The sequence below is a fragment of the Pan troglodytes genome, chromosome 5 (genome assembly GCF_028858775.2).
Source record: "Pan troglodytes isolate AG18354 chromosome 5, NHGRI_mPanTro3-v2.0_pri, whole genome shotgun sequence".
NCBI lineage: Eukaryota > Metazoa > Chordata > Mammalia > Primates > Hominidae > Pan > Pan troglodytes.
In genome coordinates, this window is record NC_072403.2 from 84,356,387 (window position 1) to 85,509,819 (window position 1,153,433).

General features: G+C 39.5%; 10 protein-coding genes, 4 long non-coding RNA genes, 2 other non-coding genes and 9 pseudogenes across 49 annotated transcripts; 10 read left to right on the forward strand and 15 right to left on the reverse strand.

The window, feature by feature from the left end:
- Nucleotides 1-36,279: 36,279 nt before the first annotated feature.
- Nucleotides 36,280-115,764, reverse strand: LOC107975306 (uncharacterized). The gene is made up of 4 exons (XR_001718731.3): nucleotides 115,671-115,764; nucleotides 40,766-40,894; nucleotides 38,466-38,657; nucleotides 36,280-36,718 (listed from the first exon to the last, which is right to left on the reverse strand). It is a non-coding gene; the product is annotated as an uncharacterized LOC107975306 (long non-coding RNA).
- Nucleotides 115,765-192,245: 76,481 nt separating this feature from the next.
- Nucleotides 192,246-193,430, reverse strand: LOC472055 (HORMA domain-containing protein 1-like; annotated as a pseudogene).
- Nucleotides 193,431-209,196: 15,766 nt separating this feature from the next.
- LOC134810204 (uncharacterized) lies at nucleotides 209,197-214,930 on the reverse strand. Its single transcript, XR_010157730.1, has 2 exons — nucleotides 214,664-214,930; nucleotides 209,197-211,298 (listed from the first exon to the last, which is right to left on the reverse strand). It is a non-coding gene; the product is annotated as an uncharacterized LOC134810204 (long non-coding RNA).
- KCNQ5 (potassium voltage-gated channel subfamily Q member 5) lies at nucleotides 213,652-786,610 on the forward strand. 5 transcript variants are annotated; one of them, XM_016955848.3, is made up of 14 exons: nucleotides 213,652-217,816; nucleotides 591,477-591,567; nucleotides 629,596-629,722; nucleotides 664,847-665,022; nucleotides 665,287-665,412; nucleotides 692,799-692,909; nucleotides 698,849-698,944; nucleotides 708,028-708,122; nucleotides 712,031-712,057; nucleotides 720,940-721,160; nucleotides 757,578-757,686; nucleotides 778,375-778,506; nucleotides 780,359-780,485; nucleotides 782,242-786,610. In XM_016955848.3, exons 1-14 carry the CDS (start codon nucleotides 217,419-217,421, stop codon nucleotides 783,202-783,204), a joined length of 2,799 nt encoding a protein of 932 aa, XP_016811337.1. In that variant the 5' UTR covers nucleotides 213,652-217,418; the 3' UTR covers nucleotides 783,205-786,610. The 5 variants fall into 5 exon arrangements, with proteins under 5 accessions (XP_016811337.1, XP_016811334.1, XP_016811338.1 ...); XM_016955845.3 differs by lacking the exon at nucleotides 712,031-712,057 and adding an exon at nucleotides 717,315-717,371; XM_016955849.3 differs by lacking the exon at nucleotides 712,031-712,057.
- On the forward strand, nucleotides 233,380-245,997 carry LOC134810203 (uncharacterized). Of its 2 annotated transcripts, none has more exons than XR_010157729.1 (3): nucleotides 233,380-236,103; nucleotides 243,144-243,303; nucleotides 244,009-245,997. It is a non-coding gene; the product is annotated as an uncharacterized LOC134810203 (long non-coding RNA). The 2 variants fall into 2 exon arrangements; XR_010157728.1 differs by lacking the exon at nucleotides 233,380-236,103 and adding an exon at nucleotides 236,662-236,787.
- Nucleotides 579,838-581,486, forward strand: LOC134810201 (lysine-rich nucleolar protein 1-like; annotated as a pseudogene).
- Nucleotides 642,589-643,519, forward strand: LOC134810202 (phosphoglycerate mutase 1-like; annotated as a pseudogene).
- On the reverse strand, nucleotides 707,942-729,696 carry LOC101059344 (uncharacterized). The gene is given in 4 exon segments (NR_145675.1): nucleotides 707,942-708,169; nucleotides 717,479-717,687; nucleotides 719,361-719,902; nucleotides 728,634-729,696. It is a non-coding gene; the product is annotated as an uncharacterized LOC101059344 (long non-coding RNA).
- Nucleotides 745,228-746,052, reverse strand: LOC104006918 (RNA-binding protein with multiple splicing 2-like; annotated as a pseudogene).
- Nucleotides 786,611-796,738: 10,128 nt separating the features above from the next.
- On the reverse strand, nucleotides 796,739-798,134 carry LOC129144438 (KH homology domain-containing protein 1-like; annotated as a pseudogene).
- Nucleotides 798,135-811,480: 13,346 nt separating this feature from the next.
- KHDC1L (KH domain containing 1 like) lies at nucleotides 811,481-813,735 on the reverse strand. Its single transcript, XM_016955857.4, has 3 exons — nucleotides 813,228-813,735; nucleotides 812,103-812,285; nucleotides 811,481-811,776 (listed from the first exon to the last, which is right to left on the reverse strand). Exons 1-3 carry the CDS (start codon nucleotides 813,337-813,339, stop codon nucleotides 811,685-811,687), a joined length of 387 nt encoding a protein of 128 aa, XP_016811346.1. The 5' UTR covers nucleotides 813,340-813,735; the 3' UTR covers nucleotides 811,481-811,684.
- A 15,461-nt stretch (nucleotides 813,736-829,196) lies between these two features.
- KHDC1 (KH domain containing 1) lies at nucleotides 829,197-897,654 on the reverse strand. Of its 4 annotated transcripts, XM_518581.9 has the most exons (5): nucleotides 897,048-897,654; nucleotides 879,475-879,517; nucleotides 830,291-830,415; nucleotides 829,940-830,122; nucleotides 829,197-829,613 (listed from the first exon to the last, which is right to left on the reverse strand). In XM_518581.9, exons 1-5 carry the CDS (start codon nucleotides 897,433-897,435, stop codon nucleotides 829,414-829,416), a joined length of 939 nt encoding a protein of 312 aa, XP_518581.4. In that variant the 5' UTR covers nucleotides 897,436-897,654; the 3' UTR covers nucleotides 829,197-829,413. The 4 variants fall into 4 exon arrangements, with proteins under 4 accessions (XP_518581.4, XP_016811340.1, XP_016811342.1 ...); XM_016955851.4 differs by lacking the exons at nucleotides 879,475-879,517; nucleotides 897,048-897,654 and adding an exon at nucleotides 850,671-851,111; XM_016955853.3 differs by lacking the exons at nucleotides 879,475-879,517; nucleotides 897,048-897,654 and adding an exon at nucleotides 850,831-851,100.
- KHDC3L (KH domain containing 3 like, subcortical maternal complex member) lies at nucleotides 851,245-952,155 on the forward strand. 2 transcript variants are annotated; one of them, XM_009451519.5, is made up of 4 exons: nucleotides 851,245-851,319; nucleotides 950,688-950,869; nucleotides 951,066-951,245; nucleotides 951,527-952,150. In XM_009451519.5, exons 2-4 carry the CDS (start codon nucleotides 950,701-950,703, stop codon nucleotides 951,829-951,831), a joined length of 654 nt encoding a protein of 217 aa, XP_009449794.2. In that variant the 5' UTR covers nucleotides 851,245-851,319; nucleotides 950,688-950,700; the 3' UTR covers nucleotides 951,832-952,150. The 2 variants fall into 2 exon arrangements, with proteins under 2 accessions (XP_009449794.2, NP_001230792.2); NM_001243863.2 differs by lacking the exon at nucleotides 851,245-851,319 and having other exon boundaries at nucleotides 950,654-950,869; nucleotides 951,527-952,155.
- On the forward strand, nucleotides 851,261-880,867 carry LOC107975194 (eukaryotic translation initiation factor 3 subunit E-like; annotated as a pseudogene).
- On the forward strand, nucleotides 915,383-917,026 carry LOC107972998 (bifunctional phosphoribosylaminoimidazole carboxylase/phosphoribosylaminoimidazole succinocarboxamide synthetase-like; annotated as a pseudogene).
- DPPA5 (developmental pluripotency associated 5) lies at nucleotides 941,027-942,272 on the reverse strand. Of its 3 annotated transcripts, XM_003311400.6 has the most exons (3): nucleotides 942,082-942,272; nucleotides 941,821-942,000; nucleotides 941,027-941,346 (listed from the first exon to the last, which is right to left on the reverse strand). In XM_003311400.6, the coding sequence occupies exons 1-3, from the start codon at nucleotides 942,191-942,193 to the stop codon at nucleotides 941,288-941,290; spliced, it is 351 nt and encodes a 116-aa protein (XP_003311448.1). In that variant the 5' UTR covers nucleotides 942,194-942,272; the 3' UTR covers nucleotides 941,027-941,287. The 3 variants fall into 3 exon arrangements, with proteins under 3 accessions (XP_003311448.1, XP_063668586.1, XP_016811343.2); XM_063812516.1 differs by having other exon boundaries at nucleotides 941,188-941,346; nucleotides 941,821-942,272; XM_016955854.4 differs by having other exon boundaries at nucleotides 941,331-942,000.
- Nucleotides 952,156-957,090: 4,935 nt separating the features above from the next.
- OOEP (oocyte expressed protein) lies at nucleotides 957,091-958,439 on the reverse strand. Its single transcript, XM_016945041.3, has 3 exons — nucleotides 958,145-958,439; nucleotides 957,748-957,927; nucleotides 957,091-957,405 (listed from the first exon to the last, which is right to left on the reverse strand). Exons 1-3 carry the CDS (start codon nucleotides 958,332-958,334, stop codon nucleotides 957,326-957,328), a joined length of 450 nt encoding a protein of 149 aa, XP_016800530.1. The 5' UTR covers nucleotides 958,335-958,439; the 3' UTR covers nucleotides 957,091-957,325.
- A 3,059-nt stretch (nucleotides 958,440-961,498) lies between these two features.
- On the reverse strand, nucleotides 961,499-961,853 carry LOC100614664 (ribosomal protein L39 pseudogene; annotated as a pseudogene).
- Nucleotides 961,854-979,530: 17,677 nt separating this feature from the next.
- LOC134810205 (small ribosomal subunit protein eS6-like) lies at nucleotides 979,531-980,449 on the reverse strand (annotated as a pseudogene).
- Nucleotides 980,450-982,503: 2,054 nt separating this feature from the next.
- LOC112209689 (small nucleolar RNA U13) lies at nucleotides 982,504-982,604 on the reverse strand. The gene has a single exon (XR_002944511.1). It is a non-coding gene; the product is annotated as a small nucleolar RNA U13 (small nucleolar RNA).
- Nucleotides 982,605-982,797: 193 nt separating this feature from the next.
- Nucleotides 982,798-1,005,877, forward strand: DDX43 (DEAD-box helicase 43). Of its 2 annotated transcripts, XM_518584.8 has the most exons (17): nucleotides 982,798-983,742; nucleotides 986,297-986,352; nucleotides 988,789-988,918; nucleotides 990,404-990,535; nucleotides 993,214-993,295; nucleotides 994,203-994,359; nucleotides 994,893-995,011; nucleotides 996,034-996,144; nucleotides 996,489-996,630; nucleotides 997,778-997,878; nucleotides 1,000,747-1,000,834; nucleotides 1,002,158-1,002,285; nucleotides 1,002,470-1,002,579; nucleotides 1,003,048-1,003,186; nucleotides 1,004,024-1,004,111; nucleotides 1,004,635-1,004,773; nucleotides 1,005,713-1,005,877. In XM_518584.8, exons 1-16 carry the CDS (start codon nucleotides 983,493-983,495, stop codon nucleotides 1,004,746-1,004,748), a joined length of 1,947 nt encoding a protein of 648 aa, XP_518584.2. In that variant the 5' UTR covers nucleotides 982,798-983,492; the 3' UTR covers nucleotides 1,004,749-1,004,773; nucleotides 1,005,713-1,005,877. The 2 variants fall into 2 exon arrangements, with proteins under 2 accessions (XP_518584.2, XP_016811348.2); XM_016955859.4 differs by lacking the exon at nucleotides 1,004,635-1,004,773.
- A 6,367-nt stretch (nucleotides 1,005,878-1,012,244) lies between these two features.
- On the reverse strand, nucleotides 1,012,245-1,040,481 carry CGAS (cyclic GMP-AMP synthase). Of its 3 annotated transcripts, XR_010157732.1 has the most exons (6): nucleotides 1,039,677-1,040,481; nucleotides 1,034,012-1,034,231; nucleotides 1,028,715-1,028,945; nucleotides 1,017,203-1,017,305; nucleotides 1,013,481-1,014,117; nucleotides 1,012,245-1,012,895 (listed from the first exon to the last, which is right to left on the reverse strand). XR_010157732.1 is itself a non-coding variant. In XM_009451552.5 (5 exons), the coding sequence occupies exons 1-5, from the start codon at nucleotides 1,040,331-1,040,333 to the stop codon at nucleotides 1,013,766-1,013,768; spliced, it is 1,563 nt and encodes a 520-aa protein (XP_009449827.1). In that variant the 5' UTR covers nucleotides 1,040,334-1,040,481; the 3' UTR covers nucleotides 1,012,245-1,013,765. The 3 variants fall into 3 exon arrangements, 2 of the variants coding, with proteins under 2 accessions (XP_009449827.1, XP_009449828.1); XM_009451552.5 differs by having other exon boundaries at nucleotides 1,012,245-1,014,117; XM_009451553.5 differs by lacking the exon at nucleotides 1,028,715-1,028,945 and having other exon boundaries at nucleotides 1,012,245-1,014,117; nucleotides 1,039,677-1,040,464.
- A 3,002-nt stretch (nucleotides 1,040,482-1,043,483) lies between these two features.
- Nucleotides 1,043,484-1,086,882, forward strand: MTO1 (mitochondrial tRNA translation optimization 1). 17 transcript variants are annotated; one of them, XM_063812509.1, is made up of 14 exons: nucleotides 1,044,751-1,045,187; nucleotides 1,049,237-1,049,436; nucleotides 1,049,517-1,049,634; nucleotides 1,054,471-1,054,568; nucleotides 1,056,407-1,056,696; nucleotides 1,064,681-1,064,793; nucleotides 1,064,885-1,065,075; nucleotides 1,065,626-1,065,756; nucleotides 1,065,949-1,066,068; nucleotides 1,066,988-1,067,192; nucleotides 1,067,397-1,067,568; nucleotides 1,077,993-1,078,111; nucleotides 1,083,506-1,083,666; nucleotides 1,086,360-1,086,882. In XM_063812509.1, the coding sequence occupies exons 3-14, from the start codon at nucleotides 1,049,609-1,049,611 to the stop codon at nucleotides 1,086,519-1,086,521; spliced, it is 1,788 nt and encodes a 595-aa protein (XP_063668579.1). In that variant the 5' UTR covers nucleotides 1,044,751-1,045,187; nucleotides 1,049,237-1,049,436; nucleotides 1,049,517-1,049,608; the 3' UTR covers nucleotides 1,086,522-1,086,882. The 17 variants fall into 17 exon arrangements, 16 of the variants coding, with proteins under 16 accessions (XP_063668573.1, XP_003950925.3, XP_063668581.1 ...); XM_063812508.1 differs by having other exon boundaries at nucleotides 1,044,751-1,045,085; XM_063812510.1 differs by having other exon boundaries at nucleotides 1,044,751-1,044,808.
- On the forward strand, nucleotides 1,047,098-1,047,200 carry LOC112209596 (U6 spliceosomal RNA). The gene has a single exon (XR_002944431.1). It is a non-coding gene; the product is annotated as a U6 spliceosomal RNA (small nuclear RNA).
- Nucleotides 1,086,883-1,104,077: 17,195 nt separating the features above from the next.
- Nucleotides 1,104,078-1,108,520, reverse strand: EEF1A1 (eukaryotic translation elongation factor 1 alpha 1). 4 transcript variants are annotated; one of them, XM_054685529.2, is made up of 8 exons: nucleotides 1,108,068-1,108,520; nucleotides 1,106,444-1,106,617; nucleotides 1,105,900-1,106,079; nucleotides 1,105,495-1,105,791; nucleotides 1,105,261-1,105,411; nucleotides 1,104,917-1,105,173; nucleotides 1,104,593-1,104,827; nucleotides 1,104,078-1,104,497 (listed from the first exon to the last, which is right to left on the reverse strand). In XM_054685529.2, exons 2-8 carry the CDS (start codon nucleotides 1,106,585-1,106,587, stop codon nucleotides 1,104,373-1,104,375), a joined length of 1,389 nt encoding a protein of 462 aa, XP_054541504.1. In that variant the 5' UTR covers nucleotides 1,106,588-1,106,617; nucleotides 1,108,068-1,108,520; the 3' UTR covers nucleotides 1,104,078-1,104,372.
- Between the last annotated feature and the right edge of the window lie 44,913 nt (nucleotides 1,108,521-1,153,433).

Genomic DNA, 1,153,433 nt, shown 5'->3' on the forward strand with positions numbered 1-1,153,433 from the left:
CAAACCACATAGAAAAGTTAGGGTAGTTCTCCCAAGGCAATATGGATGCTACTAGAAAAAAGAGAATGCTTCTGCCTTAGAGAAGGACATGTTGGGAAAGTTGTGTCTGCTCTAGATCCATTTTTTCTCTTCTCTCAAGACCTAGGAAAGGTGGGACAAAAATTCTCAAGATTGGCCACACCCAACCACACTCACTCTGATGACACTCATCTTCTCCTCTCTTCCAAATTATGGAGCCACTCATCTGGTGCCTTAAATATTTCTAAGACTCCATACTGACATTTTGAGGAATATGGCATTATAATTATATCTATAGCATGCAGGAAGACATACGGCTAACATAAAATACACTAAAACATATCTGTTAAATGGAATAATAATAACACCTACCTCATACAATTATTTTGAGGATTAAAGTAAATAGTAAATATTACATTTTTAGGACAAAACCTGAATTCATAGTAAGTGGCTTAATAAATGTTAGCACCTATAACCATTATGCATAAACCTAACTTTGTGAAGTCTAAGTACCTTGTGAAGACTTCATATGAACACAAAACTCTTGGACAAATCTGGCCTTCATTTCCTGATCATTTATCTGATCCACCACCACTGATACAATGTCCCTTTCCAGTACTGGCAGATAAAAACAGAGGAGGATTTGTCGTCTGTTCAGGTGATAGGAGTGCTAATTTCAATAGCCCATATCACATAATGCTGTCTTCAGGCCATTCTGTGCATCTTCAGTAGGGCTGGTTGTTCCTTCCTTTTCTAGACAAACCTTTGCATTTAGTGAGCACCACCTCTTAGAAGCAGACAGAGAACACCCTCTCTGACCCAGCCCAACAGAACAAGTCTAGCTTTAGAAAATGTGCTTTCTAACCACCATTTTCAGTGCCATTTCCTGGATGATTTCGTTAGCAAGCCTCACAATCTTTCTGTTCCAGAAATTCTCAGCCTCTCAAGGTTCTCTAACTGCCTTCTGCAATGCAAGGTTCCCAACCTATTCTCTACCTGCAAATCTGCTCCCATATCACTGAATTCTCCCCAATTTCTCCAGGAGCAGAGGAACTGAGTCGTTTCACTGAAATTACCACCTTTTTCTTTCTCCTTTTCTGTACAGTCAGTCTAGGTTCTCTCTTCAGATGCTGAATCATCTCTTTCATCCTCCTTTGCATGTACTTTCATTCTATCACTCCTTTCCCTATTTATGTCCCGCAACATGCAACTGCGGCTTTTCTGATTATGTGTGTTATCTTATCTATTCATTCCTCTGCATTTTCCAAGTTCTATCAATCAATACATAAAATCATCAGAAACCACACGCCTACATCACTCTAGCTTGTTCCTGCCATCATGTTCACTCCACCCTAAATTCATGTTTTTTCCCAATGTTTTGCCTTTGGTTTTCATTGTTTATTAAAGATGCTTCTTGCATTGGCTATGCATTTCTGTCAACTATTTTTTCCAGTATGTCACTGAATACTTTTTGCAAATATTTTTGTATGTTTGTTTTACATTTTATTATTTAGTGTCTGAAAAAAGAATTTTTTTCTACTGAGTGGTTGTGTTTTCTTCTACTATAGAGTTCTTTTTTAAGACAAAATATACTATTCTTTATTTTTATCATAGAACAGGCATTTTCAGTCTGTTAAAAAGTATGGAATGGGATCAAGTGTAATTCTAGAGGCTTCTCATGTTTCTTTTTTTATTCCAACTTTTATTATAAGTTAAAGGGTACATGTGCAGGTTTATTACATGGATAAACTGCATGACACTGAAGCTTGAGGTGTCAGCAATCTCATTACCCAGGCTGTAAACATAGCACCCAACAAATGGCTTTTCAGCCCATGGCCCCTCCCTCCCCTCACTAGTTATCTCAGTGTCTATTGTTCCCATCTTTATGTTCATGGGTATTCAGTGTTTAGTTCCCACTTATAAGCGAGAACATGCAGTATTTGGTTTTCTGTTCTTGCCTTAGGTCACTTAGGATAATGGCTTCCAGCTCCATCCATATTGCTGCAAAGAGCATGATTTCATTCTGTTTTATGGCTGCATAGTATTCCATGGTGTATATGTACCACATTTTCTTTATCCAATCCACTGCTGTTGGGCACTTAGGTTGATTCCATTGTCCTTGCTATTTTGAATAGTGCTGCAATGAACATATGGGTGAATGAACTCTTTTCCCTTGGGTATATACCGAGGAGTGGGATTGCTTCTACCATAGGGCACTTAACTTTTCATATGCTTTGGTTCCCTTTGGTGCCTGGTGATACCTATAGACTCCTTCTCAGAATAATGAAGTTAAACTCCTTTAAAAAGTACATAGGAGGAAAATGAAGCCAATTATATTGAAAGAGTTAAAAACATTTTAATAACAAATTTGTGGTCTGGCGTGGTGGCTCACACCTGTAATCCCAACACTTAGGGAGGCTGAAGCACGTGGATACTTGAGCCCAGGAGTTTTGAGACCAGCCTGGGCAATATGGCAAAAACCCATCTCTACAAAAAAAATAAATAAATAAAAAATTTTTAAAAAGCCAGGCACGATGGCACACACCTGTAGTCCTAGCTACTTGAGAGGCTGAGGCTTGCAGATTGATTGAGCCTGGGAGGGAGAGGCTGCAGTGAGCCTTTGTCACACCACTGCACTCCAGTCTGAGTGACAGTGAGACCCTGTCTCAAAAAACAAAACAAAAATTTGTCATCTAGCAATACATATGACTTCTTTACTGAGGTATTAAAAGAAATCTAGTGACAGGTCCAATAACTACAGTGTTTTTGAAGCTGTGATGAGCATAAATACTAGTTGATATTATGAATATGTGTGATTCTGTACTGACAGCAAGGTCACAGGTACTACTATGCTATTGTGATTTCTTACCTACAGTGATAAATGAAAGAAATTTTAAATTACAATTAGAGATTAGAAAAAAGAAAAGATGCATTTTTTTCTCTTTTAGTTCACAGACTTCCTGAACTCCTGCCTGGGACTATTGCAGGAATAGTATAATAACCCATTATACGAGCTTAATTTACCCTGTCTCTCCAGGACTTTGTAAAACAATTATACTCTCACATCAATCATAAAAGAATTCACAGCTAGTATGTATTTTTTCTTTTTATGATTTATTCCAATAATGTTATTATGAAACAGCTTCTTGAAACTCTTTGTAAATCCCTTTGAAATAATTCAAGTTAAAAATAATGACATAAACAAGTAGCTCAGTGTATGGCACAGGGACTGTACACAAACACAAGATGGTAGAATGAATGCACAACACAGAAACTGAGGACTCCACATTGTTCTGGATCACTGCTGTTCAGTCCACAAAAACTCAATCTCCTTTTCATAAATCCCAAAGTTTCACCTCCAACTCCCAAAACAGCTACAGTTATAATGCTAAAGGGATCCATAGCTATTTCTTCAGTTGAGAATCAAAATAAAGTCTATGATTTTGTTGCCCCTAGCCAGGATTTTCTTTCATGCTAGCTTGTATTCTAAAAACAACACTTTTGTTTTGTGTGGCTTCTGCTTTTCTTTGGTCTAATTTCACCATCTGACATAGTTTGGATGTCCCCTCCAAATCTCATGTTGAGATGTAATCCCCAGTGTAGGAGGTGGGGCCTGCAGGGAGCTGCTTGGGTCATGGGGATGGATCCCTCCTGGCTTAGTGACGTCCCCACCACAAAGAGTGAGTTCTCAGGAGATCTGGTCCTTTAAAGGTGTGGGGCACCTCCCCCTGCCCTTGCTCCTGTTTTCCCCATACGAAGTACCAGCTCCCACTTTGCCTCCCACCATGAGTAAAAGCTCCTTGAGGCCTCCCAAGAAGCAAGCAGATGCCTGCACCATGCTGCCTGTACAGTCTGCCGAACCGTGAGCCAATTAAATGTCTTTTCTTTATAAATTACCCAGTCTCAGGTATTTCTTTATAAGAATGCAAGAATGACCTAACACGGTATTATATCAAATATATTGTTTGATTTCTCAACCATGTACACTAAGGTGGAGACTTCTACACTGGAAGTATAATAATTGGGCTCAATAAAATTGCAAGTAACCAATATGAAGTGCTCTATGACACACAAATTTAAAAAAAACACTCCTATTTGAAGGTTTTTTTTCTAAATCATAGCAACAGTAAATTTTAAAATTACAAATTAATCTTGACTTTATAAATCCACCACCTGTATTTCTGGCAGTTAAACTATCGAAGTCCCCTTTTCCTTGGGGTTTTCTTATCCTTCTGAAAGCAGCTACAGGCTGAAGTAAAAGTATTTTCCAAGATGTTCTTTTGTAAATGTGTAACCCCCCGATGACATAAAGCAAAGTGTGCATGTTGAGTTTGGAAGGGTTGGAGATTTGAGAGCTAGAAGGGTAACAGAGGGGAAAATGTCTAGAAACAGTGGAGGGATAAAGGGCAACTTGGATCAATGGGGAATCCTGTCTCATTCCATAGTAGAGCAATAGCTCAACAATGGTCAGGCTATATCCTAAAGCCAGAGAAACAGTGGTCAGTCATGGTTCAATTTCACTTTTGTGCTCCAATGTTAGAACTAAGTTTTTCAAAAATTTATGACAGGTCACCAAGTTATAAAGGAAATGGTTTATGAGAGCTGGTTCCTGTACTGTAAAACAATTTCCACTTACTCTCCTCTCTCTCCCTGAATTTCATCATCTCCCAAGTGGCCCCCACCCCCAGGCTCTCTGCTTTTTGATTCTTCCATTCTGAAGAGGAGAAGGCAGATCTTCCCCTGCATTCTCTGCCAAGGACTCACCCCCTGCTCACTCATCTGCGTTCTGCCACCACAACTTCATAGGCAGCTAAGATCAGTGCTCAAATTTTAAAGTTGCAACCATTTACCTTGGGATCCTGTTAAAATACACATTCAATTTTAGAAGTCCAAGATGAGGCCTCAGATAATGCATCTCTAACACACTCCCAGGCAGGACCTATTATGTCATTTACGAGGTCTAGTACAAAATAAAAATGTGAGCCCCCATATTAAAAAATTCTTAAGATTTTCAAGATAGCAACAGCAGAGCATGAAGCCAAGAGCAGGCCTCCTGAGTGCGAGGCCTGGTGTGACTGCCCAGGACCCAGGCCTATGAAGCCGGTCCCACCTCCAAGTGATGCAGGGGTTGGAGGAGCTCAGTTTGCACAGAAAGATTGAATGCCCAGGCCTGGAAAGCAGAGGCTTGTGATGGGCCACACTTTCCACTGGCCTTTCTATCTACTAAGTAAAACCAGCAAAACCACTCATGATTTTTCAGTCTAGATCTCTGATTCATCGATTAAAATTGATAAGTTGGTGACCCTAGAGTAATGCTCCAGAAATGCACTTCTTTTTCTTTAAAACACTCTTGATGAAAGCTTTCCAATTATAAAGAATTAAGAAACATTCTTTGAGCCTTTCTTTAGACAATGATGGAAGAGGAAGGAGGCAGGACAAATGGGAAGGCCCCAGAACCTTCACTCTTGCTCTGAGCTTTGCTCTGTTTGGCGATTTTATTGGGGGTAGGTGAAGGGGGATGTTGATGTGGGTCAGTCAGGCAAATTTCACTTTTGTGAAAAGATAGATGGAGACTAAGACAGATAGATTCTCTCCCTCTCTCTTTTTTTTTTTTTTTTTTTTTTGAGACAATATCTCGCTCCGTCACCCAAGCTAGAATGCAGTGGTGCAATCATGGCTTACTGAAGCCCCAAACTTCTAGGCTCAGCCTCAGCCTCCTCGGTAGCCGGAACAAAAGGCATGCACCACCACACATGGCTAGTTTTTAAGTTTTTTTTAGAGATGGGGGTCGGACTATGTGGGCCAGCCTGGTCTCAAACTCCTGGCCTCAAGCAGTCTTCCTGCCTTGCCCTCCCAAAGGGCTGCGATTACAGGTGTGAGGCACCACACCAGGCCTGATTCTTTTACTCTAATAGCAACCACAAACCAAATATAACTCTGAGCTACATAAATCCTCTTTCCTAGGAAATTAGGCTATCAGAACCCTAGTTGTTGGAGAGTTAAACAAAGTTCTACCACTTTAGGGTTGGATTGCCTCTCAGTTCCAAAGGTAACAGGAAGCCCAGTGTCAGGGTATCACCTGGCCTCCTGCAATCCCAACCCTCCTCACCTTCCCACGCGGGACTCCTCCCTGTTAGCTGCCATTAGGGCATCAGATGGATAGGAAGTAGGAAAATAGGAAATTCAAAATAGTGTGTATCTAGTGGCATGTTCTCACCTCCTAGGAGGCTGTGAAATATTTGTGAGTTTCCCCTGCTTTATTAACAGGCAAATAGCAGTTGTATTACCTGGTTCTTCTCAAAATTTAGTTTAAAAAGAAATCTCACTCTGCCACACTAGCATTTGGCTCAAAATTATGAACAAGGGTTTGTCTGTAGGCAGGGGCCTCAACCCTGCCCTCTGTTGGTGAGAGCTAGAACCTCATAAAATAAGCGGGTGTGGTGGCGCATCTCAGCCACAAGATGGCAGAAGTGCTTCGTGCAGGTCCGAGAAGACGCTGAATGCAGAGGGATCTTTCGAGAGTCAATGCTGATGCGCTAGCCTTCAGTAGGGAACATTTAACTAGGACTGACTAAACCTTAAGGTTAAGGACAAATCTTGTGGGGCAACTGCCTTTTATATGGTGTAAAAATATCTGCTTGAGAATACAGTATAAGTATTTTATAATTATATGCATACTCAAATCTTTTTCATCTTTATCTCCACCAAGAATCAATCAAGAGGTTTTGTTTTGGTGAATGAATTCTGAGTTTTGACTCACCTCCCTTGAGATTATAGGTTCATTTCCAGTCCCCAGGTGTGTGTGGCCAGAGAATCTCTGTCGTTTCCACTTATGGAATAAAGTTGCCCTGTCCCTGGGACCAATGCCACCATGCTCAAGCACAGCCATGTGTGGACGGGCCACGCCAAGGCCAAGTACCCGGGACAGGGGGGCAGAGAGGAGGCATGAGCAGCAGGGAGAACTTCTCAAGGCTGGACCATGAGCCACCACTGGAAGGTGCGTAAGGGGCTGCGCACTCTTTCCGGGGGCTGCCACAACAAAGTACCCAAAGCTTGTGGCTTAAAACGACAAGAACTTCTTTTTAAAACAAGAACTTATTTTACCGTTCTGGAGGCCAGAAATCTGAAATCAAGGTGCCAGCAGACCCACACTCCCTCCAAAGGCCTCAGGGAAGAATGCTTCCTGCCCACTCCCAGCTCCTGGAGCCTACTGGCACTCCTTGACTTGTGGCAGTAGAACTGCAGTCTCTACCTCCATCCTCACATGGCCTCCAGGTGCCCCCTCTCTTCTTTTTTGATCTCTTATAAGGACGTTTGTCATTGGACTTGGGGCCCACCCTAAGTCAAGGCCTTCTCATCTCAATATCCTTACCTTAATTATATCTGCAGCGACCTTTCTTCCAAATAAGATCACATTCAGATGTTCTGAGTGGACTTTTATTTTGGGATGGGGTCATCATTCAACCCACTACAGGTGGGAGGTAGGAGATTCCTTGACACCACTCTAATTATTCTCACCATGATTATGGAATTTCAATCAATGTGGAGAAAAGCCAGTAAACATCAGGACGAAGCAGCAAAGTTCACCTGACTATGAATGTGGGAGTTTCTAGAGATGCATCATTGGCAAAGGCACCCTCTCTCCCCAGAGATGTCTCTTTGAACCCCTCTGTGGAATCTGTGAAATAACTCCCTAGTAACTTGAACCCACTAGGATTTACAGCATTTCAAAATGTGTGTGATTAATAACAATCTAATAACGACACTCTAATTTGTGTACAAATACCATAATATTAACAAAAATACTATAATACAAACATATTCTAATTCAATTAGTCTTTTGTGGTGAACAGGTATGAGCAATTGGATCTATAACCTCATAGTTAATGAGATTATATAACTATATACCATTGGGCAGAAAAAACTGTGATAATGCTACCTACCCTGCTTGCCTAAGAGAAATGTCTATCAAAGTGTTTTTAAATATATAAAACCCTCTAAGAATGAAAGGTGTGCTTTTCTTTCTCGTCCACTTCTGCAGCACATACAGGCGTGTGTGAGTATGTGTAAACAACAAACACTGAACCTGATCCCGTGCGACTCAAAGTCCATTCCTCTGACCAGTAGCACCAGCAACAGCTGGGAGCTTGTCGGAAATACAGACCCTCAGGTCCCGCCCCGAACTGACTGAATCAGACTCTGCTGTTTAACAAAATCCCCGAGTGATTCATAGAGATACTAAAGTTTGAGAAGCCCTGCTCTAAATAATCTCGTTTGGTAAGTTTTATTCACTAAAATGGGAGTCCTAAATATTTTTCTCATAATTAGCTCCATAGGAAGCATCAGGTGTGAGCAGTGGTTGGCACAGGGAGAGAAAGAAGGCACTTTTACCCAGTATGTGGTCCTCCTTTGCTGACAATCCACCCTCCTTCCCCAGCAAACCAGATTATGAACCTCAGGAGCAGTGCCTGACTTAGGCATGAGTTGGGTTCACCTTTTATGACTATGAAAGATCAATGGGGCTGCCCTGATTGAGGAAGAGTAAGTACTGTGATCTTGACTCTGGCCTTTTAATGTGGCATTTTCCAAGACAACTGAAAAAGTAACTGCAAGGGCGTGCCAGAAACATTGGTTTAAAAAAAAAAAAAAAGGAAAGGAAAATATTAAAAGATAAGAAAGACAAAAGAGCCCATTGGAGAATCCTTTGATTTTTCTCACCCCTGATTCCTTATAGGAACAATGTGAATAATGATAACATTCATCTCAATCAGGTAAGTCCCCTGTTGTGAAAGCATTCCGCTTTGAGGTGCCCAGATGGAAGGTGCTTTACAAATAGAGAATGATGGCAGCTGGGTTGGCATTTGTGTGGTCGCTTACTATTTAAAAGCAGAGAGTGCCTGACAGTGCCGCAGGGTTTCACTTGGTCCCACTGTGGGCTGGCGAGCTCCCTGGCTGGGTCCTGGTTGCCAAGGAAACTGCTGCAGAAGAGATTGAGACTGTCTGGGTTCTTGGTTGATTGGTGGAGCTGAGAGCAGCATTTTATATAAGAAATACGTATTTTCAGTGCCCAGAGCAAAAGTAAATAATGGCTACTAGAAGGAACCACATCCATCTTCTCCAACAGAGTTCATTTGGATAGAAACTCTTAGCAATGAAGAAGTAGCCTTCTCAGGAGCAATAAATAGGACTTAGAAATCTCCAGCTCAAACTTATGTGCTCTATGGGGAGCCATTGCCTTAGCTGGGCACAGGAGTTTTATCATCCTCTTTTAGGCAAACCTGGGAATGTAATGACTAGGTCAGCCTCAGATCACATCCTTGCCGTATGTTGGCACACCACTGATTAAGGACAGCAGAGAAATGCTGTCTTGCCATCTTTTCTTAGAGGGGGGACAGGATTTGTATGTGGCATTTGTTGATCTTGCTCACTGCACATCTGTGAACTTTTTTTGACTGCCTCCCAGGTAACATCGGCTATTCCTCTGTGTTCCCATAGTACAATATTCAAGTCTTTATTATCACATTCTACTACAATTTGTCGGGGGGTGGAGAGGGATCTACTCCTTTTACCAGTCAAGTAATTTGCTTAAAGTCAAAGATTATGTTTATTGCTCTATTACAAGTGCCTGGCACAGTATCTAACATAGCAGGTCCTCAATAATTATTTGGGTGAATTGCCTGCCCTTAGTGTAGGCTGAGTGAAGGTTGAGCAGACACAACAATGACTTTTTCAGAAAACCTCAATGAAGCAGAAACAACACAATCATTGTATGAAAGACTTACTAATTGCCAGTAGTTTACATAGTTATTACATCTAATTTTCGTATTCCTGCTAACGCTATAAGGTACATAGCATTGCCCACACTTACAGGAAAAGACAGTGTACCCCAGAAAGGTTAAGTAAGTGACTTTGCAGGTATCACAACTAGTCAGTTACTGAGCCAGTATTTGCATCCAGGTCTATCTGATTGCAAAGCAGTGTTCTTAGCCATCATGCCAGGCTATCTCAGAGCCTTCTAATGAATCATGTAGAGCCCTGCATATGGTGTTCCCCAGAGTTGAAGGACACAAGCCCCTTGCAATGATAGAACTGTCCTTGGTGAAAAGGCATAAGGTAAGATAACAGGTTGGATGGGATTCAGCTGGGACCTAAGATGTGTGCATAATGATAACAGCACAATAACAGAGAAAAGGTATGCTGGGGGTCAAATCCAAGCTCCAGAAATTACTAGCTTTGTAGCCTTTTGCAAGGAATGAAAATACTTTGTTCTTCAGATCCCTCATCTCCAAGTTGAGGCAAGTTAATATTATTTTCTTAGAAGGAAAAATTGTAAGAATTTTAAAACAATATTTGCAAATGTGCATAGTACAGCTCCCAACACATAATGCCTAATGAATTATCACCATCATCTTTACTATCAATACTATCATGCTCATTATAGGTGTTATTTTCATTATATGAAGTGTTTCACTTAAAAGCCTAAGGAGCTGCCCAAATTTAAGCATAATTTGAATATCATTGCAAAACCACCTCCTTTAAACGGTTAAAGAAGCTGGGAAGATGTTACCCAAGAGAAGAAAGGATTCTGTCTGGCCAGTTGACATTCTCATCACAACCTGCCAACAATCCATTGTGAGGTTTGCATAAGTCATTTGACGTCATTGCCACAACTGTTAAAGAAGGTAGTAAAAGTGAAGGATAGTTTGAAAACTACAAAGAACCATACAGAGGTTCTTACTCTCTGCTTGTCAACTAAAATTCACAAAAACATTTCAGGTTTTCTTCCCTTTTTAAGACAGGTTGGGATGCCTTTGGGTCTCCTTACCTAGCCACACTCTCCCCACCCCTCCGCTGCCCATGGCCACTAGCTCGTCAGGGATAAAGAGAGGAGAGAAACGTGTATTCTTTCCATTAAACTCATGATTAAATAACAATATTTTAAGGATGAGGTCTGCACTTTCTATTTCTTGGTGGCTTTTCTAATTCTGTAAATATGCTGACATGTCTTTATAGGTAGAAGACTCTCTATGGCCTGGAGAAGCTATCCTCAAGTCATTTGACAGCCCAGGAGGCATATGTTGTAGTTACTTCACAACCACCAGTTGCTGGAGACCACAGTTAGAGCCAATCAGCAGGTGCTCTGAGGGGCGGGAGCCTCCTGATTGCCAATTTGTAGTATTTGCTGCCAAGGCTCTCTGTCCTCTTCAGATCAGCTTTCCCGGACCTTATTGTTTAACAGGCATATGTGGCAGTAACAGTTCTCCAGTTACTGTGTTTTTCGGCTGTCGTAAGACCGTGGTCTTGTGGATGCTGCGTCAGTGTTCATTTTAATTGGACATCTTGATAACATCCACAGAACACAATTTATCCAGTCTAGGGATGACCTACTTCCTCCTAATAGCTTCTTGAAAGCCACAGTTCCATGAAAGCTGTGAGATACTAAATTTGTGTTGTTTTCAGCCTCTAAATTTTTGGTAGTTTTATGCAGCAATAGAAAATAATATAATAACTGATGCGCACTCTCCAAAACTTTCAAGGTCATGAAAGACAAGGAAAGATTGAAGGCCTGTCACAGATTAAAAGAGAACAAAGAGAAGTGAGAACTAAAGGCAATGTGAGATCCTGAGTTGCACCTGGGGACAGAAAAATACATTAGTTGTATAACTGGTGAAATGTAAATACAGTGTGTAGTTTAATTAAAAAAAAAGAAAAAAAGAAAGCCACAGTTCCAGAGCCTGTTAACTTTTCTCCTATGGTGTTTATCCAGCTGAATTTCGTTTCCTCCCAAATGTTCTGTAGCTGATGGGATCTGTGTAAATAGAGATACTTCAGCTCAAATATTCATTCATTTTACTCAGTTAATGAAACCTCTACCTTTGCAGTTATCCAGTTATTAAGACGACAGCCCTGCTTGAGATTCTTGCTGCTTTCCATAGACAATTCCAGAAAGGCTGCAATTATAAGCAGTACAGTCTGAACGTGCTCAGCACACTCGGGCTGTCTAGCTTTGAACCAAACAGGCTTATCTTGGCTTAGAAAAAGAAGCCATAAACAGAGACAGAAATGCAGTTAAAGCATTATATTTAGCATTGCATATGCTTAGGTCAAAATCAACCTTCCAAAATAGTAGTGCCAGAAATTCATTTTAACTCCTGAAATGTGAGTGAATCCTAAAATGTTAAAGCTGGAAGGAACTACTCATTTTATAGAGGAAGTAACTAGGTCTAGACAGGTAAAATAACCTTTTAAGCTCCTCACTGGTGACAGAGCCAGCACTAGAACCCATTTATCATGAAGCCCAGTACCACCCCCACTAGTGTCTTAGAGACTCGTTTTTGTTTGCCCATTAGAGTTAATAAATGGTTCAAACTGTTCACAGACATTATCTCATTTGATTGGCACACATGTTGTATTGATTTCTATATAAGGACCTAGTAAGTGAAATAGAAGAATCCTGAACTGTTTTACAATTCCCTCTTCTCCACCTCTGGAGTTCACTCCTCAACTGGAAAGATCTCAATCTGAATCCATTTGTGTAATGTCAAAACGCCAAAGCCACATATCCATGTGCACAGAGGTAGCTTTGCTCTCTTGTTTTTCCTTGATACAGACACAGGGATTCAGTGTAATCTGAGCAGGCTCAGGAGAATTATTCAGTGACAGATCCACAAAGGAAGCAAGGCAAAAAAGAGAGCACATGGGAGAGATTAGTTTGGAAGTGACTCTGTTGCTTATTCCTGGCTTTTGCTGACATTCAGAGGGATTAAGACAGCATGAAGGAAGAATGACTAACACAGCCGCCTGCTCGCCTCAGAGGGTGCAGCTCTTGTGGGTCTCTGCATTGCAAGAGGAATGGAAGGCGGGTGTTCAGGGCAGCAGGATCCCTGGGGAGGAGCCCAGTCCGCAGAACTGCCCATGGTCTGAGGGTGGTCAGGAGGCCTGGATCCCTATCTGGACCCTGCCACAAGCTTGGCCGAGTCATTTACCCACCCAGAACAGCTCTCCTCACCTAGGACGTGGGAGAGTTGAACCATATTGGGGTATTAAACATCATGATTACTAATATTACTACTATCATTATTATTATTATTATTTGCAAATAAGAAGATGAACATGAAAAAGAGATTTTTATAAATACATGGACTGACTTCAGCGATTGAGTGGGTGAAAACACTCCCACTGCAGGTGCTCCCCTGCCTGGGTCCCTGGAGCAGCCCCTGCACGCTCTGTTGAGCAGAGTCTGAAAGCGAAGAGCTGGTCTTTAAGGGTCTCTCATTTCTCACCTTATATTTTCGCTTCCATGTAACTCCATCCTTTGTGCCAAGTACCTTCTAACACATCACCAGGAGGGTGAAGGGAATGCACACGCTCCACCTCATCCTGTGATCTCCAGAGTCAACTGAACATCCCCATCCAGATGGCACTGAAAAGAACCTCTGCCAACCCTACAGCCAAGTGGTTTTAGACTCATGGCTGAAAGGTAGAACTTAAGAAGGAATATATATATATATACACACACACACACACACACACACATACACATACACACCTATAAAATGAAATTTCTAAACAACCATTTTATAAAATGCTATTTGTCTTAATCAATACAAGATAGGAGCTATATGTAAACTGATGTAAAAGCCTTTTAAAATAAGAATGACATCAAGTGGGTCCATTTCTCAGTTTCATCTCTTGTCACTAAGCAACCCCAGGCCTTTCCCTGGTTCTGCATTTTCTGTTTGGACATTGTTAAGTGCTATGCACTGGCATCTTCCCCTCTAATCATTTTATCTCTGGCCTCAATTTCTGTATTTGGTATGAAAAACAGTGTGCTCTGTATCACGATTCAACAAAACACAGATTTTTCTAGGTAATTTAGGTGGAGTAGTAACAGGTCACCTTTTCCCCAACTCCCATTCATTTCTTTGGCCCTTGGTCTTTAAAATCACGAGTCTAGTAATTTTTAGATGCAAATTATGAGCCTTTTCCCATAATATTCCATGTCAATCATTGCTGGGTACCTATCATGTTTGTTGTTTATCACCCAAAATATATTTTTATTGCCTCCTAAAAGGTTTTACATAACAACCAACAACACTTTGTAATATATTTGCATTTTTTCCTGAAATGTCACGAGTAACATTGCCTTAAAATGATTCCAAATGCAAGAAGAGCTAAGTGTGAATTCCCTGTTGTTTTAGAATTTTGGCAGAGGCTCCAAAGCTGATAAGGAAGGGTGTTAATTATCTGCACAGTCTAAAAGGAGATGCCAGAGCAGCTAGGAAAACCTTGCTGAGGGGTAAGCCAAAACACAGTTTGGTCACCTTTAAACCAACACTCTTCATCTAGGGTATTTACAAACAGAGGAAATTGGCTGCGGGAAGATTGAGAGTTGAAATTTTTCTCTGGTGAGATTTCCAGAGTATAGAGTATCACCCTTTGAGGTAACAAAAGAGGGCTGCCCCACATTGCCCCCTGCAACAAGCTTAGTAAGAAAAGCACCTCAGGGGCCCCTTCTGAAGTGAACAGGCACTTGCCAAGACTGGGGAGACTGACTACCCGTTCCCTAGGGATTTTTGCAAGCTGCAGCAACCTGAAGGGCCCACGGCCTCCCAGTTCTTACTGATCACGTCACTGCTGGGTGTGGCCACAGAAGGTCTAGAATCTGACTCTCCCCTGGTTAAGCGGGAAGGATGGAGGTAGACCACAGATTACCTCAAGGCAGAGAAAATAAAGAGTGCTCACAGTATGAGGAAGCATCACTCCCATTGTGGGTATCCCTTGAGCTGATGGATGCATTCAAAATCACTGGTCTTGAATTACATTGATATAGCTCTGCTCTAGAGGGCTTCCTTCCATGAGTGAGGCATCTTTGGTGGAAAGATAATAGAGGTATCCAGTTAGAGGAAATGAAGGTGGGCAGGGGGTGGTTATACATGGCCGATCAGAGATTGAATTACTTCACATAAGAATTAGGGCTGCAGCAAGTCTCGAGTGGAAGGATTCAGAAAGTCAGTATGAAACCATAAAAGTAAATGCCCCCAAACTCAGTATTTCGGTACCTCTCACAACCATGAGGGCAACCACTGCTAGATAACAACTTTCTCATTTCCTTCCTTCTCTTCCCAGCTTTCAACACAACCCTGGAGCATTCAGACACAACACAGAGATAAGAGGAATTGAGAAATTTGTGAAAATGGAAAAGAAACTGATCATCTGATCATGTGTCCAATCTCTACTACAGGTTTTGAGCTTGAATTAGGCTCATATTGTCAAAAAGAGAGAAGCTTCACTTGCATGAGAAATTGAAGTTTTTATGTTAGATTTATCTTCGTCCTTTTTATGTTGCTATAACAGAATACCTGAGACTTGGGAGTTTACAAGAAAAGAGATTTCTTTAGCTCGTGATTCTGACAACTGGAAAATTCAAGATCAGGCAGCTGCATCTGGTGAGGGCCCCATGCTGCTTAAACTCATGGCAGAAAGTGGAAGGGGAGCTGGCATGTGCAAAGAGATGACATGGTGGGAGGAAGGAAAAGATTGGAACTGAGGAAGCCAGACTCTTTTTAACAACCTGCTGTCAGGAAATAATCCATTCCTGCAAGAGGAAGAACTCACTTGCCCCAACAGGAGACCATTAATCTACTCATAAGAGATCTGCCCAATAACCCAAATACCTCCCACTAGGCCCCACCTCCCAACACTTCCACATTGGAGATCAAATTTCAGCATGATCTTTGGCAGAGACAAACCAAATCATAGCAAGACTGGACTCGGATTTTTAAAAACTTATAGAAATTTTCGAACATACAAAAATAGAATAGTATAATGAACTTCCATGTCCTTATCACCCAGCACACTACCCTGATATTCTACATATTAAAAATTTGGAGCACAAGTATACTTGACTATTTTAATACCTAAATGTGATGACTTCATTTTGATGTTTAATCACTGGCAGCTTTCAGGCCCCACGCTTCTTCCTTCCCCTTTTACCTCACCCGGAAGCCAATAAGAAAGCCTAGGATTCTCCCTCATGTGATTGTACAAATTCCATAGGTTTTCTGGTCTCTTTTAGATGACATAAACAGTCTTATTTTTAGCGTTCTGTGGGTGCCCTGTTAGGGAAGCATCAATTCCCCACTCAATATCATTTTGGGTATCAGGACTGATGGTGTTATACATGCACCCAGAGGGTATGAATATTACTCATATAATGAAACTCTAGGGAGAATATGGCAGGTATTCAAGCTCTTCTGGAATGGCTTGAGTCAAGAGAAGAGCAAGTACTTTGGATTTTTATTATAGTTAGGGGATGGAGCCTGGGTGAGTTTCACATAGCTCAGGGATTACCTCCTCTACCCACAGGCATCACCTCAGGGTATCCATGCTTCTTGTACCTACACCTTCTCCTGGCTGGCTGAGTGTTCTGGAAGTTTAAGCGCAGAGAGATAAAAGTTTCTGCAGAGAGCAGTTTCTTCCAGCAGAACAGTGCTGTGCCAGAACACTGAGGCCAGCAGTGGCATGGCACTTTTCCCAGGATCAGCTCTCACTGGGAACACTGAATATATATTATAAATTATACCTTTTCATAGATGAATTTCTAGGAAAATTTTATTCCCTATTTTCATGAGTTGTTCCTCCCTAACGATAGATGTTAAAGGCTCTAATTGTCCCACTGGAGAATTAATTCAGCAAATTATCCAGCACCAATGTCAGAGGTGTAGCTCTCCCTTCTGGATATTCAGTTGGATAAACTCATTGCTTTCAACTTGAAAACTTTGGAATCAGCTCACAACCTGAGAAACTATTCAGGTCCTCCTAGGTTTTTAATGGAATACCATAAAATCTACAAGGGAGAATTTCTTCATTTCTCTAGATTTTTTTTAGGAATGAGCTCAATGAACAAAAAATAGCATAGATTCCAAATCTCTCAACCCTCAAAACAGTTTTCTTCTGGAATTTATCACTTTTTCAACTACTAAGTGAATGCTCCATTGTGGCAGGTTATAAACAGTGTGACATGCTGAAGCCAGTTTATAAGAGCTGTTGGTGTATGTCTCTTCCTGTGAGGCTTACATAGAACATTTATAGTTATATCAGGTTATTTTTATGGTTATAACAGATTATTTTAAGCTAATAACAATTATGATCACATACAAAACCTTTACATTTTTGCTCCCCCTGCATATTTTATGCTTTTATGTCGTAATTCACATCTTTTTATATTGTTCCCCTAACAAATTATTGTGGTTATGATTACTTTTAATAGTTTTGTCTTTTGACCTTTATGTTAGAAATATGTGACTTACACACTACCGTTACAGTATTAGAGCATTCTGATTTTGACCATATATTTACCTTTACCATTGGGTTTTTAAATTTCATATGTCTTCATGTTGTTAATTAGCATGCTTTCATTCCAACATGAAGAACAACCTTTATCATTTCTTGTAAGGTATGTCCAGTGGTAATGACCTCCCCAACATTTGTCTGCCTGGGCATGTCTTTAGCTCTTCATTTCTGAGTACAGCTTTGCCAGGCATAGTCTTGTTGGTTGGCATTTTTTTTTTTTCTGCCCTTTGAACATATCCCTACTCTCTCCTGGCTAGCAAGGTTTCTGTTGAAAAATTTCTGATAGGCTTATAAGGGTTTCCTTACATGTGACAGGTCTCTTGTCTATTGCTGTTTTCAAGAGTCTCTCTTTGTCTTTGACTTGTGACTAATTGATTATAATGTGCCTTGGAGTATTCCTTCTTTGTATTGATCTTGCTTGGCCTTCCTTAATCTTTCATTAATCTTGTGTTGATCTTTTAGGCTTCGTTAATCTGAATATCCATATCCCTCCCAACTCACATTAATAGCATGAAATCACCCATGGTGTGATTACTTACACCACAGAAACTGGCAAATGTTATAGATCAGGGATTTTTATTCCAAAAAATAGTTGTTAAAAACTTACCAGCACATCATGAGTTAAGGTAGAATGAGAAAAAAAATAAGTAAACAAAACAAATGAAACTCAGAAAATTTTATCTAAATACGGCGAAAAGGTATAATTTGTAAAGAGGAATGACTTGATTCTCATTTCTCTTTGCGTAGCTCTCACTTATCTCCTTGCTCTTCCCATATATAAGAACAAACTTATGCACTGCAATTTATCATCATAATTCCAGGTTTGATGCATTATACGAGGCAATATAGCATCTGATTTAAGAGCTTGGGCTCTGGATACAGAATTCTGGCTCTGCCACTTTCTAATTATTTTACCATGAGTAATTTCATCAAGCTTGAAAATCTCAGTTTTCTTATCAGAAAATGTGCATAAGAATAGCTTTTATTTTGTGGAGTTATCATGAGAAAGAAATAAAATAATTCCTGGCATATGGTGGGCACCCATCAAATATTTGTTATGTAAATGTATGAATGCCTGTAAAAGCATTTTGTCAATGTCTGGCATAAACCAAGTGCTTAATACATGTTAAATAACATAAAATTAATTTTGATAGCCTAGAATTACCATCAGTATTAGTTTATTTACTTCTTTAAACCTTTCCACATATATACCAGTCTCTCAAAGTGGTATAAGTCAGGATCTGTTTTTTGAAAATGTAACTAGTTACTCTCAGATGAAATAATACACATTTGTTTCTTCTCAAACAAAAGTCCATTCACTGCTCAAACAAGCTGCAGGAGAAGAAACTAGCTCGAGGATGGCAGACAAAAGTCGGTGTATCCACATGTGACAGCTTGCAGATTGTGGGCATGCTATGACATATTCCCAAATAATATTCATCAGCCATTTCTTCCAGGTCTACTGCTTTATATATATTGACCATATCATTTCTGAATATGCTCATTATAACATCCATTTATATGTTTGAATTTTTAAATTTATCTGAATAATATAACTACTTTAGCCCTTACGATGTTCGGTTATCTTAGGGATTTAAAAAATAAATATAAAAAAAAGATTTAACTAAAGAATATAGCTCAGCTTAACATTGCATTATTTTTTGTTTAAGTATCTGTATATTTCTTTGAGTGCCCTTCTTATCTGGTATTAGGGGTAGATTTGTGCCTCTCTGTTAAACTCATTGGAGAGATTAATGGTAGCAATAACGGTTACAGGAAATAGAGACAATAACAGCTATTTGCTTCGGCCAAAAAAAAAGGAAAAATAGAAACATATTGCAAATTTAATGCACTGGTAGTCAGCTGTCAGAAGAAGCTATGCTTTCATATACCAGTGAGTACCTAGCAGCTTATAAATCATATTTAGGGACAGGCAGAACTTTCATAAGGAAAAGTAACCAGAATTAATGGAAGTCCACACAGAATTCTTTTCTGCTGATTCTCCACCACTACCTCCACTTACCATTTCTCCTTAATTCCCTGAAAATTCGTATGAATTCAAGTGTTGACAAATGAATTGCATGAGCAATGAACAGCCCATTCTGCAGGGAGATTTCAATTAGTAAGTCCAGGTCATCTCCTCAGTATGTTCTTCCCTCCTCTTTAGCAAGCCTGTGGGAAACTGTGACTTAAGTAATAAGAATGTGCTGAACATATGCTCAGAATTTTCTTGGAGTGGACACTACAAAAGTATGAAACATGATGCCTGCTCCCCAAAGTTCACAACCTACATAGAGAATAAAGATGTAGACACATGCCACAGTACTAAGCAATGTTGCGTTGTATATCCTTAAGAGCTAGTTACACACAATTCACCAATTAGTGAAGTAATCCAGATGGAAGCGAAATTGAGAGGCTAGTCCATCACAATTGAGACAGGACTGAATTGGACTGTGGGGAAAAGCTAGTATTTCGATATTCCAGGGAAATGGAGGACTTAGGAATTGGGATGCAGGCAAAAGTGCCTGCCGATGGGAAGGCCAGCAGGGCTTCTGGAAGGCACTAAGGACAAGTTATTGGATCTAAATCTAGTCCTGATGAGGGTGAGCATATTCTGCAGAATAGTCTGTGTCTTCGTGGAGTTCATGTTTCATTTCCTCAGTAGGTACCTGATCTCTGTTGCTATTGAAATCACAAAGTATTGGCTTTTCTTATGACTTCCATGCACTTCCTACAATCTGGTTATAATGCATTTAAATCATTTTAACTTCTACTAGGTACAGGTTTCCAACAGACAAAGAATGAGCTAGAAATCTGATATAGTAAACTTGCTATATTAAAATGCACCAATATTTTTCTTTTTTTTATTATTACACTAAGTTCTAGGGTACATGTGCACAACATGAAGGCTTATTACATATGTATACATGTGCCATGTTGGTGTACTGCACCCATTAACTAGTCATTTACATTAGGTATATCTCCTAATGCTAACCCTCCCCTCTCCCCTCACCCCACAACAGGCCCCTGTGTGTGATGTTCCCCTTCCTGTGTCCAAGCGTTCTCATTGTTCAGTTCCCACCTATGAGTGAAAACATGCGGTGTTTGGTTTTCTGTCCTTACGATAGTTTGCTGAGAATGATAGTTTCTGGCTTCATCCATGTCCCTACAAAGGACATGAACTCATCATTTTTTATGGCTGCATAATATTCCATGGTGTATATGTGCCACATTTTCTTAATCCAGTCTATCATTGATGGACATTTGGGTTGGTTCCAAGTCTTTGCTATTGTGAATAGTGCCGCAATGAACATACATGTGCGTGTGTCTTTATAGCAGCATGATTTATAATCCTTTGGGTATATACTTAGTAATGGGATGGCTGGGTCAAATGGTATTTCTAGTTCTAGATCCTTGAGGAATCACCACACTGTCTTGCACAATGGTTGAACTAGTTTATAGTCCCACCAACAGTGTAAAACTGTTCCTATTTCTCCACATCCTCTCCAGCACCTGTTGTTTCCTTACTTTTTTTGTTTTGTTTTATTATACTTTAAGTTTTAGGGTACATGTGCACAACATGCAGGTTTGCTACATATGTATACATGTGCCATGTTGGTGTGCTGCACCCATTAACTCGTCATTTAACATTAGGTATATCTCCTAATGTTATCCCTCCCCGCTCCCCCCTACCCCACAACAGGCCCCAGTGTGTGATGTTCCCCTTCCTGTGTCCATGTGTTCTCATTGTTCAATTCCAACTTACGAGTGAGAACATGTGGTGTTTGGATTTTTGTCCTTGCAATAGTTTACTGAGAATGATGGTTTCCAGCTTCATCCATGTCCAGACAAAGGACATGAACTCATCATTTTTTATGGCTGCATAGCATTCCATGGTGTATATGTGCCACATTTTCTTAATCCAGTCTATCATTGTTGGACATTTGGGTTGGTTCCAAGTCTTTGCTATTGTGAATAGTGCCACAATAAACATACGTGTGCATGTGTCTTTATAGCAGCATGATTTAATGATCGCCATTCTAACTGGTGTGAGATGGTATCTCATTGTGGTTTTGATTTGCATTTCTCTGAAGGCCAGTGATGGTAAGAACTTTTTTCATGTGTCTGTTGGCTGCATAAATGTCTTCTTTTGAGAAGTGTCTGTTCATATCCTTTGCCCACTTTTTGATGGGGTTGTTTGTATTTTTCTTGTAAATTTGTTTGAGTTCTTTGTAGATTCTGGATATTAGCCCTTTGTCAGATGAGTAGATTGCAAACATTTTCTCCCATTCTGTAGGTTGCCTGTTCACTCTGATGGTAGTTTCTTTTGCTGTGCAGAAGTTCTTTAGTTTAATTAGATCCCATTTGTCAATTTTGGCTTTTGTTGCCATTGCTTTTGGTGTTTTAGACATGAAGTCCTTGCCCATGCCTATGTCCTGAATGGTATTGCCTAGGTTTTCTTCTAAGGTTTTTATGATTTTAGGTCTAACATTTAAGTCTTTAATCCATCTTCAATTAATTTTTGTATAAGGTGTAGGGAAGGGACCCTGTTTCAGCTTTCTACATATGGCTAGCCAGTTTTCCCAGCACCATTTATTAAATAGGGAATCCTTTCACCATTTCTTGTTTTTGTCAGGTTTGTCAAAGATCAGATGGTTGTAGATGTGTGGTATTATTTCTGAGGGCTCAGTTCTGTTCCATTGTTCTATATCTCTGTTTTGGTACCAGTACCATGCTGTTATGGTTACTGTAGCCTTGTAGTATAGTTTGAAGTCAGGTAGTGAGATGCCTCCAGCTTTGTTCTTTTGGCTTAGGATTGACTTGGCAATGTGGGCTCTTTTTTTGGTTCCATATGAACTTCAAAGTAGTTTTTTCCAGTTCTGTGAAGAAAGTCTTTAGTAGCTTGATGGGAATGGCATTGAATCTATAAATTACCTTGGGCAGTATGGCCATTTTCATGATATTGATTCTTCCTATCCATGAGCATGGAATGAATGTTCTTCCATTTGTTTGTATCCTCTTTTATTTCATTGAGCAATGGTTTGTAGTTCTCCTTGAAGAGGTCCTTCACATCCCTTGTAAGTTGGATTCCTGGGTATTTTATTCTCTTTGAAGCAATTGTGAATGGGAATTCACTCATGATTTGGCTCTCTATTTGTCTGTTATTGGTGTATAAGAATGCTTGTGATTTTTGCACATTGATTTTGTATCCTGAAACTTTGCTGAAGTTGCTTATCACCTTAAGGAGATTTGGGGCTGAGACAAAGGGGTTTTCTAAATGTACAATCACGTCATCTGTAAACAGGGACAATTTGACTTCCTCCTTTCCTAATTGAATACCCTTTATTTCTTTCTCCTGCCTGATTGCCTTGGCCAGAATTTCGAACACTATGTTGAATAGGAGTGGTGAGAGAGGCCATCCCTGTCTTATGCCCATTTTCAAAGGGAATGCTTCCAGTTTCTGCCCATTCAGTATGATATTTGCTGTGGGTTTGTCATAAATAGCTCTTATTATTTTGAGATGCGTCCATCAATACCGAATTTATTGAGAGTTTTTAACATGAAGGGCTGTTGAATTTTGTCAAAGGCCTTTTCTGCATCTATTGAGATAATCATGTGGTTTTTGTCTTTGGTTCTGTTTATATGCTGGATTACGTTTATTGATTTGCATATGTTGAACCACCTTGCATCCCAGGGATGAGGCCCACTTGATCATGGTGGATAAGCTTTTTGATGTGCTGCTGGATTCGGTTTGCCAGTATTTTATTGAGGATTTTTGCATCAATGTTCATCAGGGATATTGGTCTAAAATTCTTTTTTTTTGTTGTGTCTCTGCCAGGCTTTGGTATCAGGATGATGCTGGCCTCATAAAATGAGTTAGGGAAGATTCCCTCTTTTTCTACTGATTGGAATAGTTTCAGAAGGAATGGTACCTGCTCCTCCTTGTACCTCTGGTAGAATTTGGCTGTGAATCCATCTGGTCCTGGACTTTTTTGTTGGTAGGCTATTAATTATTGCCTCAATTTCAGTTCCTGTTATTGGTCTATTCAGAGATTCAACTTCTTCCTGGTTTATTCTTGGGAGGGTGTATGTGTTGAGGAATTTATCCATTTCTTCTAGATTTTCTAGTTTATTTGCGTAGAGGTGCTTATAGTATTCTCTGATGGTAGTTTGTATTTCTGTGGGATTGGTGGTGATATCCCCTTTATCATTTTTTATTGTGTCTATTTGATTCTTCTCTCTTTTCTTCTTTATTAGTCTTCCTAGCAGTCTATCAATTTTGTTGATGTTTGCTGAAAACCAGCTCCTGGATTCATTGATTTTTTGAAGGGTTTTTTTTGTCTCTATCTCCTTCAGTTCTGCCCTGATCTTAGTTATTTCTTGCCTTCTGCTAGCTTTTGAATGTGTTTGCTCTTGCTTCTCTAGTTCTTTTAATTGTGATGTTAGGGTGTCAATTTTGGATCTTTCCTGCTTTCTCTTGTGGGCATTTAGTGCTATAAATTTCCCTCTACACACTGCTTTAAATGTGTCCCAGAGATTCTGGTATGTTGTGTCTTTGTTCTCATTGGTTTCAAAGAACATCTTTATTTCTGCGTTCATTTTGTTATGTACCCAGTAGTCATTCAGGAGCAGGTTGTTCAGTTTCCATGTAGTTGAGTGGTTTTGAGTGAGTTTCTTAATCCTGAGTTCTAGTTTTTGACTGCACTGTGGTCTGAGAGACAGTTTGTTATAATTTCTGTTCTTTTACATTTGCTGAGGAGGGCTTTACTTCCAACTATATGGTCAATTTTGGAATAAGTGCGAAGTGGAAAATGCACCAATATTTTTCTATTTACTACCCAGATTGTGGGAAAATAAATGATCAGAAATCTAATTTTACCTTTTATGTAATAGAGTAATGGTAAACATTATGATTGTTTAATTTTAATGTATTCATTTTTGATAAATGTAATCATGGAGAAAATAACACCAATCACGTAACCACCAGCCCCTACTGAAGTGTTCCTAAAGGTGACAGTGTGTTCTGCCAAAACCATATTCACAGTTAGTAAGTATTATGATGCTAAATAACTGGAGTGCATCTATACTGGACTCATAAAAGGACTTTCCTTTTCATCAATAAATCTAGCACATGATTTTCACAAGATAAAAGTGACTTGGGGTTTTCATTTGCAACATCACAGGAACATTAAAATGGTGGTTATAATAACTATATTAAAGCAGAAAACACTGGCCTAAGCCAAAAAAGCAAAGATAGCTGGCCAGGACAGAAAAATACCCAGGAAATTAAAAAATAAATAAAAACAAAGTAAAATTTCATAGTTGAGTGAGTTTTTAAAACAGATTTAATACCTAAAGCTTTGGCAAAACTTTATTTTACTTCATCATCACTGTTTACTTAACGGATAGTAATTTTTTAAAAAAAAGTAGAGGCTGGGTGGGTATGGTGGCTCACACCTGTAATCCCAACACTTTGGGAGGCCAAGGCTTGTGCCCAAGAGTTTGAGACCAGCCTGGGCAATATAGTGAGACCCCATCTCTAGAAAAAGTAAAAATGAAACAAAAATTAGTTGGGCAGGGTGGCACACACTGTAGTCCTAGTTACTCAAGTAGCTGAGGTGGGAGGATCAGTTGAGCCCAGGAGGTCGAGGCTGTAGTGAGCTATGATTGCACCACTGCACTCCAGCCTGGGAGACAGTGAGACCCTGTCCAAAAAAAAAAAAAAAAAAAAGAAAGAAAGAAAGAAAGAAAGAAAGAAGTAGAAATGTAGAAACCTAAGGGCATATTAAAGTGACAACATTTAAAAAGTTTTAAGGCTGTCCAAAATTTTGACAATTGCCAGGTTTACATTTTCATTCACCTCTGTTGAGCGTATTCTGTTCCTTGACTCTTTAGTCACATGCTCACACTCACATGTACTCAGACCACCTCACCCAACTCATCTGTTCAATATTCTTGACCAACCTCTTGCAACATTTACACAACAGAAGTCAAGTCCAAACAACTATTATCATTGTTTTCAAATCATCTGTGGGATATTTGGATCTTATCCTTAGCCAATTCAGCAATGGTTATGGTTATGAACAAAGCCCAGTAACAGTGAAGATCTTTTGGTGTCTAGTCGCTAAATCAGTGGGACTTGGCCATTGTTATTCAGACATTGCTGTTAGGTCTCCCATGTGTCCCTAAGCTGCCATCCCAGTCCTTCTCACATCCCCCATCCTAATGCCACAGGCTCTTGCATTTTTGCTGTCCCCAAGCTGACATGGACAGAGGTTTTCTTCTATCTGTTTTGTCAATCTTGTATCTCAAAATGAGAAAGGTCCCACTTTTGTTTCAATTCAAACATCTCTGTCCTTTTATTTTATTTCCATTAATGAGGTCATAATATACTCTTCTCTCAGGGTGTACCTCATTATGGAAGCTGTCTGAGAGGCTGAAAAAAACACTATGCTTCCTCAATTTTCTAATGGTCCCCTACATTCTATCATTCTCCCTCCCATGATGGTGCTTCCAGAAGCACCTGGTCTCCTTGGCCAGACATGCCCCAAGAGTCTTCATCATCAAGGAGCTTCCGGTTTAATAGGATAACAGGCTTATAAGCCAGTATTTACACTGCAGCATTGTAAACACTTGCAGAAGTAAATAGGAGGTACCGTAGGAGCAGAGTAGAAGAGGATGCCAACAGTGCCTAAGGGTGTCAGAAGAGCTGAGTGAGGGGATGCGTCACAAAGGAAAGGAGGCACACGAAACTAAGCCAAGAGGGAGGCACGGGCGAGGCTCAACTGCCTGAAGCACACCAAAGATCCCATAATTACAAGCAATGGGACCGGAATTCCTACTACACACAGAGAAGTATTGGAAGATAACACTAGGAAGGAAGAACCCAGATTGTGAAGGTCCTTTTATGCTTGGCTATGGAAATTGGGTTTATACACTAGGCAATTGAGTCCCTCTTAAATAATTTAAGAAAGGAAATAAAATCCACCTTTTATTTCAGAAAGATAACTCCAATGGCAATGTTAGAAAACTTCGGGTATAGTTCAGGATGTTTTGGTTTCAAGCAGCAGGAACAAATGGATGAAATTTAACAAAGAAAAGGAATTTGTTGCAAAGTGTTGGGTTATCTCATTTAGCTGAATAAATTATTAAATAACTAAGACTACAGACAGAACCATGGGAGCTACAGAAGTCATGGACAGTCTACCTAGAAAGATGTCATTAATGTGTCTCAGTTCTACCAACTCTTGTCCCTGTATTCCAAAAATTAATAACTCCCATCTCCAGGAAAAAGAATCTGCTTTTCCCAGCTTGGATCAATCATTCATGTTTAGGTGATAGGCTGCTAACCAAGACATGGCCATTAAGAGTTCTGTCTATTGGAGTTGTTAATGACTTCTGTGAATCGAGCAGCCACTTACCAAAGAGAGTTGGAAAGCAATTGTTCTGTGCCAATATAGAACAGTCAAGATTTAGGGGAAATGGTATAGAAAATATGCTACATGTATTTGTTACTCAGAAGCAACATAATGTGGTCAATAATTGGACATGGGAAGCAAATGACGTAAACCAGAATGACTCTTGTAGCTTGGAGAATAAGGTAATGCCAATACGAGTCATCAAGGTAGAAAACAAAGAAGGAAGAGAAGGTTGGAGGGGGCAGAGATTAGTTCTCTTCTGGACCTTTTGTATTTGAGATACCTGATGCCTGCGCAATACACCCAGGAGGAGATATTCAATGGAGACTTGAGATCTGATATGGGAGTTCAAGAGAGACACCATCCCTGGATGTCATTAGTGTGACTGCATCCCTGAAAGCCATGGATATGGATACTATCACCCAGGGAGACCATGTAGAGTAAGAGAAGAAGCAAACCCTGGAACTGTAAGCAGTGACTCATGACATGAGGAGGACAAGTAAGAAAAAGGAGAAGGAGGTGTTATTATATCTGTTATTTAGAAAATTATTGGTGACTATGTGAGCAATGGGCTGGCATCATGTGACAGAGAGCTAGTAGGATGGGACTGAACAAATCAGAGGTGAGAAAATAGAAATAGTGAGTACAGAATAGCATTATTCTTTCAAGAAGTTTGTCCAGAGAGAGAGAGTACATTATATTACATTGTTTTGTTTTGTATCTGGTAACAAAAGCAATACATAGTAAGTCTGGAAAAAATAGAAAATCAGAGAAAGCATAAATTATAGACTTTAATAACAGCATAGAAGAAATTGACATGATTATATTTACTAGTGGGGGAAGACACATTTATTTAAGAAGTGAAAAGATAAAATAATTGATGACAAATCTTTACAGAAACCAGGAGTGTTTTAAAAGGATTAGTTTTAGAAAGAAAACACCTGTTCTTGTGAAGGGGTAAATAAGGAAGAAGGAAGATGAGGGAGCTTGTTAGTTTCTCTTCACTGGGAGGTAGGAGACAAGGCCATCTGCCAAGAAGGATGGGGTAAGGGACTTGAGTTGAAGTAGGTGTTGAGTTGAAAAGAGTGGTGGGATGTGGGAAAGTAATCTTTCCAAGAACAAGGAATTGAAAGGCTCAGCTGACGTTGGAAAGCATACATTTGTACAAATTCCAATCTGAAAAGTTTTGAGACTTCTATTTAATCTTTAGCAGGCTTCCCAACTCTTCATGCAGGAAGAGAAAAGGTAGATGATTAATGCAGAAGTGTGGCTTCACATATCAGACAGGACAGAAACACAAGTAGACAAGACTTTGAGTCATTACGAAAGACTAGTAGAAATGGTTTGACCATAGTATTTAAGCCGCTAAGGGAAGAAGAAAAGCCAGTAGAGAATTTATCAATTGGAATTAAAGAGAGCAACCAAAGACCTAGAGATCTCAGCTAATTAAAGAGAAAATTTAATGGAAGTAATTGACCGAGTAGAGGAAGAGAAGGGTGTGGTTGTAGAGGAGAATAACAAAGTTATCATTTCTAACTTAACAGAGAAATATTGATTGAAAACAAGATAAAGATAATTTGGTTTAAAATGATCATGAAACTGAGCTTCATCTACAGATGGGATGGTTTATTTCCTTTGGAAATTAAATTTCTCCAAGGTTGTAGCAGGAGTTGGAAGAGAGATGATAACAGAGCCAGTTATTAAAATTGTCAAAGAGTGTGCATCAGTGACAGGAAGAACTGTGCATAATTACACTGTTTATGACCAGCAGGTGGTAGAGCTGTATGATATAATTCCAGAAATAATTCTTTGATTTTTAAAGAAATGTGGGAAACCAACAATCCTAAATGGCAATTGAGAATAATATGAATGTAATTCAGAATGCTTTTAATTTTTTAGGAGTGGGGTAAGAAGAATACTGTTTAATTGAAGTGCCCTATTAATAAATATTATACACTAATTTTTATAACTCATATGTTTGATTGTTAAAGTTATGTTCAATATGTGGACAATAGCACAATAAGTAAATAAGATAAATTTTTAAATTTAAATATAAGTCTAATGGAAGGCCTACTATTTTGTGAGGAACAGACCTATTCGGTGTTAGAACAGTGAGTCATCTTATTTGTCAACAGAAAAAGTATCTGCTAATTTAGTGCTAATAGTTTATGTTCGTGATAAAAACAAATTCTTAAAACCCCCAAAAAGTTGCCACCTAAGAATATTGTACTTTTTCAAATGACCTGGGGTAAGAGGTGAAGGAGAAAGAATGAATGAAAGAAAAAGAAGCAAGCAAGGAAGAAAGGAAAGGAAGGCAGGAAGGAAGGCGGGAAGGAAGGCGGGAAGGAGGGCAGGAAGGAAGGCGGGAAGGAAGGCGGGAAGGAAGGCGGGAAGGAATGCGGGAAGGAGGGCGGGAAGGAAGGCGGGAAGGAAGGCGGGAAGGAAGGCAGGAAGGAAGGCGGGAAGGAGGGCAGGAAGGAAGGAAGGGAGGGAGGGGAGGGAGGGAAGGGATAACCTCTAGAAACTATTTGTAAGAGCAGGTGGATTTTACATACCCCAAGTCACTATTTCAGTTATGTGTCCCTTTTAAGTGTTAAAACGGACACTAGCCTATTAAGTGTCACAACGCTTAAGCACCCACAGCAAAACAAACAAACAAACAAACGAACAAAACACTTTGCTGGCATGTTTGCAGTCAGAAAGGGTTAACTACTGTTTATATTTACAGATGATTATACTTTATAACAAAATGTTCAAAATATTAAAGAATCTACTGATAAATTATCAAAATATTAGAGTCACTTTTCAGGAAAAAAATTAGTGGAAAATAACACACCAAAATATTAAAAGAATATCTCTCTGTGATGGGATTACAGTTGTTCTTTTCAATAGCTTCCAAATTCTCTTTAATGAACATCTATAAATCGTTTCTGGAGGCCATTCCTTTACTTCTTTTGATTATTAACAACCTGTGATGCTAAATGTTCAATATTCCCTTTATAATTGGAATACAGAAATAAATACTACTAAAATAAATATAAAAATAAAAGATGAATTATAATTGTAAAAAAATTGTTCCTGGGTCAGTTTAATTGATAGGTTGATTCTGAAATAGCAGCCAGGGTCTACCTTAATCTTCAAGTGTCCGTAATACATTTATGGGAAAGAAAAACACATAGTTCAGCAAGAAAATCTATGAAATGATATGACTTTATTGTAAATATATGGGACTGTAAGTTTTATTTAAGCTTTAATTTTTCAATCCTTATTAAAATCTCTATGAACACTAATAAACATAAAATTTGCATGACCTGATAATTGTAAATTATCTTGATAAATCTAGTAAATAGATCTATTATCTATTAAACAGAGCTAGAAATTGCAGTCTTGATTTCTTTCAATACAATTTATCAGTTAGCTGCCAAAATAGGCATTAAGAGGAAAAAGCTTTCATTCATTGGGCTGTTAGTGCTAGGATTTTAGATGAATAGAATCTTCCTCCTCCTCTTCCTGCTCTTATCTTCCTCCTTGCCTAATGTGTACTGAGGATGATCTTTAGGTCAGACACTTCTCCAAGTATTTTAGATGTATTAATTTATTTATCACCCACAATAACCCCAGGAGGGAAGTACTGTTAGTACCCACAGTTGATAGAAAAACTGAGCCAAAAAGAAGACTGGCAACTTGCCTGAGGTGTAACAGCCTGAATAGTGGACCAGGATTTGAATACAGGCAACCTGGCTACAGAGCCTAGCTTCAGCTCTCAATCACTATGTTGTTTTAAGTATAATTTAGATTTTATTCTCCCATTGTAAGATAAATTATATACCAGTTATAGAAGATTCATAAAAATGCAGAAAAGATAAACTGTTTTTTTTTTTTTGAGACAGAGTCTAGCTCTGTCGCCCAGGCTGGAGTGCAGTGGCATGATCTCGGCTTACTACAACCCCTGTCTGCCAGGTTCAAGCGATTCTCCTGCCTCAGCCTCCTGAGTAGCTGGGATTACAGGCGTCTGCCACCATTCCCAACTAATTTTTGAATTTTTAGTAGAGACGGGATTTCACTGTGTTGGCCAGGCTGGTCTCGAAGTCCTCCTAACCTCGTGATCTGCCCACCTAGGCCTCCCAAAGTGCTGGGATTACAAGTGTGAGCCACTGCGCCTGGCCCATTTTTAATATTTGCATACTTTTATTCAAATTTTAAAAATTGAAAGTATGTAAAAAAGAGATTATGATTAGGTCTTTAGTTCTTCTCCCTGTCTCATTCAAGGCCTGATTTGTCTCCAGAACTAACACAACTTGCTTTTATCTCCCAGATACCTGAACTCCTACAGTACTAAATGTATCATTTAATTTAGCACTTTAAAATTTTGTGATTTTAATAATAAGGGTAAGCAGGCCAGGCACAGTGGCTCACACCTGTAATCCCAACACTTTGGGAGGCTGAAGCAGGCGAATCACCTGAGGTCAGGAGTTTGAGACCAGCCTGGCCAACATGGTGAAACCCCGTCTCTACTAAAAATACAAAAAATAGCCGGGTGTGGTGACGCATGCCTATAATTCTAGCTACTGGGGAGACTGAGGCAGGAGAATCACTCAAGCCCGGGAAACAGAGATTAGAGTGAGCCTAGATCGCGCATTTGCACTCTAGCCTGGGCAACAGAAGCAAAACTCCATCCAAAAAAAACGGCAAGCAAAGCTGTACTTTACAAAATACACACACACACACACACACACACACACACACACACACACATACACACATGACACAGGCACACAAACATACACACACACAAATAGTAGCAAGGCACTCTGTTCTTCTCACCAGTTGGTGAGACAGAATGCCTCCCATCATAGGCTTTCAGCCCTTGGTTCTGCCATTATCTCTAAAATCCTAGCCAGTCTAGGACTTCCTCTGAGTTGAAAAGGGCATAGGTCCTCCAGAGGCTCAACTGAACACCTGCTCCTGAATTGCTAATCACCCACAGGATTAATTCATGAAAGAATTAACAAGACGATCCTTTTTGAGAGAAGCCTGGACATGCCTTCCTTTCTGTCTAGAAATTAGTTACATTAAGACATCAAGAAAGAAAGAAACTCTACAGCTTTGACAGTCAGTACCAATAAGAACTTCAAGAACCTATTCATAGAATGGAATCACTCTTTCTAGGCGATTTTCTAAAATGCATTTTTCTGCTCTGGGCCACCAAAATATTAATCCTGTGTAGACATACTTTTAACAATTTGACATGAGAATTAATTGTCATTTTCTCCTCAAAAAGAACAGAGTGCAGGGTGCCTTGTCACTGTGAGCACGTACATGTGATTTTGCAGGGAAAGTATGGATTTGCTAAGCTTTTATCTTTAAAATAACTTTCAAAAGTAGCAAATTCTCATTGCCTGGCACGTGACAGTTTTGTTGTTCATGTAATGGATAGAAAGGAAAACTGAAAAATGCTTTGAAAGCTAGACCAATCTAGATTAGAACGGAAGAACAGCATTTGGTGGACAGCTTAAAAGATCCAGAAAGATGGTAGGAGGTATTCAACCTAACATGGACTGGGTTTATAGAGTTTTGGAGGATAGAGAAGAGAAATTTCCCAACAGCTTGTATGCCTGAATAAAGAATCAGAGAGATAGGGGAAAAGAGGTTTTAAAGTTATTTTCTCAGTGATATGAATGTAAACCCTTTTTGACACTGGTGTGAGCCATTGTAGAAGAGATTTTAAATGGCTTCTTAATTTTCCTGGATTTCAGATTTGTGTCTCTTTGCCTGCAGCAGCATGTTGAAATTGGCTAAAAGGCTGCCTGGCTTTGGGTAGGTGATAGCAAACTATCAACTGGGAAAGCTCTTCCACTAATCCAAAACACTAAACAGTAGAGAAGGTGCCATCCTACAGATAATGGCTATGATTGCATTTCTACTGAGAAGCAACTTACCAAACAGGAGTTTCACCATTTGTAAGCAGATACAATGGTGGAAAGGTCTTAAGCAGACAACAAATGTAACAGACCACACAGAGGTGTTATCCTGCCAGAAGAAAACAGAGTGCTTCAGCCCAGCTTCATCTGCAAATGAGTGTTACACTGAAGCTGAAAAATTACATTTAAAGAAGACCAATGGATGGAAAACTAAAAGTCTGGGCAGGCTTTCTGGGAAGTGAGCAGGTTCTGTTTTGGTACAGTAAGTTCCACTCCTTAATTGTATTTAATTAATCGTGAGTCTCTCCTGCTGTCCTGTTGGCATTTTCAGTACTAATAGATAGTTTAAAAGTTTACAGAAAACAAATATATATTCTGAAAAAATGCATGGATTTTAAATTTTTTGCACCAAAATATACTTGTACTAACTTTTTATAACATGCCTCAACAGCATCTAATTTGAGCCACTAAGAAGGATAAGATATGAGTTTCAAAAGAGCCCCAATCAGAGCAACATGAACTCTGCTAAAATTAAAGCAAGAATGAACATCAATTTATGGTAAAACTTGCGTGGAAGAATGATGAAATAAATAATGCTTTATGAAAGTTTATGGGGAAAATGTCCCAAATAAATCAGCAGTTTACAAGTGAATAACTCATTTCAAGAGGGAATGAGATAATGTTGAAGATGAAGCTCACAGTGCCATACCATCCACACATACTTGCAAGGAAACACTCATCTTGTTTGTGTCCCAATTGAAAAGGACCAGCAATTAACAGCAGAAACAGTAGCCCAACACCATAGGCATCTTAACTTATTCAGCTTACACAGCTGTGAACTAAAAATTAAAGCAGAGCAAACTTTCCACTTGGTAAGTGCCAAAAATGTTGTGCCCACTTGAGCTACAGACAAGATCAGAGTTTTCAATTGAAATTTTAAACAAGTAGGATCAAGATCCTGAAGCATTTCTTTGAAGAATTGTAACAGGAGATAGACAAGGCTTTACTAGTATGATCCCAAAGACAAGCCCAATCAAAGCAATGGCTACCAGGAGGTGGAAGAGGTCCAGTCAAAGCAAAAGTGGATTAATCAAGAACAAAGATCACGGCAGTTTTGGGGATGCTCAAGGCATTTTGTGTGTTGACTTTCCAGGAGCAGGGGGTGGGACGCAAAAACAATAACATCTGCTTATTATGAGTGTGTTTGAAGGAAGTTAGCCAAAGTTTTAGAAGAAAAACACCTGGGAAAGCTTCACCAGAGAGTCTGCCTCCTCCATGACAATGCTCTTGCTCATTCCTTTCATCAAACAAGGGCAATTTTGTGAAAGTTTTGATGGAAAATCATGAGGCTTTCACCTTACAGTCTTGATTTAAATTCTGCTAACTTCTTTTGTTTCCTAATATTTAACTAATCTTTAAAGGGCACCATTTTTCCTCAGTTACTAATGTAAAAAAAGATGGCATTGACATGGCTACATTCCCAACTCTCATTTCTTTAAGGATGGACTAAATGACTGGTATCATAGCTTTCAGAAGTGTCCCAAACTTGATGGGGCTTATGTTGAAAAATAAAGTTGGCAATTTTCGTCTTTTAATTCCATTTTTCCATGTATTTTTTGAAGTCCCCCCGTATTTGGGTTGGTCCTTGTAAGAAGTAGTGAGCCATTTTCTCTCATCTTCCTCACTGCTGAACATCTCAGGTCACACGTGATTTTGTCAAGTGCCTTTGTTCCATGGCCCTGAGGTGTGCAGTGAGTAACTCCCCAGTAAGTGACGTTTGTATTCTCCCATCCTTAACCCCTAACTCACCTCTGTGCTTGCCCATTTTCCCCATCACACAACCCCTGCCTAAAAGAAATCTGTGAATTTTCCCCATGAGGAAACTAATGAAGTCCTAACCCCAAATGAAGAGTGGGTTCCTTCCTTCCTCCAAACAAGTTATATAAAATGCTTTTCTAAGCTTCACCAGTAGGCTATACTTCTGGTTTTTTTGTCTGTTTGTTTTTGGCTTTTTTTTTCAGAAGATATATTATTCTGCTAAGAATCCTAGTGGAATCATCAAAGGTCACTACTACTAAGAAGAGCATTTTGACAAAAGACCCTTCCTCAAGGACCTCTGCACTTTCTGACAGAGTGAAAATTAAAAAAAAAAAATCTCTGAAAAGGAGAAAATCAAATGAAAGTCATTCCAAAAGAGCACCATATGGCCCACAAGATGTGTGGGTATGGAAGACTCATGCAATGAGGGAAACACACAGATTCTGGAAATCAAAAATGAGCCCCCCCACCCCCCACAAAGTAGGTCATCCCTCATAGCCAAATTCTGAGACCAAATTTCTCATCGCACACTTCTAATTTAGTTTACCTCTGTTGGCATAAGTATGTTCATTTAAAAGTGAATTTCATTCTCACCTCAGCATGGCTCATATTTGTGGTATAGCTAAATGGCTTCATCTTGAGGGTGATGTTGTGCAGCATATGTTACTAAAGTATAGCATCATTTTCTGATTTGAAAAAAAAGAAATGTACATTTGAACTCACTTTGGAAGCATATGTATACAAAATTGTTCTCCTTTACAATAGCTAGCATTGTCATAAAAATTGAAAGTAGGTTCAGAATTAGTAAAGAACTCTCATGGCTTCCTTCAGGACAGGGTTTCTCAACCTTGGTACTATTGACATTTGGGGCTAGATAATTTTTAATAGATTTCACTTTTTAGAGAAGTATAAAATTCGAGCAGAAGGTACAGAGGAGTCTCTTCTACCACTGTACCCAATAATTCCAATAATTTTTTTGTAGGGAGTTGTCTTGTGCATTTTAAGATGTTCAGCAGCATCCCTGGCCTCTTCCACTAGATGCCAATAGCATCTTGCTGTTGTGAGGACCAAAAGTATCACCAGACATTGTCAAATGTCTCCTGGTTAAAATCACCAGGCAAAATCACCACTAGTTAAACATTATTCTTTCAGAGCTGGGCCTTACCCCTACAGGAAAGATAGAAGGTAGATTCTGTCTTTGAATTTATTAAGGAGCATAATTTTTTAACCCGACTCTATAAAATAGTACAACATGGGTAGATGTTTTATGAGTATTGATTTCTTCAGATAAAGCCACTACAAATTCATTATAAGCATTTGAGGAAGATGAGACAGTTGGAAGTGGGTTAGAAAAGATGTCAGCAGGAGGCCAGGAATGCTCCATAAGAAAGACACACACAGTGGTAATCCAAGGTCCATCTCCAACCCTGCATGTTCACAAGCTCAATATAGCTCAAGAATTATTAGCTAATTGATCAGACTCGGAGTTTCAATTCACAGGAAAAAAGCTAATGAGACATTATTAAATGGAACAACCATTGATAATTTGTAAATTTGCAATGAAAACATCATAAAAAGGATCGTAAAAAGGATCAAAATCCATATGAGCTTTACCTGCACAATTTCCTCCAGTAGGTTGAGCTGCATGGAAACTAAATTGTCAGAGAGTATGCTGTAAATATGAAATCAAAACATGGAAAGTAGAACTTGTGATCTGATAGTTTAAAGGGCATAAGGGTTTACTCAGTCTGAATGCTCATCTCCACAGTGAGGCCCTTCCCCCTGCAGCTCTGGGGAAAGTCACATCTGAATTAATATTTCCACAAGTTAATGGGCTGAAAAAAGATCCAAGAAGCTTGCTAAAATTCAAATTTGTGGACTCTATTCCCAGAGATTCTGATTTACTAGGATGGAGGTGGGGCCAGTCATCAACATTTCAAACAAACATCCCAGGTGCTTGTGAAACACAGACCTGCGATCTCCTTTGTATCTGCCTTTTTCCCTTTGCTTCTGTAAGGTTCTGCTTCCTCTGGTCCACATAGTCTTTCTCTTAACATGTTAACACCTTCAGAGGTTGCAGTAAAGCCTGCCAGCCTGGAAAACTCTCTGTCTCCGTAGGTAATGCTGGAAATATAGGTATTGATTTCCACTCTATCAAAATGTCAGCATATCTCCTTTATTTCCTTACTGGGAATGAAGGAAGGCAAAAGGTAGAGACACCACAATGTTAGTCCCATGTGACACCTACAGGTAGTAAAAAGATGATTTTCTTAAATTATTGTTGAAGTAGCAAACTTGAGGAAAGGTTGTTCCTCTCTTTGAAGCAGGCTAAGACTTTTTGTTGTTGAGTTTAGGTTATTGATTTTAGTGAAATTACCAAACCGGAGAGCAGAATATTACATACTGAGTAATAGGCACCCCGACTTGTCTCCAACGCCCCCAATTAACTAAACTGAATGCCCTCTTCTTCATATTATAAGCCCATCTGTCCATTCATTCTATAAACATTTGCTGAGTATTATTGGGATAATTGTTATTTTTCAGGTTTTGAGATGTAAATTCTCCACTCTAGGGTGCATAGTTGTAGGATGGGGACTAGAGAGGGAGTAGAGAAATAAATAAAGGAAGCTCTAGGTGGAAGAAAAGAGAAATAACTTAACTCTAATAGGGTAAGTGTGGTCTGGGAGTGGAAGGGAGGCAGCAAGGCTTCTCGGAGTAGGTTACACGTGGACCTTATAGAGGGGGTGAGGAGGAGCCCATCACACACAGGAAGGAAGAGATGACATTCAAAAACGATGAAATGTGAAGTGCAAAGACAGAGTACAGTGAGAGAGACTAGTGCTTCCTGAGATCTCTCAGTGACTTGTCTGGCTGAAATAGGAGGTGCATATGGAGATGTATCATGTCAGGAGGTAAGTAGGAGACACTCCATGAAGGGCCTTGTACAAAATGCTGAGGACTTTTGACTTGGTGAATTAGTGTAGAAATGAGTTCTTAGTTATTTTAAGCCAAAGAAAGGATACGAGTGGGTTTATGTTTAAGAGAGATCACCCTGTAACAAAGTGGTGGTTTCCTAGAGTCAGAGATTCAAGAAGAGGCTAAAAGTTTTTGGCTTGAGAAAAGATCATGAATAAGGATAAGGCACAGCGTCATCTTGTCGAACATAAAATATAAAAGTTTTAAAACCTTCATCCTCTGAACAATCCATTTGCTTTAAGAACATTTTCTGGTAGTGCTCAGAGTCTGTTGTATAGCAAAGAAAGATGATGATTGAATCCACTCGCTGTTGTCATGTATAATTTTTAGACCATGGAAGTGACAATTTGTAGGTTTGAACAAGAAGTGTGGTAGAAGAAAATAATGAAGAAGGAGGAAGGAGAAGTGTCAAATAATATATGAAGAGCATATATTACATTTGAAGAGCATATTTGTAGTGGTAGTTAGGAAGTGAAAAAAGCTAGGGAGATGGGCTGTGATAGGATGAAATACTGAAGATTACCATATAAGCGCCAGTGAGGGGTTGGGGGAAGGTGGGGATGGTTAATGGGCACAAAAATAGAAATATTGAATAAGACTATTTGATAGCACAATAGAGTGATCATAGTAAATAATAATGTAATTACATATTTTAAAATAATCTAAAGAATGTAATTGGATTGTTTGTAACTCAAAGGATAAATGCTTGAGGGAATAGATACCCCATTCTTCATGATGTGCTTATTTCACATTGCATGCCTGTATCAAAACATCTCATATACCCCATAAATACATACACTTACTATGTACCCACAAAAAATTTAAATAATTTAAAAAATTTAAAAATATATATAAGAGGCAGAACAATTCTAGGTGATGAGTCAATATTATGTACAACTATTGCAAGAAATCCCTGCAATAGATGGCCTTTCAAGTATATTTGTAATCCACCACTCACGCTCTTTCTCTTTCTCCTGAAGCCACAGTGGGCAGGGTGACAGACTCTATGTCCATGTTCATGATACTGTGTGTTACCATAGACCAACTGGACCAATCAGTTTCTCACTTCAGGAATGTGACATAAAAATATCAACCATTCTGTTTTGCTTGAACTCTGGTGCTGTGGAGCATCATCATCTCTGGCATGTCCCTGTTCAGCAGAAGAAAAAAATGTTAGAGAGAGAGAGAGAGAGAGACAGAGAGAGAAAGCATGCAAATATGCAGAGAGAAACAGAAATGAGAACCTTTATGTCCCAATGGCTTTTCAGTTCTCTGTTCACTTCCTTGGGTGTTCTGCCTGTAATTTGTTTACCTGAGCTGGACTTCTGTGATATAATTATTTAGGGAAGAAAGCTCACCCACACTCATAAATTAAACACTGCAAATTTAAGTAACTTTATTCACTTATCAGCTTGGCTAAGTGTTACCATTAAATAATAGCTTCCATGTGGAGATAGAAAAAAAGTATTCTTATATTCATTTGGAAAGGAATATATAGGCACCACCGTTTTGAAGGGAAATTTGGCAACATCTGTAAACATTTCATATGTACATTCCTTTTGACATAGAGATTCCATGTTACATACTCTCAAAAGTAAACAATTTTCTCTATGTATAATTCTATTCATTGCAATATTGTTTGTAATATTAAAAAACTAGAAACATGGTATACATCCACAAAGAGAGACTGGCTAGTTACTTACATTATGATACACATACACAATGCAATACCTATACTATACAGTCCTCAAAGAGAATGAAATATGTCTATATTTGCTAATGTATAAATATTTCTAAGACATATTATTGAATGAAAAAGCAAGGCACCAAAGAGTGTGCATACTATAATTCTGTTTGTGTACATTTTATAAGTGTAAACTTATATATGCAGTTATACCCATAATACTTTCTGGATACACAACAAATTGGTTACAGTGATTAATTTGGGGAGAAGAACTTGAGTGGCCTGTGAGATAGAGGAGAAAGGAAGCTTTTTTCTTTCTTCTCAACTTTTAGATTCAGTGGGTACACAGGCAAGGCTGTATTGCGTATGCTGAGGTTTGGGGTATAATTGAACCCATCATCCAGGTAGTGAGCACAGTACCCAATGGTAGTTTCTCAAAGCTTGCCTTCCCGTTCCTCTCACCACTCTCTTATGGCCCCCAGTGTCTATTGTTCCCATCTTTACGTCTGTGTGTACCCAGTGTTTAATTCCCCCTTATAAGTGAGAACATGCAGTATTTGGTGTTCTGTTCCTAAGTTCACTTAGGATAATGTCCTCCAGCTGCATTCATGTCGCTGCAAATGACATAATTTCATTCTTTTTATGGCTATGTAGCATTCCATGATATATATATGTACCACATTTTCTTTTTCTAGTCCACCATCAATGGGCACCTAGGTTGATTCCATGTGTTTGCTATTGTGAATAGTGCTACAGTGAACATACAGGTGCATGTGTCTTTTTAGTAGAATGATTTATTTTCCTTGGATATATACCCAGTAATGAAATTGCTGGGTCAAATGGTAGTTCTATTCTTAGTTCTTTGAGAAATCTCCAAACTACTTTCCACAGTGGCAGAACTAATTTACATTCCCACCAACAGTGTATGAGTGTTCTGAGAAAAGAAACTTTTTTCTTTTCAGTCTATGCGTTCTTTATATGCTATTCATTTTTTTGGTATGTCCATATGTTATGTTGGTTTAAAGAATAAAATAAACTTGCTTTCAATAGCAGTTCTAATATGGGTCATTTATAGCAAGGCTACTCAAAGTACTAGTCCATGACAGACTCAGGTGTGTATGTCAGAATGTAAATCAACACTCTGTTTCCTTCAGTAAATAGTCTCCCTATTAAAAAAAAAAATGACAGCTGAACTAAACAGTGTGCTTAGTGATATAGTTGATTTACATTCCAGGGCAACCTCCTTATCCCTCACTGGCCAGCATCAAACAGTCCTCATGTGATTTTCAGACCAAACTTTAAATAACAGTGATTTTATACTTTAATACAATTTTAGAACAAATTCCCACTTTCCCAAGTTCACTTGTATGTTAAGACTTATTCTTAGCTTTAGAAGATAATAAATTTTGAAAATATGGTAAAGTTATTTTCTTGAGCAAAATTCTTTTCTTAATGCCCCTGGTCCATGTAGGCACTCAGGGGACCAGGCTGACAGTGGCTCTGTCATCTTTAACAAGTGGCTTTAAGAGTAGCACTGTGTTTCAGCAGTGGCAAGAACTAGGATACAGTCTCACCTAGATGCAAGGCTCCTGGGATAGTCAGTCCCTTGCTGGACAGCTCCTTCCTAGAAACAATTTCACATTGTGGAAGGGAAATCATTCTTTGGCTAGCTCTGTCACAGCAGTCGATTATCTGTTCCAGTACTGAAATGCAAAACCATAGAAATCAGATGCACTATTCCCAGATAAGCATTTATATATAATAGGTGTTATAATTCTGAGCATTAACTTTAAATATACCTTTTTTATATACATGGGTGAAATACTTTCCTTAACAAACTATGAATGACAATCAATATAACATTTTCTAAAGTATAGTTAACTTGAAAAAACAAGGCATCATGGTAGCTAGCTGATGACAATGTGATGCAGTAACCTAATCTACTCTGGGGTCCACATATTTTGATGGCCTCCCCAGCCTACTGCGAATAGCTCACCCACCCTAGCCAAACAACCCTGAAAATTTTGTTTAAATTCCATAACCCGAACTTTTGCCCATTGCCCCTAAATATATGGGCCAATTAGGGAGGCAAAAACCAGTTAGGGGTGGCAAGGGTGCACGTGGAGAATAAAGGTCAATCAGTAAAGACAAGATAATAAAGGTGACCCACAAAGAGAAGTGGAAATGAGTAACCACGTGGCCCAGAAGCAAGATTTACTGATAAAGGGATCTGCCTCCTGAAGGCTTTTCTGTTCTTGGTTCCAGTTCGCCAAGGTCTCCTTGTGTTCCTTATATCCTGATGACTAATTACCTCTTCAGTTTTTGTTTAATAACTTCATATGAGTATGTTTCTGTTATTCGCAAATAGCCATAGGACAACTGTTTATCATTCATTCCTTCCAAATTTCTTGCTCATACAAATCAGGTGGTGAAGGAAAATCTTCATTAGGCCCATAGAATTCAGATGTCTAAAATTTCTTTAAATTAGGGCCTCTAAATCTATTTTTTGAGCAATTAATGCAGACAGAGTCTGCTCCCATCTTTTGCTCATGCAGATTTATCTCTTGCAAGAATAGGTAAGAGGCATAGAATAGTCGGCAATTTTGCTTTTAAAAATATATTTTCTGCTTTCTTATGTTTTCACCTCACATGGCACTCATAGTCTCAGTTTGCACTTGCACCCCAACTTTGTACAAGACAAACTGGACTCTAAAATGTGTGAACTTACCTAACCTGCACTAAATTTTTCATCCTCTGGTTATTCCCTGATTGTAGATTCACAATAAAAAGTCCTCCAAGTTTTTGTTTGAATGACAACCAAACTCAAATTGCTGATTTTGACCCTGCAGTTGTAACACTAAACATGTTTCTTTCTTAGGCCCACATTTATAAGGAAATAAAATTGTTTGAAGAGCAATAACTTCAACTAGTCATTGTCAATGATCAATTCTTTTATACTAAAGTGCTGAGAATATTTTTCTTTAACCTACTTGCCTCACCAGATGAATATTTTTCTTCTAAGTGTATTTATCAGAATACATATATACTCATTCCAAAGATGTATCAAGTGATCATAAAGAATGTCGGTCTCATGACTTTATAATATACACAAACTCCCTGATATGGTCTGACTCTGTGTCCCCACCCAAATCTCATCTTGAATTGTAGTAATCCCCACGAGTCATGGGAGGGACCCAGTGGGAGGTAATTGAATCGTGTGCGTGGGTCTTTCCCATGCTGTTCTCGTGATAGTGAATAAGTCTCATGAGATCTGATGGTTTGATAAATGGGAGTTCCTCTGCACATGCTTTCTTGTCTGCCACCACATAAGATGTGCCTTTGCTCTTCCTTCGCCTTCTGCCATGATTGTGTGGCCTCCCCAACCATGTGGAACTGTGGGTTCATTAAATTTCTTTCCTTTATAAATTACCCAGTCTCAGGTATGTCTTTATTAGCAGCACAAGAACAGACTAATACACACCCTCTGTAAACAACATTTTCCCCTGATTTCACTCAGCAAAGCTCTTTGCTCCTTTCATACTCTGAATTTCCAATGACCCCTCCTTCTGGTATGAGGGACCATAAGAAGGGAATTGTGAGCTGTGGGGCCAGGCCGAGCTCAGGTAAGGTACCATTCCTTAGGTACATTTTCTCAGGTAAGTCTGAGGAAAGGGCAACATCAGGACATTTGGTCAACCTTTCTGCTTGTTGCCACCCTGAGATTAAGGCATTAATGTGTGAGTTTGGGAATGAGACTCATCAGAAAAGGAGTTTTAAATCAGCACTGTAAAAAGATTTACTCAGCTTGTACTAATCTGAGATTCTTCCATTTCTCCCCATTCATAAAAATTATGGTGTTTAAATGTTTTTTCAAGGAGAATTAGAGTGTTTGTTAAAAACTGAAGAAAATCAAAGGCTTCTGGGTAAGACAAGATCCAGGAGAAATCAATCTTATTTCAGCCAATAGCTCTCTCATTTTCATGAGGCAGTAAGGTCTTGGTTGCTCAGTGTTCTTATTTAGGTGACTTTTTTTTTTTGATTTTGTTTTGTTTTTTAATTGCATGAAATACTCACCAGCCAAAGAGGATAGCATCCTTATTTTCTCAATGGACCTTTATTTAAATCAATAAAATCTAACCCATTTCTGTAGTCTCCATCTTGCTCCCATCTCTTGTTTTCCCTCTAATTCTGGCTCTTGACTATCCCTTGCTTGCATTACTTGAAAACAATTAGTGCAATTATCCTTATTCAGTCCCTTCTGACACTCCCTCTCTCTTATACCTGCAGATTTGCAGCCACATGGTGATAGTTACGTGAATATCAAATTCGATTATTCTAATGAAGGCTTTAATTGGAGACTGTCATTTGCTCTCAATCTCATTCTAAGTGATACTTATTCTCTATTTGTAGCTTTCTCCTCCCACAAAGGTGGTCTCCTCAGATCTCTAGTCCTTATATGTTATTGCTCTGTGTAATGGCCTGTTTTAAGAATTTCACATTTTGATAGCAAATATCTTATTGACCACTTAAATGTGGTGGTAATGTGCTTAATAATTAATTGCTTTCTATTTTATATACATATATTTAAAAAAAACAACATACTATTTTTTTCAGATATATTCTCACTCTGTCACCCAAGATAAAGTACAGTGGCATGATCATAGCTTACTGCAGCCTCTAACATCTGGACTCAAGCAATCTTCTTGCCTCAGCCTCCCAAGAAGCAGGGACTACAGGTGCTTTGCAACCATGCCTGAGTAAATTTTTTTTTTTTTTTTTTTTTTTTTTTTTTTTTTTTTTTTTTTTTTTTGTAGAGATTGTGTCTCATTTTGTTGCCCAGGCTGGTATTAAACTCCTGGCTTCAAGCAATCCTCCCACCTCAGCCTCCCAAAGTGCTGGGATTACAGGCATGAGCCAACATGCCCAGCACTAACCATTTTGATTGGGTACATTTAGAGGATTTTAGGGGTATGTCAAGAGAGATTTGTGTTTGGAGTTCAGTCTCCCAGAATTGTGCTAAATGGAAAAGCCCTTTTCACAATTCTATTACTCTTCTTACCTCTTCTATTAACTTCTGGTCTTTTCTTGTTTCAACTTCTATGGGTCTCAGTTTCTTCATCTGGGGAATCAAGGATATTTGACTATCTAGTTCATAAAGTCACTCCAAAATTCTTGTTACCTTATTAGCAAATCGGTGTTTTCTCCTTGTTACAAACATCTTTAGAAATCCCCCACAGAGAAGTAACCAAGAATAGGTGCAAATATTTTGATTCATTATTAATTAATTTCTCTAAGCACCAGTTTTCACATGGATAGAATGAGATTTTTTTAGACCCAGTTAGGATCTATGATGCCACTATACATGATAGATTCTTGCTACCATTTCAATTTAGGAATTATTTTTTGCTACAAATAAATTTGTATGTTTTCTGTTGTCAGGAACCAAAAACTCCAGAACCCCACAGTCACTCCCAGCTATAAGAAAGCTTAGAGCCGGCCGGGCGCAGTAGCTCATGCCTGTAACTCCAGCACTTTGGGAGGCCGAGGCGGATGGATCACGAAGTAAAGGGGTCAAGACCATCCTGGCCAACATGGTGAAACCCGGTCTCTACTAAAAATACAAAAAATTAGCCAGGCGTGGTGGCGGGCGCATGTAGTCCCAGCCACTTGGGAGGCTGAGGCATGAACCCGGGAAGTGGAGGTTGCAGTGAGCCGAGATTGCGCCACTGGACTCCAGCCTGGCGAGAGAGTGAGACTCCGTCTCAAACAAACAAACAAAAAGCAAAACAACAAAAAAACAAAAACAACAACAACAAAAATCTTAGAGCCAAATCCGTTGTCCAAATATTGTAATATGTCTAATGCTATGGCTGAGGAAAACATCTCTTTCCTTTCAGTTGGATTTTGTTCTCTATTGTCCTCAAATGCCTTAATTGAAGAGTTTTAATTTGTAGGTATGAGCAAAATGCAAGACTTCAATTAACAGTACAATCTTGAATTCCATGCTGATACATTTCCAGGTTCTTGGTTACATATTAATTGAAGAACTTGCAATTGTTCATCTCCCAGTATGTTGACAGAAGCCATGAGTAAAGATTTATTCTCTCCATAGACATCTCTTTCCAAAGACTAAGGAGCTGTTCTGAGGTATTGGAGTATGAGAAGATGGTCCCATAGAACCCATCCATAGGGAGCCAAAGTGGAAAAGCCATCCAGAGACTGTAGCAGTTTATGCAAAAACCATCTGCTCATGTGTGCTCAAATGGAACTGCTTTGCATAAGCAGATCTTTTCAGTTCCCCAGGCCTGCATAGTCTCCATTATTCTTATATCCCAGAGAACATCCTCAATGCTGAGAAATATGTTCTTATACTGAGAGCTGTAGTTATTTGGTTCCTTTCTTTCTCAATGTCCTTCTTTTTTTCTTTCTTGGCCCAATGATTATAGTATTTTCTCATCAAGTCAAAGCAGCTATGTACAAGGTTAATAGTGCCCAACAGATGTACAGTGTACAGTCTGACAACTCTCAGCTTCCCAATAGAACGCTTCCCATAATCTAGTTCAGAAGAGCCTTTTTGGTTTCCATTTGTAGCTTTGATCAGCTCCAGCACTACTCAGTCTCGAATGTTTAGGAAATTTAATTTAACTAAAGAAACTCCCGATGTCTTTCAAAATCACACAACACATAATATTCACTAAGAATAGTAACCATTTCTCTTTTGCACTATCGCTCTCCTATATCCAGTATGAATTCAGCAGCTAAGGAGGACAAAACAAAACGTGATGGCAATTTTTGAGAGGCAACTAAAAAAATAGAGATTAGTCAGTTTAATAAATTCAAGAATGTATTCAATTACTGAAATTATTTCTTTGTGGTTGTATAAGTCTTCATTAAGTACTAAAGAAGTAGAAATGTGATTTAATTTCATCTAAAGGAATTTAGTTTAGCTTAGACTTCCAGTTAAGCTATAGAAGTATCCAACAAAGATGTCAAGATATTAATCTGAATATTTCTTAAAAAGGAAATGAAATCTAAAAAATTTTTAAACATGTATGTGCATTACCTCTAGGCCCCACACGTTAGCCTCAACTTTGGAACTACAAATAATCTTTACTCAATCAGATTTTGAAAATACTTATATTCATTTTCTTGTCTAGTTTTATTTGCTGTATTCCAGTTTTAGGAGAAAGAGGCACATTTAAAAAAGATCATCTTGACACATTTCAGAGGAAATTCTGAACCTGGTACATATTCAGCTTACTGCACTATCACATCAAAAGATAAAGATTATTGAATGCTATTTAAAACAATGGTGTGGTTCCAGCTCAAGATGGCTGACTAGAAGCAGACAGTATGTGCTTCTCTCACGTGGAGGAAATAAAGTAGCAAGTAAGCCCTAACATTAATTGGATTGTTTAAGAGATCATACTGGGATTCATCAGGGAAGCAATGGGACCCATGGAGAGCAGAAAGGAGAGAAACTGGGTACCTTCTTGAGTCATTGATGTACAGTGCACAATCTGTACAACTCTCAGCTTCCCAATAGAACGCTTCCCATAATCTAGTTCAGAAGAGCCTTTTTGGTTTCCATTTGTAGCTTTGATCAGTCCCAGTCCCACTCAGTCTCAAATGTTTAGAAAATTTTGTTTAACTGAAGAAACTCCTGATGTCTTTCAAAGTCACACAACAGATAATATTCACTATGAATTATAACTACTTTCTTTTGCATTATCACTCTCCTGTATCCAGATGAACTCAGTAGGACAAAACAAAAATGTGATGGCAATTTTTGAGAGGCAACTAAGGAACTAGGTCAATTCTACTTTCATTCTATGGATCTAGTATCACCTTCATACCAAAATCAGGCAAGAACACAACAAAAAAAGAAAACTACAGGACAATATCCCTGGTTAATATAGATGAAAAAATTCTCAAAAAAAAAATACTAGCAAACTGACTCCAATAGTGCATCAAAAAGGTAATTCACCATAAGCCATAAGCAAGTGGGCTTTATTCCAGGGATGCAAGGATTGTTCAACATATGCAAATCAGTAAATCTGATTCACCACATAAACAGAATTAAGAACAAAAACTATATGATCATCTCAATTGATGTAGAAAAATGACTGTATGAAATTCAACATCCCTTTATTAAAAAATCCTCAACAATCTAGGTATCAAAGGAACATACCTGAAAATTAGAAAAGTCATCTATGACAAACACACATCCAACATTATACTGAATGGGAAAAAGTTGAAAGCATTTCTGCTAAGAACTGGAACAAGAAAGGGATGTCCGCTCTCACCGTTCCAATTCAGCATAGTACTGGAAGTCCTATCCAGAGCAGCCACACAAGAGAAAGAAATAAAAAGCATCAAAATTGGAAAAGAAGAAGTCAAACTATCTCTGTTCACTGACAACATGACCATATACCTAGAAAATCCTAAAGACTCTTCTAGAAGACTCCCAGAATTGATAAGCAACTTTAGTAAAGTCTCAGGATACAAAAACAATGTACAAAAATCAGCAGCATTTCTATACGTGAATAATGTTCAAGCTGAGAACAAAGTTAATAACTCAATAACATTTACAATAGCTACAGTAAGATACCTAGGGATACATTTAACCAAGGAGGAGAAAGATCTCTACAAGGAGAACTATACACTGTTGGTGGGGATGTAAACTATTTCAGCAATTGTAGAAAGCAGTTTGGAAATTTCTCAAACAACTTAAAACACAGCTACCATTTGACCCAGCAATCGCATTACTGGATATCTCCCCAAAGGAAAATAAATAGTTTTATCAAAAAGACACAGGAACTCACATGCTTATTGGAGCACTATTCACAATAGCGAAGTCATGGAACCAACCTAAGTGTCCACCAGCAGTTGACTGAATAAAGAAAATGTGATACACACACACACACACACACACACGCGCGTGCGCGCGCGCGCGCTATGGAATATTATGCAACCATAAAAAAGAATGAGATTATGTTCTTTGCAGCAACATGGGAGGAGCTGGAAGACATTAGCCTAGGTGAGCTAACTCAGAAGCAGAAAATCTAATATTATATGTTCTTACTTACAAGTGGGAGCTAAACAACATGTACACTTGGACATAAAAATGGAGAGAATATTTGATCAACATGGGGATTAGGGGGAAAATGGAGATAGTAGACTATGGGGGCTCCAAAAGGGAGGAGCTCTGCTGAGATAAGGATGAGAGTTGAAAAATTATCTATCGGGTACAATGTTCAATATTCAGGTGATGGGTACTCTAGAACCCCAACCCCCTCTCTTTCACATGTAATATCCATGTAACAAACAAGCACATGTATTCCCAAATTCTAAAATTAAAAAAATAAAATGAAAAATCATGTTACATCATATGAGGATCTCAAACCCCTACAAAACATTTAATTATCTCAGTTTATTGTTCTTTTTCAGTCAGGAATAAGAAAAATACATTATTTGGAAATAATCTCAACAGTAAGAGTTAGGACAAAACAGTTTTTAGTTCACTTCTGAGTTATATACTACTTCTAAGCTACTTTCCTTAGCAAATAAAAAGCTCATGACTTTATGTGAATATATAAATGAGACCCACAACCTCTGATTTGAAATTAGTTTATGGAAAGTCTACATTGAAAATGGGAACGTGAATTACTTCATTATATCTTCAGGTTTATTTGAGACTCTAATAGAAATGTTCCGCATAAGCAGATTTTGTACTGCCCCAAACCTGAATAGCGCCCAATCTTCCATACTCCAAAGGACTTCCTCAGCATTGGGAAATTCATTTGCTTTCTCAGGAATTTCCTCCACCCACCCAGCAAACCAACAAACTGACTGCACGAAGACCAGCATTCAGCAGTCCATCTTACCTGAATTTGCATCCTCACTCTGAGTTTGCCCCTCCATACTGCTTTGTCCTCATAGTACTTATCATTGCCTGACATGATTTTAGTTATTTGTTGATTACCTATTTTCCAAACAAGAATGCAAACTCCAGGAGTGACTGGGTTTTTGACTGTTTTATCCATAGCTCTAACCGCAGCACTTAGAACAGTACAGAATACATAGAATTCACTCAATAAATAATTTTCGAATATGTAAATTGATAAACAAATAAACATTGACAAATTCCACTAGTGAGTTGTTCTTCATTCTGCTTTATTACATATCTAGGAAGAATAAGAATGCTAGCTGAGTGATAGAATAGCTAGAAGCATGGTGGCTCACTCACGCCTGTGGTCCCAGCTCTTTGGGAGGCAGAAGCAGGTGGATCACGAGGTCAGGAGTTCAAGGCCAGCCTGGCCAAGACGGTGAAACCCTGTCTCTACGAAAAATACAAAAATTAGCCGGGCGTGATGGTGGGTGCCTGTAATCCCAGCTACTCGGGAGGCTGAGGCAGAGAATTGCTTGAACCTGGGAGGTGGAGGATGCAGTGAGCCAAGATTGCGCCACTGCACTCCAGCCTGAGGACAGAGTGAGACTCCATCTCAAAAAAAAAAAAAAAAAAAAAGAATGCTAGCTGAAGTGATTCACTTTTTATGGCACTATGAGTTATTAAGTGAATGCCAATGAACCTGTTTTCTTAAGTATTTGATAGTGCATCTCTTTTTGTTGTTGTTGTTTTTCCTAATCATTTGTCTAGGCACTGACTGAAAAATCTAAGTTCTTAACATCAAAATTTAAGTTCATCTGAATAAAATATTTTATTTCACTTATCTGACCAAACCACAGACATTCAGCAAAGCTATACTGTGAGTGCTAAATGAATTTTTTTCCCCCATAGGACACTAAATAGGATTTTTATAAATTGCAAAGTTCTATTAAAAATTGGCAAAGTAAGGCCAGGTGTGGTGGCTCACCCCTGTAATCCCAGCACTTTGGAAGGCCGAGGCGGGCAGATCACAAGGTCAGGAGTTCGAGACCAGCCCAGCCAACGTGGGGAAGCTCCATCTCTACTAAAAATACAAAAATTAGCTGGGCGTGATGGCAGGCACCTGTAAGCCTGGCTACTTGGGAGGCTGAGGCAGGAGAATCACTTTAACCCAGGATGCGGAGTTTTCAGTGAGCCAAGATCAGGCCATTGCACTCCAGGCTGGGAGACAGAGCGAGATTCCATCTCAAAAAAAAAAAAAAATAGAATCACTGGTTCTTATTTTAGCTTCAAACTTTTAAAGTTTATTTTTAATTTACACCTAATAATTGTACGTACAGAGTACAGTATGATGTTTCAATACATGTATACATAGTAAATAACCAGATCAGGATAATTTACTTGTCCATCACTTCAAGCATTTATCATTTCTTTGTTTTGGGAACAATGAAAATTCTCTCTTCTAGTTATTTTGAAATATGCAATACAATATTGTTGACTATAATCACCTTACTGTGCAATTGAAAACCAGAACTTATTCCTTCTATCTGTAATTTTGTCTCTGTTGGCCATTTTTCTCCCCAGCCTTTGGTAAACAATATTCTAGTCCATGCTTCTATAAGATCAGCTTTTCTAAATTTTGCAAATGAGTGAGATCATGCTGTGTTTGTCTTCCTGTGCCTGGCTTATTTCACTTAACATAATATCCTCTGGGTTCATTCATGCTGCCACAAATGACAAGATTTAATTCCTTTTTTATGGCTAATTATTATGTTATCTATTCATCTGTTGATTGACACTTAGGTTGATTCCATATCTTGGCTATTAATGAAGAGTGCTGCAATAAACATGGGAGTCAAATTATCTCTTTGACATACTGATTTCATTTCCTTTGGATATATGCTCAGTGGTAGGATTGCTGGGTCATACAGTAATTCTATTTTTAATATTTTGAGGAACCCCCATAGTGTTTTTAATAATGGCTGTACTAATTTACATTCCCAACAATGTATGTGTTCCCAGTTTTCCACATCAATGCCAGCATTTAATTTTGTTTTTGTAATAATAGCCATTCTGTTAGGTGTGAGATGATAGCTCAATGTGGTTTTAAATTGCATTTCCCTGATTAGTGATGTTGAACATTTTTTCATATATCTATTCTATATTTAAGTATTTTGCCCATTCTCAATGGGCTTATTTGTTTTTTTGCTAGTAAGTTGCGTTCCTTTTACATTCTGGATGTTAACCATTTGTTAGATGCATAGTTTGCAAATATTTTCTCCCATGCTATATATTGTTTCTTCATTCTGTTGATCATTTCCTTTGCTGTGCAAAAGTTTTTAGTTTGTGATTCTCATTTTAACAGGTATAACGAACATTCTTTCCTTAATTTATATTTATTTGAGATAAAGTTTAATTTTATTCCATTTCATTCATCATGAATAAAACAATTTTATAGTGTAATGAATAAATATGCCTAAATAATATCTAAAACACAAATAAATTATCAGCTTATTTAATGACAAAGCCAAAAAAAAAAACTCTGTAAACTCCTCTCAGATCAAAAAATATATCACCAGTATCTCAGAAATTCCTGTTTCTTCCCTGTCCTTCCCACCCTCAGTGGGATCCACCATTCTGAATTTTATTATAATCACTTTATTGATTTTTCTCTGAAGTATTACTATCACATTATAATCCTAACCAATGTTGTTTGATGTTGTCTATTTTTAAATTTTTGTAAATGGAATCATGCATTCTGTTATCTCCTTTCCTCAATATTATACCACTAAAATTCATTAATGCTGTTGTGTGAATATGCAATTCATTCTGTTATTTATACAATGAAAAATATGCTGTTTTTCTACTGTTCTACTGTTGATGGTTATTGAGATTATTTCCAGGGTTGGTTTATTACCAACAGTGCTGCTATGAATATTCTTGAATAGGTATGTCACACATAAGCATGCATTTCTCTAGAATTTATGTCTGAGACTAAAATTGCTGATCATGAATTTCTAGCAATATAATTAGCTCTTAAACATTTGTTCAAAATTGTTTTACCAATTCACACTTCCACCAACAATGGACATATACTCCCATTACATTGCACCAACCCCTAGGATTATGAGACTTCTTAAAGTTTGCCAATATACTAGGTGCATAGTGGTACCTCATTATGGAATTTTTTTACACTTATCTGATGGCTAATAAGATTGGGACATTTATTGGTCATCTGAATTTCCTCTTTTGTGACTTCTGTCCAGTTTTTTTCTTTGTTTTTAATTGATTTTGAGTCAATGTATTCTAGGTATACTGATAGTCGATTATATGTGTTGTATATATATTTTATCTCTCTAGGTTGCCTTTCAATTGTGTCTTGATGATCAGATATTCTTAAATTTAATGATGTTAAATTTATTAATCTTTTATTTAAGGTTAGTGGGGTTTGTGTCCTATTTAAAAAATTATTCCCTACTCTTAGGTCATGAAGATCTCATCCTATATTATTTTGTAAAATCTTTATAGTTTCAATTTTTACACATAGATTTATGACATATTTACAATTTATTTTTAGGAATGATACAACATAGTAAGTCCAATGTTTTTTACCACAAAATATGCTAAATGTGTGAGATAATGCATATTTAATTAGCTTGATTTGGTCATTCCATAATATTTACATATTTCAAAACATCATGTTATACATGATAAGAATATATAACAACAAAATGTTTTAATACCCTCTAGATGATTTAGCAGCATAAGTTATGAAATGTATTATTTTCATTATCATTCAATTTGAAATATTGTGTAATCCATTATGATTTTCTCTTTGAGCCATACGCTATAATAGATGATTATTTCTTAATTTTCAAATATATTGCTATTTCCTGGTTTTTTGGTTGTTTTTCATTCCTAATATAATTGCTTTGTGGTCAGAAAACAGAGCTTGTAATACTTTAATTCTTTAAATATATTAAGCCATGCTTTATGGCCAATGTATGGGCAATTTTTATGAGTATCAGTGTGTACATGAAAAGACTGAATTCTGCAGTTAGTTATATAAGTAAAAAAGACTTAAATAACAAATATATCCTGATGCCATATAATACTATCAAAGCAAAAAAACTGAGTTACCTAAATAATTGGAACTCTCCCTCATTCTTCCTATGCTATATGTACTTCTAGAGTCTTTAAAGCAGTTGTTGGTGATGTGGAAAAGAAGGAGTCAATTGTGTCTGCACATAATTTTTTCAAGTTGGTCAACTGAGCCTCTCACTTGAGAGGGTCACAGCTATATGGTTATGTCCATTTTTTTTCCCCCATGAACCAAAAGACAGCATATTTTTAGAATTTCAAATGTCAATAAATAAAAAGCATCAAAGGGTAATATATAAGATCACCTTTTTTTTAACTTTGGAATTCATTTATAATTTAACACTATTGCAAATAGAGCCAGTTTCACTTTTCACCTTACAGCCTAAGAATCTTTCACAGGAAAGATTAATTCATTTTGTATTAATAACATACCTATTATACAGTGGCGTCAAAACAATGGGAGTGCTGCGTTAACGAAAAGAAAATGGGACTCCCGCTCTCAAGACTGAATTTTCAGTGAATTTACTATATAACTAAAAATGCATAAGACCAATTCACACAACACTCATCGATACCCAGGCAGCACAAAAGGTAGTGATATAACAAGTCTTTTGAATCTCGTTTTATGTTGCCCAAGTTTAGGTTGGACTCCCTGAAATCTGTGGTTCGGTTTTTTATTAAATTTTGTATTAGTTTAAATGAAAGGGCTTGAACAATATCCAGTGAAGCTGGTGATAATAATTGAGATAATAATATTCTTATTCCTTCCCTTTACAGCTGTGTGACTTTGAATGAGGGACTTAACCCCTGTAGCTCTGTTTCTTCTTCTGTGAGGTTGGAAAAATCATACCAACATTTCAAGGTTGCTGTTAAGAGTTACATGTCAGTATTCTTGTATGTGACGGTACAATATGCTTGGCACATTGTGTGCATACAATGCTTGAAGACTTTATAGTTCCATGATTATCAGATTAGTATTAGCTTCTGGAGGAAGCCAAACCTGTAACACAAGGGAGGGACCCACTGATAATAGGAGACAAATGGATTGAGGCTTTTAAACATAGCCAAGTCTCTCCTTATGGCTGCTTCCCAAAAGCAACAACTTCCATTTAAATCTTTGAAAATACAACAAGATGAAGTGCTTTTCAGATGACAGGGTCCACTCCAAGACACAAGTGGCTTTTACATGGAAAATAACTGGATAATCAAAACAATATCTAAAGCCTCCTGTCAGACATTATCCTTTTCTGCTATGATTCATTTTACTTCAGGTACAAATATCTCGGTGTCATTGTATGGTCTGGTTCCTTTTAGATGTCCTTTCAGATGGAAAGCAAAATGTATTTTTCAGGCTTTCTCAGACAGGAAAAGCAAAATGTAACTAATATATTTATGATTCTGTTTTGTTCAACTCAGTAAGTGTATTTGTTAAGCATTGTTCCAGAAAAGTAAAAATATGGCTGTCTTTACCAGAAGAGTTTGAGAAGGGAGAACTTTCTGAATGCCATCAAATAATTCACTGTGTTACTTAGTATCAGCCATTTATGTTTTCTACCATAGAAAAATTGACAGTAATAGTTTCTTCCTTAGGCAAAAAGACATAGAAAATACAAAGTTAATATAATAATAATAGCCGATATTTATTTATCACCACCTAGAAGTTATATGCTAATCTAGGCACTTCATATGTAATTAATAACGTTTAATCCTCCTAATAACCCTATATGGAAGCTTCTAGAATTATCTCATTTTCAGATAAGGAAATGGAGAAACAGAGAGGTTAAATAGCTTGCCTAAAGTCATGGGACTAGTAAGTGGTAGATTCAAACCCAAGCAGTCTATCTCAAATCCTTACAAATATACATTGCTGCATTTCCAGTGAAATGACATATATAGATTCTTATCCCCCATAATAGACATTTAATGAATCAACCAAGATGCCAAAAATTTAATGTAGGAATTATCCTACCAAAGGTTTTTCTTGTTTATTTTTTTAAGTAAGGTGTGTTCCTCATGTCTAAGGTAAATATAGGTATATGGTTGCCTTTCTCGTCTGACAAGAAAGCCTGGTTCTTGGTACTCATCATGATGTAGAGGGTATACTCCTTATAATTGTGCTGCAGTAGCTCCAGTGTAGTTCATCCTTTGAGTTCTAAGGCTATATTTCATATGCCTTATCATGAGATTTTTCTAGAAGTCTTGGTTCAAAATGAATTGCCTACACGTCAGCATTCCCCAGCCACATTGAGTAACCACAAAGCCAGTTCCAGCTGTGCATCCTAACATTCTTGCAGCAGTCTCACTCTCCCCTCCACAACACACATCTTGCTTTGAGGTTATTTTCCTCAGCTAAGCACAAAGTGCAAACATTTGCAACAAGCCTGCCAAGGCAGGAAAGAACTGAAATTGATGCTACCTCACTTAGTTTCTTTTCTGATCCATATCACATTCTGCTGTCAGAGTAATCTCTCTTGAGTATCAGGCAGTTTTATTGATTTCCATTTTTCTACCATAGAAAATGAACGCATCACCTTCCTTCCAGGCCTCCCTTATCTGGTTTTTCCTTGACATTAAACCTTGCCTTCACTTCTCTAGCCAGGCTGGACTACTCCCTAACACAGTTTTAAGTCCCCTTTTCGGATGTTTTGCCTTACTTGCTTAATTTTTCAATAAATATTTCTAAAGCACCTACTACGTACCAGGTATAAAGCATGGCACTTGTCAAGAATGACTTCCTCTCTCAGTCTGTCATTTCTCACCCAAATTTCAAATTTCCTATCCAGTGCATTCTGTCCATTAACATGGTGTAGACTTTTCCAGCACTCATTATTCTTTATTAATTTAATTCTGTCTCCTTAATGAGGTAGAAGTTGCTTATAGGCTTTAGACCTCTGTATACTTTGCCGCACTGAATAGATGCTAAGCTAGCCAAAAATAGTTACTAGTAGAGGAACATCAATGAAATCCTAAATCTTATTAGAACTGCAGTCCAACTAAGGTCTCCAACCTTTACTTAGAAAGTGAGGAGAAATTGTTAGGAAACCGATGAATAATTGTTGCCATCTGTGCAGATGTAAGTGAGGAACATGGAGTCACTTTTGCTCTTTAAAAACGTATGGTGTTGATATGTGTCTGAGGACAGCGGGGGTGGGATGCACGCAGAGGAAAGGAATGTACTTTTATCTTACACAACCTGGTCCAAATCCCTTGGTTTTCTACCTTAGTATCCTCCTATTAGTACAAAATTTTTTTGACATATTGTGTTCCCATTTTTTCTGCATTTTCTAGGCATAATTTTGAGTGTTCTTTCTGTTAAAGCGTAGAATTAACCCAGCTCTCTGACCCTTGCCTTATGCTTTGAGATGGTGCTTTCCTAGCACTATACTCATAGTGTTTTCTTCATTTATTCTGCAATATCTCTAGCTGTTTCCAACATATTATCATACTGTAAATACTTTGGTGCACTCATTTAATCAAAAGCCCACTTTATTCATTTTACTTTGTAATTCAATTCCCAGTGCGTCTTTTTCAGCACAATTGTTATGAATTTTCAATTTATTTTTATGTCTATTTTTATAGCTGCCACTTCTACAGTGTGGCAAGCTTTTTTTCCTTAACTTTAAAAACATCATTTCTGAAAGAAAGCTGTTCTGAAATCTGGCTTTTTCAGCAAACTGAACACCCACGCGATGAAGATAGAATGGTGGAAGTTAGAGGTGGAAAAGATGCGTAAGGTCATCTTGCCTATTTTTTTAAGCAAATAGAAATATGTATGTACAATAATGTTGAGTTTACATAATTTCCCATTTCAAGCTTAGAAAATCTTGTTGACCCCCCGCCCCCACTCCATTATATGTTCTCTTATCTATGGGTTTTGCTAGAGCCTTATGAGCTTTGACAATAGTTCACATTTTCTTTGAAATCAATTTGCTTCGTACTGTAGAATGTGAGTCTGATTGATTCCAAATTAATTTTTGTCTTTTAAAGAATAATAATAACTTGCTTTTACCTACCTTTCTTCTTTCCTGTTTATAGGAGTAGTATTCTCCTTATCTATTGCTTTCTAACAAACCAACTCAAAACCTTAATAATTAAAATAACCTCAGTCATGTGTTATTATTTCTCATTGTTTGGCAGGGAAATGGGGCTTGTCTAGGCAATTCTTGTCCAGGGTCACAGGAGCAGCTGCACTCTGATGATAGTGGCTGCTAGAGTTATTTTACATGATTTTTCACACACACAGCTGTTTGATGGCACCTCAGCTGGAGTTTCCAGCTAGAACTCCTGCCAGTGGCATCTCTAGGTGTCCTGGGCTTCCCTTGCAGCATAGTGACTGGATCCCAAAGGCAAGCATCCCAAAATAGAGGTGAAATCAGTATCGCCCTGTGTGACCCTAGCCTCCAAAGTTATACATCATTTTTACCCAGGAGTCACAAAGGACCACCCAAGTGTAGGCAGGGCAGGGACAGCGGTCGAGGGTGAGGAGTAGAGGAGGTAGGAAAATAGACTCTACCACTGGATGAGGGGAGTGGTAAGGTCACATTGTAAACCATGGGATGAGAGATATTTCTACTCCCAACTTTGGAAAATACAATCTTCCACAGTGGTTACATAATCAACTACTTATTATTTGCAATGGATAGAGAAAGATTTCAATTTAGATACCAGTTTCAACCTCTTTTCACACCAAACCGTACGTAAGTGCCACAAATAGACTAAGCAACATGCACAGCTTTTCACTTTACTCATTTTGTCTTAATGCTTCCTGATCATTCCCTTTACGTCAGACACAATTAATGAAAATGAAGAGGAGAAAAAGACTTGCTAATTCATAATCTGTGTACAATGGGCTCTAAACACATCCTTCAACAAGTCTGGGCTGTTTCTCTGCTAGCTATGTGAACCTAAGTGTCAGTTGACTTCCCTGGACTTCAGTGTGGTTAAATTATCCCAAAGTTCTCTTTAAGCTCTTATGTTCTAGAATTCTGACTTATATTTGCAGGTCTAAAATTCTATTTCCATCTGCTAAATAAAGATCATTAACAGTACCACCAGATAATTATTCTAATGAATGTGCATATGTTTATTTTTCTATTTTGAACCCCATGGAAAACCATGAAATCAATTCCCATCACATGCTCCTCATCACAAATAAGATAAAATAATTATGCTTCTGCTTGGAGTTAAGTGTATCCAAATTACACTTATTATTTTTCCTCTCCCTTTTATCCTAGAATAGTCCATCAAGCCTCAGAAGTTTTACCATGAAAACAATAATACTGTTCAGACAATGTGTTCTCAATAGGCTTATTGGTAACTTCTTTATTGATCAAACCTGAATCTCTGGTAACATGAAGAATGGAAAACATCTGGATTCTGTTAGAAACATGGAACTCACTTGGGAAACTGGCTGCTAGTGTATTGGACATTCACAGCACAGCACTACCTCTGTGGTTTTATAAATAAACATGAAACTCAAATGTCCAAAACAACCACTAAGGCCTCTAAACCAAACCACCTCTGCCTGGGCAGAGGTGGCAAAGCAGCGGTTAACATACGTCCCTAATGTCATTCATTAGTAATATTTAATTATTTGTTTCAGTCACTCTGAATAAAATAGTTTGTTAATTATAAATAAAATCTCCTCTTTCTCTATCAATTTTTATTTTGAGAGTTTAATTCATACTTTCCAGCATCTCCTAAGAGCTTTTCTCTATCGTCCCAATCAAGTGATCTCTCCTATCTTGCTGTAATCAACAAGATGATTTTTCTCCACTTCCACAATTTTCTGTCTCTCATTTATGACTTTGAAATCAGTATGTCTTTCCCCGATCTTTGCTACAATAAACAAGCCTCTCTAACAAGTTTGGTCTTACTCCTATTTCTAAATCCAAATTACAATCTTAGGTCAAATCCTCTGGGAATGCCTCTGCTTTATAGGAATGGCTCTACTTAAAAGTACATGGTACTGACACATACTAGACATTGAGGGAAAACTGCTTATTTTCTCCATCTTAATTCATTCTCTTATAGTAGCACTAGCATTAGTCTTCACTATGCCTTCAAACTGACTTATGGGAGCCAAGCTAGGAAGCACTGAGATGTTATTTAGCCCCAGGTCTCCAGAAGCTGCTGGTCAAGGCCAAGGGCACTGCTGGAGTGCTACAGGAGCACCACGAGAATGCAGGCTCTCCTCCCTTGAACCACCATGACCCATGCACCTGAGGGAGCAAGCCAAAGGATTTGCTGGCATATTTCTCCATCACCCATGTGTCAGCACTCCTCATAAGCGCAACATTTCTAACGGCAGCTTGAGTCCTAGGGGACAAAAGTGACCCACACTGAAAATGCCACTGTGTTCGTCAAAACTTGTCATCCAAATTAGCATTTGGAAAGTGGTTGGACCTAAAACTCTATCAGTGAATCTGCTTACTTAATGACCTCATCAAGAAATATCTGGCCAAGGAGAGGAGGAGAAGGAATGTGGCTGCTCTAACTCCAGCAATAAGCCACCTACTATAGACGAAGGCCACCCACCAGAGCAGCTAAACGCTGCACAGCCTCCTTGCTGCTGAAGGCAATTTAGACATCCTTACACACCAGTAAAGCCCTAAAGCTGCTTTTTCCTTTGCTAGAAAACAAAATTCTTATTAACCAACCCATCTGGGAAAACACAGACTTTCTTCTCTTCTTACCTATCCCTTAAAGCAAAACTGGTATTTTCAACAAACAGAAAACAAGAGATCAAAAAATCATAAAAATCAGCATTGTTCTTATGCTTCTCTTCTCCCATCCCCCAGAACCACCCTTTTAAAAAATAACCAATGAGACTACAACAGAGGTAACTGGATAAAAAATTTGTTCTCAAAATGATCCTGCCCCTGCACTCCAGCCTAGGTAACAGAGCAAGAGACTGTCTATTTAAAAAAAAAATGTGAAGAGAATATTCATAGTGTAAATATCCTGTCAAAAAGAAACATATATGGTTTCCCTAAGATGAATGGTTGAAATAAAAACAAGGAAAGAAGATTAGAGGGAAGACACACACACAGCCTAAACTGATTCTAATTAAAATTAAAATTAAAGGCATAGTGGGATAGATGAATAGGTCTGGCTGACATATTTCTTTATCTTATTATTAGGTGCCTAGAGGCAGAAAAAAATGGAAATAAAAATGCATCTAGGAGCCTTGAAAATTAGTGATATTTTAGGTAATTGTCTCTTCTAAAACAAAACACTGCATGACCAGTAAGTTTGTCTTGGTTTGTGTGCATGTGTGTATACGTGTAGGGAGAGTGAGTAGAGGGTTAGAATTTTTAAATAATTAAAATTGAATTGAAATTCGAATGCATCTGGTGGGACCAAAATTTCAAAAAACAAATATGGTGTTGCAGATGGGGAACTAGGCTCGTGGCGTCATCTCCTTGGCAGCTTCTGTGGTGGAAGGATATACTGTGCAGCCCACACTATCTCACCTATGTTGGGAATTAAACAGATGCTTGTTCCTCAAAAGTACAGGTCTAAACTTGAGGTAGAAGATGAGGGCTGGCTGTACTGATGACCAAACACACACTAGCTCACTCACAGACTCACTCACAGACTCACTCACAGACTCACTTACAAATCTTTATGTTTGCAGGTGGTATGAAGGTAGAGTACAAATACACATATCAATAAATACACATATCACAAGTAGTCATTATGACACTTCCCTTCCTAGTACTAAGAACACTTTGTGCAAACTTTAAGATTAAGTAGAGTGTAATGTTTACTTCCTAAATGTCAAAATTGCCAAAGTTTGTATTCTTGGATGGTTGGTGTATTTGTTTTTAAGCTTAAAACTAATATATGGGTCAATAGTCTGTTTGACTGTGGTAGATGGAAAGTTTCTTATATAAGGCAATTACACTGAAATAAGAATTCTGGTCCTTCAAAATTCTTTGGCAAAATTTTATTAACTAAAACTTATTAAATAACTGTATGTTGTGGCATACATCTACAAAATAATTTCACATCAGTTCTTAAGACCCAAATGTCATTTTTCCTGATGGCACAATGTCAGCCTCTTCAGAGCATCTAATAGCTAAGGGTTAGAGCCTCCAAAAGGAAGCTGGGCATAAAACCAAAACTAGTCTGGCAGCTTGCCATCCATATTCAGTGCCTTCCATCTTGCTTTTCAGCTCCAGCTCCTTTGTCCATTCTCTTTGGCTATAAATCTGCTTGCAGATCCACAGACATTGTTGATTGACCATTGTGAGAACACCATTGTAAACACCAAAATAGTGTGTCTTGGGGTTTCCAAAGCTGCCAGTCTTTGTATTGTCAGAGTAATCTGGGTTATCTGAAGAGGTGTGAAGAATGGTGTGCTCTCCCACACTGTTTATCTTTCCCATCAGCTCAGATTTAACTCCCTTGAAAATAGTTTCTCCCTAATGTGATTCATTTTTCTCCGATGAAAATGTTTTTCTCCTCAGAGCCAGAAAGTCACTGCAATCTCCATTTCAGCAGAGGGCTTGCCCTCACCTATGCCTAACCAAAATAAAGTGACTCAACCTCCCCAACCCCCTGCACGCATAAAGGATTGCAATATTTTACCAAAAATAAAAAAAATCTGAAGCAAAGAGATGTTCAGTCTTTAGCTCTTGTACATAGAAAATAGCTGGAAGTTTTATAATTACAGGAGTTTTCTGCCAAGTTTCTACCCCACTGCCTCATAAAGTTTCTTGATTTAATTAAAACCACTTCAAGGTACCATGTACTTCTCTTCAGCAGTCTCTGATAACAAATGATCTTGAATGAGGGCCTGACTTCTTCAAGGATGACAGTGGATTCTGAAATGATGGTTCCTTCCACACTCTAGAAATCATGACCCCTTGTTCTCATACAATTTTCCATTGTCTTAGAGCCTAGAATAAAATGGAGACATATATAAATGATGCCTTCAATTCCAAGGCAATCTGTAAATAACCATGGTTATCTGAGGGAAGAAAAGCATAAAGAAAACTTTGAGTTTTTAGGAAGAATTATTGGAAGAGTTGAGCTTTGACTTGGGTCTTGAAAGATGAATAGCATGTGGACAGACAGCTATGAAAGGCAAGGGTATTGCAAGTAGCCCTAATGTAACCAAGTGGATCAAAGACATGGAGGCAATGGGATGGAGGGTTAGTTTGTGGAAGAGTGACTTAATAATTGTGAAAGAATGGTAAGTAAAAACTACTGCAAAAATTAAAGGTGGTTAATTGGAAAAGTCAAATTATTGAGACACTTGAACAAGTGGCTAAGATGTTTGAACTTTATTTAAGTGATTGGTTGTTGAATTTTTTGAGCAAACGAATAATATGATCAGACTTGAGTTTTAAGGAAAATATAAAAGCTATGAGCTTAAGAAATAATTAATAGCCTTAAAGTAGAGAAACGAGAGTGAAGAAATTGATAATCATTTATTCCAATGTTGAAAGCAAGTGCAGATAGACACACAGATTGTCTGCAATTGCCTCATGACACCCAATGATAATGACCACTAATGGGCCATGAATATTCAGGAAATGTATATGCCCGCTTAGCTCCAATTTCTTTGCTTATTGGGAATAGAGCAAAGATGAATATTGTGTTGTATAAATTACATAAGGTTAAATAAACCCTGTCTAGAAACAAACTGTCTTGGTTTAAGGAGTCTGTTTTCTCCAGATGGTTTTATTGTTTATATAACCATCATGAATTGTTCTTCTTTGATTCAGTATGGCCTTATTTTTTAGGTATTATTATCTTGAACTATATTGTGGCAGTTTTCAAAATTGTTATCCCTTGTAATCTAGAAATATGCCTGTTGGCCATGAACTGTGATCCCAGCTGAAAAATTGCAAATCAAATGCATACTATTAGTCACAGGAACAATTAGGCTAATCATGCTGTAATCAAGCTATCAATCTTATATTGAGCTGCTGTGTCTCCCTTATGGATTCATGATATAGCTAAGTCAGAGGAGAGATGCCATCATTAAAATAAAGAATCTCTTCCCTTAAAACCAAAGTTTTGGAAGTGGGGATGCAGGAAGGTAGAAGTAGTTGATTTATTGACAAAGTTTTGGAATTGGGGATGCAGGAAGGTAGAAGTAGTTGATTTATTGACAAAGTTTTCCCTTCTTAATGAATTATCAGGGTTTTACATATATTCAGAAGTTTAATTCCAAAACCTCTGCACCACAATAAAGTTACTGGTTATAATCCATAAAAGTTCACTGATGACTAATTCAAGCAATTGCATAGAACATTTGTATAGTGCAAGAGGTTGAAAGTATTAAAAGTAGTTTCTTGATATTCTGCTGTTAATCCTCAGATATTTATTGGTGATCTTCCAGCTTTTTCATAGCAAATGAATATTTTTTCCATGTAGCTACAGTGTTGCACCACTAGTGTCATTGTGTATCATAGCTTTTGTCTAGTTAAAAAAACTTAAAGGGAGGAGCCAAGATGGCCGAATAGGAACAGCTCCGGTCTACAGCTCCCAGCATGAGCAACCCAGAAGACGGGTGATTTCTGCATTTCCATCTGAGGTACTGGGTTCATCTCACTAGGGAGTGCCAGACAGTGGGTGCAGGACAGTGGGTGCAGCGCACCATGAGCCAGCTGAAGCAGGGCGAGGCATTGCCTCACTCGGGAAGCGCAAGGGGTCAGGGAGTTCCCTTTCCTGGTCAAGGAAAGGGGTGACAGACGGCACCTGGAAAATCGGGCCACTCCCACCCAAATACTGCACTTTTCAGACGGGCTTAGGAAATGGCGCACCAGGAGATTATATCCCGCACCTGGCTCGGAGGGTCCGACGCCCACGGAGTCTCGCTGATTGCTAGCACAGCAGTCTGAGATCAAACTGCAAGGCAGCAGCGAGGCTGGGAGAGGGGCGACCACCATTGCGTAGGCTTGCTTAGGTAAACAAAGCAGCTGGGAAGCTCCAACTGGGTGGAGCCCACCACAGCTCAAGGAGGCCTGCCTGCCTCTGTAGGCTCCACCTCTGGGGGCAGGGCACAGACAAACAAAAAGACAGCAGTAACCTCTGCAGACATAAATGTCCCTGTCTGACAGCTTTGAGGGGAGCAGTGGTTCTCCCAGCATGCAGCTGGAGGTCTGAGAACGGGCAGACTGCCTCCTCAAGTGGGTCCCTGACCCCCGACCCCCGAGGAGCCTAACTGGGAGGCAACCCCCAGTAGGGGCAGACTGACACCTCACACGGCCGGGTACTCCTCTGAGACAAAACTTCCAGAGGAATGATCAGACAGCAGCATTTGCAGATCATGAAAATCCACAGTTCTGCAGACACCGCTGCTGATACCCAGGCAAACGGTCTGGAATGGACCTCTAGCAAACTCCAACAGACCTGCAGCTGAGGGTCCTATCTGTTAGAAGGAAAACTAACAAACAGAAAGGACATCCACACCAAAAACCCATCTGTACATCACCATCATCAAAGACCAAAAGTAGATAAAACCACAAAGATGGGGAAAAAACAGAGCAGAAAAACTGGAAACTCTAAAAAGCAGAGTGCCTCTCCTCCTCCAAAGGAACGCAGTTCCTCACCAGCAATGGAACAAAGCTGGACGGAGAATGACTTTGACGAGTTGAGAGAAGAAGGCTTCAGATGATCAAACTACTACGAGCTACAGGAGGAAATTCAAACCAAAGGCAAAGAAGTTGAAAACTTTGAAAAAAATTTAGACGAATGTATAACTAGAATAACCAATACAGAGAAGTGCTTAAAGGAGCTGATGGAGCTGAAAGCCAAGGCTCAAGAACTATGTGAAGAATGCAGAAGCCTCAGGAGCCAATGCGATCAACTGGAAGAAAGGGTATCAGTGATGGAAGATGAAATGAATGAAATGAAGTGAGAAGGGAAGTTTAGAGAAAAAAGAATAAAAAGAAATGAACAAAGCCTCCAAGAAATATGGGACTATGTGAAAAGACCAAATCTGCGTCTCATTGGTGTACCTGAAAGTGACGGGGAGAATGGAACCAAGTTGGAAAACACTCTGTAGGATATTATCCAGGAGAACTTCACCAATCTAGCAAGACAGGCCAACATTCAGATTCAGGAAGTAGAGAGAACATCACAAAGGTACTCCTTGAGAAGAGCAACTCCAAGACACATAATTGTCAGATTCACCAAAGTTGAAATGAAGGAAAAAATGTTAAGGGCAGCCAGACAGAAAGGTCGGGTTACCCACAAAGGGAAGCCCATCAGACTAGCAGCAGATCTCTCGGCAGAAACTCAACAAGCAGAAGAGACTGGGGGCCAATATTCAACATTCTTAAAGAAAAGAATTTTCAACCCAGAATTTCATATCCAGCCAAACTAAGCTTCATAAGTGAAGGAGAAATAAAATACTTTACAGACAAGCAAATGCTGAGAGATTTTGTCATCACCAGGCCTGCCCTAAAAGAGCCCCTGAAGGAAGCACTAAACATGGAAAGGATCAACCAGTACTAGCCACTGCAAAATCATGCCAAAATGTAAAGATCATCGAGATTAGGAGGAAACTGCATCAACTAATGAGAAAATAACCAGCTAACATCATAATGACAGGATCAAATTCACACATAACAATACTAACTTTAAATGTAAATGGACTAAATGCTCCAATTAAAACACAGACTGGCAAATTGGATAAAGAGTCAAGACCCATCAGTGTGCTGTATTCAGGAAACCCATCTCATGTGCAGAGACACACATACGCTCAAAATAAAAGGATGGAGGAAGATCTACCAAGCAAATGGAAAACACAAAAAGGCAGGGGTTGCAATCCTAGTCTCTGATAAAACAGACTTTAAACCAACAAAGATCAAAAGAGACAAAGAAGGCCATTACATAATGGTAAAGGGATCAATTCAACAAGAAGAGCTAACTATCCTAAATATATATGCACCCAATACAGGAGCACCCAGATTCATAAAGCAAGTCCTGAGTGACCTACAAAGAGACTTAGACTCCCACACAATAATAATGGGAGGCTTTAACACCCCACTGTCAACATTAGACAGATCAATGAGACAGAAAGTTAACAAGGATACCCAGGAATTGAACTCAGCTCTGCACCAAGCAGACCTAATAGACATCTACAGAACTCTCCACCCCAAATCAACAGAATATACATTTTTTTCAGCACAACACCAAACCTATTCCAAAATTGACCACACAGTTGGAAGTAAAGCTCTCCTCAGCAAATGTAAAAGAACAGAAATTATAACAAACTGTCTCTCAGACCACAGTGCAATCAAACTAGAACTCAGGATTAAGAAACTCACTCAAAACCGCTCAACTACATGGAAACTGAACAACCTGCTCCTGAATGACTACTGGGTACATAACGAAAGGAAGGCAGAAATAAAGATGTTCTTTGAAACCAACGAGAACAAAGACACAGCATACCAGAATCTCTGGGACACATTCAAAGCAGTGTTTAGAGGGAAATTTATAGCACTAAATGCCCACAAGAGAAAGCAGGAAAGATCCAAAAGTGACACCCTAACATCACAATTAAAAGAACTAGAAAAGCAAGAGCAAACACATTCAAAAGCTAGCAGAAGGCAAGAAATAACTAAAATCAGAGCAGAACTGAAGGAAATAGAGACCAAAAAACCCTTCAAAAAATTAATGAATCCAGGAGCTGGTTTTCTGAAAGGATCAACAAAATTGATAGACCGCTAGCAAGACTAGTAAAGAAAAAAAGAGAGAAGAATCAAATAGACGCAATAAAAAATGATAAAGGGGATATCACCACCAATCCCACAGAAATACAAACTACCATCAGAGACTACTACAAACACCTCTACGCAAATAAACTAGAAAATCTAGAAGAAATGGATAAATTCCTTGACACATACACTCTCCCAAGACTAAACCAGGAAGAAGTTGAATCTCTGAATAGACCCAATAACAGGATCTGAAATTGTGGCAATAATCAATAGCTTACCAACCAAAAAGAGTCCAGGACCAGATGGATTCACAGCTGAATTCTACCAGAGGTACAAGGAGGAACTGGTACCATTCCTTCTGAAACTATTCCAAACAATAGAAAAAGAGGGAATCCTCCCTAACTCATTTTATGAGGCCAGCATCATCCTGATACCAAAGCCTGGCAGAGACACAACCAAAAAAGAGAATTTTAGACCAATATCCTTGATGAACATTGATGCAAAAATCCTCAATAAAATACTGGCAAACTGAATCCAGCAGCACATCAAAAAGCTTATCCACAATGATCAAGTGGGCTTCATCCCTGGGATGCAAGGCTGGTTCAATATACGCAAATCAATAAATGTAATCCAGCATATAAACAGAACCAAAGACAAAAACCACATGATTATCTCAATAGATGCAGAAAAGGCCTTCGACAAAATTCAACAACCTTCATGCTAAAAACTCTCAATAAATTAGGTATTGATGGGACGTATCTCAAAGTAATAAGAGCTATCTATGACAAACCCACAGCCAATATCATACTGAATGGGCAAAAACTGCAAGCATTCCCTTTGAAAACTGGCACAAGACAGGGATGCCCTCTCTCACCACTCCTATTCAACATAGTGTTGGAAGTCCTGGCCAAGGCAATTAGGCAGGAGAAGGAAATAAAGGGTATTCAATTAGGAAAAGAGGAAGTCAAATTGTCCCTGTTTGCAGATGACATGATTGTACATCTAGAAAACCCCATTGTCTCAGCCCAAAATCTCCTTAAGCTGATAAGCAACTTCAGCAAAGTCTCAGGATACAAAATCAATGTACAAAAATCACAAGCATTCTTATACACCAATAACAGACAAACAGAGAGCCAAATCATGAGTGAACTCCCATTCACAATTGCTTCAAAGAGAATAAAATACTTAGGAATCCAACTTACAAGGGACATGAAGGACCTCTTCAAGGAGAACTACAAGCCACTGCTCAATGAAATAAAAGAGGATACAAACAAATGGAAGAACATTCCATGCTCATGGGTAGGAAGAATCAATATCGTGAAAATGGCCATACTGCCCAAGGTAATTTATAGATTCAATGCCATCCCCATCAAGCTACCAATGACTTTCTTCACAGAATTGGAAAAAACTACTTTAAAGTTCATATGGAACCAAAAAAGAGCCCACATCGCCAAGTCAATCCTAAGCCAAAAGAACAAAGCTGGAGGCATCACACTACCTGACTTCAAACTATACTACAAGGCTACAGTAACCAAAACAGCATGGTACTGGTACCAAAACAGAGATATAGAACAATAGAACAGAACAGAGCCCTCAGAAATAATATCACACATCTACAACCATCTGATCTTTGACACACCTGAGAAAAACAAGCAATGGGGAAAAGATTCCCTATTTAATAAATGGTGCTGGGAAAACTGGCTAGCCATATGTAGAAAGCTGAAACTGGATCCCTTCCTTACACCTCATACAAAAATTAATTCAAGATGGATTAAAGACTTAAATGTTAGACCTAAAACCATAAAAACCCTAGAAGAAAACCTAGGCAATACCATTCAGGACATAAGCATGGGCAAGGACTTCATGTCTAAAACACTAAAAGCAATGGCAACAAAAGCCAAAATTGACAAATGGGATCTAATTAAACTAAAGAGCTTCTGCACAGCAAAAGAAACTACCAACAGAGTGAACAGGCAACCTACAAAATGGGAGAAAATTTTCGCAACCTACTCATCTGACAAAGGGCTAATATCCAGAATCTACAATGAACTCCAACAAATTTACAAGAAAAAACAAACAACACCATCAAAAAGTGGGCGAAGCATATGAACAGACACTTCTCAAAAGAAGATATTTATGCAGCCAAAAGACACGTGAAAAAATGCTCATCATCACTGGCCATCAGAGAAATGCAAATCAAAACCACTATGAGATATCATCTCACACCAGTTAGAATGGCAATCATTAAAAAGTTAGGAAACAACAGGTGCTGGAGAGGATGTGGAGAAATAGGAACACTTTTACACTGTTGGTGGGACTGTAAACTAGTTCAACCATTGTGGAAGTCAGTGTGGCGATTCCTCAGGGATCTAGAACTAGAAATACCATTTGACCCAGCCATCCCATTACTGGGTATATACCCAAAGGACTATAAATCATGCTGCTATAAAGACACATGAACACGTATGTTTATTGCGGCACTATTCACAATAGCAAAGACTTGGAACCAACCCAAATGCCCAACAATGATAGACTGGATTAAGAAAATGTGGCACATATACACCATGGAATACTATGCAGCCATAAAAAGTGATGAGTTCATGTCCTTTGTAGGGACATGGATGAAATTGGAAATCATCATTCTCAGTAAACTATCGCAAGGACAAAAAACCAAACACTGCATGTTCTCTCTCATAGATGGGAATTGAACAGTGAGAACACATGGACACAGGAAGGGGAACATCACATTCTGGGGACTGTTGTGGGGTGGGGGGAGGGGGGAGGGATAGCATTAGGAGATATACCTAATGCTAAATGACGAGTTAATGGGTGCAGCACACCAGCATGGCACATGTATACATATGTAACTAACCTGCACATTGTGCACATGTACCCTAAAACTTAAAGTATAATAAAAAAAAAAAAACTTAAATGTATAACAAGGGTCAACAACGATAGCCCATGGACCAAATTTGTTCTGTTGCCTATTTGTGTGAGGCCTACTAGCTATGAATAATTTTTACATCTTTAAATGGTTGGGAAAATAGCAAAAGAAGAATAATATGTTGTCATAAGTGAAAACAATATGAAATTCAAATTTCAGTTTCCATAACTAAAGTATTATTGGAACATAGTCATGCTCATTCATTTATGTAGCTGCCTTTGAGTACAACACCAGAGTTGAGTAACTGGAACAGAGACCATATGATCCACAAAGGTGAAAATATTCACTATCTGGCCCTTTACAGAAAAAGTTTGGTGAACCCTGATTTACAGCATTCCTGGAACATGAAATCAAGAGTCACTTTTTAAAAGCCAAACAGTTTTTTAAAATTATATTTATCTAACAGAGAGCAAAAGTTTCCATTAAGAAGGTTTTGGTTTGTGACAGTAATGCCAGAATTCTCACACGGATACCTGAAAGTATGTGATTTTGAATTATGCAGAAAAATATGGGTGAGTAAGTGAAATAATACATGAAAGAACACAGTGTGGGCCTGAAATCCCTGCAAGGCTTGAGAAAATATACTGAGTTACAGAATGTGTGCCTGTTTGCGTTTCATTCTGGCAGGCGTGTAAAACCGAACTATTTATAGTGATTCAGGCAATGGATAAATGCATGTTAGCTAAAGAACTACCTTAGAAAATAATGGGAACTGTTCTTTGCAGGAGAAAGGGGCAGAGAAAAGGCTACCTTAAATGAACCAGAATAGGAAAAATTTCAGAGAAAAAGAATACAATGCATATTTGAAACATGGGAGAGTATGGCTAATACCTCAACCTGAAAATGCCTTGCTTTAACCATGACTGATGACCTTAATGTCCCTCCCAGAGAATAAGGGTCACAGCCACAGTATGTTTACTGTGTTAGTCCTCCAATCTGGTACCTCACATCCATTCCAACACACATGACTAGTGTTTCCAGTGCCCCTTTCAAGGCATTCCTCTGACAAATCCATGATATTTCCATTCAGACAGCAACTAATTAACAATCATAGCTCAATATACAGCCCCCCGTGGTAATAAACAGAAGAGGAGGAAGAAGTATCTGATTTTATTTGCAATTCCCTACAGACCAAGAAAACAGAACCAATCTAAATGGTTTTAGGCTTCCATGGCAGCTTGAGATATTTACTGGCATCACAGTACAAATCAAATGAGCAAATAAAACTGCCACTGCTGTGGAAGGAGACGCAGAGCTCTGAGGGAGTCATCTGCTGTCCTCCGACAGAGTCATCTGCAGTCCTCCGACATGTCACAGAGCCTCACTTCGGCTCCCAGAGCCCGGCAGACCTACCAATTTGAGTATATTTTAATATACATCACTAGGATTCATATTTTCCCTTTTAAGTAAAAGGACTGGTTCTTTACATCAGGACTCAGCCCCCCAGATGTCTGTACAATGTCTCTGTGCAATACAGCTGGCATTACAGAATCAGAACACACAGCTTTCAGGGACAACTGTGACTTTGGGGCCAGCGTCATATTATTGCTTGGCTTCCTTGGCATAGCCCTTGGCTGTTTCACTACCTCAGCCTTGTGGCTCTATCAGTTTTGATTTGATCACTTAATTTATTCCTTCAGTTCATTGAATTGGAGCAGCTGCACCAAGACTCACTCAGACTTTTCTAGCTATCTTGCATCTTTGCATACAGCTTATTTCCTGAGTATTGAAAAAAAGGTATTTTCCTTTTGATAAAACAAGTATATTGTTTTTAATGAACTGGATAGGTTTAATCTGATCAACATGATTTTCACATTTACACTTCCCCAGTGTTGATTCTAACATTATTGTGAGGGCTTACTCTAGTTTTCACAGTAGCTTCCAGTAATTGAACAACCAACATACTATAATTTAGTAATTCACTTTTAGTTGTTGGTTAACTTTTCTTCAAGTGTAACACCTCAACGTCTTAATTTTCCACTCACATGCTCAGTTAGATCTTTCACTTAAAGCTGTTGCTTCATTGTGTGAACGACTAACCGTTTTAGCAATGTTAGAAAATTGACAATCACCACCTAAAATGTAATGAAGATGAGAAAGAAAGCAATAATAGGAGATGAAGTAAGTGCTAGAAGTTGGCAATCGATGAAAAGTACTGAGCTCATCATTTGTGTCTAACACAAAAGTAAAGTATTAACAGTAAGTTCAGTGACTAGTGAAGAAGATTCTGTACCTAATGGGAGCATTATAAGAAATGTAAGAGTACAGAGTATTAGAAGGTATATCAATTTAATTTTAGAAACTTAAAGTAGAGATTTTTAAAAGTTAACCCTCATTCCATTGCATTATAAACTCTAAATACAACTTAGCTAGAATCTACCATGTTAGCAAAATGTTCAATACTGTGTTGACGGCCAAGAATTAAAGTATCTCTCTGGAAACAGGATATAAAAATATTGAAAGAGAGTCATAACAAAATCTCTTCAACTAATCAATTGAAAAGTAGCAGATGGTGCAAATGGGTAACTGTTTTGACAACTGTTATGCAATGTATAATGCATGCTAAGCAGGTATTTAAAAACTATCAGCTAACTTGGAAGCAACATCACACAGGATTTGGAATAAAGGGGCCCATGCGGTTTTGGACAAGTTACTTAAATGCTTCAAATCTTGGTTTTCTTAGTTTTAAAAGCAGGGATTGAAATACTGGTCCCCACAGAGTTTAAGGAAATGAGATAATTATATGTAAGATATCTACATGCGATCAGTTTGTAAATTGGGAGGCAACTTATGAAATCTTACAAATTACACATGCAAGTGATTTTGGCTAGACAGGCTCTTTGTGCCTGATGCCAATGCTACTGATGTTAGTGATAGTTCTTTTTTCTTGAGCACCTGCTATATTCCAGACCCTCTGCTAAGGGCTTGTAGTACATTTTCTCTAATCTTTATGACAACCCTTAAAAGTTAGATATTGTTATCACTACTCTGTCTACAGAACACTCAGCTTCTATTTGTTAAACATGCACAGCTTCTTTACCCACTGGGTTGTAGATGAAGGCCTAAGTCCTAGAGTATCTTCCATTCATTCTTCAAAAACTGGCTTGAATGTCACTTGTAATCCCTAGACTGGGCTTTCCCACAACCCCAGGCTAGGCCTAGGACTCATTCTCTTGGCTTCTTTAGTGACATTTCTTATATTCTGTGAGAGTTCAGATAATAGCACAAATAAACAAGGTAAGATACATAAGGGCTTGGAGAGGGAAGAAGAAAGAAAAATCTGATTTTACAGATATGACAGAAAACAACTGCTTTAAGAGAAGGGAATTAAATATGAAATTTAAACCGCGGCCCTTGAGCTGAAAGGTGTTAATGATGCTTGCTTATTAAGAGGAAAGCATTGTCCTTTTAGAAATTTATCTCTTCCCTTTTGTATTTGGTACCTGATTTAGAATAAAGTGCTTCACTTGATGCTTAGCAGACTTAATTTTATCATTTTCTCGGGGAAAGAGACATGTTGATCAATGACAGCGGAGGGATATAGTGCCTCAAACAAACTAGTAGTAAGATTTCCCTCCTGCTGTGGTGCAGAAGCAGGAATGAAGCGCGAAAGCAGGAATGAGGCACGGAAGCAGGAATGAGGCGCGGAAGCAGGAATGAGGCGCGGAAGCAGGGCTGAGGCGCGGAAGCAGGGCTGAGGCCACAGCTCCAGGCCTTGCTTTGCTCGCATGTGCTGATTTTGTACCAGAATGAAGCAGAAGCATTTTGTGCTTGAGATTAGAACCCTCATTTTTTATGAAGAATAATAAATTGTCAGTCTTCAAAGAGACACAGTGAGATGTATGGAAAAAATACTAAATTTGTGAATGGGAAAATGCTTTTATTCTCACGAAGATAAACTACAGGGAAATTTCTCAGGCACAGTTCTGTGAAGGCTAAATATTGCCACAACTATTGTCAAGCCACCATTTCAGTAAGCAAGGCCCACGATAACATTCATAGACCTTAGCTTCTTTTGCCTTTGTGTGCCCTTTTTTCCCACTTAAAAAAATAAAAATTATATTTTATAACTGTGTTGGACAGATGTCTATGTTGATATTATATATTGCCTTGAGTCCAGGAGTTTGAGGTTACAGTGAACTGTGATGGCTCCACTGCACTCCAACTTGGGCAACTGAGTGAGACTCAGTCTCTTAAAATATATATATGTATATAAATATATATACACATATATACGTATAAAATATATACATATAAATATATACATATAACTATATACATATAAAATATATAAAATATATATGTATATGTGTGTATATATATTCTCTTCTTAAAAATATATATTTAAACTCTCAGTCTCTTAAATATATATATATTAAATCTCTTCTTAAATACATACATTAAAAAATCTCTTAGTCTCTTAAAAAATATATATATATACACACACAAACATATATATGTGTGCGTGTGTGTATACATACACACACTACAACGTTGTAGCAACCAAAAAAGCATATACAAGCATAAAAACAGATACACAGACCAGTTGTACAGAATAGAGAACCCAGAAATAAATCCATGCATTTACAGCAAACTCATTTTCTCCTAAGGTGCTAAGAATAAAATTGGAGAAGGGACAGTCTCTTCAATAAACAGCTGGGAAAATTGGATATGCAGAAGAATAAAACTAGACCCCTACCTTCCACCATATACAAAAATCAACTAAAAATAGGCTGGGTGGGGTGGCTCGCACCTGTAAGGCCAGCACTTTGGGAGGCTGAGGCAGACAGATCACTTGAGGTCAGGAGTTCAAGATCAGCCACGCCAACATGGCAAACCCCCATCTCTACTTAAAAATATAAAAATTAGCTGGGCATGGTGGCACACGCCTATAATCCTAGCTCCTTTGCAGGCCGAAGCACGAGAATCACTTGAAACTGGGAGGAGGCCGAGATCATGCCACTGCACTCCAGCCTGGGTGACAGAGTGAGACTCTGTCTAAAGTAAAAAAGAAAAAGAAAAAGAAAAAAAATTGACTAAAAATAGACTAAAGACTTGAGTGAATACCCAAAACTATAAACTACTAGAAGAAAACGTGGGAAACGCTTCACGACAATGGTCTGGGCAAAGATTTATTGAAGAAGACCTCAAAGCATAGGCAACACTAACAAAAATTGAAATGGGATTACATCAAGCTAAAAAGTTTGTGCACAGCAAAGGAAACAATCAACAAAGTCAAGAGACAACCTGCACAATGGGAGAAAATATTTGCAAAGTATTTATCCAAAAAGGAATTAATAACTAGAATACCTAAGGAACTCAAAAAACTCACTAGCAAAAAAAACCAAATAATTCAATTTTTAAAATGAGCAAAATATTTAAAGGGACATACCTCAAAAGAAGACATACAAATGGCCAACAAGTATATTAAAAAATGCATATCACTAATAATCAGGGAAATGAAAATAAAAACCACAGTGAGATATTATGTTACCCTAGCTAAAATAGTTATTTTAAAAAAGACAAACTGGCAGAGATGCAGGGATGCGAGAAAAGAGAATGCTTGTACACTGTTGGTGGGAATGCAAATTAGTACAACCACTATGGAGAACAGTATGGAGATTTCTTTAAAAAGTGAAAATGGAACTACCACATAATCCAGCAATCCCATTGCTAGCTATATATTCAAAAGAAATTAAATCCTTATATAGAAGGAATGTCTGCACTCTCATCTTTATTGCAGTACTATTCACAATAGCCAAGATATGAAATCAACCTAAGTGTCCATCAATGGATGAATGGGTAAAGAAAATGCAGTATATATACCAAATAGAATATTATTCAGCCATCAAAAAGAATAAAATCCTGTTATTTGCAGCAACAGTAATTAAACTGGGAGACATTTGTTAAGTGAAATAAATCAGGCACAGAAAGATAAATATTACATGTTCTTACTCTCATGTGGGAGCTAAAAATGTTGATTTCAAGGAGATAGCGAGTAGATTGATGGCTAGTTACCAGAGGCTGGGGAGAGTAGTTGGGAGGGAGGTATGAAGAGAAACTGGTTACTGGCTACAAAAATATAGTTAGATAGAAGAAATAATTTCTAGTGTTTGATAGCACTATAGGGCAACTGGAGTCAACAATAATTTATTTTACACTTTAAAATATCTAGAAGATGTTTGAAAGTGTTCTCAACATAAAGAAAGGATCAATGTTTAAGGTGATGGATATACCAATTATCAAAATTTCATCATTACACGTTGCGCTATTGGATCAAAATATCACATGCACCACATAAATATATATAACTATTTTGTATTCATAAAAACTAAAAAAACAAAAGTAGTGAACAATAAAGTATTAACTGTGCTTTTAGTATAATCACAAAATTATGCAACCATCACTACCATATAAATAATTTATTAAATAAATAAAAATAAACCATTTATCCATTAGCAGTCACTCCCTATTCCCCCTTCACTCCAAGGCCCTGGCAACCACTAAGTCCACTTTCTGTCTCTAAGGATTGCCCATTAAATAGTCATCCCTAAGGCAATATAAATTTATCATTGTCTCCTGCCTTCACCTGGAATATGTTACCTCTTCTCTTGTACCTTCTCTTTGGGACAAAATCATACTTATCCTTAAAGATTCATATCAGATTGTATCAATATTTTCCCTCTCCTGGGAAAAATTAGTGGCTGCTCTATCCTTGCATGCCTGACACATTTTAGGCATATCCCCTGTGACATCTGTAACATTATGTTGTCACCATCTGTTGGCCTGTATTCAATGGTGAGTTCTTTGATACAGATTTAAAATGTGGGGATAATTTGTTAAATTTTGTGTTTTTATATTCTCAGTATCCACTCCCACATTTAAGAATGTGATCTTTCAACTCCTTCGGAAAACTGTCTCTACCACTCAAATTATTTGCCTCTCACAGACCTGGTCATCTAGGTATTTTCTGCTCACTCATGTTAGAGATGCAAAAATCATAATATCCTATTATTCTGACTTCTGCTATTAATATCCTACTCTCCTGACTTCTCTTATTTGTTTAAACTTTGGCCATGTAATCCGATCAGAGCCAATCATAACAAATTGCTGGGACTTTTATATATGATTCTGGTAAAAAAAAAAAAAGAATTTATTTCTTAACTTTTAGGTCAGATATTATAAGGATGTGACTTAATGGTCTCTGTTTACAGAAAAGTCTGAGATAATGAGGCAAGGTTGCAAAGAGAAGCTAAAATTATAGACGGAGAGAAAAAAGAAAGAATTCTGAAAGTATTACATGAGTCCCAGAGAGAGAAATGTCTAAAGCCAGCTGCCCCTCTTTTTTTACATCATAGGAGCCTTTAAGTTCCTTGAGTTGAATGCACTACCATGCTAGTTAAATACTCTATTTTCTTATTCATCTTTCCATTACAAGTACTTATAATGCCTGGCTTACACATAACAGATACTCAATAAGTGTCTGGGTAAAATAATAGCTGTAATTACTTTAATTTTAATTTTTGTGGGTACGTCAACATATGAATGGGTAAAGAAAATGTGGTATTTATACACAGTGGAGTGCTATTCAGCCACAAAAGATTGAGATCCTCTCATTTGCAACAACATGGATGAAACTGGAGGTCATTATGTGAAGTGAAATTAGCCAGGCACAGAAAGACAAACATCGCATGTTCTCACTTATTTGTGGGATCTAAAAATCAAAACGATTGAACAAATGGAGATAGAGAATAAAGGATGGTTATCACCTGCTGGGAAGGGTAGAGGGGATTGGGGAGAATGTTAGGGTGGTTAATAGGTTCAATAGGTGTATGTTAATACAGCAGTTGTTGTTAATCTTATATCTTCTACTTTGTAGTTACATATGTCTTTCCAGTCTCAAACCTCCAGCACCCAACAATTGATCCATTTCATTCATTTTCTTCATATCCCCAAACCACAAGTATTTGGAGTCACCCCTGAAAGTGTAACTAAAGATGGTGGTTCTCCTAATAAGTTCACTATTATAAAAATTTTATAGGGATAAAAGTAGGGGAAAATTATGTGACCAGAGCCACTTTAATAGTTGCAACCTATCTCATGTCTGATATCAATTCTTATTCTTCTTTTTTATCCATTCCTTGCACAATCCCCAACTTGAAAAGAAATGTTCAGATATAAAGAGCAATCTTTGGAAAGACTTTCCATGGCATAATTCCCACCATGGGCCTTGGATGCTGTTGGAAGCCATATAGACAGAATATTAGGTCCCAAGTATAATCCTGACTCTTCTACCAACTTACTGTGTAACTTGCATAGTTCATTTTGCTTTGGGGAGTTTTCAGCTTACTCACTTGAAAAATTAAGGTTTTGGTCAGATGATTTCTAAGATTTCTTCCATCTCTGGCATGTTATGATTTTGTGGGTCTTTGCAATCGAAGGTGTTTCATCAAATTGAATTTCATTGTATGACAATTATAGGACCACAGTATTCCTTATAGTTTCAAATATGACTCAATATTGATGTTTAATTTTAAAATATTTAGTACGTGCTCTGTTAACATAAACCTCTAAAGGAGGATTACAGTTAGTATATCTTAACTAAAATACATTTACTGATATAAATATGTGTATCTATGTGTAGGTCAAACACTTACGTTGTGATCTACCTTTCATTTTTGTGATTGAATTTAAAACATTGCTCAAATGGCTAAGGGTATTTATTTTGTACATTGTAGTAAATGAATGTTGACTAGAAATCTCCTTTTTCCTCAGAGGAAAATATCACTCAATAAATTGACAAGAACTTTTTTCTTGCAAATAAGGGGTTAAAATGATACAGGCACACATGAGACTAGAAATCATAATATTAATATTTTTATTGTGCTCTGTAGATTTCAAATTCCTCTCTCCACTAATAGGACAATTGTGCCCTGAGAATTTTTCTCATTTCTGGAACCAGGACAATTTTCCCCTTCTTTTGATTGTAACTGAAGAGTGATTTATAAAGATAGATATAAAAATAAGAAAATACTTGTGCATGTGTAAAGTCTCAAGCATTCTCTTATCAATCATTTATTTAATTTTCACGCAATTCCTCTATACCGAAGCTCAGGAAAGTTAACAGGCTAATAAATGTAGAGCAAGATAAGAACTCCAGGTTTGTCTGATTTAACTGTAGGTAACATAAAATAACATTCTAGAAGGAAACGTTAAAAGTTTATTTCCTTATAATTGGGAAAGGTGAACAGTTTTTTTTACACACTTTACAGAACATTTAAGAACAAATACCAGTTTCAGAATTGATTACAAATTGATTTTTGTTTTCATAATTTTTTTGCTCATAGTAATAGCAGATACCATTTATCCAGTACTTACTGAGAGCCAAGCATTGTATAAATTATCATATTATATATGATCTAATTGAATTCTTATATAATCCTTATGTAATAAGAATTATTATTATCTTCATTTTAAGACTTGGAGGTTAAGTAACTTAATTTGCCCAAGGTGCATAATTAGTAAGCAGAAAAGCTAGAATCTGAACTCAGGTCTCTCTGACTCAACCACTCAAGCTTAACCACTCAAGCTTAACCACTCCACTACAATGCCAGGCACTAGATTAAAAGGAGAGCTGAGTTTGATGCTGGACTTCCACTACTCGCTGAAGTTACTTTTATAGCTGATTTAATTTCTCTTAGCCTCAATTTTCTCTTCTGTAAAATTAGGAGGTGGAACTAGAGCACTTTACAAATTTCTTTCTTTTTAAAATGTACTATGAGTTTTCATGGCCTGAGGTAATTCTCAAACGTGCAAGAATCAAACTCTCAGACTTCTTCCACCCTGACTTTATTTTTCATTAAAAAAAGAAAGACATGGCTAGAAATCTCTGAACTTGAGCCTCATGTTGAGTTTTGATTTGGGAAGTATCATTGGTTTCACACAGCTTGTGAGATAAAGGTTGATGGGTTCCAGCCTCACTCCGTACAAGTTGACCCCCTGTGCACATTTAGGAATTAGTATGAGACAGTATAATGGTTTCTGGGAAAGGGAACTTTTAAAATGTCTAAAAAGCAGACTCAAAACAGCAGAACCTATGTTAAACCCACAAAATCCTTCCCCATATATAAAAATTTGGATAGGAAGTAGAAGAGTCCCTATCTATTTTCAAAGTTATTGGTTGGTGGAGGTATCACAAACGGTACTATTGTGTGGCCTCTTACAATTTCTTTTTGAAAATTATGAATTATATGCACAGGAATATTGTACGTATATGAACAATGTGTACACATCATTCATCTTAAGGTGTAGAATATTAGCAGCATCTTTGAATTCCCTGGTGTGCCTTTCTCAGATCACATCCCCCTACCATCCTCCTGGGTTGACCTCTAATATGACTTTTGTATTAATTATTCTGTCACTTTTCTGTATAGTTTTGCCATTCATATATATACCAACAATGTAGTGTTTAGTTTTGCCTGTCTTCAAGCTGTATATAAATGGAATAATCATACTATATGAATTCTTCTATGATTTCCTGCTTTTTTGTTTTGTTTTGTTTTGTTTTGTTTTTTTTAGACGGCGTCTTGCTGTCGCCCAGGCTGGAGTGCAGGGTTGCGATCTCGGCTCACTCACTGCAAGCTCCGACTCTCGGGTTCACGCCATTCTCCTGCCTCAGCCTTCTGAGTAGCTGGGACTACAGGTGCCCGCCATCACGCCTGGCTAATTTTTTGTATTTTTAGTAGAGACGGGGTTTCACCGTATTAGCCAGGATGGTCTCGAACTCCTGACCTCGTGATCCACCCGCCTAGGCCTCCCAAAATGCTGGGATTACAGGCGTGAGCCAGATTTCCTGTTTTTATTCTCTGCTATTCCTTTAAGATTTATCCATGTAGAGTGTGTAACTGTTTGTATTGTGTCACTGATGAATAGTATGCCATGGTATCAATATACCATAATTTATTTATCCATCCTAATGTTAATGCACTTGCAGATTATTTCTGGGTTTTTGTGTGTGTGTGTGTTACAAATTATGAACTTTCATTTGCCTCTTCCTGGTTACATACATGCAATAATTTCTCTAGCATTTATACGTAGGAGAGGGATTGCTGGATCTTAGTTAACATAGGCACTTGTCAATTCTAGTAAGCCAGATTGGTTTATCAATAGATTTTCAAAATTGTAACTTATCTATTAAAAATAGAGCATGAAAGAAGGCATAATCCTATTGCATTGTGAAACCTGGATTCCTGACTATAAATTAAGCATAATAAAGAATGCTGTGCTCACTTTGTACCAAATGACTTGGTATCAAGATATCAGTAAAGCCCACTGGAAGAACAGAGCATTAGGCTGTGTTGTACGACTGAATTAAGGAGAAATGGTTAGTTCATAAGAGCTATAGGAAAATCAGCATAGGGATGGATACATAAAGAAAGCAGAAGGTAGAAACAGGAGGTCACTCTGTTCCTAGAAAAATAATTAGATGAGAAGTTCTTATTTTTTCTGTTAATAACTAGATATTTATGTTATTTCAGCCCCTAGAAGATGACCAGCACCCTGTGAACTCTGTATCAATGAATACAAGCTTACAAATCAGGAACACCAAAGAATCTGTATTGACTTTGCCTCACCTATCCTTCTCCCCATGCCTCAATCTTACTTCTCCCCATTTCACCCCAGCATTTCTATCTGTTCCAATTCAGCCATTATGAACTCCAAGAATAACTCCCTACTCATGCTTTTGATGAAATGGCATGGGAGTCACGGTGCAGAAGGAAAAACATCTCAATTTTTTACAGTAATTGACATTCTGAGGAATATATTCTTAGAAATATAAAAGACAATACAGAGTTCTCATTTGTTTTAAGAATTTATACTTTTTTATGTTATAAAATCTCTTGGGAGTCATTACAAATGGCCCTCAAAAAAATTGCTTGACTATCCCTGCTCAATAGTTGTTTCCAAACTGTAGGCCATGGACCTCAGTGGGCATTGACAACTATCTCAATTAGACAGTGACTCCATGTGTACAAATAACATTTTCAGTGAGCTAAGTAAATGGCACAGTGCATTTCACACACCTAACAGACAATAGCTATTTATATGTATTTAGATTATGTTGTGAAAAGTAAAGGATAAAGGTATTTGACACACAGGTCAATACTATGTGGCTTTTCTCACTTCTTTATGAATATATAGATTTCAGCTATCAAGGAGGTAGGGGAGAGGAAATATTTATATTAACAGGGTTGGAACTTAAAAGTTTGGAAGCAACTACTGAATAACATACATCTGTACCTCAAACTATATATATATATAAAATGTTATATATGTATAGATATATATTTATATGTAGATATGTGTATATGCATGTGTGTACACACACACACACACACACACACACACTTTAGAAATATCCATACCACCAGAAGGATGTGAAGCATTAGGAAAAATAATTTTCTGCAGAGATGCACCTTCCAGCTATATCTGAAAGAGCATTTTAAATTATTAAACAGAATACTTAACATTTGTACTTGAACATCTTATTTGTAAACAAATAAATTAGAACACACCATTATTCAACAGGATTTCTCAGATTACAAAAAGAACATAGCGTCCCTTTCAGTTACATCTTTGTAAACATTGTAAATCACTAAATTCTTAATAGGGAGAAGATCAGAAAGCTTAGTTGAGTATATATGAATCAGAAAATAAAATAAAGCAAAAATGTAATACTAACAAGTATCTCTTCTTATTTATCATCCAGGTTTTGAAAAATTACATTTAAAAAACTTTCCAATTTAGTTTTGTTATTCATACACACAATTTCTTCCAGACTAGAAAGTAATTATTAGCAGCCCTGAATATACATGTGAGTGCATTTATTTTCTCTTCACTTGAGTAAAATTTCCTTGAGTGGAAGAGACTGATCTTTTATAAATAGCATCAAGATGACACCTTCTTCACAATTCAATTTTATAATTAAATACTTCAAATGAAAATAAAAATAACCAGAATGATTCCTCATATGGCTAAAACTCAGTGTAAGAATTTCTTTTGCTAACCCACCTCAAATAACTGTTATGGAAAATAACTGGCTTCTGACAAAGTTGTCATATATAAAACAAAATATAAATGACAGTGTTTTCATTATTGTTACTAATGAAAATATTGGTGTCTAAATATTTATGCTCTGGAAAAACATGAAATGAGAGCTTGAGTGAATTTTTTAAAGTAGGGGACAAAAAATAAAACATGCTAATCACTGAAATCTATTTCTTTAGTTACGAAACAACTAACACCTAATGTTCTATGTAGGGTTTCATCTCCTCCCCTAGTGATGCTTAAGGGAGAAAGTTAAATTAGGGGAAAAAATGAAGTAAATACACCAAGGAGAATAATATATTTAATAAAATTTCTTAATTACGTGATCCGTGATTTCCCTACTTGCCCCCTCCACCCCTGTTTTGTGTCAGTAGTGTCTTGGCACCAGGAAAAGGTAAGATTAGAAATAACTCCCGGAATAGGTCCTGGCTGCTTCACTGAACTGAACAGTTCTTTGGTGTGAGTTGATGCTCAAGAAATTCTCTGCAGGACAGTTTATCCTTTGTATCTGTTTATTGGTGTGAAAATACAAGTTCTGTAGTATACAGACAGATGAGCAACTGTTTGAGAACATTTACCTTTGTTACTCTTGTAACACAACCTTCCTGTTTTTGCCCTTGAATGGAAACTTTTCTCTTCCCTTATGGAAATTAAATGCTGCAATGCAAGATAGGCTAATGAGAGTTAGTATTTGCCTCTTGCTGTTTGGAGAATGAAGGTGTCCTCAATGGAAGGGTTTTAAGTCCCTGCAAACCCTATCTACTAATAAACAGGGAACGTTTACCAGGTCAGACTCCTTGTAGAAAGCTGGACCTTAATCTTAGTAGTAATTACCCTAGAGGAGTTCATCTGTTCAGGAAGATAATTTCCTTCAGAGCAGACAGTTCCCAGTTAGTAATCATTTCTCATTTTAAAAAGGCAATTGAAATCCATCTTTCCCTCCTAACACTTCCACATTGCTTCCACATTGCAACCAGATCCCCTTAGCTCCAGATATCTAGTTAGATTAAATCGAATTGTACTCTTTCATCTTCTAGATTAAATTCATTTTCCCCCACCCAAAGCAAGGGGGTGTATCTTCTTACATGTTTAAATTTTGCTTATATTTTAAAAATATATCTTCAACTTACTCACTGTAAATTTGATTAGGCATAATGTATACCAAGACTGGCAATGCTTTACGTCTATATTCTGAACGTGCATAAACAAGCATACATCAAACTATTTCTAATTCTCCTTGGTATTTGAGGTATTTAGGTTGCAGTTCTGATGCCTTAAAGCAACCATGTAGATTCACAGTAATTCATAATTTGTTTAAATACAGTAATGAACTGTGGATTCTTCAAGGCTAATAATATGTGAGAATAAATTATTTGGTCCAGTTGAATGCATTGAAGTGGACAATTCTCTAAGTAAAATTGACTCATATTGTACACACCTATAACTCTAGTGAGGTGAAAAAAAAAAACCATTGTTTCTTGGGAAAATGATTTCCAAAGAAGTCATTCTTAAAATTAATCTTCCAAACTGAGAATGAAGAAGGTGTAAGGAGCACCTTACAAATATTAAAGGTCTACTGAATTGATGAATATTTTCATGTCTGCATGGTATAAATTTAGTTCCATCTAGAAACTCTCAAATGCACCTACATTAGCATTGTGAATTGTATGTAATCAAGAATCAATTCAAATAGAATAACTCAAAAAACAAAATAATTAAAAGATATATCGTTCATATGACTGAGAAAGTTGAGGGTGTGGATATAACTACAGATGTGGATTGGTGCAGAGGGCAGTAGACATTGTTAAGATTTTTCCTCTGAGTTGGTGCCTTATGTGAGTTTTCTTTCAGGAAGCAATATGTCTGTAGCACCTGCAGCCTCATATCCCTCCAATCTCAAGTCTAATACAAAGAGGTCCTACCTCTGCCTCAATGTTGCCATCTGAAACTTTCATTATGTCTGATTGGCTCTGATTGTGTCATTGTCAGCCCTCAATCAATTACTGTGGCCAGGTGACTACAAGACTACAATGCACTCTTAGACTTGGACCTTAGTTGCGTATTTCACCCTTAATGCTTGGGATGCAGGCCCACCCAGACTAAAGGGAAAAAGAATGGGGAAGAATGGAACCATAAACTAAAACTGAACCCTTTGGCCAATTTTTGAGGACAGAAACCACAACGTTCACTACTTTACCCTCCTGGAACCCATTACAACCAACTCATCAGACACAGCTTCATGCAGTATTATGCTTTACATGTCAAAGATGTTAAAAAAGTTATAGCTATAGGTACACCTTCATAGATCTAATAAGCAATACTAATATAATAAATTATTAATAAAATAATTGACTGTATTGAATTCAGCATTAACCACTCCTTAAGTGGGTTCTTCATATTGCAATGCACAATCACTTGCAAATTTAATTCAGGATTCAAAATTTATTTTATTCAGCTTGAGTCAAAAATATTAGTATAATTTATAAGTGCATTTATGCAAGCAAAGTCATTAAACTCTTTCCTCCCTACCATGAAGGCATTATATGGCACTGCATTTAATTTCTTCTATTAAATACACAAAAACATAGTTTTTTTCCAGTTCTGTGAAGGAAGTCATTGGTAGCTTGTTGGGGATGGCATTGAATCTATAAATTACCTTGGGCAGTATGGCCATTTTCACGATATTGATTCTTCCTACCCATGAGCATGGAATGTTCTTCCATTTGTTTGTATCCTCTTTTATTTCATTGAGCAGTGGTTTGTAGTTCTCCTTGAAGAGGTCCTTCACATCCCTTGTAAGTTGAATTCCTAGGTATTTTATTCTCTTTGAAGCAATTGTGAATGGGAGTTCACTCATGATTTGGCTCTCTGTTTGTCTGTTATTGGTGTATAAGAATGCTTGTGATTTTTGCACATTGATTTTGTATCCTGAGACATTGCTGAAGTTGCCTATTAGCTTAAGGAGATTTGGGGCTGAGATGATGGGGTTTTCTAGATATACAATCATGTCATCTGCAAACAGAGACAATTTGACTTCCTCTTTTCCTAATTGAATACCCTTTATTTCCTTCTCCTGCCTGATTGCCCTGGCCAGAACTTCCAACACTATGTTGAATAGCAGTGGTGAGAGAGGGCATCCCTGTCTTGTGCCAGTTTTCAAAGGGAATTCTTCCAGTTTTTGCCCATTCAGTATGATATTGGCTGTGGGTTTGTCATAGATAGCTCTTATTACTTTGAGATACGTCCCATCAATACCTAATTTATTGAGAGTTTTCAGCATGAAGGTTGTTGAATTTTGTCAAAGGCCTTTTCTGCATCTATTGAGATAATCATGTGGTTTTTGTCTTTGGTTCTGTTTATGTGCTGGATTACGTTTATTGATTTGCGTATGTTGAACCAGCTTTGCATCCCAGGGATGAAGCCCACTTGATCATGGTGGATAAGCTTTTTGATGTGCTGCTGGATTCAGTTTGCCAGTATTTTATTGAGGATTTTTGCATCAATGTTCATCAGGGATATTGGTCTAAAATTCTCTTTTTTTGTTGTGTCTCTGCCAGGCTTTGGTATCAGGATGATGCTGGCCTCATAAAATGAGTTAGGGAGGATTCCCTCTTTTCCTATTGATTGGAAGAGTTTCAGAAGGAATGGTACCAGCTCCTCCTTGTACCTCTGGTAGAATTTGGCTGTGAATCCATCTGGTCCTGGACGTTTTTTGGTTGGTAAGCTACTAATTATTACCTCAATTTCAGAGCCTATTATTGGTCTATTCAGAGATTCAACTTCTTCCTTGTTTAGTCTTGGGAGGTTGTATGTGTTGAGGAATTTATCCATTTCTTCTAGATTTTCTAGTTTATTTGCGTAGAGGTGTTTATAGTATTCTCTGATGGTAGTTTGTATTTCTGTGGGATCAGTGAAGTTCATATGGAACCAAAAAAGAGCCTGCATTGCCAAGTCAATCCTAAGCCAAAAGAACAAAGCTGGAGGCATTACGCTACCTGATTTCAAACTATACTACAAGGTTACAGTAACCAAAACAGCATGGTACTGGTACCAAAACAGAGATATAGAACAATGGAACAGAACAGAGCCCTCAGAAATAATACCACACATCTACAACCATCTGATCTTTGACACAACTGAGAAAAACAAGCAATGGGGAAAAGATTCCCTATTTAATAAATGGTGCTGGGAAAACTGGCTAGCCATATGTAGAAAGCTGAAACTGGATCCCTTCCTTACATCTCATACAAAAATTAATTCAAGATGGATTAAAGACTTAAATGTTAGACCTAAAACCATAAAAACCCTAGAAGAAAACCTAGGCAATACCATTCAGGACATAGGCATGGGTGAGGACTTCATGTCTAAAACACCAAAAGCAATGGCAACAAAAGCCAGAATTGACAAATGGGATCTAATTAAACTAAAGAGCTTCTGCACAGCAAAAGAAACTACCATCAGAGTGAACAGGCAACCTACAGAATGGGAGAAAATTTTTTCAACCTACTCATCCGACAAAGGGCTAATATCCAGAATCTACAATGAATTCCAACAAATTTACAAGAAAAAACAAACAACACCATCAAAAAGTGGGCAAAGGATATGAACAGACACTTCTCAAAAGAAGATATTTATGCAGCCAAAAGACACATGAAAACATGCTCATCATCACTGGCCATCAGAGAAATGCAAATCAAAACCACAATGAGATACCATCTCACACCAGTTAGGATGGCAATCGTTAAAAAGTCAGGAAACAACAGGTGCTGGAGAGGATGTGGAGAAACAGGAACACTTTTACACCGTTGGTGGGACTGTAATCTAGTTCAACCATTGTGGAAGTCAGTGTGGCAATTCCTCAGGGATCTAGAACTAGAAATACCATTTGACCCAGCCATTCCATTACTGGGTATATACCCAAAGGATTATAAATCATGCTGCTATAAAGACGCATGAACACGTATGTTTATTGCAGCACTATTCACAATAGCAAAGACTTGGAACCAACCCAAATGTCCAACAATGATAGACTGGATTAAGAAAATGTGGCACATATACACCATGGAATACTATGCAGCCATAAAAAATGATGAGTTCATGTCCTTTGTAGGGACATGGATGAAACTGGAAACCATCATTCTCAGCAAACTATTGCAAGGACAAAAAACCAAACACTGCATGTTCTCACTCATAGGTGGGAATTGAACAATGAGAACACATGGACACAGGAAGGGGAACATCACACACCGGGGACTGTTGTGGGGTTGGGGGAGGGGGGAAGGATAGCATTAGGAGATATACCTAATGCTAAATGACGAGTTAATGGGTGCAGCACACCAACATGGCACATGTATACATACGTAGCAAACCTGCACATTGTGCACATGTACCCTAAAACTTAAAGTATAATAATAACAATAAAAAGAAATTAACTATTATAAATTGCTTCTATAACAAGGCACTGTGCTAAATTATCCTATTTTTAAATTATATATGTTTTCTATATAATTAAACCTATTATTTATAACATAAAAAAATAGCCCCATTAAAAAATGGGCAAAGGACATGAACAGACACTTCCCAAAAGAAGGCATATAAGGTGTGGAGAAAAGGGAACTCTTATACACTTTTGGTTGGAATGTAAAGTAGTTCAGCCACTGTGGAAAGCAGTTTGGAGATTTCTCAAAGAACATAAAACAGAGCTACCATTCAACCCAGCAATCCTACTACTAGGTATATACCCAAAGGAAAATAAATCATTATACCAAAAAGACATATGCATTTGTATGTTCATTATCACTCTATTCACAATAGCAAAGACATGGAATCAACCCAGATGCCCATCATGGTGGACTGGATATAGAAAATGTGATATGTATACACCATGCAATAATATACAGCCATCAAGAAGAAATAAAATTATGTTATTTGCAGCAACATGGTTGCAGCTTGACGCCATAATCCTAAGTGAATTAACACAGGAATAGAAAACCAAATACCATATGTTCTGAATTATAAGTGGAAGCTAAACCCTGAGCACACATGGACGTATACATGGAAATAATAGAGATTTGGGACTACTAGAAGGGGGGAAGGAGAAAGAGGGAAATGGATTGAAAAATTACATGTTGAGTACTATGCTCAATACTTGGGTGATAGGATCCATACCCAAAAACCTCAGCATCATACCCATGTAACAAACCTGCATATGTATCTCCTGTATCTAAAATAAAAGTTGAAAAAAAATGCCCTACAAAGAATAGAGGATACAGGGGGGAAAGCATATTACTAGATAGAAACACTTCAAGTAGTGTATAACAATACGTTCATATTTAATATTATATTAAGTACTAATTTTATGGCTGAAAAGGACTATAGAGATTATATAATCCTAAAACTGTCTAATAAAGATATTTTCTTGGTATGCTGTTCATCACCATTTCCTCCATAAAACAGGACAGCCAGAAAGACATATTCACATTACTGTATCTCTGTGAAATAGATTAATTTAGGCCTCATTCTGTAAAGAATTCTCTGCTTTTTCAAGCAGACACAGCTGCATCTCAACTTCACTGATTCCTTCACAAGCCCTTCATTCATTCCAAGTGTCATTGACCACTCACCCGCTTATTCCTAGCATTGTGCTAGCTGTTGGGATACAGGGATGACCACATGCTTTTTCCAGTCCAGTGAAGCCAAAATACATTAATCATGTTGTTACACAAATACATTCATCAGTACCAAATACTCTTTGTTTTATAAAGGAAGCTTTCAGTGTCCCTGTTCCATTGTCTCAGAGCCTGTCTGGCTCAACTGGAGGCTTAGGGAAACTGCCTTTGAGCTGAGAATAACAGAAGGATGAAAGTCTGGGCTACACCCATACACTGAAGGCTTTGATAGTCTCCCACATGGAACCATGGAACAGAGAGCAAAATGAGGTAATTATGAGGGGGCCAGGTCATGCAGGCTTGTAGACTGTAGGAATTTCAGTCTTCATCCTAAAGTCTATCTTAAAATCTAAATTAAAATATCCTTTAGCAAAAGGTGACATAATCAGGTTTGCATTTTAAAAAATCACTCTGGCCAATCTAGTGGAGATCTAGTGTAAAAATGATGTGAACAGTTAGGAAGCTAATAGTTGGTCGAGGTGAGAGAGGATGATATGATGATGGCTTGCTCTAGAGTGGCACTATCGGAGAGGAAATATTTAACAGATTGGACAGATAAAAATTTAAAGGACATTAGTTCTCACCAAGTTTTGAGAGTCATAAATGCCAGCAAGTTGGTTCTTTTTCCAGTGTACTTTCTGAGAGGTCCCATAATCTGCTTCAGTCTTCCTAATGAGACTCAATAAATATCGCCATTCTTTGACAACCACATTCCTTTATTTATAATGATAAATAAATACCTAAGGAACAATAGTGCTCATACCCTATAGCTTTCTGGTTATTGGAAATGTCTTTTGGCTGTTAACCTAAATTTTCAGTCCTGTAAATTCAAGTCTCTTCGTTCTTGACTGAACTCATAGATACTTTCAAAATGTAAAAAGATGCAACAATTTAGGGTCCCTCTGTGTTTGGAATTTTTCTGAATCATATCATAGTTTACAGATATCCACTTACAAAATCCTCACATTGACATGATTTGGAGTAGTTTACAAGTCAGTAAAGTTAGCTGATCTGACATAACATGATATGTGGATATTTTTTCTTAAGAAAATGCTATGTCCTGAATTAAAAATTTAAATGTAGACTAAAATAATGTTGGACTGATTACGTGCTTTGAAAATTTTTATTTCTGCCTCTACTTTTATTCCCTACTTCCTTCAGTACTGGTGTTCCCTACTCCCATTGTAGGTGATTTTCTCTTATTCCAAATCAGTGAAGCCCAAATCACTGATGCCACTTCTGAGCCTTTGACAGTCCCATCCAACTGTTCGTATATTCATTAACAAATATTTTTGACAGTCTAATTCTATCTGAGCCCCTGTGAAATATCTCCATGGAGGGTCCTCCAATGACACAAATCTACATATCTGAAAATAAGTTAGCAATCTGACTTTCCCAAATCTATTTCTTACTTCTATTCACTATTTTGGTCAAGGTTAACCTTGAAAATGTACTTATTTAGCTGAACAATTCATTGTTTTACTCTATGCCTACATTGATGTCTTCCTGCCCTTACAACCCCATCACAAATCCTACTCTTCTTCCTTTTATGACTCTTGCAAATTTATCCTTCTTCTGCCTCTACTTTTAGGGTTTTTTTTTCCCCTCATCTTCACTGTTAGGGTTTTAATTCACACCCTTGTTATCTCTAAGTTCACACTGGGTTTTCCTTCCTCTAATTGGGAGCCACTTGCCAATCCATCCTTCCAATCCAAGCCATCTTATTAGGAAGACTGATCAAATCATGATGCTGCTGTACCTGAAAATCTCAAGGAGGATGATTCCTCATTGCTTTCAGGATAAAAGCATAGCACAGCAGTATAGCAAACAGGACTCGTAGGAATACTTTTTAACCATTCAGCTATACCATACCACCCCCAACCCTCCATCCTCCGACTCCAGTTGCCAGTCACCTCTTTTCTGCAGTTACATAAAGTGTTCACTCCTATGCATTTGCTCTTCTTTCTGCCTCCCTCTACTGTGACTCTCCTCCTTCAAGATTCAGCTCTAATGTTATTTCTCTGCATAGGATTTTAAGCATCAAGCCCACGTGTACTCCTGCCATTACTCTTTGTTGATCTATGCCTAGGGACACTCAGATCATCTTCCTGCAATCACTTGTTAATTTCTCATTATCCCACTCAAGTAAACTTTCTGGAGCACAGATTATCTTTTTATCCCTGGAATCTAACACAGAACATGATATATAATAAGTATTCCACAAACATAATTATGATACTTAAAAATGATTAATATTTAGTATGTGCTGTTTTATCAAGTGTAGGAGAAATACGCAACCACATACACATTCACACACTAAGAAGACCAAATTAAAGCTTGAGTTTAGAATATTAATAGGTCAGTGAAAAAAAAACTCTTTATAGGACTCCTCAAACAGAATAATTTTCAAGTATTTTTTTACACAACCAAAATAGTAAAAATACATTTTGTGTCATAATTCTCCAACATCCAATCATGTATAATAATGGAAATACATAAAGATTTTACAAAAAACAATCCTCACCCTTCCTGCATATGATGCCTTCTGATATTTTTCTACAACTATTTTATTTTTTAGATGTTGGTTGAAACCACAAAAAATATTTTATGGCTCATTTTGGGAAATACTGCTTTAGTATCTCTACCATATTTGTTTTTCATTCACACAATTTCTGTAAATAATTAAGCCTGTACGTGAAAATTAAATAAGCAATTTTGCTAATTTTTAGAGCTACTCAAAACTCATCAATTTCCTAAATATGGTATTATCACTGCTAACTCCACCGTTATTTTCTTAATAATAATAAATTTCTTGTGACAATTTTTGACATATTTCACACACATTGAAATCACTGGAAGCAGGCTGAATGACTCTGAAGCAAGATTTGCAATCGCTGAATTGACCAATTCCCATTTGCAGTCTTTTACGTCGAGTCTAGACATTGAATCCATATTTCCTATTGTAAAAAAGTTAAAACTCTCCAATAGCGCCCTATTTCTATTCGGTGTGTTTCTTTATTTCTTTTTAAATAAAATAGCATAAAATATGATTACAGGTTTTTTTTGGAAATAAAGCTAGTGATAGGAATAAATTCAATACATATACAAAGAATCATGCCAGAATATTATTTCTTTTTTTTCTATTTCTGGACAACTCTATCACTGAATAAATCACACATAATTCTCCTATAACCATGGTGTTTGGCAAGGAAACTTGCCATGATTCTTCCTTAATTTCAAGGAACACATATCTGCCAACTTTTATGTTGCCTCATGGAAAGTAACAAATATTACATGTCATATGTCAGCATTTCAGTGCCCAATAACGAAGAAACTCTTCATTGTTTCTCTAAATGAAAGAGCAAAAAATTCAGAAAGATAAAAAGATTTTGCCAGTGTTTTGCTATAAAAACATTTATCTCAAAAAAATTGGTTACAGGAACTATACCAAAAATAAGGATATTTATCATGATATATGCCTTCACAACTAAAGTTGTGAATACTTTAAATTGAGATTGTGAAAAGCACACTTATATAAATAAGTGTTTTGTTTTTAAATAATTCATTTTTCAAAACAAGACTTAAGCTGTGATGAGAAATTTGTCAAAATTAAATTTCTATCCCTGCCCTCCTTCTAAGTATAGTAGCACAGCTGTCATGAATCCTAAATTTGAATACACAACTTGTATAAGTGGGACATAGAATGCCATTTCTCAAGTAGAATATGGGGTCCTCTTGACGTGTTTCAAGGCCATGAGTTTCCTTCCTACATTTAGTGGTGACACTAAAACTGAAAGCTTGGGAATAGTACATAGAAGAGGGAGGCTGTCAAATATACTTATTTATATAGGTACTTTTCTAAATGTATTTGATGAATTAGAGAATTGTTTAAACAAGGAGACGTCCAAAGTATTTGCTGTAAATTTTCCATACTGTTTGATGGAGTAAAAAACAAACAAACAAACAAAGAGATGAGGAGGTTTTGCATAGAAGGACAGCCCCGCACAGAATGGGGAGAACAAGCCAGGTAAGCAGTGTCCACACGGTCAGGGCTGCGAGGTCTATGGAGAATTGCAGTGGCAGCTGTCCAGTGCAGGATGTTGGTGCCTAAAGTAAGGGTGATGCAGAAGGTGGTAGCTACAGTGGGGGACATAGGGGACTGCTCAGGGGACAGTGGTGATGATGGCCTGGCAAGTGGCATCAGACCCCAGCGGAGCAAGAAGGATGTCGGTGCAGTGAGACAAAGGGTGGCAGCAGAAATCAATGCTCAGTTACATACAGGGGGTCTGATCAAGTAAGAAAATAGATAACAAGAAAATAGGGGAGGGGCACAGTGTCTCATGCCTGTAATCTCAGCACTCTGGGAGGCCAAGGCGGGCAGATTACCTGAGGTCAGGAGTTCGAGACCAGCCTGGCCAACATGGTGAAACCCCGTCTCTACTAAAAAATACAAAAATTAGCTGGGTGTGGTGGCAGGTGCCTGTATTCTCAGCTGCACAGGAGGCTGAGGCTGGAGAATTGCTTGAACCTGGGAGGCGAAGTTTGCTGTGAGCCGAGATTGCATCACTGCAATCCAGTCTAAGCGACAGAGCGAGACTCTGTCTAAAAGAAAGAAAGAAAGGAAGAAAGAAAGAAAGAAAGAAAGAAAGAAAGAAAGAAAGAAAGAAAGAGAAAGAAAGAAAGAAAGAAAGAAAGAAAGAAAGAAAGAAAGAAAGAAAGAAAGAAAGAAAGAAAATAGGAGTCAGGTTTTTCATGGTCAGAGAAGGGAAGTACAAACAGGGAATAGAAAAAAAAACTAGGATGAATCTGTGGTACTGCATTGAAATTGGAAATGTAAGTGTGAACTAATGTTTTTCAACATATTTAGATAGATATAGAAATAACTCTAGAGTATAATATGTGTGTGTGTATAGTAGTCAGGGTTCTCCAGAGAAACATAAGCAATAAGATTTATCAGTAAGAATCCGTTCATGTGATTATGGAGGATAACAAATCCCACGATCTGCAATCAGAAAGACAGAGATTCAGGAAAACCAATGGTGCCACCCCAGTCCAAAGGCCAGCGGGCTTGAAATCCAAGAAGAGTTGATGTTTCACTTAGAGATTGAAGGCAGGAAAAAACCCCAGCTTTTTAGCCATCAGGCAGGAAAATGTTCCCTTTACTTGTGGGAGGGTCAGCCTTTTGATTCTATTCAGGCCTTCAACTGATTAGATGAGGCCCACTCACAGTGGGGGCAGGGGACAATCTGCGTTACTCAGTCTGTAGATACAAATGTTACTGTCATCCAGAAACAGCCTCATGGACATGCCCAGAATAATGTCTGACCAAATATCTGGGTACCTCCTGTCCTAGTCAAGTTGACACCAAAAACGAACTATCACAGTGTGTGCTTGTGTGTCTATGTTTAAAATACCTAGCACCCAGATCTTGGTTACTAAATGCTATTCTCTCTTGAAAAAAATTAGGGCTTCTTGTTGAAATAGCTGAATCCAAGGCTGGGCAGGGGAAGTACAAGATGAGTCTGGAACATTTTGTTATGCCATAAAGAGTGCTGAAAGAATAATGAGGACGTGTCTAACAGCATAGGAAGCAGCTTAAAGAAGCTCCCACTGGCCAAATCCAAGACAACTTGAACATCAAAATAAATTATAACAACAACATCAATAAATTACAACATCAAATAAAATAAGAATCCATCAGCCCATACTCATGGGCTAAGTATAAGTTTGTTAATTAATATGTTAATTAATTATAAGTTAATATGTTAGCTGCTAATTAATATAAGTTAGTATATTATATGTTAATATAAGCTAATTAATTGAAAGTTCGATGAGAGATGGGACATTTACATAATCTCAGAATACATCCCCATTATTCTTTCATTCCAAAGGGAAAAGTAGTAGCTTTCCAGTGGAGAATCCTGGCAGGCACTACTTTAAACAAGTAATCAACATTAATATTACCAGTAATAGGACAATTCAAATCAGGTACTGGGTGATAAATGCAATGAGGAAAATGCAATATAACTTTTACGGTACTCCTGTAAGAAATAAAATGCATATATGGAATTTAATTATGAGGAAACCCACAAAAAAACTAAAATTGAGGGACATTCTACAAAATAGCTGACCTTTTTATCTTCAAAAGTGTCGAGATCATGAAGTCAAGGAAAGATTTAGGATCTGTTCCAAATTGAAGGAGAATAAAGAGACATGACAACTAAACGCAACATTTGATTCTGAACTGGATCCTTTTGCTATAAAGAATGTTATTTGAATAATTGATCAAATGTAAATGGAGTCTGAAGTTACATGACAGTCATATATTTATATGAATTTACTGATATTGATGGTTTACAGTAATGTAAGATAAAGTCTTCAGTTATAAGAAATACTCATTAGGCCAGGCGTGGTGGCTCACGCCTGTAATCCCAGCACTTTGGGAGGTTGAGGGCGGCAGATCACTTGAGGTCAGGAATTTGAGACCAGCCTGGCTAACATGGTGAAACCCTATCTCAACTAAACATACAAATTAGCCAGGCATGCTGCATGCCTGTAGTCTCAATTAATCCGGAGGCCTGAGACATGAGAACCGCTTGAACCCAGGAGGCAGAGGGTGCAGTGAGCCAAGATAGTGTGTGCTGCTGCACTCCAGCCTGGGCGACAGAGTAAGACTCCATCTCAAAAAAAAAAACAAAAGAAAAAAAAAAAAAGAAAGAAAGAAAAGAAAAGAATACTCATTAAAGTATTCTGGGTTGATGCAGTATCACATAATCCTCTTACTCAAACTCAGAGGAAAAAGTTCTTCATTCCCTTTTTGCAACTTTTCTCCACACTTTAAATTGTTTCATAAATGTATTTATATAAATATTTTATTACATTAGCAATCAGGAATTTCCCTGTTTCATTTAGAATACAGCTCTTTCACAATATTTCCTTAACTTTTATGTCTGTTTACTTTAGGGTGAAGTCACAGTAATAATTATAAACTTCATATTATAAATTTCTATTATATTTTTTAATTAAGAAAAAAATCTCAGGTTTGAATTTTTATTATGTAAAAACCTTATCAAGTAGCAGTACTTGAATATACCTAGTCATAGGGAGAACATTCCTGTATTTCCTTCTTGGATAACTCTCTTTTCAGAAACTTTCCCTATATGATAAACACTCCCTTACACTTAGATAAAACTGCTTTAACCATTACTATCACTCATCTCTTTTTTTGGTATTTCACTGTGAGGACACTTATTAGTTCTTTCTTGCTGTTTCCTTAGATATTCTTAGCCTTTGTCTCCTGGAAACTCTTATTTCACTTGACTCTGTGACAAGTTTTTGTTATCTTCCTTTTACCTCTTTAGGAATCGCTTCTTAGTAGTATTCATAAATGCTTTTCCCTCTGATCATCCCTAAAATATTGATGTTCCTCTGGGTTCTGCTCTCATGTCCCATCTCATCCTCCATTACACAATCTTCCTGAATCACCTTTTCAAAGTCTTGATCATCACCCATGTCCTGATGGTCTCAAATCTCTGTTGGATCCAGATATCACTCCCAAGCACAGACCTGAATGGCCCACTGCCTAAAAAACACATAAATACTTGTATCCCTTGGGTATATCAAAATGAGCAAGTACAAAACCAAACTCATCACCAAATCCCATCCTCTCTCAAGTTCCTTCCACCAGGCTTGGTGCTCTCGCTTATTCCTCCCTCAGTGAAGTGCATCACCATCAATCTAGAGGCAAAGCAGCAAACAAGATCTTTTTAAACTTCCTTATTATTTATCAAATCCATATATATATTAAATATAAATATATATTTCTCTCCCTTTCCCACTGCCTTAGTGGGACCCCAGTTCAGACCACAGTTATTTCTTCCCTGAATTATAGCCTCATAGGTGGGGCCCTGGACAGAAGTTTTGCTCCTCTGCAATTTTTCTTCATGATGATTGTATTAGTCAGGGTTCTCTAGAGGGACAGAACTAATAGGATAGAAATACATATCTATGGGAGTTTATTAAGGAGTGTTAACTCACACAATCACAACATCCCACAATAGACTCTCTGCAAGCTGAGGAGCAAGGAAGCCAATCCAAGTCCCTAAGTTGAAGAAACTGGAGTCCAATGTTCGAGGGCAGGAAGCATCCAGCATGAGAGAAAGATGTAGGCTGGGAGGCTAAGCCAGTCCAGTCTTTTCACGTTCTTCTGCTTGCTTTTTATTCTTGCTCCAAATCCCCGACTCATGCTCCATTTTTGATATCTCTATGTAGCCTTACTTACTGTGGCTATTCTACCAAACACAAACCTGTTGTATGCAACTGACTTACAATGAAAATTTAGAGACTTGAGGGAAATTATATTTCAGAACAGAAAACAATCTACTATTAAATAGCAGTTCTGAAAACTCACAAACTTTCCCCAGCAAGAAAGGGGAATCTCATAGCCTTTCCTCTCCTTACTCTCAAACCTACCACTGTGGTGCTAGACCCCTACTTCCACCTACAGAGATATTTCTTCCAGAAAATTCCTACTTTTTCTCATTCTGAAATTTCCCTTGCATAACATTCTCCCTCCTAAATAAGTCCACATATCTCATTTGCAAGGAAACCACTAATACATTTTTCTAAACAAAAGAAATATTCACTCCCCTTGATAGAGGGGTAACTCTATTTGAATAGAGCAGAGTTATCATCTTCCTCATTTTAGATGAGTGACTTCCGTCAATAATGCCTAAAATTACATTTAGTTTTAGGTTAAACACACTGCATGATTGACTTATTGAAACAGTTCAAGCTGAAACCTTCAAGTCTTTCACAAGAGTTACCTTTCAACTGCATCTCTCTCATTCTGTGTTTATTTAGTTGGAACTTTGACCAAAGTACAGACATTTATCCCTGTTAAGTTTCATCTTACTATATTTGGCCCATCATTGCAGCCTGTCGAGATCTTTTAAAATCTTGATTCTGGCATGAAATCTATTCGCTATCCCTGCCAACTTCATGTCAAATGCAACTTGCTTAAGTATGTTCTCTATCCTCGCATAAGCCACCAAAAATGGCTAATAGGCATGTGCAGTTTCGTTACAGGATTCCAAGAGCTTAAAAGAAGATAAAATCACCAAACTAGATATCTAAGGACAAATCTTTTTAGATTGAGAGTGAAGGTCTCATGTTCAGGCAGGTGTCCCTCATTTCTCTTGGTAACTCTTTTACTACTTATTTTGAGGGATGGGTTGAGGTGGTGAGGGAATGAGGCTTGAAATGGGTAGATTGTCTAAAAAAGATTTTAATGTGGTAGGGCCAGAGCTAGGTTAAGGCTAGTGAGAGGCCAAATACAGAAAATTTAAGGAGTCACTCACTCTCAGGGTCTTGCAAGAGAGTAGGATGGCATTTGCAGACTCTGAGAGTGAGTGCCACCTTAAATTCTGTACTAAATGCTTCTCGCTGTTCTCATGCTAGCCCATATCCCATAATGTGGAGGAATGTTTAACTTGTAGAAGCTGTCCTTGTCAGAGTTTATTCCTTCAACCTTAGCTTGAGCTATCATATTACCACCTTTCTCATTGCTAGTGAAAATCTGTAGTTAATATTTCTAGCAATCTTTGAGCCAAGCTTGAATTTATCCTCACTTCTTTTCTCTAGCTATCCAAGATCAAAATTACTAAGAAAAGTTCCAGGCATCAGAAATAATAAGAAATAGGTGAAACCCCCTTTTAAATTAAGAACATAGTCCAAAGATGCCATTTCTGTTATTCAACACAATTTGCAACCCTCTATGCTAGCCATTGTATTATTTTCTTTGCTCTGCCTTCTCCAGTTCCTTGCAGCTTGGTCCACCAATACCATCACCTCCAGGAAAGACAAGTTTAAAATAAATTCTGGCTTAGTTAAGAAGTGTTATTTGGATCCTTGTGGCAACCCTATGTTGGTCCATGCAATTAACTTGCTCTTGTCCAGACATGCTGAGCCACATTTTCTGGTAGTCTATATGTCTACCCTGCTTCTGAACCTCTGTTCCCCAGGACTGATGCCTCAGTTAGCATGTAGCCCAAACCACAATACTTCTCAATTTCTCTTTCCTCATGCCCATTGCTGTTATACCAGCTGCTAGGTGCCTGAGGAGGTTGCATTCTTTGTTACAAAATTATGTGTTGCTTTGCCTTCACTGTTTTTATATAGCTGTTTACCTGGTTGAATACACTCAAATCCTACCTCATTTGGTTTTTAAATGGTAGGCATTTCATAGTTATTTGATGAATGGATGAGTGAACTAATGAGAATGAGCAGTAGGAACTAGGTATCCAACACTCCAGAAGCCGTGATTTAATTAACTGAACTGCTAATCTATCTTACCTTGTGTAAACACTTGGGATCCAGGCAGATGGTAACTGTGATATCTGTGTGATATACAGTTACTCCTCATCAACCATAAGCATTGCCTTACTTAAGCACTTCAGTTGGCAAAAATTGTAATTAACAAGTCCAAAGACTAATGAATACAGGAGACTCAGAAAAAATTAATAAAAGTGATATCATGCATGCATGCATGTGTATATGTGTGTGTGCACCCACATACACACAGTAAATATACATTTTAAAGGGCAGACCATCATAGAACAAGCCATATTATTTACCACTTTTTCTTGCTCCAGTATCACTGTTTTCATTGTTCAAAAACAGGTAGCTAAGGTAGATTATCAATAAACAAAAATAAATTATGTTAATTTTATGTAAGATTGTATCTCTTCTTAATATTTTAAAATTTAATCCAGCTAGATTAAAATTTAAAGGCTTTATTTTTGTTTTTGTTTTATTCCCCTGTGATGTTCTCACAAGTCCTAATTGCTCTTTCAGCAACTACACTGCTAGACTTTACTAGACATTACAATAGGCATTAGGGATACAGCAGTGAAAACGTTCACATCCCTACCCTTATGGAGTTCATAAACTAGAGGCACAGAGTTAACCTGCACTTAAGGAAACATTTGATTAAAAATACATTATACTACATCGTCAATCAAAGATCCCCATTAACATTTTATGAACCCAACTCTATTAGTCCATTCTCACACTGCTATAAAGAAATACCTGAGACTAGGTAATTTATAAAGGAAAGAGGTTAACGTATTTACTTACAGATGGCATCTCGCTCTGTCACCCAGGCTGTAGTACAGTGGGACAATCTCGGCTCACTGCAACCTCCGCCTCCTGGGTTTAAGCAATTCTCCTGCTTCAGCCTCCTGAGTAGCTGGGACTACAGGTGTATGCCCCCATATCCAGATAATTTTTTTTCTTTTGGTATTTTTAGTAGAGACAGGGTTTCATCATATTTCCAGGCTGGTCTTGAACTCCTGGCCTCAGATGATCTGCCTGCCTCAGCCTCCCAAAGTGCTGGGATTACAGGTGTGAGCCACCGTGCCCAGCCAGAAAGAGGTTTGTTGACTCAAAGTTCCACATTGTTGGGGAAGCCTCAGGAAACTTACAATCATGGCAGAAGGTGAAGGGGAAGCAAACACATCCTTCTTCACATGGTGGCAGGAGAGAGAAGTGCAAGCTGGGAAAATGCCAGATGCTTATAAAACCATCAGATCTTGTGAGAACTCACTCACTATCATGAGAACAGCATGGAGGAAACTGCCCCCATGATCCTATCACCCTCCACCAGGTCCTGCCCTTAATACATGGGGATTATGGGGATTACAATTCAAGATTACACTTGGATAGGGACATAGAGCCAAACCCACTGTTTAGAAAAATAAAAGGAGATGGGTCATCAACAGATTAGAGATTTTAGCAAATTTATGAAACATATAAAAGAGGTTGAAAGTGATAAATTGTGAATAAGGTCAGAGGAAACCTCCAGCCTAGTGTATAGAAAGGCTTATAGTTTAAATTCACCTGTAATGACAACTGTAGGCAATACTTGAGATTGAAATATGCTAGATTCAATTGAGGGCAAAGTTAGACATGGGAATAAAAACAGGAGGGATAATAGAATGTCTGTATTTGGAACAGTTCACTACCCCCCAGACATAGATCTTTCCAACCTCCAAGAAAAGCACACTGGAAAGCAGGCTTCTGTCCACCAAGAAGGGACTTTTCTAAAGAAGTTTAAGAGAAACTTGAATGTAGAGTTCCCTTGGTCTCTTCCCACTCATTAATCTAAAGAAACGCTTGCCTATCAATTAGCACAGTCTACATATTTAGAAATACCAACATTCTTTTTGCCAACTTTTTTTGTAAAAAAATAATCAAGATGTACTAAAAACCTTCAGAAATCCTTCAATATAACAAAGTGATCAAAGTAAACTAACATAAAAACTATTTAATAAAAAAAAAAAGAAAATGGCTGGGTGTGGTGGCTCATGCCTGTAATCCCAGCACTTTGGGAGGCCCAGGTGAGTGTATCATTTGAGGTCAGGAGTTCGAGACCAGCCTGGCCAACAAGGTGAAACCCAGTCTCTACTAAAAATACAAAATAAAAAAAAAAATCGCTGGGTGTGGTGGTGCATGCCTGTAATCCCAGCTACTCAGGAAGCTGAGGCATGAGAATTGCTTGGACCTGGGAGGAGGAGGTTGCCGTGAGCAGAGATCGTGCCACTGCACTCTAGCCTAGGCGAGAGAGGGAGACTCTATCTCAAAAAAAGAAAACAACAAAATATCTAACTGTCATCTTCAGAGACCCATGAAGAAAATGTATCCACAAAACAAAAATAGGAAGCTACCAAAGGAAAAACCAGAGAATTCAAAGGAGCTCTTGCACATGAAATGTATCGCTACCAAAAAATACAGAAAAAGAAACCCACAAAGGATCTGAAGATGTAATAGAAAATATTAGAAGAATAGAGAAACAATTCAAGAGGTTCAAATGTCTAACTAACAGAATAGAATTTCTAAAGATCAAGTATGTAAAAATAGATGAGAGAAATTATCAAATAACTAATTGAAGGTAAATCTCCAGGGTTAAAAGATTTGACTCTTTAAATAGAAAGAGGCTACTGAATATCAAGAACAATTAATTAAAATAGGTCACATCTGGATTCCTCAATTCTGAAATTTTGGAGCACAAATACATAGATAAGGGTTTTAAATCTTTTGAAAAGTAAAAGTCATGATATGTACAAAAGAGAGAATTCTAGGCATGAGCTTCTCCTATTTGTTTGTTTGTTTGTTTTATCTGCAACAGTGGATACTGGAAGATAATGAATGTCATAGGAGTTGTGAGAGAGCATTATTTTTGGCTTACAGCTCTGTATGCAAAAGTTCTACCAGATGAGTCAATAGGATTAAAAGAAAATCAGACAAATAAAGAATCAGGAAAACAATCTTCCCAAACTGGTAGGTGAAGGAAAATCTCCAGATAGCAGCTGTGCCTCAGGTTTTAAGAAGAACAAGGCAGATAAGAGCAGAAGGACAAAGGATGAGCATGTAGTTCTGTATGAGGTAATTAATATGTCCAATCATATGTAATGGTTAAATAAATCAAGGCCCATCCACAGAGCCTGAAAAATGGCTTACAAGACTATTTGTTGACACGTCCATAATATCTTAAGTAATAAAAGCAGTTTACAAGATAATAATTTGCCAGTAAGTATACTGAGTGTGTGTGTATGTCTGTGTGTGCATGTATACTATATCTCTCTCTATATATATATCTTTTAATGCATAGAAAAATTCTAGAGGAGTGTATACTACAACTTAATATTATTCATATTTTTTCTCTGGAATTACAAGTGCTTTTTTAACACCTGAATTCCCCCTCCCCATGACCGTATATTATTTTTATGATAAAGATACAAAGACACATCTGGTGATGGTGTTTCGGTTTGCTTTTAAGTAGCCTGCACATGCTGACTCCACTTGCTCACTTTTTAAAATTTACTCCTAAACCCTCTGCAATCTATTTCTATCCCCAAGTCTTCATAAAAATTACTCTCCACTGAGGTCACAAATGGTTTCCTAGTAGCAAAAGCCATTGGATATCCTTCTGTCTTTATTATTCAACCTTCCCATGCTATTTGATCTTCTTAATTATTCTCCTCTTCTTAAATTCTCTCTTCTTTTGGCTTCCTTCACAGCAAACACTCTAGCTTCCTTCCCATCACTCTGTATCCCTCCTCTTTTCTGGGATTCCCTCCTTTGTCCCACCTTTCAGTTGTTGGTGTTGCCAGCACTCTTCCCTTGGCCTTTGGCTATTCACTCCACTCTTCTCCTGAGTAACCCCATGCATTCCTATGAGCTGAACTACCATGTGTATTATGTTGACTCTGTCATCTGTACTTCCGGTTCAGATGTGTGGTCTCAAAGCCCAATGTCAAATCCCAACCATATATGTTCACTTGATTGTGTGAAACTGGATTTATTACATTCCTCCTTGCCTCCACCCTGACCTGACTCTTCTATATTTTCTGTCTCAGTTTTTTATACCATTACTCAAACAAAAACTCTCTATCTGAATTTCTCCCACTGATTCATTCTACATGAGGCCAGTATAATAATGTCACCCTTATTTCCCTTGCATTGGCTGCTTCTAACAATTTCTAATGCTATTGCTTTTCTGTACTCTTGCCTACAGTGATGCACTAACTTCTGAGTGCAGAAGTTATTCTGTACTCCCCTGGCTCCAGTCCTAACTCCTGTATACCTCCCCCAACACCCCAACACACATAAGGCTGCTAGAGTGACCTTAAAATGCAAATATTCCCTAATGTTTCTCAATTGCCATAAAAAAAATCTCATCACATAAAAGGCTTTGTGGTTTGATCCTTCTCTTCAGTCAAGACTCATAATTTTTGTCATCTAGAGTCTGAATTTCTCTGTGAACACTTTGCTTCTAATAGAAAAGATCTTCTTTCCTATATGCCTTCTCCACTTGGTTCCTCTTACATCTCTCCAGAATCAGCATGAGCACTTCCTCAGGACATCTTTCAGAATCTCTCCAAGTTATCATTTTGTTTATTTGTAAGTTTCTTCTATCAGATTGTGAAGTTTTCATGGAACAACCTACATTTTTATTTCTGTCAGATTGAATAGTATAACATTATTCTTTTTAGGCTTAGAAATGGTCAGGTCATATAATAACAATTTCATGTAATACAACTTGATGTGTTCCAACACTTAACATAATACCTGGCACTTAATAAATGTTGGATAACGTGTTGTTGAAAGAACAAATAGAATTTACCAAAGAAGGCAGGATCAGGAGAGGAATTACTCTTGACACCTGGGTTTGAGATTTATCCACCCAATTTTGGAATAAAAAAATAAAGGCTTCATTATTATAAGATTTAAAAATTAGTATTTTAAGATCAGAAATGAAATTGTTAGTATTTAAGTCAGTGAAGTATATTAAATTAATAATTCCAGCTATATAATTGCTTTTGAAGCTCAATCACAAAATCACTCTAATCCAAGAAAGGAATCATTAGTTGGAAAATTGGACTCATTATAAATCAAACAAAAAATGTGCTTAAGCTCTTAATATCTAAATTACAGAGAGCTTTCTTTTTTTACGTGATCCATATGAAGATACCTATTTTATATGGAAAAGAGAAATAATTTGCTATTGAATATTCTGTCTTCTGCCTCTCTGTGGTTAATTTTCAGCTAACAGTATGTGGTAAAATCAAATGCTTTTTTAGTCATTCTTGGTTTATATGGATGTTTAAAAGAAGGCTGCCCGCTGAATTGGGCATTAAAAAACATTGATTGAACATGGTGAAATCGATTGGAACTTTTAGTGCTTTACATGTGTTTGTTTCCTGCTAACTTTCGAATGTCTGGACTGATTTTGATCAAATTTCCTACACTATAATTTTACATATCAAGATTAAGGCCAATGTTGAGAGAAATTTTAAGTATGCAAGATTTGTCTTCAGAAAAATCCTACCCTTCAGGTGAGACTAGAACATTTATTGTCTAGGTCACAAAGTGGATCTAATATGTCCTAGATAGCCTTATACCCTTATCTTCTCCATTTTCCTTCTGTAGGGTGTCCCTTTTCCTTCCTTCATGGAATCAGATGCATTTCTAATAAGAAATTGAAAGATCTTACTTCTGATATAGGAAACATCAGCATCAATGATAAGAGAAAGATATATTTATAGAAGTAGGCAGGCGTTCCCACTATCCCAGAAAGCACTTCAATTTCCATCTTACCCTGTAAAATACAGCACGGTATTACTTGTGAAAATATAGGAAGCTAATTTAACCTCTTTTGGGCTTCTATTTTATCATCTGAGAATGTATTAAAATCCTATCTACCTTGAAAATGTTGGTATTATGTAAGAAACTACATGTATGTCTCATAACACAGTGCCTGACTTATAGTTAGTGCTTGATAACTGTTTGCTATTGATATTATATATCCCCCAAACAGATGATGTCTAGCAAGCAGAGCTTCCACATTCTATCTACCAAAGTCTTTTTTATAAAATTATTTTCAAATAATGGATACACAGGATGTCACAAAAAATTATGTAGGTTTATCCTGTGTACTCTTCATGCAAATTGCCCCAGTGGTTACATCTTGCAAAACTCTAGTGTAATATCAAATCTAGAAAACTGACGTTGGTGCAATCTATAAAGTATATTTAGTTTTTGCCAGGTTTGCATGCCTGTGTGTATGTGTATGTGCATGTGTGTATAGTTCTATAGAATTTTATCACATGTGTAGATTTGTGTAATCATCATGACAATCAAGACACAGACTGTTCCACTACGAAACTCCCTCATGCGGCCTCTCTCTAGCCATATCCACCTTCTTCACCCCTCCGTGACTACCCCCTCAACACACACAAGCATGAATTTATACTCCATCTCTATTCAATGATGTTACATAAATAAAATCACTCAGGCCGGGCGCGGTGGCTCATGCCTGTAATCCCAGCACTTTGGGAGGCCGAGGTGGGCGGATTACGAGATCAGGAGATGGAGATCATCCTGGCTAACACGGTGAAACCCCGTCTCCACTAAAAATAGAAAAACTGGCTGGGCGTGGTGGCACGCGCCTGTAGTCCCAGCTACTCAGGAGGCTGAGGCAGGAGAATTGCTCGAACCCGGGAGGCGGAAGTTGCACTGAGCTGAGATTGCGCCACTGCCCTCCAGCCTGGCGACAGAGCAAGACGCCGTCTCAACAAACAAACAAAAAACAAACAAAAAAACAAAAAGAAAAAAGAAAAGAAAGAAAGAAAATCAGTCAGATTGGGTTTTTATACACAGCACTATTCCCTTGAGATATATCCAACTTGTGCATAACAACACATGCGTTTGTAACAGGAAGGTGACATCATTATTTTAACCATTTGTTAAGACAGTTGAGTTGTTTCAAGTTTTCAGCTATTACAAACAAATGAAACTGCTATGAACATTAGTTTACAGGTTTTGTGTCAACATAATTTTGTTATTGTTGTTGTTGAGACGGAGTCTTGCTCTGTCGCCCAGGCTGGAGTGCAGTGGCGTGATCTCGGCCCACTGAAAGCTCCGCCTCCCAGGTTCACTCCATTCTCCTGCCTCAGCCTCCAGAGTAGCTGGGACTACAGGCGCCCGCCACCACGCCCGGCTAATTTTCTTGTATTTTTAGTAGAGAAGGAGTTTCACCGTGTTAGCCAAGATGGTCTCTATCTCCTGACCTCATGATACACACGCCTCGGCCTCCCAAAGTGCTGAGATTACAGGCGTGAGCCACCACGCCTGGCCATACTTTTTGTTTCTCTGATATAAATGTTCAAGAGTGCAATGATTACATTATAACACATATGCCTGTTTAGTTTTGTAAGGAACTGCCAAACTATTTTCCAAAGTAGCTGTGCCATTTTCCTTTCCTACCAGCGATATACGAGCAATCAGTTTCTCTGCATCCTTGGCAAGATTTGGTATTATCTCTATATTTCATTTTAGCCTTTCTGATAGGTGTGCAGTGAGATCTCATTGTGGTTTTGTACACTTCAGTGTCTTCAGGGTCTGAAGTGATATTCCCTGTTTTACTCATGATATTGGTAACTTGTGTCTTGATTCTATTTTTATTTGTCTGTGTCGCTAGAGGCTTGTTAATTGTATTATTCTTTTCAAAGAATTGACTTTCTGTTTTGTTGATTTATTCAATTGTTTTCTGCTTTTAATTTCTTGGAATTTTGCTCTAGTTTTATTATTTCCTCCTTATGCTTGCTCTTAGTTTATTTTGTCCTTTTTCTAGTTTCTAAATATGAGATGATTGATTTGAGACTTTTCTTTTTTTCTAATATAAGCATTTAGTAGTAGAAATTTTCTTCTCAGTGTTGCTTTAGTTACATCCCACAAATTTTGATATATTGTTTTTTCATTTTCATTCAATTTAATGTATTTTGTTTTCTTTGGGACTTCCATTTTTTTGAGATGGAGTTTCACTTTGTCACCCAGGCTGGAGTGCAGTGGCCCCATCTTGGCTCACTGCAACCTCCACCTCCCGGGTTCAAGGGACTCTCCTGCCCCAGCCTCCTTAGTAGCTGGGATTACAGGTGCACTCCAACTAACCCGGCTAATTTTTGCATTTTTAGTAGAGACAGGGTTTTGCCATGTTGGCCAGGCTGGTCTCGAACTCCTGACCTCAGGTGATCCACCTACCTCGGCATCCCAAAGTGATGGATAACAGGCATGAGCCACCTCACCCGGCCGAGACTTCCTTTTTGACCCACTAATTATTTAGAAATGCATTGCTTAGTTTCCAAGAGTCTAGAATTTTTTCTGTTATATTTATGTTATGCATTGCTGTTTTGATTCTATTATGACCAGAGAACACATTCTGTATGATTTCAATTCTTTTAAATTAGGCAAAATTTGTTTTACAGATGCCAGATACATGATGTTTTGTGATGAATGTTCTATGAATTCTGGAAGGGATGTGAACTCTGCTGTTGTTGAAAGGAGCGTCCTATAAATGCCAATTATATTCTGTTGTTTGGTGGTGTTGTTGACTTTATATGATTACTAATTTTCTCTGTATTTGGTCTATCAACTGTTGAAAAAAGGGCTGAAGTCTCTAATCATAATTGTGAATTTGCCTATTTTTCCTTTCAGTTCTATCATTTTTTGCTTCACATATTTTACAGCTCTGTTTTATGGTGCATCCACATTTAAAATTGCTATATCTTTTTGGTAGACTGATTCCTTTATCACTAATGATTGTCTCTGTCCCTGGTAAACATTTTGTTATGAAGTATACTTTATATGATTTTAATATAGCCATTTCTGCTTTATTTTAATTGATGTTTGCATGATATATTTTTCTGTCCTTTTACTTTCAGTTTATCTATATTGTTATATTTGAAGTTATTTTCTTGTAGACAACACATAGTTATGGTTTTTAATCCATTCTGCCAATCTCCATCTTTTAATTGCTCTACTTATATCATTTACATTTAATGTGATGATTAAATTTTCAGTGCTTCAGCCTGACATTTTGGTTTTTGTGTTCTTGTTGTTATTTTTCTGTTTCTCTTTTTTCTTGACTTCTTGAGGGTTACTTTGAATATTTTTTAGAATTCCATTTTGATTTATCTTGAGGTTGAGTTTTTTTTAGTGTATTTATTTGTATAGTTTTTTTAGTGGTTCTTGTAGGTAGTAGATTATGCGTATATAATGTGTCACTCTATTGGTATTATCATTTTACCAGTTCAAGTAAAGAACAGAAACTTCATCTTCCTTTATTGTACTCCATTTATAATATATTTGTCTTAAATATTTTCTCTATGTACTTTATAAACGTACAACATTATAGTTTTTCTTCAACCATCAAATACAATTTCCAAAAATTAAGAGGGAAAGGAAAGTACATTTGATTTTGCACTTTCTATTTTTCTTTGCTCTAAAACCTTTTTTTTTCAATCATCTCTTCCTGTTTAGGAAAATAAATAATTTATCTTCCTGTTTAGGAAAATAAATCATTAAATCATCCTTTAAAATTAGGTCTGCTGGCAATAAATTCTCTTAGTTTTTTTTATCATAAAATATCCTGATTCCTCCTTCACTCTCAAAGGTTTTTTTCACTGACTATAGAAATCTGGGCTAATAATTTTTTCTTTTGGCAATGGAAAAATATTGTTCCACTTTTTTCCAGCCTCGTGGTTTCTGATGAGAATTTCACTGTCATCTCAATTGTTTTCCCCTTGTTGATAAGATTTTTTTCTTTCTCCTGGTGTTTTCTAAGATTTTTCTCTTTGTCTTTAGTTTCCAGAAGTATCATTATGATGTGTCTTGCCATACAGTCCTTTGATTTTTTCCTGTTTGATATTTTCTCAGCTTCTCAAGCCTATAGGTTTATGTCCTTTGCCAAATTTGGGGAAATTTTACCCATTATTTGAATACTTTTTCAACCACACCTCTCTTTCTTCTCTCCTTCTGGGACTCTGTTAGCATAAATCTTGAATTAGAGTTTCCACAGATCACTAAGACTTTGTTTATTGTTTTCAGTCTATTTTCTCTGTTTTTCAAGTTGAGTAATCTCCATTGTTTTATTACCATTGTCCTATGTTTAAGTTCAAGTTCTTTCCTCTGTCATCTTCTTTATACTGATAAGCCTATCCATTGACTTTCTAAATTTCAGTTCTTATATTTTTCAGGTCTAAAATTTCTAGTTCATTCCTTTATATATATTTTTTTCTTTTCATTAATTCTTTCTTTTTGCAGAGTCTTTCTATTGATTTGCTGGTACTTTCCATTTTCTTCAAATGCTTCAAACTTATTGAAACATTTTTATAATGGCTGCTTTAAAATCTTTGTCATGTAATTCCCACATCTATTTAATTTTGGCATTATTATCTGTGATTGTCTTTTCTCATTCAACGCAAAATTTTTCTGTCTTTGTATGATAAGTAATTTAATATTATATCTGGACATTTTGGCTATTATGTTATGAGACTCTGGATCTTATTTAAATCATTTGCCTTAGCAGGCCTCCTCTGACATTGCGCCAGTAGGAAAAGAGGACACTACCTTATTACTGCCATGTGGCAGTGAAAGTACAGGTTGTGCACTTAGCTGCAGTTGATGCCCCAGGAGAGGATCTTTTCCTAAGCGAATGTGGGAGTTCGGGCTCCACTCTCTTCCTCTACTGACACCATTCTGACTTGGAGTGGGGATAATGTCTCAATTTTGCTTTGGACATAACCTCCACTGACACTGTCAGGATGAGGTTGGGTCTCAGGGAGGGAATAAAAGTTCTCACGTCCCACTCCGTTTTCATAGATTCAACCACAGTGATGAAGGGGGCAATATGTTGCAGCTTCACAGGCATGGAAGTTTTGTCTCCCCAGTCTTTCTTTGCTATTAGGAGTGTGGAGACAGTCACAATTTTGTCCAGTGTTTTGCTAGTATAGGGAGAAATGTTATTGTCTAAAATATTTTTTTCTCTTACTAAGCTGACCCTTTTCTTGTTATTTGACTTGAGATATAAGGCCTTTCTTAGGGCTTTTTACTTATTTATTTGGTCCAGACCCATTGGAGTTTCCAGGTTCCTGATTCTCTACCACACATTAAGGGATATGAAGCAAAAAGAAAATCCAGGGAAGTCACCACCGTGTCATTCTTCAGGTCCCAAGGTGCCTACTAGTTTGCCTTCTTTCCTCCACTTTTCAAATTCTTCCAATGTTTGTTCAATATATGATGCCTGAGGTATTAAGTTTCCTTAGCAGAGGCAATAGAGAAAAGTGCATCTACTCCATCTAATTCCCAGGATAGAGTGAATTTCTCTTGTTATGGTTTTAAATTGCATTTTCCTAATTGCTAGTGATGTAACACATCTTTTTATGTACTTATTTGCCATCTGTATATCCTCTTTGGTGAAACACTTCATCAGGTTGTTTGCCAGTTTTCCCTTTTTTTTTTTTTTTTTTTGAGTTAGGATCTCGTTCTGTCATACAGGCTGGAGTGCAGTAGCGTGATCATAGCTGACTGCAGCTTTGAACTCCTCGGCTCAAGCAATTCTCTCCCCTCATCCTCCCAAGTAACTGGGACTAGAGGCACATGCCACCATGCCTGGCTAATTTTTTTATTTTTTGTACACAGGGTATTGCAATATTGTACAGGCTGATCTTGAACTCATAGCCTCAGGTGATCTTCCTACCTCGGCCTCCCAAAGTGATGGGATTACAAGCATGAGCCATTCCATCCACCCTGATTTTCTAATCAGTTTATTTAGTTGTTTTCTTTTTCTTTTACTGTTGAGTTCAGACGGTCCTTTGTATTTTCTGGACACAAGTCTTTTGTCAGGTATATGGTTTGCAAATATTTTCTTTTAGTCTGTGGCTTGATTTTCATTCTCTTAATAGAGCCTCAAGAGAAAAAGTTTTAAATTTTGATGAAGGTAATTTCTTAACAGCTTTGAATACTCAGACTATTAAAAAGTTCTCCTACAAAAGTGCCTTAATTGAACACATGGCAGAAAGAATTGTTAGAGATGTTTATAATGCCCTGAGAAGGCTCTGGATCATAAAATAGTCATTAAGTGACCATTCCCCTAAAAGAGAGCATGGGCTCTGAGATAGGTTTTCTGAGATATCTATTACTTACTAGCTGTGTGACCTTAACAAATTACTTAACTTATTTGGATCTCAATTTTTTCATCTTTGAAAAAGGAATGATAATTGTAACAACTATATCATTATTATAAGTTAGAATTTTAAAACATGTATTAATTTTTCCAGAGAACATTAAAATTGTTTTTCAGAGTTGAAAACACAGCTGATTGAAATTTGAATATAAATGTTTTTAAAATTTAAATTAATTCTGTAATTTTTCACTTTAAAGATATTCTAATCTCCCCTCAGAATTGGTTATGCCACTCCATTGATTCAAGTTTTCTTTTATATTTTTTAGTAAATCATTATACTTTTTGTAATACATGTTCCACGTATTTTCATTAAATTTGATTTTAGGGATTTTATATTCTTTAGATTTTCTCATAAATGAGACCTGTCTCAAAAAGCTGATCATTTGTTCCAGTGAAAATGTAACACTGCCCTATGAAATAAGCCTCCATAAGACAGAATTCCCTAAGAGGAAGATGATTACCGGTTGTCTCCATTCGGTGTACTAGGATCTTGACTATAATAATGAGAAAAGATGTACCATTTCAGGTAGCTCCATGCAATATACCCAGAAGTACTGTTTAACTCAAAAATACATGAAGCCAATTAATGCCTTCAGACTATTTGAACTCTCTACTGTAAGGATTACTATATGCAATGTGTTCTATATATGTACATGTAATAATCTTTTTTTGAATATATATTGGTTTGAGCTATCTGTCTCTAAATCTTCCTCACTGAGAAACTAGTGATGACACTTAGTGTGGCTAAGCGGATAATCTCTTTGCTTGTCCTGACTATATTCTCTATTTTGTGTGTGGTAGGCTGTTCATTTCTAGGTGCACATTACAGTTTTAATCTCTGCATGTGCATTTGGCTCTATGCAAAGGATTGACTACTTTATACAGCAATTATGACTACCTTGACAATCTGCCTTCTGCTTTTCTGCTTCTAATCTGCCTGGATTCTTTTGGTGTGGCTTCCCTGTTTTTCTTCTTGCAGTTGCTGCTCCAGGATGCTATAACATTTTGGAGGACTGTTAGCACCAGCTTGAGGTTCAACCAGGTACCTCCATTTTTGTGATGCCATAAATCTTTCTCTGTGTTCCATTGAACATCCTCCCTTGAAATAGCTGTTCATATAAACATTTAATTATTTTACGTTCAAGATAGTGAGAGTGGGACTACACTGGCCTTATTTACTGAAAAATCTATTAGAGAGTAATTACTAAATAATTATTAAACTATTTAATAATCAATCATTGAATGAGCTTTCTTTTCTCTACTGAAATAATAAGTAAATAATAAATACTATCTACTAACATATAATAGGATTTCATTTGGGGGTTGATACGTATCATTGTGAATTTTCTAGTAATCCATTTAAAAAGTAAAAAGAAACAGGAAAAAATAATTTTTGACATATGTTTTACTTACCCATTTTAGGTTCCCAAGAAAGATAATAAAATTGGTCTCATTTGACCCCATTTGAGTAGAATGTTTCATGCCAGTCCATTTAGCAAACAACTGCTTGTATACAAAAAATTTATCTCTGGGTCAGCTACTACCATTCCAGTCCAGTATATACTATTTCTTCAGGTTCTACCAGTCACTGGGGAGGAAATTTTATTTCATATTGCAGGATGCATGAATCAGTACTTATTCTTTTTTATATCTAATGATATTTTGCATTAAAATGTAGTTAAGCTCAGATGAAAGGGAAATAAATCCATGTGAATAACTGTGATTGGTCCATTACCTGGATTTCAGGGTTCCATTTTCCATCCTGAGATAAATAAAGGAATTGTTGGGGATAACTGTGATATCCACCCTGGCAATTGCTTTACATTATTGCATCATAATGCTCCCAATGCATGGAGAAAGAAGGTACTGATAGATTTGAGAATATAATTGATTTGTATCTTTAGTTTCTACCAGAAACATATTTTTCACTATTTATTTCTTTTCATGATAACTCAAAGAAGGGATTTCTCAGCACCAACACTCATGCTGTCATTATCCTAGAACTCTTTTGCTGACTTGCTGGTGAATCCAACATCTCTCTATATTTCAAAGGTGAACAACAACAAAAACTGTATGCAGAATTCTCGAGAAGTAAATTTGCCTTACCAATCCAAGAGCAAAGTAGCACATGGGAGTCACTATAAAACAATTTTTTTTTTTTTTGAGACTGAGTCTTGCTCTGTTACCCAGGCTGGAGTGCAGTGGCGCGATCTCGGCTAACTGCAACCTCTGCCTCCTGGGTTCAAGCGATTCTTATGTCTCAGCCTCCTCAGTAGCTGGGATTACAGACGTGCGCCACCATGCCAGGCTAATTTTTTTGTATTTTTATTAAAGATGGGGGTTTTACCATGTTGGTCAGGCTGGTCTCGAACTCCTGATCTCAAGTGATCCACCCGCCTCAGCCTCCCAAAGTCTTGAGATACAGGCGTGAGCCATGGCACCAGGCAGAAAACATCCTTAATTGTACTTCAAAAATTAAATTACGACAAAAACCTAATGTGTGCTATCAGATTAAACAGATTTATTTTGATGGAAGTGTTGTATATGTTATATATTTTAGTTTAGTTTAATTTATCCACAATAAAGAATTTGATAAAGAAATATCAAGCACAGCAACGCGCCTGAGAATTTGTACTGCCATTGCTTGCCGGGCTTCCTATTCATTTTGGGTTGTTTTCCACTACAAGGTCCACAGAAAAGGAGGGTCCAGGCAAGTAACTATCATGCTTAAATATCAGTCATTTAAAAATGATAATCAGATTAAGGTAATTGTAAAGGGATATGACTGCCAAATTATGAATTTTAAATTTCTTAAAAATACTTGGCTATTTAAAATTAATTTGCTTATTTTAAAATAACATTATATTTTAGAGGACAATAAAATAAATTAAAAGTATCCAACAATATGATCTTATAATTGGCAAGATAAGTAGAACCATCCGTCAGTATCTGTTGGGGATTCAGTTCAGGACGCCCATAGATACCAAAATCTGAGGATGCTCAAGTTCGTTAAATGAAATGTCATGCCCAGTCCCCTTCCCCTGCGTGCTTCTCAGATCCCCAGAGGATGTGTGCCAATATTATATCCCTCAGTCAGGAGAGAGAGCAATCCTCAGGAGAAGCTAAACTACCCTAGAGAAAAGACCAAAAAATCCAAACATTTCAGAATCCCCATTATAATGTTTACTGGTCTATGATCCCATCCTTAAACAAAAACCTTGTAATTAGCTCTCTTATATACAATCAAACATCTCAGTATCACCAGACACTTCTTCAGTTGATAAACACACACACATGTGAACACACACACACAAACACACGTATATAGATATATGTCCAAACTGTTGGAGAGTAACTCAGCTAACACTGCCCCGCAGATATGATTCCCATTCTCTGATTCCCCTTCCTGACATCCTCAAGTTACCCATGATTTCACTACTTAGGTTTTGGATTTTTGGCTTTCTCTGGAATTTGTCAGTGTTTCTGAATATAAAACCACTACTCACCCCAGTGCTTGTGAAGACGCATGCCTTTAGACCACCCATAAAACTCAATCCAGAATCACCTGTCTTTATCAGTGGAGGTAACAGCAACAGAGGTAAGGGGTGCATTTAGTCATCCAGGGGCTCCTGAAGACAGGTTATTATTGCACAATAATACAGACAATGGTGTTGGGGCCAGAATTAAGTCATCAGGAACATTCTCTATTCTCTCTATAATCTATTATAAGTTATAAAACATTCTTTCTATAATCTATTTCAGATCATAATAGATTCTCTCTATAATCTATTCCCAAGGATATTTGGGCATAAAATACAGATAAAAAGAGAGCCTGGAACCTGGAAGAACTGAGACAGAACACCATCTACAACTCACCAAAAGGAATATGCATCAAAAAAAATATGGAATTAGGCTCCATTTTTAATTAGAAACATCTTTAATCTGAATATGAACATTCTTCCAGTCAGTAGCTGAGGTTGCAAATGGCAAAAGTGATTTGGGCCTGCAGTCTGCACACTGCTGATGTTGTCCTCTCCCTACAGAAGACTGGGCCTGTTTGGGACATTACCTTTTTCTAACCCAGACGTTAAGGTTGTCTTTTTCATTGTAGTTTCTGGAAAAAGTTATCTCAAACCTTCCTGGGTTGAGACTATTTCTGTGGATGTTTGGGAAGAAATCTGAGAAAATTTTGATTTGAGGGTACTGATTAAAGCTTATCCATCTCACCGGTGGTCAGAGAAACTTGATTTATTTTCTTGTATTGAATGCACTTCATGTATAAGACAACTTTCTGGAAAGTGAAATTTGTTATATTTTGGCTTTTGACGGGTGAAATATAAATACATCTCATAATGAATTAAAAAAAAAAAACAAACATTACTACCAACAGCTAACAGGCCCAAGTGGAACTGACTGAGAAGATGAGAAAACAGTGTCGTGGGGGTGCACTCACCCTGAGCCACCAAGTCCCCTAGGTGATCACCACCATTTCTGCCAAAAGCCTGGCTGCCTGCCAGAAGTATGAGGATCTGCACTTAAGTGCTTCTTGGGACCATAGCTGCCAAGCCAGTCCTGCACATCTGGAAGCCCATCCTGGGTGAGGGAGGGCTGTCCTGAGGCCATGCTGCTGCGTAGGGAATGCAAATGCTACAATTTGGTTCTGACAAGCAAGGTGGCGACCTCCAGCTCTAGCGTCACCAACCAGCACAAATGAGGCAAGGGCTGCAGTGATCAGCCACCAGAGAGCCGGGTGCATGTTCTGCTTGCCCCAGAAGTTGAAACTGTATCAGAGGCAGGTGTCCCACCTGAATGCCCAGAAGGAGTGTTTCTCACACTTCTGGGCCTGATGCCAGCACTGCCAGGGGAGGCTGCACACACTAGAAGGTAATTGACGCCAGCCATGACTGCTGTATCTTTTCCATGAGCAAGAAGATGAGGACCTTCTGGAGCACGAGGGCAGCTTCTGAGATGCTCAGAGGCCTAGTGACTCCTGCCAGCATCCCAGCAAGGGCATGGGGAGGGGTGGGAGAAGAATTAATAAACTTCGGGCCTTTAAAAAAAAAAATAGTTACTCCTTCTCTCCATATCCCATCTGGTGGAGGAGAGTAAAGAGGGCCGTTGTCATCAGTTAGCATTTTTAAATCGATCCTCCTTCTTCTCGCACAAGAAATGTATGCAGTATTAAGAAGCCAGTATCTTCACACCTCTTTGATAGCTCCAAAGCAAATGTACACCAACTCAATTGCCTCCTTACTGAATTCGGCAGGAAGCCCAGTATCTTTCCAATCTAAGCTAATGGCCTCTACTCCCTGAAATGTCCCAAAATCTAAGATCTTATGCAGACACAAAAAGAAATCTGTCCAATGACCATTTCTAATTCTCACCTGCATTTGGGTTCTCCAGAGGGACAGAACCAATAAAATATATGTATATGTATATGTATATGTATAGGTATGTGAGAGTTTACTGGGGAGAACTGGTTTACACAGTCACGTGGCAAAGTCCCACAATAGACCATCTGCAAGCTGGGAAAGAGAGAAGCCTATAGCGCAGGTCAGTCCAAGTCCAAAAGCCTCAAAACTAGGAAAGCTGACAGTGCAGCCCTCAGTCTGAGACCAAGGCCCGAGAGCCTACAGGAGGCCTCTGGTGAAGTCCCAGAGTCCAAAGACCAAAGAACCTGGAGTCTGATGTCCAAGGGCAGGAAGAGAGGAAGCAAGAGTCCCGCTCGTAAAGAGGGAAACAGAGCAAGAAGTCTCAGCAAGTTGCTTATCCTCTCTTCTTTTGCCTGCTCTGTTCTAGTGGCCCTGGCAGCTACTGGATGGCACCCACCCACACTGAGGGTGAATCTTCCTCTCCCAGTCTGCTGACTCAAATGTCAGTCTCCCCTGGCAACACCCTCACAGACACACCCAGAAACAGTACTTCACCAACCGTCTAGGCATCCCTCAATTCAGTCAAGTTGACACCTGATATTAATCATCACATCGCCTAAGAGGGTAAAGAGCCCAGGGAGCTTTTAGGTGGCTGCCACCCACCCGCTCCTGCTGGCACAGCAGATGTCAAACCCCTAAAGCCCAGAAGATGCATTCTCTTCATCATTGAGCTTTAGTGTCTCCGAGGAGATATAGTCACCTACCCGAGTTAACAAAGGAAGACCTTTGATACCTAAGTGATCGTTCTAAGAAAGCCACTAGTCTCAAGGGACTTACCAGTTCAAAGTCGAGCACAGTGATTCATGTTAAAGCAGTGAAAAAAACAAAACAAAACAAAACAAAACACCCATGTTCAATCTTCCCAGGTAATAAGTTACTTTTATCTTTAGCTGCACTGCCTACTAAACACATTTTTCCCAATGAACTCAATCAAAGACTTTATTTTGAGGCAAAACTGAATGTGAACAAGTTGTCCTGGCTTTTATCTTCCTAAGAGTTGGTCACCAAAGACATGTTGAGAGTGTCCATGTATGCTGAGAACTGAACTAGGTGCTGTGTGATTGGAAGGATGTGACTATATTAATAGCCACTAGAAACCATTTATAAAAGAGAATCTAGAGTTCCCATATACAGTATTTTTCTTTGCACTCTCTTTAGCCTCTTGAGAAAGTTATACTGACAATTATGAAGAGGAAGCTGTTAGCAACCAGGAAACCAGGATATTTGACAGAAGAACATTGTGAAATATGACTTCTTAGAGGAATTGATTACTAATAGCCTTTAAGTTAGAGTGACATTTAGTACATTTCAGATAAGACTCCTAAAACCAAAGCTTTTCTTCCACTTTACATAGAGATCTTATGATCACTTTGCTCAACTAAGCAATCATATTTCATAAGAACCAGACAATCTTTGGACTCAAAATATATCCCTCTGGAAGAGAATGTTGAAAACTACGATGAGAAAGTACTACCTCCTGGCTTAAGTGTTTTTCAGGCTCTGGAATTATTTCCTCTTATTTCACTTTGTGTCTCACTGAGTGTTTCTCACTTATTCGGTTCTCTTAATTTCCAAGAAGCATTTTTTGTCTTCATCTTTTGGTTCTTATTCCCTTGTCAGAAAGAAATATCACTCCCACAGTTTTTTTCCTTGTTTTCTCCAAGGATAGAGAGTTCTAAAATTGTTTCATCATGCCAGATGGTGAGGCCTTTCAACCTCTAATGAAATTCTGTTCATAGAAATTAAGCCATTGTCACAAAATGTATACTATGCAGATTCTTTTTCTCATTTGTAAAGTAACTTTATTCTTATGATGCACCTTTCAAAACTTTGTTCCAGGTTGAGGATAGCTACAAAGAGTCAAATAACTTTTAGATGGTATGGGAAGAGCCCAATACTCTGGTACAGAAAACTGCAGGAGTTTTTCCAAATGCTAAAATGGCTCTTTATATTTAGAGAAGTATAATTGTGCATTGCAAACATCAAAGAAAATCATGTTTACACAAGGGATTATTGTTACTAAGTAGATCAAAATTGGGAGAAGAATGATCATACGAACACATTACATGAAAGGAATATTTATTCTTTCCATTTAAAAAGAATCTAGCAATTACCTGTTTTTCAGACTTTCCCCTTGATGAACTTCGCAGAAATTCAGGGTGGGAGGGCTTAAACAACTCCTAGATATAACCACACTCCTGAAAACTGATCTTCCAGCCAATTCCTCAGCACCTCTAGCAATGGAAAACACTATTTCCAGACTGCCTTTTGCCTTGGATGTCTGGCTTTCCTGTAATAACTCACTGCCTTTAAATACAACCACAAGGAACTGTTGCCCTGACCAGGATGCTGCCCCCACATTATCTGCAATCATTCCTCAGAATAAGCCGATATCTTCCTCCTTAACGTTGGACCCATTGGTTCTAGCTTTGCTTTCCTAAGTCACACAGAAGAAATTGAATCCATCTTCTGTGTAAAACCCACATACTAAAAGACCACCCATCATGTACCCCGCTTCAGATCTACATTCTATAAGTTAAACATCCCATTTCTCCAACCATGTGATATGGTTTCTAGACAGCTAGCTATTCCAAACATCTCCCTCTGGACATCCTTTAGGAATCTCAACTATCATTGAACAGATGCTTCCTGGTAATGTCTAATCAACACAAAATCCAGCAAGACCACTTAGACACTTTCTATAAACCCAGGCTAAACCACAGGAGCTTTCTTGGCAGACACATCTGCTTTTTATTCATTGAACTCACAATCAGCTAAGCCAAATATTCTGTACCCTGGAATTGTACAATTTAACTTCTGAACCAGAACATATAACTTTACATTTAGATCTCTTAAAAGTCTTTATGTAACAGTTATCCCAGCATCGAATACTCTTTACTGTCATTCTCAATTTCTGTTTCTTTATCCGTAATATTAATTATTGTTCCTTAATTTTTAATCTCTGAACTTGACTGACATGTCTTTGACATATTTTTCTAAGCCCACTTATTTATACTATTGAATAGAACAGAATGAAAGACAGGTCTTTTGATATGTCTCTACAAAAATCCACTCAGATTGCCATAAATCCAGTGATATTTCCCATTCTCTTCTGGGCAGGGCCACTCTGGCCCATCTATTCCAGCCTGACTTTCATAAATAACTATCCCTCCCTGCTATTTTCTGTAACTTGGGAAGAAATAGAAAAATCTATCAGCAGTTTACCAACTTTTTACAGAAACACCATTTCCCCCATGTATTCAAGGACATACTGACCTACACAATGGTGGATACAATTAAGATAGTTACTATTTATGAGTTGTAGGATGGATACATTTAAGGATTCTTGTTTGTCCCAAGGCCCTTTGCATAGTATATCCTGCACATATATGATCTCAGCTACCCCGTACTCTGTAAAAGAAAAGAAATGCTAGGTGTGTTCAACCCCAAACCAAATTTTGTGTGGCCTGAAAGGGTAAAGTTAGAATTGATAGTCCAAGATTTAGAGAGAATGATGTTGATTCATTATGAGGACTGACTATAAATAACATGGAAGCAGCACCCTGAGTGGAGAAAGTGTTCATACAATGTGTTTATACTTAAAGGCACTGACTTATTCCAGGCAAAGGAGATAAAGTGTAGTCTCAAGACATTTCAACTCTGTATTGTATCTCTGCTAACATCTACCCCATGTGCAAGAATGTGAATGGGTATCCTCATCTCAACCATCATCTTTCTACCATGGTGTTCAACCCAAGTCCTTCAACACCAGGCACTATCTCATGCTCCAGACCTTTCTTTATCCCACACACATCCAAACCAAGAACATACAGCCCACGTTTAACATCCTTTTAAAAGGTAACTATTTTACTAAACCAACATTGTAATTAACATATCAACACACCAAATAACATTCACATTTTAGCGAAGGCTGTCAATGTCCTAAACCAATGAAGTAGATATTGAATCTTTTACATCATGTTAAGCAAATCGCCATATTTCTCCACTGACATGCAAAGCCAGCTGTGAAACCATAACCACCTCTGTGAAGCTGGAAAAGCTGACCTGTGTGTAGGTGACTTGCCCAAAGTAGAATTGATTACTATCTTTATTTTTATTTTATGTATGAGTGATCAGCCCTGTTTACCTTGCCTAGTTAGAATTAAATACATAATTTTATCTACTTAATAGATTATATATGTATGACCAGCTCTGTTCCCTGCCTGGTTAATGAAGAGCTTTTATCCCAAAGTTTAGTTTTCATATACGCTTAAACATCCTATTGAGAACAAAATGTCATAAAACATTCAAAAGCAATACTCAAAAAGTAATTATCCACAAAAACAATAGTGATAGCATCAATATAATGAAGACATTGTAACAACCAGCCCTGAATGTCAACTTTCATTATAGAAGATCTCAGGCACTGCAGCTGAAGCTGCATCCCAGGCTCACATTGAAATGTAATCAACTTTTTAAAACTGTCATAACAACATCTGTTTCCAAATAACAATTTGCTAAATTTTGAATGTTTTCACCCAATTTAATTGAAGTTAAAGTAGTTCATATATATGTAAACATATATGCACATTTTCTGATTGCTCACAAGAAATTTCAGGAAAAACTTCATTAGTCTCCGAAACTTTTATGGCAGTCCTAGCAAGTTTAACAATGAAAGGTCTTGTTTTCGAGGGTTAGCATCAAGTAGTTTGTTAAAGAAAAATTATTATTAAAAATGTATACTATCACAGTGTAATCAGGATTTAGAAGGGACTTTGAGGCCAGGCATGGTGGCTCACGCCTGTAATCCCAACACTTTGGGAGGCCAAGGCGGGCAAATCACTTGAGGTCAGGAGTTCCAAACCAACCTGGCCAACATGGTGAAACCCTATCCCTACTAAAAATACAAAAATTAGCTGGGCATCATGGCCCATGCCTATAATCCCTGACACTTGAGAGGCTGAGGTGGGGAGGATCACTTGAATCCGGGAGGTGGAGGTTGCAGTTAGCCAAGACTGCATGACTGCATTCCAGCCTGGGTCACAGAGTGAGATTCTGCCTCAAAAAAAAAAAAAAAAAAAAAAAAAAAGAAGGGACTTTGAAAAGTCATCTTAAACTTTTAACTTTATAGGCTTAAGCCAAAGCTAAACTCTGACAGATGTGTAGCCATTCTTTTGTATGAGGATTTGCAGAAAAGATTTCATGACCAGGAGCTTCCATGGTATGCCATTATCCCTGTTTTTGTTTTTGTTTTAAGAAAAAACATGGTCACTGATCAGGAGTGTGACAACCCTTGTCTTCTAAAACTCTTCTTTATGGTTGTTCTAGTATTGGTAGAGAGAGAGCACAGCTTCGCCTCTATCCTAATGTGTAATATACTTGGAAGTTCTTCTTAGGTTATCATGAACTATCTTTTCTTCAAATTCAAATTTAGTAGGGATTCCAAAGAGAAGTAGGGAGAAGATTTTCACAACTTTTATTACCCTAAAATGTTGTTTGTGGAGGCTAAGTTAGGTTTGTTTTTGGAGGCTCAGTGAGTCTGAAATTAACCATTAGATGTGTTTGACAGTAACACTGCACATTTTCACATTCACAGCCACTCCAAGTTGATTATTCTCCTCATTTTGCTGGAAGGCAACAGTTAATAGCAAAGATTCTAGAATAAGATGATACAGCTTCAAATTACTAACTATTTATAATTCTAGTTAATTTGGTAAGTCATGTAAATATTTTAAATTTCAGTTTTCTCATTCATAAAATGGGGTTGTTACTATTTTGATGTGAAGAATTAACAAGATGTATGAGACTTAGATAGTCCTGAATGTGTGTAAGCACTTCAGAAAGGTTAGTTTATTCTTCATCATCCTCATTCTCATTATCTTCGTCACTTAGTTAAAGCTAGACCCTCTGACTCTAAACCCCAGGGCTTTCCTCATACCTCCTCATACTGTACTGCCTCCATTACATATAATCTTGAACTACATAAGGAAAGAACAGAAGAGAAAATAAGTCAAGCATCACCGAGGAAACCTTAAGCCAGTAAGTAAAAGCACCACTGGACAAGAACGAGCATGGTCTAGTTAAGTGATTCTAGGGCAATGCTGCCAATTCATCATTCAATCAACCACATGGGAAGACAAACTAACATCTCCAATAATGTGATTTTCTGTCTGACTGTCACGAAAACTTGTTCATCAGACAGGGCTGGTAACAATAGCCCCCAACATAAGTTCAGGGAAGTTAAATGTTTGCCCACATCACTGAACTGATAAATATGAGACTTGACCTAGGGTCTCTAGTTGAAGTCTCCAAACTTAGATCTCCAGCTTCAAAGCTTAGAACTTTTACAACCAACAACTATTGTCATTTCTCACCATAAATCATTTTCCTCAAGACGGATGTTACATTTATTGCATCCACAATGTTCTGCATATAGTGGTTTGATACTGTTCAGTGAAATGAGTTCATTAAGTTTCTCAGAGGAAGTCAGCATCTATCTGGAAGATTATTGGTTGAAAATCATTTCCCTATTTCAAATGAAGGAAAAGCTTTCGGTTTTTATGTTACCCATCAGTTTTTAGCAGGTCTAAATGGACTATAATAAAATTGGCCTTACTCTTGATCACAATGGATTTGGCTGATAATTTGCCAGATATGCAGGCCCGGCATTATCTTAGTCAGCATTCCACAGAACTGCAGTCTTGGCCTGGATTATAAATTTCCTAAATAGCCATTATTTAGCTATATGCCTTTCAGTATAATTGGTTGAATCTAAACCATGCCAATCAATCATTTTGCTTTGCCACCTTTAGCAATCTGTGTTTCTAGTTCTATGCCACCCTCAGGAATTCTTGATTACAAAAGATTTGCCTATGTAAAGATTCTGTAAACCTAGTAAAGATAAATTTTTGTAAAAGGTCAGATTATCTTAGAGACATATCTAAGAACCTTCACAAGTGCATTTATTAATATTTGGTGCACTTAAAAACCAGAAGGAGAGGGAAAGCATCTGTGATGAGATGAACATATGTAGCAAGTTTGTTCATTGCTTGTTTGAGACTGTTGATCTGTCAATACACGTACTGGGTAATTACTCAACTTGTAAGTGTCAAATCTGAGGGATCTGCTAAGAGAAGAAGCACAGCAAGTCAGAGTTAAGTTAGTACGCAATAATAGAGACTATTCAAATATATGAAAAAAGATGTTCTCAAGGCAGTTTATAGTTATCCTTGTTCAATCATAGAAGAAATCATAGATACACTTTGTTTTAGTCAACACTTAAGAATTTTCAACAGGACCTGAAGGCTAGATGATGTTATCACTTGTTCTGACAAGTCTTCCTTATAAATTTTGATGCTAGTCTTCAAATATTCCATACATTGTGATCAGTTTTGCAAAGAAACAGAAAAATTCACCGGAGTGCATTCTGAGCAGAATGAACAAGATATGGAAGCAAATGTTGAATAACCATTGGTGCTTTTGTTAGGACAGGGAAAGTAAATGTGTGTTTATTTAATATCACTTTTATTTAACAAAATGCTGATATTGTAACTGGCATAAGGAATGTTCCTTCCTTGAAAGTCTGCATTCTGACTATAAGCTGCCCAAAAGTTTGGTTTTAAAAACCTAAACATGAACATACACCAATAACTCTATCTCCCAAAAGCATTATTATATAAAATTTGACCTTATGTCTAGGTATTTTTAAAGAAACTTTATTCTTTGGTAGTACTGTATGGGATGATTGTTTAGTTGATTTTAAGCTTTATATATTCACCCAAAATGTTACTTTTGTGCAAATGTATCATAATAATTTTTCTAATAGAACATGTGGCTACTTTTCAAGATGCTCTATTAAATCAATTACTCATTAAAACTTTTATTGGCTCTTTCCTCTTCACAAGTGGGAGGCATTTGGAGTCTATCACTACCAGATGGAATGGGGAATATATGCCCAGGCTGGGTAATGCTTCTCTGACATCAAGGGTAGAAGAGTTGCCAGAAGACTCTCTAAAAGTGGAGGACAGTGCTCACTCTCCAATTATTACTGCGTTTTTCTTTTTGATATGAATTTTATAGACAGCAGAATATGTAACCAATGTTTCCCAGATTGCCATCCCTAAGCAAGGGATGGCAGTAATGCCACATCAATGGCATAAATCAGTGTCATGTCATCCCTCCCTCACTTGTAGAGTGACTCACACATGGTGGCTCACAATGGTACCCCATCTTGCTGTTGACCCTGCTAACCTCTTTTGCCAAAACCATAATTTAGGAAAGGTCCCCACCTTTGCTTCTAGCCTTGTGGCTTCTTTCCTCTCTATCAGTGCTGTTTCTGCCTCTCACAGTGGCCAAGGTGGGCAATACAGAGAGACCCATTCTGAGTCCCTAAAACAGGACCCTGCCACTCCCTGTGGCTCCCTCATCTCTATAGGCTACACTGCTAACACATGGCCACATGAATGTGAGACTATCTTCCATGAGTTATGGTCAGCTTGTTCTTGTCTCACCGTCTGGGTCACTGATCTTGGCTAGGACTTGGACTTTGCCCTGAGGCTGCCTCATCAAAGGGCTGCTTCTTCTTGGCATTGCTCTGGGGTGAATTTGGACCCCTCAGAGATTCATCCATCATTCCTCCCCTCACATTTTAGGGGTTGTGCCTCCTCTCTATAGAAGGGAGCTAAGAATAACTCTTCTTCAGAATTGACCTAAAAATTTGAAATGGCTGGTTCTCCTCATGCTTCTATCTAGAGATTATTTTTTATTACTTTATGCAGCTCATCAACATCATAATCATAATTGTTTTTCATGTCTTTTAAATTCATTTCTTTCATTAGAAACCTAAATTAGGGGAATGAAAAATTGAAGTTGATTCAGCCACCCAGGGATATAATATTACCAGATAACTTGAAAGAGGTGAGAAATAGGGCTGGGCACAGTGGCTCTCACCTGTAATCGCAGCACTTTGGAAGGCTGAGGCGGGTGGATCATCTGAGGTCAGGAGTTCAAGACCAGTCTGGCCAACATGGTGACTCCTCATCTCTACTAAAATTACAAAAATTAGCCAGGAGTGGTGGCGGATGCCTGCAGTCCCAGCTACTCAGGGGGCTGAGGTAGGAGAATCACTTGAACCCTGGAGTGAACCGAGATCACGCCATTGCACTCCAGTGTGGGTGACAGAGCAAGACTCCATCTCAAAAGAAAGAAAGAAAGAGAGAAAGAGAGAGAAAGAGAAAGAGAAAGAAAGAGAAAGAAGGAAGGAAGGAAGGGAGGGAGGGAGGGAGGGAGGGAAGCAAGGAGAAGAAAGAAAGAAAGAAAGAAAGAAAGAAAGAAAGAAAGAAAGAAGAAAGAAAGAGAAAGAAAGAGAAAGAAAGAAAGAAAGAAAGAAAGAAAGAAAGAAAGAAAGAAAGAAAGAAAAAGTGGAAAGAGGCAGCAACACAGTGACACCTTCTTTACATTTAACAATGAAGTTCCACAGCCAGCATAGAAGTGCTGGCTTATGTTATGTCTCTATGGACCTCAGAAACCACATCTCCCGTCTACCCCAGTGTTCTACTGTGTGACTCAAATTTCCTCTAGAAGCTGTGTGGCAGAACCTTTCCTTCTGTATTTTAAGTGGGAAGTAACAACATCTCTTAATCTTTCAGAAGTCTCCAATTGGCATCCTTTGAGTTATTCCTGGTCTTCAAATATGTTTACTTTGCCCCCACAGTGTTGCTTAATAATATGAGCTTTAATACCTTTAGAGAGAGGAGGTATTGTCAGGTTTAATAAGTCTTCACCATTCCCTATTGTAGTACACTTTGCTGGCTTCACTTATTTGCATGATCCTTTTAGGTCCTTCTAGACTATGTGTGTCCCAAAAAAATCACAATTGTCCTTTTCACTGCCAAACCACTAATATGCTAGGATAGTGCCTGCACATAAGAGATATTTAATAAATATTGAATGGATAAAAATTTTTATTTAAATAAATATGGGAGGGGGTGAAGAGACAGATCCAGAAATGTAATATAAAATTAACTGCAATGATAAACTATGCTAAGATCTGACTAGTCAGTAATATACACAGCAGACATCTCAGATTATCATACTATCCCCAGCACCAATACATTCCTAAGCTGCACTTCATTCCTGAAAGTTAGTATTTTCCCGAATATTGTCACACTCCCCCATCCTGACTCAGTTAGATGTCTCTTATTGTGATCCCTCAGTACCCTGTTCTTAAGGTTTACAGTATGTGGTACACACTATAATAGCTTATTTACTTGAATCTTCACTAGCTATATACTTCTTGAGAACAGAGGCTATATCCTTTTCATAGCTGTATCTGTAGTACCCAGCAAAACACTCAATGACCTAACACCTAATAGACTCCCAGTTAATGTTTGCTGAGTGATAAAACAAATAATAGATGAACACAAAGCCTTTCAGGGTTTTTCCTCATTTTATTTTCTTGCCTTTTTTATTTTATATTGAGAGTGATCCATTATAATCAAATCCAAATAAAATATTTGAGAAAGAAGCTCTTTTTCTAATAGTTTGGAAATCTCTGTATTACCTCTAAAACCTTGAAAAGTGAGGCTAAGAAGCTGTTTTTGTGTATGGAAACAAAGGAGGAGTCAGGAAAGAGAAATTGTCTGAGCAGAGGAATTGAACTTGTGCTTCCTAGACTGTAGCATTTTCTCAGGCTTAACATCTCAGCTTCTGCTCCATGAGATGTGAGGTTCTGTCAAGTGAAAGATAAAAGAAAGAACCTCCTTCTTTAATGACAGCCTTCACTATTTCTCAAAAAGCATCACCAGGGACAAGACCTAGATAGGATGACTCCTATACTCTGGGTATTTCTTTGCAGCTTTTAGCTATGTATGTTCTGGCAGAAGCAACTTCTTACTGCTTAGTGAAATTATCAAAGCAATAGTTCAATAGGAATGGATTTTTTAACTCCAACTTTTTTTCTACAACCTAAAGACCATCCTTGGAAAAAGGCTGTCTTCCATGTTAAAAGCCCTAAATACTCTGCTGCTCAAAGTTCAGCCAAATCAGTCTAAAGTTTCTTCCAAGAGAGCTATCAGGGCAGACACAAAGGCATCTCAGGGGATCTGCTGAAATAGTGTTGTCATCTTATCTTTAGTTCTACTGAGATGCTTAGTAAGAAAATCTGAACATTAAATTGCAAAACCTCCAAAGACCAAAGATGAATTTCACAAAAAGATAGAGGAAGAATTTTTGTAATAATCTAACTGAAATAAAGATAGGGACATAAAGAAACCTAGAGGTTATGAAAATGGAGAGCCATTACTGAAAAGACATTTGGATATGAGACTAAATTGCTTTCACTGACTACTAACAAAATTCACATCTCCTATCTGATGCCTGTCTGCCAGCTTATAAACACCAGGATCCATATGGCTCAATCTCAAACAATGTTTTGATCAAAGAAAACTCAAAACAGTAAGCAAGATTTCTTTAATTTTTATTTTTATGCAAGGTTTTTACTCAAGTTTCTCTAAAACAGTGAAGAGAAGGCCAATATGTAGAGTTTAAGTAGTTTATTTAGATCCCACATATCTCCTGCTCCTTCCCTCACACCTTGCTGCACTACTCCAATCTCTCTCTCCAAATTCCTTGAATTCTTTTCCTGCACCTCTCTTTTCCCAGTCCTGGCCTGCCTCTTGATCTTAACGACCATCTACTTTTCTTCTTATCTCTCCAGCTCTATCTTCCTCTCTATTCTCTTTGTTTTGTTTTTAAAGCACGTGATTCCAGAAAGAGAGCTGGGCACCTTCAGATTCTTTCTCAGAGAGTGGAGGAGAAAAAATAAGTGCTGGGCAAAACCAAAACCCCCTTGTGTAAGTAAATTGAAAAAACAAAATTGAATTCAGAATTTTTTTCCAAACAAAAGCACCAATATCTCTGCCTTCAGCATCCTCAAGATTAGGTGGTGTAGAGCGGGAAAAAATGGTAGAAGAGAGGCATAAAATGAGGCACTCTAGTGTAACTGAGCAGATAATGCTACTAAGCGATCAAAATATGGCCCATAATTCTCCAGTTTCCACTTGGGAGTGTAAGCAAGAAGGTCTCTGAATACTTGGTCTCAGCCCTTGACAAAGAACTACTGGGACCCACCGCAGTTCTCTATGAGTATGAGCTTGCATACTGTCTTTAGTAACAATTATGTTTGTCTCACTGTGGCTGTATAGACTATTTTCACATGGTTTTCAACATTGTTGTATAAGATAACTATAGATACTCTGAATCCAGCATTGGATTTGCACTGCTTGGGTTGATGGTAAGAGTGCAGATGGGTGCCTGATCTTAGGCATCTTTCTGTTCTATTTCTGCCCTGACTTGAATCTGCATAGTGGTAGAATTATCTATACCTTTGATTGTACGTTTTGTGTATTGCTGTGGGCCTGATCTTTTTTACAAATCTTTTATGCCTGGAGGGTTTGTGATGATCACAGAGTACTTCTGAGTTTATCATTTCTCCTTTGAGACCAACACATTTGAACATCAGTCAGTAGGACCAAGCATTGTTCTCCAGTATGGCAGATGTGAAGTCTTTTGATACCTCTTCATCTCATCTAATGCCAAATATGCAGATGTCTATAGAGTACATTCTCTCTACTCCTGAAAATGTTATTAAGTTTTCCAAAAGCTGCAGAAAGTTTCTGTATAACCACCATAGCTTATCATGAAACTCTTGGTATGTTTGTTAATGGGACACTAATTGTTCCTATGATTTTTATATTTTTAAAACTGTGTCTCCTCTTCTACAAGGAAAACATTTTCTCTTTATGATGGTGTCTAAAATTTATGCTGTCTTCAACTTGCCAATTTCAGGCCTAGATGTCAGAGTTCATTTTGGGATAATTATCACTTCTGACTTTGCATCCTATCTTTTTCACACAAGTCTCTCAGTTAATCACAAATCTGTCTAGGCTTCCACTTGTGTCTTATTTGTAATAAACTTACCTTAAATCAAATTTTGGACATTCATTGATTTCACAAAAGCAAATGCTACTAAATTATATGTGTCTATAATTTTGGAGTAACATATTTAATTGCAGAAAACACAAAGCCAAAAAAACACATTAGAAAAAAATTATCCTTAATAACACCAATTGTTTAAATGATTACTTATTATGTACTAGAGATGTTTCTGGCGCTGTACATTTAGTAACTTAACCTTCACAAAACCCCTAAGAAATAGATAGAGGAATGTTGCTATAATACAATATGTGTTCTGAAAAAAAACTCATGCTTTGCAGAATTGCACACTGAAAATCATAACGTTTGTTGGAAAAATAGAGTTAGGACAGCAAAAACCTATGTATTACAGAATTATGTATCATAACACTAAGAGAAACAGTAATTGGTACCTTAACAGACAATTTTGACAGCCCAGAAAGGCAGTTCAGAGTGGTTGGAGGCCCTCTCAGGGTTGGGGAATGCTGGCTTGTAGGCACTGGCAATGCAAATGGGCATGAAGAGCTTAGATGGTAGGGTAGCATTTAAGGTAGGCAGAGGTAGAAATGTAACCTGCTAAGGCACAAAATCATCCAAGACTGGAGGTATGCCAATAAAGTCAGCTGGACCTGGGGTTTTCTTTGTGAGAAGCTTGTTTATTACTAATTCAATATTTTTCACTTGTTACAGTTTATTCAGATTTCCTATTTCTTTTGATAGTTTGTGGAAATTTGCTCATTTCATTGAGTGTATCTAATTTGCTGGCATATAATTGTTCATAGTATAATATTCACTTATCCCTTTTATTTCTGGAAGATTGTTAGTAATATCCCTGATTTTATTTTTGATTTTATAATTTATTCTTCTCCCTTTTTTTGTTATCCTAGCTAAAGGTGTGTTACTTTTGTTGATCTTTTCAAATGAACAAGTTTTGGTTTCATTGATTTTTAAAAACACAAGGAACAGAAATTTATTTCTCATAGTTCTGGAGGCTAGGAAGTTCAAGATCAATGTATCAGCAAGTTTGATATCCGGCGAGAAACCCAGTCTCTCCTTCCAAGATTGTGCCTTCTTGCCGCATCCTCTGAAGAGGCCAAATGCTGTGTGCTCATATGGTGGAAGAAACAGAAGGACAAAAAAGGGCCTACGCTAGTCTCCTCCAGCCCCTTTATAAGGCACTAATTCATTCATGAGGTTAGATCCCTTATGACTTAATCTCTTCTCAAAAGACCCCACCTCTTTGTACAACCACAATGGAGATTATAGTTTAAACATGAATTTTGGAAGGGACACACTTTCAAACCATAGCATGTATGCTTAACTTTGTAAGATACTGCCATACTGTTTTACAAAGTAGCTATACCATTTTGCATGCCCAAAAGCACTGAATGAGAATTTGAGCTCCTCCATATCATCACCACCAATTAGAAATGTCAGTCTTTTTAACTTTAGTTATTCTAGTGGTTGTAGAGTGATATCTCAATTTAGCTTTAATTTACATTTCCCTGGTAATTAGTGATTCTGAGCATCTTTTTCATGTGCTTATTGGCCACATACATATCTTCTTTGGTGAATTGTCTTTATATCTTTTTCTGTTTTTTTGCTTTCATTATTATTTTTAATTGACACATAAGAATTGCAAATATCTATAAAGTACAGTATATTTCAGTACATGTGTTCAATGTATAATGATCAAATCAGAGTAATTAGCTTATTCATCACCTAAAACATTTATCATTCCTTTGTGTTCACAATACTCCAAATCTGCTTTTCTATTTGAAAATAAAATATTGTTGACTATAATCACCTTATAGTGCTATAGAGCCCTAGAAATGTTTCCTCTGATCTAGCTATAATTTTGTGTCCATTAATTAATTTTTGGTTACTCCCCCTATACCCCATAGCTGTCCATGCCTCTAGCAATCACTATTCTATTAGGTTGGTATAAAAGTAATTGCAGTTTTTGCCATTGCTTTCAATGGCAAAAACCGCAATTACTTTTGCCCCAACCTAATACTTTCTACGTCTAGGAGAACAACCATTTTAGCTTCCACATATGAGTGACAAGATGAAGTATTTATCTTTCTGTGCCTGGTTTATTTCAGCTAAATAATGTCCTCCAAGCTCATGATGCTTTGATGACAAAATTCCAGGTTTTTATGGCTAAAGAGTATTCTATTGGTTATATATAATACATTTTCTTTATCCATTATCTATTGATGGACACTTAGGTCAATTCCGTATCTTGGCTATTTTGTTTTTGTTTTTGTTTTCTTTGAGACAGTCTCACTCTGTTGCTCAGGCTGGAGTGCAGTGGTGTGATCTTGGCTCACTGCAACCTCTGCCTCCCAGGTTCAAGCGATTCTTGTGCCTCAGCCTCCCGAGTAGCTGGGATTACAGGTGTGTGCCATCACTCCCAGCTAATTTTTGTATTTTTAGTACAGATAGTGTTTCTCCATGTTGGCCAGGCTGGTCTCAAACTCCTGACCTCAAGTGATCCACCCACCTTGACCTCTCAAAGTGCTGGGATTACAGGCATGAGCCACCACGCCCAGCCCATATCTTGGCTGTTTTGAATAGTACTGCAATAAATGTGCATTAGAGATATTTCTTCACATACAGATTTCCTTTCCTCTGAATATATATCCAGTAGTGGAATTGATGGGTCATATGTTACTTCTGTTTTTAGTTTTGTACAATCATTCCATATTGTTTTCCATAATGGCTGTACTAATTTACATTCCCACCAAAAATGTATGCATTCCTCTTTCTCTGCATCCTTACCTGCATTTGTTACTTTTTGTCTTTTCATAGTAGCCATCCTGAGATGAGATGTTATCTCATTTTGGTTTTGATTTGTATCCCTCATGCTTACTGATGTTGAACATTTTTTCATATACCTGTTGGCCATCTGTATCTCTTTTTTAAAAAGATATCTATTAAACTCATTTGCCCATTTTTAAATTGGATTATTTGTATTTTTGCTGTTGAGCTGTTTGAGTACTTTGTATGTTCTGGATATTAATTCCTTGTCAGATAAATAGTTGAAAATATTTTCTTCCATTTTTCATGTTGTCTCTTCACTCTGTTGATTATTTCCCATATTGTACAGCAGCTTTTCAGTTTGCTGTAATCTCATTTGTCAATCTTAGCTTTTGTTTTCAGTGTTTTTGAGGTCTTCTTCATGAAATCATTGTCCAGACCAATGTCCTGATGCATAGAAAGACAATCTCACTTATGTGTGGTTTTCTTATTATAAGGTTTGATCTTTTTATTTTTATCCTTTGTGTATCAGCTTTGACAATGAGTATTATACATTTGTGAGTTTTCATGATAGTGATTATTATCTCTTTGCTTCCAGATGTAGGGCTTCCTTGAGCATTTCTTCTAGGAGCTGTGCAGTGTTGCTAAACTTCCTCAGTTTTTGCTTGACTGTGAAAGACTCTAATTCTCCCTCATTTCTGGAAGATAGATTTGCTTGGTATGGTATTCTTTGTTGGCAATTATTTTTCTTTCAGTGCTTTGAATGTTTCTTTCTATTCTCTGTTAATCTAAAAGATTACTGTGGAGAAATCTGCTTTTAGTCTAATTGGGATTACCTTGTAGTGACTTGATACTTTTGCTGTATTTAGAATTCTGTTTTCTGTCTTTGTCTTTGACCTTTGACAATTTACTATAATGTACTTTGGAGGAGGATTTTTTAGGTTGAATTTATTTGGGGACCTTTGATCTTCCTGGATCTGGTTGTCCACATTCCACCTCCCTGCCCTGCACTCCCACCCCCGCAAGACTTGAAAAGTTTTCAGCTATCATTTTATTAAATAGGTATTCTATACTTCCTCTCTTGTTTTTCCCTTCTGGAACTCCCATAATATGAATATTTGTTACCTTAATAATGTCTCATAAGTCTTGTAGGCTTTCTTTACTCTTTTCCATTTTTATTTCTTTTTTCTTTTGTATCAGTAATTACAAACAATCTATCAGCAATTCCAATGATTCTTTGTTCTGTTTGATAAAGTCTGCTGTTGCTGCTTTCTATTGTATTTTCTCTTTCATTCATTGAATTCTTTTTTTAAATAATTTCAACTTTTATTTTAGACTCAGAGGATACATATGCAGGCTTGTTACATGGGCATATTGCATGATGCTGAGGTTTGGTATACGATTTTGTAACCCAGAAAGTGAGTATAGTATCCAACAGTTAGTTTTTCAACCCTTGCCCCCTTTCACCCTGCCTCTGTTAGTTCCAAGTGTCTCTTGTTGCTGCCTTTATGTACATGAGTACCCAATGTTTAGCTCCCACTTATAAGTGAGAACAAGTGGTATTTGCTTTTCTGTTCCTACACTAATTCACTTAGGATAATGGCCTCCAGTTGCATCCATGTTGCTGCAAAAGACATGATTGCATGTTTTATTGCTCTGTAGTATTCCGTGGTGTATAGGTATCATATTTTCTTTACCTTTAACAACTGATGGGCACTTATGTTGATTCATGTCTTTGCTATTGTGAATAGTGCTGCTAAATGTATAAGTGCATATGTTTCTTTGGTAGAACAATTTATTTTCTTTTGGATATACACCCTGTAATGCGATTGCTGGGTCAAATGGTAGCTCTGTTTGAAGTTCTTTGAAAAAGCTTCAAACTGCTTTTTACAGTTAGTGCAATTACATTTCCACTAAGAGTGTATGTGTTTCATTTCCTCTGCAGCCTTGACCACGTATGTTGTTTTTGACTTTTTAATAGTTATCCTGACTACTATGGAGTGGTATCTCACTGTGGCTCTGATTTGTACTTCAATGATGATTAGTGATGATGATTAGTGATGATTTTCATGTCTGCTAGCTGCCTATATATGTTATTTTGAGAAGTGTCCGTTCATGTCTTTTGCCCACTTTTTACTTGGGTTATTTGTTTTTTGTTTGTTGATTTGTTTAAATTCCTTATAGATTCTAGATATTAGGCCTTTATTGGATTGATAGTTTGTAAATATTTTCTCCCATTTTGTAGGTTGTCTGTTTACTCTGTTGATAGTTTATTTTGCTGTGCATAAGTTCTTTTGCTATGCAGAGGTTCTTTAGTTTAAACTGCAGGATTTCAGTTTGATTCTTTTTTCATGGTTTCTATCTCTTTGTTTTACTTATCATTCATATTGTGAATTATTTCCTGGTTTGGCTAAATTATCTGTCTGTTCCATTGTATCTCATTGAGTTTCCTTAAAATCAATTATTTTGAAGTTCTTTTCTGGTAATTTATTGATTTCCATTTCATTGGGATCTCTTACTAGAGAATTATGCTTCTTTGGTGGTGTCACATTTTATTTGGTTTTTGCAGTTTTTTGTGTGCCTGCATTGACGTCTGTGTATCTGGTGGGGCAATTACCTCTTCCATAGTTTCTAGAGTGGCTTTCATAGAGAAAGAATTTCACCTCCAGTTTGGTTTTAGTGTGCCAGTTGAGAAGGATGTAGAGACTGTGTTTCCAGATAAGTGCAGTGTTACAGTCTCCATGTAGCTTCTTCAGCTGTGTTCAACATCAGCAATAAACTGTGAATGTCTCAGTAGTCTAGGCTGTAGAGTTCAGGTGTTTGAAGCAACTGTGGGGTCAAGGTCCTAGGCTCAGAATCTCACAAACCTATTATGACAGCTTGGTCTTAGGGTATAGGTTTATGTTCTGTGGCACGGTTGAATGCAGGCTGCCTACAAAGCCAGGATCTGTGACTCTGAGATATTTCCTAGCAGCTTGGGCCAAGGGACCAGGCTGTAGCTATGATTCTACCCATGAAAGTCAGGGCACAGCATCGGCCCAACTCTAGGGGAAAAGAAGTGCTCTGGAGGATTGGGCCTAGAAGGTAGGGTAAAGTTGCAATTCAGAAACTTGAGCCAATACATCTTAATGGCAATTCAGGTCCCGAGAGTTGAGACATTGTGCAGTAGTTACCCTTGACCCTGTGATGGTGGGGCTTGGCAGTATCCCAGACTCTGTGAATCCACACACAGTGGTAGCAAGTACTCCAGACTGGCAGAGCACAGATGTTGTTTGGGCCCTGGTGGAGAAGAACAGAAAACAGTATAGCAATAACCCCACTCCCCAAGAACAGCGATATTTCAGCAGCAAAAACTCTAGAGGGCTAGTCCAGCTCAAGGGAAGCAGAATATTAGAGTTTAGTAGTTTGGCCTGTAGGGTGGGGTCTCTCAAATCAACCAGTGCTCTGTTCTCCTGGAATGCAGTGTACTATGTCAGCTCATCCCTGGAATGAGCAGCAGCCCAGCTGGGCCAGGGCACCAATTCCCCAGGGGGGGAAATGTGCTACTTTAGCTCATAGCTGGAAACATGATTTTTTCTGAGCAACCCAGGTACCATTTATCTGAGTTGCAGGGCACTGCTTCAATGTAGATACTGGAATGTGACTGCTCTAGGTAGACAAGGCATCATTTTTTGAAATGCAGGGTGCTACTTCAACTTGGGCATTAGGGAGGCATGACTGTTCTTAGTGGCCAAAGTACTGTTTTTCAAGGTGCAGAGTATTGCTTCAGCTCTGGTTTGAGGTGGGAGGGGAAGGGGTAGGTGGAGCAGCTCTACCTCCATTTGGTCCTATGGGTAAGGTTGTAACAGCTGCTCACAGCTCTTGTTGGGGATGTTGGGTCACAGTTGATGGTGGTTCAGTGATGGCTTAGCCTCAAGGATGAAGGGTAACTGTGGCTACTTGCTCCTGGAGCAAGACACATGCCAAGCATAGTTCCAGTTCAAGATGATGTAATACAGTAGCAATATGTGGCACGGAGGATAGGGCAGAATGTTAATTCCTTCTCTGAGCAGAGCACAACTATGTGGACTCCAGGCAGCTCCCTCAAATAGGCTTAGTCCCCATGAGAATTGCAGGGGACCCCAGTGGTGAGGTCTGTAGGTGTCCAGGGTGTTGATGGGAGATGCTGAGATCTTCTTGCTTACCTCCTTACCTGAGGGACAAGTTTCTCCTGTATCCCAGTTGTGGGATGAAGTAGTGTAGCTTTGGCCTTTCCTTCCATTCTTTATATGGCCATCCTGAATAGCTTTGCACACCAGGGTTTCTATCACTTGTCTGATTAACTCTGACACTCCGCCTTCATTATTTTTGTTAAAATGTAGTTGTTTATTTGTTTTTCTGGCTATCTTTGTGAGGGGAAAAAGTGCTAGGAACTTCTAGTCAACCATCTTGTGATGTCCCTCCTTTCTTGATTTTATTGACTTTTCTATTGTTTTTCTATTCCCAATTTTATTTATTTTCATTATAATTTTTATTATGTCTTTCCTTCAACTTGCTTTGATTAATTTGCTCTTCTTTTCCTAGTTTTACAGAGAAAGTTAAATTGCTGATTTCTTTTTTTCTTTTAATATTGACATTTACAACTATAAATTTACTATTCATATTGCTTTTGCCATGTCTCCTAAGTTTTGGTATGATGTGTTTTCATTTTCATTCATCTCAAACTATTTTCCAATTTCCCTTCTGATTTCTTATTTGACCCATTGGTTATTTAGGAATGTGTTGTCTGATTTCTACATCTTTGTTCACTTCTAAAATTTTCTTCTGTTAATGATTTCTAATTTTATTCTATGGTAGTCAGAGAATATACTTTGCATGACTTTCATTCTTTTAAATTTATCAAAAGTCATAGCCAAACTTATAATGAATCTTACAGAATGTTCCATGTGCACTTCAGAAAAATGTGTATTCTGCTGTTTTTGAGTGTAGCGTTCTGTATCTGTCTGGTTGGTATTTAATGTTGTCCAAGCCTTCTATTTTCTTGATGGTGTAACAAGGCCCTAACTCTCTTCTATTCTATGAAGGCCAAGAGAGATGAGAAAAACTAGAGAAGAAAAGTTGGAAGCTGGCAGAGACTGGTTCATGAAGTTGAAGAAGCCATCTCCACAACCTAAAATTGCAAAGTGAAACAGTAAGTGCTCATGTAGAAGCTGCAACAAGTTATCCGGAAGATCCAGCTAAGATAATTAATGAAAGTGGCTACACTAAACAATAGATTTTCAAGGTAGAAAAAAATAGTCTTTTGTTGAAAGAAAGTGCCATATAGGATTTCCATAACTGGAGAGGAAAGTCAATGCCTTGTTTCAAAGCTTCAAGGGAAAGACTGATTCTCTTGTTAGGGGCTCATGCAGTTAGTGACTCTAAATCGAAGCCAATGTTCATTTACCATTCTGAAAATTTTAAGACTTTTTAAAATTATGTTAAATCTATTCTTCTGGCACTCTATAAATTGAACATAGCCTGGATGATGCCACTTCTGTTTACAGCATGGTTTCCTGTACATTTTAAACCCATTGTTGAGATCTACTTCTCAGAAGAAAAGATTTCTTTCAACATATTACTGGTCATTGACAATGCGCCTGGTTACTCAAGAGCTCTGATAAAGATATACAAGGAGATAAATGTTATTTTAATGGCTTCTAACACAATATTCATTCTGCAGCCCATGGATCGAGTAGCAATTTCTACATTTAAGTCTTATTACTTCAGAAATATATTTTGTAAGGCTATAGTTACCATAGGTAGTTATTCCTCTCATGGATCTGGGCAAAATAAATTTCAAAGCTTCTGGAAAGAATTCATCATGATAAATGCTTTAGAATATTAGTGATTCATGAGAGGAGGTCAAAAAACCATCAATAATAGGAGTTTGGAAGAAGTTAACCTAACCCTCATGGATAACTTTGAGGAGCTGAAGACTTCACTAGAGAAAGTAACTACGGATCTGGTGGAAATAGCAAAAGAATTAGAATTAGAAATGGAGCCTAAAGATGTGACTGAATTGCTGCAATCCCCTGATAAAACTTGAACAGATGAGGAGTTGCTTCTCATGGATGAGCAAAGAAAGAAGTTTCTTGAGATGGAATCTACTACTGGTAAAGATACTGTCAGCATCATTAAATGGCAACACAAGATTTAGAAAAGTATGTAAACTTAGTTGACAAAGCAGTGGCAGGGTTTGAGAGGACTGACTTCAATTTTGAAAGAAGTTCTACTATGGGCAAAATGCTATCAAATAGCATCACATACTACAGATAATATTTTTGTAAAAGAAAGAGTCAATTGATGAGGCAAGCTTCATTGTCTTATTTTAAGAAATTGCCATAGCCACCCCAACCTTCAGCAGCCACCCTTGATCAGTCAGTAGCCATCATCATTGAGGCAAAACCCTCCACCAGCAAAAAGATTATGACTCGTTGAAGGCTCAAGCAATCATTAACATTTTTTAGCAATAAAGAATTTTTAAATTATAATATGTACATTTTTAACAATGCTATTGCATACCAAATAGACTACATATAGTGTAAGCATAATTGTATATGCGCTAGGAAACCCAAACATTTGTATGACTTACTTTATAGAGATATTTGCTTTGTTAAGGTGGTCTGGAATCAAATCCACAACATCTCCAAAGTATGCCTGTAGTTCTAACACAGCTGAAAATATTTACATTTGGCCCTTTATGTTTTTAGCCTTTGGAACTAAGGTGTTGACACTGAATTTTAAGAGAAAATAAAGAACAGAGCCCCTAATCCATGCAAGAATGTGTACAAATTATGTTTACATTGCATTTTAAATACATAGAAAGGGAAGAATAAATTATTAAAGAACACTTATTTGATCAATAAAATTTCTTACTATAAAAGAGAATGCCTTAAGGGAAATATTGGCAAATCTACTGTCCAATTGGCTTTTTCCACAACTCAACCTTTGTGTATGGGTGTGAGATTTTTAATATAATTTGCATATCACTGTATTATTAAACTTTCCATCAATTTTGTACGGAAAATTATAACTTGATATTAGGCAATGGCATGGCTCTAAACTTACGCAGTATCAGAGAAGATGTATTCCGAATTTATAGGATAGTCTTAATCTAAAGTGAAGAGAATGTATATGTATTAAATAATAGTATTTTGCAGTTTCACAGATATTATTTTAAAAGCATAGCCACTTGAAAGCAGAATAGACATTGACCAGTGGACTCAATCTTAAGCCCTCCTAGAGAGACAAGAAAACTGGTTAGGATCTTACCGACCTCAGGTAAACAGAGAATTTCATGCTTATTTGTCACTAACACAATGTACTGCAGGGAGTACACATAGTTTTGCTTATCAAAAAGAAAATATCAATATTAGAGTGGTACTGATGCAAAAGTACTTCTTTGCACCTAAGAAACTGAGAAAATTAGCACTATAAAAATCATTTTAGCTGCAACTCTCCTCAACACACCTTAATCACAGTATTTTTCACCATCTGGGCACAGAGATTAGAGACAAACATCATTTCTTAGCACCCTAGAGAACTAAGACCAGCACTAGTTCTCTAGAAAGTACTTGAACTTCCTTGCCTAAAATCTGAAAGAAATTACCATAAAAATATCTGAGCTATGTAGTGCCAAAAACCTCTAGGAGCATTACTGGCTCTTAAAAAGTCATAAACTAATATGCTTTGTATTGTCTGTTTTAACCCTAAAGGGATTGCTGATTTAATTAAAACAACACTAGTTTAGAGTAAGACTCATATAGCAATACATTTCGCAACCTCAGCCTCTAAGGACGCCGTGCTAACTTGGTCTTTTGACAAACCAAAAGATCATCAATTAGTATCAAATTAAATCCAAGATGGACACATTAAATTCTCTGTAGCTTAAAACATTTCATAGATGTTTTTGAGTGTGTTCCCTCTGGAGATTTTTCCGGTAATAATTAAAGAATGTTTGTGCCTCTGAAGTTGAAGCTTTTCCTCACATATCTATACCACTTTCCAATCATCTAAGTGTGATGAAATTTTAACTGGAAATCACTGGTGATAAGATTGGCAGAGAAGCTGGCTGAAGCAAATGAGATACGCATACCTGTAAAACTAGGAATAAGATATCTTATCCAACCAGCAACTGACAGTGAATGTAGCAACTACATATGAATGTTATTTTTATTACAGAATATTATTCAGACCTACTTTGGAAACCTCAGATTAATTGGCAATTCCATGGCTCAAGATTGCTAATAATGACTAATTATAAAGGGGTTACAATGCTCCAAAGATAACTTACACTGGACTCTGAAGTCATAAACGTATATGTCTTCAGGAAGGTTATTGTTGTTCACTTTTGCATTGGTCCTACGCCTTTGAAGACAATAGCAAACTGTTGCGCATTGTTCTCCTGTGTTCAGCTCTCTGCATGAATCCTTCGCTTCAGTCTGCCTAACCTCTCTTCTTCATCAGCCTTCATTTGATATGAAAAGTAACAGCAAATCTGGCTAAGGAGGGACACTTGAAGGATTTAAGAAAATAACAACTAAATACTAATGCTATAGATGTAGGGCCGGGATACAGAGTTTATAAATGTACACTGGTGCCCAGACAATAAGACAATTGTCTATTTGATAGAGAAGGAAAACTAACTGATTAAAATTCATCTTCACATAAATGTAGAAAACACAAACTTAGAACCCTAGTTATTGATGATTTAGTAAGGGTGGCAGTGAATTTGAGAAAAAAAAAAGAGAGAGTGAGATATCAGGGAAAGGTGTATAGAAGCTAATCTTAATTTGTGGCTCTGAAATAAGAGGTCGTGGAATGTCATATACAAGTTACCAGCATTGTTCACCAAATTTGGTGTGATTAGGGGATTACAATCATACCCAGAACAAATGTAGGAGTATGAATCTATTTAGATTACCTCCAAGTGAATTGGACAAAACTTTTAAGGAATCATCTTGAGATGCTATGAAAGACTAATATTACTGGATCTTCCCTCCTGCTGTGTGGGAACCAGGACTAAGTTGAATCTACTTTGAGCAAAGGGGTATGTATCCAGCTTTTGCAAACAATATTGGGTCGCATAAACAAAAGCTATAACTAAAAACAGCAGGATCATGTGGTGGTGATGGCAGAAATCCTTCAATATATTCATCTTTTCAATTTCATTAGCAATGAAAATAACAGAGATTATTTCTTTTAATTGCTAATAACAATTTTATTAGCAATAAAAATAATAGAAATTAAGAACTGGACAAAAGCTTTGTAATGGATATGGTTTGGCTGTATGTCCCCACCCAAATTTCATGTCGAAATGTAATTCCCAGTGTTGGAGGAAGGGCCTGGTGGGAGGTGACTGAATAATGGGGGCAGACTTCCCCCTTCCCCTCCTTGTTCTCCTGATTGAGTTCTCAAGAGATCTGGTTGTTTGAAAGTGTGTAGCACCTCCCCCTTCACTCTCTCTCCTCCTGGCCATGAGAAGACCATACATGCTTCCCCTTCCACCATAATTGTAAGTTTCCTAAGGTCTCCCCAGCCATGTTTCCTGTACAGCGTATGGAACTGTGGGTCAATTAAACCTCTTTTCTTCATAAATTACCCAGTCTCAGGTATGTCTTCATAGCAGTGCAAGAATGAAACATTGCAGGTAACGTTTCAAATTATCACACTCCTGGTTGCAGATGAGGAAACTGAGGTGCAAAGTGGCTTGTGAACATTTTTAACTAAATATATATATATAATATATATGTATATATGTATTATATATAATATATGTATATATATGTGTATATATGTATATATATGTGTATATATGTATTATATATAATATATGTATATATGTGTATATATGTGTATATATATACACACAACAAATATATGCACACACATGTGTACACACACACATACACATACACATACACCTTGCCCCCTGAAATGACTCATCAAATGCTACCTGTGTAGCTTTCTTCACTTTGATGATTAAGCCAAATGCAAAAGATCATTCATAAGCAGCATTGTTTTCACAAACACAGCAGGCTGAACTTGTTATCAAATATGAAATACAGCAAAAAATCACATCTCTGTGCAAAAATACATTAAAAATTATCTGAACACATGCAAAGCCAGTGACAATACTAACCTCCAAGGAGGAGGTGAAGAAAGAAGAATTAGAGTGGTGGGCAAAGGCAATGTTAGTCTCATTTATAATATTTTGATTTTGTACAAGGAGAATACCTTCATATACTAGCTGTGTAAATAAAAATTAGTTTAAAAATAGTATTTGAATAGGTGTAAGTTACTGTTAGCATATTTGTACACCCTTTTTTCCTTCTGAGGTTTGTATTTTTTAAATGCTTAAACAACACAATATTATCATTTCTTCAATTCTAGTTGTATTATCTCAAGACCTAATATGATAATTTTTTTTTTTGAGAAGTTACTCTGTTGCCCAGGCTGGAGTGCAGTGGTGCGATCTCAGCTCACTGCAACCTCTACCTCCCAGGGTCAAGTGATTCTCCTACCTCAGTCTTTTGAGTAGCTGGGATTACCAGTGCCCGCCACCATGCCAAGCTAACTTTTATAGTTTTAGTAGAGACAGGGTTTCACCATGTTGGCCGGGCTGGTCTCGAACTCCTGACCACAAGTGATCCGCCCGCCTCAGCCTCCCAAAGTGCTGGGATTACAGGCATGAGCCACTGTACTCAGCATTATTATTTTTTTGGTACACATAGTAAGGATCAATTCTTTTCCCCTCAATTTTTACCATAATCTTACAAGTATTTTTTCCATCTAATTTATATATTACTATATCACAAACCTTACCAAAGACAGATTTTCTTTCTATTGCAGCTATTACCAAACCAGGCACATGCAATGGAACATTTACTATCAATTAAAATGATTTCTGGATTTTTACAAACTACCAGGAAACTAAAATCTTTACAGGAAAGACAGCAGCAGAATTCCAGACATACAAATATTTCATTAACATATGCTAGAAATAGACAAATCTAGGATATTAAATCAGTGCTTCATCTAATTTAAACAAATCTGTAATAATTTGATGGCAATCAATCTCATCTATTGCAACCAGCTTCTGATGCTGTCATGTTTAGCAAATTTGGGGCCAGTATCCACTTTTACAGTTGGACTATTTTGATATTTTGGACATATTGTAAATAACTTTTCAATGTGAAAAAGAACAGAAAATGTGACTAACATAATTCACTAGTTTTATTTCTTCATATAGTATATTCTATTGCCATTATTCCTTGATATCACAGTCTAATTTAATGTGCATAGGCATGAAATAGAAGTAGAGTGTTAGATCTAGAAAAAATCTTGGAAATCTTCTAATTCAGCTTCTGCAGATGAGAAGTTGACAAGCAAAAGATACAGATACTGACTTTAAGTCACTCAGCAAAGTAGTAATGAGTTTAACTGGGACAAATGTACTGATCAACATAAGCAGTGTAAAACTATTTTCTTTTCTTTTCTTTCTTTTATTTTTATTTTTATTTTTTTTGAGACAGAGTCTGACTCTATGGCCCAGGCTGGAGTGCAGTGGCACCATCTCAGCTCACTGCAAGCTCCGCCTCCCAGGTTCATGCCATTCTCCTGCCTCAGCCTCCAGAGTAGCTAAGACTACAGGTGCCCGCCACCACGCCTGGCTAATTTTTTGTATTTTTAATAGAGATGGGGTTTCACCATGTTCTGCCCGCCTCGGCCTCCCAAAGTGCTGGGATTACAGGCATGAGCCATCGCGCCAGGCCAAAAGTGTTTTCTTACACAGTAAAATTAGAAGAGTAAATGGGTGTGAGAAGGATAGCCATCACAACAGTTTGTTAAATATTTCAGAATATCCCCTAAGAAAAAATTTGCCTCTAATATAGAATTGTTTTGTATTTTATTTTTTGGTTTAAAAAACCTTGCTTTCTCTTAGTTAATATCTGGCATCACTCAATGCTTCCTAATTACAATTAAATTCCTAACACTATCCTTACAGATAGAGCAGTATCAGAACAAGTGGACTCTTGCCAATTCCCCAATCACTCATTTTTGTCAACTTTCTATATTTGCCCTGTGACTAACTCAAACCTATAAAATTCTACTGTGTAATTCCCCTTTATCTTGTACTGAAAAGTCCTCTTCCCCCTGCAACCTGAGATACGATTGGAAAATTCAAGCTGTTAGTAAATAGCATGCATTCCTAGGTTGGAAAGCAGACCATCTGTGTACACAAAACACCTGGGTATAAAGACTGAAGTCTCCTATTATTGATTCAAAACATGAATATCAATGGCAGAATTCTGGAATATTATCAGATAATATTCTCAAAGGTGCTAATAAACTAAAAACTTCACACAGTGCCCTGTAGATGTTGCTTCAATTTCTCTTCAGGGTTTCTTCTTTTCATTCCTTTATATGCAAAGTTGCTGGATTTAGCAAATAAAAGAGCAAGATGCCCATAACATTTGAATTTCAGATAAATAAAGAATTTTTTAGTATAAGTATGTCCCACGTAATATGTGGGACACAGTTATACTAGAAAATTCTTCGTCATTTATCTGAATTTTAATTATAACTGGGCATTCTGTGTTTTGTGCGTTTTGTTTGTTTGTTTGTTTTTTGTTTTTCTGAGATGGAGTTTTGCTCTTGTTGCCTAGGCTGGAGTGCAATGGCGTGATCTTGGCTCACAGCAACTTCTGCCTCCTGGGTTCATGCAGTTCTCCTGCCTTAGCCTCCTGAGTAGCTGGGATTATAGGCATGTGCCACCACACCTGGCTTATTAGTAGTAGTAGTAGTAGTAGTAGTAGTAGTAGTAGTAGTAGTAGTAAAGGCAGGGCTTCTCCATGTTGGTCAGGCTGGTCTCGAACTCCCGACCTCAGGTGATCTGATCTGCCAGCCTTGGCCTTCCAAAGTGCTGGGATTACAGGTGTGAGCCACCAAGCCCGGACTTTTTTTTTCCTTTTTGAGGCAGAGTCTTGCTCTGTTGCCCAAACTGGAGTGAAGAGGCATGATCTCAGCTCACTGCAGCCTCTGCCTCTCAGGTTCATGCTTCAGCCTCCCTAGTAGCTAGGACTACAGGTGTGGGCCACCATGCCCGCCTAAATTTTTGTATTTTTAGTAGAAACAGGTTTTCACCATGCTGCCCAGGCTGATCTCGAACTTCTGAGCTCAGGCAGTCTGCCCTCCTTGGCCTCTCAATGTGCTAGGATTACAGGCGTAAGCCACCACACCCGGCCGGGCACTCTGTATTTTACTTGGCAACTCTAGTTATATGCAAATACCTTTGACTATCTCTAAAGATAATCTGGTCTTTGTATGAGTTAACAGATGATTTTTATATATTTGGAGGGGAGAGATATTCAGTTAGTAACCATTCTATAAACTTTACCTCAAGACCTGACATGGAAATTTACCAGACTTGGTTTACCGGGTGGTCCACTGCTAGGAAAACATTTTCTTAAATGGCCAGAAAGCAAATATTTTAGGTTTTTTAGGTCGTGTAGTCTCTGTCACAACTATTCAACTCTTCCTTTGTCATGTGAAAGCAGCCACAGATAGTGTATACATAGGTGGGTGTGGCTATGTTGCAATGAAAGCTTATTTACAAAAACAGCTGTCAGGTTGGATTTGGCACACAGTTTTCCAACCCGTGTCACAATTGAACTGGCACATAGATGACATTCCAGTGTCATTACATGTAACTTATTGGAAAATCAGTCCGACATATTGGATATAACTGGACTCTTCAAAATTATAAAAATAGCAAGGTCATGAAGAGAAATGGAATAAAGCTTTTGCACAAATACTCTGCTGTATCCCTCTGCCACAGTAAGTAGATGAGAATGAACATAGGCTCATTTGGGTTTAAAACATTAATTGGAACTAATTAAATTTTGCACATTGTACTATTTCATAGTTGATAATACAAAGAGACACTGTTATTCAGCCAAATTATAACTTTTTTGAAAAATTAATGAAAATATTTAAAATTTAAAATGGTGTTGGGGGCTGGCAACTCAGAGATGGAAAATTTAAACGAGATGAATAACACTGAAGAAGGCAAGTAAAAAGGCATCTCGTTACACAAGGGCAGCTGAAAGGCAGACAAATAACAGGATACGGCTGGTAGGATAAATAGAAGGAGACAAGTCTTGAGTAGTTTCCATGACTCATTGCTGAGCCACAGTAACCAGAGAGGCACAGAGACTGATTCAAAATGCATACAGGAAAAGTGAACATGGCATGCAGAAAGAGGAATAAAAAGAGCCAAGAACCAAGAAAGGATGAAATGGAATGATGTCTTAGGGAGATAACTTCCCTGGAGAGACTTCTGGAAAATAGAGACACAGAAATTGGTTTTGTTTATGATCTCTTGCCAGCAACTACTTGTTTACAATACAAGGGTTAAGTCAAAGATGACAGGTGTACCTGACAATGACAGGAAAGCATTTTTACAGCAAGAGTGTTTTGCTGTCCTAAGGGTTTAGTCTAATAGAAAGAACTCAGGCATATATTTAAAATCAATCATGTGTCTGACAGCCAACGATGCATTTCAGATAATCCATTGGGACAAATGTTTCACTTGCTAAATTTGAGACACAGATAAGAGATGCAAAAACAAATTGAGCGGAAAAAAAAGTCACTTTATTTAATAAGTTTCTTTTTCCCTTTCCATTCATCATCAAAGCCAGAATAAACCTAACACAACAGTAACTGCGGAAATGACTAAAATGAAGTAAAGAGGTAATTGTCATTGAATAGTTATCCCCATGGCAATAGGAATAGACTGTGAACACCAAAGAATGAAAGGAATGAATGAATAATGAATGAATAAACACAATATGTATTTTGAGAACTCGGAATCAATCTGATGGCTTTGGGATGTGCCAGAAAAGATACACAAGAGTCATGATATCAGAAATGACCAACATTCTGGCTTTGCTAGAATTTGCTAATTTGTGAGATAAAATTCTTCCCATGTTAGAAGGCAAATTTAGAGGAAATAGCCCAAGATAGCTTTAGCTTTAGCTGCTGCTTTGTTATTATCATGAAAATGGTAGCTGAACTACTCTTAAGATGAGAATTTATACACAGTGATCAAAATAACTTTAAAAAATATCTCCAGCTCCTGTGTGATTCTTTTTGCATATGTCACACTAAAATGTATAAGAAAGTCTTTATTCTGATGAAGTCACTAGATATCATCAAAGGAAAAATTTATCTTGCTGGAGGCATAATAAAAACCTTTATTGAGCACTTCCTAAGTGTCAGGCATGGTGGTGAGTGCTTTGATAGTAGTTTCACAACAACCCTGGGAAGAAGATATTATTAATATCTCTATTTTTATATGGAAAAAACTGAAGCCCAGAAAGGTTAAGTAACTTGCTAAGGAACACAGCTGAGAATTGGCAGTGCAGGGATTCTACTGCAGGCTGCCTCACCCCAAAGTCTAGGTCTGGATCACAACTCTACATTGTAAGGTTTTCTGCATGCCTGGACTGAAATATTTGGTAATTCACTACCCAAGACAACAGTCTCCCCTAGACCTCTTTAATTGGCTTGGTTGTGCCAGGGTCCTTTAAGAGAACTTTCCCGTTCTGGGTTATAAACACTGCCTACCTCTTAACTCATGGTGCTGGTTCGTGGCCAGAAAGGTGATTTTAGTGGGTCATCTACCACTACACTGATTTCTAGAGTTGATTCTGTTGTTTTACTGGCTAGGCAGGTGTGTCCTTTCTCCCTCTCTTCAGTCGGCAAGCAGCCCTCCAGAGGCCCATTCTTTGGTCATGGATATTCATGGAAGGCATTCAAGTTTCCTGATTGAATTAATCATAGTGTGATTGACCACTCAGGGCGGTTCTCTCCAATGTATGGTCCTGAAAACGGCAAAGTAGCAACACCTGAGAGCTTGCTAGAAAGGCAGCTTCTCAGGCCCCACCCCAGACATACAATATCAGTGTCTTTGGAGTGGGGGGCCTAGAAATCTGCATTTTATCAAAATTCCCAAAGCAAGTTGCAAATACATTAAAGTTTGAGAGGCATCAACTTAGGGGACTCCCTATGACTATCACTTTTCCTCATATTTAGAAGATTCATAGCTCTGTATATGGGGAGTCTTTCGGACCCATAATCAGTTCCCTGGGGAGCCCAGGGCAGCTACTCCCAATCTCAGCTGACTAGAGATTCCCTGGCTAGAGATAGTAGATGTTGAATGTAGCCACATGTGAAAATTCTTCTTAAAGTTGTTTTCATAGAATTGCAAATTGTATGTTTTTATGGAGCCCTAGTTCTCCTCAAATTCCCAAAGAAATCAATGACACCAAAAGCTTCCCCCTGGGATGCTCCTCGCTACTCCTTGTCTTTGGTATATTCACTGCATAAAAGACCTCAAAGCTGAGACAAAAAAAAAAAAAGTCTACATAGAATTCTGTTCAATTTAAGATGATGGAAATCATGGCAGCTGAAAGTGAAAGTTAAGTAATAAATTTGTGATAGAGAAACACCACTCCTGCACTTTATTCCTGACTGCCTCGGCAATCACCTTTTCCTGAATGTTTATTTAATATTTAAGAGATTAATTTTGATGAACTGCTTAGTGCCAGAGTCCTATCCTGCCAAGCAAGAGTTTTATAGTCTACTTGAAGGGCTGCCATGAGTGCATAAATTATACAAAATTAATAAAAACAAAATAAGAAGTTGCAAACAAAATCACCAATTATTTACATTACAAGTGGGACAAAACTCTATATAAATAGAACCTGGCAATCTTATTCATGAGCAAGCCACAACAAACAATCTATGATTTTTTTTCAAAAAAGCAAACTAAACTTGAGTTTCAATCATCCAGAAACAGAGGGCCTCAATGCAGATTGCAAGCAAATCAAATGGCTGAAATTTCTTTTGTGAAAGTGGTTAGTATAGATTTCCTTTAAATTTAAAATTAATTTTCTTCCCATTTCTTAATCTTGTAATAAAGATTTACCCCCACCTGTTTCCACATCTCACTTCCTCCTTGTCTATCTCTGTATCTGTCACCCTATCCTTGAAGTTTTTGCATCTCTCTCCTTGTGATCACACAACTTATTTTAGATCTGGCCAGAGTTTCTTCATAAGCCTTCAATCTGGACTCCTAACACCCAGAATTTAAATTCATTTTGCATCCTGGACAAAGTAGGAATGAGAGACTTGTAAAGACAGACATAACATGAAGGCAGATGCCAAACAATAGTGGCTTAAGGAAAGACAGATGTCAAGAAAGTAGGAGAGAAATGAATCAATAAATACAGGAGCAGAAAGCTAGACAATCAGGGAGAATAAAGATCTTATAGAAAGGGAGACAGGACTTTGCAAGATCTAAACAAAAGGACCTCAACTAATCATGGTCTGGGTATCTGAAATTTAGCACTTACACTTTAGTTAACTTAATCACTTATAAATAAATAGTGTAATTATTCTTCAACTCTGAGTGTACATGTCTATACCATCAGGTAGAATGGTCAAAATCATGGTTACATCAAAATTTAAGTTAAATATGCTTTAATTTTTAATATGCTATTAATATCAGCTTAATTATTACATAGACTGCATGTAACTTTTCATAAAGGAAAAGTAAAGAAGTACTTTGGCAAGTGGGTAGTATAGGAAAAATGGTCTTTAATATAGTTTTCAAAAGCATCTCTGAATCCAATGGTTGATCCAAACAGAAGCAGATTGTCAAGTGTGCCGCCAGTTGGTCTTCTAAGAGGAACCAAGCACATAAATCTCCATTTTGGCTCTCATGGGGTTCTACTATCATTTGAGCACTAGGTAAGCATTTCTGATGCCTACCCTGTATTTGAAAAATGAATTATACCAACAAACACACTAAATATATTGCTTAGGGATACTCACATATGTTACAATAGTCTTTTTATTAAAGGAAGGAAAAGCTGAACACAAAATTTAGGATAGAAGTTACCTCCCGGAAGGAAGGCAGTGGATTGCAATAAGGAAAAGCACAATGGTATTGATGATATTCTAGTTTTTAAATTCAGTCATGGATGTGCATTTTATTACTAGCCATCATAACTTATATCTTGCATAGTTTTACATGCAGAAAATATTACATAATAAAAATTTCAAACAAATCATACATAAATTTTATTATTCTACCAAATCCATAGAATGACAATTCAGAAAAAAATTTAAGTTGTGAAAAATTCACGTTTGAACACAATTATATAGGAAATTAGAAAAGATTTATGCCTTAAATATTTTTCTAATTGATTTGAAAGCAGAGAAGGCATCAACATTCTGCCAAAGAAGTCAAGCAAAGGACACCTGGACCTTCTGTTTCTTGGCTGTTCATGAATGTAAGAATGAAAATTTTGTCTTTTCTCAAAAATAATTAATAACCAATTTTCCCAGAGGAATTATAAGTTTAACAAATAGGCTTGAATACATTTCAAAATGGAATGTTTTTCGTAAATACTAGGATACTATGTATTTTAGTTAGGTTTATAAAAACCATCAGAAATAATAAAGATTTCTTGAATTGATGCTTTATCCACACATTTGAAATTATCTTAGGATATGGATCTATAAAATAAATGAAGATTTAGCCACAATGAGGTAAATTTACAACTTCTTAAATGACCATGTCCTGAAGATGCTGATTTATTGGTGCATGGGTGGGATTCAGGGGTCTTGTCAGATTCAGGTGATGAAGTTAAAGTAATCTTTATCAATGTAGCAGATTAGAGAAAAATGGAAAAATTAGTTAATACAATGTAGAATATAAGCATTATCCCAAATGGTGTTGACAAGCTGCAATGGTAGACCAAGCCAAACAAAATATATTTAATAGGAGTAAATTGTAGTAAAAATGTATACGTGAAAACAAATAAATACCAGTTACCGAAAGGGAATTTGGTCTCTGCATTAATAGAAATAGAGTGTTTAGAAGGAGTGAAGTGATAATTCTCGACTGTGAACTGGTCTGCTTGTACTAGGGAAATTTTGTATTCACTTTTGAGTGCCATATCTTATAGAAGATGTTGAAGAAAACAACCCGGGATAAGAAGTTTCCTTGAATCAACATACTATACGAAATAGTGGGAATCTAAACCAAGGAAGAGAAGACATGGCAGGGAGGGGAAGATGACATCTCAATAGTGTGTACAAACACTTTATGATCCCTCATGTGAGTGAGGAAATGATTCAATTTGCACATTGTTGTTTGTGATGGTGAGGATATGGCCAAAGAAAGGAAGAATTACCTAATAGTTATTCTTCCTTGGAGATAATTAAACTAAGGCAAAATGCTATAAAGGAGACTCAAATATTTAACATAGACTTACATTAGATTAATTTTAGGATTACTTCCAAATCTAAAGATGTGTGTGTATGTGTGTGTGTGTGTGTTTCAATTTATTTACTGTTTCCAATTAATACGTTATTTAAGATTTAAAAAAATTGTTATCTCAATAAACTTTTGACTTAAACCAGAACATAGGCAGAGCAAAAACAAGAATCAAGACAGTCTAGAGATACTGAAGTTGAGAAAAATATTAAAACAAAGAAAAATCAAATATGGTGACCAAGACAGCCTTAATGTTCTCCCCAGCTTAACTAACCTTTAGACAGCTTCTTCCTGATTCTAGGCCCTGACTTCCCTTTTCTTAGAGCATTTACTTTAGAAAACTTTCAATTGTACATTCTTTCTCTGCCTCTTTGAGATGTATATTTTCTCCCAGCCTCTTGCCAGTTTAACAACCCACTAATGTCTTTCTCAAGGACCTGGGAGCTATTCCTCTGAAAGGTAATTACCAAGAAAGATAGTGCTGCTGTCTCCCAGTCTTAGAGGTGGGGAAGGAGCCTAACTTTTTTGGGCACCAATTAGCAAACACAGATGGCATAATCACAGAGAAGAACATTTGCAAATTCAGAAATAAATAACTCAATGTGCTCAACACATCCCATTGATCATCCTCCTCTAAACGTCCTCCGGCATTTTTCCACTAGCTCACTCCAGTGTTTAAAAACTCTCCAGCTTTTAGTTTTAGTAGAATTTACTTCAAACTGGGGTCTCTCTTCCAATATTGCAATTGTCCTGAATAAAATCTTCCTTGCCTGTTTAACTTTCTCCGGTGCAATTTTTGCTTTGACGATGGTAGCCAGGGTAATGTCCAAGGGTAGAATGCCAGGCAAGAAACCAAAGTCTATGCACGTACTACCATCCAGCAAACATTTTTTAGTGTCTATTGGCAGTCTGCGATAGCAAGAAATATAGCATGTATAGTCTAGTAGCATAATAAGGCATTGCCACAAATGACTTTAATTCAGTTGAAAATGAGCAGTAGCTTGAGAGATCTTATTAAGTTCTATGAAAGAATAATAAAATTCTACGGTTGATTTTAGAAACCAAAGGCCCAAGAAGCATATGTAAAACTGCAGCAAACAAGAATGAAGCAAGAAACTTTTGATATAGCTAATACAGGGGCAAGAGTCAATTACCAGGCATAAGTAGTAGCAGAGTTGTTGAGCAGATGACATAAAGTACAAGAGGTGGAAAGAATGGCAGAACTTAACTCTCTGCACCTCTTTATTACTATGTGGTCACCATAGAGATCTGTGTGTGTACACACATACACACACACACACAAACACACACATGTGTATATATATATACACACACACATATACACATATATATATGGTCTATGTGGTCACCATAGAGATAATATATATCATATACACACACACACACACACACACACACACACACACAGAGAGATATGTTCCAAAGAGCTGGAGAACTAGGGTGATCAGTTGTCTGCTTTAATAGTATAAACAGTAACAACAACCAATAATAGACAGGGCCATGCCAAGTGTTTCACATACTTTACATCATTTAATTCTTCCTGAAATCAAGTGGAGAAGATACTGTTATTATCCTTACTTGGTAAAGAAATTGAGCCTCAGAGAAGTCACACAGTCAGCAGAAGCTGAGTTGACATTTAATCTAAAGCTGATTACAAAACCCGTAGTCTTATATAATTAATCCAGTGGTCCTCAAATCTAGCTAAATATTAAAATCACCTGGAGTTCTACTGAAAACATCAATATTGAGTTCTTTTCCTGGAGATTAAGATTTAATTGGTTTGGTGGGTCTGGGGAGAGAGGGGAAGCAGGCATTTGTATAAAAATGTAAAAAATAAAATTAACCTTTCTCAGGGTGACTGTAATATGCAGCTAATGTCGTAAACTATTGAGCTAGGCTATTCTGTTTCTCCTCCTACCATTTGTGTGGCAGAAATAATAGCATAAATCAATACCAGCAGAGACCAAACTGGCTTTTCACTGCTTCCTCACCTCTAATTCACCTTAGAAAATAACAGTCTGGCTTCCACACTCACCATCTGAGGCAGGAATAATACAGGGTGGTCGCAGAATAGAAAATTCCAGGCAGCAACTGCACATGACTAAGTGAAAGCAAACTGTTGAAATAGCTACAGAAGCTAAGGACTGATAAGACCCTGAAAAAGAGGGTGTGGACTGAGCTGGCTAAGACTGACTGGTCCCAACACGGCTTTGGATTTGAGCTAGGTTCCTCCTAAGACCTCATTATCTACTCATTGACAAAACTAAATCACACACCCACCAGTGCCACGACAGTTCCAAGAACAGCCACATGGGGTAAAATTGAGTGTCACCACAGTTCCGAGAAATCTCCATTTTTTTCCAGGAATTTCATGAAGAGTCCACCCCCTGGTTATAGAAATCCATAAATCTAGAAACCCCAAACTCTATTGCATGACTCTCTCTTGAGTACACCCATACTACCCTCTCCCGAGTATGTACTTTAGCTTTGCAATAAATCTCCATACTTCCACTATTTTCTGACTCATCCTTGAATTCTTTCTTGCAATGATGTCAAGAGACTGGACATTGGCTGTAATCGAGGTCCCACTGGCATTTGAGGACATCCCACAGCGTACCAGTATCACATCCACTTAGACTACAACATGCTGCTAAGACTGCCAATTAGCTCCATCCTGACAAATCCACAGTCCTTTTAATATTATATATTCCTGCATTATTTGACACTGATTAGAGAATCATTCTTGAAACTATAACTCATTTTGTAAAATAACTTACCTATGGAACCATCCAGTGCTTCTCACTGGATTTTCTTCCTTGGCCCATCTCAGTAATTTAAGTATTTCTCAGGTTTTCCCCAGGATTCCATATTCACCTGCTACCTTTCTCATTCAACACAATTGCATTCCTGCAGAGTTATCTCACCCACTGCACATTATCAACTACCTGCTAAGAAGAACAAACTCCACATTCCTATCCCCAGCCAAGTCTCTGTCTTGGGCCCCAGTTCTACATATCCAGATGCCTATCCCAAATATTTCCACTTGATTCATTGTGGACTAAGGGTGCCTGGACCTTGGGAGTTAAAACCCAGGAGCCATGGGTCTTCTATTTTATGCAGGACCTGTTCTTTTATGCATTGTGTAGGGGGCATGGTCATCACTTACTCATCAGCTCCTGAGAGTGAAATAAACCCACCATGTCTTCCAGGCACACCTCTTAAGCCTCAAGGCGTTTGTCCTGTTGATGTCAAAGCAAAAGTTTACTAAGAGTATTATTTTAATAGAATGTTAAAGAAACAGAAATTAGGAGAAGTGTGTCCTGCCAGGTCCTTTGCCTGTTTCCAGGTTCTTCTATACACAATTATTCTATTGGGACCAAAAGCAAAGGAAAAATTGCTTGCAATCATGGTTGGTTTGCTGTTTCCTTATTCTGTCTCTTTGTGCTGCTAACTATAGCTAGAATACAATATTCAGGATTTTTTTCACTTCAAATATTTAAGAAATATAATTTTTTCCCAATTAGTTATATATAGCTGATGTATTTTTCCACTTTTTTTCTCATTTCTGAGATCACATTTTTAAAAATATGCTGACTTCAATAGAGACAAATTGTCAGTTATATGTTCCAATTTTAAGATAAATTAATGTTCATTAATTTTACTACATAAGGTGAAAATACACTGAAAGAAATCACTATATTATTAGTTATTTAAAATTTTATAGCATTCTTAATAGTTACAATATTTGTGATGATAGTGATAATAACAGGTAAGCTATTTTCTTTAGTGACACTTTTTTTATAATTTATATTGTCTATTACTAAAATGTTCATCTTAAAATTTTTTCTCTAATATATCAGAACACAAAAATATTATAGCACCCCTTTGGTTACTTTTACTAGAGTTATGAATGAGTAATAACTTAAAGTTATATAAATTAAATATCTGGCTCAATAATTAAAGTCCAAATTTATCAGTTACAAACCCAGGAGGTGCATGCTCAATATTAAGTAATAATTATATGGATTACATGGATAATTATATAGATGAGTGCACCATTTCATTTATAATAAAGTACAAGTGCTTTGCAATTTATATTAAGACAAAAATCCAATTAGGAGATTTGCAAATACAGTCATTCTATTACTGAATATGTTAACTTTATTATATGAAAATCATTTCCTCAGTGCTAAATTATTAAATCAATTTTGGTTACAATTTCCTTTTGCTTACAAATTTATATGTATACTGTGCATACTTGACCTAATAATAGTCAACAGATTATTCCTTTTTGCTTTATGAGTTTAACATAAAATATCATTTTTACTGTGCTCTATGTAAGACTTGCTGAAACTTTCTGTGAACACAGAGATTCTCTAAGATACTTTAATTTTTCATTTCCCACTTCAAACAAAGCTCTAAACTGGGAACTTTAAATAAGATGGTTTATAGTCTAATTTGTGATAGAAAAATTTGAGTCAGATGAAATCTATTTATTGCCTTTTTCAATACTAATCATTTTATAGATAATTAATAGGGAAAACACTTTAGTTTCATGGGTAATTTACTGCTAAGAATATTCAATAGGTTATTCAATTAAGTATGTAATAGGTACGTTTATACAAAATCAAGAAATGAATTTTACCTGTTCTTTCAAAATGGAAGCAAACTCTAAAATTAAAAAGTCTTGTGATCAATGTGACTGACTGATGTGCTCCAGTTTATTCCTGAGTAATAGTTTTAGGAAGAAATCAGAACTACCTGTACACTATCCCTGGTCAGCCCTAGCAGTCAGGTATTTGGCCAGTGCCCACGTGGCCTTCTATGACCCACAGACAATTTCATTGACTACCAAGGAGTCTGCCAGACAGTTTTTTCCCTATAGCTTGTGGGTCACAGAAATGCCAGTGCAGACAGAAATACCCTGAACTGCCATCACAGCTTCTCTTTTTGGTTATCTAGCAGGAATAATCACATGAAATTAAGTCTCCAGTCTCCACCCTTTGTCTCATATTTTCCCATCAATGCTATCCGCAGTTACCAACAGTGGAGAATTTCTAGTTTGTTATAGAGTTCAAACATTAAAAACAATAAAATAATTAAATCAGTGGAATTTTAAGGGTAAAACCAATAGTATTGGTTTCCATGTGTATAGGTTAGGATTTTGCAGTCACACGCCAAGGAAATGGATTATCAGAAGATTATCCTATGGCTCTAATTAGAAGATATGAGGAGTGATATGCCTCCAGTTTGTGAGGCCGAACACTGAGATTGATTAATTCATAGTGTTCTCTGAGGAAATAGAGGTTATTTGGAGACCTCCATCAATTTAAAAAATGCCAACAATGTGAGTGCTCTGAACTCAGTCTCTGCAGATATTCATCCTTCAGGCTAAGTCCCCATTCTAGGGACATCCTCCTGGAAGTTAGGGACCAGATCCGTCTAGGTTTCTTAATGTTTCTTACAGCACATTTCTTGTACAATGGATATAGTGTGGTGTAGTGACTAAGAACACAAATAAACTTTGGAGTCAGAAAACATTGATTTGATTCTCTGTTATACCACCTATTAGTTATGTGATACCAGGAAGTTTACTTAACTTTTATTAATATTAGGTTTTTCCTGGTTATAAAATTGAAACTATAATGCCTAATTATAAGAGTTGTTGACAGAATCAGTTGAGAAATCCTGTGCAAATAAATTTGCATAATGCCTTGTATATAGTAAATATTGAAATAGTAGCTAGATTACAAGCATCTTTATATTCTTTGATTATTTCTAAACTCTTTAGAAGGTAATGGAGTAGAAAGAGAAGAGAATGAGCCCTTCTACCTTAGTGTCTTAAGTTATAGCTTCCTTTCTTCCAATGATGTGTATCTTTCTTGATTTCCTAATAACCATGCTAGAGGGTCCCTCTCACTCAAAGTACATGATTTTGTAAGTTCAAAGGTTTTTTTTGTGAGATTGTCCCTTTAATTTCCCCACACCTTTCTCTGATATCTTTTCTGTGGAATATATGCAATGGTTGAGGACAAACTTTAATCACATCTCATCTGTAAAGTTTTCTAACCCTTTCAGAAGAATTACTAGTTTCCTCTCTGGCGTTTCCACAAATAGCATAGTATTTACTTTATTTTCTTTGGTTAGTTCCATATGTATCTCTTTCCCTTGATAGCATGTAAGCTTCTTGGGGGTAGAAACCATAGCTTGCTCATCCTTATCAAACTGAAAAATGTAAAAACCAGCTTTAAAATACAATGCTTTTGGAAAACAAATACTGAGAAACTTACTGGTCAGCAAGGTCAGTTGCCGTTTGGAGAGCCACTAGGGATGGAAAAGTATGGTCAGATATTCTGTTCGATTTTTAATAGAAATGCCACAGTGAAAGTGACAGGCATTTAAGAGCCCTCCTGGAGCATCACATTTTGAATGCTGTTTTAGAACCCATATTTACTCTTGATATCTTGTTGTTCAAGGACCATGCACAGCAGATTATAAAATATCAGTAAATTGTCTTTTAATTCATTGAATTCTTGAATTCAAGAATCATTGCATTTTTCTTTTTTTTTTCTCTAGAAAATCAGTAGAAGATTTTTTTTTTTTTTTTTTTGAGACGGAGTCTCGCTCTGTCGCCCAGTGGCGCGATCTCGGCTCACTGCAAGCTCCGCCTCCTGAGTTCATGCCATTCTCCTGCCTCAGCCTCCTGAGTAGCTGGGACTACAGGTGCCCACCACCACGCCCGGCTAATTTTTTTTTTTTTTTTTTTGTATGTTTAGTAGAGACAGGATTTCACCATGTTAGTCTGGATGGTCTCGATCTCCTGACCTCGTGATCTGCCCACCTCAGCCTCCCAAAGTGCTGGGATTACAGGCGTGAGCCACCGCGCCAGGCCTTTTTTTTTTTGATAGAGTTTTTTGCTTTTGTCTCCCAGGCTGGATGCAATGGCGCTATCTCGGCTCACTGCAACCTCCGCCTCCCAGGTTCAAGCGATTCTCCTGACTCAGCCCCCCAAGTAGCTAGAATTACAGGCGTGTTCCACCACACCCGGCTAATTTTGGTATTTTTAGTAAATATGGGATTTCACCATGTTGGTCATGCTGGTGTTCAACTCCTGACCTCCAGTTGTCTGCCAGCCTCGGCCTCCCAAACTGCTGGGATACAGATGTGAGCCACCATGCCCAGCCAAAAGATATCTTTAGTCTTTAAAAAATCATTAACTACTCAACACTACGACAATAACGGTATTATGGTTTTTGTTCCACTTCTAATATTCTCAAGACACAAAAATAAGTTAATTCAAAATTCAGCTTATAGTTCTAAAATAAATGAAAGGTGAAAACTGAGTAATTCATGATAATTAAAGTCATGTGAGGCCAATGCCATTAGTGGCAGCAATTTGACTATTCTCACTTGGCGGGTATGGAAAAATATTACAATCCTTAATTATCTTTTGTAAAACTTATTTTGTAAAAATTGTTGGGGATTTTGCCACTTACTCTAATAAAACTTTGTTTACATACATAAGGATTTTTGGAGGAATGCTAAGAAAAGAAAGTCAAAGCAAATAAAATAACCGTTTCAAAAAAGATATATCTTAGCTCTTCTGATTTAGAGAGAAAAGGTCACTCAATTACCAAACAGAGTTTCATGTAAATTCAGAAACAATGCAGTCAGACTACTAGAACAGGTTAATACTTAAACAAGTAGAAGAAGTTAGGGAAGCAACTTACTTCTCCACCTTTTCTAAATACTAAAATTTAAATGAACCTACAAAACACATTCCAAATTAAAATAAAAACTGGTTTTGAATTTCTAAAAGTAAACTCTAACAACCAGTACATGAAAGGTGGAACAAAATGTATCATCCATCATTCTGAAGACTAATGACTTTCAAGTAGATGGTGATTTCTGATAAATTTTAATGGAAACAAAATTCCTGAAGTTAAATTACCATAAATTTTACTCTACTTTAAAAGACCTAATTAAGTCTCATGTTAAAAACAGATAAAAAATTAGTTTATTTTCATTTTAATTCTGCTCATTGGGGGGAGCTGCTCAAACACGGAGCTTGAAAGGTAACATCATTTGCTTTTCAAAGAATTCCAAAATATTCTATTTGTTGAGATATCTGGAGAAGAAATTGATACTATTTCAGATAAAATATCCTTACCTGAAATTCCAGGAATTTTTTTTTCAAAATTATTATTATAAATTCTTATTTGGGGAAATTTAAATAGACTGCATATTAAATGAAAATTTCCTATGGCATCTAAAATTTCACCATGCAGAAATATTCTAAAAAGCTTATAACATAATGCATTCCAACAACATTTTAAAAGTATAACATTATAGCAAGTGTTCTATTTGGCAACTTAAAAAATCTATAAAAGAACAAAGACCAAGGGTAAAAAATAGAAAATAGTACCACATATGATCAAAATTAATCACACTACATTAATATTTACTTCAAATATCAATTATCTAAATATACTAATTAAAAGACAGAGATTGCCAGAGCAGGTCAAAACGTAAGGCCCAATTATATGTTGTTTACAAGAAATCCACTTAAATAAAAGTAAAGGGGTGGAGAAAGATATACCATGATAACACTAATCAAAGTAGAAGCAACTGTATTAATTTCATACGGAGCAGACTTCAGAGCAAGGAAAAGTATCAGGGACAAAGATGAGCATTACATAATGAAAAAGGGGTTAATATTCCAAAAAGACATCTTTAATGTGTATGCACCTAACAGCAGAGAATCTAAATATATGATGTAAAAACTGCAAGGAGAAATATGAATTCGTTATTATAGTTGGAGACTTTAGTAATTCTTTATCAGAAATGAACAGATCCAGCATGCAGAAAATCAGTAATGAAACAGTTGAGCTCAACAGCACCAAAATAGACCATGTTCCAGGCTATAAAGTAAATCTCAACAAATTTAAAAATATAGAAATTTATAAGTGGAAGCTAAACAATGGGTACACACAGACATACAGAGGGGAATAATAGACACTGGGGCCTCCAAAATGGGGGAGGGTAGGTAGGGAGGGAGAGATGAAACATTACGTATTGGGTACAATGTTCACCATTCAGGCGATGGATACACTAAAAGCCCAGACTTCACCACTATGTAATATATCCATGTAACAAAAGTGCATTTGTATTCCCTGCACCTATAAAAATAAAAAAAATATAAATCATACAACATTTGCTCTCAGACCACAATGGAATTAAACTAAAAATCAATAAAAGAAAGGTACCTGGAAAATCCCAAATACTTGGAGATTGAACAACTTACTTCTAAATAGCAAGTAGGTCAAAGATGAAATCTTAAGAGAAACTTTAAAATAATTGAACCAAACAAAAATAAAAATACAACTTGCAAAACCTTGTGGGATGCAGTGAAAACAATGCTTACAGGGAAGTTGATAGCAATGAATGCATGAATTAGGAAAGAAAAAAGATAAAATCAATAATCTAAGCTTTCTTATTAGGAAAATAAGAAAGGAAGAGCAAGTTAAATCCAAAATAAGCAGAAGGAAATAATAATAATAATAATTAGAACAGAAATTAATGAAATTCAAAACAAGAAGTCAATAGAAAAAGTTAACAAAACAAAAAGCTGTTTTTTTTAAATGATCAATAAGTTTTTTTCCTGTTTTTTTTTTTTTTGTTTTGCCAGCATTTTTACCTTGAAAGGACCAATAAAGTTGATAAGCCTCTAGCAAGACTAGGAACAAAAGAAGACACAAATTACTGTCAGAAATGAAAAAAATGGACATCATTATAGATCCCATAGAGGTTAAAAGGATAAAAAGGAATATTATAATTCCTCCATGCCCACAAATTAAATAATCTAGATGAAATGAACCAATTCCTTGAAACATAGATTCTAACAAAACTCACATAAGAAAAAACAGACAACCTGAATAGGGCTCTATCTAGTAAAGAAACTGAATCAATAATTAACAACTCTCCAAAACAGAAAGCACCAGGCCCAAATGGGTTCACTGGTTAATTCTACCAAACATCTAAAAAAGAGATTATACCAATTTTCTACAACCTCTTCTAGAAGAGAAAAGTAGAGGTAATAGTTCCTAATTCACTCCATCAGGCCAGCATTACCCTAATACCAAAAAGCAGACAAGGGCATTACAAGGAAAGAAAGCTATAGCTCAATATCTTTCATGAACATAGATGCAAAAATCCTCAAGAAAATATCAAATTGAATCTAACAATGTGTACAATGAATTATACACCCCAACCAAGTGAAGTTTATCCCAAGTATTCAAGGTGGATTCAACATTTGACAATAAAATCCATCATATCAATAAACTAAAGAAGAAAAATCACATGATCATAACAATAGATGCCGAAAAAGTATTTGACAAAATCCAACACCCATTTATGATTAAAAAAAAAAGAAAAAACTCTCAGTAAACCAGGACTAGAAGGAACTTCCTTAGCTTGGTAAAGAACGTCTACAAAAACCCTATAGCAAAAATCATACTTAATGGTGAGAAACTCAGAGCTTTCCCACTAAATTCAGAAACAAGGCAAGGATGTCCCCTCTTACCACTGCTCTCAACATTGGACTGGAAGTCCTAGTTAATGCAATAAGAAAAGGAAATTAAAAATATACAGATTAGGAAGGAAGAAATAAAACCGTCTTTGTTCACAGATCATCTGAGTACTGATGTAGAAAATCAGAAAATGTCAATAACAACAAAAAACTCCTGGAACTAATAAGCAATTATAGCAATGTTGCAAGACACAAGCTTAATATACAAAAGTCAATTATTTTCCAAAATAAGAGCAATGAACAAATGGTATCTGAAATTAAAAACAGATTACCATTTACATTATCACCCCCAAAAATGAAATCATTATAAATCTAGTCAAAGAACTGATACTACCTGACTTCAAGAGTTACTATAAACCTACAGTAATCAAGATTGTGTGTTATTGGTAAAAGACCTGCAGATTAACAGAACAAAATAGCCCCAAAATACATCCGCACATATATAGTCAACTGATCTTTGACCAGAAGCCAAAGCAATACAAAACAGAAAAGACAAATTATGCTGGAACAACTGGAGATCCACATGCAAAACAACAACAACAAAAAGAACCTAGAAACAGATCTTATACTCTTTACAAAAATTGACACAAAATGTATCATAGGCCTAAATGTAAAACACAAAACTGCTAGAAAATAACATAAGAGACAGGGAGGAGCCAAGATGGCCGAATAGGAACAGCTCCGGTCTACAGCTCCCAGCGTGAGCGACGCAGAAGACGGTGATTTCTGCACTTCCATCTGAGGTACCGGGTTCATCTCACTAGGGAGTGCCAGACAGTGGGCGCAGGCCAGTGGGTGCGCGCACCGTGCGCGAGCCAAAGCAGGGCGAGGCATTGCCTCACCTGGGAAGCACAAGGGGTCAGGGAGTTCCCTTTCTGAGTCAAAGAAAGGGGTGACGGACGCACCTGGAAAATCGGGTCACTCCGACCCGAATATTGCGCTTTTCAGACCGGCTTAAAAAACGGCGCACCACGAGACTATATCCCACACCTGGCTCGGAGGGTCCTATGCCCACGGAGTCTCGCTGATTGCTAGCACAGCAATCTGAGATCGAACTGCAAGGCGGCAGCGAGGCTGGGGGAGGGGCGCCCGCCATTGCCCAGGCTTGCTTAGGTAAACAAAGCAGCCAGGAAGCTCCCACTGGGTGGAGCCCACCACAGCTCAAGGAGGCCTGCCTGCCTCTGTAGGCTCCACCTCTGGGGGCAGGGCACAGACAAACAAAAAGACAGCAGTAACCTCTGCAGACTTAAATGTCCCTGTCTGACAGCTTTGAAGAGAGCAGTGGTTCTCCCAGCACGCAGCTGGAGATCTGAGAACGGGCAGACTGCCTCCTCAAGTGGGTCCCTGACCCCTGACCCCCGAGCAGCCTAACTGGGAGGCACCCCCCAGCAGGGGCACACTGACACCTCACACGGCAGGGTATTCCAACAGACCTGCAGCTGAGGGTCCTGTCTGTTAGAAGGAAAACTAACAAACAGAAAGGACATCCACACCGAAAACCCATCTGTACATCACCATCATCAAAGACCAAAAGTAGATAAAACCACAAAGATGGGGAAAAAACAGAACAGAAAAACTGGAAACTCTAAAACGCAGAGCGCCTCTCCTCCTCCAAAGGAACACAGTTCCTCACCAGCAACGGAACAAAGCTGGATAGAGAATGATTTTGACGAGCTGAGAGAAGAAGGCTTCAGACGATCAAATTACTCTGAGCTACGGGAGGGCATTCAAACCAAAGGCAAAGAAGTTGAAAACTTTGAAAAAAATTTAGAAGAATGTATAACTAGAATAACCAATACAGAGAAGTGCTTAAAGGAGCTGATGGAGCTGAAAACCAAGGCTTGAGAACTACGTGAAGAATGCAGAAGCCTCAGGAGCTGATGGAATCAACTGGAAGAAAGGGTATCAGCAATGGACGATGAAATGAATGAAATGAAGTGAGAAGGGAAGTTTAGAGAAAAAAGAATAAAAAGAAATGAGCAAAGCCTCCAAGAAATATGGGACTATGTGAAAAGACCAAATCTACATCTGATTGGTGTACCTGAAAGTGATGCGGAGAATGGAACCAAGTTGGAAAACACTCCGCAGGATATTATCCAGGAGAACTTCCCCAATCTAGCAAGGCAGGCCAACATTCAGATTCAGGAAATACAGAGAACACCACAAAGATACTCCTCGAGAAGAGCAACTCCAAGACACATAATTGTCAGATTCACCAAAGTTGAAATGAAGGAAAAAATGTTAAGGACAGCCAGAGAGAAAGGTTGGGTTACCCTCAAAGGGAAGCCCATCAGACTAACAGCGGATCTCTCGGCAGAAACCCTACAAACCAGAAGAGAGTGGGGGCCAATATTCAACATTCTTAAAGAAAAGAATTTCCAACCCAGAATTTCATATCCAGCCAAACTAAGCTTCATAAGTGAAGGAGAAATAAAATACTTTACAGACAAGCAAATGCTGAGAGATTTTGTCACCACCAGGCCTGCCCTAAAAGAGCTCCTGAAGGAAGTGCTAAACATGGAAAGGAACAACAAGTACGAGCTGCTGCAAAATCATGCCAAAATGTAAAGACCATCGAGACTAGGAAGAAACTGCATCAACTAACCAGCAAAATCACCAGCTAACATAATGACAGGATCAAATTCACACATAACAATATTAACTTTAAATGTAAATGGACTAAATGCTCCAATTAAAAGACACAGACTGGCAAGTTGGATAAAGAGTCAAGACCCATCAGTGTGCTGTATTCAGGAAACCCATCTCACGTGCAGAGACACACATAGGCTCAAAATAAAAGGATGGAGGAAGATCTACCAAGCAAATGGAAAACACAAAAAGGCAGGGGTTGCAATCCTAGTCTCTGATAAAACAGACTTTAAACCAACAAAGATCAAAAGAGACAAAGAAGGCCATTACATAATGGTAAAGGGATCAATTCAACAAGAGGAGCTAACTATCCTAAATATATATGCACCCAATACAGGAGCACCCAGATTCATAAAGCAAGTCCTGAGTGACCTACAAAGAGACTTAGACTCCCACACATTAATAATGGGAGACTTTAACACCCCACTGTCAACATTAGACAGATCAATGAGACAGAAAGTCAACAAGGATACCCAGGAATTGAACTCAGCCCTGCACCAAGCGGACCTAATAGACATCTACAGAACTCTCCACCCCAAATCAACAGAATATACATTTTTTTCAGCACCACACCACACCTATTCCAAAATTGACCACATAGTTGGAAGTAAAGCTCTCCTCAGCAAATGTAAAAGAACAGAAATTATAAAAAAACTATCTCTCAGACCACAGTGCAATCAAACTAGAACTCAGGATTAAGAATCTCACTCAAAGCCGCTCAACTACATGGAAACTGAACAACCTGCTCCTCAATGACTACTGGGTACATAACGAAATGAAGGCAGAAATAAAGATGTTCTTTAAAACCAACGAGAACAAAGACACAACATACCAGAATCTCTGGGACACATTCAAAGCAGTGTGTAGAGGGAAATTTATAGCACTAAATGCCCACAAGAGAAAGCAGGAAAGATCCAAAATTGACACCCTAACATCACAATTAAAAGAACTAGAAAAGCAAGAGCAAACACATTCAAAAGCTAGCAGAAGGCAAGGAATAACTAAAATCAGAGCAGAACTGAAGGAAATAGAGACACAAAAAACCCTTCAAAAAATCAATGAATCCAGGAGCTGGTTTTCTGAAAGGATCAACAAAATTGATAGACCGCTAGTAAGACTAATAAAGAAAAAAAGACAGAAGAATCAAATAGACACAATAAAAAATGATAAAGGGGATATCACCACCAATCCCACAGAAATACAAAGTACCATCAGAGAATACTACAAACACCTCTACGCAAATAAACTGGAAAATCTAGAAGAAATGGATACATTCCTCGACACATACACTCTCCCAAGACTAAACCAGGAAGAAGTTGAATCTCTGAATAGACCAATAACAGGAACTGAAATTGTGGCAATAATCAATAGTTTACCAACCAAAAAGAGTCCAGGACCAGATGGATTCACAGCCGAATTCTACCAGAGGTACAAGGAGGAACTGGTACCATTCCTTCTGAAACTATTCCAATCAATAGAAAAAGAGGGCATCCTCCCTAACTCATTTTATGAGGCCAGCATCATTCTGATACCAAAGCCGGGCAGAGACACAACCAAAAAAGAGAATTTTAGACCAATATCCCTGATGAACATTGATGCAAAAATCCTCAATAAAATACTGGCAAACCGAATCCAGTAGCACATCAAAAAGCTTATCCACCATGATCAAGTGGGCTTCATCCCTGGGATGCAAGGCTGGTTCAATATACGCAAATCAATAAATGTAATCCAGCATATAAACAGAGCCAAAGACAAAAACCACATGATTATCTCAATAGATGCAGAAAAAGCCTTTGACAAAATTCAACAACCCTTCATGCTAAAAACTCTCAATAAATTAGGTATTGATGGGACATATTTCAAAATAATAAGAGCTCTCTATGACAAACCCACAGCCAATATCATACTGAATGGGCAAAAACTGGAAGCATTCCCTTTGAAAACTGGCACAAGACAGGGATGCCCTCTCTCACTGCTCCTATTCAACATAGTTTTGGAAGTTCTGGCCAGGGCAATCAGGCAGGAGAAGGAAATAAAGGGTATTCAATTAGGAAAAGAGGAAGTCAAATTGTCCCTGTTTGCAGACGACATGATTGTTTATCTAGAAAACCCCATCGTCTCAGCCCAAAATTTCCTTAAGCTGATAAGCAACTTCAGCAAAGTCTCAGGATACAAAATCAATGTACAAAAATCACAAGCATTCTTATACACCAACAACAGACAAACAGAGAGCCAAATCATGAGTGAACTCCCATTCACAATTGCTTCAAAGAGAATAAAATACCTAGGAATCCAACTTACAAGGGATGTGAAGGACCTCTTCAAGGAGAACTACAAACCCCTTCTCAAGGAAATAAAAGAGGATACAAACAAATGGAAGAAAATTCCATGCTCATGGGTAGGAAGAATCAATATCGTGAAAATGGCCATACTGCCCAAGGTAATTTACAGATTCAATGCCATCCCCTTCAAGCTACCAATGACTTTCTTCACAGAATTGGAAAAAACTACTTTAAAGTTCATATGGAACCAAAAAAGAGCCCGCATCGCCAAGTCAATCCTAAGCCAAAAGAACAAAGCTGGAGGCATCACACTACCTGACTTCAAACTATACTACAAGGCTACAGTAACCAAAACAGCATGGTACTGGTACCAAAACAGAGATATAGAACAATGGAACAGAACAGAGCCCTCAGAAATAACGCCGCTTACCTACAACTATCTGATCTTTGACAAACCTGAGAAAAACAAGCAATGGGGAAAGGATTCCCTATTTAATAAATGGTGCTGGGAAAACTGGCTAGCCATATGTAGAAAGCTGAAACTGGATCCCTTCCTTACACCTTATACAAAAATCAATTCAAGATGGATTAAAGATTTAAACGTTAGACCTAAAACCATAAAAACCCTAGAAGAAAACCTAGGCATTACCATTCAGGACATAGGCGTGGGCAAGGACTTCATGTCCAAAACACCAAAAGCAATGGCAACAAAAGCCAAAATTGACAAATGGGATCTAATTAAACTAAAGAGCTTCTGCACAGCAAAAGAAACTACCATCAGAGTGAATAGGCAACCTACAACACGGGAGAAAATTTTCGCAACCTACTCATCTGACAAAGGGCTAATATCCAGAATCTACAATGAACTCAAACAAATTTACAAGAAAAAAACAAACAACTCCATCAAAAATTGGGCGAAGGACATGAACAGACACTTCTCAAAAGAAGACATTTATGCAGCCAAAAAATACATGAAAAAATGCTCATCACCACTGGCCATCAGAGAAATGCAAATCAAAACCACTATGAGACATCATCTCACACCAGTTAGAATGGCAATCATTAAAAAGTCAGGAAACAACAGGTGCTGGAGAGGATGTGGAGAAATAGGAACACTCTTACACTGTTGGTGGGACTGTAAACTAGTTCAACCATTGTGGAAGTCAGTGTGGCGATTCCTCAGGGATCTAGAACTAGAAATACCATTTGACCCAGCCATCCCATTACTGGGTATATACCCAAATGACTATAAATCATGCTGCTATAAAGACATATGCACACGTATGTTTATTGCGGCATTATTCACAATAGCAAAGACTTGGAACCAACCCAAATGTCCAACAATGATAGACTGGATTAAGAAAATGTGGCACATATACACCATGGAATACTATGCAGCCATAAAAAATGATGAGTTCATGTCCTTTGTAGGGACATGGATGAAATTGGAAACCATCATTCTCAGTAAACTATCGCAAGAACAAAAAACCAAGCACCGCATATTCTCACTCATAGGTGGGAATTGAACAATGAGATCACATGGACACAGGAAGGGGAATATCACACTCTGGGGACTGTAGTGGGGTGGGGGGAGGGGGGAGGGACAGCATTGGGAGATATACCTAATGCTAGATGACGAGTTAGTGGGTGCAGCGCACCAGCATGGCACATGTATACATATGTAACTAACCTGCACAATGTGCACATGTACCCTAAAACTTAAAGTATAATAATAATAAAAAAAGAAAATAACATAAGAGAAACTCTAGTGATCTTGAGAATAGCAATGAGTCTTTTGAGATGCAACACCAAAGGCACAATTCATGAAAGAAATAATTCAGAAATTGGACTGAATTAAAATTATAAGCTTCTGCTCCATGGATAACAATTCCAAGAGCATGAGAAGACAAACCACAGACTAGCAGAAAATGTTTGCAAAGAATATATCTGATAAAGGACTGTTATCCAAAATATAAAAAGAACTCTTAAAAGTCAACAATAAGAGAATGAACAACCTGATTTTTAAAATGAGCAAAAAATATGAACAGATATTTTGCCAGCTATACAGATGACAAATAAGCATATGCATAAATGTTCAACATAATATGTAATTAGGGAATTGCAAATCAAAACAGCCATGTGGTAGCTAACACTTATTAGAATGGCCAAAATCCTAAACATTAATAATACCAAATACTGGTGAGTATGTGGAGCAACAGGAATTCTCACTCATTGCTGGTAGAAATGCAAAATGGTACTTTGGAAGATAGTTTGGCAGCATCTTATAAAACTAAACATACTCTTACCATAATATCCTTCACCTTTGCAGAAATGAACTAAAAACGTATGTCCACACAAAAACATGCACGTGGATATTTATAGAAGCTATAGTCATAATTGCCAAAACTTGAAAGCAATCAAGATTTACTTCAGCCAGTGAATGATAAACTGCTACATCCAAACAATGGAATATTATTCAGTGCAAAAAATAAATGAGTTATCAAACCATGAAATACATGATGAAACCTAAATGCATATTACTAAGTGAAAGAAGCTAAAAGGGCTACATAATGAAGATTCCAAGTATATGATAGCCTGAAAAAGGCAAAATTATGGGGACAATGAAAAGATTAGTGGTTTCCAGGGGTTAGGCAAGAGGGAGGAATGAATAGGCAGAGCACAAGAGGATTTTTAGGGCAGTAAAGCTGAGGTAAGAGGTGACACTCAAATCTGGAGGTGGGGCTCAGACACCAGACAAAATTGAGGACTAGCTAAAGCAGGGATGGGGTGGAAGCAGTTTTCCATAAGGCAACACCCAGGAGTAACCACTCCTTTCCATGGCAATGACCCAATGACCCAAAAGTTACCTCTTTCTTAGAAGTTTCTGCATAGACCATCCCTTAATCTACATGTAATTAAAAGTAAGTGTAAATATGACTGCAAAACTGCCCTGAGCCACCATACTCAGCCTATGAGGTAGTCCTGCTCCATAGGAGCCCTCAAAGAGCTGTAACATTGCCGAAGCTGTAACATTGCTGCTTCAATAAAGCTGTTTTCTTCTACCCTACCATTGACTGCCCTTGAATTATTTCCTTGGTGAAGCCAAGAATCCTCACAGGCTAAGTCCACTTTGGGGCTTGCCTGCCCTGCATCAAAACTACTCTATATAATACTAAAACAGTGGATACATTATATATTTGTCCAAACCCATGGAATGTACAACACCAAGGGCAAATGCTAATATATACTATGGACTCTGGGTGATAATGGTGTGTCAATGTAGGTTGATCAACTGTACCAAATGTACCACTGTAATGTGGAATGTTGACAGTGGGAGAGGCTGTGCATGTTGTGGTGACAAGAAGTATAAAGGAATTTTCTGTACTTTCCACTTATTTTTCTGTTAACCTAAAACTGCTCTACAAAAAAAAAAAATATTAACTTTAGAACATCTTTTAAGTAATGCCTGATTTTCTCTGTAGACTAATACTTAAGAATTGGACATGTTAGCAAATCAACTGCAGCAAAATTGAAAATAATGGCTTTAATGGATTGGGCCCAGTGGCTCATGCCTGTAATCCCAGCATTTTAGAAAGCCAAGGTGGGCAGATCACTTGAGGTCAGGAGTTTGAGACCAGCCTGGCCAACATGGTGAAACCCCATCTCTACTAAAAATACAAAAATTAGTCGGGCCATGGTGGCACACGCCTTTAATTCCAGCTATTCCGGAGGCTGAGGCAGGGGAGTTGCTTGAACCAGGGAGGTGGAGGTTGCAGTGAGTCAAGATCAAAACACTGCACTTCAGCCTGGGCAACAGAGCAAGACTCCATCTCAAAAAAAAGAAAGAAAAAAGAAAAGAAAAGAATGGCATTAGTATACATACACATACATACCTACTACTTATAAGATATGAAAAAATTTTAATTCATGTTTCTCTTTTTCTAGTTTGCAGACTTTGTTATTTAAAATTGCTTTCCAGATTTACACATGTGAAACGTATTTGATGTCAAAACAATTTTAAAATTATGATGTATTGACAGAGCCCTAACAGAAATTCACTAATCTGTGAATGAATGTTTGATATATCTTAAACATTAAAAATATCACTATTGTGTGCTCAAGGTATAAAACCAGACGATGCAACATGAGCGGATGGTCTGTGTCTCTCATCCAGCACCCAGGTATTAATAAATGCTGCTTATGCCTTAGCACACTGATTAAATGGCACACGTTAGTGCTTTCTCTTTTTACTTCCTTAGGAATTTTCCTTTCTAAGAAAACTCTTGGGGATTTTTCTTAAAGTCAGATTTTAGCACAATAACAAAAACAAATATGAAAATATTTTAAACTCTTCATTTTTACATTGTTGGTGCATTTTTGGAAAATGCATTTAAAAAGAAAGGTGTTGCTAAGTTATTGCTAATAGGACACCTATTAACATCGTAAGAAACAACAATGTTCTATAGAACAGGACTTGGAAAACTCTTCACTAGATGATTAAACCCTTTCATAATAAAAAAGGATATTCTATTGACAAATCCTAAGTTAACCGACAGCATCTTTCTTTCATCCTGGTAAATATTGACAGTAATGTAACAGTGAAGTTTGCTACGCCATAGTGTTATTTCTTCTCTTCTAAGAAACACTGCTGGAAGTAGTACATAGTGTATTTTTGAAAAGCTGGTGGTCTCCTGATGTACTCATGCATGTGGAGCATGTTAGAATTAGCAGAAATTATTAAAATCTGTCCTTGAAGATGCGAATTCTTCAAGAAATAATGTGTATTAAATTCACAGCTCAGTATTTCATTTTTGTTTTAATTTGATAGATGGATCTCTCAGGATCTCTAATGATTCCTTCCTGTCTCTATACAATCATCCTGGAGGGAATATTTCTCATCTTAAAAAGTTGTACAAGAACTCTTTAATATCTCTACTTTAAAGCAGGAGTTATATTTATTTTCTTTTGTGTTGTATATAGAATGTATTTATAAAATGTTCAAATAATGACAGCAAAAACACAAGATTCTATAACTGTTAGTTTTAGAATGTATGTATGACAGTACAGGGAGGCCATGTGAAACAACAAAGAGCACTGTGACCACGGATCATTCATAGAGACAGAAGATTGTTGCATGATGCAGGCTTACCAAAATTTCTCAGGTTTTGTTGATTCCTATCCTCTAATGAATTGATTTTCTTTAAGTAAAGTTTCAGTTACTGAAAGAGAAGAACTATAAAAGTTGTTTTCCCATTGTATAAGAAATACACTTCAATACTCATTGCACCTTATGGTTTTGATACAAATATGTGCTGTTGATGCAAACAAAAGTTTATATAAAAGTTACCTATAGACAAAAAAAATGATGTAAATTTGCACTGTGGATGCAAATGAAATTATAGAAATTATTTTTAAAGGCAGAACACTGACTTATAAATTTGCTTGGTTTTTCTTTTCCGTTGCATACATTAGGTTAGTTCAGTCTTTTTCTGTGGTTTAGTCATATATTATTAGGTATTTAGAGATATAATAATTAAACAATCCAATCCTGCAACAAATACCAGTTTGCTAAAGAAAATCACAAGATAGAAAGTGAGAACATAACTGTGACAAACTTGCTATTGCACCACTTTGGTAGAAATACAAAGAAGGACATAACAGGGTGAAAGCATATGTGTCACACCGTGAAAACAATCAGTTATTTGCTTTGCTATCTTTTGTATGAACCATTCCTTTTCTTAAAATACAAATTTAAGCACATTGTACCTTGTACTTCCAAAGTTAAAATAATGGAGTGCTCTAAATTAAAAATAAAAAACAATAGCTGTGATAGCTCCCATTTTGGAAAGTATTACAGTCCTAATTCCTGAAAGAAGCTCAACATGACATTGTCTATATGTTTATTTTGAATATTGTAAATTCTTCTCCCGAGTGGAAAGTAGAGGGTGTGGAACTTACAAATTCCATTGTGTAACTTATCTTAGGAGGGCTGGATTCCGTTAGTGTATCTCATTTTTGAGACAATTTTCTGACCTTGTGGAGCAATTAAGGAAGACCTCTTCTTGGCTGCTTTGTTAAATGTTCTTAGTGCCATCTGCTGCATGCTTCCGGCTACTGTAGGGGGAACTACTCTAGTTAATAGGAGCTTACGAAATAGAAAGAGCTGACATCATATTTATCAAATGGCAGTCCATGTGTGGAAAGAAAACACACTATTAAAGCATTCTGACATAAAAAAACACTTTGGAAACTATCTTAGAAATAATTAATAACAATTAGTTTTATAATTCTTACACTAAAATTATATCTTTAATGTATTCCATTTCCTGTATAAAATGTCTATGTGTAATAATTTCATCTGATAAGTAATTTAGCATTAGCTATAGCTCTTCTACAGTCAAGCTATTATTATCTTTCAGCTTGCTCCTTAAACAAACTATAAATCTATTGCATTTGGAAGCAGCAAAAATAATATAATGCCACTAATAAAGTCTATCGGGAGACATTCATATTGCTTTTTTAATTAAAGGGCTTCTTTTTGATTTAAAAAAGCTAGTAAATAAATAGGACAGATATAAAACAACTAAAAACCAGAAGAGCCATTATCCTGAAGAGTATTTCCAAAGATACATTTTGATAGCTAACTACTATTTCCTTCCTTCCTTTCTTCCTTCCTTCCTCTCTCTCTCTCTCTTTCTTTCTTTTGTGTTATACTTTAAGTTCTAGGGTACAAGTGCAGAATGTGCAGGTTTGTTACATAGGTATACACGTGCCATGGTGGTTTGCTGCACCCATCAACCCGTCATCTACATTAGGTATTTCTCCTAATGTTACCCCTCCCCTAGCCCCCCACCAACCGATAGGCCCCGGTGTGTGATGTTCCCCTCCCTGTGTCCATGTGTTCTCATTGTTCAACTCCTACTTATGAGTAAGAACATGCAGTGTTTGGCTTTCTGTTCTTGTGTTAGTTTGCTGAGAATGATGGTTTCCAGCTTCATCCACGTTCCTGCAAAGGACGTGAACTCATTCCTTTTTATGGCTGCATAGTATTCCATGTTGTATATGTGCCACATTTTCTTTACCCAGTCTATCATTGATGGGCATTTGGGTTGGATCCAAGTCTCTGCTATTGTGAACAGTGACGCAGTAAACATACGTGTGCATGTGTCTTTATAATAGAATGATTTATAATCCTTTGGGTATATACCCAGTAATGGGATTGCTGGGTCAAATGGTATTTCTGGTTTTAGATCCTTGAGGAATCACCACACTGTCTTCCACAATGGTTGAACTAATTTACATCCCCACCAACAGTGTATAAGTATTCCTATTTCTCCACATTCTCTCCAGCATCTGTTGTTTCCTGACTTTTTAATGATAGCCATTCTAACTGGCATGAGATGTTATCTCATTTGGTTTGGATTCACATTTTTCTAATGACCAGTGATGATGAGCTTGTCTTCATATGTTTGTTGGCTGCATAAATGTCTTCTTTTGAGAAGTGTCTGTTATGTCCTTTGCCCACTTTTTGATGGGTTTGTTTTTTCCTTGTAAATTTGTTTAAGTTATTTATAGACTCTGGATATTAGCCCTTTGTCAGATGGATAGATTGCAAACATTTTCTCCCATTCTGTAGCTTGCCTGTTCACTCTGATGATAGTTTCTTTTGCTATAGGAGCTCTCTAGTTTAATTGGATCCCATTTGTCAATTTTGCCTTTTGTTGCCATTGCTTTTGGTGTTTCAGTCATGAAGTCTTTGCCCATGCCTATGTCTTGAATGGTATTGCCTAGGTTTTCTTCTAGGGTTTTTATGGTTTTAGGTTTCACATTTAAGTCTTTAATCCATCTTGAGTTAATTTTTGTGTAAGATATAAGGAAGGGATCCAGTTTCAGTTTTCTGCATATGGCTAGCCAGTTTTCCCAACACCATTTATTAAATAGGGAATCCTTTCCCCATTTCTTGTTTTTGTCAGGTTTGTCAAAGTTCAGATGGTTGTATACATGTGGTGTTATTTCCGAGGCCTCTGTTCTGGTCTATGTATCTGTTTTAGTACCAGTACCATGCTGTTTTGGTTACTGTAGCCTTGTAATATAATTTGAAGTCAGGTAGCATGAGGCCTCCAGATTTGCTCTTTTCACTTAGGACTGTCTTAGCTATATGGGCTCTTTTTTGGTTCCACATGAAATTTAAAGTAGTTTTTTCTAATTCTGTGAAGAACATCAATGGTAGCTTGATGGGGATAGCATTGAATCTATAAATTACTTTGGGCAGTATGGCCATTTTCACGATATTGATTCTTCCTATCCATGAGCATGGAATGTTTTTCCATTTGTTTGTGTCCGCTCTTATTTCCTTGGGCAGTGGTTTGTAGTTCTGCTTGAAGAGGTCCTTCACATCCCTTGTAAGTTGTATTCCTAGGTATTTTATTCTCTTTGTAGCAATTGTGAATGGGAGTTCACTCATGATTTGGCTCTCCATTTGTCTGTTATTGGTGTATAGGAATGCTTGTGATTTTTGCACATTGATTTTGTATCCTGAGACTTTGCTGAAGTTGCTTATCTGCTTAAGGAGTTTTGTGCTGAGATGATGGGGTTTTCTAAATATACAATCATGTCATCTGCAAACAGAGACAATTTGACTTCCTCTTTTCCTATTTGAATACCCTTTATTTCTTTTCTCTTGCCTGATTTCCCTGGTCAGAACATCCAATACTGTATTAAATAGGAGTGGTGAGAGAGGGCATCCCTGTCCTGTGCCGGTTTTCAAAGGGAATGCTTCCAGCTTTTGCCCATTCAGTATGATATTGGCTGTGGGTTTGTCATAAATAGCTCTTATTATTTTGAGATACGTTCCATCAATACCTAGTTTATTGAGAGTTTTTAGCATGAAGCGGTGTTGAATTTTATCAAAGGCCTTTTCTGCATCTATTGAGATAATCATGTGGTTTTTGTCACTGATTCTGTTTATGTGTTGGATTACGTTTATTCATTTGAATATGTTGAACCAGCTTTGCATCCCAGGGATGAAGCCAACTTGATCATTGAGGATAAGATTTTTTATGTGATAGCTAAGTACTATTTAAATGGAGAGAAAAGACTGCTTGTGATTACCTTATTTTGAAGAATAAGGAAACTGGTATCCAAGTATGCAACTCTATGACTCCTTAACCAGCAAACGCCATTTGGAGACATGGACTGTAACTCTTCCATAGACTGATACTGATGATAGAACTATATCCCTTTTATTACTTCCTTAGTTAGTTTTTCTTTTCCTGATAAAGCATTTATCATTCTAAGACCTGGTGTGTGTTAGGATGGCTGTCAGTTATGACCAAGCTCATGTGTCTATTCTGGTTCTAATCTGTCCCCTTACTCTAATACTTAAGATTCAAGGAAGAATGTGGCTACTCCATTTTTCAGCAGATGCTGTTCCAATTCTCACCTGACCTGGTGTACGGTTCTTTGGATCACTTGCAAGGGGCTCCACTTGCAAGAGGCTTGGTAATTTCAACGAGATTTTCTCATTTGCTATAATAAGTTTTGTTGACATGCTTTGTGGCAATAATTATATAGTTTAATCCTTAATAGTCTGATTTATTACCTAAAATATGTAAGTATAATGCCCAAAGAGGACTGCCCCAGTCTTTATCTCTTAAACTGTCTGCTAGCAACTCTTATTCTGTAACAATCTCTTGAGCTAGTTTTTCTTTGCATTCCAGAGAATTATGCCTTTCTTTTACCCTGTCTACAGACCATTCTCATCTGGCAGATAATTAATATATTAAAGAATCTTATTCCTTGTAGTGTTTTAAAATCATCACTTCCTAACAACTACACAAGCCATTTCTTCAATTTTGGAAATGAAGCAGACTATGTGGTAATGCAAAAGGTGTTTAATTATGTATAAAACAGATCATAGTTGCAAAATGATAGAGAAACTAGAGGCATTATAGTAAAATACTGCAAGGAAAAAACACGATTAAAAGTGCTGCAAGCTAATAACAAATATATTACAAAAATACTTAGATTGACAGAACTCTTTAAAGAAAATATCAGTCATTGTTTCTAAAAGCCAACTGATTACAGTTGATCAAAAGCTTTGACACCAACCAGTGCTAGGTATGAAGAAACAATTTTTTCTCAGAGAGCCTTTTTTAGTGCTTTATCAAGTATAATCTGTCTAATATCTATCTGCAGAAAAGTGGCGAGGCATTCCCAAGACTTTCTTGGATTCGTGCTTTGATGCCTAAAATTTAAACTTCCCTGGGTGAGACCATAACATATTTTTTCATCTGTTGATTATAGTGATTATAACTTTAGGACAGCATAACTGTTTTGATTTCCTTTTCAATTCAATTTTCTGATTGTAATATTCACTCTATTTTGTTGACTAAACTAGATCAGATTAATTTTCATGGCAAAAGAAGTGGTACAGTGTATGAAAATATTTTCTGTTTTCTTATGTTATAAAGCACTACCCAACCCAATATAATCTCATAAAGTTTAGTATTAAAAAGGCATCTCTAATCAACCTTTCAAAATAATGAATTAATGTGCCTAAAAATATAAAGAATGCTTCCAGCATGAACATGGCCATGAAAGTCACCATTTTCCCCTTTTCCTATGGGAAAATACAGAAAAGTGACAAGAACAAAACAAAACCTGAAATCTACATTTTTAGTGAAACTAGGAAACAAATATATTCCAGACTCAAATTACATTTAAGGGAGTCTAAAGAAAAAAAAATTACATTACTACTGGCAGCGTATAAGAGGTCTAGTTCTTCCATAACCTTACCAACATTTGGTACGGTCAATGATTTCAATTTGATTCATTCAAATAGATGTGTAGTTCTATTTTGTTATAATCTTAATCTATATTGTGCTAATGCAGTGATGCTGAACACGTTTTCATATCTTTATTTGCCATTTAGCTATATTTGTTGAAGTATCTATAAAAATATTCTATTTCAAAATTGAGTTGTTTTTCTCAGTATCGTGTATTGTTAATTTAAATTTTGCTAATCTGGTGGTAGGCAGTGGGGGGTAGTACTGTTATCTCATTAAGACTATAAGTAATATTTCCTTAACTGTAAAAAAGTTAAAAACATTTTTAAAGGTTTATTGGCCTTTCTGACACCTTTTTGGGCAAATGCCTATTCATGTTATTTTGCCCATTTTTTTCTGTTAAATTTTCTCTTTTTATTGATTTGTAGGCGTTCATTGTATGTTATGGATATGAGTCTTTGTTAGCAAATGTCTTCTACTCTGGCTTGTCTTTTAGTAATTTTATAGCACCATTGGATGAACAAAATTCTTACTTACTTTTTTAAAAAGATTTTTTTGTAGAGTCAGGATCTCGCTATGTTGTCCAGCCTGTTCTCAAACTCCTGGTTTCAAGTGATTCTCCTGCCTCAGCCTCCCAAAGCACTGAGATTACAGTGAGCCACCACACCTGGCCCAAAATTCTTACTTCTAACATAAGCATGTTTATTGATCTTTTCCTTTGTGGTTAGTGCTTTTTATGTTTTATTTCAGAAATATTTTTTTTCCCAAATATCATGAATATATTTCCCAATGAGGTTTGCGGCAGTGCACAGTGGTTCACGCCTGTCATCCCAGCACTTTGGGAGGCCAAGGCGGGTGGATCACGAGGTCAAGAGATTGAGACCATCCCGGCCAACATGGTGAAACCCCATCTCTACTAAAAATACAAAAATTAGCTGGGTGTGGTGGCGCATGCCTGTAGTCCCAGCTACTTGGGAGGCTAAGGCAGGAGAAGCTCTTGAACCCAGGAGGCAGAGGTTGCAGTGAGCCGAGATCACACTACTGCACTCCAGCCTGGGTGACAGATTGAGACTCTGTCTCAAAAAAGAAAAAAGAAAAAAAAAGTCCTTTTCCACTGCTCTACACTGCTTAATTCAATGCTCACAAATGCATGACTGTTTCTAGGTGCCCTCTGCTGTCCCACTGGGCAGCCTTAGTTATTCTATATTGTGTTAATGTTACTAAGTCTTGATATCTGGTAAGGATATATGCTAACTTGTCATATTTTACAAACTAATATGTAATATGTGTATCATTTTGCTTTTTATTCCTTCATGCATCTCACATCTTCCATGTAGGGTCATTTTATTCTTATTACGTAAATCCTTTAGGGTTACATTTTAGTGCGGTTTTGAAGGTGGTGAACACTCTTATTTTTCTGTGTATCTGAAGATGCCTTTATTTTACCTTCACTTTGGATAATAACTTCACTGGCTACCTATCTTAAAACTTTGAAGCTAGTATTTATTTTACCTTCACGTCGGATAATAGCTTCACTGGCTACCTATCTTAAAACTTCAAAGCTAGTATTCTACTGACTCCTAGCATCCTTAGTTGGCATTATGAAGTTATCAAACTGCTGTTCTTTTGGAGGCAGTCCATCTTTATTTTTCTGTTGTATTTAACATGTTTTCTTTGCTTAGGCATTTTGCATTTTTGCTATTGTGCATCTACATGCTTGTATATTTTTTAATTCAAATTTTATTGAGATAATTATTGATTCAAATGTAGTTATAAGAAATAATACAGGCCAGGCGCAGTGGCTCATGCCTGTAATCCCAGCACTTTGGGAGGCCGAGGCAGACATTATCACAAGGTCAAGAAATCAAGACCACCTTGGCCAACATGGTGAAACCCCGTCTTTACTAAAAATACAAAAATTAGCTGGGCATGGTGGCACACGTCTGTAGTCCGGCTACTTAGGAGGCTGAGGCAGCAGAATCACTTGAACCCGGGAGATGGAGGTTGCAGTGAGCTGAGATCGCGCCACTGCACTCTAGCCTGGCAACAGAGCGAGACTCCGTCTCAAAAAATAAACAAATAAATAAATAAATAAATAAATAAATGAAATAATGCAGAGACTGGGTGCAGTGGTGCCAACACTTTGGGAGGCTGAGGTGGGAGGCTGTCTTGAGCCCAGGAGTTCAAGACTGATCTGGGCAATATAGTGTGACCCCTTCTCTACAAATAATAATAATAATAAAAACTATTAGCCAGGCGTGGTGGCACATGCCTGTAGTCCTAGCTACTCAGGAATCTGAGGCGGGGGGACAGCTTGAGGCTGCAGTGAGCCATAATCGTGCCACTGCCCTCCAGCCTGGGCCACAGAGTGAGAGTCTGTCTTTTAAAATAATAAGAAAGAAAGAAAGAATGCGGAGATATTTTATGTACACTTTCCTATTTTTCTCAATGATAAATTTTGTAAAACTATCGTATAATGCCACAGCCAGTATTTATACAATCTACCAATATTATTCAGATTTCTCTAGTTTTACTTGTACTTATTTGTGTGCATGCGTGTGTTTAGTTATACACAATTTTATTACATGTATAAGTTTGTGTGTCTACTACCTAAATCAAGATAAAGAATACTTCCAATACCACAAATATCCTCCATCTTGCCCTTTTATAACTACATCCATCTCCCTACTACAGTCTCCTGGCTCTAAGGGGACAAACTATAAAGATCAATTTCTACTCATATTATTTTAGATCTTCCCATATTAGTTTAGATATTAAGAACATGTCTATAAGACATGTTCTGTGTCTTTTAGCATGTCTTTTGCACTTCCTGTCTTTTTGTCCCCTTCATGCTGCAATCTGAAAAGTTTATTCTAACCTATCTTCCAGCTCACTAATTTTCTTTTTAATCTAGTCCGTTGTTAAATCTTTCCACTGAGTTCTTAATTTTAGTAATAGTTTCAGGATGAGAAGATTGGTTTGATTGTCTTAAAATCAGTAACACTTTTAAAATAACTTTCTGTTTCTTTTCTTTTCTTTCTTTCTTTTTTTTTTTTTTTTCTGACAGGATCTCCCTCTGTCGCCCAAGGCTGTAGTGCAGTGGTGCGATCTCAGCTCACTTCAACCTCCGCTTCCAGGGTACAAGCGATTGTTGTGCCTCAGCCTACCGTGTAGCTGGGGCTACAGGCACGCACCATGACCACTGGCTAATTTTTGTACTTTTAGTAGAGATGGGGTTTTACCAGGTTACCCAGCCTAGTCTTGAACTCCTGACCTCAAGCATTCTGCCTGCCTCGGCCTTCCAAAGTGCTGGAATTACGGGCGTCAGCCACCGCGCCCGGCTTAACTTTCTGTTTCTTAAGCTCGTTTTGTTGATATATATTTTTAGCTTGTAAGCATAAGTTGTTTTATAATATGTCTGTTAATTTCAGTATCTGAATTTTTATGGATCTCTATTGTCTGTTTTCAAGCAAGGGCTTCTTTACTTCTGGTTCATGCTTATTCTGAGGATATAGCCCTTTTCAGACTCTGCAGTTAGGTAGAAACTGATTTTGGAAGTGTGTTCCCTTGTATCAGGATGCTGCCAAAACCACAGTTCAGTTTCACAGTTGTTTCTTTCAATAGATAAATACCCTCTGGGCAAAAGCAAGTTTTAGTTTGGGACATAAGTCTCTGAATTTTTAGTTTATCCTAGATTTAGCCAGGTAATTTTTTACTATCTTGTTAGCTCACTTACACTTTTCAGAAATGTTTGAAACATTTTATCTAGCTTTTTAAGTTGTTATTTCAGGATGTTGTGGGCCCACCATACATTATTCTGTATTATTTTAAAGTTTGAATCATGTAAAATAGTATGAATTTAGAAATTACACATGCACACACCCCCACACCACACACAGGTTGAGGAAGGACTCTGAAGATGTACTTGTGAGAGTAGGAAAATTTGGGAGAATTTTATCAAAGCTATCCACACCATAATACTCTGTAAAATCAGCCACACAACCATGGAGTCTGTGTTTTGTTATTTACTTTTGAGGCTTAAAAAAAAAGATGTACAGATTGCCAAAACTTCTTGGCACAAATACAACTAAAACACAGAATGCAGCTTGGGGTGAAGGAGAACAGATTTATTTTCCATATTAATCACATAAGTTCATTTACTACTGAATGTTTCTAAGGCAGTTGAATTTAAAATAATCTATCGGGTTTTTTTTCTTTAGTTTTAAAACTGTGCTTTCAAATTAGCTAAAAGGAAAGATGATAATGGGTAGTGTTACATTCAATGTGTCTTCACTAGCGTGCTGAGCTCTGGAAAAGTCACTAAATGGAGTCTACGAAGGTAAGAGAGTGCGAGCAGAGTCCTACACAAGAAAGCTCATGCACTGATCTATAATCAACTGAAGACAGGCCTCTATAAGGCAGTAACAACTTCAAAAAGCAATAGATAAGTGGATCTGAAATGAGGCCCTTGGTCAGCAATTATGCCTTAAGCAAAGAGTTATAAATTATAAGCTGCTTGAAGAAGGAACAATTAAGATAGCACTAATAAGAAAAGATAAAGACACCCCCAAAAAGCTGAGGGGAAAATAACAAGAGTATATATTTGACAAACATGTTCTTATTTAATACCCTGTAAATAAAACATCAATTTAGGTGGTTAGTAGTACTGACGGAAAAACAGTAAGATATTTTCATATCAAAAGAACTGTAATTTCAATGAAGACAAAAGATGATTCAGGATATCTATAAGTCCCATCGAACACTGTCTGCAAGAAAAAGATCATCGGTGAACAGACTGCAAATTCTCTCACATCAAGCTGTACTTTAAGATATCTTAACCCTGTACATACAGCAATCTTAGAAGGTCAAGAATAGTAAAGATTGGTGAGCTGTCATTATGATGCTGTTTTTCTCTTCTCCCCTCACCAAAAAATGGCTTCTCCTGTACCAAAAAGACATTTTAGAAATTACAGATGGGTTAACTTATTCAGAATCAGATCTACTCTGAGAGCCTATGGAATATCTTATAGGAAATGAACTAATAAAAGTTTCTCTTAGTTATCACATTTTGAATATGAGTTTTCCCTCCAGCACTTACTGAAGATAGTTTTTTTCAATTATTTTCATTAAATATTGAGTAGATACAAAAATACTTATAAAATATATGTAAAGTACAAAAATAGCAATGCAACCCTTAAACAAACACATGTTTACCTAAAACCCAGTTTAAGAAACACAATATTACTATCACTTTGCAAATCTCATAAATGCTGTTCACCAATCCTATCCTATTTCCTGACCCTCCCTACCATTCCAAGTAACTGCAATTTCTGTATCATTCCTTTGTTACTAAATATGTTTTCTTTAAATAGCTACCAAATATGTTTGTATATGCAAACACTATATTGTTTATTTCTGCATGGTTTAGTACTGTATTTAAATGAAATTATCAAGTATAGCAAAATCTTCTTGAATTTGGCTTCATTGCTCCTATTATAAGATTCATTCATGTTGTATGTGGTTATAATTCATTCATTTTACTGCTATTTACTGTTTCATTGTAGGAATATCCCACATTTTATTTATTCAGTCTACTATTGGGTTGTTTCCAGGTTTTGCTGTTAACAGACAGTGCTTCTAAAGACATTCTTACACATATTTTTTGGTATCCGTATGCATGTGATTTGAGGAATATATAGACAAAAGTAGAATTGCTAAATCATAAGATTGATGCATCCTCTGCTCAAATGGAAAACATCAAATGTTTTTGAAATGATGGTTCAAATTTACATTTCCACCAAGAACACATAGTGGGCAGCTGGTTCTGTATACCAGGCAAAATATGATGTTCTCAGATTTTAGTATTTTTGCCAGTCTGGCAAATATGAGTTAGCTTCTCTTTGTAGTCTTAATTTCCATTCCCCTTAATCTTAACGATATTGAATATTTTATATATTTTCTGTTTCAAGTGAAATGACTCTTCAGATTTTGTTTTCCTTTTATTCTTTTTGGCCCATTCTATTGGATTGTTTGTCTTTTACTTGTAATTTTGTGGTTTCTTTATATATTCTAGACTCTAATGCTTTGTCGGTTATATGCATTCCAAATATCTTCTAAATTTAGTTTCACTTTTTATTTACTTTATGAATATTTTGAGCAGAAGGTTCTTTATTTTAATATGCTCATTGATATATTTTGGGGGGATCTTCCTTTAAAAGCCTTCTCTGTGCTGTAGGCATAACGATATTCTCCATCATTACAGCAGTTGAAAATTATTTTTATGTTTGGGTTTAGGTCCAATTTTATTTTTCTCCATAATTGTTCCAATACCTTTTCTGTTTTAGTCCCTTAATCGTCATTAATATAAAATGTCAACTCATCATCAAGTGGGTTTATATATGTTTTATTCCGTTTCAGGGCACTCTTCTATTTTGTTGACTGGCTTAGTTACTATAGTGTTATAATTATCCCTTACAATTTATCTGAATAAGACACCTTTATTCTTTTCAGGGGTTTCTGGGCTACTTAGGGCTCTTTGCTCTTCAGTATAAATTTTAGAATCAGTTTGTTAAGTTCATCATAAAATAAAAGACAAGCAAACAAAAAAGAAAATGTGTCAGAACTTTTACTAGAATTGCACTGAATTCATAGACAAATGGAAAAGACAACTGATACCTTTATAATATCGTATTTTTCAATCATAAACATGGTGTGTCTCTCCACTTATTTAGGTCTTGGTCTTACCTAATACTTTTCTGTTAAGTTTGATATTTTTTCTCATTAATGTCTTGCATATTTTTGGTAATTGATTCTTAATTTTTTAATGTTATGCGAAAGGTTATATTTGTTTGATTCCATTTTCTCTTTGTTGCTAATATATAGAAGTGTGGCTAAAGTTTTTTATTAATTCATGTGTCCGGCAGTCTTGATAAATGTACTCAATTATTTTTTATCGGTTTCTAGATTTTAAAAAATCATACCATCTATGATAAATAAGAGTTTTATTTTTCCCCCCTAAATTTCATAGATCTTTTATCTTCCCTTGCTGCCCTGACAAATGCCCGACTAGAAGTGGTGGCAGCAGGAACCGCTGTTTTTGTCTTATCTTAAAAGGAATGTTTTCCAAGTTTTATCATTAGGTAGTCTCTGGGGTTTTGAACATCTTTAAATAGGGTCTTTTTTACTTTCAAATCTTGGTTTGATAAGAGATTTAACACATACAAAGGTTTAATTTTATTAAATTATTTATCTGTACCCATTTAGATAATCATACATTTCTCCTAAATTTGTTAATGTGGTATATTACTGAAACTTATTTTCTGTTAAACGACCTTATATTCCCAAATGAACACACATTTGCCAGAATGTTTATTACTTTTAAACAATGCTGATCTTTTCTTTAAGATGTTAACATGTATGTTCACAAGTTAGTCTGGACAGTAATTTTTGTTATATATTGTCCTCATAAGTTTCAGAACCAAGGTAATGAAAGCCTCGTAAGATGAGCTAGGAATAGGTCATTACTATTTCCTCTATTTTTTTTAACCATCACAATATTAAAGGGTCTTCAAAAACTAGTTTCTCGAGATTTCTTTCTTCTCTTTATTTCTTCTTAAAAAAATATGGGATATATGTGCAGAACATGGAGATTTGTTACATAGGTGTACATGTGCCATGGTGATTAGCTGCACCTATTGACCCATCCTCTAAGTTCCCCCCCCTCACCCCACACCCTACAACAATGTGGGTTGTTCTCCTCTCTGTGTCCATTTGTTCTCATTTTTCAACTCCCACTTATGAGTGAGAACATGAGGTGTATGGTTTTCTGTTCCTGTATTAGTTTGCTGATATTTCCTCTATTTTTATAGTTGAGGATAGTTTGGGTAGGACTGGAATTAATTCATCTATTGAATGTTTGCTGGACTTCATGAATAAAATAGTAGAAGCTTTTTTGGAACAGTATATGAGAAGGAAGACTTTCAACTACTGATTTTTTTTTAATAGTGACAACTCAATTTGGGCTTACCCCCCATACCTATTTCTACTTAGTTTGATTTATAGTATTATAGAAATTTGTCTTTTGTACCTAACACTTTAAACGTATTGGTATAATATCTGAACAATAACTTAAATTACACAGACTGCCTAGTCATGTTCCCCACCCCTCCACTGGTAATAGTATTTTTCACTCTTTCCTCCTTTGCACAGTCTGTTTGTGAATTTTGACATTCATTTCCAATAATTTTTGGCGTTGTTTATTCTCTCTGTTTTCTTTTCATTTGATTTTCCATCTTCCATTTTTCTATTTTCTTTCGTTTGATTTTTCTATTTTATATGTCTATTTTCCTTTCATTTTCTATTTTGGGGGATGAATTCAGGATTTTTTTCTGTTAGTAATTTCTTCAACTCATTCATTATGAGGCTTTTAAAATTTTCTAATGTAATAATTTGAAGCTTTCTGTTTCTTTCTAATAACCGCTTTAGCATTATCACATAAGTTGGATATGCAGCATTTGTATTATCATTCAGTTTCCAGTGCTTCCTAAGTTTTGTTATAATTTCTTCTTTGATGTATGTGTTTTTTTAGAAATATTTAACTTCTAAAAGTGTGAATTTTCCCTAATCTTTTTGTTTATTACTTCTGACTTAATTATACTGTGGTCATGGAATTTCTTCTGCCTGACTCCAGTCATTTGAAGTTTGGCGAACCCTGTTTTATGGCACAATACGTGGTTAATTTTGTAAAAGTTCTAAGTGTCCTTGAATGGAAGGGATATTTTGCAGTTGATTCATTAGGTTAAATTTTTAATTGTGTTATTCGAATATTCTGTGCTCTCACTGACTTTACATGTCTAGTCTTGCAATTACTAGACAAACGTGTTAAAATCTCCCAGTCTTATCGTGTATTTGTCTTTTCATCCTTTTCATTTCATACATGCACACATACATAAAAAACTGTGTTAAGTAGATGTATACAAATCAGAAATCTTTAGTTTCACCAGTAAATTGAAACTTTTCTCCACTTTGCAATTACTCTTTCATCTCTATAAATGTTTTTGGCCCTAAAATATATTTCGTCTGTATTTACATAATTATATGGTTATACCATTCTTTTTCTTATTTCGATTTTTTTTAACTTTTTTGAGACAGGGTCTCGTCTCACTCTGTCGCCCAGGCTGTGGTGCAGTGGTGCGATCTTGGCTCACTGCAACCTCCACCTCCCTGGCTCAAGTAATTCTCGTGCCTCAGCCTCCCGTGTAGCTGAATTACAGGCGTGCACCATCATGCCTGGCTAATTTTTGTATTTTTAGTAGAGCCAGGGTTTTGCCATGTTGGCCAGGCTGGCCTTGAACTTTTAGCCTCAAGTAATCTGCCTGCCTTGGGATTACAGGTGTGAGCCACCACTCCTGGCCTCAACTTATATTTTAGATATACAAGGTACATGTGCAGGTTTGTTACATGGGTATATTGCATGATGCCGAGGTTTGGGGTACAGATCCCATCACCCAGGTAGTGAGCATGACACCCAATAGGTAGTTTTTAAACCCACGCCCCTTTCATCCTCTTCCCTCTAGTAGACCCATGTGTCTGTTGTTCCCAAGTTTATGTCCATGTGTGCTCAGTGTTCAGCTCCCACTTATAAGTGAGAATGTGTAGCATTTGATTTTCTGCTCCTGAGTTAATTCACTTAGGATTAAGGCCTCCAGCTATTCCATGTTGCTACAAAGGACATGATTTTATTCCTTTTTATGGCTGCATAGTACTCCATAGTGTATAAGTACCACATTTAAAAAATCCAATTCATTATTGATGGGCACATAAGTTGACATTGACCTTGGCAAAGAATTTTTGGCTAAGTCTCCAAAAGCAATTACAGCAAAAGCAAAAATTGACAAGTAGAACTTAATTAAACTAAAGAGCTTCTGCACAGCAAAAGAAACTATCAACAGAGTACACTAAATATATTTGCAAACTATGCATTCAATAAAGGTCTAATATCCAGAATCTATAATGAATTTAAACAAATCAACAACCAAAAAAAATTTAAAAATAGGCAAAGGACATGAAACAGACACTTCTCAAAAGAAGCCATTTATTTTTTGATGAACATTTTCCCAGCTTTGCTCCAGTCATCCATGTTCAAATTGTTTCCTGAAGGTTTAGGTAGGTCTTTCATTTTTTAATCAAGACTGAAAATTCTTGTCTTTTACTGGATCATTTTAACTGGATCATTAATTATATTTTTATATTCCTGCAGGTAAAATTAGGATATGTAATAGTAACAATACAAAAATGCAGATTAATTTCCCCAAATATCAATGAAACATTCTTACATTCATATAACAAGCTACCAAAGACTTCTGCATTATGTAAAGCAATTAAATCACAACTTTTGAAATGATTTAATGGCTTTGTTTAATGGGCTGTATATTGACTCTGTTGTGTCTAGTGTATTTTGTAATGGATGCAAATTTCCTTGACTTTCTATGCTCAATAATAAATGTGTATTGTTATGTAACCAAACAAAGAAATCATATGTTTAAAATGGTAGGGATACTATTTAAATTGGATCTAGGTGTTAAGTGCCTTCAGATAACTGACAGACACAAACAAAGAAGCTAAACCCAAGGAAAATCACATTAGTTAGAAATAAGACGTTATCTGTATAAGAGCTAAGATATTCAGCAAGAACTATAAAACCTCCTTCCTGAACATACACACAACTTGACATTTTGCTGGTGCATTCATGTATATATCATAGTTTTCGTTTCAGATATTAGATCACTGCAAAATTAATTGTGGTTTTTGCTACTGAAAGTAATGGCAGAAACTGAAATTACTTTTGCATCAACCAGTAGTAAATTTTTAATAAAACATTTGCAAGTCATTACTGCAAATATCTAAATGTTGAGAGTTGAGAAGAGAGGGGTATTTATTTGGATTTATTTCTACTATCCTATTTTTGTGCTATTTGTCCCTCTTTAATTTCTTTTTCTAATTTGTTGTTTTGGGTTGTCTTCTTAAATATTGAATAGATATTTTCCTCACTTATATTTTCCTCCACAGATTTGAAAGTTACATATATTATTTCTATGTTTTATTGGTTACCTTAACATTTTCAGCCTGTATACTTAACTTATAAAAATCTGAATGTACTCCTTTAAATAATGATTTTATTAAATTTTAAGTCTGATCATTCCTTTCTAACTTATATGTAATTATTGAATACCACAGCTTACCTTATTTTAAACCCCCCAAAAAGTATTGTTTTAGGCACTCAGTGTTGTTTATATTTATCCATATATTTACCACTTTCTTTGTCCTTTAATCCTTTTTGTATTTTCCATGTGGAATTGGTTTTATTTTCCTTGAGTATATCTTTTGAATTTTTTAAGAGAGTGTCTTTTGGTTGTGAAATTTCTCACCTTTTCCTCACCTGACAATAACATTATTTTTTATTCTTCAAAATTATTTTTGCTAAGTATATAATCCTACACTGACAGGCATTTTCTCTCATCACATTGAAAATACTCCACTGTTTCCTGGCTTCCATTATTGTTGCTGAGAAATCAATTGTCAATCAAAATATAGTTCCTTTTTCTCTGGTAATTTTTTTCCCAATACATAATAGAAGTATATAATTTTAGGGTACATGTGATATTTTGATACATGTATAAAATGTGTAATCACCAAGGCAACTGGGACATCCATTACCCCCAAAATTGACCCTTTCTTTATGTTGGGAACATTCCAATTCCTCTCTATCAGTAGTTTTCAACTATATGACAAATTATTGTTAACTGTAATCATCCTACTGTACTTTTGAACACTAGATCTTACTTCTTCTATCTTTAACTGTATTTTTATATCCATTTAGCAGTGTTCCTTCTTCCCCCCACCTCCCTCCTACCTTTCTCAGCCTCTGGTAACCACGAATCAACTTTACCTCCACAAGATCCACTTTTTTAGCTTCCACATAAGTGAGAACATGCAGTATATGTCTTTCTGTGCCTGCTTATTTCATGTAATATAATGACCTCTACTATTTATGTTGCTGCAATGACAGGATTTCATTGTAATTATTTTTGAGGCTGAATAATATTCCCTTATTTGTATGTACCACATTTTCTTTGTCATTAAATTTTTAAATGATATTGATACAAGAGATAGAAAAATTATTTAGGCAGATAGTAAGGGTAAAATAGTCCTCAGCAGAGCTCCTCTTCTAACAAAAAGTGGTTCAATTTTTTTTTTTTCTTTTTTTGAGATGGAGTTTCGCTCTTGTTGCCCAGGCTGGAGTGCAATGGGGAGCAATCTCAGCTCACTGCAAGCTCTGCCTCCCAGGTTCAGGCGATTCTTCTGCCTCAGCCTCCTGAGTAGCTGGGAATACAGGCATGTGCCACCACACCCAGCTAATTTTGTATTTTTAGTAGAGACGGGGTTTCTCCATGTTGGTCAGGCTGGTCTCAAACTCCTGACCTCAGGTGATCTGCCTGCCTTGGCCTCCCAAAGTGCTGGGATTACAGGCATGAGCCACGGCCTTTTTTTTTTTTTTTTTCTAACAAAAAGCAGCCTGAAAGATCAAGCTGCAAACATAGATAAGGAAGCTGGAAGCTTGCATGGAGGGATGCTAGCAGCTGCACAAAAAGAAATGGGCTATCTGGGGGCCAGCCATGTCCACCATGGGGGTTCCACCTCCCCACTTTTTTAGCACATACACAGTAAGAAAGAAATGGGCAACATGGACAAGCTCAGGCAGAGAACCCATCTGCACAATAAAAGATTGGGGTGGGGCTGCCAGAGATTCACGCCCTATGTAGATGGCACCCCAGGTCCTATGTTTTTCATGCCCTATGCAAATCAGACACCGCCTCCCGACTAGTTCATCTATAAAAACACCTGCATTTCATCACAGATCTGCAACCCATTTTTCTGGGACCCCTCTCTGTAGCAGAGAGATATTCTCTTTTTTTCACCTATTAAATTCACACTCTTTTTTTTTTAAACATTTGTACTTTTGCTTTTATTCAAAAGTTCTGCTGGATTCATTTCAAGATTAAGGACCACAGTATGACAGTCAGCCAAGAACTTAATTTTAGTGTACAAACTGCTTTAAACTACATATACGTTTTCAGAGTTAGGGAAATATAATATAGTGTCCTTCAGTTTAAATGTTGAGAAAAACTTTGCAAACATACAGAAGAAAAATAATTTTTATATATGTTCCTTTGGTTCACTAAACTTTCTCCTTTTTGGTACTGACTCTTGACTAGAAGAATGAGAGTGATGGAGCACTATTCTCCCAGATTCATGTTGACTTCTCTTCCGAATTTCTTTGGAAGATGTTACTGGTTGATTTCCATTTGCCATTATTCTGAAAGACTTTCCACTTCTTGTTTTGCTTTCAGACATATCAAGTTCCGATGTTTTATTGACTAACTGCTCAACCTGAGAATGAGAAATGGAAAGATCTGGACTTTCTTTATACCTCATAATTTCATCATCCTCACAAACTAAACTTGGTTCTCCGAGTTCAGAAAATCGAGGGTTTTTTTTTTTCCTGCTCTTCCATTTTAGTTTCAATGTCCAAATCATCACTTGTATAATGCGCCTGGTCATCTTCTACATCTTTGTCCCTCAGGATTTTGTGAAGTCGTGTTTTTATTTGTTTTGGTGATAGTATAGTTGAATAAATATTTTCCATTCGTTCTCTCTCAGTGGTCACTTTTACTTTGAAGGTGGGAAAAGGTGTTGAGACTTCGCCCACATTTAAATACATAGGTTCCCCTTCAAATATAACTCCTTCACAATCACCATCCTTAAAACCAGGAGGCTGGTAATCTGGGGGTGTAACTTCATCATAGTAAAAACGTTTCATGCTCAAACAAACATTAGGTAAAGGCCCCAGATTTTGCATTAGGGTATAAATCTTGCGAATTAGGAGAGTGCTTGCTTTCTCGGTGTCAGTACATAACATGCTAGACTCATTGCTTTGGCTTTCACTTATGAAGTCCATAAGTGGTCCATTATTGGTGTATTTGAATTTGAATTGGTAACATTCTGAAATTGTCTGAGGATCTTCTGGGTTTGTGTATATAGCTAGAACAGCCATGCTTAGATTTTTTTTTTCTGTAAAGCATCGTAACATCCTAGTATCCATTTCACTAACTGTGTAGATCCTGGGCAATTTTTATCTTCTCTCAGTATTTTGACACAAAGATCATCTAGATATCTGGTTCCATAAGCACATGCTGGAAATATTCCTCTCAAATACATGATACAGGATACTGAAACTGTGAGGAAACTCTTCACTAACACCAAAGACTGGTGTTCAGGTGGTATCTTATTGAGAAATACCAGTGCAGTCATGGAAGTCCTCTGCAACTGGGCAGTGGCCATCTTCTGATAAAATATTTTCTTTAATTCAAAATTATGTCTGAGGGGCAGGCGCCGGAAAATTCTCACTCTTAACCTCACTCTTTGTGTGTCCACATCTTTGATCTCCATGGTCGTGAGACAACAAACCTCGGATGTTACTCCAGACAATGAAGCCTCTTCAATATATTTTGAGGGTACATGTAATATTTTGATACCTGTATACAATGTGTAAAGATCAAATCAGGGTAATTGGGATATCCATCACCTCAAACATTTATCTTTTCTTTGTACCACATTTTCTGTATCCATTCATCCACTATGGACACTTAGGTTAATTCCAATATTTCAATTATTTATTTTTAATTTTTGTGGGCACTATATATATACACACTAGGTGTATATATTTATTGGGTACCTAAGATGTTTTGATGCAGGAATGCAATGCATAATAATCACATCATGGAAAATGGGATATCTGTCCTCTCAAGGATTTATCCTTTGTGTTACAAAAAAATCCAATTATATTCTTTAAATTATCTGAAAATGTACAGTTAAATTATTATTAACTATAGTCACCCTGTTGTGCTAGCAAATAGTAGGTCTTATTCACTCTTTCCAACTATTTTTTGTATCCATTCACCATCTTCACCTCCCCAACACCCTCCATTACCCTTCCCGGTCTCCTGTAAGTATTCTTTTACTCTCTATCCCCATGAGTTCAATTGTTTTGATTTGTAGATTCCCACAAATAAGAGAGAATGTATAAAGTTTGTCTTTCAGTGCCTGGCTTGTTTGACTTAACATGATGACCTCCATTCCATTCATGTGGCTGCAAATGACAAGATCTCATTCTTTATGGTTGAATAGTACTCCATTGTTTATGTGTACCATGTTTTCCTTCTCCATTCATCTGTTGGACACAGGTTGCTTTCATATCTTGGCTAATATGAAAAGGGCTGCAACAAAAATGGGAATGGAGATATCTCTTTGATATACTAATTTCCTTTATTTTGGATATGTAGCCAGCAGTGGGATTCCTGGATCAAATGGCAGCTCTAGTTTTAGATTTCTGAGCAACATCCAAACTGTTCTCCATAGTGGTTGTACTAATTTAGATTCCCACTAACAGTGTACAAGGGTTCCCCTTTCTCCACTTCCTCACCAGCACTTGTTATTGTCTGTCTTTTGGTGTTTGTTTTGAGACAAAGTCTGGCTCTAGCATTCAGGCCGGAGTGCAGCGGTATAATCTTTGCTCACTGCAACCTCCACCTCTTGGGCTCAAGCCATCCTCCTACCTCAGTCTCCCAAGTAGCTGGGACTATATGCAGACACCACCACGCCTGACTAATTGTTGAATTTTTTTTTTTTTTTTTTTTTTGTAGAGGCAGGGCTGCCTAGGCTGGTCTTGAACCTGTAAGCTCAAGTGATCCACCTGCCTTGGCCTCCCAAAGTGCTGGGATCACAGGCATGAGCCACTGTGCCCAGCCTTGTCTGTCTTTTGAATATAAGCCATTTTAACTGGCATGAGATAATGTCTCATTGTAGTTTTGATTTGTGTATATCTGAGGATCAATGATGTTGAACACTTCTTCATATGCCTGTCTACCATTTGTATGTCTTCTTTTGAGAAATGTCTATTCAAATGTTTTGCCTGTGTTTTGATTGGATTATTAGATTTTTTCCTCTTATATGTGGGTCTTGTACACACATAAAATTAAATACCTAGGAATTAACCAAAGAAGTAAAAGAGCTCTATAATGGGATTTTTTTTTATTTCTTCTTCAGATTGTTCACTCTTCACATATAGAAATGCTACTGATTTCTGTATGCTGATTTTGTACCTGGAAACTTTACTGAATTTGTTTATCAGTTCTAACAGTTTTTTGGTGGATTCTTTAGGTTTTTCCAAACATAAGATTGTATCACCTGCAAACAAGTAACAATGATAATTTGACTTCTTTCATTCTAATTTGAATGCCCTTTCTTTCTTTTCTCTGATTTCTCTAGCTAGGCAAACAAACAGGATCTCTGTCTCTGTTTTGAGCCATGTAAAGCTGGGGGTGAAGTGACACACACACCACTGTGGCCACCACCACTAGGACTATGCTGGGTCAGACCTGAAGCCAGAATGGCACTGGGTCTCACCCAAGGCCTACTGTAACCACTCCCTGGCTACTGGCTATGTTTGTTCAAGACCCTGGGTTTCTACAATCAGCAGATGGCAAAGCCAGCCAGTCCTGTGTCTTTTTCTTCAGGGCAGTGAGTTCCCCCAGGCCCTGAGCAGGTCCAGAGGTGCTGTCTGGGAACCAGGAACTAGAGTCAAAAACCTTAGAACTCTACCTGATACTCTACTTGTACTGCTGTTAATCTAGCACACAAATCACAAGACAAAGTCCTTCCCACTCTTCCCTCTCCTTTCTGAAGGCAGAGGAGCCTTGCCCATGGCCGTTGCCACCACAGGCCCATGGGGTGTACTGCCAGACTATGGTTGATGTTCTCTTAAGTCCCATGACTCTTCAGTCAGCTTGTGGTAAATGCTGTCCGGGCTAGGACTTAGGCTTCAGAGCAGTGGGCTTCCTTCTGGCCCAAGACAGACCCAGAAATGACATCCAAGAGCCATGTCCTGGAATTGGGGACCTCAAAAGCTCACTTGGTGCTCTACCCCCATGTGGCTCTGCAAGACAAAGTCCCTTTTACTTTACCCTCCACTTTTCTCATGTAGAAGAGTGTAGCCCCATAGCAACCATAGTTGGAAATGTGCTGAGTCTCACCTAAAGCCAGCAAGTCTCAGAGTTTCACCCAATGCCCTCAACGTAGTACCTGGGTATCATTGCTGGCTATTCAGGGCCCAAAGCCTCTTCAGTTAGCAGGTAATGAATCCTGCCATGACTGGTTTCTTCCCTTTAAGGCAACATGTTCCATTCTGGCCCAGGGTGTGTGTAGAAATGTCATCCATGAGCTTGGGCCTGGAAAGGGGGCTTTACTACTTTTACAGGCACCCTATCCTACTGTAGCAGAGCTGGTATCCAAGATGCAGGACAAAGTCCTTCCCATTTTTACCTTTCCTCTCCTCAAGCAGAAGGAAGAGGCCTATTTTGGAGCTGTGAGCTGTGCAGCCTGGGGTTAGGGGAGGAGTGATGCCAGCACTCCATTAGCCATCCCTGCTGGTAACTCAGTAAGTCCCCCCAGTCCATTGGCTCTGGGCTCAGTTCAGCACTAGGACTTGCATAGAAGTTGCAGTTCTTGTGGCCTAGATTGCCTTTCAAGTTTATTTAGGGCCCCAGAATACCTTCAGCCACGGTAGCGAGGTTTGTGGGAACTCAGGTTTGGACCACTGGGGTTGGCAGTTCCCCTCTGGCTAGGGCTGGTTTAATGCTCTCTCTGTGGGCTGGTGTCAGCTGAGTTTGGTCCAGTTTTGCTTTCTGCTGTAACAGGTAGTGTTGAGTTCAGTGCCTCACAATTACTGCACTCTCCCTCTTGCCAGTGCACAGAAATGCTCTCTGCACCATGCCTCTGCTGCCAAGGGGATGGGAAGAGGTGGGGTCCACAAGTCAAGACTGTTTTTCCTACCTCTTCCGTGCCTCTTTGAGTGACATGAAGTTAAAAGCAGGTACGGTGAGTGCTCACCTGATCTTTGGTTCTTACTAAGTGCTTTTTTTTCTGTAGATAGTTGTTAAATTGGTGTCCTTGTGGAAGGTACAATTGGCAGAGCTTTCTATTCTGCCATCTTGCTCTACCTCCTGATTCCATATCTTGACTATTGTGAATAGTGTTGCAATAAACACAGGAGTGCAGATATCTCTTCTCTATACTGATTCCCTTTCTTTCTTTGAGGTATAACCAGTAGAGGGATTGCTGGATCATAGGTAGTTTCATTTTGAGGTTTTTGAGGAACCTCCATACTGTTTCGGCATAGTGGCTGTACTAATTTACATTCCCACTAATAATGGGATATGAGTGTTCTTCTTTCTCCTTATCTTTGCCAGCGTTTGTTATTTTTTATCTTTTTGATAAAAGCCATTCTAACTGGAGTGAAATATTATCTCATCATGGTTTTGATTTTCATTTCCCTGATGATTAGTGATGTTGAGTATTTCTTATATACCTGTTGGCCATTTGTAGGTCTTCTTTTAAGAAATGGCTATTCAGATATTTTGCCCATTATTTAATTGGGTCATTTGATTTTGCTGTTGAGTTATGTTCCTTACATATTCTGTTTATTAATCCATTGTCAATTGGATAGTTGGCAAATATTTTCTCTCATATCTCTTCACTTTGTTGATTGTTTCCTTTGCTGTGCAGAGGATGTGATGCCATTTCTGCTTTTGTTGTCTGTGCTTTTCAAACCTTACCAATAAAATATTTGCTCAAACCAACATCCTGAAGCATTCCCCAATGTTTTCTTCTAGTATTTTCATAGTTTTGGGTCTTAGATTTAAGTCTTTAATCTATTTTGATTGATGTAGTTGTTAAAGATTTTTCAGCTAATCTATAGCATTCCATAGTTTAAATTACATAAGTGAGATGTTCATTTATTTTTATTTATTCTGTTTTAGGTTCACCACTTTATAGATTGATTTTTTTATCACATCATCAAATTTCTCAATTTTTTTTCAAATATTGCCTCTACCTCATTCATATTCCTCTATTTCTAGAACTCCAACTTTTAAAATTAGATTAGAATTTTTTACTCTGTTCTACCTAACTCTTTTCTGTCATATTTCCTCTTTTTCTGATTGTGTTACTTTCTGAATAGATTCTTCAGATCCATCATCTAGTTCACTAATCTTCTCATGACATATTTAATCATCCATCATACCTAACCATTATTTATATTTCAATATTTTTTCCTTTCTGAAATTTTTACTTTGTTCTTTTTAAAGTCTGCTTGTTGCTTGTTAATTTTATAGCACCTTGGTGTATTTTAATCCTCTCTTTTGAAGCCTATATATGTTAAAAATGCTAAGTGTTGCCATTTTATAGTGTGACTGATAAATCTAATATCTAAATGTTTTGCTAGTTTGAATTATTTATTTGTTTACTCTGCTGGTGCTCATTCATATTGCTGTGTTTCCTTGGGTGCTTGTGATTTTGGCAATTAACTTCCATTTACCAGAACTTTCTCTGCAAGTATTCCTTGAGGCCTGGCTTGCTATTGGGTGGCTTGTTTTCATTTCCTTCTTTTAAGTTCCTGAGGATGCTACCAACCTGGTACACTTCTAAACTAAAATAGTATTAATAGCCTCTTTGAACTACCCAGATGATATGAATTCAATCTGCAATGCTTATGTACTGACCTATTAAATTATTAAGAAAACTTTAGTTCCCATAAATCTAATGCTAAGTTTTAATACAACTAGTTATTTTGTAATCTGTTTTCTATTAGCCCTCTTTATTCAGCTCCTTGGAGTTCTATGCCAGGAGAAACACCTATGAGACCCGATAGAATCACCTATGAGACCCTACCTTGAGTAATTTTGTCTCTCGTTACTATCTGCCACTGCCCTACGAAAATTAAGGTTTAAGTTCATCTGAATGTTGGCAATTATCTTCAGGGGGATAGTTCCACTTGCCTGTCAGAATTATTTCATATTCGTTTTTGACCTCTGAGGGAGGCTGAATCAGAGTGCATCTTCTTCCACAATCCCAGAAACAGTCCTTATTATGTCAATTAGCGTGTGTATATGCACTTGCAAAAACACATATACATGCACATGTATGTGTTTGGGTTGTTTCAGTTTTTGTTGCATCTGAATCCATGAGAGCCCTTCAAAAAAATCATCTACATAGCCTGTGAACCCTATCAGCAATACCATATAATGATTTCTACTTGTCCTGGAAAGGAGATTAAATAAAATTCAGATTCTTGTAACCCTTCCCCAAAGATAGAGACTACGTAATGTCATCAAATTCCCTGTTAAATCTTTTTATTTGTTTGAGGCTTGTGTAGTTGATTGCTTGCTTATTTGTTGCTTGCAACAAATCATACTCTGACATTGCCCAAAAGTAATTGCCCCAGAAATAAAAGGTGTAATTTTTAAATCTGTGTATTAATTTTTATATAAATGCTAACTTTGTGGTCACAATTCCAACAGACTGATGACATTGAATATGATTCTGTCCTTACACCTCGAAATCACAATCTGTGGAACTTGAACTCTTTCAAGGGGACAAGCATAAGGAATATTTCTATGTGTAGGGGACATTGGTCATGTTTTCCGACTTGTCAGTTGCTTTTGAGTGTTCTTGCTTTGTTTGAGTAATTCCAGGCTCTAACAGTGCCAGAGCCCCAAGATAAAGGCAGGAAAAATAGAATGGTCCCACTTAAGACTTTGAATTGGAAATGAGTAACTTAGGAGGTAGAAAAAACTCAGCTTCCATTTGGTTGGCTTTATGGAGCAGTATTGGTTTTAAGACCAACTACTAGCTAAAGGAGATATCATGCTGTTGGAAATTGCAGTACAATAAAGAAAAGTTCCAGCAAATAGGATGTTCACTGTGGCATCAATATTATCAGACCAATTTTGCATGGTTTGGTACATTGTTCCTAAATGCTTAGCTTTGGGCCTGGTTCTCTAACCCTTGCCTCAATAATGTGTGCAACTCAATACTCTCCAAATAAACTCCTTTTAATTTAATTAATCAGAGCCAGCTACTGTTGTTCTCATCTGAGAACCAGAACCAAAACGAAAGTCAATGCCAGGAGCACTACAAGGAAAAAAGGGCCCAGCCATTTACAGCCTGGGAAGCCAGTGACTCTTGATAGACACTACAGGCAGGTAGTTGCATGCTAGATCTGGGGTATAGACAATGTGCCAGCTGAGGTTGGAATGTTAGAGCAAATGCTACCAAATTTTCAGAATATTTGTGTGTAGTAGACTTAACTTTCTGTTTTCAGGAAATTTCTACAAGAAAGAGATGAAAACCTTAATGATTAGCAACTGTTCTATTTCTAAGAAAGATATGTTAAATCTTCCACTGTAATTGTTAATTTGTCAAATCCTTCTTGTAGTCCAGTGTTTGCTTTATATATTTTGAACCCATATTATTTCATCCATACAAGTTTAGAATTGCTGTATTATCCTGGTGAGTTGAAACTTCTATCATTATGAAATGCCCCTTTAATCTCTAGTAATGCTTTCAGCCTTAAAATCTATGTTGTCTGATACTGGCATGACCATGTCTTTTTCTATCCTTTTACATTCAACCTTCTGTATCTGTGAATTTAAGGTATGTCACTTGGGTAATCTAGGAGGTGGCCTATGGTAGACGTTGCTGGTTGTCTGTCTGTTCCCCATTTGTTTACATGGTTCTCAATTATTTCCAATATATTCAACTAAAATAGTTCACTTTCCTTACCTTACTTGCAGTTGTGGTTGGTCATGAGATGGTTCTGGCCAATAAGCTGCAGGTAGAAATTCATCAGGAGGACACCCTTTCTGAATAACAAGCAAAGTCCATTTTTCCCTTGAGCTTTTCCCTTATTCTCACCTGGAATTTCATACATAATGTCTGGAAACATAGCTGCCACTGTTGTGACCGTAAGGATGAATGACACATGCTAAGCAGGTGAAAGTGGCAAATGGAAAAAGTTAGGCCTTACGTCCTTGTGGAGGCTTGCCTGCCTGACTCTTGACTCAAGTCTTCTCTGCTTGAAACAAATAGGCCTTACTTAAACCAGTGTTTTGGGGAGGGGGTCTCTATTAGCAGCTGAACACATTCTTTTTTTTTTTGAGACGGAGTCTCGCTGTCTCCCAGGCTGGAGTGCAGTGGCGCAATCTCGGCTCACTGCAAGCTCCGCCTCCCGGGTTCACGCCATTCTGCTGCCTCAGCCTCCCGAGTAGCCAGGACTACAGGCGCCCACCACTACGCCCGGTTAATTCTTTTCTCTATTTAGTAGAGACGGGCTTTCACAGTGTTAGCCAGGATGGTCTCGATCTCCTGACCTCGTGATCCGCCCGCCTTGGCCTCCCAAAGTGCTGGGATTACAGGCGTGAGCCACCGCACCCGGCCCACATTCTTAAGATACAATTGTAATGTTAGGATTCAGAATCTCCAGGAAAGGGGTATCTGTACACCTAGAAATACCAGGTTCAGTTAGGGAAGTGACTCTTCTTCTCTCCTGTGTTTGAAGCCAGAATGATCAGTGTTTATGGGCCTTTGCAGATATATCTTCTTCTCTTATATGTGGCTGTTAATAAAATTTCTAAATAGACAACCCTCTATTCCTAAAAGCATTTTCTAATTTGGAGAGATATATGGTTTTGTGGTTAAGATCACAGTTTCTGGAGTCAGCGATTTTTCATATCCTGTTCATATCCCCACTTTTTGGTTACTGCTTGTGTGATACTGAGCAATCTCTTAATGTTTCTGAGCTTATCTCCACATCTTAAAAATGGGGAGAGTAGTAATGCCCATGTCATATAGTTGTGGCAGGATTAAATGCAGTTCTTCAGAAAAGCATGTAGGAGAGTGTATATTGACTTTTTTTTTTCCATCAAGAGTTAAAATTTAAAACTTGGAACTATTTTAGAATTTCTGCATTGGTTGAAAGAAATTTAAACTCCATTCCAACTCTAAAATTCAACAGCTCTGTTAAATATATGAGGGTTGTGTGATGGAGAAAATCAGAACAAAAAGTTTAAAAAAAAATAGAATGGGAGAGGGAGGCTGAGTTTATTCAGATTCATGTACATGTATGTTTCTGTATATTTAATATAACTTAGCTTCGGAACTACTAAAAACATGGTAACTCATAGTCTGAGCGATGTTGGATTTGCCAGTTATGTTCCTTTACAAGAAGATATCTTAAAATAAATAAACATTCCAATATGTTGTGACTCTTAATTTTTTCTCCTAATACTTTTCTTGTTTTCTCCATAACAAAGCTGGAAGCCATCCATAAGTGTTATTTAACATTTACAGAGCAACTAATAAGTGCAAGGCACTGGCATCTATTATACCATAACACATTATTGTCTCTCATTTTGAAAATGAGAAAACTGGGGAACTGAGAGACTAAACACTGCATCCAGATTTACTTGTATGCTAAATAGGGTTATTGGGATTTAGATTAATCCGTGTAAAATCTCTGATTTTGTCAGTATAATTCAAAACAGAAAACAATTTTGCACAAGTTTAATCATTTTTTAAGACAAAAAATTAGAACATTGTTCCAGGAGTATTAAGGAAATAGGAGTACTTTCATAATTCAAACTTGAAGAGTAGCGTTATTTTTCTTATAGGAATGACTTTCTTTTCCAGAACAAAGAAACTTAAGGACCCCAGTAGATCAGTGAAGATGGAAATAAATGCAATGTTTTGAGGATTTATGTACCCATGAGCTTACAACCAAATTGAATATGAATATGTATATACATAAAAAATAAATACTACCTATGGAAAACCTATTTTTGATTTAGCAGATTAAAAACAAGCTTTTCCAAAAGACAGGTAAATTTATTCAATAAGAAAATTCATTAAGCCACTTCTGGCCTTTTAATATCTTCAAATTCTAACAGATTTCCTTCTAACCAGAGACCATTGTTATACAAGAAAATTGTTAGCTGCTATAGTACATTCATATATTACTATATGATATAGTACATTCGTATATTACTATACGATATAGTACATTCGTATATTACTAACTGAAGTAAAAAAATGTCAGTTTGATACTGCTCTTCTAAGGTTATGAATGTGTATTTTTATTACATTTCTCAAATATGATGCAGCAAACCACAATGGAAACACTTGCATTAAAATGACACTCAGACCAAATGTTCATGCTTGAATCTCTCATAAAATGCCTCTAATGAAGTGGTGAATAGGCATCTATGAACTCTAGTTATTTTAATTTGCTAATTGATATTTTATTACCACCTTAATCTAAAGAGCCCTTGTATAAATTTATATGGAATTAGATAAAATTATAATAAACCTATAGTGTCATTTGAGGCATCTATATTCCAATGCAATCAAGAAAAAAAGTCTCAGAAGAGCCCTCAAAACCCTGAACCAATTAGCCATTTATTTGTTCTCTGGATTTTTTGCTGCCTCTTTCATTTCTATCCTATAGTAGAAGCAGGAAGTTATGTTCATTTTTAGGTATACAAAAATACTGTTATTATTTTAACCTTCTAGAATATTGCAAAGTCTGACATGCTTACTTACCTGTTGACTTTCCCTGGTTTTGTATACATTGAAAGATTTTACTTTAAGTGGAAAAATGTTTTTCATATGAACATCTAGCATCATTTCCCCAGGTGTATTATAAAAACTAAAATTCTAAATATAGAAATAAATGGTACGTAGACCAACAAATATCACCAAATGGCAGCAAGCAAAACTTCCCACCTCAATACCTTCAAAGGCTGACCTAAAAAGTTTGTTTAAAGCAGGGTTTCTCAACTTTGGCACTATTGACATTTTGGGCAGGATAATTCCTTTTTTGTGGGGAGCTATCCTGTAAATTGTAGAATGTTTAGCAGCATCCCTGGCCTCTACAACCTGGATGCCAGTAGCAACAATTTCCCACACCCTCCCCCATACTATGTACTAAGCCAACCAAAAACACCACCGGACATTGCAAATATCATCTGCGGGGCAAAATTACCACTGTTGTAAAGAAGTAGCTCCAGATGAATAAATGTTTATAAAACATATTAGTTGGTTTGGGGTTGTCAAGTTTTAGATAATCTTTCTATCATTCCATGTTATGTATTTAAGTTTGCTCTAAAAATATTTTAAATCTTTCGAAAAAAATACAGTAAACTATGGCATGAATTAGGTAGGGATAATGTTTGTTCTACAGTTTTAACATATGGTAGGAACTCAGCAGTTGTAGGTTGGATTGAGGAATGGATAAATTAAAACAATTCTCATTAAGGGAATGAGATAGGGGTTTGGTCTAAACTCAAGCATGATTAGTCATGACCCAGCTAGCCACTGCAGAACTGAACACTGACAGCCCAGGCAAGGGGCCCAGGCAAGGGCTGGGGAGAATGGCCTCAACATCAGGTGTGGGCAGGAAATAGTCTGCTAGGCAGAAGAGTGTATTCTTTTTTGTAGAATTATGCACTAGCAGGTTATTCAATGTGTATAACACAGAAATTCTGGAGCCAAGATGACATCCAGAGGTTCAGTAGGTAGGCAGGCAGGCGATTGACATTGTGGAAGTAGGTAAACCTGTAACAGGACCCTAGTCACCATTTTAAGATATGGGTCAAGACTTCAATTCCTGAGAGATGACTGAAACAAAAATGAGTATATCCCATGGTAGTGTACTGTTAGGCAGCAGAGATAAAGCCTTAAGCATAGAAATGACTTTAGTATATTTTCCAGAATTGAGGTTCTGGCTGTACTCATAGTCTTCCCTTGTACTGCATGAGTAGATTCATGGCAGTTTGTATGCTTTAGTGGGCAATATTTTAAAGCTTAGATTGCAATTATATTAATACATATATATGTGTTTATATATGCACTCACTAAACTACACATACATGCATGCTCTTGGCTTTAAAATATTCAAACTCTGCCAGGTGCCATGGCTCACACCTGTAATCCCAGAATTTTGGGAGGCCAAGGGAGGAGGAGTTCAAGACAAGCCTGGGCAACATAGTGAGATGCCGATTCTACAAAAAATGAAGGAAAAAAAAAAGCTAGATGTGGTGGCTTGAAACTGTAGTCCCAGCTACTCAGGAGGCTGAGGTGGGAAGATTGCTTGAGACCAGGAGTTCAAGGCTGCAGTGAGCTATGATCACAGCACTGCACTCCAAATTGTGCAACAGAGTGAGACCCTGAGACCCTGTCTCTAAAATAAAAAATAAAAAATAAAAAGTATCCAAACTCTGGAAGATTAATTTGGAATAGAAACACCATTATTCTGAGTAAATGTGATCCCATAATATAACCATATGAAAAATGTAATGAGAGTTCAAGGCTGTTTTCTAACAGAAAGACCTATAACAAAGATCCAGAATCTCAGTTCAAGGGCTTTATAGTGACCAGAAACCTTGCTGTCCTAGATCCTCCCTGATAGAAGTGTCATCAAGGTACTCCCAACCAAATCATGAGAAATAATGCAGATTACCAGGGAGGTCGAGGAAGTTCTAGCTATTCCAAATTTTCCCATATATCCCATATAAGTCATCCTGAAGATATCCTCAAGAGAATCTTTGTAAAATTCATTCCTTTGGCTGGGCGTGGTGGTTCATGCCTGTAATCCCAGCACTTTGGGAGGCTGAGGTAGGCAGATCACGAGGTCAGGAGTTTGAGACCAGCCCGGCTGATATAGTGAAACGCTGTCTCTAAAATACAAAAATTAGCCGGGTTTGGTGGTGCGTGCCTGTAGTCCCAGCTACTCAGGAGGCTGAGGCAGGAGAATCGCTTGAAACGTGGAGGTTGCAGTGAGCCAAGATTGCACCACTGCACTCCAGCCTGGGCAACAGAATGAGACTCCATCTCAAAAAATTTTAAAAAACAACTCATTCCTTTAAGAATTACAGCCCAAGGGCCCATAATCTGGGATTGATTAGCTAGGTTTTTAAAAATTATTTCCAAGAGTCTGTGAGCCTCAAAAGTTGTAATTGTATGCAAAATTATACGTTTTTAAAAACTTTTTTGAAGGCTTTCATCAAATTCTCAGACCTCTGCCATTCAGAAAAACTTTAGAATCATAAATTCACAGATATTCTAGAATAATGAATTCAACAGCTCTCACCAGACATCTGAAATATCACAGATATTTTAGAATGAAAGGATTAAATATCCATTACCATTTGAATATTGCTGTTAAAAGTAGAATGATATGCAAAACTCTATACATTAAGGTTTACTTTGTTTAGTTGTATCTAGTAGCCCTTAATAAAATATACATCTATGACTGCATAGCCTGGTACACTATGAGACATAGTTGCTTTCATCTGCTTTTAAACTTCACAAATAGTCACCTGAACGAGATCATCTGCAAAACTTAAAGTTTCTCTTCTGGGTTATCTCAAGCTTTACTCATATAATCCGTTTTTTTTTTTTTTTACAAGTTTACATTACTTTTTTTTTTGTATCTGCTAAATTTCAGCTAAATATTAACAATTATGGAAGCTAATGTTTCAGAGAATTAATCAGCTATTATTTCAAATTGCAGGCTAAATCACAAATGGAACCCAAGCTAAATCTTGTTATACATAAATAGTAGTAGTAGTTAACATTTACTGAGTACTTATTATGTGTCAGCACTAAGATAAGACCTTTACATAAACTATTTTAACTACCCCAAAAGTCCTGTGATAAGGATATTATTATCCTCACTTTAAACATGAAAGAAACAAAGACTTAGTGAGATTTGGTAATCAGCCAGGAAATCAGGATCCCACAATTCATAAGTTTCTTTATGACTCCAAATTCTTAGCATATTTTAAAATATATTTAAATATGTATTAGTATTTATTGCTCCACTTTCGATTTTTCGATTTTTGTCATCAAAACTAATATTGGGTTTGTGGCCCCCTGCTTCTTTCTTTTTTTTTTTTTTTTTTTTTTTTTTTTGAGACGGAGTCTTGCTCTGTTGCCCAGGCTGCAGTGCAGTGGCCTGATCTCGGCTCACTGCAAGCTCTGCCTCCTGGGTTCACGCCATTCTCCGGCCTCAGGCTCCCAAGTAGCTGGGACTACAGGCGCCTGCCACCTCACCCAGCTAATTTTTTTGTATTTTTAGTAGAGACAGGGTTTCACCATGTTAGCCAGGATGGTCTCGATCTCCTGACCTCATGATCTGCCCGCCTCGGCCTCCCAAAGTGCTGGGATTACAGGTGTGAGCCACCGCACCCTGCCTTCTTTCTCATTTTTAATCTTCCTATTCACAACAGAATATATTTTCTTCCTTAAAACAATTTCAACATTGTGTCTCTCTCTTTAAAAAAAAAAAAAAACAAAAAAAAAACTTCAGTCTTAGATACAAAATAACATGCAAAAAGGAAACCAGAAACTTGAAAACATGCCAGGTAATACTCCCTTTATGTCACAGTCCCTGTATTATGTATCAACAAAATTTTACACCAGAGTGGTAAAATTCAACTTGATTGCAATCTCACATTCCCTTTCTTTTTTAGGACATTTGCCTCTTGCTCCAATTAACTCTTTTTACTTTCATGATTCCTATACAAGGCCCACACTTTGTACTGTTTAAATCCTAATGCTTTTTATAATCCAGAGAATCCAGTCACTGCTGCAGACCCAGGATAGCCAAAAACTCAGGCCCACCACCTCTGGCTACCACTGGCCTCCTCCTTTTGTCTTAGTGGACCATGAGCCTTGTCATTTTGTAACTGAGCCATGACTCAAAAAGAGGCGGGAAGTATTCTTTTTTTTTTTTTTTTTCTGAGACGGAGTCTCGCTCTGTCGCCTGGGCTGGACTGTAGTGGCAGGATCTTGGCTCACTGCAAGCTCCACCTCCCAGGTTCATGCCATTCTACTTCCTCAGCTAGGACTACAGGCGCCCGCCACTGAGCCCGGCTAATTTTTTGTGGTTTTAGTAGAGATGGGGTTTCACCGTGTTAGCCAGGATGGTCTCGATCTCCTGACCTCGTCATCTGCCCGCCTTGGCCTCCCAAAGTGCTGGGATTACAGGCATGAGCCACCGCGCCTGGCCTGGAAGTATTCTAAATACTCCAACAAACAGGACCATTCTGTAGTTCAGTGGTTTTTCAAAAACAACTTTAATAGCATTTCTGTTAACATAATTTTATGCAGAAAGCTAATATGCATATATAAGAAAAAAGCAAATATCTCCAAGTCAATCCTAAGCCAAAAGAACAAAGCTGGAGGCATCACACTACCTGACTTCAAACTATACTACAAGGCTACAGTAACCAAAACAGCATGGTACTGGTACCAAAACAGAAATATAGATCAATGGAACAGAACAGAGCCCTCAGAAATAACGCCGCTTACCTACAACTATCTGATCTTTGACAAACCTGAGAAAAACAAGCAATGGGGAAAGGATTCCCTATTTAATAAATGGTGCTGGGAAAACTGGCTAGCCATATGTAGAAAGCTGAAACTGGATCCCTTCCTTACACCTTATACAAAAATCAATTCAAGATGGATTAAAGATTTAAACGTTAGACCTAAAACCATAAAAACCCTAGAAGAAAACCTAGGCATTACCATTCAGGACATAGGCGTGGGCAAGGACTTCATGTCCAAAACACCAAAAGCAATGGCAACAAAAGCCAAAATTGACAAATGGGATCTAATTAAACTAAAGAGCTTCTGCACAGCAAAAGAAACTACCATCAGAGTGAATAGGCAACCTACAACATGGGAGAAAATTTTCGCAACCTACTCATCTGACAAAGGGCTAATATCCAGAATCTACAGTGAATTCAAACAAATTTACAAGAAAAAAACAAACAACCCCATCAAAAAGTGGGCGAAGGACATGAACAGGCACTTCTCAAAAGAAGACATTTACGCAGCCAAAAAACACATGAAAAAATGCTCATCATCACTGGCCATCAGAGAAATGCAAATCAAAACCACTATGAGATATCATCTCACACCAGTTAGAATGGCAATCATTAAAAAGTCAGGAAACAACAGGTGCTGGAGAGGATGTGGAGAAATAGGAACACTTTTACACTGTTGGTGGGACTGTAAACTAGTTCAACCATTGTGGAAGTCAGTGTGGCGATTCCTCAGGGATCTAGAATTAGAAATACCATTTGACCCAGCCATCCCATTACTGGGTATATACCCAAATGACTATAAATCATGCTGCTATAAAGACACATGCACACGTATGTTTATTGCGGCATTATTCACAATAGCAAAGACTTGGAACCAACCCAAATGTCCAACAATGATAGACTGGATTAAGAAAATGTGGCACATATACACCATGGAATACTATGCAGCCATAAAAAATGATGAGTTCATATCCTTTGTAGGGACATGGATGAAATTGGAAACCATCATTCTCAGTAAACTATCGCAAGAACAAAAAACCAAACACCGCATATTCTCACTCATAGGTGGGAATTGAACAATGAGATCACATGGACACAGGAAGGGGAATATCATACTCTGGGGACTGTGGTGGGGAGCGGGGAGTGGGGAGGGATAGCATTGGGAGATATACCTAATGCTAGATGACGAGTTGGTGGGTGCAGCGCACCAGCATGGCACATGTATACATATGTAACTAACCTGCACAATGTGCACATGTACCCTAAAACTTAAAGTATAATAAAAAAAAAAAAAAAAAAAGAAACTCCAGAAACTTGATGACCCCACTCTTGCCAATCCCTGACCTGTCCGAGGGACTCTTGGTATCTCCTGTAGCTTTCAGTAACACTGTTGAAAACTGTGTTGAATACTTAGCAGGTATTGACTTTCTTTTTCTGATCTGGTCAGTTCCTCAGCCTTGATTACAAATAAAATCAAACAAAAATGTAGTTTATCTAGCATGGATTTTCCTTCTTGGTAAAACTAAACATGAAAAATGCATACTTATTAAATAGAATTTTTTGAAATGTTAGAAATAAAATATAATGGCTTTTATTAAAATGTTATTAAAGTACTCAATAAAATCAATAAAAGATGTCCAAGTTGTTGCAGGCCGCACAATTGACAGTGAAATAGTGTCTGTCAAAATTGCAGCTTAGTTGTCGAAACACCTGTGCAGGCTCAGCCTCGGGACCTGTGAGAGTGGCTGTAACAGCCACTCAAGTCTCAAGTGAATCAACATTATTTTGTATAGTGCCTTCTTCAAACCTAAATCTTCTGCTTGCTTCTCCCACTTTAAAATAATTATCTCCATTCCCTTATCTTCAAATTGTTTCTCTGCTCACTCTGATTTGATTTCTATTTCTACAATTCTGCAAGGAAATAAAAATAAAAACAACTTCTTCAAATGACCTCTTTGTTGCTAAATCCAAAATCCTTACCTTATTTGATTTCTTTCAGGCATTTCCCTAATGAAGCTCCTTTTTCTCTATTGTAGCAGTGGTCCTCAGTGGTTACTCAGGTTTCTTTATTTCAGTCTCTTTCCCTACTTGCTCCTTCTCTCTTATCCTGAATGGTCATGCTTACCAGGGTTAGGTTCTCAGGCCTCTTCCTTTTTAAACAAATCTGCATGCTTCCCCAGGTAATTTGATTCCGACTTATTGATTTCACCCATTATAAATATAGGTTGATGATTCTCAAATTTCAATTTCTAGCTCCCCCTGAGCTGTAAGTCCATATACCCAAGCATCAACTGGATATCTCCACTGAGCTGTCTCAACAGGTATGTCAAACTCAATACAAAATTGAACACCTTTCCCTTCTTCAGACTGCCTTCTCTTTGACCTTTACTGATTGAGTAAATGATACCATCATTTACTCAGATATTTGTACCTGAAATTGGAAGTTAGGTTTAACATCTGTCCATGGATTGGTAGCTTCACAAACCTATAGCATAAACACTGTATCGTTATCATCTTTGAGTCTCCACTTGGAACAGTGTGTGCCACTTGTAGGTGTACAATCCATATCAAGCCTTTTCTGAAAGTGGAAGTAGTAACATGTAGTGTTTCTGGCTTAACATTCTTCAGTGGCTCTCCCCACTCACGTCAGGATAAAATCCAAAGTTCTTGCCAAGACTTTGTCATACAGCCCTTGTCTTACTTCTGCTGCCTCCTGCTTATTGCTACACCTCCAAAAGCCACTGGGCTTCAGTAGAATCCAACTACTTATTATTCTCAAAGTATGGTCAGCTCTCAAAATTTCACATCTTCTCCGGCTGGGCGCGGTGGCTCACGTCTGTAATTCCAACGCTTTGGGTGGCCAAGGTGGGCAGATCATTTGAGGTGAGGAGTTCAACACCAGACTGGCCAACATAGTGAAACCCTGTTTTCAATAAAAGTACAAAAATTAGCTGGGCGTGGTGGCGTATGCCTGTAGTCCCAGCTACTCGGGGGGCTGAAGCAGGAGAATCACTTGAACCTGGGAGGTGGAGGTTGCAGTGAGCTGAGATTGTGCCTGCACTCCAGCCTGGGTGACAGAGCAAGACTCCGTCACATCTTCTCAAATGTTTTCTCTTTGAGTTATCCCTCATGTCTTCACCAAAGTCTAGTTATTCCTCAAGACTTAGCTCAGCTATTACATTCTTTAGGAACCTCTGTAGCTTCTATAACATTCTGTGCAAACCTGTGTGAACTCATCACCATGTTATAATTACTTGCTCATTTATCCATCTACCCTACTAGTCTATGAACATAATAAGAATCAGGACTGTCTTTCATCATTGCACCACTCCAGGTAGCTGACACCTGATAGTTGAAGATTACTTGTTGAAGAGAGTAATAAGTTTTGAGAACTTCGTAAAAGAAGCTTTCTTAATTTCCTTTTAAAAAACAATGGTAAAATGTCAGTACCACTAGGGGGCACAGACTAGTAACAGAATTTTCCGGTACACTAGCTTAAAAGAGATGTTTGCCTTCTGTGGCAACCTCTTCACATAGTTTCTAAATATATGGATCTTAAAAAGTTCAACTAACTCTATTATTCCCAGAGAGATATGTTTAAATAGTTGGCTAACAGATAGAGAGCAGTGCTGACATATTAACATGTCAGAAAAAATGAAATCAGGTATGGCCAAATACGATTAACAGGGTTTTATAAATAAAGCTGAGAATAGCATTAAGAAAAAGATCAAAATGTAAATACAATTTCAAGAAATTGATACTATGAGACTTGGGACTATTTTTAAAATTTCAGCACAGAAGAGTGTCTATGCAGGGAAACTCCTACTTCCACAGGAAAAGTGAAGAGAAATATTGAAGCTATTTCTGTGTTTAGAATAAAACCTCAAATCCTCCTCCAAGATAACCAATAGAAACTTTCCAGTACTTTTCATTTGTAACAAAACCCATTAAGATTATTAATACACAATAATAGGCTAAGTATTTTTTATTCAAAAGCTGATATAGATTAGCAGTTAAAAATCTAGTTTTGGTTCTGTTTTTGCCCTGCCTCAGCTAATTTTTAGTTTAAAAAAAATTAACTTGTCTACACCTCAGTTTCTGCCCCTATAAATTGGATATGATTGTAGTGCCTACTTATGAAACTATTGTCACAATTAAGTGAAATTTATTTTGTTTTATTTTATTTTATTTTGAGACACAGTCTCACCCTCTGTTGCCCAGGCTAGAGTGCAGTGGCACCATCTTGGCTCACTAAAACCTCCACTTCCCAGGTTCAAGCGATTCTCATGCCTCAGCCTCCTGAGTAGCTGGGATTACAGGCACCTGCCACCATGCCCAGCTAATTTTTCTATTTTTTAGTAGAGACGGGGTTTCACTGTGTTGGCCAGGATGGTCTTGAACTCCTGATCTCAAGTGATCCACCCACTTTGGCCTCCCAAAGTGCTGGGATTACAGGCATGAGCTACCACATCCGGCCTGAAATAATTACTGTAAACCACAGTGCCTAACACATACAAAACACATGATAAGTATTTGCTATTATTTTGCTTCAACAATTGTGATCAGCACAATATTTCAGTAATTCCTAGAAACAGTAATTTTGTTAGCTGCTGGAATAAAAATGGTGAGAACTTGTTGAGCCCTTTCCGCACTATTTCTCTACCAGCCTCTCCTTACAGCCACACTCATTCACACCCATCTCCTTTCTGCATCCCTGGGGCAGAGGTTGTTCTGAAGAACACTGTCCCATTTGCCATGTGAGGTAGGCCTGGGACTCCTACTGTGTTATGACTCTCATGCAGTCTGGTGAGGCTCATATGATCTCTGACGTTGTCCTGGGTTCTCTGATTAATTTCTGCTTGTTGAAGAAAGAGCGTGAAAAGTTTGTATCATAACTCTTAGAGATAAGAATTGTTGATGACTGATCAAAACAAATGGTATATTATGCTGATACATTTAAAATAATAGTAGGAGATAAATATGTTTACTGAACCAATGGTTATGATATCTATGAAATGCAATATAGCTGCTATGCTTATTGGTTTGGTTATGGCCTGATTGGAAGGAAATAAAAGCTGAGGAGAAGGGTGGTGTAGCTTAAAGGGACTCTTATTCAGGAGTCTGGAGACTTCAGTTCTACCCCTAAGCTTACAAGGCAAATTGCTGAGTCCTGTGCACATCATTAAACAGCAGCCAATCATGAATTTCCATTTCTCCATTAGTGCATTTTCTTTTTGTTGATTATTTTCTACTTTTTAAGTTTTATATTTGCCCCTTCATTATTTTCCCAAGCAGACTCATGTCACATGCATTTCCTTTTTATTATAGGGTTTAAGAATTCTATTTATCATTCCCTGTCTGATTAGCCCAGGAATTTCACACTGGATCAAAATGCACCCATATCACTAAAGAGTGGCTACTAAAGAGCGTATCTTGTAGTAGGAGATAGGCGCAAATGAGAAAATGGGTAGGCATGAAGAAGAAGGAAAGTGGGAGAGTGAGTCATTGATGCTTTGTGAAACTCGTCCAGATCCAGTTATTCTGCCCCTCTTATGAGCATTGAAAGTCTTTTTTTTGTGCATCTCTAGCTCATGTATAGAATTTTAAATATTATTATTTCAGAGTACCTTTCAGAAGAATAATACAATGGGATGGAAAACACACTGAGGCCAGGAGCAGTGGCTCACGCCTGTAATCCCAGCACTTTGAGAGGCTGAGGTGGAAGAATTGCTTGAGTTCAGGAGTTGCAGACCAGCCTGGGCAACACAGCAAGACCCCATCTCCAAAAAAGAAAAACACACTAAAATAAAATATCTCTAGAAACTATGTTCAGTTGAAACCATATCCATGTAGACTTCAGAAAATGTTTCCAAGGTCATAAATTTCAGGCAAGCATCTTAAGAGAATGAATGAGTAAAAGCAAACATATCTCAAAAGATGGGGAGGGCCAATCAACTCACATACTTTACACTAGCAGTTAACATTTGCCTTTACCTCTTCATAATGCTCTAATGTAATTATAATGCATAGAATATACACTGTTGTTTTACTCACTGCTCAGTATGCCTATCCTCTTTTCTAAATTTGAATTTTAATATTTCAGCAAAATGAACTAATAAAAGGCAGTTTCCTAGCAACGTCTGTATTCAAAGGAACAACAACAAAGCTTAATCACAAACAGCTTATTTTCTCCAAAGTTAATTCCCGTCTTTTGAGGGAAGTTAGCAGGTAGCAAATAAAGCAAGGTGCAAACAGAGGCTCTTGTAGGAGAGGTCGGCACAGACTCACTTGGCTTTTTCTTTCTGGGCATTGAAAGGTAGGATGGTTAGAACTTCAGCTAAGCCAGTCTTTCCCAATGGTTGCAGTCAGAGATTGATACAAAACCCCAGAACTGTTTGCTATTTTATCCATTCTCTGCTGGAGATGCAGATTGATTGGTGGAAGGAACAGTGAACTAGGAAGCCAGGTTGTTGGATTCCTAGTAACTCTCACACTACCCGCGAAAACTTGAGCAGACCCTCTTTTTCTGGGCTGTGTATCCAAATGGCGGTTACTCTAGAAGACATAAGTGAAAGGTCCTTCTCAGCAGCTCAAAACCGCTACCAGTAACCGGGTCTTTTTTATTTTTTAATTAAGCTTAACTGGCATTTGCTTAATCAATAACACAGTTTCACTAGAACTAATGCTGCATCCCCAGAAAAGCATCACTTAGAAATTAAACAGCTGGCTGTCTTCCAGGGAAACGTGTCCCTGTGTCCTGCCTTCCTGAGACTTCTTGCCTGCACGCGGGGCCCAGCCGCGCCAGAGAGATGGAAGTGACTTTACCTACCCAGCGAAAGTAGCAGTCTGCAACAAGGAAAACAGCTAAGTTAAGAGGAAGTGGTTTTCATTTTACTGCTTGCAGAAAGGCCAAGATTTTAACGTTTAAAGCGGGCACACGAGTCATTTTAAGTCTCTAGATCTTTCACCCTGAAAGTCCCTGCACAGAAACTCCATAGGGAGTCTAAATATAGCAACAGCACCCCCTCCCGCCCCCTCCGCCTTCAGTCAGGGTCCCGCGCAGCTCTAGGATTGGAGAGCTTACTCCAGGGCGCTCTCTGCATCTGCCTCGAATAGCACCGCACGGAGCAACCTCTCTCGCACCTCCACAGTGCGTGGGTGTGAAGTGTATTAGGGGAAAGCTAGAGAGTGACTCTGGGTGATGGTGCTCGGCTCACAGTCACATGGCGTCGCCGCCAGCTGCACAGAGCTCCCAGCTAGCTTCTGCTGCCCGGAGGCTTGGGGGGAAGGAGGGAGGGAAGCAGGCTCCTGCTGGTGACCAGGAGCAGGCGAGAGGGCTTCACACAAATAATAGTGATAATAAAGAGTAAAAGCAAAGCATTTAAATCGAGCTATTGCAGAAGACAGAAATCAGCTGCCGCGGGCGTGGGTGTGTGTACAGGGTGGGAGAGAATTGGGAAAGTATTTATCTCGGAGGGGCGGAGACAGCTGCAAGAAGACTTTTGTCTTAGCATTGTTTTAGCCTTAGGAAAGGAAAAGGCCCGAAGGAATCCACCTTGCAACTATCTGCTATGTCTTTGTGGTGGAAGCTTAGTTTTGCCTTCAATTTAATTTGATGATTGTTTTCTTTCATATTTGGGGAAGAGCCACTCTGTTGGAAGAAGTCCCCGAGCCTGGCACCCTTCAGTTTTCCCTATGCTGAATGTGAGGTTTAAGCTGCCTTTTCTTTGTAATACACTGTTTCTGAAGGCCAGAGGCTGCGGCCAGTGGCACCGTGGCCTCTCTCTCCGCCAAGGGCGCATAGGCTTTGGGCCACCCGGGTGCCAGAGGTGGTGGAAGACCCAGTCACTTGTTCCTTGCAACAGGTCTCTAAGCTTATATGTTACAACATAAGGTGGGTGGGGTCGGAACCCCGAAAAGCCGGCGTCCTGGACACCCCATCCTCCAGGTGTTCTTTCCCAGACACTGGGGTCCTCGCCGCCGCTGCTGAACTTCTCAATCATATGACTTTCTCGGACTTAAATGGAAATTTCTTGACGGAGGGAACTGGGTTTGTTCTCCCAGGCTTCGCGCTGCAGTCAGGCAGAGCCCCGGGGCAGCTCGCTCACCGCAGAGGAGCCACTTTGGAGTTTTACGCCCTTTCCACACCCCACCCATGGACTGGAAAGGATGTTCAGTTACTCGCGAGCTTGTCTGATACTGGGATGGAAAGTCACAGTCCGCAGGCTGGAGTGAGGCGCGGGAAGATGCCTGGTCCTTGCCTCGCGGACTTGGCAGCCGCGTCCTTCGGGTCTGTCCACTAAACTGCTGAGGATTCGCCCGTGTGCGGGGACCCGAGTGCCACTTCCCGGAGCGTCACCTTGCGCTCCAGCCTCCAGGCTAGCTAATACCTGGAGGGTAGGGCAGGGCTGTTCCCGCTCTCACCCCTTGCGGAAGGATGGCAAGATCCGGCGCAGCGACGTAGCAGCGGGAGAGCACAGCGACCTGCATCTCCAGTTTCTCCTCAGGACACAAGGCTGACTTCACCTTCCGGACAGCTGCAAAGCCCCTGCCAGAACCAAACCGAACTCGCGCCTCGGAGAGGGGCTTCTGGGGCCGGTTCGCTGCAGGGCGTGGGGAGTGGAGAGAGGGAAGGGGAAGCCTGGGGCTGGGTGTGCGCGCGTGGGAGCGCGCCTCGGAGCGCCCCGCACTCCCCCACTCTATCCCCGGGGGCAGTTTGGGAAGGAGGGAGTGGTAGTCGCGGGAATGAGGGAGCAAGAGAAACCCTCTCAAAGTGACGCCCCAAACAGGTCCGGATTTAGAATTCGAAGCTAAAGGCTGTTAGAAATTGGGACTCCTCGGCCTCCTCTGCAGCCCCTCCTTTCCCGCCCCGAAGCCCGGGCGGTTTGCTGGCTGCCTGCTTCCCCGCCCCCGGCTCAGAGGTCTCTGGCTGGCGGGCGCCCCGTCGGCCGCCGGCTTCCTCCTTGAAACCCGCCGGCGCACATGAGGCCGCTGCCCCCGCCGCAGGCGCTGGCGGCCCCCTCGCGGTGCCCGTGGTGATGCCATGCCCCGCCACCACGCGGGAGGAGAGGAGGGCGGCGCCGCCGGGCTCTGGGTGAAGAGCGGCGCAGCGGCGGCGGCGGCGGGCGGGGGGCGCTTGGGCAGCGGCATGAAGGATGTGGAGTCGGGCCGGGGCAGGGTGCTGCTGAACTCGGCAGCCGCCAGGGGCGACGGCTTGCTACTGCTGGGCACCCGCGCGGCCACGCTCGGTGGCGGCGGCGGTGGCCTGAGGGAGAGCCGCCGGGGCAAGCAGGGGGCCCGGATGAGCCTGCTGGGGAAGCCGCTCTCTTACACGAGTAGCCAGAGCTGCCGGCGCAACGTCAAGTACCGGCGGGTGCAGAACTACCTGTACAACGTGCTGGAGAGACCCCGCGGCTGGGCGTTCATCTACCACGCTTTCGTGTGAGTACCCGCGCCCCCTGCTATGCCCGCTGCAGGGGACCACTGTCCCTGGCCCCCTGGGGCGTGCTCCGCGCTCGCGCCCTTGGGCCCCCGCGCGCGTGCACACGTGGTGGCTTTTATTTCTTCGCACGTGTTCGTGGTCTTCCTTCTGGAGCCTCTCCCCTCCCCCAGCCCCATTTCTCTCATCTCTACAGCTTGAACCTTTTCCCCGAGGACACTCAATGAACTGCCCGGTAGCTTCAGGCTCCCGGGGCGAGAGCCAGGCAGACGCGGGACTTAGGCTGCGCGGATAATTGGGAGCAATTAGGTCCCAAGATACGTAAACTTCAACCGAACGGGGCGCCCGGGAGCTAGGGAATGCAAAGGGAGGACAGGCGCCCGTGTGAGGCTTGAGAGTATACTGGAGAGGTTAGGAGGTGATGGCGGGGTAGGACGGGGAGAAGTGAGGGGGCACCGAGGGCTAGGTCCTCAGTCCTAGGGGCGGAGTAGGGGAAGCTGCTACTTGGAGAGAGCTGCTAGGTTTTAAGTGCGCCCGGAAACACGCCTCGCCACCACCCAGCCACCACCAACGGAAAATCTGTCAGTGCATGTAGTCCTTCCTGCCACGGAGAAGGTGGCCAAGGTCTAGAGGAGGCCAGCAGGCCAGGCGAAGCAACGCTCCCGCGCTGCAGGGGGCGGGGAGGCAGCGGGGAACCTTGGGCGCAGGAACGCGGGCAGAGGTGCGATAGCAGAAGCGCAAATGGGTCGCCTCTGACAGAGATCGGGCAGTGGGTTAAGTCCCCGTTTGTGGCGCGGAGTCAAAGAGTGTGTGTGTGTGTGTGTGTGTGTGTGTGTGTGTGTGTGTGTGTAGTAAGCCTTCTCCATCTAGCAGAGAATGCTTAATGAGAAAATGATTGGAAGCAAATGTTTATTTTTCCCTTAGGCATTTAAAACCTTTCAGTGGCTTTAAAGTTTACTACTGTTTTTCCCACAAAGTCCATTCATTCGGTCTCCTATTAGAGTTACGTTTATCTGGGCATTTTAAGGTTGTTTTTATAATGTTACCTCGTGTCTAACTCTTTTTTTCTTCCTCTTCTCCTTTTGCTTCCTCTTTTTTTAGTATTATTATTTCTGCTTCTTTTTTGTTAAGATGAAATATAAAGACATCAACCTTAGAAGACCAGTAGAGAAAGTTGCAGATACTCGCTGATACATTCCTTGTTTCCTAGTAAAATAAGTTCTGAGCACACGGACTAGGTTTCTTTTAGAAATAAGTTGTGTCATCCATACATAGCTCTCTCCTGGGATGCAGAATTAGCATCAACACCAGAAACGTGTTTTGAAATAACATGGAAGAAGGGCTGGTTTTGTAACTAGGTGAACCTGGAATTCAACCACATAGGAGTCAGGAAATTGGTGGAGTCTACAATCTGTGGGGCTCTGGTGTCTGGAAAATTTTACAGTCCCAGATTGATGTGAACATGTAGCATTAGGCAGAATATTCCAGCCAACTTTCCGTTTTACAATGCACACAAGGAGAACGGTTGTGTTGCATCATTATTACATCAAAAAGTATAACTTTTATGTAAAATTCACATTTATTTAAATGTGGTTAGGATAATGATAGAGAAATGCAACTGACAGTTTTGTCGTTAATCTCCTCTGACCTGATATGTAATTAAACATATTACTTAATAAGCCTGGTAAATTATTTTGACCTGTCAGAATATACTAAAATAATTTAGCAATTATAATGCTCAATTTGGTAGCAAATATATATACTGTATAGGTTATGATTTTTTCTTTACAACAGTATGCTCAAAACATTTCTAGCCTTTCTTTTTTTTATATTATGCATGTATATTCAGAGAGAGTTAAAGAAAGCCTTGGTTGGTGCACATACTTTGCATCTCCTAACTTGTTCTTGAACATGAATGAGAACTTGAAACACAACATTTTCTTTTCCATGTGTTGATGTTAACAGGTTTGTATGGGCTTACAGAATTTTAAAACAGTAATAAATGATTTTTCCAAAGGTTCAAGGTTGGATACTTCTCTGTCTACCAGGCTTTATCAGTCTAGCAGTATCTTTAGTAGTAGACAGGAAATAAATTGTGTACTTAATAGATGTAGCAAATGTGAAGTTTTGATTATGCATTTTAGAGTCTGAAACTGCAATGCCTCAGCAATTAGATAGGGGTGCTATATCCACATTAGCAGAAAGAGGGAATGGATAGTATCATCTTTTGGGAGGACTGTGCACAACTAAGCAGACCCTGAGGAAAGAGGCCATCTTTGGCAGTTGCTGGTTGTGATTTTAAATGAGCTTTAGAATAGCCAGACTTTACACATTACATTCATTTATCGAAGTTGCTTTATGCTGTAAGTTTAACTGGACCCCAATAAAATAATTTTGAGAGAGGTGTAACTAACTAATTCCCTGCCAGCTTGGGAATCCCCAAATCTTATTTTAATAACAGTATTTGTAGCATATTAAGGTTCTTGCCAAGAACAAGTGCACCGTGATTAATAAGGTACTTCAGGGGTGAATTTACTTGGTCGACCAGTGTTTTCACTGCCAAGAAACAAGAAAAGCATGTTTAAAGTTATGCCTGAGGTAAATATAAATTTCTATTATTTATGCAAAAATTATTATTATAATGGTATTTTAGGGTTATAAAATGTCTTTTAAAGAGTACATATCCTAGCCTATTGATAGGATGGCTGGACAGAGCAAGGGATGACCTACTTCAAATATTTTCCCTTAAACTTTATAAATTAGTGGAGATTAGGAGATCCTTGCCCTTACTATTCTTTAGGATTTACCCGACAGCCATTATTTCCTATCTTCAACTTTTCTTCATTTTATGAGTGTGCTATTCAAACATGAGGTGGCTCATTTCCCTGAATGTTTTTGTCCCTTTTTAATTCCTCCTTGTTTAAGGAAAATTTTGAAGAATAATGGGGGTAGTAGAGGAACAGAGGATGGGGCTTCATATATAAATTTGCGTTGATGCAGCAAATGTGGTTCTGAGAAGTTACATGGGAAACGGTGTTGCAGATACATGTAATTGATCACTTTGCCTAATGTATCTTTGCCTGACTTAATGCTATGGATGTGAATTTATAGATATTAAACAAGGAGACAAGAAGAAGTCACCCAAGCTAGGAGCTCTGAAGTCATCCTTTTTCTCATACTTACTCCTTCTGGTCAGGCAAAAGGTCATTAACTATTGTTTGTTTACTTTATAGGTATTTTTCAAATACATTCCCTTTTCTTCTTTACCACTTCTATTCCATTCTGTTTCTTACCTCTCCATTAGATGATTTGTAATATTCTCCTGCCTGATCATCTGGTTTCTGTTCTCAGCCTTCTGTCTGCTCTAACATCATAGTATTGTTCATAAAATGCAAATCTTATCATATCATCCCCTTGCCTAAAATATTTCCATGACTCTCATCATCTACTCCTTCATCTATTTATCCATCTACAATTATTGGAGTGTGTAATATGTGCTAATTCCCAAATTAACAAGGCAAAGGCCTCCACTCTGGAGGAAGGAAAAGATGTCAGCAAGGGACTACTACAAGCCTGTGAACAAGTGTGAAACAATGTTATTGGTGTGCTTAGAGAGAGAGGTTACAAAGTGACATGAGAAAAGAAAAAGAAGTGAAGCCTGGGCAGAAAAGTCAGCACAGGCTTCAAAGGGGAAATGAGGTGTAAGCTGAGTTTCCACAAATGAGTAGTTAATTTTCAGGTGGGCACAGCAGGAGGGAATGAACAATCTTGACAGAGAAAACAGCTTGAGTAAAGATATGGAGTTGTGAATCAGCACAGTAATTCTAGGTACTGTTAAGTATTTTCAGGGTGAGGAAAGCCACAAGAAAGGGTGGTAGAGCAAAAGGCAAATCACCAATCTGTTGGATAGCTTCAGATGCTGACCATAGAATCTTGTATTTATCCTGTAGGCAGTAGTGGTCATTGAATGGTGATAATCAGGGGAATGATATAATCAGATATAAATTTTGGAAAGATCTGTCTTTCATTAGTTCAGCAAATAAATTGGAGTGCAAAATGGAGTCAATATGGCCTATAAGGAGATGATACCAATTGTGAGAATTTTCCATTCATTGTTGCATTCATTTATTCATAAACTTATTCTGTGAAATGTCTGTTGACTATCGACTATATGCTGTGGATCATACTAGAAAGGTGAGAGATGATTGCCTAAGGAACTAAGGCAGTAACTGTGGAGATGAGAAGGAGGAGTTTAACCAAAGAAATGTTAAGGAGATAAAATTTGCAGATTGTTTTCACCAGTCTGACATGTGGTATGAGGAAGATGATTCTGACTTGGTTGATTTGAGGAATGGAAGTGCCATTCACTAATATATGGGACAAAGAGTGAAGGGCACATATTCTGGTGAATATAATGGGTTCGGATTTGAACATGTTGGGCTTTTTGAGTCATTCAGGTGGAGATTTTAAGTGGTGGGAACATAGCAGTGAACAAGGCACAGTCTATTTCCAACCACGTTAGATCAGCAACCAGAACTGTTTCTGGCACATAGATAACACTCAATAAAATATTTTTGAATGAATGGAATCATTTACAAATCTGAAGTTTAATCTAAATATGTAACCAGATATTTAGCTTTGAAAGCCTCTGTCAGTTTTGTGGTAATTAAAGCAATAAGTAGAAAAAATGAGATAGTCCAAAGAATATATAGAGTGAGTGAGGGCATAGTGGAGGCCAGAGACTGGGGAACACCAACACCAAGCAGTGGATGAAAAAGTAAGAGCCAATGGAAGAACCTGGGAAAAGCTTTACAGCAACCCAAAGGCCGAGGGAAAGCCCGGGAGATCTTATTTTCATGAAAGCAAAGGAAGATGCATACGGAAAAAAGGTTGTGGCCAGCAGTTTCCAATGCTGCAGAAAGGACTAGAAAAGTTAGGTAAGATTTCATTGGATTTCTTATGAAGGAGGCCACTGGTGGCCTTTGCTGCTGCAGCTTCAGTGGAGTGCTAAGGGTCATAAATATGATTCAAGTGGACTGAGGAGTGGTTAAGACTTGGGAAAATGGACACAGTAGTGTAGGTTAGACTCCAGATTCCTTGGAAGAGTTCACACAAGACCCTCAGGGCATAGACTACTATATAGCTACTCCCCTCTAATATGCACTCTAAGCCCCACCCTTACTGCACTGCTCCACCCTGTGTCTCACCACCATGTGTTTGCTCATGCTGTTCTCTTGGCTTCTCCCCACATCTTGCACCCTTGCTATTAAACTCCTAATGTTTCTTCAAAGTACAGTTCAAAGATCACTTCCTCTTGGGCATATTTCCAAACAGTTCCCTTCCCTCTGCCAGGATGAGTTAGGTGCCCCTTGTTTCAGGTTCCATAGCACTCTACCAATGTCATTATAATGGTGCTTCCCCCATTGTACTGTCATTGTGGGCTACTTGGTCTGTCTCTCCCACATGAGAGCAAGCTTCCATACAGTGAAATTTCTACTTATTTCTAAATATTAAGTGCCTAACAAGGTGCCTTGTGTCTAGTAGACCCTCCATAAATGCATGCTTAACTGAGTAAGTAAATAATTTTCCTTATAAGCCTTCCACAGAGGAGCTTCAGGGTGAGCCGAAGCTGAAAGAACTACCAAGTCTTTTCAGTTTTCTTAGACGTAAGATACTGATGATTCATTTAAAAGAAAAAAGATATGGGACTAGAAGTAGGAGATTAGTGCTTTGCTTGTAGCTTTGCCACTAATTAATTCTGTAAGTCATTTCACACTTCTGGGTCTCCAAATCTTCATCTGTGATATGGGCACAATTGTGTCTGTGATCCGAGATGGTGGAGGATACTGTAGAGAGTCTAAAATGCTATCATTAAAGAGAAAGAGTATTTGGAATAAGAAGCAATCTGATCCTTTTATCATTTCCTTTCCTCTTCTCTGAGCTTGAGGGTTGCCTCTTAACTAGTTGCTTTAACTTAATTCCTAAATCCCCAAGGTCTCTGTGCTACATAGTAGCCAAAGTTATCTTTCTTTCTTTCTTTTTGTTTGTTTGAGATGGAGCCTCACTCCGTTGCCCAGGCTGGAGTGCAGTGGTGCGATCTCAGCTCACTCCAACCTCAGCTTCCCAAGTTCAAGCGATTTTGCTGCCTCAGCCTCCTGAGTAGCTGGGATTACAGACGTGCGCCACCATACCTGGCTAATTGTTTTTGTATTTTTAGTAGAGATGGGGTTTCGCTATGTTGGCCAGGCTGGTCTCATTCTCCTGACCTCAAGTGGTCTGCCCACCTCAGCCTCCCAAAGTGCTGGGATTACAGGCATGAGCCACCACACCTGGCCCAAAGTGATCTTCCTAAAGACTTAACAGAACACATCACTCCTCCTCTGCTTGGAGGAGGATCTGTTTATTGCTTGTCTCTCCCCTGAACCCCAATTCTTTAAAGGCAGGGGTTTCTGTCTTATTCATTATTATATCACCAGCACCCAGAACACTGCCTGTCACATAAAAGATGCTCCATGCATACATACTGATTCATTTACTGACACCCCAGATCTCCAAAATACACTATTAGTTCCCTTGTGGCAGATGGAATTTTACTCTTTTGGCCATTCTATGTGTCAGACTCAATTAGACCTAATGAATTACTTTACTACCTACATATATATTCTATTCTGAATTAAGTTTATGTCTGTAGAGACTGATGTTTACATATTATTTTTGCTCCTGCATTCCTTTAAAAAATCACTGATTTCTCTTAAGTCTACAGAGGTCTTGTAGAAGTTATACTGCTTTATACTGTGCTGATATATAAAATGTTTCATACTCTTCTAATCAGTCTTTAGAAATCTAAACAATGCTATTGTACTTGAAGACCATATTACAATTAGAAATGTTGAAAAGTGTTACAATATTAGTACTGGGAATATGATAGCCTAAAAGGAAAGAAATGAAAAGGGTATTTCAAAATGAAATGAAGGACTGATACAAAAAAACACTATAAACAAGAAAGATAGCCAGCAGCCTTCTGAAAATTGCTTGCAAAGAAGTAGTGCCAGTTTTAATTTTTAATTGCAAATGGCTATTTTGGCAGATGAAAATGCCAGCAGAGCATGTTTTATCCTAGCCCAATGGTGTGAAACTACTTGAAGCCCAATTGTTGAACAGTCACAGCTCATAGTTATGTTTAATATGTATGTATTTTCATTTTAATTTCCTTTTTCTTCAGCCATTTATGAGTGTGTTATTTGAAGTTTTATTTGGTTGCAACCTGGGAGAAAGATTGGCCACACATCTGCACTTTTTTTCATAATTAAAGAAATTCTTTGATGGTCTCAGAGTTTCAGGTGATCTTTTAATCCTTTGCAATCAGTGTGTCTGAAGAATGAGCTTCCCAAATGTTATTAAAGTCATCAATTTCTAAACTTAAAAATAGCTTGAAGTTTTTCATCATATACATTTGTGTATTGTGCATATATATTTCATACTCATACAAATACACATGCAACATGAGCACATACATACTGTTATCTTGTAGCAAAGAATTTGTGTTAGTGTAAATATTTCTATTTCCCTTTGTTTTGATCCTCTAAAAGTAAAAAACACTTGAATAAAATGCAATTTAGAAATAAAAAGAACATGAAATTTACTCTTGATAATATAGAGCTTATCTCTTAATTTGAAAGATAATTAAATTTTTACATGATGAAGAGATATACACCTTTTACAAACTCAGTCATAGTGGTCATTTTTCTCATTTATTGTACCTGTGAGGTAATTCTAGAATCCCTATTCCTTCTTCAGTCAGTGGCTGGATAATCTAATTATAATGTTGTAATCCATCATTTCTCTTTTTGAACAGTCAATTTAGTTTAACATTTGCTTAACAGCCATTATGTATGCCGGGTAATGTGCTAGATGCTGGTGGTTCAAAGAAAGGAACGATGTGGACCTGACCTCAAAGAAATCCATTGGAGAATATGACAGATTTAGATTTAATGATCAACTTTACTTTTCCTATACAGGTACCAGTTTCTTAATCTATAAAATATCAGCACCAGTTTCTTAATCTATAAAATACAAATAAAATATTACTTCAAGGTGTTATATTATATGTATAGTATATGTGTACATAATGTTTAATATATACATATTAACAGTTAGCATGGTGGCTCTCGCTGAAACTAGAGGGAAAAATAGAGACAATGTGGTGGAAGGCTGTATTTATATGATAAAGGTCTAGGATTTTATCCTCTATGTGATGGGCAATCTTTGAGGAAGATAGGATTTAGGCAAATAATAATGTCATTGGATTTCCATTTTAGATTGGTGATTCTACTAGCTCTATCAGTGATGGCTTGAGGGAGACAAAACTGGAGGTAGAGGATAAATTTTAAAACTGTAAGCAAGAGATAATTAGGACTTAGACTGGGGCAGTGGTAGGAAGGATGGGGGAAAGGTGTGACAATAGAGTTGAAATGTATTAGTGAATGATTGAATGTGGAAGATTAAGAGATACAGATTTGTTATTTCCAGATTATTGGATTGGGTGCTTGGGTAAATAGTGGTGCTATTAACTGAAATCAATAGAGGTGGAACAACAGGTTGGCAAATTGCAGGGGTGATAAAATGAGTTTAGCTTTGGAAATGCTGAGCTTTTGGTGCCTGTGGGAATTCCAACTATAAATGTACAGCAGCTCTTGGTTGATGATTTAAAAGACATAAAATACAGACAGGAGTTATAATCACGAGGAAGGCAAATAAAGATAAAGGGTAGGAGGTCAAGGATGGAAATCTGGAGAATACCAACATTTAATTGATAAGCAAAGGAAACAAGGAATGAAATGGAGTAGACAGGAGGCTATAAGGAAACACTAGACGAAAAGATGGTCAGGGTTGTGGAAACAAAGGGTATTGAGAGAGTTTCAAAAAAAATAAAAGTAACCAATTCTGAAATGTAGAGAGTGGTTTAGTAAGATAAAGATCCATCAGAAGTTACCATTGGATCTGGCAATGTGGAATTCTTCTGTGATTTTATAAACTCATCAGTGTTAACCTTCAGTGAAGCAGTGAGGGCAGAGGCAGATTGCTGTTAGCTGAGAAATGAATCAGAAGTGAGGAGAGGAAACAGCATATTTAGGCCATATGTTCACTTAGTTTGGCAAGAATAAAAGGGAGATTGGACACTAGCTACAAGGAAATACAAGGCTAAAAGGAAAATCAAGAGAGAATAAAGTTATAGAGAAGTTTTTTTTATCACAAATAATAGTCATTTTAATGATTATGTGCTGGACATTGTTCTAAATTCTTTATGCACATTAATTCTTTTATTCCTCCGAATAACCCTAATAACTAATATTAGTGTTATCATCTTCCTTTCAGCAAACCAGAATACCAAAGTAGGGGGAGGTTTAGTAACCTGTCCAAAGTCAGCTTCTGAGTTAATGGCAGAACAGGGCTTTGAACCAAGGCAGGTTGGCTGAGAGCCACACATGCTTAGCCACTATATTTTATTTCCTTTACTTTGCCTGTTAGAGTTTTAGATTTTTTCTTTCTTTTTTTTTTTTTTTTTTTTTTTGAGACGGAGTCTCACTCTATCACCCAGGCTGGAGTTCCGTGGCGCGATCCCCGCTCACTGCAAGCTCCGCCTCCTGGGTTCACACCATTCTCCCGCCTCAGCCTCCCAAGTAGCAGGGACTACAGGCGCCCGCGACCACCCCTGGCTAATTTTGTTTTTGTATTTTTAGTAGAGACGGGGTTTCACCGTGTTAGCCAGGATGGTCTCCATCTCCTGACCTCGTGATCCTCCCGCCTCAGCCTCCCAAAGTGCTGGGATTACAGGCGTGAGCCACCGCGCCTGGCCAGTTTTTTTTTCTTTTTTTAAAAAATCAACTTTTATTTTAGAGACGGGGGTACTTGTGCAGGTTTGTTACATGGGTATATTGCATCCAGATAGTGAGCATAGTACCCAATAGTTAGTTTTTCAACCCATGGCTCTTCTCTTCCTCCCGCTTCTAGTAGTCCCAAGTGTATATTGTTCCCATGTTTACATCTTTATGTGCTTAGTATTTATCTCACACTTCTAAGTGAGAATATGTGGTACTTGGTTTTCTTTTCTTACATTAATTCACTTAGGATTATCGCTTCCAGCTACATCCATGTTGCGGCAAAGGACATGATTTCATTCTTTTTCATGGCTGCATAGAATTCTATGGTGTATATGTACCATTTTTTTTTTTTTATCCAAACCACCAATGATGGGCACCTAAGTTGATTCCATGTCCTTGCTATTGTGAATAGCATGGCAATGAACATATGAGTGTGTGTGTCTTTTTGGTATGATGATCTATTTCCTTTGGGTATATACCCAGTAATGGGATTGCTGGGTGAAATGGTAGTTCTGTTTTAACTTATTTGAGAAATCTCCAAATTGCTTTCCACAGTGACTCGACTAATTTACATTCCCACTAACAGTGTATAGGTGGTCCCTTTTCTCTGCAGTCTCACCAGCATCTGTTGTTTTTTGGCTTTTTAATAATAATCATTCTGATGGTATGAGATGGTATCTCATTGTGGTTTTGATTTGAACTTCTCTGAGGATTAGTGATGATGAGCATTTTTTCATATGCTTGGGGGCCACTCGTATGTCTTCTTTTGAGAAGTGTCTGTTCATGTTCTTTGCCCACTTTTTAATGGGGTGGTTTTTTGCTTATTGATTTGTTTAAGTTCATAGACTTCGGATATTAGAGCTTTGTCAGATGCATAGATTGTGAATATTTTCTCCCATTTTGTAAGTTGTCTGTTTATAAATCAGAGACGACACAAATAAATGGAAAAACATTCCATGCTCATGGATTGGAAGAATCAATATTGTTAACATGGCCACACTGCCCAAAGCAATTTACAGATTCAATGTTATTCCTGTCAAACTACAATGCCATTCTTCACAGAATTAGATAAAACTATTCTAACATTCATATGGAACCAAAAAAGAACCCGAATAGCCAAAGCAATCCTAAGCAAAAAGAACAAAGCTGGAGGCATCACTATCTGACTTCAAACTATAAGGCTATACCAAACAAAACAGTGTGGTACTCATACAAAAACAGACACATAGATCAATGGAACAGAATAGAAAATTCAGAAATAAAGTGGCACACTTATGATCTGATCTTCAATAAGGCCAACAAAAACAAGTAATGGGGAGAGGACTCCCCAGTTCAATAAATGGTGCTGGGATAACTGGCTAGCCATATGCAGAAGAATTAAACTGGACCCCTACCTTTCACCATATACAAAAATTATCTCAAGATGGATTAAAGATTTAAATATAAGACCTCAAACTAGAAAAATCCTAGAAGAGAACCTAAGAAATAGTTTTCTCAACATCAGCCTTGGCAAAGAATTTTTGACTAAGTCCCCAAAAGCAACTGAAGCAAAACCAAGAATTGACAAGTGGGACCTAATTAAACTAAAGAGCTTAGGCTGCTATAATCTTGATTGTGGATGGTACATGTGGGCCCAGGGCTCCTCATATCAGATGGGTAGAGTAATTATAAAAACTACTTTGGGGTCTAGTATAGCTCTCAGCAATATAGTGTATGCACAATAAATGTTTGTTGAATAAATGAATTATAGTTAAAATGCCTTATTACCTAGTATCAAGGAATTACTTTTAACTTTGTATTAAGCATGTTTGTTTCTCTGCCTTCACATTCTAACCAGCTTAAGTTCTAATTTTTCTTTAAATATTTTTCTGATGTGCTAGCTTATTTTCTTATCATTATGCACCTCCCATAGCCTTTATTATTTGGATTATGTATTTTATTCCTTAATTACATTATTACATTGTATTCTAATTTGGTTTTTATCTAATTCTTTGCAAATAGTTTGTGTATGTAAAGAAACCAAAGTACCCTCTTTTTTTGTATCCTATATAGGGCATTATGCCCAGGTTTTCATTCTTTTGGTTTTGTTTGTTTGCTTTTGTTTGTTTGTTTGTTTTAGAGACAGAGAGTCACTCTGTTGCCCAGGCTGGAGTGCAGTGGTGTGATTTCGGCTCACTGCAACCTCCACCTCCCAGGTTCAAGCAATTCTCCTGCCTCAGCCTCCCGAGTAGCTGGGATTATAGGCTCCCGCCACCACGCCTGGCTAATGTTTTTGTATTTTTAGTAGAGATGGGGTTTTGTTATGTTGACCAGGCTGGTCTCGAACTCCTGACCTCAGGTGATCCACCTGCCTCAGCCTCCCAAAGTGCTGGGATTACAGGCGTGAGCCACTGCGCCCGGCCTTCATTCTTTATTTTTAATCAAAATTCACCTAGCTTATTACCACTAGTGGAACTATTTGAATGTTTTAACTTTATATTTCCAAACAGGAATTTCCTTAAATTCTACTAGTTCGTATTGCGTAGCAACTTGTATTGATTATCTGAATAATAATTTGTTCCCCTCACCCTTTTTTTTTTTTTGAGACAGAGTCTCTGTCACCCAGGCTAGAGTGCAGTTGTACAATCACAGCTCACTGCAGCCTCCATCACCCACACTCAAGCAATTCTCCCACCTCAGCCTCTTGAGTAGCTGAGACCACAGGCACAGACCACCATGCCCAGCTAATTTTTTTTTTTATTATTTGTAGAGACAGGGTCTCACTATGTTGCTCAGGCTGGTTTTGAACTCCTGGGCTCAAGCAATCCTCCCGCCTTGGCCTCGCAAAGTGCTGGGATTATAGGAATGAGCTGCTGTGCTTGGCCCTGAATAATAATTTCTTAATGTAATTTCCTATAAACATTAAATTCCCAATTTATACAGTCATCATGGAATACCTAAGATTCACTACAAAATAGCATCATTGCTTTGTTTAAGTCTCATAATGGCTGAATATAGAACATGTTTACTCCAAACTGATTTTTTGATTTTTTTCTTCTCTTTAAAATAATAAGTACTCATTTTCTTTACACTAGTGTGAATACATTTCATTCAGCTTCCATGCTTTTCTCTCTCCCCTTCCACATTTACATTTTCCCTGGATGTTTCTTACTTTCCCTTTCCCCTTGGTCTTATTGTATTTTTCCTCCAGTTAAATTGCTCCTAGTTTTTTTTTTTTTTTTTTTTTTTCGTTTCTCTCTGTGCTTCTACCTTTCTGGAATGGTGTTTCTCCCCATTTCTTTGTACAAAATGTTGCTTTCTCTTCCTCTGAAAGCTGTCTGTTCTTAAGAGATGCATTGAATTTCTAATTACATGCTCTAAGAGTGTACTGCCTACGTAGACTGGGTACCTAATTTACATATTGCTCTATGGTAATTAATAGAGACTTCTAGAAAATGTGGATTTTAGAAATATAAGGGGAGAACCCTATTTTTCTTAGGGTTTTAGTTATGCTCAAATTTCTTAGAAAATAAGGAGTGAAGCCTTAAAATCGCTGAAGTTTTCTAATATCTATATATTATTTCTGAAATTTGGGAATAGTCAGATATTCAGTGAATAATTTTAAAAGTTTTTACCTTCTGTTTTGGAAGTTGACTACTTTGAAAGTTGACTATATACTTTGGAAGTATATAGTTAAGAAATAAATTAGAAATTAGTTTTTATGCCATGTGGAATTATTATATAAAAATGCACAATAAAGAAGTCCAAATATATTTGTAACATAGTTAAATATCAGTTAAAAATATTTACCCCAGTGGCTGTTATAATCATTAGGAGTTTCTTTACTCAGTGAGCCAAGAATAGATCTATAATCTGGCATCACAGAGCTGTACTTTTTCTGTTTTATTGAGAGGTTAAAGCATGGTCTCAAAATGCAAATGTATCATAGGAGTACATAGGAGATAGAAAACCACCTGCATTTTTTTCTGGTTGAAAATGTTTCCAAAGCATAGACCTTGTGAAAGCGATTCTCATAACCTTTTCTAGAATGAAAAACAAGTTTAAGGCTTCTATTTCTCTAAACCTGTTTTCTCTCACAGCTGAATGAATCTAGGAGGATTGAATGGAGTTGAGAATTTAGATTCTTCTCCCCATGTTTTGAGTCATTGGCTACATTTCTCAGCTTTCTGGTTTGTAAAATTAGGATATAATTCTTCAATGTTTGTTTAATAACCTGACCTCTTGCTAAGTGTAAGACCCTAGAGTAGGAACTATAGGGCTTAACATAAATAAGACATAGCATATTCCCTCAAGAAATTTTCATCTAGAAAGATATTCATTTACTGTTTACTGAGCCTCAAAAACCATCTCTCTGAATTGACTTAGGATAAAAGCAAAGTTTGGCCTTTCTCCAGTGGCATTTAGCTATTGCTCCTTTTGAAGGGATTTACAAGGTAAACTCCAGGATCACCATGTACAGAACTGCTGATTGCCAGTTCTCTTGACCCCTTGGGAAACTTTGGAGCTCGGCGTTCAGCTGCCTGTGCAAGTGGGCGTTCTGCTCAGGGCATTCCCACACTGAGACCAACACAGGAGTTCCCACTCATCATAGTAATTTCTAAACAGTAGTAATTAAACTAGTTAAACTAAATGTTCTAGTTAATAAAACATTCTGAGTATGTTTAATTTGCTCCAAAGTATTTTAAAAAATAAGAAAGAAACCAATGCTGTTTCATAATACTTTGTTTGGAGATGTTATTTTTTTCTCCCTAAATGGGTTAAGAACAACAGTATAAACCAAAAAGTTGTGTTTTTTTTTAACAAAATGAAGTGTCTGTTTATTTTCAGTATACACTTTAAGCTTCTAATATTGTTCACTCAATTCTATTACATGAAAGGAAAATATTATACCTAGCCTTCCAAGAACACAATATGCAGTGGACACTCAAATATTGAATGAGTGCCCACTGCATATTGTGTTATTGGAACACTTTGGAAACACTTCTTCCATTTGTTCAACTTTCTCCAGTCATGTGGAAAATGGCTTTTTTCTTCAACTAAGAGTGGTACTTCCCAGTGCAGCTAAGGTCAAAAAGTGTTAGAAATGTGTGTTCATTGCAATCTCTAAAGTGCTTTTTATCCATCTTTTAAAGACTACATACTTCAAATGGATTTCAGACCTAGATCAGCAGTCAGATTAAAGAATTGCAAAGTGAGATTAAACTAGTTTTAAATTTATCATGCCTGATGATAAAATTCTATAGTTCTGTTTTGGTATGTCAAATGGAAAAGGCAGAGAAATTGATTGGCAATCCAAATGACGTTTGGGAACTCACTTAGAACCTTCAAGATAGGATCCTGAACCCAAGGAGCACCTACTCTTACTCATCTAGTCCTTGACATAGAAGAAATTACAGTTTGTTTTGGGGAAACAGTTTTAACAAGCTCGAACATTCAAATTTGCCTTCAAGTATTTTTCTCTAGAAGAAACCCGGGTAAGTTCCCTTAGCTTCAGATCCATCAAGGAATAAACAAAATGAGATGGGTTAGGATCTTCTCAAACGAAGCAGCTACCCTAGTTATGTAGGTCCTACTTTAGTTGTGCACTGAGATCGTCCTGCAGTCCTTCCGAAGGTAGGACAGGAAGCATAATAGGAAAGAAAACTATGTAGTCATCATATTTGTGCCAATCGTGTGGACTCCTATACAGTAGTTCAGGCTACCAGTTTGGTTGGGCCATGCTTCAGTAGCCCATTATTCCTTTCACTCAGTAGAATGGCCCCAGTTATTCCTCTGAAATTGGAAGTTAGAGTTTCACAGTATCTCTAGCAGGAAAGATTCCCTTACATGGTTCCAGATCTTTTACGTCTAGTATTGGACTTGATGAGCTACTTTACAATTACATTTCCTAAACTAGTTGGGTCATGCTGCTGAGAGCTGTTTTCCAGAGCTAGTGGGTATGGAGTTTTCTTCCAGGCTTCAGGGCAGGAAGTGGATAATAAAAATAAATTTATAGATGGCGCTAAGTGAGGTAGCCTAGACAACCATAAATAAGAATAATCAAACCATCACGTTGTACTGGAGAAGACAGAATATTCCTCTAATTGAAGGGTAGCTATCATAATTTAAAATTGTCATCATGAAGGATTGTACTTTTTTTCTCCAAAAAAGGTTAAAGGCAAATACCTATTTTTTTTTTTTTTTTGGTTTCTTATTGATTCAAATTCCCTTTCCACACTGCAATCTTAGTATAGATTTCTGGAGCACGTGATAATATATTTTAAAGAGCTATTCACAATAAATCTGTTATGTTTTTGTACTTGTTTCAAGGGTGACATGTAAAGTTAGTGGTTGCTCTACAGTAAGCATCTGGTAGTGGAGCGGCAGTGCAGCATGACAAGGACCTGGACTGCAGTGTCAGCCCTGGGAATGTGCAGAAACGGAGAATAGGAGAAAATTCAAAGGGAGAACTGGAGTTCTTAGCTCTCCATTGGCTTCTGGTTGGCAAAAGAGATGAAAGAATCAAAATGTTCATGGTTCCAAGCAAGTGTGACTGTGACCATGCAGAAGTTACTCAATTCTGTTTTAGGTAAAGAACAAGCACAAGTAGACATGTGGCCTGTTTGGGCTTTGGGAAAGACAGGGGATCATCAGTTACCAATGTAGAGTGATGGAGAAGAAAAAAGGTGCTTGGAGAAGAGTGTATGGAAAAAGATTTAGGGAATACTGGCATCTTGGGAAATGAGAAGAGAAAGATTTGCAAAAGGGACAAAGAAGAGAAAAACTAGGAAAATACAACATCCACAGGAAGACTGTCTCTCAAAGGATTGCAATGGGATAAAAGTATTACAAAGAAAAGAAGTGAAAATGTGTGATGATGTAGAAAGCCAGTATAGAAGGCGAGGGGCCAGAACCTAGAAGAAAACTTTGCCATCTAGGAGTGGACAGCATCTGCAGTGCCATGTGTTAGGAGGACATCCAATTTCACAGGAAACATGATGTCCTGGAAAAAAAGGCCAGAACAACCCAGCAACTAGGTGGTGTGCAGACATAGCAATCAGTTTTTCAAAAGGGACCCTGCAGGGTGAGGTGTGTCCCTGAAAGTATCACTGTATAACTGGGATGGGGACTCCAGAAGAGAGGGTGATATTTAGAGAGCCTCGAATGAAACCAGGGATATCTGGTTGGAAAGCAATCTTGCAGTCTCTAAGAAAGATGCTGATAAGTGCAAAGCAGTTCTAAAGAGCTTGAGATAATGCACCAAATGGTGCTTGCAGGGGAGAAGGGAGACAGATTAGGGTGCATAATTGATAAATAAATGGGCAAAGAGAGAGGGAGAATGGTAGATTAGGAATCAACAGAGTAAAGCTAAACTTTTATTTCTCCAAGCAGCTGGAGGTCTGTACAAATAAAAAAGCCCCAGGAACCCCCTTCCCTGAGAAGGGGAAAGATTAAAGTAATTGAGAATAACAAGATCCTGGAGTTATGGTAAATAAAAGTTTAGGTTGGTTAAAAAAAAAGTTTGGAATGGCAACATTGGGAGCTATGATAAGGCAACATTGAGAGATAAATAACACGATGTCTTGACAACTGCAAAGGCCCTGATAGAGTTCAGGCATGATCACGTAGAAGGCTACCTGGTGTGTGAGATTGTGAGAATTTCTCTAACAGTAGTGTGCAGGGTAAATTTTAAAAAGCAGATGGAGCCCTAACCCAAGGCTGGCAACTTTGTAGCCAAAGTAAAGGGAATGAGAAATTTTCTAGAAGTCACATACACTGAACATGTGTGACCTTGACCTTGGGCAAATCGTAAACCCCTCTAAGCACCAACCATCTGACAAATGTGGAAATAAGGAGACAAAGTGTTAAAGCTCCTTATATAATTGCTGGGCAAAAAAAAAAAAGTAATTTTTATACTTTGTAACCATATATAGTCTATAGCCTCTTCAGAGGAGGAAATGCTGCAATAATAGACACGTGAAAAAACATGTGTTCAACGAACAAATGAGTGAATAAGTGAATTAGCATAACACTTATTTAACAACAGCATTGTATTTGGTGCCAAGATTATAGAGCCAGATATTTCCTGTTGTGTGTACAAGTTCTCTGAGCTTGAACAAAAAGATTTTTCTTCAGAAATCAAGCCATATTTTATAATCTCTTTATTTTTGAGTGTATAGATAAAAACACACTCTTAAAGCAGGAACTACTGCTTTGACACATTTAAGTAATAGGATTAGAGAGCTGGAAGGACCTTTGGTGACCAACTCTAGTGCTATCTTTTTTAGATGGGAAAACAGCCTGCAAAAATGTTAAGTAGCCTCCTCAGGATCAAGTACTATTGGAGCCAGCATTGGTGGTCAATCCTGTATAGAAATGACTTCAGTTGTAGATCTGTGACCTTCCTTACTTACCTTCCTCTACCAAAGGTACTCTATAATTCTTAATAAATGAATATTGACATTCATTTTAAATACTATTGTTTGTTCAACTGTTCCATGAAGAATATTCTTTAAATAAGCATTGTAGTGCTAACAGGGAAAATATTTTTCCCTTTTATAAACTTCTAATAGCTGGCAAAAGATAGTAATTTCCATGACTTTTCTTTCTTCTAAGGAAGTTAAATTCTGAAGACGGTGTTTTTCTTGGAGTTAAACCATATATTGACTTGATCTTTAAAGGATCTAATAAGTGAATAGATCAAGTAAGAAACAAATTAGTATTTAGCCCATTCAGTTGCAGCACTGTGGTTTCTTTCCAGATATGAAAATGTGAGAAATATTTCCTGAAATCAAGCAAGTGGGAGTGGGAAAGAGTATGTATAAATGTTACATGAGGAATCCAAAATCATCATCAGCATCACACACACACACAAAAATACATTTATTATTTCACACACAATTTCATTACACTTGGTAAATTCATTAGGGCAAGGCAAATGTATTCATCCAGACATTCAAATAAGCAGAAACATCTGTGCAGTCTTTAAATCTGCCATGTTAAACAGGCCTACCACTCTGTTTATATGCCCCAAAGAGCCTGAACCAAGACAGATGTAAGTAGGAGCAGCTGGATTTGACCCTAACTGTTGAAAATCCTGCCCTGCTTGAGAGGTGAGGCATATCTTCAGCTTTGCAAGCACACTATTTTGTGTGTGTGTGTGTGTGAGAGAGAAAATGGTTAAAATTAATGTGAATTTGGTTCTCCCTCCTCATATTTGTCTATATTAATATACTTTTTAATTGTTAATATTATCATTAGAAAGGTGATGGTTTCATGAATGAATTATGAAGGAGAAAAGAATTTTGGTATCTAAAATTGTTGGCCAATAATTGACCATTTTCTGCCTGGGTCATGTACGTGCACTGAGAGGTTGAAGTGTACTGTGTGTGCTTCTTCAGGCATTTCCTATTTATCTGAGACACTTTTGAGACAGGTGACTGGAGAAAATGAAGGGGTCTCCTTTATTTTTATGAACAATTCTCTACGACTCATTACTCTCACAATTTTTGAATATCTACAATCTTTTCTCTCAGTTTTCTTAACCTCCACGCTGATGGTCCTGATTCAGAGCTACTTCGTTTACTACCCAAACACAGCTTGGGGAAGGGAAGGGGGATGTAAGGCAGTAGAGGCTTAATTCCCCTTGTTATTATACATGGCTATGCTATTTGTCCTAGGGAAGAGGGTTAGCTTGGCCCTACTAGATAAAGAGCATGTTAAAAAGGCCTCCCAAATTTACAAGTAAAAAACAAACATTTTGCGAGTAAAAAACAAACAAACATATCCTTTGCCCATTAAACATTTTGTTTTGTTTTTTAAAATGAGCAAGGGATATGAACAGACACTTTTCTTTTTAAATTCTTATTTATTTATTTATCAACTTTTATTTTAAGTTCTGGGGTACATATGCAGGATGTGCAGGTTTGTTACATAGGTAAACGTGTGCCACAGTGGTTTGCTGCACAGATCAACCCTATCACCCAGGCATTAAGTCCAGCAAACAGATACTTTTCAAAAGAAAATATATATGTGGCCAACAAGCATATGAAAAAAATGCTAAATGTCACTGATCATTAGAGAAATGCAAATCAAAACCACAATGAGATACCATCTCACACCAGTCAGAATGGCTATTGTTAAAATGTCTAAAAATAACAGATGCTGGCAAGGTTGTGGAGAAAAGGGAACTCTCATAACCTGTTGGTGGGAGTGTAAATTAGTGCAATCATTGTGGAAAGCAGTATGATGATTCCTCAAAGAACTAAACATAGAGCTGCCATTCAACCCAGAAATCCCATTACTGGATATGTACCCAAAGGAATATAAATGGTTCTGCCATAAAGACACATGTACACGTATGTTCATTGTAACACTATTAACAATAGCAAAGACATGGAGTCAAACTAAATGCCCATCAGTGGTAGACGGGATAAGAAAATGTGGTACATGTATTCTATGGACTACTACACAGACATAAAAAAGAAAGAGCTTATATCCTTTGCAGGAACATGGATGGACCTGGAGGCCATCAACCTTAACAAACTAACACAATAACAGAAAACCAAATATTGCATGTTCTCACTTATAAGTGGGAGCTAAATGATGAAAACACGTGGATGCAAAGAAAGGAACAACAGACACTGGGGTCTACTTGAGGGTGGAAGTTGGGAGGAGGGAGAGGAACAGAAAAAATAACTATTGGGTCCTAGGCTTAGTACCTGGGTAACAAAATAAATCTGTACAACAAACCCCTGTGACAAGAGTTTACCTAAATAACAAACCTGCACATGTACACCTGAACTTAAAAGTTATTTTAAAAAAGGCCTCCTTTGGTCATGGAGATTTGTACACAAACACAGAGCATTTTCCATTGATCCTCAGTTCAAGGCACCCTGTAGTTATTTAACCCTGACTTCACATACCAAAGGAAGTCTAATTATTTGATGTGTGCTAAACATCCTCAGTGTGGTGCTGCTGTTCAGCCACATTAAATTCACAGGACAAGTCTGCACCCTATGTAGTACAGATTGAGTATCCTTAATCCAAAAGTCTGAAATCCAAAATACTCCAAAATATGTAACTTTTTGAGTGCTGGCATGATTCTCAAAGGAAATGCTCATCGGAGCATTTCAGATTTTGGATTTTGGATTAGGGATGCTCAAACATTAAGTGTCTGCAAATATTTCAAATTTTCAAAAAAAAACCTGGAGAGGCCAAAACACTTCTGGTCACAAGCATTTCAGATAAGGGATACTCAAACCTATCAATCTGTTAAACTTTTTGATGTCGCCTAAAGACAGCCACAGCTGTTATGTATTTGTCACAGAAACCAGAATTTTCTTTAATTTAGAAATTTCTTTAATTCAGATAGTTTGCAAAGATGTAAGCATAAGAATGTTCCCTGAAACATTGTTTTCTAATTTTAAAAGTCTAGAAAAAACATAAAACTATGTTATTAGCATCTAGTTAAATCAATGATGGCAAAACTGTCCAAGGGAAAACTGCATCCTTTGAAAAGAATGAGGTGGATATGTATGACATGGTATAGCATGATTTCTAAAATGAAAAAAAAACACACACAAGGTATAAACCAGTATGTACAGCACATAACAGGTATACACTTTGTAAATTAAAAAATACACACATAGTAGGTTGTTCTCATTCTGTTCCATAAGGTCACGGCAAATACTGAATTAGCAAATACCGACTCATTGCTCCTAGTGGAAATACAGGGTTAGGTCCTATGAGCCTTTGGTCATAACATTTTCATCAATGGATCAATACATAACCTTATTTTATGTGTGTTTCTGTTTAAAGATACATTATTTAATATATATTGTTGATTCATTAACACTGAACTCACAGTTTGTAAGTCATACCTGAATGTTGTTTATCTTACACATATTTTCTCCGTAAGGCACATCACAGCCTTCCTGTGCTTAGGAACGCTAGATCACCCTTCAGTCTGGTTCAGTGTTAGCTGGGAACATATGTGAGAGGAGAGGTTCAAATTTTTGGCTGGTCTGCACATGTCTGCAAATGACCTCAAAAGTGCTGTATTAACTTAGAGGTTACAAATCAATTTTGAGTAGATAAATTCTCAAATATGAAATCCACAAATAATGAGGATCAGCAATACATAGACAGCATGTATGCATGTATATAAATGGAAAGTTTCTGGAAGGATTAAACTACTAGATGAAAGTTATCTTTAGCGAACAGGGCTGTGGGGAAGGAATGAGACAAGGTGCACCTTTTATCATGACCCTCTTTGCCCTACATGACTTTTTTACTGTGTGCATCCCATAGTCCTTCTTATTCTCTGTCTCCTCCTTTTCTCCCACCATCACTATCATCGTCATTCTCTCAGCAAGCCAGTGCATTTTCTGAAGAACTCTAGGGACAAGGTTTTATTTGAGCCAAATTGCTCATAGTGAATATTCTCTGAATCAGGCTCCTGGAAAAGTTGGTCTACATAATTTTGCAAATTAGGAGTATTTTACAAATGCTAAGTATGACACTTAGAACATGAGTTCTCAGGGTAATTTGTGTCACATAATATTACCCCATATCCCAGCATGCTGGGATGGCCTGGACTTTGGGTACCTTTTGTCTGTCAAATACTCTTACTTAGGGGTCATGCACAGTGGCTCATGCCTGTAATCTTAGCACTGTGAGAGGCTGAGGTGAGTGGATTGTGTTGGAGCCTGGATTTTAAGATCAATCTGGGCTATATAGTGAGACCTTGTCACCAAAAAAAAAAAAAATAAATAAACATAGTAGCTGGGTATGGTGGGTGCATGCCCTAGTCCTAGCTACTTGGGAGGCTGTGGAGGGAGGATCACCTGAGCTCAGGAGTTTGCAGCTGCAGTGAACAATGATGATGCCACTGCACTCCAGCCTGGGTGATACAGCAAGACCTTGTCTCAAGGAAAAAAAAAAAACACATACACACAAAACAAACCAAGAAAAAACCCCACCAAATACTCTTACTTACATTCTTATTGCAGGTTGCCAGAATGGAAGTTTAATAAGTAGGAAATGAATAATATTAATAATATAACAATAAGTATTAAGTCAGCATATGACATATGGTATGGAAACTCTCTTCAGGTTGAATTCCCATTTTTAGTCTACCTGCGTCTCCCTCATAGAAAGGAGAGGAAGGGAAGAGGTAGTGAGTCTCTGGGTTTGGTCCTCTCTGGCTTTGCGCTGGGCCCACTCAGAGTTCTTGGATCTCACCTTCCTCAGGATGTCCAGACTCAAGAGCATTCAGTTGTGGTTTGTCCTTATCATGCTTGGCTTCTTGAATGAGTTTGAAATCTTGCTATTTTTAACTTGTAATTTAGAAGATTGGAAAAGGTTTTAATTTTTGTTTGTTTCTTTCTTTGCATATGTCATGGTGAGTCCTTTAATGAAAGAAAAGCCTGAAGAGAATGTAACTACTTACCTCCCTGAAAGGCATTTTTTCTTAATGAATGTAGAGATTTCCACTTCCCCCCAGGTACTTCATGTGATGTACTGTGCCCCTAGTTAAAAGCAAGCTGAAGCCAAGCTGACTGACAGTAGATCAAGAAAATGATGTATAAGGCATGCCCAATTATAGATGGAATACATTCATATTAATGGTATCCCATGGACTATCACCCTATGTCCGTTGTTAATCTGTAATCTGAAATAATTCAAATCTCTGCATAATTGGGTTTCTCACAGCAGGATCCCATCCATCATACTACATCTTCTCAAATATTGAGAATATTGTCTTTTAAATATGTTTGTATACATATACACATATATATACATATATAATGAAACTGTGAAAAATACATCTTCATTTGATAAAAAAAAGTCAACAGGCTTATAAAGAATAACTTTAGCAGCAAATGATGAGTTTATTTTAAAAATAAATTTTGTAAATGTATGGACCTCTAAAAATAAAAATACTAAAATTTCTTATATGTTTATTTTCCTTACCAAATATGACAGTTATCCACAAGTGGAACAGATTGTAGTTATTGCTGATCTTATGTCTGAAAAACTACATGGATTTGGGGGAAAAAAAAGCATATGGTTATCTATTGGTCTACATAGTTTACTGTTGCATGGGTAGACAGAAGCTTTCAGTAAAACTAAAGGGACCTTTTCTGATCAAACCCTGTGTATGGCTGATATATGTTCTGCCAATCCAGCCTTGTTTGAGTTTAAGGGTGCCTTCTAGCCTGGGGTCAATTTCTCTGTGATTGGTTTAATGTCATTTGCCCATAAGCATACATTGCAGGGTGCTGCCCAAGGGCAAGTGCACAGCTTAGGTACATCATCTCATTTACAAATCACCATCCGGCCATGTCTATGAGCACTGAGATATGAATCATCATTATTTATACACTTTAGTCATATTTGAAGTTCTTCTAACACTATAAAACTCTCAAATGAATTAGAATCCTCAAATTCACATAACAATCCTATCCATTTCCTGTAGGCAGAGCCATATGCAAAACTAACCCATTATTGAGAGGTGCTTGGTAAACATAGGCACAGAACAGACTCTAATCACGTCTTGTAAATCTGGGGTCCATTATAAATAATAAATAAAGTTTTATTGCAACACCATTATGCATATTCATTTATTTACTGTCTGTGACTATTCTTACATTACAACAATAGAGTTGAGTGGTAACAACAGTGATCTACAGCTGAAAAAGCTGAAAATGTTTACTATCTGGCCTAGGCCAGAAAACTATACTTTCTATCATGTGTCCTTGCCATGTAGGCAGGTGACTTATGGAGAAATGGGATGAAAAAAATGGACATGGTGAGTCAATCATCAGTAGAGTTGAATTGAAAGAATGCCATTAGTTGGAGTCAGAGTCATGGCAAGAGAGAGAGAGTGCAAGGTAAAGTTGTGAGGAAGAAGAAACCATGCATTAAGAAGAGAAACCTGGTCAGGAGACAGAAGGCTGTACAACAACCCAGAAAAAACAAAACAAAACAAAACGAAAAAAAAAGAAAAAAAAAAAGAGATGCCATAAGATGAGAGAAAGAAAGAGAGAGGCAGAGACAGAGACTGAGAGACTGATCATCTGGCATATGGCCCTGAGGCAGAGATTAGCTTGTTCCTCAACTTCCCTAGGTTTCTGATAGCTGTTCAGTTCACAGACACATGCATGTAATGCCCCTGACCTCCAGGACCCCCATCTATGGACAGCAAGGAGCTCTTTTTGCAATCAAAAGAGAGGGACCAAAACAGATCATTATGTATTGCACCATAATGAGGCAAATTTATTTCTCTTATTTGTAAGTTCCTATGGGAATGACTCCCCCATTAGATCACAGTATTGACGATAAGCATGAATAAGCTAATTTGGGTAGAAAAGTCACTTCATGTAGTAGAATGTAATGTTGACTGTTAAGATGTCTCATACATCATGAAATTAAATAAGATTTCCCTTTTATTTCATTTGTTCAGCCACTCAGTAAATATTGAAGACCTATTAAGTATAAAGAAGTGCAAGACAGCTTGATGGATTAGAACACGTATGTAACAAACCCACTCCCAGGGAACATGTACAATCTTGTATGAAAGTTGAGACAGATACACTGATGACTACCACACAGAGAAACCTATGGTAATTAAATTTAATAATTATTTATAGCAGTCACATTATGTACTAAAACGTAAAGAACATAAGGCCATTCACCATGGCTATTGAGATGGATGAGGCTGAGCCTTTGACGTTGGAAGAACAGTAGCACTGTACACAAGAACTGAGGATCACTTCTTGCCATCAAGACCAGGGAAGCCATCATGGAACATCGTGCAGTGGGCACAAGAGATAGAATGCCCATTGCAACATCACTGGTAATAGAAAAAAATGAAAATGTCCATAAGGATAATAATGAGTAAATAACTGGCAGTGTCATTGTATAGGAAAATACCATACAGTAATTGAAAGGAATGAATTAGAGCTACATGAATCTATATTGATATATCTCAAGCCTAATGTTGAGCCAAAAATAAAGGTGCAAAAACATTTTTATAGTGTGAGACGAACTATGCAATATTTTAAAACATGGCAACCAATACTTTTATATTACTTAGACCAGCATACATATGTTGTATAGATTTTTTTTTAATGTTTAGACTTGGTAGATACTAGGATAGCTTTTAAATATGGAGGGGGAAAAAGAGAGGAAAATGATATTAAGGAGGCATATGCAGGAGTTTCTACTGTATGTGAATATTTAAATTTTTTTAAAACCTAAGCCTGCAGAAATATAGCAAAACGGGAGATGAATACATGGGCCTTCATTTTTTTTTTTTTTATTCTCAGAGGTCTTCTGTTTGAAATATCTCAGAAGAAAAAAAAGAAAAGCCTACGTGTGTTTATGTGGAGACACATTCCAAAGAAGGGACATGTGGCTGGTTATACTCAAGGTGGTTATGTTCAGTTAATCTACCAAACTGGATGATATGGGTCAGGACCCAGTTTTAGTTCAGAGATCCTCAGTTTTATTGTGTGCTTAGTCGTATTACTCAAATGAGTGAAATTAGCTTTTGATAGAGTCAGGGTACCACTTCATGTGACCAAACAAATGCACGAAGCCTGGAGATGGCTGTGTTTGAGCACAGGCTTTGTCCTGCTCGCAGATGTGCAACTGTGCATCTATGGACAGCAGTAGAGGGCTTCTAAGAATACTGGTGGCAAATATGTCAGGAGTCCCTGGCCAATACTGTTGATGCGAAGCTAAGGTTCTAAACAGTTTTGGATCACAGCCTCTTTCAGAATCTCTACGTATTTTAAAAACCTGTGAAGCGTGTCCTTAAACAGACATGCACGTGTATGTGCACATATGCATGATTACATAAATTTCCAGAAGTTCATAAACCAAGGGGTTTAAGAACCTTAGTTAGGAAACTCGTGTATAGGCACATTACCTTAGATAAATTTGGTCAAATCCTCCAGTGAAGATAACTAATGGTGCAGTTTCTGTGAAAACACACAGGACTCTGAAAATGGAGCTACGGACCCAGTAAAGAGTTTGTACAACTCAGTGAGACTTCCTAAATTCATTGATTTACATACTCTACTAACCACCATCAATCTTGGCACACAAATGACCAGAATATACAGAATCTATCTTTGCTTTATTTGTTTTGTAATGGTTCTTGAATGCTTCTTTAAAGAATAAAACTACTGGACATAGAAAATTCTTCAGCTTGTACAATCATTTAGGATGGTGTAATTCAGATGAAGCATTACATGTGAAAAGGAAACTCAGTCAGATGACAAGCAAATTCTTGGCATCCAACCCTGACCACCAATGCAGAATATGACTAGGGAATAACATTTTTAGTAAAAGGTCACAGACAACACGAACTTAACACATTTTTATTCACCTGGTGGCAAATAGAAATGAAATCCCAGAAGCTTGGTTCCTTGAATAAATATTGCAGCAACTGACACATCCAAATATATTTAATACAAACAGTCTCTCATTGCAAGTGCTATGTTTTTTCTGACCATTACATATTTTTACTCATTATTTACACAGCTAATGACTGTTTTATAATGTTAAACTCAACCTTCCATTTTTCTGAAATTATGTTTATATAGTTATTGGTTTGATGGAATAATTAAAATGCACTTATGTGAGATATAAACTAAGTTTCCTTTTCCTGTCTTGTTTCTTATAATTTAATCTGTATTAGGTCATTCAACTAGTAATTGTTATTCTAATAATTTCCCCTATTTTCTTTTCTTTGAACTGGCTGACTAGCTAAAGTGTATAAAAACAGTGACTCATAGACATGCATTTTGAAGTAACCAATATAAATAGGTACATTCTGGTTATATCACATTTTAGACAACTGCTTAGTCAAATGAAATGCAAAAAGAAAAACGGAAAGAAAAGTATTTCAAATACCTTGAAATGTGTGCTTCAAGCTGACTCTCAGAATAGGTGCACATTTATATAGCTATGTAAAAAAGAAGGGGAAAAACACAGAAATTCCAAAATATTTTCAAACTGGCTTAGACATCTTGACACTTTACTGTTTTCCTCTGCCAGGAGAGTAAATGAGTGGTTTGCCCTCTGGGGAAAAATCCATTTAAAAGCGAAACTATTTTAAATGCATACCTTTTTACAAGAAAGGAAAGAATAGTTCTTAGTAGTGGGGGAGTGGGTAGGATATATGTATATGGAAGGGCACAGTGAAATGTATTAGTATAGGGTCTTGTTTACTTGTAAGTATTTTCTTCCTTTTTGTCATTCCTCACACATTTACATGGTTAGCACTGGTGATACAAAGAAGAAAGAAATATTCCTAGCCTTCACGTGGTTTTAGTCTAAAGGGAGAACACTCAGGAAAAACAGTGTGCATCAACCTAGAGATGCCATGAGAATGAAATGTGCAGTAACTAATCCATGGAGGAGAGGATGGTCAGAGGGGGTCATGTTTAAATTGGGTCGATTAAGGTTGCAAAGGGTCAGCCTATTTTAAGAGGACAGGTGGGAAGGAATAGGAACAGAGGCCAAATGCTGGAGATAATATTTTGTAAACTGTTTTGTAAATGATAAATTGTACCTTCTGTGTGGAGGTAAAGTATGAGGGGAGATTTCTGCCTTCTTCCTATCTTGTTCTCATATATTTGTTCATATATTTAACATAGCTATCCCCTTATGGTATTATAATTACCTGATTACCTTTTAATCTCCTCTGTGAAGTCCCTAAGTGTAGGAGCAGTACTTTATCCATCTCTTTTCCCTAGTGCCTAACAGGTCCAGACAGCTGGTAGATACAAAATGAAGACTCTTTTAGTTGAACTGAGTGAATGAAAGGATGGACAGATGGATGCATAGATAGATACTCTGTAATTACAAAGAAATGTACTTGGGCTATGACTCCTTCAGTGGAAAAAACAACATAGCAGAAAAAATGCAATACATGGGGTGTGGTAGAATTGTAAAAATATTTTTACTAGAAATACTCTTGGACTTTATGACAAATTAGAAATTATTTCCTTCTATGCCTGGCCCTTCCAAAATTTCACATTCATGCATACACTAGTATACTTGTTAAATTGTTGGACAAAAATCTCCTTCGATTTAGAAGTCTATTATTTCGTTGAGATGACAGTTTTTAACTAGTAATGAAAGTTTTCCAATGAAAACACTCTAATTTTGCAATGTGTACCTCAATTTTGTGAAAATAAACAGCTGAGTATACTGGAACAATCTTAATTCTGTTCAACTCCTTAAAATGATATTACATATCAAAGAGTACACCTTTAAACTACTAATGGAGGAAAATAAAATAACTCAAGGAGAGCAAGCAGACAGCTGGAATTTTTGGGAAATGTCTGTGGTATTTGGGTTTATTTTTAAGGGAAAGAAAAATTTCCCATTAAATTTTATAACACAATAACACTTTTAAAATTTATACTCAAAAGGAATCTTTATAATGCTGTTGTAAAACTCAGATTATATTTTATTCATGAATTACAGATTTCTTTTTTGATGACGGTGGTTAGGGTAAGAAGCGGCTTTTAAAGCTTTATTTATCTCTTTTAATTACCTCCTTCTCCTGTCTCAATGCTCACACTTACACTCACTTTAAAAAATTTTTATCTTTCATGGGATCTATATCTAAATAACACCACATCATATGTAAATTAAGAAACATTCCAAATATTCTCCGGGACATTGAAAGGAAATCAAGCAAAACATTCTGTAATGTGTAGGCAACTTTAAAAGTGCTTGAGGCAGAAGCAAAAAAAAAAAAAAAAAAAAAAGTGAGAGAAAGAGGCTTTCTAGCCTGTGTCTTTTTTAGTTAGATGTTTCAGAAGATGAAGAAGTTTTAATTATGTGCTTCCTTAGAGTGGGATATTAATTCCTCTGAATCATTCTCTCCAATTTTGAGTCCCACTCTCATTTTTCTCTCCCTCTTCTTTTCTCCTGGTTTTTCCCCCTCCCTCTTTGCCTTTTCTCCTCCCTCTTTTTCCTCCCTCCCCTTTCCTTCTCCCACAAAAAGCCAGAATTGCTTGGTGGTAATTCCCTAGAATTGAGCAGGATTGAACTGGGGGTCACTCTGGCTTTGTACTGTTCCCTTTCTTATCTAACCTGAATATCCTTGGATCTGTAAGACTTTTTCTGATCCATATCACAGCCTTTTTCTCTCCTCACCGTTGCCAGTGGGATTTCTCGTGGGCTTTTGGAGAGGTAGAAGGCATACTTGTGAATGTCAAAAGAGCTGTATTCCTGTATTCTGTTTCAACCCTGAGGAGAGGCACTGTGCTAGTGAGGAAAGAACACCCAATCCTAGTCAAAGGACTGAGTTCAATTCAGCCTCACAAGAGGCTCTAAGTATGATCTTAGACAAGGAAACTTCAGGCCCCAGTTTTCCCATCTAGAAAATGAGAGTGGTTAGAACTATATCACACTGAGGATTATGTGAATTTATATATACGTATATAAAGCCATGCACCCAAATGCTGTTTACAGCATTCTGTGATGAATTCCCTATTTCAGTTGGTACCATTTATTCACAGACAATCACAGGTATTCAGAGATTGTAAGAATTATGGTAGCAATTGCTTACTATAGTTTGTTTATTCCATAAGAGTGGCTTTCATTTCTTTTTAAAAAAGAGACCTCTCCGTTGGATTTTCATTATAATATGTTTCACCTGCCACATTTTCTGAATTTTTCCATGTCTTGAAGCCTTTGTGATGGTGTTTCATAATCAACCTGCAGGTTGTCAGAATCAGTGGAGCATGCCATTTACTGCTTGTCTTAGATACACTCAATGATTCTTTCTTTCCTGAGTGCTTCAAGTTTTGGCTTTAAAGGTCCTCCTTTGTTTTAATAGATTTTCCATTAGTGTCTGCTTATGTAATTTTATCTCCATTTCTAATTGTGAAATTTGTTGCATAGATGTAAATTTTCTTTCAGTATTATTCAGAGAGAAGATAATGGTTGATACCCAAAAGAGGAGGCTAAAAATGCCTTTTAAAATTCTTACTATATTTTGGTGATTTTTACCAATGACATTATTGTATAGTTGTGGTCATTATACCGTTTATTAAAAATATTTATTTGAAATTACTGTATGAATGCCAATCTCTGAATAACATCTTTGCAAATATAGCATGTTATTTTGTCAGTCCAAATGTGTGCTAAATACTAATTCATGTTGTTAAATGTGGATATAATTCTCTTGCTAAGGATACTCATTTATCAAAGTAAAGTAACATTTTAATATTTTTCAAGACAACTATTTTTAAATATTTATTAGAGAAACTGTTCTAGGAGAAAAATTAAGATAAGGTATTATGTATTTTACTCTGTTATGGACACATACATATTTGGATATCAGATAGTTTCATATCAAATTACATATCTTTGTACTCAATAAATATTAGAAAAACTGTTTACTCATCTGTAAAATATAAATAATAGCATCTTCTCATTGAGTTACTTTGAAAATAAATAAAAATAATACCTATGTGCAGGACTTAACCTAGTGTCTACCATAATGTAAGCACATAATGAATACTTGATACTGTGATTGAGTACATGCTATGACTATAACCCAGAATAAGACAATAGGAACATAAAAATAGAAATGATCATCATTTTAGATAGGGGAAAACAGAAGGGAAATACAGAGAAATGACATCATTGTGTTTGAGACCATATGGTATCAGAATTGGAATAGAAGGAAACTGGAGTTGGGGGAGGGAACTGGAAGAGTGTTGGGGGTTTGGGAATGAAGAGGTGATACTAAGTTGGGTTTGGGAATATATTGGATTTAAAGTGATAGAAAGTAATTGTAGTGAAGATGGACTGTAGTCATCTCATGAATTGGACCAGAACTTTAACATTGTTCATTTAGTTTTCCAAGAGATATTTATTGTGGGCCAATACTATGTGCTAGATAATGTGCATTGGTACAGTAACCAAGGTACAGTAAACCAAGGATGGAAATACATAAATTTGTGAGTCGGTTTTCTGAGTGAAAGTTAGAAATAAGGAACAATGTACTAGGCATGAAGTGTTGGTTAGTGATTACAAATAGGAGAGGAGAAAAGAAAAGTCCCCAATGACACAAGACTAGAGGCTGAAGACATATCAAGAGAGTGCTGCATGAGGGGAGAAGACAATTTTAAGACATTGTGATTTCCAGAAGAATCACTTTTATATAAATTGAATGCTTTCTAGAGCTTAAGATCATTCTTATACGTTTCAGTAACAGAAAATGAAGATAAAGATAGATTATTCTTGGCTTTTTACCTATTTACACATGAAAATGATTACATACATCTACTTATTCTAGTGTGATATTATTTTCATTAAAATAAAGGTATTGAAGGAATTGTTCAATGAACAAAGAAAACTGTACTTTTGACTAAATTGTAATTAAGTATGCTTGAACATTTTTAAATGCTTAGTTCTGTAATTTTCTGCACAATATGTAGTAAACCAGACATATTTCCAATAAACACTGCTTACCTTCTTTTTGTTTCCATGTTTAATAGCCAAGGTCGGTCTTTCTTTCTTTCTTTCTTTCTTTCTTTCTTTCTTTCTTTCTTTCTTTCTTTCTTTCTTTCTTTCTGTTTTTCTTTCTTTCTCTCAGAAAAGAAAAAACAAGCCTTGGATTCTTGTTTCAGTAGCTACGTGCAAACAAAATGGAAAAAAAAAAACAGAGAAAAGTCCTCCACAATAAATCGTAATGGACATATAATCTGTATAACACAAAACTTAGTCACCAAACGATACTTGAAATGCTGCTAGATCAGTTCGAATCAGCAAATATGTATTGACTTCCCATTTTTTAGCACTATGTTAGGTGCTACAGACCACAAGCTCACAATCTTCAAATTAAGGAGACAGTTATATAAATGATATAAAGGAGAATCTGTCCATCACAGTGAGACATCCAAATGGCTATGAAGATTCCAAGGAGAGACAGAGCATCTGGTTGAGAGAGAGCAAGAAGAAATTCCTAGAGAAAGTGGAATTAGAGAAGAACGGGGAGTAAGAAATGAGAGTAATGCCAGGCTCTGGATGAGGAACAACATGGGCAAAGACATGGAGACAAGCTTGGTGTGTGGTGTTCCTAGGGAATTATTGTCCTGTTGACTGAAGAAAAAGGGACATAAAAGTGGAAGACTGATAGGAGATTTGGATAGAGAGGAATATGTCGGGACATACTGTGAGTGCTATCATGAGGAAATTCGGATTGATTCAATAGGCAATTAAGAGCCATTAATGGATTTTGAGTAGGGGAATAACATTACTGGAGCAGCAATTTAGAAGACTGATTTGACACCAATGCATAGTATATTCTGGAATGAAGACAAATGGCAATTGGAGAAACTGGCTGGGAACTTATTGTTATAGTTTAGCAGTTAATGAAAGTCTGAACCAGCATGGAATGAAAATGAAAGAATCTATATATGGGTCTTCCAAGATGCAGATATTCAGGAACATTCCATACATCCAAAGTTTACATCTGTATAGTATTTTAAATTTCCATTTGCCCTCAGATATTTGGCACAGATCTGAGAGTAACCTTATTGGCACAGGTGATTCTCAGCTGCAGAGCACCACTTTTGTCTGTATTAATGGTGTCTTCTCTTCTTTACAAGGCCACCAAAGTGGATGCATAATTAAAATTTGTTGCTGTTTCTACTCTACTTGTCCTGGACGCTCATGCAGCCAAATTTCACTGGGGACCCAGGACCACACAAAACAGTATGGTGTTATGAACTGGTTGCCCCAGGAGTTTTAGAAAGTCTTCTTAATTACTTTTAAAAGGCAGCAGCTCTCCTCACCCACTGTAACTTGAACGTTGCATGTTTGGCCTCTAGGATCAGTCCTCAAATGCATCTCTACCTAGTATTCCATCAGGAGCAATTGGTATATTTGAAAATGTATTGCTTTATTTAATTTTCATGAAGCTCAGTTTCCCACGTAGTAAAGACAATAATCACTGAGCAAAAATAATTTCAGTTATTCTTATCACATTGTCTATTCATCTATTGTATCTTTGCAATATTAAAATGCATTTAATTATAATAAAACATTTAACACAAGTAACTGGAAAACAAAAATCTTTCTCAACTGATTATTCTTAGTCTTGCTTTTATCTCCCTTTTACCTAATAAAAGCAAGTTTAGTTTTCTTCATTTATGAATCCAATAAACATCATAGACTCAACTTCCTGATATTTATGCTCTATGAGGGTTTCTCCACCACACAAATTTATGTCCACTGAGAGCATCTTATCTCTGGCTCTGACACTTTTGGCCTGGAACTAATCACTGCCATTGACCATTGCATCTGGGATGCATTAGACTCTGTCCCTAGGTACTTCAAGATTTTATTGTACAACACCATTTAACAAATTATTTTATTAATAACCCAAACCCTGTGAATCAAGGTACATTTTAAAGCCTAATAAAATTATGGTTTGGGAGGCCAAGGTGGGAGGATCACTTGAAGCCAGGAGTTTGAGACCAATCTGAGCAGCACAGTGAGACTCCATCTCTGCAAAAATAAAAAATAGAAAACATTAGTTGGGTGTGGTGGTGAATGTCTATAGTCGTAGCTACTCAAGAGATTGAGGCAAGAGGATAGTTTGAGCCCAGGAGCTTGAGGTTATGGTGAATTATGATTGCACCACTGCACTCCAGCCTGAATGGCAGAGCAAGACCCTGCCTCTAAAACTAAAATAAATGGAAATAAAATAAGATAGAAAATAAAATTAAAATGATGGCATGGGAGACCACTCACATTTCACAAATTTGTTTTAGCCTCTACACAAATACTAGTAATTAAATCATATTTTTAAATTGTAAGATTTAGAAATGTGGATATGATTTTCCATATGTAAGAGAATCACAATTTTTTCTCATCCTCTATAAAAAATTCGTCCCCTGATTAATTCACCCAGTTGACAAATAGATACTTTTTCAATGAAATATATTTAAGTATTATAGTGCACTTTCTCAGACCGCAAGAGGTTATTTATTTTACTTCTGAAGGTTTTGAAGTTTGCCTTATAGACTATAAGTGCCTAAGGAAAGAAACAGGGTCTTGTTCACCTGCAGTGGTTCCTGAGAGATGCTCAGAAGTTTACTCAGAGTTGCATAATGTGCCAAGACTATAAAATTTTTTTCCTCAAACTAAAGCCTTTGTAGGTAGAAATCTATAGCTTATTTGCAAATGATGCTATGCTATGTTATAGTTACAGCTTTTATATTTGTCGAACTTGTATAATTGTTACAATTTTATAAGAGAATTTAATGCAGACTATAAAGCAACATTAGTTTATCTTTGATATTCCCAAATCTACCTATTCTCACTTGTTATTCATACTTTGTGACTTCTCCAACCTCACTTTTCTTGGGAAGGTCCACAGAATCTGGTGCATTGAGGCCACATTAAGATGTAAATGATTACCAGACTTCTGAAATATTTGCATTTTTATCCACAACTTAGATTCAAGTGAGTCATAGCTATGTTTTGTATTCTGGGCATCTGCAGGCCAGGAAGTATGATGGGCAGCCCAAGAAGTTCTCCTGAAACTCTTGAAATCCTTCCCTTTTGGGCTTAGAACATTGATAAAGATTCAGTCTGAATTCCAAAATGTCTGTTTTGAGAGAATAAATGCCCAGGAAGACCCTTTGAAAATAAAATGGGTTTGTTCTACAAATTAGATATTTATGTATGTCAAGTTAAATAGTTAATTACTTCATTTTTGGTGATGTGTAAAGAATTTAATTTTATTTATTTTTTATTTATTTTTTTGAGACGGGGTCTTGCTCTGTCACCCAGGCTGGAGTGCAGTGGCATGGTCTTGGCTCACTGCAACCTCCGCCTCCCAGATTCAAGCGATTCTCTTGCCTCAGCCTCCCAAGTAGCTGGGATTACAGGCGCCCACCACCATGCCCAGCTAATTTTTATATTTTTTGTAGAGATGGGGTTTCATCATGTTGGCCAGGCTGGTCCCAAACTCCTGACCTCAAGTGATCCACCTGCCTCAGCCTCCCAAAGTGCTGGGATTACAGGAGATATATATATATATATATATATATATATATATATATTTCTTTTTTTTTTTTTTTTTTGAGACAGGGTCTTGCTCTGTCAGCCAGGCTGGAGTGCAGTGGCACGATCTCACCTCACTGCAACCTCCGTCTCTTGGGCTCAAGCAATTCTCCTGACTCAGCCTCCCAAGTAGCTGGGATTATAGGCATGTGCCACCAAGCCTGGTAACTTTTGTATTTTTCGTAGAGACGGGGTTTCACCATGTTAACCAGGCTGATCTCGAACTCCTGAACTCAGGTAATCCACCTGCCTCAGCCTTCCAAAGTGCTGGGATTACAGGCATGAGCCACCTCGCCCAGCCTACCCAAATATATTTCATGATACACATTTCTTAGAATCATGAATTTTTTTACAGTTGTTCATGGCTTTAAAAATTAATGTGAGATTTCTAAGCGTATTTAGAATCCAGACATTTCCAAAGTATGCTATACATACAGCTTAGCAGTTAGGCGGATATTGTAAGGATTTTTTAAACGTCTCCATTAATGGGAAAGATTAGTTTACCTACATTTAAGATTGCCTTCTTGCAACTTTCCGTCTCTCATTTGAGCCTTATTCTGCACAATATAATTTAATCAATAGTAATCCACTTTTAAATTTCCACCCATATCTCTCCTCTTGTTTATCCAACTGTCTTATTAATATTTCCAAGGATGGCTATAGACATTTCTGCCTGAATATGCACAAAGCCAACTTCCTGTTTGTCCTCATCCCCTCATTCCAAACTTGCACCTGTATAATCATCCTCATCTATGTATCTTGCCACACCCAACTCCATTTTTCTAGCCACTCAGACAAAAACAACCCAACAAAAAGGCAAACAAACAACCATCTATCTTAGTTCATTCGTGCTGCCATAACAAAATACCATAGACTGGATAATTTATAAATAATATAAATTTATTTCTCAGATTTCTGGAAGCTGGGAAGTCCAAGATCAGAACACCAGCAAATCTGGTGTCTGGTGAGGGCTACTCTTTGCTTCCAAGATGGTGCCTTGTTACAGCGTCCTCTGAAGGGAGCTAATGCTGTGTCCTCACGTGGAAGAAGGAATGGAAGGGCAAAAAAGGGATTAGGGTGCTCCTTTCAACCTCTTTCATAAGGTCACTGAATCTTTTCTTGAAGCCTTTGCCCTCATGACTTAATTACCTCCAAAAGGCCTTGCCACTTGGTATTATCACTTAGGAGATGGATTGTCAATATATAAATTTGGAGGGATACATTTAGAACATAACATCCCCTCGGTCCCCCATAAAAAGCAACAATTTTGAATTATCTTGTCCATTTTTTTTCTTTTTGAAAATGCCATGTCCAATTGAAAAAATAATCCTTCATGATATCTCTATAGCTGTTCCACTTCTAACCACCTTCTCCACTTTCATCTTGGTAGTTTCTGCAGTGGCTGCCTACAGAGTTTCCTACTTCCGTTCTTGTCCCTTGTGGGCTGTTTTCAACACTGAAGCCAGGGCAAACCTTTTAAAACCTAAGCCAGGTCATATATTTCCTCTGTTGAGGATGTTTATGCAGTATTACTGAAGTGTTATGAATATTATTAATAATAGTATAAGCTAATGTGTGTTGATCACTTACTGTGTAGCGGAGCCTGTGCTAAAATAGTACAAGCCAATTCTCATTTTATCCCCACCACAACCTCTTATTATTCCTATTTTACGCATGAGAAACTGAGCTATAGAAAGATTGAACAATTTCTCAAGATCACTTAAATTATGAGGTGGCAGAGCTATCTTTGAGCTTAAGCTGTCAGATTCTAGAGCGCGGACATGAAAAAACTAAGCTCAACGTTCTCTCCTTTCTTTGTAACTGTTTAACCTCTTAACATGGTGTACTCAAAGTCTGTCTGATAATCCCTTTTTATCAATGAAAAGGCCAACAATAACATGTGCCATATTTTGAAGGACAGCTTTGTAATGAAGTTTCTTAGCATCCTGTTTCTTAAGAAGTAGTTAGCAGTACACTGAGTAAATACCAAATATTTCTCTTGACATTGATGGTCCCAGCAGCATTTCAGTGTCCTGGAGCAACTCCTACTAAGTTTTAAAGTTTATCTTGCACTTCACTCCTCATTAAAATTCTACTATTGATGTCCTATTTTGACTTTTAATCATAATTTGTCCTTTTAAAATCGTTGCTCATTCAGGCAATAAGTGAGTATAAGTAATAAATGCTGTTTTCAGAAAATTGCATTAATAAATTCTGTTCTTCATGAGAACTAACAGGTACTAAAATGAATGTAATTGTAGATAAAGAAGAATTTGTTCAGTTGTGAAGTGGTACTGTGTTTTATCAGACTAGTAATGATGGCCGGAACCAAAGTTATTATAACCTAAATATTGGCATATAATAAAAAGTACTCTTTAAAATTTATAGAGGTCTCGTGTGTAGGTGACAAAATTTTTAAAATCATACTTTTTTTCATAAAGTTTAAACAAATATAAATTTCATCCACTACCCAGTTTTAAAATATTTATTATTTTCCAATATTTCAGATATTCATGTCTAAATCATTGTCCAAAGGAAACTCATTTTATATATATATAGATATTTAACCCTCTTGTCGAGAACTGAGCCACTAATGTGTTATTTAATACTTATTTTCTTAGAAATGTAATATTCTATGTAATTATTATTTATATGTAAGTTATAATAACACATTGAGAATTTACCAAGTGGAGTACAACATAATATTGACATGAGTTTCTATCTTAAAGTATTTCTAAAACTATCTCCATAGTTTTTCTTTAGTCCTATCATGCAGGCTTATCAGCTTACTTAGCATGATGACTGTTTCACAATTATACAATTAATAAAAAGTGAATGCCTTCCTTGAGGTACAGGAGTTACTCTAGAAAAATATAAGTTAACCCACCATCCATAATATTCTCCAATTACTGTAACATAATTGAGAATACATAGAAGATTTTTTTCCCCCATAGGAGTCAGTTTCTTACCCTATGTTTTCCATTTATTCAGCCTGACTTTTTTAGTATTGATGTAGGCTTGGAAATGTTTTTACTATTGCCTTGCATTTTCCATGACACACACCCAATATGTATCACTAGAGTGTAGTGATTAGATGAGATTTAGAGACACGAAGATTGGTATTTAAAGGCTGCCTGTGACTTAACTAGTTTCGTTGGCTTGTTATTTGGTCAGTTTATTTAATCTCCCTAGGCTTGTTCTTCATGGGTTCATATATGTAAAGCATTTAGCATACAATGGTGCATAATGGACCATTTTTCTGCATTTACAGCATCTCATCAATGGGCTAGAATAAGCTTCTTTAAATGAAAAACTGGACTGTTTCCAAATTATTTATTTATGTTTAGCCATCACAGCACCCAATAGAGAGTGTCACATTCCAAATGAACTTATGTGATAGACGTGGCGCAGTGCTCATGCTTTCCCATACAACCCATCTTTTTTCATGCAGTGCTTGGTTCATATTTTCTTCCTTCTCCTAAACCTCTTTTTGGCATAATCTTTCTTCTTATTTCTTTCCTCATCTGATGCATAACTGTTTCCCTATTTAGAAAGCAATCTTTATTATTACTTCTTTTCCTCTCAGCACATTTATATCTTAAACCTTATTTTTTGGTGCAGCTGAGGAGAATAAATTCTATTGCCATGTAAGCACATTTACTTCAGTCACAATTTATCCTTAATATTTTTAATGATCAAAAGTACTAGCCATGAAAAATAGGTATTTTATGTCCTAGGAATAAGAGGAAAAATAAATAAAATTTTGTACTTTCCTTGTATAGTAAAATATCTGTGGCTTGTTTCTTTTTAATTCTCTCTAGCCAATCAGAAATGTGGTGATGATATGATAACATAAATAACTTTTGTCTGGAATGTTTTTATTGAAAAGCAGATGTGAATCAGCTACTAGTAGACAGATATCATTACACCATGCCCATGAGAGACAAAAAAGAAATTAAAAATTAAATAATATTCACAAATAGCTAAACTAAAGCAAGTAAGGCATCAAAAACTCAGGTTAACTTGGAAATAACTTTTTTTTTTTTTACAGTACCTAAGTAATATTTTTCTTTTCCCTTTAGAAAGGCTCCTGACATTGTTTAGCAAATACAATATTGTGGCCAACTTAAGAACTAAATCACTGTTCATCTTTTTAGGAGATTGCTTTGTTGTGTTACTGTTTTGTTTTGTTTAAGCTGCCCTAATTATTAGTAAGAGAAAAACAAAGAAGGCTATTTTGAGAGCTACAAATATGCATCATACAAATATAATGATCTAGAATAATTGCTGATTAATAAATAAACCGCATTTATTGCTTATACTCACTGATACTACTTTCTATGCGTATCAGTGAGTGTATGTTGCTCTTTTAAAAACCTTCCAAGATAAAATATTTTAAAGGTCTTCCAGAAAACTCATTCCTGATACAATAGTATTTGCTTGAGAGTTAAAATAATCCTGTTTCTCAAGAACAGAAAACCGAACACTGCATGTTCTCTCTTGTAAGTGGGAGTTGAACAATGAGAACACGTGGACATAGGGAGAGGAACATTACACACCAGGGACTGTCAGCGGGTGGGGGGCTAGGGAAGGGATAGCATTAGTAGAAATACCTAATGTAGGTGATGGGTGCAGCAAACCACCATGGCACGTGTATACCTATGTAACAAACCTGCACGTTCTGCACATGTATCCCAGAACTTAAATATAATTTTAAAAAATCGTGTTTCTAAGGAGGCCTAAAGTTTCATTTTATTAAGATCTGTCAAGGATGTAAAGCATTAAATACTGCAATTATAATTATATTTGGTAATCATATTTGGTATTTTGCCCCCTACAATGTTGACTGAGACTAAACTAGTCTTCCTAAGAGTGAGTACACCAAAAATTTAGGTAACAACCTGGTTACCTTAATTGCTGCTTAAAATTAGTTCTTAGGAAGTCACACTTCTCTAAAATTAAATGAAGTTTTTAAAAAAGTAATATTCAGATTTTGGTTATAAGTACAAAGCTGTAAGTCAAGAATAAATCTGAAATTGGCATAATTTATGCTATGTCCAAAAGATCCCAAATACAAGTTCCCAAAAAAGGAAATTAAAGTTTAGGAATATGACCTAAGTATAGTGCTTTCCCATTAAAGTTTGGAGCTTTTAAAATGCATTCTTCAATTCCAAAATAAGACTTTCTTTCAAAGGCACTTCTTTTTCAAATTTTATGGTGTGAAACACAAAATATATTCTTTAAAAAAAAAGTACTTCTAGTGTTCTCAACCATTCTTTATATGTGTGTTGACAGTGTGTCCTACGCTTTAAATCTTCAAGTATATTATCTGTACTCACTTTGGCTATCTATTTTCAGACCATCCAGTTTCAGATTTTGTTTGGAAATATTTCTCTGGACCATCACCCTGCTCCCCAGAGTTTCTAATTCTAACTCATGACCTTGTTTCCTTCCTCCCCCTTCAACCTGTTACAATTTCCTAAATACTTTGCACATTTACCTGTAAAAGCTGCTGACTTCAAAAGGACTTTAAACATTATTCCAAAGTGCTAGTGGACATGGAATTCAGGAGTGACCAGAAAGTGTTAGGAGGGGATGTAGATAATGAATCCTATGTGATGGGGAAGTGCAAGAAAGGAGTGCAGAGTTGGAGTCTAAAGTTAATACAAAAAAGGAAAAGTTCACACAGTTAAATTTATTCCTGAAATCTCTTAAAACGTCGGGTTCCTTGACAAATAACAAAATGTATTCTAAAAACACAGTTTGTATTAATGAAATATAATTTTAGTAAATATTATTTGGAAATCAGGCCGGGTGCGGTGGCTCATCCCTGTAATCCCAGCACGTTGGGAGGCTGAGGCAGGCAGGTCACTTGAGGTCAGGAGTTTGAAACCAGCCTGGCCAACATGGCAAAGTCCTGTCTCTACTAGAAAAAACAAAAATTAACTGGGTATGGTGGCACATGTCTGAAATCCCAGCTACTCAGGAGGCTGAGGCAGGAGAGTCCCTTGAACCTGGGAGGCAGAGCTTGCAATGAGCTGAGATTGCACCCACTGCACTCCAGCCTCGGCAACAGAGAAAGACTCTGTCTCAAGAAAAACAAACAAACAAACAAACAAAAAACACAAAAGCTATATAAGAGAAGCAGGGAAAATAAACTGAGCTCATGAAATGACAGTTTGAGAAAGTAATATCATCAAATGACTCGATGTAAGGCCATGACTCAAAGGAATTTCATTGGGATAATGTGAGTTAAATAAATACAAAAGAAATAGGACATTATTCAAAACTGTTACTGTCATTTTTACCATTAAATGTAATTGTCATTAATCTCATAAATCTCCCCTATTGAATTCCTGATAACAAAGTAATTAGCTACATAGACATTTTATCAACTAGGTAGGCAGACTGTAGTTTACAAGTACAAATATATTTTTGCGTAAAAGCATTGTTTTTGTGAATAAAATAAAGCCTTCAAAATTATGTAACTGCCTGGGTGTGGTGTCTCACGCCTGTAATCCCAGCACTTTGGGAGGCCACGGTAGGTGTATCACTTGAGGTTCAGAGTTGGAGACCAGCCTGGCCAACATGGTGAAACCCTGTCTCTGCTAAAAATACAAAAATTAGCCAGGCGTGGTGGTGCACGCCTGTAGTCCCAGCTACTCAGTAGGCTGAGGCAAGAAAATCACTTGAACCTGGGAGACAGAGGCTGCAGTGAGCCAAGATCATGCCACCTCCAGCCTGGACGACAGAGTAACACCCTGTCAAAAAAAAAAAAAAAATCTCAGTTTTAAGACTGTGAGTTTTAAGACTGTGAGTTGAGGATAAAACCCATTTGTGTAATATGGCGTTTTAAAAGTAAGTACCAGAGTCTAAATCTATTGTCATCATTTAAATCCACCCAAGATTTACCAAGAATTTCTGAAAAGAAAATCAATAGCATTCTGGTAAACTTCTAACTAGTTCTGTATGGATTATTCACATTATAGATTGGCCATTACATAAGAAACAACTCCCAAATCAGGACTCACATGGGGGCATTAGAAGCACAGTCTCTGCCCAAAGCAACCAGACTACTTCCTTTCTTTCCATATAACTATATTTTTCATGGATAGTCCCTGTTTTCAAATTTCCACTTGTTTACCCTCGTTGGCACAGATCATAAAGAGTTGCCGCATGAGGGTGATTATAGGGTGCCAGAAGTTATATAACGCACACTCTGTTGTCTTTGAGGTAATAGCCCTAGGAGGCCACACCACTGCTATATTATATTACAGGGTGGCTATTTCTTAACCTCTTTGGAATTGACTCAGAATCTCTTAATGAACTACATAGGAATTTTAGTCATTATTTGGCTTCTGGTCATGAATAAAATTACCCCAAACCTGTTACCCACCTTACTCACTACTCTTGGCTTTTCATGACCTCATATTTGTTTCCGTAATCAGAATAATAGGAAACAATTCTAAACCAGGAGTTCTATAAATGGGTTCAGCTGTGGGAGTAAAATAGGAGTAATTTCATAGCTTCTCCGTATAATTGCACTGTATCTGTAAGAGTATAAGACGTCAATCTTAAAAGATTTGAGGAGGTTATTTCCACACGTTAAAAGGTAAAGTTAAATATCATTCATTTTTCAGAGGTAAATAATGATAAATAGAGAGAGATATACATCACGATATTAAAAAGGACTTTAATGTTATAATTTAAAAAGTCTCTAAACTTGTATTCATTTTAGTGGTGTATGAAAGGAAAATAACAACTGGAATAAATTTACGTATTGATTTGTGGAGAAGTCACATCTTATCCCAAAATCATGACATTATCAATTAATCAATATCACTATCATAAAACTGAATGACTTAAAAATGAAAGAGCATTTAATATTTTTCGCCAAATTTAATAGGCTAAGTGGTTTACTTTAAACTCTGTTTTGAATCAATTTAGATTCATAAGTTTGAATCTCATTTGTGCCTTTAAAAAATTATTTAATTTCTTTTTAAGTGACTTAATGTATTGAAATTATACCTAATGGCTAATTTGTAACGAAATTATTCAAAATACTTACAAAATTTACTCTAAAGTGATCTGAAATACAGATTTATTTATTGAATGTTAACATGAAGTTTTGAGAAATATGTTAATAATGTACTAAAGTAAAATGCTAGTATTTTATTATGAACGTTTACACTTAAAAACCTTGAGAGCGCATTATCATAAAATTCACAATAAAGTGTAAAGTCCAGTAAGAAACTTATTAAGTATATTCATGATATAATGGTGAACTAACTCCTAGGGTTCCAACTAAATGTGCAATTAGTAGGTTATGGTTTCCATCTTTTACAATTACATGTTCCATTGTTTATAGATATACTACAATAAACATTCCTAAAATACTGGTCATGATAAATTAGCAAAGAAATCAATTGAACAACTTTTAAAAGATGTGTGCTACTATAACTTTAGCAAATATTCATTAGGAAATAAATGAAATACTTTTTTTTCCAAAGAAGATGTGAGAAACAGCTTCTGATAAGAAATATCTGGTGTCTGCTGCTACTCTCCTGCCACTCTGTCCCCACATCTGTTTTCAGTTGCCTTTACAACAAATCTTTAGGCTAGCTCAGCTCAAAAATTGGATCTCATCAAGCAAGGGGAGTGGAATGGGCTTGATCTATCAAATTAAGGCAGCCACCAAAGATGACTTAAGCCTCACCTCTGTCTCTGCTCTAGAGTTAGGCACCATTAAGCCTCCTATTGTACTTGTGTTGATCACTCAGATTCGTATCCCGACTTCACCCTGCATTGCCCTATCCAGGGGAATTCAGGCCTTTGCCTTTTTTTGTTTTGAAAGCTGACAGTTCAGGAATAAGAAAATTGAAAATCACCATTAGATAAATACTATAGAAATAGTTATTGATAGCAAGATCTACCAGTGGGTATTAAAATAAGTGGATAAGAGATGAAGGAGAAATAGGATATTTATATTGTCTCAAAGTATTTCACCCAAGATATTTATTAATTACGAAGAAAAAGATAGTCACTTTACAGTGAAAAAATCAAGCAGGCACCAGTTGATGATTCGGTTAATGTCAACAGTAACAGGATACATGTATATCAAATGGTTGAGGTTAATATCAACAGTAATAAAATATATCCATATTATGTTTCCTAATGTAATAGTAATAGGGCATATTGAAATGATGTATCCCTATATGATGGTATTCATGTTAACAATGCATAATCTTAATCTAATGAGAAAATATCAGATGAGTGCAAGCTGAGAAACATTTTACAAAATAACTGACCAGTAATCTTCAAAAATTTCAAGGTCATGAAAGGCAAGGAAAGACCAAGAGACTATCACACATTGGAGGAGATTAAGGAGATATGACGAACAATTACAATGTGGGATCTTGGTTTGGATCTTGGAACAGAATAAGGACATTATTGAAAAAACCTTGAAATTCAAATAAAATTTGTAGTTAGTTAATACTATAATAATATTAATTCCTTGGTTTTGATAAATGTACTATGATTATATAAGAAGTTGATATTGGGAAGGCTGGGGAAAGTGTATAGAAACTCTCCTATACACGATAGTATAGGGTGTACAATTTTTGCCTCTTTTTCTATAATTCTTAATAAGTTCAAAATTTTAAAAGTTATTTCTTAAAAAAGGAAAGTTGACAGCCCAAATCAATATAATTCAACTGCCTTGACTAAACATAATTACTGAGCATCAACTCTGTGTTAAGCATTGCAGAGGACACGATGATGAGAAAACGGAATTTCTGCCTTCAAACAATTTACAGTTTGGTGAGAGCAATGAAATAAATTAAGGTAGCTATATGAGAGTTGGCACAAAGAGGACAGAAATGACCTCCTGTTGGGACTCTGTGTGTGTGTGTGTGTTTTGGGTGAGGTGGTAGATTTAGAAAAGTTTTTTTGTGAGCATAACATGAACTAGAACTTGATTACTCCAGGTGTAACCAGAACTTGGTTACTCCAGGTGATTCATTAGTAGATGTCTTGGTCAGGTCAGGCTGCCATAACAAAATTCCATAGACTGGATGGCTTAAACAATGGAAACCTCACAGTTCTGGAGGCTGGAAGTTTCAGATCTTGGTGCTGGCTGATGTGGTTACTGGGGAGGCCCTCTTTCTGGGAGCTCATGTGCTCTCTCCCCACCATGTGAGAACATGGCAAGAAGGCAGCCACCTACAAACCAGAAAGAAGGCCTCCTCAGTAACCACATCAGCCAGCACCAAGATCTGAAACTTCCAGCCTTCTTAGAAGGACATTAGTCCTATTGGATTATGGCCAGGCCCTATAGACCTTCTTTAACCTTAATTACCTTCATACAGGCCCTGTTTTCAAATATACTTATTGGGGATATGGACTGCAATGTATGAATTATGGAGGGACACACACATTTAGTCTGTGACATTCCACCCCTGGCCCCCCAAAATTTATGTCCTTTTTTAGTGCAAAATGCATTCATTCCATCCTATCAGCCCCAAAAGTCTTAATGCATCAAGCATCAACTCTAAAGTCTAAATTCTAAAATCTCATCTAAATATTATTTAAGTCAGATGGATGAGACTCAAGGTATGATTCATCATGAGGCAAAATTCCTCTCCAGCTGTGAACCTGTGAAACCCGACAAGCTAATGGGCTTCCAAAATACAATGATGAGACAGTTATAGGATAGACGTTCCCATCACAAAAGGGAAAAATCGGAAGGAATGAAGGGGTGATGGATCCCGAACAAGTCAAACTTAGCAAGGCAAATTTCCATTCAATCTTAAGGTTGGAGAATAATTGTCTTTGGCTTGAATAATCCTCTTTGCCTTGAATAATCCTCGTTGACTTTCCAGGCCTGGGGTTGGCAGCATCACTGCCACAGCTCTGCAGGGTGGCCCCACCTTGTGGGTCTCTGAGGCAGCTCCACTCTCTGAAACCAAGCAGGAAAGAGCCTTACCCACCTGTCTTCCCCTCCCCTTGGGCCTGTGGTGGGAGTGGCAGTTCTGATCATCTCTGAATTGCTTTCAGAGTCATTCTTCCCTTTCTTTGAAGACTAGTTCGTGTTCATAGACAAAGAGCTCTATGGTCTGGTCCTGTAGAACCCAAGAAGTTCGACAGCCTTCTGTTATTCCATCCCATTTTCTGTCTCCCCTATTTTTCAAACTGGCAGAGTCTCTGCTGGTGTAATCCCATTCCTGGCTGTGCTGAGATGGCTGATTACATTCATGAATTGCACCTATGCTCTCTATCAAGCAGTTGTTCAGCCATACCCTTAATGCATACCCTTAATGCTTAGTTGCTTAGTGTTCTCTTCAAAACAAACTTTCTTTCTTTTTTTTTTTTTTTTTTTGGAATGTGGATGGGCTGAGAAATTTCCAAATCTCTCAGTTCTGGTTCCTTTATACTTAACAGTTCCTTCTTCCATTCATCTCTTTCCTCTTGAATTTGACTATAAGCAGTGAGAACCAAAGCTACACGTTTAATACTCTGCTGAGTGTCCAGTTTTATTGCTCACAATTCCTGCTTTCTACAAAACACTAAAGCACAATTCAGGCAAGGTCTTTGCCACTTTATAACAAGGATCAACTTTCCTCTAAGTTTTAATCAGCTGTTCCTCATTTCCATCTGGGCCCTCATCAGAATGACCTTTAACGTCCATATTTTTGCTAACATTCAGTTCATAATTATGTATGTATTCACTAAGAAGATGAAAGCCTTCTCTCCAGCTCTCCTCTTTTCTTTGTGAGCTTTCACCAGTGTTGCCTTTAATGTTCATATTTCTACCTATGCTCTCTTATGGCAATCTTAGCTTTTTCTAGCATGTACCTCCAGCTCTTGCAGCCTCTACCCATCACTGAGTTCCAAAACCACTTTAGAACTTTTAGGGTTTTTGTTTTTTTTGTTTTTAGGTACTTTTTTACAGCTTTACCCCACTTCTTAATCCCAAAATCTGTCATAATCAGTCCAGCCTGCCATAATAAAATGCCATAGTGGTATTAAACAACAGAATAAGTAACTTAAACGACATGAATTTATTTTCTCACAGTTCTGGATGCTAGAAGTCCCAGAGTGAGGTGCCAGCCAGTTCGGTTCTTGGCTTTCTTCCTGGCTGTAGACAGACACCTTCTTGCTTTGTGCTCCTGTGGTGAAGAGAGACAGTATGAGATCTCTCGTGTCTCTTCTTATAAGGACATGAATCTTATAGGATCAGAGCCCAACTCTTACATTCTTGTTTAACCTTACTTACCTCAATAGGTAAGGACATAAGACATAAACAAGGACATAAGAGTGGGGTTCTGATCCTATAGGTCAGATCCTGTAGACCTGGTAGGGTCTTCAAAGGTCCTATCTCTAAATAGTTATATTAGGGGTTGGATATTCAATATTCAAAACACTAGAGCACAATTCAGGCAAGTTCTTTGCCACCTTATAACAAGGATCACCTTTTCTCCAAGTTTTTATAACCTTCTGCTCATTTCCATCTGGGTCCTCATCCAAATGACCTTTAACGCCCGTATTTCTACCAACATTCAGTTCACGATTGTTTAGTATTCACTAAGAAGATGAAAGCGTTCTCTCAGGCCTTCTCCCTTTTCTTTTGGAGTTCTCGGATTTGAGGGATTTTGAGGGGATACAACATTAAGTTAATAAGAGTAGACAGCCTTTACTTTGGGAAAACTGAATGAGTCACTTGCTCAGGAGAAAGGAATAGGGATACTGATGAGTTTCATGGGGAGTCTACAGTGAGGGCTTGTAGGGCTGTGTGGAAGGCGTAGATGTGTTTATTGTCAGAATAGCCAGAAGGATTTCTCATAGTTATGCTACTAGCATTTTGATAAAGTCTCAGTAATTGCAACTACTGAGGTTTTCATAAACTTTATTCCAAACCACATACCTTTGTGGTTTTTACTTGAGTCTTGTTTTCTAGAGAGACAAGATAATGACAATGAACACATTTTTATTCATCACTTTAAACTTGTGCTGCCTCTTGGGCTTAAATTTTCTAATATTACTTATTTAAGAAAAAGCACCAATTTTATACAGAATGTAATACTTTCATCTTTATACATGACAAAGTATTAGGATTATCAAAAATGTAACCATGACAACAAGCTTCCTTGCAACCTAGTTCATGATAGCAGAGTACATGGGCATGCAGATTCTTGGCAGGAAATATTTTTTGGTGGTATATGTATACACATAGATATACATAAATATACACATATATATCACCAGAAATTTTTTTTTTCTTTTTTGAGATGGAGTCTCGCTCTGTCACCCAGGCTGGAGTGCAGTGGCACGATCTCGGCTCACTGCGAGCTCCACCTCCCAGGTTCACACCATTCTCCTGCCTCAGCCTCCCAAGTAGCCAGGACTACAGGCACCCGCCACCACGCCTGGCTAATTTTTTGTATTTTTAGTAGAGACAGGGTTTCACCGTGTTAGCAAGGATGGTCTCAATCTTCTGACCTCATGATCCACCCGCCTCAGCCTCCCAAAGTGCTGGGATTACAGGCATGAGCCACCACGCCTGGCCTAATTTTTTTTTTTTTTTTTTGAGACAGAGTCTACTCTATCACCCTGGCTGGAGTGCAGTGACATGATCTCAGCTCATTGCAACCTCTGCCTCCCAAGTTCAAGGTATCTTCATGCCTCAGCCTCCCAAGTCTAGGACCACGCCTGGCTAATTTTTGTATTTTTTGTAGAGACGGAGTTTCGCCATGTTGGACAGACTTGTCTCAAACTCCTGACCTCGAGTGGTCCATGCATCTCTGCCTCCCAAAGTGATGGGATTACAGGGGTGACCCACTGCGCCCAGCCTTCACCAGAAAACTTTATATGTATATAAACATAGAGTAAGCATTTTTTAATAGAAGAAAGTTAAAAAGACACGCTAAGATCCACTAAGATTATTTCATAGACATAAGTAGAAAGCCTAGTGTTTTTAAAAATAAAAGTATATAAGTTTTGGTGTCAGAAGTCCTAGTTTCTGATACAGTCTTTGGCACTTTCTGGCTATATATGCTTTGGAAAGTGACAACCTCCTGGGGCTTCAATTTCCTCATCTGAGGAAAATGGAAGCTTTATCCCCTGCCGTACCTACCTTACAAAATTGTCAGAATCAGAAGACGTCATGCCCAAGAAAGGACTTTGTAAAGTATTGATTTCACTCATTATTTCATTACTATAATAGTGGTTATTTTCTAATATTTATCACTTTCATTTCATAACTAAAGATGATAGGAAAAATCTAGAAGTATCAGAGTTAGCATAAAAAATGATAGGAATGATAAAAAGCACTTGTGAAAAGATTTAAGTGATTTGTAGTGATTATGCATGAGAAAGAGAAGGCTAGTAGGTAATCCAATAATTGTCTTAAAGCACTTGAAAACTACTCCAGTGAGCTAATACTGATGACCAGACTAGGAAAGTTCAGCATGAATTATTTAGGCTAACTAAACCAAATAACTTTCCAGTAGTGAGGTTACTACAAAGTAGAATTGGCCTCTGGGGAGGCCGTGGAATCCCATTTGTGACAGCTGTCCCATTGCCTGGGGATAGCTAACCTCCAGTCTTGCCTGGAGTCAAGGACTGTAACTCCAGAGACTCAGGGCTCCCACCCCTTCAGCTTTGTGCTCTGTGCCTCCGTATGGATCTAGGGTGTTGGGTTAGTGGGCAAGGGAACTTCTTATTTTCCTGGTCATAATTGTTTACTTACAGAAGAAGAAGCAAGCAGTTGAAAGACACACCCTAAATATATAATGCATCAAGTGTATTTTCTTCCTTGAAATACACTTTACTTTTCCTTGGAAAGTAAAATGTCCAATTTTTATTTTAAAATATTGGAAACAATATTGTTTACTGAGTATAGTAAACAACAGAACATGCTTCTTTCCAAGGTTATTTTCATTTAAAGTGATTGAGATGTGAAAGAAGACAAGAAAAAAGAGGTAGACTAGGAAGACAGGGGCAAAGGGAAGGAGTCTGGAGTGTAGGGATTCAGACAGGCAAAGGCAGTGACCCATGGGGAGGAGTGGAGGAGGCGGAGAGGTAAGGCAAGGAAGGAGGACGTGGAGTGGGAATATTTTAGGTTTAGTAAAGGGTACACCCCACTCTTCCTTTGGACTGTGGAAATTGGCATTGTTATCCTTTCTCCTCTGCTTTCAAAGAGTTAGTTAGCTGGTTAATCACTATGTTCACATCTTCAACTATCTGATACCTTTACTTTGGTCCATTACTTGAGAGGGTCACCAGATTGGACACTAGAAGTTATTTTCTATGCTTTGGTAGCAGTGACAAAGCCATTTTATTCAGATTAAATTGAACCAAATGTTCTCAAACTAGAAGTTCTCCACTTCAACTGTATGGAGAGGATAATGTGAATCAACTTTTTTATTTCTAGAATTTCAACCAGTATTAGTATAATACGTTACTCTAAAAGCGTTGCTTCATTATTTGTTTTATTATAATAAAAAATTGTCTTATAAGCTACATTTCTAGCCTTAAAGACTTAAAAATTGAGACTGTACCGTGAATAGTAAGTGTCACTGTGGATCCTTTTTGGAAACAGGAGAAGGAAATATCTATCTGTATGTCTGCCTATCTGTCTATCTATCTGTCCATCATCCAATGTTTTGATTTTTTTTTTGGAGAAATTATTTCCCATTTTTCCAAAGCCTTGGTAATACTTAGAGTTAAATTTCTTAACTAGATTAATTGCAGAATGGATTCAAGAGATGCTAAATGGAGATCCTTAAGAAAGTGGGCTATATATTGTGTACAGTGCACATTGCTCAGGTGACAGGTACAACAAAACCTCAGAAATCACCACTAAAGAACTTACTGTACCCCCAAAACTGTTGAAATAAAAATTTAAAATTAAAAAAATATTTTTAAGTTAAAAAAAAGAGACCGGGTATGGCGGCTCACACGTGTAATCCCAGCACTTTGGGAGGCCGAGGCAGGCAGATCACTTGAGCTCAGGGCTTGTGACCAGCCTGGCCAACGTGGTGAAACCCCGTCTCTACTAAAAATACAAAAATTAGCCAGTTGCTGTAGCATGTGCCTGTAGCCCCAGCCACTCGGGAGGCTGAGGCACGAGAATTGCTTGAACCTGGGAGGCAGAGGTTGCAGTGAGCTGAGATCGCGTCACTGCATTCCAGCCTGAGTGACAGGGTGAGATCCTGTCTCTAAATAAATAAATAAATAAAGTTTAAAAACAAAGAAAGTGGGAGTAAGTGTGACAAATTATCTTTGATCATCTAACTAAGGCTTTGCTATCAACTAATTTTGATCTTCCACTTCAGAGAATAGTTCTATTTTATTATTCAGTGAATAAATATGTGTGTGGGCCTAACTGCATGGATGCTATAGATCTCTTACTTTAAGTAATGTAGTTATTACATAAAGACTGCTTTGTAGAAAGTTCTTTGCTAAGTTGCACTTTAGATTTTTCATTACGTAAGGCACTGTAGTTCAGTCTTTAAAAAATTCAGTAGTTATTTTTGCTTTGCTCAGGTCTTTTTGAGGCAAACAAAACCAACCAACCATAAAACAAACAAAAAAATTTTCTCTGGTTGTATTTCCCAAAAGACTTATATATTGGTACCTGGGGACCACTCAGTTTTCAAAACTGAGTATCCAAAGCTGTCTTGAGGACACATAAGGCTTAGTAGTCATGAACATATTTGTTAAGTTATCAAGTTAATTATACTTTCTATCCAAGGGACTTCTAAGGAACTGCAAAATTGTCATCTATTGTAAAGGAAATTTTAGTTCCCAGGGAAAATTAGAGAAAGAGGTTTAAATTGTTCTAATTTATCTTGGAATTGAAGTAATATTTAAATTAAAACATTGTGCTTCTGAATTCTATTGTGGAAAACCAGTCTTTGCCTAGGGCCCACTGATTTCAATTTTCAGTTCTGCCCCTGGTGTCTGCCCCTACTTTGTCTTGCAGTCTTGCATCTTACCAGACAAACAATCTGAGATTAACCATCAGTAGTTAAGATTGAGTGACTGGACAATAGCGATAACTGCCAGTGAGATAATAACTGAACTTTCTTGGCATGCTTCTCATACCAGCTTTCTGAAGGTATGTGTGACAGTTTTCCAGAATGACTCCCAGTGAAACTTTGTTTTTGTGGAATTCATGGCCCTTATTTCACTCTAGATTCTTTTAAACTAAGCCTTAGGGTTTTATATTCCTGTAGCCTTATACTATTAATATTTAGAAGGATTTTCCAGTGATTTATGAGATGGGAGCATTGGCTTAGAAAAATTGATCCATTTTAGAATTGAGGGAGTAAATCACTGAACATTTTAACCTAGTTTACTAGACAGTCTCTTTCTTTTGTTTTTAAATATATCCATTCTGAATCTTATATTGATTTTGAAACTGGTTATTGCTCCTATGTAACTGTTTAAGTAAATTCAGAGCACTGTATCTTTGGAGATACAATTATTATAGGATTTAATTTCATTAACTCTTGCAAAGACCTTTGGACTTTTGAGGTTACAAAAGCAGTGTTTTTGGATAATGGGAGGTAACTAACCTTCCTTGATCTACTGCACATCCTATTTCGTACTTCATGAAAAAGACTGGGTATTCTCTACTCTTATCTTGAACACAAAGACACATCAGCATGCACATCAGCATGTGAGCTAGGAATGGGAGAAGTGTGTGGGAATGTAATGTATCTGAAAGAATGGAAAATTTTGTCTTTCTCTCCCTTTTTCTTGGATTATTTAAATTTTTTTATGTCACAAAGTAGCAGAATAAAATTTCCATCATAAAGTATTTTACTCTATTATAACCTCAATTTTACTGAGTCAGAATATGCTCAGGGCTGACACAGGAGGGAGAAGATGTTTCCGTTGTATGGTAAGTCTGAGAAGAAGCAGATTGGTGTCTCTGTTCCCAGTTTTTGAAGTGAATTTCTGGAGTAAGCATCCTAAATTAAGAAAGAACATAAATATTTCTGTATGGAAATGTTAGAAAACAAGATTCTGGTAATTAGTATGAAATTTTACTATTCATCCCTTTAGATTGTCGTGGTTGCATTAATGACCAACATTACTTTTTAAAAATGCTGTCACTTCTCCTTGTTTATATCTATTTTTGCTTTTTTCCATACATTTGACATTTCCTTTAAAATCTGGGCATAATCTTTGTTATACAAATTTTACTCTGGTTCCTTATAAAATGCTGATTAAAAATATTTTTATGTGGAGTTGAAATCAATGTGTCAAGATTCTTCATTGTATTTTCCTTCAAAACAGGCTGCTGTAACATAGGACCAAATGTTAAGGGTGCTTGCTGGCATAACTCCAAAGCAGTGTTTTTGGATAACAGGGAGTCTTTAATTCTTAGGTATAATTGATATTTTTAGTTAGTACTTTTCTTTTCAGCTTTGTTTTTGGTTTGATTTGGGGTATATGTATGTATGTATGTTTCCATAACAAGTTTTGAATTTTTTTGAAGACTTATCTTCTTAGGCCACCAAACCAAATTAGTTCAGTAATTATAGTCTCAGTTTACCTTGTTTCCCTCTCAGTGGGTCAACCAAAACCGCATGGCGTACTACTCTCTGAAGCCTCTACTACCCTGCTCCTCCGTGTTGACATGTGGTCAGGCAAGCCAGGACTTACTCACATCAGCTACATCAGTTACTGGGGTAAGAAACTCTGGGCTTTTCAGATACTGTCCTCCAGAAACACCAGCACCAGCCTTTGGGTTTAAGATCACCTGGTGAGATTGATTATCTTTAGGGAATGGTGCAGATGGGATAGTTTCTAGACAATTTGGGAACCTCAGAAATGGGAGTACTTATATTAGGATGACATAAAATAACTTTTTGCCCCAGGGATCTTGCAGTAAAGATTGTCATCACAGTTGGCCATACCATGAACTTTTCTAAGTTATTTAAATTTACCTTGAAATGTTATCAATGTCTGCTGTCACAGAGAATAAATGTATCTGGTATTAACATTTTACTCATGCTTGCCTTGCCTTTACTAAATCTTATCTTGTAATTGAAGAACTTGACTATTTTTAGTTCTGAATACAATATGCCTCAGAATAAGGTTTTAAGGTTTAGGTAAGGTAAAGTTTAACTTTAGTTTGTATCTGTGACACCTAACACAATACTAAGGAATTCAACTGAATGAGAAATTTATGCTAGGCATGCACCACATTCAAAACATACTAAGTACCTAGGAATTACTTATAGAATAGATGTAACTCTATTGAACTATAAATCAAATATCAACATACAAAGTTGAGTGAGCAGACTTGTTTGCCTCTTTTCATTTTTTGTTACACTGATGGATACCACATGTCTTAGGTGATTGGGGGTGCGGTGGCTAGTAATTACTGCCATTATTGTCTGTGATACAGCAGTGTTCAGATAGCAGCTATTCTGCTTATAATCAGATGAACAAGATATTATGTTTGGCTTTGTTTATGGAAAAAAAGACATTTTATTAAATTGTGGTTAGAGGCCTGTTAGCATAAAGGATGAATGGTTTCTTGGAATTACAACTTGAATATTTTGAGAGAAACAAATGAAAAGTATCTCACTGTAGGGCTGAATTGGTTTGTGACCTTGCTTCTCTAGCTGAAATCTATTGACTCTCTCAGAAGTGTTGCTAGGAGAAGAAATAATCCTATAAAAGGACATTAAGCAATGCTAAGAAAAAGATGATGATAATAATAATGCTTTCAGCTCACCATGTGCCAAACATCATATTAAACACTTTAAGTGCATTATTACATTGAATTCTCACAACCCTACACCATATCCTCATTTTACAGATGGAGAAAATTGAAGCCTAGAAAGATCAAGAAACTTTCTCCAGGCCATAAATAGAGGAATCAGGATTCAAATCAGATAGACCCCAGGGCTTGTTCTCTTCAACACCACATTACCCTACATTATTATTCAATTATTAAATAAAACCTTGCATTAGTGGCATTTCCAAATGCATAACAAAAAAAATTTAAAAAAAAGTAACACTGGTCATATGTATTGTATTTTTTATAAAAATTACATTATTCCATTGGTTTTTCTGGAAATTTTTATTGCATTGAGTTGCTAGAATACCATAATATAAAACTTGGCATTTTCTCAATAAATGTGTATGATGCTGTAGTAAGTGTTTAAGATGTCTTTGGAACAACATTTAATTTGTAAGATCTTTTTTATTAATGTGCTGAATTAAGTAGTTATTTCTTTCCCACTTTGGGTATGTTCCATATTTGATTTTCTGCTGCTTTCAAGAAGCCATACAATAGAATTCTTAATCCCGTTTTGACTCAACTTCTTTCCAAAAACTAAAATAAAAATAAAAGACATGAAGCACTTCTTTTATCTTATTAGAAAAGCCAATAAAATGAAAGAATCCTCAAAGCAATTTTTTCAAAATATAAAATTGGCAGAGTATTTTGTTTATGAAACTATGGAAACCAAGTTGAGATTTATAAACAAGGACTTCAAAACTTGTTTTGCTAATGCAGTGTCACTCAAGAATTCACTGAACCTCACAAGGTAAACTTGCAGAGAATGTTTGTTTTGGGAAATGATGATGATGACAGGCAAGAATTTTCTAGGTAGAAAATTGAATTTTAATTCAGCTACCATACAATTCACTCTTTTAAAGTATGAAAGTCAGCCATCCCATTACTGGGTATATACCCAGAGGACTATAAATCATGCTGCTATAAAGACACATGCACACGTATGTTTATTGCGACACTATTCACAATAGCAAAGACTTGGAACCAACCCAAATGTCCAACAAAGATAGACCAGATTAAGAAAATGTGGCACATATACACCATGGAATACTATACAGCCATAAAAAATGATGAGTTCATGTCCTTTGCATGGACATGGATGAAATTGGAAATCATCATTCTCAGTAAAGTATCGCAAGAACAAAAAACCAAACACTGCATATTCTCACTCATAGGTGGGAATTGAACAATGAGAACACATGGACACAGGAAGGGGAACATCACACTCTGGGGACTGTTGTGGGGTGGGGGGAGGGGAGAGGGATAGTTTTAGGAGATATACCTAATGCTAAATGATGAGTTAATGGGTGCAGCACACCAGCATGGCACATGTATACACATGTAACTAACATGCACATTGTACACATGCACCCTAAAACTTAAAGTATAATAATTATAAAATAAAAAAAATAATAATAAAGTATGAAAGTCAGCCAGGCATGGTGGCTCACATCTGTAATCCCCACTTTGGGAGGCTGAGGTGGGCAGATCGCCCTAGGTCAGGGGTTCGAGACCAGCCTGGGCAACATGATGAAACCCTGTCTCTACTAAAATTACAAAAATTAGCTGGATGTGGTAGTGCATGCCTGCAATCCCAGCTACTCGGGAGGCTGAGGCAGGAGAATAGCTTGAACACAGGAGACAGAGGTTGCAGTGAGCCAAGATCGTGCCACTGCACTCCAGCCTGGGCTGGGTGACAGAGCAAGGCTCCATCTCAAAAATAAAAAAAAATTTAAAAAGTATAAAATTCAGTGGGTTTTAGGATATCCACAGAGCTAAACAACCATTATCACTATGGAATTCCGAAATATTTTTATTATTCTAAAAAAGAAGCCTCCTTGTCCATAAGCAGTACTCTCCATCCCCTACCACCACCCCTTTCCTAGGTAACCTTCTATCCATTTTTTATCTTTATGTATTTGCCTATTCTGGACATTTGGTATAAATGGAATCATGTAATATGTGGCCCTTTGTGCCTTTTCTTTCACTTAATGTTTTCAAGGTACATTCATGGTGTAGCATGTATGAATATTTCATTTCTTTTTACTGCTAAATAATATTCAGTTGTGTGGATATACCACAGTTTGTTTATCCACCAATCAGTTAATGTGTGTTTGGATCAGCTTATTTTGTTTATACTAAAATTCTGAAGAGTAGGAGCAGGAATACCATCCATGCTAGTTTCCAATTGGAGAATGATAACACTCTTGCCTTCTCTCTCAAATTAAACAAAATCACAGCCAATGAAATGAAGATACCTTTAGAAAGAAAAACCTTGACTTATTTAGGCAATAGATAACCATTTTTTTACTCGTTAAAATGCTTCAGTAAGTTAATTTTGCTTCTCATTACTTTGCCTAGCATTTGCTAGTGTAAATTCATTGTCTAGAACTCCCCCCAAAATCCACATTTACAAAAATATAAGAGGAAATATCCCCTTTCAATTAAGTATAAAAATAACCAAGGTAGTGTTATGAAACTAAAAGTATAAATTAGCATTATGTTTCCTCATTGGCTTTGTTGGATTAGTCCTAAATAGCCCAAAAGGAAACATAAATTTCAATTTGTAGGGAGTTTTGTGATCTGATACTTTTAAGTGGGTGTTTAGCAAGTGGCAACAGAAGAAAGAGCACTAGACTGCAATTACTTACTGCAAATCAGAAGCTGCTGGAAACACTGCTTACTAATTGTATACCAAAGCACTTGAGTAAAAAAGTGTGGAAGGGCTATGAAAGCCCTGCTTCTCCTGTTACTTACTTCTGTAAACCAGGACACAAGTTGAGTGAGCTGTGCATTTATTGGAGCTCTCTTATAGAGCACGCAGATCCTGCATGTTTGGGAAGTTACAACATTGAGGACGTGAGAAGAAAGCAATGGGGGCTTTCTGTGTATGTGAGAATAAAGCAACGGGGGCTTGCTGTGTGATGATGCTAGTTTGTAACTACTATTATGATAACAATAACAATGATGATAAGAGATAATAATAGCTTTTATTCATTGAGTAATTATTCTCTGTTGGGCTCTTTGCATCTACACGTTACCTCTTAGCATCACAACCCTCCTGGATAAGTTTTATTATCTCTATCTTACAGGCAAGAGAAGTATGCCACTGAAGAGTGAAGTGACTTTTCCTTGTGTCAGCTAGCTAATAAGTAACAGAACTGAAATTCAAACCCAGATCCAAAGTCTCTCTCTTTGAACTAGTCAAGGATGGATAATTAATGTTTGACATTAAAACCATAGATGCTTCAAATCCATAATATTGATGATAATATGACTTATGTGGCCCAAAAGATGCAGCCTCTGCATGCATGCCCTAAGTAAACCTGTTTTGCCAGCTTTTGTTCTGGATCTTGCGCCTTCACAGTTGCCCCTTTAAGCTTATCCCCACAGCTTATCATCATCATGCTGTGATCCCAGGACATTCAGAAGATGTGATAGAGTTTTCATGGGATAAACCTGTGAACCATTCCCTTTCAATATCTTCAGTGCCCCTTTCTGACTTATAGAAAATGGAGTCAGTCTAAATTATTTAAATTTTCCCTTGAGGATTCTCTAGCCCTATCCTAGATTTGCTCCTGGGTTGCCTTGGAGAATCAAATGAGTTCTTCCCTAAGGGGGAACTGGAAAAATCCTGGAGTTCCCCAGGACTTGAGGATTTCCTGGAGTGACCTCCTTCTTGTGAGATCCTTCAGATCCATGGTCCCAGCTTTCAAGTATGTGGAGAAAAGAGCCTCAGTAGAGTTATCTCTGTCCAAAGCCACTTCATAAAATACTTCCTTAGATATTTTAATGCTTGGCAGTCCCATCTGTAACATTACAGGGATTGGACAATTCCTCACATGGTTATGTTCTTTGGCCAGCACAGTATTAAAAAAACAAAATGAAAGAAAAAACCCTCTATATTGTTTTTAGGAACAAAATGCTTGCTCTAGTTCTCCACAGTCTTCTCCAATATCTATTGTATCACAACCAGCCAACTTCCCTGATTAACACTCCCTGCCTGACCCTTAAAGGTGTTTGCTTCTGAAGGTACTGGAAGTGATAATCTTCTAAATTTCTTCCAGCTCTACTATCCTCTGATTCTCTCCTTATTTTCAGTTGACAAAAAGGATTTGTACCTTTTTTTTCCTTTGGCCCCACACTTGTGTCTTCCTTGCTTCCTTTCATTCTGCTTTTCTGACCTTCCCTTCAGTGCTCAGACATCAAGTGCTTCAACCCATTCTTGGCTGTCCAAGTTCTCTGCCATGGCCTCTTTCCCTCTCTCAGGAATCCAGCCCTCAAAGTATTCCTCTTATACCCCTACTTTACTCTTAATAAATTTTCTATCTCTATGAAGAATCATGAAAGTAAGCTCTTTAAATTGATTCATAATGAAAATAGATTATTCCTGGTATCTTCTATTTTACCATTAGGAATGAGGGTGGGACTGGGATGGAGAGGTGCTTAGGAGCTCCAATGAGTCTTTAATTGGTCAAGGCCAGGGTGGCGAGGATGAAAGGGTTGTGGAAGGGAAAGACCTAATCTGCTGATTTTTTCACACTTACCAAAGAAAGAGGAGAAAGGCTCCTCCAGGAGCCTCTACGTTTTTATGTTGAAAAGAGGAGCTGATCGCTGCCCCACTTAGAAATGTCTCACTACCTTCTCTGGAGAGGACACCTTCTTTAAGGATGGCTCTGCCCTCAGCCATACATGATTTTTTAACTCAGAGTGTCTTCCTTGGCCTGGATGCAGAGGATGGAAGATGGCGTCCTTACTGCTTCACCTGTTTTACCACAATTTTGTTAAGTGGAGAAATTATGAGTAATTAACTCAAGTTCACACAAATGCTGAGTGTTAAAACTAGTTCTCAAGCTAAAGTGTGTCTGAACCCCAAAGCCAAGCCTTTGCTGTCAGACTTTCTGAGGCTCTCAGAATCCCCCATTTTCAGGTACCTGTGGTCAGAGGAGGGAGAAATCAGCACACACATTCTCACTTACTCTTGGATTCTGGTCTTTGGTGGGAGCTTGAAGCAAGTGCTTGTTAGCCACATATACTTTTTTTTTTTTTTTTGAGACAGAGTCTCGCTCTGTCGCCCAGGCTGGAGTGCAGTGGCGCAATCTCGGCTCACTGCAAGCTCTGCCTCCTGGGTTCACGCCATTCTCCTGCCTCAGCCATCCGAGTAGCTGGGCCTACAGGTATGTGCCACCACACCTGGCTAATTTTTTGTATTTTTAGAAGAGACGGGGTTTCACCATGTTAGCCAGGATGGTCTTGATTTCCTGAACTCATGATCCACCTGCCTCGGCCTCCCAAAGGGCTGGGATTACAGGCGTGAGCCACTGCTCCTGGCCCACATATACTTTTTCTCTTGCCCAGCTGGTCTTAATTGTATATGGTTTAGATGTCTCTTAGGAATGCCTGGGTTCATATGTTTGGTGTGGTAAAAAAAAAAAAAAAAAAAGCCATTTGTGTAACTGCTTACCAACTTACCAAGTTATGATGAATAAAGTAATTATGTCAAAATTTTTAGGTTTACATTGTCTGGAGCTTATAATTTTATAATTGTTGTTAACAGCTAGTTTTTCTTTTATGTTTTCACATCATTTTCTGTCCTCATGGAAAGTCTTAACCTGTGAGAAATCCATCGGTATCTTCATTTTAGTAATAATGAAACTGAGACTTAGTTTACCAACCCACATGGTCAATATCAACACACAGGTCTTTTGATTCCAAACCCTACAAGAAAACTCTGTTCATGTATGTATAATCATTACCTATTATGCACATAGCATGATCACCTGGTCTTTATAAAGCAAAAACAAAAAGCCCGACATGATTCTCTCAGCCTTCCAATTCTGAATGAGTATGGGTTCCACCATCCATAGTCACCAAGGTCCTTATTCATTCAAGATCCTTCCTTAGTCAGATCCTGAGGCTTTTGTGTGCACTGGCAGCAATGGCATCCCACACTTCCCTGACACTGGAGGATACCTACAGAAAAGATCCTAGCTGCTTGCCAATTTTAAGGCACATCCATGTAGTAGAGTGAGAGCCTACACCGACAAAGTATTGTGGTTTCTTCCCAAGAAACTATTTCTTAACTATTTTGCCTGGAAATCTCCATCCACAGAGGCAGACAGTAAAAGTTTCCAAAAATCTTTCATCAGTGTCTTTGAGATAGACTTGCCTCTGCCACCTGGGCATTAGTATCAGGCCTTGATATTGATTATTACACATTGTATACATGTATCAAAATATCACACTGTATCTCCAAAATAGGTACAATGGTCTGTCAATCAAAAATTATAATGCAAGAAAAAGTGTTGTTTTCATGCACTTGGAATGGGCCTTTGCATATGTTATCTATGTAATGCTATGCATTGTCATTTGGAAAGTTTTAGTTCACTAGTTATGAAAACCTTCCAAATATTGACATGTTAATTTATGAAATAACAAAATGTTACATTTGTTAATATGAATTAATAATGCTGGCATATGATAAAGAATGTGTGTGTATGCATTTGTGTCTGTGTGTGTGTATGTGTGTATTTCTGTGTGTGTGTATGCGTGTGTGTCTGTCTGTGTATTTCTGAGGCCCCTAGGCATTGCTCCATTTCTCCTCTATATAATTCTTAAGAAACATTCCACTGGGCTGCATTTCTTGGCCTACACCATTGTCCCTCCCTCTATATTGTTTGTTTGTACTTCAGGCCAAAACCAAAACAAGCACAAATAAGCACACTGAACAAGAAAGAGAAAAGGGCCCTTAAAATGAGATGAAGAGAGAGGGTGTAGGGCTATGTGTTGTGCAGAATGATTGAATGAATCCAGGCAAACTCTGATTTGGTTTGTAAGTTCTATTTTATCTATTTTAGTAACCTGTATTGAAAGCCTGGACCCAAAGAGCTGAGGTCCTAATTCAATGGTTTCTGTCTGTGATACAAAAAGTTTCTGGCTACTCACTAAGAGGTTTGCTTAGAGTAAATCCCTCAGTCAAGAGAAACATATTGTTTTGAATTGAAGCTCAGTTTTTAGTTAACAAAATTATATGCATTCCAACATACACTGGTTTTGTTCCTTTTCTTTTGAGCTGGATATACATGCATATAAACAAAATCAAAAGATATATGGTGGTTAACAGAATTCTTCCATCCCATTCCTGGCCCCCTGACAACCAATTTCTTACTCCAGAGACAACTACTATCCTTGCATTTTTTATATCCTTCAGAGATGTTGTATGCATTCTCACTATGGATGTAAGTTTTTGTTTTTTTCATAAATGTTATCATATCATACACACTGTATATTATGCCTTAGCAGTTTATACAATACTGCCTTACTCATTTTCATAGTATACAGAATTCCATCAAATGGATGTGAACTAATTTATTTAACTGCCTTCAATTATTTCTAATATTGTCTATCATATTTCAAGGAAAATGCTTATATGAATGTCATTTTACTTGTATGTTAGTATATCAAGAGGATAACTTCCTATAAATGTATCTTGGGCTCCTCTAAGAAAATACCATTGCTGAGTGGCTTAAACAATAGACATTTATTTCTCACAGTTCTAGAGCAGGAAAGTCCTAGATCAAGATGCCAACAGATTCAATTCTTAGTAAGGGTCCTCTTCTTAGCTTGCAGATAGTTGCCACCTAGCCGCGTGATCATGTGACCTCTTCTTTGTGCATGTTTAGAGAGAGAGCTGTGGTATCTCTTCTTTTTCAAGGATGTTGACCCCATTATGGGGCTCCATCTTCATGACCTCATCGAAACCTGATTTACCTCCCAAATGTCTCACCTCCTAATAATATCACATTGGGGATTAGAGCTTCAACATATGAACTTTAATATGTTGAAAATTCAGCTCATAACATGACTGGGTCAAACTGTGTAAAATTTTGGCAGATTTGCTATTGCTTCACATAGGGTCCTACCCGTTTCCAACATAAGAAAGAGTAAGACTTTGAACCTTGCCAACAAACTGTATTATCAAATTTTGTGATGTTCCCTCGAGCTGATAGGTCAAAATGATAGCTCAGTATAGTTTCAATTTACATTTCTTTTGTTAATATATGAGGCTGATGAACATTTCATATGTTCATCATTTAGCACTTTAGCACTATTAGCACTTTATTTTTCTAAGAAGTAGGTATTCACAGTCTACCCACTTTTCTGTTGGATTGATGATCCTTTTCTTATTGTTTCATATGTGTATGTGAAAATTGTCCTTTTTCTTTGATATAAGCTGTAAATACTTTTGCCAGTTTGTCTTGTGTCTTGACTTTTGTTAAGGGTGTTTTTATTTTTCATAATAACTTTTTAAAAATTTGTCTTCTATTGCATCTGTAAGATGAAATTATAAATTACTTCACTGCCCATCTTTAGTTTGAGAATCTTTATGGGTTTTTTTTTTTTTTAACTTTTAAGTCTTTGATACATCTGGGACTACTGTGGTACAGGTTATGAGATAAGAATCCAATATCTTTGTTTGATTTTATTGTTTTGTTCCTTCTTTTAACGTTACTCAGGTGTTCTGTATCTGTTTATTTCTTCAGAAAAAAATAGGTTAATCTATCAAATAAGGGAACATATCTCAAAAAGTCATAAAAGGGCTAAATTATATGATTCTATATGATTATCTACTGATTTTTGTCACTGTAAACATCATCTGGATAATTCAGATTTAGAATGTGTGTGTGTAATTAAATATATTTTAGGACAGTTCTTAATTTATCAGTTAATTGTGTAACTCTTGTATTTAATTTACAGAATCCATAAATTACATTTATATAGTGAAGATGAGTTACCTTGAGCAGCCAGAAGTAGCATCAATACCAAGATCCTCCAAGGCTGTATATGAAGCGTTACTGAATACTTAAGCCAATATTGATTGCTCTCTGCTCTGTTTCCACTGACATTGATTGTCTGGACCATATATTTGAGTGGAAAATCATCTTTCTTAGGATGTTATTTCTATTGTATATGTCTTATCTACCTTCCCCAGAAAAGCTGTGAACTCCTTAGCAGAGAGATCATGACCTATACTTCTATTTAATCTGTTCAGCAAATATTGAGTGTCTACCATGCTCCAAACACTATCCTGAGGACAAGAGATACAAAGAGAACCGTAGGCCCTGCCTTCAAGGAGCACATGGCTAGTGGAAACAGACAGTAAGTCGACAATGACAATACATGTGACCATATTTACAGTGCTCCGAGAAGTTCAGAAAAAAGCCATCTGATTTGGACTGGGAAGAACATTATGGGGATTTAAGGAGATAAAAAGTGAAAGCATACTTGAAGTGCTAGGAAAATGATGGATATAAAGTAAGTTTAGGAAAGTCCTGAGTCACATTTTACTTCTGTTTATATTATAAGCATTGTGTCTCAAACTGTAGAATGATGTTTCATTTATTTGGCTTTTTCTAGGAAAAAGAAATGAAATATTTTTCCTAAGAAGTGAAAAGAACCCATAAGAGCTCCAGTTTGCAAAATGCTAGGCTTTTTATTGATCCCTTTTTTTTTGACACGGAGTGAGTCTCTCTCTGTCGCCCAGGCTGGAGTGCAGTGGCGTGATGTCGGCTCATTGCAACCTCCGCCTCCCAGGTTCAAGCGATTCTTCTGCCTCAGCCTCCCAAGTAGCTGGGACTACAGGTGCGCATCACCATGCCCAGCTAATTTTTGTATTTTTAGTAGAGACGGGGTTTCACCATATTGGCCAGGGTGGTCTCGATTTCTTGACCTTGTGATCCACCTGCCTCGGCCTCCCAATACTGATCACTTTTTAAAGTGTTCTAAATGCATGTTACATTGCTTTCTTAATCTAACTATACTGAGCAGAGTTTACACTTTATTGAAGTTTCAGAAATAGCATTCAGAACATCTTCTTTTGTACAACACAGCAACTTCAGGGGCTCTTCAAGATTTCCCAGGTTACTAGGTTCTTAAGGTTCACTCTTTTAAGAGAGTTTCTTTCTTTCCCGTTGTCTAAGTCTAGACTAAGATCCAGGTTTACTTCCAGCATTTCTTTATCTTTATCCTTCTTCATTTGCAGCTTCTTCTTGTTTATGCTTTGGGAAACCAGATGAAGAAACTGGTCCAAATTACAGTATACCTAAAAGGAGAATTTACAGGGTCTCTGTGGCAGAATGGAGTTCCCGCTTGTAAATAAATATAAAAGTTTTAGTGCAAAAAGATATGCAATCAATTTTTACTGTCATCATATCTGTTAAAATTATTGTTTGTTTCTCTCAGCAATGTTCAATACATTGTTGAGGTTTCTGGATAAGTTATCTAAGTATATACGGAGTATGGTCATACATTAAAAAAATACAAAAGGTTTCAGACAGCATTTAATGTCATTCTTCAAATTCTTATTAAAATTGCATCGTATTTATCTATAGACAATAATTATCCACCTAACTTGTTTGAATGTTCTATAATAATGCAGAATGTCTATGATTGCAAGAAAAGTGAGTTTTTAAAATTTTTGGTCTTTTGGTGTTTTTTTCTCATTGTAACTGAGTTGCCCAAAAATATAAGCTTGGTAAAAGCTTATTACCTCAAGAAATATTTCATGTCAAAACAGAGCACATGTTAAAGTAAAAACAGTTCTTTAGAGTGAGAAAAACATTATAGCTATAAAAATAATTAAAGAGTTTTGACTATTAAAAATGTAACCTTAAGTCATTAAGTGTTCATTACTCATTCAAAGTTCTTGCAGTTGGGAATTTACTGATGGCCTATTTGCAGTTAATTTTGAGGTTTAAAGTAAATGAACTTACCAGATATAACCCTTTGGAGTCCTGGTTAGAAAACAAAAACCATGCAGCTACTCCCATAGCTCTACAAACCTGTGGTGCTTTCAAGCGTCAATGGCGGAACAGAATGAGTAAGAGCAGAGACAAGGGGGCAGTGACTAAGGGACTTTAAGTCATGAGTCTAATTCCCCTGGGACATAGCTAGCCTTCACACAGAAAAAACAAAACAGAAAATCTCCACCAAAAAGAAGCATTCTTCGATCTCAAGCAACATCCCTAACTCATCCAAAGTGGTCATTTGTCCAAGGGGGACTAGATGAGACAGCATCAACCCAGAAAAGTTAAGGAGCATCTGGCAGATGGGGAATCCCAAACGGCAGCCTCGCTAACAGAGTAAAACACATTTGTGAGAGACCCACAATGGAACATTTCAGTCCCTTTAGAAAGTTTCAGAGGTGGCAGACTTTGTAGTAGCTGAGAATTTGTGTTTAACTAAAAATTGGAAGATTATATATACTTATACCCACAAAGTATTAGGCAAATGGTAAAAGTTTTAAAATTATTGATACTGTGGTAAAATTTACATACCTGAAATGCATTACAATTCAGTGACATTGCATGCAGTTTTAAAATAACTTAGCTATATTTAGTTTTTCTAGTTGAAAACAAGCTTTTTTTTTTGTTTCAACCTCAGTGCAACAGGAAAGTGAAAAACAAAACAAAAACCCATAGTAAGTTGACAGTAATCTGATTGGGTAACTGATTTTTCTTCTGTTTCGAGAGTTATTTAGTTATTTAAGAGGTACTTAAAGAGTACAAGATTAAATTTGTAACTTGAATTTCCAGATTTAGCTGGAGTGGCTTACAAAAGCATGAAAATGGCCAGGCGCGGTTGCTTACGTCTATAATTCCAGCACTTTGGGAGCTGAGGTGGGTGGATCACTTGAGACCAGGAGTTCGAGACCAGCCTGGCTAACATGGTGAAACCCCGTCTCTACTAAAAATATAAAAATTAGCCGGGTATGGTGGCGGGTGCTCTAGTCCTAGCTACTCAGGAGGCTGAGGCAAGAGAATCGCCTGAACCCAGAAGCCAGAGGTTGCAGTGAGCCATGATCCCATCTCCAAAAAAACAAAAAAGAAAAGAAAAAGAAAACATGCTGTTTCCACAGAATTAATTTGTTACAATCAAACATAGTTGCTGTCCTATGTTTATTAATATAATTTCATCATCATCATATTTTCAAGTTACTCTTCCTAAATTTTTTTTACCTGCTTCTGAATCTCTGTTCTTTGGTTCCCGCTCTTCTCTTTGCCTCATCTCCCTCACTGAATTGTGTGTTTCATGAAAGGAAAGTTTGTTTCCTATTTAGGGTTGTGGACAGAGGATTGGTAAAATTTCTTGACACCTACTATTGAATCAAGTTTACTTAATGTAAAACATTGGTGTTCCCAGTTATTTGTAAATCTACAAAAGATTTACAGTAGAAAAGGCAAAGCCTGTGAAGTGTCAACATAAAGGCTGCTGCTGCTGTCAACATCTGTTCCCCCAACTGCATACAGAACTCTAATGGGGCAGCCCATGCCTCCTGAAATCTGTTACCAAGAAAAAAAAAAAAAAAGCCTAATAGTACAATACTTTTTATTTCTTAAGCCACAACAATAGTGAAACTGTATGTGTTCTTTTGCAGTTTTTTTTCCATTCTTCATAGGAAAGATGCTAAAGTATAATTTCAGTTAGAATACCATATATAAATTATATATAGATGTCCTTTAAGAATTATAAAAATAATGAAAATTATATTTATCCTTTATGCCTTATGTTTTCCTTAATATTTCCTAAAGAATTGTTATATATCAGAAAACAATTCAAAATATTCAGAATTATTAGCCTCTTAACCACTGTGTTTATTAGCTTAAACTAGTAATAGAGAGCAAACTGGCTTTTCTTCTTAGCATAGGTTTTTGGAAACTTGAACTCAAAAATCAGTAAATTCAAAAGGAGTTATAGTTTCAGAGTATTTGGCATAATATATTTGAAAAGAATATTCCCTTCACTTATCTTTGTTTGCATTAGACTTGTGTTAATTATGTGATTCCTCTCCATAGCCTCAATAATAAAGAGATCTCAAGTTGGAATGTATAGTTCTATTTTTCGTAAGTATCATTTAAAAACCGATTTATAAACCCTATGACTTATGAAATATTTGTGAACAAAACACCCAATGCCACTGGAATAATTCAAATGAAAGAGGGTCTTACATTGAGCAATTTGTCAGTTTAATACCTACCCTTTACAATTGCTCTGCGGTTGACCCTTTAGTCCTATTTTGAGTTAGCAGATGAAAATAAGGTTTCCCTTGAAGTAGTGGTTGCTAAGGGCGACTGGTACTGACGCCGAAGACGAATACTCTATCTCCTTAGTATAATGCCTACTTTGTGAGCTAAATAAAGAGCTAAATTGTAGAGAAGAAAGTTGTACAAATGTGAAATATCAAGAAAGGAATAGAAACAGGAATATTAGAGATGGGAAAATAAGAAAAAGAATTACTATAATCACTTTTTTGGTAACTGCCTGGCATTTTGGACAGATGTCCTTATCTCCTGGGCACTCTGCATTTCCACCTTTCATAGCTAGAAAATTAACATTGTTCACTGGGGCAAGACTTTCTTTTGTAATATGAATTCATGTCATTAGTTCTTAGTGGATTTTGACAAAATGGAGGTGAGACTGTGATAGAAATATTTGTCAACTTTTTAGGCTTGGATTTTCAAGCATAAATATTTTGTGTCAGTAGAATTGCTTTATGCTATTTGGACAACTTGTAGTGTGCAGGGTCAGTTATCTCTAACTTCATGTCAGTACAGATTGTTTTATGAACATGTTGGTTTAATGAGAGAGTCTTCATATAGAATGTGTTATAACAGTGTTCATAATTTCTTTGACCAAATTGCACTTAATGTATTCATTGCTGTGATTTCAGAAAGGTTTTTAAAAACTTCATTGTATCCTAGGCAATGCTGTTTCTAAAGGGTGAGTTCATTACTCCTTTATGAGCATCTGCTCGATGCCAGGTGTTTTGCCTGTCTACAAGAAGCCCACAGACTGGGAAGATGGACATAAAATCAAGTAATTACAGATGAGTACACTGTAAGCTATAATCAAGGCATAAATTTGATGCTATAGGAGCACAGAGTGAGAAACATTCACTGAGTAAGTCACATTTAGCTTGCAGGATGGTTTGGAGTTTGCAGGTTGTGCGAGAAACATCTGCCTGCAGCAGCATTCCTTCCATGATTATCAAGGTTCATGCAACTGATCTGTTTCATTGCACGTATTTGAATGTCTCTTTCCTTCCTCTACACTTCTAGAATTAATTTGTTGGTTAAGGAAGATAACTCAGCTAGAGGAATCAGTGGGTTTTTTAATATGAGACTCTGCAAATACATTTCTTGTAAGTGTGAACATTTTGAAATTTTCTAAGGTGATGAAGAACAAAATGAAACTCTGTAGGCACAGCTAGGAATGGCCTCTGCAGGAAAATTGTCAACTTTATGTCCCAGATTTCTCAGGACAGTCTAGACTCCAAGTGAGTCATTTTACCCTGGTAGAAGTTTGCTTATCAGACCTTATGTACTGATGCTCTTGATCATAGAAATATGGTCAATGTAGCAAAGAGACAAAGGAATGAAGGAGGGCTAGTGAGGCCCTGCTGTAATATGGTGTAGGATTTATGAGACTGGAAAAGTATGTAAAGACATACTGTAGAAGGTTTTGTATGCAACACCAAGAAATTTGGACTTTGTCCTCCAGGCAAAGGAGCCATCACATTTTTCAAAAAGGAATGAGGAGGTGGAATTATTTTTATAATTTATTTTCTGTAAATTGTTGGGAAAGGGATTATTTTTAAAAAAGAATATTTCTAATAGCAATATAGAGAATGGATTGGGCTTAAGTTTTCAGGAAAAAGACTAACTTTGAAGTATAGATTTATGTGTTACTAACTTATAGATAATAATTAAAGCCATAGGAAATGGGTGGGAGAACCCAAAGGAAGCATGTGGAATAAGAAGACAAGCAGGAAGAAGGAAGGAATCATTAAAAGCATATATGAATATGAAAAAGAGGAGAAACGTGCACACGAGACTTGGAAGGAGTGTTTAGAGAGTTAGAAGAGAATCAGGAGAGTGTGTTTGGGAGCAAGTTGTGGAGAGATTTTAAGAGAGAAGAGTTGATAAGGAGTGCCAAATCCTGTTAGGGCTGTAGGATGAGACTTGAAAAAGTGGATTTGGCAATTAGGCCATTTGAGCCTTAGCGCTGGTAGGTTCACTTCATAAGGTCTTCTTTGTTAGAAAACAAAACCTAACAAAGCTGTTAGTGATGGGATTCAGGATTCTTTAGCAGGGCAAGGGAGTAAAAGTTTTTCTCTGGAGGGAAAAAACGGGTAAGATTGCAGGAAAATGAAGTAAATGTTAGGGCCCAGTAAAGGAAGCCCTAATCAGAATTGTAGGACTAGCTATTACTGGTTGTTTAAATTGTACCACCATAGGTCAAAACTCCACCTAAAACTATTCCAGAGAGGTGAATATTGTAATTGCTTATACAGAATCCTAATTATGAGCTAATAAGAAGAGGCATTAAAACTAGCACCCCACTGATTTAATTTGGAGAGAGACATTTATATTAGCTGTTTCTAAGACTTATCTTTTAATTCTTCCCAAAACCAGTTATTTCACAGTTGGCTCACAGTTTTGAAAGTAGAACTGCTAGAGTAAAGAAAGAAATTTACAGCTTCAGATGTTTAGTTTCTGAAGGTGTCAGAATCCCATGTTTCTCTTTTATTTATTTTTCACTGAATTTTGGAGAACACTGATTAACTTAAAGTTTTAGATCTAATTTTTTCCTATGGGCCATTACACATGAATGCCAGCTGTCTTCTGTCAAGTAACAACTAGGACAGTCCCATTCCAGCCCACCCTGTTTTAAGCTACAGGGTCACTGAGAATGTAGTGAGAAATTATACATTTTTGATCATGTAAAATATGGATCCTTTTTTTTCTAGTAATTACTCTCTTCCATATTTCACAATTTATCATTTCTGTGAGGAATAGCAGCACAAGAAATATACAACATCTGTGACCCTTAGAAGGGGCCCTCAGAGAGGCCTTGCATAAAGTTGTGCCCCCCTGTGGCTGGGCAGGAAGACTTGGTCTGCAGATAAACTAGCTAGATAATGGATGGTTTCTGTTATTTTGGTCTGAAGGCTTGATATGTAAGAGATGCATCCTTACTTTGTGCCTGTCCTTTCTTCTCATGGATTGAGAGATGCAGAGGGGTTATGTGGCAGAGTTAGGAGAAAAAACATTGGCCTGGGTAGGAGTTCTGGCCTCTAGTGTTGACCTGGGCCCATATAAACTCTATAGCTTATGGTGGGCAAGTCAATGAAGCTCACTGAGCCAGAATTTCCTCATCTATAAGATAAAGGTGGTTGTGCCACCCTGACTACTTCATAGAATGGCAGTGAGGACCCAAGGTAAGAATACCTGGACAGACTACCTCAAGAAATGTGTTATTGTCACGATACTGGAACTACACCTTTTTAAAAAATAATTTCAACTTTTCTTTTAGATGCAGGGCATACATATGTGACTTTGTTACATGAGTATATTGCATGATGCTGAAGTTTGGGATGCAAATAATTCCACCACCCAGGTACTGAGCATAGTACCCAACAGTTTTAAAACCTTTCCCCGCTCTATTAGTTCCCTATGACTGTTGATGCCATCTTTATGGCCATCAGTACCCAATGTTTAGCTCCCACTTATAAGTCTCACGGAGAGCTTGTGGTATTGGTTTTTTATTTCTGAGTTAATTCACTTAGGATAATGGCCTCCAGCCGCATCTATATTGCTGCAAAGGATATGGTTTCATTCATTTTTATGGCTGTGTAGCATTCCATGATATATATACATATACCACATTTTCTTTATCCAGTCCACCAATGATGGGCACCTAGGTCAATTCTATGTCTTTGCTATTATGGTTAGTGCTGCATTGTACATATACCTCTCTATATATATTCTAGGACAACTGCCGTCAAGATATTTGTACACATAAATGACCGTTGTTGTAAAACATAGCATTGTGTGTCTATATTTCATGACTTCAATGCTGTTTCAAAAGGACCTTAGTTTTTACCTAAACTCATAACATTTTTATTTCTATTTTTTCTTTATGATTTTTTAAGCTTACTGAAAAGTACAGAAAACAACAAATATTCCCGTACTTTCCTCTTATATAAAATGGTGCCACCATCTTGTCACATTTCCTTCAAATTTTCTTACAACAAAACAAAGCTTACAGAGGTTGCTGAAACCCCACCTCTCCATCCCATTCACCTCTTTTCCTCTCTGAATGTTATTATCTTTAAATGTTCACACAATGACAAAAATCATTTAACAACACTTCTCAGAACATATACATGCCATTTAGCTATGCATGACTGTGTTTATAATATATAATAATATATTGGATTATAAATATTATGTATGATTTTATATAAATATATATGTGCAAACATACACATATACACAAATACACTTGTTTTGGGAAGATTTAAACTTGTACTTAAATTGTTTCATTCAAAAATAAGGTTTTCAAGAGTTGGGCGAGGTGGCTCATGTATCTAATCCCAGCTATTCAGGAAGCTAAGATGGGAGGATAGCTTGTGCCCAGAAGCTCAAGGCCAGCCTGGGCAACATAGCAAGTCTCTGTCTCTAAAAAATAAAAAATAAAGAAAAAGTAACAATTTTTTAAAAAGTGAGCCAAAAGTAATGTTTTGAGAGATTCAGCCATATTGATGCATGCAGTTTTAGTTTATTTTAACATGAGAAGAGAATGTGGCTATTAAATTGCTGGTAAGAAGGTACAAATATCTAGTAGACCAATTTGGAAAAAACAAGTAAATTTGGGAGAATGTATATCCTGTGACCCAGCAATTTCACTTCTCTGCATGAGAAACTCTTACACATGTGCACAAAGATATCTAAGAGGTTGTTCGCAGCAATGGTTTTAATAGTGAAAACCTGGAAGTAATTTAAGAGGCCCTCATTAGTAACATGGGCAAACAGTGGAATATTATACAGCAGTGAAAATAGCATTTTAATAAAATGAATTATGGTAATCAGAAAAATTGTCAAACTATTAACCACATATAAATCTACAAACAATACTTGATAAAATACGGGTGTGAAAAAAATTTTAATATTAGGCACTTTATGAAGCAAGATGTTTTCTCCTATTCATCATAATTTTTACACAATCTGTTTCCTTTTTAAATGAGTGTATTAGGCTTGCATGAGATAATTACAGAAGAATAATAAGACATTTTCAAAAAAGATGCAGGTTAATAAATGGGCAAGATCTATTTTGCAATTTTTCTCCAACATTTTTGTGTGATGCTGAGTGGCAACTCTTTATCTCTTAGTGGGCCACAATCAAAGAACTCCATAAATTAGTGTTATTTATGGGTTATCTGCTTTAAGAAAATCTTGCATATTAAAACATAGACTTAAAAATATATAGTAAGCTGGGGATTTTTTTAAATAGAGGCATACTTGGATTTATAATTGGAAACACCTTTGCATAGGAACACTCCCAGTATCTTAAATATGGCTCACTATATGAAATTTATTTTTTCAAAGCTTCAAGAATACATATCTTGCATAAAGAAGAAAGGTATATTGATGGTAGTAATTTTAGCACTAAATAATGATTGACACTTCAGTGCCACATATTAGTAGCTCTAGTGATAAAACTCTATCAAAGATGAAGATAATCAGTTTACTGCTACCCCTTACAAAGTCTGATATTTATTTGAGGTCAATCGCGGTATCATTCTTTAATTTCATATCTTGTCATGTTCATCACCGTGAAGTTGAGGTAAAATTCTTTTAACTCATTCTGTAAAACTGTTAAGCTATAAATCAGATGTTCATTAAAGTCAAGTAGAGTTTAGTTTTGTGATTTCATTCTCCTCAAGAATCATTGAGCGATCTTTTCCCTGTGAAACGGTACTTCAGTGAGGATTGATTTTGTAGCTCAGATAGGATGGTTGTTTTTACTGGTCATTCCCTATGTTCATTTATCCTAATCTTACCAATTATGCACTTCTGGGTACCAATTGAACTGTGGAAGGAGCAAGTGGGATGCAAGGGAAGAGGAAAGGGCCATATAGAAGTTATAGGACACAATAACTCATGGTGGGTCACAACTTTATTTCAAGCAGCTTCTTCTCTGAAATCTGGTATGCAAATTCTAGATTTATTCCTAGATTTAAACCTTAAATTCTAGATTTAAACCTTAAACTATATACAGTGAAAGCAGCTGATGGTGGTAAAACAAACTGTAATCCAAGATGAATTTCAGAATGAGAAAATTTAGAAGAAATTAGGATACAATTCCTTAGGTTTCTGTGAAAAATAAGCAAAGCAGGAGTGATGAAGAAATATTTGGTAATGAAAGTCAAGAGAATTACAATAAAATAAATTACTTAGGACATGAGTTTAGTTACTGCAGTTTTATGTGGATGTTTACATTTTTAACTATTTCACCTGTTATATTGTTTTATTAAAAGGGTTCCTTTTTTCAGCTTTATTGAGGTGTAATTGGTAAATGGATATGTTAATTAGCTTGATTATGGCGATTATTTCACAATGTATACATAGATCTAAATATCAATTTATATACCTTAAACATATACAATTTTTACTAAGGAAGTTCTTGGTTAAACAAAATACCTTTTCAAAGTGTATCAACTGGGGATGGTGGCTCATGCCTGTAATCCCAGTACTTTGGGAGGCTGAGGTGGGAGGATTACTTGAGTCCACTAGTTCAATACCAGCCTGGGCAGCATAGTGAGACCCTTTCTCTACAAAAATAAACAAATAAATAATAAAAGTGTGTCCGTTGATGTTTGTAACTGATTTCTACTCAAGTAATCAAGTCAGTAGCTTCAGAATAAAGTTATTCTTTATTTTAAAACCCAAATAGGTAAAGCACCAGTAAAAATGAATGTATTTAGACTTTTTTTTTTCTTTTTGAGACAGAGTTTCACTCCTGTTGCCCAGGTTGGAGTGCAATGGCGTGATCTCGGCTCACCCGTAACCTCCGCCTCCCAGGTTCAAGCGACTCTCCTGCCTCAGCCTCCTGAGTAGGTGGGATTATAGGCGTGTGCCACCACGCCTGGCTAATTTTGTGTTTTGAGTAGAGATGGGGTTTCTCCATATTGGTCAGGCTGGTCTCGAACTCCCAACCTCAGATAATCCACCTGCTTCGGCCTCCCAAAATGCTGGGATTACAGGTGTGAGCCACCGCACCTGGCTTGTTTTGTTTGTTTGTTTGAATGTTGCAATTATGGGGGGATTTTCTGGTCATTATATGAACATGTTGAAAGGTGTTTAAATAGGGAAAAGAATAAATGTTCCATGATAATTTGGAAGTAAATCTATGTTTTCTTCTTCTTCTTCTTCTTCTTCTTCTTCTTCTTCTTTTTTTTTTTTTTTTTTGGAGAGATAAGATATCACTCTGTTGCCCAGGCAGTAGTGCTGGAGTGCAGTGGCATGATCATAACTCACTGCAACCTGGGCTCAGGCAATCCTCCTGTCTCAGCATCCTGAGTAGCTAGGACTGCAGGCATGCACTTCCATGCCTGGCAATTTTTTTATTTTTATTGTTGTAGAGATGGGGTCTTGCTGTGTTGCCCAGGCTGGTCTCAAACTTATTGCCTCAAGCTGTCATCCTGCCTTGGCGTCCGACAGTGCTGGGATTACAGGTGTAAGTCACCATGCCCAGCCGACTTAAGTTTTCTTAAGGATTTATTATACTTTAAAAGGCAGAATAGAGTTAACCGTAACACAGTCTCATAATTAGAGATTATATTGATTTCTTGTTGGAAGTGCCAGAAGGTACCCATTCTAACACTGTTTTGGCTGAATCTTATAGAAAAGGATGGCACTTTGGAAAAACTAAGGGTAAGATGGTACATGAATGGTTAAAAATCTGAATCAGCTATTAGAGCTGAAATCAGGTGGGACCTTCTAAATTTTAGATCCAGATTCTCTTTTAGGGAATAGCTTTTATGGAAAGGGAAGTGAAAATAGTTTTCTGTAGTCTGCTTTGTGGTATGAAATACTGTTGATCAGACGACTGCTCAGGTTCAAATTAACAGTGACTAAAGATGAGATCAGTGGTTAAATGCTGACAAACTGTCATTTAGAGATTCACAAATTGCTCCAATGACCAAAAAGGAATTTAAATATTTTTTATTTGTATCAGCTGAGTAAGACCTCTCTTGGCTCCTCTCTTGACCTCCAGAATGAATGATTTAAGTCTAATGTTTTTTCTTACCAGGAGAGTTACATTATCCTACTTGGCTGCTTATATCAAGTTAATTAGAAGATTGCCAATTTCCCCACTCTATTAGAAGCTATATAAATATCACAATTAAAGGACAAATGATGGCTCTGCTAATCTCAAGAATTTATAATTTGATGATCTAAAGGTTTATTTAATATAAGAATACTTTAACAACATAAATTTTTGTTCTTAGCCACTTAGTTTAGTTCATGTTGGGATGAAATGGCTAATTTGAACTTTGGTTAATTTGAAAATGTAGCATAATACAGTTCAGACTTAAGTACTCTTATTTTGGAGTACTGTTCATTACTTAGACTGTTAAATTAAACTTCTGTGAGCAAAACAGTTAACATTTATTGAATCTATGTTTCGGGCATCAAGCTTTCCATGCAACACACCTTACTTTTCACACATAATTAATTGTTCCTTATTGTTCCTTCTTCATCTGTAAAATAAGGATAAGAACTAGACCCATTTCAAAGGCTTGTTTGAGGATTAAATGAAATGTATAGAAAGCACTTAAAACATTATAGAGTAAGCACTCAATAAATGTAAAATATTAAAATCAGCTGCTTTGACCATCAAAAAAGTCATATGTTTTGTCATGTTATTATTATGTTTAGGCATTATTGTTATCCCAACTCTTAAATGGGCAGGAAGCTCACATAACTCATAACTAACAAAGCTGGGATACAAATTCGGTTCTGTCTGGTTTTAGGGTCCAGTCTTTTATCTTCATTCAAAGAGATAAATGGCCAATCTATATATCTATATCTATCTATCTATCTATCTAGCTATCTTAGTTTAAGGTATTCTGAATTCTTCAAACAATTTCTGCCATGAATAATTCCATCCCTACCATCACTATTCTGGCTCAGGCCCATTCAACTTTCTCCCATTCCTTTTTTATTTTTTTAAGATTGATTAGGTTTTGGTGGAGTGTCTACTCTTAAAACACAATATCCAGTTCTGTGGTTCTAAACCACAGTGAAAATTGCTTGATGTGCCACAAGTAACTTTTTTCAAACTAGTAAAATAGTACAATAAAAATCTAAAGTTTAGAAATGACTTTTTAAACCTAAATTCTAGCAGATACAAGATTATTCCTAAAATAGCAACCCATTCACTCCGCCATGATCTTATATGCTTTCTTGAGAGGGAAAGCAATGGTGGAGCTGCAACCAGTCCTCCAGCAACCTTACACAAGGCAGAGACCTAGCACCGGCACATTCCCAGCACAGCCTCTTCCATTCCATCCATCATGGAGGCCAGGTGAAAGGCCCAGAAAGGCTGAGCAAACCCATCCCTCAGCTAAGCCTCTGTGGAGGTTTTCTTTCTGCCTTAATTGACCAGATAAAAAAGAAGTATTAATATTACCTAGAATCATCAGATACCCTGTAATTTTAAGAGCAATTCACATAGTTTTCACTCTTCTGACATGCGACTACATTGCTGTTTACTAAGTTCATTGTAGACATGCAACAGCAACAACTGCAACAAAATTTCCAGATGGGACTTTAATACCAGAGATATGAGGGGAAATTTCTAGTAGCTTGAATTACTAAAATGATCCTCTGAAAGATTAATAAATTGTATTTTGGTGTACTTTGTGTAGAAGGCTATTTGTTAAATACCAGCTCAAGGTAAAAGGATGTTTAATTAAAGCTTCATATTCATGAAAATTTAACAAAACAATCAGCCAAATTGTTTTACTGTAGTTGTGCAGCAGTTAACTGAAACTTACATAACGTTTAAGGCTTTTTACCCCAACTTCAGACCCTCTGAAACAAACTCCACTTGGTTTAACCTCAAAAATACTGCTTTAGACAATTTTTTTAACTTCTGAAGAGCAAGAAGCAAATTTTATGATATCGGTTTTGCAAATAAAATGTTGTCAAAGAATGAATAACAAATTTGTTAATTTTGTAAATAGATAGTATTACAAATTCTATAGCTAAGAGTTATTTTGTAATCCATGCATATGGAGAAAAGAAATAGAGACTTGTGGGGGCGGTTCTTTTTTTGATTTTTGTTTTGTTTTGTTTAGAGTTGGGGGTCTCATTCTGTTGCCCAGGCTGGAGTGCAGTGGCACCATCATAACTCACTGCCTCAAACTCCTGAGCTCAAGCAATTCTCCCACCTCCACCAAGCCTGGCTAATTTATTTTTATTTTTAATTTTTTGAGACAGAGTCTCACTGTGTCACCGAGGCTGGAGTGCAATGGTGCGATCTCGGCTCACTGCAACCCCCACCTCTGGGGCTCAAGTGATCCTCCCAAGAAGCTTGATGTGCACCATGAAGCCTGCCTAATTTTTGTATTTTCTGTAGAGACAGGGTTTTGCCATGTTGCCCAGGCTGGTCTCCAGCTCCTGGGATCAAGCGATCTGCCAGCCTCGGCCTCCCAAAGTGCTGGCATTACAGGTGTGAGCCACCATGCCCAGCTAATATTTTTTTAATTTTGTGAGCTGTTTTTTGAGGTATTTAAATAAACTCCATGTTACATCTTCATACATCATTATTAGAGAGAATGCTCAACTAAAGTGTTACATTCTTTCCACAGCACAATAGAATTACAGAATAATTCAAAGCAAATACAAATTATTTTCTTAGCCCATCTTCTTAATTTGTAATATTGTCCCAGAATACCCTTCCAGAATAAATTAACATTTACAACCAAATGAGTTTTCAATAAGGATACATTATGAGTGTGAGGTTGAGCAAAGATAAAATACTAACATTTGTGTAGCAATGTGAAGTGCTGCTGAGATAACAGTAGGAACCAAATACACAATCACCAATTCATGTGGCTCAAGGGAAATAAATATGAACATTCCTGAGTTATTGGCCAAGATTAAGGAAATACAAGGTTTTTTTTTTTCTTAAGGAGTATGAAAAGGTTTAGGAAACAGGTAATTTTTTGCAAGTGATAAAAAAGTATTAAGTGCCTGGAATGTTGGAATAAATAGCTATGATCGAAGTAGAGAAAGATGTGTTTTTAAGGAACAAAAGCTCCCTTTGTTTTGTTCCACTCTCTGTGGAAATGCTTTAAGACTTAGCCCTGAGGACTGTGAAGCATCAGATAAGTTGTGATGTTCTCCCATGTCTTCAGCATGTGACCCATTCACACAGAATATTCAGATACAGATATGGGTTCTAATTGCCAAGTAGTGTACATTTCCCTAGACTTCGTTGCAATTGATTTAAAAAAATGGCCACTTTACGGTATGATTTCACTTCGTACAGGTACACTTTTGGCAGATTCAGATAAAAAGAAATCATTCATATTTATTATCATTCTGCATGTTCAGCCTTTTTCCTTCCTTAGAATCAGTCTTGATTACTTTTAAAGGGACTTTACTAATCTTTATCTTCCTCTCCATCCTGCCATCACTGACCTGCCTCAATCCCTGTTCAACTCTCTCTTATTCAGTCTCCTATGTGGATTGTCCCACTGCTTTCTGTCCTCTGCACAGCCACAAGGCAGTCTATTTAGGATGCAGATCTGTTCCTGTCACCCCGCTGCTAGACCCCCGAAGTGGCTCCTCACAACCAGCCTATAGCAGACAAGCTTTTATTAGAGCAGACTATACTCCTTGTGTGCAAAAGTGGTGGTTACTTGTCATCTACTCTGCCCTTGAGATTCTCAACTCCACTCCAGCAACTCTGAACTTCTTGCAGCGTCCTGCCCTTCCCAGCATCTTATCTTTGCCCATGCTGCTCTTTATGTTCATTCTCTTTCCTCTTACTCTAACTTCTCCTTTTAGACTCAGCTCCCATATCACCTCCTCCAGACATTTGTTGAATGACCTTTGTCAATGAGCCCATATCTGAATTACTGCACTTCTATGGTTTGTTTGTTTGTTTTGTTTTTTTGTTTTGTAGTTAAGTGTCTGTCTCCTCCAGTAGTGTTAATTTCTGAGGGATTGGAACAATGTCATAGTAATCCAACAAAACTTGAAAGGCTGAAAATAGTTAGTTAAACCATTTCTTAAAAAATGTTTTCTTTGGCCAGAACCAAGGTACACAGACATAAATTCCTGTAAACAAGCATTTGCAAAGAACCCCAGTTCAGTCTATAAAGTAGCAAGTTTAGGTGGTGTAGATGTATGTCAGTATTTTTAAGTATTCCTTCATATGGTCTGATTTTTTTAAAAAACATTTTCCATTTATCGAATTCTATTTGTGATGTGTGCTTCAATTTTGAGCTAGATTGCAAGAATGTATATGGCCCTGCAAAGAAAGTAATTACCTAGGATGAAGACATTTGATATATTTGCTGTTCCTGTGAAATTTGTAAAACCACTCATTCCAAGAGATTTTCTCTTAAAATGAGATTTTTAGAAAGGGAAAATTCATTAAATAGTTTACTTGTGGCTGCTTTTAAATACTAATATTTTGTGCTATACTTTGTGTGCCTTAAAACATTTGGCAAAACCATGCTTTTCTATGAAAATAAAAATGAGTCCTAGCTTAGTTCTTTCTTAATACTGATAACTGCATTTAACGTAGGTGTTAATTTTGTTTTGGAATTTTTAACAACAGTTTCAGTTCTAGGGTTGAACTTCAGACTTTCAGATATGATTTTATTATCAAAAATCAGGCTTTGGGCAAGGTCATTTCCTATTTTCCTCTCTTTTATGTGTGTAATTATAAATCTTTAGAGAAATATTCCTCCCTCTGTTTATGGAGTAACAGTAAAATCATGTTAAATTCATTTTTGAAAATTATTTTCTAAAACCTCCAAAAGCAAGCTGAAATATTTGCAGGTTTATTATTTAAACCTTTAAATAATACATTCACAATGTGCATGCTCTCTTTGTCTTTATTAATTACTCTGGTTTTTTTTCCCAATTTCTTGGAAATTACCTGGTGAGAACCCTGCAGGACTGCATGCAGAGGTACTCAGTAAGTTAATTTAGGCAACTGCAGTAATGGCTTTCTTTGCTTAGCATGATATATGAAATATTTTGCAAAAAATAAAATCACATGTAGAATGACATATGCCTATAGAAATTCTATAATTTGATGGGTTCTTTCCTAAGAAAAAGGGGATATTAATTGTTATAAATGATAAAAAAAAAAGTTACTTCCATTCATGTAAATATAAAGTTTCCTCTTTGCTTAGAATTACCTTTTAAAACATGGAATGTTACTATCTGATCTTTATGTATCTTAATCCTATTGCAAATCTTTTGATTTGGTGATACAGCAAACAACATGCTATGTCTTTCCCTGCCCCACTAAGTTTATTACATTTAAAAGATAATTATAATGCTATTGCATTAAATGTATAAGTTGTTTACAGAGAAAATGTTAACTTTGTAAATTTTGTTATGCCCCCTCAGTTCAGAAATGTGGAGGCACACCACCGACTACACAATAGCTTAGCCCACCTTTCAAATTATTTCTAATATGATACTTTCATGGTGTCTTTGCTCTGAATATACTGAACTAGTCAGTGTTTCTCCAATAATTTTTATTCTTTTCTGCCTCTCTGCCTTTGCTCAATCTATTTTTCCACCTGATATGCTTTCCTTGATGTTCAGTGCAAATCCCAAACACATCATTCCCCTTAACCACATAGGGAGGTGGTGACATTCTGGATACTTCCACCATGGGGCGTACTAAATAACTGCTTATTCACTTCAGTCTATGTAGTCAAGTTGTGAGAACTGATATCCTGGATCATTAGAATTCACTGCATGTCTGTCAGTTATCAATAGGTTAAACCGCAGAAAATAAAGCTAGAATATGTCTTTGTATTGAATCCATTTATTCTTTTTTCAGTGTTTGACATGTATGAATAATACAGATATACTTTGCCAAGATATAGATGTTAGAATTGTCTCTATAGAGTGAAAGAAATACAAGTTGCTTCTTTGTGAAAGCTTCATGCTTTCTTAAAACAGGAAACTTTAAGTAGGTGCAGATTGACATATTGAAGCATTTTGATGCAAATATTCTTAAAAATGCCTAGAGGTTTTACTGTCCAAATTTTTTTTTTGTTTTTTGTTGTTGTTTTTGTTTTTTGTTGTTGTTGTTGTTGTTTTGCTAAAGCACAGCTAATACAATAAATCAAAATTTGTAAAATGTAATCTCTTCCCCTGTAGGATTTTGTGGTCCCTTTAAAAAATAAGGTAGGAAAGAAAATTTCAAAGCAATTATCAGACCTAATTTTTAACACAAAAGAGCTGTCAGATTTTATACCCTTATTACTTTAATCTGGGAGGTAATTTGTTATATTGTTATAATGTTGACAGGCTCAAATTCCCTGAAATAAATTATCAGAATAAGAAGTGTAGTATAAGATAGAAAAATTTATTCTTTTGGGTATTGCTTCTTACCAAAAAGAAATGAGATTTGTGTGTGTGTGTGTGTGTGTGTGTGTGTGTGTGTGAACATTTAAACAAAAGAAAAAATAAACTATTAAAATGAAGTATTATGTTTGCATAAATTGATTTTGCAATAAATATTGGACAAATCTTTGCTGCATGAAGAGCTGGTTAATTTATTTTGGAATTTTGATTAAATGAGGCAGCAGAAGTCGGAAATATTAAGCACTATAAAAATGAAATTTGGTTAAAATGTCACTCAAAGTATAGTTATGTTTTTTCTTTTTATCATGAATTATTGAATGGATCAAAACAGAAGCATCTTATCTACCACTGTAAATCTAGCCATTATTATTTCTTATTTTATTAAAGCAGAAACATTAACATGCTTTGAGTACAAATTCTGAAGTGGAAAGGATGTTTTCTGTGTAAGATGAAGGATTCTGATAAATTTAATATTTTATAAAATATCTTGTTACAATTAAAATTTAAAAGATGCCTTGCTTTGATTATGGCCCTGTGGTGGGTACTAAAGTATTTATTATGTGAATAATATGTTCATATATATGCATAATTTTATAATTGAAGAATCTGAGTCCATATGTGAATGTATATATTTACATATTTTTAATCAGCTTAAGAATATCAATCTGGAACTATTTGTTTCTTATTATTCCCATGCCCAAATCACTTCTCAATATTGGCTTAAGTGAATGACAAAATATTAACTACCTTAAGTGATAGGTTCTTTACCTTAGTCAGTTCCTAATATAGCAACCTAAACTGATTGTCATAGAGGCCTTGAAAGCATCAAGGTGCCTTCTACATATCTGAATGAAAACAAAAGCATAATTTAACCGAAAAGGAGACTGTGACTACTGCAAATGTTCATAAAAAGAACAGAATAGTTTTCTATAGTAATCCACACCATCTGTGATTAAAAAGTATCATCTTTACTATTCCCTCTTGTCAAAAGAACAATACTTAGAACCACATGTAATAATTTTCCATGCTCATTCATATATATAAACATGAAGACACATATAGCAACATAATCATTCTACCAGTATTATACTTTTAAGGAAAATTCATTAACTTAATTGTTTCTTGGTTTTTATATCAGGGACAAAGATGTTTAGCTAACATGATCATACAAACTATGAGTGTGTGTATGTGTGTATACCCATTTAGGCATGTGCACCAACCAAGGTTTTCAATTGGAAATGACAATTAGCTACTTCATAAATGCTTTTGGCTATGTGTGCATATTCACAAAGCCACCTGCTTTTTAAAAGTATTGAAAATTTTTATTACTAAATTTCAAATCTGAATTTTACGAATGTTGCCTATCCTACTAGAGACCAGTGTTGATTAATACTCTTTTAAATATCAAGGCAGAAAGCCCAAATTAATATTAGCATAATTAATATATATCAGTACTAATTTGTATTGATAATAGGGATGTTCTGTATGTGATCATTGTGTCCTGTGTCCTCACCTGCAGGCATTATCCTTATATGTGTGTACATATATGTTTATTTCAGAATTTTAAAAATGACGTTGTTATACTTTATATCTGGATTCAGTAGGGAATGAAACAAAGTTTATATTTGTTAATTGAAATGCATAATATTGAAAACTATCCAAAAATTGCCTTGAGAAAAATTATAGCCAAGATAAAATGCTTAAATATTCAATTTATTTCATGATCCTTGAATCTCCTGGAACTTAAATTATATATTAACCTGATAATAGTTAACTTAGGACAGAATGTAAACTAGATCCCACTTATAAATTTTATGTGCACATGTTTAACCATTCATCAGACACAGAACTTCTTTTATTTTGAGACAGTCTTGCTCTGCCACCCAGGCTGGAGTGCAGTGGTGCAATCATAGCTCCCTGCAACCTCGAAATCTTGGGTTCAAGAGACCCTCCTACATCAGCCTTCTGAGTAGCTGGGACCACATATGGTCCCACCACAACTGGCTAATTTTTTTATTTTGCAGGCTGGTCTCGAACTCCTGGCTTCAAGCAATCCTCCCACCTTGGCTTCCAAAGTGTTGGGTTTACAGGCATGAGCCACTGCCTCAAGCCAGAATGTCTTGATGAAATCTGAATTAAAAAGATTTTGTTTCCACCAGCTATCCAGGGCAAAACAGAGTAGGACCACATTAATCCTTGATAGTAGCTCTCTTTACTCTTCCTAGATTTACTCTTAGATCTGTACTTCTGAATAGTCTTTACTTTCTTAATCATATGACCTCCTACAATAAGGTTTTCTTTTATTTGGGTTTTCGCCAATGTATTTGTTATTTAAATTTTAATTGCAACAAAATGACAAAATTTCATGAATTTTATTTTTTTCAAATAATTTTTCACATTAAGACATATTTTACATGTATTAAGATATGAAATGAGGGTGGAGAAATATTTGGAAAAATTTGATTATATGTATTAAGATGTGAAATGGAAAAGAGGGTGGAGAAAATTTTTGGAAAAAATTTTGAAGTTAAAAGGGAAACTTAGATGTTCTTAAAGACATGAAATCACTTCGAATTTTACTCTATTGCAAAGAGAAGAAAAAGCTACATTTGAGCTTATTAAGCAAATACATTTTTGGGGTGGGTGGCAGTGGGGACAGGGTCTCACTCTGTTGCCCAGGCTGGAGGGCAGTGCTGCAATCCACAGCTCACTACAACCTCTGCCTCATGGGCTCAAGCAACCCTCCCACCTCAGCCTCCTCAGTAGCTGGGACTATAAGCCCACACCACCCTGCCCAGCTAATTTTTGTATTTTTTGTAGAGACGGTGTCTGGCCATGTTGCCCCGCCTGGTCTCCTGAGCTCAAGTGATCCACCTCCCTTCGCCTTCTAAAGTGCTGGAATTATAAAAGTGAGCCACTGCACCCAGCCCACAAATACTTTTTTTTTCAAACTTTTCCCTAGGTTGAAAAACAAATCAAAATGGCAATAGGTGTAACTACTCTTTTGGCTCAAGTACTTTTCAGGAAGTAATCAGGTTCCTACCATGATATGGTGGAAGAGAAAGATAACAATTCTCTAAAAATTTGCAAATATGATATATATAGTTTTTATTAAGTTACTTCTACTTTTTGACAAATTCCAAAATAATCTAAATATAATGTTGATCAGTTTTGTTGAACTCCTGTCCTCAACTGATCCACCCACCTTGGCCCCACAAAGGTGCTGGGATTACAGGCATGAGGCACCATGCCCAGCGATCAGTTTTCCTTCCTTTTAAGTTTCTCTAAAAATGAAACATGCATAGAAAATATATCTACTTTCTTGATAATACTTGGTTAGAACTAGAAGTTATTCTCAAAGTGTGCTTTTATTGCCTTGTTTTTAGGACATTTATTTCAATCCATACAAAACATCCAAATAATTTGGTCTTGGAATCCCATTCATTAGTGAACTAAAGGACCATCCAAAAAAATAACAGTCTGGGGTTACACTTGATCCTTGGAGAGGAAATATTTCTAGAAATAGAAATTCTGTCATTCTCTTTTCTCCTGTAATTTACATAACACTCTGATGGCGGTTTTATGGCCCCTAACAGAGATTTGGCCCAGAAAAGACATGCTTAAACTGAGGGTATACCCCTGCTAAGTCAAAATGAATTGTGAAATCACTAGAAATGGCTACAACTTCTCTTCATGTTCTGCAAATTGTTTCAAGATGTTTTCTATAAACTTTCACTACTTTTGCTTTATTTTTCTTTCATTTAACAAATATTTACTAAGAACACACCACGTGCTAGCCACTAGATCTTAAGTGCCAAGTCACTGGTGAGCATAACAGACATTCTTCCTGTACTACAGAGATTACCCTCTGGTGGAAAAAACAGTAAGAATCAAATAACCATACAAATAAATACACCCATTAATTTATTAAAAAATGTATATTGAGCGCTCCCTGTGTTATGAATCTGTACTAGATTTGTGGAATATAGTACCTGAACCCATGAATCTTACATTCTGGTGCACAAATTAAACAGTAAGCAAATAAACAAATAAGTAAATATTATCATGGCAGGTGGTGCTATGAAGAAAAATAAAGCTATATAAGGGCACAGAAAATTTGAGGGGTTGAGATAACATGTTTAGAGAGGAATGGAGTGAGTGAGGGAAAGAATGGTAACAGATAAGGTCAGTGAGATAGGAAAAGGCCTGGTCTTCTACATGGCAAACAGTGCTTGTTATTACAAATGGTGAAAGTGCACTGTAACAAATACAAGATGTTAAGAGAATGGACAACTGGAAGCCTACCCAAGGGAATCAGGGGAAGCTTCTGTTAAGAACTGAATTGTGTCCCCCCAAAATACAAAATTTATTTAACTCTCAATGTAGCAATCAGAAATCAATTAATAAGCTGGCATTGGCAAGTTCTTATCATTCAGTAATTACTTTGAATGTAAATGGATTAAATTATCCAATCAAAAGGCATAGAGTGGATGACTGGATTAAAAAAATTTAAAAAGCAAAACAAAACAAGACCCAACTGTATGCTGCCTACAAGAGACTAATTTCACCTTAAAATACACTCAGACTGAAAGTGCAGGAATGGGATAAATTATTACATGCCAATGGAAATAAAAGGAGAAGAGGGGTAGCTATACTTATTTCAGACAAAATAGACTTTGGGTCAAAAACTGTAAAAAGAGACAAAGAAGGCTATTATGTGGTGATAAAAGGGTCAGTTCATTAAGAAAATGTAGCAATTGTAAATACATATGCACCCAACATTGGAGCATCTAAATATATAAAGCAGACATGAAGAGACTTGAAGGGAGACATAGACTGCAACAAAATAATAGTGGGGGACATCAATACCCCACTTTTAACATTGGACATATCATTCAGACATAAAGTCAATAAGGAAACATTAGACTTGAATTATACTTTGGGCCAAATGGACCTAACAGACATATACAGAACATTCTACCCAACAGCAACAGGATATACATTCTTCTGAAGTATACACAGAACATTCTGCAGAATAGATATTAGGTTAGGCCACAAAACAAGATCAAAATTAAGATCCAAATCATATTGAATATCTTTTCTGACCATAGTAGTAGGAAACTAGAAATCAATAAGAGAAAGAATCATGGAAAATTAGCAAATATGTGGAAATTAATTCCCCATGTGACTGTGTTTGGAAATAGGGACTTTAAAGAAGTAACTAAGGTAAAATGAGGTTGTAAGAGTGGGGCCTTAATCCAATAGGACTGGTGTCCTCCTTATCAGAAGAAGAAGAGACATTAAGAATAAATGTACACAGAGAAAAGACCATGTGAGTACACAGCAAGAAGTAGCCATTTACAAACCAAGCAGAGAGGCCTCAGGAGAAACCAACCCTGCCAACACCATGATCTTGGACTTCCAGCCTTCAGAAATGTGAGAAATTAAATTTCTGTTGTTTAAGCTACCCAGTCTGTGCCATTTTGTTATGGCAGCAGTAGCAGACTGACAAAAAAGAGTTAACCCCTTGAAAAGAAGCATAAAGGAACAACATGTGCAAAGTACTTGGTGCATTTGAGAATCTGAAAGAAAGCCAAAGCTAGAGATGACACATGAGAGTGGTGCCTGGGGAGATGAGAGAGGTAGAGGGAAGCCAAATCATACAAGGTCTGGTGGACTCTGCGAAGGATTTTGGCCTTTATCCTAAAAGGCTGACATGATTTGATCTGCATTTTTAAAATCATCTGACTGTGGAGAATTGGAGTAGGGAAAGTGTAGGTGCAGGGAGACCTATCCAAAGGTCCCAGGTGATAAATTACGCTAGATTTGGGAAGGTGACAGTGGAGTTGGAGAGAAGCGGATTGATCTTTAAGAATGAATTTGTTGGGACAAGGATTTCTTCTACATTTCTGGGTTTTTCAGATGGAAGGAAGTTGGTGCCATTTTAGAAGTGGAAAACATTGGACTCACAATTTTATCCCCAACTTGACAGTTCCATTTTGGCCATGCTGAATTTGAGATGCTTCTGAAACATCCAAGTGGAGAATCAGTCAGTGAATGAATCTGGAGCTCAGAGAACAGATGGACTGGAAATATAAACTTGGAGGTCAAAGCATATGTGTAGTAATCAAAATATGCTACAGTTTCAGTTCTCTGTAGACAGGGATTTTATCTGTTTTGTTCACTGATATATTCAAATGCATGGAACAGTGCTGGTATACAGGAGGTACTGAATACATGTTTGTTTTAGGAATGAATGAATGAATGAAGAATGGATAGATTACCTAGGACAGAGTTTGACATAAAATGAGAAACAGATCTAGAATAAAACCCTGGGGAACACCTACATTTATAGGCTTGGAAGAAGAGAATGAACTTACAAAGAAATAGCAAAGGAATTGTCACAGACAGAAATTCATAGAGTCCAAGGTTTAAGAAGCCAGGGGAAGAAGGCGCTTCAAGAAGGAAAGAGAATATATACTCTGAAGTGAGTAGCATGCAGCAGCAAGCCTAGCATACGAATGAACACTTCTGAATCCTAAAAGCAAGACCAGCTTTAAAATACTTAAATCTGTTTGTCACTGTTGTCAATCTTTGAATCTAATAAGATTTAATTTATTTTGTGTAAGATTTACCTCAGGTAATAGCCGCTTGGAACTACCTTTGAAAGCACATCTCTGACACATTCTCAGCCTGGGTGGATATACGATAACATCATCATTCTTTGTATTAAATTATGACCATAATGACAGTTGGGAAAAAATGTCAGCAACTAATAGAACACCAATAGGTTTTCTTGACAAGCTCACTTGGAGTACCCTCTCTGGATGAAAGCTCAATAATTTTTTGCTTTACTACCTCCTCCTGTTACTTCACTCTGTACTCCCTTATACTTCTGCATAAGATAAACTTTATTAACTTCATGCATAACCACATAATGAGTCAAAATTAAGATTCAGATGAGCAGTAAAACAATTTTATATCACCACCTGTATATACCTTCTAAAAATAGATGTTTATTAGTTACTTAGTTTTGGTCAGTCTTCCCTTGGAAGATAATCTACGTGGCAACAAAAACTTTCTCTCTCCTGTTTGCTGCATTCCCAGACCCAAAACTGTGCCTGATGTATTTTAGGTGCTCAGTAATATGTACATAATAAATAAATGAATACATGCTTAAAGTCACACAGCAGGAGGTAGATATAAAAATGCTGGTTGGGTTTGCAGCTTAGAGATGCAATTCCTAATATCAAGTTACACATTTGAAATCCAAGCAAACATCTTGGCTTGCTAACATCTCTGGCTGACTTTTAAGCCCCAGCTCCATTTCGGATGTTTCCACATGAAAGCCAAACAGGCATTTTGAACTCCAGGCGTCCCAAACATGACTCTGTCCTTTTCTTCCTGCACCACCCTTCCCCAGCCATCATAAGTTCACCTCTGAAAGGCTTTTCCTATCTTTGAGAGAAGCATCACCATCCCATCAACCTGTTCATCTGAGTTACAAAAATTTTCTACCTTCATCAGAAGTCCAACCAATCACCAAATTCTATTAATTTGGCTTCTACAATTTTTTTTCATATCCACCTTCCAAATCATCTTTGTTCATAGAATGACTTGCGTTTTCCCAGGAGTTGCAGTGATCTCCTAGTAGTTCTGGTGCCTCTGGCCTCTCTCTTCTCCAGTCAATATTCCATATTGTCAGCCAAGATTTGCTAAAATAAGCAACTGATACAAATCTTCATTAACCAACAAGAGAACATCAGTTAAGTTCCTTTTATGCATCTATTCTAGGCTAAAGGAATAAGTGCTTGAAGCCCACAGAGGGTTCTTTGTCTTAGAGAGGGGCATGGAGACTAGATAGGCTTATGTCACTGCCCTTCTCAGGCTTCTCCTTTACAGTAGAGTAAAACTTAACCACTTAAGATGATATTCCCAGACCTTTAAGTGCAGACTCTCTTGCCTTTCTAGCTTCATCCCGTATCATTTCCAAAATCCTAAATACAGTCTACCTGGATCCTGTGTTGTGTTGAGAGAGTTATGCACTTCCATCCGGAGTTATGCCTTTTTCATCTCATTTCCCTAACTGGAATGAGTTTCCCTTTCCCCTACACGCAAGATAAAATGCCATTCATTCTTTGAATCTCAACTCAAATGTTAGCTCACCTATGTGTCCTTACCCATTACACAGACTTCATTTATTTCTCTATAACAACAATTACAACTGCTGTGGAGCAGATTCTGAGCAACATAGAGACATAAGTTCCTAGTGAGTCCATTTGTTGTTGAAGGCCTCTTCTTACTAAGTCTTAATCTCCACCTAATTAACTATCTTAGATATTAAGTTCATATCAACTACTATGTTTGTAAGAATTTCCTAGATTCCATACTTTATGCTCTCTAAAGCATTACCCATCATTGTGCAATGCTGCAATACCTGCTGTGTTCTTTATTTGTAAAGTTCTTGTCTCTGATCTGTAGCAATGGAGGAGCTTGTCATAACCCTTTTGGTAGAAAGGCTCATACCATCTTTGGAGTTCAAGATGGAAATGGATCCTCCACTAAACTGAAAAAAAAAAAAAAGCCTGTATAACACATCCCATGCAATATTGTTAAATACTCTGCTTTTCCTTTTCTCTCTGATATGGCTTAGGAACAGTTGCTTATATAATTCATGCTTAATATTGTGTGGGTTACAAAAGGACATGAAAATATCTTTTTATCATGAGTATGGATAGTTACCTTGGGTATTGTTTGATAGCTAAAGTGCTTTCACTGATGACCATCTGACCAGTTTAATTGTCAGCTGATACATGTCAGAACTCCTTCATATACTGGCTAATTTCCGTCAGTTTCTAAATGATAACTGCTAATGTCAAGGCAGTTCAAAAATAGCAAAAACTTGATTTCCTCTTAATATCTTGAAGATCATATTCATGGGCACCAGGGAGTCTGGAAAATAAATCTGATGGATTTTTCTCATCATATTTAGAATAAACAAATCAATGCTAGAAATTGTTTCTAACAGGAGATAATAAAGGAAATGGGCAAACAAAAATAAATATATAGCCTCTGTGAGCCAATTGTTTTTTGTAAACTGGGTGAGATTTTTTTAATGTAGGCAAGAATTCTAAAATTATACAGTTAAGCTAAATAACATAGTATTTGTTCCTGTCATAAATTGTCTTTCAATTGGGACCAAAATTGGTGTTTAAATGTTGTGTTATAAAGAAGTGCATGCAAACTATTTATTAGTGAATATTTATTTAATTTGACAGAGGTAAGTGAGAGTGTTATTTATCCGTAGCCTGGCCAATTTCAGGCAAGTAATTGCAGGATGAGGAGTAACTCCAGTCCCTGTACCTGCTGGTGAGATCACTGAAGAACTCACTCAGTGTTTGTAGCACACAGAATGGCCACGGTTACATACCTGAGTGCATTCACAGTATAACCAAGCCCAAATCCTTGGCCAAATCCCTAAGGGAATCTGGGTTTTTTTACCTTGCAAACTTTGGCTGCTAGGCACAGTTACAGAGGCTTGTTATGCTGTAGGCTCTCAATAAAAATGTTTGCCCTGGATTATTACAAAGACTTTCTTGGTACAGAAATTCAGACAAGATCACGAAGCACAGGGTGAAAATACAGCAATGAGCAGAAGGAGCCAATTCTAAAGTTTTCTGAAGTCAGCTCATGCCTTCATAAATAGTGAGCCTCCTTGGTCGCTGACTGAAACAAAAAAGATGGACATGTAATTTACCTAGAAATATGGATGCCTCTAAATTTTAAAAAGGAAAATCATTTAAAACATGACACTTATAAAGTATCTTAAGATAATATTTGGTTTTATACTATGGTATTTTAATGATAATTAGAGAAATTCAATGCTACGAAATTCTAATGATATTCCGATACTAACTAGGATAATTATTTTACAAAATCTGAATAATATAATCTCCATTTTTCATCTTTTAAGAAATATTGTATCTACATATAATAATTTTCATTTGTTATGTATATCAAAATTCAAATGTTTGTGATTGATACTTACGTTATACTTTTTACTGTTGATCTTAACAATAATCACTCTAATAAGCTTTCTACTTATGCCAGTGATAATATTATAGAGTTCCTCTTCTACAATTTGCCTTTGTAATCAAGTTATGAGCCACATAAAAATTCCTAATACGTTATAGTTGCATCTTGTTCTTAACTCAAATGTCATTGCTCATCTTGATTATTTATGTTGTTTATCATAAGGAATTCCAACTGATTTTTCACAGCCCCCCAAAATAAAATTTGTCCCTTAAGTTTACTTAAAAGAATAGGACATACTTCTGAAAAAAGTAAAAATTGATTCTGAAATATTTAAATGGCTGTTCATGAGAATAAATGCATAACTTCACAAAGTGACTATTTCATACAGGAAAGCAATTATTTGGATGTGTAAGGCATAGTATGTGTGGTCATACTTTTTATCTGCTTCCTTATAAATGAATTACCATATTAGCATGAAAAAATTCTTAGCATCAAGGAGGCTTTTGTTTTAATTGCTGGTTTTAAGTTCATTTGCTTAGCTGAATATTCATTTGGCTTTTGTAATACCTAAAGCAGTGGGCGAAACCTGGCTCTAGGGGCTTCTTCATGGCCTTTAATTGTTTCAGGAGAAGCTTTACTTTTTATCAATTAATCCTGGGTACCATATTTTGTACAGAAGATTGAATTTTTTCTTTTTACACAGGTAAGACTGGTTTAGTGACATATGGCCATATATAGTAGGTGTTTAATTACTATCTATTAAGTGGATGTTGGATGTCAGACATGAACTGTCATATTTAGGTTTTCTGACATTTGAGAGAAGCATTCAACTTTGGTGAGATAAGAGAGAAGATTGTGTTGTCACAAAAGCACCCTTTAGAGAACAGATTGCAGGGATGTGTATTCATAAAGTGACGTATAAACTTTTTGCTCATCTTTAACCACTTTCCTCAATGCCACCTCAAAGCAGCAACTTAAATTCAATTATGCATTTGATCCACACAATGTTTATTAAACACCTACTGCATGCCAAAGAGTCTTCCAGGGATGGGGAAAACAGAGCTTCTATGGAGTTTGCATTCTAATGGAGGGAGTGATAATAATTCTCAAAGATGCTGAAATTCATTTGTGAGCATGTTTCTGATTATTGACAAAATGTGAGTCATAATCCCCATGTAGTGGAATCTCACTGGCATAATCTGATGAGCTTCACAAACTGTGTCACAGCAGGAAGTGCCAGTTATTTAGTTTGAGCAAATCTAGACAATTTGAATGTCTAACACCTAGTCTTCTTTCACCCATGTTGTAAATGGCCTGCTTAAGAGGAATGGTTGAGCCAATCAACATTAAGTTATTGTATATCTCAAAATTGCTAGAAGAAGGGAATTTTTATGTTCCCACCATAAAGAAATGATAAATTTTAAGGTGATGGATATGCTAATTACTCTGATTTGATTATTATACAACATATACTTGTATTGAAACATACTGTATTTCATAAATATGTACAATTATTATGTGTCAAAAAATTTTTAAATATTTTGAAAAGAGAAATGGGTGACCACTCTAGATTTCACAGGAATTAATTACCAAATAACATATCATGAGAGAACATTCTTGGATGTTATTTTAGAAAATAACACATGTATTGTCAGTATGGGAACACTTATTTTTGGTACAGTCTTTAATAAAGCCTTTATTCATTTATCTAGGGCCTTGGGGCTCTCAGTCTTAGCATTAACCATGTATTTAAGGGGTGATAGGCACAACATAAATTGAATCATTAGTTTAGAATCGCTCTCCATGAGGCTGCCTGTAGATTTTTGTTATCATCCATCTAAGCCACAGAAATAAAAATCGAGTGAATTCTTTTGTTTATGTACCATGAATGCATTCCCAAAAGCAGGAAAAATATTCCTAGCACTAAGGAGGTGTTTGAAAAATTTATTTATTAAGGACCATTTGTTTAGTAGAATATTCACTCAGCTTTTACGGTACAGTACTACCAAGAGTAGTTGGATTTCTGCCTTGGAGTCTTCCACGGTATGACCTCACACAACTCTTTCTCCCAAACATCATATGCCAGTCATTACCTGCATATGTCTAAGAGGGCAAGGATCCCACCCTCTATGGCCACCCCAAAGCACACATGCCTCATGCATGAGGTTTATTATTTACATTCTTACAAATTGACTTTGGGTGAAGAGTTTACCCTGTATTGCTAAAAATTTGCCTTGAGTGACTTTCCTGAGAAACTGAGGTTCCCTTGGCAGTCAGTATTTACTGATTCTAAATTCCATTAGAAATTCATGTTCTTCTAAGAAAGTTCCTCCAAGTTGATCCTAAGAAGTTATGAATAGTTAATTATGTTATGATGTATGCCTCTCCCTTTGCTGGTCTGCATGTTCTGCTTGCCAGTTTTCCACCTGCAGTTGGTGGCATTAAGCAGCAGCTGCATTCCTTTTATCTTGGTTTTCAATTGGAGATTGAGGAGCTAAGCCAGGTCTTGAGATTCTTCCTTTCTGCTCTTTTTTTTTTTTTTTTTTTTTTTTGACAGAGTCTCGCTCTGTCGCCAGACTGGAGTGCAGTAGTGTGATCTCCGCTTACTGCAACCTCCACCTCCCAGGTTCAAGTGATTCTCCTGCCTCAGCCTCCCGAGTAGCTGGGACTACAGGTACGTGCCACCATGCCTGGCTAATTTTTGTATTTTTAGTAGAGACGGGGTTTCACCATGTTGGCCAGGATGGTCTCGATCTCTTGACCTCGTGATCCGCCCACCTCAGCCTCCCAAAGTGCTGGGATTAGAGGCGTGAGCCACCGCACCCAGCCTCTGCTCCATCTTACGTCTTATTTGAAATACTTTCATGCATTTGGGGTACCTAGACAAGGAGAGACTAAACAAATGATAGTTTCTCCTCAGCTTCCATTATAGGTTCCATTTTAAGCCTGCTATTGTATATCAATTGCTCTTTTTGTATTGAAATGTAAAGATAGTTTAATTTTGTTTTATAAAAATAACTCCTAAGAAATAGTTCAAACATGGATATAAAATGCTGTCAATGGAAAAATGGAGAGAGGTAGAGGTATTTATATTTAGCATTTATTTATTTCTTCATTCAATAACTGTTTACTGAGAATCTCCTATTTGTTGGGATCTGTGGGGCATAAATAGATAAGATATAATTCTACTTCCTTAGAACCTGCAGTCTAAATGGAAAAATTCTAATCTTGCCCTGAACCAGCAGGAATCTGAATTCCCGTTCAGATATTTAGACCAACTTTTCTGATGGAAAAGTATTCTGTCTTCACTGTGAGGCATATTTTGAAAGACTGACAATGCTCATTGAGGTGGAAGACAGAGGCAGAGATCTCTCTGCATTAGGCATCCCTTGCTGTTTCCATTCTACCTGCTGTTTCCAAAGATAACTAGGCTCAGAAGCCCCTCTCTCATGGGTTTCTCTGAGTACATCCCAATATTCTTCAGTAATGATGAAGTAACAGGAAAAAAATTAATAACCAAAGTTCAGCTATATACCAGCAATATTCCATTTAATTCTCTTAACAATGAGATGATATAGATATTTGGCTAATGAAAAACCTGGATACTAAATGGCCAAGCCAAGCCAGGATTCAAAGCCATGTCTATGTGACTCCATAGCCTTGCACTTTCAAAGTCCTAATTTTGTGGCCTCTTGCTTAGAGATTCTTCTCTGTGAAGGTGGCACCTATTCTTGGCAGTGGTGGCCCAGTGAGCCCTTTGTGGGTAGCTCCCATAGGTTCCTCTCTTGCCTCTCTGGTAACTCCTTTGCTTTCTCAAACAACTCCTCAGGGATTGGATAGTGCAGTGTCACTCTCTCAGCACCAGCTCTAGAACCCTCTAATGCAGGCAGTTCTCTAGACAGCTCCTGAGGCACTTACTCAGGGACTGACACCCCAGACTTGGGGCCTCCTGTCTTGAGACCACAGAGCTGGAGTTTATCACCAGTGTCTCAGGTCATTGAATAATTTGGCAAAATCTCATATGTCCCTTCATCCTCATCCTTTCTATGCCTGATATGTACACTAAACTCTGGTGGGGACTCAGCAAACATTTGAGTCAATGTTAGACAGGTGACCCGCCGCCATATCTGTTAGGCATGCATGCAAGGCAGTGCTCGTCATCATGCCACCATGTGGCGTCTGGCAGTGTCCTTTGTCCCATTCTGAGGAACTGCAGACACTGTGCTTTTGAGTCACAGTGTATCAACTTTTTGTAGTTTTAGTATCATCTCCATTGCTTTTTACTGCTATAAGTGCACAGTCCACTTAACCTTCTGGCAAGTTAGCTGCTTTTAACCTGCCATGGAATGGATACTCAGGTATTACAATGCTTTTTTACATTATACTTAAAAAGACAGATGACAGAACTCCCAGAAAATGACTTCTCTATGAATTAGTGCATTTGTTTAAGTTTTGAATCTACCAAATTAATTGTTGCCTGTTCTAGGGGCATTTTTGCTTCCTCCATGGTTCTCACTTATATCATGTTATTTGTGTTGCTGAGTCCTTGGAAAAAGTGATTGCAAAGGCTATTTTCTTTTCCCTTGTTCCCACAGATTCTAGATGGGGGTTTGACCTTGTGATTTTCTGCAGTTTCTTTCCTACTTAGCCATTTTTCAGCCAAAGAGGTTTCTGCTAACATGTAGAATTCCTTTTATGAGGAATCCATGCTATCATCAGTGCAGAGTGATATGTGAGTCATAATTACTATACTCGTAAAACTCCTAGAAATGTAGAATGATAAGATATTTTACAGATTAGTTTGTCTCGTCTTCTTATTTTCAGTCTGAGAAAATGCAGACCATGGAGATTAAGGGATTTGTTCAAGGTCCCAGAGATAGTGGGCTCCAAATCAGAAGAAAATCTCAACTTCTAGCTCTAAGTCCATTGCTTTTCCCTCTCTCAATACCTATTGCTTCTTCTTAAAAAGAATCAGGAATATCTATTAAATGATTGTAGATTTTATATTTAAGTTTTTGAGTAGTTAGTCTCCTGTAGGTCAGCATTCCTTGGAAGACAAAGCAGCAAAGTCAAAAGTGTATGAATTTAGAAGCCAGACAGACAATAACCAAATAGAGGTTCTATCATTTCCTACCTATGTGATAATGGAAAAGCTATTTTCCATTATTTCCATATTTTATCTACACCTCAGCTTTCTGATCCGTAAAAACAGAGATGATAACATCAACATGTAGGGTTACTGTGAGGATTTTAAAAATTAATATTATATAGTGTTTAGAACAGTACTCAGCACATAGTAAGTATTCAGTCAGTGAGATGTGCAGTTCTTGGATGTCTTCTTCCCCTTTATCAGAAACAGGTAACTTTTTTTTTCCTTTATGATTAAAAGAGTGAATTTTGTTGCAGTGTTATTATTTTAGGTTTGTGATAAATCTTACAAACAAACTAGTGTGTAAACAAGCTTAAAATACACTTTTGATTTGCACTTTTTTTTTTAAAGTCCTGACCTCATTCCCCTCATAGACTGGGGAAAGAGTGAATGTAGATTTATGAAGACGTTTACATGTCATAGCCCAGCATTTCCCAAACTGTGGTCTTGGACTTAGACCACTTGCATCAGAATCATCTGTGGGGATTGTTTAAAGAAGAAGATTCCTGGACTCCACCACAGACTCATAAATACTGTATCTTCATCACAGATCCAGTGATGAAGAGGCCCAGGAACCTCTGTGTTATAACAAACACAAAATGTGTTTTTATACACTAATTTTTGAGAACCACTGTTATAGATGAATTGCCAGTTAAACTCCAGATTACTTGACCAAAAATATTACTTTAATCATGCTACTTCCCTGTTTTCTCACTTGTCTTCAATTGGCCAAGGAGGGCTATCAGGCTGTGTGAACCTTATGGCTGTCCTACCTTATGGTACACTGAAAATATGCCCCCAAAGATGTCCATGTGCTTGTCCTCAGGGTCTGGGAATAGGGTATCTTATTTGGCAAAGGAACTTTGCAGATGTGCCTAAATTAAAGATCTTGAGATGGGAAGATTATTCTGGATTATACAGGTGGGCCAAGTGTCATCAAAAGGGACTTCAAAAGAGAAGGAAGGAGAATCAGAGTTAATACATGATGACAGAAGCAAGAGACTGGAGTGATACAAGAAAGGGATCCTGAGCTAAGGAAGTTGAAAAAGGAAGGGAAACTGATTCTCCTTTCAGAGTCTTCAGAAGGAACCAGCCCTGCTGGTACCTTGACTTTAGCCCAGGGAGGCTGATTTTGGACTTCTGACCTCCAGAACTATAAGATAATACAAGGCATACTGTCCCTTTGCTCCACTCTGTCCACTACTTCTATGAATTTTTCAAAGTTCTGAATAAAACCTTTCTCTTGCCTAAAAGCCGTCCTTGGCCCTTCCAGCCAAGAGTTATTTCCCCTTCTCTGAAGTTCTAAGTCAATTAGAATCTGTGCAATTTATTGTGCATCCAGTTATGAAAAGCTCTATCTAGGAGTGTTTATATGCAAGATCTTTCAAATCAGAACACCCAGGTTTAAATCCTGATTCTGCCACAACTACCTTGGAGAAGTTTCTTAGACTCTCCAAATCTCATTGTCTTCATTTGTATCAATCGCATCAGATGGTGAAGTTTAGAGATGCTCCACCTAGAAGTGAACTGACATGGTGGCTGAATCAGAGTCAGGACTTCACACATGTGGCAATCATGGGAGGCATTGTTCCTTCAGCATAGCTCGGATTATTGTCATAAACATGACTATTCAGACCATGTTGTTGACATTTTATTAATATGTTCATGTTTCTGTTTCCCTGTTAATCCCATGAAATTAAGCATGACATTATTGTCATTATAATGACAATAATAATAATAATAGCAAAGTAGCATAGTGAAAGGAGTATTAGGGTTTGGTTGACTTTTTTTTTTTTTTTTTTTTTTTTTTTTTTGAGACACGTCTCTTTCTGTCACCCAGGCTGGAGTGTGGTGGCACGATCACAGCTCACTGCATCCTTGACTTCCTGGGTTCAGGTGATCCTCCCGCCTCAGCTTCCCAAGCAGCTAGGACTACAGGTGTGTGCTACTACACCCAGCTAATTTCTGTATCTTTTGTAGAGATGGGGTTTCACCTTGCTGCCCAGGCTGAGCTCAAGCAATCCTCCCTGGGCTCAAGCAATCCTCCCACCTCAACCTCCCAAAGTGCTGGGATTACAGGCATGAGCCACCATGCCCAGCCTGAGTTTGGTAGTCTTTTATTTCAGTTCTAGCTTTGCAATTTACTGGAATGTGGAAAGAAAAGAACATGATTTATTTTTATTTAAAATGGAAATAATAATGGTACTTACTCTTAATTATTTCAGGATGAAGTAAGATTTCAGGATTAAAGTCTTAGAGTACCTAACACATAGTAAAAATTTAGTATGTGTTAACTTATTAACGGTAATTGGTATCTAATTTTCTTTTTTATTTGTTTCTATTCTATACTATGAATCTTGATATACCTGTTACTTTATATATGGCAATAATATGAGAAACAGGAGGACTAATACTGGATAAACATCTAATATTTAATGTTATGCTTTGCTATCATATGCGTTATAGGATATAAATCTCACAGACAGGGTTTGCTGTTGGAGCAATGCTCATGCTATGAATGTATGCAAGAAACACATAAAGCCTGCCTAGGAACCTCTATTCTCCCCTCACTTTTTTTGCTTCTTTCTTTTCCTTTTTCCTTCCTTTCTTTCTTTCATCACAGGTGATCATATAAATAGTTTGGTATCTTAAGTACTTTAAAATCCATTGGATTTTGGAGCAATTTTTCAAAAATTTTCAAATTTTTCAAAATTTTGGAGCAAGATTTCAAAAAAAAAATCTATGATTCAATACATTGCCATTCATCATTACCTTCCCTTTACAACCCTTCATGCTATTTTAGTGCAGATGAGAACTCTCCTATTGTAGCTAATTTGAATTCATTTTTCAAATGAGAATTCATGAGCTACTATGCTAAAAGTAAGGTCTGTTACATCTTCTGCACTTCCATTGTCTGCTAATGTTGTAATATGATTTTTAAGTAATTGACTTTCTTTTGACACGCTTTCTTATTTAGAAACTCAGGCTTATTTGTAAATCTGTTATCTCTATAGATGTTTATATATTTTATATAGATGTTTTCTCTGTGGTTTGTTCCCTAATTATTTTAGAGAGTATTGGAATTACTTATTTTTATGTAAGACATATAAAATAGCTCCATATGACCAAGGAAATGTGATACAAAAATGTTAGGAAACTTGGTAGTAATACTGCTTTTGTGGTTAAAGGCAAGGAAGGGAAAATCAAGCCAATTCCTATAAGAAGAAAAAAGTATACTTGAATATACTAAATAGATGCTCCTTGTCATTTAATATTTTTAAAGCAAAGAAAAATTACCTCTTCTTTTTTCTTTTGCTTCTTTTATCCAAAGAAAGACATAATTTTATAAATAACTTGCAGGATTAAAGTTACCTGAAAGGCAATTGGGAGTTTCCCCTCTGACCTGTGGAATTGTCCGTTCTTTCTGTATTCTTCCTAGAACACAAAAGGGGTAATTGCAGTGGTTGTAAGCTCCCCCTAGAAACTTTTTCTAGTAGCCCAGTGCCTTGGAAATTGTCCATGAACTTACACACACACACCACATGTGAATTTAATATGAGAAATGGAGGATTCGTTTGAAAAACTATAAAACATGTGCTCTGTTGAGAGATTTATGCCCCTTGTGTCCCTCCTTGGCCACCGTGCATGAGTGCCATGGCTGAGAAGTAAAGTCAGAGCTGAATGAAGCCCACATTACTTTATAGACTTGACGACCTGTGGTTTTACTCACGAATAAGCAACAACTCATGCTTGTACAAAATGCCTGTTTGTCTGGGTCTCTCTCAGTTAAAAAGAGGTATTTTAAGTCAAATAGAAAATATATTGTTTAACTTACCATAGGCTTCAGTGCAGAAATACAAGTCATATATTACTTCATAACATGGTTGCATAGAGAAGGGAAACCATATAAACAATTCAACATAATTCTAATAATGTCTTGGTTCACCCAAGATAAAATTAACCACCTATCTTAAAGAATACACTACGTTAAAAATTTATTTCTTATGTACTAAAGTGAGGATGTATTTATTACTTAGAATTTTTTTCTCTGTTTTTCCCCAAAATGTGGTTTCTATAAAAAAAAATCTTAATAGAGAATTTGGTATCCTTTCAAATAGACTTTTTAATGCAGTATGAAATTATATTATAATCTAGTTGATGACAAAATTACATTGAGTTATATTAACTATTAATATATATATTCCCCAAATCTGTAAACTCTTAATATCTTTAATGAAGATCAAGTAGTCATCATTTTTTCTATGCTTGTACAAGTTTTCCCAAAAATGATTAATCATATTAATTGTTGTTTTGGAATTCCACAGATTAATTTAAAAGTAGTATATGTGGGAGGACATTTCTTGAAGAAGTGTAGTAGAAAAAGAGAATTTCTATAAGAATTATTTTTAAAGGTTGAACTCACAGAAGTAGAGAGTAGAATAGTGGTTGCCAGAGGCTGAGGGAGGGAGATGGAAAGGGAAGGAGGAGATGTTGATCAAAGAGTACACAATTTTAATTAGGCAAGAGGAATAAGCTTTAGTGGTCTGTTGTGCAGAATGGTGACTATAATAAAAATGCATTGTATGTTTCAAACTTGCTAAAGGATGAGATTTTAAATGTTTTCACCACAAAAAAATGGTCAGTATGTGAGGTGGCAGCTTTGTTAATTAGCTTGATGTAATCATTCCACAGCATAAAAATATATCAAAACTTCACATTGTCTCCCATAAATATATATAATTATTACTTGTCAATTAAACATTTTTAAAATGATTGTGTTTAATCACCAAAGATAGTGTCTTTTATTCTTAGTAACAACCTCCATTTTGGATTAGAATATTTGAATTTTATAGTGAAAATAATCTATAAAATCAGTTATGCATTTATCAGATAGTTTATAACAAAAATGGATGCATCACAGTCATAGCTTTCTTAGCACAGTTTTCTGAAATGACTTAATCCCAAAGTAATTTACAGGCAGACTAAATGGATTTATTATGTATAAAAATCCTCATCTCACATTATCTAAGAAAAAAATTGATGTTTGGTAAAAAAAAAAATTAATTCACAATAATAACATGAGCCCTTACACTTATCAGAAAAACCCAGGTATTTACAAAGTATAGATAAAAATCTGTTTTTTAAATTTAAAAAAAAATTTTTTTTTTTCGAGATGGAGTCTGGCTCTGTCGCCCAGGCTGGAGTGCAGTGGCGCGATCTCGGCTCACTGCAACCTCCACCTCCCGGGTTCAAGCAGTTCTCCTGCCTCAGCCTCCCGAGTAGCTGGGACTACAGGTGCCCACCACCATACCCGTCTAATTCCCTGTATTTTTTTTAGTAGAGATGGGGTTTCACTGTGTTAGCCAGGATGGTCTCGATCTCCTCACCTCGTGATCCGCCCACCTTGGCCTCCCAAAGTGCTAGGATTACAGGCGTAAGCCACCACGCCCAGCCAAAAATCTGTTTTTTAATATTGCCATATTCTCACAACAAACAGCTTCTTTTCATAAATTTTAAAGTTCAAGGTAAACAGGGCACCTTTAAAAAATCTTGTGAAAGGTGACTGCCAGTGCAGGCATGGCAAATAGGGGGAGATGATCAGATGATTAAAAAAGAATGGAGAACAGATTATGAATGTTGTTGAATACAGAAAAAATTTAATATTCTCTTTAATTCTGTTCTGTAGTTAAAGGAAAGAAAGAACAGTGAGGAATAAAATAGGATACAAAAAGCAGGAGCAAAAACAGATGAAAGCCTTAAGTTCTAATGATTTTTTAATTTTTTTCAAATTGGTTTAGAGATGGGGTCTCCCTGTGTCACCCAGGTTGGAGCACAGTGGCGTGATCAAAGCTCACTGCAGCCTTAACCTCCTGGGCTCAAGCAATCTTGAGGCTTACTTATTAAAGATAAACCATTCAGATCACTCTTAGTTGTGACATGCAGAGAAGTGATTTTTTTGTTGTTGAAATATAAGTCAGTTGGTTAACTAGTATAATACTTCAGTAAGGATTTCAGTCCTTAAATGTGAAAACACTTTCTTGAAATTGAGTAAATGTAACCATTAATTTTAAACTGTGATGAGCCATATACCCCACGTAGCACAGCGGGGTCTCAGTATGACCTGCCATGGGGGCAAGAGGGACAAAAAGTGAGAAATGTTCTGAGCAGTAACTTCTCGCATAGTCACTTCTAGCTCCTGGGCTAGAGATTCCTACTTTACATCTTGATCAAGATTTATGAGGAAGTTAAAAATGCAGAAAATGTCAAGCCCATCTCTGAAGTATGATTCCCAGTTTGTATAAGATTGTCATCTCATAATATCTAAACATTATTCTTCATATTAAAAATGTTTTCACATGAAAATTCGATGATGGCATTTATGTACTCAGTGCCCATCCCTCTCAAAGAATATCCCTGTTGTTTTCTGAGGGGCAGCTACTTTGATTTCACAATTTTTCTGGGTTTTTTTTTTTTTTACTTTTGTAGACATATAGCAGTGATTTACAATGATTGCCTCTAAAATAATTTAGAATCAATAGCTAGCAACTGGTACTCCTTCAGTAATGCCTCAGGTTTCTGGATTGGTGTGTTAGTTAGCTGTTGCCACAATAATACTGCATAATATATTACCTAAACCTGAGGGGTATTCAGGAAGTATTTATTTCTTCCTCTCAGTTTGGGTGGGGTCAGCTGAGGTTTGGCTGATCTGGGCTGCCTTCAGCTGGGCTTGGCCTCAAGTTGCAGGTTGGGTCTAGGTCTACTGCACCTTGATTTCATTATTCTTGAACCAAGAGCTCTGTAAGGCAGAGTCTTCCCATGGCCTTAAGTTGCAGGTTGGGTCTATGTCCACTGCACCTTTATTTCATTCTTCTTGGGCCAGGAGCTATATGAGGCAGGGTCTTCTCATGGCAAAAGGCAGAGTAAATGCACCAAAGCCCAACCTGGCAATAACATTTTAATCCTCTGCTAGTGTACTTCTGCTAACATACTACTTGTCAGCAAAAGTCACATGGCCAAGCCTAATAACAGTGAGGAAGGAAAATATCCTTTGATTCTAGTGGTAGGTTATGCAAAGTCATATAACATATGGTATTGCTATGGGAAAGAGTATTAGAAACAATAATGCAATATACCATGTTCCACCTTCTAGATCACAATTATTCACATGCCACCCACACACAAAATAGCTTACTTCTGTCTCATTTTATATATAAATATAATTTTAGGAAATTCCCATACTTTTAATCATAAGTATGAAATCAAGTTCAAATTCCAGGATCTTATTATTTATACCTGTTCCAGATGCAGTTCTTCTTGATCTGGAGGCCTGTTAATTTAAAAAACAAGTTATCTAATGCCCCCCAACACACACTCCCAACATGTAATAGTGGAGTACTTTGGTCTGTGTGCCTCTCATTGTCCACCTTTTGAACAGAATATTCATTGTGATTATTCTGTGAACAATCCATTCAAAAAGGGGGACAATGAGAGGCACACAGCAGTCATTGGTTGGTCCATAGCAATTCTGAAAATTGCCAGGTCTTCCCATTCTGGAAGAAGGTAATGTTCTTTGATTAGGTGTTACTTCTGTTCCCTGGAAATTAGCTAGAGAGAAAAAGAGGTTGTATCAACACTTGCCTTGGTGAATGTATTCAGAAGCCATCAGGGTCTTCAAGACAAGCAAAGAAAAAAATTTCCTTTTATTTTTGACATTTTCTGTACTTCATTAATATGACATCTCCTGGTACATAACTACCCAGGTCTTGAGATTTCTAAAGTTCTCAGTGATATGATCTTTTCTTTCTTTATCTTACTAATAAATACTTATTTAGGTTTTTGCCTAGGTAGCATATTTTAATGACCCAAGCATCAAAAAGTGTGCAAATGTATAAAGTGAACAGGTACTTCCCAATATATTTTTATTTTTCTTATCTTTTTTTAGACACACAATAGTAGTATACTATAAGTACTGTGCAATGTTCTTTTTTTCACTTAATATATATCATAGATTTTTCCTTATCAGTGCGTTAAGAGTGCCCTCATTTTTTAGAGCTACGTATTATTCCATTTAATGGACATACCATTATTTATTACAGGACAATTAAGGTGTTTCCAGTGTTTTTCCATTACAGATAATTGTTGCAATGACTAATCTTGTACGTGTGTCTTTTCACACATGGGTTAATATATTTGTAAGAAAAAAATTATAAAAGTGGAAATGTAAAGTCAAAGGGTTTAGGAGGTTTTGTTTTGTTTTGTTTTTCTGTCACCCGGGCTGGAGTGCAGTGGCACAATCTCAGCTCATGGCAACCTCTGCCTCCTGGGTTCAAGCGATTCTCCTGCCTCAGCCTCCCAAGTATCTGGGACTACAGGCATGTGCCACTATACCTGGCTAATTTTTGCATTTTTAGTAGAAACAGGGTTTCACAATGTTGGCCAGGCTGGTCAAACTCCTGACCTCAGGTGATCCTCCTTGCTGGGATTACAGGCGTGAGCCACCATGGCTGGCCTGGTTTATGAGTTTTTAATTTTAAAAGAAACTACTGAATTGCCTTCAGTAGAATTTCTAACAGTACTTACTCCCACCAATAATATAAAGAGGGCTTCTTTATCTACAATCTTGTCAACACTGTGTGTTAACAAACTTTTGGAATTTGCTCAATGAAGTGAAAATGAAGTTGCTTTTCCTTTTTAAGCATGAGAGAGAACTTATTTCAGGTATTAGAGAAGTTTTTGCATTTTTCTAAACAAATTTACTTTCTTATACTGGGCCTATATTTTATTGGGTTGTTGGCTTCTACTGCCTTCAGTAGATATTAGGGCTAGGCACAATGGCTCACACTTATAATCCCAGCATTTTGGGAGGCCGAGGTGGGAGGAACCTTTGAGGCCAGGAGTTTGAGACCATCTTGGACCACATAGTAAAATCCCATCTCTAGAATTAAAGAGTTAGCCATGCATGGTGATGTGAACCTGTACTCCTAGCTACTCAGGAGGCTGAGGTGGAACGATCACTTGAGCTCAGTACTTCAAGGCTACAGTGAGCTATGATCACACCACTGCACTGTAGCCTGGGTGACAGAGCAAGACCCTGTCACTATATAAAGAAAGAAATAATAAATAAATAAAAGATAAGTGAATATTTTGTAGGACCTGCATATATGCCAAGGAAATTAGTCCTTTTTAGGTTAATTGAATTGTAAATATTTTTTGTATTGTTGACTTTACTTATATTTTAAACAACTATTTAGATTTTTTTTTGTTTTCTTTAATATGGATTAATTTATTAGTTTTTCTATAATGGCTTTTAAATTTTAGGAAATAGAAAGGCCTTCCACCACTTTGAGGTTATAAAAAGAATTCTCCTGTACATTTATTCTAGTACTTTTGTTATTTTGTTTTGTTACATTACTCTCTGATCCTTTTAGAATTTGTTCTGGTGTAATGTAAGATAGGGATTCAACTTTTTTCTGTATGGCCACCCAGTTGTCTTAGCACCATCTATTGTATAGCTCATCTTTTCTATACACATATGAAATGCCACTTTTATCATATACCAAAATTTCGTTTATTTTTTGTGTCTGTAACTTTATATTTTGCTTCTTAAATTTACATCTCTATTCATGCAGTAGCTTCATATCATTTTAATTACTGAGGCTTTATGGTGTTTTATGTGGTAGAGTTACTCATTCTTCATTACACTTTTTTCAGAATTTTCCTCGCTGCTCTTGTTTGTTTCTTTTTCCATATAAACTTTAGAATGAGTTTATTTTGTTCTGAGAAAAAAAAAAGTATTGACATTCAGGGTGCCATTACATTTACAAATTAGCTGTGAAAGGATGAATGTTTTTATGGTACATTTTCTTATCCAAGAACATAGTACGCATTTCTATTTATGTATTTTATGTCCCTTAGAAGCATCTTAAAAGCTTTCTTCATATGGTTCTTGCATATTTCTCATTAAGTGTTTTTCTATTTCTGATTCTATTTATGGCTTAGCATATGTGATACTAAAAAGGAAGGACTCCAGCTGTTTTAACCCTGGCTCTACCTCCAAATTCCCACAGATTAGAAGAAACAGATAGATGTTATAAGTAAGCAGATAAAAGTTTTAAGTGAAAATGAGGGGACAGGTGGGTAGAGATAGCATATTAGGTGCTAACTAGTTTTTGTCATCCTGTCCAAGGAAAGCCACCAGATTTGTCTGGCACACACAAGACGGGCAAAGCACAATGGAGATAGAAAGGTCTCAGAAGGCAGAGCAGTTGTCATTTAGAAGCAGAAAAGCAGTGGATCCAAGAATTTTTATTAGGCTTGGCTCCATATAAAAGCTATCGCAAATAACAGTGTCTTTCAACACAATAAAGGTTTATTTTTCTCTCATGTAAATGAGTTGTGGGTATAGGCATTCCAACATTGTTATGGGACTAACTTACACATCTGTGATTCAGGCTTCTTTTTTTCCCTCATTACTATCTTTAGTGTGTGATCTCCATCCTCAAGTTTGCCTCATGGTTCATGATGGCTGCTTAAGCTCTCACCAACATGCACATTTCAGGCATGAGGACAAAGAAAAGAGGAGTTAGGAAAAATGTGTGTACCTTCAAGTGAAGCCGGTTCTCTTCTAATACTTTCCAAGAAGTCCCACTCTGTCACTCATCTCCTCCTTAAGTGTACAAGAGGTTGCTCCCAACAATATAGAGATTCAGTTACTAAGGAACAAGGAGAGAATGGATTTTGGGGAGACAACTTCCAGTCCTGCCACGAGGAACAAACCTTCAAAAAATTATATCCTCCAAACATGTTGAGAAGTGAGAAGGAAAATACCAAGAAGAAAATAGGAAAGTGAATAAAATGAGTACAGTTCAATTAGTTATCATGTTTTAGAATAATTTAAGACAAACTAGTGCTCAGAAAAACCTGAGCTAGATATTGCTGCTTTGATTTTGTAGTTTTTGAACTTGAAAATGTTTTCAAGAGTAATTGAATCACATGTTCCCTTTTTTCCTTTGGAATTGGAACCTCAGTAAGGGGTTAAAATACAATCCCCAACAAGTACAGTTGGTACAGGGGTCACAAAGATGATTAAGACATAGTCCCTGCCTTGAGTAATATGCAATCTAGTGTGGAAGGCAAATAGATACAGAGATACTTCTAGTGTGGAGTGAGGAGTGATCTGACAGAGGTGAGCTCAGGGTAAGAGGGACTACATATTACAGGAACCTGAGGAAGTCTGAGTAGGGGAGTAGCATTAGGAAGGGGAGGGGAGGTGGAAATTGCACTGAGTCCCAAAGGATCAGTTGCAGGGGAGGGTGTGGATGTATATGAGGGAAGGGGAGGAGGTTGTGGGAGGATAGAATTAGTTAGCTAAAGAGAAGAGCCAACGGGCAGAGAACTTGCCCAGCAAGAACAGAGTATGTGAAGTCTAGCAAGTGGAAGTGTGGTTTATTCAAGGGCTTTGCCCACTCTTATGTCTATCTTCAGTTGGGAATGACTGAAGAGATGAAAGTGGAGAGGAAGCCACTGGGACTAGATCATAAAGGGCCTTTGGGACAAACTACTTGATTTTTCCATTATGCTTGAGTGCAGGAATCACTGGAGGACTTGAAGCAGGGATGTGGTGTGCTCAGACTTGCATTTCAGAAAAATGAATATAGAGGTACAGTGAGAATGGGTTGGAGGTCAGCAAGATTCAAAGAAAAGAGTACTAAAGAGGCACATTAGACAAGAAATGATGAGGGCTTAAACAAAGAGTGGCAAGTGACTTGCAAGTCCTTAAGGCTGGAGAAGGGGGAAGAAACTACAGTATTTGGCATGGACTGAATCAGGAAGTGGAGAAAATGGGGGAAAGAAAGGAGGATGCTCTAGTTTCTGTCCTGGACAACTATGTGAAAAGTATTATTCTTCATAAAGAAGTGAAAACAGAAAGGAAAGTAGATTTTGTAGCAAAAATAAGGTGTGTTCAGTTTTCTGTGAAATGGGGTTAAGATGCTAGTTGGACATTCACATAGGACTAGAGAGGGTTTGAACTTAGGAAAAGAACTGGGCTGAAGAAATAAGTTTAAGGGTAGCCTTAAGCCATGCTGTGACTAAGCCACGGTGAGTAGGGTAGGGTGAAAGGAGGACAGAACTTTGAATAATACAACATTTAGGAACAGGAGGATGAGTGAATAAAGGAGACAGAGAAGGAACCAAAAACAAGGAGAAGTGAAACTAGGCAATAGTAGCACTGTAGAAGTAAAGAAAAACACTTCAAATACTATAGATGTCAAGTCAAGTAAGAGCCACCATACTTATTGGATTTAGCCATAAAAAGATCATTGAGGAACAACACAAGGTAGCTTTAGCAGAAAGATAAGGATGAGGAGTGCATGAGCACCAAGGAAGATAAATGTAAAATACTTTCAAGCAGTGATGCTCACTGAATTAGAGAGAAGTTAAACTTTATGTCCATCTTTTTAAAAATGGAAGAGTCATGAGCAAGTTTAAAGCCATACAAAGGTGAGAGACAGACAGTATAAGAAAGAGAGGAGATGCTGAAGCAAGTTTCTGAGAAGTTAGCAGCAAGAGGAATTTGGAGAATATGTGAAAGGATTAACCTTAAACCTCCAGTGTAAGAGGAAGAAAGAAAACCTGGATAAGTGTGGCTAAGAGGCTCCTAAGTGCTGGGGAGGACAGCAAGGACAGCAACTGTACATCTTAATGGTTTCTAATGGGTAATTGAGGAATGAGTTGCCTAGGAACAGATCCTGCATCAGTCCTGCAGCCCCATGAGGCTGAAGATTTTGAATTTGTACTTCCTCCAGTCCACGTGGCTATGTCATTTTCTCCATTAGTGCTCTGCTCAGTAATTCAGGTATAAGGTAGCTGAGAACAGTTTGATTTACACAGGGTTGAAGTTCTCCCAAATAGGTGTGAAGGGAGGATAAGGGGACAAGGAAGGACAAGAGACTTGTTGATTTGGGCAATAAAGTGGCTACATTGGAAAGAGAATGAAGACAAAAGACCAACATGGTTAATTCTGTGGGATGGGCTTGAGATTAGATCTTGTTGATATTTAAAAATTAATTAAAGTCAAAGTGAGAAGCGAGCTGTAACTTTGATTGCAGAGGAGCTTTGTAATACTGTGATTTCCCTCTCAAGTTCAAGACTGAAAAATGTTATTTAATTGAATGTTAAATTCTTATTGCTTGATCCAAAATGACTTAACACAAATTTTTTAAATCATGTTCAATAACTTGTTTGTTTGTTTGTTTGTTTGTTTGTTTTGAGATGGAGTCTCACTCTGTCTCCCAGGCTGGAGTGCAGTGGTATGATCTCGGCTCACTGCAAGCTCTGCCTCCCGGGTTCACGCCATTCTCCTGCCTCAGCCTCCCGAGTAGCTGGGACTACAGGCACCCACCACCACACCTGGCTAATTTTTGTATTTTTAGTAGAGATGGGGTTTCGACTAGTATTTTTTTTTAATGTAGCATTGAAGTTATAGCTGATTTCATTTGATGTTTGAGACTTTTATTTGTGCTGTAGTTTCAAATCCCCCTTTTGATACCCAGTTAAGATTAATCCTTTTTACTTACAAGCTGTTATTCTAATTCATAGGCATATAAAGTTTTATTGCAGTAGAGCCCAGAAAAACTGGTGGATGATGTTGCAATTTATATATCACAAACTACAATAATTTTAGGTTCTGTCATATAATTTTAGTAATTTTATTTAAAATTAAAGATTACCCAGTTTAGGCCCTGTAGTAACAGAATAACTTCTTCAGAGATCAATTTTCTCAGCTATAAAATCAAGAGACTAGATTGCTTGTTAACTCTACTTCTATGATTCTTTATTTTAATCTTATTTTCAATTTCACTTCAACTTCATGATAATTCTAATATCAGTCAATTAACTGTGCACAGTTACAAATTCTGTATCTCAGTCTCTAAGCCTTCTACATTGGCACAAGAGGAAGGCCATTGGTTAGAAGAGAAGTCAAGTGACTACTTGTGGATAGTTTAGCAAATATCTAACATACTGGAAAAAAATTCAAGATGCAAGGCTTGCTGTTGGATAACTTGGTGATCAAAAAAACTCTTTTCTTAGACTAAATATCTAATGACAATTGATTATTATAATCTATATTTAAGCTTAAAACTAGCAGTATCTGTAGGATGGTTCTCCTGAAAGAATTATACAGTTCAGGACATGTATGGACAAGGCTGCACCTTCAGAATTAAGTATTTTATTTCAGCAGAATCCAATATGAAAATTACCATTTCTTTCAAGAAAAGCATTGAAGACATTATTTGCATTTTAGATGTTTTCAAATGACATATTTTGAAGACTAGGTTGAAGCCATTGTTATAATAAATAGCTTCCAATGTTTCTCTTAAAAGAGTTATTCTTTTTGTATACAATAGAGTACTACTAATATTTTTAATGTCTTAATAATGCACTAAATATAGTGTCTTTAAACTATCTTCATAAAAAATGACTATGTATCTTTAAATAAAGAAAAATCTTAATTTTTAGAACTATTTTTCATTTTTTTTAAAACTTAAAGTTTTGAATTAGTGAGTTTCAAGCACAATACAACTTGTCATTCCTCTAGATTTAGAATTCAGATTACTATTGGTGACTATTAGTTAGAAGGGTCTTCTATTAAACAAATTGGATTGTTTTTATTTTTAAGAATTTTATAAATGTAGTCATTTTAGATGCTTTGAAAAATGAAGACGCTTTCATCTGTCTTCTAATTTGTATAAAAGCTTTGTTTATATAACAAGTAGAAATTTAACATTTTTCTAGCATTTTAAAATAAATTTGAAAACCTACTTAGACAATATTATTTTTTATCTTTTTAAGCTAAATAACTTAAAAACAAATTTTTAGGGCAGAATGTATATAGCTAGTGTAGCAACTTCAAAACTGGATATTTATTTTATTTTTGTTTCTTTTTTGTTAATAGTCTTTTTTAAGAAACATGAAACTCACAATTTAAGATTCACGCACATATGTGCGTACACATACACACACACACACACACGGATTCCCCAATTCAAATTTTTAACATAAGATTTGTGACACTGACAATTTTTGTCAGAACATATCAAAAGCTCTAAAATATCTCATCCCTTTGACCCTTGAATTCTATTCCCAGGAGTATAACCCAAGAAAACAAGAAAAATGCTTCTGTAGAAATAATTTTAGCAGTGTTATGTATGATATTAAAAAGTGGCAGCAATCTCAATGTCCAATAATAGGGGGCATAATTGAGTAAATTATGGTTCAATAGTAGTAGTGTGGATTACATTGACAAAAAAAGATGAATATAAATTGCTAAGAAAAAATATGATAATCTGCTTATGAAGTAATATAAAATGAGAAAGTGTAGAATTAACATAATATAAATTATGCTTACATGTAAAAAAAGATTTCAAAGGAAAAAATTTACATAGGCAATATGTAAAGGTGAAAGTATTATCATTTTCTTTTTAAAAATACTTTAAATTTGATGTGCCAGTAAACATATTTGTAATATAGAGCTTTTAAAGAATGTCAACTGTATGATGAATATAAACAAGATTTCTTTTTTTTTTTGAGATGGAGTCTCACTCACTCCGTCGCCCAGGCTGGGGAACAGTGGCGCGATCTCAGCTCACTGCAACCTCCTCCTCCCGGGTTCAAGAGATTCTCCTGCCTCAGCCTCCCAAGTAGCTGGGATTATAGGCATCTGCCATCACTCCCAGCTAATTTCTATATTTTTAGTAGAGGCGGGATTTCACCATGTTGGCCAAGCTGGTTTGAACTCCCGGCCTCAAGTGATCTGCCCACCTTGGCCTTCCAAAGTTCTGGGATTACAGGTGTTAGCCACCAAGCCCGGTCAGGCTTCATTTTAGTAGTAACAGTTTGATCATAACTTTCATCATATATATTATTTAATGTTAGTAAAATATTTATAATGAAAGAAGAAAAAATACGTAATTGTTATGATATGTCTAATCAGCAATCAAACAAAGCTAGCACTGCCTCTGGTGGGACAACAATATACAAAGGATAAAGGTGTGTGACTTCTATCCAGAAAACACAGGTGATTTTTTTTTTTTCTCTTGGAAAGCCACCAGCCTGGTGCAGTTAGAAGCATTTCCTGAGAGTGTCTGAGAGAAGGCTTGGGTGGACATTGGAGGGTGGTGTTCTACCTGCGAATTTTGGCTCATTAGCAGGGCTTGATATCAATTTAGTGGATAGAGAACTACATATTGGTTTTTGTTTGTTTACTTTTGTATCATATATTTTGGAAACTTTTCCTTTTACATTTAAATGCTAATGAAATCACATTCCCTATTGACTTTCTTATATTTGTACTTTATCATAATACTTATAGGTAAGCATTGTTTCATGAAACTTGTCTCAGTTTTATCTGCAGGGAAGGTGCAAGGTGGAGAGGTAGAAGGACAGAGGAGAGGAAAGGAGAGCAAGAATATAAAATTTGTTACTTGGGGCTGGGCGCAGTGGCTCACACCTGTAATCCCAGCACTTTGGGAGGCCGAGGTGGGTGGATCACGAGGTCAGAAGATCGAGACCATCCTGGCTAACACGGTGAAACCCCGTCTCTACTAAAAATACAAAAAATTAGCCGGGCGTGGTGGCGGGCGCCTGTAGTTCCAACTACTCAGGAGGCTGAGGCAGGAGAATGGCGTGAACCCACGAGGTGGAGCCTGCAGTGAGCCGAGAGCACACCACTGCACTCCAGCCTGGGCGACAAAGCAAGACTCCATTTCAAAAAAAAAAATTTGTTACTTATGGTTTGGGTGAAAAAACTTTGAAAAGTAATACCTTACAGGGCAAAAATAATCTGTTGACAAGACAGGACTCAAAATGTTGACTTTCCACGTTTCTCAGATTCAAAACAGCCTCAGGCCCTTGTGACCTCATTCACCAGAAGTTCTTGGGCTGCTTTCAATTCCCAGAGACTTCATTATAGAATCCGGATATTCTGGTGTGTAAAAAAAAATTATTCTCTAAATTACTATAAATATATTAAAATATTATATTACACTTTAGGTTCTCAACTTTGTCCATTTACTATTTTTTAGTATATCTAAAACAGTATGCTAATAAACTGGTAAGACTTTCAGTTCACAGATTCATTATAATATCTTATGTTTCTTTATTTCTTTCTGCTGTTGTATTGATTTATGATGTTATTTTCCATGGTCAATTACAAGAATTTGCATGGTAGTATAGAAAAAAAAATTTAAGAAATTAGGGCAACCAAGATGTCCTTCAGTAGGTGAATGGGTTAACGAACTGTGGCACATTCAGACAATGGAATATTATTCAGGGCAAAAAAAATAAGGTATCACATCGTGAAAAGACATGGAGGAACGTTCAATGCATATTACTAAGTGAAAGAAGCCAATCTGAAAAGGCTATATGCTGTATGATTCCAACTATATGACATTCTGGAAACAGCAAAACTATAGGGATAGTTAAAAGATCAGTGGTTGCCAGGGGTTAGGGAGAAGGAGGGATGATGAGGCAGAACCCGGAGGATTTTTAGGGCAATGAAACTACTCCATGTGATACTATTATTATGTGAATATGTTATACATTTGTCAAAACCCATCAAATGTACAACACCAAGATTGAACCCTAATGTAAACCATGGACTTTGGGTGATAATGATGGGTCAGTGTAGGTTCGTTGATTGTAACCAATGTTCCAGTTTGGTGGGGGATCTCAATAGTGGAGAAAGCTGTACCTTGTGTGGAGCCACCGGGTATATGGGAGCGCTATACTTTTGCTCAATTTTGCTGTGGACCTAAAAGTGCTCTTGAAAATGAAGTTTATTTTAAATAAAAGAAAGGAATTATGAATTAATATGAGAATTGCAAAAAGGATATAATTGTGGGGGAATTATAGAAATCAGCTACGTAATTCCATGGAGTAGCTCTGCTGAAAGTCTAACGATATGCTATGTCCAAAGGACTGAAGCAACTATCTGGGGTATGCTATGGGGGCCAACACAGAAGACAAGGAAAAAAATCTTAAATTTTACCACATCCTGTTCTATCAATGACCTTTCCACCAACTGCTTATTTTAGTTTTACTCTGCTTCATCTCTATTGCTTCTGAACTTCCTTTTCATTTCATAACAAATTCTGAGCCTTTGCCGCCTCACTAAATTTCATTTTAAAGCCTATTCTTTCTTAGAAACGATAATACAGAAACCACTTTTTACAAATACAACATTTAAGGAAAATCACAGTCACCTAAATAATTTGTTTCTGTATCAGAGAAGGCAGTGGACCTACAGACGGTCTGTTCAGTCAGCTGAGGATTTAGGACTGAGGAACTGTTAATTCCCACAGCAGCTCTACTGACTATTCGATAGTCCCAGGGCCTGAAGTCTTTCAGAGTCTGCTTCATGCACTATAAATATATAAAATGAGAAAATAAAATTAATTATTGCGTTTTAAGAATATAGCACAGTAAGTTTAGGCTATTATATTAATTATCTATCTCTGGGTAACAAGATACCATAAACTTGCTGCCTCAGAAGCACATAAATTTATTATCTCACAGATTCTCGAGGTCAGGACTGTAGGCAAGACTTACTTGGATTATCTGCTCAGGTTCTCACTTGGTTGAAATCAAGGTGTTGGCCACTAACAAACTGAGGTACCAGAGAAATTGTTTTTCCAAGTGTTTATTACAGTAATCCCCTAGCCTTCTCAATAAGTTTCAGTGTCTTCCCTGGATAGTGACATTGCAGAGAGCTACTGTCATTTTTTCAACTATCTTCAGTTCAAAAATATTTACTAAGTACTTCTTATTTGCCAGTTTAAAGCATTGGAAGTAAGAGACAAATCAGAGGACCTGTTCTCAGGGAACATATGATCTACTAGCAAAGCAAATTGGGGGAATGATGTGAAGGGAGACCAAGTCTGAGTCATTTTGAGAAGAGAACGGAAACTCAGAGTGGCTGTCAGGTTCAATTTGTCTTGAGAGAAACTTCCCCGCTAGTGAGTAACTAAAATTCTCTGCAGATGTTACATTTGCCATGAGTACCTGTTACATTTGGAGACTGAAGCAGTCTGCAGAGGTTATCCAAATTGAAAGCTAAAATGAGATTCTCAAAGAAAGATTAAGTCCAAATAGCAATTTTATGGCAGGGTTTGTGGAGGATCTGGGGAGAGATCACAGGCAATGGATATAGTTGAGGGATATAGTTGTATTCACCCAGCCCATAAGGGAGATGAAATTCTGACAAGGGTATCATAGGGTGAATGAAGACTTCTCCAAGCAGAGTTATGCAGATGGATGAAAAGATTCTAGGAAGTTGGATTGTGTACTGAAAGTGTCAGCAAGCTGCTGGTGCCATTTTATGCCCTGAACCCTATAGGTAGATCCCTAAGGGTTTCAGCTGCTAAGCCCTTAAGTCCTGTTAGCGCTTGTCTCCTTCTCCAGTCTCCTTTACCTGCCCTCTAATTACGACTTTATTGATGCTGATTGAGCATCTTTTGGGAGGGAGACCTAGGAATTGTTCTGAGTTGTTCACTGTGTTTGCAGTGTAATGACCCTTGGTGCCAAAGTAACACCATTAGAGGGCTCTTTCCTGGTGAAAAACTTAAAAGTGTCAGGATGACATTGGTCACCTATAAATTAGGGAAGAGAGTGCAGATGAGAATTCAGGTGAAGTCAATGATGTCTTGCCCTTTTCCTGAGGGCGAAATACAGGAGTTGGGATGTTTAAAAAAGCTGAATAGGCAACGAGTTGAACTTTGATTGGCATGAGCTTGAATGTCAGATTGCCCAGTGAAAGTGTTCTGAAAAGAAGCTCCATGGTTAAGGTGTCAAAGGGTCACATCAGTGAATACAATGTTTCCTTTTCTGTGGCTTTTCTAATAATAATGAATAGCCAGGAAGATTTTGTGGTTTACTTGCAGAGATGGCACCCCATGACGTTCTGTCACCTTTGGGAGCCAGCCTGTAAGAGAGTCCCAAAGGTGAAGAGACTTTCTCTCACCTGGGAGAGTAGGGGTCCCAATGTCTCTTAGGGCAGTGTTTCTCAAACTTACATGAGCATATGAATCACCTGGGACTCTTACTAAGATGCAGGGTCTGGTGTAGTAGTTTAGAGAGGTGTAGGAGGTGAAAAGAAAAATTTGCATTTCAAACAAGTTTCCAGGTTATTCAGGTGCTTCTGGTCCATAATCTTCATTTTAAGTAACAAAACTTTGGAGCATTAGAATAGGAAAGACATACCTTAGATGATATTATTGTGGCCTTGATGTACTTTAAAGCCACAAAATGAGAGGAAACATAGCTTACCCCATTAGCTGATGTATGAATTAAGAAAAGAACGATTCAGGATCACTTACAGATCTATGAGAAAAAAACAAAACCCAGGCAAACAAATATGCTTCCTGGTGGTAGTTTCTGTCTTAAGAATATGTTATAAAAGAAGAGGAAACCTGGCAGTTGCTAGAAAAGCAGACAAACCTAACTCCATTGTCCCCTAAGTCTGAAGGACATAATCTTCTGTTTTAAGTTTTAGGGGTCACTTAATACCAGATGGTTAAGTAACTTGGTCATGCTACTACCCACAACCTACCCGCTTCATGCTCTGCCATTGAGCCTGTATCTCCCACTGGCTGTCAACTGCCTTCATACAGTAATACTGGAAGCAACTAAAGGTTTATTCGCTTGGGGATGAATTCTATACTTAGTTATCAAGTATTCCAGAGTGACTTGTGGTCGGGGGAAGGGTTGAGAATCTCTCTAGGAGTGGAGTCACACTGGAGCCCTGGTTAGAAGATAGCTTCAGTATTCTTTATTGTAAATAGGTCATTTGAATTTTTAATGCCATGCAATTCAAGGATCGCCACATAATTTGTATTTCTCTTAAACTTAATGCAGTGAAACTTTCCTTGTGTAATAGATGCTTTTGTAATGCAATCTTGGAAATAGTTTTCAAAGTTCATAAGGGTTGCAAAAGTTCTGCTTGATCTGCTCGCATATACAATTGTTCCTTTCCCTGCTCCTCTTTCTACTGCTAATTATATCAGCTGTCCTCCAGGAGATCAGTTTTCTTCTCAGTATCTGATATAAATAACCACAGTTCTCTAAGCATGGTCTGTTCAAAATTTCCAGGTAGTTCATGGACTGATATCTGGTTAACTGTATTCATGATGTGGCAGTGACATGCATTTGTTACTAATATCTATTAATACTCTTTATATAAAATGCAATAACAGTTGCACCTGACCTCAATGATATATTTATTAAAAACCCTGCTATTTTTAATGGACAGGTAAGATGAGTTTGGATACTGCAGGGTCGTTCAGAAACAAGCAGCAGTGATATTCCTTTAGGCCATGCCCTTGAGTTGAAATTTTCCCTGAGAGTCAACTCCAAATGCAGAAATGAGCATAATGTACCCAATAGAATGCAGCTGTCTGATTTGCCCCAAGCCTGTTCAATATCTTTCAGACCGAAGGAGTGTGGGCTTCTGCTTATTTTCATGTTCCTTATACTGTAACTAAAAGAAACCGGAAATATTCTTGCTTCTTTGAAAATATTACAGATAATAAAAACTGGAATACAAAACTCTCTTTTTAGGGGTGAATATTGTTTTTAGTTTAAAATTGTCCATGTGAAAGTCTAGTCAGTCTAGCTTCTGCAAAAAATTCTTCAAAAACCTTTCATCATTTTAACCATTTTAGGTGTATTTTGAGCTAAAATGCACTCTTGACTTCAGGTAATGTAGCAGCAGCCATTAAATACTTAGAAGATTTAAAGGTCAAACTATGGAACAGAAGTCGAAGTTTTAACTATATAAATAACAGCATTAATAAATGGGCTTTAGTTTTTCTCCACTGGTAATGAGTCAAAATATTATTAAATATAATTAATGAAATATTTTATAATATACATTATGTATTTTAAATATTTTTCATTTTAATCATCAAAACAATTTAATGATTTTAATAGAATTTTAATAGATTTAAGCTAACATTACCAAGCAGCTTCGTAATTTAAATTTTAAAATGAATTTGTAGTAAACACAAACCCATTTTATTTTTATTTTATATTATACAATATAATGGATGACAACAGAATGTAATGACAATTTTTCAAATCCAATTTATTAACGTCCCTAGTAGTGACCATACCAAGATTATGCTGCAGTAAACCCTTTTAAAATCTAAATCCTCTCCTTGCTATTAGGTCCATGCTTATATTCACTTTGTATCTATTACAAACAACTTATAAGAAAAGAATGCTGGAACTGGATTCAACCTCTGGTTTGTATTCTTACCAGGTCTGCTGACACTGAGTCTCAGCTTTCTCTTTGACGAACTGCGGACTCTAATCTGTACCTTGCCTGTTTTTTGGAGTAGTATTAACTGAGGTGAAAATAAAGTATTAGATGTGACATGAATTTTTTTATTGTATCTTTCATGGTAGACTGACTAGGTTTTGCTGCAGTAACATAAGAAAAACAAAGCCCCAACTCTCAGTGAATATAATCTTAGCCCATAGGCAGAAGTTCATTTCTCCCTCATGCTTCATGTCTACAGGAGCTCAGCTTATAATCCCTTTGAGACCCAGCCTAACGGAAACCCCATGTTAGCATGTGTTTTCATAATCACCAGGTCAGGGAAAAGATACTGGTAAATCATGCACTGGCACTTAAAACGTTCTTCCAGAAATGATACCTCTGCTCACACTCTGTTGGCCAAAGTAAGTCACATGGCCACACAGGTAAGCTCAGAGTAGGTGGGGAAGTGCATTTCTATCGTGAGCCTAGAGGGAGAGGGGAACAGGCATATCTACGATGAGATCTAATGACTATCACAGGTATTGAAATGTAAAACTGTAATCTATTTATCCTGTGGTGAATTTAGTGGAGAAATTATTTTTGCCTTGCAATGGTAAGGAGGACTGTTATGTAACTTTCTACTATGAATTATAGATGTGTACTGCCATCTACTTCTCATCTATTGAGAAGGGGAGATGTTCTGATTTGAAATAAATAAATATCAGCATACTTTTTTCACAATATATGCACTATTATGTTTCTATCAGTAGGAATAGACAGCTATACAAAAGTGAAATAGAAAAAATGGTAAGAAGGCCAGGCACGGTTTCTCATGCCTGTAATCCCAGTACTTTGGGAGGCCAAGGTGGGCGGATCACCTGAGGTCAGGAGTTCGAGACCAGCCTGGCCAACATGGTGAAACCCTGTCTCTACTAAAAATACAAAAATTAACTGGGTGTGGTGGTGGGAGCCTGTAGTCCCAGCTGCTTGGGAGGCTGAGGCAGGAGAATCACTTGAACCCGGGAGGCAGAGGTTGCAGTGAGCCAAGATCATTTCACTGCACTCCAGACTGGTGACAGAGCGAGACTCCATCTAAAAAAAAAAAAGAAAAAGAAAAAGAAAAAATGGTAAGAAAGGCAACAGAGGTACAACAGATTTGCTGAGAAATCCTGTAGTTAGAATGGGGAAGGTTTTTTGGGAAACATGAATTAAGGACTGGATATTGAAGCCTGGAATGGATATGGATTTATGGACAAGAAAGGATGATCTACAATACAGAGAAGTATAATTCAACACAGAAGTTCTGATTTCCAGGCTATTACTGGAATACACTATTTCAAGGCTATTAATGACTACATTTATGTTATTTTTGCTAAAATATCAGGACCTTTTAATCTAATGACTCAGCTCTTCTGTGTCTCTGTTTTTCTTGCACTTTGTCTTATTGCTTTGCCATTTAAAAATCCAGCCATGAAAGAAATTTTGGAAATTGTGTTCTTTTCCATGTATGTAATTGCTCCTTAAAACTGAAAAGATCAATTAGGAAATTATTGGCTCCTTCGTACTTCTTTAGGACATCAGTGGTTGAAATTAGGGTCCACTGTAATCCAGTGTGATCACATCTTAATTATATCTGCAAAGACTCTATTTGCAAAAAAAAAAAAAAAAAAGGGCCACATTCACAAATACCGGAGTTTAGGACTTCAACATATCTTTATAGGAGACACAAATCAACTCACAACAATGGCATTATTGAAACTTTTTTGTAATTTTTTAGCATTCTATTTGCAGGATTCTGTGGGATACTTCCCCTCCCAGCCCAGAAATTTATGCCAGTTACTAATTTCATCAAGATTATTCCCCTTGCTACCGATTGCCACCTTATTTAAAAGTCTGCATTATTGTTCACCTGCCCCGAGACCTGGTTTCTTGATATCCAGTCTTCTCTTTCTCATGATTTTCTCCGTGCAACTTGTTAAACCTTTACTTTCTTTCAGAAAGCACTGTGAGGCAGTTCAGATGTACCAGGGTAGACAGGCTAGTGATCAAGGGCGAGTCAGGGATTTGCTGACAGGTACTAATGGGAGTAGTCATTGAACTAAACCTGAAGCAACAGTGAAACAAAACAAGGTTTGCATCACTTCTAAAGAAGATACTTAGAATTGTTTTCTTCCTCTTGCTTCAACAACTACATTGGATATATTTAGCTGAATGCTTTATTTTGACTCTAAGCAAAATCTCATAGCAACATATTTTCTTTCAAAGTACCATTAATGTAATTTTGAGTACAGGAATAAGGAAAAAAGTTAGAAAATTTCATTGAGGATAATAAATTGAGACCAAACACTACCAGATAATACATCAAGAACATTAACATTAACAACATCCTTTTATGTTATGCTACATTCTTGTGTTAAATTAATATATACCATACATTATAGATACTAATGTAGTAGTTGCGGAAAATAATGCAGCTCTTTGATTCTATCTAGCAGAACTGCAAACTCTTAATTATAATAACAAAAGATTATATGTTACACTCTAAGTCTTGCCTAGAATGATACAAGATATGGATTTTGAGTTATTTTAAGGATTATATTATAATCCTTATATTTATGTTCTAGTTCAGGGGTTGATGATAACCTAAGGTCCAGAATTTGGATAGGAAAAAAAATATATTTGTTTTTCCTAACTCTAACTGATATTTGATATCTCCTTCAATTATTAATGTAAGCCACAAACCTCAGGGGTTATGGCATCAATAGAAATCCTAGATTAATTTTAAATTACATCACAGGTATTGAATATATCTCAAATATAATTTATACTTAGCACTTCTTCAAAATTATGTTAGCTAGTTAGACCTGCTGTGATACCTTATTTAATGCATTAATAAAGAATTCTTTTAATATTTTGATAACTATTTCTATATAATCATTTTTCCTTGTAATATTTTTATTTTATGCATTTTAAAACAATTCTGTTGAAAATAGTTCCTCGGGCTTCATGGGACTGCCAAAGTGGCCCATGACACAAAATCGGATAAAAATTTCTCTGCTAGTTTTAGTACCTTCTGTTTCATGATGGCAAATTAAAAGGCAGGTTCAAATGTCAGCATTATATACTACAATTTTCTTTCTTTCTCAGTCAGACAATTCATTAATCATCTGATATTTTTTATAATACTATACCTAACATGGGGATAAATGACTGAAAAAACAGGGTTGTAAAAATAGAAGCATAGCATACATTCCTGTCCTCAATGATATTCAGTCTAGTTAGTTACATAGCATATGAATTGCCATTGTCCATATCATATCTTAAAATAATTCTTATACTGTATTTTTATAATGCTTAAAAAATGTACTCAAAATGCTGTCCTCTGTAAGAACTCATTGAACACCATCAACAGGGTTGTTAAATTGGTAAAGCAAGATCCTACTAGGTTTATAAATAAAGAAAAGGCTTTCCCTTAAGTAGTGAGAGATGAAGCAAGAAAACACTCAGCCCTCCAAAACTGTAGTTCAGTGGGACTTTCATTTCATATCATTTCCTTAGAAAAATCATACGTCAGAAAATCTTCAGTCTTTTTCGTTGTATAATCTATACATTTCCGAAAAGTGTAAGATGGCTTGTTAAGAATAAAGTGTGGTTTGGTTGTGTAAGACCAACCAGAAAGGGGAAAGGGAAGAGGAATGATGTTGAGATTGGGAGAGTAGTTGCTGTCTGTGATCTTTTATACAGTTGATGTGTGATAGTTGTTTGTTTGTTTGTTTTTTTAATTCCAACCTGTTCTTAAATGCAAATACAAAAACTAGAGAAAGAGATGGAATCAAGCTAAGGTTAAACTCAAAAGTGATTTCAGTATCAACTTGTTGGTTGTATGTAGCCTTTCTGTCACAGAACTGTGCCCTGGGTTCTTTTTACTCAAAAAGTATTCCATAAAACAACCGCCTATTGGTGCATTACTTCACAGCCTGTTATGAATGAGAATCTTGAGTCCCACCCCAGACTTAATGAATCAGAATCTGCATGTTAACAAAATTCTCAAGTGATTTGAATATACAGCAAAGTTTGAGAACCACAGATGACTTTCAATTCACCCATAATAACTGAGAAAAGACTGTAAATTCCTACACCTTGTTCTTCCATAATTTAATGAGTTTCTTGCTTTGTTTCTACCTTCATTAAGGGATATGAGGCCCATGCTAAGAAAAATGCGTTTAATAACTACTTTGAGTGAAAAATCTCACTAAATCAGGCAGTTGTTCCTAAAGAGAATTTAAACAGATTTTCATCATAGACAGCATGGTATCTGAGACAAACCTGCCCCTGTTTGTGCTGTACCAGGCAAACTCAGTGAATGTAAGTGGGAAATGTTTTGGGAGAACAAGAAAGCCCAAGTATTGCATTTAGGCAAATCATAAGTGCATAGTGTGCCAGAGAAAACAAATGTTTTTCCTGCACTGGCTCTGACACGTTCACACATGAATGTGTTTCATTCAGAAAAAGTAAAGGCTCTCGAATGGCACAGTCTGGTTTTATGAGAAACAGATGTGCCATGGTTCACCCACTCCCTGACCACCTGTGGTTTGCCCATGACTCAACTTTCTTGAATGAGGGGAGTTAACTCTTGGATTCTGAACAAACTCTAAATTACATATTTATTTTCTTCCTCCTCATACTTCTTTTCACCACTCATTGCCATGATAGAACCTTACAATTCTGAGAAGTTTGAATTCTCAACACCCCAAAAAATTTTCATTTAAAGTTGAATCCTTGCTAAAGGTGAATCCTTGCTCTGATATTTAGATTGAGATTCTGTTAAAAGTTCAAATAGAATACCAATTTATCCAGCTAGTTAGAGTGATTTTTGGTTTATATTTTAAAGCCACCTGGTTATGAGGTATCTTTACTTACTGCCTATTTTGTTGGTTCAGGATAGGAATTATTACCAGTCAGAAATATGCTTTTGATGCCATTGGTTAGTCACTTAATTTTCAGCTACCTCTGTTTATTGGAATAATGTGGAAAAATTAAAAAAAAATTTCTCAGACTTTAATTCAGGTAATACCTGCTGTTAAATGTTACTGTGAACTACTTCCTCCAACTGCTCACAAGTAGCCAAAGGGAAGGATTTGAACTTCGTTACATTTTATCTCTCCTGCCATGCTCTGCCTTCCACTCTACAGAAAAGGGACAGGGAAATAGTCCAATCATAGGTAGGTGGATGGAAAAATACAAGGCACAAATAGCCCACATAGGGAATAATCATACCTTAAATAGTCACTGACAACATTTAAAAAAATATATTTTTATTTCCATTTATGTAATCAACTTAGGGTTGTTATTGACCTGCCACTGAGGCATTTGGTTTTTCTTTTCATAGGACCGTTTTCATTTATTTCTTCAGAAGCATTATCTAATTAAAAACAAACATTTAAATTAACATGGCCTGTCAAAGAAGTACAAACCAGTCATGAGTTAAGCTATAATTACAATGACAACAATGTCAAAAAGAAAAAGCAAAAACCTTTTTTAAAACCTGTAATTACTTCATTGTTTATAATTTTTAATTGGAATGCAAGTAGCAGGGAATTCAAATTTCATAAAACCGTGGTCTGTATATCTTGTTATCAAAATGCTATCCAAATAGCACATGGCAAAATGTAATTTTTTTATGTAAATGGGGAGACTTATGAGACAAAGAAGCAAATAATCTGGCCACAATGTGAGTCTTTGGCAAACCTTGGAAGGGAACTCCCAAGTGCATTTCCTAAAAGAGTACTTTGTGTGTTCAAATGTACTAACTCTATCCAGAGTGAAAGAATGCCTAGGAATGAATAATCTGCACAATCTGATAGAATTAAGTGTTAATTATTTAGAAGTAAAATTTACTAGAAATCAATTTCAGTATCATTTTCAGATTTGGTTTTCAGAAAAGGAAATACCCTGTTTTAATAAGTTCGGAAATGCAGGACTACTTAAAGTTTACTTGGGTAAGATAACCCTTAATAAATTATCAAGGTACTTTGGGATTTATTAATTTTATAAACAATAAAACTAGATGTTGCTAGATGTCGGTTATAGACTGAGCTGTAGAAAATTAATGATCTTTTAAAAAGACAGTTGATTTTTCACATGGCCACTGTATGACGCTTTTTAAGTTCACTTGATTAAAAAGGTGACAATACTAACATTTCAAAATTTAAGTCATTCTATATGATCAAATATGGTTCTATTTGATACATTAAAATATCTTAATTTGAAGTTAAAAATGCTTTGAATTAAATAGATATGTAATAAAAATGTTGAATTCATGTGTCATGCATACTGATTTTGTACCTCATAAGCAAAGCTACAGTGGTACCAACAGGGTGTAATTTGTTCAAAATAAATTTTTATACCAGATGATAGTGACCTTAAAAAGGATTTTTATTGCTCAAGCCTTCCACTTCCATTCCTTTGACATACTTGAGTTTCATCAATTTGTGTCATTAAAAAAGATACATCTTCTGAATATGCCAGTTGACCAAATCTATTATTTTGGATGTTTGCTCAGATAGAGCTGGTACTGGGATGAAAAAAAAATGGCTAAGATATGGTTCCTACCATTAAGAAGCCTATGATTTGGCTAAAGAGAAAAATCTATCCAAAACTAGGTTTAATACAAGAAGGGTTATCCAGAGTGCTGGTAGGGAGGGAGACACATAGGAGAGTAAGAAGTAGCATTTGAATTGGATTTTAGGGGATAGGCAATGTTTTTTTATTGAAATATTGAAAGGCAATTTCAGGAAAAGGGTACAGTGTGAGCCAAGGCATGGACTCAAGAAAGTACAGGATGAATTTAGGTAATGAATCATCTGTGTGATTTGGACTCAAAATGGAAAAAAAAAAGTATAAGAAAATAAGAGATGAAAACATAAGTCGAAGCCACATTTGAGAAAGCTTAAGTGATGTACTACAGCACTGAGATGAGTCTTTAGATCACGAGGGACCAAGAAAAAAACATAATTTTTTGTCATTAGGTAAAATTCATGTTCATTATTAAAAAGGAGAAATGTAAAGTAAATATACATATTTACAATACAAAAATCATCAAATACTTTGAACCACTTGAAACTGCCATTTTCAAAAGTCAACAGCAGTCAAATATCATCACTTTAATATAGCTCATCTTAATAATTGATTCTGGAATCAGAAATGTGAATTTTACCATTGACTTTTTTTATGAAAATAAATTCTTAAAAAGCAGCATAATTAGGATTAATATAGGCATCACTCTTATTTAGTACAAAAAGCAATGGATCAATTCTATAATTTTTGACCACCTACTGTGTTCTAAGCATACTGTAAGGCGCATTACCTACCTTTATTCATTCATTATTACTCGAATCACTTTAATGATAAATGATGGTCAGAAAATATTTATATAGATTTTCCCAAATCATCTGTAAGTAAGTGATTTTTAAAGATAGGAAAGTGATGCTCAAGATATTTATATAAATTTCACCAAGTAGTTAGCAAGTAAATGGTGGTGATAGGATTCAAATGTACATCTTTTGCCTTTTGTTTGTTTGGGGTTTGGATTTGATTTTTGCTATACTACCATATATTGCTTCACGTTGGGGGTAAGCTGTCTCCATAGCATGACCCAGCAATCCCCCCAGTGAAAAGTCAAACATTTGTTGAGCATCTGTCTTGAAGGAGACCCCAAATCAGGTGCTGGGTGTAAGGGCGGACAGCACGAAAGACATTTTCCTTTTTCATATGGAGCTTATATTTGAGTTGGGAGACAGGTGCAAAACGTTAGTTACAAACTAATTTCTTCACTAAAGTCATGCTATGTGCAAGGAGATAAAGTACAGATGAGTTGATGTTGTATAAGAGGAGGAAGTTAATCTCCAAAGCAGGAAAAACAACCTCAGACATTTAAGCTAATACCTGAAGGTAAGTAGAAATTAATGAGTTAATGGAAATGAGCGAACTTTAGGCAAAGAAAACAGCCTAGGTACAGATTTCTGCTTTCTTTAGGTAGCAACTGTATCTCAAGGTAAACAAGCTTGGAATAAAAAGCAGGGTCCTAAAGAACATAGTTTCACTCTGGCTCTGCCCCACCCATTGATATGAGCAATCAATCATCTTCAGTTATTTCTGTGAGTCTCCAGGTTGTATTCATACATGTTCATAACCACAGTCCATTAAACAATTTGGATCTTCACACTCTCCTGAATTGCCTAAATTCCAAAGTGTGTACAGTTTAGGCTAACAAACGAGAACAGCCAGTCCATGTAAAATAGGGGACTAGACTAAGTTATTTTGAAGCTGTATTTCTGTCCTAATAACCTATCATATTGTGTTTCTGATTTTCTACAAGTATTAATACTATAAAATTAAATGTTTGGTTTTATTAGAAACAGGGCATAGTGGATATGTACAGTAACAAAGGACAGGAAGTGAAGAATGAATTGATCGAGGTTCTTCTAGATAGACTCTAAAAGAATACTTCCAAGAGACAGGAAATATTGTATACCCATTGTCAATGTTTGAATATTATTAATGAATTAATAATTAAAATGTAAGGCAAGTTTTTACTTGCTAAGAAGGCTTGTGCAGTCATGTAACAAACACCATGATGAAGCTATAGAATGCTTCCATAACCCCCAAAATTTCTCCATTTCTCTTCCCTTGGTACTAGTTTCTGACAGTCACTGATCTGATTTCTGGCTCTATAGTTTGGCCTTTTCCAGAATGTCACATAACAGGAATCATACAGTATGTAGCTTTTTATGATTGGCTTTTTTTCACTTGGCATAATGCTTTTAAGATGAATCCATTTTGTTATGTGTATCATTCCCTTATTTCTTATATTTTTGAGTTGGATCCCATTTTACAGGTATACCATAAAAGGATAATTTGTTTATTCTTTCATTAATTGTTGAATATTTGGTTTGGTGATTATGAATGAAATTTCTATAAACAGTCTCAGATAGGTCTTTGTGTAGGGACTTTACTTGGATAAATATATAGGAGAAGGAGTCCTTGATTGTATAGTAAGTGTATATTCAACTTTATAAGAAAATGCCAAATGTTTTCCAAAGTTGCTGTACCATTTTACATTCTCTTCAGTAATGCATGAGTTTCAGTTCAACATCTAAACCAACACTTGCTGGTGATTGTTTATAAATTTTAGCCATTCTACTTGGCATCTAATAGTATCTTATAGTTTTAATCTAATTTGCATTTTTGTAATAATGATGGTGAACATCTTTTCACATGATGTTTGCCACTCATTATCTCAAGTGATGTACCTTTTAAAATATTTTTACCAATTCTAAAAGAAAAATGGGTTGTTTGCTTTTCATTATTGAATTGTAAGAGCTCTTTATGAATTCAGGATGGAAGTTATATTTAATGAGATGGGTGTTTTACATATATTTTCTCTAAGTCTATGACTTGCCTTTTAATTTTGTTAGTATGTAGTGCTTTTTGAGATTTTCTACATAGACAATCGTGGTCTGCAAATAAAAGACAGTCTTATTTATTCCTTTCTAATATGTATAATTTTGATTTCTTTTTTGTACTTTATTACGTTGGTTAGAACTTTCATTATGATGTTAAATAGGAATAATGAGAGAATTCTTGCCATATTCCTGGTCTTAGGTAAAAACACTGATTCTTTCACCATTAAGTGTGATGTTACTTATAGGTTAACTTTAGGTGCCTTTTTTCAGGTTGAGGAAGTTCCTTTCTATTCCAAGTTTGCTGAGGGTTTTTATCATTAATGGATGCTAAATTTTGTCAAATGCTATTTTTATATCTATTGAGATGTTGATTTTTATTTGTGTAATAGTTGTTGTTAATATGCTGAATATTGACCCAAACTTGCATTTCTGGGATAAGCTCACTTGGTCATGATGTATCATCTTTTTTGTGTAACATTAGATTTGATTTACTAAAGTTTTGTTGTGGTTTGAGAGCATATTTTATATCAGCGCTTCTCAACTAGGGACAGTTTTGCTCCCCAAACGACATTGGGAAGTGTCTGGAGAAATATTTAGTTGCCACATTTGAGGGAAGAGAGAGGATTTTCTACTGGCATCTAGCAGATAGGGACCAAGGATGCGGCCAAATATCCTAAATTGCATAGGAAAGCACCCCACAACAAAGAATTATCAGGCCCCAATGTTGATAGTGCAAGTTCAAGAAATGTTGCTGTATGGGATCTCAAAAATTTTAAATTTGTTCATATTTATTATTTTATGACCCAGAATATGACTATCTTGGTGAATGTTCAATGTACACATGAAAACAATGTTTATCCTTTTAATATAGGGAAGAATGTTGTATAGATGTCAGTTAGGTCAAGTTGGTTGACAGTGTTGTTCAAATTTTGTATATCCTTACTGAATTTTATACCTACTTATTCTATAGATTACTGGAAGAAAAGTGTTGAAATTTCCAACTATAATTGTGAGTTTGTCACTTTTTTTTTAGTTCTATCAGTTTTTTACTTTTTTTTACATTTTATTTTATTCATGTCTATTAGTTTTTTGCTTCTTGTATTATGAAGTTCTGTTGTTAAATATATTCAGGTTTTTACATATTATTAAAGAATTGACCTCTTTATTATTATGTAATGTCTCTCTATTCCTGGTAATATTTCTTGTTCTGAAGTCTACTTTTTCTGACAGTAATACAGTCACTCCAGCTTTCTTTTGATTAGCATTCGTGTGGTATATTTTTTCATCCTTTAATTTTTAACCTATGCCTTTATATTTAAAGTGTGTTTATTTATAACACATATAAAGTGCATTTATTTATAGAGTTGGGACTTTCTTTAATTTAATTTGACAATTTCTGTCTATTGATATTTTAGAGCACTTACATTTAATGTGATTATCAATATGGTAAACTTAAGTTTACCATATTGCTAATTGTTTACTATTGATTTAATATGTTCTTTGTTCCTTTTCCTTCTTTTCCTACCTGTGGATTAACTAAATATTTTTATGATTCCATTTTTGTCTACATTACTGATCTATAAGTTGTTCCTCTTTTCAAATATTTTTAGTAGTTGTTCTGGTATTTACAGTAAATATCTTTAAGCTATCACAGTCTATCTTCAAGTAATTTATATCATTTCACCTGTAGTATCAGGACCACACAGCACATATTCCATTTACTCCTTTCCATTCTTTGTGTTATTATCATACATTTCACTTCTACTTATAAGACTCACAATACATTGTAACTATGCTTGATTTAGACGGTCAATTATCTTTAAAAGTGATTAAAAATAATTTTTAAAAATATCCTTTATATATACCTTTATTTCTATCATTTTCAGTGCTATTTCTTTACATAGCCCACAATTTCCATCTGGTACCATATGCATTCTGTCTTAAGGACTTCCTTTAACTTTTCTTATAGCATAGGTCTGCTGGCTTCATGCCTGTCCTCCAGCAGCAGGCAGTCACCTCCTGCATGCCTCTGCCACAGCAGGGACCTCTCTCTCGTTTCCTGCTCCCAGTCTTTCTCATAAGCACCTCACGTAGGCCTGTGGAAAAGTTTATAAATAAGTGTGGGCTTCCCTGTGTGTGGAGTTCCTAGGTATTTCAAACTAATAACAGTTCATACTTGTCTTTTAGAAATTTGTGAAAATTTTAGCTAATTTTTTCCTACTCACATTTGTAGGGAGGCCACCTATTTTTCCCATACTTTGCCAAAGATTAAATACTTTGTATGTCCCTCTTGAGGGGCATATCACTCTTTGAACTTAGTTTACTTGGCTGCCTTGAACCTCACCTCTCTAATGGGCTCAAGAAAAGTAGTAACTTTGTACATCTTCTGGCTTTTGGTCATTGTTAGCAGGAACAACGTTCTCTTGTATCTCTCTACAACATTTACCAAAGTGGAACTCCTCTTTTCAGCATCTTAAACAAATTTTGGATTTGAAATGGCTCAAAGCATTTGGGAACTCTATTTTACATATATTTTAAAATGAAGCTTCTATAGTTCTGTGGTATCTTATATGATCTTAATTGTTAATTACTTGGAAGGATATGTGTCATCTATTAGTAACTTGTAGAGTTTTTGTTTTTAGACATTATTTGTCATAACCCCAAAGGGTCTATTTCTACATAAGTATTGAAATCATTTTTCAAAAAGCAGCAACAGAAAACGCTGCTATAAATTTCATGACTAAAGGTTGGGAGATATTTGGGGGTGATGGTATCTGCTGATATTAACCTTGTGATCAGCCTAAATTCCTATTTATTATATTTTTACTTGTTTTTATTCCTATAAATATTATATATAAGATTAATAGTCAACTTATGGAACATTTGTCACTGGAACATATTTGTCATTCCCTATTTATATATATACAAATGAAATACACATACTTGATCAGAGTAAATGCATTAAAAACAATCATCTTTAATTCCTTTGAATCTGTACTACATACAAACGACATAGTTTTAGGATTCTCTACAAATTCTTAAGTATAATTAAATCAGAATTAAGGTGATCATCTACATATTGAAAGCTGCCTTCCAAATGAATGAAATGTAATATAACATTTCAATATAAAAGGAAATGTTGATGCCCACGAAATATTTTCCTCTTCATTTATCTAGGATCAAATATTGTGAAGAAATTTAACATTATCTATGGATTAATATAAAGACAAATGCGATGGGCTGTAATTGAGCATTCAAATTAAGTTTTTCATATAGTGTGCTCATATGTTAGACCTTTAAGAAATGTGAATCAGATCTAATCATAGCAGCAGTGAGTGATAATGCAGTTTGCCAGCTAAGGCAAGGCACCCCAGGAAAATGCTATTCATATAACATTGCCTAATCAGTGTATATCTAAGGCATCTTTAAAGGAAAATGTATACAGATGCTCCTCCATTTATGATGGGGTTATGTCCAGATAAAGTCATTGTAAGTTGAAAATATCATTAATCAAAAATGAATTTAAAACACTTAACTTCCCAAACATCATAGCTTAGCCTAGCCTACCTTAAAAGTGCTCAGACACTTAACATTAACCTACAGTTGGGCAAAATTATCTAACACAAAGCCTATTTTACAATAAAATGTTAAATATCTCATGGAATTTATTGAATGCTGTACTGAAAGTGAAAAGCAGAATGGCCGTATGGGTACTTGAAGTATGGTTTCTACTGTGTGCTTATTATTTTCTTGGTGTCATAAAGTCAAAAAATCATAGCCTAACCCTGGTTAAGTCAGGGACCATCTCTATGTCCTTCATATACAAGATTTTATTATTTTACTTTTCAGAATTTCTCGCTGTGATGAAATTAATGTAGTTGGGAAAATAGTACTGGATTTAAATTCATTTCTAAGAACAGAAGAAAATTAAAGATATTAATTATGAAGTTACAAAACATATCAATGAGCTCTTTTTGGAATTTGAGTTTAGTATTTGAGTCAGAGTGATGTGAGAGATATTTATTTGCCAAGCACGAAGCAGAGACTTCAGTGGCTGCAGTAGCATAGTATCTGCTCCCAAGTGGTTTCCAGTCTGGTAAAGGGATATACAGAGCCTCAGTCTAAGTGCTGCAGGAGGCATGGACAGGATTCAGAATGCCCAGAGGTACCCCAGGCAGCCAGGGAAGGGGAACATTGAAGATGGAGATCACTGGAGGAGGACGGCATTGCAAGCAGAAGATAAGAAAGAATCCCTTCTTCTCATCCACATGACACATATCATGAGATCATATGGCCTCAAAAATCATAGCTCTTCTTATTTTCCTTAAGAACATGGAGTTTCACATACAATTAACTTAAATCTTCCCAGCCCTCCATTCTCCCTTCAATAATTACCTTTCTATTTTGCTGTTCATCTAATGCGCTTTAACACTATGCTATGTTAGAACTATTTTTTCTATTCTGTTTATTTTCAGGATTTTAAGAAATTTTTATTAGACGATTTTAGTAATTCATGTGAAAAAGCATAAATTTACCAATCTGTAGCAGCAGATAATCCAAGGGAGAGTTCATGCTGGAAGTGGGGGACCAGGAGTAAATGTTCTCCTAACTAAGAGCTTAGGTCAAACTAGAGTCCAAGAGAGTAGAGAGGTAAAGCTGTGCTAAGAGCCAGAATACAGCAAGAAGCTTTTGATACTCTCAGCTGCCAACTAGGAAATGGGTGAGAACAGGCACACAAATGAGCAAAGGGGTAGAAATGAGATTTACAGCAATTGTAATATATTTATTCAGTGCCTATAATCATCTTTGAATATACTCATTTATTTAGACTGTGCATTCTGTGTTGCATATTTGTTGATTAACATTTTCATTAGTTTACCATTGTAGAAACAAAAATAGTAAGTTATGTGTCTGTAAGAAGGAGACATGACCTGCTAGGCCCTGTCCAGAGGTCTTACTAACTTGGCTGACTTAAAGATATGATTAAAGGAATAAAGCCATATTAGGAAGAAGTGGTTATTAACATCACCCAGAATGGCCAGAAATTTCAGCTTAAATATTTATGAGAGAGTCCACTGAAACTACACATTTAGTAAGGGGAAACAAGATCTTTGGTTTTTGAGAACTTCCTACTGGACAAAAAACCTTAAAGTCAAAAGCTAGTCAAAGGTGCCACGTGATACTTCTTGTTTCAGATGAAGCTGCCTGTCTATCACAGAGCAACCACTGCACAACATCCAGAGTTGGCATTAAATCCAAAAGCTTTGGAGATGAATGACTTCGTTAAGATTCCTCTCTGGGAATGTGAAGAGATGGGATCTAAACTCAAAGACTCTGATCCATAAATTTTTGGAGCTGTAAGTCTGAGGTCAAAAGACATGAATCTTAGGAAACAAATTTCCTTTTCTCCAGGGCTTCCTGTCTCTTTCCTCGTCCAGTTATAAGGGAAAAAAAATATTACTGTAGAAGAAAAAATGGTCAGTGCAAGCTGATCTTGGCTAAGGTTAAAGGAGGGCCATACAATAATGGTCTGCCTCTTTCCATTTTTATTTAGCTTCCCAATAGAATAATGATCATGCTGTGGCATGTTTTGGAATAATTATATCTGGCAGAGGCATCACTCAGGTTTTGCCTGTATGTAAATGGAGGACTGTTTCCTTGTGGGTAGATGACCATGCCTCCCAATTTACCTGGCACTGTCTCAGGTTGTGTCCCTTTCTTCTCAAAATACCATGATTTGGATGAAAATATAAATTGCCACCCTGTTAATGAGCCACTGTTTTAGAGATGGCTCCCTCCCAGAAGGAAAGCTACCTAAAATACCCTCAGATGGTATTAAATATTAATGAAAAGTAAACTTTAAATATTTTCTAGTCACATTAAAATAGCTAAAGTAAAAAAAGTGCAAATATCAGTAAAGGGATAATGCTTCACATACACATGCATGCACACACACACATTCACACACACGCTCTGGCCTATTTTTCAAATGGAAGTGTCTGTGAGGCTTAAAAGTATGATAAGAAGAAAAGGAAGAAAATAGATAAGATGTGCAAATGAGACAACCCTTACTAAAAGGGTGAAGGGACAAGGAGAAGTGCAGCCAATCCTGAGCAGAATGTACTGAAACACTCAGCATTTCTTCCCCAGGATGGCACGCTCCTCTGAAGAAATAATTTCATACGAAGGAGAAGGGTCCCCTTTCCAGATGACAGGCTTTCTCTTCAAAGCAAGGGTATGCAACTACTGGACTTTGTCTATACTTGGTAACTTTTATAAATAAACCAAGTCTGGTAATTCATGCTGTACCAAGAAAGGCTCTAGTTAGAAGAGCAGCATTAGCATTTTAGATTTTGGTCTAACAGACAGTGTAGCAAGGTCTCCTGGGTAAAGTTTTAAGAGCAATTAGAGCTAATAAAAAGACAGGCTTGTCAGCACCTGAACAATGTGGAAAAGGAGAGCCAGTGGCTTGGCTTTTGATTTTGAACTGGACCCAAGTTAAAGCTAATACAATTGTTTTTTTCAGGAGTACGTGTGTGTGTGTGTGTGTGTGTGCACGTGTGCACTTGTTTGTGCGTAGCCTGTGCATGGGGTGAGGGGGTTCATGAACATAGATACAGTTCAGCTTTGGAATAAAAGTGAAAGGCATTTTTAGTTGCTTTCAAAACCTCTAAAAATAGCCATAAGTCTCTGCCAAAGCTAATATAGACAGGATTCCCATGGAAACCCTCTGGGCTAGAAGGGGCGGGTATTATTTTTTCACTGGTTATTGGTTAAAAGAATCCTACCCATTTTCTATAATGTAGGAGTGTGTTTACTGTCAAAACTGATGAATCAAATCTTAAAGGCACCTGCTTATCTGTTCTACTTATCTGAAGGAGAGAAAGTACAGTAGTGTCTGTACTTAATAAAAAATTTTCGCAAGGAATGCGTTAGTTAAGAAAAAAAAGTACCACCTTCTTTCACATTCTGTGCTTATATGTTCTGTAGCTAGTTTTTAAATTCCTACTTTGAGTCCATGGTCACAGCCAGATTTCATGATATTTTTACCCATATATTTATCTGTGATAACAGTCATCTGTTTTTACATTTTCTCATTTTGGGTGGTGTCTTATTTGGATGTACGTGTCAATTCCGAGGCACCAAGAATTAAAGGATGTATGGTCAGCCTAGAATTTGACATTGTGAAGTTAACCCTTAGGAATTTTCATTTTCTTCACTTTCAGCTGGAAGATTAAAATTTCAAAAAATATTAAGAGCTAAGAATGATGAACTTATTTCTTTTCTTTTGAATTATAACACCTTTGGGGAAAGTATTTTAACAAAATAATTAGCTGTTATCACTATCAGTTTACAAATACAGAGATAAGAAGAACTTAAATCTTTTTAAAGATTACAAAAAGCAAGAATACAATAGAATTATAAAGGTATTTTCCATATATTTCAGTACATTCAGGTTATGACTAGTTAAATGATTAATTGATAGTTATTTTAAAAACTTTGATTGCTTTATTCTTTGATTTTATTCTTTTTCTTCTTTCTAATAATGCATTTTCTAAACCATATTATAAGTAATAATTAACATATGTACATGGTTCTTAATAACCTACTAAACACTTCCATGTAAATCATATTTAATCATCATAAATATAAACATAAAGGTTTATAAAGTCACCATTTTTATAATTAGTCTATAATTATGAAATAATATAAATATTCTTTATATGTCATTTTGTTTTATTTCTTCATGTGGTTAATGTCATTTAACTTATAGTTCTAGAAGATGTTTTTGCAGTAACTACAATATGCATTTTTTTTGCTTAGTATTTTAAATCTTTCAGTAAAGATTGAGGAGGAAACATAATGCCCTAAAATATTACAGCTCACCAAACACATCATGGAGTTATATTTTAGGATATTCTTAGTCCCAGATAGCAGGAGTAGTGGCTAGAAACAAACCTTTGATACGTAGAAGTCCCCCAGATGCCTAGATAGTATCTGGAAGCATCCAGGGCCTGGTGCTGAAAGGATCTGGTTTTCTTCTCCCGTTGTAGTGGCTAAGAGGCCTGTGTAGAAAAAGTTGTGGGTCTCACAGACAGCGATCTTATCGCTAGAGCTGGGTTAGGGGTATATCCAGGAGACATTTTCCTTCTCTGAGCCCCACTTGCAAGAGACATTCACTATACCCAGGGGGAACTCCAGTAGAAGTGCCAGGTAAATCTGAAATAGGAAAAATTCAAAAAATCACGTCAAATATCTGGGGGGAAGGAAAGGAAAGGGTATCACAATCAGGAAATAACATTTTTGTGGTTAACTTTACAGATTTTAAATTGTTGGTTTTAGTTTTGTGAGACTAAAGGGAGGTGAAAAGGGAGGAGGGAGGTCCCAGTGTAAAAAGCGTAGGTTTGGGAATTACTCAGGCCTGGGTTTTAAACACAGCTTTGCCATCCAACTAGCCAATGACTTTAGAATACTTAAAAAAAAAAAATAGAATACGTTTTAAGTTTAGATCTTACACACTTTTTGATCGAAGACAGCAGAGTTAATTATATGAGGTGGATCATGTATCATTTTAACCAGGCATCAGCTTTCACAATGGTTAAACAATGCTTGACACTGAAGGATTTTGAAAACATCACGACGAAAAGGTGGTGTAGTATGGCCAAAAATGTGATACTGTTGTAATCTGCCAGAAAGCTGATTTAGCTTGGGCAGTGTTTCCTAGGTACTAGAATAAACACAACCTATTGTCCAGATGAGAAGAGGATGATAGTGTGTTGTGATTAAATGAGTAAGTAATACTTATATATTGTTTGCTGCTGTTTGAATAACTAACATTTACTGCTGTGTCTCATGAATTACTTAAGTATATTACAATCATCAATTTTAGTTAGATTTTCTCTTTATTTACTAAATTGGCCTTTCATTGTCACTTATATCTTATTTAAATATTTAGTCTTATCTTCCCAAGCTGTAATAGTAATTGGGCAGCACTGAGCCATTTTAGTAATGCTTGTAGTAAGCACACACATGCACACTGAAACCTATACAATTATATTGATAAGCTATTATCCAGAATCAGATGTTTTCATAAATAAAAATTTGTTCCATAAATGGTAGACTTTAGTTTACCTAGGGGTAAACTGTGAATCATATAATGCATCACTTATTTATTACAAGCATAAAAATTCACTTTCATATAAAGATATATCTTTATATTTATTTTTCTGAAAAAATGCTAGCACTCTGGGCCCTGGGTATGTCACTTCCATAGCACATTGAATGGTATTAACAAGCCTTACATTAATTATTTTTTAAACAGGCTTAATAGCCCCACAGGCAGGATGTGTTGGCCTTAAAGGGCTGAGTTATTATAAACACTATCTGTGTAGACATTTAAAAGAAACAGTGTGGGAGTTAAAATTACAGGTTCAAGAACCTATTTTTCGTCTTTCTCCCACACATATACTCATCTCCTGTCATATTATTTCCCAAAAGTTTGCAAATTTCCAGTGTTTCTCCATAAATGCTTCTTTTACATAAGTGTATAAAATGTCAATTACAAGTCATGCTTGGTGCCCTTTAGTGTCTTAAGATTCTTAATATCTGAATGCTTAGAATGTAAATTCTTACAATTCTAATACCTTAGTATTTGAAAACGTTATGTTATGAGTACAAAGGTGTTCATTTCAAGACTGAGGCTTCTATTGTAATTTCTGTCCTAAAGGAGGCCTCCAGCCAGGGCTTTCTCTGAATTCTGTAATATTCTAGTTAAGGGTTTGGCAAGTAAGGAAAGGGAAAGCCTAAAGAGGAAGACACGTGAAAGAACAAAGTAATGTTTTCCAAGTAGTCCCTTGAGGGGTAAACATGAGCTGTTGTGGAAAGAAACAGGACTTCTGGGGGAGAAAAATCCTGGGTTGAATTCTGATTCCACCATTTTGTTGTCCTGTATCCTTGAGAAAGTATGTAATCCCTTTTCACTTTTGTCTCCATTTCAATATAGAACACTAATGAAAACAACTTTTTTTGATCAGATCCAGTACTCTCTTTTGTAAAATGATTCAGTACCTCTAAGTTACTGTGCAAGTATAAGGTCTTATAATCATTATTTTGATAATAGCTACCAAGAATGAGGAAAGAAAATCTACATAGCCAAGTCACTAGAAAGGCTGCATTTGCCAAAGTCATACTTAGAACACTGGGAAATGTTCATATGTGGCATCTAATAATGAAAAAAAAACACTCCGCTAGTTTAATTGTAAAATTAGGCTCAATTCTAAATTGTACTCATTTGGAACAACAAAAACAAAAATAAAAACCAACCAACCAACAAACAAACTGTATGAGACTTTATCAAAATATATTCCCCTGACCCACTAGGTAGAAATTGGTGACAAAAGAATATAAACTATTTGGTGTGACAAATAAATATTAAGCATCTGCTATGTGCTGGCTACTATGGGAAGTGCTAGGGATACTGTTTTGAACAAGGAAAGCACAATCCCTGATCCCTTTTTTATTTTTCTTCTATTTTTAATTTTTGTGGGTAAGTAGTATGTGTATATATTTACGGGGTACATGAGATGTTTGATACAGGCATGCAATGTGAAATAAGCACGTCACGAAGAATGGGACATCCATCCCCTCAAGCATTTATCCATTGGGTTGCAAACAATCCAGTTATACTCTTTAAAAAGTTATTTTAAAATGTACAGTTGTTATTATTTACTATAGTCATCCTTTTGTGCTATCAAATAGTAGGTCTTATTCATTCTCTCTATTTTTTGTACCCATTAACCATTCCTACTTCCCCCTGCCCCCAGCACCCCACTACCCTTGCAAGCCTCTAGTAACCATCCTTCTAGTCTCCATGTCCATGAGTTCAATTATTTTGATTTTTAGATCCCAAACAAGTGAGTGAGAACATGCAATGTTTGTCTTTCTGTGCCTGGCTTATTTCACTTCACATAATGATCTCCAGTTCCACCCATGTTATTGCAAATGACTGGATCTCATTCATTTTTATGGCTGAATAATACTGTATTGTGTATATGTACCGCATTCATTTATCTGTTGATGAACACTTAGGTTGCTTCCAAATCTTAGCTGTTGTAAACAGTGCTGCAACAACATAGGAATGCAGATGTCTCTTCAATATATTGATTTCATTTCATTTGGGTATACACCTAGCAGTGGGATTTCTGGATCATATGGTAGCTCAATTTTTAGTTTTTTGAGAATCCTTCGAATTGTTTTCCATAGTGATTGTACTAATTTACATTCCCACCAACAGTGTGCAAGTGTTCCCTTTTCTGCACATTCTTGCCAGCATGATCCCTTGAGTTTATATTCTGGTTGTTGGGGAACAGTGGGCAGGGTGGAGGGAGAAGAAATACAAGCAATAATCAATAAATAAGAATCTCAGATCAAGATAAGGGCCATGCAGAAAGCTAAAACAGAGCAATGAGTCAAAATGACCAATGTCTACTTTACACTGGGTGGTCAGGAAAGTCCATGGTGATATTTAAGCAGAAGTCTTAATGATCAAAAATAAGCCAACACTTTGAAGACTGAAATAAGAGAGTTCTGTGAAGAGGGACCAGATATTATCAAAAAAGATCCTAAGACAGAAATGATGTAGAGGGTCTTGAGGATCAGTATGGCTGAAACATACCAATAAGGCAGACGTGTGGATTCATGTACTGAGAAATAGGCAGGAGGCAGCTGATATCAACCTTCCTATATCACAGGTAAGCTGTTTAGATTATATTATAAGCATGATGAGTTACCACTGTGGCGTTTTAGGCAGAAGAATGACTTGATCTGATTTGTATGTATATAAAACATAATGCTCTATGGTGATTAGACTGTAGGTAGGAAACAAGAGTGGAAACTGGGAGACCTGCTAGGAGATTATTATGGAAGAGACCTAGTGGCTTCAACTAGGATGATAGTAACAAAGACATTAATACATTCATCTGTTTATGCCTTCAACAAATATTAACTAATGATCTACTGTGTGCCAAGTCCTCTCTAGACATCAGGCATGCACCAAGGGTCAAAAGCAAAGAAACTGCCTTTATGTGGCTTATATTCAGTAGAGGATATAGACAATCAAAGGGAATTAAGAGTGATGGGTCTAATTTTAGATAGGATGGTCAGGGAAGACTTCTGCTCATACCTAAATGAAGAGAGGGAGCAAGCATTGCAGTTGTCTGGGACAAAAGGGACTCAGACAGAGAGATAGCAAGAAGACCCTAGGATGGGAATGTGCTTGAGGAGTTGGGATAACAGCACTGTGGCTGGAGCACAGTTGGGTAGGAGACAAATGGCAAGAGTTTAGATCTGGAGGCCAGCTAAAAGCTAAATCATGCAAGGCTGGGTAGACCATAACACGGCCTTTGAATTTTGTTCTAAATTCATTGAAAGTCATCGGAAGGCTTTGAAAAAGGAAGTGACTTGATCTGATCTGTATTTTAAAATAATCACTCTGGCTACTGTGGGAAAAAAAGATAATGGATATGGCGGTACTAGAAAGGAAGCAGAAGAACCTATTTGGAGACTATTGGACTAAACCAGGCAAAAGATGATGGCGGATTGGCCTAGGTTGGTAGCAGTGGAAGTAGTAAGAATTGTTCATTTTCCAGATACAATTTGAAGGTAGAGCCTGCAGGATTTGCTAACACTTTCTATGTTGGATATGAGAGTAAAGAGCCAAGAAAATTCCAAGGCTTTTGTCCTGAACAATTGAGCAAATGGTGGCACCATTTGCTGGAGATGAGAGGGAAAAATATGGTATGTTGGGGGCAATAAGGGAAGGTTGGGGATCAAATGTTTGCATTTGGGCATGTTAAATTAGAGCTGCTTATTGTGGAGTTTGCTAGTAGAAAGTTGTATATATAAAGCTAGAGTTTAGAGTAGAATATGAACTTAGAGATATATATGTGTGTCATCACAGCATAAAGATGGTATTTAAGCTATGTAACTAAATGAAATCACCTAGAAAATGAAGGTAGGTAGAAAAGAGGAGATGAAGAGAATGAATTTAAAATGTGCTTTGAGGATAGAGATAAGAGAACTTGCTGATGGGTCAGGGTAAGGAACAATCATAGCTAAATTTGTTTTCAACAACCGCGTGGATAGGTATAATTCACTGAGTTGGGAGAGACTGGAGAAGGAGCAACAATAAGTTTGTAGGAAAGGAATGAAGAGTTGTCTTTTGGTATGTTAAATTTAATGTACCTGTTAGAAATGCAAATGTACTTGTTAATGCATAATAGACATTTAAAATCAAGAGTGAAATCAGTTAGTGGTGTTAGGGTAACTGGATAGCCACATGAAAAACAATGAAATTGGACCCTTACCTCACATTATACACAAAAATTAAGTCAAAATGGATCAAGACCTAAATGTAAGAGCTGAAACTGTAAAGCTCTTAGAAGAAAACACAGGAGTAAATCATTATATTCTTGGTTTTGAGAAAGAATTATTAAATATGACACCAAAAACCCAGCAATAGAAGAAAAAATTAGATAAATTTGATTTCATCAAAATTAAAAAATTTTTGTGCTTCAAAAGACACCATAAAGAAAGTGAAAAGAGAACCCACAGAATGGGAGAAAATATTTGCAAATTGCATATCCGATAAGATTATAGTAACCAGAATATATTAGAAAGTCTTACAACTCAATAGTATAAAGACATTTCATTTTAACAAATGAGTGAAGGATCTAAGTAGATGTTTCTCCAAAAAAGATACGCAGATGGCAAGTAATACATGAAAGGATGTTTGATACTGTTAGCCATCAGTGAAATGCAAAACAAAAGCACGAGATACCACTTCACCCCAACTAGGATGGCTATAGTAAAAAAGGCAGATAATGATATGTGGAGGAAGATATGGAAATACTGGAACCCTCATACATGCTGGTAGGAATGTAAAATGGTGCAGTAATTTTGGAAAACAGTCAAACAGGCTGGCAGCTTCTCAAAGGCTTAAATTTAATGTTACCATATGACCCAGCAATTCCACTAATAGACATATATCCAAGAGAAATGAAAACATATGTCCACACAAAAACTTGAACATTAATTGTTCATAGAAGCATTGTTCATAATAGCCTAAAAGTAGAAATGCCCCTAAATGTCCACCAACTAATGAATGGGTAAATAAAATGTGGTGTGAGAGGCAGGGATGTGTCAGAGATAGTTAAGAGGAATTGGGCAGTGACTACTAAAAGGTACAGGATTTCTTTTAGAGGGAACCGTCAGCTGAAACCTAAAAAGAGGTTGAATACAAGGAGACCAGATGACTGACTATTGAGTTTGGTGGCCTGGAAACAATTGGTGGAGAACCTTCTTGGTGGAGTTGAGGAGGGAAGTCGAACTGGAATGGATGGAGGAGAGAAAAGGTGAGGAAGGGAAGGTAACTTCTGATAGCTTCTTCAAGAAATTTTGCTTTGAAGACAGAAGATGGGATAGGAAATGGGTTAAAGTTGACTTTTGTTATTTATTTTCCTTGTTTTAGAGCAGTTTTGCTTTTTGATGTGACTGTTTTAGTACAGAAAGAGAAATTGATGGTACAAATGGGAGATAGAGGATAATTATTGAGGTCTCTGAGAGAGAATGAGTCCACATGGAAAACGGATGAACCTTAGATAGATATGAGGCCCTTCATTCAACGTAATTGGAGGAAAGTGGAAGACTGAGTAGGTAAAAATAAGTGGCCCCAGTTATCATATCACAATCTACTTCATGAGAATTAATGGGCTTCTTTATAGTTACCTTATTTTTAAAACCACTGTGTGTGTGTGTGCGCGCGTGTGCATTAATGTATTAAATTTATTTTCATTGTAAAAAAATTTATTTTCATTGTAAAACCCAATTTTTGTTTCCCTTTCATCATGTCCCAATCTGGGATCATCCAACATGGTTTACATTTAAAAATATTTCACTGCCCACTTCACAATTGGAGCTATCTGTAAGGCTTTAGCCAACAATTCTTGCAGTGGAGGAGAGGGAAGCATTTCATCATGTGGAAAAATAGCCACTCTGCAAATAGTGAGTCTCCCAATCTTTGGCCCTAGCCCGGAAGTCCTCAAGTACTCTCCTTTCCTCAGATACTTTGCTTTTCCTATTTCCACGTATGCAATGATCAGAAAAGGATAAGCCTCCAGAATAGAACAGAGTTAAATAATTTTGACTCTAAAACAGAAATATCATGCCATGCCAATACATGAATAGAGAACAAATGCATATATATTGTTTTGTTCATCTTTTCAAAAGGAATTTTGAATTTTTGAAAGTAATGTGGGAATAAAATCAGTGATATAATGTTTAATGCTGTATGCATAATAAAAATACATACTTTTAGGCTAACAGCTATGTTTGGATTGTTTGATAGAATAAAGTATCAAAATTAATCTAAGCATGATCAAATACAAAATCATAGATACATCATAAAATACGAGGGCTATCTGTATTTTTCAATCCTTAGAATCATCTGGTGGAGTTTCTAAAATAAAATATCGATGTCTAAGCTCCACCCCAGATCAATTAAATCAGAATATCTGGAGGGGTACCTGAGCAGAGATTTTTTTTTTTTTAAAGCTCTGTAGCTGATTCCATGTGCAGTCAGGGTTGAGAAACTTTGGGCTGATTATTGACAATTTCCTGTAGAAATGCACAGAACTGCCTCATAAGCTTGAGTTCTGGACATTGCAGACTGCCTGCTACTGACATACAGAAGGAAAAACAAACCCACTACAATGCAATTCTACACCTTCTGAAACTTCTTATTTCATAGCTTTGTCTGAAAACAAAGCTTTGTATAAAGGACAAGAAGTTAAAATGTTGGGCTTTTCTCTTGGTTTGTTTCAAGATGGGGAAGTAGAATAAAAAGTTCATCAGGCTTTGGAGATGCAAAGAACTCAACAGCTGTTAATTTGATAGAAGTGGGAAGTCAGCCAGACTGAGAACTATTTTTAGGCAGTGTATTGACAGGTGTTTTACCTTCTCTCACACCCTCCTGGACAGGGCTTGCCTAGAGTAGATCTGAGTTTTAAAACTTTCAATAAAAGAAACAGAAGCCTGTAAAAACAGAGTCCACAGCAAGTAAGCCATCTCTACACCATCTCAAGCAACAGGTTGAGAAAGCTTAAATGGGAGATATGGTTTTAAAATGGATTTTAATGGCTCATTTGACTGAAATTTATTTTAGGGAGAAATGGATTCTAGAAAATGTTGGCAGTTATATCAGGTGAAATTATTTTGTTGTCAATAATCCAAAAATGAGAGCAATGGGAAGAGAGGAAAGAGACAAAGGCCAAGTAGGTCTAGCTCTTGAGATGATGGACATGGTACCTCAGTAAGCATTGGGAAACATCTCACATATTCTGCTTTTGTGTTAAAGATGATAAAGCATTGGTAGATGATTGTGAAATGTTTCAGTGATGGCCTGACAAGTAAATTTATTTCAGGGGTTTGACAAGAATAAAATATAATGAAACAAAATATTATAATCTTTGAAAGATATAAAATACAATGACGGTAAATATTATAATCTGCAGAACAATCAGTTTTGTTTTTAAAAACAGAGTCTGTAAGATGACCTGAATCACACATTTATAAATCAAAAATATTTAGTATGAAATCAATAATTATTTCAAGAAAGAAAACATTATTCATATATGTGTACCGATTTTATTTTCCATACTTTTAGAGTGCTGTATTGCCTGTGGACTTTAAATATTTAAATTCCTAGTCTGTTATTAATACTAATTTAGTATTTGCATGTGAATATCATTTTAGTTTTAACATTTTCAGTTGTAGCTGAAAAGCTAAAACTACTTAAGGATTCCATTGTGTATACAATCATAAATTAGTAATATTAGCCCCTAAAAGTTTTATCAAAGTAAATATACCACTGCAGAAAAGATTCCTTCATTTATTTATTCATCCACAAATTTTACTGCTCACTAATGTGTCAAGCTCTCTATTGGCTTTCACATTTAGAGAGAAATATGAAATTCTCTCAGCCCTCAAGGGACCCTCAATCTAGAAGGGGGAAGGGGGCGGGGAATTATAACCAAAGAATGCCAGTAAATTTGGTGCACTGAAAGAAGTTGTTGCACATATAGTGAAGGAGCAGATAAAGGAGTGGGCAGCCTTCTGGAGCGTGAGTGGGGATGAAAGTGAGAGAAACAGGTTTGCTGTGTGCATGCAGATTTAACTGTGGCCAGGCAGAGGGGAATGGGTGGGTGTGGGGCAGACAGTGACAACAGCAGGTCTCAAAAAGTAAGTAGGCATTTAGGGCTCAGACAAGATGGAAGGGTATCCATTTATTCCAACTTATGAAAAAAACAATAAATATATCTTGACTTAAATTAAACTTAATTTTTTGAATAAAGGACTTGAAGAATGGGAGGATGTTCAACCTATTAGGCAACCAAAGTATTTTTCAGCAATTTAAAAGCCAATAGTGTACAAGGATTCCCTTTTCTCCACACCAACACTTGTTATTTCTTGTCTTTTTGATAATAGCCATCCCAGCAGATATGAAGTTATAGTTCATTGTGGTTTTGCTTTGCATTTCCCTGCTGATTAGTGATGTAGAGCACCTTTTCATATTTAGGTGCTCTTCCCACACACACAATAAAGGGTAACTATGTGAGATGATAGATATGTTAAGACATTTGAATATAGTAACCATTTCAGTGTGTGTGTGTGTGTGTGTGTGTGTGTGTATAACATCATGTTCTATACCTTAAATATATGCAATAAAAATGGCTTCTGATGGTAATGTTATTTCTAAGTAGGAACTTTTTTTCAGGCCTCATTAAAACAAGACTTCTGTGATTTTGATAAGAGATTTATGTAGTAGCTCTTGTGAGTTGAAAAGCTAGGGAGATAGATACAAGGAACTAGAGGATGCGATCTATGGTTGGGCTATTTACGTATAGGGAACAAGGACCTCGTGAAGCCCTAGACTATTATATGCAAAAAGCATGCTTTTGTTTATTTCTCTGGGGAGATAGTCTATGGTTTTCAGCAAATTCTAACATGATTCATAACCCTAAAAAGTTGATTTTTTGCCTTAAGAACTTACTTTATATATTTTATGATACCGACTTTTCACTGAGTATCTTTATTATTTTGAGTTTGTGAAAAATATTGCACTATGAAATTTAGCCCTAAATTAGCAAATTCTCTATCTTGACTTACATTTTCTCTAGTGCAGTTACAATTTTAAGGCTATTACATATCTTTTAAAATACTTACACAGAGAATACATCGATGCAAAAGATCACATACAAAATTTCAATGTAGACCTGAACTTATAATCAACCATTGCAATAGCCTCTAATAGCCTATTTTATGACAAAGTGCCATGAGGAAACTCTTAAAGCTAATTGTTGAAAAGAATGATAATGAACAAGTTTTAGAGAGTGGACAGCAGGTTATAATATTTATATATAACTCATTATAAATTGTCAAGTGGCTTTATACACTAAGAAGAGAAACTTATTTTCTATTCTGGTAAAATAAATAGCTTCAGAGAAGTGAAAATAAAAACAGGTATTTTGACAACATTAACACGTGTTAACCTTGCGAAATGGCCACCCTTTACCAGCCTCCATCTGGGGTTGTTCTAATGAGAGAATGTAGGGAAAGTGCTATGCATCTAACATGTCAGCCGAAGCTAACTCAAAATCCACTAAACCCCACAAGATGTATTGAAGGGCCGTGCAGCATTCCTACTTGCTCAACCTGTCAATTGTTGCTTGTTGGATAAGAAAACAACATTACTTTTAAAACATGTCACTGAACTGCAATGTTCAGAAAAAATAACAGCACCACCCTTTCTCACTTGCAAACATTGAGAAATGTTCAACTACAGCTTTTTCCTAAGAACTCTGAAGCTACCAAAGAGCTTTTATTGAAAGGATAATGTCCGCACACCTACCACACCTGAATTGCAATAGTTCTTTATAGATCTCTAACAGGAAATTTTAAAATTAAACTATATTGTTAAGGACAGCTTTTGTTTCCATGTCACGGATAATCTAGATTTTAGCTTATCAGTGTTGCCCCTTGTAAAACGCTATATTGAATATATCAATAAACAAAAGGATCTAGAACTAGAAATACCATTTGACCCAGCAATCCCATTACTGGGTCAAATTACTGGGTGTATACCCAAAGGATTATAAATCATTCTACTACAAAGACACATGCACACATATGTTTATTGCAGCACTATTTACAATAGCAAAGACATGGAACCAACCCAAATGCCCATCAGTGATAGACTGGATAAAGAAAATGTGGCACATATACACCGTGGAATACTACACAGCCATAAAAAAGGATGAGTTCATGTCCTGTGCAGGGACATGGATGAAGCTGGAAACCATCATTCTCAGCAAACTTGTTCTCACTCATATGTGGGAGTTGAGCAATGAGAACACATGGACACAGGGAGGGGAATATCACACACCAGGGCCTGTCAGGGGGTGGGAAGCTAGGGGAGGGATAGCATTAGGAGAAATACCTAATGTAGATGATGGGTTGATGGATGCAGCAAACCACCATGGCATGTGTATACCTGTGTAAGAAACCTACACGTTCTGCACACGTACCCCAGAACTTAAAGTACAATTAAAAAATAAATAAACAAAGGTAATATTATATAGATGCTATTCACTTGTCTAAATGTTTTTAAAAGTTAAATTTATATTTAGTTTGAAGCATTCTTTTCATACCTGAAAAAATATATTTTTTTAAATGGAAATCTTTTTTTCACTTCCCTAACAGTTAAAATATTTGGCAAAATCAATATCAAACTTTCTAAAGTGTGTATGGAAATGTAAAGGACAGCTAATGTCTTCAGATGGATTTATATTACAAAATATAAGACCTATTATAGAACTGTAGCATTTAAGATAGTGTAGTATTGGTGAGAGGTTAGATAGCAGTAAATCAATGGAACAGAATAGAGAGTCCAGAAGCAGACCCATGCTTACTGGTCATCTTATTTATGACAAAGATGACACTGTGGTGCAGTGGGAAAATAATTTTTTCCCCCAGAAAGAACTACAAGGTCAATTGGATAGCCTTATGGAAAAAAAAATGAATCTTGACTCTTTCATCACAACATACATGAAAATCAATTCTAGATGAATTGCAAATCTAGGTGTAAAGGTTAAAAACAAAATCTTCTAAAATAGGGGTTGGCAAACTTTTCTTGAAGTGCCCAATATTAAATATTTCAGGCTTTGCATATCCTACAATCTCTGTTGCAATTATTCAACTCTCTTCCATGGTAGCACAAAATAAGTCATAAACAATATATAAGCAGACTAGCCTGTCTGAACTCCAATAATACTTTATTTATAAAAACAGGTGACAGGCTGGGTTTGGATTGCAGGCTATAGTTTTCCAATCCGTTTTCTAGAACATCTTTTTGAAGCTCAAGTAAGCAAAGATTTCTTAAACTAAAACAAAGGGTAGAAACCAAAAAATAAGATGTGCTATATTAGATTACATTAACATTTTAAAATGTGTTTATCAAAAGACACTGTTAAGATTATGAAAAGGCAATCCACACAGTGAAAGAAGATATTCAAAATACATATATTCAACAAAGAATTTATATCCAGTATATAAACACACACACACACACACACACACACACACACATACACCCTACAGATTAATAAGAACAAAGAAAATCCAACAGCAAAAAACAATAGGAAATTATGAAAGTTTCACCAAAGATAATATCAAATGGCCAATAAACATGAAAAGGTTCTCGGCTTAATTAGTTATCAGTAAAATAAAAAATAAAATGTCAATGACATACTTCTGTGTATCCACAGATGAAAAAGATTGGCAATTCCAAATGTTGTCAAGGATGCAGAACAAATGGGACTTGTACCCTGCTGGTGACTGTGTCAGTGGGTACAACTCCTTTGGAAAACTGCATTATCTACTTGAGGTGATCATAGGTGTCCTTTGATCTAACAATTTCATTCTTTGGTAGCAACACAAATGTGTCCATATGTTCATGAAAAGACATATACCTGAATGTCCATAGTGGCACTATCCATATTGTCACAACCTGGGAACTATCCAATGCACAGCAACAGAAGGAAACATAAATACATGTGTTATATTCACACTAGGAATAGCATACAGCAGTGGGAATGACCTACAACTATACATATGGAAAGACACTGTGATATATTTACATAATATGCATTCATACTACACAGCAATAAGAATAATCTAAAACTATATGCAACAACATGGATGAATGTCACCTTACCTCCACCTCCCCCAAAAAATATTGAGTGAAAGAAGCCAGAAGCAAATGAACACACTTTGTCCCTTTCCCTGCTTTATGTTTATTTTGTTCTCCTTTTATTTCTATTTAATGTAAATTTGGTGTTTCAAAAATAACCCACAATTCATAAGCCTATACTGATACAAATAAGTGATTGAATAAATTAATCAATGAAGGAGAAGAGACACATTTTCCATGCAGAAAGCTCCAAATAATTTATGTAGATAACCCCCATGGAGTTGGAACATACCTCTGCCTTTTAAGGGCAGGCTGCACATAATGACTTCCACAATATGGACAGGAGGGGAGAAAAATAACTTTACAGTGGAGAAGGCTGGCAAACGTTACCTCAGCCAGGTGATTGCGGTCGACATCATCACTCATAAGTCATTTGACAATATGTAGCCTTGGCATGATGTGATGAGAATGGCACTTTACATCTGTGGTCTTCCTCCCCAAAACCCATAACCCCAGTCCCATCATGGTAACATCAGATATGCCCACATTGAGGGACATTCCACAAAATAGCTCATCTGTACTCCTCAAAACTGTCAACGTCATCCAAAACAAGGAAAGCCTGAGAACTTGTCAGAGCCAAGAATATCCTAGGAGACACGAAATCTAAATGTAGTGCAGTATCCTGGATGGGATCCTAGAACAGAAAAAATGATATGAGGTAAAAACTAAGGAAATCTGAATAAAGTATGGACTTTAATAATGTATCAATATTGGTTCATTAATTATGACACGGGTACCCTACTAATGTAATATGTTAGCAATAGGGGAAACTTAGTACAGGATGTACTAGAACTTTCTGTACTATCTTTGCAAGTTTTCTGTAAATCTAAAATTATTCCAAAATTAAAAGTGTATTTAAAATAATAAACAATTCATAGAGTAGGCACTATGTTACACTGCAACTGGGAAGCGTGCTCTCCAACATCAAGTTATTAACAATAAGAGAATATATAGGTAGAAAACAAGGAATAGTTGCATAACCCAATAGCCATTTATAATGTAGGAATTATTCTTTGTTTTTTCTACAAATTTAAATAGATTTCTAGTCATTAAACTTTATGAATGTGAATTACTTCTGTTTACTCCAACACATTAAGGTAGGAGCTTTATGAACAATTACTTAGAGATATTTTAAGTTCAACTTTTTATATATCAAACTTCATGCAGAAGAGATGAGTGATGAAATAGGGAATTTTTTTGTTAGTAATTATGGACTATTAAAAATTAACTTTCACTCCATTACACTCTTTCAACAAATATAATAGAAGCATCATAGAATGTTGGAACTGAAAGGGACATTTAAGAGATTAGTTCAGCTCCTTAACTTCACATGAAATAACTGAGTGCCAGAGAATTTGAGACTTGCCCAAGGTCATAATAAATTTGTGGGAGAACTGGAATTCACTTGTTCAGTTGAGTGAGCATTTACAGAGTATTTATTATGTTTCAAGCACTGTGATAGGTGCAAGAGATATAAAAATTAGTGAGAAGTTATCCTTCAGGTGGAGGAGGCAGGGACAGGGAGAGGCAGAAAAATAAATAGATGAATACAGTACAGTGTAGAAACAAGCCAGCAGACATGAGGCCAGGGTGCCATGAAATGAAGGAACAGGTTCATTTGATACAACTCAGGCATCACCTGAGCCTTTGGAAGATGGGTGGGATTTACACTGGTGAGGAGGCCGGAACAGACATTCCAAGCAAAACAGATCACATGAGCCAGAGGTAAAAGAGGGAAAGGGAAATAATGTGTTGTGAAGAGCTCCATCCAGCTTCCAGGAACTGCAGAATAGTGTAAGCAGGGAGCTGAGATGGATGAAACCAAAAATGCTAGATCCTGGAGAGGATTTTGTGCCATTTAATGAGCTAAGTCTTTATCATGTAAGAAATAGAAAGTTATTGCAAGGTTTTGAATTTTAGTTTGGCCACTCAGATGGCTTAGTGGAAGTTAGATTCGAGAAGGACAAGACATTACTGGGAACCCTATCAAAGAGGTTACTATAGCACTCAAAGGACGGATGGTAAACAGTTGGTTTAGAAAAGTGGTGATAAATATGCAGCAGGGGAGGTGGAGTCCATAAATATTTAAGAAAAATGATTTGCGATTAGTTGGTTGGGGGTGGGGTAAGTGGGGTGGGTGGTTGAAGGTGTTGGCCGAGGAGTCTTGAGCTAGACTCCTAGTCTATACCACAGATCTTTGGAACTTCAAATCACAAGAAGCACACATTAGCCCCGAGCTACATTTACACATTTTTCCACCTCCACCCTAGGAAGCAGCTCTGAATATCAGCAAGTGAAACAGTTTTCGATAAGCATTTAAACAACAACAACAAAACTCATATCCTTTTGGTCTTATCCTAGGTCAAAAGGTACCTTCTTGCCCTACACACATGTAATCAAGAGAAACCACAGAGGTGATTCTTTGAAGAGCCAAGATAATTTGCTTCCAAGGCTTTTGTCTTTACTCCTAGGCTACAGAGCCTGCCCTAAATTTCATGTATACCCCATAGAGGCCATCACCTTGAATCTCTGCCCCAACACACCCTCCATTAGGCCTTGACTGTGGGTGATTGTGCTGCCTATAAAAGAGAATGTATGAAGAGGATCAAGAGAAAATATAATCAGTTCACCTTTAAAAAAGCTAAACTTCAAATGCCTGTAGAATATTCAGTTAGAGAAAATCAATTGGCAGTAGGATAATCAACTCTGAAACTCAAGGAAGGCATGCAATTTGAAAGTCAAAGGTCACGGTAAGAGAAAAACATGAACGTGGATGCCATTTTTCAAGGAGAGTCTCTAGCATAAGTGGAAAAGTGGAAAGAATGTCAGGCCAAAGATGAAGGTCACAGGGTCACCAGCACTTGAAGTACAGCTCTCCAGTAGAAAATTCAATGAAGAATTAATAGGTTTTAGAAATCTATTGCATAATATGATGACTACAGTAACATAAGCATGTACTGTATACAGGCCAGGCGCAGTGGCTCACGCCTCTAATCCCAGTACTTTGGGAAGTGGAGACAGGCAGATCACTTGAGCTCAGGAGTTTGAGACCTGCCTGGGTAACATGACAAAACCCCATCTCTACCAAAAAATATAAAAATTAGCCGGGCATGGTGGCACTTACCTGTGGTTCCAGCTGCTCGGGAAGCTGAGGTGGGGGGTGTCGCTTGACCCCCAGAGGAGGGGACTGCAATGAGCAGAGATCACGCCACTGCACTCCAGCCTGGGAGACACAGCAAGACCCTGTCACAGAAAAAAAAAAAAAAAAAAAAAGAATATACCGTATACTTGAAAACTGCTAAAAGAATAGATTTTAAATATTCCCACCACAAAAAAAAAGATAACTATGTGAGATGATAGATATGTTAATTAGCTTGATTATGGAAATAATTTCACAATGTGTATGTATACGAAAACATCATGTTGTGCAGTGTAAATAAATACAATTTATATTTGTCAATTCAACCTCAATAAAACTGGAGAAAAAAGTTTTAAAAAAATCAACAGCACAGTCAGAAATGTATCAGAGAAACTAGAAGAGAGTTGTATCCCAGAGCACAGAAGTTCAAATAGTTTTCAAAACAAAGTGATCAATTGTATTGAATATAGAAGAGGTGCCACTATAAATAGCTTTTGTAAAGATATTCATTAAATTTGGTAATGAAGAGGACAAAGGTAACTTTAGTGAAGTGATTTCACTGTAGTGCTTGTCTTTAGTTGCAGTGAGGTGGATTGATGAGTATGTGAGTGAAGAAGTTGAGACTGCTTTTCCACACTGTTCTTTGAAATTGTGGATGAAATTGGAAGGAGAAAGGCAAGAAAACGTTTAGGAGCAGAGCCATGGGAGACTCTTGATCTTGTCTGTTTGATTTGGGATGAGATGCTTAGTATATTTGTAGGCTACAGGGAAGGATGCCCCCCTAGAAAGCTGGTGTTGACAAGAGAGGGCATTATGAGGCAGAGTCCTGGAGGAAGAAGGGGAGGCCCAGGCCAGGGTCATAGGCACACAGAATGGGGGCTGGCATTCAACAGTCAAAGGATGATAGGGATATTTCTTTTTCAGGCCCAGAAAGGAAGGAAGCAAGCCATCATAAATGAATATGTAGACAAGTTTGTGAGAATGTGTGTATGTCTCTCAGAGAGAGTGGTGGGACAGAAGGGAGTTGAAAGAGTTCATACTTGACTGTTATTTATTTACTTATTCATTTTTTTTTCCTAGTAAGAGGTAAGGTATCTGCTGAGAATAAGGTTAGGTGGAGTTCTAGGAGAGCAGTGAGTATTTGGATGAAGACTGAGGAGAGTAGACAAAGGAATTACCGAGGAAAAAAATAAGAAGATTAAACTAAGCGGGAGGGTTCTTTTGGCATTTTGTTTTTTGTTTTGAGACGAGGTATGATTCTGTTACCCAGGCTGGAGTGCAGTGGCACAAGAATGGCTCACTACAGCTTGGACCTCCCAGGCTCAAGGGATACTACCACCTCAGCTTCCCTAGTAGCTGGGACCACAGGCACGAGCCACCATGCCCAGCTAATTTAATTTTCTCTCTCTCTCTCTCTGTGTGTGTGTGTGTGTGTGTGTGTGTGTGTGTGTGTGTGTGTGTGTAAAGATGGGGTCTCCATCTATTGCCCAGGCTGGTCTCAAACTCCTAGTTTCAAGCTGTCCTCCCAGGTGGGCATCCCAAAGTGCTGGGATTACAGGCATGAGCCACCATGCTGAGCCAAGAGTGGGAGACTCTTAATTGGGATCAGCAACAATCTATATAGTCTTGCATAATTTTTCAGTTGTACTCAACTACCACTATTTAGTTAAAGGCATTTATCACGTATTCTTTACTATGTTCTTGGCATTATGCATTGCAAACATTACCACAAACCACAGTAGGTAGGTACATTTATTACCCCAATTTACAGGTTAAGTAACTTCTCCAAGTTTGCACAGCTGGTAAAAAGGCAGAACAGAGGCCTGTCCGACTCCAAACCATATGTTATTTTCCATATGTTATACTTCCTCCCAAGGAGTTGGAGCTTTAAGAATTGATAAGACATTTTGCATAGCCTGAGAAAACTCCTAATGCACAAGAGAAGATATGCCAATAAATAATCACAAGCAAATGTGAGAGATTGATATGCTCGAAGAGCAGAGAACAGGAGCCCATCATTCTGATGAAAGCTTCAGGGAAGCCTCAGGGGGCTGGCACCTGAGCACTGACTAGGTCTGAGTTTATATTCACCAGGTGGACAAGGAGTCTGGAGCGTCCCAGACTTGGGGACTGTAGGAGCAAGGACAAGGAGGTGTGAGAAGGCAACCCAGTTCTGCTCAATGCATCTGGGACATAGAGTGACTGTTGGGTGAGGAGTGGAAGACTTGGGGGGAGATATGAGATCAGATAATAAGGGGTATTGTATCTACTGAGAACTTTATCTGGTAATCAACTGGATAACATGTAAGGTTTTAAATAATGATATTAGATTTGAGTTTTGCAAACATGATCATGTTGGTAACAGGCAGGGTGGAATATAGAATAGAGAGATCAATAATTATAATAATTATAAGCTGTCACTTACTCTGGATCAGGCACTATGTAAGTGATTTTCGTAGATTCAGCAATTTAATCATAGAAAAGAAAGAACGAGCCCCAGGTTTCTAGCTCTGAGGCCAGTGTTCTTTCCACTGTTTTCTTATTTTTTCATAGTTTTCTTGTTTATATCTAAACATAAATCTTCTGACACTAATAATCATTCAAATAGTGTCCCTACCCAAGTTCATGTCTATGCAGAATCTCGGAATGTGATCTTATTTGGAAATAGAGTCTTTGTGGATGTAATTAGTTGTTAAAGTGAGGTTGCTAAGAGAGTGGGCCCTAAATCCCATGACTGGTATCCTTGTGAGAAGAGGGGACACACAGAAAGGAACATGAAGGCCAAGACAGAGATTGGGATGATGCAGCCACAAGCCAGAGAATGCCAAGGATTGCCAGGACCCACCAGAAGCTAGGAAGGGGCTAGGAAGAATTTGTCCCTAGAGTCTTCGTAGGGAGCATGGCTTTGGTGACACCTTAATTTGGGGCTTTTAGCTTCCATAATTGTGAGAGAATAGATTTGTTGTCTTAAGCCACCAACTTTGTGGTGGTTATGGCAGCCCTAGGAAACTAATACACCTTTCTTGTTATATTTCCAGCTAGGGATATACTCTTATATGTTTATAACTGTGTGGATTTTGAGGGAGAAATCACTCACAGTTGATGATCTCATGGGCCTGCCATCTTTGTCTTTATTGCATTTCACTGTCATTTGCCTGATAGATTAATCTCATTTGGATTCCCTGGGGCAAATCTTGTTTTATCTTCATGTTGATGTTGCTGCCCATACTCAAGTATTTTGGGTTACAAAAGCAGAATTATCTTTTAACCCTAGCCTGGCAGTAACATGAAGACCTACTTTATAACCAAAACAATTTCTATGCTTGAAAAAAAGTATTATATAAAAGTGCTCAAGCCTGCTTTCAACTTGACTTTTGCACTGACCTAGGGGTTGACAGAGTCTGCTTTTATTCAAGACTGGAAATATCAGGAGATGTTTGCAAAGTACATGATAAGCCAGTTAAGCAGTTGAACACAAAGAGAGTCTTTTTATATCTTATTTGAAACCCTGAGTTTTGACAACATAGAACTGTGAAATTTTAGAGCTAGCCAAATAGAATTGACATGCAATGAATAGGAGTTAAAATCATTTTAATTTTGACCAAAACAATAGTATTGACTTTAACCCTACATCATTTTTCACTTTTGCTGCCAACCATTTTCTTGTTGACATGTCACTTACATTTGTTACCTACTTCACAAATGCTCCTGGGATTGGTTCTCCTTACAATTCATTTTTCATAGAGGAAAGCTGGACATAAATGCATTTGAGGTTTTCTAGGGTTACCTATTCAGACTCTTCAGTCACAGAGACAATCTTATGCACCCTCTCTCTCTCTCTCTCTCTCTCTCCCACAAGAGCTTTCAGGTACATCCTGATGAGAAAGAGAGAGACATGATGACTTGAGCAGTTCTATGCAGAGCATCTTCTCCACACCCTATACCGTGGTCCCACACAGCGCAGTTCATTTCATGCTTCCCCATGAATGAGAGTATTGTAAGTTCTATGTGCATGAAGAAATAAATGATTATCCCATTCTCCAGAAACACAAATGCCGTATCACAAAGCGTGCACCATTTTCCTTTTAAAATTCCTTCTTGAAAAGTGTTTGTGGTTGTTGTTTTGATGAATTAATCATATTAGGACACAGAACGCAGATCATAAGGTCAGTGATGAAGAAACTCGTAACATTCAAGTTTCAATGGAAATGTTTCCTGCTCAGAAAGTCCCCTTGTCCCTTTGTGTCTCCTAACCTCCATTTTATTTTATCATAACACCAGGTTATGATAAAACCATAATACCTGGTTTTTTATCATAATACCAGATTATGATAAAACCATAATACCTGGTTTTCTTATTTATTAATGTATTCATTGTCCTCTTGTCTGTCTAGACTCGTAGGCTCTTACGTGCCTCATCACTGCATTATCTACAGAGCCTAGAATGGTTCCTGTTGCTAATCAAATGTTTTTCAGTGAATGAATCAATGACTACAGCTAGATATCCCAGGAATTATAAGGAGTAAGAATTCAGAGAAAGAAGGAGTAGTGGAAGCTGTAGGTAACTGAAGACAGGTTTTTTAGTAGAGCAGTAGAAGCAGGGACTCTGGTAGGGGACCTAGAGAGAAAATCTTTGGTAATGTCGGGAAGGAGTTAGCTTCAAGTCTTCAGAGACAAAGGAAAGAGGCATTCAGAGGTTGGGCACAAAACAGTTATGGGTGGGAGAGGATGAAAGGGCATTTCCTAGATTTGTGTCCTTCAGGCAGCTGTAGAGAGAGATGGTGGAGGGGGTTATGTAAGCTGAACACTCTCAAAGCTGACCTATAAAATATACAAAGTAAATTGGACTCTCAGTAAAGGAAATTGCCCAATTCCTAAGCACCATTTTCAGAGGCTTCACAATAAGAGTATTCATTCTGAAATCCTACATTTGCATGTATATACATAACTCCATGGAAAATGACCTTATAATATAGTAATGATGTTCAATACAGTAACATGCTGGAAAAAAAATAGTGTAGACTTTGAAATGAAGTAACTAAATCACAATATGCAAGACATATTCAAGCAAATATTCAGATAAAGTTACCTGTCAGTGGGATGTGTCTTTGCCTGTTCTCTCTACCTGTGATTCCACATGGCTTTATATAGGAAACAAGAGAGGCTTATTTCACCCAAAATATCCTAGGTATTTTTTTATCCTCGATATTGCCAGATAAAGAAATTATAGAAAGAAGGCAGAGCATATCATTGTGTTGAAAGAAAAGTAAGGAACTCTAGTTATATCAACATTACCCAATGTCACCTGGTTACATTAAAAAGTTCTGAATAAACAGCTTGAGGGGAAAAAGACATTTTCTTTTTCTGAGTTAATATGTCTCTGTGCTGTAGTCTGGGCATCTTTTCAACTTTCCTTTGTTGACTTGGCTGTTTTTGGATTGGAGGCTTCTTTTTCTTATCTGTGTGGAGGAATGCTTTTCTAACTAGAGCCTGATGATTTTGCTGAGATGACAAGGCTTGTGTGGGTTTACCACAGAACACAAAAGGCCGTGTAGCCCAAAAAGAACTGAAATATGTTCTCTAATACCCAAGGGCTTACCAAATGTGGAGGTAACATTCACATTCCAACATGAGGAGCTGCCACACCACCTCTCCTGGCTCTATTACCTCTGGTGGCAATCTCACCCCTCCTCGAATCGTCAACACTTCTGGCCAAGGGTCAGGTACACATTCAGCCAAGTGCTGTGATGGACACTCTTTCCTTTGGAGAGAGCATGATCAAGATGTGAAGGAGCTGCATGTGTTACTGACTGTGCTTCCAAACCACCACTGCTGTTCAGGGCATTGCATTTCTCCTATATGTAAAACCTTCCCTAGATTCCAAACTTGATGAGTCAAGACCTGATAGAAAGAAGAGAAGAGAAGAGAGAGAGCAGAGAGAACCAGATAAGTGGATGAAAGATGTAAGAGAAGCACAGTCATTGGGAGATTTCTGCTGTGGAGGGGAGAAGACTTTTATTATAATAATATTATAAACAATAGTTACTCTATGAGGTAATGTTGTATTCACTGCAGGTAATAGAAAATTAGACTAACATTAGCTTAATGAGGTCAGGATTTATTTTCCCCACACAATATAAAATCTAAAGGAAGTCAGGCCTCCACAGGGTCTTGCAGGACTGGGGCTCTGTCTGGCCTACTTTTCTCAATGTGTCATCCTCATGTTCGTCCTCTCATGGTCACAAGATGATTGCTGCACCTCCAACCTGCATTCCAGTCAAGTGGCAAAGTGACCAAGAGGCTACTAGCAAGGCTTTTCCTTTTTATGGGAAAAGATCTTCTTCGAGGAATTCCTACCCATATCCCTTTGGCCAGAACTGAGTCATGTGGTAATCCTTATGTGCAGGAGAGACTCAGAGCTTGGGAATTCACTATTCTAGCCTCCGTGGTAGAGATTACCCCAGAAGAGAGAAAGTGATGGTAATGGATTCTGGATTAACCATTATGAGTCAAGCCCAAATTATCACATAATCAAAGGAAAATAATACATCTAAGCACCAAACTACAAAAAGCTAAACAGCAGTTTAAAAATGATCAAAGATTATGCAGCCAGAGGCAGCAACATCAGCCAATAAAGGTAACACCAACCAAAAGCGATTGACCAACACTAAAGTGCTTTAGACTTGCTTGGCTTTCATTTAGCATCTCATGAAGTATTTCTTCTCTTATATCGTTGAAGACAAACAGAAAAAAATATTTTAGAATTAACACAGAGTATTTTTTCTCCTGGGATGTTAGAGGAACACATGCCCGCCTGAGTCTCCCTGGCACTGTGACTATGCTCCTTTGGTCTGGGGCAAAACTTCTAGTAGCAAAGGTTGAAGACACCATGGAGCTGGGATTGTAACTGGAAAACATGACAAGGATAGGGAGTTAGTCAAGAACAGGAGCAGGGGTCAGGCACAGTGGCTCATACCTATAATCCCAGCACTTTGGGAGGCCGAGGCGGGTGGATCGCCTGAGGTCAGGAGTTTGAGACCAGCCTGTCCAACATAGTGATACCCCATCTCTACTAAAAATGCAAAAAATTAGCTGGACATGATGGTGGGCGCCTGTAATCCCAGATACTCGGGAGGCTGAGTCAGGAGAATCCCTTAAACCTGGGAGGTGGAGGTTGCAGTGAGCCAAGATCGCACCATTGCACTCCAGCCTGGGCAACAAGAGCAAAACTCCGTCTCAAAAAAAAAACAACAAAAACAAACAAACACACAAAAAAACAAACAAACAGAAAAGAACAGTAGCAGGGCAGAATTTGTGTGTTTTTCTCATTTGTCCTTCCTCTCTGGCACCTGATTAACATTTAGCCTTCAAGTTGAAGCTAAATCATCACCGCTTGCTTGGAGTCTGTTGTACCTCCTGGGTGCACACATCACAGAGTTACATCCATTCCCGCAATAAACAATTACTTAGAAGCCACCATGTTCCAAATTCTGCCATAAACCCTGGGTTTAGGACAGTTCAACCTCTGCTGTCTAGAGTAGCACTACCCAAGAGACATATAATAGGAGCCCCATAGGTAATTTAAAGTTTTCTGTTATTTATATTTAAAAATAAACAGGTAAAATTAATTTTAATAATAGATTTGATTTAAACCAGTATATGCAAAATATTACTATTTTGACACAATTGTTATGACATATAAAAATTATTAGTGAGATATGTTATACTCTTTTTTTCATACTGCCTCCAAAATCCAGTGTGTATTTTAACATAGCACACCTCAATTTGAACCAACCACATTTCAAGTGGTCAGTAGCCACATGGGTGAGTGGCTGCTATGTCAGACGATGTTGCTCTAGAGCTTACAGACTATAAATAATGATTTATTATAAAAAGTGCTTAAATTCTTTGTAGATTCTGGATGTTAGCCCTTTGTCAGAAGGATAGATTGCAAAAATTTGTAACAAAACTTCATGTTCTATACATGTACCCCAGAACTTAAAGTAAAATAAATAAGTAAATAAATAAATAAATAAACATGCCAACTATGCCTAATAAATGTCTAATTTATACAGCTCACATCATTTGGGAATGGGGAAGCAGTCTCATTGAGGAAAGGTAGTGGCTTCTCTAGTCAGTTCTCCAAATGAAGTCATTTGTCTCAGTGATTTCTCCATTACCCAGAGTCTAGATCTCAGCCACATGGGTTTAGAAAAACTTGATTTATTCAAAGTCCTAAAGTTTATTTACTTCGCAATACTGGCCTCTCACAACAGAAATCTGAGAGACCGGTGTATTAGAAATGAGAATCCTGGGCCGGGCGCGGTGGCTCACGCCTGTAATCCCTGCACTTTGGGAGGCAGAGGCGGGTGGATCACGAGGTCAGGAGATTGAGACCATCCTGGCTAACACAGTGAAACCCCATCTCTACTAAAAATACAAAAAATTAGCCGGGCATGGTGGCAGGCGCCTGTAGTCCCAGCTACTCGGGAGGCTGAGGCAGGAGAATGGCCTGAACCCAGGAGGTGAGCTTGCAGTGAGCCGAGATTGTGCCACTGTACTCCAGCCTGGGCGACACAGCGAGACTCCGTCTCAAAAAAAAAAAAAGAAATGAGAATCCTGGTTCATTTGTGATGAAACATGTCTGTGCATTTGTATTATCTCCACAGACCAGGGTTTGGCTACCCTGACCTGTGAGACAAATGCAGCCCCCCACCTGTTTTTGTACAGCCACAAATTCACAGTGGTTTTTGCATTTTTACATTTAAAATGAAAGAAGTCAAAAGAAGAATAAAATTTTTTGATGAAAATTGTACAAAATTCAAATGTCATTGTCTATAAATAAAGTTTTACTGGAACACAGCCATACTCATTCATTTAAGTATTATCTATAACTGCTTTTGTGCTGCAATAGCAAAGTTGAATAGTTACAACAGAGACCATATGGCCCACAAAGCCTAAAATATTTACTATCTTGCCCATTACAGAAAATGTTTGCCAAACCCATGTTATGTATGTGAATCACTTGAGGAGCTTTAGAGATGTACAACTATTCAGCACTACCCTCAAGTAATTCAGATTTAATTAGTCTCTGGTGAGGCCTAAGTATCAGTATTTAAAAAAAAAAAAATTGAATGCTGTAGCCAATCTATGTAGGAAGCCAAAGTAACCAGAAGGTTGTGTGGAAATCATGGATGCAGAACAAAGAGAATCAAGAAAGTAACTTGAGTACCCATCCTCCCAGTCCATGCCTGTCAGCATACAGGCCACTTGAGTCAGCATGCCAGGGCACATTCTTCTGAGTCAGCGCTCATCCCTGTTCCTATTCACCTCTGTGACCTTGATGTTCCTACATTTCCAAACTTAACCAGCTCCTCTATTGATTGGCACATTCTTCCTGTGCATTCACCAGTTAATCCTGCCTTATCAGCCTGAGGGCCAATCTGTCTCTCTAACATGATTTTGTTTATGTCTGTTCTGAGTCACTATGTGCTGCTTTAATAGGTTTCTTAAGACCAATCTGATTTTTCTGTTTTGTTGTTTTCCAAAATGTTTCCTGGTTGCCTCAGTGCCCGTGCCTTAGACAACTTACATTCCAATTGCTGCTTTTCTTGGGTATCTTTGCATTTCCAGCCTGACATCAACTAGTCACTTAAGTGTTTGGTGGATGGGCTCATTGGTAGCTGAATAAGTGAACGGATGAATGAGTGGGGAAGAAAAGTTGGGAAAAAAATACAGGAGGAATTTTGTAGACTATGTATTGTGAGTATAGTGAATTTTAATGCTCTAGAGCTTACAGACTATAAATAATGATTTATTATAAAATGTGCTAACAAACCTGAATGTCCAGATTCAAATCCTGACTCTGCTACTTTCCCTGGAAAGCCCCATGGGAAGATCCCTTTGCCTTTATTAACAAGACTTTGGATATCTGTAAGATGGGAAGAGTTACACATACTTCACAGAATAGTATGCGGATGACTTATCAAATACAGTAGCACCTACTCCAATGCCTGACTCACAATAGCTTCTAAATAGAAAGTTTCATTCTTCTTCCTTCTGTTTAGCTAAGGTGTCCTTTCACACTTAAAAGGGCCTGAATTGTTTATAGTTAAAAATAGTTTGCTGTCTTATTTATTATACTATACAGCAGATAGCAGTATTATTAAAGAGAACTTGGTAAAAATATTTTATTGTTTGAACAAATAGTTTATAACAATTTTTCAAATAATTCTGGATTCTATAATTCTATATTAACCTTATAGTTTGATGCCATGGTACTAATAATGGAATTTTTACAATAACAGTATTATATACCTGTTCATTTGTAGTCTATGTCTTTTTTTGTATAAGATGAAATTTTATTTTTTCTTCAAAGGCTTTTTAAGTTTTAAGGTAGGATATTACTTCATTTGAACCCATGTCTTATATTTTATATCCTTAGGAAAAACATGGGCCATCCTAAAAACCTTGTCCTTTCTTATTTGTTGGTTTCTGAATAGCTGTAGATATTGAAGGATTAAAAGTTTTCGACCCTAGCTTCACATTAGAAATCCCAGAGGAGATACTTTTAACCTTTAAATACCAATGCCAAGCCCCAGTCCAAACCATACTTTCTGATGGTGGAGCCAAAGGCATTATCTGTTTTCAGTCTTCCAGATGATACCAATGTGTAGCCAAAGTTGGGAGCTACTAATCTAAACCACCCTCCATGGTTTTTGTTCATGTGTATGTGTGTGTGTGTGTGTGTTGAGACAGTCTTGCTCTGTTGCCTAGGATGGAGGGCAGTGGCACAATCTTGGCTCACTGCAACCTCCGCCTCTAGGTTCAAGGGATTCTTGTGCCTCAGCCTCCTGAGTAGCTGAGATCGCAGGCGCCCGCCACCACACCTGGCTAATCCACCCTCTATGTTTAACATATGAGATGAAATGAAGTACAGAGGTGAAACGATTGGCTCAAAGCCCTTCAGCTTAACTGAAACTGAAACTCAGGTGTTCTACCTCAGACCAGTGTTTCAGGCTAATCCTAAACCAAGAATTTTAGGACATACAGTTTTCTTGATACATACAAAAACTTCACTGTAAGGAATAATTTTTCAGTTAATTTAAATATAACTTATATAGAGAAAGGAAATATAACTTGTTATAGAAAGAGTATCAGTGATAGAAGAATTAAGTATACTTCATGTATTAGATGTGGTGACTTATTCATCATTAGGTATGTTTTGTGAGGTAGACATTATCATTTATAAATTTCATATATTTTAAATGAGGAAACTGATACACAAAGAGATCAATAGACTTGTATTAGGTCACACAGCTAGTGAGTGGCAAAGTCAGGAAAGGAACTCAAAACATAGGACACTTAGTCCCACCTTTCTTTTCCCTTCCTAAAAATAGAACCCTATATTTGTAAAATATAATTTTTGTTTTGTTTTCCTTTTGAAGGCCGAGTGGAAAGGACCTCTTGGATAGGAGTGGTGAACAAAATGCACTTACGTTTCACAAAGGACCATTTTATAATTAACTTGGATGGGGCCCAGTGCGAGAGAACAGAAGAATAGTATTGAGATGAGGGGATCCTGCAGCGTCCAAATAGAATTAGAACTAGACACCACTTGTCAAGATAAATGTTTGACAAAACGGGCATGTCTCTCCAGAATTCATTAAAATGTTGTTTTAAATATTAACAATTTCTTAAAGCAATGCTGTTGATGCTTAAGAAGTTATACTAACAAGTTTTTCTTTATTCTTCCTTGGTCCAGCTCTTTTGTGCTCTATAGAATGACTGTAATCACAAAATAAGCTCCCAAAGTAGTGAAAGTTCCTCAATATAAATGATAAGGTCAGTAAAGCCCAGAGAAGCCACATCCAACATCACTTGAGCTAGAATGCAATGAAGATGAATTTAGTAGCTAATTCAATTTGACATCAAGTTGAGCTACAGATTAAATATAGAAAAATAGCCAGGCACAGAAAGACAAACTTCGCATGTTCTCACTTATTTGTAGGGACTAAAAAGTGAAACAATTGTACTCATGGAGATAGAGAATAAAAGGATAGTTACCAGAGGCTGGAAAGGGTAGTGATGGGTGCGGTTCTTCACAGAGAAGTGGGGATGGTTAATGGGTACAAAAAATCACTAGAAATAATGAATAAGATCTAGTGTTTGTTAGTGCAACAGGGTGACTATGGTAAAAAATAATTTTATTGTACATTTAAAAATAACTAAAATAACATGATCAGATTGTTTGTAACACAAAGAATAAATGCTTAAGGGGATGGATATCCCCTAAATAAATAAATGTAGGAAAAACTTGGATAAATGTTTCTATTAGGGAAAAATAAAGTCATTTAGAACATTAAGGACATTAAAAGAATAAAGTACACGGTATTAAACTTGAAGATAAAAAAACAGAGTTTTTAGGTCCAAAGAATTATATTCAGTGTTTGTTTATTCAACAAAGGGTTTTTGTTTGTTTGTTGTTTTGTTTTGTTTTGTTTGTTTTTAGTATGTGCCAGAAATGGTCCTGGGTCTGGAGGTAACAATGGCACACATGGGGGGAAATCATCAATAAACAGTCAATAAGTCAATAAACAAGATCATCGCATCTTTGTAAGTGCTCTGAAGAAAATAAACACGATGTGGTCTTGGAAAGTGGATGAGAATGGCTTCTTCCATAGAGAAGCTGCGAGGCCTCTCAGGAGAAGCAGCATTTGAGGTAAGATCTGAAAGCTGAGAAAGAGCCAGCCACAGGAGGAGCTAAATGCCTGAGACAGCAGCTATGCATATGAGAGCAATAGAAAAGAGGCCAAAGTGTGCTGTAATGTATGTCCATGTACTCACACATGCATATCCACACGTGTGTGCATGTGCGCACTGAATGATGACAAAATGTGAACATCAGCTAGACTAGTATCCAGAAATCAGGATAGGTAAATTCCCTTGACATCATATTTTGAAGTGTTCTAACTCCCTTTTCTCCTACCCAATGCCCTCCCCCTCACCCCAAGCACACACATGGAACTTGGAAAAACATTAAAAATATTGACTTCCAGAAAGGTACATTACATCTTTATCTCTAGTTCAGGATGTCATATCAAATGACTCCTGCCTATGCCTGGTTGGTGGATTACTTTTGTAAATTCAACTATTTGGAAACCACTAGTTTTCAAAGGACTAATGTGCAGCAAAAGAAAATGTCTAAGCCTGTTTTGTGCTGCTGTCACAGAATACTTGAGACTGGGTGACGTATAAAGAACAGAAATTTATTGTTTCACAGTTGTGAAAGCTGTGAAGCCCAAGATTGAAGGACCATGTCTAGTGAGGGCTTTCTTTCTCTGTCGTAATATGTTGGAAGGCATCACGTACCAAGAGAGCCCGCAGGAGAGATGGAAGGGGCCAAACTCATCCTTCATAAGGATGCCACTTGTCTGATAACAGCATTAATCCATGTGAGGGCAGAGCCCCTATGACTTAATCAACTCCTAAGGTGCTGCTGTCAACACTATTGCATTGGAGATTAAGTTTTCAACACATGAACTTTGGGGGACACAATCAAGCCATAGCAGCCAGCCACTATATTTTCATGGAAAGAAAACATATTGAGACTCCCACAAAGTAAACTTCTTTGGATGCCATGAGTGTAAAATCTTGATTTGAGCTTCATTTCATAGCCATGGTGGCAAATCAAATTGTTAAATATATTTGTGAGTCTATAATTATGGAGAAAGTCATTGTCTCATAATATATTCCAAAAATGTTTAAATATTTGTTTGTCCTCTTCTTTTTTCAGTGTCTCATAGTCTTTCTCTTTTACCATGCCCATTTATTTCTTGACATCACCATTCATGAACCTTCCCAACATGGTTTTAAGTTCAAGCTTCTTGTTTTTTCTGCTTTGGTAGGATCTTGTTATACCATTCTCTTGCCCTTCAAAGCACAATAAAGCCAATAGTAGAGACATCTGCTTGTATCAGCATTTTGGAATCAATATTTTCATAGGTGTTTTATAGGTAAATCAGCTCTTGGATAAAGTGGAACTTTAAGAAAGTCTGGACTTTAAAATGACTATATTCTGGTAATCACAAAGTCATAAAACAGAGCATTTCAGTGACGATGGGTCATGTTTTTTCAGTCTTAATTTAGAATTTTTTTCAACTGACTTTGAGTTGCTGTTACAATTCAACCTGCCTCTGGTGTTTTATATGCCTTAAAATTTGTGGCTACTGTATAATAACCAGGAAAGCGTAGCTACAGGGTTCCAATTACTTTGGCAAAGGAGCCTTATTACATTGTCTCCAACTAAGCACGTAATTAATGTCTCTATTTCAAGGCTATTTCAGCAACTTCAAAACCCAGAATCTATCCATACATATTTAGGGATGCATGGGAACACTTGTGGTGTCTTCATTGCAGCAGACAGTAATACCAGAGGAATTTTTGGAAGAATATGGAATACTTTATCATGGGTTGCAAATATTTTAAAGATGTGGTTTGAAATTAAACATGTTGTTCTAAAAAGTCTCCATGGGAATAGAATGTAATAGAATTACCCACCTCCTGGGAGAGGCTTTTTATGGGTGAGACATTTTCAGATTGTTACAACGTCTGAGCAGGCATTATATGGCAAGAGAGCACATAGGAGATAAATATCTGTCTACAGTGCGTAGGGCATTTGCACCTTGAGTATCCTGCTGGACAGTTATGTAGGTAAAAAGCCTGTTTGTAATCATCTGAACTTAAGCTTATCTCCATTTTGCAAATAAACACAAAGTATTTTTGCACAATCTTAATACTCATTGAATTTTGCAGAAATGCAGCTACCATATACATGAAGAGAATATTGTGGTTAGTTTTGTTCGGAACTTTACCAAGAATTGGTCACCATTTCAAAAAAAAATCACACCATTGATGGCAGCACAGCTTGTGGCATTTGAGTTGCCAATAAAACATGCCCATATTATTATACATTTGCAGCAGTTGCAGTTGCGAGGATTCTGCATTTAGGTGCCACCATCCAACAATTTAATTATATTTTGTAATCAAGCAGATCATGCCCAAACATTTACCTATAGAAATACATTTTTGTCATGAATTCCTCTTCTTATTTTTCCCCTTGTATTATGGGGGAGTTGGCATTTTGTATTTAGGCAAATTATTTTATTCATTAATTTCTTTTCAGAATACTAGAGGGACATTTAATTATATTATCAAAGGAGAGTTAGGTGAGATAAGATCGAGAACAATTCTGAAATATATCACTCCTCCAAGAAAAAGGGGGATGTGGTGCATGCGCACACATGTGCCCTTCAATGCAAAGAAAGAAGCAGGAAACGGAGATGGGAGAATTGGCCTTGATTTCAGCTCTTATTGAGTGTCAGGCCCTGTGCCCAGCCTTTCAAATGCATGATCTCATTTTTTGTGCACAGTGCTGAGAAATGCCATGTGTGCTTTGAATCCTGTAGCCCCAGAGTGCCACATTGGGAGCTGACTGCTTGACATTCGGAGATCAGAGAATGAGAGGAAATGAGTATATGAATATTCTTGACATTGCTGGAGTGTTAGAATTATTTAAAAGTTCTGTTAAATAAGTGACAGTCTCAGAGCCTGATGTATGGTAGTTAATGAAATTTTCACAAAGAAGTATTATCATAAAATTCGAAGAAAATCATAGTAGCTGCGCACACAAATTCACATGCATATGAATGTCAGTGCACGTTGGTGCATTCATGCTTCCTATTTATAGCTTTCGGGACACATCCGAAAGTGATAAATGAACATTGAAATGCTACACATATGTTTATATCCACTTTTAGCTATGGGGTTGTCTCAAAATGTGGTATCTCCACTGAGCCAAATCCCAGGCATTTAGAAAGTACGAAAAATTTAAAACTTTAAAGTGAACCAAAGAGGAGAGAGAAAAAAAAAAAAAAAACCCTAAAACTGAGAGATATGGCAATCATAAACCTGGCACCAAATTACTTTTTAAAGTACAGTATGAAAAATGAAATGTGTCAGAATTGGTTACTAATACTTCTTTGTTGGCTAATTGTCATTTTTCAAGTGTTGGCTAATTGTCATTTTTAAAGACTGATAAAAGAGGACCTTTCTGATACACAGATATCATGGCATTTTTAAGCCTTGAGGTTAATTTTACTATATATAACATTTCAGGGGTGCAAATGTAAACATTATAATTTCAGATAAGGGACAGATTGCTTTCTTTTAAAAATGCCCAGGTAAAGCTAAAGGTTAGCACTTAATGAGGGGTGTGTGTCTGTTCATCTCTTTTTTTATTGACCCGAATATTGCTGTAAGAAGAAATAAAACAAAGCAAGAGACCAAGTTCAGAGGAGAGAGTACCTGTGCTGAAAAGATGGTGTTTTGCAACCACTGCAATAAAATGAAAATGACTAGAATTTTGAAAACCTTTTTCTTAAGTTTCGTTTGGTTGCAAGTTGCAGAAACCCAAATAAAACTGATTTAAGCAAAAAACAAAATGTTAGGTCACCTGACTAAGAAGTCCAAGGGTATTACTTGCTTCAGGCATAGCTAGATACAAGGAATTGAATTTTGTTAAGTTGTCTATCTCTCTTGCCATCTCTTGACTCTGCTCTGTCTCATCTGAATTGACTTCTGTCTAAGTAGACGCTTCCGACATGTTGGTGGACAGAAGCATAATATCTAAATTATTCTAATCTGAGCAAAACAAAACTTTCTTTTTCCAAAAATTAAAAAAAGGGAGGAGTGCGTGTCTTATTGAACCAACTTGGGTCACATGCCCATGAAGCAAATACTGTGGGCTGGGGGATGAATTATGCTGATTGCCAGGCCAAGGTTATGTGTCTCTAAGATAGGAGCAGGGAGGTGTCAGCCCCATCAGAACCTGAACCAAATGCACTGATACCACAGGAGATGAGATTCTATACCCTCCAATTGCTAGTGGCCCAACCCAAGAGGGAACAGTCAGATATTGCAAAAATTTGTATTGCATATATTATAGTAACATAAATTTTAATTTTGTACATATCCCTCTTGAGATGCAAGAATGCATAGTTAGAGAATAACTGAATTTCAAAACTGAAAAAGATCTTATAAGTTATGTAGTTGAACATTATCAATTTAAATATCTTTTGAGAATTCACTCATCTTTAAATTGAGTCTTGCTAATTGCAAAAACTGGTTATTGTATAGCAGTGCAAAATACTAGGTGGGAGTAATATAACATGTGAATCAGAATTGTATTAAAAGCATTTGTTGTATATCCCAAAGATATTTTAGGAGTCACTCACTGATGTGAACTACAGGGATTATTACCAAAAGTTTATACAAAAATTGTTTTAATCTGATTTTCCCCATCCCAGCTATGTTATCACTTCGAAAGTCTCTATTATTATCATGACTTTTTACTCAGTTTAAAACATTCATTGAAAAGTAATTCTAACTTCTTTTTGTATATCTATATCTATATCTATATCTATATATGTGTGTGTGTGTATATATATATATTTGTTCCTCTGCTCACTATTTTTCCTAATTATTACAGACAAGGACAACTGGTGTGCCCTGTTTACTAGGAAAAAACAATCACTTCATAAATATACACCTTTCAGAAAATGTACACCTTTAAAAGAAATCCAAAGTGAACCCCAAATGTACAGTCACACACTTAAATCCAAATTCCAATAGCTCACACTAAATAGAGAAGTATTTATAATAGAAATGTATTTGTGTTTCTAATAACCAATGAGTATATGAATATTCATATTTGCCTATTATAGGCAAGTCATTATTAAATATAATTTATGGAAGCAGTTACAAAATATTAAATATATTTTGAAGTAATTGCCAAGTCCTTTGTACAAAGGAAGAGAAATTTGACCCAAACTAATAATCTCCCATTATTTGAGATTTTGTCATTGTCAGTTTGAGTTTACATTTGAAAATTATGTGACTGCCTGGAATCCCACTCCCAAGCCCGGACAATGATGTAGGCGTTGTATTTCAAAACTAGCCAGGACCACAGAGAGCTAAAGGAGCTCTTTTTTGCCTGCAACTGGTTACCTCAATTCATTAGAGCTGATAATGAGGCCAAGGCCAAGGCCAGGGCTATGACCTCTGTGAATGTCCTAAGCTCCCTGGATATGAGGCCACAGACCATAGCACTGTCTCTGTCCTTAAGGAGAATAAGATTCGAAGGATATGGACAGAGTAATGCAAAACACTCTCCAACATTATAAGGCCCTCTGCATAGCATGCTGTCCAGTGCTAGTGGCCAGACTCTTCATTCCAGAGTTATTCAGATCATAAATGGGAATTATAAAATGATAGGAATCTTTGCTGACCCATGAAAGCTGATTTAAGGTTTCAACATAATTAGCTGTATTTGTGATATTAAGACAGTAATATTAAATTTTGCAAGAAATACTGATATAAAAAATTCCAAAGGTCAAAATTGAAATACAAATAGATACTATAATGGGATTAAAGGGCAAGAACATCTAATGGTGAATCTGTTCAATGAATATAATGAGATTATTCTCAGGCAGATGAGTCCCTAGCTTAAACAAGAAAATGAGCTATGCAGAGCAGAGATATAATATTGCAACTTCTATGAACTCACTGCCTTTACGTTTTGTCAGCACACATTAATTCTGATTTCTTTTAGGAAAATCGAATTACTATGACAAGTATCAGCAAAGCTTCATGAACATAAATAAATTTTTATTTAATCCTAAATTTATCTGAACTAGCTAATTTATTCACTATTCCAGTTAGAACAGCATATCAAATAAAAACTCACAATGCCCATGAACTATAAAATTCTTTGATTTATCAAAATATTAAGTATATGTCAGGTGTGATGGCTCATGCCTGTAATCCCAGCACTTTGGGAGGCTGAGGTAGGCAGACTGCTTGAGCCCAGCCTGGGCAACATGGCAAAAACCCATCTCTACAAAACATACGAAAAAATTAGCAGGGAATGTTGGCACGCACCTGTCATCCCAGCTACTCAGGAGGCTGAGGCGGGAGAACCGCCTGAGCCCAGGAGGTCAAGGTTGCAGTGAGCAGTGATCGCTCCACTGCACCCCAGCCTGGGCAACAGAATAAGACCCTGCCAAAAAAAAAAAGTGTTTAGTATAAATACTGCTTGTTATAGTTACATTGACAAATACCCCTAACATGCTATCAGAGCTCAGCCATTAAGTTAACATTATATTTAATAGGTTATTATAGTGATACTGTTTAGCCAATTGAGGTTTTAATTGCGTAAGTAGGATACATTACAAATTAAGAAACTTTATTAGATTTTTATAGAATAGTGGCTTAGTGCATGAGTTATAACACAGACTTATGTTGTGAATAAATAACAAAATAAGATCAAATTTTGGTCAGTATTTTGAGCAGGAAAAAATCAACATATTAAATCATTGGGATATTATTTATAATTATAAAAACTCATTAATTCTTAACTAGAATTATACCTTCTATATTCATTATTAGTTATGAATTAATTCTTAAATGCCTCAAATATGAATATCACCATGTGTAAGATGCTAAACCAGTCACTGAGGAAAAACAAATAAATGTGAAAATTGTTGACCTTTTTAAGGAATTTATGGCCTAGAATGTATGCAAGATATAAAATACTAAACAAGAAGCAATTTAAAGCACTCTGTGATACCCATGAGTGAATTGGGGTGTAAATCCTCTAATACTTAAAAAACAGAACAGTCACTATGAGATTTTAGCTAGGTCTTCAGAGATTAATATACTTCATATTAGTAACATGTGCTTGAAAGTTCATGAGTATGTCCAGATACTTCTTATCTCAATATTTCCTTGGATGTAATTACTCTACTTCTTTGAAATATCTTTTAAGCTGGTATTATGGTTTGAAGGTATCCTGCAAAGTCTTTGTGTTGGAAAGTTAATCCCCAATGCAACAGTGTTGGGAGGGAGGGCCTAATATGAGGTGATTCAGTCATGAAGGCTCTGCCCTTAAATGTTTTAAAGTTGTCATGACAGAAGTGAGTTAGTCATCAGAAGAGTGGGTTTGTTATTCAAACGAGTTTGGTTCTCTCACTTGCATGTGCTCTCCTCCTCTTCTGCCTTCTGCCATGGGACAATGCAGCAAGAAAGCACTCACAAGACACAGGCCCCTTGGACTTCCCAGCCTCCAGAACTGTAAAAAATACATCTCCATTTTTTATAAACCACCCAGTCTCAGGTATTCTGTTACAGAAGCACAAAACAGACTAAGCTGTTATTTCCATTTCAAGCATTAGGTTTCACTTAGTGTAATACATAATTCATAAATATGAATATTCTCAGTTAGGTGCACAGAATGGGATTGATCAAGCCCCCAGTTCATGGTACACAGACATTAATAGTCCTGAGATTGGCTTCCTTTTTATATAATACTTCATTTTAAAAATTGTATTTGTCTACCCTATCTCCTATTTTCAATCCCATTTTCCCTATTTGTGTATATTTAATGTAGGACTGTTCACTTCATTTTTAAATTTTTATGAATGCATATATATGTATATTTATATACATATATAAAACATATAATTATGTGTGGGATATGTTTTTAAATTTACAAACATTTAGTTATATAAATGGCAAAGAGTGGTGTATCAGCCAGGGTTCTCCAGAGAAACAACCAGTAAGATATTTTATTTATATAGAGAGACAGAGAGAGAAGAGAGACAGAGAGACAGATTGCTTTCAAGGAATTTGCTTGCTTACACAACTGTGGGGACTGGGAAGTCTGAAATCTGTAGGCAGGCCAGCAGACCGGAAACTCAGGCAGGAGCTGATGCTGTAGTCCTGCTGCCAAATTTCTAAAGGAACTCTTGGTTTTGCTCTTTAGTCCTTTTGGCCAATTGAATGAGGCCCATCTACACTGTCAAGATAATCTCCTTTGCTTAAAGTCAACTGATTGTAGATGTTAACCACATCTACAAAATGCCTTCACTGCAACAGCTCTATTATTATTTGATTACTGGGTACTACCATTTAGCCAAACTGACACATAAAACTTGTCCTCATACATGGCTTCTGGTTTCCTGTTCTGCTTAAGATTTCCCCCACTTCTTCAAGTAACTTTATTTTAATTTAAAACTATACACCTAGCTTCAACAACAGAATACACTTGTGGACTTAGGTTGTATACCATTTCAACTCAAGAAAAAGAATCTGTATTTTCTACAGTCCAGTCTAGTAACATTTCTTTGAGATCAAACACGGAGGTTCCGGAGTTTGAATGTGAAATGAATACGATGGAGGCACTGAAACTGGTTCTTGGCATCATAGTCCTTAACTGTGGGACTGCCTGCAGTCCTGTTCTTGAATGAGAATTATAATCAGCCTTCCTTGAGCACATTGTGCATGCCAGACCTTGGGCCAAGAGCTTTTTATGCACTTTATTTATTTCTCACAGCAACCTCATAAAACTCTTCCAAATAGTGTAACAGAGAATTAAATGTGTAGCCCTCCAGATGATACTGAAGAAGCATCAAGCTACTTTGAAAAAAATATATTTTAAATTTTATTTATTATATCATATGTTCTATTTACTATATTTTAAGGCCATTTAGAATAATTCAGACAGAGGAAAAAAAATTACTTTGATTACTAGTACCTTATTGTGTACTTTAAATCTGACTCTTGATAACCAGACTAATAATTATGAGAGAAAGCCTACCTTTATTCCCACTCCTATATCAGACTGTCTGAGTTACAATTTGAATTTCAAAGGTAATGCCACACACTTTTTTTTTTTTTTTTAGAAGTTAGAGTATTTTTTTTTTTTATCTAAACAAAAACTTATCTTTTTTTTTTTATACTTTAAGTTTTAGGGTACATGTGCACATTGTGCAGGTTAGTTACATATGTATACATGTGCCATGCTGGTGCGCTGCACCCACTAACTCGTCATCTAGCATTAGGTATATCTCCCAATGCTATCCCTCCCCCCTCCCCCCTCCCCACCACAGTCCCCAGAGTATGATATTCCCCTTCCTGTGTCCATGTGATCTCATTGTTCAATTCCCACCTATGAGTGAGAATACGCGGTGTTTGGTTTTTTTATTGATAGGAATAGTTTCAGAAGGAATGGTACCAGTTCCTCCTTGTACCTCTGGTAGAATTCGGCTGTGAATCCATCTGGTCCTAGACTCTTTTTGGTTGGTAAGCTATTATTGCCACAATTTCAGAGCCTGTTATTGGTCTATTCAGAGATTCAACTTCTTCCTGGTTTAGTCTTGGGAGGGTGTATGTGTCGAGGAATTTATCCATTTCTTCTAGATTTTCTAGTTTTTTTGCGTAGAGGTGTTTGTAGTATTCTCTGGTGGTACTTTGTATTTCTGTGGGATCGGTGGTGATATCCCCTTTATCAGTTTTTATTGCATCTATTTGATTCTTCTCTCTTTTCTTCTTTATTAGTCTTGCTAGCAGTCTATTAATTTTGTTGATCCTTTCAAAAAACCAGCTCCTGGATTCATTAATTTTTTGAAGGGTTTTCTGTGTCTCTATTTCCTTCAGTTCTGCTCTGATTTTAGTTATTCCTTGCCTTCTGCTAGCTTTTGAATGTGTTTGCTCTTGCTTTTCTAGTTCTTTTAATTGTGATGTTAGGGTGTCAATTTTGGATCTTTCCTGATTTCTCATGTGGGCATTTAGTGCTATAAATTTCCCTCTGCACACTGCTTTGAATGTGTCCCAGAGATTCTGGTATGTTGTATCTTTGTTCTCATTGGTTTCAAAGAACATCTTTATTTCTGCCTTCATTTCGTTATGTACCCAGTAGTCATTCAGGAGCAGGTTGTTCAGTTTCCATGTAGTTGAGTGGTTTTGAGTGAGTTTCTTAATCCTGAGTTCTAGTTTGATTGCACTGTGGTCTGAGAGACAGTTTGTTATAATTTCTGTTCTTTTACATTTGCTGAGGAGAGCTTTACTTCCAACTATGTGGTCAATTTTGGGATAGGTGTGGTGTGGTGCTGAAAAAAATGTATATTCTGTTGATTTGGGGTGGAGAGTTCTGGAGATGTCTATTAGGTCCGCTTGGTGCAGAGCTGAGTTCAATTCCTGGGTATCCTTGTTAACTTTCTGTTTTGTTGATCTGTCTAATGTTGACAGTGGGGTGTTAAAGTCTCCCATTATTATTGTGTGGGAGTCTAAGTCTCTTTGTAGGTCACTCAGCACTTGCTTTATGAATCTGGGTGCTCCTGTATTGGGTGCATATATATTTAGGATAGTTAGCTCTTCTTATTGAATTGATCCCTTTACCATTATGTAATGGCCTTCTTTGTCTCTTTTGATCTTTGTTGGTTTAAAGTCTGTTTTATCAGAGACTAGGATTGCAACCCCTGCCTTTTTTTGGTTTCCATTGGCTTGGTAGATCTTCCTCCATCCTTTTATTTTGAGCCTATGTGTGTCTCTGCACGTGAGATGGGTTTCCTGAATACAGCACACTGATGGGTCTTGACTCTTTATCCAATTTGCCAGTCTGTGTCTTTTAATTGGAGCATTTAGTCCATTTACATTTAAAGTTAATATTGTTATGTGTGAATTTGATCCTGTCATTATGATGTTAGCTGGTTATTTTGCTGGTTAGTTGATGCAGTTTCTTCCTAGCCTCGATGGTCTTTACAATTTGGCATGGTTTTGCAGTGGCTGGTACTGGTTGTTCCTTTCCATGTTTAGTGCTTCCTTCAGGAGCTCTTTTAGGGCAGGCCTGGTGGTGACAAAATCTCTCAGCATTTGCTTGTCTGTAAAGTATTTTATTTCTCCTTCACTTATGAAGCTTAGTTTGGCTGTATATGAAATTCTGGGTTGAAAATTCTTTTCTTTAAGAATGTTGAATATTGGCCCCCATTCTCTTCTGGCTTGTAGAGTTTCTGCCGAGAGATCCGCTGTTAGTCTCATGGGCTTCCCTTTGTGGGTAACCCGACCTTTCTCTCTGGCTACCCTTAACATTTTTTCCTTCATTTCAACTTTGGTGAATCTGACAATTATGTGTCTTGGAGTTGCTCTTCTCGAGGAGTATCTTTGTGGCGTTCTCTGTATTTCCTGAATCTGAACGTTGGCCTGCCTTGCTAGATTGGGGAAGTTCTCCTGGATAATATCCTGCAGAGTGTTTTCCAACTTGGTTCCATTCTCCCCATCACTTTCAGGTACACCAATCAGACGTAGATTTGGTCTTTTCACATAGTCCCATATTTCTTGGAGGCTTTGTTCGTTTCTTTTTATTCTTTTTTCTCTAAACTTCCCTTCCCACTTCATTTCATTCATTTCATCTTCCATCACTGACCTCTCATTCTTTATGCAGCAAAACAATGGGAGCAATTTTAGGTCACTCAAACATTTTTACAACAAAATAAACAATCGTCTTTTTACTTAATCTGCAGATAAAGTTAACCATTGACTCAGCTTTGTCCCTCATGTGGGCAAAGCAAAACCCAACCTCATATCGTTACTTTAACTTAGAAAGAATTCTGTTTGTGTTAGTTATAGTCTCATTTCGGTAACATAGATCGTAAGACATAATTCTGAAGATGAGCTTTTTGCACATTTCTGAATCAAAGTAGTTGGTTTAGAAAGAGCCCTGTAGTCTGCACAGAGGAATCCTCTTAAGGTCCAAGAACTCATGTCTCACCACCAGTTGAAAATAGAGCAGAGGCCTGAATTCAGAGCCCCCAGCCCTGATCCCAACTGCAGCCCAGTCAATTACACTGCATTCTGGTCTTACTAGAGCTCAGCCTCATAGAACTTGTTCTTGTAAACTCTGTGCTCATATAAACATGCACCTCTGCATTGAACTTAAGGAATTATAACGTCATCATTGTATTGCCGTGACTGCCCCTATTTCCTTATGATTCTTCCACAGCCCTATCAACTCCTAGGCTGCATCATTGTTAAAGTTTCCTGAGATAATCAGGAAGATTTTCTAAGAGATTGCACCAGGACATTTGTTCAGGCCTCTAATATCAGAACCTTACTTGTTTCTTGAGGCAACCATGGAGTTCAGTCTCAGACCAACCACAATCAATAATTGTCTTAGACACAATCTTTGTTCCTATATTCCCACTGATTCTCCTTGTTTTAAAAGAAACAATTTCAGAAGTGAAGAGGGGCATGCAATGCCACGTACACGTTCATTCTCACCATTTTAGTTTTTGCATATAAAAACCTGCATAATAGACTCAACAAAAATCTGGGCTGTGAACAGATAGTTAATGGGAGAAAAGTCACCTCACTGCCTCATTGCTAACTACTAAGAGCCATGCCTCCCAAAGTCTTGTATGAGAATTGCCAAACGTATAAATTTCTCCAAGGACCTTAGTTCTCACAGGCTTTTCTGAAAGTTTTTGCTTAATGGTTTTCATTTCCAAAAGTAGAGCTTATACCAGCTAGTTCTGCACAATGTGTCCACACCAGAATATTCCCTACAGGCACTGGATCTGTCCTATAAATTAGTCTTTATCAGATTTCTTCTCAGAACTCTGGAGGTTTGGCTACATTTTATAAGTACTTTAATTGTTATGTAGTTTTGAGAAAAAGAAAAAATACTCCTAATATGTTCACAAATCATCACCCTAGAAAGTATTAGACCTACTTGTTGCTGTCAGATACTTTTTAGTTCGTTGGTTCTTTGACTAAATACTTAATATCATGTTCTTCCTCATCTTTTTAATTTTCCTGAAGTGGCTTTTCAGATATTCCCCTAAGATAGGTTCTTCTAAACTGTTATAAATAATACTTTTGTTTGTGAGTAATATAAGCCCAATAATCTTCCTTTGAATAACTTAATAGCTATAAATAGATGCATTTCAGGAGATAAAATAAAGCATAGCAAATTATAAAACGTAGACTCTTGAATATAAGCTTGAATATATAAATATAGATTGATATAAACTTGTGCATTTATATAAACTTACATGTCACCATTCTGACTTTTTTGAGAAATGCTTTACAGTATACTTTTTAATGTTAAATTTTTGTGAGTACATAGTTGGTTGCTACATTTATAGGGCATACAAGGCATGATAATCACATCACCTCAAGCATTTATTCATTGTGTTAAAATAATCCAATTATACTCCTTTCATTATTTTTAAATATCCAATAAATTACTGTTGACTGTAGTCACCCTGTTGTGCTATCAAATAATAGGTTTTATTTATTCTATCTAACTATATGTTTGTACCCATTAACCATCCCCACTACCCCCACCCCTCCACTGCCCTTCCCCAGTCTCTAATAACCATTGTTCCACTCTCTATCTCCATAAGTTCAATTGTTTTGATTTTTAGATCCCACAAATAAGTGAGAACCTGTGATGCTTGTCTTTATGTGCCTGGTTCATTTCATTTAACATAATGACTCTAGTTCCATCTATGTTGTTGCAAATGACAGAATCTCACTCTTCTTTATAGCCCGGTAGTACTCTATAGTGTACCATGTTCTATTTATCCATTCATCTGACAATGGACACAGATTGCTTCCAAATCTTGGCTGTTATGAATAGTGTGCAATAAACATGGGAGTGCAGATATCTCTTCAGTATACTGATTTCCTTTCTTTTGGGTCCATACCAGCAATGGGTTGCTGAATCATATGGTAGCTCTATTTGTAGTTTTTTGAGGAACCTCCAACTGTTCTCCATAGTGATTGTACTGATTTGTATTCCCACTAACAGTATACAAGGGTTTTTCCCTTTATTCCACATTCTCACCAGCATTTGCTATTGCCTGTCTTTTGGATAAAAGCGATTTTAACTGGAGTGAGTTGATATCTCATTATAGTTTTGATTTGCATTTCTCTAATAACCAGTGATTTGAACACCTTTTTCATATACCTGTTTGCAATTTGTATGTCTTCTTTTGAGAAATGTCCATTCAGATTTTTGCCCATTTTAAAATCAGATTATTGGATTTTTTTTAGAGTTTTCTGAGCTTCTTACATATTCTGATTATTAATCCCTTGTCAGATGGATAGTTTGAAAATATTTTCTCCCATTCTGTGGGTTGTCTCTTCACTTTGTTGATTGTTTCCCTTGCTGTGCAGAAGCTTTTTAACTTGATGTGATCCCATTTGTCCATTTTTGCTTTGATTGCCTGTACTTGTAAGATATTACTGAAGAAATCTTTGCCCACTCCAATGTCCTGGAGAGTCTCTCCAATGTTTTCTTGTAGTAGTTTCATAGTTTGGGGTCTTAGACTTAAGCGTTTAATGGATTCTGATTTGATTTTCACATATAGCAGGAGACAGGGGTCTATTTTCATTCTTCTGCATATGGAAGCTTCCCAGCACCATTTATTGAAGAGACTATCCTTTCCCTAACATATCTTCTTGGCACTTCTATTGAAAAATGAGTTCACTGTAGATATATAGATATATGGATTTGTTTCTGGGTTCTCTATTCTGTTCCATTGATCTATGTGTCTGTTTCTATGCCATTACCATGCTGTTTGGGTTACTATACCTCTGTGGTACAATTTGAAGCCAGCTAATGTGATTCCTCCAGTTTTGTTCTTTTTGCCCAGAATAACTTCAGCTATTCTGGGTCTTTTGTGATTCCATATAAATTTTAGAATTGTTCTTTCTATTTCCGTGAAGAATGTAATTAGTATTTTGATAGGGATTGCACTGAATCTGTAGACTGCTTTAAGTAGTATGAATATTTTAACAGTATTGATTCCCCACCTATGGACATGGAATATCTTTCTGTTTTATTGTTTCCTCTTCAATTTCCTTTATCAGTGTTTTATAATTTTCATCATAGAACTCTTTCAATTCTTTGGTTAATTCCTAGGTATTTTATTTTATTTGTAGCCATTGTAAATGGGATCACTTCCATGATTTCTTTTTCAGATTGTTTGCTGTTGGCATATAAAAGTGCTTCATAGTGTACTTTACTTCATGGTGCCTGAAATCTGCTGAGAGGCAACTGGTGACAGAGACCTGAAGAAAGTGGAGCCCAGAAATGTCTTGGATTTTGACTTTATCTCTTTCTTTGATGGTCTTTCATGATGCTAAACAAGTCCTGTGTGCTTAGATAGAAACTGAAGCTTGTGAGAATGTTTTCTCTTTTACCTGGGGTGGATTGGGATCCTCACCATACAGCATTAATTTCTTAACGATATATATAATCATAGAAGACAATAGAGGCATCATTCCAGACAATATTTTTAAAGCCATTTGGCACAAGAAATAAGACAAGCAAAAATCCAAAAAGTGACAAAAGCTCTACCCAATGAGGGGGTCAGTCCCCATCTAAGTAATGCAAAAATGGGATTGGCTTGAGGAAGTAGGAATGGGAACCCAGTACTGAAGTTATAGGCCAAATCAAAAGATGGGAAATCTAGAAGACATATTTCTTCAAAAAGATAACATAAAGTGCTTAGGGTCAGTTCAACAAAAGCCTTAAGGATCAAACCTGAAGAGACAAAAAATAGCAACAGACGAAGTAAGGCAATAAGCAGAGAATCGTAATACTTACACAACCTCAAGAGGTTCTCTTGATATGACCTGCTGAGAAATAAAATATTATCTGAAAATTGCAAGACTCCAAGATGTTGGCCCAATGTTCCTATTATTAAGGAATTAAATGTGTCTTCTGCATTTCCCATATTTTGATTTGGCTTGTAACTGCAGTACTGAGTTCCCATTCCTACTTCCTCAAGCCAAACCCGTTTTTGCTCCTTGCATGGTGAACCACTGGACTGAAGCTCATTAAGCCTTCCTTTCAAATTTTATTTATTAATTTTCAGTTTCGTTTTTCTCCCATATGAGAATAAGATTGACAAACAGCTTTACAGTTTGAAAAACTTCTTTCTATAAACAATAAACATTCAGTTTTATAAGCAGCCTTTGTCTCTGTTACTATTTATTATGTATATGTTGCATTTCTCATGGACATTTGTCAATGAGAATTTTTAATCTCTGTGGTAAGGTGTTTTCTTCCATTTATTTATTTATTTATGCATTTATGTGTTTATGCATTTGTTTATTTTGATGTCAGGAAGCCCTACAATTTAGTTGACTTATTTAATCATTCAAGAGAATAATATTGAAACAGTGAATTTTGATAGCATCATGTCTGGGTTCAATTATTAGCTACATCTTGCTAATTTGTATAATAGTCATACCATAGGGCCTAGTTAATTGTAAATACTCAATAAATTTTTATTTTTAACCTTACCATGTTTACTTAGTATTTATTATGAAAATAACAATATAATAGTTATTTCAAAAGTAATTGATTGATTTATGCAATAATTATCTTTACTTTCAAGAGGGTTAAATTCTATTAAATTATAAATGATACATTTAATTATCATCTAAAATCAACAGCATCTTTTACTGTTTAGAAATTATTTCTCTACTTAGTATCAGGATCTCTCCTGTCCTGATGATTATTATCATTATTATTTGTTTTAGTGACAGAGTTTTGCTCCATCACCCAGGCTGGAGTGTGGTGATCCAATCACAGCTCACTGCAGCCTCAAACCCCTGAACTCAAGGGATCCTTTGCCTCAGCCTCCTAAGTAACTAGGACTAAAGGCATGCACTACTATCCCTGGCTAATTTTTTTAAAAAATATTTTGTAGAGACAGGGTCTCAATATGTTGCCCAGGCTGATCTTAAACTCCTGACCTCAAGCAATCCTCCCACCTAGGCCTCCTAAAGTGTGAGCCTCCACACCTGGCCTAGACCCAAAGAATAAATAATAATCAATTGCTCTGTGCAAGAGGTTGACACAGGATGTGGAAAAGTGTTCCAGGCAGAGGAAGCTTTAAGCGCAAATCCCTACAGAGCAAAAGTACATGGTTTTGGGGTAACTGGAAGTCCAGTATGGCTATGTTATAGAAAGGGAAGTGAGAAGAAAGTAGGTAGTGTTAAATAACTTGGACTTCATCCTGACAGTATTCACTTGCCAAAGAAGAGTTAGGAGGAGACAGATGTGATCAAATGTGTTTCACTGGCAGCAGCATGGGGAGTTCACTAGGGGCAGGATGGGGACAGAAATTGAAGGAGAGAGTCAATGGTGGCCTTATCTGGGCTAGTGGCAAAGGAAATGGAGAGAAGCGGACTGATTTGAGTGATACTTAGGAATATCTAAGAAAGAAAAAGTTGTTACGATTTTGAATATTTTGCAAACAATCAAACGCACACTTAAGAGAGGATACATAAAAGGAGTATTCACTTTGGGAATGGCAAAAATGGAGAGATGCAATATGAAGAAACAGAGGCTAAGTTGATTTGTTTTTGTATGGTCTGGAATATTTAGTTAAAGTGTCTACATCAACCAAACCAGAATACAAGGAGTTGTTCTGTGCAAGAGGGTGCACAGAGCATTGTATGAGGGTACCCATTATCAAAACCCATCATGTTTTTATTAGCTATTAATTTTCTCCTATGTCTTATGTTACTCATCCTGATAATCCACCGTATCTATTTAAAATAAATAGAAAGGCCCTTTTTACTTTTTATTTGTGTGTCTAGTGCCCCAGCACTTTCAAGGAGCCTTTCCCAAGCCAGGTGGTGAATGAAGAATAACTATAAAAGTGACACTACTGCCGGGCGCGGTGGCTCATGCCTGTAATCCTAGCACTTGGGAGGCCAAGATGGGAGGATTGCCTGAGGTCAGGGGTTCGAGACCAGTCTGACCAACATAGTGAAACCCAGTCTCTACTAAAAATACAAAAAAAAAAAAAAAAAAAAAAATAGCCAGGCATGGTGGCGTGTGCCTGTAATCCTAGCTACTCAGGAGACTGAGGCAGGGGAATTGCTTGAACCAGGGAGGTGGAGGTTGCAGTGAGCTGAGATCGTGCCACTGCACTCCAGCCTGGGTGATGGAGTGAGACTCCGTCTCAAAAAAAAAAAAAGACACCACATTTTTTGAGTCATGTCTATGTTGACTAGGTAAAACCTTGCACACAGAAGAACACGTGTAAAAATTACAATCCATGTGGGCTGAATGCTGACTGTGTTGGATGGAAATTTGCACATAGGGCACTTCTCTACAATTCAGTCCTAAAAATGTCAAGACAAAGGAGCATTTAGTGACAGTCATTCTGGATAACAAAGATGCACTGCTTTCTAATGCTTCCCTTTACTTTCACATTTTTCTAAAGTTCACAGATGTGCCCTTGATGTGGTCTGTGTATTTTTGTGAACTGCTGGAAAATTTCACTCACACACCAATGGATCCAATGAACACAAAATACCTCTTCCAGGGAGCAGTTGCCAATAAGCAGTATTTTTAGAGGCACATGTCACAGTTTCTGTTTGCTTCTGTTGTGACTTTTAATGGGCCCTGAATGATTAAGAAATAGCCTCTGATAAAAGGCATCTCCCGACTGCTTCATTATGTACTATGGGTAGTAAATGTTTACTACACAGTGGGCTCAAGCTAACATGTTATTAAACCATGTTCCAGTTACATCAGCGCCCAGAGAATAGCTTTTCCCTTGAACATGTTTATTTCCTTAAATGCTCCTTAACAATGATGTCATATTATTTATGCATGCTTCCTCGGGAAAATATGTTGGTTAATTTTATGAATTATTTGGTAAACTTTGTTACTCACGCTAGGAGACTACACCTGTTTCCAATAATTTTCTCTTACATGTTGAGTAAAGGAATTCTATTGAGAGAAGAAGTGAGAAGTGAAGGACACAAATATAGATCTAAACACTAGAGCTAATAGGACATTTTATTGCATAGAATTCATGTGGTATGTTGCTGGGACTAGCTTTCCTGTGAGGATTGGAGAACCAGGATTTCTGCTATCTGATCAGAGTAGAAATCTATTCTCCTTTCTCATTGTCAGAGTAATGACAGTATAAAAATTTCTCACCCTCCAGCATTAGCAGGGAAACTTTCTATTTCTTCTACTGTGATTGGAAATGAAAAAGGAAATGCTTGCTTTTGAAAACACTTCCAGCTACTATAATGTTAATACTAGAAATTATGACTGCGAGTAAGAGGAGAGGAAAAGTCATTCAGGTGCCATTTTGGCTTTCCATGAGCATGGCTATAAAAATAAAGTGCCTCTTTGGGCGCACTTAGTCATTACTTTGGGGTTAAAGTTGAAGTCAGAAAAAAAACTATCTGAAACATAGACATGTGTTTTTCATTCTGACATAAAGAATTAACAATTTTCCCCAGCTACAGCTATGGAGGGTTAGTATCTTTTAATCTGTCTGTTTTCTAAAACAGCATGGTAACATTTTATTTTGGCTAACCTGGAGATGCTAAGAATACCCTGTGTCTGGTTCTCCTTGGTACAGAGTATTCGCTGTATAAACTGATGAGGTTGATTTCCATGTGTTTATAAAAAGGCAGGAAAATGTCTTCTTGCCTAAAACTCATGCATGGCATCATTGCACATGGCATTGCTCAAGCACAGATCTCGCCTGGTGGCTCCAAAATGAAAGGAGAGTGGGGAGTTGCCAGGGTCAGAGCCTTCGTGCAAAATAAGCTGCCACTAACTGGCATTGAGCTTCCATAACTCCCTGTGCTGGGTTTGCAGTGAAGGAAAATTGTGTTGATGGTCAGTTCTGAAAGCATATTTCTGGTAGAAAAGAAAAATAGTGGAGAGAGATTTTATTCTTTCTACCTGTTCCCAGACTACTCTGCTCAGGCTTCCTGAATCTAAGGAAGTCTAATAAATTCTGAATTCTAGAGAGTAAATTATGAAGGTTCATTTGAATGTCATCTGCTACCCAAGTTCTATACATCCCCTCTTAGGAAAGAATCATAATTTATTATAATTATTTTTCTGTTTGTGGATAAGTATACCATAAATGATATACGCAGGCATCTGTTTCCTACTAAAAAAGAATGCTATATTCTACCAGTAGTTTTCGTAAAAGAGTAAAAGAGACTCCTCTCAGAATGAATCTTCTATACTCCTATAGCTCTGTCACAGTAACAGCATGTGTCACAATTGGCATGTATTGAATTATTTAAGGATGATTCTTTCTGCCCCAGTAGATTAAGAGCCTGTGGAGGCCAAGTTCCAGGTGTCTCTCATTCTTGGACTTCTGTTACCGGAAAGGGTCCCAGTTCAGACCCCTAAAGAGGGTTCTTGAATCTCACACAAGAAAGAATTTGGGACGAGTCCATAGAGTAAAGGGAATGCAAGTTTCTTTGAGAAATAAACAAAAGAATGGCTACTCCATAGGCAGAGCAGTCCCAGGGGCTGCTGGTTGGCTATTTATAGGGTTATTTCTTGATTATCTGCTAAACAAGGGATGGAGTAGTCATGAGATTTCCAGGGGAAAGAGGTGGGCAATTCCCAGAACTGAGGTTTCCTCCCCTTTTTAGACCATATAGGGTGACTTCCTGACGTTGCCATGGTATTTGTAAACGGTCATGGGGCTGGAGTGTCTTTTAGCATGCCAATGCATTACAATTAGCTTATAATGAGCAGTGAAGATGACCAAAGGTCACTTTCATTGCCATCTTTGTTTTCGTGGGTTTTGGCTGGCTTCTTTATTACATCCTGTTTTATCCGCAGGGTCTTTATGACCTGTATCTTATGATACCAGTCCTGCCGACCTCCTGTCTCATCCTGTGACTAAGAATGCCTGACCTCCTTGGAATGCAGCCCAGCAAATCTTATCCTCATTTTATGCAGTCCTTATTCAAGAGGGAACCACTCTGGTTTGAATGCCTCTGACACTACAATGCGTGGGCCAGCACTCTACCTGTAGTAGGTGCTCCAATCATGTTTATTGAATGAAATCATATTGTACAGGGAGCCCATAGGGAATATCATTTATACTCTGCTAAAAAGCATTTAATTTTAGGATGGATTTAATGGCAAAACCTCTGTGTACTGACATGGGACTTACTGCTAAAATTGTGTACACAGGGGACCTCGGAATTGCCATGATAAAAATCAGTGAGAAAGAGCTAAGTGCCACTTTTGTATGAGGAATGTCACTCCTGGCCAGAAATGGAGTCAGAGAGGCTTATTAACTTTGTGTAGAATGGAGCTAGGTTGATTAGACTGGCTCCAAAGGCTAGCTCCACTTAGAAGCCATAGTAAGTGGCACATTAAGTGCACCCAAGTTAAATTTCTCACTGTAAAGAAACATTGCAAAGGCTTTAAGAACAAGCGACAGCAAATTACAAAATAAGCAGCAAGCCAGGATTTACCCTACTACCTACTGTCATAACAATTACCGGGTCAAGTGAGGGGCATTTTAAAATGGAAACACTATTTTTCTAATTTATGTGGATTAAAAATGCATATTTCCCTGATTGAGTTATAATCTATTGATAATTAATTTATAAGATACTATTACAATATAGTATACACTGCCTTGAAAACATTCCAAGTGAGATTGCTTTCCTGGTGAACATGCATTAGTTTTAATTTTTCTTTGTTATGCCCCACCTAGAAATGCTGTTTATTCACTCATAAGGAACTATGATGTTTAATCTATTTGATTTTGTGTTCATTGTATCTGTTTTTATCATTTACCTATGACTAAAGTGAACAGTGAGAAATATATATTTAAACCAAACAAAACTTTTAAAATAGCTTTTTTTCAGGGGCTTATTTCCAGAATTCTCCCAGAGTGAAAGTCATACCCTAAGAATATGTTAGGCCACTTGGGGAAACATTTACTTTTTATTTTTTTCCATAAAGTCTGTATTCTTTGTTAAATGGAAACATTTACTTTTGAAGCCTACTCAGGTATAGTTTATTGCTTCGTAAGAGTAATTTGAGTTTACAAAGCTTTCCATCAGTTTGTTAGCATGTTGCACATATCTGGGAATAGAAACTTAACTGTTTTTAATCCAAATGGGCCTCTTCCTTTACGCCCCACAGTTAATAGAAATTACTGTCTCTCACACCCACCTCATGTACCACCTTTTAAAGTGAAAGCTTTAAAACAGTTGTCCCTAGGTGTCCAAGAGGTATTGATTCCAGGACCCCAGGGATTGGTTTCAGGACCCCGGTGGATACCAAAATCTGCAGGTGCTTAAGTCCCCGATGTAAAATAGTGTAGTATTGTATATGGCCAAAGCACAGTCTCTCATATACTTTAAATCATCTGTAGGTTACTTATAATATCTAATATAATGTAATTGCTATGTAAATAGTTGTTTTACTATATTTTTTATTTGTATTACTTTTTTGTTGCAATGTTATTGTTTATTTTTTCAAATATTCTTGTCCTCTTGTTGGTTGACTCTGTGGATATGGAGAGTCGACTGTACCCTGTTGTACTCCTTGGATCAGGCATTTAGGAGCAGTGGCTGGACTATGAGTGGGTTATTCTGGGCTTGCTGACGGTATAAAGATTTGGTTCATGTCACTGTCACCCAGAGCCTATGGGGCCAGGCAGGATCAGAGGAGGAAAGAGGGCAAGCAGGACTTCTGCCAGAGCAAGAGCATGGCCCAGTGCAGAGCCAGGCCCAAGGCCACTGATGCACAACATTTTGGATCTAGGAACAGAAGGAAAGGGAAGGGTGGGAAGCAGAAGACAAGGCAGTGGTCCTGTCCACCCTGGAAAATGAGTGCCTGCCTCTGAGAATAGGATGAATTAACCATGCTCGGTGGTGCTCCTCCACCGCAGTGCAATGTAATGGCTCACTATCCAACCTGCAGCCAGGCTGCCTGGCTTCAAGTCTTCACTCTGGTACTTACTAATTGTGTAACCTTAGGGAGATTACTCAAGCTCAACAAGCACCTGTTTCTTCATCTGTAAAATGAGGGTTATAAAATCATTACCAACCTCATAGATTCCTGTGAAGATTACTTAGAAAATATAAAATACTCTAGCTCACTCCTGTAAAGAGCAACGCCTGACACAGGAAATTTAGCATTTTTGCATCATATGTCTTTTGCAACTCCAACTGCACACCACTAAACTCTTTAAATTCTGTATGGCTTTCTTCTACCACTAGTATCTGCTATGCTCTTTGTTTCTGTGTCAAATCCTTGGCAGTAAATTAATTTTTTAATTCAAATCCAGTGGTTTACTCATGTCAAGCACCTAAGCCTAGAGACGTAGTCTCAGTCTTTCCCTTTATCATCTTGTTAATTGTCAAAGCTGATGAGGACACTACCAATCCAGGCCACAGTGACATAAGAAGAATTAATTCTTTTCTTGGTTATTTTTGCATGCATTTCCTTTAAAGCAGAATACCCTCACTTAGAGTTTTAAGTAGGAGACAATTTGTCAGAAGATAATGCTTATTTGGAGTTTTATGTAGGAAACGGTTTGGTGTAATATTCTTAATTTTATATGAATTTGTGCATATAATCTTATCAGCTGAATTCAGAAAACAATGAGCAGATATCAGGCAAGGGGAGGCATGGTAAGGGAGTGGAGAAGTGGACCATGGTCAGGAAATATGGGATTCAGTTTGGGATAATTTATTTGAAGTCCTATATGAATGTATGGAGTTCTAGTGCTTGGGGTTTTAGAAGATGCAAAGGAGAATCAGCTTTTACTCTCAAGGAGCCTATGGAGTCAGGTGGGTAATACATAACATGTAGATGGGGATTTTATAACCTCAGAACCTAACACACGCCTGGCACATAGAAACTGCAAATCACTCACTTTTTATCCTTAGAACACAGCAAATGAGAAAATGTAATAAAAGGTTAAAATCAGATTTTTATAAGTATCATAAGAGAGGTGTAAAGTTCTATGTGGTATAAACAAGGAGAGATGAAGGAAAGATGTGGAAGACCAAGCACTTGACTGGGTCTTCCAAGATGTGCAGAATATGTGGCTTTGTGGGTGGAGAAGACATGAGCAAAGGCAGCAAGGTGAGAAGATTCAGGAAACATTGTGAGCCGTTTAGTTTGACGAAAGGGAAGTGGAGAGAAATTAAGTTGAAAAGTAGATTGGTTCCAAACCAATCAGGATTTTCAAAGCTAAGCTTAGATATTTGAACGTGATTCTGCAGGCAATGAGGATCCAAGGAAAACTTTATACCAGAGTGGTAGCATGATCAGATTTAAGCGTCAGGAAGTCACATCATTAAAATGGATCAACAGCTTAACTATTAGGCAGTGAGTTTAGAAATGAGACTGGTGCAAGAGGGATTTATTTACGAGATAAAATTGATATGACTCATTTTGCACCTCTAAGTGACAGATGATGGTGCCACTAGCAGAGCCAGACAGCCCCAAAAGAAGATCTGGCTTGATGGAAAGATGACAAGTTTAACTTGGGGCACATTAAGTTGTTGGTGCTGGCAGGACATTCAACACCAAAACTCATGAGAGAGATTTTCAGTGGAGAGATCACTCATATTCAGAAAATAATTGAAGCCTTGGAATTACCAAAGGAGAAAATGCCTGAGAACAGAGGCTTAAGGCCATTTCCTTAAGGAACACCCCCACTTGCAGAGCAAGAGCACACAAAGAGTGAATGGCAAGAAATGAGGTGAACACTTTGGAAAGCTGCAGAAGTCATAGGGGGAGAAGGTGTCAGAAAGGAAAGTCCAGACAAGAATTTTATTGTCACAAATAAATATGGAACCTGAGAAGAGATGCTGAATTTGATGACTAAGAGAAAACTGGTGACCTTTCAGGAGAGTAGAAGAGTAGTAAGGGTCAAAGGCATGCTGTGAAAGATTAAGGCGTGAATAGGTGGTGAGCAAGTAGAAGCAATGAGCATAGAAGATTTTCCCAAGATGCTTGGTAGTAAAAGCAAAGACATCCTAGAATTATCTTAATTTTATTATTTGCTTAAAAGTCACAAACTTCACTTGACAACTTAACAGAATAGTAAAATTAAAGTAACTTTGTAAGAACGGGGAGACTACAACAGGCTATAAACTGAAAGAAAGTTTCCAGTGCCCCATAAGGGAGTAAAATTGAAAAATAACAGTGGGTTGTCAAGACCACAAAACAAGTGGGAAAATATGGGATCAAGGATGTAATTGACATGTTCCAATTTTATGAAATCCACATCGTATATCTAGATTAACGTAACAATTAACATGGTCTCCCAAACAGCTCAGAGATGGCCACGAGAATTCCAACAGTGTATGAGCCATTTTGTAATCCAGTCATGTGGTCACCCATGGATGTGGCCTGTCTTCCCAAGGATGAATTATTACCTTATCTCTTTATTCATTGTCTTTCCATTGCCATTGTCTTAGTAATATCAGAGAAGTAGACTGAGTAATCTTTTCACAAGAGCACTCCTCAAGGTGGAAAAGGAAACTAGACTCTCAGTAGTACATTCAGCAAAGAGTAGGGAGAAACAGTCCTCCTAAAACCTGCCTTGCATATGAAAGACAGGAGTCAGGTACAACTATTTCACTGACCTGAGAAATACAGAAAGATGTTTGGGGTGTTGTCCAGGGACTGCTAGGTTGCATTTATTGTCAATGTGAGTAAGAATTGTCTAAGAGTAAAATATTGAGGAAGACAAAATGAACATTTCCCTACTTCTACAACCAAGAAGGGATATATAGAAGAGTTCATCTGGAAAGTAAAATCACATTAAAATGCTACAAATTAATGTAGTTATTGTTGTTAATATTATTATCAACACTAATAGAAATGGCATAAACATACCTTCACACTTGCTACTATATATTGAATTAAAAAATGGTAGAGATAAGGCTAAATTTCTCCTAGTTCAACAATGATTCAATTCATATGAGAAAACTGAGCATGGTTTGTTCGTTTTGAATGCCTTAAACCAAATATTTTAATGTGCATTACTCACAATTAGATTCTAAAAATGTAAAACAAACATGATGCTACAGCACTAGTACAAAGGCAGCAAAAATGCATTTTAAAAGCAGGAATACTACTTCAGAAAAATGTATTAAAATTGAACATGAGCTTGAGAAAGTACTGCTCAGTGCAATCATGGAACCACAATTAAAGCTGGGCAAGACATGGAAGGTTTCCTGATAGCCTTGTTTTATACTTGTAGAAACTGAGGGCCAAGCTCAGTTGCTCATGCCTGTAATCCCAGCACTTTGGGAGGCGGAGGTGGGTGGATCACTTGAGGCCAAGACTGTGAAACTAGCCTGACCATTATGGTGAAACCCTGTCTTTACTAAAAGTACCAAAATTAGGTGGGCGTGGTGGCGCGTGCCTGTAATCCCAGCTACTCAGGAGGCTAAGGTGGGAGGATCGCTTGAGCCCAGGAAGCAGAGGTTGCAGTGAGCTGTGATTGCACCATTGCACTCCAGCCTGGGGGAGAGAGCAAGACTCTGACTCAAAAAAGAAAAAAAGAAACTGAGGCCCACACAAAAAAAAGAAAAAAAGAAACTGAGGCCCAAGGTGTCCAAGAGCCCCATTAAATGAATGCTTAAAGAGAAATCAAGCAAAATCCCTTCCATAAATCAGTAGGATACATAACACTATGAAAGATTTTATATTGATCAGTTAATTTTTTAAAAAATCGAAGCTCAGTTTGAATGAACCTTAACTTAAAAGTAATAAAATTAGCCCTTTTACATCATAAGAATTTGAAAAAATTGTGAATAAGCATTCACACATACTTATTTAAACTTGTATTAAATGTGAAGAAAGGCTGATTAATAAAAAGGAAATTTCATTGAGAAATCATATGTTAATGTCATCATGGTTTTAAAAAGTTAACTTGTTTTCTCTCTTGATTATAACCATACGTCTCTGATTTAATAAATTTTGTGAGTCTGTATTAATACAGTTGTGTGTATTGTTAAGAAATTGTTAGAATTTTTAAAAACGATTTTTCACAGAAAATAAGCATACTGCAAGAAGAAAACAGCAAGGAAGGGTATTTTTCTGAGTACTATACATTTCAGTTGTATTTGTAGTACCTATGTGACAATCTTAATTATTGGTTTTATAAAAGCTAAGATCAGGTAATTTGAAATTTACATAAACATTGCCCTTAATATTTAACTAAAATATAATATAAATTAAATTGGAGATGTTTTATTTATCTTTTACAGAAGTATAAATATTACACCATATGAGTTATTTTATTAACCCTTGTGTTAACAATTATTTTTGAGATATTTTGGAAGTTTTAATAACAGAATTACTAAATGATTCTTTAATAAAGAATTATAAATTATGTATTATTTTAAAATAATAAATATTTAATTTAAATTTTTAAGTTTTAAAAACATTTTCTTATTTTAAATAATTTTTAGTATTTGTTTAAATAATCTTTGATTATTTAATTCTTTAACAAAGAATTAGTGTTTTTAATAACACGATAAAATTGGCATTGTTTTCTATTTCACAGTAATGCTTCAGTCAGATACATACATATGCTTTGTTAGACATGATACATGCTCTGAAAAAAAAGTTAATGACTGTGCGTGCATTCATTTTGAGGTAGAAAATTCTTACTACTATTGATCTTGTTTCATGATTTGAAAATCTTAAAAGTTAGTAAGATGTGCAGTAGATGTAGGGAATTAATACTTGTTTTTTGGTTTTCTTAACAGTTCGACAATTTTATTTTTATTTATTTTAATTTTTTAATTATTTTTTAAAATTTGTGTGGGTACATAGTAGGTGTATAAATTTATGGTGTATGTGAGATGTTTTGATACAGGAATGCAATGTGAAATAAGCACATCATGGAGAATGGGGTATCCATCCCCTCAAGCATTTATCCTTTGAGTTACAAGCAACCCAACTACATTCTTTAAGTTATTATAAAATAAAGAATTAAGTTATTATTAACTATAGTCACCCAGCAATAAAGCTACTAAAAAATCAACATATCGATGAATGAAAATACCAGGAATTTAAAATGGAATCATATTACATAACTTGATTCATATTATTTCATAATTTAAAGCTCTTTTTGTACAAATCACTATTAAAATCAGCACTATTTAGTGTTTCTTCCAAGAGTATTCAAAAGTAAGAATTATCTGATATTCCATAAGCAATCCAAGTCAGGAATATCTAATGTGAATAGTTGGTAAAACTGTTGGGGTCCTATAGATACGTGCCCTTGCTCCAGGAAAAACTGCTTTCTCCTATCTCCTGGCTTCCAGTCCAGTGTCCGAGGGGCTCTGGCCGACAGGCTAGCATGAGCCATCATGCCTCTTGGTATGTCTCACTGGAGTAATTTCTCACCTATCATGTTTTGCCATCTCAGCTTTGTCCCAGTGCCTCTTGAGCTTCTCCGAAGGTAACCTAAGCTTCCTGTTTGTCTGCCTATTGCAACAGCACCTATTGCCACTTCCTTGGAAGCCTGTTGACTTGGAAATAGAACCCTACATTTGGTTTCTGCTCCTGACACTTTCTGAGCTTCCTCTCTGGTCTTCTCTGCTCCCATTCCTTCCTCTGCCTTTTGCTTTACAGATCCCCTTTTAAAGTCCCTTCCATCTGGGTATTACACTACTCCTCCATTTTTCTCCCTCTTCACATCTGGGGCATTAGAATCCATTGTACCAGCGTAGGCCCATTAAGGACAGATGCTTCCTCTCTGCAGTAATAATTGTGTCTCAGTTTATATTTTTCTCTGTAGACATATGTCAACTTCTCTTGTCATAGTGTGTGTACATGCAGGTTGAACAAGTTGAGGACCTCATGGTTCCAACTTGAGGTCCAAAATACTATCACCATCAGCTGTAAATTTGGGGAAACTGGGGGACAAAGAGGTTAAATCACTCGGATGAGTCATCCAACTGGTGAGACTATGAACTGGGATTCAAGCTCAGAGAGTCAGGATGACAAAGCGTGTGCTCCTAAACATTATCTTAATATGAGGGTAAGCAGGCAGGGTGAAATATTGACGACACTAACAAATCTAGTCACCCTTTACTTGGGTCCTTCTTTTTCTTTCTTTCTCTCTTTTTTTTTTTTTTTGTAAGTTGATTTAATAGGTTGTGAGTTTATCTATGAATTCCAAAAAGTAGGTGTGTTATTTAATAAGCAGTGTATTTGAGTATCTCATTTTCCTATAGTGAGGAGAATAAAATATGTAAAAGCAGGAAGACAGAGGGAGCCTGGGTGAAAGGCTCAGAGAATGTGGCAGCATTTTTTTTTCTCTCCTTGGCATCAAATCAAAGACAGACTCGCAGAAAAAGACAGGCAACCCTCAAGATATTAATGAAATGTATCATTTCCCTCTGTAGTGAGGACCTGCCTCTGATCACCAGTAAAGCCTCAAAGCCATAAAAACACATATGGTGTTTATGAATTTAGGATTTTACAGAAGTATTATAAGAGTTGTCATTTTCCAAATAGTGTTTTGTATGTTCATCGTGTACTTGCTGGAACATTTTGTGAGTACATGTACAAACTGTGTCACTGGAGTTTGGCCGGGCTTCTGGAGAAAAGAAGCTGATACATGGATAATGGCAAAGCATGTTGTGACATGGTGGATGCAAGGGCAGAGAAATAAAAGACATAGGTCTCACCAACGACTGTGTAGCTTCAAGAGCTGGTGGAATGAGGAAGACAGCATGGGGATGTTGAGACAAAGAGACATAAAAGCAGTAAACCACAAGGGACAGATGCTAGAGGTGTGTCAAGGGTTGCAACTGTATTTTATAAATGGTGGTAGAATATTTGGCCTAGTCACCCAACATTAATGTTCTAAGCAACCTGAAATCTCTCCACAAAAGAAGCTCTCTATGCAATTCCTATTTCATACACTCCAACTGTCCCCTAAGTAGTCATTCTAAAGAAGGAATACAAGAGATCCATCCTGAGTTCTAATTCTCTTCTCTCTAACATGTGGACACTTATAGATATTACCTTTTCCCTTGATCTCAGCTGCAGCATGCATATAAATAAGAAACAAATTTACTTGTCTACCTCCCAAATAGTCTTTCATTGAATTTCACGTATTAGTTCTTGTTACTATGGAAGACATTTGGGGCTAAATATTCCATCACAAATGAAATGCTACAGCCGTTTCTCTCTCCTTCTGAATAGTATTTGTGACAGATTAGCCAGCTGCTCATGAAGTTTCAAGATTTTTTGTTTGGTTTTTTTTTTTAAATGTATTAGAGTTTTCTCTACATCTGGTAATTTCTGACATTACAAGTCTCTCAAATCATACGTCTATCTCTTTTGCTTCTGCTTTTATTGAAAAACAATTATTTCTTGCCTGGACTATTTTACTCCTCTTCTGTTGCATTTCTTGGGGCCTGGGTCTGTAGTACCCTCTCACTGCAGTATCTTAGTGTCATTGCCAAAGCTGCCCTCAGAGAACTCTATGTAGTGATTTCTAGTTTTTCTCTCCAGGTCCCTGGCCATGCTTCTTATTGCCTAATGAACCAGGAGCAAGGAGTTCGATCTCTGCATTAGCCTCTGATCACAGCCCCTGAACGGCCCTGTCTCATCCTTCATGCATCCTCTCTGTGACTCTCAGAAAGGTTGTCAGCTTCCTGGTCAGTCTTTTCCCTAATAACCTAGGGCTCATAGCATGCTCCATAATGCCCTTTCTTTTCCCTCAAGGGATCTTTGAAAATATCTCTGGCATACAACAGGAGGGGCCTGGATCTCTAGTACCTTCTGTGACCAGCTGCAGAGACTATCAAATCCCTGAAATGACTGCCTAAGAATGCAACTCCCAGGCCACCCCACCCTGCAACATCAATTTAAATTTTCCTCAGAGGAAATATTATTATTTCTTGGTCAGCATCTGCCACTGTATGTGGTCATTTGGGCGACTGCAGTTGTGCAAACTTACATCTAGACATAAGAGAGGTTTAAAATAGACACTTAGGGATTTACTAACTGATAAAATCATAGAATTATGTGCATGTTTTTTTGGAACTTTTTTGTACTCCCTATTCCTTATGTGTTATCTGCTGAGCTTTGTTCATAAGATTGGTCTGCACATGGTTAGCAGGGACTGAAAACCACAAAGTATAAAGATAGAGACATCCACAAGATGCTTCCATAAAGCATGCTTTCCTAGTGCTTTCGGGAACTTTCGGGTGCTTCTGTCTCTTTGTTTTTTTCTTAAATAATAAGTTTTATCTTCTTTCCATTATTATTGAGGGTCTAGCATTTATGGAGAATAGGACAGCAAATCAATCTATATAAGCTCTTTTAGTTTTCCTACTACTGCTAAAACAAATTACTACAAACTTAGTGGCTTAAAACAACACAAATGTATTATCTTATAGTTCTGGAGGCCAGAAATCCAAAATAGGTCATAGGGAATAAAATCAAGGTGAATGCAGAGCTGTATTCCTCCTGGAGGCTATAGGAGAGAATGCATTTCCTCTTTTTCCACGTTCCACAAACCACCTGTATTCCTTGACTCATGACCCCATGTCACTTAGATCCCTGCTTCCATTGTCTCCTCTGACTTGGACCCTCCTGCTTCCTTTTTACGAGGATCATTGTGATCACATTGGGCCCACCTTGATCATATAGGATAATCAACCCTCCCCAAGGGTCTTAATCACTTCTCCAAAGTCCCTTTGCCGTTATAAGGCAACATATTTATAGGTTCCAGGGATTAGAATGTGATTCTATTTGGGAGACCTCCCCAACCCCCACTTAATTGTAAATTTGAAACTACGTGTAATACTTTTCACATATTGCATTGAAAATAAACATGTTAATATTTTTATTAAGACAAGAAAGTTGTTTTTTAAGATCACAACAAGCAGTTACTTGGAATTTTCATGAAAGAATATTTACCACATAGTCTTAATACATCTTGGTGGCTAGATATCAAATTGTGGTTTACTGACTTCTTTACATTGATTGTATGTATCATTAAAAATGGATGAGACCTAAAACTGCCAGACTCCATCCAATACAAAAATACAAGTATTTGTAGGAAACTCTTAGAATTTTCACATGTAAGAATATGTCACATTTCTGAAAAAAATTCTACCCAGTGACACCATTTCTTACTATGCCTATGTGTTTTTTCAGCGTTAGTATTTGAACATAAACACTTTTCCCTATAAAAGCCTATAAGCCAATAGCAGCTGCAGAAGGGAGACCTGCAAGTTGTTGGCAGGCTCTGGGGCTCACTCGGGTTCCTGACCCAGGCCTTTCTGAGTCTTTCAGATGCTTCACACTTCCCTGCACATCCTACTTCTGTGACACCCCCGAAGTTGCACTTATGGTCCAAGCTAAATGCTACCTCAGGAGCTCAGAAATAAAGAACATTGGAGTGAAAAAAAAATTCCGAATTATGCTTGTAAACCAAATATATATGGATAGTGTGAATTGTGCAGACAACACATTCAAATACATTTCATATGGTGAAGTCTAGCCAACCTCAAATCTATTAGTCTGATCTACTTCATCCACTACATTTGTGTAAGATTACCCTTCTTTCATAGTAAACACATATGTAAAATATTTTAATGTGTTTTTGTTAGATTCATTTTAATGTTTCCAAACTGTTTCTATTAATAAGTACCATTTTATATGTTTTCTCCTATATTTCTTGTTTTCATCCAGGACTACTAGATTCCAGTAAGAATAAAATTAAACATTAGAGGTTTGTCTTCCATATTGTTTAAGAAAATTAGTTTCCCTTTTAAAATAATTACTAATATTTGAAGATTATGAATCATAAATTAATCGCAAGTGCCATACCTATTATTTTAGAAGCAATTGAGCAATATAAATGGTCTTCAGTTTTACCAGTTCTTGATCTGTAGTAAATTCGGGGGGTGGTGGGGTCTGTGAAATAATGAAGAAAAAAATTTATTTTAAAAAAAGAGAGGAAAAATGATACCTAAATTAGAAAATCGTTGGTTTTATTTCTTGTATCAAAATATCTGATAATTTTAACATTCATTATGTGTTCTTTTAAGAACTGATGCTCATCAGTTTTCTCATCTTTTTTTTTCTTTTTCTCATCAGTTTTTCTGTTTTTCATTTGGCATTTATTGATATTTTCTATTGCCTGAGTAATTTAAGAGTCTGCAAAATTAACCTGCCTTTCAATTTGCACATGCACTTATTATGGTAAAATCAATATTTTCACCCTAGGATTGATCATGTACTTTGCAGTCTAATGATAAGGAGAAAAATAACCTCAGAAGAGTGAAGCTGTGCTGGCCAGCAATGGAGATTTGATAGGGAAGAAAGGTGTCATATCACCTGGATATAGCCAACTAACAGCTAGATATACATGATTCCAAGCCAAAACCTACATTTAGTCTCTCTCTCTTTCTTTCCCTGTCTCTGTGTGTGTGTGTGTGTGTGTGTGTCTCATCTTTATACTATAGATTACAAAATTTGGATACATAAACAGTCATCCCACTTATTTCTAACACAATTCTGTGATAATAATGCCTTTTCAGTGTGTAGCTTTCATTGTTTTCAAAGCACCTTTATAGCCCTTCTCTCCTTTGATCTTTACAACAACCCTGAGAAGTGGGCAGGAGAGACAGTAATCTTCCCATTTTGACACATGAAGAAATCTCTTCAAGCTTCACTGTCTTCGAGGACCTCTGGGTAATGATGTCATCTGTCCTGAAACTGCCAGATGACTTTTGCTCTAGAAGAAGGCTAGGGAAAAAAAAACAAAACAAAACAACAACAACAAAAAAAACGAACATTTAGGCTGGGAGACTGGGCTTTTCCCCCTTCACCCCTAAAAATCTACTTTGCAAAGAGAGCAACATCCACTCACCATCCCCAACACTTTCTGTTCCCCTTCCCTGATTTCTATTTTTTCCACAGCACTTACTACTTTGGGTTGTGCTGCACTGTATTTCATTTATTTACTTACTGTACTTGTTGTCTGGCTTCCCCACTAGAATGTAAGATCCTTGAAAGTAAGGATTTTTGTTTGTTTTATACATATCTCCCCAGCAACAAGAACAGTGCCACTGGTAGAAGGTGGTGAGAATGAGAAGTCTTATTTGCAAGGGGAAGAGAGCATGACTTAGAATAACAGTTTGGCTTTAGGTGGGACCTACACTATGCAACATGTGGAACTTGGAGGGCCTTGGAGAAGCTGAGCTTGGGAGCAGGCTCACTTGCCTGGGGAAGGGAAGTCTCTCAGCCCATTCTTTAGCCACCTGGCAATAGTTGTTAGTCAGTCCTGTTTGTCTACCCACACTGGCACATGGGAGGCACTGTATTTGTCAAATGAATGAATGACGAATGAATGAAACCAGTCATTTATATATTGAAGTAAATCAATGTCATGGAATGTTTTATGTTTAAATGAAGAGAGAAAACTTTAATCAGATTAAATATAGGAAGGATATTTGGGATCTAGAAGGCCAACCCAGTTGTTCAATCACAGTTGCCTCCATGGGGGTCAACCTTAAGCGTTGTGCCTGCAAGCAATCACACTTCTCTGGTGGAAAAGCCATTCTGATTCTGGGGCCCTTTTTCCACCATTTCCCTTCATCCACAGCAAGGAGCTTCAGCTCTGGAGACTGTAATTTGCACAAAGCAATTCAGGGTATAAAAGCAAAACTACACACTTGCAAGGTAAAGATACCAATTCATTCGACTCTAACCATCAAAAGATACATATACACATATATGACATGAGGAATACTTTAGTCACCAGTTACCCTTCCTGCGAGATTTGTCATTAGATCCCATGATAGGCCTTGTTAATGCCATGGAGAAAAAACAGATAATTATAATGAGTTAAATTTAGAAACAACAGTCATTTTTTGTGGATTAGAAATAGTGAAAGTCAGTGTCTTTCTATCAGTCTTTCACATCAAAAGCTACAGGAAAATCATAAGAAATAATGAATAGAAAGAAATATGTACTATTTCTAATTGAAAAATGGCTTTTATTTCAGCTCCCTTGTATGGCTACCTGCTTAAATATATTCTTGCTTATGTTTAATGTCCCCTATAGGTTCCTGCTATGATCTTATTTTTTTTAATTGTTCTTGGGTTTTAAAAAAAGTTTGTTTGACAAATAATAATTATACATTTTCATGTGATAGATAGTGATGTTTCAATCCATATAATGTATAATGATCAGAACAGGGTAATTTGCATATCTATCATCTCTAATATTTATCATTTCCTTGTGTTAGAAACATTCAGTATATTTCTTCTAGCTATTTGAAACAATATAATATATTATTGTTAACTGTAGTCCTCCTACAGTGGTATAAAACATTATAACTGATTCCTCCTATTTAGCCATAATTTTTATATCCTTTAACAAATCTCTCCCTATCACTCCCTTCCCCCTACCCTCCCCAGCCTCCAGTTTCCTCTGTTCTACTTTATACTTCCAAGAGATCAACTTTTTTTAGCTTCTGCACATGGGTGAGAACATGTGGTGTTTAACTTTCTGTTCTGGGCTTATTTCACATAACGTAATGTCCTCCAGTTCCATCTATGTTGCTGTGAATGATAGGAATTCATTCTTTTTATGGCTGAATAGTATTCCATTGTAAATGTATGCCACATTTTCTTGATCCATTCATCTGTTGTGGTACACCTCAGTTGATGCTGTATCTTGGCTATTGTGAATAGTGTGGCAATAAACATGGGGGTGCAGATGTCTTTTTGATACAATGACTTTCTTTCCTTTGGATAAGTTTCCAGTAGTGGCATTGCTGGATTATATAGTCATTCTGTTTGTGGTTTTATGATAAACCTCCATACTGTTCTCTATAGTGGCTGTACTAGTTTATGTTCCCAACAACAGGTATAATATACAGTTCCCTTTTCTCCACACCCTCACCACCATTTGTTATTTTTTGTCTTTTTTATAATAGCCATCCTAACTGGGGTAAGAAGATACCACATTGTGGTTTTGATTTGCATTTTCCTGATGATTAGTGATGTCAAACATTTTTAAATATATTTGTTGGCCATTTGTATATCTTCCTTTTATAAATGTCTGTTCAGATAATTTGATCATTTTTTACTCAGATTATTTGGGTTTTTGCTGTTGATATGTTTGAGTTCCTAGTATATTCTAGATATTAATCCCCTATTGAATGAGTAGCTTACAAATATTTTCTTCCATTCTATAAGTTGTCTTTTTGCTCTGTTGATGTTTCCTTTGCTGTGCAGAAGCTTTTTAGTTTTATATAATCCCAGTTGTTTATTTTTGCTTTTGTTTCCTGTGCTTTCGAGGTCTTGATCATAAAATATTTTCCCAGTCCAATGTCCTGAACTGTTTCTCATATGTTTTCTCCTAGTAATTTTATCATTTCAGGTCCTACATTTAGGTCTTTGATCCATTTTGAGTGGATTTTTATATAGGGTAAGAGGTGGAAGTCTAGTTTTATTCTTCTGCATACGGATATCCAGTTTTCCCAGCAGCATTTATTGACAAGACTGTCCTTTCTCAAATGAGTGTTCTAGGCACCTTTATTAAAAATCAGTTGGCTGTAGATATGTGAATTAATTGTTGGGTTCTTTATTCTGTTCCGTTCTTCTGTGTGTCTGTTTTTATGTTAGTACTATGCTGTTGTAGTTCCTGCAGGTTTGTAGTATATATTGAGGACTGGTAGTGTGGTACCACCATCTTTGTTCGTTTTGCTCAGGATTGCTTTGGCTACTCAGAGTCCTTTGTGGCTCTATTCAAATTGTAAGTGTTTTTTTCTATTTCTGTGAATAATGTCATTGGTATTTTGATAGGAATTGCATTGAATCTGTAGATTGCATTGGGTAGAATTGTCATTTCAACAATATTAATTCTTCTAATCCATGACCATAGGGTCTTTCCATTTGCTTGTATCCTCTTCAATTCCTTTCATTAGTGTTTTGTAGTGTTCCTTATAGAGGTCTTTCACCTTCTTGGTTAAATTTATTGCTAGGTATTTTACTTTTTTGTAGCTATTGTAAATGAGATTGCCTTCTTGATTTCTTTTTGTTAGTTCATTCATGTACAGAAATGCTACTCATTTTTGTATATTAATTCTGTATCCTGCAACTTTACTGAATTCGTTTATCAGTACTAAGAGTTTTTTGGTAGAGCCTTTTTCTTTACATAAGGTCACGTCACCTACAGAGACAATCTGACTTCTTCTTTTCCTCTTTAAAAAAAAATCTTTTTACTACCTACCTCTATTTCTCAAAATGACTTTTTCTCCTTTATAATGTGGATGCCTCTTTATTTTGTCTGGTCTAATTGCTCTGGCTAGTACTTCCAGTACTATGTTGAATAAAAGTGGTGAGAGTGGGCAGCCTTCCTATTCTGGTTCTTAGAGGAAAAGCTTTCGGCTTTTCCCCATTCAGTAAGATGTTAGCTGTGGTGGTCTTTGTTTTAATACAACCTACAAAATAAAATATGTTTATGTACATATCTAGATATATACACACACATTAAACATAATGTGTATGTATACATGTATAGATATATTTATATTTATATAGACCTAAATACATCTGCATAGATATATGACACGTTCATGATAAACCAGTTTGACTGCGGTGTGGCCCACACACCTTTGCTTGCCTGTTTCTCCTCCCACAGTACTGTGGCTCTCCAAAGAGGCTCTCATATATTCCCTGCTCCAAGAGCCCCAATATGTGTCCTGTTCTGCAGCAGGACTGCTTATGGAGATGCTCTTTATCAACTAGGTAGTGCTCATTTCTGTATGTTCTTGAAATCTGGAAAACCTCAAGACAGAAAATGAATTTATTTTTAAAGTGGAATTTAATGCAGCAATTAGACAGATGAGAAATATTTTTGGCCCAAGGCATTTTTGTTCACACCTTATAAAGGAGCATTTTTGGTTCTGCTTACAGATGACTTTACCACAGTATTGAAAGTGTCCCTCTCTCTCATCTTCTCTTCTCTCTCTCTCTCCTGCTTAAAAATGACTTTACCATGGTATTAAAGGTCTCTCTCTCTCTGTCTCTCTCAATTCTTTCATTCATTTATTCAATATATACTTAATATATTCTATGTGCAAGGCACAGTGCGAATAACTCTCAAAGATGTTTTACACTCATAAGACATGTGCCCAAAATGCTACAGCATTAATTTGCCACATGTATTATTTGGACAATTCAGTAGATGTCACAGAGGTTCTAGGAGAAGGAATGTTTCTGGACCAAGGATCAGAATAATATTCAGGGAGGAGGTGGCAAGCATACAAAAGGTGGAATGAATAGATGTTTGAGACAAAGTAAATTTTCAAGTTTACTTAAAAAAGAAGGTTTTTCTAAGAGAGTAGTGGGCAAGTGGGACTAAAGACTTGTAGCAAACAAGTTGTGGGTAATTCCAAATGTGGGCTGAGGGGCCTTAGATTTCTGTATTGATAGGTAAAGAGAGCCACACCAATAACAGACAAACAGAGAGGCAAATCATGAGTGAATTCCCATTCACAATTGCTTCAAAGAGAATAAAATACCTAGGAATCCAGCTTACAAGGGATGTGAAGGACCTCTTCAAGGAGAACTACAAACCACTGCTCAACAAAATGAAAGAGGACACAAACAAATGGAAGAACATTCCATGCTCATGGATAGGAAGAATCAATATCATGAAAATGGCCATACTGCCCAAGGTAATTTATAGATTCAATGCCATCCCCATCAAGCTACCAATGACTTTCTTCACAGAATTGGAAAAAACTACTTTAAAGTTCATATGGAACCAAAAAAGAGCCTGCATTGCCAAGACAATCCTAAGCCAAAAGAACAAAGCTGGAGGCATCACACTACCTAACTTCAAACTATACTACAAGGCTACAGTAACCAAAACAGCATGGTACTGGTACCAAAACAGAGATATAGACCAATGGAACAGAACAGAGTCCTCAGAAATAATACCATGCATCTACAACCATCTGATCTTTGACAAACCTGACAAAAACAAGAAATGGGGAAAGGATTCCCTATTTAATAAATGGTGCTGGGAAAACTGGCTAGCCATATGTGGAAAGCTGAAACTGGATCCCTTCCTTACACCTTATACAAAAATTAATTCAAGATGGATTAAAGACTTAAATGTTAGACCTAAAACCATAAAAACCCTAGAAAAAAACCTAGGCAATACCATTCAGGACATAGGCATGGGCAAGGACCTCATGTCTAAAACACCAAAAGCAATGGCAACAAAAGCCAAAATTGACAAATGGGATCTAATTAAACTAAAGAGCTTCTGCACAGCAAAAGAAACTACCATCAGAGTGAACAGGCAACCTACAGAGTAGGAGAAAATTTTTGCAATCTACTCATCTGACAGAGGGCTAATATCCAGAATCTACAAAGAACTCAAACAAATTTACAAGAAAAAAACAACCCCACCAAAAAGTGGGTGAAAGATATGAACAGACATTTCTCAAAAGAAGACATTTATGCAGCCAACAGACACATGAAAAAAATGCTTATCATCACTGGCCTTCAGAGAAATGCAAATCAAAACCATGAGATACCATCTCACACCAGTTAGAATGGTGATCATTAAAAAGTCAGGAAACAACAGGTGCTGGAGAGGATGTGGAGAAATAGGAACATTTTTACACTGTTGGTGGGACTGTAAACTAGTTCTACCATTGTGGAAGACAGTGTGGCGATTCCTCAAGGATCTAGAACTAGAAATACCATTTGACCCAGCCATCCCATTACTGGGTATATACCCAAAGGATTATAAATCATGCTGCTATAAAGACACATGCACACATATGTTTATTGTGGCACTATTCACAATAGCAAAGACTTGGAACCAACCCAAATGTCCATCAATGATAGACTGGATTCAGAAAATGTGGCACATATACACCATGGAATACTATGCAGCCATAAAAAACGATGAGTTCATGTCCTTTCTAGGGACCTGGATGAAGCTGGAAACCATCATTCTCAGCAAACTATCGCAAGGACAAAAAACCAAACATCGCATGTTCTCACTCATAGGTGAGAAATGACCAATGAGAACACTTGGACACAGGAAGGGGAACATCACACACTAGGGCCTGTCATGGGATGCAGGGAGTGGGGAGGGAAAGCAGTAGGAGATATACCTAATGTAAATGAGGAGTTAATGGGTGCAGCACACCAACATGGCACATGTATACATATGTAACAAACCTGCACATTGTGCACATGTACCCTAAAACTTAAAGTATAATTTTAAAAAAATAAAATAAAATTAACAGAAAAAAAAATAATGTCTTTAAGAGACGGACATTGTTGCAGAGCTCTTTTACTAGGGTTAAACTGGAGTACAGAGAACATTAGAGTGGGGCTTTAGTGAGGTGTGTGGGCCTGATTTCAGGGAGTATGTAAAGCCTGGGAAACATGAATTGTAAGGCAGAGATGTTGGGGGCTAACAGAGAGGGAGGGGGTCAAAGGTAACCAAGGTGTCAATCCCAGATGTCTGGTAGAATAGTGTAGCATTTAATGGAATCAGAACATCAGGATGAAGGCAGTATTAATTGCCTACAGGTGATAAAAGTTGTCCACAGAAAATATCCAGCAGGTAGCAGGAAAGACAGACAGAATTGGGATTTGGGAAAGAGTCTGGACTAAAGGTGCATAATTGAGAATTGCTCATGGAGAGATGAGAATTGATGAGATGTGGCAATGGATAAGATGTTTGGAAGAGTGAGAGGAAAGAGAAATGATGAGATGTGGCAATGGATAAGATGTTTGGAAGAATGAGAGGAAAGAGAATTAATGAGAGCAGAATCCTTTTTGTTTTTAACCTAAATTTTAATGATGAGCCCTAGCTTTTACTGTCCTCCCTGTTTTAGCTGACTCTGTATACCCTCAGTAGTTCTCAACTGAGGGCATTTTTTTTTTTAAGTATGTGAAGGAGAGGGTGTGATACCACTGGCATCCCTGGGTAGAGGCCAGGGAAGCCACTAAGCATCGTGTCATGCACGGCACAGCCCCACAACAAAGGATTCTCTGGCCCAAAATGTCAATAGTGCCAAGGTTAGAAACACTGCTCTGTATTTGCCAAAAGAAAATCCCTTCAGTGTCTTGTTTAGTCAAGCAAACTGTCTCCTAAATTTGGTTATCTCCTACAAGAAATGGAAAGCAGAAATCCTTTCAGAACCAAATACGCTCTCCCACAAGGGACTCTAATTCTTCCTGCACACTTCTCTATAGAAGAAAGACTAAATATTCAAGAATGACAATTTGGGAGCAGATTATTTTTTATAAAACCAAGCAAACACTCATCTTATTTTCAAGTAATTCCAACTGAACACATATATGGTAAAAGCCACTGGGAGGAAAACCAGGAAAGGGCTCCCACATGCTCATATCTCTTCTGGATGTTCACAGACATATATGTTAAGTAAACAGCATACCCATGTACTTGAGCAGCCCAGGTCTGCCTTTGAACCTTCTTTCCTGCTTGCCATGGGCAGCATTGATCTACATGGGCTGTGTTGTGCTTGTACTTCATTGCACAGTTTCCAAATGTTTCTGCACTTGGAAATAATATTTTATTTTTGCAACATTCCTTAAGGGATGTCTAGTTGATTCATTGTGATAAAATTGGAACCATAAGTACATGTGAAAGAATCTAAATATTCACGAACTGTTCGACAGGACACTTAACTTCTCTGTGTGACAGCATTTTAGCACAGTGCTTAAGGGAGGAAATTCTGTGCTATTCTGTCCAGAACATCTCTTTCTCTGTTTCCTCATCCATAAAGTGAGGATGATAAGGTGCCCATCTCATAGGGTTATTCGGGAGGTAGAGTAAGCTAAATTATTAGCCACATCCCCAAAGTTCTGGAACCATCATAATGACATTATTCAGCATTGCTTGCTTAGCATTTCACCAAACTCTTCATATTTTATCATACTGTATACTTTGAAGTGATGTGTATTACCCCACATGGATATACTGATTTCTTCCCTTGTCAATGACACAAAAATAATCATGAAATATTTCTTAGCCTGAAAAATGTAGCATTTTTACTGGGATGACATTTTGTACATATGTGTGGGTATCTTTAGAATGCCCCCAGACCGAAAATATTGATAGAGTTTTAACATTAATTAACTTTATAAATAGTGAGATCAAAGAAATTTTGCTTCTTCTTTGCTTGGTTGATTTCTAAAATGTTTTCACTGGAATTAAGTTAATGTTTAAATTAAATATGAGAAAACAATGAATATTTAAAGATAAAAGTTGCATGGGTTTTTCTCAGTATTTATTTTAGAAAAACCTGAAAGTTCATCCATAGGAAAGTAGAAAAATTATGACATATTTATATGATGGAATAACTATACAACAGTGAAAAGCAATGACAGTTTTATATTTGTTGATATCTATAGATCTCAAAAATATAAGGTTGGATGAAAGAAGCAATATACAAAAGAATACATAAAGTGATACTACTTGTGTAAATTTAGTAAGAGACATTATGCAATACTATAAATGGACTGTGGATAGCAATTGTATCTGGTAAAGAAGGTAGAGGAATAGGCTGGGGAAGAAAAGGGAGACCTCATCTTTATGAAAAATGTATTTCTTTTATAAATCCAAATGAATATATAAGAAGCAAAATGACAAAATGTGAACATTTGTGAATTTTGGGGGTGGATACATGAGTGTTTGTTATATTATTCTCTGTACTTTTCTGCATTTTTAAGACTTAAAAAAAAAGACTTTCATTGAATTGGGCTTGGATATAGAAAAAAAGAATTGAATTGACTGCAAAGTAACAACTCTAAAATTAGGATAATTTGCCAAGACCTGTACTGCTCAAAAGCAATTCTCATTCCCATTCCAGTAAGAGGTTTAGTGTTAGATATTATGGATATTCATCTGACTCTGAAATATGTGCCTATGTAGAATAAATGATTTTATTGTTTGAGTAGAGACTCTAAAGAGAATACACTGAAAGATGCTTGCAAAATATAGGAATTGATTTTTATAATTTGCAAGACCTGATTACAGGTAGTCTGACACTTGTCAGGGTTTACCCAAAATAGTTCTATTGAACATAAGCTACCCTTGGATAAGAAGACTGAAGCACAATTAAATTCTATCCTTTTTGCTCAAGGAAACTTTAGGATTGGCCCTTTGCTGCAAGACTCTGTTGGCCTTCCTTCTTTTACGTGGAAATAGAATTCTTATACTCCTTAGAAAACCAAAGCAAGGCCTGTAATCTTTCTTAACATGCATGTGTAACTTCCATTAACACATATCCCAGATAATATTCCAGCACTGCTATTTTTGTTGTATGGCTCTCAGATGGAATGTAGAAAAACAGCCAGGAATGATTTTCTTTTGGTTCCAGGTCCCATGCACTTTATTTCATTTTCCAGCTGCCCTTCCTCCACAAAACTGAAATTGAGCCAGTTTTGTTTTCTGGCTCTAAATTTGATCATAAATTATGTAAATTTATAAAGTAAATTTTATAAATGTTTTACTTAGTCAACCTCCATTTCAAGTATGTGAAACCCCCAAACTCAGGAATATGTTCAAGTGGTAACTTTTTTTTCTTTACAAACAGGGTACAACATGAATTTTCTCCAGACACTGTAAGCATATACCCAGCTCAAGGATGGTCAATGTGTATAATGGTTTCTTTCCTCCCCATCACTAACCATAGTGGCTATTGCTCATATATTAAAGTGGTCTTTCCTGCCAATCTTAGAAGCAACCTCAGGATTTTCGTCAACATTACACGCTCAATTAATCTGAATTAATACCCAAAAAGAAACGTATTTACTCTTGCTGCAGATGTATTCCAGAATGTATGGAATTCCTTTCTGCTTCATAATCTGGCTAATTAAATATTGCATCAATTATATTGGTTGAGACCATTTTTCCCTTTCAGTTTCTAATAGTAGAGTACCATCAGATGTCTAGGAAGCAAAATTGACTAAAATTTTGTGATTCTTAGATCACAAAATAAGGAATATATTTTTTCATCAGTGAAATTTCACTCACTATTTTTATCCTGAGTAGAGTAAATTTATCAACCATGTTATTTATTATAATACATGGAGTGAATTATTATTATGTTTCAGACATTGTGCCAAGTGTCATACATGTATTTCCTCATTTTATCTTTGCAACAATTTCATAGAGTAGGTTTTATAATTATACAGATAAGAACACTGAGGTGTAGAGAGATTAAGGAATTTGTCCAGTAAAACCTGAAAGTGGCACATTTCTGTTTCAAATCCATATACCTCCCAAGGTCTTTAACCATTACGCTACACTCAGTACTCACTTTCTAATTATTTACTCCGTTTTACTATTACAACTCTTTGGTTTATTTACATCTATTGTGTCTTCATAATGGAATGACTATATAATAGTATATCACTGTGCTGCTTCTCAGCTCCACATTCACACATCACACTGGTAGCTTGAAATGAGCCATAGACAGAGAATTTATGCCACAGAAGTTGGCAAATGCTACAAATTAGGGTTTTGTTTTGTTTTATTGAGACCCACTTGTTAAACATTTACCAGAATGCCACTGACCACATTGGTGGTGTTCTTGTTATTTTTGTTTGTTATTTTTGCAGCTGGTTTTGCCCTCATTGGCTTCCTCACTAATAATACAATTTGAGTAGAAGTTAAGATTTTGGTGGATGAATCTAATCAGAGAGTGAGAAGAATGATGAGCCTCATTAGATTATCTAGTCAAGCTGCAAATTACTTATTCAAAAAAGCCTGTATTTTAAGAACAGAAATATTTATTAGATGGCAGATAGAAAAGTAGAAAATGGGGTTTCTGAGAATAAACTGATGATTATGTGACCCTCAGATAAGTATCTAAAATTTTTTATTGTATTTATTAGAGCAAAACTGGAGAAGAATTTACAAATTTGGTGCTCTCTCTCTGTGTGTGTATATATATATATTTGAGACAGGGTCACTCAATCACCCAGGCTCATCATACAATGGCATGATTGTAGCTCACTGCAGGCTCAAATTCCTGAGCTCAAGCAATTCTCCCACCTCAGCCTCCCAAGTAGCTGGGACTACACATGTGTGCCACCACACTCTGCTAATTTTTTTTTTTTTTCTGTAGAGCAGGGCCTCACTGTTTTGCCCAAGCTGGTCTTGAATTTCTGTGCTTCAGCAATCCTCTTGCCTCAAACTTATATTCATTTTTTATGTAAACACTTTGATATATTTTATAATCTCCAGCTATCTGCAATGTCTGGGATCACTGTCTATACAAGGTAATTTATTGTTTCAATTTCTAAAGGAAAGTGGTGAGATTTTGAGAGCAGAGCTGAGCCTGTTTTATCCTTTTATTTCCATTCTCTATCCCACCCTCTGTCTTTTGATAATGCATTGCAATTTGTAAATACTGATAAATAACTGGAATTCATCTAGCCATAAGATTCATAGCTGGTGTTCTCTTTATAATGTAATATATTGTATTTCCTGCAAGTCTGATAGAATATGGAACTGGGTGGAAATTTTGCATATTTCTGTTCTCATTTAGAATTGCTAAATAATATTCTAGTTCACCTTTTATATAAACCTTCAAATGAACCACTTAGCACCTCCTGGAGACCAATGTGACATCAAATTTTCAAATTAATAAAATTATATCATTATTCATTTGTTCATTCATTCAACAAATTTTTGATGAAGTAAAATAATAGTATAAGCATAACAACTGCTATTTATTGAACACTTAATATGCTCCAGGTTCTAATATACATACTTTACTTGCTGTATCCTACACAAAACAACAACATCATGAGGTAGCTGTTAATATTATTCCTATTTAAAATATGAAGAAACTATTATTTGGAAAGTTGAAGTTACTTGTCCAGATCTGAATCCAGATAATTGTTTCTTAATTCTGAGCTCTTCATTGTCTAGTACCTTGCCTTTGTATTTAACACCTATACTAGGTGTTATGTGGAATGTCAGAGAAACCTGTAATATTGTTGTGAATATTGAAATTGCAGTCTCATTGGAGAAAATATACATGGTAATGATTACATTGAAACGGTGAGTATGTATTCATTTAGCCACAAAAATCCATCAAATGTAAAAGGCATAAATGAAGGACTTTCTTCTCAGTAATACTGGGTTTCCATTGCTATACTGCTTCCTTTTGCCAGCATAAGATATTCATATATCATGGCAAAATAGATCAGAGAAGTCATGTTATACGTTTTTTAAAGATGTAATATGTTAAACATATATATATTTAAACATGTTATATATACATGTTATATATATGTTGAAGCATGTTATATATGTTTAAACATGTTATAGGTTTTTTACCTTAAATATTTGGAAAGTACACTATACATTGAATTAATCTGGCTAAATAGAAACCTGATAGTGTATGTTATGGACACCAAGTTATTTTTTTTTTGGATTCTTCATCCTTTTTTTTATTATTATACTTTAAGTTTTAGGGTACATGTGCACAACGTGCAGGTTTGTTACATATGTATACATGTGCCATGTTGGTGTGCTGCACCCATTAACTCTTCATTTAACATTAGGTATATCTCCTAATGCTATCCCTCCCCCCTCCCCCCACCCCACAACAGGCCCCGACACCAAGTTATTTGATAGCTCTTTCACGGTTTCTTCAAACACCACCCTCTGTCACCAACTCTCTAAACAGGATATCAATGTCCGAGACTTCAGTAGCTCTTTTCCTATGGACACCAGTATTGATTGAATATTTCCTTTGCTTCTTGTGCAGTGTGCTAGAAAGTTGTCCCCAAAGTAGAATAAAATAGATCTCCATACTCCCTGAAAAAAATAATATTTTGTAAAAGGAAATCAGTAAATGAGATTCAGTAATCACTCACAAATATTCCCTACCATCTTTGCTGTGTCTAATGTATATAAAACATAACTTAAAAACATAGCTTAACAACACTGTTCTCAAATTATATCACTTTAATTTTCATGAATTATGTTTATATATTTTGTATCATATAACCTAAAGAAACACCAACACTTGAAATAGTTACAGACCACAAATTTGTGAGAAATTTCACTTCACACCATTTTAAATAGTTGATATTCTCCTTATAAATGTTATTATATATTGTATTCTCTAGAAGTCTGTTAGAATATGGAGCTGAGTGTGAAATTTGCATATTTTTGTTCTCACCTAGGATTGCCAAATAATGTTTTAGTTCACTTTTTACATAGGACTGAGTCCAAGTATATAAAATGATTTTTTTCATGGTTAATTTTAACTATTTTATGGCCTTTCGAGAGCAGTAGGTTTTAGGTATTTTTCTGGACTGTGTATTGGACTAACAACACATACTGTTCTTGTGTGAAAATTATTTAGAAATACACTTTCTTGCAGATACTACTTCCATTTGCTTGGAAATTGTCTTGGTATACTGGTGTTATTATTTTTATTTTCTCTGAAGAGATTTCATATCATTTTATACATTACAAGCATTTTTGTTTTATCATATTGAGCATATTCTAATAGCTGCTTTAAAATATTTGCCTTATAATTCCAAAATTTGTGTCATCTTTGGATTGGCATCTGTTTGTTATTTCTCCCTTAAAAGTAGATTGTGTTTTCCTGGCTGTTTGTCAAATAATTTTGAATTCTATCCTGGACACTGCAGGGATTATGTTGTGGGGACTCTGGATTCTATTACATTACTCTAAAGGTTGTTGATGTTTTTGCTTTAGAAGACAATTATCTTGGTTAGACTCACTGTGAACCATCTCCCCTGCAGTTATTGGTAGCTCAGTTCACCATTCAGAGTACTTTTGTTTTGTTTTTTATTTATTTTAAGTTTTTGATTGACAAATTATAAATGTATATATTTATGGGGTACAACATGATGTTTTGATATATGTATATAATATGGAATGATTAAGTAAGCTAATTAACATATCTATTACCTCACGTAATTTTTTATGGTGAGAACACTTGAAATTTACTTTCAGTAATCTCAAAATATATAATACAACACATTATTAGCTCTAGTCACCATGTTGTGCCATGGATCTCAAAAACTTATTTCTCATATCAGTGCATGGGTGGTTCGGTGGTAGAATTCTCACCTGCCAAGAATTTATTTCTCCTGTCTAACTGAAACTTTGTTCCCTTCAACCGATATCTCTCTATTTCCCTTCCCTCCCAACCTCTGGTAACTACCAATCTACTCTCTGTTTTTATGAGTTTGACTGTTCAACTCATCCAAATAACAGAATTATCTTTTTTTAAGGCTGAGTAGCATTCCATTGTGTGTATATACCACATTTTCTTTATCCATTCATTCACTGCTGGATACTTAGGTTGATTCTATATCTTGACAATTGTGAGTAATGCTGCAGTGAACATAGGAGTGCAGGTCTCTCTTTGACATACTGATTTCAAATCCTTTGGATATGTATCCAGAAGTAGGATACCTGGCTCATGTGGTAATTTTATTTTTAGCATTTTAAAGATCCTCCATAATGGTTTTTCATAACGCTTCTATTGTGCCCTGTGCTTGCATACTTAAAAGAATAGCAAGAGACTTGAGCGGAATTTATACACAAAACTTGGAGTCCTCTTTCTCAGGCTCTCTCCTTTATGAAGTTCCCCAGCTCACTCTCCAGTGGCTCTTTCCTCATGCTGCTCCAGCTACCCTCAGTATAAAACTGTGAAGATCTGAAACTCAACCCATACCAGTCACTTACTCCAAGTATTGACTCCCCTTCAAAATCTTCCTACTTTTGTTCACTCTCCAAGCCCCCCGGCTAGTTGTTTTTCTGTATTTTGACCAGTTGTTATTTGCAAGAGGTTCAATTAGGAGCTTACTCTTCCAGATTACAAATGGAAGCTCCTATACTGATTTTATAGAGCAAAACATTTTACTATTTGCCAGAAACACCTTGCAATAATATAGGAATGTATGAAGTTTATGATCCACGGACTAGGCAGTGGACAGTCTTCTGTGAGCAGCAGCTCTGATAATGTATGCATATTATGGCACCAGCACACACAGTTATTTTGATACTATTAAGCTTATGGATGGTTGTTTTACATGAAGTCTACGGTTATGTTTTACATTTGCCCCTGGTCCTCACCTTCACTGAGATGCTCACCTAAAGCACTAAAGTACCCAGACTATTGAGAATCAATTCTGCTCTCAAGTAACTACAGAGCTTTACCACCATGTTCTGAGTAATTCATTACAATACGTAATATAGAATTGCCAAGAAAGTCCAACTTAAATCTCACCTACTGCCTCAGTCACTGCCACAACTGCAAGCTAAATCCTACACCTCTTCATAGTCTCCCTTTCTAACCACACTGCATATTGCTCACTGCTTGTAAAACTATCATAATTTCTACTAGTTTTGCATTACCACTGTTTCGACTATGAACCCTTAATGGTGAAGACAAGCTATATGCCTCCTATTAACATATTGAATCAAAAACTTCTACCTAGCTTGAAAACACCTTCTTGAACTGCATGCATCCCATTCTTCCAACTTGTTTCACTGCTGTAATTATGGACTTGTTCCTTTCCCTATTACGTCATAGGTATAGCATGTCACTCTCCATGCAGACCTTTGTTGCAAAATGCTTAGGATATTGATGACAACTGGAGTGGATAATTTAGAAAATAAATTTTAAAAAATGCTTAGGATATTGAAAGAAATACCTCTAAATTTCTACATTCTTTCTCATGCATATTCCTCCTAAAACGAACTGTTAAAGAGTATAGTGCCATATTTCTTACAAGCTCTTTTTATTCCCCATAATCTCTTAGCCCTTTTTCTGCCAATGTTATACCAGATTATTCCTTTATATATTCCTATATATATTCCTTATATTTCATATAAGCATGAAAATGTTCTTTCTCTCATTTGGATATGTAATCCTAATTAAACAAAGTCCCAGCATTTTCTTAAAAGATATGGAGCTCATCTGTCGACTTGTACCAATATCAGATTAATTACTGTAATTATTAAGAAACATTTGAGAAATGTTGACATTCAAATCAACTATAGCATAAAACATGTACCAAAAAGATGATGATGTTAAATAACTTTTAGAAGACTGAATCTTGGTTGTCAAGGGGTCCTTAATTGCTATCACACTGTCTCTTGCTTAATGCACATAAGGTATAAAAGTAACTTTAATCAAAACTAACTGAAGAATAGAACAAATAAGAAATATAATAGGATTAGTAAGTTCTATTAACTGGACATTCACACACATCACCAAGCAAGGGTTCAGGAAAGATCAGGCTAAAGAGGTTTCTGGTGGAGGAGGGTCAACTCTAATGAAAACATTGGAAGTCGATGGGATGTGGGAGCATCATCTGTTGAAATGACTTCCACAATGAGAGAGAAACATCTTTCTCTCTTAATAAATCATTACGTCTCCACTGTCCACTGCACTTTGGCCCCTGTCTTTTTACGATAGCTGGCAAGTATTCACTGTGCCTGTAGGGCTAGACAGCAATAGGAATGATAAAAAGAAGAGTTGACAACTATGATTCATTGAATGTATACTGCGTGCATACATGGTGCTCATTTGTATTGGCCAGACAATTTGTAAAACCGTTATAATAATCCTCATTTTTCAGAAGAAGAACCTGATTCTCAGGTCACAATGTAGTTTATCTAAGATCCTACTGGTGAAAGTGGCATAACTGGGATTATAATTCACACCCATCTGACTCTTAAATTTAAGCTAGTGGCTGAACTAATTTACACTCCTACCAACAGTGTAAAAGTGTTTCTATTTCTCCACATCCTCTCCAGCATCTGTTGTTTCCTGACTTTTTTTTTTTTTTTTTTTTTTAATGATCGCCATTCTAACTGTCATGAGATGGTATCTCATTGCGGTTTTGATTTGCATTTCTGTAATGACTAGTGATGCTGACCTTTTTTTCATATGTTTGTTGGCAGTATAAATGTCTTCTTTTGAGAAGTGTCTGTTTATATCTTTTGCCCACTTTTTGATGGGGCTCTTTGTGTTTTTCTTGTAAATTTGTTTAAGTTATTTGTAGATTCTGGATATTAGCCCTTTGTTAGATGGATAGATTGCAAAAATTTTCTCCCATTCTGTAGGTTGCCTGTTTGCTCTGATGATAGTTTCTTTGCTGTGCAGAAGCTCTTTTTAATTAGATCCCATTTGTCAATTTTGGCTTTTGTTGCCATTGCTTTCGGTATTTTAGTCATGAAGTCTTTGCCCATGCGTATGTCCTGAATGGTATTGCCTGGGTTTTCCTCTAGGGTTTTTATGGTTTTAGGTCTTATATTTAAGTCTTTAATCCATCTTGAGTTAATTTTTGTATAAAGTTTAAGGAAGGGGTTCAGTTTCAGTTTTCTGTATGGCTAGCCAGTCTTCCCAAAACTGTTCATTAAATAGGGAATCCTTTCCCCATTTCTTGTTTTTGTCAGGTTTGTCAAAGATCAGATGATTGTAGATGTGTGGCATTATTTCTGAGGCCTCTGTTCTGTTCTGTTGGTCTATATATCTGTTTTGGTATCAGTACCATGCTGTTTTGGTTACCATAGGCTTGTAGTGTAGTTTGAAGTCAGGTAGCATGATGCCTCCAGCTTTGTTCTTTTTGCTTAGGATTGTCTTGGCTATATGGGCTCTGTTTTGGTTCCATATGAAATTTAGTGTAGTTTTTTCCAATTCTGTGAAGAAAGTCAACGGTAGCTTGATGGGGATAGCATTGAATCTATAAATTACTTTGGGCAGTATGGCCATTTTCACGATATTGATTCTTCCTATCCATGAGCATGGTAGAAGACAGCGTGGAAATTCCTCAAGGATCTAGAACCAGAAATACCATTTGACCCAGCAATCCCATTACTGGGTATATACCCAAAGGATTATAAATCATTCTACTATAAAGACACATCCACACATATGCAGCACTGTTCACAATAGCAAAGACTTGGAACCAGCCCAAATGCCCATCAATGATAGACTGGATAAAGAAAATGTGGCACATATACACCATGGAATACGATGCAGCATAAAAAAGAATGAGTTCATGTCCTTTCAGGGACATGGATGAAGCTGGAAACCATCATTCTCAGCAAACTTGCTCTCACTCATATGTGGGAGTTGAACAATGAGAACACATGGACACAGGGAGGGGAACATCACACACCAGGACCTGTCAGTGGGTTGGGGGCTATGGGAAGGATAGCATTAGGAGGAATACCTAATGTAGATGACGGTTTGATGGGTGCAGGAAACCACCACGGCACACGTATACCTATGTAACAAACCTGCATGTTCTGTGTTCTGCACATATATCCCAGAACTTAAGGTATAATAATAAAAAAAAATTAAGCTAGTAACCACTGCAAGACACAGTGCTTTTTGGAGGGAATAAGCTCATCAAATAAGGACATACCTTGTAAGCTCTCTCTGGAAAGATTCAAGTTATAGATGTAAAAAAGCTTTGAAAGCCAGAGAGTGCTACAAAGATGCAAGGCATTGTTCCTGTTTATTTACTTTTCTTTGTTTTTCCCCTTTTCTGTAGTCACCTTTGGTAAATAGGAGAATCATCTTAAAAATGTGCAGTTCTCTTCAGGTTATTCTCTAGATCCATTCTATAATGAAACATATTCTTCAGTAACCTAAGACAGTATAAACTAGTAGAATTACTATAAGATAAACCCCTAACCTGTATAATTCAAACTGTACATATCACCCTTTATTTTCTATTAATCTAACCTTTTGTAATGCATACCCAAACATAAGGATCAACTAGTAAACCTGACTCAAGTCTTCACCTTCAAGTATTGCATAAAAGCAAAATTATACCAATGAAAATAAAAGGCCTCCATAAAAATCCTGCAAAGTACACAATTTTAAAAAGTAAAACAAATTGTAAAGTAATCAGTCCTATAGGAATGACATCCCTAACCTTTCCCTAAATTACATGAAGGTTGTGACATTTCGTGGCCACTGGTACAGCTAAATATAAACGGATTATTCTGTGCCTGCTCCCTGTGCTTTTGCTGACTGACACAACAATTAAGGAAACAAGTTTCCTTCGTAAATTATAGCTCCATGCAGCTTTGAGTAAGCAGAAAGTGTACATTAGAAATATTTTTAGCTTGACGTGAAACTTTCCAAAGGCTCCTAATTAAGCAGTTAAGTCCAAGAAACTATAATTGCAACTGCCAAAATAACTGGGAAATCATACCTTGGATGGGATCAATCTTAAACTAAAACTATTGTTTGGAAAATCTTATGAAAAGACTTTATTATTCTTTAACATCCTCTTTAATAGAAGGGTACTTCTAATATTGCCCACTTTCTGAGAAATTCAGGTGCACTGTTTATTTGCAGAGTGTGTATACAGTGAGTGTGTAAACAAATCCTAGCAAAAAGAATGACTGTAAGCATTGGTCATTTGTCACTAGAAAATAAACCTCCAGAGTCTTGTCCTAGTGAACACTAAGATAGAGCATCACCAACCCATGGGTCAGATATGGATTCTCACCATGGATTCAGCTATCAGAAACAGTAGAAGAGATCTTTTTAGAACATCATCTCACTTATACCTTGATCCAAAAGCTATTTAACCTCCATAGATGTGTCACATTTTCAAAAGAATGGTAGCAGAGTTTTATGCAGACTATTTCTATACAGCTCAGATATCAGATATTGTTATATGAAGGTAATGATTATTATATTTTAAACACTTTCAGATGAAAACATCAGTTGCATTCATGGGAATGTTCAGAGTCAGAGCAAATATGAATTTAAAATAACAGTCATCTAGCTCCTGTTGTCATAACAAAGTCATGTTATGGTCACTGATGCAGTTACCTTGATAAATCTGTGAAGGTGTTTAGAGGATTTTATATTCATGTAATTTTAAATAAATAAGCATATTAAAGTGGTGTTTATCTCACTATTATTTTTATTTGAATTTCTTGATGTTATTATTTTGATTCAGTTTAATCCCAAATTAGAAATGTTGGTAGCAGATTAAGAGGCACAAAGTGGGCTGTCAGTAAAACTTTTTTGACAGCTGCGTTTATGGAATGCTTATCATGGGCACCAGGTAACGCATGCATTTACTCACTGAATCCCCACTGCTAATGTTATAGCCATTTCTACTCAGATGAGGAGACTGAGGGTCAGAGAGGTTAGGAAGCCTGTTCAGGGTGACACAATACAAAGTGTCATAAATTGGGTTTGTACTCAGCCACTCTGGCTATTAACATCAGCAGTATGTTAATGGGTGAACGCTTGTTAAGTGTCCCAAGAATGAATGCAAACTACTCCAGCTTAGAGGAAATCATCAAACAACAGAATATAGTGTCAAAAAATGAGACTTAAAACTAAACAAACACATCACATTTGTTTCATATATATATAGTTTCAGAATAGGTCCCCTGGAACACTCTCATCCTATACTAATGGCATCACCATTTCTCAAAGAGTTGTGGAGCTATCCTTGGGAACTGATTTTAGAATCAATTAATAAGCCACTGTCTTACACAATGTAGCCTAATGGCTTCATAGTCTCACCACTCTTCTTCTAAAATTGAAGTGGGGCCTGGCACAGTGGCTCACACCTGTAATCCCAACATTGAGGTGGGAGGATTGCTTGACCTCAGGAGTTTGAGACCAGCCTAGGAAACATAGTGAGACCTCATCTCTACAGGGGAAAAAAAAAAAAAAATTAGCCAGGCAAGGTAGTACATGCCCTGTAGTCCCAGCTACTTGGGAGGCTGAGGCAGAAGGGTCACTTGAGCCCAGGAGATCAAGGCTGTAGTGAGCCACCATTGGGCCACTGCACTTCAGCTTGGGTAACAGAGCAAGGCTTTTTCTAAAAAAAAAAAAAAAAAAAAAAAAGGACTGCCCTGACTGCTTATGTACCTTCCTTCCCAAACTTGGCTCTGAATGACATTTGACTGTTAAAAGTGTCAAATTCATCCTCAAAGGGTGAAAGTGTGCCAATTGTCAAAGTAGTTAAAAGGTCCTATTGCAATTTACTTTAATCAATTCCAAAAATGTTTTGAGTATGAAGGCATTATTATAAATGTATAGTCCATTAAGTTGGAAGATCTGATGAGGATCCTATTCATTTGGATAAATAAGTTATTTAAAAAGACCCCCAAAACAGGCCTCATTCCTTTAAAGTCCATGTGTGAAACTTCTGCCTTGCTCCACGTTCTGTGCTAGGGGATATATGGGTTGAAATAGAAAGTAAAGTGGATAGTTACTGATTCTTTTTTTATCCTAGAAAGTTGTAAGGTTGACATTGTCTCTTAAAAAAATAATCATAATAAAATAAATAAAAAATAAAAATTCCCTTGCACTCCAATATAGTTGTTGTTTTCTTTTTTTCTTTGAGATGGAGTTTCACTCTTATTGCCCAGGCTGGAGTGTAATGGCACGGTTTCAGCTCATGCAATCTCCGCCTCCTGGGTTCAAGCAATTCTCCTGCCTCAGCCTCCTGAGTAGCTGGATTACAGGCATATGCCACTACGCCCAGCTAATTTTGTATTTTTAGTAAAGATGGTTTCTCCATGTTGTTCAGGCTGGTCTCGAACTCCTGGCCTCAAGTGATCTGTCCACCTTGGTCTCCCAAAGTGCTGGGATTACAGGTGTGAGCCACTGCATCCAATAGAGTCTTTATATGGTTGTGGTGGTGACTGGGGGTGGACAACAGCGATTTACCAGAAGTGGAAGAGTAAAGGATTTTAATTGAGAATTGGCCTTAGGCAAAGCTTAAAAGTCAAAACTTGGTCTTTCGAAACCCCGTTAGATCTCCCCAGAGCCTCTATTTCCTCTCCCAATGAGCTTCACTCCTCCTCCAATCATCCTCCCATCCCCTGTATTTCAATGCTTGCTGTCAGAAAAGTACTAGCTAATGGCAGCTTGCCATTATGTATATGGCCAACCACTTGTATTTGCATTAGACAATGAAACTTTCAGAGAAGGAAAAAGCAGACTAAGACATAGAGGAAAGCTTCTATCCTCTGCACCCACTCTTCTTCATGGAGACTTCCAAACCAAACCATCTCTGACACTTAGAGTGGTAGCACCTTCCTTAGATCGGGAAAGCCAAATAGCTTAGAAGATTACATTAAATTTACTGGTATAATCAAAATAATATATCACAAGCCATGAATATCTGAAGAGACCCTTGAATTTCTGGCATTGTATCTCCATCCAGAAAAGCTAAAAAAAAAAAAAAAAACTCCCAATGAAAAGCATCCAATTTTAAAGGAAATACCTGAAATTAGTCTAGTTCATGTCCCCAGGAGGCAAGGACACCAGAGCTGTGGTATTTCCTAAGCACTTGAAAGGCCAGCAGTGACCTCCTCATGTAAATATCTTTATGATAAGCTCTCAGGACAGCCTTTTTTTTTTCTTACTTAAAATTCCGGGATACATGTGCAGAACATGCAGGTTTGTTACATAGGTATACGTGTGCCATGGTGGTTTGCTGCATCTATCAACCCATCATTTGGGTTTTAAGACCTGCATGCATTAGCTCTTTGTCCTGATGCTCTCCCTCTCCTCATCCCCCCACCCCCGACAGGCCCAGGTATGTGTTGTTCCCCTTCGTAGTGATAAAGTTTACCCATGACAAGAATGTAACATTGATCAACATTAACACTGACTAATGCTGGTTCATTAATAACAAATATGTTTAGTTAACAAGATTAAAATTAAAGTTTTCTTGTGCAATTTGGAATGAAGAGAGGGGGACCCTGACCTAGTTTTGTAACTCAAATGACTTTACCCATCCCTAAAAGTCTATCTAACCCAAAAGAAAAATGACAGACAACTTATAAAAACATCACTTCAGCCTTCAGACATCTGATTGACAACATTAAACATATCCACATGACTCCACTCCACTATGAAGCCATGTGGTGGGAGGTTATTGAATCGTGGGGGCGATTACCCCCATGCTGTTCTGTGATAGTGAGTGAGTTCTCACGAGATCTAATGGTCTTATAAAAGGCTTCTCCCACTTTGCTCAGCACTTCTCCTTGCTGCTGCCATGTGAAGAAGGACGTGTTTGCTTCCCCTTCTGCCATAATTGCAGGTTTCTTAAGGTCCCCTCAGCCATGCTAAACTGTGAGTCAAATAAGCCCGCTTCCTTTATAAATGACCCAGTCTCAGGTATGTCTTTATTAACAGTATGAGAACAGACTAATATAATGCCATATTTGACTTTCTGTTTCTGAGTTGCTTCACTTAATAGCCTCCAGTTCCATCTGTGTTGTGGCAAATGATTTCATTCTTTTTAATGGCTGAGTAGCGTATGTACACATACACACACACACACACACATGCACACACACACACACACATATGCACACGCACATGCACACCAGATTTTCCTTATGCAGTCATCCTTTGATGGACATTTAAATTCATTACATATATTTTATTGTGAATAATGTTGCAATAAACATACAAGTGCAGGTATCTTTTTGCTATCACAATTTCTTTTCCTTTGGGTAGATACCAAGTAGTGGGATTGCTGGATTGAATGGTAGCTCTATTTTTAGTTCTTTGAGAAATCTCCATAGTGTTTTCCATAGAGGTTGTACTAATTTACATTTCCACCAACAGTATGTAAGCATTCCCTTTTCTCTGCATCCTTGCCAACATCTGTTATTTTTTGTATTTTTAATGATAGAAAGATATTTCTGATTCCTCAAAAGGCACTGTTTTTAAATAGGTTTGAGAAGTCCAGTTGAGTCATAAACTGGTGCCATGTGGTTTCATGTTGTCATGTGAAAATTTGATGATCTGCAAGAACTACATGCCCATCAGACAGATTCAGGGAAAAGGGGGCAAGCAGACAGAAATAAAAAATTCCAGCAATTTAAAACTTAAACAATGTATCAGTGTTTCTTTCCACATAGCCCTCTATGTTTATGGAGAGAGAGGTCCTCTTCAAGAGGATTCATCAACAATGAAAGAGTCTTTGAAACATTGATCCTGTCAGGTCTTGATCCTATCGGGTCTTGACTCTCTACTCATGAATCTTTTCTCTCTCCACTCAGTGGTGGATTTATTTCTAGTAATTCACAAATGGCTCCCAGAGTCACCAACTTGTTAGAATTTATAATACACACCCCAAAATAAATCTTAAACATTCTACTATTTAACATTTTTCTGCATCAAATATATTCCTTATCTAAATATATTGGGTCTACAGAGAATGTTTTTTGAAGACGTCAACTTATGCTGGTTTCCTCCTTGTACACTTAGTCAATTTATGAATTTTTAAGACAAGAAATTTTATAATATTAGGGTCTTCTTTTACCCAAGATAAAAAATGCTTATTTAGAAGAATAAGTTTGTATGAGTTCTAGGAAGGCACATTGTCAGGTAATAGATATAAGGCTGGCTCTGTCTTACATCAGCCAATTTCATGGAGAACAGAATTGCTGTCCAGTACAAATGAAATATGAGTCAAAGTCTGGACTTGAGTTTGAATCTAAAGTAGTTTACTTATCTGAGATGGCTTGCACAGTTGGCACGATCTATAATGGCATTCATTTCAGAGTTGCTCAAAGTCGGCTTTCTATGTAAAAGAGAGGCAGAGCTATGGCTTTTTAGCTCTCGCTCTAAGATTCAGATCTATTAAATTATTTTTATTGAGCGCCTACTACACACACAGCAGCAGCACTCTGTCAATTTCATTGTAACTCCTGGAAAAGACATCTCTGGTATGACTCTTGTCCCCGGATCTCCTGTGGGAATAATAATCTTTCACACTTACTTAGTTCCTGGAGATGCTGTGATAATTGACAAGTGAATGTTTGTGAAGTACTTGAAATCCTCAGATGAACCTGTTATGTAAACATGGAAGAATGCTGCCTTTCCAGGTCACAGCCATAGCTGGAGCTTCTCTAAACAACCAGGTTTTCCTGGTTGGATGCTACTTGCCTAAGACTGTTATTTTGAGATAGCTGGTGTGTCCTTTATTAATATGTATCCCTGACTCTTGGCCCAGTGGAAGACAAAGATATGATGACCAAATTATATTTTACATGGGCTAAATATCTCCTAATCTCTCATTTCTTTTGAATGGAGTGCCTCAAATCTTGGTGATGATTCATTATACATTTATAAAAAGAGTGAGAGAAAAAGAAAACTTGCTTTTTGACTAACAGATACTCCTCGTGTTCAGGAAGATTCTTGCAAGGATATTAAAACCCTCAAAATAATAGTCTGCTTAGAAGTTGGTTCACATATAATAAAAGGGAGAAATTTCTCAAGTTCTATCAAATTTCAAAATAATTTAAGAAATCATCACATTAAAACAATGTATTATCAGATTAAGGATGGTATTGTTATAACCTTTTCAAGTAGTTCAAACATTAGAAAGCTATTCATATGAAGGTTTTTTAATGGACTCAGTGAACATCTTGCAAATTTATTTTGTAAGCTGCTGAAAATCCCTACCAGTTTAACTTGTCAACATACATCTGAAATTATTAGTTCAACGACACTTTCTACAAAATACAATTTTGTGTCTCTTGTAATATGTGTCGGCAGTTATCTCTATTAATTAGCACTCATCAGTCAGGAACTGAGCTCATTTCCAGCTGTTAATCTGGGACCAGCTCAACAAAGACTCCCATTATCTAAACAAGCCCAGCTATTGGTCCTTCAATCTAAGTGTCATAGTTTTCTGGGTAAAGCTTTATTCCCACTTGTTTTTTTTAATACCTAAACTATTATTGTCATGGCTTGCAATTTACCGAAAAGATCATTTTCTGAAGAAGGCATGTAGAAGGCAAAACACAAATTTTACCCAAAGTAGATTTTAGACTTTTTCAGTCTGTGATATATATTCAACTGATTTGAGTCCCGTCAACTTCTCTCCACCCTCTACATTCATTTACATAAAATCTAAGTTATTCTGTAAACACTTTAGGGGCAAATTAATACTTTAAGAAATTACCTATACTTATTAATAAAGTTAAGAATAGTTATTATTTGTTTGGTAAAATTTTATTTTACAGAGTTGTTTTTCTTGAAAATAATTGAGATGCTTTTTCCACAACAAGATTTTTATATGTAGATATCAATAAATTTGTTATATGTAGATTGATATCAATAAATTTCACCTTATTAATCTAGATACGTATAATGTAAAAATAGGTAGCTAGAGATGGAGGTAGTTCACTGCATATATAAATACACATACACATACTATTAGTAGTTACTATCCTTTCTGTTTCTCATTTTTCTTCAGTAAAATTAATTAATAAACAGCAGGGTTCTCTGTGGCCTTCCTAACAGTGTTTAAAATGAACTCTTTAGCAATATTAAAGAGAACACAAACAATAATTTAAGTGTGAGTAAATGGGACATATTTCATGATATTTATATAAACATGAATGTCTACCTACCCCAGTGGTGTGCTGGAAGTTGCTCATACAAGCTTGTGAGAGCTGGATGTTAAATTTTCTGGATTTTAGAAAGGAAATCAATACATCAAAGATATATCTACTCTCCCATGTTTATTGCAGCATTATTCACAGTAGCCAAAATATAGAATCAACCTATGTGCCCATCAATGGATGAATGGATTTTTCTTTAATTTGGTATATATACACAATGGAATATTATTCAGCCATAAAAATAATGAAATCCTGTCATTTGCAACAACATGGATGGAACTGGAGGCCATTATGTTAAGTGAAATAAGCCAGCCACAGAAAGACAAATATCACATGCTCTCACTCATATATTGGAGCAAAAAAAAGTGGATCTCGTGAAGATAGAGAGTGGATTGGTAGTTACCAGAGACCAGAGAGGGCAGTGGAGAGAAGGAGATGAAGGGGAAATATATATATATATATAAATGGCACTTAATGGTAAAGATGTTAAATTTTATATGTATACTTTACCTCAATAAAAAAAAGATAAAATAATTTTTTAGGAATTTTATGAGCCCATTTATAAACACACACGTCAAACAATTATATAAACATAATAAATTACATTAAAAACAATAAATACTCCAGACTCATCACTCTCTAATTATTGTATTGCCTATGTTCTTGGAATTATATATTATCTCTACATGATGAAATATTATATCACAGAGAGCTACCATTACAGACTTCTTCCCAACTTCACAGTCAGTGACATCTCTTTTTAAAGCTTACAATAGCAGAAGTATTTATACCATGGAAAACGGCAAATGCTGTGCATTAGCATTTATTTTTCCTGCAGAGTTGATTATTAAACAATTAGTAGCACACCACCAATTTATCCTAGCAAAATTCTTAGGTAAATAATTATGTTGATCCTTTATATCAATTTATCCCTCCCTCCTGATAGACTTCAGTCAAAGTGAAGAAAGTACATCTTATGTTCCCTTCTTCCAATAGACAGTTATCCAATAGACAGTTGAATAAGACATATGTATTTCTCTTAAATTCTGTAAAAAGTGCTTTGAGATTTTGTGATTCTAAGCCCTCTTTCTAAATTTGAACTTCAGGTGGGATCCTAGACAATACTGAACATTTCTTTCCTTTTGGGAGGCTGCGGGGGAGACAGTGTCTCCTTCTGTTGCCCAGGCTAGATTGCGGTGGTGCCATCGCAGCTCACTGAAACTGTCGCCTCCCAGCTTCAAGCGATTCTCCTGTCTCAACCACCCGAGAACCTGGGACTACAGGCACGTGCCACTACGCCTGGCTAATTTTTGTGTTGTTATTAGAGACAGGATTTCGCCATGTTGGCCAAACTGGTCTCGAACTCCTGGCCTCAGGTAATCTGCCTACCTCTTTTTGAATGTAGGCCAGCAAATAATTTTTGTTTTGCACCCTTCTGTGGGGCAGCCCTGGCTGATGTGCAGCCATGTTGAGTGATTGTCCTGCATCCAACAGCAGGAATGAAGCTTAACAGGCACTGAAGGGAAGTGAAGCAACCCTGGGGAAGGGGAGGATTCAGTATAAATGTAACACACCAAAGTAATTCATCAGTAGTGCCCTTTCCAACAATAGCCCAAGTCTTTACAGTTCCATTTCCATTCATTTTTATTTTGTAGCAAATTATCATGTTTCTTATAAACATTTAGAGAAATGTATAGTTGGATTATTATTATGCACACTGAAACTTAAAGGTATATTTATGACTTTCTGCACACCTCCTAGGTGGAATAAATATGCCATTTTTTGTAAACCACTTCTAACAGGGACCATGACAGACCAAATCATGCCAGTGCCCTACTTTGTAGTGAAGTATCTGTGCAATGAGGTTACAATGACCTAATAAACGGATATACCATGAGAATGCTTAAGAACCTGCATGCAACATTACCTTTGAGATTTAAATGAGTTCTTCTCTTAAAATATAATGCAGATCTTTCCAACTTAGTAGAAAAGCATGCTTTTAGTTTGCTTAGTAGAAAAGTAGTAACATTAGAAAAGGGGGGAAATAGATGTATGAATATAAATAATTTTTTTTACAATTTGGTTGTATTGAACTTTCAAATTAGCCAACTAATGGTACATATAAAATAATTATAATCACACTTTACTTAGACAACATTAAATATGGGATGATCAGAGTATTATCTGTGATCGCAAAACTGTTAACAGATTATGTAGCTTTATTAGAAAAAAAGTTTCTTTTTACTATTAATATGTGTTCATTTATGTAAAAAATTCAATATTACTATGAAATTCTGCTAAAATTTTTAAAAACAATCCAAAAAAGTTTACGATGTCTATCATCAAGTCTTAAAAGAGAGAATGAGAGTGAGGATATGTTAAAGGATTCTTTTATTATACTTCTGTCCTTTGAGGCATTGTGCTTTCTATTCATCTTTTTTATAATGTCAAAACATGAAAAAATCATATCTAAATGACTTGTTAAGTAGTTAGTAACAACCTCTCTCTTTCTTTGTGCACACACACACACACACACCATGGTGTGTGTGTGTGTGTGTGTGTGTGTGTGTGCGTGCGTAGATTAGAGCAAGCCGATTAACTTTATAACGCTGGTTGAGAAGTGTCATTTATGAGTTCACAATTTTCCAATTCTAATTACATAGCCTTGTGGAAGGAAAGACATAATTATCATTTCTAGTGTCCCTGGCCTCACTGAGCAAATGGCTCTTGATATTGACATTTTGTACCATGGATAATGATACTTTCCCTTCATTTAGTGGAACAAGAAGTGCTATACAAGCACTCACTCATCAATGACCATTGTTTTATCATCAATTATCACACATTAGAAAAGAAACAGCACCAAGCCTCACCCAGTATAAATTATTATGTTCTCACCAAGCCTCACCAGTATTAAACATTCAAATTTAGTTCAGGCTTTGGATAGGAAGATAAGAAACTATGCCATGGTGGACCAAATTTTTTTAAACCAGTTCTAGCATTTTAAACAAGATAAATTAAAACTATTTGAAATTTAAACGTTTATATCTAAGGAACATGAAAGCCCTGGCTAAAATTAACTAGATACTTAAAAAAAAAAAAGTTCATCATCTAGTTACACTAAATACATTATTTTACTAAAATGCTAGGTTAAAAGAAGGAATTATCAAAATAAATGGCAATACAAATAAAGAAAGGTACTTTGTGTTTTTATCTATATCAGTATGCATACATACATGCACAAAAAATAACTTAAGCAAAAGTAAGTAGATCTTAATTTTATACACCACAGTCCATTATATTTGTAGACAAAGCTAGAATACAAAAATTTTATTGTTCGGTCAAGTATTTTTATTTATACTGACAAGACACCAAGGAAATGATGTTCATGTGGGTTAATGTAGTTTGGAAAGGCTCTCGTGAAATTTTGGCTAATATTAGACTTGGGGGAGAAAGCACTATTATGGAAACCAAGGGCTTGGAAGTAAATGGTCTATGAGTCAGAAGCATATTATGCTGTAGAAATAATGAGTGCTACCAGCTGAGATATAAAATTCACCATGCAGATTTCACCCTCCGGTATAGAGATTTTTAATTAGATTTTAGCTAAAGGCCTATTTTCTGAAAATCTTAACTAAAATTGTTGCCTGAAATTTGTCAGTATATCTGAATTTATCTTAAGACTTAATTAACCAAGAAGTTGAATATGGGATCCTGTATAAAACCATTGTAATTCACATCCATACCTCTCAAAAGAAGCACAAATGAGAAGTTTTGTTTCCTATGAATTGAGGAAAGTATACACTCTTACTGTGTAAATTTTGAATGAACATTTTAAAATATCTTTATTAGGCACAGCTGCATACAAATGGTATTTCTATTTTGGCTCTGTTAGCAATTCTGTTGTTTCTATCATTGACTTTTTTCCATCTTTCTTCAAGCATTCTGGAAAGAGTCCTTCTAAGAAATCAACACACATAAAACTGGTTTAGATTACAGCCTACCTGGCATGTATTTCTTTGCTCAATTTTTTCATGGCAGTAATCTTGAAGTTGACAATGACATAAGCCTCTTACCTTAAAAGGTTCAAAGATTCTCTACATGAATTTTAGTTTCTTAGATAAGAGTTTTTTTTTCATAATTGGAAAATGTATAATTTAATAAGAATTTAATAATAAAATAGGCCAATAATTTTACCAAATCCTTGATAGCAATATATATGTATGTATACACACACACACACACACACACACACACACACACTTGTGTGTGTATTTAAATAAAGATGCTTTCCAGCAGGGTAGACAAGTTGGGCAAAGGAAATATGGTATGAGCTCTTTCCTTTATGACTCCTCTGCCCCATTGGATCCTTATAAAAATATTAGACTAGTGATGGAAATGTGTCAACAGTTACAGAATAAGAAAATACGTTAAATCTGAATATATGGTACTGAATACGGCTAATAATTCTTTAAAAAATTATCTAATGACAAAGAAATATTTGTGCATTAATTAAAATTGATTGATGAAAGTGCCCAGGATCTAGACCGTTGCATTGTGGAGGTCCCCATGTCCAGCAGATCTACTCCATGGCCAACTCTGGTGATGTAGCTGCACACACCCCAGGTTGTGCTACAGTAGAAGAACCCCAGACCCTGCCCCTCCCCCGTGGGGCTGGAGATGCAGAATGCTGGGGATATGCCTGAGGGTTATGGACACACATGCTTAAGCAGAACAAAGAAGTACATATCAGGCCCAGAATAGGGGAAGATACTCTGTCACAAAGTGGCAAGCCCAACACAGGCTGTGAAGGCTCTTAACTCCCACTAGGGAAATATCACAGGCCCATAGCACTCATGTGGCCATGCAGGGGCCAACAATCTGTGCATGACTGCCTTTCCCAACAGAAAGATATATGACTAGAAGAAAAAAAGGACTATTCAAACTATTCTTAATAAACTTTTTTCAAAGAAATAAAGCACTTATTCTCTAGGTTTCTAATGTTTTCAGTTACAGTATACTAAACAAATCTTCATTTTATTCTTTTTTTCATTTCCCTAGGCATTTATAACTGGCAATGAGAGAATTTTTAATGTTTATATTAAAAAATTTTAAAGGCCATGGATCAATCATAATTTTTTCCATTGATTATTAAGATAACTTTGCACAGTTTCAATTTTCAGGCATTTTCATGGTCCCATTTTACTGTGCAAAGACTGACTATATGCTTCTAATGTCGGTATATTCTACAGGAAGGGCAGTTTACATACAAAACAAGTTTACAGGATGAAGCCTTTTCAATTGCCTCAATAATGACCTTGATATTCTGTCTTTGTGATTAAGCATAAAACTAAAAGACCTTAGAATGTAAGTGAGCATCTATCCAGTGAAATAATTTGTGTTTTTTGCATATTTACAAGTCAGGGAAGACAAAACAATGGCAGCTTTGTTGACCCAGTATGTTGATTTGTGACCTGAAATACTGGAAATTTTCTCAGTAGATGTTACATCACATACTGATTATTAACAGTTATTTACTGATAGCTCAATACGTATGCAAGAGAGGAGACACAAGTGCATGGCATGGACCCTACTCTCAAAGAGTTCACAGTTGAATTGAAGAATAAAAGTATGTTCACTAATTTACACAGTAAACATTTCTTGAATGCCTACTATGTGCCGGGCATTGGGCAAACTCTTGGTATTCATGAGAAAGCAAAATGCACACATAACTCTGCCTCATAGAACTTGCATTCCTCAATAGTGAGTAAGAAAAATATATTTGAGTGAAAAATGGTGTAGAACAAAAAGGAGAACAAATAGGGCTTAAGAGGTTGCGAGAAGTCATTAGAGAAAGCAGAATTTGAGCTGAATCATAGCTAGTAGAACTATATATGGAGTACACCTTAGAATAAACTTATTCTAAATTTTTCCCATGGCATTTAACTTTAAAATACATTTTTGCTTTGAAAAAATTCATTTATAAATATAGAGAAAAATTTCACAGATGCTGAGCTATGCTTTAAAATTGTTTCTATATTTCTACGAAAATATATGTGTGGCATGTCTCTACATCCATAGAAATTTATTTCAAAAGTTCGTTTGCATTTGCACGCTGAGATCAGATGTTCCTGTGTTTCTGTCACTTCATACTCTTTTTTCCAAGAAAAGAGACTGTTTTGCTGACACATATAAATTTTTGGAGGATTAGACCATTTTCCTATTGTGGAACATGTATACATATTTATATATATTTATATTTTTCCAATATAAATATTGGAAAACATTATTCTGAAAATAGTAACCTTCAAAATGTGATTTTTTTTAACATTGTTGCTCTCCAACCCTCGTATTTATATTTTCAGTTTAGTACATTTTTTCTTTATATTTAATTTTTCCATTATTTTATTTTAAACATTCTGGTTTTATATCCCGTTTATTTGTCTTTCTAAGAATAACTTTCTTATATATAGCATCCTCTGTTGTCTAACCCTTCCATTCCAAGATGTTCTCCAGTTCTGTATCTTGATTGTGGTGGTGGTTATAAATCTATGCATGTAATAAAATTTCATAAAATTATACACACACATTCAAAAGAGCATAAAAACTGGTGAAATTTAATTAATATCTATAGTTTAGTTAATTTCATTGTGTCAATGCTGGTTTCTTGGTTTTGATGAAGTGTTATAGTTATGTAAGATGTTGCCATGGAAGAAGCCGGATGAAATCGACACAGAAGCTTTCGATGCTAGTTTTGCAATTTTTATGAGTCTATACATATTTCAAAATAAAAAGTTTTTTAAGAATATTCTCTAGTTTTCATCCTTATTCAGATTAGACCTGTTTATGCCATATAAATGTAAAGGGTTTATATACTCAAAGAGCATATAACTTCCTCTTTCAAAAACTCCAAGGCTCTCTGATATGACACAGGCAGTTTTATTATAATAGAGTTGTATTATAATATTTGAAGTTTTATTATAATAGAGTTCTATAATAATAAACTTTTCCTTTTAACTACATATGCCTATTCCATAATGCCTTGAGAAAAAATTCCAATCAATGGCATTGAACACATCTATTGATAGAAATTATATTTTTTTAAGCATGGGTGGCAAAAGTTATTTAATGAAGCATCTTCCAATGTGCAGAAATAGTTGACAAATAATGTACCCTTGTTTTCCCCATATTTTTCATATTTTTTTCAATTTGACTGTATCATACATCACTTTTTCCAATATATGATTTTATCTTTGCTTCTCCTAAAATGCCATTTCTCTATTTTTCTCAAATTTAACTCTATATTTTTTCTTGTGTCTTGTGCCTGCCTCCCTCACTTATTCCTGACTTTTTTTTTCTTTTGGAGCCAGGGTCTCACTCTGTCTGTCGCCCAGGCTGAAGTGCAGCGGAGCAATCACAGCTCATGGCAGCCTCGACCTCCCCAGGCTCAGGTGATCCTTCCATCTCAGCCTCCCAGATAGCTGGGACTACAGGCATGCACCACCACTCCCGGATAATTTTTTCATGTGTGTATTTTTAGTAGAGACAGGGTTTTGCCCTGTTTCTCAGGCTGGTCTCTAACTCCTGGGCTCAAGTGATCTGCCTGCCTTGGCCTTCCAAAATGCTAGGATTACAGGTGTGAGCCACTGTGCCTGACCTGTTCCTGATTTTTAAATACCTGGTTGTCCTCTTCTTTTGTCATTTCTTTATTATTATGTAATCCTATTCACCAAAAAAAAAAAAAAAAAATGCTTTTTCCCCTTTTGTTGTCTCCATCCTCAAAAAGTGATTATTGATCTCTTCTTTATGTAAGATACTAGGCAGGACCCCAAAGGGAAAACAATGCCCTCTCCTGAAAAGCCAAGGCCCAGTGAAGAGATGAGAGACAGGTACAATGAAACAAATACAAATGGTATGAATAAAAATACAAATGATGTGAGGCTCCTGATGCTAAGTGTCACAAGCACGATGACACTTCTCCAGCCCTATTTCCATTTCTACTCTAAATTAATTTTGTCTTCTTTTGAAGTCTCACCTGCAAGGTAGCAGACCGTAAAAAATACCTAACCCTCTGAACTACTTAAACTCTATTCCAATTCGATTATTTCAACAGGACCTTTTCAACATGCTCGGTCTTTCTTGGTGGGGGAAAGATTTTAAAGCCCTGGAATACAGGAATTGGAGTCGTGACTTCACCCTTTATTAAGTGTGTGACTTTGGCTTACTTAATCTTTCCTAGGCTTCAGTTTCCTCATCTGTAAAATAATGGGAGTAATGATATAGAAATGTTCTGAGGATTCTGTGAGACAATTCGTGGAAAACACTTAGCAAAATACCAAAAAATTAGTCAGCACAGTGTATATTATTTTTCTTCTTTTTTTAATTATCAAGGTCCATGACTTTTAGAGAATCAATGTATTCATTTTCTACTACAAGAACTTTAATCAATAGTATCTATTTTCCTTGTAAAAATCTGTTCCAGAGATACTTTCCCCTTCCAAAACATTACTGTATTTCATACACTTTGAGGTATGAATGTAACTCCTATCATCTTTATTTCTGTTTATTCTTGGTATTAATGTATTCCTGGCTCATCACTGTCCTTTTAAGGCGTGTGTGTGTGTGTGTGTGTGTGTGTGTGTGTGTGTGTGTGTATGTTTTAGGGCAATAGAGGAAGGGAAAGGAAAAGAAGTCAGACTCTACTCTGAGTAGTTTTCCCTTTGATTGTTATGCTTTGTCCATTTCATAGACATTAGTAATTATATATACAATATTAGAAGCTTTATCTGAAGTGTTCTGTGGATATTAGGGTTGAGAGCTCATATTTTTTAAGATAGCAATGTAAGTATTGCTATCCAGTCCTCTAAAATATTCCCAGACTGATAGGATTAGAAGAGTGGCCACCAGGCAATTTGAAACCCTTCAAGGACGTGATGAGAATGAAGAAGTCCAGCCAAACAGGGAAACAGCATGTGCCTCATGAATTTTCTTTTTTATTAATAATGACTCAAGAAGAAAACAGGTGGTTGTAACTATGCAGACCAAGCAGCAAAATTCCAAATACAGAAAATAAACCTCAGAGATTCCTTTAAAGGATGATTTAAACACACAAACAAATTCCTAGGGGACAGTAACAAAATTGAAATATGTAGAAGAAAGACCAGTGGGGTGTGTAGGGAATTAGAGAATGAGTTGTGAGTGTGACCCTCAGAATCCCGGGAGCACATAGGCTTCCAGAGATGAAATGGCCAAAGAAAGAATTCACCAGAATGTCCCTAAGTAAAGGTCTCTAGAAAAAAGTTTCCTTGGAAATTCAGTTCAGATTCCTCCTGACCTTCTGCAAAAGATTCTCCTTAGTGTGTGTCTGGATATCTTCCTCAGAAATGACTTGATTGTAAACAGAGAGAAAAGGAAATTAATGGAGCTTAAGCTTTAGGGCCCCTCACTTGAGCTTCGTGGGACCCTGTACCAAATTGTCTGTTGTAATTTTGAATTCTTCTTCTGGAGAAGGCTCCCAAAATGATATATGTTTCAGGCCCCATAAAACCTGGATCCACCCCCAGCTGTCAAGTATAAAAACTCCTTTAAACCAACTAGAGTAAGTCATCTCTCCTGAGGTCTCTAGCTTTTTCTTTCTACCCTTCTCACTGTGTCTGCTCCTTTTTCCTGCCCTCTGCCAGTTTTCTCAGCCTACTCATGACTTCCCGGCCCTACTAAATCTTTGGTACATGTGGTTCTGGCTGGCAGTGGTGCTAAGTCTGGCTCAGACTCTATGTGAACTTTCAAACCAAACTCCCACAGGCAAGTTAACTGACTCCTGTCCTTCTGCCCCAATTCCAAATTCCTTGGAGAGGGACCTGTCTGTCTAGCACAAGCTGGTTGTCACCTGGATCCAGTCAGCTGTAGCTGGGCTAACTGGGGAGGGTCCTGTCATGGGCCCATAGAACTGCTTCTTGGAAAGTGAGAGGGGAAATTCTCTAAGGAGGAGTAAGTGAGGAGGCCATAAATGTCATGCCTACTGTATTTAAAAAGGAAGTTGACTAAGTGTTTTCAATCTGCCAAAGATACACTAATAGCTGAAGAGGGAGGGGCACTAGCAAATAACTTGCTTTCTCATTATGATTCCCGTAGTGTTCCAAAGCCACTGCTTTCCTGCTGTCTCTTTTTTTAGTACTTTTTAAATCCCTCAGTAAGTTGCTTTCAAAAGATTTTTTCTAATTAACAGAATATGTCATAAGCTCATTCTAGTATTCTACCACCCCTATAATCAAGTTTTGTCCAGTGAGTCCATTAGGCTAGGGGAAAAAACCTAGCCAATGTCTTCCTACATTTTTATTTATTTATTTATTTTTGAGACAGGGTCTCGCTCTGTCACCTAGGCTGGAGTCCAGTGGTGCAATATTGGCTCATTGCAGCCTTAACCTCCTGAGCTCAAGCAATCCTCCCACCTCAGCCTCCCGAATAACTGGGACTACAGGCACTCAGCACCATGCCGGGCTAAGCTTTTAATTCTTCGTACAGACGAGGTCTCACTGTGTTGCCCAGATTCATCTTGAACTCCTGGACTCAAGCAATCCTTCTGCCTCATCATCCCAAAGTGCAGGAATTATAGGTACAAACCACTGCACCGGGCCACCAATGTCTTTTAAATATCTAAAAATTTATAATTGTTTGTTTTTCTCTTTGCACTGTTATTCATAGGAATGTTGCCAAAAAAGAGAAGTTGTATTATTTTCCAGAGAAAATAAGCTAAAAACCGGAAGCAGCTTATGGCAGACTAAATGACTCAGTTGCTGCTGTGTGTATAAACATACCCTGTAAAGTGTAGAGGATGCATTTCTCAGCAACAGGTGTGCCTTAAATGTGTTAGATGGGAACATAGGAAAAGTATGGCCCCAGGCTTCTAGGAAAAAAACAGCCTATTCCTGCCCATACTAAATAGCCACTTAGAGACTAGAGTTTTTCCAGACCCTTACATGTTAATCCTTTTTAACAAGTTACCAGATAGCTGAACACAAACTGGGTCAAGCAAGTCTGTTTCTCAGAAGGCAAGATGTCCCATCCTAACACCATAAATCACACTCACTTTAGAAATACGTTGTTCTTTGATCCAAATGTCTTTTCTTAATAACTCATTCCTAAGATTTACATTTTCAGATTCCTGTTTTTGCATATGATTGCATGAAATATTTTTTGCCATTACACACAATGCATTTTATTGAAAGGACTCTAAAGGGCTTAGGGAAAGGAAAATTTCCCTAAGCTGCAAAGAAAGTCAGCTAATCATTCTGAAACATAATAAAAACTAGTTTTTAAAAATAGCTCATGATACGTAATGGGGAGTAGGTAGACCCAAACAAGATTGGTCAGTTTCTACCTGGACAATAAAGTAAGGCATTAATTTCCTTCAGATATAGGTATTTCTGGAGCAGATATTTTTTAGAATTTTTTAAAAAGTTGTGTAAGGGTATTTTATTTATCAGAAAAAATAAATGTATTTTGAACTGTTTGAAATGTAATCAAAAAATTACAGCTGAAAACATCAATTATTTAAATTTATGTTACACAAATAATTGTAAGTCTTGTGTACTGGAAGTAAACAATAAAAGTATGAATTTTCTTTTGACCACCCCTTTCCCCTACCAGGGGAATAATGGCTCCATGGCAGAGGCAGTTTGTACCTCAGTCCATATCCATCCCTTTCTTATTGGCATTGCAGAGGGATTGCAGCCTCCCCGCGGCAAGTAGCTCAATGACCAAATATCGAAACTGTCTGAGTCTGTACCCTGCTGCCCATGTCATAAATTCTTGTATCTTAAGGTATCTATTTTTATATGCTTTACTTTTACTTATGCTTTTTATTCCTATGCCCTTTCCCTTGTACTCTACACCTACCTGAAATGCAGCATGCATGCCAGCCATGCCTATATCCCATGAACACTACCTCCAATGCTACCTGACTCTCTACCCTTCCACTTTTCTTTTTATTATCATTAAAGTAATAATGGGCCATTAGTACTACTCAAGACACAAAGCCAAGGAGTTTACAAAAAATAAATTACTAAGTACTATCCTAGCAGCCTTCCTAACTTAATGCCAGTTCCAAAACGGCAAACTCTTTGCCCAGAAGCAATGTTTGTTCACTGAGAAAATCTGGGTCAGTACATGGCCTTAGTTAAGCCACTTGTTTTTTCTTTATCTCATTTTCCCCCACTGTGGAATTAGCCTGGTTATTGGCAAAACACTCTGATATTTTTATTAAATATTAAAATGTTAGCAGTAGCCAAAGCTTGAGTGAATTTGATTTTATGAAGCCATGCAGAATTATTTGGAGATGCTAGTTTCTCTCAATAATAACATCACTATATAATTTAATTTCATACACATACACACAGGGTCCTAAAAGTCTTAGCACAATTTTAGGCTTAACTAATTTAGAAATATAAGTGCTACAAACAAAAAAAAAACTCCACATAATTTGAAAGTTTAACTAGACTTCTTTCTCATTTGCTTACTTTTGTGAATTTTGAATAATAAAATTTTAGTTTTGATTGTTTTTGTTTAAACATTTGCTACTTTCAGTCAGAAAAACTGATATGTATTTCAAGGACATGGAAAAACTAGCATTGTAAGAATTACAGAGCTCTTCACATCTGAGTCAATATTTGTACATTGCTTTAAATATAGTTCATGTCTTTCATCCAGGAAACACTTGTTGAGAACCTTCTACCTGTAAGGCCTACATTACACCAGTTACATTTCTTCATTTAATCCTTACTGCATCTTTGGAGTTAGATATCATAATCCTCACTTGGAAAATGGGGAACTTGAAGTCTAAAGGAGTGAAGTGACTTTACCATGATACTTAGAAATTGTATGTGGAAATCAGGACCTCAATCCAAAATCCTCCAGGTCTGCATCTCAAGTTCTTTCCACACTCTTGCATTATCACTCTCCTTGTTGATGTTCTGCGTATAGACTTTATTTCATTCAAGTGTGGATATATCTAAAAGTCCTCATGAAAATGTATATTGAAAGACAGTCTGGGCCAAAATACAGAAAATTCATAAACCAAGTACCTCATAGATATAATCTCCTTTATCCAGCATAATTAAAGGAACTAAGCAGAATTAGTGGATTCACTACAGAATATCGAACCTATCTCAGGTCATATAATGGTCCTGTCACCATTCTTCTCTCTGTAAGATTCAGTGCATTATCTCTTTGACAGGCTAATCCCTAGGATGAGCTCTTTTGATCATAAGGGATCCTGAACAGGACGTTTTGCCATCCAGAAAACCAGCACCACTGAGACGCCAACTGGAGACATGTCACGAAAACTTGGCCCTAATTCCAAAGCCAACAGTGTGTTGAAATTAGGGCATATCAGTTGCTTAGTTCCTGACTGCATACTTTACAACTGACAACTGAAGATTACTAATAATGTCTTCTACTCATGTGTACCCCTCATCCAGGAGGAATCCAAGTCATTGTATCAGTGTGTAGCAGCCATTTAAGTCTCTGATTATAGAGTGCTTTTAAGTCCTCAGAATCTTTATTGTGGAGCAGTGCTTTTCTGCAGAGAAGGATTCTCCACTAAAGATCTAAACCTTATAAGCACTTCCTGGAACGATACTGCCTGTGTCAACTTGCCTGGTAGACAGACAAACATTTTATTGAACATATACTATATCCTGAGAGCTTTACATTATGTAATCTCAATTAATCCCACAGTACTTTCAAAATAGCTGTTATTAAACCCATTTTTTAAACAGGAATACTAAGACTTAAGTAAAATAGATAACTTGCCCAGAGGTCACATAATATAAAATAACAGAGGCAAGGTTGAAATCATGTTTGTCTGATTCTGGAGTCTTCATGTTTACAACTTTATTATGCCCCCTCAGAATTTCCCCATCATGCTTATTCTAGTTTCCTCTGCCATCTCCCCTTTTTTTTTTTTTTTTTTTTTTTTGAAACGGTCTCACTCTGGTTGCCCAGGCTGAAGTGCAGCGGTGTGATCTCGGCCCACTGCAGCCTCAACCTCCCAGGCTCAGGTGATCCTCTGACCTCAGCTTCCTGAGTAGTTGGGACTACAGATGCACACCACCATGCCTGGCTAATTTTTTGTATTTAGTAGAGATGGGGGTTTCACAATGTTGCCCAGGCTGGTCTCAAACTCCTAAACTCAAGCAATCCACTCACCTCAACCTCCCAAAGTACTGTGATTACAGACATGAGCCACTGCATCTGGCCCAGCCATCTCCATCTTTATCCTCCTTTATAAGAATCTTAGGCTTATCCAAACAAGCTAAAAGAGATGATACAGTTGTGCGTTTATAGTTAGACACATAGATCTGTCTCCAAACCACACTTAAGTCAAACCCTGTAGTTCATTTCAGTCCCTGCTATACATCCACATCAGCAATTAGTTAATTTAAAAGCATGAAAACAGTTTCAGAATTTAGACTGTGACCTAATCTAACCATATTGCCTAAGGACCTTGAACCTCATAACCTCCATCATTAACATTCTCAACACCATTAAAGATGTAATTAGAATATCTCCTTTAATTTGGAAAACTACATGAACTTCTTAATTTTAACCACCTCCCCTTTATCTGCATGAGCTCAAATTATTTGCTGGCAAAATGTATTTAATTTTTTTTCTGTCAAGCCCTTATGAATTTAATTGATTAAGCTCTGTCACTGCCACAACTGATACAGGCATATATTGGATATTTGAGAGGCTCACCTATTAGTTTAATAGTTCAGTGATAAGTATATGTGTATACATAGAATTGAAGGAAGATAGTTTGAAATTATGTATGGGAATCAGCATTTGCTCTATGGAAGGAAATAAGTTACTGAATTGTAATCTAACTAAATATATCACAAAAAATTTGCTTAGCTTTTGCTTTCTCAGAGTTTCTCACAGTTTTCTTTATACTCCTCTTTAAAAAAGTAATTGTAAGAAAATACTTTGGTTTTGTTTCATTTGAGAATTATTTAAGTTAGAATACTTGATACCTGAAGCTCAGAGTCTCTCTTGCCAGTCTGTTAACAACTTTCCTTGGTCTTAAGGTGCCTTAAAAGAAACACAGAATGTTGTAGAACAAGGAGAATTATAAATCCACATTGGTGAAACCAACCTGCATTAGTGCTGTGTGTGTTTAGGGCATACTTGAAGAAAAATACAGATAAATGGAAGCATATTCCAAACAGAGCCAACAAGAAGGAGAAGGGATTTTTAAAACTTCACAAAGAGGTATAGTTGAAGGAACTCAAGATGTTTAACCCAAAGAAAAGAAATTGCAGAGGTAATAGAGCAGCTGTTTCCAAATAATTGGAGATTCTGGCTGAGTATGGTGGCTCATGCCTGTAATCCCAACACTTTGGGAGGCTGAGGTGGGAGGATCACTTGAGGACAGGAGTTAAAGACCAGCCTGAGCAACATGGCAAAACCCCTTCTCTTAAAAAAAAAAATTAACCAAGTACAGTGGGACATGCCTGTGGTCCTAGCTACTGGGAAGGTCGAGGCAGGAGGATTGCTTGAGCCTCAACACACAAGACTTCAGAGAGGTATGATCAGCCACTGCACTCCAGGCTGGGCAAGAGTGAGACTCTAAAAATAATAATAATAATAATAATAATAATAATAATAATAATAATAATTGGAGAGTCTTGTGGTGGAAAAGCAATTTAGACCTGTTATTTGAGATGCCAAGGAACAGAACCAGGGCCAATCTGTCAGTCACATAGAGTTACATGGACTGCATGTAACTTCATGGGAGTCCTCCACAAGGACTTCCAGACAAGGAGGTAAATGTGGGCTGAAATTTTGCCATGCTCCTACGGCCAAGCACTGTGGCTTGGATTAGGCTGTGGTATGCAGAGTTTCTTTTAAAAAAATTGATCTGTTTAGAAGAGATGCCTTTTTGTAATGTGCCCAAAAGCACTGTGTGTGTTATGTAGACTCTGATTTCATGTTCACAGAATTAAAACATTTCTAATTAGTCATTTCTTTTCGTGAGATAAAATCAGCTTCCTCAAAAACTAGTGGCCTTTTGGATCTCTAAGCCCCAAGAAATTGGATGACGACTTAATAGAAATTTCATTCTAATCATGATACACACAGGCCTATTAACCAGAGGGAGTCTGGGAGTGGCCCAGACCTGAGCCTCAATTCTGGCACTGGCAGTGGTTGTTCAAAGAGTGGACCTAGCTGCAATGGAAGGAAATGGATTCAGGAGACTGCCATATTGCATTCAGTGAGTGTTATGATTGGCAACCGGTGACTCTGCAGTTGCAGCTGGCATCAAGAACCAGGCAAAGGTAACAGTCAGGTGGAGCACAATCATGGGAAAGAGAGCAACCAGTAAGCTCTATGGACAGAGCTAAATGGATGGCAGTCTACATGGTAGCTGAGCTCCCATAACGAGATGGTGTTCTGAGGAGATCTATGGAAAGTGAAGCAGCCCCCACTTCCTAAGGAAGGTAATGAAAATAGGGATTCAAGTACAAGAAACAAGGTTGAGGGACTGGGGATGAAGTGGGGATGGTTAATGGGTACAAAAATATAGAGATAGAACGAATAAAGGTCTAGTATTTCACAGCACAACAGAACAATAATTAACTGTAAACTTAAAAATAACTATTATAAAAGAGTGGAATTGTAATGTTCCTAACACAAAGAAATGATAAATGCTTGAGATAATGGATACCCAATTACCCTGATTTGATTATTACACATTGTATGCCTGTATCAAAACATCACCTGTACCCCACAAATATATACACATATTATATGTGCCCATAATAATTTTTAAAAATTGAAAGAAACAATGTCAAGAGCCACTTTCTGGTCAAGACTTAGTCTCTGATAAGAGAAAAACACCCAGTAAGAATTAGTGCTTACCTATAGTGCAGGATTTGTGATGAGGCTGTCTCCCCAGTTGTCAAACCGGAATTCCTTCTATCCTGGACATGTGGGGATCTGAGCTTGGGGCCGACGGACACTACAGGTGAGGGTCACTGACTTACTTGAGAGCAGGAAACCAGGCGATTTGGAAAATGAAAATATTAGGTTAGCATGTAGACAAAATGGTCCTTTAGGTATGTTCTAACCCTTACATATTCTGATTCTGTAGTAATAGATGGACTTTCTCGAACTTCAGTTTTTCCATTTTCCCATTTACTTTGGTTAAATACATGAGTGTCTTTTCCCCTGTAGGCTTCCTCGCTCATCTTTGACAAGCATCGCCTTTGTAAAGACAGAACATTTTGACACAGCCTTTTTGATATTCAGTCACGTCAAGATGTAAAAATGTTTTTACATTGAAAAGGATGAAACTTTTGCTTTGTTAAAGAAGTACTTTTTAATGACAAAAAAAAATGGGGGTGGTGTTTTCGAGTAATGTGCCTAAGGGATGTTTTCACTCCTATGTCTTCCTTCAGGATATTCCCCACAGGGGGAGCGAGGCCCAGTGTCGGGTCAAAGCTGGACATGGGGTGCACCACAACTTCAGGGCAGCCCACAAAGCCAGGGTGCGATGAGGGTCAAAGAGAATTTGGATAAGTTTTGTGCAAAGAACTTGGTATTTAAAGAAGTTAAAAATATAATGGTTTGCTCTTTAAGGCATATCAAAATATTCCCTTGCCAAAATTGCTGCATTGAAAAGTCCACACCACTAAAATGGCCCTGTCAAAATTTCACCTGCACATGCTCATACTGTAAAGTACAGCTATTTCTGAAGTGCTGGTGTTTTGATTATTATTCTGTTTGACTATTATTTAAAAATGTTAAAATTTAGAATCATGGTATAATTATTACATTGTATAATCAGATACCTGGATTTTTGTCATGACTGCAATGACATCAGGATAAATAACCCTGCTCCTTGACTCCTTGGCTCCTTGGGCGATGTATTTGTCTTTTGTCTTTTGGGTTTTTTGTTTTGTTTTGTTTTGGAGACAAGCTCTCTCTCTGTCACCTAGGCTGGAGTGCAGTGGCATGATCTGCAGCTCATGCAGCCTCAACCTCCCAGGCTCAGATGATCTTCCCACCTCAGCCTCTTGAGTAGCTGAGGCTAATTTTTGTATTTTTTTGTAGACATGGGGTTTCGCCATGTTGTCCAGGCTGCTCTCGGACTCCTGGGATCAAATGATCGGCCTGCCTCAGCCTCTGAAAGTGCTGGAATTACAAGTGTGAGCCACTGCACCCAGCCGGGTGGCATATTTTATGTCTCTTCCATACTGATGTGCCCTATAATCTTGGCTAAAAAAATACAATAAATTCGGCATCTTTATTAAATAACATCCAAATACTTAAAGCCACTCATTTTTAAAACGGTTTTATTATAATTTGATTGTTCTAAAAAATTACTTATTTGAATGCCCCTATACCTAACATGTAACCAGGTAGAAATTTTAATTATACAGTGTACTAATAATCCAGTAATGCAGATTTCTTACGTATGTCATCATGATAACTATAATTTATACTACACTATATGTGGTACATAGGCTTTTAAAAGTCAAATATTCACTAGAAGAGGATGATGGTTATTTCTTTGCTGCTTCAGTTTTCTTGTGTTAAATTTTTCCTTTCATGTTTTAACCATTTGGGACTAAAATCTTGAAAAGAATAGGTTTTTTAGCTTCCAGGTAGATACCCTGAGAATACACACACCTAGGTCCAGGATTGGAGTGACTGATGCTTTTCATACAGTAACAGTCCCTGTTGAGCATCCTCTATGCCCCAGTCCTGCGTACTCTGCCCACTGCATCACTATTATCACCACGAGCTTTTGAGAAAAGAACAAGCATCCTCATTTTATAGAAGACTGAACCAAAAGAGGTCTTCTTCATTAAATTATTTTTTTTAGTTTGGAAGAAGAGATCATTTAAATATGTATCACTGTTATGGTTTGACTTTTAATTTTTTGGTTCACCATGTGACATATTCTGATTTTGATTCTGCAAAACCTAGTAGGAAATTCTGGGAAACAAATGAAGTAGATTGCTAGTTTTTCCCTTCTCTTGTTATTTTCCACTCTTTGTAATGCATTTACATATTAATGTAGTAAATGCTGTGATGATATGGCTGCCAACTCTTTCATCATTTAATCTGTTAAATAAACAAACGTGTGTTGGAATCAATCACTAAAGAAATAGCTACTCACTAAAGTTAAAGATTTATTTTACTTTGAGTATAATAACTCGCTTGTAGTTGTAACACGCAAACTTAAACCAAAATATTCTAAATTATACTTGCCATATTAATCCAAAAAGAACAATATTTAACCTAAATGTAAACTAAAAGCCAACATGTTGATCCACTAATTACAGAATAATAAAAGCCAGACTAAAATCAAAGAAACTGCCCCAGGTTCCTTGTAATGTACTCTGACTCTGTAGATAAAGTTACCTCTCCCACTTTCTCCCACCCCTCTGAGTGTTAGTCCAAGGATACATCTCTCCATCTATCAAAATCTGGGATTGAGCAGGCATTCATCTGTAACCTCGTATTTTTTCCTCAGACAGATCGTTGAAAAGATAAATGTTCTAACTGGGAGAAATGGAGAAAATTTTGCTCTTTCCTCCCTCTTCCAGGATAGGAGGCTTCCCTAAAGAACAAGAAACAAAAACAAAGAAAGAAAGAGCAGCAAAACAAATAAACAAACCTAGGTGTCCAGGAAATTATGCATGTTTCTTGACAGAGTTTCTTCAGTCTTTGAAATGGACAGATGGATGAATAGATGGAAGAGAAAATGATTTTATGTAATAGCTTTATCCAAACATGTTCACATGTACCTCTCTCCCTTCCCTTTACTTCCTAAAGAAGTGCTTTTAGCATTTGTCTGAGTCATGACCTAATGTAATATGTGTTGTTATTAACCTGCTATTAAAATTAAGGGCTGACATTTTTAAATTCTGATTTTAAGTTAAATCAATCATAGTGATCTCTGTTATAATGTCACTTTTGCTAATTTGCCTTCCAGTGTATTTGTTATAGGAGCACAAGGAGGTCTACTCTGTAGAAAACGGACCAACAAGGGTGTGTTGCACATGAGGACGTGGTTTGTCTTGTGAGTCTCAGCAAAAAACAAAATGTTAGGACCTACTGCTCTGAAATAGCAATCATGGCTGGTACTTGCTGAATAATTTCTAAATGCCAGAAATTGTTTCAAGATCTTTACATGGATTATTTCATTTAAACCTCTCAAAAGCTCTGTTAGGCAGGTATCGTTATTCCTATTTTATAGCCTAATGTGCTTAAGTAACTCAGCCAAGGTCACACAACTGGTAATTCTTAGAGCCAGGATTTGAACCCAGACCATCCAGCACAGGCCTACACTTTGCTGATTTACAACGAGGAAAAATTTTCACTTCGCGAATTGTACAAAAATAGGGGGATCTACATTCAAAGCAACTTCGTTATTCAATGAAGAGTATTGTTCAATACTCTCCCATCTCTGGAGAGTATTCAAATTATGAGTACTGTCAACCAAAAAACCTTGAAATTGATGTCCGTATTTTACATTAAATTATTTTTATAGAGAATTCATTCATACAGATATTGGAGAACCTAAACATAATCCCTGTGAACTTTCCAGATAGCTCTTCTACTAAAAATCAGAAAGATATGCATGATTTTTCTGCTCTAAAAGTGTCCAGAAATGAGAGTGCTCACATTTTTGTAGCGGCCCACTAAAGCATTTTATACACTTAGAGAATCTCCTTTCTTTTAAATCTAAGCCTTCCTAGGATTAATATATCTTGCATTTTCTTTTCAATCAATGAGATTTTGTTTTCATTCTCTATAAATACTTTATATTCAGATAATTTTTCTAATCACCTTTTCTCCCTGTTATTAATATTGCTGAAGCTAAAATAAAATGTACCAATTGAATAGATATTTGAGTTTAATGTTTTTATTTGTATTTACTTATTGGAATGAGACATGCTCTTCACCTTGGGTAATTTAAAAACCATTATTATAGTTTAAGGTTCTGTGTTACATCTGTCGCCAATATGGTGTGCCCTTCCTGAAGTATACTATCAATTTTGTAAAACAAGCTCAGATCCCAGTAAGTAAAGCAGTTCTGCAGGTACTTGTACAATCTGGGTGAGATTTTATCTGACGCCATCAAAAATCTTTCTCTAATACAATCCTCCAACCTTTTATGGACAGGAAAAGAACAGAAATGCTTACATGATATTTCTGCTTCCAGATATCAGATGTGATTTATTACTGAGTAAGGCAACTGGCACAATGGCTTTAACTGGCTTAGAAGAGCCTAACTGTACTTTCTCCTTAATCATGTTAGTGGCAATCTTAGTATTTAATTACATTTCCAGAGCATCTCAATAGGAGTAGTGTTTTTCGTACATTAAAAATAATCTAGAAAAAACTGTTTTCTTGTTTCCCAGACAAATGAGATGGGCTAGTTTCTCAGACCAGAAACGTTCTAAGATAATAATTTAATAAATATGCTTATATTTTAAAATTCTTCTCTTATGTGCATATATACATATATCTTTAGCAAAACTTTAATGACAGTCAGCAAGTATGTTGATAATTACGAGTTGAGAAAAGGCTGTATAAACCATTACACTCAGTGATATATAAACTCTGGAATGTATTTTTGATTAAAGCTCCTCACTTTACTTAGATATAAGTAAAGATTTATATCTTTACTTGTATTTTATTTATATTTATATTTCTAAAATCCAGCTGATATTATATTTAATATTTTAATTATGATATCCTTTAAGCATTAAAAATCATAGTTTTTAAGCTAAATGAGAATGCCCTTCTCAAACCTGAAAGGACAAATATTTTTGTCCTTTGCCATATTGAGAGTAGGAAAATAAAGGAATATCAGGGTTTTAGTTTTCTGGAAAATACATTATGAATAATTTTACCTAATTAGATAAGCTAGACATGGTTATGTATAATTTTTTAGAAAAATTTTACAAAGTGAATTCATTCATCTACCTAGAAGAGATAAATATGCACTAAATTTCTTAGATCAGATAAGGTAACAAAGTTGTAGAAATGGGGATAAATAGAGTTTGGGACCTGGATGGCCTATCTACATAAATATTTATTGCAAATGGTTTAACAATCATACAATGAGATTTTGCAGGAAAATTTATTTTCACTTTAATCACTGAAATAACTAAGACCAAAACAGAAAAACCTATTCTTCCTCAAATCCAACGGGAAGAATTAATGAGAACAAAAAGAGCCAAAAGGCCTTTTGTCAAATAAATAATGATACCATAAATAATAATAATAATAACAGCTACCTTTTACTGAGTGCCTGCCACAAACCTGGCACTGTGCTTGGTATCTAACATTGTCCTCATTCCTCACAGCACACAAGAAACTGAGTGTCACACTCTACTTGAAGGGCAGAACAAGATTTCGGTCCCTAGCCCACGTGCTTCATTGAGTTACACACTTCTCTGAAATACTTGTATTTAAAAGTATGCACGAAAGCGTAAAATGATTACATCTGTACAAAATGGAAAAACACGTTTCTCAAAAACATATAGCAGGGTTTATATTGTAGCCAATTATTATTTTCTTTAAATAACATTGTACACATTTTTTCCAATAATGTTACCATTAATGAAAATACTTTGGGGATGTGGTTCTGGAATTGCCTGAAAATCCTACAGCATATTCCCTTTGATTGTCTAAACTGGTGGAAGGTATTTGTCTGGGGAGATTAATTTCATTTTTAAAAGCAGCCTGAAGGCATTTAAAACCTTGTTTTATGCATAAAGTAATGATTAAAGTAGTTAATACAATATTGCTCAAAACTCTTCTACAGAAAGTCCATTATGACAACCTCATCACAGTGAACTCAGCCACAGCCACACAATCCCTTGGCTTTGTTTTACGCAGAATCTCTCAGATGCATCATTATTCCTCTATAGCAATCAATTTAATTGAGCATTTTATCCAATAATATGAATTCTCCAAGAATGTCATTTGTATCACAGGAATAAATCAACATTCATTTCACTTAGATTTTCACAAGTAAACTTTTCTCCATGTTGGAGTTTCCAGTGCAGACTTTAATTGTTTATTTCCAGGTTTTATTGGAAACAACATATTTCATCACCAGTTACCAGTTTTCTCAGATACACATTATTTTGTCGAAAGAACACAACAAATGTCAAGTTGTCACTGTTTGTTAATCAGTCATAATGTGTGAAACATCTTGGCAGAAACTTCTTTCATTCTTGCTTTGTTTTAAATGAAAATGTTTTGTTATGTAATTTTAATTACTCAATCATCATCTTCCCAGTAAATCTATTTTTTGGTAGCCCAAATCTATGTCCATTTCACTATTTCTATTGGTCCCTTGGGTTCTTCATGTATTTTTATTTGAATTTTTGCATCAGAAATATTAATTAAAATAAATTTAACATATAATGAATAATATTATCATCACTAATGTACCTGCTATCAATAAACAAATATTAATTTTTTGTTATGATTATTTTAGTGTTTTGAAAAATATTTCAGGTAAAATTTCATGTGCTATCTTCCCTTCCTCAGTTTACATTTCTATATTTTTATCACTGTTTACATGGTAACCCATATATATAATGTATAGAGTTGTTTGTGTTACTTTTCTTTTTCATAGAAATTATGTCACATGATATAATATTTTCTGTAATTGCTTTTTCACTTAACCTAGTCAATTGGCTTTTTGGTATCTTAGGTCTTTTTTATACAGAAAACAACATTTATAGTTAGTTATTTGTCTCTAAATTATTATCCTGTTTAAAAGAGTTTTAATTATAAAGCCTAGTTTTTCATAAGATTTTAGAGTAAATTTACAAATTTAAAACCAGTAATTTCGTGGATAAATTAATATATCAGCTTTAATTGTTCTTGAATTAATATTCCATTGGTTTATGCATTTAATAGGGTTAAAATTCCCTATATATTTGAAAATGTCTAAAGAAAAATTAAGCAAGCTCTCTTAAACATTTTTAATGAAAACCACAAATTGGATATATCTGTTTCTAGCACTTCAAACACCCAGGAAGCAGACTCTCAAATACTCATAAAAACAATAAAATCTTCCTAAGCACTCAAACGCTGCTTGTAAACAATAAGCCTAAGTGGATAGTTCTAATAAATCAGATTGCCTTGAGCATCTAAATATTGATTTAAAATTAAGGTAAATCTTTTTAAGTATTTCAATTAAAATCTCGTCTTTTATGTCAGATTCCTTTAAATGCCTCTCTTTAAAAAGCAGATAGCACAAGTTAAAATTAACAAAAAAGATATAAATCATTACTACACTTGGATTTCATACAAAAGTATTATACTAAGCATTTGTTTCATGTCTTTTTCCATCTCCATCATGTGTCATACTATCAAGAGTTAAAATTGTTTATCACAGAAGCAAAATAACCATCTCAAACTGGCTGTTTAGTTAGAGATCAAGTTTACAGAGTACAGAATTAGGACCTTGGTATGTTTGCAGATTTGGATTATGGCGAGAGATTTGAGACTAAAACACAGGAACCCGAGTGTACTTTCTTACATGGCAGAGCCAGTGATCATTGGGATGGGACCTTCCTCGCACTACCATCTGCTGCGGTGTCAAGTAGTCTTTTGCAGAGAAATGGTTTCTCATGGTCTGTCCCGTATGCATCCCTTAATTATCACTCTCACCCATTTTTTTTTAATTTTGTTTTACTTTAATTTCTGGGATACATGTACAGAATGTGCAGGTTTGTTACATAGGTATACATGTGCCATGGTGTTTTGCTGCACCTATCAACCTGTCATCTAGGTTTTAAGCCCCACATGCATTAGGCATTTGTCCTAATGCTCTCCCTCTCCTTGCCCCGACCCCCCCGACAGGCGCTGGTGTGTGATGTTCCCCTCCCTGTGTCCATGTGTTCTCATTGTTCAACTCCCACTTATGAAGGAGAACATGTAGTGTTTGGTTTTCTGTTCCTGTGTTGGTTTGCTGAGGATAATGGCTTCCGGCTTCATCCATGTCCCTGCAAAGGACAAGATCTCACTCTATTTTATGGCTGCATAGTATCTCATGGTGTATATGTACCACATTTTTTTTTATCCAGTCTATCATTGATGGGCATTTGGGTTGGTTCCATGTCTTTGCTATTGTAAATAGTGCTGCAATAAACATACATGTGCATGTATCTTTATAGTAGAATGTTTTATAATCCTTTGGAAATATACCCAGTAATGGGATTGCTGGGTCAAATGTTATTTCTGGTTCTAGATCCTTGAGGAATTGCCACACTGTCTTCCACAATAGTTGAACTAATTTACACTCCCACCAACAGTGTAAAAGCGTTCCTATTTCTCCACATCCTCTCCAGCATCTGTTGTTTCCTGACTTTTTAATGATTGCCATTCTAACTGGCATGAGATGGTATCTTGTTGTTTTGATTTGCATTTCTCTAATGGCCAGTGATGATGAGCTTTTGTTCATATGTTCATTGGCCGCAGATCTCATACAGAACTTTTTACCACAGACTCCTTGAATTTTTACCTTCTGACTTTTTCTAATGGAACTGAGGCAAATAAAATACAATACAGTTAAGTTTCAGTTAAGTATCTTCTGTAGGTGTTATTAAAAATCCATAGGCCGGGTACAGTGGCTCATGCCTGTGATCCCAGCACTTTGGGAGGCCGAGGCGGGTGGATGACTTGAGGTCGGGAGTTCCAGACCAGCCTGACCTACATGGTGAAACCCCGTCTCTACTAAATACAAAAAATTAGCGGGGCATGGTGGCATATGCCTGTAATCCCGGCTACTTGGGAGGCTGAGGCAGGAGAATCGCTTGAACCTGGGAGGCAGAGGTTGCAGTGAGCCGAAATTGCGCCACTGCACTCCAGCCTGGGCAACAAGAGTGAAACTCCATCTCAAAAAGAAAAAGAAAAAGAAAATCCATAGATGCCTTTGCTTTCATATATCTTCTATCATTGTCCCAGCTTGTGTAACATTATGAGCTCATGACCTTTGACAGGATTATCATTTTCTTTTTTGCTACTCTGATTGCCACAACCTCAGGAGGCTTTTTTCCCCCCTTACAGAACCATTCCCAGACATCTTTGAAAGCATTCTCACTTCCTGGTAACAATTACATAGTTCAAATACAACTTTATTTTCTCTACCCCATGACAGGGAATCAATTACTCTTCAAGGAGTCCTGGCTGGGTACTTTTATGGAATATAGAGACCAAAATCTGGGCATTAGGGGTGCAGGTCAAATTGTTACTCATGAGAAAGAAATGGTGACATTTTCCCAGCCTACTTAATGACTGAGCTGGGAGAGAGATTTTTTGAAGTTCATTTTACCTTTAAATTAAATTTTATTAAGGCTTGTTAAAAACTTTTTTGTTCTAATATAAAATGTCTTTTCTCATTTATTTCCCTTTCAGACTATCGTTCTTTCACCATTCTGAATATGCCATTTTATTAGTTGCTATATTAAATTATGTGATTAAATTATGAGAATGTCTAACCTTTGTATAATTAGATGTGATTTGCTAAGATCGTGTATCCCTCTCAGCTGCCGCTGAGTCTTTTTCTTTATATAAATCATAATGTTATAGTCATATTTTGGATAAGCATTATGTTTTCAAGAAACATTATGTTTCTTTCTATGTTATATATAATTTTTGACTATAAGAGACAATACTGTAAACAAATATCCTTATGTATGTCTCTATCACTATCTGCCAGTTTCTCTGGGGTCTAAATCCAGAAGTATAATTTTTAGGTTATAGGTTCTGCTCACTTTTAATTTTACTAGATATTGACAAATCACCTTTCAAACTGGGCTGACAATTTGCACTCCCTCCAAGAGTGGTGGGAGATATGAGATTTCCAGTTTCTCCTTATTCTTACCAATATTTGATACTGTCAAATGTTTTAATTTTTTGCCACTTCTGATAAGAAATCACTCCTCTTCATTGTTTTACTTTTCACTCCCTTCATTACAAATGAGATTGAGCATCTTTTCATGTCTTTATTTCCTGTGTAGGATTTCTGTTTAATGAATTTCTTGTCCATATCCTTGCCCATTTCTGTTTTTGTGTCTTTTTCTTTTCCTAAATGATGTTTCATATTCTAAATATTTACCATGTATGTTAATATACATCTTCTCTTAAACACTTTACTTCTACCATTGTGGTACCTTTTATTGTAGAGACGTGTGTGTCTACGTAGACAATTTAACAGTTTGTTTAATCGTCTTGTGTTTTGTGTCTTATGATACAAAAAAATACCTTCTTGCCCTAATGTAATGAGGTTATGCTCCTAAATTTTCGAGATGTCTCAAGTTCTTTTTTCACATTCAGGTCTTTAAATCATTTGGAGGGGTTTTTTTGTGTGTGATTTTTTTTAAAGTCTAATTTATTTTGTATTCCTTTCCAGTGGCCACTGTTCCAATATCATGTTTAGTCCATTTTCCTATTTTCTTTGCTGGTTTTTAATACCAAGATCAATATATGCTCGAGTAGCCTCCTAGGCTGAATATTCTTTTGCACAGATCTGCTTTTCTTCTATCCCTGTAGCCACCAATATTCTTGATTACTACGTATTTATAACATCTAGTAGAACAACTCTCTACTTCCTGATTTCTTTTTCTTAATTGTTATGTCTAATCTTGGATCTTTACTCTCCATATGATAATCAAATCACTTTTTCAGTCTGCCCTTTCCCCAGGGAAAACTGTTTATGGTTTGTTTGGAAAATGACAGAATTTATAGAAAAATTCGAAAGAACTTATCTCCAAAAAATATTGTGTCTTCATCTTTTCAAGGTGCTATGACAAAATAATATAACTAAGTGGCTTATAAACAACAGAAATTTATTTCTCACAGTTTTAAACTCTGGGAAGTTCAAGATCAAGGTGACAGCAGATTCAGTGTCTGGCAAACGCCTGCCTTCTGGCTCATAGATGAAACCATCTAGCTATGTCCTCACATGGTGGAAGGGGTGAGGGGTCTCTCTTGTGCCTCTTTTATAAGAGCACTAGTCCCATTCATGAGGCTTGACCTCCATGACATAATTACCTCCTAAAGGCCCAACCTCCAAATATCGTTACCTTGGGACTTCAGGTTTTGACATACGAATTTGAAGGGGACACAATTATTCAGACCATAGCACTTGCTATCCATGCACTTGTGTGGCCAAATTCCGGTCTTCTGTGAGTAACAATGAAGGTTACAGACATATGCGTGTATCTGTTATATTTATGCCTGAGAATCTTAAAGCTTTTGTTGCCCCTGTGAATAGTGTCTTATTATTCTATTTTATTTTCTACTTTGCTATTGTGGCTGCAGAGTAACACTACTGATTTTTATGTTTTGGTCTTATATCCTGGCAACCTTGCTGAATTACCTAATTAGCTTTACTAGGTTTTATATTATCTTGGATATTATATATAAATTATGTCAACTTTTTTCTCTACCCTGCTAAAACTCAGTTTATTGTCTTATTGCTTTTACTAGAATGTCCAGTACAGTGTTAAATGGTAGGATTGATAGCCCTTAAGGGCCAAATACCAAGAGCAAAAACATGAACAGTTGGATTGATCCAAGATTGATGGAGCAGAGAGGATTAAAGATGTTGACAAGATTCTGTATACAACTGGAAAGTGCTGATATGATGATGATAATGATGATGATAGCCAACTTTTAATGAGTGATTATCACTACATTTCAGAAACAGGGCTAAATATTTTATATTTGTATTGTACTTAAACCTTAGGAAAGCCATAGAGGAAGGAAACTCTTATTATCACTATCTTAGGGATAAGAAAATCAGTCCTAGCAAAGTGTAGTGGCTTGCTCATGGTCACACAGCTATCAGTTGATGAACACAGAGCACTAATCCAAGCTGCAGGTTCAATCCCTTAGAATCCTCAATGGCAGACCATCAACTAGTTCTTTAGCTCTATGAAGAACAGAATTAGAGGTAATGGACTTCAATTTGGGCATAACTGGTTTTAAGCCCATTTTCACTTCTTCTTCAAGTATGTCTCTGATTATTTTCTCTGGAGTTTTTTAAAACAGATAGAAACCCATGTTTTTTAGATTTCACTTAATAAACAATTATTGCACACCAATCATGTGACAAGCATGATAAGGTAGTCAAAGATATTATCTATCAACATTTCTTCAAAGAGATTTCAGTGTACTAAAGCAGATGAATGAGGATGTGACCAACTATAATTTCAAGCAGAATTTTAAAAGTGTTACAAGTAAAAGTACAAGTAAAATGCTACCTTGGATAAAAGCCAGGGAATAGATTATATTACTTTTTTATTTTATTTTATTTTATTTTTGAGACTGTCTCACTCTGTTGCCCAGGCTGGAGTGCAGTGGCATGATCTCGGCTCACTGCAGTCTCCACCTCCTGGGTTCAAGTGATTTTCCTGCCTCAGCCTCCCAGGTAGCTGGGATTGCAGACGCATGCCACCACGCTCAACTAACTTTTGTATTTTCAGTAGAGATGGGGTTTCGCCATGTTGGCTAGCTTATCTGAAACTCCTGACATCAGGTGATCTGCCCGCCTCGACCTCCCAAAGTGCTGGGATTACAAGCGTGAGCCACCACACCCGGCTGTATGTAGATTACCTTTTGAGACTGTTTTCAGTGGTGATTCTGCAATTCAGTCATTATTTTTAGGATTTTTGATCGTCTATTCACTGATTAAAAAAATAAAAGGATGGAAATGAGTAAATTTATCTGGACACTTGCCCATGCACTTGATTTTTTAAATGAACAGAATAAAGAAAGCAAAAAGACAGTATACTTTCCCATTAAGTAATAATTTTGTAAAATATGTGATGCCACTTCAAAGGCCAAAATATCCCAATTTAAATTTTAAAAGACCTGTGCTATCACAGATATATTTAATCTCTGAATTTTGGTCCTGCTGTACAAAGAGAGCATCATGTTAAAAGTAGATGTGGGTGGTTTCTAAGATTCATTTGCATAATTGTTAGTAATGCAGAGCAGGGTACGGACATCAACTAGGAAATACTCTTTATAAAAGGCCTGAACTTGCACAAGCAAATCTTGGGGAAACTTCCTCTGAATACATAAGATACCATAAAAATAAAAATAAAAATAAAAATGTCCCTAAATGCAGTGGAATGAGTGAGAGAATCCATCAGCAGGTGATGTGTTCAGGGAAAGTCCAAGACATGATATTGTATAAAGTTAAGAGAATCAGATTTAAATGCTCAAAATTTTGGTCCTTTTACTTGGCTTTTCTTTAACTTTTGGGTATTCATTTTTCTAAAAATCAACATTTTAAAATTCACTTTTGAGGGTTTGGGAGTAATTATGCACATGGATGAACATATTGCTTTTATTTTCTTCCCTTTGATCAGCACACATCATATACATTCTAGGAATGGTTTAACTCATGTCTCTGCATTCTGCTGGGTTGGTGCTGATTATGAGGTGATTTTCCAAAGAATACATGGAAGTTTGACAAGAGTGTATGCGTGCATCATCATAAGAGCTTTATGGTCTTTAATTTTGGAAGCAACTTTTTTTCATGTGGGAAAAATAGATCGATATCCCATTTTATCTTCAACTTGATTTAGATAATTTTAATGTGACTAACAAGTTATGACTCACGCATTTGTTGGTCTGTAACTAATCACAGGCCTAAGATCCATCAGAAGCCCACTCTTCTGTGAGATTTCCAGTAGTTGTGAACCTTATGTTCACCAATCTTCTTGCTTTACTCTTAAGAGGTGTCAAGTAATCATTGTCTGATGAGAGCAACTGAAAATAAGAACAGCACCCATGCTCTGCACTCTCAAAATGTTTAACAACGTGATTTTCCCTCTTACACTGTTTCTATCTATTTATTTATACTAACATTACTTTGTAGAGTAGTAGTTGATGCCTCCTGTTCTCAAAAGAACAATGTTATTGTTTTCTGGGTGTGCTGTCTTTGTAAAACAAAGTGAGAAATTATAACATGAAAAATCCTGATAAGACTACTTTTTCTGCTGAGCTCATGCTCTATTTAAAAAATCCCTGAAACATCCATTGTTGGATTTTTATAGATTCCTCTTGAAAATTCAGAGCCAAAAACTTTTAAAAGGTTTAAGAAAAGAAATAAAAAGAAGAGAAAGTCCAACATGAAGCAAATACACTTGGGATGGAGCTGACTCAGGAAGACAGAAGTCAAAAAAATAGAGCATTTGCAAGGAACAGTGAGAGATAACATCAGAAAGACAGCATTGTATATGCACAGGAGCCAGGGGTGCAGAAGAACTGAACAGAAAAGTTCCCATTGCTACCTGCCGGAAAATCTTATGCTGAAGCTCATTACACAGCAGCCAATGAGTAAGAATAAGAGGAGACCAGGCGGCCACCTGGGCTGCCACAAAATATAAGGAAATAGAGAGAACAAAGAATACAAAAAGTAGGAACCTAAAATAAGGCAGATTAAGAAGAGTGAGGTGGTACTTCAAATGCCAAAGAAGTACAAGTACCATTGAATAAGTACAAGTTGCTGCTGAAAGGATGTCATTAATACAATTAAATGCAACTATATATGACATAGTGATCATTATGGTTATTGCTTGTAAGAATCAATATTCTTAAGGACATATATGATAGTCTTCTTTAGTTTCTCAGAATTTATATGATGAGATAAATCTCTGCCACATCAAGTAGATCTTCAAAGATATAACTCAATTTAAAAACCTGATACATATCAAACAACTGAGGTTTGAATTATTTGACCAAAAAAATTTTACATCATGATTAGAATGATGTTCTTGCCTGAAGATACTCCCTTGTCAATCTAGGATATAACCCAGAGCCTACAAATCCTGGTAAAAACTACTTTTCACAGCTCATGCTTTATTAAAAATCCCTGAAGCATTCATTGTTGGATTTTATAGACTCCTCTTGAAAATTCAGAGCCAAAACCTTTTAAAGGGTTTAGGAAAAGAAATATAAAAAAAAAAAGAAGGAAAAGTCCAATATGAAGCAAATACACTTGGGAAAGAAAGAAGTCATCATAATAGAGCATTCACAAGCAACAGTGAGAGATGAGAGATAGCATCAGAAAGAGTATTGTGTATGCATAGAGGGTCCGTCCTCAGAGATACATCCTCACTTTCCTTTTGATGTGTTCAAGTGAATCTCTGAAACCATGTATAGTGTTGAGTCTATAGCAATAGAAATCATTATAAAAATTCAAAGAATAAGATACTTTTTTTTTTTGAGACAGAGTCTTGTTTTGTCAGTCAGGCTGGAGAGCGGTGAGACAATCTTGGCTCACTGCAACTTCGGCCTCCTGGGCTTAATGAATCCTCTTACCTCAGCCTCCTGAGTAGCTGGGACCACAGATGCACACCACCATGCTCGCCTAATTTTTTGTATTTTAGGTAGAGACAGGGTTTCACCATGTTTCCCAGGCTGGTCCTGAACTCCTGAGCTCAAGCGATTCATCCACCTTGGCCTCCCAAATTGCTGGGATTACAGGCGTGAGCCACCTTGCCTGGCAAGATAATTTAAATTTTTAAAATGTAGGTCATGGCTAACTAATCATAAAAATTATTATACTCCACTCTTCCTACACACAAGTCACTTCTTTCAGCCTCAGTTACCCCATCTTTAAAATAAAATATTAATAATGGCAAATTCATAGGATAGTTATGAAGATTAATATGAGACAATAAGCATAAAGTATCAGAACAACTAGACAATTTGCTAAATAAGAAATGATTCAACAAAAATTAGCTTGTATTATTTTTAATTTGTCAGCTTCATAAGTGCAGGGACGATTTCAATTTTGACTACCTTTATATATACAGCCAGAAACTTATTATTTCTTGACTAAATAAATTATGACATGGTAAGAAATTGTTCCTGCCCTCAGGATGAACACAATCAACTGAAAAAGATAAAAAATTCGACATTTACAAAAGAATGTACTTTGGTAGGCTGAAGCAGGAGGATCACTTGAGCCCAGGATTCCAAGTCCAGCTTAGGCAACATAGTGAGACACTCTCTCTAAAAAGAATTTTAAATTTTTAAAAAGAATGTACTAAATATTATAAAATGGAAAATTTGAAGCACTATGAGAAGGACTTACCTTTCTAACAATATGAAGGAATATGTACTCTGAAAATCCTTTTTATAACATCACTTACAAAAATACATAGTTGAGCTGACAAAAAAATAAGAGAGCCCCTTAAAGGCCTGAATTAAAGAGCGATTTTGAATTCAGAGAGAAAATAGTTGACATCTGCCATGTGCTTCTGCCATTGCCTAGTGGCTGAGAGCTTAGATCACACATGCACAAGGGAAAGGAAGCAGAGCCTTCTAGCTGGTAAGAGGGTCCCAAGTAAAGCAAAAACTGCTTAAGGACAATTGCCGCAAAAAAAAATAATAAAATTGGGTGAGGGAACCACCTCAGAAAGGGAGAGACTAAAAAAATTAATCTATTTCAACCTTGGATCTCACTGGAGGGAGGAAAAACATCTCCTAGCTCTTATATGAGTGTCAACTTGAGTTCACATTATCTGTGTGTTCCCCCAAACCTAAGTTCACACCTCACATAAGCAAAAGAAAATCATCTCTGGGAGAATAACCTTTACCCCAAGACTCCAAGAATTCTAACAAATGAATACCCAAAGAGCATGAGCTAGCATGAGTGAGGGTCAGCAAAAGAAACAAATGACAGACTCAGACCATCAAAGATTGCAGATAGTGTGTCAGGCAGTTTCAGAATGTAAAATAGACAAGTAAAATCTTCAATGAATAAAAGAGCATTCCATAAATATGAGTGGGGAGCAAGGGAACATTAGAGATACACAGGCATCATACCTGAAAGAAGAATGAATATAACTCATGGAAATTATTATGTGTATGTATGTGTGTGTGCCTGTTTAGTAAACATTAGCATCTTAGACACAACTGAAGAGAGAACTAGTAAAGTAAAATATAGACATGAAGAAATTACCCAGAATGCAATATAAAGGGGAAAAGGATGAAAAATATGAAAGAGAAGTTAAAAGGTACATTTCATCAGAATTCCAGAAAGAATACAGAATTATAAAGAAAAGGAAATATTTTAGAATATGATTATTAAGAAATTTCCAGAATTGAAGAGAAACAGCAGTTATCCAGTTCAAGCAGCCAAATTTATTCCAAAGTGGAGTAATAAAAAGAAATCCATACACACTATAGACAAACTGTAGAACACAGAATAGTCTCATTAGAAGCCAGAGAAAATAAGCAGACAACATAAGACAGAATGACAATTAGACTGACAATTCTTAGCAATAACGGAATATAGAAAACTGAAATAATTATTTTAAAGTTCTGAGAGAAAAATTACTGACAAGTGTAATTGTATGTCTTTCAAGCACAAAAGCAAAACAACTTTGTTTTTGGTCATTCCAAAAAATAAATATTAAAAACTGGAACTAAATAATTTATTACCCAGAAACCCTCACATGTGTATTTTCCTAAAAGGTCTACTTCAATAAAAAGGCAAATTGCCCCAGAAAGGATGTCTTATCTAAAGACAAAAAAGAATGGTGAGTATTATTATGTAATTATGAGCAAATAGATGGAAAAAGCTAATTGTTACAGTGTTAAAAACTACTGTAAAACAATTGCAAATAAATTTTAAGAGGATTATCAGAATAAAAATGTTCTAAGAAAGAAGGAAAATTTTCTTAAAGGAAGATGTATTAGTCCATTTTTATGCTGCAGATAAAGACATACCTGAGACTAGAAAGAAAAAGATGTTTAGTGGACTTACAGTTCCACGTGGCTGGGAAGGCCTCACAATCATGGTGAATGGCAAGGAGAAGCAAGTCACATCTTACTTGGATGGCAGCAGGCAAAGAGAGAACCTGTGCAGGGAAACTCACCATTTTGAAAACCATCAGGTCTCATGAGACTTATTCACCATCACAAGAACAGCACAGGAAAGACCCACCCCCATAATTCAATCACCTCCCACCATGACACGTGGGAATTGTGGGAGTTACAATTCAAGATGAGATTTGGGTGAGGACACAGCCAAACCATATCAGAAGATCTGAGATACAAGAAAGTATGATGAATAGATAAATCTAAACAAATGTTGACTACAAATAATTGAAAATAATATTTAATTTGCACATTAAATAATACAATTAAAAAGCAAGACAACAGCATATCAGTTGTTGATAGTGGTGGTGATTAAAGTTGTGTTCAGAGGTCCTTGTATTATTCCAAAAGTGGGTAAATATACTGATTAAATTTAAACTTTATTGAGTTATGTATGCATATTAGGAATTAGAGTAAGCACTAAAATTATAGAGTCCAAGACTGCAATTCCAAAACCAGCAGACAGAAAAACTAAGAAGAGGGAAAAAAACCTAATTAGCTTGAAAAGACGAAAAGGAGAAAATTTTTAAAAGCACAAATATACTGTTAACCAAGTGAGTGAAAATTGGCTAAATACTTGAATTAAAAGACAAAGAATGACAGATAATACATTTTAACTAACAATATTATGTTTATAAGCAGCCCACTTAAAAATATAACACATTAATATTAAAAATAAAATTGTGAGAAAAATAACTACCAAGAAAACAAACCAAAGGGAGCTGATATAGCTTTAAAATCAGATGAAATAAAGTTTAAGACCATGAAAAACATTGTCAGAGATAAAGACGGTTAATACATAAAGTAAAACGTTAAAATTTGGCAGAACTACAAGAAGAAACTAGCAGATCCCGTCTGCTAAGAAGTAGAAGGTAAGTTAATGCATCCTAGGCAGTACAAGGAAGGTTTTTTGGAAATGATGAAACCTGTATTGGGACTCAAAGATGCGGAAGTTGGCAAAATAAATAGGGTAGAATTGATAAAGGAAACAAGTTTACAAAAGCAGAGAACATAGCATTTTTGAGAAACTGCAAGTACTTTAATATGACGCTGTGCGCAGAGGGCCGGTAATAATGAGGAGTAAATGAAGAACTAGCATACTAGTTTTAGGCACTGTTAGACTTTATCTTGAAAAATGCAGAAAATCACTGAAGAACCTTAAGTGGACAAGAGTCATAGTCAAATTTTACTTTGAGACCAGTAATTCTGGTGGTGCTGAGCATAATGGCTTAGAAGGGATCCAGACTGCATTTGTGATGAACCATACATGTTTCTGGTCTCAGAATCGGGGGACCATAAAGTAGTGACAACGACTGTAAAACCAAATGTCAGTCCACATGACCTGGGCCTTACTGCTCTTTGTAATGCCCAGATAATAAATTTCCAGTTCCACTAAGTGTTAGTGAATACCCATCACTTGGCCAAATATAGGGGTGTCTTACTTTTCTGCCATGTTGCATTCCTGAGTAGTCCTTCATTCACATTTTTTAATTCATTTAATATTTATTGTGCAAACTACTACTTCCAAGCATACTTTTATAGGCACTGGGGATACAGCAGTGGGCAGAAGAAAAAATTCCGTGCCTTCATGGAGCCCACAGTCTGTATGTACATCTATGTGTCTGTGTCTCTGTGTGTTTGTATATGTATAGGAAGATACAGACAATAAACATTCCACATAAGTAAGTTATATAGGACATTAAAGAGTAGTAAATACTATGGAAAAATAAAAGAGAGTAAGGGAGATGGGCAGTGCCTGAGCAAAGAAAAGATTACAATTTTTAGGTGTCATGAGGGAACCTTGCTAAGGAAATATCTGAACTAGGACTTGAATGCAGTAAGGAAAAAACCATGCAAATATCGAATGAACAGTATTCCAGGCAGCAGCAACAATAAAGTTAAAGACCCTGGAGTGTGATTGTGCTTGGTGTGTTGAAGAACATCAAGGAAGTCACTGTGGCTGGAAAAGAATGAGGCAGAGGGGAAGCAGATTAGATAGGACTTTGGAGCCTTGGAAGCCACTGGGAAGCTTTGATCAGAGAGCTGCTCAACAGCATATAACTGATGCATTTATAGTGTGTATTAGGAATATCCTGAAATGTATTCAAGTAAAGACTTACATTCTCCCTTCACCTTCCACCCTCCTTTCTTGCCATCTCTGATTATTGAAGGTATAAAATGAAGCAGTACCACCAAGGCCATGGTAAGAGAAACAAACTCACCTTGACTCAGCATCTACTATGTGCCAAGCGCCATGCTAGAAACTATAGTTTTATCTCAATTCAGCAGCAAAATCAGTCTATCAGGTTTCAGTGGCACAAAGAAGAGAACACAGAAATATTTTAGTCAATTACCAAATGGTAAGCTACAATTTTTTAAATAAGTCCCCCCTGCATAAAGAAAAGATAAATTTTTAAGTTGATGGATTTCTGAATTACTCTGATTTGATCATTAGACATTATATGAATATATCAAAATATTGCATGTACCTAGAAAACATGTACATCCACTATGTATCAATAATACATTTTTAAAAGCCCCCAAGCCTTCTCGGACATTTGCTAAGGGCAGTGTGGCTGTTTGCAGCCCTATATGCAGAAACCTCCATGAATATGTAGGGTACAAGGCAGAGAGAACTGAATTCAGTCAGAGCTGAATGGTGCTTGGAAGGTGCCCAGCCTCCCAAGAAGATGTCTATTTACCCTCAGCGAGCAGTCACAGTGCCCTCTGCCCAGGAGGGCAGGATTAGCTTTGAAGCAGGGTTGTTTGTTTCTCTTTTTAGAAAAGCTCTGTTGAAACATAATTGATATTTTTTAAATTGCATATATTTAATATATACATTTTGATGGGTTCGGACATATGTACATACTTGTGATACCATCACCATAATCAGCATACTAAGCATATTCATCACCTGTCAAAATTACCTTGTGTTCTTTTGTGGTTTTGTTTTGCTTTGTGATAAGAGCAAGTAACATGAGCTCTATCCTCTTAACATACTTTAAAGGGTACGATGCCGTATTGTTAACTATAGGTACTATATTGTACAGCAGATCTCTAGAACTTACTCATCTGGCATGACTGAAACTGTATATAGGGTTTTTCATTTCTATGGCAACTCTATACATGAAAGAGCTGTTTGTGGGGGAAGTTATTAGGTTGCATTAAAACAAGTCATTGAGAATAGCAGTGGGGTTGTGGTGTGTGGCAGTGGCTGCTGCTATGGGAGGTTGTGTGCCTAGTGGTCATGAATTGTGCCACCACTGGCACCATTTGAGAATGGATGGAATAGTAGGACACACCAGGATCAAAACCATCTTGCCGAGGTTCTTATTCTTGATCGAAATAGATTTGTATTTCATAAATTATCAGATTAAAAACCTTTGTGTCTTAACTAAAAGTAAAGTGGGGGTCCCAGTGACAAGCTTTGCAAAAGCCCCACATCACATAAGCACATCATATCAGAAGGCAGTAGAAAGAATTGTGAACATCAAGATTGACACCAAACATCTGGCCCTTGTAAAGAGAACATGTAGCCCTCCCAAGGGAATTCCAGTAATTGGAATGGAATGAACTCTATCCAAGTATCTGCAAAACTCCTAAATGAGATTAACAAATTATTGTCCACTGTTGTGGAAGAATTTTGGGAAAGGGGAAAGGTGCTGGAAGACTAGAGACAGACAAATTTTATTGTTGATTCTACTATGTTAGGCAATTTCAAGAGCCAACAAGCTTCATATTGATCAAAAGCAATATTCCAGAATGGATTTAATAGGTGGGTATATGAGTACTTTGAAAAGCAAGTGTCCTTGGGATCCTGTCTGTGCTCACCAATAACAAATCACATTACTCTTACTTTAATTCCTTGTTTGACAGATTTACTATGTCCATAATGCTAGTATTGCACAGTTAAATTCAGATTTCAGTAAAGTAGTTGACAAAATCTAACATGAAAGTCTTCAGAAAATGTTCATTTATTCAATTCTACACTTGAGTATGTGTAAATGGTTGGATGTGTAAATGGTTGGATGAACATACTCAAAAAGTGTCAATTCAGATATTCTAGAGAATTATCAATATATGAATGAAGATATGTGGATAAAGGATCCTTCATACCCAGATCACCTATGATTTTAATACTCTTACCTGATTACTATCACTATTAACCATGGCTAAAAAGCCTAGAAAAAGGTGACAAATTAAAGTGACTTAAAGAAAACACCATATAACTAAAATTGCCTGCTCCATATGCCCCCCAAAATGGTTACATAATCTACAGTCATGTAATGAATGCCTCAAAAATAATGGAGTTGCATAATTTATGCACCGATGTTAGAATTCAGTGCCACCTAAGGTGCAACTCTACCATCTTGTTTAATCCTTCCTAAAATAAAGAAATATATAAACATATACTGATTTTAGATGCTGAATTTTAAAACAAAAATATAATCGCTATTATCAGGCAAGACTATTCTAGAATCCCCTATCATCCATTCTCTATTTACCTCAAAAATCTGATAGTAATCTAGGCAGGAAGGCTTGAATGTCCACACATTTGGATATAGGCTTTCAGAGGCTCTCAGATCTTGGATTATAGTAATTATTGCTCTGTTAACAACACTGTGAATACTACACTTTATGGTCAATTTAAAGGAAACTTAGGGTCATTTTTACTGTGTGTAATGGTATGTCTTTCTCATTAGATTTAGAGCCTAATCCCCATGTAAGAGGCTACTCTCATTTGCATTAGCTATATATACACTATCACAGAATGATGGACAAAGATTTCTCTCTCCCCTCAAAAAGGAAAACCATTAACATTTACTAGGTGCTTGCTAAAAGAGCATCATTTTAGGATCTCTAAGTACTTTAATTAAAACATAGAACCTTCCTTCAGGAAGGTCAGAACTCATCTCCATCAGCAGCATCACTTTATGCACAACTGAAAGTTCCTGTTCTTAGGTTCTTACTGCTCTAGGTTATCTTAGACTGCTCTAGTAGATCTAAAATAGGTCAAGTTTGATCAGATAATTTGTAGTGCCTCAGTTGGTCAGAGCCCTTGACATACATAGGTCTTCTCTAGTTTTGAGGAGGAACATTGCTAACTCACATTTGTGATGAAAGTTCACCCAAATCCCTCTAGCAAACTATGCCGGTGGCTTCACTACAGATGTACCTCTCTGGCAGATTTGGAGATTTCAAGCAAATGTATCAAACCCTAATGTGCTATGACAGGAGGATTTCCTCCACCAATCATAAGTAGAAATGCCTGGGAGCTATTATTCAACAGGAAACAAAGCTCCTTCATCTGAAAAGCAATTTGCAGACTGACACTCCTGCTACAGCAATTTTTATCATGAGTTTGTACTTTGAATGGAACCTACCTTTAAAAAAAAAAAGACAATGTATCTTATATCCTAGATGTTCCAGATTTTGAAACAGAACATTCATAGCAGAAAGTATCAGTTTTCGGAAGCTCTTCTGCTCTGAATTAAAATATCAGAGTTGGGTTTTTTTTTTTTTCCTGTTTAAACAAGAAAAAAGTATACTGCCCATAACAAATTATATTGTTTATCAGTCATATAAGCTCTTAAAGCAGAACCATATGAATACAGTCCCTGTAAAGTTATAGTAGGAAAAAATAGACATATGGACATCCTGGGGGAAGAGGCGGCCATGTTCATTTTCCATTTGCCTACCCCAGAACATTCCCTATTGTGTAAAATTTTTCCATGCATGTGCATCTCCAAAAATGAAAATAAAAATTATAAAACAGCTTTGTGAGCATGCTGCCGGCAGAAGAGTAGGGTAGAGCTGGATGCATAATCAACCTTTTTGATGTAAGGACTGCTGGCAAGCAGTGTGGGCCAGCAGAGCACATGGGAAGCTGAGGAGCAGTCATAGATACACTGGAGACTTCTCTGCCCCAGGCTGCATTGAGATGTATGCATCAGGCTATTGTGCTTTTTTTTTTAATACTAATTCTAGATATTTTTTTCTTTGTAAAATAAGGCTATCAAAAAGAGGAGCGCAGAATGTTTCTGCCAGTTTGTGAGTGTGTGACAACAGGCAGGAAACCTGGCGGTCTTCAACAGAAAGAGAGTAGGAACCACCAGGAGAATGAAAGATGCTTTTGCAGGGAGCGTGAGAGAAAATTTCGACACACATCTTCCCCAACCTAATCTGCAATGCAATGCTTTAGGGAGAGCCAGGCACCATGTTAAAATCTGGTTAAACTAAATATTGTACTGTTTTCTTTCCTTGGTAAACACTGACTTGGTAAGAAAAAATGATATCCTTTGTATATGAATTTGTTCTCCTGGTAATAATAATGAATTTAGAGCTATTTTTCCACACCATTTTTGCTGCCCAGGCAGATATTATCAAGCCAGCTCACTAAGTTTAAGTGAGTAATCCACGAACATTCATTTATTTAATAAACTTTAATTAAGCATCTACTCTATGCCAGGCACAGTGCTTGGTACAATCACAATAGAAATATTGCCTCTACTCCAAGCTCCTGCTTATTGAAACTACACCAGGGAGGCTTAGCTTTCCCAGGTCATCCTGGGACCCTAAACCCACAGCTCCTAGCAGGGATTCTCATCCTTTCTGATGTTCTAATACTATATAATTAGGTATATAATTGGGTATTGTGAACCACCCTCACTCCTAAAAGTATGATTACAGTTTGTTTGTCCTATACATTAAAATGAAAATAATTTGGTGTAGAACTTTATAGTAGACTTCAGGATAACTAAAAACGTTCTCAAACACTGAAATCTAAACAACCATTCTGCAAGAGCAGCTTTTCTGGGCCCTTTTAACATTTATCATCTCTGTTGACTCAAATGAGTCAAAGCAATTATTCTGACACTTGAAATTTTACCTTTAACGTTTCCTGGGAAACATAGCTTATACTCACCTCTACACTTCTTGTGGGTTCATTTAAAGAGGAAGTAATCTGGAAAAGAGCCATGAATAACAGAATTACCCAGTACCTTGATGTTTTCTCATTTCTCTGCCGGCATTCAGCCCAACAGCTGTCACTGTACCTCTACAGGAACTTAGTTCTTGTATGGCAACTTGAGTGGCATTGAGCTCTGATAGAAGGTCATAACATCTTTGTTAGAAATAATATGCAAATTTTTCCAAGAGGTTATGTCTCAAGTTTCTATTCTAAAAGCAAGAAAAGTCACAAAACAAATTTCTTTGCAGATCAAATATTAAGAGGTGAAGAAAATTAATTTCCCTCTGGCTTTTGTCTTGGTTGACAATTCTTCTGGGATAAGGTTGATTATTTTTATGATTCCTCATGGAGACTGTCAGCTCTGCCTGATTAACTGAAAACTGGCATAAAAAGATTGTATAATGAACATTATTCATATAAAATTATTCCTTTTAGAGGCTAAATAAGAAAATTTGCCTTACATAGAGGGAAATTTGGCACTCTATGTTGGTTGTCTTACTTTAATTACCAAAAATCACTTTCTGAGTCCTGTATGATGACTCCCATATTTTAGAGTAGCAATTGATCTCATAGGAAGTAAATAACATGGCCACACAACTATTATGTGGTCAGACAAGGATTTGAGTGCAGTAATTATTAGCTGGGAGTGTCCATGAGCACGTGTGCACACACACACACAAGCCTCAGCTCCACACGTTCTGATTCAGTAGGTTTAAGGTGGAGCCCCAGTAATCCCAGCACTTTGGGAGGCCGAGATGGGTGGATCACGAGGTCAGGAGATCGAGACCATCCTGGCTAACACGGTGAAACCCCATCTCTACTAAAAAAAAAAAAAAAAAAAAAAAATTAGCTGGGCGTGGCGGCGGGCGCCTGTAGTCCCAGCTACTTGGGAGGCTGAAGCAGGAGAATGGCATGAACCCAGGAGGTGGAGCTTGCAGTGAGCAGAGATCGCACCACTGCACACCAGCCTGGGTGACAGAGCGAGACTCGGTCTCAAAAACAAAAACAAACAAACAAACAAAAAACTCCATAGGTGATTCGTGTGCTCCTCCCAGTTAGGAACCACTACCCAATATGCTACTTCAACTACAGAAGGGCTGTGAAATGACAAGAATGCTCCCCAAAACATCTGATTAACAATTCAAAAACATGCCATTGAGAACACGATTTTTTAAAATAGGACTTTTTGAAGGAAAAGAAGAAAGGGTGCAGTTATATGGATTCTTTAAGAAAAAACAAAACCAAGGAGAACCAGGGTTAGGAGGAACGTTAAGTAACACTTTGAATTAGTCATTACCGTGTACAGTGTAATGAACTCAATTTCTGAGTTGTTGAACCGCTGAGGAATATGTATAATATATATTCAACATATATATTATTTAGAGTCAACATGTATTATATATATATACACTATATATATTCAACATATATATAAAACTTACCCATAATAGGCCTAATGCGTTTATTTAATGTTTATGTATATTAAAACTGTTAGTCTTTTTAAAGAATGGAAAAAGGACTTTAGAGGCTTTTCTCTTACATCCAAAGTAATATAAATTCAAGGGATTTATAAAGTATTACAGATCAGAAAGGCTTTGTGTCTATTCCAGAAAATGAAGTTACTTACTAGAAATTTCAGTGAGATCTTTACTAGATGGATTGGACAAATTATAAGATAGTTGGACACTGTAGAAGGATTTTTTTTATTTTAAAACAATGTGCCTAAGTCACAAAACTTAATAGTCTCAAAATAGACAATGGATTGAGTTCCAAAAGTTTATTTCTTAGCAAGTCTATTAAATTATAACAAAGTTATGTACAAATTATAATAAAGTACCCAATGAGCCTTTGTAAAGGAGGTCACAATGTAGTTGAAATGTCATATGCTTTCCTTGAAAAATACTTGAAAATAATACTTCTATAGTTATTTAACAGTATTTAAACCAAGTCTTTAATTGAGTAGCCATAGTAGATATAAAAGCACGTTGGAAATGGCAGACAAAAAGCAAGTTTTAACTTTGCATGTTGACTGTACCTTAAAAGTACCCTATGTGGATTATTTACTTAGTAAATTGTATTAATGATAATCTCCATTAAATATTTAGAGGAAGATTATTGAAGAAAAACAAAAAGTAATATCTACTTGTAAAAAAAAAATACCTACTTGTAGTGGGTCTCGAATTTCAATTACCAAGAAACTGAAGAGTTTATGTAAAATGCAGATTCCATACTGTAATTGCGGAGATTCAGAGTCAGAAGGTCAGATATTGGAAATTTTATATTTCTAACAATACACAGTAAGAAGCACTAAAAATTCGTCCATAACTGTACTGCTTTTTGCTTGTCCCAGTATAAATTTTAATAACACCCACTCCCAGTCTCAGTGTACTTATTTGGATGATAAATTATGGTCAACAGAGGTTTAGAGTACGCAGAATTCTCTGAAGTCTTCCAAGTTGGAAAAAGTGCCGCTCCTAGAATTGGTAGGACTCCCTGCCACCCTGTAGTCACTGGTACCTTTGCTGTGTGGTGGTCACAGATCCATCTCTCAAAAACTCATAGAAAATGCAAGTATTGTTGAAACCACTCCAAAAGAGGTCTCCTTTGGTGTTCTCTTACTAGGGAATTCTGAGTCCTGGTTTTTTGTTTGTTGGTTGGTTGGTTGGTTGGTTGTTTGGTTGGTTTTTTGTTTTTTTCTTGTAGTAAATTCTTATCTACCATGTTCTCATATTACAGTCATCTTAGGAGGTCATTCCGAGCAACATGAAAAGCAAGAATAAGAGCCCCAACATAGAAAACAGAACGTATTTGGGTAACGATGGGAAGAGCAGAGTACTCCAGGCATAGAAGGAGAGAGAAGGTAAAAGTGCAGATTGGACCACTTTGGGGCCCAGGATAATGGGGGAAAAAATTGGAATTAATGGCTTCTGTGATGGAAATTATTGGAAAAAAATTTATTAAAAAATGAGGGTCTAGCAGGGCAAGGTGGCTTACGTCTGTAATCCCAGCACTTTGGGAGGCCGAGGCAGGTAGATCACTTGAGGTCAGGAGTTTGAGACCAGCCTGCCAATATGGTGAAACCCCACCTCTACTAAAAGTACAAAAAAATTAGCCGGGCATGGTGGCACACACTTGTAATCCCAGCTTCTTGGGAGGCTGAAGCAGGAGGATCACTTGAACCTGGGAGACAGCTGTTGCAGGGAGCCGAGATTGTACCACCGTATTCCAGCATGGGCAACAGAGTCAGACTCCCTCTCAAGAAGACAAGCAAAAAAATGAGGGTCACTCAGAGATGAAACTTTTCTTAACTTTTTCTTGGTTAACTAAGAGAACACATATGAAAATACTTGGTAAACAAACAAACGAACAAACAAAAATAGAACCAAGAGAAGAAATAGCGAAAGAAAAGGCAAAAAGGAGGAGAGGAAGTACGCAAGCTGTGGCTCTATTAGAACAGGCCCTAGAAGTAAGGAAGGGAGGACCACAGCCTAAAATCATGGCTTTGTTGGGGATGGGGGCCAGTGGAAGGGAAATATTTCTGAAACTAATTTTAAGAGTAAGTGAACTCCCTAGAAAATATTTTTGTCTTATAATTGATACTGTGCTTCTTCTAAAAAATGAGGTAGTATCTATTCTCTCTACACTTCCCAAATCCTGTCAGTCCTGTTCATACTACCAAAACAGACCAAGGCAGGAATGGTTTTCTTGAATATTTTGTTCATCTTCCATGACAGATGTAGAAGTGCAAGTACTAAAAGTTTGCTGTTTAATTAATATTCAGGCAAAATACATTTTCTATCTGTTAATGAACAATGGCACCTGAGGGGAAAATGTCTGTATACATGAGGGGGAAACGTTTGTGTAATGAGATTTTTTTTTTTTAATTTTACTTTAAGTTCCAGGATACATGTGCAGAACATTCAGATTTGTTACATAGGTATATGTGTGCCATGGTGGTTTGCTGCATCTATCAACCCGTCAGTGAGGTTTTAAGCCCTGCATGCGTTAGCTTTTTGTCCTGATGCTCTTCCTCCCCTCGCCACTCCCCACCCCCGGCTATAGGCCCCAGAGTGTGTTGTTCCCCTCTCTGTGTCCCTGTGTTCTCATTGTTCAACTCCCACTTATGAGTGAGAACATGTGGTGTTTGGTTTTCTGTTCCTGTGTTAGTTTGCTGAGAATGATGGCTTCCAGCTTCATCCATGTCTCTGCAAAGGACATGATCTCATTCCTTTTTATGGCTGCATAGTATTCCATGGTATATGTGTACCACATTTCTTTGTCCAGTCTATAATTGATGAACATTTGGGCTGGTTCCATGTCTTAGCTATTGTGAATAGTGCTGCACTAAACGTAAGTGTGCATGTATCTTTATAATAGAATGATTTATATTTCTTTGGGTATATACCCAGTAATGGGATTGCTGGGTCAAATGTTATTTCTGGTTCTAGATCCTTGAGGAATTGCTACACTGTATTCCATAATGGTTGAACTAATTTATACTCCCACCAACAGTGTAAAAGCATTCCTATTTCTCCACAGCCTCTCCAGCATCTGTTGTTTCTTGATTTTTTAAATAATCGCCATTCTGACTGGTATGAGATGGTATCTCATGTGGTTGTGATCTGCATTTCTCTAATGATCAGTGATGTTGAGCTTTTCTTCATGTTTGTTGGCCGCATAAATGCCTTCTTTTGAGAAGTGTCTGTTCATGTCCTTTGCCCAGTTTTTGATAGGGTTCTTTGTTTTTTTCTTGTGAATTTGTTTAAGTTCCTTATAAATTCTGTATATTAGACCTTTCTCAGATGGGTAGATTGCAAAAATTTTTTCCCATTATGTAGGTTGCCCGCACTCTGATGATAGTTTCTTTTGCTCTGCAGAAGACTGAGACATTATTAAACAGATAATTTCATGGCCTGATATTTCATTTACATTTTAACAAAAAGATTTTCTCCTGATATTCCATGTTTTTCTCAAAAGTCATTTCTAATAACCATATACTATTCCAACTTGTACATGTACCAATATTTCCCAGCAACCATCATCCTTTCTTGATACATTTGAGATTCTTTTTCTCTCAAATATTGCTGTGCATTGGCTTTTTCCTTCTCTCAGATCGTTTACTAATGATAGAATTATGAGAGTGTGATTATGGGGTCAAACAATATGAGTAGTTTTGAGGTGCATGATACATATTTCCAAACTACTTGAAAATAGATTTATACACACATTCTGCACTGTGTAAAATTTTTATCTCAAATTTAATTATTTTGATAATAAAATATATTTTTCTTAATTTACTTTGGTTTACTTATTAGGTCAAACATATTTACCCATATTTTCTCTTTCTTTGACGTTTTCGTCTTTTCTTTTTTTATTTTTCCATAGATTATAGGGGTACAGGTGGTGTTTGATTACATGAATGAGTTCTTTAGTGGTGATTTCTGAGATTTTGGTGTACCCATCACCAGAGCAGTATACACTTCACCCTCTGTGTAGTCTTTTATCCCTCACCCCCTTCCCACCCTTCACCCCAAGTCCCCAAAGTCCACTGTATCATTCTTTCTCTTTTTTTTTTTTTTTTTTTTTTTCTGAGACAGAGTCTCACTCTGTCACCCAGGCTGGAGTGCAGTGGCATGATCTCAGCTCACTGCAACCTCCGCCTCCCGGGTTCAAGTGATTCTCCTGCCTCAGTCTCCTGAGTATCTGGGTGTGCACCACCACGCCCTGCTACCTTTTGTATTTTTAGTAGAGATGGGGTTTCACCATGTTGGTCAAGCTGGTCTCGAACTCCTGACCTCGTGATCCATCCGCCTTGGCCTCCCAAACTGCTGGGATTACAGGCGTCAGCCACTGCGCCTGGCCTATTGCACCATTCTTATGCATTTGTGTCCTCATAGCTTTGCTCCCACATATCAGTGAGAACATATGATGATTGGTTTTCCATTCCTGAGTTACTTCACTTAGAATAATAGCCTCCAATCTCATCCAGATCACTGTGAATGCCGTGAATTCATTCCTTCTTATGTCTGAGTACATATATATATATCTCATCATATATATATATATATATCTCATTCTATATGTAAAGAAACTTTATATATATAAAAAGAAACTGTGGTATATATATGATGAAATATATATATATAAACTGTGGTATATATATGATATATATATCATATATATGATTTATTATATATATATTCCATCATATATATATACTCCATCATATATATATATATTTATATATACCACAGTTTCTTTATTCCCTGTTGATTGATGGGCATTTGGGTTGGTTCCACAATTTTGCAGTTGTGAATTGTGCTGCTGTAAACATGCATGTGCAAGTATCTTTTTCGCATAATGACTCCTTTTTCACTGGGTAGATACCCAGTAGTGGGGTTGCTGGATCAAATAGTAGTAGTTCTGCTTTTAGTTCTTTAAGGAATATCCACACTGCTTTCCATAGTGTTGTACTAGTTTATATTCTCACCAGCAGTGTAGAAGTGTTCCCTCATCACTGCATCCACGCCAACACCTACTGTTTTTTTAATTTTTTTATGGCCATTCTTGCAGGAATAAGGTGGTATCACATGGTGGTTTTGATTTGCATTCCCTGATTATTAGCGATTTTGAGCATTTGTTCATATGTTTGTTGGCCATTTGTATATCTTCTTTTGAGAATTATCTATTCATGTCCTTAGCCCATTTTTTAAATTATGCTTTAAGTTCTAGGGTACATGTGCACAACGTGCAGGTTTGTTACATATGCGTACGTGTGCCATGTTGGTGTGCTGCACCCCTTAACTCATCATTTACCTTAGGTATATCTCCTAACGCTGTCCCTCCCCCTTCCCCCCTCCCCCGACCCCACAACAGGGCCTGGTATGTGATGTTCCCCTTCCCTTAGCCCGTTTTTTGATGGGATTTATTTTTCTTGCTGATTTATTTGAGTTTGTTGTAGATTCTGGATATTAGTCCTTTGTCACATATATAGATTGTGAAGATTTTCTTCCGTTCTGTGGATTGTCAGTTTATTCTGCTTACTGTTCCTTTTGTCATGCAAAAGCTCTTTTAATTAAGTCCCCGCTATTTATCTCTGTTTTTATTGCATTTGCTTTTGGCTTCTTGGTCATGAAATCCTTGCCTAAGCCAATGTCTAGAAGGGGTTTTTCAATGTTATCTTCTAGAATTTATAGAGTTTCAGATCCTAGATTTAAGTCCTTAATCCATCTTGAATTGATTTTTGTATAAGGTGAGAGATAAGGATCCAATTTCATTCTCCTACATGTGGCTTGCCAATTATCCCAGCACCATTTGTTGAATAGGGTGTCCTTTCCCCACTTTATGTTTTTGTTTGCTTTGTCAAAGATCAGTTAGCTGTAAGTATCTGGGTTTATTTCTAGATTCTGTATTCTGTCCCATTGTTCTATGTGCCTATTTTATACCAGTACCATGCTGTCTTGGTGACTATGGCCTTATAGTATAGTTTGAAATCAGGTAATGTGATGCCTCCAGATTTGTTCTTTTTGCTTAGTCTTGCTTGGGCTATGTGGGCTCTTTTCTGGTTCCATATGAATTTTATCATTGTTTTTTCTAATTCTGTGAAGAATGATGGTGGTATTTTGATGGAAATTGCATTGAATTTATAGATTGCTTTTAGCAGTATGGTTGTTTTCACAATATTGATTCTACCCATCCATGAGCATGGAATATGTTTTCATTTGTGTGTATCATCTTTGATTTCTTTCAGCAGTATTTTGTAGTTTTCCTTGTAGAGGTCTTTCACCTCCTCGGTTAGGTATATTCACAACTATTTTTTTGCAGCTATTGTAAAAGGGGTTGTGTTCTTGATTTGATTTGATTTGCAGCTTGGTCGCTGTTGGTGTACAGAAATGCTACTGATTTGTGGACATTAGTTTTGTATCTGGAAACTTTGCTGAATTCTTTTATCAGTTCTAGGAACTTTCTGGAGAAGTCTTTAGGGTTCTCAAGATGAACAATCATACCATCAGCAAACAGTGACAGTTTGACTTCCTCTTTAATGATTTGGATGTTCTTTATTTCTTTCTCTTGTCTGATCGCTCTGGCTAGGACTTCCAGTACTATGTTGAAGAGGAGTGGTGAGAGTGGGCATCCTTGTCTTGTTCCAGTTCTAAGAGGGAATGCTTTCAACTATTCCCCATTCAGTATTATGTTGGCTCTGGGTTTGTCATACATGACTTTTATTAAATTGAAGTATGTCCTGTATGTGCCAGTTTTGTTGAGAGTTTTAATCATAAAGAGGTGCTGGATTTGTCAAATGCTTTTACTGCATCTATTGAGATGATCATGTGATTTTGGTTTTTAATTCTGTTTATGTGGTGTATCACATTTATTGACTTGCATATGTTAAACTATCCCTGCATCCCTGGTATGAAACCCATTTGATCATGGTGGATTATCTTTTTGATATGTTGTTAGATTCGGTTAGCTAGTATTTTGTTGATGATCTTAGCATCTATGTGCATCAGGGATGTGGGTCTGTAGTTTTCTTTTTTGGTTATGTCCTTTCCTGGTTTGGGTATTAGGGTGATACTGGCTTCATAGAATGATGTAGGGAGGATTCCCTCTTTATCTTATGAAATAGTGTCAACAGGATTGTTACCAATTATTTGAGTGTCGGGTAGAAATCTGCTGTGAATCCATCTGGTCCTGGACTTTTTTGTTGGTAATTTTTACATTATTATTTCAATATCACTGCTTGTTATTGGTCTGTTTAGGGTAGCTAATTCTTCCTGCTTTAAGCTAGGAGGGTTGTATCTTTGCAGGAATGTATCCATCTCTTCTAGGTTTTCTACTTTATGCACGTAAAGGTGTTTATAGTAACCTTGAAAGATCTTTCGTATTTCTGTGGTGTCAGTTTTAATATCTCCCATTTCATTTCTTATTGAGCTTATTTGGATTCTCTCTCTTCTCTTCTTGGTTAATCTTGCTAATGGTCTATCAATTTGATTTATCTTTTCAAATAACCAGCTTTTTGTTTCATTTATCTTTTGTAATTTTTTGTTTCAAATTCATTTGTTCTGCTCTGATTTTTGTTATTTCCTTTCTTCTGCTAAGTTTGGGTTTGGTTTGTTCTTGTTTCTCTAGTTCCTTGAGGTGTGACGTTAGATTATCAGTTTGTGCTCTTACCATCTTTTTGATGTAGGCCTTTAGGACTATGAACTTTCCTATTACCACTGCCTTTGCTGTATCCCAGAGGTTTTGATAGGTTGTGTCACTACTGTCGTTCAATTCAAAGATTTTTTTAACTTCTGTCTTGATTTCATTTTTGACCCAGTGATCACTCAGGACAAGGTTATTCAATGTCCATGTATTTGCATGGTTTTGAAGGTTCCTTTTGGAGTTGACTTCCAGTTTTATTCCACTGTGGTCTGAAAGAGTGCTTGATATGATTTCAATTTTCTTAAATTTATTGAGGCTTGTTTGTGGCCTATCATATGGTCTATCTTGGAGAAAGTTCCATGCACTGTTGAATAGAATGTGTATTCTGCAGTTGTTGGATGGACTGTTCTGTATGTATCTGTTAAGTCCATTTGTTCCAAGGTATAGTTTAAATCCATTATTTCTTTGTTGACTTTCTTTCTTGATGACCTGTCTAGTACTGTCAGTGGAGTACTGAAGTCTCCCACTATTACTGTGTTACTATATATCTCATTTCTTAGGGCTATTAGTAATTGTTTTATAAATTTGCAAGCTCTAGTGTTAAGTCCATATATGTTTAGGACTGTGATATTTTTCTGTTGGACAAGGCCTTTTACCATTATATAATGTCCCTCTTTGTCTTTTTTAACTGCTGTTGCTTTAAAGTTTGTTTTGTCTGATACAAGAATAGCTTTAAATGTGTTTTGTCTAATACAAGAATAGCTTGCTTTGGTGTCCATTTGCATGAAATGCCTTTTTCCACCCCTTTCCTTTAAGTTTAATGGTACTTATGTGTTAGATGAGTGTCTTAAAGGCAGCAGATAGTTGGTTGGTGAATTCTTATCCATGCTGCAGTTCTGTATCTTTTAAGTGGAGCATTTAGGCCACTTACATTCAATGTTAGTATTGAAATGTGAGGTACCATTCCATTCATCATGCTATTTGTTGCCTGTGTACCTTGGTTTTTTGTTTGGTTTTTTAAATTGTATTTTTGTTTTATAGGTCCTGTGAGATTTATGCTTTAAAGAGGTTCTGTTCTGATGTGTTTCCAGGATTTGTTTCAAGATTTAGAGCTCCTTTTAGCAGTTCTTGTAGTGGTGGCTAGTAGTGGTGAATTCTCTCAGCATTTGTTTTTCTGAAAAAGACGATCTTTCCTTCATATATGAAGCTTAGTTTCGCTGGATACAAAATTCTTTGCTGATAATTGTTTTGTTTGAAGAAGCTGAAGATTGGGCCCCAATCCCTTCTAGCTTGTAGGATTTCTGCTGAGAAATCTGCTGTTAATCTAATAGGTTTTCCTTTATAGGTTACCTGGTGCTTTTGTCTCACAGTTTTTAAGATACTTTCCTTCATTTTAATAATCTTCATTTAGATAACCTGATGACAATGTGCCTAGGCAATGATCTTTTTGTGATGAATTTCCAGGGTGTTCTTTGTGCTTCTTGTATTTGTATGTCTAGTTTTCTAGCAAGGCTGGGTAAGTTTTCCTCAATTATTCCCCCAAATATGTTTTCCAAATGTTTAGATTTATCTTCTCCCTCAGGAATGCTAATTATTTTTAGGTTTGGTCATTTAACATAATCCCAGACTTCTTGGAGGCTTTGCTTATATTTTCTTATTCTATTATCTTTGTCTTTGTTGGATTGGGTTAATTCAAACGCCTTATCTTCAAGCTCTGAATTTCTTTATTCTACTTGTTCAATTCTATTGCTGAGACTTTCCAGGGCATTTTGCATTTCTATAAGTGCATCCGATGCTTCCAGAAGTTTTGATTTTTTTTTAATTTATGCTATTTATTTCATTGAATATTTCTCCCTTCACTTCTCATATCATTTGTTGGATTTCCTTGCACTGGGCTTCACCTGTCTCTAGTGCCTGCCTGATTAGCTTAATAAATAACCTCCTGAATTCTTTTACAGGTAAATCAGGGATTCTTCTTGGTTCGGGTCCATTGCTGGTGAGCTAGTGTGATTTTGCGGGGGCATGTTAAAGAGCCTTGTTTTGTCATATTACCAGTGTTGGTTTTCTGGTTCCTTCTCATTTGGGTAGGCTCTGTCAGAGGGAAGGTCTAGGGCTGAAGGTTGTTGTTCTGATTATTTTGTCCCGTGGGGTGTTCCCTTGATGTAGTACTCTCCCCCTTTTCCAGTGGATGTGGCTTCCTGAGAGCCAAGCTGTAGTGATTGTTATCTCTCTTATGGGTCTAGTCACCTCGCTCCTGGCTGGTACTGGGGGTTGTCGGCACAGGCTCCAGGCTAGTACTGTGGGTTGTCTGCATGGAGTTCAATGATGTGAACCATCTATGGGACTCTCAACTATGGATACCAGCACCTGTTTCAGTAGAGGTGTCAGGGGGGTGAAATGGACTCTATGCTGGTTCTTAACTTTGGTGGTTTAATGCTCTATCTTTATGCTGCTTGGCCTCCTGCCAGGAGGTGGCACTTTCCAGAGAGCATCATCTGTGGCAGTATGGAGAGGAACCAGTGGTGCACAGGGCCGTAGAACTCCCAAAAGTATATACCCTTTGTGTTCAGTTACCTGGGTGGGTAGGGAAAGACCATCAGGTGGGGGCAGGGCTAAGCATGTCTGAGTTCAGACTCTCCTTGGGCAGGTCTTACTGTGGCTGCTGTGGGGGATGGGGGTGAGGTTTCCAGGTTAATAGAGTTATGTAGGTAGGAGGATTATGGCTGCCACTGCTGAGTCATGCAGGTTGTCAGGGAAGTGGGGGAAAGCCTGCAGTCACAGTCCTCACCCAGCTTCCACACAATCTGAAGGGCCGGTCTCAATCCCACCATGCCCCTGCTAGCAGCACTGAGTCTGTTTCCAGGCAGCGGGCAAGCAGGGCTGAGAACTTGCCCCAGGCTACCTGCCTCCTAGCCGCAAAAGAAAGTAGGACATTAGTTCTTCCCCTGCCTATGGAGTCTGCACGCTGGATTTGCACCCTCCCCTGAGTTCTGATCAGGAGGCTTCTTGACCAGTTCAAATTGTTACAAACTTCAGCTGGAGATTTCCTTTTCCCTGTGGTGCTTTCCCTCTGCCTCTGGCCACCTTCCTGAAGGGTCCCCATGGTGCCAGGCAGTGATGACCTGCTTGGGGACCCAGCAAGCTCCCAGGGCCTTTCCCGCTGCTTCCTCTAACCCTGTATTTCACTTGGCTGTCTAAATTGACTCAGCTTCAGGTAAGGTCAGAATCTTCACCTGTAAACTAGGCCTTTAGTTTCCCCAGTGGGGATGTGTGTTCAGGGGCGGAGGATCTCCCTTTCCCACTTCCACATTTGGGCACACACGGTATTTGGGGTGTCTTCCAGGTCCTGCAGGAGCAATCCACTTCCTTCAGAGGGTCTTTGGGTCCTTTCGAGTTTCCTGATTTATTCCTGCAGTTGTTCTGGGGCAAAAATTCAAGATATAAGCCTCCACACACTGCTCCTTCCATCAGAGTTGGGGCTGCAGTCTACTCCTGCCTCTCATTTGCCATGGTGGATTATTTTCTTTCTGAAGTTTTCTGATTATGTTATTTATTTACTAGTTGGGGTCATGTTTTTCTTAAAGATTATAAGAAATCTTGTAGTCAATGACTGTCACATTGGTGACCGTGCTTTTTTTCCATCTAGATTATATGGTGCCTTTTAGATTTTAGTGTATTCCTTTGAATCACGTAAGAATTTCAAATGTTTATTACTTTAACTGTGTTATTTTGTGCATGCTTATAAAAGTCTACCCCCGGAGAGGAGGGAGAGGATCAGAAAAAATACTGTTGGATACTAGGCTTAGTACTTGGGTGATGAAATAATCAGTAAAACAAACCCCCATGACACAAGTTTACCTATATAACAAATCTGCACATGTACCCCTGAACCTAAGGTAAAAATTCAAATAAATAAATAATGAAAGTCAATCTTCAAATTGATTTTCTATAACTAATCATTTATATTTTTATTTAGACTGTTTGGAGGTTTATTATTTACAACTAGCTCCAATATATATGGAATGTATTTTTGGTTAATGCTGTGATACAAAGACTTCACATTATTTTCTCTTTATAAATAGCCACTTGTCCTACAATTTATTAATCCTTCCTTTCTCTGCTATGATAATTGTGGCTATTTATCTTACTATAAGTAAAAGGAGCTTGGTGTTTATTTCCTCCTAGGCTATCTCCTTTTCTTCCTTGACATTCCTATCAATCATATGACATGACAGACCATCTTAACTATTATACCTTATATTTTTATTAAAAATAAGCTTTCAACACAGTTTATGACAAGTCAGTATAAATGATTTTACTTTACTTGGAGAAGAGATTCTGACCAATCTTCATCTGCAAAATAGGTTAGCTGAGGTTTCTAAGCAATCCACTAAAGACTTTTTATAAAAGTGAGTTTGGGTACTTTTTTTTAATGAGAAGGAGGTCACTTAAAAGATGTAATGTTCCAAATCCACATCATTAAGAGAATAAAAACTTAGTGGTGCCTTTTTCTGTTAATTATTTCTAACCACCTATCATGCTGTGACATCAGTGGAGATATAGGCTTTTCTTTTCTTAAGAAATTAGTACATACAATGAACCATGACAAGAATTATCATAACCCTTGAAATTTTAATATATAGGAACATTGCCACAGTGTTATTTTTAGACAGATCTCCTAAATTGCTTTCTACTAGTCTTTCAATGACATATACCTTGAAAATTTGGAACGTTTAAAAAGAGCTCAAATACACAGAAATAGAAAATGAAAGAGTGGTTACCATAGGTGGAGAGAGGGAGAACATGGGGAGATGTACACCAAAGGATACAAAATAGCAGATATGTAGGATGAACAAGTCTAGAGATCCAATGTACAGCATGAGAACTAAAGGTAATAAAATTGCGTTGTGTTTGGAATTTTTGTTAAACAAATAGATTTAGCTGCTCTTGTCACAAAAAAAGTAATTATGTGAGATAATAGATATGTTAATCTTCTTCACTATAGTAACTCTTTTGCTATCTATATGTATCCTATAACATCATTTTGTAAAACTCAAATATAAACAATAAAATTTGTAATTTGTAATTTTGATCTTTATTTTCCCCAGACATTTAAAAATATGTCAAAGAATATACTTCATCCACAGGCAGATTTTTCATATCCATTTAACTATGTCTCCAGAGAGCACTTATTAACAGAAGCTAAACATATGGACCTTCTAAAATTAAGAAAACCTTTTTGGAACTTGAAAAGACTTTTGAATAGGGCTAGAAGCAACAAGCCATAGTGAATTATTCAACACCAGGATATCAAAGAAATGGAGGAAGTAATTTCGTGCTGTAGAAGCAAAGTTCTGTAAATTGATATTTGATGATATTCAGGATAGTTTAATTTGGTAGCCTGGAAGAGAATCAAATGAATTGAAGAAATTCTTATAAATATTTCTTTCTTCTTTTTTAAAATTAAAGATATCTGCTAATTTGAATATGCCACCTGTGCTTTACTCCAATGTTCAAATTTCTTTTTATAAATTGCAAAAAATGCATCTAATTTTACAAATATTCCTCACTCTCTACAATTAAAAATATATGCATATAATTTAATATTCTTATGAAATCAAATATCTAAAATAGAAAAATCCTAACACAGACCTTACTTTATGATCATCTTTGTGATATTCTAAATCCTCAGTTATTTTAAAACTGAAACAACGGGGAAGTTTTCAAATAAAAGATCTTATTTCACTTGAAAGAAAAATGTAGGTGTAAGGGGAAAAGTTATAGGTAATAAGATTTAATGGCTGTGAGAAATAGACAAAAACTGATAGTGTTCTCTAGAGAAAATAGCTTTGGGGCAGATAGAAGAGAGATGAGGTGTGATACTGAGTGAAGTTTTAAAAATAAAGAAAACAGAAGCAGTAATAGCAGAGAAAGAACAAGAATTAAAGAGAAAATTTAATCAGAGGATAACGTGTGAAGAGTCCCCAAACTATTTTCTTGATCAATATGACGGGAAATTAAGCGTTAAATTTTTCCAAAGTGAGAATAATGATCTTTGACCAACATTAGCTTGTTTCCATGGTTAGAGGCTAGGATAAGGTAATGTTTGTAGTGGTTTAGGTGGGGAGACAGCCTGCATTGAGGCTCTGGTCCAGAGCTGGGGCCTCAAGAACCATGAAGTTGAGCTAAGCAGTTCAAGAGGATGTTTTCTAGAACTCTTGAAACCTAATGGAAACCCAAAGACTGGAAGCAACAATGTTCAAAGATAAGACCCTCACTCATCATGTGCCTATTTGGAGGTTTCTTAGCTTCCTAATATAGAAGACAGAATTCAAAGCAGATACCTAAAGGAATATCTGGGAGATTTCTAAATTAATAGACTGACTGTATCTAAGGCAGAAAATAAAATGTTTCAAACTGTTAATCACAGGCAATTTTACATTAAGTGAGATTAAAGATTTTGGACATCCTCTCAGCCAAAATTTAGACATCAACCCACTTTTACTGGATAAAACAAAATGTGATAATCAGTGAGAACAGTTCCAGGTTGTTCCTTGCTCTTGAATGTGACTGACTTTCTTTAATGTGGAGTTATATATCCATTGATAAAATGAAGTCATCCCTTTATCAAAATATATGCATCCCTTTATCAAATGCAACTCAGTTATTTTTTTTACTTGAATTGCACGGTTACAAACACATTAATACCACCAGTTTGTGAATACACCTAAATCGCAGGAATACTATTTAACCATAATGATAATCTGATTATTATTTATAATATTAAGTTCTGGGATTCATTATGATTTTATTTCTCACAAATTTCCAAGGAAATTCCAAATTGCTAAGTTTAGAGCTGGACAGGACCTTTAAGTTGAATTCTTTTAACCTTCTCATCTTATAGTTGAGGAAATAAAATGATACAGTTTACATTTGTTCAGTGTTAACACAGTGAGGGGTAGAAAAGGAAACATTTGCCAGTGCATATAATGCTTATATCGAATATTATAAGAATTGCATTTTTTCTACTGCTGCCTATGGACCATTCTCTTACCTATCATTCTTCACCCGATTAGCCATTAGTGTGTACACATTCATAAACCTAAACCTTTTCAATTATAGTAACTCTTATAGAATGGAAAGGTAGGGGTGTGTGTGTGTGTGTGTGTGTGTGTGTGTGTGTCTGATAAATTATTGACTTCTGTGTACTATTCTTTACCCATACTTTATCACTTCTTACCTGGACCTCCTTCTCTTCTAACTCAAATACCCTTGCACTCTAAATTTTGTTGCTGTGTCTCTGGATAACTACATAAAGAAGAAACCGAAAGAGGATAAAAGTGAACATAGGTATCAATTTATATATAAAGAGGGAAGCATGAATCTGACTTGGTACTCACTCTATGAGCAGCACGGAAACAGGTATAGGGATTTATCAGCTTCATATCAGCTGACCACCACAAGAAGCCATAAATGGAAGATACATGTTGTTTTAGACACTTGCAAGGGAGGATAAGTGAGAGAGAGGCCTGAGCAAAGAAGCTCACACACAGGGCCTGTGCCTATGACTCCAGATGAAGCCAAGGTCAGGCTGTGAACAGCTCTGTTAGCTATACTAACCAAGAAGTTTTTAACTGTATCCCAAGGGCAATGGAAAGCCGATGAAGGCTTTACAGCAAGAAAATGACAAGATGAGATTTATGTTTTGGAAGAATCCTCCTGGCTTAAATGTACGGAATGGAGAAAGAGTGGTGCAAAGGACAGAATGTTTATGACACCCAACCCCAAATTTATGTTGAAATCCTAACTCCCAATGTGATGGTATTAAGAGGTTGGGCCTTTGGAAGGTAATTAAGCCATTAGGGTGGAGCCCTGATGAATGTTATTAATGTCCTTATGAAAAGAGGCCAGAGAGCTAGCTAGCCTCTCTTTCTGCCATGTGAGGATACAATAAGAAGTTGGTAGTCTGCAACCCAGAAGGGGGCCTCACCAGAACCCCACCATTCTGACACCCTGATCTTAGATTTTCATCCTCTAGAACTGTGAGAAGTAAATTTCCATCATTTGCAAGCCACCAGTTTATGGTGGTTTGTTAAGTAGCCCAAACTGACTTAAGACAAGTGGGAAGGGGCTGAGTAGTAAGACCAATGCCTAGAATAGTGCTTGGCAAATAGGAGATGACAAATGAATAACTGTTGAGTATGTATGACAGCAGAAAAACCACTTATGATGCTGTTGAGAAATCCAGGCAGGAGAAGGCATCACTGGGGCCAGCATGGTAGCTGTCAGTGAGTGTGCATTAGGATTAAGTGTTTAATGCAAGTGTGCAGAACTAAGAACATCCTATGTTTTTATGGTGTGTCCAAATCCGGAGTAAAGACAAAGTTTTTTATTTTGTTTGCCAAGATAGCATTTTCTTTTAGCAGTTTTTCTTCTTTAAAGATATTGTACTCTTTCACCACTAAAGTTGCATTACCTCTGAACTGGCAGTTTTGCTGATGGCTTCTGTGGTCTGGAGGCTTGCCCATTTATTTTCTGATTTCCCCTTTGGCAGTGCACATTTCTGCTCTCATTCTTCACTGCAAGGTTCAAATATATAAGCGTTCTAGTTACTAACAACCAAGAGACAAAGAGATTGGGGGATAAAAGTACAAGAGCAAGCAGATTCATACCTGATGAGTTATTGGAGTGTTTCCCTTAATCAATGCCATTGTCATCCCAAATGTTGGCAGATCAAGCTTGGATAGGATCCAGTATACTCACTGTCACTGAAAATAGTTAATTACTTGGAGGGCATTATGTGTGGTGGTAGCACAGGGCTATGTACATATAGGTAAATCAAAAAAAAAACTTAATGGGCATATTAATTCATAACTTTTTCATAGTAAGCATCGATGGATTATATCTGTTTACTGAATTTATAGATACTTCCACTAGAGAATAAAGCTTTTCACCTTCTTGATAATCCAGGGTCCTCCTTGCTTAGTTTCAGAGCTGTTTGTGATTTACCAGCACTGACAACTACTGTTTTCCTTTTTGGTTCATTTATCAGAGAGGTTTCTAGCCTTGTGTAATGCAAAATGCTCAGGCTTTGTTACCATACTAATTTGGGTTTAAATTCAAGTCATGGGATATTTTAGCTTGGTGACCATGGGCAAATTGTCAAATTTTTCTGAATCTGGCATTCTCCTAGTATAATAATCACAATCCCAAAGAAGTGCTTGATGAGTTTCATTTGATTATTTATTTTCTTTTAAGTCTAGCACAATGTTGGACACATAAAAGGAATGAATCTTCATGACCGTTGTATCAAATAAAAAAGTTATCCAATGCTATCTTTGTTGTATTTAAAAACATTAGATAGGCAGAAATATTTTTAAATAGATGCTCAGAGATAATCACAATGGTGTTATTTGAATTCTATATTATTACTTGGAAGACTTTATTAACTTCCTTTAAAAGGACATGGGGACCTTTCAGAGAGTGGAAGGTGGGAGATGGGAGAGGATCAGGAGAAATAATTAATGGGTACTAGTCTTAATACTTGGGTTATGAAATAATCTGTACAACAATCCCCCATGACACAAATTTACCTATGTAACAAACCTGCACATGTACCCCTGAACTTAAAATGAAAGTTTTTTTAATGGTGCATACTTCTGCATTCTCATTTATGATATATACATTAAGCCTAATTTAATTTAGATAAAAATAATAACTCAAAATATTTGGGATAATAGCTTGAAATTTTAGGTGTATCTTTCCAATTTCTATTTTTTCACCACAAGTAGATTTCAGTAAGATTTTAATCAATGGCAGTGTTGATGCTAAACAAGACTAGGGAACTCTCAAGTTAGCCCTTGTGATAAAATTACAGAAATTCAGACCTAAAATACATCTTCAAGGCCACTAGATCATCATGAGAGTTTACGGTAGTAAGTGGCACCATGTCAACATAACTATTCCCTAGAGCAGTGGTTCCCATTTGTATTCTGAGGACCAATGGGAGACTTTGAGTTGTGGCATGGGGTGTGTGAGTCCTGGGTCCACTCTTAACTGTAGAAAATCAGTATTATGTATCCTACATATGTATGCAGCTGCTTTTCAAAAGTATACAGACACTATTGTGATTAGAAAAATACAAATTCATTCCAAGGCATTACCGCATTTCAGTAGTGTTTTGTTATGGGTTTTCTTAACCAACAGTTGTGTAAAGTCTATCTGTTCTCATGTGAAATCTGTAGACATTTTAAACAGTGTAGGGGAAGGAAATATCTTCTCTTCCCATCTTAGAATCATGGCTGAGGCCCCTGTAAGAAAAGACAGATTAACAAGGAAAGCTTACAGATTCGTTTAATGTAAGTTTTCATGACATGAGAGCCTTCATAAAGAAATGAAACAGGTAAAGTTGTGTATTTTTATGCTTAGGTTTGATAAAGAGTGGACAGTCCTGAGAAATATGATTGGAGGACAAAAGGGAATGACCTAATGGTAACAAACTGGGGGAACTTAACAAGGCGTGTTTGTTCAGATTCTTCTCTGGGTCTGTGTGTCATCAAAGATAAGGATGTTCCTTTCCTCCAGGTGTAGGGAGGGCACCTCTGGAATGAGGAACTTATGATCTGCTTCAGGGGATACGAGGGAGGGAAAGGTAAGAGTGACCTTGCCTTAGGCTGTTTTGTCAAATACCAAGGTGACATGCTTTGGGGTAGAATGTCCTGAACCCCCACCAATGGAGTCCTTGTATTTGAAGGTCAGAGGCTTGGATTTATTCATATGGGCATAACAACTTTGAATAAAGAAACCATGGCATATGCAGATAGCATCTGGAGCGCTTACTCAGTTTAAGCTGGGGAAGAAAGTAATGAGGAACTTGATAAAAGAGAATAACAGTACTAGAGAAAAGCTATGAAGGATACATGGGCTTATTTTCTTGGTGAAGGAAGATGATTTTTAGCCTGCCAATGTTTTAATTTATTAAACTACCAGAAGGGAGTACTTTAGGGAAGAAATAACAAAGCTCAACAAAGGGCTATCTTTCACAAGCAGGCCACCCTGTGAACTCAACCTCTTCAGTGCCAATAAGGAGGACTGGTCTCATGCTTCAAGATTCCAGCTTCCCCCTGACACATCTAGCATGCCGTAGAGTTCTCTCTTGCCCATTTTAGATGTGAAAATATAAATTTAAATTTAAAACAAGGAACAAATTAAACAGGAAAACTCCCATTGCTATGACAAAAGAAGCACCAAGCCCTCAAAGAGCTAAAGAGTAGATATTGGTTTCTTTGCTAAGGAGCTTGTCTTATAAGGCTAAGTTGATGGGGGCTTTCTAGCCACTGGTGGCCATGGAATAGCCATTGGCTGGATCCTTACATTCGGGTCTCAAGCCAGGGGGCTCGGGCAGTAATGTATTATACCTGGGGTGGAGGTGGGAGCCTTTGGAAGAATGCAAGCCCAGCAAGTCTCCTACTCAAAGGAAACATGCAAAACCCAGACCAAATAAACACTTCTGGCTGTCTGGCTCTCTTCACCTCTCAGTAGAGAAGGTTGCCTTTTCTATGGCCCTGCACTTTCAAAAAAGATATAGAGAGAAAGTTACAAGAATAATACAAGAACCAGAACATAGAACTGTTAATTTAAAAAAAGATAAACAGATTGAGATTATTTAGTCAAGAGAAGAGATGCCAAAAGGAACATCTTAATAATGGCTTTTTAGCAAAAAGTAAAAAATAAAAATAAAAAATGCTGCAGTGAAAATGCAGATCTATTTTTTTGCACTGAGGCAAAATAAGAAATAGCCAGAGTTGGCAACAAGATATATTTAGATTAGGCATGAGGAAAGACTTCTCAGTTATAAGGGATATCTATTCTAATTATAAAGGGTATATAGCTTGACCGCTTATACAGTCTGGCTTCAAGGATATTTTGCCTCTTATTTTTAAAAGCTTAAATAACTATTGATTCTTTTCTCCCAAATAAAAAGGTTCATGCTTTTTGTTCTTTTAAAAAAAAATCACAACAAAGAATCCAACAAAATTGATCAATTGACTTCCATAGTGAGTAATTTTCCTGAGTTTTTCCCAAATAAGTATTCCTTAAATCTCCCAGAAAATAGCAGATTCCATCTTAAATATTTAAATTTTAGAAAATGTTATTTTTAATGAGAAATGTATTTGTCTATGCTAAGAACTTAAAGATTTAAAGCATAGCAGACTTTTTCCTGTGTCATGTGTGCCTCACCTGTACACATAATCACACACAATCACGCACACACACACAGGCACACTGACTAAACTTTAAGTACTGTCAAAAAAAAAATTTCCAACCAATAGAAAATGACAAGTGCATTTATTGTATGTCTGTTTTCACATCCAGTCTTGTATAGTTATTTATGTAAGATCTTGTACTTGAATATTAACACATAAAAATAAATCTGGCTTGAAATGTTAAGATTCATGAGGGACATAGATGCTACTAAAAATCATAATCAGTACCAAAATTCTCACCTAAACTAGAATTTCTAGTGCAAGCAGAGCCTCACACATGAATTTGCTAATTGAATTCTTCCCTAGACTGTGGATATTAGGCAGCTTTGGTTTTTATCTCTGATAGATAATCTTGGGGAATTGAGATATTACTATAGAAGTGGTCTTTTGGAGAAAATTCATTTTTAATGGTAAATTATTAAAAACGGAGCTCTTTTATACCACAGTGACAGTGTGGAAACATTGATAGTTTCTATGGTAGCAGTTTCTCATTTTATGTCTTTTTCCCAGCCACTTTATTATTTATACGGGTTTAGTAATAGGTATTAATTCCTAATACAAAGTAAAAACAATTCAGGTTTCACACCAAGCATTACATGGTCATAACCCAGTAACTACCAGATATTGTGCCTGCCTTTAAATATTTAAGATTTAGTTGATATTAGCTCATGCTGTCTAAGACTTTTCAGGAGAATAGACCAAAAGAAAATCTAAGCAAGCCAGAGGGGAATAAAAAATAGGAACTGTGCCGATGATAGAGAGAGGCAGATTACTATGAGATGACAACTCACTTCACTCCCCCTTACAAACAGTTGTGCAAGTACCACTGCTTCCTAAGCACTATCGGAGAAGAAAAGCATGTTTGTATTCAGCCTGATTATTCCATCCGCAGATCTTAGCAGTAAAACCTTCTCAAGTCTGAAAGGGAGAACATTTTTCCTATTGTCAGTTCCACGCGGGTAGAATTGAATTCTTCCCTTTCATATCTCATTGTTATGTAAATTCAAAAAGTTTTCCTATATAACTACAGTCTTCTGCAATATTTTATTTAATAATTGATTTTATTTACCCCCCAAAAACAGTTTACTTGCTGGGCCATTTCTGCCTCTGGCAATGATGTTTCCAAATGAGGAATGATGCCTCTAAGATGGAGCCTCAAGTATTGGAAGTTTCAACTTCTGCAGTCACTTACAGGGCAGATTTGAAGGGGGCTGGGTAGACCCTGTACTGAAATACCCGCCTAGAGAGATGTCTAATACTTCCACATGAATGCTCATTTTCTTGTCCTCTTCCTGTATCATGAACATATTCCCTGGCCATGGAGGAATAAGGCATCAGCATTCTTATACATGCACAGGAATGAGTTCTACGTCCCAGAAGAGAGGCCAGGGAACTGGAGAGGAGCCCAGGGTCCTGAAGGGAGATCTGATGCAGGGAGGAGTTAGGGAGCAGACAGTCCACAAAATTTCCTCTGCTGCTGCTTATCTTCTATGGTGTGTGGTAGAAATAAATTAGATTGAATAAATCTTGAGAAAGCATTAAGCCAGAAAAAAATACCAATACTTATTTCACCCTTACTTTCCCTTTTCTGTTGTAAATTTGAAATATTTTTAAAAGTGTGAATGTAATAACACTGTAAGACATGAAAAAGCTTTTTGTTAAACTGAGACCATCAAAAACCTACAGAGAACTTAATCTGGAACAGATTCTGGGGGATTTAGGAGCCCCCCCACCATTTTTTTATTTTTATTTTTATTTTATTTTATTTTTTGAGATGGAGTCTTGCTCTGTCACACAGGCTGGAGTGCAGTGGCATGATCTCGGCTCACTGCAACCTCCACCTCCCAGGTTCAAGCAATTCTCCTGCCTCAGCCTCCTGAGTAGTTGGGACTACAGGCACATGCCACCACACCCAGCTGATTTTTGTATTTTTAGTAGAGACTGGGTTTCACCATGTTGGCCAGGATGGTCTCGATTTCTTGGCCTCGTGATCCGCCTGCCTCAGCCTCCCAAAGTGCTGAGATTACAGGCATGAGTCACCATGCGCGGCCAGGAGCTCTCTTTTCATAATGTGTTTTGCCCTGGGAAGGAAAGACATGCCCAAGAAGCTTGCTGCCCACTCCCTCCCACTCCACCCTTCAAGTTACTATACCCTGGATCAGGATTTCTCAACATCAGCACTATTGACATTTGGGCCAGGTGTTTCTTTTCTAGGGGGGCTGTCCTGTGCCTTGTAGGATGTTTAGCAGCATCCTTACTGTCTGCCCACTAGATGCAATAGCACCCCGCACCCCTTAGTTGTAACAACCAAAAATGTCTCCAGATATTGCCAAATATTCCTGGGAAAGGTGTGAGGGCCAGGGGGAACAGACTGTATCCAGCTGAGAATGATTGATCTAGATGAAACTTTCCAAACTGAGTTTCCTGTGTCACTATGCCCCATAAAAACGTGGCCTCTTGGGAACTGGTGCATGCTCTCCTCTCTCTTAAAGATTCCTGCTGCACAGTAGCATATTAGGATCTCTCAAAGTCCAGCTTGTCTTTGTTTAAACTCATGCCAAATTTATTTAAGTATGGGACCCCTGTTTTTCACTGATGTCAATCAGTACTTTGTGGAACTCTTTGTCTTTGAAACACTCTGGATTGCCTTGGACTGATAGAGCCTAGTATAATGGACAATTTGGTTTATATTAATTGTTCATGTGCTCAAAAGTCTCTGAACATGAAAGTTATCATTTTTGTGAACGTGTCTCAAGATCATGAGAGAGAGGTCTTTATATGAGGAAAGGCACATTTTATTCCTCCAGGACCTTGAAAATTTGGGGAAAAGTCAGAGTGATAGAGAAAAGGACAGAGGTGACAGAAAAGTTCCTAATTAGAACTTCAAAGGAAATTGAGGGCTGGCTGGCCCTACCTTCCTTTCCCCTCCAGAAAATCAAGCCAAACCAATCAATACAATGAGAGGGAGATAAATGGCAATACCTGGCCTAGAGAGCCACCAAATAAAGTTTTCGGGTCCTATCTACTAATTGGGGGCCCCTATGCTGTATATACTTCTATGATACTATAATATGTTAGGGTGAAAGAACTAAAATCATGCAAACAAGCTGAAGTAAACAAGCAGCAAGTATTGAAAAGGAAAGTTGCATGAAGTCCAGATTTACAAAGACTAGAGCTAGAAAGAGAAAATTTCAGGAGCTGAAGTGTTGCCTTCTCTTCTCCCCTCTTGCCTTGTCTTCTCTCCTCTTCTTTTCTCTCTTTTTGTTCTCCTTTCTCTCCCTCCCCTTCCCTGCCATCTTCCTGATGGTTTCAGTTCTCATAATTTCAGTTAGCACATGACTTTGTGACTTTGTTGTGATCTAGGGCTGACTTTGGCCCTGATTCTAGATGGCTTTTTCCCAAAATGACTTGATCGTTCATGGCCAACCAATGGACAAGGTGGCCTTGCATCAAGGTGTTTGCCTCTGTTCCAGTCATCTGAAGCCAAGGAAAGATGGGGCAGGCAAAAAATAAATCAGAGGGTCACCTAGACTACTCATTCAGCAGGCTGTAAGGACAAAGGCAGCTCTTAAAGAAGTCATGGGAGAGACAGAAACCTCAAAACATAGCTATTGCCACCTATGCTGTGTATAGTTTAAGCAGTAGTAGTCACATAAACAAAAACAATAATAATGGCATTATTGAGTGGTTGAGTGCTAACAACAAATATGTCAGGTACTTTTCTAAATGTTTTTTGGTAATACACTCATCTTATTCTCAAAACAAATCTATGGGTTAGATATAGTTATATGTTGTATTTTTCAGATGGGGAAACAGAGGACTGAAGTTCAGTTCCCAAAATCAAGCAGCTGATAGATGGTGTAGCCAGGATTCAAACCTACACATCTGGCTCACAGTCTATGCTCTTAATTAATCTGCTGAGCTCCCTTTCTGAAAAAAAAAAAAAATTAATCGTAATAATTAGAATGTAAAAAATATAACTTCAGGAAAGTAGACGCCTAGATTTTGGCAAACTGTTCTGGGTGGGCTTGCATTTCAGAAGTATCAACCAATATTGAAGGAAGCCTGCCTTTGGTTATAGACCAATCATGTCATTTGTCTCTGACGTTCCATGCCCAAGATGGATGTGTTCTTCGAGAGCTCACTAGTAATTTACTCCACTTAGAGTTTGTCTGTTTTGTCTGTTGCTTGGAGCCAAGAGCCTAAGCCCAGCAGTTGTCCACTACAATCCAGAGCTGGGGCCTGGCTGCTCACCAAAAGTGTCTTGCAGCGGCACTGCCTCTACCTCCATTATATAAGAGAGTGGGGCCAGGCACAGTGGCTCAAGCCTGAAATTCCAGCACTTTAGGAGGCCAAGGTGGGCGGATCACCTGAGGTCGGGAGTTTGAGACCAGCCTGGCCAGCATGGTGAAACCCCGTCTCTACTAAAAATACAAAAAGTAGCCAAGCAGGTGCCTCTGATTCTAGCTACTCAGGAGGCTGAGGCAGGGGAATCGCTTGAACCCGGGAGGCAGAGGTTGCAGTGAGCCAAGATCACCACTGCACTCCAGCCTGGACAACAGAGCAGGACACTATATCAAAAAAAGTGGGGAGGGGGATTCTGCCTGTCTCCTGACTTCCAGTCAGTCTGTCCATCTGTGTTATAAGATGTACCTCTCTTCTTTATTGGTAAACCAAAAGAATGGTTTGATCCCTTTAAAAATAGTAGAGTATTCTGAGCCAGAGTGTTGGAATACGCATCTAAGATAATCCGTGACCCTACGCAGATCATTTATACTCCCCATAGCTTGCTCTATTATTAATAGGTGGCCATTAAAGCCTCTTTCTGAAGACTTCTGCCACTCAGGTGTTATTTCAGAATCAGGAAACTCAAACCTTTAACATTTTTCTGACATTTATTTGAGTGAAGAAAAAGCCTGACAATCTCTTTTTCTATGTTCTACATTTTTGCTCAGAATAATATTAATAGTCTGTCTTTTAGAAATATTTTTCTTACTAAATCTCAGCCAATACTTTTTATATGTGTATTTTGTCTGATTTTCTAAGTACAGTGGTTTTGCCACACACTAAAATGTGGATGGATCAACCATCTTCTTTAACTAGGGAGTCAAGGGGTTCTGCTTGCTACCACAGCACTTATCTGGCTTCAATAGATGTAATCTTAGGCTGTACATTTGAGTTGCGTTCAATTGGGAACAAAAATTACCTTAAATGTTCTTCCTTATCTATTTAATTAAACTCAGTTCAACAGACATTTATTGGACCACCTGAAACATGAAAAAACACTATGATATTAACCCTAGTAAACTCAAAGAATAGTGAAACAAAGCCCTGCCAGAAAGGGGCTTATTGTCTAGTTGGGCTGAAGGGATAGAGGAGGAGACAGACTAAAATAAGAGTTAGAGTAAGCAGCCCCAAGTTCCATATTAAGATTGATCTCATAACATGGGGAATAATATACGTGTTATAAAATCAGTATAGCCATGCTGCTTGAGTTGAAAGGAAACAGCAGTAAGATTCAATTAGAAATAAATAGGAAATGCTTCATTAGAGGCCACTGTGCAGGAAATATAGTTAGGAGAACCAGATGTTCAAAATATATGAAGAAAGACACAGAAATAAGAATACACATGGCAAGTTTAGAAAATAATGTGAAGGTTGATTGGGCTCAACAGCATGTTTGGCGTGAGTAGAAGATGAGCAAGAAATAGTTGACCAGGGGCATTTCTGGAAAGCCCAAGGATGTAGTGAGTGGCAAAGAGCAAGATAGTAGTGTACTGCGGAGTTTCGGGGAGTAGACAGGAGTATCAGGGTTTGAATCCTGGAGCTGCTACTTACTAGTTGTATGACCTTGCTTGCATGAGAGATTCTCTTTGAGCTTCAGTTTCCTCCTCAGTAAAATTGGGAAGGGAAAATAAGAGAATCTACTTCACCAGGTTATTGCAATAATTGCCTCAGCTAAACCATTTTAAGTTCTTTGTAGACACTCAATAAGTATTTATTAATAAGTACTCATAATAAGTACTCTAAATTTGTTGACTAATCTTTGTCCTAGAATCTTGAAGTGGACATTTTTGACAGAAAATTTCCCAGTGGACCAAAACAAAGCTGGGTGTCAGTAATTCATAACTCACTGAATCACTGAACCTAAACCCAACTTGGCTTTATGATCTGAATATATTAACTTTGTCAGTTAAGGATGTAAAGAAAAATTTAAGACATGTGGCTCCCTCAACTTGAAATTCTTGATACAGTTAATGAATGTCCCTCCAAAAAAGGTTGTGGGTGGGAGAGAACAGAGCCAAGAAAATCCATTTACTTACAGCTTTTGGCGGTATGTAACCAGCAATTCACTCAAACGATATCAGAGGTACTATCCCCAGTTCTGTAAGACCAACTTCGTATTTGTGGACATATTTTATGTATAAACATCCTAAGGAATCTAAACATATAGCAAACACTCAGTTAATCCTCATGGATTATTTAATAGATAAGAATATTATTTTACTGTCTGTGCTTTAGCTATCTGTTATATAATGCTCTACTTTTTATGTAGTCTTTGTTATTTAATTTTATTTTTCAATTGAGAAATAATATTGTATATACTTACAGTTTACAACATGATTTTTAATATATGTATACACTGTGAAATGACTAAATCAAGATAATTAACATATTCTTTACCTCATATTGTTTTTTTGTAGCAAGAACATTTAAAATCTGCTCTCAGTAATTTTCAAGTAGGCAGTACATTGTTTTTAATCATAGTTACCATTACCCACAATAGATCTCCTGAGTTTATTCCTCCTGTCTAACTGAAATGTTGTATGCTCTGACCAACATCTCCCCATATCCCTCTCACCAGTCCCTAGTAACCACAATTCTACTCTCTGCTTCTATGTTCTCAACTTTTTCAAATTCCATGTAAAAGTGAGATCATGCGGTATTTGCTTTCTATGCCTGGTTTATTTCACTTAACATAGTGTCCTCCAGTTTCATCCATGTTTTGGCAAATGACTAGATTTCCTTCTTTTTTAAGGCTGAATAATATTTCATTGGGTATATAGGACACCTTCCTTTCTTTCTTTTCTTTTCTTTTTTTTTTTTTTTTTTTGAGATGGAATCTCACTCTGTCACCCAGGCTGGAGTGCAGTGTCTCAATCTTGGCTCACTGCAACCTCAGCCTCCTGGGTTGAAGTGATTCTCCTGCCTCAACCCCCTAAGTAGCTGGGATTACAGGCACCCACCACCACTCCTGGCTAATTTTTGTATTTTTAGTAGAGACGGGGTTCCACCATGTTGGCCAGGCTGGTTTCAAACTCCTGACCTCAAGCAATCCACCTGCCTCTGCCTCCCAAAGTGCTGGGATTACAGATGTGAGCCACTGCGCCCAGCCAGGACACATTTCTTTATCCATTTACCTGTTGATGGACACTTAGGTTGATTGTGTATCTTGGTGATTGTGAATAATGCTTCAGTAAACTTGAGAGTGCAGATATCTCTTCCACATACTGATTTCATTTCCTTTAGAAATAGAAGTAGAATTGCTAGATCATGTGATAGTTCTAGGTTTATTTTTTTGAGGAGCCACAGAATATTCTGTTTTCCATAATGGCTGTAATAACATTCCCACCAATAGTGTACATGGGCTCCCTTTTCTCCACATCCTCACCAGTACTAATTATCTTTTGTCTTTTTGGTAATAGCTATCTTAACAGGTGTGAGGTGATGTCTCATTACAGTTTTAATTTTTATTTCCCTGATGATTAGTGATGCTAAACCTTTCTTTATATACCTGCCAGTCATTTGTGTGTCTTCTTTTGAGAAATTTTTTTAATCTTTTGCCCATTTGTTGCAGTTTTTAAAATTTCAACTTAAATTTTAGATACAGAGGGTACATATGCAGGTTTGTTACATGGGTATATTGCACACAGGTAATGAGTATAGTACCCGATAGGTAGTTTTTCAACCCAAATTTGCCTTTCTCCCTGCCCTAGTAGTCTGCAGTGTCTACTGTTCCCAAGTTTATGTTCATGTGTGCTCAATGTTTAGCTCCCACTTATAAGTGAGAACACACAGTATTTGGTTTTTTGTTCCTGCATTAGTTCACTTAGGATTATTCTTTTGCCCACTTTTATTTGTTTTTTTGCTAGTGGGTCATTTGAGTTATACAATATTTAAATAAAAGAGAACCATAAACAGTTTTTGTCTTAGGGGATAATTTTTTAACACAATGGTTTCCTTTTCAGGTCAAGATGAGCTCGGAAAAAAAGTATTGAAATAATTCAATCATAGTTTACTAAATGAGAACATTTTGCTAATACTTTATGGGTTACATGAATAACATTCAACTTAGGAGATTTTTATAGTATTGTTCATTTTGATTTCTTTTTCTAAAGAATATTAATGTCAAAACAAGTTTTCTTACAGTTCATCTTCTAATCATTACACACCATAACATGCTCACTTGAGATCTACCCATCATTTTTATAACAATTTCCAATGCAGCTGAGATGTGAACTCATGACAGATTTTTTTAGTTTTTTGAGATTGAAGAACAGATTTCAAAATAACACACTGAACTAATCACAGGAAACTAGGAAGCAGAAATAGCAATTTTTCTGAACAGAAATTAATATTGGAACTATCAAGTCAGTAATTTTATTTGAAAGTGAAAACTAGGGTCACCAAAATCCCACTTAGAGGTCGTCACCTCACACTGAAGACTAAGATAAAAGCGCCTTCTTAAGTGGGTCGCCATCCGCATCCTAGTTGTGGGCACCCTGTCCTTCCAGACCCCACAGCCTATTGTCATCAACACCACATCTCTGGCACTGTGATTAGCTCAATGTGCTATTTTTAAATCTACTATTCATGCTCAGAGCTCTCACGCAGGTGGAAGACCCTTGCCTTCCCTTCCCAGAGCTATGCAGTATTCTTCTCCTCTCCCACCCTCCTTCCACTCGCATACCACACACACACCTTCAACACTTCGACCTCCCTTATGGGGTGAGCAACTGCTGTCTTGATTTGCCTACAACTGAAGGATATCTTGGGATATGGAATTTTTGGTACTAAACCCAGGACATTGGGTAACATAGGTGAGGAGTGATGAGGGTGAGATAGTGAGGGACCTCTGGCTGTTCCTCATCTTATTCCTTTTTTTTCCTTTTGTTCCCTAAAAAATTATTCATATAAACAAGGAAGAGAGGATCCTTTTACTGTTCAATTAGTTCTTCTCAAAAATTTATCATTTTAGGGCATGGTTTTCTTAATCTATTAACCATTTTCTGAAAAACGTCCTAAGATTTATAAATCATAAAAATGTTTATGTTTATTTGATAATATGTAGCAGAAATAGATGGACTTACTGTTGAAAATTCTCTCTCAGTAAAACATTAGCACCTCTTAATAAAGGGAATAATTGAGTGATTTTTTTCTCAGAAAGGTGTCTAAATAAATATACCCAACATTCTGGATAAGAATGTTCTCATGTAGCATCCTGTAAATCAGTGAGAAGGAAACAGAGGCAAGATAATATATATATGGAGCCTTGGAAATCTAGATGAGTTTACAGATGGATCTCTTCAATCCAAATCTGTCAACTCAGTAAAGATGTTTATAAAAATCAGTCAAAACAGCTGCCAGGCATCTGAATCACTTAATTAAATGCTTTATATCTCAACTAGTTGCTTTTGCATCTTGTAATAATGTCCCTAAGAAGCCAACATCATCAGAATAGATCCACAAATATTCATTTATGCATTCAAATATTTCTTAATTGAGTATCCAGTATGTGCCACTTGCTCTTCTAGACATGTTCTAAGAAATATGGCCTCAGTTCCTGGGCTTAAGGAGTATATAATACACTGGGGATACAAAACAGAAAACAATAACCCATTAAATACATAACCAGAACTCATAAAGGCTTTGGGAGAAAATAAATATGTTCAACAGCAGGGTTAAAAAACAAAGTGGGCTTGTTGAAATCTAAAGGTTGGCAGGCACCATCCAGGCAGGAGTGAAGGATTGTTCTGGGTAGAAAGAACAACTTGTGTGAGGGAGGAGCTTGCTTAGTAGTTCTAGGAATCTGAGGGAGACGCAATGGGAACCTTGTGGGCAAAGGGCAGCTGCTGCTGAAGGTGACAGTCATTAATTGTAGAGAATTTTGTAAGCCAAGACAAAGGCTTTGCATTTTATATGAAATGTAATGAGAAGCTACAGAAGAGTTTTACACTTAGGAACTTAGATATGCAGTCCATTTAATGTTGTATAAAGATTACTCTATCTACCTTTGTGAAAACGACATAAGAATGAGAGAAAAATAGCAGAGAGCCAGAAGAGGCTGCATCTCAGCATCAGGTGGATCCAGAATTGTTCTCCTCAACTGTCAGGAGGTGGGGGATTGAGAGCTGAGGCTGAGTGTCTGCTTGCGTACCCCTTTGCCTTCAGGGGTCCACCCTCCTTCATCCCAGGAACTACCAGAGATGGTGATAAACTGCTCTGCCCCCAACTGAATTTTATTGGTTTGGGACACAAAACTGACTTTAAAAGATTAATTAGTATTACTGCTGCAAGGAATCAGCTCATGAAAAGTTATACTGCATTAAAAACTAGCAGGCTTACATTATTTATGGAAAACAGCTGTTGAAAATCGTCTGCTAAAGCTTCATTTCTTCCCATTTCCCTTCTCTCTATCTGGCACTTTATTATAATTTCTAGAAGTTGGTGTACTTTTTAACTATGATCATTATTTCTGATCATATAGTTGGTGATGTAAACAGTGGTACCTAATGACTCCCTAGGCCTCAAATTATATTAAAAGACAATGAGCAATATCTAAGGGCTACCAACAACACTAATATTCCTTAGAATTTTTCATTTAATTATTTGAAGAGAAAAACTTGTCATTGTGAAGGTTTGAAATCCTCTTTATATAATATTTCTAAGGGAAAGATAAGAGGTGTAGTTTGCTGAAAATCCTGTAAGAACAATGATGTGCTCCAACAAGTTTCTCATTACCATGGTGACTTCTCTTCTTTTAAGTTCAACAAATCATCCTTTATACTTGATAGATGTTTGGACAGAGTCAACACTTAGAGGCTGCATCTAAAAAATAAAAATGCCTCACAAAACATTGACACAAGGAATTAAATTTTATAAAACTGGCTAACTTTGGGCCCACTGGGGGATAAGGGGGAGGATTTATAGGTGTTTCAGTAGTACTTAGTGATTCTTTATTAGCCATGTGGAAATGCTAAAAGTTTTACAACCCGAATTCTGTAGTTTTAATTTGCGGCAAATATCCTTGGACTAAGTCCCACTGAGATTCTCAAATATTTCAACTATGACAAGCTTCAAATTTTTTTCAGAAAATATGACTTGTTCATATCTCACTTTGGAAAACTGTTTGATTTGTTTATACTACAAATCAGAGAAGCAAGTCATCTCTTATTTTGTGATGAATTGTTTTTGTCATGTGTTCTCCTATGACTTAGAGATCCTAGAGATTTCTACAAACAACAGCTTTTAGCCTAATCTAGGTGACAATGAGACGAACACAATAAGAATTTTAAATAAATTCAGTGTCTCACAACAGAATCACATCAATCTAGAGAAATGAGAAAATGGGGCAAGTAGATAAGAAAATCTAACTTCCTACTGTTGGAAAATAAACTATTTGAAGATCATGATATAAGTAATATGAATATCAGCTCAACCATACTCTGTATTTTTCTTTAACATTACATACTTTATTGCTTCCATTAATTGAATTTTCTAAGATTCTATTGAATTTACCAGTCTATATTGTTTTAATTAAGCATATTGGTATAAATTTGCAGTCATTTATAGGTGACCAATACAAATTTTTTTTCACTTGTTTTCGCAAAAGATAGATAATTCTGGACTCACAGATCTCTAGACACTGTTCCTAGTCATAACAGGTATTCAAGAAACATTGGTTCCCATTCCTATACCTAACACCTTCTGCACATTACAGGAAGAAAAACATGTGATCCTTGAAAAACGTAGTCTGGAGAATAAATACATGAAAAGGAGGGAAAATAGAAAAATTACATGCTAAGAAATGTGTACTGCTTGAGAACTCTTTAAGCAACAAAAGTGTTGTCTCTATTAAAAGCAGACAGATGAGGTTACCTGAGAAGAAACCCGTGCCTTCATGTTCATCTCTTTAACATGGGGCAGGTCCTTAGGTACAAAACAGATCTGAACTTCTTGGTTTCTGTTACTCTTAATTTAACTGGCTAAATCAGTAATATGACTTTGCCTTTAGCCAGTTATACTAGACAGATATTTTATTGAGTACTCTTTGAATTTAGAAAAACAAAGTTTCTAAAATATGCCCGGTGATGTAGGAACTATGTGCAGTTGGAAGGACTCTTTGCCAAAACTCTAAGGAATCTTGTAGATTCCTTACAATGTGTTTCATAATTGCTACCTGGGTTACATTTGTACTAAAATCCTTTCTTCATAGGAATAATCTTAGAGTTAAATAATTTTCTATTAGCCTTTTAACTACCTCCTCTCTATAAATTTTTAAAGAAAATTCACTTAAATTAATTTTAGTATGGGAGACTGTAAGCAGAAGGCCCCATAGATTTTGGATCTGTGGTAGCATGGGAAATTTTCTTTTCTTTCTTTAAATAAGCCTTATTTTAGAAAAACAAATCTCTAGCTAGCTAGCTACATAGATAGATAGAAGTAGACAGATATATAGATATAGGTATGGAGTAGACTCTAATATGTCTCTATGTATATCTATGAGGAAAAGTAATTCTTGGTCTAATTCCTATGGAAATTGGACATTAGAATAAATGCTAATATACCTAGCACAGTTCTCTACTCTGCAGGTGCCCATAAGCTCTTTATTTTTTATTCATTAATTCTTCACTCAACCACCCGGGATTTATTAAACATTCTGTTCCAGGCACTCTGCTGGGTGTTAGAGATATAAAGATAAGTAAGACTTGGTCCCTGTATTTAAAGACTCACAAAGCATCCTAAGGCTAGCTCCAATTCCTTAAGTCATGCGTATAGAAGTATAGAGAGATCACTATGATTATATAATTAATCAGTCCTATAAACCATATTTTAAAATCCTAACCTCATAAATGCTGACCCATAACAGAGGTTCCTCATAACTAGCTGTAAAACCATAAACCAGTCCTTTAATTTCTCAATGCATTAAGAAGTTTGATTTGTAAAATGTGGTACTGAAACTAAGATCCCTTTTATATTTGTAGGATTGAGCTGAAAGTGACTACTGATTGAATGCCGTGTTGATGTGGATGAAGAGAGGAGTTGAAAGCTTGTCAGTTAACCAACAGAAAAAAATAAAAGTTCGGTGGAATAAGACCAAATGGACAATGAACTGCCCACTCCCTAAACCTCCCACAGGCACATAAAGTGACTGCCAAAAAGTGCACTCTCAGTTGTCTGGGCACATGGAAATATCTGGCATAGTCTCTTATCCATTAAAATCCTAAATATATTAATTAAGAACCTTGTCTTTGGAATTGCAGAACCAACTTCATGTGTTTCATGTGGCTTTAAACTGCAAAGTTGTCAATTTATAAGCTTGCAGTTATGCCAATGGAATACATAAAGTACATAAAGTACAATGGAGTACATAAAGTACAATGTACATAAAGTACATAAAGTACAATGGAGTACATAAAGTACATAAAGTACAATGGAGTACATAAAGTACTCTAGTTTGAACCAGAAGTTTTATTAAACTATTGGATAGAGGAAAATGGTCCAAGATAAGAACATGCAAAATCCAGAACAAGAAAAGTGCTCATTTTACCCAGGATAATTTAAAACGTATACAATTTGTTAGATATAATTGTTGATGAAATTAATAAAGAATATCAAAAAGCCCATTAGGTAGATATTTGTTAATATTAAACACAGTCTTATGACAGGAAATATCAAGAACAAGGACTGCATTTTATTCATTTTTTGTGTAGATGAAACTTACGTAATTTAACTTTTCTTTATTCCATAACTGTCAGGAAGCTTAGTGTAAGATTTGATGCTCATTCCTAGTAACTGGTAACTATTTGTGCTCTCCTCCTTTTCTTACATTTGATGTTATTGTTTAGTGTTTGTCCCACTTTATGAATGACCATTTTTTAAGCTTTCTTAAGACATCTTTGCAGAGGTCATATTTAATTAAAAAAAAAGTGTGCCTTTGTCTCATCATAGAGCTGAACAGTGTTCCTTATGTGGAGTAGGAGCTTAACACATATTTGCCACATTGTTAATTCATTGGTGAAGGATTTCATAAATAAACCTAGAGAAAAAGATATCCACTAACGTATTAAATATTTTTTAAAAGCAAGTTCATCTGAAAGAAGCAACTATGTCTTATTATCTTAAAACTTCAAAGGAAGTTTTTCTTTAAATGTAAAACATACCTCTTAATTCCAGAAAGACTGATCCTTCATTTGGCTTTTGTGCATTTTAGCCAGTCTTGGCTTTCTAAATCATGTTGAAAACAAACAGATCATTTGTGCCATGTTTGCTGTTAACTAAGTAATAAACCAAGAGGATTTAGCTAATTTTTTGAGGTCATTAACATGATGAAGTTAATCACCTGAGTTAAGACATATGGACATTTTACCAAAAAAAAAAAAAAAAAAAAAAAAAAAAAAACCGTGCAAATGGTCCTTGAAATAAGGTTAAATAGATCTAATTTATGTTAAACTTTAATTAACCATATGCACTACTGCGTGATAATGTGCATGCATATGTTGCTTACATTAATTGCTTTCATAAGTTAATTACTGCAACACACTTTGGCTTCTGTTCATTTAAAACTTAACAAATGTTCGCACCAGCTGTGGAAGTGATTGAAGGCAATAAATGAACGAGTAAACCATTGGTTTACTTGTTTAAATTAAATCTGCTATCTCAAGCTGTCCTGTGTCTTAATACATTAGAAAAGACACTTGGGAATCAATGATCATGTAATTCCTATTTTAATCACTGTTAGTCATACTTAAAGTAACAGGGACATTGAACTTTTACGTTTGTTGGCTGACCTCTGCTTTCTATAGTTTACTGGGCCATCATTGACTATGGTTTACTTTTATTACAGCAGAATTGAGCTATACTTTCATATAATTAGATATTTGTCTGGTCCTTGTATAAAAGCATACAGACTCTGTCATGCCTGATGTCTTTTATTGCCCACTTTAACTGGATACTAAAGTTTGTGTTTAAAGAGATGATTTATATAGACAAAGAACTTCTTCTAAAAAATAATAGAATTCGTATTTTATTGAAACTAAAGTTTACTTTTTTATTACATCATTTGCCTCTCTGAATCTGTAGCATGTTGGCCAATATAGTATGATAATAAATTACTACTAGAATACCTCATATGAAAACTTATATTTTTCTTGACTATTAATTTGAATCACTTTTTTAAGAATCAAATTTCAGGATATCTGGTTAATGATGGTGGGTTGAACACATACATTAGCCTCTGAGCCCCTTCTGAAACCACATCAAAATGAATATAAAGAGGTCTTTTAAAGATCCTAAATCACTAGGACACAAGAAATAAAAGAGAACACAAACAACCCTGGAAAGCATATGGACAAGTGGTAACTGACTTAGCAGAACCTAGAAAGTTAAATCCTAAGTCAGCAGGTGGGAAAGCCAAGAAACCTGATTTATATTGCAGACCAAAAGGCGAGGAACTAGTGGCTCCAGGCACCTCTGGAAGTGGAAGCGAAGTGAGGCTAAAACAAAAGCCTTCTTGTAAATTTCCTTAAGAGGCATTTAGACACCCAGGGCCCCTTCCCAACTCTGCATGCGAGGTAATTGCCTCACACTTTGCCTCACACTTTGGCAAAAATTGGAGGACGATTATCTGGAAGGCCTGCCAGAGAGAGCTTCCAGATTGTAGTCCCCAAAGGCTAGAGTTGAGGGAGGAATACTGGATGAAAACAGGCGGGTAAAATGAAAGTTAATACATTACAGGTAAGCTCTCCCTCACTTGACTCCCAAAAACCCACCAGGCACTGGAAGAGCCTTCTCTCAGGAATCTGCAGCCCAAGAATAAACACCTGACTGCATAGAAATAAGGGCAGAGGGGATGTGGGGAGTTCCTCATGAAAAGACCCAGCCAGATTGCCCTAAAGCCCATCTAGCTAACAGAGCTTCCAATTAGCATCTACTCTTCTCAGTAGCTGGCTTATCTGAGGATGGAGTTTACAAGGTCTTAATAATAGAAACATTGAATATGAATTATAAATCTGTCGGGTGAGTGAGAGCTGGGACATGGAAAATATGTGTGTTTGTGTGTGTGTATGCATGTGTGTGATGAGCGTGGCAGGGAAATAAGGAGAAAGGGAGCTACATCCTCATCTTCCTAATAGGAAGACAATAGATGAGGCCTAAACCTGAATAACTGAGAAGCAGCAAATAGGCATCTTATTTAGATTTTCTTTTTTAAATCAGTTAGACCTGAAAGCAGTTGACTTGGGAGCAGGAAACTATGTGCCTCTCTCAATGATATGCATGTATCACTTTGACAAAAATAAACACTTAATTTAAAATTATAATAGATGCTTACATAGTTTTCATTTTAAAAACAAACTTTAAAGAGAGTAAGAGAAAGCTGTTATTCTTTTTTTAATCAATTTCCCATACTTGTTATTTTATAACTTATTTTCATGTAGATCCTCCTGATTATCTGCTATTTTAAGACCTACATAGCCTAGGAATTAGCATTTTTGGACGCCTTGTCCTACATCATCTCATATACGGTAGCTTAAAATGTATCTATATCCTGCATAAATTATATGTGGTATAAAATTAAAGAGGGTTTTTGTAATGTTGCTTTTTGAACTATTATCACTTCAAGAAACTCATCTACTTTATGACTTATTTGTTAGCATTGTCAGCTTTTCTGTGCTGTATTTTATACTAAAACTGTTTCTGAAAATGCCTGAAAAATGTTTCTTGAAAATTCATTTAACATTGTCTTTCTCAACTAAGAATATATCTGCCAATTGACTATGATTTTTATAAAACATTAATTATGTTGCTTTAAAACAGGTTTGAACATAAAAAACAAATTCAATGTCATTCTAGAGTAATAACCCTCAAGAAAATACCAGGACAGGAGAAAAATCTGAATTTTTAATAAGCCAATATATTTTGGAGTATGATAAATTAAAATCACCTTCAGATGCTGAGATTAAAAAAATTCTGGACAGAACTTACCATGTTAAGGATTTAAAAGTTTTAATTACATTAGGATTTACCTTAAGAGATATTATGATAACTATAGATAAGAGCCAAAAGGAGACCCATGAGATTAGCCTTTCCTGGCCGGAATGTTTTATCTCTCTGCATCGGATTAGTTTCTATCATCTGTTGAAGGATTATGCCTTTGCTTCTGTCGGGATGCCATCCATAATTCTTACAGGATGAACTTCCCAGTCTGTTGGCGGTGGAGGGGATGAGGGAGGTTAGGAGGCAGCACCCTTTTTCTTCTGGAGATTTGCACCTTGCTTCTAACCATATCGTGTTTGCTCAGTCTCTGCTGTGAGTACTTATTAATGATCTGTCATCTGTCACAGGTAATTAATTCTACTTGATTGTTTCAAATTAGCTCTAGTGAGTTGACCATTACTTATCTTCCACTCCATAAACCTAAATCTTGAGATCCTTAAAAAATAAGTAAAAATCATGCTGCAAAAATACAATGTATAAATCAATTGCATTTCTTTGACTTATAAATTGTTACTTTCTTTAATTTGATTACATTGAGGTCATGTGTCTCCTCCTAATAATAATAGTAGCTATTTGGTAGAGGATTTTACAGTTTACCTTTGCATTCACAAATACTGATTTATTATTACTATAAGCCGATAATTATTCTAGTTTTAGGCAAGGTCCCTGATCTCATAGAATTTTTTTCCTGAAAGAGGCTATACAAACAATAAACAAGCAAATAAATGTAATTAAACAAGTAAACAAATAAATGTACACCATCTCTGAGCCCAGGAGTTAAAGGCTGCAATGAGCTATGATCATACTACTACACTCCAGGCTGGGCAACAAAGGGAGATGCTATCTGTAAATAACAATAAGAAGAAGAGATAAAAACTGGGTGTTTAAGGAATAAAGGCATGTCAGAGGCATGAAGATCCTACTTTAGTTTGAGTTATGGGGTTTCTCTGAGGAGGTAACATTTGAAATGAAGGCAGATAATCTGCTGAACATACATCTAGGGACAGAGTGTTCCATGCAGAGCCAATAGAAAGGCCCTAAATTAATTATGGCAACCCATACATATCAATGATGATGGTGATGATGATTGATGATGACAACAATGATAATGATAAGAAGGAAGATAATGATGTTGATGACGGTGGTGGTGGTGATGATGATAATGGTGATGATGGTGGTGACAGTGGTGATAGTGTGATAACAGTGGTGGTGGTGGTGATATCCTACATTTATAAGTGTAGCTCAATAAAACTAAATAAAATGCCCACGGTCACACAATTAGTAAATTATGTAGATCCCTAGACAAAATTATTTAGTGACAATGAGATTTCAAAGGTGATCTGAACTTTGGCCTTTTGGCTGTTATATCAGAAGTGCTTTAGATAATTGCCATATCTTTGCAGGAATCCCCTAATTTCAAAATTCATCTTTAAGTGTTTCCCAAATTATAGGGACTAATCCTATGCTGAAGGAATCCTAGTACTCCATCTTGGTAACAGGAGGCTCTTTCTCTTTTGTCTGGGCTCTCATAGCTCAGCTATGTTTTTTCACTCCACTGATCAACAATGTCAGTCAACTCCGAAAGCTTGGTTTTAAGCATCTCACTTCTTATTCTTGCAACACTCACTTTAGTGTCCCCAATCCCACTAAATCTTTGGCCCATTGAAACCTCGAATACAGTGACACTGACAATACCCATCACCTCACTCAGGTACTCACTTTCTTCTTTTAACTGGTACAAATTCCATGTACCTTCACTATGACACTCCCTTGCAATGAATCCCCTTTCTCAACAAAACTTCCAACTTTAACTGAATCCATATATTGGCCTTGTCCTATCTTTTTTTTTTTTTTTTTTTTGAGATGGAGTTTCGCTCTTGTCACCCAGGCTGGAGTGCAATGGCGTGATCTTGGCTCGCTGCAACCTCCACCTCCCAGGTTCAAGCGATTCTCCTGCCTCAGCCTCCCGAGTAGCTGAGATTACAGGTGCCCACCACCACGCCCAGCTAATTTTTGTATTTTTAGTAGAGATGGGGTTTCACCACGTTGGCCAGGCTGATCTCAAACTCCTGACCTCAGGTGATCCACCCACCTCGGCCTCCCAAAGTGCTGGGATTACAGGCGTGAGCCACCTCAACCAGCCAGCGTTGTCCTATCTTTGTCTTGTGCCTGAGAAACTAAACATTGGGAAAATCACATAATCATGCTAACTGGTATCCCTTTAAATTTATGACCATATGTCTCAAATGGGTCCTCATTCCCCTACTAAGCGTACTGCCAGCACTCAGAAGCAGCTGCATCAAATCTTCTCTTCTTTGCATGATTAGTTGTTTCTTTTATCTTGCATCATTCTCACTAGCTTTTGACATGATCTAATATATCCCTTTAAAAACAAAACAAACACCTTGGCTCTGTTATCCCCATCCAGCTTATGCCTATTTCTCTGTTCCTCTTTATAGCAAAACCTCTCAAAGGGATGGTCTCCACTTCCTTCATCTCCCATTCACTGTAATTCATTCCTACTGAGGTTCCACTCTCATCTTTTCAATGAAACGGTTTTTGCCAAATTCAAAATCCTCACTGTACCAAATTCAATGGCATCTCATCTGCCCTCCTCTCACTCTACCTCAAAGCAGTATTCCATGCTTTGGATCCAGCATTCCAGATCAGCCTCCTTGAAACTTTCTTCTCTTGCATTCTAAGACTCAACACTCTCCAGGTTTTCTCTTCCCTCCTAGGAGAACCCTTCTCAGCCTTCTTAACAATTTCCCTTAAATGGTCTCAGTCAATGCTATGTCTTCAAATCCCATCTCTTCTGGTAATGCCCTTTTTTATTTGCTTCTCTGATCTCCAGACTCCCAACTAGAAGCCTCTCTGACATTTCCACTTACTTGTCTGAGAGTCTTCTCAAACTTGGCACAGCCAAAACAGAGTCAACCAGAGTCTTGATGTCACCCAAAAAATCAGAGAAATAATTTCCCTAATCATCTCATCTGAAATAACCTACCCACCTATTCTCTATCCCATTATTCATTTTTGTTTTCTTCATGTCACTATCAGAAATTTTTACTCACTTTTTTATTTTTTTGTGCCTGATCTACTTTCCCACCAGAATGAAAGCTCTATGGGGGCAAGGACAAGGAGCTCATCTGACTTATTCTGGCTTTAGTCTCAGAGCACAATACGATGCCTGATTCATAGCAAACACTCAGTAAATATTTATTATAAAATTAATTAGAAAATGAATGAAAGAAAAATTAAACACTTCAACTTTAACATTAAATTTAATGCAAAGATCTAAGTGAGGGGTTTTCCTAAAATGAGGAAAGGTAGCATAGAATTAGATGTTGTATTAAAATGCATCACATGCAAAGTTTTAAATATATAAATGTATCATTTTTCCAATCTCTTACAACTGAAATTATAACCACAGAAAATATTATATTTTGTATTCTATAATTCAGTTATCTGATTTTTTAAATTAATTAATCTACTTAACTCATTAAAATATAAATGCTGTAACAAATTCTTGGCTTTTGTCAAAATCTGTTTCTTGCCTCCCTCTTCCACATGTAATTCAATTTCTCTGAGCCTTGGTTTTCTCATCTTTGGGCTTGATGACTTCCAGTTTTCAAATTCTCTGACTCTGTCTTAACATTATCATCATACAGATGTGTTCTTGTTCATGGATTTGCTTGTCTCTGTAATTTTCTCACATTTTCATTTGTGTATTTTGCATAATTGAGATAGAACTGCGGCTGTAACTGTAACTGGAGCTATATGCGTCTCCAGAGAGCTGAGAGTACAAACAAAATAGCTAACTTATAAAAACAACTATTCATATTGATAAATTACACATATGAGCTGAGGATTTAAAAGAGTAAAGTAAAATTTTATTGTAGTAATTTACAAATAATGCTCTATAAAAAGGAATTAGTGCGTTACGAACCCAGAGATGCTTTAAAATTCTTTAATAGTCACTCTCTCCTCAATTTTTTTGGATCTCCAGGGAAAGCAGGACTTGCTCCTGTGTGATATTCTGTAAGTCCTGGACAAATTCAGCTGCCAACTGAAGTCCATTTTACTTCAGGCAAAGAACTATGTCTTCCTTTGCTTGAACCAGCAAGAATCTGCCCTGAGGGACAGGATAACAAAGCTTCACAGGCATGCACCCACCAGAACCACATTTAAAGGAAAGTTATGCTTGCCTCTACCGCAGAAGCATATGTCTGTAAAATATAGCACACATTACCAAAATAAATATAATTTTGATCAAGTTAAAGTACGTTTCAATAAAAAGTAATTTTCTTTTCTTCTATAAGCCTTTTAATAATTCTTTCCTATATCAATTTGGCTATGTAAAAGCAGGTGGATTGTGCATCCTCTCCCAAAATGAAGAACAAAATTGAACAATCAGCCACACAAAGAAGTCCTCAGAAAGCTGCATGCTCTCAAATTTGCCAATTAACAAGAGAAAAATGTGTGTTACTCTTTTAAGTTCTCTGTTATTATGCATGTGTAAACCTCATTTTAAAGTAAAAATTTTTTTATTTTAATACATAAAATCAATACAGGGTTAAAGATAATGGGAGTTTTTATTTAAGTTCTACATAAAGGTCCAAATATATTTATGTAGACCCCAAGTTTTCTCAATAGTCTATCACCCTAATTTGACCATGATGGAGTTAATACTGGCTATGTAGTCAAAAGGCTTTATAACTTACAATTGGGAAATGTGAGCATATCACTCACTCTTTCTAAGTCTGTTTTTATCATTTTCAAGAAGTATCACCCTGCCCTGACCACCTTACAAGGTTGTTCTGATGAAATGAGATGATGCCAGATTAAAATACTTGGCATACAAATGAAAAGTTGGATTTCTTGAGCAGAGAGCACTGTGTCCCTAGTAACTAATTAATTCATTAATTAAGACATTAATTTAATAAACTAAAGCATTTCCTGAGGCACTGGGGCTTCAAGAATAAGTAGGACAAAAAAACAGATTCATGGTTGCCTAAGCCTGGGAGGTAGGAATGGGAGTGGAGGCAAATGATCAGGGGGCTTCTATTTGGAGTGATAGAAATGATTTCATAAGATGTGGTACTAGTTGCACAATTCTGTAAATGTACTAATATCATAAAATTGTACGTTTATTTATTTATTTTTCTTGAGATGGAGTCTTGCTCTGTCACCCAGACTGGAGTGCAGTAGCATGATCTCGGCCCACTGCAACCTCCAACTCCTGGGTTCAAGCAATTTTCCTGCCTCAGCCTCCCGAGTAGCTGAGACTACAGGCATGCACCACCACACCCGGCTAATTCTTGTATTTTTTTTTAGTAGAGATGGGGTTTCACCATGTTGGTTAGGCTGGTCTCAAACTCCTGACCTCAAGCAATCTCCCTGCCTTGGCCTCCCGAAGTGCTGGGATTACAGGCATGAGCCACCACGCCCAGCAAATTGTACATTTAAAACCATTGAATTTTATGATATGTATATTATACCTCAAGAAAGCTTTTTTAAAAAAATAAAGCATGGTTCCTACCATCAAGAAGCTTACAGTCAAATGGGGAAAACTGACATATAAACAAAAGAAGGCTACAGTATGCTAGAGAAATGTGGATGTTGTTGTTGTTGGCCTAAAGTTATACATAATTGAAACTTCAAGTGATTTAAGTATTTTAAAAGAAACGTTAAATACTTCTAACATTAGTAATACTGTTTCAGACCCAGAACAGATTTCGTGCTCTATTGTAAGACATACAATATCTAAAACTTGCAAAAACTCATTAACCCTGTACCACACTTGTCATATATGAGACTGTATTTTAAGAAACAAGGCCTTGACATGCCTTGTCTGGAAATGTTGCCAATATTGTCAATTTGATGTTCGTTGAGCATTACAGAATGCTCAGTGCTTTTGGCGAGCGGGTGGAAGCTGGGTTGAGGAGGAGTGTCTGGGCCCTGGCACACTTGATTGCTTGAACTCAGTCCCTCAGGGACACTAGCTGGCAGGGCTCCCAGATCATCACAAAGCAAGCAGGACAGAAGGGGTAGGCAGAGCGGAGCCTGCCAACCCACCACAGCTGGGGGCTCTCCTTCCACTCGGAATAAGTCTGCAATTCCAGCCCATGCGTTCTTTCTCCAGAGACACTTTTCTGCTGTAGGGAAATGCAAAGGACACCCTTACTCTGGGTTTGAAATTGGATTTCCAACTCTGTCAAGCATCCTTTACTTCCAGAAGTTGTCCTAGTTTAAATCGTAAGCCTCCAAACTTTTTCTTCAACTTACAAACAGGTCCTCCTTGGAGAGACACCTCTCCACTAAGCTCCTGCCTCCCTGAACACGTATGGTATATTGTTTTCTTCCAGCCTATTCCATACACCTCAGAGGAGAGATGCCTCATGTATGCTTCCGCACTGATTAATTTATGCAGTCTTTCACTCACTCAACAAATACTTATCAGGCCTTATTATCTACTTAAACTTGATGCAAGCCTGTAAATCAGAGAGTATCTCTGGTATAGACCACATAAACCTACCTACAAATCTCCCAACTGAGCTGGTATTTGGCCCCTGGCTGCCCCATGAGAACATGTTCCCTTAGCAGAGATAGGCATTTCTTTCTTTTCACGTCTATGAAGATGAGTAAAATGTAAAAATGGGTAGAAAGATTAATAGCAACCATCATTTACCCACTGGTTTTCTCTGTTTTGTAACTAAATGTGAAGGCAGCACATAAAAAACGTTTATTCTCCATGGTGTCTTTCTCTCTGAGTCATTTTAAGGTTTGAAAGAAATATTCATTCTTCTTAAAATGCCTCTCTGGGCCCTAGTTTTCCCTCTTATAAAATGAGGTTGTTGTATTCACAACCTCCAAGCACTCTTTAAGCTTGAACATTCTTTGATGTTCTAAATCATACCCAAAATTCAGCCCTTTATTTCCCATTGAGAGGTAGAGATTTGAAGCAGAACCAGAAAGGGCCTGCCTATTCCCAAAAAGAAGATTTAATAATTTGACAATGTCTACCAAAGGAAACTGAATCATTATGCATTATTATCATTATGCATTATTATTGAGACGGTTATTATTTCAGCCAAATTATTAACATTTCAGCAGGAAACTTTCTTGCCTGGCTCTGATACTTGTTTTCATGCCCAGGACAGGTGTTGCCTAACCTGGCCTGAATCATATCTGACTTTAGAGTCTCCCCAGCCCTACTCATGCCCCAGCAAGGGCTGCAACAGTCATGTCCAGTCACTGGTGATGCGATCACTGGGACAATAGGAAGACAGGCCCAGTGTGACTAGGATTCTGGGATGCTACCAGCTGTCAGTCAACACTACCAGATGGGGACAGAGATGGCTTTAATGTGTATGTCCTAGTAAACCGTTTTAGTCAGAATAATAAAGACCGCTCAGACAAATCACTTCGATTGCTTAATAATCTGCTTGTTCTACAAAGAAGCAGTATCAGGTAGCAATTAAGCACAAGGATTCTGAATTTGAGTCTACCTGTGTTTGAATCATGGCTTCTGCACATACTAGCTCTGTAACTCTTAGCCTTAATGTTCCCTGTTGGTAAAGGGGGAATAACAGTAAAGTTGTTTTAACGATTAAATAAGGTAATATATGCAAAGTATTTAGAGAAATAGCTGGCATATGATAACCTGCGTTAATTATCTGTATGCTGTAACTCCCTGTGGAAAAAAAATTTAAATTAAACTTAAGTCATAAAGAAAAAAAATTAGATGAGTGAAAAAAATACGGCATAATATGAAGGACATTAGTGTCGAGTGGGGTCTTATTAAACAAAGATTCAGAAATCCCTGTTCCATAAGATGGTCATCAGACCGAAATGTTTATAAAGTACCTAGACTAAGATAGATCTCAGTGAGTATTAATTCCCTTTCCCTGTCTAATATCCTCAATTTTATTTCTTTTGCCTTCTTTTTAAATTTATTTTTCTGTTTTATTTTTTAACCTTGCTTCCTTCTATCTGCATGCATAGGATGGGTGTTGCCTAACCTGGCCTGAATCTTATCTGTCTGGAGAGCCTCCCCAGCCCTGCTCATCTTCCTTCCTTCCTTCCTTCCTTCTTTCCTTCCTTCCTTCCTTCCTTCCTTTTCTTCCTTCCTTCTTTCCTCCCTTCCTTCCTTCTTTCCTCCCTTCCTTCCTTCTGTCCTCCCTTCCTTCCTTCCTTCCTTCTTTCCTCCTTCCTTCCTTCCTCCTTCCCTCCCTTCCTCCCTTCCTTCCTTCCTCCTTCCCTCCTTCCCTCCCTCCCTTCTTTCCTTCCTTTTTCTCTCCCTCCCTTCCTTCCTCCTTCCCTCCCTCCCTCCCTTCCTTCCTTCCTTCCTCCTTCCCTCCCTCCCTTCCTTCCTTCCTCCTTCCCTCTTTCCTTTCCTTCTTCCCTCCCTCCTTCCTTCCTCCTTCCCTCCCTTCCTTCCTTCCTGCTTCCCTCCCTCCCTCCTTCCTCCTTCCCTCCCTCCCTTCTTTCCCTCCTTTCCTTCCTTCCTCCTTCCCTCCCTTCCTTCCTTCCTGCTTCCCTCCCTCCCTCCTTCCTCCTTCCCTCCCTCCCTCCTTCCCTCCCTCCCTTCCTTCCTCCTTCCCTCCCTTCCTTCCTTCCTCCTTCCCTCCCTTCCTTCCTTCCTCCTTCCCTCCCTCCCTTCCTTCCTCCCTTAATTCCTTCCTTCCTGACTTCCTCCCCTCCCTCCTCCCTTTGCCACCCGCACCTCCCTCCCCATCTCTTTCTTTCTTTCTTTCTTTTCTCTCTCAACTACTGATTGCTGGTTTCCTTCTCCATGCCAGGCACTCTGTGGCTCCTTGGGATAAAGTTGGGAAACAAACCAACATTGTTCTGACCCTCTTATAGTCTAATGCGGGGAAAAGTTATTCATCAGATTACCTCATTAATGAATGTGTAAATACAACTTTAGATAAGTGTTCTGAGCAAACACAATGTTGTTTTGTAAGGGCATATGTCTGAAACACCATGCCTGTGAGAGGCTGTGAGAGAGTTTACCCAACCCATAAGTGGGGAAGGGCATTTTCTGCTAAAGCAGTAACTCCTACAGAGAACCTGTGGCCAGAGCTGCCATTTTAAGAATGTGACTGAAGTTCAGGGAGGCAGGTAACAGAGGTTCTAAGGCTCTCTACTGGAGAGATTTCAGGGAAATAAATAGAACAATATCTAGCAAAAAGTTGCTTTGCCTTATATATAACCAAACAGTATTTTATGATTTATTTCTAAATAAGAGTTTATTTTCCATTTACAGAATCACACATTTTAAATGTTATTCACTGACCTGGAGTATCCAAATTAAACCTATTTCTCTTATTCTGCATAAATTAATGTTAATATTATCAGTAATTGCCCCCATACATAGCCAAACATGCATCGAGAATTGTATGATTTCTCTATGTAAAAATTGAGAAGTGGAATCATTCTTGACACCTTAGCTCCGTACCTGCCAAGTAGACATAAGGAGGCTCAAAAATACATGCTACAGATAAAAAATTAAAGAGACTGACAGATAAAAGAATTAAAGGAAGCATAACCTCAGTGGCAGAGAAATTCTGCTTTCAGTATACTAATTGCCTTTTAACTTTTCAGATTCTTTTGGGAAAATTTGAATACAGAAGTGAAGCTTCAAAAATATCTGAGCCTTCTGAGCAGAAATACAGGTTTCTTTAGAATATTTTTTCCTCCAGTGTTCACCGTGGTGCTATGGGGACTCTACGGTGATATGGAATGACTGCGGTAGGGGCAGTGTCTAAACCTAACAAGGGCAGTTTAATTTGCCAAAAAGTTTCTCACTTTGTCCTTGGCCTGCATCTACCTGGATAAGCCTATTTGGCTGATTTCAGGAAGAAAAATGGCTGTAGTTTTTAATGAAAAATCACCTTTTTGAAGTTTGTCTTTCACTTTATGCCGTATTTGGCGTACTTGGCTAGATTTCACAAACTGTTTAAACTTACAAAGCTGAACTGCTCTGAGGGGAGATTTGCAAATTAAATAATCGATTTTTTTAATCCTTTTCATGATCATACCATTGATGCAACTAAAGGCAATTCAACATTAAAACAAACACAATTTCTTTTTATTTACTACTTAAATGTAGCCTGCACTGTTAGTAGTACATGTTATTTTCTCACCCTTTTTTAAATTAAATGTGTGGTTCAACCATTTTTCAAAAGCATCTGCCTCTTATACTGTCGCTGAAAGATGATCGTGCCCTTCCTTGTGCCATACAGAATCTGCATAAATATATCCTAAACTACAAGCTATTGTTGAGGATCTACCACTTCAGATAGGGAATTGAACATAAAGAATTTGCTAGTGTCAAATGAATGCAAAGCTGGTCTCTCTGTGATGAGGCTTATTTTTAGTTACTAACAATTTTTGAAGCCTAAATTACAGAAAATAGCAATCATTTTCTAGTGCATTGGCTCTTAAAATTAATCAGGCAACTGGGTTAATAATAGCATATTTTTATTAATAACCTACAGAAACACCTGTACTTATTCATCAGAAATCTTCAAAATGATATTCCAGTCAAGAAGTGTCAAATTATCATTTGAAAATTATTGAATAAATTCTAGGAGTAGTTTATTACTAAGAGTGAGTTAAATACCTTTTCAGCACATTCATTTGAGGAGACACAGTGGCATAGAGGTTAAGAGCAAAAGGTACTCAGTTAGACTACCTAGATTGCAACCTTAGTTTCAATAGCTACTAACTGCGTGATCTTGAGGAAGTTACTTCTCTGGGCATCAGTTTTCTCATCTGTAAAATGGGAATGATATTAGTAACACAAAATGACTGCTAAGATTTAGCTCCTACTTTGCACAAGGCACTGTGCATGAGCAAGAGAGAGAATGACAGATAGATATTACATGCCTAGTACTCTTCTAGGATTTAACCTTCACAACAGCTGTATAAGGCAGAAAGTATTATTTCCCCCTTTTTACAGATAAAGACATTTAGAAACCAAGAAGGTAAACAACTTGCCTGAATTTATCAGAGAAAGTATCAGAACCTGAATTTAGACCCAGAATGTTTAGCCCCAAAGTCTGTCTTCAACCACTAATCTACAATGCCTGATTCACACATCAACATATGGCTGTTATTTAATGAGATGATATAGATAAACCACTTAGATCATTGCATGGTTCCAGTAAATATACAATGAGCATTCATTACTATTATTAGTTTATGTATTGTCTCCTTTATTGCATTAAATACTTAACTTTCCACTAAGATTTTTTTCTTATACCCTCTTTTGCCACATTTTGTGAGATTTGGTAAGATTATCTTGGGGTCAACACATAATAAAAGGCATCACACATTTTTTGTTTCTAATAATTTCATGCACCAGAGTGTCAAACAAATCAAGGTCAATTCTTTAAAAAGTATTCATTCATTTTTTTCTACAAATACTTATTGAGCACCTACTACATGCCCGATATTATTTCAGGACCTATTCTAAGGCATTCAGCAGAGAACAAGACAAAGGTCTGTCTCTCACACAAGTTACCTCCTAGTGAATCATTTTGTCATTAACTGAATTCAAACTTGAGCCTTTAATCCTGGGAAATAGTGCTATAACCAAAACTGAAATCTTCCACTGTTAAACACTTAGACATTAGCAGGAAGATGTTTACACAGCCCACAGCCCTCTGTGTCACCGGCCTTTCCTCATGGGCTTAAGAAAACTGCTTCAGAGAAAACCTCTGAAAAACCTGCCACCAACCTGTGGCAGCCTACCTCAAACCAGCAGCTGAAGGACAGAGCAAAGACATTCCAGGATCTCTGAGAACTGTATCCATAAATAAAGCCCATTCAAAAAGGATGCACTGATCATGTTTTTCTCCACTGGAACATGAGTGGATGTTTCACAAGTCACCCATTCTCCTCATTGCTGCGTGGTGAAAGCCACAAGTTCCAAAATAGATGCTGAGGCTTTCAAATTCCTGAGGACAGAATTTGATTCTTATTCCCTTAAGTTATTTTTCTCTTGCCCTCATCCTTCCAAAAAAAAATTCATATTCTGCTACTATGGATATCTCATGTGAAATAATTATATTAGTGAAGGCTTTTCATATCAGATTATGTCCTTTGAACATACAAGGAAAAAACTCATTATTATAACAATATGATCATTCAAGATGCTTTTTTAAGTCATTTTATTATTTGAAGAGAAATGAGTTTATAAAAAAAATAATTTCCTACAAATTTAAGGGAAAAGCATATGCTTCTTTTTTCTTTTTCTTTTCTTTTTTTTAATTATATTTTAAGTTTTAGGGTGCATGTGCACAACGTGCACGTTAGTTACATATGTATACATGTGCCATGTTGGTGTGCTGCACCCAGTAACTCATCATTTAACATTAGGTATATCTCCAAATGCTATCCCTCCCCCCTCCCTCCACCCCACGACAGGCCCTGGTGTGTGATGTTCCCCTTCCTGTGTCCATGTTTGTTTTTTTTTTTGAGACAGAGTCTTGCTCTGTCACCCATGCTGGAGTGCAGTGGTGCAATCTTGGCTCACTGCAACCTCTGTCTCCTGGGTTCAAGTGGTTCTCCTGCCTCAGCCTTCTGAGTAGCTGGGACTACAAGTGCAGGCCACCATGCCTGGCTAATTTTTAAATTTTTTAGTAGAGACAGGTTTTCGCCATGTTGACAGGCTGGTCTCGAACTTCTGGCCTCAAGTGATCTGCCCGCCTCGGTCTCCCAAAGTGCTGGGATTACAGGCATGAGCCACTGCTCCCCACCTGATATATGTATACATTGTGGAATGATTATATCAAACAAATTAACATATCCATGTTTCTTTATTCTGCAATACTGGTGTAGAATATTCTTAAGAGACTGAGGAGGAGAAAAGAAGTACATATATTGACCACTCACAAATTTTAACATTTAATCTCATTTAATTCTCATAACAACACTGGAAGTAAGTACATGTAACCCTCATTTAACCAAGTGAAAACAGAGATTCGGGAGAGCCATGTAACTGTTCCACTTTCACTGACACAGCAGAGCCAGGACTAGACCAGCTGTATCCAAAGGTCACGTCTTCTCACGAACCACAGTATTTTACTTCAGCAGAGGTCATGCAGATATCCATAAGACCACTGCTGTTCAAGAGAAAACAGTTCCAAACAGCCTTTTATAGAACCAATTGCTACATACATCACATTCATATTAACATGAAAAACCATCTATATGTGTTCCTATAGTTCATCAAAAAACTATCACAACAATGTTAAAGCAATTATGCCTCTCGGATGAAGTGTTACATTTTAAACAAATTACTTGATGATTCCATTAAAAGGAATAAAAATAATGTAATTGACATAGATGAGATTAGCACCTTTCCCCATTCATTTTATGATATACCTTTTAAAGACATCATCATCATCAAATAATATTTATTACACGCTGTAATTCCTAGAAGAGCAGGATTTGGACTGAAAAACATAACTGAGTTACAAGCAAGACGTATTGCTTATTTAATACATCATAGACTGCTATAGAAGTGTTATGTTTTTATGTAATGGTTAGGAAAACCTTTGCATTAATTTGTAGAAAAAAATAGAGAAAAATCAAAAGCCTACAAAAATTTTGGTACAACTTTGAATTTAACTATTTCCTCTAAAAGCCAAAGACACATTTGTTTCTTCTCTGCCTTAACATTCAATCTAGTTGAAAAAGCTAGGAGACAAGGAAATAAATATGGATTTGTTTAATGGTAAAGTGCTTGATATTTCTGTTAATTATAACTTGACTATTGAACAACTTGCATTCAGAAATCTTAAAGTATCTCAAATATTTATCTCATTTACAACATATGGGAGAGGAAGATTCCTTTCTCTTTTTCCTCCTATGATAATAAAGACCGGCAAGGGAATGTACAGAGAGTTTCACAATGAGTTGTGTAATCATGACCAGTCCCCAGACTTTTGAGTCTGATGGTCTTCCAGTCTTGCAGTCTCACAACTCTTCATATTCCTAGCCTTTGCACTTTTAGTTTTCCACCAGTGATTATTTTAACCATATCCCTAGATGACTAACATCCATATAGCCTTTGAACCTCAGTATTAACCGCAGCTGTATCATTGAGCTCACAGGGCCTTCTATGTAGGCTTTCATGGATAATATTTAATAAGATGATGTACAGGGGGAAAAGGTAAACAATTTTTCTAACATTGAAACTAATATATATACTTCACTTAACATGCTATTTCTCCTGAGCTTTGAATATGAAATAGGCATTGTTTCACACTACAAATTTGAGGTCAGGCAGTTTTTAATTTACTCTTTTCATGCAAAATTTGGAGTATCTAAAGTTATTATCATCATCAAAAAATATTTATTCAAGCTATACTTTATAGAAGAGGGGCAGAGTTTGGACTGATAAACATAACGGATATACAAGCAAGACTTCCTGCTTACTTAATAGGTCTTTTTCCATTTTAACTACTTTAGAGGTGTTAAGTCCGTTCTTAGCCGCTGGTTTGAAATATCTAAAGCTCAGCAGAATATCTCTAATGAAATACCAATGGAAGTGTTGAAGGGTTTCTTACTCTTAGTTTGAAATTCAATTCTGATAGATACAATTGACTGCACCACATCCAGAAGTATTATCTGTTTATCTTTGTGCATTTCAAAAGGCAGAAAAAAAGTTGACTTACCTTATAAAGAGATCTCATGGCATGTATCTATATCTCTCAGTCCATCAGTCAACATGTCTATCAAGAATGGCCATGTTTATTCTGTCAAATATTAAATGATGAGACTTATGATTGCAGCCAAAGAGGACATATCTATTTGGAAAGTTATACAGATAAGTGACATGAAGATAGAGAGTTTATAGTTCATTTTTGTTTTACTAGAAACAATTACAGAATACTTTAACTAGAACGTTGGCTTCTGTACAGTTTAGATACAGTAAAAATATTTTTAAAAAGCATTTTAAAAAACAGTTTCATGAAACTCTTAGGGATCCACTTATAAAATGTTGTGGAGAGCTACTAACATGCTGAAGTTTTCCAGAACAACAAGAAAATCAATTAACGTAGCACCACATCAGTTTAAAAAGCAATTTATCAACTTTTCCTACCAACTCAGGGTCAAATTTCATTGTGTCAAAAACTTAATTTTAAAATAATTGCTGGAGTGAAATTTGATTAACAATAGCACAAATTTGAAGGAGATGTGTTAAGGTTCCTTGAGGTCATTCTTATGAGACTAAGAAAAGGAAAATATATTGGCTTCACAAATGGCCAAGATCTTTTTAAAACCAGCTAGCTTACAAATCCAACTGACCTGTCGTTACCATACTTCACAGTTAAGAATCATGAGAACAACTTGTTCCGAATCTTCTGGCTGACTCCCCAAGCAGAGTGAGCATTGAGTATCTTCTGTGATTAACATATAAACTGTTTTATTCAGTTTTGGCTTCCTTTCTCTCTGTTCCATGAGAGAAAGGAAAAGAAAAAAAAATCTTTTTCTTTTTAATGGATTCACAGTCAGTATAAATTTTTCCTCTCAAGGTATGTATTATAAGAAAAAAGAAAGTGGACATTGATTTTATAGTATTTTTCTATACTTAAACCTATACCCAAGTAATGTATGTTTTATATTTTCAAAAAAAATTTCCTTAAGTTATTATTTATATATTTCAGTATTTAGGTTATTTGTTGTACTAATAGATTAACATACGCCAAGAGTTCATTATCATTTTCTTTAAATAGATTAATAAAGGAAAGCCTGAAAGAGCTTGAATTTTATAAAGAGAAGATGAAGATTTTACATATGATGACTTTAATTGATGTTGACAATATTATCTCCTTGAAATTTCTTAGGATAGGAGGGAAGCATATTTGTGGATCAAAGGAAGTTTTAAACAGCAAACAAATGCACATATACTGTCTTGTTGGAGCCCCATTCTCTCTGAAAAACACTTTTTTATTTTTTCACTCTTTTTCGGTTAGTATTGTTATTGGATCAAAATCAAAGTAGTGTTCCTTGATTGGCAATGTTCATATTTTTTTATATTCATTCAGGAAACAGCAGAAAAGAACACTTATTTTTAACTCATTAAAATTAAAACTCAGACACAACATCTTTGGCTTTCTCAAATGGATGCTGAAGGCTGGAAAGTTGAGTCTGGCTTGCAACTAATATTAATTTTCTACAGCATTATATAAATCATCTGCCTGTGCTGTCTCACAGAAAATATAAATAGTGGGAAAATTATTTCCTCTTTTGGAGATATTGTGGCTTTTGGCTCTCATGGTCTAGGCCAAAGGGTGCAAAATAGAATTACATGTGGCAAATAGCATTTCCCACCATGTTAAGTGGAGCAAGATCCTTAGATCCACCATGTTGAAACAGAGCCTCCCGTGTAAAGTGGTAGACAAGGACAGCTGTAAATATCCTTGTAATACTTTTGTGTCTCTCCCATTTCTTTAAAGTAGATTATGAAACATCAACATCAATAAATGCAACATTTTTCTGAGCTTATACTCCATATGCATATTGTAGTGCCAATATTATAAACTGTAGAGAAAATTTTTAACTACGTGAGTATAGCTTTAAACATTTTCATATTACACACATTTTTACATGTACTTCAAGCCAATATTTGATCACATTCAATTTTAACATTTTTTCTTGAAAGTGCCAAAATTTTGCACTGAATGAACACATGAATGAACATTTCTGCAATAGTTAATACATCACTCTTTCCATTCTTTTTCATAAATCATTATGGGAATAAAACTAGCTGCTGCTCCCACAAAAATTACACTGGAAAGCAAGAATAACATTTCCCTTGCCCTTTCCCTCCCCCAATAAACTAAATTTTTTTTAAATGGTTATCAATTTAATGCTATATTTAACCATGTAAGAAGAACAAAAGTTCTTCCCTTTTTATCAAAATGCTATACCCTCTCAAATAGTTTTTTATTTAAAACTCTCTTGTACAATCTTTTTATTCAAAACTCTCTACCCTTTTCAAATTTCCAGAAGAGATGAAAAAAATTGCTTTTGTTCCTTCAGGAGCAGAATTAGTATATCACAGAAATTTCTCTTGAATTATTTTTCAACAAGGATCCTGGAAAGCCACATCACTAAAAATCAAGAATAGCTAAGAAAAACTAAGAATTTTGCCTGCTAGAAGTTTGATCCCTTGCTGCTTTTTAAAAAAATCTGTCTTGATAGCAGTTTTAACATAACTGGTAGCGTATTCAGTATCATTTCTTCATGACATGCCACTAGCAGCCAATCTTGGTAAACAAACTGATTAAAAGATTATCTGTCACCCAGGGTTTCATCATCCTCTACAGTGATTCACTTGTTTGGAATCAAGGCACAGTCTGAAGTCACTGAATGGAGTTGATGAAGCTAATGCTTCACAAATAGAAAATGAAAATCGTCTGAAAACCAGGGAGAAAATCCTCACTGATTATCGCCAACTTGTTGGTAGAATTCTAACCGTATGGTTTCCATGCATGAATCACAGGAACCATTGGTTGCAGCAGAGCCCCTCAGCTGTCTCACTTCCTCCAGTGGCATGAGCCTGCTGCTGTACCTTGTATTCACCTGGTGACAGTGATGACCAAGATACTTACACCTGCTGCAGTGATGAGCACACAGGCATGAGCAGTCCTTCCACAGTTGTGTGTGTGTCGGAGGGCATTGGAGGGGAAGTGAATTCCAAGGGCTGGAGCGGTAGAACAATTCCAATCTAGCATGATCTGTCTTGAATTCTAAGAATATGTTTTCATAACTTGGAGGAGGGCCATATCATGGAAGGGGGAAACCCAAATATTGACGCTTTTCGCCTATCATGATGTCATAAGGATTAATCATCCAAATGTAACTTTCTGAGCTCTACAAAAGGTCATGTGAAATCAAATTTCTATTAATAATTAGATTAGATATCTGATCCTAAGCCCTCAGAACAATCTTCTCTGGCCTTTTTTGTTACTGCTGCTTAGAGCTGAGAATCCCTGTTTTCTGAAAACTTTAAGCCTGATTTCTAGTTCCTCCTGCCTTTTCCCAAATCCCAAAAAACCAATGTTAAATCAACTTGAGTATTTTCACATGCAAAGGAAGTATTTGAACATGGAACAAGTGTGGATATTGTCCCAATGATCAGGATTTTCAACTTTCTTGTTCTTCTCAGATCCTCTCTTTCCTCAAAAAATTATTCTGTTAAATTAATTTAACCTCTTAGCCTTCTTTTGTTGTGGTTGATTTTTTGTTTGTTTGTTTTTTGGTTTTTGTTTGTTTGTTTGAGATGGAGTCTTGCTCTGTCGACCAGGCTGGAGTGCAGTGGTGCAATCTCAGCTCACTGCAACCTCTGCCTCCCAGGTTCAACCAATTCTCCCTGCCTCAGCCTCCTGAGTAGCTGAGATTACAGGCACCCACCACCACACCCAGAAAATTTTTTTTTTTTTTTTAAAGTAGAGAAGAGGTTTCGCCCTGTTGACCAGGTTGGTCTTGAACTCTTGACCTCAGGTGATCCACCCCCTTGGCCTCCCAAAGTGCTGGGATTACAGGTGTGAGCCACTGTTCCTGGCCTAACCCCTTAGCCTTCTATTAATAATACAAAAATATATGTCCTCTCGAAGATACATAACCTTTCAGTAATTATAAAAGTATATACCTGTGCTCAGTTTTTATTTGATGATGCTGTTTTTATTTTATTTTAATCCACAGCTGTTTTCCACGAAACATCCTATAGAACAGATACTTTCTTAGGGATGAGAATTATGTATTACGTACTTAGAACAAGGGCAAAGTTTAACTCTTAGTACATGGCAAAGCTGATCTCATTCCTGAAGAGTGTAATGTACTTCTAGAACTTCATCTTCTATCCAAATCCATTAAATTAAAAGAGATTGAGGGAACTGAGTGGAAAAGTCATCAACATTTCACTAAATAAAATGAAATCTCTCTGAAATTAGTTTGGCTTATACAACTCTAACTAGACAGAAACGTTTGTCCCTGACACACTGAAGTCATTACTTAAGAGCAATTGTGCATTTGGGGAAAAAAATGGCCATTGTAAGTTTGCAAAGTTGAAGGTAAGAAGGATGGATGGTGAAATGGAAGCAAAGAAGGATTCAGTAAGATTAGTATTTTCGGATAAGGATAGTTGATGTGTCACACAACAGAGCCAACTTCAAAGTTTGACTTCAAAGAAAACTCTCCAAGAAAACATACTTGTGCATGTACACAGACACACACACAGAAAGCAAACACAAACACTTGGTAGTTTCTCCCTTTCATTTGTGCTAACAACTTTTCCATTCTACTTGGTCTAGGATTTTCTTTTCCTTTTTGATATGCTTCAAGTTTTGCATCCTTGGAAATAAATTTGATTAGACATGATGCTAGATTCACTTTAGACCCTTGTGTTGTACACTTCTTAATAAACATAGCTCATAACTTCTCCTTCTAGACCACAGTAGTCTAGAATCTGTCTTGCCACTGTGTTAAGAAGCACCCCAAAATTTTAGAAAATATTTTTATAGTGGTGTAAAATTACCTTAATAAAATCAGAAACTCTATAAAATATTTTAGCCTTTTACACCAATGCTAAATTCTAAACCTAATTTCATGTTGTAAATTATTTTCTAGCTGAAGCTGAAGAGTTTAGACCTTGTGACACTCAAAGCCAACTGATCAAATTCTACCTTCTTTGAAGTGCCCTTTCTTGGATAGTAACTGCTTCTTTCCTCAGTAATTTTCTAACTAGCAAAGCTCTTGAAGACCTTTCTCAGGAATCTTCCCTACCATTCATCCCTTCTTTATCATCCTGCCAAAATAATTTCTTCACTGGGACTTTTTGCTATAATTACCTCAATTTTGTTGTTTTAACTCAAAAGTAATAAACTCATATGCTACATCTAGATTACAAATTCCAGAAATAGAGACTGAACTCTTTCCTGCATTTCCTGTTTTTCCTGAGGATCCAGTAATGTGCCCTTGAATGCAATAAATGCTTACTCACCCTCTCCAGTAGGCTATTTCCATCTGATTCTGTCGTTCATCCCTTCAGTGATGATTTGTTAAGTACCTAGTGCGTTTTGAGCACACTGTGTGGCTCTAGATACACACCACATAGTGAAACAGACTTGGTCCCTGCCCTCGTGGAACTTACAACCCCATGATGAAGCCCACATAACAAGAAACTTCTCTGGACACACATTTTATCCAGTGAAGATGTTTTTAAAATGTGATTAATTAACATTTTTTCAGGTGGACTTTAGCCTGACTTGCAGCCAACTAGCTACAAACCAAGATTTCTTTCTTGTGAATAACAATTTAGATTGGCAAATGGTGAATCACAAGATCTTTCCAGTCCTCACTGAATGTGATAAAGCCATTTATGTTGAACCCAGTGTGTGTTTTAGTTGCTTTCTCATAATGTAGGAAATGACATCAACAAATTGTAAAATGTTTAATGACTGAAACAACAATTATACTTAAATTCCTTTTCAAATCCCATGAATCATACTAACCTGTAACCTCTGTCCCTCTCCCTCCCCACAGAATAAGAGCTCCTCTCTTAGGGCAGCCCCCACCAATCCCTGCTGCCCCCTTTAAAATCCCTTCATGCCCATCCCTTCTGGAACTAAGAAATCTTGGACTGTTTGCACCAACTTCAGGAAACATGAAGAGGTCTCACATTTTTAGTTGCCTTTGGAGATGGGAGCAGGATAGACAGAGTCAGGAGTAGAATGAGACTTCCTCAAGATATGTATGTTACAGAATTTTGACTTTTAAAGATTGAGATGTACAAAAACTTAAAAGAAAAAATATGAAGAAAATGAAGAGAGGCAGTATGGTGAGAAAATGAAGTGACTGGAGGAGACAGCACAGCCAATATTTCACGCACAATCATTAGTCTTTATCTCATCTTTCTGCACCCCAGATTTTCCCCGGGGTGACTTATGAAATTTGAATTAACGAACCACCAACAAAGAACAGAGGCAAAACTGAGTCAACAAAAGGCTCTTGATACTTAAGTTCAGATTCCTTGGCAATATTTCAAAGTTTTTCTTTGGCAGACTCAGCACAACCACATAAGAATATGTCTGTCTTTGAATTCATCTTCATGTTCTTTATACAGCTTTCTTATCTGTGACACAGAACAAGTTTCACTAAATCCATATCAAGCTTCTGGTTCCAACTATAGGTCTGTGTTAGAGAGCCACACCTGAAAAATCAAGCATGTCAGATGCAGACCTGTATACCTTTACTGCTGTTCAAGAGGAAAGTGTAAGTGCTGTGGGAGGAAGGCAGGAGGAGGAGCCAGAGGCTTGGTAGGGGTGAAGGTAGATGGAGAAGAATGACTAAAAGTAAGTGCAAAAAATACTGCAGGAAAGCAGTTTGAGATAACTAAGGCAGCATTCCACTGTATCCACTTAAGGAAGGGTTGTTAATACAGCTATACTTTTGTGGATAAGAAATTAACTTACTGTATAATTGCATTCTCGGAAGATCTTTCAAGACTCTTCTGTGTGTGTGTGTGTTGATAAAAACTCTCACTTCTAGTAAACTTGGAATAATAGGCTATGTCTTGCTAATCTATCTCACTGGTTATTGAAAAACTGTCGCTCTGTAGTCAGGGGTGGCAGGAATTTAAGTTGAAAGCATGATATGACTACAAAATGTGCATTTCTAGATATGCAGCCCTTCCCCAAACAGACTTGGCAGAATAAGTTAGTTTAAATGGTTGGTTCCATCTGTGTGGTAAAATTGTGTCTGACATCTGTTTAAAATGAGCACATGATGCTTGAAAAAGCAGGGCAAGCCTCACTGTTGAACGTGATGGAATCTGGGGGCCATGGCCCTCGTGTGTATGTACAAGCTCACAGCTCACACGGTTCACCAGTCTTGTCAGCTGTTACTACCTTTTTATCTGGATCCTGTTAACTTGAGATTTGTTCTTAGCTTATGGAAAAGGTCTCCCTGTGTTTTCTTCCTCCAGATAGGAGAAGTCTCTTGGCAGAGTTCTTCAAAGGCAGTTAAGTCAGTAGCATCATGGAAATTTGGCAGCAAGTTGAGTACCAGAGCAGATCTAAACGTTAGTTTAGGTTATTTTCACAAGCAATTGTTCCACAATTTTTCATCCCTTTATTTTAGCAGTTAGCATAATCACTCACAACAGTTCCTAAAGTGAACCTGCTTGTCCATTCTTATCATTGTGTAGTCTGAATAACCATGAAATTTAAATTTAAATTGGATACACAAACATGGCAAAACATGAATAAATCATCCAAGGCCTTCTGAATTGTTCAGTTTTCACCTGCTTAAAGTTAATGCAAAAAGTCAAATTGAGGCCTTTGATTAAATAAAAAATTGAACAACTAGATTACTTTGATATATTTCATCTCTGGTAATTTTGTTCTTTTGCCTTTTAAATCATTTTAAATTGCTTTGAGTGTTGCCAAAATGCATGCTCACCCTAATCTATTATAACTATAAGTAGGAACTTTGTGCCTCTAATTAAAAAAGAAGATGTATATTCTAGGTGATTTAATCCACTCTATATTTGTTGGGTTACTTGGGAAGTGTTGCAGATTAATATAGAAGGAATTAGGACTTGGTCCTTGAATAGTGTCTCAAATATTAAAGATCTTGAAACTGAATTATTTTGCATTTTGTACTTTGAAAACATTGTGATGCACCAAAGTAACATAAAACTGGGTCTTCTAAGGTTATGTTTTTTAAAGGTACTATGCAAAAACAATGTTTCTTGCCTGTAGTCCCAGCTACTAGGGAGGCAGAGGTGGGAGGAATGCTCGAGCCCGGGAGGAGGAAGTTGCAGTGAGCTGAGATAGCACAACTGCACTCCAGGCTGGGTGACACAGAGTGAGACTCCATCTCAAAACAAAACAAAACAAAACAAACCCAGTAATTCTCAAAATAAGGCCAACCTTAAAATATCCCAGGTACTAAATCATTTAGCCTATAATCTGATATCACTGTTTAACAGAAACTTTTCCATTGCTGTCAACTAAAAGGGAAGAAAAGGAAATGAAACTAATAAATTCTGAGCACATGCTTCGTGTTGGATACATTTAGTGCTTTACATTTGCTTTTTGTGCTAAATCCTTTACTAAGTTTATCATTTCATGCAATACCTGCAACAACCCAGTGACAACATCTTTATTTTACATATGAAAGAAACAGACTCAGAGAGGTTGCTCAAAGCCACACAAGTCAGTTATCAGAAGAAGAAAAGATCCAAACCAGAGCCAAAATTATTTAGCAGCCTCAAAAAAATTGACTTCAATGTCTAACCTTCCCTCGTGTTTAAATACTCTTTCCAGGATAGGAGATGTAATTAAAACAATAGCTAAACAAAAACTCAAGCCATTATATCCCTTGAGGGCTGGGGGAAAGATTTAAATTGGTTTTGTTGTTATTTGGTTTTTACTTTTTTCTTTTTTCTTTTTTCTTTTTTTTTTTTTTGAAACTTCTTTTTAACCCTATTTTTCTTTTTTTCTTTTTTTATTTTTTTAATTTTTTTATTTTTTATTTTTTATTTTTGGTAGAAACAGGGTCTGGCTATGTTGCTCAGGCTGGTCTCAAACTCCTGGCCTGCAGCTATCCTCCGACCTCCACCTCCCAAAATGTTGAGATTACAGACATGAGCTGCTGCACCCAGCCTTTGCTTTTTTCTTGACATGAAATCTTACATGCAAAACCTATGTATTCAACAGATTAAAACTGAGATACTCTTGTTGGAGGAGAAAAGGGGCAAGGTAAGCTGAACTCCTGAAACTCTGGCTTTCCCCCTCTCCCACCAAGATGGGCTTCTGACATCTCAGAAGGACCACTGGTTTAAGTTATGTTAGGCAATCTGAATGTATAATAGAGTTACTGTTAATAGACTATTTAAAGGTTCCTGAAAAGTAAGCATGGATGAAAACAGATGTTTAGAGCACTAGGTGTTCAGGCCCGTTGCATTACAGTGCCCAGACACTAGCAGCCAGGCTGGGCTCTGCCTCTGCTTTAGAGCACAGCCTTGAGTGCTTCACTTCGCCTTGTGGGTCTGGGTTTTCTAAGCTTCATAATGAGTAAGGGTGGCCCTAGAGCAGTAGATCTCACCCCTGGCTGTACATATGTAGGAAGCTTTTTTTTTTTTTTTTTTGAGATGGGGTCTTGCTCCGTTGCCCAGGCTGGAGTGCAGTGGCACAATCTCAGCTCATTGCAACCTCCACCTCCCAGGTTTAAGCAATTATCCAGCCTCAGCCTCCCTAGTAGCTGGGATTACAGGCGCGCACCACCACACTTGGCTAATTTTTGTGTTTTTAGTAGGGACGGGGTTTCACCATGTTGGCCAGGCTGGTCTTGAACTCTTGAGCTCAAATGATCTGCCTGCCTTGGCCTCCCAAAGTGCTGGTATTACAGGCATGAGTCCCTGCACCCAGCCGTAGGAAGCTTTTTAAAATGCCAATACCAAGGCCTCGTTCCCAGGGATTCCACTTTACTTTCATCTTTGGAGCAAGCCTGAATATGATCATTTTTAAAATACGCCCCTGATGATTCTAATATGCAGCCAGAATGGAGAGCCACTGGTCAGGGTGATCTCCCTGTTTCCTTCCATGTCTACACTGATTGTTTTCATCGAAATGCTAATGAGGATATTTTTAAATGCCTCCGTTCCATAGCATCGGGAGCTTAAGGAAAGTTCATTCTTATGTCACTCTCCTAGTGTCCATATTATTCATGGACTGAATTTAATCACATCATGGTCCTTTTTCATAGAAAACCTGAGAAAAAGGTGGGTAGCTTAAGGAGTTCCCCAGGAAAAGATTTCATTCTTGTTCTCATCTTTTTTTTCCAGGTCTTTTCAATGTTTTCTATAAATCACTCTTAAATGTTAAGTCTTACAAATTATAAAAAAGAAAAATTCTGAGCCCTCCTTCAGAATGACTACATTATTTTCTAGATTCCTTAGAGCAAGTGCTGTGCCTTATGAACTGATGTGTCCCTGGAGCCTAATATAGTGAGTGCCTGGCACATAATAGGTGCTCCATCTTTTTTTTTTTCTTTTTATGAATGAAAGGCATCCAAGCTTTCAAGATTCTGACTCATGTTATATGGAAAGGGTTCCCTTATGAAGCTCAAACTGCCCATTACAAGAGAACAGTTTGAACATGATATAAAACAAATGGGCAGTAGAGAGGTAGTCAATGTGATAGCCTCCCCATCCCCATCCCAAGGTTACCAGTTGGGAAGATGAGTGGTTGATTTGATAGGGATTGTTTCACATAACCTCTTTATAACATATAGTTAGTGGAAGCACAACTTACTGTTGTGTTCAATTTATAAACACTGTTTCACAATTGTTTTTCATGTGAGGTTTAATATCCTGCCTGTCTAGCCCCAGACACCCATTCTACACACCCCTCCATCATATCCATGGGCACAATCACAGCCACTCTCTTCATCAAACATGTGCTCACTTTCTAGGCTCTCACTTTAAGTGTCTATCTGTAAGCTATTAAAGTCAAACATTTCTGCTATATTGATATGGTTAGGGGATTTAGATTATTTTGTGCAGGTATATTAAGGTAAAACAAAATATGAAAACCATATGAGGCCTAATATATGAGGTACATAATAAATATGTGTTCAATTAATGTTATCAGGCCTTACACTAAGGTCAAGAATCAGGTAACAATCCCAGTGGCATAAATGGAAGAATTGCCCTAATAAGTACAATGGAAACATAATTTCTTACATTTTCAAAGTGCAATACATTATCTGAAAACAGGAAAAAATGTGGTAACCATCCATAGTAACACATTAGGGAGAGATGTTAATGTTCCTATACCACAGCCAGGATCTATTTCACTAACAGCACCAATGAATGCAAAACTTTATGGAAGCCTATATATATGCTACCTGTTTATGGCAGTAAACGTGAAGAGAAGAGGTGTTTATCTTTCTCTTTTCTCCTGAATACTTCTGAATTATATCTCAATACTTAGAATATTAGCAGCCAACCAGTACTCTTTGCTGTCCCTCTCGAAAATATGAACTTTAAATCAGATATTTTTGCAGGAGAAAATAAGTTTAGTAATCTGGGGTCTTGTTATGAGGCAGAATATGCATCAATAAGCAGAATAAAATGCATTCAGCTTTCAGGCTAGGCCTGGACAATAACGACCCTGCAAATCAGAGCTAGAATTCTAAATGCTGTGCCTGGGAATCTTGCCCAGGGCCTTTGGGGCTCTCATTTTTGCTGTTTTGTATTTGCTATTTCATTTATATGCATCCAACTAATACCAACTTTCATATTTGGGCAAGGAAAGGAAGAGAGAATGGTTGCTAGAATTAAAGAACTCCAAGGAACTCTCTAAGGAACATAGCTCCTAATAAAGGTTTCAGAGTTCCATATTTTTAGAAAACATGTATGTATTGATTATCTACAAAGACATTCAACACACCTCCTTAATTCTAGAAATAATGCTACCAGTTGTGGATACCATGAAAATATTTTAGGAGGCATAATTTACTACAGCATATCTGAGTTGAAAGAGTAGCGAACAATATTCTTTTGGTTATGTAATATGCTGGGCAGCCCTGAGATTCAGAAATGTTGAGGAAAACAAGAATTCTTCCCCATAAATAAATCACACTGTCTCATTTTAGAGTTTACAGTATAAAATGATAGTTTTTATCACTTTTTAAGTTGCTTTGGGGAAAACTCAAACTGAAACTGTTGGTGAATGAAATTTTATAAACTTGAGAATCCGGGAGATTCACGACACAATTCAAACCTACTTACAGGAATTATATCCCAAAGCACAAAAGTGTGAAAAGTGTCTTGAGTGTGTTTAATTTCTTAACTAAGCTTTCAACAATAGCTCTTTTCATCTAAGACTTGAAAACAAATACATTTAGACAGATTTTATGCTGCTAAGGATTTTTGAAAACATGCCAAGCTGTAGGCCAGAAGGGAAAGGAATGCTTTGATACACGCGATTTTGCGTGTGCTGAGTTTTTATCTCCAACAGAGTAGGATCATACTGAAAGAAGCCTGACAACACACCCTTATTGACATTATTATGACATCAGAGCCCCTCAAATAATGGGAATTACTAACATAAAACTAAGTAAGGGGGAGAAAGTGACCAAATGATCCCATGGCCATTCCATCACAGTATCACTAGCACAAATGATCAAGATCTATCAATAAGCAACTAATTAAGACAAACTTTACACTGCCCATGATGTCAATTTATAAAAATATTTATTTGTGAAATAAACATCTCCAGTCCCTTATTTTCTTAACTTTTTAATAAATATTTAAGTGTTTCCCTCAATATTCTATTTCTATTTCAGTGTCCCCAAATACATTTTTTGTTATTGTTGTTGTTTTGTTTTGTTTTTATTTTTTGAGATGGAGTCTCACGCTGTCACCCAGGCTAGAGTGCAATGGGGCGATCTCGGCTCACTGCAACCTCTGCCTCCTGAGTTCAAGTGATTCTCCTGCCTCGGCCTCCCGAGTAGCTGGGATTACAGGCACCCGCCACCATACCTGGCTAGTTTGTATTTTTAGTAGAGACGGTGTTTCACTATGTTGGCCAGGCTGGTCTCGAAGTCCTGACCTTGTGATCTGCCTGCCTCAGTCTCCCAAAGTGCTGGGATTACAGGTGTGAGCCACTGTGCCCAACCCAGATAAGTTACTTTTATACAGAACTGTTATCTAATGAAACAAAAAAAGACTCTTCTATCCAGGCATGGTGGCCTGTGCCTGTAGTTCCCACCACTCAGGACCCTCTTGTCTTCTGAGTAGCTGGAACTACAGGTGCAGGCCACCATACTTCAGAGGTGCGAGGATCATTTAAGCCCAGGAATTCGAGGCTGCAGTGAGCTGTGATCACATCAATACACTCCAGCCTGAGGAACAGCTCATCTCTTTAAAAAAAAAATGCAGTTAGAGCCAGGCATGGTGGGCTTGTGCCTGTAGTTTCCACTAGTGAGCCTGAGGTAGAAGGATAGCTTGAGCCCAGGAGTTTGAGACCAGCCTGGGCAACATAGTGAGACCCTGTCTCCAAAGTTACTATTCTAAATGGTTAATAATTTATTCACTTCTGAAGCTGATGAAATTTAAGAAACTGAAAAGTAAATATAAAATATGATGTGGACCCTCATTATATACTGTGGATAAGAGTGATATAAACGAAAAATTAGATAATGACACAAAATACACATTTATAATCACATGCCAAACTAGGCAAGACCACAAGCATTTTTTGGAAATGATTTCAGGTTAAAGTGGAGTGGACTGGAGGCCGGGTGCAGTGGCTCACGCCTGTAATCCCAGCACTTTGGGAGGCCGAAGGCGGGCGGATCACGAGGTCAGGAGATCGAGACCATCCTGGCTAACACGGTGAAACCCCGTCTCTACTAAAAAAAAAAAGAAAAAAAAAATTAGCCGGGCGTGGTGGCGGGCGCCTGTAGTCCCAGCTACTCTGGAGGCTGAGGCAGGAGAATGGCGTGAACCCGGGAGGCGGAGCTTGCAGTGAGCTGAGATCGCGCCACTGCACTCCAGCCTGGGTGACAGAGCGAGACTCCGTCTCAAAAAAAAAAAAAAAAAGTGGAGTGGACTGGGGAAGGCAGGGTTGGTGGGGATTTGGATGGGCCGAGACGAGAGGATAAAGCATTTCAGGTGTGAACTTCAGAAAGGATGAACAAATGAGCTTGAAAATGATGAAATCCATTCAGGTAATTGTGCATGTGGAGAAAAGAGGTTGACAGAGGAGAACAGAGAGATTATATCTGTAAGAGAAGTAACTCAGGAATGGAAAACCTAAAACCACATGTTCTCACTTGTAAGTGGGAGCCAAGGCCAGGTGGGGTGGCTCACACTTGTAATCCCAGAACTTTGGGAGGCCAAGGCGGGCAGATCCCTTGAGTCCAGGAGTTCGAGATCAGCCTGGGCAACATGGTGAAACCCCGTATCAACAAAAAGTACAAAAAATTAACTGGGCATGGTGGTGTGCACCTGTAGTCCCAGCTACTTGGGAGGCTGAGGCAGGAGGATCGCTTGAGCCTGGGAGACAGAGATTGCAGTGAGCCAAGATCATGCCACTGCACTCTAGCCTGGGTGACAGAGTGAGACCTCGTTTCTCTAAAAAAAAAAAAAAAAAATATATATATATATATATATGTGTATATATATATATATATATATATAGGAGCTAAGCTATAGGTATGCAAAGGCATACAGAGTGATAAAATAGACATCAGAGACTCAGATGCAGGAGAGAGAGGAGTGAGGGATGAAAAACTATCCACTGAGCACAACATACATTACTCAAGTGATGGGTGCACTAAAATCCCAGACTTCACTACTATACAATTCATCCATATAACTGAAAACCACCTGTACACCTAAAGCTACTGAAATTTTTTAAAATTAATAAGTAAAATAAATCACTAAGCTCAGAACAAACAGAGAGAGAAGCCATGTCTGGGTCATGCATGGTGACCTTGAAAGGCAGCTGAAACTTTGTTTAGTCCAGAGGGCCATAGAGAATCACTGAAGGTTGTTAGAGATGGAAACCGAACTGAAATAAGGAGGAATTCAGGAGTAATTTATAGACTGTGTGGCAGCAGAGAAAATGTGGAGCCAGAGAGACTAATAGGGAACCAATGGCAGCATCCAGTTGTGAGGCCACTGGAGCCAGGACTGGATGGAGACAATTTACTTGCTTCTCAAGGCCACACACTGTCCCTCTGCAAAGGACCTTATGCTTGCTATTATGCAATGCCCAACTGCAATCAACACCTATCTTTCATTTAGGAATTTTGTTACCTGAGGATTTAGATGCATTTAAAGACACTCTTGATTCTTTATTTCCTCTAAATTAATGAGATTTATATCTCATACTTCTCAGAGGAAAAAATGGTTTAATCCTAGTTCTAATGTTTATAAGCTGAAACAGCCTCATTTCTCAAAAAATAAATAAATAAAGCACTAAGTTAATTTACATATTTACAAAAGAAAAAACATTCTGTAGTTGGTTGAGTTTATGTGACAAGTATTTTCAGACATTTTGGAGTGAGTTTCCTTTGAAGGCAGTGATAAGAGTTTAAACTTCAGGTCTAAAGTAAAATATTTTAAATGGCTCCTTAGCTTTGCTTGCTAAAAAGTAGAACATTATCCAATGGAGATGGAAAAAAACCCTCTTTGCTTGGCCAGTGCAATACATGGGCTGCATATATGGAATTCATACTTGCAAATTGTCTATTTTAAGCTTGAGTCAAAATATGATTTGACTAATATATTTTAGCACCTGTTTTTCCCTGAACAAACCTTAGTCTTACTGGAATTAAATGTATTATTTATTTTAATTTATGACTATTTTATCTTACTAAATGCCATAGAAAATCAATTGATATCTGCATTTCTAATACATGAAAATGCCTAAAATCTGGAAAGGAGTATTGTTTAGCAAATAAATATACATTGCTTAAATGATAGTATAATAGAAAACACTCAGGTTAAAAACTGAGTTGGAAACCTTCATTTAGATTGCTATAGCTATTAATCACAGCTTTTATTTTATTTATTTATTTATTTATTTATTTATTTATTGAGATAGAATCTCACTCTGTTGCCCACACTGGAGTGCAGTGGTGTGATCTTGGCTCACTGCAACCTCCGCCTCCCAGATTCAAGCAATTCTCGTGCCTCAGCCTCCTGAGTAGCTGGGACCACAGGCGCACACCACCACATCTGGCTAATTGTTAGTATTTTTTAGTAGAGAAGGGTTTCACCATGTTGACCAGCCTGGTCTTGAACTCCTGGCCTACCTGCCTTGGCCTCCCAAAATGCTGCAGTTACAGGCAAGAGCCAACTCACTCAGTCCACAGATTTTATTTTTAAGATGGTGAGCTTCGTATATTTTTTTGTGAAGTCAGTCATGATGAGTTTCAGTGCCTTATTTGAGGTCTGACAATTTTCTTTTGCTTGAGAAAATTTTTTAAAAATGAATATTTACTTAAATGAATCATAGCAATGCTGTCTTGACCACTTTTACATTAGTTCTCAAGCCAGTGAGTTTCTTGGCAGCTTTGTATTTATTCAATCAGTGTACTCAGTAAACGTAATTGTGCCCTGATAGACTTTTAAATGTAAGTTATCAAACATTAAAAATGATGGCATCATTTAAGCTGCTCACTTTACTCCTCTGGATGACCCTTGCAATTACATGTGGATTATTATAGAGATCTGGTCAAATGTTTTGTATTAATCAATAGTAGGAACAAGCCTCATTACTCTCAAGTTTCTAAGAATATTTGCAGCCTCCATAGGTTTTCATGTTGTAATTCTGTGTATTTGTTGATTCTAAAACAAACCACCTTTATTCATAGTGAAAATATGCCTTAGGGTACAGAAAGACATTATTTGTATATGAACTATAAATACCTTATTGATTTCCTATCCTTGGTGATTACAAGAAAATATTCATTTAAGATCATCTCTTATATAATTTAATAACAGCAATACCATTCTTTGCTTTTTAAATAAAAAAGTTATGATACTTAGAATTTTACCTATTTTGAAATTTATATGTAATTTATACAGAGTTGATCCTCAATATTATTAGTGTATTCCATGTTTGCAAATTTGCTAACCCACTAAAAATGTATTTATGAGGTGAAATCAACAGCTATGGCACCTTTGTGGCCATTTACAGAGCAACAAAAAAATTTTAGTCTCCTAACATTCGGGTTCTCAACTGAGTTTGAACAAATTGACACTCTGTCTTCTTGTTTCAGCACTCACACTGTAAACACGTGTCCCTTGCAAGACCTATTTTCTGCTGTTTTTCACATTTCCGTGCTTTTTTTAAAAAAAAATTCTTTTATGGTTTATGTTTTATCTATTTGTTTATTTTGTAGAAATTGGGTCTCACTACGTTTCCTAGGCTGGTCTCAAACTCCTGGTCTCAAGTGATCCTCCCACCTCGGCCTCGAGTGCTGGGATTACAGGCATGCTCAGTCTTTTGTGCTTTTTGTTGATAATTTCACCACTTAAAATTGGCCCCAAGAGTAGTGCTGAAGTGCTGTCTACTGTTCCAAAGCACAAGAAGGCTGTGATGAGCCTCTTGGAGAAAACACAGTTGGTTAGATAAGCTTCTTTCAGGCATGAGTTACAGTGCTCTTGGCTGTGAGTTCAACATTAATGAATCAACAATATTAAATAACGTATCATTAAATGGAAGCACAGGTAAAACAATAATATGTATTGATAAGTTGATAAAACTGATGAGACCAGAGGCTCCTGGGGACTTAGTCCTGTATATCCCTATGAGCAATGGCTTGGTATTTACTAATTCAGTGTTTGTAGTGACTTTACAGAACATAACTGCCACTGCAAATAATGAGAAATGGCTGTATCTCCTTCTGTTTTTTTCTTTCCTAGAAGCCATTTTCTCAACATTTCATCGTGAACTATTATGGCCTCATCGGGAATGTGAAGTGTGTCATCTGAGCAGATGTTCTTATTGTTTTCCTATTCACTGACCCACAGCATCAAACAATTTAGAGGAGAAAAGTGGTCCTGTCATCTCCAGAGTTATTATCTATTTTGTTTTTAAATCCAAACTTCCACAATCAAGTTGCTATTAAGGTTTATCTTATTAGCATTTAAATTTTTAGGAAATGCTCATTACTGGGTTAAGCACAAAAAAGTCATATTGCTTGAAAAGTGCTATTTGTAAAACAGAATGGCCCACTTTGTCTATGTGTAAGAGGATCTGCTGCACATTTTTACGTGGAATAATGTTGTCATGGATTTGGACATACGTGGAAGTGCTATTTGTGTTTATGCAGATCAACCTCTTGGTTTTACAGAAGAGAGATGCCAGTCCCAGGGAGGTTAAAGTGCCTGCCCAAGGCCGTGTGCTGGAGCAGAAGGGGAGGTGCTGCCTCCAGTCGAGTTAGAGCACTTCCCACCATCAACCACCATCAGGTCCTGAAGCCCAATACAGAAGATAGCATATATTTTTATTACTTTGAGATATCATCCTGAGCCCAAGAAGAATTTCTTGTTGCTATCTCATAAATATATTACTTTGTTATTCATTAGTTTAGGCAGTTTATGACTAGCAGTCAAATATTCCCAATAAGGTTCGAATCAAAAATGTTATTTTGTTTTTGTATGATAAAAAGAAAAGCAGGCTAGGTGTGGTGGCTCATGCCTGTAATCCCAGAACTTTGGGAGGCCGAGGCGGGCGGATCACCTGAAGTTAGGAGTTCGAAACTAGCCTGGCCAACATGGTGAAACCCTGTCTCTATTAAAAATACAAAAAAAAAAAAAAAATAGTTGGGCATGGTGGCAGGCGCCTGTAATCCCAGCTACTCGGGAGGCTGAGGAAGGAGAATCTCTTGAACCCGGGAGGCAGAGGTTGCAGTGAGGCAAGATCACCACACTGCACTTCAGCCTCGGTGACAAGAGTGAAACTCCATCAAAGAAAGAAAGAAAGAAAAAGAGAGAGAGAGAGAAAAGAAAAGCAATATTTTGAAAGGTATCCTCTTAAATTTGTGGTGACCCTCAAATATTTATACTAAAACTTAACTTTCACTATGGAAACAGAAACATGGGTTCAATTTAAAGTCCATGACTGGATCATGAGCGGGGCAAAGTGAGAGGCATTGTGAGATAGGGCCAAATGCTTCGAGAATTTACTCCATACAGACTGTGTTCAGGAAGCCAGCACTTCCTCTGTGACTCAATAACTGGCACATGTGGTTGGCAGGGACTACCAACAGCTGATTTCAATAAAAGTTACCCAATTACACCTTGAAGACCTGTTGTTTCTGGAGGGAGTTGGAGGAATTAAGGAATGTGGACTGAGTTTTTAAAATATATCTTATAGAAGTCAGAGGAAGATATAGAAGGACAGGGATATACTCAAGATACAATATTTTCTTCTACTGTACTTTTTGTTACATGGAGCAGAATTTTAGCATTGGATCCCTTCAGCTGTGACAAAGGAGAAGGTCCATGGTTATAAAGTTTTCCATTAGACTCTCCTCACACACAGGAAATGAACTTCCATAAATTTAATGATACGACTCTTAGGGTTTTATTTCTCCCATTTTATAACCCTCTTTAGGATAGAAACACATTTCTTGCACTATAAAAATTTTAGTCAGTAAATTTTTCATATTCTCACTGTGATTTCATAATCAGTCTGCACACCCTTCCTATGCAATAACTTTTGATCAGTATAGTGAAATATAATGGTATTATGTAATTTTAAGATGTACATCTTAAAGACAAAAAACATCCCTTTATTTAATTCAAGATAAATAAATCAATGAGGAAAATGTATGGTGAAAAGTTTGGGCATATATTAGTTATCTTTCAATATATTTTTCATTTTTTTCTTTTTATTCCCTTCAACCATATGATGCAATCAACGGATATTTGTTGGGTGCTTTGATGTTTTCAGATCTATGCTATGCACTACAAGAGTCTCAAAAAGGAATGAAGAACAAAGTCCCTGCTCTCAAGAATGTAGAGTTTTCCACACAAGGTTCTAAAAACCATTAAGGTCACTTAAGATATCAGTCAGAAGGTGAATAGGATGATGTTCCTGGATGCAAATTTTAGAAATGTGGCATACTAAAATCTTCCCCTGGAACTTCACCATTCACACCTAAGAAGTTAAAGGTGTCTCAGTAGGTTCTCACTATGTTGTCCAGGCAGGTCTCAAACTTCTGGCCTCAAGAGATCCCTATACCTTGGCCTCCCAACGTGTAGAGGTTACAGGCATAAGCCACTGCACCTGACCCATTTTCTCCTTCTGAAAACTTTTTTTTTTTTTGAGACGGAGTCTTGCTCTGTCGCCCAGGCTGGAGTGCAGTGGCGCGATCTCGGCTCACTGCAAGCTCCGCCTCCCGGGTTCACGCCATTCTCCTGCCTCAGCCTCCCGAGTAGCTGGGACTACAGGCGCCCGCTACCACGCCCGGCTAATTTTTTGTATTTTTTAGTAGAGACGGGGTTTCACCGTGTTAGCCAGGATGGTCTCGATCTCCTGACCTCGTGATCCGCCCGCCTCGGCCTCCCAAAGTGCTGGGATTACAGGCATGATGAAAACTCTTTTGGATTTTAGGATACTATGTTCTTTGGATTCTTCCCCCCTTACTCTGACCTTCCTTCTTGACCCTCACTGTCTCTTCCTCATTCGCAGGGCCACTTCTCCTTAGCGACCCCAACACAACCAAGTCTCAAAATTGGACATCTGATATATGTGACAAAGATATGTTTTCATTTATATAAAATGTGAATAGAAACTTACATACACACACACAAACATACAAACACACACACACTCACAGTGTCTCAGAAGTTCTGCAACAAAGAAATACAGTTATTGTCATTGAACCCAGAACTCCCTAAGTGTTTTTGACAGAGCAACTTTTTCTTGAGACAGATCTATAAAAATCTCTTGGGATAGTGGTGTTCTGTGGAAAACAGTCTGGAGAATACTGAATTAGAGAACCATGTGAGACATTTTATTATTAACATGCAAACTCAAAGTGCTGAAAGTGTAGAGAAGAGAAATATCATTATGATCTAGACAGGTGAAGAAAAGAATCTCAAAGGAGGATAGATTTTTAAAGAAATAAGTGAAAAAAAAAAAACAGAACATGTGATGAGGAGGGGGAAATTCAGATTATATCTCCCAAATTGATGATATTGATTATTTGAAAGAGGAAGGCAAAGGTGTAGACAATGATTATTAGGGACTTTGACTTTCTAAGTTATACATTTCTATATTGTTTATGTACTTGTTTTTACAAAGTGTTACAAATGTTTTACGAAGTGGCTTATTCTTATAATCCAGAGATATTCTCCTAAAACTAACTGAAGTTTATTTATCAGATTAACTAATGTTGTGTATAGCTCTTACTTCCACAATTATCCATATATACATATATGCAATATTTACAAACATAGAGATGTACAAATATAATATCTCGGCCAAAAATAATTGAAGCATCAAAGTCAACCTACATTGCTATCTTGGGCAGCACCTGTTGTTTATTCATCTCTCAAGTGTGGCTGACTTCAGGGATGAGAATAAACAATGTGATCTCTTACTAAGCTTCCCTTTGGACTAGTCATCTAATTGGTATGTGATGACTTTATACCTGAAACTAAGGAGTTGAGGAATAAGCTGAAAATAGCCAACTTGGGTTTCCTAAATACAGTTTGGCTTCTGTAAGAACTGTTTGGTTGCTCCTCAATTTCAGTGTATTCATTTTTTAAAGTATATTTATTTTAAAAGTGGCAAATTCAGGTATTACTTAATAATTAAGAAGCATTTATGCCCAAACACAAGATATGTTTACAACCAAATTTGAAAGTAATTGAACTGATAACCCTCTAGACAAAGGAGATGTGTTATAATAAATATTATTGTCAGCTTTCCTTCATCTTAAGATTTTTTGAATCTTGGAAGAAGATATGCATGAACTTTGTGTTGGGTATTTATAAATGTATACACATATATACATAGCAAAATGTAAGCACAACACAGGTATAACATGTAAGGTTAGACGATGTAAACTTGCTGAAATTCAGTTGTTTCTGACCTACAATAATGGCAATTTCATATGGTTGAACCTAATGGTTTGTCTCAGTCATTAGTTAGTGGTGCCTCCTCCCTTAGGTAGAGTTTGCCAATTGTGTTGGGATGGTATTTTCACTCTTGTAACATTCCCAGCTTGTATCAGAATTCCCTTCATCTTGCCTCCTCTACTTTTATATTATTCTATTCCGTCATTTTTCTCCTAGATACGACTGGACAGATTGTTTACTTATAGCAGTCCCTATATGTGAATCCATTTCTTTGGTCAACAAATTCTCAAACATCAGACCTTAAAGTCACAGAATATCCCTGTGTTGAATTCAGTATCATGTATACAGAATTAGTCAACTATTGTGGCTCTTTCCCTATTATCTATCCCTATTTCTGTTACTGTTGATGTTGTCTGGGAGTATCTAAACACTCCCAGGAATTCAGGTACTTAAGAGGACTGTCTGGATAACAATGTCTGGTTATCTGATGTCAACTTCTGAACCTCTTGGCAGGAGTCCTAAGGCCTGCATAGAAGATTGGCTCTAGGACAAATGCTATCAAGAAAATATTCCCATTGGGTGCAGGTGGCTCATCCCGTTAATCCAAATCACTCAGGAGGCTGAGGTGGGAGGATTCCTTGAGGCCAGGAGTTTGAGACCTGCTTGGGCAACATAGCAAGACCCTATCTCTAAAAAAATAAAATAAATTAGCAGGGCATGGTGGTGTGCACTAGAAGTTCCAATTACTCCAGAGGCTGAGGTGAGGGGATCACTTGAGCCCAGGAGTTCAAGACTGCAGTGAGCTGTAATCACACCACTGCACTCTAGCTTGGATGACAGAGCAAGACCCCATCTCTAAAAATATAATAAAAGACAAAAAAGAAACTAGTCCCCCATAATTCAAACATGCTTATTACTATTTTGATTCCTATAGTTTATTCTTCCTTGCCCCTCACTATGATTACAGATCAAAATAACTACCAGCTTCAGTGGATTAAGTATCTAAACCTTGATGTGATTGGCCAATAGTTTGATTACTACCATGTGTGTATTACATATGCACATGTATTCAATGCTGATACAATAATCTGTAAATAGTAAATTGCAATAGTTTTCTATATGCAGTTTCAGTAGTACCAAAGCTAATCACCAGTTGAGAAGAATTTGGCTTTATAAGAGGTAAGCCAAAAGAACAAAGCTGGAGGCATCACGCTACCTAACTTCAAACTATACTACAAGGCTACAGTAACCAAAACAGCATGGTACTGGTACCAAAACAGAGATATAGACTAATGGAACAGAACAGAGCCCTCAGAAATAATACCACACATCTACAACTATCTGATCTTTGACAAACCTGACAAAAACAAGAAATGGGAAAAGGATTCCCTATTTAATAAATGGTGCTGGGAAAACTGGCTAGCCATATGTAGAAAGCTGAAACTGGATCTCTTCCTTACACCTTATATAAAAATTAATTCAAGATGGATTAAAGACTTAAATGTTAGACCTAAAACCATAAAAACCCTAGAAGAAAACCTAGGCAATACCATTCAGGACATAGGCATGGGCAAGGACTTCATGTCTAAAACACCAAAAGCAATGGCAACAAAAGCCAAAATTGACAAATGGGATCTAATTAAACTAAAGAGCTTCTGCACAGCAAAAGAAACTACCATCAGAGTGAACAGGCAACCTACAGAATGGGAGAAAATGTTTGCAATCTACTCATCTGACAAAGGGCTAATATCCAGAATCTACAAAGAACTCAAACAAATTTACAAGAAAAAAACAACCCCATCAACATGTGGGTGAAGGATATGAACAGACACTTCTCAAAAGAAGACATTTATGCAGCCAAAAGACACATGAAAAAATGCTCATCATCACTGGCCATCAGAGAAATGCAAATCAAAACCACAATGAGATAGCATCTCACACCAGTTAGAATGGCAATCATTAAAAAGTCAGGAAACAACAGGTGCTGGAGAGGATGTGGAAAAACAGGAACACTTTTACACTGTTGGTGGGACTGTAAACTAGTTCAACCATTGTGGAAGACAGTGTGGCAATTCCTCAGGGATCTAGAACTAGAAATACCATTTGACCCAGCCATCCCATTACTGGGTATATACCCAAAGGATTATAAATCATGCTGCTATAAAGACACATGCACATGTATGTTTACTGCGGCACTATTCACAATAGCAAAGACCTGGAACCAACTCAAATGCCCAACAATGATAGACTGAAATGTGGCACATATACACCATGGAATACTTTGCAGCCATAAAAAATGATGAGTTCATGTCCTTTGTAGGGACATGGATGAAGCTGGAAACCATCATTCTCAGCCAACTATCGCAAGGACAAAAAACCAAACATCACATGTTCTCACTCATAGGTGGGAATTGAACAATGAGAACACTTGGACTCAGGAAGGGGGACATCACACACCGGGGCCTGTTGTGGGGTGGGAGGAGAGGGAAGGGATAGCATTAGGAGATATACCTAATGTAAATGACGAGTTAACGGGTGCAGCACACCAACATGGCACATGTATACATATGTAACAAACCTGCACATTGTGCACATATACCCTAGAACTTAAAGTATAATTTAAAAAAAGAGGTGCTAAATATGATCTAGTGAGTTCTGTGGCAGACGTTTTTAAGTAGAAACAGGGACAATATCTTGTTATGGCTTCTTGATGGGGTCAAAGGCTGTATTGCCTTCTAGCTACTGGTAAAGAAATTCTCTAACCCTAACCAACAAGTGCCTCAGCCCCTACCTCTGCAAACTGCAGTCAATCTGAAGGCAGTCTGCCATGCCAGAAAGCCAGTTTTCAGAATCTCCCTTTCAGAAATCTAATATGGAAATAGACAGTCTTGTAAAGACTTGCATTATCTATTTACTAGTGAATAGATGAATATCTACTTGCCATTAAATATAGCAATTAACCAATACAAGTCAACAATCATTGAGCTGCTTCTTTTTTTTTTCTTTATTTCTTCTGAAAAAATAAACGGAATACATGTGCAGAACATGCAGTTTTGTTACATAGGTATATGTATGCCATGGTGGTTTGCTGCATCTATTGACCCATCCCCTAAGTTTTCTCCCCTCACCCCCTACCCCCCAACAGGCCCTGGTGTGTGCTGTTCCCCTCTCTGTGTTCATGTGTTCTCAATGTTCAATTCCCACTTAGGAGTGAGAACATACGGTGTTTGGTTTTCTGTTCCGGTGTTAGTTTGCTGAGGATGATGGCTTCCAGGTTCATTCATGTCCCTGCAAAGGACATGATCTCATTCATTTTTAAGAGCTGCTTCTTTGTATAAGTGCCTGGTGGTTAACACAAGTGCCTAGTAGGTGTTCAATAAATTGTTCTTCCACTAAATTAAAAAGAGTAAAATAAAGGCCTAATCTCAGGGGCACTATAATCCTCTCATAAGAATACAATGTGTTTGTATAATGTTTTTATTTCATCACCTACATAATCAAATCCTATCTACACACAGCATGTATTAGAATTCATTTTACCAATGAATAAAATTGAAGCTAACAGTACATCAGAGATTTGTCCAACAGTTACAACCCAGGAAGTAGTGAAACTAAACTAAACTCTAGGCCTTCTAATGTGTAATTCAATGATAGTTCTACCAAATCTCCCTGGTTCACTAAATCAAACTGAAAAGGAAACACTTTTGGTAACAGAGGAAAACCATAGCCACATTCACTGATGTCCCAAATGGGTTGAAAAATGAGTCCCACTTTCTGCAATAAATGGCCCTCAATTAATAATTTATTGGTCATAGGTTACAGGTTATCATAGTCATATCATATTGATAGGCCTATAAATGTTTTATCATTAGTAAAAAGAAAATTTCAAGATTTGGGAGTCATGGGAAATCTTTGCACCTTCCTCTCAATTTACTGTGAACCTAAAACTTCTCTAAAGAAACCTAAGTCACTCAAAAGAAAAATATGGGTCAACAATACTTTTTTAGAGATGCCATGGATTTTTTTGTCAAGCATTTTGCAATTTTTTTTTTTACTCGAGGGAAAGGATTTTGTAGAAATCCTTTGAAAGGCTGAATTATTATGGAAAATAATTTTGAACTTTGAGAACATTAAATTGCTTTGTTTCCCAAAGCTTTGTGGCAAAAAAGAGATGCTCTGGAAAACTTTTCAAGCACTTAGAATTTTACAGTGATGTAAAAGTTGTCTGATACCTATTATGGGTAATAGTACCTGGTTAGTTTTCTATTGCTTTTCTTTGAATTACGGTTTTCCACCAAGCAACATTAAACAGGAAAGACAAAGATCAAACACTCTTCTGATCGACTGATGTTCATTTTATCTAATACAAATGACAAAAAGGAAATAGTAAAGAACAGAAACAGTTTTCCTGTCACTTGCAAAATAGTATTGGGAACTTAGTTCTGCCAAAGAAATTACGAAATATGTGACATCTCTATCTGCCTTTATTTTTCCTTTGGTTATTTTTGTATTTAAAGAGACAAAAACATTCAACAGTATACATAAACTTTTCCCACGTTTTAAATTTATTTTTGAATGATAACCTTTAAATTCACAATAAGTTCTGACATAAAAGTACATTTATGATGGGCCCTTTATCATGAGTACCTGAGTAGGAGGAGACATACACTGAAAACTTTGCTGGGGGAGAATTAACATTGTCTTGCCAGATGAGAGTGGAAATCACATTTTAGCCCTTTGTAATACTCTAAACCGAGGGTTAGTAACCTATGGACCAAATCCAGCTTTCCACTTGTTTTTGTAAATAAAGTTTTATTAGAACATAATTACACCTATTCATTTACAGTTTGTAGCTGCTTTTGCACTACAACTGCAGTGCTGAGTAGCTCCTAGGAGACCATATGGCTCACAAAATCGAAAATATTTACTATCTGGTCCTTTACAGAAAAAGTTTGTCCACCCCTGCTATAAATCTTTCTCTCTTCCCTTCCTCTCCTACAGATGGCAATAACTAGTGGCAAAAAAAAAAAAAAAAAAAAAAAAAAAAAAAGGCCTAGACTCTCTTATGGCAAGAAGTGGAAAATAACGCATTTTTTTCTGGATTGTGCAGGTGATACTTCTGGGTCCCTGCCAGCCTCATGCATTTTCAAGGGCCTAGGAATCAGAAACCATTTCTGACTCTTTGACAGCATAGCCCTCCTCCCACTACTCTCTAAATAGAAGCATTGACATCAGAGTATCCTAAAACAACTGAATATGGGACATGTTTATTTAGTGCATCCCTGTCAGCTTACTAATTAGAAAACTGAGTTATGTTTCTCTTTTAAAAAATAGGACAGGTGCCCATGAAAACTGAAAATTTAGGCCAAACTATCTATGCTAATAACACTTTCTACTTTTTTTTTTTTAGATGGAGTCTTGCTCTGTCGTCCAGGCTGGAGTGCAGTGGCACGATCTCAGCTCACTGCAACCTCCGCCTCCCGGGTTCAAGCAATTCTCCTGCCTCAGCCTCCCAAGTAGCTGGGACTACAGGTGCACAGCACACCCGGCTAATTTTTTGTATTTTAGTAGAGACAGGGTTTCACTGTATTGCCCAGGCTGGTCTCAAACTCCTGAGTTCAGGCAATCTATTCGCCTCGGCCTCCCAAAGTGCTAGGATTACAGGCGTGAACCACCACTCCCGACCCTATCACTTTCTACTTTTACATCTCCCAGCACCATTTAATATGTTTTAGTTTCAACTATGCACCTAAAACAGTAATAACAAAATTTAAGTAAACATCTCTAGAACTTTCAGTGAAGGATAAAATAGTTAGGTAAAGCCACATTTTTGTCTTTCTTTTTATCCTCCTAATGTGTTTCTATCTACATAAAATCATCAACTTCAATTTTTTTTTTGGTCACAAAAAAAAGCTTGATGCTTATATATATAGCAGCAGCAAGAAAAAAAACATACCTTTTTTCTTTACTTACCAGACCCCAGAGGAGTGACTACAGCTTTAAAGCTGACTGTGAATATATTTTTGGAGAGAGGAAGTTTGTGTTGTCTAGTGTCCATCGCTTGCCAACTTTTCTGATCTATAAAATACTTCAGTGACTTCACACACTGATGCTGGCTTTCAGCTTTCTTTTAGCTCTGGTCACCAAGAGCAACAAGTGCCATTGTAGGTCAATCCCTAGAGAAACATCTATCTTCTCTATTCCTTGGGCAGGTACTTTCATGTGTAGTAGTTTCAGAGTTTATGGTTATTACTCTCTGGAGACCATCTGTCTGCTGGGTTTATTTTTTCCTGATGTTGTACCACATCATAAAGTCTACTGCCAAGAGTACTTTACTCAAGAAGATTTTGTTTTCTGCTGTTTTAGTCACTTCACTGCTTTATTTCTGTAAGCCAAATCGAGTGGAGAAAATCAGTAGCAATTCCCCACTCCATGGCCCTGTAGCATAACCTGGCTCAGTTTGGTTGCAAGCTCTTATGACTGCTTTAAAACATTCTCCTCACACAATAAGTGATGGGTCCTCTTGTATATATGTGTAACAAAGAGCTGCACTGAGATTTTCCATGAAATGTGAATGCGCTCAGAAAGCCTTTCCAAGTTTTTTAAAACAAGTGAATTATGTAGGTCTAATCAGTTGAAAGTAACCAAATTCATAATTGATTTTTATTAGCAAATATAGTACTTTGAAATAGCTTTTTATGCTGCGTGACCCAAGGTTAACAAAAAAATAGCTTTTTGTTTCCAGGGAAAAATAAGTTTAAGCTTATTTTTATCCTTTCTTACTTTAGTTCCCAATAATCATACTTAAATAAATGTACTCCAGAGTTTCTATTTTTCATTTTCAGATAATGTAATGGTTATTATCATATAGTCATAGAAAATTGCAATGGTTAAGTCATTATTTGCCTAATAAATTTACAACCTTTTTACAGAAAAATGATTCCGGCCAGACAAATGTTGTCAAACACCTTTTAATGTGTTTTCAACCTTTGTCATAGCTCACTTTCTTGCATAAACAGAGCCTTCCAAACAAAGCATGGAAAATTTAAACCACATAGATTCGTATTATCAAAACTATTACACCGGATTATTTTCCATAGTGTCAGCATTGACATTAATTTCTTGAGAAGATAACTTTAAAAGGAACACTCACATAGATTTTACAATGTCTCTTCCTCACCCTTACAAATAACTTTTATTCCATTCACGGCTATAATTAGCACTTCCTGTAAGGCAGCCCTTTTCTCGGTTGTGGATGGGCACACTGTGAATTCATTAGCATGGTAGCCAGGTCAGCAGAGTCATTAGTGGTCATTTTAATGATGACTTGGAAACCCTGCCTGGTCAATTTAAGTGAGGCTCATTCCCATGTACTGACTGCAGCCAAGCAGCTTCACAATATTACCCATTTATTTAGGCAGCTTCAAATAGTTTCCCAGGAACTGGAGTAACAAGAGGCTGAATGCAGAGGTCTGTGTGTCAAGAAGTTTCCATGACTAGTGAACCCTGAGCACTTCTCTGTACACATTCAAACCCAACTCTTACATTCATTCTTCAAATGGGTTTGCTTAGACCAAGCCAGATTACTTGAGCACCTTAAATTTTGCTGGGTATTGTTTCAGGTTTTACATTTATAAGCGTTTTGCATTTTAAGCAGGGATTTTATATAATAAACCAATATAATTCATTGTCATCATTGTTATCCATGTTAGCAAAAACTTGTAAAATTATGTAGCAATTATGTGTCAACTGGCATTTTTAACTCTCTTTGGTATTTATTTATTTATTATGTTAAAACACAGATTCTCATTTTGAGGCTATCTCATTTTATTCTCAAAACAATACTAGAGGAGAAGTAGTGAGGATGTGGAAAGGAGGCCATGTACCTGGGACACAAAGAGTATGAGCTTGGGGATCAGCTGACATCTGACTTGCAGACTGTGGCTGCAGGCAGGGGAAGTAGCACACAAAAGCATCAAGTTTCATTATTATATCATGTTATTATGTTACAGCATGATATTGTGCAGGAAACAGAAACCAGCCGGACCTGCCTAGAAGGTCTATCTGGAGAAATGGAAGAATTAATGTTCTTGTGAGGATCTTAAAAGCCAGATGAATGAGTCTGGATGTGATAGCAAGGGAAAGGAACCATAAGTTTTAAAACAAGGAATTGGCATGATAAAAGCAGTTCCATAGAAAGCAGGGGCCGGAAGACCTATGCAGGCTGAATTCCAAATGCACCATTGCTTTGGCTTGATGACTTTAGGGGTTTGGGGGTTTTACTTACAAATTCAATAAATGTCACCTTTTCAGTGAGAAAGACCTTCCCTGACCACTCTGTCCATACGTTCAACTCTCCTCGCTTCTGCATCCTATCCTCTTTCTCTGCTGTTTTTTTCTCCTTAGCAGTTATCACTTTCAAACACAGTATGCATTTTATGTAATAATACGTTGTTTATGGCCCATCTTTCCCGCTATAATGTAAGTTCTGTAAGGGCAGTGATTTTTGTCTATTTATTCACTATTATACCTTCATCACCTAGAACACTGCCTGGCACACAGTAGCCCCTGAATACTACATGTTGAATGCGTCAATGAATTGATTAGTACCTGTACCAAGTCCTATTCTTGATACTAGAAATAAAGTATTTAATAAGATACACAAGTTTTCTGCTCTCATGGAGGATACATTTTAGTAAAGGATACCAAAATAAACAGAGTTGTAATTCCAAGTGGTGCTGTTTGCTCAGAGGAAAATATAACAGAGTTAACAAGAATATCAAATATCAAATAAATGCTCTCCTGTTGCACACGTTGAATATATAACAGTCGAAAAGGCTGTTTTTGTTTCCAGTTTTGAATTCATTATTCCTGAACAATCTACACTGGTTTTTTATCGCAGTTATTTTTCCTGGAAAAGACACAGAAACAGCTTGCAAAAGCAAGAACCTGACTGTGATAGATTTCTAAATTGTAGATCTTATTCCATTCAGCAAGATCATTCCCAGTCATTCCATTCAGCCATGAACTGCATGTCCCATCTACTATGATGGAAAACATCCTTTTCAACTGCTATCAAGAAGCAGAGCCTTTTTATTTATTTTGACAGGCCAATATCTATTTGGTTCTTTCCACACTGAATGAGTATCTTCAAGAAACTCAGACTTCTGATAGGGACTCAGTGATGAGACAACAATTAAGAAGAATCTGGACTTTCCCATTCCAAAGCCTCTTCTCAAGGCAGTTGTGATCCTTTTAAAAAACACAGACTGAAGTAAGTGGACAGAATAAGTACATAGATAAAGAAACACAGAAGTTAGGAACACAATTTTTTTATTATACTTTGAGTCCTAGGGTACATGTGCACAACGTGCAGGTTTGTTACATATGTATACATGTGCCGTGTTGGTTTGCTGCACCCATTAACTCGTCATTTACATTACATATTTCTCCTAATGCTATCCCTCCCCCATCCCCTGACCCCACAACAGGCCCCAGTGTGTGATGTTCCCCTTCCTGTGTCCAAGTGTTCTCATTGTTCAGTTCCCGCCTATGAGTGAGAACTTGCAGTGTTTGGTTTTCTGTCCTTGTGATAGTTTGCTCAGAATGATAGTTTCCAGCTTCATCCATGTCCCTACAAAGGATATGAACTCATCCTTTTTTATGGCAGCATAGTATTCCATGGTGTATATGTGCCACATTTTCTTAATCCAGTCTATCATTGATGAATATTTGGGTTGGTTCCAAGTCTTCGCTATTGTGAATAGTGCCGCAGTAAACATACCTGTGTATGTATCTTTATAGTAGCATGATTATAATCCTTTGGGTATATACCCAGTAATGGGAATGCTGGGTGAAATGGTATTTCTAGTTCTAGATCCTTGTGGAATCGCCACACTGTCTTCCACAATGGTTGAACTAATTTACTCCCACCAACAGTGTAAAAGTATTCCTATTTCTCCACATCCTCTCCAGCATCTGTTCTTTCCTGACTTTTTAATGATCTCCATTCTAACTGGTGTGAGATGGTATCTCATTGTGGTTTTGATTTGCATTTCTTTGATGACCAGTGATGATGAGCATTTTTTCATGTGTCTGTTGGCTGCATAAATATCTTCTTTTGAGAAGTGTCTGTTCATATCCTTTGCCCACTTCTTGATGGGGTTGTTTGATTTTTTTCTTGTAAATTTGTTTAAGTTCTTTGTGGACTCTGGATATTAGCCCTTTGTTAGATGGGTAGATTGCAAAAATTTTCTCCCATTCTGTAGGTTGCCTGTTCACTCTGATGGTAGTTTCTTTTGCCATGCAGAAGCTCTTAGTTTAATTAGATTCCATTTGTCAATTTTGGCTTCTGTTGCCATTGCTTTTGATGTTTTAGTCATGAAGTCCTCGCCTGTGCCTACGTCCTGAATGGTATTGCCTAGGTTTTCTTCTAGGGTTTTTATGGTTTTAGGTCTAACATTTAAGTCTTTAATCCATCTTGAATTAATTTTTGTATAAGGTGTAAGGAAGGGATCCAGTTTCAGCTTTCTACATATGGCTAGCCAGTTTTCCCAGCACCATTTATTAAATAGGGAATTCTTTCCCCATTTCTTGTTTTTGTCAGGTTTGCCAAAGCTCAGATGGTTGTAGATGTGTGATGTTATTTCTGAGGCCTCTGTTCTGTTCCATTGGTCTATATCTCTGTTTTGGTACCAGTACCATGCTGTTTTGGTTACTGTAGCCTTGTAGTATAGTTTCAAGTCAGGTAGCATCATGCCTCCAGCTTTATTCTTTTTGCTTAGGATTGACTTGGCAATGTGGGCTCTTTTTTTGGTTCCATATGAACTTTAAAGTAGTTTTTTCCAATTCTCTAAAGAAAGTCACTGGTAGCTTAATGGGGATGGCATTGAATCTATAAATTACCTTGGGCGGTATGGCCATTTTCACAATATTGATTCTTCCTATCCATGAGCATGGAATGTTCTTCCATTTGTTTGTGTCCTCTTTTATTTCATTGAGCAGTGGTTTGTACTTCTCCTTGAAAAGGTCGTTCACATCCTTGTAAGTTGGATTCCTAGGTATTTCATTCTCTTTGTAGCAATTTTGAATGGGAGTTCACTCATGATTTGGCTCTGTTTGTCTGTTATTGGTGTATAGGAATGCTTGTGATTTTTGCACATGGATTTGTATCCTGAGACTTTGCTGAACTTGCTTATTAGCTTAAGGAGATTTTGGGCTGAGAGGGTGGGGTTTTCTAAATATACAATCATGTCATCTGCAAACAGCGACAATTTGACTTCCTCTTTTCCTAATTGAATACCTTTTATTGCTTTCTCTTGCCTGATTGCCCTGGCCAGAACTTCCAACACTATGTTCAATAGGAGTGGTGAGAGAGGGCATCCCTGTCTTGTGCCAGTTTTCAAAGGGAATGCTTCCAGTTTTTGCCCATTCAGTATGATATTGGTTGTGGGTTTGTCATAAATAGCTCTTATTATTTTGAGATACGTTCCATCAATACCTAGTTTATTGAGAGGGCTGTTGAATTTTGTCAAAGGCCTTTTCTGCATCTGTTGAGATAATCAAGTGGTTTTTGTCTTTGATTCTGTTTATGTGATGGATTACGTTTATTGATTTGCATATGTTGAACCAGCCTTGCATCCTAGGGATGAAGCCAACTTGGTCTTGGTGGATAAGCTTTTTGATGTGCTGCTGATTTGGTTTGCCAGTATTTTATTGAGGATTTTCTCATCGATATTCATCGGGATATTGGTCTAAAATTCTCTTTTTTTGTTGTGTCTCTGCCAGGCTTTGGTATCAGGATGATGCTGGCCTCATAAAATGAGTTAGGGAGGATTCCCTCTTTTTCTATTGATTGGAATAGTTTCAGAAGAAATGGTACCAGCTCCTCTTTGTACCGCTGGTAGAATTCAGCTGTGAATCCTTCTGGTCCTGGACTTTTTTCGGTTGGTAGGCTATTAATTATTGCCTCAATTTCAGAGCCTGTTATTGGTCTATTCAGGGATTCAACTTCTTCCTGGTTTAGTCTTGGGAGGGTGTATATGTATAGGAATTTATCTATTTCTTCTAGATTTTTTAGTTTATTTGCAGAGAGGTGTTTATAGTATTCTCTGATGGTAGTTTGTATTTCTGTGGGATCGGTGGTGATATCCCCTTTATCATTTTTTATTGCATCTATTTGATTCTTCTCTCTTCTCTTCTTTATTAGTCTTGCTAGTGGTCTATTAATTTTGTTGATCTTTTCAAAAAGCCAGCTCCTGGATTCACTGATTTTTTTGAAGGGTTTTTTGGGTCTCTAACTCCTTCAGTTCTGCTCTGATCTTAGTTATTCCTTGCCTTCTGCTAGCTTTTGAATGTGTTTGCTCTTGCTTCTCTACTTCTTTTAATTGTGGTGTTAAGGTGTTGATTTTAGATCTTTCCTGCTTTCTCTTGTGGGCATTTAGTGCTATAAATTTCCCTCTACACACTGCTTTAAATGTGTCCCAGAGATTCTGGTATGTTGTGTCTTTGTTCTCATTGCTTTCAAAGAACATCTTTATTTCTGCCTTCATTTCATTATTTACCCAGTAGTCGTTCAGGAGCAGGTTGTTCAGTTTCCACACAGTCATGCGATTTTGAGTGAGTTTCTTATTCCTGAGTTCTAATTTGATTGCACTGTGGTCTGAGAGACAGTTTGTTGTGATTTCTGTCCTTTTACATTTGCAGAGGAGTGCTTTACTTCCAACTCTGTGGTCAATTTTGGAATAAGTGTGATGTGGTGCTGAGAAGAATGTATATTCTGTTGATTTGGGGTGGAAAGTTCTGTAGATGTCTATTAGGTCTGCTTGGTGCAGAGCTGAGTTCAAGTCTTGTATATTCTTGTTAACCTTCTGTCTCATTGATCTGTCTAATATTGACAGTGGGATGTTAAAGTCTCCCATTATTATTGTGTGGGAGTCTAAGTCTCTTTGTAAGTCTCTAAGGACTTGCTTTATGAATCTGGGTGCTCCTGTATTGGGTACATATATATTTAGGACAGTTAGCTCTTCTTGTTGAATTGATCCCTTTACCATTATGTAATGGCCTTGTGTTCTTTGTCTCTTTTGATCTTTGTTGGTTTAAAGTCTGTTTTATCAGAGAGTAGGATTGCAACCCCTGCTTTTTTTTTTTTTTTTTTTTTGCTTTCCATTTGCTTTGTAGATCTTCCTCCATCTCTTTATCTTGAGCCTATGTGTGTCTCTGCATGTGAGATGGGTCTCCTGAATACAGCACACTGATGGGTCTTGACTCTATCCAATTTGCCAGTCTGTGTCTTTTAAATGGGGCATTTATCCCATTTACATTTAAGGTTAATATTGTTATGTGTGAATTTGATCCTGTCATTATGATGTTAGCTGGTTATTTTGCCCATTAGTTGATGCAGTTTCTTCCTAGCATCAATGGTCTTTACAATTTGACATGTTTTTGCAGTGTCTGGTACCGGTTGTTGCTTTCCATGTTTAGTGCTTCCTTTAGGAGCTCTTGTCAGGCAGGCCTGGTGGTAACAAAATCTCTCAGCATTTGTTTGTCTGTAAAGGATTTTATTTCTCCTTCACTTATGAAGCTTGGTTTGGCGGGATATGAAATTCTGGGTTGAAAATTCTTTTCTTTAAGAAGATTGAATATTTGCCCCCACTCTCTTCTGGCTTGTTGAGTTTCTGCCGAGAGATCCGCTGTTAGTCTGATGGGCTTCCCTTTGTGGGTAACCCGACCTTTCTCTCTGGCTGCCCTTAATATTTTTTCCTTCATTTCAACCTTGGTGAATCTGACAATTGTGTGTCTTGGGGTTGTTCTTCTCAAGGAATATCTTTGTGGTGTTCTCTGTATTTCCTGAGTTTGAATGTTGGCCTGCCTTGCTAGGTTGGGGAAGTTCTCCTGGATAATATCCTGAAGAGTGTTTTCCAACTTGGTTCCATTTGCCCTGTCACTTTCAGGTACACCAATCAAATGTAGATTTTGTCTTTTCACATAGTCTCACATTTCTTGGAGGCTTTGTTCATTTCTTTTTACTCTTTTTTCTCTAAACTTCTCTTCTCACTTCATTTCATTAATTTGATCTTCAATCACTGATACCCTTTCTTCCACTTGATCGATAAGGCTGTTGAAGCTTGTGCATGTATCACGTATTTCTCATGCCATGGTTTTCAGCTCCATCAGGTCATTTAAGGTCTTCTCTACACTGTTTATTCTAGTTAACCATTCATCTAATCTTTTTTCAAGGTTTTTAGCTTCCTTGTGATGGGCTCGAACATCCTCCTTTAGCTCGGAGAATTTTGTTATTACCAACCTTCTGAAGCCTACTTCTGCCAACTTGTCAAAGTCATCCTCTGTCCAGTTTTGTTCCATTGCTGGTGAGGCGCTGCAATCCTTTGGAGGAGAAGAGGCACTCTGCTTTTTAGAATTTTCAGCTTTTCTGTTCTTGTTTCTCCCCATCTTTGTGGTTTTATCTACCTTTGGTCTTTGATGATGGTGATCTACAGATGGGGTTTTGGTGTGGATGTCCTTTTTGTGGATGTTCATGCTATTCCTTTATGTTTGTTAATTTTCCTTCTAACAGTCAGGTCCCTCAGCTGCAGATCTATTGGAGTTTGCTGGCGGTCCACTCCAGACCCTGTTTTCCTGGGTGTCACCAGTGGAGGCTGCAGAACAGCAAATATTGCAGACTAGCAAATATTGCTGCCTGACCCTTCCTCTGGAAGCTTCGTCCCAGAGGGGCATCTGGCTGTATGAGGTGTCAGTCAGTCCCTACTGGGACCTATCTCCCAGTTAGGCTACATGGGGGTCAGGGACCCACTTGAGGAGGCAGTGTGTCCATTCTCAGATCTCGAACACCATGCTGGGAGAACCACTGCTCTCTTCAGAGCTGTCAGACAGGGACGTTTAAATCTGCAGTGGTTTCTGCTGCCTTTTGTTCAGCTATGCCCTGCCCCCAGAGGTGGAGTCTACAAAGGCAGGCAGGCCTTGTTGAGCTGCAGTGGGCTCCACCCAGTTTGAGCTTCCAGGCTGCTTTGTTTACCTACTCAAGCCTCAGCAATGGTGGATGCCCCTCCCGCAGCCGGGCTGCCGCCTCACAGTTTGATCTTGGACTGCTGTGCTAGCAGTGAGCAAGGCTCCATAGGCGTGAGACCCATCGAGCCAGACATGGGATATACTCTCCTGGTTTGCTGTTTGCTAAGACCATTGGAAAAGCCCAGTATTGGGGTGGCAGTGTCCCGATTTTCCAGGTACAGTCTGTCACGGCTTCCCTTGGCTAGGAAACGGAAATCCCCCCACCCCTTGTGCTTCCTGGGTGAGGCAATACCCCGCCCTGCTTCAGCTCGCCCTCCATGGGCTGCACCCACTGTCCAACTGGTCCCAATGAGATGAACCAGGTACCTCAGTTGGAAATGCAGAAATCACCCATCTTCTGTGTCAATCACACTGGGAGCTGCAGACCAGAGCTGTTGCTATTCGGCCATTTTGGAACCAATCCCAACAATTTTTTTTAATAACAGTAAAAACAAGAAATTCGAAGCCCTGGAGAGGGCCTATAAGAAAAGCAAGAAGTCAGGCACAGTGGCTCACACCTGTAATCCCAGCACTTTGTGAGGGCAATGCAGGAAGATCACATGGGATCAGTAGTTAGACCAGCCTGGGCAACACAGTGAGACTGTCACTACAAAAATTTTTGTCTAAGTTAACCGGGCATAGTGGCATGTGCCGGTAGTCCTAGATACTTGGGAGGCTGAAGCAGGAGGATTGCGTGAGCCCAGATGTTCAAGGCTGCAGTGAGCTATGATCTGGCCGCTGTACACCAGTGTGGGCGACAGCGCAATATGTTGTGACACATGCACCAAAAAAAAGAGAAGCAAGAAAGAACGTAGGAAGAAATCAATCTTGTTCACCCAGAAATTCTCCAAAGAACTCAGATTTTTTACTCTGTGTTTTTAAATATTGAGAAAATGGAAAGCATGTAACTAACAGCATATTTTTAACAGTTTAAAAAACCACAGTCATCAAGAGTAATTTCAGATGAACTGAAAACCAGATAAACCACAACATTCCCCTGTCCCCAAAAAGGACTTTTTTAAATTACAGGAATAGAGAAGAAATAATCCTACTTGTTGGTGGTCAGTATTGTTACAGTAACACCAAGAGATCAGAGCTATGAAAATCCTAACCTCTTCCTAATTTTCCATCAAAAAGCCTGATTTTCCACCACAGAATGCAAATGAAAACCACAATGATATGTCATCTCACACTAGTCAGAATGGCTAGTATTAAAAAGTCAAAAACAACAGATGCTGGTGAGGCTGTGGAGAAAACGGACAATTTATATACTGTTAGTGGGAAGGTAAATTAGTTCAACTACTTTGGAAAGCAGTTTAGAGATTTCTTAAAGAACTTAAAGCAGAAAACTACCATTTGACCCAGCAATACCATTACTGGCTATATACCCAAAGGAAAATAGATCATTACACCAAAAAGACATATGTACTCCTGTGTTCATTGCTGCACTGTTCACAACAGCAAAAATATGGAGTCAACTAGCTGCCCATCAATGGTGGATCGGATAAAGAAAATGTGGAGGCTAGGTATGGTGGCTCATGCCTGTAATCCCAGCACTTTGGGAGGCCAAGGCAGGTGAATCATGAGGTCAGGAGTTCGAGACCAGCCTGGCCAACATGGTGAAAGCCCGTCTCTACTAAAAATACAAAAAATTAGCCGGGCCTTGTGGTGGGCACCTGTAATCCTAGCTACTCGGGAGGCTGAGGAAGGAGAATCGCTTGAACCCAGAAGGCAGAAGTTGCAGTGAGCTGAGATCGCACCATTGCACTCCAGCCTGGGTGACAGTGTGAGACTCCATCTCAAAAGAAAGAAAGAAAATGTGGAACATATACACCACGGAATACTACACAGCCATAAAAAAGAATGAAATTGGGGTCACAGTGGAGCAGGCTCTCATGTGGAGGTGGGGAAGTTTGGTCCATCAGAATGATCACCAAGACACACAAAGCAGACCTGGGCCCTGGGCTCCCAGAGAAGAAAAAGAAGAAGAAAGTGGTCAAAGAACCAGAGACTCAATACTCAATTTTAAACAATGATGATTACTTTGCCAATGTTTCTCCTATAAGAGCCACATCCCCCTCTAAGAGTGTGGTCCATGGGAAGGCACCTGAGATGCCTCTAGTGAAGAAAACAAGTAAAAGAAGGGTGTCAGCACCCTTTGCGAGGAGCACGTAGAACCTGACACCACGCTGCGTGCCAGACGGTCAGAGAAGTCACCCAATCCCAGGAAGCAGGTGCTTGGCCATTTGGAGTTCCTCTGTGGGGAGAAGAAAAAGAAGAAGTCACCTCCAGCCATGTCCCATGCCTCTGGGGTGAAAACCTCCCCAGACCCCAGACAGGGTGAAGAGGAAACCAGAGTTGGCAAGAAGCTCAAATAACACAAGAAGGAAACAAAGCGGGCCCAGGACCCCACAGCCCTCTCAGTCCAGAACCCTTGGTTCTGCGAGGCTGGGGATGCTGCGGACACTTGCTCAGTGGGGAAGAAGGGTGAGGAACAGGCAGCCTTGGGGCAGATAACGGAAGCAGAAAAGCCCCAGGGAGCACAGTGGGAAGGTGAAGAAGAAGAAAACAAAAATCCACCAGGAGGGAGATGCCCTCCCAGGCCACTCCAAGCCCTTCAGGTCCATGGAGAGCAGCCCTAGGAAAGGAAGTAAAAAGAAGCCAAAGTTGAGGCTCCGGAATACATCCATCCCCAAAGGAGATGGCCCTAAGGCCCCCGAGAAGAAAAAGATGAAGTCCAAGAAGGTAGAGCAGCCAATCATTGAGGAGCCGGCTCTGAAAAGGAAGAAAAAGAACAAGAGGAAAGAGAGTGGGACAGCAAGAGACCCTTGGAAGGAGGAAACAGACACGGACTTAGAGGTGGTGTTGGAAAAGAAAGGCAACATGGACGAGGCGCACATAGACCAGGTGAGGCGAAAGGCCTTGCAAGGAGAGATCGATCCAGAGTCAGGCAAAACGGAAGCTTCTGAAACCAGGAAGTGGACGGGAACCTAGTTTGGCCAGTGGGATACTGCTGGTTTTGACAACGAGGAACAGAAACTGAAGTTTCTCAAACTTACTGGTGGCTTCAAAAACCTGTCCCCTTCGTTCAGCCGCCACCCCCTCCACGCCCCCCAGCACGATTGCAAGGTCCAACATAGCCCTCAGCAAGAAGGCGGCCGACAGCCTGCAGCAGAACCTGCAGCAGGACTGTGACCGGGCCATGAGCTGGAAGTACAGCCGCGGAGCCGGTCTCTGCTTCTCCACCGCCCCCAACAAGATCTTTTATATTCATAGGAACGCTTCCAAGTTAGCCAAGCTGGAAGATTAAACTCTAGAGTTTTGTCCCCTCAAAACTGCCACAATTGCTTTGATTATCCCATTTATGCTGGAGATTACAAGTTTTTTTTGGTGAAAAATCAGATCTTGGTGATGACCTTGAGCAGTAGGATATAAATAACTCCCATAAGCTTAGCGTTCCAATAATGGAACACTAGGCATAAATGGGTTATTCAGTTGTGCTGATGAAAGCCATCTGACAGTTGGCTCACATTGAACACCTGTGGAGACTAAGGACAAGGACAAGGACAACTATCTTGATGGGCTTGAATGAACTGGGGAGAGGCAGCTCATGTTTGGGGAGCCAGGAGAACAAGTGAGTGGCTAAAACCTCCTGTTTTCTGTGTTAAACATTCCGTCCCTGTTTGAGACATCAATGTGTACAGATGACCTTTGTTGAGTGTTTAGCAGGTGCTAGGCACATACTAGTGTTTTCCTTAATGTATTTAATCTTCATAATTATGAAATGGGTGCTATTATTATCCGCATCTTATAGATGAGGCAAAGGAAGTTCAGGGATAAAGTAATAAAATGCCCTGGGATCACCCAACCACTAAAAACAAACAAACAAAAGAATGAAATCATGTCCTTTGTCCCAACATGGATGAAACTGGAGGCCAAAGTCCTAAGCAAATTAGTACAGGAACAAAAAAACAAATACCAGATGTTCTTACTTATAAGTGGATGCTAAATGTTGAGTACCCACGGTCGTAAACATGGGAACAATAGACACTGCAGACTACTAGAGGGGAGGGGAAGGAGAGGGGCGTAGGTCAAAAAACTACCTACTGGGTACTGTGATGACTACCAGAGTGTAATACCCATGTAACAAATCTGTACATGTACCCCCTCTATCTAAAATAAAACTTGGGGATAAAAAGCATGATTTTCTTTTTTTAAACTAAAAGGGATTTTTAAAAATATGATTAAGAAACAGTGAAAATATGAGATGGGAAAATTGTTGGCTATTAATAAGTTCATATTTTTGCATCTAGCTTCGTATCATAAGGTATCAAAGTATTTGAAGATGAAACTGAAGAACTTTCATTAATAGTTTCTCATAATATTTTAGCTTTTATTTATGTACAGGAGTATGATAAATTTTAATAAATCTTGAAAAAATGTGATGAATGCCAAATGACCAGAGAGAGAAAAAATATCCTGAGTGCCAAAAAGGAGTAAAATAGGAGGCCCTGGGCTTTGTATATTGATAAGCTCAATAACAATTCCTAGAAATATTCTAGATAGAATATTAAGCAAATGATTTATAATAAATTTGAGGGCCAGGCACAGTGGCTCATGCCTGTAATCCCAGCACTTTGGGAAGCCAAGGCGAGTGGATCACTTCAGGTCAGGAGTTCAAGACCAGCCTGACCGACATGGTGAAGCCCCATCTCTACTAAAAATGCAAAATTAGCCAGGCATGGTGGTGCACGCCTGGAGTCCCAGTTACTTGGGAGGCTGAGGCAGGAGAATCGCTGGAACCCAGGAGGTGGACTTTGCAGTGAGCTGAGATTGCGCCATTGCACTCCAGCCTAGGCAACAAGAGCGAAACTCTGTCTCAAAAAAAAAAAAAAAAAGGGAAAGAACAACTATCATTCCTAGAAAATAACATAAGTTCATCAAGAGTAAAAAAAATTACATTAAATAATGCTTAATAATGCTTATTTCTTATTTTGATAGGTTAACCAGATTGCTACATCAGGGGAATAGAGTAGATAAAATGTCTTGATTTCAGCAAAGCACTGATAAGTGCTTTATAATATCTTTGAGGGAAACAAAGAGAAATTCAGGTAAGATGATAGTCGTGGGAGAAGAGGTACCTGATAGGGGTGCTCCAAAGTCAAGATATGGTGTTTGTAAAGAAATCCGGAAGATAAGGGTAAAACATTAGGAGGTTCTTGTTTAGGGAGTGGGTAGTTCATGCTAGGAATAAATGAATCAAGATTACCATAGTAATATGTAAATGTAACAAATATAAAGACTTTCCAGAAATCCAAGTGAGCAAAATCTATTCATTTTCATTTAAGTTCAATTTGAATCAATGGTGTCATTTAGTTCTTTTTAAAAAAAATGCAACTTTAGATTGAATACTCCCATTTCAAAGAAAGAGTAGTAATAGACAAAAACACATCTTTACGGCTTTTGTTACTTGGTCAAATATATCCTGAATACCTTGTAACGTGCAGAAAACATCTGTGGCTGCTTACATAATATATGCGGTACAAGTGGATAAAAATAAGCAAAAGTTTGTCTTCCCATTTAACTGAAAGCCCTGATGAGGACACAGACTATGCCTGAGTTCCCAGTTCCTGGTACAATGTCTGTAAATATTTGTGATTGATATAATACAGTGAAAGTAAGATAATGATAGAACAGTGCAAAGAAATTGGGAATGAAGTTAATCCATAAAAATGTATACCAGAAGGATCTGGGACACTATTACTATTTGTAATGTGGGTCCCAAATTCACCTTTGAGCCTCTTGGCAGCCAAGGCAAGGAAACAAATATGTTAAAAGATCACAGTCTCCGAAACCTAAAACTTCATCCCTTTTGCCAGAAGCAACGTGTTAATAGATTTTTCTTGCAATAAAATCCTGAGAGAAATTTCTCACAGGATGCCTCATTGAGCAAATACAATGTGAAATAGGGAGAAATTCTTAAAATACAGTAAGCTGGTTAAATGCTTTTTACTCCTAGTTAAAGTAATTCCTTTAGGGACCGAAGAAGTAGGGTCCAAGTACACAGATTGCCAGTGGTCAGCTTTGCTCCAGGCCCTGTGGTGTGGTAGGAAAAGTACAACAAATTAAGTGATTGCATATACTTGAGACAGTCTTTTTTGAAACCAAACTTTTGCTGTAGCTGGGCAGTATCCAGTTTGAATCTGTATTCCCCAGCAAGAATGGACAATGCAGATATTTACTGTTGGTGATTAAATGCCAATTCTTTTGCTTACACTGAAGAATGAGAATGAGTCTCAGTCCCACTTTGAGGGATGTAACAACAAACTGGGCAAACGTAAAGAACAGTGACAAGGAGAATGACACGTCAGGACATAATTTCATATACAAAGTAGACAGCAAACTGGGCTCGGTATATTGAATCTGAAGACCAACAGGGAAGTCATGATAAAACCAACCTCAAACATCTCAAGAACTCTCTTAGGGAGGAAGGAGCACATGTCTTCTGTGGTCCAGATCCTGACCAAGGAGTAAAGGTCCCAGACAAGGGGAGCGAACTCAGGAGAAAATCAATTTCCAATGGTAGAGCTGTCTGTAACAGGGCTATGCCGCCATAAAATGATGGGAGGGTCCTGGATGCTGGAGGTAATTTAGAGAGAGACTGCACAACTGTCTATCAGTGATGTTTCAAAAATAATCCCTGTCCTCAAAGGGAGACTGAATCAGAAATCCTTCTGGCCACACGAATTTCCTGATCCTGAGGTGAGAAGGCATGCTCCATGTCTGTCTACGCAGAGTCCACTGACTGCTCTGAGGGAAACCTCTTGAACTGTTTATGGGTTCTGTTGCCATCTCCTAGCTTTTTTACATTAGCCATAGTCCTTTAAAGAAATACTCTAAGCAAGCAGAAACCACAGTTTCCCATACCCTCCAATTTCCTCTTAACATCTCACATGTAAAATGCAACATTTCATTCTTTAAAAACTGTTCGCTGATGACGATATTTTTAAAACTTCACAGGCCGGGCACGGTAGCTCATGCCTGTAATCCTAGCACTTTGGGAGGTAGAGGCGGGCGGATCACGAGGTCAGGAGATCGAGACCATCCTGGCTAAAGTGGTGAAACCCCATCTCTACTAAAAATACAAAAAAAAAAAAAAAAAATTAGCCAAGCATGGTGATGGGCACCTGTAGTCCTAGCTACTCAGGAGGCTGAGAAAGGAGAATGGCGTGAATCCGGAAGGCGGAGCTTGCAGTGAGCCGAGATTGCGTCACTGCACTCCAGCCTGGGTGACAGAGCAAGACTCTGTCTCAAAAAAAAAAAAAAAAAATTCACAGAGATTTCAGTGATAGTATTTATTGATTAGGGTCTTTGTTAATATTTAAGGTTCATTGCACTTGAAAAGCAGAATCGTGCAGTGTTCTAATCAATTATTCCAAATCACCGTTAAAGACACTAAAAATGTCATATTTAATTTTTATTGCTTTGCAATGGAAGCTGAGGCATGCTCTGAGTAGATCCCAGGTGCCAAATGCACTTCTCTTATGGAAACATTATGCATAAAGGATATTTTGCAAAGTACCAAGTTTAGAAAGAAAGGTAAATTTAGGATGCTGGAAGAAAGAAATGACTCCAGTGCTTCCCTCTGCTGATGAAGTTTTGATTTCATTAGGTGGCCTGTCCTCCAGGCAAAGTGCTGTGCCAGCCAGTGGGGTCAGCTATAGTCTCTAATGTCAGCAGGCATACTCCAGTCATCATAATTCATGAAATGCTCTCAAGGTCCTCTGTCAAATGCACTGAAGATCATACTTCATCAAAGCAATACTTTAAAATTTATGAAAAGTCAGAAGCAGGGTTGAATTTCCTTTGGAAGTTATTTCTGAAGAATTGTTTTCTTAAAATATTCTATATCTTCTTCCTGTTAGCATCTTTTATTTCAATCCTATGGTTCCATTCCATTTAAAACATTTAAGGGCCAGGCACGGTGGCTCATGCCTGTAATTCCAGCACTTTGGGAGGCCGATGCGGGCGGATTATGAGGTCAGGAGATCGAGACCATCCTGGCTAACACAGTGAAACCCCATCTCTACTAAAAATACAAAAAGCATTAGCCGGGCTTGGTGGTGGGTGCCTGTAGTCCCAGCTACTCGGGAGGCTGAGGCAGGAGAATGGCGTGAACCCGGGAGAAGGAGCTTGCAGTAGGTCGAGATCACGCCACTGCACTCCAGCCTGGGCGACAGAGTGAGACTCCATCTCAAAAAAAAAAAAAAATTTAAGATCTCCCCTCCCTCAAAACTTTCTTAATGAGTATAACTAACTTACATGGGCCATTATGCCATGGAACACTTACAGTCTGCCAAAATGCTAGCAGAGAGCACCTGCTAGGTGGAAATGTGTGGTTGCTTCAATCAGCAAAGCCTACTCTGTTGATTTGACTGTTGTATCATGCTAAGTTCAGGGAGATGTCTACTTTAAACCTCAGCTCCATTTCTCCTTTCTTCATTGCATCATTCACAATTGTTTGTGAGTACCTGGGGATTGTGTGTTTGTGTGAATGCCAATAGGGTAACTTGCCATGGTTCGTTCAGTAGAGCTTTTCTGAATGTTTTATTTTCACATCATTTTCATTCTTGCTAAATGAATCTGTGCTTGATGCACTAGTTCTGGAAGCTAGACATTATCTGTTATACAAGCACCCATGAGATTCCCAAGTCAAGCTTTTTGTCAAATTAAATCTAATAAATTGATTCTTAACCCACAAGAAAGACTGATGATAGTTTTCTTGAGTAAACATAGAATCCTTTGAGTTGGTAATATTTAAATTTTTTATAAATTTCCTTCTTTTTCTCTTACAATAATCAGTGCCTTCCAAATAAGTTTTGGATAAAAGATCTAGATCAAAATGAATTTCCTCAGAAACAAAATATAAATGACTGTTTCAGGCAAAATAAAGGCCAATAGCTGTTCCAGACTAATTTTGAAGGAATATCCATCTTATGATACCTCAGGATTAACGTATACATGGAAAAACATTCATATATTTTTAACTCATCATAAAGCTGACAGGTGCAAAACTGGGCCCTCTTCCAGCGCCGTCTTACCAATTCTCAATTACAGATGTCTTAATTTTTATGTGTGCCATGGGCCCTTCAGCAATCTTGTGGAAACTATGAACCATTCCTCAAATATATGTGACTACAAAAGGAAAAATTATGATGAAATCTATTATTAAAACATTACACAAATTTGCAATATGGCAATGCATATGCTTCTTTATTAAAAACAACCCCTAGCAGTAGGGCTAATAGCTACATAATCTTGAAATGATGAGCAAAATCAATATTCAAGATGAAACAATTATGGTTTCATCTACAACTGTAAAATGAGATTTTAAAATCTGTGATTTTTGTGAGCAACAAATTCACAAGTACGGCTAATACCATCATGATCTATTGCCATGGTTAGCGAAAGATAAACACATAAATATCCCCCCTCTATGTTCACTACCCCCTAAATTTTACACACAGATCCCCTGGAGGACCATGGACTCTACATTAGGATAGCCTGAGCCCAGTGACTCTTGCCACTGCTTCTACTTGTATTCAACCACTAGAGAGGTGCGTTGGGGTCATGGTCAGTAATCAGCATGCATACATGTGCACAGGATCCTCAGAAGCAATAGAGTCAGCAAAACCACACACAAACCCCACTATGTCACTGCCAATCAGCCCAACATCTGAACACTGTCACCTTACAGGGGTCACTCTGTGTCAGTTCAGTGTTTTCTCCAGCCAGAAAGTCTGCCTCTGGCAACGATACCAAGAGCTAATTCAGAGCAGAATGTGTTCATTGTTCTCCATGATGTCATTTGCCAAATGAAAGAAATGGTTCTAGAATATCCTCTATGCTTATTTACCAAAACTTTATATGCTTGGTCTGCACCATCAGGATAACATGTTCCATACATTTACTTCTTCTAGGGGGAAAAAAATACTTCCATATCTCCAGCTAGAATTTATAGCCGAGATTTAAATCCACATTTCCACGTGGATGTCTAAAACTGGATTTATCCTCTTCTCCCCAAAACCAGTTTCTCCTTCTGACTTTGACTTTTCTTCTCCTAACTTGTACAGTCATCTCAGACTTTCCAGCCACCAAACCCGCTTCCCAGACTCCACTCCCCAATTTACAGCATCCCTTCAGTCTCCCTGTTTATTCCATTCTCATTTCTATTATGTTCATTTACAGCCTAACCTAGATTCACTGTTACCCTTGTTCCTGCCTCTCACTACTCAGATCCATTCTATACACACTGCTGCCAACTTAATTTTCCCAGAAGGCAACTCTGATGACCCTTTTATCCTGTTCAGAAATCTTCAGTGGCTCCCCATTTTCTACTGAACTAAATGCAGACTCTGCCCTACAAGCCTCTCCTCCACTTAGCTCCAGACTCCCAATTCAGCCACCTGTTTCATCCTGTTCTGCAAACTTTGATAATTCTAGTTCCATGAAACAAAAGGCAAATAGTTTGCCTCATTCATTTTCTGACTTGCTGCCTTCCACATTTTGTACCCTCCTTCTAGGATGTGTTTCTCCAGAAATTTCTCTTGTTGAAACCTTACTCTTCCTTCAAAGACCATCTCAAACACCATCTTTTTTTTGGAACACTTCTTGATGTGCTCCCACCTTTCCCAACTAAATAGAATCCCTCCCCACTTTCAGCCTCTGTAGCATTTTTCTTAGCACTTATCTGCCTCTGCCTTTCATTCTGATCCAATGTGTTCACTTTGCCCACCTCACTAGATTTTAATTCCTAGTGGTAAGAATTTGTAGACCATTCCTGAAAATCCATTTTTGGCATACGAATTATTTCAATACAATTGAAAACATGTATTGAGTATCCATTGTAGAAGGCACTGTACCAAAGGCTACCAGCTGTACAAGGCTAAATTAAAACAGCATTCAAATATTGATGAAGAAGGAACTAGCAATAAGATGTGTTTTGAGCACAGACATAGATTATAAAACTGTCATTGGGATGCTCTTGAAGGAGGAAAGCATCTTAATGATTAAATAATCCCCTGCTCACTTTTCCAAGTGTTTTCTGGGAAACCTGGACTTGGTGGGGAAAGGGAGGGAATATCCAGATAAGGGCTCCTCACCAGAGGAGAACATCTATCACTGTCATCTGATGCCACATCATCCTCTCAACTACCTTAGTAATCCCTGTATTTCACTTTCTCATTTATAGTTTGGGGGTCAGGTAGGTGCACTGGATTTTGACCACTAGTTTGCAAATTTTAGTCCATTAGGACCAACTTAAAATATAATCCACAGTATCCTGAATCATTAGATGCATGAATCAAAAGTAGGATGATGCCAGACACACTTTGGGAGGCTGAGGTGGGAGGATCCCTTGAGGCCAGGAGTTCGAGACCAGCCTGAGCGACATGGTGAGACCCTGTCTCTACAAAAATTTTTAAAAAAATTAGCCAGTCCTGCTGGCCTGCGCCTATAGTCCCAGCTACTCAGGAGGCTGAGGTGGGAGGATGGCTTGAACCCTAGGAGTTCAAGGTTAAAGTTACAATGAGCTATGAATGTACCACTGCACTCTAGCCTGGTCAACAGAGGAAGACCCTATTTCTAAAAAAATAAAAATGAAAAATAAAAAAGCATGATGAATCATTAACATCGTGTACTAGGTTTTTTCCACTAGCAGGCTCTTTCCTCTTGGAGCCTTCTGTTTAGAATGGCAACCCCTTTCCCCTCAGTTTGAGGAGATAGAGAAGTGTCTCCCTGAGCCGAGAATACCACCACCATTCTCATCTCTGATGCTTATTCAGCACACTGCATAGAGGCTTAGACTACACAGTGCTTAGGTTCTCTTTCTGCTACACAACCTTGGAAGAGCTACAAATGTTAATTCTCAGTTTTCATATCTGTAAAATGGGGATTATAATAATTTTATTCCATAAATTTCTGGGGATAACATAGAGATAATTGATAATGTAAGAATGAGGAGAATGCATTTAAAAGGGACTTAGCACGGTGTCCAGCTTGTAGGAACCCCTCTATGAATGTTAGTCATTATTATCAGCATAGAAAACATGTTGGGATAAATATAAAGAAACAAGGAATAAATGTAGTGGGGTCATCTATTGACCCCTGAATAGTCAGGGGTCAACAAACATTTCTGTGGGCCTTACTGACCCTGTTATAACTACTCAGTTCTGCAATCATAGCATGAAAGCAGCCATAGACAATACATAAATGAATGACTGTGACTGTGTGCTGATAAAACTTTATTTACACAAACAGGCATTAGGAGCCAGATTTGTCCTGTAGGCATAATTAGGCAAACTCTGGCTATACTGCCCAAACCCTGGCCTTTGGGAACTTCCAATCAAGTGTGGTGGTAAGACTTGTAAGACTTTTCAGGGGAAGCAAGGAGGAGTCAGGGACTAACTTCACCATCATCCAGAGGAGCATAGAAACTTGGTATTTTAAGACAGCTTACTATATGAATTTCCCAGAGAGGAACACAAGTAAAAAATATGACCTAGAGCAAATAGCTCAGGTTTTTTTTTTAACACTGCCTTTCAAAATAAGTAACTTCAACTTTGAAACAGAGCCTTCCCTTTTAGTAGACATTTTCCTTGGAAACTCAGCTCCCGCCTTGATCCTAGAAGTTACACATTTGTAGGAATAAAAATATCTGTAGATTAATTGGTAGACAATGCCTGATCCTGAATTCTGTTTCTTATCCTTATATATGAATAGACAGAGCTGAGAAGTCATTTATCCAGCAGTTTGACTAGAAGGAAATGGAAAGTGTATGGGTAGCAGAGGAAATCATTCACTTCCTTTTCTATTCTTATTATTAATATATGATCTTATTATTAATAATATAAAGGAATAGCAAATGAGAATCCATGAGCAATATCAGACCATGAAAATGAGCCAGTGGCTGAGTAACAACCAATTAGGACACTTGATAGTTTAGCAAACTTGCCAAACAGGAGACAGACTCGGCTCCTTTGAACGAAGAGTGACTGCAGCGTGGGTTCCCTAGATAGGAGAGCAAGAACATACTTTCTGGGCCTCTCTCAGGATCGTTGTTTGGGAAGGAAGTTGTATGGGAAATTCACAAACTCTTAGATGCTAACATTTAAATGCAGCATGCCACACACACACAAACCCACAAACACAACCTTTTTTCATCAATAAAATTGCAGAGGAGCCCCATTTGCACAGTATATCATATTGTATTTTAATATCCAAAATGGCTAGTCCCTTCCAGAGTTTTTATGAGTTAATGTGTGCTAATTTAATGGGCCTGGTGCTTTATTTATTTGAAGCAAGAAATTAAGTCTGTGATAATAAGGCAAGGTTCTTATCAGATTTCTCTTTTTGTTGTTTTACAGTTTTCTCCTTGTCTTTGGTTGCTTGATTTTGTCAGTGTTTTCTACCATCCCTGAGCACACAAAATTGGCCTCAAGTTGCCTCTTGATCCTGGTAAGTGAAACATGAACAAGAACGTACATGAATGTTGTATAAGAACTGCCTATAATATTTATACTATGCATCTTATCCTACAAAAAAATCCTATCTAAAAAAGAGTTACTGAGAAATATAAAAATTTCAAAGATTACTGAAACATTTGCCCACCAATTTAACATGTAGTCAATCCTTAGAAATATATAGAAATGTTCAGGATTGCTATTACACAGCAATATCTTGTGTTGTAGATATATCATAAATAGAAGGCAATATTAGAAAGCAGTTTTAAGTATGTTTATCTATGCTAATAAACAAATTATATAAGAAGAATCAGTATCTATGAGGCCTCTCATTATATTGTGAAAGACTATAGAGTAGAGAGCATTTTCCAATAACTGTAATTTGGCAGTAGCTAAATATAATTGGCCAAGAACTATGAACATATGGCACCTCACAAGAAAATAGAAGGCTCCTTCATGCTCTTTTCAACCAACAGACTGCATTATGAGTTTTGCTGCTAATGCAGTTACCTGGTGATAAATTCTGCAGTTTGCTCTGTTTCCATTATGCTGTCAATCCTCAACCACACAGAATTGCTCAATTCACTTTAAAATGGAAAAAGACCCCAAGATATTTTTATCAGAATTATTCTGAGCCTTTTAAGCTCTCATACTTTCTATTACAACTAAACTATAGCACTGTACACTCTAATCACATCTGATTGAAAGTTTGGTTCATTTTCAACTATTTTGACCCACTCACTTTGTCCAAAATTATCAGATTTGACAGTCTTAGAGCTATTTGAATGAACTACAAACTGGAACAGCTCACTGTTTCTGTAAAGCCTAGGGGTATACAGAAGCAGGGGGAGGAAAACGGTAAGATGGTTTATGTGCCCTAATAAGCAGAGGTTGGTTATGTTACAGCAATAAATATTGAATATGAAAAAATTGTTACTACCACGAAGGTGGAAACTGAAAGATTTCAACTCATATAACCTGAGAGAGGGGGCAGATGCTTTTCCTACCTTTGCTTTCAGATGGCTAGTTTGTACTCAAGGTTGCTAAGACATCATCAAGTCTTTCCATGCAATATCAGGGAGACCTCATTTTGAATCTGTAATAAATCTCTCTCAATTCATTTGCATACAAATTGTGCTCCAGCAGCATATTGCTCATGTTAAGGTTACCGTTTCAAAGCCCAAGGTAGAGAACAGATAGACCAAAGAGCACATCAGAGATCTGTTCCATTTTCAAGCTTTCCCTTTGGGTAGAAAGTAGGCTTTTAACCTTGTCCGCCCTTTTGATAACACAAATGATCTGAGCCCAAGGGCTAAGGTATAAGCTGGCTTTTAGGTCCACATATAGAACTACAACCAGGAATTTTAGACTTAAAATATAAATCTGATTTTTAAACTTGGAAACAAAAAACTGGATCTACTGCATGACCAATATTAGGAATAAATCAATCATTAGGAATCTCATGAAAAGATTTCTTCCAGAGCCAGGTCAAAAATCCAAAATGTTAGATTTATATCCTCCAAACCTCTGAAATATAAATTCTGTCATTGCTAATGAATTTCTAAATAGTCCAAAGAAACCCATGTAATCACAAAGTCTAAAACTGATTAGTATCTTGACTTTTAAAACCTGTTGAATAGTGAACAATGGATCAGAGTTTAGTAACTAGAGTGCATTTAGTAGAAAATAAAAATGTAGATGTCAGTCTTGAATGCTTTCTGGTTTAGCAAGGTGGAAATGAGTTCCTCTATGCAGATGAGGCCTTCGTTTTGAGCAATGTGGTTAGTGCTACAGATAGATATTCGCAGAAACCTGTTGCAACAAGGCTTTCCATAGGGAGAGGGTTTGTTAATCCTACTGTCTTTGTACTATAGTGATACATTGTCAAAGTATATTCTCAAAACCTACCTAGAAATATACAGACTGCATTGCAGAGCTAAGATTCACTGATGATATTCTTCACCAATGTTTTCTCCAAAATCTTTTTATCTGGACAAAAAAATTCAAATACAGTCTTTTACTTTTTCTTTAGCAATGAATAAATTAGGAAAGCATTAATATTTTAATTATTTTTCACAATGAGTTAACATAGTATATTATAAAAGTTCAATCACTTGTAGAAGATTTGGAAAAGTCAATCATTAAGATGACAAATCTTAATGATTTAAGTAATGTCTCATTTATTACCTTTTAACATGTATTGTTGAGACGGTTACTATGATTTCAAAGTCACAGAACTCATAGAACACGATTCTGATTAGCAGTAAAGTTCCCAAGATGAGACATATCGAAGGAATTACCATCCAAAGGAAGAAGAAGGATTATCATTCAAATAGTAAAAAGCAATGGCTTTTAAAATGCTTGCAAGACCAGGCACAGTGACTCATGCATGTAATCCCAGCACTTTGGGAGGCCGAGACAGGCAGATCACTTGAGGTCAGGAGTTTGATACCAGCCTGGCCAACACAGTGAAAGCCCGTCTCTACTAAAAAACACAAAAATTATCTGGGTGTGGTGGCATACACCTGTAATCCCAGCTATTTGTGAGGCTGAGGCAAGAGAATAGCTTGAACCCAGGAGGCGGAGGTTGCAGTGAACCGGGATTGCACCATTGCACTCCAGCCTGGGCAACAGAGCAAGACTCCATCTCAAATATGAATAAAATAAAATAAAATGTTTGCAAAAATGTACAATAAATCCACATTTGTACACTTTTCATGTACACTGTTGATGTATAAAGACAACACCAGAGGTGTACATTTAGAACTATGTATATATCCTATATCAAGATTGTGTATTTTTTCATAACTTCCATCCCTTTTGGGTTTTTTAACATTTTAAAATATGTTGAGATATTTCCTACAATTCTATTTCTGTGCAAGTGAAAGGCACCCACACTTGTGACAGGGAGCACACTACAGGCAAACCTGGCTTGTAGACAGAGCCCTCTTTGACACTCATTCTTTTCCACCTAATTGTTCCCTTGAGGGCACCAGCATGTTAGGTGCAGGCCATCCCTTTAGACATCTCTTGCTTGCCTCCTGGGGGCCCCCATGAGGACTTTAGCTGTCCATCCCACATCCAAAAAGGAAGTCTCCCCTCATTTCCATCCAGAATGGCACTGCCAACGCTCTTGTAAACTTGTAACTTCACAAACTTGCCTTGGTTACAAGCCAAATGAATACCTGTGTTAATTTGCTCATTTATTCTTTTCAGTTGTGGGAACTGAGATTTCAGCCTATACAACCAGGTTCCTTATTTCTCTCCACAGAAGCAGTGGAGCATAGACTTAAGAATGTGATACAGACTATAGTCGGGCTCCATGAATTCAAATTTCACTCCTGTCCAATTTTAGCTGTGCGACTTGGAAAATCACTCCACTGTGCCTTAGTTGTCTTATCTGTTAAAAGTGAATAGGAGGATTCTAGAAGAAAGACAGAGTAGGAATCACCAGGATTCTGTCTCCCACCTAAACAACAATTGCACTGGCAGAATTTGATGTAATTCAATGGATGGAACTCTGGAATCTATTGAATGTTTGCAACTTACAGAGGAAGGCTTAGATGGTAAGTTGCAGTTAATTTTGGTCCATTTCAGCTCTTAGCACAGTGATAGCTACCCATCCCCTACGCCCAGGCCCATTGCAGGCAGCTGTGCACATGTTCCAGGAGGGACCTGAACACAGCTTATAAGAGCCAGGATGGGCAAAAAGAACCCTGTCCTCCAAATATCAGAAATCTGACCTCGGATCACTAATTGCTGCTTCTGATCACAGAGGCGCAGACAAAAAATGTGGCAGCCATTGCTGTTGCACCTTCACCCATTGCTGTAAGCCCCTCCCCCACCAGCAGAAGTGACTTCTAGGGGATTAAAAGGATCCTCCCCCCATCCTTCATTTTTCTTTTTTCCTTTTTTGGAATACAGTGTATAAAGATGTAATTATGTGACATTAATAACTGGAAGGTGTAGGGCTAGAGATGTAAAGGAGCAGAGTTTTTGTATGCCATTAAAGTTAAACTGGTATAAATTCAAATTAGAGTGTTATAACTTTAGGATGTTCATTTAATTCCCATGGCAACCACAAAGAAAATAGCTATAGAATATACACAAGGAGAAGTGAGAAAGGAATTCAAACATTTCACTACAAAAAAAAAAAATGAACTAAACACAAAAGAAGGTAGCAATTCAGGAAATGAGAGACAAAAAAAGCTATGAAGTATATATAAAACAAAGAGCAAAATGATGAAAGCATCTTATCATTAATTACTTTAAATGTAAGTGGATAAAAGTTTCTAGTAAAAGACAGAGATTGGCAGAATTGATAAAAATACATCATTCAACTATGTATATGCTTAGTACAAGAGACTTACTTTAGAGTCAAAGACACAAATACATTGACAGTAAAAGGGTGGAAAAGATATTTTATGCAAATAGTAAACAAAAGAGAGCAGAGGTGGCTATACTAATAACATACAAAATAGACTTTAAATCAAAAAAGTTATAAGAGATAAAGAAGGACATTATATATTAATAAAAGGTTTAATACACCAAGAAGATGTAATAATTATAAACATTTATGCACCTAATAACAGGTAATAAAATACATGAAGCAAAAACTGACAAAATTAAAGGGAGAAATGGATAGTTCTACAACAATAGTTGAAGACTTCAATACCCTACTCTCAATAATGGATAGAACAACCAAACAGAAGATAAGTAAGAAAACAGAAGACTTAACACAATAAACCAACTAGGACTAACAGACATAATACAGAACACTGTACCCAATAACAATAACATAAACATTCTTATGTTATTCATATGCCATTATGTTAGCCCGCAAGTCTCAACGATTTTAAAAGATGGATACCACACAAAGATGGATACCACACAAAGATGGATACCACACAAAGTATTTTTTCCAACCACAATGGGATGAAGTTAAATATCAATAACAGAAGTAAAACTGGAATATTCAAAAATTAAACGGCATGCCTTTGTTTTATTTTTTTTTCTTGAGACAGAGTCTCACTTTGTCACCCAGGCTGGAGTACAGTGGTGGGATCTTGGCTCATTGCAACCTCGACCTCCTAGGTTCAAGAGATTCTCCTGCCTCTCAGCCTCCTGAGTAGCTGGGACTACAGGCACGCACCACCACTCCCAGCTAATTTTTGCATTTTTAGTAGAGGCAGGGTTTCACCATATTGGCCAGGCTGGTCTTGAACTCCTGACCTCAAGTGATCTACCCGCCTCAGCCTCCCAAAGTGCTGGGATTACAGGTGTGAGCCACTGTGCCCAGCCTAAACAGCATACTTTTAAACAACCAATGGGTCAAAAAATAAGTCTTAGAAATTAATGAAAACAAAACTCAACCTGCCAAAACCTATGGGACACAGTGAAAGTTGTGCTAAGATTAAAAATTATAGCTATAAATGCTTACATTAAAAAAAAGAAATATCTCAAATCAGCAACTTCATTTTACAACTTAAGGATCTAAAAAAGAATACACTAGACCCAAGCTAGCCAGAACAAAGGAAACAATAAACATGGATAAATGAAATAAAGACTAGAAAAACAATAAAGAAAATCAATGAAACCAAAAGTTGGCTGTTAGAAAAGGTTGACAAAAACAGACAAACCTTTAGATAGATGAACTAAGAAAAAAGAATAATCGAATTAATAGAATCAGAAATGGAAATGGGAATATTGCTACTGATTCTACAGAAATAAAAAGGACCATAAGAGAGTACTATGAACAATTGTATGCCAACACATTGGAAATCTAGATGAAATGGACAAATTCGTGAAAACACAAAACCTACCAAGACTAAATCACAAAGAAATAGAAACCGAATAGTGCTATAACTAGTAAGGAGACTGAATCAGTAATAAAAAATCTTTCAACAACAACAAAGAAGCCCAGGATCTGATGGCTTCACTAGTGAATTCTAACAAACATTTAAAGAACTAATATCAATCCTTCTGAAACTATTCCAAAAAAATAAAAAAGAAGCAACACTTCCTAACTAATTCTATGAGGCATTACTTTGATGCCAAAGACACAAGAAAAAGAAAACCATAGACCATTATTTCTTATGAACGTTAGTGTAAAACTCATCAACAAAATGCTCGTATATTTACCAGAATATTAAGAGGATTATACACCTTGGTCAAAGGGGATTTAGTCCTTCAATGAAAGAATAATTCAACACACAAAAATTGATCAGTGTTATAGGCCACATTAACAGAATGAAGGGAAGATGCCACATAATTATCTCAATTGAAGCCAGAAAAAACATTTGAAAAAATTCAGTACCCTTCTATGATTAAAATATGTATATATATACTCAACAAACTAGGAATGGAAGAAAACTACCTCAACATGATAAAAGCCACATATGAAAAACCTACAGCCAACATCATACACAAAGGTGAAAGACTAAAACTTTTCCTCTAAGATCAGGAAGAAGGCAAGGATGTCTGCGTTTGCCATCCCTATTCAACAAAGTACTAGACGGCTGTACTAATTGCTAGCTAGAGCAATTAGGCAACTATTAAATAAAAGAAACAAAAGGCATCCCAACTGAAAAAGTAAGTAAAATTATCCCTGTATACAGATGATGTGATCTTATATGTAGGAACCCCTGAAGATTTAAAAAAAAAAAAAAAAAGACTGTAAGAAATAATAAATGAATTCAGCAAAGTAGCAGGATGCAAAGTCAATATACAAAAATGCGTTGTATTTTACCAACAATGAAGAATTTAGAAAGGAAACTATGAAAACAATTCCATTTATAATAATATCAAAAAATACTTAGGAATTAACTTAACCAAGGAGATGAAGAACTTGTACAATGAAAACTACAATAACATTGCTGAAATAAATTAATAAGACATAAATAAATGGAAACTCATTCCCTGTCCATAGTTTTGAGAACTTAATATTGTTAACATGTCCAAAGTGATCTACAGATTCAATGCAATTCCTATCAAAATCCCAATGATGTTTCTTGCAGAAATAGAAAAACCCATCCTAGAATTCATATAGAATTTTAAAGGACCCCCAAATTGCCCAAACTATTTTGAAAGTAAAGAACAAAGCTGGAGGACTTATAATTTTTTATTTTAAAACTTACTACTACAAAGCTACAGTAATCAATCATGAGGTAGTTTCCTATAACATTATGAATGTATTTAAGCTACAATAATCAATCATGATGTAGTTTCCTGTAACATTATAAATGTATTTAATACACTGAACTATACTTTAAAATGATTAAGCTGTAAATTTTATGTTATATATAGGCATAAAGACCAACATTTAGACCCATGGAATAGAATAGAAAGTCCAGAAATAAACCCACACACATATGGTCAAATGATTTTTGACCATTCAGTGGGGAAAGAGCAGTCTTTTCAACAACTGGTGATGGAAATATTAGATATCCACATGTGAAAGAATGAAGCTGGACCGTTACCTAAGACAATACACAAAAATTAACTTGAAATGCCTTAAAGACCTAAAACTATAACATTGTTAGAAGAAAACATAAGGCAAAAACTTCATGACATTGGATTTGTCAGTGATTTCTTGGACATAACACCAAAGGTGTAGGCAACAGAAGAAAAAAACAGAGAAACTGAACTTCATAAAAATTTAAAATGTTTGTGTATCAGAAGACAGTATCAACAGAGAAAAAAGGCAACACACAGAATGAGAGAAAATATCTGCAAATAACATATCTGAGAAGGGGTTAATATCTGGACTATGTAGAGAATTTCTGAAACTCAACAACAAAAACAACCTGATTCAAAAAATGAGCAAAGGACTTGAATAAACATTTCTCAAAAAAAAAAAAGAGGTACAAATGGCCAATAAGCACATGAAAAGATGCTCAACATTATTAATCATTAGGGAAGTGCAAATCAAAACTACACTGAGTACCACCTCACACCCGTTAGGATGGCTGCTATCACAGAAACAGAAAATAACAAATGTTGGTGAGGATGTGGGAAAATGGAATCCTTGTTCACAGTTGGTGGGACTGTGAAATGCTATAGCCACTATGGAAAACAATACAGCTTTTTTTCCTCAAAAAAAATAAAAAATAGAATTACATGATGCAGCAATTCCACTTCTGGATGTATGCCAAAAACACTGACGGCAAGGTCTCAAAGAGATGTGTACACCCATGTTCATAGCAGCATCGTTCACAATAGCCAGAATGTGGAAACGACCCAAGTGTATACTGACAAGTGAACGGATAAGCAAAATATGGCATATACATACAAAAAAAGTATTCACCCTTAAAAAGAAGGAAATTTTGACATATGCTTCAACATGGGTTAATGTTGGGGACATTATGCCAAGTGAAATAAGCCAGCCACAAAAAGAAAAATAATGTATGATTCCACTTATATGAGTGAGATACCTAGAATAGTCAAAAAAGTATAGAGACAAAGTGGAATGGTTGTTGCCAGGGGCTGTAGGGATCAGGGAATAGTGAGTTATTGTTTAATAGATGAAGAGTTTCAGCATTACAAGAAGAAAAGAGTTAGGGAGATGGGTGGTGGGGATGGTTCTGTAACATTACGAATGTATTTAATACCACACTGAACCATACTTTAAAATGGTTAAGCTGTAAATTTTATATTACATATATTTTACCACAATAAAAAAATTGAGAAAAATCTTTTAAAAGATTAAATGAGCATTAGGAAAAATAGCTAATACACGCTGGGCTTAATACCTAAGTGATGGGTTGATAGATGCAGCAAACCACCATGGCACACGTTTACCTATGTAACAAACCTGCACATCCTGCACATGTACCCCGGAACTTAAAATAAAACTAAAAATTAAAAAAAATTAAATGAAATTTAAAACTCAAAAAAAAGTGGTTAATGATATAGCCTACTTCATAAGGCTGATGTGAAAATTAGATAAATTCAAGTGCTTAGGACTGGGCCCAACAGAAAGAAAACTCTTGGAAAGATAGCAAATATGATCATCATGGGATCTTCCATGTTTAATGGAGACCTCATAGGGACACAAGTACAGGTGAACTGTGGAACATTTGAAAATGCTACACTTGAGGAAATATTATATTTTATAATAGAAAACAAGTATCTGTGTAAGAGTTTTCTCACCGCAATCACTGTTAATTATGGAAGCTTGCTACATAAACACGTTCTCTAAAAGTGACTCAGTGGTATACATTCGGCATGCAGCATGTGTTCACAATAGCCACTTATTTCTGGTGACTAATGAAACTGATTTCAATTGTTGCAGCATTTTAGTAAATACGTCTGATGACAGTGCTTTTGGCTTTATATCTCTTCTCTCGATGTCTGCATCTACTGAGTGAAACATTGGGCAGGAATAACTCCAGATCTGATGGACTTGCTTGCTCTGCCATCACCCTGGTGATAAAATTTGTGAACTCAAGAACGCGTATGAAACTGTGTGTCCACATTCCAAGGACAGTTAAAAGCCGGTGTTAATTTCCTATATTTGGTGATTCCATCAAAAATGAAAGGGAGCCAGCATTTTTTAAGTACCCTTCATTTATTAGGCTCATTGATTTCTTACTATAAAAATAAAACTGGCAATGTAAGTATCCCCTCCCATTTTCACAAATAGCTAAATAAGTTGTGCAAGATAACATATCAAGTGTAAAATAGCCAAGATTCCAGCTTAGGCCTGGCTGAGGAAAAGACTGGGCTGTCTTCAGAGCGTCCCGCTGCCTCTCATTCTCTTGCTTCTTTCAAGGCTGACAAGTCTACCAAAATGCATTTGCCAGTACCCAATGAAGTGCTCATGTCTAAGGCTTCTTTTTGTTCCATATATGCCAAATAAGGCTTACAACACTTTTACTTAGGATGCTGTGCTTTCATAAAGAGTTCCACTTACCAAGTTATCACAAATGGGTATATCAATTCAGGCCACTAGAAGTTCTTTGTACTGAGAATTCTAAATTCTGTTTTGCAAATATTCAAGAGCCTGGTTCATGGGATAAATAGTCAAGTGTAAAAGTTCATCTTCTAGCCCCAGTTCACTTTGCTCAGGTGAGTATCATGCTGTTGAAATGAGTTCTCCTATTTCCAGGTTAGACTATTGTGGTAAGTTTTGTTTGGTTTGTTTTGATGTCATTAGCCAAAGGTTGTAGGTTTTAGCATTGTATTTCCCACCTTTTTGAGAACGATACTGTCTGGAGTGCATTTCCTCTCTGTTAAAGAACTTCTTGCCATCCAGATTAATTTTAAAGTATTTATTTTAAGTTTTTAGATGAAAATTGTCCATCATGTTGAGAAAAGAGAACTCCATTTGATGAAAGTGATGCATATTATTTGCAAAATTCTTATTGCAGGTTATCATTTCTAAAAGTGCCCACCCATAAGCAGTAAAAGGAATGCCACTATCAATTTTAGCAAGACAGAGCCTGTCTCAGTATATTTGCTCCTGTACCCTCCTGCTGTGTTAGAAAGACTCCAAACTACAAATGGATCGTGCTCAGCATCTGGATGAGTACTCTATCCAGGCTTTCCCAAACATCCAGATGTTTGACAGCTTCTACATATGCATATTTTCTCCTTATGCTTCAGGTAGCAAAGTAAACATGGGTTTATTGTTTCCCTGCACAGCGACTCTGCTCCTGAATTGTGTACAAACTCAATTTAGGCAGGTCTAATTATATCTTAAATGTACTAGTGGAGCTTACTATTTAAAGAAAATCTATAGGGAATTCTTTTGTAAAGTGAAGCATCCCCTTGGAAAGGTAATAACAGCTACATAATTTGTTACATGTTTGTTTTCTTTTTAATGCGGGCACATGCATTTTTAATTGCTATATAAATATTCACTATATATATATATATATAACATGGTATTGAAGAATTAGAGACATCGTTGCCACTTCCTATATACCAGTATTAACGGGGGAGGGAAAAATCAGCCACAAGCACGTTTACTGGTCCTTGCAAAGTAGAAAGGTTTGCACATGAAATTGTAAGGGTTTGATACAGAATGAGATGACAGTAGTCTTTACATTTAAAACTTCTGGTATTAAATATTGTAAGAGAGGATAACAGAGTGTAAGGATAAGAATCCATTCGAGGATATTAAATCTTATGTTTGTAAAGGCAGTAACGCAGTATGAGATATGAAGCAATCAGATGTGAGGAATGAGCAATGCTTCTTTAGATTTATCACATCCCTATAATTTACTGCAGAAAGCTCTCAGAATATCCCAATGAACATTGAAAACTGCAGTTATTTTCCTTTGCTTTTCTTTCATCAAGGAAAAATGCAAATAAACTCTAAAATGATTCACAGAGACTAACGACCCTCATCAATCTGCCGATGACTGAAAAGAAAAAAGCAGGAATAGTTAAACACCTACACTGAATCTTAACAGAGGGATAATAACATAGTAAGTTGCCCCATAAAAAGTATTTCAGATATTAGAGGAAAGAATTTTTGAAGCTAAAGATAATGATTGTGCCTGAAAAAGACCATGCCTCTATCTACAATTAAGGAAAGAAAGAATTTTCCATATTTTTATGCAAACATTGATGTCTAACCAAGTGGTCCAGGCTATGCTACCTACCGCACTCTGTACAACTTTGTTTCAAGACTTGACAGGCTACCCAGCAGACATCCTTAGAGCTATAAATGAGCCATATTCAACCAGGTCCACACTGATGTTTAGCTCTTATGCCCTTTTGAGCTTCACAAAAGTATATCTGACCGAGAGAGAAAGAGAAACAAGGTAGTATGATAAATTTTACAGGGTTACTGGGAAATAAGTCAAAATGTTTGTCAGTAGAAGGAAAAACACCCTTCCCTTACTATCTTTCCATGCTGTGATCATTTCCATCATTTGAAACCTGGACCAAATACCTCCTCCTTCCTGAAATAAACTTTCTTTCCTCTAACTTTCCTCAGTCCTGTCTACTTGACATTGTATCTTCTCCATTATTCATTTATTCAACAAGATGTATGCAGTACCCAATATGTATGAGGCATTCTTTTTTAAGAGCTGAGGAGATAGCAATGAACAAAACAGCCAAAATGTCTGTTCTCATGGAGCTAATGTTTTTGTGGAAGACCTAGAATAAACAAACAGGAAAATCAATATATTAGATATTACAAATAAAAGGAAAGCAAGAAAAAGGAATAGGTAATGAAGGAATGTTTAGATAGTATGTTTAGAGAAGTCCACTGAAATGGGTGGCAGAGACTTGAATGGAATGAGGCGATGAGGCATGCAAAGATTAGGGAAAAGAACATGCCAGGCAGATAGAGCTTCAAGGACATAAGCTTTAGACAGGAGCATACCTGGTGAGACAAGGAAGGGCAAGAACATGAGCAACTGAAGGAGGGTAAGCCAGGGTTGGGAGAAGTGGAGAAAATGAGGCACCAGTTGAACTGTAAATTTCCTGAGAAGAGAATCCAAAGCTGATTCAGTGACACCACTTAATACAGTAATAGTTGGTGGCAAATCATCAGTAAATGAAAGGAGATGGCGCATTTAATTATATAACACTAATATTGACATGTTCATGGAATCATGGATATGGCACCAAAATTCAGACAATATGCAGGACCTGACTTTAGAATGGACTAGAGCAGAGAGTAATAGGATGGGGGACATTTAGGAAGCAGGTGAAGTTATTCAAGTAAAATACAATAGAGCCCTAAACCAAACAGAGGCAGCATGAATAGGGAAAGGGCATGGACTAGAACAATATAGAGAACTTACAGGTTAAACCAAAACTGTAAGTCCTGTATAATTGGTTTGTGCCTCACAGAAATTTCTGGGAGGGCTTTCCTCAGCAGATTAGAAGTATTCTGCCCCTTCAGTTACTACATAGCTGCAGGTTACCTGCCTCCTGCCAGACATGGTTTGCTTTGTCTGTGGTTCCCATTTGCTTACTGCCTCTCTGATTGAGACCTGCCATCTTGCTCTGGCCTACATATCCCAACTCTGGATTTCCCACTTGGTCTCTGATCCTGTGGATTTCTATAGATTTTCATATATTTCCCTGGGTTCTGCTTACTTCCTCTTCTAATTTCTCCAGCTCCAGTCCCTTAACTCATGCAATTTTAACTCAAATATATGTTAAATGCTTCCTACATTTTAGCCCCTGTGCTGGGGTCTGGAGTCCCAAAAATGAATAAGGCATCGCCCTGCCCTGGAAGAATTCATTGTCCACAGTATGGTATTTTCTACAACCTCTGACTGATTCCAGAAGAAAATAACCTTGAAATCATGGTGAAATTACTAAATTAGAAGATGAGAGAGAAATAGGTTAATTCATCATTTTTTAAGTTCCCACTTTAAGACATATCCACACAAGAAAATAGGTCTATCTCTAAGTCATTTTTTATCTTGGAGATTACAAATGAGATGATCAAAAACTATTTTCAATATAGGTTACTACTGATCATGCCCATTTATTGAATATTGCTTTGGTACTGCACAAAGCCAAAAGCTGGAAGCAATAGGGTAGGTCCCACTGTTCCCCATGCAGGCATACACACCAGGGGTTACAACTAAAGTGAGAAGACACATCATGCCTCTGCAAAGTAGATTAGAGAAAAATTTTCCAAGCTGTAAATGGCAGCTTGACAAACAACATTACAGGCTGGATTCAATGAAAACGCTGCAGACCTGGCTCCCTCCAGGGCTATAAATCACAATGAATACACACAGCATTACTGGAAAATGGAGAACAGAAAAGAGACTGTGCAAGTGTTACAGGCCCTCCAGCCTTGGCTCACTGAAGACTAATTGAAGGAGATTCAGTGCCGCAAGGTCTCAGCATCATGGGAAAACCTGGAAAGCCCTCCTCATGAAAGAACACTGCAGAAGAGTCTTGACAAAGAAATGGAAACTCCAGACCAAAACAGCTCTCAGGGGAGACCAGAAGGGTAGAAAGTAAAAGAGGACCACCCCTAGGAGTGCAGGGCAGTAGGGAGGACTCACTCTGGTTCTCACTCCCCACCCCTTACGCTCCTGAACGTTATTTTTTAAATCAGGTGAAATCAAGTATGAATAACATCAAATGCAACCTCAAAAGAAAGAGAAATCCCAACATATTATGTTGGAGGAGTGTTATGCAGAAATAGAGAAGGGCCGGGGGGCATTCCTGCCTCTTTGACTTAATGATAATAATGACTGGAGAATTTGTGAGTTAATTACACCTCTATAAGTCTGGAGGTTTCTCTGCCTGTCAGTTAGCCCATCTGTTTCTCTTCCATAGGCTCCTTTCTGAGTCACTTTCTGGTCTTGACCTATAGCCTGCAGCGGTGGAGAATTGGATGCCCAGGGTCACTGTAGCCAGGCAGGGATGCACATACAACTGGGTGAGGCAAGTGGGCTGTGTGATGAGGTTGGGAAGCTTGTCAGTTTGTAGAGTCCAAGAAAGAGCTATGGAGACCTCTAGGATAGAGGTCGAGCTGTGTCCTTCGAAACCCCAACACTGTGAGGACAAACATTTCCTTAAGTCACTTCTGCAGTTTTTTTTTTAATCTTGAGCTGTTCATTGATTCATTAATTCATTTATTCACTCATCAAATATTCACTAAGGACCTACCAGGTATGCTGTGAGCCAGAGGCATGGCATACATTATATAACAGCTGTACACTGAGATACTCATATAGTCCCCATCCCTGTCTGTGATGATTCTTTAAAATTATTTTCCTAGTTAAATCAGGTGGAGAATGTGGAGCATTACGCAAATACAGTCAATCTGCTACCTTAAGTTTCCCTAATGCAAGTTACCTCATCCACAATTTACGAAATTGTACATACAGTAATGATGTCAATGTAACACAGAAGTTAGAGATTATTTTTCTCATATAATAGCAGCTCAGCATACAACGCATTGGCCTATCTGAATGCACCAAGCTTGAAGGAATGCAGTACTGCCATGTCTACCTTCTTTATTTTGGATACTCGCTCTTCCTTGGAAGTTACTTAGACAGATCTTCCCAGTCTTGTGCAGAAGACACAAACATAGATGATGAACAGAAGTAATCCATCATTAGCATCACCACATTGTATGCAAAGCCAACACCTCTGTCTACCTGTGACATATGACAGGGTGACCTTATCTCCATAATGCAGCAGCCTGAATATTTACCAGCATCCCAGTCCATCAAGCTCTCTTCACCTACATGTAAGTGAAGGCCAAGATTACTCCAGCATTTCCTTATTAGAATTTGACATGCCTTTTTAATTGTACTTCTATCTTATTAGAATTGTTTTCGTTAGGTCTCTGTTTACAAAGTTTCCTAGGTTTAGAGTGGTTTGGTTGAATTCTATTTTTATCATAAGCCCTGTTCTTTTTAGTGTGAAATCTTGCCCCAAACTATGTTTTCCAGCAATGTATATATGGCATTGTGGCAGGAAAGCCCATATTTAAGTAGATAGAGTTTACCCATTCTGCCTATTCAAAAGCACACTATATTCTGATTGATAATGCAGTCCTTTCCAGTGAAAGACATCAACAACACAAACTAAGTTTGGCGGGTATCATCCTTAGGTCCCATAAATCAAAAGGATAAAAGGATAAAACCTGCATCAGGACATGGTTTGGAGTATTCTTCATCCAATCAAACTTTTCTACTCTCCTTTATCCAGCTATATTAAAGAAATCTTTAAGCTTTACAAACCTATTTATCAAAAGTTCAAATTTTTAAAATTAGCCTAAATTTTAATAAAGGGAACTATCAGGCAGTTTAGATTGAAAAACAATGTTATATGGTGTTAAAGTTAGAAACAAATTTTACAGCTATTACTATAGCACAAACAATATTTTGTTAAAAATATAAGACAATCTAATTTAATAATTATAAACTTTCTTTTTCACTTATTTATGTATTTTGACATTTTCTCAGTGCATAGCACCTATAACATTGGGATCATTCTGTCTTTTCCTATTTTTAACCCAGAGTAAAATTCCAAATATTTTTTAGAATTAAAAGATTTAATTCTTTACCTTATCAGAGAGGAAAAAACAAAGTCTTTTATCTGTCCACTCACAATACAGAACACTTCTTACACCAGATGTGTGGGGGTTTTTCCCTACACGCAAAGCAAGCGATCAGTTTTACAGTGGACACCAGCTGGGTGTCCTCTAATTCAATTCAGTTCTGATACCACCTACCTGGAGATAGCGTCAGATCCCACAGATCTTGTGGCTCAGTCCCATGAGACTGCCCCAACTTTCAGATGCCAATTGCAAGCTTTAGATTTGTTTTCTTACCTATGCTTCCAACCAATCAACTATAGATCAGCGTTCTCGTGACCTTCTCCTTGGGCTCAATTAATTTGCTGGAATGGCTCACAGAACTCAGGGAAACACTTATTTCATTTACCAGCTTATTATAAAGGATATTACAAAGGATACAGATGAAGAGATGCATAGGGCAAGGTTATGTAGGAAGGGGTGCCAAGATTCTATGCCCTTCCTGGGCACACCATCCTTCAGGAACCTCCAGATGTTCAGCTATACAGAAGTTCTTCAAACCTTGTCCTTTTTTATTTTTATGGAGGGTGCTTCATTACATAGACATGATTGACATTGTCCACTGATGATCAACTTAACATTCAGCCCCTTTCCCGTCCTTGGAGGTTGGGTGGTGGGATTAAAAGTCCCAACCCTCCAACCCTGTCTTGGTCTTTCTGGTGACCAGCCTCCATCCTGAAGCTGCCTAGGGGTTTCCAGCTACCAGTCAATTCATACAAAAAGACACTTATCACTTTGAAGATTCTAAGGATTTTAAGAGTTGTATGCCAGGAAACAAGGAGGAAGACCAAATATACTGTGTATTTCACAGTATCACACCTTGCTACACACAGGCTTCTCACATCCTGATCTTTCCTACATCTCTAGGCTAATTGCTGCACCAATTTCCCTTAAAGGTGCCCACACATGCACACACACGCACACAGTCATGTGCTACATGCCAGCAATACTAAACCATTCATATTTTTCATGCACACTGTCTCTGTGCCTTTAAAAATAATGTTCCTTCTATTTGAAAAACCCAGTTCTACCACTTCCCTTCACCATCTTGGTAATTCCTTTCAATTTATTAATTCTCAGCTCGCTCTCTTCTTGAAAGTTTACCCTGACTCTCCAGGAGTTGTTACATTCCCTACCCTTGTGTTCTGGGGTTCAACACAGCTCAGAGGGAATGGTCTGTAGCAGTGGATGGTCTATAACGGTGTTCATCACACTCTGCTACAGTTGTTGGTTTCCATACATACTTTTATTTCTGTTAGATTGAAAACTATATAAGAATAGGAACTATTTGTTAGTAGTCTATGTATTTCCTAGTATGTATCACAGTACTTATCATACAAGAGGTGCTCAATACCTATGTGAATAACCTGACCATTCAATCTAAGGAAGCCAGCAGTGATTCTCCACATGTATTCCTGTTTTATTGTCTTTATAGAATTTATAACTATTTGATGTTTGCTGGCTTATTTGTTATTGTCTTTCATTATTGGTTTTATTATACATAAGAACATAAGCTCCCTAAGAGTGGACCCTTATTGTTTTGTTCATCACTTTAGCCCCAGTGCCTAGAACAAAATAGGTATTCAGTGCCTGGAGCAAAAGAGATGCAAGATAAAACTGTCAACTTCATGTAATGAATGAGTAGATTCAGGTTTTTCTCTCCTGTACTAATAGCAAGCTTTTTAATAAATTAGTATATAGGTTCAATGCCTCCATGAAGACATTAAAATACTCTGGTTTCAATTAATCTTGCAATTTTAGCAGTATTAAATTCCAAAAACAATTTTTCACTCATTTGGAAGATCTATAAAGGCAACTGTAATTAAGTAATGTGGAACACAAGTTTCAAAGTCTAAAATAAAGTGATTATTCGCTCATTTTGTGCCTCTTTTTTTTTTCACTCTTCCTCATTTTTTTCTGAGATTCACTTACCCTTCTGAGTCTGGGCTAATCAATCATTTATGTTATTAAAGCAAATATGCTTATCTAATATCAAAGCAGTATAATCGTTCACATTAAAGAATGATAGTATAACATGAGTCTGTAGCCAACATTAAAAATGCATAAGATCATGTAACAAGAATTACTGCAAAGACCTAGCCAGTTATTCAACACTAACATATTTTAATTAAAAACTAATTTAGTAATAACCGAGTGATTCACTAGTGATCTCTAGATGCAAAAAAAAAGACTAGTGTCTTCAAACAGCTTCCTATAACATTTTAGATCAACTGAGCCTAGTCAAACTAAAACATAGTTACCAATCCCTCCTCAGACCTCACATGATACTTTTGTTTTTCACTTTTAACACATATTTTGCTTTTAAAGCACTGTGTCCAGTTTAAATATAAACTGGACACAGTGGCTTATGCCTATAATCCCAGCAACTTGGAATGCTGAGGAAAGGGGAACACTTAAAGCCAAGAGCCCGAGACCAGCCTGAGCAACACAGTAAGTCCTCATCTAGCACATGCCTATAGTCCTAGCTACTCAGAAGGCTAAAGTGGGAGGATTGCTTGAGCCCAGAAGTTCAAGGCTGCAGTGAGTTATGATCATGCCACTGCACACCAGCCTGGGTGACAGAATGAGTTTCTGTCTCTGAAAAAAAAAATGCATTAACCAAGCATTTCTTGAGTGCCCACTAGTTCTAAGTTAAGTGCCCTAGCTCATTCCTGACTTCATTCATGCTTAAATGAGAGGACCTAAAGTAAGTAGAATGAAAGCCTAATTGGTTACAAGAGAGGAAGGGACTCATTTCCACCGGCAATTGAAGGAAGCTTCCATAGATGGAGACATTTGAGGTGGTTCTAGCATCGCAAAGGTCTTGGTCAGTCTGGCTAGATTTTATGGGGGTCAGGTAGATGAACAGAAGCTCAAAGGAAGATTGAAACAGAGAAGAACCTACTCTTCTGAGTACAGTCATTTGAATTTTATGTTGTAAGTGATTGGAAATGGAAAGGAGGTCCTTAAGTAGCACAATGACCTGATCAAATTTGGTTTTGCGAAAGATAATTTTGACTATGTCTTGAGGAATAACTGGAATGGAGAAGGAATAGTGGAGGGCAGGAAGGAATGGAGGCTGCTGCATTGCCCAGAAGCTACATGAGCATCAGGACTAAAATAGAGGCAGAAAAAATGGAGAAGAAAAACTGAATTCATAGAACATTCCTGAGGCCAAGCCATCAAGGGGTGGTGTTTGAGGTGAGAGGCTGGAGGTGAGGATTTCTGCACTTTCTGACTTTGGGGCATGGTCAGATAGTGATGACATCAGCCAAGACTAAGAACACATGGTGTTCGACAATTTCAGAGGAGAGATAGGCTGGTTTTAAATATATTACATTTGATTCATTTGGGGACCATCAGAAGGTACTGGAAATATTTATCTATAGTCCAGGAGATGCGGGAGCCTGGATTTGGAGATCATGGCTATGTAGAGAAAATGAAGGGAACTCATGAGGTGGAGAGTGAAAAAAAATGGATAAGGAAATAGTAGCCACCATTATGATGAGCAAAACACTCTGGAAACAGACCCAATATTAACCCACTTCATTTTTGTATTAAGCCCCTAGGAACCTTCATTTAAAGCAGTGCTTCTGTTAAAATTTAGACTTGAGGCATTGCATCAGATGCCTTCCCAGGACATGGCCTAACACCTGCATCATTTTCAATGCTAGCATTTAACTTGTTAGAGTATTAGCTTACAGCAGTCTTCATCCAAAGTCCTGGTGGTCTGGGATGATGGAAGCAAAATTGGGGATGGCGTCTTCTTCCTTTGAAAGAGCTATGGATTAACATTGCATTGAGGACTTATTGATATTAATTATTTTAAAGAGCTCACTGGGAACCATTCTTAAACCTAATCTAGGATAAAAAACCAGAAATCTTTAGGGTAATTGCAATAACCTGCTACTGCCAATTTTTTCGAAGGACAAAGGGATGGAATTCTCCAAGAAATGGAGCACCTTGGAAGGTTTAGGTTTTTTATCTACATAAATATCATTGTTTGCAGGATACTAGCATCACCCCCAAATGTCAATTCTCTTTCCAATAATTACTGGGCCAATCATAATTGCCTCCTAACGCATCAAAGGGAATGTCTTGCTCTTGACAACCGCACACCTAAGCTATTATGAACTGTAAGCAGTCAGTCCTTACCCTTAAGCCTCTGGCATAAATAATCCTGGCCAAATACCTGAGCAGCAAATATCAATATAGGAGTTCAATCACTGACACAAGCACCTGCATCATTAGGACAGAATGATTTCAAAGGACAAGGTAATTAAACAAAAAAAAAAATAACCTTAGGTTACCCACATATGTGAACCTCCCTTGATATGCCATCAACTGAAAGCGATAGATAGATAGATAGGTGATAGATAGATAGATAGATAGATAGATAGATAGATAGATAGATTAGATAGATAGATGATAGACAGATAGATAGATAGATAGATAGATAGATAGATAGATAGATAGATAGATAGTTGATAGACAGGTAGATCTCAAAGTTTGGGGTTTGCAGCAGATGAGGACAGGAAGGCAAAAGAGAAGAATTAATTGCTTGGGAAAATCAACAAGAAAAAAAAATTCATCTGAAATGAGGGATTACTCTTTCTCTTGATTCAGTAATATTCAGAAATAGAGGAATAAAATAAAATCTTCACATAATTTGACTCTAGCCAGAGCCAGAATTCAGTTTTATGTTTCTTTCAACTGCCAACAACTTTGTTTTAATTATAAGATGGAAATTTCTAACCACTATAGTGACTAGCAGCTTTTTATAAGACTGACATTTCAGATGAACAAAAACATTATTCAAGGAGATTCACTTTCCAACAGACAAAATGTGACCAAAGCAAATAACGACATTCAAGTTGTATGAATCAGGCCCTAGCCTACAAATTTTCAGTGCATTCTGCATGACAATAGTCATCCCACTGCCCACCTTCCCACCAGCACAGTGTCGCTCCTCAATACTCAAAGATTTCAATTAAGTAATAGTATCAATTATAAGCCACATGCTTTTCTTAATATTTTGAACACTCAACATTTGATTGAGAGGCACGGGAAGATAGGTATTATGTCCCTAACTTCCTTATTAATATTCTCACTTCATGGCCACTCCTTTACACGCAGTGCTGAAGTCAGAAAATAAGATAAATTCAAAGTCTCTACTCCCCAGCTTTGGCTTACATGCCAGAAAAAGTGAAAAGTGATCTAATTCTCTCTATTGTCATATTCTAAAGACATCCGAGCCAGACATTTGTCAAAATTGGAGAAAAGGATGGCAATTTTACCAAAACTGTTGCAACATAATTGATGCTCTAGATTTTCCAGCAGAAGAAATTGAGCAGCTGAACAAGATAAGCAAGCATTCTACAAACTTATAAATAAAAACACTTCAGCCGGGAGAGGTGGCTCACGCCTGTAATCCCAGAACTTTGGGAGGCTGAGGTGGGCGGATCACCTGAAGTCAGGAGTTCAAAAACAGCCTGCCTAACATGGCGAAACCCCATCTCTACTAAAAATACAAAAAAATTAGCTGGGCATGGTGGCACACACTTGTAATCCCAGCTACTCAGGAGGCTGAGGCAGGAGAATCACTTGAGCCGGGAGGCAAAAGTTGCAGTGAGCCGAGATTGCACCACTGCACTCCAGCCTGGGCGACAAGAGCAAAACTCCATCTCAAAAAAAAAAAAAAAAATTCAAGTGTTCCGAATTTCCATTTAAATGTATTTTGGAAAGTATATAAAAATCAAATATAAGATGGTTCTTCCCATATCTGCTGTTTTTCTTTCCTTTATTGCCAGTAAACAATACCAAATCTCACATTGTTTCTCATCTCCTCAAAGACATTCTTGGAAACTTGTCCGTTCATGGCCACGTTGAGGACCAGGGCTGAGTAGCTGTGGGTTGGCACTTGGCAGTGAGCAGAATAGTATTCACTTGAAAGTTCTCATAATTATGGAAAATCGTCTAATGAGGATATGATATATTTATATTTTCAAGCTTCTGCTTTTAGCATGCATCAGGGAATGCCTTGTTCTTAGCTTAGATTCTCATTCCTATTCCCTTGCCTAGAATAGACACACTTATGAGTCTTGTCCCAGTTTCCATGCCCTGATCCTCGGATCATCTCCAGGTGCCCAGTTCCTTTCAGAGGGATCTTCTGTCTCTACCAAAACCTGGTGAGGGATGAGAGCAGCTGTGGTCAGAGCACAAATCCAAACTTCTGCCCAAGGCCTTTGTCCTGGAATGTACTCCCCATTTCTTGCAGAGTAAAAGCCAAAGTTCTTACAGTGACCTAAAAACTATGTAGGGACACAGTCTAGTCAGCCATTCCCAGATATCCTCACCTCCTATCCCTCTCCTTTTACCCAGTCTACTTCAGCCTGCCCGGTCTCCTTGTTCCTCATTCACACTCAGAGTTTTTGCACCAACTGATCCTTCTGTCTCGAAACTTCTTTCATCAGATATCTGCTTGACTCCCTTAATAACTTAGAGTTTGCTCCAAAAGGCCTACCCTGCTCCTATTTAAAGCTGGAAACCTTCCATCTCTTCCCAGCACCTTCATCCTCTTTTATCACTCTCTATAGCACTTATCTTCCAATGCTCTATCTTTCTGTATCCCAATGTACTTGTTCATTATATTATCTGCTTGCTTCCACTAGAAACATCAAATGGACATGGATATGTTTACTCTGTTCAGTTCTGTATTCCAGCATTTAGAAGAGCACCTGGCTCAGCAAATATTTAATGAGTGGGCTTATTTTATTTAACAGAGTTAAAGTGATTTCTGTGTGTCAGGCACTGTTCTAAGCACTGTAAAAATATTCATTCATTTAAAGTCTGGTAACAACCCTATTAAGAATGGATTTTTCATTCCAATTTTATAGAAAAAAAAAACTGAGGCACAGAGAGGTTAAGTTAAATTGCACACATTCCATAAATGGCAGACCCCTCCATGCTTCTATCCCCTGGGCTCTGCTGAATGAATGAATGAGACATAGTGGAAACCACCTTTTCTGCACTTTGTTCTGAGCGTCCCACTCTGACCAAATTAATGATCCCAGTGTTTGACATTGACCCATTGAAGTCAATGTGCTGGCCCTTTGCTTCCCCAAAACTTGTAGCTTATTAGTTATTTAGAAGCCAGTATCAAGGAGAAAGAGGCAAGTAGGCCTTATCTACTGGGATAGGTCTACCTTTCAGTAGAAGTATGAAAAGGATCAAAACAGAATATGCAAATACAGATCAAGGAACTAGTGAAGATAGGGCTGTGGAAATGAATCTCAAGCCCCTTGGATCAGCAGTAGACCCTTCCTTCTGGTCCAGCTTGTCATGCTTTGCTAGGCTAAGGGCTGCCTCCACAGATTGCAGGAACCTGGAACTTACCTGTGGGACAGACCGACACGTATTTGCATAGTAATTTGTACAGCTAGCTGTAGCTTATTGGAATGATTACTTCAATGTTTGGGAAACATTTAAGATGATTGAAAGGGGGTAATTAGCATTTGGGAGGAGGCATATCTCCTATCAATTTTCCTTTGAGTCGATACTTAGAGAATCTCTGCTAACAAACTGTTGCCAAATAAAGATCCTGCTGGGTTTTCTTTAATTAATGAGATGGCTTGATTGTAATTATTCCATTAATTGTTTAAATGCAAATAAGTGCTATTAAGGGTCTTGAAAAGTGTTTCCTCTTAACTATGCTAAATCTTCCCCCTTGTCCTCTCATTTCTGTTCTGAATTTGCCTGGTAAATCCTCTTTTAATAAATAATACAAAAATAAGCATCAACCAAACTCTAGTGGTATAATCACAAATTCTGAATTAATGGAGTCTGAATGGAAGTGATGAATTTTATTAGTGTTCTGGAAGAAGATAAGATTCCACTGAATCCATATTTACTATGCAAACAAGCAGGGTAATAAAACAGAAGTTGTAAAAATGGGAACTTTCAACAGTGTAAACAATTTATAGTCTCTGATGAGATACCAATCTTGGATATATAAACCTAGTCTTTGAATACTGTACTTTCAGTGACTCTAGATACTCTTTATTATGGGGGAAAAAAATTCTTGCCTTAATACAATTCTATTCCCTGCCTGCCAAGATATGGGACTGGGGGATACTGTAATTTCAGTGACTTTAGAAACTCTTTATTATGGGGGAAAAATGCTTGCTTTAATACAATTCTATTCCCTGCTTGCCAAAATATGGAGCAGCAGAGTCTCCCCAGCTCCCACACCTGCAGAGAGATTCTTGGGGCTTCACCACGGCAAGACGGTGTGAACAACACAGCTGCATAGTCAGGCTACCTGTAGGGAGGTGTGAGAGCATTTCCTCCCTCGAGGCTTCATGGCTGGCCTGGAATGTAAGCACGGATGAAAAAGGGGATGCAAACGAGAGAGGCGAGAGTTGTTTCCTTTACAGCTTAGGAAATTTTTCAGAGCTCTCCTTGTTTCAAGAGGAGAATCCACTGCTGTGGGTTCCTTGTTCCTTTTTCCTTCAGTCCAGCCACCCCGTTCACTCTGAGCCAGGCTGTAAATTTACTTCCTGTGCACGTTGCTCCAGGACTTCTTTTATCTAGATTTTACAAAAGGTCAACTTGACACCGCTGTATCACTTTACATCTATTCAGGCATGCCATGCTGCTTAGGAAAGAGTAAGAAGTGCACTTTCTCTCTCCAATACATTCTTTTCTGGGCAGACTCTTAGTTCTGAATAGACAGTTATTTTTGCCCAGAGCTTATTTCTTGTTAATGTCCTGTAAATTCAATATATGGGTCTATATTTCCATGGCTTTGGTCACTAGTTGTGTACAGGATGCTTTATTAGTTAAAATTGTGAATCAGTCCTCTCATATATCATTAAAGTACTACCATGGTCTCCAAATCAAGTGTCGTGTTGCCAGGTAGGAGTAAGTCTACAACCAAATAAAGGAGCAGGAGAGTAGAGGAGGGTTTCAAGTTACTGTGGCAGATCAGTTCCCTCCTATACTAAGTGATTTTCCAAATCAATTCAAGCAATGGCAATTCATCCTGCTGTGGATGGAGGCCATCATCCATCAGAGGTTGTTTGGTAAGTGTGTGTGCATAATGGGTGGCAAGCAGGCAGTGATGTATTAATTAAGATATATTGATGATGTGAGCAGAGGTGTATGACAGCAATAATATCCCAAACACTACTGTGGGCAAATAAGAGTGATGGCTTATGTACAGTAGGATTCATCTCTATCAGAGATAAAAGTTACACTTGGCAAGCAAGGCATTTTCTCTCCAGCAGAGAAACTTTAGAAAAACAAATGGGAATCAGAATGTAGCTTGGTAAATAACACAACAGAGAAACGGATTGTGACAGAAACAAAGGATACTCCCATGAATTCCTGGATTCAGCTGTCAGGATAATTCACCATTAAATCTAACTGCTAAATATTTGCCATGTGCTATGTGTTATGCTTAGGGAGCATTAAAAAAAATGCATTCTAAAACACTTGGAAATTGCCCAGGTAGTTCTCTTGTTTTTATCCTCAACTCAGTTTTTTTTTTAAGCCAGTATAGAAACATATTGATTCTTAATCTATTGTTTAATGGTTCAATTGAACAACAAGCAGAAGAGATTATTAAATTAGTTCAAGATTATCTCTGATCAGGCCCTTCATCTTACTCAATTTAAGAGTATACTTGATTTGGCCGGGCGCGGTGGCTCACGCTTGTAATCCCAGCACTTTGGGAGGCCGAGGCAGGTGGATCACGAGGTCAGGAGATCGAGACCATCCTGCCTAACACGGTGAAACCCCACCTCTACTAAAAATACAAAAAATTAACTGGGCGTAGCTACTCGGGAGGCCGAGGCAGGAGAATGGCGTGAACCTGGGAGGCGGAGCTTGCAGTGAGCCGAGATTGCGTCACTGCACTCCAGCGACAGAGCCAGACTCCGTCTCAAAAAAAAAAAAAAAAAAAAAAGAGTGTACTTGATTTATGGCATGAGTGGTCTTGAATGATTTTGATGGATGACTGGAAACAATTAGAGATATAAATAAATAGTACAGAATCATGACAGATTTCATGAAGAATACACTGTGAAGATTCACATGGTTAATAACATTGAAATTATTAAAATAAAAGAGACTGCATATATTAGATTTTTCTTTGTGATCTAGTTGTTCAAAGCAGCAGAAAACTTTAAATTTTCCTTAATTTTGAAAGTGTGATTAATGGAATATTGTTACAATGCCATTGATTTATATACTTTGAGTATAGTTAACTTCTTTATGTTTATTAGAAATTGCACTGAGAGCTAATATGCAGTTTCTATTGGTGGTGATATGTTCTGTTAACAGGGCCTCCTGTCAGTTTTTATTCTGAGATTTCTGCCTTTCCTGTTCTTTTGCATGAACCTAACTGACTGAGTTTCAATATCAAGTTCTGAAAGCAAGTGAGCATACTAGTGTGCATGCAATGTGCACAGAAAGATGTGTTTTCCTACCTCTCAAAGCTCACCAAAGGATATTACTCATATTGCCACAAAGTACATTTACACCAATAACACATACTTTGGTAATGGGAAAAATAAATAATCTTAGGTAATAAAATGCACTTTGGTGCTTATAAAGGAAAATAATCATCATAGGTAGAAGAGGAGGAAGGCAAGACTAGGTTTTGATTCAAAATGTTTTCTGTTTTGCTAGGAAGTCTAGAAGGAATTTGGTCAAATGACCTGAGGAGGCAAGGAGATTTCTCCCAGTGGCACATGGCGGTCCACAAGAAGACTAGGGGCAGGGAAACAAAGCAAGATTGTATCTGATTTCTACAGGACTCCAACACTACCCTGCCGATACCCTTTTCTCCTCTGAAAGCCATAATCCCAAAGGTTTCCATTTCTTCCGGGTTTTTCACATTCTACCAACAAGCAGAATGTCTTCCCCACTGACAGCTCAACAGTTGAGTTTTTCGGGGTTCTAACCCTTCATCAACACAGCCTTTGCTTTCCTGGTTACTGGGTAAATAAAACACACTGGCCACTTCTGCTTAGCCTTCAGGAGCCACTCTGGCTCCACCCTGAAGTTCCATTTCCTCCAAGAACTAAGACATTTGGAGATTCTGCCTAAAATATGCTTAAATAAAAGGGATAAACTGTCTCTCACTTTCTTTCCCCCACAGCTTGTCTTAAGAACAACGGTGTAACCATTAGTGAAAAATCCTTTCAGGCTAGTAAAATGTAAAAAGAGAAGAGGTATCGGGTAACAACAAATGAAAATAAAATCATTCAGTGGTAGAAACCATAGGAGTGAAATTAGGTAGTTACTGTCCTCCAGCTTACATTAATCAAAATAAGCCCACACTGTCACTAAGACATCTTGCAGTAAGAAGCCATTCACCCTCTCATTGCAATTAGTGTCATAAAGCTGAATAGACAGGTCAGAAATGAAAATCATAAGCCAATTAAGTTATTCTCATTTTTCCACCTCCAGCTAGCTCTTTTTGAGAATTTTGATTTTAATAGATAATAAAACAGTATGCTAATTGGGTGGTGCTGAGCCTGAAGCCGTGAACTGAAGGAAACTTCAACAAACATTTGGCTAGGGCCTGCTCTAAGCAGAGGGGCTATGACAATGGGTAAGGCATTTCTCTAGAAACCACCACTCAGCAGAATTTCTGGCACGAGATTTTGTGAGTTTTCTAGTGGTGTGTCTTATCTTCCCCCAATAGATTATAAACTCCTCGAGGGTGACAGAACACATTGCTGATCTTTATCTCCTGCATGTTTATGGTATTCAGTAGACATTTATAAAATGAATTCATGAAAAGCAGAACATCTAGAAATGAAGTCAACATTGCAGAGAAGTTAGTTATACTAAACTCTGTAAATACCCTCAAGGAAGAAGGAAGAAGCAGATTTTCTGGAAATCAAGGGACCTCCCAGTATAAGAGCAATTCCTTTGGCCCAAAGAAGGGCAGCTATAAGAACAGAGACATAACTCCTCCATAAGAAAAGATAAAAATTCTGAAAGTTCTCTAAGAACATGCCCAGCCCTGACCTGCCTCTCACTCTCAGTAGCACGGAAGCCGTACTATCTCTTATCTTGACACAAGCATCCACTTCAATCCACAGGACAAATATCACCAATATGAGAAGATAAGATCTGTTTTATAGTCAACTTGGCTGACATGTACTAATTTCTCAAGGTCAGGATAGCTCTCTAAATAGAAATACTTGTTTGTTTTAAGGAATTTTATTTAAATTTGTGTATCTTAAATTTTAATTTTGATCTTGGCTCACTGCAACCTCCACCTCCCAGGTTCAAGCAATTCTCCTGCCTCAGCCTCCTGAGTAGCTGGGATTACAGGCACCTGTCACCATGCCTGGCCAATTTTTGTATTTTTAGTAGAGACCGGATTTCACCATGTTAACCAGGCTGGTCTCAAACTCCTAACCTCAAGTGATCTGCTTACCAAGGTCTCCCAAAGTGCTGAGATTACGGGCATGAACCACTGCTCCCAGCCTCATGTAGTTCTTAAGAGGAAGAAAAGCGTATAGATTAGTGAGAAGTAGACAAATTAGCAATTTGAATCAAATGAAAACTTGGTTTGATTTCATTCATTTTGGAGACACTTTCGGTGTTTCCATTTTGATCTGATTCAGGACATTGATCTTCGATTCTAAGTTGAACTGGTTAATTTGTGATTATTTTACAAAATCATAACAGAATACATATCTGGGTCCAGTTCAAGGTACAGCAAGCCATTTTCAATGTTTCCAGCTTGGTGTTTATGATTCATACATGAATCATTTGGGCATGCAGACACACCCAAATAGAAACCTCAAACCAATTAAGGTATAAATAGGTTTAGGATGGGGGAGGATGGACAACAAAAAAAACCTCAGTAAGGCTCCTCCACAAAGGGCACCACTTCAGCTTGGTCCCATGGGCAGACTTCACCTGTGGCAGGTGAAGGGGAAAGCCTAAGACATCCTGTGCCCTGATGCAGATGTGACTTACAGAACATAAAACGTAAAGGCAGAAGGGATCATCTGGGTGGCTGCTCATACTAGGCAGGCATTGTAGCTGCTGACAAGAGCCAGCCCATCCCTAAGGATCTAAAATCACTACAAGAGAGGACGGAAGTCCTCTCATCATGGCATCCCAACTAGTAACTGGGATGCATAGGGCCACTCCAGGTAGGCAGCGAGGGGTAAACCAGGAATGTCCTGCTGTTCCCAACTCTTTTCCCCAAGAAGGGGGCACCCACTTCCTGCCTCCAGCCCATGTGGTCTCAATTTATGGCCTCAATACCTGATAAAAAAACAGCCGTGATCCTTCCTTAGTAACAAAGTGTCAATCAGTCATTTGGAATGGGGCATTTTCAAACTATTGCCTCCCTATGATCTTCTGAAGAACCTCTGGGATAAACGAACATTGTTATTTAGGTATGGTTAAATGAATTACTTTTCAGGAGCAGATTTATATATTAACAGGTGTGAAAAACTTGAATGGATAAATCATTTATAAAGAAATTTCAGGAATCAACTAATCCCAAGGGGGAAGACCCACTAAGACACTAGATTTTGCTGGAGCTACTCAAACAAATTCATCTATCATATCTACCTAAGCCTTCCAATCAATGAGACTAGCCGCAGTGACACTGTCTGTCAAAACTAACTCAGTCATTTTTTTCCAAGGCAGGAAGCATCCATACCCCTTCACACCTTAATCTAATTTCCCCTATCTCCACCCCACTCCCACTTCTATGACCCCCTTCTCCCCATACCCACCCCCAAAGCATCTACTAGCCAACTTAGTGAAGTTCTGTCACGCTCTCACAACCACCTCTGTGCAGCAATGATTCTGTAAATATCCATGTGTCCTCAACTCCAGGTCAAATTAGTCCCTTTGGTAAAAACATTCATTCCCTCAAATTCTCTTCCAATACACTAATATACCTTCCCAAAAAGTAAGGAGAAGCTTGAAAGCTAGCTGGATTGATGATGGTATGTGATGTTCTATAAGTTATAGTTAGTAAGCATGTTTTTAGGATATTTTTCTGCTCTCCAAAGAGACACAATTCCGGAAGATATTTACTTTTGTGTATTTCCACATTTTGGTTTAAGTTTGGAGCCATCTCTAGATCTTAATTTCATTCCCCTAATATGTGTTATACTAGTAGAATTTTCCAAATTACATAGAATTATAACTGCAACTCTTCTGACTGATGCCTTTTTTTTGCATTTTACGATGCAGTTTACATCACAAATTCTTTCCCTGCAGGGATTATGTAAAGAGGCATGTTGACCTGCTAGCCCTATGTTACTTTAAGTATATGCACACACACAAAAAGGAACAAAAATAGCTGGGAATTGATTATGTTGATATTCTGAATAAAAGCAATAGTTCTAATTATGTATGTCTAATTAGCCACAGCTCTTCAAGAATTGGTGCAAATGTCACAGGGTTTATAATGTCGGCATTTCATCTTCACGAAAATGCTATTTGATGGCATAAAACCAGGAAAAACTAATGGTCACAGAAGACAGCTTGTAGATTAGACAAAGGTCACTGTGTTTTAATGAACAGTGCTGTTAATTAATGAGAAAACAACTGGAACATGAGCTTTTAAGCATTGTGAATTTGTACCCAAAAAATCAATCTGCCTAAAACAATTTTAAGTAGCTAAAAAACAAAATAACTGCAAGAACATAATTTAAACCTCAAATGGTACAGCAGAGTTATATGTATCAATTAAATTGAATCACAGTTCTCAGGTGTGACATATGAAGAGGCTTCTTTAACGCCTGGAAAAGAGGGTTAATATGGATTGGTATTCTCAATACATATTGTAGATAAAATTCAAGACTAGCTCTACCACTGCCTCTTTTTTTTTTTTTTTTTTTTGAGACAGAGTCTCGCTCTGTTGCCCAGGCTGGAGTGCAGTGGCATGATCTCAGCTCACTGCAAGCTCCGCCTCCCGGGTTCACGCCATTCTCCTGCCTCAGCCTCCTGAGTAGCTGGGACTACAGGTGCCTGCCACCACACCCGGCTAATTTTTTGTGTTTTTAGTAGAGACGGGGTTTCACCTTATTAGCCAGGATGGTCTCGATCTCCTGACCTCGTGATCCACCCGCCTCGGCTTCCCAAAGCGCTGGGATTACAGGTGTGAGCCACCGCGCCCAGCCACCACTGCCTCTTAGGCTTCTTAATTTCGTTATCATTTAAGAAGAATAAGAAAATTCTTCTATGTTTTACCAAAATTCTGTGAGGACAAATGAGGAACCATTGTAACTCCTGCAAGGTGAGTGATAAAAATAATACACATTTATTGTCTTTGCTTTTGTAAAGAGTTATCCAAGCCAAGCTTCTAGGGGCTTAAATAAGGAAGGACAGGACCATTGTTAATAACATCAAGTTTCCACTACAGCTTTCCTCCAAACAAGTCAAATATTCTGAATATTATTCACTAATCTCTTTAGCGGCCATTTCAGTAAATAGCGAGCATTTTATTTCAACTAAAACCAAGCAAGAGAAAATGAACTGCTTTATCCTGAGGTACAGCAGCAAAGGCACCAGAACTTGCCTCATGGCTTACCCAGCAAGGGTCAGAAGAACCATCCCTAATTGAAATCATCTCGACTGAATGTAACAGATTTTTGTATTTTCAACTCATATGAAAATAAAACAATGAGACCTCATCCAAAGGGTGATTTAGAGAGTACCTCTAAACAAAACACAGTGAGATCAGACCCAGCATCTGGATTTGAAGAACACATTTCCTCTTATGAGTCTATCCCATTGTCTAGATTGCTGGCAATGGCTTTTTTAAATTTAAATTGTTATTGAGATAATTGTAGATTCACATGCAGTTGTAAGATATAGTAGACATGCCCTGTGTATACTTTACCCAATTTCCGCAAAAGGTAACATTTTGTAAAACTATAGTATAATATCACAACCAGGATAATAATATTGATACAGCTCACAAATCTCATTCAGATTTCTCCAGTTTTACTTGAATACATTTGTGTGTGTGTGTGTGTGTGTGTGTGTGTGTGTGTGTGTGTGTGTGTGTTGGCTCTGTACAGTTTTATCACTTGCAGAGATTAGTATATCTAAAACAACAATCAAGATATTGGACAGTTCCGGCTGGGCACGGTGGCTCACTCCTGTAATCCCAGCACTTTGGGAGGCCGAGGCAGGCAGATCACGAGGTCAGATCAAGACCATCCTGGCTAACACGGTGAAACCACGTCTCTACTAAAAATGCAAAAAATTAGCTGGGCGTGGTGGTGGGCGCCTGTAGTCCCAGCTACTCGGGAGGCTGAGGCAGGCGAATGGCATTAACCCGGGAGGTGGAGCTTGCAGTGAGCCGAGATCGCACCACTGCACTCCATTCTGGGCAACAGAGCGAGACTCTGTCTCAAAAAAAATAAAATAAAATAAAAAATAAAAAAAGATATCGGACAGTTCCATTGTCACAAGGATCTCTCAAGTTACCCCTTGCTAACCACATCCACCTTCTCCTTCACACTTGCACACCCCTTCCCTTCTCCAGCCTGACCCCAGCAGCCACTAATCTGTTCTCCATTTCTGAAATGTTTTTATTTCAAAAATGTTATATAAATGGAGTAATACAGTGTATAACTTTTTAAGACTGACTTTTCTTGCACTCAACATAATTCCCTGGCAATTCATTTATGTTACTCTGTGTATCAATAGTTCATTCATTTTTATTATTGAGTAGCATTCCATGGTATGGAGGCACCAGAGCTTGTTTATCCATCCTCATGGTGAAGGACATCTGGGTTGTTTTTGGGGTCTGGTCATTATGAATAATTCTTCTGTGAACATTCATGTACAGGTTTTTGTACAAACATAAGTTTTCATGTCTCTGACACGACTGCCCAAGAGTACAATTGCTGAGTCATATGGTAACTATATGTCCAGTTTTATAAGAAACGACCATGCTCAGAAGGACCATACTGTTTTACATTCCCATCAGCAGTGTTTGAATGGTCCAGCTTCTCTGCATCCTCCCCAGCATTTTGTGTTGTCACTATTTTTTGCCACTATTTTTTATTTTAGCCATTCTGCTAGCTGTGTAGTGATAACCATTGCGATCTAATTTGCATTTTTCTGATGGCTAATGATGTCAAATAACTTTTCATGTGCTTCTTTGCCATATGTGTAACTTCTTTTATGTATGTCCTCTTTTATGAATATCCTGTTTATACCTTTGCCAATTTTCTAATTGAGTTTTTGGATTTTTACTGTTGAGTTTTAAGGTTTCTTTATATATTTTAGATATTAATTAGTCCTTTGTCAGATATGTGGTTTACAAACATTTTCTCCCAGTCTATGGCTTGTCTTTTCATCCTTAGTAACTGGGCTCTCACAGAGTAAGTTTTTACTTTTGATGGAGTCCAATTTCTCATTTTTTCCTTTTATAACTTCTGCTTTTGATGTCAAGATTAAGAACTCTTTGCTTAGTCCAAATCCCAAAAATATCTCCATTTTTTTCCTAAAAGTTTTATTATTTTATGTTTAATTTTTAAACCCATGGTCCATTTTTAAATGATTATCATAAGATAGGAAGTATAGATTAAGGTCCACTTTTTTGCCTATAGATGTCCAATTTTTCCAGCATCATTTGTTGAGGGCTCTTCTTCCTCCATTGAAATGCTTTTGCACCTTTAAAACAAATCAATTGAGCATATTTGTGTGGGTCTAGCTCTGAATTCTCTATTCTGTTCGCTGTTCTATATGCCTATATGTTCTATATGTCTATCCCTCCACCAATCCACAGTCTTGATTACTGGAGCTATAATAGTAGGCCTTAATATCAGGTAAAGTGATTGATCTTGTTTATTCTTCTTTGTCAGCATTGTTTTAACTATTCCAGGTCCTGTGCATTTCCATATAAATTTTAAAATAAGTTTGTATCTACCCCCCAAAAAAAACTTTGCTGAGATTTTGACAGGAATTTTATTAGACCTGTAGATCAATTTGGGAAGAATTGACATCTTTGCTATGATCAGTCTTCCAATTCATAAACACGGTATTTCTCTTCACTTATTTAGGTCTTCTCTGATTTCTTTTATCTGCATTTCGTAATCTCAATGCACATAAACCGTATGTGTTTTTCTAAGTGGATATTTAAGTATTATTTTTATTTGGAATTATTATAAATAATAATTTTGTGTTTCTAATTTTCGTTTCCACATGATCATTGTTAGTATAAAGAAATATGATTAATTTTTTACATTGATCATATATCGTGCAGCCTTAGTGAACTCACTCGTTTCAAGAGTGTCTTCGTAGATTCCTTGGGATTTTTCTGTAGACCATCATGCCATTTGTAAATAGAGACCATTTATGTTTACCTTTCCAAACTGCATGCCTTTTTTTTTCTTTTATTTGGCTTATTGCAGCAACTATTAATATAACTTACAATACTATGTTGAATAAGAGTAATGAAAGTATACATCTTGGTTGTTCTTAATGTTGGGGAAAAGCATTCAGTCTTTCACTATTAAGTATGATGTTAAGTTTGTTGTAAATGCTATCTATTGAATTAAACTGTTAAACCTCTTTTCCTAACTTGCCAAGAGTTTTTTTTAATCATAAATGGGTGTTGGATTTTGTCAAATGCTATTTCTTCATCAATTTATATGGTTATATGTTTTTTTTAGCTTTATTATGTAATGCATTATATTGATTGATTTCAACCATTGAGCTAGCCTTGCATACCTGGAATAAATCCTACTTGCCTATATATTGACTGATTGACTGTTTGCTAATATTTTGCTGAGGATTTTTGTGTCTAAGTTTATGATAAATATGGGTATGTAGTTTTTGTTTTGCTTTGTTTTATTGTCTTTGTCTGGTTTTGGTGTCAGGATAATACTGACTTCATAAAATCATTGAGAAAGTTTTTTCTCCTCTATTTTGTGGGAGAAATTGTGTGAAAATGATATATTCTTATTTAAATGTCTGGTTGATTTTGCCAGTGAAACCATTTGACCTGGACATTTCTGTTTGGGGAGATTTTAAACTATGAGTTCAATTGCTTTAGAGGTTACAGGGCTACCTAGATTGTCTATTTCTTCTTTGTTGAGTTTTGGTAGCTTGTAGTTTTAAAGGATTTGGTCCATTTCTTCTAAGTTATCAAGTGTATGTGCGTAAAGTTACCATAGAACTCCTTCATTTTTTCAGTGGCGTAGAATCTATACTGATATCCCCTATTACATTCCTGACATTGGGGATTTTCGTCAGCTTTCAAGAAAGAGATTTATCAATTTTATTGATTTTCTCAAGGAACCACTTTTTTGTTTCATGGATTTTCCATATTGTTTTCCTCTTTTCAGTTTCATTAATTTTTGCTCTTTTCTATGTTATTTCCTTCTATCTGCTTCCTTTGGGTTTATTTTACCCTTCTTTTTCCAATTTCTTGAGGTAGGTACTCAGATTATTAATATGAGAACTTTTTTCATCTATAATGTAAGCATTTAGTGCTATAAATTTTCCTCTCAGCACTGCTTTTACTGCATCCTACATATTTTGTTATGTCATTTTTTTATTTTCATTCAGTTCAATTTTTAAAAAATTTTTGAGACTTTCTCTTTGACCAATGGACTACTGGGAATATTGTTTAATTTCCACATGTTTAGAGATTTGCTTGTTGTCTTTCTGTTATTGATTTCTAGTTTCATTCCATTGTGGCTTGAGAACACATTCTGTCTGATTTTATTCTTTTAAACTTGTTGAAATTTGTTTATGACCCGGAATATAATCTATCTTAATAAATGTGCATGGGTGCTTTTTAAAAATGTGTATTCTGCTGATGTTGGGTGAAATGTCTCATATCAGTCAGATCCTGCAGGTTGAATGTGTTGTTCAGATAGTTCACATACTTGTTAATTTTCATTCTAGTAGTGCTATGCCCATAGTTCTGAGCAAGGATAAGGTGGGTTGATGAAGTTCCCAAATACGACTTAACATTTGTCTATTTTTCCTTTCAGCCCTATTGGTTTTGCTTTATGAATTTTGAGACTGTCTTGTCATTTTTCCCTCACCTTCTTAAAAAAAAAAGCAGCAAGCAATATTTCTGAACAATAGGGCTTGAATAAAGAACTTGTAAATGTACTTTATCCTGCCTTACTGCAGCAGAGGAATAGTGCAGTGACCTTGGCATACCTAAGAACAATGGGCATATATCTGTCATTTGTTAAGAACAATGGACATATTGGTGTCATCTGTTTCCATGAAAAAGAAAAATTACTACACAGTAGTGTTCGGGGGCTCAGGCCACATTTGGGATTTTCTTGGGATCCCTTATAATATGAGTACTCACAACTGGAGTGCCAAATGTCCTGGCATAAGCAGGAATTAGGGGCAGGGATTAAAAAGTGGATCTGCCATTCAACCTAGGTTGGGCACAGGCACAACTACATGGGCATTTTGGGCCTGAGTATGTTTTCCATATTTGGAAAGATGTGCTGGATTAACAAAAAATGATCTGGCACTTTAGATACCTTAATAAATGAACAGACTCAACTACCCAGATATACATTCAAAACCAAAACAAAGCCAAAATCAAACAAAACCTTCGGATTATTAATGAATGTATGTTGACCCTAATTTTGGTTATCTGTGCGTAAAGTCATCTTTGAAGGTTTATCCTATAAGTAATTTTGAATAACTGTGAGTAAGCAGTGATGATATTGGGTATTTATTTCCCATCATGAGAAATATTTGTGGATTACTTAGTGCAAAATAAGAGAAGGATAGAATGATATAGCTCTACTAGGCATTTCAAAAGTGCAGCATATCATCACATGCTCTAATTAAAGAAACAGACATTTGCCTGAAATTTGCAACAAAAATGCCACTTTTATAAATTTGGTAACAGTTTTTATCCTGCGAGTAAGAATGGGAGAATGGGGAGTAGGTTAGAATGTTTACTTTCTCTGCTTTGTATTTCTGTGATGTTTGGAAGTTTTAATAAAGACAATATATTACTTTTACAATTAAGCTATTATAACAACAATCTATAAATATTGTTCTACATTATAAATGTTGAATCAACCCTCGTTTTAAAACAAGAAAGGGAATTATTTTTTAAAGGAAAAACAATTTTGATAAATAAAGTGCCTGTCCCTATAGAGACAGCAAGGTGACTGTGCTAAGCTTGCTCCAGAAATGCTTTCGTTTTACAAATTCCATTTGGTTTTTCATTCTATCATCGACTGTTTAATGAGCCACTCTAGCTGGCCTTTCCCCAGGGTTAACTCACAACTCTTCCTAAATAATCTCAGTCATTTTCCTGGAGCAGGTGTTGTTTTCTAGGCAGCTCTTGCCAAAGGGCAGCATAATAATTAACAAGCTTCAGATCTGGAGGATTCAGGGTCTCATTTCTGGCAAAGGATACGTGGGTCACACTGTAATGCTTTTGAAACTTACTGTTTTATAAGGAGATTTTGACACTGTAACGAAAGAATTCAGTATACTTCGAAATATTTTCTTCTTTTTCTCTAAGAACAACTCTCGAAGATTTAGAGATTATGTCACTCCTTACAGCAAAATGAAGCTCTATTTTCTGTAAAACTTGCCATTATATTTCAGGATCGCTATTTTATTTCAGATATTTCACATGTTACTGGGTAGCTAAAGTCAGCTACACTATAAATTCCAGACGAGACAGATCCATTATTCAGCCTGCACATTTAGTATTGAAACTGACTCCCAAATTTTCGAAGCATTAATGACTTGAAAAGGAATAGCATTCCATGATAGGAAATGCAGACAGTATGAGGTTCAAATGCTGTCCAGATTTAGTTTGATTTGGAGAAAGGAAATGTTCTTAACTTTAGATATTAACAACTAGATCCTTTAGACAAAGTGCCTAAATGTCCAAAAATATGCATAGAGCTTCTTACTGTGGTTTGCTCCATAATGCTTCTCTCTGATATGTCTTATCTGATATTTTAGGAGTTCGTGATGATTGTCGTCTTTGGTTTGGAGTTCATCATTCGAATCTGGTCTGCGGGTTGCTGTTGTCGATATAGAGGATGGCAAGGAAGACTGAGGTTTGCTCGAAAGCCCTTCTGTGTTATAGGTGAATATCAGAGTCTCAGATACCTGGACTATGACACCAACATTCTTGTCTTCTATCTCCTGTTTTGCAATATTTGATTAATATTAAAAGCTAACATCCATGGAGTACTTATCATGGACCGGGCACTCTTGTGTTTTGAAAATGTTGACTCATTTGATGTTGTCTCCACAGCATTATGAGGTAGATATTTTTATTATCCCCATTTTACAGTTGAAGAATTTGAGGCAAAGAGAGACGGAGTTAGTTGCTGAATGTCATACAGCTACTAAGTGGTAGAGCTGGAATTTTAGCCAGGCAATCTGGCTCTAGAATACCCACTTATATCAATTAACTTATATGGAAATACATGTTTCTCCAGTGTTACCCTGATTTAGGGGAACATTGATTTCAGTGAGTATAAAAAACCCTTTTTGCTCTACAATATGACACCAGTTTATGCTCTGGATCAGCTGGAATAGATAGCCATACATTGGTACTGGTAATGCATATCAATTAACATTCTTCAAGAATGATTATAAGTATGGTTTGCTTAATGCATTGGTAACTGTAGACTGGACAAAGTGCTCTACACTCTGAAATATGAATCCCCCACCCTCCAATCCAAAATACCCAAATACATAGCACATCTCTGCACCTCCCTAGCTGCCATTGTTTCTGAGAGACATCATTCACCTGGGTTCTAGCTTGAAATTGTACTTCCTAATGAAGATGCCATAGAGCATTCTGGAATTAAGATCTAGCATTTCCCAGTAATATTTAAAAGTATTATAAAATGGAAAAGTCTATATATAAAAGCTATTATTATTATTATTTAGTAGCTAAATTTGGCTCTCTCGCTTTTTTGTCTTTCTCACTTCCTAGGCAGCCATTCAAATCCAAATACTGAAAATTCTTGATGAGGCTTATTTATTTCAACTATTTTCAACCTGAAAAAGTAGGTTTTTAATTTACAAAATAGTTTAGGCTATCTTCTACAGCTACCACAGGTTTTCTGTTTTGTTTTAGGAGTCAGGAATTGTTGAGTAATCTTCTCAGTTTCCTCCCTTACTCCTGTTCCCTATGGTGGGGGCAGAGTGGATTTAAGGAAGAAAGTGTATCACCATCCATGGGCACTGTTAAGAAGAATCCTTTATTCCATACTTCTTTCATAGTATGCACATCTCAAAAGTCTCCACTTATTAAACCAGAATTTATGGAAATGTGGCTGTGTGTGAGGCACTGGTGTTACAATAGTGAATCTAGTGGAATTCTCAGTTAAATCTATCTTAAAATACCTTGTTTGGCCCTCATGAATGCAGTCTGTTTGTCTAGCTGTCTATCTTCTCCAATAATAGGCTTTACTGCTTTTTGGAAGCCATCATGCTAAGGTATGGAGCAAAGTCGGTGGTAACTCCAAGCCTTGCAGGTTCATAAAGCCCCAAGGCATATTAGTGAAGGCATTATATTTTTCTCCCTGGAGATGCTTTTTTCCCTCTGAATTCTCTACTCAGGCAGCATTACAAAGGACTGTAACTTGATGTGAAACTACTGCACAACAAGTACTTTCTGTCCCATGAGGGGCCCAAACAAAACAATTCACAAGGCAGATGGTTAGCCAAGATTCACTCAACTTCTACAGGATAAGGTCAGTTCATGGATGACTGGAAAAATGTTTCATTCCAGATTTTAAAACCAATTAAAAATTGGTTTTGTTCCAATTTCAGAAGCAATGCCAATGTATCTCTGGCCTCCATGCGAAAAAGAAAGCTTTTTCCCAGATGTCTGCTGCCTTTTGATAGCTGTTTTCAGCTATGGATACATCAACACATCTTAGTCCTTTAGTCTTTCTCTTCCTGCCTCAGATCCTTGCAGGTCTTGATATAATATGTAGTTCTAAAAATGATGTTATGTTATCTATAATCTTACTTGCCTTTGGATGTATCAATAGTGACCTTAAAAATTTAGTATGATGCCTGGCGCGGTCACTCCTGCCTGTAATCCCAGCCCTTTGGAAGGCTGAGGAAGGCAGATCACTTGAGCCCAGGAGTTTAAGACCAGCCTGGGATGGAAAGACCTGTCTCTACAAAAATTTAAAAATTAGCTGGGCATGGTGGCATACACCTGTAGTCCCAGCTACTCAGAAGGCTGAGACTGGAGGATCATTTGAGCCCAGGAGTTTGAGGCTGCAGTGAGCCATGTTCCTGCCACTACACTCCAGCCTGAGTAAAAAGAGTAAGACCCTGTCTCAAAAAAATACTAGTATGACATGGTTTAGGCATAATTGCAGTTTTGTTAACCCTTCAGACCTTTTCTTTAGTTAGATATTTTACCTCTAGGAAATTAATTGCTTTGGAAGAAAATTTCATGGATAAATATATAATGAATCCCCATTAGAACAAAGTCTAGATTTGTACTTACAGTTAGGATAATTATGAATTTTTTTAGTCTTTTATTAAATGTACATGTTTGACCCATGGTCCAGCTGAATGGATGTTATAGTGAAGCATGTTCAAATGTGGCTTATCAGTATGAGGTCAGTAAAATTTAACCTACACAAAGGAATCAAACATCACCTTCCTGAAGGCAGCAAGCTGTACCAGATGACTGTTGAGACTATTTCTAGGCCTGTTCAACAGGTTCATAAAAACGCTTGATGTAACTGGTAAAATACTAAAGTGAACACTGTAGTCACCTTGTTCAACCTAATTTACTGTGACAAAATGAAAAAAGAAATAGCATCTCTTATCTGTCCCTGATAACTGTTCTGAATGGGTGTTTGGAAATATAGCTAAAACCTCCCAAAACTTCATGTATTTGTAAGATTTGATTACTCTGAACATTCCAAGTACACACCCAAATATTTTTAGAAGTGTTGAGCATTCGAGAAAAGAACATAGAAAAGATTGTGGTAGACTGGCTGTGCCTTCAACCTGGGAAATGCTTTCTGTAAGCACACCAACGTTTTTCTTTCCAGTTGGAAATACACTGAAGCTGCTAGAGTGGTCAGCTAACAAGCCCCATGTACTATTGCACCCTATTGACAAAGGCCCAATTGATAGAGGTTTTACGGGCTAATTACTGAAGATTTTAGCATGTCCCCTTCTGAACTGCCCACCTTCCTTACCCCTGCACTCTAGCCAAAACCAAGAGCATTTCAAAAGCCCACTGATTTCACAAATCCTAAAATCATTACATATTTGTGTTTGGAAAACATATTTTAAACAATTATAACATAAGGGAAGAAATAAATCTATTTAACTTTTTTTAATTTGGTACTTTGTTTCATTACTACTGTATATTGATGTATGTCTGCTTGGTTTTAAGCATTTGCTTTGAAAATTAGTAAAATCTTATCTAGAACATAAAATTCTTCCTCATATCTATGTGTTCAATTTTTATCTCTCCCCTAAGACTCTTCTGTCATAATAACATTCTATAGCTATGAGCACTAATTGCTGTATTGCTGATGTGGATAGTCAAGTGTGTTTTGGGATGACCACCCAAGCTGCCCTTCATTTACCCGGACTGGCTGCTTTATGATTTCTCTATGTGAAAACACAAAACACTCACCCAATAACATCGGCATAAAGAATTTGTGAATAACCTCTAAGACTGATTTCATAGTCGTTCTTTTTTCTAGCTTTCATTACTGACCTACCCAAAAATTGCAAATAGACCTAAGGCTGAAACTTGGATCACAATAATGAGCCTGATGTGTCAGGAAGCCAACAAATTACTTCTCACAGTGGCTTTTTTTAGATTCCTTGGTGACGCTTTCCAAAGGCAGATATAACAGGGCCATATTTTTCAGTCTTGCAGGGAGTCTCAGTGAGAAAATACCAGCCTGTTGTTAGTCTTGGATCTGTATTTGATGCTAAGTGTAAGTTGATTTCTTATTGTTATTTTAACAGTTTATTTTCAGTGTAATTATTTCCACAAGAGGACAAAAGAGGCATAAAATAAAATTTTATTTTATCCTACGTGGATAAAATAAAATGGAAGCCTTTATTAAAATCGACCACTTGGCTGACACTACTCTAATATAGCTATGATTTCATCTTATTAAAAGGCAACTTAAGTTGCTAATGTGTTCAAAAGTTAGATCACAGACTCCCAAAACTGCCACTGTGTTCTAAATTGATTTTGAGACATCATTTTTCTGTTTCTCTGCCTTCTCTATCTTTTGTTCTAAGAGACTTACTCTTCAATGGCATTATTTTCTATACCTTCTACTCCCTTTTCCCCTTTAGTAGAAATTATATTATTTCACTTATTTTCTGTTAGTCATACACTCTTCTGCAACTTATTCCTTCTAAGTGTTCAAACTCCCTCAGTGCACGTAGATTCCTTCCATGTGATTAACTGGACCATCTGAGGACAATTAAAACCTGTTGGATTGGCTGATCACAAAACATTAAAACAATTTTAATCCCTCTAGTTAGTAATAGCTGATATTTATTGAGAACTACTATATATTAGGTACTACTTTAAGCGCTTTATAAATATGGTCTTTTTAATTCTACATAAGTACTATAATGTCATTTATTTTATTTTATTTTATTTTACTTTACTTTATTTTATTTTATTTTATTTTATTTTATTTTATTTTATTTTTTGAGGCAGAGTTTCCCTCTATCGCCCAGGCTGGAGTCCAGTGGCATAGTCTCAGCTCACTACAACCTCCACCTCCTGGGTTCAAGCCATGCTCATGCCTCAGCCTCCCGAGTAGCTGGGACTACAGGCACACGCCACCACACCCACCTAATTTTTGCATTTTTAGTAGAGATAGGATTTCACCGTGTTGGCCAGGCTGGTCTTGAACTCCTGGCCTCAAGTGATCCACCCGCCTCAGCATCCCAAAGTGCTGGTATTACAGGTGTGAGCCACCACGCCTGGCCTTTATAATGTCCCATTTTATAGATGAGGAAGTAAGACAAGACTGAAGACTTTATAGATGAGGAAGTAAGACAAACTTAAAAAGATGATAGGTGAAAGAACCTGGATTTATTTCTCATGATTTCACTCTAGAAAAATATACATACCCAATTGGAAAATTGTCTTTACTGTTTATTAGCATTTTAAAATTAAATTTAATTGAACTTTATCTATTGTCATCAACTTGTAAACAGAAGAACATGATACTATTATGCTTATCATTAGTAATTCAAGATCTTTAAAGAAAAGCTAGGCTTTATAGAACATTAATTGCAGTATCAGCCTTAATTATATCAACTAAATTATGTTACCTATTGCTGCTCTCTAACCTGAATGGGAAATTAGGACCTAAAATAGACTTACTTACCTGTATCAAACTTGCATATACTCTTCAGTTGTTGTTATCATGAGGCTCCCTGTGTATTTCCAAATTGGAGACATCTGGAGAGCAAGTAACATTACTCGCAGGACTACCTTCAAATGTTTTTTAACATTAATAAACTATTGGTAATTTAGATAATTGTTGACCTGGTACACAAACTTGAAAGTTGAACTTACAAGACAGCTTGATTAGCTGATATGGTTGGACCACATGAAGAAAATTTGTTTCCGAAGAGGAAAATGAATAAGGATTATTTCCCACTCTTTCTGTAAACTTTAGTAGAGCACTATGATATACTGTATTAACATTCTGTACTATCACATGTTACATAAGAAAATTCATTCACAGACAGGATATTTATTATGTGTCAAACACAATCTTAAGTATAAAGGATACAAAAGCGACTAAAACACAGTCCCTGCCTGTAAGAATAGAATCTCCTGTGCCCTTAGAGAATGGCAAAACTTAAAGGAGGTATACTATAATTATGGTGTTACAGAGCAAAGGTGATGGAAATTGAAGTAGTCCTAGAAAGAAGGCTATAGAATATCATGAGTGATTGTATAAAACAAAGAAGCAAAGGACTACCTCCAGGTTTTCAAATTATGTTTGAGTCATCCACTGAACATTTATACAATTTCTACCATGTCCAAGCATGCTTATGGATGCTGGAGAGGCTGTATGGCACCAAATGGACAAGGTCTTCCTTCTTATAGAGATAATATTCATGTGGATGAAGAAAAACAATACACAAATATGTTTTTGAAAAACAAGATAATGTCAGCTACAGATAAGCACAATGAAGAAAATAAAACAGAAAGAGTAGAGGCTACCTTAGCTTGGGTGGTCTGAGAAAGTCTTTCTAAGTAGTTGACACTTGAGTTGACCTGAATATTAAGAAGAAGCCAGCCATGAGGAGGTTTAGACACAGATCTTTCCAGGCCAGGGAATAGTAATTGCAAGGATTATTAACACTTGATGAGCTTGGGTTGTACAAGGTGGAGACATAAGGTCTTGTGGCTGGAGCTCAATGAGCAGTGGGGAGAATAGCAGAAGGTGATAGGGGAGACAGGCAGAGGTCACACCCTGAAGGCCATGTAGGCTCTGCTACCCTGAATCAAGGTTCCTTCTAAAGACAGGCCACCAGGCAAAGGTCCTACAAGTTGCTGGCAGGCCTAATATGAATACTATTCAGGTTATGAACAGCAACATCAATCAGGCAACAAAAAGTATGGCTGTTTAATACCCTGGGTTTTTTAGTCATCTATGCCTGTTGGAACTTCATATCAGCAATATACAAATTATTACCCATTTATGTTTATAAAAAATATAAACATAAGTTTATAAGGAAATAATCCTCTGAATTTTCTGTTTCTATATTTCTGCCCTTAGAAATGTAAAATTTTACATTGTTTTTTAAAATGTTATTTTTCTATGAGGAACTGGAATTAGAATGTGATGGAAACTTTTTTACAGCCCCAGTGGTATCACCAGTAAGCAGTTCCTAAGATCCTCCTTGCCAAGGGACTCTATTCTATACTCTTAGTTATGATGATTGCAGTGCAGAATTATTTCATTAAAGGTTGTTTATTTCTTTTGAGAAATTGTCCCTTTTTGCCTTGAGATGTTATCTGAAACTGTATGATCAATAAGAAGCATTAAACTGTCACTATGGGGTAAATTTTCAAAGTGGTGCCTGCGATTTGCCAGTATGAGTCCCATTAACTTCAGTGGAAGTCCTGCAGTTAAACCCCTGCACATGGCTTTGAAAATGTTCTACAAGTTTGTCTTTGTGGTGCCTTTTTTATTTTTAATAAATATCACAGAGCAACTCAGTGCATAGTTGATTGCAGTATTTAAGAACGTGGATAATGTACTGTGCAGGAGGATACTTTTAAAATTAGATTTTAAAGCTTCATTTCTATTAAGAGACACAACAACAATATAAATACATCTTTAGTTCTTCAAAGAGCACCTTTCTATAAAGGAATTTGGAGCTCAATTAGAATATAGAGCTTATAAAGCAGCACCATGTCCCTCTGAGACATTGTTTACTTCACTCTATAGACGGAAAAGTCGAGGCACTGTGAAGTGGGGGTGCTTTGTCCTTAGCAGCACTGCCTCTTGTTAGAGTCAAATTTAATTATAGTATAATCTGTTTAATCTACATGTGGAGAAATAATGAAGGAGCAGGAAAAATGAATTTCTTAACAGATCAGTGGAAAACCATATTACATAGATTAGCAACTGTCTTTTCAAGATCTGTATTTTCAGCATGTACTAGATGGTATCTGATGCCATGAAAGCAAATATTCTAATTCCACTGGCCAGAACTGGCAAAGAACTTCTTATTTTCCTCACTTTGAAACATAAGTAAAGGGGTTCCACTTGAAAATTAATAAGCCATGTGATATGATTCGATTCCTGTCCCCAAATCTCCCTCCTTCTAGGGGCCATTGTCTAAAGTCTAAAAGAAAACATACTAGGCACAGTGGCTCGTGCCTGTAATCCCAGCACTTTAAAGGGAGAGCAAGGTAGGAGGATCACTTGAGCCTAGGAGTTCAAAATCATCACCCTGGGCAACATAATGAGAACCTATCTCTACAAAAACAAAAAACAAACAAAAAAAAAACAACAAAAAAAAAACAAACAAAAAAAAACTGTAATAGCTGGGTGTGGTGGAACACAGTGGTAGTCTCAGCTACTCAGGAGGCTGATAGGAGAAGGTAACTTCTGCCCAGGAGTTCAAGGCTGCAGTGAACTATGATTGCACCACTGTACTGCAGCCTGGGCAACAGAGTAAGACAGAGAGAGAGAGAGAGAGAGAGACAAAGAGAAAGGAAGGAAGGAAGGAAAGAAGGAAGGAGGAAAGGAAGGAAGGAAGGGAGGGAGGGAAGAAGGAAGGAAGGGAGGGAGGGAAGGAGGGAGCTAAGGGAAAGAAAGGAAAGGAAAGAAAATAGATGTAACTACTATAAAAGATGTTCAATTTTTTATTTTGGAATAACTTTAGACTTACTTAGAAGTTGCAAAAATAGTACAGAATTTCCATGTTCAAATGTACTCTTTACCTAACTTTCCCCAAAATATTTTACCTACGTATACTGCAATTATCAAAACCAGGATATGAATACATACTATTAACTATAGTCTTTATTTGAATTTCACCAGTTTTTACATGCGCTCAATTTTTATATACACTCCTATAAAATTTTCTCACATGTATATATGCATTTAACCACCACCACAATCAAAATACAGAACTTTTCCATCACCCTAAATAAACTTGGAATGATATACTTTGTATTATTCCTTTACAGGTACTCCCTCTCTTCAATCCTAACCTCTGGGAACCACTATATCTGTTCTGTTTCACTATAATTTTGTCATTTTTATAATGTTATATAAATGAAATTGTAAAGTAGTAATCTTTTGAAATTGGCTTTTTCTTACACAGTATGATGCTCTTGAGATCCATCCAAGTGCATCAATAGTGCATTCCTGTTTATTGCTTAATAGAAGTCCATGATCTAGATGTAACACAATTTGTATATTCATTTACCTAATCAAGGTCATTTGGGCTGCTTCTAGTTTTTGGCTATGACAAATAAGGCAGCTATGTACATTCATGTGTAGGTTTGTGTATGAACGTAAGTTTTTATTTCTCTAGGGTCATATAGTGCTAGTTCACCTTTATCAGAAACTGCCAAACTATTTCCTTTTAAAATATAGAAATGCCAATGCGAACATGTGCATGGAGGTCAGCAGCCCCACCCCCTGCCCCACGCTGCCACTGCTGCCAGTGTGAACATATGCATGGAGGCTGGCAGCCCCACGCTCACCACTAGCCTGCCCCTGCACTGACACTGCTACCAGCATGAGCGTGCACATGGAGGCCGGCAGCCCCATGGCCACCAGCACTCTGCCCCAGTTGATGAGCATTCACCCCACCACACTGCCACTTGCTCTTGGCACTGCTCTTGGCACTTACAAATGAGCACAGATTCTGCTGCCACCACCCCAACAAAGTGGTTTGGCTGGCACCAGCCATCAGAGTATTGTGGCCAGAGGTGCAGGAACACCTTAGCCCCTCCACTTTAGCAGTTTCCTAACCTCAAGGGGCCAGAGAATAAAGTCAGAGATCCAGTAACAGCCTCCCAAAGTTGCAGCATACAGCCCAAAAGTTCTGAGCTGAGCCTTGCCCCCTAAATTCTTCCAGAAATGAAGCCAGTCAACCGAACCCACCTTATATGAGATTCAAACCTTCCAGGGCATCAAAGAAGATAGAGGCAAAAAAAAAAAAAAAAAAAAAAACCTATCCAAAGGACAGCAATTTCAAAGACTGAAGGAAAATCAGCCCACACAGATGATAAAGAACCAGTGCAAGAGCTCTGGCAACTCAAAAGTCAGAGTGCTTTCTTACCTCCAAACAACTGCAGTAGTTCCCCAGCAATGGTTCTTAACCAGGCTGAAATGACAAAAACAGAAATCAGAATGTGGATAGGAACAGAGATCACTGAGATTCAGGAGACAGTGAAAACCTAATCCAGGGATTCTAAGGAATACAACAAAGTGATACAGGAGATGAAAGACGAAATGGCCACTTTAAGAAAGAACGGAACTGATCTGATAGAGCTGAAAAACTCACTTCAAGAATTCCAGAATACAATCACAAATATAACAGCAGAATCGATCAATCTGAGGAAAGAATCTCAGAGCTTGAATATCGCTTCTCTGAAATAACTCAGTCAGACAAAAATAAAGAAAAAAAGATTAAAGAAGAATGAACAAAATCTCCGAAGTATGGGATTATGTAAAGACACCAAATCTATGACTCACTGATGTCCCTGAAAGAGAGGGAGAGAAAGCAAGCAACTTGGAGAACATATTTCAGGATATCATCCATGAAAATTCCCCCAACTTCACTAGAGAGGCCAACATTCAAATTGAGAAAATGCAGAGAACCCTTGTGAGATACTACACAGATAACCATCCCCAAGACACATACTTGTCAGATTCTCTAAGGTCAAAACAAAACAAAAAATGTTAACAGCATCTAAAGAGAAGGGGCAGGCCACCTCCCAAGGAAACCCCATCAGGCTAACAGCACACCTTTCAGCAGAAACTCTATAAGCCAGCAGAGATTGAGGACCTATATTCAGCATTATTAAAGAAAAGAAATTCCAACCAAGAATTTCATATCCAGCCAAACTAAGCTTCATAAATGAAGGAGAAATAAGATTCTTTTCAGGCGAGCAAATGCTAAGGGAATTCATTACCATCAGACCTGCCTTATAAGAGGTCCTAAAGAGAGTGTTAAATATGGAAAGGAAAGATTATTACTGGCAACTACAAAAACGTGCTTAAATACATACACCATTGATGCCAAAAAGCAACCACACAAACAGATCTGCATAATAACCAATTAACAACACAAAACAGGATTTGATCCTTCAAATCCACACATATCAATATTAACCTTAAATGTAAATGGGCTAAATGCCCAATTAAAAGGCACAGAGTGGCAAGTTGGACAAAGAAGCAAGACCCAACAGTATGCTGTCTTGAATAGACCCATTTCACATGCAGTGACACACACAGGATCAAACTAAAGGGATGGAGAAAAATCTACCAAGCAAATGGAAAACAGAAAAATGCAGGAGTTGCTATTCTACATTCAAACAAAACAGACTTTAAACCAACAAACATCAAAAAAGATAAAGGCATTACATAATGGTAAAGGGTTCACCTCAAAAGGCCAGACTTAACTATCCTAAATAGATATGCATCCAAAACAGGAGCACCCAAATTCATAGAGCAAGTTTTTAGAGACCCACAAAGAGATTTAGGTAACCACACAATAATAGTGGGAGACTTTAACATCCCACTGGCAGTATTAGACAGGTCATTGAGGCAGAAAACTAACAAAGAAATTCAGGACCTGAATTTGACACTTGACCAAATAGACCTAATAGACATCTACAGAAATCTCCACCCAAAAACAAGAGTGTATATATTCTTCTCATCTGCACATGGCCCATAATCTAAAATTGACTAATCAGCCATAAAACAATCCTTAGCAAATAAAAAAAAATCATACCAACCACACTCTCAGACTACAGTGCAATAAAAATAGAAATTAATGGAAATTAACCTGCTTCTGAATGACTTTTGGGTAAACAATGAAATTAAGGCAGAAATCCAGAAATTATTTGAAACTAATTAGAACAAAGATACTACATACCAGAATCTCTGGGACACAGCTAAAGCAATATTAAGAGGGAAGTTTATAGAGCTGAATGCCTACATCAAAAAGAAAGATCTTAAGTTAACAACCGAACATCACACCTAGAGGAAATAGAGAAACAAGAGCAGATCGACCCCAAAGCTAGTAGAACACAAGAAATCAAAATCGGTGCTAAACTGAAGGAAATTGAGACACAAAAAAAACATACAGAAGATCAATGAATCCAGGACTTGGTTCTTCGAAAGAATAAATAAGATAGATAAAATGCTAGCTAGACTAATAAGGAAAAAAAGAGAGATCAAAATAAACACAATCAGAAATGACAAAGGGATGTTACCACCTACCCCACAAAAATTTTAAAAACCCTCAGAGACTACTAAAAACACCTCTATGCACACAAGCTAGAAAACCTAGAAGAAATTGATAAATTCCTTGAAACATACAACCTTCCAAGATTGAACCAGGAAGAAATTGAATCCTGGACAGAGACCAATAATGAGTTCCAAAATTGAATCAGTAATAAAAAGCCTACCAACCAGAAAAAGCCCGGGACCAGAGGGATTCACGGCTGAATATTACAAGAAGTATAAAGAAGAGCTGGTACCATTCCTACCGAAACTATTCCGAAAAACAGAGGAGGAGGGACTCCTCCCTAACTCATTCTATGAAACCAGCATCATCCTGATACCAAAACCTGGCAGGGATACAACAACAACAAAAAACAAAACTTCAGGCCAAATCCTTGATGAACATAGATGCAAAAATTCTCAATAAAATCCTAGTGAAATGAATCCAGCAGCACATGAAAAAGCTAATCCACCACTATCAAGGAGGCTTCGTCCCTGGGACACAAGTTTGGTTCAACATACACAAATGAATCAATGTGATTCATCACATAAACAGAATTAAAAACAAAAACCACATGATCATCTCAATAAATGCAGAAAAGGCTTTTGATAAAGTTCAACATCCCTTCATGTTAAAAACCCTCAACAAACTAGGCATTGAAGGAACATACTTCAAAATAATCAGAGCCATCTATGAGAAACCCACAGCCAACATCACAGTGAATGAGCAAAAGCTGGAAGCATTCTTATTAAACACCAGAACAAAACAAGGATGTCCTCTCTCACCAGTCCTTTTCAACATAGTACTGGAAGTCCTAGCCAGAGCAATCAGGCAAGAGAAAGATATAAAAGCCATCTGAATAGAGGGGAAGTCAAACCGTCCCTGATTCCAGTCAGTATGATTCTATGCCCAGAAAACCCCATAATCTCTGCTCCAAAGCTCCTTGGTTTGATAAACAACTTCAGCAAAGCTTCAGGATACAAAGTCAATGTACAAAAATCAGTAGAATCCCTATGCACCAACAACACCCAAGCTGAGAGCCAAATCAAGAATGCTATCCCCCAAGCCTGCCACCATGGCCACCTACAAACTGGTGCAGATCCGGCACAGCGAGAATGCGTGGAACCTGGAGAACCACTTCAGCGGCTGGTACGACGCCATCCTGAGCCCGGTGGGCCATGAGGCGGCAAAGCAGGCACTGTGAGATGCTGGCTATGAGTTTGACATCTGCTTCACCTCAGTGCAGAAGAGAGCGATCCCGACCTTCTGGACAGTGCTAGATGCCATTGATCAGATGTAGCTGCCAATAGTGAGGACTTGGCGCCTCAATGAGCAGCACTATGGGGCTCTAACCAGTCTCAATAAAGCAGAAACTGCTGCAAAACATAGTGAGGCCCAGGTGAAGATCTGCAGGTGCTCCTATGATGTCCCACCACCTCCGATGGAGCCCTACCATCCTTTCTACAGCAACATCAGTAAGGATCACAGGTATGCAGACCTCACAGAAAATCACCTACCCTCCTGTGAGAGTCTGAAGGACACTATTGCCAGAGCTCTGCCCTTCTGGAATGAAGAAGTATTTCCCCAGATCAAGGAGGGGAAATGGGTACTGATTGCAGCCCATGGCAACAGCCTCTGGGGCACTGTCAAGCATCTGAAGGGTCTCTCTGAAGAGGCTATCATGGAGCTGAACCTGCCAACTGGCATTCCCATTGTCTATGAATTGGACAAGAACTTGAAGCCCATCAAGCCCACGCAGTTCCTAGGGGATGAAGAGACCATGTACAAAGCCATGGAAGTTGTGGCTGCCCAGGGGAAAGCCAAGAAGTGAAGGCCAGCAAACAGGCACCCTCCCTGCCCATCGCATCCATCTGCCCCTCCCTCCTGCACATGTCACACTGACCACATCTATAGACATCTTGAGTTGCAGCTGCAGATGGGGACCGGTGGCTCCCATTTTCATTTTAGCCATTTTGTCTTCTGCACCCACTCCCTTCATACATTCTAGTCAGAATAGCACTTCTAGGGCACAGGTTCTCAGTCTAAGCTGTGGAAAAGCCCCCCTTATCCAAGAGAGTTCAAAGGTAGTGACTTGGGTTTTTGCAAGTGCTTTGTTTACTAAGGACTTGTGAGGAGGAGCCATGCTGAGCTATGACCAATGAGGAGAAGCAAGAGAGCCTGTCTGCCCCCAGGAGCTAGTCCTGTGCTTGTCTGTAGTCAGGCCACTGCCTGGGGGCTCTAGTCATCCCAGTGGAAGATGAATGTAACCTGCATGGTGAGGTGACCACTGTTTCCTCCCTGACCCCAGAGGAACTGGCTCTAGAAGGTTGGGATCAATCCTGAATTTAGTTTATGTGTTACATTTACTTTTATTTTAAAAAAAAGTATAGTGTATATAAATAATACAAAACAATAACCCTTCTAAGGGTTTCTCGTGGTAGTTGAAATAGTCCCACATGTGGTCATCAGAAAATAAGCCATTCCTCATACCAATATGGGATAAGCTCCTTGACCTTTGAGGGGCAGGAGTGCTTCATGCTGTGTGTTTTAGAATCCCTCCCTGCCTTGTTTCATGGCAGTGAAATGCCTCTTGGTCCTCTCCAAGTGTGTTTTTCACTGATTTCTGAATCATGTTGCAGTTGCTTGGCCCTGCCACATAGGTCTAGTGTTCATTTGAGCATAACTGTACTAAATCCTTTCTCCAGATCAGTATAATAAAGGAGTGATGTGCAATAAAAAAAAAAGAATGCCATCCCATGCACACCAGTTAGAATGGTGATCATTAAAAAGTCAGGAAACAACAGGTGCTGGAGAGGATGTGGAGAAATAGGAACATTTTTACACTCTTGGTGGGACTGTAAACTAGTTCAACCATTGTGGAAGACAGTGTGGTGATTCCTCAAGGATCTAGAACTAGAAATGCCATTTGACCCAGCCATCCCATTACTGGGTATATACTCAAAGGATTATAAATCATGCTGCTATAAAGACACATGCACATGTATGTTTATTGCAGCACTATTCACAATAGCAAAGACTTAGAACCAACCCAAAAGTCCATCAATGATAGACTGGATTAAGAAAATGTGGCATGTATATACCATGGAATACTATGCAGCCATAAAAAAGGATGAGTTCATGTCCTTTGCAGGGACATGGATGAAGCTGGAAACCATCATTCTCAGCAAACTATCACAAGGACAGAAAACCAAACACCACATGTTCTCACTCACAGGTGGGAATTGAACAATGAGAACACTTGGATGCAGGGTGGGGAACATCACACACTGGGGCCTGTCATGGGGTGGGGGGAAGGGGGGAGGGATAGCATTAGGAGATATACCTAATGTAAATGACAAGTTAATGGGTGCAGCACACCAACATGGCACATGTATACATATGTAACAAATCTGCACATTGTGCACATGTACCCTAGAATTTAAAGTATAATAAAAATAAATAAATAAAAATTAAAAAAATAAAATGAATAAAATACATAGAAATACAGCTAACCAGGTAGGTGAAAGATCTCTACAACAAGCATTATAAAACACTGCTCAAAGTTATCCGAGATGATATAAATAAAAGGAAAAGCATTCCATGCTCATGGATAGGAAGAAGCAATATTGTTAAAATGGCCATATTGCCCAAAGCAATTTACAGATTCAGTGCTATTCCTATCAAACTACCAGTTCTTCACAGAATTAGAAAAAAAAATTATTTAAAAATTTGTATGAAACCAAAACAAAGCCTGAATAGCCAAGGCAATTCTAAGCAAAAACAACAAAGCCAGAAGTATCACATTGTGTGACTTCAATCTATATTACAAGGCTACAGTAACCACAACAGCATGGTACTAGTACAAAACACATAGATCAATGGAACAGAAGAGATAGCCCAGAAATAATGCCACACACAAACCATTTGATCTTAAACAAACCTAACAAAAACAAGCAATGGGAAAAGAAATTCCTATTCCATAAATGGTGCTGGGATAACTGGCTAGCCATATGCAGAAGATTGAAATTGGACCCCTTGTTTATACCATATACAAAAATCAACTCAAGATGGGTTAAAGGCTTAAACATAAAACCTAAAACTGGCCGGGCACGGTGGCTCACGCCTGTAATCCCAGCACTTTGGGAGGCCGAGGCGGGCGGATCACGAGGTCAGGAGATCGAGACCATCCTGGCTAACACGGTGAAACGCCGTCTCTACTAAAATTACAAAAAATTAGCTGGGCGAGGTGGCGGGCGCCTGTAGTCCCAGCTACTCGGGAGGCTGAGGCAGGAGAATGGCGTGAACCCTGGGGGGCGGAGGCTGCAGTGAGCCGAGATGCTGCCACTGCACTCCAGCCTGGGCGACAGCGAGACTCCGTCTCAAAAAAAAAAGACCTAAAACTATAAAAACCCTGGAAGATGACCTGGGAAATACCACTCTGGACATATAGGACCTGGCAAAGATTTTATGACAAAGACAAAAGCGATTGCAACAAAAACAAAAATTGACTAATTTTGTCAATTAAACTAAAGGGATCTAATTAAACTAAACAGCTTCTGCACAGCAAAAGAAACTATCAACAGAGTGAACAGACAACCTACAGAATAGGAGAAAATATTTGCAAACTATGCATCTGACAAAGGTCTATTATCCAGAATCTGTAAGGAATTTAAACAAATTTACAAGCAAAAAAACAAACAACCCCATTAAAAAATGGGCAAAGTCCTTGAATGGACACTTTTAAAAGAAGACAAACACGTGGCCAAGAAGCATATAAAAAAATGCTCAACATTACTAATCTTTAGAGAAATGCAGATCAAAACCACAATAAGATACCATCTCACAAAAGTCAGAATGGCTATTACTAAAAAGTCAAAAAATAACAGATGCTGGCAAGGTTATGGAGAAAAAGGAATGCTTATATACTGCTGGTGGGAATGTAAATTAGTTCAGCCGTTGTGGAAAGCCGTTTGGCAATTTCTCAAAGAACTCAAAACGGAATTACCATTTGACCCAGTAATCTCACTATTGGGTTTATTCTCAAAGGAATGTAACTCATTCTACCTTAAAGACATATGCACTCATATATTCATCACAGTACTATTCACAATAGCAAAGACATGAAATCAACCTACATGCCCATTGATGGTGGATTGGATAAAGAAAATGTGGTACATATACACCATAAATACTACACAGCCATAAAAAAGAACAAGATCATGTCTTTTGCAACAACATGGATGAGGCTGGAGGCCATTCACCTAAGCGAACTGACACAGGAACAGAAAACCAAATACACATGTTCTCACTTACAAGTGAGAGCTAAACATTGAGTTATATGGTCACAAACAAGAGAACAACAGACACGGGAGCCTACTTGAGGATGGAAAGTGGGAGGAGGGAGAGCATAAAAAAACTACCTATCAGGTACTATGCTTTTTACCTGCATGATGAAATAATCTGAACATCAAACCCCCATAATATACAATTCACCTATATAACAAACCCGCACATGTACCACAGAACCTGAAATAAAACTTTAAAAATAAATCATAAAATAAAATGTTGAAATGCCTAGAATGTTTCATAGCATTAAATTAGACCATGCTGTCTTAAATGACATCTTATTTTCATAGAAATCATGTTTCTGCTTTTTCTGTTTTTCTATGAAAATTTTTTTAACAAGCAGAAGTTAACGAAATGTATATTTTACCACTTGGGTCAAGAAACAAATGAAAGTATTGCCCATTAAGGAGCAGTTCTTCATACTGTGATAAATGAATGTTAAGTATTATGTTTACATAGATGAAGTATAAAGAGACCAATTAATGTAAAAAGCCAATAATGTACAAATTCCTGAAGGACCATTATTTAAATCTAACTTTAATTTTTAGAAAGTCCTTATTCAAGCAAACTTTACTGAGACCAATACTAATTATACTTTCCTGCGAAAAGATACAGATAATGACATTAGTTAGAGCCTTAAAGTACTACTCCAATGGAATAAAATATTTAAAATTGCCACCAAGACCCAGTGGTGCTTTATAGAGTGTTGGGTCCAATATTCATGGTTCTAATGTGATCTAAAAAGAAGTCATTTGTTCTCCTTAATTCAACACCTCTCAGAAATTGCCCTATTCTTAAAACTATTCTCTAAGACTACTTTTCCTCCAAGACTCTGCCAAATGTCTCCCCTTGGATCTTCCACCATAACCAACAAAAACATTATTTTCTCAAAGTTAGAAACAACCCTGTGTGGCCAAAATATATGAATCCCAACTTCATTCTCACTCTGGTTGTAAGAAATGCTGGAATAATTAATTACTCATTTGGAAAAAATTAAAGCTGTATCCATATCTATCTTACCAGATTCCAAGATAAACTCCAAATAAATCAAAGATTTAAATTAAATAAGACCATAAAATACTGGGCAGAAGAAATTGGTAAACTCTCTTAGAACCTTGGAATCTGGAAAGATTTTCTAATTATAACTAAAAATACAAAAGTCATAGAAGAAAATATTGATAGAATACATAAAATCAAAGAATACTGTATGATAAACTAAACAGCAACGTCAAAAGACAAATGTGGAAAAATATTTACAACTCCTACTAAAAAATAGAAACTAATCACCTTAAATTATAAGGAGCTCTAGAAATCAAGAAAAACCCAACAACCTAACAGAAAATAAAATGGATATGAACAGACTGGTCACAGAATAAGAAATACATATATACCTCTTAAACATACCCAGTCTCACTCATAAAAAAGAAATGCAAATGAAAGCATTCTCTCACCTATCAGATTGGCAAAAATCTGCAGTTTGACCACACACTTTGTTGATGAGACTGCAAGGAAATAGGCACTCACATGCCACAGGAGTGCAAAGGGGTATCACCCTTATGGAAGAGTGTCAATATCTAGCAAAATTACTTATGCATTTACTCTTTGACCCAGGAAGTCTACTTCCTAATAATTTCATCAATTTATAGTAAATGTTCACTATAGCTGAATAAACTATTGTAAATCCAAACAATAAAATACAGTGGAAGACCTTTCTGCACAGCTACAGAAGAATCCCAAGATATATGAAATAAAAGAAAAATGAAATGTAATACTGCATATATAGTGTGCTACTTTTGTGTAAGAAAGGAGAAAAATAAAAGTTGACTTTCATATTGCTTGTGTTTGTATAAAGAAACATTGAAATAATTTTTACAAAAAGAAGAGAATAAAAATGTTTAACTGAGGATAGCGAATGAGGACAGCATGAATGGAAACGGGTAGGAGCAAGATTTTTCAGCATTTACCTTTTTATGTCATTTTGATGTTTAAAATATAAATATGTTAACTATTCAAAAACTAAATTAAAAGAATTATTGCCTGGCACAGATGAAGTACAGTTTAGATGTTGACTATTATTATTTTTGTATAGCAATATTTGGATGGGTTAATGGGCTCATATTAAGTACAGTTGTTCCGAATCTACTGATACTCCAGGCACTTTTGTCATTGCAAAGAGGGACAATGCCGAAGATAATTTACCATAGGATTTCCATGTGCACCTCCTCAGTTCTAGGCTGAAGTAACATAGAATGGCATTTTTAACTCACAAAAAACTCTGTTCTAAAAGGTGCTTTATTATTTGCCTTAATTTGCTCTTCATATATTTCCTTAATTTTAAACTTAGAATTTTAGTTGTACCTTTTCAAAGGATTGCCCAAGAAGATGCAATGAGATGATACATGTAAAGTGCTTAGCTTAATGCCTGGTGTTTAATCAATACTCCATAACTCTTAGTGGTAGCAAACAGAATCATAAAAGTGATGTGTTCAGTGAAGCCTCTAATCAATCCTAGAATCGATACCTACAATCAGAAAAAAATTATCAACTCAGACCATCTTTGTATGTTTTTGTTTATTATTTTTCCTCAAAATATCTTCAATAAGGCATTCCTAGAATTTGAGAGTCTGTGTATCTTAAATAAGAATGCATTTTATTTTAAGAGGTAAATGGAAGGAGCAAGAACCAAGACAGGTACTTTTTGAGTCTAGAGTCCTTAGATATAATAAATAATTTCAGGAATGGTATGTATGGTACCTAAAGGATGTGGTTTAATTAGAAGGGCTTTTGAAGCTTTCTTGTAGACTGGTTGTTAATTATGGCTTCATCTATGTTTCTCCCGGAAGGCTTCCCTGGCCTCTTAACTAAGTTAATTGTCCCTGCAATGTGCTCCTTGTATTTCTTCTGTCATAACATTCATCACTCATGATTGTAGTTACTCGATTCAGCGTCTTCTATGCAAACCATGCTTTCAGCCTTGTGCAGACAGAAGGCATCCATCTGGTCCACACCAGCCATGCCCTTTAATATTATATGCCCAGGTCCTAGAAGTTTCTGGCCACAATGAATGTGTATTGAATGAATAAAAAATTGAGAAAACTGCAAGCTAGTAAACAGTCACATGAGAAGCGTCATCCCCCGGGCCCCCATCACAACCCCTACACACACAAAGTAAAAACAACACAGTCAACATGAGCAAATAGAGAAAAAAAATGTGGCAATTATTCAAGCAATGCAAGGTGAAAAATAGCCCCTTTGCCTCAGTTTTCAGAGGTTTTCAAAAGGATATTTTTTGCCTGCATTTTTTAATCTAATTGCTTCAATTATTTTATTTGGTCATGGGAACATGATTATATTTTTTAATAAAGTGCTTAATTTGCATGCATGCTTTGAATTGTAGGTTCTTTTACAGGAGGCTTGTCTACTCCCATATTGCCTTTTTCTCAATTATTTTACTTCTGCCTTTTGCAAAATGTTTTAAATATTTGATTTTAGCCCCTACCACAGACTCCAAATCTGTGCTTGGAATTTGGAGATCAAAGTACTGTAGCTAATCCTTAGGACATTTGCCATTGTGTGACTTAAGAATCCATCTCTTATCAAGTTTCTGTGGTTTTCTGGAGTATTTACTGGTCACAATGTCAAAATGTGCACATCTGAAACTATTTTTGAATTATGCTTTCTTTATACTCTTCCATATTTAGTTAATGGGAAAATATCCAGCTCCTGAATGGTATTGAACTCGATTAGGCCATCTCCAGTCTCCTTATAAAAGATTCCTAAGTTGTAGTATCACATGTTTTCAATAAACCTTGTTTTTGTTCTCCTTTAAACAGAGCGTGTCTTATTCAAAAAGCTCATGACAGTAGGAAAGGAATTGATAATGAAAAGAAAGTGAGTCCGAAGGAGGATTTTTCCTCATAGCTTTAGGATTTGTTATAAGACAATGTGTTTCACCGCCTGACCTGCAGCTTCAGGAGTTGGTTGCCATGAATTCTGATCCTGTTTCTGGAAGTAATTTATCGCATTATCTTGTACAAGCTTCTCTGGGACACTCTTTCTTTCCTTTTAAGCACAGATAAGAGCAGCAATACACTTTGCAGCGTTCATAAACAGCAATACATAAAAGTAAATATGAAATTAGAAAGTTCCAAAAACTGCTCTAATCTAGTGCCAGTGAGGGAAAATTTTGGTAAGGATTTTATAAGTAAAGATGGGAGTTAGATGCATAATTATATGTGACCTGTTTGGTTAATAATCCCACTGAAATACAGATAGATGATAGATAGATAGATGATAGATAGATAGATAGATAGATAGATAGATAGATAGATAGATAATAGATAGATAGATATAATAGATCTACACATGGCAACAAGCAAGATTTTCAAAATTATAATGAATGTCAGGTATTTATTCTTGGCTTATATTTACTCAAATTCACTCTTTAAAGTGCTATCTTTTTATTCTTCACAGGAGGAAAAGTCTATTTTCACACCCCAGTGTTTATCCCTAAGGATTAGCCAAGTGCCTAAACTGTATCCATTTCATATTTCCAAAAATAGGAAATTGTGCATTGAAAAATATTGAGAGCCAGGTGAACCAGGTAATTCTAAATTTTCCCAGATAATACTTAGAATGAATTCCCATCCATAAATGTCCTTTGCTAAGTGACGTTTCATCTCAAGTGGCATCTTCATTGTAACATCCGAGTAACACAGTCTATTCAAAGAACTTCCTGAAGATATCCTTTCAACAACTTTTAGCAGTAGGTGATGATTAATCATAATCTGTATGTCATCTGAAAATAAGTATCAAGTTTCTTAAAGAAAAATTACATATCCCAACACTACTAAACATAACTGGCTGCTAAGTTTCAGAGGGTCCATATCATTTAACTGCTTAGAGTAAGTGCAAAAAGGGAGTATTATAAATTAGGTATTGTAGTTTTGCTCTGTAAATTTAAATCCATAATGCCATTGTTTGGCTGTTGATGTTTAAATATTCAAGCTATGACCTTGAATAAGATATCCAAGCATGGAATTTCATCATAGGATGTTGGGATTTCCAGCAGATGTTTCAAATTTGATTATTCATTGGTGGAATCCAAATCTTTTTTTTTTAATCTGCAGTCAAATACTGGTATGGGGTTCTGTTTAGGAATCAAAACTGACTGCAGCTTTGTCATTTGGTATGTGTGAAAATAGGTACTGAAGAAAATTTTAAACATCTGACGATATCAACGTGCAAAATTGCTGTTCCTAAAAGCTGTCTCAAACTTTCTATATAAAAGAACATAATATAAAGCCACTGTATCATTGCCCTAAACCATGTTCTAAAGCATCAGAAAATACACATGACTTTTCATCTCTTCGATTTATTGAAAACTGATGGAATTACACCTAGGTAATTTACTCAAGATACTAGACTATGCCTTAAATAGGATGTGCCTCCTACTCATTCATGATGACTCTCAGGGGACAAATGCTTCTTTCCTGTTTTATAAATACAGAAACACAGCTTCCTTACCTCCTTCAGTCTGTAACCCACGTCTGAAATTAAATGTTTGTGATCACACTTTGAAGCAATTTGTTTCAGTAGGTTACTGATATTGCAAGGGATTCGTCCTGTAGCATGAAAAAAAAAAAAAATCTACTGCCTGACTCTGCATCCCTGACCTTTCCCCCAGACTCCAGCCCCATTCACCATCTACCAAATGCCTACTAGGCATCTCAAAATTAACATGGCCATAACGGAACAAGTAGTTCTGCCCTTCAAATAGGGCTCCTTTCTCACCTATCCCCAGTGGTATTTCCCCAGCTTAATAAATAGCACTTTATTCACCTGATTGCTTAGACCAAAAACCCTGAAGTCAGCCTTAGACTCCCTCGTTTGTCTCATCCCACAGTCAGTCCTTCAGCAAGTCTTGGCCTCTCCACCTTCACAATGTGCACCAAATCCAGCTCCTTTACAGCTCCTCCTGACTTTAACCTCACTCTTGTAATGCTGCTCTCACCCTTTGTCCAGACCACAGCAGTGGCTTCTTAACTGGCCTTCCAGCTTCCTCTCTGACATCTGGCTTCCTTTCTGGCATCCAGCCTCCTCCTGGTTGGTTTCCCAAAGGTAACCAAAATGATCTTGTAAAATACACATCTGATCCTGCACTCTGCCAAAAACCCTTTCCCTGCCGCTATCATATAATACTTAGAAGGACATCTAAAGCTATTCCCAAAGCTGTCGTGATCTGGCTGGAGCCTTCTCTCACTCCGCTCAAGCTAACTTGATCTCCTTGCCTTCCCTTAAACACACTGAACACACTTCCACCTCAAGGTCTTTTTATATTTTTTTGCCTGGAACCATTTTTCCTTAGATATGATCACAGTCACCCCTTCACTTCGTTGGGTCATGGCTCCTCTGAGATGCTTTCCCATTGAGACAACCTAAAATACTAAAAACGGCTGGGCTCAGTGGCTCATGCCTATAATCCCAGCACTTTGGGAGGCCAAGGTGGGTGGATCACTTGAGGTCAGGAGTTCGAGACCAGCCTGGCCAACATGGTGAAACCCCATCTCTACCAAAAATACAAAATTAGCCTGGAGTGGTGGTGCACACCTGTAATCCCAGCTACTTGGGGAGCTGAGGCAGGAAAATCGCTTGAACCCGAGAGGCGGAGGTTGCAGTGAGCTGAGATCATGCCATTGCACTCCAGCCTGGGTGACAGAGACTGTCTCAAAAATAAAATAAAAACTAAAATATTAAAAACATGTTAATTATAAGATGTTTGCTAAATTTTACCTGAATATCAACTATTTGCAAGTAGTTATATTCCCTATTCTTAATAATACTTTACTTCTTGGAACTTCACATTAAGATAGAGCACCTGCCCCTCTGTGACTCCACCCTCATCCTGCTCTGCATTTCCCCAGGGTTTTTGTCACTACCTAACATTATATTCTGTACTTGTTTATTGCTTTAACATCAGCCTACCCCAGGAGAACATAAGCTCCATGAGGGCAGAAAACTCTTCTCTTTTATTCACTGCCCTATAACTCATGCTTGGCTTATAGTAGACATGCAACAAAAAATATTTGTCGAATGAACTAATGAATGAATGAATAAATTGCCTTAACACTTAATGTGAGCAAAGTCATATCCAAAACACTCCTTCTGATGCTTCCTCGTTCAACCAGTATCCAAAACAAAAAATGTACCACTTAGAATTTGAGAAATTCAAAGTTAGAAAGGATCCTTGAGACTTGCCAGTTCAATCCAACTATTTTAAAGGTATGGAAACCAGCCCTGAGAGATAAGTGGTGACAAAGCTAGTTAATGGCGAACAGATAATTAAACTAGGCATAGTTCAATGTTCTTTATGCTTCCATGCTTTACATCTCTGTTTCTTTTGAAAGTTCCTTCTGTATACATAAGCAAATATAATGGAACCAGAACACTTCTATTCCTTCTTATCTTGCTGCTCTGTTGGCAATAAAACATCTGGCACATGATATACATGGGACACTAAAAAAATTATAAATTTCTGCAGAAAAGGGCTCACATTGATAAGGCAGATTGACCTCTCTGTCTCAATCTGCTGTCCCACTGGGACAACCTAAAATATAAAAAACATGTTAATTATAATATTTTCGCTAAATTTTACCTGAATATCAACTATTTGCACGTAGTTATATTCCCTATTCTTGATAATACTTTACTTCTTGGAATATCACATGTAAGCCTTTGCTTGACTTTCTACATCCCTGTTTACTAGGCTTTCTATGACATAAAAGCTACCAAAAGAGAAACACGGGAAAAAAATATATAAGTGCTCTGGAAACAGAAATTAGTTTGATTTTTGGCTCCATTTACCAGCTAAATGACTTTGGATAAGATTCTTGGACTTTCTTAGTATCAAATCACTAATCTAGAAAAGTGAAGGGAAAGGTATATCTATAAAACATTTTTTTTTTAGATTGAGAGTTAACATGATACCAGGCACACTAAGGCAGACTAAAGGCTTTATATGTATTATTTCATTTAATCATCCCAATAGCCCTGTGAGAAAAAGGGATCTATTCCCTATTTGCAGGTGAGGACTCCAAGACTCAGCAAGATTAATAGGCCCAAGGTCACACAACTAAGAAAGGACAGAACTAGAAATACCTGGGCTGTTGCACATGAAGTTTATACTCATAACCTCTGTGCCTCCTTGAAGGGCTATTATGGAGAAACAATGAAATAAAGTCTGTGTACTGAGCATCCCGCACAGCCTCATACATCAGAGGTACTCAATAAATGTTGCCCATTTCTCTTCTGTTTTCCCACCACTGACTAAATAAATTACCTTGGCCAATGTACTAACCTTTCTAGGCCATAGCTTCTTTTTTAAATAAATTATGGTTCTCTTTTTTCTCATTACAAAAGCAATACATGGCTATTAAAGATCATTTGGACAAAAGATATATATATATATAACTAAAATTTGTACGGAATCTTACCACCTAAAGATAATCACCATTAATATGCAAATGTATGTATTTATACTATTTATTTTTCTATATACTATAAGAATACATAATCTGGCCAGGTGCAATGACTCACACCTGTAATCCCAGCACTTTAGGAGGCCAAGGCTGGTGGATCACTTGAGGTCAGGAGTTCGATACCAGCTTGACCAACATGGTGAAACATCGTCTCTACCAGAAATACAAAAATTAGCTGGGCATGGTGGCGGGTGCCTGTAATCCCAGCTACTGGGAAGGCTGAGGCAGGAGAGACACTTGAATCCTAGAGGTGGAGGTTGCAGTGAGCTGAGATTGCGCCATTGCACTCTAGCCTGGGCAAAAAGAGGGAAACTCCGTCTCAAAAAAAAATAATAATAATACATAATATTTTGGGAGAGCAAAACTGAAATCCCGCTATCCTGCTATGTAATCAGTTATTTAAATAATGATGTTTAGAAACACTTTATCTCACAATATTCTTCTAAGACGTGATGTTTTGTGGCTGTATCGCATTTGTGGTAATAATAATAGTAATAATAAATTAGCTCAAATGTATTGTATGTTAGTATTGTACTGAGATGTTTCACAGTTAACTTATTCAATTCTTGCAACCCTATGACATAGGTACCTTTATTATCTACATTTTACAGATAAAGAAACTGAGGCACAGAAAGATTCAGTCACTTAACAAGGTAACCCAGCTATTAAGCAGCAGAGCCAGGATTGGAACTGAGGCACATGAGCACCACAGCCCATGCTCTGGAAGGGATATAGCATGTTGTTTTTTATTAATCCATCCTCATTAGAAATCTGGATTGGTTCTCATTTTTTATACTGTTACTAATAGTGTTAGGTATGAGCTGGGAGGAGAAAAAAACAATAGTTTAATAAGTATGCTGCTGCAAACTTTTGTTAACATCTACAATTTTATCATACATCCCTACAGTTTAAATTCCTGAAATAATAGTTATTCACATTGTTAATGGTTTTGTCAAATAATGTCAAATTGCTCCCCCAAAAAATACCATACCAATTTATTCTTACAGAAAATCTTCATCAAATAACTTTTTTTCTCTGCCTTGCCAACGTTGACAATTCATTTTTTTAAACTTTGTCAGTTTGATAGAATAAAATGGTACCTTTCTACTATTTTAAATTTCAAAACTAGAAATTGTAAAGAACTTTTCTATATATTAATTAGTCATTGTTTCTTCTTCCTAGGATAAATTCGTATATGTGCCTTCTGTCCAATTTTCTACTAGCATGTTTTCTTAGTGTTTTATGTTTATATATTAAAGATATTAATCTTTTGTTCATCATCATATATGTTGCCATTTTTTTCCAGGTTTGTTTTTTGCATTTCAATCTGTGTAGAGTTCTTTTTTAATGTATGGAATTTTCGTGTGTTCGTGCCTTCACTTCTCAACTGCAAAATATGGGAGATTAAACTATATTGTTTTTAAGACCTTTGAAATTATAACATTGTATTCTATTTCTTTCCTAATTACTACAAACAAATAACTTATCAAGTAAGTATCTATCAAATAAGTTTTGAACATCTACAGTATGATATGTACGGAGCTAGTCACTGAGGTTACAAAAAAAAAAGCACGTCTGCATGCAATTGGTTTCTTGTAGCTTACTATAGAAGAGACCAGCAAGTAAACAGACTACTAGTATAATCATGGGTAATAAGTGTTATGACAGGAGCATACCTCAGACCTCTGGGCACAAGTGGCCTTGACTGGTTGATATCTGTGCTGAGTTCCAGAAGCAAGCAGAAGTTAGCCAGGTAAAGAAGGGAGAAGGGCCTTCCAGGCAGAGCAGCAGCATTTTATAGAGCACTTTGAATGCCAGGTAGCAGAATTTGATCTTTCTTCTATGTATTGGAAGGCCTTTTTTAAATCACAGAGGTAATATAATCATCTTAACATTTTCATGTGGTAGTAGAATACAAAGTGGTTTAGAGAAAGGAAAAACAGGAGAGTGAAAACCAGGCCATACATTGTAGGGATGACCAAGAGAGAAGTAGCATAGCCTGAACTAAGGAGGAGACAGGATAAATGGAAAGAGAAAATTGATATGAAACATACTACGGAAGCAGAATCAATAAAAGTAAACCACTCAGTAGATATGAGATGAGGAAGACAATAAAGAAGGAGATGTTAATCTGTGAATTTAATATGTGGTCTGTATCAGAATTTTGTTGTTTAACTTGATTCATTTATTCTGAAATTCACTTAGTAAAAATAAATACATTTAAAATAATTGATACTACTTTGAAAAAGAATAACATTTGTGTCACACGAATATAGGAATAGGCAATAAAACATAATAGAATCCCAAAATAGGCTTCTCAATAAGTATATGCAAACATTTGGAGAATGACAGAGTTTTTATTTAGATGGTATTGGGAAAATTGACTTTCATATGGGATAAAAAGTAAGATTAGTTCTCTACTTCACCACAGAGACAAACAAAAATTCCATTAAAACTAATGATTGTATAAGTTAGAGTAATGCTTAGTTATTATATAAATCTCCAAATTCTAGTAACTAAATAAAATAGAAGTTTATTTCTTACTTGTGTAATAGTCCAATGAAGGTGTTCTTTGTTTGGGATTGGGGTATATGGTAAAGGCTCTGTTCCATGCAGTTATTCAGGAACCCAGGCTGACAAAGGCACTGCCATCTTCAGCACATGGTTTCTAAGGGCATTCTTAGTACCAAACTGCAACTGACATAGAAAAAGAGAAAGTGATAAGCCATATGTGCTTGCCCTCAACTGGGAAGTGGCATACATCATTTCCATTCATCTTCATTAACTAGAATTAGTCACCTCATCTCACCCAGAATCAAGGGGTCCCGGGAAATGAGACCTCTAGATGGGCAACCACTTCTCAGAGATAATGCTGTACCTTAGAAGGGAAGCACATATCTGTGGTAGACAGCTGGCTACCTTTGCCACAAAGACTATTCTGAATAGTAAACATAAATTCATTAACTAAATAAGCATGTAAGTGTGCCAAAATAAAATATAGGACAATATTTTTATAATCTTGGTTGGACAAAGTCATTCTAGATAACTTAACTTCTGTGACTTAAAAATGACATGAAATCCAGGCATCTAAAACAGGAGGGGGATGGTTTTGTTTTTCCCACTGTCTTTGCAAAGATTGAAGACTTATAATATCCCAGGTAATAAATGAATGTGCTTAGAACCATGTCTATCATATAGTGAACAGTAAACATTAGCTTTTACTAGTACTATTTTTATTATTATTAGCATTCCTTTTTATTAGCAAGGAGAGAGAAATAAGTGTTTCCATACATTGTTAGTGAGAATTGGTACCATCATTTTGAAGGCATCTTGATATCAATCACAAATCAAAATATGCCAAGAATTCAGTCTCAAGAAATTTAGCCTTAAATTCCTTATCCTAAAAATAAATGTACAGGACTATTCATTTCAGCATCATTTTAATAGCAAAACCAAAATTAACCTAAAAATTCATTAATACGTGTCTTAGTCTACTTGTGTTATAATAAAGGAATACACAAAGCTGGGTATTCATAAAGAAAGTAGGTTTATGTGGCTCACAGTTCTGCAGGCTGTACAAAAAGCATGGTGCCTGCATCTGCTCCTGGTGAGAACCTCAGGCTGCCTCCACTCATGGCAGAAGGTGAAGTGGGGCCAACATGTGCTGAGATCACATGGTGAGAGATGAAGCAAGACATAAGTGCCATTTTCTTTTAACAACCAAATCTTAAGGGAACTTACAGAGCCAGAACTCAGTCATTACTTCAAGGACGGTACCAAGCCATTCATGAGCGATCCTCCCCCATGACCAAAACACCTCCCATTAGGCTTCACCTCTAACACTGGGGATCACATTTCAACATAACATTTGGGGGTCAAATATCCAAATTATAGCATAACTAATTGGTTAATTAAATTAGTGTCCTACCTTATACATAGTTGTATTGTTTTGATATTTTACTTTATAACTTTAAAGTGTATATTTTATTAAAATTATTGAAAACTTAGCTTATAGTGAGGCCACTAGAATAATTCAAAAAACTGGAACAAAAAAATGTGGTGGGAGAGGGGGTATAAACATTAAGAACATTGTATTTGTCGTACTTCTGATTGTCTCAGAGAGAACAAGATGAAGTGAGTTAAAGGGAAAGAGGTAAATTTATGTTAGTTATTAGGGAAAACTTTCTGAGACTATAGAATAACTTTTAATTTACAAAAATTTTAAAAGCCTGAAGTCTCCAGACAGTTTCTAGAAGTCAAGATATACCCTCTTTGTGGCTTACTTACCTCGAGAGGGTTTATCTGTCCTTATAACTACTGGTTTGAAAGTGTTCAACCATGCTTTGTTTGATCCAGATGATTTAGTTCTTTTCATTGTGCTTTTACGTTGAGCCATGTTATACTTTCTAATACATGCATTATGCAGTGTAATTGTAGCAACAAAACACAGTCCATCAGGTTCAGATGTACAATTGGCCTTGCTCTAACCCAATCCTTGAGTTCACAATAGGGAAGCTTTGGATGTAAATAATGAAGGCTTTTTGGTATTTCAGTGACTAACACCTTTTAGACAGGGTCCATGGTGATCAATTCATATTGATTTTGCTGACTAAATAATACTTGAGCAAAGTTCCAGTGGCATCTAAAAATAAGCTCTTTCACAGTCCTTATGTGTCTTAAATATCATTATGGTATTTATTTTGTTCAAATCTTTGCAGTCACCTCAAATTTCAAGAATTCATGTGTAAATCATTCTAAGTGATGCAGTAAATTAGTGAACCTACTTCCTAATACCTTGTAAACCTGTATTTCACATTTCTACTGGGCTGCTTATAATCAATAGCTCTTTCTTCACTACTTCCCAACTTGTTCTAATTTGTTTCCTTTGAGAGAGGTAGATTTTAAGAGTTCTGGATTACATGCTTTTTTTTTTCATGCGACTTAGAGCTCCTCCTTGTTTATTAGCAGTTCTATTTCTTTCTCTAGCCCCATTTTCTCTTGAAGCAGCCATAAAAGTACCATCTGTTTTTCAGCATCATTTTATTTCTGCTTTCTCCTCCCTGCACTTTTCTCTTCTCTGAATGCTTTATGCGATAACAATTTATTCCTGATTTATTATCCACCTGCTTTCATAGCCTCCCCCTTTCTGTTCCTCCTCCATCCCTATCCCACCCTGGATGGAGTGGTATACCATAATTCTTAAGGACACAGCTTTGGAGTCAAGTAAGGGCCAGCTCAACCACTTATGCATGTTAGTGACTTGACCACTATGAGCCTCAATTTCTTCATTTATAAGAAAGAGAAGGTTATAATATCATCTACTACATAGGTTGGCTTGAAGAATTAAATAAAATAATGTACATCAGGGTTTCTCAGCCTTGGCACTATTGACATTTGGGGCTGAGTCATTCTTTGTTCTGGAGGCTGTCCTGGGCATTGTAGGATGGTTAGCAGCAACCCTAGTCTCTACCACTAGATGCTCGTAGCAACCCCCTTCCCAGCTATGACAATGCAAAATGTCTCCAGACATTGCTAAATGTCCCAGGGAGGCAAAATTGTCCCCATTCGGAATCATTGACGTATATAAAACATTTAGCACAGTGCCTGGTACGTAGTAGGGACTTGATCAATAATTGTGATGGATGGATGATCAGATGAATGATTGAATATTCATTTTTAATACAAGTGTCTAATATAATTCTTGACAGTCAATTAACTACTTAATACATAAATGGATAAACAAATGAACCTGAAGCCAGTGAGCTTCAAGGGCTGTCCATAGTTTCTACCTTACACCAAAATGTGTTATCTTCACTAAAAACAAGCTTCCTATGTTTCAAAAAATATTTTAGACAATTAACTAACTGCACAGCTTAAGCTACTCCCCCAATTTAATATATACATGTATACTTTAAATAATAGGGAGATTTTAAAATAAACTCTAATGGAAGATAACTATAACAATTATGTTGCTGTAGAATTCAGTGCTAGAAATTGAAGTGATCCTTTGATTAACCTGAGTATTTTAGGTTGATATCCCAGTCAACAAGCCATTGATGTGGTAAGAGAACAAAGCTCAGCCAACTTTTAAGTGTTTTTTAATCTAATTTATCTTATTTAAGTATTTATTGAGTGCCTACTATATGTCAGGCACTGTTCTAGGTACTCAGGATACAATCGTGAACAAAACAATGATAAAACACTGTGGAACCACCATTCTATGAAATAGTAGATCACAAAAATAGTAAATACATAAATAGAAATAAAAATAAAGACTACTCATAACTTGTAAAATACTAGCCTGGGAAATAGTCTAGGTGGTACTGACAGCAAAATTCCAGTGGACGACTGTAACCCAACCAGAAACATTTTTATGACTGCACTCACTGTTTGCCATTTGGTTGCTCATCTATGATTTCAGTTTACTGAACTCTAACTTTCTCGTCTGATCTGAATTACAATGAGGGTATTAAATCAAGTCTGTGGTTACCTTTGCATATTTTGGAACTTCAAACATTTAGATTGTGATTCACTGTGTGCATAATTTTTTAAATTGTCTCAAATCAACAATCTTTCTCTTAACTTTTCTAGGTTTTCTCTAATGAACTAACTTTATAGCATACTTTTTGTGCTGTAGTCTAACAAACCGATAGCTGAGTTTTTTTAAAAAATGAATACAATATATGCTTTTTCTGCCTCACTTTTTTCATCTGTAAAATGGGATCTGTGGGATACCTAACACATAAAGTCATTATAAGGATTAAATAAGGTAATGTTTATTTTAAAAAAAAACCTTAGAACTAAAGAAAATGCCAAGCACATAGTAAGTTTTAAGTGTAGTATTTTCTGCACCCCTACTAGCCATGTACTTATTTCTAGTATTTCCAATATTTTAGCATAGTAAATGAGGTAGTATATATTTTTCTTTTCTTTCTACACTTGGGAGAAAGCAGGATTACAATGAAATAAAAGCAAAATGTATGTCCAACAGGGTCATATAAGTAATGTCTGTTTGTAAACCACTAGTCTCAGGAGTAAATCCCTCAAGATGATGAAAACCAAGAGATGTGTTTGCACATAACTCTTTTTATAAAGTTTTTTTAATTGCAAAGACATAGTCGTTGTTATAAACTTCCAACATACAGAAATTAATAATTTACAAAGTGAAAAGCCCCTTTATGCATATATTCACTTCAGCTCACTCCCTTTAGAAATAATTAATAGTAATAATCAGTGTATAGTCTCACTTTTTTTTTTTTTTTTTTTTTTTTGAGACGCAGTCTTGCTCTGTCGCTAGGCTGGAGTGCAGTGGCACGATCTTGGCTCACTGCAACCTCCGCCTCCTGGGTTCAACGGATTCTCACGCCTCAGCCTTCCAAGTAGCTGGGATTACAGGCACGTGCCACCACACCCAGCTAATTTTTGTATTTTTAGTAGAGACAGGGTTTCACCATGTTGGCCAGGATGGTCTCGATCTCCTGACCTCATGATCCACCCACCTTGGCCCCCCAAAGTGCTGGGATTACAGGTGTGAGCCACTGCACCCAGCCTAGTCTCAAATTTTTTTCCTAGTCATATACTAATATATATTTCTATTGAAATAAAATCACATTGTACATACTGTTTTGCAACTGGCCTTTATTCACTTAAAATATGTCTTTGGTGTCAGTGTCAACACATTTAGTTCCTTCTTGTTTCCAACAGCTGCCAAGAGTGGTAACTCTCTTTGGCTCTCTGGGTACTTACCCACAAAAGCACATGCATTTAGAGCTGGTGGAAAAAGTCCTTCAGGGCGGGCACCGGTGGCTCACACCTGTAATCTCAACTCTTTGGGAGGCCAAGGCTGGCAGATGATGTGAGCTCAGGAGTTCGAGACCAGCCTGAGCAACATAGCAATACCCCATCTCTACAAAAAAATACAAAAATTAGCCAGGCGTGTTGGTGCATGCCTGTAGTCCTAGCTCCTTGGGAGGCTGAGGTGGGACACAGAGGTTGCAGTGAGCAGAGCTCATGCCACTGCACTCCAGCCTGGGTGATAGAGTGAGACCCTGTCAAAGGATGGAAAGAGGGAAGAAAGGAGAGGAGAGGGGAAGAAGCCCTTTGGCTGAAACTTGCGCTGCCAACAACTGACCCCCCCTCTCTCTCAAAGCACTGACCCAAAAAGGGGCACCAGCAGAGAGGCTCAGAAGATCTTCTCAGTCCACACCAGGAGACCAGACCTTTCTCAGTGCAGGGAGAAGGATGAGCTGAATGAGGAATACTCACTCATACAGCAGTTAATCCAGAGGATGACAGAAATATTACAAATGTGACATCCTTGAAATGGAACTCCTCTTTGGAGTGTGGAAGCCCAGTCATGCACAACCCACTTGGAGCAGGAAGGAAATTGTATTTGAGGATGTTAAAGTCAAGCTAACTTTTATTAAAATTGCCACAGGAGGCCATTCATCCCCACTTCACTTATCCCACTTCAAAGCCTACTTCCCATCACTCAGATGTTTACTTATGGAGTGATTAAGTTTTCTTTTATATTTTCTATGCTTTCATCAGATGCTCTTTTTCTCTTTTTTGCTTAGAAAAGGCAGATTTTTTCAGCCTAATGTCAATATGTCAAACATTAAGTATTCATTCCCTTGCAATGCACAGTGTTTATACTTACATACCCTATTATAACAAATGTAATATTATTTAATTATGCAGCAAACTTACACATAATTGGTGAACCAGGTCTAAAGAATACTCTATACAGGAAGCATAGAGTATTCAGCTTAGCTGAGGCCTTTGTTAAACAATATGCAAAGTTGCAGGTGCCACATTAGGGAATTTTGGGGGAAAGGAAATGCAAACTTATTTGGCAGGAAAACAAGAGAAATGATTATATCTCACAGCACTTTCATGGCTGGACACATTTACATGCCTCTGTCACATCACCCAGAAGCTGTGGTGTTGAGGGCTGAGGCAGGAGCTCCTTTTGCCACAGGAAAAAGGATGAAATGAGAGACATTGTGAAAGGTTGCCCCAAAGTCTTAAGGCTCCCTGAAACCTTGGGTTTTTTGAACACCATTGTCCAATCTGTTGAAGGTTAAATAATACGTTGTTCAAAATTGCATAGGTAAAGCCCAGAATGGCCAAAGGGTCAGAACTACAGCAATAGGTAGGTCCCATTCTCTGCCTTTTCATTCTTCAGTCTTCGGAAATGCCACAGAGGCCGAGTGGCACTAGGTGCAGCTGGGAATCAAGATCTGTTTATCTGTACCTTAAATAGGTCAAAGTGAACCTTTTGGAAATATTGTTTTGGTAAATAAAAATTCCTGGTCGTGCTAACTGTGGCTATTTCGACCTGTTTCTTTCAGATACCATTGTTCTTATCGCTTCAATAGCAGTTGTTTCTGCAAAAACTCAGGGTAATATTTTTGCCACGTCTGCACTCAGAAGTCTCCGTTTCCTGCAGATCCTCCGCATGGTGCGCATGGACCGAAGGGGAGGCACTTGGAAATTACTGGGTTCAGTGGTTTATGCTCACAGCAAGGTAAGATTTGCTCTCTGAATTTAAAAACACAATTTTTGAAACTTTTTCATTGATTGCTGTAATAGTTAATAAACCTTTCACAAGAAAACTTAGTCATTGCAGAAAATGGTTAAAACAATTTTGGGACATGATGTACAAGGGATTATTTAAGAGCCATCATAAACATCCAAGAAGTAGTAAAGTGAATAGAATCATCATAGAATTCTTTTTTCCTTTTTCAAAGATTTCCCACCTCTAAAAATCTTTCATTCCTTTTATATCTAGGAATTAATCACAGCTTGGTACATAGGATTTTTGGTTCTTATTTTTTCGTCTTTCCTTGTCTATCTGGTGGAAAAGGATGCCAATAAAGAGTTTTCTACATATGCAGATGCTCTCTGGTGGGGCACAGTAAGTATAAAAATACGTTTTTTATTTATTGGATGTTGTGAATTTTTTTTTTAATACAACGTAATGGTTCCTATGGATGGTTTCAATAAAAATATTAACTTGCGAAAGAGAGTTATGTGGAAAATAAATACTACTTATTATTGTCTAAAGGCTTTCCACATCTTTTTAGGCCAACTAAGTTGTCTTGTAAACCATCATTAATATTTCTTGAGTGCTAGATTGTTGCCAAAATTAAAAGTATATAAAATATATAAATATATATCATTTTTAAAATGGTGATTAAAACATTGATAGTTTGTTTATTTGTTTTAACTTTGTGGAGCACAAATTTAAATTATCAATTGTTGCATTGATTTTCCACTCTTCAAAAGTTTATCTGGGGTTAAAAAATGAATGGAAGCTGTGAATAAAATTGCAGCACAAAGAAATGAAAAAGAAGACTAGTAACCATCTGTGAGATCAGAGATTATAGTCACCTAATTTCAAAACTTTCCTCTTAAAACCTACTTTTTCTTTATATTGTTATTAAAGAATAATTTTCCAAATAAATAAAGTAAAATCATGATTCTTACATAGAAAGAAAATTAACACATGCTAAACATTCATTTAACTCATTTTAAAAGTTTAAGTCATTATTAATGAAGAAACCAGTAAGATGTTAAAACCAGTTCAAAGCACTATCCAAAGGACAGAAACATTTAAAGATCAGGAATATTGAAATCATTGTGCAAATAGAGGCAAAACTGGCTCCTTCCACAGTGTGGGAGGGAAGTCAGTTCAACCTCCACTAGGCAGAATTTATTTACATGTCCATAGGCAAGAATTATTTTGCATTGCTACCAGTTATCAACAACTTACAGAGTTGTAAAATAGCTCAAAGGCTATGAAAAGAGCAGAGCCCCATAAAAGCAGAATCCAAAAACCTGGAAGGGTGTACTCTGAACAACGCATAGTTTTCCACTGAAGCAAAAATTTTCCCTGCATTGTAAAGAATTTATGAAACAGTCATTGGAGCTATGCCCTAATAAGAATGTCATGGGATATAGGAGTGCTTTATGCAATGTATAAATTACATTTCTTTTTATTTTATTCCTTTAAGGTATCCCAAAGGGGAGTTATATGAAAATAATCATAGCCAAACATGGTGGCTCACGCCTGTAATCCAAGCATTTTGGGAGGCCAAGGAGGGCCAGTTGCTTGAGCTCAGGCATTTGAGACCAGCCTGGGCAACATGGCAAGACCCCATCTCTACAAAAAATACAAAAATTAGCCAGGTGTGGTGGCACACTCCTGTAGTTCCAGCTACCTGGGAGGCTGAGGTGGCAGAATCACTTGAGCCTGGGAGGTAGATTATAAATGCTTGTCTAAAGAATGTCCATATCGTTTTGGTTCAAAAAACCCCGTAAGTTCTCTTTTAAACCACCCTTAGTATTTCTTGAGTTCTAGATTGTTGCCAAAATAAAAATGTATCATTTTCTTAAGCTGTGATTTAAACAATGATAGGCTTTTTATTTGTTTGTTTAGTGAAGCACAGAGTTACCAATTGTTGCATTGTTCCACTACTCATCAAAAGCTCATCAGCAAGACCCAGAACATTTGTCAGAGACGAGGAAAATTTGTTAGGGCTGTATTAAGCAGAACTTGTTGTATTTGTTGATTGCATAGCAGCAATAAAATGAATAAAAATGAGAAATACATTCACCTAAAGATTCGAATTTTTTTCTTAAGTTATCTAAGTAAATGTCTACAAGATTATGCCATTGGTTTCAAAGGATTCCGTTGGTTTAATAATGTGGTTTCCGGCTGCTCTTCACTATTCACAAGCAATAATGGGCATTTCGAAAAAGAGTGGAAACTTGAAAGAGAGCAGTCATCTGACATTCTTAAAATACTTTTTATATGTAGAGAGCAAATGAAAATCTGTGACTCATGATGGGATAAACTGTAAACTGAGAAAACAGGAGGCTTTTCTTGCCAGCAAGGGGAAGACAGTTTATCATCCCAGCCTTCAAAGCAATGGTTTGAATTCAAGTTTAATTTTGCTTCTCTTGGATAATTCTAATGTATTTGACTTACTGAGGCACCCAGGTGCCCCTTTTGCCACTGAGATGCAGTTGTTGGTGAGTTTAGCCTGGGAGCTCATTATCCTTCTTTTTATTAGTCTTCCTTTTCTCCTTATTACAAAAAAGAATTGCTGTATTGTGTGTTAAACAGTGTGTGGGAAACTCTTAATATACCTCTCAGTTAGTCATCAGTTTGTTTCTTTTGCCAGAATAACCCACACAGTAGGTTTTCAAAGGTCATATCTGTGACTTTCGGGGGAAGAAACATTTTCATTGATTTCCCTTTCAGTTGTGCTAATTTGACTGACATTTAACCCGTACTTAACAGGTTCCTGAATGGCCTAATTATGTTTCTATTTTTTAAAAAAATCTAGTCTTGAATATGAGAGTAAAAATTTTATAAGAGATCAAACTTCGAAGAATTTTTTAAGGCCTTATTGGTCCGTAGCAGGTTTGTTGATATTAACTGACTCATTAATGAAATTGTCTGAATCCTAAAAAGACAGAAAAAGCAAACAAACAAGAGAGCTCATTGTTTCTATTCATTTTAAGAAGAACATATACTAGATTCCTAGTGGGAAATAAAATAAATTTAGACTATTATACCTTTTATTTATACATTAATCAAGACCTTAGTGAAAATTATGGTTGGGTATTTCTTAGTTAAAATTGCCCATGTTGCACCTAATGGAAACCTTAATAACTATGGAAGTATCCAGAATAAATAGGGAAATGATAGCATCCTAAATAAGAGTACTTCTAAGTGTTACACTTTGATGAAAAAAGGAAATCCCCTATATTAAAAGATCCCACAGTATCAACATTAAGTATCAAAATATAGGTTTTGTTCCACAGATACGCTGTGCCAGTGAATTTTCAATACTAACTCTGGAACTCCTTCCATTAAGATAGTGAGATCTGTCCCCTAGATCAACTTTTGGAGGGATATCATGGTGGGATCAGTGCTGCTCAAAAAACTTTGATCCCTGAAAGCAGTTTCATATTAGTGAATAGCAATACCTAGCTCATTGAGTAAGTGAAATAGATATAAAAGACCTGGTACCAAGAACATAGCAAGTGCCCAATCAAATATGAGAGCTATTGTTGGTGTAGACATCATTTCTGTGGAAGTTAAATGAAAGCACCTTTAATACAAAAGGAACAAAAAAAGAGCTATGTGTTTTGATGCAGACCCACAGTTTGAACACAGAAGAGGCTTGGGAATTGGAGGTTGTGATGAAAAGATGTCCTGGGTTCTGATGTGGCAACTAAAGTTGCATTGATGGCAGAAAATGGAAGAGGGAAGTAGCTCTAGTAGCTGAGGCACTGAGAGCTGCTGGAAAAGGGGATCTTCTGATTGTTGGATAGAGCTCCATTTATTATCATTTTCTATTGTTATTTTTCTCATTTTTGGTTGTTCCAGATTTATTCTGAAATAATTTAAGAATGGGTTTCCCTGGAGTTATTTTCTGTTATTAAATCCTTCCTGTTTTGTGGGAGTGATTTTTCTCTTTTTGATCTGCTTTAGATTTATTTTGAAATAACTTAAGATCAGGTTTTCCTGCACTCCAGCCTGGGTGCTTGAGTGAGACCCTGCCTCAAAGACTCCCTTGGGGAGAATTATACCGTGCCACGGAAATCTACCAACAGTATATTGTTCACATGAACACCTTAGCTATAAACTAATGTACATAGATTTACTAAAAACATAATTGTATCTTCAAAATCAGGTCAATAAATATTTGTTGATTTGTTGCCTGAAAGAAAGAAGGATTTATATCTCCTGATTTGGAATTAATTCTGCTATTGAAAAGAAAAAAAACTTTAGCCTAACCAGTGTCTTAAATTATAATCTGACCATAGCCTCAGCCATCTCATTTAAAAAAAAAAAATCAAGAAAAGTCTGGACCAGAGTTTTCATTTGTTTTTCAGTATTATTTCTGAGGAAGAATTCCTGAATGCTAAACACACGAAGGTGCCCCCACTCCACCTCAGATTTTCCTAACATAATTACAACTTTATGCCAACATTTCCAACCCACAGATTTTCAGAATGTATTTTCTTTCACCTGTGTGACTGTATTTGAGCATAGGAAACATAAGGGCCAAAATATATCTAAGCTGTTTCTATCTGCAAGACGCCTTCAAGTAAATGGTCCAGCTGAAGAGATGGTACAAAATACCAGGGATTCCTGAGGCCAGCTGTGGGGAGGTAGCAGGGCAAAGCAGGCCATCCCTGCCCAGATCCTCATCCATCTTGTTACCCTGCAGCCTGAAAAGGCAGCTGCCAGCTTCTCAGTTTAAGAATTGTGGCAAGAAATGGCAGCTTCTCACTTAAGGAGAATACTACTCTGCCTAGAACTTTACTGAAAGAGATGGTGGACATTTTTGTCACTTGTAATTTGTTTTTTAATTTTAAAAAGTAAATTCAAAACTTCATGACCTTACCTATGATATTATAAAGATCATACTCAAAAGTCACGAGTATGAATCACAGAAGATTTTTATAATAAAAATGTAATCTATCCAGTGCATGTTCACCAGCATATCTCTTACAAGCTCTGGAATGAGGAAAAAAAATGGAATTATGTCCAATATCGTGATGTAAAGATCCATCTCTCCTATTCTCCTGCTTCTCATCTCTTACACACACATATATATAAGCAAAATGTCACGCTCACATGGGTGTGGGAAATCAAAGCTCACAAAACACTATTTAGTTTACTTGCCCACTTATGTAAATATTGTATTTGTTTTAGAATAGAGTAGAAGCTCTCAGAACTTATTTCCTCTTCACTGACTGGCCAGATTAACCAACACTCCTCACTCCCACAAAACATACTGAGGCTTGCAGAGCACAAAGTGCTCTTTAGTATCCACAGAATTCTGTTCTTAACATTGTTTGAATGCTTGCAAAGAGTCAGCATGTTCATTACCAAACCTTTTTTTTTTTTTTGAGACAGGGTCTCACTCTGTCACATAGGTTGCAGTGCATTGGTGCAATTATAGCTCGCTGCAGCCTCAACCTCCCAGGTTCGAGCAGCCCTCCCGCCTCAGCCTCCTGAGTAGCTGGGACCCCAGGCACGTGCCACCATGCCCAGCTAATTTTTTACTAATTTTTTGAAGAAAAGGGGTCTCACCATGTTGCCCAGGCTGGTCTCAAACTCCTGGGTTCAAGCAATCTGTCTGCTTTGGCCTCCCAAAGTGCTGGGATTACAGGCGTGAGCCACTGTGCCCGTCCCATTCCTAAACCTTTTTATGTCAGTTGTATTTGTAATTATAATGGCATGGTTTAATTTTATATTATTGCATAAACTGATGACATATGGTACAGAAAGAAAGATGGATGGTTTACGAAAATAGAATGCTTTAGAAAAGCTTGATAAATGCAAAATACTAAATATACTAAAATACTAAAAATACTTTAAAATCAGGGGTGAACACACAACTATGTGGGGGAAAAAATCTTAAATATCTAGGACTCTGTTCTCAGATAGCTCCCACAAAAGTTGAGTTTATGCACCACTAAAAAAAAGTTAATTTTAAAAAACATTAAAATTAAGGAAAATAAATGATGCATTATGAGTGAGATTCATGCAAAAAAGATAAGGCAGAACCCCAATTGCAGAACACATTCTTCATCAAGAATATTACATTTATGTGCTTTAGGCTAAAATAAAATATGTGGCATATAAGTCTCTTTGTGATTATCTGCATTAGTCAAATTTCTGACTAAGCAACCAAGTAGCCATCATAAAAGTTTCAACTAAGAAGACTTCTCTGTGTATTCTCATGCATTAATATATAATATCAGAAAATTATCTCACCAACAGAGAATAACAAGGCTGTCTCATAAGAACATTTATTTTACATTGATTCAACTGCTTTATGGTTCTACTAATTCCCTTGCAGCACATTTGCTATGCAGAGTAAAAGTCTGATGTATTGTGATTCACTTTTAACACTGTATATATTAGAAGAGAATTAAATGCTTTGACTCAGGAAGTATCAAAAATATATTAGTACAAAAAGAACCCATTAACCGACCACACTTTAGTTCTTTCTGTCATCCCAAACCCACCCAATCCCTGTCATCCCCACCTACCTAGCCCATATGTAGTCATGAAGCATCCTCATGGTTCACCCGAGATGAACAGAGTCACTGGGTTTAATTCCAGCACCATCACCCATGGGACTCAACCCTTGCACCCTAATGCCATATGCACATATAGAACTGGCAGAGAATTACACAACAAAGGGGGCGGGATGTGATGGAAGTATCTTCAAAGGAGCAACTACATTATTTATTTAATGTTGGATTCCCAGTCTAAAGATAGTGTAAAGGGATTATTTATTTAATGTTGGATTCCCAGCCTAAAGACAGTGTAAAGGGAGTGTGTTATTTATTTGTTTTTCTTTATAACAGTAATCCATTTTTTCCAAAATCAGCTCTGGCTCTTTAACTTCATTTGGCCCATATTACTGTGTGAACTGTATACTGTTAAGTGATAATAGCCACCTGCCCTTCTGCCTGGGAGTCACTGACGTACGCAGTTTGTAAGCATCTGCAATACAGAGATGATGAGATACAATCGAATAAGTCATCTTCCCATGCCATGCCATCAGGATGCTGCTGGGTTCTTGAAGATCTGTGAGAAATGTTTCTAGAAAACGAACTGACTGCCTCATCACCCAATTCAATTGTGAAGTCTAGATGTGATTTCCTCCAAGCCCCTAAAGATCGCATATGCAGCCTCTCCAGGTTCTCTGAAACATGCTGCTATTCCAGAATCTCCCCACTTATTCTGAAGAACGGGTGCCCTTGGGTTCTTGTGTGGGCCTGCCCTTTCTCCGGCCCTGAACCTAAATGAAACTAATCATTACTGGGTTCTACCAGTGAAAAGATTCATAACATTTTTGGAAGGCAGAAAGAGGTTTATTATTTAGCACAAGCATGGGAGAATAAGAACCAAGAGGGCTCCTGCTACTCAGTTCATGTACAAAGGATCAACTGATAAACATTATCAGGGCCTCCCAAGTGCTAGGAAAAGAAAAGAAATATAATGTAGTTGTACAGTTCCAAGGAGACTCACTGGTACTTCAAGGGCAGCTTGACCTGAAAGTCCAGAAAAATCAATGAATATCTATGCAGCGCTCATCTAAGGATGGTTTATCAAATGCAGCTGGTCCTTGACTTAAAATGTCAAAGCCAGATCAAGCAGATGGGTCAGGGTGAATACCTGGAAAAAATTAACATCTTTTTATTGTAAGCACATCTTAAAGACTTCATAATTTTATGTCTGGTGCTATCTTTCTGTTCACATCATGAAGCCCAGGTGTCCTCTTTGCCACCACAGAAGGGAAATGATGCATGCACGCTCCAGGCAAAAAACAAGGGAAACCCACACCAACTCCCTCTCTGGCATAGAGGGGGACAAAACTGCCACCCTGTTGCCAGATCCTTCCCAAGCCTAAGCTGCCAACAAAAGGCCCCTTTGCTTTAACCAGGAAACATCCCTAGCTCCTTTGAAATCAGAGGGGAGAAAGTTATTGAGGCTGGGGGTTCAGTTGCTGGCTGTTCAGGTCCCTTGCATTCAGTGAAATGTGATCATCCCGGAAGCCTGAACCGGAGTGTAGGGAGAAAGTGGGCAGAGTCTTTGCTCACCCCCAGAGGAACTCCAGAGTGCTGTTCTCAGATTTCACAACCTTCTATTCTCCCCCGCAAACCACCCCTGTAAGAGAAAGGGGCAACCCTAAATTCAGAATGAAAGAAAGCAGGCACTCTTTTCTACTCAGGATGAAACACTGAGCACATTGTCACTTGGCTGTGTCCCATTCTTCAGAGTTAGAGTCAGTGGTTTAAAACCCACTCTGTGAGCACTGGGCCGAGCAAATGTATTATTGGAATGAAAAGCAAAGGAAACCATGAAATGTAACATTTTTGCTGTGACCAAACCATGAAAGTTCTTCTTCAGTCTATTATTATTAATAAACCGATGTAAAAGGATTAAGCTCTTTTTCAGAAAAAGTATAGTAGATTAATATCTGTCCCACATATATAAAGATTAAGAATAAAATTGACCTGGAAATTTTTTTTCTGCATTCTCAAGGAATTCTTTTGAGAATTCCATATTAATACTGCTGATGACATTAGATTAATTTGGCTCCTGTAAAGTTCTACTACATATTCCCTCTCTCTGACATTGAATGAGTTCTTCCAACCAGCAGACCTCTTATTAACCTGTCCTTGACCCCTTCTCAGACCTTCACAGCCCAAGCCTCTTTGCCTATTCCAAGCCTCTGACTCCCCACACATGATCCCACCTTCTCCTTTTCTATAATTGAAAGGACAGACATAAGCATTCCTAATCCTTCCCTCCACTCACACTGAGGCCACATCATACCCCCACTGTGGAAGCGCTGTCCTTTCACACTGCCTGGGCTAACCCCTCCAACTGTGCCCTTAACCCGATTCCTTCTTGGGTACTTTACCCCATCAGGAAGCCGCCACCCCTTCCCTCTTCAGTCTCACCCTCTCTACAAACATGCAGAAGTACATGCTGGAAAGCCTCCCCTCAAGTCAGAGATTCCTGGGAGTTCTTGCCCTCTACATCTCACTTCAGTTGTTGCCAATGTTCTTCAAAGTATTATTCATTTATTTACTAAATATTTAGTGAGTTTCTCTCACTTTGTGGCAAGCATTATGCTAGATGTTAGGGAAATAAAGAGCAAGCTGAGGTTCCACTTTCTAGTTAAGGAAATAAGAATCCCTCCCCAAAGAAAAATACAACAGACTATCACTCACGTTAATGTTATTACAAAACAAGGAGCTGTAATATAGAGTAATCAGAGTCTCTACTGAAGATAGGTAGGAAAGGCCTCTCCAATGAGGGAGTATTTTGGATAAGACCTGAAGGATGAAAAGGAGCCCTGGGAAGAGTGAGGAAAATGGCAATTCCAGCTGAGGGAACAGCTTGTGCAAAGGCCCTGAGGCAGAAAGATCCTGGCTTGTTTGAAGAGCCAAAAGGCCACTGTCATTAAAGTGCAGTGAGCAAGGGTAAAATCAAAATGATCTTAGGTAGGCGGAGATGGCTTAATTAGTAGCTTAGAATTTATTTTGAATTCAACAGCTAGCCATTGAAGGATTTTTAGATGGAAATAAGAAAATGATACCCCTTGCAGGTATATGAAGAAGGAACTAGAGGAAAGCAAAAGCAAAAGCAGAGAGAGCAATTAAGAGGCTACTATAGCAGCCTGGTCTACCATGGTGGCAGCAAAGACAGAGAAAAGGGGGTGAATTTGCAAAAACCTAAGGAGATCGAATCAACAGGACTTGCTGATAGATTCCGTGGGGGGAGTGAGGGAAATGAATAGTTAGGATGATTCTGAGGCTTCTGACATGAGCAAGTGGATAGATTGGTGGAGCTCTTGGTTAAGACAGGAAGGAATATATTTGGTAGAAATAAGAGTTCTGTTTTAGACACATTAAGTTAAATGACTGTGTGACATCTAAATGGAACTGTCAACTGCAGATACGTGAATTGGGAACTCAGAAAAGTGGTCTGGCCTAGAGGTATAAATTTGGAGTGTTTAGCATAAAAGTGGCATTTAAATCTATGAGAACATTTAAGATCACCTGGAAAGAGAGAAAAAAGAGGGGATAGAAAAGAAAGGAAAGTCTAAGAAGAATACAATTTTTAAAAGAAGAAAAAGACTTAGAACAAAACCTTAAAAATCCAGTGTCCAAAGGTTGAAAAGGGTAAGAGGAGCCACAGAAAAAGAGCCACCAAGGAATACAAAGAGAAAACCATGGAAGTGAAGAGAAGAGTGCTTCTAGAAAGAGGTGGTCAGCTGAGCTGAATGCTTCTGAAAGGTCTGGCATCATAGAATTTGTCTCCCTCTTTATCAAACCTGCTTCTGAATTGTTCCCCCTCTTTCAAAGCCCAGGTAAGGTGGCATGACCAGAGCAACCACTTTCTCAGTGATTGCCAGTGACCACCTATCTCCACCATATTCAGTCTCTTTTTCTCAATGCTCATTGTCCTTGTTTTCTTTTTCTCTCTCTCTCTCTCTTTTTTTTTTTTTCCAGATGGAGTTTCACTCTGTTGCCCAGGCTGGAGTGCAATGGTGTGATCTTGGTTCACTGCAACCTCCACATCCTAGGTTCAATCAATTCCCCTGCCTCACCCTCCTGAGTAGCTGGGATTACAGGCATGCACCACCACACCTGGCTATTTTGTATTTTTAGTGGAGATGGAGTTTCACCATGTTGGCCAGGCTGGTCTCAAACTCCTGGCCTCAGGTGATCCACCTGCCTCGGCCTCCCAAAGTGCTGAGATTACAGGCATAAGCCACCGTGCCCAGACTCACTGTCCTTGTTTTCTACTAGGCTGTGACATCAGAGATTACCTGGTCTTTGTGAAACTCTCCATTCTCTATTGAGTTTCCATTTATATAACCCTTTCCCAGTTGTTCTACTTTTGAAAAACTTGAAAAACATGACATCCAAAGACATTCTTCTCTGACTTTCCTTTCCCTTCCATTCCTTAAATGTCTGTGTTTTTTGAGGTGTCCCTGGACCCTTTCTGTGTACCTTTTGTAATCTCAGTTATGCACATAGCTTTAACATCACCCTGTTACTGATTCTAAAACCCAAATCTCACGCCAAACCAAATTTCTCTCTCAGGACTCAAGCTCTCATTCTCAGTTTCCTGCTAGACATTTCTACATTAGTCATACTGACATTTGAAAAACCATTATTTGCAAAACTAAACTCTTCACCTTTACTCCAAAACCTTCTCTTTTTCATTATAATGCTTTTATTTATGGTGCAACCATCTTCCCACTTAAAATTTTCAAGTCACTGTTAACTTAGTCTTTCCTTTTACCTCAATCAATAAATTTATTTCTATTGAACTTCCTAAACATTTCTCTTTACTCTCCACTCTCATAGTGTCTTAACTGGTCTCTGCACCTCTCATTTCTTCCTATTTCAATCTCTCCTGTACATTTGCTGCCATAATTTCAGCTTCTAAAAGCACCACTCTGATCACATTATGTACTTTGCTTACAAAAACCTTCCGTCAGTATTTCTGGGCTGCAAAACAAGAGAGCAGAATCCTATCCCACCCATAGGGCTTTCATTCCTCTATTCAGTAAATATATATTGAGTGACTACTGTATGCCAATCACTGTGCAAGGTGCTTGGATTCAGCAGTAAGATAAAGTCCCAACCCACATACAATTTACTTTCTAGTTGGGAAGGCAAACAATAAACAATTTAATCAATATACAATATCATTTCAGGTATTGATACATTCTATGAATAAAGATGAACAGAATAAGGATTTAGGAAACAGTTGGTAGGGAAGTAGCTTTTTTTGTTGTTGTTGATTTTCGTGCGGTTTTGTTTTGTCTTTATGAGAAAATGACTGTTATGATTATACAGTGTCCCCCAGCGATTATTTTTCCGTAAATTATTGGGGAACAGGTGGTTTTTGGTTACATAAGTAAGTTCTTTCATGGTGAGTTGTGAGATTTTGGTGCACCCATCACCCAAGCAGTATACACTGCACCCTATTTGTAGTCTTTTATCCCTCTCCTCCTTCCCATCCTTTCACCTTGAGTCTCCAAAGTTCATTGTGACATTCTTATGCCTTTGCATCCTCATAGTTTAGCTCCCACCTATGAGTGAGAACATAGGATGTTTGGTTTTCCATTCCTGAGTTACTTCACTTAGAACAATAGTCTCCAATCTCATCTAGGTGGCTGCAAATGCCATTAATTCATTCCTCTTTATGGCTGAGTAGTATTCCATCATGTATATATATAATATATACCACCGTTTCTTTATCCACTCATTGATTGATGGGCATTTGGGTTGGTTCCACATTTTTGCGATTGTGAATTGCGCTGCTATAAACATGCATGTGCAAGTGTCTTCTTCATATAATGACTTCTTTTCCTCTGGGTAGATAACCAGTAGTGAGATTGCTGGATCAAATGGTTCTACTTTTAGTTCTTTAAGGAATCTCCACACTATTTTCTATAGTGGTTGTGCTAGTTTACATTCCAACCAGCAGTGTAGATGTGTTCCCTGTTCACCGCATCTCCACCAACATCTACTATTTTTCCACTTTTTTATTATGGCCATTTTTGCAGGACTAAGGTGGTATCACATTGTGGTTTTCATTTGCATTTCCCTGATCATTAGCGATGTTGAGCATTTTTTCATGTGTCTTGGCCATTCATATATCATCTTTTGAGAATTGTCTATTCATGTCCTTAGCCCACTTTTTGATGGGATTGTTTGTTTTTTTCGTGTTGATTTGTTTGAGTTCATTGTGGATTCTAGATATTCATCCTTTGTCAAATGTATAGATTATAACGATTTTCTCCCACTCTGTGAGTTGTCTGTTTACTCTGCTGACTGTTTCTTTTGCCGTGCAAAAGCTCTTTAGTTTAATTAAGTACCAGCAATTTATCTTTTTATTGCATTCACTTTTGGGTTCTTGGTCTTGAAATCCTTGCCTAACTCAATGTATAGAAGGGTTTCTCCAATGTTATATTCCAGAGTGTTTATAGTTTCAGGCTCTATATTTAAGTCCTTAATCCACCTTCAATTGATTCTTGTATATGGTGAGAAATAAGGATCCAGTTTCATTCTCCTACATATGGCTAGCCAATTATCCCAGCACCATTTGTTGAAAAGGGTGTCCTTCGCTTCTCAAAAGAAGACATTTATACAGCCAACAAAATTATGAAAAAATGCTCATCATCACTGGTCATCAAAGAAATGCAAGTCAAAACCACAATGAGATACCATCTCAAGCCAGTTAGAATGGCGATCATTAAAGAGTCAGGAAACAACAGATGCTGGAGAGGATGTGGAGAAATAGGAACACTTTTACACTGTTGGTGGGAGTATAAATTAGTTCAACCATTGTGCAAGACAGTGTGGCAACTCCTCAAGGATCTAGAACTAGACATACCATTTGACCCAGCAATCCCATTACTGGGTATATACCCAAAGTATTATAAATCATTCTACTATAAAGACAAATGCACATGTATGTTTATTGCAGCACTTTTCACAGTAGTAAAGTCTTGGAACCAACCCAAATGCCCATCAATGATAGACTGGATAAAGAAAATGTGGCACATATACACCAAGGAATACTATACAGCCATAAAAAAGGATGAGTTCATGTCCTTTGCAGGGACATGGATGAAACTGGAAACCATCATTCTCAGCAAAGTAACTCAAGAAGAGAAAACCAAACACCACATGTTTTCACTCATAAGTGGGAGCTGAACAATGAGAACACATGGACACAGGGAGGGGAACATCACACACCAGGGCCTGTCAGGGGTTAGGGGGCTGGGGGAGGGATAGCATTAGGAGAAATACCTAATGTAAATGATGAGCTGATGGGTGCAACAAACCAATATTGCACATGTATACCTATGTAACAAACCTGCACTTTGTGCACATGTACCCCAGAACTTAAAGTATAATAAAAAAGATAAAATTCAGCCTTAAAAAAAAGAAAAAGAAAAAGAAAAGGGTGTCCTTTCCCCATTTTATGTTTTTGTTTGCTTTGTCCAAGATCAGTTGACTGTAAGTACTTTGGTTTGTTTCTGGATTCTCTATTCTGTTCCATTGGTCTATGTGCATATTTTTATACCAGTACCATGCTGTCTTGGTGACTATGGCCTTGTAGTTTGAAATCAGGTAATGTGATGCCTCCAGGTTTGGTTGGGTTTTTTTGTTTTTGTTGTTGTTGTTGTTTGGTTGGTTGGGTTTTTTGTTTGTTTTATTTGTTTGTTTGTTTTGGCTTAGTCCTTCTTTGGCTATGTGGGCTCTTTCCTGGTTCCATGTGAATTTTATCATTGTTTTTTCTAATTCTGTGAAGAATGATGGTGGTATTTTGATGGAAATTGCATTGAATTTGTAGATTGCTTTTGGAAGTATGGTCATTTTTACAATATTGATTCTACCTATCCATGAGCATTGGATATGTTTCCATTTGTTTGTGTCATCTATGATTTCTTTCAGCAGTGTTTTGTAGTTTTCCATGTAGAGGTCTTTCACTTCCTTGGTTAGGTATATTCCTAAGTTTTGTGGATTTTTTTTTTGTTTGGTTTTTTTTTGTTTCGTTTTGTTTTGTTTTTTTGTTTTTGTAGCTATTGTAAAGGGGATTGAGTTCTTGATTTGATTCTCAGCTTGGTCGCTGTTGGTGTATAGAAGAGATACTGATTTGTGTATGTGAATTTTGTATCCAGAAAGTTTGCTGAATTCTTTTGCAAGTTCTAGGAGCTTTCTGGAGGAGTCTTTAGGGTTTTCTAGGTAAACATTCATATCATCAGCAAACAGCAACAGTTTGACTTCCTCTTTAATGAGTTGGATGCCCTTTATTTCTTCCTCTTGTCTGATTGCTCTGGCAAGGACTTCCAGTATTATGTTGAAGAGGAGTGATAAGAGTGGGCATCCTTATCTTGTTCCAGTTCTCAGAGGGAATGCTTTCAACTTTTCCCCATTCAGTATTATGTTGGCTGTGGGTTTGTCATAGATGACTTTTATTACTTTTATTACATTGTTATATTATGACATTTTATTGTCATAGATGTCCTTTGTGTACCAGTTTTGTTGAGAGTTTTAACGATAAAGGAATGCTAGATTTTGTTGAATGCTTTTTCTGCGTCTATTGAGATGATCATGTGATTTTGGTTTTTAATTCTGTTTATGTGGTGTATCACATTTATTGACTTGCGTATGTTAAACTATCCCTGCATCCCTGGTATGAAACCCATTTGATCATGGTGGATTATCTTTTTGATATGTTGTTAGATTCGGTTAGCTAGTATTTTGTTAACGATTTTAGCATCTATGTTCATCAGGGATATTGGTCTGTAGTTTTCTTTTTTGATTATGTCCTTTCCTGGTTTTGGTATTAGGGTGATACTGGCTTCATAGAATGAATTGGGGAGGGTTCCTTCTTTATCTTGCGGAATAGTGTCAATAGGACTGGTATCAATTCTTCTTTGAATGTCTAGTAGAATTCTGCTGTGAATCCATCTGGTCCTGGACTTTTTTTGTTGGTAATTTTTTAACTACCATTTCAATCTCATTGCTTGTTATTGGTCATTCAGGCTATCTAATTCTTCCTGATTTAAACTAGGAGGGTTGTATTTTTCCAGAAATTTATCCATCTCTTCTAGATTTTCCAGTTTATGTGCGTAATGGTGTTCATAGTAGTCTTGAATGATCTTTTGTATTTCTGTGGTGTCAGTTGTAATATCTCCCATTTCATTTCTTCTTGAGCTAATTTGCATTTTCTCTCTTCTTTTTATGGTTAATCTTGCTAACGGTCTATCAATTTTATTCATTTTTAAAGAACCAGCTTTTTGTTTCATTTATCTTTTGTATTTTGTTTGTTTGTTTCAAATTCATTTGGTTCTGCTCTGATCGTGGTTATTTCCTTTCTTCTGCTGGGTCTGGGTTTGGTTTGTTCTTGCTTCTCTAGTTCCTTGAGGTGTGACCTTAGATTGTCTGTTTGTGCTCTTTCAGACTTTTTGATGTAGGCATTTATGGCTATAAACTTTCTTCTTAGCATCGCCTTTGCTGTGTCCCAGAGATCTTGATATGTTGTGTCATTGTTGCCATTCAATTCAAAGAATTTTTTAATTTCCATCTTGATTTCATTTTTGGCCCAATGATCATTCAAGAGCAGGTTATTTAATTTCCATATATTTGCATGGCTTTGAAAGTTCATTTTGGAGTTGATTTTCAGTTTTATTCCACTGTAGTCTGAGAGAGTGCTTGATATAATTTCAATTTTCTTAAATTTATTGTGGCTCATTTTGTGGCCTGTCATATGGTCTACCTTGGAGAAAGTTCCATGCACTGAATAGAATGTATATTCTGTGGTTGTTGGATGGAATGTTCTGTATATATCTGTTAAGTCTATTTGTTCCAAGGTATAGTTTAAATCCATTGTTTCATTGTTGACCTTCAGTCTTGATTATCTGTCCAGTGCTGTCAGTGGAGTATTGAAGTCTCCCACTATTATTATGTTGCCACCTGTCTCATTTCTAAGGTCTGTTAGTAATTGTTTTATAAATTTGATAGTTCCAGTGTTCAGTGCATATACGTTTAGGATTGTGATGTTTTCCTGTTGGACTAGGCCTTTTATCATTATATAATGCCCTCTTTGTCTTTTTTAACTGCTGTTGCTTTAAAGTTTGTTTTGTCTGCTAGAAGAATAGGTACTCCCGTTTGCTTTTGGTGTCCATATTCCAAAAATGTCTTTTTCCACACCTTTACCTTAAGTTTGTGAGACTCCTTATGTGTTAGGTGAGTCTCTTGAAGTCAGCAGGTAGTTGGTTGGTGAATTCTTATCAATTCTACAATTCTATATCTTTTAAGTGGAGCATTTAAGCCATTTACATTCAACGTTAGTATTGAGATGTGAGGTACCATTCCATTCATTATGCTATTTGTTGCCTGTATACCTTGGTTTTTTGTTTTTTGTTTTTGTTTTTTAAATTGTATTTTTGTTTTGTAGATCCTGTGAGATTTATGCTTTAAAGAGGTTCTGTTTTGATGTGTTTCCAGGATTTGTTTCAAGATTTAGAGCTCCTTTTAGCAGTTCTTGTAGTGGTGGCTTGGTAGTGGTGAATTCTCTCAGAATTTGTCTGTCTGAAAAAGACTGTATCTTTCCTTCATATATGAAGCATAGTTTTGTTGGATACAAAATTCTTGGCTGGTAATTCTTTTGCTTGAGGAGGCCGAAGACAAGGCCCCAATACCTTCTAGCTTAAAGGGTTTCTGCTGAGAAATCTGCTGTTAATCTAATAGGTTTTTATTTATAGGTTACCAGGTACTTTTGTCTCACTGCTCTTAAAATTCTTTCCTTTGTCTTAACTTTAGATTACCTGATGACAGTGTGCCTAGGTGATGATCTTTTTGCAATGAATTTCCCAGGTGTTCTTTGTGCTTCTTGTATTTGGATGTCTAGGTCTCTAGCAATGCTGGGGAAGTTTTCCTCTGTTATTCCCTGAAATATGTTTTCCAAACTTTTAGATTTCTCTTCTTCCTCAAGAACACTGATTATTCTTAGCTTTGGTCATCTAACATAATCCCAGACTTCTTGGAGGCTGTGTTCGTATTTTCTTATTCTTTTTTCTTTGTCTTTATGGAGTGGGTTAACTGAAAGACCTTGTCTTAGAGCTCTGAACTTCTTTCTTCTACTTGTTCAATTCTATTGCTGAGACTTTCCAGAGCATTTTGCATTTCTATAAGGGTGTCCAAAGTTTACTGAAGTTTTGACTGTTTTTTATTTATGCTATCTATTTCCTTGAATATTTCTCCCTTCACTTCTTGTATCATTTTTTGGATTTCCTTAAATCGGGCTTCACATGTCTCTGGTGCTCCCTGATTAGCTTAATAATTAACCTCCTCAATTCTTTTTCAGGCAAATCAGGGATTTCTTCTTGGTTTGGGTCCATTGCTGGGGAGCTAGTGTGATTTTTTGGGAGTTGTAAAGAACTTTGTTTTGTCATATTAACAGAATCGGTTTCTGGTTCCTTCTTATTTTGGTAGGCTCTGTCAGAGGGAAGGTCTAGGGCTGAAGGCTGTTGTTCAGATTCTTTTGTACCACAGGGTGTTCCCTTGGTGTAGTACTCTCTCCCTGTTCCTATGGATGTGACTTCCTGAGAGCTGAGCTGTAGTGATTGTTATCTATCTTGTGGATCTAGCCACCCAACAAGTCTTCCAGACTCCGGGCTGGCACTGGGGATTGTCTACAGAGTCCTGTGATGTGAACCATCTGTGGGTTTCTCAGCCGTGGATGCTAGCACAGTATTTAGGGTGTCTCCAAGGTCCTTCAGGAGCAATCTGCTTCCTGCAGGGGGTCTGTGGGTCCTCTCTATTTTCGTTTTAAAGGCAGACTTTGTAATAGGACACACTAGTGGGCAATTTATAGTTGTATACTCATAAGCAAACTGTTTAAATTATCTGAATCCAAGTTTCCTCATATGATCGCAAGATGAGGTCCCACAACAGGTCGTCTGCAAGCTGAGGAGCAAGGAAGCCACTCTGAGTCCCAAAACCCCAAAAGTAGGGAAGCTGATAGTGCAGCTTTCAGTCTGTGGTCAAAGATCCAAGAGTCCCAAAATTGAAGAACTTAGAGTCCAGTGTTCAAGGACAGGAGGCATCCCGGATGGGAGAAAGATGTAGGCTGGGAGACTAAGCCAGTCTTGGGAAGTGGCTTAAATTAGGTGATCTGGGATGGTTTTCTGTGGAGCTGACATTTCAGCAGGTACCTGAATGCAAACCTGGAAGTAACAGAAATTCAGAAAGAGAAAAGCAAGGGCAAAGGTCCTTAGGCAAAAAAAAAAAAAAAAAAAAAAAAGAGCTTGGTGTGCTGATGAATAGCAAGGCAGGAGGGGCAGAAGCAGAATGAGAGAGAGCATGGTAGAAGACCATATCTGAGGAGTTAGCTGAGGTCAATCATGAAGAACCCTGCAGGCCATGGAGAGGAGCTGGGACTTTGTTCTAAGAGATGTGGGGAACGCCTGGAGCAGTCTGATCATAGGAGAGGCATGATATTCAAAGACATTCCCTGGCCTAGCTTTAGCATATCTAGTTAACCTTCTCTTTACTAATCCTTTACTTTTCTTTCATTGTAAATTGAGAAATTATAGTTGTATATATTTCTGGGGTAGAAAGTGATGCTATGATTTACAAACACAATGTGGAATCATTACATCGTGCTAATTAACATATCCACCACTTCAAATACATATCAATTTTTGTGGTGTGGCTGGGTGCAGTGACTCACTCCTATAATCCCAGCATTTTGGGAGGCCAAGGCAGGGGGATCATTTGAAGTCAAAAGTTCAAGACCAGCCTGGCCAACATGGTGAAACCCCGTCTCTACTAGAAATACAAAAATTAGCTGGGTGTGGTGGTGCATGCCTGTAATCCCAGCTACTCAAGAGGCTGAAACAGGAGAATCACTTGAACCTGCGAGGCAGTTTGCGGTAAGCTGAGATCGTGCCACTGCACTCCAGTCTGGGTGACAGAGTGACTCAGTCTCAGAAAAAAAAAATGTGGTAAGAGAATTTGAAATTTAGTCTTAGTAATTTTGAAATGCACAATACACATTACTAACTGTATTCACCACACTGTGCAATAGATCTCATATATATATATATACACACACACACACACATACACATATTGTTCCTGTTTAACTGAGGCTTTGTGTCCTTTGACCATCATCTCCCCATTCCCCCAACCCCCAGCCTCTGGTAACCAGCATATTACTCTCTTCTACCATGGTTTTCATTGTTTCAGATTCCCCATGTAGTGAAAACATGCAGTATTTACCTTTCTGTGCCTGGCTTATTGCAGATCATCTCATTAGATGCAGAAACATCATTTGATCAAATTTTATTTCATAATAAAAATCCTCAACAAATTAGGTACAGAAGGAATGTACCTCAACACAATAAAAAGCATATATTATAAGCCAATAGCTAACATTATACTCCACAGTGAAAAACTGAAATCCTTTCCTCTAAGATCCAGAACAAAATAAGGATGCCCACTTGAGCAAGATCTAGTGCTGTGCTGGCTTCAGGTCTAACCCAGTGCCGTCTCAGTGATGGTGGCCACAAGGCTGCTTGTGTCGCCCCTCACCAAGCTCCAGGCACCTCAGCACAGAGAAAGAGAGACTCGTTTGTTTGGGAGAACGTAAGGAAGAGAACAAGAGTTTTTGCCCAGTAATCCAGAGAATTCTTTCAGATATTATTCAAGACCACCAAGGTGATACCTCTACAAGTCTACAAGAACCATAGCATTACTGGGCTTGGGGTACCCCTTAATGCAGAAATGCCTGCAGTGACCAAAAACTTAGATCATAATACTGAAGTCCCTTCAAATACCAGGAAAGCCTTCCCAAGGAGGATGGCTACAAACAAGCCCAGATTACAAAGACTACAATAAATACCTAACTCTTCAATGCCCAGACACTGACAAACACCACAACCTCAAGATCATCCAGGAAAACATGAGACACTCAACATAACACAAAGAATGAATTCAGAATTTTATCAGATAAATTTAACAAATAAATTGAAATAATTAAAAAGAATCAAGCAGAAAATCTGGAGGTCAAAAATGCAACTGACATACTGAAGAATCATCAGAGTCCCTTAATAGCAGAATTGATCAAGCAGAAGAAAGAACTAGTGAGCATGAAGACAGGCTATTTAAAAATACATGGTCAGCAGAGACAAAAGATAAAAGAATAAAAAAGAAGGAAATGCCCAAAATATCTATAAAATAACTTCAAAGGGGCAAATCTAAGTTATTGACCTTAAAAAGTAGGGAGAGAGAGAGAAAGTTCATTCAAAGGGATAATAACAGAACTTCCCAAACCTAGAGAAAGATATCAATATTCAAGTAAAAGAAGGCTATAGAACACCAAACAGATTTAACCTCAAAGCATTCACTAATAAACTTGCAAAATTCAAGGATAAAGAAAAGATTTTAGAAGCAGCAAAAGAAGAGAAATAAATAACGTGCAATGGAGCTCCAATACATCTGGCAGCAAACTTTTCAGTGGAAACCTTACAGGCCAGGAAAGAGTGGCATGGCGTATTTAAAGTGCTGAAGGGAAAAAATATTTTATCCTTGAATAGTATATCTGGCAAAAATAGCCTTCATGAAGGAGAAATAAAGACTTTCCCAGACAAACAAAAACTGAGGCATTTCATCAACACCAGACCTGTCCTACAAGAAATGCTAAAGTGATTTCTTTAGTTTGAAAGAAAAAAGGCATTAAGGAAAAATAAAAAACCATCTGAGGGTAGAAAACTCACTGGTAATAGTAAGTACACAGAAAAACAGAATATTATAGCACTATAATTGTGCTAATTATTTATATTTTAAGTAGAAAGACAAAAAGATGAACTTATCAAAAATAACTACAACAACTTTTCAAGATATACACAGCATAATAAGATAAAGTAGAAACAACAAAAAGTTTAAAAGTGGGATGACAAAGTTAAAATGTAGCATTTTCATTAATTTGCTTTTTGTTTATTTGTTTATGCAGTCGGAGTTAAATTGTCATCAGTTTAAAATAATGGGTTATAAGGTATTATTTGCAAGCCTCATAGTAACCTAAAATCAAAAAAGCATACAATGGATACACACAAAAAAATAAAAAGCAAGAAACTAAATCATACCACCAGAGAAAATCACTTTCAATGAAAGGAAGACAAGAAGGAAAGAAAAAAGCAAGAGAAGACCACAAAACAACTAGAAAACAAATAACAAAATGGCAGGAGTAAGTCCTTACTTATCCATAATAACACTGAATATAAATGGATTAAACTCTCCAATCAAAAGACACAGGATTGAATGGATTCAATGGATTAAAATTAAATTTTAAAAAGCAAGACCCAATGATCTGTTGACTACAAGAAACATACTTCATCTATAAAGACTCACATAGATTGAAAATAAAGGGATAAAAAAAGATATCCCATGCAAATGGAAACCAAAAAAGAGCAGGAGTAGCTACACTTACATCAGACAGAATAGGTTTCAAGACAAAAGCTATCAAAAGAGACAAGGAAGGTCATTATATAATGATAAAGGAATCAATTCAGCAAGAGGATATAACAACTATAAGTATATATGCACCCAACACTGGAGCACCCAGATATATAAAGCAAATATTATTAGAGCAAAAGAGAGAGACATACCCCAAGTCAATAATAGCTGGAAACGTCAACACCCAACTTTCAGCATTGGACAGATCATCCAGACAGAAAATCAACAAAGAAACATCAAACTTAATCTGCACAATAGACCAAATGGACCTAATAAATATTTATAGAACATTTCATCCTACAGCTGCAGAATACTCCACACACTTCTCCTAAACACATGGATTATTCTCAAGGATAGATCAGGATAGGCCACATGTTAGGCCACAAAACAAGTCTTAAGACATTCAGAAAATTGAAATAATTCAAGTATCTTCTCTGACCACAATTGAATGAAACTAAAAATCAGTAACAAGAGAAAATTTGGAAACTATACAAACACATGTAAATTAAACAATATGCTCCTGAATGACCAATGGGTCAATGAAGAGATTAAGAAGCAAATTGAAAAATGTCTTGAAACAAATGATAATGGAAACACAACCTGTAACAAAACCAATGGGATACAGCAAAAGGAGTACTAAAAGGGAAGTTTATAACTAAAAGTGCTTACATCAGTAAAGAAGAAAAACTTCAGATAAACAACCTATTATGCAACCTACAAGAGCAAGAGCAAACCAAACCCAAAGTTAGTAGGAGAAAGGAAATAAAGATCAGAGCAGAAATAAATGAAATTGAAACAAAGAAATTACAAAAGATTAACAAGGCCAGGCACTGTGGCTCACGCCTGTAATCCCAGCACTTTGGGAGGCTGAGGCAGGCGGATCATGAGGTCAGGAGACCGAGACCATCCTGGCTAACATGATGAAACCCTGTCTCTACTAAAAAATACAAAAAAAAAAATAGCTGGGCATGGTGGCGGGCGCCTGTAGTCCCAGCTACTCGGGAAGCTGAGGCAGGAGAATGGCGTGAACCCGGGAGGCGGAGCTTGCAGTGAGCCCAGATCACACCACTGCACTCCAGCCTGGGCAACAGAGTGAGACTCTGTCTCAAAAAAGAAAAAAAAAAAAAAAGATAACCAAAAGAAAAAGTGTTTTTTGAAAAGATAAACAAAAATGACAAACTTAGCCAGACTAAGAAAAAAGGAGAGAAGACCCAAATAAATAAAATCAGAGATGAAAAAGGAGACATTAAAACTGATACTACAGAAATTCAAAGGATCATTAGAGGCTACTGTGAGAAACTATATACCAATAAATTGGAAAACCTAGAAGAAATGGATAAATTCCTATATACGTACAACCTACCAACATTGAACCATGAAGAAATCCAAAACCTGAACAGACCAATAACAAGTAATGAGATTGAAGCCATAATACAAATACTCCCAGCAAAGAAAAACCTGAAACCTGATGGCTTTACTGTTGAATTCTACCAAACAATGAAAGAAGAACTAATACCAATCCTGCTCAAACTATTCCAAAAAGTAGAGGAGGAACAAATACTTCTAAACTCATTCTATGAGTCCAGTGTTATCCTAATACCAAAACCAGACAAAAATGCATTTAAAAAAGAAAACTACAGGCCACCATCCCTAATGAACATTGATGGAAAAATCCTTGACAAAATACTAGCAAACCGAATTCAACAACACATTAAAAAGATCATCCATCTTGACCAAGTGAGATTTATCTCAGGGATGCAAGAATGGTCCCTCCTATATTTAGAACACAACAAAGATGCTCATTTTCACCACTGTTATTCAACATAGTACTGAAAGTCCTAGCTACAGCAATCAGAGAAGAGAGAAATAAAGAGCATCCAAATTGGGAAGGAAGAAGTCAAGTTATGCTTGTTTGCAGATGATATGATCTTATATTTGGAAAAACCTAGAGTCTCCATCAAAAAACTATTAGAACTGATAAACAAATTCAGCCAAGTTGCAGAATACAAAATAAAATACAAAAATCAGCAGCATTTCTATATGCCAACTGCAAACAATCTGAAAAAGAAATTGAGAAAATAATCCCATTTACAATAGCTACAAATAAAATTAAATACCTAGGAATTAACCAGAGAAGTGAAAGATCTCTACAAAGAAAACTATGAAACACTGATGAAAGATATTAAAGAGGATATAAAAAAAGGAAAGATATTTCATGTTCATGGATTAGAATAATCATTATTGTTAAAATTTCCATATTTCTCAAAGCAATCTACAAATTCAGAGCAATTCCTATCAAAAATACCAATGACATTCTTCACATAAATGGAAAAAACAGTCCTAAAATTTATATGGAACCAGAAAATACCCAGAAGAGCCAAAGCTATCCTAAGGAAAAAGAGAAAAACTGGAGAAATCACATTACCTGACTTCAAATTATACTACAGAGATATAGTAACCAAAACAAAATGGTACTGGCATAAAAACATATACAGACCAACGGGACAGAAGAGAGAAACCAGAAACAAATCCGTACATCCACAGTGAACTCATTTTCGACAAAAGTACCAAGAACATGCAACGAGGAAAGGACAGTCTCTTCAATAAAAGGTGCTGGAGAAACTGGATATCCATATGAAGAAGAATGAAATTAGACCCCTATCCCTTGCCATATGGAAAAAAATCAAATCAAAATGGGATTAAAAAGTTAAATCTAAGACCTCAATCTATGAAACTACTACAAGAAAACATGAGGGAAATTCTCCAGGGCAAGGATTTCTTGAGTAATATCCCACAAGCACAGTCAACCAAGGCAAAAATGAACAAATGGGATCACATCACGTGAAAAAGCTTCTGCACAGCAAAGGAAACAATCAACAAAATGAAGAGACAACCCACAGAATGGGAGAAAATATTTGCAAATTATCCATCTGACAAGAGATTAATAACCAGAATATATAAGGAGCTCTCATGACTGTATAAGAAAAAATAAAATAATCCAATTTTAAAACGGGCAAAAAATCTAAATAGATATTTCTCAAAAGATGACATTACAAACCACAAACAGGCATATGAAAAGGTGCTCAATATAATTAATCATCAGAGATATGCAAATCAAACTGCAATGAGATATCATCTCACTCCAGTAAATGACAGGCACTAACAAATGCTGGCAAGGATTTGGAGACAGGCAATAACAAATGCTGGCAAGGATTTGGAGAAAAAGACAGGCAATAACAAATTCTGGCAAGGATTTGGAGAAAAAGGAACCATTGTACACTGTTGGTGGGAATGTAAATTAGTATAATTTAGCCACTATGGAGAAGAGCTTGGAGGTTTCTCATAAAACTAAAAATAGAGCTACCATGTGATCCAGCAATCCCACTGCTAGGTATATTCCCAAAAGAAAGGAAATCAGTATATCAAAGAGATATCTGCACTCTCATGTTTATTGCAGCACTATACACAATGGCCAAGATTTGGAAGTAACCCAAGCATCCATCAACAGACAGATAAAGAAAATGTGGCATATATACACAATGGAGTACTATTCAGCCATTAAAAAGAATGAGAACCTGTCATTTGCAGCAACATGGATGCAAGCGGAGCTCATTTTGTTGAGTGAAATAAGCCAGGCACAGAAAGACAAACTTCACATGGTCTCATTTATTTGTGGAAACTAAGAATTAACAGTTAAGGATTAAGAAAATGTGGCACATATACACCATGGAATACTATGCAGCCACAAAACAGGATGAGTTCATGTCCTTTGTAGGGACATGGATGAAGCTGGAAACCATCATTCTCAGCAAACTATCGCAAGGACAGAAAATCAAACACCACATGTTCTCACTCATAGGTGAGAATTGAACAATGAGAACACTTGGACACAGGATGGGGAACATCACATACTGGGGCCTGTCATGGGGTGGGGGAGTGGGGAGAGATAGCATTAGGAGAAATACCTAATGTAGATGACGAGTTAATGGGTGCAGCACACCAACATGGCACATGTATACATATATAACAAACCTGCACATTGTGCACATGTACCCTAGAACTTAAAGTATAATAATTAAAAAAAATTAACAGTTAAACTCACAAAGATAGAGAGTAGAATGATGGGTACCAGAGTATGAGAAGGGTAGTGGAGAGAGTGAGCAGAGAGGGAAGCGGAGATGGTTAATGGACACCAAAAAAAACCAGAAAGAGTGAATAACGTCTAGTATTTGAAAGTACAACAGTGTGACTATAGTCAGTAATAATTTAATTGTACATTTTAAAATAATTAAGAGTATAATTGGATTATTTGTAACACAAAGGATAAATGCTTGAGGTGATGGATACCTCTTTTACCCTGATATCATCATTACATATCGCATGCCAGTATCAAAATATCCCACATAACTCATAAATATATATACCTACTGTGTACCCACAAAAATTAAAAATTATTAATAAATTATTAGTTTGATTTAAAAAAAACAAGGATGCTCACTTTTGCCACTTCTATTCAATATAGTAGTGGAAGTCCTAGCCAGACCAGTTAGACAAGAGAAAGAAAGAAAAGGCATCCAAATAAGAAAGGAAGAAAGGAAATTTTTGCTGTTTGCTGACAACATCATCTTATATATAGAAAACCCTAAAGATTCCAGAAAAAAACTGCTAGAACTAATAAATTCAGTACAGTTACAGGAGACACAATCAACACCACAAAAATCACTAGCATTTCTATACACTAACAACAAACTTTCCAAAAAAGAAATCAAGAGAGCAATCCCATTTACAGTAGCTACAAAAATTAAAATACTTAGGAATAAATTTAACCAAGGAGCTGAAAGACCTGTACACAGTAGTCTATAAAATATTTAAAAAATTAATTGAAGAAGTCACTAACCCTTTTTAAATCCACCATGCCCCAGTCCAGCTGAACAACTCGTACTTTTCAGAATCTACTCTATGTGTTCTCACTGTTCTGCAGCTAGCCACCTCTTTCTCCTCCCTAGATCACCTTCTTTATCATTTCTGCTTCTCAAAATGTTACCCCTCTTTCAAAGCCCAGGTATGATGACATCTCCCTAGTAAAGCTCCCTCAACACCTCAAGCTTATAATAACTAATCTCTTCCTTGAATTCCCATAGCAGGTTATTTGTACCTCCATTATAATACCTCTCTCATCCTCTTTTGTATTTTAATTATTCATGTGTGGCATGTTTCTCTTTTTAGGCCATAAATATCTTAGGACAAGAACTATGCCCTCATTTTTGTTCCACTACAAATCTTAACACATACCTTGCACACACCAGACCTTCAGGAAATGCCTGCTAAGGTAACGAAGGGACAGCCTAAATTAACATAAATTATTATTTGTGTACTGATCCAGTCCTAAATCCATGGTGCTATCATTTCTGTATCACTGATGGTTATCCACTTACTTAAATAATCTTTCCTTAAATACACTTAGAAAAGACGGAAAACTGTGTTATAAGGGAGGAACAAGTATGTAGGTTATTCCTTTCCTTAAACAAAGAGAAGTTCTGTCATGCGTCATGGAAAATTAAAGCACAGTAATAAAAAGCACGAACAAGATTTGTTGAATAATGATTTAGTGGAAACGTTGCTTGCCTCCTGTTCATAGGTCCTAACTTTCCTCTCAAGTACTTAAGCTGCACATTCTATTTATTTTGTTTCTAGATTACATTGACAACTATTGGCTATGGAGACAAAACTCCCCTAACTTGGCTGGGAAGATTGCTTTCTGCAGGCTTTGCACTCCTTGGCATTTCTTTCTTTGCACTTCCTGCCGTGAGTATCTTTGCACCAATAAAGCAGTTTAAATTAGGTCTTAGAGGCTTATTAGAGTGAGCTCTCACAAATTCGTATGCTTGGGAACATATCTATATCATTTACAAATATAATTTTTCCGATATAATGTTGACTTTTCTAAATATATCTACTTGGATAATTTATAAAATATGGTCTTCCCTTGGAGACACTTAATCTGAGACTTTATTTAATATAGGCTCATACTTTGTGACCAAATAATAATTCAGATGGCTCACTTTTTAGGCAACATGCTACTAAGACATTTAAAATATTTGCAAAGATTTAAAGCTATCTTCTTTTAAAACTGATCCTTCCAATTTGGTTTATAATGTGTGCTACTTAAGAGACAGATGTGCACAATGGAGTATTTTTCTCTTCAGATCCATTTGAGTGAAAAGCATATGACCTTAAAGGGTGTTAAACATGTCAGATGATTTATTCATTGTGTCATCATCATTGATTTTTTTAATGAGCAGTTTCTGTATCTTATCAGAATAAAGGGCACATTTATCTGCCCCCAAGCTTCTGATTATTTTCTCCTTAGTGAATGAAGCCTGCCTTTCTCATACTTTTATTCTCTTGTGTCTTTAAAGGCAGCTGTTCAAAATATTACAGTTTGCCCCCATTTCCAAGTTCTTGCTTTTGTTCACTCCACCTGGGGTAGGGAAGGAGGAGCCAATAAAAAGGAGGATTGACGCGGTAGGAGCAGAAGTGCTTAAGGAAAATAGATCCAGTCTTGCTCCAGACACAGCTCAAGCTGTGCCAACCAGAGACCCCAGAGCACCTCTCCAAAGCTCTTTTAGGTGGTAGGGCTTCTCCTCTGCCTATTAATGAGTGCAGAGAACACCCTTGTCCCACCAGTGCCCAACTTGAGATTCACCAGATCGTTCTGCCCCAGAACACTCAAAATCACAGAAAAGAGACTGAAAAGGCCATGCATATGCTTGGGTACTAGACCTCAGTTTGAATACATCTTTGTCACATACTAACTATATGACTGCTTTAGTTTACTAGGGCTGCCTTAACAAGTACCACAGACTGGGTGACTTAAACAATAGAAAGGTATTGTCTCACAGTTCCCAAGACTGGACGTCCAAAATCAAAGCATTGAGAAACCACGAGAGCCATGAGAGAAAGAACTGTTCCAGACCTCTCTTCTTGGCTTATAGATGGCTCTTCTTCCTGTGTCTTCACATCATCTGTGTCCAAATTTCTACTTCCTAGAAGAACGCCAGTCATATTTGATTAGGGTCCATCCTAATGACCTCGTTTTAACTTGATTACCTCTGTAAGGACCCTATTTTCAAACAAGGTCACATTCTGAGGTCATGGGGATTAGGACTTCAACATATGAATTTTGGAAGGATGCAATTCAGCCTGAACAGTGACCCTGAATAAGTTTCTTTTTTAATAGAATGGAGGAAGAATTATTGAGCCCAGAGAAATTTTGTGCGGACCAATGTAATAATGTAAGTCAAATGCTTGTCATGAAGAGAACTCTCAATAAATGTTACTTCCCTTTGCCTGTATGAATCTAGAAATACATGTTTCCTGGAACAAAATGATGAAATCCAGGAGAATTAAAAAAAAAAAATCTTACGTATCCAAGGCAACTTCATCTGGCAATCTCAACAATTCAGAACAGAGAAGAGATTCACTCAATAATCAGATTCCCTACAGGAAAATACCTTTAGAAACAATACAACGCAGTCTTGGGTTTTTTCCCAAAATAATGGCACAAAATAATTGCAGCTTTTGTGTTTATATTTATCCTGAGGCCACATGTAGAGCAACCTCTATGATTCAGTGAAAAACTATGAACAAGGAGGTAGGCAACCTCTGGGCTGTTGAGATAGACAACAGGCTATGTTCTGTCCTCATAGGAGAGCCACTTGAGACCTAATTCATAACCTAGTCTTCATTCAGAGAAAATTCTGATAAACTCACCTATATGGTTTCACAATTCTTTGAAGATTATAAACAACAAATATAGAGGAAGATGATAGAACAAACACTGCAACAGAAAGAAATGGTAAAAGACTAACAGCAAAGAAGGGAAAAGGAAATCTGTGAGTAGCAAGCAGACATCAGTGTTCAAACTGTGTATCCTGTCAGTAAAAATAAAATTAAATTAAAAGGGAAAACAAAATGTATGAAGATCTAGGGCCAATTAGTGTTAGGGTCAACAAACCTCTGGAAGTTGGCTGCACCCAGCACAGCAAAAAGGCAGTCCCCATAATGAAACTCTAAACTATCACAGGGAGGTTAAATATGTCACTAGGTTAAGTTAAAGGTCAGAGACTAAGTAGTCATTCTTGGAAATGTTTCCAATAAAGTAAGTATGAAATTTTTATATGCAAATTAAATTAACCTATGTTGGAAATCTGAAAATTTTGCTTTCACAGAAAATTACATTTCTTAACAACCCCAAGAAAAGTAACCTCTACTAAGGATCTTTTACTGAAACTTCACAATATTTTCTGAGTCCTTATTTATTAAATGAAAGACTGAATGGTCCATATATACCTTTAGAAAAAAACAAGATTGCCAGAGATTTTATTATATCCTGTGTATCTGCCAACCAAAAGAGTTGTCTGATTGAAATTTAGGAAGACACATTGACATTTTGCTGAGAAAGCTAGAGGTGGATTGTGGGCTGCCCCTATGTAGGGTTCCTCCCACCCAGGACACCTGAGAACCAAGAAAGAAAAGAGCCTTTCTCCATCTTACCCTCAAAGCAGAAGGGCCGTCCTGCACATCACAGAGTCATACAAGCCACCCTTCCAAAGCGCCACTGTGGGGTCACTTCCCCTGGTGCCCGCTCCATCTCTGGGCTAATGAGCTCAAAGAAGAAGCCCCAGCTCCCCTGTGTTACCCTGATATGCAGGTCTTTCTCCTTTTTAGAGTGCTCCCTTGTCTTCTGCTAGATATTCCTGCTAAGAGTATTTTCATTGATGAAGAAATTGAGTTTTATAGAGACTGAATTCCTTGAGACCTCCAGCTAGTAAATTCAGTGCAAGAACTAGTGCTGTTTGACTCAAGATATTAACCATTCCATTAAAAATATTGGCCACTGTAATCCTTAACAATATTAACTAAATGTAATTATTGCATATAATAACATGTTAAAAACCGTTTAAAAAAACAGGGCATCTTGCTGGGTGTGGTGATTCACGCCTGTAATCCCAGCACTTTGGGAGGCCGAGGCGGTCGGATCACAAGGTGAGGAGATCGAGACCATCCTGCCTAACATGGTGAAACCATGTATCTACTAAAAAATACAAAAAATCAGCCAGGCGTGGTGGCGGGCACCTGTAATCCCAGCTACTCGGGAGGCTGAGGCAGGAGAATGATGTAAACCCAGGAGGCAGAACTTGCAGTGAGCCGAGATCGCTCCACTGCACTCCAGCCTGGGCAACAGAGCAAGACTCCGTCTCAAAAAAAATAAAAAATAAAAAAAATAGGATATCTTTCAGCATTGCCTATTTGCTATGTGTGGGTTACAAATTAGGTTCATTTAATCCAGAAGATAATGAAGGGTAAATTTCTTTACATTTATTGGTGTCAGTATTTGAAGGGATGACATATATGTTCAAAGCTTAAGCCATGTTTTATGTGTGTATATACAAATATAATAGACCTTATTTTCACAGACTTCTGTTTAGGTGCACCAAGCTGTGTACTAAGAGAGAGGTGGAAAAAAATTGGAAAGGAGCCATGATGAGACAATAAGCAGACCTGGTTTAATAACTGCTGTAATGTACAGTCTGGCGCAAGAAATACGTAGTGAACATTTACCATTCACTAATATATGTTTCCGAGCAATGCCAATGTGATTTTCAGCACATTTTAGATGGTTTGGCAGATGATAAATTTGTGCTATGTAGGGCCTGTCTTTATTTTCCAAAGGGGATTAAACTCCGAACCTCACATCCACATCATAAGTGCTCAAAATGGTAGCTAGTGCTGTTAATTCAATGTCTGCAAAATCTAAATTATGCTCCATACAAGTGGATTATACACATATATGCACATAAATGCATGTATATATACTACCTATTATAAATATATGCCAGAAATTTTGGTATTTCATATTCTCTTACATGTCTACACTTTATGAAAAGTAGTATTAAAGGGAAAATAAAGAAATCTTTCCTAAATGGTCTTACATAGCAGAAAAAAATTAGAAGTTACAAATGACTTAAGTTGTTCTGGATTTAGAAATGGAGGGGCATTTTTATAACACCTAAATGGAGGGAAATGTTGTTTAAATCTATAAACCAGATCACAGAGACCAGGTTTTTATAAAGCTTAGTTTGTACAATCACAACCTGTATGAGATAGAGATCTTAGACAGCATAAGACAGTCACTGAAAAGGAGAGATGGAAAACAGAACCTATGATGTAATTTCTAATTTCATAGTACAGTCATTTATACTAATTAATAATGGAGTAGATCATTGCTCACGAATAGCAAATAGTATTATCAGACCACTGCGTATTTTAAACATGATTGCATTACTTATTGTCTGGTTATTGTCACAGATGTACTCAGAATTGTGGAATCTCAAGATAAGAAGGAAGGTTAAAGGTTATCTAGAGCCCAAAAATATCTCAGCCAAGTTGTTATTCAGTTGAGACTTAACACCTTCTAGAAATGAAAAACCCACCACCTCTCCAGACAGCCTATAGCATCTTTGAACCATCTTTGAGCTATTCTAAAAATAAAAAGAAAAGAAAAGCAACCATTCCTTACCTGTAGCAAATACTGACTTAGTGCTTATAAAATGTCCATCTCTAACCAAAGGGTTAGACTCCTTGAAGTTTAATAAAAAACTAATAATTTATAGCTAGCAAGTAAAATCCACAGACTTGAAAGCAGCAGAGCTCCCAGCCCCATGCCAATAAACTCAAGAGTTAAAGACAAAGCCCAGAGACTGAATTTAGCAAGCTCCAAAAGCCAACCCAAGGCTGAGACAAAGCATCTTGTTTTTACAAATGTTAGTAGACCAGAGCAAATTGAAAAGAGTGGGGGACATCAAAGAACCAGAATTTTGGCAGATCAAGATGATAAGCAGAAGAAAAGCAAACTGGCCCAAAACTAATGTAAACCTAGAAGGGAATACTAATCTTACTAATCCCAAAAACTGAATAGGTGAGCCAAAATAAAAAAGGCAAGGAATGGTAAAAGTGTGAATTAAAATGGGAATGTGCTTTGCAATGATCCACGTTCTTGTCTCTATTGTACAAATGGGCAAAATAGAAAACCTTCTACTCTATATCTTCAAAACTGAGTATCCCTGCTCTCCATTTTACTTTTCTTTTAGTAGGTGTACAGTTATAACATTATAAAGAACTACAGCTGGGACAGATTTTATACAGTCCTCTCTCCTCCATTTCATGGATAGAGAATCTAACTTTCAGAGTCTCATCAAAGTGCTAGAAGTATTCCCATGTTCACAGCAGTGAGACTTTAACTCCCTCAGATTTAAAATCCAGCTCTGTCCCAAGTTGAAATTCATGTTCTCTACACTCCATCACTGGATGAGACCATTCAATCTAACTTAGGCAAAAAGAAATGTCACAGAGAAGGCCACACACACAAAAAAAAATTGTATTGTGATTTTATTTATAACCATGGTGCCTATGCTATACCACAAAAGATAATAAATGACAATGCCTAATTGACTTACTAAAGAACAGAAGTTGTATCTCCTGGCAGTATTGCCCAACAATTTGCCATTGGCTATTGGTATTATAATGGAGATAAATACTGCTTATTTTAATAAGTAACATGTTTATGGACAGGTTACATACCGTTTGTCTTCTCTCAGACTCATTTTAGTGACTTTTTAATATTTGTATTATTTAACAGTGCTTTTGAAATTTTTGAGTGCCATTTTTGTATTTTGTTCCAGGGCATTCTTGGCTCAGGTTTTGCATTAAAAGTACAAGAACAACACCGCCAGAAACACTTTGAGAAAAGAAGGAACCCAGCTGCCAACCTCATTCAGGTAAATGTCAATGTAATAGGTAGATGGCAACATCTGTGTCCATAGTGCTTGATGGGTCATTTTCCAATCTCTGTGCTTCATTGCTTGGTAGAACTACTCCTTTGTTCCTTTTTATAAAATGAAGTCAGAACTTAATGTACAGTCTTGGATTTGGACAGTCTTGGATTTGTTCCTCCTCTCCCAAACTGAAACACATGTATTTTTAGCAAATGGTCCATGCATTGTTCAGACTAAGTAACCATGTCAGCAAGGCCATGCAAAGGTTAGCAGTTGTGTGGCTCGTGGAATTATCTAATATGTCTTATGAATTACTTGATGAAACATAATTGATCATTAAGTGATGGAGCAGAACAGGGCATTGTTCCCTGCATTACAATTACTTTCTCCAGCCAGATGTATGTTGCTGTTTTAAAGAACAACATATTTGTTTAGAATGTCAAGGTTTAATACCTGTGAAATTGCTTTTAGTGCCATCTAGGGCAGTTAGCGGAAATAGCTATCCTATTTTGAGAGCTGATGGGACTATGGAATACATCAGTGTTTGAGAATATTAAACAATAAGTATATAATTTGAAGCTAGCTCCTAATACATAGGTTGTTATTTAGCATTTCATTTTCTTTTCAGTAACTCAGGATTAGCTTCAGCACTAAAAGGAATGCTTCTCCTTTTGCCATCCATATATTTTCCATCCTAGATCCAGGTTAAGAATCACAAAATATATTTTTTGTTAGATTCATAATGTAGAGTTGACATTTAGTTATGGACAAAATAATTCTACAATCTAAAGTTTCTCCCCTCCTGCTAGGGAAGTGGAAGCTACCGAATTTCTAAACTGGAGGGTCTTGAAGTGGTGCTCCAAGGCCCTAGGAAACTTGCCTTAACGCTGCAGTAACGGGCACACTGTTTTGTTGCTGTTGTTGTTTTGTTTTATTTTTTGTTTGTTTTGTTTTTTTTGAGACAGAGTCGCGCTCTGTCGCCCAGGCTGGAGTGCAGTGGCGCGATCTCGGCTCACTGCAAGCTCCGCCTCCCGGGTTCACGCCATTCTCCTGCCTCAGCCTCCCGAGTAGCTGGGACTACAGGCACCCGCCACCGCGCCCGGCTAATTTTTTGTATTTTTAGTAGAGACGGGGTTTCACCGTGTTAGCCAGGATGGTCTCCATCTCTCAACCTCGTGATCCGCCCACCTCGGTCTCCCAAAGTGCTGGGATTACAGGCATGAGCCACGGCGCCCGGCCACAAGGACACTGTTTCAATTTAGATTGTAGGTTTGGGTGGGTGGGTTGGTGGGAGATAACCACCACAACCCCTACCTTTAGTGTTTATCTGTGGCTGTGATATATGCAGTGCCTCCCACAGACATGGAGCTGGGGAAAGAAGGGGGCAGTATGGCTCAGTTATATCATGAAGGAGATCTGTTTATATCTAATCATTAAATGAGGATATTAATTTTTAAATCAAGCTATTCTGCAACTGTTGACAAGAAAGTAGACCATCAGGCATGACTTCCAGTGCAAATCACTGAGAATCTCTATTTTTTTACATTATTTTTTACAATTTTTTTTTTTACATATTCTTTACAGGTTTTAAAAGGTCACTAAAGAGAAAGTAAACTCTATTTTCTTATATGAAGTTGGAGTTTAAGATCTGATGCCAAACAATAATCAGCAGAATGAAAAGAGGAGTCACACACTTTAGGACACACGCAAAATACCCCAAGGTCCAGAATTCATAGGCTTTCATCCTTTAGCACTCCTTAACTGGTTACACATGTTCCAATACTTCTAATAAGTTTTTCTCTTTACTGTTCTTATCCTTTAATTTTCCTTCACTCTAGAACAATGTTTTCCAACCTGTGAGTGCAGAAGTTATTGCATGGGTTCCTTTCATCCGTCTGAGCACCAAGATCTGTCTACATATGGAACCAATAATACATTTTACACAATAAAACCTCTTGGAATATAAGCTGTTTTGTTAGAAAGTGAGCTCTTTGAGGAATTTCTCATGCACATATCAATTGTGATGATACAAAGCTGTGCCGCTCAATACAGTAACCACTAGCTACATGTAGCTTTTTACATTTAAATTAATTAAAATTAAAAACGAAGTTTGCCAATGGCACTAGCCACTTCTCAAGTGTTCAATAGCTACAGGTGGCTATCGGCTGCCATACCATACAAGAGAAATACAGAGAATAACTGCAGGAAATCTCCTGATCTAACTTATCATTATTGACTACTAAACTGTGCAACAATAATTTCCAATTGAACTTGAAAATAAATTGTTATTTCTACAGCAAATCTTTGGAGCAGAGGCATTTATATGTCTACAGTCAAAATGAGGCAAGGCCTCCCTCACAGGTAACCCTGTGGAGGACAGGCTAATTGAACAGTTTTACTTGGAGGCCTAGAATTTTATTTTATGGAACTGGGTTATGTAACATATATTGTGATCAGTAATTGAACTTGTACAAATGCAGGTAACAATGAAGTAAATTCATGAGTTTTTATTTTACTTAAAACTCCAACTTAAATGTTGTTCTTAACAAAAATAATGCAAAATGGAATGCTTGAAGCATTCAAGAGTACTTTTAAAATCTAATCATAGTTTCATTAATCAAAGTAGAATCTACTAATTTTAAAAGCAAGTGCTCTTCATTTAAATGCAATTAATTTATTTATTACACATAGAAATAATAATATAATTATTAATTTGTTCATTGTTCTTCCTTGCTATAGTCTTTAGACAGAATTCAAGGCTTTAAGCCTTGATTATATATTGTAGAAATTTATATTTCAGGATGTAGTAGATTGAAAAGCAAACTTCATTTAATCATCCTTTCACTTTCTTACCCAATAAACCTGACTTGGTCTGCTGAACACACAAACCATCAAGCCCAAAAGCGTCTCATTTATTTTAGGCCAGAGTCACTATCTTCTTAAAAGGGCAACTGAGATGCCCAAATTGCTTCATCATTTGGTTGGTGAGAGAACTAAATTAACCAACATTTCAGGGTTTTAGGAAAAAAATTTAAAACCCCAGAAGCTTGCAGCAAATTTAGCTGTGTCAATATCTTTGCATGATTCTTTTAAATTTGCTTTTCATTTCAAGCTGGAGCAGTCTGGAAAAAGAAATTAGCTCTCAGTAATGTTTTGAATACCTGCCCAAATGTCACAACTTTTATTAATAATGCTTAAGACTCATGAAGTGCTTTTTAGTTTGCAGGGTGCTTCTAATACATTATGTTACTTGATCCTCGAGACAAGCCTAGGAGGAGCTAGGACTCAAATCCCTGCTGTCTGAATCTGAATCCATTACCCCTTTCAAAAAGCAGCATTTACATCCTCATAAATATATGCTTTATTAGAAACAGAAACAGGGAATTAAGTAAAAGTTTGTGAAATAAATGTTGGTAGGGATAGATTAGAAGATGTTGCTTTGATGCCAACTGACCCAAAAGAAAAATATATATATTTGTCTTGAAACTTTGGCTTCCCCTAGTAAAATGACTTAGTCTCCACCCAATTACCCTAAAGCAAAGCCACTAGTCGTTAAGCTCAAGCCACTTATATAGAGATTTTACATCTTTTTAGTGCTCCAGTCATAAATAAAAACAGTGCCAGGTGTGGTGACTCATGCCTGTAATCCCAGCATTTTGAGAGGGCAAGGTGGGAGGATTGCTTGAGTTCAAGATCAGTCTGGGCAATATAGTGAGACCACATTTCTTTAATAAATAAATAAATAAGAACAGACTCAGAAAAAAAAATCTTAGATGTGAAAAACATGAAGGCAGGAAAAAAAACAGAAGGTAAGATAAAGTTGTGAAAATTTCCCTGAAACTAGAATAAACAGAGATTGAAAATAAAGCAAAAAAGATAAGAAACATGAAGAGTCCATCCAGGCATTCCAATATCCAGCTAATAAAGATATCTCAGCTCAAGTGCAGGGAAACTAAGAGGAAGATTTTACCAAAGAAATACAACATTATGATTCTCCAGAACAGGAGGACAGGAGTGGCCACAGTAGAAGAGCTCACCAAGTGTCCAGCACTGTGAACCAAAAACTTCACACCAAGATTATCACAGTGAAATATCAGAAAACTTACAAAAAGGGGATCCTAAATGCTTTCTGAGCAGGACAGAGCCAAAGGAACAAGAATAAGGATGACATAGGATTTCTCATTAGTAACCCAAAAATTAGAAGACAATGAAACAATACTTTCAAAATTATAGAAATTATTTTCAACCTAGAACTCTATATCCAGCCAAACCACCATCAAGTGTGAGAGCAGCACCAAGGCACTTTTAGGCAGGCAAGATCTCAAAAATTAATCTACCATTTACCTTTACTCAAGAAACTTTGTAAATAGAACTTCTCTTCCACAACAAGGGGATAAGCCAAGAGAGAAAGAGACATGGAGTCAAGAAAACAAGAGATTCCGCACAGGAAAGAGCAAAGGGGATTTCTATGATGATAGGGAAGGGAAGTCCCAAGACAACAGCTATGCAGGCCTTGAGAACAGAATGAGAAGGAGGCTGAGAGCTCCAGGAGAAAGATCTTCAAGGAAGCGAAAGAATGGATTCATGAAATTCTCAGATTTCATGATGCATTTGACCAGAGGAATTTTATAGTTCTGTTGGAAAGATCTGGAATGTAATCATAACAGGTACATATATGCAAATCAAGAAATTAAAATAGGGCAATTATAACTCCAAAAAAACCCAAAAACTTGTGTAAGAAAGAAAGAGCAGCCATAGTACATCACACTGCTGAACTGGGAACAGCAGTTACATTGTCATAATAATATTAAATAGTAACTTAGCTAAGAATAGTGATATTAAAATGTTGATGGGATGAAAGGAGGGGAAGAGGGCATGTAAGTGGGCAATATCATTATCGTTCAGGATAGGAAGTTAATTGATAATGTCTAAAATTGAAAAATCAAGAAATATAACTATAAGCATAATCCTTAAAAATAAGCATTCTTGGCTGGACACAAGTGGCTCATGCCTGTAACCCCCGCACTTTGAGAGGCTAAGGTGGGAGGATCACTTGAGGCCAGGAGTTCAAGACCAACCTGTGCAACATAGCAAGACCCCACCTCTACAAAAAAATTTTAAAAAGTCAAGTGCAATGGCACACACCTGTAGTCCTCACACACCTGTAGCTACTCAGGAGGCTGAAGCCAGAGGATTGGTTGAGCCTGGGAGTTTGAAGCTGCTGTGAGCTATAATTGTACCACTGCACTCCAGCCTGGGTGATAGAGTATGACCCTGTCTCAAAAATAATAATAATAATAAATAAGGATTCTTAAAAATAGAAGCAACAACTATAAGAATTGAAGGGGTTGCCTCTGAGGAACAGAAAGTAGTGTGAAGAAAGATGTGGAAAGGGATTGCTGGTTCATAGCCTAAAACTTTCAGGACTTTCGCATTTTAAACTCTGTACCTTGAAAAAATAAGCTCTGTGTTCATTATTCCTTTGGATGGTCAGCTGAAACGTTCTAAACCATTTCCAGTAAGGATCAAACATGCCATCATGGTAATACTTGCAAGACAAACAAAATACTCCCAAAAAAACTGAATTATACTGGCCTTGTACTTATTGAGCAAAGTCCAAATCTCTTTGACTGCCTAGAGCACCAGCATCACCTGATAAATGGCAAAGTTGGCTCTCATTTTGCTTCTTGTTGATTTGTCCTTTGAATTGTATACACCATGTAAATTAACCATAGGAAATCCCTCCAAGTGTTATTTTTCTCTTGCCAACTACTGTGTGATTTTGGCTTTAAATATAGGAACATCAGCTACTGGATCACAGGGATGTGGGTTCAAAGTTCAGCTACTAGAAACAATTTGCTAAGAGAGACCTAAGAACAAAATAAAGTTATTAGAGTGTAACGGGCATAGAGTTCCACTTTCCACCTTCATTTTTACTGTTAACTAATATCAGCCATGTGACAGATGCCACCTGCACCTTCCATACCTCTCATTTAAAAGGCATTTTTGGGAGATGAGTAATGAAGGGAACAAGAGCTTAGCTGTTGGGATCAATTTGAGAGAAAAATAGCAAGACGTCAGGTCTCATTGTAAAGAAAATCTTTAATTTTCTCAGAGTGGCCTCTTTTGCCCCCAGCTCTTTATAACATTCACAGGCAATGCCTTGGTCCCATTCTTTTGTTGTTCTGTTGTTTTGGATTTTTTCACTGGTATCTAATAATGTGCAAACCTGCCATATGCTTCTAGTTCTACAGGAGTCTTGCTTTCAATGTATCAAAAATCATATATGTGTGACATCTTCTATGGAAATTGTTTAATTAAGGCAGCCGTCTGTGTCATCACAACATTAGAGGATCTCTGGGCATCACTACTACAGAAGAAGCTGCAATCCTAAATCCATGTGTTTTCCTTAATTATTCTAAATCACTCTATAAATTGTGCGTGTATAATATTTGCAAAGATTAACATTTCAAGATGATGCAACAATAGTTGCATTATATAAGATGTCAAGATACTTAGCACAAATTTCCACAGATTTGTAGATTAAATCAGCATGAGCCATGTAATGAAGGCAAGGAACTTTGGTTCAATCATTTAAACCTTCCTCAAAAATATAAAAATGTCCCTCAGTTTCTACCACTATATTTTTCTAGTTTTTTAATATCACTTTCTGAAATTTCATTGAAGTACAATGTGCATGCAGAAAAGAGCACATATCTTAGGAGAACTGTGCACACCTGCATAACCAGCACTCAGATAAACAGAGCAGGACCTCCTGTGTACCCCTTCGCAATCACTATCCCATAAGGATAACCACTGTGCTACCTTCTAACAGCGTAGAATAGTTTTCCCTGGTTTTTGTACATTATGGAAATGTACTCCTTGGTGTCTTCTTTTTCTCACTCAACGTTATTCACATGAAGTTCATCCATATTGTTGTGTGTAGCTATATGTACTATTGCCATATAGTATTGTACTATGTAAATGGTATCACAAATTTTCTGTTTATTCTACTGTTTCTGGGTATTTTGGCATTTCCAGCTTTAGTTTATTAGAAACCAACATATAGTACATATCTTTTAATGAACATATATAAGCATATATGTTGAAAATATACCTAGGAGTGTGTAGTTGTATCATAGGATACATAAATGTTCAGCTTTCATAGAAACTTCCAGTTTTCCCAAGTAGTTGTGTGAATTTTTAACTTTTATTTAGCATACATTTATTCAATGATATTCTCAGGAAAAGGAATATTGTTAGATCACATTTTCTTCATTGTGGATTTCACAATCATGACTGATGTGTTATGTACTAGGGATATGGCCCATTTAAATGAATTGGTCTGCCAGGCATGGTGGCTTATGCCTGTAATCCCAGCACTTTGGGAGGCCGAGGTGGCAGATCACCTGAGGTGAGGAGTTCAAGATCAGCCTGGCCAACATAGTGAAACCCTGTCTCTACTAAAAATACAAAAATTAGCTGGATGTGGTGGTGCGTGCCTGTAGTCCCAGCTACTCAGGAGGCTGAGGCACGAGCATCGCTTGAACCCAGAAGGCAGAGGTGGCAGACAGCCAAGATTGTGCCACTGCACTCCAGCCTGGGGGACAGAGGGAGACCCTGTCTCAAATAAATAAATAATAAATAAATAGGTTTGTCACATAAAATAAAATGTTTTGATTAATCTACTATAATAAAAAAGTTTTCTCTGAGGAGACTGGAGTAAATACCTGGCCATTAGAGATGTTTGCAGACTCATTAAAAAGAAAGAAATTTACCAAAATCTATATGGGAAAGTAAGGTCGGGCAATCTCTCAAATGAGCAGTTCAGATGGAAGCTTTTCCAACAACAGTCTTCAAGCAGTCAGCAAGTCTCCGTGGAGGGATTCTATGACTGACAGCCAGGCAATCTGAGATATTGTCTCAACTCCACCAACTTTGTATAAACCTCTTCATTTATCTGAGCCCTTTTTTTCTCACCTACAAAACAGGAATCTTAATTCACACTTTGATTGTGAGGATCACATAAAAATACTTTGTCTTATGTATGCCAGGTGTAATTATATGAAATGGAGAGAGTTGATGTTTTACATCAAAGAGCTATAAACATATTCTTAGATCATGGCATAAATCCGTAGGTGTTTTGCAGCTATACACCTAGAGAGTACATTTTCCCCATCTTGTTTTAGTTCTGCTTCTTGATATCACTATCTTCATTGTTAGCATTAGAAGTATTACATAGTTCAAGGATTTCATTAATTCAATCACTAGCATACCCTGGTGTTCATTAGTTAACTAGTTAGCTTACTAGTTGCATAATGGATTTTCATTAGTCCTTTGCTTCTCCCTTATCAAATATTGATTAAAGATCAATCTCTAGAATGTATGCTCATGCTCAAGTCGCTCACCTAACTACTATCTTGAATATTAGCATTTAACCAGTCAATCATTACTTTTTGTTTTGGATAATATAGTATCTTTCCCTTACCAATTCAAAAATTACATTATATTACACTTTTTGGGCCTTTTGCTTCTTGGTGTGTTGTTTTGAAAAGAAGTTCTGGCCAGGCACAGTGGTTCATACCTGTAATCCCAGCACTTTGGGAGGCCAAGGCAGGCGGATCACTTGAGGTCAGGAATTTGAGACCAGCCTGGCCAGCATGGTGAAACTCCATCTCTACTAAAAGTACAAAAAAAAAAAAAAAATAGCCAGGCCTGGTGGTGGGCACCTGTAGTCCCAGCTACTCTAGAGGCTGAGGCACAAGAATCACTTGAACCCAGAAGGGAGAGATTGCAATGAGCTGAGATCGCACCACTGCACTCCCGCCTGGGCAAGAGAGTGACAGTCCATCTCAAAATAAATAAATAATAAAATAAAATAAAATAAGTTCTGATGTGGTGCAATATGTTTAACAGCCAGCTGAAAATGCCAAAGTAGCCTTCTTCCTCCTTTGGGTATTTATCAGGGCTAAGTATAAGAGGCAAAAGATTCTTCATGTGTAGTAACTTAATCATTTCTCTTTTTATTTTATTCTAAATCCTGCTCTCTTTTTTCTTTTTCATGTCCCCATCTATGCCACATGCAGTGTGTTTGGCGTAGTTATGCAGCTGATGAGAAATCTGTTTCCATTGCAACCTGGAAGCCACACTTGAAGGCCTTGCACACCTGCAGCCCTACCAAGTAGGTATCAGTGTGACAGCTGCCACTGTAGTTGAGTCTTTTCAAGTCTGTTAAACAAACCATACCCACACACACAAAAAAAGGTGTTAATGTTTGGCTTCTCTTATTCTCTGTTGCTCCTAGAGAGATTCAAACCTATTTAGTAGCAGTTCTGGCACAAAACTAAATGGAATCAGTATCATTCCTCACAATCCACAGACTGGGGTTAAAGATTAAAATAATGTAAATTTTATAGAGATTTATTTTTACTATTTCATGCTTATTTTCTAATGTCTCATTTCGTAAAGCCCACCAGCATCCTAAAGGTAAGCACCACAGTTCTTGAAAAACAAGGATTATTTATTTTGCACCCATCGCCTGACCCCAAGAGATGAGTGCTTAGAGAGTAATCCATCTTTGTACGTTTAGATTTCTCAAAGCCATTTCTCATCTGGATCCTCTCTGGATGGTCCTCAAGCTTTTACTTGCAGATCAAACTCACATCAGTGGCAAAAAAAGAGAAAAATAGGAGTCCTAATAGGATTATAGTTTACAATGAGGCAATGGGACCCAGTGGATTAAAATTTGGAATTTGCATTCACAATTTTAAAGTAAGACTACTTTTCTTCACATTTCATTGGCCAAAGTAAATCACCCAGCCATGCCTAAACTCAAAGAAAATGGGGAAGTACAATTTTACCTTTTACCATGTGCCTAGAAGGAGGCAAGAACCAAGGACATTATGGACAGTCCTAATGATTACCACAGAGATCTGTAATTAAAAAAAAAAAAAGGGCTTAGTCTTGGAGTCTTGGAAACCTGGACTCCAGTTCAACTATCACAGAAAATGTTAAATCATATTCACCACCTAATTAAAGAAGTCCTCATTGAAATACCAAAGCAGTAAGTCATGAGAAAGGCTTTCTGTGAGTCACCCAGCTTGATTAGCATAGTCAGTTCCTCAGGTTGTTCAAAAGTTATTAAATTGCTCATCCGACATTTGAGAGCACCAGCTGTTTTTCTTCATAGCCCAACAAAACCTTAATCCTAGTGGCTTCATGGGATTCAGGACACCTAACTACTGTGACTCACAAAAAACCACCTGTTCTTACTGATCTTGGGAGATATCAGCTGAGGAAACCTCCATGACATTCCCTGGCAGTACCGTCTTAATGGAGGTTTGTGATGCAGCAGAATGCATACCATTGGGAAGCACCAGATCCATCATTAACTACATTACTTCCCTGTTCTGCCCTTGGCCTCAGTTTTCCCACCCACAAAGAGAAGGACAAGAGTTGGGCAAGATGATTCCTAAGCTCTAATGGGAAATGCCTCCTGGTGGGTGGTATCTAAAATTCTTGTCAGCACCTAGGACAGAGATATTCATAGCACTCCAGGGATTTCAGAGAGGATGGAACCTTAGCATGGATAGAAGCATGGATGCTGTTGAATGCATGTTTGGATTAAAATCCTCTTTTCATTTAGATCTTGAAGTTTAGTTGAACTTTTTATGGAGTTTAAGACCCTTTCAACATTTTGATATTAAAAAACCAAAAATAGAACCTAACTCCTGTGCCATTTATTCCTTGGGAGTATGAACCAAAAATAAAAATTATATAGAAATTGTATTTCTTCTCTTCATGAAGTTTGCTAGGTAAATATAAAAAGGGAATCTGAGTAGGAAAACTGATAGAGAATTCTCAAGTGACAGAGGAGAGTGGTCTATTATCATATGTGATTATTTGGCTTCCCACTTACTGCAGTTTTTGGATTAAAAGTCATTAAAAGCCTGGAAAAACTGTTTAATAATGAGTCAAATTCCCCCAGTAAATCAACTATTATTTTATTCACATAAGTTCTTTCTACTCCTCTGATATTTTCCCTGTCTTAAGCGGGGGTGGAGGTGGAGGAGGATTTATGCAAACACCTGTGTTCCTCATGTCCCACCGTGCCTTTCCCTCACTTTCCTTTTCCTGCAAACTCATGAACCATGGGGCTCAGCTCCATTGAATGAAGAACAGTTATTTGTCCAGAATGACACAGCAGTCACTGGTAAAGTTCATGGGAAACTAGATGTCCTAACATCTCTCCCCCTCCAATGATGCTTCATTGCTTCAAAATGCAGAGGTTCTTAATCTTTGTTGTTGTTTTTTGTTAAACCATTGAGAATGTGATGGAAATTATGGGGTCTTTCCCAAGAAAGATAATCAATGCACGAGAAAATCAATACTTTGCCTACAATTTTAATGTATTCACAGAGTCCCTGAAGCCAAGTTCAAACTTTTGTTTTACAAAGCAAACTTGCTATAATCAAGTGACAATAATTTTCAGTGACTTAGAGGGATCTTTTTACATTTAAGTGGCTTACCGAATGGAGAGTGTTGTAGTAAGAAACAGACTACAATTACTATTTTATTTACATTATGTATTTTCCTTTAGCATTCAGCCTAAGAACTTCTGATGGGAAAGATCATTTATTCAGTCATGTATGCATTCAACAATTACTCATTGAGCACCTATGATGTGCAAGGCATAGTTCTAGGCACTGAGAATGAAGCAGTTGGAGTAAAAAAAAAAAAAAAGTTAGAATCTCTGGCCTTGGGAAGTATGTATTCAAGGGATGTTGGGATAGACAATATAAATAAATAAATATAGGATATGTTAGATGGCATTAAGTGCTAAGGAGAAAAGTAAAATAAAGAAGGAATTTAGGGAGCATCAGAGGCTATAATTTCAAATAGGTGGCCAGGGGGAAGATCAATTTATCAACAATATCATCATCATCATCATCAATGTTACTGTTATCATTAAAAAACACCAGCCCCATGCTCTTGTTCCCCAGTTTTAAAGACATAGTGGGATGCTTTGATTCCACTAAACAGGATGAAAGAGAGGTCTAAGAAACAGCTGTGCAGGGCAGAGAGAAATGGGAGGAGGGACACTCAAACCTGCCAGGGATACAACCAGCAGTTCCTTACTCTCTCTTTTCAGGTCTGGTTTGTCTCTTACATACACTCTAGAGGTCTTAGCAATTCTATTTCAAAGTTTTGTTTTAATAACAGAAGGATGTATAGAAGCAAGTACTTTTCTTGATTTTCTCCTCAAAGAGAGTGAAGCTGCAAAGGGCAAAACACAGGTAAATATGCTATTTAGGGAATGAGTCAGAAATTTTATGAGGCTATGGGGAATTATCAAGCTCCAAAAACACCTTGTGGTACCTTAAGAAGTGGGGATTTGGAGATTGTCTAACCTAAAGTCTTTGATTTACTCATAAGAAAACCAAAACCTGCAAGCAAATAAGGTGCCTGCCCAAAGGCACACAGCTCATTTGCAAAGAGTACAGACCCTACACCATGGTGCTTAGACCTACATTTGCTAAAATGAGTTATTACAAATGCCACCCAACAGTATAGGCTAAAAGAGTTTTGGTAAATATTCTATGTACCTTATTTACTCCAAGGAAATTTAGATTTTATACGATACAAAAAAAAAGTCTGCCTCAGTGAGTGACTGAGATACAATTCATTAATGAATCCAGGTTTAGAAACCAAAGTCTGCCAGATGCACAGAGAACAGTTATGTTGTAACTAGCAACATTCTAAGAGCCCTTGCTAATTCTGGTTAGATCAGAACCACTTTTTCTTAGCCATGGATAGCTTTGGCTAATGAAAAGTCTATTGTTTTTTATTCTATGTGGGCAGTCTTGGCTTTGCCAAGTAAATGTTGTGCTATCTCTGGTCTGTATCACAAAGAATATATGTTAGCAAGTTGAGTACATTTATTATAAAGAACACTGCTTTTGTGGATCTTGCATGAAAAGAGTTACTTAAGGTATTTGATTCCCCAATCTCCAATTTGGCCATTATCAAGTGCTATAAATATATTCACTGGTTTATCATCATTTCTCTTCTGCCTGCACGCACCTGAAGGAAAGAACAAGGGGAAGCATCAAGCAGGTTTGTGATTTCTCTCTTGCTACATGTTTGTTTATAAATCTGATACCTACCAGGTGTTTTAAATGTGTCTCATGTGAGTAAAATCGATCAACAAATACAAGATGATTAAAAGTGACCTTTCACAAGATTGCCTGCAAAGATTGCTATTTTATTGATATTTCACCCCTTAGTATCAAAGTGTCTTTCCCTAACTCACTCCCTGCTTTTTCAAAATCTGCAGGGCATGGAACATTTGGAGGTGGGGGAGGAGGGGAACTGATCTTGGATTAGTCCTTGCTGTTGTTTTCCCAGACAGAAGTCTTATCAAAGTATTCAAATATGGTAATCTAGAGAATGAAAGAAAGAAATTTTTTTTCTGAATGTAAAAAGTCCAGGCAGCAGTCTAGGATACACTCCCCTTCACTAGGGTCCTTCTTTTGGAGTTATATATATATATATATATATATATATATATATATACACACACACATATATATCATATACATATACATACATTATATGTATATGTATATATACCTATACATATAATCTTTTTTTTTGGCAAGATGAAACCATCTCTCTGTGACATCTCCAGATCTCCAGCCCACTGAGTGCTGAGGTCTACTCAAGTGACTCAAAGAGCCCCATCCCCATATTTTAGGAAGAAGACAACCCTCCCAAAAATTCCCCAAATAATTTATTATCAGTTTCCCATGACTTAGATGGAATGCGTCGTCAGATTACAGCAGAGAATTAAACCTAGAGGGAATACGAGGTGAAAGAAAAATTTCTTGATCTGTGTTAATGAGTACCAGGAAGTGCCTAGATTTGAGAGCAAAGCCCTGAAAAACAGAGCCAGGTGGAACCCAGTATTAATGATGTGAAGAGTGGCAGAGGCAGAACCAGCAAGGAGAATCCCAGGTGCCTGGAAAGGAAGAAGAGATACATTTTTTTTCCTATCATTGTCACTGTGTTTCCATAAAGAAATGAAGGCATCCACCTACCCAGAGTTGGTCCCTAAGTGGAGGCCAGTGTGGGCCCAGGGATTGTTCTTTTAGCTTAGTACTATTATAATAATTATATTAATAATAATATATTTATGCAATACTGAAGCCAGTTTTGAAAGTTCACTTGGTGTATTAAGGCTCTGGATTATCCATTTTTGCATTATGTTTATATGTAAAGATATACAAATGAAAACATAAATGCATTCGTCTATGATGGGAGATAGGCACGATAGGATATACAACATCAGGCACATCTTCTGCATAGGTAACCTACCCAAGGGATGGCATTAAAGTTCTTTCTCTTATTTGGTAGCACAGAGTTACAGCCAAGGGCATTGGATATTCCTTGGAGATATTTCCAGAAAAAAGTCATTCTTCCCCACCTAAGAAACGTTTTTGACCAAAGAGAGGTTCTAGTCATTAGATTCGGAATAGTCTTTGCCTAGACACTGGAAGAGACAAGCTGACCAATTCTAGACCTTTAGTCCATTTTCTAGATTCCATACAGAGCTCACCATCCTTCTGTTGTGACCATTTTACTTGAAAAAAGTTACACAAAATAAATCATAGCCATTTTAAGGTAGCTTATAGTTGCTTTGGTGATATTTTAAAAGCTTTCATTGTCTCAGGAGCTTTCCATTTACTAATTATCTCAAAGGGTGATCTGCCTCCAAATCCAAAGGACAGAGACCATCTTTGGCACAAATTCCAGAGCTACCTGAGTGTGCGATCACCCATCTTAGTTTCATCCTCCAAAACGGAGCTGTTAACACCTAAAAGAGAAGTTTGTAAATGACATGGAGGTGCTTGAATAAGTGTAAACTCTATGGCAATCCTGAAGGAGGGGTCACCTTGGGCTGGCACAATGATATTGTACTGTTTTTAAATGTTAGCACAGCAGAAAACAAAGACAAAATTAAAGTGTCACTGTTGAGCTTCTGCTCACTAGTCCAAAAACAAGCTTCCTATTCAGTTATCACTATTCAAAAAAACTACCAACCAAATTTTCCACATTTATGATGTTCGCATATATCTACGACATTTACCTCTCTGCATGCAGCAGACTGAGGTTGTCAAAGATAACTCACCCATAGGTTTAAATATGTACAAAACCACTGAAGTGGGTTGATGACTTAGAGAATCACACATGGAAATTTCTTGCTTCTCTGTGGTCATTGAACATTTGGCAAAAACCACCTCGAAATAAGTCCTGCACTATTACTTAGCCTAGATTCATTATTTAATATCTTGTATTTCATACACTTAGGTGTCCTATCTTCCAACTAGCTGTCACATCACCCTGGGTAAAGCTATTACAGAATGTGCTCAATAAATAATTCTTGGATAGAGTAATAAAATGGCCCTGACCTCAAGTAGTTTGTGGGAAGAGATAAAACACCAACAAAAAATGGGAAGAGAGGAGAAATATAAAAAGAGAAATAAAAAATTAAAAACATTGCAGTAATCTAAGGAAAGTAAGCTGAAGCTCCCATTTAATATTATGTAAGCTTTCACCTTGTTGTGCTCCATACACAGAATTTATAATCCTGCATAATGAATGCAGAAAGGCTATTGTAATAACAATAGCAACAGTACCATCTTAGAAAGTAACAAAGTTGTCCTTACCCAAGCAAAATATCACAAAGTAAAATGCATTTATAATGAGAGTTCTTCCTTACAGAAGAGTAGATCTGGGCCCAGAGTATTGTTAATTAATGCTTGACCCCATTTCAAAGGAACTAATTAACACCACCCAACTGCAGAGTAATTTACTGCCTTTGGGACCACTGAGTTATTGATGGTGAGTCAGAAAGGCAGAGGAGACAAGCTTCAGCCCAAGCAGGAGCCAACATTTTCACCTTTTAGCTCAGAGCTTGGAATCTCCTAAGTCCTTCCTCATGGTTTTTCTTTGTGTTACAAACTGAGAGAAACCCAAGTGTAGATGAACTCAACACAGCAGCCAACATCCGCCTCTGGGTGCCTGGCACTCTCACCAAAGGACAGAGCCATGACTGTAGAGTGGGTCATACACAGAGAGGCTTTTCTTTCTGCAACATTGATTAAGATGTCAAACACATTTATAGAACCCTTAGTTAACTACATTCCCGGCTTTGGAATGTTCTTGTTAAAAAGGGATTTTGTCTTTCTACACTGAGGTTAGGGTATGTTTAAACAAAATTTGCCTACGATGTCTTGGGCTAAGGAAAAATGTCACATTATTTATGACAGATCCAAAACTTTTCTTTAAAAATACAATGGCCAAGTGCAGTGCCTCACGCCTATAATCCCAGCACTTTGGGAGGCCAAGGAGAGTGGATCACCTGAGGTCAGGAGTTCGAGACCAGCCTGGCCAACATATTGTGAAACCCCCTCTATTTTAAAAATACAAAAATTAGTTGGGCGTGGTGCTGCATGCCTGTAGTCCCAGCTACCTGGGAAGCTGAGGCAGGAGAATCACTTGAACCTGGGAAGCAGAGGTTGCAGTGAGCTGAGATCACACCACTGCAGTCCAGCCTGGACGACAGAGCAAGACTCCATCTCAAAAAATAAAAAATAAAATAAAATACAAGCCATCAATCTGAAGAAGAGCTTTTTAAATATAGCTCAACTGAGCAATAGTGAAAATACTGTTTCATCAGTTCTTTTTGGTACATTCAGGTACAAATTACTGTTAGTCTCAACTGAGCCTGCTGTTTTTTTCTCTACTCCAATCATAAAATACTTCTTTAGCATCATTTAATCACTCATTTCTTTTCCTCTGAATTCCCACTAAAACAGTACTAATCTCATATATGTGGTGGTAAATGTGTTTATTGATTTCATTCTATTAAAAAATTAGTTGGAAAAGTCATTTTTAAAATGGGACAAGTTTTTTTCTGTTTTGATATAAATTGTCATTTTCAGAGAACCGAATTTACCTGTGAATCCATCTGTCCAGAATAAGCCAATATTCTCACCTTGAGGTTTTATGTGGTTCTCCCTTCCTCCTTGACCAGATTATCAAATAGTAGTCAGTCATCACATTGATACAAGAAGGCTTTTCCTTCTATCTACCTAAGTTTTATTGCTACAAAAACAGATTATATTATCTGAGGTTTTGAGATTATCTATACATCTTGCTGCCTCTAGTTACTCTGTCTTCTTAATCAACAATGGTTGGCTATATGCCTGCTTGATACTTAGGCTTCCTTAATGGCAATTTTAAAAGCTTTGCTAGAACTCTTTCAGATTTCTTAGTAGACTAAAGTTGCTTTACCAGGTACCTGTGAGACTGTTGTAAAGATGCAAGTCTTAAACGTTAAGGCAAAAATGATATTTTTATATTACATTACACTCTTGTGTTGTGAGCCACCGAGTGCTTTTTCTGAACCACTCCTGTGGTTGGCTTTTGGGGGAAGGGGGAGTTCTGAAGCTGTGTGTGGCTCTTGGAGAGAACTCTAGAACCCTGGTGGAAGACTGTGTGCTCTTATATTTTTTCTGCATTTATTTTCTGTTATTTCAATTTTCTTTCTTCTGTGTGCAATGAATGATCTGCATGTGTTGTTAAACTAAACTCAATAAGACTAGATTTTGGTTTTTTTCCAACATAGTCAACTTGTGTCCTTATTGGCAAAATGTTCCATTGTTTCAAAAACAATCTTTCCAAAATGGTCTCTCCTTCTGTTCACATTTATTGATAGAGGAAACGGATTTAGTCTTCTAACAACACATCATAGGACTTAAAATAAGAAACGTACTTTTCTTTCGTTTCTTACAAACTAGCAATCTAGAATCTTTTCTTCTGTTTTGTTGAACATATATTCTATCTGACAATTGGTTACCTATATCAACTATAAATGCAGATGTTTCACACAAACCAAGAACTTACGTTTTCAAATTTCAACAATTAATGTCATGAATTTATTGATTTCTGTAGTTATTCTTTGAAGTTCTAAAGTATGTTATTAATCATTTATACTATGTGTTATTGATATTTATTACAGGGGTAGCTATATTCTAAAGTATTTATTCTTACATGCTAACACAGAGACTATCATCATTTGTATGTAATGCCTAGTTCAAATCCAATTTTTCAACCTAGCCATTAAGATCACTGGATATCTTTCAAGCAGCACAATTAAACAACATAGTACTCTCTGCTTAAATAGTCTGTGTACTTCTATATTAAAAACAATAAAGCCAAATGGCTTTGTTTTTATAAAAGAATCCCTAAGCACTTTCCTATTCGTGAAATGCTTAGTAATGTGCTGCTCTATTTCCCTCACTCCTAGTAAGTTCTGTAGTAATAAGCAGAAGCTCTTCAGAATGTACACCTCACGGAAGCAGAGGTACCCAGCATCCGGGCTATTGACATGAGATTTGAGAATGCCAACTAACCTCAGGTGCATGACCAGGTTACACCGCCACCCCACCTGAGCCCTGTTCAGAGACTTACTCTTTCTAGGGAATTCTTGAATGAGGTTTTCAACCCGCTTGTAATTTTCCTTGTTGCCTGTTGCCTGCTTTGATACTCTCCACCGCTGGGACAAATAGTCGGCGTCCCGCGTAGAACTGGCAGTCAGCCCTTTGGCGCCTCCTTGTGGTTGGACAACTGCTGAGCTGCTGCACGCACTGGATTGTTATGGCTCAGTTGCCATATTGTGCCTGAGGCGAGAATTTGTAGAATGCTTATCCCATGAAGGGCTAAAACCCTAATTAAGTATAACAATAACTACAGCATTCTAAGTCCCAGAGGATTACTGTGGGGTTATGATGATGCCACACAGTTGCCTGGCAGAGAACAGCCGGTAGTAGACTGCATGCTAGGCCATTTGAATAACCTGTACATCTGGTTCCTAGAGACGAGAGAATTCTCTCTTGCAGGGTGACAGTGCAGGCTCTGCTGAGCATAGTCCTCAGCTGTAACTGTGGGACTGTACCCTAAGAGAGATGCTCCGATCAATGACCACAGCAATTTTTTTTTACTTTCTGCAAAGCAAGACCTCCTTGTTGGTCTCTTGGGGATAATCCTTGGCATTCTTCCTAAAAATACTGTTACATAAATCTTCAAAAATCATATTCATAGATGTCACCAAAAAAAAAAAGGCAGGAAAATAATGAAAACTTCAGTGTATCAGTGAAGAGTCTATATTTTTAATCAATTCAATGTGTGTTTTCAGTAACAGTCACCTAATCAGCTTAATAGTCATCTAATCAAGACGCTGTGTTGATTTTCAAAGGGAAACAAAGTAGAAAAATAATAAAGTGAGTTTTTTGTAAGAGGACACAAGAACAGATCTTTGCCTTGGAAAAGAAAATTTTGCCTGGTTAAAAAGTTCTTGATTAGAATCTTATTCTTAACTTTCATATAATTATGTCAAAAGAGAAAGTGAAAACATTACATTTTTTCTAATTTAACATGTAATATGCCGAGTTTATTTTAAAATAATTCTTGGGAATCTTTAAAATAATAGACATTAGCAAATATCCATGTAATTGAGAAGGACAAAAGGGAAATGTTACTTAGAATTTATTTTTGTCAACTTTAAGTGCTTTAAATGATACTAAGATTTAGAGAATATTATTCACATTTTCCAATTTATTCATAAGGTAATGTCAAAATGGTTCATAGAGGCAATTTTTAAAAATATTTTTATAGGTATGATTTTTAAAATACTTTTATTATAAACAAACTGTGGTGGATTGAATGCTAATACTTTCATTTTGGATGTTTTTACTTTTTTAGTAATTGAATTTTTTTAATTTTTCATATTAAGTGTTTTTATGATGGTTTATCCATTTCTTATGTATTTAGTTGACATAGAAAAGAGATATATCTTGAAAGTTTGAGAAAATAATTTGATATTAACTAAAACCAACCTTTTATAGTAATTAGCATCTGTTAGTTCCAGAAAAGGTAATAGATAAAATCAAATATAGTGAGGACCAATTGTAATGATATCTATGTCAACTTGAGCTATTCATTAATCTGAATAAAGGTGCAGAAGTGAGCATATGCTTCCTGAACTAGATCATTGTAAATTTAAATTATGGAACAGATGTGTTGAAACTAAAAAGAGATTTGAAACTTTTACAATTTAAAAAAAAAAAAGCTTGAGAAAAGTAGATATTTTTGGGCACCATCCCTTTGACAGATTTGTTTAAATAATTGAAGGCTTTGGGATGACATGGAAAACCTAGCCTGAGAATTAAAAGATGCAGGTTTATGATGTTATTGTTGCTCTTGTTTAATGTAATCTATCATTTAATCACACATGTGTCAAGCACAGATAAACTCTTCCACTGTTGGGATTGTTGTAAAGAACTCTTGAACCCACCTGACCTCATCACCAAACTGCCCCGCCTGTTCTTTGCATGTGCCTTCAGCGAGTCATGCTGGACTTAGCTGTGTCTGCATTTCAGAGGGGAGCTGTCAGTTGCATGGTCAACTTGTTTATTGTTTCCAGAACTCCCTGACCACCAGTTCATGATTTGATTTGTTTTCATGTAAACACACATAAAACGTGGTGCCCTTTTAGAATATCGTTTGTTAAGCAACTAGGCACGGAAAAATAAATGTTACTGTTTCTTGTTAGCTACAAAACACATATCCACTAAACACATTTGCTGTTGGCATGCTGCAGTTGGGGACAGTGGACATTGCGGTAAGTGGACAAAACAAGGCCTCCACTTCGTCTCAAATAAGCCTTATCCATGAGAACGCTGCTTTCATACCCCACAAAGGCTGCGGCATGACTCAGAGTAGCTGCTCTGAGAGACTTCCCTCAGACTCATTGCCCAGGATTTCTTCAGGCCCTGCAGAGTCCTGGGCCTCTCACATTGATGACAGTATCACCTTCTAATGAATGGCATAATTTCACTATAAAGGAAACAAGAAAAGAAAACAGAATGGGTACACAAATCTTCTTACAGTTCATTTGATTCCCACAAGAATCCCTTAGCTGTGTTGCTATGTTTATCTCCAAGTTAGAGATGAGGACCCTAGCCCCCATGTGTCTAATCCCAACCTGCCCTTCCTAGCACATCATAGCATATCTCTTGATTAGGAAAGTGTGAAGATGCACTTTGGATTTTATGATTGTTGTTAATGCTTCTTTTATCAGACCACAACAATTTGATCTTAGCCGGCATCAGAGAACTGAATGCCTGAACAAATATAATTTACCAGTAGCTGCCACAGCAAATCAATAACCTGTTTACTAGCAGGAAATTGTGTTAGTGAACATAACATCTCATTCTCTTCATCAGTCATCACATTCATTATCTGTTGGGGCTGTTCTATCTTGTGTGGTTTTCATCTCACAAGAATGAATGTAAGCATAAAAGAAATCTAATGTTAAGTGTTGTGTGTTTAATATTATGTATATGATGCTACCAACTGCTATGAGATTGCATGAATTTATGGATAACATAATCTTGCCTGGAATATAAAATGCATGCCAAATGTAGGTATATATGTAACTGTCATCCCTGTTTACCTGTAGAAATGTCTAGAAATTACAAAGAGATATGCTCCCAAACAAAAAATAATTTTTTAAATCTCAAAAGTTGAGGTTAAAGCTAAAATTACCCAACTGTTTTTCAAGTGAATTCCAAAACAGTTCTTAGTTATCTACAGTGTAATTGTGTACAAAATGCTGTATGACCTCAGTCTTTTCTACAATGAATCCAAGAAGGATGTATGTACCTGTAGAATGAGATTGATCTCGAATGCAAATATAGAGATTAGATAAAGCTCAAATTTTAAATAAGGGAAAAATAATTGCTATGCTCCTACGTGCTGAAAACATCTTGTCTATTGAAATATATGACCACATGAGCTTCATCAAATTACTTACCCAAGCAAAGTGGAAGAAATTTCTTGAAATGGAATAATCATGCCTCTGTTCTCCACAGTCAGAAGCTAAGTTTTAAGGAGCGAGTGCGCATGGCTAGCCCCAGGGGCCAGAGTATTAAGAGCCGACAAGCCTCAGTAGGTGACAGGAGGTCCCCAAGCACCGACATCACAGCCGAGGGCAGTCCCACCAAAGTGCAGAAGAGCTGGAGCTTCAACGACCGAACCCGCTTCCGGCCCTCGCTGCGCCTCAAAAGTTCTCAGCCAAAACCAGTGATAGATGGTAAGCCCTGTTTTTCCATAACCATTTTTAATTTGATAGGCTATAGTGAGTGAGATTATGAAGTAATTAATTCTCCATAGTGCCACTTGAAGAAAGAAGAAAACAACCCCAGAGAAAGAATTGTTTGTTTGTTTTATTGGAAGTTTATTCATTGCCTTGGGCAAATGTACAGAACATAAGTTTACTTTTGGAAACCACTTTGGCAGCTAAATTTACATTCCAAAGAAGCCGACAAAATGTTGTTAATTCTTCACTTGTATCTACAAATTTATTTCTCAGACAAGGGCCACATTAAGATCAATGGGACTGTCATTCTGATGTATTTGTGACGTCTGACCAGCAAAGGTCCAAGACCCAGGGACAACCAGGTGCTCTGTGAATATCTTGAAACACAGTAAGGAGGATGATCATTTCTGGTCAACAATGAAGGTGCTCTTTCCCTCTCTCACACACTCCATCTACCAGCAAATCAGAGACCACTGCTTATCTTCCTTAGAGAGGTTCCTGTTGAAAGTTATTTCGAAGTCTTCCAATGATAAGTAAAATTCAAGTTCTTCTCCCAAGAGGAATTAACCTATTTTATTTATCATATTATGTAGCAGACATTCACTTGCCAACACGTTTTATTGAGTGCCACATAATTTTCATGTTTATAAAATAAAATATTTTATTTTCATTTAAGATAAGCTTGGCTTTCCTTTTAACTAGGCCCCCTGGGATCTCTTATACTGGGCAAGGAACCAAAATCAAATAGCATTTCCCATTAATGCATAAAAACTACAAAGGCTATCAGTCCTTCTGTTCTCTTTTCCTAAATAACGTGTATTTTCCCAGGCCCTGAAAGCTCGAGGAATAAAATTAACAACCAGGGGTCATAATCACAATGATCTGAGGATCCCTGCAGTGAAATCCCTGGAACCGCAGTCCACGGGTCCCTCTCAGCTTACTCAAAGGTCCTCAGGGATATCTCTTCCACGCTCAAGTGAGCAACACAAGTCACCTCTTCACGCCTCACTCCACACCCCTGTGGGTGCCATGCTCTTCAGGGCGACCCCTAGTGGCTGCACTGACGTGGCTCCTCCTGGCGGAGCTTGCAGGTCCCATATGGGCGCAAGACGGCTGATCCTGCCATGCTTCCCCGCAGCCTGTCCTGTGCTAAGGAAGGAAAAACCTCCGCCACCAACACGGGACACTCCTCCATCGAGCCACTTGCAGGATCTGAGTCACTTGTGGCACAGCTTTTCAGTGTCCTCTAGTTTCCTCACTCTCCTCCTAGGATTTTGGCTGAAAGCCGTTGAGCGGCTGAGTCAAGAGTTACCAGTGACAGGGCTTTATGTTGCACTCAAAATAGGCTTGCTGAATATAAATGGGTACATCCTTTCTGGAGGGCAATTTGGCAAAATATATTAAAAGTCTTTACATATGTCTAAGCCTAGACACATCCCACCTACCAATTCTATTTCTAGGATATAATAGATACAATGAAACAATGTCAGGCATTAGAAATGATGCTCTAAATTAAAAATTATTGACACAGAAAGATGATAACAAAAAAATCATTCCATTTATATATATTATATAAATTCATGTATCTATAGGAACAAGTCTGGAAAGATTTACAAGAATGTGTGAACAGTTACCTTTGAGTGGTGAGATCACAGTTATATTTTGTTTCTTCATTTTTTAATCTGTATTTCCTAATATTTCTACAATGAACAGGTAAAGCTCTTGTAATAAGAAGGCAATAGAGGATTTTCTTTAAAAAAAAAAAAAAAGCCCTCAGTTTAGAAAAACAAAATGTTAGGGGGAAAAAAAGAAAAAAAAAAAACTAGCCCTTCAAGAAAAAAAATTAGCCCTTCCTTTCACACACTGCCCTCTCCCCTGCCCCTACTCTAGGGACCCTTGCCCTGACTGTTACTCACCTAACACCTCTCCTTAAGCTGATTTCCTCCCAAGTGGTAGAAGGAGCAGCTTGTCTTAATGGTGGGAACCAGTCTTCGTTGAGTGCAGACATAGACTATGTAATGATGTTTAATAGCTTCTACTACAAATGGAACTTGTATTAGTTTGCTCAAGCTGCTATAACAAAGTACTAGATGCCTTAAACAATAAAAATTTATTTTCTCACAGTCTAGAGGCTAGAAGGCCAAGTTTAAGGTGTCAGCAGGGTTGGTTCCTTCTGAAGGCTTTCTTCTTGGCTTTAGATGGTCTTCTCCCTGAGTCTTTATGTAGACTTTTCTCTGTACCCAGCCATGTGCAAATTTCCTCTACTTATAAGGATACCAATCATATTGGATTAGGAGCCACTCTAATAACCTCATTTTAATTTAATAACATCTCTAAAGACCCTATCTCCAAACAGTCGCATTCGGAGGTACTAGGGGTTAGGACCATAACATATGAATTTTGGAGGGACGCAATTCAGCCCATAGACAAAGCTCATGCTCACCCACATCACAGCATCCCTGGAAAGCTGAGATGTGTCCATATCTTCATCCCCGGCCCTGGTTTCACACTGCATTAGAAATCATACATTACATATTGCAATGGATCCATATTCTTCTAACATGTGCTTCAAAAAGCATTCAACTTTGTAGTGTAAGGTCCTTACTGTTGGCTGAGCATATTTAAATATAAAATTCATAGAATCTGGATTTTTAATTTGGAAAACAAATTCTACTTGTACTGTTTGGCCAGAGGAAAAGAATTTTTCACAGACTCTTGAGTCACCACTATCTATCACAATATTTTCAGTATCTGCAAAGATGTCTCAGAGGTACAGAAACAGAAGTCCTATTCTCTACCAAATCACAAATTGGAGAGGTCTCCTGTCATCTATTTTCTAGGTCATTTCATACGAGTACAGTTTTGTTTGTTTACAAAAGAATTGCTTCGGCCGGGCGCGGTGGCTCACGCCTGTAATCCCAGCACTTTGGGAGGCCGAGGCGGGCGGATCACGAGGTCAGGAGATCGAGACCATCCTGGCTAACACTGTGAAACCCCGTCTCTACTAAAAATACAAAAAATTAGCCGGGCGTGGTAGCGGGCGCCTGTAGTCCCAGCTACTCGGGAGGCTGAGGCAGGAGAATGGCGTGAACCCAGGAGGCGGAGCTTGCAGTGAGCCGAGATTGCGCCACTGCACTCCAGCCTGGGCGACAGAGCGAGACTCCGTCTCAAAAAAAAAAAAAAAAAAAAAAGAATTGCTTCTCCCTTGTTGATGCCCATTCAATTAATTCTGAGTTTCCCAAGTGACCAGAGGACCAATTGCTGTTCTGTTGAAATTACTTTGTTGGCTACCCACCTGCAAGAGATAGTAGCTCCTGCCTCCTCATTTAATCCAATAGTCCAGAATCTTTACCTCTGATTGAATTCAATGTTGGGTCTTGGGAAACTGGAAGTTCTTTTTTTACAAGAAAAAAAATTAAGTAGCTGTCAAATAAATGTAGACTTCAGTTATACATCTTTACTTATAGTGCCTCTTTAGGTTTTAAGTATTTCTAAAATCTACTTACTACCATAGAAAATAATATATAACACTTATAGCCAGTTTTCAATTATTCCAGGTCTATTTGCCCATTCACTTCTGGGGCTGTTTTCTTCTCCTCTGCTCTCCTCACATATTTTCAGCATTCCATTGCCCATTAACATGCTCAGGAGAATAGACAAATAAAAGAAAGAATAATGGAAACTCAGATCAACCTTTAAGTTAATAACTAAAAGCTATATTTGGAAAATAATAGACTTGCAATTGAAAGATAGTATAATAGAGAAACAAAAAATATTTAGGGTTAATCTGTAAATTTTAATAATTCCTGACAAATCTGATACTCTTTACTACAGACAGTAGTGTTTTCATAATTTAATGACTCTTTAAGAAGGTTATTAAATATCCATGGCATTTTTCTCTTGCTATAATTTTTAATAAGATTAATATGTTACACTTAAAAAGGACGCAGTTGTCTCTCAATATTCCATACTTGCGTGTACCAGAAAAGTAGAAAGTAGCAGGCAGATGCTGAAGCCACAAATGACAAACGAAAGAAAGTAAACTCTAAAGGACTGATGTGGTGTTGTCATACCAAATTTATTTTGACCGCTATGATATGAATCATATTTTTAGCTGATAAATTCTATAATAAAAGATAGAAATACTCTATTCATTGACAGTATGTAACCCTCTTCACATAATTTTAGAAATTAGGTAATATAGAAATATTTTTGTCAAGTATATGAGTAATAATAATGATAAAACAAACATGTATTGAATTCTTCCCATTGGCATGTGTTGTTCTAAATTCTTTACCTCTATTATTTTATTTAATTCTGTCAATACCCCTATGGAGTAGCTGAGGTATTATCCCCATTTTATGGATGAGGAAACTAAGAGTTGAATCTAAGTAACTTGCCCAAGGTCTAGCAGGTATAAGTAAAGGAGCCACCATGCACATGCAGGCAATTGAGTTTCACGGTCCTCCTACAAACGTATTCTAAGATGTTCTCCTAGATATTATATCAATTTCCCTTTAAGAATCTTTCATTTCTTCCCCTCCCCCAACCCCCACCACCCTCTTCTTGCCGCTGCTCTTCCAACTTCAATCGGTCAGATTCCCCTTCCCATGTAAGCCACTTGACCATGACCATGCCACTATCCCATCTTTCTCCCAGCCTCAGCTGCCAAACCTCTCAACTACATCATCTCAAGGCAGCCAGAGCTAGAAGATTAGGCAAATTGGGGAAATGGCCTTTCAATGACCGTTCTCTGTTTTGATCAAGTATCTGGGAAGAGACTCAGGATAACAGCCATACTGGTCTGTGTCTATTTTCCCTGGAGGGAGGCCAATGGTAGGGTCATCTGAGGCCTGTTTCAAGATGCAAAAGATAGTGTCAGAAGATGCACAGGTGTTGCCAACAGACAAGCAAGTGGAAGGTGGCAGATTGCAAGCGAGAAATGGAGCAAGCAGCCAAAATCCACAAGAATGATACTAAGGTAGAGCTAGGAGAAAATCTTCGGATTTCTGGTGACTAGTTTGCTACGAAGGAGTCCTACACTTGCTGAACCCCACTGCATTTGGGAGTGCCTTACAGAATTGCAATCAAAGAGTACAATAACCTGGACAGTGAAGGAGAAGGACATAGCTTTAGGGAGCTCCACCTTACAGTGCTTGATATTAGCTAAACCCAACGTTCTGTAGTAATTAGCATGTTCGTTCCAGAAGTGGCAATAGATTTGAAAATCTGTCTCACATACATGTATAACCATGCATGTTTTAACAAGTCTAACATTGTTTCTGCTTAAGGAGAAATTACCATTCCTGCTGAGCAATCCTCAGTGCTCATGTTAGCTGCCATGGAAGGTACATCCTCATCAGGTGTTTATGGGAAAAACTGGCACAGCCTGGGTTCAGGAGATGTTTAGGGTTCACCAGGGTGGGATCTGGGTGAGATGAAGATGCAGAATATCTTCCGATTGTGGGGGTCCCTCAAGGCTAGTTCCTTTGTTCCAGGCACTGATGGTAATTCCTCTCTCTTCACTACCCTTCATGTTCCTTTCTCCTCTCAGCCAGTGTACCAATTAGGATGCATTTAGCAGCAGGTCACAAAAGAAGCAGATTCAACTACCTTAAACTATAATGTAATTTATAATACCACATAGAAAGAGGCTCAGAGATAAGACAGCTCTCCACAGAGCCTCAGGGCTCTGGCTTCATTTCTCTGATTCTCTGAGTCTTCTTTTGACTTTTTCCATCTGTCTGCCTGCCTCCTCCTCAGGCTGGAAGCAAAATGGCTACAGCAGTTGCAATATCTTCTATAGATGCAACACTTTCAGAGGCAGAAAGAGGCCATCTTATGTTTGTATCTCTTCTTAAAAGTGAGGAGAACTGTCCATTCACATCTTATTTTGCAGAATCCTCATGCCTAAAACAATCACCAGCATGGAGGATGGGACCGCCATCATTGGCTGTCACCAGTCAGGACCCAGCAGCTGGATCTCGGCCAGACTCCCCTAAAGCACATGATCAAGTGTGGGGGGAAGTAGCTGGATAAATTTAAGGATTTAGGTTTGGGGATTGGATTTGGGGAAAGCAACTTTCCATAGTATAATATTTGATATAGCCAAGAAACCTCTTCCACTTTGGGGTGAGGGTAAGGAGTCAGCATGTCCTTAAACATGGTGCTTTCTCTCAAATATTCTGTCTATATGTCATTTCTGTTCCTCTAAATGTCCGGGCTTTCAAAAACATAAAAGCCAGATTTATAATTTTTTTCACTTTTCTCTCATCACATCATTTCCATGAAACAACAAGCATAGACTAGACTGTCTCCTTGAATTTCAAATGAAAGGCAAAGTGGGTAAAGGAACAACTAGCAAAAATAAATAAATTAGTATTTCAATCATATAATCCTTCCTCACATACAGTCAGCCCATAAATGTTCTATCACCACCACCACTAAGGGAAAACTGGTACAGTTCCCTTCCTCTCCACCTCCTCAGCAGCTTCCTGACACCTCGCTCCTCAAGCTGTTTCTCTTGGTGACTCCTTCTTCCTTCTGAAGTTAATAACTAACCCAGTCTCACCTAAAAATAGCAAAAAAGTAGAAATACACCATGTGGGGTGCCAGAACCCTCAAGTCTTCTTAAAGATAGTTAGTTCATCCCCTTCCTCTCTTCTCTTAACTTCTACCTAGGTTCTAGGCCCACCAGTCTACCACAACCCTTGTTTGAAAATATCAAGATCACTGAAAACAGTGACAAAAAGGCAGCATTTTAATGCAATGGTTTTGACAACTATCCTGAACTAACAGTCTCTTGTATCCATAATGGCCTATTTTCTTCCAAGCAGTATAAATCACAGACTATCAGTATTTTATATTTGACTAATTTATGCACATGAGCTTTCATCTTACACTAATCCTCTTTTATGCTTATTTTCCAATGGCATCTTCCTCCCTCATGTTTTTCTCAGTCTCCCCAGTTGACATTTTTGGTGTTTCCACAAAATGCCAAGCACCACGCTGCACATAGCATTTTTCCTGACTTTCCATAATGATGGCCCAACTTCAGCCAGGCCTTGATTATAATTTTCCACATGATGCTTCCTGGCACTTTCTGAAATTGCCTGATAATGACTGTGCATTGTGTTGACAGAAATAATTCTTGTTAAAGCAGTATCCTATTAGGGCTTCCACTTAACCTGTTTGTGCAGATTTCTGGCCTGGGATTCTGACTGAGTAGGGCACCCATTCCTGTCATCCTCTATTTGTAACAAAACCTGAGGGTTTTCTTTAATGTTAAGAACAAAAGGATTTATTGAGAATGACTGGATCTAAACTCTAGAAATTTATTCTTCATATTTAACTCTATATTCAGCGTAATTGTTGGAGTAATTCTATGCAAAACCCTACAAAGGGTATTCAGTAGGATTCTAAAATGCACTTTCAGTACTTCCTTAACTTATTGGTAAAAACCATTACCTGAAGAAATTGTCTCAATTCTGATCCATAGGTGTCTTTTTTCTTTAGTTGTCCAGGTTCTTTATTCAGTCCCTCAGGCATCTTCATTCAAAGACATATCCTACTCCTCTGCTGTGTTTCATATGTACTCTTGTCCCCCTAAGATCTGCTTCTCCTATTGGGTGGAGAGTGACCTCTCAATCTCTGGTTTCAGACCCCAAGTGACTACGTTATTTCTTGGATTTCTGAGAAGAGCTGTGTCTTAGTTTGTTTGGACTGCTATAAAAAACATACCATAAACTAGGCGGCCTATAAACAACAAATATTTACTTCTCACAGTTCTGGAGGCTGGAAGTCCAAGATCATGGTGCTGGCAGATTCTGTGTCTGGAGAGGGCCCACTTCCACGTGATGGAAAGGGCGAGGTTCCTCTTGGGTCTCTTTATGAGGGCACTAATCCCATTTATTAGGGCTCTGCCCTCATAGCCTAACCATCTCCCAGAGCCCCCACCTCTTAATACTATCACTTTGAGGGTTAGGGATTTAACATATAAATTCTTGGGGGACACAAACATTCAGACCATAACAGGTTGCTTCTTCCATTACTTTTTGTGAAATGCTTGTTATTAGTTTTTAGTGACGGGGAAATGCTTTTCTATTTTGATAAGACTGAAGTTCCACCTGGCTTTCTACTCTAATCCGAGTGCTCTTTGTATTATAGAACAGGATTTCTGTCAGATTTCTCTAGGTTCTGTCCCATGGTTTGTTGTTACTCTACAGTGGTAAGGAAAATTATATTCTGTTTCTGTTGGTGGATAAAATAGCTTCCTGCTTGAGCTCTGAATGGATTTCATCTCCTCCCTTCCAGCAGAAACTGAGCTGCCAAATGACCTTCGAGTGCTGCCTTAACCATACCTTTTGGCTTCTGTAGATCCAGGTTTCATTGAGAAACCAGGGTTATAAACTGGAGCCCTATATTTTGTTTCATCAGCAAAGTGTGTGTGCGTGTCCACATTGATACTTTAAAATGAATCTGAATGCTGTATTAGTTATCTATTGTTACATAGCAAATTACCCTCAATTTAGTGGTTTGAAATAACACATACTTATAATCTCACAGTTTCTATGGTCAGGTATCCAGAAGCAGTTTAGCTGAATGGTTATGGCTCAAAATCTCATATGAGGTTGCAGTCAAGCTCTTGGCTGGAGATGCTGGGAGACGACCCATTACCAAGCTCAACTGAGCATTTGCTAGCAGGCCTTTTATTTCCTTGCCACATTATTCACACCCTAGGTTGCCTGAATGTCCATATGACATGCAGCTGGCTTCCGCCAGAGAGAGCTGAGAGAGTACGCAGAGAGAAGCTGCAGTCTTTTATGACATAAGCTCAGAAGTGTTATGCCATCGCTTCTTTCATGTGTAAGTGGTCACAAAGACCAACCCTGTACAGTGTAGGCAGGGACTATACAGGGGGGTAATACCAGGAGATGAGGGCCACTGGGGACCATGTTAGAGTCTGGCTACCACAAATGCCTTCAGATAGATTATGTCTTTTAAATTGCAGATTTCAACCAGTCCCTATTGTCTTTCCAGGAACCCAAACTACCAATTCCCCATTCCTTTCGACCTCTCCGTTACCTACCTGCCTTTAACAACATGGGTTTATAACTTCTGGTCTAACCATTTTATGTCCAGTATCCTTTGTATTATATCTCAAAAAAAAAAAAAAATCCTGGCCTCAACCTATAGCTACGCAATTATATTCCACTCTTAGTGCAGACTCTCAAAAGGAATATTAACAAAATATTGAGTATGTGATTACTGCAGCAACAAGTTAAATAAAATGAGGAGGCCAGGTGCGATGGTTCATGCCTGTAATCCCAGCACTTTGGGAGGCTGAGGGGGATGGATCACCTGAGGTCAGGAGTTCGAGACCAGCCCGGTCAACATGGTGAAACCCTGTCTCTACTAAAAATACAAAAATTAGCCAGGCGTGGTGGCGGGCACCTGTAATCCCAGCTACTCAGGAGGCTGAGGCAGGAGAATCACTTGAATCCAGGAAGAGGAGGTTGCAGTGAGCCGAGATTGCACCCTTGCACTCCAGCCTGGGCGACAAGAGCAAGACTCCATCTCGAAAATAAATAAATAAATAAATTGAGGGAGCAGGACATGAACTAGTCAGTTGCAAAACCAAAGTGTCATAACTTCTAACGCAGCTCTCTTTCTTGTACAATGTATGGCCCCTCTTCAGCTTTTCAAGAGGTTGAAGATATGTTCTTGGTTGCTTCAAAGGGCAGAAGCAGAACTAAAAGGTGTGTGATACCAATATTTAGTTCAATATAATGGCAGCTTAGCACTTAGAGACTCCACAGCAATTGAGTGGATTCCATAATTGGAAGCATTCAAATCAAAGTTGGATGATCAACAGTCAGGAATTTCTGGAAGCTTAAGGAGATCAAACCAGAAAACCTCTAAGAAATTTTCTTCCAAATCTGAGTTTTTATAATCTGCTCTTCTGGACCAATGCAAAGTATCTTCCTTAGCCATTAACTCGTATCCTCACTAGCAATTCTATACTAAGAAATAGAAGAGGAAAGCAAGGATTGGCTGAGGAATGCCAGGAGTGAGTTTTCTGTCCTTACCCTAGTTTCACGTCTCTTTGATACAGAGAAAAGTGCTACCCGCTGCTTCTTGCCTCTCATTCCTCCCACTGTTTCTTTTCCACTTTCACTGTCAGCCATAGTCCTTTCTGTCCTAAGAAGTGTATCAGGTGTGTCCCACCCACCATTGTGAGGTTTATGTGTGTGCTCCATAGCGGCTCATTCTTAGAACTTGAATAAGCCCTCCACTGGATTTCAATTCAAATCAGAAGGTATTTGAGGGCTGCTACTCAGAGCTAGCATGTTTCTGGGCATTTAGAAGGCAGGGAGGAGGCGTGACAACTGTCACCCCAAAGAACTTACTGTTTGTCTGTAAGTTTTACCACCCCAGCCCACCTCAGTTACAGTATTGATTGGCACTGAGGGGAACAAAAGGCATCTTCCTTATTCTTCAGACTTCACAGTTTTCAGAAATAACCTGTGGGTGACGTCCAAAATTCGCACAAAATAAGCACAAAGTTAACCATTACACAAATCACAGAATTTAGCCCATATTTAAGAGAAGCACTTTTCAGCTGCATGGTGATTTTTCCTTCATATATCTCAAATTATTTCCTTCAAAGTCACACTTAGTTGTCTGCTGCATAAACAGAAACCAATATGACACAATTTTAAAATTATATTTAATCGCTTTCATGGTGTGCTCTACTTGGTAAAGAAGGGGGGAAACAAGGTTAAGTAAAGGCCAGGATCCTTTTTCTGCAATGGATGACTGACATGGGAAAGAGATGAGTTACCCAGGCTTTGCTTTTTGCTACCTGCAGTATAAAACTCCCTGACATTGTCCCAAATTGCTTTTACAGGTATTTTATTTTCAACATCTAATTTTGTTCGGCTTTTCTTCCCTTGCCATCTTTTTCTTCTTTTGCCATGTATAATGCATAACAACAATTTCTGAACTCCAAAAGCATAGAAACCTCAGAATAACATTACCTGGGAAAAATTAATCTCTCTACCTCCAGCTACCAAGAGAATCATTTGCACATGAAACCCTGAGATTTGCGTCTTTCATTAATCAATGCAGTAGCAATTGTTATGCCACATCGTTCTATTGGAATTGATGACTAATCATTCCCAAAACTCTTTTGAAACTATTGTTCCCATAATTTTGTGTTTTGATTGAAAAATGTCATGACCCTATATCTCTTTATGTTATCTGTTGCATAGCTAACCCCTCTCCCTCAGATTTAGTGGCTTAAAACAGCAACCATTTGTTTAGCCCACAATTCTGTTAGGCAGTTCTTCTGGTCTTAAGTGAACTGACTCATGCTCTGTGTTCAGCTGCTGTGTTGGCTGGTGCTGACTGGACTAAGGTGGTCTCAGTTAGGATTACTGCTCTTTGCTCATGTGGTCTCTCATCCTCCAGCAGGCTGGGCTGGTTCACATGGTGGTGGTGGGTTCCCAAGAGCAGTACATTGATATCTGAAAGGCCTCTTGAAGTTCAGGCTCAACCTATCACAGTATAATGTCCACTATGTCCTGTTGGTCAAAGCAAATGGCAAGGACAGCCCACATGCAAGAGACAGAGAAAGAGATTCCACCTCTTCATGTGAGAAGCTGCAAGTGTCGTGGCCAGTATTGCAATCTACCATCCCAGCCATTTAAAGCTTATTTGCTTTTAGTATTTTCAACATCCTGTTGGTTCCATGAAGACAGTGTCAGTGTCTAATTGACTTTTTTATTTCTCCCTGTAGTATCCTTCACTCACAGAGCCTAAGAAAGAAAAGGAAAATAGCATTGTTAGCACCTCATGTATCGAGGCATTGGCTAGACATTTTCTATGAATTGGCTCATTTAATACACACATAGCCATTTTGCAGATAAGGAAATTGAGACTCAGAAAATGTAAATAACTTGCCCACATAATTCAGTCTAAATGCCAAAACTGGGGTTTGAAGTTGCACTTAGGTCTAAGTTCAAAGCTTTTTATGTTCTACCATGCTTGCTGCTTAGCATGTTTTCTTTCATATAATTCATGCTGCTAATGAAACAGTATAAACCAGCTGTATGTTAACTGCTAGTGAAATGATTTATTGTCTTCTTTTTCAATAAATATGGCAAGTCTGCTCAATTTATTCCCTTTATCATTGCATACACTACAAATATTCTCTCCCTATACCTTCACATGTCAATTAAGGTATGCAACAGTAATTTCCATTTTTTTTAAACAATGCTTATGTTACCATCTCTAGACAAGTTAGTCCAGATGATTTTGGGGTTAACATGTTGGCATTTCCTGGCACTATTACTGCTAGCTGAATAAGAGTTGAAAGTTGGGGAAAAATTTACCAGATCTGTATTAGTTTTTTCGCACACTGCTATAAAGAACTACCTGAGACTGGGTGATTTATAAAGAAAAGTTTAATTGACTCACAGTTCCACAACCTGTACAGGAAGCACACCTGGGATGCCTCAAGAAACTTACAGTCATGTCAGAAGGGCGAAGGGGAAGGAAGCGTGTCTTTACATGGTAGCAGAAGAGAAAGAGACAGAGAGAATGAGAGAGTGAGAGTGAAGGGGGAAGTGCCACACTTTTAAACCATAATCCACCCCCATGATCCATTCACCTCCCACCCAGTCCCTCCCCCAACATTGGGAATAACAACTCAACATGAGATTTGGGTGGGGATACAGAGCGAAACCATATCAAGATCTATTTAGAATTCTCCAGCAGATTTGATTAACAATATAGATTTGTGATTCTGCAATTTGTAGGGTCATTATAAAACATGGCTGCCTTGATTGCAATCAGATATCTCTGAATATGGTTCAAAGGAAACAGATCTCGTCCTTGTGGAGATAGGATTACATAACTCCCTCTCAGTCATTTTGCCATTGATTCAGAATGTTTCTCCCTAAGATGAAGTACTGTTTTAGCTTAGAATGGTAAGAGCAATTCATCACCAGGCACAGTGGCTCACACCTGTGATCCCCACACTTTGGGAGGCCCAGGCCAGTGGATCACTTGAGCCCAGGAGTTAGAGACTAGCCTAGGCAACATGGCAAAACCCCATCTCTACAAAAAATGTAAAAATTAGCTGGGCATGGTGGCACAGGCCTATAGCCCCAGCCACTTGGGAGGCTGAGAAATGGGGGGATCTTTTGAGCCCAGGAGGTTGAGGCTGCAGTGAGCCATGATCGCATCACTGCACTCCATCCTGGGCAACAGAACAAGTCCCTGTCTCAAAAAAAAAAAAAAAAAAAAAAAAAAAAGCAATTCATTGATCTCATCTAGTTTGACTAGTTCAATTATACATGTGAGAAGGCTATCTGAGATGATGTCAGGTGTGGAGCAGTGACTATCCCAGTGATCTGAATGTGATTGACCACTTGGCTTTACCAGGATTATCTCACTGTTTGGTTCTAATAAAGGCAGTCATTCTAGTCTATGAGTTTACCTCGCTTTTGCTACAAACACTTCAGTGATATACTATTGAAACTATAAAAATCTATAAAAATTGGTTTTTGTATGTGAGTTTTAAAAAATTGTTTTCACCAGGCTGTGAGTTTTATGTATTTGTTTTCTATTGGGATACTAATAGTGCTATGACTATAGTATATTCTCAAGGAAATTCTTATGAAAATTGAATTAATCAGACACAGTGCATGGTTTTGGAGTAAAACAGAACTTGTTTTAAATCCTAGTTCCCCCACTAGGTTGGGTGAGATGAGACAAACGACTTAACCTCACTGCCACTTTAATTTGTTCTCTCTCTCTCTTTAGGGTAGCAGAAATGATACCTACCTAATAGGGTTATGTGAGTAATAATAAGATATAATGTGTGTAAAATTCTTGTACAATGCCCAGCACAGAATAGGTGCTCAATATATTAAATATATTGTTATTATTTATTAATTAATTAATGCTGATTTCTGCATTAATTTTGACTAATTGAAATCCTGGACTTGCTTAATTTGCATGTATTTGTCTTCCCTTCTTCCAGTACTTGATGGCAATTTCTACCTGTGGTAAATGGAAGGTTAAAAGTTATATGCTTATACAAACTTTAGTCCTTTATTCCTTGGAGTGAGTTTTAAGAGTCCTCATGTTGAATAATTCATGTAATCACAGAAATAATACTATGTATCAGGGACCGCTTCCTTTATTAAAGATAAAGGCAGTGGAAATACTGCCTTTGTCAGAAATACTTCAGTTACTCTGAGAGAGAGAGACATTGGTTTACTATATGACAGCACAGTGCATGGCAAATAATAGAAGTTTGGAAAATATTTATTTTGAATGAATGAATAATGAACACATTGTGAACAAATAAATGGTTTACTATTTAATTATTCAGGAATCAATTAAGCTTTATTAATAAAAATTGTTTGGGGGTTTTAAAAAGCCCACACACAAATGAGAGGCATCACAGAGGCAAAGGGTATGACGTTATTAAAATCGTTATTGCTGAATCACAGTTCAGCAATAAGCAAGTGTTTGAGGCATTCGAATAAGTGAGTATTTGAGTGACTCTAAGAAGATAATGAAACTCCTCCACTGTTTTACAGTTGCAATAATTTTTAAGGAACATATAAAAACATATTCTAGTGTTTCCATTTGAATAAAGATAGTATATATAACATATGCAATTAAAAAGAAGAAAGAAAACAAATTTTAATGTGTTTTTCTTTTCACCTTATGGGCAGTTACTAGATGTATGATCAGCAATTTTAGCAGTAGAGACCTTATTAATTGTTTTTGAAAACTCTCTAGTGCTTCACACCGTCACTCAAAACAGAGAAATTCCTTTTAATTAAATGTCAGGAAGTATTCCAAGAAATTTTGCCAGCATTTCTGCTAGCCAGTAAGTAAGGTTAATTGACAATCTTTAAGAGAGAATCTTAGAGACATTCATATCATAATTAATGTAATTTAAGATGCTGAGGATGCATGAATTACCTACTCAGTGTAAATGGGGTCTTTGATTGTGAAGAGAAATACTCAAGTGCAGTGGTATCTTACAGAATAGATTCCCTCATTAGTGTGAATTAGTGTTTCTGAATGTTGCTAATTAGCAAGCCTGGGAACAAACACAATGAAAAATCAAGTTTACCAAATCACAAAAAAAGTACTGGTTAGCATATTTGGTAAACATGGGTCGATAATTATTTTGATTGAATTTCCCAGCAACCTAGTTTATTGTGGTTGCAGGCCCTGTGCACAGTATGTTTTACCTGCCATAGGTATAATCAACCATATACTAAAAGTTTGTAATGACTGTTGAGATCAAAAAGTATTTCAGAAAGTCACTGAGAATATAGTTTTGTGAGATAAGGAGATGATGTTCTATTTCTGATGTGACTGTAAAAAGGCATAGAACTTAAGTGAGAAAATAACAACAGTGCCTCTCATTTTCCCAGAATTTATTTCAAATGGCTGTTGAGCCTGCCCTTGCTCTCTTAGGACTCATGTTACGTAGAAATGCAGACTATGTGCAGTTCTGGTCACCTCCTAGGGAAGCACTGAGAAGGGAGCAAGTAATAAACCTCAGGAAAAATAGTTTTTTGTTTTTTGTGTCAAAGAGCAGTGGGTGATTGTTTTAAACATCTGAGATAGAACTGGTGATAAAGAAAAGTTAGGAAAGAAGACATACTGAAAAGTAAAATTGAGGGATGTGAACCAGGTAGAAAATATTGTATCTACCATGCTTTTCAAGCTATGGTAGAGTGTCATGAAATCAAATGAATGGGTTATGATCAGCACTCTTTTAGTGAAATGAAACAAGATGGGATGAGAAGTTATGGAATGAGATGGGCATATCTGTTGTAAAATGGGATAGGATAGGACAGAATAGGAAATACATATTATAGAATGCATCACAAGTAATAAGAGCCAGTGTCATTTCTTGAGCCTTTTAGGTTTTACTCAAAGATTTTTGGTTTTACCAAAGTGGTATATGTATACCTGGTTTTAAAGGTCAAGTAATAAAGATTAACACAAAATGAATCACAGATTTAAATATAAAGCATAAAACTTTTAGAAAAAAAGTAAGAGAAGATCTTTGGGATCCAGAAATCAGCAGAATGTTCTTAGGCTTGACAACAAAGGCACTACCCATAAAAACAAAACTGATAGGCTGGGTGTGGTGGCTCACGCCTGTAATCCCAGCACTTTGGGAGGCTGAGGCAGGCAAATCACGAGGTCAGGAGTTCAAGACCAGCCTGGCCAACATGGTGAAACCCTGTCTCTACTAAAAATACAAAAAATTAGCTGGGCGATGTGGCAGTTGCCTGTAATCCCCGCTACTCAGGAGGCTGAGGCAGAAGAATCGTTTGAACCTGGCAGGCGGAGGCTGCAGTGAGCCGAGATTGTGCCGCTGTACTCCAACATGGGCGACAGTGGGAGACTCCGAAAAAAAAAAAAAGAGAGAGAGAGGGAGGGAGGAAGGAAGGAAGGAAGGCAAGCTGATAGAATGGACCTCATTGAATTAAAAATCTTTGCTCTGCAAATGAGACTAAGGGGATGAAAAAACAAGCTGCAAACTGAGAGAAAATATGTACAAATGACATATCTGATTAGAATATATAAAGAACCCTCAAAACACCACAGGGAAAAAAAAAACACCAGTTGAATAAGAAAATAGGCAGAAAACGTGAAGAACATTTCACCAAAGAGCATATAAACATGGCAAACAAGTGCAAGAAAAGATGTTTAATATCATTAGCCCCATGGGGAAAGTCCAGTTAAAACTACAGGAGATATCGCTACACACCTGCCAGAATGGCTGAAACAAAAAACTAGGGATGACACAAAATGCTGGGGGAGATGCAAAGAAGCCGGATCACTTACACATTGCTGGTGGGAAAACAGTTTAGTAGTTTCTTAAAACTATTCAGTTAGTTACTATCTGACCAAATAATTTTATTCTTGGGTATTTAGCCCAGAGAAATTGTTATGTTCCCATAAATCCTATATATGCATGGTCGTAGTAGCTTTCTTTGTAATGACCCAAAACTGGAAACAACCCAGAGTAATATTAATATATAATATATATTTTATTATATATTACATATATTATTATATTACATATAATATATTAATATATTGCATATAATATTATATATGTACTATATATATTTAAAATACAGCTGAATAATACTCCGTAGCATATATGTGCCACAATTTGTTTAACCTTTTGTCTATTGAAAAGTTTAACCAATAGGCAAAAGGTTAAACATATCGTGGCACATACATGCTATGGAATACTACTCAGCAGTAAAGATGAATGAAGTATTGATACACACAACAATGCAGCTGAATCTTGTGAGAATTATGTTAAGTGAAAATATACCAATCCCAAAAGATCACATATCATTAATTATTAAGTATTACTGTATACATTAATGTAGTGTGGGAAGTGTATATATATATATGTGTGTGTGTGTGTATCCATTTATGTAACATTCTTGAAATTATAGAAATGCATATCATATTAGTGGTTGCCAGTAATCATGGTGGGAGCTGGGAGGGAGGAGGTGTGGCTCTAAAAGGACAACATGAGGACTCCTCGTGGTGATGGAAATGTCTATATCTTGACTGGATCAGTGTTAATATTCTGGCAGTGATATTGCGCTATAGTTTTGCAAGATGTTACCATTGTAGGAAACTGAATAGAGGGTACACAGAATCTCTGTATTATGTCTTACAAATTACATGTGAATCTACAATTACCTCAAAATTGAAAGTTCAATTTAAAATAATAAAAGTCAAATGATATAAGCCCTTTGTTACAGAATATAATGATTTTCTTCCTCAACTCTCCCACTCTATCCCTAGACCACCTTTCCAGGAGCAGCCATTTTCTATTTATTTTAGCTATTCCTCTTGATATTTACATATCTCCATATTTTTCCAATAATATGAGTGTACTGCTAACTTCTGATTAATTCATTTTGAATACTGTTTACTTTCTATTCTGGTAAATGAAGATTTCACTCTTTTTTCACTCTTCCTTCTGCAGACCCTCCCAACCTTTCAATGTAAGTCACTATAGTTTTTTGAGAAGTCAAAATTCAGCGTCTACATTATGTATACATATTACACTGCACTATGGTTGTTTCTTACCTTTTGCTTTTCCTGTAGTAAATAAATACCTTGTTCATTGTTGCTGTTTTCATAATTCTTCCCACATCTTCAATAATCTCTCAGTAATATTTTCCACAAGGTAAATTGCGTCAGGTAACCAATCAGTCCCATTGTGACTTTTCTTTGAGAACACATTCTGGAAACCTCCATTCTCCTTTTACCTGAGCTGGCTGCTCTCTAAGCCTACTGCACAGCCATTATCTTTTGAATTCCCTTTTATTTTCTTCTAGATTGGATTCTCAGCTTTCAGGATCTCGTGTTTTTGTCTTTCTTGATTCACTCCATTATTTCAGACAGTAAAAATCCAATTTTTTTTACATAAAAAGATGACATGATGACAGAAGGCATGATGATGACAGCTGTCAATGTGTCTGTCCCTCAATTCACACTAGTCCTATCTGGACCAATTTCCCTCTCCACCTGACACACTGCTTTTACACGGGAATTTTCCTTCCCTGTCACCCTGCTGACTCCTGTTGCGTCTCTCTGTGTCACCCTGTTCTGTGGCTGTGTCTCCCACTCTCTTGGTTTACTTTGCCATTTTGATGAAGTACATCCTATCATACATTCCTGAGAAGAGTGTCTGGAAGGCAAAATTTTTAAGAACTTGTATGTCTGGAAATAGTTCGTATCCATTCTAGAGTATCTTATTGGGTTTTTTTTTTTTCTCCCTTCATTTTCTCTGAAAGAAGAGAGAAAATATGAAGATATTTCTCATAATAAAGATACGAAAATCTGTTATTTGAAAGTTGGACTTGCATACTAGCCCCGATTTTCTTATCCTTCCTCTTTCATTTTCTACCTCTTTGTCTTTTTGTCCTACTTTCTAGGAGTTTTAGCTAATATTATCATCCAAACCTCTTACTAAGATTTTCATTTCTGCTATCATTTCTAAGGTCCTTTGTTTTTGTTGTTTTTGACTAAGGGTTCTTTTATTTTAGTATCCTATTTTTGTTGCATGGATAGAGTATTTTGCCTTATATCTGTGAAGATATTAATGACAATGTTTTGAAATTTTCATTTCCTTAGTTTCTGTTACCTTCTAGTTGCTTTTGAGCTCCATTTTTGTACTGGAAGATTTCCTTAGATACATAGTAAATTGAATGTTTTCTCATAATAAAATGTTGGAGACTATAAGGGTGACTGGAGTTTCTGAGTGTATTAGAGCTGATTAACTTTGATCTTCACCATAGGTTGACCTGAGTCAACCACTTTTGGGGGAATTCCTGGCAACAGTATCTTTAGCTCTTTTTTCTTGCACTGATCAGATTCCCCAGAGAGCAGCTACTCAAACTCCTAGAGGGAAAAGGTCTTACTCCCATTATTACGATAACGAGCAGGTTGTGGTGGATCCTCAACATTCAATCTGTGTATGATCACTTAATACCCCAGCTTTTGGTTTAATACCTGTCCTTTGACTGTGTTGGATGTATCTTTGGATGAAGGGGTGAACTCTCATCTAAAGATTTCTATCTTCTGCTGGAATAGGAGAGGACCATATGCCCAGGAGTCTGGGAGAGATTGCACGCAACCTTCCTTATCTTAGTTATCCCCTCTTTATGCTTGGATCAAGAAGTACCTAATGTTGCCAATTCCTGAGCCTTTTGAGTTTTCCAAAGTGTAAATCTTGTTGTTCTTAGCTTTTCTCAGTGTTGGCATAGGGTTTTCTCTCTGGTGTCAGCTAGTCAGTTACCTAACTTGTCCATCTGCTTTCCCACTTCCAAAATTATGTTGTTGTCATCTCCTTTCCTTTTCTCTTCTTTTATGGATTTATGTCTTTTTTTAAAGTATTTCATCACTATAGTTTTAGTGGGTTTTTCAAAATGAGCAAGATTAGCTGTATATGTTCAATCTACCATCTTAACCCAGAAAGGAACTTCTGTCTTAATTATATGTGTATGTGTGCATCTTTGTATGTGTGTGTGCTGAATCACAGCATAAACTATAATCCTTATTGTGGATGAAAGCCAAAAAAGTCAGTTAGTCCAGGCCAACAAAAAGTAATCAAGTTCAGTCAAAGGCTAGTCATATTTTCTCTTTGCTATGAAAGCCTCCCATAGAGCTGAGAGAGTTTTGAAGACATATGAGGACATTTTTTCAGAATGTGGTATTCATAGGAAGCTCTAAGTCTATCTCTTTAGAAAAAAAAAAGGTAAGCTACACTTCCTCTAATACTGCATTTGAATGTGTCCTTCATTTCTGTTTTGAGTACTAGGATTATTTATTCTAGGTCCCAAATTTTTATGTCAAGAATGTCATAATACTAAATAAGTAAAATTAAAAATAATAAAAATAACAAGTAATCCCAGTGCTAAGTTATGCAATCTGTATCAATCTGTAATCTTCAATTCCACTAAAAAAAAAAAAAAAAAAGTTTGCTCTCCAAATTGCATCTACTTTGGCAAAAATGCATGGAAAATGCAATTACCTGTTCAAAATATTAAAATTAGCTCTTTAACTAGAATATTGCTTTAAAAGCTCAAAAGGATATTTAACTTTGAAACCAATATGTGCTGCAGATATGGATACCTAGAGGCTTTTTTTTTTCAATAAAAACTAATTTTCAGAATTTTTTTCAAATATTGTATCATTTCTACAGCCTAGAAAAAATGTAATGAGAGTGTGTTCACAGATGCATCAAAATTGTTATTATAGCATTATCTTTTATTTCTATGGGAACTCAGTGAGATGATTTTCTAACTCTTAATTTTAAAAAACTCACTTGTAAGCTATTACTCCAAATCTCCTAAGATTCAGAATTGAGTAAACAATGGTCACATGATTGAGATTTTACAATTTGTTGCTACAGTACCAGCAATATAAAGTATTGGGATAAATGTCAGTTTGGAAAAGGTGATAGGTGTGAAATATCCAAAAGTGACATGTGAAGTAATGCTATCTTGCTGTAAAGTATTTAGATTTCCATTAGTGTTACATTGTTCCTGAAGAGAAAAACTAAGTCTGGATTGCCTTCTTTTTTATATTAATATGGATGATACAGTGAGAGAGAGAGATCCCTCTTCCTTTTGTACCAATGTGAACATTCTTCTATTATTTACTAATTATAAATATATAGATCCAAGAATTTAAAGTGGGCTTACAGATTGCATTTCCACCTAAAAATAAACATGCAGCATACTATATTTATTCAACAAATATTTCCCAAGTTCTACTATAAAAGTTACTCATTCTTTTACTTTAAACTTCTTTTGCCGCTTAAATATTTTCATGGGCTAATAGGGGAAGATTCTATTTAAAATGTTTATAAAAAGTAAACATTATGTGGAAATTTTGGGTTTTTTTCACAGTAGGATTTTGAAGTATACCTAGTCATGAATGATCACAAAAACAAAACAAAAAAATTAACCATAGTACAACAGAAAATAATAAGGCCCAAATCCCATGAATGATAAGGCATGGTCCTGCCCTCATGGAGCTCACTGTCTAACAAGGAAAGGGGCTTGTAAACAATGAAATATAATACAGTGTAATAACTGAGAAGACATAGGCATACATAGTAAAGGAAGGACTGCATCAGTCTTCCTTCAGAGGTGGTAGACTCTTGAAAGGCTTGTCATTCCAGAGCTAAGCCTGAGGCTCTAAACTCCATCACGCCACCCTGCACACTTCATCCTCTGTGCTTAGGACCTCTCAAAATAAAAGAAATTGCTAGACTGCAAAATAAAGTTATGGTTTTCAAAGTGCCACAAAAGTTACATGTAGGCTGAAATTAAAATGGTGTGTTCTGATTATTCTGATGTTCTCCACATTGTGAGTGTCCCTTGCTATTGTTGGTGCCCCATGCATATTATAATCTGCCCACCACAAATTCAGCACCTAGAAATTACCAGCCAAACAAATAAGAAAAGCAACGAGGATGGATGAGGGTGTGTAGACGATACCCCTTGGGAGAATGTCCAATGATGATGACGCTTGAACAGCACCTAGAAAAGCAGTTGGAATTTGGTGTGGCTGGAGAATGGGATGGAAAGGCCATTATAAGATGAGGCTGAATGGGAGCTTCTGGGCCATCAGAACCAACTTCCTTCCCAAGGCAACCAGAGATGTTTAAGTTTCCATCTATGATGAGAAATCGACTTTGACATTAAACATCAATTGATGTACAGGAAGAGATTGGAAGGGAATATACCAAAACTTGATAGGATTTGTCTTAGAGTGTTAAAACCACAGGTGAATTTTTTTTCTTTCTTTGTGATTTAATTTAAAATTCAAATTTTCAAGGTTTCTACAATGCACATGTATTACTATTATAATGAGAGAAAGACAAAGTGAAAATAAAAACTATTTGAAAGGAAAAACATCTAGAGTAAAAAATACATTATCCAGAGTATTTTTCTGGGTTCCTTATTCATGCCTTGAGGACCTAGTTTGTCTCTTGGTTACTTAGCAGCATCTAACATGGAACAGGAAGAAAAGTCCCTAGCCAAGGACTTAGTGAAATGAAATTGTGCTACTGCATCAGGGCCCAAGCAGTTACTCTAAACTCTAGTTGGATTAAAGGAATTGTCTTTGGACTAGCACATGTCTAAAATGGTAACTCTAAATCTAGGATGATATTTAAGGTTTTGAGAAATGATAGCAGAGGGTGGCAGGGGGTGAGTAATTTAAATACAACCAGCAGCAGAAAGAAGGAACCCTTGGAAAGTAAATTATAATTCATTACGGGATGTAATAAATTAGTTATCACCACCATTAATAGTAGCCATTTTAATATGTGTTCCCCATAGCATAATGAAATAGAATCATCACATACTTTATTTAAATTCCTAAAATAAAAATGAATTGTGAGGTTGGGCGCAGTGACTCATGCCTGTAATCCCAGCACTGTGGGAGGCTAAGGCACGCAGATCACCTGAGGTCAGGAGATCGAGACCAGTCTGGGCAACATGGTGAAACCCCATCTCTACTAAAAATAGCCAGGCGTGGTGGTGCGCACCTGTAGTCCCAGCTACTCTGGAGGCTGAGGCAGGAGAATAGCTTGAACCCGGGAGGCAGAGGTTGGCGTGAGCCGAGATCACACCATTGCACTCCAGCTGGGCAACAGAATGAGACTCCATTCAAAAAAAACGAAAACAAAAACAAAAACAAAAATGAATTATGAACTTCTAGCCCTCACACTTTCACTGTAAGTAACATATCACAATAATGGTTGCCTTTTTTATGCGATGCATAAATATTTTTTTACAGAGTACAAAAATACTTTTCACGTTTTGGTTGATTTCAAGGTTTGGAAAGAATGAGGAGCAGCGGCAGGCAGAGTGACTGTGGAGAGGTGAACAGTACGGCAGAGAGGGCATTCCTATGACTGTTGGCGCATCCGAGAAGATAGGAGCAGAGAAGCCCAATTTGAAAGGAAAAGGCAAACGCCATCTATCTGTTGGGTGGAGGCAGGCGCTGAGTCTGGAAGCGTATGGGGCCACGGGGCTGGGGGCTCGGGCCTCCCTGAAGCGTGGTGGGTGCAGGGGCGAGGCGAGCAGAGAGAGGCCAGGCAGGATGAACCACCGGGGGCCAGGACCTCTTGCTATGGTGACAGCGTGAAAACAAACTGTACACTCACATATACACAAGCGTAAGCGTCTTCATTCGTGCCAGGAAACATGCAAAATTAAACGCCTCGTTTCCTCGAGCGGGAGCTACCGAAGCAAAGTTGGGTGGGAGGTCAGGCCTTGCAGGGTCCAAGTGATCCTCCGAGCTGGATCTGAGCGCCTCAGCGAGAAGGTCCCCAAATCCTCCTGGGAGGCGTTGGAGAAAGGCTTGAGTGTGCAGAAAAGGGCTGAGGAAGAGGAGGAAGGGGAAACAGGAAGGAGTCCACTGTGTCAGGCTTAGGATTCACAATTTCTGGGGGACAGCGGCAGCTCTGCACAAGCCGCCCGGGGGCGGGGGCGGTGGGAGCTCAGGGCGCCTGTCCCGGCACCACCACAGATTCCCAGAACCAACTCCCCGGTGACCAGACTGAAGAACTAACAGAACTGACGATACTTCCATCCTTGCTGGGTGGTGTCAGAGGAAGGGAACCAGCGCACCTGGCATGGAGGGCGGCGGCAACGGTAGTGGCAGCTGGGTAGGTGAACGCAGCAGGGGTGATGGCTGGGGTCAGCTCTGTGGTGTACAAAGGATAAGGGCCCAGGCCTCTGGGCATGCAGGCATCAGAGCAGCCCCCATCAGGTCATAGGGGTCCCGAGCGATGAAGTAAGTGTGCTCCTAGGTGGGGTGCATGTTGGTGGGATTTGGAGTTGCCATTAGCTTGCTCTTGGCCATCTTGGTGTTGGCTTTGGCAAACTCTAGCCTCATGATCTGTGGGTTTTCAGGATCTAAGCGAATATCGTTCAGCGCATTTTTGGCCGCTTCTGCTCCTGCCCCGCTGTCAAAGATCACAAAACAGGCTGTCTCGCGGTGAGCTTGAGTAGGGACTCTTCATACCCCTTGAACGGCCGGAAGATCAAGTAGGGTTCTCTGGGTTTAATGTCCATGGGGAGGCCGCTGATAGTGTCCGGACCTCCTCTTCCAGGACGCCGCCGGAACCCGCGCTGGAGCCAGTGCGGGTGCTGCCGCCGCGCTCGCCCTCCCGCTACAGGTTGCTCCTGGTGCGGGGGAGGGGGCGGGGCGGCGGGAAGGGAACGTCCGGGCGAGCACGGCGGCGGCGGCGGCGCCGGCCCCAGCGTTGAGTGGGCATGGTTGCCTTTAAGTCCTGGAACTTTGGAAGATTTTTTTTTTTTTTTTTTTTTGTGGAGACGGAGTCTCCCTCTGTCGCCAGGCTGGGGTGCAATGGCGCGATCTCGGCTCACGCAACCTCCGCCTCCCGGGTTCGAACGATTCTCCTGCCTCGGCCTCCCGAGTAGCTGGGACTACAGGCGCCCACCACCACGCCTGGCTAATTTTTGTCTTTTTAGTAGAGACGGGGTTTCACCATGTTGGCCAGGCTGGTCTCGAACTCCTGACCTCAGGGATCCGCGCGCCTCGGCCTCCCAAAGTGCTAGGATTACAGACATGAGCCACCGCACCCGGCCTGGAAGATTTTTTTTCTTCATTCTGTTTTCCTATTTTTCAAATACTTCATATCAAAAAGTACACATTATTTTTGTGATGGAAAAATTCTTAAATTCCTTAGGAAACTTTAAATGAAGTATAAATAATTTATAATCTCATGCACTAGTACAGCTAATTTTATTTTTACATATTCTCTTCTAGCTACTTTTCTTTTCACATACTATTGTACATAGTTATAATCAACATAAGTAGTTTCATATTTTAATTTCATTGCACATTTTTAAATATTTTCATGTTATTACATACTATTCATAATTGCCTTTTTCAGAGCTGTGTAGTACACCTGCATGATCAAATGCTATAATTTACTATAATTTGCAGTTTTCTACTTTAGGGCATTGAAACTTATATAACTATTTTTCTATAGTAGGTGATAAACATTATTGCATTAAGCTACATTTCTATTCTTTTTGAACTTATTTTACAAAGGAAACTTACCTTGTATAAAATTGTAAGATTGCTGATTATATAGCAAAGACATAGACTCAATCTAAGTGCCCATCAGTGACAGATTTGATAAAGAAAATGTGGTACATACACACCATGGATACTATGCAGTCATAAAACAGAATGAGATCATGTCCTTTGCAGGAACACGAATGGAGCTGGAGGCCATTATCCTCACCAAACTAACACAGGAACAAAAAACCAAATACCACATGTTCTCACTTTTAAGTGGGAGCTAAATGAGGAGAACACATGGACACAAAGAGGGGAACAACACACACTGAGGCCTACTTGAGGGTGGATGGTGGGAGGAGAGAGAGGATCAGAAAAAGTAACTGTTGGATAGTTCCTGGGTGATTAAATAATCTGTACAACAAACCTGAGTTTACCGATATAATAAACCTTCTCATGTACCCCTGAACTTAAAAGTTTAAAAATCAAAAATAAAAATAAAAAGATTGCTGATTATACATTAAGTATTTTATTGTCATAAAAATTTAATCCAATTTATATTGTCACCAGCAATGTCAAAGTGTACCAAATTCATCTCAATTTTTATTAGTTATTATTCTTTTGCAAATTAAATCGGTACAAGTTCATGCTTTTAATTTACAATTTTTAAATTTCTAGTAAGGCTGAATAATTTTCAGTCATTTTTTGCTAGTCTTTCCTGACTGACTTATTTGTACATATATATTTTGGATTGTGATTCATTCAGATAAGTTCCTTATACATTGTGGATATTAAGCCTTTTTTATATTTTGGAATTCTTCCCTAATGAAGAATTTTTGGCATTGTGATTTAGTTATTGTGGGTAGCAACATGTTCTGTCTTCATGATCAAAGCTGCCAGCTCTCTCCTTTATAATTTCTTCTATTGCCCCAAATGTGAGGACGTTATTATTCCTCCACAGACAAAACAAGTGTTTCCGCTATGGTTTTTTTTTTTTTTTTTTTTTTTTTTTTTTTTTTTTTTTGAGACAGAGTCTCGCTCTGTCGCCCAGGCTGGAGTGCACTGGCGCGATCTCGGCTCACTGCAAGCTCCGCCTCCCGGATTCACGCCATTCTCCTGCCTCAGCCTCCCAAGTAGCTGGGACTACAGGCACCCACCACGACGCCCGGCTGTTTTTTTGTATTTTTAGTAGAGACGGGGTTTCACCGTGTTAGCCAGGATGGTCTCGATCTCCTGACGTCGTGATCCACCCGCCTCGGGCCCCCAAAGTGCTGGGATTACAGGCGTGAGCCACCGCGCCCAGCCTTCCGCTATGTTTTTGACAATTGGGTTTTATTTTTGTCTGTGACTGTGTAAGCTGCTTGTGTTTAAAAGCAGTAGTGATTTCTTTAAAAGAGAAAGAGGGCCAAAGCCTGAGAAGAGGGGGTTTTTTGATGGCTGCGAGTAGAAGACAATGACTGGAATTCAGCAGGCTGAGGCCTTCAAGCTCAATTAAAGATGACTAGAATGTTGTGATAGGACAAAACCTTGTTCCTGTATCACCAATTTATCAAAGGATTTTTAAATTGTTTTTCTGTTTTTTATGATGTAGTCATTTACTGCTGTCTTGTGAGGCACGTATGTTGTCTCAAATTGCTCCTCTGCAAAATATATCAGCAGCACCAAGGAACACAGGATGGCGGATTAGCCAAACACACTGCTCAGCTCTGGCTGAGGGAGACCAGGAGATGTCATTTTTCTACCTACAACCAGTGGTCTTTGCCCTTGGCTATACATCGCATTCTTCCAGAGAGCTGGGAACTCCAACGCCTGGGTCCTACCTTTGGTTTCTAATGTTATTGGTCTTGAGAGCATCCTCATTATTGGGATTTTTTTTTAACACTCCCCAAATGATTTTAATGTGCAGCCAAGGTTGAAACCCACTGTAATCATTTCATCAAGAAATGCAAAGAAGATATCCAAAAGAAAAGAAGTCAATATATTGAAGAGATATCTGTACTTCCATGTTTATTGCAACACTATTCACAATATCCAAAATATGGACTTAACCTAAGTGCCCGTCAGTGAATGAATAAAGAAAATGTGGTATAGATACACAATGAAATATTATTCGTCCATTAAAAAGAATGAAATCCTGTCATTTGCAGCAACATGGATAGGACTGGAGGCCATTATGTTAAGTGAAATGGGCCAGGCACAGAAAGAAATAGATCATATGTGCTCATTCATATGTGGGACCGAAAAAAGTGGATCTCATGAAGACAGAGCTTAGACTGGTGGTTACCAGAGGCTGGGAAGAGAAGTTGGAAATTGGAAGAATGGGAATGAAGAGAGGTTAATTAATGGCTACAGTCTGATAGAAGAAATCAGTCCTAGCGTTTGATAGGTCAGTAGGGTGACTATAGTTTACAGTAATCTGCTGTATATTTCAAATAGCTCAAATAGCTAGAAAAGAATAATTCAAATGTTTCTAGCATAAAGAAAAGACAGATATTTAAGATGATGGATAGCCCAAGTACACTGACTTGATCTTTACAAGTTTTATGAATGTAATAAATTATCACATGTACTCCAAAAAAATGTACATCTATGTATCAATGAAAAATAGAATTATTTTTAAAAAGAAATGCAGAAAGAATCTAATCCGTAAAAGAAGGTGACTAAGAAAAAGAACTAGAAACTACCTGTCCTTCTTCCATAAATACCTTCAATTTGATGGTAAAATTTCGTAGTGGAAATAGAAATATGGTTTTTGGACACAGCAGAAGTTTCCAAAATGGTCTTCTTTACCATCCTCTCTCTTCATCATCTCAAGTCCAAGTGGTCCTTTCCAAACAGTATAGAAAGTAGCAATTAGTAGTTTTTCAAATTTCAAAATTTGGCTTAGATATTTTTATTTTATTTTTATTTATTTATTTATTTAGAGATGGAGTTTCACTCTTGTCACCCAGACTAGAGTGCAATGGTGCGATCTTGGCTCACTGCAACCTCCTTCTCCCACGTTCAAGCAATTCTCCTGCCTCAGCCTCCCAAGTAGCTGGGATCACAGGTGCCTACCACCATGCCCAGCTAATTTTTTTTTTTTTTTGTATTTTTAGTAGAGGTGGGGTTTCACCATGTTGGCCAGGCTAGTCTCGAACTCCTGATCTCAGGTGATCCACCTGCCTCGGCCTCTGAAAGTGCTGGGATTACAGGTGTGAGCCGCCGCACCCAGCCAGCTTAGCTCTTTTTAAATGTCAGGGAACAGAGTACTTGAAAGCAAATCCTGAACACTGCTAATCAGTAGGAAACAGGAAAGGCTTGGGGAAGATAAACAGTTGTATTTTATATTTATTTTTCTCCCTAATGCCAAGCATGGACCATTCATGGGGCTAGATCTGCCAGGGAGGATCCCAAGAGGATCCCTCACAGAGAGCAGGACTTTGGGGAGGACCTTATTCCATTGGCATTTTGCCCTTTTCTGAGTAGGTTTTGACTAGGTGCTCACATGAGTTCACGGTCCCATAACCTACATCTCCCAAAATACCAGGACAGAGAGGCAAATGTGTAGTTGGAGAACAGAGGGCCAGCCTCAGCTGGAAATATAGCCCCTCCTAAGTACCTTAGCATTCAGAGGGGTTTAAGCCCCTAGGAGTAATAAGAAAGACATTTAATGTGTTACTAACTTCACTGGAAATAAAATTGACAACTCAAGATATAGCAGGTCCACAAATAAAATTGTTTCCTTCATCATGGTTTTGTTAGGTGGATGAGGAAAAAAAAATTGGTTCTTGGCTGGACCACTGTCTGTGTGGAGTTGGCACATCCTCCTCAGGCCTGCATGCATTTTCTGCAGGTTCTCTGGTTTCCTCCCATATCCCAAAGCTGTGCACTGAAGTTCATTGACATGTCTAAATGATCCTCATCTGAGTGAGTGTGGGTGTGTGTGTGAGCATGCTCTGCTCTGAGATGTGCCCTGTCCATGGCTGTTAGCTGCCTTGTGCCCTCTGCTGCCAGGATGGGCTCCAGCCACCCTCAACCCTGGACTGAAATAAGTGGGTTGGAAAATAAATGAATGAATGAATGAATACAAATTATTGTAAAATCAAAATGTGTCAGACCAGACTCAGTGGCTCACACCTGTAATTCCACAATTTGGGAGGCCTAAGTGGGAGGATCATTTGAGATCAGGAGTTCAAGACCAGCCTGGGCAACATAACAAGACCTCTCCATCTCTGCAAAGAATTAAAACATAAAAATAAAAACTAGCCAGACATGGTGACCTGTGCCTGTAGTCCTAGCTACTAGGGATGCTAAGGAGGAAGGATAACTTGAGCCCAGGAGTGAAGTTGCAGTTACCTATGATCACACCACTGCACTCTAGCCTAGGCAACAGAGGGAGACGCTGTCTCAAAAAATATATAATAATCAATAACCATACATCTGGTAGTAAAATGAGTTTGGTTAAAAATAACTAAATAGGCCAGGCATGGTGGCTCACACCTGTAATCCTAACACTTTGGGAGGTCGAGGCCGGTGGATCACCTGAGGTCAGGAGTTCAAGGCCAGCCTGGCCAACATGGCGAAACCCCGTCTCTACTAAAAATACAAAAAATTAGCTGGGCATGGTGGCAGGCACCCGTAATCCCAGCTACTTGGGAAGCTGAGGCAGAAGAATCGCTTGAACCCGGGGGGCGGAGGTTGCAGTGAGCCAAGATCGCGCCACTTCACTCCAGCCTGGGCTAAAGAGCAAGACTCTGTCTCAAAAATAAAATAAATAAATAAGTAAATAAAAAATAGCATACAATAATCATACAAATGCACAACAATTGATGCAGTAGGAAAGCACTCAGCAAGCCCACCAATATTTGCTCGTTTTTTTAACTGTATAGTGGTAGAAGGTGCCCCTTCTAATTTTCGCTATGCAATCATTTATCCTTTGATTTAACCTCCCGCCATTATGACCACTGTCACTCACTGATTAACCAAAAATTAGGTAAATAATTATCTTACTTGTTTTTATTAATCTTTCTTAAATGTATATGTAGCTCACATTTGTTTCAGTGTTTAATATTGTGTTTTGTGTCTTTATGTAGAAATTTGGTGACGTTTTTGTGACCAGAAATATGCCATAGGACTTTAACTCTTCTTTAGATCAAATAGCTATGGTAAAATCATTTTCATTATATGTGATTTCACTTAAAGTCACAATTTCCAAGAACCTACCAAAGACATTAAGTGAGGACTTGGTGTACTTATGAAGCAGAAAGACAGCATCTTGCTCATTTTTGTAGCTTTGAAGCAAGAAAAAAAAATTCCCTAATTCACTCCTGCCTCAACACATGCCAGCAAAGATATATTTCCTATTCATTTGCTCTAACTACACCTACCCAAAAAAAAGCAGGATTGAGTGTTTAATTTATGGCTTAAACAATCAAGTTATAAAGTGCTGTATAAAACTGCACAATCAGATGCATTTGAGTATAATGTAATTGATGACCGACTCTCATCCTCTGTCCAGCCCTGTTCCTAAACAGGATGAGTCTCTTATTGGGGTACAGGATGTTGATGGGGAGTGCAACAGTAGGCTGGGAGGTAATGTCTTGTAATCATTTGGGATGTTCGCAGGTTCATTTATGTGTGAACAATATAGTTTCACTATCTTTACTTTTGTGCTTATTGTGACAGTAAACATCTGCTGAAAGAAAGTTTTCCATTAACCTCAAAATTAAAGGACTCTATATTTTATGCTATTTCATTATTTGGACCTGCATTATCATATTATGGCTGGTTATACAGTGTTTTCAAATACAGAAATTATTAATATAGGCTTGCAGGATCTGTCTTGTAACCACTCCAGTGTTCCCCAACTTTCTGAGATATGAGAAGAGACTAAGATAGAAGTACCTCTCATTCAGTTTCAGATGAGGGAAAGCAGTCATATGCCTCTGTTTTGAAGGACAGCATAAAACACTCTTGTGAATTCTGTACTGGGAATCTTTTTTTTTTTTTAAGAGACTGGGTCTCACTCTGTTGCCCAGGCTGGAGTGAAGTAGTACAATCATAGCTAACTGTACCGTCGAACTCCTGGGCTGAAGCTATTCTCCCTCTTCAGCCTCCTGAGTAGCTTGAATGACTACAGGCATACACACCACCATGCCTGGCTTTTTAAATTTTTATTAATATTATTATTTGTAGAGACAGGGTTGCCCAGGCTCATATCAAACTCCTGGCCTTAAGCAATCCTCCTGCTCCAGCCTCCCAAAGTGCTGGGATTAAAGGAATGAACCACCATGCCCAGCTGTACTGGGACTCTTGATAAAGTTTGTTATTCAATATTTCCTTTGGGGAGCTAACATCTGGGCATCTCCCAGGGCTCTATAATGATGGCTGGTGGCTTCAGTTTTGTCAGCCACCCAGCCTGTATATAAGTCCTCTATTCCACCTGACCTTTCCACATCCCTTACACAACCCCCTTGAATTTCCAGGGTCTGTATATTTCCAAGGCTCCTTTGGGTGTGGCCTGGCCCAGCACATGGCCATGGTGACCACATTGCTCAAAATCAAATCTCCTCTGGATTTGATATGGGGTCCACACCATGCCAAGTGCACCAGCCCTGTGAAGAAAAATGTAATGCAGGAGATAGGAACCAGATACCAATAAGAGATACAAGAAGGGCAGCCCCATGTGGTGGTTCACGCCTGTAATCCCAGCACTTTGGGAGGCTGAGGTGGGCAGATCACCTGAGGTCAGGAGTTCGAGACCAGCCTGGCCAACATGGTGAAACCCCATCTCTACTAAATATTTAAAAATTAGCCGGGTGTGGTGGTGGGCACCTATAATCCCAGCTACTCGGGAGGCTGGGGCAGGAGAATTGCTTGAACCCGGGAGGCGGAGGTTGCAGTGAGCCGAGATTGTGCTACTACACTTGAGCCTGGGTGACTCCGTCTCAAAAAAAAGAAAAAAAGAGAGAGAGAAATACAAGAAGGGCAAATCTGGAAGCGGTCAGAGGTGAGGCTCAGGGTCAGACAGCTCCAGAACCCAACTGCTGGGGTTAAAGTTCTCATTCTGTCATTTATTCTCCAGGTGTCGTTCGGCAAGTTTCTTAGCCTTCTGTTCCTCACTTTCATAATCTATAAAACAAGAGGTAATGGTAAAACACACTCAGGCCGGGCGTGGTGGCTCACGCCTGTAATCCCAGCACTTTGGGAGGCCAAGGCAGGTGGATCACGAGGTCAGGAGATCGAGACCATCCTGGCTAACATGGTGAAACCCCGACTCTACTAAAAAAAATACAAAAAAAGTAGCTGGGCGTGGTGGCGGGCACCTGTAGTCCCAGCTACTTGGGAGGCTGAGGCAGGAGAATGGCGTGAACCTGGGAGGCGGAGCTTGCAGTGAGCCGAGATCATGCCACTGCACTTGAGCCTGGGTGACAGAGCGAGACTCTGTCTCAAAATTTAAAAAAAAAACTGCTTCATGGGGTTTTGATACAATTAATTAAAGTTCTTGGCACATAATTAGATTTCTCTAAGAAAAAAAAAAAAAAAAACTCTTATTACTATCATCATCATTATTGTCCTGGAGTAAAGAATTGGAAGCCATTAGGGAAAGTTTTCCCAGCTGTATTCATTTCTTGGGCTGCCATCCCAAATTACCACAAATCAGGTGGCTTGAAAGCACAGAAGTGTATTATCTCACAGTACGGGAGTCCAGAAGTCTGAAATCATGGGCTCATTATGGTTGCTTCCTTCTGGAAGCTCTGTGGGAGAAACCATCCCCTGCCTCTCTCCTAACGATTGGTGGGGGCCAACAATCCCTGGTGTTCCTTAGCTTGTAGATGCATTACTCCACCAGTCTCTGCTTCCATCTTCTCTGTGTCCCTATGTCTTTGCCTTTTCTGTTTCATAAAGACATTTTTGCTGCATTTAGGGTCCCCGCCTAATCCAGTGTGATCTCATTTTGAACCTTACATAATTACATCTGCAAGACCTTTATTCCAACTAAGGTCATATTCCGATGTTCCACGTGGACATAAATCTTGGGGTGACTCTATTCATCCTACTACAGCAACTAAGAGCAGGTTACAATAAAATCAGAGAAACCATGAACAATTCCTGGAAAGAATGTCATCAAACCATGGGCACGATGTTTATGGGCTAAAAAGACTGTGTTGTGTGGGTGGTCAATCCAGCAAACTGGCTACCCTGAAGGTCATCACTGAGTCAGAACCAACTGTCAAACACAGAGTTAATCAATGTACTCTCATTCCAACTGGGGCAAATTTCTCTGGAGAAAACATGTATCTGACAGGAGCAGGCTGTACACATCAGGCAACACACACGTGTAGTGAGCTCTTTGCCCTGTCTCTCCTGACATATTGTAGTCACAATTTAACCCCAAACTCGTTCTGATACTGAGTAATGCAACGCAAAGGGCATGGGCTTTGGAGCCTCAGGGAACTGGATTCTAATGTCAGCCTCTGCAACTTACTAGCTCCGCTTGCCACCTTCATGGCCTCAGATGAGGTACTTACCCTCTCCAAGCCTTAATTTCTGCTTCTGAAAATTGGTCATAATACCACTAACAACTTGTAAAGTTGCTCTAAGTATGAAAATTAATATATGCAGAAGCTGCACCTAAGTACCTGGTGTAAATTTCAACGAGCAGTTGCTATTTGTCTTAGTCTATTTGCACTACTATAAAAAACGCCTGAGACTGGATAACCAATAAAGACTAGAAATTTATTTCTCACGGTTCTGAAGGTTGGAAGTTCAAGATGGCACCTTGCTACTGAGTCTCCCAGAAGAGACAGATGCTATGTCCTCACATGGTAGAAAGACCAGAGGGTAGGAGGGCCTACCTAGTTCACTCCAGCCCTTCTATAAGGTCGCTAATCCCATTCATGAGGGCTCCACCCTCATAAATGAATCACCTCCTAAAGTTCCCACATCTTAATACTATCACACTGGTGATTAAGTTTCAACATATGAATACAGGAAGACAAATTTCAAAAAATAACACTATTATTATCATTATTGTGAGGTAGTAGTTTCATCTCTCTCCTACTAGGCTTAAAGGCAAGAAAGCCAAAGGGACCTCGAAGAAGAGCTGTGAAGATCCATGTGTCTACATGTATCTCATCATCTCTTCCCGCACCACCGCCTGCATTACAGCACAAAAGTAAACTGCATAAACACACAGTAAATATTCATTGATGTAAATGACACACAAACTGCATTACAAATATAAGCACTGCCTCAATGAATGAACCTCCAATAGCCTTTCAAAATTTGGAGCCCAACCAGGACAGCCCATGGCAAAGTCTTTTCCTTTCATGACTTAGCACATGAACACTGCACAGAGCAAAGGCAACACAAAGTAGTATTAGTCCTCTAGTGTATGTCAACATTTAGAGAGGCTTGGACCATATAAAAATGGTATTTGGAGGCCAGGAGCAATGGCTCACCCCTGTAATCCCAGCACTTAGGGAGGCCAAGGCAGACGGGTCACTTGAGGCCAGTAGTTTGAGACCAGCCTGGCCAACATGATGAAACCCCATCTCTACTAAAAATACAAAAATTGGCTGAGTGTGGTGGTGCGGTCCTGTAATCCCAGCTACTTGCGGGGCTGAGGCATGAGAATTGCTTGAACCCAATAGGGGTGGTGGTTACAGGGTTACAGTGAGCCAAGATCGCACCACTGCACTCCAGCCTGGGCGACAAAACAAGACTTTTTCTCAAAAGCAAAAGGTATTTGGAGGCCACATAACTCCTCTTTCATGAGAGCATTTTTATTACTTTACTTTGTATTGCCAAAGTAATACATGTTCATTGGAGAAATGTTAGAAAATACAGGCAAGCAAAAACAATAAAATCATTCTTAATTTCAGATATGCAGAGAGTTTTTTTCTTTAACAATATACTGTGACACTTTCCCAGTCATTAGTCTTCAACATCATTTTTTAAAGTTTTCTAATATTCCATTATATAAACCTACCAATATTCATTTGACCTATCCTCCATCACAGGAATTTTAACTTCATTCTAATATTTTGTTACTGAAAACAGAAATGCAATGAAATGAGCTTATTCCTTATTTGCTTTACAAATTCATAATAATTTGGCATTTATTATAACCCTGCTGCCTTCCCCAAACATTTGCAATTAACCCAAAAGTAAATTTCCTTGGTTTACGAAAAACTGATTTTTTATCCAGTCTGAAAATCTGCCCTCAGCTTTGGCTGTATGATCTGAAGCAAGCTCTTTCCTGGCTGCCTGTATCCAGTAACTAATAAGTAGTCAGCATTCTTGGCTCCGGCTACTTAGCTTACTTGTTCAGGACATAAGGCTAATGGGGTCAATGTCATGGGATATGAGCTTGATATATACAGGCCAGTTAGTTACAAGTCCAAAAACTATTTCTGTAACTCCAGACAGCTGTCACTTAAAAGCTGGCTGTTAGTTTCCAAGGAACTGGGCAAAAGAGCATAGGTGGATCAACACAAATCCATCACCAGTACTGGAAAGATAATGTGTCGATAGCTTCATCTTGCCCGTAGAAAACAGTTCAGAAAAGTATTCATATTTAAAACTGGGGAGGCTGTAGAAAAAGAAGAAAGAATAATATTGGCAAGACAATTGGCTGACCTTATACATATCTTGGTTTATCAGCTTACTCTGTGAGTATCCCGCCATTTCCACGCGAGAAAAATTCAGCAACATGTTTCAAATTGCGGATGGTGGTGTTATTTAACTGGCAATATTCTCTTGCAGCTGACACAGCCCTTGGCACTGATGATGTATATGATGAAAAAGGATGCCAGTGTGATGTATCAGTGGAAGACCTCACCCCACCACTTAAAACTGTCATTCGAGCTATCAGGTTGGTGAAAATCTTGAACAACGTGATTCAGAGACATACTTACGATTAATTGAATTACTATGTTGCTAAGTTCTTTTTCTGCAGGTAAATATCCTGGAATAACCACTTTCCCTTTCCTATTCATCCATATGCCTATTGAATTGTGAAATATTTGTTTCTTAATACAAAATTCTGCTGTGTTCAACACAAGGAGTTATAAAACGTGGGTGGGATTTGAAAAGCCAGGTCATATTAGAGAGATTACACGAGTCTTGGCTTGTCATGTGTATTTGCTACTTTAAGGACATTTAGTTTATTGATGCAATTGCATTTTTAAATTATTTTTATGACTTGCTCCAATCTGTATTCTGTACAGAATTGTATATCAAAGAAAAGGCCTTGTAGGTTATTTCAAAATGGGTTGAGTTCTGAAAATGGGAAACCTAAAGTATTTTGCAGTGACTTAGTCTTATTATCTGAAATGTAATTGTTAAAGGCTGATCTTAATTTCCTTCCTCTACTGATGGCAGAGAGCTAAGAGAGTATACCTAGCAACTTAAATTTATCTTTTCCATGACCTTTCCCACCACACACACACACACACACACGCAATCAAGATCTGGACTAGATGAACTGCTGCACGCTCAGCTGGCCCAGTTTAACCCTTTTGGGAGAATTTGTATCTGTCAGGGAATGCTGAGTAACTATATTGCAAAAAGAAAAGAAAAGAAAAGAAATACCTCTGCCTGTTGGTGAAAAACTAGAAGAAAGTTAAAAATATCCAAACCAGGCCAGGTGCAGTGCCTCATGCCTGTAATCCCAGCACTTTCGGAGGCTGAGGGGGGCAGATCACTTGAGGTCAGGAGTTCAAGATAAGCCTGGCCAACTTGACGAAACCCTGTCTCTACTAAAAATACAAAAATTAGCTGGGTGTGATGGCGGGCACCTGTAATCCCAGATACTTGGGAGGCTGAGGCAGGAGACTCTCTTGAGCCCGGGAGATGGAGGTTGCAGTGAGCTGAAATCATGCCACTGCACTCCAGCCTGGGCAACAGAATGAGATTCTGCCTCCAAAAAATAAAATAAAATATCCAAACCAATTTAGCTATTCACCTGTTTGGTCTAATCTTGAATGTTAGCATGATTGATTACTTACTTCTGTTTTTAGTTGGTCATTTGGCATCATGTTAGACATTGATTTGCCCTATAGCTGAGAGTCACTGGGAAAGCAGAAATGAGTTCTAAAGATTTTCATAAATGTTTGTGGGGGCAAAGAAAATCATGGTGTGATGAAACTCCAGAAGATGTTTAAACACTATCTGTAGCAGCAGCCTAAAAAAAACCAAAAGTTCAGTTACTTCTCAATGGAACCCTCAAGTCACAAACCCTATGGGTGGAGAGATTATACCTTCCTATCTGGCCTGGACAGTCCCCAGATTATGCCTCTAGTCTCATCATAAGTGATAATGCTCCCATCTTTCTCAAAGTATCCCAGTTTGGACAATCAATTATATGGTCACCCTATCTCTAGTGAACCTAGAAGTCTTGGGTGATGTATAAGCCCAGATAACCCAGAATATGTAGTGAAATGATGTCTGAAGCCTTCAGTTAAAGGGATAGAGGATTTAGAACTGCACTGTCCAATATGATAACCACTGGCTACTTGAGGCTACTGAGGCTATTTAAATTTGAATTAATTAAAATGAAATACATTTTAAAATTTAGTTGATCAGTCGCACCATTCATATTTCAACTGTTCGATAGCCACAGGTGGCCAGTGGCTACTTCATTAGACAAAGAAACGAAAGATTTCCCATGTCACAGAAAATTTTATTGAACATTACTGGTCTAGAAGTCACCTTGAAATTTTTCACATGTTGAGTATATCCATAAAAGACCCTAAAGTAAAGGTGGGACAATTCAGTCCACGAATTAATCTGACTTGCAACAAGTATGGAAAATCTTATCTAGTGAGAGCAGATTAGGCTTCCTAAAAGTCATACTTAACCCAGTTTATGTCATTTCCCAAGACCTTCTGAAGCTTTCTGCTTTTGCTTTACAACCTATAAAAAGGATTGTGAGCTGCAAGAAAGAAAATGAAATAGGTTTATTCTGCTAGCTAAGCACTTCAGCAACAGCTTGAGATTTACTTTGTTATTCTTCTTGAAACTTGACTGATTTTTGTGAAGTCTTTGCAGAATTCCCTTGCTTTTCAGAATTCTTTCTTGGTTCTTATTTTTAATGGAGCTTTACTATTTACATGTCTATCTTTTTGTGGATTCCTGACATTTTCTGCCTGCTGCATTGTGGTACCTGAGGGGGATGTTTTTCTCCTCCATATCCTGATTCTGCCTAGTGGTTTTTCATCACTTCTAAATTCCATTTCAAATTAACAGATTGTGTCGCTTGAACCCAGGAGGCAGATGCTGCGGTGAGCCAAGATTGTGCCACTGCACTTCACCCTGGGCAACAGAACAAGACTCTGTCTCAAAAATAAAAATAAAAATAAAGAGAATACAATTAAATTAACAGATTCTGTAAAAACCTAGTAGACACACTCAATAGCTTAATAACCTAATTGAAAATATTTTACTCATGGTGTACTTAATTTCTAAAGATACATAATTTAAAAACCAACTAATACAATTAGCAGCTCTAAAAAGAAGTTTGCAGGTATAAGTCCTAAATCTTATGCAGAAGGGTTCTTTTCCTAAGGTGTTTAATTATGTTCGTAAGTTCAACATCAGTTGCCGGAGGGTTTTTGCCAGAACATGCCCACCTCTTGCAGCTCCCCTGAAGCAGTATGTATACGTATATTACAGATTGCAGGTGTGAAACATCTATTATTCATCTCAAAATAGTAACTTTGGGCATTTTTCTTGTTATTTCTTAATTGTTAGAATATTTAATACGAATATTTAAATATGCCTTTTGTATTTCAGTAACTCTTGCAATAGTAGTTTTTCCTAGCAGCCAAATTAAAATGTGTAACAAAAAATATATATTCTACTGCAAGGATGACAGTATGGAAAATAATATTACTACCTTCACAAAGAGCAAAGTAAGAGTTCTTATTTTCAGTTATCAATATTTATTAAACATCTGCCATTTTCTAGAGATGACTAAGGACACTCTCTGAATTTGTCTGGATTCTATTATCCAAATGCACTCTGACACTTTTTAAAAAATAAATAATGTCACTGTTCATGGTACATAGTAAAGAATTACTATTCTTAGACTATTTCCAAAATATGTCTTTTACTCAGAAGAAAACTTAGTTTTGTGTATTTCTTCCAGAATTATCATAGATTTTTCTCAAAATATTATTTCAGGGAAATGCAAAAATGTGCTGGAAATGCGTTTTCAAACTCACCTTTAGGAGTGAAGATTGTACTTATTTTTAACAAAAGCCCCATATTTTAGTGATTCAGTTCAAACAGTGTTAAGTTTCTTTTTATCCACTCATAGAAATTAGTTCCTAAATGGAAAGATAAAATTAGCAGGAAAGTAAACAAACAAATGGATAGACTCTAGAGGATTCTACACACTCACATATACCTATTTCGTAGTAGATCACCCATTTTTCTATCACTGTCTTAAAAATATAGCCCATAAATTACCTAGATATGTTCCTTCAAAATGTCAAGTATCTGGCTAATTGGGACTATCTGAAGGTAACAGACTATTACTTTTCATACTAGTACTTGGCTTTGTAGTCATTACATATATATACATGAATCTTGGGCAAAGTTTTACACAAAAATTAATATATGCTGTTTAAATTTAAAATAACAGGGCAGGCATGGTGGATTATACCTGTAAACCCAGCAGTTTGGGAGGCTGAGTTGGGCAGATCACTTTAGCTCAGGAATTCAAGACCAGCCTGGGCAACATGGTGAAACCCTGTCTCTAAAGGAAAAAAAAAAAAAGAATGACACTAAAATAACAAATATTTGAAAGTCATATACAACTGCATATTTATGGAAGAGCCCCAGAATAATAACTTTTTTAAATATAACAGAAATTGTATTTATGTACTGAACAGGCAGGTAATTTATCAGATATGCACACCAATGCAACGTATAAGTACTGTGTAAAGGATTCACCATTTGGGGAAAGACCTTTGTTAAAACAGTGCAATGCAAAGCTTACCTGCTTCTTACCAGTATTGTTTTCAATGAATTACTACATCTAGGATCAAGGCTACTCTTTTTTTTTTTTTTTCAATTTTTAAAACTATTTCAACAGATATAAAATTATCCTGTCAAATTGCTATTAAAAGTTTCTAAGCACTAATCTCTTCATGGATTGGTACCCAAGAGTTGGTGAAGCAGCTCTGGTCCTCAGATCACACTTTTAAGGCCACTCTTAATAAGATCCTCAGTGACAGTTGTTTTCCTGTCCGTTTGTTTTATACAACCATGTTTTATGTCAGTTGTCAAGAACTGAATCAAAATACTGTGAAACCTGTTCTTTTTGTGAATATCAACAAAACCACTGATGCAGATTATTCATTATTCTGAAGAGAAATGACCAAGACGCTATCGATTGTGTCTTGCTCTTACCGTCTCTTACTATCTCCATGCAATAATGGTCATGCCTGCTATGTTTCACTTTATGAAACCTTTTCTTTCCCAGGCCAGACTAGCCTTTTAGAGAATCAAATGAATACATGAATAAGGTCCAGGGTGAAAACTCAAAGAAGTCTTTAGTTGAAGCTGACAAACGACTTTACACTGGTACCATTGGCTAATTCTATCCCCTCCTCCCACCCTCCCTGAAGCTGCTAGGGAGAGGTAGTCCAAGAAACAGGACAGCCTCTGTACACCCTTGAGCAACTCATATTCCCTCTTCAAGCCTCTGTTTCCTCACTGGCAAACTGGGGATGGTAATGGTATTGACCTCATAGGGTTGTAGTAAGGAATGAATAAATGAATAAACATTTGCAAAGCACTTAGAACGGTATACACGGTCAGCACTATGTAAATGCTAATATTATTACCCTTGAGTTGTCTGGACTCCTTATGCCTTCCAGCATGCTGCCTCCACTGCCCGTCCTCTGCTCTGGGTCAGCCTTTTCCTTTCTGAGCTCCACCCGCTTCCATGATGAGTCACATGAGAAGAGCACTTTGTTCTGTCTTCTGAATCAGGGTGCTCCCATCTTCCAAAACATACACAGCCTCACCTGCTTGCATCTCTTTCACCTGGAAGCACTTGCCATTTTCCCCTTGAACTGGACTGAGAAATTACTCCCCACTACCTGGACTGAGAAATTACTCAGAGTTGGAAGAGCATTTTTTTTTTTTTTTGAAACAGAGTTTCACTCTTGTTGCCCAGGCTGGAGTGCAACGGCGCGACCTTGGCTCACTGCAACCTCCACCTCCCAGGTTCAAGCGATTCTCCTGCCTCAGCCTCCTGAGTAGCTGGGATTACAGACATGCACGACCATGACTGGCTAATTTTGTATTTTTAGTAGAGACAGGTTTTCTCCATGTTGGTCAGGCTGGTCTCAAACTCTCGACCTCAGGTGATCTGCCCCCACCCCCTTGGCTTCCCAAAGTGCTGGGATTACAGACATGAGTCACTGCGCCTGGTCTAGAAGAGCAATTTTTTCAACCATGAAGAGCAATCATGAGCCAATGTTCCAAGTAAATCTCACCTCTTTTCTCCTCAGGGTGAGCTTGCTGACTTCCCAGGCACCCTCTGAAGAAGCAACAGGATAATGAAAGGGAGAAGTTAGCTCTTCCCTCTCCCTCCCTGACCCTTGTCGAAGCCTGACTATAGACTCTTTAAAACTCTTCCCAGCGTTCAGTGCATGCGTTTGAAAAATAGGTCTTGAGCTTCAACTGTGCACCAGGCACAGAGATAAACGTTAACAAAAAAGATGGATCCCTGCTTAGAGTTGTGAGGAACTACCAGAAAAGTAGAGTCAATTACAATGCAGAGCAGCATATTACTACAGTGACAGGACGGTTTGGGCCAACCTATATCGGCACTTTTGGGGAAGGTGGCATTTGGGAAGACTCTAAAAGAAAGAAAAGAAGAAATCTGGTAGATATGTAGGAACTAGCCAGGTTACTAAGGAGGATATAGAGGCTGGGCAGAGAGAACTGCAATTGCAAAGAAGCAGAAGTGAAGGTGGCATTAGAAAGCACGGGTGATGGTTGAAGGTGGAGGACAAGGATGAGGAGAGTAAGGCTGAAGAGAAGAGCAGGAACCATAAGAATGAGCAGGAATGTGGGGGATTCTAAGTACAGAAATGAATTTATCAGATCAGTGCATGATATGGTTTGGATCTGTGTCCTTGCCCAAATCTCATGTCGAACTGTAATCCCCAATGTCAGAGGAGGAGCCTGGTGGGAGGTGATTGGATCATGGGGGCGGATTTCCCCCTTGCTGTTCTCATAATAGCAAGTGAGTTCTCATGAGATTGGTGGTTTAAAAGTGAGTAGCACCTCCCTCCCGCTTCTCTCTTTCTTCCTGCTGCTCCGGCCACATAAGAAGCCTGCTTCCCTTTTGCCGTCCGCCATGATTTTAAGTTCCCTGATGCCTCCCCAGTCGTGCTTCCTGCACAGCCTGCAGAACCATGAGCCAATGAAACCTCTTTTATTTATAAATTTTTCAGTCTCGGGTATTTCTTTACAGCAGTGCAAGAACGGACTAACGCAGTGCTTCATTTGAAAACTTGGAAAGATGACTCTGATTGCAATGTAAGGAATGTATTGGAAAGAGAGAACTATTATTACAATACCTGGATCTGCTGGGGCCTGAGCTGGGCAGTCATGATGGAGAATAGTCAAGGATGGATTTCAGATAGGATTTGGATATTTACTGATTGGAGAGGATGGAGGGAAAGAACAGGAGGAATCAAGGATGGCATATCTGGAGGATGGTGAGACAGGCTGGCTTGAGGGGAGATGGTGCATTATTGTGAGTGTTGAGTTCAAGCAGTCACAGTAGGGCTCAGCAGGTAGGTGGATCTCTGGATCTGACACCCAGGAGAGCAGTCTGGAATATGGACAAATTTGGTAGCTGTCAGCACAGAGATAAATGGTTTGTGGAAGTCTCACCCCAGGGAGTAAAAAGAGAAGATGGTCAACACAGAAGTCTAAGGCTCACAAACAGGAGCTGCAAAAGTAAGAATGCTCTGAAGGAGATAGATTCAAACAGCCAGACAGATGGAAAACCAGGAGAGCGTGACAGAAGAGAAGCCAGAGGAAGAAAGTGTTTCAAGTAGGAGGCAGATGTCAACGCTGTTAAATGCTGCTAAGAGGTCAAAGAAGATAAAGAGTGAGAAGGTCCTTTGAAAGTGGCAACAAGGAGGTCATCTGTGACTTCGGAAAAAAATTCAGTAGAAGGAAAAGGGTTTGAAGCCAGATGGTAAATAGAACACTTTTTTAAATTACCAGAATCTTTCACTCTAATATGAACATAGATGAAGTGTCAAGAATTTCTTTGTAACTAGCAAAGGCTCATCAACTCTTCTAAAATAGCTCAGATCTGATCAGTGAACTGAAGAACCACTAATGACATTTCAGAGTTCCTGAGGTGGATATGCAAATCAGGCCTCACTGTTACCCTGGGTTGGGTGATAAAGTTTTTCAGTTTTCTTGCCCCTGTGTTATTCCTGTTCTGAAAGGCGTGTATGGGACCATTATCTTGACCATCCCTAAAATGCAATCTCAGCTGTGAATCCTTCTTACATCTCACTTCATATTTCAGGCAAGAATACTCCGCAAGTAAAGAAGAGGCACGTGTTTGCCATTGCGGGTTTTGTTAAATCTACAAGCTGTTTAATCATCACCAGTTCTTAATTTTGCTGATGGCATCTCTGCTATTTTAGCAGAGGTGATGAGTCTTTGTTTGCAAGTCACTATTAAGACATTCTTGACAGCCAATCTATGACATGTTACAGTAAAGGACGCTGCTAAAAGAACATTTTATGGATCATTTAGCACATATCTTTAAAATCAGCTAATATACTCCCTGGAATGTTGTTTTTGCTTGTTTTTGTTTTGAAGGTAATTACTTGTGGCTACATTTGCTCCGAGGCTGTGTTAAAGTAGTGTTTTCACTGAAGATGCACTTACTTTGTAGCATGTGAGATATTAAACCTTTTCTTTGGCTATAATTTAAACTGAGTTTTCTATTATTTGCTAAAAATATAGAATCTCCTATTCCATGTTAAAAATATTTTAAAGTAGTCAACATGTATAGTCAATTTATTTATTTACTTATTCATTTCACACTTTATTATTTGGTTTTTTTTTTTTACACTTTAAAATTTATGCAAGATTTTACACTCCTAGGAACACAAAATCCCCAAATTTAGTCGCCATATCAATGCTTACAAATTCCTGGCAGGAAAGACTTCTCCAGATCTGGAAGTTCTTGCTTGGGTTTTACTACTCTTATACCCTTAAAAGAAAATCCAACAAAAATCTACAGGAGGGGCCAGGTGCAGTGGCTCATGCCTATAATTTCAACACTTTGGGAGGCTGAGCTGGGAGGATGGCTTGACCCCAGGAGTTTGAAACCAGCCTGGGAAACATAGCAAGACCCATCTCTACAAACATTAAAAAAAAACAAAAACTCTGCAGGAGAGCCTACTAGATCCTGCATATAAAGGACAATAATGGCAAGCATTAGGAGAACAAGTCTACTCTCATTGGTGGAAACAGTGTGGCCACAGAATGTCTGAATGTCCTAAGTGAGCCAAATGGAATATCTGCTTGCCCCTACAGTGAGAATATCAGACAGACTGTACACACGTGGAGCTAATTTACATTTCTCTATCAAGAGTTAAAACCAAGAAAATGAGACAGATCAGTGCATCCAGGGACTCCTGGGGTTCCTTGGTCTTGTCTAGTAACCCGATCTAAGATGAAAGAAGAGTAGAGGAATCTTAGATATATAATTTTATAACTTGCTTTGCAGATTATAAAACTGTCAGAGTTTAAATACTGTAAACACAAATACAAATCTATATTGTTGAATTATGTTTATGTATTAACAAGAAAACAACATTAAAAAGTATTCTAAATAACTAACACATATGCCTTCAATAGTGACCCAAATTATCAAGCTCTGCAGCCCTAGTTGTCTGCTGGATTTGTCCCGTGATCAATTTCGAGTGAGGGCTGCCTCAGGGGAAATTCTGTGATCAAAAGGCACTGGGTCACCTGAAGGATGAGCCTTGGGGTCCGTGCTTTTAAGACAGATAGATGCTCTATTTCTCATGGAGAGTCAGAAATCAGAAGATAGAATTTTCCAAACTGGAAGAGGGAGTATTTCAGTCTGTTTTCTGATGTTTATAACAATATCTGAAACTGAGTAATTTATAAGGATGAATTTATTTCTTACAGTTATGGAGGTTGGGAGGTCCAAGGTGGGGAGGTGTATCTGGTGAGGGCCTTCTTGTTGGTGGGGACTCTCTGTGGCACCCTGAGGCAGCACAGGGCATCACATAGCAAGCAGAGTGAGCATGCTAAGTGCTAACTTAGGTCTCTCTTCCACTTCTTATAAAACCACCAGTTCCTCTCTCATGATAACTCATTAATCCATTAACCCATTAATCCATAATTTATTCATACAGCCAGAGCCCTCATGATCTAATCACCTCTTAAAAGTTCCACCCCTCAATACTGCCACATGAGGCATAAAATTTCAACATGAATTTCGGAGGGGGCATTCAAACCATAACAGAGGGATGTGGAATGCATGTCGGTAGTGTAAATTAACCCAAATAACCAACATAAAGTGAGGGGTTAAGGGGGAGAAACCCACATCCACCCCACAAACATAAGATCTGCAATCACAAGGGGGCCATTCAGCAACCTTCAGAAACTTAATAATATCCCCATAAATGAGGGTGCAGAGTAGGTAAAGCACTGTCATCTCCTCCAGAAATCATTTCTGATCACCTCTACCAGTCTGGGTTAAACACCCCTCTTCTGCATTCCCATATCAACCTGGGCTTCCCACCACCTTGCACATCACAAAGTGAATTTTAACTGTCTGCCTACTTGTCTGTCTGCCCTACTAGACTGAAAGTGCCCAAGCAATAGGATTTGTTTCTTCATTGCTGTATCCCTGGCATCTAGCACAGAAGCTGGCATATAATAGGCACTCAATAAATGTTTGATGAATGAATGAATGAATGGACAAATTCTCGAGTCCCACTCATCAGGCATCACTAGGGGAGGCAGCCACATGGAGCTTATCTAGAGAGCTCCAAGCTCTGGACAAATGAAACTCTCAAATCCTATCAGAGCTCACAGTCGCAGCAACCATTGTCTTGCACCATGCTTGTAGAGAGGAAGAGACTGAGGACCAAATGATCATTGTCATCACGTAGGAGGCTTCTTTAACTCTGCCAGCTCCCAGCAGTTAACAGTTCGGAGCCTAACACAATACTCAGCACAACGTCATAGGTACTCAATGAATATTCATTGAAAGAATGAATGAATCAGTCACTTTAGCACTTCCTTTCCCTTCCAAGGTAATCCTTTGAAAAATTAATGGAACTTCTTAACTACTTCTTGCATGAAACTTCAGACCTCACTCAAGGACAGGGAAGCATTTCGGTTCTGATTAGAGGTCTGACACCAAGGCACACTAATGCCATGTCAATGGGTCTGACATGTGCGACTTAGAAGATTTTGCAAGCTGGCATGAATCATGATCACTTCTTTGCATGAGAGCAGGGATTGTTCCACCCCCAACACACTCCACCACCACATGCCACCATCACCCCAATCCTGTCTCTACTCCAGTGGCTCTCAACCTTGGCCACACATTAGCATCACCTGAAAAGTTTTATAAAATCTTTGGACCATGCCCTGGAACAATTAAAACAGAATTTCTGGAGGTAGGACCCAGGCATTTTTTAAAGCTCCCTAGGTGATTCCAAAGAGCAGCCAAGCTTGGGAAGTACTGCTGTCTTGACAGTCAATCAAACTGCCTCTTCAGTTCACAGTTGGCTGAGCCCTCTCCGCCCTGCACATGGTTTGGCTGCTGGCTGGGTCCGTCCATCTGTTTGGTGGTGGCAGCAGTCACTGCTGCTTCTGTTTTCTCATCGTTCTTATCTCTGCATATTCATATGCAATATTTTTACCCTAATTTAGAGGATTGGAATAAGACTTTTGTAAGATTTTAGAACTCATGGCAGCACAACAAATGCACCTACATTTCCTTATAAGTGCACATGTGTTCGTGTGTATATATAGATGTCGTCTACCCAGAGTTTCACTTTGCTTTAGTTATTTCTTCATGCTCAGAAAATTGTATGAGCAGACTTCAGTTTCAAGAGGAGGTACCAGTTTAGGTTTGTGATGAATCTTTTACACCCTCTAGTGGTACTGCTGGGGCATGTCAGTTTTGTGCAATAGGTTTATTAGACTCCTAGTCTCTTCATAACCAACAGCATCAAAGGAGACTAACCTTAGAGGTCTTTTGCTCTTTGCTGCTGTATTAGTCCCAGTGATGCAATCTACCCTCATGAAGAAAAGAAGCAGATGAGTATGTAACTTATTCCTCAGCCTTTTGCTGGTCCTCCAAAGGGCTCGTCATAGGTACTTAATGAATATTCACGAAAGAATGGATGAATCAGTCACTTCAGCACTCCCTTTCTCTTCTAAGGTAATCCTTTGAAAAATTAGTAGAACTTCTTAACTACTTCTTGCATGAAACTTTAGACCTCTCTCAAAGAAGGAGAGACATAGTAAAAACAGGACATTCACTTAGCAAAAGTGTATTGAACACTTACTATGTGCCAGGCACATGTGAGTAAAAACAATCATATCATATCAAAGTGTCTTTTTCATTGTTGTTATTTTGTGTTAAAGTATGAAGATCTTAATGTTAAGACAATAGAGGAACCTTATGATTAAGAGCTCAAAGCTGGAGCCAAACTGGTTCACGTCCTAATTCCACAATTACTGGATGTTTAACATCAGGCAAGTTACTTAACCTCTCTGTGCCTCAGTTTCTTTATCTGCAAAACAGGGATGGCAATAGTACCCTTATCATAGGATTATACTATAAAGTGCTATCTAATATTATCATTTTAATCATTAAATGTATCTTAAAGGTCCTAATTTAACTCTAGAATGATTTGCCCAGAAATTCCTTTCTAGTAGGAAATACACAAGTCATATCAAACTTTTTTTGTAAGCATGTAAGAGGCCACCAAGGTCTTCTGCTTCTTCCCCAGGCCAGTTCACGGGCTTTCATTTATTCTTGGCTTCAGGGCATTTTCTCTTAGCTCTTCTTATCTAAACCAGGGGTCAGCAAACTATAGCCAGGGGATCAAAATCTAACCCAAGGGGCTTGTTTTTATAAATAAAGTTTTATTGAAATGTAGTTACACTCATTCATTTATTTATTGTCCTATGGCTGCTCGCATGCTACAGTGGCTGACTTGAGTAGTTTCAGCAAAGACCATACAACCCACAAGCATAAGATATTTACTACCTGGCCCTTTATAGAAGAAGCTTTCTGGCCCTTGTCTAGACTCTGAGTCGCTCTGGGCTTGCTCCCAGCTGTGTTTAGAGAGTAAGACACAGAAGGTCTGGGCTAGCCTATGTGAGAACTAAGCATGAAACCAGATTTCACTCTTCTACCTGCCAACAAGGACTCCCCTACTCCTCTGGTCTCCCCTCCACCCCCTCATCCTGTAGTTAAAGCCCTTAGTATATGAAATGCAAGTCTTAGAAAAAAAATTGAAGAATTGAAAGACCTTTTGAATTCATAGTTGATACCTACTTTGGGACATTTTCCTCAATTTTCAGCACCCACATATTTTTCCTGGTGTCTAGAATTATTGAACTCTGAGCTTCCTTGCTCCCTGCAAGTAACAAGATAATGGCCTACTCTCTCCTCTTATCAAAGGCTAATTGGGTAGCTTTTTGCTCATGATATACGTTGGGAATATATTACATATATTTGCTGGAAAATATACCCTGTAAAGCAAAACTAACAGACTCCAATGAGACTGATGTATATATCCTACAAATGAGGTAAAGTAAGCAGACAGCCCCTAAAATTTGTGATAAAAGGGAAAACATTACAATTATTGGAGGTAGGTAACCCATATTAGCCATGGACTGATTCCCAGAAGGGACCTTATGAGAGAATGCAGGTGGCCAGGTTGAAAGGCAGATGTATTCCAAGTATGGGATCCCCTCTGGAAAGACAAGGACAGAGATGAATAAATGACTAATGTGGCCTTGGATTCATTTGTGTGAGAATGTCAGAGCATACAAGGCAGAGTAGGAGGTCAGATCCATAGACAGCCTAAACATTCTCCTTAATGTTTACAAGGTTGCCTGCCTGGGATTCACTCTGTGTTGCAGCACTGTGAGTGGAATGGTAAAAATGTGAGCCTTGGCATCTGCAGTAACCTTGTTCTTACTAGTTCTGTGACCTTGAACAGGTAACTCAACCTCCTGAGCTTTACTTGACCCAAATGTCAAAGGTGGAAAATTCTTAGAGTTTTAAGTTGACAGAATGCAGGTAAAGTACTTAGCACTGCACCAGCCATCCAGCCAAGCACAACTCTTGGAGACCCACTCAACATTAAGTTGAAGAGAGCAAGATCTATGTCTTGCTCACCTTTGTATCCCCGCCATCCAGCTCTGTGTCCAGCAGATGGATAGTGGGTGCCCAGGTTAAGTTCGTTGCATCATAGAGACAGAGGCAGTTCCAGGCATTCCAGTGATGACCAGAGAAATAAGAAAATGCTGCAGGGGGCAAGGAGGACAATACTAAATACTCAGAGATGCTTTCTCAAACTTAGCTTGGACATAAATTTTCCTCTCTCTACCTTCTATTTTGATCATGAAAATCGTGTACTGTCCTGAAAGAAGTGAGAGGGGATTGGGTGGAAAGAAGGAGGCTGAGATAATTGAATAATGTAAACATGTCAAGTTATGTGACCCCACTGACCTGGCATCTTCATTCACAGAGTATGATGGCTAAAACAGTTAGGAGCCCCAGAGAGCATCCCCCACACCTGGTCCTGCTTAGAGCAAGACAGGCACACGTGATTTTTGGAAGCACTGATAGCAATCTCCTAGGAATGAAAAACTGAGGTTGTATTCTTTTTAGACTCTAGCCGCATGTTTTCCACTGTTTTCTTGATGGTCTTATAATACTGTAAATTTCATTCAGCCAATATAATTCCATCCCAACAGGCTCTTCCCTCTCTTTTCCCTGGACAGTTTTGTTTTGCTATTAGGTCTTTCTTTACTTTTGCTGCTTATCATGTTGTAGTATTACATATTTCTTGACTTCCACTGTTCTTGCCTTTCTCCTTATTTCCTCAAAATGATATCTTGTTGCTTGCAATGCTGTTGCTTTGTGTGATCCTAATTACATTAGCAATCTAAGGAAAAAGAACATTATGTTTTCATGATTTTCAGTAGCAGTCCTATTAAAATGACTTTTCTGAACCCCACATGGTCCTAACTATTGAATGAGTGAACATTTCTTTTACTTTAGAAAGTTTTTTTATTCATGGAGGAAACTCAGAGGCTTATGCTTTCTGAAATGTGCCTGAAGAACTTCAATCTATTCTAAGGCATTCTTTTTAGAAGATCTGTACAAGAGTCTGCCTTGTCACAGAACACAAACATCTTTGAACTATGGAATAGCAAATCCTCATTTATTTCTTCAGCTAGCGTTTAATGAACCCCCTAATACTTGCCAGGGATTATGCAGATGCTGAAGTAAAGAGCACAGTTCCTGGCATGAATAAATTCCAGTGGGTGAGACACACTGCCACAGATTTAGCTACCTCACAGTGCATTTGAAAGCACAGAGAAAGACCATCTACCCCAGTGAGGGTGGTTAGGAAAGATTTCCTAGAGCACTTGGTGCTTGAGCTGAATCTGGAACAATTAGCATTTTAGGTAGAGTGCAAAGAGACAGAATCCTGATGAATGGGCACTTTGGTGACAGGAAAATCCAGATGGGCTGGAGAGCAGGCAGCATGCAGAGGAATGACTAGAGATGAGTATTTGGAGAGAGAAGGGGGGAATTCTCACCATTCACTACCCTCTTCCTTCTAGAGTTGCCCGAAGTCTCCACAGTAGAGCTTCTAAACAAATAAACCTCCCATGTTCATTAAACTCTGGGCCAAGTTTTGGGATATCAAGAGTAGAAGACATAATCCCTGCATTCAAGGGTCTCACACAGTCTGGTGGAGGAAGCTAGTATATGAGTAAATAATTACAGTGTGGTGTGTTAGGTACTAAGCTAGAGGTTAACAGAGAAGTGATTAACTGTTTTGTTGGAATCATAAAAATTTCTATGAAAGAAGTGAGCTTTTTTTGAGACAAGGTCCCACTCTGTTACCCAGGCTGGAGTGCAGTGGCAAGACTGTCAAGGCTCACTGTAGCCTCGACCTCCTGGGCTTAAGTGATCCTCCCACCTCAGCCTCCCAAGTAGCTGGGAGCATAGGCATGTGCCATCATGCATGGTTAATTTTTTATTCTTTGTAGAGACAGGGGTCTCACTATGTTGCCCAGGCTGGTCTCAAACTCCTAGGCTCAAGCAATCCTCCCTCCTCAGCCTCCCAAAGTGCTGTGATTACATGTGTAAGCCACCACACCTGGCCAAAAGAAGTGACTTTAAAGCAGAGTTTTGAAAACACAGCAGGATTTCAGGAAAAAGAAATAGCAAATGGAAGTAATTGAAGTATATAATTGATTGGCTAGGGTTTTTGTGGACCTACACATACTTTATTGTTGCTGGAACCTAAAGTTCCAAGGACGAAGTGGAAGGTGATGAGGCAAGAGAGATAGAGGCCAGTTTATAAACAGCCATATAGGATGTGCTTCTAGGAGTTTGATGTTTATCCTATAGGCCAGGGAAAACCAATGAAGGACTTTAGGAGGGGGGTAATATGCCCTTACTTGCATTTTGAAAGGTTTGTTCTTTCTAAGCCTGTAGCAGTGGAGATGCAAATGAGGGGACAGCTTTAAGAGCTATTAGGACATGCCTAGTCTTCTTTTAACGAAAGTATAATGACAGGGTCATCATTCTTTATATAAATCATTGATTTCAAAAATATCTATGGGCCAAGTGCAGTGGTTCATGCCTGTAATCCCAGCCCTTTGGAAGGCCAAGGCAGACGGATCACTTGAGCTCAGGAGTTTGAGACCAGCCTGGGCAACATAGGGAGACCCCCCATCTCTGCAAAAAATATAAAAATTAACCGGTGTGGGGGTATCTTCTTGTAGGCCCAGCTACTTGGGAGGCTGAGATGGGAGGATTGGCAGATCTGGGAGGTCAAGGCTGCAATGAGCCATGATTGTGCCACTGCACTCCACCTGGCGTGACAGAGTGAGACCTTGTCTCAAAAAAAAAAAAGAAAAAAAGAAAGACAGTCTATGCTTTTAAACATTGCCTCCACACTTATAAACCATAGAACCTGATTTAGAACTTTCATATCTCACTTTGAATCTCTTTAATGTTTTTGTTTTCAACCCACAACACAGCCAGTTGAGAAAATCTATTTGATCTCCATCTTCAAAAACTTAATCCTTAATAATTAAGATTTTTTTTAGCATCAGTAATGCACTGGTAAATGCTGAACAACCAGCTCTTCAGAAGGAAATCCTGATTTGTATTGTTTGCCAATTTCTGTAGTGTAAATACTCCTGTCATAGCTGTTTTCAAACTACCAATGTGACATCACTGAGCAGGAATTGAGAGGACGAGCAATATTACATTATTAGATAGAATTTCCATGGTACAGACACAATAGATGTGAACAACTCAAGAGCCTAGAGAGTAACATACAGTAAAATAATTAGGAAATGGTGAGGTTTGAGTACATATTACCTTTATTTTTAATATAATGTCCTTGATTGTAAGTCTATGTAATTTAATTTTTAGTAACAGCTGTATTTAATGACCACCAAAATTCTTTTTTTTAAATACTTTAAGTTCTAGGGTACATGTGCACAATGTACAGTTTTGTTACATAGGTATACATGTGCCGTGTTGGTGTGCTGCACCCATTAACTCGTCATTTACATTAGGTATTTCTCCTAATGCTATCCCTCCCCCTGCTCCCTACCCCATGACAGGCCCTGGGAAGTGATGTTGCCCACCCTGTGCCCAAGTGTTCTCATTGTTCAATTCCCACCTATGAGTGAGAATATGTGGTGTTTAATAACCACCAAAATTCTTTTTTTTTTTTTTTTTTTGAGACGGAGTCTTGCTCTGTCGCCCAGGCTGGAGTGCAGTGGTGTGACCTTGGCTCACTGCAAGCTCTGCCTCCCGGGTTCATGCCATTCTCCTGCCTCAGCCTCCCGAGTAGCTGGGACTACAGGTGCCCGTCACCACGCCCAGCTAATTTTTTGTATTTTTAGTAGAGATGGGGTTTCACCGTGTTAGCCAGGATGGTCTCGATTTCCTGACCTCGTGATCCACCCGCCTCGGCCTCCCAAAGTGCTAGGATTACAGGCGTGAGCCACCACGCCCGGCCTAATAACCACCAAAATTCTTAAAAGTAGTCAGTGCTTGGGAGTCAATGCAAGGTTGCTCCAGGCACCACTGCACATACTCCTCTTTTCTAAATAATTGAAATGATATTTATTAATCCAATTTTCACTATTTAATTCTCGTACATAAAGTAGGAAAATCTGTAAGTAAAGCACTGGAAAAAAGGCAATACCACCTGAGGAGTGGTATGATGTATAAAAATAAATGATAAACCTATTAAGAGTTTTAAAATCTACTCTGTTTTGCATACTTATCATTATGTGAGTATACTGAAATAACATAAAAGATAATCAGTTTCATTTTTAGTATTGATCACAATTATAAACCATGGATTTTAATTTTAACTTTAGCTAGCTAGCTCATAAATAGCAAATTATGTAAGTAAAAATGAAATTATTTAAGGTTTGCATAAACTATGACTGCGTGAGTGCTAGAGTGCAATATTATCTATCAAATGCCTTCAAAATGTACTTTCTGTTAAAACATCTCTGAAAGGAAGAGAGAAAAGCAACAAGCAACTTTTGATGAATTATCTGAAAGAGCTCACATAACATCCCACCAAGAAAAAATGGCAGATCCCCATTAGGGCAAAAAAGGCAGTTGGAAGTATGTAGGTTCACATCTGGGCAGATGCGTCCCAAACCACAAATGTGTGAGCTACAGCCAGAGAGAACACACTGACTTATGCTGTAGCTTGCCCCTCTTCTACCACCATAGGAAAGAAAGAACTGCCAAAGATCCCACTCAGATTTCTCAATTCTCCAGAATTGATGCCATGGGAAAACCAGGAGGTAATGTGGCAGTGGAAACCAGACAGATCTGGGTGGAATCCTGATTTTGCCTAATACCAGTTGCTTGTTTTGGGGGGCAAGTTACTTCAGTTCTTTGAACCTCAGTTTCCCAAAATATAAATAGGAGAAAGGAATATCTTATCAAGTGCTATTGAAGACATACAAAGTACTTCACATAACAAGTGGTAGACAGATGTTATGAAAACACAAACAACCACACAACAACAGCAAAACCACCTTGGGATGTATGAAGATGATTTTCCTTTTTTCCTGCCCACCCAGGCATCATTAGCTACTTTGAAGACAGCAAAGAAGGGTTCTAGGCTGTTAGATTAGCTCTTCTGGTTTTATTCTTAATATGACTCAGGTTAGAGAATCTTCTCTTTATCTCTTTCTTTCCTTCCTCCTCTTATTCAACAAATATTTTTTACTGTGTCAGAAACTGTGCGAAGCTCTAAGCACACAATGTCATAGTAGAAGTGGTAACAACAATAGCTAACTTTTATTAAGCACTGACTGTTGAACAAAAGACATCTAGGCCGGGCGCGGTGGCTCATGCCTGTAATCCCAGCATTTTGGGAGGCTGAGGCAGGCAGATCACAAGGTCAGAAGTTCGAGACCAGCCTGGCCAATATGGTGAAACCCCATCTCTACTAAAGATACAAAAAATTAGCAGGTGTGGTGGCACGTGCCTGTAATCCCAGCTACTCGGGAGGCTGAGGCAGGAGAATCGCTTGAACCTGGGAGGCAGAAATTACTACGAGCTGAGATCGTGCCATTGCACTCCAGCCTGGGTGAAAGGGCGAGACTCTGTCTCAAAAAAAAAAAAAAAAAAGACATCTATGTCTGCCTTTACCTAATTGACAGTCTGGTATATGGAAACAGATATTTACATAATTGCTCAGGACCAGAAATTTCACATGTAACATATTTTGTTATTTTTCTCAGTTTTTTTGATACAGGACACTAAGACTCTATGAAACCTAAATGCTGGTAAGCCAATTTGGAACCAAAGCTCAATACTAAGAGGTTAAATTAAAACACTAATTTTCTTTACTTTCTGCTGAATAATTTTGCTTAAATGGTTTTGGGGGGAAATACAAAACCTATACTGAATAAAGAAGAGATTGGTGAAAAATATGTGGTTAGAGAAAGGGAGTAAGAATATTACAGATAAATGATTCAGGAATAATTAGGATATAATTAATTGAAAGTTAATAATACAATTGCAAGGTAGGGTTTAGGCTTTTTAACCTATAAAACAATTTGGATTCCTTGAAATCAGCTGTCACCTAAGATAGACAATGGATGTTTTCTTTTTCAACTTTACATTTGTTCCTAATCTTCCCACTTTCCACCAAGTGACAACAAATTTTGTCTCTTAGTGACTGATTCCCAGCCTGGAATCTACAAGTGTGATAATGGAAGTCTATGGGCCATTTAGTAGCTGAAAAACACCAACAGATTTAAATTTACCTGCAATAAGGCTACACAAACTAATTCAAATGTTATGTTTCTCTGCTTTCATCAGAAATTGCATCAAGTTACTGCAGGAACTAGTTATCTTAGGCAGATTAGCTATTGATGGCATCATGGAATTTGTTGATGAAATATCATTGTAAAAGATGGGGCCCATGTTGCAGGAGGCATTGTTATAAGAGGTCCCTGGTTCTGAAAAGCTTAGGCTCCCAAGCTTAGTTAAGAAATGTGTTAAGGCAGGACCCAGTGGCTCATGCCTGTAGTCCCAGCACTTGGGGAGGCTGAGGCAGGAGGATTGCTTGAGCCCAAGAGTTAGAGCCTGGGCAACATAGTGAGACCTCATCTCAAAAAAAAAAAAAAAAAGTGTATTATGTTTAAAACAAAAAGAACTTGGCTAGCTAATCCAGCAGTATTCTGCAGGAATAATTTATGGGAAAAAAAAAACACAAATTTCCATATTAATGTACATTTCTCTAGAGAGAATAGAGTGTTTTGCAAACACATTTGTATCTCAAAAATGCATGTAGTTCCATAAAAGACCATTTTAACAGCCTTTATATTTTTTAAGGGATGCTATTACTAGGTGTTGTATCTTGGACTTCTGGAGATTGCATGGAAAAGTTAGAATTGCATTTTGACTTTAACTTACATTCAGGGTTTCAACGGACATTAAAAAGGCAAAACACTTAGTGTTCAGCCTCTTTTTTAGTGTGTTTTTCTATTCTTAAGGTGTTGTCTCACATGAGATGTTCTTAAATTGTCCACTGTAATCTCAGGCTTTTATATTACACATCTGCAGAAGCCAAAAATAATTTGATGCATGACTTTTCCCCCCAGAGTTTCTTATTATATTTACTGGTAAACTATTTTGGTAACTTATATTAACAGAGTTATAAAGATTAATATGTAATATGTTCTCATACAGAATTATGAAATTTCATGTTGCAAAACGGAAGTTTAAGGAAACGTTACGTCCATATGATGTAAAAGATGTCATTGAACAATATTCTGCTGGTCATCTGGACATGTTGTGTAGAATTAAAAGCCTTCAAACACGGTAAGCAATGGAAATGTCATTCCTTGTAAAGGAATGGGCATAGAACCTATCTAGGAAGAACTTCTCTTTAGTAGAGTAAACCTCTGAACTCCATATTTTTCATTCATTTTTAGTGGGCAAATGGAATTTGCTTTTAACATTGATTTTATTTTGCTTTTAACATAGATATAACTCAGGCATTCAAAGCATCCAACTGTCTCATTTTCCTTATCTGTAAAAACGGGAAGAAAGTTAGTTCTTGCCTTATAGGGTTGTCATGAGGATTGAACGAGTTAATGCATGTAATTCATAACATGTAACAGGCCTGGTACTGTGTCTAATAAACATCAATGGTTGTTGCTGATGTTTGAATTATTACTGCTGCTGATCCTAAATTATCTAAATTCCATTTATTATCTAAATTCTAATCATCCTTTGGGAATAACGTACTATTTCTCCTTCATTAAGTTTCATCCAACCATCCAACCTGTGAAGACGGGCCTTTCTCTGACCTTTATACAGTAGCAGAGTCTACTGCAGAGCACAAGAGCACTCAGAATCTCGGTGTGCTGGGCCAAAGTTGAGACTTGGCCCTTGTGTTGTTTCCTGGTTGCAAGTGTGTTCACCTTGCTCTGGACTAAGACTGAGGTCCTTCATTCATGTCCTGTACAGTTCTACAAATATACTATCCTCCTAGTAGCATCTTATTGAGTGATTAAAAGAAATGAATTCCACATGTTAATTCCAACCACATATGGTTGATTGTGATTATCTCAAAGCCAAAATATTCAGTAAATTCAGTTTTTTAAGAGCCTTGCTTTATTACCAGCACAAATTACCAGCATTTGTGATTGTATAGTGCCCAAAATGCAAGGACTGAGACTTGAACTTTTTTTATGCCCCCCAGCACACTTAGCCCAGTGTGAGGCATATAATGGGCCCTTAGTAAAATGCCTGTTCATCAATTGTTATAGAAATAATTTGTTAATTCATTTAGCAGGTAATTATTGAACCCATCATGTGTGCCAGGACCTGTGGACATCCAGAGATTGATAAAATAATGACCCAGACCTTGTAGAGTTTGCAGTTTAGTAAATTAGATGTCATGGCAGGAAGTGAGTACTGCCTATGTTTCTCTTCAGACAAAGTAAACTGGAAAGTTGTCAATACTCTTGATAATTCAATTCTAAACAGGTACAAAAAAAGAAAGTGATTCTCATTTAGGCTGGTCAAGTTCTCTTGGAAATTGCTTTAATTCATTCTGTAACATCTGTAACATGACCAGAGATTGTGGTCATATTGCAATCTCTGCCTAGATGGCCATGGCCTTCTAAGTTCTTTAATAAAACTGTCTACAGCTCCCAAGGTTTTATAAAGTTGAACTGCTACAGAATTTATAGAACCAATCTTGGGTTTCTAGCTCATGTATCTTCTCCAACTTGAACTCTGAAAGAAAAAGACCATGGCTTTCTTATCTGCTTATCTTTCACACATGTATAATAGATGCTCATAGAATAATCTGTTCTATTAATGTAAGATCACTATAGTTATGATTTTTGTCATATTTTGAAATGGTTAAATTCAGGAACTGCCTGATCAGAGGTAGAAACATATTACTTTGTAGTTTAGGACACTTTTACTTCCAGAAGATCACCCATAAGTGATTTCATCTTGGACCAGAATAATGAGAAAATTAATTTCATGTGTAATCTCATGTTCAAATAAGCATATCAACTGGAACAAGTTCTTTCTTATTTCATCTTACATAAATTGAAGATAACTGTATTTAATTTTTTTTCCAAAACTCTTCATTCTGACCTAGGGAAATCTCCACCTTCAGCCCTCATAATCAGATCTCCTCTTTCTCTGATAGTGTTGATCAAATTCTTGGAAAAGGGCAAATCACATCAGATAAGAAGAGCCGAGAGAAAATAACAGCAGAACATGAGACCACAGACGATCTCAGTATGCTCGGTCGGGTGGTCAAGGTTGAAAAACAGGTACAACTCAACTACGCTGGGTATCTTTTTAGCCAGAATTTTTTAAATCAAAATTAATTATAGGCAATTGTATGTATTCCAGTGATTATTTTAAAATAAATAAAATCACAAAAAGAGTGAATAAAATTAAATTTTCTTTGTATGTAGACAGTGCTCTCTGAAACACTCTGGATTTCCCTTTAAGGAATAGAAAATTTCATCTCATCAATTAATAGTTAATTGGAAACAACTATAGATTTCCAATAGTTGAAAATCGTTCAAAAATAACGAAGATCTATTCTTCATTTGTGTTTCAGTTGTTTTTATTGTTTCTTTTTTAGGTCATTATTTTTTTTTTTTTTTTGAGACAGAGTCTCACTCTATTGCCCAGGCTGGAGTGTAGTGGCATGCTCCCAGCTCACTGCAACCTCCGCCTCCTGGGTTCAAGTGATTCTCGTGCCTCAGCCTCCCAAGTAGATGGGATTACAGGCATGCGCCACCAAGACCGGCGAATTTTTGTATTTTTAGTAGAGACAGGTTTCACCATGTTGGCCAGGCTTGTCTCAAACTCCTGACCTCAAGTGATCCACTTGCCTTGGCCTCCCAAAGTGCTGGGATTACAGGCGTGAGCCATAGCACTCTGCAGGTCACTCCTTTTAAAAGTAAAACAGGGCCGGGTGTGGTGGCTCATGCCTGTAGTCCCAACACTTTTGGAGGCCGAGGCGGGCAGATCACAAGGTCAGGAGTTCAAGACCAACCTGACCAACATGGTGAAACCCCGTCTCTACTAAAAATAAAATAAAATAAAATAAAATAAAATAAAATAAAATAAAATATAAAATAAATAAAAATAAAACTTTATTATAATTCTGATGACACATTGAATGTTTGTTAACAAGTCTGTTGCATCTTCATATACAAAGACAATTTTCCAGAAATCAAATGGCTCCCCCAATTTAATCAAAAATACTTCATATATTAATTCCGGAGCATTTTGTACCTTTATTTTTTTAATGTAACTTTAAATTCAGAATCACCTAGATTGATGCTTAAGGTATTGGTTTCATTATAGAATAAGTTCCTTACTAGATTTCTGTAGAGTTTCAGAATGTCTTCATAGAGGAGACTTAGGAAAGACAATCTGACAGGAATGGGAAGTCTTTTTTTTTTTTTTTTTTTTTTTTTTTTCAGACAGAGACTTCTCTGTCACCCAGGCTGGAGTGCAGTGGCACAATCATGGCTCACTGCAGCCTCTACCTCCTGGGCTCGGTCAATCCTCCCAACTCAGCCTTCCTAGCAGCTGGGACTATGGGCATGCACCACCACACCCAGCTGATTTTTGTATTATTTTTGGTAGAGACGAGGTCTCGCCATGTTGCCCAGGCTGGTCTCAAACTCCTGGGCTCAATTCTCCTGCCTCAGTTTCCCAAAGTGCTGGCATTACAGCCACTGCACCCAGCCTGGAATGGAAAGTCTTAAATTTGCATTTTTATAGTGCTTATATGACTTTTAAGAGGCACTATTTAAAGAAGTGGTGGGGGAGAGATGCTAATAAAGACTGTATAGAAGCCAAAGTGTCCCTCTCTTCCTAAGTCCTCCTCTGGCCCCATCATTGCTAAATGCTACATTCACTAAGGGTCAAGACTGCATCGTACTTTATATTCAATATTTCTTCAAATGTGTTGGCACACCTTGACTTCATTTTTTAAAATTAAAAAATGAAGTCCATTCTTAATAACAGATTATACTCATGTGTAACCATTTTCCTCACTTCTAGGTACAGTCCATAGAGTCCAAGCTGGACTGCCTACTAGACATCTATCAACAGGTCCTTCGGAAAGGCTCTGCCTCAGCCCTCGCTTTGGCTTCATTCCAGATCCCACCTTTTGAATGTGAACAGACATCTGACTATCAAAGCCCTGTGGATAGCAAAGATCTTTCGGGTTCTGCACAAAACAGTGGCTGCTTATCCAGATCAACTAGTGCCAACATCTCGAGAGGCCTGCAGTTCATTCTGACGCCAAATGAGTTCAGTGCCCAGACTTTCTACGCGCTTAGCCCTACTATGCACAGTCAAGCAACACAGGTGCCAATTAGTCAAAGCGATGGCTCAGCAGTGGCAGCCACCAACACCATTGCAAACCAAATAAATATGGCACCCAAGCCAGCAGCCCCAACAACTTTACAGATCCCACCTCCTCTCCCAGTCATCAAGCATCTGCCCAGGCCAGAAACTCTGCACCCTAACCCTGCAGGCTTACAGGAAAGCATTTCTGACGTCACCACCTGCCTTGTTGCCTCCAAGGAAAATGTTCAGGTTGCACAGTCAAATCTCACCAAGGATCGTTCTATGAGGAAAAGCTTTGACATGGGAGGAGAAACTCTGTTGTCTGTCTGTCCCATGGTGCCGAAGGACTTGGGCAAATCTTTGTCTGTGCAAAACCTGATCAGGTCGACCGAGGAACTGAATATACAACTTTCAGGGAGTGAGTCAAGTGGCTCCAGAGGCAGCCAAGATTTTTACCCCAAATGGAGGGAATCCAAATTGTTTATAACTGATGAAGAGGTGGGTCCCGAAGAGACAGAGACAGACACTTTTGATGCCGCACCGCAGCCTGCCAGGGAAGCTGCCTTTGCATCAGACTCTCTAAGGACTGGAAGGTCACGATCATCTCAGAGCATTTGTAAGGCAGGAGAAAGTACAGATGCCCTCAGCTTGCCTCATGTCAAACTGAAATAAGTTCTTCATTTTCTTTCCAGGCATAGCAGTTCCTTTAGCCATACATATCATTGCATGAACTATTTCGAAAGCCCTTCTAAAAAGTTGAAATTGCAAGAATCGGGAAGAACATGAAAGGCAGTTTATAAGCCCGTTACCTTTTAATTGCATGAAAATGCATGTTTAGGGATGGCTAAAATTCCAAGGTGCATCGACATTAACCCACTCATTTAGTAATGTACCTTGAGTTAAAAAGCCTGAGAAACCAAACACAGCTAATGCTATGGGGTGTATGAATATGTCAAGTTTAGGTCATTTAGAAGATTTGACACTGTATTTTGAAATTATGGGAGTAAACACCTTCAAATTTCAGGCATTTCTGCTTTGTGACTAAATAGAAACTACATTTTCAAGATTAGGCCATAATGTATATTTAAACACAATGGCTATCAACAGCTGCTAATAAGGTATCAACTAAAGCAGAATTGGGGAATAATAGAAATGGCTGCTTATTTCAAGATATATTTGCCAACCCATTCCTATTCAGTCATTTTATTATTAATGTAATTTGAATGTCAATTTGTGTGCTTTTGGTGATTTAGCGCTGTGGCAAGCAATTTTGCACATCATTTTCATGTTGTTCTTTATGACAAGAATGTTCTTCAATTAGAAAATGTGCAAATAATGAAATTCAGGGCCAGTGGGGCAAATAGACTATCTGACATATTTGACTTTATGAAAATATATTGCCTGATGGCAGAATCAACTTTATAAGTGGTCAACTTCTACACAAGCGTATGAAATACTGGTCAGTAGAACAGCCATTGTGATTGGACTGGTTTCTCTGCAATGGCGCCAACCCCAGGCTTGCCAATACTGCCTATGAAAAGGGCAAGTGTGAGAAGCTATTCTCATTTCGCTGACATACAGGTAGGACTATGGGGGATGGGACATTTGAGTGGGACTGAGATAGGAAAGGCTTGAAAAGAACCCAGAAACACCACCAGGAAGTTGGCAAAGTAAAAGAAAATGACTTCCCCCTCAAAGGGCAATGAGAGGGAGAGAAACAAACCAAAATAGAAGAACTAGACTTTTTAGAAAATGAGTATTGCTAGGGAATTCAACTACCTAATCTTCCCTTATTCTTATATATAAGCAGAGAATTTTTGCAAGGTATTTATTTTTTAATATGCCCTGAATGTCTTTTGCTATTATGTGTACATTTTGCATATGAAAGTCTAAAACGAAACTTCCTTTACTTTTTATACTGTAGTGAAAATTTTCTATTCTTCCCAAGAATGTTGTCCCAAATCTGAAATTACTGGTTCAATTTCCTGATATAAACATTTACAATTAGAAGCTAGATAGTACTGGCAGGGTCTGCAAATCAGAACACTTAAATATATCATGGCAGCAAAAAGACCAAGGGAAACAAAATGACAAATGTATTTATCAGAAAGCAAGCAATGCTGACTGCTTGTTAGAAACCCATCTAGCTATCTTAGGTCATCAGAACTTCAGCCAACGTAATGACATTCAAAAAAAAAGGACATAAGAGATAGCATTTCAATTCAATTAAACCCTAGCCACAGGAGGACTCAAGAAAGGAAGTTGTTTCCTTGGCAGACATTAATGCTGCCTCCAGAAGTACTTCTCCAGCAGCCAAGCAGAACGAGCAGGGTTATCAAGCGGACGTTCAAAGGAAGAAGGAGGCCCTGAACTCCACCAATCCTCCCCAGCCCTCCCCAACAGGCTTTCTCCATCATTGACTCTCCCCTGCTTTTCTTCTTCATTAACTCCTTATTCATTCCCTGCCAGTATTTTGCTTCTGAACTTCACCAGGCCTTAACCAGCCTCCATCCCCAGGTCAACCAGTTCTCCGCTTTACCTAAAATGTGCTTCTCAACCTTTTAGAACCTTGTCCCTTTTGATAAACATGGAAATTTTTAAAGCTTCCTCTTCGCATCCCACTTGGATTCTAAGACAATTAGAATCATTTAGAATCTTTTTGGCTGCTGGAAACATATAGAAGATAGAGGCTAAATTTTACACTTCAGTTAAGACATTGTCAATCCTTTTAAGCAATTGTTTTCATTTTCAAAATACAGAATGTTAGTAAATTATGAAAATCAATTTTTCAACTTCATTCAACCTGAAGTTGTGATTCCCCCTAGCAAGAACGTTGCATACACACACACACACACACACACACACACACCCCTCCACTGACCTAAAGCCAGACACCTGCCGTGACTGGGCAGGCTCTCTCCCATTATTAACAGAGGAAGAGGAGGGAGGCAGCAACTTTCAGGTAGCACTGATTCTTGGACATACTCTGTCCTGGGTCGAACCCCACTGGCAGCAGGAATTCTGAATGTATTGGGGACCCCTCCTTAGGCCTCGTTAAGTCTCAAACACAGTACAGCTCACCCAGCATTGCTGAAGACTGAAGATTCAGAAACAAAACCTACACACAGCACTGAGGTCTTAATCATAGCAAAATGTGATAAACCATGTTGTGAAAAACTTTTATACATTGAAGCCATGACCATTTTGTGTCTATCTTACTCTAGCACAAAAATTGGGGGATGTTAAAAGATAGTTGTGTGGAAGCTATAAGGTTCTGTCTGTCGTGTTACTCTCTGTGGAAATGAGAGGGGTCTCCCATTTACACTAAGCAAATTTCCATTGGTCAATTTTAATGATGTCTTGAAGCACAATTTAGCTGAGCACTGAGTAGCCATATGCTTTCTGAGTACAAGTGTGTCTGCCTTCTTCAACATGTAGGGTTGATCAAGCTAATACTTAATTGCAAATATCCCTTGTATGAGGTTAACTAAAAAAATTTTGCTATGTCTGATCTACATGTTTGCATTTTGTTCAACTAAATTAATATTTGTAGATTGCAAGTTTTGTTTAAAATAACTTTATTGAGTTTTTAAGTCCTGATCTGTTCTAAGGTGCCTTTCTCACCTCCCATTGATTCAGTGATTCTGAAGTTCTTAATTTGCAAGTAAAATAAGTCTACTAGAGAGGAGGAAATCAGGCACAAAGTGACCAATTCTCATGCCATTTGCAAAGCAAAACTGTAAGGATGATGAAACCTGGCTAACTAAATTAATGGATCATTTCACTAAATCAGATAGAGGAAATATCATAAATATTAACTTGTCTCCCTAGAAGCTGATATTTTTTGCCTTAAATGACATGGTTGTGTTTTTGTAAGAGAAACTTAATCTAATCTAATAATGTGCATTTAAGTAAGCAGTTCTAAGTCATGTATGACAATGCAATTGTCTGTTTCCTGAAAACAAATAAATCGGGAACACCATATCCATTTCAAGCTATCATTAAAGTGTAATTTCCTTTGCTCTCTTTTACTGGGATTATTTGTTTTAAAGTAAAACATTAAAAAGATGTCTATAAACAGCTAGTGTGACTATTTTTATCTGGAACTAACTAGTTGGTTCTGAACTGACTGGACCAAGTCAACCAAACTGACTGTATACAGATTTTGGACTGAAATATAAAAATTATCTTTTTGCAGTGTTACGGAAGAAGTCTTTGGTATTTTGGGAAGGGGGGAGATTTGCATATGCTCCTGGGGTTTCTGTGAGAAATATTAATTTGAAATTGATTGTAACTCAGATACCACGCATGTGAGTTTTGTGTTATCTATAATAAAGGGATTTGCTAAACAATGTTAAGAAATGGGGACCAGGTGGGTGCCCAAATGTTGCAGCCTCTGGCTACTCAGAACTACCATTTTAAGCACCTACCCAGCTCTGCCTCACCAGGGAAGGGCTTCTGCTCCAAAAGGACCTTTTTTTCTTCTTCCCTAAAAAAATCCCATTTTTTCTATTTCACTAGCAATTTTGCAGTAAGTGCCAAGGGTTAATCCCAGTGGAATTATTTTCAAAGAGATACAGAATGTTAAAACTCTGGAATACAAAGCAACAAAGCCCAATAGAGATGTTTTAGACAGGAGGAAGAATTACAGAGTGTTATCCTAGAGGGAAGAAAGGGCTTCCCACTACGGCTCTAAAGAGATCAAATAGTTATGTGCCTGTTCTATCAACTTCTAGATGAGGGAAAAGAAAATTGTGTATGGTATATGCTTGCTTGACCAACTTAAAAATGTTAAACCGCTTCCAAACATTTTTGGAAATACTTTAGCAGTACTTCCCACTCCTACCATTTAAAGCAAAATATACTTACAACAGTTATTCTATCCTAACCATTCATGAAAATGGGCTGCCAGATCTTCAAGTGACAACTTCTATCAGTCTAGATTCAACTGCTTTGAGAATCTGGTACAAGTAAAAATTGTTTCTTTGAAAAAACTTAAATTTTATCTCACACAGCTCTGATATTTGAAAATAAAATAGAAATCTAAAAATGTTTTTAAAATAAAAATAGGCTGAGCACAGTGGCTCACACCTGTAATCCCAGCCCTTTGGGAGGCTGAGGTAGTTGGATCCCCTGAGGTCAGGAATTCAAGACCAGCCTGACCAATATGGTGAAACTCCACCTCTACTAAAAGTACAAAAATTAGCCAGGCGTGGTGGTGTGCGCCTATAGTCCCAGCTACTCAGGAGGCTAAGACAGGAGAATTGCTTGAACCCGAGAGGCAGAGATTGCAGTGAGCCAAGATTGCAGAGATCACACCACTGCACTCCAGCCTGGGCAACAGAGTGAGACTCCGTCTCAATAAATAAATAAACTAATTAATTAAATAAAACAAATTTTCATTAACTGCGACAAGACTTCTCCCTCTAGCCCACCTAATTCCAAATTACTGAAGTTTTTGCTACATTTCAAAACAGAAACGTAGCAGATACATTATGCACAAACTATCGATTTAGGCACTGCTCTTGAAATCACAGCACCACAAAAACTGGTGAATGGCAAAACTTTCCTGTTCAAATAAATAGGAAGGTCAAAGGTACATTGATATGATATATTACTCTTTGCCTAGTCACATGATTTACTTCTTTTCTGTCACGATGTTGGCGACTATTTTAAGTCCAGTATGCTCTAGGATAGATATCAGGGTTCTAGGGTTTCCATACACTGTCATAACACCTGCACCTACTTTTAGAACTTTTCACTTGTATGCTTTTTTAGGTTTTTTTGTTTTGTTTGTTTGTTTGTTTTGTTTGATTGTTTTTGGACACAGTCTCTCTCTCTGTCACCCAGGCTGGAGTGCAGTGGTGCAATCTCAGTTCACCGCAACCTCTACCTCCCAGGTTCAAGCAATTCTCGTGCCTCAGCTTCCTGAGTAGCTGGGATTACAGGTGTACACCACCATGCCCGGCTAATTTTTTGTGTTTTAGTAGAGACGAGGTTTCACCATGTTGCCCAGGCTGGTGTCAAACTCCTGAGCTCAGAGGATCCACTCGCCTTGGTCTCTAAAAGTGCTAAAATTTACAGGCATGAGCCACCGTGCACAGCAGCTTTTTTTATCTTTGGTGACACTCATCTCTTTCCATTACTTGCTGCTTCTTCCTTCTCTGTTCCTTTGCCTGCATTGCTGTGACTCACTTCCTGTATCACCAATCCCTATCCATTCCTGTGCCCCCCAAGTAACTAGGTACTCACACCCTCCCCTTGCTGCAGCTCAGGGTGCCACTCACCCTCACATAAGCCATGAGGACATCACACCATGCACACCCCCAACACATAGATGCTTTTCAGAAGTGCTGGCACTGGCGCTCCTCATCTGAGCCCTCTGGCCAATGCTGCAATGCCCAGTTCTACCCCCACTACCAGAAATCCCTCTGTTTGCTTGGTGGGAGAGGAGGCAAACCCCACTCCAAGATGGGAGCTCCTTGCTCTTTTTTTTTTTTTTTTTTTTTTTAGACAGGCTGGGGTACTGTGGCACGATCTCGGCTCACTGCAACCTCAACCTCTCGGGTTCAAGAAATTTTCCTGCCTCAGCCTCCCTAGTAGCTGGGATAACAGGTGTGTGCTACCACGCCTGGCTAATTTTGGGGTTTTATTTTTTGTTGTTGTTGTTTTATTTTTCCGAGATGGAGTTTTGGTCTTGTTGCCCAGGCTGGAGTACAATGGTGCAATCTCAGCTCACTGCAACCTCCACCTCTTGGGTTCAAGCAATTCTCCTGCCTCAGCCTCCGGAGTAGCTGGGATTACAGGCATGCAACACCATGCCCACCTAATTTTTGCATTTTTAGTAAAGACGGGGTTTCACCATGTTAGCCAGGCTGGTCTTGAACTCCTGACCTCAGGTCATCCACCCTCCCCCGCCTCCCAAAGTGTTGGGATTACAGGCGTTAGCCACCACGCCCGGCCTAATTTTTGTATTTTTAATAGAGATGGGGTTTTACCGTGTTGGTCAGGCTGGTCTTGAACTCCTGACCTCAGGTGATCTGTCCACCTCAGCCTCCCAAAGTGCTGGGATTACAGGCATGAGCCACCACGCCTGGCCACTCCTTGCCTTTAGGGTAAACTAACTCTTCCACTCTGGGTTCCCAAGCCCTTGGTTGTCACCTGCTGCCCCTCCCCTTCCCCATAGCTACAGCATCTCACTGTTTCCCCTTATAAGTATGCTTAAGCCTCTCCCATGTTACCAACAACTTTCCAGTACCCTCTCCTCTTCTTCTTCTTCTTTTTTTTTTTTTTTTTTTGAGACGGAGTCTGGCTTTGCCGCCCAGGCTGGAGTGCAGTGGCGCGATCTCGGCTCACTGCAAGCTCCGCCTCCCAGGTTCACGCCATTCTCCTGCCTCAGCCTCCCCAGTAGCTGGGACTACAGGCGCCCGCCACCACGCCCGGCTAATTTTTTATATTTTTAGTAGAGACGGGGTTTCACTGTGTTAGCTAGGATGGTCTCGATCTCCTGACCTCCTGATCCGCCCGCCTCGGCTTCCCAAAGTGCTGGGATTACAGGCGTGAGCCACCGCGCCCGGCCGTCCCTTCCTCTTTTTTACTCTATACACCACCTTGACTTTAGAAACAAACAGCATCTTATAAAATAAATTATATAAAGTACTTCCATTTCCACAGCATCCACCCCACTAACCAGCACATGACAGTCAGACTCACGACCACCCAGCAGCACAGAAAAGCTGCACTAGAAGTTCATCTGTGACCTCTTAGAAGCTAATTTGGCCAGGCACGGTGGCTCACGCCTGTAATCTCAGCACTTTGGGAGGCGGAGGCGGGTGGATCACGAGGTCAGAAGATCGAGACCATCCTGGCTAACACGGTGAAACCCCGTCTCTACTAAAAATACAAAAAATTAGCCGAGCGAGGTGGCGGACGTCTGTAGTCCCAGCTAGGCGGGAGGCTGAGGCAGGAGAATGGCTTGAACCCCGCGGGGCGGAGCCTGCAGTGAGCCGAGATTGCGCCACTGCACTCCAGCCTGGGCGACAGCGAGACTCCTTCTCAAAAAAGAAAAAAAAAAAAAAAAAAGCTAATTCAAGGGACACCTTCAACCAGCATCCCTTTTGGCTTTTCTTTAATAGTGGACACTGCAATCACTCTTTCTTTCTCTTAAAATTTCTCATCTTTTAGAACGCCACCCCTTTCCAGTTTGTAAGTTATGGAGAAAAAAACCAAAGTATTTTTTTCTAAATTTTCACTCAACAATCGACACAGAAGACTTCTGTGACCTCTGGTCACCAAGACGTTGTATGGGGATTTCTCTCCACTGTCAAAAGACAAAATTACAACACAATTTAGTTTGAAGATCTTAATTGGTTTTTGTTTGCAATTTTAAAATTGTGCAACACCTCCTTCTATACAATTGAATGAACGTTACAGTGAGTCAAGCAGAGGAGGCTGGTTTTATAAACTGACAAGAGCTGAGAAGGTCAGAAACAGTAAACAAAATGCAGATTGGTTTCAGTTAATTTCCTCATAAAAGTTAAAGCAAAGGGAACCTCCTTAGCATGTTGGCTAAAACTGGCCTGTTTGGAAATTTAGTTATTGTCTCTATCTCTCTTGATTTCTTGAAAGGTCAAACAACTTAGTTTTGGCTTGGTGATGTGTAAGTTTAGCATAAGTGATTCAACTGTGGTTTGGTCTGTTGGGCCTGGCAGTAGTAGTTCAATCCAAATCAATGGGCTCCTATAAATTTCCTTTAACACCACCAACAGCCAAACAATCAGTTCTGCAGTGGACACAGCTGAGTGTCTTCTAATTAAATTCAATTCTGGGCTGGGCTTGGTGGCTAACCCCTGTAATCCCAGCACTTTGGGAGGTGGAGGTGGGCAGATCCCTTGAGCTCAGGCATTCGAGACCAGCCTGGACAACATGGTAAAACCCCGTCTCTACTAAAAATACAAAAATTAGCCAGGCATGGTGGCGGGCACCTATAGTCCCAGCTTCTCAGGAGGCTGAGACAGGAGAATCACCTCAGCCCAGGAGGCGGAGGTTGCAGTGAGCTGAGATCATGCCACTGCACTCCAGCCTGGGCTACAGAGCTGGGCCCTGTCCCAAAAAAGAAAAAAAAATCAATTCTGAATTATCTACCTGGAGGTAGCATTAGATCCCACATGTTGATGACTCAGTCCCACAAGACTGCCCTCCACTTCGGATGCCAATCACAAGCCCCAGGTTGTTTTACCTGGGCTTCTGACCAACTAGGGATAAATCGAGATTCCTACAACCCATTCCTAGGATCGGACTCATTTGCTAGAGCAGCTCACAGAACTCAGGGAAACACATTTACTGGTTTATTATAAAGAATATTTCAAAGGATATGGATGAAGACATGCATAGGGCAAGGTTATCAGGGAAGGAGTGCAGAGCTTCTACCTCCTTCCCAGGCATGCCACCCTCCAGGAACCTCCGGGTGTTAAGGTATCCAGGATCTCCACAAACCCAGTCCTTTTATGGTTTTATGGAAGCTTCATTACATAGATGCGATGGATTAAATCATTAGCCATTGGTGATTAGCTCAACTTTCAGCCCCTCTCCCCTTCCCAGAGTTAGAGGTGGGGCTGAAAAGTTCCAACCCTCTATTCACATCTTGACCTTTCCTGTGACCAGTCCCTGTCCTGAAGCTACCCAGGGGCTCCCAGCCACCAGTCGTCTCATTAGCATACTAAAGACACTCATCAATTTGCAGATTCCAAAGGTTTTAGGAGCTGTATGTCAGGAAACAGGACTAAGACCAAATACTGTACATATTTCACACTGCCACAGTCCTACCTCTCTGACTTGGTCATCTTTATAGACTTCTCCAAGCTCCTATTGTTTCTCATTTCTTTTTCTTTTTTTTTAATTTGCTTTTTATTTTTGCCAGGCCCCTCCATCACACAGAAACATTTCATTTTTTAATCTATTTGCTGAGTGAAGGAAAACAATCAATTCAGCCACTTGAGCTGATTTAACTTTTTTTTTTTTTTTTTTTTTTTTTTTTTTTGAGACAGAGTCTCGCTCTGTCACCCAGGCTGGAGTGCAGTGGCATGATCTCAGCTCACTGCAACCTCCGCCTCCCAGGTTCAAGCGATTCTTCTGCCTCAGCCTCCCAAGTAGCTAGGATTACAGGCATGTGCCACCACGCCCAGCTAATTTTTGTATTTTTAGTAGAGACGGGGTTTCACCATGTTGGCCAGGCTAGTCTCGAACTTCTGACCTCATGATCTGCCAGCCTTGGCTTTCTAAAGTGCTAGGATTACAGGTATGAGCCTCAGCGCCTGGCCTGTTTTGCATTTCTTTTTTTTTATTTTTTATTTTTTATTTTTTTAATTGATCATTCTTGGGTGTTTCTCGCAGAGGGGGATTTGGCAGGGTCATAGGACAATAGTGGAGGGAAGGTCAGCAGATAAACAAGTGAACAAAGGTCTCTGGTTTTCCTAGGCAGAGGACCCTGAGGCATTCCACAGTGTTTGTGTCCCTGGGTACTTGAGATTAGGGAGTGGTGATGACTCTTAACGAGCATGCTGCCTTCAAGCATCTGTTTAACAAAGCACATCTTGCACCACCCTTAATCCATTTAACCCTGAGTGGACACAGCACATGTTTCAGAGAGCACCAGGTTGGGGGTAAGGTCATAGATCAACAGCATCCCAAGGCAGAAGAATTTTTCTTAGTACAGAACAAAATGGAGTCTCCTATGTCTACTTCTTTCTACACAGACACAGCAACAATCTGATTTCTCCATCTTTTCCTCACATTTCCCCCTTTTCTATTTGACAAAAGCGCCATCGTCATCATGGCCCATTCTCAATGAGCTGTTGGGTACACCTCTCAGACAGGGTGGCGGCCGGGCAGAGGGGCTCCGCACTTTCCAGAAGGGGCGGCCAGGCAGAGGCGCCCCCCGCCTCCTTCCCAGACGGGGCGGCTCCCGGGTGGAGAGGCTCCTCACTTCTCAGACGGGGCGGCCGGACAGAGGCGCTCCCCACATCTCAGATGATGGGCGGCCGGGCAGAGACGCTCCTCACTTCCTAGACGGGATGGCGGCCGAGAAGAGGCGCTCCTCACTTCGCAGACTGGGCAGCCGGGCAGAGGGGCTCCTCACATCTCAGACGATGGGCGCCCGGGCAGAGACGCTCCTCACTTCCTAGACGGGATGTCTGCTGGGAAGAGACGCTCCTCACTTCCCAGACTGCGCAGCCGGGCAGAGGGGCTCCTCACATCCCAGATGATGGGCGGCCAGGCAGAGATGCTCCTCACCTCCCAGACGGGGTGGCGGCCGGGCAGAGGCTGCAATCTCCGCACTTTGGGAGGCCAAGGCAGGCGGCTGGGAGGTGGAGGTTGTAGCGAGCCGAGATCACGCTACTGCACTCCAGCCTGGGCACCATTGAGCACTGAGTGAACCAGACTCCGTCTGCAGTCCCGGCACCTCGGGAGGCCGAGGCTGGTGGATCACTCGCGGTCAGGAGCTGGAGACCAGCCCGGCCAACACAGCGAAACCCCGTCTCCACCAAAAAAATACGAAAACCAGTCAGTCGTGGCGGCGCGTGCCTGCAATCGCAGGCACTCGGCAGGCTGAGGCAGGAGAATCAGGCAGGGAGGTTGCAGTGAGCGGAGATGGCAGCAGTACAGTCCAGCTTCGGCTCCGCATCAGAGGGAGACCGTGGACAGAGAGGGAGAGGGAGACCGTGGGCAGAGAGGGAGAGGGAGACCGTGGACAGAGACGGAGAGGGAGACGGTGGGGAGAGGGAGAGGGAGACCGTGGGGAGAGGGCGAGGGCGAGGGCGAGGGAGAGGGAGAGGGAGTGGGAGAGGGAGAGGGAGAGGGAGAGCGAGAGCTGCATTTCTTAACTGTAGGTGTTCCCATGGATTCCATCAGCCTCTTCCCTTTACTCCCTCGAGCTCCATGCTCTCCCTAGGTGGTCTCACTTATGATTTCAACTACTAATGCAGAATGATCCCACCCAATCACGTATCTCCAGCCCAGATGTCCCTTCTGAACATCTTCCCTAGGGCCCAAAGTTACCACAAATGCCCCAGATTAAAACAACTTAAGGGCAGGGATATCTTACTCACATTATACCTCTAGCTTCTCACACAGTACTATGTAGCAGGGACTCAATATGTTAATGAACAAAAGTGTTTTGTTCACCCTGGGACTTTTATTTGGCTTTCAACAACTTCCAACCCCTAATTTCAGAGGTTCTGCAGTCAAGAGGAAAGTGCAATCATCAAGACTTACTCACACTGTGTCACAAATTTAATCTGTTACTTTTCCCAAAGGTCTTTACTGTATAATCTGTTACTTTTCCAAAGGGGCCCATGAAGAAATCAATGCCACATAACCAGTAATCATGTCTCTACAAGACTAGGACCTAAAGAGCCCCACTCCCATCCCACTCAGACCTCACATTCTTGGTCTGTATTCCTCCCCATACCCCAAAACAACTGAGTCAGACCCCATAGATGACACCCATGCCTAGACTTTGACCGCTCATCAGAAAGACTGCCTTCTGTCAAACCTCACTGTAGACCCCAAAGAAAAAAGGACTATCTACTCTTCCCCTGTCCTTGTGCCCTGTAACACCATATTTCTGCTCCCCACTTCTCTTTACTCTTTCCTACCAATGCCACACCCATAGCCAGAGCCCAGCCTACACAGTCTTTGGATCCCACGCCTTAGAATAACAACTCAGGCTTAGTGACTGCCAATATTGTGTCAAAAAATGCTTCCCAGTTACCTTCAATTATAATCCTTACCACATTACCACAAGAAACAACCTTCGATAGAAGGACATTTTTATCTAACTGGAAGAACAGAGGTAGGGCTAACTCCAGGCAGAACACAATTTGTTCAATGACATCATCAAAGTTCCAGATTATTTCTGTCTCTGCTGTCCTCTTTTTCAGCTGTATATTATTGGTGGCTCCTCTTATTGTCTACAAGATGACAACAGTGGCAACTAATGCCACACACCTTCTTAATCACATCTAACCAGAGACAGGAGGAGGCAGGAAACCCTCCACTCAAGTGCAGAGTATAAATCCTTTCCTAACACCTGGTTAGGTTAATACAGGTCACATGCTCATTCCTGGACCAGTGAATCACAATGTGTAAGGCCTGATTTGATTATGTCAATCACCATTCCCCTTTTGGAGCTAGGGAGATAGGGTACGCTTTTAAGAAACAATAGTTTTATTAGAAGAAAGATGGTGAAAGAATCCAGGCAAAAGACTGTTGCTCACCTGAGGTAGTCAGTATTATCTCAATTTTATGTGGGAAAACCAATGCACTAAGAAATCAGTGACTTGCTGAAGATCATAAAGCCATCTATTGGTAGAGCTGTTATGTAAGTGCTTGTAATCTCACACCAGTGTTTGAGATATTCACTCCTCCATTATGATACCTAAGCTGTACCCACACAGAAACCTTTGGTGACTGGGATTTAGAGATGAGAATTATAGCCTTAAAATATAAAATATTAATTTCATCATTTGTGGTATGAAACTTGAGAAAATACTCTTTCTGCACGTCTTTTACAAAATAAGTTTTTTCTCTAGTTTATGAGCCATCAATTATTATATTATAGATTTAAAAGTAAACATGATATTCTCCTTGAGAATAGTGTAGTTATATTCTTCCTCGAGCAAATTCATAAGTGTTTTTATACTTTGAATATGATCTTTCTAACTTTTATTTGGTAACTGGCCATGTAAAAACCATGTAATTAGCAAATCTTGTTGGCTTCAAAATAGATTGCAAATTCAACCATTTCCTAACATTTCTACCATTCTACTCTAGTCCAAGTCACCATTGTTGCTCTGTGATAGAGGACTGCAATTGCCTCATTATAAGACATACAGACTGCTAGAGAAAGAAGAAATTTGAACGGGAAGAGTTCAACTGAGGACAGGTTTAGCTTGCCATAATCTTGGCTAGAGAGATCTAAATGTAGATTTGGCATTGGGAGAAAGTTCTGGAATGGATTAATTCACAGCTTGAGGGACTTCAGAATCTCCATCTGGAGCCTTCCTCCCACCTTTCCATTCTCCCCATTTGTCTGCACTTCAAGGTCCAGGAAAACCCTGGGGCTTCTAGGAGGGTCCCTTTTTAGAAATCCTGGTTTTCGCTCAACTCAGAGCAGCCTAACCAGGCTCCAGGCCTGAGAGGAGGAGTTCTTGAAAGCGCCGACTTGTGTGCCTGGCTCCTTCCCTGGGCTGGGCCTCCCCAGACCTCAGCACTTGCCCAAATAATCCCCTTCAGGGCTGGATAAGTTCATCCTAAGGAAAGAGGACAGCACATCGAAGGCTTTGCATCACAGGTAGCTTATTTTATTGGATTGCTTTGCCAATAACACTTCTTACACTCAGGAGACTTCCCTCAGGCACGTGCCTAGAAGGCCTGAGAGGGACAGGTCCTGGCCACAAGTTCAAACTTTCTTCAGTGTCTTTCATGTCTTTCTCACCAAAAGTGAAGCCAAGACTTCTCCTCTCATCCCCACTTCCCAGGGGAGATCAGTCCTTAATTACGAATAGCGTGAACTCAAATAGAATACCTAACGACCAATCACTTGGTAAGGGAAAGGCTGAGGTACGCTAAGACAGACGGTTCCACTTATCCTGGAGGCCAAAGACAGGTCTCTGATGTACGGTGGCACACTAATGGAGGCGACCAGATCATGGTTGGTCAGGGGCTGGCTCCAGACACGCTCCAGCATCTCGAGGCCTGCAGAAGAAGTGCCCAGGGCTGGTGAAGTAGAGCCCATTACTGGGGCCCTTGGCAGGCCTGGACTCCACCAGGGACTTCGCAGGGAGGATGTCACCCCAGCCAGGCCTTCCAACGTAACCCATTTATACCTCCCCACTACCCTCTACTCCCTGAAAATTGGATGCCACAAAAGTGAGCCCTTCCCTTCCCAGTGAACTCTAGGAACCACCTGGATTCCCCAGCCACACAAGGGATCCTTCAAGAATCCAAGGTGCCACACAACTCAGCCAGAACTCCACCATCAAACCCTCCACCACCACAGTTCAGCCAAGGATACCTACCTTGATTGTGACGACAGGAGTCCTGGCTCCCCACATAATAGAACATGTGCAGCAGCCACTGCCTTGCCCTATGTGGTCCAACTACAGTCACATGAGTCTGGCCTGTAGCTGTGAACCAACCTCTCCAGCTGAATAAGGGTGTGGCTGTGCACCTCAATGCAGTGAAGGTATGTGTGACCATGCCCTGTGAGCATAAGAGGCGAGAGGAGGGTCTATCAAGCACCAGCCCTTGGGGAGTGGGGAGGTGGCCTTGGGGGAACCGATGTGTGACTGATGAAGGTAGGAGAGAAGGGAAAAATTGAAAATGGAGAAGACAAGGATGAAGGAGGGGATGTGGGCAAAGGCCACTCACCAAAGATGAGCTCCTCCTGGTCCTCTTCCATGTGGAACACCATTGGAGCGTGAAAGTTTTCAGGCAGGGTCCACCACGGCTTCTTGCTGAGGGCACTTGTTCCCATGGCCATGCTCTGCTCTGACCTGATTCAGAAGAGGGGCAAGTCCAAGCAACTGGTTGGTAAAGGACTTGAAAAAAGTGAGGAAGGGCCTAGGCTCTGTCCTTAAAATAAGTACCCAAAACAACCCGCCCCTTGAATCACCTTAGGGTGGGTGTTCAATCCTGGGAGGTCTTCCCAAGATAATTCATTCCAAGTAATTATCTGCTCTGAGCTTAATCCTTTCATGCCAAACTTAATCATCTGACTAGTGCTTGCTTTTCTGATGCCCCGGAATCAAAAATTTTCTTCACTCTGAATTTTGGAGTGAAGTCACTATTTTGCAATCAGCAGTGTAAGAACTGATTCAGGCAGGGATCATCAAGGGATGCTGAGACAAATGAGGAAGCAGGGCAAGGGTTGAAGGATGGAGGTGCAAGAAGGCTCCAAATGGGCTCCCTAGATTTGCACAGGTGCTGACAGCCACCGAGTGACCACATAGTATATTCCAACAAGACTGGGTTTGTTTGGTGTGCTGCATCAAGGGAGAGCAAACAACACAGGAAAATAAGCGTGTCGTGGGGAGCCAATTATAGGAGTTGTCTAGGGGAGTCTAAGGAGTGTTTAGGGAGTAGGGACCAGTTTTTGAAAATGGGGCAATTTGGTGATTATCCTGGTAACTTTATCTGGGAGGTAGGAGGATTAATGTGGTCTTGATTACAGAGTGTCAAATCTCTCTTGTTTCAAACATAGAGTGGACTTTCTACATCTTGTTGCATGACAATCACTAAGCAATCTTGACTGGTTAAAATATTTTGCAAGAGATGTTTATGTTTGGTAGGGAAGATTCGAACTTGCCTGTCAGCTCCCAGCTGCAAGTTCCTAGGTACTTTTTCACTTATCATCCTCCCCTTTTGACCAAAGACAAACTCAGCCATCAGGACTTTCATCTGTGGGGTTCAGATCTACACCATTGCCAGAATCCACTGATCACAAGTTTATCGGGACAACATTGTCTGCATCTGCATACAGTTGGTCTCTCATGTACATTTTGTTGCAAAATATAATAGTGAAAATATAATGACCACACAGTAGCATTTCAGACTGTACAGGATGCACTAGTCAAATACAATACCAGTAATTACTAGAAAAAAATGACTATTAATACTATTAATAGGCTGCAAAGACAGAGGCCTAGATTTCAAAACCAGGCCATGAAATCATGTCCCAAATCCATCTAAATCTGATCTAGAGAGCCAAGTGGATTTGAGACTTCCAGAAGAGGCCAGAAAACCTCCCCATTTCCAAAGTTCTCCGATATGGAACAATTCAATCACCTATCTACCGCCTATATAAATATTTGCTTTTTATTTTTGCCAGGCCCCTCCATCACACAGAAATATTTCATTTTTAATCTCCTATTTGCTGAGTGAAGGAGAACAATCAATTCAGCCACTTGAGCTGATTTAATTTTTTTTTTTTTTTTTTTTTTCTTGAGACAGAGTCTCACTCTGTTACCCAGGCTGGAGTGCAATGACATGATCTCAGCTAATGGCAACCTCTGCATCCCAAGTTCAAGCGATTCTTCTGCCTCAGCCTCCTGAGTAGCTGGGATTACAGACATGCACCACCATGCCGGGCTAATTTTTGTATTTTTAGTAGAGACGGGGTTTCACCATGTTGGTTAGGCTGGTCTCGAACTCCTGACCTCGTGATCCACCCACTTCGGCCTCCCAAAGTGCTGGGATTACAGGCATGAGCCACTGCGCCTAGCCTGATTTAACTTTTGGGAGAAGGTCATACACTAATGGTAAATTTAGATTTTGTGCTGGCATAGAATACTTGAAAAATTCTACTTTATATTTTTAAACCTGAATCATTAACAAGAAGCATTAACATTATAAAAAGGAGACTCCAAAATATCTGTACAAAGCATGAATAGTTCCCTAAAACAGCTCAAATAATCACAAACACACCCTACTCAAGTAAGAGAAGGAGAGTTGTCATGAGAGTTAAGGAGGCCACTAACAAATACCCACGAACTTTACCCCATAAAGTACATTATGAATGTCACTAATTAATAATTGAAAAAGGTTAGTTTTTTGTTTTGTTTTGTTTTGTTTTTTAGACAGAGTCTCACTCTGTCGCCCAGGCTGGAGTGCAGTGGCACTATCTTGGCTCACTGCAACCTCGGCTTCCCAGGTTCAAGCAATTCTCCTGCCTCAGCCTCCCAAGTAGCTGGGATTACAGGCGCCCACCACCGTGCCTGGCTAATTTTTGTATTTTTAGTAGAGACGGGTTTCACCATCTTGGCCAAGCTGGTCTTGAACTCCTGACCTTGTGATCCACCCGCCTCGGCCTCCCAAAGTGCTGGGATTACAGGCGTAAGCCACTGCACCCAGCTGGTTAATTTTCTTTTTTAAAATCAATGTGTTAATAGTTATATATCACTGTATAATAAACAAGAGGGTTTTTTAACTTTAGAAGTACATGTCATTTGCCAGGTGCGGTATCTCATACCTGTAATCCCAACACTTTGAGAGACCAAGGTGGGTGGATCACTTGAGGTCAGGAGTTCAAGACCAGCCTGACCAACATGGAAAAACCCCATCTCCACTAAAAATACAAAAATTAGATGGGCACGTGGTGCATGTCTGTAATCCCAGCCATTCCAGAGGCTGAGGCAGGAGAATTGCTTGAACCCACGAGGCAGAGGTTGCAGCGAGCAGAGATCATGCCACTGCACTCCAGCGTGGGTGACAGAGTGAGACTTCATCTAAAAAAAAGAAGTACACATTTTATTACAATTAACCTAGGAAAACCCAACTTTGATTTTGACTTCTCAGTTTTTTATGTTATTCTTAGTTTGGTAACCAAAAGAAAACTCATAGTATGTTTGAGTACTCAAAGTTTAGAGGATGTCAAGCAAAACTGAATATTCCTTTAATTTTTCCTTTAATAAAATTCAAAGTGCAAATATTTTTATTAACAGTGGTCACTGCAATAAATTCAGTAAAAGACATCTTAATAGTTTGAACATTTTGGACTTTGGGCCTGAATTTCATCTAATTACTTATTTATTTTATTTTTATTTATTTATTAATTTCTTTTTTAATTTTTTGGAGACAGAGTCGCTCTGTCGCCCAAGTTGGAGTGCAAGATCTCGGCTCATGGTACCCTCAACTGCCTGGGCTCAAGTAATTCTTGCACCTCAGCCTTCCAAGTAGCTGGGACTACAGGTGCGCATACTTGGCTACTTTTTGTATTTTTTCTTTTCTTCTTTTTTTTTGGTAGGGGGGATGGAGTTTCACTCTTGTGGCTCAGGCTGGAGTGCAATGTCCTGATCTTGGCTCACTGCAACCTCCACCTCCCAGGTTCAAGCGATTCCCCTGCCTCAGCCTCCGAGTAGCTGGGATTACAGGATCACGCCACCATGCCCAGCTAATTTTTGTATTTTTAGTAGAGACGAGGTTTCGCCATGTTGGCCAGGCTGGTCTTGAACTCCTGACCTCAGGTGATCCACCTGTTTCAGCCTCCCAAAGTGCTGGGATTACAGGCGTGAGCCACCGTGCCTGGCCAATTTTTGTATTTTTAGTAAAGATGGGGGTTTACCATGTTGGCCAGGCTGGTCTTGAACTCCTGACATCACATGATGCACCCGCCTGGGACTCCCAAAGTGTTGGAATTACATACACCAGCCAACGCACCTGGCCTGGGCCTGAATTTTTGAAAAAAGAATTAAGAAAATAGGTTTTAGACTAGAGTACTAGCAGTTGAAATGCATGAATTTGGGATTTATTTTGAAGACAGAGCCATCAGGATTTTTTATTTTAAGATTTTGGGCAAGTGTCAAAAAAAATTTTTTTTGGTGGGTTTTTTTTTGTTGGTTTTTTTTGAGATGCAGTTTTGCTCTTGTTGCCCAGGCTCAAGTGCAATGGTGTGATCTCAGCTCACCACAACCTCTGCCTCCTGGGTTCAAGCAATTCTGCCTCAGCCTCCTGAGTAGCTGAGATTACAGGTGTGTGCCACCAAGCCCAGCTAATTTTGTATTTTCTGTAGAGACAGGGTTTCATCATGTTGGCCAGGCTGGTCTCAAACTCCCGACCTCAGGTGATCCGCCCGCCTTAGCCTCCCAAAGTGCTGGGATTACAGGCGTGAGCCACGGTGCCTGGCCTCAAAAAAAAGTTTTTAAAAATCAAATTCTAGCCAGGCAAGATGGTTCACACCTGTAATCCCAGCACTTAGGAAGGCCAAGGCAGTTGACCTCCTTAAGCTGAGTTTGAGACCACCCTGGGTAGCATGGCAAAACCTCATCTCTACCAAAAATACAAAAAGTAGCTGGGCATGATGGCCCACGCCTATAGTCCCACCTATTCTGGAGGCTGAGGTGAGAATCGCTTGAACCCAGGAAGCAAAGGTTGCAGTGAGCTGAGATCGCACTACTGCGGGCCAGCCTGGGTGACGAAGTAACACCCTGTCTAAAAAAACAAAAAGCTAAAAACAAAAACAAATCAGATTCCAGACTGAGTACCCCTCCAGTGTCTTTCCACCTCTTCCTCCTGCAGCTATGGCAGCAGCAACAGCAGTTCCCCCAACCTGAGGCTGCTTCCTGAGTAATACCCATAGGCCCTTCAGCTGAGAGAGGAGCTCTCTGCCTCAAAGAAGTGTTTGTAGTCAGGGAGAGCAGTGCAGCCAGCTAGGACCAACTGGTGGCCCTGGAAAAACACTCACACCACACACTCCTTTCCTGTTGCAGGCCGTTCCCCCAAGAGTGGAGAGAAACGTGAAAGCCTCAAATGAGTCTATGCAGGGACAGCAGTAGAGACCCAGACCTGGCACCAAGTCCTGATCCTCCCTCCAGGTAAGGCAGCAAGACTGGCTATATTGGGTTTTGCTAGTGGGAGACAGACCACCTGAGGAGGGAGCCTGGGTGGACTATTGTGAGAAATATGAGACCACATGTGCATCTCCTGGAAAATCATTTTGCACAGTCCTGAGATTGAGAGCTCCGAGCATCCCCCTTCTGGTTCCCTCTTTCCTTCCCCTCTCTCCTCTGTCTTCTACTTTAATCTGATGTTCCACTTCGCGGTCTCTCTCTCTCTCTCATCTTCCCTTATACCCCCTCCTTCCTCTCTCCTTCTTCCTGATTTTCTTTTTCCTCCTAGAGAGAATTGTCTTTTCTTAGAGGAAAGAAGTGGGGTGAAATAAACAGATTTTCTTCTGTCCAGGGGGAAAATGAGACAGAATATACGCTCTGAGACTGAGCATGGTGGCTCATGCCTGTAATCCCAGCACTTTGTGAGGCCGAGCTGGGTGGATCCCCTGAGGTCAGGAGTTCAAGACCAGCCTGGCCAACATGGTGAAACACTGTCTCTACTAAAAATACAAAAAAGTTGCCAGGAGTGGTGGCACACGCCTATAATCTCAGCTACTCTGGAGGCTGAGGCAGGAGAATTGCTGGGACCTAGGAGGCGGAGGTTGCAGTGACCTGAGATCATGCCACTCCAGCCTGGGCTTGTTGTCCATGCACTCCAGCCTGGGCAACAAAGTGAGTCTCAAAAAAAAAAAGAATATATATATATATATACACACACACACACATACACACACATATATATACACACACATATATATAATATAAATGTATGTATATTATATATTATATATGTATATATTATATATGTATATATTATATATGTATATATGTATATATTATATATGTATATATTATATATTATATATGTATATATGTATATATTATATGTATATATTATATATGTATATATTATATATGTATATATTATATATGTATACGTGTGTGTGCATGTGTATGTGTACACTCTGAGAAAATTAGAGTACAGAAGGCAATTAAACTGAAAAGAGAGAGTTAACAAGATAGCCCAGTCCCTTGGTCAGTGAGGGGAAGCATCAAGTGTGACTTAATCTCCTTCTTGCAAGAAGTTACATCTCCAACTTGATTCTTTCAAATGCACAAATATTAACCAACAATCCAATCCTCTTTCAACTGCTTAATTACTGTTGCTTTTGAGTGCTAATCATCTGACTTTTCCTGTTTCCATCTGTCCTGTGGAGCTATTTGGTATTACACATCAGTGTTAGTGTCTGAACTTTGAAGGGTTTTTTGAAGAAAAAAAATTATAAATAAATTATTAATTTCCTGAAGTTTCCTTGTATGACTTTATGTTGGGAGGCAAAAAAAAAAAAGTTAAGTTTCAAAACATTTATTCATAAGTGACACCAGTATTGTCAGGGTGCTTGGATTTCTACTAAGAAAGCTAATCTTCTAGGTAGCTTTGTGTACATGTTGATAATCACATTCTCAAATATTACCTTTTTGGTAAAATTAAGCAACCATTTAACTTCTGTGCTAAAGCGTTAAGGAAAAATCAGATTCATCGACTTGCATTAAGGAAAAATCAGATTCACCAACTTGGTAGCTCTCACCTGCAATTCCAGTTACTCAGGAGGCTGAGGCAGAGAATTGCTTGAACCCAGAAGGCAGAGGTAGCAGGTGGCTGAGTTCGCACCATTGTACTCCAGCCTGGGCGACAGAGTAAGACTCCATCTCAAAAAAAATAAATAAATAAATAACCAATGCCGGCGAGATTGCAGAAAAAAACAGAACACTTATACACTGTTTTATACACTGTTGGTGGGAGCGTAAATTAGTTCAACCGTTGGGAAAGCAGTATGGTGATTCCTCAAACAGCTAAAAGCAGAAGTACCATTTGATCCAGCAAGCCCATTACTGGGTATCTATCCAGAAGAATATAAATCATTCTACCGTAAAAATATATGCACATGAATGTTCATTACAGCTCTATTCATGATAGCAAAGACATAGAATCAACCTAAATGCCCATCAATGACAGACTGGATAAAGAAAATTTAGTACATATACACCACAGAATACTATGCAGCCATAAAAAAGAACAAGATAATATCTTTTGCAGGAACATGGATGGGGCTGAAGGCCATTATCCTTAGCAAACTAACACAGGAAGAGAAAACCAAATATTGTATGTTCTCACTTACCAGTGGGAGCCAAATGATAAGAACTCATGAATACAAAGAAGTAAACAACAGACATTAAGTTCTACTTGAGGGTGGAGGGTAAGAAAAGGGAAAGAAGCAGGAAAGATAAATAGTGGGTAATGGGCTTAACACCTGGGTAATGAAATAATCTGTACAACAAACTCCCATGACACAAGCTTACCTATGTAACAAACCTTCACATGTGTCCCAAAATCTAAAATACAAGTTTTACAAAAATTATCTTTGAAAAATAACAAACCACTTATATAGTCAGCAGGGGTGGAGGAGAAGGCAGCCAGCTAGGACCAGCTGGTGGCCCTGGAAAAATTATTCATGCACAATTATGGAAATAATATTATCCTAAGTACCACATAGGGCAACAAACGCAGAGTCAGAGATGGTGTGCAGTGAGTTGTCTAATACTAGTTATGCACAATCTTGGTTACCTCATATTTTAGAGTAATAAAAAAGGCAAGGTTTTCAAGTGTAACACATGGAGTAAGTAATCATCTTTATTTCGTATATTCATGGGAAGGGGCACACACACAGCAAAGAGAGGAGTCCTGATACTCTTAGCTTTGCCTGTCCATGCTGGATGTGGACTCACAGCAAGATGGGCACATCTGAAACCAAAAGTGTCAATAATTTTCTGATGGTAGAGGGTTTTTTTGGTTTTGTTTTTCTTCTTTTATTTTGAGTTTAGAGACAGGGTCTTGACCTATTGCCCAGGCCAGAGTAGTGACGCAATCATAGCTCACTGATGTCTCAAACTCCTGTACTCAAGTGATCCTCCTGCCTCAGCCTCCCAAAGCACCAGGATTACAGGCATGAGGCACTGCACCCAGCCTCATTGTAGAGTATTTATTTATTTATTTATTTATTTATTTATTTGAGACAGGGTCTCATTCTGTCGCCCAGGCTGGAGTGCAGTGGCGCGATCTCAGCTCACTGCAACCTGCACCTCCCAGGTTCAAGTGATTCTCCTGTCTCAGCCTCCTGAGTAGCTGGGACTACAGGCACGCACCACCACACCCAGCTAACTTTTGTATTTTTAGTAGATACTGGATCCACCATGTTGTCTATGCTGGTCTCGAACTCCTGGCCTCAAGTGATCCACAGCTTCTCAAAGTGCTGAGATTACAGGCGTGAGCCACCGTGCCTGGTAATACAGCATTTAAAAAGCAGGACTATGCTAACAAATACGCACTCAAATGAAATATAGTTTCTATTGCATCCTACATGAGTTTCTCAAGATTCCTTATACTTGAACAAATAGATATTCTATGAGAATTTGGCAGCTTCAAATGTGTGGGTTTCATTTAGCATGGCTTCTCAAGTTCCCAGGTCATAAATCCATTTCTAATTCAGTGGCTCTATCACTCTGTCAATCTCTGGCTCACAGTTGCAGTTTTTCAACTCCCAGATGATGTCAAAACATAGAAAAATAGAATCCTGTTTAGTGCTGATGGACATTAACTTCTAACATCAATTTAACTCCAGGTGATTAGTTTAGACTAATCGTGATAATCTCATTCCCCTTGCCAGTGATTGCTTTAGGAAATGGCACATGTCCCAATTTTGAAATGAAGTAAAACCTAAAGGAGGCTTCCAGCAGAGGTTGTCTCATTTCTGAAAAGAGACACAAAAAAGGACTCATATCTTCTTTCTTTCTCCTGGTGTTTATGACGGGATATGATTTTGGAAATGGCTACAGGTATTTTGCTACCAACCCGAAGAGGAAGCCAACACAAGGTGCAAGGGAGCCCTTGGCATAATATGCCTGGAATGTCTGCTATTGGCACTAATACAGTGCTTTGTTAGCATCCAACTGGACCAGTGTTTCCTATTATTTGCTGTTCAAAGCATGCTACATGATTCTGGTCCCTTTTACATACTTCTCTCATTTTGATTGATTGAGCTCAGCAATGTTCCCCTTTCCAAGGAGGGAGAATGAACTGCAGGTAACAAGTGTTTTATCACATAAAACCTCAAGAGTGAAAAGCACAAAGTATGTCTTGATTATTTTCATTAATAAGCACTTTCCAAGTCATATTAAGCATCAAAGAATTTATAATCAAAATGTATATGCAGTAATTCAGGCCCTATTGAGTACCAAAAAACTAATACTATAGAAAAATCCTTACCACTTCATCTTGTAGCCAAAAATATATAAATAAATAAACAGAGAAAAAAGAAAAATACTATTTCTACATTAAATGTCAACGCCCTTCATTTGGAATTCTCTTACTGTGTATCTTGCTGAAGAGAAATCCTATTAATACAACTAGTATGAGAAAGTCTGCAGTGATATTTCTATCAAACCTGAAGAAATACACTGGGACAAGTCCAATAAATGTAACAAAAGTCAAACATTTATTCTAAAGGACATTAGACTTAATGTTGAATCAGGGAACCTTTAGGTGGAGAAAAATATTATCGATAATATAGAAAGCCAATCATTGGCCTGCTAACCTAAACATGTATCAGAAAAAAATTTACATCTAACCCATAGAAAGTTTCAGTCCCATCTTAATTTTTAAGTGCCACTGAATGTACACTGGAAAATAACATAAGCAATGAGAAATGTTTCAATGTCTTTTCATCTTATTTTGGTCATGAGAAAACTCACATTGTAATGAATTGCAACTATACTAAAGTCATAGATTCAGCTATTTTGCCCTCAAGGAAGTACACAATTCAATGAAAATAATAATGTAAAGTAAATCATATCCTTTAAAAATTTTTTTTTTTTAGACAGGGTCTGCTTCACTCATCCAGGCTGGAGGGCAGTGGTACCATCACAGCTTACTGTAACCTCAACCTCTCAGGCTCATTTTATCCTCACGTCTCAGCCTCCTTAGTAGCTGGGACTACTACAGTCATGCCCCACCATGCTCAGCTAGTTTTTTTGTAGTTTTTGTAGAGGTGGGGTTTCTCATGTTGCCCTGGCTGGTCTTGACCTCCTGAGGTCAAGCAATCATCCCACCAGAGCCTCCCAAAGTCCTGGGCTTACATGCGTGAGCCACCCAGCCCCGCCTAAATCATATCCTTAAGTAATGAATTTGTTGGAAAGGTTTTTACAAGTATCACAACATATTCAAAGTAAATTAGCTCTTCCTGGTGATTTAGAGCAATTGTCAGGCAAACTTTTTCTATAAAGGCCAGAGAGTAAATATTTTATGTTTTATGTCATGCAGTCTCTGTCAAAACTACTCACTCAGCAATTGCAGTGCAAAACTGGTCAGAAGCAATACATAAATAAATGATAGGTACCGGTCTATCTCAAAAAACTCTATTTATAAGCACACATTGAATTTTATATAATTTAATGCATAATCAAATATTAACCTTCTTTTAATTTTTTAAACCATGTAAGCCATGTGATCCATGATTCCTAAACCACAAGCTGTACAAAAAGTAGACAAAAAAACGGGTTAGTCCTACCATGTACCAAGTAGTACAAAACTTCAATAAATACAAGGCTGTGTTTTATTGATGCATGAACAGAAAGGCAAATTAATGAAATAGAATAGAAAACCAAAAAAACCCCACATATATGCATAGAAATTTAATATTTGATAAAGGAGACAATTCAGATTAGTGTGGAAAAGGTGGATTACTCATTCAATGATTGAGTAATCATTGGGATAAACAGATTCACCTATTAAAAATCCAATTGAGACCAGGCTCAGTGGTTCACACATGTAATCCCAACACTTTGGGAGGCTGAGGCACAAGGATCACTTGAGCCCAGGAGATTGAGATCAGCCTGGGCAAGATGGTGAAATCTTTTCTCTACAAAAATGAAATAAATTAAAAAATTAGACAGGGAAGTTACGTGCACCTGTAGTCCCAGCTACTTGGGAGGCTGAGGTGGGAAAATAACTTGAGCCCAGAAGTTTGAGGCTGCTGTGAGCTATGATCACACCACTGCACTCCAGCCTGGGTGACAGAGTGAGACCCTGTCTCCAAAAAATAAAACAGTAAGAATAGATGTAAAAGTATATATGTATAAAATATTAAAAATCTATTTGAACAAGACCTAACAACCAAAATCAAAACACATCTCAGGAATATCAAATATTTAAATGTTAAAAAACAAGCCCAAACCATACCAGAGGAAACCACTACCAAATATTTTATAGTCATGGAATGAGGAGGGCATTTCTAAGCATGAAACAAAATCCAGAGACAATAAATATAAAAAGATTCATGAGTTCATCTCATAGATATTAAAAATATCTACATGGCAAATTCCACCAAAACAATGTAAAAAACAAAGGACACACTGGAAAGAAGTATTTGTGGCTCATTTTACAAGCAAAGCACTAATTTTCATAATATATCAAGAGGTACTACAAGTCAATAACAACCTAATGGACAACAGCCTAAATAGACAGGTCACAGAAAGTGCAATATAAACTGTCTTTATACATATGAATGAAAAGGTATCAGGAAAGACATAGGAGAATCCAATAAGGAGATATTCGGTGCCACTTGGAATAAGATACATGCAATTTTAAACATCACTAAGAAACATTTTTCATCTATCAGACTGACAATTTAAAATATATGGGTTTTGTTTTTGTTTTGAGACAGATTTGCTCTTGTCATCCAGGCTGGAGTGCAGTGGTGCAATCTCGGCTCCCTGCAACCTCTGCCTCCCGGGTTCAAGCGATTCTCCTGCTTCAGCCTCCCAGGTAGCTGGGATTACAGGTGCCCACCACCATGCCTGGCTAATTTTTGTGTTTTTAGTAGAGACAGGGTTTGACTATGTTGGCCAGGCTGGTCTCAAAACACTTGACCTAGGTGATCCACCCACCTTGGCCTCACAAAGTGCTGGAATTACTGGCATGAGCCACCATGCCCAGCCATTCTTATGCCTAGTATTGTAGAATGTGCTTGACTCCTTTACAGGATTGTTTGTTTTGTTTGAGACAGGGTCTCCCTGTCACCCAGGCTGGAGTGCAGTGGCGCGAGCTCCACTCACTGCAACCTCCGCCTCCCCTGCTCAAGCGATCCTCCCACCCCAAACCCCTCTCCCAGCAGCTGGGATGACAGTTGCCCACCACGAAACCTGGCTAATTTTTTTATATTTTTGGGAGAAACAGGGTTTCACCAAGTTGTCCAGGCTGGTCTCAAACTCCTGAGCCCCCCTTGGCCTCCCAAAGTGCTGGAATTACAAGGATGAGCCACAGTGCCCAGCCACTACAATTTGATTTCTTTCAACATTTTCTCTACTTGTTTTTCCACTCTGAATATGACCTTTCTAACTTATGTGTTTTTTTGTTGTCTTTTTTTTTTTTTTGAGACATAGCTTTACTCTTGTTACCCCAGCAGGAGTACAATGGCATGATCTCGGCTCAACACAACCTCCGCCACCCGGGTTCAAGGGATTCTCCTGCCTCAGCCTCCTGAGTAGCTGGGATTACAGGCATATGCGCCACCATGCCCGGCTACTTTTGTGTGTTTAGTAGAGATTGGGTTTCTCCATGTTGGTCAGTCTGGTCTCAAATTCCCAACCTCAGGTGATCCGCCCACCTCAGCCTCCCAAACTCGTGGGATTACAGGTGTGAGCCACTGCGCCTGGCCGACCTTTCTAACTTGTATTTGGTAACTGGCCTTGGAAAAGCCATGTAATTAGCAAATCTTGCTGGCTTCAAAATAGGTCCCAAATTTAACCATTTCCTAACACATCTACCATTCCACTCTGGTCCAAGTCACCATCGTCACTCTCCTAGAGTACTGCAATGGCCTCATTATAGATACAAAATGCTGGAGAAAAGGCAAATTTGAAGAGGAAGAGTTCAACTGAGGACAGGTTTAGCTTGCAATAATCTTGGCTACAGAAACATGTAGATTCCGCAATCGGAGAAAGTTCTTCAATGGAGATCCAGGAAGCCTTCCTAGTCAATTTAATTCATGGCTTGAGGGACTTCAGAATCCTTTGCTCCCTGAAAACCACCCCCTCCACGCTCACCCCCACCCACAAACTTGGGCAATCAGGGACAAGGCTGGCTACCTCATATTCACCAGATTCCCTGGCTGCCTACTTCACCAGGCAGTTGGGGTGGGAACACTTTCCATCTCTATCTGGAGCCTTCCTCTCACCTTTCCATTCTCCCCATTTGTCTGCACTTCAAGGTCCAGGAAAACCCTGGGGCTCCTAGGAGGGTCCCTTTTCAGAAGCCCCCATTTTCACTCAACTCAGAGCAGCCTAACCAGGCTCCAGGCCTGAGAGGAGCAGTTCCTGAAAGCACCGACTTTTGTGCCTGGCTCCTTCCCTGGGCTGGGCCTCCCCAGACCTTAGCACTTGCCCAGAGAATCCCCTTCAGGGCTGAATAATTTCATCCTAAGGAAAGAGGACAGCACATCGAAGGCTTTGCATCATAGGTAGCTTATTTTATTGGATTGCTTTGCCAATAACACTTCTTACACTCAGGAGACTTCCCTCAGACACACGCCTAGAAGGCCTGAGAGGGGCAGGTCTGGCCACAAATTCAAACTTTCTTCAGTGTTTTTCATGTCTTTCTCACCAAAAGCGAAGCCAAGACTTCTCCTCTCATCCCCTCTTCCCAGGGGAGATCAGTCTCCGGTGTTCGGTGGCAGGCTAACGGAGGTGACCAGGTCATCATTGGTCAGGGGCTGGCTTCGGACACGCTCTAGCATCTTCAGACCTGCAAAAGAATTGCCTGGAGCTGAAGAACCAGAGTCCCATTACTGGGGCCCTTAGTAGGCCCAGACTCCACCAGGAAGGTTCCAGAGAGGATGTCACCCCAGCCCAGGTTTTCCAAGGTAACCCATTTACTCCTCCCTGCTACCCTCTCCTCCCTGAGCAATCGCATGCCACAAAAATGAGCCCTTCCCTTCCCAATGGACTCTGGGAAGCACCTGGATTCCCCAGCCACACAGGGGATTCTTCACGAATCCAAGATGCCACACAACACAGCTAGAACTCCACCATCAAGCCCTCCACCTCCACAGTTCGGCCAAGGATACCTACCTTGAGCGTGACACTTGGAGTCCTGGCTCCCCACGCAATGGAACATGAGCAGCAGCCACTGCTTTGCCATTGGTGGTCCGACTACAGTCACACGTGTCTGGCCTGTAGCTGTGAAACACCTCTCCAGCTGAATAAGGGTGTGGCTGTGCAGCTCAATGCAGCGAAGGTATGTGTCATCAAGTCCTGTAAGCACAAGAAGTGAGAAGAGAAACTGTCAGCCACCAGTCCTTGGGGAGTGAGGAGGTGGCCTTGAGGGTAGGGATGTGTGACTCATGAAGGTGGGAGGAGAGGGGAAGATTGAAAATCGAGAAGGGGATGAAGGAGGCCGGCCTAGCGCAGTGACTCATGCCTGTAATCCCAGCAATTTGGGAGGCCGAGGCAGGTAGATCAGCTGAGGTCAGGAGTTCCACACACGCCTGGCTAACATGGTGAAACCCCGTCTCTACTAAAAATACGAAAAATTAGCCGGGCGTGGTGGCAGGCGCCTGTAGTCCCAGCTCCTCGGGAGGCTGCAGCAGGAGAATGGTGTGAACCCGGGAGGCGGAGCTTGCAGTGAGCCGAGATCGCGCCACTGCACTCCAGCCTGGGCGACAGAGATTCCATATCAAAAAAAAAAAAAAAAACACGAGGCCGGGCGCAGTGGCTCACACTTGTATTCCCAGCAGTTTGGGAGGCCGAGGCCGGCAGATCACGAGGTCAGGAAATCGAGACCATCCTGGCTAACACGGTGAAACCCCATCTCTACTAAAAATACAAAAAATTAGCCGGGCGTGATGGCGGGCGCCTGTAGTCCCAGCTGTTCTGGAGGCTGAGGTGAGAGAATGGCGTGAACCCGGGAGGCAGAGCTTGCAGTGAGCCGAGATCGCGCCACTGCACTCCAGCCTGGGCGGCAGAGCAAGACTCCGTCTCGAGTCTCAAAAAAAAAAAAAAAAAAAAAGTACAAAAACTAGTTAGGCGTGGTGGCAGGCGCCTGTAATCCCAGGTACTCTGCAGGCTGAAGCAGGAGAATCACTTGAACCCAAAAGGCAGACGTTGCAGTGAGCCAAGATCACGAGCAAGAATCTGTCTCAAAAAAATAAAAATAAAAAACAGATGAAGGAGGGGACGTGGGCAAAGGCCACTCACCGAAGATGAGCTCCTCCTGGTCCTCCTCCATGTGGAACACCATTGGAGGATGAAAGTTTTCGGGCAGGGTCCACCACGGCTCCTTGCTGAGAGCACTCGTTCCCACGGCCATGCTCTGCTCCGACCTGATTTAGAATAGGGGAAAGTCTAACAAACTGGTTGGCAAAAGACTTGGAAAAGCGAGGAAGGGCCTAGGCTCTGTCCTTAATAAGGGTTGTTGGAATCCAAACAACCCGCCCCTTGATCCACCTTAGGGTGGATGTCCAGTCCCCGGAGGTCTTCCCAAGATAATTCATTCCAAGTAATTATCTGCTCTGAGCTTAATTCTTTCAAGTCAAACTTAATCATCTGATAAGTGCTTGGCTTTCTGATGTCCTGGAATCAGAAATTTTTCTTCACTCTAAATTCAAAGAATTTTGGAGCAGGGGGTTGAGGGTATGGAGGTGCAGGAAGGCTCCAAATGGGCTCCCTAGATTTGCACAGGTGTCGGCAGCCACCCAGTGACCACACAGTGTATTCCAACACGACTTGGTTTATTTGGTGTGTTGCGTCAAGGGAGAGCAAACAATACAGGAAAATAAACTTGATAGGATAGTGTCATAGGGAGCCCATTGTAGGAGTTGACTAGGGCAGTCCAAGGCGTGTTTAAGGAGTAGGAGCCAGTTCTCTAAAATGGTGCAATTTGATGATTATTCTGGTAAATTTATCCAGGAAGTTGAGAGACTAATGTGGTCTTCACTGCAGAATGTTATCTCTCTCTGGTTTCAAATATAGTTACAGAATAGACTTTCTATATCTTGTTGCGTGACAATCACTGAGCAAACTTGACTGCTTAAAATATTTTTCGGCCGGGTGCAGTGGCTCATGCCTGTAATCCCAGCACTTTGGGAGGCTGAGGTGGGCCGATCAGGAGGGCAGGAGTTCGAGACCAGCCTGACCAACATGCTGAAACCCTGTCTCTACTAAAAATACAAATACATTAGCCGGAATGTGGTGGTGCACACCTGTAATTCCAGCTACTCAGGAGGCTGCAGCAGGAGAATCGCTTGAAGCCGGGAGGCAGAGGTTGCAGTGAGCCGAGATCGCGCCACTGCACTCCAGCCTGAGTGACAGAGCGAGACTCCGTCTCAAAAAAAAAAAAAATTTTGCAGGAGGTGTTTGTGTGTGGTAGGGAAGATTCAGCTTGGCCTGTCAGCTTCCCACTGCAAGTTCCTGGGTGATTTTTCACTTTTCATCCTCCTCTTTTGACCAAAGACAAAGTCAGCCATCAGGACTTTCATCTGTGAGGTTCAGATCTACACCACTGTCTGAGTCCACAGATCACAAGGTTATCGGGAGAACATTCTCTGCATCCACATACATTTGGTCTCTCATATACATTTAGTACAAAATATACAAGTGAAAATATAATGACTGCACAGTAGCATTTAAGACTGAACAGGAGGCCAGGCGCTGTGGCTCACGCCTGTAATCCCAGCCCTTTGGGAGGCCGAGGCACGTGGACCACCTGAGGTCAGCAGTTCACCGCCAGTCTGGCCAACATGGTGAAACCTCGTCTCTACTAAAGATACACAAACTACCTGGGCGTGGTTGCGGGCGCCTGTAATGCCAGCTACTCAGGAGGCTGAGGCAAGATAATCACTTGAACCCAGGAGGCACAGGTTGCAATGAGCCGAGATCACGCCATTGCAGTCCAGCCTTGGGGGCAAGAGCGAAACTCCGTCTCAAAAAAAAAAAAAGAAAAGAAAAAGAAAAAGAAAGACTGAACAGGATGTACTAGTCAAATGCAGGTAATTACTAGAAACAAAATGATTATTAGTCCTAGTAATAGGTTGCAAAGACAAAGGCCGATTTCAAAACCAGACCATGAAATCATGTCCCAACTCCATCTGAATCTGTTCTAGAGAGACAGGTAGTCTTTTAACCTTGCCACAAAACTCTTCTGCCTCAGCAGTAATGTTTTGGGGAGGTGCTGCAAACAGTGTTTGCTATCAAATAAAAGCTGTCCTTGGCTGGCCAAGAAGAAACCAAAAACTATGAAATCATTCATAACCACCATGAAACTTTAATTTAAGCTAGTTTGCTGGACCTCCAGAAAAGAAGTTAGTGTCATCTATTGATTTCTGCTAGGACCAGAGACATATTTTGGACCACCTTTTCTAGTCATATTATTCCTATTACTGGAATTGGAGCTCCCAGAGTATAGATGAAGAGGGAGTCGGTCATCTCTCCTGGAAGGTCTCCTGAATAGTCCATACTTTTCTCAGAGAAACATCATTTCCTATAGGAGTACATGTTTAAAATATTGAAAAATATTATTAATAAAATAGTTTAAAACTCACTCCATATTACACAAGTTTGTATAATGATCAGGTGACCTGATATCCACATAAAAAGTAGTGCCTTAGTGTTGCACAAACTGAAAGGGATATGGGGTGTATAAGTGTCATTTATCACAGTGAGAGTAGGACAACTAGTTCAACATGTGAACACTGCTTGAGTGGAGGCTGAGGAGTCACTGAAGATTAAGGACTAACACTGCAAGGAGAGACTCAATACATTACTGCAATAATGTCAGCAGACATACTTTGTTGTTTGAGATCATCCTGTGAGCCAGGATTTCACTACCAGCCCAAACAACAAAGTGAGACTTCGTCTTTACTAAAAACTGAAAAAAATAACCGAGTGAGGTGATGCGCACCTGCAGTTCTAGCTTATCCAGAGGCTGAGGTGGGTGGATCACTTGAGCCCAGGAGTTTCAGCTAGAATCATACAACCACACTCCAGGCTGGGTGACACAGCAAGATTCTGTCTTTTAAGAGAAAAATTTTAAGCTAAATAAAAATTTAAAAAACAATAGCTATAGTTGACAAAAAAATAAGAAAGTTTTCCTTTTCCTTAGGTGGCAGGAAAAATTCTCTAATATAGAAAATTGAGGCCAGACATGGTGACTCACGCCTGTAATCCCAGCACTTTGGATGCTGAGGCAGGTGGATCACTTGAGGTCAGGAGTTTGAGACTAGCCTGGCCAACATGGTGAAACCCCATCTCCACTAAAAATACAAAAGTTAGCCAGGCATGGTGACATAAGCCTGTAATCCCAGCTACTTGAGGGGCTGAGGCAGGAGAATCACTTGAACCAGGGAGACAGAGGTTGCAGTGAGCTGATGTTGCGCCACTGCACTCCATTTTGGGTGACAAGAGCAAAAAAAACTTTGCCAAAAAAAAAAAAAAAAAAAGTTCAAGATAAACTGTCATTCGTCGTTTGTGAAAGAATCCTTTTCTTTGAGACAGAGTCTCACTCTGTTGCCCAGGCTGGAGTGCAGTGGTCCAATCTCATCTCACTGCCTCAGCCTGCTAAGTAGTTGAGATTACAGGCGGGTGACACCACGCCCAGCTAATTTCTGCATTTTTGTATTTTTAGTAGAGACAGGGTTTCACCATGATGGCCAGCCTGGTCTCAGACTCAGGGCTTCAAGTATTCTGCCTGCCTGGTTCTCCCAAAGTGCTAGGATTACAGGCATGAGCCACCTTGCCAGGCCGAGTTTATGAAAGAATCTTAAAAACTTTTGGTTGCCCTCTAAGGAACGCTTAAGCACAATGATAAGTACGGCAAAATTTTAAAAAGAGGGCAAAGATACCAGAACATGTATCTTGTTTTACTGTCTTGGGTGGAAGTAACTACTCGGGGTCATCAAAGCTTGATCTGAAGACATTGGTTTGGTCATCTTCTTCCAAAAATCGTTGTTCTGGAAGATACTTAAGAATTCTCAGTTTATGGTTTCTTGATGATGTCCTTAATTTATTAAGGCCAACAGTAGTTTTTCCTCCGATTTTGAGATGTTTAGTCTTTTCCAAAAGACAAATCTTCAGATTTCTAGTCATGTAGAGCCATTAGGTGGATATTTGGGGGAAGATTATTGTTATCTATTAAAAGCTAGACACACCAAATGAATCCTTTGTAGTATTTAGAAATGTGAGCTTGTGATATGGCAGAGTACAGGTTCAGAAGTGAATTCCTAAATGTATGGAGAAGCCTATGGATTCCAGGAGGAGTTGATGTCATTGTCTTCAAGGCTAATAGCAATTCCCAAGCCATGGAAGTTTGAGTGTTGGAGAACATCCTCAAACTTAGTTTTACAGAATTCATTTTTTTCTAATTGTTCTTTTTTTTTTTTTTTTTTTGAGACCGGGTTTAGTTCTTGTTGCCCAGGCAGGATTGCAATGGTGCGGTGGTCTCGGCTCCCTGCAACCTCCACCTCCCAGGTTCAAGCAATTCTTCTGCCTCAGCCTCCCGAGTAGCTGGGATTACAGGCATGAGCCACCATACCTGGCTAATTTTTTTGTATTTTAGTAAAGACGGGGTTCTACCATGTTGGCCAGGCTGGTCTCAAACTCCTGAACTCAGGTGATCCACCCGCCTTGGCCTCCCAAAGTGCTGGGATTACAGGTGTGAGCCACCATGCCCCTCCTTCTTTCTAATTGTTCTAAATATTCATTTGGTACAGCAAGATTGTTTATTCACACTAAAAAACATTTGGAGCTGTTCTTTTGTGTACCACAACCCCTCCCCCCAATCACTGAAGAATACACTAGAATTCCTTAAGTCCAGAATAACAGTCGGGCAATTTTATCAGCAAAATCTTGTCTGTCTATCAGGAATATCCTCAATCCATTCTGGAGATAAGCAGACTATGACTAGAACATATTTACAAACCATCAGTATGGCAACTGCTTTGGTTAATGCTACTTGTTTAGCATAGTGGCAAATTATTTCCTCAGGATTCTGGGTTATTGCCCTTTAAATTAGTCTCCATTTTATTATATGGCTACTCCCTTAGGTAATGGCAAAGCTTCTAAAAGTTCTTTAATTTCTTGCCTTTTTGGGTTTTGTTTTGGTTTGGTTTGGTTTTTTTTTTTTTTTTTTTTTTTTTTTTTGAGACAGAGTCTGACTCTGTCTCCCTGGCTGGAGTGCCTGGTGCGATCTCAGCCCTCTACAGCCTCCATCTCCCAGGTGCAAGCCATTCTCCTGCCTCAGCCTCTCGAGTAGCTGGGATTACATGCACAAACCACCGCGCTCAGTTTATTTTTGTATTTTTAGCAGAGACGGGGTTTTGCCATGCAGCCATGCTGGTCTCCAACTCCTGACCTCAAGTGATCCGCCCGCCTCGGCCTCCCGAAGTGCAGGGATTACAGGCATGAGCCACTGTGCCCGGCCAATTTCTTGCCATTTTTAATGAGACTTCCACAAGAGGTCAGAAAACCTCTCAATTTCTAAATTTTCTGATATGGACCAACTCAATCACATATCTACTGCCTATATAAATATTTGCTTTTATTTATTTTATTTATTTATTTTTAGCAGGACCCTCCATCACTCAGAAACTGTTCCTCTTTTAATCTCTCCTTCGCTGAATGAAGGAGAACAATTCAGCCACTTGAGCGGATTTTAACTTCTGGGAGAAGACTATACGCTAACGGTAAATTTAGAATCATGATAGCATAGAATACTTGAAAAAATCTACTTTACATTTTTAAACATTAACCATTAACAAGAAACATGAATTTTTTTTTTTTTTTTTTTTTTTTTTTTTTAGACGGAGTTTCACTCTTGTTGCCCAGGATGCAGTACAATGGCGCGATCCCGGCTCACTGCAACCTCCTCCTCCCGGGTTCAACAGATTCTCCTGCCTCAGCCTCCGGACTAGCTGGGATTACAGACGCGTGCCACCACACCCGGCTAATTTTGTATTTTTAGTAGAGACGGGGTTTATCCATGTTGGTCAGGCTGGTCTCGAATTCGCGACCTCAGACGATCCGCCAGCCTCGGCCTCCTAAAGTGCTGGGATTACAGGCGTGAGCCACCGTGCCCAGCCAGGAAACATTAATATTAAAAAAAAAAAAACTTTCCAAAATATCTGTACAAAGCATGGATAGTTCCATAAAACGGTCAAATAATCACGAACACTCCCTTCTCAAGTAAGAGAAGCAGAGTTGTCATGAGAGTTAAGGACGCCACTAACAAATACCCAGGGACTTTAATTTACCCCATAAGTATATTATGAATGTCACTAATTCATAATTGACAAAGACAGTTTCATTTTTAAAATCAAGGTTTTAACAGTTACATGTCAGTCTATATAGTAAACAAGAAGTTTTTTAACTTTAGAAAAAAGTACATATCATTTTATTAGAAATAACCTTTAAAAAAAAAGTTTTCTTCTGACAGTTTTTTAATGTTATTCTAAGTTTGGTAACCAAAAGAACACTCATAATATGTTTGAGTCACTCAAAATTTGCAGAACATCAAGCAAACCTGAATATTTCTTTTTATATGTAAATTAAAAGAGCGAATTTTGGCTTGAACCAGGGAGTCGGAGGTTGCACTGAGCTGAGATCGCACCACTGCGCTCCAGCCTGGCGACAGAGTGAGACTCGGTCTCAAAAAAAAGAAAAAAAAGAAAATTTTTTTTTTTTTGAGACAAAGTTTCACTCTTGTTGCCCATCACATAGCTTCTGCACAGCAAAAGAAACTATCCACGGAATAAACAGACAGCCTAAAGAAAATACTTGCAAACTATGCATCTGACAAAGGTCTAATATCCAGGATCTATAATGAACTTAAACAAATTTACAAGAGAAAAACAAATAGCCCCTTAAAATGTGGGCAAAGGGTATGAGCAAACAATTTCAACAGACATACATGCGGCCAACAAGCATATGAATAAAAGCTCAGTTTCACTGATCATTAGAGAAATGCAAATCAAAACCACAATGAGATGCCAACTCACACAAGTTAGAATGGCTATTATTTAAAAAGTCAAAAAATAACAGATGCTGGTGAGGTTGCAGAAAAAAAGGGAACACATACACTGTTGGTGGGAGTGTAAATTAGTTTAGCCATTGTGGAAAGCAGTATAGTGATTCCTCAAGCTGCTAAAAGCAGAAGTGCCATTCGACCCAGCAATCCCCTTACTGGGTATATACCCAGAAGAATATAAATCATTCTACCATAATGACACATGCACATGAATGTTCATTGCAGCATGATTCACAATAGCAAGCACATAGGATCAACCTAAATATCCATCAGTGACAGATTGGATAAAGAATATGTGGTACATATACACCATGGAACACTATGCAGCCATAACAAAAAGAATGAGATCATGTATTTTGTGGGAACATGGATGGAGCTGGAGGCCATTATGTTTAGCAAACTAATGCAGCAAGAGAAAACCAAATACCACTTGTTCTCACTTACAAATGGGAGCTAAATGATGAGAACTCATGAACGCAAAGAAGGAAACAATAGACACTGCGGTCTACTTGAGGGTGGAGGGTAAGAAAAGGGAGAGGAGCAGAAAAGGTAAATAGTGACTAATGGGCTTAATACCTGGGTGATGAAATAATCTGTACTACAAACCCCCATGACACTAGTCTACGTATGTAACCAACTTTCACGCGTACCCCCAAGCATAAGCGTTTTAAGAAAATTATCTTTGGAAAATAACAAACCACTTATGTAGTCAGCAGGGGTGGAGGAGAAGGCAACCAGCTAGGACCAGCTGGTGGCCCTGGAAAAATTATTCATGCATAATTATGAAAATAACATTATCCAAAGTACCACATAGGACCACAAACACAGTTAGAAATAGTGTGCAGTGAGTTGTCTAATGCTAGTTATGCACAATCTTGGTTACCTCATATTTTAGAGCAATAAAAAAGGCAAGGTTTGCAAGTGTAACACATGGAGTAAGTAATCATCTTTATTTATTATATTCATGGGAAGGTGCACGCACACAGGAAGAAGAGCCCTGGTGCTCTTAGCTTTGCCTGTCCCTGCTGGATGTGGACTCACAGCAAGACGGGCACATCTGAAACCAAAAGTGTCGATAATTTTCTGATGATAGAGGGTTTTCTGGTTTTGTTTTTCTTATTTGGTTTGTTTTTAGAGACAGAGTCTTGCCCTATTGCCCAGGCCAGAGAGTAGTGGTGCAATCATAGCTCACTGCAGTCTCAAACTCCCTAATTCAAACAATCCTCCTGCCTCAGCCTCCCAAGTAGCTAGGACTACAAAAGTGCACCACGCCAACCAGCTAATTTGTTGCATTTTTGTTTTGGTTTGGTTTGGTTTTTTGTAGAGACAGGGTTTGCTATGTTGCCCAGGCAGGTCTCAAACTCCTGGGCTCAAGAGATCCTCCCGGCTCAGCCTCCAAAGCACTGGGATTATGGGCATGAGACACTGCACCCGGCCTGATAAAGCAGGAAAATGTTAATGAATATGCACTCAAACGAAATATAGGTTCTATTGCATCCTACATGAGTTTCTCAAGATTCTTTATACTTAAACAAATAGATAATCTATGAGAAATTGGCAGCTTCAAATTTATAGGTTTCATTTAGCATGGCTTCTCCACTTCCCAAGTCATAAATCTATTTCTTATTCAGTGGCTCTATCACTCTGTCAATCTCTGGCTCACAGTTGCAGTTTTTCAACTCCCAGATGATGTCAAAATATAGAAGAATAGAACCCTGTTTAGTGCTGATGGACATTAACTTCTAACATCAATTTAACTCCAGGTGATTAGTTTAGACTAATCGTGATAATCTCATTCCCCTTGCCAGTGATTGCTTTAGGAAATGGCACATGTCCCAATTTTGAAATGAAGTAAAACCTAAAGGAGGCTTCCAGCAGAGGTTGTCTCATTTCTGAAAAGAGACACAAAAAAGGACTCATATCTTCTTTCTTTCTCCTGGTGTTTATAACAGGATATGATTTTGGAAACGGCTACAAGTATTTTGCTACCAACCTGAAGAGGAAGCCAACACAGGTGGAAGGGAGCCCTTGGCATAATATGCCTGGAATGTCTGCTATTGGCACTAATACAGTGCTTTATTAGCATCCAACTAGACCAGTGTTTCCTGTTATTTGCTGTTCAAATCATGCTACATGATTCTGGTCCCTTTTACATACTTCTCTCATTTTGATTGATTGAGCCCAGCAATGTTCCACTTTCCAAGGAGGGAGAATGAACTGTAGGTAACCAATGTTTTATCACATAAAACCTCAAGATTGAAAAACACAAAGTATGTCTTTATTATTTTCATTTATAGCACTTTCCAAGTCATATAATATTAAGCATCAAAGAATTTATAATAAAAATGTATATGCTCTATTGAGTACCAAAATACTAATACTATAGAAAAATCTTTACCACTCCATCTGGTAGCCAACAATAAATAAATAAGAAGAGAAGAATTCCTATTTATACTTTAAAAATCAAAGCCCTTCAGTTGGAATTATCTTGCTGTGTATCTTGCTCTCAGGCTGGAGTGCAGTGGTGTGATCATAGCTCACAGCAGCCTCAAACTCCTGGGCTCAAGTTATTCTCCCAGCTCAGCCTCCCGAGTAGCCAGGACTATAGGTGCAACCACCACACTCGGCTAATTTTTTATTTTTTATTTTTGTAGAGACAAGGTCTCACCATCTTCTCAGGCTGATCTCAAACTCCCAGGCTCAAGCAATCCTCCTTCCTGTGCCTCCCAAATTGCTGGGATTACACATGTGAGCCACTCTGCCTGACCTCAAATGGATTTTTAAATGGTTTGCTTGTTTATCACAATGATTACTCATTCACTGATTGAGTAATCTGCCTTTCCACATTAATCTGAATCATCTTATCAAATATTAAATTTTTATGCATATATGTGGGTGTATATTTGGTTTTCTATTCTATTCCATTGATTTGTCTTTCCATTCATGCATTAATAAAACACAGCCTTTTATTTACTGAAGTTTTGTACTATTTAGGACATAGATAGGACTAATGCTTTTCCTTTTTTTTCTTTTTTTTAAATTTTACTTTAAATTCTGGGCTACATGTGCAGAATGTGCAGGTTTGTTACATAGTATACATGTGCCATAGTGGTTTGCTGCACCCATAAACCCCTTATCTAGGTTTTAAGCCCTGTACACATTCAGTATTTGTGCTGATGCTCTCCCTCTCCTTGCTCATCACCCCCGGCAGGCCCAGGTGTGTGATGCTCACCTCCCTGTGTCCATGTGTTCTCACTGTTCAACTCCCACTTATCAGTGAGAACATGCAGTATTTGGTTCTGTTCCTGTGTTAGTTTGCCGAGAACAATGGCTCCCAGCTTCATCCATGTCCCTACAAAGGACAGGAATTCCTTCTTTTTTATGGCTGCATAGTATTCCATGGTGTATATGTACCACATTTTCTTTATCCAATCTATCATTGATGGGCATTTGGGTTAGTTCCAAGTCTTTGCTATTGTAAATAGTGCTGCAATAAATACATGTGTGCATGTGTCTTTATAATAGAATGATTTATAATCCTTTGGGTATATACCCAGTAATGGGATTGCTGGGTCAAATGGTATTTCTGGCTCTAGATCCTTGAGGAATCACCACACTGTCTTCCACAATTTCTCATGCCTGTTTTTTGTATAGGTTGTGGTTTAGAAATTTTTTTTTTTTTTTTTTTTTGAGATGGACCGTCACACTTGTTGTCCAGGCTGGAGTACACTGGCGCTATCTCGGCTCACTACAACCTCTGCCTCCCGGGTTCAAGCAATTCTCTTACCTCAGCCTCCCGAGTAGCTGGGATTACAGACGTACACCACCACACCCGGCTAATTTTTGTATTTTTAGTAGAAACGGGGTTTCACCGTGTTGGCCAGGCTGGTCTCAAACTCCTCACCTCAAGTGATCAAACCACCTCGGCCTCCCACAGTGCTGGGATTACAGGTGTAAGCTACTGTGCCCAGCCAGGAATCATTTTTACATGGCTCTAAAAAATCAAAAAACAAATTATTTTTTCTTACACATAAAATTATGTACAATTCATTTTGTGTTTATAAATAAAGTTATATTGGGACAGTGCAGTACCATTCAGTTATGTATTCCCTCTGACTAATTTTGCACTGTAATCATTGAGTGAGTAGTTTTGACAGAGACTGCATGACACAGAACATAAAATATTTACTATCTGGCACTTTATAGAAAAAGCTTGCCTGACTGTTGCTCTGAATCACCAGGAAGAGCTAATTTACTTTGAATACACTATGATATCTATTAAAAAAATTTCCAACAAAATCATCACTTAAGGATACAATTTTTTTTCTTTTTTTTGAGAAAGAATTTTGCTCTGTTGCCCAGGCTGGAGTGCAATGGCGCAATGTCAGCTCACTGCAACCTCCACCTCCACCTCCTGGGATCAAGCAATTCTCCTGCCTCAGCCTCTCGAGTAGCTGGGATTACACCACGCCCAGCAAATTTTTGTATTTTTAGTACAGACAAGGTTTCACCATGTTGGCCAGGCTTGTCTCAAACTCCTGACCTCAGGTGATCAATCTGCCTTGGCCTCCCAAAGTGCTAGGATTACAGGTGTGAGCCACCTTGCCCAGCGGATACAATTTAATTTAAATTTTTTTTGTCATAGAACTGTGTACTTCCTTCAGTGCAAAATAGCTGAATCTATGACTTTAGTATAGTTGCAACTCACTAAAAAGTGATTTCCTCACGTCCAAAATAGAATGAAAAGACATTAAAACATTTCTGATTGATACGTTTATATTTTCCAGTGTACATTCAGTGATACTTAATAAATTAAGACAGGACTGAAACTTCACATGAGCTAGCTATAAAAGTTTTCCATCTAGTGGGCCAATGATTGGCCTTATATATTACCTATAGTATTTTTCTCTACTATAGGTTCTCTGATTCAACATTAAGTCTAGTGTCCTTGATCATAATTTTTTATTTTATTATATGTATTGGATTCCTCCCCAGTGTATTTCTCAGGTTTGACAGAAATATCACTGCAGGCCAGGCACAGTGGTTCACACATGTAATCCCAGCACTTTGGGAGGCCAAGGGGGGCAGATCACTTGAGCTCAGGAGTTTAAGACCAGCCTGGCCAATATGGTGAAACCCCTTGTCTAAAAAAATTATAAAAATTATACGCATGGTGGTGTGCAACTGTAATCCCAACTACTCAGGAGGCTGAGGTGGGAGGATAACTGCAGCCCAAGAGTTTGAGGCTGCTGTGAGCTATGATCATACCACCGCACTCCAGCCTGGGTGACAGAGGTTCTGTCTCCAAAAAAAAAATTAAATTACATTAAAATATATACATAATAAAAATAATAAAAACCCATTTGACCCATACCTAACAACCTAAATCAAATCACATCTCAGGAATACATTTAAATAATATTATTTAAATGTAAAAAAGAAAACCCAAACCATGCCAGAGGAAACCACTACCAAATATTTTATAGTCATGGGATAAGGAGGGCATTCCTAAGAACTAAACAAAATCCAGAGGCAATAAACATAAAAAGATTCATGAATTCACCTCATAGACATTAAAAATATCTACATAGCAAATACCACCCAAACAATGTAAAAAACAAAGGACACACTGGAAAGAAGTATTTGTGGCTTATTTTACAAACAACGCACTAATATTTATAATATATCAAGAGGTACTACAAATCAATAACAACCTAATGGACAACAGCCTAAATAGACAGGTCACAGAAAGTGCAATATAAATTGTGTATACCTATGAATGAAAAGGCATTGGAAAACACATATGGGAATCCAATAAGAAGATATTCAGTGCCACTTGTAATAAGATAAATGCAAATTAAAACAGCACTAGGAAACCATTTTTCATCTATTAATAAGACTGACAAAAATTAAAAATATTTGATACTCATTATTGGTGAGAGTGTAAGGAAATAGATACTCATACACATGTGGTAGAAGTATAAACTGTCAACAATTAGGAAGGAAACTTGGCTATATCCATTAATGCACTTTTAGCAATTTATCCCACAAATATATTCACACATGTGCAAAATGACATATACACATTGCAATACTGCAGTATTGTTTGTTACAACATAAGGTTGGAAATAACCTAAAAGTCCATCAATATGGAATGGGTTGAATGCTATATCCATACAATGGAACACTATATAGCTATAAGAAATTATGAGAAAGTGTTTCTGCTCTAAAATGCAACCCTCTGCCAGACCTACTGTTAAGTTTTTGAAAAGGCAAGGTGCTAAAGAGTATATCGTATGATGCAATCTGAATATAAAAAAGAAGACATTGTATATGCGTATTTATCTGAGAACCAAGGGTATACAAGGAATTAGAAACAGATTTCCTACGAGAAATGATACTGTATAGCTGAAGGACAGGACTTGGAGGGTATCTTTTTCACTAAAAGCATTTTTTGAATTTTGAACCCAATAAAGAAATTATCTATTCAAAAAACAAAATTTTACGTTTAAATGAAAATGACATAGCTGATATTCAATTATTGGTTCAGTATAATAAAGAGTAGTTCCACATACAGAACATATCTTAAGGCTTCAGAGGACATTCTCTATGGGAAAATAAATATTGACCCTATTGAACAGGAAATATGGTAGCAAAACACACACACACACACACAAATCCATTTAGCATCATTCTTGGTTTTTTGGTGTTTTTTTGCTTTGTTTTGTTTGTTTTTGAGATGGAGTCTCACTGTATCGCCCAGGCTGAAGTGCAGTAGCATGATCTTGGCTCACTGCAACCTCTGCTTCCCAGGTTCAACTGTTTCTCATGCCTCAGCCTCCTAAATAGCTAAGATTACAGGCATCCGCCACCACACCCAGCTAATTTTTGTATTTTTCATAGAGACAGGGTTTTACCATGTTGGCCAGGGTGGTCTTGAACTCCTGACCTCAAGTGATCTGCCTGCCTCGCCTCCCAAAGTGCTAGGATTACATGTTTGAGCCATCGCACCTAGCCTGTTGTTTTCTCTTTTTTTTTTTTTCCAGCTTCCCCATGAAAATACTTCAGACAGGGATCCTTCAGTGGGATCATTGCTTACAGGTCATTAGAAAATGACAGCTCAGCCGGGCGCAGTGGCTTACGTCTGTAATCCCAGCACTTTGGGAGGTTGAGGCAGGTGGATCACTTGAGGCCAATAGCTCGAGACCAGCCTGGCCAACATGGCAAAACCCCATCTCTACTAAAACTACAATAAATTAGCCAGGCGTGGTGGCATTCCTATAATCCCAGGGAGACTGATGCACCAGACTCGCTTGAACCTGGGAGACAGGGGTTGCAGTGAGCCGAGATCACGCCAGTGCACTCTAGCCTGGGTGACAGACCAAGATTCCATCTCAAAAAAAAGAAAAGAAAAGAAAGACAGAAAGAAAATGACAGCTCAGACTCCTTAAACTATACTAAGGTATACACAGACCTTTGCCAGAAGTTTGATTGGAGTTAGAAATACTATGGTACCTTTGACAATCATGAGACTTTTTCCCCAGGAAATTTTTAGTAAAAGCAATGTTGATTATTGTCCAAAGGTCAGGGATATACATTTATCTTTGTATGCCTAGCAAATTAGAATGTGCTTCACTCCTTTACAGGTTATTTTTATTTCAATATTAGAATACATTCCTAGCCATTAAAAAGAATTTCATGGCTGGGTGCGGTGGCTCACGCCTGTAATCCCAGCACTTTGGGAGGCTGAGGCAGGTGGATCACGAGGTCAGGAGATCGAGACCATCCTGGCTAACACGGTGAAGCTCCGTATCTACTAAAAATACAAAAAATTAGCTGGGCGTGGTGGCAGGCACCTGTAGTCCCAGCTACTCAGGAGGCTGAGGCAGGAGAATGGCGTGAACCTGGGAGACAGAGCTTGCAGTGAACCGAGATCACGCCACTGCACTCCAGCCTGGGTGACAGAGTGAGACTCCATCTCAAAAATAAAATAAAATAAAATAAAATAAAAAGATGTTCATTCACTTTTCAACAAATAATTATTAAGGCACTGGGCTAGGCCTCAGGACTAACTGAACAATTCAATTCTAGAAAGAAAAAAGTGGCCATTTTGTGTAGACAATTTATTTTGGCAGTCTGTGTGACAGTCTGTAAACAATCTGAGTTTTTTTTTGGATTTTTTTGTTTTGTTTTGTTTTTTTTGAGACAGAGTCTCACTCTGTCACCTATGCTGGAGTGTGGCGGTATGATCTTGGCTTACTGCAACCTCCGCCTCCTGGGCTCAAGCAATGCTGCAACCCCAGTGCCCACCTTAAGCAGCTGGGATGACAGGTATGTGCCACCACACCAGGCTAATTTTTGTATTCTTGGATGAGACAGGGTTTCACCATGTTACCATGGTCTCCAACACCTGAGCCCTTCTCAGCCTCCCAAAGTGCTAGGATTACAGGTATGAGCCACAGCATTTGACTATATAACCTGAATTCTTTCGACATTTTCTCTAAGTGTTTTTCTACTGTGAATATGATCTTTTAACCTTTATTTGGTAATTGGCCTTCTGAAAACCATGTAATTAGCAAATCTTGCTGGCTTCAAATTATTTTCCAAATTCAACCATTTCCTAACACTTCAACCACTCCACTCTGGTCCAAGTCACCATCGTCACTCTCCTAGAGTACTGCAATTGCCTCATTATAAGATGCAGGCTCCTGGAGAAGGGGCAAATTTGAAGAGGAAGGGTTCAACTGAGGACAGGTTTAGCTTGCCATAATCTTGCCTAGACAGATCCAAATATAGACTTGGCAATCGGAGAACGTTCTTCAATGGAGATTCAGGAAGCCTTCGTATTTGATTTAATTCATGGCATGAGGGACTTCAGAATCCATTGCTTCCTGAAAACCACCCCCTCCACCCCCACCCCCACCCCCACCCACAAACTTGGGCAATCAGGGACAAGGCTGGCTACCTCATGTTCACCAGCTTCCCTGGCTGCCTACTTCACCAGGCAGTTGTGGTGGGAACACCTTCCATCTCTGTCTGGACCCTTCCTCCCACCTTTCCATTCTCCCCATTTGTCTGCACTTTAAGGTGCAAGAAAACTCTGGGGTGAATAATTTCATCCTAAGGAAAAAGGACAGCACATCGAAGGCTTTGCATCATAGGTAGCTTATTTTATTGGATTGCTTTGCCAATAACACTTTCTTACATTCAAGAGACTTCCCTCAGACACATGTCTAGAAGACCTGAGAGGGACAGGTCCCGGCCACAAGTTCAAACTTTCCTCAGTGTCTTTCATGTCTTTCTCACCAAAAGTGAAGCCAAGATTTCTCCTCTCATCCCCACTTCCCAGGGGAGATCAGTCCTTAATTACGGATACAGTGAACTCAAATGGAAACCCGAACAACCAATCACTTGGTAAGGGGAAGGCTGAGGAACGCTAAGACACACGGTTCCACTTATCCTGGGAGCCAAAGACAGGTCTCCAGTGTATGGTGGCACACTAATGGAGGTGACCAGGTCATCGTTGGTCAGAGGCTGGCTTCGGACACGTTCCAGCATCTCCAGGCCTGCAAAATAAGTGCCCAGGGCTAATGAACCAGGGCCCATAACTGAGGCCCATTGGCAGGCCTGGACTCCATCAGGGAGGCTGCAGGGAGGATGTCACCCCAGCCCAGACCTTCCAAGGTAGCCCATTTACACCTCCCAGCTACCTCTCCACCTTAAGCAATCTCATGCCACAAAAAAAGATGAGCACTTTTCTTCCCAATGGACTCTGGGAAGCACTTGGATTCCCCAGCCACACAAGGGATTCTTCAAGAATCCAAGATGCTACACAACTTAGCCAGAACTCCACCACCAAGTCCAAAACCACAGTTCAGCCAAGGATACCTACCTCGAGCATGATGATAGGAGTCCTGGCTCCCCACACAACAAAACATGTGCAGCAGCCACTGCCTTGCCCTATGTGGTCCGACTACAGTCACACGAGTCTGGCCTGTAGCTGTGAACCAACTCTCCAGCTGAATAAGGGTGTGGCTGTGCACCTCAATGCAGCGAAGGTATGTGTCACCATGCCCTGTGAGCATAAGAGGTGAGAGGAGGGTCTGTCAAGCACCAGCCCTTAGGGAATGGGGAGGTGGCCTTCAGGGTAGGAATATGTGACTGATGAAGGTGGGAGGGGAGAGGAAGAGTGAAAACTGAGAAGACAAGGATGAAGACGGGGAAGTTAGCAAGGGCCACTCACCGAAGATGAGCTCCTCCTGGTCCTCTTCCATGTGGAACACCATTGGTGCATGAAAGTTTTGAGGCAGGGTCCACCACGGCTTCTTGCTGAGAGCACTCGTTCCCATGTCCATGCTCTGCTCCGACCTGATACAGAATAGGGCCAAGTCCAAGCAACTGGTTGGCAAAAGACTTGGAAAAGTGAGGGAGGGCCTAGGCTCTGTCCTTAACATAGGAACCCAACAACCTGCCCCTTGAACTACCTTAGGGTGGGTGTACAATCCCGGTATCTCTTCCCAAGATAATTCATTCCAAGTAATTATCTGTTCTGAGCTTAATCCTTCATGCCAAACTTAATCATCTGATTAGTGCTTGCCTTTCTGATGCCCCGGAATCAAAATTTTTTCTTCATTCTAAATTCAAAGGATTTTGGAGCAGATCTACTGGGTATGAACCAGGACAGGGGTTGAGGGATGGAGGTGCAAGAAGGCTCCAAATGGGCTCCCTAGATTTGCACAGGTGCTGGCAGTCACCCAATGACCAGAGTGTATTCCAACAAGACGGGGTTTGTTTGGTGTGCTGCATCAAGGGAGAGCAAACAACACGGGAAAATACACTTTACACAAACAGAAGAATGTTGTAGGGAGCCAATTGTAGGAGTTGACTGGGTGAGTCTAAGGAGTGTTTAGGGTGTAGTGGCCAGTTTTCTAAAATGGGGCAATTTGGTGATTATCCTGGTAAATTTATCTAGGAAGGGAAGTAAAGAGATTAATGTGGTCTTCATTGTGGAATGTTCTCTCTCTCTGGTTTCAAATATAGTTACAGATGGACTTTTTACACCTTGTTGCATGACAATCACTGAGCAACCTTGACTGGTTAAAATATTTAGCAGGAGATGTTTATGTTTGGTAGGGAAGATTCAACTATGCCTGTCAGCTCCCAACTGTGAGTTCCTAGGTGCTTTTTCACTCTTCAGCCTCCCCTTTTGACCAAAGACAAAGTCAGCCATCAGGAATTTCATCTGTGGGGTTCAGATCTACACCATTGTCAGAATCCACTTGTCACAAGTTTATTGGGAGAACCTTCTCTACATCTGCATACAGTTGATCTCTCATGTACATTTTCTTGCAAAATACACACAGTGAATATATAATGACTCTACAGTAGCATTTAAGGCTGAACAAAATGTACTAGTCAAATTCAGGTAAGTCCTGGAAACAAAATAGTTATTAATCCTAGCAACAGGTTGCAAAGACAAAGAAGTAGATTTCAAAACCAGGCCATGAAATCATGTCCCAACTCTATCTGAATCTGTTCTAGAGAGACAGGTAGTCTTTTAACCTTGCCACAGAACTGTTCTGCCTGAGCAGTAATGTTTTAGCGAGGTGCTGCAAACAGTGTTTGCTATCAAATAAAAGCTGTCCTTGGCTGGCGAAGAAGAAACCAAAAACTATGAAACCATTCATACACCATGAAACTTTAATTTAAGCTAGGTTGCTGGACCTCCAGAAAAGAAATAGTGTCATCTATTGATTTCTGCTAGGACCAGAGACACATTTTGGACCGCCTTTTCTAGTAGAAAAGTCATATTATTCCTATTACTGGAATTGGAGCTCCCAGAGTATAGATGAAGAGGGAGTCAGTCATCTCTCCTGGAAGGTCTCCTGAATAGTCCATACTTGCCTCATTTTAGGTGTCTGAGTACCTTTCTCAGAAAAACATCATTTCCTATAGAAGTAGATGTTTAAAATATTGAAAAATATTATTAATAAAATAGTTTAAAACTCACTCCATATTACGCTAGATAAGTTTGTATAATGATCAGGTGACCTGATAGCCACATAAAAAGTAGTGCCTTAGTTTTGCACAAACTGAAAGGGGTATGGGGTGTATAAGTGTCATTTACCACAGTGAGAGCAGGAAAATTAATTCTTCAACATGTGAACATTGCTTGAGTGAAGGCTGGGGAGTCACTGAAGATTAAGGACTAACACTGCAAGGAGAGATTCATACATTAATGCAATAATGTCAGCAGACATACTTTGTTGTTTGAGGTCAGTGTTCAATATTGATAAAACCGAAGGTAAAAATTAATACTGTCAGGAAAATTCAAATTCCAGAAGAAACCTGTAGAAGAAAATCTGCCTTTTGAAGTGTTGAATAGCTATTAAATTTTTGTTAGTGGAATCAGGTAGAGGATAAAAACTGCATTAGTCAGTTAGATTTAAAACAATGAATCAGGGAGTGGTGACTCATGCCTGTAATCCCAGCACTTTGGGAGGCCAAGGCAGGGGGTTTGGGGGGGGGGGGGGGCTCCGTAAGCCAAGATTTTGAGACCAGACCAGGCAATAAAGGAAGACTTCATCTTTACTAAAAACTAAAAAAAATAGTCAGGTGAGGTGGTGTGCACCTGCAGTCCCAGCTATTCGGGAGGCTGAGGTGGGAAAATTGCTTGAGCACAGGAGTCTAAGCCTGCAGTGAGCTAGTATCACAGCACTACAGCCTGGGCAACAGAGCAAGACCCTGTCTCTTAAAATATGATAAAAATTTAAAAACAATAGCTATAGTCTGCGAAAAAAGCACAAGAAAGTTTTGCCTTTCCTTAGGCGGCACGGAAATTCTGTACTACAGAAGATTAAGATAAAATATAATTTGTGAAATAATCTTAAAACTTTTGGTTGGCCTCTAGGGGACAATGAGGTACTTTGATAATGAGAGCAAAATTTTTAAAGGAGGGCAAAGATACCAGAACATGTATCTTGTTTTATTGTCTTGGGTGAAGTATCTACTTGGTGTCAGCAGCTTGAACTGAAGATGTTGGTTTGGTCGTCTTCTTCTAAAGATCATTGTTCTGGAAGATACTTAAGAATCCTCAGTTTATGGTTCCTCAGTGAATTCCTTTCCATTGAGGACAAGGGTAGTTTTTCCTTTGATTTTTAGAAGTCTTTTCCAAAAGACTAAATCTTCAGATTTCTAGTCATGCAGAGACTAATTAGATGGATATTTGGGGAAGATTGTTGTTACCTATTAAAAGCTAGATGCATCAAATGAATCCTTTGTAGTATTTAGAAACGTGAGCTTGTGATATGGCAGAGTACAGGTTCAGGAAGTGAATTCCTAACTGCATGGAGTAGCCTATGAATCCCAGGAGGAGTTGCTATTGCCATCAAGGCTAATTAGAAATTCCCAAGACATGGAAGTTCAAGTCTTGGAGAGCGTTCTCAAATTTAGTGTTAGAATTCATTTTTTTCCTTCTAATTGTTCTAAATATTCATTTGGTACAGCAAGTGTGTTTATTATTGTTAAAAGGCATTTTGGAGCTGTTTTTTTAATAACAGTCATGGGAAATGTGTGCCAGACACACCCCCCACCACCCAATCACTGAAGAATACGTTGGAATTCCTTAAGTCCAGAATAACAGTCAGGCAATTTTATCAGCAAAACCTTCGCTGTCTATCCGGAATATCCTCAATCCATTCTGGAGATAAGCAGACAATGGCTAGAACGTATTTACAAACCATCAGTATGGCAACTGCTTTGGTTAATGCTACTTGTTTAGCATAGTGGTAAATTATTTCCTCAGGATTCCGGGTTATTGGACTTTGAATGAATCTCCATTTTATTATGTGGCTACCCCCTTGGGTAATAGCAAAGCTTCTAAAAGTTTTTTAATTTCTTGCCATTTTTAATAAGACTTTCACAAGAGGTCAGAAAAACCTCTTAATTTCCAAAGTTCTCTGATATGGAGCAACTCATCACATATCTACTGCCTATATAAATATTTGTTTGTTTGTTTGTTTGTTTTAAGCAGGCCCCTCCACCACTCAGAAATATTACCTCTTTTAATCTCTCCTTCACTGAATGAAGAACTATTCAGCCACTTGAGCTGATTTAACTTCTGGGAGAAGGTCATACACTAACAGTAAATTTAGAATTGTGATAGCATAGACTACTTGAAAAATTCTAGTTTACGTTTTTCAACATTAATCATTAACAAGAAACATTAATATTTTAAAAAGAACTTTCCAAAATATCTGTAAAACGCATGGACAGTTCCCTAAAACAGGTCAAATGATCACAAACACTCCCTTCTCAAGTAAGAGAAGGAGAGTTGTCACGAGAATTAAGGAGGGCACTGACAAATCCCCAGGGACTTTACCCCATAAAGTATATTATGAAAGTCACCAATTGATAAATGACAAAGACATTTTCTTCTTTATAATCAAGGTCTTAACAGTTATATGCCAGTCTATAAAATAAACAAGAAGATTTTTTAACTTTAGAAGTACACATCATTTTATTACAAATAACCTAAAAAATTTTTTTTTCTTTTGACTTGTCAGTTTTTTATGTTATTCTCAGCTTGGTAACCAAACGAATACTCATAATGTGTTTGAGTCACTCAAAATTTGCAGAACATCAAGCAAACCTGAATATTCCTTTTTATATATAAATTAGAAGAGCAAACATTTTTATTAACAGTGGTCATTCCAAGAAACCAAAATAAACGGCATTCTAATAGTTTGATTATTTTGCACATTGGGCTTGAATTTTAGAAAAAAAAAAATAAGTCAACTTTTTTTTTTTCTGTTTTTTTTTTTTTTTGAGACAGAGTTTTGCTATTGTTGCCCAGGCTGGAGTGCAATGGCATGATCTCGGCTCACTGTACCCTCTGCCTCCTGGGTTCAAGCAATTCTCCTGCCTCAGCCTCCTGATTAGCTGGGATTACAGGCATGAACCACCATGCCCAGCTAATTTTTGTATTTTTAGTAGAGACGGGGGTTTCACCATGTCAGCCAGGCTGGTCTCGAACTCCTGACCTCAAGTGATCACCCACCTCAGCCTCCCAAAGTGCTGAGATTACAGGTATGAGCCAACACGCCCAGCCCAACATGTTTTAGAATAGAGTAGTAGTGGTTGAAATGTATTGGGATGTATTTTGAAGACAGAGCCCTCAGGACTTTCTGATTTCAAGATTTGGGGCAAGTAGCTCCAAAATACAATGTTTTCAAAAATTTGATTCCATACTTCCCCCAGTGCCTTTCCACCTCTTCCTCCTGCAGCTGTGGCAGCAGCAACAGCAGTTACCCCAACCTGAGGCTGCTCCCTGGGTAATACCCATAGGCCTCCTCAGCTGAGCCCCTTTCTGTGCCCCACAGACATCCATTTGAAACAATCAAGTGGACGGCCGGGCACTGTGGCTCACACCTGTAATCCCAGCACTTTGGGAGGCTGAGGCAGGCAGATCACCTGAGGTCAGGAGTTCACAGACCAGCCTAGCCAGCATGGTGAAACCCCGTCTCTACTAAAAATACAAAAATTAGCCGGGCATAGTGGCACGCATCTGTAATCTCAGCTACTCGGGAGGCTGAGGTAGGAGAATGGCTTGACCTGGGAGGCAGAGGTTGCAGTGAGTGGACATTGCACCACTGCACTCCAGCTTGGGAAATAGAGCAAGACTCTGTCTCAAAAAAAAAAAAAAAAAAAAAAAAAAAAGAGAATCAAGTGGAAGTGGTAGCCCCTTGCAAGAAGGAGATTCAGTCACACTTGCTGCTTCCCCTCAGTCAAAAAGCAGGGTGCAGCAAGCTAGGACCACCAGGTGGCCCTGGGAAAACACTAACACCCACTCACACCTTTCCTGTTGCAGGCTGTTTCCCCCAGAGTGGAGAGAAATGTGAATGCCTCCAACAAGTCTGTTCAGGGACAGCAGTGGAGTCCCAGACCTGGCATCAAGTCCTGGTCCTCCCTCCAGGTAAGGCATCCAGACTGGCTATATTGGGTTTTGCTAGTGGGAGACAGACCTGAGGAGGGAGCCTGGGTGGACTATTGTGAGAAATATGAGACCACATGTGCATCTCCTGGAAAATCATTTTGCACAGTCCTGAGATTGAGAGCGTGGAGCATCCCCCTTCCTGCTCCCTCTTCCCTTCCCCTCTCTCCTCTGTCTTCTACTTTAATCCGATGTTCCACTTCTCTCTCTGTCTCTCTCTCTCTCTCTCTCCTCTATCTGTCTCTCTCTCCTCTCTCTTCTCTCTCATCTTCCCTTCTTCCCCCTCCTTCCTCTCTCCCTCCTGGTTTTCTTTCCCTTGTTAGAGAAGACTGCCTTTTCTCAGAGGAAAGACTTAGGGTGAAGTAAACAGAAAGATTTCTTTTTGCCCAGAGGGAAAAATAAGATAGAATATACAATCTGAGAAAATTAGAGTACAGAATGCAATTAAACAGAAAAGAGGGAGTTAACAAGATATCCCAGCCCCTTGGTCAGTGAGGCGAAGCATCAGGTGCGACTTAATCTCCCTCTTCCAAGAGGCTACCTCTTCCACTTGATTCTTTCGAATGAACAAATATTAACCAACAATCCAATCCACTTTCAATTGCTTAATTACTGTTCCTTTTAAGTGCCAACCATCTGACTTTTCCTGTTTCCATCTGTCCTGTGGAGCTATTTGGTATTGCGTATCAGTGTTAATGTCTGAACTTCAAGGGACTTTTTGAAGAAAAAAATTATAAATAAATTATTACATTCCTGAGGTTTTCTAGTATGGCCTTTATGTTGGGAGTCAAAAAAAAACAAAAGAAAAAAGAAAGAAAGAAAGAAAAGGTAAAGTTTCAGAACATTTATAAGTGACACCAGTGTTAACAGGACACTTGGATTTCTACTGAGAAAGCTAATCTTCTAGTTAGCTTTGTGTACATGTTGATAATCACTTTCTCAATTATTAACCCTTGAGTGAAATAAAGAAACCATTTAACTTTTGTGTTAAAGCTTAAAAAATAAAAAAATCCAGCTCACCAGTGTGGTGGCTAACAGGAAGCTGAGGCAGGAGGATTGCTTGAACCCAGGAGTTCAAGGTGTGCTATGATCATGCCATTGCACTCCAGCCGAGGCGACAGAGTGAAACCCAGTCTCTTGAAAAAAAAAATTATATTCAACATTGAAAAAGTATCTCTGAAAAACAACAAAGTACTTATGTACTGGGTAGGGGTGGCTGCCAGCTAGGGCCAGCTGGTGCCGCTGGAAAAATTATACATGCATAATTATGAAAATAATATTATCCAAAGTACCATATAGGACCACAAACACAGAGTCAGAGATAGTGTGCAGTGAGTTGTCTAATGCTAGTTATGCACAATCTTGGTAACCTCATATTTTAGAGCAATAAAAAAGGCAAGGTTTGCAAGTGTAACACATGGAGTAAGTAATCATCTTTATTTCGTATATTCATGGGAAGCGCACACACACAGGAAGGAGAGGAGCCCTGGTGCTCTTAGCTTTGCCTGTCTCTGCTGGATGTGGACTCACAGAAAGACGGACACATCTGAAACCAAAAGTGTGAATAACTTTCTGATGGTAGAGGGGTTTTTATTTTTGTTTTTATTATTTTGTTTTGTTTTTAGAAACAGGGTCTTGCCCTATTGCCCAGTCCAGAGAGTAGTGTCGTGATCATAGCTCACTGCAGTCTCAAACTCCTGGGCTCAAGTGATCCTCCCGACTCAGCCTCCCAAAGCACTGGCATTACAGGCATGAGACACTGCACCCAGCCTGATGGAAGAGTACTTAAAAAGCAGGAATATGTTAACAAATATGCACTCAAATAAAATATAGTTTCTCTTGCATCCTACATGAGTTTCTCAAGATTCCTTATACTTGAACAAATGATAATCTATGAGAAATTGACAGCTTCAAATGTATAGGTTTCATTTAGCATGGCTTCTCATGTTCCCAGGTCACAAATCCATTTCTTATTCAGTGGCTCTATCACTCTGTCAATCTCTGGCTCACAGTTGCAGTTTTTCAACTCCCAGATGATGTCAAAATATAGAAAAATAGAACCCTGTTTAGTGCTGATGGACACTAACTCCTAACATCAATTTAATTCCAGGTGATTAGTTTAGACTAATCATGATAATCTAATTCCCCTTGCCAGTGATTGCTTTAGGAAATGGCACATGTCCCAGTTTTGAAATGAAGCAAAACCTAAAGGAGGCTTCCAGCAGAGGTTGTCTCATTTCTGAAGAGAGACACAAAAAAGAACTTGTCTATTCTTTCCTTCTCACAGTGTTTATAGCAGGATATGATTTTGGAAATAGCTACAAGTATTTTGCTACCAACCTGAAGAGGAAGCCAACACAAGGTGGAAAGGGAGGCAAACCAAGAAACTGAATTTGAGCCCTTGGCATAATATGCCTGGAATGCCTGCTATTGGCAATAATACAGTGCTTTATTAGCATCCAACTGGACCAGTGTTTCCTGTTATTTGCTGTTCAAATCATGCTACATGATTCTGGTCCCTTTTACATACTACTCTCATTTTGATTGATTGCGCTCAGCAGTGTTCCACTCTCCAAGGAGGGAGAATGAACTGTAGGTAGCAATGTTTTATCACATAAAACCTGAAGAGTGAAAAGCACAAAGTTTATCTTGATTATTTTCATTCATAAGCACTTTCCAAGTTACAGAATATTAAGCATCAAATAATTTTTTTTTGAAATGGAGTCTCGCTCTGTTGCCCAGGCTGCAGTGCAGTGGCGCAATCTTGGCTCACTGCAACCTCCACCTCCCGGGTTCAAGGAATTCTCCTGCCTCAGCCTCCCGAGTAGCTGGGATTACAGGTATGCTAATTTTTGTATTTTTAGTAGAGACAGGTTTTGCTATGTTGGCCAGGCTGCTATCGTCAAACTCCTGACCTCAAGCGATCTGCCCGCCTCGGCCTCCCAAAGTTCTGGGATTATAGGCTGAGCCTCTGTGCCCAGCCTAGCACCAAATAATTTATAATCAAAATGTATATGCAGTAGTTCTGGCCTTATTGAATACCAAAAAATCCTTACCACTTTATCATGTAGCGAAAAATAAATAAATAATGAGAGAAAAAGTCATATTTATACATTAAAAATCAAAGTCCTTCAGTTGGAATTCTCTTACTGTGTATCTCACTGGACAGAAATCCTATTAATACAACTAGTATGAGAAAGTCTGCAGTGATATTTCTATCAAACCTGAGAAAATACACTGGGAATAGGTCCAATATATGTAATAAAAGTCAAAAAATTATTCTCAAGGGCACTAGACTTAATGTTGAATCAGAGAACCTATAGCGAACAAAAATACTATAGAAAGCCAATCACTGGCCCTCTAACCTAAACATGTACCAGAAAAATATTTACATCTAATGCATAAAAAGTTTCAGTCCCATCTTAATTTTTAAGTATCACTGTCTGTATACTGGAAAATATAAACATAAAAAGAAATGTTTCAATGTCTTCTATTTTGGACATAAGGAAACTCACATTTCAATGAATTGCAACTGTACTAAAACCATAGATTCAGCCATTTTGAACTCAAGGAAGTACACAGTTTGATGACAAAAATAATTTAAATTAAATCGTATCCTTTTTTAAAAATTCTTTTTTTTTCCTTTTCTTTTCTTTTCTTTTTTTTTTTTAATGAGACAGGGTGTCGTTTTGTCCTCCACGCTGGAGTACAGTAGCAAGATCACAGCTAACTGCACCCTCAGCCTCCCGGGCTCATTCGATCCTCCCATTTCAGCCTCCTGAGTAGCCCAGGCTGATCTTGAACTCCTGGGGTCAAGCAATTGGCCCATATCAGCCTCCCAGAGTAGAGGGGTTATAGGCGTGAGCCACAGGGCCCAGGCCTTGGCCTAAATCATATCTTTTTTTTTTTTTTTGAAACACGGTCTCACCCTGTCACCCAAGCTGGAGTGCAGTGGTGCAATCAGGGCTCACTGCAACCTCTACCTCCCAGGCTCAAACAATTCCCATGCCTCAGCTTCCTGAGCAGCAGGGACTACAGGCCTGAGCCACCATACCCAGCTAATTTTCATATTTTTTGTAGAGATGGGGGTCTCCCTATGTTGCCCAGGCTGGTCTCTAACTTGTGGGCTCAAGCAATCTGCCCTCGTCGACCTCCCAAACTGGAGGGATTACAGGTGTGAGCCACTGCGCCCGGCCCTAAATCACATCCAAATAATAATTTTGTTGAAAATTTTTTTATAGATATCACAATGTATTTATAATAAATTAGCTCTTCTAGTAATTTAGAGCAATTGTCAGACAAACATTTTCTATAAAGGGCCGGACAGTAAATATTTTATACTCTGTGGCATGAAGTCTGTGTCAAAACTAGCCTCACTCAGGCTGGGTTCAATGGCTCACATCTGTAATCCCAGCACTTTGGGAGGCCAAGGCAGGTGGATCACTTTGAGCTCAGGAGTTGGAAACCAGCCTGGGCAACATGGCAAAACCCCATTTCTTCAAAAGATAAAAAAAAAAAAATTAGCCAACCATGGTGGCTCACGCCTGTAGTCCCAGCTACTCAGGAGGCTGAGGCTGGAGAATGGCTTGAGTCTGGTAAACGAAGGTTGCAGTGAGCTGAGATCGTGCCACTGCACTGCTGCCTGGGCAACAGAGTGAGACTCTACCTCAAAAAAAAAAAAAAATTATCCACTCATCAAATGCAGTGCAAAAGGGGTCAGAAGCAATACATAAATGATGGGTACTGCTCTGTCCCAATAAAACTTTATTTATAAACACATATTGAATTTTATATAATTTTATGTCATAAAAGATCATCCTTTTGGTTTTTTAAACTATGTAAAAATTTTAAAATAATTCCTAAACTACAAGCTCTACAAAACACAGGCATGAAAAAGGCTTAGTCCTATCTATGTACTAAATAGTACAATACTTCAATAAATAAAAGGCTGCAGTTTTATTAATGCATGAAAAGACCAATCAGTGAAATAGAACAGAAAACCAAAAATACACCCACATATATGCATAGAAATTTAATATTTAATAAAGGGGACAATTCAGATTACTGTGGAAAAGGCGGATTACTCAATCAAGGATTGAATTATCATTGGAATAAACAGGTTAACCTGCCGGGTACGGTGGCTCACGCCTGTAATCCCAGCACTTTGGGAGGCCGAGGGGGGTGGATCACAAGGTCAGGAGATCAACCATCCCGGCTAATACGGTGAAACCCCGTCTCTACTAAAAACACAAAAAATTAGCCAGGTGTGGTGGCAGGCGCCTGTAGTCCCAGCTACTCGGGAGGCTGAGGCAGGAGAATGGTGTGAACCCAGGAGGCGGAGCTTGCAGTGAGCCGAGATAGCACCACTGCAGTCCAGCCTGGGCGAAAGAGCGAGAGTCCGTCTCAAAAAAAATAATAATAAAATAATAAAATAAAATAAACAGGTTAACCTATTAAAAATCCATTTGAGGCCAGGTGCACTAAGTCACACCTGTAATCCCAGCACTTTGGGAGGCCAAGGAGGGAGGATCACTTGAGCCAAGGAGCTTGAGATCAGCCTGGGCAAGGTGGTGAGACCTTGTCTCCACAAAAATAAAAACAATTTAAAAATTGGCCAGGCATAGTGGTCCATGCCTGTAGTCCCAGCTGCTCAGGAGACTGAGGTGGGAAGATAACTGGAGCCCAGGAATTTGAGGCTGCTGTGAGCTATGATCACACCACTGCACTCCAGCTTGGGTGGCAGAGTGAGGCTCTGTCTCCAACAACAACAACAACAACAATAACAACAACAAAAAACAGTAAAATTAGACTTAAATATATGTAAAATAATAAAAATTCATTTGAACTATACCTAACAACCTAAATCGAATCACACCTTAGGAACATCAAACATTTAAATGTAAAAAAGAAAACTCAAACCATACCACAGGAAACCATTAGCAAATATTTTATAGGCATGGACTAAGGAGGGCATTCGTAAGAATGAAACAAAATCCACAGATAATAAATATAAAAAGATTCAAGCTGGGCACAGTGGCTCATGCCTGTAATCCCAGCCCTTTGGGAGGCCGAGGCGGGTGGGATCACTTGATGTCAGGAGTTTAAGACCAGCCTGGCCAACATGGAGAAACCCCATCTCTACTAAAAATATAAAAATTAGCCAGGCGTGGTGGTGCGTGCCTGTTATCCCTGCTCCTCGGGAGGCTGAGGCAGGAGAATCGCTTGAGCCAGGGAGGCAGAGGTTGCAGTGAGCTGAGACTGGGCCACTGCACTCCAGCCTGGGCGACAGAATGAGACTCTGTCTTAAAATAAAAATAAATAAATAAATAAATAAATAAATAAATAAATAAATAAATAAATAAAAGACTACGTAGCTATAAGAAATTACAAGAAAGTGTTTCTGCTCTAAAATGCAACCATCCACAAGATATACTGAGTTAAAAAATGGCAAGGTGCTAAAGAGTGTATTGTATGATGCTATCTATACAGAAAAAAGAAGAAAAGAAATTGTGTATGTGTATTTATCTGAGAACTAAGGATACACAATAAATTAGAAACAGGTTTCTTATGGCCAGGAGCGGTGGCTCATGCCTGTAATCCCGGCACTTTGGGAGGCCGAGGTGGGCGGATCACGAGGTCAGGAGATTGAGACCAGCCTGGCTAACACAGTGAAACCCCGTCTCTACTAAAAATGCAAAAAATTAGCTGGGTACGGTGTCAGGCGCCTTTAGTCCTAGCTACTCGGGAGGCTGAGGCAGGAGAATGGCGTGACTCCGGGAGGCAGAGTTTGCAGTGAGTGGAGATCGCGCCATTGCACTCCAGCTTGAGGAACAAGAGCGAGACTCCGTCTCAAAAAGAAACAGGTTTCTTACAAGAAATGATACTGTATAGCTGACAGACAGGACTTGGAGAGTATCTTTTTCATTAAAGGCACTTTTTGAATTTTGAGCTCAATAAAGATATATATTCAAAAAACAAAATTTTAAATTCAAATGAAAATGACTTAGCTGAATTTTTTTCAATTATTGGTTTACTAAAAAAAAAATAAACTTTTTTTTTTTTTTTTTGAGAAGGGGTCTCTCGCTCTGTCACCCAGGCTGGAGTGCAGTAGTGAGACCTTGGCTCACTGCAGCCTCTGCCTCCTAGGTTCAAGCAATTCTCCCACCTCAGTCTCCCGAGTAGCTGGGATTATGGGGCACGCCACCACGCCCAGATAATTTTTGCATTTTTAATAGAGACAGGGTTTCACCACGTTGGCCAGGCTGGTCTTGAACTCCTGACCTCAGGTGATCCACCCGCCTTCTTGGCCTCCCAAAGTGCTGGGATTATAGGCATGAGCCACCACACCTGGCTTTTTTTTTTTTTTCCAACCAGTTTCCTCAAGAAAATGCTTCAGACAAGCATCCTTCAGTGGGATCATTGCTTGCGGTCATTAGAAAGTGACAGGTCAGACCAGACATGGTGGCTCATGCCTGTAATCCCAGCACTTTGGGAGGCCGAGGTGGGCAGATCACCTGAGGTCGGGAGTTCAAGACCAGCCTGGCCAACACAGTGAAACCCCATCTCTACTAAAAATACAAAAATTAACTGGGCACGGTGGCGGGCACCTTTCATCCCAGCTACTCACGAGGCTGAGACTGGAGAATCGCTTGAACCTGGGAGGTGGAGGTTGCAGTGAGCTGAGATCACGCCACTGCACTCCAGCCTGGGTGACAGAGTGAGACCCTGTCTCAAAAAAAAAAAAAAAAAAAAAAAAGAGGTCAGACTCCTTAAACTACACTGAAGTTTATACAGACTTGCAGAGCCATGATTGTCGAGCCTGAAGTCTGAATGGAGTTAGAAATACTGTGGTACCTTAGACAATCATGAGATTCTTCCCTAGGAATGTTTTAGTAAAATCAAAGTGGATTACTTTCCAAAGGTCAGGCATATACATTTATCTCCTTAGGCCTAGTAATTTTGAATGTGCTTCACTCCTTTACAGGTCCTTTTTTATTCAATATTAGAATAAATTGCTAGCCATTAAAAAGACTTTCATTCATTTATTCAACAAATAATTACTTAGTGCCTACTATTCGGCAGGTGCTGTGCTAGGCCTCAGGGGCATTATAACATTGAACAATTCATTTCTAGAAAATAGCTTCATTGAACAACTGTTGAGTATATTATTTATAAACTTATGGAAAATATTATTCTCCCATTAAAAAATGGCCATTATGTGTAGACAATTTTTACTGGCAGTCTGTGAACAATCTGAACTCTTTCAACATTTGCTTTATAGACTCGCTCCAGGTTTAGACATAAGCCAGTCAGGGAGTCTGGCGTTACAAATGATATTTGGTCAACAAAAAGCAGCAGGATAGAAACTTCTAACAACTATTAACAGCCAGTTTACCAATACGTAAGCATAATCTGCCAAACATAGCTGGTGTAACTGGTGACTTCACACTTTAGCACTGCACATTTTCTTCTCAGCCAAATATGTGACAATAATAACAACATGGTAGGAGAAAGGTGCCTGTTGTTATAAGACATTTCCACATGTCTCATCTCATATAATCCACACTCCCGTTATCCCCATTTTACTATCAGGAAACTTTTAAGATAAGTTTCAATAGGTGTCTAACTAGTGAATGGAGTTCGAACTGGAACCCAACTCTCCTCATGCTAAGGTTTATATTCATTCTACTAACGCATGGGCTTAGTGTTTATAAAATAAAATGCTTTAAGTAAGTTATCTAGAGGTGCACCTGAGTTAACATAATTAAAATTACCAGCTGATCCTTACAAAAAATTTCCCAAAGAAGGTTCTGACTAATATATATTAAAAGGCATGGCCAGTGGGGCACGGTGGCTCAAACCTGTAATCCTAACACTTTGGGAGGCTGAGGCAGGCAGACAGCTTGAGCTCAAGAGTTTGAGACCAGCCTAGGCAACATGGCAAAACCCCATCTCTATAAAAAATACAAAAATTAGCTGGGCATGGTGGCATGCACCTATAGTCCCAGCTACTTGAGAGGCTGAGGTGGGAAGATTGCTTGAGCCCAGGAGGTCAAGGCTTCAGTGAGCTTTCATCATACCACTGCAATCCAGCCTGGGTGACAGAGTAGAGTTTGTCTCAAAAGAATAAACAAAAACAAAAAGCAAGGCATGGCCTTCCTTAGGAATTTGGTTTGGGGATTCTCTAACAATAGCAACCAATTGAGGGTGTCTGGGCTCATGGTTGGGAATTTTTGTTTGTTTGTTTATTTGTTTTGAGACGAAGTCTCACTCTTTCGCCAGACTGGAGTACACGATCTCGGCTCACTGCAACCTCCGCCTCCCAGGTTCAAGAGATTCTCCTGCCTCAGCCTCCCGAGTAGCTGGGACTACAGGTGCACGCTACCACACCCGGCTAATTTTTGTATTTTTAGTAGAGATAGGGTTTCACCATGTTGGCCAGGATGGTCTCAATCTCCTGACCTCGTGATCCACCTGCCTCGGCCTCCCAAAGTGCTGGGATTACAGGCGTGAGCCACCGTGCCTGGCCCTTTTTGGTTCTTGATTATAATTCATCTTTAAATAGTTAAGAGCAACTTGTGCTGTTTGATATTCATGGCCAAGTAAAACTCTTTGACCCTCAGACAAACAGTATGATTTCATATATATGAAATATCTAGGCCAGGCATGGTAGCTCACACCTGTAATCCCAGCACGCTGGGAAGCCAAGACAAGAGAATTGCTTGAGGCCAGGAGTTCAAGATCAGGCTGGGCAACATAGTGAGACTTCATCTCTACTAAAAATTTTTAAAATAAAAATAAATTGGGCCAGGCACAGTGGCTCACGCCTATAATCCCAGCACTTTGGGAGGCCCAAGGTGGGCGGATCACTTGAGGTCAGGAGTTCGAGACCAGCCTGGCCAACATGGTGAAACTCTGTCTCTACTAAAACACAAAAATTAGCTGGGCGTGGTGGTGCACACCTGTAATCCCAGCTACTCCGGAGGCTGAGGCAGGAGAATCACTTGAATCCGGGAGGTAGAGGTTGCAGTGAGCTGAGATCGTGCCACTGCACTCCAGCCTGGGCAAGAGAGCGAGACTCCGTCTCTAAATAAATAAATAAGTAAGTAAGTAAGTAGTAATTAAGCAAGCCAGGTGTGGTGGCACGCACCTATAGTATCAACTACTTGGGAGACTAAGGTGGAAGGATCACTTGAGCCTGGGAAGTTGAGGCTGCAGTGAGCCATGATTATGCCACTGCACTCCGGCCTAGGTGACAGAGAGGGACCCTGTCTCAAAAAAGAAAAAAAAAAAGAAATATCTAGAATAAGCAAATATATCAGCAAAAGGTCTCCTACTACTGCTTGACCTACAAGAAAGAATCAAATAAGTGTTAGCCCAGTTAAAGTGAACGTTGAGTCTCTGCATCACAGCTCATGCTGTTAGTAGGAAGGATGCATTTGACCATTCCACAAGATTAAAAGATTTCTTACTGAGAATCCAAGGGCCAAAGGCGGAAGGTGGAGGGGGTGATCAACTCTGAAACCTAGATTCAAAAAGCACTTCTGTGTGACCTCAGAAAAGGTATCTATCTCTCACCATCAGTTTCCCTACCTGTAAAATGGTATTAATCATTCCTAATTCCCAGCAGTTGCTGGATCACATAAGTTAATGTGCCTGAGTGCAAGGCTGTGAGCCTTCTGCCTTTCCCTAAGACACAGGTGAGCTGCTCATCCAGCAGATGGAGACTGTCTGGAAGGGCCTATTGGGCTGCCTACTATGGTCTCAAGCTTTGAGTGGCTAGGGGTAGAGGCCTGACCCAACGGGAACCCACTGGTGAGAGGAATGGCAGTAATTGCAAGGGCAGGGCTTGCAGGAAGAATTTTTAATAGAATCTGCTGCTCAGGAGCCTTACACAAATTCCCTGGGGCCCTGCTTCTTCCTACTCACCACCAGGGCAATACTGGGACCAACATGCTCTTAAGGGAACCTGATGGCTTAAGACAGAATATTTTGAGATTCAGATAGTGTTTTACTTTCCCGTGTGGCTATGAAAGTGATTCTAGAGTTAGCACTCAAGTCCAGGTCCCATCTTTCCTCATTTTGGAAGGCTTTCTGCTGACAAATCCAATATGCTTTTTTTTTTTTTTTTTTTTTTTTTTTTTTTTTTGAGACGGAGTCTCGCTCTGTCGCCCAGGCTGGAGTGCAGTGGCTATTCATAGGTGCAGTTATAGTGCACTAGCCTGGAGTTCCTGGGCTCAAGCCATCCTCCTGCCCTAGCTTCCTGAATAACTAGGACTACAGCCATGCACTACCACACCTGGCTAAATCCAATTATTTTAAATTAGCTGGAAGAAGAAAGACATTGGGGTTCTTCTTACTTCTCCTTGAGAGGACCAGATTTGGTCCCCAATTTTTAGAACAAAAATATTCACATTGAGAAAGCCAAGGATAGATCGAAGGGAATGCAGAAGCAGTCACATACTAGTTACATGCAGCAAGAAAGTCATCCTTTAGATTTATAAACTCCTTGTCATGTTGTTTCCTCTCTTGGCCCCTTCTCCACACTTTTAAACAAGCATGTTGTGGTCTCAGTTGAGAGCTTGACAAGGTTTTTGCTATGGTTGAGACATCAATCTCTTTTGTAATTGAATCTATTCACCAGGGAGAGTGTGAGCAAACCATGTTTAAGCTCTTTGTCTTTGTCCTAACTAGGCATTTACCATATAAACATAATAAGAAACAAGCCCCTGCAAGTCTTTCTTTTTAACCAATTATCTGGCTGTTTCTCTTGCTGTAGTCCTGCCTTCATTAAAAGCTGTCCAGGGGGTAGGGCACAATCTTTGGAAGCATATCTAAGATGCCAATTTCTTTGCATTTCAGTGAAAAGTAAGTCATCAGGGTATTTGGGACATCTCTTCAAGCTTTTCTTGATGGTCTATATCAGCATAGCCCCCTCCTTTCCAGCTTTCCTCATTCCTACTTTAGAGTCCGCTATTGTGCCTTTATGCCTTCAAATTGGGGTATACCCATATATCCATATAAAAAACATTTTTCTTTCTGTAATCATTACAGGGGAGTCCAGTGTGATTTACAGAACAAATTGAAATCATTCTATCAAGATGTAACAAAAAATTAAGGGGAAGGCTCTGGGCTGGGCAATGTTAATTAGCCCCTAACCCACCCTATCATCTTTCTCTAGTTCACAAAGATAACTGTCAATTTATCCTCAATGTTCAGAATAATGCCTTATACCTAGTAAGCAATCAACAAATATTTGTTTAGAGAATGAGTAAACTATTACCATAGTTTATTTATCTGCTGAAATTATATTTTTCTAATTTTAAACTATTATGCAAAAAAATTTCCAGTTAAATATTTTGCATACCTCTTTTTGAACACCTGTTTATCTGTAGAATAAAAAAGTTAAATTAGAATGTCTGAAGCAATGTTCTTCAGTATAATCAATATTACTTCAAAGATTAATTTTAATATTTTAACTTCAATTAATACTGCCAAATCTACCCCCACCCCTAGCAGTGGCTATCCTGATTTATACTTCTACTAAGAATATTCACTTTTCCACAAAATTGATATTTTCAAATCTCAGTTTTAGCCAGTGTGGGAGAAAATGGATCTCTCTATTTTTTTGCTTTGCATGCCAGCATCACTAGTGCAGTTAAGCATCTTTTTTATGTGGTCAGTTTTATTTCATTCTTACTTCTTCATCTATTGTCTATTTATACATTTGCCCATTTCTCTGTAGGGTTGTCTTTTTCTTATATATATTTGTTTTCACTATCTATTCCAGATGTTAATTCTTTGTGCACTGTATGTTTCCTCTTTTTAAACTTTATTCATGGCATTTTTGTTCTATGAAACATTTTAGCCCATAATCTCACATCATGGAAGAGTAATTACCTTGCAAACCTCTCTTGTCTACTCCTACTCAGTAGCATCAAATCCAGTTGATTCAAGTCTTGCCCTCTCTTTAGAGGAAATATAGTGTGGTGATTAGAAGCATAGGCCAGGCATGGTGGCTCACGCCTGTAATCCCAGCACTTTGGGAGGCCGAGGTGAGCAGATTACCTGAGGTCAGGAGTTTGAGACCAGCCTGGCCAACATGGTGAAACCCCGTCTTTACTAAAAATACAAAAATTAGCTGGGCATGGTGGCGCATGCCTGTAATCCCAGCTACTTGAGAGGCTGAGGCACGAGAATGGCTTGAACCCAGAAGGCGGGGATTGCAGTGAGCTAAGATCACGCCACTGCCTGGTGACAGAGCTAGACTCTGTCTCAAAAAAAATAAATAAATAAATAAAATTTTTTTTAAAAAATAAGCATAGACTCTAGGACCAGGCACAGTGGCTCACACCTGTAATCCCAACACTTTGGGAGGTCGAGGCGGGCGGACCCCTTGAGCCCAGGAATTTGAGACCCGCCTGGGCAATATGGTGAAACCCTGTCACTATAAAAAAAATACCAAAAAAAAAAAAAAAAAAATAGGCTGGGAATGGTGGCTCGCGCCTGTAATCCCAGCACTTTGGGAGGCCAAGGCGGGTGGATCACGAGGTCAGGAGTTTGAAACCAGCCTGGCCAAGGTGGTGAAACCCCGTCTCTGCTAAAAATACAAAAATTAGCTGGGCATGGTGGCAGGCACCTGTAATCCCAGCTACTCGGGAGGCTGAGGCAGGAGAATCGCTTGAACCCGGGAGATAGAGGTCGCAGTGAGCCAAGATCGCACCACTGCACTCCAGCCTGGGTGACACAGCAAGACTCCATCTCAAAAAAAAAAAAAAAAAAAAAGCCTAGCTGGGCAAGGTGGTATGTGCCTGCGGTCTCAGCTACTCAGGAGGTTGAGGTGAGAGAATTCATTGAGCCCGGCAGGTTGGGGCTGCAGTGAGCCATGATGGTGCCACAGCCCTCCAGCCTAGGCAGCAGGAAAGAGGCCCTTCTCAAAAAAAAAAAAAGCATAGACTCTGGGGCCAAATTGATGTGCTCAAGCAAAGGTTTTGCCACTTACGGTGTAACCTTGGGCCAGTTGCTTAACCTCTCTTGACCTCACTTGCCTTCTTTGTAAACCAGAGGTGATAATAGTATACCCATTTCATAGGGCTGTGGTGAGAACTAGAGGAGTTAATACATTTAAAGAGCTTAAAAGTGTCTGGTGCATAGCAAGTGCTACGTAAATGTTAAACCTTTCCTGCCCTTTTCATCTGCTCCTCCTTTCCCTTGTTTCCTGTTACAGCATTCCTTCTTTTTTTCTTACTATTTCCTCACTATGCCTTTGCTTGAATACTAAAAAGAAACTACTGGTCCAACAGCAGGCAACACCTCATGCGATTACTTTAAATGACTTCAAAATAATACAAACATATCCAGCACAATAGTTTACATTTTAAAGGTGTTACACCCATTTTGTTTTGAGATGTGTCAACAAAACCCGTGTTTCTTTTCTTTCTATAAGTTTAAAATGTCCCCAAATCAATTAACAATAGAGGAAAGTCACACTATCTGTTTTAATTTTTCTCTTTATACTGCTATCTCCTGTTTCCCCTGTTTTTACACTTCTTTGCAGCTCACTTTCCTTATCTGTAAGATATTCTTAGGATGAACTTAGTAAGAAATGTGCAAGATCTAGATGAAGACCCACCAGATAGGATGCTCTCTTGCAGACACGCAACTCACTGACTCAACCAATGAGGAAATTATCCCACAAAGCAGATAATCCTAATGGAGGGCAGAATTCAGGACTGAGCATCTCAGTGATGCCGCCGGGAACCCAGGCTTCTCTGTCCCTTCACCGGACTAACCGAGTTCGAGACCACAGGGGGGTCAGGTAGCCAAGGCTGGGCTTTGACGGTAGGAATGAAGGAGGTGAGGGTGGCGCGCCGCAGGCCTGGGCCACTCCCTGAGTAGGGCGGCGGCGGCGGCGGCGGCGGCGGCGGCTTCGGCAGCGGCGGCAGCGGCTGCAGGCCTGGCCGATTGTGAGGAGACAGCGGTACCTCCTGGGCCGCGCACTCGACCCTTCCAGGGGTCCCGGCTCGCGCCGCGGCCGCGCGAGGCGCGCTCGAGCGGAAGTGGCGGCGACCCCGCCGGAAGCGCGCGGCTGCGGCGCGGGAAGCAACCCAGAGCCCTCCTCCTGCCTGCTCTGTGTAGGAGACAGCCTGCGGAGCCCACTGCCGGCACGCAGAGAGCCCAGCAGCTCTTGAGTCCAGGAAGCAAGGGTGGGAGGAGGGACGAGCCAGTGGCAATGACCCAGACCCGGATGACCCCCATTGCTGAGCCAGCGGAGCTGCTTGGTGAGTGGCCTCCAGGCGGCATCTCTTGCTCTCAGCCCGGAGGGGGTTTTGGGGACCCAGGCTGTGGGGCTGCCTCTTCCCATGCCTTCAGTTCACCCCGATATGGGGTGAAAAACCCTAGAGACCCTCGGGAGTCGGTCCACCAAGGGAGGTCCAGACTCCCCAGGAATGTTGCCTGGGGAGGGTTGTCGCGGTGGGTGGGGTGGGGGGGGTGACCCAGGCCCACCCTCTGCAGGGCACTTAAAATGCTCCACATCCCCAGTGGATGCCTGTCACGCATCACACCGTGGTGTATTTGAGATCCCATATGCTCCACATCCCCAGTGGATGCCTGTCACGCATCACACCGTGGTGTATTTGAGATCCCATCTGCCACTTGGGCTGGAGGGAAATGAATGTTTTTGGGTTTCTTGTCATTGCTTCCTGCGGATTCCATTTTACTCCTGTTCGTTTATGGCCTCAAACATGAATTTGAAGAATTTTGCCCTCCCTGGCAGTATTGGGAAGAAGATTCTTTTGTTCAAGTCCGTTTGGACAATTAGATGGGAGTATTTACAAAAGGTCGGGCTGGGCACAGTGGTTCACACCTGTAATCCCAACACTTTGGGAGGCCAAAGAGCAAGGATCTCTTGAGCCCAGGAGTTCGAAACCAGCTGGGGCAACAGAGGGAGAACTTGTCTCTACAAAAAATTTAAAAATTAGCTGGGCATGGTGGTGCACGCCTGTAGCCCAAGCTATATGGGAAGCTGAGGTGGGAGGATTGCTTGAGCCCGAGAGTTTGAGGCTGCTGTGAGCTGAGATCACGCCACTGCATTCCAGCCTGGGCAACAAAGCAAGACCCTGTCTGAGGTCAACTCTGCCCCCAGGAAGGTATGGGACCTTGCAATCTTATCTAGGTTGCGTCTTTTTCACTGAAATCACGAAATCATTAAGGTAAGTAGGGAAGGGTCAAGATAGCTAAGATGAGTGAGGGGACACAGACACCAATAAAAGTTCTAACTTTGAGGACTCCTCCAGTATTCTTTTCATCCTAAAGCTTCTGGCCTATCAGCTAGTTCAGACACAGCCTAGGAGTCTCAAGCCAGTACAGGAACAAGGAGGCAGGTTGCCCTCTTGGGGCAAAGCTGTGGCCCCACCCTTGATGAAGAACACCTGTAGGAACCCAGGACCTGTGAGCAGGTAGAGTCCTGAAGGTTTAAGATTCTGTGGAGCAGGTATGTGCAGTGCCAGTGCGCAACCAGCAACTGATGGACAGGAATAGGTAGAGCTGCTCTGAGTGCATTCCTTTGGCAAGCCTGGGCCAGAGGCACACAGGAAGGAATTAGTCATGTGGTATCATAGGCCAGGTGTGGAAGCAAATGAGCCAGAGTGGAACCAGGACCAGCCAGGGCCAAGGCAGGGAGAAGAGTTCCTCTAGCTGACATTGACAGGAAAGCAGAGTCAAAAACCTGGAATGGTTTGCTTCAAAGACTGGATGCTGCCTAATGACCTCGAAAGCCAGTGATACCTGGACTCTTGAGTGAGCAAGGCAGATTTTGGAATGAGCACACAACTTCAAGTAAGCCCAGAGATGATTACCTGTAGTTTCTGCTGCTCTTCGAGGCAGAATCATCTGAGAACTGATTGAGGAGTGCATGTATATCCCAGAGACTAGTGCACTCTAGGATAAAAGGAGTCATTCAGCCCTTACTTGTGGTTGGATGCAGGGTGTAGTTTCAATAAAATGTCACAGAACAAATTTCTAAGACCTTTAGGTTGAGTGAGTGTTAGAGTTTGTCTAGTAGTATATTTCTCATCAGTTACCTATTTAGCTGTTCTGCATAGGCCTTTGAGATAAGGAAATAAGTAAGATAAATTCTCCCCAGAAACCGCAAAACAATTATAATGTTGAGAGAAGAATGAAGTAGTAACTGTCTGTACTGAAGAAGGAATTCGGTGTACAGAAAAGAGGTCACTGCCTGAGGTCAGGAGTTCAAGATCAGCCTGGCCAACATGGTGAAACCCCATCTCTACAAAAATACAAAAATTAGTCGGGCATGATGGTGGGTGCCTGTAATCCCAGCTACTCGGGAGGCTGAGGCAGGAGAATTGCTAGAACCTGGGAGGTGGAAGTTGCAGTGAGCCAAGACTGTGCCATTGCACTCTGGCCTGGGCAACTGAGCGAGACTCCGTCTCAAAAAAAAAAAAAAAAAAAAGGTAACGTGACTGGTCACTGTGAGCTGGATTGGAGGAAGGTGGGAATGGAGACTAAGGGCTCTTGCTGAGAGGAGTTTGAGTAAGCCTTTTTCAGGTTCTCTTGTCTTTAGCATTTAAATCCTGGACTTCATAAGTAGACTGACAGTTGTGGCATCAACACAACTAAAAGGCAGGGTTACCCTCTTAGAGTACACTTGGAAAATCAGTCTGAAATGAAAGAAACTTTCTTGGTGAAGTGGAAGTGGAAGTTTTGGTTGGGTGCAGTGGCTCATACCTGTAATCCTAACATTTTGGGAGGCAAAGGTGGGAGGATTGCTTGAGACCAGGAGTTTGAGACCAGCCTGGGCAACATGGCGAGATCCCTTTTCTTTTTCTTTTTTTTGGGGGGAGACGAGGTCTGGCTTTGTTACCCAGGCTAAAGTGCAGTGCAATGGCATTCTAACACTCACCCAACCTAAGGGTCTTAGTATCCATACAAAAAGCATTGACAAAAAGCATGCCATATGTTAAGATCAAGGTTTATCTTTGGGTGTTGAGTGCAACACTTGTTATAAGAAGCAAAATAAACTTAGAAGCAAAGGAGTGGATGAAGATCTGTCTTGGGAGAAAATCCAAAGATTAGTTGTGATCAGAGTATAGTACCTTTTGGCCTGACTTATATAACAAACTCTGCAATATGTTAAAACCTTTAATGAAAACAAGGGAGATGTTGGACTCTAATGTCACTCTTAATAATGAAATAACCAACATTTGTTGAGCTTTTTACTACATACCACAGGTGTTCTTCTAAGCTTTTTACTTTCATTAGCTCAATAGTCCTTGCCTTATCATATAATAGGCACTACTGCATGGATATATGTTGTCATTTACTGAGGAAGCAATTATCAAGAGCCCAGACAATAAGCTGAGAAATCTGAGTTGACTTTAAAGTCCTCCTGTGTTTCAACAAGGGTGCCAAGACCATTCAATGGAGGAGGGACAGTCTTTTCAAAAAATGGTACTTGGAAAGCTGGATACCCACATACAAAAGAATGTTGTTGGCCTCCTTACCTTATACCAGATACAGAACTTAAAGTGGATCAAAGACCTAAATGTAAAACTGTTAGAAGAAAACACAGGGCAAAAGCTTCATGATGTTAGATTTGGCAATGATTTCTCAGATATGACTCCAAAAGCATATGCAACAACAACAAAAAAGATGAATTGGATTTCATCAAAATTATAAACTTTTGTGCATCAAAGAACATGAAGAAGAATGAAAAGACAACCCACAGAATGAGAAAAAAATATTTGCAAATCATGTATCTGATAAGAGATAAATATACAGGATAACAACCCAATTGAAACATAAAGTAGCCAAGTGCATTGGCACACACTTATAGTCCCTACTATTCAGGAGGCTGAGGCAGGAGGATTGCTGAGCCCAGAAGTTCGAGACCAGCGTGGGCAACATTGCAAGGCCCTATCTCAAACAATAAATTATAAGCAAAGGACTTAAATAGACATTTCTCCAAAGACGATATACAAATGGCCAATAAGAACATGAAAAGATGTTCAACATCACTAGTCATTAGGGAAATGCAGATCAAAACCACAATGAGATACCAGTTCATACCCATTAGAATGGCTGTCATCAAAAAAATGGGGCCAAGCACGGTGGCTTACGCCTGTAATCCCAGCACTCTAGGAGGCCAAGGCAGGTGGATCACCTAAGGTCAGGAGTTCAAGACCAACCTGGCCAACATGGCAAAACCCCATCTCTACTAAAAAAATGCAAAAAGTAGCTGGTTGTGGTGGCAGGCGCCTGTAGTCCCAGCTACTCGGGAGGCTGAGGCACGAGAATTGCTTGAACCTGGGAGACAGAGGTTGGAGTGAGCTGAGATCACGCCACTGCACTCCAGACTGGGTGACAGAGGAAGACTCCATCTCAAAAAAAAGAAAAAAGAAAAGAAAAAATGGAAAAGACAAAATTGTTGGCAAAGATATTGAGAAATTTGAACCCTTGTTATTACTGGTAGGAATATAAAATGGTGCAGCCACTGTGGAAAACAGTTTAATGTGTCCTCAGAAAGTTAGAGAATTACCTTATGACCCAGCAATTCCATTTTTAGGTATATATTCAAAAGAATTGAAAGCAGAGACTGAAATAAGTGCAGATACTTGGATGCCAGTATTTATAATAGCATTATTCACAGTGGCCAAAATGTGGAACCAACCCAAGAATTGATGAGCAGATGAATGGATAAACAAAATGTGATTTAGACATACAACGGAATATTATTCAGCCTTTTTTTTTTTTTTGAGACGGAGTTTCGTTCTTGTTGCCCAGCCTGGAGTGCGATGGCCTGATCTCAGCTCACTGCAACATCCGCCTCCTGGGTTCAAGCAATTCTCCTGCCTCAACCCCCCGAGTAGCTGGGATTACAGGCACACGCCACCATGCCCAGCTAATTTTGTATTTTTAGTAGAGACGGGATTTTTCTCCATGTTGGTCATGTGTCCGGAATTGGTGGGTTCTTGGTCTCACTGACTTCGAGAATGAAGCCGCGGACCCTCACGGTGAGTGTTACAGCTCTTAAGGTGGCACATCTGGAGTTTGTTCCTTCTTATGTTTGGATGTGTTCGGAGTTTCTTCCTTCTGGTGGGTTCGTGGTCTCCCTGGCTCAGGACTGAAGCTGCAGACCTTCACCGTGAGTGTTACAGCTCTTAAGGCGGCGCATCTGGAGTTTTTCGTTCCTCCCAGTGGGCTCGTGGTCTCGCTGGCTTCAGGAGTGAAGCTGCAGACTTTCGCGGTGAGTGTTACAGCTCATAAAAGCAGTGTGGCCCCAAAGAGTAAGCAGCAGCAAGATTTATTGCAAAGAGCAAAGAACAAAGCTTCCACGGTGTGGAAGGGGACCCCAACGGGTTGCCGCTGCTGGCTCGGGAAGCCTGCTTTTATTCTTTTATCTGGCCCCACCCACGTCCTGCTGATTGGTAGGGCCAAGTGGTCTGTTTTGGACAGGGCGCTGATTGGTGCGTTTACAATCCCTGAGCTAGACATAAAGGTTCTTCGCGTCCCCACTAGATTAACCAGATACGGAGTGTGGATACAAAGGTTCTCCAAGGCCCCACCAGAACAGCTAGATACAGAGTGTCGATTGGTGCACTCACAAACCCTGAGCTAGACACAGGGTGCTGATTGGTGTATTTACAATCCCTGAGCTAGATATAAAGACTCTCCACGTCCCCACCAGACTCAGGAGCCCAGCTGGCTTCGCCTAGTGGATCCTGCACCAGGGCTGCAGGTGGAGGTGCCTGCCAGTCCTGCGCCCTGCGGTCGCACTCCTCAGCCCTTGGGTGGTCGATGGGACTGGGCGCCATGGAGCCTGGGGTGGTGCTCGTCGGGGAGCTCAGGCAGCACAGGAGCCCGTGGAGTGGGTGGGCGGCTCAGGCATGGCGGGCTGCAGTTCCCGAGCCCTTGCCCCGCGGGAAGGCAGCTAAGGCTCGGTGAGAAATCGAGCCCAGCGCCGGTGGACTGGCACTGCTGGGGGACCCAGTACACCCTCCGCAGCCGCTGGCCCGGGTGCTAAGCCCCTCATTGCCCGGGGCCGGCAGGGCCGGCCGGCTGCTCCGAGTATGGGGCCACCAAGCCCATGCCCACCCGGAACTCCAGCTGGCCTGCAAGCACCGCGCGCAGCCCCGGTTCCCGCTCGCGCCTCTCCCTCCACACCTCCCTGCAAGCTGAGGGAGCCGGCTCTGGCCTTGGCCAGCCCAGAAAGGGGCTCCCACAGTGCAGCGGTGGGCCGAAGGGCTCCTCAAGTGCCGCCAAAGTGGGAGCCCAGGCAGAGGAGGTGCCGAGAGCGAGCGAGGGCTGTGAGGACTGCCAGCAGGCTGTCACCTCTCAGTCAGGCTGGTCTCAAACTCCCAACCTCACGTGATCTGCCCGCCTGGGCCTCCCAAAGTGCTGGGATTACAGGCATGAGTCATTGTGCCCAGGCTGAATCTTTTTATGTTTATTGTTTGTGGATTTTGTTTCATTCTTACGAATGCCCTCCTTATTCCACGACTATAAAATATTTGCTAATGGTTTCCTGTGGTATGGTTTGAGTTTTCTTTTTTACATTTAAATGTTTGATGTTCCTGAGGTGTGATTCGATTTAGGTTGTTAGGTATAGTTCAAATGAATTTTTATTATTTTTATTATTTTACCTATTTAAGTCTAATTTTACTGTTTGTTGTTGTTGTTGTTGTTGAAGACAGAGCCTCACTCTGCCACCCAGGCTGGAGTGCAGTGGTGTGATCATAGCTCACTGCAGCCTCAAATTCCTGGACTCCAGTTATCTTCCCACCTCAGTCTCCTGAGCAGCTGGGACTACAGGCATGGACCACTATGCCTGGCCAATTTTTTAATTGTTTTTATTTTTGTGGAGACAAGGTCTCACCATCTTGCCCAGGCTGATCTCAAGCTCCTTGGCTCAAGCGATCCTCCCTCCTTGGCCTCCCAAAGTGCTGGGATTACAGGTGTGACCTATTGCACCTGGCCTCAAATGGATTTTTAATAGGTTATAACCTGTTTATTCCAATGGTAATTCAATCCTTGATTGAGTAATCCGCCTTTTCCACAGTAATCTGAATTGTCCCCTTTATTAAATATTAAATTTCTATGCATATATGTGGGTGTATTTTTGGTTTTCTGTTCTATTTCATTGATTGGTCTTTTCATGCATTAATAAAACTGCAGCCTTTTATTTATTGAAGTATTGTACTATTTAGTACACGGATAGGACTAAGCCTTTTTCATGCCTGTTTTTTGTAGAGCTTGTAGTTTAGGAATCATTTTAAAATTTTTACATGGTTTAACCCAGGAGGCAGAGGTTGCAGTGAGCTGAGATTTTGCCACTACACTCCAACCTGGGCAACAGAGCGAGACTCCATTCCAAAAAAATAAGAAAAACAGAAAAATAATAATTACATCTGCAAAGACCTTATTTCCAGGTAAGTCCACATTCACAAGTATCAGGAATTAGAACTTGGACATATCTTTTTGAGGTATTCAATTTAACCCACTACACCCAGTTGACAATATATATCAACACCCTCTTCACTTAGTGTGCTGAAGGAATTGATCCTATAGTGGAAAAGTTTTTGTTTCTATTTTTTCTTTTTTTTTTTTCTGAAATCGAGTTTTGCTCTTGTCGCCCAGGCTAGAGTGCAGTGGCGTGATCTCAGCTCACTGCAACCTCCACCTCCCAGGTTCAAATGATTCTCCTGCCTCAGCCTCCCGAGTAGCTGGGACTACAGGCACGTGCCACCATGCCTGGCTAATTTTTTGTATTTTTAGTAGAGACGGGGTTTTACCATCTTGGCCAGGCTGGTCTCGATCTCCTGACCTCATGATCCACCCACATCGGCCTCTCAAAGTGCTGGGATTACAAGCGTGAGCCACCACGCCCGGCCTGTTGCTCTTTTTCTTTGTACATTCTGTTAATATTTTCATCGTTAATTAGTAAATCATGGCAGTGTTTTTCAGACTGCAAGTTGTCACCCATTAGAGAATGGTGAAATTAGCTTAGTCGGTCACAATCAATACCCTTTATAATATAAAAGAATGTAGCAAAGTCTATTAATTTCTTTTTGAAATATATAGACATGATGTAAAATGTTTTGGTTTGTTGTTGTTGTTGTTGTTGGGGGGGACAGAATCTCACTCTGACGCCCAGGCTGGAGTGCAGTGGCACGATCTCAGCTCACTGCAACCACCTCCGCCCTCTGGGTCCAAGTGATTTTCTGCCTCAGCCTCCTCAGTAGCTGGGATTACAGGCACCCGCCACCACACCTGGCTAATTTTGTATTTTTAGTAGACACAGGGTTTCACCATCTTGGCCAGGCTGGTCTTGAACTCCTGACCTCGTGATCCACCTGCCTTGGCCTCCCAAAGTGCTGGGATTACAGGTGTAATCCACCGTGCCTGGTGTAAAATGTATTTTTTATTATGAGTCTAAGTCAAAAAAGCATAAGAAACAGGTATGATGCATTCCTACCTTGTAATAATGAATAGCCATTAAGAAGACTGAGGTTAGGCTGGGTGCAGTGGCTCACACCTGTAATCTCAGCACTATGGGAGGCCGAGGCGGGTGGATCACCTGAGGTCAGGAGTTCAAGACCAGCCTGGCCAACATGGTGAAACCCCTTCTCTACTAAAACTACAAGAATTAGCCAAGCATGGTCGCGCATGCCTGTAATCCCAGCTACTAGGGGGTGCTGAGGCAGGAGGATCGCTTGAACCTGGGAGGCAGATGTTGCAGTGAGCTGAGATCGTGCCACTGCACTCCAGCCTGGGCAACAGAGTGAGACTCCATCTCAAAAAAAAATAAGAAGACTGAGGTTGATCAGTATGTACTGACAGATGGGGATGTCCTTGGTACATATGGATGTGGACTGAAAAATCAACTCTTTATAGTGTAATCCCATTTTAAAAAAAAGGTTACAAATTGTGCTTTTCTATGAGTAGTGTTGACTGTCAACACCAGACAACACTACTCATAGAAAAGCACAATTTGTCTCTAAAGGTCCACCAGAAAAAACTTTTGATCATGCAAACCTAAGTTTATTAGAATTCCTATGCCATCATTTTTGTTTGTTTGTTTTTGAGACGGAGTCTTGCTCTGTCGCCCACGCTGGAGTGCAATGGAGCGATCTCGGCTCACTGCAATCTCTGCCTCCCAGGTTCAAGCTATTCTCCTGCCTCAGACTCCCAAGTAGCTGGGACTACAGGCACCTGCCACCACGTCGGGGTTTCACCATGTTGTCTAAGCTGGTCTCGAACTGCTGACCTTGTGATCCGCCCACCCTGGCCTCCCAAAGTGCTGGGATTACAGGCGTGAGCCACCGCGCCCAGCCCTCCTACACCATCTTGACAGAACCTTAGTACAATCTCAGAAGGAAAAAGCCAGGTAGAAGGCCAGACGTGGTGGCTCACACCTGTAATCCCAGCGCTTTGGGAGGCTGAGGTGGGCATGTCACTTCAGATCAGGAGTTCCAGACCAGCCTAGCCAACATGGTAAGACCCCGTCTCTTCTAAAAATACAAAAAAATTAGCCAGGTTTGGTGGCGGGTGCCTGTAATCCCAGTTACTCAGGAGGCTAAGGCAGGAGAATCGCTTGAACCCAGAAGGCAGAGGTTGCAGTGAGCCAAGATGGCACCACTGCACTCCAGCCTGGGTGACAGAGCAAGACTCCATCTCAGGGGGGAAAAGAAAAAAAAAGAAGAAAACAGGGAGAGATCTTTATATTTTAGGGCCTGGGCTGGATAATTTTTTCTTTTCTTTTCTTTTTTTGGAGATGGAGTCTCCCTCTGTCACCCAGGCTGGAGTGCAATGGGGTGATCTTGGCTCACTGCAACATCCACCTCCCAGGTTCAAGTGATTCTCCTGCCTCAGCCTCCCAAGTAGCTGGGATTATAGGCACGTGCCACCACGCCTGGCTAATTTTTGTATTTTTAGTAGAGATGGGGTTTCACCATGTTGGCCAGGCTGGTGGCGAACTCTTGACCTCAGGTGATCCGCCCACCTCGGCCTCCCAAAGTGCTGGGATTACAGGCGTGAGCCACCGCGCCCAGCTTTTTTGTTTGTTTGTTTGTTTGTTTGTTTTTGAGACGGAGTCTCTCTCTGTTGCCCAGGCTGGAGTGCAATGGCGTGATCTCGGCTCACTGCAACCTTCGCCTCCTGGGTTCAAGCAATTCTCCTGTCTCAGCCTCCCAAGTAGCTGGGATTACAGGCACGTGCCACAACGCCCAGCTAATTTTTGTATTTTCAGTAGAGATAGGGTTTCACCATGTTGGCCAGGCTGGTCTCGAACTCCTGACCTGAAGTGATCCCCCCGCCTCGGCCTCCCAAAGTGCTGGAATTATAGGCATGAGCAACCACTCCCAGCCTAAAATTGACATTTTAAAATGTTATTTTATTTATTCATTTTAAAATAATAGTAATAAGCCAGGCACAGGCCGGGCGCAGTGGCTCACGCCTGTAGTCCCAGCACTTTGGGAGGCCAAGGTAAGCAGATCATGAGGTCAGGAGATCGAGACCATCCTGGCTAACACGGTGAAACCCCGTCTCTACTAAAAATACAAAAAATTAGCCGGGCGTGGTGGTGGGCGCCTGTAGTCCCAGCAACTCAGGAGGCTGAGGAGGCAGGAGAATGGCGTGAACCCGGGAGGTGGAGCTTGCAGTGAGCCGAGATCACGCCACTGCCCTCCAGACTGGGCAACAGGGCAATACTCTGTCTTAGAAAAAATAAAAAAATAAGCCAGGCACAATGGTTCACACCTGTAATCCTAACACTTTGGGAAGCAAAGGTGGGAGGATCACTTGAAGCCAAGAGTGGAGACCAGCCTGAGCAACCTAATGAAACTGCATCTCCATAAAAAATAAAAAGTTAACCAGGTGTGGTGGCAGACCTGTAGTCCCAGCTACTTGGGAAGATTGCTTGAATTCGGGAGTTTGAGGCTACAGTGAAATACAATGGAGCCACTGCATACCAGCCTGGGTGACAGAGTGAGACCCTTTCTCTAAAAAAACAAAATGACAATAATAGCCACTACATGTTATAACATTTTTATTAAATCAATTTTTATCCAATATTAACATAACATTACATTTTTAATGAAAAATAACTATTTGCCAAAACAAAAAAGAATGGCATCATTCTACATTTTTGCAAATATGTATAGCGGGGCTCATTAGGCAATTGCCTGGACTCTCATCCCAGTCCACTTCTATTTATTAGCTGGTTAGCATTGCAGCAATCATCCTCATTCTAATGTATCCATTGTCCATTGCTGAGAGAAAGAAATCTATGAACTCTACCTAATGTTGGTGAGCAATGTGCCTTATATGGTTTGGCTCTGTGTCCCCACCCAGATCTCACCTTGAATTGTAATAATCCCCACATGCAAAGGGCAAGACCAGGTGGAAGTAATTGGATCATGGGGGCGGTTTCCCCCATGCTGTTCTCGTGATGAGTGACTCTCACGACATCTGATGGTTTTATAAGCGTCTGGCATTTCCCCTACTGGCGCTCATTCATTCTCCTACCACCTTGTGAAAAGGTGCCTTCCGCCATGATTGTAAGTTTCCTGAGGTCTCCCCAGCAATGTGGAACTGTGAGTCAAACCTCTTTTCTTTGTAAGGTACCCAGTCTCGTGTAGCAGCATAACAGACTAATACAGTGCCTTTGATACTTTTATAACATTTATTATTGGGAAACAACTGGAGCAAAGAAGGCCTGTACTCCAACCCAGGTTCTTGCACCCTACCATGCGAGCGTCACCTGGACTGGCTGGAGATGGGATCTGTGCACTGCTGAGGCCTTGTACTGGCTAGCCAGGATCTGAGGGAGCCAATTAGCGGGTGCCCCTGGAGGAGGTGGAGCTTACAGAAGGAACTAACCTGGCACCATGGGCCAATCTAGAGCAGTCTTGTCCTGTCCCCAGTCCACAAGGGATTCTCTCTAATTTCAGATCCCAGTCTGAGGCCGGGTGCGGTGGCTCATGCCTGTAATCCCAACACTTTGGGAGGCCCAGGCGGGCAGATCACCTGAGGTTGGGAATTTGAGACCAGCCTGACCAACATGGAGAAACCCCGTCCCTACTAAAAATACAAAAAGCTGGGCATGGTGGCGCATACCTATAATCCCAGCTACTCGGGAGGCTGAGGCAGGAGAATCACTTGAACCCAGGAGGTGAAGGTTGTGGTCAGCCAAGATCGCACCACTGCACTCCAGCCTGGGCAACAAGAGCGAAACTCTGTCTTAAAAACAAAACAACAAAAAAACAAAAACAGATCCCAGTCTGTTTGCAGGCAATGGCACCCAGCCTGGTTGCAACCTTGTGCAGGGTGACACGGCTCTATGGGAAGTGTGTCCATCCCAGAAAGGGACTCCTTTTGCATACTTGCCTCACTGGTGCAGGTTTAGGCACATTCTGAAACCATCAGTGCTTTACTTGGTGGCTGGTCACCTGGAAAAGATATTTGGTAAGTGTCCTGGTGTCTTTACCACTGCGCTACACTTTTGACTCCCCTGGCTCACCCTAAACCACCCGCCTGAAACCTAAGGCAGAATCTAGTGTCCTGCAGGCCAGCATCCCAGTGACATCTTTCCCCTCTCCCCCCAATCCCCTCCCAGCCTTGCCCCATTTGGTAAAACTTCAACCTTCCTTTCTACACAGGCTCAAGCAGAGTCTTCCTCCTGGTGTTCCAGCAGGAGTTCAAGGTCCTGCTCCCTATAGGATAGCTAGATTCTGAGGGCAATGTTGAGATCCTCATCTCCAGAAGGTGCTGGTGCCAGAAATATGACAAAAGGCTGATTGACGGGCCAGGCGCGGTGGCTCACGCCTGTATTCCCAGCACTTTGGGAGGCCAAGGCGGGTGGATCATGAGGTCAAGAGTTCGAGACCATCCTGGCCAATATGGTGAAACCCTGTCTCTACTAAAAATACAAAAAATTAGCTGGGCGTGGTGGCACGCATCTGTAGTCCCAACTACTTGGGAGGCTGAGGCAGGAGAATTGCTTGAACCGGGAGGAGGAGGTTGCAGTGAGCAGAGATCGTGCCACTGCTCTCCAGCCTGGGCAGCAGACTGAGTGAGATTCCGTCTAAAAAAAAAAAGAGGCCTGGTGTGGTGGCTCAGGCCTGTAATCCTAGCACTTTGGGAGGCTGAGGCAGGTAGATTGCCTGAGGTCAAGAGGTCAGGACCAGCCTGTCCAACATGGTGAAACCCCATCTCTACTAAAAATGCAAAAATTAGCCAGATGTGGTGGCACATGCCTGTAATCCCAGCTACTTCGGAGGCTGAGGCAGGAGAATCGCTTGAACCCAGAGTGTGGAAGTTGCAGTGAACCAAGATCATGCCACTTCACTCCAACCTGGGCGAAAGAGCAAAACTTCATCTCAAAAAAAGAAAAGTATTAAAAAAAAAAAAAATAACAACAACTAGCCAGGCTTTGTAGCATGTGCCTGTTGCCCCTTCTAATTGGAAGGCTGAGGTGGGAAGATCACTTGAGCTTGGGAGGTTAAGGCTGCAGTGAGCAGTGGTTGCACCACCTCACTCCAACCTGGGGTCAGAAGGAGACCCTATCTCAAAAAAAACAACTTTGTAAACTGTGATCCACACCTCAGTGCAGTGGGATAAAACTGTCCAGTAGCCTTGGCCTCCGAGGCCCTGTCTGAATCCTCCTTTTTTGCACCTGTAGCTAAAGGGCAGCAAGTGTTTTCTGTACTCTGTATTCACTTTTAGACAAGTCACTTTTAGAGACTTGTTTAAAGATTCAAAATGAGTTATAATAAAAAATAAATGTAAAATATACCTAGCAATTGGTATCGATTGACAAGAAAGCTTTCTTTGCTTGCTCCCACATGAAGAAAAAAGGTGAAGAATTACAAAAGGTTGGTTCAGCTTTTCAATTTTTTTGTGTTAAGTGGGTGTAGCTAGGATAATTAATGTCCCAGGGAACTTTTGTAAATAAGGAAGAACATTCCTGTTTATTCTTTCATTAATGCTAGTTTTGAAAAAATAGGCTCTATAAATTAAGTTTTCATGTGTTGAAACATTGACAAACTGATTCCATTCTCCTTAACTGTTAAAAAGAACAAGTCTGGTCGGGCACGGTGGCTCACACCTGTAATTCAAGACTGGGAAGTGGAGGCAGGCGGATCACCTGAGGTCAGGAGTTCCAGACCAGCCTACCCAACATGGTGAAACCCCATCTCTACTAAAAATACAAAAATTAGCCAGGCATGTTGGCATGCGCCTATAATCCCAGCTACTCAGGAGGCTGAGGCAGGAGAATCGCCTGAACCCAGGAGGCAGAGGTTGCAGTGAGCCAAGATTGTGCCATTGCACTCCAGCGTGGGTGACAGAGCAAGACTCTGTCTCCAAAAAAAACAGAACAAGTCTGTCATGTTTCTTTATCATGATTTTCAGTAGCTTAAATGACAAAACACATTATCAGTTAGTATAAAACTTTAAAATATCGCTTGGGCCAAGCGCAATTGCTTATATCTGTAATCCCAGCACTTTGGGAGACCGAGGCAGGAAGATTGCTTGAGTCCAGGAGTTCAAAACAAGCCTAGGCAGTATAGTGAGACCTTGTCTCTATAAAAAAAACTTAAAAATTAGCCAGGCATGTTGGCATGTACCTATGTAGTCCCACCTACAGAGGTAGCAGTAGGTGGGACAGAGGCAAGAGGATCACTCGGGCCTGGATTCAGGCTGCAGTGAGCCATGATCACACCAGCCACTGTGCTATAGTCTGTATGATGGAGATCGTGTCTCAAAAAAAAAAAAAAAAAAATCACTAAATTAGCGTTTGGTATATGTCAGGTTTTATGGTTTTTATTGTTTGTGAAGTTAAATATCTTTTTATACCTTTGTCAAACATTTGTGTTTCTTTTGTAGATGCTTTCTCTCTCTCTCTCAGGTGTTTTTTGTTTTTTTTTTTTGAAATGGAGTCTTGCTCTGTCACCCAGCTGGAGTGCGGTGGTGCGATCTCGGCTCACTGCGACCTCCGCCTCCCGGGTTCAAGCGATTCTCCTGCCTTGGCCTCCTGAGTAGCTAGGATTACAAGCACAAGCCACCACGCCCGGCTAATTTTTTTTTTTTTTTTTTTTTGTACTTTTAGTTTCACCGCCACATTGGCCAGGCTGGTCTCAAACTCCTGACCTCAAGTGATCCCCCCACCTCGGCCTCCCAAAATGCTGGGATTACAGGCGTGAGCCATGGCGCCTGGCCAGAATGCCTTCTCATGTCCTTTGCCTATATTTCTATTGATGTGTTTCTTTTTCTTACTAGTCTACAACAACTTTTTATTTTTTTATTTTTAGAGACAGGGTCTCGCTACATTGCCCAGGCTGGTCTTGAACTCCTGGCCTCAAACAATTCTCCTGCCTTGGCCTCCCAGAATGTTGGGATTACAGGCATGAGCCACTGTAGGCTAGCCCTAGCTCTTTATTTTTAATTTCAGTTTTCATTTGGTTTTACTTTTATTTATAGTACTTTTTCAGTATCACAAATGTTGATGTTTTTATGGGACTAAATCCATTCAACTTTTTCATTATGAATTTTTGCATTATGATTTTTATTTTATTACAGTATATTGTAATTTTTTGTTTTATTGTTGTTAATTTCTTACTGTGCCTAACATAAACTTTATCATGGTATGTATGCATAGGAAAAATCACAGTACATATAGAGTTCAGTTATATTCATGGTTTCTGGCATCCACTGGAGGTCTTAGACCATATCCCCCAAGGATAAGGGGGCACTATTGTACACGAATTTTACAGATGAGGACAGTGTGAGAATATCAAATAACGTTTTTCCTGCCTCTTTGTCACTTTTCATGTGAATACATTCTCTCACACTTGGCTACAAACTCCTTTTTGGCATGGATGATAAATCTGTATTCTTCTACTACTGAGACCCTAGGTACACAGTTAAACACTAGATGATTGACTGTTACAGTGATTGCATATTTATCAACCAGTTAGCCTTAATTAATGCATGTGGTATTAATGAATAAAAACCAGGTCAATCTGGCATGGTGGCTCATGCCTATAATCCCAGCATTTTGGGAGGCCAAGGCTCGCAGATCACTTGCAGTCAGGAGTTCAAGACCACCTTGGCCAACGTGGCGAAACCCCATCTCTACTAAAAATACAAAAAACTTAGCCAGGCATAGTGGCGCACACCTGTAATCCAGCTACTTGGGAGCCTGAGGCAGGAGAATTGCTTGAACCTGGGAGGTGCAGGCTGCAGTGAGCCGAGATCGCGCTCCAGCCTAGGTGACAGAGCGAGCCTGTCTCAAAAAATAAAAATGAAAATAAAAAACCAAGTCAACTATATGGCCATTTGACTGTATATAAATCTCTCTATATGCTCTACAGTATCAAGAAAAGTCTGCGAAAATTGCATATTAATAATTGGGAAAATATGTCGAAATTTTTTTCTCCATTTGCCTCAATGATAACATGGGACCATGGATTTTTTTTTTTTTTTTTTTTAAAGAGATGTGGTGTCGCTGTCACCCAGGCTGGAGTGCAGTGGCGAACATGGCTCACTGCAGCCTTGACCTCTTAGGCTCGAGCAATCCTCCTGCCTCAGTCCCCCAAGTAACTTGGACTATAGGCACCCACCACCACACCCAGCTAATGTTTATATTTTTCGTAGAGACAGAGTTTTGCTGTGTTGCCAGGCTGATCAACTCCTGAGCTTATGCAATCCACTCACCTCGGCCTCCCAAAGTGCCAGGATTACAGGCGTGAGCCACCTTGCCCGGCCAAGATGAGGTATTATTACATCATTATTGTAAGGTACTGTTGGGCCCTCTTTCTATTTTGTTATTTTGTACGTGATCATCATTGTTGCTCATCATTCCTGTTCTTGGTATAGTTCCTACTTTTTCTGCGTTCCTTTGGCCTATTCACAGTTTACTACATCCACCCTTCTCTACTTTTATAGTTAGAGAAATGTGATAGCCAGTCCTACACTTAATAGAAGAAATAATACCCAGATATTTACCCTCCTTCAAATTAAAATTAATAAAGATTAAACATATCCTTTTTTGTTTTATTTATTTTTGAGGAGACAGTCTCACTGTCACCCAGGTTGGAGTGCAGTGGCACGATCACAACTCACTACAGCCTCTACCTACCCATGCTCAGGTGATCCTCCCATCTCAGCCTTCCAAGTAGCTGGAACCACAGGCATGCACCACCATGCTCGGCTAATGTTTGTATTTTATTTTTTGTAGAAATGGGGTTTTGCCATGTTGTCCAGGCTGGTCTCGAACTCCTGGGCTCAAGCAATCAGCCCACCTCAGCCTCCCAAAGTGCTGAGATTACTGGCATGACCCAACATGCCAAGCCAAACATATCCTTTTATGTGATTTATTTGTGAATTACAATGGTCTGTAATTTCTTTTTTTTTTTTTTTTTTTGAGACTTTTTCTTTTCACTCTTGTTGCCCAGGCTGGAGTACAATGGCATAATCTCGGCTCACCGCAACCTCCACCTCCCAGGTTCAAGTGATTCTCCTGCCTCAGCCTCCCGAGTAGCTGGGATTACAGGCATGCACCACCACACACAGCTAATTTTGTATTTTTAGTAGCGATGGGGTTTCTCCATATTGGTCAGGCTGGTCTCAAACTCCAGACCTCAGGTGACCTGTCCACCTTGGCCTCCCAAAGTGCTGGGATTACAGGTGTGAGCCACCATGCCCAACCTAATTTCTTTTTTAATAGCTTTTTAAATCTTGTCAGTTTGCATTTTCCCCAGAACTCCCTTCTGTGATCATATATCTTCTTCCTAAAGCACATCCTTTAGAAGTTTTGGCTGGGCATGGTGGCTTACGCCTGTAATCCCAACACTTTGGGAGGCCAAGTAGGGCAAATCACTTGAGGTCAGGAGTTTGAGATCAGCCTGGCCAACATGGGGAAACCCTGTCTCTACTAAAAATACAAAAATTAGCCTGGCATGGTGGTGCCTGCCTGTAATCCCAGCACTTTGGGAGGCCAAGGCAGGCGGATCACCTGAGGTCAGGAGTTTGAGACCAGCCTAACATGGAGAAACCTTGTCTCTACTAAAAATAGAAATTTAGCCAGGCGTGGTGGCACACACCTGTAATCCCAGCTACTCAGGAGGCTAAGGCAGGAGAATCACTTGAACCTGGGAGGCAGAGGTTGCAGTGAGCCAAGCTCATGCCACTGCACTCCAGCCTGGGTGACAGAACGAGACTCTCTCAAAAAAAAAACACAAAAAACCACCTGGGTGCAGTGGGTCACACCTGTAATCCCAGCATTTCCTGAAGGTCAGGAGTTCAAGACCAGCCTTGCCAACATGGTGAAACCCCGTCTCTACTTAAAATATAAAAAATCAGCCAGGCGTGGTGATGGGCGCCTGTAATCCCAGCTACTTGGGAGGCTGAGGCAGGAGAATCGCTTGAACCCAGGAGGCAAAGATTCCAGTGAGCCAAGATCGCGCCATTGCACTCCAGCCTGGGCAGTAAGAGTGAAACTTCGTCTCAAAAAAAAAAAAAAAAATGGGTTCTAGGTTTACAGAAGAATTGTGAGGATAGTACAGAGTGCCCATTTACCCCACACTCAGTTTTTCCTATTATTAACATCTTATATTAAAGCCCATACTTTATTCTGATTTCCTTAGTTTTTACCTAAGGTCCTTTTTCTGCCCCAGGAGCCCAAACAGTGTACCACATTACATTTAGTCATCATGTCTCCTTAGGCTCCTCTTGGCTGTCATAGATTCTCAGACTTTTTTTGTTTTTGATGACCTTGACAGTTTTGAGGCATAGTGGTCAAGCATATTTTAAGATGCCACTCTAGGCTGGGTCCGGTGGCTCACGCCTGTAATCCCTGCACTTTGGGAGGCCAAGGTGGGTGGATCACTTGAGGCTGGGAGTTTGAGACCAGCCTGGCCAACATGGTGGAACCCCATCTCCACTAAAAATACAAAAATTAGCCGGGCGTGGTGGCATGCGCCTGTAGTCCCAGCTACTCAGGAGGCTGAGGCATGAGAATTGCTTGTACTCGGAAGGCGGAGGTTGTAGTGAGCCAAGATTACACCACTGCACTCCAGCCCAAGTGACAGAGTGAGACTCTGTCTAAAAAAAAAAAAAAAAAGATGCCACTCTAGTGGAGTTTGTCTGAAGTCTCATGAATAGACTGGGATTAGGGGTTTTGAGGAGGAAGACCATAAAGTAAGCGCCATTTTCATCACATTATACCTGAAACTGCCATTGCAAAATTATAACTGAGAGTGAAAGAGAGCTGATCTAACCAACTCCATCTTGCTTCTAACCTCCAAACTGTCCTTTTTCATTCCTGGGCTTAGGCTCAACTAACTTTAGGAGGAACTTAGTTTATAGGTTAAAACGAAGATGATAACAGCCCTTTCCCAAAACAAACCTCCTTGCCTGGGGACTAGACTCCCATTGTAGGACTAACAAAGGAGCCACAAGGTTAGAAATTATAGTTTAGGAGTCATGCAGCTGGAGGCTACAAGATTCTGACCCTCCCTAAACTGCTCTTAAGATCAGTGCTTGAGATACTTTACAGACCCTGCACTTGATGGATCAGCTGGCACCACCACCCTGATCGATAAACTGGCTCATCTGATCTTGTGGCCCCCACCCAGGAACTGACTCCGTGCAAAAGGCTTTAATTCCCTATGATTTTATCTCTGACCTAACCAATCAACACTCGACACACTGTCCTTCCCCCACCCACCATATTATCCTTAAAAACTCTGATCCCCGAATGCTCCGGGAGACAGATTTGAGTAATAATAAAACTCTGGTCTCCTGCACAGTCTGCTCTACGTGAATTACTCTTTCTCTATTACAATTCGCCTGTCTTTATAAATTGGCTCTGTCTAGGAAATGGGCAAGGTGAACCCACTGGGCAGTTACATACCGGAGGTACATGCTATTAACATGACTTCACTTTTTATGTTGACCTTGATCATCAGGCTGAAGTAGTCTGTCAGTCCTCTCCACTGTAAAGTTACTCATCCCTTCCTTTTCCTTATTGTAATCTTTTGAAGGAAGTCATTACGTATAGCTCACATTTAATGAAGGAACCGGGAGTTATGCTCCACCTCCATAAGGACAGAGTACCTACATAAATTATTTGAAATTCTGCATGGGAGATTTGTCTGTTCTACCTCACTTATTTAATTATTCATTTTTAACTGTGTGGACTCAAGTGTTACTAGTTTTTTTTTTTAAAAAAGAAGCAGCTTGTGGTTTTGTTTATCCTATTTTGTTTCTTATTCCATTGGCTTTTGCTTTAATCTTTTATTTCCTTAGGTGTTTTGTTATATAGAGACAGGGTCTCACAGTGTTGCCCAGGCTAGTCTCAAGTGATCCACGCAAGTCTCAACTCCCGACCTCAAGTGATCCTCCTTCCCAGGCCTCCCAAAGTGCTGGGATTACAAGTGTAAGCACCCGGCCCTTAGTTTTTGTTTCTTTAGGATCATTCTGTTTTCTTTAATTTTTGGAGTTGAAGCTTTACCTCACTGGTTTTCATTCTTTTTTTTTTTTTTTTTGGAGACAGAGTCTCTCTCTGTCGCCCAGGCTGGAGTGCAGTGGCGCGATCTTGGCTCACTGCAACCTCTGCCCCCCAGGTTCAAATTTTTGTATTTTTAGTAGGGAAAGGGTTTCATCGTATTGGCCAGGCTGGTCTTGAACTCCTGACCTCAGGTGATCCTCCCGCCTCCGCCTCCCACAGTGCTGGGATTACAGGCGTGACCACCGTGCCTGGCCCCATTCTTTCCTCTTTGATAACTGCAGTATTTTCCCACTCCACCCTTCATCCTCTCCAGCACATTGAAACCACCTTTGCAAAGATTATGACACCGAGAGAAGTCTAGCATGGCTGACCCCATCTTGCTTCTAGCCTCACGGGCTGGGTGTCCTCACTCATTCCTGGGCATAGGCCAAACTAACCTTGGGAGGAGTTTAATTTCTAGTTTAACTTTAAGGCAAGGATGATAATCGTTCCTCTCTAAAACAGATCCCCTCCTTGTTCAGGAACTGAAACAGCCTTTGTAAGACTAATGAAAACCCACAATATTAGGATTATGAGAGGGCCTGACTTCTGCCAAAATGTAGGCATAGTTTTTGTAATCCCTTACTGCTCAGAAGGTATGTGGTCATAGGTTACAAGATTTGTGACTTCCTCAGTTTCTCTTATAGATAAGATCACTATTGTAAAACCTAAGATCTTTTGAATTGTTTTTCAAACTTTTGCATTCTGGCAACTGACATACCCTACCGGGGCCCATGACTCCTGACTCAGCCAGTCCTGTGGTCCCCACCCAGAGGTGGGCTTAGTGCACAAGGACCATTTTCCACACCCCTAAGATTTCATCTTCAACCATTCCCTAGCCCCCTGCCCACCAAATTATCTATAAAAACTCTGGCCTCTGAGCTCTCAGGGAGGCAGATTTTAGTAATCTTAAACTCCTGTCTCTCTGCTTGGCTGGCCTTGCATTAATTAAATTAAACTATTTCTTTACTACCACAATGCTGTCTCAGTGAATTGGATTTCCCTGTGCAGCAGGCAAGAAGAATCTGTTGGATGATTACAACATTGCTGGATTGATAGCAGCCTCACCTGCCAGGCTCAGACTCCAGGTATGCTCTTAAAGCTGCCCTTTCTCTTGGGATATCAGGCTTATCCACCCTTCCTGACCTTCTTTGAATCTTGAAAAGATTAAAGGATTGCCTGTGAAGTTTTGTGTCTGTTACTTTGCTTTTTCTTTTAGATGGAGTTTCGCTCTTGTCACCCAGGCTGGAATGCAGTGGCGCAATCTCGGCTCCCTGCAACCTCTGCCTCCTGGGTTCAAGCGATTCTCCTGCCTCAGCCTCCCAAGTAGCTAGGATTACTGGCGCATGCCACCACACTTTGCTAATTTTTGTATTTTTAGTAGAGATGGGGTTTCACCATGTTGGCCAGGCTAGTCTCGAACTGCTGACCTCAGGTGATCTGCCCACCTCAGCCTCCCAAAGTGTTGGGATTACAAGTGTGAGCCACCCAGCGTGTCTGTTACTTTGCATTATAAATATCCCACTCTTTAAATTTCCATAGAGTTTGTTTTGCCATAGAAAGACAATGTTACTTTTTATTCATCATCTTTTAAAGTCTTGGCAAAAATCCCACCAGTCCTACCAGAGACCGCAGGTTGACTCTGCTGATTTGGCCTCTATGCCTTATTCATGCTTATCATGACTCTTCTTTTTTTTTTTTTTTTTAAGATGGAATCCAGCTCTGTAGCCCAGGCTGGAGTGCAGTGGCACGATCTCAGCTCACTGCAACCTCTGCCTCCTGGGTTCAAGCAATTCTCCTGCCTCAGCCTCCCAAGTAGCTGAGATTACAGGCACCTGCCACCATGCTCAGCTAATTTTTGTATTTTTTAGTAGAGACAGGGTTTCGCCATGTTGGCCAGGCTGGTCTCAAACTCCTGACGTCAGGTGATCTGCCTGCCTCGGCCTCCCGAAGTGCTGGGATTACAGGCCTGAGTCACTGCACCCGGCCCATTTTCTATTTTTAGAAGAATCAGGCTTTCCAGATTTTGGTCAGTTCCTAGTTCCAAGAACTGATCAAAGTTAGCCACCAGATGGAGCTCAATCTTATCTTAACTCCATCCCCAGCTTGTTCTTTAAAAGACAAACTGGAAAGGCCTTTTTTCTCCTTTATGCTAGTTTCCAAAGCACATTTCCTATAAATAATCACATTTAGGAAGGGAAAGGACAAAGGGGAAAACTATTAAACTTATCTATCCACATGATTCAGCAAAACTGTCCACTCCGCAAGGCAAGACTTAGAACCCATCTGTGTAGCCAGTGAGAACTCTACACCCATTCCCAGCCTTATCCTGCTGCCAAACCATACCACAGTGTGTCAGGGAATAAGAGCTACTTTTCCTTGCTTGGTCCTAAATGGATTCACTCGTTTGTGTGGGGGTTTTTTAAGTCAGTAAAGGAAAAATTCAGAACTCCAAAAAAGTCTCTATATAGTTTACATAAGATGATACTGGTGATAATTAGATACTAATCACATTAATTTCTCAGATTCACTGCTCTTGAGGACTTCTTTTCTTGAAATATATGAAAATTCAGAACTCTGAAGAAAAAGAGGGACCTGATGATAAAGAGACCTGATTCCCTCATTTATACCTGAGATAATGGATGGTATCACTAACAAACCAACTTTTCATTGATCAACTAAGCACTGAGAGCCACACCTCTTCTATTCTCTAAAAATAATTACAAAGATGAGCATGCAGAATGTGTTATGACAAAGAGCAATATATAATTTTAAAGAACCAGATGGGGCAGAGCATGGTGGCTCACGTCTACAATCCCAGCACTTTGGGAGGCTGAGGCAGGAGGATCATTTGAGGTCAGGAGTTTGAGACCAGCCTGACGAACATGGTGAAACCCCATCTCTACTAAAAATCATGAAAATTAGCTGGGCATGGTAGCTTGCACCTGTAATCTCAGTTACTCGGGAGGCCGAGGCAGGAGAATCACTTGAACCTGAGAGGCAGAGGTTGCAGTGAGCTGAGTTTATGCCACTGCACTCCAGCCCGGGCAACAGAGTGAGACTCTGTCTCAAAAAAAAAAAAAAAAAAAAGAACCAGATACTGCTTTCAGGATTTAATGCCCTGACTAGGATCCTGAAAGATGACGCAATCCTACTACCAGGATGGCTCCCAGAAGCATGGAAATAACAGTGGCCCACACTAAGTGAGGTAGAAATGCCAAAATTGTAGCAAAAGGTAGATGAATGAAAAGGCTCGGAAAAGTGAGTATGCTATAGACTATATACGGCAAATAGTTGGAAAATCCACAAGAGGACCCAGAAAATATATTACTTACCAAAGCATAAGAAATGTTCTAGTGAGAATGTCACCAACACTGCTAAGTTCAGTAGTGGCTCTTCTCTGAGAGCCGGGACTTACAGTAGGAGATGCCGTGATAAAACTGGTCTCTAATAGCAATTGCGATGATAGCCACTATCCCCCAAAGGCCAGTCAAGGCCACTTAACCCTCAGATGCCAGAAAGACACAATCATCATAACAAGTGGCAAGTCAGCTTCACAGAGGGACCTGACTACTAGAGGGTTATTAAATGACTAAGGAAAAATATCTGGGCAGCCAACAAGGGTACTATTCAATCTGTACATCAAAGAAATCAAGGCTAGATGATTAGGCTGGAAGCAGTAGTCTCATGCTGCCTTGCCCAGTTTCCAGACATACGCCAGTTTCCAGATCTGAAACTCAATGACTGAAGGAGAGGCCAGATCCCCAGGAGGAAGGACCTGGCAATGCTATGGCAGTACATAGTAATCGTTCCCTCTTCCTTCCCACAAAGGAACCTACAGTCATTTACTTCAGGTAATATACACTGGGAAAAGAGAAATAGCCAAACATCATAGACTCTTGGACACAAGGTCCCAGTTGACAATGATACATGTAGATTCAGCATCATCTGCCACTCCTCTTAGAGGGAGGACATATGGGGTCAAGTAATAAATGGAGTCCTAAGATCTAGCTCACAGTGGGCCCACTGGGTCCATAACCCACCTAGTGATCATTTTCTCAGCTTCCAAATGTATACTTGGAATGGAGATTCTTGGCAGCTGGCACAACTCTAATATTGATACTACTCCTCTTGGGTGAAATTAGAGTGGAGAAGGGCTAATGAAGCCCTCTGAAACTGCCCCCACCATCTTCCTGATCAAGACCAAATCAAATCCAGTATTACATCCCAGGGGGAATGGCAGAAGCTAGTGGCACCCTTAAAGACCTAAAGGGTAGAGTTAGTCTTCATCATATCTCCATTTAATTCACCACTCTGGTGCCTACAAAAATCAGATGGATCCGAGAAGATGGCAGTGAACTGCTGCAGACTCAACCAAGTGGTGGCACTAATTGCAGTTGCTGTGCCAGGTGTGGTGTTTTTATTAGAAACTGATTAACACAACCTTTGATATGAGATATGCAGCCACTGATCTGGAGAAGTAAGTATTCTCTTCCATCCCTATCAGAAAAGATCAGAAACAGTTTTCTTGGGCCGGGCACGGTGGTTCACACTTGTAATCCCACCACTTTGGGAGGCCAAGGTGGGTGAATCACTTGAGGTCAGAAGTTCAAGACCAGCCTGGGCAACATGGTTAAACCCCATCTCTACTAAAAATACAAACATTAGCTGAGCATACTGGTGCATGCCTGTAGTCCCAGCTACTCAGGAGGCTGAGGCAGGAGAATCACTTGAACCTGGGAGGCAGAGGTTGTGGTGAGCTGAGATCATGCCACTGCACTCCAGCCTGGGTGACAGAGTAAGACTTCGTCTTAAAAAAAAAGTTTTCTTTGAGCAGGGTGCAGTGGCACACACCTGTTTTCCTAGCTACTCAGGAGCCAGAGGCAGAGGATCACTTGAAGCCAGGAGTTTAAGGCTGTAGAAGGGTATGATGGCATATGTGAATTAGCCACTGCACACCAGCCTGAACAACATAGTATAGTAAGACCCCCATCTCAAAAAAAAAAAAAAAAAAAGTAATTACTGACAGGTGGTAGAGGTAGGGAGTGTTTACATAATGGAAAAGCCTAGCCTAATAACACAGCCTAGTAGACGGTCTTAAAGTTTTCAGCCCCAATTAAACCTAAATAGATTAAAATATCCAATCATTTCTTGCATATCAGAGACACACTCAGTACAAAAGGACATAATCCTTTTTCAGCCACAGACAGACAAATGGATTAGGCATAAGAATAAAATCTAGGTCAGTCACAGTGGCTCATGCCTGTAATATCAGCGCTTTGGGAGGCGAAGGCAGGCAGATCACTTGAGGCCAGGAGTTCAAGACTAGCCTGGCCAACATGGCGAAACCCCACCTCTGCTAAAAATACAAAAATTAGACAGGCATGGTGGCACATGCCTGTAGTCCCAGCTACTCAGGAGGCTGAGGTGGGAGAATCACTTGAACCCGGGAGGCGGTAGTTGCAGTAAGCGAAGATTGCACCACTGCACTCCGGCCTGGGCGACAGAGTGAGACTCCATCTCAAAAAAAAAAAAAAAAAAAGAATAAAATCTGGCCAACTACAGTGGCTCCTGTAATCCCAGCACTTTGGGAGGCCAAGGCAGGTGGATCATTGGAGGCCAGGAGTTCAAGATCAGCGTGTCCAACATGGCAAAACCCTGTCTCTATTAAAAATACAAAAATTAGCCAGGCCATGGTGGCTCATGCCTGTAATCCCAGCTACTCCAGAGGCTGACGCATGAGAATCACTTGAACAAGGAGGCAGAGGTTGCAGTGAGCCATGATCACGCCACTGCACTCCAGCCTGGGTGACAGAGTAAGACCCTGTCTCATAACAAACAACAGAAAAAAGAAAAAAAGCGGCCAGGCACTGTAACTCACACCTGTAATTCCAGCACTTTGGGAGGCTGAGTGGGGCGGACCACAAGGTCAAGAGGGAAACCATCATGGCCAACATGGTGAAACCCCATCTCTACTAAAATACAAAAAATTAGCCAGGCATGGTGGTGCATGCCTGTAGTCCCAGCTACTCGGGAAGCTGAGGCAGGGAAATAGCTTGAACCCGGGAGGCAGAAGTTGGAGTGAGCTGACATCATGCCACTGCACTCCAGCCTGGTGACAGAGCGAGACTTCATCCCAAAAAAAAAAAAAAGAAAAGAAAAAGAAAAAAAGCTAGCTTTCTGTGCTACCCAGAGAGGGGTCCATACAGTGTTGTTCTGGATTCCTGTTGTAACTTAAAGGGAAACTTTCACAATGTCCAGAGCCCTTGATGTCCTCAAATTTCTTGCAGCAGGAAGTCACTTAGGTGACACTAACTTTGATTTCCAAATGGAATGATAGTACATCTAAAAATGAAGGTGATGGCATCTATATCATAATCTTTTTTTTTTTCTAACAAGATCCAAAGTCCACAAATATATCATAAATCTGAAGAGGAACTGGGAGAAGCTTCTGCTGGCAGCTCATGCCATTGTTGCCATTGAAAACCCTGCTGATGTGTCATATCCTGCAGGAATACTAGCTAGTGGGCTGTGCTGAAGTTTGCTGCTGCTGCTGGAGCCACATGTATTGCTGGTCACTTCACTTCTGGAACCTTTGCTAACCAGATCCAATCATCTTCTGCCACCCACATCTTCTGGTGGTTACTGATTCTAGGGCTAACTATCAGCCTCTCTCAGGGGCTTCTTATGGTAACCTACCTACCTACCACTGCTGTATGTAACAGATTCTCCTCTGAGCTATGCGGATACTGTCATCCCATGCAACAACAAGGAAGCTCAATCACTGAGTCTAATGTAGTGGATGCTGGCCCAGGAAGCTCTGTGCATGTGTTGCACCATCTCCCATGATCATGCCTGATCTCTACTTCTATAGAGATCCTGAAGAGATTGAAAAGGAAGAGTAGGCTGCAGCTGAAAAAGGAGGAATTTCAAAGTGAATGGACTGCTGTAGTGCAAGTTTACTGCTACTCAATCTGAGGTTGCAGACTGGTTTAAAGACATGCAGGTGCCCTCTGTGCCTATTCAGCAGTTCACTACTGAAGATTGGAGGACTTAGCCTACCATGAATGACTGGTCTGCAACTTCCACTGCTCAGACCACTGAATGGGTAAGAATAACCACTGAGTGGCCTTAAGCTGTTCTTCCACAAGCTCTTAAACAAGATGGAAATAACGCTGATGGAAATAAACAACAGTTTCCAAGAAAAAACGAACAGCTGAAGTGGCAATGTTTAAGTAACATCTGGTAGACTTCAACATGAATGTTATTAAGCAGGAAATTATGATCTTTTAAGTTGGAACATGTAATGTTAATCCTTTTGCACCAAAATATCTCTTTAAGTCTAAATTATCCACTTTTTTTTTTAATTCTTCGTAGAGATAGAGGTTTCGCTTTGTTGCCCAGGCTGTTCTTGACTTCCTAACTTCAAGCAATCCTTCTGCCTCAGCCTCCCAGAGTGCTGGGATTATAGGCATTTGCCACCGTGCCTGGTGTACCCAGTTTCTGTTATCAACAGAATGCAGTGGTGTATGGTTGCTAAAGGGTCCCAAGATCAGGACCTACGTTAAGGTGGATTTTGAATTATTTAAAATTCTGATTTTGTTTTATTTTTAATTAATCTTTGGGGGAAGGATGGGAGGGGGGTGAGGGTTGAAGAAGTAAACATTGTACCTATTGGATACAATGTTTAATATTTGTGTGATGGGCACACTGGAAGCCCAAACCTCACTATTACACAATACATTCATGTAACAAGCCTGCACATGCACCTCCTGAATCTATTTTTAAAAATTTAATTCTCTAGCACAGACTCCCTTTTTTTGGTAAGATGGCGGGGTACGACTTAACTACTCGCATCACGCACCTTTTGGATCGGCATCTAGTCTTTCCGCTCCTTGAGTTTCTCTCTGTAAAGGAGATATATAAAGAAAAGGAATTATTACAAGGTAAATTGGACCTTCTTAGTGATGCCAACATGGTAGACTTTGCTATGGATGCATACAAAAACCTTTATTCTGATGATATTCCTCATGCTTTGAGAGAGAATAGAACTACAGTTGTTGCACAACTGAAACAGCTTCAGGCAGAAACAGAACTAATCGTGAAAATGTTTGAAGATCCAGAAACGACAAGGCAAATGCGGTCAACCAGGGATGGTAGGATGCTCTTTGACTACCTGGCGGACAAGCATGGTTTTAGGCAGGAGTATTTAGATACATTCTACACATATGCAAAATTCCAGTATGAATGTGGGAATTACTCAGGAGCAGCAGAATATCTTTATTTTTTCAGAGTGTTGGTTCCAGCAACAGACAGAAATGCTGTAAGTTCACTCTGGGGAAAGCTGGCCTCTGAAATCTTACAGCAGAATTGGGATGCAGACATGGAAGACCTTACATGGTTAAAAGAGACCATAGATAATAATTCTGTGAGTTCTCCACTCCAGTCTCTTCAGCAGAGAGCATGGCTCGTTCACTGGTCTCTGTTTTCTTCAATCACCCCAAAGGTTGTGATAATATTGTTGATCTCTTCCTTTACCAGCCACAGTATCTTAATGTGTCCACACATTCTTCACTATTTGACTACAGCAGTCATAGCAAACAAGGATGTTCGAAAACGTTGGCAGGTGCTAAAAGATCTAGGTAAAGTTACTCAACAGGAGTCTTACACATATAAAGACCCAATTACAGAATTTGTTGAATGCTTATAGATTAACTTTGACTTAGATGGGGCTAAGAAAAAGCTGAGAGAATGTGAATCAGTGCTTGTGAATGACTTCTTGGTGGCTTGTCTTAAGGATTTCATTGACAATGCCCATCTCTTCATATTTGAGACTTTCTGTCACATCCACCAGTGTATCAGCATTAACATGTTGGCAGACAAATTGAACATGACTCCAGATGAAACTGAAAGGTGGATTGTAAATGTGATTAGAAATGCAAGACTGGATGCCAAGATTGATTCTAAATTAGGTCATGTGGTTATGGTAACAATGTACTCTCACCCTATCAGCAAGTGATTGAAAAGACCAAAAGCCTTTCTTTTAGAAGCTAGATTTTGGCCATGAATATTGAGAAGAAACTTAATGACAATAGCAGGTCAGAGGCTCCTAACTGGGCAACTCAAGATTCTGACTTCTACTGAAGAAACATAAGGAAAAGATTTTTTAAAAACTCTAAAAGAAAGATGAAATAATAAAACTATTATATAAAGGGTGACTTACATTTTGGAAACAACATATTGAGTGTAAATTGTGAAGAATTGGAATAAAATTGACTGATTCAAAAAAATTTAATTCACAAAAAAATTTTAATCCTTTTGAGCTAATTATAGATTCACATGTAGTTGTAAGAAGTTACAAAGAGGCTAGGTGCAGTAGCTGACGCCCATGATCCCCGCAATTTGGGAGGCCGAGGCAGGCAGATCTCTTGAGGCCAGGAGTTTGAGACTAGCCTGGCCAACATGGCAAAACCCCATCTCTACAAAAAATTAGCAAAGCATGATGGCACATGCCTGTAATTACAGCTACTTGGGAGGCTGAGGCATGAGAATCACTTGACCTGGGATTACAAGTGTAATCCCAGCCATAGACTGGTTGCAGTGGCTCACACCTGTAATCCCAGCACTTTGGGAGGCCAAGGTGGGTGGATCACCTGAGGTCAAGAGTTCAAGACCAGCCTGGCCAACATGGTGAAACCCCGTCTCTACAAAAACACAAAAATTAGCCGGGCATGATGGTGCGCACCTGTAATCCCAGCTACTCAGGAGGCTGAGGCAGGAGAATCGCATGAACCCAGGAGGCAGATGTTGCAGTGAGCCAAGGTCGTGCCATTGCACTCCAGCCTGGGCAACAGAGTGAGACTCCACCTCAAAAAAAAAACAAAAACAAAAAAAAAAAACAAAAAAAACACCAGCCATTTGGGAAGCCAAGGCAGGATTGCTTGAGACCAACCAGAAGTTCAAGGTTGCCTGGGCAACAGAGCAAGACTGTTTCAAGACAAAACAAAAAGTCAGCATCTTCTGCCCACTTTTACTTTAACATACTACATTTATGGATCTATTGTCTCTTTACCTGTTCTAAAACTTTAAATTTCTCAAGAATGAAGATTTTGCTGTCTTGTTTCCTGCTGTGTCCCCAGCATAAACAGCATAAAGAAGTGCCATAAGATAGAAATTTTTGTTTTCTGTTCACCAGTATATCCACAGCACCTAGAACAGCATCTGCTTTAGACTTATTAGATGAAGACTTAAAAAAAAAGGAACAGCACTTCTGTACATATTAAGCACTTGATACATATTTGTGGAATAGTTTCTTTCATAACTAGCAGCTACTTCCTAATTTGATATGTAGCATCCCGTATTAACAGGACTTTTGTGAATGGAGAGGACATCTATTTATTCTTTGTTATGTGCCAAACGTATTTGTATTAATCATAACTCTTAATATTCCTTTAAGATTAAATAATTGTTTCCACAGCTCTTAAAATAGAATTTAGGAACCTAGCAACATGCCACTCATCCATTAACAGTGATAAATTATTTAATTTTATAAACTTTTCATTAAAGTAACTGATACAGTTTGGATATGTGTACCTGCCCAAATCTCATGTTGAATTGTAATCCCCAGTGTTGGAGGTGGGGCCTCATGGGAGTTGACTGGATCAGGGGGGCAGCTTTCTCATGAATGGTTTAGCACCATCCACTTGGTGCTGTTCTCATGATAGTGAGTTCTCATGGTGTCTGGTCATTTAAAAGCATGTGGCATGGCTCACACCTGTAACCCCAACACTTTGGGAAGCCAAGGTGGGCAGATTGCTTGAGTCCAGGAGTTAGAGACCAGCCTGGTCAACATAGCAAAACCCTGTCTCTCTGAAAAATACAAAAAGTCACCGGGTGTGGTGGCACACACCTGTGGTCCCAGCTACTTGGGAGGCTGAGGTGGGAGGATCACTTGAACCAGGAGGTGGATGTTGCCATGAGCCAACATCCCAGACACCGCACTCCAGTCTGGCGACAGAGCAAGACCCTGTCTCAAAACAACCACAATAACAAAAAGCTGTTGACACCTCCCCTGCAACTTCTTGCTCCTGCTCTGGCCATGTGATGTGCCTACTCCTCCTTCATCTTACACCATGATTGTAAGTTTCCTGAGGCCTCCCCAGGAGCCAAGCAGATGCCAGCATCATGCTTCCTGTACATCCTGCAGACTTGAGAGCCAATTAGACCTCTTTTCATTATAAATTACCCAATCTCGGGTATTTTTTTTTTACAGCAATGCAAGAATGCACTAATAACGAATCTAGGTCGGGCACAGTGGCTCACGCCTGTAATCCCAGCACTTTGGCAGGCCCCAGGCAGGAGGATTACTTGAACTCAGGAGTTTGAGACCAGCCCGGGCAACATAACAAGACCCTCTCCATGTTGGGGTCTCTTTAAAAACACATACAGCTGGGCGCGGTGGCTCACGCCTGTAATCCTAGCACTTTGGGAGGCCAAGGCGGGCGGATTACCTGAGGTCAGGAGTTCGACACCAGCCTGGCTAACATGGTGAAACCCCGTCTTTACTAAAGATACAAAAATTAGCTGGGCCTGGTGGCACACACCTGTAGTCCCAGCTACTCAGGAGGTTGAGGCAGGAGAATCACTTGAACCTGAGAGGCAGAGGTTACAGTGAGCTGAGATCATGCCACTGCACTCCAGCCTGGGCAACAGAGTGATACTCCATCTCAAAAAGAAAAAAAAGGCAGGGCACGGTGGCTCACGCCTGTTATCCCAGCACTCTGGGAGGCCGAGGCGGGTGGATCACCTGAGGTCAGGAGTTCAAGACCAGCCTGCCCAACATGGTGAAACCCCTTCTCTACTAAAAATACAAAAATTAGCCAGCCATGGTGGCAGGCACCTGTAATCCCAGCTACTCGGGAGGCTGAGGCAGGAGAATCGCTTGAGCCTGTGAGGCGGAGGTTGCAGTGAGCCGAGATCGTGCCACTGCACTCCAGCCTGGGTGATAGAGTGAGACTGCATTTCAAAAAACACACACACACATGGCCAGGTGCGGTGGCTCACGCCTATAATCCTAGCACTTTGGGAGGCCGAGGTGGGCAAATCATTTGAGGCCAAGAGTTCGAGACCAGCCTGGGCAACATGGCAATACCCTGTCTCCTCTAAAAATATAAAAATTAGCCAGATGTAATGGCACATATCTAGTCCCAGCTACTCAGGAGGCTGAGGCAGGAGAATCACTTGAACCTGGGAGGCAGAGGTTGCAGTGAGCCAAGATCATGCCACTGCACTGTAGCCTGGGTGACAGAGTGAGACTCCATCAAAAAAAAATTAAACACACACATACACAAATCTAATGTATCAGATATCCTTAAATGCTTCTAACACTGAAAATGAGATGAATATCACAACTAGAATGGTTATCACATTATACATAAGTGGGTTGCAAAAACTGATTTTATTATACACGTATACTTTTTAATTTACATTTGGATTCAAACTTTTTTTATTATACACTCCTGGCATATGTAACATTCAGATAGTTCTCTTTCTAGCACTATGATAATCTCATCAGATCCCAAGAGTTGGGGAGGAGGACTTGATTTCAGACTATCCAGTTTGCAAATCCACATCACATATGCCTTTACGAATTATTTTGAGTAGGTAGTATGCATTACACAAACACTATACAGTGAAGTCTTTTTCAGCCTCTCTCAGTTAATTATATCTTCTCAAAACTATTCTACGCAAACACAAAGACATATGTACTATATGTTTTTGTTTTTGTTTTGAGACAGAGTCTCACTCTGTCACCTAGGCAGAGTGCGGCAGTGCGATCTCAGCTCACTGCAACCTCTGCCTCCTGAGTTCAAGCAATTCTCCTGCCTCAGCCTCCCAAGTAGCTGAGATTACAGGCATGTGCCACCATGCCTGGCTAAATTTTGTACTTTTAGTAGAGATGAGGTTTTGCCACGTTGGCCACACTGGTCTCAAACCCCTGACCTCAGGTGATAGGCCCACCTCGGCCTCCCAAAGTGCTAGGATTACAGTCATGAGCCATCATTACCAGCCTACTATATATATATTTTTTAACACTGTATACAATACACACAGTTTGCACCTTTTTTTTCTTCATTTAATAATGTATCTTGAGGATTGTTCCATTTGGCACTTCATCTAAATACAAATTATTTTTTCTCCCACTAAAATATAGATTTCATGATGATGAGCACTTATCTTTTCACTGCTTTTTATTTTTAAATGTGTTTTTCTGTTGTTTCATGAATATTTAGTTTGTATGCTATCTTTTGCCTTTGTCAGTAATGCTGTTGCAATCAATATCCTTGTACATGTCAATTCTTACAAGTAGGAGTATAAATACAGGATGAAATTCCAAACGTAGATTTGCTGTGTCAAGGGGTGTGTACCTTTCCAATTGATAAGGTATTGCCAAATGTCTTCCCATTGAGGTTGAACCAATTTATATACTCACTAGCCTTGTTGCTAACATTATAACACAAGAAGCATTAAAATTGATTTTTGAACAAAATCAATGTATATGCTTTTAAGTGTTCTTTCTTTTTAAAAAATCATTATTGGAAAATGCAAGCAGGAATACATGGCAAGCAGAGCCCATGCAATGGCCAGAATTCCTACAGCAGAAATGACTTCAACATTTGTTTATAAAGATTTTCTCCAAATGATTTGTTGAAATAACTTGAGTCTTCAAGGTTTAATTTTCCAAATGTTGGCTCAAACCTGCACTGAAATTCTGGCCTACAGTGTCCTAGCAAAAATCTCCCTTTGCAAGATGCTGAGGTATATTGGCAAAACCGCAGATCACATGACTTCAGGAGTTTGAGACCAGCCTCGCCAACATGGTGAAATCCTGTCTCTACTAAAAATACTAAAATTAGCCGGGCATGGTGGGGCATGCCCGTATTCCCAGCTACTCAGGAGGCTGAGACAAAAGAATCCTTGAACCTGGGAGGCAGAGGTTGCAGTGAAGGCGACAAAACGAGACTCTGTCTAAAAAAAAAAGTAGAGGTCAAGGCAATCATTCCTAGGGACCAGGTAGAACCCAACTGGAGAGGAAGATGACACAATTCAACATGCTATGGAGGAGGGAGAGTAGGTTTTATCCAGGATCACATGGGACAAATGCAAGGACAGGCTCAAGTTTCCCACATGCAGCATTTCTCAATCCCATTTTCCTTGGCAAGAGTTCTTCCCATTACTAGGCTATTCCAATATAGACTAAGCTGTTGCCCTGGAAGGACTCTATACTTTGCGAATTTTTTTTTTTTTTTTTTTTTTTTTTTTTTTTTTTGAGACAGAGTCTCGCTCTGTCACCCAGGCTGGAGTGCAATGGTGCCATCTTGGCTCACAGCAATCTCCGCCTCCCGGGTTCAAGCAATTCTCCTGCCTCAGCCTCCCGAGTAGCTGGGATTACAGGCACCCGCCACCACACTCGGCTAATTTTTGTATTTTTAGTACAGACGGGGTTTCACCATGTCCGTCAGGGTCAGGATCACCTGACCTCAGGTGATCCACCTGCCTCGGCCTTGCAAAGTGCTGGGATTACAGGCGTGAGCCACTACGCCCGGCCTGTAAACTTTTAAGATGTTATTAGAGACAGGATTCCGCTCTGTCACCCAGTCTGGAATGCAGTGGTACAATCATAGCTCACTGCAGCCTCCAACTACTTAGCTCAAGCGATCCTCCCGCCTCAGCCTCTCAAGTAGCTAGGATTATATGGAGGAGCCACAGCCTGGGAAATTTCTAAGTAAACATATACTATTACACTCCTTACGGGGAGGAAGAGGAGGAGTGTGGGATGTCGAAGACAGAGGATGCAACTTGTAGAGAGTAAGTGAATGAAGGGGGAATTCCGGCAAGGAATTGGCGAGTTGAGGCTGACTTCATCTTTCAGGGTCCACGAGGCTGGTGTCAGACCTATTGGGAGACCCTCTGCGTTAGTGAGAAAAACGGCAAGAAATGGGAGCACGTGGAAACCTCCAAGACTAGAGCCACCAGATGCCACCGACAGCACGCAGCTGGACCAGCACGGGGGAGGGCCTTCGTGGGTCGAGAGCTGGCTCGGGAGATAGTTGGTGCTTTTCTTTCAGGAGAAGAATCCCTGGCGGAGTCTGACCGTTCTCTGGCGCACAGCCCCGGGGGTGGGCACAGCAGCCGCCCCTGCTGAAGGGACTGACGCCTCCGACGACCAGCAGCCAAGTTAAACGCACTGTTCCGTGAGCAGCTTTGTTGGAGACAGCGCGGCTCACATTCTCTTCCAACGGAGCCGCTGACTGCGGAGCTGGGAGGGGACGTGACAGAACCCAGCCATCCAAGGTCCCCCCACCCCTCCCCAGCTGGGACCTCCGGCTGCTTCGGGGCTGCGCTGGGTGGCATCAAGGAGCCGCCCCTCTGGGCCGCGTCCCTCCCTCACGCCCTGCACACTGGCCCTGTGTGGCCGGCGGGGCCGCCTAAAAGGGCGGAAGGATGCAGGGGCGGAGGGGGCTCGGAATTGCACGCCTAGCTCAGACCCCCCAGCCACGACCCCTCGCGCTGTTGGACACGCCAGCCTCCCGACCCTGCGGCTCCTATGGGAGGTGACAAGGACCCTGCCAACCTGGCCTGAATGGCCCAGTTTGATACAGATCAGGTTTTCAATGAATGAGACCGCGGTGTGGTCTAGGCGGAGGGATGAGAGGAGGGGATAAGTTGGGGCGGGGTAAGGAGGGGATTCTTTTCCTGGGCTGAGGAGAACGCAGGGACAAAGTACACAGGGGTAGTTGAGTGAGCAGGCGAGGCCCTAGGCTGGTTCCCCACCTTCTCAGGATCGGAGCCACTCACTTCCTGGTACTCTCTGCAGTCTCCCGGCGTTAAATAACATCCCTTTGCTGGAGACTCTGGATTCACATCCATAATCGCAGCCTCCCCTACTCATCCCCTCACGCTTCCCATGAACTAACCTTGAAGGACCCGACCAGAGCCCTGACCTCCGTCCCCCACACCTGCTACATGGAAGGTGTTCTCCACATCAGTTCAAGGCAGTGTCACTCTTCAGGATGTTCAGGCTCTAAACCTTGGAGTCCTCCTCCAGATTTCTCTCTCCTTCCTTCTCCTTGTCTCTCCCTTGCACTTACGGTTCTCTTTTCCTTCGTAGCTTTGTAGCTCATTCCCCCTTCCACTTTCCACACCACCTTCTGGTCTGTTAATTAAATATTACCTGGTTTCCACTGACACCTTCCCTGGGTTCCCAATTGAAAATCACAACATCATCCTCCTCCTCTGCTTTTTTTCTCCAAATTATATCCTCACCCAATTATGTGTTATTCTCATTAATCTTGCTTAATTAATTAGCAGACATTATTAATGCCTGTTTCCCCTGTCACCACCACTAGACTATGAACTCCTAAGGACTCCTTCCTTCCACCACTGTTGTACCCGCTTCACCTAGAACTGCTTGGCACATACAATGTGCTCCATAAATATTTGTTGAATGAAAGACTAGACACAACTTAGGATTCACTCCCCCATGTGGCATCCATAAGCCCTGTATGCAGGTAAAATGTCAGTGGGTTGACTAAATATTGGAAGTGGAAAAAACTTCACCTCTTTGGTTTGCGGTTGTCTAGGACATTTAGGCCAATGGAAAACCCAGTTTTCCTTAGAATTAAGCCAGTGCCGCCAGACTTGCCAGTTTACCATGCTTGTCTGACTGGTCCTCAGCATGGGTCATACATGTCCAATGAATTCAAACAAAATCTTGAGAAGACACAAACCTTGCCCTTCGGCTGGGCGCGGTGGCTCACGCCTGTAATCCCAGCACTTTGGGAGGCCGAGGCAGGCGGATCACGAGGTCAGGAGATCGAGACCATCCTGGCTAACATGGTGAAACCCCGTCTGTACTAAAAATACAAAAAATTAGCCGGGCGTGGTGGCGGGCGCCTGTAGTCCCAGCTACTCAGGAGGCTGAGGCAGGAGAATGGCGTGAACCTGGGAGGCGGAGCTTGCAGTGAGTGAGCCGAGATCGCACCCCTGCACTCCAGCCTGGGCGACAGAGCGAGACTCCGTCTCATTAAAAAAAAAAAAACAAAAAAAAAACCAAAAACCTTGCCCTTCATTCCCCATTTCTATCATAATCTACACAGAGTTTTGAACAGGCGTTTTAAAATCAACAATATATTATTTACAATTTTGTTAGTATACATAACTCTAACTCACTGTTAAAAATCACCTGTCTTTATATCCATTAAATGACACTTGCATATGCTCCAATTTTTCACTAATGATTTCGAGAGCATTCTGGGACACAGGTGTCTGGACCTTTCATAAGTAAACAGAATTCCTAGCGACGGAATTCTGTATACAGTATGGAAATACCTTATAATATACTGTCCTGGATATTGTAAAGGTGAACCAACATTCTGTTAAATTTAGAGCAAGTTGCAGAAAACTATATGATACTTAATTCTGTGCTATATGTATAATGGTTTCTTAGGGTTTTTTAAATTTTTTTTTCTTAGAGACAGTGTCTCACTCTCTTGCCCAGTCTGGAGTACAGTGGCACAATCACAGCTCACTGCAGCCTCGACCTCCTAGGCTCAAGTGATACTCCCACCTCACCTCCCAAGTAGCTGGGACTACAGGCATGTGCCACCATGTCCAGCTAACTTTTTTTTTTTTATAAGAGAGAGGGACCTCACTACGTTGCCCAGGTTAGTCTTGAACTCCTGGGCTCAAGCAATCCTGCCTCAGCCTCCCAAAGTGCTGGCACTACAGGCATGAGCCACTGCACCCTGCCTGCTGCTATATATAATGTACCTTTTAAGAACTCTATATAGATTCACTTATGTATATGTTTAGAAAAAAATTCTGGAATGGGCCGGGTGCAGTGGCTCACACCTGTAATTCCAGCACTTTGGGAGGCTGAGGCAGGCAGATCATGAGGTCAGGAGTTCGAGACCAGCCTGACCAACTGGTGAAACCCCGTCTCTACTAAAAAAATACAAAAATTAACTGGACATGGTGGCACACACCTATAATCCCAGCTACTCGGGAGGCTGGGGCAGGAGGATCACTTGAAGCCAGGAGGTGGAGGTTGTGGTGAGCCGAGATCGTGCCATTGCACTCCAGCCTGGGCAACAGAGTGAGACTCTGTCTCAAAAAAATAAATAAATAAAAGAAAAGAAAAGAAATTCTGGAATGAATCAAAATACAGTCATGCATCATTTAACAGGGATTCATTCTGAAAAATGCACTGTTAGGAGATTTCATAGTTGTGCAAACATTATACAGTGTACTTACACAAACCTAGATTGTATAGCCTACTATACACCCAAGCTATATGGTAAAAGCTTATTACCCCTAGGCTACAAACCTGTATGGCATATTATACAACTGAATCCTGTAGGCAACTGTAATACAATGGGTAGTACTGTACTTTTTATAGGACTGGCAGTGCAATAGGTTTGTTTACACAAGCATCATGCCAAACACTTCATGTGTTGTGCTGTCACCATTCTGATGGTTACGATGCCACTGTTATAGGAATTTTTCAGTTCTATTATAGTCTGATGGGACCACTATTGTATTTGAGGCCCATGATTGACTGAAATGTCATTATGTGATATAGATATATGAGATACTATTCAGCCTAAAAAGATGGAAATCTGGCCGGGCGCGGTGGCTCATGCCTGTAATCCCAGCACTTTGGGAGGCCGAGGTGTGCCGATCACATGAGGTCAGGAGTTTGAGACCAGCCTGGCCAACATAGTGAAACCCGGTCTCTACTAAAAATACAAAAATTAGCTGGGTGTGATGGCGCACGCCTGTAATCCCAGCTACTCTGGAGGCTGAAGCACAAGAATTGCTTGAACCCAAGAGGCAGAGTTTGCAGTGAGTCGACATTGTGCCACTGCACTCCAGCCTGGGCAACAGAGTGAGACTCTGCCCCAAAAATAAAAATAAAAATAAAAAGATGGAAATCCTGTCATTTTCAGTGACATGGATAAACTTGGAGGATATTATGTTAAGTGAAATAAACCAGGCACAGAAAGAAAAATATCTCATGCTTTCACCTATGTGTGGAATGTACAGAAGTTGAACTCATAGAGAATAAAATGGTGGTTACAAGAGATTTGGGGGTGGGGGGTTTCAGGAGCTGTTGGTGAAGAAACAACAGCTATTCCATGAAGGTTCCCATTGATAAATGCAGAAGGAATGAGAGAGAGAGAGAGAAAATCACCACTGGACCACAGTAATCATTGCCTCAGGCAAAATTGACCCCTGATGCTAAAACTCATGGGTGATGGTTTAAGCAGAAACAAGATATTTGCATAGTCTGAAGTATCTCCTCCACAATATTTAGTAATACAAATGGAAGAACCACAAGTTTTCAGTAAAGAACACTAGTGATTTCCTAGCCAAGTGATCAAAATTAACATCACCTGTCCTGAAATACGATGCACTGAGAAGGGCACATGATCACATCATTTTGTAGCATCCTTCTCAATAATGTATAGCTTCAGTCTAATCCTGAGAAAACATCAGACAAACCCAAACTGAGATGCATTCTAGAAAATAGCTGATATTCTTCAGAAGTGCCAAGGTCATGAAAGACAGGCTAGACTAAGAAACTGTGAAAGATGAGACAAGACCAAGGACATAGGACAACTAAACATGATGTGGGATTCTGAATTGTATCCTAGAACAGAAAAACTAAAATCATGAAAAAAATGGTGAAATGCAAATAATTTCTTGGTTTTGAAAATTATTTTGTGGACTGGGCACGGTGGCTCACACCTGTAATCCTAAAACTTTGGGAGGCCAAGGTGGGTGGATCACCTGAGGTCAAGAGCTCGAAACCAGCCTGGCCAACATGGGGAAACCCCTTCTCTACTAAAAATACAAAACTTAGCCAGGCGTGGTGGCAGGCATCTGTAATCCCAGCTGCTCAGGAGGCTGATGCATGACAATCGCTTGAACCCAGGAGGCGGAGGTTGCAGTGAGCCAAGATCACGCCACTGCACACCAGCCTAGGTGACAGAGCAAGACTCCATCTCAAAAAAAAAAAGAAAAAAAATTGTTCTACGGTTAGGTAAGATGCTAACATAAGTAGAAGCTGTGTAGTGGGTGTATTGAAACACTGTGATTTTTGAAATTCTTTTGAAAGTCTAAAATCTCAAAATTAAAAATGAAAAAAGTAAAGGTACAATGTATAAAATATCCTGCCACACATTAAAATACATACATATACATACATATAAAATATGCATATATTACATAAAATTTATTTGGGTAGAGCTGGAAGACTGAGAGCCATGAATGGGAGAGGCTTTTCATGTTTTATTTTTATAAATATATGTAATAGAGGCGGGGTCTCACCATGTTGCCCAGGCTGGTCTTGAACTCCTGGGCTCCAGCGATCTCTCCCACCTTGGTCTCCCAAAGTACTAGGATGACAGGCATGAGCCACTGCGCCAGCCACTTTTGTTCACATACCCTTTTATATCTTCTGAATTTGCTACAATGACATATATTACATATTTTAAAACAAAAATTAAGTAAAATCAAAGAAAAGGTTGGCAACATAATGAGTGGATTGCTAGACTTAGCCTAATAATTGGCTCAGGTTTCACAGAACTGGACTGTGAAACAAGGTCCAGTTTCCTTTCTGAATCTATCAGTCACCAACATAGCTGGTCTGGGATGCGTTTTCTTTGGAGGTCTTTGAAAACTACTAAAACCCAAAGTATCAAGATATATCCTGATAATATTTTTGCAATTCTGGGAACATATATAACAAATTGCATCCCATTCCAGTATTAAAATAAGTATAGAAGCCAGATGCAGTGCTTCACACTTGTAATCCAAGCACTTTGGGAGGCTGAGGTGGGCAGATCACCTGAGGTCAGGGGTTCAAGACCAGCCTGGCCAATATGGTGAAACCTCATCTATACTAAAAATACAAAAATTAGCTGGGCATGGTGGCAGACTCCTGTAATCTCAGCTTCTCAGGAGGCTGAGGCACGAAAATTGCTAGAACCTGGGAAGCAGAGGTTGCAGTGAGCCAAGATTGCACTACTGCACTCCAGCCTGCCTAAGTGACAGAGCAAGACTCCATCTCAAAAATATATATATAATATAAAAAATAGAGAGAGAGATAATAAACAAATTTGAAGTCATGGAATTCGCCTTTCTTAAACTGGTTTCAATGAAACTGTTATCTATTTTGTATTCACTACAATCATAAGGAGACAACATAGCATAAGAGCCAAGATTCAAACCTCAACTTTTCCATTTACTGGTTGAGTGACTTTAGATAAGTTTTTTAGTTTCTCTGTGTTTGAAATTCAAGGCAGTAATCAGAGAACCCATCTCATGGGCTTCTTTGAATATTGAAGAAGAGCACACATCTAAAACAGAAAGGACCTGGCACTTGAGCAAGCCCTCAAAGGTTAACAAATAAATTTTTAAGATATTCTAGCTACTTTTAAAAGTTTTTAGCATTTAAGAGAATATAATATATTGGATTTTGATTTAATTATTATTATTTTTTGAGACATAGTCTCACTCTGTCACCCAGGCTGGAGTGCAGTGGCACGATCTTGGCTCACTGCAACCTCCACCTCCTGGGTTTAAGTGATTCTCCTGCCTCAGGTTCCCAAGTAGCTGGGATTACAGGAGCCCACCACCACACCCCGCTAATTTTTGTATTTTTAGTAGAGACGGTGTTCACCATGTTGGCCAGGATGGTCTTGAACTCCTGACCTCAAGTGATCTGCCCACCTTGGCCTCCCAAAGTGCTGGAATTACAGGTGTGAGCCACCACGCCTGGCCTCTGATTATTTTTAAATTGAGCAAATTATATTTTTAAGTCTGTAAGTTTTGGGTTATTAGTTATGAAAGCAGGTACATATGCACTTAGTGTTTTCATTGCGGAAATGTTAATTAGTAGTCATACATTAAGTAATCAGGGATTAAACAAAATGAGTATTCTTTATCTTCAACCAGAATGAATCTTTCCATACAGCTCCCTGAATCCTCACCCTTCCTGCCTCCTGCTCCTACTTATACTCCTCCTTCTACCAGAAACTGCTCCCCTCCACCAGAGCTCTAAATCACAACCCCTCTGCTTTCACTGGGGCTTGGAGGCTGCTACCTCTAGACTCTCCCTCCCACTGCATCAACCCTGCCCTCCCTCACCCGACACCCCGAGTAATTAAGCTCCCTCTTCCCCCAGCCTCTCCGTTCCCAGCTATTTCCCCATCTCAACAAAAATTATCCTGGTTTTCCCATCCAGGAGCATCAGTTCTGCTTACTAAAAACGTCCACTAAACATATTCCACATGCATCCCCATTTAAATTTTTCAACTCACTCCAACCTGGTTTCTAAGAATCTCACTCCTGCAACTGAACTGCTTGTGCTAAAGCTAGCAGTGAGCCCTGTGGTTCACAAACCAAGGAGCTATTTCATGCCCTCATCTGACTGGACTGCTGGACAGAATTCCCCAGAATAGATAATACCCTCCTTCTAGCTTGGGGTGGGGGGGTTGGTGCCCCGGGGCAGTGGGGGTGGGAGTTGAAGACTATTTAGAAAATTTTCACTTAGCTGGGCGTGGTGGCTCATGCCTGTAATCCCAACATTTTGGGAGGCCGAGGCAGGCAGATCACGAGGTCAAGAGATCGAGACCATCCTGGCCAACATGGCGAAACCCCGTCTCTACTAAAAATACAAAAAAATTAGCCAGGTGTGGTGGCGCACGCCTGTAGTCCCAGCTACTCAGGAGACTGAGGCAGGAGAATCGCTTGAACCCAGGAGGCAGAGATTGCAGTGAGTTGAGATTGTGCCACTGCACTCCAGCCTGGGTGACAGACCAGGAAGAAAGAGAGAAAAGAAAACTTTCACTTAAACCCCCAAACACTGTGAGAAGACACAACTACCTTTTGAAAATGTTTTTCCTTTTACCCTGGAAAGAACACTGATCAACACTAAACTAATGTAAATTATTTATTATATAACCATTAGAGCAGCCGGGCAAGGTGGCTCATGCCTGTAATCCCAGCACCCAGGAGGCTGAGGCGGGTGGATCACGAGGTTAGGAGTTCAAGACCAGCCTGGACAAGATGGTGAAACCCATCTCTATTAAAAATATAAAAATTAGCCAGGTGTGATGCCGGGCGCCTGTAATCCCAGCTACTCGGGAGGCTGGCAGAGAATTGCTTGAACCCGGGAGGCGGAGGTTGCAATGAGCCGAGATCAGGCCACTGCACTCCAGCCTGGCGACAGAGCGAGACTCCGTCTCACAATAAATAAATTAATTAATTAAATAAATAAAATCATTAGAGCATTATTTAAAAGCTGGAGTTTGCAATTACTTAAACCATTACAGATTTAAGAACAATTGCCCACACACACATCCATTTCCCTGTCCTCATCTTTCATGGCACAAACAGAACTGGGGTCTTGGCCTCTTGATCCCCAGGCCAGCAGGCTTTCCGCAAGCAACGCCGTCCCTGCCTGAGATTCCCTCAGGCCCCAGCCTTAAACGGAGTGCCCAGAGGCCCATGAAGAACCGTGCAACCGCCTGGCTCGTGCTCTGGCTAAAAAGAGAGCAGCTGATTATATGCATGCCTTGTGGAGATGACCCTAGAGCTCTGATTTTTCAACAGCATGCATCCACATCACCTGGAGGTCTTCTTAAAACACGGGTCTCTGTGCCTCACCCCCAGAGTTTCTGATTCTGTGGATGTGGGGTAGGCGACAGAGTTTGTTGTTGTTGTTTGTTTGTTTTTGAGACAGAGTCTCGCTCTGTCGCCCAGGCTGGAGTGCAGTAATGGTGCAATCCCTGCTTACTGCAACCTCTGCCTCCCGGGCTCAAGCGATTCTCCTGCCTCAGCCTCCCGAGTAGCTGGGATTACAGGCACCGCACCACCAGGCCCAGCTAATTTTTTTTTTTTTTTTTTTTTGAGACGGAGTCTGGCTCAGTTGCCCAGACTGGAGTGCAGTGACGCGATCACGGCTCACTGCAAGTTCCGCCTCCTGGGTTCACACTATTCTCCTGCCTCAGCCTCCCGAGTAGCTGGGACTACAGGTGCCTGCCACCACGCCCGGCTAATTTTTTGTATTTTTAGTAGAGACAGGGTTTCACCGTGTTAGCCAGGATGGTCTTGATCCCCTGACCTCATGATCCGCCCTCCTCGGCCTCCAGAAGTGCTGGGATTACAGACGTGAGCCACCACGCCCTGCTGCAATTTTTGTATTTTTAGTAGAGATGGGGTTTCACTATGTTGACCAGGCTGGTCTTGAGCTCCTGACCTCGGGTGATCCACCTGCCTCAGCCTCCCAAAGTGTTGGGATTACAGGAGTGAACCACCGCGTCCGGCTTTTTTTTTTTTTTTTTTCTTTTTGGACAGGGTCTCACTCCGATTGCCCAGGCTGGAGTGCAGTGTCACGATTTTGGCTCACTGCAGCCTCGACCTCCCCGGGCTCAGGTGATCCTCCCAAGTAGCTGGAACTTCAGATGGGTGCCACATAGCCCAGCTAATTTTTCATATTTTTTTGTAGAGACGGGGTTTCACCATATTGCCCAGGCTGTGACTTCTGGGCTCAAGCGATCCTCCCACCTCGGCCTCCCAAAGTACTGGGATTGCAGGTGTCAGCCACCGCACCCGGTAGAGTTTTTTGCTGTTGTTTTTTGTTGGTTTGTTTTTTGTTTTTTCTTGAGACGGAGTCTCGCTCTGTTGCCCAGCCTGGAGAGCAGTGGCGCGATCTCGGCTCACTCCAACCTCCTTCTCCCAGGATCAAGCGATTCTCCTGCCTCCGCCTCCCTAGTACCTGGGATTACAGGCACGCGCGCCAGGCTAATTTTTGTATTTTTAGTAGAGATGGGTTTCACCATGTTGGCCAGGCGGGTCTGAAACTCCTGACCTCAAGTGATCGGCCTTGGCCTCCCAAAGTGCAGGGATTACAGGCGTGAGCCAACGCGCCTGGCAGTTTGCATTTTCAAGGAGTTCTCAGGTGATGCTGATTCTGCTGATCGCGGGACTCCGCTTTGAGATCAGCTCTCCTAGGGTATCTAAGTGACGGGGCAGACCCGCAAAAGAGATTTAGTGGAAGATGGCCCCCTAGAGGAGCTGCCCTGGGATTCCTGGGACTTCTAAACCTACAGTGCACAAATGTCCTAGATTTTCCATCTTTGGTTGCTTCTAGCCACAATCTTCCTTCCCAACCACATCTTGCCCTTTCTACTCACAAACCAGGAGGCACACCCAGGGTTTTTTTTTAACATGGTGATTTGCAGAACTGTCCCAGGCCTTCAGACTAAGGAGCTGGAGTGATCCTGAAAGATCCCGGAAGCGAAACTCGCCTTTCCGGGCACCTGGGTGAAGGAAGCTTTTCCTACCAGGGCCCCTAAAGCCACTCACCTCGATTTCTGCGGATCCGAAGGTGGAAAGACACTGTCCCGATCAGGAGCATCGCAAGGGTCTGGAGAAAGGGCCATCCATAAATGAAGATCAGGACTCCGCATTCTGAGACTGTTTCAATCACAAATAAGACTCGGAACAGCTCTGGAAGGCCGACAGCATTTCGCGTTTCTGGCCTGGGAAAGTAAGGGTGCGCTAAGGCACGAGTAGTACAGCTCCTCCCGGCACCGCAGAGCCCGCCGGCGGGAAGAGACCAGATACCGACGGAGAAGCGAAGTTCAGGACGCGAAGGAAAGGGCCACTTCGGGTCGGGGTCAACCCAGACTGGACCAATGCACAGTCTAGGTGGATTAACGCGCCACCGCGAGAGGTGGGCACGGGACCGCATGCGGCTGGCAAGACGTCCCAGGGCTCAAGCTCCAGGCTCGGTCACCAAACAACGGTGATAACATCCACAACGCCACGTAAACCATCTTTGGGCCTTGATCGTTTTCCAATAACCGACTGAACTGAGGGCGTGACCAAACGACAAGAACCGGAGGAGAGGACCCGGAGAACGGAGCAGCATCCCGCCGCCCGCCTCCAGGAAAGCCCGAGGCACTGTAGCAGGAGGGTCTGGGCTCCGCGCCTTAATTACACCGCCCTGGACCCGCCTCTTCCGCCGCTCGCTCCTCTGACCGGCACCCGAAGGTGCTGTCCCGCCCACGGACTCGCTCACACTCCGTTTCTTCGATCCTTTAGACGACTTTTTACCGTTCAGGGATGCTCTCCGTTACCGCCTCTGCCATTTGGTTGCCCTCCCTGCGGTCCAAGGGCCTGGAACACTCCCCAGGGCTGCCAGGCCAGCGTTTTCCAGGGGCTCCAGCCTACAGCGCAGCCACCTGGGGCTGCAGCCAGAAACGCAGGGGCCGGGGGCTCACCGGCTGCCAAGTAGAGGGCGTCGAAAATGGGGCTGGGTGTATAAGAATGCTTGTGATTTTTGCACACTGATTTTGTATCCTGAGACTTTGCTGAAGTTGCTTATCAGCCTAAGGAGATTTCGGGCTGAGACGATGAGGTTTTCTAAATATACAATCATGTCATCTGCAAACGGACAATTTGACTTCCTCTTTTCCTAATTGAATATTCTTTATTTCTTTCTCCTGCCTGATTGCCCTGGCCAGAACTTCCAACACTATGTTGAATAGCAGTGGTGAGAGAGGACATCCCTGTCTTGTGCCAGTTTTCTAAGGGAATGCTTCCAGTTTTTGCCTATTCAGTACGATATTGGCTGTGGGTTTGTCATAAACAGCTGTTATTATTTTTAGATACGTCCCATCAATATCTAATTTATTGAGTGTTTTTAGCATGAAGCGCTGTTGAATTTTGTCAAAGGCCTTTTCTGCATCTATTGAGATAATCATGTGGTTTTTTTTCTTTGGTTCTGTTTATGTGATGGATTACGTTTATTGATTTGCATATGTTGAACCAGCCTTGCATCCCAGGGATGAAGCCCACTTGATCGTGGTGGATAAGCTTTTTGATGTGCTGCTGGATTCTGTTTGCCAGTATTTTATTGAGGATTTTTGCATCGATGTTCATCAGGGATATTGGTCTGAAATTCTCTTTTTTTGTTGTGTCTCTGCCAGGCTTTGGTATCAGGATGATGCTGGCCTCATAAAATGAGTTAGGGAGGATTCCCTCTTTTTCTATTGATTGGAATAGTTTCAGAAGGACTAGTACCAGCTCTTCCTTGTACCTCTGGTAGAATTCGGCTGTGAATCCTTCTGGTCCTGGACTTTTTTGGTTGGTAGGCTATTAGTTATTGGCTCAATTTCAGAGCCTGTTATTGGTCTATTCAGGGATTCAGTTTTTTCCTGGTTTAGTCTTGGGAGGGTGTATGTGTCCAGGAATTTATCCATTTCTTCTTGATTTTCTAGTTTATTTGCATAGAGGTGTTTATAATATTCTCTGATGGTAGTTTGTATTTCTGTGGGATCGGTGGTGATATCCCCTTTATCATTTTTTATTGCGTCTATTTGATTCTTTTCTTTTTTCTTCTTTATTAGTCTTGCTAGCTATCAATTTTGTTGATCTTTTCAAAAAACCAGCTCCTGGATTCATTGATTTTTTGAAGGGTTTTTGTGTCTCTATCTCCTTCAGTTCTGCTCTGATCTTAGTTATTTATTGCCTTCTGCTAGCTTTTGAATGTGTTTGCTCTTGCTTCTCTAGTTTTTTTAATTGTGATGTTAGGGTGTCAATTTTAGATCTTTCCTGCTTTCTCTTGTGGGTATTTAGTGCTATAAATTTCCCTCTACACACTGCTTTAAATGTGTCCCAGAGATTCTGGTATGTTGTGTCTTTGTTCTCATTGGTTTCAAAGAACATCTTTATTTCTGCCTTCATTTCATTACATACCCAGTAGTCATTCAGGAGCAGGTTGTTCAGTTTCCATGTAGTTGAGCAGTTATGAGTGAGTTTCTTAATCCTGAGTTCTAGTTTGATTGCACTGTGGTCTGAGAGACAGTTTGTTATAATTTCTGTTCTTTTACATTTGCTGAGGAGTGCTTTACTTCCAACTCTGTGGTCAATTTTGGAATAAGTGTGGTGTGGTGCTGAGAAGAATGTATATTATGTTGATTTGGGGTGGAGAGTTCTGTAGACGTCTGTTAGGTCTGCTTGGTGCAGAGCTGAGTTCAATTCCTGGATATCTTTTTTAACTTTCTGTCTCATTGATCTGTCTAATGTTGACAGTGGGGTGTTAAATTCTCCCATTATTATTGTGTGGGAGTCTAAGTCTCTTTGTAGGTCTCTAAGGACTTGCTTTATGAATCTGGGTACTCCTGTATTGGGTGCATATATATTTAGGATAGTTAGCTCTTCTTGTTGAATTGATCCCTTTACCATTATGTAATGGCCTTCTTTGTCTCTTTTGATCTTTGTTGGTTTAAAGTCTGTTTTATCAGAGACTAGAATTGCAACCCCTGCCTTTTTTTGTTTTCCATTTGCTTGGTAGATCTTCCTCCATCCATTTATTTTGAGCCTATGTGTGTCTCTGCCCCTGAGATGGGTCTCCTGAATACAGCACACTGATGGGTCTTGACTCTTTATCGTATTTGCCAGTCTGTGTCTTTTAATTGGAGTATGTAGCCCATTTACATTTAAGGTTAATATTATTATGTGTGAATTTGATCCTGTCATTATGATGTTAGCTGGTTATTTTGCTCGTTAGTTGATGCAGTTTCTTCCTTGACAAACAGCCAATCATGAGTGAACTCCCATTCACAATTGCTTCAAAGAGAATAAAATACCTAGGAATCCAACTTACAAGGGATGCAAAGGACCTCTTCAAGGAGAACTACAAACCACTGCTCAACAAAATAAAAGAGGACACAAACAAATGGAAGAACATTCCATGCTCATGGATAGGAAGAATCAATATCGTGAAAATGGCCCTACTGCCCAAGGTAATTTATAGATTCAATGCCATCCCCATTAAGCTACCAATGACTTTCTTCACAGAATTGGAAAAAACTACTTTAAAGTTCATATGGAACCAAAAAAGAGCCCACATTGCCAAGTCAATCCTAAGCCAAAAGAACAAAGCCGGAGGCATCATGCTACCTGACTTCAAACTATACTACAAGGCTACAGTAACCAAAACAGCGTGGTACTGGTACCAAAACAGAGATATAGACCAATGGAACAGAATAGAGCCCTCAGAAATAATACCACACATTTACAACCATCTGATCTTTGACAAACCTGACAAAAACAAGAAATGGGGAAGGGATTCCCTATTTAATAAATGGTGCTGGGAAAACTGGCTAGCCATATGTAGAAAGCTGAAACTGGATCCCTTCCTTACACCTTATACAAAAATTAATTCAAGATGGATTAAATACTTAAATCTTAGACCTAAAACCATAAAAACTCTAGAAGAAAACCTAGGCAATACCATTCAGGACATAGGCATGGGCAAGGACTTCATGTTTAAAACACCAAAAGCCATGGCAACAAAAGCCAAAATTGACAAATGGGATCTGATTAAACTAAAGAGCTTCTGCACAGCAAAAGAAACTACCATCAGAGTGAACAGGCAGCCTACAGAATGGGAGAACATTTTTGCAATCTACTCATCTGACAAAGGGTTAATATCCAGAATCTACAAAGAACTCAAACAAACTTACAAGAAAAAAACAAACAACCCCATCAACAAGTGGGCAAAGGATACGAACAGACACTTCTCAAAAGAAGACATTTATGCAGCCAACAGACACATGGATAAATGCTCATCATCACTGGCCATCAGAGAAATGCAAATCAAAGCCACAATGAGATACCATCTCACACCAGTTAAAATGGTGATCATTAAAAAGTCAGGAAATAACAGGTGCTGGAGAGGATGTGGAGAAATAGAAACACTTTTACACTGTTGGTGGGACTGTAAACTAGTTCAACCATTGTGGAAGACAGTGTGGCGATTCCTCAAGGATCTAGAACTAGAAATACTACTTGACCCAGCCATCTCATTACTGGGTATATACCCAAAGGATTATAAATCATGCTGCTATAAAGACACATGCACGCGTATGTTTATTGTGGCACTATTCACAATAGCAAAGACTTGGAACCAACCCAAATGTCCATCAATGATAGACTGGATTAAGAAAATGTGGCACATATACACCATGGAATACTATGCAGCCATAAAAAATGATGAGTTCATGTCCTTTGTAGGGACATGGATGAAGCTGGAAACCATCATTCTCAGCAAACTATCGCAAGGACAAAAAAACCAAACACCGCATGTTCTTGCTCAGGTGGGAATTGAACAATGAGAACACTTGGACATAGGAAGGCGAACATCACTCACCAGGGCCTGTCTGTGGGGTGGGGGGCTGGGGGAGGGATAGCATTAGGAGATATACCTAATGTAAATGACGAGTTAATGGTTGCAGCACACCAACGTGGCACATGCATACATATGTAACAAACCTGCACGTTGTGCACATGTACCCTAGAACTTAAAGTATAATTAAAAAAATAAAAATAAATTAAAAAAAGAAAATGGGGCTGGGGTGTGGGCGGCGGAAAAATGGAACCCATGCCTCCTCTGAGGAAGCCAGGATCCATCCTCAAAGCCCCGGAGCTCCCAAGCCGCCTCTCTCTGCCTCCGGCTCCGCGCTCCCCCGCCCTTCTCGGGAACCTGCGAGCAGGCACTGGGCCTGGCGGCGGGACTCAGACCCATGTGGGCGACGCGCCTTCGCGGGCTGTCGGCTTAGTTCGTGACCCCCTACGAGAAAACTGAGGCTCCCGGGACCAGAACAGATGTTTGGAGAGGAAGGAACTTGAACTTGGGTCCAATGCTCGATGGCTCCAAGGTCCGCGCCGTCCCTACCATAGCAGATTCACCATTCGAGCGTTCCATTTTACACACACGAATCCGCGCGGGGCAGGAGGAACAGAGCGCAGATACGCGGCGGCAGCGGCTTCGCTGGGCACTGGGAGGCCGGTGGGCTCCTCCCGGGCCACCCTCTCCCCGCCCAGCACACTCAGGCGCCCGCCTCTGCTCTTTGCCTCGGCTGCTCCAGGTGCTGGTGCCAATGCATAGCCTAGGCCTCTCTCGCTTCTCCGACCCCTGGTGTTGGGTATCCCCTGGCGATCTCGGGAACCCTCAGAGCAGCGGAATGGGATCTGTGCGGGACGGAGCGCGAGCCCCAATCCCTGTGGCTTTAAAACTCCCCGGCGCTTAGGTTATTCGAGGCGCACCAGCCTTACCGATTTAGGTAAAGGAGTAAATAAATTGGAACCTGTAAGACAAGAGTCTGAGCTACAGATAGTGGCAGGACACTGCAGCTCCTGACTTACAGCGCTGAATTTGGATGGCTCCTTCACAATTCGCCAGAGCTGCTAGGAGTAGCGGGGACGTGGGAACAGATAGGGAGGTAGTATGTGGAAGAGTAAGTGCCAGGAGGACCTTGGTTAGAGCCCTGACTTGGCCATTTACAAGTTGTGTGATCTTGGACAATTTACTTATGTGAGCCTGGGTGTTCCAACTTGAAAAGGAATATAATTATTTTTTCCCTGCAACAATGGAGGTGGGGAGGTAGTATTTGAGTGCTACTAGGCATAAACTAGTATGGGCATTTTGCATGTTAGGGTTTCACTGGAAATGCCTCCTTTCTGACTGCCCCCTATACATGCACACACACACAATCTATTCTATTCCCTCAATGGTGAGTAAGGAAGGATAGAGGAAGCCTCTTTCCTCTTAGTGTACCTTCCTTGCCACCTTGCATTTACAATAGCTACTTCTAGGCACTGAACCATATTTTTAAAGACTCTTCTCTCACTGTTGCTTGATGTTACATGGATTAATAGGTATAGGATCCAAGGTTCAGGGCAGTCACAGAGTTTTATAGACATATTTTTTTTCAGTTATTTCAAGGTCAGACACTAACCCTAAGGCAACATAAGGCATACTAATTAGAGCAAGGAATTTACCCCGAGATCCATGCTAGCTTCATGGACTCTATGCTTGTTCGTTAAATATACATATATAGCTTTCAGCATACTACCTAAGGCAGTGCTGTTCAATAGACATTCCTGCAGTGATGGGGATATATATAAAATTGTGTTGTTCAATATGGTAGCCACTAGCCACATGTGGCTGTTGAGCTCCTGAAATGTGGCTGGTGCTATGAGAAATTGAATTTTTAATTTTATTTAATTTTAAGTAAGTTAAATTTAAATTGCCAAATATGACTAGTAACTAATGTATTGGACAGTGTAACTCCAAAGAATTCATTACCTTCCTTATCTCCCCAAAAATAGTAAGCACAGATTTAAAACTTAGCAAATTTTGTCATAAACCTTGAATAGATAACCAAAAGCCAAATAAAATATTAAATTGAAACTGGAATCCTTTCAGTATTACTCCCTACTGAATGAATTGTGGACCCAGCTTTGCAAAAGAATAACAAGAAGAAAAGCTAAGATGAGGGGAGATGGTGTTCGAAATGATGATTGGGGCTGGGCACAGTGGCTCACACCTGTAATCCCAGCACTTTGGGAAGCAAAGGTGGAGGCAGGCAGATGGTTTGAGCCCAGGAGTTCGAGACCAACCTGGGCAACATGACGAAACCCCATCTCTACAAAAAAATTTTTTTAATTTTTTTAAAAATTAGTTGAGCATGGTAGTACATGCTTTTGGTCCCAACTACGGGGGAGGCTGAGACAGGAGGATCGCTTGAGCCAGGGAGCTCAAGGCTTCAGAGAGCTGAGATCATGCCACTGAACTCCAGCCTGGGTGACAGAGTGAGGCCCTGTCCCAAAAAAAAAAAAAAAAAAAAAGAGGATTGGGGTTGGGGATATACTTGCTAGCTTTTTCTTTTGTTATGCATGTTACAAAGGCCCACAAAATGGCTTACAATTACAAAGTTCTCTTTTTCTTTTATATTACTCATCTGTAAGCTGTCTTTACTCTTGGACCCAGCTAATGTAGCAGCCCCATCTAGGACATGCCAGTGTTATGGCAGAGGAGAAGACAGATACTCTTCTGTGATATGAAGCTTGGTTATGTAACAAATGGAGAGAGAAGTATATATACTTCTTCCTCAAAGAGGGGGAACCAAAGAAGAATTAAAGAAAACAGCCTGCATGTCTGTCATAGAAAATGAGTTAAATAGAGCCATACAATATACTAGAGAGCAACTAAAAAATGAACTAAAACTGTGATACATCCATACGATATAATATTATTCAGCAATGAAAAGAATTAAGCTATCAAGCCAAAGAAAGGCATGGAGGAACCTATATTGCTAAGTGGAAAAAGCCAGTCTGTAAAGGTAACATACTGTATGATTCCAACAATATAACATTCTGGAAAAGGCAAAAATACTAGGTTGATGCAAAAGTACTTTATACAACCTAATATAAGTGATAGTAAAAACATCAGTGGTTGCTAGTGGCTTGGGGAAAAGGGGAAGGATGAATAGGTGAAGTGAGAGATTTTTTAGGGCGGTGAAATTATTCTGTATCATACTATTAATGGTGGCTACATGACATTATGCATTTATCAAACTATAGAACTTTATAACACAAAAAGTGGAGCTCAATGTATGCATATTAAAAAGAAATCATTTAGGAGGTTGGGAGAACCCAGAAAAGAATTCAGACTCTGGCCAGGCATAGTGGCTCACGCCTGTAATACCAGCACTTTGGGAGGCTAAGGCAGGTGGATCCTGAGGTCAGGAAATCGAGACCATCCTGGCTAACACAGCGAAACCCTGTCTCTACTCAAAATCCAAAAAACTAGCTGGGCATGGTAGCAGTTGCCTGTATTCCCAGCTACTCAGGAGGCTGAAGCAGGAGAATTGCTTGAACCCAGGAGGCGGAGGTTGCAGTGAGCCGAGATCACATCACCGCACTCCGGCCTTAGCAACAGAGCAAGACTCCATCTCCAAAAAAAAAAAAAAAAAAAAGAATTCAGACTCTGACAGGATACTCTAACTATATTATAGTTATGTTAAACAACACACGTAAAGGGGCAGGGTGAAAGTGCTGACATAAGTAACTTTGGAAGTGAATGGAGTTGGTAAGATTATAAGCAAAAAAAAAACAAACCTGCACATAAGAACTGTACTCTAGTTGATAAAGTTAAATCCTGATATAGTAGTCCCTCCTCATCTGCAGTTTCTCTTTCACAGTTTCAGTTACTGACAGTCAACAAGAAGATAGGTATGTACAATACAATAAGATATTTTGAGTGAGAGAGACCATATTCATGTAACTTTTATTATAGTATATGTATCAGTCCATTTTCATGCTGCAGATAAAGACATACCTGAGACTGGGAAGAAAAAAGTTTAATGGACTTACAGTTCCACATGGCTGAGGACACCTCACAATTACGGCAGAAGGCAAAAAGCAGCAAGTCCCAACTTACATGGATAGTGGCAGACAAAAAGAGCTTGTGCAGGGAAACTCCTGTTTTTAAAACCATCAGATCTCATGAAACCAATTCACTATCATGAGAACAGCATGGGAAAGACCCCGCCCAAACCATAATTCAATCATCTCCCACTGGGTGCCTCCCACCACACGTAGGAATTATGGGAGCTACAAGATGAGATTTGGGTGGGGACACAGAGCCAAACCATATTAGTATATTTTATAATTGTTCTATTTCATTATTGTTAATCTTTTACTGTGCCTAATTTATAAATGAATCTTACATAGGCTGGGCACAGTGGCTCTTGCCTGTAATCCTAGGACTTTGGGAGGCTGAGGTGGGCAGATTGCCTGAGCTCAGGAGTTCAAGACTAGACTGGGCAACACAGTGAAACACTGTCTCTACTAAAATACAAAAAAATTGGCCAGGCGTGGTATCACAAGCCTGTAGTCCCAGCTACTCAGGAGGCTGAAGCAGGAGAATTGCTTGAATCTGAGAGGCAGAGGTTGCATTGAGCCGAGATCACACCACTGCACTCCAGCCTGGGTGACAGAGCAAGACTCCATCTCCAAAAAAAAAAAAAAAAAAGGAAAGGAGAGGAAGAAACTTTACCATAGGTATGTATGTATGTTTGTATAGAAAAAACAGTATATATAGAATTGGGTACTATCCATGGTTTCAGGCATTTGGGGATATTGGAATGTATCCCTCACAGGTAAGGGGGGAATAATGTACTGCTATACAAAAATACTGCAATTGAATAATTAAGTAAATGGTTGGTGGATGGTGGGAGCCAGGTTTCTCACTGTTGGATTGGGAATTTACAGATAAGCAATGATCTATGATCTATACCACATAGAATGATATATGTGGCCATGGATTAGAGTTGGAGATATCAGTAAGAAATCATTTTTAATTTAATAACACAGTGAAACACTGTCTCTGCTAAAATACAAAAAAATTAGCCAGGTGTGGTGTCACAAGCCTGTAGTCCCAGCTACTCAGGAGGCTGAGGCAGGAGAGTTGCTTGAATCCAGGAGGCAGAGGTTGCACTGAGCCAAGATCACGCCACTGCACTCCAGCCTGGGTGACAGAGCGAGACTCCATCTCAAAAAAAAAAAAAAAAAGAAAAAGAAAAGAAAAAGAAAAAAAATATTTCTATATACACAGGGTAGTAAACACACGTATATTTCTTTTTTTTCTTTGAGATGGAGTCTCACCCTTGTCACCCAGGCTGGAGTGCAGTGGTACGATCTCAGCTCACTGCAACCTCCGTCTCCCACGTTCAAGCTATTCTCTTGCCTCAGCCTCCCAAGTAGCTGGGATTACAGGTGTCCACCATCACACCTGGCTAATTTTTGTATTTTTAGTAGAGACAGGGTTTCACAATGTTGGCCACATATATTTCTTTGCTCTGTCAGAGGTGGCCTAAAAGAACCAACACCCTGGTAGCAACAAGCACACCTAATACTCAGATTTTGGTTTCTAATACCATTTTCCATTAAAGGAACTCCTTGGAGAAATGGCTTGAGGACTGGGCAAGAAATATACAAAATAAGCCTGGAGCACATTATAGTACCAGAAAATAAAGTGCTCAAAAAAAAAGTGATGGAGTGGCTGGGTATGGTGGCTCATGCCTGTAATCCCAGCACTTTGGGCAGCCAAGGCAGGTGGGTCACTTGAGGCCAGGAGTTCAAGACCAGCCTGGCCATCATGATGAAACCCCATCTCTACTAAAAATACAAAAATTAGCCAGGCATGGTGGTCCACACCTGTAACTCTAGCTACTCTGGAGGCCGAGGCAAGAGAATCACTTGGACCCAGAGGCGGAGGCTGCAGTGAGCCAAGATTGTGCCATTGCACTCCAGCCTGGGCAACAGAGCAATACTCTGTCTCAAAAAAACAAAAGAGTGATGGGGGTATGTCAAAGGAACAAAAGAAGCAACGGAAAAAGCTCTCAATAGCCAAAGCTGGAACGTTTTTTTTTTTTTTTTTTTTTTTTTTGAGACAGAGTCTCATTCTGTCACCCAGGCTGGAGTGCAGTGGTGTGATCTTGGCTCACTGCAACCTCCACCTCCCACGTTCAAGCGATTCTCCTGCCTCAGCCTCCTGAGTAGCTGGGACTACAGGCGCCCACCACCATGCCTGGCTAATTTTTGTATTTTTAGTAGAGACAGGTTTCACCATGTTGGCCAGGCTGGTCTCGAACTCCTGACCTTGGGATCCTCCTGCCTCAGCCTCCCAAAGTGCTGGGATTACAGGCATGAGCCACCGTGCCTGGCCTGGAATAATTTAAAAAATAAAGTATTGGATTATACCAAAAATGTAAAATGAATATCAACGATCTGAGAATGAAAGTGCATTTTTAAAAAAGAATATCCACGAGTTCATATCAGTATAAATAAATCCACAAATTAATATATGAAGAAAAGATGAATCTCCTGTGCAGAAAAATTTTAAGTAAATAAGTAGATACTTCATCCTAAGAGAGGAAGAGCATAACTCCTCACTCCTTAAGTGTAGGCAGTGCCTGTTGATTTTCTTCAAAAGAATACAGAATGGAGAAGGGGTGGGGAAGAGTAACTTTACAGTGGAGAATCCTGACAAACGCTACCTTAGCCAGGTGATCAATGTGAACAGTCATACAACATGCTGATAGTGTGCACCCTTGATATGATGTGATGAAAATGGTACTTTAGGCCAGGCGCAGTGACTCACGCCTGTAATCTTAGCACTTTGCGAAACTGAGACGGGCAGATTGCTTGAGGCCAGGAGTTTGAGACCATCCTGGCCAACATGGTAAAACCACATCTCTACCAAAAATACAAGAATTAGCCCAGTTGGCCGGGCGCTGTGGCTCACGCCTGTAATCCCAGCCCTTTGGGAGGCCGAGGCGGGCGGATCACGAGGTCAGGAGATCGAGACAATCCTGGCTAACACGATGAAATCCCATCTCTACTAAAAATACAAAAAAAATTAGACGGGCATGGTTGCTGGCGCCTGTAGTCCCAGCTACTCAGGAGGCTGAGGCAGGAGAATGGCGTGAACCAGGGAGGCGGAGCTTGCAGTGAGCCGAGATCCCGCCACTGCACTCCAGCCTGGGCGACAGAGCGAGACTCCGTCTCAAAAAAAAAAAAAAAAAAATTAGCCCAGCACGGTGGTGCACAACTGTAGTCCCAGCTACTCAGGATGCTAAGGCACAAGAATCGCTTGAACCCAGGAGGTGAAGCTTGCAGTGAGCAAGATCATGCCACTGCACTCCAGCCTGGGTGACACAGCAAGACTCTCAAAAAAAGAAAAACAGTACTTTATCTCTGTGATCTTCCTCTCCAAAAATCTAAAATCTGAGCCTAATCATAAGAAAAAAATCAGGCCGTATGTGGTGGCTCACACCTGTAATCCCAGCACTTTGGGAGGCCAAGGCAGGTGGATCACCTGAGGTCAGAAGTTCGAGGTCAGAAATTCAAGGTCAGCCTGGCCAACATGGTGAAACCCCGTCTCTACTAAAAATACCAAAAATTAGCCAGGCGTAGTGGCAGGCGCCTGTAATCCCAGCTACTCAGGAGGCTGAGACAAGAGAATCGCTTGAACCCGGGAGGCAGAAGTTGCAGTGAGCCGAGATCACGCCATTGAACTCCAGCGTGATCAACAAGAGCAAAACTCCATTTCAAAAAGAAAAAAGAAAAGCAAAAGAAAAAAATCAGACAAATTCCAATAGAAGGGCATCCTAAAATGTACCTAAACAGTAGTCTTCAAAACTGCCAAGATCATCAAAGACAAAGAATGAGAAAATGTCATAGCCAAGAAGAGCCTAAGGAGAAAAATGACAATTTAAAGTGGTAACCTGAATGGGGTCTTGGAATAGAAAAAAAGACATTAGGTAAAAATGTAGAAAATCTGAGTAAGTATGGGCTGGGCATGGTGGCTCACGTTTGCAATCCCAGCACTTTGGGAGGCCGAAGCAGGTGGATCACCTGAGGTCGGGAGTTCAAGACCAGCCTGACCAACATGGAGAAACCCCGTCTCTACTAAAAATACAAAAATTAGCCGGGCGTGGTGGCACCTGCCTGTAATCCCAGCTACTCGGGAGGCTGAGGCAGGAGAATCTCCTGAACCCAGAAGCCAGAGGTTGCAGTGAGCCGAGATCGCACCATTGCTCTCCAGCCTGGGCAACAAGAGCAAAACTCCATCTCAAAAAAAAAAAGAAAGAAAGAAAGAAAGAAAAAAAGAAAATCTGAGTAAGTATGAACTTTATCACTATTGATTCTTAATTGTAAGAAATGTATTTGTTAACTATGTATATGATACACTTAATAATATGGGATGTTATTAGGCCAGGCGTGGTGGCTCCTGCCTGTAATCCCAGCACTTTGGGAAGCCAAGGTGGGCGGATCATGAGGTCAGGAGTTCAAGACCAGCCTGGCCAACATAGTGAAACCCCATCTCTACTAAAAATACAAAAATTAGCCAGGTGTGGTGGCATGCGCCTGTAGAACCAGCTACTCAGGAGGCTGAGGTGGGAGAATCACTTGAACCCGGGAGACGAAGGTTGTAGTGAGTGGAGATCACACCATTGCACTCCAGCCTGGGTGACAAAAATAAATAAATAAATAATATGGGATGTCATTAACAGGGGAAACTGGGATTATGTAGTATGGAATGGTACTATCTGCTCAATTTTTTTTTAATTTAAAACTTTTCAGTGAAGTGTGTGGTCTGAGAATGAAATTGGGCCCAGGAACTGTTCTGTCCTCCTTTCCCCACCCTTACCCCTGCTTCCCAGTAACCTCTGAAGCACTAGGTCCCATAGGCCAGGCTGACCCCTTGCGCCCCTGGTGTCTGCAAACTGCTGTCTCAGTTTCCTAGCCAGCCCAGGGGGTGGAGGAACAGCCTGGGCATGTGGTATGAGATCAAGCCCCAGGTACACAACATCCACCTGTGCAAAGACAAACATGGCAAGACTGGGCTGCAGCTGCAGACCACCAACAAGGGGCTCTTTGTGCAGGTGGTCCAGGCCAACACCACTGCATCCCTCATGCTGCTGTGCTTTGGGGACCAAATCCTACAGATTGATGGGCATGACTGTGCCAAGTGGAACATGGAAAAAGCCCATCTGGCAGATGTGAGAGGGAATTGGCCAAGACGATTGCTATGGTCATTCAGGACAAGATAGTCCAGTGGATTGTCACCATGCACAAGGACAGCACAAGCCATGGTGGCTTCATCATCAAGAAGGGAAAGGTCTTCCCTGTGGTCAAAGGGAGCTCTGTGGTCCTCAAGGACTCTTCACCAACCACCATGTGTGCCAGGTTCAAGAACGTTTAACAAGCACTGTGCAGAGTGTCATTGGGCTGAAAGAGATCTCAGAGATTCTGGCCACAGCCAGGAACATTGTCACCCTGATCATCATCCCCACTGTGATCTATGAGCACATAGTCAAAAAGTTTTCCCTGACCCATTGCCACCACATCATGGGCCACTTCATCCCAGATGCCTGAAGCCGCAGGAGGGCAGCTTAGGCCCTCCCACCCTCCTGCAGGAAAGGCCAGCCACTCTTGAATGACAGGTTGCAGCCTGCCTGCTGCCCCAGGACAAGGCTTTGTTGAGGGGATGTATTCCAGATGGGTGGACATCAGATGGTGTGAGTCTGTCATTTGTACACACAGGCCTCCTTAAAGCCTCATACTCCTAGCTGGGCTGAGGCTTGGGCAGGGCCCACAGGCAACCGATCATAGCTCACTGCAGCCTTGCATTTCAGGGCTCAAGCAATCCTCCCACCTCAGCCTCCCGAGTAGCTGGGATTATAGGCGCATGCTATCACACTGTGCTTTTTTTTTTTTTTTTTTTTTTTTTAGTTTGTGTAGAAATAGGGTCCCACTAAGTTTCCCAGGCTGGTCTCAAACTCCTGGACTCAAGCAATCCTCCCACCTCAGCCTCCCACAGTGCTGGGATTACAGGCATGAGCCACCATGCTCACACTTGACCTTCTGTGCTGGCTTAACTGCTGGGCATGGAAGCAGGCTGGCTAAACACTTAAATGTGCAATTGAATCCCAAGAAAACAGTTACATATTTTAAAAGAAGGAAACTACATTCTGAGAACTTTTTATTTGCCTTTATTTGCTCTTTGTCTGACTATAATAATTATAACCTTTTACAGTCTTTTGAATAAAGATTTTGTTGTAAACAAACTTAAAAAGAACTTCTAAAACCTAAAATCTATTAATAAAAATTGAATAACTATAAAATACTTACAAATGAAATTATGTGGGCCAGATGCAGTGGCTCATGCCTATAATCCCAGCACTTTGGGTGGCCAAGATAGGAGGATTACTTGAGCCCACGAGTTTGGGACCAGCCTGGGCAACATAGTGAGACCCTCACCTCTATAAAAACAATAATAATAATAATTTTAATTTTAATTTTTAAAAAATGATGTGATGTCTAGAATTTGCTTCAATCTGGATATGGGAAATATGATAAAAACAAGATTATTGATAACAGGTGAAGCTAGATAATAGGTAAATTAAGTTCATTACACTGGTCCCTCTATCTTTGTCTGAAATATTTTGTTATAGAAAGTAAAAAAAAAATAATTAATTTTTTTTAAAAAAGAATGAGTTCTGCTGGGCGCGGTGGCTCACTCCTGTAATCCCAGCACTTTGGGAAGCCAAGGCAGGCGGATCATGAGATCAGGAGATCAAGACCATCCTGGCTAACACGGCGAAACCTCATCTCTACTAAAAATACAAAAAAATTAGCGGGGCATGGTGGCGGGCACCTGTAGTCCCAGCTACTTGGGAGGCTGAGGCAGGAGAATGGTGTGAACCCAGGAGGTGGAGCTTGCAGTGAGCCAAGATTGTGCCACTGCACTCCAACCTGGGCGACAGAGCAAGACTCCATATCAAAAAAAAAAAAAAAAAAAGAATGAGTTCAAATTCTATAGCCAGATATGGAAAGGAAAAAAGCTTGAGAGTAGGTTAAGAAGGGGTATTTTACTTGTCATCTTATATCCTTCTGTACTGTGTGTGTATTAAAAAATACAGCATTAAGCCTGGGCACCGTGGCTCATGCCTATAATCCAAGCATTTTGGGAGGCCAGGGTGGGTGGATTACCTGAGATCAGGAGTTTGAGGCCAGCCTGGCCAACATGATGAAACCCCATCTCTACTAAAAGTAAAAAAATTAGCCGGGCATGGTGGTGGGCACCTGTAATCCCACTTACCCAGGAGGTTGAGGCAGGAGAATTGCTTGAACTGGGAGGCAGAGTTTGCAGTAAACTGAGATCGCGCCATTGCACTCCAGCCTGGGTGACAGAGCAAGACTTCGTCTCAAAAAAAAAAAAATAGAAATCTTGGAATACATTTTAATAACAGAAAAAGCTCAACAGATATGCATTTAACAGAGAATAAAACTGCAAAACTTCCCAGGGTCATAAAGGTGCCAGGTAGGCCAGGCGCAGTGGCTCACGCCTGTAATCCCAGCACTTTGGGAGGCTGAGACAGGCAGATCCCCTGAGGTCAGGAGTTCGAGACCAGCCTGGCCAACATGACGAAAACCCATCTCTACTAAAAATACAAAAATTAGCCGGGCGTAGTGGTGGGCACCTGTAATCCCAGCTACTCGGGAGGCTGAGGCAAGAGAATCGCTTGAACATGGGAGGCGGAGGTTACAGTGAGCCAAGATAGTGCCATTGCACTCTAGCCTGGACAATGAGAGCGAAACTCCATGAAAAAAAAAGAAGAAAAAAAAGTTCCAGGTAAATTTAGGTTTTTTTTAATCATTGCTAGTTGTTGATATTGTTCTCTTCTTGCTTCACCTTTGTCTGCAATTACTCAAACTGCTGTGATAGCTGCTCCTCTTCTACAGAGCTGGGGTTCTGCATGGCTGGGGTTCAGTGTGCCAGGAAGCCCTTGGACCAATCAGACTCAGCAAGCTGACTCATGGCTGTTCTTCCTACATATGAGAAAAAATGTGACAATTCTTCCTCTATATGAGAATAATCGTTTGATAAATGACAACTAGGAGAGCACGGCACTCAAGTATTGAGCCATTCCCTTCCAAAAAAGAACTTCTACAACTTACAATCCACAGGGTAGAGGGTAGGAGAAATGAGGAAATTAAATGTTCTTCAAAATCTTTATCTTCTGGCCAGCTGCAGTGGCTCACGTCTGTAATCCCAGCACTTTGGGAGGCCAAGGCAGGCAAATCATGGGGTCAGGAGTTCAAGACCAGCCTGACCAACATGGTGAAACCCCATCTCTACTAAAAATACAAAAATTAGCGGGGAATGGTGGTGCACACCTGTAATCCCAGCTACTCAGGAGGCTGAGGCAGGAGAATCACTTGAACCCGGGAGGTGGAGTTTGCAGAGAGCCAAGATCATGCCTCTGCACTCCAGCCTGGGTGACAGACCAAGACTCCATCTCAAAATAAAATAAAATAAAACAAAACAAAATAAAATAAGGATGCAATCAATCAGTTTAGGCCCTGGTAAAGAAAATGAAGTGTTCTTGACTTTGGCTACAAAGTACCTTAAAGGATCTTAGACCAACTGCAGAAGGAGGCTGACTGTACCCAGACTCCCACAGTTAATGAAGTTTGTCCTTATGTAAATGATGGTTATTATGCTGAAAGATGATTGGTAAATGAACTTGGAAGTTCTTCCCTTTTCTCTTTTCCTTTTATGTACCTGATGATCTCTGGAGGAGTTTATGATGAAGACTGCTCTGAAAAAGTGTCCTAAAAATTCTAAGACAAAGGCTTCTTTGCCTCCTAAATAATACACTGAAAAACAGCAAGCTTAAGAATCACCATAAATAAGATTCTAGCTCTACCTAGTGGCCAAAAATGGGATTAACCCCCCTGAAATGAGGAATTTTACCAAATTTGCAAAAATGTGAGAGATCTTAACAGAAAATAGGGAGATAGAGGGGGATCCAAATGTTAAGTTAAAAGGACAGGCACTAGGTTAAAATACGTATGTATGGTTGCTCTCTTCCCAGCACAGTCGCAGTCCTCAGCCCACTCAGGATAATGGCGACACCTGAGGTACTGAACATGAAAAAAAACTGTATGAGGCTCGCGCCTATAATCCCAGCACTTTGTGAGGCCGAGCTGGGCGGATCACCTGAGGTCAGGAGTTCAAGACCAGCCTGGCTAACATGGCGAAACCCTGTCTCTACTAAAAATACAAAAATTAGCCGAGCGTGGTGGCAGATGCCTGTAATTCCAGCTACTCAGGAGGCTGAGGCAGGAGAATCACTTGAACCCGAAAGGTGGAGGAGGTTTCAGTTAGCCAAGATTGTGCCATTGCACTCCAGCCTACGCAACAAGAGCAAAACTCTGTCTCAAAAAAATAAATAAAAATTAGCTGGGCAAGATGGTGGGCACCTGTAGTCCCAGCTACTTGGGAGGCTGAGACAAGAGAATCACTGGAACCCTGGAGGCAGAAGTTGCAGTGAGCCGAGATTGTGGCATTGCACTCCGGCCTGGGCAATGAGAGCGAGACTCTGTCTCAAAACAAAACAAAAACTGTATGAAGGTAAAACAAAAGAAGTCTACAGATTGTTAGATGGTCCAGGAAAAGTCCTCCTGAAGTCCAAGGACCCAATTGCAGTGGTTAATGCAGCTAGAAAAAATCACCTGGAAGGGTGGTTTTCAGTTGTTACAGGAAGCAGGTATTAAAACTGTTTTCACCAGAAAATGTGGGGAGACAGCTTTCATTGCACCCTAGTGTGAAGTGGTTCCAATTGAATGGGTTTGCAGAATAGCAACTGGTTCGTTTCTCGAAAGAAATAAATCCCAGTGTCAAGGAAGGATATAAGTTTTATCCATCTAAAGTGAAGATGTTTTTCAAGGATGATGCCAATAATGACCCACAGTGATCTGAGGAACAGTTGATTGCTGCAAAATTTTGCTTTATTGGACTTGTTATAGGCCAAACTGAAGGGGATATCATGAGTCATGCTACACAGGTTATTTTTGAAATACTGGAGAAATCCTGGCTACCCCAGAACTATACCCTGGTTGATATGAAGATTGAATTTGGTGTTGATATAACCACCAAAGAAATTGTTCTTGCTGATGATTCCTGGAGACTGGCCATTACGAGATTGAAGCCAACAGAAAGACAAACAGTCTTACTGGGAGCTCAAAGAAGTAACTCCTGAAGGGCTCCAAATGGTAAAGAAAAGCTTTGAGGCCGGGCACGGTGACTCATGCCTGTAATCCCAGCACTTTGGGAGGCCAAGGCAGGCAGATCACCCAAGGTCAGGAGCTCGAGAGCAGCCTGGCCAACATGGTGAAACCCTGCCTCTACTAAAAATACAAAAATTAGCTGGGCGAGGTGGCGCACGCCTGTAGTCCCAGCTACTCGGGAGGCTGAGGCAGGAGAATCGCTTGAACCCGGGAGGCAGAGCTTGCAGCGAGCCAAAATCGCATCACTGCACTCCAGCCTGGGCGACAGAGTGAGACCCCATCTCAAAAAAAAAAAAGAAAAAGAAAAAGAAAAGAAAAGAAAAGCTTTGAGTGGGTTGCAGAGAGAGTCAAGTTGCTTTTGAAATCGGAAAGTTAGTGCACAGTTGTAGTATTGATGAGCTCTATTTCTGATCTTGGTCACTGTGAAAACATCAAGGCCTGTAGAAATGTTGGCACTCCATGTGAACTATCCACACATAGAGGACCAAATGAAACCCTAAAAATTAAAGCTGCATGTGAAGGGGATGGCATTGCTGTTGTACTTGTGGCAGTGGCAGGCAGAAGCAATGGTTTGGGACCAGTGATGTCTGGGAACACTGCATATCCAGTTATCAGCTGTCCTCCCCTCACACCAGACTGGGGAGCTCAGGATGTGTGGTCTCTCTTTGAGTACCTAGTGGTCTTGGCTGTTCAACCATCCTTTCTCCAGAAGGATTAGGTCAGTTTGCGGCTCAGTATTTGGATTAAACAACCATTTGGTATGGGGCAAACTGCAAGCAGGCATTTTGAACACATGGATTTCCTTGAAGCTGGCTGACAAGAAAATCAGATAATGTAGTTTATGAGAAAGAACATCGTTGCATTTTTTAGGGGGAAAACTGAAAATTTCTAATTTAGCTGCAGGAAAATCAAGATGAAAAGGTGATTTTAAATTAGAGAACACAAGTAAAATTTATTAGTGAATGAATGCTTCCCTAGATCCATATTAATAAATATGACCACCTAACCCATCCTTTCTTGAGCTAGACACCAACATTTTTCAGCCAGTCTTTATCATTCCTCTGATTTTACCCGTTTTTCTTAAGTATTGGTGGTCTCTAGTATTGAGTTTCTTCCTTAATACTGATTGGATGATCTTAACTCTCTCAGCTAAAACTAGCATTACTGATTCCCAGCCATGTGCCTCTAGACTTGGTTTCTTTTTTGATTTTTGGTGGTGTTTGTTTTGAGTCAGGGTTTCACTGTCGCCCAGGCTGGAGTGCAGTGGCATAATCCTGGCTGACGGTTGCCTCCTGCTCCTGAACTCAAGTAGTTCTCTCACCTTAGCCTCCCAAAGTGCTGGGATTACAGGAGTGAGCCACTGTGCCTGGCTAGATTCTTATTTTCAACTGTCCATTTCTCCCTGTACATCACATGGCCATTCCCATAAAAACCAGAGTGCTCCCAATTTTATTAATCTTCCATCTAGCCTATAACTTTCGGTATACTCACTGTTGCAAGTCAGAAGCTTGATTTCATCTTTGATGTTTTTCTCTGACCTTTCATATCTCACTATCACCAAGTCATATTGATTTTAATTTCTGATTATCCCTTGAGTTTACCCTGTTTCTCATCCTCTGTACAAAAGCCTCAAGTGAGGATCAAATTCAACATTATCCTGATCTATACCAGTCCCCATTCTCAATCCAGCCTTTTCCAAGTTGATTGCCCAAGGACTTCTAACATAATATACTCTTAACTATTTTGCACCACAGACTTCTTTGAAAATATATATGCTGTTGACTCTCTCTGGAGAATATTGCACACATAAAATTTACCAACAGATTTCATTGGTTCTTGGGTTCTCCTGAAGCCGATCCATGGTTTGTAAATTAAGAATTGCTGATGTGGGCAGGGCATGGTAGCTCACACCTGTAATCTCAGCACTTTGGGAGGCCAAGTTGGGTGGATCACCTGAGGTCAGGAGTTCAAGACCAGCCTGGCCAACATGGTGAAACCCCAGCTCTACTGAAAATACAAAAATAGGCTGGGCGCGGTGGCTCACACCTGTAATCCCAGCACTTTGGGAGGTCGAGGCAGGCAGATCACAAGGTCAAGAGATCGAGACCATCCTGGCCAACATGGTGAAACCCTATCTCTATTAAAAATACAAAAAAAAAAATTAGCCAGACATGGTGGTGGGCACCTGTAGTCCCAGCTACTCAGGAGGCTGAGGGAGGAGAATCACTTGAACCCGGGAGGCGGAGGCTGCAGTGAGCTGAGATCACTCCATTGCACTCCAGCCTGGGTGACACAGTGACACTCTGTCTCAAAAAAAAAAAAAAAAGAAAGAAAAGAAAAGAAAATACAAAAATAAGCCAAGCGTTGTGGTGCATGCCTGTAATCCCAGCTACTCAGGAGGCTGAGGTAGGAGAATCGCTTGAATCTGGGAGGCAGAGGTTGCAGTGAGCCAAGGTCGTGCCACTTCACTCCAGCCCAGACAACAGAGCGAGACTCCATCTCAGAAAAAAAAAAAAAAAAAGAATTGCTGATATGACCCATGAAGGGAACTCATTTTCCTCATAATTTTTGGACTGCCACACATTGCTACCTTTAGTTCTTTGAAGGCTTACATTTTTAAAATTAAAACCTATGTATTAGTAGAGCTTTATCTTCACTGCCTCCATGAAACCTTTTGTGACCGCAATGACTACAAGTAATTCTTTCTCTGTTGAATTGTAAGCTGCAGAATAGACGAAAATGTCATTGTACACTGTATTTCCCTCACATTGTGTTATGCTCTGATGTGCTATGTTTAGCTATCTGCCAGAGATGGATAAATTATAAAACTCATGTGTACTACTTAAGTTTCTATCTTATACTGGTTTGTCCAGAACAACTAAAAGGATTTAGAAAATTAAAAAACAAAAAACAACAACAAAAAAACCCTGTGGTCAGATGTTCAATCTTTGGCCGGGAGTGGTGGTTCACACCTGTAATCCCAACACTTTGGGAGGGTGAGGCAGGGGGATCACTTGAGGCCAGGAATTCAAGACCAGCCTGACTAATATGGCAAAACCTCATCTCTACTAAAAATACAAAAAAAAAAAAAAAAAAAAAAAAAAATTAGCTGGGCATGGTGGCACATGCCTCCCAGCTATTCAGGAGGCTGAGACACAAGAATCATTGGAACCCAGGAGGCGGAGGCTGCAGTGAGCTGAGATTGCACCACTGCACTCCAGCCTGGGTGACAGACTGAGACTCCTTCTCATAAAAATAAAAATAAAATAAAAAATTAGTCAAGTGAGATGGCATGTACCTACAGTTCCAGCTAATTGGGAGGTAGAGGCAAGAGAATCTCTTCTGCTCAGGAGTTCAAAGCTATAGTGAGCTATGACTGTGCCACTGCACTCCAGCCTGGGTGACAGAGTAAGACCCCATCTTGAGAAAGAAGAAAGAAAAGAAAAAGATGACCGAAAAGAATTGGCTGATTATCTCTCTACCATGGACTTAGTCCCTAACTAAAAATGAAGAAAGTTGGCTATTTACAACATATAGAAAAACACATCAACAGAAACAATCCTTCATAGCAAACCCATGAAAATAAGAGGATCTGGAATGGAAGGAAAACCTCATAGTTAAGGTTGGCAGGTAAAATATAAGATGCTCAGTTAAATTGTATAAGTATCTCCCAAATACCTAATATTTAAGGATTTCCTTTCAACAATTGACATCACAAAGTTAACAAATGGGTGACAGATTTGAAGAAGATACTTGTAATACACACAGACACACACACACACACACACACACACACAACTAAACTAAACATTGATATGTAAACCATGAAAGGAATCCTTGCAAATAAACAAAAACAGGATCTGGATCCCCATAAAATAATGGCCAAAGAACATGATTAGGTAATTCACAGAAAGGGAAAATAAATGACTTACAAGTATATCAGATAATATACCTAACTGCTAGGAAATGCAGGTTACAACAATAAGGCACAGAAAAACCAAAGTCAGAGGACTGACAATATCTCACTTCAAGACTTAGTATGAAAGCTTGGCTGGGTATGTCTCTACTAAAAATATAAAAATTAGCCAGGCGTGGTGGCGAGTGCCTGTAATCCCAGCTACTCAAGGGGCTGAGGCAGGAGAATCGCTTGAACCCAGGAGGCGGAGGTTGCAGTGAGCCAAGATCGCACCACTGCACTCCAGCCTGGGCGATGGAGCAAGACTCAGTCTAAAAAAAAAAAAAAAAAAACCACACACACACACACACACAAAATCTATTTTTTAAAAAATGATAGTAGGTAAGACAAGCTTCAGCCCATTGCCCACCTTGTGGGTATAAAAGGGAAGCTTGATCACTGGTAGAGATTTGATAAAGACAAGTGTAGAGAGCTTCAGAAGTACCACTCAGAGAGCTTGCCCTGTGTCCTCTAGAATTTGGGAATGGGGAGGCTGGTAACTGACCCATGCCTAACTAGTCCTAAGGCAAGAGGCTGGCCAGCTACCCTAGCTCCCACAAGCAAGAAGTGTCTTCAGTGAGAAGAGGTTACACGTCCATGAAAAGAGGAGCAAAGGCAGCTGCTTCCCGTGGACCAGATTGGAGCCATCGTTTGTTGTCTTGAAAAGGACACCCGCAAGATGGCCCAGGCCAGCAGAGTGGATGTGGTGGAAGCACAAAGCAGGCAAGAAGAAAAAGAGCAAGGATTCAGTTCAAGAGATAAAGTGAGTGCTTTTGAGAGAAATCATGTTATGTGCCAGGCTGCAAAAATGATTAGACAGGGTTCCTGTCTCTGTGCTTTCAAGCCATTGGAAGGTAAGTGGGTATTTAAATAATTTCAATATAGCATGATGCTGAAGAGGTTAGATTTTATCTGTAAGGCTCGGATGTCAGTGCCACTGAATGATTTAAGGAGATTTCACAATCAGATTTGGTGGCAATGTGAAATAGAGTTATGATGGGGCTAAATATGGAGGCAGAGAAAACAGTTAGATCAAAACATCAATTGCTAAATTCAAAATCAGTGTTAAGAGCCTGACCTAAGAAACTGGTAGTAGATACGGAAAAGAAAAGGCAACTCAAGAAAAATCTGTGCAAGAGCCAAAACCCTGGCAATGCCTGAAAACTGATTTGATTTAGGAAATGCGGGTGATAAAAAGAGTGAAAAATAACAAAATAAGATACTATTTTATTCATACAGACTGACCAAAAAAACTGGGTATATGAAAATTTTGAGAATGGGAAGAAACTGACACAATGCATTTTTGGCAGAAATGAAGACTGGTACAGACATTCTGGTGCTCAATGTACTCATATTTAGTAAAATTGGGTGTGAAAACCATAAACATATCCTACATCACAGAAAGCACACTCTGAGAAAATTATCTGAGAAATTTCCCCATGTGCCCATAGAGGATACTTATCACAGCAGTTTGTAGAAGTAGGGAACTAAAAGCAATCTAAATATCTAACACTAGGGTGAAGTATCAGTAAAATATGTAATGTTGGCCAGGCATGATGGCTCACACCTGTAGTCCCAGCACTTTGGGAGGCCAACAGTGGTAGATCACTTGAGGTTAGGAGTTCAAGACCTGCCTGGTCCACATGGTGAAAACCCATCTCTACTAAAAAATACAAAAATTAGCCAGGCTTGCTGGTGTGTGCCTATAGTCCCAGCTACCTGGGAGGCTGAGGCAAGAGAATCACTTGAACCTAGGTGTTGGATGTTGCAGTGAGCCAAGACCACACCACTGCACTCCAGCCTGGGTAACAGAGCAAGACTGTCTCAAAAAAATAAATACTCCGGGCCCAGTGGCTCACGCCTGTAATCCCAGCACTTTGGGAGGCCAAGCCAGGTGGACCACAAGGTCAGGAGTTCGAGACCAACCTGGCCAATATGGCGAAACCCCATCTTTACTAAAAAATACAAAAATTAGCCGGACATGGTGGCGCGTGCCTGTAGCCCCAGTACTCAGGAGGCTGAGCCAGGAGAATCGCTTGAACCGGGGAGGCGGAGGTTGCACTGAGCCGAGATCCTGCCACTGCACTCCAGCCTGGGCGACGCAGTGAGACTCCATCTCAAAATAAACAAATAAATAAATAAAATAAAGAAATAAATCTCCAGGCGCAGTGACTCACGCCTGTAATCTCAGCACTTTGGGAGGCCAAAGCAGGCAGATCACGAGGTCAGGAGATCGAGACCATCCTGGCTAACACAGTGAAACCCCGTCTCTACTAAAAATACAAAACAATTAGCCAGGCATGGTGGCGGGCGCCTTTAGTCCCAGCTACTTGGGAGGCTGAGGCAGGAGAATGGTGTGAACCCGGGAGGCGGAGCTTGCAGTGAGCCGAGATTGTGCCACTGCACTCCAGCCTGGGCGACAAAGCGAGACTCCATCTCAAATAAAAAAAGAAAGAAAGAAATAATGTAATGTGTGCTTTGGAACACAAAGCAGCTATTAGAAGAAATAAAGATATGCACAGAAATATATAGAGGGCTTAAGGGGGTGGTATTATATTTTAAAAGTAAGAAAGAATTAAATCAGCCAGGCATGGAGGCTCACCTTGTAATCCTAGCACTTTGGGAGGCCAAAGCTGGAGCACCATTTGAGCCCAGGCGTTTGAGATAAGCCTGGCCAACATGGTGAAATCCCCTCTCTACAAAATATCAAAAATTAGCTGAGTATGCTGGCGTACACCTGTAATCCCAGCCACCCAGGAGGCTGAGGTGGGAGAACCGCTTGAGCCTGGGAGGTTGAGGCTGCAATGAGCTGAGATCATGCCACTGCACTCCAGCCTGGGCAACAGAGCAAGAATCTGTCTCAAAAAAAAAAAAGAATTAAATATATAAGACAGTAACATCTGTGTAAATGTTAATCATATACATACACAGAGCCATACAATATTTTAACAGGGCCAGGCACAGTGGCTCACACTTGTAATCCCAGAACTTTGGGAGGCTGAGGTAGGCGCATCACCTGAGCTCAGGAGTTTGAGACCAGCCTGGGCAACATAGTGAGACCATGTCTCTGCAAAAAAATTTTTTTAGTCAGGCGTGGTGGTGCGCACCTGTAGTCCCAGCTACTCGGGAAGCTGAGATAGGAGGGGATTGCTTGAGCCCAGCAGGTCAACGTTGCAGTGAGCCATGGATTGCACCACCGCATCCAGCCTGGATGCCATAGCAAGACCTTGTCTCAAAAAGAAAAAAAAAAGATAACTAGACAGTGAAGAAACTAGACAAGGCTGGCCGGGTGCAGTGGCTCACGCCTGTAATCCCAGCACTATGGGAGGCCGAGGCGGGTGGATCACGAGGTCAGGAGATCGAGACCATCCTGGCTAACACAGTGAAACCCCTTCTCTACTGAAAAAACAAAATACAAAAAATTAGCCAGGCATGGTTGCACGTGCCTGTAGTCCCAGCTACTCAGGAGGCTGAGGCAGGAGAATCGCTTGAACCCAGGAGACAGACATTGCAGTGAGCCGAGATCGCGCCACTGCACTCCTGCCTGGGTGACAGCGTGAAACTCCATCTCAAAAAATAAATAAATACATAAATAAATGTCCTGAATCTGGTAACTGTGCTATACTTATGTAAGAGATGATCCTTGTTCTTAAGAAATACATACTGAAGTATTAGGCCGGGCGCAGTGGCTCACTCCTGTAATCCCAGCACTTTGGGAGGCCGAGGCGGACAGATCACTAGGTCAGGAGATCGAGACCATCCTGGCTAACACGGTGAAACCCCGTCTCTACTAAAAAATACAAAAAAAATAGCCGGGTATGATGGCGGGGGCCTGTAGTCCCAGCTACTCGGGAGGTTGAGGCAGGAGAATGGCATGAACCTGGGAGGCGGAGCTTGCAGTGAGCCGAGATCGCGCCACTGCACTCCAGCCTGGGTGACAGAGCAAGACTCCGTCTCAAAAAAAAAAAAAAAAGAAATACATACTGAAGTATTGAGGGATAAATGGACACAATATAGTCAACCTACTCTCAGATGGTTCCAAAAAATAATAATATATTACATATGTGTGTGTATGAGAGAAAGGAAGAGAAATATGAGTGAGAAAATATATGTTGTGAAATGTTTATAAGGGTATATGGAAGTTCTTTGTATTATTTTATCTGTGAGTATGGAATTATTTCCAAATAAAAAGTTTAATTGTTTTGACATCAAAACACAACAAACTAAGAAATTCATCAAAATATGGAAGGTGGCTGGGCGTGGTGGCTCACGCCTATAATCCCAGGACTTTGGGAGGCCAAGGTGGAAGGATGGCTTGAGCCCAGGAGTTCAAAATGAGGAGGAACTCGCCAGGAGCGGTGGCTCACACCTGTAATCCTAGCACTTCGGGAGGCCAAGTCAGGGGGATCACAAGGTCAGGAGTTCAAGACCAGCCTGGCTAAGATGGTGAAACCCCACCCGACTAAATTAGCCGGGCGTGGTGGCGGGCACCTGTAATCCCAGCTACTTGGGAGGCTGAGGCAGAGAATCACTTGAACCCAGGGGGCAGAGGCTGCAGTGAGACGAGATCGCCCCACTGCACTCCAGCCTGGGCAACAGAGCGAGACTCCATCTCAAAAAAAAAAAAAAAAAAAAAATATGAGGAGGAACTCAAGTGATCCTCCCAGTTTAGCCTCCCAAAGTGCTGGGATTACAGGCATGAGCTGCCTCACCAGCCGCTTAGTCTTTCTTATAAACCTTTTTTAACCTTAAAGAAATAATTTAAGAACTAATATCATTTGTGATGAAAAATGCTTATTTGAAGTTCAATATTTTCTTCAATTTCACCCCAGTTTTTCTTTCATCTATAAAATTCAAGTAAAACTAATTTCAATAATGTTCACATGTTAGTGGTAACAATTTCTACTAGTAATGGGATGGGTGCTGTTTCTACCTTCATCTTTATACTTTTCTGTTCTGCTTAAAATGTGTTATACTGCATTAACTCAACTTTACAAGAATAATTAAATGATCATCCCATAAACAGGAAAGCAAATATGTAAGTGCATCAAGTTTTTTAAGTTGTTGATTTCTGATGGTGAGGATGATCCTTATAACTAGGGGTGTGTGTGTGTGTGTTGTGTGTGTGTTTTATTTTCAAAAAAAGATAGGAAGGCATCAAAATATATATGGTGCTCTGAACAAGAAACAAGTGTCTTATACAAGTGCCTCTTTCCTCCCAGTCAATATCCCCTAGGCCAGGTCGGGCACGGTGGCTCACGCCTGTAATCTCAGCACTTTGGGAGGCTGAGGCAGGCGGATCGTCTGAGGTAAGGAGTTCCAGACCAGCCTGGCCAACATGGTGAAACCCCATCTCTACTAAAAATACAAACAAATTAGACGGGTGTGTTGGTGAGCACTTGCAATCCCAGCTACTCAGGAAGGAGGCTGAGGCAGGAGAATCACTTGAACCCAGGAGGTGGAGGTTGCAGTGAGCTGAGATTGTGCCATTGCACTCCAGCCTAGGCAACAGGAACAAAAACCCCATCATCAAAGAAAAAAAAATTCCCTAAACCAAAATGTGATTCTCCAGATAGGTAGTGTCCTTGTCAATATGGTGGCAGGAGTTTTTGGCATGTCCTTGAGGGAAACTAATAAGGGCTCCTCTAGGCGTCTCCAAAGCTGCTGAATGTGCTTTTTTTTTTTTTTTTTGAGACGGAGTTTCACTCTTGTTGCCCAGGCTTGAGTGCCATGGCACAATCTCAGGTCACCGCAACCTCCACCTCCTGGGTTCAAGCGATTCTCCTGCCTCAGCCTCTTGAGTAGCTGGGATTACAGGCATGCACCACCACGCCTGGCTAATTTTTTGTGTTTTTAATACAGAGAGGGTTTCCCCATGTTGGTCAGGCTGGTCTCGAACTCCCAACTTCAGGTGATCTGCCCGCCTTGGCCTCCCAAAGTGCTGGGATTACAGGCATGAGCCACGGCTCCCAGCCCCAGGGCACATTCTCTTGATCGTGGTGATGGTTTCATGGGTATATGTGTATATATATCGATAGTCAAAATTCATCAAATTGTACACTTTAATATGTGTGATTTATTTCATCAATTATACCTCAGTAAATCTGTTGAAAATGCTCAAAAGCAAAACAAAATAAATAAACAACTAGATACCCGTACATATCTGTTAGAAAAGCTATCATTTTTGGCTGGCCACGATGGCTCACACCTATAATCCCAGCACTTTGGGAAGCTGAGGCAGGTGGATCACTTGGGGTCAGGAGTTTGAGACCAGCCTGACAAACATGGTGAAACCCCATCTCTACTAAAAATACAAATATTAGCCAGGCATGGTGGCGGGTGTCTGTAATCCCAGCTACTCAGAAGGCTGAGGCAGGAGAATCACTTGAACCCAGGAGGCAGAGGTTGCAGTGAGTCGATATCACGCCATTGCACTCCAGCCTGGGTGACAGAGCGAAACTTCGTCTCAAAAACAAAAAAAAAATTAGCCCAGTGTGGTGGCTCGTGTCTGAATTCCCAGCTACTTAGGAGGCTGAGGCAGGACAATCGCTTGAACCCGGGAGGCAGAGGTTGCAGTGAGCTGGGATCACATCATTGTACTCCAGCCTGGGCAACAAGAGCGAAACTGTCTCGAAAAAAAAAAAAAAAGCTAACATTTTTAAAATGATGACTTACCATGTCTCCCCCTGGCAGGCACAAATTAAAGGATTTATAATAGTAAATTGGGGATGAAGTAAAGTACAAGTAGCCAATATTCCTCTCCATACACAAAATCCTCTGGGACAGTAAAAGATCTTAGTAATATCTACAAAGTACCAAATAACAATAAAAAATATTCCTATAAAAGCCCTGTAATAGAATGTTACAATAGGGCTCTTTGTAGTTTAGCCTGAGGCCCCAAATCTAAGAAAAATAGATCCAAATACCCACACATTCTATTAGAGGAAGCTAGAGCATCTATGGAGGGCTTGCAAAGGGGTTGCTTGGCAAAAATCCAGCTCTACCAGCATTAGCCCATCACCCAACTGCAGTCTATGTAGAGAAGGCTAAAATTTTAATGAGACAGTAAGGATTTCTTTAGAAAGATTGTGTTCACTCCCATGAGAGAGGCAAGGGATACTTCCCCAACCTCCTCCCAAGCTAAGAGAGGGGTCTTCAGGAGAACTACCAAGATATTTTGTTCTGTGTCCTCTAGAATTGATGGATCACAGAGTCTAGTAAATAGCTGATACCTGAAATAGTCTACAGGCAAAAGGCTGGCCAGCTGCCCCAGTGGCAAAGCAAGGGGAGGTGACTAGAGTGGAATAGGCGGTGCTTCCCCTGCCGGTGGGCAAAAGTGCATGGCCTAGAGAAGAGAGCCAGCGTGAGTCATCCTGAGAAGAAGTCAGCCCAAAGAATTCCAAGGAGAGCATACATCCACTCCAGCTTTTGCAGTCCTCTTAGGAGGTCTTCAGAGATCCCTCTACCAGGGCCCTCTAACAGCAGGTTACCATCAAGAGTGAAGAGACCTCAGATTGAGTGGTCATTTATGATGCCCTCTATCCCCTGGCTGATATGAAACTGTGCTGGACATTTTCATTTCTGAAAGTGAACCCCACACCCCCTACCCCCCCACACACACACACAAAAGGCTGTGAAACCTCGTTGAGATTTCATTTAGGAGATGTGGAAGAGTAATTTGACTGAGCAAATTGAATGGTGAATAGTGAGATTTGTTTTGTTTTGTTTTGTTTTTTTGCATGCACTGAGCCAAATCCAAGTCAATAAAAACTAGTTACACTGGTAATACCTATTAGATACAAAAACAAAACTTGTTTAATGTGTCACTAGGCCATTTTGTAATTTTGTGAACATCATAGAGTATACTAACATAAACTTAGATGGTATAAACTGCTACAACCCAGTCTATACGGTGTAGCCTATTGCTCCTAGTCTACAAACCTTTACAGGCATGTTATCATACTGAATACTGTAGGCAATTGTATGCATTCCATCATTGACTGAATCATCCTTACACGGCAGTGCGTTTGAGTGCTTAACCACCTGCCAGATGCCTTTCTAAGCCTTTAACATATTAACTCCTTTGATCTTCACAACTTCAGGAGGTACTACAATTATTACCCTTATTTTCAGATGGAGAAACAAAACACAAAGATCGTATCTAAGGACATACAGCTACTAAGTTTCCATAATGCTCAGTCACTTCCTTGTAGATAGAACAAGCAAAGAAAGCTCCCCTTCTCCACAAACACAACCCAGAGCAATTCTTTTCCTTATTAGATTCATGTTTGTATCATTTAAACAAGACCTGGGCAGGTGCGGTGGCTCAAGCACATAATCCCAGCACTTTGGGAGGCCAAGGCAGGTGGATCACCTGAGGTCAGGAGTTCAAGACCAGCCTGCCCAACATGGTGAAACCCCATCTCTACTAAAAATACAAAACTTAGCTGGGCGCGGTGGTGGGTGCCTGTAATCCCAGCTACTAGGGAGGCTGAGGCAGAAGAATCGCTTGAACCTGGGAGGCAGAGGTTGCAGTGAGCCGACACCAAGCTACTGCGCTCCAGCCTGGGCGACAGGGTAAGACCTTGTCTCAAAAAAAAAAAAAAAAAAACAAGACCTATGCTGATGAATGGAGAACACTTCTTGTGTTCTCTTAACCTCCAAGGTAGAAAGGAGGCAAGAGTCACATTAACTGAATTCACTTATTTTTAAGCCAGTGGCTCTCAATCTTTAGTGTGCATCAGAATCACCTGGAGGACCTGTTAAACCATGGGTTACTAGGACCCACCCAAGAATTTCTGATTCAGTAGGTCTGAGGTGGATCTGAGAATCTGAATTTTTTTTTTTTTTGAGACGTTGTCTCACTTCGTTGCCTGGCTGGAGTGAAGTGGAGCAATCTGCCTCACTGCAGCCTCTGCCTCCCAGGTTCAAGCAATTCTCCTGCCTCAGCCTCCTGAGTAGCTGAGATTATAGGTGCCTGCTACCATGCCTGGCAAATTTTTTTATTTGTGGTAGAGACAGGGTTTCACCATGTTGACCAAGCTGGTCTCTAACTCCTAACCTCAAGTGAGGTCTTTCCAAAGTGCTGGGATTACAGGTGTGAGCCACCATGCCTGGCCTGAGAATCTGTGTTTCTAACAAGTCCTCAGATGATGCTGGTCAAGGTGCCACTTTGAGAATGACGGTATTAGGACCCTTAACTTCCTCAACTTCAGTTTTCTCACTGATAAAATGGGCATAACAATAGTGATGTTGTGTCTATTAATGGAGACATGGAAGAGGAAGTGCTTAGTTAATTGTACAGCTATAGAGGAACATGGTTAGCAATTACTATTATTGCACATTTGACTTTAAGAGTGAATGCTAGGCCAGACTCAGAGGCTCACACCTGTAATCCCAGGACTTTGGGAGGCCAAAGCAGGCAGATCATTTGAGGTAAGGAGTTTGACACCAGCCTGGCCAGCATGGTGAAACCCCATCTCTACTAAAAATACAAAAATTAGCTGGGCCTGGCAGCCTATGCCTAGTCCCAACTACTCATGAGGCTGAGGCAGGAGAATCGCTTGAATCCAGGAGGCAGGGATTGCGGTGAGCTGAGATCTTGCCACTGCACTCCAGCCTGGGGACAGAGTGAGACTCCGTCTCACCAAAAAAAAAAAAAAAAAAAGCCAGGTACGGTGGCTCACATCTGTAATCCTAGCACTTTGGGAGGCTGAGGTGGGTGTATCACCTGAGGTCAGGAGGTGGAGACCAGCCTGGCCAACATGGTAAAACCCCATCTCTACTAAAAATACAAAAGTTAGCCGGGCATGGTGGTGGGTGCCTATAATCCCAGCTACTCAGGAGACTGAGGCAGGAGATCACTTGAACCCAGGAGGCAGAGCTTGCAGTGAGCCAAGATCACACCGCTTGACTCCAGCCTGGGCAAAAGGGCAAAACTCCGTCAAAAAAAAAAGAAAGAAAAAGAAAGAGAGAGAAAGCAAGCAAGCAAGAAAGAAAGAAAGGAAAAGAGAGGGAAGGGGAGGGGAGGGGAGGGAAGGGAAGGGAAGGGAAGGGAAGGGAAGGGAAGGGAAGGGAAGGGAAGGGAAGGGAAGGGAAGGCAGCTGATGCTGCGCTATGGTAAGTGTAGATGTTTGATCTTTCAGACCTTACCATAGCAATCCATATTCAAATATGTGGGCATAAGGAGGAACTCAGTATCATATGGAATGAAGGGAAGACCATCTTCACGTGTTAACTCCTCATCCAATCTGCCAATACAATAAATTTTCTTATGTATCTTGCCAAGAATAAGAATGTTTCCCACACATACATACACACACTGGAGTTTCACTGTATACAAATTGTTGTTGTTGTTGTTGTTGTTGTTGAGATAGAGTTTTGCGCTTGTCACCCAGGCTGGAGTGGAATGGCATGATCTCAGCTCACTGCAACCTCCGCCTCCCGAGTAGCTGGGATTACAGGTGCCCGCCACCACACCTGGCTAATTTTTTGTATTTTTAGTAGAGATGGGGTTTTGCCATGTTAGGCAGGCTGGTCTCGAACTCCTGACCTCAGGTGATCCGCCCGCCTTGGCCTTCCAAAGTGCTGGGATTACAGGCGTGAGTCACCGCACCTGGCTCACTGTATATAAATTTAACTGATCCAAAGATCAGCGAGAATTCCTTTCAGCTACCCAAAGTGTGAATATCCCACTGGGCTGATATATGATAGATGCACCTGAAAGCAATAACTGTGATATATGTTGTATGGCAGACAAACCTGAGAGCAGTAACTTAAGAAATGAAAGTTGCCATGTAGCACTTGCTGCCAGGTGGGTGCTAAATGAAGATGCTATATAAACGGCATGCTTTTTGCAAATGGTTGTTGTTCTCCTGTCCAGTCCACTGTCACTGGACTGTCCCTGTCTGTAAGTTCCCCCTAATAAAACCCTATGTCTCCTCCACTGGCTCCAGGTCTCTTCTTTGACTTCTTGAACCTGGTGCCATCCCTACTGAAGTTAATAGGGGTCTGGCACTACAGCTGACTGTTGGAGATATATATTATTCCAAAACCTAGGCATTAAATGCAGGCAAATTAATTCATATAATGTTCAACTTTTAGAGAAATATCTAGCTATGACTAATCATGAGGAATTTTGTACTCACTGTATTTTTGCACTAATTTTTGTACTAACTATATTTGGCACCTTTAAGCTAAAGCCCCTTAAAAATGCAAGTAGGTGGTATCTCCCTTTATATCCTGCACACAAGATTACATTTGTTAAACTGCTGTGTCAGAAAGTTCTCCACATTGAGCCAGAATCTGCATCCACAAACTTCCAAACACTAGAACTTATTTTGCCTTCTAAAATATCACAGAATAGTTCACAGTCATCTTTTGTTGATGATAAAGCCTTCAAGATGTTAGACAGATGCCTTCTCTCACTGCACCCTAATCCTCCTTCATTCATCTTATGACATTATCTTAAAAAATTATGCTTACTGTTAAAGAAAATTCAAAATTAGTAAGCTTGCTTTTAGTTAAATAAAACAACTAATTTCCCTTCTTCAGGACATACTGAAGTTTTGCATGAAGGACATGACCCCTCAATCCTATTTACATTACCAAATGACTTGCTGGTAGATAATCATATCCGAATTCAAAAGACTAAAAAGTTTCTCTTTGGAGTAAAAATTAAAGAAACAAGAATTACCTCAAAAAGTTCCCCACACTCCTGGCCCTTCTCTCTAACCCAGAGATCTGTGAACTACATTTTTTTCTTTCACACGCAGCACCCCTAGGCCATGCAACAAGTATATGAACAAAAAGGAACCACTTCAGAAACTAGAAATGGGACCTTCAGAACCATGTGGGCTGAGAACCAGCCCTAGCTTTAGCCCTCAGCCTCCCAAATGTTCAAACCAAAATATGATAGCCATTACAAATAAGGCTGCAAAGGACATTCTTTATAAAACAATTCCTAGAAGGTTGGTTTTTTTGGGGGTTTTGTTTTTGTCTTTGTTTTTTTTGTTTTGTTTTGTTTTTTTCATTACCTCAGCTCATTGCAACCTCCCATTTCCCAGGTTCAACTGATTCTCCTGCCTCAGGCTCCCAAGTAGCTGGGACTACAGGCATACACCACCACACCTGGCTAATTTTCATATTTTTAGTAGAGACGGGGTTTTGCCATATTGTCCAGGCTGGTCTTGAACTCCAGACCTCAAGTGATCCGCTCTCCCCGGCCTCCCAAAGTGCTGAGATTACAGGCGTGAACCACGGTGCTTGGTCTCCTAGAAGTTATCTTGAATTGTAGTGTTGAGATGCAGAATATCAGGAACTTTTTCCAAATGGCATCAGTTTAAAGGTCTGCCAAACTCACAGGTGAAAAAACGCATTTAATTGTGTCGGTGTACATTTCTAAGCTAGAGGCTGAATACTTTCTCTCAGAAGCATGTGGGTTATTTGCATTTCTTCATTTGCTGATTGTTCTGTTACGATATACTTACTGAGGATGAGCGCAGTGGCTCACGCCTGTAATCCCAACATTTTGGGAGGCCAAGGTGGGCAGATTAGCTGAAGTCAGGAATTTGAGACCAGCCTGGCCAACGTGGTAAAACTCTGTCTCTACTAAAAATACAAAAATTAGTTGGGTGTGGTGACATGTGCCTGTAGTCTCAGCTACTCAGGAGACTGAGGCAGGACACTCACTTGAACCAGGAGACAGGGAGGTTGCAGTGAGCCAAGATCGAGCCACTGCACTCCAGCCTGGATGACAGAGCAAGACTCTGAAGAAAAAAAAAAAAGAAAAAAGATATACTTACTGATTTTTTTTTAGATGGACTTTTGCTCTTGTTGCCCTGGCTGGAGTGCAATGGCACTATCTCAGCTCACCGCAACCTCTGCCTCCTGGGTTCAAGCAATTCTCCTGCCTCAGCCTCCCAAGTAGCTGGGATTACAGGCATGCGCCACCATGCCCGGCTAATTTTGTATTTTTTAGTAGAGAGGGGGGGTTTCTCCATGTTTGTCAGGCTGGTCTCGAACTCCTGACTTCAGGTGATCCACCTGCCTCAGCCTCCCAAAGTGCTGGGGATTACAGACGTGAGCCACCTCACTGGGCCTACTTACTGATTTGTGAGAATTATTTAACTACTCATGTATTAGCCACTTGCTCGTCCTTATATTGCTGATTTGCCCCTCACCCCACCTCATTTTGACTTTTTTAAAAGAATAGAGGCCAGGCATGGTGGCTTACACCTGTAATCTCAGCACTTTGAGAGGCTAAGGTAGGCAGATTGCCGGAGGTCAGGAGTTCAAGACCAACCTGGCCAACATGGTGAAACCCCCCTCTACTAAAAATACAAAAATTAGCTGGGCGTGATGACACACACCTGTAATCCCAGTTACTCAGGAGGCTGAGGCAGGAGAATCGCTTGAACTGGGAGGTGGAGGTTGCTGTGAGCTGAGATTGTGCCACTGCCCTCCAGCCTGGGCAGCAGAGTGAGACTCCATCTCAAAAACATTAAAAATATAAAAAAAGAATGGGGCTTTCCAATTTTTTTAGCTCCCTGATCTAGTATTATTTTGATTTATGATTTCTGCCTTTGATGTTGGGTTTATAGAAGCCTGATTATATAATTTATTATTTAAATATTTTTTTCTAGCAGGTTTTTTTTTTTTTTTTTTTTTTTTTTTGAGACAGAGTCTCGCATTGTCATCCAGGCTGGAGTGCAGTGGCGCCATCTCAGCTCACTGCAAGCTCCGCCTCCCGGGTTCATGCCATTCTCCTGCCTCAGCCTCCCGAGTAGCTGGGACTACAGGTGCCTGCCACCACGCCAGGCTAGTTTTTTGTATTTTTAGTAGAGAAGGGCTTTCACTGTGTTAGCCAGGATGGTCTCGATCTCCTGACCTTGTGATCTGCCCGCCTCGACCTCCCAAAGTGCTGGGATTACAGGCGTGAGCCACCGCGCCCAGCCTTTTCTACCAGTTCTTACATTTACATTTTTAATTTATTTTTTAATTTATTTTTTAGAGACAGGGTCTTGCTCCATCATCCAGGCTGGAGTGCAGTGGTACAATCAGAGCTGACTGCCAGCTTCCAACTCCCGGGCTCAAGCAATCCTCCCACCTATCTCAGCTTTCCTGAGCAGCTGGTACTACAGGCATGTTCCACCACACCCAGCTAATTTCTTAATTTTTGTAGAGATCTGGTCTTGCTATGTTGCCCAGGCTGGTCTAGAACTCCTGGCCTCAAGCAATCCTTCCACCTTGGCCTCCCAAAGTGCTGAGATTACAGATGTGAGCCACAATTTTATTTTTAGTTTACAACAGGAACCTGGGGGTAGGGGGGTAAATCAAATAATCCTAAGTAATCATTAATCTTGGAAAATCAAGTTATAGGGCTTGAGTGAGAAGTGCCATCCTAACCAACCAACATCTTCTCATCACCCAGATGTCAGTAGGCTCTGCCAGCCTACCCCACCCACAAAATCACCATCCTGAACATGGGATAGCCCCTGACCCCAGCACTTGATTATCTGTATTCTTTAAAAGACAGATGGGTCTGGGACTCTTCTCATCAAAATTTACTAAAGCTTCAAAAAGAGATAAATTGTCTATCTGTTCCTCTTTTTAGTTCTTTTCCCTCCCACAGACCCCAAGCCCTGTTTTCTTTTGCCCTAATACTCCTGTTTCTTTTGCCCTACTTGTCCCCATTAAATTCCCATGCCTGTGAAAGACGTTTAGGCTAGGAGCCCTATGTTGCACATTTTCTTCTCCTTTTATAGTGGTACAATGAAATATTACAGTCATCTCTCCCTATCTGAGAGATTTGTTTCAGCACCCCCTCTCCCATACCAAAATCCACAGATGTTCAAGTTCTTAATGTAAAATGGCATGTTTACATATAACCTATAAACATCCTCCCCTATACTTTTTAATAAATTCTAGATTACTAACAATACAAATGCTATGTAAATAGTTACATTGTATTGGGGTTTATTTGTATCTTTACTGTTGCATTGTTATTGTTTTCTTTCTGAATATTTTTGATGGGAGGTTGGTTGAATCTGTGGTTGCAGAACAGCGGATACAAAGGTTTGATCGTAGTTCATTTGGCTCTTTTGTTTTGTTTTACAGCACTGCTCCTCGCAGAACAGGGCTAACTCATGGGCAGTGATCCCAGGGTCAGCTAATTTGGCATTTTCATGAAGGTAAATCTTATCTATCCCCAATGTAACAATATTTAGACTGTTGAAGCTAGAAGGAAAAGAGGAATCCCATGAAACTAAGACCAGCTTTTGACAATTGGAGTGAAGTTTGGACAACCTGGTCCTTCCCTTTCTGCAGCAGAGATTGCAAAATGGCTACAAGACTTGGTGCAGCAGCCCCTCTCTGGACAAATTCCAACGCTGGAATTCTAGTGCCATACAGATAACTCCTCGAAAAAAATATTTCTGCCTCTGATTAGTTACTATACAATTTAATGTTCCAAATTTCTTTCATGTAAGTAACACTCCAGACACTTGTTTTCTGAAAATAGTCTCTGAAATCCTGAAAATGTTCGTGGGCCACATTTTCATTTTTGTTTTCTTCCTAAAACACCACTCCTGAGTATGTAGCAAAGCAGACACTCAACAAATATATATATAAATTTTTTCTTTCTTTCTTTCTTTTTTTTTGAGGAGTCTAGCTGTGTCGCCCATGCTAGAGCACAGTGGCACAATCTTGGCTTACCACAACCTCTGCCTCCTAGGTTCAAGCAATTCTCCTGCCTCAGCCTCCCGAGTAGCTGGGATTACAGGCGCCCTCCACCACGCCCAGCTTTTTTCTATTTTTAGTAGAGACGGGGTTTCACTGTGTTGGTTAGGCTGGTCTCGAACTCCTGACCTCGTGATCCGCCCACCTCAGCCTCCCAAAGTGCTGGAATTACAGGCGAGAACCACAGCGCCCGGCCTTCAACAAATATTTCAATAATGCTATTCAACAAATGAGTGGATGGGAACAGTGGAGAGACAGGGCAGAGCCATTAGAGAAGAATCAGGATCCAAACGGATCCTAGGATCCTAGCTGCCAGGGACAGGGAAACAGCTTATCTGAGTGGTTCCGGGTGGTTCCATAGTCACCTCCTGCTCAAAACCTTTGGATGGGTTACCTTTGCTCTCTGCAAGGTCTGCGAGGCCCCGGGGGGAACTGCCTCGCTCCCGTTCCGGCCATGCCCCAGCCGGCTCAACCTTCTGGCCTAGCCACCATCCTGTTCCCAGGGCTGCACTTCCCTTCCTCCTCGCCTGGCTCAACCTTCTGGCCTAGCCACCATCCTGTTCCCAGGGCTGCACTTCCCTTCCTCCTCGCCTGGCTCACTGCTGCCGGTCACTCAGATCTCACCCGAGGTGACTTCCTTGGGGGACCGTCCCTGACCTCCCTGCCCAGGTCTAGTCCCCAACATTTCAGCCTCCCAGCACAGCACCGGTGTTCATTTCTCGGATTCTTAACATCCATGTGGCTCCTAACCAGACCGGAAGCTCCCGGAGGGCCCGCCTGTCTGCGGAGGTTGGGAGACTTGCTCCAGACCACCCTGCAGGCGGCTTCAGTCCCAGGAAACCTAACAGCGCCTGCCTCGGAGCCCACTTGGGAATGAGTTGGGCATAGGTGACCCCGCGGGGCCCTGCGAGGAACACCCACACCAACTCCGGCTTCCCCTCTCCCGCTGTATCAGCCCACCCAAAGGGTAAAAAGTCTCATAGGGCCCGGAAGGGCGCGGTGGCTCACGCCTGTAATCCCAGCATTCTGGGAGGCCGAGGCGGGCGGATCACCTGAGGTTAGGAGTTGGAGACCATCCTAGCCAACATGGCAAAACCCGGTCTCTACTCAAAATACAAAAATTAGCCGGGCACGCCGGCGCGCGCCTGTAATCCCAGCTACCTGGGAGGCTGCGCAAGAGAATCGCTTGATCCCGGGTGTTGGCGGTTGCAGTGAGCCGAGATCGTGCCACTGCACTACAGCCTGGCAACAGAGTGAGACTCCGTCGCAAAAAATAAATTAAAAATAAAAACATTTCATAGGGCCCCCAAAGAAATCATGTATACATTTAAATGTAAGACATAAATACTGGGAGGTGGTGTGATTGGTGGGATTTCAATTTCCTTAAATGGACAATGAGAATATTTTGAGAATTCAGTTAATAAAAGAGCCCAGCTTCTAGCCCCGTGGAGCTAGAAGCTCTCAATCAGCGTTAGCTATTGTTATTATTATTAGCCACTTTAGGGTCGGAGGATTACACTTGATTGGGTGTTTATCGCTTGTTATTTAAAGGCTTTCTTGGACTAAGCACTTGTTTTATCTCCTCTCCAAAACTCTTCCATCCCATTGTCAGACCCTCCTTAGGGCAGACCCCTCTCATCTGCATTACAAGAAAGCTTGAGGTTTCCTGTAATTGTCGCACTTAACCTTGGTGGAAAGCTGATCACCAGCTGCAAACTCAAAGAAAGAAATCCGCTCCAAGGCAAACACTGCTTTTCACCTTCAGACTTTTACTTCCAAAATTTTACCTATGAATTTTCTTAAAGTATTTTATTGCTGTTATTTTTGGTTTGGGGGGTTGGGAGAGGGGAGCTGAAAAATTTTCAGTCCAGGACTTGCATGGAATTTATGGCAGATTCTTAAATTTCCCTCTTTTGCTACCATAATTGATACCTACTCACTTAAAGTTTTCTGCATTTAGAAACTCTGCCTTTAAGAGGGAACTCTAGGCCAGGCACGGTGTCTCATACCTGTACGCTCAGAGCTTTGGGAAGCCAAAGCAGGTGGATCGCTTGAGATATTGAGTTCGATACCAGCCTGGCCAACATGGTGAAAACCCATGTCTACTACAAATACTGAAGAAAAAAAAAAAAAAAGCTGGACATGGTGGTGCATGCCTGTGATCCCAGCTACTGGGGAGGCTGAGGCAAGAGAATCACTTGAACCTGGGAGGCAGAGGCTGCAGTGAGCCGAGATCGTGCCACTGCATTCCAGCTGGGTGACAGAGGCTCTGTTTCCAAAAAAAAAAAAAAGAAAGAGAGAAAGAATTCTAGACTTAAAGAACAAGGCCGTTAGTTTTATGTGCTTGATTTACACTGCAGAATTGGGGTTTCAAAAGTATCTGGTCTATATTCCCACATAGAGTCTTTCATGGCCAACTGATTCTCTGAAGGGTGCATTAGATGAGGGTCATCTGAGGGTGCTAACAACCAACTGTTAGTCCATAAAGCAAATTCAAGCTATCAGCACAAAAGACAGGGAAACTTCATCAGAGTCAACAAAAAAGGGTGAGGCAATGGGGAAATAGGCAATCTCTATGATAATATTTAGCAAAATTATGTTTTTCCCCTTTGGACCAGCAATTCTCCCTCTGGGAATTTAACCTACAGACATACTACTGGCAGACTTGCAAAACAGTGGTATTGTTTTGGGCACAGTGGCTCACACCGTTAATTCCAGCACTTTGGGAGGCCAAGGCGGGTGGATCACCCGAGGTCAGGAGTTGGAGACCAGTCTGGCCAATATGGTGAAACTCCATCTCTACTAAAAATACAAAATTAGCAGGGCATAGTGGCCCACACCTGTGATCCCACCTACTCAGATGGCTGAGGCAGGAGAATCGCTTGAACCCAGGAGGCAGAGGTTGCAGTGAGCCAAGATCACGCCATTGCACTGCAGCCTGTGACAAAAGCAAAACTCTGTCTCAAAAAAAACAAACAAACAAACAAAAAAAGTTATTCAACGTATTCATCTCACCTTTGTAAAAGCAAAAGATTGGGAATAAACTCAAAAGTCATTTTGTAGAGAATTAAATTGAATAATACCCAGCTGTAAAGGAGGGAAAATAATCTACACGTATAATTCCTTATATTTTTAAAAAACTCTTGAATGGACATTCAAGAAAATATTGCTTATTTTTGGGAAGTAGGAAATGTATAATATGAAATGAGATAGGAGGGAGACGTCTATCATTTTAGATTTTTTTTTTTTTGAGACAGTTTCCTTTCACCGAGGGTGGAGTACACTGGTGCGATCATAGCTCACTGTAACCCCAAGTTCCTGAACTCAAGCAAACCTCCTGCCTCAGCCTCTTGAGTAGTTAGGCCTACAAGCATGTGCCACTGTGCCCAGATAATTTTTTTTTTTTTTTTTTTTTTGAGACGGAGTTTCTCTGTCACCCAGGCTGGAGTGTAGTGGCACGGTCTTCCTCAGCCTCCCAGGTTCAAGCGATTCTCCTGCCTCAGACTTCCACATAGCTGGGACTACAAGCACCCGCCACAACGCCTAGCTAATTTTTGTATTTTTAGTAGAGACGGGGGTTTCATCATGTTGGCCAGGTTGTCTTGAACTCCTCACCTCGTCATCCACCCACCTCGGCCTCCCAAAGTGCTGGGAATACAGGCGTGAGCCACCAACGCCTGGCCTTCCTTCAAAATCTTGAGCAGGAGCCAGGCTGAGTGGTCTAGGACCTTCCAGCCACAGGTCTCAGGGCTGGGATGGGGGAGGGTCAAAATGCCAGTAGGGTACGTGACTGATCCCTTGGTCTCCACTCCAAATAAACCTCAATAGCATGCCAAATGTGCCTTTGTCTTCTCAGGGACCCACAAGTGGTATGGCATCTAATGGTCCCAGAAACTGCACCCAGGACTTCCAGGGGGTAGAAAAACAATGCATTTACAAGACTTTCATGGCCTTCCCTCTTTGAGTCTTCAATGATGAGAACCTTAGAGGATAGGACTGGAAGCTGGAGTCCCTCCTCCCTCAGAACCTGTAATACAGGAGTCTACTCCAGTCCTGCAGTAGAGGAAGAGTAGCCTATTATTCATACATTCAAGAAATAATGCCCATTGTGTCAGACATTGTTTTAATACTTCACAGATTTAGGACATAGTCTTATCTCATTTAATCCTCACTGCAACCCAATGAGGTAGATATAATTATCCCCATATTACAGGTGGAGAACTGAAGCACAAAGGCTAACATATGCCTGGTTCCCCAGCTAATAAGTAGCTGAGTTAAGATTCAAACCCAGGTATTCTAGCTGCTGTCCGTTTCTTACAACACGATCCTTAACCACTATGTACTATACCATATTGCCCCTCTTAAGAACAACAAAAAAATCAATATCCCTGCCTTGTTGGAGTTTAAATCTTAGGAGTAGAGAGGAGGAAAATGACCAGTTAACACTATCGGTCGAGTTTATAAATGCCATAAAGAAAAAATAAAGCAGGTTAAGCAGACTGTAGAGGAGAGGATCTCCCCTGAGTATGGACCACCTGGGAGAAGAGAGCAAAACCCTTTGAAAATCTGAGATTTCGGCCGGTCACGGTGGCTCACACCCGTAATCCCAGCTACTCACCCGTAATCCCAGCTACTCACCCGTAATCCCAGCTACTCGGGAGGCTGAGGCAGGAGAATTGCTTGAAAGGGGTGGGGGCGGGGGAGGGGGGTCGAGGAGGTTGCAGTGAGCCAAGATCGCTCCATTGCACTCCAGCCTGGGCGACAAGAGCAAAACTCGTCTCCAAAAAAAAAAAAAAAAAGAAAAGAAAACAAACAAAAAACATGCTACACTAACAATGGTTCTGACTTCCCATATTTTTGTTGGACACATTTGCTTTTCAGCTTATATACAAAATGTCAACCTATTATAGAGTTGTTTTCAAGTGAGCCAGGTCACTTGAGACAATCATCACATCTCCCATAGGTTTTTAGTTCAGTGCTGCATCTCAGGACCCTGGCTCCTCCACCCTTTTTGACACTAGCCAAGTGTGCCTTTGGACCCTCATTTTGTCTTTGGAGGATTTCAATTAAGGGTTAAGCTCAGGGCCACACCTGAGCTGTGCTTCAGAGATATTTAAGGTAGTACCTACAATCCATCAACCACACTGAACTATCAACTTATTTAAAACTTTATTGTTATTTTTAAAAATGGGAAAAAATGAAGAAAAAACACTTTTTATTGACAACCATCAAAGAAATATTCACAACAAGACTCAGAGCCAAGGGTTTTCCCTTAACTCTTTAAGGGAACAAATGGTTTTCCCTTAACTCTTTAGGCTGGAGCAGATTTTAAAACAAGCTTAAGGAATCACTCTAGCTCTGGCCACAACCTAATCTCTGCATCCTGGCTTCATTGCATTGGCTGGAAGCTGGTTCACTTCATCCAAGGGCCTAGTTCGAGGGCATTCATGGCTTCGGCAAGTTTGAGCATCCCTGCACCAGAAATAGCAACAGCGGCGTGAGTCTGGGGGAAAATAGTAAGCGCCCGGACTGTTCTCCGCCTCTTTCAGGGTTCGTTTCTGGGACTTCTGATCCAGGCGTTCTGGGCCTGAGAGTTAGGCCCAGAACCTTGGAACCCGAGACTACTCGGCCCATTCGAACATTCTCCAAGAAACTGAAGGGGGCGGGGAGACGGTTGAGATAGCTCAGATAACCCTGCCCAGTGGGTCCAGCACCAGCCGCCTTTCACCATAGTCTCACCCCTGGGTCTCCAAGACCGACGGCCGGCACTCTGGGGCCCCCATTCCCAAAGGGGTCTTGGGAAGGCCCAGATGCCAAGGGCACCCCTGGTGACGCCCAAGGTGCTGGCAGCGAGCAAGAGAGGAGAAAGAGGAGAGGGCTGGAGGAGAGGCGCGAAGCGGCCCCCGCGAGCCTGTGTTCCGCGTACCCAGTCTCTGGGCCTCTCACCTCGCTCCTGGCGCTGGCGGTGCCACTCAGCCATGGACTGGAGCATCCACTTGGTCCGGAGCTTGTACAAATAGGAGCCGTAAACCACGACCTCGGTGAGGTCTGAAGACTCCAGAGCCTTCAGCTCGAGCATGGCCTTGCTCACCTGCTCGATGTAAGGGATTCGAGATCCGTCCGGGCCTGTTGGGGAAAAGAGATGAGATCCCCGAGCCGGCTGAGACTCCCGAGCCGGGGCAGCCCGCCAGTACTGGGCACACTCACCGAAAATGGCTTTCAGCAGCCGCGTCTGGACCTGGAACACCTCTGGATCTTTCAGGTCTTCGGGAACTTTCACCCACGGCGGGATATGTCTACGTGCCGGGAGAGTTCCCATCTTATGACCCTCACAACCAAAACCACTCTCCAGCGCAAACCAGGCCTAATCACACCGGCCGAGGCTCAGGGGTGATAAAGCCTCGCACCTGGTGGCCCCGCCTCCGGCCAGGCCCCGCCCCCGGCCCGGGCCGGGACCCTGAGTCCATGCCCCGTCGCCCTGGCTGCGGTCCAGCAGGTTGCCATCTCTTCCGCTTCCCGCGACTTCGGGAGAGCCTCACCCGGGCCCAGCTGTCTCCAAGTTAACTAGGGTTTCCACCTGCATTGACCTGTGTCTTTCGCACCAGAATCCCATGGGCTTGGGAATGGCTGGAGGCAGGGCGCTCTTGCCTCGTCCTCTAGGGAACAACCGGTGGGACCTGAACCTCGGAAAGCGGGCGTCCAGGCTTGAGGGTGCGAGGACCACCCAGTAGCTGCCGAATCGAGTTCCTGCCTCACACGTTCCAAAGAAGGGTCCGTATCCCCTCGGCCTTAAGGAGCAGGACCCGCGGCTCCACTTTGCTGGCGACCCGGACAACGTCCCGGGAACTCTGGAGGAACTCTTGCCATTGAACAAAAGAGAAAACCGAAATTCGGAAACTGATTATCTTACCTGAAGGGATTAGCGTTCTTCGAAGCCCCTGGCTCTAGAGTCTTTGAACCTACCCGGATTTTAAAGCTCACCTGTGCCCTGCCTGTGCACTCCAGCCAAAACCGGTCCAGGCTTCTGGCTCCTCTGTAAATAAATTTGGTTTATTCGTTTTTTAAACATAGTGTTTGGAGCGATGCACTGGAATCACTCGATGAGAGTGTGATTTCACGGTTTTATGGCTTTACAGATGGTGATTAAGCTGGCATTTCCAGTCCTGGTAACATCTAATGTCCCCTCAGCTGTCCATTATTGAGGGTTTCTTAAGGCAGACCTCTTCACACACACACACACACACACACACACACACACACACACACACACACACAATGGGTTCTTTTGCAACCACCAGTGTAGTTAATTTAGAAAATGATCATCAATAGCTAAAACTATCAGATGAAGACTGTTGAGGAACTAGACAGTCACAAGTTTGGAAGCCCTAGGCACAGATTATGAATTGCAAAGGAGAAAAAAACATTCCCTTACAGTAGAGACTTGGAAGAAGCCACCTTGACCAAAGTTAGCATCACCAATAATGGGACAAATGGATTTCTGGTTCAATATCTGAAAAACAAAAAGAGGACTGTTTTATTAATTGACTAAGACACTAAATGCTGTGTGCATAGTTCAAATAATTCTGAATCAAAGATGGGGGATGCATTTCAGGACAATGAAGGAAATTTTAATATGCCCTATATTTCAAAGTAGTATTAGAAACTTCTAAAGTTTAGAACTTCTAGAGTGGGATAAGTGTACTACAGTTATGTAAGATAAGGTCATTATTCTCAGGAGAAACATGCTAAAGTATGTAGAGTGAATTGGGTTTGTTTTTATTTTTATTATTTTTTAAATTAAATTTAAATTTTTTGAGACAGAGTCTCACTCTATTGCTCAGGCTGAAGTGCAGTGGCGCGATCTCTGCTCACTGCAACCTCCACCTCCCGGGTTCAAGCGGTTCTGCTTCAGCCTCCCCAGTAGCTGGGATTACAGGTGCCAGCTACCATGCCCGGCTAATTTTTGTATTTTTAGTAGAGACAGGGTTTCATCATGTTGACCAGGCTGGTCTCGAACTCGAACTCCTGACCTCAAGTGATCTGCCCACCTCGGCCCCCCAAACTGCTGGGATTACAGGCATGAGCCACCACACCTGGCCAAATAATCAAATATATATATATGGAGTCTTGCTCTGTCACCCAGGCTGGAGTACAGGGCACAATCTTAGCTCACTGCAACCTCTGCCTCCCGGGTTCAAACAATTCTCCTGCTTCAGCTTCCTGAGTAGCTGGGATTACAGGCACCCACCACCACATTGGCTAATTTTTGTATTTTTAGTAGAGATGGAGTTGCACCATGTTGGCCAGGCTGGTCTCGAACTCCTGACCTCCTGATCTGCCTGCCTCAGCCTCCCAAAGTGCTGGGATTACAGGTGTGAGTCACTACACCCAGTCATAATAAACTTTCAATTTCCCATCTCCCATTCCACCTGCAGCCCAAGCTCCCTTTTTCCTGTGACCCAGACTCTTATGAAAAGCAACCCTCACTTCTACTTCTGTATACCTTACTTATTCCTAAACATGTTATTCCATGGTACCTTCCTTTGCATTTCAAGAAAAGTCACTCTGGACCTGCACTGTCCAATACAAAAGTCACTAGTCACATGAGGACTGGAAATGTGTCTAGTCTGATTTGAGATATGCTGTAAGTGTAAGCTACATGTAAAATTTTGATGACATTAATACCAAAAATTTAAATATTCTCATTAACAATTTTAGACTGATTATATGTTAAAATTATAATATTTTGGTTTTTCCTTTTCTTAAATTTTTTTTCAGTTAAGACAGGGTCTTGTTGGCTGGACGGGGTGGCTCATGCCTGTAATCCCAGCACTTTGAGAGGCCAAGGCTGACGGATCATCTGACCTCAGGGGTTCAAGACTAGCCTGGGCAACATGACGAAACCCCGTATCTACAAAAAAGACAAAAATTAGCCAGGTGTGGGGGTGCATGCTTGTAGTCCTAGCTAATGGGGAGACTGAGCCACAAGGAACTGCTTGCGCCCAGGAGGTGGAGGTTGCAGTGAGACAAGATTGCGCTATTGCACTCTAGCCTGGGTGACAGAGTGAGATCCTGCCTCAAAAAAAAAAAAAAAAAAAAAACAGGGTCTCGTTATGTTGCCCAGGCTGGTCTCAAACTCCTGCTCAAACTCCTGCACTCAAGGGATCCGCCCACCTCAGCTTCCCAAAGTGCTGGGATTACAGGCACAAGCCACTGTGCCCAGCCAAAATGATAATATTTTGGATATATCAAAGTAAATAAGATATAATATTCAAATTCATTTCACATGTTTTTTTCTACTGAGGCTATGAGAAAGTTAGTATTATTTGTCTCTCATTCTATTTCAGTTGGACAATGTTGCTCTAGATGGTTTCCTAAGATATAATATTCAAATTCATTTCACATGTTTTTTTCTACCGAGGCTATGAGAAAGTTAGTATTATTTGTCTCTCATTCTATTTCAGTTGGACAGTGTTGCTCTAGATGGTTTCCTACAACTTTCTAAGTATCTAATCCAAAACTCTTTTATATGTACATAATTCATCATGCCTAGCTAATTTATTTTATTTTATTATATTTTTTAGACAGAGTTTCGCTCTTGTTGCCCAGGCTGGAGTGCAATGGCGCGATCTCAGCTCACTGCAACCTCTGCCTCCTGGGTTCAAGTGATTCTCCTGCCTGAGTAGCTGGGATTACAGGCATGTACCACACACCCAGCAAATTTTATATTTTTAATAGAGATGGGGTTTCTCCATGTTGGTCAGGCTGCTCTCGAACTCCCGACCTTGCCAAGGAAAGAACTCTTGCCAAGGAAAATGGGATTGAGAAATGCTGCATGTGGGAAACTTGAGCCTGTCCTTGCATTTATCCCATGTGATCCTGGATAAAATCCACTCTCCCTCCTCCACAGCATGTTGAATGTGTCATCTTCCTCTCCAGTTGGGTTCTACCTGGTCCCTAGGAATGCCTGCCTTGCCCTCTGTCTACTTCGATCTGAGCTCGGTTTCTGTTGTTCAAAATGGTGGTTTCTCCAATACACCTCAACATCTTGGAAAGGGGGATTTTTGCTAGGATACTGAAGGCCGGAATTTCAGTGCAGCTATGAGCCAACATTTGGAAAGTTAAACCTTGAAGACTTGAGTTATTTCAACAAATTATTTGAAGAAAAAGTTTTATTTATTTATTTATTTGTTTGTTTCTGAGACAATGTCTCACTTTGTTATCCAGGTTGAGTACAGTGTGGTGATCTCGGCTCACTGCAGCTTTGGCCTCCCTGGTTCAAGCGATTCTCCCACCTCAGTCTTCCAAGTAGCTGAGACCACAGGCATGCGCCACCATGCATGACTAATTTTTAGTTTTTATGGAGATAGGCTCTCCCTATGTTGCCCAGGCTGGTCTAGAACTCCTAGCCTCAAGCAATCATCCAGCCTCAGCCTCCCAAAGTGGTGGGATTGCAGGTGTGAGCCACCACGCCCAGCCCTGGAGAAAATTTTTATAACCAAATGTTAAAGATCACTTCTGCTGTAGGTCTGGGTTGCAGCAAGTGTCTTAGAGGACATCTGGCCATTGCATGGGCTCTGCTTGCCACCCATCGGTACTTGCATTTCCAAATAATGACTTTTTAGAAAGGAGGAACACTTAAAAGCATATGCATTGCTTTTATCCAAAATTAATGTCAATGTTTATCATATTATAATGTTAGCAACAAGGCTGGTGAGTATATAGGTTGGTTCGACCTCGGAGGGACGCCATTTGGCAATACCTTATCAATTGGAAATTTACAGATCCTTTGACTCAGCAATTCTACATTTGAAATTTCATCCTATAGTTATACTCCCCCTTGTAAGAAATGACATGTAGAAGGATACTGATTTCAATAGCATTACTAGCACAAGTAAAAGATACCATACAAGGTAAATATTCACGAAGATTGGGAAAAAATACATATTAAAGAAATAAGGCTGGGTTCCGTGGCTCATGCCTGTAATCCCAACACTTTGGGAGGCTAAGGTGGGAGAATCGCTTGAGCCCAGGAGTTCGAGACCATCCTGGGCATATAGTGGCCATGTTGCAGGCACTGAGACATGATGAAACCCCATCTCTATTAAAAATACAAAAATTAGCTGGGCGTGGTGGCGGATGCCTGTAATCCCAGCTACTCGGGAGGCTGAGGCATGAGAATCGCTTGAACCCAGGAGGTGGAGGTTGCAGTGAGCCGATATTGCACCACTGCACTCCAGCCTGTTGACACAGCGAGACTCCATCTCAAAAAAAAAAAGACCAAAACAAAAACAAAAAAAGACCAGCCTGTCCTAAAAAAAAAAATTAAAACAAATTAGTTGTGATGGCACATGCCCGTGATCTTAGCTACTTAGGAAGCTGAGGTGGGAAGATCACTTGAGCCCAGAAGTTGGAGGCTGCTGTGAACTATGATGGGTCACTGCACGCTAGCCTGGGTGACGGAGTGAGATGCTGTCTCATCAAAAATAAACAAACAAACAAACAAACAAACAAATAAATCCATTATTAATATCTAGAAAAACAAAACTTTGTCAAGAAAACAAATCATAGTATATACAACTATGAATAGTTTACAAAGTCGTAATAGTGCAAACACTGAATATTGATCTAACAAAATCATATCTCTGTTTTAAGATGATCTAGGTCTGATGCACATAGTTAAGTCCCAGCTTACCTGGGTTGGAAGAGGGTGAAAGATAGTGGTAGATATATAAATCCTAGCCTCCCAAAGTACTAGGATTACAGGCTTGAGCCACCGTGCCCCGTCGTTTTTTGTTTTTTTTGTTTGTTTGTGTGTGTGTGTGTGTGTGTGTTTTCTTTTTTCTTTTTCTTTTTCTTTTTTTTTTTGAGAGGGAGTCTCGCACCATCGCCCAGGATGGAGTGCAATGGCGCAATCTGGGCACATCGCAACCTCTGCCTCCCAGGTTCAAGCGATTCTCCTGCCTCAGCCTGTCGAGTACCTGGGATTACAGGCGCCAGCCACCACGGCCAGCTAATTTTTGTGTTTTTAGTAGAAACGGGATTTCGCCATGTTAGTCAGGCTGCTCTCAAACTCCTGACCTCATGATCCGCCTACCTTGGCCTCCCAAAGTGCTGGGATTATAGGTGTGAGCCACTGTGCCCGGACTTCTACGTCATTTTTTGACATTTTTTATTTCTTTTTTTTTTTTTTCCGAGACAGTCTTGCTCTGTCCTCCAGGCTGGAGTGCAATGGCACGATCTTGGCTCACTGCAACCTCTGCCTCCCGGGTTCAAGCAATTCTCCTGCCTCAGTCTCCCGAGTAGCTGGGATTACAGGCCCCTGCCACCACATCTCGCTAATTTTTGTATTTTTAGTAGAGATGGGGTTTCACCATGTTGTCCAGGCTGGTCTTGAACTCCTAACCTCAGGTGATACTCCCGCCTTGGCCTCCCAAATTGCTGGGATTACATGTGTAAGCCACCACGCCCGGCCTGTTTTTTGACTTTTTTTTTTTTTTTTTGAGACGGAGTCTCACTCTGTCACCCAGGCTGGAGTGCAGTGGCTCAATCTCAGCTCACTGCAACCTCCACCCTCTAAGTTCAAGCAATTCTCCCGCCTCAGTCTCCCAAGTAGCTGGGATTACAGGCACCTGCCACTGCGCCCGGCTAATTTTTGTATTTTTAGTACAGATGGGGTTTCACCATGTTGGCCAGGCTGGTCTTGAACTCCTGACCTTGTGATCCACCCCCCTCAGCCTCCCAAAGTGCTGGGATTACAGGCATGAGCCACCACACCCGCCCTGTTTTTTGAGTTTTTAATAAAAGTCATTGTGACTGGTGTATGATGGTATATCGGTGTGATTTTAATTTGCATTCCTCTTCTGATTAGTTATGCTGAGCATCTTTTCATGTGTTTGTAGGCTGCCTGTATTTCTTCTTTTGAGAAATATCTCTTCATGCTCCTTGCCCGGTTTTGTTTGTTTGTTTTGTGGAGACAGTCTCGCTCTATCCAGCAGGCTGCAGTTCAGTAGCCTGATATCGGCTCATTGCAACCTTCGCCTCAGGAGTTCAAGCGATTCTCACGCCTCAGCTTCCTGAGTAGCTGGGATTACAGGTGCCCGTCACCATGCCCGGCTAATTTTTGTATTTTTAATAGAGACAGGATTTCGCCATGTTGGCCAGGCTGGTCTAGAACTCCTGGCGTGAGCCACTGTGCCCGGCTTTGCCCCATTTTTAATGGTTTTTTTTTTCTTGTTGTTTTGCAAAGTACTTTAATCATCTCAATTAGCAAATAAGAATTTCCCAACTACTAAATCATTCCTACATATCAAATATATTCAGCCGGTTGGGCGTGGTCTGAATATATACATTCGGCCTATTAATGTGGCAAACCTGAAGTTCTCTTCAGTGTTTCAATACTGAATAAAAATAAATTATAAATTATAATTTATCTTATAGCAACACATCTAAAACAGTTATTATTACTATTATTTTTGAGACAGGGTCTCACTCTGTCACCCAGGGGGGAGTGGGGAGGCACCATCACTGCTTACTGTAGCCTCAGCCTCTCTGGGATCAAGGGATTGTCCCACCTCAGCCTTTCGAGTAGCTGGGACTACAGGTGCGTGCCACCTAGTCCAGCTAATTTTTGTATTTTTTGTAGGGATAGGGTTTTATCATTTTGCCCAGGCCAGAAGGATTGCTTGAGACCAGCTTGGGCAACATAACGAACCCTTGTCAGAAAGGGAAGGGGAAAAGAAAGGAAAGGAAAAGGGAAAGGAAAAAAGAAAGGAAGGAAGAAAGAGACAAATATAATTGTGTTATTTAGAGAACAGAGGCATCACTGGGCATGGTGGCGGGGGGGGCTTGTAGTCCCAGCTACTGGGGGAGCTGAGGAGGGAGGATCTCTTGAGCCCAGGAGATGGAGGCTGCAGTGAGCTATAATCACACCACTGCCCCCTAGCCTGGGTGACACAGAGAGACCCTGCAGCAAATTTTAAAAATTAAAAATTAAAAAGAGAATAGAGATGTCAAAAATTTTCAAGGAATCTCATCTTGTGTCCAAACCACGAGAACTATCTGTGGTTAGGTGTGTTCATGGCTGCATTAATTAAAAGCGTGCTATAGTCCCACTACTGGGGAGGCTAAAGAGGGAGGATTTTTTTGAGCCCTGGAGTTCGAAGCCAACCTGGGCAACATAGCCAGGCCCCATAACTTTTTTTCTATCCATTTTTTTTTTTTTTTACTATGCAAATCTCACTACACAGACCCTATAACAGAAAAAAAAAAGAAAGAAAGAAAGAAAGAAAAAAAAAGGCGGGCGCTTATTCTGCTCTGTACTCAGCAGTCTCAGGCAAGTGACAGAATAATCTGAAAACCTGGTCCAGAGGGAGGAAACGTAGTGGCCAGGGATCAGAAGCGTGTGAAGGACCTATGAAGTATTCATTCTGCAAGTATTAGTTCTTTCCTCTGGGAGAGATACTGGGCTTGCCCACGCCTTCCTGAGTCCATGGTTAAGACTCCCGCTGGGCACCAGCGGATTCCTGGTGCCCAGAGCCCGGTTCCTCCTACCGGGTGCGCTGGGAAAAGGGCTGCTCCTGACAGAAGGGACACTCTAAGAGCAGCCCAGGAACCGGTGCACTTGTGCGGCCTCGGAAGAAGCCGGGGCTCCTGGAGGCGGAGGCGAGGCCTGGGACCCAATAAGAAGGGCGCGGCTAGAGAGGAGGGGCTGGCCAAAAGCCCTTGAAATAAGGCCCAGGCGGAACCGCGGTTCTAGTCTCCCAGCTCCAGCTCGGCCTTTGGGTTTGCTGTGGTGTTCTTGTCTCCTGCAGGACTGGCCGCAGCATGGACGCTCCCAGGCGGTTTCCGACGCTCGTGCAACTGATGCAGCCAAAAGCAATGCCAGTGGAGGTGCTCGGTCACCTCCCTAAGCGGTTCTCCTGGTTCCACTCTGAGTTCCTGAAGAATCCGAAGGTAGTTCGCCTTGAGGTTTGGCTGGTGGAAAAGATCTTCGGTGAGTGGACCAAGAAGGGGCAGCCCCCATGCGGCTTCTTTCTGCCACCCATACCCACACCCCACATATTCTGGCTGCGTTCCAGGGCAATCCTCACCAGTAGCCAATGCCCTCTGGCTGTCTCCTCCTTCCACCTTCCCCTCCCAAGACCCCCGGGAGCCACCGGTCCCTGACAGCCTCTCTGCTACCCGCGCAGGCCGGGGCGGAGAACGCATCCCGCACGTCCAGGGGATGTCCCAAATCTTGATTCACGTGAATCGATTGGACCCTAACGGCGAGGCTGAGATCTTGGTATTTGGGAGGCCTTCTTACCAGGAGGACACAATCAAGATGATCATGAACTTGGCTGACTATCACCGCCAGCTCCAGGCGAAAGGTACGGGGCTGGGAATAGGGCTACCTGGAGCAAACCCTGGCTCCGTAGGAGTGATCCTGGGGTTTCCTGGCTGCTGGGGCGGCAGTCTCGCCCTCCCAGTCGGCCCGCGGTTGGTGGGTGGGGGAGGGGGCGGTTCTCGCTGCCACGGATCCAGAAGGCCAAACTGAACCCTCGTTCTGGGATTCCTGGCTCCTACTCCCGCAGGCCGCTTGGGTGACTGTCCTTTTTTGGAGAGGATATAGAGACACAGCTGTGGCCTCTGCACACTGCTCTTCTTCCAGGCTCAGGAAAGGCCCTCGCCCAGGATGTCGCCACTCAGAAGGCCGAGACCCAGCGGTCTTCAATAGAAGTCCGGGAGGCCGGGACGCAGCGTTCGGTGGAGGTCCGGGAGGCCGGGACCCAGCGTTCGGTGGAAGTCCAGGAGGTCGGGACACAGGGTTCTCCGGTGGAGGTGCAGGAGGCCGGGACCCAGCAGTCTCTCCAGGCTGCCAACCAGTTGGGGACCCAGCGATCCCCCGAAGCTGCCAGCAAGGCAGTGACCCAGCGGTTTCGCGAGGATGCCCGGGACCCAGTTACCAGATTATGAAGGCATCTCAGGCCCTGGAGCCAGAGCCAGTCAGGGGTTAAAGTGAAAGCCCGTATTTCCTCCCAGAAGCTGAGGTTGGGGAGACGATGTGGATTTTTTGTTTTACCCTTTCTGTTGCATGGTTGCAAACACAAACTTGAGTTCTAATAAAGAATTGCAAAGTGGAAGCCCGCCCCCCGCCTCCCCCCCCGCCTCCCCCCCGCCTCACTTAAGTCCAGGAAGCTGGGGTGGCGAGGAAGGATGATGTGGATTGTTTTTGTTTTACACCTGTTGAATGGTTGCCAACACAAACTTGAGTTCTAATAAATAATTGCATTTCCCTAACGTCTGTATTTTGGAAGGTAGAGGGGAGGGAAAGGCGCATTCCTCCAACAGCCCAGTTGTGCCCTGCGCAGCTCTCTACCTCGAGGCAGGTGGGGCCTGTGGTTCCTAGCCGCCCGAGGTGGCAATCTTCCCCGGCTGTGGTCCGGTGTGCCCCTTGTACTCCTTAACCGCGCGCATCTGGCTTTAACAGGTGAGAAGCCTCTCTGGCCCCCTAGGAAACCTCTCCAAGCCCGCTGTCGTTCTACTCAAGGTGACTTGCGATGAGAAAACTGGGTCGCTTGGGGGCCTGCTGGATTTGGAAGGCCCTGGGTATATTGCTACTCTGTCACAGAACACTTTCCCAGCTGGGGAAAATGACATCGGGGAAGGGGGAAACGAAGAGACCCGAGCTGCACTCTTGGGCTGCACTGTTGCAGTCTTCAGGTCTTGCTTGGGTCACCCACCTTCCACGAAGGTCGTGGACACCAGCAAGATACAGGCACCGGCTACTCTTTCCTCAGTTACTATGGCAGCGAGGAGCCCCAGCAGAGAACACTTTGGCTTCCCTAGGGTCACAGCTTTGGTCAGGGCGCTGGGATGCAGGTCCCTGAGCCTGCGAATTAATCTAGAAGGATGCAAGCCAACAGCTGGGTGCTAGGATTAAACAATAGCATGCAGTAATTCTATAATTAGGATTTTTTTTTTTTTTTTTTTTTTTTTTTTACCAACCAAGAATCACTGGTAATCTTCATTTTATTTTGGAGACAGAATCTCGCTCTGTGGCCCAGGCTGGAGTGCAACGGCTCGATCTCGCCTCAACACAACCTCTGCCTCCTGGGTTCAAACGATTCTCCTGCCTCAGCCTCCCAAGTAGCTGGGACTACAGGCCCGCGCCACCAGGCCCAGCTAATTTTTGTGTTTTTAGTAGAGAAGGGGCTTCACTATGTTGGCCAGGCTGATCTGACTTCAGGTGATCCACCCGCCTGGGTCTCCGAAAGTGCTGGGATTACAGGCATGAGCCACCATGCCCGGCCAATCACTAGTAATTTTTAAAAGTTCAAAGCTAACTTTAAATATCAGGTGAATGTCTATCAGACTCTTTTTGTCACCGCTAATTATCACTCCAGTTTAAAATAATCATGTATCTTACAATAAGGGAATTACCACATAAAGCTGAATTTACAATAACTTATTAGCAACTTTTAATCGCTAATCATTTTATTAAAATAGTTGACTAATTTTAGGAGAACTTTAGAACACTTTAAATTCAAAATCAACACAAAATCAGTTTCAAATGAGGCTACATCAGAGCAGAGCTAAAACTTAATGTGTATGTTGTCTTTCTCTGTGTAATACCCACCTTACCAGAATGTCAGGTTCTCTCCTTTACAAGCTGTTTTCACTGTCCTTGCCCAAACTCAGTGTTACCAATCTATTTTATGTTCATGTGTAACTTTTCTACTTTTTCTGATATCTACCCCCTATTTTAATTAAGTAGCTTTATAGACTGTTTTAATATTTAAGAGGGCAAGTCTACTCTTTTTTTTTTTTTTTTTTTTTGAGACGGAGTCTCACTCTGTCACCCAGGCTGGAATGCAACGGCATTCCACTGCAACCTCCACCTCCTGGGTTTAAGCAATTCTCCTGCCTCAGCCTCCCGAGCAGCTGGAATTACAGGCACCCACCACCACACCTGGCTGATTTTTTAATTTGTAGTAGAGACTGGGTTTCACCATGTTGGGCAGGCTGGTCAACACCTGTCTCAGCCTCCCAAAGTGCTGGGAATACAGGCCTGAGCCACCATGTCCGGCCCTCACAACCTTTTCAACTCATATCCAAAATATCTGTGAACATCTTTATCGGAACTGACACTTTAAGTTTCACCTATTCATATGGCTGCTTCTTTCTCTAAACACCCAGTAAATGGAAACTCTATATCATGCTGGAATTATAGATGCCATCAAGCCAAGCCAGCTGCCCAGCATGGAGGAACAGGAGAGGTTGCCCTATGCCAAGAGTCTTGAGAGTCAAAGATTTCAAATATTGACCAAATATAGTCATATTCTGAGGTACTGGGGATTAGGACCTCAATATATGTTAATGTGTACAAAGGATGGAAGGAGTTTAGGATCATATAGTATTTTTGGAAAAATTAGAATAGGTTTTAAGCTTACCCCTTTTTCCCCAATAACAAAATATTTAATGGGCCAGGTGCAGTGGCTTATGCCTGTAATCCCACCACTTTGGAAGGCCAAGGCAGGTGGATCAGTTGAGGGCACGAGTTCGAGACCAGACTGGCCATTCTCTACTAAAAATACAAAAATTAGCCGGGCATGGTGGCAGGTGCCTGTAATCCCAGCTACTCGGGAGGCTGAGGCAAGAGAATCGCTTGAACCCGGGAGGCAGAGGTTTCGGTGAGCCGAGATTGCACCATTGCACTCCAGCCTGGGTGACAGAGTGAGACTGTCTCAACAAACACCCAAAATGTTCAATGGTTTTATAAAAATTCCACCAGGGGTCAGGCATGGTGGCTCACGCCTATAATACCAGCACTTTGGGAGGCTGAGGCAGGTGGATCACGAGGTCAGGAAACTGAGACCATCCTGGCTAACATGGTGAAACCCCATCTCTACTAAAAATACAAAAAATTAGCTGGGCATGGTGGCACGCACCTGTAATCCCAGCTACTCAGGAGGCTGAGGCAGGAGAATCATTTGAACCTGGGAGACGGAGGTTGCAGTAAGCCAAGATCGTGCAACTGCACTCCAGCCTGGGTGACAAAGCGAGACTCTGTCTCAAAAAATAAAATAAAATAAAATAAATAAAAATAAGAATCCCACCAGGGCCAGGTGCAGTGGCTCACGCCTCTAATCCCAGCACTTTGGGAGGCCAAGGCGGGAGAATCACCTGAGGTCAGGAGTTTGAGACCACCCTTGCAACATAGTGAAATCCCGTCTCTACTAAAAATACGAAAATTAGCCAGGTGTGTTGGCACATGCCAGTAATCCCAGCTACTTGGGAGGCTGAGGCAGAAGAATTGCTTGAATACGGGAGGCGGAGGTTGTAGTGAGCCGAGATCACACCACTGCACTCCAGCCTGGGTAACAGAGCGAGACTCCATCTCAAAAATAAATAAAAATAAACAATAAAAATCTCACCAGGAAAGCTGGGCACGGTGGCTCACGCCTGTAATCCCAGCACTTTGGGAGGCCGAGGTGGGTGGATCACGAGGTCAGGAGATCGAGACCATCCTGGCTAACACAATGAAACCCCGTCTCTACTAAAATACAAAAAAAAATTAGCTGGGCGTGGTGGCGGGCGCCTGTAGTCCCAGCTACTCGGGAGGCTGAGGCAGGAGAATGGCGTGAACCCGGGAGGCGGAGCTTGCAGTGAGCCGAGATTGCGCCACTGCACTCCAGCATGGGCGACAGAGCGAGACTCTGTCTCAAAAAAAAAAAAAAAAAAAAAAACTCACCAGGAAAAACTTGAAAGCATTCATCAAATTTCTATGGGAGAAAATTAGGAGCTCCTAAACTTAAAAGGGTGGGGACATGGGAGAACACATAGGAAACAGTAATTAACTACATAAAATAAAAATCTTCCACACGCAAAAAAAAATTTAAGAGGGTGGAAAATACTGGTAATAACAGACCATTGTTACAAAAGCTTATAGAGATAAATAAAAATCCTTATCTTCACCAGTTGAAAGAAGTCAAGAAAGGAATCGCCGGGCGTGGTGGCTCACACCTGTAATCCCAGCACTTTGGGAGACTGAGGCGGACGGATCACAAGGTCAGGAGATCGAAACCATCCTGGCTAACACAGTGAAACGCCGTCTCTACTAAAAATACAAAAACTTAGCCGGGCATGGTGGCGGGCACCTGCAGTCCCAGCTACTCGGGAGGCTGAGGCAGGAGAATGGGGTGAACCTGGGAGGCGGAGCGTACAGTGAGCCGAGATTGCGCCACTGCACTCCAGCCTGGGGGACAGAGCGACTCCATCTCAAAAAAAAAAAAAAAAAAAAAAAAAAAAAAGGAATGAATAAAGAAAAATGTAAAACTGAAACAAAGAAAATATTCAACATCACCTCTAATCAAAAAAGCACAATTAAAGAGACTTGTGAGTTTAAAACGCTTGCAAAAGGCTAGAATACTTTATTGCCAAGGAGTGAATAAATTCCATGAGTCAAACCAATCCAAACTGGGCTTGAACCCACAGGGCTTTTGGCACCTTTCGCCCCAAAAATTCTACTTCCAGAAAGTGGGGCAGCAAGGATAGGAGCTGTTTTGCAGAGATTGGTAATTTCAGTACAACACGTAGTGGAAAAACAACCTGGCCTATGCCGGACACCTGTGCAGCCTCACCTTGTAGAAAAAGGCAGACAGCCGGCTCCAAGGCAGGGGGCCATCCACGAGCCAAGGTGCCTGGGAACCCTGCTCTTCCGTGGTGAATCGAAAACTACTATTAATGAACGCTGACCGCCCAGCCTTGCTTCTTGCAACGTCATCCTCTGCCCAATGGATGCCCCACTCCAGGAAAACGCACAGCTGGTGCTCTTCGGGGGATCAATTACCAGCTTCAAAGTGAAAGCCTCAGATAAGCTGCTTTAGTAGTACGTGTGAGCTCATCAGAAATGAAATTTTAAGCCCCACCCCAACAGTACTGAATCAGAATTCTCTGGAGAAGGAGCCTAGGAAATTGTGTTTTAACAAGCTCCCAAGGTGATTTCTTACAAGCTTTAAAGTTTGAGGACCAATTATGTAAAAACAAAACAGATCACCATTTGTGAGGTTATCTGCCCCTGCATATCCGCTCCCTGTGGGTGAGGGCCTCTCTCTGACCAGAAAATCATAAAAGGATTAGGAGTTTCAAAATGATGGGAATTCAGGAAAAAAAAAAAAAAAAACCTACAAAACTATCACCTGCCCACCCTTCATATCAAAACATGAGTGGGAGTCAATCTTTTATAAATTTGCTTTATTATAAGTGTGTGAAGATCTTAATGCTTTTGGCAAAATAGCCATTTCTTTATTAGAATAGTTCAAACTCACTCTTGCAACAAAATAAACCACATTCCATCAAGACACAGGAAAAAGGAATACAGGGATTTAAGAATGCTATACTTGCTTTTCTTCAACTTTAGCAGCAAAAGTTAGAAAGTTAAGATGTTCCCAACAGTAACTATGTTGTCTTAAGCAACAGGATCCTGGGGAGAGTGGGGGTCTGATGCATGGGCCTTCAAGTTCTTCTCAAGGTGTTTCATCTTCTCAGCTGGAAGAGAAGCAGTTGATACTAACCATGGACAGGGACAAGTGTTCGCTGTTTCGAACTACTCCGTGATTGGGAGTTGGGGAGGAGAGAAAGATCTGCGATAGTGCTGTAACCCAGGTGAGGCTGACTTGGGCAGTGATGGGTCTGAGTCTATCAGATCTCTGCTGACTTTCCCAAGGTCCTACCCCAGGATCCCCTCCCAACAAACTTCGTACAGCTAGCTCCCTGGGGTCTGGAAACCAAGAAATTTTGAGAAGGTTAAGAGAGGATGGAAGAAAACCGAGCAAGGCCATTACGGTCACTCGTGGCTTCCTCCACATGCAGGTTCTCAAAGACCCTCACCTCGGGCACGATGTTCTCGGTGAAACCATGCCAGGCACAGGAGCATGCTCTTCACCCGATTCTGTACACGGGGCCGCCCGAAAACGGTGATTTCGACTAGGTTCCCTGAGTCCACTATGTCCACTGTCAGCAGGGCCTGGCTCGTCCACTCCATTTCTGGAATTATGGCTCGGTCTGGGCCTAAACAAGTAAGGAAAAACTCTGAGGGGCTGCACGGTGGCAGGTTAGAAGCTGGATTTGAAGGGAATGTTGGCCAGGGAAGGGAAGAACTGGAAGGTGGGCATCACTGCAACACTCCTGGCTTGCGAATCTGGGAAAGAGACTGTAGAGAGCTGCTCTGCCAAGCCTCTCTCAGACTGGAGGTGGACAGCCCACTAGCACACCTGGGGTCGCTCACCAAAGAGCTCGTCCGCCAGCCATGCCTCTAGGTAGAACACCAAAGGGTCTCTCAGTTCCTGCACCGGAAACCACCAGGGCCGGATGCGAATCTGTGGCAGCGGAAGTGGTAACCTACGCAGCTGCTCCAGGGAGTGGGCCGGTGTCTGTTTGCCCCGCTGGGACTCAGCGGCACCAGCATCATCGACCATACTGGGACCAGCAGCCGCGGAGCGCGCTCGAGGCGGCTTTCGCAAGATCTCCTCCAGACCCAGGCGCGAAGCTCGGGCTCTCTTTTACCATATTCGACCCGCTCCGCCCCTTCCGGCGGCGCCTCGCACCGCGTCGGGGTGAGCGGGTGCAATCGACGCCCCGGCATAGCGGCACCATTGGACACTTCCTGCGCTGCTTCAATCGCCGGGATTGCCTCTTTGACCTTGAACTAGTATTCATTTGGCCTCCTGTTGGGTCTCCAATGCTCACCTTCGTCATCTCTGCTCGTAAGGTATGCTTATCCTGAAAGTCCTCTGCCCACCTTATAGCTGATTAACAGTGTGAGTTTGAATTGACGACTCTATTAATAGACTGGGAATCACTTTTGCTGGCTAGGTTAAGGTTTCATTGTTACCTCCCAAAGATAGGTATATCGGACCCAGGGCAGGCTTGTTCAATGTGTCAGTTTTCTCTGTTCTGCGCCCTGTTGTTATCTTCTGACTCTCCGGATGGTTACCATTTTTAAATCATTCAAGCAAGTGTGTCATGTTTTAAACAACACGTCAGAGGTGGTCTTATAGAACATGTAGCAAGTTAGACAATTTTCCTTTATTTCCAGTATCCTAAGACAACCATTATCGATGGACATTTTTTCCCCAATGTTTGTAATTTTAATTAAAAATTTGAATTATGAAAGGTTTCACACATCCAAAAAAGTAATATAACACGGCCATGTACCCTCCCCGAGTTTAACAGATGTTGACATTTCCCCACATTTGCCTCACTCCTCTGTTTTTAAAACAGATATTACTCAAGCATCTTTCCTTTCCCTCTCCAGAGGAAATCATCCTGAAGCTAGTGTGTATATATCATCCCCATGCATGTCCTTACACATTTTCTACTATATTTGTAGAAATATTGTTTGGTTGTTTCAGAATAGTATCTGCTGAATATACTATTTCGTTCTTACAATTAACTATGTGTTTGTTTTAAAACTTCTATTTTTCTGAGATAGGTCTCACTCTCTTGCCTAGGCTGGAATGCAGTGGCACGATCTCGGTTCACTGAAGCCTCGACCTCCCAGGCCTAAGCGACCCTCCCATCTCAGCCTCCTGAGTAGCTGAGACCACAGGCGCCTGCCACCACACCCAGCTATTTTCCAGCTCTTTTTGTTGTTGTTGTTTGTCTGTTTGTAGAGACAGGGTCCCACTATGTTGCCAGGCTGGTTTTGAACTCCTAGGCTCAAGCAGTCCTCTCACTTTGGCCTCCCAAAGTGCTGGGATTACAGGCGTGAGCCACCACAGCCAGCATAGAAGAAAAAACTCAAAATAGTGGAAAGCATGTTCCAGACTCCACATGATCATCTAGGACTGTGTGGAGGTTCCAGTTTTCTGCCCCTGATCCCACCCCCTCTCACCCTCAATGGTTTCTGAGAAAACTTGACTATCAGATGTGCAGGGCATACTTACAGGAAAACAAGATTTAGCTATGGCTCTGATGCAATAAACATTTAAAACCTTAACCTGGCCAGGCAAGGTGGCTCATGCCTATAATCCCAGCACTTCGGGAGGCCAAGGCAGGAGGATCACTTGAGGTCAGGAGTTTGAGACCAGCCTGACCAACATGGAGAAAACCCGTCTCTACTAAAAATACAAAAATTAGATGGGTGTGGGCCAGACACGGTCGCTCATGCCTGTAATCCCAGCACTTTGGGAGGCTGAGGCGGGCAGATCACCCGAGGTCGGGAGTTCGAGACCAGCCTGACCAACATGGAAAAACCTAGTCTGTACTAAAAATACAAAAGATTAGCCGGACATGATGGTGCATGCCTGTAATCCCAGCTACTCAGGAGGCTGAAGCAGGAGAACCGCTTGAACCTGGGAGGCGGAGGTTGTCGTGAGCCAAGATCACACCATTGCACTCCAGCCTGGACAACAAGAGCAAAACTCTGTCTCAAAAAAAAAAAAAAAAAAAAAAAAATTGGCCAGTGTGTGGTGGTTACCTGCAATCCCAGCTACTCGAAAGGATGAGGCAGGAGAATTGCTTGAACCCCAGAGGCAGAGGTTGCAGTGAGCCAAAATGGCACCACTACACTCCAGCCTGGGCTACAGAGTGAGACTCCATCTCAAAAAACAAACAAAAACCCCTTAACCTAATCAAGGCCAGATACTGTGGCTCGTGCCTGTAATCCCAGCCCTTTAGGAGGTAGAGGCTAGCAGATCGCTTAAGCCAAGGGGTTTGAGGGTGCAGTGAGCCATGATCACACCACTGCACTCCTGCTTGGGTGACAGAGCGAGACCCTAAAAATAAACCTAAAAAAATTAAAGCCTTAATCTAATCATGAGACGCACTTACATTACTGTAGACAAAGAATATTTTACCCAGCATGTATAGAATTTTAACAGCTTCTTTAGGGGGACTGTGGTGATCTGAGCCACATAGGAATAAGTTAACTTCTCTCAAATTCCACTTCCTGGTGTGGAAAAGATGGCACCCCATTATCTTGTGGGGATCTTCTGCCATAAACCCCACATAAATCCCCAGCATGCTGGACACCGTGAAGCAGTTAGTCTCAGACACAACTCAGTCTCAGGTGTAGCCCAACAGTGGCTAGTTCAGTTATTTCTTCCTCAAGGAAGAAATGATCCTGTGGGATTACTGCTCTCCCCTGAGGAAAGAACCTCCCTGCTCAGTGAGAGGCCAGAATCTGATTCGCAAGTATTGGTTTCGCGCCTCTCAGCTTTGGGGAGACCGATATGCCTTTGCACCTGAGCCTGCCAAAACAGGAGGGCTATTGTGCAAGAAAACCTTTTGGGAGCTCAGACAGTCACGTGGGCCTCCTTGGAAGCCTGGGGACAAGTGGGCAGTTTTCCCGAGTGCATGGAAGCCAACACCAGAGACTGAGGTGGAGAGATGCACTGAGCCAGCTTGGCTGGGTTAATAGAACACTTCTCCCGCCATCTGGGTTAGCTTCTTGGGGTGCCAGGGATCCTGCAGTGGGCCTGACGCCAGCCCGAGATCAAAATGGGAAAGCGGCCAGAGCAAACTGACGTTTCACAGAGCTCTTAAGGGCTGGAAGATTCTTTCTCACTTTCTCTTTTTCTTTCCTTCTCTTTTTTTTTTTTTTTTTTAAATGAAAGGCCTCACATATTTATTACTGAATCCAGCCAACCAACGTGTTCATAACAGATTCAGAGAGGAAAACACGTCGAAATCTCCAGATAGTGGTGACATTTTCAGCTTGATATGGTAACATGATCGTGACCTTCAGACAGCATAAATATGTGTGCCATCTCATGTGCAATTCCTTATAGACCCAGCTTGGTTCTTCTCCAATGTCTCCTTTTGGAGTTGTACCTGATTTTATTTCCAGTTTTCATCCGAATCCACTGGGGAATGGGATGATTTTGCTTTTGTTTCTTGGCCAGGAATCGCTTAATCCTGAAAGTCTTGTGAGAAGACATGGCAAGCAGCGGAGTCAAGAACACACCACGATGGCGGAGAAAGGAAGAGGGCTCCTTCTCTTTTGTTTTCTTTTTTGAGACAGGGTCTCACTCTGTCACCCAGGCTGGAGTGCAGTGGCACGATCTCAGCTCACTGGGTAGCTGAGGCAGGTGCATGCCATCACACCCACTGTAGAGACAGAGGTCTCCCTATGTTGCCCAGGCTGGTCTCGAACTCCTGGGCTCAAGCAGTCCTCCTGCCTTGGCCTCCCAAAATGTTGGACTACAGGCATGAGCCACTGCAACTGGCCAGGGCCAGAAGATTTTAAGTATGCAATTATTTTTTATTTATTTATTTATTTAGAGACGGAGTTTTGCTCTTTTGCTCAGGCTGGAGTGCAATGGCGAATCTTGGCTCACTGCAACCTCCGCCTCCTGGGTTCAAGTGATTCTCCTGCCTAGGCCTCCCAAGTAGCTGGGATTACAGGCATGCACCACCACACCCAGCTAATTTTGTATTTTTACTAGAGGTGGAGTTTCACCATGTTGTCCAGGCTGGTCTCGAACTCCTGACCTCAGGTGATCTACCCACCTCGGCCTCCCAAAGTGCTGAGATTACAGCCTTGAGCCACTGCACTTTGCCAAAAATATATTTTTAAAATATATTTTAAAAATATATATACATGCCTGTAATCCCATCACTTTGGGAGGCTGAGGCGGGAGGATCACTTGAGCTTAGGAGTTTGAGACCACCCTGGGCAACATAGAGAGGACCTGTCTCTACAAAAAATAAAATAATTAGCTGGTTGTGGTGACATGCGCCTGTAGTCCCAGCTACTCGGGAAGCTGAGGAAGGATAGCCTGAGTGCACAAGGTCGAGGCTGCAGTGAGCTATGATTGCACCACTGCACTCTAGCCTGGGTGACAGAGACCCCATCTCTAAAAAAATAAAATAAAGATAACGTACAATTTTATGTATTTTTTTAATGGAGGAAAGGGGCTCCATTAAAAGTACCTGGAGTCTATGAAAGTCGTAATGCCTGGCTGCCTTCATCCAGTGATGTGGAACCCCAGAGGCCCCAGTATGACTAGGCCCTTTCCAGGACCCACTCCCATGTGTTTGCCCAGCTTTCCACTTCTGTGGTACAGAGCCAATCAGATCTACAGGACCAAAACTTGAAGCCAACCCCAATCCTACCAGCAACAAATGATGATGGTTGCAGAGATGGTAAAGAAGGCTTAGATTCCAGGCCTGCCCCCAGCCCTGAAATTGTAGTCAAACACATACTTCTCCTTTCACCTTACCTTCTCTGTATATTTGCCTGTGTGATCATAGTCTGGAGTTTTTTGTTTTTGTTTTTTGAGATGTGGTTTCACCATATTGTCCAAGCTGGTCTGGAACTCCTAGGCTCCAGCAACCCTCCTGCCTTGGTCTCCCAAAGTGCTGGGATTACGACATGAGCCGTGCCCAGCCTAGCCTGGAGTTTTTACTGGAACTATTAAAATATGTCTCCTAATCGTTGTTTTGATTTACTGATGGGGGAAGGGAGACTGATCTCATACTTAACTATTTATTTACTTATTTTTTTATTTATTTTTGAGACGGAGTCTTGCTCTTGTCGCCCAGGCTGGAGTGCAGTGGCGGGATCTTGGGCCACTGCAACCTCCACCTCCCAGGTTCAAGCTATTCTCCTGCCACAGCCTCCTGAGTAGCTGGGATTACAGGCTCCTGCCATCCATGCCCGGCTAATTTTTGTACTTTTAGTAGAGACGGGGTTTCGCCATGTTGGCCAGGCTGGTCTCAAACTCCTGACCTCAGGTGATCCACCCACTTCAGCCTCCCAAAGTGCTGGGATTACAGGCATGAGCCACCACACCCAGCCAACTCTTCTTTTAAAAAACAGACTTTCTTTGCTGACATACTTGAGTAGCTTTGGTTGTATTTAAGGTGAAGCTGAGCTTTCTAACCATTTCTAGAATCCCCTCCAAGGCACCTCTTTACTAAGAGAACTAACCTTTTCCCAGCTAAGAGAAAGTAAAAATTAGATTAGTGAGCCTAGAGGGATGGCTCAGGCCTGTAATCCCAGCACTGTGGGAGATAGGAGGACTGCCTGAGGCCAGGAGTTGTAGACCAGCCTGGGCAGCATAAGGAGGCCCTGTTTCTACAAAAAAATTAAAAATTAACCCGGTGTGGTGTCTCATGCCTTGTAGTCCCAACTACTCTGGGAGCTGCAGGCAGGAGGATCCCTTTAGTCGAGGAGTCAGAGGCTGCAATGAGCTATGATGGCACCATTGCACTCCAGCCTGGACTCTCTCTTTTTTCCTTATATATAAAACATATATATGCTTATATATAATATATATAACTTATATATTATATGCAGTATATATTTATATAAAATTAAGTTTTATATTATATAACTATATCCATGAGAGAAAAGAGAAATCTGCCATCATTTATAGCAAGTTGAGACAGACACAGATAAAACCAGCTGCAAAACTAAGTTTCTCCCAAAGACATGCTGCAGCTGTAAATTGTCATAATGATCTCCCTTTTTTTTTTTTTTTTTTTTTTTTTGAGATGGAGTCTTGCTTTGTTGCCTAGGCTGGAGTGCAGTGGCACGATCTCTGCTCACTGCAACCTCTGCCTCCCAGGTTCAAGTGATTCTCCTGCCTCAGCCTCCCGAGTAGCTGGGATTACAGGCACCCGCCACCACGGCCAGGTGAATTTTTGTAAAAACGGGGTTTTACCATGTTGGCCAGGCTGGTCTCGAACTCCTGACCTCAAGTAATCCACCCACCTCAGCCTCCAAAAGTGTTGTGATTACAGGTGTGAGCCACCGCACCCAGCCGAGACATTTTTGAATGACTATTATGTTCTTACTCAGTGAGAAACATTATTCTCTAAAATTACAGACTATCAGAAAATGTACTATTTAAATTTATTTATCAGTAACAATGAAACATCCATTCTTGCCTGGAGGATCTAAGTCACTTTATTTTTTAATTTTGTTTTTCTTTTTTCGTTTGTTTTTCTAAGTCACTCTGATACAGAGAAACAGCCTTAATTGACAACTCAGTCGCAGCTGTTTCGGACAAGGGTTTTTGTTTGTTTGTTTGTTTGTTTTTTTAATACAACATTCCACATCTATCTCAATTAAGGACCCTGGGTTCACTTCACTGTCAAGATCTGATGCTGATCCTTATACATACAGCCCAACGAAACATGATTTTATTTATTTATTTATTTGAGATGGAGTCTGTTGTTCAGGCTGGAGTGCAATGGCAAGATCTCAGCTTACTGCAACCTCCACCTCCCGAGTTCAAGCAATTCTCCTGCCTCAGCCTCCAGAGTAGCTGGGATTACAGGTGCCCACCACCAAGCCTGGCTGATTTTTGTGGTTTTTGTTTGTTTGTTTGTTTGTTTGTTTGTTTGAGATGGAGTCTCACTCTGTCACCCAGGCTAGAGTGCACTGGTGCGATCTCGGCTCACCGCAACCTCCACCTAACACGTTCAAGCGATTCTCCTGCCTCAGCCTCCCAAGTAGCTGGGATTACTGGTGCCTGCCACCATGCCTGGCTAATTTTTGTATTTTTAGTAGAGAAGAGGTTTCACCATTTTGGCCAGGCTGGTCTCGAACTCCTGACCTCAGGTGATCCACCCGCTTTGGCCTCCCAAAGTGCTGAGATTACAGGCGTGAGCCACTGCACCCAGCCCATGATTTTATTTAGAGTTTATTTCTCTCTTCCCTAAAATTGTAAAAAAATGTATTGTTGGTGAGATGCCCTATGGTTCTTTGGCTACATCCTTATATAATTGTGTTTTACCATTAGAATTCCATTTTCTTTCATTCTGCCATTGCCAGTTAACACAATTAGCCAGACATATGTGGTCTTATTACCATGGGAGAGAGAAACTGACTACAATCTTAAGCCAGCCTTGGTGTAAACTTTAAAGGCACATCCAAGGAAGTTTCTAGAGCTGTTCTATTTGCTGAAAATATAATCCTGTGAAAACTGTAAAGATGAGACAGAAACTGGAGCCAAAACCTCAAGACCCCTTTTAAATGTAGGCAGCATGTTTTGCTTCAGCTGAGAGAGAACTATAGGGCTCTGCTCACAAAGCAATAGGGGTGAGTAGTTTCTGGGACAGCTTTATTATCTGCCTCAGGAGTAGATAAACAACCTGCTCATGCATGCAAGAGTCACCACACCTCGAACTTTCTCAAGTTCTTGTGAATATACCATTTCTACTTTATGAGTGAACTGTGCTATGCAACTTCCTCTCTACTCAAATGTTTCTCTGATATCACCCAAGATGTGATAGGTATTTGTGGCCTCAAAATTAACTCACGTAAGTGAGTTTGTTGGGTCTGGTTTTGAACAACATACTGTAAAAAGCCAGCAATATTTTTATGTATTTATTTATATTTACTTGTATTGATTCATTCATTCATTGACAGAGTCTTACTCTGTCACCTAGACGGGAGTGCAGTGGCATAATCACAGCTCACTGTAGCCTCGACCGTCTGGACTCAAGCAATTCTCCTGCCTCAGTCTCCTGAGGAGCTGGAACTACAGGTGAGTGCAACCACACCTAGCTAATATTTTTTAAAATTATGTTTTGTAGAAACAAGTTCTTGCTATGTTGCCAAGGTTGGTCTTGAACTCTTGGCCGCAAGCGAGCCTTCTACCTTGGCCTTCCTGAAGTGCTAGGATTATGGGTGTGAGCCACCACCGCACCTACAACCTATAGCTGTACCAGGCAGCTTTCAAGTTAAAAACCTGAGTTTTCACCAAGTAACCCTATTTAATTTATGCCAAATGCTCCAGCCTGCATATATTATTGTTACAAATTCTTCTTCTTCTTCTATTTTTTTTTTTTTTTTTTTGAGATAGTATCTCACTCTGACACCCAGACTGGAGTGCAGTGGCATGATCTTGGCTCACCACAACCTCCACTTCCAGGGCTCAAGCGATCCTCCCACCTCAGCCTCTAGAGTAGCTGGGATGACAGGTGTGTGCACCATGCCCAGCTAATGTTTTTGTATTTTGTTGTAAAGATGGGGTTTCTCCATGTTGGCCAGACTGGTCTTGAACTCCTGAGCTCGAGCAATCCACCCACCTCAGCCTCCCAAAATGCTGGGATTATAGGCCTGAGCCACCGGGCCCAGCTACAAACTCTAAGATCATCTGAGCCAGCAGTTCTCAAATGTTTGGGTCCCCCTGCTCTTAAAAATCATTGAAGCCAGGCATGGTGGCTCATGCCTGATCACACCACTGTACTCCAGCCAAGGTGACAGAATGAAACTCCAACTCAGAAAGAAAATCTATATATATGTTGAGTACCAGCAGGGCGCAGTGGCTCAGGCCTGTAATCCCAGCACTTTGGGTGGCCAAGGCAAGTGGATCCCTTGAGGTCAGGAGTTTGAGACCAGCCTGGCCAACATGATGAAACCCCATCTCTACTAAAAAATCCAAAAATTAGCTGAGCGTGGTGACATATGCCTGTGGTCCCAGCTACTTGGGAGGCTGAGGTAGGAGAATTGCTTGAGCCCAGGAGGTGGAGTTTAAAGTGGGCCGAGATTTCACCACTGCACTCCAGCCAGCCTGGGCAACAGAGCCAGATACTGTCTCCAGAAAAAAAAAAAAAAATTATTGAGTACCCTAAAGAGCTTTTGTTTTGTAAGGTATAGATACTGATATTTACTATATTAGAAATTCAAACTTTGAGAAACCTAATTCAATGACTATAACTCACATTAACATGGATAACCTTTTAATGAAAAATGATTATGATTATTATTTTTTGAGACAGGGTCTCTGTCACCCAGGCTGGAGTGCAGTGGCACGATCTCGGCTCACTGCAACCTCTACCTCCAGGGTTCAAGCAATTATCCTGCCTCAGCCTCCTGAGTAGCTGGGATTACAGGCGTGCGCCACCACGTCCGGCTAATTTTTATGCTTTTGTAGAGACAGGGTTTCACCATGTTGTCCAGGCTGGTCTCAAACTCCTGGGCTCAAGCAATCCTCCTGCCTCAGCCTCCCAAAGCGCTAGGATTATAGGTGTGAGCCACCATGCCTGGCCTGAAAAATAATTTGTTTCTCAAAACAAATTCAGTGGCCTGGCCAGGCATGGTGGCTCACGCCTGTAATCCCAGCACTTTGGAGGCCAAGGTGGGTGGATCACTTGAGGTTAGAAGTTTGAGACCAACCTGGCCAACATGGTGAAACCTAGTCTCTACTAAAAATACAAAATTAGCCGGGCATGGTAGTGTGCACCTGTAATCCCAGTTAGGAGGCTGAGGCAGGAGAATCACTTGAACCCAGGAGGTGGAGGTTGCAGTGAGTCAAGATTGTGCCACTGCACTCCACTCTGGGCAACAGAGCGAGACTCTATCTCAAAAAAAAAAAAAAGAAAGAAAGAAAAGAAAAGTGGCCTTATTTTACATGTTTGTAAATCTGTTTAATGTCTGGCCTAATAGACAACAGCTGGTTTCTCATATCTTTTTTTGTTTTTTAATGGTTTTTAAAAATTGAGACAGGGTTTTGCTATGTTGCCCAACCTGGTCTTAAACTCCAGAGCTCTGAGCTCAAGCAGTCTGCCCACTTCCAACTCCGAAAGTGCTGGGATTACAGGCATCAGCCACCATGCCCAGCCTCATATCCTATTCCAAATTAAATCTGTTGCAATATGTTGTTTTGATTGAAGAAAATCCAGCCTCACACAGATATTTAGATAATTGTGGACACTATTCTTTCTACTATACCAACACTCAGCAAACGGTAGCTTCTTACACTTTGAATGGCTTTTTTATTCATGCATGATTTTGTAGCATCACTCATTAGTCATTAGGAAAATATTGGTTTATTGAAATATTTAATTTTCCAAATACTGACTCATTTCATTATACAGTATAATAAAAAATCACATTGATTAGTACCACCACCAATCTCATCAGAAAAATGTAATAATTGGGAAGGTGTCAAGACAGTGGTGATACAAGTTTTCCAAAATTCTTTTTTTTTTTTTTTTTTGAGACAGGGTCTCACTCTGTTGCCCAGGCTGGAGTGTGGTGGTGCAATCTCCACTCACTGCAACCTCTGTCTCCTGGGCTTAAGCGATTCTCTCATCTCAGCCTCCTGAGCAGTTATTGAAATGCACCAATAACAATGCTAATGAGTGTTCATAGCAGCGTTTTTCAACATGGAAATAAACAGAAATGACCAAATGTCTATCTATAATAGAATGGATAAATTGCGGCAGATCCATACAATGAAATGTTATATACCATTGAAAATTAATAAACTACTCCCAACATGAGTGAGCTAAAAGACACTATAGGATTCCATTTATATAAAGTTCAGAAAGTAAGCAAGTTTGATGTGGGTGGTTGTTACATCACTATTACTTTGAAATTTTCTTGAGCGTGACACTTAATGATTTATATACTTTTTAGTAAGCAGATTAAACTTTGAGTTGTTTTTTATTTTTAAAGAGGACTTTAGAGATCTAGACACCAAATATGATTAGTCTCAACAGATTGTGATTTATCTACACATTAGAAACTATATGGTAGAGAGGCTAGAGAAGATGAAGTAAGTTGAGTCACATTTGGATGTTGATTAATACAATCAAGGCCAGGCACAGTGGCTCACGCTTGTAATCCCAGCACTTTGGGAGGTCTAGGCGGGTGGATCACTTGGGGTTAGGAGTTCGAGACCAGCCTGGCCAACATGACTAAACCCTATCTCTACTAAAAATAATAATAATAAAAAAATTTAGCTAGGCGTGGTGGCGGGCACCTGTAATCCCAGCTCCTTTGGAGGCTGAGGCAGGAGAATTGCTTGAACCCGGGAGGTGGAGGTTGCAGTGGACCAAGATTGCACCATTGCACTCCAGCCTGGACAACAAGAGTGAAACTCCATTTCAAAAAGAAGAAAAAATCAAAAAGATGAAACAAAACAAAAAAGTGTTAAAAAAAAAAAAAAAAAAAAAAGAAGAAAAAGAAGAAGAAGATGTAGTAAGTTCCAGAATATAAAAATAGCAGTGAATGAGAAGGGAGGTGGATAGGCCCAAGTTCACTCACAAGATTTGGAATTCAGGCTACTTGGATTTCAGGCTGAGTCTTTGAGGTATGCCTTCGGGCACCAGAGAGCTTCACTCTGGATACCTAGAGTAGCCCGGAGGAAGAGCTGAAGGCCAAGACCATATGTTGGCAAATCTCAAAATTGAAAGCTAGTTGAAGAAAATGTGTTTTAGGTGGGGAAGGAAAGGTTGAGAAAGTTAGTCCTCACTTTGCCAAAAACTGCAGTGTTCCAGTAAAGCAGGAACAGACACTACTTTGCATAGGACTAAAGGTAAGCATGGGCTGAGGAATTCAGGATGGCCAGTACACTCTTCTTGGTAGCCTGAATGTCCAGGGAAAGAGGTGGGCCGGCGTGGGGGGACAATTAATATAAAAAACCAGGCTGGGCGCGGTGGCTCACACCTGTAATCCTAGCACTTTGGAAGGCTGAGGTGGGTGGATCACTTGAAGTCAGGAGTTCGAGACCAGCCTGGCCAACATGGCGAAACCCATGTCTACTAAAAAGGCAAAAATTAGCTGGAAGTGGTGGCACCGTGCCTGTAAACCCAGCTACTTGGGAGGCTGAGGCTGGAGAATCACTTGAACCTGGGAGGCAGAGGTTGCAGTGAACTGAGACTGCACCACTGTATTCCAGCCTGGGTGATACAGCGAGACTTTGTCTCAAAAACAAAACAAAACAAACAAAAAACAAAGGATTGTAACTTTGGGTTTTTGTTTTTGTTTTTCTTTTTGGTTTGTTTTATTTTTGAGATAGGGATTTGCTCTGTCACTCAGGCTGCAGTGCAGTGGTGTGATCATGGCTCACTGCAGCCTTAACCTCCCAGGCTCAAGTGATCCCCCCGCCTCAGCCTCCCTAGTACCTGCGACCACAGGCATGCACTACCACACCTGGCTAATTTTTTTTTTTTTTTTTTTTGAGATGGAGTCTCGATCTGTTGCCCAGGCTGGAGTGTAGTGGCGTGATCTCAGCTCACCACAACCTCCGCCTCCCGGGTTCAAGTGATTCTCCTGCCTCAGCCTCCCGAGTAGCTGGGATTACAGGCACGTGCCACCATGCCCAGCTAATTTTTGTATTTTCAGTAGAGATGGGGTTTCACTGTGTTGGCCAGGCTGGTCTCGAACTCCTGACCTCGTGATCCACCTGCCTCAGTCTCCCAAAGTGCTGGGATTACAAGCATGAGCCACCGTGCCTGGCCACACCTGGCTAATTTTTAAATTTTTTGTAGAGAGCGGGTCTCACCATGTTGTCCAGACTGGTCTCAAACTCCTGGGCTCAAATGATCCTCCTGCCCCAGCCTTCCAAAGTGTGAGGATTATAGGCATGAGTCACCACGCCCAGCCTACTATGTTTGTTTGTTGTAGCTAGGACTACAGGCATGCACCACCATGCCCTGCTAGTTTTTAATTTTATTTTTATAGAGATGGGATCTCACTATGTTGCCCAGGCTAGGCTTGAACTCCTGGCCTCAAGCAATCCTCCTGGCTCAGCCTCCCAAAGTGTGGTGAGCCAATATGCTCAGTGGTTTTTAACTTTTTTTTTTTTTTTTTTTTTGAGACAGAGTCTGACTCTGTCACCCAGGGTTGGGTGCAGTGGCACAATCTCAGCTCACCGCAGCCTCCACCTCCCAGGCTCAGCCTTCCAAGTAACTGGAACTACAGGCATGCGCCACCATGCACGTCTAATTTTTGTATTTTTTTTAATAGAGATGGGGTTTCCCCCTGTTGGCCAGGTTGGTCTCAACTTCTGGCCTCAAGGGATCTGCCCACCTGGGCCTCCCGAAGTGCTGGGATTACATGTGTGAGCCACCACACCTGGCTGTAAATCTGAAGTAGAAGAAACCATCTATACAAGCAGTTCGCCTAAAAGATTTCTTAGGGCCGGTAACACTAAGGGAATTGTAGAAACTGATTCTAGTTTCTTGATCAAGTAGTTGGCAAAATCATCCAGGAGCCAGGAGACATAGCCTTATTTAGTGTGGGCTAACAACAGGGAAAATGACCAGGAAGGAAGAACAAACTAAAATCAATGCAGGGGCCGGGCACAGTGGCCAGCACTTTGTAATCCCAGCACTTTGGGAGGCCGAGGTGGGTGGATCACTTGAGGTCAGGAGTTTGAGACCAGCCTGGTCAATATGGTGAAACCCCATCTCTACTAAAAATACAAAATTAGCTGGGTGTGGTGGCGCATGCCTGTAGTCTCAGCTGCTCAGAAGGCTGAGGCAGGAGAATAACTTGAACTTGGGAGGCGGAGGTTGCAGTGAGCCAAGATTGCACCACTGCACTCCAGCCTGGGTAACAGAGCAAGACTCCATCTCAGAATAAAATAAAATCAATGCAATCAGTGCAAGAAGGAAGTAATAAAGATTAGAGTAAAAATTATGTAGAAAATAGAGAAAAATCAAAACTGGGTTCTTTAAAAAGATAAAACTGACAAGTCTTTAGATAGAATAACTAAGATCAGAAATGAATGTGAGAGCCTGGTGCAGTGGGTCACACCTGTAATCACACTTTGGGAGGCTGAGGCAGGCAGATCACTTGAGCCCAGGAATTCAAGACCAGCCTGGGCAACATAATGAAACCCCATCTTTACAAAAAATACAACAATTAGCCAGGTGTGGTGGCACATGCCTGTAATCCCAGCTACTTCGGAGGCTGAGGCAGGAGGATCACTTGAGCCAAGGAGGTCAAGGATGCAGTGAGCCAAAATCATGACAGTGCCCTCCAGCCCAGGCAACAGAGTGAGACCCTGTCTCTAAATAAATAAATATAATAAAAATAAAAAATGAATGAATGGAGGACATTACTACTCACCTTATTGGCCTTACAGATATAAAAAGGATTATAAGGTAATACTACAGAACAACTATATGACATAAATTAGATAACCTAGATGGAATGAATAAGTTCCTAGAAAAACATAAACTACTCAGAATAAATAGAAAATCTGAATAAACCTGTCATAAGAGATTGAATTAGTAATGACAACATTTCCGACAAAGAAAAGCTCAAGCCCAGATGGCTTTACTGATGAATCCAACCAAGTATTTAAAGGAGAAATAATGTCAATCTTTCAAACTCTTCCAAAAAACAGAAGATGAAAGAACACTTCCCAGCTAATTATATCAGCATCACCTTAATACCATAACCACAGACATCACAAGAAAAGAAACAACACAGACCAATATTCCTGAGTAATAAAGATGCAAAAATCTTAAATAAAAAATGAGCACATTTGGTTGGGCATGGTGGCTCATGCTGGTAATCTCAGCCATTTAGGAGGCCTAGGTGGGAGGATCACTTGAACCCAGGAGTTCCAGGTATTGAGCCATGATTGTGCCACTGCACTCCATCACTTGAAGTCCTGGGCTCAAGTGATCAGCCTGCCTCAACCTCCCAGCATAGGCAACAAGACAAACAAAGCTTTTTTTTTTTTTTTTTTTTTGAGATGGAGTCTTGCTCTGTCACCCAGGCTGAAGTGCAGTGGCACAATCTTGGCTCACTGCAACCTGTGCCTCCCGGGTTCAAGCGATTCTCCTGTCTCAACCTCCTGAGTAGCTGGGATTACAGGCACGTGCCACCACGCCTGGCTAATTTTTGTATTTTTAGTAGAGACAGGGTTTTATCATGTTGGCTAGGCTGGTCTCGAACTCCTGACCTCAGGTGATCCACTCACCTCGGCCTCCCAAGGTGCTGGGATTACAGGTGTAGCCACCACACCCAGCCTCAAACCTGTCTTAAAAAAGGCAAATGGAGGCTGGGCGTGGTGGCTCATGCCTGTAATCCCAGCACTTTGGGAGGCCAAGGCAGGCAGATCACTAGGTCAGGAGATTGAGACCATCCTGGCTAACATGGTGAAACCCCGTCTCTACTAAAAATACAAAAAAATTAGCCGGGTGTGGTGGCGGGTGCCTGTAGTCCCAGCTACTTGGGAGGCCGAGGCAGGAAAATGGCGTGAACCCAGGAGAGGAGCTTGCAGTGAGCCAAGATCGCGCCACTGCACTCCAGCCTGGGCGACAGAGCAAGACTCCATCTCAAACAACAACAACAAAAAAGACAAATGGAATTCAGCATTATTAAAAAAAAAATTATATACCATGATTAAGGGGATTTATCCCAGGAATGCAAGGCTGGATTAAATCAAAAGTCAATTAATATGCCATATTAATAGAATAAAGGACAACAACTACATGAACATTTCAAGAGATGCAGCAAATGCATTTTACAAAATCAACACCTACTACTAGGAATACAAAGTCTCTTCCCCAGCCTAAATAATAGCTCTCTTTTTTTTTTTTTTTTCGGAGTCTCGCTCTATTGACTAGGCTGGAGTGCAGTGGCGTGGTCTTGGCTCACTGCAACCTCCACGTTCTGAGTTCAAGCGATTCTCCTATCTCAGCCTCCTGAGTAGCTGGGATTATAGGTGCCTGCCACCATGCCCGGCTAGTTTTTTGTATTTTTGGTAGAGACGGGTTTCACCATGTTGGCCAGGCTGGTCTTGAACTACTGACCTCGTGATCCACCCACCTCGGCCTCCCAAAGTGCTGGGATTACGGGCGTGAGTCACTGTGCCCGGCCAAAAACTATTTTCAAAAAGCCCACAGCTAACATTATATAAGATACTTAATGGTAAAAAGACTGAATTCCTTCCCCTGAAAGATCAGGAAGAGGGCAAAGATACCTACTTTCACTTTTATTCAACATTGTACTGGAGGTTCTAGCCAGTGCAATCAGGCAAGAAATAGAAGGCATGCATACTAAAGAATACCAACAACATGCTTTTCTTTTTTTTTTTTTTTTTTTCCCTGAGACAGAGTTTCGCTCTTGTTGCCCAGGCTGGAGTGCAATGGTGCGATGTTGGCTCACTGCAACCTCTGCCTCCCGGGTTCAAGCGACTCTCCTGCCTCAGTGGCCCGAGTAGCGGGGATTACAGGCATGTGCCACCATGCCCAGCTAGTTTTGTATTTTTAGTAGGGACGGGGTTTCTCCATGTTGATCAGGCTGTTCTCGAACTCCCAACCTCAGGTGATCTGCCTGCCTTGGCCTCCCAAAGTGCTGTGATTACAGGCATGAGCCACCAGACCAGGCCAACAACATGCTTTTCTATGTAGGAAATCCTAAGGAATCCACCAAAAAATAAACAAACAAATAGAATGAATGAGTTCAGTAAGGTTGCAGAATACAAAATCAATATACACAAAGTCTAAATACTTTTACAAGTTTAGTAAGTGTATAATTTGAAAACTACAAAACGTTGATGAAAGAATTAAAGATGTAAATAAATGGAGAGTTATTTCATTCATGGACTAGAAGACTCAGAAGATGAATTTAGACCCTTACCTCACGACATACACAAAAATTAACTTGAAAAAGAACTGCAGCCGGGCGCGGTGGCTTACGCCTGTAATCCCAGCACTTTGGGAGGCCAAGGCAGGTGGATCACCTGAGGTCATGAGTTCAGGACCAGCATGGCCAACGTGGTGAAACCCTGTCTCTATTAAAAATACAAAAAAATTAGCCAGGCATGGTGGCAGGCGCCTGTAATCCCAGCTACTCGGGATGCTGAGGCAGGAGAATCACTTGAACCCGGGAGGCGGAGGTTGCAGTGAGCCGAGATCGCGCCATTGCAGTCCAGCCTGAGCAACAAGAGTGAAGGGCAAAACTCCATCTCAGAAAAAAAAAAAAAAAAAAAAAAAAGAGCAGAGCTCAATGAAAGGGCTAAAACCAAAACTCTTAGCAGAAAACAGAAAAGTAAACCTTCATGCTCACAGCTTAAAATATCTTTGTTTATATATATATATATATATTTTTTTAAACAATGTAAAATGCAAAAGTGGTTTTAAAAATTAGTAAGTCAGAGTCCATCAAAATTCAAAACTTTGGAAGTATTAAGAAAGCAAAAATAACCACCAGGCACGGTGGCTCACACCTGTAATCCCAGCACTTTGGGAGGCCGAGGTGGGTGGATAACTTGAGGTCAGGAGTTTGAGACCAGCGTGGCCAACATGGTGAAACCCAGTCTCTACCAAAAATACAACAAAAAAATTAGCCGGGTGTGGTGGCAGGTGCCTTTAATCCCAGGTACTTGGGAGGCCAAGGCAGGAGAATCGCTTGAACATGGGAGGCAGAGGTTGCAGTGAGCCGAGATAGCACCACTGCACTCCAGCCTGAGTGACAAGAGCAAAACTCCATCTCAAAAACAAAATAAAATAATATAAAAATAAAATCAGTGCTGGATTAATGTGAGTATTCATGTTTATATAATTATTTATTCTATTGATTGATTGATTGATTGAGACGGAGTCTCACTCTGTCTCCCAGGCTGGAGTGTAGTGGCGTGGTGTTGGCTCACTGCAACCTCCACCTCCTGGGTTCAAATGATTCTCCTGCCTCAGCCTCCCGAGTAGCTGGGACTACAGGTACGTGCCACCACGCCCGGCTAATTTTTTGTATTAATGTTTATATAATTTGAGGGTAAAAATAGACCCTTCTAAATCATGGTTCCAAAGGCTGCCACCATAAGGGAACGATGATAGTTCTGACAACATTAGAATTTTATTTTACATATTCTGAGACAGGGTCTTGCTCTGTTGCCCATGCTGGAGCGCAGTAGCGCAATCTGGGCTGACCTGCAACTTCCGCCTCCTGTGTTCCAGCGATTCTCATGCCTCAGTGCCTCAGCCATCTGATTACCTGGGACGACAGGCATGCGGCACCACACCAAGCTAATTTTTGTATTTTTAGTAGAGACAGATTTCGCCATGTTGGCCAGGCTGGTGCCAAACTCCTGATCTCAGGTGATCCGTCCGCCTCGGCCTCCCAAAGTGCTGGGATTACAGGCGTGAGCCACCGCACTGGGCCTGACAACAATGGAATTAAAATTTCTTTTAGTGAGAAAAAAAATCCTTATGCCTCCCCCTCCCCCAAAGTGAAATGAAAATACAAATTATAAACAGCAAAAAATGTATAACAAAAAATTATATGTCTAACAACATGGATAATGTTTATTATAAAATTTAAGGGGAAAAGTCAGAGTGCAAAATTGAATAGTAGAATCTCAAAGGTTTGCCTAGAAGAAAACTCGGACTAAATTTATCTCTGGGTAATACTTTTATTTTTATTTTTCCAAATGTATGCAGTGAACACGTTAATTCTAAAATCATCTTAAAGCCAAAGTTATTTATCCTAATGCCAGTAACCGTAGCTTTTTTCTTGAAAAAGGGATGGCAGCTGGAGGCTGGAATCCCCTTCCTCCTGGGAACTGCACCCATGGGTTCCTGAGAGGCAAAGTGGCAGAACAGAAAATGCTCAGCTTTGGCATCACCTCCACTTGGGTTCCCAAGTACTGGGCTCCTCTGACTTCGGTTTCTTCATCGTGAAATGGGGATACCCACATCCATCTCACAGGAGTTTTCTAAGAATTAAATGAGTCTGGCAGGTTGTAGGTGCCCAGTATAAGATATTGCCACCTTCTCTAGTCCAGGTGGTAAGTGAAAACTTAAGGAGCGGATTTTCCAAAATCAGCGCCTGCTTCTCCGAGAGCCAAGGGTGCGGTGTTTGCTGCCTCATTGTGGGAGAATGTGGCTCCTTGCCTGGCGGAGTCGGAGGAATAAGTTCTCGGAGGGTAGAGGGACCGTTCCTTCTCCTAGCTCCGCCAAACCCACATTGGGGGTACTCGCTCAGGGATCCCGCAGAGGTGCAAATGCGAAGGAAAGCCGCGACGCGAGCTGGAACCTGGGGCGGTGCCTCTGGCGCGTCGCTATCCAGGGGAGCTACGTCGAGACGGCAGGCCACTTAGCACCAATGCAGACCCGGGAGCTTTGAGGAAGCCAGAGGCTTCGGACAGAAGAAACCGCCTGGCAGGCGGAGGAGAAAGGCCAGGGCTTCCCTCCTGAGGTTGAGGCTTGCCGGAGGGAAATGGCACCGAGGACCTGGGACGACTGATTCAGCTTCTACCCCAGGAGCAGAAGTCCCCGCCCTACTCCGGAACTGGCGGTCAACTCCCTCAGGTCACACCCGAGGCAAAAATGCAAGCTTGTGGAAATTTTCTGCCTTCAGGTCAAAATTGGGCGTGAACTCCACCTTTTTATCTTTTTTTTTTTTTTTTTTTTGGTGGGGAAAAGTAGGTGGTAGAACGAACTTGAAAGGCCCGCAGGCATATCCAATTTCTACTTGCTTAGTGAATGGTTTTCTAACCAAGTTGGGATTTAGGATAAGAGATTCCACCGCTTTTTATCGCAAAAGGCTTAAGCTTAGGCTGTCACAGGTCTAAAAAAGCAACTCATTTTGCTCTATGTTGTGAAAAAATTTAAAATAACAGAACTCATAGGTGGGAACTGAACAATGAGAACACATGGACACAGGAAGGGGAACATCACACACCGGGGACTGTGGTGGGGTGGGGGGAGGGGGGAGGGATAGCATTAGGAGATATACCTAATGTTAAATGACGAGTTAATGGGTGCAGCACACCAACATGGCACATGTATACATATGTAACAAACCTGCACGTTGTGCACATGTACCATAAAACTTAAAGTATAATAATAATAAATAAAATACAGAACTAAAAATATTCGTGTTACCTGGAATTACCGTTTTAGATATCTTTCCTCACCACGTGAGAACACAGTATCAAAATGTTAAATCCGCCGGGCGCAGATCACTTGAGGCCAGGAGTTAGAGACCAGCCTGGTTGGCATAGTGAAACCCGGTCTCTACTGAAAATACAAAAATTAGCCAGGTGTGTGGCGCACCTGTGGTCCCAGCAGCTCAGGAGGCTGAGGGAGGAGAATCACTTGAATCCGGGAGGCGGAGGTTGTGCTGAGCCCAGATCCCGCCACTGCACTCCAGCCTGGCCCACAGGGAAAGAAAAAAAGAAATAAGAAAAGAAAGTAATTTACTAATCCACTGCCCAAACTCAAGGACATAGCTGATCCAATTAAAAACAAAACAAAAATGAAAAGCTTGACAGACACAAAATTCCCTTTTTAGACTTTATCTTTTAGAACAATTTTAGGTTCAGAGCAAGTATTGTCGTCTCTTGGGATTTTGGGGGTATTGGTCCCAGGACCTCCAAAGATACTTAATACCAGGGTTGCTCAAATTCTTTACGTAAAATGGCATAGTATTTGCATATAACCTATGCAGAGCTTCCCTTATACTTTAAATCATCTCTGGATTACCTGTAATACCTAATACTAGGTAAATAGTTATTCTACTTTATTATTTTGCTTTTTTTGTTTTATTTTTTGAGGTTTGATCTTATTTGTTACCCAAAAACTTTTTTTTTTTTTTTTTGAGACGGAGTTTCGTTCTTGTCGCCTGGAGTGTGATGGTGCGATCTCGGGTCACTGCAACCTCCGCCTCCCAGGTTCAGACGATTCTCCTGCCTCAGCCTCTCACGTAGCTGGAGCTATAAGCATGCACCACCATGCCCAGCTAATTTTTTTTTCTTTTTTTTGTATTTTTAGTAGAGAGGGGGGTATCGCCATGTTGGCCAGGCTGGTCTCGAACTCCTGACCTCAGGTAATCCGCCTGCCTTGGCCTTCCAAAGTGCTGGGATTACAGGCGTGAGCCACTGTGCCTTAAACTTAAAGTATAATAATAATAATAAAAATAAATAAATAAATAAAATACAGAACTAAAAATATTCGTGTTACCTGGAATTACCTTCTTAGATATCTTTCCTCACCACGTGAGAACACAGTATCAAAATGTTAAATCCGCCGGGCTTATTTTTGACTGGACTCAGTCAAAACTCTTATTTTTGGCTAGACTCAGAAGCTCTCAGAGAGGACAGTCTGTGTCTCTTGGCAATTTGTTCCTGGTGTTTTTCTTTGGCTTCCTTTATTCTCTTGTCCAAAAGTGTAGCATATTCTGTGGCCTCTTCCTTATTTTTTTTAGTAGGTTGTTTCTTCAGAGCAATAAGCCAGGTGTTTGTGTTGCGGGACATGAGGAGTAACAAGACACTGAGTCTTGGGTGCTTTGGCCCTGTGTGTCTTATCTTTGTTATAACAAAGAGCTTTCTTATAACATATTGGTGGACATCATCTTTTTAGAGAAATTGAAGTTTTTGGATTCTGCTAGCTCTTTTGGGTCCCGGGGGATGAGGCAGTATATTATCAGGCAGTTCAGGATTAGCCTTCTCTCTCTCTCTAACAATAACTGAGTTGAGAATACTCAGATTGGCATCCACAATACAACCTTGAACAGATTTGTGCATTCTTTCTTCAGTTCTCCTTGGAGGAGAGGAATACCCCTTACTCAGTAGCAGGCAGACACAGTCTTGGGTCAAAATACCCTGCTTCATGAGGAAGCCTCGTCTGTTGTCCCCACCACTGATTCCGACCACATAACCCTTCTATTCTTCACCTAGAGCATCAGCATCAACATCTGTGACTACAGCTTCTCAGAAAAAGTATGACATTTGCAATCCTCATCCACTTCAAAGAGATTCTGGCAGCCAGAGGCTGGGAAGGAGACATTCAGCTTCATCTTGAAGCAGCTGATTGTCTCTGAGGCACCATGAAAAGGAGAGGTTTTTATAAGTGTTAATTGTTTATCAAGAGAAACTATTTCTTAGCCCACATATTCCCATTTCTTAGTTCACGAACACAGGTCAGTGACAAGCACCTGAGGTTTCTTCAAAGCACTGGAAGCCATTGTTTATGAGTCATGGTTATTGTCTTTGATGGGTATGTCCTTCCTGGCTGTTGAAAGTTCCTAGTTTACGTGAAGGTTCACTCTCAGTGTTAGAATAATTTTGGCCTCATAGAATGAGTTAGGAAGTATCCCTCTGCTTCTACTTTCTGGAAGAGATTCTATGAGGCCAGCATTACCCTAATACTAAAACCAGTCAAAGACATTATAAGAAAAGTACAGACCAATATTTCTGACTAACATAGATGCAAAAATCCTTAATAAAATCTCAGCACGTTGAATCCAACAAAATTCCTTTCTAAAGATTGTTAATACTACCCATTTCAGATTAAAGATTAGAGAATGGAGATTAAATGCCTATCATTTATTTAATGTTTTTTATCTTTTTTTTTTCTGAGATGGAATTTCACTCTTGTTGCCCAGGCTGGAGTGCAATGGCGCAATCTTGGCTCACTGCCAACTTCTGCCTCCCAGGTTCAAGCAATTCTCTCACCTCAGCTTCTCAAGTAGCTGGGATTACAGACATTCGCCACCATGCCTGGCTAATTTTTTGTATTTAGTAGAGATGGGGTTTCACCACGTTGGTCAGGCTGGTCTTGAACTCCTGACCTCAGGTGATCTACCCACCTCAACCTCCCAAGGTGCTGAGATTACAGGTGTGAGCCACCGTGCCTGGCCTATTTCCTAGGTAATCTTTTTTTTTTTGAGATGGAGTCTCTCGCTCTGTCATCAGGCTGAAGTGCAGTGGCACAATCTTGGCTCACTGCAACCTCTGCCTCCCGGGTTCAAGCAATTATTCTGCCTCAGCCTCCCAAGTAGCTGGGACTACAGGCGCACACCACCACGCCCAGCTAATTTTTGTATTTTTAGTAAAGATGGGGTTTCACCATGTTGGCCAGGATGGTCTCGATCTCTTGACCTTGTGATCCACCCGCCTCTGCCTCCCAAAGTGCTGGGATTACAGGCAGGAGCCACCACATCCAGCCAATATTTTTTGCATTTTTATTAGAGATGGGGTTTCACCATGTTGCCCAGGCTGGTCACGAGCTCCAGACCTCAAGTGATCTGCCTGCCTCACCTTCCCAAGGTGCTGGGATTACAGGCATGAGCCACACCATGCCTGGCCTGGTGTCCACTGTGTTTGATGGATGATTGAACTGAAAAAAAAAAAAAAAAAAAATTTTTTTTTTTTGAGACAGGGTCTCTGCTCTGTTGCCCAGACTGGAGTGCAGTGACACCATTTCGGCATTTCGGCTCACTGTAGCCTCAACCTCCCTGGCTCAGTGATCCTCCCACCTCAGCCTCCTGAGTAGCTGGGACTACAGCCTGTACCACCACACCTGGCAGGGTCTCACTATGTTACCCAGACTGATGTTGAACCTTGGGGCTCAAGAGATCCTCCGCCTAGGCCTCCTAAAGTGTTGAGATTACAGGTATGAGTTATCCCTGCTGGCCTAAACTGAAATTTGTTCAGATAATTCAAAGATCCTAATCAAAGGAGTGCACTTGCAGCTGGCTTGAAGCCCTGGAGTAGTAGTATGTCCAGCCACAGAGCCAGGCTGCAGTGACGGTAATGCTTCAGGAATCTATTCAATTTATTTCCTTAGCTCTAAAATTATGGCAGGCCAGGCACTGTGGCTCATACCTGTAATCCCTGAACTGTGTGAGGCCAAGGCAGGAGGAGTTGGATACCAGCCCGGGCAACATAGGGAGGTCTTGTCTTTACAAAATAATTAGCCTGGCGTGGTGGTGCACACCTGTAGTCCCAACTATTCGGGAGGCTGTGGTGGGAGTATCACTTGAGTCCAACAGGTCGAATCTGCAGTGAGTGATCGCACCACTGCACTCCAGCCTAGGCGACAGAGGTCAAAAACAAAACAAAAGAAAACAAACAAAAAAAAATAGCAAACATCCAGAAGACTGTGTAGAGCAATGAATGTCTCTCAAGCCAGTGATCTTTTTCTCTTCATTTTTCACATCAGGTGGGTAGTGTGCCCACTTCGTAACAAGGTTTGAGGGAGGCACATTTGACACAAGAGCATGAAAACCCAATCACACTTATGACTTACAAAAGGATCAAGTCAGTGATCTTTAAGCTGTAGGCCATTAAATACATTTTGTGAGCCAAGTGCAGTGGCTCAGGCCTGTAACCCCAGCACTATGGGAGGTGGAGGTGGGAGGATCACTTGAGTCCAGGAGTTCAAGACCAGCCTTGGGCAACATACTGGGAACTCCCATCTCTATTAAATTTTTTTTTTAATTTTGTGGATTACAACCATTTCAAAAACTAAAATAAGCGTAAATGTATCAAAATGCAGCTTACATAGTGAGGATAAATGCTGTTTTGTCAATCTGTTGTTTCAAGTTTTTTATGTGTGGATTGGGTCACCTTGTAACAGTGACTTACCTTTATGGGTCACGGTTGAAAACATTTCTGGTGCAGTGGCTGACTGTAATCCCAGCACTTTGGGAGGCCGAGGCTGGAAGATCACTTGAAGCCAGAAGCCAAGAGTTCAAGACCTGCCTGGGCAACACGGCGACACCCCGTCTCTATTTAAAAAGAAAAAAAAAAGTTTCCAAGGCACTGAGATGCCAGGAACCCGAGGTGTGTGTCCAGTAGGGGCGGGAGCAAATTGGGCGTTTGGAAAAAGTCCCACGCCTGGAAAGGAATACACGGTGGGGGAGGGGGGCGGGGCACATCGACTACTTCAAGGCACACTCCCACGGTTCAGAAAACCGATTGGCTAAAACTGGGAAAGTCCCGCCCACAACGCTCACTGGCCAATGGCTGCGTGAAATCAGTGCGAAGTGGGCGGGATAGAGGCCGTGGGCGGGGGGGCTAGCCTCGTGCGGGCTCCTTAAGTAGCGGCTGCGTGGCTTCCCTGGCACGCTAGTCTTACGACGGCACGGTCTGGTGGTGCAGAGCTGGACGGCAACGACGTCGGACGCGCCCCTTCTTGGAACAATGTCCCACCACGGAGGAGCTCCCAAGGCCTCTACGTGGGTCGTTGCTAGTCGGCGAAGCTCGACGGTGTCCCGAGCGCCAGAGAGGAGGCCGGCGGAGGAGTTGAATCGAACAGGTCCTGAGGGATATAGTGTCGGCAGAGGTGGTCGCTGGAGAGGCCCCTCTAGGCCCCCGGAGGCCGTGGCCGCTGGTCACGAGGAACTGCCGCTGTGTTTTGCTTTGAAGAGCCACTTTGTTGGCGCGGTAATCGGTGAGGATGGGAGTGGCTGGCAGGGCAGGATAGGTGGGGCCAGGGGCGGAGCCTGGGCGAAGGCATTTCCTCCCCACTGCCTCACCTCCAATCGGCTGCTACCTAGTGAGGTTCAGGTCTCTCCCAGAGCTATTTGTAAAACCTGGGGATAGAGTATAATTTAATCTGGCCGGGCGCGTTGGCTCACGCCTGTAATCCCAGTATTTTGGGAGGCCGAGGCGGGCGGATCACCCCAGGTCAGGAATTCGAGACCAGCTTGGCCAACATGGCAAAACCCTGTCTCTACTGAAAAAAAAATATATTAAAAAAAATAGCTGGGCGTGGTGGCGCGCGCCTGTAATCCCAGATACTCCGGAGGCTGAGGCAGGAGAATGGCTTGAACCCGGCGGGACAGAAGTTGGCAGTGAGCTGAGATCGCGCCACTGCACTCCAGCCTAGGTGACAGAGCAAGACTCCGTCTCAATTAAAAAAAAAAAAAAAGTAATTTAATCCACCTTTTGGTGTTTATACAGACAATGTATTTGGGAGAGCAACTCCTAGAAGACTTATGAAATCTTAGGGCTGAAGAGGGATGCTTAGAACAGGCCTTTTAACAGACAGCTAACCCCAGAATGAAAAACAAAACTTAATCAGTCTTTCTATGAGTACCATTTAGAGCCAGAAATCAAAGAAAAGCTATAAGGTCATTGTAGGGCTGCCTAGAGCAGTTGTATCTTGCTTTTAGTTTCCTTAATTTTTAAAAAGTTAAAAACTAAGTTTACTACATCTTGAGTGTTAACATTCAATTCTGAATTTTTAATTTTTTTCTTTCTTTTGATTTTTTTTTTTTTTTTTTTTTTTTTTTTGAGGCAGCTCTGTGGCCCCAGCTGGAGTGCAGTGTGGCGTGATCTCGGCTCACTACAACTTCCACCTCCCGGGCTCAAGCGATTCTAGCACCTCAGCCTCCCTAGTAGCTGAAATTACAGACGTGCGCCACCACACCTGGCTAATTTTTGTGTTTTTAGTAAAGATGAGGTTTCACCATATTACCCAGGATGGTCTCGAACTCCTGTGGATCCACCCACCTCGGCCTCCCAAAGTGCTGAGATTACAGGCGTAAGCCCGGCCCATTTCTGAATTTTTTTGAAAAGCATTTAAAAATGATTAGAATGATTACCCCATTGATTGCCATTAAGCCCGAGTATAAATTGCCACATTTTACCTATTAGGTGTATTTCACCCTTTTTAAAACCTGAGAAAAATGAATAGATGGAGGCTGCTACAAAATAGTGCATTGTAAGACTAATTGCTATACTACCCAGAGACTCATTGGCCTTTCAGAAGGCTTGGGCTCAAGATCTGAAGAATGATGCTCCATGAAAGAAAGCCACTAGGTTTGCAATAAAAATCACTTAAGTTAATACTTAGCAGATGAAAGGGCACTGTGCTACAGAGCACTCACTTGATGTTGGATCTGGATCCATCTTTTTTATTGTAAAAAATGAAATACCCTCTTTTAAACGTATATCACAATACTAACAATAAGCACAATGTTGTATCCCAGATCTCTGGAACTTGCATGACTAAAACTGTATACTCATTGAACAGCTCCCCATTTTTTTCCTGCCCCATCCCAGGGACCCACCATTTACATTGTTTCTGAGTTAGATTACTTTAGATAATCCATATAAGTAGAATCATGCAGTAATTGTCTTTGTAATTGGCTCATTTCTCTAAGAATAATATCCTCCAGGCTTACCCATTTTGTAGCATGAGACAGGATTTTTTTCCTTACTAAGACTGAATGGTATTCCATTATTAACTATATACCTTATTTATCTATTAATCAGTCTATGATAAATGGGTAGCTTCCACCTTTTGATTTCAGTAGTGTTATTATGAAAATGGGAGTGCAATATATCTTTGAGACTCAGCTTTAAATTCTTTTGGATGTATACCCCAAGTGAGACTGCTGGATCATATGTTAATTCTGTTTTTAATTTTTTAGGAAATCTATACTGTTTTCCATAGTGGCAGCACCATTTTCAATCCCACCAACAGTACACAGGGGTTCCAATTTCTCCACATTCTTACCAACACTTTTTTTCTGTTTTTGATAATGGTCATCCTACCAGATGTGAGGTGACAATCATTTTGTGGTTTCGATTTGCGTGGACCTGATTAGTGATGTTGAACATCTCATGCCTGTTGGCCATTTGTATGTCATTGGAGAAATGTCTATTCAAGTGTTTGCCCATTTTTCAAAACTTATTTGTTGAGTTGTATGAAAGAGTTCCAATTTCTACATTCTCTCCACCAGTTTGGACCCAATTAAGTTTTGTGCAAGCTGATACAGAATCCATAGTCTCCACCTGTCTGGGATAAGAGTCTCCTAAAACCCACCAAAATTTGGAATAGAACCTCTTACTTCCCTCTTTCCAAACAAAAAAATGATTGTTGAACCCTAGGAGCATTTGGGGGGAAGAACTAGAGAATGTTTGTTGAGGAAAGTGGGTAAATTTTCAACTTACTAATTTTAACTTATAACAATATATTCCTTTATTTTTAAAAACAGGTCGTGGTGGGTCAAAAATAAAGAATATACAAAGTACAACAAACACCACAATCCAAGTAAGCCATCTGTGTTCTTCGGCCCTTAAGAGAGCATCATGCATTTCTAAGGGAGCACCTGACTCTACTTTTCTTTTTAAGACAGCCTCATTCTGTCTCCCAGGCTGGAGTGCAGTGACATGATATCACTACAACCTCTGCCTCCTGGGTTCAAGCAATTCTCCTGCTTCAGCCTCCTGAGTAGCTGGAATTACAGGTTCCCACCACCAAGCCCAGCTAATTTATTTTATTTTATTTTTTTATTTTTAGTAGAGACGGGGTTTTACCATGTTGGCCAGGCTGCCCTCAACTCCTGGCCTCAAGTGATCCACCTGCCTTGGCCTCCCAAAGTGTTGGGATTACAGGCATGAGCCACTGCACCAGGCCTTAACTCTTAATTTCTGCTGAGTTATTAACATACTAAGGTAAATTAGGTAAGTTGCCAAAGTTCTTCATACTCCTTATTCTCAAGAAGCCACCTGAATTTTAAGCTGTTCCAGGTGTAGGTTTTGGGACTCTTGGAGGTAAAAATCTTTTTTATTTTTTTGAGACAGAGTCTCGCTCTGTCGCCCAGGCTGGAGTGCAGTGGCACGATCTTGGGTCACTGCAACCTCTGCCTCCCGGGTTGAAGCAATTCTCCTGCCTCAGCCTCTGGAGTAGCTGGGATTACAGGCCCCTGCCACCACATCTGGCTAATTTTTGTATTTTTAGTAGAAATGGGGTTTCACCATGTTGGCCAGGCTAGTCTCGAACTCCTGACCTCGGGTGATCCGCCCACCTCTGCCTCCCAAAGTGCTGGGATTACAGGCGTGAGCCACCAGGCCCAGTCGGAGGTAAAAATCGTTAGAGATAATCTGCATAAGAATGAGATCACTGGAATATTCATCATGTCCAAAAGGTCTTCCTTCCAGAGAGAACCCCTTTCCTCAAACTTTGGCTAGCTCTTGTATTCTCAATCTTAGTGAATGGTAGCAACATTCACTGAGTTTACAAGTTTGTAATCTGACTGTCCCCATTGGTATTTCCTTATTCTCATTCACCGCTAGGTCTTGACTATTTCTTGTACTTCTCAAGGGGAATGTCATCATTTGCCTTCCTCCCTAACTGTATGTCCTGCTTCCATTTGTATCCTCTAATCATTCTCCACTGTGGTCAGAACAATAATTTTATTTTTTTATATTTTTTTTGAGACGGAGTCTTGCTCTGTCGCCCAGGCTGAAGTGCACTGGTGTGATCTTAGCTCACCGCAACCACTGCCTCCTGGGTTCAGGAGATTCTCCTGCCTCAGATTCCAGAGTAGCTGGGATTACAGGTGCCCTTCCAGCTCGCCTGGCTAATTTTTGTACTTTCAGTAGAGACAGGGTTTCACTATGTTGGCCAGGCTGGTCTCAAACTCCTGACCTCAAATAATCCACCCACCTCAGCCTCCCAAAGTGCTGGGATTACAGGTGTGAGCCACTGCGCTTGGCTAGAACAATCATTTTAAAACACAAATTATTTGTGTCCCTTTCCTATGTGAAAGCCTTTCATAGTATCTCAGGGCTGTAAGTCTAGACTCCTTAAAGTTGTTGACTTGATTCTGGCCTGTTCACTCTCTCCAGTGTCCTCTCCCCTAATTCCTTGAGTACTCCACCCACTTCCTGACACACGCTGCTACCATAGCTTTTTCCTCATAAATAATTCCTTCTCACCTTTCAGGGAAGTCTAAGGCCCCCATTCTGTGTAGCTGTCCCTTTCCATAGCATCCCATAATGGCCTCGTTTCAGCACTCATACAGAGTTGTAGTGCCTGTAAATACTGTAGTTGATAAACATTGTTTGAATTGCCAACCTAAGACAAAATTTGGTGTATAGTATTTTCTAGATAAATATTGAATCCATTAGGGTATTTGAAATTATGGATGTTGATAGGTGTTACTTGTAGATTCTATTCACAAAATGTGTCAGTCTTGTAAACGTAAGCCCCTAACAGTATACATGAGTTAAGGATAGAATCCCATCAAGTTAAAAATTTACCTAAGTAACCTGGCAGTTCAATAAACTCTCTATATAGCACATAGATTATGTCATTTCAGCCCTACAATTCTGTAAAATTAGCGAAACAAACACCATTTTATAGGTTGGAGACCTCAGAATCAAAATAATATTACCTGTCAGGTTAATGCCTTAATTATTTCTCTACACTATTTGCTGAGTTTATTCCCTAGCTATCCAATTTTAAATGTTCAGGTTGTCCTGCCCCTCTCCATCTGACCAGGAGGTAAATCCCAGAGTAAATATAAGTAGTATTCCTCTCTAACTAGAAATTTAGACATTAATTGGTGGTAATACTGTATTTACTTTATACTGTAATAGATTTTGAAGTTGAGTGATTGTTGGAAGGGGTTAGGGGCTTAGGGAACTTTTTATTTTTTTTAGGGAACTTTTAAGTCTCACCTCTTTTTCCCCTTGTACCTAGATAATACAAGAACAACCAGAATCATTAGTCAAAATTTTTGGCAGCAAGGCAATGCAAACGAAAGCAAAAGCAGTGATAGACAATTTTGTTAAAAAACTAGAAGAAAATTACAATTCAGAATGCGGAGTTGGTAAGTAATTTTCTCCCACTGAACCCCTTTAAAAGTTTTTAATTTCATTCAGTGTTATAAGCCATTATACCTGATTTCACTTTCTGATTCAAAGCATTAGGCTGCCATAAATGTAGTCTTAATGATTTTTTACTATGAATGGAAGCCCAGAATATTTTTCCTCAAATTAAAATACCAGAGCTCTATGTTCATGCCTAGCAGTTTTACTTTTAGCCACAGGTAAGTGAAAATGAAGTAACCCTTTATTTTTATTTATTTATTTTTTGTCTTTGTACTAATCTAGTTCTTGCAAGCAGGGAAATAACCCTTTAATACACACACTTTAGTGTTAGTGGGTACAGTAAGGATTGGTCCCAGGATCCTAACCCTAGTCTTGTCTTCAGGTTCATGGCTGACATTGAAAACTGCTTAAATATTTGGTTATTTTAAAAATCTCAGATCTGTTTAGAATAGAGAAAACAATTACTGAATCATATCTAGATGCAATGTGAAAGTAGAATAGAGACACCTGGGTTTAGAAGGCACCATTGCCTTTTAGTGTTTCTTGGGGAAAAAGACAAGGTCTAAGATTCTATTTTTGTATCTGACTCATTTATTTATTTTTATTTTTATTTTATTTTTAAAATTGTTTTGAGACAGGTTCTCACTGTGTTTTCCAGGCTGGAGTGCAGTGGTGTGATCATGGCTCATTATAGCCTTGACCTCCTGGGCGGGAGTGATTCTCCCACCTCAGCCTGTCAAGTAGCTGGGACCACAGGTGTGTGCCACCACACCCAGCTAATTAAATTTTTTGTAGAGTAGAGATGGGGTTTCACCACGTTGCCTAGGCTAGTCTTGAGTCCTGAATTCAAACGATCCTCCACACCAGCCTCACAAAGTGCTGGTATTACAGGAGTGAGCTACCAAGCCTGGCTCTTCATCTGTTCATCTGAGATAATATCTGCTTCCCAGGACTATTATTCTAACGACTGAGTAATGGGTATGACAATATTTTAGTAAACATTAGACTTGTGCTATTTTACTTACCTTCTCCAATAAAATTGAATTTTTATAAGTTGTTGAATGATAACAAATGACAAGGTTGTCATGTTAATGTAGTACAGAAACCCCAAATTTTATATTTTAAGCATTGTCTGGTTATTAAAAAACAAAATAGAGGCCAGGTGTGGTGGCTCATGCCTGTAATCCCAGCACTTTGGGAAGCCAAGGTGGGTGGATCACAAGGTCAGGAGATCGAGACCATCCTGGCTAACACAGTGAAACCCCGTCTCTACTAAAAAATACAAAAATTAGCCGGGCGTGGCGGCATGCGCCTGTACTCCCAGCTGCTGGGGAGGCTGAGGCAAGAGAATGGCGTGAACCCGGGAGGTGGAGCTTGCAGTGAGCCGAGATCGTGCCACTGCACTCCAGCCTGGGGGACAGAGCGAGACTCCATCTCAAAAAAAAAAAAAGAAAAAAACTAATTGATACAAATGTTTTTAACAGATACTGCATTCCAACCTTCTGTTGGAAAAGATGGAAGCACAGATAACAATGTTGTTGCAGGAGATCGGCCATTGATAGATTGGGATCAAATTAGAGAAGAAGGTTTGAAATGGCAAAAAACAAAGTGGGCAGGTCAGTGCTGCTTCCTAATATTTACATATATTGTTTCTGTTAACTGCAGTTTTTATCCTCTGTACAATGTCTGTGCTTTATTTTTAGTAATGAAATGTATTTGAAAATAGTAAAATCTAAAATGCTGCAATTAGTCCCTAGGTTATGATAGTTTCTATGTTATCAGCTGTCATTTATGCTATAGGGGAAATATTAAACCTACTTATAGTCTGTCAGCGGTAATTCACTGCAAAGGGCTAATAAAATAGGAAAAAATCAGTCCCAATGGGAAAATAGGAAGGGAGTAAACATGCAAACCATAAGTTAACATTGTTGCTGTGATTGAGTAAAAATAGATCTTGGAGTATCCTGGTTGACAAGAGCAAAAAAAAAGGGAAAGCCATTAAATCATAAGAAGCATTACAGTTCTTGGCAGCATTTTGTTTATTTGTTTAAATTTTGTTTTTGATTTTTATTTTTCAATTTAAAGATGAGATCTCACTATCCTGTCCAGGCTAGTCTCGAACTCCTGGCTTCAAGTGATCCTCTCCTCTTACCCTCCCAAAGTGCTGGGATTACAGATGTCAGGCACTGTGCCCAGCCTTGTTTGAATTTTATTTTATTTTTTGAGGTAGAGTCTTGCTCTGTCACCCAGGCTGGAGTGCAGTGGCGTGATCTTGGCTCACCACAACCTCCATCTCCCAGGCTCAAGTGATTGCTGTGCCTCAGCCTCCCAAGTACCTGGGATTATGATGTGTGCCAGCAAGCCCAGATAATTTTTATATTTTTAGTAGAGACGGGGTTCACCATGTTGGCCAGGCTGGTCTCAAACCGCTGGCCTCAAGTGATCCACCTGCCTTGGCCTCCCAAAGTGCTGGGATTACAGGTGTGAGCCACCCCACCCCGCCCTTTTGTTTGAATTTTAAATGAGATTTCTCACGTGGAACATTATATATGGGGGATAATGCTTCATTATTCAAGCACTAGCCTTGGCTCTTGGGAGGAGGCAGCAATACATCTTTTATTTAAAATTCAAAAGCACTAATATGTTACCAAAATATTGACAGTTATTGCTACTATGTTGGTCAAGACCTCTGCAAGTTAAGTTTCCTGTGTGGCCTAAACAGTTTGTGTTGGGAAGATTTGGGATCAGAGACCAGGGAAAGGATTTAAGTTTGGAAGAGGTATAATAAGCTTTTAAGAAATGTAGTTAGGCCGGGCCCAGTGGCTCACGCCTGTAATCCCAGCACTTTGGGAGGCCGAGGCTGGTGGATCACCTGAGGTCAGGAGTTCAAGACCAGCCTGGGAAATATGGTGAAACCCCATCTCTACTAAAAATACAAAAATTAGCTGGGCACGGTGGCACATGCCTGTAATCCCATCTACTCAGGAGGCTGAGGCAGGAGAATCACTTGACCCCGGGAGGTGGAGGTTGCAGTGAGCCGAGATTGCATCATTGCACTCTAGCCTGGGCGACAGAGTAAGACTCCATCTCAAAAAGAAAAAAGAAAAGAAATGTAACTTAAGAGAGTAGACCAAGGATATAAATTTAATTTCTAAAAAAGTAATTGGATGGACCTTCAAAGAAAAGATAATCAAACTATTATGTGTGGGAGTATATTTATCAGTTGTGGTGTTTGATGTCTTACAAAGCATGCTTCATTTTAATTTTTATTGAATTTTTTTTGAGGGTTTCACTCTGTTGCCTAGGCTAGAGTGGAGTAGCAAAATCACAGGTCATTCCAGCCTCCATCTCCCAGGCTCAAGTGATCCTCCCACCTCAGCCTCTCAAGTAGTTGGGACTACAGGCACATACCACCATGCCAGGCTAATTTTTTTTTTTTTAATGGAGTTTCGCTCTTGTTGCCTAGGCTGGAGTGCAGTGGCGCAATCTCAGCACACTGCAACCTCTGCCTCCTGGGTTCAAGTGATTCTCCTGCTTCAGGCTCCTGAGTAGCTAGGATTACAGGCGTCTGCCACCATGCTCAGCTAATTCTTTGTATTTTTAGTACAGATGGGGTTTCACTATGTTGGCCAGGCTGGTCTTGAACTCCTGACCTCAGGTGATCCACCAGCCTTGGCATCCCAAAAGTGCTAGGATTACAGGCGTGAGCTGCCGCCCCCAGCCCCTTTTTTTTTTCTGAGACAGAGTTTCACTTTTGTTGCCCAGGCTGGAGTGCAGTGGCGCTGTCTTGGCTCACTGCAACCTCTGCCTCTCTTGAGTAGCTGGGATTACAGGCATGCGCCACTGTGCCGGGAGAATTTTTGTATTTTTTTGTTTTTAGTAGAGACGGGTTTCACCATGTTGGTTAGGCTCGTCTCAAACTCCTGACCTCAGGTGATCCACCCGCCTCAGCCTCCTGAAGTGCCAAGATTACAGGTGTGAGCCACTGTGCCTGGCCACCAGGCTAATCTTTAAAAATTTTCTGTAGAGACAGGGTGTCACTATTTTGCCCAGGCTCAAGTGATCCTCCCATGCCAGCCTCTCAAAGTGCTGGGATTAGAGGTGTAAGCTACTGTGCCTAACCTCCAGAAAGGGAGATCTCTTCGATGGGAGCAAGCCTCGTTGGCAAAGTTTAGAACTATCAAATGGTATGTATGGTAAATAAAATATATTGTAGTATGATTTCTGTAGCTTTGACTAAGTATTCATGATGCTGTAAAATTTATCAAAGTGTGGATTTTCACCTTTGTCCCAGATTTACCACCAATTAAGAAAAACTTTTATAAAGAGTCCACTGCCACAAGTGCCATGTCAAAAGTAGAAGCAGATAGTTGGAGGTGGGTAGTTTTATTACCTAGTTGTGTAAGTATTTGTATAGTTACGTTATTGGTATTAACACTTTGGGCAAATGTGAAATGATATTTGAAGGCTACGCCTTCAATATTCAAATGAAAATGTGTCAACTTACATGATATTTTAGAACATTGTTGTCTAGTAAAACTTCCTGCAGTGATGGAAAATGGTCTATACTTGTGTCTAATGGAGTAACTGGCACTTAAAGTATGGCTGGTGTAATTGAGCAAATGAATGTTTATATGAAATTGAAATAGCCATGTGTGGCTAGTGCCTACTATATTGGACAGCAATTTTAGAGAATTATTTCTCCAATAGTTGAATTGAAAAAAAAAAAAAGATCTAATCTTGTTAATTTCTTAAACTCTTCAGTCCTTGTTACCTGAAATTGGAAGGTTTTAATTGCAATGGTTTTTCTTACTATTAAAGTCTGATAAAACTAAGAAATGCATGGAATAGCAGAATGGTTAAGGTGAGGAGCAGGGTAACTTACTGTATGATCACCTGTCAAATTGAGAATACTTCCTAACACATAGGATTGTTAAGGATGCATTAATGAAATATGTGTGGAACATCGTAGGCCCTCAATGTTTGCCAAATCTGGTTTTAATTTATGAAGCATGATTTTCAGGCTCCTCATCTTTGATCCATGAAACATTCATTGACCTACTAATGTATAATGTTTTTAACTTTCCCATTGCAACCATTCTCAGATAAGAGACAGATGGACTCCTGCTTCTATTTCTTTATGCATTTCATTATAACTTCCCTGACAGTCTCATTTTAATCAGTTACAGTTGAATTTCTAGATAAGACCAGAACTGATTTTGGAGAATGTCTTGCTTGGGGAGTAAGGTGAGGAAAGCCACTGATGTTTTTTATTCTTTGAAGGAAAGAAAATTTTAATATAACGTGGGATGACTTGAAGGATGGGGAGAAACGATCTATCCCCAATCCTACCTGCACATTTGATGACGCCTTTCAATGTTATCCTGAGGTTATGGAAAACATTAAAAAGGCAGGTTTTCAAAAGCCAACACCTATTCAGGTATGCTTTCATTAATTACAATATTTCACTCAATGTTTTTCTTCAAAACCAGTGATATCTGATTGTTAGAAGACTCCAGGGAGCAACTGTCTTTTAGCATTTCACCAGCACCTTCTCCCTAGAGTTCAAAAAATCTTTGTTGAAAGAAGTTTGGAGCTGGGAAAGAGGGAACAGTTGGCAAAAAATATGTACTTTTTTTTTTTTTTTTTTGAGACAGTTTTGCTGTTGTTGCCCAGGCTGGAATGCAGTGGTGCAATCTCGGCTCACCACAACCTCTGTCTCCCAGGTTCAAGCAAGTCTCCTGCCTCAGCCTCCCTTGTAGCTGGGATTACAGACATGTGCCACCACGCCCAGCTAATTTTTGTATTTTTAGTAGAGACGGGGTTTCTCTATGTTGGTCAGGCTAGTCTCGAACTCCCGACCTCAGGAGATTTGCCCGCCTCAGCCTCCCAAAGTGCTGGGATTACAGGCGTGAGCCGCTGCACCCAGCAAAAGATGTACTTTTTGTGTTAATGTTTATCATTCCGTTTCAGTCACAGGCATGGCCCATTGTGTTGCAAGGAATAGATCTTATAGGAGTAGCCCAGACTGGAACAGGAAAGACATTGTGTTATTTAATGCCTGGATTTATTCATCTGGTCCTTCAACCCAGGTAAGAATTCCTATGGCTGGTTTCTTCTTATAGAAGTTTAATAGATTTAGATATCAAAAATGTAATTAAAGTTTCTTTACCTATTGCTTGATCCAAAGGTAATGCCTAGCTTCAGAGAAGATGCAAGGAATTAGACACTTAGATTGTGCTGGTGAAAGTATAAACTGGCAAAACATTTTTAGGAGGCAATAGGTAATATCTACCAAAAGCCTTAGTAGTGAAACAGTGGAAACTGTTTAAACTATGTCCAATACACTTATCTATTCCATGATAAAATATTTGACATTTTAGATGTTAATGAAAAGACCATCTTAAACAAAAGGCTGGTATTGGGAAGTTGGGTTTTAGGGTGTGTGGCTTTCTAAAATTTCCCTACTTTATGGTAAATATGTATTGGTTTTGTAATAAGAAAAAGTACATAGAAACTAACACTAATCTCTCAGTAAAGCAATCTTAAATCTGAGAAAATAATACATTTTATTATGGGGAATTTGGCATATTCTATGTAATATCAGCCATTTTTTAGGTACATAGATCATAATTAGCAAAGTCTGTAATATATAGAGAGACTACTTTTAATCATATACCTTCTCACAAAAAGGCATAGTCTGACTATGTCTGACTGATACTCATTGCTACAAATTTTTTTTTTGAGACAAAGTTTTGCTCTTATTGCCCAGGCTGGAGTGCAGTGGCGCGATCCTGGCTTACTGCAACCTCCGCCTCCTGGGTTCAAGTGATTCTCCTGCCTCAGCCTCCCAAGTAGCTGGGATTACAGGCGCCTGCTGCCATGTCTGGCTAATTTTTTGTATATTTAGTTGAGATGGGGTTTCACCATGTTGGCTAGGCTGGTCTCAAACTCGTGACCTCAGGTAATCCGACTGCCTTGGCCTCCCAAAGTGCTGGGATTACAGGCGTGAGCCACCACATCTGGCTTGTTGCTACAAATCTTGATGGCACTGAATAAATGTACCGTGCATCTGAGACAAGTAATTTAATATTAATCTGTTTTCTCTCCAAAGCCTTAAAGGTCAAAAGAATAGACCCGGCATGTTAGTTCTAACTCCCACTCGGGAATTAGCACTTCAAGTAGAAGGAGAATGTTGCAAATATTCATATAAAGGGCTTCGGAGGTAGGTAATTTTTTTTCCCATTCCTTCACCAGTATCATATTTTAATCATTTGTAGCTTTACACATCTTCCCCATCATTTTTCACACATTCAGAGAATCCAAATGGCTCAACATGGGTCAGGCATGTAGCACTACTCTAATCAGTCAGAGCCTGGGTCAGGTGATGGTACAAATATTGCTCTTTAGGATACAACATTATGGATTGATGGGTGTACATAATTCTCAGAAAGGGGCAGATACCCCTAAAGGTACCTGATAATTGATTTTTATCCCTTTTATTGGATTTTAAGTTGTGATGAGATACTCTGTGCCTAAACATTAACCTTTAGATTTTTTCTTTTTAAGTGTTTGTGTATATGGTGGTGGAAATAGAGATGAACAAATAGAAGAGCTTAAAAAAGGTGTAGATATCATAATTGCAACTCCCGGAAGATTGAATGATCTGCAAATGAGTAACTTCGTCAATCTGAAGAATATAACCTACTTGGTAATCATGGAAATAGGGGTTTGAGATGCTGGGTTCAAAAATAACTGAACTGGCCGGGCGCAGTGGGTCACGCCTATAATCCGAGCACTTTGGGAGGCCGAGGCAGGTGGATCACCTAAGGTCAGGAGTTCGAGACCAACCTGACCAATATGATGAAACTCTGTCTCTACTAAAAATACAAAAATTAGCCAGGTGTGGTGGCATGCACCTGTAATCCCAGCTACTCTGGAGGCTGAGACAGAATCACTTGAACCTGGGAGGCGGAGGTTGCAGAGAGCCAAGATCGTGCCATTGCACTCCAGCCTGGTCAACAAAAGCGAAACTCCATCTCAAAAAATAAAAAATGACTGAACTATTATTTTATTTTCTCTTCCCTCCCCTTGAGCTTTTAATAGTTTTAATCAACTCCCAAGTGCTTGGGTATCAGTTTCTTTTAGAATGGCTGTCGATTTTATTTTTTATTTTTTTATTTTAAGACACAGTTTTGCTCTTGTTGCCCAGGCTGGAGTGCTGTCGCATGATCTTGGCTCACTGTAACCTTCGCCTCCCAGGTTCAAGTGATTCTCCTGCCTCAGCCTTCCAAGTAGCTGGGACTGCAGGCTCCCACCACCACACCTGGCTAATTTTTTCTTTTTAGTAGAGACAAGGTTTCATCATGTTGGCCAGGCTGGTCTTAAACTCCTAACCTCAGGTGATCCGCCTGCCTCGGCCTCCCAAAGTGCTGGGATGACAGGTGTGACCCAACACGCCAGGCTATGGCTGTCGATTTTATAATGGCTGTAGGAATATTTCTCATTCTCTTTAGCATGTTGAAAGAATTAAGACTTCTATTTGAAATTATGATGCATGTTTACTTTAAATTTTGGAAAATAGGTACACAGTAATTAAAATCTACTTGGATATTTTAGACACTTAAAATTTTGTTTAAGGAGATTTGGAAGCTATTGGAAAGCCAACAAAAATCCATGTAGACAATGTACAATGACAAATTGCTTAGTATTCTGACCTCTGGAGAAATTAGAATCGTGGCTTAAGTAATAGGGGAAATGAGAAAAGCCTTTCTTAGTGTTCTACTAATAAAGAAAGCATATGTATTATTACCTGCCTCCCATATCTAATCTAACCACATTCTTTTTTGTCAATGCAGGTTTTAGATGAAGCAGACAAGATGTTGGACATGGGATTTGAACCCCAGATAATGAAGATTTTGTTAGATGTGCGCCCAGATAGGCAGACAGTTATGACCACGTAGGTATATGCCTAATTACTGTGTGCAAAATAGAAATCAGTGGAATAGAATCTCATTCTGTTTGGATTTTCCCACAATATTTGAGCATTACTTGGAAGTGTTGAAATCTTTAGGTGAAAGATCTCATAACATTGGAAGTAGAACAGTGTAACAATAAGTGCTTATTCATGACTATTGGGTTTCCTAAGTTACAGATAGGGATTTCAACACAAACATTTACTTATCATAGTAAGGTCTCACTTTTGAATAAAGGGTTCACTTGTCTAAGGAGATAAGCATTTGATTACTGAATACTTATTGCTCACAATAAAACAGGAAGCAATGATTATTTGAATGAGTGATCTATAAAGAATGATATCTCCTAGGCTTATATCCTTTGTCTTTATTAGTATAAATAACAACATTGGCCGCGCAAACTGGCTCACGCCTATAATCCCAGCTCTTTGGGAGGCCGAGGTGGGTGGATCACCCGAGGTCAGGAGTTTGAGGCCAGCCTGGCCAACATGGTGAAACCTCGTCTCTACTAAAAATACAAACTTAGCCGGGCATAGTGGCGCACACTTGTAGTCCCAGCTACTAGGAAGACTGAGGCAGGAGGATCGTTTGAACCTGGGAGGTAGAGGTTGCACTGAGCCAAGATCATGCCACTGCACTCCAGTCTGGGCAACAAGAGTGAAAATCTGTCTCAAAAAAAAAAAAAAAGAATGATATATCCTGGGCTTATATACTTTGTCTTTATTAGTATAAATAATATAAAATTTAAAAAATACAAAATCCCCTCACATAGTTTTATTACAAATAACCTTCCTATTTCAAGAAAAGTGAATGTATTTATTTATTTTGAGACAAAGTCTTGCTGACACTCAAGCTGGAGTGCAGCAGCGCGATCTCAGCTAACTGCAACCTCTGCCTCCCGGGTTCAAGCAATTCTCCTGTCTCAGCCTCCTGAGTAGCTGGGACTACAGGCACACGTCACCATGCCCAGCTAATTATTGTATTTTTACCGATGGGGTTTCGCCATGTTGGCCAGGCTGGTCTCAAACTCCTGACCTCAGGTGATTCATCTGTCTAGGCCTCCCAAAGTGCTGGGATTACAAGCTTGAGCCACGATGCCCAGCCCAAGAAAAGAGAACTTAGATTTTATTGAATTACTGTGAAGGTATAAAAAGTGGTCACTTTCATTATTTTATATATAGTTGAGGAAACATTTAAATGCAGATATTCTTTGATCAGTATATTTTGAAGGTTTGTTTTGTTTTGCGTTTTGAGACAGGGTCTCACTCTGTCACCCAGGATGGAATGCAGTGGCACCATTTTGGCTCACTGCAGTCTCAGCCTTCCCAGCTCAAGCGATTCTCCCACCTCAGCCTTCTGAGTAACTGGAACTACAGGTGCATGCCACCACACCCAGCTCATTTTTGTATTTTTTGTAGAGACAGGGTTTTCACCATGTTGCCCATGCTAGTCTTGAACTCCTGAGCTCAAGTGATCCACCCACCTAAGCCTCCCAAAGTGCTGGGATTACAGGCATGAGCCAACAACCTTTTAAAAGATTTTTATGGCCAGGCGCCGTGGCTCACGCCAGTAATCCCAGCACTTTGGGAGGCCGAGACGAGCGAATCACGAGGTCAGGAGATCGAGACTATCCTGGCTAACACGGTGAAACCCCATCTCTACTAAATTTACCCAGGAGTGGTGGCGGGCGCCTACAGTCCCAGCTACTCGGGAGCCTGAGGCAGGAGAATGGCGTGAACCTGGGAGGCGGAGCTTGCAGTGAGCCGAGATCACGCCACTGCACTCCAGCCTGGGTGACAGAGCAAGACTCCATCTCAAAAAAAAAAAAAAAAAAAATTTTATTTGGCTTAAATACTTGGTATTGCCTGCTAACCCTATGAAAAATTGGAATTTTTTTGTCGTTTATAAAGGCCAGGAGATAAAATTAACCTAATAGTAATCCCTTTTAGTACCTTTTTTTCTTTTCTTTCTTTTTTTTTTTTTTTTTTTTTTTTGAGACAGAGTCTCACTCTGTCACCCAGGCTGGAGTGCAGTGGCGTGATCTCCACTCACTGCAACCTCTGCTTCCCAGATTCAAGTGATTCTTCTGCCTCAGCCTCCCGAGTAGCTGGGATTATAGGCACGCACCACCTCGCCTGACTTATTTTTGTATTTTTAGTAGGCACAGACTTTCCCCATGTTGACCAGGCTGGTCTCGAACTCCTGACCTCAAGTGATCCGCCTCTCCTCAGCCTCGCAAAGTGCTGGGATTACAGGCATGAGCCACCACACACGGCCTTACCTTTTCATAGATTAGTATTTAGTTGAAGGTGTACAGGTATCCTTTGGTTCATAAAAACCTAGTATTTATTTACTTATTTATGAGACGGAGTTTCGCTTTTGTTGCGGTGGCTGGAGTACAGTGGCACAATCTCAGCTCACTGCAACCTCCGCCTCCTGGGCTCAAGCCATTTTCCTGCCTCAGCCTCCGGAGTAGCTGGGATTACAGGCGCCCGCTAACACACCCAGCTAATTTTTGTATTTTCAGTAGAGATGTGGTTTTATCATGTTGGCCAGGCTAGTCTTGAACTCCTGACCTCAGGTGATCCACCCGCCTTGGCCTCCCAAAGTGCTGGGATTACAGGCGTGAGCCACTGGGCCCAGCCAAAAACCTATTTATTAAACATATTTGTTTCATCTAATAGCTTTACAGTAGTTGAGTAATCACTGAATTAACTGTTAAATTTGCCTTACTTATTGAAAAAATAAGTACTAAATTTGTCTTTCATGAGTAACTTGGTTCATAGCATGCTTAAGGAAACACAGTAATGTTTTTACAACAAAATTGTAATGTTTGTAACTTGTATTCCCAGTGCTACATGGCCTCATTCAGTTCATCGCCTCGCACAATCTTATTTGAAAGAACCAATGATTGTCTATGTTGGTACATTGGATCTAGTTGTAAGCTTTTTTTTTATTACTATTGTTTAACATTTCTTATGAAAATTCTGAAGATAGCTAATTTTGGTGTGCCTAGTCTGCCCACTCCCCAATTTTAGGGCAAATCACACTTGCATATAGTTTTAATAGAGCTGTAATACCATTATCTCATTTGAAATTTCAATAATCAGCTAATACCATCAACCTCTAGTCAGGGCCTATAGAGAGAGAGAGAGAGAGAGAGAGTGTGTGTGTGTGTGTGTGTGTGTGTGTGTGTTTGTGTTTGTGTTTGTGTCAGAGTCTCACTGTATTGCCCAGGCTGGAGTGCAGTGGGGTGATCTTGGCTCACTGCAACCTCTGCCTCCTGGGTTCAAGTGATATATATATAGTGTGTGTGTGTGTGTGTGTGTGTGTGTGTGTGTGTGTGTGTGTGTGTGTCAGAGTCTCACTGTGTTGCCCAGGCTGGAGTGCAGTGGGGTGATCTCAGCTCACTGCAACCTCTGCCTCCTGGGTTCAAGTGATTCTTGTGCCTCAGCCTCCTGAGTAGCTGGGGTTACAAACATGGCTACCACTCCTGGCTAAGTTTTGTATTTTAGTAGAGACAGGGTTTTGCCATGTTGGCCAGGCTGGTCTCAAACTCCTGACCTCAGGCGATCTCCCCACCTTGGCCTCCCAAAGTGCTGGGATTACAGGCGTGAGCCACCGCACCCAGCAAAGTCAGGGTTTATATTTTTCTGATACCTAATTTTAACCCTGTTAGAATCAGGGTCTAAACGTAGGTCTACATATATACATAAATATAAGTCTGTTCCCTTTATGAAGTTAAGACTGAATATTGGGTTCATGTGTTGTCAGTGGGAACCCTCCATTATAATATAAAGTTCTCTTTCTGGCTTTTTGCTTAATCATTAATAAATGAAATTGGCCTTTCACTTAATCATTAATAATAATGGGTCATTGCTTACACCCCTTATTTCATTAGGGATTTACAAATGGTGATCCATTTAACATTTGTTTTATAAAATGGTTAGTGACATTGCGCCACTGCACTCCAGCCCTGGCGACAGAGTGAGACTCTGTCTCAAAAATAAATAAATGAAATAAAATGATTAGAGACAAATAGTTGGTTGAAGGAATGGTACCAATAGTATTTTGAGGTTAAGTGACATCTAAGATACAAATCTTGAGTAGAAACAGGTAATTTTTTTAGGACGTCTGCCATTTTGCTTAGCAGTTTATTAAAAACATTAACCAATGAGAGAGAAGATGCATTTTGAGCTGATGTATGCGGTCTCACCCTCAATCATGATGACCTTGATGAACTATGTTCTTTGAATCCTTTAGGCTGTAAGTTCAGTGAAGCAAAATATAATTGTAACCACCGAGGAAGAGAAATGGAGTCACATGCAAACTTTTCTACAGAATATGTCATCCACAGACAAAGTCATTGTCTTCGTTTCTCGAAAAGCTGTGTAGGTATTTTTTCTTGTGTGTCCATTATAATTAATTAAATTGATTAGGATCATTTCTATTTGTATACTAATTTCAAATGGGGGTGATAAGTCTGTTATGTTACTTTAGATTTTTGCTAACAGAAGTAAAACTGGTGGCATTAGAATAAGCACCTAAGAATGCTGAGTTTATCTTTTGCTTCAGTGCGGATCACTTATCAAGTGACCTAATACTTGGAAATATATCAGTAGAGTCTCTGCATGGAGATAGAGAACAGAGAGATCGGGAGAAAGCATTAGAGAACTTTAAAACAGGTATGTTTATGTAATTAGTATTTCATACAGTTTAAAATTAGTGCAATACCTGGGCTTGGCTGAGTGACATCTTTTCATGAAACCCATTTATTTCTAAGATCTGTCCTCACCTTCTGTATCCTACAACTACACCCATTAGAGCTCTAAACATTAATCTGCCTTTAAGTATTAAATAAACACAAGACTTTAAACTTGGATATCAAGGTATTAATATGCAACAGAAAATATATCTGAAGTTATCTGAAAAATGTATCTTTCTGTCATGGTTCGAAGGGTTTAGGACCCATTTGCTGAACCATGGTATCTTGTAACTTGCCGGCAGTTAATTTTCCATTTTCACAAAGTAAGCATTTTAATGTAAACAGTAAGAAATAAAATTGATAAAATTAGTTAGGGCAAATATTCTTTTTAGATCTTGGGTTGGTTTATACCAGAATGGTTCAGTGTTCATTTGGCTTTACTTTTTAGGCAAAGTGAGAATACTAATTGCAACTGATCTAGCCTCTAGAGGACTTGATGTCCATGACGTTACACATGTCTATAATTTTGACTTTCCACGGAATATTGAAGAATACGTACACCGAATAGGGCGCACAGGAAGAGCAGGGTAAGTAAGCTTAGTCCACCCATGAAAGGCCAATTCTAGATTCTCCTTATTCCTCTCACAAACTTCTTGCCCAGAAAACCATTTTATTCTATTACCTATAATTTTTCAGCTACTTCCCAGATTCTACTTGCTACTTTATTTATCCCTGTTCATTTGGCTTGTTCCAGACTCAACCAGATTCCATCCATGATTAGCTTCTTATATCTGGTTCTATGTGTTTTATATCTAGTGTCACCGCTGAGCTCTGTACCCAGTGGTTACTCTGAAGGTTATTGACAAATTGGTATGGATATGAGAAGACCTTTTTCCTCTTAAGAGAGCTACCACTGGGCCGGGCACGGTGGCTTACGTCTGTAATCCTAGCACTTTGGGAGGCCGAGGCAGGTGGATCATGAGGTCAGGAGATCGAGACCATCGTGGCTAACACGGTGAAACCCCGTCTCTACTAAAAATACAAAAAATTGACCTGGGCGTGGTGGTGGGCGCCTGTAGTCCCAGCTACTCGGGAGGCTGAGGCAGGAGAATCACTTGAACCCATGAGGCAGAGGTTGCAGTAAGCCGAGATTGCGCCATTGCACTCCAGCCTGGGCAACAGTGCAAGACTCCATCTCAAAAAATAAATAAATAAATAAATAAATAAATAAATAAGAGGTACCATCATATACCCCCTTTGCTGTTTAAACCACAGCAGATTTAGATTCCAAATCTGTTTGACCCTAAATCTTAATACATTCCAGCTTCTGTGAAAAAGTTTTCATTTGTCTTATTCTGTATTAACTGAATAATGAATACATATTATAAATGAGATGACATGAGTTTTTTTCCCCCACACTAAAGGAGGACTGGTGTTTCCATTACAACTTTGACTAGAAATGATTGGAGGGTTGCCTCTGAATTGATTAATATTCTGGAAAGAGCAAATCAGGTGAGACTATGCAATTCATTAGAAATCTACCTGTTATCAGTATCTCAGTCAGTTATGCTGGGTACTATGGCTTGCTATTTATCAGGAAACTTCAAATAAGTTTTCAACACGTTTTGAGGGCTTTAGCATGGCAGTGATAAGAAACTATGGGAGCATATAACTGGGAAACTTAACCTAATGGGGGTGAGCAATGAAAGCCCCGCCGAGGAAGAAGTCAGTAGAGTGGAGGTGGGGAGAGTTGTAGAAGATGGGGTAAATGTTCCAGCAGGGGGAACATATTCAGGCTCAGAGGTAAGAAAGAATATGTAGAAAATGCTACCATATAAAGGCACATTAAAGGCACTTGGAAGCAGCTGAAGCAGCAAATTTTATAGCCTGTAGATGGATGTAGGGTTTAATCGAGATACCTGTTTCTGTTTAAAGGATGTCATGTAACCAGCTGTGCAATTATCTGAAATGATTTGGATGCATTTTAGTGTTGTAGAACTCAGAATCCTAATAACAACACGTTGAATAATTTCAGAGTATTCCAGAGGAGCTTGTATCAATGGCTGAGAGGTTTAAGGCACATCAACAGAAAAGGGAAATGGAAAGAAAAATGGAAAGACCTCAAGGAAGGCCCAAGAAGTTTCATTAATGTCTTCTGTACTAGTGGGGTAGAGGTAAAAGTTCAATAACATATGGACTTTAAAATGCCTGCTTACTTAAACTAGGCTTTGTTAATAATGTTTATTGCAATGAGCATGATCTCTCAGTCATTAACATAATAAATTAGGTGTTACTCATATCTATTACTTAATCCTTCTGGGTATACATGGAAAAGAATGAAAGCCAGGTCTTTTTGTACTCATGTTTATAGCAGCACTATTCATAATAGTCAAGGGTATACAACCCAAGCATCCATCAGTGAATGAGTAGATAAACACAATGGAATATCATTCAGCCCTAAAAAGGAAGAAAACTCAGTCATATAGATGAACCTTGAGGACATTATGCTTAGAGAAATAAGCCAATTACAAGGACATACTATATTATTACACTTGTAAGAGGTACTTAGAATAGTACAATTCACAGTGACAAAGTAGAATGGTGGTTACCAAGGACTTGGGAAGTGGGTAGGGGGAATTGTTTGGTAGAGAGTTTTTCATGGCATGAAAGTTTTGGAGGCCATACACAGTGGCTCACGCTTTTAATCCCAGCACTTTTTGGGAGGCCAAGGCAGGCGGATCACTTGAGTGAGGTTAGGAGTTTGAGACCAACCTGGCCAACGTGACAAAACCCCGTCTCTATTAAAAATACAAAAATTAGCCAGGCATGGTGGCGCCAACCTGTAATCCCAGCTATATGAGAGACTGAGGCAGGAGAATCGCTTGAATCTGGGAAGTGGAGGTTGCAGTGAGGTGAGATCGGGCCACTGCACTCCAGCCTGGACAACAGGACGCTGTCTCCAGTTTTGGAGATTAACTGCACAACAATGAATATACACTACAGAGTTGCACAGTTAAAAATGGTTATGGTAAATTTGGGTATGTTTATTTAATCACAAGCTTTTTAAAAACAATGTTGGGGTCAGCAATTTACATTTTTTTTCTATTTTTCAGAATTCAAGATTTTTTAGAAATATAGTAAGACGGAAGTATTGGACATGTTGGCAGTATGAAGAGACCAGACTGATTTGACTGATTCTTAAAATAATAGTGTTTGAAAATATAGAATCCAGTGTTTTATACTTTCTTTAATAAAAATAGAAGTATTTAAACTTGGAAGTTGTTTCCTGGATTTTTATTAAGGAGTGTAGCATTAGAATGTTTTTCTTTTAATCTTTTAAACTGTCTCTTGTAATTTTGCTGTATGTCATAAGGCCAGTCTTTCAGAATTTAATGTTCAGATTTTGTCATGGCAGTGAAAAAGATGTTTTCAAACAAAGAATCAGCACCTGAAAAAATACTGTTAATAAATGTTCGTTTCTGTGATAAAAAGACAAGTTGATAATTTGTCTTTCTGTATAGCGTTTTAATTTTGTGTTTGCTAAATAATATTTTATTGGGGTATACTTAAATTATCCTTTACCCACTTTGAAATGAAACAGTAAATTATTTCATAAGGTCAAAATATGCAACAACAGTTTACCTTTTCATTTTAGCCTATGGCTTCACGCTAAAACCCTTGGAAAATCAAATTGCACTTCCATGAAATTTTCTTTGATCAAATTACCATCATCCTTCCCTTACAGTTTTATGTTATGTATTCCACCATAAATGAGGGTAACTTATATTAACTTTCAGAATTTATGAGTATATACTTGTGTATAATTAGTTTAAGCCTTCATCACGTGAATTTTTCATTACTGTAATTGCTTCCTGTTATTAGTGATAAGGTTAAATAGAGAACTTAATAGAGGAAAGAAAATAAAGGTAAAAGCAGAAATGAATAAATTGGAAAACAGAGTTCAGTGAAAACCAACAGCAGGTTCTTTAGTAAGACCAATCAAATAAGTTTCTGGTTAAGTCTGGGAGTGGGGAGTTGTAAGGATGTAGAGACATTAAAAAATGAGAACAATGCTGGGCGCGGTGGCTCATGCCTATAATCCCAGCACTTTGGGAGGCCGAGGCGGGAGGATCACGACATCAAGAGATCAAGACCGTCCTGGCTAACACGATGAAACCTTGTCTCTAAAAATACAAAAATTAGCTGGGCGTGGTGGCACATGCCTGTGGTCCCAGCTGCTTAATAAAGATATACACAGACATCTCATAATAAAACTCCAGAATACCAAAGACAAAAATCCTAAAATCAGTCAGAGAAAAATTGAGGCAGGAGAATAGCAGAGGAAGTCAGGGACAAAGGGAACCCTTTGATGTAGGCTAGCTTAAGTGATAGCAAAAACAAAACATGTAAGATAGCAGAAGCAGAACATAGGAAATAAGGGAGTAAGCAGTGAGTTAAAACATACAGGATAAAAAATAAGTCACAAGGACTTGCAGTAGGAATTTGGTCACAAAAAAATGAAAGTAAAGATGAGCAGCTGGGTGCGGTGACTCACATCTGTAATCCTAACACTTTGGGGGGCCGAGGCGGGTGGATCATTTGAGGTCAGGTGTTCAAGATTAGCCTGGCCAACATAGTGAAACTCCATCTCTACTAAAAATATAAAAATTACCCAGGGGTGGTGGGGCATGCCTGTAATCCCAGCTACTCAGGAGGCTGAGGCAGGAGAATCACTTAAGCCTGGGAGGCAGAGGTTGCGGTGAGCCGAGATCACGCTACTGCACTCCAGTCTGGGTGACAGAGTGAGACCCTGTCTCAAAAAAAAAAAAAAAAAAAAAGTAAGGTTAAGCAAAGATGAGCAATTAGCTTACAAGAAATAAAGTGAGGGTAAGCAAGTGAGGGAAAAAAAGGCCATGAAATGTAACAAACCAGGCTGATCTCATCTCACAGAAGTCAGTCAGCTCTCCCCTTTGTGAGAGTGCTTAATAAGCTTTTGCTGCTTTGCTTTATTTACTATCTGTGTGTGTCTCATCCAAGTCTTTGTTCAAGACACCAAGTGCCAGGCCAGGCACGGTGGCTCACGTCTGTAATCCCAGCACTTCGGGAGACCGAGGCAGGCAGAACACTGGAGGTCAGGAGTTCGAGACCAGCCTGCCCAACGTGGTGAAACCCCGTCTCTACTAAAAATATGAAAATTAGCCAGGCATGGTGGCGCAGGCCTGCAGTCCCAATCAGGAGGCTGAGGCAGGAGAACCACTGGATGCCAGGAGGCAGAGGTTGCAGTGAGCTGTGATCGGGCCACTGCACTCCAGCCTGGGTGACAGAGTGAGACTCCATCTCAAAAATGAACAAACAAAACAAGACACCAGGAGCCTGGAATTGCATGGCACTACCCAGTAATAAAATGTTAGATTAATAATGCTATTTCTCTGTATTTTCACTGTTTGTTTGTTTTTTTACACTTTAACGTGAACATCTGACTTTTTCACATTGAACACATATTACTTTTTTTTTGAGACAGAGTTTCACTCTTGTTGCCCAGGCTGGAGTGCAATGGCACAATCTCAGTTCACCCACAACCTCCGCCTCCCAGGTTCAAGTGACTCTCCTGCCTCAGCCTCCCAAGTAGCTGGGATTACAGGCATCCGCCCTCATGCCTGGCAAAATGAAAAAGATTTAAAAGTAATATGTGTTCAGGCCACCGTGCCCGGCAAAATGAAAAAATTTAAAAATAATATGTGTTCAGGCCGTGCACAGTGGCTCACGCCTGTAATACCAGCACTTTGGGAGGACGAGGCGGGCGCATCACTAGAGGTCAGGAGTTCGAGCCCAGCCTGACCAACATGGAGAAACCTGGTCTCTACTAAAAGTACAAAATTAGCCAGATGTGGTGGCGGGCGCTTATAATCCCAGCTACTCGGGAGGCTGAGGCAGGAGAATCGCTTGAACCGGGGAGGCGGAGTTTGCAGTGAGCCAAGATTAGGTCATCGCACTCCAGCCTGGGCAACAAGAGGGAAATTCTGTCTCAAAAAAAAAAAATTGTTTTCATTTTTATCAAAGTCAAATATACATGTAATGTATGGAAGCAAATGGTTCTACAAGACTTATTTATTTTTGTTTTTATTTTTTATTTACATTTCTCTGCCAGAAATCTTGGACTTACAAAGCTTATTTAAAAAGTAGTCTGTTGTCAGAAAAGATGGTAGCCTAGTCTTGGTATTCTTGTGGAGAACTTAGAAAACCTGAAGAGTACTTGTACCCAAATTGGATTGTGTTTTAATGGACAATGGCTGTATTTTCCCCATGTCAAAAGAATACCAATGAAAGCAGCTGTTTTTCAAGTTCCTAGGGGTCCAGTTGTCCAGAATCCCCAAGGATAAGATGCTCCCTATAAGAGCAGAACCTTAACCTCACTCAGTGACATCGTAGGAACATCTAGCTGTGGAATTTCTTAGGAACTCAAACTTTCAAAAGCATCCAGAGAGTCAAAGCTGGGGGAAAAAAAGCACATAAAAATAATAAAATTTTTAGGCCAGGCGCAGTGGCTCACGCCTTAATCTCAGCACTTTGGAAGGCCAAAGCAGGTGGATCATGAGGTCAAGCATTCAAGACCAGCCTGGCCAACATAGTGAAACCCTGTCTCTACTAAAAATACAAAAAATTAGGTGGGCGTGGTGGTGGGTGCCTGTAATCCCAGCTACTTGGGAGGCTAAGGCAGGAGAATCGCTTGAACTCGGGAGGCGGAGGTTGCAGTGAGCCAAGATCGCGCCACTGCACTCCAGCCTGGGTGACAGAGCAAGACTCCGTCTCAAATAAATAAATAAATAAATAACAATAATAATAAAATTTTTTATTATTTTTAATTTAATTTAATTTATTTAGAAATGGAATTTCGCTCTTGTTGCCCAGGCTGGACTACAATGGCACAATCTCGGCTCACTGCAACCTCTGCCTCCCAGGTTCAAGCAATTCTTCTGCCTCAGCCTTCCTGAGTAGCTGGGATTACAGGCATGCGCCACCACACCCGGCCAATTTTGTATTTTTAGTAGAAACGGGGTTTCTCCATGTTGATCAGGCTGGTCTTGAACTCCTGACCTCAGGTGATCCGCCCGCCTCGTCCTCCCAAAGTGCTGGGATTACAGGCATGAGCCATGGCACCCAGCCATAAAATTTATTTTTTATATTCTACTAATAAATGCTGTTGTACTTGGGCATGATCAATCATATAACTGTCATTTTTTGGTTTTATGCTGTTTTGGTTTGGTTTTTGCCAACTATATTCACATTTACAAACTAACTAAATAAAATCATTTTATTTAAAAAAAAAAAGTAGTCCCGAACCCTTCCACCCTTCATTTTCCACTCCCAAGATGTAACCTTTTCATCTTTTAGCCATTAATAACTTGCTTATACTGCAATTTCTTGGTTTTAAAAATTTGACATTTACTGACTTCCCACTATAAGAAAGATTAATTCAGTTTTTGCATACCTGTGACAGTCGGGCCCTCAGGGTTGTCCTGTGGCCCCCCACCTCCTGAGGTTCATATCTATGTAGTAAAGAATTTAAACTAACCCAAAGAAAAGTCTCACCTTTGCCCTTGGCTTCTGAAAGGTAATGGCTAAATTCTTGGAATGTGCCACAAAGTATAACAATGTGATTTATGGTGGGGTCTTTGGGTCATGGTATCAGCTTATACTGTTTGCCTTCCAGAGGAGCTGGAGACTGAGGTTAGACATATGGCCAGCCAACCATGAGCTGCAGTAAGAACTCTGGACATGGCTCAGGTGAGCTTCCCTGGCTGGCAATATTCTGCGTGTATTGGCACACATTGATGCCAAGAGAATAACATGTCCATGACTCCACCAAAAGACAACAGAAAGTGCTGTGTTTGCTACTCTCTTAAACTCTGCCTTACGCACTTCTTCCTTTGGCTGATTTAAACTTGCATGCTTACTATATAATAAACTGCAACCATGAGCATAGTGGTTTCAGTGAGTTCTGTGAGTCTTTCATCAAACCTCAGGGTGGTTTTAGGAATCCCTTGAAATTGCAATTGTTGACAGAAATGAGGGTGGTCTTATGGGAACTGTTTTCCCCCTAACTGTATCGCTGGCATCTGAGACAACAAGAACACCCTTGAGTGATTCCTCTCCTCTTGGGTATGAGTGGGACCTTTGACTTGCTTCCAATCAATAGAATACAGTACAGGCAACGGACTGTACATAATTATGTGTGTGTAATTGTGTTAAACAAGTTTGTAGCACTCCTCTTGCTGGAGTACCTCCCTTGCTGGCTTTGAAGAATCGAGCTACTGTTGTGGGCTGCCTATGTTGGGAGGCTCACATGGTAAGGAACTGAAGACAGCTTCTAGGAACTGAGGGAAACCTCTGGCTGACAGCAAGAAACTGAAGCCCTCAGTCCTACAAATGTAAAGGAACTAAATTCTGCCAACAAAAATGGATCCTTCTCCAGTCAAGCCTCAGATGAGGCTACAGCGCTGGCTGACATCTTAATTATAGCCTTGAGAGACTCTGAGCAGAGCCACACCCAGAATTTTGGCCCACTGAAAATGTGAGATAATAAATATGTGTTGTTTTAAGCCTCTAAGGTTGTGGTTAATTGTTACACAGGAAACTAATGTAATCTCCCTACCACTGTCACCATACAGGAACTAAGCCTATTGTCCTATCCTAACCACAGAGTAGGTAACCATAATTTCTTTCTTTTCACATTAAAAAAGTTTTTTTTTAATTTTTTTTTTTTTTGAGATGGAGTCTCGCTCTGTCACCAGGCTGGAGTGCAGCGGCACCGTCTTGGCTCACTGCAACCTCTGCCTCCTGGGTTCAAGCGATTCTCCTGCCTCAGCCTCCCAAGTAGCTGGGATTACAGGCACGTACCACCATACTCATCTAATTTTTGTATTTTTAGTAGAGATGAGGTTTCACCATGTTGGCCAGGCTGGTCTTGAACTCCTGACCTCATGATCTGCCCGCCTCGGCCTCCCAAAGTGCTGGAATTACAGGGGTGAGCCACCGCCTCTGGTTTTTAATTTTTTTAAAGTCGACAACAGTCCATAACTTCAATAAGATTAATAGTCAATGGTTACATTACTATGACTTTGTCAATACTTAAACAGCTGAGCAATATTCTTATATCAGACTTTTCTTTCACGCATTCATTTTTCTTATGGAGTTAAAAATTGCTTACATTGGCCTGGCACGGTGGCTCACACCTGTAATCTCAGCACTTTGGGAGGCTGAGATGGGTGTATCACCTGAGGTCAGGAGTTCGAGACCAGCTTGACCAACATGGTGAAACTCTGTCTCTACTAAAAATACAAAAATAATTAGCCAGGCATGGTGGCGTGCAACTGTAGTCCCAGCTACTTGGGAGGCTGAGGCAGGAGAATTGCTTGAACCGGGAGGAGGAGGGTGCAGTGAGCCAAGATCGTGCCACTGCACTCCAGCCTGGGCGACAGAGTGAGACTGTCCCCCCCCCAAAAAACAAATTGCTTAGATGATTTTATTTGCATAGTGGTTTATTTATCATTAATTGTCCCCAAAACTCTTCAAATGTCTAATGTTTCTCTTAGTATGTTCAAACGTAGTAGGCTGTTAAACAAGATGTATAAAGCAAAAACCATAAAAAATTCAACTCCAATTTATTCTCAAAAGCTTGAATGAGAAAAGAAATCAACTCCATTAAAATTTAAAAATCTTTACAATAAACAAAACAATACAAAACAAAAAACCTTGTTTACTAAAAGACACCAAAAAATGTGCAGACAACCCATATGGCAGAAGTTATTTGTTACACAGACAACAAATGAAAGATAAATACCCCAAATATATTAAGAACTTCCCAAAACAATGAGAAGAAAACTAACCCATAAGAAAATGTGCAAAATATATGAACAGGAAAAATTTAACAGTTGCCTCTAGGCTGAATGCTACCTAAAATAAAAAAAGTGTTACTGAAAGTAAAAATAAATAGATAACAGAAAATAAGTTAGGTTTTACATTTAGTCACGTATATTAAAATAAAGTATCTTATGTTTTCTTTTAAGATTATGTATTTCAGCCAGGCGCGGTGGCTCACGCCTGTAATCCCAGCACTTTGGGAGGCCGAGGCGGGCGGATCACAAGGTAAGGAGATCAAGACCATCCTGGCTAACATGGTGAAACCCCATCTTTACTAAAAATACAAAAAATTAGCCAGGTGTGGTGGCGGGCGCCTGTAGTCCCAGCTACTCGGAAGGCTGAGGCAGGAGAATGGCGTGAACCCAGGAAGCAGAGCTTGCAGTGAGCCAAGATCATGCCACCGGACTCCAGCCTGGGCGACAGAGCGAGACTCCATCTCAAAAAAAAAAAAAAAAAAAAAAAAAAAAAAGATTATGTATTTCCTGGCCAGGCACGGTGGAGAGCTGTTTTTCAGTAAGTACTTGATGAATTTAATTAAGGCAATATGTACTTTATCTTTTTTTATTCCAACCTGAAAATGTCATTTATTTATTTATTTGCCTGCATGATAAAGCAAACATGGTAATGTTTTTAGATTTCAAATACTACTTTTGCTTCTTATTCCTTGACTAATCTTTTTCCTACGATAGTCAATCCTTTATACTGATTAGAGTTTATTACAACAAACTGAAAACTGAATAATTATTTACATTCATTTTAGTCAATTATTGCTGTGACAAATTTCAAACATTCCAATTATTACAGTCACTAATTTTTGTTATTTTGTTGCTTTTTAAAAAAATTATTTTAATAATTTCCTAATTTATTTTTCTTATTTATTTATTTATTTTTTGAGAGGAAGTCTTGCTGTCACCCAGGATGGAGTGCAGTGGTGCCATCTTGACTCACTGCAACCTCCACCTCCTGGGTTCAAGTGAGTCTCATGTCTAAGCCTCCCGAGTAGCTGGGATTACAGGCATGCATCACCATGCCCGGCTAATTTTTATATTTTTAGTAGAGATGGAGTTTCACCATGTTGGTCAGGCTGCTCTCAAACTCCTGACCTCAAGTGATCTGCCTGCCTCGGCCTCCAAAGAGCTGGGATTACAGGTGTGAGCCACAGCGTCTGGCCCCTTTTCAAATTTTTCTTGTATTCTCCAGGATTTAGGGTGACTCTAGTTCTTAGATCTTTCTAAAAATACAATCTCAAAATTCATCAAAAACTGGAAACTCATTGTTTCTTTCATATTCAATTTGCTTTGTCAGAAATTCTTTACTTCTTTTGTCAATTAAGTCGCTAGAGAATAGATTGAATTCAGGAATAAAATAATTCTCAAGTTTTTCTATCCTGAGGCACTGAAGAAAGTATGTCACGCAGTTATCAAAGCAGAGGCCCAGGTCTTTGCGGTCCCACTGACTGTCTTGAGGGTTCTCGGTACATACGTGAAAGAAGGCAGTTTTCACATGATAAGAAGAGAATTTATCCAGATGTTTTTTGTCTTTAAACTTTTCTTTCAGCTGTTCTAAAAGGTATTTCATTAGTTTTAAACAATCTTTCCTGTTGAATAAAAAAGGAAAACACTTATTTTTACTTATTTACATTCAACAAAGGATTTTAGGCATCTCATAGCAAAAATATAAACAATAAAAATATATAATAACATAAATATAGGCCGGGCGTGGTGACACAACGCCTGTAATCCCAGCACTTTGGGAGGCTGAGGCGGGGGGATCACCTAAGATCAAGAGTTTGAGTCCAGCCTGACTAATATGGTGAAACCTCGTCTCTACTAAAAATACAAAATTAGCTGGGCGTGGTGGCGCACGCCTGTAATCCCAGCTACTCTGCAGGCTGAGGCACGAGAATCGCTTGAAGCCAGGAGGCGGAGGTTGCAGTGAGCCAAGATCGCGTCATTGCACTCCAGCCTGGGCAACAAGAACGAAACTCTGTCACACACAAAAAACAAAAACAAAAACAAAAACAAAAAAGCCGGGCGCGGTGGCTCATGCCTGTAATCCCAGCACTTTGGGAGGCCTAGGCAGGCGGATCACGAGGTCAAGAGTTCGAGATCAGCCTGGCCAGTATGCTGAAACCCCATCTCTACTAAAAATACAAAAATTAGCCAGGTGTGGTGGCGTGCACCTATAATCCCAGCTACTCGGGAGGCTGAGGCAGGAGAATCACTTGAACCCAGGAGGCGGAGGTTGCAGTGAGCCAAGATCATGCCACTGCACTCCAGCCTGGGCAACAAGTGAGACTCCATCTCAAAATAAAATAAAATAAAATAAAATAAAATAAAATAAAATAAAATAAAATAAATAACATAAATACAACAGTCACACTAAAATCTGATTATGTTTTCAAATATATGGTTTGAAGTTTCAAAAACACATTTTTCCCTCTCTTTCCCATTCTTAGCTTAAATACATTCTATGAATTTCTTCAACTGTATAAAGCTAACAGATATTTATACTATTTTTTTTTTTTGAGACAGGGTCTCACTCTGTCACCCAGGCTGGGATGCAGTGATACAATCTCGGCTCACTGCAACCTCTGACCCTCCCCTCACCCCCCTCAAGCGATCCAAAATCTTGTTTTGTTATAAAATTATTTTACTTTATTGAACTGCAAATTTAATATAAATTTTTTCTTTTTAAAAATCCACTGATTGTATCACAGAATTATTTACATTATTAAGAGTACCATAGATAATCTGCCATCTCATCTAGTTATTTAGTAGTTGACAAAATGTACTATTTATGAAACGATTTAGCCTTATCAACAATATTTCTTTTTCTTTTTTTTCTTTTTCCTTTTTTTTTGAGATGGAGTCTCGCTCTGTTGCCCAGGCTGGAGTGCAGTGGTGTGATCTCAGCTCACTGCAACCTCTGCCTATTGGGTTCAAGCGATTCTCCTGCCTCAACCTCCTAAGTAGCTGGGATTACAGGCGCATGCCACCTCGCCCGGCTAATTTTTGCATTTTTGTAGAGACGGGGTTTCATAACGTTGGCCAGGCTGGTCTCGAACTCCTGACCTCAGGTGATCTACCTGCCTCGGCCTCCCAAAGTGCTGGGATTACAGGCGTGAGCCACTGTGCCTGGCCAACAATATAGTTTTCTTAATGCTTGCTTCAAAGCCTGCATATGAGATCTTAAAGAACCTCTGTGTCTGCATGCTGGGCATTTTTGTTTTGACTTTTTAACTTTTGTGATCTTTATACTGGCCAACTTACTTACTTTATTTATTTATTTATTTAAGATGGAGTCTTGCTCTGTTGCCCAGGCTGGAGTGCAGTGGCATGATCTCAGCTTATTGCAACCTCTGTCTCCCGGGTTCAGGTGATTCTCTTGCCTCAGCCTCCTGAGTAGCGGGGATTACAGGCACGTGCCACTGCGCCCAGCTAATTTTTGTATTTTTAGTAGAGACGGGGTTTCGCCACGTAGGCCAGGCTGGTCTCGAATTCCTGACCTCAGGTGATCCACCTGCCCCGGCCTCCCAAAGTGCTGGGATTGCAGGCCTTGAGCCACCATGCCTGGCCAATACTGGCCAACTTTAGAAACTCAAATGAACAATTCCTTTTCAATCTTAGTTCTTTATGGTGTGTATGCCATCACAAAAAAAAATGGTGGGGTGCAGTGTCTCATCCCCGTACTTCCAAGACTTTGGGAGGCCAAGGCGGGAAGATTACTTGAACCCAGGAGTTGGTGACCAGCCTGCCTGGGCAACAAAGGGAGACCACCATCTCTACCAATAAAAAAAAATTTTTTTGAGACAGGGTGTCACTATGTCACCCAGGTTGCAGTGCAGTGGCATGATCATGGCTCACTGCAGCCTTGATTTTCTGGGCTCGAGCCATTCTCCTACCTCAGCCTTCCAAGTAGCTGGGACCACAGGCACCAGTCACCATGCCTGGCTAATTTTTAAATTTTTTATGGAGGTGGGGTCTCACCATGTTGCTAGGCTGGGATTACAGGTGTGAGCCAACAGGCCCTCTACAAAATTTTTTTTTAAATTAGCCGAGCATGGTGACATGCACCTGTAATCTCAGCTACTTGGGGGGCTGAGATAGGATGATTGCTTGAGCCCAGGAGATCGAGGCTGTGGTGAGCCGTAATTGTGCCACTGCACTCCAGTCTGGGTGACAGAATGAAAGTCTGTCTCAAAAAAAAAAATTACTCACTTAGTGTTGTTTTCAGTTTGGCCAATCAATCCCTAGCCGTCAACACAACCCAACTATCCCAAAGCAAGCCCAGTATCTAACAAGAGCGACCTTTTGGCCTCCTCCAATTATATGGCATTCATATCCATTACTTTTAAACAAGCAGAATACTAAGACCCATCGAATTGTCATGGCTAGTGCTCATACCGTCTCACTCTGTCCTACTGATACATCTATACAAAAACACATTCATCTGATCCAGGGTTCAGAACTACTATTCCCCGGCCTTGCCTTCTAACAACACCCTTTCCTTGGCCCTTTGGATCTAGCTTCTCTGGTTTCATACACTCTCCCCAGCTCAACCCAATCCTGCCCTGCCCCCCAGACCCAACCCAGCTCAGCTCTTCAGGTCTGAGGTGTGGAGTCAACAAATAATTAAGCATACCATAGATAATCTGTCATTTAACAAAATAAGGCTGTTACCTGCAACATTTCGCTTCTTTGATTTCACAGCACGTTTTAGATTTTCCATGATTGTTCAAAATTTCCTTTTCGATGTGAGAGAAGGATAGCCGCCATGTTTCTTCTTAATTTCAAAAAGAAAAACAAAAAAGCACTTTACCCAAAGCATCCATATCTAAACAATATTCAAGTGGTTTCCCTCATGAAAATATTCTGGGGCTGGGCATGGGGGCTCACGCCTGTAATCTCAGTATTTTGGGAGGCCGAGGAGGGTGGGTCACCTGAGGTCGGGAGTTCGAGACCAGCCTGACCAACATGGAGAAACCCCATCACTACCAAAAATACAAAAAAAAGTTATCCTGGCATGGTGGCACATGCCTGTAATCCCAGCTACTCGGGAGGCTAAGGAAGGAGAATCGCTTGAACCTGGGAGGTGGAGGTTGCAGTGAGCCGAGATCGCACCATTGCACTCCAGCCTGGGCAACAAGAGCAAAATTCCATCAAAAAAAAAAAAAAAAGAAAGAAAGAAAAAGAAAATATTCTGAAAAAATCTTAGGAGTGAATCAAAAGAAGTGAACAGATAAATAATTACGTATAAAAATAAGTACACTGAGACAAAAAATGGGCCTAACTGAAAAAAAAAAGGAAGTCACAGCTTAATATAGTTAGCAATAGTAAGATGTATTACCTTTTATATATTGCTAAATTCCCTTTGTTAAATATTTTGTTTCAATAATAATTTGAATCAATTTATTCACTTTTTCTGTACCATCCTTACAGGTTTTATATTAATACAAAATGAATTGAGGACCATTTTTTTTATTCTTATTTATGAGAGTTTGTGTAAATATAGAATGATTTCACCTGGGCGAGGTGGCTCATGCCTGTAATTCCAGCACTTTGGGAGGCCAAGGTGGGCGGATCACAAGGTCGGGAGATCAAGACCATTCTGGCTAACACAGTGAAACCCCGCCTCTACCAAAAATACAAAAAATTAGCCGGGCGTGGTGGCGGGCGCCTGTAATCCCAGCTACTTGGGAGGCTGAGGCAGGAGAATGGCACGAACCCGGGAGGTGGAGCTTGCAGTGAGCTGAGATCGCGCCACTGCACTCCAGCCTGGGCAACAGCACAAGACTCTGTCTCAAAAAAAAAAAATTTCTCCCCGAGTCTTACCATGGCTAGCTCTTTTATGCTCTGACCACCCTGTTACTTCGTGGTTTTATACTAGCAAAGTATAAGTAGTTTATAATCTGAATGATTTTTCAGAAAAATCAATCAATATAATCTGTCACATTAACAGAATAGAGGAGAAATACATGATTGTCTCAATAGATGAAGAAAATGAAGCTCTTAAAATCCTATAGTCGTTCATCATTAAAAAAACACCTCTTAGCAATTTAAGTCTAGATGGACACTTGATTCCATAAAAGGTAGATTTTAGAAAACTATAGCAACAATCATTATGTGAGGTAAAAAGTTGGAGAGAGAAATCAGAAAGAAGGCAAAACATCTGCTATCTCTATTTCTGTTCAACATGCACTGGGTGTCATAGCAAGCACAGTAAGGGAAGGAAAAACAGGGTTACACACTGGAAAGGGAGAAACAAAGCCATCATTATTCATAGGTGATGTAATTGCATATATAGGAAATACAAAAGAATCTACAATGCTGGGCATGGTGGTTCACGCCTGTAATCCCAGCACTTCAGGAGGCCGAGACAGGAGACCAGCCTGGCCAACATGGTGAAACACCATATCTACTAAAAATAGAAAGATTAGCTTAGCCAGTGTGGTGGCGTGTGCCTACACATACCACATTTATGTATGTATTTGTATATAGTCCCAGCTACTTGGGAGGCTGAGGCAGGAGAATCCCTTGAACCCGGAATGCCGAGGTTGCAGTGAGTCGAGATCACGCCACTGCACTCCAGCCTGGACAACAGAGCGAGACTCCATCTCAAAAAAGAAAGAAAATGAAAAAAGAAAAAAAAATTATGTAAATAAACTCCCCAAATCAATTAAAAGAGTTACCAAGATTGTGGATACAAAAATCAAAGGTATTTTGATATATGGCAATAAACAAAAAATGAAATTTTGAGAAAGATGTTACTTACAATAGTATAAAAACTAGCAATTAGGCCAGGTGCAGTGGCTCATGCCTGTAATCCCAGCACCGTGGGAGGCCGAGGTGAGCAGATCACCTGAGATATGGGGTTCAAGAGCAGCCTGGCAAACATGGCGAAACTCTGTCGCTACTAAAAATACAAAAATTAGCCAGGCATTGTGGCACACAGTTGTAATCCCAGCTACTCAGGAGGCTGAGGCAGGGGAATCGCTTGAATTCAGGAGGCAGAGGTTGCAGTGAGCCGAGATCATGCCATTGCACTCCAGCCTGGATGACAGAGTGAGACTCAGTCTCAAAAAACAAAAACAAAAACAAAAAACAAACAAAAAAAACACCCAACAGTTACCTTCTAGATCTAACTGCTAATGAAATATGGATGAGGCCAGGCGCAGTGGCTCACTCCTGTAATCCCAGCACTTTGGGAGGCTGAGGCGGTGGATCACCTGAGGTCAGGAGTTCGAGACCAGCCGGACCAACATGGTGAAACCCCATTTCTACTAAAAATACAAACATTTAGCCGGGCATGGTGGCACAAGCCTGTAATCCCAGCTACTCTGGAGGCTAAGGCAGGAGAATCACTTAAACCTGGGAGGCGCAGGTTGCAGTGAGCCAAGATCGGGCGATTGCACTCCAGACTGGGCAACAAGAGCAAAACTCCCTCTCAAAAAAACAAAACAACAACAACAACAAAAAGAAATATGGATGAAAGCAGAACATGCTAAACGACACTTCTAGAATGCACTCTACAAACTCTCTTTGGGAAACTCTACAGGAAAAATAACCTGTTTCTTCAATGAGTAAATTGAAGTAAATTGAGTAAATTTTATTCAAGGAATAAAAAAGTTATGAAAGAGGAAGTTATGAGTTAAAAGAGATTTAACAGACATATTGGTCAGTCACAATGTATGAACCTTATTTGAATCCTGATCCAAACAGGCTGATCCAAACATACAAAAAAAGTATGACACTTACAAGACAAGCGGAAATTTTAATACTGAATAGGTGTTTGATATTAGGGAATTATTACTTTTTTCTTTCATTTTTTGAGACAAGATCTCCCTCTATCACCCAGGCTGGAGTGCGTGAACACAGCTCACTGAAACCTCGACTTCCCAGCCTCAAGCAATCTTCTCATGTTAGCCTTTCCAATAGCGGGACCAGAAGCATACATCACCATGGCTGGCTAATTTTTGGATTTTTTTGTAGAGACGGGGTCTCTCCACCTTGCCCAGGCTGATCTCAAACTCCTGGGCTCCAGCAATCCTTCCACCTCCCAAAGTGCTGGAATTACAGCTGTGAGCCACTGTGCCCAGCTAATATAAGAAAATTATTATTTGTTTATGCATTTATTTTTATTTATTTATTTTTTTTGAGATTGAGTCTTGCTCTGTTGCCCAGGCTGGAGTGCAGTGACGCCATCTCAGCTCACTGCAACTTCTGCCTTCCAGGTTCAAGTGATTCTCCTGCCTCAGCCTCCTGAGTAGCTGGGATTACAGGCATGCGCCACCATGCCCGGCTAATTTTGTATTTTTAGTAGAGATGGGGTTTCACCATGTTGGCCAGGCTGGTCTTGCACTCCTGACCTCAGGTGACCCACCCGCCTTGGCCTCCCAAAGTGCTTGGATTACAGGTGTGAGCCACCGCTCCCAGTCATTGATTATTTTTTTAAGACAAGGTTTCACTTTGTCACCCAGGCTGGAGCGCAGTGACATGATCTCGGCTCACAGAAGCCTCAACCTCCTAGACTCAAGTGATTCTCCCACCTCAGCCCCCCAAATAGCTGGGACAACAGGTGCATATTACCACACGCAGCTAATTTATTTTGTATTTTTTGAAGAGACAGGGTTTTGTCACGTGGCCCAGGCTTGAACTCCTGGGCTCAAGTGATCCACCCACCTCAGCCTCCCAAAATGCTGGTATTACAAGCATGAGCCAACACTCCTGGCCCAGTCTCCTTTGGTACTGGTTTAAAATTTTCATAATAAAAAGTTTTGGCCAGGCGCGGTGGCTCACGCCTGTCATCCCAGTACTTTGGGAGGCCGAGGTGAGCAGATCACCTGAGGTCAGGAGTTTGAGAGCAGCCTGGACAACATGGTGAAACCCTATCTCTACTAAAAATACAAAAACTAGCCAGACACGGTGGTGGGCACCTGTAATCCCAGCTACTCAGGAGGCTGAGGCAGGAGAATCGCTTGAATCCAGGAGGTGGAGGGTGCAGTGAGCTGAGATCGCACCACTGCACTCCAGCCTGGGTGACAGAGCGAGACTCCATCTCAAAATAAATAAATAAATAAATAAATAGTTTTAAAATAGATCAATTACCTATGAATAAATTAACAAAAGATATACAAAACCTCTGCAGAGAAAATGCTAATGAATGAAGCTGGGAAGTATTAGAGGAGATGTAAATAAGTGGATTGGGAGACTCAATATTGTTAACATATCAACTCTCTCCCATGTTTTTTTTTTTAATACAGACAGTGTCTTGTTATGTTGCCCAGGCTGGAGTGCAGTGGCAAGATCATAGCTCACTGTAACCTCGAACTCCTGAGCTTAAGTGATTCTCTTGCGTAACTAAGACTACAAGCTACAAGTGCACACCACCACGCCTGGCTAATTTTTTAAAAAGTTTTTATAGAGATGAAGACTCACAACTCTCTATAAAAACTTTTATAGAGAGTTTTTTTTTTTTTAATTTTTTTTTTGAGACGGAGTCTCTCTCTGTCACCAGGCTGGAGTGCAATGGCGTGATCTTGGCTCACTGCAACCTCTGCCTTCTGGGTTCAAGCGATTCTCCTGCCTCAGCCTCCCGAGTAGCTAGGACTACAGGCACGTGCCACCATGCCCAGCTAATTTTTGTATTTTTAGTAGAGATGGGGTCTTACCATGTTGGCCAGGATGGTCTCGATCTCTTGACCTCGTAATCCACTCACCTTGGCCTTCCAAAGTGCTGGGATTACAGGTGTGAGCCACCACGCCTGGCTAGAGTTTTTACACAGTGTTGTCCAAGATGGTCTTGAACCCCTCACCTAAAGCAACTCTCCTTCCTCAGCCTTCTGAAGTGCTGGAATTACAGGCATAAGTCATCATTCCTGGCCCCAAATTTATCTATAGATTCAACATTATCTCAATCAAAATTCCAAAAAGTATTTTGTGGAATCTGAAAATCTGATTTCAAAATTTATATGAGAATGCAAAGGGTCAAGACTCTCTCAGACACCCTTGGAGAAAAACAAAGTGGTAGAACTTGCCCTAAAAGATATTGAGACTAATTATAAAGCTACATTATGTACAACAACATGGTACAAAGATAGACAAAGATTTTAATGGGACAGAATAAAGAGTTCAGGGATAGCTACACAATACGGTTGGCCCTCTGTATCTGAGGGTTTCACATCTGAGAATTCAACCAATCGTGAATTGAAACCCACAGATATGGAGGGCCAACTGTATTATATCATTTTATGTAAGGGATTTGAGCATCTGTGGACTTTGGTGTCTGCAGGGTACCCTGGAGCCAATCCTGAGGGTCAACTGTACATGACTGTAAAGAAAGGTGGCACGTACCGTTGATAAAATTTGATAAGGATGGCACTTTGCCTCTGTGACCTTCCTCCCCCAAACCAATAACTCTGATCTAATCATAAGAAACATAATAAAGAAATCTCAAGTAAAGGACATTCTACAAAATACCTAACTAGTACTCCTCAAAACTGTTAAAACCAAAAAACTGTCACAGTCAAGAGTAGCTTAAGGAGACATGACAACTAAATGCAATATGGTATCCTAAATGGGATCTTGGAACAGTAAAAGGACATTAAGAAAAACTAAGGAAATCTGGATAAAGTATATAATTTTTTTTTTAATGGAGTCTCGCTGTGTCTCCTAGACTGGAGTGCAGTGGCATGATATTGGCTCACTGCAACTCCACCCACCAAGTTCAAGTGATTCTCCTGTCTCGGCCTCCTGAGTAGCTGGGACTAAGTCACATGCCACCACGCCTGGCTAATTTTTGTATTTTTTTAGTAGAGACGGGGTTTTGCCATGTTGGCCAGGGTGGTTTCGAACTCTTGATTTCAGGTGATCTGCCCACCTCGGCCTCCCAAAGTGCTGGGATTACAGGCAAGACCCACTGTGCCCAGCAGATATAGCCCTTAGCTAACAATAATATATCAATATTGGTTTATTAATTATTAAATGTATTGTATTAATGTGAGATATTAATAATAGGAAAATGGGGGTGCTGCAGTGGCACGTGTCTGTAGTCCCAGTTACTTGATAAGGTGAGGTGGGAGGATCATTGAGCTCAGTTTGAGACCAGCATGGGCAACATAGTGAAACTCTGCCCCACTACCTCCCCCAGAAAAAACCCCAGGGGAATGGGTATGGGGTTATACGGGAACTCTCTGTACTATGTTCACAATTTTTCTGTAAATACAAAACTATGCTAAAACAAAAAGTTTATTTTTAAATAAACTACACTGAGATATCATTTCTTACTTTTTGAGATATCATTTTCTCACTGGCAAGAATTTCAATTGGCAAAAAGTTTAACAAGTCAGTGAGGTTGAGAGTGAAACAGGTACTCTGATACATTGCTGTGGAAAAGCAAATTGGAATGATGCCTATGGAGATCTGGGAAATGCCTAGCAATATTACATAACGATTTACTCTTTGACCAGCTGTAAAAATAGACTTTAAAAAGGAATGGGTGTTTTCTCTATATAGAGGTATGGAGTGAGATTGAAAATATCTTGTTAAATTAAAAGAAAAAAAGTGTTATATCTGAGAGCAGGGCTTCCATAAAATTAAAAAATAAACCAAATTAATAAAATTAAAAAGAAAAACATATGTCCTGGCCATGATGGCTCATGCCTATAATCCCAGCACTTTAGGAGGCCAAAGTGGGAGGACTGCTTTAGGCCAGGAGTTTGAGACCAGCCTGGGCAACATAGCAAGACCCTGTGTCTACTTTAAAAATAAAAAAAAAGTGTACCTTTTATTTAAAAAGGGGGTAGCATACAAATATATTTTATATGTATATAAATTAGTATATTATCTAATATTTATGTTTAATCTACCTTTTTCAAAGTAATACCAGTATTATTACCAATAATACACTTATAAAAAACAGCTTATAATTTTTTTGCAGTTTTTTGTCCTTAAGATAAAAGGACAGTCAAAATGCCAAGTTTTAAACCCACTTGAAAACATGTCCACTGATTACAGTGTCGTGCACCTGTAATCTCAGCTACTTGGGAGGTGGGAGACTGAGACGGGAGGATCACTTGAACCCAGGAGTTCAGCTCCAAGAAGAACAACCCTAACTCCTGGGCTCAATGATCCGCCTGCCTCAGCCTCCCGAAGGCTGAGGAAACTAGGACTATAAGCACATGCCACTGCACCCCCATTTCCCTATTATTAACATCCCATATTCATAAAATACATTGGTACAATAAACCAATATTGATACATTATTGTTAACTAAAGTCTATACTTTATCCAGATTTCCTTAGTTTTTACCTGACTTCTTTATCTTAAAAATATATATTAAATATAAGTATTTATATGAATATATTTACATAAGTATTTACATGTAATATATTATGTATAATTTATATGTGATATGTCATATAATATAAAACATTGTATATAATTTATATTATATACTATATACACATTTATATGCCATCCCCTTTTTAAAATAAAAGGGACACCTTTTTCTTTGTTTTTGAGACAGGGTCTCACTCTGTTACCCAGGCTAGAGTGCAGTGGCACCATCTTGGCTCACTGCAGCCTCAACCTCCAGGGCTCAAGTGATCCCCCAACATCAGCCTCTTGAATAGTTGGGACTACAGGCTTGCACCACCACGCCTGGCTAATTTTTGTATTTTTAGTAGAGACAGGCTTTCACCATGTTGCCCACGCTGGTCTCGAACTCCTGAGCTCAAATGATCCACCCACTTCAGCCTCCCAAAGTACTGGGATTATAGGTTTCAGCCATTACATGAGTGAGAGAGAGAGAGAGAGAATATATTTACTTACACTTTTAAAACACGGAAGGCCAGGCACGGTGGCTCACGCCTGTAATCCCAGTACTTTGGGAGGCCAAGGTGGGTGGACCACCTGAGGTTGGGAGTTCAAGAGCAGCCTGGCCAGCGTGGTGAAACCTCATCTCTACTAAAAACACAAAAATTAGCCAGGCGTGGTGGCGCACACCTGTAATCCCATCTACTCCTGGAGGCTGAGGCAGGAGAATCACTTGAACCTGGGAGGCGAAGGCTGCAGTGAGCCAAGATTGCCCCACTGCGCTCCAGCCTGGGCAACAGAGCGAGACTCTGTCTCAAAAATAAATAAATAAATAAAATAAAAAATAAAACATGGAAGGGTAAACTAAAAACAATTAAAAAGGCTTCTAATCAGGGAAGGAGAGAAGAGTGTGGAGAGGACATGAACAGAAGATGTTTCTCTAACTGTACCTTTTTCCATAGCTTTGACTTTGGAACCACGTATATGCTTTATAAATTTATGAAACAAATTAAATCAAAATTTAAAAACCAGTATCTAAAAACAGATAACATAATGAAACAAGTTAATTTACCTATGTTGAGTTAAACTGTCCAGAGACTTTTTTTTTGGCAGGCGGGGTATAGAGGACTTCTTGCTATGTTACCCAGGATGGAGTGCAGTGGCATGATCATAGCTCACTACAGCCCTGAACCCCTGGGCTCAAGCAATCCTCCCGCCTCAACTTCCTGAGTAACTGAGACTATAGGCATGGGCCACTGCGCCTGGCTGAACATTTTTTTGAGTGGGTTAAAAACCTCATATTTTGACTGTCCTTTTATCTTAAGAACAAAAAAACTGCAAGTAAATCATAAACTATTCTTTAAATAAATTATATCCTTGGTAATAAAACTGGTATTATTTTGCAACAGGTAGATTTTTAAAATTTAAAATTTTTAATCAAAAATCAATAAAAACAAGGCCAGGCACAGTGGCTCATGCCTGTAATCTTTGGGAGATGGAGATGGGTGGATCACCTGAAGTTGGGAGTTCGAGATCAGCCTGGCCAATATGGTGAAACCCAGTCTCTACTAAAAATACAAAAAATTAGCTGGGCATGGTGGCACGCACCTGTAGTCCCAGCTACTTGAGATGCTGAAGTGGGAGAATCTTTTGAACCCAGGAGGTGGAGGTTGCAGTGAGCCAAGATTGCACCACTGCACTCCAGCCTGGGCGACACAGCGAGACTCTGTCTCAAAAAATAAACAAATAAAAATAAATAAAAACAAAAACATAATATTTTTTAAAATATAGCTTGTGAGACCAGGGAATTTCTAGTAGAATGTTTAGAGAAAGAAAAGATATAGCAGGTGTTATAAGTGTCTCCAATCTAGTACAAGTATTTTCACTGTTAAGTCCCTCTGTTCACATACACTCACACACGTACACAGAAGCAGAGTTTTGTCTAATTATACATAATCTGGAATGATGGCAGATGCAGAACAGCCAAGGGTAACAGAAAGCAGAGGTGAAGCTAAGCATCCAGCACCAGCCTTCACTTTCTTTCATTTTAATGGATGAATGAAAAGAACTCCCTAACCATGGCTAGGTGCAGTGGCTCACGCCTGTAATCCCAGCACTTTGGGAGGCTGAGGCGGGTGGATCACGAGGTCAAGAGATGGAGACCATCCTGGCCAACATAATGAAACCCTGTCTCTACTAAAAATACAAAAATTAGCCTCGCATGGTGGCACGCGCCTGTAGTCCCAGCTACTCATGAGGCTGAGGCAGGAGAATCGCTTGAGCCAGGAGGCAGAGGTTGCAGTGAGCCAAGATCACACCACTGCACTCCAGCCTGGGCAACAAAGCAAGAATCCGTCTCAAAAAAAAAAAAAAAAAAAAAGAACTGCCTAACCACATAGGCCACAGGGCCACCAAAGGACTCTTCTTCATCTCTAAGGTGATTTATCTTCCAGTGTTCCTCAGGACAGTATGGGGTCAGCAAGAGATGGTATGGGGTCCTGTTGCAATTTTTGTATCACTTACAGTGAGGGTTTCCTGGGGCAGCTATTCTAAAAATTGTTCAGTTTGCAGAACAACCTCTTTGCAGAAAGCTATAATTCATTTTGTAAAAACATGAATAATGATATATGTAAGTACCCTTCATAGACTATTTTTCTTACAGAAAATGATTCCTCTATGTATGCAATATATGAAGTTATGATGTGTGTCCACAAAAACACAAACCATCAAACTAAGCATGATTGACTATTTCTGGGCTTTTTTCAGCAATACTCATTTATAACTTGGTTCATTTGTTTTATGGTCTCCTTCAATTTCCCTGGAATCCAATAGTAGTAGGTGCCAAAAGTCCTATATAAATCTATGGGAGAAAATGAAAATAATCAGCTACTTTCTTTTTTTTTTAAGACTAAATCACAAGGAAAAAAGCTACTTCCCAGGAGTTTGAGACCAGCCTGGCCAACATGGTGAAACTCCGTCTCTACTAAAAATACAAAAAATTAGCCAGGCATGGTAGCGGGCACCTGTAGTCCCAGCTACTGGGAGGATGGGGCAGGAGAATCGCTTTAACCCGGGAGGCAGAGGTTGCAGCAAGCTGAGATTGTGCCACTGCACTTCAGCCTGGGCAACAAGAGCAAAACTCTGTCTCAGAAAAAAAAAAAAAAAGAAAGAAAGAAAGAAAAAAAAAGTTACTTCCTTCTACCTTCAAAAATATCACCATTATAAAGTTTTAGCTGTAGACCAACTCAGTCTGGTTCTTGGAAGTTGAATTTTACCCAAGAGCACAGCCTGAAAACCTGTCCTGATCTGTGAGGCTGAGACACGCTGCATAGGAGCAGTGGAATGGGAAGATGAAGGAAAGAGAGAACCAGGGCTGAGAATGAGAGTCTAGACTCTAATGATAATATTAATATGTAACAACGTATAACTGGCATGAACAGAATTGGCCACAGAACTGCATGTACATTTTATCTTTCCAGAATTTTTCAAGTACTTTTGGTTAACACAGTGTACAGATGAGCAAATGGGTTTAGAAAGCATCATAACTAGCTCGAATTCACACAACTAGTAGAAGGAGCCTCAGGATTCAGAACCAGGGCAGTCTGACTCCAAGGCCAATACTGCTTTTCTTTACCGAAAAAAAAAAAAATAAAATTCAAATATGGATTGCTAGACATTTTAAAGCTGAGGATTTGATATTAATACTACAACTTTGCCCTTTTCAATTCTGTCTGTCACCAGACTCCCATCTTATAACCTATTTTGCCTGATGGCTCTTGAAATGACAACAGCATTGGTTGGCTGTTGATCTTATACCGCCTGAACATACAACATTAACAACTCTTTTATGTCTTTAAGTTAACTTTAATATTTAAAATACCTTGGAAACCATTTCCTTCCTTTGCATGCTTGGGTACAAGGTAAAATGGCTTTAGTCTTAGTTGCTTCCTAACTTTTGCTGAAAGCCAGTTTTTAATGGGCAGGCCTTCTTGGGTGCTAGCAGGCCAGCTACTTTTTGATTCCAAAGCCAGGGTTATATCCACAGATATTTTTTCACTAATAAGAAGTGTTACAGCAGGGCTCCCTCCTCTTTTCCTCTTCATGATGACATCTGTATCCGGTTGAACATATAAAAGAAAAGAAAGTATTTATTAATCCAATTTTCTCTGGAAATACAGGGGAAATAATGTAACTATAATTGAAGATCTCTGGTGTGCTAAGTATGAAGTAAACATTAGTGGTAAAACAGAAACTGGCTCTAAAAGGCAAAGTGTTTTACTAAACCAATATTGGCTGGGCATGATGGCTCATGCCTGTAATCGCAGCACTTTGGGAGGCCGAGACAGGTGGATCACTTGAGGTCAGGAGTTCGAGACCAGCCTGGCCAACATGGTGGAACCCCATCTCTACTAAAAATACAAAAATTAGCCGGGCATGGTGGCGAATGCCTGTAATCCCAGCTACTCGGGAGGCTGAGGCATGAGAATCGCTTGAACCCAGGAGGCGGAGGTTGCAGTGAGCCGAGATCACAAGACTGCACTCCAGCCTGGGCGACAGATTAAGACTCTGTCTCAAAAAAGGAAAAAACAAAAAACAAAAAACACAATAATTACTGATATCTCCCATTGGGAGGCATTGTCAAGATGGTGTGGGGCATATAATGATGAAGAGGTCTCTGTAGACTTTGAGGTTTAAGAGTGCTGTGATTAAATTTTCTTCTTTTTCTTTTCTTTTCTTTTTTCTTTTTTTTTTTGAGACAGAGTTTCACTCTTGTTGTCTTGTTGCCCAGGCTGGAGTGCAGTGGCACGATCTCGGCTCACCGCAACTTCTGCCTCCCGGGTTCAATTGATCCTCCTGCCTCAGCTTCCTGAGTAGCTGGGATTACAGGCATGTGCCACTGTGCCTGGTTAAATTTTCATTACAAATTATAGATGGCAGAATGGAGGGAAGCCTAGAGAAGAGGCCAGATGGGCAAGAGGGAAGAGACAGGCAGCAAAAAGACCACAGCAACAGCCTGGCACAGAGGCTGGGTGCCATGGCAGCACAGAGGTAGTGAGCATCAAGACACGGGGAAGAAGTGAGAGCAACTAAAGAAGTCCAAATCAACATAAGTGGTCATGAGTTGAGTCTACGATGTGAGGAGGAAAGTAGGAGCCTTGGGATGCCATCCCAGGATCTTGGCCTTCCTAGGCCTAATGGCTGATGTTGGTTCCATTCCTCAAAATAGAATAAGCAGGAAGAAGAAAGATTGGGCCAAGCTGAACTTCATGAGATACAATGAGCTCTAGATACCTGTGGGACACTCAGGTGGAGATGGCTGCTGGGTGGGTGGCTATGGTCAGAAATTTAGATGGCTTTGGCAGTTGGGGGTTTATAAGCAGTAAAGACTACTACTCTCAGATAAGACTTCCACAGTGACGAAGTAGAGCACAAAGGAGAAAATGCTAGAAAAATCTGCAAACCTGGCCACCTGTTACCCAAACCTGGCCACCTCTCCTGTTACCACTGAGGAAGTAAGTGTCCATCTACCTTACTTTTTTTGAGACAAAGTCTTGCTCTGTAGCCCAGGCTGGATGCAGTGCAGTGGTGTGATATCAGCTCACTGCAAACTCCACCTCCCAGCTTCAAGTGATTCTCCTGCCTCAACCTCCTGAGTCGCTGGGATTACAGGCATGCACCACCACACCTGGCTAATTTTTGTATTTTTAGTAGAGACAGGGTTTCACCATGTTGGCCAGGCTGGTCTTGAACTCTTGAGCTCAAATGATCTGCCTACCTTGGCCTCCCAAAGTGCTGGGGTTACAAGTGTGAGCCACTGTGCCTGGCCCTCCATCTACCTTTCAAAGGCCACCTCTGCCCATAGTCTCTGGATCCCTTCCTTCTCAACTTCTCAAGTACCATGCTCTTCAACTATTTCCTCTCCTACATCAGCCATCTCTCCCTCCCTGCTAGATTATTCTGAAATTCATACAAAGGGTTATAGGGTATACCTCTCCTTTCACCCCACATCTTCCTCCTCTCCATACTCACCCATCTTTCTGTTTCCTTCCAGCCCAAACTTTTTTTTTTTTTTTTTTTTTGAGACAGGGTCCCGTTCTGTCACCCAGGCTGGAGTGCAGTAGCGTGAACATGGCTCACTGCAGCCTCAACCTCCTAGGTTCAAGCAATCCTCTTGCCTCAGCATCGTATGTAGCTGGGACCACAGGCACATGCCACCACTCCTGGCTAATTAAAAAAATGTTTTTTTCTTTTTTCTTTCTTTTTTTTTTTTCTGAGACAGTCTTGCTCTGTCGCCCAGGCTGGAGTGCAGTGGCGCAATCTCAGCTCACTGCAACCTCTGTCTCCCAGGCTCAAGCAATTCTTTTGCCTCAACTTCCTGAGTAGCTATGATTATAGGCGTCTGCCACCACACCTGGCTAATTTTTGTATTTTTAGTACAGACGGGGTTTCATCATCTTGGCCAGGCTGGTCTTGAACTCCTGACCTTGTGATCCGCCCACCTCGGCCTCCCAAAGTGCTGGGATTACAGGCATGAGCCACCATACCCGGCCTAAAATTTTTTTTTGTAGAGATGGACTCTCACTTTGTTGCCCAGGCTGGTCTTGAACTCCTGGGCTCAAGCAATCCTTCTGCCTTGGCCTCCCAAAGTGCTGAGACACCACAGTTAGCCCAGACAGAACTTTCTAGAGTGGCCTACACATGTTATCTCCACTGCAACCCTGCCTTTTCACTCTGTGTCCATCACCCCACTGACATTTCTCTTGTCAACCCCACAAGACCAAAGAACAAATCCATTGGATTTCTGGATGTCAGTAGCATTCCAAACAGTGACCGCTCCTTCTACAAAACACTCATAGTCTCCTTTTGCTCATTCTCTTCTTCCCAAACTCTTTTTCTTTTTTTTTTTTTCTGAGACAGGGTCTCACTCTGTCGCCCAGGCTGGAGTTCAGTGGCGCGGTCTCAGCTCACTGCAACCTCCGCCTCCTGGGTTCAAGCAATTCTCTGCCTCAGCCTCCCAAGTAGCTGGGATTACAGGCACCCGCCACCACGCCCGGCTAGTTTTTTGTATTTTTAGTTGAGACGGGGTTTCACCATCTTGGCCAGGCTGGTCTTGAACTCCTGACCTCGTGATCCACCCGCCTCGGCCTCCCAAAGTGTTGGGATTACAGGCGTGAGCCACGGCGCCTGGCTCTTCCCAAACTCTAATGGAATTCTCTTCTTACCACTCTACTTAACATTGCAACTTCCTCCCCACCTCCATCTCCCACATTCCTGATCCCTCTCACTTTGCTGTACTTCTTCACAACAGCACTTACTACTTTCTAGTATACAAGATAATCATTTTTTCCATTTGTTATTAATTGTACGTCTGTGCTTGCAAGATAAAGCTCTTAATCTAATAGCATAATAACATACAACACAAATTGCAGTGAGTGCTCTGAAGGGAATAAACTGGGAAAAGTGATAGCAATTAGGGTGGAATGGGGTGGTGGAGCCAAGCCCTGAGGTAGAAAAATAGAGCTTGGAAAGATCTAGGAACAAAAAGAGGCTCTTGCGGAAAAGATGAAGTTACATGAAATGAAGCTGAAGAGGCAGCCAGGGACCAGATTCTGTACTGACTTGTAGACCCTGAAAAGGAGTTTAGATTTCATTTTATTTTTGAGACGGAGTCTTGCTCTGTCGCCCGGGCTGGAGTGCAGTGGCACGATCTCGGCTCACTGCAACCTCCACCTCCCGGGTTCAAGCGATTCTCCTGCCTCAGCCTCCCAAGTAGCTGGGATTACAGGCATCCACCACCACGCCTGGCTAATTTTTGTATTTTTAGTATAGATGGGGTTTCACCATCTTAGCCAGGCTGGTCTTGAACTCCTGACCTCGTGATACACCTACCTCAGCTTCCCAAAGTGCTGGGATTACAGGTGTGAGCCACTGCGCCTGGCCAGATTTTAATTTAATTTTATTTTATTTTATTTTATTTTGAGATGGAGTTTCGCTCTTGTCACTCAGGCTGGAGTGCAATGGCCCGATCTCGGCTTACTGCAACCTCTGCCTCCCAGGTTGAAGCAATTCTCCTGCCTCAGTCTCCCAAGTAGCTGAGATTACAGACACGTGCCACCACATCCGGCTAATTTTTGTATTTTTAGTAGAGATGGGGTTTCTCCATGTTGGCCAGGCTGGTCTCAAACTCCTGAGCTCAGGTGATCCACGCACCTCAGCCTCCCAAAGTGCTGGGATTACAGGTGTGAGCCACTGCGCCTGGCACCAGATTTTATTATCTGATCATTGAGAAGCCAGGTTTTCATCAGAGAGTAATGACTGGCTTTGTATTTTAAAACATTTACTCTGGCTTCTAAGGACAGATATTATAAGAAGGCAAATAGGGAGATTAGAAAGGAAAATGATGTAATAGTTCAGGTAAAAGATGGTGGCAGCTTAGGTGGGGTGGGAGTAGGGTGCTGGGATTGAAGCAGCAGACAGGTCCAAGCTGTAGCAGCACTTGCATCTGGATTAAGCATAGGGGGTAACAGAGAGGATTAAATTAAGATGGTTCCCAGGTTTCCGGATGGTGCATCTGGGTGGATTGATTGTGCCATTTTCTGAGATGGGAAGGACTGAGGCAAAACATAATTTGGTATATGAATTAAGTTATGTTTATTCGCTTTGGATATGTTTGGTTATAGATTCCTGTGTTACATCAACATCAAAGTGGATATGTTAAGTATGTAGCTGGATATAGGTTTGGAGTGCAAAGGATACATTTGGGCTGCAAACATTTGGGAGTCATCATCATATAGGTGGCATTGGGAATGGATGAAATACCTAGGCAGAGAGTGTAGATTCATTTATCCATCAATTTAATCAATATTCATTGATTATTTTATCTAATTTAATCATTTAATTTAATCAATATTCATTGATTATCTAATGTGTAGGTGTTCTAGTTATTTAGGATTCATTAGAGAACAAATAGATAAAGACCTCTACCCTTCTGTACTTTATAATCTTGTAATCATATTATAAGTAATTGCCAATGTACACTCCTGTACTGATGTTTCTTGACCTCTCTACTGCACTTTTTCTTACTGCAGAGAGGTCAAGAAACATGAGAATGGGAGTGTACATTGGCAATTACTAGGTATAATTAAACCTTTAAGAATCAAAAGGCAAAAGTCTTACCTTTAATGTTGTTAATTTCTTCCTTAATGATTTTCCTAAACTTTGACAGCATCTTAGAAGCTGATAATATTTCACCTTCTAAAAACTGACTCAGAGGATTTTCTTTCGGATTTCTTTTAAATTTCACAAAGTAATATGCACGAGTGTTGGAATATTCTTCTAGTTGAATTCTGGGGACTTCCAGTTTAAACATGACATCAAATTCATTAGGTGCAGAAATCTAAGAAACAGTAAAAATAGCACTGAAATATTTGCTTATGAATATTTTCCAAGTGACTGGAACTTTTTAAAAAATTTCCACTTAAAACTTAACTTTAAAAAGCAAGATTCATAATGTCTATATATACCCTCTGGGAGTGGGACTAGTGGAGCTGGCAGGAGGTGGAAGAGTATTACCAGTTTCATTTTGTAGGTTCTACACTGAATTAATTTTTTTTACCATGACCTAGTATTATTTTTATAACTAAAAATGATTTTAGGCCAAGTGCAGTGGCTCACACCTATAATTAAATTTTGTGGGGCCAGGTGCAGTGGCTCATGCCTGTAATCCCAGCACTCTGGGAGGCCGAGGTGGGCGATTCACCTGAGGTCAGGTGTTTGAGACCAGCCTGGTCCAACATGGTGAAACCCCGTCTCTACTAAAAATACAAAAATTAGCCGGGCATAGTGGCATGCGCCTGTAATCCCAGCTACTCAGGAGGCTGAAGCAGGAGAATTGCTTGAACCTGGAAGGCAGATGTTGCAGTGAGCCAAAATAGTGTCACTGTACTCCAGCCTGGGCAACAGAGCAAGACTCCATCTCAAAAAAAAAAAAAAATTTGTGTATGATATGTGGTAGGGAATCAAGGTTCATGTTTTTCCTACATAGATATCCAATTGACCCAGCATTATTTATTGAAAAAAAAATCGTCCTTTCGGCCAGGCGCGGTGGCTCACGCTTGTAATCCCAGCAGTTTGGGAGGACGAGGCAGGCGAATCACAAGGTCAAGAGATCAAGACCATCCTGGCCAACATGGTGGAACCTCGTCTCTATTAAAAATATGAAAATTAGCTAGGTGTGGTGGCATGCACCTGTAGTTCCAGCCACTCAGGAGGCTGAGGCAGGAGACTTGCTTGAACCCGGGAGGTGGAGGTTGCAGTGAGCCGAGATCGTACCACTGCACTCCAGCCTGGGCGACAGTGCGAGACTCCATCTCAAAAAATAAATGAATACATATTTTAATCAGTTTGTCAATTTAATTTAAAAAACTGATCATATTTCAACTGATTGCATTAAATCTAGAACAATTTGAGGAAAAATGAACACGACATAGTTGTCAATTACTTCCTCTTCAAATTTACCCAGTTATGTTTTTAAGTTTTGAATATCTTTAGTGATATTTATTCCTAAATATTTGATTTTTAAATTGTTTTTCAAGTTTTCAGTTTTTTGTTTTTTTGGAGACAGAGTTTCACGCTTGTCACTGAGGCTGGAGTGCAATGGAGCAAGCTTGGCTCACTGCAACCTCAGCTTCCTGGGCTCAAGCAATTCTCCTGCCTCAGCCTCCCAAGTAGCTGGGAATACAGGCGCGCACCAACACGCCCAGCTAATTTTTGTATTTTTAGTAGAGACAGGGTTTTGCCATGTTGACCAGGCTGGTCTCAAACTCCTGACCTCAAGTGATCTGCCTGCCTCTACCTCCCAAAGTGCTGGGATTATAGGCGTGAGCCACCATGCCTGGCCAAAGTTTTCAATTTTTATTTTTTAGAGATGGGATCTCTAGGCTGGAGTACAGTGGCTACTCACAGATAGATCATAGTGCACTGCAGCCTCAAACTCCTGACTTGATGTGATTCTCCCACCTCGGCCTCCCAAACAGCTGGGACTATCAGAATGCACCAATGGACCTAGCTTTGATATTTTTGATGATATTCTAAATGGTATTTTCATTTTGTTTTTAATCTTGTTAGTATATTGAAATATTTTTATTTTTGTTTGTTGACTTTGCAACCAGCAATTTTGCTAATTTACTAATTATTTCCAACAGTTTATATATGAAGCCAATCAAGTCATCTACACAGAACGATTTCATCACTCTTTTTCCCATCTTATGCCTTTATTTTCCTTGTCTTGCTGCATCAGCTGTATGTATTCCTTTACGTTCTTTTTGTTGTTGTTCAACATTATTTATGTAATTCATTTTCACTGTTCATGTTGCTGTAGTTTGTTCCTTTTCTTTACCAGTTAATAAACCATTACTTAAAACCACTGGCCGGGCACGGTGGCTCACGCCTGTAATCCCAGTACTTTGGGAGGCTGAGACGGGTGGATCACCTGAGGTCAGGAGTTTGAGACCAGCCTTACCAACATGGAGAAACCCCATCTCTACTAAAAACACAAAAAATTAGCCAGGCATGGTGGTGCATTCCTGTAATCCCAGCTACTCGGGAGGCTGAGGCAGGAGAATCGCTTGAACCTGGGAGGCAGAGGTTGCAGTGAGCTGAGGCCACCCACGCCATTGTACTCCAGCCCAGGCAACAAGAGTGAAACTCTGTCTCAAAACAAAACAAAACAAAAACAAACAAACAAAAAAAACTACAATTAATTGATTTCTATGTAACCTTTTCACTGAGTCCAAACTATATAAATAGTAAAGTACATTAACACTTAGAATGAAAAGAACATATGGACTGACAATTCTACAGGGAATTTCTACAAGAAACTTCCCACGTATTTTCAAGATTTTTTTTTACCTAGAATTTGTAGTCCCAGGTAGCTGGGACTACCTGTGTGTGCCACCACATCCAGTTAATTTTTAACTTATTTTTGGTAGAGCTGGGGTCTCACTATGTTGTCCAGGCTGGACTCAAACTCCCGCCTCAGCCTCCCATGGTGCTAGGATCACAGGCATGAGTCCACTGTACCTGGCCCACATATATCTCATAATCAGTAATAGAAAAAGTTTTAGGCTGGGTGTAGTGGCTCACGCCTGTAATCCCAGCACTTTGAAAGGCTGATACAGGTGGATCACTTGAGGTCAGGAGTTCGAGACCAGCCTGGCCAACATGCTGAAACCTTATCTCTACTAAAAATACAAAATTAGCCAGGTGAGGTGACGCCCGCCTATAATCCCAGTTACTCTGGAGGCTGAGGCAGGAGACTCACTTGAACCCGGGAGGCAGAGGTTACAGTGAGCCAAGATCACATCACTGCACTCCACCCTGGGTGACAGAGCAAGACTCCATCCCCAGAAAAAAAGAAAAAGAAAAAAAGAAAAAGTTTTAGATAAAACAAATTTCACTGGATTTCTTTTCATTGGCATAATTTTTAAAAACAAAGTGGTTCTGGGCTGGGCATGGTGGCTCCCACCTGTAATCCCAGCACTTTGGGAGGCCAAGGCGGGAAGATCATGAGGTCAGGAGATAGAGACCAGCCTGGCTAACACGGTGAAACCCTGTCTCTACTAAAAATACAAAAATTAGCTGGGCATGGTGGCGGGCGCCTGTAGTCCCAGCTACTTGGGAGGCTGAGGCAGGAGAATGGTGTGAACCCAGTAGGCAGGGCTTGCAGTGAGCCGAGATCGCGCCACTGCACTCCAGCCTGGGTGACAGAGTGAGACTCTGTCTCAAACACACACACACACACACACACACACACACACACACACACACACAAAGTGGTTCTGAATGGAGACTGTCTTCTGAATGTCTTGTTCTCTAATTCTAACTAGTAACTTTCTTTTTCCTTTGGACCCGCCATATACAGTAATTGAACTGAATTGATACTTACGTAATAAGAATCATGCTCAATCAGAGACATATCTGATGCTGAAAAGTAAATTAGTTAATTAAAAAGAATCATGCTCAAGACACAGTCTTGGCTGGGTGCCGTGGCTCAAGCCTGTAATCCCAGCACTTAGGGAGGCCGAGGCAGGTGGATCATCTGAGGTCAGAGTTCGAGACCAGCCTGGCCAACATGGTGAAACCCCGTCTCTACTAAAAATACATAAATTAGCCGGGAGTGGGGGCAGGCACCTGTAATCCCTGCTATTTGGAAGGCTGAAGCAGGAGAATCGCTTGAACCTGGAAGCCGGAGGTTGCAGTGAAACCTAGATGGCATCACTGCACTACAGCCTGGGCAACAAGAGTGAAACTCCATCAAAAAAAGAAGAAAGAAGAAAGAAAAGAAAGAACGAAATGAAGAGAGAGAGAGAGAGAGGAAGAGAGGGAGGGAGGGAGGGAGGAAAAGAGAGAGACAGAGAGACAGAGAGAAGAAAAGAGAAGAGAAGAGAAAAAAGAAGAGAAAAGAAGCCGGGCGCGGTGGCTCACACCTGTAATCCCAGCACTTTGGGAGGCTGAGGCTGGCAGATCACCTGAGGTCGGGAGTTCTAGACCAGCCTGACCAACATGGAGAAAGCCCGTCTCTACTAAAAATACAAAATTAGCCAGGGTGGAGGCTCATGCTTGTAATCCCATCTACTCAGGAGGCTGAGACAGGAGAATCGCTTGAACCTGGGAGGCGGAGGTTGAGGTGAGCCGAGATCGCGCCATTGCACTCCAGCCTGGGTAACAAGAGCGAAACTCCGTCTCAAAAAAAAAAAAGAAAGAAAGAAAGAAAAAGAAAAAGAAACAAATCTCTTGCTGGGCAAGAAACACGCTCCAGTCAGGAACCTGCTTCTAAACTTTCAATTTACACAGGAATGATTAATGACTCAATCACCCACAAGCAAATGGAGCTGTGTAATACACACATCGAAGCAATTATACGGAATGTGTATCTAGAAAGCGTTTTAGTATCTGTAGGAGATATTCTTGTTTGTTTAACATTATACTGTAAGCTTCCCATGATTTCTGTGTAAGAAATTGGGGACAGACGGCCGGGCACGGTAGCTCACGCCTGTAATCCCAGCACTTTGGGAGGCCGAGACGAGCGAATCACGAGGTCAGGAGATCGAGACCATCCTGGCTAACACGGTGAAACACCGTCTCTACTAAAAATACAAAAAAAATTAGCCGGGCATGGTGGCGGGCGCCTGTAGTCCCAGCTACTCGGGAAGCTGAGGCAGGAGAATGGCGTGAACCCGGGAGGCGGAGCTTGCAGTGAGCCGAGATCGCGCCACTGCACTCCAGCCTGGGGGACGCAGCGAGACTCCGCCTCAAAAAAAAAAAAAAGAAAAGAAAAAAGAAAAAAAAGAAATTGGGGTCAGACGGGATAGCAGGAGAGGGGGCAGGGAGGAAGAGGGGGAGAGAAACTGAAGATCTTTTTTCTATGGAGTAAGAGGTCTTCCTCATAGGAAAAAGTCTACGTGGAATTTTTAACAGACCACTTCAAATTATCCAAGTCAATATCTGACTTGGGACCTCAGGTCCACACCATCAAACACTGCCCTGTTACGGAAACTCGACACATGTCGGCTTGCATGAATGAACGCATACATTTGAATTCCCCCGGGAGCAGTGTCTTGAAATTAGCCAGCAATCAGTACCGGTTGGTTGTCTGATCGTTGGATGTGTAGATGAATAAACGAACGGTTTGTCGTTTTACTTAGACTAGGCTACCGAAAAACATGCAAAAGTCTAAGTTACTTCCGAAGGGAAGTGAGGGGCGCGACCCGGGGAAGGTAGGGACTGCGGATTGGGGAAGGCCGAGCAGCGGGGCTCGGCGGGATGGCGCCAAGCAGCTCACCTTCACGTGCTCATAGTAGCTCCCGGTGTTCAGCAGCCCGACGCCTCTGAACGCGGAGTCGCACTTCAGTCTGAGCAGCAGGTGGTCCACAACCCCTTTCACCATCCCCGCCGCCGTGGAGATATCATCGCGGCTGAGCTTCAACTTCTCCAAAACCGCCCGGAGCTTCGAGGCCCCAGGCGCCGCATCCCTCCTTACGAGAATGGGGGCCGAGACCGGCAGGCCGGGGCTGGGCACGTCCCAGGGCCCGGGCGGGGGTCTTGGCTTCGTAGAGCAGCGCGCGCCCCTCTGGCGGCAAGAACCAGCCCTGGAAAGAGCCGGATCCCGAGCCGCAGGAGGCTCCAGCCCCTCTGCCCCAGGGGCGCTGGTGGCGTCAGACGGCTGCGTGTCCTGGGCGCGCTGAGGGGCCTTTTTGGCGCGGGCCCCGGTTGCGCGGACGGGCGGCCTCTCCTGGGTGTCCGGGGCGCTCTTTTTCTGCCGGGATCCCGACTTCCTGGCGGGGCCGAACTTTCCCGCCTTAGGCAGGGCGGCCTCGGGGGCAGCCGGAGACTCGTTGGGATCCGTCGGGGCGCCCCTGGCATTCCGCGCGGAAGCCTTGGGGGCAGTGGCTCCGGCCTCGGAAGCTCTCTGCATGGCCTTTCCGTGCCAAGGCTGCATGGCTGGCGCTTTCTGTTCCCCGAAAGAAGAATCTGTTTCAGGAAAAGGCCGCAAGAGGAAGAGCCAGCAGCAGCTGTTGGAAACCAACCACTACTGGCGGGCACACAGAGTCTGCGACCCGAAGGGGAACCCCAGGCTGGGAAGTCGCTGGGAGCCACGCCCATGCCGCGAAGAGGCTGGCCGCGGCCTTTCCTGAGGCTACAAAAGTCTCGAAGTTTCTAACTCTCCAGGCAATCCGTGCCCCTGTCTTAAGAAGATGAGGTAGGGCCAGGCGCGGTGGCTCACGCCTGTAACCTCAGCATCCGAGAGGCCGAGGCAGGCGGGTCGCTTGAGCTCAGGAGTTTGAGACCAGCCTGGGCAACCCAGCAAGACCTGGTTTTTCTTATAATTAAATATATATATGTGTGTGTGTGTGTGTGTGTGTGTGTTGCCTGGGCACAGTGACTCACGCCTGTAATCCCAGCAATCTGGGAGACCGAGGTGGGCGGATCACCTGAGGTCAGGAGTTCAAGACCAGCCTGGCCAACAAGGCGAAAGAAACCCCGTCTCTACTAAAAAATACAAATATTAGCTGGGCGTGGTGGCAGGCACCTGTAATCCCAGCTACTCGGGAGGCTGAGGCTGGAGAATCACTTGAACCCGGGAGGCGGAGGTTGCAGTGAGCCGAGACGTGCCACTTCACTCCAGCCTGGGCGACAGAGCGAGACTCTGTCTCAAAAAAGAAAAAGAGGCCAGGCGTGGTGGCTCACGCCTGTAATCTCAGCAGTTTGGGAGGCCGAGGCGGGCGGATCACGAGGCCAAGACATCGAGACCTTCCTGGCCAACATGGTGAAACCCCGTCTCTACTAAAAATACAAAAAATTAGCAGGGCTTGGTGGCGCCTGTAGTCCCATCTACTCGGGAGGCCGAGACAGAGAACTGCTTGAACCCGGGAGGCAGAGGTTGCAGTGAGCCGAGATCGCGCCACTGCACTCCAGCCTGGGCAACAGAAAAAGAGTCCATCACAAAACAAAACAAAACAAAACAGAACAAAACGAAAACATTGACAGAGAAACTTTTCTCTTTCAAGTGAAAGTTTTTTTAAATTTAATTTTGGTTTGAGTTAGGGGGGCGCAATCTCGGCTCACTGCAACCTCAGCCACCAGGGCTCAAGCGATCCTCCCACCTCAGCATCCTGAGTAGCTGTTACTACAGGTGCGGACACCATGCCCAGCTTTTTCTTTTCTTTTTAATTTTTTTGTATACATGGGGAGGTCTTACTATGTTGCCCAGGCTGGTCTCGAACTCCTAGACTCAAGCGATTCTCCCTCCTCAACCTCCCAAAGTGTTGGGATTGTAGGCATGAGCCACTGTGCCCTGCCACAGAAACTTTTTCTTTTCTTTTTTTTCTTTTTCTTCTTTCTTTTTTTTTTTTTTTTTGAGACGGAATTTCGCTCTTGTCACCCAGGCCGAAGTGCAATGGTGCGATCTTGGCTCACTGCAACCTCCGCCTCCTGGGTTCAAGCAATTCTCCTACCTCAGCCTCCCGGGTAGCTGGGATTACAGACGCCCGCCACCACGCCCGGCTAATTTTTCGTATTTTTAGTAGAGACGGGGTTTCACTATGTTGGCCAGGCTGCTCTCAAACTGCTGACCTCAAGTGATCCACCCGCCTCGGCCTCCCAAAGTGCTGCGATTACAGGCGTGAGCCACGGCGCCTGGCCAGAAACTTTTCCCTTTTTTAAATTTATTTAAGGGTTTTTGTTTTGTTTTTTTGAGACAGGGTCTCAAAAAAAGGGTTTTAAGGGTCTCAGTCACCCAGGCTTGAGTGCAATGGCACCATCTGGGCTCACTGCAACCTGTGCCTCCTGGGTTCAAGCAATTCTCCTGCCTCAGCCTCCTGAGTAGCTGGGACTACAGGCATGCAGCACCATGCCAGGTTAATTTTTCTATTTTTAGTAGAGATAGAGTTTCGCCATATTGGCCAGGCTGGTCTCAAACTCCTGGTGGACTCAAGTGATCCGCCACCTTGGCCTCCCAAAGTGTTGGGATTACAGGTGTGAGCCACCACTCCCGGCCTATGTATTTAATACTTTTTATAATTAGAACAATAAAACTGCCACACTGTAGGGAGACCCCTGAAATTATTGCTACGGAATAAAAGATGAAATGCTCCTGATTATTGTAAATACAAAGTTGCATGCAGGACTGTATAAAGAGAATGCCAGGTTGGACTGCCAGAATGAGCCAACAGCGGGTGATGTGCTTCCCCCTGCAGAGAGCCTATGAACGGACGTGCATCACCAAGATTCCTATCCCAGAAAAGCAGATGTTCATAGCTCTGGGAATGGAATGCAACCCTTGTGGAAAGCCTCTAAACGGACGCATGAGGGGCGCCTGTCCCTATGGGTAAGATAGGGCTATAAATGCCCTCATCTTGCCACGGCTCTTCTAGGCCTTTTTAGGGTTAAGGCATACTCCCTTCTGAGAATTTCTGGTCTAACTGATTGTCTAGCTTCACATCCTGTTTCTATGGATTGTTTGTAACCAGCTTTTGCTGCAACTGTTACTGCTGATTAATATCTTGCTAATCATAGGTTATGGAAAGACTGTTTCTGTTTTAAGGCTCTGTTAGAAATTACTGATGCACACACTACATTGTAAATTCTTATCTCTGTATACTGTACTTCTGCATACAGATGTTATAAGAATTACTTCATCCCCATGTGACCATCTCACCTCATAATCAAATGACCCTAAATCCCTCACTAACCTACCCCTGCCCTCACTAAACTTAATAATAAATGCTGGTATATCCAGTGTATTAGCAGCATCTCAGGACCAGAAGGCAGTGACCCCCCTGGACCCAGCTTTCAATATCTTCTGTGTGTCTATTATTTCTCGACCTGCCAATCCGCCTGGGAACAAAGAAAGAGCCCCATTGCATTGTGGGCTGCTGGCCAGATCCTGCAATACCACACTTGTTTTATTCTCCAGTCAAACGTTTCCTTTCTGAGAAAGGCTGTGAATTGAGAAAGGCTGTGAATTGAGAAAGGCTGTGAATTCCAAAAGGCTGGACATTTAACCTCCAACCAACCGATTCTTCTAATTAACCAATTAGCCATCATGGATCTCTCTCCTTTTTTTTTTTTTTTTTTTTTTTTTGAGACAGAGTCTCACTCTTGTCGCCAGGCTGGAGTGCAGTGGCACGATCTCGGCTCACTGCAACCTCTGCCTACGGGTTCAAGCAATTCTCCTGCCTCAGCCGCCCAAGTAGCTGGGACTACAGGTGCATGCCACCACACCTGGCTAATTTTTTTTTTGTATTTTAGTACAGACGGGGTTTCACCATGTTGCCCAGATTGGTCTCGAACTCCTGAGCTCAGGCAATCTGCCCCCCTCGGCCTCCCAAAGTGCTAGGATTACAGGCGTGATCCACCATGCCCAGGCACCATCATGAATCTTTCAGTCCACAAATATATTTGAACTCCTTTCGAAGCCATTCTTTTTCTTTTCTTTCTTTTTCTTTTTTTTTGAGACAGAGTCTTGCTCTGTCGCCCAGGCTGGAGTGCAGTGGCACAATCTTGGCTCACTGCAACCTCGGCCTCCCAGGTTCAAGCGATTCTCCTGCCTCAGTCTCCTGAGTAGCTGGGATTACAGGTGCATGCCACCACTCCCGGCTAATTTTTTTTTTTTTTTTTTTTTTAGTAGCGATGGGGTTTCACCATGTTGGCCAGGATGGTCTCCATCTCCTGACCTTGTGATCCACCTGCTTCGGCCTCCCAGAGTGCTGGGAATACAGGCGTGAGCCACCGCGCCCGGCCCGAATCTATTCTTATTTTCAGCCCTTAGTTTTTATAGACAAACAGAAGGTGACAGTGTATCAGATTGTCAGATCACAAAGATCTCATAAGGCAAAGTGATCAAATTCATTGATCGTAGGTGGCCACCTGGCGATAAGGACTGCAGGGCCTAAGAAAGTACAAAAGATGACCTTTAGTAGGAGCTCCCAACCCAGAACCACAGGAAATCAAAAAAAGCCCGCACGGGCGGATCACGAGGTCAGGAAATCGAGAACATCCTGGCTAATACGGTGAAACCCAGTCTCTACTAAAAATACAAAAAATTAGCCGGGCGAAGTGGCGGGCGCCTGTAGCCCCAGCTACTCGGAGGCTAAGGCAGGAGAATGGCGCGAACCCGGGAGGCGGAGCTTGCAGTGAGCCGAAATCGCGCCACTGCATTCCAGCCTGGGCAACAGAGCGAGACTCTGTCTCAAAAAAAAAATAATAATAAATTAATTAATTAATTTAAAAAAAAAAAAAAAAGCCCGCACGAACTAGGAAAGAAAATGCACAACCGGCCATCCGTGCGACCACCCATCTCCCTCACCAGGAAAGTAGCTCCAAACCGCCAATCAGCGGCGACGCTGGACGTAGACGTCCTACGCCGTGATATTAAAGCAAGATGGCCGCGCCCTGCAGATTGTCTCTTGTTGCGTAGGTTTTTTTGACCGTCGCTCGTGTCAGCTTCAAAGTCAGATAGATTTTTCTCCCAGCATGTTCTACTTCCGAGGCTGTGGCCGTTGGGTCGCGGCTTCTTTCACCAAGCAGCAATTTCCGTTGGCACGGTTGAGCAGTGACAGCGCGGCGCCCCGGACTCCGCACTTCGACGTGATAGTCATTGGTGGAGGACATGCCGGGACTGAGGCAGCCACCGCCGCTGCTCGGTGCGGCTCTCGGACTCTGCTCCTCACTCACCGCGTGGACACGATCGGTGAGGAGCGCGGGTGCTGTGGAACTTGGCGTAGGACGCAGGCTGCTTCCTTCCCGCCTCCCCCAGTCTGAAGCGGGGGACCTCTTCCCTTCCTCAAAGCTAGTGAGAATCCTACCTTCTGTGGTTTTAGCCTCGATCAGTGTCTCGCAAGGATCAGGCGGGCCAGGCCAGAACTCTATATTAGTCTATTCTGCGAACCATAGATTATGCTGCTGCTGACAGTCGTCCGTTGTAGGAGGTTGGGGTTCGGGGTCAGTGCCTTGGGAAAGGGAGAGACTTCAAGAATACTCGCTGGTAGCTTCTTAGTTCATTGCTGCGTTTACCTTCTACTATGTTACTCCAGATAAAGGGTGAATTAGCATTATTAACAATGGTTTATGGCCAGGTGCAGTGGCTCACTTCTTTAATCCCAGCACTTTGGGATGCCAAGGCAGGTGGATCACCTGAGGTCAGGAGTTTGAGACCAGCTTGGCCAACACGGCGAAACCCCGTCTCTACTAAAAATACAAAAATTAGCCGGGCATGGTGGCGGGAGCCTATAATCCCAGCTACTCGGGAGTCTGAGGCAGGAGAATCGCTTGAACCCGGGGGCAGAGGTTGCAGTGAGCCGAGATTGCGCCACTTCACTCCAGCCTGGGCAAAAGAGCAAAACTCCGTCTCAAAATAATGATAATATTAATAAAATAAAAAATCCTTTATTAAACGGTTCTTGTGTTTTTATTTAAAAACATTTTTTTAGAGACAGAGTCTCGCCATGTTGCCCAGGCTGGAGTGCAGTGACTACTCATAGGCACGATCGTTACACATTACAGGCTCCGCTTTCTGGACTCAAGAACTTTTCCTGCCTCTGCCTAACCAGTAGCTGGGATTGCAGGTGCTCAGTACTCTGCCCAGCCTGATCTTTGTGTTTCTGTCAAGATTTTGTGATGCCCTTTGGAAGAACCATGCTACCTTTTTTTTTTTTTTTTTTTTTTGAGACAGAGTCTTGCACTGTCACCCAGGCTCAAGTGCAGTGGCGCCATCTCGGCTCACTGCAAGCTCCGCCTTCCGGGTTAATGCCATTCTCCTGCCTCAGCCTCCCGAGTAGCTGGGATTACAGGCACCCACCACCACGCCCGGCTAATTTTTTTTTTCTTTGTATTTTTAGTAGAGTCGGGGTTTCACCATGTTAGCCAGGATGGTCTCGATCTCCTGACCTTGTGATCCGCCCGCCTCGGCCTCCCAAAATGCTGGGATTACAGGCATGAGCCACCGTGCCCAGCGCCATGCTACCTTTTGCATCCTATATTCCTTCTGGGTTGTCGTCCCTGGATTTTGTGTTTAGTACTGGACAGTACTTTTTTTGCTCTAATGGATAATGGTTGGATGGCCGTTCTGTAGCATCATGATAGATACTAGCTAAAACATCAACCTGTAAATTATGTATACTTTTGTCTTTCCTCCTTCCTTTTGCTTAGGAGCGAGCAGTAATTAGAATATTTACTTGTTTTGTAAAAGTTGTGAATAAATCACTTATTTATTCCTGAAATTCTTCTTTAAAATAACCATTCAGCTCATAACTGTGAAGAAATATATACTATTAACTGCGGTTTTGTGGGTGGGGGAGAGGAGGCTATATGATTTCCTCAAAGATTATACTTTTCTCATCATACATTCAAGTGGGTTTTTTCTTTTCTTTTCTTTTCTTTCATTTTTGAGACAGAGTTTTGCTGTTGTTGACCAGGCTAGAATGCAGTGGCGCGATCTTGGCTCACTGCAACCTCCACCTCCCGGGTTCAAGCGATTTCCTGCCTCAGCCTCCCAAGTGGCTGGGATTAGAGGAGTCCGCCACCACGCCCAGCTAATTTTTTGTATTTTTAGTAGAGATGGGGTTTCATCATGTTGGCCAGGCTGGTCCCCAACTCCTGACTTCAGGTGATCCACCCGTGTCAGCCTCCCAAAGTGCTGGGATTACAGGTGTGAGCCACCACACCTGGCCTGTTGTTTATATTTTTAAAAAATAAAGACCTAGTGCTTGCTTTGGCAACAACATAAACTAAAGTTGGAATGATATAGGGATTAGCATAGCCCCTGCACAAGGATGATGCACAAATTTGTGAAGTGTTCCATATTTTTAAAAAATAATAATAAAGACCTAGGCCAGGGGTGATTACTCACGCTTGTAATCCCAGCATTTGGGGAGCCCAGGAGTCTTCTATTTCAAAGGGAGAAGGAGGAAAATAATCTACCACAGCTGTCATTCCTGTTTTTATAGTAGAGAGACTAAGGTATGTTAGGTAACTTGCCATGATCACAGAGCTCATAAGTGGTAGGTCTAGAAATTGAGCCAGATATCTCTTTCACACACACTCCTCATAATGACACTTCATGCTCATAATCACAGTGCTATCCAGTCTCCCTGTGGAGACCATTAAAACTTGTGGAGGTCTTGTCTGGGCATGGTGGCTCATGCCTGTAATCCCAGCAGTTTGGGAGGCAAAGGCGGGCAAATCACCTGATGTCGGAAGTTCGAGACCAGCCTGACCAACATGGAGGAACCCTGTCTCTATTAAAAATAGAAAATTAAACACCCAAGAATGATCAATAAATACTAAAAAAAAAAAAAAAAAGAAAATTAGCCAGGCGTGGTGGCGTATGCCTGTAATCCCAGCTACTCGGGAGGCTGAGGCAGGAGAATCACTTGAACTCGGGAGGTGGAGGTTGCAGTGAGCTGAGACCGTGCCATTGCACTCCAGCCTGGGCAACAAGAGCGAAACTCTGTCTCAAAAAAAAAAAAACAAAAAAAACAAAAAAACAACTTTTGGAGGTCTTGATTCTTGATGTGGTGGCAGTGGATATGTGGATATTGACATAACTTGCCCATCCCTCCACCTCCCACAAAAACTTTTGAGGTAACCACATGGGTTTAGACCTCCAGGTAAGACTGGGTACATGTAAGGGAAAGGTATAAAATGTGGTCTTCACTCACAAGAAATTTGTAATTTAATTATATTTAATTCTGCAAAGTAAGTGCAAAAAGGAGATACCAGATGGCATTTATGGAAGACATAATTGGTTGTAACTGAACCAGTGCCAAGGGGCTTCTTTGTTTTTTCTTTTTTCTTTTTTTTTTTCTTTTTGAGATGGAGTCACTGTTTTCACCCAGGGTGGAGTGCGATGGTGCCATCTCAGCTCAGTGCAACCTCAGCCTCCCAGATTCAAGCGATTCTTTTGCCTCAGCCTCCCAAGTAGCTGGGATTACAGGTGCAAACTGCCATGCCTGGCTATTTTTTTGTATTTTAGTAGAGACGGGGTTTCACCGTGTCGCCCAGGATGGTCTCAAACTCCTGAGCTCCAGCAATCCACCCTCTTTGGCCTCCCAAAGTGCTAGGATTACAGGCGTGAGCCACCGCACCCGGCCCTGTTTTTTATTTATTTATTTATTTTTGTCCTTATTTATGTTGAAGGACTAGGGGCTTCTTACAAGTGTGCTTGATTTGGTAGATTCCTCTGGTGCTGTATCAAAAAAGAACAAATAAATTTAAAAACCAAGTATACTTGGTTTAGAACGGTTTCATCGGGTAAGGATTACATGTTTGAAAGGAAAAGGCAACCTAGTGAAACAGTAAAAATATGCATCAAGGAAGAGATTCAAAAGAAAGTTCAGGCCGGGCACGGTGGCTCATGGCTGTAATCCCAGCACTCTGGGAGGCCGAGGTGGGCAGATCACCTGAGGTCAGGAGTTTGAGACCAGCCTGGTCGACATGGTGAAACTCGTCTCTACCAAAAATACAAAAATCAGCCAGGCGTGGTGCCGGACACCTGTAATCCCAGCTACTCGGGATGCTGAGGCAGGAGAATCGCTTGAACCCAGGAGGCAGAGGTTGCAGTGAGCCGAGATTGTACCACTGCACTCCAGCCTGGGTGACAGAGTGAGACTCCATCTTAAAAAAAACAAAAGGAAGTTCAGGAAGTGGTTTGTCATCCAGGTTGCCCTGGACACTTTTGCATCCCATTGGGTCTTTGGGATTTTCTTTGTAGTATATCTTTCACGTTTTCTATTTTTTATCATATGAGATGATTATAGTCACCTGTATAAATATTTCCTTATTAAGTAATCACTATATGCAAGGTGCTCATATATTTATTTTGTTTATGTCTATTATCTTTAGGTCAGATGTCATGTAATCCTTCCTTTGGTGGCATCGGAAAGGGACATTTAATGAGGGAAGTAGATGCCTTGGATGGCCTGTGTTCTCGCATCTGTGACCAGTCTGGTGTACATTATAAAGTATTAAACCGGCGTAAGGGACCAGCTGTGTGGGGTCTGAGAGCTCAGATTGATAGGAAACTCTATAAACAGAACATGCAGGTAAGAATAGGGCATGAGCACAGGAAAGATTATGGTGATTGTTTAATTACCATGTTTCAACTGGCATTTTCTTTTGACAGAAAGAAATCTTGAATACACCACTGCTTACTGTTCAGGAGGGAGCTGTAGAAGATCTTATTCTTACAGAACCAGAGCCTGAACACACTGGGAAATGCCGTGTCAGTGGGGTTGTTTTGGGTACGTATTGGTTATAGATGGTGTATGATAACAGCATATCAAATTCCATATGAGAAATTTATTTTAGAGCAAAGTGTGGAGATATGTTGCTTATTCAAGGAACTTGTTGCATTTTCTCTACCTGGATGAGGAAAACTATATAAATAAATACGTTTCTCTTTTCATCTTGGCATTTATGATGCTCAGTCAAATTCTAGGCTCATCAGTACCATGTTCCATCTTAGTGTAGAACTTTATAATCTGCATATTTATGTCTCCCTTTCTCCCCATCTTTCTATTGTAATTTCTGTTTTTTCTGGTTCTGACTTTAATTTTTTAAAAAATTCATATTTTAACAGCTTATATTTTTTTATGTAAAAGAGTTATGTATGTTTTTTATCAAAATAACTCATGCATATAATTTTTTCTTAAAATATTAAAAGGGTCTCGGCATGGTGGCTCATGCCCGTAATCCTAGCACTTTGGGAGGCCGAGGTAGGTGGATTGCTTGAGCCCCAGAGTTTGAGACCAGCCTCGGCAAGATGGCAAAACCTCATGTCTACAAAAAAATACAAAAATTAGTCGGTGTGGTAGCAGGTGCCTGTAGTTTCAGCTACTCAATAAGCTGAAGTGGGAGGATTGCTTGAGCCCAGGAGGTTGAGACTTCAGTGAGCTGTGATTATGCCACTGCACTCCAGCCTGGGCAACAGAGTGAGACCCTGTGTCAAAAAAAAATAAAAAATAAGTTTGGGTGTAGTGGCTCACACCTGTAATCCCAACACTTTGGGAGGCCAAGGCAGGCAGATCGCCTGAGGTTGGGAGTTCAAGACCAGCCTGAACAACATGGAGAAACACATCTCTACTAAAAATAGAAAATTAGCCAGGTGTGGTGGCGCATGCTTGAAATCCCAGCTACTCAGGAGGCTGAGGCCAGAGAATCACTTGAACCCAGGAGGCGGAGGTTGTGGTGAGCCGAGATCACACCATTGCTCTCCAGCCTGGGCAACAAGAGCGAAACTCTGTCTCAAAATAAATAAATAAATAAATAAATAAATAAATAAATAAATAAATATAAAAGAAATTTAGAAATTTATATGGGAAAACAACCATCTCCTTCCCTGGAGACAGACACTTCAGCTTTTTTAGTTGTCACTTATTGTATATACTTCCATATTTCTAAATAGCAGGCTTATCTTTTTACTTCCTAATTTACAGTTCTAGACATTATCTATTAACTTTTTTTTTTGTTTGTTTTTGAGACGGAGTCTCACTCTGTGCCAGGCTGCAATGCAGTGGTGCAATATCGGCTCACCGCAACCTGCGCCTCCCGGGTTCAAGCGATTCTCCTGCCTCAGCCTCCTGAGTAGCTGGGACTACAGGCACGTACCACCATGCCCAGCTAATTTTTGTATTTTTAGTAGAGATGGGGTTTCACCACGTTGGCCAGGATGGTCTTGTTCTCCTGACCTTGTGATCCATCTGCCTCGCCCTCCCAGAGTGCTGGGATTACAGCTGTGAGCCACCGCACCCAGCCATCTATTAACATTTTTTGAGACAGAGTCTGGCTCTGTTGCCTAGGCTGGAGTGCAGTGGTACCATCTTGGCTCACTGCAACGTTCCCCTCCCAGGTTCAAGCAATTCTCCTGCCTCAGCCTCCCAAGTAGCTGGGGTTACAGGCGACTGCCACCATGCCCGGCTAATTTTTTGTATTTTTAGTAGAGACAGGGTTTCACCATGTTGGTCAGGCTGGTCTTGAACTCCTGACCTCAAGCGATCCGCCCACCTCAGCGTCTGAAAATGCTGGGATTACAGGCATGAGCACTGTGCCCAGCCTATTAACTTATTATTATGGTAATTCTCTTTAATGTCCAATTTTCCTTCCCTCTCTCCTTCTGATATAATTATACCGTAATTTTTGGTTGATAGTATTTACATTATTGACTAAGTATTGTTTACTGCATGGAAGTGTATTATGTTTGTCCCTTTCATATACTTGGTTTTGCCTTGAGTTAATAATTGCTTTATTTTATGTATTTATTTTGAGACAGAGTCTCACTCTGTCACCCAGGCTAGAGTGCAGTGGTACGATCTTGGGTCACTGCAACCTCCATCTCCCAGGTTCAAGCAATTCTCCTGCCTCAGCCTCATGAGTAGCTGGGATTACAGACAGCAGCAACCACGCCCAGCTAATTTTTGTGTTTTTAGTGGAGACAGGGTTTTACCATGTTGGCCAGGCTGGTCTTGAACTCCTGACCTCAAGTGATCCGCCTACCTCCACCTCCCAAAGTGCTGGTATTATAGGCGTGAGCCACCACACCTGGCCTTCTCCAGATTTTTTAGTTCTGTTTATGTGTTTGGGCTGCTCTCTTTCATGTACACAACTTCCTTTAAGTATCTAGCGAACTTCGGTTTTCTGTTGACTTCTTTGCGTTTTTGGTTTTGGAGACAGGGTCTTACTCTGTCACCCAGGATGGAGTGCAGTGGCACTATAATCGCTCACTGTAGCCTCCACCTCCCAGAGGTGATCCTCCCACCTCAACCTCCCAAGTAGCTGGGACTATAGGTGTACACCACCACACCCAGCTTATTTTCAATTTTTTTGGAGACGTGGGATCTCCCTATGTTGCTTCCCTGTGTTGCCTAGACTGGTCTTGAACTCCTAGGCTCAAGTGATCCTCCCACCTCAACCACCCAAAGTGTTGGGATTACAGGCATGAGCTGCCATGCCCAGCCTGTTACATTTTTAAATGAGGCACTAGGTCGGGCATGGTGGCTCACGCCTGTAATCCCAGCACTTTGGGAGGCTGAGGCGGGCGGATCACTGAGGTCAGGAGTTTGAGACTAGCCTGGCCAACATGGTGAACCTGTCTCTACTAAAAATAAAAAAATTAGCTGGGCGTGGTGGCATGCACCTGTAATCCCAGCTACTCAGGAGGCTGAGGCAAGAGAATCGCTTGAACCCAGGAGGCGGAGGTTGCAGTGAGCCGAGATCGTGCCACTGCACTCCAGCCTGGGCGACAAGAGTGAGACTCCATCTCTAAATAAATAAATAAGGCGCTAAAACACTAACTGGAAGATTTGTGTGTGCACAGTTAATTTTATTGCCTGGCTGATTCTGGTGGTGATTAAGACTTGAACTGCTGGACACGGTGGCTCACGCCGGTAATCCCAGCACTTTAGGAGGCCGAGGTGGGTGGATCACCTGAGGTTGGGAGTTCAAGACCAGCCTGACCAACATGGAGAAACCCCGTCTCTACTAAAAATACAAAATTACCCAGGTGTGGTGGCACATGCCTGTAATCCTAGCCACTCGGGAGGCTGAGGCAGGAGAACCACTTGAACCCTGGAGGTGCAGGTTGTGGTAAGCCGTGATAGTGCTACTGCACTCCAGCCTGGTAACGAGCAAAACTCCGTCTCAAAAAAAAAGAAAAGATTTGAACCAGCTTTTTGGTTTGGTGAATTCTCAAATATCAATGTCTGTTAGTTCTCAGAAGAATCAGTTTTCCACCTAAGAGAATAATATGGCTACCCACTAGCGTTCTGGGTACAAAATGGTAAGAGAGGCTGTGCCAGGGAGTGTCATCTTTTATTTTATTTTATTTTATTTATTTATTTTTATTTTTTCTTTTTATTTATTTTTGAGACAGAGTCTCACTGTGTAGCCCAGGCTGGAGTGCAATGGCGTGATCTCGGCTTACTGCAACCTCTGCCCCCCAGGTTCAAGCGATTCTCCTGCCTCAGCCTCTCGAGTAGCTGGGACTACAGGCACGTGCCACCATGCCTGGCTACTTTTTTGTATTTTTAGTAGAGATGGGGTTTCACTGTGTTAGCCAGGATGTTCTCGATCTCCTGACCTTGTGGTCCACCCACCTCGGCCTCCCAAAGTGCTGGGATTACAGGCATGAGCCACTGCGCGTAGCCCAGGAGTGTCATCTTTTAAAATACATATCTTAATTCCCATTTTCATTTTTATTATAGATTTATTAATTTTCTTGATTGGGAAATACATACTTAGTGCCAACAACTTAAAGGCTACAAAAAGCCTATAGAGTGAAAAGATAGTCTGTCTTAGCTGGGCATTATGGGCATTATGTGATTATGGCTCACACCTATAATCCCAGCACTTTGGAAGGCCAAGGCAGGTGGATCACCTGAGGTCAGGAGTTTGAGACCAGTCTGGCCAACATGGCGAAACTCGTCTCTACTAAAAATACAAAAATTAGCCAGGCATGATGGCTCACGCCTGTAGTCCCAGCTACTCAGGAGGCTAAGGCAGGAGAATCACTTGAACCTGGGAGATGGAGGTTGCAGTGAGCCGAGATCTTGCTACTGCACTCCAGCCTGGGTGAGAGAGCAAGAATCTGTCTCAATAGAAAAAAAAAAGATAGTCTGTCTCCTTCACTTTGTCCCCTCAACCAGCCAGTTTTCTTTCTCAGGAGCATTTGCTTTGTTAATTTGTTGTGTGGTCTTTCTACCTAGGCATATGTACATGTATTTTTTGTTGTTTTCACAAAATCGTAGCATATTATACACACTGTTCCTCTGTACCTTTTTTTTTTTAAAAAAAACTTAATCTGTGTTTGCTTTGCTTTTGGAGGCCATGCTTTTTTTTTTTAAGTTTGTGGGTTTGTTCCGATGGTTACCTTAAAAGCTATGATTTTATATATAATATAATATGCTCACTGACTTCCCTCAAGTAACAATTACTAAATTAGTTTTACTTTCATTTCCTTTTCTCCCCCGACTTTCTTTATTTTCCAGATTTAATGGTTATATTGTTTTTATTAGTATTTATGTTTATACCCTTAAATTGTTTATTTTTTTATTTTTGAGACAAGTTCTCGCCCTCTTTCTTAGGCTGGAATGCAGTGGCATGATCACAGCTCGCTGTAGCCTCGACCACCTGGACCCAAGTGATCTTCCTGCCTCAGCCTCCTGTGTAGCTGGGACCACAGGCATGTGTCACCACCCCTGGCTAATTTATTATTTTTTTTTGTAGAGATGGGAGTCTCACTATGTTGCCAGGACTGGTCTTGAAGCCCAGGGCTCCAGTGATCTTCCTGCCCGAGTCTCTCAAAGTGTTCATATTATAGTCATGAGCCACTGAGCCTGGCCAATTTAATTTAATATCTTTAAATGCTATTTTGTGATCCTGTCCATGTTTTATAGGCCCAACAATAACAATTTTTTTGTGGTAAAATATACAAACCATAAAATGTACCATTTTAACCATTTTTAAGTGTACAATTCAGTGCTATTAAGTACATTGACAGTGTTGTGCACCCATCACCACCAACGGTCTCTTGAACTTTTTCATCATTCCAAATTAAAATTCTGTACCCATTAAACAAAAAGTCCCCATTACCTGAAGAATAAACCTCCATTTTACTGTAAGGTAGAGCTATCTGAGGACAAAACCTTAATGTGTAAATTTCAGCTGTTTCTTTCATTTTCTGTTCCAAGTTTCATTTCTACATTCCTCCTCAGTTCTTATTCTCAGTTCTCTAATTTCTGAGCCTTTGCAGGGCAAATTAGTTCATTCTCATTGATATATCTTCTCTTCAGATATTAATACTTAAGTTATAGCTATCTCCCCTCTGCTAGATGAGTTACCATTCTTCCAACCACTTTCTATCTTTCAAAAATATATTGAAATTTCTCATCTTCTGACTGGTTCTTTTTCATTACTTGTCCTTTTGGTTTTATACCTTTTTTATTCCCCTATTTAATTTTCTTTGAGTTTTAGAAGGGAGAAGAAATGAGAGGTTGTATGCCATATTTATCCTGAAGTCTAAAATTAATTAATTTTTTAAATTAATTGAGACTAACTTTTTAGTGCTGATATGATTTTAGGTACATGTGAATTGGTGATAACACATTGTATTCTCTCTCCTAGATTGCTTAGATTGAGATTGATATTAGCCTTCTTACTCATTTAAAATTCTTTGTCTGGGGTAGGGGAAATGGGAAGATATTGCTCAAAGGTTATACATTTTCAGCTGTAAGTTGAATAAGTTCTAGCAATCTAGTGAGCAGTATGGTAACTGCAGTTAATAATAATGTATGATATACTTGAAATTTGCTAAGGGAGTAGATCATAAGTGTTCTCACCACACAAACAAAACATGTAACTATGTGAGGTGATGGTTATATTAATTAGCTTGATTATGGGTATCATCACAGAAGGTATACTTGTATCAAAACACCATGTTGCATACTCTAAATATATACAGTTTTTTATATGTCTGTTATATGTCGATAAGGCTTGAAAAAACAAAAATATTACAAAAGGTTCTCAAGTTTCTAAAGACTGATAGTTTTTCTGTAGTTGTAATGTAAAATAGTCACATTCCATTTTGATCCATGGTAACAATTTAAAAAATGACTTTAGGCTGGGCGCGGTGGCTCACGCCTGTAAGTAATCCCAGCGCTTTGGGAGGCAGAGGTGGGTGGATCACCTGAGGTCGGGAATTCGAGACCAGCCTGACCAACATGGAGAAACCCCATCTCTACTAAAAATATAAAACTAGCTGAGTGTGGTGGCGCATGCCTGTAATCTCAGCTACTCGGGAGGCTGAGGCAGGAGAATTGCTTGAACCCGGGAGGCGGAGGTTGCAGTGAGCGGAGATTGCACCACTGCCCTCCAGCCTGGTGATAGAGTGAGACTTCATCTCAGATAGATAGATAGATAGATAGATAGATAGATACATACATACATACATACATACATACATACATACATAAATACATAGATACATAGATAATGACTTTATTCTTTTTTCTTGTTATTTAGTGGATGGAAGCACAGTATATGCAGAGAGTGTGATTCTGACTACTGGGACATTTCTGAGAGGCATGATTGTAATTGGATTGGAGACGCATCCAGCAGGACGTTTAGGGGATCAGCCTTCTATAGGATTGGCTCAGACACTGGAGAAGTTAGGGTTTGTGGTGGGAAGGTTGAAGACTGGGACTCCACCCCGAATTGCCAAAGAGTCCATTAATTTCAGTATTCTAAACAAGCATATACCGGACAATCCATCCGTACCATTCAGCTTTACCAATGAGACAGTATGGATTAAGGTAAGATACTTTACGAAAACCTGGCTTACAGCTGGTATTGGCTATTCACAGCAGGAAGTACTGTAACTTTTTTTTTTTTTTTTTTTGGCAGCAGTTCACTTTATAGCACTATTGCTTATAGTGCAAAGAAATGATTTTTTTTTTTTTTTTAGATAAGGTCTCACCTTGTCACCCAGGCTGGAGTGCAGTGGTACAATTATGGGTCACTACAGCCTTGACCTCCTGGGCTCAAGTGATCCTCCCACCTCAACCCCCTTGAGTAGCTGAGACCATAGGCATGAGCCATTGTGCCTGGCTTTTTAAAATTTTTTTGAGAAATGGGGTTTCACTATGTTGCCCAGGCTGGTCTCGAACTCCTGGGCTCAAAGGATCCACCCCCCTTGGCCTCCCAAAGTGCTGGGATTGCAGGTGTAAACCACTGAACCCAGCCAAAGAAGTTATCCTTTTTTTTTTTTGAGGTGGAGACTTGCTCTGTCACCCAGACTGGAGAGCAGTGGCACGATCTCAGCTCACTGCAACGTCTGCCTCCTGGGTTCAAGCAGTTCTTCTGCCTCAGCCTCCCGAGTATACAGGCACGCGCCACCACACCCGGCTAATTTTTATATTTTTAATAGAGACAGTGTTGGCCAGGCGCGGTGGCTCACGCCTGTAATCCCAGCACTTTGGGAGGCCGAGGCGGGCGGATCACGAGGTCAGGAGATCGAGACCATCCTGGCTAACACGGTGAAACCCCGTCTCTACTAAAAATACAAAAAATTAGCCAGGCGTGGTAGCGGGCGCCTGTAGTCCCAGCTACTCGGGAGGCTGAGGCAGGAGAATGGCGTGAACCCGGGAGGCGGAGCTTGCAGTGAGCCGAGATCGCGCCACTGCACTCCAGCCTGGGCGACAGAGCGAGACTCCGTCTCAAAAAAAAAAAAAAAAAAAAAAAATAGAGACAGTGTTTCACCATATTGGTGTTTCACCATATTGTTCCACCATAACAAGGGCTGGTCTCGAACTCCTGACCTCGTGATTCACCCATTTCAGCCTCTCAAAGTGCTGGGATTATAGGCGTCAGCCACTGCACTCAGCCTAAAGAAGTAATCTCTAAAAGGGATTAGCTAACTTGGCTAATTGGGTATTTCCCCATAAATCGTAAATTTCTTTTTTTTTGTTTTTTTGAGACAGTCTCAGTCTGTCGCCCTGCTGGAGCGCAATGGTGAAATCTTGGTGCACTGCAACTTCTGCATCCTGGGTTCAAGCGATTCTCCCACCTCAGCCTCCCTAGTAGCTGGGATTGCAAGCACCCACCGTCATGCCTGGCTAATTTTTATAGTTTTGTAGAGACGGGGTTTCACCATGTTGGCCAGGCTGGTTTTGAACTCCTGACCTTAGGTGATCCGCCTGCCTCAACCTCCCAAAGTGCTGGTGCTGGGATTACAGATGTGAGCCACTGCACCCGACTTTTTTTTTTTTTTTTTCTTTTTTTGAGACGGAGTTTCGCCATTGTTGCCCAGGCTGGAGTGCAATGGCGCAATCTCGGCTTACTGCAACCTCCGCCTCCCAGGTTCAAGCAATTCTCCTGCCTCAGCCTCCTGAGTAGCTGGGATTACAGGCTTCTGCCGCCACACTGGCTAATTTTTGTATTTTTAATAGAGACGGTGTTTTGCCATGTTGGCCGGGCTGGTCTCAAACTCCTTACCTTAGGTAATCCACCCTCCTCAGCCTCCCAAAGTGCTAGCATTACAGGCATGAGCCACCGTGCCTGGCAAATCTTAAATTTCATTACTTTTATAACCTTACATATTTTGTAAATTAAGCTTTTATTTTAAAAATTTTTTTCATTTATTATTATTTTTAATAGAGACAGGGTCTCGCCATATTGCCCAGGCCGGTCTCGTACTCCTGAGCTCAAGCCATCCGCCCACCTCAGCCTCTCAAAGTGCTGGGATTACAGGCATGAGCGACCGCGCCTGGTCAAATAGGCGTTTTTTGTTTTGTTTTGTTTTGCTTTTTGAGATGGAGATTCAGTCTTGTTGCCCAACCTGTGGTGCAATGGCACGATCTCAGCTCACTGCAGCCTCCGCCCCCTGGGTTCAAGCAATTCTCCTGCCTCAGCCTCCCTAGTAGCTGGGATTACAGGTGCCCACCGCCATGCCCAGCTAATTTGTTTTTGTATTTTTAGTAGAGACAGGGTTTCACCATGTTGATCAGGCTGGTCTTGAACTCTTTTTTTTTTTTTTTTTTTTTGAGATGGCATTTCACTCTTGTTGCCCAGGCTGGAATGCAACAGCACAATCTCGGCTCACTGCAACATCCACCTCACGGGTTCGAGCAATTCTCCCGCCTCGGTCTCTTGAGTAGCTGGGATTACAGGCATGTGCCACCACACCTGGCTAATTTTGTATTTTTAGTAGATGGGGTTTCTCCATGTTGGTCAGGCTGGTCACGAGCTCCCGACCTCAGGTGATCCGCCCGCCTCGGCCTCCCAAAGTGTTGGGATTACAGGCGTGAGCCACCGCACCCAACTGGTCTCAAACTCTTGACCTCAGGTGATCCACCTTCAGCCTCCCAAAATGCTGGGGTTACAGGCGTAAGCCACCATGCCCGGCCTAAATTAAGCTTTTGAAACGATATCAGGTGGTGCTGCTGGAAAGGCAGCCGCCCCCTTGCCCATCACACAATGCATTTTTATGGAGAACCTGACACTGAACCATTCTTAGATGACCTGCTTCTGGGGTGGGGTTTCAGACATAGCAGAGCAACTACCTCACTGCGATCTATTGAAAGTTAACCCTCAGCTGGGTGTGGTGGCTCATGCCTGTAATCCCAACAGTTTGGGAGGCTGAGGCGGGTGGATCACTTGAGGTCAGGAGTTCAAGACCAGTCTGGCCAACATGGTGAAGCTCCATCCCTACTAAAAATAAAATAAAAATAAAAAAATTAGCCAGGCATGGTGGCTCATGCCTGTAATCCCAGCTACTCGGGAGGCTGAGGCAGGAAAATTGCTCGAACCTGGGAGGCAGAGGTTGCAGTTAGCTGTGATTGTGCCACTGCACTCCAGCCTCCAGCCTGGGCAACAGCAAGACTCCATCTCAAAAAAAAAAAAAAAAAAAAAAAAAAAGAAAGTTAACCGTCAACGCATATAATTTTATTTTAAAAAGATGGAGAAAAACAAAAAGAAAAAGCAACATCGAGAAAAAGTTGTAAGACTTTTCTCAATGTAAGAGTTTTTTCACAACAAACTCCTATAAACCATTGAACGTCACTCACTGTTAATATTTTACCATATTTATCGCTATAGATATATCAATTTATGTCCATATTTACTGTGTAAGACGGTAATATACACATTTATTCTTATTCTTTTTTTTCTGGAATATTTGGGAGTAAATTGCAGAGATGATGAGCTCTTACCTTAAGCCTATATCTCAACTAAGCACAGAGACATCCTTTTATATAACCCTTATGCAATGATGAAATTCAGAGTACGATGCAGGGACAATAAAATTTAAATTTTTTTTTTTTTTTGAGACGGAGCCTCACACTATCCCCCAGGCTGGAGTGCAGTGGTGCAATCTCGGCTTACTGCAATCTCGCCTTCTGAGTTCAGTCAGTTCTCGTGCCTCAGCCTCCTCAGTAGCCGGGATTACAGGCACCCGCCGACACGCCTGACTAATTTTTGTAGTTTTAGTGGAGACAGGGTTTCACCTTGTTGGGCAGGCTGGTTTTGAACTGCTGTTCTTAAATGATCTGCCCGCCTTGGCCTCCCAAGTGTTAGGATTACAGGCATGAGCCACTGCGCCTGACCAAAATATTTTTTTGAAGACAGAAAAGAGTCCAGGCGCAGTGGCTCATGCCTATAATCCTAGCACTTTGGGAGGCCAAGGCAGGTGGATCACTTGAGGTCAGGAGTTCAAGACCAGCTTGGCCAATATGGTGAAACCTCACCTCTACTAAAAATACAAAAATTAGCTGGGCGTGGTGGCATGCGCCTGTAATCCCAGCTACTCAGGAGGCTGAGGCATGAGAATCGCTTGAACCAAGGATGGGGAGGTTGCAGTGAGCTGAGATTGTGCCACTGCACTGCAGCCTGGGCAACAGCAAGACTATGTCTCAAAAAAAAAAGAAAAAAGAAATTCAGAGAAAGAAATTCAGAGAATTTAACACTGATACAGTGCTATTATCTAACATAAAGTCCATAGTCACATTTTGCTAATTGGTAAATATTGTCCAAAGCAGCTTTTTTTTTTTTTTTTTTTGAGATAGGATCTCACTGTGTTGCCCAGGCTGCAGTGCAGTGGTGCAATCTCAGCTCACTGTAACCTCTGCCTCCCAGGCTTGGATGATCCTTCTACCTCAGCCTCCCAAGTAGCTGCGACCACAGGTGCTCACCACCATGCCTGGCTACTTTTTGTATTTTTTGTAGAGATGAGTTTTTGCAGTGTCACCCAGGCTGGTCTCAAACTCATGGACTGAAGGGATCTGCCTGCCTTGGGCCCCAAAAGTGCTGGGATTACAAGTATGAGCCACCAAGCCTAGCCCAAAACAACCTTTTTATTCCCAATCAAGGGTCATGCATTGCGTTTAATTGTCATTTCTCTTTAAAGTCTTTTACCTGGAACAGTTTGTCAATCTTTAATGATGCCGACATTTTTGAAGTGTAGAGGCCACTTTTACCTATCTCTCGAGTTTTAAAAAAATGTGGCTTGGCATGGTGGCTCACGCCTGTAATCCCAGCACTTTGGGAGGCCAAGGCAGGTGGATCACAAGGTCAAAAGATTGAGACCATCCTGGCCAACATGGTGAAACCCCGTCTCTACTAAAAATACAAAAATTAGCTGGGCATGGTGGCATGCCCCTGTAGTCCCAGCTACTTGGGAGGCTGAGGCAGAATTGCTTGAACCCGGGAGGCAGAGGTTGCAGTGAGCAGAGATGATGCCACTGCACTTCAGCCGGGCGACAGAGCAAGACTGTCTCAAAAAAAAAAAAAAAAAGTATATTGTATGTGTTTAAGATTGAGGATGAAGAATTGGCCAGGCACAGTGACTCTCACCTGTAATACCAGCACTTTGGGAGGCCAAGGTAGGAGGATCACTTAAGCCTAGGAGTTCAAGACCAGCCTGGGCAACATAATGAGACCCTGCCTGTACAAAAAAAAAAGGAATTGATGGTCCTAGTTTCTGGTGAGTGTTATCCTGATGTATGGCTTCAAATATTCTGTTACTTTGAGCAAGATACTTTTATATATTTGCTTTGGTAGTATGCAAATTATGATAACCCTTTCTTCTTTTTTGAGACAGAGTCTTGCCCAGGCTGGAGTGCAATGGTAATGGCGCAAGCTTGGCCCACTGCAACCTCCACCCCCTGGGTTCAAGCGATTCTCCTGCCTGAGCCTCCCAAGTAGCTGGGATTACAGGCACCTGCCACCATGCCTGGCTAATTTTTTGGATTTTTTTAGTAGAGACAGAGTTTTACCATGTTGACCAGGCTGTTCTCAAACTCCTGACCTCAGGTGATCCACACGCCTTGGCCTCCCAAAGTGCTGGGATTACAGGCGTGAGCCACGGCGCCCAGCCCAAACAAAGCAAGGAGTCCCTGGGTGGGCACAAAAACACTTTTTTTTTCTTTTTTTTTTTTTTGAGACGGAATCTCGCCCTGTCATCCAGGCTGGAGTGCAATGGTGCAATCTCGGCTCACTGCAACCTCCGCCTCCCAGGTTCAAGTGATTCTCATGCCTCAGCCTCCCGAGTAGCTGGGATTACAGGCACCCGCCACCATGCCCAGCTAATTTTTGTCTTTTTAGTAGAGACAGGATTTCACCATGTTAGCCAGGCTGGTCTCAAACTTCTGACCTCGTGCTCCACCTGCCTTGGCCTCCCAAAGTGTTGGTATTACAGGTGTGAGCCACTTGCGCTTGGCAATAACTTTTTAAAAAAAGTAACCATGGCCAGGCACGGTGGCTCACACCTGTAATCCCAGCACTTTGGGAGGCTGAGGCAGGTGGATCGCCTGAGGTCAAGAGTTCGAGACCAGCCTGGCCAACATAGTGAAACCCCGTCTCTACTGAAAATACGAAAATTAGTGGGGTATAGTGGTGTGAACCTGTAATCCCAGCTACTCAGGAGGCTGAGGCAGGCAGAATCGCTTAAACCTGGGAGGGTGGAGGTTACAGTGAGCTGAGATTGCACCATTGCACTCCAGCCTGGGTGATGGGGTAAGACTCCGTCTCAAAAAAAAAAAAAAAAAAAAAAAGAAAGTAACCACAAGACTGTTATTATACCCAGCAAAACAAAATTTCTGGGCTGGGTGCAGTGGCTCACAGTGGCTGTCAGCACTTTGGGAGGCCAAGTTGGGAAGATCGCTTGAGGCCAGGAGATTGAGACCAGCCTAGGTAACATAGTGAGACCCTGTCTCTACAAAAAATTTAAAAATTAGCTGGGCATGGTGGCTTTCACTTGTTGTCCCAGCTACTGGGGAGGCTGAGGTAGGGGAATTGCTTGAGTCCAGAAATTGAATGCTGCAATGAGCTATGATCAAGCCACTGCACTCCAGTCTGGGTGACAGAATGAGACCTTGTTTCTAAAAAAAAGAACAAAAACAACATAATTTCCTAACATCATCTTGCACTCAGTATTCAGTTTTCTCTATTTGCCTCAAAAATGTTTTTTACAGTTGTTTTATTTGAACCAGGAACCTTATTGGTGATATGTTTTGTTGATGACTGTTGTGATACCTCAGTTCTGGTTTTCTTAGTTTAAAAGAGTTTAAACAGGAAACACACAGCAAAAGAAGTGCGGCACAGAGTAATTTATTGAAAAGAAAAATAATATTTTAAAAGTTAGTTGCATAATAGACAGTACACCCTGAGAGCAAGAATTCAGGGTGGTCTGCTCATTAAGAATGAGAAAGCAAATACTAGCACTAAGGAGACTCCCTGTATGGGAGTTTTACATGCTTATTAATAGGAGGTAGAAAGAGTTGTTACTTGTAAGCATGTTCTAGGTGGTCTTCTGGGTGCACAAGTGTAGTAAGTAGCCATACATGCTTGTTCATATATCGCATGTCTCATTAGCATCTTAAACCTCCACCCACGGGTGTGTCTTTTACTATTAAAATGAGTAAAGGGTCAGTTTGAGGACAAGTAAAATCAAAGTGCACATGCTTTCTCTACAAGGCAAAGTCCCTACTGAAGATAGCATTGCTTGAATGAGCTCAATTACAATGTGAATACTGAGGTTTACTGTGCTAATTGTATGGTCACCATGGTTGCTGCCTCCCGAGAACATGGTTATTTCTTTGACTACCTATCCTGCCTTAGTTTTGTAACAGCTTCCCTCCTTTTTTTTCTCTTTTAAGCATTATATATGGAAGAAATTGAGTCATTTGTTCTCTAAAACTTCCCTCATTCTTCATTTGTCTGATTGTATCCCTCTGATGACTTAATTATGTTCCTCTAAACTATTTCTTTTAAACTACTGGTTACGGCCGGGCGTGGTGACTCATGCCTGTAATCCCAGCACTTTGGGAGGCAGAGGTAGGTGGATCACCTGAGGTCAGGAGTTTGAGACCAGCTTGGCCAACATGGTGAAACTCTGTCTCTACCAAAAATACAAAAATTAGCCGAACGTAGTGGTGCATGCCTGTGATCCCAGCTACTTGGGAGGCTGAGGCAGGAGAATCGCTTGAACCCGGGACACGGAGGTTGGAGTGAGCTGAGATCACGCTACTGCCCTCCAGCCTGGGCAACAGAGTGAGACTCCGTCTCAAAAAATAAAAACATTTAAAAAAAATTAAACTGCTAGTTAGATTTAGAGTTTTGCTTAAATTTAACTTCATCTTTTGGGATGTTTATTTTTGGCAAGAATACTTCATAAGTAATACTAGGCATTATGCACAAGTTTAGTGTCTATTAAAGTCAGTACGTATCATGTGGAATTTATTTGGATAAGAGAGAAACTAGTAGATAAGCAAATCAGTATTGCATCTGGTTACTGTTTTTTAGCCAGAAGATCAGCTGCCATGTTACTTGACTCACACCAACCCTAGAGTGGATGAGATTGTCCTTAAGAACCTTCACCTTAATAGTCATGTTAAAGAAACGACAAGAGGACCTCGGTAAGGACAAAATGTCAGTGCTCAGTTACTTTAAGGAATGATGTCAATCCTCTTTTGTTCATTTCAAGTTTATTTAAATGTTCTATTCTAGATACTGTCCCTCCATTGAATCAAAAGTTTTGCGTTTTCCAAACCGTCTACATCAGGTTTGGTTGGAACCTGAAGGAATGGATTCTGACCTTATCTACCCACAGGGGTTATCTATGACGCTACCAGCTGAGTTACAAGAGAAAATGATCACATGCATCAGAGGCTTGGAGAAAGCTAAAGTGATTCAGCCAGGTAAAGAGGATCACAAGTGCCCTTCAGTATAAGGTCAGCATTGTTTTAATGGTCAGTGAGGAGGCCTTAGCTACAGTCATTGTTGTTCAGAGCCTCAGAAGATGAAGCCCAACACCTATACATTTTAAATAGTCTGTTTTTTGTTTGTTTGTTTGTTTGTTTGTTTTGAGACGGAGTTTTGCTCTTGTTGCCCAGGATGGAGTGCAATGGTGCGATCTCGGCTCACCACAACCTCCCCCTGCCAGGTTCGTGATTCTTCTGCCTCAGCCTCCTGAGTAACTGGGATTACAGGCATGCATCACCATGCCCGGCTAATTTTGTATTTTTAGTAGAGACAGGGTTTCTCCATGTTGGTCAGGCTGGTCTCAAACTCCCGACCTCAGGTGATCCACCGCTTGGCCCCCCAAAGTGCTGAGATTACAGGTGTGAGCCACTGCTCCTGACCTAAATAGTCTGTTTTTAAAGGGCATTTAAGGGTAATGCTTGCATCTCTACCTTGAGCAAATCCAGCTCTGTATTTACTTATTTAATGTCTTTGTTCTTTGGTCAGGCTACGGTGTTCAGTATGATTACTTAGATCCCCGTCAGATCACTCCTTCCCTGGAGACTCATTTGGTTCAACGACTCTTCTTTGCTGGACAGATCAATGGCACCACTGGTTATGAGGAAGCTGCAGCTCAAGTAAGAAGTTAAGATATTAATGTAAACTGAAAGGGACTATTTAACTGGTATTTCTCCTTTTAATGTCTGTTGTGTTAACTATGTAGATCTTAGATACAATTCATACTAATAGAAGACAATTTATGTTTCAGGGTGTTTGGAGATGGCTTTTGTAGATAATAGGTTTTTTGTTTTTGTTTTTGTTTTTTTGAGACAGAGTGTTGCTCTGTTGCCAGGCTGGAGTGCAGTGATATGATCTCCCAGGTTCAAGCGATCCTCCTGCCTCAGCCCTCCCTAGTAGCTGGGACTGCAGGCATGCACCACAACACCCAGGTAATTTTTGCATTTTTAGTAGAGATATGGTTTCACTGTGTTGGCCAGGCTGGTCTCAAACTCCTGACCTCAGGTGATCCACCTGCCTTGGCTTCCCAAAGTGCTGGGATTACAGGTGTGAACCACCTTGCCCAGCCAATAATAGGATTATTAAAACACTATGGCTTTATTACTCTTTTCTGAGCTCCTGTGTGATATATTTTGATTAGATGTATTGCTTGTGAAGTTTAAAATTTATTTTAATATACTTCATTAGAAATTATTATATTATTATTCCTTGTAAGTCAGAAATTATTTTATTTTTATTTGCAAGTGGGAAAAGGCTAGAGAAGTTTCACAGGTGGGTTTTAAAAAAAGATTAACCGGCTGGGCATGGTGGGTCACACCTGTAATCCCAGCACTCTGGGAGGCTGAGGAGAGAGAATTGCTTGAGCCAGGAGTTCGAGACCAGCCTGAGTGATGTAGTGAGACCCTCATCTCTACAAAAATATGTAAAAATTAGCCAGGTGTGATGGCATGTGCCTATAGTCCCAGCTACTTGGGGGGATGAGGTGGGAGGATTGCTTAAACTCAGGAAGTCGAGGCTGCAGTGAGCCAAGATTATGCCATTACACCCCAGCCTAGGTAACAGGGGAAGACCCTGTCTCCGGATAAAAAAAAGATTAGTCCCCGCAGAGTGCAGCTTATCAGGAAGATTAGATAGATATCTCTGAAAACAATGAATCATAGCCTTCTAAAGTGATATATTACCCATATTCTATTTCTGAATATGGATCACATTTTCTACCTCTATTATATCCCTTAGGGGCAATACTTGCTTTCTTCCTGTCCCATGCCATTGTTTCTGAGTAGTGTTCTGAATGGGATAGCCATTTGTTTAGTTCATAATGGCCTTTTAAACATTTCAGTGCTCTTGTAGGGTGTGATAGCTGGAATCAACGCCAGTCTTCGGGTCAGTCGCAAGCCTCCCTTTGTGGTTAGCCGAACAGAAGGTTACATAGGAGTCTTGATTGATGACCTCACTACTCTGGGCACCAGTGAACCATACCGCATGTTTACCAGCCGAGTAGAGTTCCGTTTGTCACTGCGCCCTGATAATGCTGACAGCCGGCTCACACTGCGAGGTAACTCTTTCCTGAGTCCTGCAATCTAGCCAGGCATGGTGGCTCACACCTATAATCCAAGCAATTTGAGAGACCAAGGCAAGAGGATCACTTGAGGCCAGGAGTTTAGGACTAGCCTGGGCAACATAGTGAGACCCTGTCTCTACAAAAAAATTTGCTTTAAAAACCACACTTCTCATTACATTCTCTTTCTCCCTTCCCTAGGGTATAAAGACGCTGGCTGTGTGTCCCAACAACGATATGAAAGAGCTTGTTGGATGAAGTCTTCTTTAGAAGAAGGCATTTCTGTGTTGAAATCTATTGAGTTTTTGAGCTCTAAATGGAAAAAATTAATCCCAGAGGCTTCTATAAGTACTAGTAGAAGTCTGCCTGTCAGGTATGCATTTTTAATATAGACTTTTCTCACTTTTTATAGAAAAATAAGATCATAAGATCATTTCATAGAGACATTACCTATGTGTTCCTACCTACACATTTCAAATGAATGTAGCTTGTTTTTGGCTTCTTTTCAAAATCCTTTAGCTGTAACTCATCTTTTTTCTTTCTTTTTTTTTTTTTTTTTGAGACAGAGTCTCGCTCTTTCACCCAGGCCAGACTACAGTGGTGCGATCTCAGCTCACTGCAAGCTCCGCCTCCCGGGTTCGCGCCATTCTCCTGCCTCAGCCCCCCCGAGTAGCTGGGACTACAGGCGCCTGCCACCGCGCCCGGCTAATTTTTTGTATTTTTTAGTAGAGATGGGGTTTCACCGTGTTAGCCAGGATGGTCTCGATCTCCTGATCTTGTGATCCGCCCGCCTCGGCCTCCCAAAGTGCTGGGATTACAGGCGTGAGCCACTGCACCCGGCCTAACTCATCTGTTTTCTAAGTATTAAAAAATATATGGCTGGATGCAGTGGCTCACACCTATAATCCCAGAATTTTGGGAGGCCAAGGCAGTCGGATCACTTCAGTTCAGGAGTTTGAGACCTGCCTGGCCAATGTGGCAAAATCCCATCTCTACTAAAAATACAAAAATTAGCCGGGCGTGGTAGTGCACACCTGTAATCCCAGCTACTTGGGAGGTTGAGGCAGGAGAATCACTTGAACCTAGGAGGCAGAGGTTACAGTGAGCCAAGATCACGCCTCTGCACTCCAGCCTGGGTGAGAGTGAGACCCTGTCTCAAAGAAAAGAAAAAATCACATATATATATATTCTAAATTATTATTTTTATTTTTTATATGATTTCTCTGTGGCTCCCATTGAGTTCTTTTGGCTTTCATAAGATTTAGAAGGCTCAAACCAAGAAAAGTAGTTATCTGCTTTCTTTTCTAGGCTTGGAGCAGTGTGGAATGATCTTATCTTGTCCATGAGCTATAGCAAGGAAACTCCTTTGTTTTTAATTTTTTTGAGATGGAGTTTCACTCTCCTTACTCAGGCTAGAGTGCAATGGTGCGATCTCGGCTCATCGCAACCTCCCAGCTTCTGGGTTCAAGTGATTCTCCTGCCTCAGCCTCCCAAGTAGCTGGGATTATAGGCATGTGCCACCATGCTCGGCTAATTTTGTATTTTTAGTAGAGATGGGGTTTCTCCATGTTGGTCAGGCTGATCATGAACTCCCAACCTCAGGTGATCCCCCTGCCTCGGCCTCCCAAAGTGCTGGGATTATAGGCGTCAGCCACCGCGTGCGGCGGAAACTCCTTTGATAAATAAAGCATAGTGTTATAAATTCTCTGGACTTACTTGAAGAGTCCCTTGCTACATCTTAGGGTTTTTGTCCTTTTCTGTCCATCATTCTAGTTATATGGCCTCTGAGTCTAAAATACATTAATATAGAGCATTTTTGCTCCAGAGATATATTCCTAAGGATCTTACATAATTCAAAATCTATGTATTTTACCCTTGATTTTTCCTATCTGAAAAAATTTAAACTAATTAGAATGAGAGAAGATCCCTAGAAGGCATAAATCTGCAATGATTGTAGCTTAGAAGTACATTATGCACATTATGGTGGCATTGATCATGGGGCTGTGTCTCCAGTATATTTTCCCCCTTTTTAAATCCCCATTTTCCTTATGATTTTTTTTCAACTTAAAGATATAATCATTTTAATGTTCTTCATTCTCTCTAATCTTTCCAAGTGTTCCTTCCTTAATTGCAATCTGGCATATGTCCTTGTTTGGATTTTGTTTCATCAGGATGTTTTATCTTTTCTAACTTCTGTTCCTGAGTTTTCAGTGTCTTTTTTTTTTTTTGAGATGGAGTCTCGCTCTGTCACCCAGGCTGGAGTGCAGTGGCACGATCTCGGCTCACTGCAACCTCTGCCTCCCAGGTTCATGTGATTCTCCTGCCTCAGCCTCCCGAGTAGTTGGGATTACAGGCGCCTGCCACCACACCTGGCTAATTTTTTTTTTTTTTTTTTTTTTGAGATGGAGTCTCACTCTGTCAGGAGTGCAATGGCATGATCTCGGCTCACTGCAACCTCTGCCTCCCAGGTTCAAGCAATTCTCCTGCCTCAGCCTCCTGAGTAGCTAGGATTACAGGCATGCACCACCACACCCGGCTAATTTTTGTATTTTTAGTAGAGACAGGGTTTCACCATGTTGGCCAGGCTGTGCTCGAACTCTTGACCTTAAGTGATCCACCTGCCTTGGCCTCTCAAAGTGCTGGGATTACAGGGATGAGCCACCATGCCTGGCCCAAGTTTTTATTTTCATGAGGGTTTCCCAAAGCACTAGCACCAGCAATGAAACAGATTTTTAATAATAGTAACAGCAGGTTTTAAAGAATTTGCGTAATCATCTTTCATATCAGGGGATCTCATTCATAGAAATGACAGCCTTATTCACAAATAAGGATGGTGGATATCTTTGTCCATTCAGACTGCTATAACAAAACACCTTAGACTGGATAATTTATAAACAACAGTAATTTATTGCTGACAGTTTTGGAGACTGAAGTCCAAGATCAAGGCACCAGCAGATTAGGTGTCTGGTGAGGGCTTGCTGTTTGCTTCCAAGATGGTGCCTTCTTGCTGTGTTCTCACATAGCGAAAGGGCAAAAAGCTCCCCAACCCTCTTTTATTGGGGCACTAATCCCACTTATGAGCGCCAGAACCCTCATGCCCTAATCACCTCCTAAGGGCCCCACCTCTAAAAACTGTCATATTGAGCATTAGATTCCAACATAAGAATTTAAGTGGGGGATACTACCAACATTCAGACTATAGCAGTGGATATATTTGTTTACTAGCTAACTGGCACCAGGAAATGGTTGTAGTGTAAGCAGTTTAAAATTGACTCATTTCTCCAGCTGTTTATTCATTTGTTTAAATTTAGGAGGGTTCACATTATTTCAAAAGTTGTACAAATAATTTATAACACAGGCCAGGCATAGTGGCTCATGCCTGTAATCCCATCGTTTTGGGAGGCTGAGGTGGGCAAATCACTTGAGGCCAGAAGTCAAGACCAGACATGGCAAAACCCTGTCTCTACTAAAAATACAAAAATTAGCCAGGCATGGTGGAGCACACTATTCAAGAGGCTGAAGGAGGAGAATCACTTGAACCTAGAAGGCAGAAGTTGCAGTGAGCCGAAATCACACCACTGCACTCCAGCCTGCGTGACACAGCAAGTCTCTGTATCAAAAAAAAAAAAAAGAAGAATTTATATAACACTATGCTTTCTTTTATAACAAATATCACACTAATTCATGTAATAGGAACTTGCATTGAATGTGACTGATGTGTATTGACGAATATTGAGAGTGTGGGAAGTGATCGTTTTCAACAGTCTCAGATGCTAACTGATGAATAAAAAGATGAACAAATGAACAATGAAAACTTATCAGCTATGTTTTTACCATAACAATCCCAGGAGTAGCCATTTTGTTTAGATGGATTTTTTTTAAAAAGGTCAGTTTAAAAAGGTAATTTGGCCAGATTCCTTTTTAATTCAGGCATATTTCCCTTCAGGAGGAATCAGTCTACATATTTGATTTGAGAATATTTGCAGTCTACCACTTAGCCTTTCTTTCTTTTTTTTTTTTTTTTTTTGAGACGGAGTCTCTCTCTGTCACCCAGGCTGGAGTGCAATGGCACAATCTTGGCTCACTGCAACCTCCGCCTCCTGGGTTCAAGTGATTCTCCTGCCTCAGCCTTCTGAGTAGCTGGGCCTACAGGCGCTTGCCACCATGCCTGGCTAATTTTTGTTTGTATTTTTAGTAGAGACAGGGTTTCACCGTGTTAGCCAGGATGGTCTCAATCTCCTTACCTCGAGATCTGCCTGCCTTGGCCTCCCAAAGTGCTGGGATTACAGGCATGAGTCACTGTGCCCGGCCTTAGCCTTTCTTAGCGAACTCACTTGATCAATGCCCAGACATATAAAGCTAAAAAGATTTTAAAATCTGGTTAAAAATACACTTGCTGCATACATGCCAGACTATGTAGTAAGTGCTGACCAGTTGAACCTGACTCTGAACAGGCATTTAACAGAACAGATACACAAATGCATGTACATGTGCACCTATGCATAACACATACACACACACACACATTTTCTGTCAGGATTACAGAGAAATGTATTGATGTGTTAGGTAGCTCAGAAATTCCCTCCTGGCTTTGTTGAAGTATGCTAACTTATCCATTCTTTGCCAGAGCTCTGTACTCTGAGGCTTAGGCTTGATTCAAAGCAGGTCTTGAAGTTTGGAGTTGAGAATAGCTCAAAGCCTTGTGAACAGATTATTTTAAAACTATCTCGAATTCTGGTGCTCAGGTGATCCTCCTACCTCTGCCTCCCAAAGTGCTGGGATTACAGACATAATCCCCCCAAAAAAGAACATAATTACCATCTTAACTATTTGTAAGTGTACATTTCAGTAGTTTAAGTATATTCATATGGTTGCAAAATAGATCTCCAGGACTTTTTCATCTTGCAAAACTCAAACACTATACCCATTAGACAGTAACTCCCCCTTTCTCTCCTTCCCCCAGACCCTGGTAACCCCATTCTACTCTGTTTCTATGGATTTGACTAGAATCATACAGTATGTGGCCAGGCACGGTGGCTCACGCCTGTAATCCCAGCACTTTGGGAAGCCGAGGCAGGCGGATCACCTGAGGTCAGGAGTTCGAAACCAGCTTGGCCAACATGGTGAAACCTCGTCTCTACTAAAAAATACAAAAATTTTCCAGGCGTGGTGGCAGACATCTTAATCCCAGCTACTTGGGAGGCAGAGGCAGGAGAATTGTTTGAACCTGGGAAGCGGAGGTTGCAGTGAGCCGAGATCAAGCCATTGCACCCAAACCTGAGGGACAAGAGTGAGACTTCTCTCAAAAAAAAAGAAAAGACTCATACAGTATGTGTTTTTGTGACTGGCTTATTTCATGTAACATAATGTCCTCATGACCAGGAATGGTGGCTCATGCCTGGAATCCCAGCACTTTGGGAGGCTAAGGTGGGAGGATCCTTTGAACCCAGGAGGTCGAGGCTGCAATAAGCTGCATTTGTGCCACTGCCCTCCAGCCGGGGTGACAGAGCAAGACCCATTCTCTATAATAATAATAATAAATGTCCTCAGGGTTCATCTACCTTGTAACATGTAACAGGATTTTATTCCTTTTTAAGGTTGAATGATACTCCATTTTATGTATATACCACATTGTGTTTATCTATTCATCTGTTGATGGACACTTGAGTTGCTTTCACCTTATTGTAAATGTAAATGTTAATGTACATGTTAGTGCTGCTATGAACATGGGTATACAAAGATATCTTCAAGACCCTGCTTTCAATTTTTTTTTGTTTTTTTGAGACCGTCTCACTCTGTCACTCAGATTGGAGTGGCACGATTTCTGCTCACTGCAACCTTCGCCCCCTGGTTCCAGCTATTCTTGTGCCTCAGCCTCCCAAGTAGCTGGGATTACAGGCACCCACCAGTAATCCCAGCTACTTTTTGTATTTTTAGTAGAGATGGGGTTTCACCATGTTGGCTAGGCTGGTCTTGAACTCCTGACCACCTGCCTCGGCCTCCCAAAATGCTGGGATTACAGGCATGACCCACCACACCTGGCCCCTGCTTTCAATTTTTTTGAGTGTATACCCAGAAGTGGAATTGCAGCATCATGTGGTAGTTGTAGGTCTTTGTGGGTTTTTTTTTTTTTTTCCTCTTAGTTTTTTTTTTTTAGAGACAGGATCTCGCTATGTTTCCCAGGCTGGAGTGCAGTGGCTTTTCACAGGCACAGATCCCACTATTGATCAGCACAGGAGTTTTGGCTGACCTGGGCTGGCTCACGCCTTCTTAGGCAACCTGGTAATCCCCCACTCCTGGGAGGTCACCATATTGATGCTGAACTTAGCGTGGAGACCCAATCAGCGTAGCACACTACAGTCCAGAACTCCTGGGCTCAAGCGATCCTCCCGCCTCAGCCTCCCGAGTAGCTGAGACTACATGCTCGCACCACCACACCTGGCAGTAGTTCTAATTTTAATTTTTTGAGGAACTGTTTTCTATCGTGATCGCATCATTTTACAATCCCTTCAACAGTGCACAAAATTTCCCATTTCTCCACATACTCACCAACAGTTGTCATCTTCTGTTTTTTGATAGTAGCCATCCTAGTGGATGTGAGGTGATATCTCTTGTGGCTTTGATTTTATTTCTCTGATGATTAGTGGATGTTGAGCATCTTTTCATGTGCTTGTTAGCTATTTTTATATCATTGGAGAAGTATCTATTCAAATTCTTTGCCCATTTTTTAAATCAGTTGTTTAGGTTTTTTTTCCAGAGACAGGGCCTCCCTCTGTCACCCAGGGTGGAGTGCAGTGGTACAATCATAGCTCACTGCAGCCTCAAGCTCCATGACTCAGGTGATCCTCCCACCTCAGCCTCCCAAGTAGCTAGGACCACAGGTGCACACCACCACATCCAGCTAGATTTTTATTTCTTGTAGAGACAGGATCTTGCTGTGTTGCCAAGGTTGGTCTTGAACTCCTGGCCACAATGAACTCTCCCACCTTGGTCTCCCAAAGCACTAGGATTACAGACGTAGTCACCATGCCTCGCCAGATTTTTTTATTGTTGAATTGTAGTTCTTTATGTATTCTGGATATTAACCCCATTTCAGATATATGATTTACAAATATTTTCTCCCATTCTGTGGATTGTGTTTTCACTCTGTTGTTTGTATCCTTTGATGTACATTTTAAAAAAATTTAATGTAGGCTGGGCATGGTAGCTTGTGCCTGTAATTTCAGCACTTGGGAGGCTGAGGCAAGCAGATTACCTGAGGTCAGGAGTTCAAGACGAGCCTGGCCAGTGTGGCAAAACCCCATCTCTACCAAAAATACAAAAAAAAAAAAATTAGCCACGCATGGTGGCACATGTCTGTAGTCCCAGCTACTGAGCGGGCTGAAGCACGAGAATTGCTTGAACCCGGGAGATGGAGGTTGCAGTGAGCACAGATCATGCCACTGCACTCTGCCTGGATGACAGAGCAAGACTCCGTCTAAAAAACAACAACAACAACAACAACAAAATGGATCTAGTTCCATTTGTCTACTTTTGCTTTTGTTTCTTGTGCTTTTGGTGTCAGCCAAGAAATCACTGGCAAAGCTAATGTCATGAAGCTTTTCCTGTATGTTTTCTTCTAGAAATTTTATACCTTAAGGCCTTTCCTTAGGTCTTTAATACATATTGTGTTGATTTTTGTATATGACATAAGGTAAGGGTCCAACTTCATTCTTTTGCTATTTGGATATCCAGCTTTCTCAGCATTATTTGTTGAAGAGACCCCCATTGGGTGGTCTTGGTATGCTTGTCAAAATCATTTGATTATATAGTGAGGGTTTATTTCTGGGTTTTCTTTTTTTCTTTTTTTTTTTTTTTTGTATATTATTATACTTTTAAGTTCTAGGGTACATGTGCACAACGTGCAGGTTTGTTACATATGTATACATGTGCCATGTTGGTGTGCTGCACCTGTTAACTCGACATTTACATTAGGTATATCTCCTAATGCTATCCCTCACCCCTCCCCCCACCCCACAACAGGCCCCGGCGTGTGATGTTCCCCACCCTGTGTCCAAGTGTTCTCATTGTTCAATTCTGACCTATGAGTAAGAATATGCAATGTTTGGTTTTCTGCCCTTGTGATAGTTTGCTCAGAATGATGGTTTCCAGCTTCATCCATGTCCCTACAAAGGACATGAACTCATCTTTTTTTATGGCTGCATAGTATTCCATGGTGTATATGTGGCACATTTTCTTAATCCAGTCTATCATTGATGGACATTTGGGTTGGTTCCAAGGCTTTGCTATTGTGAATAGTGCCACAATAAACATACGTGTGCATGTGTCTTTTAATTATAAAGCATGATTTATAATCCTTTGCGTATATACCCAGTAATGGAATGGCTGGGTCAAATGGTATTTCTAGTTCTAGATCCTTAGGAATCACCACACTGCCTTCCACAATGGTTAAACTAGTTTACAGTTCCACCAACAGTGTAAAAGTGTTCCTATTTCTCCACATCCTCTCCAGCACCTGTTGTTTCCTGATTTTTTAATGATCACCATTCTAACTGGTGTGAGATGGTATCTCATTGTGGTTTTGATTTGCATTTCTCTGATGGCCAGTGATGATGAGCATTTTTTCGTGTGCCTGTTGGCTGCATAAATGTCTTCTTTTGAGAAGTGTGTGTTCATATCTTTTGCCCACTTTTTGATGGGGTTGTTTGATTTTTTCTTGTAAATTTGTTTAAGTTCTTTATAGATTCTGGATATTAGCCCTTTGTCAGATGGGTAGATTGTAAAAATTTTCTCCCATTCTGTAGGTTGCCTGTTCACTCTGATGGTAGTTTCTTTTGCTGTGTATGAGCTCTTTAGTTTAATTAGATCCCATTTGTCAATTTTGGCATTTGTTGCCATTGCTTTTGGTGTTTTATTCATGAAGTCCTTGCCCATGCCTATGTCCTAAATGGTGTTGCCTAGGTTTTCTTCTAGGGTTTTTTATGGTTTTAGGTCTAATATTTAAGTCTTTAATCCATCTTGAATTAATTTTTGTATAAGGTGTAAGGAAGGGATCCAGTTTCAGCTTTCTACATATGGCTAGCCAGTTTTCTATTTCTGGGTTTTCTATTACACTGGTCTATGTATCTGTCTTTGTGCCAGTACCATGCTGTTTTGATTACTGTAGCTTTGTAATATGTTTGAAATCAGGAAGTATAAGGCCTCTAACCATGTTCTTTTTTCAAAATTGTTTTGATTATTTGGGGTTCCTTGTGATTCCATACAAATTTTAAGATGAAATTTTCTATTTCTAAAAAAAAAAAAGCCATGGCAATAACCTTCTAAGTAAATTACAACAAAATAAAGGTATATGTAAATGAAGTAAGTAATAATTAACAGAGCAACAAGTGACCTAGCTAGGTCCATTTTAGGAGAAGGTCTGGGTCAAGTTGTGGGTGGGGGCTTTGTAATATCAAGAGGGGAGACCTGAGATCAGTATAAAAGGGATTAAAGTGGTCATAGGAGCTCCAGCACTTCTGAAGGCTAAACACAGCTGAAGTTTTGCTCACTAGTTTGATCTCAACAAGTGCCAATGAATTAAGTTATTGGAAATCTCACTGGATCTATGTGCATTAATACTTAGGCATGTTCTTTTGTTGGCCTAGGTAAGTTGCCTGGGAATTTTAGTAATTGTCCCTGCTATCTGCATACATTGCTCTCCTCTCCCAAGGAAAGGTGTAAGGCATTGGCCATGGAGGCTTTAGCCCATCCAGAGTGGGTAGTAGAAGCAGAATTGAGAAGTGACTATCAAAAATTTCCATGTGGTAAAAGTTGACATGTAGATTATACCAAATTAGGGGAAAAAAAAATCAGACAGAATATTTATGAACCAGCCGGGCACAGTAGCTCACTCATGTAATCCTGGCACTTTGGGAGGCCGAGGTACGCAGATCACCTGGGCAACATGACAAAACCCTGTCTCTACAAAAAAAAAAAGAAGAAGAAGAAGAAAAAGACTTATGAACCCCTATATCATTTTTATCAGTTTGTTTTGCAGAGACTTAAAACATGCTCATAATGGCCTCTTGTTCTTCCTTAGGGAGTTCAGTAAAAGAAAGCAGGAGATCACTGTCATGGTTCCTAGCATGCAAAAGTATGACTAATTCACAGGACTGTAGGACTTAACATGGCTTAGATGTAAAGTACATACCAGTGCTTAGGGAATTCAGTGAAACCCTTGTTATGAGATGATATTCTATATGAAAGGAAAGACAAAAGGATTACAGCCATGCCACCCTTACCAGCAACTTAATTCTCCAGATAAGGAGTTGGGGAGAATCAAATAATACATCTTATTGAGGTGCTACTGTTTAGCAGATGCTGCTGCATTTGCTCACTATACTTAGAAATAATCTTTTGGGGCCGGGTGCAGTGGCTTATGCCTGTAATCCCAGCAGTTTAGCGGATCACGAGGTCAGGAGTTTGAGACCAGCCTGGCCAGCATGGTGAAACCCCATCTCTACTAAAAATACAAAAAATTAGCCGGGCATGGTGGCGCATGCCTGTAGTCCCAGCTACTAGGGAGTCTGAGGCAGGAGAATTGCTTGAACCCAGCAGGTGGGGATTGCAGTGAGCCAAGATTGTACCACTGCACTACAGTTGATGGGCGACAGAGCGAGACTCCATCTCAAAAAAAAAAAAAAGAAATAATCTTTTGGTATTTATTCCGAGATCTGATATTATTTCAAAGAATCTTGTTCTTGATCTGCCTTATATGACATGGATCCTTATGTTAATGAAACTTTCATATATTTGCAGAGCTCTCGATGTTCTGAAGTATGAGGAAGTTGACATGGATTCATTAGCCAAGGCTGTTCCAGAGCCCTTGAAGAAGTATACTAAATGTAGAGAGCTGGCTGAAAGACTGAAAATAGAAGGTAGAAAATAATTTTTGACTTAACATACCTTTATCATTTGTGCAAATTATGAATAGACAACAGATCCATTATTACTGTTGGACCAGCACAGTGTTAGCTTCTGTGCTTTTCAAAAGTGTGGTCCTCAGCTAACAGCATTGCAACACCTACAAGCTTGTTAGAAATACAGAATCTTGGCTGGGCGCAGTGGCTCATGCCTATAATCCCAGCACTTTGGGAGGCTGAAGTGGGCTGATTTCTTGAGCCTGGGCATTCCGGACCAGCCTGGCCAATATGGCAAAACCCTGTCTCTACAAAAAAAATACAAAAAATTAGCTGGATGTGAAGGTACATGCCTGTAGTGCCAACTACTATGGAGACAGAGGTGGGAGGATTGCTTGAGGCTGGGAGGTGGAGGTTGCAGTGAGCCAAGATCGCTGTACTCCAGCCTGGGTGACAGAGCAAGATGACATCTAAAAAAAAAAAAAAAATTAAAAAAAGGAAATACACACTCTCAGGCTTCACCTCAGACCCACTGAGAATCTATATTTAAACATGCTTTTCAGGTGATTTACATGCACATTTCAAATAAGTGGTACTGCAGAGTCCTCCTATAAATAAATATATATATATAATATGTGTGTGTGTGTGTGGGGGTGTGTGTGTGTGTGTTTTGTTTGTTTTTTTTTTTTTTTTTTGAGGAGTTTCCTTCTTCTTGCCGAGGCTGGGGTGCAGTGGCATGATCTCGGTTCACTGCAACCTCTCCCTCCCGGGTTCAAGTGATTCTCCTGCCTCAGCCTCCTGAGTAGCTGGGATTACAGGCATGCACCACCACGCCTGGCCAATTTTTTGTATTTTTAGTGTTCACGGGGTTTCACCATGTTGGCCAGGCTGGTCTCGAACTCCTGGCCGCAGGTGATCTGCCTGCCTCGGCCTCCCAAAGTGCAGGGATTACAGGCGTGAGCCACTGCACCTGGCCAAAAATAAATATTTTTTATAGGAGGGCACCACAGTACCACTTATTTGAAATGTGCGTGTGTGTGTGTGTGTGTGTGTGTGTGTGTGTTTTGGTTTTTTCTTTTTTGAGATGGAGTTTCACTCTTGTTGCCCAGGCTGGAGTGCAATGGTGCAATCTTGGCTCACTGCAACCTACACCTCCCAGGTTCATGCAATTCTCCTGCCTCAGCCTCCCAAGTAGCTGGGGTTACAGGGCCCCGCCACAAGGCCCGGCAAATTTTTGTATTTTTAGTAGAGACAGGGTTTCATCACATTGGCCAGGCTGGTCTCAAACTCCTGACCTCAGGTGATCCGCCCGCCTTGGCCTCCCAAAGTGCTGGGATTACAGGTGTGAGCCACTGCACCCACCTTTTTTTATATATTTTTTTAACCCTGAACTTTCTTTTTATACTCTCCCCACCTAATGTTTTAATAATGAGAAAAATAATACTATCTTTGGCTTTGACAGTATACTGAAATACTCTACCATTGACAAATACTTACTTTGTATCAATACTCTTGGTCAGTTTATAGACCATCAAAGCCACAGGTGTCTCTGGTAGTTGCTCTGCATTTTTTTAAGTTTTTCATAATGAAAATTTTTATTATGAAAATACTGAAGCTGGGCGTAGTGGCTCACGCCTGTAATCCCAGCACTTTGGGAGGCTGAGGTGGGCAGATCACCTGAGGTCAGAAGTTCGAGACCAGCCTGGCCAACATGGTGAAACCCCATCTCTACTAAAAATACAAAAAAAATTAGCTGAGCATGGTGGCAGGCACCTATAATCCCAGCTACTCGGGAGGCTGAGGCAGGAGAATTGCTTGCACCCAGGAGACGGAGGTTGCAGTGAGCCGAGATCGCACCATTGCACTCCAGCCTGAGCGACAAGAGCGAGACTTCATCTTAAAAAAAAAAGAAAAGAAAATACTGAGAATAATATTGGCTTCTGCATTTTGATAGAAGGTGTTTTTTCATGGGTGGAAAATGATGTAGTGAAAAAAGCAGGGAACAGGATAACATGGTGAGAAGGGAAGACAACGTTGGATGATGGTGTGCTGTTTAAACAGGAAAAGACTATGCTCTTTGGGAACCAGCCAGAATGGTGATCATGCTGCATTCCTTCTAGCAGTGGCATTTTCTTTTTTTTTCTTTTTTGTTTTTTTTGAGACGGAGTCTCGCTTTGTCGCCCAGGCTGGATTCCAGTGGCGCAATTTTGGCTCACTGCAACCTCCACCTCCTGGGTTCAAACAATTCTCCTGCCTCAGCCTCCTGAGTAGCTGTGAGTACAGGCATGCACCACCACGCCTGGCTAATTTTTTTATTTTTAGTAGAGACGGGGTTTCACTATTTGGCCAGGCTGGTCTTGAACTCCTGACTTCAGGTGATCCACCCGCCTCGGCCTCCCAAAGTGCTGGGATTACAGGCATGAGCCACTGCTCCTGGCCTTTTTTTTTTTTTTGAGACAGAGTCTTACTCTGTCACCCTGTCGCCCAGGCTGGAGTGCAGTGATGCAATCTGAATTCACTGCAACCTCGGCCTCCTGGGTTCAAGCCGTTCTCCTGCCTCAGCCTCTCAGGTAGCTGGGACTATAGGCGCGCACCACCACACCTGGCTAATTTTTGTATTTTTTTTAGTAGAGACAGTGTTTCACCATGTTGGCCAGGCTGGTCTCAAACACCTGACCTCAGATGATCTGCCCACTTCGGCCTCCCAAAGTTGTTGGGATTACAAGCGTGAGCCACCATACCCAGCCAGCATTTTTTTCAGTTCCACAAAGGCCTATCACCTTGCAATGCTTTGGATGTCTGTGTAGGATGACCCAAGTGCTACCTACCATTCCACCACACAAGTTTACAAAAGTCTAGCAACAAAAGGAAACTCATCAGAAACTCTAGAATTATTCTTCCAAATGATTAAACACTAGCAATATATTAAGGTAGAAGAAGGATCGTTGACCTGTTATTTAACCATCACAATTTCTCTATTGAGTAAAAATTTCTTTATTAAACACTTAGGGCTGTTAGCTCTGGGGAAGAGTGATTATATATTTTAAACTTGGTTTGCAGTTTAACTTTGTTCAATAAATCGTCAGGTTCAGGTTAGGATAATCCAGAAAAATTATCATTAACTTGTTTATAGAAAGCCCTGACTTCAAACATTGAATAGCTACTGTTTTTACTTGTTCTTTAAAGACTCTGGCATATATAAAGACTCTCATAACTATCATGGCTTAAAAAAAAAAACTATACTAGATTGAAATATAACACATATCAGTGGTTTTCAGATTGCTACCTGAATCCCTCCACTAGACAAAACATTTCTTGAGGGCATAAATCAGTGTGAGATTCTTCTTTGTATTCTCTCTCTTGTTTTGGTATATGTGAATACATATAACATTATACCCTTATATACCTTTAGCATATGCATTACCTCATATATTTCATGATACCTTGAAGAGTCTATTCTTGAGTCATAACATTATATTACAATTTGCTGTACTAATTTATTATATTACAATATTATATAAGCTATTTACATGCATTATTTCATTTGATACTTAGAACTGCCCTGTGAAGGACAGATATTAGCATTGTTGTCCCAGTTTTACAGATAAGTGGTAATTGCCCAAGATCACACAGTTGGTGAGTGGCAGAGCTGGGACTGGAACCTACCTTGTCTGATTGCAAATCCTGTGTACTTCACAACTATTCTTTGTTGCCATAAAGACCCTCAGAAGTCATCTGGGCCAGCCCTTGCAATTTCTAGAAAAAGAAGCTAAGTCCCAAAATGATGATGATGTACGCATAGTCAGAGGGTAATTCATTGTTGGAGTCAGACACAGAGATGAGATGTTCTGGCTGCCAGTTAAGTGATGGAAAAAGATGCTACCAAAACCTCAGAGGACTCCCTTTCTTGAACAGGACAGAATAAGCACCTCAATTTAGGTTTTAAAACAGGTTTTTAATTTAATTTTCTAAGAGCAGAATGCTTTAAACAAAATAATTGCTGAATTATCTTCCTAACATCACTTTTGAACAATCCCTTAACTAAATTATTTAAATTATGTTTTGTCAACTAAGAAGCTTTACTTTTAAAATTTATAGCTCTATATGAAGATAATTTTAAAAACCATTTTCTTTTTTTTTCTTTTTTTAAATTATTATTATTATACTTTAAATTTTAGGGTACATGTGCACAATGTGCAGGTTAGTTACATATGTATACATGTGCCATGCTGGTGTGCTGCACCCATTAACTCACCATTTAGCATTAGATCTCCTAATGCTATCCCTACCCCCTCCCCCCACCCCACAACAGTCCCCAGAGTGTGATGTTCCCCTTCCTGTGTCCATGTGTTCTCATTGTTCAATTCCCATCTATGAGTGAGAACATGCAGTGTTTGGTTCAAAAAACCATTTTCTTAGAGAAGTAGCTTATCTCGGCCGGGCATGGTGGCTCATGCCTATAATCCCAGCACTTTGGGAGGCCAAGGTGGGCGGATCATGAGGTTAGGAGTTCGAGACCAGCCTGGCTAACATGGTGAAAACCCATCTCTACTAAAAATACAAAGATTAGCCGGGTGTGGTGGCTTGCGTCTATAATCCCAGCTACTTAGGAGGCTGAGGCAGGAGAAATTGCTTGAACCTGGGACATGGAGGTTGCGGTGAGCCGAGATCGCGCCACTGCATTCCAGCCTAGGCAACAAGCAAGACTCCGTCTCAAAAAAAGAGAGAAATAGCTTATCTCTAGGACATAAAATTCAACCTCACAGCCTGTTGAGAAAAATGTTCCAGCCAAGATTTGCACTGACAGCGGAAGCAAATTCTTTTTTTTTTTTTTTTTTTTTTTTTTTGAGACAGAGTCTCGCTCTGTCACCCAGGCTGGAGTGCAATAGCGCTATATCGGCTCACTGCAACCTCCACCTCCGGGGTTCAAGCAATTCTCCTGTCTCAGCCTCCCGAGTAGCTGGGATTACAGGTGGATGCCACCACGCCTGGCTAATTTTTTATATTTTTAGTAGAGATGGCATTTCACCATGTTCCCCATGCTGGTCTCGAACTCCTGAGCTCAGACTATCCACCTGCCTTGGCCTCCCAAAGTGTTAGTATTACAGGCATGAGCCACCATGCCTGGCCACAAATTCTTTTTTTACTTTTAATTTTACAGATATTTGAAAAGGACATGCACTAAACTACTAGACAGAATGTTGTAGTTAATATGCAAGACACTCCATTTATCTTAGCTTCAGTTTCCTCCTATGTAAAAGGGAACACCTACCCAACCCATCTCATGAAATGAGTGTTGAATGAGATGATGTACACAAAAGCTTTTTGTAAATTGTAAGAGGCTACATAAATGTAAGTTGTTAGTATAATATAATCTGGGTATTATAACATGATTCTGATTTTGTTGACCAGCCACTTATGAATCAGTGTTGTTCCATCAACTACAAGAAATAAAGGGAGTTCAGCAAGATGAAGCTCTCCAACTGCCAAAAGACCTAGATTATTTGACTATCAGGGATGTGTCTTTGTCCCATGAAGTTCGAGAGAAACTACATTTTAGTCGTCCACAGACGGTAAGAAAATAGGCAGGAGAATAGAAACAAGTTATAGATAAAGATACAGTGCTTTACTTTTTTAAACCTGGGGTTATAATGGCCATATAACTAATGTTTTATTTAGTAATAAGAAACTTCCAGCATGGGCAACACAGCAAGACCCCATCTCTACAAAAATACAAAAATTAGCTGGGCATGGTGGCATGCACCTGCAGCGCCAGCTACTCGGGAGGCTGAGGTGGCAGATACCTGAGCCCAAGATACTGAGGCTGCAGTGAGCCATGATTGCACGACTGCACTCCAGCCTGGGCAACAGAGTGAGACCCTGTCTCAAAAAAAAAAGAAACTTGACCTCAGATTTTTTTCTTGTGTTTCTAAGACAGATGTTGGTATGTTTGTATGAGAGATGATAAAGCTTAACTTTAACTAAATAACTGGAAGTCAAGAATTGGTTTGATTGGAACTATTCTCTAGTCCCAACCATGTGATAAAGCATCAGAGCAAACTATGCAAGATAGTACACGTGTATGGCTTAAAGGAAACCATACTAGGTTAAAATATAACTCATATTTGTGATTTTCAAGTCACTACTTGGAGTCCTCCCTAGGAGTTCCATAGTGTTGCCTTGGGAACTAATGGGAGAAAGAGGGGAGCCAAAAAATGCCCCCACGACGTGCTTCAGACTAATTGTGAGAGGGTATATGCATGTTCCTTTGTGTAAACAAATAAACTTTTAATTTACTATATAGTAATTAGTATTGGGCTTCTAATAAATGTTTAAAGACTGATAAACTGTACTTACTGATTCTGAAATACACTTTTCTCCACATTTTAACATCTCTAAAATTGCATCTTTTTTTTTTGAAATGGAGTCTCACTCTGTCACCAGGCTGGAGTGCAGTGGAACGATCTCGGCTCACTGCAACCTCTGCCTCCTGGGTTCAAGCGATTCCCCTACCTCAGCCTCCCAAGTAGCTGGGACTACAGGCGCATGCCACCACACTCGGCTAATTTTTTTTTTGTACTTTTAGCAGAGACGGGGTTTCACCATGTTGGCTGGGATGGTCTCGATCTCCTGACCTCATGATCTGCCCGCCTTGGCCTCCCAAAGTCCTGGGATTACAGGCGTGAGCCACTGTGCCTGGCCAGTTGCATCTTTATTATCTCAAACATTGATGGTGTGTCACAGTTTAATGGACTTTTTTTTTTTTTTAGTAGTGTTTCATAAAATAAAGGGGCATATTACAAAAATATAGACTGTAGAAAAATTTGAAAAAAACTATTTTTACAGGGAGGAGTAATTTCATTAATGTAAGACTTAGCAACAGTCATCATGGAAACCAGGAAAATAAGCCTTAAATTTTATGACTTTGTCCCTTCCTATTGATTTCAGGTTATGTTTGTATGGATAATCATAGGCTACACTGCCACACTGTCCAACATGATAGCCACTCGCCAATTGTGGTTATTTACATTAATTAAAATTAAATAGGCCAGGTGCAGTGGCACGCACCTATAGTCCCAGCTACTTGGGAGGCTGAGGTGGGAGGATCGCTTGAGCCCAGGAGGTAGAGGCTGCAGCAAGTCATGATTGTACCACTACATCCCAGCCTGGGTGACAGAGTGAGACCCTGTCTCAAAAAAAAAAAAAAAAAAAAAGAAAGAAAGAAAAAGAAAAAAATTAAATAAAATGTAAAATTCAGTTCCTCAGTCTTACTAGCCACATTTCAAGTGCCCAGTAGCCACATATGACTAGTGGCTACCATATTGGACACTGCATTATTGCAGTGCACATGTTATAGAAGATTTCCATCATCATAGAAAGTTCAGTTGGACAGCACTGGTCATAGGAGTTCAGAACTCCTTGCCCACAATTCCATAATACAAAAGGCTCTGGCAGAAGTTTGCCACAAGCTCATTTGGTAGCAAAACTGAGCTCAGCTCAGAAGAGGCTATATGGTCTTTATACTGTTCAGAGTGAATATTCATACATTTCACTGTAAAAATACACTGCAGAAATATTAATAGGATTAAAAATGTGGGGCGCTGCCCCACACACTGCTGAGGCTGTTACATTAGGTACCGCCTCAAGGATTAGATATATCTTATTACAAAAACATATGGCTTCAAGGATTTCATTTCATTTTATTTTTTTGAGAGAGGGGCTTACTCTGTCACCCAGGCTGGAGTGCAGTGGCATAATCACAGCTCACTGCATTCTCGACCTCCCAGGCTCAAGTGATCCTCCCACCTTTGTTTTCTGAGAGGCTAGTACTACAAGTGTGCACCACCATCCTAAGCTAATTTTTGTTTATTTTCTGTAGAGACAGAGTCCCACTATTTTGCCCAGGCTGGCCTCAAGAATTTCAAATAAGGGACTGTGGACCTATATTTGAAGAAAGGAACTTGATTACAGTTTTTCTTAGTTTAATGGGACAAAAAAGTAGATACTCTAACATCTATTAGTTATGTAATCTTGCACAAGCTATTTTAACATTTCTGTGCCTCAGTTTCCCATTTGTAAAATGAAGACATAAATAATAATATTTCCTTTATCTACTTTACAAGGAAATATGTTAAGATAATACATCAAAATAATAATTAAGAAAATATTGTATAAACTATACTATACAGATTGTTATTTGGAGGAAAATAGATTTGATTTGACATAGCATAGCTCACTTAGTTTCTCTTGTGGTATTGATTCTTAGATCGGGGCTGCTAGTCGCATACCCGGAGTAACACCTGCTGCCATCATCAATCTGCTGAGATTTGTGAAGACCACTCAACAAAGACAGGCGGCTATGAATGAATCATCCAAGACTGATCAATACTTATGTGATGCAGACAGACTTCAAGAGAGAGAGTTATAGCTTTCAATTCATAAAAGATTTTTAAAGAGCATATAAATAATTTGATCAATACAACAGTATAGATAAAAGAATTATTTAGCACATGTTAAAATAGCTTTATTAGGTTACTGTGGGTTTGCCATTAATTTCTGAGTGGGACAGAAATTATAATTGTGCTTTTTCGTGTATATGAAAAAACTAGTCGTAAACAATTTGTACTCTTTCTTTAAGGAGCTGTAATACAAATAACTTTGTGCAGTGTTCATCAAAGAGAGAGACAGTGAACCTAAAACTGAACCTGGAATAAAACTCAACATGCAGATTTGCCTACTCATAGGGACTTTGCCTATTAAGTCTACCAAATTAAAAGTCTTATCATTCAGCGTGTTTTGAGAGTTAATAATCTTTTGCTTGGTTATACTAGGCTAGGAAGCAATATCAAAGCCCTTAAATTCTCAAGACTAAAGACTTGAGATTATATAAAATTATCCAGAATCATTCAGCTAATACTATTGGAATATAGTATGTAGGGTGAAAGTTGACAGAAATCTGTACTTCTTCAGGAAATCCTCACTGGTAATTGTTTTGAACATTAATGAAAGCCCTATAAAATAGAAAGATTGGAAATCACCATTGTTTCCTATTATCCACAGTGTGGATGGATACTTATTTGGTGACCTAGTTATGGGAGAATTGAGTAACGTTAGTTATTTTATATCATACCATAAAAAAATTTTCTTAAGAAATTGTCATGGCCATCATTTCTTAACAATGAAGACAGGTCCATAGTAACTGGTGAGTGGTGTTTCCCTGTTTTTAAGTCAGAATGACAGAAAAAACAGAATAGTGGTAGTACCCCTCTTCCTCTCCAGTACTTCAATGGTATGTCTTCACAGGGGTTAGAGTGGGATAATCAGCTGGGCCTTTTGACTCAGATACCTCAGATACCTCAACCATTCTAAATAGACTAAGGGATGAATACAGCCAAATGGGCCAGACAGCCCTGCTTGTCTCTGGAATTCCAACCCAGATCTCTGGTGTCAGCCTAGGGAGAAGCTCCCGTGTCACCTTCGGGCCAAAGCAGGTACTCAGGAGAGTTCTAAGGGCCCCAAAGTCACTTTGGCTACAGATGTGTATGTTAAGCCTGATTATGGGTGTGAGGCAACCAAGTATCTTGTTACTATAATTGCATATGGCCACTTGGAGGTAGCTTAGTTTTCATGGGTTTATTTTATCTAATTTTAGTCTTTCCAGAAAGCAATAAGATTAGTAGCAAGTAAAAAGTATTTGTAGTGCTGGATAATTTAGGAATGATGAATATTTTTTAATACTTGATTCGGTGATTTCAAAAGGTCGTAACTTTTAGTCATAGCTACTCCTGGGCAAAATTCTTCTTACAGAGACAATATTAATTACAATACCACATTGTGTATATATTTTGAAAAGAGGCTGGTTGCAGCAGCTCACGCCTGTAATCCCAGCACTTTGGGAGGCTGAGGCGGGTGGATAACCTGAAGTCAGGAGTTCAAGACCAGCCTGGCCAACATGGCAAAACCCCATCTCCACTAAAAATACCAAAATTAGCCAGGCGTGGTGGAGCAAGCCTGTAGTCCCAGCTACTCAGGAGGCTGAGGCAGGAGAATCGCTTGAACCCAGGAGGCAGAGGTTGCAGTGAGCTGAGATTGTGCCACTGCACTCCAGCCTGGGCGACAGAGTGAGACTGTTTCAAAAAAAGGAAAAAGAAAAGAAGGTATTTTGTGTTTTTGTGCTACCTGTTCAGCAAAATAATGAAATTCATTGTTTCTAAACTTTTTTTTCTGATTAAATACAAGAGTAAAAAAAGTGAATGGAGTGCCTTTTGAATAGAATATAACAAAAATTTATCTTAAAGAAACAGGAAGTAACCTGGCACCGTGGCTCACGCCTGTAATCCCAGCACTTTGGGAGGCTGAGGCAGGTGGATCACGAGGTCAGGAGATCGAGACCATCCTGCCCAACATGGTGAAACCCCATCTCTACTAAAAATACAAAAATTAGCTAGGTGTGTTGGCACGTGCCTGTATTCCCAACTACTCAGGAGGCTGAGGCAAGAGAATCACTTGAACTCAGGAGGCAGAGGTTGCAGTGAGCCAAGATCATGCCACTGCACTCCAGCCTGGCAACAGAGTGAGACTCTGTCTCAAAAAAAAAAAAAGAAACAGGAAGTTCAAATATTTTGGGAGGTTCTTGACAGCTACAATTTGGGGCTAGTGACACTACACACATATAAAGAAACTTTAAAGTTTCTTAGTAATGAAGGTTTGTAATGCTATTCCATTACAATAGTAACTGTCTCACTGAAAAATGTTTCATGGAAAATACATATTTTAGATTCTGTGATTTGCTTTAGGATGTGAACTTCTTTATTTTTTAGAGACAGGGTCTCACTCTGTTGCCCAGGCTGTAGTGCAGTGGTACAATCATAGCTCACTGCAGCCTTGATCTCCTGGGCTCAAGTGATCCTTATGCCTCAGCCTCCCAAGTGGCTGGGACTACAGGCACATGCCACCATGCCTGGCTAAGTTTTAAAAAAAAGTTTTGTAGGAATGAAGTCTCACTATGTTGCCCAGGCTGGTCTTGAACTTCTGGCCTCAAATGATCCTCTTGCCTTGGCCTCCCAAAGTGCTCAGATTACAGGCATGAGCCACCACACGTGGCCTGAAACCTCTTTAAATCCACAATGTTTGTATGTTAACTTAAACAGAATATGTTAATATGTCAAAACAGCCTACCCTCTGGTGCTGCTATGCAGAAGTACTACAGAATATGATGCCCTAGGAAGAAATCAGCTAAAAATGTGACCTTACTCAATGTAGTTACTTCATAGAAATCCCATCACTGACAATAATCAGCTGCCAACGAAAGCTGGCCATACTTGTGACTTCCTCTATTCACCACAGACCAGACTGCCTACCAGTTGAAAAAGCCAGGTATTTTTTCAATTCAATTCAACAGGAACACCAAGAAATAAGAAATGACTAAGAAACACTAAGCATTTGTAAAATTACTGGGGGAGGAAGGATGAAGATACGAACCTATGCTAAATTAAACGATTATGGCCTTGAAAATGAAGTTCCTTTATAGCCAAGAGCTTAAATTTTGTTACTGAGGGTTTTAAAAGTATTTTGTCATTTTTTAGTTTCAACCTAGATTGGAGTAGCTATGGCTTTTCTACTTCAGAAATTTCAACTCCTAGAAGAATGCCCTGTCCAGAAGAAGTGGTCAGGAGTATCAGGAAAGCCACCAGCAGAGACTAGGGGTTTATTCTGATCTGGAAGAGCCACTTAACACTGGAATGCACACAGTGAAAATTAATTGTTCCTCTTATACTCCCTCTCCACAATACTTCTATTATTACACTTACTTCATTCTACCTTAATGTTTTTATTTAGAGACAAGATCTCACTCTGCCACCCTGGCTGGAGTGCAGTGGCATGATTACAGCTCACTGCAGCCTCAGCCTCCCTGGCTCTAGCTATTCTCCCATCTCAGCCCTCCAAGTAGCTGGGACTACAGGTGTGCACCACCATGCACGGCTAATTTTTAAGTTTTTGTAGATATGGGGTCTTACTATGTTGCCCAGGCTGGTCTCAAAGTCCTGGGCTCAATTAATCCTCCCTGTTCAGCCTCTTGTCTAGGTGATAGTACAGGCATGAGCCACCATGTGCCTGGCCCTACCTTAATGTTAATATCTGTCTACCTTAAGAAGATATAAGCCTTGTAAATATAAGCAATATCACAGTTGTAGATACTCGTGCTTTTTAAATAGATTAATGAATACTACTAAAGGCAAGAAATGGTATTACTAAAACTCAAGTGAATAATTAAATGAGATCAAAATATTTGTGACAGGCCAGGCACGGTGGCTCACGCCTGTAATCCCAGCACTTTGGGAGGCCAGGCAGATCACTTGAGCTCAGCAGTTCAAGACCAGCCTGGGCAACATGGCGAAACTCCGTCTTTACCAAAAATACAAAAATAAGCCAAGCATGGTGGCACATACCTGTTGTTCCAGCAACTTGGGGGCTGAGGCAGGAGAATCACTTGAGCCGGGGAGTTTGAGGCTGCAGTGAGTTGATAGCATGCCACCACACTCCAGCCTGGGCAACAGAGTGAGACCCTGCCTGAAAAAAATCCCAGGTGTGGTGGCTCACATCTGTAATCCCAGCATTTTGGGATTACAAATCTGCCAGTGCAAGCAGATCACTTGAGGATAGGAGTTTGAGACCAGCCTGACCAACATGTTGAAACCCCATCTCTTATTAAAATACAAAAATTAGCTGGGCGTGGTGGCGTGCGCCTGTAATCTGAGCTACTCAGGTGGCTGAGGCACAAGAATCGCTTGAACCTGGGAGATGGAAGTTGCAATGAGCTGAGATCAAGCCACTGCACTCCAGCCTGGGCGACAGAGCAAGACTGTCTCAAAAAAAAAAAAAATTTGTACACTCATGTTCAAAGTAGCATTAATTCACAATAGCCAAAAGCTGGAAGTAGCCCAAGTATCCACCAATGAATGAAAGGATAAACAAAATGTGGCATATACATACAATGGAATATTATACAGCCTTAAAAAGGAAGGAAATTCATATACATGCTACAGCATGGATAAACCTTGAAAAAGTTATGCTAACTGAAATCAGCCAGTCACAAAAAGACAAATACTGTATGATTCCCTTTATAAGAGTTACCTGGAGCACTCAAATTCATAGAGACAGTAAAATGATGGTTACCAGGGGACGGGGGAGGGAGAAACAGGAAACTATTCTTTAGTGAGTACAGAATTTCAGTTTTTTTGTTTTGTTTTTGTTTTTGTTTTTGAGATGGAGCCTCACACTGTCACCCAGGCTGGAGTGCAATGGTGTGATCTTGGTTCACTGCAACCTCTGCCTCCTAGGTTCAAATGATTCTTCTGCCTCAGTCTCCTGAGTCTGGGATTACAGGCGCCTGCCATCATGCCCAATTAATTTTTGTATTTTTAATAGAGACAGGGTTTCACATGTTGGCCAGGCTAGTCTCGAACTCCTGACCTCATGATCCGCCCACCTCGACCTCCCAAAGTGCTGGGATTACAGGGGTGAGCCACCATGCCCAGTCCAGAATTTCAAGTTTTGCAAGATGAAAAGAGTTCTGGAGATGGTTGATGGTGATGGTTGCACAACAATTTGAATATTTTAAATGCCAGTGAACTGTTCATTTACAAATGGTTACGATGGAATTTTTCTTTTTCTTTTTTTTTTCTTGAGATGGAGTCTCGCTCTGTCACTCAGGCTAGAGTGCAGTGGCGCTATCTCGGCTCACTGCAACCTCTGCCTACTGGGTTAAAGTGATTCTCTTGCCTCAGCCTCCCGAGTAGCTGAGACTACAGGCGCGTGCCACCACGCCCAGCTAATTTTTTCTATTTTTAGTGGAGACAGGGTTTCACCATGTTAGCCAGATGGTCTCGATCTCCTGACCTCGTGATCCACCTCCCTCAGCCTCTCAAAGTGCTGGGATTACAGGCATGAGCCACCGCGCACAGCCAAGATGGAAATTTTTATGTTCTTTGTTTGATATGGTTTGGCTGTGTCCCCACCCAAATCTCAACTTGAACTGAATCTCTCAGAATTCCCACATGTTGTGGGAGGGACCCACAGGGAGGTAATTGAATCACAAGGGCCGGTTTTTACCATGCTTTCTTGTGATAGTGAATAAGTCTCACAAGATCTGATGGGTTTATCAGGGGTTTCCGATTTTGCTTCTTCCTCATTTTCTCTTGCCACTCACATGTAAGAAGTGCCTTTCGCCTCCCGCCAAGATTCTGAGGCTTCCTCAGCCATGTGGAACTTTGGGGACGAAAAGAGGTTTAATTGGACTTAAAGTTCCAATTAAAGTTTCAGGTATGTCTTTATCAGCAGCATGAAAATGAACTAATACAGTGTTTTATCACTTTTTTTTTTTTTTTTTTTGAGATGGAGTTTCGCTCTTGTTGCCCAGGCTGGAGTGCAATGGCGCAACATCAGGTCACTGCAAACTCTGCCTCCCGGGTTCAAGCGATTCTCTTGCCTCAGCCTCCTGAGTAGCTGGGATTACAGGCTTGTGCCACCACGCCCGGCTAATTTTTGTATTTTTAGTAGAGACAGAGTTTCACCATGTTGGCCAGGCTAGTCTTGAACTCCTGACCTCAGGTGATCCACCTGCCTCGGCCTCCCAAAGTGCTGGGATTACAGACTGGGATTATAGATGTGAGCCACCGCACCCGGCAATACCCTATGCTTTTATGCCAAAGAGAAAGCATGTAATTATTTTGACCTAGGACTTCATTTTGACTGTCACTGACCAAAATCAACATTTTCCAAACTGCTGGCTGCAATTCATTAGTAAGTCATGAAATTTTTTGTCATGGGTAGTAAATACTACCCTTGGAAATTTTTGTTGCATTATTATTATTATTTTTTCCTCTTTGAGACAGGGTCTTGGTCTGTCACCCAGGTTGGAGCACAGTGGCATGATCATAGCCCACTGTAACCTTGAACTCCTGGCCTGAAGCAATCCTCCCACTCAGCCTCCCAAAGCGATGGGATTACAGGCATGAGCCACCATGCCCAGCTTGTTTCAGTAACTCACACACAAATTATATTCACCAATTTTTTTTTTTGTTTTGAGATGGCGTCTTGCTCTATCACCCAGGCTGGAGTACAGTGTTGCGGTCTTAGCTCACTGCAACCTCAGCCTCCCAGGTTCAAGCAATTCTGCCTCAGCCTCCTGAGTAGGTGGGATTACAGGCGCACGGCTGTAATCCACCATGCCCGGATAATTTTTGTATTTTTAGTAGAGACGGGGTTTCACAAAGTTGGGCAGGCTGGTCTCGAACTTCTGACCTCAGGTGATCCACCCACCTTGGCTTCCCAAAGTGGGTGGATGACCTCTGGGATTACAGGCGTGCGCCACCGCGCTCGGTCTATATTCACCAATTTTAAGATGCACATCTTTCCATATTTTAGTATCTCTAAGTTGGAGTATGTCTTACAATTAATGGCATCTGACAGTTATAACTGGCAGCATTTGTGACTGAAAAACATCTTAGATGCAATGAAATACAGTGTGTGTGTTTGTATTGTGCTGCAATATAAAATGTATTTCAGGCCAGGTATGGTGGTTCACACCTGTAATCCCAGCACTTTGGAAGGCCAAAGTGGGAGGATCACTTGAGCCCAGGAGTTCAAGGCTGCAGTGAGCTCTGATCATACCACTGTACTCCAGCCTAGGCAACAGAGCAAGACCCAGTCTCTAAAAAATAAATGAAAATGTTTCTTATTGTGGATCACAGTCAAAAGTTTGAAAAAACACAATCTGTTTGAACAGCACTACTTTCTGACAGGAAAACCCCAACAGGTTAGGATCTGTGTATTCCTCAGAGTAAGAATTTTTCTAAAAAGTTTTTAAAAACTTAAAGTCTTACTGATCTCTTCCTATGCTCCAATTTTATAGATATAACAGCCTTGCGAGGTGATATAATTAAAGTCTAACTTCAAGTTGCTGTTGAGCATAGATCTCAGGTCTTCTGACTTCACAACACCTTTCTGCCACTTTCAGTGGATTTTTCCCTCCTAGGGACCAGAGGTCCTCTACTGGATTAAAAGTTTCTCCATCGCGGCAGGGTGCGGTGGCTCACGCCTGTAATCCCAACACTTTGGGAGGCCAAGGCGGGCGGATCACGAGGTCAGGAAATCGAGACCATCCTGGCTAACATGGTGAAACCCCGTGTCTACTAAAAATACGAAAAATTAGCCGGGCGTGGTGGCGGGCGCCTGTAGTCCCAGCTACTCAGGAGGCTGAGGCAGGAGAATGGCGTGAAGCCGGGAGGCGGAGCTGGCAGTGAGCCGAGATCGCGCCACTGCACTCTAGCCTGGGCGACAAAGCGAGACTCTGTCTCAAAAAAAAAAATTTCTCCATCCCTTTTGAACAATCTGGAAGTCTGTTTCTCTTAACCTTCAGTTCCCATTCCAATCCTTTGTAACCTATTTCAGGTTAAGCATTTATGGAGGTGCCATGCTTAATTAGCCATTATGGCACTCACTCTATTTCAAAGGTTATCCCAGAATTTGGAGGCTGTAGGGGAATTCAGAGTGTGAATTTCACTTGAACAGCACCCTCTGCAGACTTAAAATATTCCTCCTATATCTGAAGACAATAATAATTTCTTAGAATTTGCTAGGCTAAACAACTATTTTTTAGTCTGGTGGCTTGTAATTAAGTCATTTTTAGTCTTTAATTATGTTGGTTGCTTTTAGAATTCTCTTTTAGAGTTGGTCTACATCCTTTTAAAACATGGGCAATCCAAATTTATAACAGTAAATTAAGATACATAAAAAAAAAACACTGGCTAAATTTAAAAGGAAACACTTCTAGAATATACTGTATTTTGACACAAGACCAGACTGTGCTACTGTGTATGTGGTGTTTCAAGTAATTTAAGAAAACTGTTGGAATTTTCTGTATTTCCAGTTTCACAAGAAATAACCTCAAGGAGGGCAGTTTAACTGAAAATTCAGAGGTATTATAGCTCTGAAGAAAAATACTGATGAGCAGTTATACAAAATGAGAAATTGAGTTCTAAGAAATGCATCCCTAACTTCAACATAAAGATAGCTATGAGAAAACATTATTTGTACCCAACCATAAATGAATAAAAATCACCTCATTTCTCATCAGATGTTTACTGAGTTGCTAGTTATATATAGAATCCTGCAAGAGGCTCAACAGGGAAGTCCAAAGAGTCAATCAAGAAGGTATGATAATGGCTAAAGATGGGGACTGTAGGTCAATGCTCCACGAGGTTCTTCTTTTGTTGCACCAATATAGCTGCACTGTTATACCCATATGGTTACAATCCAGGCCTCAGAAAATGTTGCAGATGCCCTCACCAGAAGGCTGAGAACCAGTTCCTCAGTTTGCATGCCTCCAGACAGCACTAGAAGTCAAACTCAAATTGCTTACGTGGTAACTTGGTTTATCCCAACACCAACTAGGATATTCCCTCAATCACATGATTGTACTGAAAATATAACCAAGTTTTATTTATGTTTTTCATTTGGTATTAGCCATCTGGCATTTAACCTCTGAAAACCACACAATCTTCTATACGCTTTTTTCACTGGAATAAATGAAACTGCTTACTTTTGACTTAGGTCTATTTGGCTTTATACGAGCAATAACCCATATTTCGGACAATGTCTCAAAAGAGATTGTGTTAAAGGAAAATCCAGGCTGCATATTGTGCTTTTATCTGTTTTGAGTTAGCTTTAAATGTAAAGTTTGACAAAAGCAAAACTACATGAACTCTTTTAGGGAAACCATGACTGGCTAAAATAGAAACTTTTAATTCCTAATACAAAGATTATTTACTCCCACTTTGACCTTATAACTCTAAGTGGCAGAGCAAATTACTTTTGTGTGCCCAAAAATGGCAAGTAAATTTAAAGCTATCACTTTCTTCACCTTGCTTTTATTAAACATTTGATAAAATTTTCACAATTGCCTTGTGATTAAAATTATGAAATATGGCCTATGTTATATTATTGTTAGGTAAATTTTCAACCACTTGGCCCACCATAATCAAATAACAATTCTCTAGTGCAGTACCACAGACCTCTGTCCTTAGATTTACTTTGTCTAGTACTTAAAGTAAAAACACAAAAACATAAATATCAGATCTGTAAATCACAAAGTCCACATTTTTACTTATTCATGCTAGAGAGCAGGCTCCAGATACAAAATTATCTAACGAGATGATAAGACACAGCGGTGATAAAGCAAACTCCCAACATTTGAGTTTTTTAAATTAACCATACAGTGGTATGGTGTCCTGAATTGGATCCTGAAACAGAAAAAAAGGCTATGGATAGAAAAATTGGTGAAATCTGAATAGTCTGGAGAGTAGTAACATAACAATGTAGGCTGGGTGTGGTGGTTCATGCCTGTAATCCCAGCACTTTGGGAGGTGGAGGTGGGAGGACTGCTTGAGCTCAAAGTTTGAGACCAGCCTGGACAATATAGTGAGACCTCATCTCTATTATTTTTATTAGAAGAAAAAGTGTCTTAGTTTTGACAAATGTACCATGATAATGTAAGATGTTAACATTAGGGAAGGCAAACTGGGTGAGGGTTATATGGAAACTCTTATCTTTGCAACTTTTCTGTGTATCTAAATTTATTCCAAAATAAATGTAAGAGCCAGGCGTGGTGGCTCACACCTGTAATCCCACCACTTTGGGAGGCCGAGGCAGGCGGATCACAAGGTAAGGAGTTCGAGACCAGCCTGGCCAACATGGTGAAACCCCATCCCTACTATGAAAAATTAGCTGGGTTTGGTGGTGCATGCCTGTAATCCCAGCTACTTGGGAGGCTGAGGCAGGGGAATAGCTTGAACCTGTGAGGTGGAGGTTGCAGTGAGCTGAGATCACACCATTGCACTCCAGCCTGGGCGACAGGGCAAGACTTCATCTCAAATAAAATAAAATAAAATATAAAATAAAATAAATAAAATAAAATAAAATAAAATAAAATAAAATTAAAATAAATAAAATAAAATAAAATATAAAATAAAATGAAACAAAATAAATGTAAGGAAAAGACCATGTATGGGAAGATCACTTTAGGTCAGGAGTTCAAGACCAGCCTGGCCAACATGGTGAAACCCCGTCTCTACTAAAAATACAAAAATTAGCCGGGCATGGTGGCACGCTCCTGTAGTCCCAGCTACTCAGGAGGCTGAAGCAGGAGAATCGCCTGAACCTGGAAGGCAGAGGTTGCAGTAAACTGAGATTGTGCTACTGCACTCCAGCCTGGGCAACAGAGTGAGACTCTCAAAAAAAAAAAAAAAATGCTGTCTGGGAAGAACAGCATGGGAAGAAACCATGTGACCTAAGATTAAGAAACAGCTGTAGGAACTGAAAGTGTTTAGCTCAGATGTGACTAAGGGGTATCAATTGGTGTCTTCAAGTATTGTGGCTCTCGTAGATAAGAGAATGAAAAACACAAAAAAGAAAAAATTAAAAAGTTTTAAAAAGAGAGAATGAAGTAATTTAATTACACTAGAGCCTAGGTGCAATGAGAAGTTAGCCAGCAGGCAAATTTAAATAAATATTGAAGGGCTGGGCGCTGTGGCTCAGGTCTGTAATCCCAGCACTTTGGGAGGCCAAGGTGGGTGGATCAATTGAGGTCAGTTTGAGACCAGCCTGGCCAACATGGTGAAACCCCATCTCTACTAAAAATACAAAAATTAGCCGGGTGTGATTGTGGGCACCTGTAATCCCAGCTACTCGGGAGGCTAAGGCAGGAGAATCACTTGAACTCAGGAGGTGGAGGCTACAGTGAGCCAAGATCACACCACTGCACTCTAGCCTGGACAGCAGAGCGAGACTCCATCTCAAAAATAGAAAATACAAAATAAATAAATATTGAAAACAAATTCATGGCCTGGTGTGGTGGCTCACGCCTATAATCCCAGCACTTTGGGAGGCTAAGCGCGGGGTGGATCACTTGAGGTCAGGAGTTCGAGACCAGTCTGGCCAACATGGTGAAACCCCATCTATACTAAAAATACAAAAATTAGCCAGGCGTGGTGGCATGCACCTAGCTACTTGGGAGGCTGAGGCAGGAGAATCACTTGAACTCAGGAGGCGGAGGCTATAGTGAGCCGAGATGGAGCCACTGCACTCCAGTCTGGGTGACAACATGAGACTCTGTCTCAAAAACAAAACAAAGTGAAACAAAAACAAATTCATCTAGTAACAGGACAATTTAGGAGAAGGTAAACTCCCCACGACTTAACTTCTCTATGCATCAGTCTGTCATCTGTAACATGGGTACCTGCCCCCTGCCATGGCTGTTGTGAGGAATTCAGAGATGTCTTTGCCCTCCAATGTATGACATACACATCATCGAGGTAATCAAGGTCAGGCGCATGGCTCATGCCTATAATCCCAACATTTTGGAAAGCCGAAGCAGGATTGCGTGAGGCTAGGAGTTCAAGATCAGCCTAAGCAACATAGCAAATCCCCTTCTCTACCCAAAAAAAACAAAACAAAAAAGCCAGGTGTGGTGGCACCTGTAGTGCCAGCTCCTGGCGAACCTAAGGCAACAGAATCGCTTGAGCCCAGGAGTTTGAGGTTGCAGTGAGCCATAGCCATGATTGTGTCACTGCACTCTAGCCTGCACTTTAGTGAGACCTTGTCTCTAAAATAAAAAAATAAAAAATAAACAAATTAAATATTTCAATAAATATATTCAAAGTTTATTTGAGTAGGTTAGATTCAAAGGTTTTTAAGTTTTCTTCTCAGATTTTCTGATTCTATGTGATTGTCCTGAGGCCAAATTAAGCCTTAAATACTGACATGTCTAAAAAGTAATACAAGCCCGGTGCAGTGGCTCATGCCTGTAATAGAAGCACTTTGGGAGGCCGAAGCAGGTGGATCACTTGAGGTCAGGAGTTCAAGACCAGCATGGCCAACATGGTAAAACCCCTTCTCTACTAAAAATACAAAAATTAGCTGGGTGTGGTGGTGCATGCCTGTAGTCCCAGCTACTTGGGAACCCGAGGCACAAGAAACGCTTGAACTGGGGAGGTGGAGGTTGCAGTGAGCTGATATAGCATCACTGCATGCCAGCCTGGGCAACAGAGTGAGACTCTTGTCTCAAAAAAAAAAAAAAAGTGTCAAAACAATAAATAAAATAAAAATATATAGGGCCGGGTGTGGTGGCTCATGCCTGTAATCCCAGCACTTTGGGAGGCGAAGTCAGGTGGGTCATGAGGTCAAGAGATCAAGACCATCCTGGCCAACATGGTGAAACCCCATCTCTACTAAAAACACAAAAATTAGCTGGGCATGGTGGCATGTGCCTGTAGTCCCAGCTACTTGGGAGGCTGAGGCAGGAGAATAGCTTGAACCTGGGAGGCACTGGTTGCAGTGTGGCGAGATCAAGCCACTGCACTCCAGCCTGGTGAGAGAGCAAGACTCTGTCTCAAGAAAATAAATATATATGTATGTGTGTGCGTGTATGCATATATATAATTATATATTATATGTAGGAGTTGGGGAGAATATGAAAACATTGTGTGTGTGTATGCATATATATATTACACACACAATGTTGTCATATTCTCCCCTAACTCCTACTTATCCTTCAGGTCTCAGCTATTCCTGGCAAATACCTTCTCTGGCCAGTCTAAATTATGTCCCTTTCATTTTCTCTTCTCCCTCATGGTGTATTTCTCTTTTCCTTCATAGTACCATCACAACTCAAAATTAGCTAATTTTATTTATTGAATCTCTATCTCCCCCACTAACTATAAACTCAAAGGTCAATAACCATGTCCATTTTGTTCATAGCTCTATCCCCAGTGCCTAGAATGGTGCCTAGAACATAGTAAGCACAATATTTTATAAACAAATTACTTCACTGACCTGCAAAATATCAGTTTAACACTCAGGTAGTCTATTTGTCTTCCTCAAAAAAGTTGATCTCTTAATTACTAAATGGTTCAACCACTTTGGAAACAGCTCGGCAGTTTCTTAAAAAGCATACGCTTTGCCACTCAGCCCGGTAATCACTTTCCTAGCTATTTACACAAGTAAAATAAAAACATTATTACATACAAAACTATATGTGGACATTTATAGCAGCTTTATTAATAATTGCCCCAAACTGGAAACAACTAAATGCCCCTCAGCTGGGAATGAATACACAAACTGTCATACACCCATTAAAAAGGAAGAGATTACTGATATATGCAAAATGAATGCATCTCAAACGCATCATGCTAAGTTAAAGAGGCCAGACTCGGCTGTGGCTCACGCCTGTAACCCCAGCACTTTGGGAGGCCAAGACGGGCAGACCACCTGAGGTCAGGAGTTGGAGACCAGCCTGACCAACATGGTAAAACCCTGTCTCTACTGAAAATACAAAAATTAGGCAGGTGTGGTGGTGGGCACCTGTGGTCCTAGCTACTCAGGAGGCTGAGGCAGAATTGCTTGAACCTAGGAGACGGGGTCTCACTGTTGCCCAGGCTGGAGTACAGTAGCACCATCATAGCTCACTGCAGCCTCAGCCTCCCAGGATGAAGCGATCCTCCTGCCTGAACCCCCCAGAGTAGCTTGGGACTACAGGTGTGTACGACCATGCCCAGCTAATTTTTATTATTATATATATACTTTTTTGAGACGAAGTCGCACTTTGTCGTCCAGGCTGGAGTGCAGTGGCGCAATCTCGGCTCACTGCAAGCTCCGCCTCCCGGGTTGATGCTGTTCTCCTGCCTCAGCCTCCCGAGTAGCTGGGACTACAGGCGCCCGCCACCATGCCCGGCTAATTTTTTTTTATTTTTAGTAGAAACGGGGGCTTCACCGTTTTAGCCAGGATGGTCTCCATCTCCTGACCTTGTGATCCGCCCACCTCGGCCTCCCAAAGTGCTGGGATTACAGGCGTGAGCCACCGCACCCGGCATCTTTATTTTTTGAGACAGTCTTGCCCTGTCACCCAGGCTGGAGTGCCCTGGCAAGATCTTGGCTCACCGCAACCCCCACCTTCCAAGCTAAAGGGATTCTCCTGCCTCAGCCTCAGTTGGGACTATAGGCATGTGCTACCACACCTTGCTTTTCTTTTGTATTTTTAGATCTTCTCGCCTCAGCCTCCCAAAGTGCTAGGATTCAAGGCACTGCGCCCAGCCTTCTGCTTTTTTTTTTTTTTTTTTTTTGAGATGGAGTCTTTCTCTGTCGCCCAGGCTGGAGTGCAGTGGTGTGATCTTGGCTCAGCCTCCTAACTATAGGCACCTGCCACCACACCCAGCTAATTTTGTATTTTCAGTAGAGATGGGGTTTCAGCATATTAGCAAGGCTGGTCTGAACTCCTGACCTTGTGATCTCCCCACCTCAGCCTCCCAAAATGGTGGAATTACAGGCGTGAGCCACCACCTGGCCTGCTTCATTTTCTAATATCCCTTGCTTAGAATTATTGCAACATTAACGTTTAACTTTATTGTCATCGTCTCCCATAGAACCCGCAAAACTAAACCTTGAGATCCATGGGCCTGCTAAAAACAGTCCCAAAGTAAATGACAAAAATGTTTAATTGCCAATAATTAGGTAAGAGAAAAAGGACAGTTAAATATCAGGGTAGTTCTAGCTGAATGAAATCTTTTAGAATTACACTAAAAAGTAAATGGTAAGTTACTAAGTTTGGAACTCCGTCTCAAAAAAAAAAAAAAACATGAAGATAACGCAATGCTAAAATGTGGCCTGTCGATGTAAACTGTCAACATTCTCCACTATAAAGAACTGAAACTGAGTTGAGGTTAGTAGGTCTGAACAAATCGCGTCCCACTAAGAGCACATGGGTTCTTCCTTGAGTCACTGCCGAGGCCCTGGCACATCTGAGATTTGAAAGATAAATATCAGATTAACTGGGAAAGATACAGTACAGGCAGATCACTTGAGCCCAGGAGTTGACCAGCCTTGGCAACATGGCAAAATACAAAAATTAGCCAGGCGTGGTGGCAAAAACCTGTGGTCCCTGCTATTCAGGGAAGATCACTTAAGCCCAGAAGTCAGGACTGCAGTTAGCCGTTAACTTCCACTCCAACCAGGGCAGGAGTAAAACCCTGTCTAAACAAAAAAAGCCAAGCACTACCTTGAAATCAACTGAAGTTAGTTCTCACTTTTGAAATCCACTCCAAAATTTGTAACCAATTCCAACATAGTAACTGTTAAAAGAAATGCCACTTCATCTTAAAGCTTAAAATTCATTTATTGTAGTGAGCAAGTTTGTAATGAATACCAGCAGGTGGTGCTCAAGCCACAGTTGTCTAAGACACTGGGTTTCACAGGAAGTTAATCTCAATCTCAGTATGCAAGTAAACTGACTCATTCCTGCTTCCAGTGGGAACAATTTTTCAGTTAAATCTTGCTTCCTTGCATGTCAAGAATGCTCTACTGGTAAATCTTACAGGTGTCAACTTTCATTATCAGGGCATCTATTGGCCATCTATTAAAGGCCTTACCTGTTTTTTTCTACTGTCATCCAGCAAATCTTAAGACAATTTACTTGTGTAAACATTAGATAGCAAAGAAACTAAGGACAAAAATCTCTAGTTCAATTCAGACTTGATACCTCAGAGCACTGGCTGATGGGAAGGCATTTTATCTAATTCAGACTCAGATGAGGGAAAACGATAACACTTCATTACAAACTTGTCTATGGCCAATTCAAGTTACCTTTGAATCTTGAGCAACACACATTGCCAGTCACTTTAAGAGGCCTTATCTCTTGGGCTGCTTTAACTCCTGCTTAGCATGTCCTTAAGAACACATGTCCTGGCCAGGCATGGTAGCTCATGCCTGTAATTCCAGCACTTTAGGAGGCCGAGGCGATAACCTAAGGTCAGGAGTTTGAGACCAGCCTGACCAACATGGAAAAACCTCATCTCTATTAAAAACACCAAATTAGCACATGACTGTAATCCCAGCTACTTGGGAGGCTGAAGTAGGAGAATTGCTTGAACCCAGGAGGAGGAGATTGCAGTGAGATTTTGCCATTGCATTCTAGCCTGGGCAACAAGAACTCCATCTTAAAAAAAAATTTTAAAAACCATCACACAAACAGAAAGCATGTCCTTTAATTTTACCTATCCTTCAAACTTAAGCAAAAATTTTCCTTTTATAACCAAAAAAAAAAAAAAAAACCTTTAGACACTTACATATGGGAGGTCAGGCACAGTGGCTCATGCCTGTAATCCCAGCAGGAAGATCACAAAAAGCATTATTCAAATGCACAAATGCTTAAAGATTCAGGAGTAAGTGGGCTATTACACCTGTTAAGCCTATTACCATGTAGTTTCATTCCTAGTGACCAAGTAGACAAATTGCTAATTATCAAAGCATAAAAGGTATTAGACTCTGCAGGAGAAAAGAAATGTAGATTAGGCTAATTTTATAGCTACTTCAAATTGCCATCTTTTTCTATTAGAACCTTGTTCCTATTCTGAATAGCACTCAATAGAACTTGTGAAACCATGAAACTGGCATAAAGCTTACTCCACTGACTTCAAAATGGATCCTTCCACTCATAGGGTGTACACTAGCCACTACACTTATTTCTTATGTCATGGCAAATAGTCAACTTTCACTGCCCAGTCATTTTAACCTACGTTTCAACATGCACATCCCAGTAATTTGGAAACATTTTGTTTCCAAAGATTCACTTAACATTGGTTTAGCAACATGAAGCTTTCTATGCAACACAAGGACTCAGTTTTTGGCCTGCTTTAGTGACAGGCAATCAGCAACATGCTGCATTTCTCTCCAGTGTTGTAATCAAAGCAACCCTCCCATAGCTTAAAATGATATTCCTTCCCCTTCCAATTATGTGCGGGGAAAACAACCCTATTCTCCACCCAGAAGTGTTAACTCAAGAATTACATTTTCAAGAAGTTTCCACAGATTCGTAAAACCAGAATTAGATGTCTTTCACCTAAATGTCTTGGTGTTGACCAAAGGAACACACAGGTTTCTCATTTAACTTTTTTAATGGGTCTCAAAATTCTGTGACAAATTTTTGGTCAAGTTGTTTCCATTAAAAAGTACTGATTTTAAAAACTAATAACTTAAAACTGCCACACGCAAAAAAGAAAACCAAAGTGGTCCACAAAACATTCTCCTTTCCTTCTGAAGGTTTTACGATGCATTGTTATCATTAACCAGTCTTTTACTACTAAACTTAAATGGCCAATTGAAACAAACAGTTCTGAGACCGTTCTTCCACCACTGATTAAGAGTGGGGTGGCAGGTATTAGGGATAATATTCATTTAGCCTTCTGAGCTTTCTGGGCAGACTTGGTGACCTTGCCAGCTCCAGCAGCCTTCTTGTCCACTGCTTTGATGACACCCACCGCAACTGTCTGTCTCATATCACGAACAGCAAAGCGACCTATTAAAAAAAAAGTTAATTATTACCAAAAGCACTGTTCAGTTGTATTTTTCATCTTTAACACAACTGTTTTACATTTAAGTAGTCATCCTTACCCAAAGGTGGATAGTCTGAGAAGCTCTCAACACACATGGGCTTGCCAGGAACCATATCAACAATGGCAGCATCACCAGACTTCAAGAATTTAGGGCCATCTTCCAGCTTTTTACCAGAACGGCGATCAATCTTTTCCTTCAGCTCAGCAAACTTGCATGCAATGTGAGCCGTGTGGCAATCCAATACAGGGGCATAGCCGGCGCTTATTTGGCCTGGATGGTTCAGGATAATCACCTTGGAAAAAAGATTTGCGTTCAGTGCAAATCCAAAGTCTGAAATGACTTTAGCCTCTGGAATAAGTTAATGTTACTTTAAATTGTTACCTGAGCAGTGAAGCCAGCTGCTTCCATTGGTGGGTCATTTTTGCTGTCACCAGCAACGTTGCCACGACGAACATCCTTGACAGACACATTCTTGACATTGAAGCCCACATTGTCCCCAGGAAGAGCTTCACTCAAAGCTTCATGGTGCATTTCGACAGATTTTACTTCCGTTGTAACGTTGACTGGAGCAAAGGTGACCACCATACCGGGTTTGAGAACACCAGTCTCCACTCGGCCAACAGGAACAGTACCAATACCTAAAAATATTTACAGCATACTAAATACCTATGAAGGCAGACAGTGCTCTATCAACTCAAATTCAACTTTGTTTACAGCCAACTTACCACCAATTTTGTAGACATCCTGGAGAGGCAGGCGCAAGGGCTTGTCAGTTGGACGAGTTGGTGGTAGGATGCAGTCCAGAGCCTCAAGCAGCGTGGTTCCACTGGCATTGCCATCCTTACGGGTGACTTTCCATCCCTTGAACCAAGGCATCTGAAACACAAGCATGCCCATTTGTGTAAGCATGAAATCCCCATTCCCAGAGCTTTTTAACAATGGTCTTGAAAGCCACTTACGTTAGCACTTGGCTCCAGCATGTTGTCACCATTCCAACCAGAAATTGGCACAAATGCTACTGTGTCGGGGTTGTAGCCAATTTTCTTAATGTAAGTGCTGACTTCCTTAACAATTTCCTCATATCTCTTCTGGCTGTAGGGTGGCTCAGTGGAATCCATTTTGTTAACACCGACAATTAGTTGTTTCACACCCAGTGTGTAAGCCAGAAGGGCATGCTCTCGGGTCTGCCCATTCTTGGAGATACCAGCTTCAAATTCACCAACACCAGCAGCAACAATCAGGACAGCACAGTCAGCCTTTAAAGAAAGCAAAGACATATCCCTGTGAACTCTCCAAAGGACAAAACCAGTGTACAAAGCAAGCCTTTCGGGATAAAGAAACCTAGAATTATTAATCCCACCAACCTGAGATGTCCCTGTAATCATGTTTTTGATGAAGTCTCTGTGTCCTGGGGCATCAATGATAGTCACATAGTACTTGCTGGTCTCAAATTTCCACAAGGAGATATCAATGGTAATACCACGTTCACGCTCAGCTTTCAGTTTATCCAAGACCCAGGCATACTTGAAGGAGCCCTTTCCCATCTGTAAGGATTAAGAGTCGTTACTTGGTTACTAAAACAAACTCCAGCTTCAATTTCCTTGTCCCCAGCCCTTAATTGGCAGTTTCCACTTTACAACTGCAAGTCCAAAGTGATTTTAGTCACTTTGGGTTACAGAAGCAACCAAAAAGCAAACTTTTATAAGTAGGATCTTAACTATTAACATCCAAATCTACTCACTAGCAATACGATTACAGAAGTCACCAAAAGCAAAACTATTTCATAAGTAAGGTCTTAACTATTAGCATTCAGATCTAAACCACTCCCTAGTTCTGGGGAAATCACCTAATGATTCTGCTGGTAAAACTCATTTTAGTTGATCTTTCCCTTTCTGGTATTAAACATACCTCAGCAGCCTCCTTCTCAAATTTTTCAATGGTTCTTTTGTCGATGCCACCGCATTTATAGATCAGATGGCCAGTAGTGGTGGACTTGCCCGAATCTACGTGTCCAATGACGACAATGTTGATATGAGTCTTTTCCTTTCCCATTTTGGCTTTTAGGGGTAGTTTTCACGACACCTGAAATGGAAGAAAAAAACTTTGAACCACTGTCTGAGGCTTGAGAATGAGGCAAGATCCAAACTCAAAAAGGGCAAATTCCAAGGAGAATTACATCAAGTGCCAAGCTGGCCTAACTCTTCAGTCTCCACCCACTCAGTGTGGGGAAACTCCATCGCATAAAACCCCTCCCCCCAACCTAAAGACGACGTACTCCAAAAGCTCGAGAACTAATCGAGGTGCCTGGACGGCGCCCGGTACTCCGTGGAGTCACATGAAGCGACGGCTGAGGAAGGAAAGGCCCTTTTCCTTTGTGTGGGTGACTCACCCGCCCGCTCTCCCGGGCGCCGCGTCCTCCATTTTGAGCTCCCTGCAGCAGGGCCGGGAAGCGGCCATCTTTCCGCTCACGCAACTGGTGCCGACCGGGCCAGCCTTGCCGCCCAGGGCGGGGCGATACACGGCGGCGCGAGGCCAGGCACCAGAGCAGGCCGGCCAGTTTGAGACTACCCCCGTCCGATTCTCGGTGGCCGCGCTCGCAGGCCCCGCCTCGCCGAACATGTGCGCTGGGACGCACGGGCCCCGTCGCCGCCCGCGGCCCCAAAAACCGAAATACCAGTGTGCAGATCGTGGCCCGCATTTACAAGACTATCTCGCCAGAAAAAAGCGTCGCAGCTGGTTATCAAAAATTTTAAATGGCTAGAGACTTAGCGAAAGCAGCGAGACAGGCGCGAAGGTGCCACCAGATTCGCACGCGGCGGCCCCAGCGCCCAAGCCAGGCCTCAACTCAAGCACGAGGCGAAGGGGCTCCTTAAGCGCAAGGCCTCGAACTCTCCCACCCACTTCCAACCCGAAGCTCGGGATCAAGAATCACGTACTGCAGCCAGGGGCGTGGAAGTAATTCAAGGCACGCAAGGGCCATAACCCGTAAAGAGGCCAGGCCCGCGGGAACCACACACGGCACTTACCTGTGTTCTGGCGGCAAACCCGTTGCGAAAAAGAACGTTCACGGCGACTACTGCACTTATATACGGTTCTCCCCCACCCTCGGGAAAAAGGCGGAGCCAGTACACGACATCACTTTCCCAGTTTACCCCGCGCCACCTTCTCTAGGCACCGGTTCAATTGCCGACCCCTCCCCCCAACTTGTCGGGGACTGTGGGCGATGTGCGCTCTGCCCACTGACGGGAACCGGAGCCTCACGCATGCTCTTCTCCACCTCAGTGATGACGAGAGCGGGCGGGTGAGGGGGCGGGAACGCAGCGATCTCTGGGTTCTACGTTAGTGGGAGTTTAACGACGGTCCCTGGGATTCCCCAAGGCAGGGGCGAGTCCTTTTGTATGAATTACTCTCAGCTCCGGTCGGGGCGGGTTGGGGGGGTGGTGACGGGGAGGCCGCCTGGAAGGGACGTGCAGAATCTTCCCTCTACCATTGCTGGCTTAGCTCCAAAGGTTGTATTGAGATTAGGGTGTACCTTCGCCTCTCAATCAGCCTCCTGTCCTCAGCCTTGCCATCTCGCTAGTCCGGGACAAATCCCTAGAGCGTCTTCCTCTGCGGGTCTCAGCCCAGCCCGGGGTTGGCTCCTCCTCCGCCCCGGCTTCCGCGCCCCTCCCGTGTGGCAAGGAGTACCAGGCCCGGGGACCCCGAGGGGCTTGGGGCGAAGGGTCGGGACTGGGGGCCTCCTTAACGGCTCACGGACTTGCGAGAGGTTCGGCTCGATGGCCGTGAAAGCGACGAATCCGCTCCTGTTCTGGCCTCTTGGCTCCTTCCATTCAAAGCCAGCTGCTTTTATGGAAGCCCGTAACACGTCATCTCCCCCTGGTACTCCAGATGTCCAGGCTTTCAGTTTAGAATAGACTCAGTCCTACAGTTAGCTTTAGATCTAATTCTAGTTTTGTTACGCCAAAAAGTTCCTGCGAGTGTGTGTGTGTGCCTCATGGTACTTTTTAAATTAAAAGGTGTACAGTCATTTGATTGCAAACATAAGGAACCTAAAATGCTTTCAGATTTTCCACATGATCTCATGTAGAGACTAAGATCTACAGCATCAGCAAGTTTATCCACCCAGTTTCCTAACCCCAACACTTGCTATGAAGTCACAGCTTCTCCTATTTAAATAAGTGCCTATTATATTTAAATAAGTGCTGTCGTTTTCTGTCATCCTATAGATTGTAACTGCATTTTAGCATAAATCTAGGGCAAGATTGGATGAGCTTGGCCTTTTTGGATGGCTATCAAGGCAGGCCTTGGGAAATGCTCCTCTGAGGAAAGAAGAACGTTTATTTTTAATGAGCTAATTACTAGATCATTATGTTTCTTCTTCCAGCTGTAGAATATCATTGCCCAGCTTCTCGAACAAACTTATTTATTAACAAGTATTTGAGAACCTACTATGTGGCCAACGCTAAGTACTGTGGAGTTCCTTCTGGAGAGGAAACCACAATCAAATTGGAAGAGCAAAACAAGTTGGGAAGCAGTTGAAGGCAAACGCGTATGGTGCTTTCTTGGTTTCTGTATCTTTGTAGTGTAGTTTTTCAGTTTTCACAGTCCACTTTTTCTTTCTTTCTTTTTTTTTTTTTTTTTTTGAGACGGAGTTCTACTCTGTTGCCCAGGCTGGAGTGCAGTGGCGCGATCTCGGCTCACTGCAAGCTCTGCCTCCCGAGTTCAAGCGATTCCTCCTGCCTCAGCCTCCCAAGTAGCTGGGACTACAAGCGCGCCCCACAAATTTTTGTATTTTTAGAAGAGACGGGGGTTTCACCATGTTGGCCAGGCTGGTCTCGAACTGCTGACCTCAAGTGATCCACCCGGCTCGGTCTCCCAAAGTGCTGGGATTACAGGCGTGAGCCACGGTGCCCGGCCACAGTCAAAGTTTTTCCTCAAGCCCCTGTGATTGCGGATAATAGTAAACGCTTTATAAATACCTTACACAGAATGTTTTTTAAAATATCACGCAAGGAATGACAAAATTACATGAATCCTTGATTTATACCTAAGTAACATATTGTGCAACACAGACTGGGTGTTCTGAATGTTGCGATAGTGGCCGAGACTTTCATTAGGTGAAGGGAGATCTCAATTCTCGCGTTTAAGAACCAACACTGGACCGGGCGCGGTGGCTCACGCCTGTAATACCAGCACCTTGGGAGGCCGAGGCGGACGTATAACTTGAGGCCAGGAGTTCGAGACCAGCCTGGCCAACATGGTGAAACCCTGTCTACTAAAAATACAAAATTAGCCGGGCGTGGTGGCGCATGCCTGTAATCCCAGCTACTTGGGAGGCTGGGGCAGGAGAATCGCCTGAGCCCGGGAAGCGGAGGCTGGAGTGAGTCAAGATCACGCAATTGCACTCCAGCCTGGGCGACCGAGTGAGACCTTGTCTCAAAACAAAACAAAAAACCAATACCTTTGAGCCCATCGGAGCCATATTATTGTGCGTTAGGGGTAGTCACTGGCCACGAGCATTTTCTCAGGGCAGAGATCACATTTCTGCTCTCAGTGGGGCCGGGGTAGGCCGGAAGCCGGAGAGGGACTGGAACGCCGGTCCGGGGAAGCCCCGCGCGCACCGGGGCGCACCCTGCTTCCTAGGGAGGGAGGCTGGGGCGGCAAGGCGGCGCGGGTGGTCCTTGCCCCGCGCCAGCTCGCCAGGCCACGTCGCTGGCGTTTCTCCAGCGCTGGGTCACCTGCGGGCCGGCGGGTTCCCGCGGCGAACAGCTGGGTGGTATGGATACGCCGCTCGAGCCTCCCCAGCGTCAGGTCGCCAGGGTCCGCCCTGCCACTCGCCCCACCTTGAGGTAACTTTTCTTCCGCCTTCTGACTGCGGAAGGAAGGGCCTGGGAGGAAGCAGAAAACCTCACGTGGCTCGGGGTGAGGGTCGGTTTTTGTCACCGTGAGCTGGCCTCTAAAAGACTTTTTAAGTCCCAAGCCTTCTTTTTCTTCTTATTTTAAATCCCTTTTCCCCCAGACCCTATGTTTTCAACATAATCATAACGGATTCCCCGCACCCCTACGCCTTTACAGAGATCCAGTATGCTTTTTACTGCCTTAAATGTTAAAGCGGTAACAGTAAAGATGTTGAGGCTCGTAAATGTGTTTTGGGGTCATAATCTAAGGTAGTATTTGCTGAAGATTTTTCTTAAACTTGCTCATAACCATTTAGAGTGACAAACTTAAAATACATTGTAAGTAAAAATCAACATGACCCCTTTTAGGAAGAAAAACAAAGATTTCAGTTATTTACATAGGAATAAGGCAAACAAGAATAGTTCTTTGAGGTACATAATTGTGATTCACCAAGCTTTTAGTATAGTCTGACCACTCTGCTATTAGTCTAATTTAAAGCAGCCTTAAATAGTTACATTTTACCATGGCTTGCCACGTGAAAATGATTTTTAAATCTTTTCATCTGCTGTAGCTACCTCTGAAGAAAAGATGATGGCCCGGTGCGGTGGCTCACGCCTGTAATCCCAGCACTTTGGGAGGCCGAGTCAGGCGGATCACCTGAGGAAGAGTTCGAGACCAGCCTGGCCAACATGGTGAGACTCCCGTCTCTACTAAAGATATAAAAATTAGCCAGGCGTGGTGGTGTGTACCTGTAATCACAGCTACTTGGGAGGCTGAGGCAGGAGAATTGCTTGAACCCGGGAGGAGGAGGTTGCAGTGAGCAGAAATCGTGCCACTGCACTCCAGCCTGGGTAACAAAGTGAGACTGCATCTCAGAAAAAACTATATATATATATATATATATTTTTTTTTTAAAGGGGTATTTTAGAATATGATTAGGCCAAGGAACTATTTGGACTGAGAATCCAATTTTTTTTTTTTTTTTTTTTTTTTTTTGAGATGGAGTCTCACTCTGTCACCCAGGCTGGAGTGCAGTGGCACGATCTCGGCTCACTGCAAGCTCCGCCTCCCGGGTTCATGCCATTCTGCCTCAGCCTCCCGAGTAGCTGGGACTACAGGCGCCGGCCACCACACCCAGCTAATTTTTTGTATTTTTTTTAGTAGAGATGGGGGTTTCACCATGTTAGCCAGGATGGTCTCGATCTCCTGACCTCGTGATCTGCCCAACTCGGCCTCCCAAAGTGCTAGGATTACAGGCATGAGCCACCACGCCCAGCCGAGAATCCAAATAAAATGACACTTTAGTGTGACAGGCACTGTTCTAATATTTGCAATATTTATTGTAATCCTACCACCCACATTGTATAGATGGAGCAGCAATGGGCAACAGGCAGTTTATGCGTAATAAGCACATATAGACATATATTCTTTTTTAAAGTTTTACCTTTTTTTTGCACAAAATGGTAAAATACAATATGCCACCTTGCTTTTTTCACCTAATACAGCTTGATGATCTTTTTTCATGGTACCTTAGGGCCCATCAGAGCAGGATTGGAACCAGGGTAATCTGTCAGAGAGCTAGTCCTAACCCTTACCAGCAGGTCGAGGCAGCCTGATATAATGAAAATATCAGTGGCATCGGTGTCAGAAAATTAGGGATTTAGTCCTTGCTCTTCTGCTTAGACCTATGACAGCCCAGCAGTTCTGAGTACATCTGTGAAATGGGTTGCCTCTTTGTTCCTACTTAACACCTATGTCACAATTCTAATATGCAATGACATGAAAAGACATGGGGGCTCTTTATTAGTACAAAAGACAGTGTTTCTACATGCTTTTTGGAGAATGCCTGTCCTTAATTGGTATGCCTGTGACACCAACTTGAGTCAGTAGAGAAAATAAACTCATTGGTATCTTTGTAATTGTAAGCATTTTTACGTAGGTAATACATGTACATGGTAAGAAATTGTACAGAGGTTATACAATGAAATGTTACTCTCATTTTAGCAGTGTAAAGAAAGTCTGAAGAATACTCCAGGAAAATTGAGGAAACTAAAGCTATTTCTACTACTGGTCTCATAATTGCAAAGCCAGTGCCTACCATGATAAGTGCTCTCTTACTTGGTATGAAGGAAATGATTTTCTTCCCTCGCTTTTTTTTTAGTAAGTATATTATTTTATTGCTACATTAGAAATGAAAATAAACTCTGAGAAGCTGCAAAGGCATGCAACTTCATAAAGATTATGAAGCAATGGAGACACTCATAGAAGGTTAAAATTGGCTTTTCCTGTAGGAGGTGCAAAGACTATACACACACAGGTCATCAATGGTTAGATTATTGGCAGCATCTGCCATGTGGAATTTATGCACCAATGGGAAGATTTTTGGTGTTTTGCTTTGTTTTGTTTTGTTTTGAGACGGAGTCTTATTCTGTCACCCAGGCTAGAATACAGTGGCATGATCTTGGCTCACTACAACCTCCGCCTCCCGGGTTCAAGTGATTCACCCGCCTGAGACTTCCATGTAGCTGGGATTACAGGCATACACCACCATGCCTAATTCATTTTTTTCTTTGTTTGTTTGAGATGGAGTCTCACTCTGTCACCCAGGCTGGAGTGCAGTGTCACAATCTCAGCTCACTGCAACCTCCGCCTCCCGGGTTCAAGCGATTCTCCTGCCTCAGTCTCCCAAGTAGCTGTGACTACAGACATGTGCCACCACACCTGGCTAATTTTTGTATTTTTAATAGAGACAGGGCTTAGCCATGTTGGCCAGTGTGGTCTCGAACTCCTGACCTCAGGTGATCCACCCACCTCAGCCTACCAAAGATTACAGAAGTGAGCCACCATGCCCAGCCCCCATTATATGATGTTTGAACACCGTATTTCTCCTGCTGGATAGTTTCCTTGGAAGAAAGCGTATTTTTTTCTCCAGTGTTAGTTTTCTTCCATTTTGACCTGTCAAACTTCACTTCTGACAAGTTTGGGTTTATCACTCATCTTGATTAAAAGAAAGCCTGAAGGCTTGAAGACTCGTGAAACGCTGGGCTGAGACCATACTGCTCACTCTGGACCAGATTAGGGTTCCTGAGCAGAGCCCAGCAGTTGTAAGCCCAGTAGCAGGGCCCCCTCACTCAGTATTCATTTGTGAATCCATATTTTATAAATCATATGAATTTTCAGTATTTCTTTGTCTTCATAGGTGATATAGTTAACAGAGCACTTGACTAAGAGACAAGCTGGAATATATTCGTAGTCCCACATAATTTCTTTATCAGAGTGATCTTGAATAAATCACACTTGAGCTCATTATTTCTTTTTTTTATTTTTATTTTTTGAGATGGAGTCTCGCACTGTCACCCAGGCTGAAATGCAGTGGTGCAATCTCCGGTCACTGCAACCTCCGCCTCCTGGGTTCAAGTGATTCTTCTGTCTCAACCTCCCAAGCAGCTGGGATTACAGGCGCCCACCACCATGCCTGGCTAATTTTTTTGTATTTTTAGTAGAGACGAGGTTTCACTATGTTGGCCAGGCTGGTCTTGAACTCCTGACCTCATGATCTGCCCTCCTCGGCCTCCCAAATTGCTGGGATTACAGGCATGAGCCACCGCGCCTGGCCTGAGCTCATTATTTCATAGTAAAATAATCTAACATCTATTTCATAGAATTGATCATAAGGATTAAATAAGATAATGGACCAGATGATGCAAACCATTTTTACAAATGTCAGCGCTCATTATACTTAGAAAATAATCATTAGCGCTTTTATTTTATTTATTTATTTTTTTGAGACAGAGTCTTGCTCTGTTGCCCAGGCTGGAGTGCGGTGGCATGATCTCAGCTCACTGCAACCTCCACCTCCCAGATTCAAACAATTCTCCTGCCTCAGCCTCCGGAGTAGCTGGGATTATGGGCACATGCCACCACGCCTGGCTAATTTTTGTATTTTTAGTAGAGATGGAGTTTCACCATGTTGGCCAGGCTGTTCTCGAACTCCTGACCTCAGGAAATCTGCCTGCTTTGGCCTCCCAAAGTGCTGGGATTGCAGGCGTGAGCCACCGCGCCCAGCCAGCTCTTTTAAAAAGCAAAAATCTGTCCGGGCACGGTGGCTCATGCCTGTAATCCCAGCTCTCAGGGAGGCAGAGGCGGGAGGATAGCTTGAGCCCGGGAGTTCTAGACCTGCCTGGGCAATATAGCGAGACCCTGTTCTCCACAAAAAGGAAGAAAAAAAAAAAGACACACACAAAAAAAGCAAAAATCTGTTTAAAATGTAGAGTACTTTACAAATTCTCAACATTTATCCTAATAATGAGTACTATTTGGTCAATTTCATTTAAGTATTAGAATTATAGATTCACCAATCTATACAAGTGTTATACATACATGTGACAATGTGTGTGTTCTGTAAGTGGCAAGGACTTTTGAATTATGACATTCAATATATGTTGGTGCTGGGCATGGCAGCTTGTGCCACTAATTCCAGCTACTCAGGAGGCTGAGGTGGGAGGATGACTTAAGGCCAGGAGTTTGAGGCTGCAGTGAGATATGATTATTGCCATCTGGGCAACAGAGTGAGACCCTCATGTCTGAAAAGAAAAAAAAGATGATGGTAATTGTGCAGGATTTCTGAAGTCAGTCTTTATTCATCTATCCATCAGACATTTATTGAGCATCTGTTCTGTGCCAGGCACTGAGCTAGGCACTAGGAGACAAAAAGCAATCTCTGCTGCATAGCATATGTGGCAGAGCCCTGGAGAGGTAGGGGAAGGAAGACAAATAGTAAACAGGTAACTCCAGGAGAGCATGAGTCCTGGAACCAAGTATGCCTAAGGTGCTTTTGAGCATTCAGGACAGATTCAGACTCAGGGAGGGGATGAGGACAGCAGCACGCAAAGCTTCCCAGAGGGCAGAGAGTCTCACCTGGGTTTGGAGGACAGCAGCAGGGAAACCTTCTCAAAGGACAGAAAGTCTCACCTGGGTTTCGTATGAACTGTGGGCATAAGCCGGTGAAAGGAGGCTATGAAGGTGGGAGGCTATGGAGTTGACTGCTCTAGGAAAGAAAGTGGGAGGAAGAGTTTACTCCTACAAGACAGTAACAGATAGCAAGATAGATCTGTCTGGGGGCATTCACCAAGGCCCTCAAGGAGCCTGCGAAGAACGTTGAATCTCTGGAGACAGACCAACCTGGATCCAAGTCTCGAGTCCACCACTTGCTGAACATGTGGCTCTGGGCAAGGTGTTTGGTCTGTTTAAGCTTCAGATCCCGTGTCTGTAAAAAGGAGATAATAATAACTATTCCATAAGACTGCTGTGAAAAATTAGATAAGAAAAGTATTTCAAATGCCGAGCAAGATTTATTTGCACCAAGTTAGAATAGCAATTGGCAGAAACTTTTTCGTTTGTTCTTTTTTGTTTGTTTCAATCCATTGTGTTTATTACATATTACTTTAAGAGCAAAGAAGCTCTGAAGTTAGAACATTTTCACTCATATCTCTGTTGGCTCTACCACAACCAGAGGTAGAATGTTTAGCAAGTGATTTAACTTCACTGAGCCTCATTTTTCATATCTATAAAGTGATGATAATAATAAATAATATCTACCCCATAGGCTCGTTGTAAGGATTAAATGAGACAATCGATATAAAATACTACTTAACCCAGTGCTGGACATGTAGTAAGCATTCAGTAAATTTTAATTGTTCTTTGATATGTTATTTAATTTTTTGTTATTTGGGATTCCTCATTAACTAGCATCTTATTATAGAATGAAGTTTCTTTACTAAGAAAATGCCATAATGACCTTGCCTTGAGCTCTGTGTTTAATATTCCTGCATTTCAGGTTTCCTTATTAATTTTCCTATAACTTGCATTTTCAGAATCTTAAAGATGCTGTTCGCTGGGCATGGTGGCTCATGCCTTTAATCCCAGAATTTTGGGAGGCTGAGGCAGTCAGATCAGTTGAGTCCAGGAGTTCAAGACCAGCCTGGGTGACATGGCGAAACCCTGTCTTTCTTTTTTCGGAGACGGAATCTCGCTCTGTCGCCCAGGCTGGAGTGCAGTGGTGTCACCTCGGCTCCCTGCAGCCTCTACCTCCCGGGGTTCAAGCATTTCTCCTGCCTCAGCCTCCCAAGTAGCTGCGACTAGAGGCGTGCACTGCCAAGCCCAGCTAATTTTTTTGTATTTTTAGTAGAGACGGGGTTTCACCATGTTGGCCAGGATGGTCTTGATCTCCTGACCTCGTGATCCGTCCGCCTCAGCCTCCCAAAGTGCTGGGATTATAGACGTGAGCCACCACACCAGCCTATTCTATTTCTAAAAAAAAGAAAAAAAAAGATGCTGTTTTAGTCCACTTGGGCTGTTATTACAAAATACCTTAGACTAGGTAACTTATAAACAACAGAAATTTGTTACAGCTCTGGAGCCTAGGAAGTTTAAGATCAAGGCACTAGCAGATTCTGTGTCTGGTGAGGGCTTGCTCTCTGCTTCAAAGATTGTGCCTTTCAGCTGCATTCCCACATGGCAGAAAAGTCAAGGGAGTTCCCTCAGGCTCAGGCTTCTTTAATACGGGCATTTATTAAAGGATAGAGCTCTCCTGACTTAATCACTTCCCAAAAGCCCTACCTCTTAGTACTATCATACCTATTACATTTCAACTTATGAATTTTGGAGGGACATCAACATTCAGACCATAGCAGATGCCATGGTTTTTGTTTTTGTTTTTGAGACAGAGTCTTGCTCTGTCGCCCAGGCTGGAGTGCAGTGGGCAATCTTGGCTCACTGCAATCTCCCTCTCCTAGGTTCAAGCAATTCTCCTGCCTCAGCCTCCCTAGTAGCTGGGACTACAGGTGCGTGCCACCATGACCGGCCCTGGTTTGTTTTTTTGAGACAGTTTCATTCTGTCACCAAGGCTGGAGTGCAATGGCACAATCATAGCTTATTGCAGCCTTAACCTCCCAAGCTTCAAGCAATCCTCCCACCTCAGCCCCCCAGAGTAGCCAGGTCTATAGGCGTGTACCAACACACCTGGCTAATTTTTAAATTTTTTGTGGAGATGGGCTCTTCCTCTGTTGCCCAGGCTGATCTCAAACCCCTAGGCTCAAGCTATCCTCTGGCCTCCGCCTCCCAAAGTGCTAGGATTACAGGTGTGAGCCATAGAGCCTAGTCAGATGTCATGGTTTTTTTTGTTGTTTGTTTGTTTGTTTGTTGTTGTTGTTTTTTTGAGACGGAGTTTCGCTCTTGTTGCCCGGGCTGGAGTGTAATGCCGTGATCTCGGCTCACCGCAATCTCAGCTCACCGCAACCTCTGCCTCCTGAGTTCAAGTGATTCTTCTGCCTCAGCCTCCCGAGTAGCTGGGATTACAGGCATGCACCACCACGCCTGGCTAATTTTGTATTTTCAGTAGAGACAGGGTTTCTCCATGTTGGTCAGGCTGGTCTCGAACTCCCAACCTCAGGTGATCCGCCTGCCTCTGCCTCCCAAAGTGCTGGGATTACAGGTGTGAGCCACCACGCCCGACGATGTCATGTTTTAAATAATTGTGGACGAGGTAGGAGGATTGCTTGAAGTCAGGAGTTCAAGACCAGCCTCGGCAACATAGTGAGTGTGCATCTCTACAAAAGACTTTTAAAAATTCGCTGGGCGTGGTGGTGCACAGTGTGATCTCAGCTACTTAGGAGGCTGAGGCTGTAGGTTTGCTTGAGCCCAGAAGTTCAAGGCTGCAGTGAACTATGATTGTACCATTGCACTCCAGCCTAGGCAGCACTTAGAGATACTACCTCTAAGAAGATAAAATATAATGTAAAAATACCAGCCTGGCCAACATGGCAAAACCCCGTCTCTAATAAAGATACAAAAATTAGCTGGGCACGGTGGTGCACGCCTGTAATCCCAGCTACTCGGGAGGCTGAGGCAAGATAATTGCTTCAACCAGGGAGGCGGTAGTTGAGGTGAACCAAGACTGCACCATTGCACTCCAGCCTGGGTGACAGAGTGAGACGATGTCTCAAAAAAAAAAAAAGGTAAAAATAGATAAATTATTATGAACATTATGGAGTTAGGAGTATTAAGGAAAACAAGTTTGTTTAATAAAAAAACATGTAGGATTTTTGTTTTTTTTGAGATGGAGTCTCACTCTGTCACTCAGGCTGGAGTACAGCGGCACAATCTCGGCTCACTGCAACCTCTGCCTCCTAGGTTCAAGCGATTCTCCTGCCTCAAGCCTCTCAAGTAGCTGGGACTACAGGTGCCCACAACCATGCCTGGCTAATTTTTTTTTTTGTATTTTTGGTAGAGATGGGGTTTTGCCATGTTGGCCAGGCTGGTCTCAAACTCTTGACCTCAGGTGATCTGCCCACCTCAGCCTCCCAAAGTGCTGGGATTACAGGCATGAACCACTGTGCCTGGCCAAAAACCTAGGATTTTTAAAAGATGAAAAGCAGCGTAAACAATCACTTCTAATTCTAAAATCCTGTCATTACTTTTCTAAGATTAAATCTTCTTTATTCTTTTTAATTTTTTTCTTTTAAAATATAGTATCTCTTGAATTGTTGCTATGTCATTGCCTTTGTTTATCTAGTACCATCTGCTTCTGCTATATCTATTGGCAAGCTGTTCTTGCTGCAAAAGGAACTTTGCAGATTTAGTTTTAAAAAACGCCCAACCATTTCATATGTCACATATTCATCAATGAAAAGGGAAAACCAAGTCTCAATAACTAGAAAACCGCTATGGTAAGCTCTTAGATCATCTTCTTCTTCTTCTTTTTTTTTTCTCACAATGAAGAAAGAATCTGGAAGAAGCCATCATGTGAATACAAACTATTGACAATTCTCTTCATTAATTTGTTGTTGTTGTTGTTGTTGTTGTTGTTTTGAGTCAAAGTTTTTGCTCTCGTTGCCCAGGCTGGAGTGCAATGGCGTGATCTTGGCTCACTGCAACCTCTGCTGCCTGACGTGAAATGATTCTCCTGCCTCAGCCTCCCAAGTAGCTGTGATTACAGGTGCCCACCACCACACCCAGCTAATTTTTTATATTTTTAGTAGAGACAAGGTTTCACCATGTTGGCCAGGTTGGTCTCGAACTCCTGACCTTCAGGTGATCCACCTGCCTTGGTCTCCCAAAGTGCTGGAATTACAGGTGTGAGCCACCGCACCCAGCCTCTCCATTAATTTGTATATCTGCCACCTGGGGACCCACTGTAAAATAACCACTACTGTTCCTTTATGGATAGTACTGTATTGTTTTCACACGATTTCATTAATTCCAGTTAATGTATACCAACCTTTGTGCTCAAGATCTAGAACAATAAACTCTTCACTTTGGAAGACAGTTTAATCTCCATGTACTGAAAACCACTAATTTTACAGGTGAGAAACTGTGGGAATGACTGAGTGATTTGCCCAGTGCTCATGTGGCTAAAGATCAAGCCTGCCCGCCCACCTTATGACTTCCATTTTTTGCCTTTAGCGAGTAAAGCAGTAGGGATTAAAAGTGTATGTTCTATAGCCAGACTAGCTGGGTTCCAAGCCCAACTCATAATATTTAATAGCTATGTGACCTGAGGCATATTAAACTCTTTAAGTCTTAGCTTCTTTATTTGCAAAATGAGGATAATATTCCTCATTTATAAAATTATGACAAATAAGTTAATATACGTATTCTAAATTATTTACATTGTTTAAGTATTAGCTATCATGTTTTGTTCATTATTCTACCTTCAGGACCTAAAATAGTACCTGCACAATGACTTTGCTAAATGAATAATTGAATGGATAAAGGGTAAGCTGCTTCCCTATGCCATCATTGACTAGTTGACTTAAAAAAATTTTTTTAACATATATTTTTGTGGAAGGATGGTTCTCACTGTCAGACATCAATAAGTTAGTTTGAGTTGCAGAAGGTAAGTGAAAATTGTAGGTAGGACTACTTTTAAGATTTTTGATCTACATTAATATGTTATGAAGAAATAATATGGCTGAACATTTCCCAAATTTAGTGAAGGATAGATTCAACCCAATGAATGAAAACCAAGCAAGATAGTAAGACTTTGTTTAGGCACATTGTAGTCATCAGTCAGACTGGTGAAAACTAAAGTTTAAGAAAAAAACTTGGATGGGCTTGGTGGCTCATACCTGTAATCCTAGCACCTTCGGAGGCCGAGGCAAGAAAGGATTGCTTGAGCCCAGGAGTTCAAGACAAGCCTCAGCAACAAAGTGAGACCTTATCTCTACAAATAATTAACTGGGCATGGTGGTATGCACTTGTGGTCCCAGCTACTTGGGGAGCTGAGGTGGGAGGATCACTTGAGCCCAGGAGGTTGAGGCTGTAGTGAGCCATGATTGCGACACTGCACTCCAGCCTGGGTGACGGAGCAAGACCCTGTTTCAAAAACAAAAACAAATGACACAACAAAATACTCCTTTTGGAGGGCAGTGGCCAAGTCTGTAAATGCCACTCCAGGAATGGGAACTGTTATATTCCTTCCTCTTCCACTTTCCATTGCAACCAATAAAGATGGTTTGTAACATTAAAAAAAGAAGGAAGAAAGGAAGGGAGGAGGGGGGGAGGGAGGGAAAGAAAAGAAAAGAAAAAGAAAAAACTGAAAGTTCTCAGAGAAAAATACATTACATACAAGGGACACATTACATACATGGGAGCAATGGTTGACCGCTTCTCGTTAGGAACATGGAAGCTAGGAGGTAAATGAACAACATCTTAAAGTACTGAAGGAAAAAACAAAATATGTCAACTTGGAACTCTATATCTAGTGAAACTATCCTTCACAAATGAAGACAATAAAATCACAATGAGATATCACTACACACCCACTAAAGTAGCTAAAATTAAAGAAAGACTAACAATACCATCTTTTGGCAAGCAATTAGGAGTCTTATACAGCTGGTGAGAATGTAAAATGGTACAATCTTTTAGGAAAACAGTTTAGCAGTTTCTAAAAAAAGTTAAACATACATCTACCATATGACCATCCATTCCACTTTCAAGTGTTTACCCAAGAGAAATGAAAGCATATATCCAAACAAAGAATTGGGCCAAAATGTTCATAGCAGCTTTATTTTATCCACAAACATGGAAACGACCCAAATGTCCATCAACAGGTGAATGGAAAACAAATGGTGGTATATCCATATACTAGAAAACTACTTAGCAATAACGACGAATGAACTATTGACAAATCCAAAGACATGAATGACTTTCAAAGTACTTGTGCTGGGCAGGGCGTGATGGCTCATGCCTATAAATTCCAGCACTTCAGAAGCCCAAGGTGGGAGGCTTGCTTGAGGCCAGGCATTTGAGACCAGCCTGGGCAGTATAGCAAGACCCCCATCTCTATTTAAAAATAAAAAAAAACGGCTGGGCATAGCGACTCACGCTTGTAATCCTAGCACTTTGGGAGGCTGAGTAGGCAGATCACCTGAGGTCAGGAGTTCAAGACCAGCCTGGACAACATGGTGAAACCCCATCTCTACTAAAAATACAAAAATTAGCCGGGTGTGGTGGCTGGTGCCTATAGTCCCAACTACTCGGGAGGCTGAGGCAGGAGAATCTCTTGAACCCAGGAGACAGAGGTTGTAGTGAGCCGAGATCCCACCATTGCACTCCAGCCTGGCGACAGAGCAAGACTCCGTTTCAAAAAAAAAAAAAAAGAAGGTCCCCTGTTACTTTCCATTATAGCTTCTTCTTTGTTTCCTTCTAAACACTTACCACAACATGTAATTATCTTATTCATTTGACTATTTTTTCAGCTTTGTCTCCTCTCCTAGAATTGAAATTCCAAAGCAAAGATCTTTCCTGACTTTTTTTGTTTTAACCGTGGTATCCAGTGTGTGGTGCATAGTAGATGTTCAGTAGACATCTGTTGAATGAATACATAGAGAGGGAATCTGGGAATGGAGTCTGCTTCTCCTCAAGTACATACATTTCACTGACATTGTTTTCAGTTTTAACTATGAAAACCTGCCCTTGGGTATTAAAAATCATTCTATAATTCATATGTTTTCCAGCCGTCTTCCTAATGTGCCTTGGTCTTTCTTCTTTTCTAGTTTGGACTTGCACTATGTTTTCTTGCTTTTTTTTTTTTTTTTTTTTTTGACGATGGTGGAGACAGAGTCTCGCTCTGTAGCCCAGGCTGGAGTACAGTGGTGTAATCTCGGCTCACTGCAACCTCCGCCTTCCGGGTTCAAGCAATTCTCCTGCCTCAACCTCCTGAGTAGCTGGGATTACAGGCATGCACCACCATGCCTGGCTAATTTTTGTATTTTTAGTAGAGATGGGGTTTCATCGTGTTGGTCAGGCTGGTCTCGAACTCCTGACCTCAGATGATCCACCCGCCTCGGCCTCACAAAGTGCTGGGATTACAGGTGGGAATCACCCCACCCAGCTTTTTTATTTTTTCTTTCTTTCTTTCAAAGAAAAGGTCTCATTCTGTCGCTTAGTCTACAGTGCAGTAGCATGATCATAGCTCACTATAACCTCCAACTCCTGGGCTCGAGGGATTCGCCTGCCTTAGCCTCCTAAGTAGCTGGGACTACAGGCCCACACCACCATACCTAGCTACTTGCTTGATTTTTTAAAGTTTGCCTGGGAGTGAGGGGTTCACCCAGGCCCTGGTAGAGGTAGGGAACATCCTTAAACATCGTTGCCTTGATGTCTACTTAGCAAATAAAGAATGACGTTTTCATGTGGCCTAATCAGAAGAGTTGGTCACACTTATAACTAGGACTGGCTTAAAGACAAGTAGGGGATGGTAACGGCTGAAGGAACTCATTGAGAACAGAGACATGCCTCTGTTTCTTTATCATCCAACCATTAATCCATCCCCTCTTTCAGTAATTATAGTGTTTACTGATCTCAGACCCAGACAAGAACCATTCTACATGTTTTATACATATTAACTAATTTAATTCTTACAGTTACTATAAGGGTAAATACTGTTAATATCCCCAGTTTATAAATGAGAAAACTTATGGCCTGGTGTAGTGGCTCACACCTGTAATCCCAGCACTTTGGGAGGCCAAGGTGGGTGGATCACCTAAGGTCAGGAGTTCAAGACTAGCCTGGCCAATATGGTGAAACCCCATCTCTACTAAAAATACAAAAAAAAAAAAAAAAAAAAAGCAGGGCGTGGTGGCAGGTGCCTGTAATCCCAGCTACTCGAGAGGCTGAGCAGGAGAATTGCTTGAACCTGGGAGGCAGAGGTTGCAGTGAGTCGAGATTGCGCCATTACGCTCCAGCCTGGGAGACAAGAGCGAGACTCTTTATTATTTAAAATAATAATAATAATAAAATAAATGAGAAACCTGATAAGCACCTATTAAGCATTATTGTTCAGTGGTCTTTGAGAATGATCAGATAACCATTATAGGGTCAGATAATGCAGTTTACAAAAAAAGCTATGATAGTGGCTCACACCTGTAATCCCAGCACTTTGGGAGGCTGAGGCAGGCGGATCACAAGGTCAGAAGTTGGAGACCAGCCTGGCCAATATGGTAAAACCCTGTCTCTACTGAAAATACAAAAATTAGCTGGGCCTGGTGGTGGGTGCCTGTAGTCCCAGCTACTCGGAGGCTGAGGCAGAAGAATTGCTTTAACCCGGGAGGCAGAGTTGCAGTGAGCCGAGATAGCACCACTGCACTCAAGCCTGGGCAACAGAGTGAGACTCCATCTAAAAAAAAAAAAAAAAAAGCTGTGATAATTTTCCAAATCATTTTTGAAATGTAATGATGATAGAACAGTATTTAAGCAAAATTACATATACTGTTTTAGGATTATGGAAAGTGTTGTTGCCATATAAATTACACATTTTAAGATGAAGTCAGTGCTAAACAGGAGAAATAAAGTGCTGTGGCTACAGGAAGGACACTGGGGGAATGGGAAGAACACAGTATTGGGTTTGGAGAGACTTGGCACTGAATCAGGTCTCTGTTCATCATGAGTTCTGTGATCTTGGGCAAAGTGCATGAGCTTGAGTTTCTATAATTCTGAGTAAGAGTAATGAAGCCTCTGGAGGTCTTGTGAATTCCCCACATTGAGCTGTGCCCTTCTCTGTGCTTTCCCATCACTCTTTGTGATGTCTTGCATATCATTTGCCACATGGAAAGTACCTTCATTTTTTATTCTATTTATTTATTTATTTATTTATTTATTTATTTATTTATTTTTGAGACAGCGTCTTACTCTGTCGCCCAGACTGGAGTGCAGTAGTGTGATCTTGGCTCACTGCAACCTCTGCCTCCCAGGTTCAAGCGATTCTCCTGCCTCAGCCTCCAGAGTAGCTGGGACTACAGGTGCCTGCCACCACGCCCAGCTAATTGTTGTATTTTTTAGTAGAGGCGGGGTTTCACCATGTTGGCCAGGCTGGTCTTGAACTCCCGACCTTAAATGATCCAACTACCTCGACCTCCCACAGTCCTGAGATTACAGGCATGAGCCCCCATGCCTGGCCAGAAAGTACCTTTTTTAAAAAATTAACTTTTTGTTTTGTTTTTAGAGACAGAGTCTCCCCCTGTGGCCCAGGCTGGAGTGCAGTGACACTATCACAGCTCACTGCAGCCTGAAACTCCTGGGTTCAAGTGATACTCCTGCCTCAGCCTCCTGCGTACCTGGGAGCACAGGCGCATACCACCATGCCTGGCTAATTTTTTATTTTTTGTAGAGATGGGGGTCTCACTGTGTTGCCCAGGCTAGCCTCAAATTCCTGGGTTCCAGCAATCCTCCCACCTCAGCCTCACAAAGTGCTGGGATTACAGGCGTGGGCCACCATGCCCATTACAGGCATGAATAAGCCACAATGCCCACTTGTCTTAGTTTGTAAATATACATGAATTGTAGTGAATATTAGATAATTATCTCCTTTGTCCCTTGACCCATAGGCCTCAAGAAAGCAAGGACCAGACAGATAATGGTTCACCACTAGATTGCACCTGGGGAATCCTCATAGAGAATATGGGTCTTGAAAGATATCAAGAGGCCTTGCATGGTGGCTCACACCTGTAATCCCAGCACTTTGGGAGGCTGAGGCAAGTGGATCACCTGAGGTCGGGAGTTTGAGACCAGCCTGACCAACATGGAGAAACGCTGTCTCTACTAAAAATACAAAATACAAAATTAGCCGGGTGTGGTAACAAGTACCTGTAATCCCAGCCACTCAGGAGGCTGAGGCAGGAGAATCGCTTGAACCTGAGAGGCAGAGGTTGCAGTGAGCCCAGATCATGCCTCTGCACTTCAGCCTGGGTGAAAGAGGGAGACTCCACCTAAAAAAAAAATAAAAAATAAAAAAGAGATGTGAATTCATGGCTTGTTTAAGGAAAACTGAGTAGTCCTGTGTGGTTCTAGAACAGTGATTCTCAAACCAAGAGTGTTCATTCCCCCTGTCCCCACCCCCTCCCCTGGGACAATTGACAATGTCTGGAAACATTTTTTTTTTTTTTTGAGATGGAGTTTCACTCTTGTCACCCAGTCTGGAGTGCAATGGCAGGATCTCAGCTCCCTGCAACCTCTGCCTCCCAGGTTCAAGCGATTCTCCAGCCTCAGCCTCCCAAGTAGCTAGGATTACAGGTGTGCACCAACACGCCTGGCTAATTTTTGTATTTTTATTTTTTTATATTTTGAGATGAAGTCTTGCTCTTGTCCTCCAGGCTGGAGTGCAGTAGCACGATCTTGGCTCACTGCACTCCTAATTTTTGTATTTTTAGTAGAGATGGGGTTTCACCATCTTGGCCAGGCTGATCTTGAACTCCTGACCTCATGATCCACCTGTCTTGGCCTCTTGAAGTGCTGGGATTACAGGCGTGAGCCAACGCGTCCGGCCTGAAAATCCTTTTTTTTTAAAATTAATTAATTTATTTATTTTTGAGACTGAGTGTCGCTTTGTCACCCAGGTTAGAGTGCAGTGGCACCATCCCAGGTTAGAGTGCACAGGCAACATCCACCTCCTGGGTTCAAGTGATTCTTCTGCCTCAGCCTCCTGAGTAGCTGGGATTACAGGTGTGTACCACCACGCCCAGCTAATTTTTTGTGTTTTAAGTAGAGACGGGGTTTCACCATGTTGGCCAGGATGGTCTCAATCTCCTGTCCTCGTGATCCACCCACCTCAGCCTCCCAAAGTTCTGGGATTACAGGCGTGAGCCACTGTGCCCAGCCATATGTCATCTTTAAAAGGATTTTCAGGCTGGGTGTGGTGGCTCATGCCTGTAATCCCAGCACTTTGGGAGGCCAACCGGGTGGATCACCTGAGGTCAGGAGTTCAAGACTAGCCTGGCCAACATGGTGAAACCCTGTCTCTACTAAAAATACAAAAATTAGCTGGATGTGGTGGCGTGCATCTGTAGTCCCAGCTACTCGGGAGGCTGAGGCTGGAGAATCGCTTGAAACTGGGAGGTGGAGGTTGCAGTGAGCTGAGATGGTGCCACTGCACTCTAACCTGGGCGACAAAGCGACACTCGGTCTCAAAAATAAATAAATAAATTTTTAAAAAATGATTTTCAGGCCAGACGCGTTGGCTCACGCCTGTAATCCCAGCACTTCAAGAGGCCAAGACAGGTGGATCACGAGGTCAGGAGTTCAAGATCAGCCTGGCCAAGATGGTGAAACCCCATCTCGACCAAAAATACAAAAATTAGCTGGGCATGGTGGCAGGTGCTGTAATCCCAGCTACTCCGGAGGCTGAGGCAGAGAATCGCTTGAACCCAGGAGGCAGAGGTTGCAGTGAGCCAAGATCGCACCACTGCACTCCAGCCTGGGTGACAGAGCGAGGATCCATCTCAAAATAAAATAAAATAAAGGATTTTGCTCAGCCAGGTGGGGTGGCTCACACCTGTGATCCCAGCACTTTGGGAGGCGGAGGCGAGAGGACTGCTTGAGCCCAGGAGTTTGAGACCAGCCTGGGCAACATAGCAAGACCTTGTATCTATGGGGGGAAAGATGGATTTTCCTCTAATAAGGACCATTTTCTATTTCATGTAAGGATGGACATGTTTGAAACTTAATCCACCAGTTTAAATAATATTTAATTCTTGTTTAAAATCTTTTTTTTTTTTTTTTTTTGTTGAGACGGAGTCTTGCTTTGTCGCCCAGGCTGGAGTGCAGTGGCGTGATCTCAGCTCACTGCAAGCTCCGCCTCCTGGGTGCACGCCATTCTCCTGCCTCAGCCTCCCAAGTAGCTGGGACTACAGACGCCCGCCACCACACCCGGCTAATTTTTTGTATTTTTTTAGTAGAGATGGGGTTTCACCGTGTTAGGCAGGATGGTCTCAACCTCCTGACCTCGTGATCCACCTGCCTCGGCCTCCCAAAGCACTGGGATTACAGGCGTGAGCTACCGCGCCCAGCTAAAATCTTTTTAATTTTAATTTAATTTTTTTTTTTGAGATGGAGTGTCACTCTGTCGCCCAGGCTGGAGTGCAGTGGCGAGATCTCGGCTCACTGCAACCTCCACCTCCCAGGTTAAAGCGATTCTCCTGCCTCAGCCTCCGGAGTAGCTGGAACTACAGGCGCGTGCCCCCACGCCCTGCTAATTTTTATTGTATTTTTAGTAGAGACGGGGTTTCACTGTGTTAGCCAGGCTGGTCTTGATCTTCTGACTTCATGATCTGCCTGCCTCAGCCTCCCAAAGTGCTGGGATTACAGGCGTGAGCCACTGCGCCTGGCTTTTGATTCTTTCAGTTACATTTTCTAGGCAATTTAATTATCTTTGATTATCCTGTTTAAGCCTATTTAATTGTCTGTTAGATTTCAGGGATGGATAATGGAAACAAACAAAAAGTCTTTGCACATTTAGCTTTTTTTTTTTTTTTTTTCTGGAGACGGAGTCTGGCTCTGTCATCTAGGCTGTAGTGCAATGGCACGATCTCAGCTCACTGCAACCTCTGCCTCCCGGATTCAAGTGATTCTCATGCCTCAGCCTGCCGAGTAGCTGGGATTGCAGGCACCCACGATCATGTCTGGCTAATTTTTGTGTTTTTAGTAGAGACAGCGTTTCACCATGTTGGCCAGGCTGGTCTTGAACTCCTGAGCTCAGGTGATCCACCCACCTTGGCCTGCCAAAGTGCTGGGATTACAGGTGTGAACCACCACGCCCGGCCATTAAGTATTCTTAGTTTCTTGACTGGGCATGGTGGCTCACGCCCATAATCCCAACACTTTGGGAGGCCATGGCAAGAGGATTGCTTGAGCTCAGGAGTTCAAGTTCAGCCTGGACAACATAGGGAGACCCTGTCTCTACAAAATATAAAAATAAATTAGCTGGGCATGGTGTCACACCTGTGATCCCAGCTACTTGGGAGGCTGAGGCAGGAGAATTTCTTGAGTCCTGGAGGTTGAGGCTGCAGTGAGCTGTGATCACACTGCACTCCAGCCTGGGTGACAGAGAGCTTGTCTCAAAAAATAAAATAAAATTATTTCTTGTAGTTACTAAGCATACATTTGAATTTCTGAGGTTAACAGCATGGGACTCCTTTTAGAAGTAAACAGATTACTGAATCGAAAAATAATTAACCAGGCCGGGTGCAGTGGCTCACGGCCTGTAATCCCAGCACTCTGTGAGGCCGAGGCGAGTGGATCACTTGAGCCCAGGAGTTCCAGATCAGCCTGGGCAACATGACGAAACCCCATCTTTACAAAAAAAAAATAATAGCTGGACGTGGTGGGGAGCACTTGTGGTTCCAGCTACTTGGGAGGCTGAGATGGGAGGATCACTTGAGCTCTCGGGGCAGAGGTTTCAGTGAGCCATGACTGTGCCAGTGCATTCCAGTCTGGGTGACAGAGCGAGACCCTGTCTCAAAATAAAATAAAATAAAATAACCAAAATGTCCAGCTATTAATATAGAAAAGGCACAATATCAAGCTGAAAATAGCAAATGAGTTCAAGAGTAGGGAATAACTACAGTAGGACTGTTTGTGCAAAAAAGAAAAAAGAGGGTATAATGCTGTGCATATCACTCAAGAGTTTCCAAAGGACAGTATTAGAGATTGTAAAACACTATTAAGATACAGTCACTAATTTCTACTTTAGTCAATCTTTTGCCTTATTTTGTTTTAAAAAAATGGACATCTTAAGGTTAAAACTCTTAATAAAGTCACAGAGCTTTTCTTTTATAATGCTCAATTAGAAGTTAAGGAGAGGCCAGGCATGGTGACTCTCAAGCCTGTAATCCTAGCACTTTAGGAGGCTGAGGCGAGCAGATCACTTGAGCCCGATAGTTCGAGACCAGCCTGGGCAACATAGTGAGACCCCGTCTGAAAAAAAAACCCAAAAAATTAAAAAGAAAAATAAAAGAAGTTAAGGGGGAAGGTTTTTAATCAGAATGCATAGCTGGTTGGTAGGAAGTCAAGACAGCCTTGTAATACTGTCTAAAGCCCAGAGTATTAAAATGCAAATGTCTGCATTGAAACAACTGATATCAACATAAGTGTGATTGCTTTGTTCTGGGTTATGGCTATTCCTATGTTGTCTTTTTTAGGATTTATAAGTGACCCTGTGTACTGTTTGAAGATTTGTGTGAGAGGCTGGGCATGGTGGCTGACACCTGTAATCCCAGCACTTTGGGAGGCCGAGGCAGGCAGATCATGAGGTCAGGAGTTCAAGACTAGCTTGGCCAACATGGTGAAACTATGTTTTAGTCTCTACTAAAAATACAAAATTTAGCCAGATGTGGTGGTGCACCCTTGTAATCCCAGCTACTTGGGAGGCTGAGACAGAAGAATCACTTGAACCTGGGAGGTGGAGGTTGCAGTAAGCCGAGATTGTGCCATTGCACAACAGCCTGGGCAATAGAGTGAGACTCTGTCTAAAAAAAAAAAAAGAGAAAAAGAAAAGAAAGAAACAAAAAGATTCATGTGAGAGCAAATGAAAACACTTGACACTTCACAAATCAAAACACTAGTTTTATTACAGAAGGCTGCCTTAATGCTAGAAGGCTAGAAGGCAATCAACAGGAATGATCAGCCCAAGACTGGAGAAGATAGAGCTGCATGGAGAATAGGCAAATGTTTGCATCGTTCTCATAGATACTGGGCTTCTTTTACACTAGACATTCCATAATTAGTTATATAAGTGGCTATTTTTAGAGCCAGGTCTGCTTGTTACAGAGGGTTTTCTTTTCTTCTTAGACAGAGTCTTGCCATGTTGACCAGGCTGCTCTCAAACTCCTGGGCTCAAGCGATCCTCCTGCCTCAGCTTCCCAAGAAGCTGGGACTACAGGCATGTACCACCATACCTGGCTTTCTCCTTTCTTCTTTCTCCTCCCCCTCCTTCTTTCTTTTTCCTCATCTTCTCTCATCTTCATCGTTTTGTTTGTTTGTTTGTTTGTTTGTTTTTTGAGACAGGGTCTCATTCTGTCACCCAGGCTGGAGTGTAGTGGTATAATCTTGGCTCACTGCACCCTCTGCCTCCTGGGCTCAAGTGAGCCTCCCACCTCAGCCTCCCAAGTAGCCGAGACTACAGGTGCACACCACCATGCCTGGCTAATTTTTCTCTTCTTCTTCCTCTTCCTCTTCTTCTCCCTTCTCCTTCCTCCTTCCTCCTCCTCCTCCTCTTATTTCTTCTTCTTCTTCTTTTTTTTGAGACAAGGTCTCTCTCTGTTGCCCAGGCTGGAGGGCAGTGGCATGATCACCGATCTGTGCAGCTTTGACCTCCTAGACTCAAGTGATCCTACCACCTCAGCCTCCTGAGAAGCTGGGACTACAGATGCACACCACCCCACCTGGCTTATTTTCTTTTCTTTCTTTCTTTTTTTTTTTTTTTTTTGTAGAGATGGGGTCTTGCTGTGTTGTCCAGGCTGGTCTTGAACTCCTGGGCTCAAACAATCCTCCTGCCTCAGCCTCCAGAGTCAATTTGCAGACATTCTTACATCTCCTTCTCTACCTCTACACCTCTTTTCAACAAAATCCCTATTCTTGTTTCATTAGGACTACGTTAGGACTACAAAAAAATCCCTATTCTTGCTGAAGTCAGGAGTCTTTTTTTTTTTTTTTTTTTTCTTGAGATGGAGTTTCGCTCTTTTTGCCTAGGCTGGAGTGCAATGGCATGATCTTGGCCCACTGCAATCTCTGACTCCCAGGTTCAGGCGATTCTCCCACCTCAGACTCCCAAGTAGGTGGGATTACAGGTGTGTGCCACCACCCCAGGCTAATTTTTGTATTTTTAGTAGAGATGGGGTTTCACCATCTTGGCCAGGCTGGTCTTGAACTCCTGACCTCAGGTTATCCACACATCTTGACCTCCCAGAGTGCTGGGATTACAGGTGTGAACCACCACACCCGGCCAGGAGTCTTTTAAAAAGTCAATCAATCAATCAGTGAAGGTCAGGCTCAGTGGTTCACACCTGTAATCCCAACACTTTGCGGGGCCAAGGGAAAAGGCTCGTTTGAGCCTAAGGGTTGGAAACCAGCCTGGGCAACATAGTGATACATCACCTCCACAAAAAAAAAAAAATTAGCTGGGCGTGGTGGCATGCTGTAGTCCCATCTACTTGGGAGGCTGAGGTGGGAGGATCACTTGAGCCTGGGATGTCGACACTGCAGTGAGCTGTGATTGTACCACTGCACTCCAGCCTGGGCAACAGAGCAAGACATTGTCTCAAGAAAAAAAAAATGAGTGCATTTTATGATATGTAAATTGCACCTCAATAAGTTGATTTTTAAAGATCAAAGTGTCTCAACTACTCATCCCTCTTCCCAAATCATTTTATTTCTTTTGGCAGGATACTGTTAAAATACCAAATTCTTGGCCGAATGCGGTGGCTCACACCTGTAGTCCCACCACTTTGGGAGGCCGAGATGGGTGGATCACGAGGTCAGGAGTTCAAGACCAGCCTGGCCAACATGGTGAAACCCCATCTCTACTAAAAATACAAAAATTAGCCAGGCATGATGGTGGGTGCCTGTAATCCCAGCTGCTTGGGAGGCTGAAGCAGGAGAATTGCTTGAGCCCAGGAGGTGGAGGTTGCAGTGAGTCAAGATCAGGCCATTGCACTACAGCCTGGGTGATAGAACATGACTGCATCTCAAATAAATAAATAAATAAATAAATCAAATTCTTTTCTAAAAGCCCTTCAGGTCATTAAGTTACCATGTGTTTATATGTGCATAAAAGCATACTATCCACACATATGCACAAAATTTAATTGAACTCACTGGGCCTCCAGTTATGTTTTAGTGACATATAATGACTATATTTGGCCTGGTGCAGTGGCTCATGTCTGTAATCCTAGCACTTTGAAGGGCCAAGGTGGGTGGATTACTTGAGCTCAGGAGCTCGATACCAGCCTGGGCAACATGGCGAAACCCTGTCCTCTACTAAAAATACCCCCAAAAATTAGCCATATGTGGTGACACATACCTGTAGTACCAGCTACTCAGGAGGCTGAGGTGGGAGGATCGCTTGAGCCCAGGAGGCGGAAGTTGCAGTGAACTAAGATCGTGCCACATCACTCCAGCTTGGGTGACAGAGTGAGATCCCCATCTCAAAAAAAAAAAAAAAAAAGACAATATTGTTTGAAATCACATTACCAGTTTTTGGACCCGAAAGCTGAAACGGCCTCTTTTGAATCAACAGTAATAGAAAATAAATTCTTAGAATCCTGTAGAAAGAGGGAAATAGCATTCATATTCTTCTCACCACTACTCCATTTCTCCCAGTTCCTGATTTATGTATTGTGTGGTGTTTTGTTTTGTTGTGTGTTTTTGTCCTGGTACTGATTGTTTTGTTTTGTGGTTTGTGGTTGTGAAACTTGAGTTTGAGAATTGAAAAGAAATTGATTACTAACTCAAGATAGAATAAAAATAACCCTAAAGATTGAGCTTGAAGAGGTCAAATATTTTTTCTTCCTTCTGTACTATAAACAAAGTGCAAGGGCAGGTACATTCCTTGTAGAAAATCATCAAACTTTTGAAATAGCCCAAAGATAACTTTTTTTTTTCTTTTTGAGACAAAGTCTTGCTCTGTCACCCAGGCTGGAGTGCAGTGGCACTGTCTTGGCTCACTGCAACCTCTGCCTTATGGGTTCAAGTGATTCTCCTGCCTCAGCCTCCTGAGTAGCTAATATTTTTGTATTTGCAGTAGAGGTGGGGTTTCACCATGTTGGCCAGGCTGGTCTTGAATGCCTGACCTCAAGTGATCTGCCTGCCTCCCAAAGTGCTGGAATTACTGGTGTGAGCCACCACACCCAGCCTGATAACTTTTTTCTCCCTGGGAGGTGGCAAGGTTTATCGCGAAAAGATACATAACATAATGTCCATCATTTGAACCACTCACAAGTGTACAATTCAGTGGCTAAACTATATCCACAATGTTGTGTAATTATCACTATCTATACCTAAAATTTTTTATCATCCCTGACAAAAACTTTATACCCATTAACTAACAACTCTCTTAGACAAGGTGGTGGAAATTAAACAAAACAAAAACCTCTCCCTTCCCACTCCCCATAGTCCCTGGTAGACTCTCCTCTACCAGAGTGTTTTAAATATTTGATTTTTTTTTTTTTTTTTTAAGACAGAGTCTCGCTCTGTTACCCAGTCTGGAGTGCAGTGACGCTATCTCGGCTCACGGCAACCTCTGCCTCCCAGGTTCAAGTGACTCTCGTGCCTCAGTCTTCTGAGTAGCTGGGATTACAGGTGCATGCCACGAGGCCCAGTTAATTTTTGTAGTTTTAGTAGAGATGAGGTTTCAGCACGTTGGCCAGGCTGGTCTCAAACTCCTGACCTCAAGTGATCCACACGCCTTGTCCTCCCAGAGTGCTGGGATTACGGACATGAGCTACCGAGCCCAGCCCTTCTGCTCTTTATTAATACACTTGTTTTTACAGAGGTCTTTATAGCTTATTTAGGCCCCCTGAATTTCACAAGTTGTGAACACTTCAACATTTCGTTAGACTGTCAAGTCCTATTCGTGTCTGAACAGTGATAGTACTGATTAAAAAAAATAAGATCTTATGCTAACAAGTTATTATTCTTTAAGATAAAACTACAAACTCTACCTTAATTAACAGCCTTGCTATTCTTTTCCAAAGCTCTTTTTGAAGTTACACACCCTACTGGTCACATGTGAGGCATTATCTCATTCTCTGTACTTCCCAAATCCAATCCATTCATAGTTTGTCCTTCTCAGTAACTTAACTTATGCCTTCATCAGTATTAAACTATTCCAGTCCACGAAAAGTAGTTTTGTAAAGACCTAATGAAATAGCTAGGGTTTTATTTTTTATTTTTATTTTTTAAGCTAAAACATTACTCAATTTGTGTGGCCATGTTGCAACTGTGAGAGTTTTGGCGAGTCAATATTAGCTCACGGGTAACATTCATTAAAATTCAAACCAGTTGTTAACTTGGAAAACAGCAATGCAATAATACAGCCACTTGGAGTTTACTCCCTGTTCAGTGCTGTCCTGAGTTCCCAGGGGATACAAAAGGATCACACTGGCCAGGTGTGGAGGCTCACACCTGTAATCCTAGCACTTTGGGAGGCCAAGGTGGATGGATCACCCGAGGTCAGGAATTCAAGACCAGCTTGGCTAACATGGTGAAACCCTGTCTCTACTAAAAATACAAAAAAATTAGCCGGGCATGGTGGGAGGCACCTGTAATCCCAGCTACTCGGGAGGCTGAGGTAGGAGAATCGCTTGAACCCAGGAGGCAGAGGTTGCAATGAGCCGAGATTGCACCATTGCATGCCAGACTGGGTGACAGGGCGAGACTCTGTTTCAAAAAAAAAAAAAAAAAAGAACCACACTATCTTTGAGGAGCTTCCATTTCAGTGGGAAAGACAAAATAAATGTACACAAAACTATAATGCATTTATTAATAAAGTGGACAACTCCCATTTGCTGCAAGTCACTGTATTATAAATTATTTAGTCCTTACAGCTATTAAATAAGATAGGTATTATAACCACTTCACAGATAAGAGAACAGAGGCTTTGAGAAATTAAGAAACTTGCTTAAGATAGCAACCCACAAGTGACTGCCTGGATCCAAAGCAAATTCTTTTTTTTTTTAATAAATTAAAAAAAAATAGAGATGGGGTCTCGCTATATTGACCAGGCTTGTTTTAAACTCCTGGCCTCAAGAGATCCTCCCATCTCAGCCTTCCAAAGTGCTGGAACTACAGGCATGAGCCATCATGCCTGGCCTCCAAAGCAAATTCTTTTCCCCCTCCACCACTCAGATTATCTGGTCCACTCTCCTCCATTTAAGAAATAAAGATTAGCATGGGGAAAGCAACTTATTTTCTTCCTAATTTATAACAATGGCTGTTGTTAAAATCAGTGTAACAAGAATAATGTGCTTAAGCAAAAAGGTCATGCTGATGTAAGAAGCTCATACCAGACAATTCATTCATAAGAATATGTTTTGCATGGGGTAAATGCTATAAAGAAAAAACATTTAAACTAAAATTTAAAATATTTAATCTAAATTTAACTTAAATTTTTAAAATTTTGCATTTAACTCTAAAGTTATTTTAAAAGTAAAGCTACAGTGCTAGAATCTACCAAGGAAGGTAGATATAATTGTGATTTGGTGCCTATCATGCTTGCAGAGATCATTTAAGTCAGTCCCCAGAAGATCATGTCATCCAGGACTCCAAGGTTTGTTTCTGGCAGACTAGGAAGAAACCAGAATGTCTCATACTTAGATTTGCAAAAGGGGTAGCTCATTTAATTAAAGTTCCTGTTGGTCAGCACTGATAATGTCATCAATAGGTCAAGGCCAGGCTGCCACCAGGGTATTCAACATGTAGGCCCATGCCAAAATATGCCAAAATTCCTAGGACTTAGAATGGAAGGTGGAGAGAGCATTAGCATCCCCTAAAGAGCTTTGTCCAGAGATTCAGTGAGATTAGGAAATGATAACATAGACACAAAAAAAGTAAGGGGGAAACTTGCCTAGGATGATCAGCAAAACAACCAATTAATCAAGATTATGATAGGATGTTGTGATTGACGGTTACACATAACAAAGTACTTAGGATTATTTCTAAAAATAAATCTTATCCTGTGTGAGTGTATAATGGGAACTTTCTGAACTATCTTTGCAAATTTTCTGTAAATCCAAATTATTCCAAAATAATTAGGGAAAATAGTTGAAGAAAAAATCTTATCACTTCCTTGATGGGATTAAAGAGTGGAGGAGTCTGGCGGTGGAGTTAGGGGTGGAGGGTAGGGAAAGCGGGGGTGTTGGAGGGATGCACCCCCCTTCCCCAGCAATGTATTTTGGAAGCCCCAAGAAACCCACGAAATCCTAATAGTCTTTTACTGTTAGAATGGGAAGTAAAAGCACTAAGAAGTTACCCTAAGAAGCTAACTATCCTATATGTGAACTTAAATAATCAGTATTTGTGGCTGGGCACGGTGACTCACGCCTGTAATCCCAGCACTTTGGGAGGCCGAAGCAGGAGGAACACTTGAGGTCAGGAGTTCGAGACCAGCCTGCTCAACATGGTGAAACCCGGACTCTACTAAAAAACTACAAAAATTAACTTGTGGTGATAGGTGCCTGAAGTCCCAGCTACTAGGGAGGCTGAGGGAGGAGAATCGCTTGAATTTGGGAGGCAGAGGTTGCAGTGAACCAAGATTGTGCTACTGCACTCCAGCCTGAGTGACAGAGCGAGACTTGGTCTCAAAAGAAAAAAAAATTGCATTAAATAAAAATAACAGGCTGGGCATGGTGACTCATACCTGTAATCCCAGCACTTTAGGAGGCTGAGATGTTCGGATCACTTGAGGTCAAGAGTTTGAGACCAGCCTGGCCAACATGGTGAAACCCTGTTTCTACCAAAAATTGAAAAATTAACCAGACGTTCTCGCTTGGACCCAGGAGGCAGAGGTTGAGGTGAGCTGAGATTGTGCCACTGCACTCCAGCCTGGGCAACAGAGGGAAACTCTGCCTCAAAAAAAAAAAAAAAATAATAATAATAATCAATATTTGTTCTCACATGGAAATCCATTTTAGTTTTTGTTTCAATTTTATTTACACTGTTAGTGCAATAACTCTTTTTCAAGTTCACCTGCAAAATAGACAATTAAAAGTTACATTACATTATTTACTTTTTTTTTTTTTTTGAGATGGAGTCTCGCTCTGTCGCCAGGCTGGAGTGCAATAGCACGATCTCAGCTCACTGCAACCTCTGCCTCTCAGGTTCAAGCGATTCTCCTGCCCCAGCCTCCTGAGTAGCTGGGACTACAGGCATGCACCACCACACCCAGCTAATTTTTGTATTTTTAGTAGACAAGGTTTCACCATGTTGGCCAGGATGGTCTCGATCTCTTGACCTCGTGATCCACCCGCCTCGGCCTCCCGAAGTGCTGGGATTACAGGCATAAGCCACCACGCCAGGCCATTTACATTTTTAAACAACTGAGGCATTATAATAAGGAACAGAATAAAGTTATAGTACAGTAAAGATTTTCTAATGTCTTCAATATAAAACCAGTTTGCCTAGGAGCAAACAAGATCAGAGACAAAAACTTTCTATAGATCTTCAGCCAGTCGGCGCCTGTAGTCCCGCTACTCGGGAGGCTGAGGCAGGAGAATGGTGTGAACCCAGGAGGCGGAGCATGCAGTGAGCCAAGATCGCGCCACTGCACTCCAGCCTGGGCGGCAGAGCCAGATTCCGTCTCAAAAATAAAATAAAATAAAATAAAATCTCCAGCCAGTAAAAAAGTGGCGGCAAGTTCTGATGGTAGATCTGACAGATTTAAAAGTGTTTTGCCACCACCCTACACTGTTTAGCAAGGAATGTAATACTTCTCGCCCATTTATTTAGGTATTTTCTTCCTCACACTTACGTGATTGCTAAATTTAATGCATATGCTTGGCACGGTAGTAATCCTAGCACTTTGAGAGGCCGAGACAGGTAGATCACTTGAGGTCAGAAGTTTGAGAACAGCCTGGCCAAAGTGGTGAAACCCTGCCTCTACTGAAAATACAAAAATGGCTGGGCACAGTGGCTCACGCCTGTAATCCCGGCACTTTGGGAGGCTGAGACGGGTGGATCATGAGGTTAGAAGTTCAAGACCAGCCTGGCCAAGATGCTGAAACTCCGTCTCTACTAAAAATACAAAAAAATTAGCCAGGCGTGGTGGTGTGTGCCTGTAATCCCAGCTACTCAGGAGGCTGAGACAGGAGAATCGCTTGAACCCAGGCGGCAGAGATTGCAGTGAGCTGAGATCGTGCCACTGCACTCCAGCTTGGGTGACAGAGCAAGATTCCATGTCAAAATAAAATAAAATAAAATAAAAATACAAAAATTAGCTGGGCATGGTGGCACATGCCAGGGGGTCCCAGCTACTTGGGAGGCTGAGGTGGAAGGATCACTTGAGCCCTGGAGGTGGAGGTTGAACTGAGCCGAGATCATGTCATTGCACTCCAGCCAGGATGGCGGAGTGAGACCCTGTCTCAAAAAAAAAAAAAAGAAAAAAAATTTTGTAATGCATACAGTGTTTCAAAGCATGGTCTATGGCCAAATACATCAGAATTACCCAGGCTACAGGGTAAAAATGCCAATTTTGGGGTGCGGCCCAGTCTCTGATCAATTGAACCACAATCTCTGGGGTGGGGTCTGGAAATATGCCCATTTAACCAGTTGTCCCAAGTAGATTTTTTTTTTTTTTTTTTTTTTTTGAGACAGAGTCTTGCTCTGTTGACAGGCTGGAGTGCAGTGGCACGATCTCGGCTCACTGCAATCTTTGCCTCCCGGCTTCAAGTGATTCTCCTGCCTCAGCCTCTTGAGTAGCTGGGATTACAGGCATGCACCACCACACCCAGCTAATTTTTTTTTGTTTTTTTAGTAGAGATGGGGTTTCACCATGCTGGCCAGGATGGTCTCGATCTCCTGACCTCGTGCTCTTCAGCCTCCAAAAGTGCTGGGATTACAAGTGTGAGCCACCTCACCCGGCTGTCCCAAGTAAATTTATTTATTTATTGGATTTGTTTATTTATTGAGATGGAGTTTTGCTCTTGTTGCCCACGCTGGAGTGCAATGGTGCGATCTCAGCTCACCAAAACCTCCGCCTTCTGGGTTTAAGTGATTCTCCTGCCTCAGCCTCCCGAGTAGCTGGGATTACAGGCATGTGCCATCTTGCCCAGCTAATTTTGTATTTTTAGTAGAGATGGGGTTTCTCCTTGTTGGTCAGGCTGGTCTTGAACTCCCGACCTCAGGTGATCCACCCGCCTCAGCCTCCCATAGTGCTGGGATTACAGGCTTGAGCCACTGCACCCAGCTTTATATGCATTTAGTATGAAAAGAGAGTGGGGCAGCGGGTGAGGTGGCTCATGCCTATAATCCCTGTAGTTTGGGAGGCCGAGGCAGGAAGATTGATTGAGGCCAGGAGTTTGAGACCAGCCTGAGCAACATAGCAATCCCCTGTCTCTACAAAATATTTTCTAAAAAATTAGCTGGGCATGGTGGTGTGTGCCCAGCTATTCAGGAGGCTGAGGTGAGAGGACTGCTTGAGACCAGGAGTTTCAGGCTACAATGATCTGTGATCATGCCACTGCACTCCAGCCTGGGTGCCAGAGTAAAACTCTGTCTCAAAAAAAAAAAAAAAAAAAAGTGATATTTTTCAACAGTTCATCCATATTTTCTTAAAAAGTGTGTCTTTTTAAAAAAAATTTAACCGAATAGAGACAAAATCTCACTATGTTGCCCAGGGTGGTTTTGAAGCTCTGAGCTCAAGTGATCCTCCTGCCTCAGCCTCCCAAAGTGCTAGGACTACAGGCATGAGTCACCATGCCCAGCCATAAATTATGTTTTTTAATAACTTTTTTTTACATTATTTCAAGTTACACTATGGGTTTGTTGTTGTTGTTGTTGTTGTCATTTGTTTGTTTTGAGACAGGGTCTGGCTGTTTCACCCAGGCTGGAGTGCAGTGGCTCAGTCTTGGCTCACTGCAACCTCTGCCTCCAGGGCTCAAGTGATCCTCCCACCTCAGCCTCCCAAGTAGCTGAGACTACTGGCATGTGCCACCATGCCCGGCTAATTTTTGTATTTTTTGTAGAGATGGGTTTTGCCATGTTCTCCAAGCTGGTCTTGAACACCTAGACTCAAGTGATCCGCTTGCCTTGGCCTCCCAAAGTGCTGGGACTACAGGCATAAGCCACCATACTGGGTGATCCACACTTCTTGAACTCATGTCCTCTCACAGCTGCTGCCAAGAACTCTCAAAGTCAATCACTTCACTTGGATGGATCTTTGTTGGTAGCTTTGATCTTGAGGTCGTTAGGGGGAAGCAAGCGTTTCTGCGTTAGAAATGTAAACAATAACAGTAACAAGAGTTAGAGGCAGGGCATGGTGACTCATGCCTGTAATCCCAACACTTTGGGAGGCCGAGGCAGGTGGATCACCTGAGGTCAGGAATTTAAGACCAGCCTGACCAACATGGAGAAACCCCATCTCTACTAAAAATACCAAATTAGCTGGGCATGGTGGCACATACCTGTAATCCCAGCTACTCAGGGAGGCTGAGGCAGGGGAATCGCTTGAACCCAGGAGGTGGAGGTTTTGGTGAGCTGACATCGCACCATTGCACTTCAGCCTGGGCTACAAGAGCGAAACTCCGTCTCAAAAAAAAAAAAAGTTAGAAATTACAGATCTATTTCATTTTTTATTTTATTTTATTTTATTTTATTTTATTTATTTGAGACAGAGTCTCACTCTGTCATCCAGGCTGGAGTGCAGTGGCATGATTTCGGCTCACTGCAATCCCTGGCTCAAGCACAGATAACATTTTAAAAGCAAGTAGATACGGCCGGGTGCAGTGGCTCAGGCCTGTAATCTCAGTACTTTGGGAGGCCGAGGTGGGCGGATCACGAGGTCAGGAGTTTGAGACAAGCCTGGCTAACATGGTGAAACCCCGTCTCTACTAAAAATACAAAAAATTAACTGGGTGTGGTGGCGGGCACCTGTAATCCCAGCTACTTGGGAGGGTGAGGCAGGAGAATGGCTTAACTTGGGAGGTAGAGGTTGCAGTGAGCGGAGACTGCGCCACTGCGCTCCAGCCTGAGTGATAGAGGGGAGACTCCATCTCAAAAAAAAAAAAAACAAGTAGATACAACACCTTAGTTGTTGCCTTCCATTGTTACAGATGGCTCCTCTGAGAGACGAATGTACTTGGCCTTCCTACATAGCATGATGCTTTCAACACTTGATGCTATTGAAGATGTAAATGTTTTCCATCTTCTCCCTCCCCTTTCATTTTCCTTCCTATTTCTTCCCCTGTGGTTTCTCTTTTCTCTCTCTGGTATAAAAATGCTGGAAAGTGATACACTAAAATGTTAACAGTAGTTGTCTCTAGTGAGTGTGACTGTGGATAGGTAATTTTCTTTACCTCTCCACTTTCTACTTTCACCTTTGCCAGTGTTAAGTCAGTCAGCAAACTTAAAAAAAAAACAAAAAACAAAAAACATGTGGCCGGGCATGGTGGCTCACGCCTGTAATCTCAGCACTTTGGGAGGCCAAGGCGGGTGGATCACTTGAGGTCAGGAGTTCAAGACCACCCTGGCTAACATGGTGAAACCCTGTCTCTACTAAAAATACAAAAATCAGCTGGGCAAAGTGGTGGGCGCCTGTAATCCCAGCTACTCAGGAGGCTGAGGTAGGAGAACTGCTTGAACCCAGGAGGCGGAGGTTGCAGTGAGCTGAGATCGTACCACTGCACTCCAGCCTGGGCAACAGGGAGAGACTCCATCTGAAAAAACAACAACAACAAAGCCACATGTATATGAGAAGGGAGAACCCTGTGGAAGGGACCACTGGCTAACTTAAAAAGAGGGAAAGTAGGGAGACTCGTGATATGTTTGTGTTTCTTCACCACTTACATGTAGTTTTTCAAAATAGTTAAGGAAAAATTAAAACTTTCTCTAGTTTTTTTTTTCCTGCTCTATTTTCCTCCTTTTCTTGCTGATCCTATCTTCTCACCCTCCCCAACTGAGAATTCTTTATTAGCAAAGCAGCTGGCTGACACTTGCTGGAATGAAAGAGCCACTGTCCAGTCTTGCTATTTAAGTTTAAGCCACACTGCATTTATGTATAGCCTCTTTCTCCTGGAGGATTGAGATACCTCTTTATAATTCCACTGCTATTTTTAACATCCTCACAGAGCAAAGAGAAAGCTAGTCCCTTCATCTTTGAGCTGGTCACTCGTTTTCTGAATCTCCATTTTCCCAGGGCAGATAATACAGAGCAGGAGACATCTTCACAGTTAGAACATGGTCTTGGGTCATTACCTCTTTCCATACTCTTAAAGAATCCAGACCTCTTAGTTATTAAAAAAGCCATAGGGAAATCAGGAAAACACATGTATATTGCTTTGTATTGGGAAAATGATCTTATAATCATTTATTACCTCAGCAGCATCACACAACTTTGGTCTCTAATCCTGAATGAAGAATGCCCCAGACAATGAATAGCTCAGTACATCCGCAAAGGCAAAAGATATTCCAGCAGGCGCTCCAGGCTCTCAGTCCCCGGGCCATATGGCCTTGATAACTTCCCCAATTACTCTGGAAACTGTTAATTTTTCAGTCTGCACTTGAAACAGAGCTATAATTGTCCAGTGAATGCAGAGGAAGAAGGTAAGTCAGCCCCTGGAGAAGGTACCCTGAGCACTGCCCTGTTGCCTTGGCTGTGCCCAGGGTGCTCGGATTGCAGACAGAGAATTATACCCAAGAATACGAGGCCCAGGCAAGCTGCCTCGCCTGTGCCCTGCTCAGTGAAGAAGGAAATGAATTTTAACTCCAGACGCAGCACTCACTTTTAGCTATGGGGATTATTTTAGCTATCTCCAGTTCTCTAGTCTGGGTTTGTGTTCCAAGTGTGAAGACATCAACCATCCCTCCCACCTCGACCCCTTTTTTTTGAGACAGGGTCTCGCTGTGTGGCCCAGGCTTGAGTGCAGTGGGACGATCATGGCTCACTGCAGCCTGGACTCCCAGGTTCAAGGGATCCTCACAGCTCAAACTCCTGGAGTAGAAAGAATCACAGGCATGCACCACCACACCTGGCTGTGTGTGTATGTGTGTGTGTGTACCATGCCTGACTGTGTATGCGTGTGTATGTGTGTAAAGATGGGGGTGTCACTATGTTGCCCAGGCTGGTCTGGAACGCCTGGGCTGAAGTGATCCTCCCCCTCAGCTTCCCAAAATGTTGGGATTACAGGTGTGAGCCACTGTGCCCAGCTTAAATATTTTAAATAGTCCTAAAGGCAGAAGTCCCTTGACTCTTCAGAAAAATGGGAAAATAGTTTAAGGCATTCTCACCACCACAAATGGCTGTGGCAGTACATTCACATTTATAGTTGTCAGGGCATTTAGAGTTGGTTAGGGACTTGTCCTTTATAAAACTACTTCAACCAATCTTGCTCTCATCTTTCTTTTGATTTTGGGTTACTTTTTTACATTAGAGACTAAATGTAGGCTAATGGATGAGACTTCAGGGAGAAACAGAAAATGGGAAGTTGTAATCAGGGTTGTAAGCTGAAAGGAATATTTTAACTTGAATTGCCCAGTATAAATATACATAGATAAACCAAAAGCAAAAAAGATTTGGAACCTCTCTATTTGCTGCATTTATGCATAAGAAAGCCTAGCTAAAATCAGATTCTCTTATCAACAGTAATCTATATGCTTTTCCCAATTAAAAGAACTTTAACACTCCAGTGGGTGTTGTGATGAATGACTACTGATATCATTCAACCACATTAATTCACCCAATATGCCCCAAGGAGTAGCTGTAGCCTTAGTGATCCAGAAACACAAAAGACAGGTCGGTCAGGTCCTTCACCCTCTGGAGGGCAGGTGGGGGTGGACTGATGGCACTGGAGGGGACAAGTGTGAACAGAAAGTGATACGTATTTCAGTATGGTATTAACAGGCCCCCACATCCTTTCAACCTTGAAATATGAGGTTTCTGGGCAGCTAAGAAAAGGGATGTCTTACAGGGTTGGGGGTGTCTAGGACTGAGCTTATTGTCTTGCTTTGCCCAGGACAGTTACAGAGCTGGGAAAGGGAGGGGGAGGAGCCCCATCCTCCAGGAGGGGGAGCAGCACCTGGGGTCTACTAGGGAACAGCTCACCCACACTGAAGACAGGCTGATTTTCCCTCACGTTTTTTCTGTCTTCACTAATTTGACCTCTGCTGTTACAGAGGTCAAATTTTGTTCTTTCTCCATCCTCATTCCCTACCTTACCCCTTCCTTTGTTCTCACTAAACAAAAATAACAAAGAGCCTTGGGCTCTAAACTGAGCTAGAGGTATGTTGCAGGTGGTGGGCTTGGTTAGTTAAGGTTCTAGAGGCTAGGGCTGCACTTGGTCCTGCTGTTTCTCTCTACTCATAGAGAAACTTCCATACTTGTAAATTTTCCTTTCTTCCTTTTTTTTTCCCCCAGACAGCATCTTGGTCTGTCACCCAGGCTGGGTGCAGTGGGACGATCTTAGTCCACTGCAACCTCCCACTCCGGAGCTCAAGTAATCCTCCCACCTCAGCTTCCTGAGTAGCTGGGATTACAGGTGTGTGCCACCACATCCGGCTAATTTTTGTAGAGATAGGGGGTTCTGTCCATGTTGCCCAGGCTGGTTTTGGACTCCTGAGCTCAAGAGATTCTCCCGCTTTGGCCTCCAAAATTGCTGGGATTAAAGGCGTGCGTCACACTGCCTGGCCTCGCGCCTTTCTTTTCTAAGTGAGCGTGTGTGTGTGCGTGTGTGTGTGTGTGTATTTTATTGTATTTATTTTTTTATTTTTGAGATGGTGTCTCGTTCTGTCACCCAGGCTGGAATGCAGTGGCGCGACCTCGGCTCACTGCAACCTCTGCCTCCCGGATTCAAGCGATTCTCCTGCCTCAGCCTCCCGAGTAGCTGGGATCACAGGCGCCCGCCTCCACGCCTGGCTAAGTGCTTTTCAAAATGGCTACCGAATCTTTTTGCCTCGTTTGGTTACAAACTTCACCTAGAACCCGGTTCTTCCCATTGTTGACTCTTGGCATTAACAAAATGAACAGGCCGGGTGCCGTGGCTCACGTCTGTAATCCCAGCACTTTGGGAGGCCGAGGCAGGTGGATCACCTGAGGTCAGGAGTTCAAGACCAGCCTGGCCAACAAAGTGAAGCCCTGTCTCTACTAAAAATACAAAAATTAGCCGGGTATGGTGGCGTGCGCCTGTGGTCTCAGCTACTCGGGAGGCTGAGGCAGGAGAATCACTTGAACCTGGGAGGCGGAGGTTGCAGTGAGCCGAGGTCGCACCACTGCACTCCAGCCTGGGCGACAGTGAGACTCTGACTCAAAAAGAAAAAAGAAAAAAGAAAACCCCAAATGAACAGAAATACGTGTTTTTTTGATATAGGATCTGTGACATCATCCTTGAAAAAACCCAGGAAAAGCCCACAAGTACCTATGAAATAGCTTTGAAGCACTTTAAAAAAAAAAAATCTGGCAGAAGGCCTAAAAAACTCCGAGGTAGCTGGTGATATTTTCTATTTTAAATACTAGGGAATTAAGGCACAGAGGTGACTAAGGTTTACACAGCAGAAAGCTGCAGCGCCTAGAGTCAATGCAGGTCGTCGTTAGCCCTGGACTATTTCTGCCACTACCAGGGTTTTCAACAAAGAACAGTACGTGTGACAAAAATCCATCTGTTTGCTTCTCTTTTTGAATTACTTAACCTTTGAATATTCAACCTTTTGCCCTCTTTTGCTTTATGTTTTCACACCATCTTATCCTCAAAGAAGGGGAAATACTTATCTTCTTTTGTAAGCCTTTGTATCTAAGAACACAAATGAAGTATTTAGGGACAATTGCTTTGATTTTTACAAGAAAACTCAGTGGCTATTTTGGGTGATGGTATGCTTTGCTAGCAAATAGAAATAGAGAAAATCTGGCATCTCGAGGTGAAACGAGAGTAAACAGTTTCCAGAATTTTCTCCCTCTCTCCTTCCTTAATAATTGCAAATTGCCACTGCTTATAACCATAATAGAAACTAGACATGTCTCCCGGCCTTCCTCAATGAAAAAAATAAAAAAGAAAACAAACTAGACATGACATAGAGATGTCACTTATGAAAAAGAAAAAAAAATTCAAAGGAATCTCACTTCTGCTTTCAACATTTCTTACTAAATCCAGTTTCTATGACACAAATCATTCCGCAACCTCTCCTTCCAATTTCTAATCCTATTTTAATCACTGAAATGGGCAGAGTCAGATTTTATGTATGACAACTAATCCCCTATGCAAAGTTAAAACTAATTTTAGGGTAAACAAAAAGTTAACTTCAAAGAGCTAGAGGCTGGGCGCGGTGGCTCACGCCTGTAATACCAGCACCTTGGAAGCCGAGGCGGGCAGATCACTTGAGGTCAGGAGTTCGAGACCAGTGGCCAACATGGCGAAACCCCATCTCTACTAAAAATACAAAAATTAGCTGGACATGGTGGCAGGTGCCTGTAATCCCAGCTATTTTGGAAGCTGAGGCAGGAGAACCTCTTGGAGCTGGGGGGTGGATGTTGCAGTGAGCCAAGATCGGGATACTGCACTCCAGCCTGGGTGACAGAGTGAGACTGTGTCTCACACAAACAAACAAACAAACAAAAACATACACAAAGAGGAAGGAATTAAAATCTCAGTAAACACCCTAATCCCATCACTCTATTACCGTAGCTTTCTTTTTTTTTTTTTTTTTTTGAGATGGAGTCTCACTCTGTTGCCCAGGCTGGAGTGCAGTGGCGCCATCTCGGCTCACTGCAAGCTCCGTCTCCCGGGTTCACGCCATTCTCCTGCCTCAGCCTCCCAAGTAGCTGGGACTACAGGCGCCCGCCACCATGCCCAGCTAATTTTTTGTATTTTTAGTAGAGACAGGGTTTCACCGTGTTAGGCAGGATGGTCTCGATCTCCTGACCTCGTGATCCACCCGCTTCGGCCTCCCAAAGTGCTGGGATTACAGGCGTGAGCCACCGCACCCAGCCCTATTACCATAGCTTTCTTGATACCTGACTGATAACTAAATGTCAGTGCTAATAGCTCAAGCTCTATCTCTAAAGTTTAGAATTTCCTTTTTTTTTTTTTTCTGAGACAGAGTCTCACTCTGTTGCCCAGGCTGGAGTGCAGTGGCACGATCTTGGCTCACTGCAACCTCCAACTCCCTGGTTCAAGTGATTCTTCTGCCTCAGTCTCCAGAGTAGCTGAGACTACAGGCACACGCCACCATGCCCAGCTAATTTTTGTATTTTTAGTAGAGATGGGGTTTCGCCACGTTGGCCAAGCTGGTCTCAAACTCCTGACCTCGTGATCTGCCTGCCTCGGCCTCCCAAAGTGCTAGGATTACAGGTGTGAGCCACTGTGCCCGGCCAAGTTTAGAATTTTCTAAGTCACCAAAAGGCTTTGACATTTTAACCATTGACCCAGACATTTGACAGAGGCCCCTTTGCAATTGGGAAAAGACTTGGAAAATAATAATGTTCACTTGCCACTGGAAGTTTTCAAAGGGATTAGTTGAATTTATCCAACAGTGCATGAATACCTAGTATCACCAGGAATCAATTTGGGTCTACATGGGTACATTCAGGGGTTACTACCTTCTAACCTTATCAGAAGGTAACTAGGGAATGGATAAGCAAGGAATTCATCCTATTCCTGTCATTGGCCTAGTGACTATTCCCCAAAGAGAATGGAATCTCATTCCCATTTGCCTTTTTTCTTTTTTAATTTTTTTTTATGCTTTAAGGGGGTGTATAATGTAAGAAATGATTTGGATTTCTGCTCCTGGATGTTATAGTTTTGGAGATTTAGGCTCCAATCTCTAAAGTTCGTATCTGTGATTGTGCAATCATTAGGTATTATTTTATTTGTCTATGAAGTATGACTACAGTTATATCATAAAACAGAATTATTAATCGTAAATCTCAGTTGAGATCTTTTTATTTGTTTTTAACCTTGTATCCTGAAAGCCTAAAACAGTGTTTGATTCCTTTTTTTTTTTTAGATGGAGTCTTGCCATGTTGCCCAGGCTGGAATGCAGCGGCAGGATCTCGGCTCGCTGCAACCTCTGCCTCCTGAGTTCAAGCGATTGTCCCACCTCAGCCTCCTGAGTAGCTGGGACTACAGGCACTCGCCACCACTTCTGGCTAGTTTTTGTATTTTTAGTAGAGACAGAGTTTCACCATGTTGGCCAGGCTGGTCTCGAACTCCTGACCTCAGGTGATCTGCCCGCCTCGCCTCCCAAAGTGCTGGGATTACAGGAGTGAGCCACCATGCCCAGCCAGTATTTGATTTTTAATGAATATTCTTAGATAACAAACAGATAAATTAAAAAAAAAATTTTTTTTTTCTTGAGACAGAGTCTCGCTCTGTCGCCCAAGCTGGAGTGCAATGGCGTGATCTTGGCTCACTGCAACCTCCACCTCCCAGGTTCAAGTGATTCTCCTGCCTCAGCCTCCCAGTAGCTGGGACTACAGGCGCCCGCCACCACACTCAGCTAATTTTTATACTTTTAATAGAGACGGGGTTTCACCATGTTGGCCAGGATGGTCTCGATCTCTTGACCTTGTGATCCACCCGCCTTGGCCTCCCAAAGTGCTGGGATTACAGGCGTGAGCCACCACGCCCGGCCACAAACAGATAAATTTTTGTCGAGTAAACACATAAATGTTCCAGTGAATGATCTTTTTGGAAATAAAGTTGATTCCTAAATTACAATGGAGAAATTTAAACAAAAACCATCTCATGGTTCCTATTGTAAAAAGTGACATGCTGGGCGCGGTGGCTCACGCCTCTAATCCCAGCACTTTGGGAGGCCGAGGTGGGTGGATCATGAGATCAGGAGACCACTGCTTGAACCCAGGAGGCGCAGGTTGCAGTGAGCCAAGATCGTGCCACTGCACTCCAGACTAGCGACAGAGCCAGATTCTGCCTTTTTTTTTTTTGAGACGGAGTCTGGCTGTATCGCCCAGGCTGGAGTGCAGTGGCATGATCTCGGCTCACTGCAAGCTCCGCCTCCTGGGTTCACGCCATTCTCCTGCCTCAGCCTCCCAAGTAGCTGGGACTACAGGCGCGCACCACCACGCCCGGCTAATTTTTTTTTTTTTTTTTTTGTATTTTTAGTAGAGACGGGGTTTCACCATGTTGGCCAGGCTGTTCTCAAACTCCTGACCTCAGGTAATCCGCCCACCTCGGCCTCCCAAAGTGCTGGGATTACAGGCATGAGCCACCGCGCCCGGCTAGATAATGTCTTAAAAAAAAAAGGGAGGGCCGGGCGTGGTGGCTCACGCCTGTAATCCCAGCACTTTGGGAGGCCGAGGCGGGTGGATCACGAGGTCAGGAGATCGAGACCATCCTGCCTAACACGGTGAAACCCCATCTCTACTAAAAATACAAAAAATCAGCTAGGCGCGGTGGCTGGCGCCTGTAGTCCCAGCTACTTAGGAGGCTGAGGCAGGAGAATGGCGTGAAGCGGGGCGGGGCGGAGTTTGCAGTGAGCCGAGATCGCGCCACTGCACTCCAGCCTGGGCAATAGAGCCAGACTCCGTCTCAAAAAAAAAAAAAAAAAAAAAAAAGGGACAACATAGGTTGGGTGTGGTACCTCACATCTGTAATGGGCCTTTGGGAGACCCAGGTGGGAGAGTCACTTGAGCCCAGAAATTTGAGACCAGCCTGGGCAACACAGTGAGACTCCGTCTCTATTTAAATACAGAAAAAAAAAGTGATAACATGGACATATTAGGCAAATATTATTCAAGTAATTGTTAGCAAGAACTTAATAATATATGGTATGAGGAACTGTGTGCATGAAATGGACCATAGAAAACAATAATAATTCTAAGGTCGGTTTTTATGGAAGAGACAGAACTGAACTGAGCCCTAATTGCTTAGTTTGTAGAAAGCAAAGGAGATAAGCAAAAATATTCCAGTGAAGGGGATATGTCACAGTAGGCTAGGAACAGTGAAAAATCTACTTGACTAACCTGAAAGTGGGAAGGCTCAGAATAAAATGGGAAAGGGTGTGTCAGATACTAGAGGGCCTTGAAGATCACACAGAGGTGTTTAAACTTGATCCAGTGGGAAACAGGGAGCCACAAGGGGTTTTAATGGGGTGACTAAATTAGCGAAAATAATGTATAAGGAAGTTAGCTGGAAATGCCAATAATATTAATTTCCTTCTATTGAAGACCTGATGTGTGCCAGGCACTAGGCAAACAGCCCTAAGATAAGAATTTTTGCTCCCATGTAACGGTTTAGTTAAATGAGAATCCAAGAGGCGACTTACTTGAACCATAGAGTTAGTAAATGGCTGAGTTAAGACCTACACTTGGGTCCCTATGTCAGAGGCGTGTGAACCAGAGCAACTCCATCTTGAATAGTGGCTAGGTAAAATAAGGCTGAGACCATCTGGGCGGCATTCCCAGACAGTCTAAGTCACAGGATGAGATACGGGGTCAGCACAAGATACAGGTCATAAAGACCTTGCTGATAAAACAGGTTGCACTAAAGAAGCATCAAAACCAAGATGGCGACGAGAGTGACCACTGGTTGTTCTCACTGCTATACTCCTACCAGAACCGTGACAGTTTACTAATGCCATGGCAATGTCAGGAAGTTACCCTATATGGTCTAAAAAGGGGAGGAGCTCTCAGTTCCGGAAACTCCCCACCCCTTTCCTGGAAAACTCATGAATAAGACACCCCTTGTTTAGCATATAATCAAGAAATAACCATAAAAGTGGGCTGGGTGTGGTGGTTCATGCCTGTAATCCCAACACTTTGGTGGGTCGAGGCAAACAGATCACCTGAGGTCAGGAGTTCGAGTCTAGCATGGCTAACATGGCAAAACCGCATCTCTACTAAAAATACAAAAAAGTTAGGCGTGGTGGCGGGTGCCTGTAATCCCAGCTACTGGGTAAGCTGAGGCAGGAGAATCGCTTAAACCGGGGAAGCGGAGGTTGCAGTGAGCTGAGATTGTACCATTGTACTCCAGGCTGGGTGACAAGAGCAGAACTCTGTCTTAAAAACAAAAACAAAATAAAAAAACACCATAAAATAGCCAACCAGCAGCCCATGCTGCTGCTGTGCCTGTGAGGAGCCATTCTTTATTTCTTTACTTTCTTAATAAACTTACTTTCACTTTATGGATTCAACTCAAATTCTTTCTTGCTCGAGATCCAAGAACCCTCTCTAAGGGTCTGGATCAGGACCCTTTCTGGTAATACACCTATCATTTACATGTTCTGTCTGTTTTCATGCTACAACAGCAGAATTGTGCAGTTGGACAGAGACCCTATGTCCCACAAAGTCTTAAATTTGTACCATCTGTCCCTTTTCAGAAAAAGTCTGCTGACTCCTGTAGAGCTTTGCTATTCAGTGTGGCCTGTGGACCAGGAACAAGGGGCAACCTCTGGGAGTTTGTTAGAAAGGAAGCATCTTGGGCACCCCTTAGACCTGTTGAATTCAAATCTGCATTTTAGCAAGATTCCAAATGAATCTGTATGCACATTAAGTATAAGAAGCATTGTTGGCCAGGCACGGTGGCTTACGCCTGTAATCTCAGCACTTCGGGAGGCTGAGGCGTGCGGATCACCTGAGGTCAGCAGTTTGACACCGGTTGGCCGATGTGGTGAAACCCCGTCTCTACTGCCAGTATGGTGGTGGGCACCTGTAATCCCAGCTACTTGGGAGGCTGAGGCAGAAGAATTGCTTGAACCCAGGAGGCAGAGGGTGTGGTGAGCCGAAATTGTGCCACTGCACTCCAGCCTGGGTGACAGAGCGAGATTCCATCTTAAAAAAAAAAAAAAAAAGCATTGTTAAAATACTGTGCTATTTTGGCTGAAAAGTTAGAGCAGGACAAGCCTAGAAACTAGGACACTGGGTAGCTTAAGACTAGGAGACAGAGGCGGAAGGGACAGGGTCCACAAACATTTAAAGAATGTCTGCCATTTGAGTGTGCACAGGCAGCTACACATTCCTGCCCCAGGCCTCTGGGATTCCTGCATATTTAGTGTAGAGAATAGGAAGCCATATGCAAGTTAAAATACAAATCTGTATTCCTTATTATTAAAGTGTGTTTTGCCATGGCATTTTGAACCAACGATAATCAAATGAGCCACTATTCAACTTCCCACCTCCCCAAAATTGGCCTGAAGGACTGCTTGGAGGGAAGTTTTAAGAGATAGTAGCTCAAATATTTTGCTAATGCAGTTTCCAAAATGCTAGAGTAGATGTGAGTAAGATGATGTAGCCTGCATCTTCCGTCAAAGGTGCCATTTGATGGTTTTCTAATTTCTTTCTTTTCAGAGTCTCACTCTGTTGCCCAGGCTGGAGTACAGTGGTGCAATCTCAGCTCACTGCAACCTCCACCTCCTGGGCTCAAGTGATTCTCCCACCTGTCCCAAGTAGCTGGGACCACAGGGGCACACCACCATGCCTGGCTAATTTTTTATAGACATGGGGTTTTTCCATGTTGCCCAGGCTGGTCTTGAACTCCTGAGCTCAAGGGATCCACCCACCTTGGCTTACCAAAGTGCTGGGATTACAGATGTGAGCCCCCGTGCCCAGCTTCTAGTTTGCTTTTTAATCATTACTCAAATTCACGGAAGAATTTACTGGCTCTCCAGTTTGAAACCACCCTGTAATTTACATTCATAACCTCCTATTATACGCCACTAAACATCAAAAAAAAAATTTTTTTTGATTTCCCATTGTTTTGAGGGAGCCAGGATAACACATCCTAGCTGGTGGCCCCACAGTTATTCCCGGGAGGTGGGGCTTCCTGGTGAGTTTCTGGTGTATTCTTGGTGTGTTCTCGGCTCACAGGGCGGAGTCAGGTTTTCCTCATGCTCAGCCAGCTTGGTGACAAATTGAGGTTGCGTAAGGGAGCAGGGTACAAAGTACATGTGCTGTGCTTCAGTTTGCATCCGCCTGGTCTGTTACACATATTATCTGGAAAATACTGTGGGGTGGGTGGTGTGAGGGCAAATTGGGAAGAAGACCAAGTGAAGCATTAAGGTGAAGCTGAGCAGAGGT

Coding starts and splice junctions, on each gene's coding strand:
- KCNQ5 (XM_016955845.3), top strand. CDS start 217,419: ATGCCCCGCCACCACGCGGGAGGAGAGGAGGGCGGCGCCGCCGGGCTC. Junction 665,023..665,286: donor TGGTTTATGCTCACAGCAAG/GTAAGATTTGCT, acceptor TTTTATATCTAG/GAATTAATCACAGCTTGGTA. Junction 665,413..692,798: donor ATGCTCTCTGGTGGGGCACA/GTAAGTATAAAA, acceptor TTTTGTTTCTAG/ATTACATTGACAACTATTGG.
- KHDC1L (XM_016955857.4), bottom strand. CDS start 813,339: ATGGCCGTGGGAACGAGTGCTCTCAGCAAGGAGCCGTGGTGGACCCTG. Junction 812,286..813,227: donor CCAGGAGGAGCTCATCTTCG/GTGAGTGGCCTT, acceptor TTGTGCTTACAG/GACTTGATGACACATACCTT. Junction 811,777..812,102: donor CTCCAAGTGTCACGCTCAAG/GTAGGTATCCTT, acceptor ATTCTTTTGCAG/GTCTGAAGATGCTAGAGCGT.
- KHDC1 (XM_518581.9), bottom strand. CDS start 897,435: ATGCGGTCCCGTGCCCACCTCTCGCGGTGGCGCGTTAATCCACCTAGA. Junction 830,416..879,474: donor ACTAGATGCCGATCCAAAAG/GTGCGTGATGCG, acceptor ATTCTGTATCAG/GTCGGAGCAGAGCATGGACA. Junction 830,123..830,290: donor CCAGGAGGAGCTCATCTTCG/GTGAGTGGCCCT, acceptor TTATGCTCACAG/GGCATGGTGACACATACCTT.
- DPPA5 (XM_016955854.4), bottom strand. CDS start 942,193: ATGGGAACTCTCCCGGCACGTAGACATATCCCGCCGTGGGTGAAAGTT. Junction 942,001..942,081: donor GCTGCTGAAAGCCATTTTCG/GTGAGTGTGCCC, acceptor TTTCCCCAACAG/GCCCGGACGGATCTCGAATC.
- KHDC3L (XM_009451519.5), top strand. CDS start 950,701: ATGGACGCTCCCAGGCGGTTTCCGACGCTCGTGCAACTGATGCAGCCA. Junction 950,870..951,065: donor GCTGGTGGAAAAGATCTTCG/GTGAGTGGACCA, acceptor CTACCCGCGCAG/GCCGGGGCGGAGAACGCATC. Junction 951,246..951,526: donor CCGCCAGCTCCAGGCGAAAG/GTACGGGGCTGG, acceptor CTCTTCTTCCAG/GCTCAGGAAAGGCCCTCGCC.
- OOEP (XM_016945041.3), bottom strand. CDS start 958,334: ATGGTCGATGATGCTGGTGCCGCTGAGTCCCAGCGGGGCAAACAGACA. Junction 957,928..958,144: donor GCTGGCGGACGAGCTCTTTG/GTGAGCGACCCC, acceptor TTACTTGTTTAG/GCCCAGACCGAGCCATAATT. Junction 957,406..957,747: donor CCGAGAACATCGTGCCCGAG/GTGAGGGTCTTT, acceptor CTTCTCTTCCAG/CTGAGAAGATGAAACACCTT.
- DDX43 (XM_518584.8), top strand. CDS start 983,493: ATGTCCCACCACGGAGGAGCTCCCAAGGCCTCTACGTGGGTCGTTGCT. Junction 986,353..988,788: donor CAACAAACACCACAATCCAA/GTAAGCCATCTG, acceptor CCTTGTACCTAG/ATAATACAAGAACAACCAGA. Junction 1,003,187..1,004,023: donor GGGCGCACAGGAAGAGCAGG/GTAAGTAAGCTT, acceptor CCCACACTAAAG/GAGGACTGGTGTTTCCATTA.
- CGAS (XM_009451552.5), bottom strand. CDS start 1,040,333: ATGCAGCCTTGGCACGGAAAGGCCATGCAGAGAGCTTCCGAGGCCGGA. Junction 1,028,946..1,034,011: donor AGAAATTAACAACATTAAAG/GTAAGACTTTTG, acceptor AACCGGATACAG/ATGTCATCATGAAGAGGAAA. Junction 1,017,306..1,028,714: donor GGAAGGAAATGGTTTCCAAG/GTATTTTAAATA, acceptor TTTGAAATTAAG/AAGAAACATGGCGGCTATCC.
- MTO1 (XM_054686041.2), top strand. CDS start 1,044,869: ATGTTCTACTTCCGAGGCTGTGGCCGTTGGGTCGCGGCTTCTTTCACC. Junction 1,065,757..1,065,948: donor ATGAGGAAGCTGCAGCTCAA/GTAAGAAGTTAA, acceptor TGTTTTTTTGAG/ACAGAGTGTTGCTCTGTTGC. Junction 1,078,112..1,083,505: donor TGAAAGACTGAAAATAGAAG/GTAGAAAATAAT, acceptor TTTGTTGACCAG/CCACTTATGAATCAGTGTTG.
- EEF1A1 (XM_054685529.2), bottom strand. CDS start 1,106,587: ATGGGAAAGGAAAAGACTCATATCAACATTGTCGTCATTGGACACGTA. Junction 1,105,412..1,105,494: donor TGCTGGAGCCAAGTGCTAAC/GTAAGTGGCTTT, acceptor CTTGTGTTTCAG/ATGCCTTGGTTCAAGGGATG. Junction 1,105,174..1,105,260: donor GGATGTCTACAAAATTGGTG/GTAAGTTGGCTG, acceptor AAATATTTTTAG/GTATTGGTACTGTTCCTGTT.